Genomic DNA, 1,053,946 nt, shown 5'->3' with positions numbered 1-1,053,946 from the left:
TTTTCCGGGTTTTAGGAGTGGCCAACAGGTAAAAGAAGGTTGCAGGAAAAACAATTCTGGAGAGGTTCAATGAAAGAATAGCACCTGCACACAGTAAGTGGAAGAACGTGGGAAAATTGCCCAACACACAAACTCAGCAATGCTTCAACATGAATTTTAATTTATTGGATTAAGGAATTCAGGCCGACCAACAGATATACCAGGGAACCAGCAGATGGCATGCCTGAATAAGGATCACTCCAAATTTGGGAAATTTTACTATCTGGTCTAATTTAATTAATTAAATTTATGGAGCATCTACCTGTAATGAGAGGCAGAGTGAGAATGCAAGAATAAAAAAAGAAACCTAATGAGGAGGATTTGAAAATGCAAGGTAGAAATAACTACTGTGATAGAACTATAAACTAATGCTGGAGAAAAACAACATTTCAGAAGGGACCTCTGGGAAGTGTAAAACAGTTCTTATGGGCAGCAGCTAACCAAATTAAAAAAAAAAAGAAGAATTTTCTCTTTATCTCATGTTTCCTAAAATAAATAAAAATGTACTCCCTTCCAAGGTAAATAAATGTAAACCCTATGTTTATATTGTTTCATTGTTTTGAAATAGCAGCATTTGTATATCTCCCATTTAAAAAGAAAATGAAAAGTAAAGCTCATAGAGGTTGCTGCTTTCTTTAGAGTTGACAAAGGATCAGTAAGTGGCCAAATTGAAATTAGAACTTATGTTGTCTGAATTCTAGCCTAGTGGATTTATGTATGGTTGTATGATCAGGTTGTATATAAAATGGATAAACAAATACTTTTGCAGGGGTGGAGGCCTGGGGGAGGTAACTAGATGCAATACTAAATTACTATGTATTACCAGTTAACATTGATGGTTTCAAAACGGGTTCATCCAGAAAGAGACCAGTTTTAACAACTCGCTAGGAGAGTGTTGGGTCTCGGTGAAGTTCCTGCTCATTAAAGACTTTCTATTGGTGGTTATAACATTGAATGAAAGAAAGATGGGATTAAAGAGAGCCTGACACTTTATCCCTGTTAGATCTGAGTATTTTTATCCCATTGATCCTCTCAACTAGCATCCTCTGGACCTCTCCTTGTTCAACCCTTCATCAATCTGACTGCTGATCCCCCAAGTCTGAACAACACCATTCACATTGTGTTCATGGTGAGCACATTGGCTCAGTGTACTTGAAAATTTAACATTGCTTTTATTTAAAATTTTTAAAAATTCCTTTAAAAAATATTTACTTGTTTGGCTGCACTGGATCTTAGTTGCAGCACACAGGATCTTTGATCTTTAGCTGGGATCTTTATATGGGATCTAGTTCCGAGTCGTTCTTCAGTCGCTAAGTCGTGTTTGACTCTGCAACCCCATGAACTGCAGCACGCCAGGCTTCCCTGTCTTTCACTAGTTCCCAGACCAGGCATTAAACCTAGGTCCTCTGCATTGGGAGGGTGGAATCTTAGTTACTGGACCACCAGGGAAGTCCCTTAACATTCTTTTTAAAGGAAACATATCAACCATAAAGAAAAGTTTACAGACTTGCCTAAGAAACACCCTTTCCTCCCTGCAGAGATTTTTTAAAAAATGTTAATATTTTGCTTCGTGTGTGTGACTAACAGTTGAAGCCCCTTTTACACGCCACCCAGATCTCATTTTCCACCCTGCCTGCTTAGATGCAGCCACTGTCATGAAATTAGTGTGCCGCCCACTTGTCCACTTTTATGCTTATTATATATACATGTTTGGCCTCATAAACAGTGTGACTGTTTTAAAAAGCTATCATAATTTACATACTTTGTAGTTACCTTCTTTCAGTCAGTGGTCTATTTCTGAGATGTGATCATGTTGATACATTCAGTGATAATTTTCTGTATCATTCCCACCTCCCACTAGGAGCTAAGATATGTTCTTTGCCTGACAGTTTTCACAAGACCATGTGTAAATTGCATAGAAATGTGACAGCAGCACATCTCTAGAGGATCTGGTTACAAAGGATCTAGAAGTATCTGAAGCAGGTCCACACTGATTTTCATAAACGCTCTTAGCTGCTTCACTCACCCTCAGTAGAGGCAGTGTTGGCTCCACAGGACACAATGACTTGATAAGAATCAGCCTAAGGATCAACATTACTTTTTTTTTTTTTAAGTATTACTGCATTAGTATTTATTAATGAAATTGAAAATGTCATTTCAGATCTCTTTTATGATGCATTTCCCATAGCTCATCTTCTGATGTTAAACTATATTTATGACTGTCTAAGCTCAGTATTTATTATCATTTAGGGAGCACCTTTAAAAAAGATTGTTTCGCTGGTGGCTCAAACAGTAAAGAATCTGCCTGCAACGCAGGAGACCTAGGTTCCATCCCTGGGTCGGGAAGATCCCCTGGAGAAGGGAATGGCAAGCCACTCCAATATTCTTGCCTGGAGAAGTCCAAGGACAGAGGAGCCTGGTGGGCTACAGTCCACTGGATCGTAGAGTCGGACAGAACTGAGGGACTAACACTTCCACTTTTCTTTGTATAAAATAGTTGTCTATAATTAAAGATGCCACAGAGATGTGTCCCAAGGGTTTGGACAAACCACAGATTATATAGCTGTTTTTGGTCAGTCTCCTAACATGGGGTGGAGAAGATTCAGACAGAAGATTACGTTCAAATACACCATCTTAACCAAGCGTACAGTTGAATAATTAAGTATAGTCATACTATGCTACAAGATCAAAGTATTTCTTTAAGTTCTTTGTGCTACCACAGAACAAAATGATGCCTGTGAAGTCTAGGTTGAAAAGGGAGGAAAAGGAAGAGAAAGGAAGGTAGGTCAAACGATGGAGGCAAAGGTGACAGCTTTGGCTTGGAATGAATGAATCCAGACTCAGCCCTTAAAACGCTGCCTGGCTTTGGTTAAGTCTTTTTAACCTTTCTGGGACGTTCTTTTCCGCGTCTGAATAATGAGAGGTTAGGTTTAGATGATTTCTAAGGAATCTTTAAGTTCTGAAATGGCTTATGTAGAAAAAAATAAAATAAAATCACTTATGAAGAAAAAGAGAGAAGAAACATTTCCAAAGAATAGAAGATGGGGAATGCCACCAATAACCTCAAGCCCCACCTGCTCACTAAAGTGGGTGTTGGTAAAGAGGGTATCTGCTGCTTCAGCCTGGAGCTCTGCAATATTTAAGTTGACTACCTCCATCTGCACCCAGTACCACCCTCAGCATCCGCCTCTTAACCATCTCCAATCCCCAGGTCCCCAGGGGGCACGCTGGTTCTCGAAACAGGTTCGGTGGTCTTGCAATAACAGCGTTCCAGGCTTGAGTGATGAGAGTCGCTGCACTGTCTCAGCAGGGAAGGGAGGGAGAGCTTTGCAAAGGGGACTGAAGTCATGTAAGAAAAGCTTCCAGAGCTTGGAACGACTCCGCGGGGGCAGGACAAGGCCAGGCAGCAGCCTCGGCGCCAGGTAAACAACAAGGAAACCTGCGGACGGGTATCCAGAAGCTGGGCTCAAAATGGGAGCGCTCGGCGGAGCGTGCGCAGCGCGCCTGCGCCGTACGTGCCCGCGCTTGCTCCCCCCCAGCCCCCGCCGGGCCGCGCGCCCCGGCGATCGCGAAAGCTCGCGGTCGCTCCGAGGCGCGCGCCGGCCGTCCTCCCTGGCTCCGTTTACCTGAGGAACCCGCGGCCGCCCCCGGCCGGCGCCGCAGCCCCCTGGGAGCCCGGCCCCGAGGTGTGAGGTGAGCCCTGGGTCGTGCAGGCCCCCTCCCGTCCGGCTCAGCGGGAAAAGGACTCGGGAGTGGGGACCGAGGAGGTGCCGCCGCGGCTGCCCGCTCCTCGGTCTCACCCGTTGCCGAAGAGCCACCAGCAGCCGCGGCACCTCCTCCTCAGGGATCGTTATTCTCGTCGCCGCCAAAACAAAAGCCTTGGGCGCCGCGCTGTGGAGGGGTGTCTCGGGGCTTTCTCGGGGTGGGCGGCGGGGCGCCGGGGCCCCGGGGAGCCCGAGTTTGGGGCTGGGGGCTGAGGCGGACCGATGCCCGCGGACTGGATTAACCCTCTCGGTGCTGAGCCCGCGCCGAGCAACCTGTTCGAGTGTGGCCCGCGCTCCCTCCGCGCCGCCCCCGGCCCAGCCTTGGGGCTCGGTCGGCGCCGCGGGGGCGTGTGGCGCTCCCTGGTAGCTGGGGGCTGTGGGTGGAGGACGCGGCCGCTGGCTGGGAGGACAATGCACCGAGGGCTGGGTGCGGGGGCGCCGGGGGCCGCTGGGACCCGCGTCGGGGCTTCCCGGGGCCCGGGCGGCGTCGCAGCATCTGGACTGCCTCCTGTTTCTAGTCCTAAAAGTTGTACCCTCTCCTCCCTCGCATCAGTTTTGCAAAGTCTACCTATTCCTCCTCGAGACATCCCCCTCTGCCCCCGTGGACGCTCCGTGTGTTTGCCCTGGGGTACCGCGGGGAGGTTCATTCATAGCCTCTGAAATAAGGTGCTGTTAAACATTTCAAGACATTTTAACATCTTCCTAGAGGCCTTTTTCAGAGTTAGCTGCCTTCCTCAGTAAGAGAATAAAGGGTGCTTTTTCTTTTTTTTTCTTAAAGAACAAAAGCATATGCCACTAATTTAGCAGAGGAGTCAACTTGAAGTTGCAAAACATCTAGGAAGGAGGACAAAAGGTCTGGTTTTTGGCCCAGAATAAATGAAATTTTGAATTTTGGTTCCCTTCTGAATGTAGGCAGACAGAGCAGCAGAGCAGACCAGCAGCTATAGAAATAAATGACTGCTCTATAAGGTTGGTCAAACAAGATCTTATTTTATAGAAGTAGTTTGAAGAGACCTGTAATGTTTATTTACGGGAATTGGGTTACTTGGCAAAGCCAATACCGCAGGAGCAAGGAAACAAAGACTTGACACTGGGGGATGTTACCTCCCTCTTGAGCCGCCTTTTAGCCTTTAATGGTGTGCTGACAGTCAAAGGAATAGATAAATACGTAGTTCTGTTATTAAGAACCATTTACTCCTCAAGATAATGCTTTCCATCCGTACTTTTTTTTTCTTTCCCATCCGTACTTTTAAGCAAATCAATACCATCTTTTTCCTCCAGAAGAAGAAGAAAAAAAGTGTTTGTTTGAAGTACCAAACCACAACATAGAGGTAATAAGATAGGAAAGTGATGTAAAAGCTTAAGTGATCAGGCTTGCAAGGATAGAGCTGAAAATAAAAGATAATTGAGATGCAGTTCTTCTTACAGTGTTGCCTTTTATTTAGTGAAATAACAGGTTCCTCCTCTACCCCCCTCCCCCCCAAGTGCTTTGAAACTGTCAGGAAAATAAGGTAATTAGTAAAGCCTACCGTCATACCTCTCTTTCCTCCTCCGTTTTTTTTCCCCCCCCTCATCCACTAATATTCCCTGCCTCTACATCTCTCCTAAATCTACCAGTGCCCTATTAATAGAAGAAGAAAGGACTATAGGTTTTTTCATTCCTTTTGTCATCTTAGGTACTGTATTCCTCTGAGCTTTATTTTGTGCTTTGAACATTTAAGTGGATTTTTCTAGAGAGATCCCAGCCATGATTGAGATATTTGAAGTAGGGAGGCTTGAGGGGAAAATAATAGTAAAGTGCACATTCTTTCTTTGTATAGCACAGTGTTGTGAGAGCGTCATCATTGGGCAAAGAGAGGGGGTTTTAAACTCACGGTACATCTTCTGTTGCCCACTTGACAGGAAAAAACATCTCTCTCCCCAACTTAAATTTTGTATGTGTTAGTAAAACTGTGAGATTTCATACTGAAAACTTATTCTGAGTGTGTTAGTTTGTTGATGTTAGACTGCTGTTGACTTTATTTTCTTCAGGAGACATGTGATAGGAAACAGTTCTTACTGCATCTTTACCTTCTTTCACAGGGAAGAGCAGTGTTGGCCTCAACTATTTTTTAACTCCTAAATCTCTAGTATTAGAGATGTTTAAAGCTGCAGCTGCCCACAAAAAGAACAGTAGTGCAAATGAAAAGCAAGACTTTGAAATATGTATGAGAGGAATTGTTCAGTATAGATTTGGGAGAAGAAGGGTCACAGCCTCTTGAGAAAAGAAGTGAAGGTTTTTAATAGTGGCATTTCCAGTAAGTTAGGAATGAATGTTTGAAGAGGAACAACTCCTCCTTGACTAGAAAGCAGTTTTAACTGACTGTTGCATCAGAAATGATGAATCTGTCTTTGAGTTACAATTTGTTGTGCTGAGAACTAGCAACAGTTTTGCTGGATCCAAGGAATGCACTGCGAATGAAGTTTAAGAAAAAACAGCTAGGCTAGTAGGCCTAAAAAAAAAAATCCTGGTCCCCAAAGTTTATCTCATTAAACTAATTTTATAGTCAAAACATGCAACCATGCTAAAGGGAAAAAAAAAATCAGGAGCTTGATATTAGAGCATTTTATGAACAGATTTTAACGGAAAAGGGAAACCAGGCTGGAATTTCAACCTGATTTTTTTTTTAAAGTCCAGACTCTGGCCATCTTTTAACTTTCCAGTTTTGTTTTTAGTTTTGAAAGATCTTCTGCTTCTGCTTTCTTTAGTCTTTAAAGTAATGTATAATTTGTAAGATGGACTGGATTTTGATGCCTACTATTCATTTTAATTTTGAACTTTAACGTATTTGTTTTTCCTATATTTGTTTAAAGCCCCATCACTCAGCACACTGGAAGATTAGATTATCATTTATAATCAGTGGATGACTAGATGGACTTTAAAAATTAGATAAAGTAGCGAAGTGACACCTTGAGATTAGTAAGAATCTAGGCTCTATGCATTAAATATGGAGCTATATAAACTTCAGCAACCAGAAAACAGTATCCTGAGAATGTATTTATTTTTTAAATAAGATATGGAAAACAAAAGGCCAAAACCCATGTGAGTTATAGGAAAAGGAATCGAGCACTTTGAGCAGCGATGAGCTCTCAGTGTGTACTTTGCTCTCTAACAAGACGGTAATTTCCTTGAGAGAAGAAACTTCAGAGGTGGTGATTGCTAATCCTTATAAAGCAGTCTTGGAAAACTCTGAAAGAAGACAAAAGAATATCCTCCTGTTCCCACTGTAGCCAGTGTGTGTGAGGCAACCTTTAATTTCTGAACTGGAAACGCAAAATGTTATGTACATTTATAGTGTGTCAAGAAAAGTAAATCTAAGCTGAGAAAGATGAAAGGAATCACTTTCTGTACAGAAAGTGTGAATTGGAATAGACTTGCTAACATCTTTTGTTGCAGAGCCCTGCTGACAAGCCCCCAGGGCCCACTTTTGTCATTGTCTCTTCTGGGATTCAGCCTGCTTTCTTTCCTCTTCACAGTTGCCATCTCCTGCTTTTCCCACCTGAGTTCTTTGGGTCTGGCTTTGTAGCCAGCCTCTGAAGACAGTCTTCCAAGATTGCATCCCCTTTATTGCTGTTCTTCAGGACAAAATACTCAACTTATTTTAGGGGCTTTTACTTTTTATCATCAAAAGAAAACTGGTAAATTGAGGAATATCAGATTCCTAATGTTACACATTGACAAAAATTAAAGTGTAGGGTTGAATGTATCTAGTCCTTTTCGTTTTCTGATGAAATAATCATCAGGTCACTTAATCTGAAATTTTCCACATTATCTTATGTTGCTCTGTAAAGAAGTGAATGTCTCTTTTCTCAGGGTTAGGGCATGAAAAACTGTGGCCAGACCCCTCATTTTTTACTGGTCCTTGGCGCCTGAAACTGTTCCCTCTAGTTAATCCAGCAATTCCCTTTATTCAGCTGAGATTCTGCAGATTCCTATAGTAAAAAATATAATATCAAAAAGAATGCAAAGATACTTTTATGTAATCAGTTGCTGTATTTCGTCAGTATTTCTTGGTTTCCTGAATCTTCTCTGTGTCCTGCTGTCTGAAACTTACAGCTTCTTCAAGGATGGTTCTCTTAGGAAAAATGACTGTTGTTATCCATACTCACGTGATCCTGATTAGAAGCAGGTATTTCATTATGTTATTGAATTTAGAATATATATCAAAAGTTTTTTTTTAACTGTGTATAATATTTGATTCAGCTGAGAGGTGATCTGATTTTTTTTTCAGTATTGAAAATCAATTTTTGACCCATTCTAAGTTTATCATCATTTTTTTGCTTTTCTTGCTACCTGTAGTAGGGCATTTTTGTGTCCCTTGGCTTGTTACTTAATCAACAGCCAGTAAATCACTGATTCAACTAGTATTATTGTCAGCACATATTTATAGATTTAGCAGACTTAATTTTCCCATACACAAGTAACATATGACAGATTTTAAAATAATATTTCAGCATTTATAATACTTTGCTATTTTTTTGTTTTGTTTTTGTTTTTTGACCACGCTGTGCAGCTTGTGGGACCTTAATTCCCTGACCAGGGATCAAACTTGAGCTCCCTGAAGTAGAAGTGTGGAGTCCTAATCACTGGATTCCAGGAAAGTCCCTATAATATTGTATTTCTAAAATATTCAGATAGTTTTATTCTGTTCTATGTGTGTATATTTTTGACAAAAGTGGGAGACTATATGCTGTTTTGTAAACCATTTGAAATTTTATTTTTCACTTATTGTATTGTTACTGTCTTTTCAAGTCAGTATATACAGATCCTGCTCACCATTTTTAGTGAGTGTGTTATGTGTTGGTTGTACCCTAGTTTAACCAATTCCTTACTGGTAGACTTTCAGATTGTCTCTGGGTTTTTATTTTATAAACAATGTTGTACTGACATTTCAGTTATACATCATGTGTACTTGTGTTTACTTTCTTAGAATAAATTGTAGTATAGGTTTGCTGAATCAAATTATATACATTTTAAGGGCTTTTGATGTCCATAGCTATTTTTTTGAAATACCAACTAGTTTGCTTTTCCTCCAGTAGTATTTGAAAATGGAGAATTTCTTGGCGGTCTAGTGGTTAGACACTTCACTGCCCTGGCCTGGCTTCAGTCCCTGGTTGGGGAACTAAGATTCTGCAAGCTGTGTGGGACAGCCAAAAAAAAGTATTTCCAAGTGTTGGAATGTTGAATATCTTCTTTTTTCTGCACCCTCTCCTATTCTGTGTTCTGTTACTCTTACTTTGCTCATCTGATTGGCAAAAATGTTATATATCATGTTTGTATGTTTTTATTAGTAAAGTTGAATATCTTTTCATACGTTTGTTGGCCATTTGTATTTCTTTTGTAAATTTATGTCCTTTTTCCATTTTTCTATTAAAGTAGTATTCTTTATCTGCTTTTAAAAAAATTCATTTTATATGTTACTTTTCCTAAGCACATAATTATGTGCAAATATCCTGAACTGTTTTAAATTATTCTATTTTAGGATAGCATTTCTCAAAATATGACTTAACAGATCACTTGTAACAGTACTGAGATAATCCTTAGAATGCATGTATATCATTCATTTTCCAGAGGTTCGGATTTCTTAGACCTTTGGGGTTTCTATGAATCTGCTGCATATTAAAATTAAGGAACCTCTGATTTGGAAGAAATATAAATTCCTTAATATTTTTACTGTTCCTATTTTTGGCATTCTACTGTTTTTTCTTATTTATCTTAATAATCATAAACTACAGTCTTAATGTTTTATTCTACCCCAGTCTAACATAATAGTTTTACAAAAATGTTTTGATACATGGAAATTTGAATGTCAAAGTACATAAAGGAAAGCACTTTTGTAAGTCTGTGAGAAGCGTTGTTTGTAAATGAGGCAAAAGGAATAATTGAGAGAAAAACAAGTAAAATAGAGTAGACAGAAGTATAAGGGGATTTCTCATCTAGTTTAAAAAACTCAATATTACTTTGTTTCTTCCTCAAGTTGTAAATGGTAATCTTCTTTGAACCATAAATTTGGAACCCATACTGCTTGAAAAATAGTCTAAATGAAATTTTTGAAATTCTCATTGTTACATACATATTCAGTAGGCAGCAATGTTCCCTTTAATTTTTTTTTTAAGTTGCAAGCAGATGAACATGCTGCATAAGCAGCAAACTACAAAAATGGAACTTATATGGATGTTTTGATACTGTAGCCAAATAAAGCTTTCAGGGCTTATTTGACACATTTAATGATATGCATAATTGTTATCGTGCTGCATGGTAATTAAGCTTAAATATACATGACTGTGTTTAATATCACTTTTCCATAGCCAGACATCACATTTCTGGGCCCAGCTTGAAGGAGGAAAAAATATGGCAGGCCAAGAAGCTTTAACAAATATTTCTGATTTAGAGATTTCAGTATTAGAGAGATTAGACGATTGGGGCAGAGGTTGCTTGTAACTTTGGTGTTCCTAATTCCTAAGGTTGTAGACTTTCCTTTTCCCTTCTTCTACTCAAGACCGTATGCTTGGGGGAGAAATTGGGAAGATTCAGCCATGGCTTTACTTTCTCCAAATAGTTTTTTCTGCCCAGTAATTAAAGCTTGGGATGCAGAGGTCCCTGTCATTGGTAGTGCACAAAGGACGGTTTCTTTCTCTGCTTTAGCTAAGCCGGTTCAAGTTCTCAAGGTCTAAGCCGTCATGGGCCCTAATATCTGTTTGAGTTGTCCTGTTAACCTGGGTCTCTCGGAATTTCTGAACCTGACTTTCTCATGTTTTCCCAACTGAGATTGTGTACTTCAAACAGAAATATTTGACATTTGTGAAATGAAAAGAAAGGAAAAGCAGACTTAACATCATTACAAAACCAAATGGAAGTATGATAGTTTTAGAATATGTTTTTTTTCTACCAAACCTGCCTTCCACTCTACCTACCCTTCCAGCCCCAAAAGAGATGCATATTTTTGTCCCTAGAAAAAAAGTGAAAGTGAAAGTTGCATCCAACTCCTGCGACCCCATGGACTGTAGCCCGACAGGCTCCTCTGTCCATGGAATTCTCCAGGCAAGAATACTGGAGTGGGTTGCCATTTCCTCCTCCAGGGAATCTTCCCAACCCAGGGATTGAACCCATGTGGCCAGCATTGCAGGTGGATTCTTTACTGTCTGAGCCACCAGGGAAGCCCCTAGGAAAGGCAGTGTCAAATCAGACTCTGAAACTTGCTAGAAACTCTAACTGGAAATCATTCATATCCCATGCTGTAACTTTCTAGGGTTGACTCTTCTCTGTAGTCTTGACTGTGTGTAATGAAGCATTTGTTGGTCAAATGTTTTCTCTATCTATGTACTAAATTTTTGTACTATCTAAAAGGATAAAGCATTGTTGGGAAAATGTCCTGATACTACTTTTAGAATCTTCTGTTTGCCAGTTCAGTATTGGTTGATAGAAGTAAGTCGTTGTATCTGCTGTAATTCAGCGATAAAACTAACTAAAGTTTGATGTTGCTTTACCTTTTATAGAGTACATTATTTTATAATTCACTCATACACCGTCTTTGATAGGGAAGTGCAATTTTTAGAAAGGAAAATTCTGAGTTCAGAGAAGTTAAGTGATTCACATAGTTGGAAGAGGCTTGAATCCATATCTTTTGATTTCTTTATATTTTACACCTTTCACAGATACCATCTGCTGAATCATTTAATGATTAAAACATATATAATAAAATTTAAATAAGTTATTAAGGGTGGCAGATAGTTAAATAAAATTTAGGACAACAGCATGCAAGTTTTTCAAAATGGATCAATTATGTCTTGTAACAAATGAAAAACTACCATTATAGATGGGAAATTAAACTATATGTTATATAAACAACTGAGGGAGGAAATAGTGCCTTTAAATGCTGTTTACGGATCCTCTGGTATATCTATAGCAAGAATTATAAGGTAGAAAAGCTATAGTATTTTTTAATGAAATACCCATGTATTTTATCTATAGGGCAGTATTGTATCTCTCGTCAAAGTTTGTGATTGTTGTTGTTGTTAGCCACATGCCCGGCATTTGGAATTTTAGTTCTCCACCAGGGAGTGCACTGGAGCCCCAGCAGTGGCTGTGTGCAGTTTTAATCACTGGACCACCAGAAAGTCCTAAAGGCAGTATTTTAAAATTTCTCCTTCTAGTAGATGATTGTTAGTGTGTAGAAACGTGACTGGTTTTTGTATACTGATTTTGTATCCTGCAGTTTTACTGAGCTAATCAAAGTTTTAATATCAAGCCTATAATATTTTGAGAGGAAATTGCTAATTTCTCCCATTTTTTAAACAAATTGTTTTTCAGATATTTCAATCAAAGGAAGAAATAGCTCTTCTCCTAAGATGGAATCTGTTGTTTGGGAATGTGGTTGATCAGCTTGACACGTTGGCCAAATGGTGCCCGATGTAATAAAATGAAAAAAAGAGGCAAGATGATGTCATTTTCCCATATTGTGAAACCAAAAACAAATGCCTTTTGTGAGACCAAGCTAACAAACCTCTGACGGTGCAAAGAGTATTTCTGTTTGAAGAACTTAACAGTAAGATAGAAGAAGTACTTTCAAGCTGAGACCTGCAGGTGTACAAAGATCTAAAATACATATTGAATAGGCCTGATCATCTGAATCTCATTCAGTCGAGGAAGCATGGCTATGAGTTGGATCGTCTTCTCTCTGTGGCCCTTGACTATGTTTGTGGGCCATATAGGTGGGCACAGTTTGTTTTCTTGTGAGCCTATTACCTTGAGGATGTGCCAAGATTTGCCTTACAACACGACCTTCATGCCCAATCTTCTGAATCATTATGACCAACAGACGGCAGCTTTAGCAATGGAGGTAAGACTTCATCTATTATTTGGCACGTTGTAGAAAATTATTCTTGTATTGCCCTTTTAATCAGTCTAATGAATGTGTCTGATAAACAACAGGAAAAACTAATATGTTATTTTTAACTGCATCTTGTACATTAAAAAGTTATGTATTTAGGTTCAGACTCTGATAGATTGAAGATTTCATGTTTGGGGAATGTTACTCATCTTAGTTTTCAGATATTATTCTTTGATGAAGAAATTTGAAACATTGGAACTAGGGAAGTAATAGCCTTTCAGAAATTTAAATTGTCCAAGTTATGGTTACATCTTTCCTGTTATTTGATAATAAGACTTTAAGGAACAGACTATAATAATAATATTCACAATTCACTTAGTAAATATTGAAGGTAACATAATTTTGAAAATGGGTTCTTTGGTTCACCCTTTAGGCTGGTGGGTTTACAATATTTACATTGTCTTAAATACTTAAGATGATATCCTGGTCTTACTATCTTCACATCAATTTAAGATCAGTAACTCCCAAGCAGTGATAAAGGTTTTGTTGTATGAATTACCTGTTCTTGACCTCTCAGGACTTCATGAAAATCTGTTGCCTTACTTGAATTTTTCTAATGATAATTCTGTAGGCACTTTTTAATTATTTTACTTTAGAAGCTATGACAAATTAATGGATGTAGTTGATAATAGATTTAAATAAGTTTGTATGTGTTTCAATAATGGTTTTAGAATTGTGGACAAAAATATGTTTACCAGATAGGAATTAGGAGGCAGTAAACTGTGGCAATAAGAGGTAAAAGCTTTAGAGTTGTACAAACTGCAGCAGCAGCTACCACTTTCTATCTGTATTACTTTGGGCAAGTTATTTGAACTTTCTTACCATTGTCACTTTGCTTGTAAAATAGAGTTAACACTTTGGAAGGTACAAAATGAAGCGTTTATAAAGTACTTGGCATAGTACTTTTGGAGTAAGTTCTCTTAAAGTGATATCTTTTACCATTTTCCCATATTCTAATATTAATGTAGCTACACAGTACATAGAATTTACAGAGTTGTTTTTTTTTTTTCAATTTTAGTCTTTAATCCTTTGTTACAGTGCTTTCAGCAAATTGAGTACTATGTGTTTTGGAATCTTCATTTTATAGTAAAATTCAAAGGTTTATTACTTCCAAGTAAACTAACATAAATCTGTCTGGGAAATTTTGTAGAAAGATGATTATATTCATAGATTTTGAAATGTAAAGGGCAACTTATATAGTCCAAATACTTGAAAATATTGTAGAAGTTGAATAAAACATTTCTGCTCTTCCACTGACTACACAAAGTCTAACTGGTAAGGGGAGATTTGGTATAGTCTATTAGATTGGGTATATGAAAATGGGTATTGGTTTAATATAGGAATTTGGTTCCAGGCATGGTAGTCCCTGTTGGGTATTAAAGCTACCCAGTTCTCTCACCAAAAAAATGAAGTAGGAATATCTTTGGTTCTGGTATCATTGTAAGTCAGTATAACTCCTTTGGAAAGCAAATAAGAGTTGTAAGAAATAAGTCATAAAGATTTATGTACTGATTTGGGTTTAACTTTTGCCTCTTTCATGTAGCAGCTTTCAGACTTTGAAATTAAGTCACCTTTCTGGTCCCATCACTTCATGGGAAATAGATGGGGAAACAATGGAAACAGTGTCAGACTTTATTATTTTGGGCTCCAAAATCACTGCTGATGGTGATTGTAGCCATGAAATTAAAAGACGCTTACTCCTTGAAAGGAAGGTTATGGCCAACCTAGATAGCATATTTAAAAGCAAAGACATTACTTTGCCAACAAAAGTGCGTCTAGTCAAGGCTATGGTTTTTCCAGTGGTCATGTATGGATGTGAGAGTTGGACAGTGAAGAAAGCTGAGCGCCGCAGAATTGATGCTTTTGAACTGTGGTGTTGGAGAAGACTCTTGAGAGTCCCTTGGACTGCAAGGAGATCCAGTCAATCCATCCTAAAGGAGATCAGTCCTGGGTGTTCATTGGAAGGACTGATGTTGAAGCTGAAACTCCAATACTTTGGCCACCTCATGCGAAGAGTTGACTCATTGGAAAAGACCCTAATTCTGGGAAGGATTGGGGGCAGGAGGAGAAGGGGACAACAGAGGATGAGATCATTGGATGGCATCACTGACTCGATGGGCATGGGTTTGGGTAGACTCCGGGAGTTGGTGATGGACAGGGAGGCCTGGCGTGCTGCAATTCATGGGGTCGCAAAGAGTCTGACATGACTGAGCGACTGAACTGAACTGAACTGAACATCTCTATGAAAATCATTTGTGAAAAGGCACTAATAACAAACACTTTGAATGGCTATTAGGATTAAATGAGAGATTTAAGTAGCTAGCACAATGCATGATGCAGAATAGATGATCCACAAGTGTTAATTCTATTCCAAATTTCATTTCTAAGCGACCCTAGAAAGAAAGTACTAGAAAGACGATGTATTTGTTTCACATGAAACAAATCTCATTGTGGGCTCCTGAGGCTTTCTTGATGGTGGCATGGTGAGCTGTCGCTGTCTCTCTTCAAACATGCCCATATAGGCTAGACATTTTGTTGGCAGTGAGACTGCATCTTTTTGAATTTCACTCATTCTAGGGAGAGCACCTGGATGAGTAAGAGAAAGCTCTGGTGATATGAAGTGATGTTGGGGATAGTTGGCTTGGTTGTCATATCAGGACAGTGATGCCACTGGCGGAGTCACCTGACAGTCGGAGAGTATAAAGTTTCTGTAATAGCAAAGGATATGGAAATTCAGCAATCAGCACAGCACACTTGCAAATAGAAGTAAGGATTCTTAGATCCTTACAAGGACTTGTCTGCTGATGACACCCTCCTATCTCTGATCCAGGAACTTTGGATCAGCTTGCCAGCTTTTAGTGAGAGCAAATAATCGGAACAGGTAACCCCAGCACATTCTTGAGTGTTCTTTGGGGGACTGGATGAGTTGAAAGACATTTCCTAGGTATAGCATCTTTCAGCAGACCCAGGCTTCAAGCCTGCCTTGGGTTCATTCCTGTACTGATGTTTTGGTGAATCAAAACGAGTGCTTTGAATGAAATAATATATAGTATTGAGCTAAGGATGCCAGGAGAGAAATTGCAAAATTTGGGTTATTTCAAATTTGCTTATTATTGTTCACAATCAACAAGTTGGGTGTTCTTTCATTGTGTATAGAGAATTCCTCCTCGATACTTCCATTGAAATTGGAACATGTTCAAATAAATGGGGTGAATGTTCATTTATTAAATTGGAAAAAAGATCCTTGTTAGTATGTTTATTTCTCTTACTTTACAAAACGTGCGTTTATACACAAACACACACATTAAATTTTTCTTAAGTTCTTAATGTGATGTCTCTCTTTTCCCCGAGTATTGTGGCTTTTGATAGAAAAAAGATTGCTCATTCCTGAGTTTCCCACACCATTTTGAACTGTCTAAATTGCCAAGTAAATTTTTAGGAGCTGTCCAACATGGACAACAAATTGTCAGTAACTATTTTTATGAACCTACATGTTACCAGGTATTTATGACTTTATTGGTAATGAAAGAGATCTGAGCAAGTTTTTTTCTATATTGAATAATTAAGCCCAGTTGAATAGGACAGGTACAGTTTATTGGAAGAAGCACTAACACAGGCTTGTATCTGCCACTGACTAATCTTGTGACTCCCTTGTGTTGGTTTCTTCTAGGAAGCATTTTCCTGTCCCTTTTACAAAGTTTTTGTTGAGATCAAATGGTACAATTTAGGTGTATTTTAAGAACTTTAAAAAGTTAAAATGCTGTTCAAATACAGAGCATCATTCTTTGTTTCCTGTCAGTCTGTTTAATTTTAGTTAGATTGTGGAACAAGCAGTCTTTAATTTCTTTGGGAGGTTGATTGCTTTTTTTTTGAAACTAAACCTGTTTAGGATAATCAGAGGAAAAAACTCCCGGGATGGTTCCTACTTGCCTCCATTTCCTGTTTTCTTTTGTAATTCTCATTGCTGCTTTTACTACTAAGTCGCTTCAGTCGTGTCTGACTCTGCACGACCCCACAGACGGCAGCCCACCAGGCTCCTCTGTCCCTGGGATTCTCCAGGCAAGAACACTGGAGTGGGTTGCCATTTCCTTCTCCAATGCTTGAAAGTGAAAAGTGAAAGTGAAGTCGCTCAGTCATGTCTGACTCTTCATGACCCCATGGACTGCAGTCTGCCAGGCTCCACCGTCCATGGGATTTTCCAGGCAAAGATTTTCTTACAGCATGAGAAACTGGCATGTGCCTAGATCCTACTGGAAACAGAGATCCTCAAAGCCTGAACATTCTTGGTATCCTTTATGGCTCATTAAGAACAAAGCATGTTTGAACTAGTTTCCCAGTTATCCAAACTCAAATTTTAGCCTTTTCTCCCCCCAACTTTTTATTATGGACGATTTCAGTTATGTGGACATATATGGAACACCATATACCCATCACCCAGCTGCAAAAATTATCAACTCATACTAGTCTTGTTTCATTTATGACTGCACACCCAGCTGGGTTACTTTGAAGCAAACACCACACACCATAATTTCATCCATAAATATTTCCATATATATGTCTATAAAGTAAGGAGTCTTTCAAAATATGTAAACATATCACTTCCTCAGTATTTTCAAATATACAATTAATGTTCAAATTACCCTTGTGCTGTGCTTAGTCTCTCCATCATGTCCGACTCTTTGCAACCCCCTGGACTGTGACCCACCAGGCTCTTCTATCCATGGGATTCTCCAGGCAGGAATACTGGAGTGGATTGCTATGCCCTCCTCCAAGGGATCTTCCCGACCCAGGAATCAAACCCAGGTCTCCTGAATTGCAGGCAGATTCTTTACCATCTGAGCCACCAGGAAAGCCCAAATTACACTTAGCATTTCACAATTTTTTAGTAGTTGGCTTTTCAAATCAGGGTTCATGCATTACATTCAATTGCTATGTCTCTTAATTTATAGTTTCTCCTTTCGTTTTCCCTCTTCCTTTTTTCTTGTAATACACTTGCCCGACAAATTTTCTCAGACTTTATTTTGCTGTTTGCATCCCTGTGGTGTTATTGACAATGTTCCTCTGTCTCTGTTTTTGTTTTGAAAGAATACTTCCAAGGCACTGTAATATCTGCTTGTTACTCTGTGTAATTTTAGCAGCCATCGATCATTCCCTAGGTCAAGAATTTTATTAGAGGTTTGTAAAGTGGTGATATTCTGTCACTCTTCATTTCTCAGCTAGAATACTTTATAAACAGAGACTTCCTCATTTTGATTATTGGACTGTTGAGTTACTCTTATATTCAGTTTATATAAAAAAGACAGTAACTATGCAACTGTTCTCCTTTATTAGTTTTCAGGATAATAAATTGATTCACAAGAATCTTTCAAAAGTGACTAATGAGATTTTTCTCCTTTTAAGTATCATTCTCCTTTCAATCCATGAACTCGTGGATTTTTGCCATATTTTATTTGTTTCAGTCCATTGCAATTATTATTTTGTTGGGGATCAGTCTGTTCTGTCTTTGGTAGTAAGCACCTCTTCAAGATCGCTCCTAAGTGTTTTTTACACTACCCTAGTGGTTTCTGATAGCTTCCTTGCTTTCTGGTATGATCCAACCTCATTTCATAAAATTCTACCTCAAAACTTGAAGTATCACTTTCTTTACGGAGCACTGGTTCCTTTTAGCTGGAAAGAATTTTTATGGATTTTCACAGACTGCTATCTGGGTGCTATGCTTATTGATGCTAGGTTAGTAATTTTTAGGTCTCTTCAAAGATGGAGCTAGGAAATACTTTTTTTGAAAAAGTTCAGCATGTTTATACTGATAACTTGTAATTAAATAATATTGGAGAGTTTTTAGTATTTTAGAATTTTTGTTTCTTCTCATACTGAAACCTTATGATATTCAGACATTATGTAATTTCAGAATAATATCAGTATTACTACTGATCATTACTGAAACAGTAAGATTTCTTTGTATTTCTTAAGTCCTTAGGATGTATTTCACCAAGGATGTACAGTCAGATTACTGTGTTTTAGAGTTAAGTACTCCTCTGTTTGGTTTAATTCAACATACAGTTTAGGTTCGTTTTTCATTTTGATTTTGAGGAATGACTTAAAATTCTTTTTGTTTAAATTTATTTTATAATCATGTTTAAAAACTTGATATATACGATAAGGTACATTCAGAGGAGTCTAGTTTCTGGCCTGTGTTTGTGCTTAGTTGCTCATTTTTGTCTGACTGTTTGAGACCCAATGGACTGTAGCCTGTTAGGCTCCTCTGTCCATGGGGATTCTCCAGGCAAGAGTACTGGAGTGGGTAGTCATGCCCTCCTTCAGGGGATCTTCCCAACCCAGGGATCGAACTCAGGTCTCCCAAATTTCAGGCAGATTATTTACCATCTGAGCCACCAGAGAAGCCCATGAATACTGGAGTGGGTAGCCTGTCCCTTCTCCAGGGGATCTTCCTGACCCCAGAATTGAACCGGAGTCTTCTGCATTGCAGATGAATTCTTTACCAGCTGAACCGTAACCTTATTCTTTCCTTCCCTTGGGGGTAGTTGTTTTTTTAAAGCTTTTTGTTTATCTTTCCATTAAAAATTATAGTAATTATAGAAAGTGTCTATATAATACCTGTCTATATCTATCTATTCTTTCACCTTCTTTTGATATAGTGTTATACTGTTTATTTTCTCTACTTTTTTTTTTTTTTGCTGAACAATATATCCTGGCTATTTCATAGTAACACTTATAGATAATCTTCCTCAGAATTTTTTTTTTAATTGTGGCAAAATATACATGTTGCACTAGTGGTAAAGAAACAGCCTGCCAATGCAGGAGATGTGGGTTTGATCCTAGGGTTGGGGAGATCACCTGGAGGAGGGCATGGCTTCCCAATCCAGTATTCCTGCCTGGAGAATCCCATGGACAGAGGAGTGTGACAGACTAATCCATAGTGTTGCAAAGAGTTGGACACGAATGAAGTGACTTAGCATGCATGTACACAAAATATAACATAAAATGTACCATTTGAACCTTTTCTTGTTTGTTTTTTGGCATACTATGCAGCTTGTGGGATCTTAATTCCTCAACCAGGGATTGAACCCAGTCCCTGGCAGTGAAAGTTCAGAGTCCTAACCACAAGACCACCAAGGAATTCCCCCATTCCAATCAATTTTAAGTGTGCAGTTCAGTGGCATTAAGTACAGTCACCTTGGTATGTCATTACCGCTGTCCTTCTTCAGCACTTTTTCAGCTTCTGAAACACTATACCTATGAAACAATAATTCCCTGTTCTACTCTCCCCTCAATTCCTGGCAAACCACCATTTTACTTTTTTTCTTTCTCTCTGAATTTAACTACTCCAGTACCTCATTTAAGTGAAACGATAAAATATTTGTCCTTTTGTGATTGACTTATTTCACTTAGCACAATGTCTTCAAGATTCATCCATGTTGTAACAAGTGTCAGAATTTCCTTCCTTTTTAAGACTGAATAATATTTCATTGTATGTTTATGCCCAACATTTAGTTTAATCATTCATTCATCAGACAGTTGAGTTCCTTCCACTTTTTGGCTATTATGAATATAGCTGCTATGAATACACATGTATAAATATCTGTTCCAGTCTTTGCTTTAATTTTTTTTTTGGGTATTCCCAGAAGTGAAATTTTAGGATAGCATGATAATTCTATGTTTAATTTTTTGAAGAACTGCCTAACTGTTTTGTATAGCAGCTGCTCCATTTCACATTTCTGCTAGCGGTGCACAAGGGTTCCAGCATCTCTAGATCCTCACCAGCACTAGTTATTTTCTGGGGTTTTGTTTTGGAATAATAGCCATTGTAACAGGTACGAACTTGTCCTCATTTTTTAGTTCACGTCCTGCTGAAGGACATTTGCTTTTGAAAGTAGAACTTGCTATTGAGGTCCTGATTCATCTTTGTAGGGCCAGCAGCTAACATAGTACCTAACATATAATAACTGCTAAATAGATGTTTGAGTTAATGAATTTTATAAACTGTGAATTCCATAAGAGATGGTAGTAGTCATGGTTGTGGTTATAGAGCTGTACCTAAACACATGATCTCCTGGAATTGTAAATAGTTGTGGGTTTGTTGGGGTTAGTAATGGTAGTCCTGACAGGAGTACCAAAGATACCACTTTCCTGTGAACACCAGTGTTTTACTTTGCCCTTTATTTTGGGAGAGGGGAAAGGTCAAAGTGACTTGAAGCTTTCACCATTATGTGTTTACACTTGTAAGTGGTATACTAAAGTAAAGGAATAAAACAAACCAGCTTTCTTATCTCTAGACCTCTCATTCTCTTTCTGCCTAAATAATCTCATCTCCATCTTTGCCTGTCAGATTCTAATGGTTGTACTTGATGTAGCCCTCGAGGCTCCGCTGTCCATGGGATTTCCCAGGCAAGAATACTGGAGTGGGTTTGCCATTCCCAGGGATTGAACCAGCGTCTCCTGCTTGGCAGGTGGATTCTTTACTACTGAGCCACCAGGGAAGCCAAACTTGATACATTAATTAATAGGAAAAAAACAAGAATAGATAATAAAATAATATATGTGGTATCATCCTGTTTTTTGGTGAAGAAAAGAAGTGTGTTCATGTTCATGTAGAGTAAGTGATCTGGAAAGATTTTTGTCAAGACCAACAGTGATTGTTCTTGAATTAGTACAATTTATTTGTGTTTTCTATGTTTTTCATTTAATGTCTGTGTTTTCTGATTTTTCTGTAAGAAACACATTGTGTTTTTAAAATAGTAAAATCAGTACAGAAACTTTATTTTTTAAAATCCCAGCTGTCCTTTTTTGTCTAGCTCCCAGTTGCAGTGTCTAAGATGTAGTATTTATTAAATATGTTTTTATTTGAATGACTGAAACTTAAGGAAGAACTTGGTAAATGCCATAAATAGGCATATAGTGCTGAGAGGACTCAAAAGAGAAAAGGATCATGTGTGGAAAGGATTAGTTGCAGATGATGTTTGAATTGACCTTGAAAGGCAGGGTTTTGTTTTGTTTTTTTAAGAGGATACTAGAATTTAATACCCCTTTGTACCAGTGATTAACATTTTGTGGATAGGCATTTGAGGAAATGAAATTTCTTTGATTGTATTTATTCTTTAAATTCATGGCTTATATATTTAGGATACAGGTATTATCCAGCAGACTGACTTATTATCTTCTATTTAGGTTAGTATTAATCAGGTGGTTTTCCCTAAGCAAACAACAGTTCAGTGAAGTGGATTGAGGAGCCTATCATGTGATAGGGAAACCAGCCAGGAATTAAGAAACTTTTAAATTGAAAAATGTAAAAATACACAAGTAGTGGAGAATTAATTGCATTTAGTTATTTCTGACTTTAGGAAAAAATAAACTTTTAAAATTATAATTGATTTTCTTGCATGATAGATCACTTTAAAAGAATGCCTTAAAATGCTTATTTTAAATTAAAGTATTAAGTGTTATGAATTTGGTTTGTAAAGTTTTATCTTTTGAGACAGACCATAATTCACAACCATTCATGATACTTGAAATGGTACAAGTTTACTTTCTGAAGAAAAGTCAAATTTTATGGGCTGCTCCAGGAGCTCCCCTTTGACTTAAGATAAATATACTCCTGTGATAAAGTCATATTTCTGCAAGCTAGCTCACTGAACTAGTATTGGAAAGTATTTAATATGCTGTTATAAGACATTAACAAAATAAATTTGTAGTAGAAAAGCAGATCTATGGGACTAAAGGTATTTTACAAACCTAGAATTTTGTGTATATATATATAAAGTAATTCTTAAAGTTTTAGACTTTTTAGAATTTTATTCTTACAAAAAAGTTTTTAAAGGTTGTATTTTACATCACTCAACTCAAAATTATTCTAGGTTCAATGCTTGAGACAAATGCTCAGGGCTGGGGCAATGGGATGACCCGGAGGGATGGGATGGGGAGGGAGGTGGGAGACGGGTTCAGGATGGGGAACACATGTAAACCCATGGCTGATTCATATCAATGTATGGCAAAAACCACTACAATATTGTAAAGTAATTAGCCCCCAACTAAAATAAATAAATAAATTTATTTAAAAAAAAATTATTCTAAAAAGTTTTTTAAAAATAATTTCTTACTCTAATCTGGATCTAAAATAGAATGAATACCATTTTTGAAATTTGAAGGCCATTCTACATTTGGTTTCACATTTAGTGAATTTAGTCATAACATTCCCAAACCCCGTAGGATACAGTTTCTATGGTTATCAGACCCTTTGTAGAGTGACAAAGATTGGAATTCTGATTCTCATGAGTCAAATTTTGGCCTTTGACTCTGTCCCCCTTTCACACTCCTTGCTAAGCTTGGGCTGCTGCTATGCTTGAAGGCTTGTCAGCTAGCAGGTTCCTATGGTAACAGGAATGGAAATTTCAAAGAAGAAAGAGAATAGGAGCACAAAGGCTTGGTTGATTTGAATTTGAACAAAGAATAGAAGGTTCCCGTCTTGCACCTTTGTTGAAGAAACCAGAAATTTAATTTTAAAAAGTTATTTTTCAGTTTGTAAACTTCATATACCTTGGTCTTAATTTAGTGAATAAAAGTACTACTGCTTAGGGAAATACTCAGTAAGAATCTTTTAAAAATTTAATCAGCTGAAGATTCTTTTTTTCTCCTTTGTAGAGCTTTGATAGTCTGTCTTCCTTATATATATTCTCAGCTTGGCAGTATGCTGGCTAATTCATTTAAATTTACTTTACTGAAGTTAAAAATTGTTAGAGTTATAATCAGGGCAGTTTGCTTATTTGAAAAATATTAATGTTTTTTGTTTTTACATAACTTTATTGAGGTATGATTTGTATACAATTAACTGTACCCATTTAAAAGTGTTCAGCTTGAGTTTTGAGAGAAGTATATATCTGTGAAACCATCATCACTATCAAGATGTCATACATTTCCATCACCTCAGAAGCTTCCTAGGGATCTTCCCTGTGGCTCAGACGGTAAAGAATCTGCCTGCAATGCAGGAGACCTGGTTTTGATCCCTGGGTCGGGAAGATCCTCTGGAGAAGGGAATGGCAATCCACTCCAGTATTCTTGCCTGGAGAATCCCATGGACAGAGGAGCCTGGTGGGCCACAGTCCATGGGATCTCAAATAGTCAGACACGACTGACCGACTAACCCTACTACACTACAAAAGCTTCCTTGTGCCCTTTGTAGTCCACCCCCCTGAGTTGACTCCCTGCTCTAAGCAACCACTGATCTGCTTTCTGTCACTGTGGATTGCTGTTCATTTTCTACAGTTTTATATGAATGTAATCATATAGTATCTACTTTTTTATGTCTGGTTTCTTTCACCCAGAATCATGATTTAGAGATTGATGCATGGTTTAGAAATTAATTTTATTTTGCTTTTTAAAAATACCATTCCAGTTGACAATTGACTTTTTCACTTGGCAGTTGAGCACAGGGAATTGAGCAGGGTTCCTTGTGCCCATCAAATAGGGCTTCTGCAGCTTTATTAATTTGTAACTCTTTCCTAATCTCTTTTTAAGCTATCATTTACTAGGTGCTGTATCCTATTTTATATATTTTTATTTGTATATATTGTTGTTGTTCGTTGACTAAGTTGTGTCTGACTCATTGCAACCCCATGGACTGTAGCATGCCAGGCTTCCCTGTCCTTCACCATCTCCCGGAATTTGCTCAAACTCACCCCCATTGAGTCGGTGATACCATCCAACCATGTCATCCTTTGTTACCTCCTTCTTGTCCTACCCTCAGTCTTTCCGAGCATCAGGGTCTTTTCCAGTGAGTCAGTTCTTCACATCAGGTGGCCAAAGTATTGGAGCTTTAGCTTCAGCATCAGTCCTTCCAGTGAGTGTTCAGGGTTGATTCCCTTTAGGACTGACTGCACTGGTTTGATCTCCTTAATACATCTATATGTATTAAGACCATACATATGGAGAAAAAGCTGATATTTAGAGAAGTTACATAGAACAAACTGGTTAATAAGCTCAAGGGCTCTGTATAAGAATGCCGAGGTTTAACTCTTGGGACTGTCCTTGTAGCTATGTGATCTTCGGCGAGCTACTTAACTTTCTATGTCTTATTTTCTTCACATTTATTATAAAATGATATGGGAAGATTAAATTAGCTATGTGAGGCACTTACAACACTGCCCAGCTTGTAGTAAGTGGCCATAAATGCTAGCTGAGATACAGCACAAGATACTTATAGCTATTAAGTGACAGAAGCATAAACTTAAAGGTTTATACTCAGTGCAAGCAGCACAAAATAGTGATTTAAGTCAATTTTATAATTCATGATGGGGCTCACAAATGGAGGTTTTACTAACATGGTAACATATCGGATTAGTTGGTATTGTATAGTTGAGGACTAAGCGAGTTTGAGACTTACTTAAGGCATACATATCAACATTCAGAAAACTAAGATCATGGCATCCGGTCCCATCACTTCATGGCAAATAGATGGGGAAATAGTGAAAACAGTGGCTGACTTTATTTTCCTGGGCTCCAAAATCACTGCAGATGGTGATTGCAGCCATGAATTTAAAAGACGCTTACTCCTTGGAAGGAAAGTTATGACCAACCTAGACAGCATATTAAAAAGCAGAGACATTACTTTACCAACAAAAGTCCATCTAGTCAAGGCTATGGTTTTTCCAGTGGTCATGTATGGATGTGAGAGTTGGACTATAAAGAAAGCTGAGCACCGAAGGGTTGATGCTTTTGACCTGTGGTGTTCCTTGGACTGCAAGAGATCCAACCAGTCCATCCTAAAGGAGATCAGCCCTGGGTGTTCATTGGAAGGACTGATGTTGAAGCTGAAACTCCAATACTTTGGCCACCTGATGTGAAGAGCTGACTCATTTGAAAAGACCCTGATGCTGGCAAAGATTGAAGGCAGGAGAAGGGGATGACAGAGGATGAGCTGGTTGGATGGCATCACCGACTCCATGGACATAAGTTTGAGTAAGCTCCGGGAGTTAGTGATGGACAGGGAGGCCTGGCGTGCTGTGGTTCATGGGGTGGCAAAGAGTCGGACACAACTGAGCGATTGAACTGATGCTTGTGTGTATGATGTCTATACATACATCAGCATGTGAATATAATGCATTTTTAATCTTTGAATTATTTTTTTGGGGTTGCATTGGGTCTTTGTTGCTGTGCACAGGCTTTCTATAGTTGCGGTTTAAGAGCTTGTCCGTTGCAGTGGCTTCTCTTGTTTCAGGGCACAGGCTATAAAGTGTGTGGGCTTCAGTAGTCATGGAGCTTAGTAGTTGCAACTTGCAGGCTCCAGAGCTCGGGCTCATTAGTTGTGGCGCACTGGCTCAGTTGCCCGGTGGCATGTGGGATCTTCCCAGACCAGGGATTGAACCAGTGTCCCTTGCATTGCAAGGTGGATTCTTAACCACTGGACCACCAGGCAAGCCCTAAACTTTCAAATAATCATAGACTCACAGGAAGTTAAAGTAGTATAGAGATTCTGTATACTGTAGCTAGTTTTACCCCGGTCTTGTTATCTTATGTAGCTGCTGCAATCGTGTCCGACTCTGTGCGACCCCATAGACGGCAGCCCACCAGGCTCCCCTGTCCCTGGGATTCTCCAGGCAAGAACACTGGAGTGGGTTGCCATTTCCTTCTCCAGTACGTGAAAGTGAAGACGCTCCGTTGTGTCTGACTCTTAGCGACCCCATGGACCGCAGCCTACCAGGCTCCTCCGTCCATGGGATTGTCCAGGCAAGAGTACTGGAGTGGGTTGCCGTTGCCTTCTCCGTCTTATGTAGCTATTAGTATCAAAATTGGGATGTTGGACTTCACTAGTGGTCAAGTGGTTAAGAATCCTTCTGCCAATGCAGGGGACACTAGTTTGATCCCTGGTCCAGGAAGATCCCACATGCCTTGGGACAGCTAAGTCCATGTACCACAACTACTGAAGCCTCTCTGCTCTAGAGCCTGTGTTCTGCAACAAGAGAAGCCACTGCAATGAGAAGCCTGCACACCGCAACTAGAGAGTAGCCCCCATTCACTGCAGCTAGAGAAAGCCTGCACTCAGCAATGAAGACCCAGCACAGCCAAATAAAGAAATAAAATTTTTTAGAAGTCACAGGTGAACTAAAAAAAAAAAAAAAGGAAAGTTAACATTGGTATAATCTATAGCCCTTTATCATATTTCACCAGTAAAAACTGTACATGGACTCATTTTTGTGTCTATATATGCACATGTACATGTGTGTTTATTGTCTTTGCATTTTTATCACATGTATAAGTTCATGTAGCCATCACTTTGGTTAAGATACTGTGGAAATTCCCTGGCAGTCCAGTGGTTAGGACCCTGCAGAGGGCACGAGTTCAGATCCCTGGTTGGGGAACTGAGATCCCACAAGACCCACAGCTTGGCAAAAATAAAAAAACCACCAAAACAATACAGAACTGTTTTTATCACCACATCTTCCTTGTGCTTCCTTTCTCCCTACCCCCCTTTCCTATTTCCAGGCAACCACTAATTTGTTCTCTGTCCCTATAATTTTGTCATTTCAAGAATGTTATGTAAATAGAATCATACAGCATATAATCTTTTGAGATTGACTTTTTTCATTTAGCATAATACCCTTGAGATCCATCCAAGTTGCTGCATGTACCAGTAGTGACTGTTTTTTAATTGCTGAGTAGCAACCCACTCCAGTGTTCTTGCCTGGAGAATCCCAGGGACGGGGGAGCCTGATGGGCTGCCGTCTGTGGGGTCGCACAAAGTCGGACACGACTGACGCGACTTAGCAGCAGCAGCAGCAGCAGCAGCAGTATTCCATTACAGAAATGTTCTGCAATTTGTTTAATCATCCACTGAAGGATACTGAGTTGTTTCCAGTTTTTTGCTATTACAAATAAAGCTGCTATGAACATTCATGTACAGGTTTTTGTGCAGACATAAGTTTTCCTTTTGGGGGAATAAATGCCCAGGCGTGTGATTGCTGGGTTATATGATATGCATATATTTGAATTTTTAAGAAACTGCTCAATTATTTTCCATAGAAGTTGTACCATTTTACATTCTACCAGCAGTGTATGAGAGATGTACTTTCTCAGCATTCTTATCACCTTTTGCTATTTTCACTATTTTTATTCAGCTTTTCTCATATGATGTGATATCTTACATGATTTTAACTTGCATTTCCCTCATGGCTGATGATAACTGAACATCTTTTCATGTGCTGTCTTGTATATTCTCTGATAAAATGTCTGTTCATGTCTATTGTTCATTTTCAATTGAATTGTTTTTTACTTTTGAGTTTTGAGAGTTCTTTGTATATTCTAGATACAGATCCTTTGTTGGAAATGTGGTTTGTAAATAGTTTATTCTAATCTATAACTTGCTTTTTCATCCTTTTAACAAAGTCTGGGAGAACAGAAGTCTTAAATTTTAACAAAGTCCAGTTTACCAAGTTTTTTTCCTTTTAGGGACTGTGCTTTTGGTGTCATTTATAAGAACTCTTCAGTGGGTCTACAAATTCTCTCAAGTTTTATAGCTTTATGTCTCACATTTAAATCTATGATCAATTTTGAGTTAATTTGTATAAAGTAAGTTTCATTTTTTTTGCCTGTGAATATCCACTAGCTTTAGCACTATTTGCTGAAAAGGCTATCTGTCCTTCCACCATTGACCTGCTTTTGCTTCTTCCTCAAAAATCAGCTATATGTCCTTGTATAGATTTATATTTGGGTTCTCTATTCTGTCCTGTTGATCTTTGTGTCTATTTCACTACCAATACTACAGTGTCTTGATTATTGTTAGCTATACAGTAAATCTTAAAATTGGATAGCATGAATTTTCCCTTTTTTTTTTCAAAATTGTTTCATTTATTCTACTTTTTTTTCATACAAAATCTAGAATAAGCTTGTCTTTAGCTACTAAAAGTGTTACTGGATTTTGACAGAAATGTTATTAAATCTAGAGATCAGAGTTAAATCTCCAATCCATAAACAGTGTTGTTATGGATTGACTTGAGTCCCCCTGAGAAGTAAAAGTGTTAGCCGCTCAGTCATTTCTGACTCTCTGTGACCTCATGGACTGCCCGTCAGGCTCTCTGTCCATGGAATTCTCTCCAGGGAAAAATACTGGAATGGGTAACCATTCCCTTGTCCAGGAGATCTTCCCAATCCGGGGATTACATACAGGTCTCCCGCACTGCAGGCAGATTCTTTACTGTCTGAGCCATCAGGGGAGTCCCTTGAGTCCCCCTAATAAGCCCTAATCTCCAGTACTTCAGAATGTGACCTTATTTGAAAATAGGGTCATTCTAAATGTTGTTAGTTAAGACAGATTTATACTGAAGTAGTGAGGGACTCCTATTCCAAAATGACAAGTGTCCTTATAAAAGGTAATTTTGGACACAGGTACACATAGAGGGAAGATACATGTAGAAGAATGGAGAGAATGCTATGTGAAGCTTAGATTTGTGCTGCCACAAGCCAAGGAGCTACTAGAAGCTGAGAAAGATACCTGGAACATATCTGTCCCTGTCACCTTTAGAGGGAGTATGGCTCTGCTAGCACCTTGATCGCAGACTTTTAGCTTCCAGAAGTGTGACACAATCAATTTCTGTTGTTTAAGCCACTCAGTTTGAGGGACTTTGTTACAACAGCCCTAGCAAACTAGTAAAATGTGTATCTGTCCATTTATTTCTGTCTTCCTTGATTACATCAGCATTTTATAGTTTTCAGCACACAAGCCATATATGTTTTGTTGAATATATGCCCAGGTGTTTCTTTTTTTAAAAATGAATGTGATTATAAATGTATTGTTTTTTCTACATGTTCATTATATATAAAAATACAATTGTATACAGAAATACAATTTTTAGGTATGTTTTTATTGTATTCTGCAACCTTGTTGAATTTATTCATCCTAGGACTAATAAATGTTTTTATTAGTTTTCTGTTGTTGGTACTAATTTAAAAGTGTTTTTTTGAGATTCCTTGGGATGTTCTATGTAGACAGTAATGTCACATGCAAATAGGAACAGTTTTCTTTTTCCAGTCTTTACACTTTTGATTTCCTTTCCTTGTTTTGTGCTGATGGGGCTTCTAGTACTCTGCTGAATATAAGTGGTGGGACCAGGCATTCTTCCCTTGTTTCCAACATTAAAGATAGAAATCCAGTGTTTCACCACAAAATATGATGTTTACTATAGGGTTTTGTATATATACTTTTATCAAGTTGAGGAAGTTATTTTCTATATCTAGTTTGCTGAAAAGTTTTAAAATCATGACTGGTTTTTCTGCATCGTTTGGTATGATCGTGTGATTTTTCTCTTTGTTGATTTGGTGGATTACATTGATGTCGGAATATTGAACCAGCTTTGGATTTCTGGAACAAATCCTACTAAGTTGTGGTGTATAATACTTTTAATATATTTTTGGACTTGATTTCCTACTATTTTATGAAGGATTTTTGCATTTTGTTAATGGGGGTGGTGTTAGTCAATAGTTTTCATCTTTTGTATTATCTTTGTTGGGCTTCCTTGGTGCCTCAGACAGTAAAGAATCTGCCTGCAATGCAGGAGACACAGGTTCAATCTCTGGGTCAGGAAGATCCCCTGGAGAAGGGAATGGCACCCCACTCCAGTATTCTTTCCTGAAGCTTTCCATGGATGGAGGAGACTGTTGGGCTACAGTCCATGAGATCACAAAGAGTCAGATATGACTGAGCAACTAACACGCTTTTGTTTTGCTTTAATATTAAGTAGTTCTTCTGTGTATTCTTGCCACCTTTTCTTAATATCTTCTGCTTCTGTTAGGTCCATACCATTTCTGTCCTTTATTGAGCCCATCTTTGCATGAAATATTCCCTGTTATCTCTAACTTTCTTGAAGAAATCGCTAGTCTTTCCCATTCTATTCTTTTCCTCTGTTTCTTTGCACTGATCACTGAGGAAGGCTTTCTTATCTCTCCTTGCTATTTGGTATAGCAAGGTTGTTTGGCTTCATAAGAATTGGAGTGTCAATCAAGTCAGTGATGCCATCCAACCGTCTCACCCTCTGTCGTGTCCCCTTCTCCTCTTGCCTTCAGTCTTGCCCAGCATCAGGGTCTTTTCCAATGAGTTAGCTCTTCACATCAGGTGGCCAAAGAGTTGGAGCTTCAGCTTCAGCACCAGTCCTTCCAATGAATATTCAGGACTGGTTTCCTTTAGGACAGACTGGTTGGATCTCCTTGCAGTCAAAGGGACTCTCAAGAGTCTTCTCCAGCACCACAGTGCAAAAGCATCAATTCTTTGGTGCTCAGCTTTCTTTATAGTCTAACTGTCACATCCATACACGACTACTGGAAAAACTATAGCTTTAAAAAAAAAAAAACAACTATAGCTTTGACTAGACGGACCTTTGTTGGCAAAGTAATGTCTCTGCTTTATAATATGCTGTCTAGGTTGGTCATAGCTTTTCTACCAAGGAGCAAGCGTCTTTTAATTTCATGGCTGCAGTCACCATCTGCAGTGATTTTGGAGCCCCCCAAAATAAATCTGTCACTGTTTTCGTTGTTTCCCCATCTATTTGCCATGAAGTGATGGGACTGGATGCTGTGATCTTAGTTTTCTGAATGTTGAGCTTTAAGCCAACTTTTTCACTCTCCTCTTTCACTTTCTTTTTTTTTTTTTTTTTTAATAAATTTATTTATTTTAGTTGGGGGCTAATTACTTTACAGTATTGTAGTGGTTTTTGCCATACATTGACATGAATCAGCCATGGGTTTACATGTGTTCCCCATCCTGAACCCCCCTCCCACCTCCCTCCCCATCCCATCCCTCTGGGTCATCCCATTGCCCCAGCCCTGAGCATTTGTCTCATGCATCGAACCTGGAAAGGTGTTCTCTTTCATATATGATAATATACATGTTTCAATGCTATTCTCCCAGAACGTCCCACCCTCACCTTCTCCCTCAGAGTCCATAAGGCTATTCTACGCATCTGTGTCTCTTATTCTGTCTCGCATATAGGGTTATCGTTACCACCTTTCAAATTCCATATATATGCATTAGTATACTGTATTGGTGTTTTTCTTTCTGGCTTACTTCACTCTGTATAAGAGGCTCTTTGGTTCTTCCTCGCTTTCTGCCATAAGTGTGGTGTTATCTGCATATCTGAGGTTATTGATATTTCTCCCAGCAATCTTGATTCCAGCTTGTGCTTTGTCCAGCCTGGCATTTCGCATGATGTACTCTGCATATAAGTTAAATAAGCAGGATTATTTTTGCTTAAACACAATTTAAAATTATTTGGGGTATATTTCTAGGAGTGGAATTGCTGGATCATGTGGCAGTTTTATGTTTAACTGCTTGAGTAGTCGCCAAACTGTTTTCCATAGTTGTTGCCTCATTTTACATTCCTATCAGCAAATTTTTTTTGTACCTAGTCCAGCAATCTTACTCTCCTATGTAGTTGGTGTGTGAGTATATTAGTTGCTTAGTTGTGTCCGACTCTTTGCAACCCCACAGATTGCAGCCCACCAGTCCCCTCTGTCCATGGGATTCTCCAGGCAAGAACACTGGAGTGGATTGCCATTTCTTTCTCCAAAAACTATAGAAAGAAAGAAAGTGAAGTCTCTCAGTTGTGTCCGACTCTTTGTGACCCCATGGACTGTAGCCTACCAGGCTCCTCCATCATGGAATTTTCCAGGCAAAAGTACTGGAGTGGGGTGCCGTTTCCTTCTCCCTATGTAGTTGGTAGTTCATTTATATATAATGCAATTGGTGATGTACTTGGGTTAATATCTTCATCTTATTATTTGATTTCAGTTTTTCTAAACTGTTTGCCTTTTTCTCTCTCCTATCTTGACTTCTTTTGTATTATTCTATTTCTCTATTACCTAGTTAGTTGTGCATTCTTTTATTGCCTACCCCAGAAATTATGATATGTACTCTTGACTTACAGTATTCTAATAAAAATAATAACTTTGATCACTCTCCCATTAGTGTTCCTCTGACCCCTATCTTTATCATTTTATTATTACAGATAATTATTTTGTATTTTATATGTCTTTTAAGGCATTATTTTTTGTTTTTACAGAGAATATTCATTTCTGTTTTCCCACATATTCACCTCTTCTGTGGCTCTTAATGCCTTTTGAATTTTCATCTTAGATTACTTTTATCTTTTAGTATAGGTTTTAGCCAGTAATTTTTCTCAGTTTTTATCTATCTGAAAATGTCTTTACTTTGCCTTCACTTATTAAAGGGTGTTTCTGCTGACCATAGGACAATGGTGAGCAGTTGTTTCCTCTTGGCTCTTTAAATAAGTCATTCTGTTGTTTTCTAGTATTCCCAAGTCCAGCAATAGTTGTTCTGTTGAAGGTAAGGTGTCTTTATTTCCCCCACTGGTTGCTTTTATGATATTTTTCTTTAGTTTTCCACAATTTAAATGCGATATGCTTAGGTGTATTTTTTGTATGTATTCTTCTGAGGATTTGCATAACTTTTTGAACCTATGGGTTGTCTTTAATCAGTTTTGGCAAATTCTTGACCATCATCTTGTTATATATTGCCTCTGCTCATTCTCTCTTCCCTCTTTTGAGGTTCCAGTTATGTATATCCTAAACATTTTCATGTGTTTTACACATCTATTATGCTTTTTTCTATATTTTTCAGTAGTTTTTGGTCTGTGTGCTTCTGGTTTGGATATTTTCTATTGCCTTGTTTTCCATTTTGCCAGTTCTTTCTTCTGATATATCTAGTGAGCTCTTAATTTCATCATTTATGTATTTCATTTAAAAAATTTCCATTTGGTCTCTCTGATGATAGATTCCAATTTTCTGGAATCCTTCATCTTTTATTATCTCAAACATATTTCTCATGTACAGTCTTGGGACTGAGCTGAGTTGAGGCTGGGTTTCAGTTTTTTTTTTTTTTTTTGGGTTTCAGTTTTGATAGGTCTCTGCCTCCCTGTCATTTGCCCCCACTGCTGAAGTGTGGTCGCTGAGGGGAGGGGCTTCCAGCTGAGAGTGAGTTATGCTCGTTTCCCCTAGCTGGACTTGAGCTTCTAATTTATGTTTCCTCATGCTGATAACACTGCCAAAATCTCCACTCTGCTTTTCAGAGGCTTTGTGCTTAGCTTTTTAACCTCCTGCCCTGTGCATCTCTAGAATTTTCAGATATCTTGAAGGGATAATTAGCTCTGTGTCAGGCCCAAACCTAGGTACTTCCCTGTTCACCCATCTGTCACTTTTGTTTTGAATTTTGTTTGTAGTCTTTTTTTTTTCTTATTTTTATTTTATACAGGAGCATCATCGATTAACGGTGTTGTATTAGTTTCAGGGGGTACAGCAAGGTGATTCAGTTATATATACACATGTACTGTCTATGGTCTTGCACGACTACCAGAGCTCTGCTGGTTTCTTGGTTCTCTAGCATCAACTTGGGCAAAACTTGCTTCTCAGTCTCTTGCCTTACACCCAGGTTCAGCAGATACCTCCTTGGAGAAGTGGCTGCACTTATCAGGCCACCTCTGCATGCTTCCCTGCTCTCTGGATTCCTGGTCTGTCTAGCTCTTTTCCCTCAGTAGTTCTGGAGTAGCCTTCAATAGATACTTTAAAACGTTTTTACGTTTTTTCCCCTATATTTTAAAGTTGTTCTTGATGGAAACATTGATTTAATTTAAAGTTATTAATTTAAAATTATTTCTTCATGCTTGGACGTGATAGTTGCGTATAGTTTGTTGTATGTTATTATATATAAATATATGTTATATTTGTTATATATAGTGTATATATAGTTATATTTATTATATATACTAATATATATATTATATATAGTGATAGTGATAATAAGTGGTAAAGTGATCGTCACATATAGTTATGTATCAGTTATCACATCCCTTATACAGTTAACTTCTTTCAACACCAGTTTCTCTAAGTGACTCTTGATTTTGTGACTGTGTTGTGTCACAGAAGGCTTCTGGAAAATGTTTTATATCATTGTAGAAATAAATTGAGTCTTAGTGGAAAGGCCTTGTGGTGAGAATATGTTATTAGTTAAAAATCAGCAGTGACTCTGAAACTGTTATATAAACATGTGAAAAAAATATTTGGTAGTCAAAAGCCCAGATGTACATTTCTTGGGATAATTGATCTGTTTCTGTGGTTATGATAATTTTAGTATGGTTTTATGTTTGGGGCCACTATTTTTTCTTTTTGTTTCCTTAGTATCAGCTTACAGTGTTAGCTTTGTTTACATCATGTGATTTCAGAGTTCAAAGAACTCCACTGTATGTTTTTAAAATTTTCTTTTAATGTAAAAAGAACAGGAAAATATGAGACCAAAGTGATATCTCTTCCTTTACCTCCCACCTCAAAATATGTACTACTGTGTATAACTACTACTTTTCCTCTCCATTTCATTTTTTGTCCTCCTCTCCGATTGATATATGTTAGTTGACAAAAATACAGAAATTGAAGTACATTAAAAAAAAGAAAATTGAAATTTCTTATAATCCCATTACCAAGCAGTAATCAGGTTTCTGAGCATTTGACACATATCCTTTGTGGATTTTTCTATGTAAAATGAACTGTATTGTTATTTGTCATTCTCAGCCAGGCCTTTTCATTAATATCACCTGTAGTAATTTAAATATCCGTATAGATTCTGGAATACACCTGATACTTAACCAAATCAGAATCTTTAGGGGTAGGGTGAAGAGGGTTTGTTGAAAAAAACAAAAACTTCCATTCAGAAAATTTTAATTGCCTTCAGAAATCTTCTAAAACAGAAAAAACAAGAATATGGCCATATTATATATGAAGAAAATTAACTTGTATACAACTCTTCATCTAATGATTTGATTTTTAACTTTTTCCTAGCCATTCCACCCTATGGTGAACTTGGATTGCTCTCGAGATTTCCGGCCATTTCTCTGTGCACTGTATGCTCCTATTTGTATGGAATACGGACGTGTCACACTTCCCTGCCGTAGGCTCTGTCAGCGGGCTTACAGTGAGTGTTCGAAGCTTATGGAGATGTTTGGTGTTCCTTGGCCTGAAGATATGGAATGCAGTAGGTGCGAAAATCATAGATTTTTCATGGACCATTGCTTCTGTTGCAGTATATTTGAAATTATTTGTCTTCTAGTTCATCAGTTTTTAAGAACTTTTCTAAGTGTGTATGTTACTTATAATTTTGAACAGAAGTTTCATGCCTCAGAGCTGTTCATTTTCTTAGGAATTTGGAATGAAATGAAAAAGGTGGAAAAAGAAAAACATTTCTATGAAGAAGTTTTTAAAATAATAAAGAAAAACATAAGATATAGATTGTTGATATCTTTCCCTTACAGGTTTTTTTTTTTTCTGGTTATAAAAGTAATGCCATTTATAAAAGATTAGAAGATATAGAGAACACAATCATTTGTTGCTTCATTATTAAATATCTTTAATGATGATTTAATGGGACTTTAATAACTGTGGTGTTGGAGAAGACTCTTGAGAGTTTCTTGGACTGCAAGGAGATCCAATCAATCCATCCTAAAAGAGATCAATCCTGGGTGTTCATTGGAAGGTCTGATGTTGAAGCTGAAGCTCGAATACTTTGGCCACCTCATACGAAGGGTTGACTCATTGGAAAAGACCCTAATGCTGGGTAGGATTGGGGGCAGGAGGAGAAGGGGACGACAGGATGAGATGGTTGGATGGCATCACCGACTCGATGAACATGGGTTTGGGTAGACTCCGGGAGTTGGTGATGGACAGAGAGTCCTGGCGTGCTGCAATTCATGGGGTCGCAGAGAGTCGGACACGACTGAGCGACTGAACTGAACTGAACTGAATATCTTTATGGTTTCAGTGTTAATGACAATAGTAGTTCTGTCATTTCTGTTTTTCTTTCTCTTTTTTTCAATTTTGTTTTTTTGACCATGCGACATGTGGGATCTTAGTTCCCTGATCAGAATAGAACCCATGCCCTCTGCACTGGAAGCACGGAGTCTTAGCCACTGGACTGCCAGGAAAGTCCCTCCGTTCTGTTTTACTGTCATGTATTAACATACCCAGACCTAGAAAATGTCAGATACTTTTCACATCACTTCCAGTATATAGATTGTAAGCATTGCCTAAAGGTTTGAGGATATTTACCTGACAGTCTTATAGATTTGTATAAGATAACATAATTGTTAATAATAACGTGTGTGGTAGTAATACTGCATTTTTTATACTATAATGTTGTACCTTTTTGTGTTCTTGCATGTTTCAAGGATAAAGCATAGATGAATACCTATAAAACTCATACTATCTAGCTTTGTCCAATAATATTTTGCAGTGTTTGCTTCAGGTGTTTTTTGGCCACACCCAAGATCCCACATGGCTTGCAGGATCTTAGTTACCCCAACTAAAGATGGAACCTGGGGCCCCAACAGTGAGAATACCGAGTCCTAACCATTGGACCACCAGGGAATGCCCCAGATGTATTTTTTAAAGAAATAAAACAGTACAGGTAGAGTTGAAGATTCCTTCGTTAGTATCCATCTTGATTTCATTTCCTTCTTTTCTCCCCAGAGATGAGATAATCATTATGTTGAATTTGTTGTTAATCCTTCTTAGGTTTGTTTTTATACTCTTACTATACACTACATACATTTCCACAAGCAACATTGTATACTTTTTTACATTTCATGTGTATATATAATGTTTATGTATCAGTGTTTATATCTGTATCTGTGTTTATATTTGTTAATGTGGTTCATTCCTCTTAATTGCTGTGTAATGGCCAATTGTGTTAATATTATTATCTATAGTTATCTAACTATCTTCTACTGATGGTCATTTAAATTATTTCCAAGGGTTTGCTATTATGGGCAGTGCTGCATGGAACACTTTTTTTCTCCTTCATGTTTAAAATTAATTTTATTCATCTATCAGTAGCCCTTGGAGATAGGTAAAAAGCCCATGTTGTTACTGTCATTTGATAGATGGAAAAACTTAAAACATGTATTAGTTCCTTGTAGTTTGCTTTCTCTTATTTGTCTACGCTATTTTCTACCTATTTGACATACTGTCTTATCTAGCCCCATCAAACCATTCATCCACTGTCTCCCCAAAACCTTATAATATTTACAGTTTCTCTTTTAGAAATCTAAATTTCTTGGTATTTATAACAACAGTTATGAATTACCTCAGCAGGAATCCTATTTTATGTTTTGTGTCTAGCTCCCATTGTTTAGTGGTCTTTTTATTTCAATAGATTATGTACAGTTATAGAAATGTCATTGTGATCTCTGTTTTGATAGTATTAAATCTATTTTATGTCCTCACTATTTTGCCTGGAGTTGCCTAACTCTGAATTCTTACTTAAATTCTGACAAACTGATCTTTCATAATAACCTTTCATTCTTCCACATCTCTCATATCCTTCTTCATACTGTACCTGTTCTTCAGTTTCATGGATACTCCAAAGTTTTGGGGGTTTCCCCTCGCCTTTCCTAATAGGTTCCTTCCTGATCTCATTTCTTTTCTTACTTAGGTTAAGCTTTGTTGTCCATCACATAAAATAGTACTTTTGCTAACAATTTCAACTTATTCCTTCTATTGTACTTGTTCACATCTCTAGCTGGACCAATTCAACTAATTTCTTCCAAATTAATTATGCTGCATATTTAATTATTTAAACCATAGCAACTCCTTTTTTTTTTTCCACTACAGTCCAGATTCTATCATTGTTTTATTATATTTGCTTTATCACATCTGTCCATCCCTCTACTGATCCACTAATCTACATTATTCTTTGAGTGTATTTCAAAATAAATTAGAGACAGCAGTTATTGTCTTCAGAAATATTTTATCAGGTCCTTCACCAAACATTTGTGTATAGTTTTTTTTTTTTCTATTTAAAACTTTACAAGGAAATGCACAAATCTAAAGATAACACCTGAGTTTTAACAAAAACCTGCAGCTTAGAAAGCCAAATCCTTAGAAAGATATAGAATAGGATCATTACCATTACCTCATGCTCTCATGCTCCTTGCTAGTCAGTCCATGTCTATACCATCCTCTGGAAGCAACTACTGTTTAGCATCCTTCCTAGATAATTACTGTGTATATTCTAGAACATCATACAAATAAAGTCATATGTGGTGTAACTCTTATTTTGCTTGAGTTAAGATTGCTCTTTCTTGCTCTGTGTTCAAGACTCATTAATGTTTTTGTGTTCATTAATAGTTCTTTTCTTTTTCTTGTCTTCTGTTATATAGATTACTATATTTTGCTTATCCATTCTCCTGTTGATAGACATTTTAAACCATAGCCACTCTGTTTGCTCTTTGTCTTTAGTCAATTTCCAATTTGGTCAACGAAAAGTTTCTGTTCATTCTTCTCAGCACTTATGCCAAATCTATGTCACTCACTTCAAACCTATATTTCATTTCACCTTTATTCCATATTTAACTCTTACTCCCCTCAACCTCAGTCTGTCATCCTTTCCTGAAAATCACTTTAGCATTTTGTGCAAACTGTTGTGGTCTGCTACATCTCAGACCAGTCCTTCTCAGTTTCCTTTCTTGCATCTTATTCTTCCTGGTGCTTCTTAGCAATCTGTTTCTGTTCTTTTTGATTCTACATGCTTCCCCTGGATAATTTCATCTCACTGATTTTAATTGTTACTCACATGCTGGTGACTCCTAAATCCAAATCTATAGCCTTGGCATCTTTCTGGTAAGTTCCAAATCTGCATAACAAGCAGCCATTGGATATCCTAACCTGAATTTGTCTCAAGTACCTCAACTTCAACATGTCTAAAATTGATTTTACTCCTTGCTCATTTTTTTTTTTAACTCCTGGAAAGCATATTCCTCCTTCATTGACCTAAGCTGCCACATCCAGTCAGCTGTAGATTCTGTTGCTTTTATTTAACTAATTTCATAGCTGTCTCATTCTCACTGCCTTATCTGGTTTTAGTTATGGGTCATCAGATATCTCTGCTCTCAATTTTGTACAGCTCAAATGTCTTCCATACTCCTAGTCATCTTTCTAATTAACTTGTGTGTGTGGTGAGCACTCAGTCATGTACAACTCTTTGAGACCCCATGGACTGTATATATAGCCCACCAGGCTCCACTATCCGTGGAATTTTCCAGGCAAGAATATTGGAATGGATTGCCATTTCCTTCTCCAGGAGATCTTTCTGACCCCAGGATCGAACTCACGTCTCTTGCATCTCCTGCATTAGCAGGCAGGTTCTTTACCAGTTGAGCCACCAGGGAAGCTGTTAACTTGGGTAAGGGCTATATGAATATATTTAGTCAACAGTCATCAATTCAGCAAATATTTAGTCAACAGTCATCCATTCAGCAAATATTAATTGGATGTCTTGCACGTGCTAGACACTATTCCAGATAGTGAAGATGAGTAGTGAACAAAACGTGGTCTGTTCTTATGGAGCTACAGTTCTAGTGATGGTTGTAATGGTAGGATATAAATGAATAGATAACGTCAGATAGCAATGAATGCCAATAAGAAAGGCTAAAGTTAGGTGGTAGGAGATAAATAAATAGATAATGTCATATGGCAGTGAATGCCAACAAGAAAGAATAGAGTTAGGTGATAGTGATACAGTATGGAGGCATTAGGGAAGTCCTTTTTGATAAGGAGACAGTGGAACAGGGACGTGAATGAAATGAGAGAACAAATGATACAGATATCTAGGGAAGATCAGTCCAGGCAGAAGAAGCAGAACAACAAGTGCAGAGGCTCTGAAGTGGAAGCATGCTGATATATTCACAGAACAAGAGGGACACCACAGAGGCTAGAGCCATGTGAATAAGGGGGAAGTGAAGGAAATATGATCAGAAAGCACTGGGGTTGGGGGGTGTCTTTAGAGCTTTTTTATGGAATTTGGATTTGATTCTGAGTGAGTTAGAAGATTTTGAGCAGAAGAGACATGATCATGAGCACAGGGGTGGCATGACTTTAAAGGATCACTCTGGTTCTTATGTATAAATGGAGATGAACTGCAAGCCACTCCAGAAATCCAAGGATGAGGTAGTAACAGCTCAAACTGGGTGGACGCTGTGGAGGACATGGAAAATGGTCAGATTCTAGAACGTTGCGAAGTTGAATGACAAGGAGTGCTGGTAGGTTGTGAGGTGGATATGACAGAAGCAGTTTCAAGTAGAACCCCAAGGGTTTTGGCCTGAGCAACTAGAAGAATGGGATTACCATTTGTGAAAGTGGAGAAACTAAGGAGTGGAAATCAAGAGTTTGTTTTTGGAAGGATTAAAAAGTAAGGAGTGTGTGTATGGTGAACTGGCAGTTGGATGTACAGATATATCCATCGATATGTTTATATCAGTGTTTATACACACGCATACACATATTTCTGAAAGTGCTTACCTCTCTATGCCTTATCTCTTGTCACAGTTCATGCACACTTTGTGCCCCAGCAATACTAAACACATCCTGTTCAAACCTCTGTGCCTTGGCTTGCGTTTTTTGCTAGAATACTGATTGCCATACTGCCAGTACTGGCAAATACTGATTCAAAAATCCTGTGTTGAGGGACTGACATGAAGTCTTCCATAACTTTGATTGCTTCATATGTCATGCTGCTGTATCTTGTATTGTGTTTACAAGTTTGTGCCTTCTTTGGACTCAAGGATAGAGATCCTGGTTTTTAGGTATTTTTCTCTTAAAGCCCTGGCTTACCGCAGAGTTCTAATAAATGCCTCTGTGCAATAAGTTTCTGTCATTTGGCTTTATAATCCAAGCCTTGTGAAGAAAATGGTTTGTATTAGATTAATCAGCTTCAGTATAAGGTTATACATGTATTTGGCAAACTTAATATCAGTGATAGTTTCTTGTGAACTATTTGATGCATGTAACTACTGAATATCTAGTTGATGGGAGTCTGAAGGCTTAGAAACTGATGCTGCCAAGAAAACTGAAAATGCAGGAAGTTCATGAGAACAGTACTTCCAATCATGTGAGTATGTCTGCAGCATATCCCTGTTTTTCCTGTACAGAAAAATATTCTGTACAGAGAATAATGTCTCATTCTCTCCTACCCTCTCTCCATGTCCACAAGTTTATTCTCTATGTCTGTTTCTCCATTGTTGCCCTGTAAATAAATTCTTCAGTACTATTTTTCTAGATTCCATATATATGCGTTAGAATACAATATTTATTTTTCTCTTTCTGACTCACTTCACTCTGTATAATAGGTTCTAGGTTCATCCACCTCATCAGAACTGACTCAAATGCCTTCCTTTTGGTGGCTGAGTAATATTCCGTTGTGTATATGTACCACAACTTCTTTATCCATTCATCTGTCAATGGACATCTAGGTTGCTTCCATATTCTAGCTATTGTAAATAGTGCTGCAATGAACATGGGATACATGGGTCTTTTTCAGCTTTGGTTTCCTCAGGGTATATGCCTAGGAGTGGGATTGCTGGGTCATATGGTGGTTTTATTCCTAGTTTTTTAAGGACTCTCCATACCATCTTCCATAGTGGCTGTATCAATTTACATTCCCACCAACAGTGCGAGAGCATTCATTCCCTTTCCTCCACACCCTCTCCAGCATTTATTGTTTGTAGATTTTTTGATGGTGGCCGTTCTGACTGGCGTGAGGTGATATCTCATTATAGTTTTGATTTGTATTTCTCTAATAATGACTGATGTTGAGCTTCTTTTCATGTGTTTGTTAGCCATTTGTATGTCTTCTTTGGAGAAATGTCTGTTTAGGTCTTTTTCCCACTTTTTGGTTGGGATGTTTGTTTTTCTGGCATTGAATTGTATGAGCTGCTTGTATATTTGGAAATTAATCCTTTGTCAGTTGTTTCATTTGCTATTATTTTCCCCCACTCTGAGGGCTGTCTATTCACCTTGTTTATCATTTCCTTTGCTGTGCAAAAGCTTTCACGTTTAATCAGGTCCCACTTGTTTACTTTTGCTTTTAATTCCATTACTTCAGGAGGTGAGTCATAGAGGATCTTGCTTTGATTTATGTCATCGAGTGTTCTGGCTATGTTTTCCTCTAAGAGTTTTATAGTTTCTGGTCTTACATTTAGGTCTTTAATCCATTTTGAGTTTATCTTTGTCTAGGTGTTAGGAAGTGTTCTAATTTCATTCTTTTATATGTAGCTGTCCAGCTTTCCCAGCACCATTTATTGAAGAGGCTGTCTTTGCCCCATTGTAAATTCTTGCCTCCTTTGTCAAAAATAAGGTACCCATAGGTGCACGGGTTTATTTCTGGGCTTTCTATCTTGTTCCATCGGTCTATATTTCTGTTTTTGTGCCGGTAATATACTATCTTGATGACTGTAGCTTTGTAGTATAATCTGAAGTCAGGAAGGTTGATTCCTTCAACTCCATTTTTTCTCAAGACTGCTTTGGCTGTTCGGAGTCTTGTTTCCATATGAATTGTGAAATTTTTTGTTCTAGTTCTGTGAAAAATGCCATTGGTAATTTGATAGTGATCGCATTGAATCTGTAGATTGCGTTGGTAGTATAGTCATTTTCACAATATTGATTCTTCCTACCCAGAAACATGGAATATCTCTCCATCTGTTTATGTCATCTTTGATTTCTTTCATCAGTGTCTTATAATTTTCTGTGTACAGTTCTTCTGTCTCCTTAGGTAAGTTTATTCCTAGATATTTAATTTTTTTGTTGCAATTGTGAATGGGATTGATTCCTTAATTTTTCTTTATGATTTTTCATTATTAGTGTATAGAAATGCAAGTGAGTTCTGTGTATTGATTTTGTATCCTGCAACTTTGCTAAATTCACTGATTAGCTCTAGTAATTTTCTGACACTACCTTTAGGGTTTTCTATGCATAGTATCATGTCATCTGCAAACACTGAGAGCTTTACTTCTTCTTTTCTGATCTGAATTCATTTTACTGCTTTTTCTTCTCTGATTGCTATAGCTAGGACTTCCAGAACTAGGTTGAATAATAGTGGTAAAAGGGGACACCCTTATCTTGTTCCTGATCTTAGGGGGAATGCTTTCAGTTTTTCACCTTTGAGAATAATGTTTGCTGTAGGCTTATCATATATGTCCTTTACTATGTTGAGGAAGGTTCCTTCTGCACCCATTTTTTGAAGAGTTTTAATCATAAATGAGTGCTGAATTTTGTCAAAAGCTTTTTCTGCATCCATTGAGATTATGATATGATTTTTTTCAATTTGTTAATATAGTGTATCACATTGGTTGATTTGCATATATTGAAGAATCCTTGCACAATCACAGACAACTAGTCAATCATATCATACAGACCATAGCCTTGTCTAACTCAATGAAACTAAGCCATGCCATGTGGGGCCACCCAAGACGGATGGGTCATGGTGGAAAGGACTGACAGAATGTGGTCCACTGGAGAAGGGAATGGCAAACCACTTGAGTATTTTTGCCTTGAGAACCCCATGAACATTTTGAAAGGCAAAAAGATAGGACACTGAAAGATGAACTCCCCAGGTCGGTAGGTGCCCGATAGGCTAATGGAGATCAGTGGAGAAATATCTCCAGAAAGAATTAAGGGATGGAGCCAGAGGAAAAACAACACCCAGTTGTGGATGGGACTGGTGATAGAAGCAAGGTTCGATGCTATAAAGAGCAATACTGCATAGGAACCTGGAATGTTAGGTCCATGAATCAAGGCAAATTGGAAGTTGTCAAACAGGAGATGGCAAGAGTGAGCATTGACATTCTAGGAATCAGTGAACTAAAATGGACTGGAATGGGTGAATTTAACTCAGATGACCATTATATCTACTACTGTGGGCAGGAATCCCTTAGAAGAAATGGAGTAGCCATCACAGTCAACAAAAGAGTCTGAAACGCAGTACTTGGATGCAATCTCAAAAAGGAAGGATGATCTCTGTTCGTTTCCAAGGCAAACCATTCAATATCACGGTAATCCAAGTCTATGCCCCGACCAGTAATGCTGAAGAAGCGGAAGTTGAATGGTTCTATGAAGACTTCAAGACCTTTTAGAACTAACACCCCAAAAAGATGTCCTTTTCATTATAGGGGACTGGAATGCAAACGTAGGAAGTCAAGAAACACGTGGAGTAACAGGCAAATTTGGCTTCGGAGTACAGAATGAAGCAGGGCAAAGGCTAATAGAGTTCTGCCAAGAGAATGTACTGGTCATAGCAAACTCCCTCTTCCAACAACACAAGAGAAGACTCTACACATGGACATCACCCTAGGCCAACATTGAAATCAGATTGATTATATTCTTTGCAGCCAAAGATGGAGAAGCTCTATACAGTCAGCAAAAACAAGATCGGGAGCAGACTGTGGCTCAGATCATGAACTCCTTATTGCCAAATTCAGATTTAAATTGAAGAAAGTGGGGAAAAACCACTAGACCATTCAGGTATGACCTAAATCAAATTCCTTATGACTATACAGTGGAAGTGAGAAATAGATTTAAGGGAGTAGATCTGATAGACAGAGTGCCTGATGAACTATGGACGGAGGTTCGTGATATTGTACAGGAGACGGGAATCAAGACCATTCCCAAGAAAAAGAAATGCAAAAAAGCAAAATGGCTGTCTGAGGAGGCCTTACAAATAGCTGTGAAAAGAAGAGAAGTGAAAAGCAAAGGAGAAAAGGAAAGATATACCCATTTGAATGCAGAGTTCCAAAGAATAACAAGGAGAGATAAGAAAGCCTTCCTCAGCAATCAATGCAAAGAAATAGAGGAAAACAATAGAATGGGAAAGACTAGAGATCTCTTCAAGAAAATCAGAGATACCAAGGGAACATTTCATGCAAAAATGGGCTCAATAAAGGACAGAAATGGTGTGGACCTAACAGAAGCAGAAGATATTAAGAAGAGGTGGCAAGAATACACAGAAGAACTGTACAAAAAAGATCTTCACGACCCAGATAATCACGATGGTGTGATCACTCACACTCACCTAGAGCCAGACATCCTGGAATGTGAAGTCAAGTGGGCCTTAGGAAGCATCACTACGAACAAAGCTAGTGGGGGTGATGAAATTCCAGTTGAGCTATTTCAAATCCTAAAAGATGATGCTGTGAAAGTGCTGCACTCAATATGTCAGCAAATTTGGAAAACTCAGCAGTGGCCACAGGACTGGAAAAGGTCAGTTTCATTCCAATCCCAAAGAAAGGCAATGCCAAAGAATGCTCAAACTACCACACAATTGCACTCATCTCACATGCTAGTAAAGTAATGCTCAAAATTCTCCAAGCCAGGCTTCAACAATATGTGAACCGTGAACTTCCAGATGTTCAAGCTGGTTTTAGAAAAGGCAGAGGAACCAGAGATCAAATTGCCAACACCCGCTGGATCGTCGAAAAAGCAGCAGAGTTCCAGAAAACATCTATTTCTGCTTTATTGACTGTGCCAAAGCCTTTGACTGTGTGGATCACAATAAACTGTGGAAAATTCTTCAAGAGATTGGAATACTGGACCACCTGATCTGCCTCTTGAGAAATCTGTATGCAGGTCAGGAAGCAACAGTTAGAACTGGACATGGAACAACAGACTGGTTCCAAATAGGAAAGTAGTACGTCAAGGCTGTATATTGTCACCCTGCTTATTTAACTTATATGCAGAGTACATCATGAGAAACGCTGGGCTGGATGAAGCACAAACTGGAATCAAGATTTCCGGGAGAAATATCAATAATCTCAGATATGCAGATGACACCACCCTTATGGCAGAAAGTGAAGAACTAAGAGCCTCTTGATGAAAGTGAAAGAGGAGAGTGAAAAAGTTGGCTTAAAAGCACAACGTTCAGAAAACTGGATGTGAGAGTTGGACTATAAAGAAAATAGCGCAGAAGATTTGATGCTTTTGAAGTGTGGTGTTGGAGAAGACTCTTGAGAGTCCCTTGGACTGCAAGGAGATCCAACCAGTCCATCCTAAAGGAAATCAATCCTGGGTGTTCATTGGAAGGACTGATGTTGAAGCTGAAACGCCAATACTTTGGCCACCTGATGTGAAGAGCTGACTCATTTGATAAGACCCTGATGCTGGGAAAGATTGAGGACAGGAGGAGAAGGGGATGACAGAGGATGAGATGGTTGTATGGCATCACTGACTCAATGGACATGGGTTTGGGTGGACTCTGGGAGTTGGTGATGGACAGGGAGGCCTGGTGTGCCCTTGTTCATGGGGTCGCAAAGAGCTGGACATGACTAAGAGACTGAACTGCATTCCTGGTTTAAACCCAGTTTGATCATGGTGTATGAGCTTTTTGATGTGTTGCTGAATTCTGTTAGCTAAAATTTTGTTGAGGATTTTTGCATCTATGTTCATCAGTGATATTGGCTTGTAGTTTTCTTTTTTTGTGTTTTCTTTGTCTGGTTTTGGTATCGGGTTGATGGTGGCCTTGTAGAATGAGTTTGAAAGTGTTCATTCCTCTGCAATTTTCTGGAAGAGTTTTAGAATGAAAGGCATTAGCTGTTCTCTGAATGTTTGATAGAATTCTCCTGTGAAGCCATCTGGTCCTGGGCTTTTGTTTTTTGGGAGATTTCTGATCACAGCTTCAATTTCAGTGCTTGCAATTGGGTTGTTCATAATTTCTATTTCTTCCTGATTGAGTCTTAGAAGATTGAACTTTTCTAAGACTCTGTCAGTTTCTTCCAGATTATCCATTTTATTACCATATATTTGTTCATAATAGTCTGTTGTAATCCTTTGTCTTTCTGCACTGTCTGTTGTGACCTCTCCTTTTTCATTTCTAATTTTGTTGATTTTATTCTTTTCTCTTTTTTTCTTGATGAGTCTGGCTAAAGGTTTGTTAAATTGTTTATCTTCTCAAAGAACCAGCTTTTAGTTTTATTAATCTTTACTAGTGTTTGTTTCATTTCTTTTTCACTTATTTCTGCTCGGATCTTTATGATTTCTTTCCTTCTACTAATTTTGGGGGTTTTTGTTCTTCTTTTTTTAGTTGTTTTAGGTGTAAAGTTAGGTTGTCTGTTCGATGTTTTTCTTGTTTCTTGAGGTAGGATTGTATTGTTATAAACTTCCCTCTTAGAGCTGCTTTTGCTGCATCCCATAGGTTTTGAGTTGTCATGTTTTCATTGTCATTTGTTTCTAGGAATTTTTTAATTTCCCTTTTAACTTCTTCAGTAACCTGTTAGTTATTTAGAAACGTGTTGTTTAATCTCCATGTATTTGTTTTTCTTATAATTTTTTTCTTGTAATTGATATCTAGTCTCATAGCGTTGTGGTCGGAGGAAATGCTCGATACGATTTCAATTTTCTTACATTTACTGAGGTTTGATTTGTGACCCAGGATGTCCTCTATGCTGGAAAATGTTCCGTGTGCCCTTGAGAAGAAGGTGTATTCTTCTGCATTTGGATGGAATGTCCTGAAGATATCAGTGAGAGCCATCTCATCTAATGTATCATTTAAGACTTGTGTTTCATTATTAATTTTCTGTTTTGATGATCTGTCCATTGGTGTGAGTGGGTTATTAAAGTATCTTGCTATTATTGTGTTACTGTCAATTTCTCCTTTTATGTCTGGTAGTGTTTGTCTTATGTATTGAGGTGCTCCTATGTTGGGTGCATAGATATTTACAATTGTTATGTCTTCCTCTTGGACTGATCCCTTGATCATTATGTAGTGTCCTTCCTTATCTCTTGTAATCTTCTTTATTTTAAGGTCTATTTTGTCTGATATGAGGATTGCTACTCCAGCTTTCTTTTACTTCCCATTTGCATGCAATATATTTTTTCCATCCTCTCACTTTCAGTCTATATGTGTCTTTAGGTCTGAAGTGAGTTTCTTGTAGACAGCATATATATGGGTCTTGCTTTTGTATCCATTCAACCAGTCTGTGTCTTTTGATTGGAGCATTTAATCCATTTACATTTAAAGTAATTATTGATATATATGTTCCTATTGCCATTTTCTTAATTGTTTGAGGTTGATTTTTTAGATCTTTTTTCTTCTGTTGTATTTCTTGACTGTATAAGTCCCTTTAACATTTCTTGTAAAGCTGGTTTGGTGGTACTGAATTCTCTTAACTTTTGCTTGTCCGAAAAGCTTTTTATTTCTCCATCAATTTTGAATGAGATCCTTGCCAGGTACAGTAATCTTGGTTGTAGATTTTTCCCTTTTAGTACTTTAAATATATCCTGCCATTCCCTTCTGGCCTGCAGAGTTTCTGCTGAAAGATCAGCTGTTAAGTGTATGGGGTTTCCCTTGTATGTTACTTGTTGCTTCTCCCTTGCTGCTTTTAATATTCTTTCTTTGTGTATAGTCTTTGTTACTTTGATTAGTGTGTGTCTTGGCATGTTGGGTTTATCTTGTATGGGACTCTTTGCACCTCTTGGACTTGATTGACTATTTCTGTTTCCACATTGGAGAAGTTTTCAACTATAATCTCTTCAAAAATTTTCTCATACCCTTCATTTTTCTCTTATTCTTCCGGGACCCCTATAATTTGAATGTTGGTGCGTTTGCTGTTGTCCCAGAGGTCTCTGAGACTATCCTCAGTTCTTTTCATTCTTTTAATTCTTTAAGGTCTTTGTTAATTGATTCTTGCATTTTCTCCATTTTGTTTTCAATGTTTTTGGTCATCTTTACTATCATTATTCTGAATTGTTTTTCAGGTAGTTTGTCTATTTCCTCTTCATTTATTTGGAATTCTGTGTTTCTAGTTTGCTCCTTCGTTTGTGTAGTATTTCTCTGCCTTTTCATAATTTTTGTTTAACTTGTGTTTGAAGTCTCCTTTTCCCAGGCTTTGAGCAAAGTTGAAATGTATCCTTGAAGAAGGTTGAATTCTTTCTTTTGGTTTCTGTCCTCCTAAGGCTGGTCCAGTGGTTTGTGTAAGCTTCCTGTAGGGTGAGATTTGTGCTGAGTTTTTGTTTGTTTGTTTGTTTTTCCTCTGATGGGTAAGGCTGAGTCAGGTGGTAATCCTGTCTGCTGATGATTGGGTTTGTGTTTTTCTTTTGTTTGTTGTTTAGATGAGGCGTCCTGCACAGGGTGCTACTGGTGGTAGCATCACCAGCATTGGGTGATGCTGGGTCTTGTGTTCAAGTGGTTTCATTTGTGTGAGTTCTCACTGTTTGATACTCCCTAGGGTTAGTTCGGAGAAGGCAATGGCACCCCACTCCAGTACTCTTGCCTGGACAATCCTATGGACGGAGGACCCTGGTGGGCTGCCATCTGTGGGGTCGCACAGAGTCGGACACAACTGAAGCGACTTAGCAGCAGCAGCCGCAGCAGCAGGGTTAGTTCTCTGGTAGTTTAGGGTCATGGAGTCAGTGCTCCCACTCCAAAGGTTCAGGGCTTGATCTCTGGTCAGAAACAAAGATTCCACAAGTCGTTTGTTATGGCATTAAGTGAGATTAAAACAAATATCCAAAAATGAGAAACCAAAGATGAACCCCAGATAAATGGCAGTTACAAAATCAGGCAAATAATAATTAATATAATGGAATATACCCATATACATATACACCCATGAGCAAAGTCAAAACAGTCCAACAAAAATAAAGTACAGTAGATTGATCTGGCAAACAAAGGAAATCAAAAATTATATTTATCAGTTAAGAACAAAACTAACTAAAGCACAAACTGGAAAACAAAACTAAAGCAAGGTACCAATTGGGGAATAAAGCATTGAAAACTAACAAATATGTTGAGAGGAAAGGAAGGAAAGAAAAGAAAGAATAGATATACAAATTTAGAGATAGATGAAGAAGATTTATATACATTAAAGATTAACTGCAAGGGGGGAAAACAGTAGGAAAGACAAAGAAAGGGATAAATGTACAAAAAATACAATGGATTAAAAAAAATTAAAATTATACAAGGGAGAAAAGGAAAAAAAAAACAGAAGAAGAAAGAAAAAAGGAAAACTCCACAGAACTGCAAAAGCCCAACATAGCGGCAGAGGTTTATAACAACAGTAAAAAGTGTGACTGAATATACACATATACGTATATACCCATAGGCAAAATCAGAAAAGTCTGACAAAAATAAAGTACAATAGATTGACCCAGTGAACAAAAGAAACCAAAAATTATATCAACCAGAACAAAACTAGCTAAACCACAAACTGGAAAACAAAACTAAAGCAAGGTGCCAACTGGAGAATAAAGCATTGAAAATAAAATCAACAAATATGTTGAGAGGAAAGAAGAGAAAGAAATGAAAGAATAGATATGCAAAGTTAAATAGAGGTAGATAAAGAAGATTTATATATGTTAAAGATTAACTGCAAGGGGAAAAGAACCGTAGGAAAAGCAAACAAAGGAATGAATATGGAAAAAATAAAAATAGGTTTAAAACATTAAAAATTAAAATTGAAGAGAAAAGAAAAAAAAAAGGAAAACTCCACAGAACTGCAAAAGCCCAATGTAGAGGCAGAGGTTTATAACAACAATAAAAAATGTGACTAAGGAAAAAAAAAAAAAGCTCAAAAGCTTAATTGGATTTCATAGTGCCAGTAAAATTGACAGCTACAACAGAGGTGGGGGAAAAGGGGGAAAAAAGAAAAAAAAATTTCGAAAGAATCTACAGAATAAGTCAAAAAATAAGAATAATAGATGTTTTTCTTGAGTCACTGCTGTCAGTGTCCTTTCTGTTGCTGGGAGTCACAGTCCACCTCACCTCCCTAGGGTGCCCTCCAATACTGTGCTGATCTCTGGACCTGCTGTGTGGGCAGCTCAGATTCTAATCTGGTCCTACTCCTGTGTGTTCTTGCCTGCAACGTCCACAGCTATCAGAACTAGTGCGTTTTCTTTTGTGGGAGCTCTCAGTGACCTTTTATATATTCCTTAGACACAGAGTCTGCCTAGTTGATTGTGTGGATGTAATCTGCAGCTTGTACAGCTGGTGGTAAGGTTTTAGGTCTTCTTCCTTAGCCACACTGCCCCTGGGTTTCAATTGTGGTTTTATTTCCACCTCTACATGTGGGTCATCCACTGGACTTTGCCCCTGTGACTGCCTTGGAGGACTTGGGTTTGCCCCTGTGAGGACCAGATGTGGAGGTGGTTCAGCTGCTTGGGTCGCAGGGGTTCTGGCAGCACCGGGTACTCAGGGGAGTTGGTCTAGGGCAGCAGGAAATCCAGTGCTCTAGAAGGGTATGGCAACCAGTATTGGCCAATATGCTCCAGTGTTCTTGCCTGGAGAATTCCCCTCCTCGGACAGAGAAGCCTGGCAGGTCACAGTCTGCAGGGCTGCAAAGAGTTGGACATGACCAAAGCAACCCTGTGGGCATAGACGCAAGACTTTTTTTGCCTGTGGCAGCTCTGCCCCAGTGGGAATTGAGCATGAAGGTGGCGCAGCTGCTTGGCTTGCAGGGACCCTGGTGGCGCCAAGTGTGCAAGGACATGGACTGCCTCCGCTGCAGGAGTTATGTCTCTATCAGAGTCTTTTTTCGAGCCTCTTGTAGCTGGCAATCAAAAGGCCTCTTTGGCCAGTCTATCTCTGTAGCTCTGCCTGTTCAGGCACTTAGAGGGCTACCTTGCCTGGGGTACTTCTCTGTTGTTCGGTGTGTCAGGCACATAGGGGCCCCTCTGGCTGAGATCCTAGACTGTAGGTTGGCGCCTCTGGCACCTAAAGTGGCACCCTGGGTGGGGTCCTTTTCTGTAGTTCAGCGCATCAGTCACTTAAAGAAGCACCCTGGGTGGGGTCCTACTGTATAGTTTAGTGCGTCAGGCATTTGATGGCCAGCCTCTTTATTGTTCGGCTGCCGATGCTGGCATGTGGGAAGAGAGAGGCTATGGTGATGGCTCCATCCCCTACCCGTGACTCAGCAGTATTGCCTTGCTTCCATGGCTGCCTGGCTTTCCTCCACTGGCATTTCCCACCACGATCTCCTCCCTCATATCCCCTCAATCCGTCTCTCCACAGTCAACAGCAGCCCTCGCCCTGGGATTGCTCCACAATCCCTAGACTCCATCTCCCAGCTCCTGAGCTTTCCACGGGACCAGCATTCCTGTCCAGGGTATGTATGGCTGCTGCAAGGACTGTCTGATTCTCATTCCATTTAGGCTGCCACAGATCAGCTGTTTCACTCTCAGCCTTAAATGTTTCTCCTCTGACTCAGACAGTTGCCCTGCTGTGGGGATTGGATCCCTGCTTCAGTTCCCTCACCAGCCAAGGGCAGGTCCAGTCCTACTAACACTCCTGTTTTTCCCTGTAGTTCCTTCGTCCTACCAAGTTTTGCGTGGTTCTATATATTCTTTTCCACTGGTCAGGTACTCTTGTCCGCTTTCAGCTGGTGTTCTGCATGCACTTCTGTGTCTGAAGGTGTATTCCTGATGTTTCCATGGAGAGAGATGTACTCCACGTCCACCTACTCCCCCACCATCTGGTTCTCCTAGGGAAGATTTTTACCTCTTATTTTTAAGAAAGTTCTATTTGAGTCTAGGGTAAATTGAGGACTATCTTGTAATTGAACATTAAAAAAAAAACCTTTTAGCTACTATTCTACTGGAGCTTTTTATTTATATATGTTTATTTTATATATATACTTATTTATGGTTTGAAATCTTACTGTAAACTGTGTGTCCTAAATAAATAGTATTAATTACACTATTTATTAATGGCTATGCATGTTTTAGTAAGAGTAATATTTTTGAAGCCAAAACAAAATTAAGTATACATTTTTTGTTTTTTTTGCCGACTGTGGAATATCTCGTTGTGTGACCCACAAGCAAGATATTTGCATTATTTCTTCAACATACCGTAATGTTCTCCAAGGACATAAGCATAAATAAGCCACAACTGTTAAATGTGGAAATCCAAATCATTGGGTTCCCGATAAGTAAATGATTCTTGTCTTGTGTTTTTAGGTTCCCAGATTGTGATGAGCCATATCCTCGGCTGGTGGACCTGAATTTAGCTGGCGATCCTACTGAAGGAGCCTCAGTGGCAGTGCAGAGGGACTATGGCTTTTGGTGTCCCCGAGAGTTGAAAATTGATCCTGATCTTGGCTATTCCTTTTTGCACGTGCGTGATTGTTCACCTCCTTGTCCAAATATGTACTTTAGGAGAGAAGAGCTTTCATTTGCTCGGTATTTCATAGGATTGATTTCAATCATTTGCCTCTCTGCCACGTTGTTTACTTTTTTAACTTTTTTGATTGATGTGACAAGATTCCGTTATCCTGAAAGGCCTATTATATTTTATGCCGTCTGCTACATGATGGTGTCATTAATTTTCTTTATTGGGTTTTTGCTTGAAGACCGAGTCGCCTGCAATGCATCCAGCCCTGCACAGTATAAGGCTTCCACAGTGACCCAAGGATCTCATAACAAAGCCTGTACCATGCTTTTTATGGTACTCTATTTTTTTACTATGGCTGGCAGCGTTTGGTGGGTGATTCTTACCATCACGTGGTTCTTGGCAGCTGTGCCAAAGTGGGGTAGTGAAGCTATTGAGAAGAAAGCCTTGCTGTTTCACGCCAGTGCTTGGGGCATCCCTGGAACTCTGACCATCATCCTTTTAGCGATGAATAAAATTGAAGGTGACAATATCAGTGGCGTGTGTTTTGTTGGCCTCTACGATGTTGATGCCTTGAGGTATTTTGTTCTTGCACCCCTCTGCCTATATGTGGTAGTTGGGGTTTCACTCCTCTTAGCCGGCATTATATCCCTAAACAGAGTGCGAATTGAGATTCCATTAGAAAAGGAGAACCAAGATAAACTGGTGAAGTTTATGATCCGGATTGGTGTTTTCAGCATTCTGTATCTCGTACCGCTCTTGGTTGTAATTGGATGCTACTTTTATGAGCAAGCTTACCGCGGCATCTGGGAAACAACGTGGATACAAGAACGCTGCAGAGAATATCACATTCCATGTCCATATCAGGTAAGGGAAACCTTGTTCTAAATTTCAAAATATTTAACAGTGAAAAGAGCAAATCTTAGCTGTTTTTTTTTATAACTCTTCATGAAAAACCTGAACATTAAAATTTTAAAGTGAAGTTAATGAACAAATTTATTGTAGTAAGAATGTCATTCACACGTTTCTGTTAACATCTTTCTTTTAAAAGATCACTTTTGTGAGTCCAGGCTGTGGACTTTTAAATACTTTACTTCTGTAATCACAAAAGAGTTGCTTGTTGATTATTTAGAAGTCTGCAGGTTTGAAGGGAAGATGTTGATTAAAAGACAGTGTCTGTGGAAATTTTACTGATACTCAGAACAGGAGTTTTAACAGTTTTGAAAAAAAATTAGAATGCATTTGTACAAACAGTCATCTTTTAGTTGGTCTTAGTTTTTCTTTTTTTGCATACTGAATATTTTGTGATTTACCTTTTAATTTAAAGAGATCAGATAATCATAGAATTTTAGATCTAGAGACGACTTTAGAGATGATTTATTCAAGTTCCCCCTATAGAGTTCTTAAACATCTATCTCACTTGAGGCTTAGAAATGTTAAGTGACTTGCTCACTTTATTAAAGTACTTATGCATTATAGATAACTTCCATTTACTTGTCCCTTTCCCCTAATAGACAGTGAACTCTTTAAACACAAGAACATCTTTTTCATATTTTTTCAAAGCATGTTCTATAGGTTAGTAGATGATGGCATTGAGAATGGGAATGTGTAGATTGGGAAGAAAAGACATTTTTAAGAAATGTTCCAATTTTACTGGAAACAAGGAATGTGTGATTAGCACATAGTCAATTCTTGTAAATACTTGATGACTGAAAATGCCATTTCCTTTTTTATTTTGTGGTATAGATAATTCTATACAAAATTACATTTTTATTGTATAAATATTAGCTACTGGCTTTTAAAAAACCAACCTATAATTGAGAGACCAGAAAAAATGAATAATTGAAATTTTATTACATTTCTTGATAGAATTGCTTATTAAAAACTCTTTATATGAGTTTTCAGGCCTGAAGCTAAGTAATCAAATTTTGCCTGTAATGAGAGAGAGATGATTGAATTACATCATATGCTTCTCCATGTAAGGTTTCTAGGATTCCAGATATATATTATCTTAGGACTATTAAAGAAATAATGTTTGGCTCTGAAATAATGATCTGAAAAATACCAGACCTCAAACATGTAAATTAGTAAATTAGAGTAGTTGGGACGCCACTGTTTTCAAGACATTCCTGAGAATCTTTTAGCCTCTTTAGAACCAGTTTGAGCTATACAAAAATTTGTGTGTGTATTCATTTCTTTATAGTCATGGGTTCTATAAGTGTTTTTTTATTTCCAATTTACAGAAATAATGTTGGATTTCCAACATCCTAAAAAGAATACAAAATGGTATAATAACTAACATAGTTATTAAGCTGTAAAGTCTGGGTCAGGAATCCTGGCTTCATATCTAATTCTTATTATTTACTAGTTTTATAGCTTTAGATCAACTTCACTTCTCTCCACTTCAATTCCTCATCTGTAGAATGAGTAATGGAATCTCATAGTAATAAAAGAGTAATCGTGTTAGATAGAAATAGTAGTACCATCTGTCTCCTAGGACTGTTTTTAGGCGTCTACATGCAGTTACAAGTGTGTCTTCTGTATAGTAAGTGCTCGAATGTTAGTTCTGTTACTCATTTTTTCATTTATTGTTGCTGCTGTTACTGTTATTTACACACACACATACATACATAAACTTTTTTTTTAAAGCATTCAGTACCAAACTTTAGCAGATGCCATGTTTAAGTTATTGAGAATATACATGACAGTATGTGTACCACTAACTTGTTCATTTTAATTGCAGTAGAGAGATTAATGTATAAATGTACTTTAACTCATTTACTCATTATTTTGCTGATGGACATAGAGTTTCCAAGTGTTTTATTATTATAATACCTATCTTCCTTGTACATGACCAAGAATGTCCATGGGGTGTGTACCCAAAAGTGTAGTCGTGGCATTTTAACATATAGGCATCTTCAACTCAAGTGGTTATTTTAATTTACACTTGCAGTATAGAGTTGAAATTCCCCATTTCGCCCCATCTTGGTGTTCTCAGGCTTTTAGGTTTTTGTCAACCTTTGAAACAATATCTCAAGCCTGTCTTGATTTTTATTTTTATTTCCCCTATGCCTCAGTGTTTTCATATGTTTATTGGCTGTTTGGGGTTTCTCTTCTGTGATTTGCCTGTTTGTTGCCTTTGTCCACTGCTCTGTCAGGTTATTTGTCTTTTGTTGTTATTCTTTTTTAATTCTTTGTCAGTTACTTGCATTGCAGATATATTATCCTGCTCTGTAGCTTGTCTTTTCACTTTGTGTTTTCTTTGCCTCTTGTTTTAAGAAATCCCTCCCTACCTCTAAAAATCATAAAAATGGTCTGCCGTTTTTTTCCAGTTTTTTAAATTTGATTTTTTAATTCACAGCCCTAATCTCTTGAAATTCATTTTTATCTATGTTATGAGAAACAATTTTAGTTTTTCATATGCTTTTTGCACCATTTATCAAATAGCCCGTTTGAATAGTAATGCATTGCTGTAATATACAAGTTCCATTTTCAGGCTCTCTTATTTACTGCTCTGTTTGAATAACCTTGTTTCAATCCCACATTTCCTCTACCTTATGTTTCTTCAAAATTATTTTAACTGTTCCTGACACTCTTCTGTTTGAATTTTAGAATAATTTCTTCATGAGAAACAGTTTGTATTTTGTTCAAATTGTTTTAGGTTTTAAATGAATCCAGGGAAAATTGCTATCTTTGTGATACTGAGTTTTAGTATATTTTTGTTTCTTTATGTGTGTATTCATTAATTTGTTCCTAGGTACGTTACAGTTTTTGTTTCAATTGTGAATGAGATCTTTTCTCCGTTACATTTTTCAGTTGGTTATTGCTGGTCTACAAGAATGCCACTGATTTTTATATATTGACCTTATATTGAGCATCCCTGCTGAACTCTTTGTTAGCTCTAATTGTGTGTAAATTCTCTTATGTATTCTTTGTAGAAATCCTGTTGCTGCAAGTAAGGCCAAATTCATATCTCACATTCCAGTTCTTATGTTTTATTTAAGATTTTTGTGTCTGTACTCATGAGAGATATAGATTATGATATTAATAGTTTTTCTTTTCTTGCCATGTATTTTTCCTTTTTAGTGTCAAGGATGTAATAGCTTCATAAAGTGAGGTCTTTTCCTCCTGTTCTTTGGAACAGTTTTTACAATGAATAGGGACTGTCTTCTCTTTGAAAGAGTCAGTATATCATCCTGTAACAATGCTCTGTCATGGTATCTTTGAAGTAAAGAAAGAGAAATTTCATTTTTCCAAACTGAAATTCTGCAATTCTCCATTCTTCCCTGTCTCCTGGCCTTTGGCAACCATTGTTCTACTTTATTTCTCTATAAATTTGACTACTCTGGGTACCACGTATTAATGAAACTCAAACACTGGAATTTTAATATTAGTTTTCATTCAGGATTTTACTTTAGAGGACTTTTATACAGACTTGTAAATTGAGCACTAGAGCTATTGAGTCCCTGTTTGAAGTAATAACCATACATAATTGAATAAGATTTACTATTACTGAGCATGCCTGAAAGAATGCTTGTCAAGTTCTGATGATAATTCCTAATCAGAGGTTTTTTAAATGTATTAAGCAATGATGTTACCCTTGAGGTAGCCTCCTCAGGTGTCTTCGAGAACGTAATATTTGAATATATGTTCACATGAATATCAGTGTGGTTGCTATATAGTCATTTCTCATATTAATGAAGATTTCAAACATTTGAAAAATCAGAATGTAAGGTAGTTGATCCCATTGTTTCAAAATACCCAGTTGGGTTTAAAGTAAATTTCATGTATTTAAGTCCATGATTTGAAGAAAAGTGGGCTTGTGTAAAGTATTTTAAAATATTTAAAATGAATGTCCTTGCTAAAAACAGGAATTCACTACTTGGATTTTAAAATACTTTACACCAACTGTTTTTTGCAAGAACACTCTTTTTAAAAAATGTGTATTAAATAATTCTTGAGAAAGTAATATTTAATGCCTGAAAAGAGTTGGTTGTGAAATATAGCTTGAGTTTTTAGAATAATGTATATTTTACAGTTTAAAATCCGTAAAGTTTATTCCTAGAATACGTTTCATCTTATGTATTATTTAAATAACACAATAATTTTCCAGGTACTTTGTTTTGTTTTTTTTTCCCTTTTAAAGTATTTCCTTCTATTTATTTAGGGGTTTCTAAGAGGCGCAGAGCATTTTATGAAAGAGTTAGAAGTTTCAAAGTTTGTTGATATTTTAGAAAGCCATTCACATGTAACATATATATTAAAAACATGGGGTTTAAAGTCCTGTCTGTAACACTTTGAGCCTCAGTTTCCTCATGTAAAATATAGGGAATAATATGTTAAATACAGTAACATCTACCTCATAGGTGGCTGTGAAGATTAAATGAAAAAATAAAGTTAAGCCTCTTACTAGAATGCCTTGCACAAAGAAAAATTTCAGTATTCTGTTATTGCAAGTACATAATTCCTGAGGTTTAAAAAAGAATTGTTCTTTTATTCTGTATTAGAATCATTTTGTCTTTTAAACATTGATTTTTAAAAGAATATATTTCCTTTCCTAAAGTGCCCCCTTCATTTTTTTCTCTTTCATCCATCTAATCCAATGATGTATGTCCCAAGGAATTTTGATACTAGAACCTGTGTTTCAATAATAGAAATGTGTTACTGTAATAGAAGCAACTTAGCTAAGACTGTCAAGTTCACATTAGAGCCATTTGTAGAATTTTTAAAAAATTGTTTGTGTAGAAAACAAACAAAAAACTCATTGTTTCTATTTTCAGCCACAGAAGGCAGTCCATCTGTTGTTTATCTAATCTTGATTCAGGAACATACAAAAATAGAAGAATAACATCATATCTAACTTATGATTTTAGCTTCATTTTCTGATAAGAGTATTTTCCCTTTACCAGACAATGTGAAAAGGAATCAGCATTGTTTATGAAAGGACCATAAGGAAATGGATATGTTTGCCCTCCCAACATTAATGACAGCAAATAATTCTCTATAAATATATAGTATGTACTACTAATCTTTTTTTTTTCCTGCTACTAATCTTTAAAGTGTTAAGTACTGCCTGTGACTTCCTAGCACCAAACTGATTTTTCTTCCAAACTGTTCAGTGCCTGTAATAGAGGGAAAGAGGGAGAGTTACTGAAAAAATATTCTAAATCTCTTGTAGAAAATATTTTAAAATATTATATTTTAGAAGTATAGAGTATTAAATTTATTTTAAAACTATTCATACTATTATGTACAGGCTGTCAAGGGGCACTTTTGGATAAATACGTTAAAATATACAAGTTATTTTGGCCTCTGCTAAACAGACTAAATAGCCTAAGCCATGAGTTCCATTTTAGTATTAATTGCAGATATATCTGGTGGTGGTAGTGGTGTTCATTCATTAAGTCGTGTCCGACTCTTTGTGAACTGCAGACCCCCATGAACTGCAGCACGCCAGGCTTCCCTATCCTCCACTGTCTTCCGATATATACTATCTAGTGTACAAATGGTTTATACACATTTAGGAAAAAATTCAATGTTCGTGCCACAGTCTACAACAGGGCATAGCAAACTTTCTCTGTAAGGTCATATAGGAGATATTTTAGGCTTTGCCAGCCATTTGGTTTTTGTTGCAACAACTTAGCTCTGCTGGTGTAGTGCAAAAGCAGCTTATCAGTCAGTTCAGTCACTCAGTCATGTCCAACTCTTGGCAACCCAAAGGACTGCAGCTCGCCAGGCTTCCTTGTCCTTCACCAACTCCCAGAGCTTGCTCAAATTCATGTTCATCAAGTCGGTGATGCCGTCCAACCATCTCATCCTCTGTCGTCCCCTCCTCTTCCTGCCTTCAGTCTTTTCCAGCATCATAGTCTTTTCCAGTGAGTCAGTTCTTCGCATCAGGTAGCCGAAGTATTGGAACTTCAACTTCAGCATCAGTCCTTCCAATGAATATTCAGGACTGATCTCCTTTAGGATGTACTGGTTGGATCTCCTTGAAGTCCAAGGGACTCTCAAGAGTCTTCTCCAACACCACAGTTCAAAAGCAACAATTCTTCGGCGCTCAGCTTTCTTTTATGGCCCAACTCTCACATCCATACATGACTACAGGAAAAACCATAGCTTTGAACAGTGATCCCACAAGAGAGTTGACCCAGACTTGCCTGTGAGTGTCCAGGAGTCTCTGGCGGAGGTGTGGGTGGGCTGTGGCCTGCTACAGGATAGGGAGCACTGAGTGCGCCAGTGCATGTACAAGACCTTTTGAAGGAGGTCACCATTATCTTTATTACCTCCACCATGGTTTGGTCTCAGGTGAAACAACAAGGAGGGAACACAGCCCCACCCATCAACAGAAAATTGGATTAAAGATTTACTGAGCGTGGCCCCACCCATCGGAACAAGACCCAGTTTCCCCCACAGTCAGTCTCTCCCATCAGGAAGCTTCCATAAGCCTTTTATCCTTATCTGTCAGAGGCTGGACATAATGGAAACCACAGTCACAGAAAAGCTGCCGTAGACAATACATAAACAACTGGAAGTGTTTCATTAAGACTTTGTTTGTAGTGACATAATTGGGGCAGATTTGCTCTATAGGTTGTAGTTTGCCAGCTTCTGAACTACATTATTCTCTATCACCTTTGATAATTCTTTCATTACAGTTGTTGGTGACCTATGGCACTTTTCTGTCCCATGGAAATTGTCACTGTTTCACTGTCGTTACTGCTTTTGAGGATCATCATTTTACTCTATCACATAATGGTATTAAAAATATTCAATAAAATAAATTCTGGTACATCACTACAATAAAGATATGCCAATAAATCTTATTTCCAGTTGTTTTTGAAGTCATACCACACCAGTTCAAGGAAAAATTTGAGTAGTTTATAGGAATAGTAAAATAGAAACAATATAATGTAGTAGTCATAGAAGCTTCTAGTTACTAAGTATGTACTGTGCATCAGGTTCTGTACTCAGTGAATTTATACACATTATTTCCTTTAATCTTCACAAGAGCACAATAAGTTAGATTGTATTTTGCTTTACAAATGAGGCTTATAATTAAATACAGTTTACCTAGATTCTTACAGTAAGTGATAAAGCTAGGGTGTGTAAATTGTATTTCTGATTCCAAAGACTACTAACCACCTACTTGATCATGTTGAATATGAAGTCTTCCATTTTATTTCCTCTGCCTGCCTGCCTGTTCAGTCACTTCAGCTGTGTCTGACTCTTTGCGACCCCATGGACTGCAGCCCGCCAGGCTCCTCTGTCCATGGGATTCTTCAGGCAAGAATGCTGGAGTGGGTTGGGGATCTTCCCAGACCAGGGAAAACCAGGGATTGAACCTGGGTCTCCTCCATCTTCTGCATTACAGGCAGATTCTTTACTGCTGAGCCACTGGGGAAGCCCCTCTAGTGAATCACAAATATTTTATCAGTTATTTTATAAAATGTGTTAAGGTAATTTGGCTTCCCAGGTGGCACTAGTGGTAAAGAATCCACCTACGGTGCAGGAGACGCAAGAGATATGGGTTCAATCCCTAGGTCGGGAAGATACCCTGGAGGAGGAAATGGCAACTCACTCTGGTATTCTTTCATGAAAAATTCCGTTGACAGAGGAGCCTGATAGGCTCCTGTCCATGGGGTGGCGAAGAGTTGCACATGACTAAGCGCACTGTAACTGGTCAAGGTCATTGAGTTAATTAATATTGTTAAGTTTGTTAAAGAAAGAGCTAAGAAGTCTAAACCAGTTAAACCTGGAAAGAACTCACTATTTGAGATGTCATAGATCTTTCATGATTGAGGGGAGATCTCCAAAGAGTCCCCCACTTCAAAAATTATTAAGAATTGTTGCTGCTGCTGCTAGGTCGCTTCAGTCGTGTCCGACTCTGTGCGACCCCATAGACGGTAGCCCACCAGGCTCCCCCATCCCTGGGATTCTCCAGGCAAGAACACTGGAGTGGGTTGCCATTTCCTTCTCCAATGCATGAAAGTGAAAAGTGAAAGTGAAGTTGCTCAGTCGTGTCTGACTCTTAGCGACCCCATGGACTGTAGCCTACCAGGCTCCTTCGTCCATGGGATTTTCCAGGCAAGAGTACTGGAGTGGGATGCCATTGCCTTCTGGGACCAGCCCAATAAGGAGCTAGGGCTCGTCAAGCAGGGGCTATTAGGTGGATGAAATGGGAAAAGTCACCCAAGTGTAGTTGCTATTTATTGGTGAAAGGTGAGCCTAGGCCAGTTGATAAGTTGAGAAAGGGAGCCAGGAACTCGCTTGTAGCCTAAATCATCAGGGCCAGAGGCTGAAGTGTTTGCAGGTTAGTTGTGCTTCCTGTCAATCAGCTAGAACAAATAACTTTCTCCAGGATTCCCACTGATTGATTCACCAAATAGCTCAAAACATAAAGCCACCAAACACGTGAGAAAACAAGCCACTATGACTATGAGTCACAGCATCAAACTTAGAACTGCAGATACTGAAATTGTCAAATACTGAATAATAGAATAGGTCAGTATGTAATGTTTATAGAAGTTGGAAATATAGTCACAGGTTACCAATGTACAAGAAATTACTTGAAATAGTAGATTTTTTTAAAAAAAATTAAACATCTAGAAACACAATTTTTGAAATGGAAACTCATTTGATGGAATTCCTGAAATATTTAATATGAAACAGCATTTTAGGCTGCCGTTTGATGAGAAATTTAATGAACTGGTAGTAGGTGAAAATAAAACTATCCAGAATGCCATAAGAGAGACAAGGAAAATGTGAAAATGATGTTAAGAGAAATGGAGGGCAGACTGAGAAGGTCGAATAGAAGTATATTGGGTTGGCCAAAAGATGGTATGGGTTTTCTGTATCTGAACGAACTTTTTGGCCAACCCAATAATTAGAGTCCCAGGAGGAAGGGAATTGAGAAAATCTAGGAGAGACAATATTTAAAAAGATAATGACTACAAATTTTCCACAACTGCTAAACACATGAATTTACAGACAAAGGAGGTACTGTTTACCACTAGCTGGATACATAAAAAGAAATCCACACTTCAGTGAAACTGCAGAACTCCAAAGACAGGAGTCATAAAAAACAGTCTCAGAAAAGGGGACAGATCTAAAAAAGACCAACAGTCAGAATGACAGCAGAGTCCTTAACAATAACAAAATCCAGAAAACGATATATTTTAAATGTTGAGAGGAAAAAAACTTTTCAACCAGAATTTTGTACCATGTAAAACTCTTGTGGGGATGCACGGCCAGATCCCCTTCACAGAAGGATGAGGCTCTCAGCTGCAGGGAGTGGGGTAAGTAGACACACTTCAGGTGGAGAGCTGCCTTATCTGAGGTGGGCCTGCAACCAGCGATTCTTAGGTGGGCTAAGAAGGCTTGGCCATTGGCCCAGCATAGGACCCTCTGATGGTCCTTATTTGTCTGGAACTCCCTACCAGTTTGGCTGAGGCTTTTCTGAGAATGCATGGCAGGTCACTTTCTTCTGTCCAATAGTAGATACTGTTGCTGAATAAATATTTCACACCCCAAACTTCATTGCTGCATGTTCTGGAAAACGCCAATTTGTTCTCAAGAATAAAGATGAAATAAAGCCATTTATATATAAACAAAAAATGTGAGTATACCACCAAAAGATTTGTACGAACTTTTAAAGGTTATATTTCAAGAAGAATGAAAATAATCTCATAGGAGATGCAAGAAGAAATGATGAAGTAAAGTTGTAAACATATATGTAAAGCTAAATAAATGTTTCTATAAAATACCAACAACAGTGTGTACTTTAGGGGTTTAAAAAAACATCTAAAGACCTATAGAGAAAAAAATACACCAAAAAAAATTACAGACCAGAATTGGGTTAATGCTGTAATCAGCTATACAGTTAAATATATCAGATGTATTGATCTAGGACCCCTGACAAATGCCTGCTCCCCCAACCCTCTTTTTTTTTTTCTCTTCTCATAGGCCTCTTGTTCTTAAGGGTTTTAAATTTTTTTGATGGTTTTTTAATTTAATTTTTTGAATAGGTGATTTGTAATGTTTATAATGTTAAAAATAGTAAACATATATATTGGGAAGCATTATTCCTACTCTTATTTATCATGTTCACAGTTTTTGCCCCCTCTCCATCTCTACCAGTAACCACCATATATATCAATAATTTCTTGTATGTATTTCCAGAGTTTCTTTTTCCACATGGTTGTTTTGAAAAGTAAGTCATAATTAAAAGAGCCTGTCACACACTAAGAGGTCACTAAATTTAGTTCCCTTCTCTCCATAACCTTCTTATGACCTTAAGACCCAGAAAGAATAATTTTCCATAATTTTGCTACTGAATATCACATTTTTTGCTTTATATTTATAAACATAAATTGGAACCATAAAACCATGTCCCATGCATGTCATATTCTTAATAAAAACTTTATGGAGCTTTCCTAGCCTTGGCCTAGAACTAATTGAAAAGGCAAAATATTTTTTAGAGATGTGAATATGATTAATAGAACCTTGTGTGTTTTCTGGAAAGTGATTCTGGTGTTTCAGAATACGATACCATAAAACTAGAAAGTTTGGTGGTGCCTATTTTTTCCAAGATGGAAATTGTTTTATTATTTCAAGTATTCTAAAATGTGAGATTATATTTTTTTCTTTTTATGGAGGAGAAGGAAAGGGTGGCTTTATTACTTTGCCAGGCAAAGAGGGAATGCAATAGGCTAATGCCCCAAGAACTATGCCCCACGCTCTGGAGATTAGTTTTGTTTTTTGTTTTTTTGATTGAGGTGTAATTTACATATAACTTACTAGTTTCAGATATGCAGCATAACGGTTTGATATATATATATATATTTGCAAGTGATCACTGTAATAAATCTTAACATCCATCACCATACATAGTTAAAAAGTTTTTTTCTTGTGGTGAGAACTTTTAAAATCTACTCTTAGCAACTTTCAAAACTATAGTACAGTATTATTAACTACAGACACCAAGCTGTACATTACATTCCTATACCTTATTTCTTTTATGACTTGAAATATGCACCTTTTGACCACCTTCACCCATTTCATCCATTGCCCACCCTTTGCCTCTGACAACCACATTCTGTTCTCTTCATAAGTTTGGTGGGTTTTTTGAGGTGGGTGGGGGTTGTGTTTTTTTAAGATTCTATATATAAATGAGATCATAAGATATTTGCTTTTCTCTGACTTAATTGCCCTTAGCACAAACCTTCAGAGTCAATCCATATTGTCACAAAATGGCAAAATGACATCTTTTATGGCTGAATAGTATTCCATTGTACATGTATACCACATTTTCTTTATCTCTTCAGCCATCAGTGGACACTTAGGTTGTTTCCATGTCTTGCCTGTTGTGACTGATGGTGCAGTTAACATCAGGTGCGAATATCTTTCCAAGTTTGTGTTTTTGTTTTCTTAAATACCCCAGAGTGGAATTGTTGGGTCATATGGTGGTTCTATTTTTTATTATTTGCAGAATCTCCATACTCTTTTTCCATAGTGGCTATACCACTCTTCATTCCCACCATCGGTGCACAGTGGTTCACTTTTTTCCACATCCTCACCAGTGCTTGTTATTGCTTATCTTTTTGGTAATAGCCATTCTGTCAGTTGTGAGGTGATATTGTGGTTTTGATTTGTGTTTCCCTGAAAATTTGAGATACTGAGCACCTTTTCATGTATGTGTTGACCATCTGTGTGTCTTCTTTGGAAAAATGTCTATTCAAAACTTTTGCTCATTTTTTAATTGGATTGTTTGGGTTTTTTTAATTGAAATTGTACAAGTTCTTTATATCTTTTAAAAATAACTCCTTAACATATATATGATTTGCAAATATTTTCTCCTATTCAGCCAGTTGCCTTTTCATTGGGTTGATGATTTCCTTTGCTGTGCAGAAGCTTTTTAGTTTGATGTAGTCCCACTTGTTTATTTTTACTTTTGTTACCTTTACTTTTTGTATCCAAAAATATTTTAAAAAATCATTATTAAGACTGATGTCAAGGAGCTTGCTGTTTATTTTCTTCTGGGTGTTCAAGTCTTTAATCCATTTTGAATTAATTTTTGTATATGGTGATCCTGTTTCATTCTTTGACATGTGATTGTCCAATTTTTCCAACATTATTTCTTGAAAAGACTGCCCTTTCCCTATTGTGTATTCTTGGCTCTTTTATCAGAAATTAATTGACCATATATGCATGGGTTTATTTTTGGACTCTGTTCTGTTCCTTTGACCTATGTGTCTGTTTGTGTGCTAGTGCCGTGTTGTTTGAGGACTATAGCTTTGTAATATAGTTTGAAATCAAGGAGCATGAATGATACCTCCAGCTTTGTTCTTTTTTCTCAAGATTGCTTTGGCTATTTGGATCTTTTGTGGTTTCATGTAAATTTTAGGATTTGTCCTATTTCTGTGAAAAATGCTGTTGGAATTTTGATAGCAGTGTGAAGAATCTGTAGATTGCTTTGGATACTACAGACATTTAAACAATATTGATTTTTCCAGTCTTTAAGAATGAAATATCTTTCCATTTGTTTGTCTTCAGTTTTTTCCCACTAATGCCTTATTTTCTTATTGTGAATCATGAGATTATAGGAGAGTTTTGTGGAGTTTCAAAGAACTCATTTCTGAACATAGTCTTCCCTCTAACATAGTCTTTCCATAGTTTTTTCAGGACTGAAGAAGTTGATCTATTATTGTAATGCTTAGCAAAGTCTAAGCTATGTTTTCTGTTTCATTATTCTATACTTAATAACAAGCTAATTTAAATTTTTTCCTGGTTAATTTTCAGTTCATATTTAGAAGAGAGAATGGAAATTTTCAAAATTATTTACCTTCAATTTGATTTGTTTTGAGAAAATAGCAGTTTATTACTTTAATCCAAAACATAAAAGTTATGCTTTTCACGTGATGAATGAGCATTATTATACTGTGAATTTCAATTAATAGTTCTTTATGTACATCAAGATTAAGTGTAAATTCTGCAGTTTTTAATTATTTGTTTCCCAGTTATTGCATCCATTATTGTAAAGTATATATGTATAGAATACTGTTCTATTTTCTAGCTATTTCTAGTTCATAAGATTAAAGTGACATAAGAGTGATGATCATTTTCCCTTCACTATAATTAGTATGAAAGTTCAAGATGTTGTCCTTTGCTTAATCAAATGTAACTTCTGAAGAAGTAATATTTTCTATTTTGTAATGTCATCAAAACAAAGGAATAGAATTGAGGTAATTATTATTTTTGTTTTCATTTTAACTTCTTGAGTGAACTTTGGCTTTAAGCCTTTTCTTATCTAATTTGTGAGTTTTCCATGAGGTTCATTAAATAATAGGCACAATATATCCAGATGTCATAATAAATCTTTGTCATGTTAATAGTCTGTGGTGAATATTAACACTCTGAGAATGTATGCTTTGTACCATTCAGTTCCTTCCTAATCAGGCACACTCTCCTTTAGTTCCTCTCAGTTTACTGAAACCATTTTTCTCATCTTTTTCCCTGGCTACTCTTTCACTTCGAAAGTTGTCTATTTTTTAGATAATGGGATAAAAATGTATTCTTTAATCATTAAATTGTATCTTTTATTTATCTAAAAGTTGACATCACCCACAGTTTACAGCAGTCACTGGTAAAGTCAATTAGGATCTAAATTAACTTTCCTCATTGACATTAGCCATTCTTGAATTTAGAAGACAACATTCTTTTAAGGTAGTCTCAGTGCTTGGAAAAGAAAATGAGATTATTTGCAAAATATCTTTAGTGTGGAGTTTGTATATTGTCATTTCCTCTATTGATTGAAGGAAAGCTTGGGAATTGAAATCCCAGCTTACTATACCTATTTTTCACTGGGTTACAAACAAATTTGTGGTCCAACAATGGGAGAAGCTAAACTTAGAAGTAAAAGAAAGATAGATTGATAGATACAGATCTGGTTAAAGAAGTGAATTACTAATTAGTTTTCTATTTACCCTACCTAGTGCTGCTTTAATTTCAAAACTGCTGCCTCTCTGAAAGTAACAAGGTATATTGAAATTGTAGGAGCCTTTACCGCCTTTTTGTCCTTTTTTTTTTTTTTAGTTATAACTGTTTCTGACATACAGGTATTTATACACAAACACATACATATACATATATGTGCATGTATATATTGGATTGATCATAAAGTTCATTTGAGTTTTCCATGAAAAGTGACTGAAAAATCTGACCCAGATAATCACGATGGTGTGATCACCAACCTAGAGCCAAACATCCTGGAATGTGAAGTCAAGTGAGCCTTAGGAAGCATAACTGTGAACAAAGCTAGCGGAGGTGATGGAATTCCAGTTGAGCTATTTCAAATCCTAAAAGATGATGCTGTGAAAGTGCTGCACTCAATATGCCAGCAAATTTGGAAAACTCAGCAGTGGCCATAGGACTGGAAAAGGTCAGTTTTCATTCCAATCCCAAAGAAAGGCAACGCCAGAGAATGCTCAAACTACCGCACAGTTGAACTCATCTCACATGCTAGTCAAGTAATGCTCAAAATTCTCCAAGCCAGGCTTCAGCAATACGTGAACCGTGAACTTCCAGATGTTCAAGCTGGTTTTAGAAAAGGTAGAGGAACCAGAGATCAAATTACCAACATCCGGTGGATCACTGAAAAAGCAAGAGAGTTCCAGAAAAACATCTATTTCTGATTTATTGACTGTGCCAAAGCCTTTGACTGTGTGGATCACAACAAACTCTGGAAAATTCTTAAAGAGATGGGAATACCAGACCACCTGACCTGCCTCTTGAGAAACCTGTATGCAGGTCAGGAAGCAACAGTTAGAACTGGACATGGAACAACAGACTGGTTCCAAATAGGAAAAGGAGTACATCAAGGCTGTATATTGTCACCCTGCTTATTTAATTTATATGCAGAGTACATCATGAGGAATGCTGGGCTGGATGAAGCACAAACTGGAATCAAGATTTCCGGGAGAAATATCAATAACCTCAGATATGCAGATGACACCACTCTTATGGCAGAAAGCGAACAAGAACTGAAGAGCCTCTTGATTTAAGTGAAACAGGAGAGTGAAAAAGTTGGCTTGAGGCTCAACATTCAGAAAACTAAGATCATGGCATCTTGTCCCATCACCTCATTGCAAATGGATGGAGAAACAATGAAAACAGTGAGAGACTTTATTTTTGGGGGCTCCAAAATCACAGCCATTGGTGACTGCAGCCATGAAATTAAAAGACACTTGCTCCTTGGAAGAAAAGTTATGACCAACCTTGACAGCATATTAAAAAGCAGAGACATTACTTTGCCAATAAAGTTCCATCTAGACAAAGCTATGGTTTTTCCAGTAGTCATGTATGGATGTGAGAGTTGGACTATAAAGAAAGCTAAGCACTGAAGAATTGATGCTTTTGAACTGTGGTACTGAAGAATACTCTTGAGAGTCCCTTGGACAGCAAGGAGATCCAACCAATCCATCCTAAAGGAGGTCAGTCCTGGGTGTTCACTGGAAGCACTGATGCTGAAACTGAAACTCCAATACTTTAACCACCTGATGCAAAGAACTGACTCATTGGAAAAGACCCTGATGCTGGGAAATATTGAAGGCTGGAGGAGAAGGGGACGCCAAAGGATGAGATGGTTGGATGGCATCACCGACTCAATGGACATGAGTTTGAGTAAACTCCGGGAGTTGGTGATGGACAGGGAGGCCTGGCATGCTGCAGTCCATGGGGTCACCAAGAGTTGGACCTGACTGAGCGACTGAACTGAACTGAAAAAGCTGAATGAATTTTTTGGCCAACCCAATATGTCCTATACATATGTATTATAAAGAATAATACATTGAACAACAATAGATTTATCACTCATTTAATAAATGAAACACAAAACACCAGATCCCCCTCCCTGATTGAATCTCCCTTGTAAACTGTCATTATCCAGAACTTGGTGTTACTGTGTATTTACACTCATATGTATTTACCTAAACAATATATTGTATTAGTTGAAGTATTTTAAAATTTTGCAGTGTCAAAACTGCATGTATTTTTGCAGCTTGCTTTTGTCATTCATTATTTTTGTGAGAATTATCTATGGTAATATGTACAGTGTGTGTTTATTTGCTGTCTTTGCTGTTCAACATTCTGTTGTATGAATATATCAAATTTGTCTATGTGTTTTACTGTTAATGGATATGTAGGTTACACACTGTTTTTACTCTGTTATAAATAATGCTGCTATGACTATTATGCATCTATGTGAGTTTCTCTAGAATATATAACTAAAAATGGAACTGTTAGAGCTTGTGAATCTTCAGCATTACCAGATGTTGCCAAATTGTTTTCCAAAGTTGCTGTACAATTTAGAACCTCATATGAAAGTACAGAGAGTTCTCATTGTTTTACATGTTCATCATCATATGTAAAATTTTGCCCATCTTATTGACAGTCCTCATTGCTATTTTAATTTGTATTTCCCTGATTACTAGTGAAATTGAACTTCCTTTTTCTTACATATATAACTTATAATAGCTAAATAGCTTATTATTTAGATTTCCTCTTCTGTGAATTGCTTGTGTATATACATAGTATATACTGGTAAATATATTCTGGTATAATTTCTTAATCAGTTTTATGCATTACAGATAAAGTCTACCTTTGGTTTTTCATTGTTTTAATGGTGTCCTTTGACGAGCAGAAGTTTAAAATTTTAATATATATTATTCTTTTTTTTTAATTGTTTAAGAAATCTCTACTCAAAGATTGCCAATAATATTCTCCTTTGTTTTCTTTAAACAGTTTTTAAGTTTTGTTTCTCAGATTTGGATTTTTTTGTCTATAGAGTTTATTTTTAGATCTGGAGTGAGGAGGTGATACCATTTTAAAACTACGTAGGTGTCCAGCTAGCACCATTTATGACTAGTCCATCCTTTCTCCACTGATTCATGATGCTACCTCTGTCATACAGTACCTAGTTTTCACTTGTGAAACTTATTTTGCTATTCTATTCTGCGGTCCATTTTCTATCCTTGTCTTGGTCTTCTGCCATTGTCCTAATTCTGATAGGTCTTTATATCTGATAGGGCGAGTAAGTGAGTTGTAAAGGCAGATAAAGCTATGCAGTGTAGTAGGGCACAAAATTTGAAATCAGAAGACCTACATTCCAAAACTAGTCGCTTATCAACATGGATGAGCCTGATCAAAAGTTTATTTTTATGTGGGCTTTCGATGACCATAAGCCAACATTTTGTAATGAATTTTTTTTAACGAAAGCAAATCTAATACAATGTAGGTCTCATTAGTAAAGAATAGATTCCACTTGATCAGGAAAGAAGCCAAAGACTCTGCCTACCTGATTCAAAGCCAAAGTCTCAGAAACAATAATTGAACTTAGGCCACCACAATAACCATACATATGTCCTTGGAGTTTTTCTTTTTCTGTGAGTCTTTTTTCCCACTTTAGCATGAATAATTTTTTCTATTTAATTAAAAAGAATTTAAGCCCCAGGGTCTTTGGTAGATGATGGATCTAAATTGGGAAAATATTTTCCATATTGTGATCAAATAAAGTCACGTTGCAAAATTCTGTTGATTGAAATTAGAGTGGTGTTAGTGGAGATTGGTTGTTGAAAAGATAGTGAAAGTAGGCTATTCATAGCTAGGCAGGCAGTTGTAGAAAAAGAACAATGACCAAGATATAGGGATAGTAGTGGAGGCTGATTGTCTGCCTTTTCTGTTGGGGATTCTCCTTCAGTTCCCAGTAAAGAGACCAAAGAAATATATCAGATGAGCCTTTTCAACTGTTAAGGTGATATTTTTTTAAATTTAACTTTATTTTATATTGGAGTAATGTTGATTTATAATATTGTGTTAGTTTCAGGTGTACAGCAAGGCGATTCAGTTATGCATATACACATATCCATTCTTTTTTGTATTCTTTTCCCATATAGGTTATTACAGAATATTGAGGACAGTTACCTATACAGTAGGTCCTTGTTGATTATCGTTTTTATATATAGTAATATGTATATGTTAATCCCAAACCCAACTTATCCCTCCTTTCCACCTTTCCCCTTTTGTAACTGTAAGTTTATTTTCAAAGTCTATGAGTCTGTTTCTGTTTAGCTTGAGTTGCTTTCTCACTGTATCATTATCATGGCAGGTACTGACTTGTCTTCCTTGGGGATTTGGCTTTAACCAGAACCTTGTAATACAAAATGTCCCATGTTACAACCCTCTGTTCTCCAATTCTCCTCTTTACTGTCTTGCCTAGTTGAAGGTTTTGGTTGTTGCTGTTATTACTGATTTTGTTTTTAGCCCTCTTTTAATTCAAGCATTTGTGATATATGGACAGTATTTCCAATTTATGAAAGATAATACGATGCAGTTTAAAAGTACTGTAGGAGTCATCAGATGCAGTTTATCTCCCAGGTTCCCGTTTTCTTCTCTCCTCCTTTTCTGGGTAAACTTATTCAGTCCCATATTTTGGATTATATAGATCAACTTTTCTTCTGAACTTCAGACATGTATCTGTTTATATTTCCAACTTAACATGTCTAAAATACAATTCTTAATTTTTCTTCTTAAACCCTGTTCCTGCATTCCATCCCCAGTTCTTTCCATTCAGTAAATGGTATTGTCATCTGTGAGCAGTTGTTGTTCATTTGCTAAGTCATGTCTGACTCTTTGCAACCCCGTGGACTGCAGCACACCAGGCTCCCTGTCCTCCACTATCTCATAGAGCTTGCTCAACTTCATGTCCATTAAGTCAGTGATGCTATCTAACCATCTCATCCTCTGCCACCCGCTTCTCCTTTTCTTTTCAGTCTTTCTCAGCATAGGGGTCTTTTCCAGTGAGTTGGTTCTTCACATGAAGTGTCCAAAGTATTGGAGCTTCAGCTTCAGCATCAGTCCTTCCAGTGAATACTCAGGATTGATTTCCTTTAGGATTGACTGGTTTGATGTCCTTGCAGTCCAGGGGACTCTCAAGAGTCTTCTTCAACACCACAATGAGCTAAAGCATCAATTCTTCGGCACTCAAACTTCTGTATGGTCCAATTCTCACAGCTGTACATGAGTATTGGAAAGACTATATCTTTGACTGTATGGACCAGTCCAGCTATAATCATGTGCTGGTTAGAGCTAAAGTGTAATAAGGGAATTTTTAAACAGAGTCAGCCTGAAAGACAAAATAAGCTAATTTGTAGAATAGAAATGCAAAATGATGACTGGAGATAAAAACGTGGGCTACTAGAATCCAGGTCTGAAGTGGCTGGGGTGGCTAGGGCATTCAGTTTCTGTGGGTATACAGAAGTCAAAGTGTTACATGGGAGTCAGAGGACTAGAACTAGGCTTACCAGTTGAAAGTAGGAGTTGGAAATGGGACTCTCCTGCTCCTAAAAGAAAGTTTATATAAAAGGTGCAACCAGCTCTTTCCTAAAGCTGCATTTAGCATAAAAATACTTAAAATATTTATCTAGAGATGTGAGAGGGCCAAACTGTAATGACTCAGTAGCTGAGTCTGTGGTAGCTGATAATGTCTGGAGTGTGCAGTCATCAATATTAGACCTGGTTTTTAACTAGGGCCCCATAAAGTGAAGTCGCTCAGTCATGTCCGACTCTGCGACCCTGTGGACTGGAGCCTAACAGACTCCTCTGTCCATGGGATTTTCCAGGCAAGAGTACTGGATTGGATTGCCATTTCCTTCTCCAGAGGATCTTCCCGACCCAGGGATCAAACCCCGGTCTCCCATATTGTAGGCAGACGCTTTACCGTATGAGCCACCAGGGAAGTCCAGGGCCCCATGGGTACTAGAAAAGACAAAAAGGAATGAAACATGGTGGATAAATAGAGGGAGTGAGGGAGAGAGAACAAGAGAGAGAGAAAACTCTCTTACTCAAGATCTGTAAACAGAAATCCCAAAGCACAATTAAAAAAGCTAAACCTAAAAAGTCATTCAATAAAATCAACAGTCAGGAGATGGATTCACTCCCAAATGTAATAAAAGTAATAAATAGAAAATAATAACTTTCTAAAGACTTATTTTAAAAATATGTATGTTTAGGATTCTTCAATAGGTAAATAATAATAAGCACTTTAAAAGAATAAGAACTTAATGATAAATTAGCAGAATTGAAATAAGAATAGACAAACATAAAAGCCAATTTGCCTAGAAATGTAGTTATGGGAGTTAAGTCAATAGATGGAATGAATTCTAAAGTAGACATGATTAAAGAGAGAAATAGTGAAGTGGAAAATTGTTCTAACTCTTTAAATCACCCAGAATGCATAATAGAGACATAAAATACTCAAAATTGTCTAATTATGCCATTAAGAGATATTAAAAATAAGTTGAGAAACTTCAGTATACATCTAATGGGAGTTCTAGAATAAGGGGCTGTAAGAATGACTAAGAAGTGATAACTAAAGAACTACATCCTGAATTCTTTAGAACTGAAAACTTGAAACTTCACATTAGAAGTATGCTCTGCATACTAAGCAGGACAAGTAAAAACCAATCACAATGAGAAACATTCTTTGCAACTGTAAGACTGAAGGCTAGAGACATTTAAAAGCTACCAGAGAGAAGAAATCTCCAAAAGATTATCAACTTTGCAGGCTTCTCAACAGCAACAATAGCAGCTAGAAGATAATGAACTAATATCTTTAAAATGCTAAGTGATGATAACTTTATCCATCTAAAGCACCGCTGAAGATTGAGGACAAGAGAAAGACATTTTGGGGCAAAGGCTAAAATAATTTATCTCTAACATACCCTATTGGAGAAGGAAATGGCAACCTACTCCAGTACTCTTGCCTGGAAAATCCCATGGACAGAGGAGCCTGGTAGGCTGCAATCCATGGGGTCGCGAAGAGTCAGACACTACCGAGTGACTTCGCTTTCACTTTTCACTTTCATGCATTGGAGAAAGAAATGGCAACCCACTCCAGTATTCTTGCCTGGAGAATCTCAGGGACAGAGGAGCCTGATGGGCTGCTGTCTACGGGGTTGCACAGAATTGGACATGATTGAAGTGATGCAGCAGCAGCAGCAGCATACCCTATCTATAAGAATTTCTAAAGATCATCCTTTAGCAGAAAGAAAAGAGAACCCCAAGAAAGGATGAGGGTGTACTTTTTGACAAAGTCACTTAACAATGATAATAACAAGACCAATTATTTTTGTAAAGGTTATTCTGAGTCTCTGGAAAATAATAACAAGGAGTATTAGGTAGCTAAAGTGTGCTAGGAGCATACTCTTGCTCAAGAAGATGGAAGTGCTGAAAACTTAACTATAACTTTTTCTCATAAAGCCAAGTGTAAGTATATATTGTAAATTTGTGTATGTATTTATTGAGCACTTGCTATGTGCCAGACACTGATCTAGGCTCTGGGAGTAACACCACTGGGGGAAAAATCTCCTCATTGAGTTTATACTTTAGTAGGAGGAAACTATATATTGTTTAAAAACAGTAGTATAGCACAGACAGGCTTGAAAGAAATACATTGGTAAATAGGAAAAGATACACTTGAAAAATGTGATGGTATGATGAAAACTGGTGTGGCAATATTAAAGTCAGATAAAACACTGTTTAAAGTGAGCACTAAAGTATATTGGGCAGCTAGAGATAACATAGACTTAACAGTGAAAAATGACAGGATTAGAAGGAAAATTGATGAGCCCACAGTTTAGCATATCTCTATTACAACAGATAGGTAGGGACTTACCTGGTGGTCCAGTGGTTAGGAATTGCCTTGCAATACAGGGGACATGGGTTTGATCCTTGATCAGGGAACTAAGATTCCACGTGCCGCAGGGAAACCAAGCCCACACACCACAGCTAAGACTCGATGGAGCCAAATAAATACATATCCTTAAAAAAAAATGAATAGGCAAACAGAAAATTAGTCAAGAAAACACATATACCTTGTTTTATTGCACTTTCCTTTATTGTGCTTTGCAGACACTACAGTTCAGTCACTTCAGTCGCTCAGCTCATCCTCTGTCGTCCCCTTCTCCTCCTGCCTTCAGTCTTTCCCAGCATCAGAGTCTTTTCCAATGAGTCAGTTCTTTGCATCAGGTAGCCAAAGTATTAGAGTTTCAGCTTCAGCATCAATCCTTCCAGTGAATATTTGGGACTGGTTTCCTTTAGGATGGATTGGTTGGATCTCCTTACTGTCCAAGGGACTCTCAAGAGTCTTCTCCAACACCACAGTTTAAAAGCATCAATTCTTCAACGTTTAGCTTTCTTTATAGTCCAACTCTCACATCCATACATGACTACTGGAAAAACCATAGCCTTGACTAGGAGGACCTTTGTTGGCAAAGTAATGTCTCTGCTTTTTAATATGCTATCTAGGTTGGTCATAACTTTTCTTCCAAGGCGTAAATGTTTTTAATTTCATGGCTGCAGTCACCATCCACAGTGATTTTGGAGCCCCAAAAGATAAAGTCTGTCACTGTTTCCACTGTTTCTCCATCTATTTGCAATGAAGTGATAGGACCAAATGCCGTGATCTTAATTTTCTGGATGTCGAGTTTTGAGCCAACTTTTTCACTCTCCTGTTTCACTTAAATCAAGAGGCTCTTTAGTTCTTCACTTTCTGCCATAAAGTTGGTGTCGTCTGCATATCTGAGGTTATTGATATTTCTCTTGGCAATCTTGATTCCAGCTTCTGCTTCATCCAGCCCAGCATTTCTCATGATGTACTCTGCATAGAAGTTAAATAAGCAGGGTGACAATATACAGCCTTGATGTATTCCTTTTCCTATTTGGAACCAGTCTGTTCCATGTCCAGTTCTAACTGTTGCTTCCTGACCTGCATACAGGTTTCTCAAGAGGCAGGTCAGGTGGTCTGGTATTCCCATCTCTTTAAGAATTTTCCAGAGTTTGTTGTGATCCACACAAAGGCTTTGGCGTAGTCAGTAAAGCAGAAATAGATGTTTTTCTGGAACTCTCTTGCTTTTTCTATGATCCAGCGGATGTCGGCAATTTGATCTCTGGTTCCTCTACCTTTTCTAAATCCAGCTTGAGGAACTGGGAGTTCTCAGTTCAAGTACTGTTGAAGCCTGGCTTGGAGAATTTTGAGCATTACTTTACTAGCGTGTGAGATGAGTGCAATTGTGCGGTAGTTTGAGCATTCTTTGGCGTTGCCTTTCTTTGGGATTGGAATGAAAACTGACCTTTTCCAGTCCTATGGCCACTGCTGAGTTTTCCAAATTTGCTGACATATTGAGTGCAGCACTTTCACAGCATCATCTTTTAGGATTTGAAATAGCTCACCTGGAATTCCATCACCTCCACTAGCTCTGTTAGTAGTGATACTTCCTAAGGCCCACTTGACTTTGCATTTCAGGATGTCTGGCTCTAGGTGAGTGATCATACCATCATGATTATCTGGGTCGTGAAAATCTTTTTTGTATAGTTCTTCTGTGTATTCTTGCCACCTCTTCTTAATATCTTCTGCTTCTGTTAGGTCCATACCATTTCTGTCCTTTATTGAGCCCATCTTTGCATGAAGTATTCCCTTGGTATCTCTAATTTTCTTGAAGAGATCTCTAGTCTTTCCCATTCTTTTGTTTTCCTCTATTTCTTTGCAATGATCACTAAGGAAGGCTTTCTTATCTCTCCTTGCTATTCTTTGGAACTCTGCATTCAAATGGGCATATCTTTCCTTTTCTCCTTGCTTTTCACTTCTCTTCTTTTCCCAGCTATTTGTCAGGCCTCCTCAGACAGCCATTTTGCTTTTTTGCATTTCTTTTTCTTGGGGGTGGTCTCAATCCCTGTCTCCTGTACAGTGTCTCGAACCTCCATCAGGCACTCTGTCTATCAGATCTAATCCCTTGAATCTGTTTGTCACTTCTACTGTATAATCATAAGCGATTTGATTTAGGTCATACCTGAATGGTTTACTGGTTTTCCCTACTTTCTTCAATGTAAGTCTGAATTTGGCAATAAGGAGTTCATGGTATGAGCCACAGTCAGCTCCCGGTCTTGTTTTTGCTGACTGTATAGAGCTTCTCCATCTTTGGCTGCAAAGAATATAATCAATCTGATTTCAGTATTGATCATCTGGTGATGTCCATGTGTAGAGTCTTCTGTTGTGTCGTTGGATGAGGGTGTTTGCTGTGACTAGTGCATTCTCTTGCAAAACTCTATTAGCTTTTGCCCTGCTTCATTCTGTACTCCAAGGCCTAATTTGCCTGTTATTCCAGATTTTTCTTGACTTCTGCTTTTGCATTCCAGTCCCCTATAATGAAAAGGACATCTTTTTTGGGTGTTAGTTCTAGAAGGTCTTGTAGGTCTTCCTAGAACTGTTCAACTTCCGCTTCTTCAGCATTACTGGTAAGGGCATAGACTTGGATTACCGTGATATTGATTGGTTTGCCTTAGAAACGAATAGATCATTCTGTCATTTTTGAGATTGAATCCAAGTACTGCATTTCGGACTCTTTTGCAGACACCACAGTTTTTACAGATTGAAGGTTCGTGGCAACCCTGTGTTGAGCAAATCTGTTGGTGCCTTTTTTTCCAACAGCATTTGCTCACTTCATATCCCTGTGTCACATTTCGGTAACACTTGCATAAGAGGCATATCTCTGAGATATTACAGGTTTGATTCCAGACCACTATAATAAAGCAAATATCACGTAAAGCAAGTCACACAATTTTGGGGGGTGAGTTTACATATAAAAGGCTCTCCGTGGGCCTCCCTACTCACTTAGACACAACGATATTGAAATCAGGCCAACTAACCTTACAGTGGTTGCAAGGTTCAAGTGAAAGGAGCTGCATATCTCTCACTTTAAATTAAAAGCTAGAAATGATTAAGCTTAGTGAGAAAGGCGTGTTGAAAGTTGAAACAGGCCAAAAGTTAGGCCTTTTGAGCCCAACAGCCAAGTTGTGAATCCAAAGGGAAGGTTTTAAATGTAAATTGAAAATGATACTCCAGTGAATTCATGAATGATAAGAAAACAAAACAGCCTTATTGCTGATATGGAGAAGGTTTTGGGATCTGCATCGATCAGCCAGCCATGGCATTCCGTTAAGCCCAAGCCTAATCTAAGACAAGGCCCTAACTCTAATTCTGTGAGGGCTGAGAGAGATGAGGAAGCTGCAGAAGAAAGGTTTGAAGCTAGCAGTGGTCGATTTTGTGAAGTTTAAGGAAAGAAGTCATCTCTGTATCGTCAGAGTTCATGGCAGAGCAGGAAGTACTGATGTAGAGCTGCAGCAAGTTATCCAGAAGATCTAGCTAAGATCATTCATGAAGGTGGCTGTTCTAAACAACAGATTTTCAGTGTAGACAGAACAGTCTTCTGTTGGAAGAAGATGTCACCAGGACTTTCATAGCTGGAGAGGAGAGGTCAGTGCTTGGCTTGAGAGCTTCACAGGGCAGGATGACTGTCTTGTTAGGGGCTAATGCAGCTGGTCTGGTGGTTCAGTGGTAAAGAATCTACCTGCCAATGCAGGAGACGTGGGTTTGATCCCTGAGTCGGGAAAATCCCCTGGAGAAGGAAATGGCAACCCACTCCAGTATTCTTGCCTGGGAAATTCCATAGACAGACGAGCCTGGTGGGCTATAGTCCATGGGGTTTCAAAAGAGTAGGATACGACTTGGCGACTGAACAGCAGCAAAATGCTCAGTTGCCATTCTGAATTATGCTAAGTCTTCTCTTCCTGTGCTCTGTGAATGTAACAACAAAGTATGGGTGACAGCACATCTGTTTACAACATGGTTTACTAAATATTTGAAGCCCACTGTTGAGATCTACTGCTCATAAAAAAGAGATTCCTTTGAAAATATTACTGCTTATTGACAATGCATTTGGTCACCCAAGCACTCTGATGGAGATGTACAAGATTAATGTTTAGTGCCTACCTTCTCAACATCCATTCTGCAGCCCACAAATCAGGGAGTAATTTCAACCTTCAAGGCTTTATTATTTAAGAAATATATTTTGTGAGTGGCACACCTCACAGCTTGCAGGATCTTAGTTTCCTGACCAGGGATTGAACCTAGGCCACCCCAGTGAAAGTGCCAAATTCTCTCCACTGGACTGCCAGAGCAGTCACATAAGAAATACATTTTTAGGCTATAACTACCATAGTGATTCCTCTGATGGATTTGGGTGGTTAAATGAAAACCTGCAAAAGATTCACCATTCTAGATGTCATTGAGAACATTCATGATTCAAAGGAAGAGGTCAAAATATAAATATTAGCAGGAGTTTGAAAGAAGTTAATTCCAACCCTCATGGTGCCTTGCGGGGCTTTAAGACTTTGGTGGAGGAAATAACACCCAGTGTGGTAGAAAAATAGCAAGAGAACTAGAATTAGAAGTGGAACCTACAGATGTGACTAAATTGCTTCAATCCCATGATAAAACTTTAATGGATGAGGAGTTGCTTCTCATGGGTGAGCATTAAGAAAATGATTTCTTGACATGGAGTCTACTCCTGGTGAGGATGCTGTGAGGACTGATGAAATGACAACAGAGGATTTAGAATATTACATAAACTTAGTTGATAAAGCAGAAGCATTTGAGAGGATTGACTTCAGTTTTGAAAGACGTTCTACTTTGGGTAAAATGTTACCAAACCAGTAATTCATGCTACAGAGACATTTTTCATGAAAGGAAGAGTCAATGGATGTGGCAAACTTCATTATTATCTTATTTTAAGAAATTGCCACAGTCATCCTATCCTACAGAAACCACCCCGATCAGTATCCTACAGAAACCACCCCGATCAGTCAGCAGCCTTCAACATCGAGGCAAGACCCTCCACAACAAAAAGAGTATGACCCACTTGAAGGCTCAGGTGATGGTTAGCATTTTTTAGCAATAAAATATTTTTAAATTTAGATATGAGCAGTGTTATTTCGACTCTTATGAGTAGATACTACATTCTACATTATAATATAAACATAAGTTTTATATGTACTGGGAAACAAAATAATCCCCATGACTCACATTATTATGGTATTTGTTGTGGTGGTATGGAACCAGACTTACAATATCTTTGAGAATGCCTATATAGAAGATTTGAACAACACAACTAATAAAGTTGGTGTAATACATATAGAAAATTTTGTACCTAACAAATAGAGAGTGAGCGTTATTTCTGAGCACACAAGGAGTACTTTAAAAAATAGACTATGTCCTAAATCACAAAAGAAGTTTCCAAAATAAAAGGTAACCAGAATCAAATAGACTATATTCTGTGACTATAATAATTTAACTTGAAATCAACAATAAAAAGAAATCTTTAAAAAAACTCACCTGAATAGAAACTAAAAAATGTACTTATAAATAACTTATAGGTTAAAGAGGAAGCTTGAAAACAGCCAGCAAAGCAGACATGAAAGGAGGAGCATATTAAATAAAAGAACAGAAACTAATAAAATGGGGGAAATGATGAACACTTTCCTAATTATATATTGTGATAACCAATGATAGGATGAGCAAAATTGGCCAAGAAGAATATAGGTATTATTAGAGCCTCTATTCCTATTCATAGTTTATTTTTTATATTAGTAATCTTTTTCTTTAGACAATATCTAATATGGGCTAGTAAGAAAATTATAGAACTCAGGCTATAGAATATATGCTGCTGCTGCTGCTAAGTCGCTTCAGTCGTGTCCGACTCTGTGACCCCATAGACGACAGCCCACCAGGCTCGGCCGTCCCTGGGATTCTCCAGGCAAGAACACTGGAGTGGGTTGCCATTTCCTTCTCCAGTGCATGAAAGTGAAAAGTGAAAGTGAAGTCGCTCAGTCGTGTCCAACTCTTCGTGACCCCATGGACTGCAGCCTACCAGGCTCCTCCGTTCATGGGATTTTCCAGGCAAGAGTACTGGAGTGGGTTGCCGTTGCCTTCTCCAATAGAATATGTATAGTCATTGTCAAATTTTCAGCAGTATATCTTTTCCATATAACGAGAAAATTATAGGACTGTGTAAGTGCAAACATCAGACTTATATAATTATTTTACTATTTCTTTAAAAGATTTTACAGTGGTCTTTAGTAGAAATTTCTATTTATGTATTTAAGATATTCTTCTTTCCCTTCTTGTAGGTTACTCAAATGAGTCGTCCAGATCTGATTCTCTTTCTGATGAAATACCTGATGGCTCTCATAGTTGGTATTCCTTCCATTTTTTGGGTTGGAAGCAAAAAGACTTGCTTTGAATGGGCCAGTTTTTTCCACGGTCGTAGGAAAAAAGAGTAAGTTGAAGTAAATTATCATGGTGTTCACAGGCTTCACATTTACATAATTTTGTGTGTGTGTGTTTCCTGTGTTGAAACAATTTGGATTTGGAGGAAATATTCCAACAAGATTGTAACCTCAGCTGCCACCAGGTATGATTAAATCTTAAACCTAAAAACTTAACTCAGAAAAGACAGCCAAGTAGAACCAGGCTTAAGGCCTGTTCCTTACTAATTCAGAATATTTGAGGGAAAGCCAATCTTTTTTTTTAAAAAAACTCCAAATTATAATCTTCTTAAAATTAAAAACAAATGAATGCTTATATACATATATTCTTATTTGATCTTTTTGACATTTCTGTGACGACTAGTATTATCATCTCTGTGATAAAGATACGAAAACTGATGCACAGCGAGGTTCAGTGCCTTGGCTAAAGTCACACAGTATTAGGCTTCCACTTCCAATTGTCCGCTGTTCTTCCAAGTTACACCATAAATTATTTAAAGGGATAGCATGGTATTTTATTCTAAGTCATACACATTAAAGCCAAAACAGTAAAATGATATTAGCAGATAAAATGAAATATATTAAAGATGTTATTTTAATTCATAGTTGGCCAAATTGCATATTAGAGAGTCATGGTAAAATATAAGATTTGGGCATATTTGAGAAATCTTTCATTTTTTGACCTCTTAATTAATAGAACAAAATAAGACCCTGCAGTATTCACAAAGGAACAGATGACTTCAAACTTTTTACCAAGTATAAAGCTAATATTTATTCTGTATTTGAATTGTCACAAATTCTAAGTTAGTGGAATCCATATTCTTATGATTTTATTTAACCTAAGTTACGTGGAAAATAAATTTTGGGAAAATGAATTTCTATAAAAGTCTTAAGATTATATGTAAAATGTTATTATGTTTTGTATGGGTTAATGTACTTTTAAAATACATTTTAAATTACCACATTATCAGAATCTTGTGTTTTTTCAGTTATCAGTAATTAGCAGCTTCTGTTACACAGATTAGATTGAAATCTATAAAAATCACAATTTTAAAATGTACATTCCTTATTACCATATCTGAGACTACTGCTAGTGATATCAGACAGTGCATTTCTCTTTTAAATGCAGTTTCATTGGGTAGAGAAGGAAAGAAGGGGAAAGGTTAATTCAACAATGACAAAAATGTATTTTCTGGGAATTCATCCTTTGAGAAAGATGTTAATGAGTGGTTACTATGTGCCATCAACTATTTGGTGATGCCACAGGTTAAATAGCACACAAACCAGACCAAGTCCTTGATTTTCTGTGGAACAGCCTTGGGAGATCTATCTGTGTATTCTTTGAAATTTTTAAGTGTATTTTAATCACAGTAAAACACAATTCTAAGGAGAGGGTTTGAATTAGCATTCCTGGTCACCTCTGGGCCACACACAAGCCATTCTGTCACACGGCAATTCTGTTGTGTTAGAAACTCCAGATGGGGCTAAACGAAACCAACGCTGCCCTTTTGGGAACTCATCCCAGTTATTTGGGGGATCCTGACTGGGCCAGAATCCTTTTGAAACTGGTTAGACCTACCCAAAACCCTTCCATTTGGTTTTCTGGAACCATGGACCACCCACTTCCCTGACTCAACAAAGTCATTGTGACCCTCCCAGCTGGGACTGTGCTCTGGGCTAGAGTGTCACTCCTCCAGAGTGTGAGCAGCCTACAGTCATTTCTTAGCATTTGTCTGGTTGAGCCTTTGAGATATGACTAGAGAGTAACCATAATAATGGTGTCTAATCAATTGAGCCCGCTTAATACTCCAAGCACTGTTCTAAGCATTAAATCATTTAATCCTCTAGATAACCTTGTGAGGAAGATTGTCATTTTACAGATCAGAACACAGAACCAAGGTTCAATAGCTAGTGAGTGGTAGAACTGAGATTCAAACCCAAGCAGTCTGATTCTAGCCTCTAGTCTTTGCTGTTAACCCCTCTGTTATACTGTGCTGTCGAAAGACTGGCTTCTAAAATTATGCCAGTCAAATTAGTGCTCTTTCTCTCAGTGAAGCCACATTTAAGATGGCTTATGCTAATAATTCTGACACTGGTTGAAATATTTTTAGAAATCTTGTTTTGGAGTTTTCTGGGTCACATCACTTCATTTTTCTGGACCCCTGTTTTCTTAGTTGTAAAATGAGGAGACAGACCTTCACCATTTGAAGGTGGATTAAATTTTTGGAATGACCAGAAGTCAGTTTGAACCAATTTTTAAAGATAAGTTTAGAAAATAAATTCAGAGCAAGTTTGGATATATGTACATGTGCACAGGACCACTGATGACAGAAGAATAAATGTTGTAATAATCATGTTTGAGTTGTTCTTTCTTATATCTAGTTTTTGATACTTTCAGAATATATGTAAACATTATGTTTTATCATTACTGTATGATTCACTTTGAAACATTTAAACTTAAGTTGATCCCCAACTGTTGTTTTGCTGTATGACTTTTGAAAAGTTCTTTAATCCCTTGTGACCTCAGTTTCTTCATCTATAAAATGGGGATCACAATATTTACTCTTGATGGATATCTACCCCATAGAAGTGTCTGTTTAGGAGTTAATCTCCGTAATAAAAACATCATTAAGAAAGATTAACAGAGAAAATATGTAAAACACCTGGCATTATGCAGGTACTCAACAAATACTAGTCTTCTTTGAGTCCTTCTACCCAACACTAAAAATAACAATGGCAATAAGGGCAGTAATTTTTTTCTAATTTGAAAACTTAGAATATATGCACTTTGTGAATTTATGATCTAATCTTCATATGTCGGAACTTTTTTAAAGAATAATATTGTCTAATTTTAACTTTATGATTCTTATAGTCACTTATTTACCCAAACTGATACACTGACCTTTGCACCTATTTAATTGGCTCTTTAATTACCATTTTGTTCATCAACATAAACACCTATCTGCTTTTAGCCTTTTCATAGCAGTTAAAAACTTTAGCTCTGGACATAATTCATCCCCTTAATTCTTTTTTTCCTAAGCCTTTATTATGTCTGGGACTTCATTGTATGTTTGCTTAAATTAATTTTTCATGCATTTTGTTCTAGTTACAGTCATTCATGTTTATTCAAGCACTAGACAGCAGCTTCTGTCGTAAAATCAACTTGTAACCTAAAAACAACTGCTCTTACAAATTAAAAAAATGAGTCTATGCCATGATGAGGCCTCCACTACTTCTATAAACCATGCAAGAAAATAATATTTTTACTTTATAGTAGTACCTTTGCAATATTTCAGTGTCCTCGAGAATGATAAATTTCTTTAGCCGAAAGGGACTTTTAAAAAATGATGAAGTTGTATGCCTTCATTTTATAGATGAGGAAAATTGAGAAAAGGGGATAGTGACTTGCCTATAAGATCACATATTTATTGGTAAAGTTGGAACTAAAATCCTGATTTCCTTATTCTAATATGAACCTCTTTCCATCATACCAGTTTAGGGGACAGATTGACACAGATTTTTGTTTTAGTCTCTCTTCTGTCAACAGTGTTACCTTACATCTGTCCTAAAGACATTGTTTGGAGAGCTTTTTTTTTGAAGAATAACATCAGTCTGTCAAAGTATTGTTTTTGATCTGTAGGGTTGTTATCTTACACTTAGTATTTTGTTATCTAGGATAGTGAACGAGAGCCGACAAGTACTCCAGGAACCTGATTTTGCTCAGTCCCTCCTGAGGGATCCAAATACTCCTATCATAAGGAAATCAAGAGGAACTTCCACTCAAGGGACATCCACACATGCTTCTTCAACTCAGCTGGCCATGGTGGATGACCAGAGAAGCAAAGCAGGGAGTGTCCACAGCAAAGTGAGCAGCTACCACGGCAGCCTCCACAGGTCCCGTGATGGCAGGTGAGTTTTATCAGCAGCTTAGTTTATATCATGTGCTGAGTTAGAGTCACATGGCATCTGAAGGAACAGCAGCCAATTCTGAAACAGAAGTTGATCATTATTAACCTTTCTGAACTTTGCTAGGTTCAGTTGTCCCAGATTATGGTCAGACTTAATGACAGTCAGAGGAGTTTAGATGCGATGCAGCAAGCAATGTGGAGTCATCGCACGTCAGAGAGAAGGCAGAGTAAAAGTGGTTATTTTAGTAATATTAACTTAGCAAACAGTTATGGAATACCTACTATGTCAGATATTGTGTGAGTCTCTGGGAATACAGAACTAATTTAGGCATGATATTTGTTCTTAATAAACTCAAGAAAAATAAGATAGTCATTATTTGTGTTGTAGTTGAAAGTATGGGGTCTAGAATAATAAGCCTCAGTTTCCTCATCTGTAAAATGGAAATAGTAATAATATCTGTCCCTTTCAGTTCAGTTCAGTTCAGTCCCTCAGTCATGTCCGACTCTTTGTGACCCCATGAATCGCAGCACGCCAGGCCTCCCTGTCCATCACCAACTCCTGGAGTTTACCCAAACCCATGTGCATCGTGTCGGTGATGTCATCCAACCATCTCATCCTCTGTCGTCCCTTTCTCCTCCTGCCCCAAATCCTTCCCAGCATCAGGGTCTTTTCCAATGAGTCAACTCTTTGCATGAGGTGACCAAAGTTTTGGAGTTTCAGCTTCAACATCAGTCCTTCCAATGAACAACCAGGACTGATCTCCTTTAGGATCTGTCCCTTTAGCAATGTTGTAAAAAATAAATGAGATAATACACCTAATTGCTCAGAACCGTACCCATCTCAGTAAGTGCCTATTATCACCTTTGATTATCAATATGATAAGGTAGTAATTAAAGTAAAATGCAAATATAACGGTATAGTCCAGAGGTTGTCAAATTTTTCTATAAAGAGAAAAATAACTAATATAATAAATATTGTATTATAAATGAAATAACATAATAAATAACTTTAGGCTTTGTGGGTCACATGGTGTTTGTTGGCACCATTCATTTCTGCTGTTAATACCATGAAAGCAGCCATAGACAGTATGCAGTCAAAATAGGAGTGGCTGTGTTCCAGTAAAACTGTTTACAAAAATAGGAAGGGGCCCGATTTGACTAGCAGGCCACAGTTGGCCAACCCCTGTTTGGTAGCATGGACAAGGGGATGATTCAATCTGGTGGGGAGGAGGTAGAAGAAAGCTTCACAGAGAATGTCTGAGAGTGGGCAGGATGTGCTTTCTTGTTATATTTGATGGTAGAGACACTAGAATTAGAAACCTCTCAGGAGCTCTGCAGTAATTCAGTTAAGAGATGATGGAGGTTTATGAAAGAACAGTGACAGTGCCAAGAGAGTAAGAGCTGATCTGAAAGATATTTAAAAAGAAGAGATGAAATGATAGGAGTTGGTGATGGATTAAAAGCAGTTGGAAAGACAGAATGTGCCCAAAGAAATTTTTTTTAAGATTTCTAAGCTTGGGAAACTGAAAGAATGAAAATTATGATGCCTGAAATTCCCTGTTCTGTGTCTCCAAGGCTGTCCTGTATCCTTCCAGGCTCATTCCAGCCTTTCTTTCAGTCTTCCCTGTCCTTGTCATTCCTAGACATACTCTCTTTTTAGACTTCCCTGTTTGTCCTCTCAACTTGCTTTCTTTTGCCTTCTAACTTGGTCAGCTACTCTAGGTTTTGAAAAGGAGAAGCCTTTCCTTAACTTTGACATGTTTTCTATCTTGTATCCATTTCTTTTTTATTTTCCTTGCCAGATTTTTGAAATATTTTGAATATCTCCTTTCTACCAATTACATCCTTCATTCCTTGTATTTCTGGTCTTTTTCACCTTCTTACCCAACTTCTAACATAACCAATGACCTGTTTTTAAACCACCATCTAAGATCCTTTCTCTTTCCTGCCTTTTCCTTTCACTCAGCACTCCTAAGTGAAAAGCATTCTTCTAGGTGCTAGGAACGCAGGGATGGAAGATAAAAGAATAGTAGGTATGGTAAAATCATACACAATGTGCTTTGGGATTCCAGAGAAGAAAGCCTTGTAAGTCACTGTGGAAAGTCTCGTTCACAAACAAGGTAGTACTATAATTTGACTAGGGTACAGAGGAAGCAGTTGGAAATCTCAGACAAGGATCAGCATATGTAGAGGCAAGGAGGACGAAAAGGCGTTTAGGTATCAGGGCCACCGTAGGAGGTGAAACATGCTGAGGAGTTTGGGTTTTTTTTCCCCTAGAGCAATGAGAAACTATTAAAAGACTTTGAGCATTGGAGTGATAAAATCAGATTTGTGTTTTAGGAAGATGACTTTGACAACAGCATAGGAGAGGAGGTTGTAAGTAAGCCCAGTTGGGAAGTTTCTAGAGTAAAATAGAGGTCTTAACTTAAAACACTCAGAGAGAGAAAGGAAACCAGAGAATCTTTCAGAATACTGCTTCCATGAACTGCTAGCTCCAGTTGGCGCTAGTGGTAAAGAACCCACCTGCCAATTCAGGAGACGTAAGAGACATGAGTTCGATCCGTGGGTTGAGAAGATTCCCTGGAGGAGGAAATGGCAACTCATTCTTGCCTGGAGAATCCCATGGACAGAGAGGAGCCTGCCATGGGGTCACAAAGAATTGGACATGACTGAAGTGATTGCATAGCATGGCTCCATGAACTGACTTTCACCAGTATTTGATATTTGACATTATTAGCCTCATCCTTTTCAACAAGGAATGAACAGTTACACTACAGCTCTTATGCATGTGGCATTCTGTGTATTAAGAGATCTATAAAAGAAAGCTAAAGTATAATCTCTGCTTTCCAGGAGAATAGAACCTTACAGGAAAGGTAGGACATATACATAATAACCAATTAAAAATAGTTCAAGCTAGCATATAATTAAAACAGTAAGTGTTAGAGATGATCAGTGTTACAGAACTTCAGATGATCAAATTGGCTCCTCTGAAAATATCTCAGAGGAGATAAATAGGATGAGCAAATGGTAATACAAGTAATGAGTTCATATTGAGCAGAGAATTTCTGAAGGGAGTTAAATATAGGAGAATTTTAGCTTCTGTAATCTAAAAGAAATTAAAGTTTAGGTAAGAAAGCTTATAATCTTTAATATAAGGTTTGGTTCAGTCGCTCAGTAGTGTCTGACTCTGCGACCCCATGAACCGCAGCACACCAGGCCTCCCTGTCCATCACCAACTCCTGGAGTTTACCCAAATTCATGTCCATCGAGTCAGTGATGCCATCCAGCCATCTCATCCTCTGTTGTCCCCTTCTTCTCCTGGCCCCAATCCTTCCCAGCATCAGGGTCTTTTCCAATGAGTCAACTCTTTGCATGAGGTGGCCAAAGTATTGGAGTTTCAGCTTCAACATCAGTCCTTTCAGTGAACACCCAGGGCTGATCTCCTTAAGGATGGACTGGTTGGATCTCCTTGCAGTCCGAGGAACTCTCAAGAGTCTTCTCCAACACCACAGGTCAAAAGCATCAATTCTTTGGTGCTCAGCTTTCTTCACAGTCCAACTCTCACATCCATACATGACCACTGGAAAAACCATAGCCTTGAGTAGACAGACCTTTGTTGGCAAAGTAATGTCTTTGCTTTTTAATATGCTGTCTAGGTTGGTCATAACTTTCCTTCCAAGGAATAAGCGTCTTTTAATTTCATGGCTGCAGTCACCATCTGCAGGGATTTTGGAGCCCAAAAAAATAAAGTCTGACACTGTTTCCCCTGTTTCCCCATCTATTTCCCATGAAGTGATGGGACTGGATGCCATGATCTTAGTTTTCTGAACATTGAGCTTTAAGCCAACTTTTTCACTCTCCTCTTTCACTTTCATCAAGAGGCTCTTTAGTTCTTCTTCAGTTTCTGCCATAAGGGTGGTGTCATCTGCCTATCTGAGGTTATTGATATTTCTCCCGGCAATCTTGATTGCAGCTTGTGCTTCCTCCAGCCCAGCGTTTCTCATGATGTACTCTGCATAGAAGTTAAATAAGCAGGGTGACAATATACAGCCTTGATGTACTCCTTTTCCTATTTGGAACCAGTCTGTTGTTCCATGTCCAGTTCTAACTGTTGCTTCCTGACCTGCATACAGGTTTCTCAAGAGGCAGGTCAGGTGGTCTGGTATTCCCATCTCTTTAAGAATTTTCTACAGTTTATTGTGATCCACACAGTCAAAGGCTTTGGCACAGTCAATAAAGCAGAAATAGATGTTTTTCTGGAACTCTCTTGCTTTTTCAGTGATCCACCGGATGTTGGCAATTTGATCTCTGGTTCCTCTACCTTTTCTAAAACCAGCTTGAACATCTGGAAGTTCACGGTTCACGTATTGCTGAAGCCTGGCTTGGAGAATTTTGAGCATTACTTTACTAGCATGTGAGATGAGTGCAATTGTGTGGTAGTTTGAGCATTCTTTGGCATTGGCTTTCTTTGGGATTGGAATGAAAACTCACCTTTTCCAGTCCTGTGGCCACTGCTGAGTTTTCCAAATTTGCTGGCATATTGAGTGCAGCACTTTCACAGCATCGTCTTTTAGGATTTGAAATAGCTCACCTGGAATTCCATCACCTCCACTAGCTTTGTTTGTAGTGATGCTTTCTAAGGCCCACTTGACTTCACATTCCAGGATTTCTGGCTCTAGGTGAGTGATTAATATAAGGTAGTGGTAATTAAAAAACTGTGAGATGGAATTCCTTGAAGCTTAATAAAAAAGGACATACCAAGAACAAGATCATCAGTCATCATCAGTTCAGTCGCTCAGTCGTGTCCGACTCTTTGCGACCCCATGGACTGCAGCACGCCAGGCTTCCCTGTCCATCAGCAACTCCTGGAGCTTGCTCAAACTCATGTCCGTCAAGTTGGTAATGCCATCCAACCATCTCATCCTCTGTCGTCCCCTTCTAGAAGAACATGATACAGTAATGAAAACAATACAGTAAGAATAGCCTAGCATGTTATTCAGAGAAAATGCTTATAAACACATGAAGGTCTCCATGAAAGTTTAGTGTCATGGAAACTAGGGGATAGCATATGACCTCCTGTGATGGCCTTTCTTATCTCTCTATTTAATTAAAACCACACTTATCGTTTAAGTCCAACTTAATTCCCATACCATGACAGCTAATTAATTGCTTTTTAAACATTCTTTGAGTGTGACCTATTTTCAGTACAGTTTTTTTTCCTCAGCTAAGTTTGTAGTTTCTGGAGAATGTGAACTTGCTGACAGATATCTGTATATCCCTTGACAGTATCTAGCCCTTTGTTGTTCTTTAGTTGCTAAGTCTTGTCCGACTCTTTGTGACCCCATGAACTGTAGCCTGCCAGGCTCCTCTGTCTATGGGATTTCCCAGGCAAGAATACTGGAGTGGGTTGCCATTTCCTTCTCCAGAGAATCTTCCCAACCTGGGGATCGAACCCATGTCTCCTGCATTGGCAGGCAGATTTTTTATCACTGAGCTACGAGGGAGGAAACAATCTGTCAAACAACTTTAGAAATAATTTGGGCATGCCATCTCATGGATATTTCTTTCTGCATCAGTCAGTTTTTAAGTTTACACATTAGCACTATGTTTTGGCCATGGTTTTCCCATCATCTCATATTATCTTGGCCGTGAGATTACACATATACACACATATCTGCTTCTTAGTACTCACGCTAGTCCAGATTCCTTGATGGATAATTACTGATCTCAGAGCTATGTAAAATAAAATAGACTTAAGTAAATATACCTACACATATATATCGACTTCAAAGAATAAGTAATTGGTAGTTAGATGAGAGGATATAGAAAAGGAAATGGATGAGTAACTGGGTGGAATTTGAGAAAGAGTGGTTAGTTTGGTAAGTGTGTGACATTTTACTGTGTAGTTGAGTCCTGATTATCCATGGGCAGGTGGTTCATATACTAGAATTTTGTGAATAACCATATATTTCACTTAAATAGACATAACTCAGTTTTTTCTATGAAAAAGGTATTCTTTGAGTCTTATTCAGTAAATTAAACTCAAAGATTTAGGTTTCAGTTTTAGAAAATGTAATTCATATTTTTAATTACTTTGATATCATCATATTTTGCTTTTTCATTTGCCATATTTACTTGAATTAGATACTTATGAAGTCATTGAGAGGTGAAAGTTCTCCAAATTAGCTAGCAAGTCATAGTTAGAAAAATTTTCAGTTTAGGGCAATAATTATTATGTAAAATAATTATTAACTAGAATAACATGCTTATTCTATTTTCATTATTTTAATTTGCAACATTGTAATTAGTCAAAACTTACAAATCAAATTTAAAACATTTATGTTCTGAATGTGAAGTCTTTTAATAAATAAAAATTAAATGCTCTTTTATCCATTAACTTGAGGAATTTAAAACATATTCTAAAGGTAGCTTTTCATTCTTAAGTTTTCTTTTTTGCTTTACTCAAACAGGAGAAGAAAGACATGCTTTCTTTTATCACTTTAAAAGGACTTAATTTTTAAACTTTGTGATCTGATGAAAACATTGTTTGATAAGCTCTGCTATATAAGACTAGATCACCTCAGTAGTATATGAATCAGTCTTTAAAATCTTTAAATTTTACAAATGATTCATAATGAATCATGAAGTTTGTTATAATCTTTAACTGAGGGAAATGATAAATTGGTATTTTCTGACAGCCAGTAGGTCTTCAGCTGTTCATGACTAGTTCTTTTTATGACTTTAAAACAGGAAGAACCTGCTACCTCCTTTTTATTTTTAGAAATACTGCTAAAAATTTAATGTATTAATTATATTTGGTTGTTTTCTTTGATCATTGTTATTCTAAATTAAATACTTTTTACAAAACTGTGTATAGTTATACGGGGGCTTTCCTGGTGGCTCAATGGTTAATAATCCACCTGCAGTGCAGGAGCCACAGGAAACACAGGTTCAGTCCCTGGGTCAAGAAGATCCACTGGAGGAGGGCATGGCAACACACTCCAGTACTCTTGCTTAGAGAATCCCCTGGACAGAGCAGCCTGGAGGGCTGTAGTCCATAGGGTCACACAAAGAGCTGGACATGACTGACCGACTTAGCAGGCACGCACATATAGTATATATGACTGTGAGTTTTCTTAGCTCTAATGGGAACTCAGTGAATCAGAATCGCAACAAAAGAAAATTTTAACAGGTCCCACTGCTGCCTTTCAAGATAAATAGAATGATGGAGAGGACGGCCTGCGATGAGCAATGGAGCCCACTTGACACACTCAAAAGCTGCATCTTGGGGAAGGGATAAGGAGAGAATTTGCTTCTGAGGGAACATGGGTTACAAAGTGTTAGGAGGTTGTTAGTTGTATATTTAAGTTGATGTGGCTTTTATGAACTAGCATCCTGACAACCTCAAGCCCTAATGAAAAGTAAGACCATTTACAGGTAGTTAATTGAGCTATTAACTGGGCTTTCTGGAAGGAAGCTGTCCACACTTAGCATCATCATTGCTTGCCAACTCCCTCACTTTTTTAAGGTTCCGCTAATTTCTCCTCTAATTTCATATGCTCCCTTTTCCACTCTGAGGGTTATAGTGAAATTGGAGTTTGCTGTACCGTGACTATCACCATTCTTCTAGATTGCCTGAGACGATGCCATATTTCTTCTGTTCTTGTTCTTCCTCTCCTGGGGCCCACCTCACAACCCAAAACTTACTTGAATGAGAAAAGTATCCTTACTTAGCGTAGTTCTAGATCAGTCGGCTCTGCTTAACTTCAGCTTCTGTCTTTTTGCAAGGCAGCTCTTAATGCTGAGCCTAATTAGTAGATTTTTCCTCCTTTTTGTTTGGCCATTTGAATAATTCAACAGTGTAAATCATGAAATTATTTTGTAAATCAGTGTTATTTTCATGAAAAATTTTAGTGTTATTTTCTAGTGTGTTCTGTTACCTCCCACATTAGGTACACTCCCTGCAGTTACAGAGGAATGGAGGAGAGACTACCTCATGGCAGCATGTCACGACTTACAGATCACTCCAGGCACAGTAGTTCCCATCGACTCAATGAACAGTCACGACATAGCAGCATCAGAGATCTCAGTAATAATCCTATGACTCACATCACACATGGTACCAGCATGAATCGGGTTATTGAAGAAGATGGAACCAGTGCTTAAATTGTCCTGTCTAAGGTGGAAAATTTGTGCTGTTTAAAAAGCAGATTTTATTCTTTGCCTTTGCATGACTGATTGCTATAACTCACTGTTATGATGCTTTCAGTCAGGTGCAGATTGTGTCCATTGAAAAGTAAATTTTTGCTTTTTATATTGCATCAAACTTGGAACCTCAAGGCATCCAAAATGCTAAGAATGATATCATCACATAAATAATTCGTATTTCTAGGTTATGAAGAAATAATTATTTGTCTGGTAAGCATTTTTATAAACCCACTTGTTTTATATTTGGAAAAATCCTAAATGTATGGTGACTGCTTTATAGTGAACTTTCATATAATATCAACTAGTTGTGAGGTAACATTCTGGTAGTTCTGTTACTAAAACAAAATTTCAGAATTAAAGAAATTTTCTATGCAAGGTTTATTTCTCAGATGAATAGTAGGACTTTGTAGTTTTCTTTCCACTAAGTGAAAAAGAACTGTGTTTTTAAACTGTAGGAGAATTTGATAAATCAGCAAGGGTATTTTAGCTAATAGAATATAAAATCAACTGAAGAATCTGATTAGTCTACTGAAGACTCTTTTGAAATTCTGTCCAAATAGTCTTTATCTGGAGAAATACAGGAGTAGAATTAGCAACAGAATAAAAGCGGAGATGGGCATTTTTTTCTCAGTAATTGTGCTGTTTTTATTACTTTTGTAAATATTACTTTTACTGGCTGTGTTTTTATATTGATAACATCCATATGCATGATGGAAAATTTTTACTTTTAGCCATTTTTTCCCGTATAGTAGTATTGATTTGTAGAGAACTTCATGTTCAGATATGTTCTATGGAAGCATGTAATAAGATAAGCATCACACACTGTAAGCCTTTTTGTAGTAACCATAGTTACAAAACAGCAAAGTGTTTCCTCTGTATCTGTTATTGTGTTTTTTGCAGTGAGATGTAATCTTGCCAAAGCCCCCAGATGTTGGTATCCAGGCCCCTCCTATCAGTGGACTTATTGTTCGTACTCGCATTGCCCAGTAGCCAACAAGCTACAGCTTTTGCCCCACACCTTTATCTTCAGATTCTGGGTCATTCTTGTTTACAGCTGAAATATATATATGTAACCTGAGTCCACAGTGGTGATTAATTTGGGATATTTGAAATTCATTGTAGCTTAATGAAGCATGATTAGTCCTGCTGTGAAGTATCTTTTAACTTTAAAAATATCAACTCAAAAATCTTTGACATTTTGTCTTGTAATATTTAAATAACTTATAATAAAAATTGTAAACTTTATTAGGCATGATAATGATCGGAAGAGAAAGAAAAATTCTGGAAAATGCTGGATGTGTTATGTAGACAAGCATATTTAAACAAGCCATCCTCAACCCTGACTACAGATAAGAATCACTCGGGCAGTGCCCGACACCTTCCTCTCATTGAGATGAGAACTGGTAGTTTTATAAAAAGCTTCCCCAGTGATTCTAATCTGCTGCAGGCCTGACTGCAGGCTATTTGAAACTAACTTGCCCCTGCTGACAATGTGATGGCATCATATTATATCATATGAAAACCTAGCTGGACTCAATGTTAGGCTTTTATATCCATTACCTGATTGATCTACAACTAGAATTCTGGACCCCACGCCTAAAAATTTGTACTCAGTAAGTCAACGGTGATGGTAGGACTTTAAAAATCTGTCGTCGTAAAAATATTAATATCAGAGCTAATTCTTATGCAGATATCCAAGAATCAGACTTTTAAAAATATTCTAGACTCCAGAGAGGTATGGCTTTGCCATGTGCTAGTTTTTGACCTTTTACAAGTTAATTTCTCTGAGCCTCAGTTCCCTTGTTTTTGAATGAAGATAGAAAATAAATACCTACCTCACAAAGTTGTCAATAGGTATCAGACGAAAAATCATATGAAAGCTGAAAGCTCTTTGAAAACTTTAGTGTTATGAACTAGAAGGGATTAAGATTATTGAGGACTTAAAAGATATTTGTTTGAGGGCTACCATAGTACAGTCTTTGACATGTGTTTGAATTCATCTGGACTTTTTCCTCTCCTTTAAAACAAAATGTACCAAGAAATTTGGTGTTGGAAAAGCTCTCATCAGGCACAGAAGTCAGTTTTCTGATAATAATAATTTGTTTGCCTGTCATGTTTTTTTCTTTCAAAGTACTTATTTCTTAATATTTATTATTAATTCTTCGTAAGATATTTGAACATTTGGCTCAAATGCTTTACTTTTTCCTCCATCCTCATTGGCTTTCTCCTTGAAACTGGAGTTAATGCTCAAGACAAGTAGAGTCTGAATTCCCTCACATCTGACAGTAGACCTTTACTCTGAAGATCAAATTGGTAACAACTCATTTATAAATAAATCAGTAATTCATGAGGCTTTTGTCTGAGAATTTCTCCTGAGAACAGCATGAAAGACCAAAACAAACATTCAGACACAAAAAGACACAAAAATAAGTTAACATAGAAGGTACCAGTTTGAGCTCAAAGATGCTGTCATTCGTTGCCATCTGCATTATATCATCAATTGCCAAAATGTTAATTGGTTTCTTTGTGGGCCAAATATAGACAGTTAAGTGAACATCAATATGAAAATCTTAACCCTGTGCTTCCTGATTTTTAAATATTCATTTGTATCTTCTCTATTAAACTGTTGATATATTTGTTAATGCTCTATTCGCCTTTCAGTTACTTTCACTATCTTAGTTTTGCTTCACAGAATTTACTTAATATTGTTAATCCATCGTTTTAAATAACAGTAGTTAGTTTGGGTTGTGTTATTTATCAAACTAGTGCTCCAAATTAAGACTTTTTTCTTTAAAGAGACAATTGAAGAACTATAGCAAAACAACAATTTCAAGTCTCAACTAGCTTAAACCAACTTGAACAAGTCCGGACAGCTTTCTTACCATATGTTTAATTTGTGTTGTGATTGGCAGATGCTAATGTTTAGTATTTTATTTGTTCAGTTGACAACTGAGAAAATAATAGTTCTCTCTAAAATGTTAACATATAACCAAAAAGTTTTCGAAAAGTACTCTGATTTCAGCAATATTGTATTGAATTTTTTCAGTGACTAAAGCAAACAATTCAAAACAATATTAAGCTCGAAACAGTAATTAGTTACAAAGAACAGTTAATAACTCAGCAACTAGAAGAGGGCATTGTAAGTTTTCGATTAAAATATTTAAATAAATGAATGTTATGCAACTCACTTTAGTCGTGATAGTCTCAGTTCAAAGAAATTTGATGAGTCTAAATTTAAGCTAAGTGAAATGAGTCTCTGCTTTACCAGAATAATATGTGGCAAGTAATAATCGATGAATTGCACCAAATAAAGTTTATTTCTCCTAGAGTCACAATGCATATTACTATTTTAATTAAATATATATGCAAACTTATACTAACACTTTATATTAATTTTAAAAGGTGAAGAGCAGTTTTTAGAAGTAAGTAGGTTGTTGTTGGTTTTATGTGAAATTAGATCTTTGTATACTAGTTGGGTGAATGAATATTCAAGTAAACCTTTATTAATGATGATTTTCTTTTTCTAAAACTGTTTCTTGGAGAAGATTTAAGAAAATTCTAAGAATCTCGTCAAATGAGGCAAATTAACTACATTTTAACCTACCTCATTAGTCTCTTTGTGATAATAGCTGGAAATAACTGAAGTTGTAACTTTATTGGTGTAGACTATATCCCCATGAAATAAAAGGAACTACTTAAAATTTCTTGATAAAATAGTGGATCATTGGCTGGAGCTTAGAAAATGTTAACATACCAGATTTTCACTATGATGATATTTATATTGCTTTTGACATGCCAAAGGTATATTTATATATTATCATACTTGGATGACTAACATAGTCTAGTGTAATGAAAATTGCCCTGGGCTTGGAATTCAAAAGACCCATAATAATGATGTAATCTGAACAGGTCATTTAATTTCTCTTTGTCTCAATTTCTTTGATGTAAAATGAGGATAAGGTAATTTGGGGCTCTGAGACCTGCTTTACAGGACATTGTGAGGATCAAATGAGCTAACAAGAATTATAGTGCTCTTTAAAAAAACACTGATAGTATTTGTTTTTGTTAGAATTTGGGGGTTACAGAAAGCAAGCATAGTGGTATTGAGCAGTAAAAACAGAATAGGCGGTTAGGCCAGTATTCATTTGACACAGTCTTTAAATCAGCAATCCAATTGACCCTTTAAAAATGAGATTCTTTTTCGAGAATGACTATGCCCTTAGATTGTATTGGCCCTTTATTAAATGTTATACCAGAATAGGCTCTGGAAATTTATATGGTTGAATTTATAGGTCACTTTCAACAGAAATTTGGGGATATCCATTATATGTCTCCTTTGATATGGAATGATGTAACTACATTAGTTTGGCAAGAAAAATATAAAGAGAAGTGTAGGCCCTGTTACTTTTTTTCCTTTGAGGTCTTTCGTATGCCTAATTACTTCCAATTAGGAACAATTCTTTTTTATTAGTGATTACTGTAACTTATTGGTTTTCATCATGGAAAACTTTAAATTTTAAGTGATAACTATTATATTTGTATATCTAATTTTTTAACCTACATAAAGTAAGGATTTCTCCATTCTTTTCCACACATAAACACAAAAAAGGGCGTTTTTATAGAACCTAGATGTACAAAGGAACTCACAATTCTTTTAAACTTCTTTTATGCCTTTTTACAACTGAGTGAGGAAAAGTATTTGTGTTTAATTCAGCTATGTTTCTTAGTAGCTGTATGATTTTATACATCATTCTTGTGTCATTTTTATGTTTTTTATGAAAAAATTATGTTGACATCTCTTCATATTTTAGTTCACTTCAATTCTGTTTTGCTCCAATTATATGATTTTTGAGAAAGGAATGGGAAAACTAAGCAACCTTTACCTGCCATCTTATTGTAATTACTATTCTGGATTTTTTCCTAATTTAAATTCTATACTTCCTTAATAGCCAAATTGATAGGATTGTAATAATTTCTCTCAAGATCTGAAGTCTTCTGGGAAAGAGAATATTAAGGTTTATCCAGAACCAGCCATCTTTGTAGCCATTCCTATTTGGTTGATTTATAAAGATTTAATACAGTAAGTTAATAAGCATATTTCTTATTCTGTGATCTCTTAATTAGAAAGTAACATTTTTGTTGCCATAAAGATGAAAAAGAAAGTAAATTTTCACTTACATTTTAGTCAAATCTAATGCCAGTACAACATTACCTCCTATAAAAAAGAGTAGTTCAATCTACTTAAATGTATTGAAGAATGGTTTCCTTCAGATTTTTTTTTTTATAATCACTTTTCTCAGGAAATCTGTTATGTCCTTTCTTGGACATTTTCACTGGTGTGATAGCATTGTTTATAATTTTTTTTATCATTTCATTGGTCACTGTCAGCAGTTTTCCGTGATCAAGAGAAGCAAGTATTTACCTTAGAGTAATTCAGATCTTGAAAATTCAGTGTTTTGTTATTTTCATAATTACTCTTCATTAATAACATTAATTTTTATAAGACAGTGAAATTTTTCAAGCTTTTTATCATATTTCCTGCATTAGGATGAGCTATATTTTTATTATAGCCCTGGGATTTTTGTTATATAAGTCAACTTGTTTGTATTGCTAACTTGCAAGTATTACTTTAATTGTGTTGACATGCTATTGACATAAAAGAAAGAACTTTGTAGCTTAATAGTTTCTTTTTTCTAAATTGGCAGATTTTTTGAATGCTTAGTAAAAATACATTATGTTAATTTTTAAATCTGACAGAACTTTGTGTCAGAGGGCTGATTTGTAGTGTTGCCTCTGTTTTCAATGAGCTGTGGAACTTTGCAATTTTATCTCTTGGGACCTCAGTTTAACCATCTGTAAATGAAAGAAAAAAGGGGATTAGACCAGGTTGTGTCTCAGATTCCACCTGTCTCTGGTTTGGTTATCCCTTGACCATTATATAATCATTATCTTATTCTTGTTATTCCTTCCATGAACTCTATTTACTAGATCAGCCTGCAATGTTAATGCAAGTTGCACTTAAATTGATAGGATTCAGATATATTGCTGATTTTGTTTTTCATTCTTGATTTTAGGTAATTTTAAAGGAGGAAAATTATATTACAGATTGTAAAAGTAGAAAGTTACAAATAATCGACATGACCATTTTTTCCTCCCAAGGGAAAAATCACCTAAGGAACCAATATAAGCACCTTAAAACTGATGTACAGAAAAAAATAACATCTAAAATTTTGTGGTCTTTGTTCTCTTAAATATGAACATAGCTACTTGGGCTAAACTTTTAAACAAAATGTATTAAGGTAAAATTAGTAAACAAAGCATGTAACAGTTATATGGCCCATATAACTAATTAAAGAGCTATTAGGTTTTGCTTACATTAAAATAATTATAAAATACAAAAAGAATTGAGGACTGGATTGAAATTTGTTCAGTAATTACCCATAAGCTGAATTCTTAGATTCTTTGCATAACTACAGTTGCCAGATAGCCACGAGCAAGTGAATGTCCTGCTTTAAAATATCCTTAGAGATAAATGTGATTTGTTTGTTTTATTTTTTCAGCTCTGCAGAAGATGTTTCTGTAAAGCCTCCTTCTGTAATAAAATGTAGAGATTCTATTACTTCCATCTCTCAACAGAGTTCTCTTGTAGATTTATTGATAATTACGTTCTCTGAGAACCAGGCCATAGAGGTTCTTGTTACACTTAAAGATCATTGTCTTTGTTCTAATTGTCTTCATTAACTCCTACCAATCTCTTGAACCCTTGGTCTGTAGATGTACAATCTAGGTACTGGGTTTGGTGTCTAGTAGGTAGAGAAGAATAATGGAAATTAATTTGTTTGGCTATACTTGATTCCTTGTCTTTGGTCAGTTCACTGGATCAGGCAGCTCTCCTGGCATCCAAAAGTTCAATTAGATTCCCAGTGTCTCTCATTCACACATTGCTATATTACAGTGTTATGTTAACCACCTGTTAAGAACAACCACCACAACTTTCTTTTCAGTTTTCTGACTCTGTGTGTCTTGCTATTATATTTGTTAAACCTTGAGTCTGAAGTCTAAACATTTCATTGAGTATTTTCTAGGTTTTTATAATGGAATATTCTATAAGGTAAAACAGATAATCCTAGGGTAATTTAATTTATATTTATCCATCCACCATTTTTCTGTTTTTCTAACTGACCCCTCCTCAGTTTTGAAAATTAAGTTTATAAATATCTTCAGTCTCTCCCTTAGCCCTGACTCAGATAATTTTTCTTTGAACTATTCTTGTTGGCAGAAAGGTTTAATATGAAATAATTCTGTGTTTCTGAGACAAGATCAACACAGTAGTTCTTTACATTGAGCTGGGGTGAACGTGTACTTGAAAATGTTGCAGTTTCTTTATATGTGAACTTAAAAAATTTTTTTTTAATCATGAAAAGGACTCTCTGATTTGAAAACATTAGTTTGGAAGTTCTCTTGTCATCAGGTGCTATTTCTACCTTAGCTGTGAATTATCATAATAAATCTGAATTCTTTATCATTCATCTTTTTAAAAAAGCTAATGCCTCTAGAATGATCCCATTTCACAAATCTTTTTTTTCCACAAATCTTTAATACCAACTTCAAACAACTTTTCTGCTTTTATTTTCAAATGCCAGACTCTATTTTTAAGTTTTCTTTTTTCATTGAAGTTTAAACATATTACATATGTGAAAGAGTGACTGCAGTTTAAACATTTACTTTGGCCTGATAAAGAGAGCTACACCATCCATGATCGCTTTCTCCCATTCCCAGAAAGAAAAGTTCGTTTGACACTTGAAAGCTGTTAAATTGTCTTATTTTTATTTGAAAGAGCTATGGAAGCTGTTTCTTCTCATTTAAACTTTTTAAGAAAATGCCAACTTTGCTGTATTTTAATCTGATAGTGAATTGGGATTATTTATGCAAGTATTTATGTCTACAGTTTATCATAGTTAATAGTTATTTCACTTTCTGTAATATCTGATACCTGAAGCTCACATTTATTTAATGTGAGTGGGGTTTGTTTGTTTGTTTTTTGTTTTGTCTTTCATTATTTGTCTTTTATTTCTTAGTGTTGTACATTATTGTATATGTTAGGTTATCATGGTCATCTCAGTAGAAAGCTCTTGAGTAGATGGTTTTTTGTTTTTGAGAATCAGCCCAAGAAGATTCATATTATGTGGCCATAGCTGGGTAATATTATTCTGAGCTATGTGAAGTTGCTAGTTTTGTTGATTAAATGTTAGCAGTTTCATAACACATATTCAAGAAACAACCAAACAAAAGATCTTTTAGAAGAGATAGTTCAACTTCCCAATTCAACTCTTTTAACCGACCTACCAGAGGCTTTATGAAGATTCAAACTACAGATAACCAGAGGCCTATCAAGAAAATTCTGCTTTGTTTTCCTGTTAAATTGCCCAGTTTGCAAAGGTATTTAATCAAAATGACTTCAGTAATTGAAGCAAACATCTTTTGGGAATGCTTAAGTGACATAAGTTTTTCATTAAATCTGTGTATAGTTTTCATCTTTCATTCACTGAGATATTGTCATATAACAAAGGATTAGTCTGTAAATATCATTTGAAGGCAAAATAACTACCCCCCGCCAGTATCTAATATGGACTCAATTTTGCCAGCTATAGAATTTTGTCTTCTTAGTATGCATTCTAAAATAATAATATTATGTTATGTAGCCAACAGATTTGCCTGAACATGCTGTTTTAAAGATTTTCTTTATACCTGTGTTTCAAGTTACAAGAATTAAAATGTATGAGTATAAAAAAGGATATAAAAATGAGAAGCTCCTACATAGGAAATCCCCTATTTTAAATAGGTGTTTTGAAAGGTTGCGGATTAGGTTGTTCCAAAGTCAGACTACATCTCCTCATATATATATTATGAATAATAAGGGTAGCAGGTAGCCAACAAGAGCTGACCAAAATTAACTCTCCAAAATTAACCTAGGGGTCTTGGTTTGGAATAAAGTATTTGTGACTATAGCCCTTTCACCTGTTTTAAAAAAACAAATACATTGTTGTTAGCACAGATGACTATCAATTAGTAGAATAAATATTTAGCTTTAAAACAAAAGTGGAAATAGTTCAATCAGTGTTGGTGAAACTATTTTGAGACAAGAGATTTCATTTAGGTGACTTTAGTTTGGCATCTGCTTCTCTTTCGAAGAGCCCATGTGATGACTGAAAGTGCTGTGTGTTTTCAGTGACCTTGAGGGAGGGAGCCAGTCATTTCTTCTTAAGGGTCGTACGAAGCAGGGGCCTTGCTGATCTCATGCTTTTCAGTTCAAAAACTGTGTCTGGAACATCTTAGATATCCTTCATCCACATTGTTCAAAGGCTGTCTGTATTTCAAGCTCAGTCTACCCTACCTTCAGCTGAGCCTGTCTTCCAGCTCTGCTCCCTCATACTAAATTTACAGGTGGGCATTCTCCATTCTTGTTTTTTTTAAAAAAGTCTTTACTCATTTTAGTGTTATGAGAAATGACCACCACCTTCTCCTTTTCTCAAGAAATATAAAGGTAGAAGAGATATTCCTTTTCCATTAATTTTAAAAGCTATTGTTTTTGAACTGCTGGCACTTAGCAGTTTAGTTTTTAGACCCTAATCTGAATTAAGTTGCTGGAGGTGATCCTAAAATTGATCTAAAGGTTTAATCTTGTTTTATCATATAAGCATCTGGTTGGAAACTGTGCTGATGAAGATTTGTATTTTGTGGCATTAGTTCTTCATGTTTCTTTTTTATGTATTTAAAATTGATCATTAATTTCCAAACAAGTGGAGAATTTACCGTTGTTGAGCTATATAGAGGGCAAGTGTGCCTGATTAGAGCATGAACTGTACTTTCACATTAGCTGATGTGCTTTGCACTCTGCTCTTGTAGATTTATTTTGTTTACAGTAGACTGATGTCAAGTTTTTGTAAATGTTTTTACTTAGCACTTTAACTGTGAGTGTACAAACTGATTTTAAATGTAGTGGTTGTATATTTTGGTTATAAATTGGAAATTTGTAATAAAAATTAAATGATTTGTTCTCTATTTTGTCATTAGTACCTGATTGAGTGTAATTTTCTACATCATCTACACTGCTATTTTTAAATTAGGTTTCATATTTTATGTTTTTCCAATTACTAATTTCTTCATTCACAATAGCATAGACTCCACAGTAATCTGGAATATAGATACATCATTCTGTGTCATATCTCTGGAATATAGATACATCGTTCTGAATGCTATCCCATCTCTATTCATTATTATATCCCCATGCATACTACTGCCAGGTACATAACAGGAGAAAAAGATGAATGCATTAAAGTACCTATATCAATTTCCCCAATAGGAAGTCCTACCTATATAAGCACATCAGTTGTTGTTTTTTTTTTCCATACACAGGACAGCCGATTAAAACTTAAACTGGTGCTAGAATGTTTTTTGCCTAGATCATGCATTCTTTAGTTGGAAGGGACCTTAGAAATCATAAGGTTCAACTTCCAACCCAGTACCAACATCCTCCAAAACCATCTTTTATAAGCCTCTGCTTGAATGATTTCAGTAATGGGAAGCTTACTACTCTTAAGGCCTTCCATTCCATTTTGAAGTCAGCCGACAACCAAAATGAGCAAAAGGAGCAAGGAAATTAACACTCCCCTAAAGTCTTCATAAAGGAGCTGCTGACATCTTCATTTCAGCCCTGTGAGACCTATGTCAGACTTCTAACTTACAGAAGATGATATGTTGCTTAAGTGTTGCTTAAGCCCATAAATTTAGGGTAATTTATTAGAGCAGCGGTAGAAAACTAAAATATTCATCCTCACACTTGCACAGCTGCAAAGCGTGGGCAATGGACAAGCGAGGAATGGAAAATGGCCCAAGGAATCCATTCAAGACCAGAAACATTGCATAGAACTGGCCTGTTGCCATGAAACAGACTGTTGAGGTGGCTTGGAGAAGTTGGAGGTACTGAGATTAATAAGAACAATCAGTCTCTGGTGCCCTTCTTCCAACATTATCCTCCAGTTTTTTTCACCATTATTGTCCAATTTTCTTTTTATTCCCACTTCTTTATCTTCTCCTCCATCGTACTTTCCTCCTTTTTTAAACAATGCTCTTTATTTTTCTCTGCTAATCAAGTGTATGTTTTTGTCAACCTCTCACTCCCACTAGCATACCCACCCAATTTGTTGAAAGGAGATAAGGAGCAGAATATGAGAGGAGCCTTGGGAGAAGGTTGAGATTTTCCAGCATGCCAAGAATTAAAAAGGTAAGGAACGTAGCTTTACCACCTGGTCTCTGCATACTCCAGTGCAGCACACGAATTCACAAATGAGGGTTATATACAAATCCATTTATTAGGAAAAAAATCAAAACTAAGCAGGCACTCAAAAGTATTTTGAAAATAATAAAAGGTTTTTGCTAAGGTACTGATTAGTGACTGTCTTCTATTTTTTTTGCTGAAAAATTATGTTGAGCCCTTTTCACTATCTCTTAGCTCAAAACTAAGGCCTTAAGGAGCTAAGGGAAGGTTTTCATCAGCTTCAAGTAACATTAGATGAGCTACTGAACAATAGTAAATACAATAGAAGCATCTAAACACTTAAGTGAATCAAAGAAGCATGTACATTTTTATTTTAAGAATTGTTTGGCAACAGATTTTTTAGGAAAGTGTTTGCTGAGTATGATGACTAAGATCCATGCACTAATATCTATACACTTATACAAAGCTTCTGATTTCCCACATGTCCTGTTGGCTACAAGGGCAGAAGGGACATTATTCTCTGGCGACAGATTGGGCTTTGGTGGAGCCAGTTTAAGGGTACTATTGGTAATAATCCCAAGGGCACAGGTATTATCTCCATCATCAATTTAATAGATTCCAAATGAAACCTTAGCACAAAGACAAGGAGAGAAGTGTCTTTCATTTTCAATGTGATGATAAGCATTTCTGAAAATTCCAAAAATGATGTGGGCCACATGACTGTCAGAAATTGGCTTGTTTCTAGAGCCATTGCTGCAGCACTAAAATTGATGAGAAAATACAGAGGAGAACAAAGTCATTTAACCTGAAAGTCCTTTTCTTCCTCTCTTCTGTCCTAATCATTGTTAGGAGTTCTTTTGCAGAAGCATGACATATTTAATTAGAGGCTTGTTTTTGCTGTCACAGTTTTAGTTGTTTTTCCAGAACCAAAGGTTACATTCATATTGTTTTTCTTGTCTGTTGATGAAAGTAATTTTAGAAAATGACTTTTCAAGTCTCTGTGACTGTTCATTAGCATTCATTCATTTATTCAGTAAACATGCATTTGTTTACCTACTCCTTATCAGGTAGTGAATAAGACCCTAGAAATTCGAAGAAGAGAATGTCATGATTTATATTCCTGCAAAATTCACACTCTAATAAGGAGATAAGCTTGTAGACACTTGAGTACTATAATGGTGGTGTGTTCAAAGTGTTATTTGAGCACAAATGTGGAAGTAGTTACTTCTGCCATGAAGACTGGGTGTTCAGAGAACTATTAGAATATGAAAGATCCAATCGATAGGAATTTATTAATCACCTAATAATTGCTGAGGTTATGTTGGGGAACAAATAAGACAGTTGTCCTGTTGTAGTTCTGTAATTGAAATTTTGAGTCTAAAGAGAGGAAGCAGACAATAAGTAAAGACATTAAGAGATAGTAATAAGTGTTATGAGATTCAACTAAGCATCCTGTAGGGAAAGGCTTAAGGGTCTTGGTTAAACAACACGGATTTTATTCAAAGTGCAAAGGTGTGCCATTGAAGCATTTTAATTAAGGGATTAACATGACTAATTTTCCTTTTTAAAAAGTTATTCTTCTGGCTCTATGAAAATGGATTATGAAAATAAAAAATGCACACAAGGAAACCAATAAAAAAGCAATTGCATTAGTACAGGTTAGAAATAGTGACTAGGACTCAGGTGGCAGTTGTAGAGATGGACAGGAAAGGGAAAATTCAGGATGTCTTAAAAGTAGAGTCAGTACCACACACTTAGAAAATGAACTCATGGTTGCCCGAGGGAAGGGATAGTTAAGGACTTTGGGAATGCCATGCACACACTGCTATATTTAAAATGGATAACCAACAAGGACCTACTGTATAGAGCATGGAACTCTGCTCAATGTTATGTACCAGCCTGGATGGGAGGGGGGTTTGGAAAAGAATGGATACAAGTATACGTATGACTGAGTCCCTTCACTGTTCACTTGAAACTATCACAACATTGTTAATTGTCTATATCCCAATAAAAAATGCTTTTGGTGTTAATAATAAATAAAATTTTATAAATAAGTACTTCAAGATAAAAATAGAATCAGATTGACATACTGGATGTGATAGAGACAGGAAGGGGGTGAATGAAAGATGACTCCTAGTTCTTTGGTTAGAGCTGCAAGGTGGAGTCAGGGCCACTTGCTATGGTGGAGAAAACTGGAGGAAGAATAGATGCTGAAGGGGAAAACCAAGAGTCTTGTTTTGGACAGGTTTAAAGTGACCATTACCTAAGTGAAGATGCCAAGTAAGCAGCTGGATATAAGATTAGAGCTCAGTTCAAGATTTTGGCCTGAGACTGAAATGTGAGAATCATCGAGATGTAGGTAGGATATAAAGCCATCAGGTTATAGGAGATCACCTTGGGAAGACTGGATAGAGAGAAGTTGTGTAGAAGACAAAAGGTCAGGAAAGGAGACTAAGAAGGAGAGAACAGTGATACAGGAATATCCAGGGAATGTTTTGAAGAAGCCAGGAAAGAAATGCTGTATAAAGGAAGGAGTCCTTAAACCAGTCAAATGATGTTTCAAGGTCAAATAAGATAATGACTAAGAAAGACCATTTGATTGGACAACGTGGAAGATACTGAAAAGAACAACTTAAGGGGAATTCCCTGGCCATCCAGTGGTTGGGACTCCATGTTTTCACTGCCAGGGGCCCAATTTCAATTCCTGGTCAAGGGACTAGCATGGTGTGGCAAAAACAAAAAACCACCACCAACAACAACAACAAATGGAGTGGGAGGGGAAGCAGCCTGGAGTGGACTGGAGAGTGAATTGGGAACTTGCATTTTTAGCAGTTGGAAGATTAGATACTTTCAATGACCCTCCCAATGTAAACAGTCAAAAATCATCTTTGTGATTATATTGCTAAACTGGCATGATCTTAACAAAGGTCAAAAACAAAGTGAAAGCAAGAAACACTGGTGAGAAGGTAGCACCAACACCAGCTTCTCGAGTTTTTTGCTGAACCCTAGAGACAGTACCATATTTGAGGGGCAAGAAATTAAGCTTAAGGTCACAATATCAATTGGAGACTGATAAATCTCTGCAGAAAGCTGGGACTTCAGTGGGTTACACCTTCAATGTAAAGGAGATGGAAGAAAAGAAAGTCACACAGAATGAGGCATCAAAGAAATCTGAATCCAAGTTTAGCACTGGTTGGCAGGAGTATGGTGGAATTTCCCCCTGAGAATGTGTAATAGCCCTCACAATACATTTTTTGGTCTAAATATATGCTACATGTGACCTGAACCTTAAGCCAAGAATATAACTCAAAATGTCCTGGATTGCTTGTTACTCCAGGCAGTTGTCAGAAGCAAATGCACATCTTTGGAGGAAAGCAGTCTAATGTTGGGAAAGACTGGGGGCAGGAGGAGAAGGGAGCGACAGAGGATGAGATGGTTGGAGGGCATCACTGACTTGATGGACATGAATTTGAGCAAACTCCGAGAGATGGTGAAGGACAGGGAAGCCTGGCGTGCTGCAGTCTGTGGGGTTGCAAAGAGTCGGACATGACTTAGTGACTGAGCAACAACAACAACAACAATGTTAATTTAGGTGCCAAGGAATTTCCACAAAGAAATTTCCAAGGGAAAGGAGCAGTTCATAGTCAAAGCTAGCAACACACACACTAAAGAACAAGACATCAGGAGTGAGAGTCTATTTTCCAAAGACTGAAGATTTTTACAGTTAGCACACAATATAAAATAACAATTTAACATGTTTAAAGAAATCAAAGAAGGTATTAGATGTATAACACGATACAAAATCACTAGGCAGGTTTGAAGAAAGAGGCCTAGCTGAATGTCTAGATATGAATGTTTTAGTAACTGGAATTAGAAACAACAGATTAAACACAACCAATGAGAGACTACTGAACTGAAATATGCATGCTCAGTCGTGCAGTCAAGTCCGACTCTTTGCAACCCTATGGACTGTAGCCCACCAGGCTCTGTCCATGGAGAAATTTATGTGGTGATTTTTAAAAATTAATTTTTTGGCTATGCTGCACAGCATATGGGATCTTAGTTCCCCAACCAAGGGTGGAACCTCTGCCTCCTGCAGTGTAAGTCTGGATTCTTAACCACTGGACTGCCAGGGAAGCCCTGTGTGGTGATTTTTAAGTGTTTAGAATTCTTTGATATTCTCCTCTTCAGGAGGTGGAGCTTCATTCTCCTTCCTTAAGCATAGATCAGCCTTCTTGATTTGCTTCTAACAAACTGAATAAAGTGGAACTGAAGGTGTGTGATTTGAGGACTGGGTCATAAAGGATGCTGTGGCTTCCTGCTGCTGCTTTCCCTCACATACCTCAGCTTGGGGAAGCCAACTGGTCTGTCAAGAGACTACTCAGGCAGCCCTCGGAGAGGCCCCTGTGGGGAGGAATGGAAGTGAGCCAACCTGGAAGCACCTTTCTCTCCAGCCCTGGTCCCACCCTCTGTTGATGACAGCCCCAGGGTCACTTGACCTTCACTTTGTGAAAGACACTGAGCCAAAACCACCCAACTAAGTCATTCATTGATTCCTGTCCCCCAGAAACTGTGTGAAGTAATACATGTTTGTTGCTTTCAGCAGCTAGGTTTGTGGGTAATTTATTATACAGCAGTAAATAAGTAATACAAGATTAATTTGAAGAAATTACCCTAAAGGCAGCACAGGGATAGAAAGCGATAGAAAACATGAAATGAGATTAATCAACATTCTAGAAAAAATCATGGGAACGAAGAAATATTTGAAGTATTAATTGCTAGGAAATCTCTAGAATTGTTGAAAAACAATAATCATTAAGTTCATGGAGCCCAGTGAATCCTAAGATGAATACTTTTTTTTTTTTTTAACAGCACTTAGACATCTTATAGGAAAACTAATGAATACCAGACGGGGAAAAGATTCTTTAACAACACAGCCAGAGAGGAGAAAGCTCAGTCTCAAAGGGATGGCAATTACAGTGAAAGCTGATTTCTCTATAGCAATAATGGACTTCAGGAGCCAGGAATATATCTTGATTTACTGACTGCAAGACAACTGTAGTTTGAACATTGTTTGAACATTGCCTTTCTTTGGGATTGGAAGGAAAACTGACCTTTTCCAGTCCGGTGGCCAATGCTGAGTTAAGTTGCTGGCATATTGAGTGCAGCACTTTCACAGCATCATCTTTTAGGATTTGAAATAGCTCAACTGGAATTCCATCACCTCCACTAGCTTTGTTCGTAGTGATGCTTCCTAAGGCCCACTTGACTTTGGACTCCAGGATGTCTGGCTCTAGGCGAGTGATCACACCATCGTGGTTATCTGGGTCATTAAGATCTTTTTTTGCATAGTTCTGTGTATTCTTGCCACCTTAATATCTTCTGCTTCTGTTAGATCCATACCATTTCTGTCCTTTATTGTCCTTTATGCCCATCTTTGCATGAAATGTTCCCTTGGTATCTCTAATTTTCTTGAAGAGATCTCTAGTCTTTCCCATTCCATTATTTTCCTCTATTTCTTTGCATTGTTCACTTAGGAAGGCTTTCTTATCTCTCCCTGCTATTCTTTGAAACTCGGCATTCAGATGGGTATATCTTTCCTTTTCTCCTTTCCCTTTAGCTTCTCTTCTTTTCTTAGCTATTTGCAAGGCCTTGTCAGACAACTATTTTGCCTTATTGCATTTCTTTTTCTTGGGGATGGTCTTGATCACTGCCTGTATAATGTTATGAACCTCTGTCCATAGTTCTTCAGGCACTCTTATCAGATCTAATCCCTTGAATCTATTTGTCACTTCAACTGTATAATCATAAGGGATTTAATTTAGGTCATACCTGAATGGCCTAGTGGTTTTCCCTACTTTCTTCAATTTAAGCCTGAATTTTGCAATAAAGAGTTCATGATCTGAGCCACAGCTCCTGGTCTTATTTTTGCTGACTGTATAGAGCTTCTCCATCTTTGGCTGCAAAGAATATTATCAATCTTATTTCAATATTAACCATCTGGTAATGTCCACTTATTGAGTCATTTCTTGTGTTGTTGGAAGAGGGTGTTTGCTACGACCAATGCGTTCTCTTGGCAAAACTCTACTAGCCTTTGCCCTGCTTCATTCTGTATTCCAAGACCAAACTTGCCTGTTACTCCAGGTATCTCTTGGCTTCCTACTTTTGCATGTCAGTCACTTATGATGAAAAGGACATCTTTTTTTGGTGTTAATTCTAGAAGGTCTTGTAGGTCTTCATAGAACCGTTCAGCTTCTTTGGCATTAGTGGTTGGGACATAGACTTGGATTACGGTGATATTGAATGGTTTGCCTTGGAAACGAACAGAGATCATTCTATCAATATGCCAGCAAATTTGGAAAACTCAGCAGTGGCCGCAGGACTGGAAAAGGTCAGTTTTCATTCCAATCCCAAAGAAAGACAGTGCCAAAGAATGCTCAAACAGTATACCACACAATTGCACTCATTTCACATACTAGCAAAGTAATGGTCAAAATTCTTCTAGCTAGGCTTCAACAATACATGAACTGAGAACTTCTAGATGTTCAAGCTGGATTTTAAAAAGGCAGGGGAACCAGAGATCAAATTGCCAACCTCTGTTGGATCTTAGAAAAAGCAAGAGAATTCCATAAAAACATCTACTTCTGCTTCATTGACTACACTGTAGCCTTTGACTATGTGAATCACAACAAAGTATGGAAAATTCTTAAAGAGATGGGAATACCAGAGCACTTTACCTGCCTTCTGAGAAACCTGTGTGCAGGTCAAGAAGCAACAGTTAGAACTGGACATAGAACAACAGACTGGATCCAAATTGGGAAAGGAGTATGTCAAGGCTGTATATTGTCACCCTGCTTATTTAACTTATGTGCAGAGTACATCATGTGAAATGCCAGGCTGGATGAAGCACAGCTGAAATCAACATTGCAGGGAGAAATATCAATAACCTCAGATATGCAGATGATACTACCCTTAGGACAGAAAGTAAAGAGGAATTAAAGAACCTCTTGATGAAAGTGAAAGAGGAGAGTGGAAAAGCTGGCTTGAAACTCAGCATTCAAAAAACTAAGATCATGACATCTGGTCCCATCACTTCTTGGCAAATAGATGGGGAAACAATGGCAACAGTGACAGACTTTATTTTCTTGGTCTCCAAAATCACAGCCATTGGTGACTGCAGCCATGAAATTAAAAGATGCTTGCTGCTTGGAAGAAAAGCTATGATAAACCTAGACAGCATATTAAAAAGCAGAGACATTACTTTGCCAACAAAGTTCCATCTAGTCAAAGCTATGGTTTTTCCAGTCATGTATGGATGTGAGAGTTGGAGTATAAAGAAAGCTGAGCGCCGAAGAATTGATGCTTTTGAACTGTGGTGTTGGAGAAGACCCTTGCGAGTCTCTTGGACTGCAAGGAGATCAAGATGGATTCTAGCAAAGAGGCTTCTGAGTAGGTTGACGTCACCTGCTAAGGGGTGGCACCCCCTCCCTTTTTGACCCTGGAGGAGCCTTTCTGTACATGTGCAGTTGGGAAGGTTGCCTTGACTTCCAGAATGAGAACTATGTGGTTTCTTCACCTCTTATCTGGGCAGACTCAGCTCCTTCTCACTCCTGCTATTACCTTCATCTTAGAGTATCTGTCCATGGGGGGACAGACTCCAGCTCTCAGCCTGGGGCCCACTGCCTCAGAGTGGCATGCGTGGAGGCATGTGGAAGCTCCGTGCTGTCTCCCCACACCTCGCTCTGGGCATCTCACCCATCTGGCTCCTCCTGCGTTACCTCGTTTTATACTAAACCAGTGATCTGGAGGCTCCGTATGAAGACAGTGACATCAGATAATGGAAGGGGACCCTTGATGTGCACTTCCCTGACAATTAGTGATGTTGAGCATCTGTTCAGGTACCTGTTGGCCATCTGAATATCTTCTTTGGAAATATGTCAGTTCGGGTCCCAGACCACCCAGCACCACAGGATGCTCTCTGCTGGCTGCCCAGGGTTCTCCAGTCAGATTCCCTAGATGGGAAGGAATTGAGGCCAAGTATTTGCTTTCCTGCTGAAGCGAGGCAGAAGAATGAGCTGGTGGGGCCCTTTGACTGGAGACTCAGGTCAAGCGGAACTACAAAACAACTGTATTCCCTGGCCAGACGGGACCCCCAGCAAAGCCACTGGCTGGGATGTCTGCTCCTGCACATGCTAAGTGGGAACATGGTTCACAGAGAGCCGCAAGCAGGTCCCTGCAAGCCTGGCACTCTGTGTCTATTTGATCCCTGATGGTGGAGCCCTGCCACTGCCCCAAGTAATTTCTTTGAGGCAAGACCCAAACGGGCCTCCCTGGAAGCATGTTCCACAATGCTGGGAAAGCTGGGTGTCCATTTGGGGTTCTCTTTTTGCCCACTGGAGAAACTAGGTGGGGGGCGGGGATGGGGGGCTCTTCAGGCAGTGCTATGTCAGCCTGGGGGAGGGACAATGTGGTCAGACTGTAATTGCTCCTTCTACCTTCGAATGTGGTCCTCCTCAGTCTCTGTGGTCCAGATGGGTGCTTCAGCCTCACCCCCTACATCCTATGATTTTCTCTGTAGAAAGATGCTAGTTGATCCTCTTGCGAGGGGGGCTGAAGTGGCTCCATCCTTATGAACTTACCTTGGGGAAGATGCTGTTGCAGGCCCAGCTGGGGCACTGTGGCAAGCTCTTAATGGCCCAGAAAGTTCGGCTGGTGATGGCAGGATCTGCTAGTATTGGAGGGTCTCCTCTCAGGTGGTGGGGCGGGGCCTGTGGTTCACTAGGGGGAAAAGGCCACTGGCGGCAGTAGCTGAGGAGTACTCACTGGTGTGAGCCGTCCTGGAGGCCACCATTCTCTCACCAAGACCTGGCCCCACCCAGCAGCCTTGTTTGTTGTTGTTTAGTCACTAAGTTGTGTCTGACTGTTTACAACCTCATGGACGCAGCACACCAGGCTGCCCTGTCCTTCACTCTCCCTGAGTTGGCTCAAATTCATGTCCACTGAATTGGTGATGCCATCCAACCATCTCATCCTCTGCTGCCCCCTTCTCCTCCTGCCTTCAATCTTTCCCAGCATCAGGGTCTTTTATAATGAGTCAGTTCTTTGCATCAGGTGGCCAAAGTATTGGAGCTCCAGTTCAGCATCAGTCCTTCCAATGAATATTCAGGGTTGATTTCCTTTAGGATTGACTGGTTTGATCTCTTTGCAGCCCAAGGGACTCTCAAGGAGTCTTCTCCGGCACCACAAATGGAAAGCATCGATTTTGTAGCCCCTCAGAGATGTAAACTCAGTAGGTCTGAGGCGGGGCCCAAGAATCTGAATCTGGAAGCACACATGATTCCGATGCCTGTGGCCTGAGGACCACACTTAGAAACACATTCCTACACATTATAGATTCTTGAACCCACTAGTCAGCCAGCACATCCTCTGTATCACAGAAGGACAAACAAGCAGGTGATGATAAGTTGTTTTGAATACTTCTTGAGATTTTTTTTCCTTTCCCCTTTGTCCCCGAATCCTTGGCTCTGCAGCAGCTTGCCTGTGCTGTGGGGTGGGCACGTGGGAAGTGTGGATGCCTGCCAGCCAGTGTGGGTGGGTGCAGCACAGCTCCAGGGAGGGACAGGGCGGTTCTGAGTCACCTTTCCTAATGAGCATCGCTTGTTGACTGACTGGAGGGGAGGAGCTCATTATTCATGTTTGGCCCAGGGCCGCCTCTCTTGATTGCAAACGGACAGAGGCCCCGGGGCTTCCACCATGTTCACCTCTGTGGGAAAAAAAGTGGAAAGATCATCAAAGCAACACTTTAGTTCACCCTTCTCATTGAAAAGAGTTAGATTAGCTGGAAGGAAGCTTATGAGGCTGTTTGGCAGAGAATTTTCACACTTGATCTATTCCTTTCTTCCTCTATCCATTACCCCTTGCCCAGCCCACCTTGATCCCTTGAATAGGGACATTGTCTGCTCCAAGTCATCCAAAACAAAGCCTCTATTCTTTTGAGCAATTCCTGTCCGTGCTGCCCCCCCCACTCCAGCCCCCAGATGCTTCAGAAACATAACCCCTAAGAAAACAACATGAGGTTAAAGAATATCATGTCAGTATCCCTATTCCTGTAAAAGAGCTGGCCTAATGCAAAAAATTCATTTCTCATATTGTCCTTGTTTCAAAATCCTACAGTGCCTTTTTCTTGGTCTCTTGGTAGAACTCTCAAATAAAGCCCCTAGAGCCAAACATATTTGGAGTTAAAAATTAAGTTGGAAAACAGGGTGGAATTTGTGGAGTTCAACTGCAAAGTGCCTTCCTGGACCAGCCACAGCCAACATTTCAGGTTAACGGTTTCAACATAAACAACCTTCTTTAATCATGAGACGGCTCTGTACAGAGGCGTAAGGGGAGGTTCCTCCCTCCCCGGAGGAGGAAGGTTCACTTCATCCTGGCCCCTGGTTCTGTAGCCCACAGGGACTGGAAAGGAGAGAAGCCTTAGCTCCTCTTCCTGCAGCCTTGGCTCCCATTCTCCATCCATGGCACCCAGGACTCCTATTGGTGCCTGGACAGCTTCTGGGCTAACCTTGTATCAATTCAAAAACGTCCGTTTTCATCTGTGGGAGTCCCTTCACTAGGTCTTGCGAGGCGAGTGATTTGCTAAGATAACACTGCTCAGGGGTGTGGCTCCCATCTGATGTCATTCTAGAATGGCTCCTATTATCAAGTTTCAAGACCACGGTGCTCCCTTTGAACATGGGGCATAAGTTTAGATGAGAGAGAAGCTGGAGTGGCAAGAGGAATGCCCATTTCCTTTCTTTCTTTGCAGCTCTTTTTTTGCCCATTTCTCCATGTTTCTGCCTCATGGCATCTTTCTCTTTGCTTTTGCTCCTCTGTAGCTCTGTTTAAGGCTTCCCTGGTGGCTCAGTGTTAAAGAATCCACCTGTCAAGCAGGAGACTCAGGTTTGATCCCTGGGTTGGGAAGATCCCCAGAAGGAAATGGCAACCCACAACAGTATTTTTGCCTGGAAAATCCCATGGATAGAGAAACCTAGTGGACTACAGCCCATGGGGTCACAAAAGAGTTGGACACGACTGAGTGACTAAGCAACAACGGTCTTGTTTAAACCAGGAGCTCTTTTTTTGGCTGCACCACTCAGCTTGTGGGATCTTAATTCCCTAAGCAGGGATCGAACCCAGGATATGGCAGTGAAAACCAAGAATCCTTACCACTAGGCCACCAGGGAACTCCCATTAAACCAGGAGTTCTGAACCTATGGTTCATGGATCCCTTGAATATACAAGAATATGTCTATTTTATGGGAAAAGGCCCACAGTTTTCACATTGTCAAAGTGGACTGAGAAAAAAGAACAATCATTCTAAACTTTTCCTCCCTTTTCCTTTGACACTCTCGCTGCCCCCTTAGGATTCTGATTGTACTGTTATGACTCTCCCTCCCTGATCCATGTCTCCTTTTCTTCTCTCATGTGCTCATGTGCTAAGTTGCTCAGTCATGTCTGACTCTTTGTGGCCCCATGGACTGTAGCCCATCAGGCTCCTCTGTCCATGGGATTCTCCAGGCAAGAATACTGAAGTGGGTTGCCATGCCCTTCTCCAGGGGATCTTCCTGACCCAGGGATCAAATCCCTGTCTCTTATGTCCCCTGCTTTGGCAGGCAGGTTCTTTACCACTAGCACCGTCTGGAAAGCCCTTCTTCTCTCCTACCTTCTCTCTTTCTCCTTCTGTCTTTGACTTATTGCCCCATGCCATCTTTTTTTTTTTCCCTGAAAATAGGGTATAATACAAAAGTGAATACTAATAATTGTCACATATTGAACAATGTTCAGTAAATGAAGGTTTAATTCCTTAGTTATGTTCTTAATTTTAAAAGTCACTGAACTGGATATTTTTCTCTAAAAAAAAAATTCACGAGGGGTAATTGTTGGCTACTTTTTTTTAACTCATCTGTGAGGGTTCATTCTACCCACCCTGAGCCCTCAGCTGTGAATGAGAGCATAGCTTCCTGCCCGCGGTCTAATCAGACATCGGGCGGGCAATCGCGCCCCCTCGTGTCACGGTTTTAGACTGCATGTTGCGTTAGTTGAGGAAGGTACCTCCAAAGGCAAGTAATCTAATTATTTAATAGAATTTGAATCCATGAACAGGATTGCTTTCAGCAGCTTGCCAGTCTATCCGAACGGGGGGCTTCAGAGAGAAAGAGGCAGAGGGAACAGGGAAAGGTCTGACTCCTTGTCGTCGAAGCAATACAAGACTCCTCAACCATTAGATAGAGTGGATCTTTGTCCTTAAAGAGTACAGAGTGCAATCCCACCTTCTGGTGTTTCTTTGTTCTGATATATTAATATTCCAGTATTTGCTGGCATAATGCTACCATTATGGTAATTTAAAAAATCTGAAACGCATCTTGAGATACATTTTAGAGAGTTAGACACTGCATTAATTTTCAAATGGTTACGTTTACTCATCTGAAAAGTGTTCTTTTTTATGCCTATATAACATTCAAGAAGGGAAAGAAAATCAACTGACAGAGAATCTCTTGCAAGAATGAGTCTCCATTTTCAGACTTTAGAAACTTCATTTCTCATATTATCCCAGGAGAAGGAAATGGCAATCTACTGCAGTATTCTTGCCTGGGAAACCCCATGGACAGAGAAGCCTGGCGGGCTACAGTCCATGGGGTGACAAAGAGTCGGATACGACTTAATGACTCTCCCTGCTTCAAACCCCCTAAAGTACCTTTTTCTTGGAACTCTTTATCTCTTGGTAGAACTCGAGAATAAAAATCCAAGAGCCATGCTTATCTGTTTGGAGTTAAAAATTAAGTTGGAAGATAAGGTGGAATTTGTGGAGCTTAATTCCAAAATATCTTCCTTGGACCAGCCCCAGATGACACCCCAAGGAAAGGGAAGAACCCTGGGGCAAAGGTCAGCATTAGACACTTCAGGTGGAAGGTTTCAACACAGATATCCACCTTCTTTCACCATGAGACCGCTCTACACAGAAGTGCAAAGGGAGGTTCCTCCCTCCCCAGAATTCTACAGTGTCCATATGTAAAATTGTTGTTCCCTGGGCATTCATCTTGTTCCTGTGTAATGTGCAAAACTGACATCCATCCCGGGATGGGAGAAGGACAGCATCCATGGGAGCCTCAGGGACCGAGGGAAGGCGAAAAACAACGATGATGTTAGAGGCTGTTATCAAAATGCTCCTAAGTCAAAGCAGCTGCACCGAACTCTCAGAAACCTAGTAAAATATGCAGTTACCAAGGTGCCGGGAGGGAACCATGTAGGGGCAGTTTATATCGATTGCAGGCCAAGCAGTGGGAAGAAATGAACTTATCATCTCATCTTTTTTAAGGGACGTGGGATAAGGTGGTGTGAGATGGGAGTGGGAACCAACAATTACTGAGCACCTACTGTATGCCACTCGCTGCCTCTCATTTAACCTTCAAAACAGCTCTGGGTGGTAGGTAGTATTAGCCCTAGTTTTCAAGAATCGAGAACTGAGAATCAGGTTAAACGGCATGATTTTTTCATGTTCCTAGGATGAATTTTCTGAAGTATCCCACAGTAACTCCCTGAAAAGCTGAATCAAAGGTAGAGTCAGCTGTAGTTGCCCAGACATCACTCTCTGAGGACTCTCCATCCTTGCTGGAATGTAGTAACGGAGAACGTTAATTCCACCCCCACCCCTGCCCCCGCCCCCGCCCAGCACTTTCTCTGAGGGAGAATAGAATAAAAAGCTGTAAGAAATAGTCAATGGGCGTCTGGGGGTGAAGTGGAGTTATAACCCCTGGCTCCTAGCCATCCTTCTGGAATGTGGAGAAGGCAGTGATTAATTCACGACTCTGGTTTGCTGAGGTGGTATGCAAGGTTAGAGCCGAAGGTTTGGGACCGCGCAGGAAAGGCGGAGCGGGTGCCACCAGAGGGCGCCCTTCGCTCCTGCCTGCACCCCCGACCTGTCTACACCCATCGCGCAGCTCTAGCTCCAGCCTGGTCTCCACCCGCATCTCTCATTTCTCCAGTCATTTTCTTTCTCCCTGCCCTCCTCCCTCCACGCTCACCGGTCCCGCTCTTCTCTCTGCGGATCACAAGGTAGCAATGAAGGAAACCTCCTATAACTGCTTTTCCATCGCCAGGCACTTTGTTGTTGTGTCTATCTATGGAGGTCGTTTGATAATTTTGTGTGATCTTCACTTTGGGTAAATCTTTTCAGTCCTCAATAACAACGTTGCTGGAAATAGTTTTACCAGGGGGAAAATAGCAAGCCCACCATACTAGAATTACAACAGACCTTGCTTTTTAACTTTTAGAGTGACAGCTGGTTAAAAAGCCAATTTCCGGGTGATCACATAAATGTGCGTCTAAATTAATGGGAAAGGTGTTTCATAAAACAAAATCTAGCCTTTTTCCAAATTCCTTTTAAAAATGAAATAATCCAGAATGTTGTAGAAAATCGTTGGATTGTTTCCCCACATAAGAGGAAAGACACAAGTGGGAAGATTGGGAAGAGAGAGGGGATCACACAGAGGGATGGGGTGGAAAAAGAAGTAGGAAGATAAGAAGATATAGTGAGAGGATGGCACAGAGTTTGACCTGAGGAAAAGAGGATGAAAAAGTGATGAAGAGAAAAGGGAAAGAAAAGAGGCATAATGGTTCCTGTATCACGTGCCCAGAATGACTTAAGTGGGTAGAAATTAAAGCCTGGGTGTTAGCACCTTAAGTTTTCCTTGCCTATGAGGTGGAAGGTGAGGGGGAAATCCAGGGAAAAGAATCCTAGAGAAACTGCTAACTCCACCATCCTTCTCAGAGCATGTGCTCATCTTCTATACCCACAGCAGAGGAAACTGCAGAAGGAAGGTCCAAATCTGTTCCCCTAGCAAGGTGAGTGTGCTTCCATCTGCCAGGCTGTCTGCTTGCTTTGCACGTCTCCCCAAATCATATGCTAACAGCACCCATCGTCTGCCATCCTGGCACGAGCCCAAGAAGACGCAGCTAAATTAAAACGTGGGGGAGAGGAGGAGAGCACAGCTTGTTTTCTGCTGTGGAATTGGTGGTATTTCATGAGTCACTGCTGCTGTTTAGTGACTCAGTTGTGTCCGACTCTTTGAGACCCCGTGGACTGTAGCCCACCAGGCTCCTCTGTTCCTGGGATTCTTCAGGCAAGAATACTGGAGTGGGTTGCCCTTTCCTTCTCCAGGGGATCTTGAGGCCTTTGGAGGTCCAGATGATTGGGATCCTTTAGAAAAAGATTCAGCGTTTTGTGCCGGGCTTGGCCAGTCTCGCCTCATTCCCTTTGACCTGGTTGGTGCGCTTCTGAACATCAGCAGATTTTTGTGGGACAGTCTTGGGATTCAGTTGAAATGAACGCTCCTCCAAGATAAAGCTTTTTAGTTCACTTTTGGTGGTCTGAAGTTCATTCCTTGTTCGATTCAAACAAGTATCTGTTGCATGACTTCCACATGCCAGAACAGGAAACAGGGTGGATTGAAAGATCCCTGCTGTCTCACAGAGATTCTCTTCTCACAGAGCAGGACAGGCAGTAAGCAAAGAAATAAACAAGAAATCTATCAACAGGTAACATGAGCTACACAGAGAATTCCAGTAAGTCACCATAATAGCGAGTGCATGGGTGGGCTTCTGGCACGAGTTGTCTGAGCTGGTGACATCACTTGGAATACCAGAGGCCCCCGCCCTGCCAAGATATGAGGGGACACATTGCAGGCAGAGGCACGGCTGGTGCAAAGGCCCCAGCCCAGGACTAACCTTGGAACATTTGAGGAACAGAGACAAGGCTAACTTGTCCTGAGCCTAGTGAATGAACAGAGAGGTGTGGGATGAGTTGGAAAGACAGTGGAGGGTAGGGGGGATCATTGCGGCTTTTCTAACTCAAAAGAAGAAATTTAGAATTTTTTTCCAAGTGCAGTGGGAAATCATCGGAAAGCTTTAAGCTTAGGGATAATTTGATCTGGTCTATATTGGCTCAGATGGTAAAGAATTTGCCTGCAATGCAAAATCGATCCCTGGGTCGGGAAGATCCCCTGGAGGAGGGGAAGCAACCCACTCCAGAATTCTTGCATGCGAAATCCCATGGACAGAGGAGCCTGACGGGCTACAGTCCATAGGGTTGCAAAAGAGTTGGATGTGACTGAATGACTAACACATGCACACACATATTTTTAAAAGGTCACTGGTGGGTTTGTGAAAAGGGAACAAATCTGGGATCAGGGTGGATACCACAATGGTAAAACAGAAATTCATCGTGGCCCAGACTTGATGTTGGTGGAGTTGTAGAAGTAGAGATATGGAGAAGAGAATGGATTAGGGTGCATTGTGAATGTAGCATTGAAGGCCCTGAGGAAGATGAAAGATACCCAGGAATATCCCTAGATTTTTGGCTTAAGTAACCAAGTAGATTGTGTTGCCCTTTCCTGAGACGGGGAGCTTGAAAGAGCAGCTGGTCTGTACGTGGGAAGGTAGAGTCAAGAGCTCTCTTCTTAGCAAGTTCATTTATGCCTGTGAAACCATTCAAGTCTTCATCTAGAGTTCTGGGCAAAGGTCAGGGCTGAAAATACCCATTTGGGGAGCCACTGGGCTGTAAGAAGAATCCCCTAGTGCTGTTTTTAAATTGCTATTGCATTTGTCTTCCTCTGCTTCCCTGTTGGCTCAGATGGTAAAGAATCTGCCTGCAGTGCAGGAGACCTGGGTTCGATCCCTGGGTCTGGAAGATCCCCTGGAGGAGAAAATGGCAACCCACTCCAGTATTCTTGCCTGGAGAATTCCATGGACAGAGGAGCCTGGCAGGCTACCGTCCATAGGGTCACAAAGAGCTGGATACGACTTAGCAACTAATTCTTTCCTTCCTTTTTGTCTTCCTCTGCCCACATTCTCTTCTCCTAAGACCATGCAGCCTTCTTTTCTTGATTTACTAGCTCTTTTTCTTTGTATGTATGACGACCTAGGCTGACCAAAGTCCCTATTGACCCTGATCATTTTTCCATGTTGGAAATATGGGAATAGGACCACGTTCCCATCTATTCCCATCACCCTCCACTACCCCTAGTTATACAAACACACACACACACACACACACACACACACACACACACACACACTTCTGGATCTTACAGCATATATATGTAAATACAGGTTAAGGAAAGCTCATTGAATTGAGCAGTTGGGGAGGCTTCCAAAATATCAACATCAAAAGATAATATCAATTTTTAATGACCTTTACTGGTGGCTCAGATGGTAAAGAATCTGCCTGCAATGTGGGAGACTCAGGTTCGATCCCTAGGTAGGGAAGATCACCTGGAGAAGGGAATGGCAACCCATTCTAGTATTCTTGCCTGAAGAACTCTATGGACAGAGAAGCCTGATGGGCTACAGTCCATAAGGTCACGAAGAGTCAGACATGACTGAGCAGCTAATGGACCCATACCCTATTTCTCTGATGGAAAAACTGAACTGCAGGTGGATCTAGGTTTTCATGTACAGCTTATCAGAGTAGAGGCAGAAACTAAGCCCCATTCTGTATCTCATTTGCTGGAGAGCAGAGCTAGAGAAACATGGTAACACATCTAGGGGTCCCTTCATCCCCAGCCTGAATCTGATACCTGCAAATTCTCTGCTTGTTGCTGTCACTGGGACCAGAGGAAACAGGAATGAACTGCGATTCCAGAGCCCAGCACAGAGCTCTAGCTCTGACCCTGAGATCCAAAAGAAAGAAGGAAAATGATTATTGAGGATTCTTATGTGGCAAAACTGTGCCAGTGCTCTTCAGGTTTCAATCTTAATTTTAACAGCAATCCTGTGAAGTGGTTCCTATTATGCCTATTTTACAGATGAAGAAACAAGGGCTCAGACATGGGTGCAATGACTTCTTGGTGTTTGGGAATCAAGCCCTAATCTACTGGAAGCTATTGTCCTGTATTGCTCCACCTTGTCATGTATCCAAGGCCAGATTTTTAACCTCTCTGGCCCAGAGTATCTTCATTTATTAAATGGAACGTGATATTTTTATTTTTATGGGTTCATCTAACTCTGATATTCTAGATTGTAAATGCATTTGAATGCTTGATTTTCCACTTTTCTAAGCAAGAGTTTTGAATCATACTGTGAGTGACATGCTTTAGCCAGAGCGTGACTTTCACCCTTCCACTGCAAGAGAGGATAATTGACCTCGCTTGTGGAGTGGATTTGTTACCCTGACACCCAGGAGTGAAAGGCCACTTAGACACAGAAAGGATACTGACATAGCTTCTTTGTTCCCCTTGTTTATAGCTCTTGGTTTCTTCTTCACTTTCTTTGTCTCTGGAAAATGCTTCTCATTTTCTAAATCCTTGTGCTTTGAAGACCAATTTTGCCAGAGAAATGTCAAAGGAGACACGGGGTTAAATACGGAATTGATTCTGTTCATTTTGAGCTGCAGTAGCCTGACTGTCACCCCAGACCTCGTCATCCTGGTGAGAGCAGAGGCTTGGCATTCTGGGATCACCACTTCCTTTGCCAACAGCAAAGGGCAAAGAGTTCTTTCTTAATTGATGTTTGCCTGTCTGGATCCTGAAGAGCATTCTGATGGTAGAAAGGAAAGGCAGCACCCGGCTGGCACCATGATGTTTTGGTCCAAATCTGTCTTCACTGCAGAAATTCTCATGATGTTTTAATCTCATCCCTTTGGGTGGTTGTCGACTAACCAACTAACATGTTTTAAAACTTTAGCAAGACGAATCTTCTTAGTGTTCTTGAGAGTTATCTATTCATGAAGAATTGTGATTATTAATTTTGTATAAAAGATATCATGAATGGGGGTTGGATTTTGTAAAATACCTTTGTTGTATCTATTAGTATGTTCATATGATTTTTCTTCTCTAGCTTGATATACTGGGTTCCTTCCATTCATTGATTTTAGAGGGTATCCAAGGCTAGAGTTTTGAACTAGCCTTGTATACCCAGGATAAACTCCACTTGGTATTATTTATACCATTATAAAAGAATGGTATAAAATTCTTTTCATATAGTGTTGGCTTCAACTTACTAACAATTCTTTAAAGATTTTTGCTTCTGTGTTCATGGGAGATACCAGTTTTGTTTTCTTTTCTTTTGAAGTCTTTGTCTGGTTTTGGTATTGAGATAGTGCTGTCCTCATGGAATGAGTTAGGAAGTGTTCCCTGTGCCTCTCCTTTCTGGGAAAGATGCTAAGGGAATCGATACAATTTCTTCCTTAAATGTTTGTTAAAAGTCATCAGTGAAACCGTCTGGGCCTAATGCTTTCAGTTTTAGAAGGTTATTAATTATTGATCCACTTACTTTCTTTAATAGAGAAAAGCCTGTACAGATTATATACTCTCTTTGTCTGAGTCTTGGTAGAAAAGAGTTTCAGAAAAAAAAAACCTGCATCTTCAAGGAATTGACCCATTTCATCTTAAGTTATCAAATTTGTAGGCATAGGTTTGTTCATTATATTCCTTTATTACTCACAACATCCATGGGAGGTGTAGTGATAGCCCCGCTTTCATTTCTGATATTAGTAATTTCTATTTTCTCTCTTTTTCTCTTTATTAGCTTGGCCAGAGGTGTATCCATTTTATTGATCTTTTCAAAGAATCGGCTTTTGGTTTTGCTGATTTTGTCTGTTGCCTTCCTGCTTTCAATTTCATTTATTTCTATTCTAATTGCAATCTGCCTCCCAATGCAGGAAACTTAAGAGAGATGGGTTTGATCCCTGGGTTGGGAAGATCCTTTGGAGGAGGGCATGGCAACACACTCCAGTATTCTTGCCTGGAGAATCCCATGGACAGAGAAGCCTGGTGGGCCACAGTCCATAGGGCCATAAAGAGTTGGACATGACTGAAGTTACTGAGCGCACATGCATGCACAGTATAAGCTTAGATTACTGGTTTTAGATCTTTCTTCTTTTGCAATGTATTAAATGCTATAAATTTCCCTTTTTGCACTGCTTTCTCTGTATATGATAAATTTTGATAAGTTATGTATTCAATTAGTTTAAATTTTTAAAATCTTCTCTTGAGACTTCTTTGACCTATGTGGTATTTAGAAGTGCATTGTTTAGTCTCCAAATATTTTAGAATTTTTCAGCAATCTTTTTGTTATTGATTTCTAGTTTATTTCCACTGTGGTTTGAGAGCATACTTTGGTTTCTCTTTTTTTTTTAATTTGTTAAGGTATGACATGGAAGCAACCTGTGTCCATCAACAGATGAATGGGTAAAGAACATGTGCTATATATATACACAATGGAAATACTACTCAGTCATAAAAAGAATGAAATAATGCCATTTGCAGCAACGTGAATGGACCTAGAGATTATCATACTAAGTGAAGTAAGTCAGACAAAGACAAATAGTGTATGATAATGCTTATATGTGGAATCTAAAAAAAATGATACAAGAGAACTTATTTACAAAACAGAAATAAACTGATGGACATAGAAAACAAATTTATGATACCAAAGGGGAAAGGGAGACAGAGATAAATTAGGAGTTTGAGATTAACATTAACTACTGTATATAAAATAGGTAACGAGGATCTTCTGTATAGCACAGGGAATTATACTCGATATCTTGTAATAACATATAATGGAAAAAGAATCTTAAAAAGAATGTATAGTTTTCTCTTGATTAGTATTAATGTGGTGTATCTTTCTCCTTTCTTGGATTTAAAAAACTATTGTATCAAATCTATCAGTAGTGAAATTATTACTTTGAAGAATGTAACCACTCTTACAAAAGGCAGGATAGTAAGCCATTTTCAGTCATTCACACCTTAGTATAAATCAGTGTATAAGCTCCTTTCAGTAAACAGATAAGGACAGTTTTATGTGGAAGGAAATGGAGAAACTGTAAGAGATGATGAGTCAGTAGCTGAGAAAGGGAGATAGAAGCCCTACAGAGAGAAAGGAGAGGTAGTCAGATGTAAAAGGCAAACCTTGTGCTCCTTAAGATTTTTGCTCAAGGCTGATAGTGCCTGAATGTGTAGGAGCTTTCCTCTCTAGGTGAATTCATCAGTACCTGTGTACTGAGTGTGGACCTGGATATGCAGCAGGAGCTAGGAACACACGTGGGCTCCCAGGAACAACCTAGTGACCACCTAGTGGCTCCATACAGTCTGTTTGAACTTGCTGTGGTTTTGCTCTCTAGGTAGATGAAATTGAAGGGAAAACAAAATTAATTTACAGGCTTATTCCCCAATGTTCCTTTTTTGCTTCCTTCCTTAAGCCACATCATCTCAAACCCTTTTTACTTGGACTGCATCAAGGTAGCCTAGTGTTCCCAGTTATGCTTAACTCCAGGAAGTGGGATGTTCTTTCAAAGCCTACTTCCTGTCAGAGTGTCTCAGTCTTGAGAGGATCTGTCCAGGCAGGACTAGCCGTTCAGCCAAGCTGAGTATGTGGTGCATCTTGATGGTGTGACTTGAGGAGCGCCCACAGAGTTCCCACATTCAAAAAATTTCTTCCCTATTCATGCCTAAAATCGTATCCTTGATGATTCATACCTGTTATTAACACCTGGTGCCTGGAAGGGAAAGACACCTGGCTGTTTACTTCCTAATTTTGCCTGGCGGTGGCCCGGGATTAGGGTCATAAAGGGACTTCTGAGTGTGCAAATTGGAGTGTCTTGCAACTTCTCATAAATGCTGACAAAAATCAGTATGAGGCCTCAAGGCTTTGGGGCAGAGGGAGAAAATCAAAGAGGCTTTCAGTGATTAGTTCTTAGGAAGCAGGTTAATAGCAATGGGCTGGGTTTGACCAAACTTAGGCTAGATCGTGGCATTCAATACGTGACCCATTTTATATCCTTGTTTGTATTCAGGTCATGTAAAAGCATGTGAAATAAGATTGCATGTTGGCATCTATTCCACTCTGTCTTTATTGGACCAAATTTATTATATGGTAGTGATTTGGTAGCTTGACCAAAGCTCTGCTGAGTATTCAAATGACCACTTACTCTAATCTCCCTTCTTTTCATTTATATCCTATTCTTAGTTTTTATTTATTTATTTATTTTTTATCTTTTGGCTGTACCAAGTGGCATGCAGAATCTTAGTTCCCCGACCAGGGATCGAACTCATGCCCACTGCATTGGCACAAACTCTTAATTACCGGATTGTCAGGGAGATCCCTTTAAAAAGAATTTTTAGAAAAAATCTTATCTTCCATTCTTCTCCACTCTTCCCTCAACCAGTTAATATCCACATACCCGCAGAGGTCTCCACACCATTTTACTTTCTGAGAATGACTGCATGTGCACATTTATGGGCATCAAATGTGGACCCATTTTTATCTCCCTTGGATAAAGCCCTACCTCTAACTGCAGGGTTACTGCAGCTTCCTAAGTAACCTCTTTCGGCTCTGCTACCTTCAGTCCTCCCACTTCCACGTGATAGTCCATCTGAGAAAGTCTGCAATTCAGTGGGGCAAAGTGGACTTTGACACAGGCCAGAGGTTTGAGCTTGAACTCCTGTTCCATCATTTACTACTTGTAGACGATTCTGTAAGATAAATGGCGTTTAGCCAATTCTACCTTAATAATAAGATCTGACTATGTGGAGGCAAAAACACGTGACGTGTTAACCAATGTTCAGAACAGAATTATTCACAATAACCCAAAGGTGGAAATAACTCAGATGTGTATTAACATATGAATGGATAAACAAAATGTAGTATATTCATACAGTGGAATATTATTCAGCCATGAAAAGGAACAGAATTCTGACACACGCCACAACATGGATGAACCTTGAAAATAAGCTAAGTAGAAGATGCCAGATACAAAAGGACAATTATTGTATGATTGCGTTTATAGAAAATACCTAGAATAGGCAAACTCCTGGAGACAGAGTAAATTAGACATTATATGTTAGTGGAGAGTGGGTGAAGTAGACAGTGGGGAGTTATTGCTTAATAGGCTCAGAGTTTCTGTTTAGGGTGATGAAAAATTATGGAAGTAGTGGTGATGGTTGTGTAATTTGTGACTGTCACTAATGCCACCAAATTCTACACTTAAAAATGGTTCAAATGGCACATTTTATATTACATGTATTTTACCACAATAAAAGATAGTAAAAAGAACAAACCTAAAACCTGGGGGCTTAATAATAAAACTATCAATGTGACTCAAGATTCCTGGCATGGGAAGAGACCCATAGAGCTAGGAAAAGAGTAAAAACTCAGGAAAAACAACTATTAAGACCTAAAATCAAGCAAACATGGCTTGTTTGGGAATGGCAACTTAGATAAAGTGAAGTGACCAGGAGTGAGGAGGCAGATACAGCTGATGAGTAGATGCCAGATCAGGAAAAGCCTGTGTCTTGTGCAAAAGAGAGTCAACCCAACCCAGGGAAGGGTTTTTAAGCAGAAAGGAACATACATGCATCAGCTTTGTTTGTGGGAAAAATCACCCCAGCAAGGGTGGGGGATTATTGTACAAGAACACCATTGAGGGGACTTCCCTGGTGGTCCAGTGGCTAAGAATCCACCTTGCAATGCAGGAGGCATGGGAGCGATCCCTGGTTGGGGAACTAAGATCCCACCTGCCGAGAAACGGCTAAGCCTGTGCACCACAACTAATGCAGCCCAAGTGCTTTGGAGCTTGCGTGACACAGCTGGGGAGTCCATGTGCCCCAACAAAAGACCCCGCATGATGCAGTAAAGAGCCTGTGTGCTGCCACTGAGCCCTGACGCGGCCAAACGAATGACTGAATTAACAAAAGGACAGCACTGAAAGCAGAGTCAACTTCTGGGTCAGGCTGTAGGGCAGGTGCACCCCTAGTCTGCACTGTAAACGGGTACAGAGCCCCTGAGAGCCAGCTGGAGTGACAGGAGACCCAGCAGTTTCTCTTGGTTGTCTTACTCACCTTCAGTTCAGTTCAGTTGCTCAGTCGTGTCCAACTCTTTGCGACCTCATGGACTGCAGCACGCCAGGCCTCCCTGTCCATCACCAACTCCCGGAGCTTACTCAAACTCATGTCCATTGAGTCGGTGATGCCATCCAACCATCTCATCCTCTGTCATCCCCTTCTCCTCCCGCCTTCAATCTTTCCCAGCATCAGGGTCTTTTCAAATGAATCAGCTCTTCCCATCAGGTGGCCAAAGTATTGGAGTTTCAGCTTCAACATCAGTCCTTCCAATGAACACTCAGGACTGATTTCCTTTAGGATGGACTAGTTGGCTCTCCTTGCAGTCCAAGGGACTCTCAAGAGTCTTCTCCAACACCACAGTTCAAAAGCATCAATTCTTCGGTGCTCAGCTTTCTTTATAGTCCAACTCTCATATCCATACATGACTGCTGGAAAAACCATAGCCTTGACTAGGTGGACCTTTGTTGGCAAAGTAATGTCTCTGCTTTTTAATATGCTATCTAGGTTGGTCATAACTTTCCTTCCAAGGAGTGGAAGTGATTTTGGAGCCCAGAAAAATAAAGTCAGCCTCTGTTTCCACTGTTTCCCCATCTATTTGCCATGAAGTGATGGGACCAGATGCCATGATCTTTGTTTTCTGAATGTTGAGCTTTAAGCCAACTTTTTCACTCTCCTCTTTCACTTTCATCAAGAGGCTCTTTAGTTCTTCTTCACTTTCTGCCATAAGGGTGGTGTCATCTGCATATCTGAGGTTATTGATATTTCTCCCGGCAATCTTGATTCCAGCTTGTGCTTCCTCCAGCCCAGCATTTCTCATGATGTACTCTGCCTGCCTTCACGCAAGCTTTATCGGCTATAACAGGAGCCCACGTGTGTCTTGCACTGGGCTCAGCCTCAGACTAAGTCCCTCAAGTGGGAGAACGACCTTGTGGAATGTAAGCCCAGTGACAGGACAGCTGGGTGAGCCCTGGAAACACTCACCTAAATGTTCCTCTTCCTGCTAAAGTCATCTTGGGGCAAACATCCTAAGAAGGGAAATGAAAGAGAGGTGTTTTCCTTCAAGCTGAGAACATTCTGATTGCTTCACTTGTGCCTGTCCTATTTCTCTTACCCAGACTGAGTGAGCCTCTCTCAACTCGGAAAGAATGCACTTTCTCCTGAAGGGTTTGGTCTCCTTGCCCATTCCCCACCCACCACTGCCCTGGAGGCTGTGTGGGGCCCCAGATTCTCATGGGGCTGCCCCACTGCCCATGGCTCCCCACTAGCATTGCCGCCCAGTTGGAGGCTCTGCTCTAAACCCACAAGGGCTGCCCTTCTGTCTGCTCCCAGAAACCTGGCAGCCTCCCTGCTTTGAGACCCTGAAACCAATTACCTGGGCTTGGTGTTGGGCATGCTGGTGCTCCAACTCTGCATTCAATGACCTCCTGTTGGTAGCTTGAAATCAGCCATGTGGAAGTATTTATGATGCTAAACTCAGCCATTTTGCACTGGTGCCGAATAGAATTTCAGAGACAGAGTTTTGGGTGAAGTAGAAAATTATAGCTTTATTGCTTCACCTGGAAAAGGGGGACCCAGCAGGCTCATGACCTGAAAATCTGTGTGTCCCTACTCGGGAGAATTTGGTGAGGAGTTTTATAGCAATGGTACAAGGGCGGGGTTGATGATAAGGATCAGGGTTTGTACAGGGTCCAAGTTCCCTTGGTCTGGCCTCAGAGGATCCTCTGATGAGCTTTTTGATTCCCAGGCTTATCAAACTGTGACCTTCTCTCTGGCATGAAGAATGCTTCAAGTAGTTAACATCTCCTGTTTGTTCGGGGCTCTAGATCTGCAGAAGAGCTCAAAGATATTGCTAAGTGTATCCCTTGAGGTGGAACTGGGATTCTATACCAAGGCTGCACTATTGTTTCTTAGCTGCTCCTCCCTTGTCTCTGCAGCCTCTCCCTTCCCTGATTAGCAGCTATTTGAACCTGCCCTTTGGGATTCAGGGAAGGTCTTGGAGGCTAGGGCTTCCCTGATAGCTCAGTTGGTAAAGAATCCACCTGGAATGCAGGAGACCCCGGTTCGATTCCTGAGTCAGGAAGATCTGGTGGAAAAGGGATAGGCTACCCACTCCACTCCGGTAAAGAATCCGCCTGCAATGCGGGAGATCTGGGTTCAGTCCCTGGGTTGGGAAGATCCCCTGGTGAAGGGAAAGGCTACCCACTCCAGTATTCTGGCCTGGAGAATTCCATGGACTGTATTCCATGGGGTCGCAAAGAGTCGGATACGACTGAGCGACTTTCACTTTCATGGAGGCTGAAGCCTATTTCCTACAAACAAGAAAGAAGGAGACAGAAAGGTTTCTATGCCCAGGAGCCCCACAGGGTTCTGCTCAGTTTTATTTACACCGCAGAAATCTTCAAATATCATGAATTAGAGCTTTTCTTTCTGGAGAATCAGTTGTTTTTATCAGTATACCTCTAATTGGGTTTCTGGTTCTTTTAGAAGAATTAACAAACAGATAGATGGAACTGGAGGCATTAGGGCTTTGTTCTCTCAGAGATCTTCTGGGTCCCCATCATCTCCAAAAGCAGGAGGCAGGACTCAGTAATGATTTTAAGCTTCTTGTTGAAACCATGTAATGAGGTGAATTGGGAGAGGCTGGCTCAGCTCAGGAAGACTGGATCAGTATTTCCAGTGAATATTCAGGACTGATTTCCTTTAGGATTAATTGGTTTGATCTCCATGAAGTCCAAGGGACTCTCCAAGAGTCTCCTCCAATACCACAGTTCAAAAGCATCAATTCTTCGGCACTCAGCTTTCTTTATGGTTCAACTCTTGAATCTGTACATGACTACTGAACAACTGTAGCTTTGACTAGATGGACCTTGTTGGCAAAGTAATGTCTCTGCTTTTTAATATTCTGTCTAGGTTAGTCATAGCTTTTCTTCCAAGGAGCAAGTGTCTTTTAATTTCACGGCTGCACTCACCATCTGCAGTGATTTTGAATCCCAGGAAAGTAAAGTCCGTTACTGTTTCCATTCTTGCCCCATCTATTTGTCATGAAGTGATGGATGATTTTAGGAACAGATTTTATGATCTCAATCCTTGCATCTCCTCATATCTAGAGAAGCACTAAATCCCTTCATGGTGACATCAGATCCTCATGACTAGCAAAAATCCTTTTGTAAAATGAGTGCTTAATGGTATTGAACTTCCCCTTCACCAAAACCTTATATATTGATCTCCCCCCACTACTTCTTTGGAGCAGTCTTTCAGAGCTATCTGAGATGCTGCCTCTTGGGTTGCAGTCCTCATTTTGCCCCCAGTAAAACTTAACAGCTCTCAAGTTGTGCATCTTTTTTAGTCGACCTCCCCAAGCTGAGGCTCTTATCAGCCTCCTGAACGAAAGTTGAGGTCTTCACAGGAGGGTGTTTGTGTGTGTTTTCCATTGATGAGATCCTGCTTGCAGTTCTCCACCCACAGCCTCTCTGACCTTGTTCTTGAGGCAGAAATGCAAGAGATGGCGCCTTCCTCCCTGGGCACATGGACACACTTTCTCCAAGCCCTTCCTGCAGGAGGTCAGACACATCTGATCTACTATCTGTGACGCTAAAGGCTGTCTTCTTCCATTAATATCTCTGGTTCCACTGGGAAAGCCTGAAAGGTGTTAGAGGACAGAAAGAAGAATGCTGTAATCAGTTTAGTTTTATTGTGTTGAAGTTGACAGCGTTTTGATATGTTTGAGACTGTATACAGGATTACTAAATAAAAAAGACTGAGTGCAGAAGAATTGATGCTTTTGAATTGTGGTGCTGGAGAAGTTCTTGAGAGTCCCTTGGACAGCAAGGAGATCAAACTGGTCAATTCTAAAGGACATCAGCTCTGAATATTCATTGGAAGGACTGATGCTGAAGGTCCAATACTTTGGCCACCTTATGCGAAGGGCCAATTCATTGGAAAAGATCCTGATGCTGGGAGATTGAAGGCAAAAGGAGAAGAGGGTGGCAGAGAATGAGATGGTTAGATAGCATCACTGACTCAATAGACATGAGTTTGAGCAAACTCCAGGACATAGTGGAGGATAGGGAAGCCTGGCGTCCAGGGTCGCAAAGGGTTGGACGTGACTTGGTGACTGAACGACAAACCCCTCACCGCTCCCAGAAGGAATCAATCCTGCCAATACCTTGATCTCAGACTTTCAGCCTTTAGAACTGTGAGACAATAAATTCAGTTGCTTAAGTTGCCCAGTCAGTGGTAGTTTTAGCTCTAGTAAACTAATACACTCCCCTAATAAATTTGCTTTTGTTTTGTGCCACATCAGGGTTTGCAGATAAGCAAAACTGTGTTGGTTCACTAAAACCTCAGAATTTTTTCTTTATCATGTAAAGTGAAGGGAAGCTAAAATACTGCAATTCCATCCAAAATTAGAACTAGTCCCCCACAAGTTAGAAATGTTTAAAAATTATTTAGTAAAGATAAAACAACCTTCCTCAGTCTTTCAACTTGTTGGGACCCTATGGACTATAGCCTGCCAGGCTCCCCTGTCTATGGGAATTTTCAGGCAAGAATACTAGAGTGGGTTACTGTTTCCTCCTCCAAGGGATCTTCCCCACCCAGGGATCGAACCTGGATCTTCTGCATTGGCAGGTAGGTTCCTTACCACTGAGCCACCAGGGAAGCCTTAAGACATATTAAACTCCCTATACATTGTTCCCAAGGTTCTTTTCACATTTGTTAACGCATATATTTTCACATAGACTCACAGGCCTTGTGCTGTCTTGGGTTCTGTGTTTTTAACATTACTTGATAGAAACATTTGTAGTTAGGGATGATATCCATATTTTTATTTAAGTAGCTCCATATTATTTTTTTAAAAAGATGGTAATATCTCAGATGGCAAAGAATCTGCCTGCAATGCAGGAGACCTCGGTTCGATCCCTGGGCCGAGGTTGTTTTATTAAATAAGTGAGCAACTAACACACACACGTATTATTTTTATACCTTTCACGTATTTTTAGCTGTTTGTTACTTTCTAATTTGTCACTGTGAATATTTTTGTATGATTTATTTTTACCCCACTTGAACTGTTTCCTTGAGGTGTATACCAAGATTACACACTTTTGTAGTCTATGTTCCGTATCACCGTTATTCTCTAGACAGATTGAGCTGATCTGTGGTTTCACCAGAAATAAAGACTAACTGTTCAGGTTTTTCCATAATCTTCATGTCGTTTAGTTTTATGATTTTAAAATTACTTTTCCTAACTTAAAAAGCTTTTCCGGGAGGGGGTCCTAGGCACTTTGAAAGCATCATTTATTTTCATCTTTGAGATGTGGAGCAATAGGCAACCAGTACTAGCTCCCCGTGGTCGCCCTGAGCGCCCCGCGCCTCCCCTCCCTCGGCCGGTTACCGCACACGGTCCCCGCCAACCCTGGGTTAGTTCTCGGACGCGCCGCCAGGGGTCAGCGCAGGCTCGGCGGCGGGCTCTGGCTTCCCACAATGCACCGGACGCTGGGGTCCCGAGGTGACCGAGCTGCGGCTGCGGCGGCCGAGCCCCGAGGGTTTGCGGGCGGCCGAGGGGCGGGGCGTCCAGGGGGCGGGGCGCTATAGGGGCGGGGCGCTATAGGGGCGGGGCCAGAGCCTCAGCTCTGGCCTCGGTCGCCCGCCGCTGCGCCTCTTCTGCGGGCAGCGCCCGGTCTCCGGTCGCGTGCTTCCCGGCCTCGGAGACCTGTCCACCTGGCGCTGTAGCAAGGTAGTGGGGGGGCTCTTCCGGGCCATCCTGTTTTTTCTTGGTGGTGGGGTGGGCTGTGAAATCTTAGTTGTTGCCAACCGGAGAAGCGCTAACGTTGCTAAAATTTAGGGATGGAGCAACCAGTTTCGCTCGGAAGAATTTATTTAAAACTCTTGTTTCATGTCCCATTGTCCCGGTGCCCTCCAGTCTCCGCTGGGCTTTGGGAAGCCTGATTTGGGGTGCCCGTGCCAGGGTAATTTCAAGCTCTAGGTTCATCTTTCCTGCCTTATGTTGGGATGCTAACTAGCGGGTGGGGTTAGAACGCGTGAGAACTTTTATGGGTGTAGGCTGGTTTCTTCAGATGTGTGCCTATGTAAAGACTCCTGAAAAACTAGGTGTACTTGGTGTGGGTAGGGATCCTGAGTCCTCGCTGTTTCAGGGAGTTAGAGGCGTCTGTCTCGTGCCCGCCTCCACCACCATGTAGCCACCAGGAGGTAGCAATCCTGGTATCTAAGCCAGTGGGTGCCCTCAAATTCTACACCCCAGGACACTGCTTCCTAACGGTCCGTGCCGCCACACCCCGGAGCTCCTCAGCACAGCTGACCCTCGTTTGGAGATCCCAGCTTTTCAAAAAAGTAAAGTTTGGTAGAAAGCGCTGGAATATGCGGGCAACTGGGGCAGCTTAAGCTTGTTGGAAGTCTGTCGTCCTCAGCCTGTTTCTTGGTCACACTGCATGGCTCAACCCATTTGGTCTGCTTCCTGTTACCCAGTGCTCCCCTTGGTAAAAATGCCAATCTGAAGTAATCCCAATGTGAAACCTGCAAGTCTAAAGTGACTCCACCTTTCCCCTCTTCTAAAGGCTTAGAAAAGCACCTAAGTGCCCTGATCCCTATCTTCAGTGCAAAATAAATCATAGTTTTAAAGGTTTATTTTTCTTTAAAACCCTCACCCAGTAAATATCAACTGGTTGATTTTACTTGTGAAATCCAAGCAGTTTCATTTATTGGTTAGTGATAAAGATCGTGACTAGGAAAACCATCTAAATGATATATTCTTCAGATGCCCGTAATTAACCAAGTAGCCGATAATAAAAGGCAGATGGGAAATCAAGTAAGCTTGGGTCTAAAACATTTCTGCCTCTAAGAAGTTTGGAAAAATAAACTTTCCTTCTTAAAGTAGAAGGAACACAGATCCCCCCACCTTTTTTTTAGACTAGCCAGACCTCTTAATTTGAGATAATTAAAAATAAGAAAGCTCTTTCAAACTGCTAGCACCTCACCTGTGTCCACCCAAAGAAAGAAGGTAAGTCTAGGAGTTGTTAGGATTCTAAATCTTTAAGTAGAAATTCTTAATGATCCTTAACACCATGTCTGGGTACGTTCCTCCAGAAGTGTCAGTTCTCCATCAAATATAAAATTATGAATTTCTCACTATATATAATGTTTTCTACTTGGAAAATATTTTCCATATCTAGCATTAACATTTACTTAAAAGCATTGTGTATTTGTGAGTAAAATGATACAAATCTTCAAAAGGTTAAAAGCAAGGGAAAAAAAAGTTCTTAGCTAGTCTACATTAGTGATTCTCACCCTGAGGTCCTCAGTTAGTGGCAATAAACCCTAGAGATAAAAATCAAAATCTGGGGAAACTTCCTTGGTGGTTCAGTGGTTAAGAATCTACCTTGCAGTGTAGGGGAGGCAAGTTTGATCCTTGGGAGAGCTAAGATCCTACATGCTCTAGAGCAACTAAGACTGAGCACCACAGCTACTGAACTTACTTGATGCAGCCAAATAAATAAATTTTAAAAATTCAATAATAAAATCAAAAGTCATTAATAATTAATTAATTAATAATTGCCAACACCTGTAAGAGCTAGAGTGCACCATTTGAAGCTTAAAAGAAGCTGATTAATGGTGGCTCAGGTGGTAAAGTATCCCCCTACAGTGCAGGAGAGATAGGTTCAATCCCTGGGTTGGAAAGATCCCCTGGAGAAGGAAATGGCAACCCATTCCAGTATTCTTGCCTGGGAAATCCCATGGACAGAAGGAGCCTGGAGGGCTATAGTCCATGGGGTTGCAGAGTCAATAACCTCAGATATGCAGATGACACCCTGCTTATGGCAGAAAGCGAAGAACTAAAGAGCCTCTTGATGAAATTCACTTTCACAGAGGAGAGTGAAAAAATTGCCTTAAAGCTCAACATTCAGAAAACTGAGATCGTGGCATCCGTTCCCACCACTTCGTGGCAAATAGATGGGGAAACAGTGGGAGACTTTATTTTTGGGGGCTCCAAAATCACTGCAGATGGTGATTGCAGCCATGAAATTAAAAGACGCTTACTCCTTGGAAGGAAAGTTATGACCAAGAATATTAGACAGCATATTAAAAAGCAGAGACGTTACTTTGCCAACAAAGGTCCACCTAGTCAAGGCTATGGTTTTTCCAGTGCTCATGAATGGATGTGAGAGTTGGACTATATAGAAAGCTGAGCACCGAAGAATCGATGCTTTTGAACTGTGGTATTGGAGAAGACTCTTGAGAGTCCCTTGGACTGCAAGGAGATCCAACCAGTCCATCCTAAAGGAAATCAGTCCTGAATATTCATTGGAAGGACTGATGTTGAAGCTGAAACTCCAATACTTTGGCCACCTGATGGGAAGAGCTGACTCATTTGAAAAGACCCTGATGCTGGGAAAGATTGAAGGCAGGAGGAGAAGGGGACGACAGAGGATGAGATGGTTGGATGGCATCACCGACTCAATAGACATAAGTTTGAGTAAGCTCTGGGAGTTGGTGATGGACAGGGAGGCCTGGCGTGCTGCAGTCCGTGGGGTTGCAAAGAGTCGGACATGACTGAGCGACTAAACTAAATGCCAGAGTGTTCTTATTGTTTTCATGCACTGATGAGAAATAGCGTTGGGATGACTTCTTATCAGGGGTCATGTCATCATGACTATGAATGTAGAGATCAGAATATTTCTCAGATGCTGAGAAAAGGAAAGCATCTCTCAGAACTGTGCAGACTTGAGGAACTCAAAAGTACCTTGAAAGTACCCTTTGGTTTCCATCCATGATTAACATACTCAAGAGTTAATTATGTGTGAACTATTTCAACTTTCGTACAATAAAAACACCACCCTGTTTTTATAGTCATCTATTTGTTCAGTAAACATCCTGGCACTGTGCTAAGACCGGAAATGCAGAGATGAGTCATCTAAACCCCTGACTTTGAGTAGCTGATCTAGTTGGAGAAATCAACCCACAGATGGTTATAATGAGGCCTGTGCTTGGAATGGTGATAGATCTCTGTTCCTGGTGCCGTGGGCCTCGAATCTAGTCTGGTGGAGCCAGAAAAGGTCTGGAAATGTCAGAAATTAGTAATTAAAGGATGACTGGCTTTAGCTAGGATTGGAGGAAGGGTGCTCTAGGTGAGGGGGACAAGCATTAAGAAGACTATGGGGGTGGGACTTCCCTGGTATTCCAGCAGCTAAGACTTAGTGCTCCCAATGCAGGGAACTAGGGTTTGATCCCTAGTCTCATGCCACAACTAAGAGTTTGCATGTCCCAACTAAAGATACCACATGCCACAACTAAGACCAGGTGCAGCCAAAGAAATTCTGGGTAAGGGGCAAGATGAGAGAAATAGACTGAAGAAAGAAAGGCCTGGCGAGGATAAAGGGTCAAAACCTAAGTGGGAGGGGCAGGAACCTGTCAGCTTTAGAGAGTTCACTCTGAATCTGTAGTGGAGGAGGGACTCAAGAGGCCAGGGGGCAGGAAGCTGTAGCAAAAGAAAGAAATGAGGAGAGCTTAGCATCTGTAGAATGCATGACTCTTTGTGGCTCTGTCATCTGTTACTTTGGTTTTCACAACTACCCTTTGCAGTCAGTAAGGTGAGATTCACATCTTCATTTTTCTTTTCTTTCTTTTTATCTTTAAAAATATTTATTTGGCCATGCGAATTCTTAGTTGCAGCATGCGAATTCTTAGTTGAGGCATGTGGGATCTAGTTCCCAGAGCAGGGATTGAACCCAGGCCGTCTGCATTGCGAGCACAGAGTCTTAGCCACTGAAACCACCTGGGAAGTCCCTACATCTTCATTTTCTAAATTCTTACCTCACTGCTTTGTGCCTCATCCCTGACCCTTATAAAAAAACCCTGTAAATTAAGTATTATTGACCCACTTTACAGAAGTGGATATGGAGACAGGGTCAGGCTCAGACCCAGGCCCAGTGTGGAAAGCAGGGCTTATTCCAAACAGCAGGTGGGTCCTTCTCCTCTAGAGAATGAGGAAGACAGCCTTCTGGGCAGATCTGCATCTGGGCAGCATCTCTCAGGAATCAGCTTGGCAAAAGGACTGCCGTGCCCAGCTCCTTAAGTGCTTCCATCTCTGCATTTAAAAGTCTCGTTGGACAAAACAGTGTGGTGGCTCCTCAAAACAATAAATGTAGAGTTACCATGTGATTCAGCAATTCCGCTTCTGGGCGTACACCCAAAAGAAGTGAATGCAGGGACTCGGATACTTGTACACTTGTGTTCATAGCAGCGTTATTCACAATAGTCAAAAAGTGGAAACAACTCAGGTGTCCATTGATAGAAGAATGGGTAAACAAAATGTGGTCTGTACCTACAGTGAAGCATTATTCAGTCTTACAAGGAAGGAAATTCTGACACAGGCTACAACATGGATTAACTTCGAGGACATCATGTTCAGTGCATTAAGCCAATCACAAAAGGGAGAATACTGTGTGATGCTACTTAGACAGTCAGGCTCATAGAGACAGAAAGTGGAATGGTGGTTGCCACGACAGGCAAAGTGGGGATAGGAAGTTGCTATTTAATGGGTAGAGAGTTTCAGTTTGGGAAGATGTAAACAGTTCTGGCAATGGATGGTGGCGATGGCTGCACAGCAATGTGAATGTACTTAATGACTCTGAACCGTCCACTTACAAAAGGATGCAATGGTCAATTGTACGTGTATTTTGCAAAAAAAAATTTAAAAAGTCTCATTGATCAAGTGACTTGTCCGGAGTCACTGAGCAAAGCAAAAACATGGCCACTGCCAGACAGCCATGCCTGGTCATTATAAGGAAGCTCTTTGGGCAGACGGAGGTGTGATCTGGCTTTCTTTTTAAGCAGAAAGAGAAATCAAGTTTTGCACTGTTATCTCACTTACTGCAGCAAGTTTGTAGGACTCCAATCCTTGAAGAAATCTGGGTGCTTAGAACTTGGGATTTGCTTGCTGGCTTTGTCTAGGTATCAAGATGGGAAGCCGGTGATAAATGTGAGTTTGTTGATTGCTTCATTCATTCAATATTGAATATGTGAGGGCCTTCATTGTGTCAAAATCCCTCTCCAGTTTCCAACGTTTCTGTCTAGCAGTCAGCATCTGCCAGCTGTGTTCTCAGTGCTCTGCCAGTTTCCCTTGGACATAAAGTCCTAAGTTACATAAACCTTTGTTGATTCTTGGAAAGATCAATAGGGGAACAGGTAGAGCTGGAGGGGAGGTGATTTGAGGTGAAGTGGGAGGTGCCAGATGCCTAAGAGAGTTGAGATTCTAATGAAGAAGCTGCTGAGCCCTAGATGAGTCTCCTGAGGTGTATCCAGGGGCTGCAGATGCAGAAGCGGTGAGTCCAGCTAATGGACCTCGCCCCTGGTATAGGCCAAGCGTGGGCATTGCCTATGTATTGTTGGTTTACAGCATTGTGCTAATTTCTGCTGTACAGCAGGATGACTCAGTTACACACACTCAGTCGTGTCCAACTCTTTGTGACACCATGGACTGTAGCCCACCAGGCTCCTCTGTCCTTAGAATTCTCCAGGCAAGAATACTGGAGTGGCTCCGACATAAATCACAGCAGGATCCTCCATGACCCACCTCCCAGAATATTGGAAATAAAAGCAAAAATAAACAAATGGGACCTAATTAAAATTAAAAGCTTTTGCACAACAAAGGAAACTATAAACAAGGTGAAAAGACAGCCTTCAGAATGGGAGAAAATAATAGCAAATGAAGCAACAGACAAACAATTAATCTCAAAAATATACAAGCAACTTCTGCAGCTGTATTCCCGAAAAATAAACGACCCGATCAAAAAATGGGCCAAAGAACTAAACAGACATTTCTCCAAAGAAGACATACAGATGGCTAACAAACACATGAAAAGATGCTCAACATCACTCATTATTAGAGAAATGCAAATCAAAACCTCAATGAGGTATCATTTCACACCAGTCAGAATGGCTGCTATCCAAAAGTCTACAAGCAATAAATGCTGGAGAGGGTGTGGAGAAAAGGGAACCCTCTTACACTGTTGGTGGGAATGCAAACTAGTACAGCCACTATGGAGAACAGTGTGGAGATTCCTTAAAAAACTGGGAATAGAACTGCCATATGACCCAGCAATCCCACTGCTGGGCATATACACCGAGGAAACCAGAATTGAAAGAGACGCGTGTACCCCAATGTTCATCGCAGCACTGTTTACAATAGCCAGGACATGGAAGCAACCTAGATGTCCATCAGCAGACGAATGGATAAGGAAGCTGTGGTACATATACACAATGGAATATTACTCAGCCATTAAAAAAAATACATTTGAATCGGTTCTACTGAGATGGATGAAACTGGAGCCCATTATACAGAGTGAAGTAAGCCAGAAAGAAAAACAACAATACAGTATACTAATGCATATATATGGAATTTGAAAGATGGTAACGATAACCCTATATGCGAGACAGAATAAGAGACACAGATGCATGGAACAATTTTATGGACTCTGAGGGAGAAGGTGAGGGTGGGACGTTCTGGGAGAATGGCATTGAGACATGTGTATTGTCATATGTGAAACAGAGCACCACTCCATGTTCGATGCATGTGACAAGGGCTCAGGGCCGGGGCAATGGGATGATCCAGAAGGATGGGATGGGGAGGGAGGTGGGTGGGGGGTCCGGGAAGGGGAACACATGTAAACCCATGGCTGATTCATGTCAATGTATGGCAAAAACTATTACAATATTGTAAAGTAATTAGCCCCCAACTAAAATAAATAAATTTATTAAAAAAAAAAAAAAAAAAGAATACTGGAGTGGGTTGCCATTTCCTTCTCCAGGGGATCTTCCCAACCCAAGGATCAAGCCCAGGTCTCCTGGCATTGGCAGGTCAGGCGGATTCTTTACCATCTGACCCGCCAGGGAAGCCCAGTTACACACATATATACATTCTTTTTTAATACTCTTTTCCATTATGGTTTACCCCAGGAGATTAGATATAGTTTCCTGTGCTGTATAGTAGGAGCTTTTTGTCTATCCATTCTAAATGTAATAGTTTGCATCTACTAACCCCAAACTCCTAGCTCCTCCTTCTCCCTCCCCCGACCCTTGGCAACCACAAGTCTGTTCTCTATGTACGTGAGTCTATTTCTGCTTTGTAGCTAGGTTTGTTTGTGCCATATTTTAGATTTCACATATAAGTGATATCATATGGTATTTATCTTTTACTTTCTGCCTTACTTCACTTAATATGATAATCTCTAGGTCTATCCATGTTGTTGCAAATGGCATTATTTTGTTCTTTTCTATGGCTGAGTAGTATTCCATTGTATCTGTGTACCACATTTTCTTCATCCATTCATCTGTTGATGGACATTTAGGTTGTTTCCGTGTCTTGGCTATTATGAATAGTCCTGCTATGAACACTGGGGTACATGTCTCTTTGAATTATAATTTTATCTGGGTATATGCCCAGGAGTGCGGTTGCTGGATCCATATGGTAATTACATTTTTAGTTTTCTGAGGAACCTCCATCCTGTTTTCCATAGTGATTGCACCAACTTGCATTCCCACCAACAGTGTAAGAGGATTTCCTTTTCTCCACACCCTCTCCTGCATTTGTTATTTGTAGGCTTTTTAATGATGGCCATTCTGACCAGTGTGAGGTAGTATCTCATTGTAGTTCTGATTTTCATTTCTTTGTTAGTGATGTTGAGCATCTTTTCATGTGCCTATTGTGTGCTAAGTCACTTCAGTAGTGTCTGACTCTTTGCAACCCTGTGGACTATAAAACCTACCAGGCTCTTCTGTCCGTGGGATTCTCCAGGCAAGAATACTGGAGTGGATCGTCATGCCCTCCTCCAGGAGATTGTCCCAACCCAGGATCAAACCTGCCTCTCTTACATTTCCTGCACTGGGAGGTGGGTTAGCACCACCTGGGAAGCCCATTGGTCATCTATATTTCTTCTTTGGAGAAATGTGTGTTAAGGTCTTCATCTCATTTTTGGTGGATGGTTTGTTTTTTTGGTTGAGTTCTGTAAACTCTTTGTATACTTTGGAAATTAAGCCCTTGTCATTCATGTTATTTACAAATATTTTCTCTTATTCTGTAGGTTCTCTTTTCTTTTTCTTTTATGGTTTTCTTTGCTGTGCAGAAGGTTGTAAGTTTGTTTAGGTCCCATTTGTTTATTTTTGCTTTTATTACTATTGCCTTGGCCTTGGGAGACTGACCTAAGAAAACAATGGTACAATTTATGTTAGAGAATGTTTTGCCTGTGCTCTCTTTTAGAAATTTTATAGTATCATGTCTTATGTTGAAGTCTTTAAGCCATTTTGAGTTTGTTTTTTGTATGGTTTGAGGGTATGTTCTAACTTCATTGACTTCTATACAGATGTCCAATTTTCCAACACACTTGCTGAAGAGACTGTCTTTTTCCCATTTTATATTCTTGCCTCCTTTGTGGAAGTTTATTTGACTGTATTTGAGCTTATTTCTGGGTTCTCTATTCTGTTCCATTGATCTGTATGTCTGTTTTTTTTAACGAGTTCCATACAGTTTTGATTACTATAGCTTTGTAGTATTGTCTGAAGCCTGGGAGAGTTATGCCTCTTGCTTTGTTTTTTGTCAGGATTTGCTTTGGCAATTCTGGGTCTTTTATAGTACCATGTAAAATTTTAGATTTAATTTGCATTAGTTCTGTGAAAAATATCATGGGTAATTTGATAGAAATCACATTGAATCTGTAAATTACTTTGAGTAGTATTGCCATTTTAACAATATTAATTCTTCCAGCCCAAGAACATCATATATCTTTCCATTTCTTTGAATCCTCTTTAATTTCTTTTATTAATGTTTTCAAGTTCTCAGTGCATATGTCTTTCACCTCCTTGGTCAGGTTTATTCCTGGGTATTTTATTTTGGTGAGAGTTGAAAAGGTCTTGCTTTTTTTACATTCCCTTTCTGATATTTCATTGTTAGTATAAAGAAATGTAACTGATTTCTTGTGTCCTGCTACTTTGCCTAATTCATTTATTAGCTCTAGTAGTTTTGTGTGGAGTCTTTAGGGATTTCTGTATATAGTATGGTGCTGTCTGGAGTTTTAATGCCTGCATGGAGGATTAGAGTGATGCCCACAGCAGAAATCCCAAAAGGTAGATCAAAAGAGCAATACATGGAGACAGGTGGTGGTACAAAAAGAGAGAGTGATGTGGAAGACAGTGCAATCTCGAAAAAAGCCCAACCTTTATAGACTGACATTCTCATCTTGTGCCCCAAAGGATAAAGCCTGGTTGGCTATTCATAACTATGTGCATAAATGTAACTAGAGCCTATTAAAAAATCCAGAGTATTTGGTTCTGTCTGCTTCCAGGAGATTTGAGATTAGAATACAAGATAAAGCATAACTTTATTTATTTATTAGAGGTATTTTTCTTTTATTTTGTCTATTTATTTTTTTTCTGTTTGAGGGCTCTCTCTGGTTTCGGAGAGCGGGGCTGCTCTCTAGTTACCATGCTTGGGTTTCTCGCTGCAATGGCTTCTCATGCTGCTCAGCGCAGGCTCTAGGGCACGTGGGCTTCAGTTGCTGTGGCTTGCAGGCTTTAGAGCTCAGGCTCAGTAGCTGTGGTGCACTGGCTTAATGGTCCTGAGGCATGTGGGATCTTCCCAGATCAGGGATCAAACTGGTGTCCCCTGCATTGCAAAGCACATTCTTAACCACTGACCCTCCAGGTTAGCCCAGAGCATAACTTTAAAAATAAGGCTCTGGGGTAGTTTAGTAAAACAAGCACTAGATTTGTAATAATGTGGGGAGGCTGGGCACATCAGGAGAGGTAGGGTTCCTGGCCTGTAGGAGACACACTGTCTGTCTAAGCCTTTTTTCAAAATATAAAACGAAAATGGTCCTAGCAGCAAGGCAGAAGTAGGTCCTACTGGGCATCTGAGATGAAATACTTTGGCACAGTGTTTGGTTTTACATTTCTTGGAAGTCATGATATAAAGGAAACAGGTACAGTTACATCATTTTATTATTCTGCAGGATAAAGTATACAGATTCCACTCTAGAGAAGACCATTTTTTCCCTGGAACTAAACTCAAGGAAGGACTTACCTCACAGGTTCCCTGGAATACAGTCTCGAAGCTGTGAACAATATCTTCAATAACGTTTTGTGGTTAGCTCTGAAGATGTCATGCAAATGAATGGATTCTACCTTTGGTAGAAACCATCTGGAGTCAGAGCTGAGCATGGAAAGTATTTTTCTGTTATAATGCTGTAGCAGGGGGATTCCTGGACAGTCACTTTCAGGAAGTTCCCTAAGGATGAGTCATCAGAGGGACCTGGAGAAGAGGGGGCTGAATTGGACAACTGAGCAGGAAAAGATCTAATTGTCCTTTGATCTTGGTCATTTGCACTGTTCTCACAAGGTAGAGGATCTCTTGGCAGGAAACCAGAGCTAAGTGGTCCAACAGGCATTTAAGCTTTGAGGGAAGAATAGAATGAGTCCTGTGCCAATCTTGACACAAGGTGGCAGGCTCTGGGGATCATCATTCCTGCTGCTGGTCAACTACCAAGCCAGTGGTTTTACTTCTCATAAGCTAAACAGGAGGTTGTGCTGTGGTGGAAAGGGCATGGTCCTTGAAGTCAGATAAAGCTGCTTCAAATCCTAGTTCTGCTGCTTGCTGGCTATGTGATTTCACAAACTCCTTAATTTTTCTGCTCTTCAATGGGATATTGATATCTGCCTTGTATGAGTCATTTTACTGATCAGAGATAAGATGTATAAACAGTCATAAGCAATGATAATAGTAGTTAGCAATTTTGTCAGTTATTATTATGTTTATTATCAAGATACCCGATGTCATGTTTATTCTAACTTAAAAAAAATATCCGTAGTATCATTCAGGTTTTTCCAATTCATTCAAATAATGCCTGCCACTCCCCTCCCCCCTTTTTAAAGAACAACTTATTTCTTCAGGCCCCTTGAGCACGTCTCTAGTCGTACCGTGTGGGTTCAGTAGTTGTGGTGTGTGGGATCTCAGTTCCCCAAGCAGGGATCTAACCCACGTCCCCTGCATTATGGGGCAGATTTCTAACCCCTAGATCACCAGGAAGGTACATCCCAAACTTTCAACAGAGGTGCCTCTTGTCTGTCAGTACCAGTTCAGTCGCTCAGTTATGTCTGACCCTTTTAGACCCCATGGACTGCAGCACACCAGGCTCCCCTGTCCATCACCAATTCCCAGAGCTTGCTCAAATTCACGTCCATCAAATCGGTGATGCCATCCAACCATCTCATTGTCTGTCGAACCCTTCTCCTCCTGCCTTCAATCTTCCCCAGCATCAGGGTCTTTTCTGGTGAGTCAGTTCTTCGCATCAGCTGGCCAAAGTAGTGGAGTTTCAGTTTCAGCATCAGTCCTTCCAATGAATATTCAGGACTGATTTCCTTTAGGATAGACTGGTTTGATCTCCTTGCCATCCAAGGGAGTCTCAACAGTCTTCTCCAACACCACAGTTCAAAAGCATCAATTCTTTGGTGTTTAGCTTTCTTTATGGTCCAACTCTCATATCCATACATGACTACTGGAAAAACCATAGTTTTGACTAGACGGACCTTTGTTGGCAAAGTAATGTCTCTGCTATTTAATATGCTGTATAGGTTTATCATAGCTTTTCTTCCAAGGAGCAAGCGTCTTTTAATTTCATGGCTTCAGTCACCATCTGCAGTGATTTTGGAGCCCAAGAAAATTAAGTTTGTCACTATTTTCATTGTTTCCCCATCTGTTTACCATGAAATGATGGGACCGGATGCCATGATCTTCATTTTTTAAATGTTGAGTTTTAAGCCAGCTTTTTCATTCTCCTCATTAAGAGGCTCTTCAGTTCCTCTTCACTTTCGGCCATAAGGATGGTGTCATATGCATGTCTGAGGTTATTGATATTTCTCCTAACAATCTTGATTCTAGCTTGTGCTTCGTCCAGCCTGGCATTTCGAATGATGTACTCTGCATATAAGTTAAATAAGCAGGGTGACAATATACAGCCTTGACGTACTCCTTTCCTGATTTGGAACCAGTCTGTTGTTCCATGTTCAGTTCTAACTGTTGCTTCTTGACCTGCACACAGGTTTCTCAGGAGGCAGGTCAGGTGTTCTGGTATTCCCATGTCTTTAAGAATTTTCCATAGTTTGTTGTGATCCACCCAGTCAAAGGCTTTGGTGTAATCAATAAAGCAGAAATAGATGTTTAGAATAGAATTCTCTTGCTTTTTCTATGATCCAACGAATGTTGGCAATTTGATCTCTGGTTCCTCTGCCTTTTCTAAATCCAGCTTGAACATCTGGAAGTTCTCAGTTCATGTGCTGTTGAAGCCTGGCTTGGAGAATTTTGAGCATTACTTTGCTAGCATGTGAGATGAGTGCAATTGTGTGGTAGTTTGAACATTCTTTGACATTGGCTTTCTTTGGGATTAGAATGAAAGCTGACCTTTTCCAGTCCTGTGGCCACTGCTGAGTTTTCCACATTTGCTGGCATATTGAGTGCAGCACTTTCACAGCACCATCTTTTAGGATTTGAAATAACTCAGCTGGAATTCCATCACCTCCACTAGCTTTGTTCGTAGTGACACTTCCTAAAGCCCACTTGACTTCACACTCCACGATGTCTGGCTCTAGGTGAGGGATCACACCATCATGATTATCTGAGTCATTAAGATCTTTTTTGTACAGTTCTTCTGTGTATTCTTGCTACCTCGTCTTAATATCTTCTGCTTCTGTTACGTCCATACCATTTCTGTTCTTTATTGTGCCCATCTTTGCATGAAATGTTCCCTTGGTATCTAATTTTCTTGAAGAGATCTCTAGTCTTTCCCATTCTATTGTTTTCCTCTATTTCTTTGCACTGATCACTGAGGAAGGCTTTCTTATCTCTCCTTGTTATTCTTTGGAACTCTGCCTTCAAATGAGTATATCTTTCCTTTTCTCCTTTGCCTTTGAGATTAGACTTGATTTGATTAACTCTTGTCTGTAGTAACTGACAATAATGATGTTTACCTCTTTTTATTTTTTTAAGTTTTCTCTTTTTTTTTATAAATTATTTTTGGCCGTGCAGGGTCTTCATTGTTGTGCAGGCTTTTTCTAGTTTCAGAGAGTGGGGGCTACTTTCTAGTTGAAATGGCTTCTTATTGGGGGAGCTTCTCTTTTTGCAGGAGTAACAGCTCTAGAGCGCAGGCTCGGTAGTTGTGGTGCATGGGCTTAGTTTCTTTGCAGCGTGTGGAATCTTACTGGATTCCCTGAGCCATCAGGGAAGCACTCATGTTTACCTACCTCTGAGCAAGCATTATGCTGAGTGCTCTACAGACATTATTTTATTTATTCTTCAAAGCAACTCTCTGCAGTACATACCACCTGTCACCCGTAGGTGCTCAACGAATGTTATCCACTAGTATTACTAGTATCAGTTTTAATAATAAATTGATGACGTAAAAGAGGACATCTTTGCCATGGAAATCAGTGCCTTTAATGCACAGGGCAAATCTGGCCCATTGCCTGCATTTGTACAGTTGGTGGGCTAAGCATGGATTTTACATACTTAAATGGTTGAAGAAAAATTAAAATAAGAATACTGTTTCATGATAGGGACTCCCTCGGGGTCCAGTGGTTACGACTTTGCCTTCCAGCGTCCGGGGTGCAGGTTCCATCCCTGGGCGGGTGGCTAAGATCCCACTTCCCTTGTGGCCAAAAACCCAAAACAATGTAAAACAGAAGCAATATTGTAGCAAATTACAATTAAGACTTTAAAAATGGTCCACATCTAAAAATCTACATCTAAAGTCCACATCTTTAAAAATAAATAAATAAATGAGAGCTTCCCTGGTGGCTGGTAAAGAATCCGCCTGCCAGTGCAGGAGACAGATTTGGTCCCTGGTCCAGAAAGATCCCGCATGCCTCGGAGCAACTAAGCCTGTGCACCCCAACTGCAGAGCCTGGACACTGGAGCCAGTGCTCTGCAACAAGAGAAGCCTGCGCACCGCAATGAAGAGTAGCCCCTGCTCACCGCAACTAGAGAAAAGCCCATGCAGCAACAAAGACCCAGCACAGCCAAAAATAACTGCATATGAAATAAATAAATAAATGATTTTTTTTTAAAGAATAATATCTCATGAGAAAATTACATGAAAGTCAAATTTCAGTGTCCATAAATAAAGTTTTATTGGAACACAGCCAGGCCCTTTGGTTTACACATTGTCTACATCCGCTTTCCTGCTGGAGCATCAGAATTGAGTACCCATGACTGAGCCAAAGCTGAAACTATTTACCTTGTGGCCCTTTATGGGAAGGGCCCTTTTCTGACCCCTGATTTAGAGCAAGACCTCCAGAGGCAGTTTCAGTGGAGAAGCTCAGTCAACCTCAGTATAAGCCAGACTACCCGGGTGAACATTAAAAAGGGGGATCTAGGAGCAAAACTCCCATTGGCCTCATGTTTGCACAGGGGACAAAGAGACTACTGTTCTGTTCTGGTGCCAGCATGGACTGGTGGAGGAGGGAAAAGAGGGCTTGGGTCGAGCCCTCTGTGTACAATTTCTAATCAGGAGCTGGCACTTTGTGAAAGAGCTAAGAAATCTGGGATCTGTGAGCTATTCATTTTTATGCTTTTTGCTGTTTGCTTTTCCCTTTGTGCTTAGGGAAAATTCTTTTTCAACAATTCTAATCTAATCTAAGCCAAGGGAAAAAATGATTGATTCACACCTGGGCTGGGATAAAGTTCAAACTTCTTAACTCTTAAAACCAGCCCAGACGCTGGTCCCTTCTCACTTGCGCAGGCTCATCTTCTGACCTCTCCCCACACCCTGTGTTCCGTGATGCAACCTACAGCCCCCGGAAGTAAGCCTGTTCCATGTCTCTCTTTTTTATTTTTAAATGTTCTGCTATTTCCTCTACTTCCCACTCTTCTACACCTTCCCTGACTCGAGAAATCCTCATCCTTCGAGATGCTGCTGAAATGTCACCTCCTCCAGGAAGCCTTCCTGACTCTGCCCATCCTGGAAGAGATGGTAACATCCACCTTTTGGCCTCTTTTGCCTCCTATCACAGCACCTGTCACTCTGTATTGGCATTGTTCCTGAGTCTGTGCCTCCTTCAAGGTTAGGAATGATGTAATCTTATTTTGTCACCTTGCTTCTAGCACGTGGTAACCTAAACGTGTAAAAGCTGAGGAGAGTCAGAGTACTCTGAAGGGCCAGGAGGTAAGAACTTTCCAGCTTAAGAACCTGGAAGTGTTAGGTCAGAAATGAGGTAGATAGGGACTTCCCTGGTGGTCCAGTGGTTAAGAATCTCTCTTGCATTGCAGTGGGTACAGGTTCAATCCCTGGTCAGGGAACTAAGATCCTACTACCCACAGGGCAACTAAGCCCGCATGCCATAACTAAGAAATCTGTGTCCTGCAACGAGAGACCCCACATGCCACAACTAAGACCCAATGAAGCCAAATAAATAAACAAAGAAATATTAAAAAAAAAAATAAGAAAAAGAAATGTGGCAGAAATGAAAACCAGGCAAGGAAGACCTTGGAAAGCAAAGTGCTGCCTGTTTTTTGGTTTTTTTTGGTTTTGTTTTTTTCTTTATAAAGAATATTGAATAATTTAGTAGGAAATCACCTCAACTCTGAAAGACAAAAAAAAAAAAAAACAAAACCACTATTCAGAGTGTTTACATCATACCTCTCTGAAGACAGAGGTAATTGTGATACAGAAAAGACATTTCAGGAGGGGCTGAGGCAAATATGGTCCAAAAACTTTGTTGAGATGAAACTAAATATAAGAATAAAAGTCGAAACTATAAATGACTAATGTGATCCATAGAGAAGACCTTAAAATACAGTTATCTCACATGAGCTCTTATCATTCTCAACTGAAACTTTTGTCTTGATACTGGAAAGGACCTTATCTAGTGGCCTCTTGGTATTTGTTCAACCCAGTGGTTGTATCTGGTCTTAACAGCATTGTTCCGGTCACTTCTATCTCTTAACTAGATGGTCACTGAGATCTCAAGACCTTTATTTTGCGAGCACAGTTTGAGTTCTGTGTTTTAGACCCAGATTCATTATCATATTCTAGCCTGCTGAATCTTATCAGCCACTCCGGACTCTGTCATGTCATTTTGTGAGAATTGCCTGTGGTTTCTCTCCACCAGATTGGCAGTTTACCCTGCAGAAAAGCTGCAGATCCTATCAGCAAACTGAAAAGTTCCTCTTTTAGGTCAGTGATGAAAATTACCCTAGTACACCCTAACATTTTTTAATGTATGAAAGAGGCCATTTATAAATCAGTTGCCTCAGTATAAGCCAATACTCACTTTCAGATTCCATCCTTTCCTTGATGTACCTGATTTGGGGGAAACCACTCCATTGTTTGGTATTTGTTTGATCACCAAGTCATGTCTGACTTTTTGCAACCCCATGGACTGCAGCTCACCAGGCTCACCTGGCCTCCACTGTCCCCTGGAGTTTGCTCAAACCACTGTCCATTGAGTCGATGATGCCATCCAACCATCTCATCCTCTGTCGTCCCCTTCTCCTGCTTTTAACCTTTCCCAGCATCAGGGTCTTTTCCAGTGAGTCAGCTCTTTGCATCAGGTGGCCATAGTATTGGAGCTTTAGCATCAGTCCTTCCAATGAATACTCAGGGTTGATTACCTTTAGGATTGATTGGTTTTATTTCTTTAGAGTCCAAGGGACTCTCAAGAGTCTTCTTTAGCACCACAATTTGAAACCATCAATTCTCCGGCACTCAGCCTTCTTTATGGTCTAAATCTTTATGCGGCTAAACCCAACTCTCACATCCATATATGACAACTGGAAAAACCATAGCTTTGACTATGTGGACTATTGTTGGCAAAGTGATGTCTCTGCTTTTTAATACACTGCCTAGGTTTGTGATAGCTTTCCTTCTGAAGAGCAATGATAACTGGTTTTTGTCATCCAGTGGGTCCTCATAGCTTCCAGTCAGTTCTGTGTTTTCCTAGTCTCCCTCTTTCACTAGGGCTTTCCAGGCGGCACTAGTGGTAAAGAACCCGCCTGCTAATGCAAGAGACATAAGAGACGCCGGTTTGATCCCTGGCTTGGGAAGATTCCCTAGAGAAGGAAATGGCAACCCCTTCCAGTAATCTTGCCTGGGAAATCCCATTGATAGAGGAGCCTGGTGGGCTACAGTCCATGGGGTTGCAAAGAGTCGGACACGACTGAAGTGGCTTAGCACGCAAGCATAATCTCTCTCCTCCACGGCAAAGTTTCAGACGGCTTGCATTCTCCTTAAGCTTCCACCCCTACCCGTCTTCCCATCCCACCCCCATTTTCCTCCATCTCAGCAAAGGATCCTGCTGGCTACTCCGTGGAGAAGATGGAGGCTGTCAGACTGTCATGCCATCTAGTTCCTGCTGCCACGCCAGGACATCTGGTTAATTCCTCCCACATCCTTCTGTCTGTTTCCTATGAAGAGATGCTCTTCCCTTGAATTGGGGCCAACCTCTAAGTCTGTGCCTTGGCCTGAGCTCTGGACCTTCTCTCTCCTCCCTCCTCAGGGTCTCCCCCAGCTGACTGTCCCCCTTCCTGCATCCTCCTTGTTAGCCTTTACACATTCTCCCACCTCATCCATCTGAAAGCATCTCCCTCCCCAACCCTCCCCTTGGCAACTCAACACCTCGACTTAGAATTGTTTCTCTTCTGCTTCCTCACCTCAGCCCCTCACCCCTTCAGTCTGGATTGTACCCTTATCCCTCCACTGATACTGTCCTCACTGAGGTCACCAACTCTTGCCTTGTGGCTAAACCCAACGTGGATGTCTAGGTCCTTGTCTGCCTTATCTCTCTAGAGCATTTAGCTTTACCAACCACATGCTTCTCTGAGAACTTCTCTTCTGCCTGATTTCCCAGGCTCCTCCTTTCCTCTCTCTTTCTCCCTGGACTCATCTTCCTGTGTTGCTTCTTCAGTGGTGGTTCTACGCTGGTCTCTCTACTCCTACTGTCCCCTCTCTTCCCTGAATTCTTTTGGTTTACAAGCCACAGATCCCAACTCGGACTAAACTAAGCAACCAACCAAAACATTACCATCACCAAAATATCACAAGGGAAATTCATTGATTAGTGTGTCCAAAACATCCAGTCATAGACCTGGAGAAGACTCTTGAGAGTCCCTTAGACAGCAAGGAGATCAAACCAGTCAATCCTCAAGGAAATCAACCTGAATATTCACTGGAAGAACTGACGCTGAAGCTCCAATACTTTGGCCACCTGATGCAAAGAAATGACTCACTTGAAAAGACCCTGATGCTGGGAAAGATTGAGGGCAGGAAGAGAAGGGGACGACAGGGGATGAGATGGTTGGATGGTATCACCAACTTGATGGACAAGCGTTTGAGCAAACTCAGCGAGTTAGTGATGGACAGAGAAGCCTGGCATGCTGCAGTCCAAGGGGTTGCAAAGAGTTGGACAAGACTTAATGAACAACAACAGTGAGATCTGGGATAGCTGGTCCAGAGGCATAAAATAAGGACGTCACAACAGCTCCACCATTTTTGCCTTAGTTTCATTTTCCTTTGTGTTGGCTCCATTCTTAAGCAGCTTCTTTCTAAATGATGGCATGACGCCTACCAGCAACTCCTGGCTTATACCCAATCCTCTTAGGAAACACAATGGAAAATTTTCTACCCAGGTTCTTAAGGTGGGAGTCTAGGAATCATTTCTGACTCCTGTTCCCCCACATCTTAGTCACCAAGTCCTGTTCCACCTTCGGAATCTCTCTTCATCCTCGTTGTTGTTTAGTCACTCAGTTGAGTCCGAATCTTTGGCTCCCCATAGACTGTAGCCTGCCAGGCTTCTCTGTCCATGGGATTTCCCAGGCAAGAGTACTGGAATGGGTTGCCAATTCCTTTTCCATGGGTTCTTCCTGACCCAGGGATCAAACCTGCATCTCCTGCATTGGCAGGGGGATTCTTTATCACTGAGCCACCTGGGAAGCCCCATCCTTGTTGCCGGTGTTCTAGTTCTGGGTACCATTTTTCATGCAGATTCCTGCTGCAGCCTCCCTGTGATTTTCTGCCTTGGGTCTTGTTGTCCTCCAGCCTGTTCTTCACATCACAGCCAGGATAATCTTTTGAAAGTGTTATGTGATGCTCAGCCACAATGGATAGGAAGCTAGAGACAAAAGTCCTTGTTATGTTCTGGAAGGCCTTGCATGAAATAGCTCCTGCCTGCTTCTCTTTGCACATTATACCTGATCCCAGGCAGTTCAGCTGCAGATGCCAGACTAGCCAACTCCCTCCCAGCTCTGCCTTTTCATACAGTGCTCCTCCACCTCGACCATTTCCCCTCCTGAGATCGCCACCTAATGAGCCTCTTATTCATTTAGGCCTTGCATTCGATATAACTGTATTGAGAAAATCCTTCCATTCTGCGTTATGGACAATCCTTTCTTCCTGCTAGAATATCCTCATTTTTCCGTCTTAGCAATTATCACACTTTATCCTCATTGCTTGTTAAATCATCATGTACCCCTCAGTAGACAGTAGACTGTAAGGTCCATGAAGGCAGATGTTTCTCTTGTTTTGTGAAATATCACCGGCATTGCAGAGTAGAGACTTGATAAATATTTATGAAATTGTAAAATAAAATAGGATGTGATTTACTAGGTGATTTTAGACTATACGTTGGTTTGTGAAGCTACTAGAAAGTCTACTGCTTTTCTTTCTTATATGCTTATTGCATGCTACTTATATGCTTATTGCATGCATTGCTACTAGAAAGTCTACTGCTTTTCTTTCTTATATGCTTATTGCATGCTAAGTTGCTTCCATTGTGTCCGACTCTTTGCTACCCCATAGACTGTAGCCGCCAGGTTCCTCTGTCCATGGGATTTTTCAGGCAAGAATACTGGAGTGGGTTGCCATTTCCCTCTCCAGGATATGCTTATTGGTCCTCTTTTAAAAACAGTAGAGTTGGGCAATTTCCTGGCAGTCCAGTGGTTAGGACTCTGTGCTTCTAGGGTGGGGGTGGCACAGGTTCGATTCCTGGTTGGGGAACTAATATCTCACAATCTGCGCGGTGCAGCAAAAATTTTTTTAAAAAGAATTAAAAAAATAGTAGCGCTTTAGAATTAAAGAGGATCTTAACAACCATCCTGCACTAATTCACTTCAATTGACAGATTAGGAAGCAGGAGCTCAGAGCACCTCTGTAACTTGTGCAGACCACGGGGATATTCATGGTGGCCTCACTGGACTTGAACTCAGCTCCTGACTTTTAGTGCAGAGCAGCCTTCTCTTCATCATTTTATTAGCACTTTTAACAGACTAATGTAGTGCAGTTTTTGTATTAACTCAAAGGAATCTTAGCGTCTATAGCCTCCCGTGTTTTCCTTGTTAAGATGTACTTAGTTTGCCTGGTGGCTCAGATGTAAAGAATCTGCCTGCGGTGCCGGTTTGATCCCTGAGTCAGGAAGATCCCCGGGAGAAGGGAATAGCAACCCACTCCAGTATTCTTGCCTGAAGAATCCCATAGACAGAGGAGACTGGTGGGCTACAGTCCATGGAGTAACAAAGAGTCGGACATGACTGAGTGACTAACACTTGCTGATTCTGTACATCTTGGTAGATTCTGACACTTTATCAGGATACAAATCTCCCTCGTCTGTAGATGCCCAGGAATCCTTTAGAGTTTGTTCTCTATGTCAGTGGTCCTCAACCCTTTTGGCATCAGGGACCAGTTTTGTGGAAGAAAATTTTTCCATGGACCAGAGGCAGGGAGATGGTTTCAGGATCATTCAAACGCATTACATTTATTGTGCACTTTATTTTTACTATTATTCAATCAGCTCCAGCTCAGATCATCAGATATTTGATCCCAGAGTTTGGGGACCCCTGCTGGACACCATTGGCCCACAGAAAACCAGAAGTTATACGTTTGGCTCCCTTGTTCCTCCATTTCTCCTCGTAAGGGTGGGTACTGAGTGGCTGTCATCTGGATTTGATCTGAGGAACACTCGTGTTATGTAAAAGAAGTAACAGACTTCTGGTTAAACTGTTTGTGAGAAACACTCTTCTCTCTGTGAGGCTTGCTGACAGATGTCCATATGAGATAGGAGCTTAAAAAGAGAATTGCTTCTATAAAAACAAGTTGAAGTTTGGCAAAGACTAGGTAGGAGTAACTTTCTAAAAAGAATTGTAGGAACTTCCATGGCAGTCCAGTGGTTAAGATTTTGCCTTCCAATGTAGAGTGGTGCTGGTTCAATCCTGGCTGGAGAGTTAAGACCCACATATCCCACATACCCCACAATACATAAAAAACAGAAGCAAAATTGTAACAAGTTTAATAAAAACTTCAAAAATGATCCACTTCAAAAAAATCTTATAAATAAATGAAAAGAATTGTAATAGAATTGGATATAGGTGAGAAGACAAATATTGGGGAAAATTTTTATTTAATAGAAAATAATTTTATATTAAAATGTTTAATTTATTTAAAAATTTAAAAATCAAAGAAACTGAAAATGGAATCTGTTGACCAAAGCATGATGAAACTTAAATTAATTGACCTATTCTCTACATAAATGTCTTCAAGTACTCTTTTTAAAAAAAATAAAATGTTCAGCCTGTCTTCCACATTACGGTTCTTGCTTTAACTGATTATTTCAGTTAACCAAATTACCTACCCTTCTGTCTTTTGGACTTGTTATATGTAGTTATAATTTTGCTTTTGAACCAAATTTTAAGCTTCTCAAGGGCTAGAACTGGACCTACATATTTCATTTCCTGTAAATCTTAGAAGCCTAATGCAATACTCTGCATATGTCTCTGATGATGGGATTTTATTTCCCTAACTAACTAGTCTTTCTTTAGTGGGCCAACTTGTCTTTCTCATCTGGGTTAACATTATTATTTTGTTTTCATCTTTACTCCTTCCTGCTTCCTAATTTGAGGACATAGTTTCTTCTGAAAAGGAGAGCGAGAAAGAGAATAAATAAGGAGAGCATCGGCCTTCCTCCCTAGGGGGCTTGCCATGCATTTGCCATAGGTCTTGATACTAAAAAAGAGACTAAAAACGAAGCGAAGGACAAGTTAAAAATATATTTAAAACAGATGTTTGTGCTTAAATTAAAACATTCCAAATGCCACCCTTTGACCCAGCAAGTCTACTTCTGGAAAGCTATCCTGTGGAAGTATTTAAACACATGCAGAGAAGACTTAGTTCTGCCATGTTCATCTCAGCCTTGTTTACAATGGAAAAGGTTTAGGAACAACTTGAATTTTCTGCCTTCAGTTTTCAAGGACATAACCTATAAATACAGAGGAATTCCATTATTATTAAAAAGAATGTATGTACTGACATACTAAAGAGAGTCACAAGGGCTTCCCTGGTGGCTCAGTAAAGAATCTGCCTGCAATGCAGGAGACATTGGTTCAGTCCCTGGTCCAGGAAGGTCCCCTGGAGAAAGAAATAGCAACCCAGTCCAGTATTTTTGTCTGGAGAATCCCATGGACAGAGGAGCCTGGTGGGCTACAGTCCATGGGGTCACAAAGAGTTAGACATGATTTAGGGACTGAATAACAACAACTACAGCAACGTGCCAAATACTGAGATTCACATTTCTTCACTCAACAAACATTTATTGAGTATCTAGTATGGACCAGACAGTGCTCTCAGTGTTTGGATTATATCAGTGAACAAAACGGATTGGCCTGTTATCATGAACTTACATTCGAGCAGGTGCAAAGAGTAAATTCAATATAGTTGAATCCATGATTATTGATAATATGAATCACTATTATTACTACTAGTGTATTATATGCCAGCCACTGTGCAATTGATTTTCATATATAATCTTATTTTCTTATTAACCCCATGAGGTAGGAGTTTTTGTTGTTGCTTGAGAGTGTGGAAACTGAGCCTCCAAGACGTTATGTAAATGAAGTTGGCAAGTGAGCGGAGGGGCTGGTATTTCGACCAGGTTGTCTGGCTTCGTTCACTGCCCCACCTTCCTACCTTCACTTGGTGAGTCATTGGTGGTTGTCATTTTTGCCTACAGTTCTTTCTTGACATCCTTGCCAACATGTTTTCCTCTGCAGTAGAAGTTGGGAGAGAAAGAAATTTGCGTTTTCCTCATTTTGTATTAAAATACTTAATTATCCCTGCAGGAGATGATAAGAGAGGGAATAAATGACAGCTCTGCTTAGTGTTTCTCTGAATCAGAAGTCACAGCTGACTCCCCTCCGTGTTCAGAAAAGATGTCACGGTTAGAGGGAGGAGTCGAGGTGGAGCCTGGAGAGAGGCGTGTAGCTGGGGATGGGGAGACTCCCAGTGGAATGGTGTTGACTCTGGTCATCCTACCAGTTAAGATGAAAGCAGTGGAGTTGGTGCCTCCCGTGTCTGTCTTCTGGTGTTGCATCATCTTCGTTTCCTGGCTTGCAGTCTTTAGGAAAGATTTAGCTCCTCAGCTCTAAAGATTCCGCTTCCTCTGCTCTTCTGCAGTTGCCCAACAACCAGGCATGTTCATGTCCCCCAGAGTCAGGCTGAATAAATCTTGCTAGAATTTAAGAGAGTATGATGATGAAATATTTCAAGTATTCAGAAACGTGCAATGAGTATCATCTACTCACAATTTAGATGGTTTTGTTTTTTTTTTAATTTTTCTTTATTTGACTTCTCTGGGTCTTAGTTGCAGCATATGGGATCTAGTTCCCTGACTAGGGATCAAACTTGGGTCCCCTACATTGGGAGCACTAGATCTTAGCCACTGGACCACCAGGGAAGTCCCTCACAATTTAGTTTTGTCAGACCTTAACATTTTGCCTCTGTGCTCCAGTTTTTAAATTTTTTAAAATTTATTTTTATTTATTTATCTATTTTTGCTTTTTGGCCACATCAAGAGGCATGTGGGATCTTAGTTCCCTGACTAAGGATGGAACTCGAACCTCCTGCAGTGGAAGCAAAGAGTCTTAACCACTGGGCTGTCAGGGAAGTCCCTCCAGTTCCTTTTTTTAAGTAAAAAAATATAGATGTAGCTGAAATGCTCTGTGTACCTGTTCCCAAGTCCACTCCTCTTCCTCCCTCCCTCCTGTCCGGAGGCCACCACTGTGCTGACTTACCATTACAGCGCATATATTCATCCCATCATTGCTCCATGTAAATGCATAGATAAGCACCCTTACACTCGATGCCTAGAGGCACATTCTTATACCTGTGTCTTTGTATGCAAGGATGGGAGTGTCTCTAGGATGTTGCTGGGGCATCATGAATCTGCAGTGACATGGCCACATTTCTCTCCAGGATGGTTATGCCAGTTGATGGTGTATATGACAATTACTGCCTCTCCCCGCCCTCAATCATGCTTACTGCTAATTTTTAAAATGCACTGCCGATCTGATGCATGTAAAATGGTGTCTCACAGTCATATTTGTATTTTTATTATTAATGAGATTAAGCATCTTTTCCTGTGTTTATTGGCCCTTGTGTCTCCTCTTTGTTGAATTATCTGTTCACATTCTTTGCTTTTGCATCTATTATGTTGTCATTTTTCTTATTGGTTGTAGTAGTTCATTGTGTATTCTGGTTACTAATCCTTTACCAGTCACTGTGCAGAGATCATCTCCAAGTCTCTTGCTGGTCTTTTACTTTGTTCATGGTATATATTGATGTACAGACAAGTTTAATTTTGATGTAGACAACTGTTTTGCAGTCTTTTATTATTCATGCTTTGAGTCTTTTAAAAAATATTTATTTATTTTTGGCTGTGCTGGATCTTCGTTGTTTCCTGTTGGCATTCTCTGGTTGTGGAGTGCAGCGGCTGCTCTCTAGTCACGGGCTATTTCTCATCGCAATGGCTTCTCTTGCTGCGGAGCACAGGCTCTAGGTCACGGGCTTTAGTAGTTGTGGTGCATGGGCTTAGTTGCCCTACAGCATGTGGGATCTTCCCTGGACCAATCAAACTCACATCCCCTGCATTGCAAGGTGGATTCTTAACCACTGGACCACCAGGGAAGCCCCTGAGTCTTGGTTAAAAGAATTTTCCACCCACTCTAAAATCACATGTATATTTTCCTCTGTTTTTTTTCTGAACTTTTCAAAAATTTTGATTTTCGCATTAAGCATGGGATCCGTCTAGAATTTATTCTGTGATTACTATAAGGTAGGGATCCATTTTTCTTTTTCTACCATATAGATACTCAGCTGGTCTAGCCCTTTATTATATAGTCTCTTCTTTCTCCACTGATTGGTTATGTCTGTCTGGTACCAGGTTTCCATACATTCAGGGGTGTGCTTGGGGCTTCTTTTGTCGACTAATCTTTTACCTGTTTCTGGGCTGGTATCATACTGTCTAAATATTACAGCTTTTCATGTATCTCTTGATGTCTCACAGGGAGAGGTGGCCTCCCTTGTTTTTCTTTTTCCAAAATTATTTTTTGTTATTCTTAGTTCTTCCATACGGATTTTAGAGTCAGCTTGTCTAGTACCTTAAAAACAGTCATCAGTACTTGATCTTGAACTATCCTGGGCTTCATCTAGACCATCATGCTTTAGACTCTGTCTGCTTTAAACTCTGTAACAGTATCCTTCCTGGTAAACTTTCACCACAGCTTCTAATTCCTATGTTCACAGATCAGTTAGCACGGATTACTTTTTTCTCTTTAAATGTAATTGTAAAAAAAAAAAATATGTATGACAAAATTTGCCATCTTAACCATTTGAAGTGTGACTCAGCATTAAATACATTCATTGTATTACGCAGGCATCACCATTATGGCAAAACTCCATAATCATTAGGCAGTGATTTCCTATTCTCCCCTCTGTAATCAATAGGCAATAATTTCCTATTCCTACCAGCCTCTGGCAACTACCATTTACTTTCTGTCTCTATGAATTTGCCTTAAACATCTCATGTACGTATAATCTTATAATCTCCTCCTTTTGTGTCTGGCTTCTTTTACTTAGTATGATGTCTTGAAGCTTCATTCATGTTGTAGCATGTATCAGAACTTCCTTCATGTTTAAGGATGAATAGCATTGCATTATATGGATGTATCACATTTTGTTTATCTGTATATCCCATGTTGGACATTTGGGCCATTTGCTCTTTTTGACTCTTGTGGATGATGCTACAATAAGCATAGGTGTACATATATTTGTTTCATTCTTTTTTTCATTTGTCTTGGATATTTGTATAGGAGTAGAATTGCTGTGTTATATGATGATTCTATGTTTAACTTCTTGAGGTATTTTTTTTCACAGCAGGTGAACCACTTTACATTCCTTCCATCAGTGTCTGAGGGTGGGATTTGTCCAATTTCTCTACATCCTCTCCAACACTTATTTTCCGCATATTTTTTCATCATAGTCATCCTTGTGGGTGTGAAGTGGCAGCTCACTGAGGTTTTGATTTGCATTTCCCTAATGATTAATGATGTTGAGCATCTCCTCATGTGCTTATTGGGTACTTGTTTATCTTCTTTAGAGAAATGTCTAATCAGGTCCTTTGCTCCTTCGCTCAATGCCCCTGCGTTTAGAGAATTTTTAAGTTTACAGCAAAATTGAGTGAAAAGTATAGAGAATTCCCATATACCACCCCACTCCATGCACAACCTCCCCCACAATCAACATCCCACACCAGAGAGGAGGTATATGTATTAAAATCGATAAACCTATATTGACACACCATAGTTTACATTAGGGTTCACTCTCGGTGTATATGCTATTGGTTTTGACATGTATAATGACATGTATCCACCATTATAGTAGTAGGTAGAAGAGTTTCACTGCCCTGCACATCCTCTGTGCTCCACCTAATTATCCCTCCCTTCCCTCTAATTCCTCCCTTTGCGCATTTTAAAATCATGTTATTTGACTTTGTGTTGTTGAGCTTTAGGAGTTCTTTGTGTATCCTGTGTTGTTGTTGTTGTCTAGTCACTCAGTCATGTCCGACTCTTTGCGACCCCACGGACTGCAGCCTGCCAGGCTCCTCTGTCCATGGAATTTCCCAGGCAAGAATACTGGAGTGGGTTGCCATTTCCTTCTCTAGTGTATTTGGCATATCAAATCCTTGTCAGATATACGGTTTGCAAATATTTTCCCCCATTCCTCTCTTCCCCCATTACTTTCTTAAAAGTGCACAGACATTTTTGGTGCAAAGAAATTTTTAGTTTTCATGAAGTCCTATTTATCTGCTTTTTCTTGTGTTGCCTGTGCTTTTGTTGTTATATTTAAGAAACCATTGCCAAATCCAAGGCCATAAAAATTTTCCCTTACATTTTCTTCTAAGAATCTGATAATATTAGCTCTTAAATTTAGGTCTTTGATTAATTTTGAATTAATTTTTATATATGGTATAAGGCAAGGACCAACTTCACTCTTTTGCATGTGGTATTTAGTTTTCCCAGTATCATTTATTGAAGAGACTGTTCCTTCCTTATTTATTGGTCTTGGCCCCCTTATCAAAATCAATTGACTATAAATGTGAAGATTTATTTATGAACTTGAAATTTTATTCCATTGCTCTATATGTCTCTTGTTATTACCAGTACCTTAGTTTTGATTACTCTAGCTTTGAAATAAGTTTTAAAATCAGGCAATGTGAATCCTCCACTTTGTTCTTCTTTTTCAAGATTATTTTGGTTATTCTGGGTCCCTTGAAATTCCATATGAATTTCAGTATGGATTTTTCATTTTTGCAAAAAAAAAGAAAAAACAAACACATCCTTGGGATTTTGCTAGTGATTTCATTGAATCTATATGTTGACTTGGGTAGTAGTGTCATCTCAACAACATTAAATCTTCCAGTATGTGGACACAGGATTCTTTCCATTTATTTAGACGTTCTTTAATTTCCTTCAGCAATGTTTTATATTTTTCTCACTTATCACATTTTATGTTGGTTGTTTGCTGATAGTAGGAAGATAGTAGCACATTTCTAGAATACAAATAAGAGGTTTCAGATGTAGAGTCTTATAAATTTTACCTGTAAATGGAGAAAGCAACATAGTATTTACTTTTAGTACCAGAATTGGTTTCCCTAGTCATGATCTTTTAGGATCCTTGAATTAGGAAAAAAATAAGAAGCGTGTCTGGGTTACAGAGTCTCAGATTTTGTTGACCTCATTATGCTCAATAGGTCACAATGAGATTTACTCTATGTTGAATTTGACTTAAAAAAATTCACAAAGAGTTTATTTTTGAGTCTGTTAGGTAGTTAGAATAGGAAACAGGAGTCCAGAATGGCGGTGGCTAAAAGATAAGGAAAGGAAAAGCCTGCGAAAATAGAACAAAGGGAGATCCGAGGACAAGGACTGGAGTGAGGACCTCAGGTAAAACAAACAACACTCCTGGCTAACCCAATTTACATAGGGCAGGCTCAGGGGGAGGGAAAAAAAAAAACATATAAAAAGAGGAGCCAAAGCACTCTCTCTCTCTCCCCGCTCGCTGAGGTGTTCTTCTCTTTGTGTCTTTGGGTCGACATGCCCTCACGCCTCAAGGATGGATTTTCCTGCTATTATCTAAATAAAATAGAGCTGTAACATGGAGCTGTAACACTGATTTGTCTAAGAGCTATAATATGGTCCATTCGAGACCTGAGAGCTATAGCGCAGTCTGTCCAAGACCCAAGAGCTGTGACCTGCCGAGGGCTCTAATGTCCGTCATTCCAAACCTTTGTTATGAGGAGACAGAACCCAGGAGCATACACTCGCCTGACAAATCCATGTTTAATGTTGCAGTAACTTTTCTAATTCCATCTTCTATCAGCATATTCATATTACAGTCTGTGTCATAAAATCATTCAGGGAAAATAGGTATTTGACTTTCTGAATTCCTGTCTTTCTTTCTCATAATCCTTCAAACATTCAAATTTACTGGCACATACCACTTACCCCTCCCCTGCCATCATTAAGTTAAACAATGTTCTGGAAAGATGACTTAAGTTACTCAAATTTTACTAAAAAATTCAGGGAATTAACATTCTCAGATTTTTCTGTCTCCTTAAATACAGTGTCTGGCTGTACTCCATCCCAAGAAAGAATGACTCCAAACCTTTTTCTTTAGATGATGGTTCTGCATCAAAACAGTCCTTAATAAAGAAAGTGAAGAACTATTATTTAAACAGTCTTTTGAGGCTTAGAGGGAAAAACGGCAGATATTTGGGAACCAAAGCAAGACGGTAAGAGGGGTGCAGATTTAACCTCCTAGCCATCTGCAGTCCACTTGCGTTTGTATGCTGACCTTTGTAAGGTTAGCAAGAGTCTTCTAATATTATCTCATATATTGAAGTCCCTTACCATCTTGCCACCTAAAAATCTGTCACCTGATTTAATCTTCATAATAAGTCTGTAAGACAATATTATGTCTATTTGATACAAAAATCAGCCCCAGAGGTACTGGATAACATGGATAATTCCCATGGTCATGCAGAGAGTAATTAACAGGGCTAGATTCAAACTAGAGCTATCTGGTTCCAAAACCCTAGCTCTTGTCTTGTCATTTTCATAATCTTGGCTTCATTAATCCTACATTTTGGGACTAAAAATCTTTCATTCCTTGATAGGTATTTGGCAAACAAGATCCTTGGCATCGTATTTCTCTTTCTACTATGTACCAGTGATTCAGCCTGGTCAATGGGATTCTGAACCACCAGGACAGCCCTAGATGGAGGGAAAGAAACTAAATGGAGGGTTGCTATTGACAGAAACAATAGGAGTTGGTTGGCCATTGAGTGGTGGGCAGGAGCAGGAGGTGTCAAGAGTCAGCCTGCAGGCTCATTGATAACCATTTTGCCTTTTACATAATGGCCTCCAGGGTCCTCTGTCCATGGGATTCTCTGGACAAGAATACTGGAGTGGGTAGTCATTCCCTTTGGCGATCTTCCCCACCCAGGGATTGAACTGGGGTCTCCTGCTTTGCAGGCAGATTCTTTACCATCTAAGCCACCAAAGAAGCCCCCTTCACATAGTAAATCTTTTCATTTCAGAGAAGCACCTGCCATCAAAAATGCTCTTTTCTGAGGCATTCTGACCCTCAGTTGTTTATAATTTGCCATCTGGGAGTAATTGGAGGGCGGTGACACATAACACTTTGGATTTTGCTAAAGCGGAACAATCTTGAATTGCTTGTGCCCTGAAGCTGGTGAATAGTAGGAGGGAAGTCTTGGCTCTGAGAGCACTCAGCCTCTTCAACTCACTGCACTGTTGCTTCATAAAAACTTAAATAAATTACTCCCATAAAGGTCTGAAATGCCATTTACATTTTCCAGTTTTACATTGTTCCTTTTTACTGGAGTGTAGTAGCCTTTTCTTTGTTTTCTTATTTATTTTGATCTGTCCAGCACCCAATGCGTTCTGAGAACCAGGCGCCTCCACGTCAACCACGTGATTCGTGATTCAGCAGGAGCTTCTACATTCTTACAGCTGATTGGCTCAGGGTGAACGCCTAACTGTCAGTGGCCAATCAGAGACTTGTCTCAGGATATTTGAATTTACAACTGGAAACAAACAGAAGTTTACTGTCAGTGGTGATCCTTAACCTCTTAGTGGCCGTATCTCCTGCCATGTGGGGTAGGCGATAAAAATGGCTTGTAGTGAGATGCATGAATGAGAGACAGGCAGAGTCCTGATAGTGTATATATCCTGGGTCTTGTTTTCAGGGAAGCTTATTGTACCTCTTCCTGAATTTGTTTATGCAACCATCCCTTGAATTCTGTCCTCCAGCACACTCCCCTTTCTGTCATTTGGGTTTCTATTAATATAATTTACAGTCAAAAGAGTCCTGCCTAAAAGTTTTGCGCAGTAGTGCTGTTCCCAAGTTTGGGACTCAGGAAGGCTTTAGGATAGATTCCTTGCAAATATCAATGTCTGCTATACTGTTTTCAAGTATTAAAGGTTTGCATCTAACTTTACTGATGATCTTAAATAAAACCGTTTGTGAAATGGTAAGAAACTTAGCCTCAGCTATGCGCAAGCCTATTCGAGTAATTTGAATGTTAGCTTACTTTTCTCAGGATTAACTAAGAACCTGAGAAAAAAAATTGGTTGAGTTTCAAAATGTATTTTTAAGTTTCTGAGATAAATAGGACTATCATCAGAATTTGGGTTTAGAGAGTGGAGGCAGGAAAGTGGTTTGACTTGCTAGATGTCAGGTTTCAAACCCAGGGAGAGGAAGACATTAGGAAGGCATATGACTCTCAGCTGGAGAGAGAGAGTGAGTGTGTGTGTGTGTGTGTGTGTGTATGCTCAGTCTTGTCCAGTTCTTTTGCAACACCATGAACTGAAGCTCGCCAGGCTCCTCTGTCCATGGGATTTCATGGACAAGAGTACTGGAGTGGGTTGCCATTTCCTTGTCCAGGGGATCTTCCTGAGCCAGGGATCAAACCTGAGTCTCCTGCATTGGCAGGCGGGTTCTTTGCCACTGAGCCACCAGGGAAGCCTAGTTGGCTGGAGAGCATAGGACCAATGCAGGCATCTCTTTAATGACTGCACTTTCCTGCCTGGGAACTGTGGACAGTTCCACTGGGCCCATCCTGACTAGGTAAATCAAAGTGACCTACAGTCATGTAGCATCTTCAGCATTAGAGAAGAATTTTTTAAAAATTATAGTATTCTTATATTTCTTGTTTACAGCTGTAAAATTCTTATGCTGCCCATCTCAATTTCCGTTAACTTTTTTTTTTAACGTGAACCATTTTAAAAGTTTTTATTGAATTTGTTACAGTACTTCTGTTGTTTATGTTCTGGTTCTTTGGCCGTGAGGCATGTTGGATCCTAGCTCCCCGACCAGGAATTAAACCTGCACTCGCTACCTAGGAAGGCGAAGTCTTAACCATTGGGCCACCAGGGAAGTCCCTCCTTTCTTCATCTTTCAAAGTTTCTGGATTACCTAAGAATAGTGGTTTGACTTGGTTTTTATATTCAAGGTGTATATAATATATACATCTTTCATATTGTATGCAGTGGTTTTTGGTTTTCAAAAGTAATCTATACTCATTAAAAAAAATTGGAATGCACATCAAAACGTAAAGAGCAGGAAAAAAAAAACAAAACACCCATGATTATACAACTTGAAGCTGGCCACATTCACAATTGGGCAGATTTCTCAGTGGTGTCTTGGGGGAGTAGTTTCCAAGCTTAACTTGGCAACCAGCCAGGTATCTGTTCCAGACTTTGACTTCCTGGGCTTCACTCCTCCTTTAATAGAAGTTTACTTAATCAACTCTGTCCTCCCCTTTCTGCCCTCCCATAGTGAAAATTAAAGCCAGCTGCTGGAAGATTCTGGTAACTGATGAGGATGGGGGGTCTTGAGCATCCTGGCCCCTGGGGGGAGGCAGAGCAGTGGGCTCTGGCCGTGGTGAAGGCGGGGCACCTGGTGAGGACGTGGTTCATCTGGCAGCGGCTCAGAAGCCCTGGGTGCTGTGGGGTCTCCACTCGCCCAGTGTCTCTGTGTTTACTGAGCTACCCAAAGCTTAAGTCCAAGCCCCACCCAGGGCAGGGAGGCCTCCTGCAGAAGCCAGCTTCCTCCTCATCCTGCTCTACCTTGTTGGGGGATGTTTTTTCATCATTTCCTTCATTGTTTTGAATAGGAAGACATTCATGTGGTTCAGAATATATCTGTGCATTTTAGACGGCAATCCTCCCACCTGCCCTGAGGGCTTCAGCCTCTTTTTACCTTCCCCTACTCACTGCAGGTAATCAGCTTGTTTTTAATTTTTTTTTTTATTGGTGTATAGTTGCTTTACAGTGTTGTGTTGATTTCTGCTGTACAGCAAAGTGAATCAGCCATATGTATACACATATCCCTTCTTTGGATTTTTGTTCCATTTAGGTCACCAGAGAGCACTGAGTAGAGTACCCTGTGCTATACAGTTGAGTTCAGTCGCTCTGTCGTGTCTGACTCTTTGAGACCCCATGGACTGCAGTACACCAGGCCTCCTTGTCCTTCACCAACTCCCAGAGCTTGCTCAAACGCATGTCCATCGAGTTGGTGATGCCATCCAACCATCTCATCCTCTGTTGTCCCCTTCTCCTCCCGCCTTCAGTCTTTCCCAGCATCAGGGTCTTTTCCAGTGAGTCAGTTCTTCGCATCAGGTGGCCAAAGTGTTGCAGTTTCAGCTTCAGCATCAGTCCTTCCGATGAATATTCAGGACTGATTTCCTTTAGGATTGACTGGCTTGATCTTGCAGTCCAAGGGACTCTCAAGAGTCTCCTCCAACGCCACAGTTCAAAAGTACTGTGCTATATGGTAGGTTCTCATTATCTGATTTATACATAGTAGTGCATATATGTCAATCCTGGTCTCCCAGTTCTTCCCACACTCTTTTCCCCCTTGGTGTCCAGACATTTGTTCTCTGTCTGTATCTCTGTTTCTGCTTTGCTGATAGGTTCATCTGTACCATTTTTCTATGTGATATTTTTCACTTTCTGACTTCACTTTGTGTGACAGCTTTTAGTTTTTGTGTGTATTCATTCAGAGTTAACGAATATTAAAGCAAATACAGACATATTCTTTAAAAATTTTTTTAAATTGGAGGATAGTTGCTTTACAATACTGTGCTGTTTCAGCTGTACAACAACAGTGAATCAGCTATAAGTATACACACATCCCCTCCAATATATTCTGTATTTTCTTTTTCCCCTTCTCTCAAACAAAAGGATTGTATACACATTTTCTATACTTTGCTGGGGTGTTTTTTTCCCCACCACCTAATATATCTTGGAGACTTTCAAAAATATCGGTGCATTGAAAGCTTCCTCATGCATTTTTATACCTTCAAAATCTTCCACTGTATAAAAGGAGCATAATTTATTTAGCCAGTCCTCTGTTCAAGGATACTTGAGTTCTTTCCAGTCTTTTGTTATTTTGAATAATGCTGTAATGAATAACTGTATATATGTGTTATTTCTTAAGTATGGCTAAAGGATAAATTCCCAGAAGTTACATAACTGGGGCAAAGGAGATAATTCAGTTGTCATTTTGATCTCTGTGCCCACATTCCTTCCATAGGGGCTTGTACCAATTTATCTTTCCACTGGGAAAGTCTGAGAGTACTTGTTTCTCTTGGGGGATTATTACATACTGCTTACATGTTACTTTGGAGTGTTCTTCAGTTGTTTTAATTTGGATGTTGTCCTCCCAATTAGATGGCAAGTTTATTGAGAGCAAGGGCCAAGCATTTTATTGCTTTTGAATTGTCTGCATTTATAAATAATACAATATGGTACCCTAGGAGTACAATAAATTTGTTTCTAGTGTAATTTGGGAGAAGAAGCCAATTAAACCTCAATGATAAAAAGATTTCTATACTTGGTTAGAATTCAGCTGAACTGATTTCTCTCCCTAAAGTAATTATGAGGTCTTGTTTCAATAATTCTGGAATAAATCTTGAGATGAGGTGTTACAGCAGATTCACTTGCTGACACGTGGGCTTCTCTCCTGGATCTGTGTCAGTTTTTGTTTGTTGTTTTTTTTTTTTTTAATATTTATTTGGCTGTGTTGGGTCTTAGTTGTAGCATGCAAACTGTTAGTTGCAGCCTGTGGGATCTAGTTCCCTGAGCAGGGATCAGATCCAGGCCCCCTGTACTGGGAGCATGGAGTCTTAACCGCTGGACCACCAGGGAAGTCCCTGGAGTGTCATATTACCAGACTCAACCCAGTGGTGTCTTGGCATCAGCCAGTGTAATTGAGAGCGTGTCCTGTCACTTCTTTTCCTCTCTGTGTGCCGATGCCTGCCCCATGATAAGCAGGAAAACAAAGAGCTGCTTTTTCACTTTGTATATCTATTAAATTATAATGACACAATGTAAACACTGGCTTCCCAGTGGTAAAGAATCTGACTGCCAATGCAGGAGACGTGGGTTCAATCCCTGGGTAGGGAAGATCCCCTGGAGAAGGAAATGACAACCCACTCCAGTATTCTTGCCTGGGGAATCCCATGGAGAGAGGAGCCTGGTGGTCTACAGTCCATGGGGTGACAAAGAGTAAGACAACTGAGCGACTGAACAACAAACAGTGTAAACATTGCGCCGCTGTAATTTCATTTCCCTACATCCTAGCAGCAAAAATGTACTAGTGGCTTTTCTGTCCTCTCAGTTTTTACCATGTTGGATTCCCCCACATGTATGATCCTGTAGTGGTATCCAGTGGTCTTCCACTTTTTTGCTTGCATAGCATCCAGAGGAATTTTGTGAGATTACATGCCCCCTCACACATTTACAGCCTATATCTAAAAATTTATTACAGGTTTAAATAGCTTGTAAAGGATATATTTTAAAGTATATTGTCAGTATTGACTTTAAAAAATAATTGTTCAATATACTTGTATACATGTGTATATCTACATGTGTTAAGCTTGTTTACACACAAATGATATTCATCCATCATACTAAGGAAATATCCCTCTATTCCTCTTTTTTTGCTTTTTTTTCCAATTTTTATTTTAATGGGGCAAGTTTTCCTCTCTTTATTTGCTTGGGCTTTTTCTTTTACATGCAATAAAATCTGTCAATTTAAAGTGTAGGATTTGATAAATTTTGGCTATTGTATGTAATTGCATAATCTCACACAAAGTATATTCATGTTGATGCTTTATTATTGTGTATATATCACATATGATATATATTGTTTAAATTGATCCCAGAACCCCCTGGCAGATACCAAAATCCAAAGATGCTCAAATCTCTTATATAAAATGGTGTCATATTTGCATATAACCTATACACAGTCTCTCTTTAAATCATCTCTCGATACTTATAATACCTAGTACAATGTAAATACTATGCAAATAGTTTTAAATTCAATGATACAATAAAAATGATAATATAAATGATATTATATAAATGATAATATAAAAAATATTTGCCAGTGTGCAGCAAATTTAAGTTTTGCTTTTTGGAACTTTCTGGAAAATTGTTTTTTCATATATTGTTTTTTCAATTTGCTGTCGGTTGAATCCAGAGATTCAAACCTGAGCATGTGGAAAGCTGACTTTGTCTGTATATATCCGGATTTGTGCATATACATACATGTGTGACGTGCATACTCAGAACTGTTACATGATTCTTCTAAATGTATTCAGAGTCTTATAGTGTTTGATACCCAGCATCATCCACTAGAACAATATAGGAACAAGCACTCCTTAACATCAGACCTTTTTATCATTCCTTTTTCCCCCTGAACTTGAATTTCCATTCCACTTCTCACAGAGACTCTTCTTGCATACATTTTTATGCTTGAAATCCTTTACTGGTAGTCTTATTTATTAATAAGCAAAAATGTTAGTATTAACCCATTGATATTAATATATTTTTGTTTCCTGTAGCCTTACCTCCTATGACCATTGAATAATTTCTTCTGATGGAGCTCTCATTATAGTTTTAGTAATACATTTGGTAAAAATAACAATCTATTTCAAATTAGCAAATAGTAAATATAAAGTTATATTTTAGTGGAAATACATCCCTTGAATGACTGTGATGGGCTTTTTATCACAGTTGTTCAGTTGCTAAGTCGTATTCAACTCTTTGTGTCCCATGGACTGCAGCATGCCAGGCTTCCCTGTCCTTCACTATCTCCTGGAGTTTCCTCAAACTAGTGTCCATTGAGTTGGTGATGCCATCCAACCATCTCATCCTCTACTGCCCCCTTCTCCTCCTGCCTTCAATCTTTCCCAGCATCAGGGTCTTTTCCAATGAATTGGGTCTTCTCATCAGGTGGCCAAAGTATTGGAGCTTCAGCATCTGTCCTTCCACTAGTATTCAGGGTTAATTTCCTTTAGGATTGACTGGTTTGATCTCTTTACAGTCCAAGGGACTCTCAAGAGTCTTCTCCAGCACCACAATTTGAAAGCATCAGTTCTTTGGCACTCAGCCTTCTTTATGGTCCAACTCTTACCGTTCATGACTACTGGAAAAAACCATAGCTTTGACTATATGGACGTTTGTTGGTGAAATGACGTCTCTGTTAAACACTGCCTAGGTTTGTCATAGCTTTTCTTCCAAGGAGCAAGCATCTTTTAATTTCATGACTGCAGTCACCATCTGCAGTGATTTTGGAGACTAAGAAAATAAAGTCTGCCAGTATTTGGGGTTGGTAATTACTCTTTGCTGGAGTGAGTCAGGGGTCACCATCAATTTTATGTTTCAATGAAATTACAGAAGAATTTTGTTCATATAAAAAATAGCTTGGGATGGAAAGCATTTTGTTACAGCACTCTCAGTTAATTCTTTTAACTCATTCTGAGTCCCAAATTCTATATGGATCTATCATCAAGAATTATTTTTTGGAAACCTCCCTGGCAGTCCAGTGGTTAAGGCTCCAGACTTCGATGCACGGGGCATAGGTTCGATTTCTGGTCAGGGAACTAAGATCCCACATGCTACACAGAATGACCCTGATGCTGAGAAAGATTGAGGGCAGGAGAGGGGGCAACTGAGGATGAGATGGTTGGATGGCATCACTGACTCAATGAACATGAGTTTGAGCAAACTCTAGGAGATAGTGAAGGACAGGAAAGCCTGGCGTGCTGCAGTTCAAGTGGTTGCAAAGAGTTGGACATGACTTAGCAACTGAACAACAAATGCTGCACATGGTAAATAAATAAATGAATATTTTTCATGTTCTGTCTGTTTGTAACTCTACTGAGCCTCCTTTGGTTCTGTTGAAACCTCCTGACTCGCACAACCATATTTAATCTATCCTTATAGTTGTTCATTGCTTCTGCACTGGCACTGGTTATTCCTATCTTTCTTTCTATTTGATGCCCAGGAAAACATGCCCTTGTAAGATTAGGATGAGTGAGATGGGTCCTGGGGAACGGAAGAATTTGTTCATCACAGTCAGGATCTCGGACAAATACATTGTTGAATTTATCTCGAATATCTGGAAATCGATTCTCTAAAACCACCAGTGCCTCCTGCCATGGAGAGAGAGTTTGCTTGCTCCCACTTGCAGCCCACTATTCCTTGAAATCCTGATGGTGACTGTAGCCCACCAGGCTCCTCTGTCCATGGGACTTTCCAGGCAAGAATACTGGAGTGGGTTGCCATGCCCTCCTCCAGGGAATCTTCCCAACTCAGGGAATGAACCTGAGTCTCTTACATCTCTTGCATTGGCAGGCGGATTTTTTGCTATTAGTGCCACCTGGGAAGCCCATTCTTTCTAGAGTTGTTAACTATTGCTGTAATGATAATTAACTATTACTGTAATGGTAATATAGTGAAGGACAGGGAAGCCTGGCGTGCTACAGTCTGTGGGGTCAGAGAAAGTCCGACACAACTGAGTGACTGAACAACAACTGTAATGATCATTGCTCATTAAATGGAAACTAGGTCATTAATATCATTAAATATTATTAAAAACCAGATACATTACTTTGCCAACAAAGGTTCATCTAGTCAAAGCTATGGTTTTTCCAGTAGTCATGTATGGATATGAGAATTGGACTATATAGAAAGCTGAGCGCTGAAGAATTAATGCTTTTCAACTGTGGTGTTGGAGAAGACTCTTGAGAGTCTCTTGGACTGCAAGGAGATCCAACCAGTCCATCCTAAAGGAAATCAGTCCTGAACATTCATTGGAGGGACTGATGTTGAAGCTGAAACTCCAATACTTTGGCTGCCTGATGCGAAGAACTGACTCATTGGAAAAGACCCTGATCCTGGGAAAGATTGAAGGTGGGAGGAGAAAGGGATGACAGAGGATGAGATGGTTGGATGGCATCACCAACTCGATGGACATGAGTTTGGGTAAGCTCCAGGAGATGGTGATGGACAGGGAGACCTGGCGAGCTGCAGTCCATAGGGTCACAAGGAGTCGGACAGGATTGAGTGACTGAACTGAATTGAACATTACTCTTAGTATTATTTTGACCCAGATTCAAATCATCTGAATCTTCTCAAGTCAACTCCAACATTATTCCCAATATCATGACTAATATCCATATCTCCCTGGGTCTGGCAGATTGGCAAATATCTCCTAAGTACCAGTAATGTATAGAGTAGCCTTGCCTGCTCTCAGAGAAGCCGAGTCTCTGGGCCCTCTATGGTTAGCTCTCTTGTTCGGAATGGCAATTCAACCTTCACTACAGTAACTATAAGGCAAGCTAACTTAATTGCGATTATATGGTGCATCAGGGCATTGGGATGTGTTTTTTTATGACATAATTGTTAAAGTAGTTACCTGCATCAGTCCTTAAAGTGGAGTTGGGTGTTAATATCGTTGAGCTTGTCAACTCTTGCCTTTTTTTAAAAAAAGATAATTTGATGTGGACCAATTTTGAAGTCTTTACTGAATTCGTTACAAGATTGCTTCTGTGTTTTGGTTGTTTGGCCGGGAGACATATGGGATCTTAGCTCCCCAACCAGGGAGGGAACCGGCAACCCCCTCTGTTGGAAGACGAAGTGTTAACCACTGATCCACCAGGGAAGTCCCTGTTCTTCCCATCTTAGCAAATGCTTCTGTCTGTGTTACTTTTATTAATTGATATGTCCTCCATTACCTCTTGACTTTAAAAAGTACATCTACAAGCTTTCAAGAGTTTGAGAAGAGGTGTGTGTGTTGCACAAAGTCAGGGGACAGTGGAGAGGAGAAAAGAGGAAACCTTGTCATTTTTGTAGAGAACATGGAGAAGATTCAAGACAATGGACAGACGGAACAGGATCCTTGCAAATGATAGAGTGCGTGTGCTGTTTCTGCTTCTGATACCACCTCTAACATTTTTTGCTCTTGGATAACAGAGCAGATCCAACATTACAATAGGTTTTAAGTTTCCCTTCCGGCGAATCTCCACTCTGACATCTCTTCCCGGGCTGACAGTGAAACAGGGCTTAAATTACTGGTGAATCATTGGATCTGAATCACCTCTACCAAAATGTCAAGGTACAGACATCCTGTAAAGGGGGGTTGGCAGAGGTTTCTAGGAGTAGTGCTGATTTTTAATTAAGTATTGAATTAAAGAAGAAAAGAAGTGAGTCAGAAATTTTTGTCCAGTGCTGTATGAGCCCAGAGTCTCCAGAGAAACAGAACCAATATGTGGTGTCTGTGTGTGTGTGTTTGTATATGAAGATATTTAGTATAAGAAATTGGCTCACATGATTACAGAGGCTGAGAAGCCCTAAGATCTGCAATCAGCAAGCCGGAGACCCTGGAGAGCTCATGGTTTTATCTGAGCCCAAAGACCCAGGAAAACTGATAGTATAAGTTCTAGCCCATAACCTGGCAGGTTTGAGACTCGGAAAGAGCCAGTGTTTTGGTTTTGAGTCTGAAGGTTGGAAAAAGCCCGATGTCCCAGCTAAATAGTCAGGCAGAAAGAGTTCCCTCTGACTCAGCTGGTTTGTTCAATTCAGGCCTTTGCCTGATTGGACACAGTCCACCAACATTAGAGAGGGCAGTTTGCTTTACTTAGTCTACCAATTCAAGGGTGACTGATTCAAAAAGACTGTCCCAGACACACCTAGAACCATGTGTGACCAAATGTCTGGGCCCTGTGCACCCCCACCCCCCACCCCTTAGCCCGGTCAAGCTGACACAAAATTAACCATCACAAATACTTCTTCCTCCACATTATTTGGTCTCTGGATAATCACTTCAACTTTTATGAAAAGAAAGGAGAAAATAGGATGAGAGCAAATTCTTTTCCTGACAACCCCACAGCTCCTGCTTTAAATGTTAGTTGGATCCTTTACTCAGATTCACCTGATGTGAACACATCAGTCACTGAATTTCGATAAAAGTACTAGCTACTTAGATTTTTCTTTCCGCTGGCACCACTCTGAAGAGGAGGGAGCCCCAGGAAAGGAGAGGTACAGAAGTGATTTCTTAATTTTGAAAAAATCTTTTGACTACACCATATGGCATGTAGGACTTTAAAGTTCCCTGGCCAGGGTTTGAACCCATACCTCCTGCACTGGCAGCATGGAGTCTCAACCACTGGACTTCTAGGGAAGTCCTGGGAGTGATTTCTTTATTGTAGGTGTGCTCTGCCTTTGTTGCAGTTATTTTTTGGATAATAGATTGTGTATTAGAACCTTAGTTTTACATACCCAGTTTGTCTTTTCCCTGAAGTAGTGTGGAGGCACTGGAGGCTTTGAAGTGGGTCATTGTAATGAGTATTTGCTTTCCTTCTGATACTTCTTGTTGTTCAGTCATGTCTGACTCTTTGTGACCCCATGGACTGCAGCATGCCAGGCTTCCTTGTCCTTCACTATCTTCCAAAGTTTGCTCAGACTCATGTCCATTGAGTCAGTGATGCCATCCAAACATCTCATCCTCTGTCATGCCTTCTTCTCTTCCCGCCTTCAATCTTTCCTAACATCAGGATCTTTTCCAATGAGTAGGCTCTTTGCATCAGGTGGCCAATGTCTTGGAGCTTCAGCATCAGTCCTTCCACTGAATATTCAGGGTTGATTTCCTTTAGGATTGACTGGTTTGATCTCCTTGCTGTCCAAGGGACTCTCAAGAGTCTTCTCCAGCACCATAGTTCAAAAGCATCAATTCTTCCTTATGATATGTTTTTCTTATTTATTTGTTTGTTTATTTTTGGCTGTGCTGGGTCTTCGTTGCTGCTCATGGGCTCTCTCTAGTTACAGCGAATAGGGGCTGCTCTTCGTTGTGGTGTGTGGGCTTCTCATGCAGTGGCTTATCTTGTTGCAGAGCATGGACTCTAGAGTCTGCAGGCTTCGGTAGTTGTGGCGTATGGGCTTAGTTGCCCTGAGACATGTGGAATCTTCCTGGACCAGGAATTGAACCCATGTCCCCTGGACTGACAGGTAGATTCTTAACCACTGGACCACCAGGGAAGTCCACAATATGGTTTTCTTAAGGCAGGTCAAATTAGCCTCTCTTGGTGGTAATGATCATTGGATATAGAAGTTATATCAACCTGACTTTACCAGTTCTCAAAGTATGTTTCCCAGGTCAGCAGCAGCAGCATCTGGGAATTTGTCAGAACTAGACAATCTCAGTCTCACCCCAGACCTACTGAATCAGAAACTCTAGAGATGGGACCTAGAGATCTGCATTATAACAAGCCTTCTTGGTAAATCTGATGTTTACTCAAGTTTGAGAACACCTGACCTAGTATATTTGCAGTTAAGTTGCTTGCTAATGATGTATGTAATCTTAAAATTGAGCAAAAAGCTAGAGAAACAGCCAATTATAACTCCAGAGAACTGCAAAACTATCCAGATCACATTCTTCCTTTGAGCGGATGTTTTCATCACAGTACGGTAAATGTAAGGCTTGCTCAGTTTGATCAGATGTCCTTTGATATGTTTTCGTTCGTTGGAAGAAGGCAGGCTCACCCACTAATGACATGTGTCATACTTCAGTATCCTTTCATAGTGCATTAAAGAGGATCCAGGGTTCCTCTCTGAAAAGTCTAGGACAGGCAGACCTAGTTTGCTCAATGGTTGAAACACAGGTTGTGCTTCCTGTGGCCCAAATGGGGAGAAATGGATGAGGGAGAAGAGACCTCTGCAGGTAAATTTCATGCTGAAGTTCTGCCTCTTAGCGTTTTCTTCCTCTGTAGGCTTACAGAGCTTCTGAAGATTAAAGAAGCTCATTTAAAGTGGACAGTGATTAAGCACCCTTATTGTTACTGTCAGCAACTGCGGGACTTACTGCTTCCCCAGCTCTGTTTCAAAGAAAAGTCTTTTAGGGCCTGCTGCTTACCTGGGTAGCAGCTACTGTGGAGAGAGTTATTTTCACATTTTTTCTTCTCAGAATTAAGTAGAGGGGGGAGAATTACTCAGGAGGGACAAATACGCCTGTTACTGGTAGTAATAACAATTTGATATTGATGTTCTTTAAAAACACGTGTAACATGTATAGCACAGGGAACTCTGCTCAATGTTATGTGGCAGCCTGGAAGGGAGAGGAGTCTGGGGGAGAAGGGATGCTTTTATATGTATGGCTGAGTCCCTTTGCTATGCCCCTGAAACTATCACAACATTGCTAATCAGCTGTATTCTACTATAAATAAAAAGTTAAAATACGCATAACAATTTTTCCTTGCAGATTCCAAAGACTGGATATGTTGCTAAAGATACAAGAAATTACTTCCAAACTGAATTAGGTGTTCCTACATGTAACTCCCTAAGCTTCTCCCTTTCACAGAATTGAGTACAGTGTTCAGATTATCTGCCTACTTGCTAGTTTCCTTATTAGAGGAAAAATTCTAAGAGGGCAGAGGTGGTGTTTTGTTTTGTTTTTACCTTGCTCATTGTATCTGTGATGCTTCTCACATAATATGTGTTCAGTGAATTTTTGTTTAGTGAATGAATTTTGTGATTCCCCCTAGGTGTCACAGCCTATGCGTGGTGCTGGCTATAGAGAGGCACATAAGGCAGGCTCCTGGCCATCAAGATATTACAGTCTTGGGGCTTCCCTGGTGGCCCAGTGGTTAAGAATCCACCTTGCAATGCAGGGGCCACAGGTTTGATGCCTGATAGTGGTGCTAAGGGGCTTCCCAGATGGCACTAGTGGTAAAGAACCTGCCCACCAATGCAGGAGACATAAGAGATGCAGGTTCAAGCCCTGGTTTGGGAAGATCCCTTAGAGGAGGGCACTCCACTCCAGTATTCTTGCCTGGAGAATCCCCATGGACAGAGGAGCCTGGGGGGCTACAGTCCATGGGGTCACAAAGAGTCAGACACGACTGAAGCAACTTAGCATGCATGTGGGGGCGCTAAGATCCCACATGCCACAGGACAGCTAAGTCTGTGTGCTGCAACTACTGAAACCTCGCGCCACAACTGGAGAGCCTGTGGGCTGCAAATAAATAATAAATAATTTTTTAAGATACTATAGTCTTGTAGAAAAGACAGACAAGAGTGGTTACTCCATAGGATAAGGAAGACTTCACAGAGGAACTGAAATCTAGTGGGCTTTTGCAGGTTGAAGAGAAGTTTGCCAGGAAGACAGCTGAGGTGGGAAAGCATGAGGAAGGGCGTCAGATTCAGGCACCAGGATGGGTCAGGATACACAGTTGTGAAGGTGCACGGGCCACTCCCAGGAGGTGACTCAGCGCTAGTGAAATACCAGCTGTGAATTTACAGAGGGGAGAATGGATGGGAAATACACTCGAACGGGAGGCCAGTTAAGGGGCTTAGTAATTAGAACCATGGGGATTCATTAAAGGGATTTAACCATGGAGGTCATGAGGTAGCTGCTGAAGGATGAACTGCTTAGGAAAGATGAGAGTTGACAGGGTCTGCCCCAGGGTGGTGGTGAACACAGAACTATCTGTAGACTGAAACTGACCAGAAGGAGGGGAGAGGAGAGTTGACATGACCACACTGGGGACCGAGCTACTCTACTGTCCAGATTAAAAAAAATTGTTTTTAATTTATTCATTTATTTATTTGGCTGCACTGGGTCTTAGTTGTGGCACTCAGGTGGCATGTGAACTCATAGTTGTGGCATGTGGGACCTAGTTCCCTGACCAGGGATCAAACCCAGGCCCCTGCATTGGGATGGTGGCGTCTCAGCCACTGGACCACCAGGGAAGTCCCTGTCCAGATTGTTCAAATCGATGCAGAGTGGGTATACGAGGAGACATCTGGCTCATTTTAAACATACTGAGTCAAGAAAACTGTGCACCATTTTGACAGAAAACTCCAGAAAGCTGCTGAACATTCTGGAGGCTTAGAGAAGAGGCCAGGGATGGGGTGATCCTCAAATTTACTCACGCCTGTGTTTGAACAGATACATAACCAAACCAGTCTGTGAGTGGCTGAGATCACTTAGAGAGAGGATGATGCTCAAGAGAAAAAAAGAGGCTAAGACAGAGTCTTGGGGAGTCAGACATGAAAGAGACAGAGGAAGGCAACCCAAGATGGTGAGGAAGCAGAGGTGTGGAGCACAGGCAATGTGCCGGGCTTGTGTGCTTAGCCATGCCCGACTCTGTGACCCCATGGACTGTAGCCCGCCAATCTCCTCTGTCCATGGAATTCCCTAGACAAGACTACTGGAGAGGGTTGCCGTTTCCTCCTCCAGCGATTTTTCCCAGCCCAGGGATCAAACCTGTGTCTCCTGTATCGCCTGCATTGCAGGCAGATTGTTTACCCGCTGAGCCGTCAGGGAAGCAGTGCTTCTCAAAAGTGCTTCAGAATCACCCGTGGTGCATGTTACAGCACAGATCTTGGGACCCCTCCACCCCCCACCCCACCCCCGCCACACACACACAGGGATTCTGATTCGGTAGGTCTGGGGTGGGTGTGAGGACTGCATGTCAGATATGCTCCCATGCAGTGCTCATGTTGCCGGTCCACATACCACCCCTTGGGCAGCTTTGGAACAGGTTGTGAGGAGAAGGCAAAGGGCTGGTGGTTGCAGGGTGGCTTGAGTTTTCTGGGGTTGTGAGGACTGTGGGCATGATTGTAGATGGAGGTGAAGGACGTAGCTGAGACAGGGAGAGGTGGAGAGTTTCGACACCCCAGAGAGAAAGGAGATGGTCAAGAAAAGAAATTCAAGGACAAGAGAAGAGGAACTGCCCTAAGAAGATGGAAGTGCCAGTGATAATGGTCCCAGTAAACATATGAGTGGGCCGTCATGTCCTTTGTGAAAACCAAAGCCCCCTTAAGTAAGGGGATTTGCTGGTAGCTTCCCACCCCCAACCCCCACCCCCGCTTTTTTTTTTTATCTCCCACCTTCTCCAGCTGCTGTTTACTTTCACCTCTCTGACTCTCCCACTGTGCCTAGGGCCCTTTGTCTCTCTGCCAACATCCTCCCAGCCCTGTCACTTCCGCATACAGATCCATAAAGAGATGCCTTGCTACAGATGAATGCTCAGTAATGAATAGACTTTCTGCAACACAAGGCATTTCAAGGATAAAGGAAAATTTCAAAAAATGTTTGATCATTATTGCTAAAATTGTGTCTCTGCCACCTTCTTGCTAGACAGCCGTCAAGCTGTTTGAGAGCACCCCTGGGATGTCAGTCCTTGGCATCGCAAACATAACAAAGCACAAAAACCCTGCTCTCTCCCCTCTGCTAACCAAAGCTCGCTTCCTTGTAGCCTCAGAGCCTGTAGCCAAACTAGAAAGGCTTCAAAAGTCACTTTGTATGATTTAAAAAAAAGCAACCATCACCCCAGTGATAGCTGTGAGCAGCTACATGCCGGTGTGTGTCACATTGTCTGAATTCAAGACAACAAAAATTTATTGAAGGCTGGTCCTAGAACAAGCACCAGGAGAGGCACTGAGACTCAAAGATTAGAAAAATACTGTTTGGGTTCTGAGAGGCCCTTCATGTCCCTCTTTTTTCCAAGCCCTATACCAGGTGACAGAGGAAGCCGACTGAGATGAAAATATCACCTTCCTTGCTGCTAATGCTGGTCTAGAGGATATAGCTTGGACCCGGGGGCAAAACGGGCATCTCATTTCTTCCTCCATGAACTGAACTCCCTCTACACAAATAGGCTAAGCTACGGGAAAGCAAAGGAAACTTCTCTGTCATTACTGCATGAGCAGAGATGAAGGTATATGGCCTGTGGGACAGACATCTCCAAGAGAGAAACTCAGAAGAAGCATGGGCAGTGTGTGTGTGTAGTGACCCTGTGTGTGTGTGCGCGCACTCAGTTGTGAGCGACCCCATGGACTGTAGCCTACCAGGCTCCTCTGTCTATGGGATCTCCCAGGCAAGAATCCTGGAGTGGGTTGCTATTTCCTCCTCCAGAGGATCTTCCCAACCCAGAGATCAAACACAAGTCTCCTGCATTGCAGGCAGATTCTTTACTGTCTGAGCCACCAGGGGAGCCCTGTACCTAGTCTTGTTAATCATAGCAGTACTTTTTTCTTCCTGGAGGAGGAGGAAATAAGGGAAGTGGGCAGAGAGAAGAGTAGAAGTTGTCTTCTCGGTACTGTGGACAGAGAATATTTCCTATGTTTTTAAACAATGCTCAGTTTCTTTTTTTAAAAAAAAAAATTTATTTATTTTGGCTGTGCTGGGTCTTAGTTGCAACTCACAGTGTCTTCACTGTGGCATGTGGGATCTAGTTTCCCAAATAGGGATCAAAACTGGGCACCCCCTGTATTGGAAACGCAGACTCTTAGCTACTGGACCACCAGGGAAGTCCCTATTCTAAGTTCTTGGTCAAAGAAGACTAGAGAGATGGGAAGAGCATGGTTTCTCCATCACTCTCCAACTATATAATCTCTCTCTCTTTTATTTTTTAAATAACTTTATTTATTTTTGGCTGTACTGGGACTTCATTGCTGCACAGGCTTTTCTCTAGTTGTGGTGAGCAGGGGCCACTCTCTAGTTACAGTGTGGCTTCTCATTGCAGTGGCGTCTCTTGTTGTGGGACATGGGCTCTAGGGCTCGTGGGCTTCAGTAGCTGTTGCAGCTCCCGGGCTCTAGAGTGTAGGCTCTATAGTTGTGGCACATGGGCTTAGTTGCTTTTGTGCTGTACTAGCAGGCAGATTCTTTACTACTGAGCCACCAGGGAAACCAACCATAAGGTCTGTTAACCCATGGGTTTTATAATCAGACTTCTGGCCAACTGAGGATGGGGCTGCCCTCCTGAGATACGTATCTTGGAAGTGATAAGACAGAAGTTCCAGGGGTTATATTCCAAGCATCAAGGGCAATTGGTTCAACTTTTAGAATATCTTTCCCTCATGTAGTGCTTCTGTGTACCTGCCTGGAAGCCAGTGGTGGGCTTTCCAGCTATGCCTGCAGAGGGGTCTGTAAAGGGACAGAATGGAGTCATTGATCAGATTAACTCCAGCACTGTGCTTTGCTCCGAACCAAAGGCTTATTTTTCTGTTCTAGTTCTCAGCTCAAGAATGTCCGGCCATGTTTTGCTGTGAGCCCAAAATTTAGCATCAGAATACTACAGTAAAACCATGTGAGCAACATAAAATTGCCTTAAATTAGAATACACCTTCCATGATTAAATTCCAAAAGGAATTTAAGTTCCTACCTCAAGAAGCTTCAACAAATAATTACAACCCAGTCTGAGCATTTGCTTCCCCGGTTGCTCAGTGGTAAAGAATCCACCTGCAATACAGGAGATACAAGAGATGCATGTTCAATCCTTGGGTCAGGAAGATCTCCTGGAGGAGGGCATGGCAACCCACTCCAGTATTCTTACCTGGATAATCCCCTGGACAGAGGAGCCTGGTGGGCTACAGTCCATAGGGTTGCAAAGAGTCGGACACGGCTAAAGCAACTGAGCACACACACTGAGCATTTTAGGTTAAAAATAAAAACACAACAACTTAGAGGAGGCAGGGTTAATTCTATCTGAGAGAGTGGGGAAAGTATTTCACATAAGTAATAGCTTTTAAAAATACATTATTTTGAAAAAATTTCAAACATACAGAGATGCTACAAGAATAGTAAGCATTAACTCAGATTCACCAATATTAATATTTTGCTGTATTTGTTCTTTCTCTCTCTAGGTAGACACATACACACCTTTTTATTCCCCCAGTGGTGCTGGGAGGCATATGATGATCTTCATTCCTGGACCAGGGATGGAACACTTGTCCCCTGCAGTGAAAGCATGGAGTTTTAACCACTGGACCACCAGGGAAGTTCCCCTTAACATAAATACACAGACACACAGACACACACACACACTATTATTTTTATTAATTTTGCTGAAACATCTTAAAGTTGCAGACATCATCATACTTTGCCCCTAGATACCTCAGGATGTCTCTCATAAGAACAAAGACCTTTTGGGATTTCCTTGGTGATCCATTGCTTAAGATTCTGAGCTTTCAATGCAGAGAGTGTGAGTTTGATGTCTGCTTGGGGAACACTAAGATCCCACATACCTCATGGCATGGATTCACAACATACAATATTGTTTTAATGCTATTATTATATGGTAAAGGGTCTTTTTTCTAATCTTATTGCTTGTTCAAAAAATGTATTTTATAGCACATTTTTTCCAATCTATAAACCCAAGGTTTCACATTGCATTTACGTGTTATGTTTCTTTAGTCTCCTTTAATCTAGAACACTTCCTCAGCCCGCCCCTCCCTCCTTCCTTTCTTTTTCCCCCCATGATATTGACATTTTTAGAATATAGGTCAGTGTTCTGGTAAAATGTACCTCAGCATGGGTTTATTTGATTGTTACCTTGTGGTTAGATTGCCTCATACTTTCTTTTTCCTTTGAAATAATTTCAACCTTACATAAAAGTCAGAATTATACACAGTTTTGCAACTTCTTTTTTGTAAGTTCCAAATGATTCTTCAGATTCACCAATTTTTAACATTTTATCACATCTACACTTGTCTTAACATTTTCTCTTTCTCTTCCTCTCCCTGTATGTGTGTTTTTATGTGTGTGTATAGAGAGTAGTTAAAGAGTCCAAACCAGTTAACATAGTATCACCCTGTAAGTAACAGCTTTTACATTTTTAATTTTTAAAAAAATACTTACTTATTTGGCTGTGTTGAGTCTTAGTTGCAGAACTTGGGATCCTCCCTGTGTCGTCCCCGAGCTTGCTTCCGTTGTACTACACAGACTTGCTAGTTGTGGCTTGTGGATTCCAGAGCATGGGGGCTCAGTAGTTGTGGTGCGGTGCGCTGGCTTAGTTGCTCCATGGTACGTGGGATTCTAGTTCCCTGACCAGGGATTGAACCTGAGTCCCCTGCATTACAAGGCAGATTCTTAACCACTGGACCACCAGGGAAGTCCCATTTTTAAATTTTAAATTGAAATTGTGTATATTTAAGGTGTACAACATGATCTGGTATGCACCTACATAGTAAAATGGTTATAATAGTCAAGCTAATCAACATATTCATTTAATCACCCTGGAATTGTTAACCTTTTATTGTGGTGAAATCTGACCTCTTAGCAAATTTCCAGTATTCAGTCCAGTGTTATTAACTGCAGCCATCATGCTGTACACTAGATCCCCACACTTAGTCATCTTACAACTTTGTACCCTCTGACTGCCATCTCCTTGTTTCTCCCACCTCCACACCTCCGGAAACCACCATTTTACTCTCTGTTTCTCCATATTTGATATCATTAGATTTCACATATAAGTGAGATCATGTTTTTTTTTTTTTCTCCTGCATCTGGCTTATTTCACTTAGTATAATGTCCTCTGGGTTCATCCATGTCATAGAAGTCAGGGATTTTTTCTTCTTTTTTTTAAAAAAAACATTTATTTGGCTGTGCAAGGTCTTAGTTGAGACACTCGGGATCTTTAGTTGTGGTATGTGGGATCCAGTTCCCTGACCAGGGATCAAACCCAGGCCCCCTGCATTGGGAGTGCAGAGTCTTAGCCACTGGACCACTAGGGAAGTCCTTCTTTAGAAGGCTGAATATAGTTCCATTGTGTGTATCCCTCAGTGGATAATTAAGTTGTTTCCATATCTTGGCTATTGTGAGTAATACTGTAGCAAAGATGGGAGTACAGATTTCTCTTCAGGGTACTAATTTCATTTCCTTGGGGTATATACCCAGAATATGGTAGTTCTGTTTTTAATTTTTTAAAGAATCTCCATACTGTTTTCCATATGGCTGTATGACTTCACAGTCTCTACAATGGTATACATAGTTTCCCTTTGTTCCACATCTTTGGCAACACTTTGTCTTTTTGATGGTAGCCATCCTAACATGTGTGAAGTGACTTCTCATTGTGGTTTTGATATGCATTTCCCTGTTGATTAACGATGTTTGGTGCCTTTCTTGTACTTGCTGATGATTTGTCTTTGGAAAAATGTTCAGATTTTTTCCCCATTTTTTATATGGGTGGGTTTTTTGGTCACTGAATTGTAGGAGTTTTTTATATATTTTCTATTTTAACCTTTATCAGATATATGGTTTGAAAATATTTTCTCCTAATCTGTAGGTAGCTTTTTCAATTTATTGTTTCCTTTGCAATGCAGAAGATTTATAGCTTGTTTATTTTTGCTTTTGTTACCTGAGTTTTTGTTGTCATATGAGTGATTGCTTTTGAAAAAATTCTTGAGGAGTGAAGAAGCTTTCCAGTTGGACAACACAACTTGGGCGTGGGAAGGGAATTAAAACCAGAGGGATCAGCATGTTGGAAACATAAGCCAGTGTGTGTATGATGTAGCTGGTGAAGAGTCAATATTTTAGAGTAACCAGGATGGGGGAGAAGGGACCAGGAAGGCAGTTGGACCTTGTTCCATATGAAAAAAAGAAATGTTGATGGTATTAAAGCAAAGACATGATAGCATTATATTTAATTTCTAGAGAATTTAACTGCAGGGAAATTTGGAGGAGAAAGGATAAAGCAGTGTAACAAAGTGGACATTGCATTAGACCAGATGGTGATGAAGGCCTGAAGGAAGGGGATGTAGGGGAATGTTTGTTGAAATCCAATTATGTGCTGACCATTTTTGCATATGGTAGTTCATTTAACTATCACAAAACCCAGAGGTCAGAGAGGTTAAGTAACTTGGCCAAGAACAGTCATTGTAAGCTTATGGTATGTTTAATATTTGAACCCAGGCCCATGTGACTCTAAAGCCCATTCTGAGCTACCGCAGCATCATGAAGGATGGAGCAGGACTGATAGGATTCTGAAAATTAAACTCTGACAGCCAGATGGACACAGTGGGCAAGCAAGGGAGACAGGAAAGATAACAGTTGATGTTAATAATGGAAATGGTTATAGGGAAGAGAAAGAATTGGAGTAGATAGAGAAAATGATGACTTTGTTAACAGGCTCTATGAATTTGATTTTGAAGCCTTGGTTTTTTAAACCCCTGGGACAAGGTATCTAGAGAGTAGTTTGGCTCAAGAGCTCAGAAGAAACATCTAGGTTAGAAGCAGAGATGTGGCTTACTGGAGTTTTAACTGTGTTCACTCAGTGAGTACTGAATGAGAGCAGAAGATGGCTGAGGGCAGGATCCCGGGCACATGAACACTTATAGGGTGGTGGAGAAAGAAGAGCTAGTGAAAGAAAAGAGTGGTGGGAGAGCAAAAATTGGACCATTTCAAGAAAGTAGGTGTCTAGGACTACCATGTATTCTGCAAAAGGATTCCAAAAGGAATTCATCGGGATTAATGACTAAGGAACTCACTAGTTACCTTTGTGAGAACAGTTTTGGTAGATTGGAGCCTTCTTGACTGTGTGGATCACAATAAACGGGAAAATTCTGAAAGAGATAAGAGTACCAGACCACCTGACCTGCCTCTTGAGAAACCTGTACGCAGGTCAGGAAGCAACAGTTAGAACTGGGCATGGAACAACAGACTGGTTCCAAATAGGAAAAAGAGTACATCAAGGCTGTATATTGTCACCCTGCTTATTTAACTTATATGCAGAGTACATCAGGAGAAACGCTGGGCTGGAAGAAGCACGAGCTGGAATCAAGATTGCTGTGAGAAATATCAATAACCTCAGATATGCAGATGACACCACCCTTATGGCAGAAAGTGAAGAGGAACTAAAAAGCCTCTTGATGAAAGTGAAAGAGGAGAGTGAAAAAGTTGGCTTAAAGCTCAACATTCAGAAAACTAAGATCATGGCATCTGGTCCTACCACTTCATGGGAAATGGATGGGGAAACCGTGTCAGATTTTATTTTTTTGGGCTCCAAAATCACTGCAGATGGTGATTGCAGCCATGAAATTAAAAGACGCTTACTCCTTGGAAGGAAAGTTATGACCAACCTAGACAGCATATTAAAAAGCAGAGACATTACTTTGCCAACAAAGGTCTGTCTAGTCAAGGCTATGGTTTTTCCAGTAGTCATGTACGGATGTGAGAGTTGGACTGTGAAGAAAGCTGAGCACCGAAGAACTGATGCTTTTGAACTGTGGTGTTGGAGAAGACTCTTGAGACTCCCTTGGACTGCAAGGAGATCCAACCAGTCCATCCTAAAGGAGATCAGTCCTGGGTGTTCATTGGAAGGACTGATGTTGAAGCTGAAACTCAAATACTTTGGCCGCCTCGCGCGAAGAGTTGACTCATTGGAAAAGACCCTAATGCTGGGAAGGATTAAGGGCAGGAGGAGAAGGGGACGACAGAGAATGAGATGGCTGGATGGCATCACCAACTCGATGGACATGAGTTTGGGTAAACTCTGGGAGTTGGTGATGGACAGGGAGGCCTGGCGTGCTGCGATTCATGGGGTCGCAAAGAGTCGGGCACTACTGAGTGATTGAACTGAACTGGGTTCAAAGAGTGGATGGTGGTAGAGGAAGTGGACATGGAGCAGCGATTATTCTTCTAAGGATTTTAGTTGGACTTACCTGGTGGTCCAGTGGTTAAGAATCCGCCTGCCAGTGCAGGGAACATGGGTTGGATCCCTAGTCTGGGAAGATTCCACATGCGACGGGGCAACCTGCAAGCTGCAACTACTGAGCCTCCGGCCTAGAGCCCAGGAGTCATAACTACTGACCCTGCGTGCTGCAACTACTGAAGCCCGTGCTCCCAAAAAGAGAAGCAGCCATTGAGAAGACCTCACCCTGCCACTAGAGAGAGCACATGCGTAGCAACAAAGACCCAGTGCAGCCAAAACTAAAAGAATTTTGGTGGATGATGCTCGCAGTTAACATTATGAGGGTTTACTATTTGCCAGGCGCTGGGCTAACAATTTATATTCATTATCCAGGATAATCCTTACCATAGTCCTAAGAGGTAGGGTCTATCTTATTCCATTTTTTCTGATGAGGAAATTATAGCTGAGAGAATGCAGAGAGGTTAAGTAATATGCCCAAAGTTATACCACCAATGGGCTTCCCAGGTGGCACTAGTGGTAAAGAACCTGCCTGCCAATGCAGGAGACATAAGAGATGCAGATTTGATTCCTGGGTTGGGAAGATCCCCTGGAGGAGCACGTGGCAATTCACTCCAGTAGTCTTTTTTTTTTAATTTCAAATTAGTTTTTTTATCTATTTTTTAACTTTACAATATTGTATTTGTTTTGCCATACATTGACATGGACAATCCCACAGACAGATGAATTTGGTGGGCTACAGTCCACAGGATCGCAAAGAGTCGGACAAGACTGAAGCGATTTAGCATGGATGCATACCACCAATAATAGAATAAGGATCCAAAATTTCAACCTTTCTGAATTCAAAGCCTGTGTTACAAGATAATGGTGCTTTTGGCCTGAGTCTGTGTATTAGCAGTAGAGGAAAATCCCTGTGGTGAGGACGATATTGACTTTATGTAGCAAAGAGAGAATAGTTGATGGAACCAGGTCTAAAGAAAAGATATTAGATCTCATTAAAAAGCAGAGTGCCTACTTTGGGACTTCTCTTTGTCAAAAGCCAGATATGTACCCAGATGTCAGCTGAAGTAGCATTCTCTTTTGAGATTTAAGTAAAATTGGCTTGTCTCCATTCCGTATCCACTGGGGAGTTCAGTGCCTGCTCCAAGATCTCTGTTAATTCCTGGGAGGTGATCTTATGGTTTGTTTGGCTTTTGCATTTCTGCTTCCACTAAATTTTATTTATTTATTTCTCTTTGATCTTCATTGTGGCATGTGGAATCTGGTTCCCTGACCAGGGATGGAACCTGGAGCCCCCTGCTTTGGGAGCAGGGAGTCTTAACCACAGGATAGGACCACCAGCAAAGTCCCAAATTCTTCATCTCACTTGTACCTCAGTTCCCATATTCTTATGCCTTGGTTCCATGCTGACCCAGCTGTAGAACTCAGACCTACCCTGGATCTTTTTTTCTTGGATTTTCCCCAAAATCACTCACACAGGCATTTGTGCATGTGTCAGATATTACTGAGGGCTTAGGGGATTTTATATCCTTAGCAACACAACAATGTAAAGTCCAATAATAGATATTTCTATTTTAAACATACTTTCAGTTTCCGGATCCCTGGAGCTCTCTCCCTAAGCTTGAACCTCCCACATTGTTGTTTCAGTCTCATATCTCCTTACCGCCCCACCCACCCCATTTCATCTTCTCTTTGCTCTTTCAGTCCTCATTTTATTGGTCTCTCTCTTTTTCAAATGTAAATCTGTTTAGCTATCTCTTTGTTTCAGTTTTATTGTAAGGCTAGCTTTCTTCCGTTCGTATTTCAGGTGTTCATATCAAGTATTTTCCTCAATAAGGCATTTTCTGTCCCTAAGAGGAGCCCTGGCATCAACTGGTAAAATAATAATTTTGCACCCCAATGTTTATGTTGTTGTTGTTCAGTCTCCAAGTCATGTCTGACTCTTCTTGACACCATGGACTGCAGCATGCCAGGCTTCCCTGTCCCTCACTATCTCCTGGAGTTTGCCCAAGTTCACGTCCATTGAATTGGTGATGCCATCCACCAATATTTATAGATAAGTTTAAAAGTTGGAAGAGGGAATTTAGAAGAGATCCTGTCTGACCTGCCTTCTTAGTGCAGTGGGCAGCCCATCAGTCTCATAAAAGAGATTCTGTCTGTTGCTTCTGTTTTCTCTGTGAATATAAGACATGCTCCTCTGTTGAGGTAAGTATGGGCTTAGTTAGGATCTGACAGCCACGTTGAGGGATTCTGTCAATAGAAATTAACCAGATTTCTAAAATATTATAAAATAGTATATTTACATAGGACGATTCCTTTAACTAAAGCCTGCAGACTTGTAAAACTGATTCCTTTGCTAGAGCTGGATTTTTCAGTTTACTGAGTACTCTGATCAACATGAGAGAAGTAGAAAAAGCAACAAAGAAGGAAGAAGTCAATGTACACAAACTGAAGCCAGGATAATAGACATCATAGACCTCGCTAATCCTTTCTCGCTCCCAACATCCGTATGAATACACGTTAAGCCGTTGTGGCATTGCGCTGGGGCCAGAGACCTGTTCATCTTGCAGCCAAAAAGGGAGTTGCACGAGTTATTTATTGTTCCATAACACATTACCTCACACTTCGTCATTTAATACACAGCTCTTTATTATATCTCAGTGTCTGTAGGTCAGCAATTCAGCAGCTGCCTAGCTGGGCAGTTCTGGCTCAGGATCTTCCATGAGGCTGCACTTCCATAACACATTACCTCACACTTCGTCTTTTAATACACAGCTCTTTATTATATCTCAGTGTCTGTAGGTCAGCAATTCAGCAGCTGCCTAGCTGGGCAGTTCTGGCTCAGGATCTTCCATGAGGCTGCACTCATCCAAAGGCTTGACTGGGGCTGGGAGGTCTGCTCCCAGTGTCACTAACCTGGCTGTGGGCAGGAAGCCTGAGTTCCCATCACAAGGACCTCTCTGTCGTGTTACTTGTGACATGGCAGCTGGCTTCTTCCAGACGGAGGGATGGAAGAATGAGAAAGCAACCACGTGACAGCTGAAAAGCCTTGTATGACTTAATCTCAGTAGTGACGCGCTGTCACTTTTCCTGTGTTCTCTTGGTCATACAGACCATCCCTGGTACAGTGTGGGAGGGGACCACAAGGGTGTGAATACCAGCAGGCAGGGATCACTGGGGACATATTGGAGGCCTGCTACCGCAGGAGTCTTTCCACAAATGTTTTTTAAGTGTGTCTGTGTGGGCGCTTAGTTAATTCATTTTTTAAATTGAGGTATAATTGCTTTACACTGTTTTGTTTCTGCTGTACAACAAAGTGGATCAGCCATATGTGTACATATATATCCCCTCCCTCTTGAACCTTCTTCCTGCAACCCTTCATTCCACCCCTCTAGGTCATCACAGAGCATGGAGCTGAGCTTCCTGTGCTATACAACAGCTTCCCACCAGTTGTCTGTTTTACACATGGTTACATATGTCAATCCCAATCTCCTAGTTCATTCCATCCCCTCCTCTTTCCCACTCCATGTCCACACATCCGTTCTCTACATCTGCGTCTCTATTCCTGCCCTGCAAATAGGTTCATCTCATGAAGGATTATATTTAGTTAACTGACTTTTGCATTTACTGGACTAGTAACTGGTAATGGTGGGGGGCAAAATAGTTATGTTTCAGTATTTTGTCACATGAGGAAGATAAAAAACTGCCATTTACCATTACTATAATTCCATAAAAATACCTTTTAACACAAGAAAAGGGAAAGGACATAATCTCAAAGTAAAGGACAAGTAAAGTATAAGAATGATAATAATTATTATTAGGTAATAAATTCAATAAAGTAAATTGAATAAATTTAGCTTTACTAAAAACTCAGTAACTTGCCTTTGCTTATCTCATTTAACTGTGGACTGATGAAAACTCCATTCAATCTACAAACTGTTATTCAGAAACCACTGAGACAGACATAGAATGTCTTTAGAGATGACTATGAGAATCATGTAGAAATATATAGTCCATTCAAAGTAAGTGAAAAAAGAAGAAATAGAAATAGTTAATACATAGAGATAACAGTTTTATAAAATTGTGCTTATGAGCTGGAAGGAAGCCACAGAATTGGCAATTATTTAATTTATCAGTTTTTGTGAGTTTTTTTGCTAATTTGTGTTCCTACTGATATTTACTTGTTTATTATGTAAGTTAATTAAATATGAAATATAAGGAAATGTTGAGCATCTTTGCAACATAGTTAAATGTACATAAAAATAATACAAATGAATGTAGTATTTGAACTTTTAAAGGATTTTCATACTTAGCATATTTCACATGTGGTTAAAGTATTTTTGGATTATTTACATCACTTATGTCAGCCATTACCTCTTCACTTTATAAATAGGTTTTTCTTTATAACCTACATAATGTAATGATGGATGTCCCTTTGTAACAAGAGGATGAAATATCTGACACACTCTGTTAGAGTTGAGTTTGGGTTGTTAGTTTTAGCCTCCAGAATTGATATATTTGTTGACATGTGGTCACACTTCCATTTGGTTCCATTTTTGACCTGTGGCATAGCAGTTGCAAGGCTTCTGAAGGCTTGAGTTGGGGAAGGGGTCAATGATTATTTTGTTCTGGGACTGACTGGGTCCACTAGCATCATGTTCTTACCATTTAGTGTGAGAATTCATATTTAAGAATATTTGGGAAAATAGTATTTCTTTTTAATAAAATCTTTTTGCAAACTTTCATGAATTGGTTTAAAATCTCCACATTTTTCTTTTGAAAATCTGATTGGCAGAAACTGCTGTTTTTTTTTTTAATACCTAGATTCATATGTTATTTAAAAGTTATATGTTTTTAAAGTTTTGAGCAAGATTACATTCAGAAATTGCACTTTCAATTTTGATTTCCCAGCCAGATTGGTAAAGTAAGAAGCTGCTGCTAAGTCGCTTCAGTCGTGTCCGACTCTGTGCGACCCCATAGATGACAGCCCACCAGGCTCCCCCGTCCCTGGGATTCTCCAGGCAAGAATACTGGAGTGGGTTGCCATTTCCTTCTCCAATGCATGAAAGTGAAAAGTGAAAGGGAAATTGTTCAGTCGTGTCCGACTCCCAGCGACCCCATGGACTGCAGACTACCAGGCTCCTCCATCCATGGGATTCTCCAGGCAAGAGTACTGGAGTGGGTTGCCATTGCCTCCTCCGAAGTAAGAAGCTAATTGATATTATTTAAGTACTTCTAAGACACTTGGCTAATTTTCAGTTGGAATGCCTTGTTTACAGGAAGGATTTATAAGTGGAAGTAGTGAGCAGTTGATTTTTTGAATCTTTGTGTAATGATAACTTTTGGTATTAGGACCATCTTGGAGTCATGGAGCTGCCTACAAATGTGACATTGGAACTCAACCATCAGTGTTCAGCCTGACTTGTCTTTTTTTCTGCTTATAATCTCATTACCTTAAGTTCTTCAACTAGGCATTCATACTGTGCTGTGGCGTGTTATGCTTAACTGGGCTCGTTTTCACTACTCACTGTTCTAATAGGGCATATGTTAGGGGCCTGTATATATTAGCCTTTGGGAACATCTGTAGCATTATTTGGAACTTTCAGGGGCAAGCTTAGGAAATTCTGATTGAATTTTGAGATGTACTGAATGTTCAACGTGATTACCTTGGCAAAGCTGTGCTGACAACGTGAGCAGAGAGTAAAAATTCACAGGAGAGGGGGCTTCCCAGGTGGTCCAGTGGTTAAGACTCTGTGCTTCCAATGCAAGGGGTGTGGGTTTGATCCGTGGTTGGGGAACTAAGACCCAGTGTGGCCTCATGGCATGGCCAAAAAAAAAAGAAGAAAAAAAAAAAAGAAAAAAAAGGAAGAAGGGAACTTAAAGACAGATCTATTATATTTGAGGGACATGTGTGTGTGCTCAGTTGCTCAGTCGTGTCTGACTCTTTGTGACCCCACTGACTGCAGCCTGCCAGGCTCCTCTCTCCGTGGAATTTTCCAGGCAAGAATACTGGAGTGCGTTCCCAGTTCCTACTCCAATTTGAAGCACAGTAGCTATTGTTTTTTTTTTCCTCTTTGGCCGTAAAGCTTGTGGGATGTTCATTCCTGGACCAGAGATCGAACCCATGCCCCTTGCATTGGAAGTATGGAATCTTAACCATTGGACTGCTAGGAAAGTCTGGACAATAGCTAATTTTTAGAATGTTAATTGGTCATTACTGATTACATGTCTTATGTTGATAACTAGTTTCATATCCGGCTAAGTTTCCTGATGTGAAACTAGTACAAAACTTTATTATATATTTTTAAAATTTTCATTGGAGTATAATTGATTTACAGTGTTATGTTAGTTTCAGGTGTACAGCAAAATGAATCAGTTATTTTTATCAATAGATTCTTTGCCCATATAGACTATTACAGAGTACTGAGTAGGGTTCCTTGTGCTATCCAGTAGGTTCTTATTAGCAAAACATTTTTCACAGCCACATGCAAGGTAGTGAGGAAATGAATTAAATCCTCATTTTGATAATAATATGTGCTTTGTTTTGGAGCTCAATTTAACTCAGTGTTCTTACTACAAATTAGCCACAAACTGCTCAAACCATCCCTCCTTTTGCCAGATTATAAAAAACCAAAAAAACAGCGTCCTTTAAAAGGTAACATCAAAGCAAGGACTTTTGGGTTGAGCCATTTAGCAGGCTAAAGAATGCCATCCATGGAGCCTCAGAAGATGACCTTTTGTCTTTCTGGCATTGATGGACCAAAAGGAAGAGTAACCTTGGGGCTCTAATCTAGAAATTGTCATGCATTGTTCTAAATATAAGCCACAAAACTGCTCAATCATTTATATATAGAAAAGATCTTGAGTGGTGGTTGTCAGCACTTTCTTCTAAAGTCAAAGCATTACAGAGAGAACAATTTCTTATCTGACTTAAACTCACTGATAATTCCTGAATCATGCCATTTGAAGGTTGCTGGGGGTCACCAATGGCTTGGTTGTGATTGATCTAGAAGTCTTGCTGAGTGGATTGTGAGACTGGCCATCATCGTGGGAAGTGACCACTGGCGTCTGCCTCCCTCTTAGGGAGTAACTTTAATCATTAATTTCCATAGGACTAAAATCCCCTTCTCCTGGGTATTAACATTTTGGGAAAACTAGGTAATCAGTGGGGATCCGCTAACAGAGCATTTCGCTGAAATGTTTAAACAATTTCCTGGTATAAGAACACAGTCTTGCTTAGTATAATTTGTCATATTATATGCATTTTATATTTGTCTGACATCTATAACTCAAACTGTAATTCCCTTGTGAAAAAAAAATAAGTGCTTACCAACTTCTTTGGACAGCTAGTTTTTAAATCTTCTTTATCATTTATCCCTTTAAAATCAGATGCCTTAGTTAAATCGCAACATGCAATTCATGTTGACATTTTCAGCCTTTCTCTCTCACTGCAATGCAGTTGATTTGTTAAGATTTCAGACTCCAGGGTCAGACTGCTGCTGCTGCTGCTGCTAAGTTGGTTCAGTTGTGTCCAACTCTGTGCGACCCCATAGACGGCAGCCCACCAGGCTCCCCCGTCCCTGGGATTCTCCAGGCAAGAACACTGGAGTGGGGTGCCATTTCCTTCTCCAATGCATGAAAGTGAAAAGTGAAAGGGAAGTTGCTCAGTCATGTCCGACTTCTAGTGACCCCATGGACTGCAGCCTACCAGGCTCCTCTGTCCATGGGATTTTCCAGGCCTGCTTGGATCCAAATCCTGCCAACACTACCTACCAGCTGTGTGATTTGGACAAGTTGCTTAACCTCTCTGGGCTTCAGTTAGTGCATCTGAGAATGAGAATCATAATGGCACTTACTGTGTAGGGTTGTTACAGGAACTAAATGAGATAATACATGCCACAAACAGAAACCTATTCAAACTAGTTTAAATAAGTAAGATTTTCTTTTTTGAAATCATAGGGCTATATGGGACTTCGCAGGTGGATCAGTGGTAAAGAATCCAAAGCAGGAGATGTGGGTTCGATCCCTGGGTCGGGAAGATCCCCTGGAGAAGGAAATGGCAACCCACTCCAGTTTTCTTGCCAGGGAAATCTCATGGACAGAGAAGCCTGGGGGGCTACAGTCCATGGGGTCTGAAAGAGTTGGACACGACTGAGCGACTAAGCAGCAAGGCTACATGAGCAATCTGAGGGATACCTAGTGACTGGTGGGGCGCATGCATACCAGAGCTGGCGTGTAAGCAGCCTCTGGGGCATCTCGCTCCTTCTCCCACAGGTTTGTTTTGCTTCCTTGTGTTGTGTTGGCTCTTTTTTCTGCAGACCAGTTTTCTTGGTTTATCACTGTGCATATGTCCAGAAATTCTTTGCCCCAAATCTGTGCAATTTATTGAATGAAGACACAGATTCAGCTTCACAGTGTCAAGTTTCCAGGTCCAGTCAGCTTGGGCTGGAGGGGAGGTGGCTCTTCTGAAGATTGACGGATGGGCGGGGTTTAGTGTCTCTGAGAAGGTGGTGGGGGTGGGCCCAGCAATGATTGCAATCTCTAGCATAATCATAGTGACAATGTTCAAGGGTGATTAAAGGCTTCTTGCCTTGACCATTAATTACTTTTTTTTTTTTAAACTTTCAAAAGTGAAGGATAATATCCACATAGAAAAGGACACATATGATAATTGTACAACTTGATCGATTTGGATAAACTGAACAGACCTGTGGAAACACACCCAGCTCAAGAGATAGAACAAGCACCCACAGAGCCCCTTTTGCTACCCTCCAGTCACTACTCCTTAAGAGTAGATTAGTTTTGCCTGTTTTTTATACTTTCTGTAAGTGGGATCATAGCTTGTATATTTTCGTGTCCAGTTTCTCTTGCTTAACATTGAGAAATTCATCAATATTGTTGTGTGTTTGCAAAGCATTCATTCTCATTGTATTCCATCGTGTGAATATGCTGCTTAGTCTGTCATTGCATATTTGCGTAGTTTATTTCTAGTGGGGCAGCCCTGGTTTTGTTGAACATGTACATGTTAGCACTGATTATTTTTACCACCAGAGGCTTATACAGGGTGTGGTAAATTATCGTCCATTATATGTAACTGGATTGATGATCTCTTACGGATGAATATTGTTATGCTTTCTCTCTGGTGATTACTCATCTTTTTAAGTTGTGACTTTCATGGTATGAGGGCAGGATCATGTTTTAGACATTTTGCATATACGAAAGAACTTTGCATACACTTTGATAAGTGCTCAGCTGTTTATTTTCTCTTCTAACTTTTTAAAAAAACTATTTTGTTTTATACTGGAGTATAGCTGATTAACAATGTTGTGATAGTTTCGGGTGCACAGAAGAGTGACTCAGCCATATATATACATATATCCATTCTCCCCAAACTCTTCTCCCATCCAGCTACCACATAACATAGCTATTTATTGATAGAATGAAAGAATGAACAAATGAATGAATGGTATATGCCTCCTTCTTTTCTGGGAACAAGCCCTATTTATAGGAGAGGCTCCATGTACTATATTTAGACAAGGCTGACCTGCTGCTTAGCCAAGGTTGATTGATCGAGAGGTGGACATGGGACCCAAGTGAGGTCAGTCGTGTCTCTTCTGAAATTTAAAAGCTGGAACCAAAGAGAGTGGGCACTGCTAAGTCCCTATGACCACGCTCTAGAAAGAAGACTCATAGGCTCCTGCTAGTTGGTACACTGACTTCTGTTCTCTGATTCCTTGAAATAGATAAAAAGATCTACATATATGACTGCTAAATAGCAGTGCAAAACTATTTTGATCAAGTTCCAAAGTGCAAACTATATTGTAAAAGGTACAATATGGAGAGATCGGTGAAGAGGAGCTTCATTGTGTGTTCTGTTGCCTTGGCTTTCTTGCTTGAGGGAGCTCCTGTGAATGTAATTGTATTTCTTAAGTCAGAAATTGCAATGGTTAAGGCAACAGTCCAGGAGAAGAGTCGTGAGGACTTGAACCTGGGAATTAGGTGTGAGACTGTAGAGCAGAGATGGTAGACATCTTGCAGGCCAAGGCTTTAAGCCTTGAAAATGGATTTCACATGCAGGTAAAGGGAGACGTTCAAGATGATGCCAGGGGAGTTCCCTGCTGGTCCGGTGGTTAGGACTTGGTGCTTTTACTGCTGTGAGCCAGGTTCAATCCCTGGTCAGGAAACTAGGATCCTGCAAGCCCCGAGGTGTAGCCAAAGAAAAAAAAAAGATGATGGCAGGTTTTGAATTTCTATGTTAGGTAAGAATGAGTGCATGTGGGCACGCTAAGTTGCTTTAGTCATGTCCGAGTCTTTGGGAACCAATAAATAAGGGGATTTGAGGGGAGTATAGCGGGAAGGGATAAAGATGAATTCAGTGTGGCAGGCATAAAGTTTAAGGGCCTGGTGAGACAGCCAGATTGTTCTGGTCCAGAATGTTGACTCTGGAGCTGGGGAGACTTTGGAGTCGCGTCTGTGATCGCTTGGTGCCTCACTCTGCGATCTTGGGCACCTTCTTTATTTAGCCTCTTTGCTTTTTAAAGATTTTTTTGTTGTAGACTATTTTTAAAGTCTTGAATTTGTTACTTCTGTTTTATGTTTTGTTTTTTTGGCTGCGAGGCATGTGGGATCTTAGCTCTCTGACCAAAGATCGAACCCACACCCCCTGCATTGGAAGGCAAAATCCTAACCACTGGGCCACCAGGGAAGGCATGACTTAGCCTCTTTACATGTCAGTTCCCTATCAGTAAGCTGATTTCACCCTGCAAGGGCTGAAATGAGACAGTGCTTACAAAGGGTTGAGCATAAGGAAAGGAAAGGGAAGTCGCTCAGTCGTGTCCGATTCTTTGCGACCCCGTGGACTGTAGCCTACCAGGCTCCTCCGTCCATGGGATTCTCCAGGCAAGAATACTGGAGTGGTTTGCCATTTCCTTCTCCAGGGGATCTTCCCGACCTAGGGATCGGACCCAGGTCTCCCGCATTGGAGGCAGACGCTTTAACCTCTGAGCCACCAGGGTTGAGCATATTGCCTGGCAATTGAGTATTCATAAAATAGGTATTCACAGGATGGTGATGGTATGGTGATGTCTTGAGTGCAGTTGGAAAACAGACTGGGGTGATGCAGTGAGGGATCTGCTTCAAGGTGGAGATGATGCTCAGAAGAGACAGTGAGGAGGAAAAGAAAGGAGCCTAGGGACTTCCTTGGTGATCCTGTGGTTAAGATTCTGAGCTTCCTTTGCAGGAGGCGTGGGTTCAATCCCTTATTAGGGAATTTCCATATGCCCTGTACTGCCTCCCCGCCCTAAAAAAAGCCCAAGTCATAACTAGTTAGTGAGATGAATGTGTGAGAGGAAGAAATAGTGGGAGAAGAGAGACTCATAAGATCCACAGGAGGCGGGTGCTCGGGAGCACCTGGGGCTCCGGGGATGTCAAGGTTTCACCACATTTTGGTTGGGTATCCTTTTTCTGCCTTAATCTTGAACTGTTGTTGGAATCAAGTAAGTCGGCATTTGGGGCAGCAATGTGTTAAGTCACTCAGGTGGAGAAGTTGTTTGGGCTGAGTCCTCCGGGAAGAAGCTACCTGCAGGTCCTCTCTTGTCTGCAGGCACACGAACCAGGACGTGGTGATGAACCAACACCTGATGAACCAGCCCTGGCTTCCTACCACACTGCCAGTCTTCTGCCAGCTGCCACAGACCTCTGGAGGAGAGTCAAGATGAACTGTTAAAAAAAAAAAAAGGACAACTTTAGGCTACTCATAATATTTGGGCAACAGTTTCCCTATTTTTATTTCTTGCAATACTTTTGACTTTTAAAGCATTTTGATTTTTGCTTCCTTGCTTCCAGCCTTCTTGAACAAAACTGGCAAAAGCTAGAAAGGGGTTGTTTTTGCACATATATGATGGTGGTGAGACTTTGAAGGTTTGAGTTTGTTCTTTGTAATAAAGGGAAAAGGAGAGAGAAGTGTGTGGTGAGGGATGAGGAAGGGGATGTCAGGAAAGACAAGAAAAGGGGGATCAGAAAAAGGAGGGGCTGATGGGTATGGAGAGAGGAAGTGTGCTCCCTGGAAAACAGGTTGCTAGGTTTTTAAAAGTTTTGTTTTTCATATGGAATCCTCGGCCCAAACTGTCCCCTATGGGAAACATCAATCTTCAGGGTTTTGTCCGGCCTCTGGGCTCCCCCAAGAAGGGTGTGTGTATGAAACAGGGCTGCCGTGAGTGGTCTCAGGGGGTTAAGCTCCTCTAAGATATAGACCACCGGAGCACCGGGATCCCAGCCAGCAACTTCCTCGGGTCCAGTGTTTCCGGTTCCCTGGCCGAGAAGCCCCGCCCTTTGGAAATTAGAAAACTGTTTTTAAAAAGTTGAAGCAAATTTGATCTTAGCTCATATTGCGGTTATAGATTTTAAATAATGACTTAAACTTATTCTTGAGTGACCAGTAATGATCAGGTCTATCTTTCAGGATTGGTGGAGTTCCTTCTTTTTCTTGGGGATAGTTTTGGTCACCGCCTCCTGTACAACGTTGCGAACCTCAAGCCATAGTTCTTCAGGCACTCTATCTTCCACATCCAGCGTCCTTCGCCCACTCCCACCATTTCAGTTCTCCGAAAAGTCTTGTCCTGACTTTGCAAGTGTGAAGGTTGACAAGTCTCTTAGAGTTGTAGATGTGTGCACTTTTCCGTTCCGAGAGGTTGGCTCTTAAGTATTTCAAACGGCTTCGCCTTTTCCTCCCGGTTGTGGCTGATCATGCCAACACAACTGGACTAAGCCATTGTTTCTGCAAAGCCCCGGGATTTTTCCCCTAGGCATTCTTGCCGTCCGGCCTTTTCTTTGTTGTGAAATAGTCAGTGTTTCCCAACTCTAGACCTTTTCGGAGACCGTCAGCTCATTGAAGAAGGCCTTTTCTGTGGGGACGGCTTTAGTTTTAGACCTGAAGTTCAATGGCTGAGGCTCTGGAGTCTGAACGCGTTCCAGGACCGGCGGAGAGCTTTCGCTCTGCAGCCCCCGGACAGGTTTTTCAGAAAGAGTTGGGGCACTGGTAGGAGGCGGGTCTGAGGGCTGAGAGAGGCGGGCACGCGCTTCTTCCCCGCGGGCGGCTCCCACAATCCCCGGCGCCGCCGCTCGCCGGACCCTGGCGAGCCCGGCTGCGGGGTCCGAGGCTTCCGAGGCTCTTCGGGCGCGGTCGGCGGAGCCCTCGCCCCGCCCCTTCTGCCCTCGCCGCCGTTCCCCCGCCCCGACCCCAGGCTCGCTAGCGCCGGGGTTCGGCCATTTCCGGCGCTGCGCACTTCGGCAAGTTCCGCCGGCACAGGTCGGAAATGGCTGCTCGCCAGCAGGGGGAGCGGAGGATCCGGCGCGGCCTGGAAGGCGGGCTGCAGGCGGCGAGAGCGGCTTTTGGGAACCCGAGTCTCACGCAGGCGGCGGCGGCTTGTCCCTGAACTGGAAGCCGGTAGGACTCCTGGCGGCGGCGGGAGCCCCGAGCAGCCGGGGCGGCGGCCCGGCAGAGGCTCGTGGTAGGGACCCTGGGGCCGGCCGCGAGAGCCGGGCACCGGGCTGGACCGGGTCTGGCTACTCTGGGGTCGCGGGAGCCTGGCGGGGAGGCTGCTGCCCTGCGTGGCGGGGGCGTGCAGCCTCGGAGTAGGCCTTCCCAGACGTCTCGGGGGCTCGGGAGAGGACCTCCAGGGCCTTAGCCACCAGCGAGGAGGGTAACCGGTAACGGGCCCCACCCTGGGGGTATAGGGAGCTCTAAACGCGACCTCCCCACCCCCACACGCCCCCTAGAGCTCCGGTTACCTCGCACCCACCTCCACCCCTTTTTCTAAAGGCTCAGCCTCAGCCATGCAGCCACTTCTGCACCCTAAAGCCCTCCCCCATCCTTTGCCCCCCTGTGTTTGTCCAGCTGCTTATGTAGAGCATCTTCGGTCCACGAAGGGGCATCCGGACCGCCCCCCCTCCCCTTCTGAGCGCGCACACACTTCCACATCTGCTTTCCGCTGCATTCAGACACAGCCGCCTGCAGCTGCTCTTCCTTGGCCTCTTTTCACCCGGCTCACCTCCTTTCACGAGGAGCCCACAATCAGAATAGCCACTTCCTGCCCAAGGAAGGGTCCAGGTGCTGCTCTTCTGTGCATCTGGGGCTCTGGTACCCAGGCTCTATAGTGATGGGCCTAGCGCTGCTCAGGCGGGAGAGGGGCTGCGGAGAGCGCGTCTACCCGACTGAAATCTTAGCCGAGTTATCCGAGCGCGCGGCAGGGTGCAGTGTGAATCCGAAGCCCTTTGGAGAACGGGCAGGGCTGCCAGACTGCAGAGAGGCTGTTTCTCTTCTCTACCGCTTGAGCCATTGCTTCAGAACTGCTTAAGGTATTCGTGGCTCTCAAAAGACTTGACTTCGGTGGATTCTTCCCCCCTCTTTTCTTTTCAAAAATTCGAAGGGGCTTCATCAAGCCCCAAGTTCCACTCCTTCGGAGGAGGAGCAGACACTTGTCCTTTTTTCCCATATGTGATTTACGTAAGAAGTCTCAAGTAGTTCACCCTCCAGTTTAGGTAGCTTTATTTTTGAAGGCTGGGCTTCCCTTTTTTTTTTTTTTTTTTTTTTAAATCTGTGCGTTGTGGTCAGGCCGACTGCATTTTCCCCCCGGTTTCGCTCAGCCAATGTCTTGCGCTCTGGTTCAGTTATTCTAACTGTACTGAGCGGGTGGGATGGTAACCTGGGAGATCCTGATAGTCTTTTGAGTGGAACTCAGCGTTCTCAGCAACTTTTAGCAGGGGGACTTTTTAAAAGAAAGAAGACCCATCTTCTTAACTCTTCCTTGGTTCATTAAAAATACCGTCTCCTGTGGGAATTTCCTGGTCCGCTGCCTATGGGGAGCCTGAGGAGTCAGAAGTAATCATAAGTATGAGGAAACCTAGTCTGAGTGCTTTCTGGAAGAGGGTTAGAATTGTAGATCTTCAGAACACTGAAAACATGGTTTATTTAATATTTGAAGATGTAGCAGCTCCTCTGGGGGACAGATCTACTGGATAAATGATTGACCAGTTTGATTCTTCAGGTTCCCACCCCTCGCTTTATCAAAGGGGAAAAAACTCTGGCATTTAATGTTCTGCGTGTAGCTGAAATCTTTTTGTCATTAGGCTTCAGAGCTTTAACCTGTGAAGAGAAAAGGCTTCCTGCAAACAGGATAGAGAGAAATGAGTCAGGGGTAGAGTTAAGCCTGAGAAGGAGGAGGTTGAATGGATGGCTTGAAGCCATGGGAAGAATGTTGTGCGGATTAGATAAGGAGCTGCCCTTTTCCTCAGGGCTTTAGGCTAGCTGTTGAGTGAAATCACTCAAGGGTGGTGCAGGAGTGGGGCCTGGTAAGCTGTGCCGAGTAGGGGGGTCCCTAACTGAGGCACTAACTGGAGAGACTATCAGGATCTCCCAGGTTACCATCCCAGCCGCTCAGTACTGTTAGAATAACTGAACCCCAGAGCGCCAGACATTGGCTGAGCAAACCCTGGGGGGAACATGCCGTCTGCATGACCACAAGGCCTTGATTTAAAAAAAAACAAAAACAACATGGGAAGCCCAGCCTTCAAAAATGAAGCTACCTAAACTGGAGGGAGAAATAACTTGAAAGTGTTCTTACATAAATCACATCTGGGACCACATAGTGGTCCCCTGGAGGGAGGGTTGTTAATACTGCCTAAAGCAGAAGGAGATTCAGGTATTAGGAGAAAAATGAAGGTTCCTCTGGATCAGCTGTTGGTAGAGATTTGAATGTCTTTGCATATAATTACTTCAGAGTGAGGCAAGGAATATAAACCTTTCATAAAGCTGTAAACCTGTGCATTAATTTCTGCTGGACATTAAGTTTAGCTCAGAAAACTTCTGTTAACATATTTATCTCCACCCTATTTTTCTTTCCTCTTAATTTTTGCAGCTGTTTCTTTTGAAAACCTGTAATGATAGGGTAACTAAGTAAGAAGAAAGGATTTTTCGTGTGTTTTTAGGTTCCTTGAAAATAGGGGAGCTCAGGCAGATGGAGTTCGAGAACTCAAGGGGCACGGGTAGACTCTCCAGTAAGTGTGATCTTTTCGTGCCTGAACTGGTCCCACACTCCTTGTATACTTGAAGTTCTTCAGATTTCTTTGGTGATATTAGTAGATGGAAGAGAAGAGGTATTAAACTTTTTATAATCCTAGGTGTATCAGAGGAATATGAAGACCTCACTTGGTGACATATTTACCTCCTCTGCACTTAGGCTGTAATTTTCAGTATAGGATTTTGCTCCCATGCCCCCCAGATGACCCATAAAATACGGGATGGAGCCGTGGGAAGATGAACTGTGTCTCAGCATCCAGCCACCTTTGTGGTTTGTAACCCCAGAGTACTTTTACAGAAAAGGAGGCAAACTTTTTCTGTAAACGGCCAAATAGACAGTATTTTAGGCTTTACAAGTGTTCAGCTTTGCTGTTGTAGAGTGAAACAGACATATAGGACATATATGCAGTGTGTGCATGCAGCAGTACACACGTGCAGTCCATAAGTGAATGATCAAGACTCTATTCCAGTGTACCTCTATTTACAGAACAGACACCTGGCTGTGGTTTGCCAGTGCCTGCCTGCAAGTATAACCCCTTCACACACGTTATTGCTTTTGTATATTCCTCTGTTTGACAGGGCCCAGTACCTTTTAGACTGACCAGTGAGTGATATCAATGATTAACCTCCTGGATGTTTGCTTTGTTGACTGTTTGTTTTCTTATTCTCTTACATTTGTCATCGTTTTAACCATCTTCCTCCAACCTCTTTTTAAAATGTTTTTTCAACAAAGATTTGATACTGAGTGAGGAATAAAAAAATAATGAATTAGATTTGGAATGTGCCCTTCGTCTGTATAGTGGTTAGACATACATAAATACATGATGATGGTAGATTACAATAATGTCTTAAATTACTATAGTCCTTGTCGATCATATCGTACTTTCATATGTTGTTTCTCACATAGATTTTGATCTTTATAGTAACTCTGACAGATAGAAGGCTAAGTGTTAGAATATTCTTTAAAAAAAAAAAATTATTTTTTTGCCTGTGCTGGGTCTTCATTGCTGCACAGGCTTTTCTCTAGTTACCGTGAGTGGGGGTTACTCTGTGTTGCATTGTGCGGGCTTCTCACTGAGGAGGCTTCTCTTGTTGCAGAGCATGGGCTCTAGAGCATGGGCTTAGTTGCTCTGTGACGTGTGGGATTTGCCTGGACCAGGGATTAAACCTGTGACTCTGCATTGGCAGGTGGATTCTCTGAGCCACTAGGGAAGACCCAATATTCCTTTTTGTGAAGGGGAAGAAAGGTAGGAAAGAAAACTGAGGCTTTGGGGGGTGGGATGTGGGGGTGGGCTTTTAGTTATTTGACCAGAAGATGTACTAGAAGGCAAAATTACTGACCTGTTCCTTTTTGAGTACTTACAGTGATGCGAACCCCCCTGGGCTGCTCATTCTAATTTGCAGACTAGTTTTTAGGACGCTTGTTCTTACTGAGCTGCAGTTGGCCTCTCTGGGAGTGTCACCTTTCAGGGCTGTGTAGAACAAGTCTATTCCTTTTCCCTCTGACAGGTCTTCAGATGCTGGAAGACAGCCATCATGTTTCCCAGACATGAGTTGCAGATTGGTGTGCATGGAGCAGAAAAGGCCTGTGCACGTACAGTTGGGCTGCCCAGCTCACACCAAGTCTTACATTGGGTGCCAGCTCTTAGAAATGGGGAGATTTCACATGAAAATCTCTCTCTCTGGTTTTCTTGAGAAAAAGAAGCTTCAGTGTTGTAGAGTTCACATTTCTGATGATAGTAATCTCCTTTAGGGCCTACTTAGGTGGTGCTAGTGGTAAAGAACCCACGTGCCAATGCAGGAGATGTAAGAGATGCAGGTTCAATACCTGGGTTGGAAAGATCCACTGGAGGGAGGGTATGGCAACCCACTCCAGTATTGTTGCCTGGAGAATCCCATGGACAGAGGAGCCAGGTGGGCTACGGTCCATAGGGTCCCAAAGGGTTGGACGTGACTGAAGCGAGTTAGCATGCAGTCTCCTGTAGATGCCAAATATCCTGTCCATCTTGCTGAAGTCTCTGCCTGCCAGCTTCACTCTTGTATTAACTTCACTCTCAAGGCTTCTGTGGTCGTTGAGATTACTGTCCTGTTTCCTGGGTCTTCTAGCCCACAGACTATCAATCCTCATTCCCTTCACATGTTTCTTATTTGACAGTTTCAAATCCCCTGACCTATTTCTTAGTCCTCTGCCCTGTATTCCTTTTGTTAATGTCCCTCTGAAAGTGTGGTACTCAGCACAGCATACAGTATTCAGTATACAGTGTCATCTAACAGAGTACAGAGTAGGGGGCAACGCTAACTCTTTTGTTTTTGACACCATACTTTGCTAAAAAAAAAAAAAAAGACCAAAAAAAATAGGTGATAATTTTTTTCCCTAATCAGTCTTATATATTATTAAGACTGATATATATATAATTTATATACTTATATATATATTTAATTTATATACTTATATATATAATTTTTTTATTGGAGTATAGTTGCTTTACACTGTTGAGTTAGTTTCTGTTATACAACAGAGTGGATCAGCTATATGTATGCATACACTCCTCTTTTCTGGATTTCCTTCCCATTTAGGTCACGACAGAGCACTGAGTAGACTCACTGAAATGATACTAATCCTGAAATCACAGCTGTGTGTGTGTGTGAGCTGTTGTTAAACTAAATTATTTCCCTGTAGTTTTGAGATCCAAGTGCTTAACTCTGCTTTAATTGCCTTTAAATGTACTTAGATATTCCAGACTGATAAAATCTTTTTTTGTATCCTGGGTTTTTTCAACCTTGACTTACTTTTCCCAGTGTGACTTCCTTTGTTTCTGAAGTGGAGCAATAAAATATAAAAAAAACATTGTGGCATATAATGGAGAAAATAGTTGATGAGGACCCTAAATTATTAACACAGTGGAAAATTAAGGGGGATCTTAAAAGAAAGCATTATGCTTGACATTTTGGAGGTGGTGAAACAAAAGGAGGTCTTGGGGATGGCCTGCTCCCTTGAGTTTATATGGTGGTATTATTTCTCCCCCAGTGAAACCAGTATGTGTGTGCTTTCTGTGTGCAAGGCAGTTGTAAGTCACTGGGGTCTCAGAATCTAAAGGGATCTTTGAAGTCACATAGTTGACCCTTTTTTTGGTGCTAGTGGTAAAGGACCTGCCTGTCAATGCAGGAGATGTCAGAGAGTTTGATCCCTGGGTGGTGAAGATCCCTTGGAGAGAAGGGAATGGCAACCCACTCCAGTATTCCCGCCTGGGAAATGCCATGGACAGAGGAGCCTGATGGGCTACAGTCCATGGGGTCGCAGAGAGTTGGAGACAACTGAAGCGACTGAGCATGCACACGCATGCAGTCTACGCCTTTACTTTATGGGTTAAAAAAGGATAAGAAGCGTATGAATCAAGAAGGACTGGAATTGTGAAGTTAGGGGTCCTGATGACTCTTAAAGATAGTTAGTTACAAAGGGATGACAAAATTGGAGTCTCAAGTTGAATTCACCCATGAAGGTTGAAATTGGATGCCCAAGTCATAAAGCTGATTTAGGTCATGCTTAGCAAACTGCTGCATGAGTTTTCTGTCTTACTTAGGGAGGCCTGGAGTTCTAATGATATGAATTGTATGCCTCCATAGCATAAGGTCAGAGAAGGCAATGGCACCCCACTCCAGTACTCTTGCCTGGAAATTCCCATGGACGGAGGAGCCTGGTAGGCTATAGTCCATGGGGTCGCTAAGAGTCGGACACGACTGAGCGACTTCACTTTCACTTTTCCCTTTCATGCACTGGAGAAGGAAATGGCAATCCACTCCAGTATTCTTGCCTGGAGAATCCCAGGGACGGCGGAGCCTGATGGGCTGCCGTCTATGGGGTCGCACAGAGTCGGATACGACTGAAGCGACTTAGCAGCAGCAGCAGCATAGCATAAGGTGAAAATCCTATTTTCTTGAGAAATGGAAACTCTTAGAGAAATTAGTTTATGCTGTAGGCACTTGCACATCAAATTAACTGTTCTGGAAAGATTCTTCAGCAAAATCCGTCTGAAGATCTTATTAAACAAACAAACAAACCTGTTTTTATACCTCCTCTTCCCATACTGTGGAATCTGTATTTTTCACAGTTATATTGTGAACATTTTCCTGTTTGAGTGAAACTGATTGAAAAGCTTATTAATAATCATATTAATGACATGGATTTATCATACTTAATATTTAACCTTCCTCCTAATCTTGGACGTTTAATTTATAGTTTTTTCTGTTGAATGCTTGGTGATTGCGTCTTTACAATACAAATCTTTGCTCACATAGAATGCATTCCTAGAAAGTGAAATTGCTGAGTCAAAGATGTGAATATTTTATGGACTTGTTACAGATGGAAAATTTCAGTTTACATTCCTACTAATACAACATCAGTGTACCTGTCACTGTAGCTGCCAGCAGAGTGCAGAGATGTCCTGTACTTTATTAGAGGAAGTGGTGTACTTTGTGGACACTCTCGAAATTAAATCTTGGTCCGCATTCACGACTCTTTCTTACAAATAACTTGTGGAAGTGGAATTGAAGAGTCAGTGAAGGCAGGTTTCAGGGCTTCTATTGCTTCAGGCCCAACTGGGTTCCAGAAAGGAGGGTCGGTACCTGCTCCTAGCACTGGGGGTGTGGGGATGTTTGCCTTGATCCTGGTTGGTACCACATACTATAATCTTACTGTCCTTTGCTGATTTATAGGTGGAAAATGTCACTGTGTCCTGTTTTAAATATGCATTTCCTTGATTTCTGGGATGATTAAATATTGAAAAATGTTAAGCCTTTGGGCCCCTTCTTTTTGTGTAGCTTCCTGTTTATTTCCTTTGGCTATTACGGTATTGCCTTTGCTTCTATTAAAGTAATGCCGTGTTGTAAATGCCTCCCCAGTCTCTTCACTGAATCGCAACTTAAAAAAATAAACAAATATTAGAAGCCTTTGATTCCTTTGTCATCAAGTTTGTTGAACTTTTCTTTCATGGATTCCATTTTTGCTTGGATTCCAGTACAAGTGGCTGAACTTATCTTGAGGTGAAATTTCATTTATGTTTTCCTGTTGTTCTTTTTGTGGTTTCATTTATTACAGTTACCTCTCAGATTCATCTGGGACTTATTTGGGGTTTTGGTTTGTCATGCAGGAATTCAGCTTAATTTTTTTGTAAAAAGCTGTTTGTCATATTCTGGGAAAGTCTAATGTAGTGCACTTTAAAGTGACTGCAGCAAAATAACGTTCTCCTTAATTATGAAAGTAGTACATGCTCATTATAAATGAGTGAAGGCAGAGTGAGTATTTTAGTAAACAAATCATGAACCCGTGGGTAGCGGGGTGGGTCTGGCACCTGGGTTTGTATCTGGGCTCCTTACCTTCTTGTTGTATGGCCTTAAACAGGGTACCTGACTTTGGGATTCACACTTTTCTTCAAAGTAAAGTAGAAAAAACAGGCCTACCCCCTAGATGGTTGACGTGAGGATGAGATGAGATAGTATGTGTAAAGTATGTATGCTGGAGGGTGTTGTAAATATAAATACAGTTATAACAAGTGGTAGGTCTATAGTGACAACAAATGAAGACACCCCCCCCCCCCATGTCTTCCAGAAGTCTGTGCTGTAGTCTGTAGACTTCCTGCGTGAATAAGACATATTGCTCTTTGGCCTCCTTAATTGTTTGTAATTACGTTGATTCGGATGTCGTCAGTCTGAATGAGGACTGTCATCAATTCTTTGTTAGACCAGTACTTTTGAGTTTGTGTGTGTGCTCTGCAATAAAGTCACCTGGAGCTTTGTCAGATGGCAGGAACTTGAGCCCCATACTTGGGAATTCTGATTCAGTTACTGTTGGGCGGGCCTGGGTTTATCCTGTGAAAACATTCTGAGGTGATTTGTGCATCTTGATTTTGTATTACCCTAGTTAAAAAGTGACTTGTCAGACATGATTTTGATTTGTGGGTTGTTATCAAACTGGTGGGAGGGGAAACAGTTAAAGGAATTGGCATAATTTTCCAATCAAGGACTTATCCTGGAGTTGAGACTTCTGGGTTGAGATTTATTACTGACTAAATGCAGCAATATTTGACCTAGGTTAATGAAGAATGTTAGTTTGTTAATACACTATATACAGTTGAGTAATGGAAGGAATGCTTATAGGGGCCTTTGTGGAACATCTTTGGACTTAGAAGTCTGCTCTTGAGCCCAGGGTTTGCTTGTTTTTCCTTTTTTCAAAGTCCTGTAATAAAGGCGGCTCATCTCCGTGCTTCTCTGTGATTGTGTCATAATCTTGACTCGTAACTTAGTAAGTGTGTCAGTGGACAACCAGTTTTTCTCACCTGATTTTGGTTTTTAATTGCCAGCAACTTTCTGTTTCCCTTGTTTTACACCCAGGTTACATTTATCCAGTAAATAAACTCTGGTGGTTGTCTTATGAAAAGCACACATTGGTCTCCTGTAACTCGTGAATTGCCTACATTCAGTTTTCACAAGTCATTCTTTATCAAGTGAGCTTCCCTGAAAAGTGCATTTTGTTATTTTGAATGATAGAAGAGAGAAGTCAGAATCTTAACAGTAGTGCTAGTATCAGGAAATTTGTTTTAGTTTAATTCGTTTAGCTTATTAACGTCCTGAATTTTAAACTAGGTAGTCTTCCCGGAACAGACTGTTTGTCATGCCTGTGCATTGCAGGAAATCAGGAAATGATGTTGTTTGGTGTTGCTACAGAATTAAAAAAATCTTTGAAATACTGCTTTCAACAACCTTATTGAAATGATTTTTGTGCAGAACTATCTTTGTCTAGTTTGAAGGGCTTGTGGCCATGGCAGTAATAGCAGCAGTGTGCACCTGGGTTGTAATAGGATTCTGCCTGCTTGATGGGCCTGTGTACTAAGTACTACATGCACAGACAGACACACAGGTAGGTCATTCACTCTGAGTACATTGTTCTCTTGTTTTGTTTAGCAGATAAATCAGTGTGAATACAGAGTTGACTTTAGGTTTGGAGTAGTATTACCGTGTGTGTTAATGACAGCTATCATCATCCGGGCACAGTAGAGCTGTAGTAATGTGGGTAATTTAAAAATAATTTACGCACGCTGTGCCTGTGCTTTGTGTTCCCTGAATTAACGTCACAGGCAGTTTATCTTAAATGGTTAAGACATTAGTGAGTGTGGGCCTTAGAGTAACTACGCTTTGAATCCAAGTTTTACTCAGTATGGATGCCCTTGGGCCAATTTCCTAACCTCTGTGCTTTGGTTTCCTCATGTACACAGTGGGAATGCTAGTAGTACGTACTTCATAAGATTGTCATGAAGATTACGTGTGTGAAGGAATACAGTGCGTCTAACCTAGCACACAGTAGACATTCAATAGATGTTCACTGTTACTACAGTTATTTAATAAATTAAAGTCACTTGAAGGTTTCATTTGGGAACATCTGGAAAAGCGTCTAGCTTCTTGCCCCAGTCTCCCTCCATACGTTTCAGATATAATGCGTAACTGCAGCCCAAGTGGAACCAGCTGTTTATTCCCTTCTTCTCTCCCTTCTGTTTTTTTTTTTTTCTTTTTTTCTCTCCATTGAGTGTTTTACTTGAGCTCAGTTTAGTGTTTTTTTTTTTTTTTAATGAAGAAAATTATACAACTTTGTTGAAAGACATTAAAGAAGACCTAAATGAACAGAGATATGCCAGGTCCATGATAGGAAGTTTCAATATCAGAATATTTTAGTTGTAAAAGAAGAGAAGTCAAGTCAGTAGGATGTTTATTCTATCAACAGATTCTTGAAAGCAGGGTCCTCATTGCTGGTAGTGTTCCCACTGAGACGGAAGGAATGTTAGAGGAGAAAGCACTCAGAGAGGAGGTGATAGTAGAGGGCACCCGTGTGTTAAGGTTGTAGGAGGGAGGAGGTGAAAAGACAAGCACATGTGGAATTCTGACTGAGAACTCTCAGCCGCAACTAACTCCTCAGCATATGTCCTGGACCTTTGGCTTGAGTTACTTACCATTTCAGAAATGTAACTGGTTTCAAGCCTTCCAGTGAATGGCTAACAGATGAAAAATTTTCATATATCAGCAAAAAAAATTTTGGTTAAGGAAAGAGTAAAAAGTTACGGCATCGGCAGTGATCTGAATGGTAAATGTTTGTACACGATATTTTGAACTTTTCCCTCTTCACTGGGAGAAGACACTAACGTAACCTCCTTATACTCAGAGATGTACCCTTGCTGCCATTGGAACATTGAGGGGTAGGTGTCTGTGTTGCTGACCATTGGAGAAGGGAGATCAAGATTAGGTAAATTTCATAGTCATCCAACCAGGGGGTGCTAATTGAAGCTGTTGGCAAACTCCAGTAAATAAAGATAGGGAAAGAGAGAAGAGGACCAACTGTACTTAAGGAGAGGTGAAAGGTACCAGAGGATGAGCTGTTGAGGTGGAGAACCAGGAGAATGTGTGAGTAAATTATATAAAATACAAATTAACTTAATATGAGACATTGGGGCAGGGATGAGGATGACAGAACTATTTGATAGGAGAAATAAAGGTGTGACTAAATGGAGAAAATGAATGTTCATGCTTCTAGATAAGGTCAACAATGTTAAAATAACACTTCCCTACCTAAGAGCGATGAATTAATAATTTAATTCTTTTTATATATTACTGAATTCCGTGCACTATTATTTGTTCAGTATTTTTGTCTTATATTCATGAGAGAGATGTACCTGTCGTTTTCTTTTTTGGTGCTTTCTTTGGTTTGGGTATCAGGGTTGGTAAGATGGACTGGGAGGTGTCCCCCCATTCCAGAAGAGATTGTATTTAATAGATCATTATGTTAGGTTGGCCAATAAAATGCTGGGGAAAAACCTGAAGGAACTTTTTGGCCAACCCAGTACTTTAAACACTTTGTAGAAATTCTCCAATGGAAGCCTTTGGGGCTGGACATTTCTTTTGGGGGACATCTCTTTTGTAATTTTAAGATTACAAAGTCAGTTTGTTTAATAGTTGTAGGACTAATTATTTCCTATTAGGTAAGTTGTGGCAGTTTGTGTTTTTTGAGGCATTGGTCCGTTTTATCTGAGTTGTCAAACTTATGTATGTTGAGTTGTTCCTAGTCTTCCTTTTGTTATCGTTTTGATGCCTGCAGGACTTGTGTGATATCTTGTTTCGTTCCCATTGTTGGTGATTTGTATCTCTTTTCCTTCTGTGTCAGTCTTGAGCAGGTTTGTCAAAATTGTTGACGAACCTCTTCGTTTTATTGAGTTTTGTCTTTGTTTTTCATTTCATTGATTTGTCCTCTTTATTATTCCTTTCCTTCTGCTTACTTTGAGTTTGTTTTGTTTTTGTAGGTTCTTAAAGTAGGAGCTTAGGTTATTGATCTGAAATGTTCCCTCTTTTCTAATGTAAGTATCCATCTATAATATCTTATTTCATCCCCACAATAACCCTGGAGGTAAGTAGGGATTTTTAGTATCACTTTAAGGAGGAAATTATGTAACATTCGTAAAATCTCAAAGCTGAGTTCTGAACCAGAGATTCTGGCTGCAAGTCCAGATGGCCTGCAAGCCTCCTCCTAGCTGTGAAAGTCTCTCTTTTTATTTTTCAGTGTTTCATTTCCTTTGAACCAAGCTCCATAGACTCTAAATCTCAAACTTGTTTGAAAATGAAAATGTAAACTAAGACTTTCAAATAGTATAATTATTTATTGAGCAGTGACCTGGTACCCAGAACTATGTGGTATTTTGTAGAGGGGTTTCAAAAGTGGTGAGAAAAATAGTTTCTACATCCAGCTGGAGAGAAACAAATTACTTAGATGAAACTAAGGAACAGTTGAAGTTCGGCAGGAGAGTGATATGAACAACTGACTGTTGTGGTTAGAAAAACACTTTCAGAGGTAGAAAATTTGGCAAAACAGGTGAACTGATAGTGTATGAAATGAGAACCACAGATACTTAATGAGCACAACTTGTTTGACCTCCAGTAATAAAGGGTAAATCAAAACAGTAGAATGACATTTTATCAAACTGTCTTTTTTTTTTTAAAATAGCATTCAGTTGGATTTGTTCGGTTAATTAATGCTTAACTGCAGCAACAGACTCAGAAATCTTAGTGGCCTGAGATAACCAAAGTTTCTCACTCTTCCCCATTCAAGTGACTCCCTCCAGTGGGGACCCAGAGGTCTGGGTTGCTTTTAATCTTGCCACTCCATAGTTTTAGAATTTTTTCCTTTCAGTCTCTCAAGTAGTTGGGGGAAGAAGAATCCATCCCTGTTCTTAAGAGCCTTGTACGGGAAATGATACCTTGCTTTTTCTCATGTTCCCTTTGGCAAGAACTAGTCTTCCGATCCCAGCCAAACTGTAAGGCAGAGAGGGAAATGGAGGAGAGCAGATCCATACTCGTGGAGTAAGAACCGTCTCTGTCACACTGTGACTGGTCAACTCTTGGGAAACAGATGCCCTCTGTGTTGTTGGTGGGAGGATAAATGGCCATCTTTCTAGTAGAGAGTAATTTTTAAAATAAGATATTCTTGCACTGACCCATGTTAAATTTTTTTTTTCTGAGGAGATACTCGTGGATGTGTGCAAAGATAGCTACAAGAATAGTTGTTATAGCTTTGATTATATTGAAAAATTGAAAACAAATGTCTAACAAGAGGATTGGTTAAACAAATTATGGTGTTTCTGTCTTCAGTTATTGACCGTCATATGGTATAGCATCTAATGATGTGGGTCAGTAGACTGTTCTTGTTATAAGTGGGAAAAATCAGATTATAGAAAAGAACATATGTCCCATTTTTGTAAGCATGTTTATTCATGCATAGACTAAAGATTGGAGGAGGTCTCTGGTTTTGGCAAAATAGCAGACTAGATTAATATAAACCCCTTGCTACGCAATGCATATTTCGCTTTCAGGAAAGAAATTCTCATTAAAATTAAAAAGTGGAGTGGGGGCAGGAGAGGTTGGGGATTAAAAAAGCATCTGATGAACAGTCTGATGCTATAGTCTGTGAGGGTGTTTGCCAGTTTTGGTAACTTGCAGTTTAGTTCCCACAGAAATAAGAGAAAGAGCCTTGTGCCTGTGAGTGTCAGACTGAGACACCAGATGAGAGTATGGATCTTTGAAAGGTTGAACATTCACTAAAGGAATGGGTGGACTAGAAAAAAATAAAGTCTCTGGTAGCAAGATCCAGAACTGGTTGGGGAAGGGAATATTCACTGAGAACTCAGAACCATTTTCTCTTCATATGAATTTTGTGTTCAAATTTACATTTACTTGTGGCTTCTGGGAGACTCTCCAGACTGAGAGATTGACATAAAAAGCAGTCCAAAGCTGATGATAATAGAATCAGCAGACAGAAGAAACTCAGCACATGAAGGGCAGGAACAGAAAACGTGAGAAGGAGTAGGTGCTATCATAAAAATAAGGCAGATTTTTAAAAAGGAGCCAACAGAATTTCTGGAAATATAAAATAGTCATTGAAATCAAAACCCAGTGGTTTGGATAAACAACCCCTTAGGCACAAAAGATAGAATTAATAAGTTAGATCAAGAGTTGGCCAACTGAGGCTTGTGGGCTAAATCTTGGTTGTGGTTTGTTTTTGTACAGCCTGCATGGTAAGAATGGTTTTTTTATTTTTAAAGGATATAAAAAAGAGACAAATGAAAATATTGTACTTAGACTGGATGTGGCTCCCAAAGCCTAGTATGTTTACTCTCTGGCTCTTTACTGAAAACATTTCCTGACCCCTCAACTGGGTAGATAACGAGGACATTTCCAGATGGTGGCACAAAGGATAAAAGAATACAGAGGAAAGGTTTAAAGACATGGAGAATGGAATAAGGAGGTCTGACATATGTCATACGTTCAAAAAGAGAATGAATGACAGGCTCTGTACAAAAAGTTAATGACTAAACAAACAAACAGATAATGATTGAACATTTTCTAGAATAAGGAAAGACACGCATCTTAAGAACCAGTAAGTTTGAGTGCTGAGCATCCCACTCACCCCTTGCTCCTGCCCCCTGCTCCAGATTCCGCATGTAGACATAGCAGAACTCCAAAGCTGAAGAGATCTTAAATACAGCCAGCATGAAGAGTCAGGTTATCCACAAGGTACAATAGTTAGACCGACATCTCACTTCTCAGCAACAACAATAGAATCCAGAGAATTATTCAGTTGGTGGAAAAGAATTATTACTCTAGAATGATGCATGCAGTTGGATCATTATTTAGGATTTAGGGTGAAATAAAGTGTTTCACATAAAATTTACCACCAACAGACTCTGACTAGAGGAACTACTTTAGGAAAAAGGAAACAACCAGAGGGAAGGAATGAAATGCAGAAAGGAGTGGAGCTCTGAATAAGGAGCTTGGTAAATGTAAATATGTGGGTGAATCTAAACAAGCATGAATTGCATTAATGATAGTAAGGGCTAATGTTGATCGGGTAAAAACATGGTTGAGCTAAAATATCAGTCAATATTGATGTAAAAGTCAAGAGAGGTCATGATAGGTAAAGTTGTTGAGTCGCTAAGTTGTGTCCGACTCTTTGCGACCCCATGGACTATAGTCCGTCAGGCTCCCCCATCCATGGGATTTCCCAGGCAAGAATACTGGAGTGGGTTGCCATTTCCTTCTCCAGGGAAACTTCCCGACCTAGGGATCAAACTCAGTGTCTCCTGCCTGGCAGATGGATTCTTTACCACTGAGCCACCAGGGAAGCTCCAGCCTTCGGTGGAGATCTTTTATTAATTGAGAAGAGGAACAAAATACTAGAGATAATGTTAAACTTTCAACTAAAGTCATAAATTGAATATATAACTTCCAGACTGGTAGAGGGTTTAAAAAACATAACAAACTTATCAACTAAAAGTCAAGAAAGAGATGGGGAATAGAAAAAAGTGATAAATAACTCCCCTTCAAAAAAGATTGTTAGTAAATCTTCATGTATCACAAAAGTGTAAGTAGATCAAACACTGTAGTTTAAAGTCAAAGGTTGTTAAATTGGAATTCTATTAAAAGAATGAAATCTTGTTCTCAAGTGTTTCTAAGAGGCACCTAAAATACAAGGAAAGACATGGAAAGTTTGCTGGGAAAAGAATGGAAAAAGTTAAGCTAGGCAAATATTAGCTGAGAGCTGAGTGTCTGACCAAGTGGCAGGCAGTGCCCAACTATCCATCGAGAGTTCAATGGATAAACAAAGTGGTGGCATAGACCTACCATGGAATATTATTCAGCCAAAAAGAAGGATGGAGTTCTGTGCTGCAACACAGATGAATGTTGAAACATGCTAGGTGAAACAAGTGAGTTCCATAAGGACAGATATTGTATGGTACTCCTTATATGAATATTTAGAAAAGGCAAGTTCGTAGAGACAGTAAAGTAGAGATTACCAGGGACTGGGATTGATTATAGTCTTTGCAGCCAAAGATGGAGAAGCTCTATACAGTCAGCAAAAACAAGATTGGGAGCTGACTGTGGCTCAGATCATGAACTCCTTATTGCCAAATTCAGACTTAAATTGAAGAAAGGAGGGAAACCCACTAGACCATGCAGGTATGACCTAAATCAAATTTCCTTACGATTATACAGTGGAAGTGACAAGTAGATTCAAGGGATTAGATGACATTGTACAGGAGGCAGTGATCAAGACCATCCCCAAGAAAAAGAAATGCAAAAAGGCAAAATGGTTGTCTCAGGAGGCCTTACAAATAGCTGTGAAAAGAAGAAAGCAAAAGGCAAAGGAGAGAAGGAAAGATATACCCATTTGAATGCAGAGTTCCAGAGAATAGCAAGGAGAGATAAGAAAGCCTTCCTCAGCAATCAATGCAAAGAAATAGAAGAAAACAATAGAATGGTAAGGACTAGAGATCTCTTCAAGACAATTAGAGATACCAAGGGATAATCTTGGTGGTGTAATCAGTTACCTAGAGCCAGACAGCCTGAAATGCAAAGTCAAGTGGGCCTTAGGAAGCATCACTACGAACAAAGCTAGTGGAGGTGATGAAATTCCAGTTGAGCTATTTCAAATCCTAAAAGATGACGCGGTGAAAGTGCTGCACTCAATATGCCAGCAAATATGGAAAACTCAGCAGTGGCCACAGGACTGAAAAAGGTTAGTTTTCCTTCCGACCCCGAAGAAAGGCAATGCCAAAGAATGCTCGAACTACCACACAATTGCACTCATATCACACGCTAGCAAAGTAATGCTCAAATTCTCCAAGCCAGGCTTCAACAGTACATAAACTGAGAACTTCCAGATGTTCAAGCTGGATTTAGAAAAGGCAGAGGAACCAGAGATCAAATTGCCAACATCCGTTGGATCATAGGCAAAGCAAGAGAGTTTCAGAAAAACATCTGCTTTATTGACTGTGCCAAAGCCTTTGACTGTGTGGATCACAACAAACTGGAAAATTCTTAAAGACATGGGAATACCAGAGCACCTGACCTTCCTCCTGAGAAACCTGTATGCAGGTTAAGAAGCAACAGTTAAAACTGGACATGGAACAACAGACTGGTTCCAAATCGGGAAAGGAACACCTCAAGCCTGTATATTGTCACCCTGCTTATTTGACTTGTATGCAGAGTACATTGTGAGAAATGCTGGACTGTATGAAGCACAAGCTGGAATCAAGATTGCTGGGAGAAATATCAATAACCTCAGATATGCAGATGACACCGTTGGAGCAGCCGTGAAGAGAGACCCCGCGTCCAAGGTAAGAGAAACCCAGATAAGACGGTGGGCGCTGAGAGAGGGGATCGGGGGCAGACAGGCTGAAACTACAGTCACAGACAACTAGCCAATCTGATCACATGGACCACAGCCTTGTGTAACTCAGTGAAAGTAAGCCATGCCGTGTGGGGCCACCCAAGACGGACGGGTCATGATGGAGAGGTCTGACAGAATGTGGTCCACTGGAGAAGAGAATGGCAAGCCACTTCAGTATTCTTGCCTTGAGAACCCGATGAACAGTATGAAAAGGCAAAAAGATAGGACACTGAAAGATGAACTCCCCAGGTCAGTAGGTGCCAACTATGCTACTGGAGATCAGTGGAGAAATAACTACATAAAGAATGAAGGAATGGAGCCAAAGCAAAAATAACACCCAGTTGTGAATGGGACTGGTGATAGAAGCAAGATTCGATGTTGTAAAGAGCAATATTGCATAGGAACCTGGAATGTTAGGTCCATGAATCAGGGCAAATTGGAAGTGGTCAAACAGGAGATGACAAGAGTGAACATGGACATTCTAGGAATCAGTGAACTAAGATGGACTGGAATGGGTGAATTTAACTCAGATGACCATTCTCTCTACTACTGTGGGCAGGAATCCCTCAGAAGAAATGGAGTAGCCATCACAGTCAACAAAAGAGTCCGAAATGCAGTACTTGGATGCAATCTCACAAAGGAAGGATGATCTCTGTTCGTTTTCAAGGCAAACCATTCAATATCATGGTAATCCAAGTCTATGCGCCAACCAGTAACGCTGAAGAAGCTGAAGTTGAACAGTTCTATGAAGACCTACAAGACCTTCTAGAACTAACACCCCAAAAAGATGTCCTTTTCATTATAGGGGACTGGAATGCAAAAGTAGGAAGTCAAGAAACACCTGGAGTAACAGGCAAATTTGGCCTCGGAGTACAGAATGAAGCAGGGCAAAGGCTAGTAGAGTTCTGCCAAGAGGACACACTGGTCATAGCAAACACCCTCTTCCAACAGCACAAGAGAAGACCCTACACATGAACATCACCAGATGGTCAACATCGAAATCAGATTGATTATCTTCTTTGCAGCCAAAGATGGAGAAGCTCTATACAGTCAGCAAAAACAAGACTGGGAGCTGACTGTGGATCAGATCATGGACTCCTTATTGCCAAATTCAGACTGAAATTGAAGAAAGTGGAGAAAACCACTAGACCATTCAGGTATAACCTAAATCAAATCCCTTATGACTATACAGTAGAAGTGAGAAATAGATTTAAAGGACTAGATCTGATAGACAGAATACCTGATGAACTATGAATGGAGGTTTGTGACATTGTACAGGAGACAGGAATCAAGACCATCCCCAAGAAAAAGAAATGCAGAAAAGCAAAATGGCTGTCTGAGGAGGCCTTACAAATAGCTGTGAAAAGAAGGGAAGCAAAAAGCAAAGGAGAAAAGGAAAGATACACCCATTTGAATGCAAAGTTCCAAAGAATAGCAAGGAGAGATAAGAAAGCCTTCCTCAGCGATCACTGCAAAGAAATAGAGGAAAACAATAGAATGGGAAAGACTAGAGATCTTTTCAAGAAAGTTAGAGATACCAAGGGAACATTTCATGCAAAGATGGGCTCAATAAAGAATAGAAATGGTAGGGACCTAACAGAAGCAGAAGATATTAAGAAGAGGTGGCAAGAATACACAGAAGAACTGTACAAAAAAGTTCTTCATGACCCAGACAATCACGGTGGTGTGATCACTCACCTAGAGCCAGACATCCTGGAATGTGAAGTCAAGTGGGCCTTAGAAAGCATCACTACGAACAAAGCTAGTGGAGCTGATGGAATTCCAGTTGAGCTATTTCAAATCTTGAAAGATGATGCTGTGAAAGTGCTGCACTCAATATGTCAGCAAACATGGACAACTCAGCAGTGGCCACAGGACTGGAAAAGGTCAGTTTTCGTTCCAATCCCAAAGAAAGGTAATGCCAAAGAATGCTCAAACTACTGTACAGTTGCACTCATGTCACACGCTAGTAAAGTAATGCTCAAAATTCTCCAAGCCAGGCTTCAACAATACGTGAACTGTGAACTTCCAGGTGTTCAAGCCGGTTTTAGAAAAGGCAGAGGAACCAGAGATCAAATTGCCAACATTCGATGGATCATCGAGAAAGCAAGAGAGTACCAGAAAAACATCTATTTCTGCTTCATTGACTATGCCAAAGCCTTTGACTGTGTGGATCACAATAAACTGTGGAAAACTCTTCAAGAGATGGGAATACCAGACCACCTGACCTGCCTCCTGAGAAGCCTGTATGCAGGTCAGGAAGCAATGGTTAGAACTGGACATGGAACAACAGACTGGTTCCAAATAGGAAAAGGAGTACATCAAGACTGTATATTGTCACCCTGCTTATTTAACTTATATGCAGAGTACATCATGAGAAATGCTGAGCTGGATGAAGCACAAGCTGGAATCAAGATTGCTGGGAGAAATATCAATAACGTCAGATAGGCAGATCACACCACCCTGATGGCAGAAAGTGAAGAAGAACTAAAGAGCCTCTTGATGAAAGTGAAAGAGGAGAGTGAAAAAGTTGGCTTGAGGCTCAACATTCAGAAAACTAAGATCATGGCATCAGGTCCCATCACTTCATGGCAGATAGATGGGGAAACAGTGGAAACAGTGGCTGACTTTATTTTTCTGGGCTCCAAAATCCCTGCAGATGATGACTGCAGCCATGAAATTAAAAGATGCTTGCTCCTTGGAAGGAAAGTTAAGACCAACCTAGACAGCATATTAAAAAGGAGAGACATTACTTTGCCAACAAAGGTTCATCTAGTCAAAACTATGATTTTTCCAGTAGTCATGTATGGATATGAGAGTTGGACTGTGAAGAAAGCTGAGCGCTGAAGAATTGATGCTTTTAAACTGTGGTGTTGGAGAAGACTCTTGAGAGTCCCTTGGACAGCAAGGAGATCCAACCACTCCATCCTAAAGGAAATCAGTCCTGAATATTCATTGGAAGGACTGATGCTAAAGCTGAAACACCAATACTTTTTCCACCTGTTGCAAAGAACTGACTCATTGGAAAAGACCCTGATGCTGAGAAAGACTGAAGGTGGGAGGAGAAGGGGACAACAGAGGATGAGATGGTTGGATGGCATCACTGACTCAATGGAAATGAGTTTGAGTAAACTCTAAGAGTTGGTGAAGGGTAGGGAGACCTGGTGTGCTGCAATCTGTACGGTTGCAAAGATTCGAACATGACTGAGCGACTGAATTGAACTGACCTGGGAGACAGGGAGATGAATTACTGCCTACTGGTTACAGAGTTTCTGCTTGAGGTGATGGAAAACTTTTGGAAATGGTAACGATGGTTGTACAACATTTTGACTGTAATTAATGCTGCAAGCTATACTCTTTAAAAATAATTAAGATGGTCATCTTATGTTGTATATGTTTTATCACAACAAAATTTTTTTAAAAGCTGATTGACTGATACTAAGATCAGCCAGAGTAAACTTTCAGGCAATAAGTATTTCTAGGGATAATGAGAATCTCTACATAATTATATTCCTTCTAACTGTCTGACAGAAAATATGCCATCTCTTGGGAAAATTTTACTATGGTGTTTATAGTACTTGTAAACAATGTCCAGCACACAATAAAAAAAAATCGTAAGATTGCAAAGAAACAGGTAAACAGGATGTACAATCAAGACAGAAATAGTAGAATAAAGTCTACAAGTGTCCCAGACAGTAAAATTAGATAAGGAATTTTATTCTTATATATATGCTAAAGAAAATAGAAGAAGAGATGGAAAAAATAAATAGATGAAGAATTTCAATAGAGAAATGGAATCTCTAACAAAGGGCTTAATGGACATTCCAGAACTGAAATGTATAATACCTGAAATTAAGAATTTATTGGGTGGAACTAACCTTTAACCAGATGTAGCAGAAGAATGGTTTGGTGAACTCAGAATCAGATCATTTGAAATTATTCAAGCTGAAGCATTATTAGATGAAAAAAATACTGAGTAATGCAGAGTTACTGAATCATTATTCTGATTCAGAGTAATGCACAGGATAAGTTGATGGGAAAATTGAGATTAGGCATAATGGTTTTTTATGGTCCAGTATTAGGGTGAAGACAGTAGAATAAAAGGAAGGGATAAATGCACACATTGTAAATTATTCTTATAAATATATTATTACCATAATAATTATCATAAAAAAGAATGGATACAGTTTGGCAGATATAAAAATAACTCCAGGACTTGTAGCCAATAAGTAGACTACAAAATTGAGATTCTTTGCAGGGTGATTTTTACTATCTAATTTTTATAACAATCCTGAACATGAGTGTTTTACTTATTAAAAAACTGCAGCTCAGCATGGTTAAGTGACCATCTAAGAGCTTGCTAAGCTGTGATGTGATCAGGTCTGGCCAGGAGGTCTGTATTCTTTCCTGTATATCACATTGTTTCTAGTTTGTAATAGGGGAAGAATGTAGTATCATGGGCAGATTTGAAAGTTTTTGGAAAGAGGGAATATTTGGAATCATTAAGTGGCCATGGTGTGTCCTAGAGGAAGTAGCTTTTTTGATCAGCCGCTAAATCGTGTCCGACTCTTTGTGACCCCATGGACTGAAGCACGCCAGGCTTCCCTGTCCTTCACTATCTCCCAGAGTTTGCTCAGATTCATGTCCATTGAGTCAGTGATGTCATCCAACCATCTCATTCTCTGTCGCCTCCTTCGGGAGCTGGAAATGCTGGTCTGCTAGTGCAGAGCAGAAAGGCTAGGGTGGGAGTAGTAGCTTTGGGGGTTGAAGCCATCTGAATGGATGGATTCATTACCAGATTATGTCAAAAGCCTTGGGGAGCACTTTTTGTGCTCCTCATGGGTAGGACCACCAATGGGTGCCAGCAAAGCAGAAAGGGATGAGTCAGGGAGATAGGCGGAATACCAGAGAGTACAGTATCATGGGCAACCAAGGAAAAGTTGAGAATTTGTAGAATGGTAAAGTGATCAGTGATATAATCCATTTATTTAACAGATGTTTACAGAGAAGCTAACCATGTGCCTGACACTGTGCTGAGACCTGGTGATATGGCAGTGGTCCAGGCAGACAAGGTTCCTACCCCCAAGAATGAGGTTTTGTTGGGAAAGATAGGTAATAAAAAGTCATTGAAGAGATATTATGAAGGAGATCAGTAGGTCAGTGCCAGAAAGTGTCAGGGGCTAAGAAAGGCTGCTTTAAACAGTAATATCAAGAAGTGAAAATCTGAAGGATGAGGAGGAGTCAGCTAGAGAGGAGCCTGGGGAAGAGCATTTGAGACGGAAAGATCAGCAGGTATAAAGCTTCTGAAGCAGTTGAGAGCTTGGGCAGTTGAGGAATTGAAAGGAGGCCAGTGCAGCTCAAGTTGAGCAAGCATGTGTGGCAGGGATGTCATGTGAGAGAGAGAGAGTAGCTTGGTGGTCAGGAGCTAGGGTTTCCCTTGTGGCTCAGCTGGTAAAGAATCCGCCTGCAATGTGGGAGACCTGGGTTCAATCCCTGGGTTGGGAATATCCCTGGAGAAGGGAAAGGCTACCCATTCCAGTATTCTGGCCTGGAGAATTCCATGGACTGTATAGTCCATGGGGTCACAAAGAGTCGGACACGACTGAGTGACTTTCACTTTCAGGAGCTAGTTATGAAGGACCTGGCAGTGCAGTGGGAGAGCACTGAAAATTTTTAAGGAACGGAGAGCCATGGTCTAACTCAAATTTTAAGATGATGATTCTGGTTGCTGCGTGTAGAGTGCATGGTAGGGTGCAGGCTGACAAGTTGGGCGTTCAGTGCTATAGCAGATGACAGAATCAGTGAGGTGTGTGTATTGCATGCGGAGTTACATTGACAAGGAGACTGCTCCTTATCAGTGTTTCATGTGACATTTATTTCTAGATCCTACTACCTTCATTGTCATGTTCCAGAGAATGGCAGAAGAGATTCTAATTGTTTTTGTTTTTCTTTTGTGCTGAAAGGATGGATTTAGCTATTTGGGAAAGAAAGTTCATGCTTCAGAGCACTGATGACACTTTTGCCTAATTCCAGTAAAAGAGATGGAGCTTGATGGGGATAGAAATTTTAGAGTCAATGTTGATGGTTTCCATCAGGACATTTGTTTCCTTTTCCAGTTCTGTTCACTGTAAGTTGGTGGTACTAGCAATATGAGATTGTGTAGTCAGTCTCCAGATGACTTTTTAAAGACATTTTGTTTAGATTCTATATAGTTTATTTTTGAGTTTTTAATATGAAAAATGTTAAATACATATAAAAGCAGACCCACGTGTCTTCCCATCATTCAATGTCAAGAGCAGTCTGGTCATGACTAATCTTGTTTCAGTGATACCCCAGAGTTCTCACCACCACCCTTGTCCTATTTATTTTTAAGTAAATTCCAGATAAATCATCTGTAAATATCTCAGTATATACTTCTAAATGGTAAGGACTTTTCTACATTTTAGTGTTTTGGTTTTATTCCCTCTTGGAGCACATAAACAGGTAACCATATAGCTGGGTCGTTTGCCTTTGAGAGTACCAATTTATGCTTATTGTCCGAGTGTATTTATTGATAGGACCCCTTTTCACTTAAAATATTGTCTCCATTTGAACAATAAATTCTATGATTGCCTTGTATACATGAGAAGCCTTTTCATAGTAGACAGTAAATAAATTCTTCAGTATTGAGTATTTTCCTAATAGCTTGTCACCTCTCTATCTTCTGTCAGGAGAGCAAGCCCCGGAGTTCACCGTCTCAGGAGATGATACACCAAAGTGCAGCGCTGCATGAGTCAGAGAGAGGAGGGACCTGAACCACATGGTAAAAAGGGAATGGATTTTGCCGCTTTTTTCCCTCCACCCCATTCTTTCTTTGTTAGGATTTGCTCATAAACACAGAGCACATTTTTTAATTTTGAAAACAGAAAAGGAGATTTTTAACATTTGAATTAAAAGGATAATGCTTTAGAAATATTGACCTACATGGATATTTGGTAAGCTGCTAAACTAAATCACCAAGTTTAGGTTTTTTCCATGATTGATTATTATTTGGGTTTTGTTGTCCTTATCTCATGGTCTGCTTACTCAAACTTCTTAGTAACATTGTCATCACTTTCTATTTTTATCTAAAAGGAGAGATGACTCTATCAAACATGTAATAGTTATACATGGTTAGCAAAGGTGAAAACTAGAGAGAGTGACTGAGCATCCATAAAATACCCTCATTTACACTGTCTTGTGGTAGTATCCTTGCTGTTTGTCTGTGTCTTTTTAGGCTAAAAGTAGTTCCCTGAGGTCAAAGATTATTTTACATCCTAGCTTCTCCCACGGTTATACTTAGCGTGTCGTAGACATGAAAAGAGTATGATGAATACTCTTTGGAGGAAATGAATGAAGGAAATGGGGGGTATTTTTGGCACAGAACATTATAAATTTACTTCTAGATGTACTGAAACTGAGGAGAAAGCAAGTGTAAAACTTTTATAACTTGTGATAGTGAAGTTTGGTAAGAGAAAAAACTGGGAATGCTGGTTCAAGATTTATTAACCTAAAGTATTGTCCTTTATTTTCATAGCAACACAATGTATTGTTGTTATCTCCATACATTTATCTCTGTTTTGGGAGATTAGAAACCTGAGGCCTAAAGTCTCACAGCAAATCTCTGTAAAAGATAAGAAATAATACCCCCATTTCTAAGTACTGCATTCTTTCTGAAAGGCCAAGTTACTATTTATATAGAAGATAAATGAGAAGCAAACTAGGAAATACATTTTGTCTCTGGATTACTGCACCCACTGCTGGGTGAAGATTCAGCGAGTTCTCTTCAGCTCTTTTCCACCACTCTGAAAATGACAAATGGAGCTCCTCACAGAAGTGGTTTTTTTTTTTTTTTTTTTGCTTTTCCCCAATATTTAAAAGGGCAATTTTCCTGTCAGGAATGAACATAGATAGGAGGGTGTTTCTCTGTCTCATGACGATACCTAAGTCTCAAATAACAAATTGTTATGAACATTTTTGCCCTCTGTTGAATGTAGCTGCTAATCATTTTATAGGGCTCTAATAGGAAGAAAGTGGGTGTGTCTGAACACTGAAACTGCTTTGGGACACTTACCTAATCCATCTCTTACTATTAATAACTCCAAGTACAATATCCACGCCAAAAAATAAAACCTGTATTGGACTTAAAATGTTCTGCGAGGCACACACCAGTGATCCAACCATTGTTCCGTCTTACAAGATTTAGGCATTTTCTAGAAAGTTTCTGAAGTGGGGGAGCAAGGTTGTTGAGCATAAGGTCTTCAAGACTGACACACTTCTCTTTCTTTTGCAGCCCTGAATGTTGGCAGTGACACCTTTAAGAGGCTGGCATTTATTTCTGTTCTGACCAGCTACCTTATAACTGTGGACAGTAACTATGCATGTGTGTTGGTCAGCAAAACCAAGGAACAAGAGCTATGGCAGTTGAGGAGGTCTGTCTGATTCCAGGGTATTTGTCCCTGGCTCCACCATCAGGGACCTTCTCCCTCCCACCTCAACAACAATGTGGTACCATCTACCGTTTGATAGAGATTAAGGACATGTTCTTTGGCCTACAGCTAGAACTCAGAATCTGCTGGAGTAGGGTCAGAGACCATTTCAATCACAGCTGAGGAAGATGAAATTTCCATTCTACTTGGTGCCTTGTCCAGGGAGCACACTAACTCTCGGGGGAACGTGTTGAGTCAGAAGAAGCTGAGCCTGGCCCACTAGAAACCTGTGGTTATGGCGAGTGAGCCAACGTGACCAGCGCGGGCAGGAGCCGCAGAGGGACTCATGACGGGCTATACCATGTTGCGGAATGGGGGCGCGGGGAACGGAGGTCAGACCTGCATGCTGCGCTGGTCCAACCGCATCCGGCTCACGTGGCTCAGCTTCACGCTGTTCATCATCCTGGTGTTCTTCCCCCTCATCGCTCACTATTATCTCACCACCCTGGATGAGGCAGACGAGGCGGGCAAGCGCATCTTCGGCCCGCGGGCCGGCAGCGAACTCTGCGAGGTGAAGCACGTCCTGGACCTCTGCCGCATCCGCGAGTCGGTGAGTGAGGAGCTCCTGCAGCTGGAAGCCAAGCGGCAGGAGCTGAACAGTGAAATCGCCAAGCTGAACCTGAAGATTGAGGCCTGCAAGAAGAGCATCGAGAATGCCAAGCAGGACCTGCTTCAGCTCAAGAACGTCATCAGCCAGACAGAGCATTCCTACAAGGAGCTGATGGCCCAGAACCAGCCCAAGCTCTCCCTGCCCATCCGTCTGCTCCCGGAGAAGGACGATGCCGGCCTCCCGCCCCCCAAGGCCCAGCGGGGCTGCCGGCAGCACAACTGCTTCGATTATTCCCGGTGCCCTCTCACCTCTGGTTTCCCCGTCTATGTTTATGACAGTGACCAGTTCGCCTTTGGCAGCTACCTGGATCCCTTGGTCAAGCAGGCTTTCCAGGCCACGGCCCGAGCCAACGTTTATGTCACGGACAACGCGGACATCGCCTGCCTTTATGTGATCCTAGTTGGGGAGATGCAGGAGCCCGCGGTGCTGCGGCCCGCTGACCTGGAGAAGCAGCTGTCGTCCCTCCCGCACTGGCGGACGGACGGCCACAACCACCTCATCATCAGCCTGTCTCGGAAGTCGGACACCCAGAACTTACTGTACAACGTCAGCACCGGCCGGGCCATGGTGGCCCAGTCCACCTTCTATGCAGCCCAGTACCGGCCTGGCTTTGACTTGGTGGTATCGCCCCTAGTCCATGCCATGTCTGAGCCCAACTTCATGGAAATCCCACCACAGGTGCCGGTGAAGCGGAAATACCTCTTCACCTTCCAGGGCGAGAAGATCGAGTCGCTGAGATCCAGCCTCCAGGAGGCCCGCTCCTTTGAGGAGGAGATGGAGGGGGACCCTCCGGCCGACTACGATGATCGGATCATCGCCACCCTCAAGGCCGTCCAGGACAGCAAGCTCGATCAGGTCCTGGTGGAATTTACCTGCAAAAACCAGCCGAGACCCAGTCTGCCGACTGAGTGGGCGCTGTGTGGGGAGCGGGAGGACCGCCTGGAGCTACTGAAGCTCTCCACCTTCGCCCTCATCATCACACCCGGGGACCCGCGCTTGCTTGTCTCCTCGGGGTGCGCCACCCGGCTCTTCGAGGCCCTGGAGGTAGGGGCTGTCCCGGTGGTGCTGGGGGAGCACGTGCAGCTCCCCTACCAGGACGTGCTGCAGTGGAGCGAGGCGGCGCTGGTGGTGCCCAAGCCGCGGGTCACTGAGGTCCACTTCCTGCTGCGGAGCCTCTCGGACAGCGACCTGCTGGCCATGAGGCGCCAGGGCCGCTTCCTCTGGGAGACCTACTTCTCCACCACGGACAGTATCTTCAGCACCGTGCTGGCCGTGATCCGGACCCGCATCCAGATCCCAGCCGCTCCTATCCGGGAGGAGGCGGCGGCCGAGATCCCGCATCGCTCGGGCAAGGCGGCCGGCACCGACCCCAACATGGCGGACACCGGCGACCTGGACCTGGGCCCGGTGGAGACCGAGCCGCCCTACGCCTCGCCCAAGTACCTCCGCAACTTCACCCTCACCGTCACTGACCTCTACCGCAGCTGGAACTCCGCCCCGGGGCCTTTCCATCTGTTCCCCCACACGCCCTTTGACCCCGTGCTGCCCTCGGAGGCCAAGTTCCTGGGCTCGGGGACTGGATTCCGGCCCATTGGCGGCGGGGCCGGGGGCTCCGGGAAGGAGTTTCAGGCGGCTCTGGGAGGCAACGTCCCACGAGAGCAGTTCACGGTGGTAATGTTGACTTACGAGCGGGAGGAGGTGCTCATGAACTCCTTAGAGAGGCTGAACGGCCTCCCTTACCTGAACAAGGTCGTGGTGGTGTGGAATTCTCCCAAGCTGCCGTCAGAGGACCTGGTGTGGCCTGACATTGGGGTCCCCATCATGGTAATAATAGAGACGTGAGCGGTTTGTTTACCGCACCAGAGGGTAGTTCATTCTTGATGATCTCTTTCCCATAAAGATGCTGTGGTTTTTGTTGTTTTTTTTTTAACCTATTCAGATTTTTTCCCCATGAAAATTTTCTCTTGCTTCTATTTCAGTTCTTTCAGGCCTTGCCAGTTCTCTGCTTCTCACTTCCAAAGGCCCCTAAGACGTTCCCATAGGGAGACTGGTACTGGCCCTGGGAAGGTTTACAAAACCCTGTTATTGACCTCGTAGACATCTTCTCTGTCCTTACGAAGGGGCTGATGATGAGAATGATGTTGAAAAGCTGACATTTAAGAAGCACTCATAATTTTAGAGTTTATAGAACTTACAACAGTAATGAGCTAGTATGATTTCTTCTGTGGAAACTGAGGCTTAGACATGTTAATTATTTTGCCTAAGGTCACGATTAACATTTGTGGAGGATCTGAGCTTCAGTGTGCCTGATTCCAGGAGCTGTGGTTTTAATCACCCCCCAAAGGGTTTAGGAAGGAGACCTGTTCCATTTCACAGGATTGTCTGCAAGTCCTTTGGGAGACTGGCGTCAGGGTTTGGTATTTTGGGAGTTGGAGACCTTGGACCTTTTCTGTAGTTTCATTCTCATAAAATTCTTCTCTGTTATGGTTAGGATGACGTATTCTACAGGAAAAGTAATAGCCAAATATGCAGGATAGAGCTTTAGTTCTGAGTACTTTGTTTATCCACCTTCTGTTGTAAGTTTGTCCGTCTAGAGGGAGATTACCCATTTCTCTTAAATGTGAGGCCTTAGAACAAGTCTCAAGCCACATGGCAACAATTTACCATGCGGCACAGGTACTTTCCAGAAAAAGTAGCAAAGAAGGGCCAAAGTCTGAGGAGCCATCACTGCTAGACCCTTAAGGAAATTAGTCGTTTTTAGGAAGAATTTGCCTTGAAGGGAATGTTTAGGCTAGACCATTTTTTAAAATATTTATTTCATTGAGGAGGTAATTCACATGAAATATTTTCTAAGCAGCATCATGGTAAATGGAAAAGTATGAGTTTTGGCATGATAGAGACCTAGGAATAAATAGTCATTTTGTGATATTTGGTTAAGTTAATTAACTCCTTTGACTTCAGGATTAAAGAGGGATCTAAGATAATACAGGGCTTCCTTGATAGCTTAGTTGGTAAAGAATCTGCCTGGAATGCAGGAGACCCCAGTTTGATTCCTGGGTCGGGAAGATCCGCTGGAGAAGGGATAGGCTACCCACTCCCGTATTCTTGGGCTTCCCTGGTGGCTCAGCTGGTAAAGAATCCTCCCGCAATGTTGGAGACCTGGGTTCAATCCCTGGGTTGGGAAGATCTCCTGGAGAAGGGAAAGGCTACCCATGCCAGTATTCTGGCCTGGAGAATTCCGTGGGCTGTATAGTCCATGGGGTCACAAAGAGTCTGACATGACTGAGCAACTTTCACTTTCTTTCACTAAGATAATACAAGTAGTCAGTTCAGTCGCTCAGTCTGACTCTTTGTGACCCCACGGACTGCAGCACACCAGGCCTCCCTGTCCATCACCAACTCCTGGAGTTTCCTCAAACTCATATCCATTGAATCGGTGATGCCATCCAACCATCTCATCCTCTGTCGTCCCCTTCTCCTCCCACCTTCAATCTTTCCCAGCATCAGGGTCTTTTCCAGTGAGGCAGTTCTTCGCATCAGGTGGCCAAAGTATTGGAGTTTCAGCTTTAGCATCAGTCCTTCCAATGAATATTCAGGACTGATTTCCTTTAAGATGGACTGGTTGGATCTCCTTGCAGTCCAAGGGACTTTCAAGAGTCTTCTCCAACACTGCAGTTCAAGAGCATCAATTCTTTGGCGTTCCACTTTCTTTATAGTTCAGCTTGCACATCCACACATGACTACTGGAAAAACTAGAGCTTTGACTTGATAGACCTTTGTTGGCAAAGTAATGTCTCTGCTTTTAAATATACTGGAAAAGTGTCCAATAATTATTTGATTCCTATTTATTCCTTCATGTCAAAGGAGATGGAAGTCAGCATGGATGTTCTGCTTATGTTAAGGACTCACTTCACTGATAAACCTCCTTATACCCACGACTTAATTTTCCTTGTGTCGTAACTGTTACTACCTTTCTTCTCTTGTACAAATCTTTGTTTTCTTTTTTTACAAATGCTGCTACTTTCTTCCTACTGCTGCTAATCTTTTCTTGTATTTTATTTAATTGAATTTATAATCAGAGACACTTCAAAGACTGTAGGGTTCTGCAAACTTTTGGTCCCAGAATTTATCTTGTATATTAAAGAAAGCTTTGTAAATGGAGAGATTTCTTTATAGACTTCTTCCCAAATACATTTCACGTTTTTTCTTTCCTAGTCACAACTTTTTGACTGTCATTGAAATTAAAAAAAAAAATTGTTCTGTGAAAGGTAGACGCTGCTCATTAGCAAAGCAGCCTGTGTTTTCCATTTTCCTGAGTTTTCTCTAAATTTGTTAGGGACGTGGAGAAGCTGATGCCGCCACAGTTAACAGTGACTGAAGTGCATCAGAGTACTTGCCAGAACTAATCCTTCCTTTTAACTCTGGTGGGAAATAAGTCGTTCTCTTTGATTACCGAGCCACTCATTGCAGCAATACCATGCTTAGTCAGAAAGTGCCAGAAACTTCCCAGACCGGGGGCACTTCTGAATAGCTTGTCCGTATTAGTGGTACACATTTTTTTTTTTTTTTCCTAGTTCCTGTGAAAAAAGAAGAAACTCTTTCAAGCTGGAAAATTTCAGCCCATTCTCTAAATATTTGGACTGCTTTCTATTCAGTATGTAAGAGAGACAGGGGTTTTGGACAGCAGTTGAGCTGCCACCCTCTGGGGCACAGAGCTATCAGGGCTGGCAGGGAGGGTGGCCCTCCACGGTGGGAAATGACAGTGTTAGGAGCCATCTCAGAGTGGGTTTTCCACCGAGGATGCAGACGTGACCTCTTTGTTCATTTTGTTATAGTTAACAGTAGATCTCTATAAAATGACCAGGCAGTCTTTCAGGTTCCATTCCTTCAGGGAAGATGATTTGAGCTAAAAGAATCAACTCAGGAGCCTACCTGCCACTTCAGAAAACGTTGGGCAGTCTGTGGGTCTCTTCTGCTCAGGGTGCCATCATAACAGCAGGCACAAATGCTGTCTGTCTGTGGGCTGTGAAGTCTGTTGAGCCCTAGGTGTTCCAAGTAGAGAGCAGGGTTGTCTCAGGGGTACCTACTGGGGTCTGTGATGAAATCCCTCTTTCTTTTCCATTACTTACATAGCAAGGGGGAAACTACTCTGGGTCTGGCTGAGAGTAAGTGTGATTTTCACTGCCACCCTCCTGCCTGGAATGCTTTGTGTAAAGAGAATTTCAGTTGAGATGGGGTGGGGCCTGGGCGAATTGATGGCACTGCCCACAGGGAGGTGGGGCGCGTGCCACCAGCTGCAGTGGGTCTCTCACCTGGATGGTAGGGATGGCTGCACCAGAGGCATCTTTCTGTCTCTTGCTTGTTTTATGAGTGGTCAAATTGGGTTACTTAGCTCCTTGAGTGGAATGACATGAATGTTTAATGGAAGTCAAATGGAGGGTGGCATTGGGCCAGGGGATTCGAAGGCCTATCTTTTGAAAAGCTCCCTTCTAGGTGGGGGGTCAGCACTTTGATGCATCTTAAAGATTTTCCACTGTTTCCTGGCTGCTGTTGTTTGTAATGATGCTGAGTGATTTCTCAAATATTTATTTCCCCATAGGTAATGTGTTATTTTTCTCTGGCCATTTTCAAGACTTTTTCTATACATTTGGTTTTCAGCAGTTTGACTGTGATATGCCTCTGCATGGTTTTCTTTGATCTGTGTTCTGATTGGGGTTCACTTAGTCTCTTAAGGGCTTCCCAGGTGGCTCAGTGATAAAGAATCCGCCTGCCAGTGCAGGAGATGTGGGTTCGATCCCTGGGTCAGGAGGATCCCCTGGAGAAGGAAATGGCAACTCACTCCAGCATTCTTGCGTGGGAAATCTCATGAACAGACGAGCCTGGTGGGCTACAGTCCATGGGGTCACAAAGAGTCGGATAACACTTAGCAACTAAACAACAAGGCTCTTAAATCTAGTAATTTGTGTATTTCAAAATTATATTTGGGGAATTTTTTATTCAATATTTGTTCAGGTATTTTCTTCCTCTTTGGGGACTTCATTCTGTGTATACTAGGCATTTAAAAAAAAATTTTACAATTTTATTTGTCCATTATACTATACTAGGCATTTTGATACTGTCTTGCAGTTTTCAGCAGCTCTGTTCATTGTTTAAAAATCATTTTTTATCTTTGATAATTTCTGTTGATATGTTGTCATGTTTACTGACTTTGGTGTCTACACTGCTCTTTATTGAGTCAGTTTTAAATTTCAGATACTGTGTTTTCCAGTTTAAGAATTTCTATGTTTTTAAAAATAATAATTTCTGTTTCTCTCCTGAGATTTCCTGTTTTGTTTTTTCCCATTCTGAATACACTTCATTAAAAAAATTTTTTTTAATTTATTTTATTTATTTGGCTGCATCGAATCTTAGTTGCAGCACGTGGAGTCTTCACTGGTTCACGTGGGCTCTTTCATCGCTGTGCATGGACTCACTGGTTGTGGCACAGGGGCTCAGGAGCGTGAGGGCTCAGTAGTTATGGCACATGGGCTTTCTTGCTCCTTGCCGTGTGGGCTCTTAGTTCCCTGATCAGGGATTGAACCCACATCGCTTGCATTGCAAGGTGGATTCTTAACCACTGGACCACCCAGGAAGTCCCTACTTCACTTCAGTGAGCACGGTTAAGTTAGCTGCTTTAACATCTTGGTCTGCTAATTCCAGCATATGGGTTGAGTATTCACTGTAATTGGGGGTCATGTTTTTCTGGTTCTTTGTACAGCAAACAGTTTTGTATTAAATTGTGAATGTTGCGAAGACTGCGGATTTTGTTTTATTTCTCTGGAAAGTGTTGAGCTTTTAGTTTTAGCGGGAAGTTAATTTGGTTGGACTCAGACTGCAAGTTCTCTTGGGTGTCAACACAAATGTTAGTTCAGCCATTTTGTCTGTAGCTGGTCTGCTTGTGAACAGCAGAAAGAATACATGGTTTTGGGGTGACCTAGAGACTGGGGGTTTTATACACAGAACTTGGAGCTCTCCCATCTGGTTCTCTCTGTCCTGCAACCCCTTTCTTCCAGGGGTTGTGGTTGCCCCAGGCTCTTTGCTCTTATTCCTCAGGCCAGAACAGCTTGGGTGCTATATGCAAGTTTAAGCTATCCTTCTTGGTACCAGCTCTGGTCTACGCTCAAGGTGAAAGCAGCAGTGATTCTCCCCGTGTCAGTAATTCCTTCCTAAATTTTGGCTCCCCTTTGTAATGTGTCGCCTTCTGCTTACTCTGGTGTCTTCAGGTAATGCTCTTTTGGTATTTTTGTCCAGAGTTAATGTCGCCATCAGCAGGAGGCTGCGTCTGGCCGGGCAGGAGCCTCCAGCTGGTCTCTGATACACAGCCCCACCCAAAATATTGGTTCAAGTTACTACTTTATTCTGACCAATTAACACTTCTTTTTCACTCTGCTTTACGTTCTGGAAAATAGCATACAGGGTGGCCTTGTTGGAGCATCCTGTGGAAATGAGAACGTCAAAATCGGTCCTTTTGGGGTTTTACAAAGGGGACTTAGTTATTCACCGTGTAGTCTTGCCCACTCAAAACACTGTCCATCTCTATGCTGTGTACTCGCTTGTTTTTTAGGTCCCTGACAGCCGAGGCCCTCAATTCTTAATTTTTAGTTCTATTCTCTATAAAGGGTACAGCTCCTTTAAATAGGGTGCCTAGGAGGACTTTTTTGAAGAGGTGACATTTGAGCAGAAGCCTGAGGGAAGTGGGAGAATGGACCATGTAAATTCTGGGGAGATGTACAGAGAACAGTAAGTGCAGGAAGCTTGTCGTGTTCAGGCCATGGCAGGGGGACCCTGTGTACCCTGGGTAGAATGATCCAGAGTAGAGCTTGAGAGGAGGTCTGAGGAGACAGAGGCAGCACATGTAGATCATGGTGAGGACTGAAGGTTTTATTCTCAGTGTGTGAGGGTGCCAGGGGAGGGTTTTTTTTGAGCAGAGAGAAATATGATACATGTGGGCTGGTGGGGGAAAGAGCAGACACAGTTGAAAGGCTATTGCAGGAACCCTGGTGAGGGGTGCTGGCGGCCTGGATGGGGCAGTCATGGTGGAGATGGTGATTCAGAGAGAAGGGTATTCACACCGACCTGGGAGTCTCCAGGGTCTCTGGAGGTAAGGCCAGAACGCATTTTATTGCCCAAGTGAAGACTCTGGAGATTTGAGGTGGTTTTTCAGTCCTTTTCCCCTCTCTCCCAGTCCTTGATACTAGAATTGAACAAGGCAGGTTCTCTCTGGGGAACTTAAGGTCATGCCAGGGTGGTTATTTTAGTCCTGTTGCCCCACTAGTCTACTGAGGAAGGTTGGAGGAGAAACTGGCTGTGTTTTAACTCAAGAGTCATTACAGTTCAGGCTTGGGCCTCTGACAGCTGGGCAGTTAAAAGCTTCATTTCTGGCTGGCTAGCCTGCCCGCCAGGCTCCTCTGTCCATGGGATTTTTCCCAGCAAGAATACTGGAGTGGGTTGCCGTTTCCTCCTCTTGGGAATCTTCCCGACCTGGGGTTGATTCTGTGTCTCCTGCATTGCCGGCAGATTCTTTACCACTGAGCCATTGGGGAAGCCCCCAGATACTGAGTTATTTGCTACTAATTGGGAAAAGACTTATCATGATAGCTAATTAAATACTTACTAGGTGAATTGATACTTGGCTAATTAATGTGGATTTGCTGATTCTACCTGGATTTAGAAACCAAATAGTTAACATATTGGCAGAAAGGATTCTATTTAAGTAGTAGTTCTTTTATCATTCATAAACTCCAGAATTCCTCAAAACCCGGGTTGAATGTTAACTGAAGATACTGATTGGTTTTTGTACACCTCATGCATTTGCGTATAGTAGAGGTCTAGGCTGTGTTTGTTGCCCTATTCTGTTGTGATGCGAAGGGCGCCTTCATGAATGAAGGTGAATGGAGAACTAGGGAGCCATCATCAGGGAGTATTGTATGTGAAACAGGAAAAACGAGCGTTAGTGAGCCCTGCTCCTGACCGTGACTGTTGTGGGTTGATGGATTTTTTCTTTGCTCTAGAAAACTAGATTAGATACTAAGAGGTTTCAGTATAATCAGTGTCTATAACTGACATATAAACTTCTCAAGTCTTTATTCCATATTCTGAAAATATGGATGGGACAGGGCTAAGTTAGGTCCTGTTTCCTGTTTGTTTATTCATTTGTAAAACACTTGTTGAACATCTTCTCTATGCCAGGCACTGTGCTCTGTACATTCTGGTCAGTGTCATACTAGTAGTTAAATCAATAGCTTGAAGGTCAGTCTTCTTGTTACAAGTCACTAAGTGGTAGTCCTAAGGCATGAAAAAAAAATAGCCAATGTTGAGGGAGCGGGCAGGAGCATTGTTTTAATTTGAAAGAAAACAAAACATCAACAACAGAAGTGAGAATATTTCCTAAACATGATATCTTCCTTCTGGTTGACTCATTTCTTTCACGTTTGATCTGCCTTTTGTCAGATCCTTCGAGGCCGATGCTGTTCTGCGTGTTTATGTTACAGATATTTGAATGTCTTTGTCCTTCTGATTTTGGTGCCAGACCGGATAATGGTTGATTTGCTGAGCTTTTGTCTAGCCACTAAGCACTACAGCTCTGAAGCAAAACTGGTAGAAGAAAGCTTTTTATAAAAGAAGATTTGAATTTATTTATTTGGCTGTGCTGAGTCTTAGGTGTGCCATGTGGGATCGTAAGTTGCGGTATATGGGATCTGGGATTGAACCCAGGCCCCCTGCATTGGGAGCTTGAAGTCTTGGCCACTGGACCACCAGGGAAGTCCCAAAGAAAGCTTTTACTCCTCCCACCCTCCCCTCACCCTTTACTTTTAGTTTGTATTTGCAAACCTTGTAAAGACAGAAATCTCTTTTTGGTTATGAGAAAGAGGTGACTGTGCTTACATTACGAGTTACACGTATTCAGAGTTTGCTTTGCTCTCTCCTGGCGGTTGATTCTGAAAATGGCACAGTGAGATTTGGGCTGGATAATTCTCTGTTGTGGGGAGCAGCCCTGCGCAGTGTGGGATTTAGCAGCATCCCTGGCCTCTGCCCACTAAGTGCCAGTAACCCGCCGGCCACCCAGTGGTGACGACCAAAAACGTGCCCAGATATTGTCAAGTGTCCCGTGGGGGTCAAAATCACTCCTAGCTGAGAATCCTTAAAGCAGACCTGCTGACCGAGTTTTTTGTGGGTTAACCACGAGTAGGCTGCTGCTGTACTTGACACTGTGTTTCTCTGAATCCTGGAAAGCTTTTCTTTTGTTCCGATGGCTGTTGCTTCAGTTTCCTTATCCTGAAGATCTTGCTGTCGTCCAGCCCCTAGGAGTAATGCCAGGATGAGCCGAGACAGAACATGTGCTGTATTCCTGAATCCAGAGGACTTGTTCTTAATGGACCTGCCTCTTAATGAACTTTGATAAACTTGCTAAAAAACTGAACGTGAAATCTAGGCCAGCACACACTTGGTATGAGACCTTCCGCTCCGTCTTGGTTTTCCACAAGACAGGCAGGTCCTCTTAATTGGATTCACTTTGTAATGAGACAAAAAGTTTGGCTGTGTTCTAGGTATCAAAGCATGATCGTTTTAGTTTTTATTGTTGTTTCTTAATTTTAGATGAAGGAGTTGACTGTAGCATTGTCAAGTGTGGCTGGTAAATAGCTTCCATTTTTGCGTACAACATGGTGCTGTGTTGATTCAGCACAGAGGTTGCTTACTTAGGTTCATGCATGTAGTAAGTGATACAATTGAAATCTGAACTAAAGTTTTTCTGGTGGACTTCAAGCCATGCTTTTCCCTCTGTACCAGCGCCTCTCAAAGTGCAGTGTGCCTAGGACTGGACTCACTCTGGAGATCTTGTTAAAACGCAGATCCTGGCTTGGTAGGTTTAGGAAGGCTGGCAGTTCTGCCTTTCTAACGGAGTCCCAGGTGACGCCCATGTTGTTGACCTTGGGATCATACTTTGAGTACTAGAGCACCTGTGCTGTGTTCCTGAATTTTTTTTTTTTTTCCTTTTCTTTTTGGTTCTGCTGGGTCTTCGTTGCTGCTGTGGGCTTTCTGTAGTTACAGTGAGTGGGGGCTACTCTTCCTTGCGGTGTGAGAGCTTCTCATTGTGGGGGCTTCTCTTGTTGAGCACAGACTCCAGGGGCACGGGCTTCACTAGTTGTTGCTTGCAGGCTCTAGAACACAGGCTCAGCAGTTGTGGCACATGGGCTCAGCTGCTCTGTGGCACGTGGGGTCTTCCCAGACCAGGGATCAAACCCATGATCCCTGTGTTGGCAGGCGGATTCTTATCCACTACGCCACCAGGGAAGCCCCTGAAATGTTAATTGTGGTATAGACAATCCTCCTGGTGATTAACCCACAAAACTGGTAACCTACAATTGAACATTCAGTAATTGGATGTTTTACTGATTGTTTTCTTCATTTTAAGCGATGTGTATTCCCTGTAGAGTGGAGGGAAACCTCTGTTCCCCTGAACTGGCAGCATTGACGTCCTGTGTTGAGTGAATGCTGGGTGCGCTTGGAAAGTAACGTGAAAGATCCCAGGGTCGTTTGTGGGGGCAAGTGTTACAGTGCACAGCTGCTGAGGTCCACTGACCTAGGGTGGACATTATTTTACAGTTGCACATCTCTGAAATTGGGTGTGTCTTAAGCTACAGATGGCATTTTACCGTCACTGGATGTTGGCAGTTGACTTCTGCTACTGCTGGCCGCCCTCCCCCTCCCTGGGGGCTGAGCTGGGCAGCCGCCACAGTGAGCACCTGGCCGCCTCCCCCTGCTCGTTCCGCTCTTTCTCCTGACCGGGGCTTCAGTGCCTTTGTTCTGTCACTGCTGAACCCAAGCTTGGGAGGTCCAGGCTACAAGCTTGGACATTTTTGTCTTGTTCAGAAGTGCTGCAGGGCAAGATGGATTTCTGTGTCTTTTGCTTTGCCCCTGACATCTGCTCTTGGTAGCAGCAAATCTGTTACCGATTTCTCCTTGTTCTGACTTGGTAGGAACTCGTCCGGGACTGAGGTGAAATTTTAAAAAGCTCTTTACTAGAGTAAGCATTCTAAATGATGAACTATTTTTTCATATCTTTCTTATTTGGCAGCATTTTTATTTCTTGATGGTACACAAATTAATAATGCATTTTTCATGGGGCCCTAGCTAGATGAGACTTGTAAGTTTAACCTAAGTTTACCAGAAAAGGACTGATTTGGAGTTAGGAGGCATGAGTTAGGAGTCTAGCTCTGTGAGGGGCCCATTGTCCACATGTAACGTAAAAGTTGACTGAATGATCTCCAAGGCCCTTCTGGCTCTGAACTAATTGGATTTTAAGTGTGCTGGAATGAATTAATTGAAATGTGAGGTCTCTGCTTTAAGAACATAGAAGAAGTGATTATTAGTACTTTTGACAAGATTGGTGAGCAAGGAGACATCTGAGCCGGGTGTCCAGGGAGAGAATAGTTGTGGTGGAGGAATAGGAGAGAGAGGATCGTAAGCTGAAGAGACGGTACTCACAAGGTCATGGGAGAACCTTTAAAACCGTTCACAGGGAATTCCCTGGTGGTCCAGTGGATAAGATTCTGCGCTCCCAGTGCAGGGGCCATGGGTTCAGTTGCTGGTCGGGGAACTGAGATCCCACATGCTGCACGATGTGACCAGCCAACAAACAAAAACACTCAGCTTTTAGACCCTGGATAAAATTATATTCATCACGTTATGTAGAAGTGAGCCTCAGTACAGGTGTTCCATTGCAAGAAGGATGTCCTTTCCCAGCTGTCTAAAAAGATGATTACTCAAGAAGTTCTCTTTGTTTCTGGCTTTTGAGAATAAAATGATGATTCCTCACTAGTTAGTCAATGAATTAATGGGTATAGAAACCATAAAATTAAAGGAGCTATCAGAGTACTTGAGGCTGTTCCTCCTTGTTTGAGTTTCAGAGTCAAAATGAATAATAAAGCTACTGCCTAGTAGTAGCTACTATCTGAGGCACAGCTGAAAGAAAAAAAGTGGAAGTGAAGTCGCTCAGTTGTGTGACTCTTTGTGACCCCATGGACTGTAGCCTACCAGGCTCCTCTGTCCATGGGATTTTCCAGGCAAGAATACTGGAGTGGGTTGCCATTTCCTTCTCCAGGAGATATTCCCTACCCAGGGATTAAACCTGGGTCTCCTGCATTGTAGGCAGACGCTTTACTGTCTGAGCCACTAGGGAAGCTTCCCAGGGAGGCACATTTAAATAATTTTAAAAATTATAATGTAGTTCTTCCGATTGAGCACTGATCTTTGTTTCGGGAAGAAATAACAGCTTTGCATATGTCAGTCACTTGGGATAGAGATTCTTTGAATTGGGAATTTCTTTGGACACAGAAGCTGTTAGTTTCACTGAACCAAGTACACTTTGAAAGAAAAAGCTCTTATAAGTGTAGTCAGTGTTGCAGGTAGCAGTTGCAAAAGCAAAGTAATTAACGTCAACTGGATGGGCTCGCCTCTGCTGTTCTGGACCAAAAAGAAAGGCCTTTAAATCGGAACTCAGAAATGACCCAGACTCTAGGGAGTTCTTTTTCAGGGAGTTCTGAGTTGGGTTTCCAGGGGATTCCTGAGCTGAGGATCACAACCTCAGTTCTGCTCTGCCACCTTGTGTTCTCTTGGGAAAGTTATTTTTAATCTCCCTAAACCGTGTTTGTTGCATACTTAAAATGGTCCTCAGCTTTAGCTTGTTTCCCAGGAAAATTAGTTAGCAAATGAATAAAGCTTACAGTGTGAAGTCTTTATAAATTTGCTGAATTATAAGGTAGTTTTTATTCCTGTAAGACGTATGCTAGATTTTACAGTTTGTTTTTGTTGTTATTCAGTCTTTAAATTGTGTGCAACTCTTTGGGACCCCATGAACCACAGCATGCCAGGCTCCACTCTCTTCAGTATCTCTCAGAGTTTGCTCAGATTCACGTTAATTGAGTCAGTGATGCTGTATCTAACCATCTCATCCTCTGTCACCCCCTTCTCCTGCCTTCAATCTTCCCAGCATCAGGGTCTTTTCCAATGAGTCGGCTCTTCACATCAGGTGGCCAAAGTGTTGGACCTTCAGCATCAATCCGTCCAATAAATATTCAGGGTTGATCTCCTTTAGGATTGACTGGTTTGATTTCCTTGCAGGCCAAGGGACTCTCAAGAGTCTTCTTGAGCACCACCGTTCGAAAGCATCAGTTCTTTGACGCTCAGCCTTCTTTATGGTCCAACTCTCACATCTGTACATGACTACTGGAAAAACCATAGTTTTGACTATCTGGACCTTTGTTGGCAAGGTGATGTCTCTGTTTTTTAATATGCTGTCTAGGTTTGTTGTAACTTTCCTTCCAAGGAGCAAGCGTCTTTTAATTTCATGGTTTCAGTCACCATCTACAGTGATTTTGAAGCCCAAGAATATAAAATCTATTACTGCTTCCACTTTTCCCTGTTGTATTTGCCATGAAGTGATGGGACCAGATGCCATGATCTTAGTTTTTTGAATGTTGAGTTTCAAGCCAGCTTTTTCACTTTCCTTTTTCACCCTCAACAAGAGGCTCTTTAGTTCTTCTTCACTTCAGTATATTTAGCCACCATCTCCTTTGAGCTAAAGATGGCCTTGCTTTTGCGTTCTGCAGTACACCATTGATCATCAGTGTTTTTCCTTTCTCTCCAGGTGGTTCGTACTGAGAAAAACAGTCTGAACAACCGATTCCTGCCATGGAATGAAATCGAGACAGAGGCCATCCTGTCTATTGATGATGACGCTCACCTCCGCCATGATGAAATCATGTTTGGGTTTCGGTAAGGAGCTGATTTTTAGTCAAGAAACACTTTTGTTTGCAAGTGACAGGAAACTAACTCAAAACCTGGATGAGGCAGCCAAATGAATTTCATAGCTGGTAGTAACTGAGACAGCTTGTGTGCTAAGTCGCTTCAGCTGTGTCTGACTCTGTGCCACCCCAGGGACCGTAGCCCGCCAGGCTCCTCTGTCCATGGGGTTGTCCAGGCAAGAATAGTGGAATGGGTTGCCGTTCCCTTCTCCAGGGGATCTTCTCGACCCAGGGATTAAACCCACATCTCTTACGTCTCCTGCATTGGCAGGAGAGTTCTTTACCACTAGTGCCACCTGGGAAGCCCCAGGTCTTAAATATCTCACTTGGAAGGAACAGTTCAGATAAGAGAACAGAGTAGATCAGGGCCACTCAGAGTGTGTCTGGTCCTGACGCTGACTCATGGACAGTTTATTTCCTGTACAAAGTGAGGTAAGTACAGAAATTGAGGGTAGATATTTAGAAGCCTTTAAATAACTTGACATTAACCATGACATCCAAGTGTGAACATTTTCTTGTAATTCATTTTTGAATAACATTTATTGAATATAATTCATACGTCATACAGTTCACTCATTTAAGTGTCCCATTCAGTGGCTTTTAGTGTATTTATAGGGTTGTGCAACCGTCACCATAATCTGTTTTAGAAATCTTCATTACCATCAGAAGAAATCTTGTACCCATTAGCAGTCATTCTCCATTTTTCTCCAACTCCTCTAAACCACTGGCAACCATTAATGTACTTAGTTTCTCTGTAAATTTATCAGACATCCCATATAAATGGTACCATATAATATGTACTCTTTGGTAACTGGTTTCTTTTACTTAACATAATGTTTTCAGAGTTCATCTGTCTTGTAGCATCTGTCAGTACTTCATTCTGTATGGATGTACACATTTTGTTGATTCCCAGGTCGCTCAGTCAGAGAAGGCACTGGCACCCCACTCCAGTACTCTTGCCTGGAAAATCCCATGGACGGAGGAGCCTGGTAGGCTGCAGTGCATGGGGTTGCTAAGAGTCAGACATGACTGAGTGACTTCACTTTCACTTTTCACTTTCATGCGTTGGAGAAGGAAATGGCAACCCACTCCAGTGTTCTTGCCTGGAGAATCCCAGGGACGGCAGAGCCTGGTGGGCTGCCGTCTATGGGGTCTCACAGAGTCGGACACGACTGAAGCGACTTAGCAGCAGAAGCAGGTGGCTCAGTGGTAGAGAATGTGCTTGCCAAAGCAGGAGATGTGGATTCTACCCCTGGATTAAGATTCCCTGGAGAAAGAAATAGCAACCAACTCCAGTATTCTTGTCTGGGAAATCCCATGTAGAGAGGAGCTGGCAGACTACAGTCTGTGGGGTCGCAGAGAGTTGGACCTGACTGAGCATACACGCACATGTTTTATTTGTCCATTTTTTGACATTTGAGTCATTTCTACTTCTTTGCTATTGTGAATACTGCTATGAACATTAATGTACATGCTTTTTTATATGACTATTTATAGATACATACCTTGGATATATATCTTGGAGTGGAATTACTGGATCATATGGTAACTCTTGGTTTAACATTTTGAAGAACTACCAGCCTGTTTTCCAAAGTGGCTGCACCATTTTGTACTGCACCAGCAGTGAATGAGGGTTCCAATCTCTCTGTGTCCTTGTCAACACTTGATATTGTCTGTATTTTATTTATAGCCCTCCTATTGGGTGCAAAGTGGTATTTCAGTGTAGTTTTGATTTGCATTTCCCTAATGACTTAGGAGATTGCTCATCTTTTCATGTGTTTAGGAATAACTTAGATATCTTCTTTGAAGAAATGTCTATTTAGATACTTTGCTGTTTGTTATTTGGGTTGTCTGTTTTTTTTAAAAACTTTAAACTTTTTATTTTGTAGTGGGATATAGCCAGTTAACAACGTTGTGGTAGTTTCAGGTGAACAGCAAAGGGACTCAGCCATATATATATGTGAATCCATTCTTCCCCAGACCCCCCTCCCATCCCGGCTAGCACATAACATTGAGCAGAGTTTCCTGCTATATAGTAGGTCTTTGTTGGTTTTCTGTTTTAAATATAACAGTGTGTACATGACTGGTTTGTCTTTTTATTATCGAGTTGTCAGAGTTCTTTATATATTCTAGGTACAATTATCAGGGACATTTGATTTGCAATCATTGTCCCTTATCAGGGACAATGATTTTCAATTTTTTTCTCTTATTCTGTGGGTTGTCTTTTCACATTCTTGATGGTGTCCTTCAAAGCACAAAACTTTTCATTTTAATGAAGTGCAATTTGTCTAGGTTTTCTTTGGTTGCTTGTCCTTTTGGTGTTATATTTAAGAAACCATGCAATTCATTTTTATTGTATTTTTACAAAAGCACGAACAAGCCCAGGGAAAATTACTTCTTCACCATCTAGTTTGAGAAGCACTGGAGTAGATATCCTTGGGGATCTTGTTCAAACGAAGTGTAGCTCCAGGTTGGAGAACTCTTTTTCTCTGAGTTTTTGTTTCGGGCCCCGAGAGCCTGGCCGGCCCCTAGCTTTCAGGCTGCCTTTGGTTTAGGTGGATAAGTGCAGATGCTTAGATGAAATGAGCAGCAGCTTTACTGCTGTATTTGTCTTAGGTCCACGTATAGTTAGTTGGCACATTCTGACAAATTGGAACATCTGTTCTTCCTCTCCCTCACCCAGCGTCTCATTTTCTCTGACCTCCTCCTACCACTATGTTATTGAGGCAAGAATCTGTTGTTAGCAGTTGTGAAAATCCCACTGGAGTGTGTTCCTTTTTACCATAACAATAAGTAACCAGCTCTCTTTCCTTGATTTTATGAAAGGAAAAAAAGCCATGTTATGATAGCAGAAATGGGCCTTTGCCATCACAGTTGTTGTTATTGATGGTGACAGGGGAGGGACGGGAAGGTGGGGTATTTCTGATATACTTGATATACTTGTGAGCCTGCTGAGGGACTGGAGGCTGTGGACAGAGTCATGGGATGTTAACAGGAGAATTGCCAATCAGTGCTAGATCCCAAGAATGATTAGATAAGTAGTCCTGGTTTGATGAATTTGAAGCTTATTAAGATAACTGGTGTTTGCTATCTTCTGTGGTTCTTGATTTAGAAAGATATTTGATCTTTTCCATTTGTCACCAGATTTCCAAGTGGTGAGAGAATAATGGGAAGCCTTATGACTGAGGGTATTGAGCATCTTTTCATGTGCTCAGTGACCATCTGTTTATCTTCTTGGGAGAAATGTCTGCTCAGATCCTTTGCCTTTTTATTGTCAAGTGGTTAAGAGTCTCTTACCATCATTTGAAATTTGAGGTTTAGTCTCTGGTTATAAGACAAGTGAATTATCTCTGACTCTACTTCCAAATCTTTTATTACCCTGAGTATTTTCTCATTTGTTTGGGCATCCTTTAATCTAAAAACTTTGCTTTCGAATTAGAGTTTTCATCTTTTCCATATGTATACCTAGGAATGGGATTGCTAGATCATATGGTAACTCTGTTTTTAGTTTTTTAAGGAACTTCCATACTATTCTCCATAGTGGCTGTACCAATTTACATTTCCACCAAGAGTGTAGGAGGGTTCCCTTTTTGAAAGGATACATGCATTCTGACATTTATTGCAGCACTATTTACAGTAGTTGAGACATGGAAGCAACCTAAATGTTGATATTAGCAGATGAATGGATAAAGAAGATGTGGTGTATAGATACCATGGAATATCTTTCAACCATAAAAAGAATGAAATAATGCCATTTGCAGCAAAATGGATGGACCTAGAGGTTATCACACTAAGTGAAGTAAGTTAGAGAAAGTCAAATATCATATGATATCACTTATATGTGGAATCTAAAAAAAAATGATGCAAGTGAACTTATTTACAAAACAGAAATAGACTCAGACATAGGAAACAAACTTAATGGTTCCAAAGGGGAAAATGGGGGGAGGGCTAAATTTAGGAATTTGGAATTAAAAGATATACACTACTATATATGTGTCATTTTGCAGAGTTGTACACGGCTGAGTGACTAACACACACACATATATAAAATAGATAACAAGGACCTGCTGTGTAGCACAGGGAGCTATATTCAATATCTTATAATAACCTTTAATGGAAAAGAATCTGAAAAATAATATATATAACTTAGTGAATTTGCTGTATACCTAAAAATTGTAAATCAGCTGTACTTTGATTTAGAATAAATAAATAAATACATCCATAGAAACTCTCCCTCTGGCGAAAGATAATGTGGATCTTGGCTGATTTCAGCTTAGGTAGCAAAGAAGGAAATAGTATATTTTTAAGGGATGGATAAAGAGACCCAAGAGAATGGAAAACATGTATCTGTACAAAAACAGTCCATGACTGTTCATAGCAGCATTATTTATAAGAGTCAGTAAGTATAAACATTATTCAGCTTATGTGAGGCACTCACAGTAGTCAAGTTCATAGAGACAAAATAGAATGACAGGTGCCTGGGACTAAAGGAAGGCAAGGATGCCAAATTAATGTTTAATGGGTCAGCTTTTAGGTTGGAAAGATGGAAACATTCTGGAGATAAATGATTGTGGTGATCATTTAACAGTGGGAATATACTTAAGCCATTGAACTGTATACTTGAAAATAATTCAAATGGTAAATTTTATGTTATGTGTATTTTGCCACACACCAAAAAAAAATCAGTTGTCAAAAAAAAAGCTAAAACAAGAGAAGTATAAACAATCAGAATGTCCGTCAGCTGATGAATGTGTAAACAAATGGTGGTATATCCATATAGTGGAATATTACTTGGCAACAAAAAGGAATGAAGTACTGACGTGTTGCAACATGAAAACAGGCTAAGTAAAACAGGCTAAGTAAAACAAGCCAGTCACTAAAGGTCATGTACTGTGTGAGTCCATTTGTATGAAATGTCTGCAACAAGTAGAGTTATGGAGACAGAAGGTAGATTAGTGGTTGCCGTGGGAGACTGGGGGTTGGGGGTGAATGGGGAATGACTGCTAAACTGCTAGTGGTTATGGAGTTTCTTCTTATTAATAGTTTATGAAAATATTCTGAAGTGGTGATGGTTGCATAGCTTTGTGAATATATCAAATACTAAACCCCAGCGAGTCATACCCTTTTAAACAAGTGAGTCTTCTATGTGATTTATATCTCAATAAACTTTATTTTTAAAAAGGGCAAAAGTGTAAGCTTTACAGTGAAGGATCATGGACTGGAAGGTAGGTTTCTCTTCCTGGAGGCATTTGAAGGGATCAGTATTTTTAGGAGTATTGATACAGCCTTCAGATATGCTATTGGTATTTATTAACAATCCTTATATTCTGTAACTGTCAAAATATATTATTAAAACATAGCTTTTTAGGTGAGTGTTTGGAAGTCTGTGTTAGGAGATAAACGAGGATGGAGGTAGGGATTTGGGTGGGATGTGGCAGAAAGCCCATCTAGATGGCTGCTGTGTTGTGATATAAGTTGTGATTTCTCATCTTCTGTGCTAGACTGGGTGTATGTGTGTGTCTGTGTATGCATGGCCAGTTGTGTTCAACTCTTTTTGTGACCCCATGGATTTTAGCCTGCCAGGCTCCTCTGCCCTGGGATTTCTCAGGCAAGAATACTGGAGTGGGTAGCCATTTCCTTCTCCAGGCATCTTCCCAACCCAGGTATTGAACCCTCATCTCCCACGTCTCCTGCATTGACAGGTGGATTCTTTACCGCTGAGCCACCTGGAAAGCCCATTGGACTAGGTTAGTTGCTTTCAAACTTAACAGGAGAGGGACTCTTGAAATGAAATCTTGTGTGCTTTAGGAGCTGAGCTTTCATGGGTGATGAGCGATTTTGTCAGGCAGTTTAAATCTCTGTGGGAGTGAGGTGGAGGGAAGAGGTGATGGATCCTTGTTTATGGTACACCTGAAGCACTTGTGTAGGACTGTGGATTTCAGCCTGTGAAACTGATTTTATTTGTTGTACCTTACCTAGAGGTAAGGTAAATTTTGAGATGTTAGAAAAGTTTATCCTGGAAACATTCACAACTTATTTCTTACATTTATGAAGTCTTTCATTTGTACGGTTCTGTAGACCACTGCTTTTCATGGTCCAGGTTTCCACCTCAGCTCTGCTCCAATCAGAATTTTAGACTGTGGTTAGATCGGGGTCACTCAGTAAAAGAGGAGTTAAGTATACAATGTACATAAATTATGTACAAGTCCTAGCATACTAGTATGTTATTATCTTTAAAAGTAAAGCTTAAGAAATTAAATAATATTAAAAAGAAATAGATATAAAAGTTATCTTCTTCCTGCTTCATAGGAGTTTGTTGTACTTACCCCATCCTGGAGACCTTTAAATGCCTTAGACTCCTTAGAGCCTTTCCGTGTTTTTCCAGCTTGTTCTTTGTGCAAGGGCTGGAGAGATGCTGGCCACCAGCATCAATAAGTTAGAGGATCGATAAGCAGGTGCTTATTAAGGAAACTATGGGTGATACTTTGTTTTTATTCTGTTTGGTTTGTGATTGATTTGGTATATAAAATTAAAAAGAAAAAAGAAGTAACAGCTCAAAAAGAGAGATCCTGCAAAATAGAGGCAATAATTTTACACATTTCTGATAACCTTAGAGCTTTGTACTCAGGTGTGTGCATATGCTTGTGTTTTATGAGGGTGTGGAGAGAAGCACGGGACCGCATTGTGGGTTTCCCTGGCCGTTACCATGCGTGGGACATCCCTCATCAGTCCTGGCTCTACAACTCCAACTACTCCTGTGAGCTGTCCATGGTGCTGACAGGTGCTGCCTTCTTCCACAAGGTAAGAAAGGGCTGGTAGGATTGGCGTGACTTGGTAGGAGTTGAGCCTTTGTGTGGCAGTGAAATGCTGCTTTAAATAAAGATAGCTGTCCTAATGCTTCTTACATATCCCTTGCTTGCTAGAATTACACTACTTCTATCTTTAAAGACAGTGATCAAGATGATTATAGCAACTCTAGAATGAAGTCAGGATGGGAAGGCCGCCAGTATAATTGCACAATGGCCATTAGAAAATCAGTTTATCTTCCTGAGCATTGGCTCTCCCTCTGTAAAACTGAGAGCACTGGGGCAAAACATTTTCCAGTTTCCCCACAGCCATTCCAGGCATGACCTGGCCAACAAAAGGCTGAATCTAGCCCTCTCCTGATTTAGCCACCTCTGTCCCAGGCCCCACCACAAGCTTCTGTCCATTCAGTCTCTGCAAGTTCTGTTTGATTCCTTAGAGCTTTTAATTTTCATGTTGCTTCACGTCCCGATTTTCATTGAATATTTAGGATGCAGATCCTTCCAGTCAGTACTCCTCTTGTACTGTTGTCGCTAAACTGTTCTGTTTTCTTGCTCCTGAATCCTCTTCTCTCTCCATTTCATCTGTTCTGTAAAATAGCCCCTGGGCACATGTGGCTGCTGAGCACTCGAAATGTGATTGGTCAGTGCTGAGGTGTGCTCTCAGTGTAAAGTATTGTATGTACCAGACTTTGAAAACATGAAGGAAAGAGTGTAGACTGTCTCATTACTAGTTTTTTATATTGATTGTATGTCGGGTGAGAGAGTGTTAGTTGCTCAGTTGTGTCCGACTCTTTGCCATCCCATGGACTGTAGACTGCCAGGCTCCTCTGTCCATGGAATTCTCCAGGCAAGAATACTGGAGTGGGTATCCTTCTCCAGGGGATCTTTCTGACCCAGGGATCAAACCCATTTCTCCTGCATTGCAGGCAGATTCTTTACCATCTGAGCCAATACGGAATGATGGTATGTTAAAGTGTATATTACTAATTAATTTTACTGTTTCTTTTTATTTCTTGAAACTGTGGCTACTAGAAAATTAAAAATGACAGATGTGACTGCTCCATACCTTCCCTCCCAGATCCTCTTTCTAGGCTATGAAGAGTCCCTGTTCTGGGATGGCCAAACTGCCTGTACCCCTACTTCACAGAACACCTCCTCTGTCTCCTTGATCTGGTTGAAACCTGACTTTTCTCTGAGGACAGTGCTTCTTCTTCAGCCTGTTCCTGTATTCCTTCTAGGGACCGTGATTGAGGCCATTCATTTCACCAGACTTGTACCCTGGAGCCAGGTAGAGAGAACCATTCCCACTGCTCACTGGTGACTCTTCTTGACAGTTGCTTCTCACTTGTCATGTGAAATCATGTTTGAGGCTCGTCATATCTGCCTTGTTGCTCCATCTACTGACCTCCTAAGTCATCCCTTCATGGTCAGCAAAGATGTTACCACCTGGCCCGTCATCTTGATCTTCACTCTGTGCTCTCCTGAACAACCCAGCCAGGACCCTGTCTCCCTGTAATTATTGAAGTATTACAGGGTTCTACTTCTGTCTAGTGCTTTTTTTTCTTTTTTTTTTTTAATTTGATTCTTATTTTATATTGGAGTATGGTTGATTTCCAATGTTGTGTCAGTTTCAGGTGTACAGCGGAGTGATTCAGTTATACATGTTATACATGTAGCTATTCTTTTTCAGATCCTTTTCCCATAAAGGTTATTATGGAATATTGAGGAGAGTCCCCTGTGCTCTGCAGTAGGTGCTTGTTGTTTGTCTGGTTTATGTATAATCGCCTAGTGCTCTTATTTTGTGTTGTCCTTACGTCCTCTCAAGGTCTTGTGTCTTTTCTTAGCATCCCTAAGCTGGTGATTTCCAGCCTTGCCTTGCCTTTCCTTGAGAGCTTTACTTATAAATTTATTTTCAGGACATTCCTGTATTTCTCTCTAGTACTTCAAACTGAACTTTTCCCCAGAAAGCTTCCTTGTTTGGCCTTTGAAAGAAATAAGTTGGTCTTCCCTAGTCTGGAGCTATCAAGTTATTTTTTCTTTTTATTATAAGTGCCTATCAGTAAAAACTTTTGGTACCTCACAAATGTATGTATGTATAAATTACAGTATGTGTATTATACTACCATATTTATAGAAGTTTTTATACGGTTGAGATAAAGATTAAACAGTTTCAAAATAATAGTCTCACCAAATTCTTAAATTTTAGTGAAAGCAATATGACTGAACATGTGTTATTATTTTTGAAAATCTTGATTTGACACTTTGTATACTGGCAGGTCAGTGTTCTGTTTCTAAATTGGTCTGTTTCTAAATTAAGGACATTTCTGATACTTTGTTTTAATCACTCTCCCTGGAAGAAATACCTTATTGCCCTATTTCTGAAGTCCGGATGCTTGTCTGCCAATTTGGTAGCATTTTGTTGAAATTGTTGAATTTTCATCTTCTGTGGTGCCATTTAATTTTTTTAAGCAAACGAATGAGCAGATATTGCATTTTATATTTTAGAGTAGGTTCTACATTCACTGAAACTTTTAGAAGATTTTTAAACAGGTTACAAAAGTTTTTCTGTATTTTAAAAATTGTTTTTGGCATAAAAATCATATAATAGTGGAAATACTTCTAAATATTTGTTTTCATAATGCTTTCTCCATATACTTTTAAGTCAGTTCTTTTTCCTTATTATAATGTCATGTTTCCCTTGATAAAGATATGGATTGTTTTTAATTAATAAATATTCTCATTAGCATACTAATGATAGCCAGTGGCCAGTTAAAGGGTCAACCTGTCTTTTCATAAAAGAAAGATGTATAATTCATCTTTTAAGTCCACCATCTCTTAAGTGTTTTGCCACAAGATAACCAGCAAACCACTGCTTGGTACAAAAATTGTATGGTTGTTTTGCTATACAGATTTTACCATTTAAGGTAAAAAGATACATAAGTCAGTTTTATTGGGCATCTCACCTGTTCATTCATCATCAGCAAATTGCAACAGATCTTGATTACCATTTGGTTTGTTTTATGGCATTTGTTCACTTCTGTGGTGTAAATATTCTTGCCATGACTGAGTTCAGGTTAACAACATGAGTCACTGAACATGGCTTTTGGAAGAGATGAACAATTACCTGCCAGTCACATAGTATTTTCACCAGACAGTTATAAAAGGCATGAACAACTTCAAGATGACAGTAAATGTGGGACTTCCCTGGGGGTCCAGTGGTTAGGACTCTGCACTCCCACTGCAGGGGACGTGAGGGTTCGATCCTTTGTCAGGGAGCTAGGATCCTGCATGCCTTGCAGCGCAACTAAAAAGTTAAAAAAAAAAAAAGATGATGGTAAATGTAATAAATAATTATAAATGTGTTAACTAGTTAAGTAAGTGCTGAGCTTTAGGTATTTATTGGCTTTTAATATTAGTTTTCAGTTTTTGTCATTTAGTCGCTAAGTCGTATCTTACTGTACGACCTCATGGACTGTAGCCCGCCAGGCTCCTGTGTCCATGGGATTCTCCAGGCAAGAATACTGGAGTGGGTTGCTATTTCCTTCTCCAGGGGATCTTCCTGACCCAGGGGTAGAATCTGTGTCTTCTGCATTGGCAGGCAGATTCTTTACCTGCTGAGCCACCAGGGAAGCCCCTTAATTTTAAGTATGTGTAATTCTATTTTTAATAATGGCTGTTTTTCATAACAAGGTCACAAAATTCCTAAACAATCTCACAAAATCCCTGAAAGTTCAGTAGTCGACATTCACTGGTAGGTGTGAGCCAGTGCACATCTGTGGATCTTGGGACATTTTAAGAATGTAGGCTTAATCTGAGTGAGTTGAGAAGCCCTTGAGGGGTTTGGAGTAAAGGAGGCACATGTTTTAACATGATTGCTCTGCTGTGCTGAGGATGAACTGGAGGGAGGAAGGAAGGCAGTGGGGAGGCTGATCAGGAGACTGTGAATGGTGTGGGCCAGAGGTGAAGGCGGCTTCGGGCAGGGGTGGCCTGTGCCCAGACTGAGAAGTGAGACGCTGAGGGATCTGACGTCTCATTACTCAGTGACTTACTGAGGTCTGAGAAGATAACCGGACTTTCCCCCTCACTTACCCCTTGCTTTGTCAGAGAGAACGTTGTTCAGCTGAACTAGTGTCCAACGGAATTTGATAGATCTTTATGTTGCTGCAGAATCACTGTAATACCAAGGAGATTACATGAAGATTTGATTCTCAAAGAGGGTGATAATGGCAGGTTGGATGGGCTAATCCTTCAGTGCGGAAGATCTGCCTTGCAGGTGTTCAGCATCCCTGGACCCAACTCCCTAAATACCAGTGGTGCTTCCTGGATATTGCCACACCCAACTTCCCTCACAACATGCTTCCTAACAGCCCTGTGTGTATTTTTGCTGAAAGCCAAAGAACTGTGGCCTCTAACACAGTATGTACTTCTGTTTCTACCCCGACAGTATTATGCCTACCTGTATTCTTATGTGATGCCCCAGGCCATCCGAGATATGGTGGATGAATACATCAACTGTGAGGACATCGCCATGAACTTCCTTGTCTCCCACATCACTCGGAAACCCCCCATCAAGGTAAGGCCCCACCGTTTATGGGACTTGGGGTGCCTGTGTCCTCAGTTCACTTACTTTGTAGTCGTGCAGTGCGTAACTCACCGTACTTTAGAGCCCTCATCTGTAAAATGGGATGATGAGGCCACCGGCCAAATAGGATCACTTTAGGGTTTAATGAGGGTCTTCACTTCCTAAGGTGTAAATGGACAGAAATCAGTGATTGGAATTTGAATGGGGAAATGTCACATCTTTATTTTCACTGATCTTGAATTGAAATTTATCCTTTTTATCAGGTATAAAACAGGCTGTAATTCATAAGAGGATTGGTGGTAACTGATTTTTCACCAGAACTCATAGATATTTTCATATCACGTTACATTTATTGTGAAGCATTGTTAACTTTCATCACTTCTTTGAAATTTTGGCAGTTACTAACTTTTCCCTAGATTGTGTTACTTTTCAAAGAGTCCCATCTATCTCTGTGTTTCAGTATTACCTGTTTTCCTTGTTGTTGTTCAGTCCTTAAGTCATGTCTGACTCTTTGTGACCCCATGGACTGCAGCACACCAGGCTCCTCTGTTCTCCACCATCTCCCAGAGTTTGCTCAGATTCATGTCCATTGAGTCAGTGATGCTATCTAATCATCTCATCCTCTGCCATTTCCTTTGTAATTTCATATATTTTACATGTGTAAAAGCATTCTAAGGCAGGTCCACAGGCTTCCCCAGATTGCCAAACCAGAATGGGAGGCAGTGTGTCCTTGGCACCGAAAATGTAAGAATTTCTGAGTTAAGTTGTATAAAACTCTAATAGTGCCTGTCATATAAGTTCTTCATAAGGTATTTATACAAAACAAAAGTACCCTCAAAATTGTAGAAATTTGAGTTCTTTCTCTGTCTTTGAATTGGTGAATAGATTTGACCAGACTGTTAACAATTTCATACTCAGTGCACATAAAGACCAGTCCCATCACCGTCTCTGTCATTATTGTAGATTCAGACAAGTGGAAGCTCTCCTGGTGAGGGCTATGGTAAAGGCCTTGTAATAATTAATACTAGAGAATCTGTCAGTTCCAATTAATAGTATTTATGACTATGCTCTGTCAGTGTTTTATGTTATGGATTCACACCTGATGTCCTTATATTATTATCATCAAAAAGTCATATTATTTAATTTTATAAAATAATTTTACCTTCATAGATATCATTAGGGCCATGAGTAAATAATAATTTGGTGTATATTTCATTCTTCTTATTGTACATTTTGAATGTAAGTTCTAGACCAAGTAGCCACTAGGCTGTACTAATAATGCTGGTCAAACTGTGTCTTTAGTTTTAAGCAAGAGTGGTAACTAGAAAACATTGATTCCAGCAACAAAGCATAACAGACAAATAGAGAAGCACTTGGGGCTTTATGCATTCATTCATACCTATTCCAGCCTTTTGCCAAGTGTGGCTCAGGGTTATAACGTAACTCCTGATTACCTTGTAGTTTCTTAGATTCTTTAGCCTTCTGCTAAAGCCTCATAAGAGAAGAATAATCCACCAAACTGTGTTTTTTTTTAAAAAAAACTCTGAATGATGATAGTATTTTTATATAAAATGACATGTTTTCCAGGTACAGTGGTAGATCTGGTAGTAAATGATGAAAAAGCACACTTTGTAAATTCTAAGGAAGGGAGGCAAAGGTCTTATAAAGAAATTAATGATTGGTACACTTTTATGTTCCTTATTGATCCTTTTTTGTGTAACCAGGGACTGGACACCAGCCAGATATTTGCTTTCTAATTATACCTCCCTAGTATATCAGAAGACATTATTCATGAAAATTTTAAGTATCTGAGTGATTAGGTACCTAATAATACTGTCAGTCATGTTAAGCACTCACAGACATGGTGCATTTTTCATCCTCATGGAAGCATGTTTGTTCTGTTGTTAGGCCAGTGTTTCATTGGCTAAACATCTCTCCAGTGTAGAGAGTGAGGTGGAAATAATTTGCTCATGGTATACTTGATTCTTTGGCTACCTGATGTGAAGATCCGATTCAGTGGAAAGACCCTGATGCTGACAAAGATTGAAGGCAGAAAGAGAAGGGGGCTGCAGAGGGTGAGATGGTTAGATAGCATTACTGACTCAGTGGACATAAATCTGAGCACACTAGGGGAGATAGTGAAGGACGGGAGCGTGGGATCGCAGAAAGTCAGACATGACTTAGCGACTGAACAACAAAAGTGAAAACTTGAAAAATTAGAATGACTTTTTAAAGTCAGAGGCTCAGTACGTTGAGCCTGTCTTCAAATTCTGAGTCCAGTTGTTTACTTCATATTATAGAACCAGTTTGAACTCAATATTTTCATTAATTTACCTAATTTTATCAGGTATATATACTATTTTATATTATAAAGTAGTAATTTTTTTTTTTTTTTGCTTTAAGTACTTCAAATTTTCATTGTCCCCTCCTTTGTTATAATTAGGAAGGGATGATTGTTTTAGGCGATAGCTGTGTTCTTTCAATAATGTTAATAATCTTGACAATATTGACAAAATAAACCACACAGAGTTAATTTCATATTGTTGCTTTGAATAATGTACTGTTATTTTTCTGAAGAGGAAAGATCTAGAATGTAAATAAGCTTCATTCAGAATAAAGGATAAAAAACTCATAAAGCATTGAGAAGACAGGTGGAGATGGCTTATGGGATAAGGAAGTAGAGAGAGGATACATAAGTAAACATCTTAATATTAATGCTGAGTAAGTTCTCAACATCTATTAAGGATTTTCCTTACTATTACTAAGCAGAACTTTCCTTAGACTAAATTACTTGAAATATTCCTGTGTAAAATATAATTCATGATGTTTCTTTACTAAGTGTTCAAACTTCACTTTATGCAGTTTACTTTATTCTTCTTAATTTTTTATATGTTTTATTATGTTATATATATACACACATATATATATACACACATATATATATTGTTGTTGCTCAGTCATGTCCAACTCTTTGTGACCCCATGAACTCCAGCACACTAGGCTTCTCTGTCCACTACTGTCTTTCTGAGTTTCCTCAAACTCATGTCCATTGAGTCAGTGAGGCATCCAACCGTCTCATCCTCTGTTGCCCCCTTCTCCTCTTGCCCTCAGTTTTTCCCAGCTCTCTCTCTATGTATATTATATAGCCACTGGACCACCAGGGAAGTTCCCGTATATAGATTTTTTTTTTTTTTAATAAATATACTGGGGTTGCAATCACAACATGTTTTTAGTAGTGGGTTACATGATTGAAGACATTTATTTGGAAACCACTGCTTCAGTGAAAATACCTTTATAAAAGGAGCATATATAAAGAGAAAATGCCTTATAAAAGCAGTATAAATACCTTTTTTTGTGCCAGAGCAGAGTCATTTGCAGGTTAAGAGACTTTTGCCCTTGAGGTTGAGTGCTGGCATCTGAGATGAGGTACAGGGAGAACAAAGTAGAATACTGGACATAGATGTGGTTTGATTACAACCCTTGACATCCGTCTCCTGCTTCAGTCAAAGCTGATGGGGAGAGTAGTAGGTGACTCACTGTTGTCTGTAAACTGGAAGATGTCTAGAGAACTGCCGGGGGGTGGGAGGGTGGGGGAAGGGGATGGTGGAGTCCTGTGAAGAGACCTCTGCGAGTCATGACTCCTTCAGAGTTTTATCTCTGGTGTGAGTGTCCCCTGGAGCCCTGGCCTGTGGTCGTGATCACTCCTCAGTTTCAGCTCTAGAAACTGGACTTCTGATGGCTGATACTGGCTGTGGGTGGTGATTATTCTTCAGCTGTAATTAACAGGATGGGCCATCCATTTTAATTGTTTTCTCAGTTTATAATAGTAATAATAATTTAAAAATTAGTTAGGAAAAAACATATATTCAGAAAGAAAATAGAACATGCAGATTTAAAAAATCTCAATAGAACTACTGCTGCTAAGTCACTTCAGTCGTGTCCGACTCTGTGCGACCCCAGAGATGGCAGCCCACCAGGCTCCCCCGTCTCTGGGATTCTCCAGGCAAGGACACTGGAGTGGGTTGCCATTTCCTTCTCCAATGCATGAAAGTAGAAAGTGAAAGTGAAGTTGCTCAGTCCTGTCCAACTCTTCGCGACCCCATGGACTGCAGCCTACCAGGCTCCTCCATCCATGGGATTTACCAGGCAAGAATACTGGAGTGGGTTGCCATTTCCTTCTCCAAATAGAACTACTAGAAATGAAAATTATAGTTATTAAAATGACAGTCTCTGTGAATGGGATAAAATGATAAGACAACTGAAGAGAAAGTTGATGACCTAGTAGATTATTTGTGAATGATGTGAATACATTTCTGAGAAGGTATTATGGAGATGTAAAGAGATGGAAAATAAGAAAGATGAAGAGACATGAAGGCTGTAAAATCTAACACAGTGCCAGAAAGGGAAGAGTAGAGAGATGGGAGGGGCAGTCTTGAAAATACAATATGAGAATTTCCAGAATTTATTGATTGCATGGGGCCTTTCCTGGTGGCTCCTGCAGTGCGTTAGACTGGGGTTCGATACCTGGGCTGGGGAGATCCCCTGGAGAAGGGAATGGCAACCCACTCCAGTATTCTTGCCTAGAGAATTCCATGGACAGAGGAGCCTGATGGGCTACAGCCCACGGGGTCTCAAAGAGTCGGACACAACTAAGCAAAATGTGTAACATTGACTGCATGAATACTATAGCAAATATTACACTTAATTGTGAAAGTTTAGAAGGTCCTTGTTGAAGTCAGTAGTAAGATAAGGTTACCCACTAAATAAATGGAAGTAGAGACCGCATCCACATTCATATGGTCAGGATAGCAGTTCTCCCCAAGTCTAAAACGTTGGTGTAACTCTAATCAAAATCCTATTAGGTGGCATTAAAAAAAAAAGTCCTAGTAGGATACTTTACTTGGTTTAATTTGGCTTGGAGTGAAACTTGACAAACAGATCCTCAGATTTGTATTGAAAGGCAAAGAACCAGGATAACTAAGGCACTAGTGAAGAAGAGGGGAACTTGCCCTGTCAGAAAGCGTGACTCGGTGTTAAAGTACATAATTAGGACAGGTCCCTGCGATCTTGGTGCAGGGACTGACAAGGTCAGTGGTACAAGGCAGAATGCAGGCACAGGCCCATGCCTACACAGAAACTTGACATATGATAAAGGTGGCATCTGTAAATGAGTGTGGGAATAACTGGTTTTCTGTATGGAACAGAACTACTTGTCATACCATACACAAAGTAAATTCCAGATGGGTTAATAAACCAAATGTTAATAGCAAGCTTTAAAACTTCTAACAAAAAATACAGAAGTATTTTTGTGATATAGACAAAGAGAAACAAAAAGTACAAAATCTAGAGGAGAAGATTGATTGGTTTGAATATATTAAAGTTCAAAACTTGGTTCAAAAAACTCTATATCCAGACTGTGACATTTACAGTGCTGGTACCTGACAAAGAACTGATACCCAGATAAAGGATTTCCAAAGGAGAAGACTACTCAGTTGATTCATTAAGTATGTAAGAAAGTAAGTAGTTCAGTGTAGTAGAAACCTAGATGATTAATGAACGTGTGGAAGGATGCTAATCTTCTGTAATAATCAGGGAAATGGAAGTTGAAACAATGTGATATAGTTTATACCCATCAAGTGGGCAGAAATGAAAGTGTGGTGGTACCAGATGGTAGTAAGGATGTGTAGAAGTTGCAGATGTTGATCAGGGCTGGTGGGTGTATACATTGGGACATTTATTTTGAAGAATGGTTTTGTCAAGTATAATTGAAGGTCATGTTCCTCATGACATCGCAGGAGAGGAAAGGAGGGAGGGAGGGTGGCATACGGATTAACTCTTTGTAATATTCTGTTTCTTTTGCAAAAAAAAGAAAAATATATATGTAGCCTAAAACAAACAGGACAAAGTGTCAATATTTGACAAACCTGGTGGGTTTGCTTGTTTGTTATGTTCTTCCCCCCTTTAAGCATAACATTTCATTCATATGTTTTAAACCAAAGCAGTGTATGTTTCATACATATATAGCCATATTTGATTCTTTTTGGAAATATTTATTTATTTGGCTGTGTCAGATCTTAGTTGTGGCATGTGGGATCTAGTTCCCTGACCAGGAATGGAACCTGAGAGTGCATTGGGAGAGTGGAGTCTTAGCCACTGGACCCCCAGGGATGTCCCTTGATTCTTTAAACAATACCCGTGCAGTAAAAATGATAAAATAAGAAAGTTTAACATTCTCAGTACAAACTCCTTGTATATGTACCTTGGTAATCCTGGCCTGCTGCTTCCCTCCATTGATAACTGCTACCCTGAGTTTGGTTTTAAAAATCCCCCCCGCCCCCCGCCTTAAAAAGAAAAGCGTTTTTACCGATGTGTATTCATCTCTAGGGCTTTCCTTGTGGTTCAGCTGGTAAAGAATCCGCCTGCAATGTGGGAGACCTGGGTTTGATCCCTGAGTTGGGAAGATCCCCTCGAGAAGGGACAGGCTGCCCATTCTAGTATTCTCGGGCTTCCCTTGTGGCTCAGCTGGTCAAGAATCTGCCCGCAATGCTGGAGATCTGGGTTCAGTTCCTGGGTTGGGAAGATCCCCTGGAGAAGGGAAAGGCTACTCACTCCAGGATTCTGGCCTGGAGAATTCCATAGACTGTATAGTCCCTGGGGTCACAAAGAGCCAGACACTACTGAGCGACTTGCACTCACTCATTCATCTCTAAGTGATTGGTGTCTTTAAACTTTACGTAAATGAAATCAGACTATAAATGTTCCTCTGCATTTAGGTTTTTAAAAAGTCAAGTCTGTGAGCTCAGTCAGTGTTGATGCTTGTGACTGTAGTTTATTTTCATTGCCCCAGAGTCTTAAAGAGGCTCTCCCCCATACCCTTCTAAAAGTTTTGGGTTTTGCCTTGTTGTATTTAAATCACTAATCCTTGTGGAAGTGATTTTTGTGTGTAATGTGCGATAGGGCCCCGATTTCAATTTTGTCTCCTAAGCAGTGTTCATTGCACACTTAGTTCATCCATACCCAGTGATGTGCAGTGCTGGCATGTCATTCAGCAGATGTCTGTGTGCACATGGAGCTATTCAAGGGTCTATATTCTGGTCTGTTGATCCAGGGATCCATCTGGAAGGGCAGAGTGTGCGCTGGGCCCCAGGAGGCAGGTGGCTCAGCTCAGAGCAGGAAGGAGAGCTCAGCTGCGAGAACGATAGCTTTTTTCTGTTCCAGGATCAGTTTTCAGCTTTAAGTAAATGGGATCATACAGTTATCTCTTTTCATGTCTCTCAGTCTTTTTTTTTTTTTTTTTTAATAACATTATTTATTTATTTACTTATGGCTGTGCTGGGTCTTCATTGTTGCTCAGGCTTTTCTCTAGTTGTGGTGAGCGGGGGCTACTCTCCTAGTTGCGGTGCCAGGGCTTCTCATTTTGATGGCTTCTCTTGTTGGGGAACATGGGCTGTAGGGCATGTGGGCTTCAGCAGATGTGGCTCCCCGACTCTAGAGCACAGGTCCAATAGTTGCAGCACGTGGGCTTAGTTGCTCTCAGGCCTGTGGGATCTGCCTGGATCAGGGATCGAACCCGTGTCTCCTGAATTGGCAGGCAGATTCTTTACCACTGAGCCACCAGGGAAGCCCTCTATGTCTCTCAATCTTGTTTTCATATTTCTTTAAAGCTTTTTTCCAGTATTTTCCACTCTGGGAATAATTTTAGTATACTTTTTATCACTAATTTTCTCTTCACCCATCCGTTGAGTATCTGATTTAATTCAATATACTTTTTTCTTCCCAGTTTTATTGAGATGTAATTGACATGCAACTTAATGATTTTCCTTACAAACCATCATGAGATGATGATCACAATAAGTTTATATACTTTCCATTTCTATTGTTCTGTTTGGTTCTTTTTCCTTTTCTTTTTTTGGTTGTGCCGTGCAGCATGTGGGGTGTTAGTTCCCTCACCAGGGATTGAACCTGTGCTGCTTGCATTGGAAGCGTGGTGTTAACCACTGCATCACCAGGGGAGTCCTTATTCGGTTCTTTCTCATATCCACATGGACTTTTTTGATAGTCCCTGTTTCTTCCGTCAAACTTTGAGTAATCTTTCAAAATTTTATTGTACATATGAGACACATTTACTGTTACTGTCTCTGTCTGAGAATCCTGCTGTTTTGCAGTGTTAGGTTCTGTTGTTTCTTTCTGCATATTCTCATTCATGTGACTCATCCCTGTTGTGTGATTTTTGACTGTGAGGTCGTATTCTTTGGGGTGCTACTTACAGCACTTCTTTGAGGCCCGGATCTGAGAGGGCTTGTACTTGTTTTTCTCGTGTGCCTGGGCTTACCACCTGCTTAAGACCTGTTCATGCTAAATTAGCATGTTGGTACACAGGGGTGACATAAATTCTAGCCTCAGCTGTGTGAGGCCGGCTTGAGGTTATAGTTTCTCAGAGGGGATGTTTCCTCCTTCTCTTGGAGCTCAGACTAAGAAGGAAGTGAGGCTTCACCACCTTGGCTCTGTGGGGCTGCCTCCCACCCATGTGGCCTTCTGCTGGGTCCCAGGGCTTGAGAAAGTCTCTGATCTGATTTGATGACAGTGGTCGTGCCAGCCTCAGGAAGACTGGAGCTCCTGGCTGTCTCTCTGGATTCAAGCCTTCTCACTCCTTTGACTTCTGAGGATTTCATTTCTTTCATTACAAGCTCAGCCAGTATATTTGAAGAGATGGTTTCTATATTTCATCCTGCCTTTTCAGGCCTCTGCCAAGCAGGCTTATATTATCTGGTCTGCTGTGTTGTTGACAATGAAGCTGTTGTATTACTCTTCATACTTTTCTAATTGCTTGAAATTTCATCATAATAATAACCAGTAAACTATAATATCACTTTCCCATGTCTTTAATATAGCTTTCTTAAACTTCTTTTTAATGGATGTGTAGCATTTTATAATTATTTAACTAGTCCCCTTTTGATGGGTAGTTTTCCAGTATTTTGCTGTTAAAAACATGAATGAAATGAACAACTTTATGCCTACAACATCTGGCTGTGCAACCAGGAGAAATACTAGAAGTAGAGTCACAGAGATAAGTAACACTGAAGACTTCAAGGCTTTCGATATCTGTTAAGTATGGACCATTTGGAAAGCACGTCCTTACTAACAGTGTAGATATTGAATATGTCCCTGGCAGGAAGAGGACTCTGTGAGTGAGCATTGGGCATCGGGCTCTGCATCGTCGCTATGGAAACGGAGGCCTCATAGACTGAGCTGCGGGGCCTCTGTCGATATCAGCACCGTGGTTCTCACCCTCTTCTCTTCCCGGCTCCCAGGTGACCTCACGGTGGACTTTCCGATGTCCGGGATGCCCTCAGGCTCTGTCACACGACGATTCCCACTTCCATGAGCGGCACAAGTGTATCAACTTCTTTGTCAAGGTGTACGGATACATGCCCCTGCTGTACACGCAGTTCCGCGTGGACTCTGTGCTCTTCAAGACCCGCCTGCCCCACGACAAGACCAAGTGCTTCAAGTTCATCTAGGGGCATTGCACGGTGGGGAGAGGATGAGCAGAGGGAGGGAGGCGGCTCCGGGGGTCCCTGGACACTGAAGGACCTCAGGGACGCCCACCGGGTGGCCGGGCCAGGCCCTCCGCTGGGAGAGGCGGGCTGCCTTGCTCTTGAAGTCGGCGGCACCGGGCCCGGAAGCCCGTCCCCAGGCCACCAGGGTTCCCTGAACAGGGCACTGACGACAGCTGACACTGAGGACCACGGGGACTCTGGGGAGTCACTCGCAGCTCACGAGCCCGGCACAGCCGGCTTGTGGTGTTTGAATTCACTAACAACTATTATTATTATTTAAAAAGTTCCAGATTTGCCATTCAAGGTTTATTTATATATATGTGTGTATATATGCACATATGTGTGTGTGTGTATATGTGGGTGTATACGGATATATGCACACACACTCACAGACATATACATATGTATGTATTTGAGGGGGAGCTTGGCGTTTCTGCCCGCCTCACAAAGTGAGGTCCCGCTGTGGTGGTCTGTATTTCGGTGGAGAAGGATCCTGGCCTTCCTGTATCTGGCTTATCCTTAAAGATCATCTCCGGCCTCCCCAGGGGCCTCTGTGTGCAGAGACAAGAAAGGGCTGGCGTGGCCCTGGGGGTCTTGCCTGAGTTAAGACCTGTGGGTTGGCTCCTCCCCGCTTCCTGGTGCCAGCAGCGCTCTGTGGCTCGAGTTGTCCTGTCACTTGCGTTCTCGGTGGGATGGGGGGCTGCATATCTGGGGCAGCTGAGCTTCCCTGCGTGGGACAGGTGGGTCGAGGACTCCCTGCTGGCTGTGCTGTCTGTGTGCTTGACCTGACTCCCTCTCTCCCCACCGTCTTGAGAGTGAAGACAGGAAGGACCGAGGCCTGCAGACGGACCCCCAGGTGGTTCACTTTGTTCGACCCTCCTTTTGAAGACCTGTTGTGCTTTGGCTGCAGACTTTCCTGAAGGTTCTCTCACGTAGAGAGCAGATGCCTGGCGGCTACACTTCAGGGGGGTCCGAGTGGTTGGTTGCAGGTCTGCCGACTCTCTCCGGCTCAGAGCAAGTGAGCACCCTTTGATCCCCACCCGGCTGGCCGGGAGCCACAGCAAGGCACTTGCCTTGGGACGATACCTGGGTGAAATTCACCTTCCCCACCCTCTCTGGACCCGCATCCTGTAGTTCCTAGATCCCTCAGGCTGGGTGGGTGCCAGGCCCCCCCTGGGGTTGGATTGGTGTATGTCAGAATGCTGGGAAGATAGGATTTGTGGGGTTAAGCTCAAATCCAGCCTGAAATTGAACAGGTGTTCACATCCCATGTTACCACTTCTCCCTGTGGGTTTCAATCTCTATTTTTCTGGGCTGAAATAGAAGGAAGCTAATTCTTTTTTTTTTTTCCTGGTGGTGGCAGCAGTAGGGGAACTGAAGAGAGTGGTATCACTGGCATTTGGCTGGGATGTAGCACGTGACCTCTGCCGTTATTTCTGGACCCCCCTTTCCTCCAGTGAGGCTGAGTCTAGGAGGTTCCCCTCAGTGACTGAACACAAGCTCGGGCCTGTCCTGGGCACGCACATGCCTTAAGCCAGCTCCATCTTCCCCGGACCTCGACCTCCCGTGCACCTGTTTCCAGGGGGCGCATCCCTCTCTGACCTGCCTGCCCCCCAGGGGGTCCTCTTCAGGTGTCATTTGAAGCCAGCTCTGTCCTGGAGGGAGCACCCATCTGGAGGGCTGCTTCACCTGAGGGACTCGCCCCGTCAGCAGACAGGACCGGGCTGTGTCTTCCTGACGTCCCTGCTGGCATCTCCCTGTGTTTCCCCTGCTGAGGCCGCTTCCTAGGAAATGAGCCCTGCTGCTTGGCAGCCCAGTGAAGGGGTCCAGACCCCCACCTCCTGACTTTCTAATTACTCCTTCTTTGACCCTGGACTTGATTATTTTTAGCAGTAGCCTTCTTCCCTTTGGGAAGCCAAAGAGTGTGGTGTTTTGAGCTATAAATGTGGCTGCTATTTTTATCTTGTCTCTTTTAATGTGAGGAACTCCTGGACTGCCTCTGAGCATGGGGTCCCTGGTGAGAAAGTAGCTGTGTCAGGACCCCCTGAGGTGGAGCTAGGGCACGGGGTCCCTGAGTGTCAGGGACAGATCCAGAGCAGCTGGTGCTCTGAGCTTGTGGATGACATCACAGGGCACTGAAGGGTGGTGGTGGGGAGGTGATGTCAGAGCAGACGAGGGTGGCGCTGTTGGACCTGAACGTGACACTGACTTGAAGGACACGGGACTGCAGGCTCTGGTGGACATGGGCCACGTCTGTAAAGGACACTCCTCACGGCGAGAAGCGGGGGAGCAGGGCTCTCGGGGGCCTGGTCAGGTCTCCCAGAGAACAGCCGTTACATTTTTCGAGGTGGGTTAGGGGAACACCCAGATCCAGGCTTACAGTGCCTTTGATGCCTATTGTTCACCTTGGGGAGTCCAGAGTTGTCTGCGCCACCTGGCTGATACCTGGAGCCTGGCACAGCCCTGCAGACGCATGAGACTTCATCAGCTGTCCCATGAACACCCACTGCCGTCTGTGCTCCCAGAGCCCAGCGCATCCTTGCTCCCTAGTGGGCCAGTCTGCTCTCTACCGGGAGACACCCGCCTGAGGGGAGCCCCCCCGGCGCTCACCAGACCTTTCTGAGCTCACCAGACCTGCGCCGTGGGCCTCCGCCTGTGTGGACCGCCCCTTAAGCCAGGGCCCCGGCGCCGCGCACCTGGGAGGAGTCCCTCCGGAGCGGCCTGCCTGTGCGAATGCGGGGCGCTCCTGTCTGCAGTGCTCACGTTTTGAAGGGGCAAGCTCTAATAATACTCATGCCATGTCCATCCACCCCACCCCTTTTCTGGTCATGAGCACAATGGTCTTATGTTGGGTTTTTGTAAAAAAAAATAAAAAATGGAGACTACAAGCAGCTTGGCGGTATTTTGTAATTTTTCTCTGCAGGACAGAAGAGTGACCTGAGGAAAGGTGCCTACTGGTTCCAGGAGCCCCCCCGCCACCCCCCACCCACTGTGCACGGCCTTGGCCCCTTCCTGCATGGCTGTGCCTGCCTTGGGCCCGGGTGATGCTGTCAGTGGGCATGGGCAGCCTTGACCACTTATAGTGTCCGTTTCTAGGATTGGTCACTAGATTATATCAAGAGGAACTTAGGTGTCCCTGAACTGGTTTGAGTAAGGACATGGGATGGCATGGGGCACATGTTTGCCACCTTTCTCATGGTGACTTTTAAATGCATGTGGTGTGGTGTGGTGCTAGGGAGCTCCCCTGTGCGTGTTCCCCTGCCCAGAGCAGGGGGCCGGTTTATAATGGCCCCATCAGACTTAGGGGTCATGAAAAGCACCTGCATCTAGCTGGTGCTTAACTCTTGCTGTCTGTGGTCCCAGGCTTCTGCTCAGCCATGAGATCGGGGCCATCCTCAGGGAGTGAATGCTGAGTCACAGACTTGGAGACGGATGGAGACAGGAAGGAGGACGGGAAGCCAGGGAGAAGCTGAGTTGGGGTGCTCCTCTCCTGGGTTGGCAGTTGTGAGTTTGGACATGAACTTGGGCAAACTTTGGGAGATGGTAAGGGGCAGAGAAGCCTGGTGCGCTGCAGTCCATGGGGTCGCGAAGAGTCGGACACAACTGGAAAACTGAACAGCAACAACAATCCTAAGACTGCCTGGGACCAGAAGTCCAGCATTACTCTGAAAGTAAGGTTGACAACTGATGAGGTAGGTTTGTGGCAGGTGAGGGGGGAGGATGATGTCATATCGGGTGGGGATGCCTGCTTAGGTCTGGAGTTGTGGCTGCCAGGGTTCTGTTCTTCCAACCATCCATCTCCTTGTTATAACTTGTCCCAGGACCAGGGAAACTTGAAGTTGCACAAGGCTGTGGAAATGGAGGTCTTACTAGGTGCAGAGGTGACACGTCTAACTTGGGTTCTGTTCCCAAGTTAGTTCTGGCTTGGACCTGACAAGGTAAACCAAAGTGGTCAGTGTTAGTGGTTGATATTATTGGCATTGAAATAGAAGATTCCACAATATTTGCAAAACTGTGGTTAACAAAATGTGTTTAAGGATACTGGGTTCAAATCCTGGGTCACCCATTAAACTGTGGTGGGAAACACGTTATATTTTAAACTTCTCATCTATAAAATGGTAAAACTTGTGCCCACATCTTGAAGACATGTTGAAAATAAACATTAATGTGAAGAGTCCACTGTTTGGCACACAACAGACATGAACTACTGGGGTAACATACTGGAAGGTTCCTAGTGGCTCTTTCTGCACTCCACTTGTTTTTTTAAAAATTTATTTAAATTGGAGGATAATTACAGTATTGTGATGGATTTTGCCATACATGAATATGAATTGGCAACAGGCATATGTGTGTCCCCTCCATTCTGAACCTCCCACCCCCACCCTCCCCAGTCCACCCTCCAGGTTGTCACAGAGCACCGGCTTCAGGTGCCGTGTCATATGTCAGACTCTCCTTGGTTATCTGTTTTACACGTGGCGATGTGTCTGTTTCAGTGCTATTCTCAAATCATCCCACCCACTCCTCCCACCGAGTCCAAAAGTCTGTTCTTTATATCTCCTTTGCTGCCCTGCACATAGCATCATCAGCACCATCCTTCAAGATTCCATATATATGCGTTAATGTATGATATTTATCTTTGTCTTTCTGACTTCCCTGTGTATAATAGGCTCTAGGTTTATCTACCTCATTAGAACTGACTCACATGCGTTCCTTTTTATATGAGTAATATTTCAGTGTGTATGTGTACCCCAACATCCTTATCCATTCATTGCTGGTGGACATCTAGATTGCTTCCCTGTCCTAGCTATTGTAAATAGTGCTGCAGGAAACATTAGGGTCCGTGTGTCTTTTTCAGTTCTGGTTTCCTCAGGGTAACCATTGGAGAAGGCAATGGCACCCCACTCCAGTACTCTTGCCTGGAAAATCCCATGGACGGAGGAGCCTGGTAGGCTACAGTCCATGGGGTCGCTAGGAGTCAGACACGACTGAGCGACTTCACTTTCACTTTTCCCTTTCATGCACTGGAGAAGGAAATGGCAACCCACTCCAGTATTCTTGCCTGGAGAATCCCAGGGACGGCAGAGCCTGGTGGGCTGCCGTCTGTGGGGTCGCACAGAGTCGGACACAACTGAAGTGACTTAGCTTAGCTTAGCTTCCTCAGGGTATATGCCCAGCAGTGGGATTGCTGGGTCGTGTGGTAGTTTTATTCCTAGTTTTTAAAGGAATCTCCATACTGTTCTCCATAGTGGTTGTATCAGTGGTCGCATTCCCACCAACAGTGCAAGAGGGTTCCCTTTTCTACACACCCTCTCCAGCATTTATTGTTTGCAGGCTTTTTGATGATGGCCATTCTGACCAGTGTGTGATGATACCTTGTTGCAGTTTTGATCTGCATTTCCACTTGTTTTAATGCCAGCTCATTTAGGTCTCAGCTGAAGCACTGTCTTCAAGAAACCCACCCTGCTCAGAAGCTGCTTATCTGCTTTCCACACTGGATTGTAAGCCTCTGGATAATAGAGCACTTCGGTCCACTGTCACATGTGTGTTTTGTAAATATTTCCCCCAGTTTGGAGGTTGCCTATCCATTTTCTTTATGGTATCTTCTGATGAGCAGAAGCTTTTAATTTTGCTGAGATCTAATTTAGACCTTTTTTTTTCTTTTTTGTTGCTTTCTATGACTTGTGAGCCCTGTGCCTAATCCAAGTCATGAAGGTATTCTTTTAATTTTTCCACTAAAAGCTGTACAGTCCAGGCTCCATCTCAAGTTAATACTTGTGTATGGTGTGTGGTAGTGGTCAAGGTTCTGGTTTTTTTTTTTTTTTTGGTATATGACTAGCTGTTCCAACACCATTTGTTAAAAAACAATTTCCTTTCTCCATTGAATTGATTGGGACCTTTCTTGACAACATAATGACTGTCTGAGCTCTCTCTTCTGTTACTGATTTGTTGCTAATACCAGACTGTCTGGATAAATGTAGGTTTTTTGTTTGTCTTGAAACAAAGGTTGAGTAAATTCTCCAACTTGCTTATCTTTCTTAGAATTGCTTTGAGTGTTTATAGTTACATTGTATTTAGATATATAAATTTTAGAATTAGTTTGTCAATTTTTTTCTAACCTGCTGGAATTAAAATTTTTAAAAAATTCTTATACATAGAACTTAAAATGATCATTTTAGCCACTTTTATTTTTTTAATTGAAGTATAGTTGATTCACCATGTTAATTTCTGCTGTACAGCAAAGGGACTCAATTATACATACATATATATTTTTTAAAATACTCTTTTTGATTATGGTTTATCATAGGATACTAAATGTAGTTCCTGTGCTGTACAGTAGGATCTTGTTTATCTATTCCATATATAATAGCTTACATCTGCTAACCTCCCACGCTATCCCTCCCCTAAACCTCTCCCCCTTGACAACCGTATCTACTTTCTGTTTCTATTTCGTAGATAGGTTCATTTGTGTCATATTTTAGATTCCACATATAAGTGATATATGGTATTTATCTCTCTGACTTCATGTAATATGATAATCTCTAGTTGCATCTGTGTTGCTGCAAATGGCATTATTTTTCTGACTCTTGCCTGGGAAACCCCATGGACGGAGGAGCCTGGTGGGCTGCAGCCCATGGGGTCGCGAAGAGTCGGACACGACTGAGCGACTTCACTTTCAGTTTTCACTTTCATGCATTGGAGAAGGAAATGGCAACCCACTCCAGTGTTCTTGCCTGGAGAATCCCTGAGACGAAGGAGGCTGGTGGGCTGCCGTCTATGGGGTCTCACAGAGTTGGACACGACTGAAGCGACTTAGCAGCAGCAGCAGCAGTGTTACACTGCATATATGTACCAATTGTCTTTATCCGTCTATCAGTCAGTGGACATTTAGGTTGCTTCCATGTCTTGGCTGTTGTGAACAGTGCTGCTGTGAACATACAGGTGTGTGTATCTTTCTGGATTAGTTTTGTCTGGGTATTTGCCCAGGTGTGGGATTGACGGTGATGCGAATTCTTTGCCTATCATCTCTTCTAGGAGTTTTATGGTGTCATATCTTATGTGTAAGTCTTCAGACCATCATCTTGAATTTGTTTTTGTGTATGGTAAGAGGATGTGTTGTAACTTCAATTCACATGTGACATTTTAGCCACTTTTAACTATACAATATAATGGCGGTAAGAACATTCACGATGTATAACCATCACCACCAGCTATTTCTAGCACTTTGTCTTCCCAGAAAGAAAGTCCGTGCCCATTAAGAACTCTCCATTTACCCTTCCTTTCAGCCCCTGACAAAACCTCTGTTACGTTTCTATAAATTTGTCTATTCTGTACAAACATATAAATGGAATCATAGAGTATTACATCCTTTTTTGTCTGGCTTTTTTTAATACACATGTTTTCAAGGTTCATCCATGTTATACCATGTATCAGAATTTCACTCTTTTTTATGGTTGGACAATAGTTCCTTGTTTGTGTACAAATAATTACAGCATGAAATATTGTTTATCCATTCACCTGTTGATGGATACTTGGGTTACTTCCACATTTTGGCCATTGTAAATACTGTTATGAACATGGATGTACAAATTTCTTTTGTGTAGATACCAATGAGTGGAATTGTTGGATCATATGGTAACTCAATATTTAACTTTCTGCTGCTGCTGCTGCTAAGTCACTTCAGTCGTGTCCAACTCTGTGCGACCCCATAGACGGCAGCCCACCAGGCTCCGCCGTCCCTGGGATTATCCAGGCAAGAACACTGGAGTGGGTTGCCATTTCCTTCTCCAATTTAACTTTCTGAGGAACGGCCAAACTGTTTTCCCACAGCTGCTGTACAATTTAATACTTCCACCAGCAAGACACCAGGGTTCAGTATCTTCACATCCTTGCCATTACTTGTTTTATAATTAATAATTTTAAAATCATAGCCATCCTAGTAGATGTGGAGTGGTACCTCACCTAGGGTCTGATTTACATTTGCCCAATGACTAACCACGTTCAGTACCTTTTCATGTGCTTACTGGCCATTTGTATATATTATTCAGAGAAATATCTATTCAAGTCCTTTGCCTGTTGAAAAAATATCAGCTGGGGACTTCCCTGGTTAAGACTTTGCCTTCCAAGGCAGGGGATTCGGTCCCTAGTTGGGGAGCTAAGATCTGACATGCCATGGCCAAAACAACCAAAACATAAAAAAAACAAGATGCAGTGCTGTAGCAGACTTAATGAAGATTTAACAGATGGTCCACATAAAAATTTTTTTAAAAGCTTTTTAAAACTGGGTTATTGTTGCTGTTATATACTGGGATTTTGATGAGATTTTACTGAATCTGTAGATCGGTGGGTAGAATTGAAATATAATAACAGTGAGTCTAATCCATAAACATGCTGTTCTCTCATGTATTCAGATCTTCCCTAATTTCTATCATCAAAATTTTTGAGGCTTTTTATGTAGAGATCTTACACATCTTTTCAAAAGTTTATTCCTAAGTATCTCTTTTCACACTATTATGAGTGGAATTGCTGATTTTTAAAAAGTTCTTTTTCTAATTACTATTATATTATTAATTCTAGTAGTTGTTAGGATTTTCTTTTTTAAAATTATTTGGAGGATAGTTACAATATTGCGATGGTTTTTGTGATACATCAACATGAATTGGCCACAGGTATAGATGTGTTTCCCCCATCCTGAACGCCCCTCCCACCTCATCCTATCCCTCTGGGTTGTCCCAGAGCACTGGCTTTGGTGCCCTGCTTCATGCACTGACGATTTTCTATGTATAATTTTCTATGTAAATAGTCTGCTGCTCATAGTCCTGGAAATCTGCCCCTGTATCCTTGAGAGAAGTTTGGGAGGAACCTGTACTTGGTCTGTTCTGGTGAGCTAAGTCCTCAGAGACAAGGCAATGCACAGGATGTAACAGGTGTTGTTAAATGCTCACTGATGCGTAGAAGGGCCCACAGATGACTGGAAAAGGCTTCATAACATTAAAGTTCTTTATTTTGAAAGTATTGTGAACACTGTAATCTAGTTAAAAATTTATATAATCTTAGGAAACTTTTAGTTGATAATGTGTTTGGTAATCCCAAATTACCGTACAGTATGTGAATTAGTTACTTTTCAATTGTGACTGATTTCATAGTTGTATGCCATTAAGACATAAACTGCCTTAGAAAATATTGCCATGGTTTATTGTAAAGAAGTGTAAAGGTAAATTCTGCTAGCATAAAGAGTGATCATGCAGAGGACACATCTCTTTTTTTTCCCCCCTCAGTGGCCTCAAATAACAATATAAGAGAAAGAAGAAATATTCTTTATGCTTAATGATAAGATGTGGGCAAAACACCTCTCAAAGATCTGTGGTTCTATGACTCAAAAAATGCTTAAGTTTAATACATGTAAGTCCCCCCCTGTTTTATTGAGATGTTATTGACATATAGCATATGTAAGCTGAAGGTGTACAACATGATGATTTGATACACATATTACACTGAGAAATGATTACTACAATAAGGTTAACTCTGTCCTGTCACATAATTGCCACTTCTGTGGTAATAACTTTTAAGACCTACTCTCAACAGCTTTCAAGTATATCACACGGCATCGTTAATTATAGTCACAATGCTGCACCTTAGATCCCTTAACTTTACTCATCTAGCTGGACATTGTATCTGGCCCTTGACAACCACCTCTCTTCTCATCTTTGAGGTTGTACATGAGTGAGAACATATAGTACTTATCTTTCTCTGACTTATTTCATTTAGACCTTAAGGTCCATCCGTGTTGTCATAAAAGGCAGGAATTCCTTCTTTTTAATGGCTGAATAATAGTCCATTGTATATGTGTACATATCCCACATTTTTAAAAATCCTTTCATTTATCAAGGGAAACTTCAGTTTCCATGTCTTGGCTATTTTGAATAATGCTACAGTGAACATGGGGATGCAGCAATCTCTTCAAGGTAATTTTTTCATTCCCTTGGGATATATACCCAGAATTGGGGCTGCTGTGTCATATGGTAGTTCTGTTTTTAACTTTTTGAGGAACATCAATGCTCTTTTCCATCTAAGTGGCTGCACCAACTTACATCCCCACCAGTAGCGCACAAGGGTTCCCTTTTCTCCACATCCTTGACAAGATTTGGTATTTATCTTTCAGTAATAGTCATTCTGACACGTGTAAAATGATACCTCATTGTGGTTTTGATTTCCATTTCCCTAGCGATTCATCACGTTGAGCACCTTTTTGTGTACCTGCTGGCCATCCCTATGTCTTTGGAAAAACGTATATTCAAGTCTTGTGCCCATTTTTAAGTCAGGTTGTTTTCTGCAACTGATTTCTATGAGTTCCTTATATATTTTAGCTATAACCTCTGTCAGATAGTTTGCAAATATTTTCTCCCATTTGATCACCTTTTCATTTTGTGGGGTTCCTTTGCTATGTATGCAAAAGGTTTCTTCTAGTTTGCTAGTAGTCTCAGTTGCTTATTTTTCCCTTGTTGCTTGTTTTTGGCGTCATTGCCAAAAATTGTTGCCAAGACCAGTGTTGAGCTTTCCCCCTATGTTTTCTTCTAACACTTTGACAGTTTTGGGTCTTACATCTAAGTCTTTAATTTCCTTCAAGTTAATTTTTAGGAGTGGTATAAGCAGGGGAGAGGGGACCAATTTCATTCTTTTGTGCATGGTTATCTAATTTGCCCAATACCATTTACTGAAAAGACTGTTCTCACTGAGTCTTGTGGACTCGCTTGTCAGGTATTAGTTGACTGTGTGTATATGTGTGCGTTTATTTCTGGGCTCTGTTTTGTTTCATTGGCCCATGTGTCTGCTTTTATGCTAGTACCATACTGTTTTAGTTACTATAAGCTTTTATTAAGCTTAAAATGAGGAACTGTGCCTCCAGCTTTATTTTTCCTTCTCATTGTTTTTTTGGTTATTCCAGATCTTTTGTGCTTCCATACAAATTTTTAGAGTTTTTTCTTCTCTGAAAGTTGCAATTGGAATTTTAAGAGGAATTGCATTGAATCTGTAGATGGTAAAATGCTTTTATGATGTGATTTAAATGTCTAAAATGTGATCCAGGAACAGTGTTGGCTGCAGTCTTCAGCAAGACTAGATGAGTTTGGCTCAGTTCTATACTACCTATCTCCATAATTCAGTGGGAACTTCCTTCATAATTGTAATTGGTTCTTTTTACTGCATTCTAGGGCTTCCCTGGTGGCTCAGTGGTAAAGAATCTGCCTGTAGTGCAGGAGACCCAGGTTTGATCCCTGGGTCGGGAAGATCCCCCCTGGAGAAGGAAATGGCAGCCCACTCCAGTATTCCGGCCTGTAAAATCCCATGGACAGAGGAGCCTGGTGGGCTACAGTCCATAGGGTTGCAAAGAGTTGGACACGACTGCATGACTAAACTACCAGGTTTGAAAGAGTAATGTTATTTACCCACAGTTCCACAGTGGTGAATCTGCGAGCACTGGAGGTCTTCTGCCTTCACAGTATGGCATGAAACAGTGAGACAGCACTCAACTTTCCTCCTGGTTGTTGGGGAAACACTGGACTTGGGCTCCCTTTCCTCACCAGGTTGCTGGGCTCACATGAATACGTGATCATACAGCTTTGGAGGTTTCTTCACTATCATTTCTGTTGATACTTCATTGTACAGATAAACCTCATTTCATTGTTCTCTGCAGGTACTGTTTTTTGTTTTTTTACAAATTGAAGGTCTGTGGCAACCCTGCGTCGAGCAAGCCTACCAGTGGCATGTTCCTAACAGCATTACTTTTAAATTAAGGTCTGTACACTTAAAAAATTAATGCTCTTGCACATTTAATAGAATGCAATATAAGTGTAACTTTACATGCACTAGCAAGTGAAAAAAATTCATGTGATTTGCTTTATTGAGATATTTATTGCCGTGGCCTGGAACCAAACTAACAATATCTACAAGGTAAGCCTGTAGTTTGGAAAAGCCAGTTTCTGCCCTAATAGGACAACTGTGAGGCCCCAAAGCTTCAAGCCGTCCAGGGGTCAAGAAGAGTAGTTGTTACCTTTACTTACAAAGGAATGAACAGACCTGTCTCCTCTTCCCCAGCTCGTGATCCCTGGTGGTCACACATGACAGTACAGTAAGGCAGAAACCACTTGGTATGGTTTCTATGGGTTTTGGGGAAAGTTACCCTCTGTACCTCAGTTTCCTTGTCCAGCACCTTGACTGTAGGTAGCCCTGTGGAAAGATGCCCCTGAATCAGGAGCACCCAGCTAAGCCATACCGGTTTCTGTCCCACAGAAATGGTGAGATAATAAATGTTCACTGTTTTCAGCTACTAAATTATGGGATAATTTGCTACACAGCAATAGAGGCTATTTTGCAGAAAGATCAAAAGAAATGAGAAAACCAGGTTCCTCCCTACTGTTTTTAATGGCTTTTCAATTACTATTTAATCACTAGGTTAATCATTAGGATTTTATTGGCATTTTTCTAAACATCACCCTTTTCCCCAGGCTGGTATCAATGGGCTGCATTTCCAACAGCAGGTCCCACCATTTTTTCCTGGGTCATCTTCTCACCAGTCTGGTTTGGTATCCAGATACCCAAACTCTAAGGAGTTAGTTATTGATACTTGCTGTCTCCTAACTCTCTGCAGGCAGGATCTTGATTTTCTCTGCTCTAACAAATGATTCTTCATGTCTTCCTGACTGGCTTCTGCCATGAAGTAGGTGGTGATGATAGTTAAAACCTTCATAATTTCTTAATTATTTATTTCCTGCCCATCAGTCTATCAACTAATTTACATTCACCTACTGTTTGTCTCTTTAGTGACTGTCTCTCGAGATCCCTTGGGACTACTTAAGCCCTTAACAGAAATCCAAGCCATTCCTGGACATGTCACTCACTGTTAGAGGACATTTAAGTAAAACCACCATTTGATTTCTTTTTATACTGCTTTTCATTTTTCAAGATGTTAAGAAAACTTAAAAAAAAAAAAACTTTTACCTTGATTTCTCTCAAGTTTTATTAGGAAGCACGCCTACACGTGCTGCATATTTACAACTCTCCTAAGAACAAGCTAAATTTTCATAGCCCTGGCATGTCCATCTGTTGTAATGTTCATCTTCCCCCACTGTTTATTGTGGACACATCTGAGGCCCCTCGACTGGAGTGACCTGTACCTTGGGAAGCACAGACCTGTGGAAACACGGCTGTATCCAACCAAGGCTGGCCCAGCTAGAGATGGCAAATATGAAGTTGTGTTTTCCCTTCTCTAAGGAAGAACTGCTTCCCAGGGACGGGGCCATCTCAGAGAGAACTGACAGTCAACTCTCTGTAAAACCTGAGCACGTAGAGGTTTAGTGTTACAGTTCTTGGGTCACTCAAGCCCGCTGTGATGCTCTGCTGCTGGCCAGGCTGGAGGACTGACTTCTAACTGAATTCCAACCAGTCTGAAAAGACGCTAAGACTTTGCTTCTGCTGTGGGCCAGTTCCAAGCCTTGTGTGCTACTCCCCACCCCCCGCATTGTAACACTTACAGAACTGGCATGAGTGCGAGAACTGATGCTATCTTAGACTAGATGGAATCTGGTACATACCTGTTTCGAACAATTTCGTTATTTCAGATGCAGGCGTCTGAGTTTAATGCATAGTGGAATGCGGAGAATCTGTGGGAAAGGCAGTGAAGACAGGCAAGTGGAGCCTAGTTCAGGCCCTCCCCCAGAAGGCCAAGGTCAGTGTTAGCGGCCTGTGCTGTTGTTTTCCATACAGATACAGCTCAGATCAAGTTAAGCACCATTTTGTACAACTGAAGAAATATATTAATGCACACACCAAACTAAAATTTGCCAAGTTCAGTTCTGTATATTTTCATATCTTTTCATAGATGCTAAATAAATGCATAAATTTTAGGTTCAACAGAACACAGCTACTTCTATAAAAAATAAATTTTATTAACAAAATGAGCTCACATTATAAAAGCAAAATGAACCTTGGCTAATTTCTTGGCATCATCTTTCTTACTAGGTACAGCACTGTAGACAATAAAACAAAATCAAAGACTAGTCGCTCTGCTTGAGGCCTGTGAAACTGTGACAAATGGGCCACAAGTCATCATCTTTCATGTTCCTCCCACCACTGACCTGGTGCAAAGCTGCTGTTACTCTCATTCCTCCTCAGCCTGCTGCCTTACCTGCCTGGCTACCCAGGCCTGGGAAGAACACATGCCTAAAGTTTAAAGGGAGAGCTCTCTCCTGAAACAGTGCTGAGAAGCCAGACTGGGAGGTTCTGGCTGTAACTCCTGAGAAGGTATCTCAAAAGCTGTTTCTTTATTCTTCGAGCCAGAGACCACCACCACCGAGACCCACCAGGCTTCAAGTCTTCCCTTCCTCTGCTGGGGGCTGGCAGCTGCAGTGAAGGACGCAGGGGTCCAGGGCCGTGGAGGTGGCGTGGGCCTTCCCCTCAGAACTTCTGAAGGAACTTGAGGACCAGGTCCCGCAGTCGGACCCGGAGCACCTCGTCGTCATCACAGATGATATGGGTCGAGTCTTCCTCAATCTGGATGAGGGTCTCAGCTTCCTGCAGCAGGACGATATGGCCCTTGGCTGTGTCTTCCACCTTAATGTCGCTGAAGCCATGCTGCACCAAGAGAAAAGGGGCAGGAGGGCATTTCAGCGTCTGAGATGCTGCCTTCCCTGGTGGCTCACATGGTAAGTAAGGAATTGGCCTGCAGTAAGGAGACCTGGGTTTGATCCCTGGGTTGGGAAGATCCCCTGGAGAAGGGAGAATCCCACGGACAGAGGAGCCTGGCAGACTCCAGTTCATGGGATTGCAAAGAGTCAAAGACTACTGAGCAACTAACACTTTCACTTTCCTTTCCAGGCTTGGCTACACTGAACATTCTAGAAACTGGCATTTTGGACTCTCCTCAATACAGTTCTTCAGAGCAGTCGCAGGACCTACTATAGCAATAGAATTCCAGGTGAAGCCCCCAACCATGCAAAATCTCATACAAAACACAACAGAATTCCTACCACCTGCTTAAGCTTTTGTGCATCATCTGAGGAGCACATCCAGGCACCTGGGTTCAGGAGGCTAGATGTTCCATCCCAGCCTTCAGGCCACACTGGGGTCCCTGTAAAAATGCTCCACCCTGTCCCAGGAAGATGCCTTCCTCATCACAGGTACCAGTGACCTTGTGATCTGGCAAGTCCCTCCCAAAGGAGAAGATGAAGCAGTGTATCAAATACTTCTCCAGGGCCCCCTCCTATGCTAGCTAACTCAGAATTTCCTTACACATTAGATGTAAAGTTGAGAAAGAAGAGAAGAAGTAGAAAGAAGAATGAAGAATGATTTGTCTGAGAAGGACACAAGATAGGTAATAATCATGACCTAGGGAGGTTCTCCATCTTTGGCGCAGAAAGGGATATTCCTCCTGCAGGAGTAGATGGGGGCAGAAACTGGAGTGGGAGAGTAGTCAGGTCAGGTCCTAGAGATCAACTCCTGGGAGAGCCAGACAGAAGTAGTAAATAAGATCTTTCTGGGAAAGCAAGGCGTTTCAAGTTTTCAAGAAACAAGTGAAGCGTGAGTCCCATCAGTACAGCTGGGGGCGCTGAATGGTCAGGAGGAACATTGGTGTGTGCATAGCACACGGGGTCCCCAGGGGGTGTCCCCACATCACTAGCAGTCAGGGAGCCCAACAACTCGGGGAAAGCCCTCCATTTGAGGAAACTTAAATGACGAGTGGAGAAAATTCCCAACAAAGAGAAAGCCTTTAAGATTGGAAAGCACTCAGCTACTGAGTTAGTTTAAACAAAAAGCAGTAACTAACTTAGAAGAAAATCTCTTTTCCTGGAATGGTTTCTAGTGTTAACTGTGGTTCTTCCTGCAAGAAGCAGCATGAAAAATACGATCTTTAGCCAATTGCTCCTCTTTTCTGTCAAGGACTCTCTAATTCTGATGCTAAAACAATGGTCTCTGAAGCCCTTTGACTGAAGCCAGAATTACAAAACACTTTCAGGTTAATAAATTCTTTTTCCTCTTACTTGTAGTCACGAAATATATTCCAACAGCCACCAGGAACGAAGAGTGGGAATGGTGCTGAGCTGAGGGGAGGGACCACCATCCTCCACCATGACCACCTGCTTCTCTCTCCCACTACCCCATCTGGGATCACTGGCCCTGCTTCCCGAGCTTCAGGGGATCAGGCCACACTGACCCCTCTGCCCACACCACACACACCCCAAGGGCCCCAAGACTGGCATCTCCTCGGAGCTGGCCATGCAAAGGGTCTTCTCATACAAAAGTGGGCCCTATCGGGGGCAGACCCTTCTTTCCTGGCCGGCCCCCTGCCCCATATGTCACAGCTATGTTTCTGAAGAAAAGCCCCTCCTCGGTCTGGTTCCCACAAGAAGTGGGTGTGGGGGGCAGTCTTGTGGCAGCCTGGCGGTGGGGAAGGGACGCCAGTGCGGTCAGACGGCGCACGCACAGCACGCGCAAGCCCACAGCGCTCACCTTCTCCAGCGTCTGCACGAACTGGTCCACAGGGATGGAGCCACTCAGCAGAGGCTTCAGAACCTTGCAATCTGGAATGTCATCACTCGCCCGCTTTCGCTTCTTGCCGCCTGTGGGCTGGGTGGGCCTGGGCGGAGGCTGGGCAGGAGGAAAACGGGGGTCTCGTCAAGAAATCACCCGGGGGCCCCAGGTCAGTGCAAGCCACCCGGGGGACCCTCTTCCTGGGAGGGCCCAGGGCCTGGCCCGGCGCTGCTGTCTGTGCTCTGTGTTCAGGGTCTCTGTCTCCAGCTGGATCTCCACACAGTACACACAAGCTAAAGCCCACTATCCACAGAATCATTATCTTAGCTGGCCAAGATACCTTCCTTTTAGCAAGATCCATTTTTAATTTTCAGTCGACTCAATTCAGTTGTGTCCCACTCTTTGTGACCCCATGGGCTGTAGCCCCCCAGCCTCCTCTCTGAGTAAATTCTTAGTAACCCACGTTGGCAGCTGGACCTGGAGCAGCAGTACCAGGGCTGAGGACACAGGCTGTGGGGCCAGACTGACGGGTTACAGTCCTTCCCTCAAGAAAATGAAGGGCTGAGGAACTGCCTCTACAATGGTGATAGAGAAGAGAACTTTGTGAGGCCTAAATAAGACAATGGCTGGTAAGGTCCAGCAATTTAAGTGGCTGCTACGGGCACAAAAACCTGGGGAACGAGAGTAACAGAGCCCAGCTCTGATGGGGGTCCTCAGGAGGGTGAAGACAGGGGCTGAAACAGCTGCCCTCCAAGGTGGCAAATGTGCCCTGAAGTGAGGCGTGAGGCTGGGAGGAGATGCCTGCCACCTACAGGGGCTCCCCGGGTTCCCAGCCCTTGGCCTGACTGCTTCGGGGCCCCCGGCTGCGTCTGCTGTTGGGTCTACCTCCTCTCCCACCTCATGCCTGCAGGCTCAGGGCGGGCACCGGATGCGAGTTTGTCTACTGAGCACCCGCTAGGGGAGCTGATGCTCCTGGAGCTGTGATGGTACTAGAATGGTGGGTGGCCCCGTCCCTATGAATAATCGTTTGTCCTCCCTTTTCTCTCTCCGAGGCACGCGGCCAGAGAAATAAGTAGCGCCCTTTCCTTCAGATCTGACCCCTCAGGAAGTCTGACCGCTACTGTCTGCTGGTATGGGAAGCACTGTCCTGGGGGCTGGCTGGAGTGCCGGCACCTTCTCAGGAGGAAGGGTTCCAGTCCCCACAGGCCCTGGAGGTTCCTCTTGGAGCCCAGCCCAGCCTCTCCACGATACCTGAAGAACATGCTTGTTATCTTTAGTGTGCAGCACAGCCGAGACGGTTGCCAAGGAAATGCCAGGCTTAATCTCCATGGGCACCAGCGAGTCTGCAAGCTGGGAGCAAAGAGGGGGGTTTCAGTCAGGTTCCCTAATAAACTGGGGGCAAGAGGGTACCACAGCCGTGCTGCCCAGGGTTACGGGTTTAGGAGGCCACACTGGGCCACCGTGCACAGCTCAGGGATAGATGGTGAGAAACCGAAAGTCGTACAATGATGGCAGGAGCCTTTAACACCCCACTTGCATCAGTGAATAGATCACCTAAACAGAAAGTCAATAAGGAAACACTGGCCTCAAATGATACATTAGCCCAAATGGACTTACTAGACATAGAGAACATTCTATCCAAAAATAGCAGAATATACACCACCCTTATGGCAGAAAGTGAAGAAGAACTAAAGAGCCTCTTGATGAAAGTGAAAGAGGAGAGTGAAAAAGTTGGCTTAAAGCTCAACGTTCAGAAAACTAAGATCATGGCATCTGGTCCCATCACTTCATGGGAAATAGATGGGGAAACAGTGGAAACAGTGTCAGACTTTATTTTTTTGGGCTCCAAAATCACTGCTGATGGTGATTGCAGCCATGAAATTAAAAGACGCTTATTCCTTGGAAGGAAGGTTATGGCCAACCTAGATAGCATATTTAAAAGCAGAGACATTACTTTGCCAACAAAAGTCCGTCTAGTCAAGGCTATGGTTTTTCCAGTGGTCATGTATGGATGTGAGAGTTGGACGGTGAAGAAAGCTGAGCGCTGAAGAATTGATGCTTTTGAACTGTGCTGTTGGAGAAGACTCTTGAGAGTCCCTTGGACTGCAAGGAGATCCAATCAATCCATCCTAAAGGAGATCAATCCTGGGTATTCATTGGAAGGACTGATGTTGAAGCTGAAACTCCAATACTTTGGCCACCTCATGTGAAGGGTTGACTCATTGGAAAAGACCCTGATGCTGGGTAGGATTGGGGGCAGGAGGAGAAGGGGACGACAGAGGATGAGATGGTTGGATGGCATCACCGACTCGATGGGCATGGGTTTGGGTAGACTCCAGGAGTTGGTGATGGACAGGGAGGCCTGGCGTGCTATGATTCATGGGGTCGCAAAGAGTCGGACACGACTGAGCGACTGAACTGAACTGAACTGAATACCTTCTACTCAAGTGTACATGGAACATTCTCCAGGAGAGATCATATGTGAGGCCACAATACAAGTCTCAGTAGATTTTTAAGACTGAAATCATATCAAGCATCTTTTCCAACCATAATGCTATGAAACTAGAAATCAGCTACATGAAAAAAACTTACACAAGTACATGGAGGCTAAGCAATGTGCTACTCAACAATCAGTGAGTCACTGGGAGATCAAAGAAGAAATGAAAAAATACCTGGAGACAAATGAAAATGTAAATACAATGATTCAGAATCTATTAACACATGCTTATATGGTCATTTATGACAAAGAAATCCAGAATATACAATGGGGAAGGCAGCCTCTTCAATAAATGTTACTGGGAAGACTGGACAGCTACAAGCAAAGTCTTGTATCATGTAAAACAAACTCAAAATGGATTAAAGACTTAAATATAAGACCCGAAACCATAAAACTCCTGGAACCAAACATAGGCATCTTTGACACTGGTCTTTTATCAATTTTATTTCTGGATATATCTCCTCAAGTATGGGATTCAAGAGCAAAGATAAATGAGACTGCATCAAACAAAAAAGCTTTTGCACAGTGAAGGATACTGTCAATAAAACAAGAAGGCTGCCTAGGGAAAAGGAGAAGGTATTTACAAATGATGCACCAGATAATCTGGAATTCACAGAGAACTCATACAACTCAATATACCCCCTCTGAAAATGGGCAGAAGACCTGAATAGGCATTTTTCCAAATAAGACATACAGATGGCCAATGTTACTAATCATCAGGCAAGTGGATATCAACACCACAATGAGGTATCACCTCATACCTGTCAGAATGGTGGTTGTCAAAAAGACAACAAATAACTGGTGGTGGGACTGTAAGAAAGGGGAACCCTTGTGCACTGCGGGTGGGATGGTAAACTAGTGGAGGTGCTATGGAAAACAGTATGGAGGCTCCTCCAAAAGTTAAAAATGGAACTACCATATGACCCAGCAATTCCACTCCTGGGCATTTACTCAAAGAAAACCAAACACTAATTTGAAAGGATATATGCACCCCTATGTTCAGGGTAGCCTTATGTACAATAGCTAAGATAGGGAAGCCACCTCAATGTCTTCTGATAGATGAATGAAGATGACATGATACACACACACACAAACACAGGATATTAGTCATAAAGAAACAATGAAATTTTGCTGTGACAACATGGATAGACCTAGAGGGTATTATGATAAGTGAAATCTAAAAAGCAAAACAAATGAACAAACATAAAAAAACAAACTCAGTTATGGAGAGCAAACAGGTCGTTGCCAGAAGGGAGGCAATGACCAATTTCTCAAATAGGTGACAGAGACTGATTCGAGGGGATGAAATGTACATTATAGGAAATGCAGTCAATAATATTATAATATTATGGTAAAGACTTAGTGTGGTGATCATTTTGTAATGTAGAGATATACTGAATCACTATGTTATTATGTACCAGAAACTAACACAGAGGAAGGCAGGTCAACTATACTTCAACTTAAAAAAAAATGGAGGAGGGGGGCTTCCCTGGCGGCTCAGTGGTAAAGATTCCACCTGCCAATGCAGGACACACGGGTTCAATCCCTGATCTGGGAAGATCCCATATGCCACAGAGCAGTTAAGCCTGAGCCCCACAACTATGGAACCTATGCCCAAGAGCCCATAGGCCCATGTGCCCTAGAGGCCATGCTCCCCAACAAGAGAAGCCACTGCAATGAGAAACCGGCACGCTGCAACTAGAGAGTAGCCCCCACTCACCACAACCAGAGAAAAGCCCCTGTGGCAAGACCCAGCACAGCCAAAAATAAACAAAATTAAAAAAAAAGAGAAAAATATAGAACAGTGTGAAATGTTCCCACTGAGAGATACGTGTGCTCTAGGCTCCCGGCCATCCCCATCCACAAATACTGTTTTCCTTCTGACGCGGCACTGACAAAGGTCAGGCTGCCGGGCAGAAAGCCAAAGACCTGGCTGGGGAGGTTCACAGATGGTGGTGTGGGAACCGAGCAGGCGGCAGACTCTCCCTGGGCGGCCCCAGGAATAAATTCATCTCCAAGGAGACTCTGAAGTGGCAGCTCAGCCACAGGGAAATCTATCTGGAGCCCACAGACGACTCAGTGAGGACACTTCTGGGAAGGAGGATGCGTTCACAGGCCACCCCAGAAACAGAGGTTTTCTCTTAACGGAGGCCCCTGAGGGCTGACAACAGTGCTTTGCACATACAGGGAGAGAGAAGGAGGGTCTACAAGGGAGCTGATCTGGAGAAGAAATGAGCATCCACTAGTTGTAGCAAAACCGAAAGAACCGTGACAGATTTTAACTCCTTCCTCTCACGTGCATTTCCCAGGCAAAACCAAATGATACTTCTAGTTCTCTCTCTACATCCCACACACAAAGATTTATGTGAAAGCATGTTTCTAAAAGTATTATTTGCAATTTGAAAATGCAGAAATAATAAATGTTCACCAATAAAGGAACAGCGAAATGATGACACATTCATGATAGACCATTATATAGCCTAAGATGCTTTTGAAGTATCTTGAATGACACAATATACTTACCTTTACATGACAAAGGTATTATATGATACATGATTCAAACACATCCACACCACAGTGAACAGACAAGGCAAATACACAAAAATTGGAATAGTAATTATGTTTGGTATTCAAACTAGGATTGGCTTTTTTTTTGGTCTGTATCCTTTTCCTCCTTATTTCCCAAGTTTTCTAGAACGAACAAGCACAGGGTCGTATATACAAATCAAAGCTGGAGAAGGCTGAGGGGCCTTAAAAACAAAAGGAGACCGTCCAGAGTGCTGGTTCTCAGGCAAGGAGCAGGGATCCCACCTGGGCTCCTGAGACTTAACGTTCTACCTTCCTTTTGCCTTTCATATTGAAAACTGACACTCGGTCTCTGACACCAGTGCTTCTCCAATTTTAGTGGGCATCAGACCCACGTGAAGGGCTGGCAGAAACCCAGATGCTGGGCCTCACCTGGAGTCTCTGCCTCAGCAGGACTAGGTGGGGCTGGAGAAACCTGCATTTTCAACAAGTTCTCAAGGCTGCCACTGCTGGTGACAGTCACACCGAGCACCCCACTGCGATCCCCACGGGAAGGCCTGGGCTACGCGCCCCAGCACCACCACAGCCCACATCAGTCGGGGGCTCTACACTCACTGGGGTTAAAGGACAAATTCTTCAATAGAATAAAATCTTTAAGTTCTACTAAAATGTGTGCAAAATAATGATCATGCAAGGAATGTAAACTTTCCTTACTTTTTGGTTACTTTCAGGTCCTCCATCTATTGTTGAATTCAGTGAGACTTGACCCTCACTAGTAAATGAAGTCCAGAAAGGACAAGAAAGCCCACAACCCTAAGGTGGTTAACGACAGAGCTGACAACAGCATATTTGTTCTCCAGGCTCTGACCTCCCGGGTTGACACATGAAGTTTAATATAAGCAGCACTCCAGCAGGCCTGGTGTTGACAGCTGTTACTTCATTACTGGAAACAGGAGGAGGGGGACTTCCCTGGTGGCCTGGCAGCTAAAACTTCACACTCCCAGTGCAGAGAGCCCAGGTTGGATCCCTGATCAGGGAACTAGATCCCACAGGCTGCAACCCAGAGTTCACAGGCCACAACTAAGACCCTAGTACAGCCAAAGAGGCAGCTCTGAAAAGCTCAGCTCTCTTCCCGGTTATTTGCTAAGGGTCTATGTACCTTGGTTCATTCGTGTGTGACACAAACCCCAAAGAAAGCCACCCCAGGACGGTGTTCCAGAGGCTTAAGTGGAAACCCAGGATAACCCCAGGAAGCCCAACGCTCACCTCCGGCATGATTTCGATCTTCTCATACCGACGCTTGAAGGGCAGGGCGAGGACCTCGGCGCGCCGATACGACATGGCGGGCGGCTGGCAGTCCACCATGAGGTCCATGCGGTGGGACTGCGCCGGGGGTGGCTGGGTGTACTGCTCAGGACAGACCACGTGGAGGGGCTGAGGAACGAGAGGGCGGGGTTGGGGGGAGAAGGGAGAAACGGGAGGAGGCCATGAGGCGGCAGCAGGCCCAGTCCTGACCTCACCCTCCCTACGCGCCACCCAGGCTCACCACAGGGCCGTCCCGAACTCTCATCCTCTCAAACCCAAGTCACCAGGGACCGAAGTGTGGGGGGAGAAGAATAAAAACTTCAAGGAAAGCCATGGTGATGAGCAAGGGATTTACTGTCTCATCTCGCATTTATTTTCTCACTCTATTTAAGTCACTTTGAAAGTGACATCCATGGGTCTACTCTCAAAGGGTCTCCAAGATTGAGGGCAGTCTTTCTGTCCCTTACCAGCACTGACTGGCGCCCTGATTAGCTGGGGAGGAAGAACCGTAACTTTCTGTGCGTGTTTGGGTTTCCGGTCTGGACCTGTAGGTCCACAGGCAATGGGCGATGGTCAGGCCATGTCCTCAGTTGTGTAGGACACACCAAGTCAGAATTTTTTGGTTTTTGTTTTTATAAATGTTTTCTTTTATTATCTTGGGAGAAAAATAATTAGGAAGCCAGTATTTGGCCAAATACCACCCAACTGCCAACTGGACACAAGCGGTCCTCATCAAAAATAATACACTGCTTATGCTTACTTTTCCTTCCACTTTTGATTTTTTTTTTTAGAGGAGAAACCTCTTTCAGGGTGTAAAGCCCACTAGTTTGGAATTTGGGGGGTACTGGGGCAAGCACCCTGGAGGCCCTGGGTGAGGACATCGAGCCCTCGTACCGCAGAACAAAGTGCACAGAGGCACCAGGACCACAGGAGCAACTGGCACAGTGGCCCCCGCCCCCCTGTACCTGCACTTCTTTGAGCAGCTTTGACACCTGGATGAAATTCAGTCGCGTATCAATGGGGCAGTAGATGCATTTCATGGCCAAGGGCTGGTAGGGAGCCAGTGCTTCCAGGTATGAGAAGTCGGGTTCTAAGGGGAACACAAGAAAGGAAATTTAAAATGAAGGTGCCAGGGACTTCCTTGGCAGTTCGATGGCTACGATTCCGTGCTCCCAATGCAGGGTGTCTGGGTTCGACCCCCGGTCAGGGAACTAGATCCCACAGGTCGCAACTAAGACCTGGTGCAGCCAAGAAAATAACATTAAAAATGAAAGCAACAGAGGGGCGGCCACATGAGGAAGTGGCTGGCATGGTCAAGGCCCAGCGGATGGACAGCAAGACAGGAAAGGCACTGCAGGTTACAGGAGGCAGAGTCCTCACGGTGGGAGAGAGGAGTGATTTGTGGGTAGAGAGAGGGAGAGGACGGACTGAGCGCTGCAGGACGGACATGGAACTGCAGGCAGGAGTGTGAGCTCAAGGTTTTCAACACTGATGGAGAGAGATGAGACAATGAAGGGATACATAAGTAAATGAGGGAGAAAGGAAAGCTCTTCTTTGCAACAAGATGCCAACACACACCATGAAATTGAAAAAAATAAAAAAAAGTCATGCATTGGCAGCCATCACAGGAATAATTTATTCAGACCAGAATCATCAATAGATGCTGGAAAAATTAGATAAATCTCTGGGGAAGACCAGATGAATAGACAGCCTCAAAGTGTCCCCCAAGAGATACCGATTAATATAAAAGCGGCGACTTCACAGTAGAGAAGTCCAGCCCAGGCCACTCAAAGCAAGAACTCAAAGATCACCCCCAGGCAAGAGACAAATCCCATGCCTCCTACTCGACAGGATGCAAAGAAGAAGAAACAGAAGGATCGTGACCCCACGTCAACAAGACGCCTGTGCTGAGGCCGCGGGGCCCATTCATAGTGCCAGTCCAGCGCCCAGGAACCGCCCTTGCCTCACTGGCCGGTCTGTTCTCTGTGGAGCCCCCACTGGAGCCGGCCTGCCAAGGACTGCTGACTCTAATCGAGAAAGCTGCCCACCTTGGGCCAAAAGCACCGGCTTAGTCCTGGCATGAAAAATGACATGTAGGTTCCTGACACAGCCCCGTGAGGATGCCACTTCCCATATGTGGCTCCCGGCTTCCACGCACTGCTCCTTACCCTGGGAAACTCTGGAGAATGCACAGAGCTTCCAGGTTTTTAAATGCTCACTCCTCCAGTGGATCCTGTCTACCCAGGAAGAACCCAGAAACCCCTAAAGGAACCTGACCTGCCTGGGGGATGATCGCCTCTCTCTGATGGATACTGTGTGAGTATCCATACTCTGTATGGATACAATTCCCAGCAGTCACACAACCACAAAAAGTGGCCCAGAACCTAGTGGACGCTGTAAATGACACAGCTTGTGCTCTGGAAGTGCAGCACACCAGTTTAAATATAAATTCCTGACCCAGACAAATGTTGGGTGACGCACGTCATGGACAGTCACGTAGCCCTTGCTTTCTTTTCAGCTGGCTGAAGGAAGTTTCTGGTCTTGCGACACTTCTGTGCCTTGTCGTACTGTGCCCACTGTCACGTCAGAGCCAACATCCCTCAGAAAGAACAGGAGCCCCCCCCCAGTCCTACTGCAGAAAGCGTTCTCCGGATGACTTCCTGTTTAGCTGAACCTGGCAGTCAATGGTGAGGCTCTGGGTGGTGTGAATCTTACAGCCTGACTTCCTCTGCCTGTGGCTAAAAGGGGGCCTGGAGGAAGAACAGCTGCCCCCCACCAGCTGCTCCTCTGAGTGCTTCCATCACTTGAGGCCAGGCCACGTCCTCCAGCTGCACATAAACCATCCCACACGATACCGATGTCACAAAAGGCTGCTTGGTGACCACAATGGATCAAGACCGAAACAAGGCCCTCTGTAATCATGCCTCAACACAAGACCACAACTCTGTCCAAACCTCAAAACAAGCAAACGCCACCCTGTCCTGCCTCTGTTCTTCTAATCCTTCAGACAAGAATCAAGATGTCCAACCAGAGAACTACTTCTGGTCCTGGTTACACCCAAGCCAGAGCAACACGCCCACCTCCAAGATCACCCAACCCAAGGCCCAACCTGTAAGTTCTTTTGACCATGTCCTGCGATGCCTCCTGCGGCCCCCGGCAGTCTCCCCGACTCACTGCAATGAGTCAGCACCCAGGTTTGTTTGATTACTGGGATGTTCCTGGTGGTCTCTGGCTGGGCCTCACTGCAGGCTAAGCCTGGGGAAGGGGCCAGGCGCCCCTGGCCCCGAAGCTTTGGGTGTAACCAGACTCCTCCACCGCTCATGACTTAAAAGTCATTAGAAAACTCCCAGAAGGCAACTGGTCCTTTCTCCACAGGCATTTGGGGCAGGCCTTGTGAGAAGGCCTTTCTTATAACATTTTAGTAAAAGCACAGAGCTGCCCGAGGAGGAGCTACCCACAGTCCCACTTTACAAAGAGGTGAGTAACCTGGCTGAGGTTACAGGAACTCTGACTAGACTGCATATCAAGGCTTTTTACTTCAATGCCCGTGAGAGTTTCAAATCCCAAGACTATCTGAAGACCCTGATTGATACGATAATGATTTAGTAAAACCCCTAAGGTGCCTTCATTAAAGGATTAGCTTTATTCTGAGGGGTTCATCTCCACGAGAAAAACTGCAAGCCAGAGCAAACTATAACCTAAGGAGAAAGATCCATCTCAGTCAGTAATTCCTAAAGGGTGAAGCAAGTCTGATCACTGGAATTCCTGCAGTGTTTGAAGAGCTTACAAAATCCTGTTAACAGTAGTTCTAGACCAGAAATCTGTCTCGGGGACAAAATCTACAAAAACAGCTATGAAAGCCCTGTCCAGTGCACAGTTATCTAATGGGACATTTTGTTTTGTTCTTCTCCTCTGCCTGCTGGGTGACTTATCCTTTGGTATTTACAACAGAGTAATGATCTAAAGGATTGTTGCTTTTAAACTGTGGTGTTGGAGAAGACTCTTGAGAGTCCCTTGGACAGCAAGGAGATCAAACCAGTCGATCCCAAAGGCAATCAACCCTGAATATTCACTGGAAGGACTGATGCTGAAGCTGAAGCTCCAATACTTTGGCTTCCTGATGCAAAGAGCTGACTCATTGGAAAAGACCCTGATGCTGGGAAAGACTGAAGGCAGGAGGAGAAGTGGGTGACAAAGGATGAGATAGTTGGATGGCATCACTGACTCAACAGACAAGAGTTTGAGCAAGATCTGGGAGAAGGTGAAGGACAGGGAAGCCTGGTGTGCTGTAGGCCACGAGGTCACAAAGAGTTGGACACAACAACAACAGTATCATATTTACACCTTACTGTCAAATTCTTCCCGGGGTCTCTATGTGGTAGGTAACATCCTACAGGTATTCAGGGATGGTCCCAGTGGGAAGCATAGGGTTTTGTTTGCTGGTTGATTTACCTGTGAAGATGACCGTGTTAAGACTTGACTTTCCCCAGAGCTCCATGAAATGGACCACATCCCCAAACCGGAGGGAAGGGTGTCCAGTGAAGACCACGCACGGCTGCCTGAAGTCGTTGCTGAAGTCTCCATGGATGCTGGGATAGTGCTTCAGCTTGTTGGTCTGAATGAGCTAGAACACGTATGTCAAAAGCACAGGAAGAGATGTTAGCCTGCCCATGAAGGAAGGACTGCAGCACGGGAGAGTGAGTGGAGCACATTAAAAATACAAGATAAGGATACAGGTTTTTAACCTACAACGTGACTTTCTCCAACAATGGGTCTTTTGGGTAACATTGGTCTATGTGTGCGTGTTAGTCATTCAGTCGTGTCCGACTCTCTGCATCCTTGTGGACTGTGGCCCGCAAGGTTCCTCTGTCCATGGAATTCTCCAGGCAAGAATGCTGGAATGAGTAGCCATTCCCTTCTCCAAGGGGCCTTCCTGACCTAGGGATCCAACCTGGGTCTCCTGCATTGCAGGCAGATTCTCTACCATCTGAGCCACCAGGGAAGCTCTACAACTGTCATACTTATTGGAAACTTTCATTCAGGCTGTTCTGGCTGGATTCTGTCTAACCCTTCCTTTATAGCTTTCTGACACTCTGAGCCCCAGGCCCAGAAGTCCCCCAGAAGTCTTTGAAGTACAAGTAACTTTCCCAAACTCTGTGCATCACTGAATTCTGTCAACAATTAATGCCTCACACAAGTAACCTTGTTTACCAGCACAGGACCACCGCTTGAGAAGGTAGAACTGTGTTATGTTACCGTGGGGACTGAAACACAAGAACCAAGGCTTTCAGAAATGTGCGTGGGAGGTGTGATGTCCTCCTGACAGAGAGCTGTGGTAAGGAGCAGGCCATGCATGGCTTCAAACCTGTCTCAAAAAGTGAATGTTCTGAACCATAAAGGTCCTCTTTTCAGTACAACACCTGGAAATACTCTCCTGCCAATCAGGCCTGACCCACGACAACACCATCTACAGTGACCACCACAGATGGCATCTTGTGACACTGCTCAGAAGTTCTTCGTGCTACCCCAGCCCCACTGCTTCACTCTAGCACCAACAAGTCAGATGATAAACACCCACGGTTCAGAGACCCTAAATATCAACTAGTATTGCCTTGAGAGGCTTAGTGGTCAAGAATCCGCCTGCAATACAGGAGACCTGGGTTTGATCCTTGGGTCAGGAAGATCCCCTGGAGAAAGGAATGGCAACCCACTCCAGTATTCTTGCCTGAAAAATCTCATGGACAGAGGAGCCTGGTGGGCTACAGTCCATGAAGTCGCGAAGACTCAGACATGATTTAGTGACTAAATGACAACAACAACACTGTCCTGAGATGCTGTCTGATGGATAAAGAATTGGCGTGAGACATTGCTTGATCCTGTAGTTACTCCTAATGCATAAGAGGGGAGCCCAGGCAACAAGCCCACCTGTCGCCACCCCAACAGTGAGGATGAGGCGAGAATGGGGCCATTCCCAAATGGAAACCCAACTTTCTTCCCTCTGAAAGATTTAACCTTTAATTCTGAGAGACTGCTTTCATTAGCAAGACCACCCTGGAGGTCTTAATCAGGGATCACATGCTTGGCTGGGATAGGAATAATAAAGATGGAACACTCACTGCATTCTTACTTCCCTTCCTAGTTACATACAAATAAAACTGACATTTTTTATAACCTATGTGGCCCAAATCATTACATGCCCCAGTTAAATAGATAAATGGCTGACTAAAGGACCAGTTCTCTTGTACCCACACATGTCAAGGAGATGAATGGGCATCTAAGAAGACCAGTAGGTCTTCGCACATAAGTCACTTTTTAGGCACTCTAATTCCCCCCCCCCCCCATTATATCTACTTTTCCAGCTGACTTACTACCTTTTTGACCATCCAGAATTACCTCTGTGCTGATTTAAGGTCTAAACTACACAGGCAGTGAGGCTGTAGGCAGGAATTTTGTAAAGCAGTTTTTTTAAATCAGTACTAAAGGTAGAAGTGTATTTTCTCATGGGCATTGGTCACATGATACTGACTGTCAATTCCATCACATCCTAATATCAATAAGCACGTATTAGGAACCCTGATTATGCAACTTTGGTCTTTTCCCATCCCTAACTGTGAGTGGGACCAAAGGTCATTTGTGACAAACTTGTGGGTAAGAACATGGTAATACCCTTAGAGATCAAGTTCTAAGGAAAGGCTAACTGTTACTAGGGGAGAGGCAAGTACACTTTCAGTGGTAAAGCCCACTATGGAGCACATTTTGCTACACTTACTTTTCTGACTTAATGATTAGATTTCTACCCTCAATTCACTATAGTAATAACAGAGTTTGCAAAAACCTTGGCTGCTGTTAAGACAGTATGAGGGGGGCCTTCCTGGTGGCTCAGTGGTAAAGAATCTGCCTGTCAGTGCAGGAGGCATGGGTTCTATCCCTGATCCGGGAAGATCCCACGTGCCATGGAACAACTGAGCTGTGCACCACAGCTACTGAGCCTGCACTCTAGAGCGGAGAAGCCGCAATTACTGGAGCTCCTGAACCACAGAGCCTGTGCTCTGCAATAAGAGAAGCCACCACAAGAAGCCGGAGCACTGCAATGCCTGCTCTCCACAGCTAGCCCGTGCAGCAGCAAAGACCTAGCACTGCCAGTATGAGGGCTGCATGGGATGTCCCTGGAGGCCCAGTTAAGACTCTGTCTTCCAAGGAAGGGGTGCAGGTTCAATCCCTGGTTGGGGAACCAAGATCCCACGTGCCACGTGGTGCAGCCAAGAAAATTAAAAAACAAAAACAAGACAGTATGAGGACTGCAAATAACTTGCTCAAAACCTTCCACTTGACGTCCTAGTTAATGAAAGACCCATCCTTGGGAGTAGGAAAACAGTAGTAAGATTTAAAGTAATTAGTAGGACATTTGTTGCAATTTACTCGAGTCAAATAGTTAATTGCATAATAAGTCAGTCAGCGAAATCCCTATACATAAGTACCTGCACTGCTGCTGCTGCTGCTGCTGCTAAGTTGCTTCAGTCGTGTCCGACTCTGTGCGAGCCCACAGATGGCAGCCCACCAGCCCCCTGGTCCCTGGGATTCTCCAGGCAAGAACACTGGAGTGGGTTGCCATTTCCTTCTCCAATGCATGAAAGTGAAAAGTGAAAGTGAAGTCGCTTGGTCATGTCTGACTCTTTGAGACCCCATGGACTGTAGCCTACCAGGTTCCTCTGTTCACGGGATTTTCCAGGCAAGAGTACCTGCACAGACGTACCTAACTGGATGGCATTTTTACAAACCGAAAACATCCATGTTCCCATTCGCATATCAAGAAAACAGCATCACCAGCTACTCAGAAATGCCCCTTGTCCGCTTCCAGGTCCTGCCTGTCCCCACTGATGTCTCTGTGATGACCACTCTCCTGACTTCTAATATCAAAGGTTAGCTTTCTGTATGTGTGCAAGTGTTAGCTGCTCAGTCATGTCTGACCCTTTTGCGACCCCATGGACTGTAGCCTGCCAGGCTCCTCTGTCATGGGATTTCCTAGGCAAGAATACTGGAGTGGGTTGCCATTCCCTTCTCCAGGGGATCTTCCCAACCCAGGGATTGAACTCGGGCCTCCTGCACTGCAGGCAGATTCTTTACCACCTGAGCCACCAGGGAAGCCAAGAACACTACAGGACGTTCATATAATATGCTATGAAATATGAGGCAATAACAACAGTGAGGCACACAGAGAAATGTTCATCATTTACTGTTTGGTGAAAAACAAAAGTAGACACAAAACTGGGCACACACAGCCATATAAAAACACTACTGGTTCTGTGAAGAAGGGGTAATTTTTCTGTTTTTTAAACTGAAATGTTGTCATTTTCATCATTAAAAATTTATACCAAGGACATAAGCTATGTTTAGTATCTTATACTAAAAAACATAACTTAGTTGCTCAGTCGTATCTGTCTATTTGCAACTCCAAGGACTGTTGTCCACCAGGCTCCTCTGTCCATGGGATTCTTCAGGGAAGAATACTGGAGTGGGCTGCCATTTCCTTCTCCAGGTGATCTTCCTGACTCAGGGACTGAACCCATGTCTCTTGTGTCTTCTGCATTTACAGGTGGGTTCTTTACCACTAGCGCCACCTGGGAAGCCCTTATACTAAAGATAGACATAACCAACTAGTAGGAAGACTTTGACAATAAGTAAATCTATTATGCAAAAAAGGCAGTAGTAGATACTAGAATAAAATTCCTCACCCAGTCAATGAATCTGAAGTAGACTGAACTGAGCAACATACTGGAAATGTAAGGTGTTAATAAGAAGAGAAAGTAACACATCTTGAGTTAGCATATTCACAGCCACCTTACAAGGCAAACGGAAGGTTGTATCAGTTTATCTCCACATTTCTTAATTCTAATGACCTGCTATTTCCACCCACATAACCTTTACCTACATTTCTTACTCACTCTGACCCAGTGATTCCATTTTCTTACCTCAGCATGAGGGAAAGGCGGTTCTGGGAGATACACTTTAGTCTGTTTGTTGTGACAAAGCCTTTTAAAAAAGAAAACAGATCAGCACATTAGGCAGAGTGCAGAGGCATTTGCTGCCCCCTAGTGGTTAAACAGTGAAAATACATGCTGAAGTTAAAAATTTTTCTGCCAGCGAATCTCACTGTAAATAAAAAGCTGGCATTTATAAAGTAATCAGGACATAAGTCTCTTGTGAGCAATATTTTTAACCTTTGAAATTCCTCAATACATTTTTTCCCTTAAAACAGAAGTTTCTTATTTTGGAGTAATTTTACATTTACAGAAAATTTGCAAAGATAGTACAGAGTTCCCATATACCTTTCACCATCTCACTATGTTTTGTTAAACTAAGACATTGACATCAGTACATTACAGTTAGCTAAGCTCTAGATTTTACTCAGCTGTTACCAGTTTTTCCACTGATTTTTTTTTTTTCTGTTCCAGGATCCAATCCAAGATACTGTTATTTCCTTTAGTTGTTATCAGTTTTTTGGCTGTACCGCAAGGCTTATAGGATCTTAATTCCCAGACCAGGGATTGAACCCATGCCTCCTGCAATGGATGCACAAAGTCCTAACCAATGGACCACCAGGAAATTCCAAAGTGATCAATTTTGAGTAGAAAGTAATTTTTTGTTGAGACAGATTTCTATTTTGTAAATACACCATTTCATAAATAGCAGAATTTGGTAACTCAAACTGGAGAGTGATAAATCTCTCTAGGAACTATCTTAATCCAGAGACACTGACTGTTTTAGGTAGTCTGTTTTTCCCTAGTCAGATATGACATTTAAGACATGGAGATTTCTGGAAAACCAAATGTGATAAAAAGTTAATCAAGGTATATGGTGTTCTATAGGTCTGATATTTTTAAAAGTTGGGAAAAAAAATACATGCAGTGATTGATTGTTAGAACCTGCTTCTAAGAATCCTACTAAAGCAGAATTAAAGCATTTCAACAATTCTAACAGATATTACTTTTGATGGAATAATTCAGGACTCTGGGGGTCTAGGTTTCATCTGAACTTCATTATACAATCTATTACCTAATTTTTCCTACCTTTAGTTGAACTCTACCTTAAAAACATCACTTTATATCCTTTGTGGAAGAAGATGTAAAATATGAAAACAAGATACTTTTTGAAGGGTTACTTATTAATACTGTCTAGACAATAGTAGTGTCTTTATTTCAAACTCAGTAAGGGGGATAGATATAAGAGTTTGGTTTAAAACTTTAATGTAGAGTGCTGCAAAGGATAATATATCAATTAGCATCAATACATAAAAGTATAAAACTAAAATACTTCTGTCAAAAAAATAAAAGAGATAAATGCATTTCATGCAGAGATGGGCGCAATAAAGGACAAAAATGGTATGGACCTAACAGAAGCAGAAGATATAAAGCAGAGGTGGCAAGAATACACAGAAGAACTATACAAAAATGATCTTCATGACCCAGACAACATGATGGTGTGATCACTCACCTAGAGCCAGACATCCTGAAATGTGAAGTCAAGTGGGCCTTAGAAAGCATCACTATTAACAAAGCTGGAATTCCGACTGAGCTATTTCAAGTCCTAAAAGATGATGCTTTGAAGTGCTGCACTCAATATGCCAGCAAATTTGGAAAACTCAGCAGTGGCCACAGGATTGGAAAAGGTCAGTTTTCATTCCAATTCCAAAGAAATGCAATGTCAAAGAATGTTCAAACTACCGCATAATTGCACTCATCTCACACGCTAGCAAAATAATGCTCAAAATTCTCCAAGTCAGAATTCAACAGTACATGAAATTGAGAACTTCCAGATGTTCAAACTGGATTTAAAAAAGGCAGAGGAACCAGAGATCAAATTGCCAACATCCGTTGGATCATCGAAAAAGAAAGAGAATTCCAGAAAAACATCTACGTCTGTTTCACTGACTACGCTAAAGCTTTTGACTGTGTGGATCACAACAAACTGGAAAATTCTTAAAGAGATGGGAATACCAAACCACCTTACTTGCCTCTTGAGAAATGTGTATGCAGATCAAGAAGCAACAGTTAGCACTGGACATGGAACAACAGACTGGTTCCAAATCGGGAAAGGAATATGTCAAGGCTGTATACTGTCACCCTGCTTATTTAACTTCTATGCAGAGTACATCATGAGAAACGTTGGGCTGGATGAAGCACAAGCTGGGATCAAGACTGCCAGGAGAAATATCAATAACCTCAGATATGCAGATGACACCACCCTTATGGCAGAAAGGGAACAAAAACTAAAGAGCCTCTTGATAAAACTGGAAGAGGAGTGTGAAAAAGTTGGCTTAAAACTCAACATTCAGAAAACTAAGATCATGGCATCTGGTCCCATCACTTCATGGCAAACAGACGGGAAACAATGGAAACAGTGACAGACTTGATTTTCTTGGGCTCCAAAATCACTGCAGATAGTGACTGCAGCCAGGAAACTAAAAGAAGCTTGCTCCTTGAAAGGAAAGTTATGACCAACCTAGACAGAATATTAAAAAGCAGAGACATTACTTGGCCGACAAAGGTCCATCTAGTCAAGGCTGTGATTTTTCCAGTAGTCATGTATGGATGTGCGAGTTGGACCATAAAGAAAGCTGAGCACCAAAGAATTGATTCTTTTGAACTGTGGTGCTGGAGAAGAATCTTGAGAGTCCTTGGGACTGCAAGGAGATCAAACTGGTCCATCCTAAAGGAAATCAGTCCTGAATATTCATTGGAAGTACTGATGCTGAAGCTGAAACTCTAATACTTTGGTCACCAGATGTGAAAAACTGACTCATTGGAAAAGATCCCGATGCTGGGAAAGACTGAAAGCAGGAGAAGAAGGGGACAACAGAGGATGAGATGGTTGGATGGCATCACCGACTCGATGGGCATGAGTTTGAGCAAGCTCTGGGAGTTGGCGATGGACAGGGAGGCCTGGCGTGTTGCAGTCCATGGGGTCGGAAAGAGTTGGACTTGAATGAGTGGCTGAACTGAAATGCAACGTGGCGGACTCCTCCGGTGGTCCAGTGGTCCAGTGGCTAAGACTCAGCGCTCTCAATGCAGGAGGCCCAGGTTCAATCCCTGGTCAGCAAACTAGACCCCACATGCTTTAACTAAGTGTTCATATGCTGTAACAAAGACCCGGTGCAGCCAAACACATAAACATTAAAGATGAATGAACCAATGAATCCATGTGGTACCCTGGACTGGTTCCCGGAAGAGGAAACAAGCATTAGTGGAATAACTGGCGTAATATGAATAAAGACTGGAGTTCAGTTAATAATACTGTGCTTATGTTAATTTCTTAGCTTTGATACAGAATGCATAACCATGTAAGATATGAACACTGGGGGGAACCTGAGTAGAAGTTTCTGTACTATCTCTGCAACCTTTCTATATTTAAAATTATTTACTAAAAGGAACAAGTTATTATTGAAAAAAACAAAATCAAAAGACAAAACTGAAAAAAGTACCAAAATGGGAAACAATGTCTGTAATACAACAAAGCATTAGGATCTTTAATACATACATAGGGTTCAAATAAATAAAGGCACAACACCTCTGATATGTAAATAGGCAAATAAGGAATAATTTACAGAAGACATAAAAATTTTTCTGGAAAGCAATTTAGATTTGTATAATGAACATTAAAAAATATGTAAATCTTTTGTTCCAGTAATACTATTTTTAGTAACTTACCCAAAGCAGATGTAGTCATAAATATACAGAATGATATTAATTGAAAATTTATCACTAAAAGGAAAAAAACTGGGAAAAGCCTGCCCACTCCATAAGACAATAGTCATGTAAATTATACTATGTATAAATGATGAGTGATGATGTCATAATGCAGTCAAGGAAAAATGATGGTATCAAAGATTTTCTAATGCTCTAATCTAGTGTTGGGCATCCTTGGTAGCTCAGCTGGTAAAGAATCTGCCTGCAATGCAGGAGACCCTGGTTCGATCCCTGGGTCAGCAGGATCCACTAGGGAAGGGATAGGCCACCCACTCCAGTATTCTTGGGCTTCCCTGGTGGCTCAGCTGGGAAAAAATCTGCCTGCGATGCGGATTAAAAAATTTAAAAGCAGGATTCACAATTAAATATTCAGCATGATCCCTATATAGAAAGATGAAATACATCAGAATCTAATAGTGCCATTATTTCTGGTAGTGGGATCATGGGTTCAGATTATTTTTACTGTTCTCTGTAACTTTCTTTTTCTCTAGTAAACATATATTACACTCATATTAAAAACAAATAATAAAAAAACAGGAAGTCATAAACAACCTACTCTTACTAGTTCCAAGTCCTACCCCATCAGATATTCTAACAACAAGAGTGGATTGGAAGGGCAGACACCCAGTTAGGACACCATCCACAGGAGCCCACAGGGCTGGCCCAGGAGCTTGCATTGTTCAGTATTTTCAGCTGAGGGTCTGGATGAAGACGTTCAGAACACGCTGATAAGCAGTGATCCTTGTGTGGACTACCACTTCTTCAAGATTACCTTCCCATAATGGGGGAGAAGAGACTTCTAATCAAAGAAATCCAATGGCCACCAATAAAAGTGACTTTTTATTGTTAGTCACTAAGTCAAATATAATATAAATAACAACAAAAAGTCCTATGACCGAACATGAATAATACACACGTGGGATGGAGAAGCCTGTCTGAATTTAAAAACAGAAAAAAAGGGCCTTGAGCACAACTAAAATGGGAAGAAAAAAATGATACTTAAAAGTGGGGATAGGAAGCATAACACTGGGATAAGTTGTACAAATGATGTATGCTGCACAGTCGCTGTTCAGTTGCTTTCAGCATGTCAGACTTCCCTGTGCGTCACTATCTCCCAGAGTTAGTGAACGTTGCACAGAATAATGTACAAATTCTTCTTAAATCAGAGGCTTTGTAGACTATTGTGTCCATCAGGTCATCACACCAGGAGACAGGATTAAGCACACCCTGTGTGTCACAACCCCATCCTCAGGTACCGTTAAGTCCGGTGTGTAATTTACAGTATTTCCTCCTACCCCTGCCTTTTTGTGGCCAGGTGAGTTAGATTCAAACACCCGTCTAAACAATCCTAAAAAGGTTCACCCACTTCATACTGTTCAATAATTTACCCATCCTAGGATTTGATCAAATAATTTCCTGTTGTAACAAAACAGTGTCACCAAATATACTATTGAAATGGAAAAATAAGCTAGTTTTCCCCATCAGATTTGGTATTAAAAATTTCAGAGAACATGAGCTTGGGTTTAAAACTTTTTTTTAGCTTTTAGAATGTAACTTCACTTTGTAACAGACAGAGGGAAGCATGTGAGAAGGTAAGTGTATAATAGTTTTGTTGTTCATTTGGAAACTGCTGGCTAAGTTACATCTTTGCATATCCTCCTTCCCTTCTTAATAACAATCCCCCTAAATCCTAGCAAAGTAACTGCTCTGGGTTTCATTAATACAATCTTCATATCACAGAGGGGGTAAAAAGAAAAAAAAGAAGGCTTCACAGTAAGGTGAGAAAAAATAGGATTATTTCTATTTCTTTTTAAATTAAAACTAAAAAGGTTTTACTTTTCTTACTGCTTGAGTGTAGGGATCACAGGAAAAACAGAGACCTACCACTCGGCAAAAATCTGTGAAAACTCCAGTGAACTGTTAGCCACTGGGGAAATGAAGTAGAAAGGGATGCTGGAGAGGCCAGCCGAGTCAATGTACTGATATAGGCACTCCAGGAGGTCGTAGATCACTCCAGAAGGGTAGCAGGGGACCAACACGTTTCCTCCATTCCGTACTGTCAGTGCTAGAAGGGTGTAAGCCACATGACACTGTAAATCAAACAGACTTCAGTAATATTAAAAACAAAAGAGAAAAAAGAAAAGCTGAAGCCAGAGGGGGGAAAAGTAGCATCAAAAGAAGAGTTTTATACAGGAAGGACAGAACTTTACAAATTATGTTTGCATTTCTTTCATTTTTCCACTTCCGTTCCTATAATACACTTCATTTGGGTAACAATCAACTTTGTTTTTTTTGGGAAAATGTACAAAAAAATTAATATTCTATCAACTGAGATATTTGGTGCAAAAAAGATTTTCATACCCATACATGAAACAAAAAACATGTAATCTTGCCTCCACTTTAAATGAACAACAAATACACTATTTTCTTAAGCAAAAGTCATCAAAACAAAAATTTCCATCAAAATATAAAGAGCAAAAAAAGATTTGAGTTCTAATTTTCAGTTGCTTTCTTTGTAGTTCAAATACCAATAAAATCAGCAGTATTATAGTGTGTAGGTGGAGAGGACCCTGAGTTATTTTTTTAAAGGAACAATTTTAGTAAGAATTCTCAGTCACTGGTCCATTCAACAAACAATCGACTTAAAAAAAAATGAATTATTTATTTTTGGCTATGCTGGGTCTTCGTTGCTGGGAGGGCTTTTCTCTAGTTGAGGTGAGCTGGGGCTTCTCTCTGCGGCAGCTTTTCTTGTTGGGGAGCACAGGCTCAGGCTCTTGGGCTTCAGTAGTTGTGACTCCTGGGCTCTAGAGCACAAGCACAGTAGTTGAAGTGCACGGGCTTGGTTGCCCCGAGGCATGCAGGAGTTTCTTGGATCAGGGATAGAACCCGTCTCCTGCAATGGCAGGAGGATTCTTAACCAACTAGACACCAGGGAAGCTCCAACAACTGACTTCTTTTGAAGACTAGCACCAGAGTGGGAGGGTCCAGAGGCTTACTGATGATCACCTGAGGGATTAATGAATATCCCAGGCCCTGGGACCAGGGTGTGCAGTGATGGGTATGGATTTTCAAGTTTCCAGTGGCAGATGAGCTTCAGGACAGACCATCCTAGCTCGTTCTCTTTTCAGCTCCTGCTCAGAACTTTGTTTCATTTGTCTCTGTTTGGTCTCTGTTCATTGCTGAGTGACCCACAGGAAATAGGCCAAGTTTTTCCGTTTGACTCATTCTAGTGGCATTTTCTTCCATGAGTGTTTTGTCTGTAAGAAAATCCTCTATACTTTAAAGGCTTAAAACAAGTTATCAAATGAGGAATTGCAACTTATAACCAAAATCATATTAGAAACTGTAACTGGCTAAAACAAGTCAAAGCTCTCAATTACTTTTTTTGTCTAGTTTCCAACATAGATGAAAACAAGCAAAGTCAGGGCACAGAACCTGAACTCTCTGATGCCTTCTATCCTCCTGTATGTTCCCAACTCTCACATCCATGTTCTCCAAGATGCTGTGCATGGAGGACTGGCTGACCAGCTATTACTAGAGCAGGAACCAGGGAAAAGATGAGATAGCTGCAGGGCTCTAGTCTGCCACCCATCACAAGCTGTGGGACCTTAGGAAAGCCACTGCAACCTCCTGGGCCTCAGTTTCCTCAATGCTTACGAGAGGAGTGAACTAACTCAGTGGTTTTCAAGCTTTCTTTTGTAGGAAAATTGCCAGAACATGTTAAAAATACAATTTCTCTACTAGGTCTCTTCTCTCCTCAGACAGTCTGACTGGGGCACAGCCTCAAAATTTGAGGCAGGTGGTTAGTGGACCCCTCTGAGAAACAGTGGATTACATGGAAGATTCTTTTGAGATCTGAAGCTCTTGGATTCCATGATTCTAGCGTTATAAACAAACATAAAAAGAGTCTCTTTGAGACCAGTCCAATTATTTTTCCAAGGTAAGAGTAAACTGTTGTTGTTTAGTTGTTCAGTCATGTCCTACTCTTCGTGATCCCATGGACTGTGGCCTGCCAGGCTCCTCTGTTCGTGGGATTTCCCAGGAAAGAATACTGGAGTGGGTTGCCATTTCCTTCAACAGGGATCTTCCCAACCCAGGGATCAAACCTGCGTCTCCTGCACTGGTAGGTGGATTCTTTACCACTGAGCCACCTAGGAAGCCCAAAAGTAAATTACTGGTGGCTTAAAATCAGCAAAGAATAAAACAGTCTACAACTATTGGCAAGGCAAAGTGAAATTTCATAGGCTAGTGCCTTCCATGTAAATATTAGAAGACAACCACTTCCCTCCCCCAGAGCTGAGGTAACAGGGTTGAGGGGCCTGAGCTCATGAACTCCTCTTTGGTAACAGTTATGGAATGAATGTGTCCCCTGAAGCTCATATATTGAAGCCCTAACCCTCAATGTGACATTGTTAGCAAGGGGATCCTTTGGGAGGTGACCATGTCTATATGAGGTCATGAGGATGGAGCCCCCACGATGGGATTAGTGCCCTTTTAAAAAGAGGAGGAGGCCCCAGGGCAGCCTTTCTCTGCCATTTGGGAACAGAGCCAGAAGGCTGCTGTCTGTAAGCCAGAGAGAGGGTCCTTGACCAGAACCCAGCTGTGCTGGCCACCACATCCCTGACATCCTAGCCTCCAGAACTGTGAGAAATAAGTGTTGTTTAAAGCCACCAGTCTTTGGTATTTGTTACAGTAGCCTGAGCTAAGATAGGGAGTGACCTACACATTTCTAGAAGAAATTTCTAGTTTCTAGACTTTATTGACAATTATTCCAAAGAAGCATACATTTATCCCAGGTAGCAAATACTCAACAAGTCTCTCAATTTTAGTACCCTCCCCCACCAAATAAGAAAAAATAATACCAAGCAAATATTTTGGGGGAAAAAATATACCTGTTCAATGTATCCCTGCTGTGAATTCAAAATATTAACAGTCTTTTCTGTGTTATTATTTGAAAAGCAAAGACAGGATTATTCCCTTCTTTAACTCTGCTTACCCTATAAGCACCCCGACCCACCTGTAAAACCCACCAAAAAGCAAGAAGAGTAAGAGTTTCTATGTAAGTGGGTGAATGTTGAGCACTGGTTGTATAATTGCTAAAAATTCAAACTTACCATTATAACCACCATTCTTATCGTGCCTTCAGATTTAAGTTGCTTAAGAATTGCTTTTGTTGACAACAGTAGGTTTTGAAGGATAAGCAGAAAGCATGCAAATAAATGAGGGAAAAGGTCGTAATAGGGGGCATCAGAGGGTGTGAATGTGAAGCAAAGGGACAAAAAAGTACCATAGGAGCAGTTATCAAAACATAAATGTAAACCATTTCCTCCCACGTAAGACTTTCCCTGGACACATACCTAGGTTGCTGCAGAACTCACCCACCATGCCATCAGGGTTTGCGGTGGGAATCTGGGTGAGGCCTGTCAGGATGAGAACATCGCTGTTTTTGAGAGATGCTTGGTCCATGGGCTGAAAAACCACAGAGAACTAGGCTTAGTAATTAAACAAAGAAAGGTTAGGTATCAGAAGTAAAGGAAAAAGAGAACACAATCAATGGTCTTTCCATGTCCAACTTGTCAATAGGTCATCTCACTTCCTTTTACAACATGTCTATCATTGAACAGTGGTTGCCCAAGGGAGATGGGTACCAATGGGAGGGAACTTTATGGGGCGATGAAAAAGTTCTGACATGCTATGAAAACTCACAGAAATCTGGGGAAGGATGGATTCATGTATAGAGATGACTGAGTCCCTTTGCTGTCCACCTGAAACTACCACATTATTAATTAGCTGTGTGTATGTTTAGTTGCTCAGCTGTGTCAGTTTCTTTGCGACTCCATGGACTGTAGCTCACCAGGCTCCGCTGTCCATGGAATTTTCCAGGCAAGAATACAAGAGTGGGTTGCCATTTCCTCCTCCAGGGGATCTTCCTGACCCAGGGATCAAACTTGTGTCTCCTGCACTGGCAGGTGGATTTTTTACCACTGTGCCACCTGGGACTCCATTATAAAGGAAAAAGTTAAAAAAAAAAAAAAAAAAAAAGGATAACCCCCAAAAATATGGAAAAAAAAAAAAGAAAATAAGCTCTTTTTGTAAAGCTATCTTACACGTATCATCACAAATTTGAGGTGGTCCTCAAATCTGAGCCTGTACCAGGATCACCAGGAGGTGGAGTGCTGCCCCCCACCCCAGGGTTTCTGATTCAGGTTTGAGGTGGGGCCTGAGAAGATGTAATTCTAACAAGTTCCCAGGAGATGCTCCTGGTGGGGATGTGGATGGTGGTCTGGAGATCATGCCCTGAGATTCAATGCACTGTACAATCTGGTTCTCAAAACAGCTCTGCCACGTACAGGAAACTGGGAATGTTGTGGAAATAAGAGGTTGGGACTCAAAAAGCTGGGGTGCTTTTCCCCAAGAGTCAGTGGCAGAGGAGAGAGGACAGACAGTGGATCAGGAACCAGAAATGTAAAGCTCCCCTTCAATTCCACTACCAGTATGGGACCGCAGCCAAGGCTCTGGGCTGGGTTTCTTATAAAATGACCCATCTCCCTTCAGGGATTTCTGAGTCTCATGTGCTAATTTACATGATCTTCCTGTAGCCTATGGAGTCCTATAGCACAGTGTTATGCAATCCTTAGGTTGTTCTATTTTTGAATTTCATTTTGACTGCTTTCAGAGCATTTAAAAAAATACGAAGTACCTCTTCCAAATAAATCAGGATTAAAACTGGAAACAAAAATGAAGGCCCATGCAAGGATGTATTGTAACATGAGGAATATAGCCAATATTTTGTAATAACTGTAAACAGTGACCTTTTAAAATTGTATAAAAATAGGGACTTCCCTGGTGGTCCAGTGGCTAAGACTCCGTGCTCCCAATGCAGGGGGCCCGGGTTTGACCACTGGTCAGGGAACTAGATCCCACATGCTGCAACTAAAGATCCTTCATGTTTCACTGAAGATTGACGATTCCACGTTCTGCAACTAAGACCTGGTATAGCCAAATATATACATTTTTAAAACTGCATAAAAATAAAAATTTTAAAGTATTTAATAAGAGGAATAGAAAGGGGAAAAATAGAAGGTCCAAAGACCGAGATGCTAGAGAGCTCATCAATGTTTTCATTTTCTAATGTATCTTTTGCTCAATTTCATTTAACCTACTCACTAGAACATCAGAAGGAAAAAAGCCATGAACATTATCCCTCCTCTTTCCTATCCAAATTCTCAGTAAAATTTCAAATAGCAGTGCAGCCAAGACCCACCACCTGCATTGCTATCTCTGAGTCCACGTGCCTTTTGATGTATCATCCTTCAGCATCTTGTATCTGCATGGACATATGGGCTTCATTAATTCTTTTAAATAACATGACTGTGGTTAGATAAGTTGCTTAATAATCTGAAGAGCATTTTTTAAAAACATGAATACAGGAGATGTACAGTTGTGACAATTACGTTGAGCAGCTTCGAATTGCTATTTGCACAGATACACAACAATGCATGTAAGAGCTTTTCTTCTGCTCAGGCAGAACTGACCTGCGTATTTGCCTTCTCAACAAACACACGTACGTTCATTGTTTCCAGAGAAGGAGGGAAGGGGAAGTAAAGCACAGAGGATTATAGTAACTGATGTGTGAGGAGCCTGGGAATGCTTACTGTGTGCATATGTCAAGCAGAAGGAAACTGGAATGGTGATCAAAAGGACCAAGCTTTGTTGGGTAGTATATTTAACTTATGGATGAGAAGGGCTTTCCGGGGGTCGCACAGAGTCGGACACGACTGAAGCGACTTAGCAGCAGCAGCAGATGGTAAAGAATCTGCCTGCAATGCAGGAGAGTCCAGTTTGACCCTGAGGTCATGAAGATCCCTGGAGAAGGGAATAGCAACCCACTCCAGTATTCTTGCCTGGAGAATCCCAAGGACAGGGTAACCTGGCGGGCTACAGTCCGTGGGGTCACAAAAGAGTTGGGTATGACTGAGCAACTAAAACAAAACAAACAATATTCTTGCCTGGAGAATTCCACGGACAGAGGAGCCTGGCGGGCTCCAGTTCATGGAGTCACAAAAAGTTGGACATGACTGAGCAACTAACACACACACACACACACTTAGCTTAAAAGGACAGCAATTTTTTAAGGACATTATTAGAACAAGCCACTAATGATTCACAGGGCTGATGAGGGATTCAGAGGCGCTCGGAACTTCCTAAAATGGTACATACAATTCTGTCTCCCTATATACATTCTCCCATAGATTTAATCGGGTTGTCATTTGGGGCCATGATCCCCAAAAGGTTAATTAAAGACAACTAATCTAAACAATGACTCAGTAGCAATTCTGGCCTTGAAAACACCATCATCTCTGAACCATAGCCATTATCACCATGTTCCTTTAAAAATTAAATGCCCATAATAAAAAACAAAGGCAGTGTTACAACAAGACTAGCACCAATTTGGATGTTATAAAATACTTCATGATTGAGTCACACTGGATGTTCACAGATTTAGCCCTGTAACTCTGACATTTCTTGTGGATTCCTCAGTTCAGCTCAGTCGCTCAGTCATGTCCTCCTCTTCGTGACCCCACGGACCACAGCACACCAGGCCTCCCTGTCCATCACCAACTCCTGGAGTCAGCTCAAACTCATCTCCATTGAGTCGGTGATGCCATCCAACCATCTCATCCTCTGTCATCCCCTTCTCCTCCTGCCTTCAATCTTTCCCAGCATCAGGGTCTTTTCCAGTGAGTCAGTTCTTCGCATCAGGTGGTCAAAGTGTTGGAGTTTCAGCTTCAACATTAGTCCTTCCAATGAATATTCAAGATTGATTTCCTTTAGGATTGACTGGTTGGATCTTCTTGCAGTCCAAGGGACTCTCAAGAGTCTTCTCCAACACCACAGTTCAAAAGCATCAATTCTTCGGCACTCAGCTTTCTTTATAGTCCAAGTCTCACATTCATACATGACTACTGGAAAAACCACAGCCTTGACTAGATGGACCTTTGTTGGCAAAGTAACGTCCCTGCTTTTTAATATGCTATCTAGGTTGGTCATAACTTTTGTTCCAAGGAGCAAGCATCTTTTAATTTCATGGCTGCAGTCACCATCTGCAGTGATTTTGGACCCCCCAAAAATAAAGTCTGCCACTGTTTCTCCATCTATTTGCCATGAAGTCATGGGACCGGATGCCATGATCTTAGTTTTCTGAATGTTGAGTTTTAAGCCAACGTTTTCACTTTCCTCTTTCATTTTCATCAAGAAGCTCTTTAGTTCTTCTTCACTTTCTGCCCTAAGGGTGGTGGCATCTGCGTATCTGAGGTTATTGATAGTCCCACACATCATATCCAGCATTCTGATGCCAATTAGAGTCCACTCTTCTCAGGGGTGATCCCCAATGCGAAGGGATGTGCCCCGCTTCTGAATCCCCACAATCCTTGACTGGATTTCTAACCTGACAGGACCCATCACTGGTACCCTGGAGAAAGTCTTGTGGGCACCCATCTTCTTCCTCTAGGGTAACCTGTGTAAATCTAGCACTTCCCCATTTATGTTTCCCTTACAGTCGAGCACAGCCCACTGTCCAAAGCAGGAGGTTAAGAAATACCACAGACTAGATGAGGGAAGGAAGGAACGAACAAAGAGATGAAGGCATGTAAGCAGTGCACATAAACTCTGAGAGAAGGAAACACTCTGCCAGGTTAGAAACCAAACAGCATGTGTAGAAAGAAAAAGACAGGAGTCCATTAGTGGTCCAGTCTCTCCCTCCTCGCTTCATGGGATCTGTTTCCTGAGTCCAATCCTTCAAGCCATCACGAACTCTTTGTAGCTCAGCTTCCTCACTGCTACTGCCCTTAAATATATTAGGTTTAACTCCCACTGGTTGGCACCGCCTCCCAAGTGAGGACAGAGCTTTGTTTCCTTAGGACTAACCTGAGGAGGCTGAGGCTTTGGGACAACTTGGGGCTACGTCCATGGAGGGGAGAAAGCTTCTTGTGGCCCTGGCAGCTAAGGTGGGGAGCAGTATGTGGTGGTGTGTCCCAGATGTCTTTCTTAAATAACATTTTGGGGACATGGCTTTGTCCTTTCCCAGGAGGAGTGGGCCCTTCGTGGACATATCCGAGGGACAGCTGCAGAGAGATCTGTTAATAGAGACTCAGTCATCTGGTCTCCGTAGAGGAAGTGAGGCCAAAGGAGGGAAGAGCAAAGGCAGCCTCAATGGGCTATACTGAAGTCTGGGTTCTGTGGATGTAGGAAAATGTCTTTGTGTTGACCCTTATCTCCAGCTCTACCCTGGGCACCAGGTAAGCAAGTGGTTTTAATCCCCTGTGTTCTGTATCAGGGAAAGTCAGACACTTCCAGAAAATTCCCAAGGACTGAATCTGCCTGGTTGTAAGATCTCCACAAGGCCAGGCACAGAGGGAGAAGCAGCAGCCTACAGATATTTCTTGAGAATATCTTGAAGGAAATGAATTCCTTCAAGAATTAATTCCTTAGAAGACTAAGGAGTGGCTGGAAAAAGCTAACATGCTAAAAAAAGCTAAAAAATCAAACAAACAAAAAAACCCAGAAAACTTTTATTCTAGAGCATCCAGATCAGAGAACTGCATAAACAACAAGAAAACACTTGGGGAATTCACAGGGAAGAAGAAAAATGTAAAAAACAAAACAGAGCAAAACAAACCTACCCAAGAAACTGTCTTAATTCTAAAAACCTGATTCAAAGACTCCAAATTTGAGATATTTTCTTCAGAATTAAGAGAAGAATCTACGTTTACATTTATTACTGCCAAAGACTTTAAGACCTCAGGAAAACTAACCAGGGGGAGCATCTCCCTGCACTCCAGAGGGAGAAGGGACAGGAAGAGGAGGCAGAGAAAATACAGGCAGTGTGTGCTGGAAGAAAACATTCTCTCAGGCTGGCTACCAGCCTCCTCCACCCCTAAGGGCAAGAAGGAATTCCCACTGTGGACACCAGAGGCTTCAGGGTACTAATTGGGTAGAAATTCTCAATTGATTTAAAAAAACTATTTCTTAAAAAGAAAAAAAAATTTCTTCCCAATGTTCTACGTCAGGGGTTCTTAACCTGATGAATAACAACGGGCTTCTAAAGACTCTATAAACTCAGTCTTCAGAAAATAAATGTAATATGTTATATAGATGTGCAATAGATTTTTTTTTTTAAATAGTTCTTATCAGATTCTTACTACCAGGATTTTGGGGCCATGACCTACAAAATGTTAAGAACCACTACTCTATGAACTTCCCTGGTGGTCCCGTGGCTAAGACTCTGTGTTCTTAATGCAGGGGGCCCAGGTTCGATCCCTGGTCAGGGAACTAGATGCCACATGATGTGACTAAGATCCAGCACAGTCAAATAAATGAATAAATATTACAAAAAAAAAAAAGAAAGAAAGAAAAGAACCACTGCCCTAAGGCAGAAGTTTCCACAGGGAGCCTCTGCTGTCAAAACATCTCTTCTCTCATTCTTCCAGATACTCACTACCCGTATGGCAACCGGAGAACCACATGTTTGAACCTCAAGGCCCAGTGTTCACTGGTTAGGAAACAGCCTGGTGATTGACTGAGCATGGACTCCCTATTTTGTTCCAGGCAAGGAGGTAAGGCAGAGTCCTCAGGGCAGGAGGGCTGAAGGGGTGAGATGGACACGTTTCCAGGTCCCTTTCATGGTCAGGAGAAGGATGGGAAAAGATCAAAATCATAAACGAACCAAACGCAAACCCTAAAGCACTGCTAATAACGAACACCACCAACAAATATCTACCACTAACTTTAAAGGTCCACACTTCAAATTTTAGCCTTGGGACTTTCTTGGTAGTCCAGTAGCTAAGACTTTGTGTTCCCCATGCCCTAGGTTCTATTGCTGGTCGGGGAACTAGATCTAGATCCCAGATGTGGCAACTGAGACCTGGCACAGCCAAATAAATAAATATTAAAACAAAATTTTTTTTTTTTCTTTTAGCCTTTCCTGGGTATCAGTGTCCTGTCCTAGGCCAACCTCTAAAACTACCCCCAAATTCTGTGGCTCCCCATGTGTGGGTATATGCAGGTTTTGCCCTTTTATACTAGTGATTTTCACATCTAAAACTCAAGCCCCACCCCTGAAGTCAGGCAGAATAGCCAGGAAACCACTGAAATAATGAGTATCAAGTTGCCTTTTCAAACCATCATAATAGAAAAATTAGTGTTCAAACGCTGGTTCACAATGCACAAGCAAATCCATTAATTTCATTTCCAAAGTCAAAAAGGCTGTGGCTCTAATAATCAAAAGTGCTCTCTAGTTATTGCTAATGCGTTCAGGGGACTCATCCAATGGTTACTGTTTATTCTGTGCTAATAGTATTATAGTTTTTAAACTGTGTCCAACGCCCTCTTTCTGGGCACATCTGTTTGAAGAAGATGTTGTTTGGAAAAAAAAAAGCCTTAAATAATTTAAATGCCTGACAGTGATACAACAGTTAAATATTTTACTGTATATCCATATGATGGAATTAGGTAGCTATTAAATATCAGGTGGTAGACCTAATCATCAAAGAAAAGTTCATTAAATCAGAAAGAGCAGAAAAGCAGGCTGTAAATTCTCTCTTAATCTTAAGATAATTAGATTTTTTTTTGCTCTGAGAATTTTATATTTGCCAAAACTACTAAAATAAGTGGCTCAGATGGTAAAGAATCTGTCTACAATGCAGGAGACCTGGGTTTGATGCCTGGATCAGGAAGAGAAGGGAATGGCAACCCACTCCAGTATTCTTGCCTGGAGAATCCCATGGACAGAGTAGCCTGGTGGGCTATGGGGTCCGTGGGTCTGAAAAGACTGGGCTAGGACTGAGCAACTAACACAGTAACACACAAAATTACTATAACAAACATAAATTACTGTTTTAACAGATACATCTGGAGAAGAAAATGGCAACCCATGCCAGTATTCTTGCCTGGAGAATCCCATGGACAGAGGAGCCTGGAAGGCTATGGTTCATGGGGTCACAAATAGTTGGACACGACTAAACGACTTAGAAAATATTAATTTAAAACAAAACGAAAAATCCTGACAAGACAGAGCATAAACACAAGCTGCTAGCTGTCTTGTAGAATTTCAGGGACAGCATAGACAGAAAGGCAAACGACAAATTTTGAGAAACTGAAAAACTAGAATAAATTCCCAGAGAGACCATGGGTCCTGGAATGGGGACAAAATGATGTCGTTGTTGTTCAGGCGATAACTCACGTCTGACTCTACGATCCCATGGACTGCAGCACGCCAGCAGGAGCCAGAGCCAAAAAGGGTTGGGCACTGAGGGAAGAACAGGGGCCGGGAAGAGAACTCTTTGACCCTTGTCCTCTCCTCTGCAGTACCCCTGGCAGACAGTAGCCTGCTCCAACATACTGCAAGGGAGAAAATACCAGAACAGTGACATGAATGTTCACAGAAGGTGCAGACACAGCCACAAGCCCTTGCTTACTCCCTTCAGCCCACAAGGCTAAGTGGTAACAAGTCAGAGAGACAAATTCTGGGAAAAAAGCAGTGTCTGAGGTACAAGAAAAAAAAAGCTGAGGTACAAGAGGGTTTCCTGAGAGGCAGGTAAGCGGTAAGAGCTGAGAGGGAAATAAAACCAGACGACTGACAAATGCAATGTCTACTAAAAACAATAAGCTAAAAACCTACCCTACACAGAGAATTAACAAACCAGATGGAACAGCAGCATTTGCATTAAAAAAAAGTCGATGCACAAATAAAGTAAAAATGAGTAAGTAAAATAAAAATAAGTATAGGGCTTCCCTGGTGGTCCAGCAACTAAGACTCCAGGCTCTCAACGCAACGGGCCTGGGTTCGATCCCTGGTGAGGGAACTAAATATCCCACGTGTTACAACAACATCTAGTGCAGCGAAATAAATAAAAATAAGTATTAAAAACAGTATAGTATAAAAACCAACATTTGGAGATACTGTATATGGAAATATAATTGTTGAAATAAAGAATTCAATACACAGGTTGAAGAGCAGTCTGGATATAGCTAAAGAATGAACACATGAGTTGAAGCAGGAGGCTGTAAAGAGATAAGAAATACAAAAGAGATATGGAAAACACAGATGTATCAATATCTATATACTAGAAGTTCTACAAGAAGAAAAAAAATCAACCAGAAGGAATAAATAATTTAAAAAATGATTAAAAAAATTTTCTATGTTAAAGGAAATTGGAAGATCTTACAGGAAAAACAGGAACACAAACAGGAGAAAATACATATTTAAAATACATCACAGTAAAACTTAAGAGCATTGAAGATAAAGGGAAAATTCTACAAGCAGATTCCACAGATGAACACAAATCTGAAGGGCTTTGCAATTCTTCAATGCAATAAGGGTACAAGTGGAAAACGAAGAAATAGTTTCATAGGGTTATAGGTTCAAAGTTTTTTTCCCTTTAATTTTATATCTATCTAAGCTTTCATTTATTAGGGCTTCCTTACTCCTTGGAAGGAAAGTTATGACCAACCTAGATAGCATATTAAAAAGCAGAGACATTACTTTGCCAACAAAGGTCCATCTAGTCAAGGCTATGGTTTTTCCAATAGTCATGTATGGATGTGAGAGTTGGACTGTGAAGAAAGCTGAGAGCCGAAGAATTGATGCTTTTGAACTGTGGTGTTGGAGAAGACTCTTGAGAGTCCCTTGGACTGCAAGGAGATCCAACCAGTCCATCCTAAAGGAGATCAGTCTTGGGTGTTCACTGGAAGGACTGATGTTGAAGCTGAAACTCCAATACTTTGGCCACCTCATGCGAAGAGTTGACTCACTGGAAAAGACCCTGATGCTGGGAAGGGTTGGGGGCAGGAGGAGAAGGGGATGACAGAGGATGAGATGGTTGGATGGCATCACCGACTCGATGGACATGAGTTTGGGTAAACTCCTGGTGATGGACAGGGAGGCCTGGCATGTTGCAATTCATGGGGTTGCAAAGAGTCAGATACAACTGAGTGACTGAACTGAACTGAACTGATAGCTCAGTTGGTGAAGAACCTGCCTGAAATGCAGGAGACCCTGGTTTGATTCCTGGGTAGGGAAGATCTGCTGCAGAAGGGATAGGCTACCCACTCCAGTATTCTTGGGCTTCCCTTGTGGCTCAGCTAGTAAAGAATCCGCCTGCAATGCGGGAGACCTGGGTTTGATCCCAAGAACCCCTGGAGAAGGGAAAGGATAACCACTCCAGTATTCTGGCCTGGAGAATTCCATGGACTGTATAGCCTATGGGGTCGCAAAAAGTCGGACACGACTGAGTGACTTTCACTTTCACTTAAGCTATTATGTGAAAGTGAAGTCACTCAGTCGTGTCCGACTCTTTGCGACCCCATGGACTGTATAGCCTACCAGTCTCCTCTGTCCATGGGATTTTCCAGGCAACAGTACTGGAGTGAGTTGCCATTTCCTTCTCGAAATGATAAAAGCTATCATTTAAATGTGAGGAGCACTTAAACATATTCTCAGTAGCTCAAAATCTCATAAGGATTACCATTTTAAGACCCACATGGTGAACATTCCTCAATTATTCCTGGAAAAAGAAAAGTAAATCTAGCAGGATTGTGAGCTTTATGAGAAATTAGGTTGAAAATAAAAAAAGAACAAAGTTCACTGTTGTCTAAATATGTTCACCACCCTATTGATGTTCAGTCACCAAGCCATGCCCAACTCTGTGACCCCACGGACTGCAGCACACCAGGCTTCCCTGTCCTTCACTATCTTCTGGAGTTTTAAATAACCTGAGACTAAATTTCTAGACACTACTGACAATGGTGGGTAGGGGAGAGGTGGGAGGAAAGAAGAGAAAAAAGATGAAAGGGACAAGAGGAAACTAGCTCTAGAGGGAGAGACAGTGATAAAGATACTCACAGGAAGAACAAAAGAAGGAATAAACTGGAAGAGTAAGATATACATAGATAACAAACAGGGACCTACTGTATAACACAGATAACTCTGCTCAATATTATGTAACAACCTAGGAGGGAAAAGAATTTGAAAAGGAACAGATACATGTATGTGTATAACTGAATCACTTTGCTATACACCTGAAACAAACACAACACTGAATCAACTGTTGTTGCTCAATAGCTCAGTCGTGTCTGATTCTTTGCAAACCCGTGGACTGCAGCACATCAGGCTTCCCTGTCCTTTACTATCTCCTGAAGTTTGCTCAAACTCATGTCCATCCAACCATCTCATCCTCTGTTGTCCCCTTCTTCTCTTGCTCTCCATCATGGTCTTTTCCAACGAGTTGGCTCTTCCCATTAGGTGGCCAAAGTATTAGAGCTTCAGTGTAAGTCCTTCCAATGAATATTCAGGACTGATTGCCTTTAGGATTGACTGGTTTGATCTCCTTGCAGTCCAAGGGATTCTCAAGAGTCTTCTCCAGCACCACAATTCGAAAGCATCAATTTTTCAGTGCTCAGCCTTCTTTATGGTCCAACCCTCACAACCGTACATAACTACTGGAAAAACCGAGCTTTGACAATATGGACTTTCATCAGCAAAGTGATGTCTCTGCTTTTTAATACACTGTCAAGGTCTGTCCTAGTTTTTCTTCCAAGGAGCAAGTGTCTTTTGATTTTGTGGCTGCCGTCACTGTCTGCAATGATTTTGGAGTCCAGGAAAATAAAATTTGCCACTGTTTCCATTGTTTCCCCACCTATTTGCCATGAAGTGATGGGACCAGATGCCATGATCTTAGCTTTTTGAATGCTGGGTGTGAGTCAGCTTTTTCTATGACTCCTATGAGTCAACTACGCTTCAGTATAAAATTAAAAATGAAAAAATAGACATATATGTTCAAACTTGCAAAAAGAAATTTAGTCTTCTAAAAAAAGGCAAGAACACACAGGGGAAAGAATGAAGTAAACTAAAAAAATGTGAAGATGGCAAAAACAAGACCCAAGTAGTGATTTAAGAAACATAAATAGGTTTCACTAATCAAAGAGACTCTGCAGATTAAAAAAGAAAAAAAAAATTCTTTACTATGTTGTCTGCAAGGGATTCACTAGAAAAGGACATAGAAAGAGTGGGGAAAAAAAAAGGATGAAAAACACTAGCAGCAAGTGTAGAAAGGAAAAAGACTCCTGGCTTTTAATGTAGTCTTGATAGAGAAAAAAAAGGAAACATTCTGACAGAATGAGTAATTGATCAACAAGACATAATGATAACATCAACACATACCCCTGAGTATATGGCTTAAAATATAAACAGATAAATCAACAAATAACGCATCTTTTTCAGATACTGGTAGCTAAGCAAAGATATGAGAATTAAAAACACAACAGACTCAAAGGGATAAATATATATGGAAAAAATTTTCATTCAGCAGTGAATGCAGTCTTTTCCAATAAATGTAGAATATTTACAAAAAAAGGATTGTGTTTCAAAGTAAGCCTGAACAAATTTCAATGAATCTGTAAATTCTTATTGTAACACACAAAAAAATTAGAATAGACTCCTGAAACCTAACCATGATATGACAAAAGTTTTGTTTAACCCTAAGTCTAACCATACTGGATAGGCTTGACACAAACAAAAGTATACTATAAAATAACCTCTGGTTATTTAAATCAGGAACATTAAGAAGGAAATTATGATATACTTAGATATAAATGACAAAGTACTTCTTATCAAAATTAAACAGTTTCCCACAGCTCAGTCTTCAGTCCTCAGCACTTATCTTTTAAAAAATCTGATGGCTCTCCAATTGGTCTCCAGGCTTGCCTTCACGTCTAAGTCCCAGCTCTGCATTTCCATTTGTCTCATGTTCTCTCTCATTCCTCTTCATCATACCCAGCACCCTCTTCTACAACTAATGACCACCCTCGCCCCGGCCAACTCCTCCTTGCCAACTGGATTCATGTCATTATCACCAGTCTCTGAGTCATCCAGGTATGAAATCTCTGCCTTGTATTTTTCCTTCCTCGAAGATAGTAGGCATTCAAGAAATGATTGTTGAATTTAAGATCTGCCAATGTTTTAACTTACTTTTCCATCCTTACTATTACAGGCTTAATCCAAAGTCTAATTTCCAAACGCTTATTAGATCAGTACAACAGTCTGCCACATTCTTCCTAGCTCATGGGCTTCCATTACTAAAGCTGAATTGGCCCTTGTCTATTAATATAAAGTCTACCTGTATAACTGCTGTGACAGGGTGTAAGCAGCTACAAACAACCCATAAAACAATGGGTGTGGCTATATTTCAACAAAACATTATTAACAAAAACAGGTGGGAGATCAAACTTGGTTCAAGGACCATAGTTTGCTGACATCTGAAGTAGACTACTGAGCTTTTTCAAATCAAGTCTTTTCTTATCCCTGCTAATTCAATACAGAATCCAATCATCTGGGCAAAAGAAAATCTAATTTACTTTCTTCTTTACATACAATAGTGGTTGCCAGCTAGAAATTAAAATTAATTACTTAGGTATGTTACTCATTACTTTCAAAACCTTATTTTTCCCTTTAAATTTATGGATCTTGTAAGAATAATTTACTGGAAATTACATCGATAGTACTGTAAAGGCTTTGATCTAAGCAGGACAAATCGGAAGAGTTGGCAGCCAAGTAATCTTTCTGTCTTTTATGAGAGAATACATCAGGAATGATAGAAGCTGCCAATACAAAATTTTGATTCAGTGAAGCAAATTAAGACGACAGTGATGGGCTTTTGATTTCAGCAAGCGGGAAAGGCCCAGAATTCTGCTAGCTATAGGAAAAAATAGCAACTTGTCCCCTCTAGACCTTGAAAGTTGCTTATAAAAAAGGTATGAAAACAAAGCAGAGTGGCAGCTCAGAGCATTCTATTGTTCTAGACTTATAATATTCTTTTACTCATATTAAAATGGGATATGGTTTCACCAAGTTATCTATCCATCCATCATCCATTGACTATCTAATCTCCATTGCCCTCCTGTATAAACATGGAAAGATATATGTGTGTTGTGCTAAGTTGCTTCAGTCGTATCCTACTCTTTGCAACCCCATGGACTGTAGCCTGCCAGGCTCTCCGTCAATGGCCATTTTCCAGGCAAGAATACTGGAGTGGATTGCCATGCCCTCTTCCAGGGGATCTTCTGGAGCCAGGGATCAAACCCATGTCTCTTATGTCTCCTGCACTGGCAGATGGGTTCTTCACACTAGTACCACCTTTTATACGTAGATAATCACGATAGTGTGATCACTCACCTAGGGCTAGACATCCTGGAATGTGAAGTCAAGTGGGCCTTAGGAAGCATCACTACGAACAAAGCTAGTGGAGGTGATGGAATTCCAGTTGAGCTATTTCAAATCCTAAAAGATGATGCTGTGAAAGTGCTACACTCAACATGCCAGCAAATTTGGAAAATTCAGCAGTAGCCATAGGACTGGAAAAGGTCAGTCTTCATTCTAATCCCAAAGAAAGACAATGCCAAAGAATGCTGAAACTACTGCACAATTGCACTCATTTCACATGCTAGCAAACTAATGCTCAAAATGGTCCAAGCCAGGCTTCAACAGTACGTGAACCATGAACTTCCAGATGTTCAAGCTGGATTTAGAAAAAGCAGCAGAACCAGAGATTAAATTGCCAACATCCTTTGGATCACTGAAAAAGCTAGAGAGTTCCAAAAAAACATTTACTTCTGCTTTATTGACTATGTCAAAGCCTTTGACTGTGTGGATCACAATAAACTGTGGAAAATTCTGAAAGAGATGGGAATACCTGACCACCTGACCTGCCTCCTGAGAAATCTGTATGCAGGTTTGGAAGCAACAGTTAGAACTGGACATGGAACAACAGACTGGTTCCAAATCGGGAAAGGAGTACGTCAAGGCTGTATATTGTCACCCTGGTTATTTAACTTATATGCAGAGTACATAATGAGAAATGCTGGGCTGGAAGAAACACAAGCTGGAATCAAGACTGCCGGAAGAAATACCAATAACCTCAGATATGCATATGACACCACCCTTATGGCAGAAAGTGAAGAGGAACTAAAAAGCCTCTTGATGAAAGTGAAAGAGAAGAGTGAAAACGCTGGCTTAAAACTCAACATTCAGAAAACTAAGATCATGGCATCTGGTCCCATCACTTCATAGAAAATAGATGGGGAAACAATGAAAACAGTGACAGACTTTATTTTTTTGGGCTCCAAAATCACTGCAGATGGTGACTGCAGCCATGAAATTAAAAGACACTTGCTCCTTAGAACAAAAGTTATGACCAACCTAGACAGCATATTAAAAAGGAGAGACATTACTTTGCCAACAAAGGTCTGTCAAGTCAAAGCTATGGTTTTCCCAGTAGTCATGTATGGATGTAAGAGTTGGACCATAAAGATTTGATGCTTTTGAACTGTGGTACTGGAGAAGACTTTTGAGAGTCCCTTGCACTGCAAGGAGATCCAATCAGTCCATTCTAATGGAAAGCAGGCCTGAATATTCATTGGAAGGGCTGATGTTGAAGCTGAACTCCAGTACTGTGGCCATCTGATGCGAAGAACTGACTCATTAGAAAAGACCCTGATGCTGGGAAAGACTGAAGGCAGGAGGAGAAGGGGATGACAGAGGATGAGATGGCTGGATGGCATCACCGACTCAATGGACATGAGTTTGAGTAAACTACAGGAGTTGGTGATGGACAGGGAGGCCTGGTGTGCTGCAGTCCATGGGGTCGCAAAGAGTCGGACATGACTGAGCTGAAATGACCTTTTATAACCATGAAAACATTTATAAAATGAACAATAAATTCTTTACAAATATCTAAAAAATGGAGTAACACTTAAAACAATACTTATATACTGAGCTTCTTGCCAATATGACTGTTAATGAATGAATAACTTAAAACTTAACAAAAGCTTCAGTCTATATGTTCAAATAAAATTCAAATTTCTCATGATGTTCAACATGGCTTGGCATCTTGGACATGTCATGATCACACTTCATACACTGCAATCACAAGGGTGTTCTCTGCTCTGCAGACATGCCCAGCTTGTTCCCGTGTTAGGAGCTCTTCATCTGGCATGTCTCTGTCATACTTCATCACACTGCTTTACATACCTCATTTCTCCAGGTCTCAGGTTCAATGAGCTGTTTCCCTAGAAGCTTTCTCTGACCATCCAAGTTAAACTAGTCACCATCACTCTATACAGAACTCTGTTTTCAGTACTTGTGTCACCACGTGGAAGCATTTTGCTCATTTATTTTCATCATGCCATTCTCTCTCATCAAATGAATGCTGATCCATGAGAGAAGACTTTGTCTGTGGGTCACCACTGAATCTCTAAAACCTAGATGAGTGCCTGACGTGGCAGGCCCTTAGTAAATATTGAAAAATTAGTATTTGTTGGGTAAATGAGTGACCATCTCTGTTACACACATCAAGCTCTGTTATTGGAAGTGTTGGGAAATCTCTAAATCCCAGAGGTAACCTAAAGGCAGCATGATCTTATAGAGGAACTATGATCCTAAATGTTCAGACACAAATAATCTAACTTTGATAAAGAGTAGGACATAAAGTTTCAGGTAAGCAAGATGAAAAAGCTCTAGAGATCAGCTATACAACACTGCACTTACAGTCAACAACCATGTATTGTCCAGTTACACATTTATTATAAGGGTATAGCTTATGTTCTAGAGTAGGAAATGGCAACCCGCTCCAGTACTCTTGCCTGAAAAATCCCATGGACAGAGGAGCCTGGTGGGCCACAGTCCATGGGGCTGCGAAGAGTTGGACACAACTGAGTGACTGAACCCATATCTCATGTTAAATGTTCTTACACAACAAAAAAGAATGTTTGTAGAAACTAAAATCAGAAAGATTTAAAAGGCTGATGCTTTGGTAAAGTTGCAGTATACAAAGTTAATATACAGAAATCTGTTGCATTTCTACACACTAACAATGAAAGATCAGAAAGAGAAATTAAAGAAACAATCCCATTTACCATTGCATTGAAAAAGAGTAAAATACCTAGGAATAAACCTACCTAACAAGACAAAAGACCTTTATTTCGAAAAGTAAGATGCTGATGAAAGAAATTGAAGATGACACCAACACATGGACACATATACCATGTTCTTGGATTGGAAGAATCAATATTGTTGAAATGACTATACTACTCAAGGCAATATACAGATTCAATAAATCTTTACCAAATTACGAATGCCATTTTTCATAGAACTAGATAAAAAAATCTTAAAATTTGTATGGAAACACAAAAGACCCCGAATAGCCAAAGCAATCCTGACAAATAAAAGCAAAAAGAATCAGGCTTCCAGAACTTCAGACTGTATCACACAGCTATAGTCATCAAGACAGCACGGTATTGGCACAAAAACAGAATTATAGGTCGATGGAGCAGGAGAACAGAAAGCCCAGAAATAAATTCACGCACCTGTGGTCAATTAATCTACAACAAAGGAGGCAAGACTACACAATGGAGAAAAGAGTCTCTTCAATAAATGGTGCTGGGAAAACTGGACAGCTACATGTTTAAAAAAAATGAAGACAGAACAATCTTTAATACCACACTCAAAACTAAACTCAAAATGGATTAAACATATGAATGTAAGACTGGATACTATAAAACTCAGAAAACGTAGGCAGAACACTCTTTGACATAAACTTCAGCAATATCTTTTTTTGATCCGTCTCCCAGAATAATGGAAATAAAAACAAAAACAAACAAATGGGAGCTAATTAAACTCAAAAGCTTTTGCACACCAAAGGAAATCACAAGGAAAAAAAAAAAAAGACAACCCACAGAATGAGAAAAAAGTTCATGCAGTTTTATACTGCTGAAACAAACAACCCAATCAAAAAATGAACAGAAGACCTAAACAGATATTCCTCCAAAGATATACAGATGGCCAATAGGCACATGAAAAGATGTGCAACATTACTAATTATTAGAGAAACGCAAATCAAAACTATAGCAAGATATTACCTCAAATTTGTCAGAATGGCTATTATCAAAAAAATCTACAAACAATACATGCTAGAGAAGAAGTAGAGAAAAGGGAATCCTCCTACACTGTTGGTGGAAATGTAAATTGGTACAGCCACTATGGAGAACAGTATGGAGGTTTCTTAAAAAAAATAGTTACCATATGATCCAACAATCCCATTCCCGGGGCTTTTACCCAGGGAAAAACATGGCTCGAAAGGATACATGGACCACAGTGTTAACTGCACCACTATTCACAATAGCCAAGACATGAAAACAACCTAGATGTCCACCGACAGATGAATGGACAAAGAAGATGTGGTAAATACATATAATGGAATATTATTCAGCCATTAAAAAGAATGAAATAATGCCATTTGCAGCAACATGGATGGACTTAGAGATTATCATACTAAGTGAAGTCACTGTGACAGAGAAAGACAAAGACCGTATGACATTGCTTTATATGTAGAATCTAAAAAGATACAAGTGAACTTATTACAAAATGGAAGCAGACTCAGAGACTTACAGAATGAATTTATGGTTATGGCGGGAAGGGCTGGGCGAAGTGATAGATTGGGAGTTTGGGATTGACATGTACACACTGTTCTACTTAAAATAGATAACCAAGAAGGACCTACTGTAGAAACGAATAAATAAATAAAAAATGACAAAGAGCTGACACCACTCTGGATACATTCTGAATTTAGGGTGAGTTACCGAAAATTCAGGATTCCCTTGTGGCTCAGACAGTAACACAGTCTACCTGCAACGTGGGAGACCCAAGTTTGATCTCTGGGTTGGGAAGAGCCCCTAGAGAAGGAAATGGCAACCCACTCCAGTATTCTTGCCTGGAAATCCCGTGGATGGAGGAGCCTGGTGGGCTACAGTTCATAGGGTCGCAAAAAGTCAGACATGACTAAGTGACTTTACTTTCAACTGAAAATCTGAGTTGTTACAAGAGAATTTAGAATTACCTGTGGGTGCGTGGTAAGCAAGGAGGATCCAGAGACGTAAGACACTTTCTCATAATGGGACTGGATAATCCAGTTGGAGCTTCCAAGGGCATAGCCAGAGCTTAGAGGAGTCACCTGGACCGCACCGAAAAGCTCCTAGAAAAGAACCATTGTAAGAACGTGTGCTGAGCTTTCAGTAGTGCAGTCATGCCAGTTAAGTTTGCAGAGAAAAAAAAAAACCCAGAAAATCCTTCTCTACTTAGAAACTACTTTCAAGTGAATCAGAAAGTTTAAGAACAGAAAGATGGTGGAGACCATGGGAGAGACACATCTTATAGTCTTTTACTTGTCACATTTCTGAGAATTTCAGTCCATCCACATGTAACCAGGCACCCAGGTCCCACCCATTAAAAGGCAGCGATGACATATTATGATATAGGCCAAAGAGACAAATTTAGGTTTTCTTCTTCTTTTTTTAAACCCTTTCCAGGTTAGGAATTAATATCTTGGTTGTTCTGTACAGAGTGGCTCTGGGCCACAGTTAACAGGAATGGGAACCCTCATCATGATCAGAGCTCAGAAGTCATATGTGCCAAATTATTTCTTGATCCCTTTGATGCTGTTTCCTACTTCATAAGTCCAAAACCTGTAAAGTGGTGTCACTGTTATAAAGTAAACAGGATGAGATGCCTTTTTTTTTCTGACCTATTATATGCTAATGAATGACAGGGAATATAAGGTTTGGGGCAGAGCACCAGTAAGAACCTGGGAAAGATGGAGAAAAATAACAGATGTTCTATCTTTCCACCATGTACTAGTACAAGATTTATAGTGACTGAATGGCTTAAAAATGGGAACTATAGAACCCTTCCAGAGAATCAAAAGCGTTCATCAATCAGTTAAAATTGTATTAACACTCACAATTTTCTGAGAATATCCCACCAGCTGGATCTTACTAAGGGCAGAGTTCACCTCCTGCATCGTGTAGCATGTTCTCCAGGTCGAGACTTCTACTGCATCCTTGAGAGGAGAAGGCAGGAGCCTGGAAATAGATCATCACGTCAGTTCTTACGTACAGAGAATACTGTTCAAATAACTTGCCCATTTTGTCTAAGTTGTCCAACCTATTGGCATATCTGGATGTTCACAGAATAAACATTCCTTTATAATTATTTTCATTTCTGTAAGGTTGGTAGTGCTCTCCTCTCTTTCATTTCTGATTCTAGTAATTGCAGTATTCTCTCCATGGGGTTGCAAACAGTTGGACACGACTGAGTGACTGAAATGAACTGAACTCCTTTCTTCTTGATCAATCTAGCTAAAGGTCTGGTAGTTTTATTGATCCTTTCAAAGAACTAACTTTTGGATTCATTGATTTTTCTCCATTGTTTTTCTACTCTTGATTTTGCTTATCCAGCATATAGCTGGATCTTCTCTTTTGTCTTTTTAAACCCATGTGATAATCTTGGTCATCTGAATTATTTAAACCATTCACACTTAATGTTACTACTGATATATTAATATAATAGTTGGCTTACGTTTACCAATTTAATTTTTGTTTTCTATATATCACATCTTTTTTTGTTCTTCTATTCCTCCTTCCCTGATTTTTAAAAATAGTAAGTGAATATTTTCTGATGTAGCCTCTTAAATCCCTTCATGATTTTTCACTTTTTTAAAAGTTATTTCCTTACTGGATATCCTAAGGGCTTATTTTATATCTCTTAATATAGAGCATTTCTGTATGACCTCTCACATTCTCTTCCCTGTTCAAAAAAGATAAATGAAATAAACGTTTCATTTGGGCCTGCAAAGTTATAGAAAAGAACTAGGTTAAACACATCTGAGGCTTGGAAGAAAGAAGAAAATGAAACACATTTTGCAACTTTTCAGACCAGCATCAGGAGCAATCATTAAAACAAACAAAAATGTGTCATTAGAAAGACATTTTATTCAATATTATTTGCTCAAACACAAATAAAAATAGACCTAAAGAGTGACTTCTCTGAGATTCTCTGTACAATACAGGTGAAGGGACTTTCAGAGAATGGAACCTGTGCATTAGCTCTGTTCTGTCTCCTAAACTGACACCGAATAATAGTGAAGAATCACACATACACAAACACAACCGCCCCTTAAGACAAAGAGATGAGAGGAGAGATAATAGCAACAGCATTTTAGAAAGTAGAAAGACAAATAATGACTGACTTCCCAGACCCAGGAAAGTTCAAGTCACTTAATTTATACTGCAGAACTCACAAAAAGCTCAGCAACTGGAAACAACAGATATGTCTTGAAGTGAGGTTAAAGGTGAGCCTAAAAACAAGAAAATTCCTAGAAAAAACTGATTAAGAAATAGAACCTACTAATTCTCCTCACCTAATCCATATAGCTCAGCAATTGCCCCTTCCCCTCCCAGGCATGTCACCAGAGACTCTTCTCTAGGGAGAATAAAGATGAGGGTCTGGACCAGGGGAAACCAGCAACACCTGGAAGCAACCTCCTTAAGCAAACGTTTACATACTGGGAGTGACAATTTTCTTATCCTCAGAGCAGAACACTATCAGTTAATCTCATACTCTGCAGAGTAGGAGACTAGAAGAACCTTCTCTGAAAAACAAGATCAGCACCAAAAACAAACAAACAAACAAAAAACCTCAATGAAAAGATAACTGACTGACATTGGGGTTTTTACAGTGAAATTACCCAACCAGACTATGTTATGGTAAAGTCTAGAATTCAACAAGACCTGGCACACAGACTTTCCAAGTAGTTTTTTTTTTTTTTTTTTTTAACTAATTCTTAAATATGAACCAATAACCAAGGATCACCATGTATTTGAATAAAGCCTCTAAAATGATAAAGGCCAAAACAAATGGAGGAAGGAGAGGAAATAAATTAGGTAGGTAGAAAGTAACAATCAATATTCTCAGATAAATAAAAGAGTGTACCTAAGAAATGAGAAGAGACTTCTACTAAAAGGGGGAAGAGTCATTAAGAGAATGAAAAGAACACTTATAAATGAAAATATGACATTATACAATGAAAGCATGCCAACAAAACAACAAGATTTCAAAATAAGCTAAAAACATTAAAAAGTTATTTAAGACACAAAAGACCCATATAAATGAAGAAATCAGAAAAGCTTAAAAATGAAGGAACAGAACTACATGAAGAATTAGAAATTTAGTAAGAATTCAGGAATGAAGACTAAACTGAAAGACACACAAGAGTGGATAAACACAACAGATATGCCAATCGAGGAAAGATAGATACAACATACAGCTAACAGGAGTCCCTCACAGAAATCCAAGCAAGGGAACAGAACACTAAAAACCGTAATTAGTAATAAAAAGAAACTATACACTGAAAGAACACAACGCATACTCGAGAATACTGACCCAGAATAACTAACACCAGATATATTTTGGGAAAATAGATTACAGAGAAAAATCTTTGGGCATGGAGGCAAAAGGGGCAAGTTATTTACAAGGAAAACAAGAAAAGATTATGTCGGTTTTCAAGTTTTCAATGTTTTTTTCTAAAATAAAATAGAGAAACATATTTAAGACACTCAAAGAAAGAAAATGCAACCCAAGGATTACAATTTAGCAAAACTGACTTTCAAGGTCACAGAGCACAGAAAAACAATGATTAACCAGCAAGAACTCAGGGAATACAGTTCTCATGATTCCATCCTGAGATATCATCTGAAGAATGAGTTTCACACAACCCAAACTGACTGCAGTAGAAACATCAATATAGGGGTTGATAGCATTAAATGTATAGTTCCTTGAGGAGAAAGGCCAAATGAAGTTGGAAGGGAGAGAGGACAGTATGTAATGGCTATATGTTCTGACAAGATAGACACAGTAAAAGTATAAAAGCAATGCAAGAAAAATATATATTCTCTGTCCTCCAAAAAGGCCTAAAAACAACTGACCAATTCAGTAACAGTGAGCATTGTTAGCAACCAGAATGGGAGCTCAAAACCCCATTTCCCACTAAAAGAATCCAGAGTTTCTTGGAGAAATGGGTGATTCCAGATTTAAGAATGTAAAAGAGGAGTCTTAGACATCCTGCTACATTAGATAACAAGCAAACTATCAAAAACTACAAAGGATGTAACAAAAGGACATAGTGGATAAACTGAATATGGTTTCACTGTCTGAAGATGGGACAATCTGAGCTGCAGGAAGGGTGATGTGGTGACGGGCTGAAATCCACACTCTATGTATGTTTCAGCGTGTGCTGTGATTAGACTGGCACACAGGGACACAGCTTTTGAGTTACCAGACATTTTCTATCTCTTAACCTAGGTGGTGTTTATAGGGGTAGCTGCTTTATAATAATTCATTAACAATATATCAAGCTTTGTGGGTTTTTTTGGTATCTGTGTTTTATATTACAATATAAAAAGGTTAATTTAAAAATATAGAAAAATTTATGTCAAAACAAGAAATAAGTAGCAGAAACAATAAAATTCATAGGAAGGTTGGGAGATAAAAGAAATTCCCAGACAGAATAACAAAACAGTGATGGCAAAGAGGAGAGAGAAATATTTGAGTTTCAGTTCAGAAAGTTCAACATCCAAATAACACAAGTTCCAAAAAACACACAAAAATTGAAAGAAGGAATTTTAAAAGGGGGGAAAATTTGTTGTTTAAACCAGAATTGAAATTCTCCATTTTCTAGATTGAAGGTCAGCAAACATTTTAGATATAGGGCCACAGATGCTTTAAACTCTGGAGGCCACATACAGTCTCTGTCAAGTTATTCAACTTAGCCATATACCACCACAATGATATGAGTGTGTCTGTGTGCCAATAAAACTTTATTTATAAAAACAGTAGCAGGCCAGATTCAGACACAAAACAGATACTTCACCATAGCTGACGACACTTTTCTAGACTGAAAGGACACACTAAGCTCAGTCCATGAATGTAAACTATCTTTAGGTAAGACACATCATCATAAACTTTAAGGACAAGGAGAAGACTCTAAAAGTCTCCACAGAGGCATAAATAGTATATATACGGGAGATCAAGCCTTAATAACATTGGACTTTTCAACAGCATTTCTGAGAGACAGAAGAAAATAGCACAATACTTAAAAAATTCTATGAGCAAACTACATCTAGTTTGCATTTCTATTGGAGTGTGAGGGTAGAATGTAGACATGGCAAAATGAAGGTGTAAACCAGAAAAAGAAAGGCCCAGAAAATAGAGCTTCTACCAGAAGAAAAGGGTGAAGAAATCTATAGGATCAAGGTGGAGAAAGTCCCAGACTGAATGCTGTGTAGCAGTCCCAAGAGCATCTGACACCAGACAGGGTAAGAATGAAGACTCAGGGAGGGAACTTCTAGAACAGGAAGATAAAACTGTCAGACTATTCATCAAGTCTGAACATACTGAGGAGAGACTCAGGCAAATGGGGGAAAGGTTACAGATCAATTAGTAATATAATATGTAAGGGTTTTCCAGGTGGCCCAGTGGTTAAGAATCCACCTGCCAATGCAAGAGATGCGGGTTTGAACCCTGGGTCGGGAAGATCCTCTGGAAAAGGATATGACAACCTACTCTGGAATTCTTGCCTGGGAAATCCCATGGACAGAGGAGCCTGGTAGGCTATAGACAAGGGGTCATAAATAGTTGGACATGACTGAGTGATTGAGCATATACGCACACAGAAAACTAAGCAAATAAACAAGATAATTACTAACTCAAGGGAAAACAGAAAGTTGTGCAAGAAAAAAAATCCTAACAATGTTATACGGCCAGTGAATTGCATTTCTATGGTCATAATAATGTAAACATGGAACAGAGATTCAGTAAAAAACAGCACACAGATCACGTAGGTCCAACTCTCTTCACCTTTGTTTCTGCAGCAACAAAATAACAATCCTTCTTGTTACCTTCTGCATAAACAGGTGAAGATTTTCTTATTTCATGTACCTGTCCTCTATAGAGTGAATTGATTTAGGTTTGACAATATTGAGTCAATAAATATTTACTTAGCCCTGATTATGGTCCTGGTACTCAAGTCCTGTAAGGAATTGAATAGGTATAACATAAAGGCCTCGGCTCACAGGAACTTAGCCTGAAAAAATTTTTACAACAGTACAAGGCAAAAAAGGAGACATGGAAAACTATCATAAGTCATCCTTGCCTACATACTTGTCTTCCCTCCAAGAAGGGGCTAAATGATACACTGAAAATGCAAATCTCTATACACACACAAACACACACACACACACTCTCTCTCTCTCTCTCTTTCCTCCTCCAATTTAATGGTTCACCATTACATTCAGGATAAAATTCAAGGCTCTCAGCATGACTTATAAGGCTTTTCTTTATCATGGTCCTGCCTCAGCCGACATTCTACACACTGAACTATATAAGGAGCTCTCTAAGTGCCAGGCTCCCTCCAAGCCATAACATTCCACTGTCCACCTCTTCATATTTTGTGTGGACAATGTGCGTGCATGCTCAGTTGTGTCTGACTCTCTGTGACCCCATGGACTGTAGCCCACCAGGCTCCTCTGCTCATGGGATTTCCCAGGCAAGAATACTAGAGCAGATTGCCATGCCCTCCTCCAGAGGGTCTTCCCGATCCAGGGATTGAACTCGCGTCTCTTGCATTTCCTGCACTACAGGTGGATTCTTTACCACTGAGCCATTGGGTATGCCTTACTCCTGCTTTAAAATCTAGGCGACCTGTCACCTTTTCTCAGGTCTTGTGACACCTGTCTCGGCCAGGTGCATATCCCGAAGATGGCTGATGGAGTCCCAGAGCCCAGGAAGTGGCACAGAAGCCCTCTTTGGAGTAGGTGCATGGCAAGGGGCCGCCACGGACACTTCTGTCTCCTTCTGCAACCCTGCTACTATCTTCCACCCACTGAGGAAGGAGAGGCTTCTCTCAGAGGCACACCAGGGGAAGAGCAGACAATTTAGACTTGTCTGGATGTAAATCTCAGCACTGCCTCTTCACCTGTGAGCCTCAGTCTCCTCATTTGTGAAAAAGAGAGTATCACCTCCCTTTTAGAGTTGTCCTGTGAGGAGTGAAGAACAGAATGCACAGAAGTGTCTGCCATAGAACAGAGGCTGGGTGAGGACTCTCTCCAACCTTCCCCAACATACACAGCCATCGTTGCCCCAGAACAAGCATTTTCTAACAATACTGTAGTGGACTTTAACCCAGGGTAACTTCTTTAGATGAACTGCCATGACGCTGAACTTAAGTGGCCCAGGCACTGCTCTAGAGAGTCTCAAGGAAGAACCCAAGTTATTCCCCTGCTTTGAGTGTGTACGTGTACTCAGTCGTGTCCAACTCTTTGCGACCCCGTGGACTACAGCTCGCCAGACTCCTCTGTCCACAGAATATTCTGGGGAAGAATACTGGAGTGGGTTGCCATTTTTTCCTTTAGGGGATCTTCCCTGATCCAGGGATCGAACCTATGTCTCCTGCATTGGCAGGTGAGTTTTTTTTTCTCTTTTTCTCCCCACTGAGCCACCTGAGAAGCCCTGGTTTAGTTCCTCCTTTAAACTCCTGGAGATCAGGAGGCCCTATGGCTTGGGCTTCCCAGAACTGCCCTTAAGAATAAAGACTTCTTCTTTTGGGCTGGGTATGAGCAGGAGTTTCTTAACTTGCCACCAGAGCTGGAAGGTTATTATGTGAGTGGCTAGAGTGATAAATAATGATGCCCAACCACATCTTTCATCTCAGTCGGATCTGTTTTAATTGCTCTCAGCTCTGCCAAGGCCCTACCACAGAGACACCTCTGCTCGAGACTGTGCTAACAAGTCACACACCAGCTAGATCAGATGCACATTCTTTAACTGACTTTAGGTACACTGGTTTATTTCTGGGCTGTCTATTTGGTTCCATTGATCCATGTGTCTGTATTATCTGAAGCTCACTGGTAAGTCTGGGGAGAGGTGAGCCCTAAGAAAGCATGCGAGGTGGTGAAAGCATCTGGGAGAAACTGATCAGTGAGCCAGAAGAGGAAGGTCAGGCAGGTCCCCACGACTCTGGTCTCTAGTCTGACTTGCTCAGCTTAGGATGGGTGACAGGCAGCTTCTGACACGGCTTCCTAGGCTCCCCACCTCCCATACTTGCCCCCTTGTGTGAGCTCCTCCCACCAGATGTAGGCTGGACCTACCAGCCAGCTTCTAGTGAAGAGAATATGACAAAGGTGACAAGTGGTCACTTGCAAGATTAGGTCACAAAGGACTGTGACTTCCTTCTTGTCCACAATCTCTCCTTTGGCCTCCTGTTCGCTCTGATGTAGCCAGCTGCCACGTTGTGAGATGCTCTGAGGAGAGGCCCATGTAGCAAGGACCTGAGGGAGGCTTCAGTCCAACATCCCTGAGGAACTGAATCCTTCCAACCTCAACGTGAGTGAGCCAAGAGGGGGATCCTCCTGGTGAAGCCTGAGAAAAGTGTGGCCTGGTGGGAGACCCAGTTACTAATAAATTAGGAAGTGTCTTGGGCCGTGCTCTGGTACAGAGGCACTGTTTTCAATTAAGTTTGGGCTTTTCTCAGGTCTGGTCAATGACATTTTTACAAACTCTAACTGTACAGAACATCTGCAGCATGGTCATCATATCCAATTTAAATTTGATTTCTGCTTTAGTTACAACACTGAATAATTCACCTAACTTCTTTTCTTCCCTTCATAAATCTACATGGAAGGTAAAATGCTTCCTTCAAAAACTGTTGAAGACCACAGCAAATGAGTAATCACACACACATGTGTATATGTATACTGTATTATGAACATTATATATCTATGATTATTCAGTGCCTATGAATTCCTCCCCCTTACTCTTATGCTTAAATTCTTTGGTTATCTTATTCTGGTACCTTATATATAGACTACACTACTTTCAGATCTAAAACTAATTATTTGTCATTTCTTTATTGGAAACATCTAGAGGTTTCCTTTATCACATAGGTTTGGTGACTATGTTTTCACAAACAATTTTGATAAATTTTCTATCCGCTAGACAAAAGAGTTCAACCAGGAAATCAGTCAAATGTATTGTTGGCTTTTCCAAAAGAACAGTCTTTGAATGCTCTTTTGTACATGGTTAGCTTGCAATGCTTCTCTCCCCTTCTTGGTGTGCACTGGCTAATTGTAACCAAACCAGTACCCTCTCCATCATGCCATGTTGCCATGTTTTTGCCCAAAATATTCTCTTATCTTAGAATGACCTCTTCCCTCATTCAAACCCTGCTTAATCTGCTAAGCCCGGCCTGAGTCTCGCCACTTAGTACGTAATCTTTGCTCAACAAGCTCCTTGGGTACAGGTACGATGCCTTAAACTTCTAGGGGCATTTCCCTACAAACTTATCATAATGCCAGGCACTTGAGAGTTAATCAACAAGCAAGACTGAAGTCCTCTGAGCTTCCTATTTCTACCCTCAAATTCCCTTCGCTAACACCATTTTTACTCTTTCAAGATACATGGTCCCTTTCTCCTTCTATCTCCTAACATCTCGCCTAATTCAGCTTTCCCTAAAACTTATGCTTGATGCCATAATTACAGAGAGGCCTTTACAGAACCATTTAAAGCCATTAGGATTATTGGCTGATTAAGGATAAGTCGGATAAGGAAACCCAGTGGGAACTAGTTCTGTTTTTGCTGGCTTTCTAATTTATCAAAGTCAAGTTCTCAGAGTCTAAATGTTTAATAAGTACTTTCTAAAAGATTTCATTGTTTTGTTTTGTTCTTATCACACTTGAGTGCTTAATAAACATTTTTTCCCAGGGCTTGACATCACGCCAGAGCTCTGCTGTCTGTTCTTCCATCCTACCAGCACAAGATCATGTGTTTTCGTAAAAGAGCAAGACTTTTAGGTCCACAGGGACCACTTAAAAGCTTATAAATAAAACACTGGTTGGGCTTTTTCTAAGTGTTTGATGAATGAATGGCTGAATGAATATAATTAATGAAAATAAATATAAGAGCAGAATACAAAGAAGAAAAGAAGCAGAAAAAAATTTCTTTCCTCTCATTATAGTGAAGTGTGCTTAATACACACGAGGTGGCGGGAGGATGGAGATGTGTTAGCGGACTGATGATCTTTATTATTTTTGTTGTTTAGTTGCTCAGTCGTGTCCAACTCTTTGTGATCCCATGCACTGTAGCCCGCCAGGTTTCTCAGTTCATGGGATTTCCCAGGCAAGAATACTGGAGATTAGCCATTTCCTTCTCCTGGGGATCTTCCTGATCCAGGGATCAAACCTGAGTCTCCTGCACTGGCAGGCGGATTCTTTATTACTGAGTCTCCACGGAAGCCTGATGATCTTTATGGAATTTACCAAAACTAAAACCTGAAAATCAAGCATTTCTTAATACTAAACTGAAATCAGATTATAAACCTTGATTTTTGTTTTAGATCAATTTCTCTCTTAAAAGCACAAAGGCAATGGTTTAGGCTACCAAAGCATGACATAAATAATTCTTGAGAGGGCCTAAACCATCTCTGCTTTCATTTTCTGCTTATCAAACCCCTCTTATCTATAATTTGATCTCTTTAACTGGACTTGCTGCCCAAAACAGAGCCCAAGGCAGATGAACACTCCTGGTTCTCAGGATAAAGTAATTTAAATAGAGTTTTTGTCTGTCAGTCAGTATCCTGGGAGTTTAGTTAGGCCAAACCTACGCCTCAGAGGCTAACTGACTCTAAGTGCAACGAAATGACTAAGTTTCTGGAACTGCAAAGTTGTGATGACGCCATCAAAGTACCACCACTCTCTGAGAACCTGCTTAAGGACATCTTTAAAAGCTCTAACATAAGTGAACTGTGTTCAATTCAATTCTCCTATATTACAGAAAAGAAGACTGAGTCCCGGAATCTTAATGATACTGCTAATGATCATCAACAGGGGGATTAGAAAAATAACTTCCCTTCTGCTACACTAAATACTTTGCTCTCACTAGGAAAGGTAGTGCTGAAAGGTAAGTAAGGCTGAGGAAGGCAGATGTGTGACGGTTATTGAAACGGGGGTGATGTGAGCTTCGTATATCATTAAAGGGACAAAGGATGCTGGTGTTCGCTGAGCACCTACTACGTGCCTGGCACTGTTTTAAGGACTTTATTTGTATTACTCATTTAGTCCTCATAACAACCTTGTCAAGTTGCTAATACTATTCCTGTTACATAAACAAGGAAACCGAGCCTAGAGGAGATAAACTTCTGGAGCTAAAAAGCAGATCTGAAATTCAAACATCAGTCTATTTGACCTCTAAGCCCACAGCTTTAATTTTCTTCCTACTACATAGTGAGACCTGATAAATTCATCTATAAATACCCAAGGAGTGTCAGAACAGAGGAACTTCAAATACAGTATGCTTTTTTAAAAAAAAAAACAACAACTATGTCTTCTATAAGGTATAAACCCACAATTTAAGCTCTGAGTGCTGAAAATCACCATAACATTTCAGCCAGGGATATATTGATGCATAATTCCTTAACACTTGTCAGAGGATTGTTGACAATATCTTGTAATGATTTAGTCTCTTAACTATAATTTTAGATTTCGAGTTTTATACAAAAAATGTTACACTTACATAAAAAATATTAGAGGATGGGTTAGTTTCTTCAGTGCAATATTGTGCTTTTAAATTTTTCCATTAAAAAACCTAAATTTTGAAGTGTATATGGGAATGTCAGAGGCTCAAAAATTTTATGGTAGGGGATTCTACTTTCCCTACCCTTCAAAAATCTCTGTCAAGAAGTGTAAGCTGCAATGTCAAAATGAAGAAGAAGGATAGCTAACTTCTAAACAAATCTCAGGGAGCAGTGTCAACTGAGTTGGGGAGTCTGACAGCTGCCAAAAAGCAAGTGTAATGGTTTTTTGGGGGGGATGAGGGATTGGTAAACACACTAATACTAAATCAAATGCCAATTCAAACTAACTTCTTGTGATTTAAGGGAATTTGTCAGAAACCAGTAAGTCTGAAAGATTTTCATGTATTGTTTTTTTGGCTGATGGTCTTATGAGTAACTTAAGCTACTAAGATGCATTAATTTTAGACACTTAACCATGAGACTGCTTGTATAACGTTTAGGTCAAAAATTAGGGGCTTGAATCCAACTCACGGAGGTGTTCTGCTTGAGGTGTTCATCCAGAATTTTATTTTAATGTGAGAGTCAACTTTTTAAAAGGTAGGGAAAAAAAACGTCACATGTGAAACATCCAGATCCTGAGCTTCTCATAAAAAAAAAAAAAAGAACAGGTTTTGGCAGTGATGGGCTCGCTTTCCCATATGGCCAAAAATGTGCTGAAGTTGTGTGCCATCTGCCCCTTTAGAGAGGTGTAGTCACCGGGCCATGGTTCCTGGCAGCCAACCCCACTCCCGTACTTACCTACCCCTTCCTCATCCCTAGAGGTATCTGAGTTTGTGACCCCTATTTTATAGGAATGGAACAAGGGGAATGCAGGAATTAAAAAATAAATGAGATATAAAGAAAAGATACAGCTGTATCTTAGTACATTTGGTCACTGTACTAAGTGACAGCAAGCAAACAGTGCTTCGCAATAGAGTCTGTCACAGTGTCTTGGGACATATGATATCATCTGGCTTATGACACGGGGAACTTTTCAAGGGGTGTAAATTCTTCAGCATAAATGTTCACATGAAACACTTTTAGTATTCTGGCCCAAGATGAAATTCTGGGTGACTATTTTGTCTGATGTCAATTACAAAATAGCTCCTCACATTTTTCTACCAGTTCTAATATTTATGCTGAATTTCTTCAAGAGAAAAAAACGAGGACATGGCTTGCTTAATTTGTCTGTCACCTCGGTGTAATCTTTCCAATAATCAGACTCTTCTCTTTCCCTATCAGTAACTATGGCTCATATCACGCTCAAAAACCAAAACAAAATGCTTGACAGGGATCAGAAATATGCTCAGGATACATAAAGTAATGAAATACAGTCTCCAATTGGTCCAAGTTATTCTTTCTTCTCTACCAAGCTACCTCTCAACAGTTTCTGGTTTTTGCCCACCAGGTGGCGAGATAACAGATTCAAGGTTTTATTTCACTAGCACCTTTTTAAAAAGACAGAGATATCCTAAAGCACCTCAGGAAATTACTTTCAGGCCCCCTCCCTAGCCCTCTGCTCCTTCAAGTTCAATTTACCTTTTCCCCTAAAATACGATGGCACTTTTTTTGGTGAGCCAGTTATTTTGTATTTTACAAAGCGTGGGAAGCAAAGACCACTGCCAAGTATTCTGTCCAAGGTCACGGACAAAAAGGCAAAATAAGGACTTGGACGTCTCAAGGCTTGGCCCAGGGTTTGGGAATCAGGAAACAGTGACCTTTGAACATCATCACTGGTGTGCCAAAATTCTTCGTGGCAGAATATTTAAGGGTATAAATTTAAAAGGAGGAAGTGAGGGGAGCCAAGGGGTATATCTTCCACAGCAAGTGAAAACAAACTCCTCAGGTTTCTAAGGAGAGGGGTGAAGAGAGGAACTGGGACAAGTGTGGGCCAGTGGGCAGACAGGAGAGGGAAAAAAAGGGGAGGAGGTATGTGATGGGCAGGAGGAAGGAAGCTGAGAATAAGAACGCACTCAGGACGGGAGGGGACCTGTACTAAGCTGGCAGATCAAGGAAAGCAGCCATGTGCACTGAGAAGACTCAGAAACGCATGCGTCTATCAAGCGTTTCCTAATGACAAGTCAGACATACCATGTCCCCAGTCAAGGAAACAGAGACACAAAGAAGACCCGTAAAACACATTAGATGTGCACTGTTGGGTCCTCCTTGCATCACATGAGGGGCTCACTCACTCTGCAGGAGAGGCCTGTAACGGCTGAGGGGCTGCCCAGCACAGTGGTTAGTGGCTCAGTGTTGGGATCCTGACAAGCCCAGCTGCCTGGGTTTGAATCCAAATCCTACCATCCACTAGTTGATTGACCCGAACAAGTTATTTAACCTCGCTGTGCCTGTTTTCTCTTCTGCAAAAAGATCATGTTAAGAACTAAATGAATTGAAGAAAACACTGAGAAGAGGGTCAGGCACATAACAAGTGCTACGTGAGTTAAACAAGATAAGTAACATATATGACAAAGAAAGCATAGAGGAGATTCATATTCTCAAACTCTGAGACAGTCACAGTATAAAAACAAAGCAGGGACTTCCCTGGTGGTCCAGTGGCTAAGACCCTCCTTCCTATGCAGGGGGTGCGAGTTTGATCCCTAGTTGGGAAGCTAAGATCCCACGTGCTGCATGGGGCAAAAACCAAAATGTAAAACAGAAGCAACATTCTAACAAATTCAATAAAGACTTTAAATATGGTCCACATTTAAAAAAAAATAAAATATAAGCAAAAAACCAAACAAAGCATATTCTCCTATTTACATGTTCATAGTGTGTATTAGTTGACCACTTGTGTCTGACTCTTGCGACCCCCATGGACTGTAGCCTGCCAGGCTCCTCTGTCCATGGGATTTCCCAGGCAAGAATACTAGAGTGGGTTGTCATTTCCTCCTCCAGGGGATCTTCCTGACCCAGGGATCGAACCTAGGTCTTCTGCGTGGCAGGCAGACTGTTTATGGTCTGAGCTACCAGGGAAGCCTATTCATATTCATGTATCCTTGTAGAAAGAATGTCACAAAACCCAAGACATTCTAGAGTTTAGGTAATCGATGGCTCACAAATCATGGACCTAGAGGGAAAGAACTCAGGGACGAGGTAGCTGGAAGAGTGGAATGGGTAGGAGTATAAGGAACACACCTAAGAAATTACAGACGAGTTCTGACATTGGACGCCAGGCCTGGAGGGCTGGGGCTGGGGTGCTGGGGGCTAAGGGCAGCAACTGGCAGGGGTGACCAGCTGCAATGTGTTAAGACTGACTGGTGTCCTCTACTGTCCATCAAACACGGCATGGGAGAAGAACCAAGCTGCCTCTCTGCCTTCTCGACTGCATTTCCACTCCCTTCACCTCTTCATTCTCCTGCTACAGCCTTCTTAGTTCAGGCTTCTGTTCTCTTGCCTGGGTTTCTGCCACTGGGCTTCCTGCTCCTGTCTCTGTATTCCATCCACCCTCCATGCTGCTTCTGGGGCTGCTTCCTCTCAGTAGATATGTGATCATGTCTCTGTCTCATCAACCTCCCCCGATGACTTCCCACACCCGATTACAGAAAAATCAGTCTTCACACGGTAGACTCTTCATTATCTTGCTTCAGTGTCCCTGTCTAGGGACATTTCACCTTTCCCCTCTGTACTCAACCAATTCTAATCCACCCTGGACTTCTCATTGTTCCCTGAATATACTATATCAGGACCCCAACCTCTAGGAGCTAATGCCTAATGATGTGAGGTGGAGTTGATGTAATAATAACGGAAGTAAAGTGGACAATAAATGTAATGCACTTGGACCATCCCCAAACGATCCCCCGCCACAGTCCATGGAAAACCTCTCTTCTACAAAATGGGCCCCTGGCGCCAAAAAGGTTGGGGACTGCTGTATCCTACGATGCTTTGCCTGGACCGCACTTTATGACCTTTTCTATCAGGAGAAGTCCTTTTCTTTCTCTGAGACGTACCTTAATTGTCATCTCCTAAGGAATGTCCTCCTCAGTTCCCTAAGCAAAGAAACATCTTCATTTTCTGAGTGCCTATAGCCTTGTGACCAAGCATCTGTTACAATACATGCCACCCAAGACTGTAATGTATACATGTTTCATTGTCTGACTTCCCATTACCCCTAAGCACCTCAAAGAGACAGCCAATTGTTTACTAAGTTTAAAAAACACCCAAACCTAGCATACTACCTTGCATATGGCGTGGTTGCCTCTCAAAATATGTTGGTTGAATCAAACATAATTCTTCCATGAAATAGGGAAAAAGAGAATCTTAGTTCTAACAGTATAAACTAAGCAGAAAACAAGAAAACACTTGAGACTGCTTTGCTAAGTCCTTCCCCTGCCCCCCACAACTGTCAAGGGGAGTAGACCACCCACTGCTCACCGCTGAATATCCTTGTTCTTCCACAAGGAGGCAGACTGAGCCTTGGGCACTCGTTCAATGAAGTTCACCAACTCTTCCATGAGAAGCCTGAGTTGAAACAAAGAAAGAGATAAACACTCAAAAAGAGAGTCAGAAAAACATGGCACCTAACACAGTCAAGAGAAATGGGCTTGTTTGCCTGCCCCTCCCCAATCATCGGAGAAGGCAATGGCACCCCACTCCAGTATTCTTGCCTGGGAAATCCCATGGACAGAGGAGCCTGGTAGGCTACAGTCTATGGGGTTGCTAAGAGTCGGACACGAATGAGCGACTTCACTTTCACTTTTCACTTTCACGCAGTGGAGAAGGAAATGGCAACCCACTCCAGTATTCTTGCCTGGAGAATCCCAGGGACGGGAGCCTGGTGGGCTGCCATCTATGGCGTCGCACAGAGTCGGACACGACTGATGTGACTTAGCAGCAGCAGCCCCAATTATCTTTCTTCCTGTTTCATATAAATGTGGGCACTATTTTATATAAAGCTGAACAAAAACTTAGACTCTGTCTTGAATTTCCATGTTAAAAATTTAGAATGTAAATGATTTAATTCACCTTTAAAATAAGCCTGGAGTGTTGCTTATCTCAAAAGGCTGAAATATTTAAACTTATGGTTTTACTCTCACTCTTAAGATCTCTGCCTTTATTTAAGTAATCAAAAATACAGCAGGAGAAAAAGCTAAATGAGCATGAAGTATCTGATTTTGGTAGTAGCAGAGGTGAGGGCAGGATTGTTTCTTAATGACAACATTAAATGGACATTTTTAAACTGATGAAACAAATTTTCTTCATATATGTTTTAGGAAGTAACAAAATTCCACATGCAAGAACATTCTAAGAACTAATCCTAAAGCTCTAACTCAAGGACCTGCCAAAGGACAGGCTCTGCGACTGCAAGCTGGATTTCCACAGACTCCCACCTGAGGGAACCTGAGAGATGCCTCACTCAACTGGATCAAAGATCTCATGCTCTGAGGAAGCCATGGAACAGAGCACTGAGAGGACCCTGGATAGCTTCAGGATGACCAGAAAGCTAGAAACAGACTTTTAACATCTTGACTCCCCCACATAATCCAGTACAGATGTTCCATATCGACTTAAATCCTCTCCCAATAAACATACAGGCATGGAAAGCCACAAATTTATTAGCATTTGAATGCTGGAAACTTCATTTTGTCTCATTTACTTATTCCTAATACCATCACTGTCTTTCATCTCAAGGGAGCAGCACCTGTTCTGGCATTTGAAGATCCGGGATTCAGGCTCATGACTGTTGTGGCTGTAGCTTTCAGGAGAACATTCTGGTATGTCCATCCTCAGGATTTAGCTTTCTCAGACAATCTAATGCTTTCAGTTTCTCCTCTCCCTGAAACTGATCCATCACCTTTACTTTTCTGTTATGTCTTTCCCTCATATCTTTTATGGTTTTTCTGTACACACTGAGGGTAATAAATTTGACACAAAAACCATGGACAGATTTTGCTTCACTTCTGGTAATTCCATCTTGCTGGACTTCAGCCAGACTCTAGAACCTAGAATTAAGAGTCTATATTGCACTTAGATCCTGTATTTTGGGTCTTGATAGCTTTACCTCATATCATACCGGTTTGTTTGCTTCAACACAATTCTTTCTGTTCTGGGGTAATTTTCTTCACATAATTTTTTTTTCTCACTAAATGATGCTATGTTACTTGAAACAACCTTCTGTCCCACCGAGACTTGGGAGGGGCTGAACTCTGGCTCACAGCATTCTCAGAGTCAAAGAAAGACTGTGAGGTTTTCATTTCATTGGGTCTTGAGTTTCACTCCGTCAACAGTACAGACAACTTCATCTAAATATTCATCCTGTTTTCTAACAGCCATCTCTCTCTCTTTTCTCCTTTTATTGGCATGTGGGATCTTAGTTACCTGATCAGGGATTGAACTTGTACCCTCTGCAGTGTAAGTGTGGAGTCTTAGCCACGGGACCAACCAGGGAAATCCTGCAAGACGTCTCTGTTTATAATCTGCACTAAAAGGGGGGAAAATTTTGATGGCAAAGTAGTAAATATTCTTTTTTTCTTAAATATGCTGTGTTCCCTTCTCCCCCAAAGCCCTCTGTGTTGCATCTCGGTGGCACCTACTGAATGATACCTCTCTTAGTGTTGTCTGCACAGAAGAGCTATCCCTCTCTTTCCGTTTTTCTAAGATTAAATGACCACTATTCGCAGCATCCATCTCTAGGCAACTCCAACGAACATTTGTTTTATCTGCAGAGTTGTCTATTCATTCTGTTTCTCTGGGTCAAAGCTGCTCAGGAGGAAACAACAGTGCCTCTGGGTGCAACACGCTATTAAACAGTTGCTGCTGAAGGGAGGAGTTCTCCAGCCACTCACTCCCAGCTCAAGAAGAAATGCCCTCACCTGCCGATCTGAACGGTGGGCTCCGTGGCGTAGACCGTGCCTGTGAACCCGGTGTGCTCGGTGATGTAGGGCAGGGCCATCATGCAGTGATAGTTAGAGATGAGGATCACATCCACTGTAGACAGATCTATTAGCTCGGTCTGAAAAAAAAGGGGGAAGGAATGATACGTATCTGTGCACGGCACACAGATCAGCATGATGGGGCTGAAAAATGACACTGTCAGAAGGCAGAGGAGTGGCTGTGGTGCTACAGAATAATGATGCCGCTCCTGTAACGTCTCTGGTCTCTCATATGGGGATATTCCCTAGTGCTGACATGGAGCAGCAGGACAGGATGGCTGCTGATTTTACTAAAACAGAGTTCTGAGAGGCAGACGTATGAGGATAAATGACAGCGCGACACTTTAGCAGCTGCTGTCTGCCAGGTGGAGCCAGGTAACAGGAAGCAGCTGTGAGGGAGTACCAGACCGGAAGTAGCTCTTCGAAAGTCCCAAGTGGGGGACAACTTTATTTTTTTTCGAGGTAACTTTTGACCACTAGTGCTGGATAGAGAACCACCCTCTTCCACAAATGCAGTGGCAGAGTCATAAAAGGAAGTTATACTCTTGTATTCTACCTTAATCATAACCCTCAGTCTACCCTTTACTCCACCATTAATGTCATGTGAAAAGGGAAAAAGACAGGTTGGCAGGTGAGGAATAACGCTACTCATGTTGAGTAAATTTTATGAAAACTTTTAGTAGAAGGGAATGATTTTTACATAAATTTAAGCCCTACCTGCCTTTTAAAAAAATTATGAAGTATTTTTTTTGGGGGGCAATTGCTTCTGTTTTTTTTTTTTAATATTTACTTATTCATTTGGTTGTGCTGGGTCTTAGTTGCAGCACACAGGATCTAGTCCCTTGACCAGGGATTGAACCAGGGACCCAGGCATTAGGAATGCAGATTCTTAGCCACTGGACCTTAAGGCTCAATTCTCTTCTTCCGCTAAGTCTTCCTGATTTGCCCAGATGAAAGAAAGCACTTCTTCCTAAGAATTGCCAAGGCACTTGGTGAATATCCCTCTTAAAGCAGTAACTATTTTTACTATGGTGGGCACCTCAAAGTATCCCCTTGTCTCCCCAAACTGGAAGGTCTCTGAGATCAAAAATCTCGTGGGACTCATCTCTGTCCCCTTCAAGTTGTGGCAGCCAGGACAGAACAGGCCTCGGTGCATTGTCGTTGGAGGAATATATCACGAGAAGCGGCGCCCTCTGTGGAGGCACCATTGTGAGAAGCTAGCTGCTCTAGTTCAGACGTCTCCTCAGTCTGAGCTCTCCCTCACGGAACTTCCCCCACAGAAACTGCACGGGGCAGTACAGACAGCATGGGGTAACTCAAGAAAGAGTTTTAGTTAGGAGGCTGGGGCACAGAGCTACTGTGTCCCCCCCCCCCAGCGTAGAAGTAACAAAGATGTCTGCGCCATCTTTGCAAACAACAGAGACAGCGCACCATTTCGGCTGTGGGTATTTTCTGGTTGAATGACTTTATGTGTAAAGTAAATTGATTTAATAAAGCCACCAAGGCATAATCAGCTTGAGATCCTTAGGACAGAAAGGAGATTAGAGTCAAAAGCTACTCACTGCCAAGGCGATGGCAATCTGTGTGAATAAAATGTCTAAGGACCACAACTTAACTCCATGTTGTGTACTGCACTTCCAAGACTATATCCTGACATAACGAAGGAAGGTCTACTGGTCCTATTTCTCACCTCCTCTCCAGGACCATTTTTAAACAAATGAGAAGGTTAAGACAGAGTAGCACAGTGACAGGTACAGAACAAAACAAGGGAAGGAGAGTTGAAGCAACAGTAAAGGACAAAAACTTCCCTCCCTTCCTTCTACCTCTACAGAAACTGGGTAGGTATACTTGAAATTTCTCTTTAAGGATGTGACAATCAGCCCACAGAGTCTAGAATGATAAGAAATCTCGTGAGGACAGCTGGGGGATAAATATATATATATATATATATTTGTATCGCCTGTATATATATCAAAGACTGCCTACATAAACAATTTTCTGAGAAATAAATTTAACATCCAAACTGTGTGTGTGTATATATGTGTATCTATCCACACATACACACATATTTACTTTCACTCAATGATATCCCATAAAGATTATTTTTAAACTTCTTGCATGTAGACACTTTGGTTCTCTGTGTGTGTGTGTGCACCTGTGTGCTCAGATGTGTCTGACTTTTTGGGACCCCATGGACTATTGCCGGCTAGACTCCTCTGTCCATGGATTTCCCAGGCAAGAATACTGGAGTGGGTTGCCATTTCCTCATCCAGGTATCCTCCTGACCCAGGAATTGAACCCGTGTCTCTTGCGTCTCTTGCACTGGCAGGCAGATTCTTTACCACTGCGCCACCTGGGAAGCCCAATACAGACACTTGGGTTCTACAGACCATGAATTGGATCAAACAATCATAATTTATTGGTTGCTTACTATACTGTCCTAGACTTTATGCACAGTCTGTGGTGCAGATTTTGGGGTAATACAAAGATGTTTCAAGTAGTGGCACTAGAGTGTAAATTCCATGAAGACTAGAATTTTAGTTCTGTATGGCTCAGCCACAAGTCAGCCAAGGCTGGACTGTGTAGTAAGTCTCTCTCCTGATTCAAAGACTCTTATTTTCTCCTGATTGTACAATGCCCTGGTTTCCCTTAAAACAGTAAGTACTACTAATTTGTCATGGGCTACCCTGGTAGCTTAGATGGTAAAGAATCTGCCTGCAATGCAGGAGACCCCAGTTAGATTCGTGGGTTGGGAAGATTCACTAGAGAAGGGATAGGCTACCTACTCCAGTATTCCTGGGCTTCCCTAGTGGCTCAGCTGGTAAAGAATCTGCCCGCAGTGCAGAAGACTTGGGTTCAATCCCTGGGTTGGGAAGATCTCCTGGAGAAGGGAAAGGCTACCCACTTCAGTATTTTGGCCCGGAGAATTCCAATGACTGTATAGTCCATAGGGTTGCAAAGAGTCAGACACAACTAAGCAACTTTCACTAACATGTCATAAACTACAAATTCTGATGCAAGTTGTTAAAAAAACCCCTATGGCTCTACATATAATACTGCTGCTTTTAGCTTGGCAAAAGTGAACTGTGGAATGGTGACTGTCTAACTTCAAAGTTTAGTAGGAGTCTATAGAGCAAGTCAGAAAGACCCCAGAACCCCAAGCCAGGGATCTTCTGCTGTTAGTCTCAAGCTGAAGGTTGCAGTGGTCAATGCCACAGGCAATAAACCGAAAAATAAAAGCACCTGGGACTAGGAATCTTTGAACAGATGGGAGACTGGCCCACCAGCTCCTAAATGACAAATGAAGACAACAAAATTTTATCAGCAGTTAGGAAGAGCTCAGGATTTTGTCGTCTCCTTCACCCTTGCTCCTATTACTTCACCACAAACTCCCTTATCTGCCAACTTCAATCACCACGTCCCTTTCTGTTTTTCTTCGCTCTCTTTTGCTCTGGTGTCCTAAAAGGTCACCTCATATATTTTAAAGAGAGAGAGCGAGAAAGTTTATCTAAAGGGTATCAACAGAAGTTGTAGAAATGGAAAGAGAGATAGGAAGAGAGGACAAAACTAAGAGACAGAGCACACCCAATTTCTTTTCTCTCTGGCGCTGAACTGTGAAAGTCTGTTTGACAGGCACTGACACCCCCAGGGCACATGGAAAGAGCAGAATGGTGGCTTCTCAGTGATTTCCCCAGGAACCTGGACAGGCTACTGGCCTCCCCACAGTTCTCCTGTGTGCTGAGAACTCCACCCAGCCCACTCCGGGGATTAGGCCTGTCAGTTGAGATGTTTCCTTTAAGACTAATGCAAACTGATCTTCGTTTCCTTTAAAACAATGGAACTGGACTCAGACACTTATAACAAGTCTCATTGTGATGATAATATGTAAGCAACAGATATTCGTGACTCAGTTCAGAATCTGTGAATTTCAAGCAACATTTCATGTGTTATTAAGTCAGCAAGAAGTTTTCCAGTTTACTGTACCAGCGGAATAACAGCAATTCCCAATTACCCAAGACTAGAAAAAGTCTGGCTAACCTAAGACAGAGGCATTATCCAATGGGCCCTCTGCAACCCTGGATGTGAAACCTGTAGACACGGAGGGTGGACTCTATTCATTGTACTCCATCATATCGGGTGCTTGAGCACCTGTGGATTTTGGTACTCATGGGGGCTCCTAGAACCCATCCCCTCAGAGACTAAGGGATGACTGTAATTACAAAACTGAAAGACTTCAGTTATTCCTTACCTTGCTCCACACTATGCCCCAGTGTGAATGTCAATGGGGATTATAGAAAGAGCTAGGAAGAGAATGACTTCAGTGATTTATGGACAATATAAAAAGCTCCTAAATGACTGAATTTTAGTTGTATAACAAAGTGCCTAGGATAAGATTCATTTTGATTCGAAAATAAGAAGTTCAGCCCCTTAAAATTATTTCTTGTCTTCACTTTGAGAGATGATCAGAAATGCTTTGTTCCTACAATAAGATTCACTTTCATCTTACCTCTGGTAGGCAGAATTCCGGTACAGAATCCACAAATACATGACCTGAGCACTCCTTAAGCTCCTAAAAGACATGAAAGAAAAAAATTCTAGGAAGAGATGGTCAATAAACACAATGCCAAAGAAATTCCATCCCCAAACCAAACTTTCTATGAAGTGTTGCAGAAGGCTGGAGTTGGAGGAAAGCGGGAAGGTTATTTAGGTCAACTGGTTCTTGTTTAAGCTCAGGGAAGTTGAACATTTTATTCAGTATTAAAGAAATCAGGGCGTGCATGCACATTTCTTAATGCTTCTTCAAGGAAGCCATGTTTGGACACATGCTGTTTCCACAACTCTGACCCAGAGCTTTCCAAATAATAGTTATATGGACTACACCAGCAATATCAGAATGATCTGGAACAGTGATGGAAGTAGACTCCTGGGTCTTACCTAAGATCTAAGGGATCAGACATGGAACCTGTATCCATGACAAGCATGTCCAGTGATTCTGTTATGCAATTAGATTGGGAGTCCAGAGTGCAGATAAATGAACTGGAACCCCCTTCTCCTCCTACCAAGGTTTGAGGGACAAATAAGGAAGGAGATGAAGAATACAGGATAGGGGTTAAATCACCACCCGCACCCACCCCTGCCACCATTCAAAAGAAAACAGTATATTTATATACTGCAACTCCTCACAATGCCCATGACCTACAGTATTTAATAGGCCTGTCTTACTTCAAATTCTTTCACAAACAGACCTTGAGAAAAGGTTGTGTGAAAGCTTATAAGAGAGGTGCTAAAAAAAAAAAAAATAGCAGAAGGAAGGGCAAGTGATAAAGGGCAAAGAAGCTGGCTGATAATAGATGTGTCACATAGCCACAGACCACCGCGGGCAACAGGGAGACTCTGAGAAATGGTATCAAACGTACACCCAGGAGTGATTCTACCCAGAGGCAAGGGACCTGGGATATTTATACAGCAACTGCTGCATCTAGGGTAGCTTCAGGAAAAAACTCTCAAGTACCAGCAGCTGGAATTATGACAAAGGACACTGAAGAGACTGGAGTGTGCCCCAGGAGGCCACCAGAGGTGCTGTCTTCTCGTGATGACACTGTACTGAGATCTACACAGGAGTTTTTGCTCCAAAGTTAAAGCTGTCTATGACTCTATAATGAAACCAGTACAAGACAGAAATCTGGCTGTTTTTCTCAGAAAGGGAAAAATACAGTTGGAATTGTGTTCCACTGTGTTTTCATTAGTCACTGAACATAAATTTCTGTATATTCATATATCTCTACTTATACATTGGAGTTGGAATGATTTTACTCTCAATCTTTACCTGAAAATGTCTTATTAAACTGTCTGCTCTCTTCCTTTTGAATTTTACAAGTCTCCTATCAGAAGCTTGAGAGAACATTTCCTACTCTTGCCTTCCACTGTAAACTCTGGTTCCTCTCCTTATATGACTACCATTTAACCAGTGAAATGCCGAGCCAAAAAGAGACTGAAACCATTTGCAATTACAATATACCTGCCAGTGAAAAACAAATGAGCAATTATGGTTAATGGAAGAAGACCCCCAACTCCCTTGGGATGAGATTAAAAACGATTAAAGACAAATCATGGGAAATTTCAAAGCACTGCCCGGCCTTTCATTGGTTGTGTAATCTTCCCCACATTCCCTATGCCCTGCCATGTAACAGAGAGCAGGGTCTGTCCACCTCGCCTGACAGATCCTCCTCTGAGGTGCTCATCTTGCCTGGACTGGAGCAGCGTATTTGCTATTCTGAGCACTTACAATGTCACCGTGTTTTATTCGCCACGCCCTCCTAATGAAATGCTCCCACAGACACATGCGAGTCATCTTGCTCATACTGCATGGGTAATGGGATGCTTCTGAGCCTTTCTCTGGGAACAATGATTTACAGCCAGCAGGAGACACAGGCTGAAATTTCATCAGGTGCAGAGGTTCTTGAATGTCACCTAATTTTATAGTTAGGCTATGAGGGAAATCTGATTTCAAGTCATGCATCTGGCTTGCACTTGAAGCTGGGGTGAGGGGGCAGGTATAGGAATTAATTCTGAAAAAAGAGCTCCTCTTTATTTAACAATATTTATTAGGAGAAGGAAATGCCTTATTCAGATGAATCATTTTAAGGATCCTCACATTCAGTCTTTAAATTATGAAACGGGAGAGGAGGAATGACATGGAGGTCTAAGAATGGCATGGATAAGCTTTACAGTGTCTAATCTTCCTTTATCTCTGATTTTTTTCAGAAGAAAATTTGGCTAGATAAGTTTTAACTTTTGTTTTGTATCTCTGGTCTCTCATATGGAACTTAAATGCCAAAAAATTGATCTGAGCAATGACACACCACGAAGACAATCTAATGGCAACAATTTAACAGCCTTGAAAAAAATAAAAAGTAATTTGAGTCATTCAGTTTAGGCCTAGCTAGTGATTAAAGTCATTAATAGAACTCCAAATTCCTAGATTCCTGTTAATAGAACCATGTTCTTTTTTCACAAATTGTAAGAGTGTCCATGCCAGGCTACCATGATCATAGATCATAGTCTGGAAGGCCCTTTGTTCACGTTTACCTGAACAAGTGTTTCCCTCTCATGCCCCCACAGCACACGGCCTAGAAGTGAAACACTTGGCTCCTCAGTCTATTCTCCATACTGCAGCCCAAGTGGTCTGCACAGAGGATGACACTGCCTGCAGCAACCCTCTGTGGCCCTTCATTACCCAAAGAAGACCCAAACTTTTGACAATGCCCTATATGATCTGACCCCTAGAAGAGCGGTTTAAAACTCAACAGTGTTTGGTGGGCTTTAAAGTTATTAAAAAAAAAAAAGTTCACTCCTTATAGGAAGAGTCAGTACAGCCTCAAAACGAAATGAGCTGGATGGAATTCTCTAACAAGCAATGCCACTGAAACACTCATCACAATTCTAGAAATAATAGTTTTCTTTTTGGGGTGATAAAGTATATTTGCAGCTGAAGTCCCTAGATTTTACACATGTGAAAACTGGATCTGTGTCTGAACACTGAGACTCCTTAAAAAGCTCTTAAAAACAGTAATTACCAAGTACTGAAGACTCTACATGGGTCACAGGAGTTTTTAGGGAGAAGACAAAGGGGAAGAAATGAGCCCATTAGTCACATTACTGTCAGGTGGCTCCAGAATGACAAGATGGCTTTCCAGTGGGTGTAGATACACTTCAGCTTATCATTACCTTGTCCAAGAAAGCATTTCCATCCTTTAGGGACCAGCCAGGAAGATTGGACAGTCTGGGACTGCAAAACAAAAGATTAAATTATCCTAAATAGATTATAATCCTCAGTGATTTCATGGTGACTGTACCGGCTCCACAAAATGAAAAACAGTTTGAAAGGACTGGCAGCAAGGCTCACCCGAAATAATAATCAGAAAGATGAAAAGTAACCAAGTGGTATCAAGTTTAAGAATTACATGGCAATGGAACATTAAAAAGTCAAAGAGTTCTGCCCTCAATTGGGAAAATTCAAAGAATGCTATGAAGAATAATAAAGAGAAAAAATAAGGATGAGACACGACAGCGTTGTATAGTTTTCCAATCACTGGCCCTGACTTCACCTTGCTTGCGTTTGACAACAGGCCTGAGGGGAAGGCTGAATGGGACCCTCATATTGCACAAGACAAAATAAGCTCAAAGAGGTCAGGTGTCTGTCAAAAACACTTAGCTGCCTACCAACTAGAATTTACCACAAATAAAAACTGGAATTTGGCTCAAGTTCACCTCTGTATCCATTGCTTAAATGAATTAGTCACTTGTTACCTGTGCCTTGAGTTTCCAATTTTGGCAAATGAAGCTAGCTTTTCTCAGTGTTATAAAATGACACCATATCTCAGTGAGTAATTTCTAGAAGGTGAGGTTAATTTCACATATACGTTATATCAAAAAAAATCTGAACCAGAAATCATTCACTTTAGCAAGCTCAGAATTTAACTGAGTGCTATGAGCTGACCAGAAGAATTAGACTGGAGGCTGAAAATCCAAACACCTCGGGAGAAAAAAAAATGTTGGTAAAAAGAAAAACTTAATGACCAAGGTGATATGTGAAGAAAACACGTGAGAAGTACAAGGTAGATTGCAAAAGGATTTTAGCACTTCAACACAAAATTAAATTTAAAAATAAAGGGCAAAGTATGGGTGTGGGACTAAAAGACTCTATAACCTGAAACCAAATTAATGTATAGTACTTTATCCTCTCGCTAAACTGATTTTTATCAAATTCTGACTTTGTAATTAGGTGCTAGGTACGAAAGTCAAATTGAAACAAACAATGTGAAATATTTGTCAATCTTCCAGGAAAGATTAAAAACCTGAATAATATATATATACATCTGATTTTAGCAAAAAAGGTGAGAATTTGACATAATTCCTAGTTTACAGAAAAGCTGTTAAGAATATAAGTACAATGAAGTCCCACATACCCTTTGCCTAGATTCTCTGTTTACATTTTGCCTTTATTAGTCAAAAAGTGAGAATTCTGAATTTCATTCTTGAGAATGAAAATTACTACTAGAAGAATCAAATTTGGCTGGCATAAATTGTATCTGAAAAACTTTTTTTTAAAATGCTTGGCGTTTTCTCAGAAAAACACTCTATTACCATTAGATGTTGAATTCCCATCTCATTTCATAGTCACATGTGTATCTTCACTTAGAGACTTCTTTAAAATATTTACTATCAGATCAGATTAAAAAAACCAAGCATTCCAATAAAAGTGTAATGATAGGCCAGTCTCAATACTGTTCTCATTTCATGCACGTGGACTCTTTACAAGAAGGTTATAAATGTCCACTTCCCTTTACAAAGAGAACTGGATCAAAGGACTTGTATCCTGTTTGTTCCCTACTGGACACACACAACTCAGCCTTCAAATTACAGATGATTGATTTAATTAGTTTTGTCCTCAACAAGTGATTAGAAATGGTATGCTGTACTGTGCTCAGTCGCATCTGACTCTTTGAGATCCCATGGACCGTAGCCTGTCAGGCTCCTCTGCCCATGGGATTTCCCAGGCAAGACTATTGGAGTGGGTTGCCATTTCCTTCTCCAGGGGATCTTCCTCGCCCAGGGATCAAACCTGTGTCTCCTGAACTGCAGGCAGATTTTTTACCATGTGAGCCACCAGGAAAACCGATTTACAGCTTATTAAAAAATAATTTTTTAAAAAGTAAAAATTTCAGGTATTACTGTTGCTAAACATTGTTTATAACATCAAAGACTTCTATGAAATATCTGGAGTTATTTTGGATTTGAGAAATTGCCAGTAGATGGGACTGAATGCTCAAAGAAGAGCCTGACCATATTGTAACAATACTGCCAAAGATAAAGGGCCACAGAAATGTAGTCCCAGGTGGCAAATGGATACCGACTATAGAGATGCAAATATTTTGTTTTTAGGTCCAATTGAGTTAATGACTAAACCAAGAAGAGCTAGTAAATGTTAAGCTACCTAAGAGGAAGAAATGTACTACTCTGTTCTTAATGATTACAAAATTTGACCGTGTACATTTTTTGAACAAGGAAACAAGTCTCTTCACAGAAATCTACATTAAAGAAATATGGGAGGTAATTATATTAGAAAAAGTCTGATTACAGATGAACACATCTTTGTACCCACTATTTAACAATAATTTCTACGGAAAAAAAGGGTGCCATGAAAAAATGTTATAGTCAAAAAAATATGTATACAAAATTTTTTTTAGTAGTTTTAAAAATAGGTAAAGTATTCCCATAAGTAACAAAATAAACAACCTAAGGTCTTTAAAAATAACCTATTGTCTAGAAAAATAGTGAAAGGTAGAATGAACATGATACACAATTCATTTCCTTTTTATATGTTTCATTTTCCCATTTTCCTACTTTAAAATGAATTACTTTTATAATCAGGAAATAGTGAGAGGCATGACTACATCCATTCATTCAAAATATATTTATAAAAGCTTACTCTTGATTAAAACAGGCAAAGTAGAGGGATATGACAATAAATATTCCTTGAGTTTGAGGAGCTTGCACTGCAGTACAGGGAGACAGTAAACAGCAATTACAATAGAATAAAATAAAAGCCCTGACAGGGAGAGCAGAGGTATTATGGTTCATACAGGAAGGGCGCTTGTGACAGTGTGCAGAGGTGTGAGAGAGTGGAACACAGAACAGGAACATGAGGTGAAGACAGAGGGTGAGTTTCCAGAAAGAGGGATAGGGAACAGCCCCTACATTTAGTGAAGTGTTGAAGGGAGAATGAGGTATTCATCTTCACTTGTTCATTCTTGAGTCTTGATTAATGGGTCAAGCACTCAGAGGCTGGTGATACTGACCACGAGCAAAACGTGCCTGTCATCCTGACAGGGTAGGGAAAACTGATCAAGTAGTCACAGACACAGAAAACAAGCTGTTACTAATGATGAGGCAGCACCTCACAAAGTGCCACAAAGTTTTCTAACACGAGAGTGGTCTAGGCAGCATCAGGACCCCTTGAGTCTCTGCTGATCGAAATGAGATCTGGATGTTGGGAAGTCAAGGGGAAACTGGGTCAAGGGGCAAGTGTGTGTCTGTGTGTGTGTATGTGTCTGTGTGTGTGTGTATGTGTCTGTGTGTGTGTGTGTGTGCACACGCGCGTGCGGTGATTTGTCCCTCATTGTGTCTGATTCTTTTGTGACCCCATGGACTGTAGCCCACAGGCTCCTCTGTCCATAGGATTTCCCAGGCAAGAATACTGGAGTGGGTTGCCATTTCCTCCTCCAGCGGATCCTCCCAACCCAGGGATTGAACCCGCATATCTGTGCTGGCAGGCGGGTTCTTCATCACTGAGCCATCCGCAGTGGGGTCAAGGGGCAGGGTTTGGAGGGAATAGAGCAAGAAGATAGCTACAAAGCCCAATCACCCTCACGAGCCTTCAGTATGGACGTCTTAAAAAAGGTTATTAAAATGAAATTTCATGGAGAATCCCATATACACTACCCTCCCCCTCAACCAACAAAAACACCATCTCTCCGTCCTTCCCATGTACAAAGGGGTATCAGAAATGATTTGAGAGAGGAGCTCCTGCTTAGTATGTAGGCTAAGGCAAAGGTGGGATGGGGGAAGGTTGGAGAGCCTTCTTGGCTGAAGGAACAATCTGTGTAGACTGCTCCCAGGCAGGAGAAAAGTCTTTGAAACTGAAAGAATACAAAGAGCAGGAGGCAAGAAGGGTTTCAAATGTACCAAGAGGAACTTGGTACTTAACCTAAAAGCAATGAAAAATCCACTGAAAGATCTTAAACAGATGAGAGATGAGATTAGATCAGTCTTTCTATTAATAAAAGGTGATTCTGGACAAAACTGACATCAAGTGCCCTCTGATAACATGTACCACCATTGCGTGGTAATCCTACCAAAAACAGCAACCCCAACCTCATCGTGAAGAATCATGAGACAAACCCAAATTGAAAGATGTTACCTAAAACAATTGGCTTGTACTCCTAAAAATGGCAAGGTCATCAAAGACATAGAGCTGTGAAACTCTTCCAGATTGAAGGAGATTAAAGACATGACTGAATGCAATGTGTCATCTGGATTGAACCCTGGACCAGTAAGTTACTTTTCTTTTTTGCTATAAAAGGCATTACAGAGAAATATGAGCTGGTATAGCTTGGGAAATATAAATAAGGTGCTAAGTTGCTTCTGCCATGTCCGACTGTTTGCGACCCCATGGACGGTAGACCACCAGGCTCTTCTGTCCACTGGATTTCCCAGGCAAGAAAACTGGAGTGGGTTGCCATGCCCTCCTCCAGGGGATCTTCCTGACCCAGAGATTGAACCGCGTTTCTTTTTTTTTTCTCCTATTTTTTAAATTTTCTTTAAATTTATTTTGATTGTAATTACTTTACAATACTGTGGTGGTTTTTGCCATACATTCACATGAATTGGCCATGGGTGTACATGTGTTCCCCATCCTGACCCTCCCTCCCACCTCCCTCCCCATCCCATCCCTCAAGGTCATCCCAGTGCACCAGCCCTGAGCACCCTGTCTCATGCATCGAACCTGAACTGGTGGTCTGTTTCACATATGATAATACATGTTTCAATGCTATTCTCTCAAATCATCCCACCCTCGCCTTCTCCCACAGAGTCCAAAAGTCTGTTCGTATTTACATCTATGTCTCTTTTGCTGTCTTGCATATAGGGTCCTCGTTACCATCTTTCTAAATTCCATATATATGTGTTAATATACTGTATTGATGTTTTTCTTTCTGACTTACTTCGCTCTGTATAACAGGCTCCAGTTTCATCCACCTTATTAGAACTTATTCAAATGCATTCTTTTTAATAGCTGAGTAATATTCCATTGTGTATATGGACCACAGCTTTCTTATCCATTCTTCTGATGGACATCTAGGTTGCTTTCATGTCCTAGCTATTGTAAACAGTGCTGCGATGAACATTGGGGTACATGTGTCTCTTTCAATTCTGGTTTCCTCAGTATGTATGCCCAGCAGTGGCATTGCTGGGTCATATGGCAGTTTTATTTCCAGTTTTTTTTAAGGAATCTCCACACTGTTCTCCATAGTGGCTGTACTAGTTTACATTCCCACCAACAGTGTAAGAGGTGAACCGCATTTCTTATGTCTGCTGCATTAGCAGGCGGGTTTTTTACACGTCGTGCCACGTGGGAAGCCCAATATAGCTCAGATACTAGGATGGTATCAATGTAAGTTTCTGGATTTTGATTATTGTGCTGCGGTTATATAAGAGAACGTCCTCTTATAAAACAGGAACTTGAGTATTTAAGGGGCAAAGGAGCATCATGTCTGTATCTTTCATATGGGTCAGAAAAAACTATATGTGTATGTAGTAAGAGGAAGTGATAAAGTGAATGTGATAAAATATCAATAATTGGTAATAATAATTGGGAATTGTTTGTACTATTCTTACAACTTTTCCATAAATCTGAAATAACTCCAAAATAAGACATTACACAAAAAGAAGACTCTGGTTTCAGACAGGGGCAAGAACAGAATTGAAGAAACTGGTTAGAAGGCTTCAGCGGTAATGCCTGTAAAAGACAATGATGATCATCACAGTAGCACTTATAAGAAGTGATGGGATTTTGGCACTATCTAGAAGGTAAAAAATGATAAGGCTCAATGAAAGATTTGGCTTCTCTGGTGGCTCAGTGGTAAAGAACCCACCTGCCAATGCAGGAGACTTGTGTTCAATCCCCAGCTCAGGAAGATCCCCTGGAGGAGGAAATGGCAACCTACTCCAGTATCCTTGCCTGGGAAACCCCATGGTCAGAGGAGCCTGTCCAAAAGAGTTCATGGGGTCGCAAAAGAGTCAGACATGACTTAGTGACTAAACAACAACAGCAACAACAAATGAAAGACTGGATGCAGGAATGGAGAAAGGGGGCATCTAGGTGAACTCCCAGTTCTCTGGCCTTTCTACCAAGATGCCCTTCCCTAAGACAGGGCAGCAATGGGCAGGACCAGGTCTGGGAGGGTCGGTTCTCCTCTTCTGGACCAAGTCTAATCACGATCTCAGTTTGGGGCATGTTGAGTTCTGAAGTGCTTTCAAAGGTACATCCAAAGACAAACCGAGTGGGCATTCTGGATTTATGAATGTGGAACTCAGAAGAGCATTATTAACTGAAAAATACACATTTATAAGTGACTGTCCAGATGGTTATCGAGGCCCTGAGCATTTATTAAATTCCCTTGGTGGAGGCTCTGTGGCTAAGCACTGAATACTTTAGAATTATGATGTGTGATGGATGGCTAGATGGAGGAAACTGAATCTCCAAAGGAGACAGGAGAGGAAGAGTCAGAAAAGTAAAGAAAACAAGGATGGCATGATCATGGAGGAGAGGGATGCTAAATGGCCGAGGAGAATGAGGGTGACAACTGAGTATCACAGCTAATGACATGGAAGTCATCTGTGATTTTACTGAGAGATGTCCTGGTGGGTTGTGTGGACAAAGCAGATGGGAGAGGAGCAGGAATGCTGAAGGGGACAGTGGAGTTGAGAGAAGGTTAGAAAGACATTTTTAAAACATTTTAAGTTAGAAGTGATTGAGCACAATTAAATGGGAAGGAATGAGTCAAGATGGAAAGATTCAAAATAAAGGACAGATTATAAAAGTGAAATGACTCAGAGATGAGAAGGGTTGGAAACCAGAGAAGATAAAGTGATTCATTCATTATCACAAATATTTACTGAGCAGCTACTGCATACCAGGAACTATTTTAGGCAGTGGGGATACAACGGAGAGCAAACAAAATCTCTGCCCTTATAAAACTTATCTTTCAGTAGAGAAGAAAGACAATACGTAAACCAAACATGTCTGTATGATATAACGAGAAGTGCTCCGAAGACAAACAAAGCAGGACGAAGAGGTAGGGAGGGACTGGGGATACTATTAATATTTCAGCCAAGTAGAGCACCAAGATTTTGAGCAAATGAAGACACTTTTTGTGAGGAACTGCCGTAGGATAATGTCCCTCTGAGAGAAAAACAATGACAAGGAGAAGAGAGGGTAGAAGTCGATTTTGTATCGACTTGAGAATACAGAACTGGTTAAAGACGGGAATGAACAGGACAGGGACATGTAACGAGGACTGTCTGCACGACGCAGGTTTGAATACCTAGATGATTTGTGACCCTACAGAGCATGTGGGTCCCCTTTTGGGAACCCTCAGCATACCCCGCATTTTGTTTTCTTTAGTATTTATCACAAATATATAGACAGTTGTTTTTGTAACACAAGTATAACTAAATCTTCAGCAGTGTAATTCTTTTTCTCCTGAAGGACTACAAATTCCGGGAGGAAAGAAGAGCTGTCCCATTCTTGTCTGTGTCCTGTGGTCCAGGACACTGCAGATTTTTAACATCAAGGGAATGAACATTTTAATCATTGGAAGGAAACAGACAATGATATTAGGCTATTTTAATAAGGAAAAACTTGTTCATCATTTTTGTCAAGAAATATATGTGACACCTACAGTTCCTGAATCAACTCTGAATACATTTCTTTTCTCTTCTGGATAATATCAGTGGATGGTAAATGTATTTCTAAGTGCTGGGTGTGGTTATAACTGAATTTTATCAGTTATGCATAAAATGTAACCTGGAATTATCTTTGACCTTGTCCCCATCACCTTACCTTATGCCTTTGTTGTTGTTTAGTCTCTCAGTCATGTCTGACTCTTTGTGACCTCATGGATTGTGGTCTGCCAGGCTCCTCTGTCCATGGGATTTCCCAGGCAAGAATACTAGAGTGGGTCGCTATTTCCTACTCCAGGGGATTTTCCCGACCCAGGGATCGAACCTGCATCTCCTGCATTGGCAGGTGGATTCTTTACCACTGAGTCACCACTGTATGCCTTATCTCAGAAAATCAATCCTTCATTTTTAATTATACTTTTTCTAGAAGGTTCATGGGGTTATCATTATGAATAATCACTGCACACAGTGAAGTCTTCAGCAGTGAATGAGAACACATGAGATGGTTTACCTAGCTTGTTATGCTTTTAAGTTCTTAAAGCTGCTTGAGATAGCTTTTCTGTTTCCCTTCCTTCATGCGGTATCACTTTTTGCTACTGGGAGTACATCTGCTTCTAAAAGGATCTGCTTCTTTTATAAATTGCTGCTTCTAAATAGCAGCAAGTTGGGAACTGATCTCTTAGATAAGGTCTTAGTAAGAGTGAATAGTGCTGCCTGTAGGCTTGGGGTAATCTGTCTACTTTAAGACAAGGACTTTGGCTTCATATATGATTCTGTGATATCTACAGATGATCAGTATCAGATACTAGTTGATATCTAATACATAGATACCTACCAAAAACAAATGTTAGGCTTTATGATGTCAACTCCTTGCAAATGATTCTAAAATTCAATTCTTGGGGCTCATCAGTTTACCATTTATCAGCTCCTACATGAATTAGCAAGAAAGATGAAATATACATGACCTCACTTGCACTGAGCAGTTGCAGGAACATTTTACAGAAGCTCAGAAGAAGTTAGAATAAAGAAGTCAATCAATAAATCAATACAACACTTTCCATCGACCCAGCCAAAGAATATTATTTTAAGAACATTTTTAAGGGAACAAAGTAAACTCTGGACAACACACAAGGCACTGCCATCTTGATGCTATTGGGGACCATTTTTCAGCCAACTAAAGCTCATTCTATTTCAGATGCATCAGTACATACCTTTGAACAAGTGGCAAAGGAAGGAAGTTGAGGGTGGAAGTCATGTCCAGTCCACAGTCCAACATAATGGTGGTTGATTTGAATTTGAGAACATTGCATGGTAAGGTTGGGTGCCCTGACAGGCAATACTGAAAAGAAAAGAAAAAAAAAAAACTTTTGTCAATAATCAGTTACAGAAGAAGTCTCAAAAATACAGTGAATTAAATAAAGCTGATCATCTTCTCTCATTACAACAAGGTGTAAATTCAGCTAACTTTCTATATGGTTTCCTCCCTATCACAGTGCTGGATACCACTTCCCCTCACACTCAGCATTCTCAACCTCGGATCATAGCCAGTTCTTTGTAGGGTACCAATTTACATCTCAGACAAGCAGAGTTTTGGAGGGGCCGAGGTTATTCCAAATAGCTGGTCTCCAGGCTGTAGTTTTCTGCTCCATTCTCACATGACACATTCAAATTCCCACCATCCCGTCATACCTAAGTACTGTGTGAAAGTGAAAGAAAGTCAAAGTCGCTCAGTCATGTCCACTGTGTAAAGTCAAATTCTAAGCTAGAATCTCAAACTGTGCTACAGGTTAAGTTTTCTCCTCTGTAAATAAGTCAGGTGACTTTCCTTTAGGAGGAAATGCTTGGGAAAGGTAAGCAAGCATTAGGGTAATGGCTCCTAATGGCTCAGCCTTGTCAGGACAAATGACCTCCCTGATGTGCAGATACCAGACGGAGTGATAAACACCAATTCCCAACCAATCAGGAGCCTCCTGCTTGTGGCAGTAGACCTCAGAAGTCAAAGGGACATGAGCCACCAAGGTGTACTCAAAAGAGAGTGACAAGACAAACTAACACGCCGACTTCAAACACTCTTCACGTCTTCCTCAATGGAGTAGAGATGACAGATACACCACACTGAGAATTATTTGTATGGGATGGACTCTGTGTCACCTTTTATAATTTGACTGCTGCTCTGAAGAAAAAAATGAAAGAAGAGGAAAAAGACCTTTTCTCTCACTTTTTAAGTCATCCTATAGAAGCCTTTCTTGAACAGCAAAGTCCAGAAAATGAAAGGATCAATGTTCTTCACCCCTGGACAGACACATTCTTTCTTTCTGATTTAAGTAAAAGTCAGGGTAAAGCGGGACTTCCCAGGTGTCACAGTGGTAAAGAATCTACCTGCCAATGCAGGGGAGAAGGCAATGGCACCCCACTCCAATACTCTTGCCTGGAAAATCCCATGGACGGAGGAGCCTGGTGGGCTGCAGTCCATGGGGTCGCTAAGAGTCGGACACGACTAAGCAACTTCACTTTCACTTTTCACTTTCATACATTGGAGAAGGAAATGGCAACCCACTTCAGTGTTCTTGCCTGGAGAATCCCAGGGACGGAGCCTGGTGGGCTGCCGTCTATGGGGTCGCACAGAGTCGGACACGACTGAAGCGACTTAGCAGCAGCAGCAGCAGCCAATGCAGGAGACAATGTGGTTTCAATCCCTGGGTTCAGGAAGATGCCCTGGAGAAGGAAACTGCAACCTGCTCCTGTATTTTTGCCTGGAGAATCCCATGGACAGAGGAGCTTGGAAAGCTACAGTCCATGGGGCTGCAAAGAGTCAGACATGACTGTGTACTGATACACACACAGGGTAATGCAACATCAGTGCTGGCTCCCACATGGTCACCACAGCTCAGGCTAAGTCTTTACAGGTACCAGTTGCTCTGTTGGTTCTATCACTGGATGCATTTCCTACTTTTCTCCAGAAGACAGTACAGGAACTGATGAGTTTTTAAAACTGCAGGTTCTAAAACGGATAAGGCCAAGAGCCAAGAAATTTTGGGTATTTTGCAAGCTTCTTTTCTGGCCATGCTGTGTGGCTTCTAGATTTTAGTTCCCCAGCCAGGGATCGAGCCCAGGCCCCTTGTAGTGGAAGTGCCGAGTCCCATCCACTGGACTGCCAGGGAAGTCCCTCGCAAGCTTCTTTATTCCAAGTTTATATAAGATAATTGTATTTTTCATTGTATAATTCACAACTCATGGCCTAAAATAGTACAGGGTTACTTACAATAAAAACAGTAGCAAGAAAGTACTAAAAAACTCCAAGAAGCATGATTTCGGTAATTATACTTTACCCGTAAGTTCATTCTTTAAGAGCTATCAGAACTACAGAATATATTTTCCAAGTAGTCAAGGCAGAGCTATCCACCCCTGCCCTTTCTCCATCGTTTCCTATTGCCATCTTGGTCTTCATACTTACCTAGGAATCATGTATTTGTTAAAGATAAACTACCTCAAAATGAACACAGAGCAACCTGTTAAACCTGCCCCAGACATAACAGAGGTTCTAATAAGAATTCTCCTATTAAAAAAAACAAACCAGGTATTCAGAAAAACCTAAAAAGAATTGGAATGTGTCTAATGGTTATTTCTGGGCAGAAAGATTAGTGTAATTTTTTTCTTTCAGCTTTTTGCATCTTCTCAACTTTTGACTATCAGCATTTACCATACTTTTATAATCAGAAAAAAATATATAACTAAAACAAAGCTGAAAATTTAGCCAGCCACATCAAATGACAAAACCTTTTTGATCTTCATCTTTAAATCACGGATAACAAGCTGCAGCAGAAGACAGAAAATGGACATGGCAAAGCTGCTGCTCAGAAGATTTCAGGCAAAGGAAGTTAGCCATCTAACTACTCCTGTCATCCAAGGATAAAGGCGAGGATCACTTTATGAGGGCCATAACCAATTGCAAGACATTTCCAGAGCATCTACTAAGAGTGCCAGACTTTGATGTCAGTAGCTCCAATTTTATGAGTCAGGAAATAGAGCTTTTTACACTGTTGAAGGGGCTGAGAAGAGAGCCAAAGACATACAGCAAGTTCTCCCGACTCCAGAGATCTTACTCCTGCTTCCCAAGCTGTACTGCTCACTTTGTGAGGGTCAGCTCAGTCTGCTGAGACAAGAGTAATTGTCACCAGTCAATGAGCCACCTGGCAAGGTTCCCGAAGGTTCTCTGCTCCACTGATGCTCTCTGCCTGTTTCCAACATGCAGTTGTGAACAATCACCAAGTAGATTATAATCTAGTGAGGCTTATGAGAGTAATGCACAAAAACAGTAAGTAATCATGTGATTTTAATTTTATAATTAGAAAAAAGATGACAAAAAGTTTGAAAAATACTCCTCACCAGCATTTTTACAAGCCCTGACTTTTTTCATATTTGTAAAAGCTATAATTTGAGTGTACTAATGCTCTGTGTGCTGCTCTTAAGACTTACAGCTGTGTTTCCTTTGTTGCTGCATCGCACTTCATCTTTACTGGCTGCCTAAAAAAAATACACCATCACTTGTTTAATCATTCGCTTGCGTTGAACATTTAGGGTCGCTTAGGTTGCTCTATCACAAACATGGCTATAGTGTTAACTTTAGAGCACAAGGCTTTTTCCATACTGGACTGTTTGTTCAGAGGATTCCCAGAAGTGGCATTAACTAGGTCAAAAAGATACGAGTATTTTATGGCTCTTGAAATATGCTGCCAAAATGTTTTCCAAAAAAGGCTGTGCCTATTTACAATGTCACCAGTCATACAGCAGAAGATCTGTTACACTGCTTAGTCCCATTAGCATTACGGTCAAAACCCTCTGAAATCTACCAAAACAGAAGTTAGTAAATGTCAGCAGTGGCTATCTAGGAGCAATTAAATGACCCTAAACAGGAAATCAACTACTTGATAAATGCTTTAATTTTGAGAGGCAGTTTGAAGAAATGACTTAAAGCAGGGAGTTTGAAGCAAGATGCCTAGGCTCAAAAACTGGTCATGCTCATTATTAACATGTGATTTGGGGAAAGTTACTTAACTTTGCAAAGACACAGTTTCCTTATCTGCAAGATGCAGTAATAGAAGCTACCCTCCTAAAGTTGTGAGGACGAAATGAACAGATCCAGAACCTGACATATAGTATGTATTCATTGTTACTGTAGTTACAGAAGGGGCTGAAGAAGCTGCCTGAATTTTTTTTTGGAGGGAACACCTAAATTTACAGCATTTTAAAGAAGAAATTCTATTTCATTGTGGCATTCACTAATGTTTTAGACATCTGTGTATCCCATAATTCTAGGCAGGGACATCCCTAGTGGTCCAACTAATTAAGAATTCACCTGCCAATTCAGGAGACATGTGTTCAATCCCTGGTCTGGGAACTAGGATCCTACATGAGCAACTAAGTCCACAAGCCACACCTTCTGTAGCCCCTGCCTTGTGCAACTAGAGAAAGCCTGCATGCAGCAACAACGACCCAGCCCAGCCAATAAATAAATACCCAGCGCAGCCAATCAATTAAAAAAAAAAAGACTAGGTAAAGTGAACGAACAATTTTACAAATGTTTTTCTATTGCTAGTTTTCCCTCCAGGAAGATAACAGTTACTACTGCAAAAGTGAATATTCTAGCAAACATAAGGTTTTTTAATTTTTATTTTTTTTTTTAGCATTATTGACATTTTGAGGGTAACTTTTTTTTTAAATCCATTATACTTAGTAAACAGATCTCCCATTCTCTTACTTTCCTTTAAAACCATTTTATTATGGAAAATTTCAAACACACAAGTAAGTAAAATTAGTACAATAAACACCCATCACTCAGATTTAACATCTGTCCATTTTCTGCTCTTCCCTTCATTGCCTTCCTTTTGATGTTGACACACTTCTGCAGAATAGCTACTGTGCTGACAAACCAATCTGATCTCTGAAAATACTGTTCTCATAGAGAGTCTTAAATCTCTCTTATCCACAACTGAGACAAAAAACATGATTCCATTTTTCAAATGTCATAGCAAAATTCATTAAAAGTAACTTCTTCCACCTTTAATTCATCTTTAGTTTTTAACACCTCTGAGTCTTGTAATAATTTAAATCTATTTCTGAAATCTCTATTTTGTCCACTGTGCTTTTTTGCTTTTGTTTTCCATTTTTGCCCTCAATGCTGTAGTTTTTACTATATTGAAATATTTGAAAACAAGTTAGAATGAAGACTTCAGTACTAAAATAGTCTTCCCAAGGATCTTAATGGAGGCTACACTTACTCTATTTAGGGAATGCTGCCATTTCTACCATATAATAACATTTTTCTGAGCCAGAAGCAATGCACTGATTTCTCTTTAATGTTTTTGCTCTTCCTTTACAGTTTAAGATGTTTTATTCCTTTAGTTCAAAACCAGCTAGTCAATTATCATTAACATAAATATATCTTGCTTTTCAATTTCTACTCTTGGTTTTATTGTTCAAGTTTTATCTGTAAAAATTCCTGCAGTTGGATGTGTAATGTAGCCCATTAAATTACGCATTCAGGCTACAGATAGCCCTTTAAGTGATGCTCTGGAGGCATTTTTCAAATTCACATTAAGTTTTCAATTTATCCATTTCTAAATACTATGTGACTTCTGTTGTGATTTCTGCTTTGAGCCACAAAGAACTGTGTGTTGTATGTGTGCATGTGCTTGGTTTCACTTTCAAATATAAAAGTGGTAATGGTTATCTTTTGGTAATTGATTTCTAATTTTCTCATGGGCAGGGAATAGATTTTATACATACTTTGATATTTATTGAAACTTGCTTTTAACAGTATAGTGTGAATAGTTGAGTTTTTATAAATGAACCAGTGAGCATGAAAACTGGAAATATATAATCTAATTGTTGTACACAGAGCAGATCAAGCTTATTATCTTACTTAAATCTCCTACATCCTTACCTACTTTTGAGTCTTAGGAGAAAAGAACTTGTCGATTTCTTTTTTATAATTCTGTCCTATTTTGCTTTTTACATCTTGAGGCTACATTGCTACATAATCGGAGTTATTACTATTGAATGTTTTATCATTATGTAATGCTCTTTGTTTCAAAATCTATTTTTAGATTTATTTCTAAATAATATTATAGCTATATCAATTTTTCCTTCAGTGGATCAGTCTTGTTTTTTTAAATGAAATTTACATATATATAGTTAAAAGTGAATCACCAAATTCAAGAAACAACTACTTTTGAGCTATTTCTTCCAGTCATTTCTCAGTAATATCATTATACTATTATTTCTTGAGTTTTAGTTATTATTGACTTTTTTCTACTATGAAAACTATTTCAAAACTGATGAAACTTTGCTATAGTCCATAACCAACACATGTACAAAAGGATTCTCTATCACATTTGAAGCAAAGCTTATGAAGACAACTGCCACTTTACTTGAAGTGGGTAACAAAAATTTTAAAGGAATGAGAAGTTTGTGTAACAGATTAATGTATTGATTAACACAATCATTAAAGCAACTTGTCATGATTTAACTGTTTTCTTCCTCAGTGCTATGCAAATTAAAGAAAGATACATTCTAAAATAGTATTGTAGAGTCAGTGAATTATTCTACACTTTTTTCAACAGTTAATGATTATTTACCATCATTTTAACTAACTTCTTTGTTCACCAATCCTTTTTGTATCTCATTTCTCTCTTTTAGGGCCAATTCCCTTCTTCCTGAAGTACATCCTTTAGTCTACTTCCTTCAAATGGTGAACTCTTAGTCATTTATTAGTCTGGAAATTTCTTAATTTTGACTTTACTCCTCAATCGTGATGGTGGTGGAATTATAAGGTAGCAAACTACCTTAAACAGTAAATATATTACTCCAACTGTCTTCTGGCAACTCTTAGGGCTAGTGAGAAATCTGCTGTTAGTCTACCTGGTAATCCATTATAGGTAGCTATTAAAATTTCTTTGCCAATAGTGTTTTGATATATTATTAAGATGTACATTGGTATTTTTTGGGGGGGAGGGGAGAATTATGCTTCTAACATATAAGGACTTATCTTTCACAGCTGTGAAAAACACTGTCAGCCATTATCATTTTTAATACTACCTCTACCCCATTCTTCCTAGTTTCTACTAGTGAAATGCCTATTAAATGTATGTTGTAATGTTTTATTTTACTCTCTGTCTCTGTAACTAAATTATCCTTTCATATTTTGCTCTTTGAGCTCTGTATATTCCAGTCTGGATACTTTTCTCAGCTCTATCTTAATTTGCTAATTCCTTCCTATTGGTGTCATATCTGCTATTTAAACTCCTCTACTGAAATTTTCTTTTCACTGACTACTTTTCATTTCTAGAAGTTCTCTTTTTTAAAAAATAACATCTTGGTCTCTTCACAGGTTTGATATCTTCATTTATGTCTTTGGTCATTTTAATGTTTTAATTTTAGACTCTCCATCAGCTTGTACAATTGTCTGAAGTTCTTAGGAGTCTTGTTAGGTTTGATGATTCAATTGATAATGGATTTCATTACTGTTGTTTTAAATTTTTGGATGGTGAGCCCATCTTTGGTGGGGCTACGTCTGTGGGAATTCTATGTATCACCATCTTGAGATCAATCTTTAAGTTGATTTCTCGGCTTGACTATTTGTACTCATAGAGGAGCAGACAAATCAGATTCAAGACTTGCAAAGCGCTGGCCCCAGCTCCTTGCAGAGACAATCTTCCTTACTGACCTCTTGAACAAACAAATGGTATTTTTCTAGTACTCCTTTCATTAAGGTACACAGCCCTTGGCAGGGGGGCAGTTTCTGGTTTTGAAATATATTTTCTGAATATTACAACTGTTACTAAGAAGACTCATATTATGACTTCAGGTTTTAGCAAATCTAAAAGACTTCAATTTTGAAAAGCTGCTATGAACACAAAATGACAACCGGCCAATCTGGCCTCACAGAAATGTTTAAAAGCCGTATGAGTTATTGCAAACTGCATTAACAACAACAACAACATAATTTGGCAAATCAACTATATCTCAATTAAACAAATAAAAAATAATTAATTTGTCAGATTAGTATGTATGATAAACTTGGCAATTTCATCACATGGCAAATTCAAGTTTAGTGAACTGGCTTTGAGAAGTAAGTCTGTCTTTTGCAGAGAGAACCATGGACTGAAACATCACATATGTACTCACTCTTCTTTCATAGTCTTCTTTAACATAATGATAATACATAGAGTTCTCTGCAAGAACTTTACATTTAACTCCTTTAATCCTCCCAGGAACACTATGAGGTAGACACTATATTCCCATTTCAGTGTTTTACAGATGAAGAAAATGCAGCATAGAAATTGTGAGGTCCCAAAGTTGTAGAGGCTGTGCCAGCACGTGAACCCAGGAGAATGAGATCCAGGCACAGAGTATTTCACCACCACAGCATGCCACACTACACAAAGAGAAAGGGACGTCACCAACCAAAAAACATCGGCAGAGATGACGTGCTCTGAAAGGCCATAGTTTGAGTTGATAAGAATGTAGACTGAATTTATAATCTAGTAAACAAAGAAAATTAGTTAGCTGGCTAAGGCAAGGCAAAGCAAAAATTAAATTATTAAATATGTCTGCAATCTATCATAAGCAGTCATTTTTTTCTGTTGGCTTTCCCCTTCCATTCAAAAAAAAGGTAAAATAAGTAAATAAACAAAAGACGATAGAATTCTTTTGCTGTAAAGTAGTTTTACTGATGAAACTGTTTTTAAAGCTCTATAATGTAACCTTTAGTGCCTAATGTAACCTTTGAGCTAGTGCCAAAAGCTCTTTAATTTTGTTTGGGAGAATTTTACACACCATAAAGGAACTTTTTTTTTTAATAGGTAACAGTGTTAATGAAGTAAGCTGTAAATGACATCATCATCATCATCATCGTTTCCCTCTTTTTCTCAATTTTCTATCTAACTAACTCATATATTCACTGTGGATACCTGCGAGCAGAGAGAAGAGGTTCAGTTTTCTCTCTCTGGCAGTGAAATGAACTTTAGTTCTTTCTGATTCAATTATGACATTAAAAAAATACTTCCAGCAAATTGATTTTAATGAAATGCTTTTCCTTCTTGGTACAACATTACAAAACCAATTAGTATAATTAACATACAAATGAATATAGGGAAAAACAAAACTCAAAAGATTGAGAAAATGTATTTAAAAAACTCAGTATTAATCTAAAGGCAAAATGTCTTACCAAACTATAAACAGAAGAATATTTCTCTAATCTGATAATGAGTCGCTAACCAAATTCTACATCATGGTTGATGATGAAGCATAAGAAACAGTTTCCTGAATGTCAAGAACAAAAGGATACCCACTGTGACTGCTTAAATTCAACACTATGCTGGAAATGATATACAATGCAATAAAACAAGAAAAATAAAAGATAAAATGATTAGAAGTGGAGAAATAAAAATGTCACTGTCCACAGATGATATCGGAGAAGGAAATGGCACCCCACTCCAGTACTCTTGCCTGGAAAATCCCATGGACGGAGGAGCCCGGTAGGCTGCAGTCCATGGAGCCGCTAAGGGTCAGACACAACTGAGCGACTTCACTTTCACTTTTCACTTTCATGCACTGGAGAAGGAAATGGCAACCCACTCCAGTGTTCTTGCCGGGAGAATCCCAGGGACAGGGGAGCCTGGTGGGCTGCCGTCTATGGGGTCGCACAGAGTCAGACATGACTGAAGTGACTTAGCAGCAGCACAGATGATATGCTTATAAGACATTCTGAAGAAAATCTACTACAACTAATAGAGTTCATCAAGATTGCTGGATACAAAAAAAATCAGCCTACTAAAATTAACTGAGTTCTTACATACCAGCAATGAACATTCAGTAAAAGTAAAAAGAATTAAAATGAGAATACCATGTTGTATATGGTAAAATTTTAAATGTATCATAAAAGTAAAAAAAAAAAAAAGTGTAAAACCCTCTAAAAACTTAAAAAAACAAACCAACCTATAAAACTCTCCTTAAAAATAATGTTAATTGGAAAGATAATAAGCTGTTGTAAAAAACAGAAATAATAGGTGAGGGAGATTAACAGGTTCAAACTTCCAGATGCAAAATGAATGAGTCATGGGTCTGAAATGTACAGTGTGGGGAATATAACCAATAATTATGTAATATATTTGCATGGCAACAGATGGTACTCAACTTATTCTGGTGATCATTTTGAAATATATTTGAAATACACAGAAATATTTGAGTCACTATGACAGGTAATGGGAGCTAATAGTTATGGGTCAATTATACTTCAGAAAGAAACAAACTCACAGAAAAAGAGGTCAAATCTGTTGTTAACAACAGGCAAAGCAATGGGAGGAAGGACTGGATGAAGGTGGTCAGAAATTACAAGCTTCCAGTTATAAGATAAGTAAGTCCTAGGAATATAATATAAAACATGATAAATAAAATTAACACTGCTGTATGTTATATATAAAAGCTGATAAGAGTAAATTCTAAGAGTTCTCATCACAAGGAAAAGTTCTTCTTTTCTATTTCTTTAATTTTATATCTGTATGAGATAATGAATGTTCACTAAATTTATTGTGGTCATCATCTTGTGATATATATAAGTTAAATCATGCTGTACACCTTAACTTACAGAGTAATGTATGTCAATTATATTTCAATAAAGCTGGAAGAAAAAAAGTATAAAAATGGAACTTAGTTGGAAAAAAAAAAGACTCTATGAGACGAATAAAAGGAGAGAGAATTCACTGTCAGCAGACTGTGTTATAAAAATGTTAAGGAAGTTCTTTAGGAAGAAATAATCTATACCAAAAAAGTGAAGAACTCTGGAAGTGGTGAAAATAAATGCAAATTTTAAAAGCTACTTTTAAAATTGTTTAAAAATATAATTAACTGTCTAAAGGAAAAAATGGTAACAATAAGGTGTGGAGTTAATAGTGTATAAAAATAAAATGTGTGACCACCACAGCACAAAGAATGGGAGGGAAAACTTGAAAGTAAACTACTGTAAGGTTCTTATATTCAACACGAAATAAGCCAATTCCTCAAAACAAATCTACTTGAAAAAAAATCAGTTCTCACTAATCTACTTTTTATGGAAATTAAGAATCATATGAAAGAGTCAATTAAGAGCAAATGTTAGCTAAAAATACATTGAAGAATATTAGAGAAAATTTAAATTTTCTGCTATTACAACTTACTACAGAGTAATTAACAGTAAGATGTTGCACTAAAATAGCTAATGGACCAACGGTAAAGGAATCAACAGTCCAGAAAAGAGGTACATACGTGTCTTGGAGTCTGACATAAAAGCAGCATTACCAATATATGGAGTGCCGGGAACAGTTGTAACCCATTTGGAACAATTACTTCATACCACACAAAAAAATTAATTCCAGATGACTTAAAAAGACAGAAACTTCACAATTTGTAATGAAAAATAAAACAGGAAGAGGTTAACACCTTATCACTCTGGGATAGTGGGTACTTTCTTAAAGAGACAAGAAGCACAAAGTGTAAGACAAAGATTCATATATTTGACTATGGTGCTTTAAAATGGAAGCCTTCAAAAGACACCATTAACAGAGAGAAAACACAAGCCAGAGATAGAGAGAAGGTATTTCCAATATATGTTATTTTTAAAAAGCACTGGTAACCTATCCAGTACAAAAAGCTCATTCAAATTAACAACAATAAAGAGATTTAAAAATCCAACAGAAATGGGGAAACAAAAGTGGTCAATAAATATAGATATAAAGAAGCCCAGTACCACCAGCATCAAGGACATACAAAATAGGATTTGATAGACTAAATAAGACAATTTCGATAGACTAAAATTAGACGGATGATACCATATTTTGGAAAGAAGGTAGTCAAGCTGGAGTATAAATTGGTACAATCTGGAGAATAATCTGGCAACACCTAAAAATACTGAGGGCTGCCCTGGTGGCTGAGTTGGTAAAGAATCCACCTGTAAAGTAGGAGACCCAGGTTCCATCCCTGGGTGGGGAAGATCCCTTGAAGAAGGAAATGGCAACTCACTTCAGTATTCTTGCTTGGGAAATCCCACGGACAGAGGAGTCTGGTGGGCTACAGTCCATGGGGTCGCAAAGAGTTGGACAGGACTTAGCAGCTAAGCCACCAATAATACTGAATATATATACACACACTGTAACATACACTAAACTAATAAAGCCAAGCGTGGGTATGACACACGTCAACTTGAGGAAACAAGTAACTTCTGGAGAGGGAGGAAAAGTGAAGATTGGGAATCTTGCCTTTAGATATGACTTATGTCAAAAGTGGGGAGGAGAGGAAGATCTGATCCAAAAAGGAAAAGAGGCAAACTGTTAACATCTATTTAATGTTAGTAACGAGGGCAAGAGTGTTTTTCTGTATTGTTATCGACACTTCTGCAGACATTAGAATTCTGTAACCATACCTTTCCTACTATTGTCAAAATTTGTAGTGCCCTTTTCTTTATAACAAAAGTCGCACGGTACAAAAGCAAAATCTAACAGAGTTTAATGGATAAATATTTGAATATTAGTATAGCATTTGCCAGGTATGTTTGTTAATTTTCAAGGAACTACTAGTGATAATGGTCCATGATTTTCATTTTTATTGATATACTGGTCCAGATGCAAAGGGAACATAACTTACAACTATGGACATGGCAATAGAAATGGAATAAAGTGAGAATGCTACCTCACAAAATTCAGTAAGATATTATATTGCCTTGGAGGAAGGAAAGAAACAAAGATACCACCCAGATTTTTGTCTCAAGTTTTGAGATTACATTAGTAACTTTAATAAACTCCTTGATGCTCTCTGAAGTTCGGCAAAACATTTCTATAGCAAGATTCAGCAAGGCTTTTTAATTTTATGAGAAAATTTCCAAATGCTATTGATAATTATCTAATTACCAGAAATGTTACATTAATCTGATAGCTATATTTATAAAGAATACATATTCATAAAAATAAACATCAATGCTGACACCTGAAAATGAATTCTAAAAATAAAAGTAGACCCTTGCTTATTAGAAAGGAACAGGAGTTGAAAATATCATTGTATGAATTACCTCCAGTAACAGTAAGAATTACTGACAAACATTTTCTATCCAGTATTAAATTAGCTTTTCCCCCCAGACGGAATGAAGTAAATACTATCAATATCAACTGGACTGTCAGTGCCCAGGGTCACACAGTCAATAACAGACTGATTTTGCACTCTTATCAGTACAAATTCCAAATACTTTCTCTTAAATCATTCCACAAATATATTAGAAGTTACACATATATATATAATAGTGCATTATACTAAGAGCAATAGAGTTAATATGGATAGGATAGTTGGATAGAAAAAAATTCAAGAATCTTAGCAATAAAAATATCCCTATGTTTCTCTAGCAATCTCTTCTAATTTCTCCTTCAATATTGCTTCCCTGTTGTACCACTACCTAACTCCTGCTAGGTTACTTCTAAGATAGTTTGGAATAGACCAAGAAAAAGTGAAGTGAAAGTGAAAGTAGCTCAGTCATGTCTGACTCTGCGACCTCATAGACTATACAGTCCATGGAAGTCTCCAGGCCAGAATTCTGGAGTGGGTAGCCTTTCCCGTCTCTAGGGAATCTTCCCAACCCATGGATCGAACCCAGGTCTCCTGCATTGCAGGTGGATTCTTTAACAGCTGAGCCACAAAGGAAGCCCAAGAGTGGCCTATCCCTTCTCTAGCAGGTCTTCCCGACCCAGGAATCAAACCGGGGTCTCCTGCATTGAAAGGGAGAGCATTCAATTAGTTAACTAAGATGGCCAACAGTTATTTCCATACGTCTGAGAAGTTGTACATTCGTATACTTTAGCCTTTAAAAAATATGGTATTTCCTAATGGTAAAGTCATTTTTAAGTCTAATTTTGAAATTTAGTTTCAGTTAGGTCTTCTGAATGTACTTAAAATTTCCTCAATAACAGAATCGAGTATCAGCTTTTAATTTAAAGTTTAATTAATTAAAATAAAATACAATTTTAAACTGTTTAATAGCCACATGCAACTGGAGGATACTCTAATGCATAGGGCAATTTTAGAAAAAGAGAGGGAACGTTAGGCAAAGATTTCTGAGATTAGACAAAGGAGAAGAACAATAAAAGAAAATCTATAAATTGGACTTAATCAAAATTTAAAACTTCTTCAAAAGATACCCTTAAGAAAACGAAAGATAACTCAGAGACTCAGAGAAAATATTTGCAAAACACATATCTGATAAAGGACTTGAAAAGAGAAAATTAAAAAGAACTTTTATAATTCCAGCCAAAATAAAAAACTGAATGTTAATATAAGAATGTAGTTCCTTGACCTTTAGGATTTTTGTGTTCATCAGAAGAGCTTCATTTTCACTCAGACTAATTTTATGATTCATAAAAGTAGTGATTTTTAACTTAGAAAATAAATTTGTATTAACAAAATACCATTTTTATTGCTCTTATTAAAAAAAATTCTTACAACTCAATAACCACACAAATAATGCAATAAAAATGGGTAAAGTATGTGAAGATGCATTCACTGAAGAAGACATATGGATGGCAAACGACGAAATGCTAAAGATGAGTCCTTAAAGACATACAAATTAAAACCACAGTAAGGTACCATGACACTCTTACTAGAGGGGTCAAAATTAAAGACTGGCAAGTGCTGGCATGGATGCAGAGCAACTGGAAATCTCAAACACGACCAGTATAATTTGGGGCTTCCCTGGTGGCTCACCGGTAAAGAATCTGCCTATGATGCAGGAGACAGCCTGCCCATGCAGGAGACATGGGTTTGATCCCTGGGTGGGGAAGATCCCCTGCAGAAGGAAATGGCACCCCACTCCAGTATTCTTGCCTGGGAAATCCCCTGGACAAAGGAGCTTGATGGACTACAGTCCATGGGGTCGCACAGAGTTGGACAGGACTTAGCGACTGACCACCACTACCACCAGTATAACGCCTCTGAGAGTCATCCCTGTTGTTGCAAATATCAATAGCCCAGTCTTTTTTATTGCTAAGAAGTATCTCATTGTATGGATAAACCGTGGGTACTTATCAATAACATCCACAAGCTGATGGATATTTGTGTTGTTGTTTTCAGTTTTTGACAATTATGAATCAAGCCACTATAAATATTTACATACAGGTTTTTGTAGGGGGATACAATTTCTCATTTCCCTTGGGTAAATCTTTAAGATTTAACCTTTTAAGAAATAACTGAACTGTTTTCCCAACTGAAAATTTGTTTTTAAGCTCAAATAAACCAGGGTCAGATTTTATTTCTGGGCTGTACACCATAGTATCCAACATCTCATTTAACTAGGCATAAAGCATTAGTTATAACTTTGACTCTAAATTAGTATTAATCCAGATGACATCCCTGAATTCTCTGGATCCCAAATTTCTTCATCTGAAGAGACCTGACTAGATACTTTCTGTTCTGGCTGCACTGTGCAGAACATGGGGGTCTTATTTCCCCAGTGAGGGATGGAATCTGTGCCCCTGCAGCAGAAGTAGAGATTCTTAACCACTGGACCACTCGGGAAGTCCTGAGGAGATTATTTCAAAGCTCTCTTCTAAGATATAAATGATGTCTCTCACCAAAACTCCTTGGTCTTTTATATAACCCACTGAGACCTGTCCATGCCACTTGGTTCTTTTACAATTAACTCTATGAAATTCTGGGCTCCAAAATCACTGCAGAAGGTGAGTGCAGCCACGAAATTAAAAGACACTTGCTCCTTGGAAGAAAAGGTATGCAAACCTAGACAGCATATTAAAAAGTAGAGACATCACTTTGCCAACAAAGGTCCGCATAGTCAAAGCTATGGTTTTTCCAGTAGTCATGTACGGATGTGAGTTCAGTTCAGTCGCTCAGTCGCATCCCACTCTTTGTGACCCCACAGACCGCAGCATGCCAGGCTTCCCTGTCCATCACCAACTCCTGGAGCTTGCCCAAACTCATGTCCATTGAGTCAGTGATGCCATTCAACCATCTCATCCTCTGTCATCCCCTTCTCCTCCTGCTTTCAATCTTTCCCAGCATCAGTTTCTTTCCCAATGAGTCAGTTCTTTGCATCAGGTGGCCAAAGTACTGGAGTTTCAGCATCAGTTCTTCCAATGAATATTCAGAACTCATTTCCTTTAGGATGGACTGCTTAGATCTCCTTGCAGTCCAAGGGACTCTCAAGAGTCTTCCTCAACACCACAGTTCAAAAGCATCAATTCTTCAGCGCTCAGCTTTCTTTATAGTCCAACTCTCATATCCATACATGACTACTGGAAAAACCATAGCCTTGACTAGATGAACCTTCATCAGCCAAGTAATGTCTCTGCTTTTTAATATGCTATCTAGGTTGGTCATAGCTTTTCTTCCAAGGAGCAAGTGTCTTTTAATTTCATGCCTGCAGTCACCATCTGCAGTGACTTTGGAGCCCAGGAAAAAAAAGTCTGTCACTGTTTCCATTGTTTCCCCATCCATTTGCCCTGGAGTGAAGGGACTGGATGCCATGATCTTAGTTTTCTGAATGTTGAGTTTTGAGCCAGCTTTTTCACTCTCCTTTTTCACTTTCATCAAGAGGCTCTTTAGTTCTTCTTCGCTTTCTGCCATAAGGGTGGTGGCATCTGCATATCTTAGGTTATTGATATTTCTCCCAGCAATCTTGATTCCAGCTTGTGCTTCATCCAGCCCAGCGTTTCTCATGATGTACTCTGCTGTTGCTGCTGCTAAGTCGCTTCAGTTGTGTCCGACTCTGTGCGACCCCACAGACAGCAGTCCACCAGGCTCCTCTGTCCCTGGGATTCTCCAGGCAAGAATACTGGAGTGGGTTGCCATTTCCTTCTCCATGAGGTACTCTGTATATAAGTTAAATAAGCAGGGTGACAATATACAGTCTTGAAGTACTCCTTTCCCAATCTAGAACCAATTTGTTGTTCCATGTCTGGTTCTAACTGTTGCTTCTTGACCTGCATATAGATTTCTCAGGAGGTACGTAAGGTGGTCTGGTATTCCCATCCTTGGGATGTGAGACTTGGACCACCGATGTGAGACTTGGACCATAAAGAAGGCTGAATGCTAAAGAATTGATGCTTTTGAACAGTGGTGCTGAAGAAGACTCTTGAGAGTCCCTTGGACAGCAAGGAGGTCAAACCAGTCAATCCTAAAAAAAAATCAGCCTGAATATTTGTTGGAAGGACTGATGCTCAAACTGAAGCTCCAATACTTTGGCCACCTGATGCAAACAGCCGACTCATTGGAAGAGACTCTGATGCTGGAGAAGACTGAGGGCAGGAGGAGAAGGGGGCAACAGAGGATGAGATGGTTGGATGGCATCACCAACTCAATGGCCATGTATTTGAGCAAGCTCTGGGAGATGGTGAATGACAGGGAAGCCCGGTATGCTGCAGTTCATGGGCTTGCAAAGAGTCAGACATGACTTAGCGACTGAACAATGAACAACTGTGAAAATGTAAGAAATTACTTGATTTATAAGATGGAAGATATTCTAAGATCACCCGGTCCAAATATTAATACTTGTTTTAAAAATGAGGAACCAACCTCTTTCAAGGCTTGTGCACTTCTCTCTGCACCAACACACCTAAGTGTACACATTCACTATTATCAATAACTATAGTTCACTAGGAGACCCACCATGTCCTAACAGGGTGTGAAAGATTATTAGTGTGGCAGAGAAAGAGAAAGTGCTCTTTGTGGAGAATCCCTGCCTGATACCACAGCATCCTGAGCTAAACTGGCTTCCACTGAGCCAAATCTGCCTAATTTAGAACTATTATCCCTGCTGAGAACTGTGAGCCAGGCCCTCCAACACTCAGATTCCTATAAATACATTTCCATTTTATTTGGTAATCTTTCATTTTCTTCCACTTTGTGTCTTGATGCTATCTTGCAGGAGAGCTGTTAAAGGTGCCAATCACACTCACTGTCAAACTGACTACACAGCTGGATAAAACAGAGGGTTCATTTTCCACTTGAGCAGCAAGTCTGTAGCATGCAGGGTGAACAGAGAAGCCACTTGCTGGCTAGGGCATGGCTAAATATCACTCACAGCTGGGTAACTGACACAAGGCTCTTCCCTCTTGCTTATCCAGTCTTCTGACTTGGCTCTCCGTGAAAAAGAATAAAAAAGCAGAGAGTGGTCATAAAAATCAACTCCCCACAGTCCCTAAGAGAAGTTCAGGAAGATTGGGAGTGTTGACAGTAAATATTAAGGGTGAGGGAGGAAAAACAGGGCTTGGCTTGGGAAGGAACATTGTTGGCTGTCTAGCAAGAGAACTTTAAATCTGTTAAAAAATAATCATAGGTGGAAAAAGGTTCAGAGAGTTATGTATATGACCTTATTTATGATGGCTCAGCAGTAAAGAATCCACCTGCGATGCAGTAGACCTGGGTTTGATCCCTGGAAGAGGAAATGACAACCCACTCCAGTATTCTTGCCTGGAGAGTCCACAGACAGAGGAGCCTGTGGGCTACAGTCCATGGGGTCGCAAAGAGTCAGACGCGACTGAGTACCTGCACATGCACACACACACACATCAATTACATAAATATACTTTTTAGTTTAAAGAAAAAAAAAAGACCTGAAGTGCATAAACCAAACTGGTAAAAGTGGAGTGAGGGTGGTTGACCAGATGTAACTTTCACTTTCTGCTTTAGATATTTCTGTACTCTTGACTTTTCCTTTTTACAAACATTAACTAATTTTTTTTTTTTTAAATCAGAAAAAAATCATTTTTGGAATAATGAGCAACCACAGAGGTTTCTGTTGGCAACAAAGTTGTAAAAGTGGTTGAGAAGAAAGAGGCAACAGGATTTAGAGTAAAGGACGTAAGGAACATGAGAGATATAGACAAGAATAGAAATAGCTTAATGATAATAATAGAATGGTAAGTACTCCTATAAACTTTCATAGAAACGATGAATACATCTACTCCCCACAACAGAAGCTTTGTCCCACCACCACCAAAACAAATTGTGTTAAAGGTCTCATATGATTGACCTCCGCGGTCTTTTGTTCTAAAGTGTTTAGCTTCTTTGTGATTGGTTTTCAGGTGTTTAATGAACATTAGTAACTCAACATGTCCTATAAGAACAAGAGCGGTAAGGGTGATAAAAGTGCTTGTAAAAAGTAACATGACTATAATCAATAAAGATAATTTTAACAAGGGAAAAGAGGTATAGAATTGGTAAATATCATTTACGTGATGAATTATTTAGCAGTAGAGGCAATTTAAGGACAATGTAATTTATACAAATAGCTGCAAATCTGCAGCAATGGCAATGAGCAAGAAGGAAGAAAAGGGATTAACAAAATGGTAAAACTTGTGAGCTGCTAACAGGATCTGCATCAACAAGGACACCAATTAGTCTACTATTAACTCAAGAGGAAGCCAGGAATTTTTTCTAGGCATGTTAAAAACTTTGTACATTACCCGCCGCCCTCCCAGCCCCAAGTCACAGAGAAATGCATTGGTTCAAGGTTCAATTCAGTCGCTCAGTCATGTCTGCCTCTTTGCAACCCACCCCATGGACTGCAGCACGCCAGGCTTCCCTGTCCCTCACCAACTCTTGGAGCCTACTCAAACTCATGTCCATTGAGTCGGTGATGCCATCCAACCATCTCATCCTCTGTTGCTCCCTTCTCGTCCCGCCTTCAATCTTTCCCAGCATCAAGGTCTTTTCCAATGAGTCAGTTTTTCACATCTGGTGGCCAAAGTATCGGAGTTTCAGCTTCAGCATCAGTCTTTCTAATGAATATTCAGGACTGATTTCCTTTAGGATGGACTGGTTTGATCTCCTTGCAGTCCAAGGGACTCTCAAGGTTCAAGGTCCAGACAAATCTGGACATCAGTCAAACATGAGGGAGACATCACAGTTAGGGAGTTCCCTGTGGCATTTGTGTAGATAATCGGGAAGGAGTGTTACCTAACATACCTTTCAGTGATGATAAGACTGTTCTAATGTTTAGGGTGGTGATGGTGGTTTAGTCGCTAAGTCCTGTCCAACTCTTGAGATTCCATGGACTGTAGCCTGCCAGGCTCCTCTGACCATGGGATTCTCCAGGCAAGAATACTGGAGTGGCAAGAATACCATTTCCTTCTCCAGGGGATCTTCCTGACCCAGGAATTGAACCTGGGTCTCCTGCATTGCAAGCGGATTCTTTACCGAGCTCCTAGGTCTTATCAGCACAGAGAAGAGTATGGCTAACTCAGCTTTTGAATGAATGTGCTTCTGCACGAATCAGGGGAACAGCTCACATCTCTTTTAATCACTTAACGATTTTCAAAGACACAAACTGACCAATAGTTTTTGATTAAGTGTATACAGTTCTAAAAACAGCTACCATTTATCGTGTACGTCATGATGGGTTCTTTACATGCATTTATTTCTGTTGGAGACAAAAACCAAGCTAGCAAACAATGTTTTGGGGGTATAGCAAAGCCTTCTGAACCAAACAATTTCTCACTAGTCACACCAGTATCAAGTCAGGGGTCAATAAAGGAGAGAGCTTTCATTTGACTCCCCCATCCAGGTCCTTGGAGACAACAAAAAAGCAGAGTTTTGCTTTTTTTTTTTTTTTTAAAGAACACTGACCCTATAGAAATGGCAGCAAGGAGACATACTCTTACTGGAGGAGCTAACTTGATTTTGATTTTCAGATTGTTGTGGTTTATGATAAAATACTTCTTGGAAAATCTTTATATGGAGTATGAGCAAAGAAATTCTAAAACTTAAGGGAAATACTTGATATAATCATGGGGTAGGAAAAGCACCATCCTAAAACTATGATCCTACAAGAAAATGACACATTTGATTATTTATAGTAAAACTTTTGATATGGCAGAAACCACTATAAACAAGGCAAAAGATATAATGTAAACACTTTATAAAATCAAAACAAAATTTCATCCTTAAAATATAAAGAACTCTAACAAATGAGTAACAAAAAGATTCCAATGGAAAAATGGGCAAAATACACAAACAGGTCATTCACAAATGCCTATAAAGGGCCAAAAAAAAAAAAAAAACCCACAAAGTAAAGATGTTCAACCTTTATAAAAGTAATACAAGTACAAAGTAAAACTACACTGAGGGAAATTCCCTGGTGGTACAATGGCTAAGACTTCGTGCTCCCAATGCAGGGGACCTGAGTTCAATCCCTGGGCAGGAAAGTAGATTCCATGTGCTGCAACTAAGATTTGGCACAGCCAAAAAAAAAAAAAAGGCAAACTCAAAAATCTAACACTGAGAGAAAATACTCTGTCCACACACTAGCATAGGATAAGGAAACTGACTGTGAGGATGTGGGGAAATGGCAACTCTCATTGACACTGGGTGGGTAAAAATGAAAGATGAAAAGCAACACTGAATCAAAGTTTTAAATGTGCATATATAGCAATTTTACCTAAGAAACTGACACTAAGCAAACACCGAGATGGGTGCAAAAAAAATGTAAATAAAAATGTTCTCTTCAGCATTGTATGGGACAGTAGGGAACGGAAACCAAAACGTCCAACAGAGGAATAAATCCATACAATGTAATCCTATAAAAAGATCCAAAATGAGTTTACAAATACTCAAAATGGAAACGCTTGTGATAGACACAGTCATCTCATTATCTGTATTTCCCTTTGCCCTTTCATAGGAGAACCCCAAATCTCAGGTGGAATTCTAGCCACTTGGAATAAAGATGCCCCAGTCTTGGGACTTCTCTTTTGGTCCAGTGGCTAAGACTCTGTTCCTAATGCAGGAGGCCTGGTTTTGATCCCTGGTCAGGGAACTAGATTCCACATGCCACAACTAAAACCCAGCACAGCCAAATAAACAAACAAATAAGATTTACCAGTCTCTCTTGCAACTACATGTAGTCATGTAACTAAATTCTAGCCAAGAGGAATATATCAAGGTGTGTATGCAACTTCTTGCTCCTTCCTCCCTCCCGTGTGTGTTGTGTGCTCAGTTGTGTCCGATGCTCTGCGGCCCCATGGACTTCAGCTTGCCAGGCTCCTCTGTCCATGGAAATTTCCAGGCAAGAACACTGGAGTGGGTTGCCATTTCCTACTCCAGGGGACCTTTCCGACTCAGGAATCGAACCCATGTCTCCTGCATTGGCAGATGGGTTCTTTACCACTAGCACCACCTGGAAGCCTTGTTCCTGCTGACTAGAAAAAGGATGTGATGGCCCAAGCTGGTAAAGTCACACTGGATCACAAACAGTAAGCCACACTTTGAAGATGGTGGGGACCTGGACTCTTTACCCTTGGACTTCCTTCGTAAGAAACAAACAACTAAACTGTTTCAGCCATGTTACTTCAGGCTTCTTATCACTCAAGAGCTGAATCGAACCTTAACAGACTCACAGCATGAGACAGTCTGAAGCATATCAGCACATACATCCATCATAGGAGATTAGAGACCAAAATGTGACACAGTGATTACTCTAGGTGGTGAGATTCGGGTGAGTTTTTTCTTTTTATATCTTTCAATCATATTCAGAAAAAAATGTATGAGTATGTATTGGTTCTATGATAGAGCTATCTTTATTTTGAGAAAAGTATTCTAAAAATTCAAGTGAATTAAACAAGTTTTCTTTTATTTAGACCCTGTGAAGAACTGGTAGTTTAGCTGGATGGATTGCTTTTTAAAAGAAACCACGTTGTCTCAGTCGACAGTCTCCCACTGAACAGAAGCAGCTTGCCTAGCCCAGAAATAGGTTGTGCCAGGCTGAATTTCTCAGGGTTCCCTCAAGAAAACTACAAGGAGATGGTAATCCCGCAGGCACTTTGCCAGTCCTCTCCCAAGTTGCTATTTACAGCTGGGTGACACAGTTTAACCAACAAGCCATCAATTTCATCCTTCCAAACTTTCAGGTCAACAAAATGTTGAGTTACAAAAGCCAGGCACAAAAGAGAACACACTCAGATATATAACTAGATAAAAATTTACCACATGTATGTACACATGACATGTATGCTCGTTTTATTGTCTGAAAATTTTATTTAAAAAATATCCCGAGGACAGCATCACACTTTTTTTTTGGAGACTTCTCTCTATTCAACCTATTGATGTGACCAAGACTATTCTAGGCATTCATCAGTTCTGCGGGAATTGGGCCTTCCCCACCTCTTTCTCAATAAAGAAGAACGTCAAGGAGTCAGTGAGGGTCTCTGTTCTCTCCTTTTTCCTCTCTGGACACTCTTCTTACATGTTTCCCAGTGACTGATCCCACTGATTCTCGGGATCCCTCTCATTTTCTGATGTATTCACAAGTTCTGTTACTGTTCATAAGGTCCCTGTAAAGGTGCTTAGACAAACCTTGTCCTAAGTAGGTAATTCTGACTCTGATTTACTTTGATGTATTTGTTAAGCTCCTTAATGCCCCTTGTTTTGATTTCACTTTTAAAAATATTTTCTGTAACTGCAATGAATCTTTTTTGATTTCACATTTCAAAGTTTTTAACTGTGTAAAATACAGTTCTTCTAACTCCTCTGTCCTAGGTTTCCGAAGGGATGAATTTAAAGCTTTGGGTGTGTAAACATTCTTAAACATCCCTGAAACTTCTTTAAAAAAAAAAAGTCCTTACTCTATTACTTCCCAAACCACTAAGTCTTATACTGATACTCCACCACTATGGCTTCAATCTACCTTTCCAACTTTCATTCCAGCAAGTTTGTCCCTGGCCCTAATTGCAGTGAGCTAGAACTCCAATCACATGTATAAACATGGATAAATCCTTCAGATGTTAATAACACACATATGATAACAACGTTGATATTCTAAAGTCATGAATTAGAAGAATATGAGAGGACAGAAATGTGTTCATTTTTGTACACACTGCTACAGAGCAAAAAATGTATTAAATTGCATATGCACAGTATTTGGAAAATGGAACACATTATTTGGAAAACGGAACACTCACTTCCAAATCTTTTTTTAAACCACTCTACTGAGGTATGATTGGTATGTGAAAAGGTGTATGTATTTAAGGTAAATAGCCTGCTGAGCTTGGTGATAAGCATACACTTATGAAACCATCACCACTATCAAGTTTATAAACATATCCATCACCTCCCAAAGTTTCCTCTCACTTATGACTGTTATTATTATTTTGTGTGCGCTGGGCGGGGGCGGGGGGGTGATGGTGAGGAAGAAGATAGGAACTATGAACAAAACCCAAATTCCTTAACGGTTCCATCTACCTGGAATAAGACCTTAATGTTCCTCCTTCAACTTATTTGTAAGCCAAGATATTTCCAAGGCCAGCTCAAATTTTACTTCTCTAGGAAATTTTGATTCTCGGGATAGAATTCACCTTTCATAATCCTCTTCCCAGGTGGTGCTAGTGGTAAAGAACCCGCTTGCCAATGCAGGAGACATATGAGACAAGGGTTCGATCCTTGGGTCGGGAAGATCCCCTGGAGGAGGGCATGGCAACCCACTCCAGCATTCTTGCCTAGAGAATCCCACAGACAGAGGAGCCTGGTGGGCTACAGTCCACAGGGTTGCAAAGAGTCAGACACAACTGAAGCGACTCAGCATACATGCACAGTCACTAAAACCACACACACTCAGTCACACACATAAACAGTATACACAGTACATTTATCTATGGTTTATTGGATGATGAGTTACTGAGAGGGAAGGTCTATGTCTTACTCATCTTTTGTTTGCCCTACAGCACCGAAGAGGTTTTGATTTAATAAAAGATAGTCATTTAATACCATTTATTGGATTGTATAGCCAAATAATGGAATTTTGATATGGTTTCTCTTAACTGTTAAGTTTTAACTACCACATAGTTAGTTGCTCATCAACAGTTTCCCTATTGGATCTATGTAGCTTGAATCAAATGCAGCTTAACATAAATAAGCCACTGCCTAGGGCTCTGAACTCCTGTTTCTTCAGGTTTTTTATTTTTTGTTGTGGTAATTATGTTTATTTTAACAGACAACTTGTTTACATTTCTTGCCTTTATCAGGCCTGTCTCTTAAGTACAGAGAAACTATTTCTGGCTGTTGTGCTTTCCAAGGAAACCATGCAATTTTCTTTTAAGGTCATGGAATTCTTTTACTTCCATAAGTCTGCTCTGCACCACCTAAGACTTGCAGTTATAAAAACCATTGTTTTCTCAAAAGTCTGGAAATGGCCTGCAAGATATAATTAACTACCTAGAACAAACAATACGACACAAATAGATCTTCCCCTCAGAAAATAACTGTTGGCTTATGTTGAACAATCTCACTTTTTTTTAGTGACTAGAAAATTTTGGAGCAAGAAAGCAGTATGTAAATTAAAATATACAAAAGTTTCAAGCCAGAAATCAATATAACAGTTTACATGTTCAGTTCAAGCAGCATGTCCACATATCAGAAATAGAATAGAAATGCCTATTCCAATAGAAATCCCTACCACCCCCACTACTATTTCAAACTATAAGCCAATGTAGTTACACTATTGGAGTGAGGGGTGAGGAATGAGATTTAAAAAATTATCTGCCAAGTTATACACCTGAAAACCTAAGAGAATTAAATGGAAAAAGTATTAAATTTCAATATAAGAAAATTCAACAAAGGGCTGCGCAGAGAATGCAAAAAAGAAATACCCTTCTTGTAAGTGAACAATGCAGGGAAAGATTCCAATTACAGCAATAACCAAAAAGACATGTTTAAAACTGGGTTTAGATAAAGGAAAAAGACATTTCTTGTTCTTAGATAGATTCAATGATATGATGGAAGAAATAAGTCAATTCTCTCTTTAAATTTTGTAAATTTAACCTGATTCCAAGGAAAATATGAAAAGAATTTTATTGGAAACTCATCATTCTGAATTGTATATGAAAAAAAATACGAGTAGTCTGGAAAATTCTGAACTGAAGAAAAATGGGTGGGCACAAGTACTACCACATATTAAAATACATTCTAAAGCTACAGAAGGTAGAACAGCTGAAAAGTGAAATATGAATTGATCGAGCTGGGGAGAAGAGAGATGAGAAGGAAAGGGAAATAAAGATGCTTTTCTAAACATATGAAAAGATGTTCCATGTCTTATACATAATGAGAGGAAAATAAGTATAATGACATATCATTTTTTTTTTCCACTTCCCAGGGAAGAAAAAAAATTAGACAGCTTGATGATAATACTATAGTGGTGAGCTGGGATATAGTTGCTGGAAAGAGTGTAATCTGCTAGGTCACTATGGGGGCATTTTGACAACAAAATGAAATAAAAAATGCATATGCCTTTTGAAATGTATCCTACAGGTACACTTCAAAAGATGGTCACAAAAGGGATTATCTATGCAACATGATTTCTAATTGCAAAAGGACTGGAAACAACCTAATGCTCATAGAGGAAGGTTTGGTTAGATAAATTACGGTATGTATACCTAAACAACAAAACACCATGCAACTGATTTTTTTCTAGCAATAGTTTGAAAATATTTTTGAGATGTGTTGATACTAATTTCACATGCTATGTATTATATTTTATATTAGCAACAAAAACCATGCCCTAAACTTTAACAGTGAATGACTTTCAAATAGTTGGGAGGGATGTATGTGGGGGAAATTGAACTCTACCTTCTAGCCTAACATCCTGATTCTGAACTCCTCCTTTAGACAATGAAAAGATAAAGTTTCTGGTAGAAATATTTTTAAAAAAATTTGAAAGGAATATTGAAACTCTTTCATTGTTTAGAATGAAAGTATCATGAAAACAAATGATCCAGGATCTTGTTAAACTCACTAAGTATGCATATGGAGTGTTCATTTTAAAATGAAGCTGCTCTAGATACTGATACGAAATGATCTCTAAAATGTATTTCTAACTTAAAGAAAGAGAAACATGCAAAACTAGAGAGGGCAGTATCTTAACTTTCATGTAAAAAACAAAGGGATGCAAATTACGCAAATGTGTATATTTCCACAGAATCTCTCTGATGTATACACAAGAAACTGACAACTGAGATTGCTCTTGGGGAGGAAGATGAAAGTGGTAAGGGATCTTTTTTCTTTTAAAACTTGTGTACAGGCTTTTTTTTTAAATTAAACAATATGCATGTATTAACCTATCTGAAAAAAAAACCAAAAAGACGCTCAAAATCACTCAACAGTAGGGAAATGTAAATCAAAACCATAGTGAGATAGTACTTCACATCCATTTTTATTGTTTAGTTGCTAAGTCATGTCTGACTGACTCTTTGAGACCCTAAGAACTGTAGCCCACCAGGCTCCTCTGTCCGTGGGATTCTCGAGGCAAGAATACTGGAGTGGGTTGCCATTCCCTTCTCCAGGGGGTCTTCCTGACCCAGGGATTGAACCCATGTCCCCTGCATTGCAGGCAGATTCTTTACCTCTGAGCCAAGGGGGAAGCCCTGATGGCATACACCCTTTAGGATGGCTATTATCTAAACAAAGAGAAAATGACAAGTGTTGGCCTGTTGTGAAGATGTGGAGAAATCAGAATCTCTGTGCAATGTTGGTGGGAATGCATTCAATAAAATGTGCAGGTACAGACACTATGGGATACAGTATGCTGGTTCCTCAGAAAGTTAAACTTAGAATTACTGTATGATCCAGCAATTCAACTTTTGGACATATACCCAAAAGATGTGAAAGGACAGACTTGAATAGATACTTGTATACCTATGTTCATAGCAGCTTTATTCACAACAACCAAAAGGTGGAAACAAGCCAAGCGGCTATCGACAGATGAATGGATAAACAGTATGTGGTATACAACAGAGTATTATTCAACCCTAAAAAAGAAAGAAATTGACACATGCCACAACATGGATGAACCCAGAAGATATGATGCCAAGTAGTGTCTGGAAATGCATGGTGGGGTTGCACAACAATGTGAATGTGCTTAAAAGTCACTGAGTTCAATTCAGTTCAGTTGCTCAGTCGTGTCCAACTCTTTGTGACCCCATGGACTGCAGCACGCCAGGCCTCCCTGTCCATCACCAACTCCTGGAGTTTACTCAAACTCATATCCATTGAGTCGGTGATGCCATCCAACCATCTCATCCTCTGTCGTCCCCTTCTCCCCCCGCCTTCAATCTTTCCAGCATCAGGGTCTTTTCAAATGAGTCAGTTCTTCACATCAGGTGGCCAAAGTATTGGAGTTTCCAGCTGAACGGTACACTTAAAAATGGTTAAAATAGTAAATCCTATGTTGTGTAATTATATCACAATTTAAAAAAAAATGTAATGCACAAATAGAAAATCTGAAGGGAATTACAGCAGGTAAAGAAATGGACCCAGTTGATAAAAAATCTTCCCAGAAAAGCCCAGGCCCAGATGACTTCACTGATGAAGTCTACCAAGCATTAAAAGAGAAAACAATACCAATTCTTCACACACACTCTTTTGGAATACAGGGGAGGAGAGAGTATTTCTCAACTCATTCGAAGAGAACAATACTACTGATATGAAAGCCAGACAAAGACATCAGAAAAATACTACAGACCCATTTCTCTCATGAATATATATGCAAAAATCATCAACAAAATATCCGCAAACGAAATTCACCAACATCAGCAAAGGATTTTTCCTCATGATCAAGTGGTAATTATGCCTGAAATGCAACTCTGATTTAACATTCAAAATTCAACAAAGGTAATATACTATATTAATATAAAAAAGGACAAAAACCACATGATCCTCTTGATACACAAAGGAAAAATATTTGATAAAATCCAAGACCTATTCATGATAAAAATGATCAACCAACTAGGGCTAGAAGGGAATATCCTGAACTTGATAAAGGGTATCTATAAAAAAAAAACCCTCCAGCTCAGGACCTCCCTGATGGTCCAGTGGTTAAGAATCTTCCTGCCAAATGCAGGGGACACAGGTTCGATCCCTGGTCCAGGAAGATCCCACATGTCTTGGGGAAACTGAGTCCATGTGCCACAGTTACTGAGCCAAAGCATCCCACAGCCCGTGATCCACAACGAGAAGCCACCACACTGAGAAGCCCGCATACCACAACTAGAGAAAAGCCTGAGCATCCACGAAGACCCAGCACCACCATAAATAAATAAGCAAAAACCCTACAGCTTATATCATATTCAGAGGTGAAAGGCTGAATGCTTTCTGCCTAAGACTGGGAAGGGGGAAAAGACTGGCACCATTGCTTGCTCCACTTCCATTCAGTATTGTATTGGAGGTTTCAGCCAGTGCAAACGTGCCAGAAAAAGAAATGAAAACATGGAGAAATCAGAAGTAAACACTTCTGTCCACACAGTATTAACAGTCCCAAAGTGGAAACAATCCAAATATCTATCAACGAGGTACACGGATACACAAAATGTGACATGTTCACGTAGAGCATGACTGAGCAATACATGCTAGAAGTCAGACACTTAAGACTGTGTATTACATGAGTCAATTCATATGAAATGACCAGAAAGGGCAAATCTACAAGACAGAGGGCAGGTTAGTGGCTGCCTGTGCCTGGAGGTAGTTATGAGGATTGCTAATGGGCTCAAGAGATCTTTCTGGAATGATGAAAATATTCGAAAACTGGATTGTTGTGGCTGTTGCTCTACTTTGTAAATTTACTAAAAGTCACTGCATCCTACCTTTTAAATGTATGAGTTTTGTTGTATGTTAACTAGACCTCAATAAAGCTATTTTAAAAATGTAAAAGGACTTCCCTGGTGGCAGAGTGGATAAAAATCTGCCTGCCAATGCAGGGGACACGGGTTTGATCCTTGGTCCACATGCCTCGGGGCAACTAAGCTCGTGTGCCACAACTACTGAGCCTGCATGTTGCAACTACTGAAGCCTGAGCACCTAGAGCCTGTACACTGCAGCAAGAGAAGCTACTGCAATGAGAAGCCTGCACACCGCAACTAGGGAGTAGCCTCACTCACCACAACTAGAGAAAGCCCATGTGCACTAACAAATAATAATAATTATTAAAAAATTTAAAATGCAAAAAAGTAACAATTATAATATCTTTTACATTATTACTACTACTGCTTGTTTACCTGTATTTTCACAGGCTGAAAAAAAAATGAGAAGACTTACTAAATTAGAACATCTAATTATGCATTTCTCTATTTTACTGGAAGAGAAAAATGCAGAATAATGTATTCAGGAAAGGCCAATCTTTGCTTAGGCCATAAATTTGATGAATAGATTATATAAGACCTTTTATTATTCACCTTCCCTATCTCCTTCATAAGTGATGAAAAATTAACTGTACCTTAAGGGCAAAAGAGTGTTAGTTTCAAAATTTCTATTAAAGAATGGCTTTCTTTAACACCATCTATCTGATTATCTATCCATGAGAGAGCCAAAGTTCATTCTGTTTGTGTTTTCTATAAATTTAACTGTTTTAGACCCTTAAGGCCTTTCCTTCAGCTATGTGGTCAATTAGGACACTTGAAACTTCCTCATTATTCTCACAGTCAAGTTCCCATCACAGTTCAGTCTTAATCGCTGAGACCCCTTGGGGCTCTCAAGCCAACTCCTTTCTCTTACAGTCTTTCCAGTTCTTAACAGTTATCCTCTGTTAGCATTCTTGCCTTCTGCTCAGGATCTCTGACAATTCTGACACCTACCCTCCTGATTTAGCCCTTCCTGAAGCCCCGACTCCTAGCTTCATGTCACTGGTCATCCTCTTCTTTTTTTGGGGGTGTGGGGTCTCCTCTGCCATTTAGGCACACCTGACCCAGCTGCTTCTCCAATCTGCCGGACCCATAATACTGTCATAATAATTACTGCTCCCATGCATCAGTGTTTTGAAAGCAACACCACAGGTTCTTTGAAAAGTTCCTTTTGAGGATTTTTATGGCCAACAAGCACACACTGCTATATTTAAAACGGATAACCAACAAGGACCTACTGTATAGCACAGGGAACTCTGCTCAATATTATGTGGCAGCCTGGATGGGAGGGGAGTGAGGAGAGAATGCATACATGTACATGTGTGGCTGAGTCCCTTCACTGTTCACCTAAATTAATCGGCTGTTTTGCTGTTTAGTTACCAACTTGTGTCTGACTCTTGGTGACCCCATGGAATTAGCTCGCCAGGCTCCTCTGTCCATGGGATTCTCCAGGCAAGAATACTGGAGTGGGTTGCCATTTCCTTCTCCAGGGGATTTTTCTGGACCCAGGGATTGAACACGGGTCTCCTGCTATACTCCGGTATAAAATAAAAAGTTAAAAAAAAAAAAGGATTCTTACGGCACCACTTTTTTTTATCTGAAGAGATTTGATACACTTTCCCACACCCACACATCACTACCGTAAGGACGTTTCACCATATGTGGTTCAATCTCAGAGACAAGAGGATGTGAGAACCCATAAAGGAGACAGTTACATTAGTAAGACATATAGGTAAAGGAACAGATGACATCCTTGGCAAGGGTGGGGAAATACATTCTCATACACTACTGGCACAATGGTTAAGCCAGTGGGCAAGCTGCCCATGTCTGTTATAATATTAAGGAGGCATCTTCTAGGATACCATTAAATACATTTTTGGGGGGCAAGAGAGAATGAGATGGTTGGACTGCATCACTGAATCAATGCGCATGAGTTCAAGCAAACTCTGGGAGCTGGTGAAGGACAGGGAAGCCTGGCATGCTGCAGTCCATGGAGTCATAAAGAGTCAGACACGACCTAGTGACTGAACAACATTTAAAAAGTACTCGAGGGACCTCCCTGGTGGTCCAGTGGTTAAAAATCTGCCTTGCAATGCAGAGGACACAGGTGTGAACCCTGGTCAGGGAAACAAGACCCCATTTGCCCAGGAGCAACTAAGCCTAGTGCTGCAACTTCACTCTGGAGCCCAAACACTGCAACTATGGAGTCCGTGTACTGCAATGAAAGATCCAGCATGATGCAAGAAGATCCTGTGTGCCACAACTAAGACCCAACACATCCAATTAAATACATAAGTATTAAAAAAAAAAAATCTACTGAAGCCAGTGCCCAGTGATATCTCTCCATCAGAAAGTTCACTGTAATACTGTCGAACTGCACAGTGAGACTGCTAGACTTTATTTCCCGTAAAGGCAGGGAGTAAATCTGTTTTCTCCACTGGAATATATCCATTACCTTAAGCAATGCCTAGCACAGAGAAGGCAGGTGTTCAGGAAGATCTGGTGAATGAATAAATGAGTGATGATGACTGAAGGGCAGTTTCTGTCTGGACCTCTGTTGGTATTTAGTAAGCCAGGAGCGAACTTTCCATTTGGAATGCTAGTTCCATGGCCATGCTGCACTCTTGGCCCTAGACCTTCAAGTACACTTTGCCGATAGAGCAAATGGCAGAGGAATCTGAGTACTCAGAGCAAACCAGTTACAAAACAAATGTGTTACTACAGTTAAAAGCAGCAGCAATGCTGTCATGCTTGTATTGTATGGTAGATTGTGTGTGTGTGCGCTCAGTTGTGTCAAACTCTTTGCAACTCCATGGACTGTAGCCCGCCAGGCTCCTCTGTCCATGGGATTCTCCAGGCAAGAATACTGGAGTGGGTTGCCATTTCTTTCTCCAGGGGATCTTCCTGATCCAGGGATTGAACCAGGTCTCCTGGATTGTCAGGTGGATTCTTTACTGTCTGAGCCACCAGGGAAGCCCTATTACATATACACAAATATAAAATTTTCCTTTCGTTACTCACCTTGGTGTATATATACATATCTTTGACTTAAGTATAAAAGGTTTAATCTTCAGAGTCACCACCAGGACTTAGAAATGCCCAAGAGTAAAATATCCAGTTTAATCCCAGAGCACAACTGAACAGTGATCGGCCCTTATGTCAGTGTTCACAGCTTAAGGAAAACATCCTAAAGGGAAAAAAACCCTATCATACTGCGGTGGTGATACAAAGGGCCTTTCTAAAGCTTGAAATGACATTACACCATAGAGACACACGAGGGCGCTCTAATCAACCAGCAAAGAGAAACAGAGCTAGTGAAACCAGGTTGACATTTTAATAACTGTACTGAAGGAGGTGAATTAAGTCCTGGTAAAATTATGTTTGTTATTTACAGCAAGCTATTTTCTGTTCCTGATCCAAAGTCTGAGAAGCCAAAAGGATTCTGCAAGTCTTAAAACTTCAGGAAGAATCCACTGCTCTCAGATCCAAGGTAAGGATTAAGCACATCCCTTTCTAATGTTTGTTAAATTGACCTTGAAGCAGGATTTGCCCCTTTAAAGCCAGTATTTTCTTTCAAATCTACAATTTCACTTGGTGCTTTACCTGTCCTCAGCTGGAAGTGGCCCATGAATCCATTTCTTTGCTCCATCTGCTTTCCTAAGAAAAATGGTGGGTTACAAGTTTGCGCCTCCCCGTCCCCGCCTCAAGCCAGTAGTAATGAAACAGCATTTTGTACAAAGGAGCCCAGACCACTGAAGAAAATAATTCATGGCGTTCTTAAGGCTTTAAATTCATAAATACAACTACAGCATATAATTTTCTCCATCAAATTCAGAGTATAGCCTAGAACGAGCGTTTAAGTGACCTTTCTTTCAGATCTTTAACAACAGAGCAACAGAAATGCAGAAAGTCCTGGATTCTGAGGCAACCAGGCTCATTTCACTAAGGATTATGATTCATCTTAAAATCACATTCAAACTTTCGTCTCAGCAAAATTACAAATAATTCCATGTCATCAATCCTTGGGGTCAAATTCAATAGTTAAAATGGAAAGTACTAAAACTTTGAATGCCACGGGTATCCTGTGGTTGCCTAATACATCCTTGTTGACTGAATAAACTAGAAGATTCTCTCCAGCTCTGGAACTATCTATAGGAAATATGACAAATGATGCATTTTTGAACCGCTAGTTATTTTATTCACTTCAACGTTCATCTATTTGAATGACTAAATTCCTGGCCATGATGTTTCAAATTTGATTTCTGTCAATGAAATTTGTTTTTTTTTGGGGGGGGCACTCCCAAAGTCTTTTGTTAAAGACCCTGGTGCATTTTCTATGCTTTGCTGAATTTTGCTTTGCAAAATCTATAATTTGCTATACCCAATTAGGCTCAATCGATACTAAAAGGAGAATAGGCTCTAAAATGTGCTAATTTAGAGGATATGTTTCTAATTTTCTTGTTCTTTTCAAAATTGTCCTGATTAATTGAAGATGAATTTTCCTCAAATAAAGTTGCCTGATATTATAAAGAAAAAATGAAAGTATTAGTCACTTTCAGGTGTGTCCAAATCTTTGCAATCTCATGGACTGTAGCCCACCAGGCTCCTCTGCCCATGGAATTTTCCAGGCAAGAATACTGGAGTGGGTTGCCATTTCCTACTCCAGGGGATCTTCCTGACCCAGGCATCGAACCTGTATCTCTTGAGTTGCCTGCACTGGCAGGCGGATTCTTCACTACTGGCACCACCTGGAAAGCCCAACTCTATGGGAGGCATGACAAAAAAGAAGTCTAACTTACTGTCAGTGTTTCTGGAACCACTTTGCTGTGGTGAAAGACACTCCTGCATTATAAATCATCAAGTACCAAATGAGTTTTAGTTATTAGGTGGATGAACAATGAAGAGCGAGGGAGTATAGATAGAACAATTCCTCTTCCTCTGAGGCATTTTATGGTTCTTAAAGGAAAAAAATGTTTCTACTTTTTCCACATTTTCACATCTCTAAATAAAGTAAGCAAGAGAATTTTACAAGGAAACCAAAGTATATGTAAATTAAACCCTAACTCTGATACCCTCAGCAAGTGAGTTGTTATAGGAGAAGAAACCTGCTTCCTACTTGCCTGCCTTTGCACCACACACATCAACCATGATTTATCTTTTATTGACGAAACATGGTCTGTGTTTCAACCATTTAGGTGCCAAGCTCTTTGGCTTCTATCAGCTGAACCCTCTTCAAGGAAGGCCTGAGCCCACTTGACCTTCTTATCAGTTCAAGAACTACCTTTCCAAAGGAGCTGTATCTGACTCCCCACACACCCCCAGTATCCTCTCAATCCCCAAACCCTGAACATGATGACTCTGTTCACCCGGATGGAGGTGAATTATAACTTTTTCATTACTTTGTATCTTCTTCATTAGATTGCATGCTTCTTTAGGACAAAGGTGGTGACTTCCAATTCTGCATTTTGAAATGTTTGGAAAACTGACCCAAAAGCAAATTGATACTCTCAAGGTTTACTGATCTGTGTGCCCTTCTCCTAACAGAAACAGCTTTAGATAGAGACAGTTTTGGAACTGAATCCACTTTTCATATGTTCTCTGACCTCTCAAAGAACAGCTGACACTGTGCAGAGTATATATGCCTGTACCGTGTGTGGGTACAAACACATGTACTTTGCAAAAGCATACTCAAATAATTAAGAGAAACCTTTTGTTTTTCCTCAAAAACTTCAGAAAGTAAAGCCTGACAATACCTGGCTGCAGGAACATGACTTTTAAAGCCTAAGAAACAGCATCTCACACCTTCTCTACTCAAATTATGCTATTACTAATTCCAATTAATTAGTTGGAGTAAATTAGTTAAATCTGTGCACACTGAGAATAAAATGGCTCAAAACAAAAGCCTGAGCAGCTTTCCTATAAGCCAAGCGTCTGAGTTTTGTAATGCACAACTTTTCCAGGTGTCCTGGCATGCTCCATATAACGTTAGCTCACGCAGTCCCTACAGCTCTAGACTAGAACGCCATGTAACAGTTCCTCTCAGCCCATCTTATACAGAATTTAAGACTCAAACCATCCAAGATCACACTCTGACTTCGACCTCCTTTGAATGATCAAGGGCAGTTAGGAGTCTATAACAGAGAATTGAATGTGAGATTAAGATCCCCCTAGAATTTTCTAAACTCTGTTCATGTTACCAAACCTTCTCAACAACTGTAAAATGGAACGCTTAACCAAGTGTCAATCCCGTGGAAAGAAGTGTACCAATTATAACACTCACGTGGCAGCCGAAAAACAAATCAAATCTGGTTCATAGAGCCCAACCTTGGTTCGTATATGAATAAAAGTGACAAGATTCAATCTCTTATCTAACCAAAGGGACGCGCCAAGGGATGAATTACATCTAGCAGTTGTGAAGGGTCTGAGTTGGAATTCAAACTCCTCAACAACAAACATCAGCTTTCCTTGGTTCACCCCACCTTCTAGTTCCCTTCCCAAGGTAGAAACGACGAATTCCAAAAGGATATGCCCTCCAATCTAAGAGCGCAGACTCACCAGTTTCATGCTGGACTTCTGGCTGGTCAGTAGCAGTTCCTCGACTTCTCAAACCCAGAAAGCGTCTTCCGGTTCAATCTCCGCCAGGGGCCCGCCGAGAGCATGGCGGGACTTGCAGTCTTTCTTCCACACGCCCCTTTCCCGGCGCATCATGGGAAATGTAGTCATCTCTCCGTGCATCATGGGAACCGTGGTCATCTTTCCTTTTCCTCTCTTTCCTCTTAGAACGCCTCCTTCCGTTAGCTCAAATTCATCCGCGCCGCCAATTCATCCTTCTTCTTCACCCCAGCATGATATCACGTTCCTCATCTGGGCCCAGAATCCATGGTATTCTGGGATGTGTAGTCCCTACGGCTCTGGCACCCCTTTCCCCTCCTCCCTGTGGGAAGGCTCACGGGCGCGGCACTTGCCGGGAGCTGTAGTTCTCTGGGGCCTCCTGACGCAGAGTCCCGCACCTTTACTCAAGGGAGGCAAAAACTACAACTCCCAGGGCCGCCCGGTGGCAGCAGGTGGGAGCGGGGCTGTTGATATCAATATGGCGGTTGTCAGCCAGACAAAGACAGTCAGTCTGATGTGATTGAGACAAGGGAGGTTTTTCAGGGGGAGACTGGGAGATAGGGGCCTCCCCTCCCCCTTCTCCTCTTCCTGCGCCGGCCTCAACCCCTCCCCAGACCCCTCCCGACGGGCGCCCCACGCGGAAGATACCCCTCCCCCTCCCGCTTTCCCCTCCTCCCTACCTCAGACCTCAGCCCTTCGTACCGGGACGTTGGGGAGGGGGCTGCGCCAGGCGGAGAGAACTCAGCAAGCATTCTGAGGTGAGTCGAGTGGTTTGGAAGCTTCAAGTCTCTCAAGTCCCTCTTCTCACTTCTTTCTCTTCACTTTTTTTTGGGGGGGGTGGGTGGGGGGAGTAAGTGAGTGGGCTGAGGATGGGTCTCTTAAGCGGCCCAACTGAGAGGAGGGAGGAAGCGGGGGGTTTCGAGGGGGTGACCCGAACGCAGGGTCTGGGGTGGGGCAGTTTGTGGGGGCGGTAATTGAAAGGCGTCGGGTGCTCCCAACTCTTTTCTCCTGGTTGCCTCCCCAATGGGCGGAAGGTTTGAATCCTGGAGGTGGGGTCTCCAGTTTGGAGTTTGGGAAACTGAGGGGAATTTGAGGTGAGTGGGTTTGTTTGGGGTGCAGAGCTGTGTTTGAAACTGGGTGACGTGCACTCGGGCGATGGGTTAGCCGTGAATAAACGTCTCTGGAGAGGAAGTTAGAGAGCCGGAGTCGGAGCTTTTAGCTGGGCCTGGGCGGAGAGGCGTGCGCGAGGTGCGGCTCCGGGACCTCTGGGCTAGCGGAGCCGCGCGGGGTGGCTGCGGGGAGCAACTCGTTTGTGTCTCATCGGCTGCTCACACTCCTCCTCCCGGTCTGCCGGGACCCACCTCCACCCCAAACTCAGGGCAGGCGCCTCGGAGAGATGAGGTGCGGTGGAGATGGCTTTTTGCATCCTCAAGTCGGTAGCTAGGTGGGAAAGGAAAAAGGAAAAGTGTTAGTATTTTATTCCGGAACCGTGTTTTGGTTACACTATTGGGGCTACTTGGAAAGGAGTCCTCCACCCATCCTCACCCCGAAACAGTAGGTCTCGTTGGTCGTCTTCGCCTTCCATAGATGAAACATTACTTAAGATTCGGGGGCGGAAGGGTGGGGGTCGGGAGTGCCCACTTGTGTACGCGACCCTGTGTGTCTGCTGAAGACACGGAATGACTGTTGTGTATCCTGTGGTTGGGTGACTTATTTTCGTAGTAGGAAAAACTGTTGGAAATTGTTGGGGGGGTGCGTGGGGAGTCGCTAAAAGGCGCAGCTTGTATTTTTCTTCTACCCCACCCTGTTCTGTCTCGCATTTGGCTGAAAGCTGGTATGGAAGCGAGAGGAAACATTGGGTGAGTGAAGGGGAGAATGCAGTTGGCATTACAAATGCTGTGTAAAGTTGAATGATGGTATAGAGTGATTCCCGTTTTTATTTACCCCGAAGCTTTAAAAATCTTACGTATCATGTAGGGTAGAGTGATGTGACTGGTTAATTTCCGTGGGATCCTGCAGGTGTAGAAACCTCTGCCGTCTCTCTCTGCCTGCCTGCCTGCCTGCCTTCCCTCCCGCCCTCCCTTCAGTGCTTCGTTTCTGTTTTGGCGTGGTACATTTCTCTTCTTTGATGGACATGCTGCCTCCCGTGCCTGTTCCTTAGGTGCTTCTATGTGGTTGTGCTTTTAGTGGTTTTGCTGTAAGATGCATCTTTCGATGAAGAGGACCTGCATTTGTTTTTAATTTGCATTTATTCCGCAGGTAATTATCACATCAAGATTGTAGTGCTTTGCGTTAAACTTATTTTAAAATTGCACAGCTGAGTTAGATCTAGTTGAACTAAGTGTGTAAGTCAAGGTTGGGCAATTTGAATTCTGATTTTTTTTCCCCCCGAGTTTCAATTGGAGTTACAAAGGGAAGAGGGTTGCCACATGTCTTGTTTCTCACAGTCTTTAATATTTAAAAACATTAACCAGAAGAATTAATATAATTTGTACTTCTTTCACCCGGAAATGTAAGTTTTTCAATAATCATTCTTTTGTCACGTATTTTTAGTACAATGGACTTTTAAATAAAGAAATTGGCATAATTTGTCTTTTCGACTGCTGAAAATTTAATGTATTTACATATTTGGCTTATCAATTCTTGAACCTATCAGTAAAGGACCTTAGATACTATAAAAAGGGGAAATTACATCGTATGTAATTGTATGGTATGTTTTATAACCTGTGATTTGAAATTTCTGTGGTTGGTCATTTACACAGATAAGCTGACTTATAAGTATGAGGAAGCATATTTATTTAGATTGACCTGCATAGAAAAAAAAAGAATGTGTTTTTTCTAAATCTCAAACTTAGGATATACTATATGTTGATACAAAGCTGAGTTTTTAGTTTGTTATTGACTAGAATTTCCAGAATTATTTGTTTTAATCTTCTATTTTAGCCTGAAATATTACCTTTGCAAAAACTGGAGAAATATCCTATGTAACTCCATATAACAGTGCTTTTCTGCTGAAAGATATTCTACTAGACAGTGTCTTTAAATGTTCAATGATTATTTTATAAATAAAAAAATGAAAATGTTTGTTTAGAGTTGGAAAACTTTTAAAATATAAGAATATATTCTCTTCCCCCTACCCTCACCTCAGATTTTGTTTTATTCTATGGAAATGCAAAGTTACTTACTGAGAAAAGCATTCATTAAACTTTTTCTGACTAGTGGTTTGGTTGAAGCCAAATCTATTCCTTGCATTCGATGGGATGATTCTGTTGCATTTTAGGCACTGAGCATTAAAATGATGTAAAGCCTTTACTGCAGGTTAAAGCATAAAACATTCTCAGCATGTGGAAGTCATATGGTTTATGAAAAAAGTAGAAAATCAGGGCATTGGTGCCTGTCCAGCTTAAAATTTCATCCGGTAACTGTGAAAGACACATTTATTTAATATGATTGCTTCTAAAAATGTTGCCTGTATAATGAGAAGTTGAAAATTCAAACTGTTTTTAACCAATCTGTTGCTAGTTTAGTGTACTGCGTGCTGTGAATACTGTGGTTGCAAATGTGCACCAAGGAGCCTTTAGGGGTCAGCTTTATCTTGAATGTCTTTAGTGAGGCTTCATTTTTCACTGCTGTCTGAATAAATTTCAGTCTTCTTAGCACAGATCCTTAGTTGAAGCATCTGATAGAAACTTAGTAGCTCAGTATTGGTAAGTTACAAATATATTGCAACAACCCTTTCCTTGTTTCATGGTTTGAAAAAAAAAAAAGTAACCAATTTATGGCAGTTTTTGTAGCAAGTATTGATTGGATGGCATTGCTTGTTCCTGAGGATGTTAAACACACTGGGAGTATTTATGCTTAATTTGTTCATTTTGGATCTTTTGTTCATTATAGTCCATCCCACTTTTAATGTTTCAGGTGGGTTCCTTGTTTCCTGTAAAACCATGTTTGCTTTTTCTATTCATTTCTTTGCAGTTTTTTTGGTACTTGTGTATGCAGATCTTTAAACTTGACTTATTTTTCTTGGGAATTAGAAATTTATCCTAGGATGTCACTTTTCATAAGTGAAAATTGGTATACTCCTCAACGTTTAAAAAAGGTTAACATTTATAGATAAACTTTAACAAGCTCAGTGAAAGTGTGCTGGATTTTGTCATTTTGTGTATCTGCTTTATTTAGGGTTTTGTTTTTTTTTTGACTTCCAGGTTTAATTTTATAGCTCCCTTTGCTGTCTGGCTAGATTATTTTTTTAACTGTTGGCTTTTACTTCTCAATTTACTAGAACTTTATAAAAAAGCTCTTAGAGTGGAAATCACAGCTTGTCTGAAGTGTCATATATGTACATTCACATATATAAAGCACCTTTATGTTTGTTTTTGTATGAAATTGGTATATACCTATCAGACATACAACCCATAAAAAGGAAATCTGAACCACAAGTAACAAGAAGCTTTAAAAAACTCAGGCTCGAAATCAGAGTTTGCACCACCACGTGTTTGTCCACATTATGGGAGTTATGGAGATTTTCAGTATTACTGCAAATCATGATTTTTGCAGATTCTGCCAAAGTCTGCTTCTCTCCAAAAGAAAGCTAGTGGAATTGAAAATTTTCTCAAAATAATATTAAGTAATACGTGATTAAATTCCTAGATGCAGCACCCCTCCCCCCCATCCCGTTACTTACTGGTCTTAGGTACCATCCTCAGTAAAAAGTACAAAGATTTTTTTCTGAGTGATTCGGTCATGTAAAACTTTTAGTTAGAGCCTATTTAAATATAACCCAGTGTTTTAGATAACTTGTTTTTGTTGATCTTAGATGAAATGAATTGGAAATTTACTAACATTGTTTTGGACACTTTCCAAGAGCATTTAGTTACTGGAAGGGCCTGGCTATAGTGTTGTTTTTACCTTACAGTGGTAATAAGGTTGAAGTTATAGTAAGTTTTTTCAGTACATTTTTTTGTTGTACATTATAGTACATTTGTACATTATAGTACATTTGTACATTATAGTACATTTTTTCAAAATGTAATATTTTACAGATCTTTGACTTAGACTATAAAGATAGTGGGTTTTTTTGTTTATTTACATTTACAGACATAAGAGAAAAAACATAATTGATTTAACTTTGAAGTTATGAGTTTTACTTTTTTTGAATTTCAAAAGAGTTGTCTGCAGGCCCCTTCTAAGTGATAAAATGATTGTAATCCATTTAAAGGGCGTTTAGATTTTCCTTAAATTTAGAGTGCTAAATATAAGAATGTTTGCTAAATTTCATGTACTCTGTAGCTTCTCTATGTTCAGTGATGGTATGTGTGTGGTTTTATAGCTCTCTTTACTGTCTGCATATTAAACAATTAGTGTGGAGTTGCCAGGTGACAGTAATTTTAAGTTATATAGTTACATTTTTAAAAAAGAAGAAAGTCAGATGCTGTGCTGTTGAGAAGAGGACGATTTAATACTAAACCTTTCTGCTTTAAGATTTTGATAAACTAACAGGATCATTAAAATGTGCAGCTGTTGGTTTGGGCCTGGTCAGTGAAGGTTTAGACTCATCCTCACTCTCCCTTTTCTAATCACGAAGTCAGGCTGAATTTTTCTCCTTTGTATCTATCTATTCACTTGTTTTCATTCTGTTGCTATTCCCTTAATTCAGGCCTTAGTCCTTTCTGTCTTTCCACATCCCTCTCTTAACTCATCTTCAGGTTTCAGGTTGTTTTTTTTCTTCTTTCGTCCTTATGCACTCCCATCTGAGAGATCTCGCTAAAATAAAATGAATTTGCTTGTTAGGCATACTTGGCTTATGATCCTTAATTGGCTCCTTAGCCCTCCAGGTACAGGCATATTACCATTCCACCTGTGCCAGATCTTGGCCCTGCCCCATCCTGGCTGTGTGACCTTAGGGAGATCATTTAATCTGTGCTTCAGTTTTCTCACCTGTTGAATGGGAAGAAATAGTCCTTACTTCATAGGATTATTGTGAGCTCCTAGAATGATGTCGGCATATGGTAAATGTTAACTCTATCATATTATGCCAGATATTTTATACTCCGGTTCCTGCCTTATATTTTATCATTACCAATCCCAGACCCTATAGGCCTACGTGATCGATGCACCTCTTTAGCATAGACAGGAGGGTTGGGTGTTCAGTTGTGAGAGCTTCAGTTGTTAGTAATGTCTTCGGAAGTAAAGAATTGTGACCTTTAAAGTGTTATTGCTGTGTTTATGCTTCCATAGTCTGTTGCTGTGGCTTCTATTTTTTTTCCCAAAATAAAAAGTAGTATTAGTTAAATTATTGCCTAATTCAGGATACAATTTTAAGATTCACTTTCCTAGCCCCATTAATACATGCTTAAGTTTCTAACCTAAATTTCCCACTGTTAATCTGACTTGTTGTCTCATAACTTCAGTAAAGACCTATTAACTTTGTGTAGTTTTCTTTCACTTTCCCCCTCCATTCCACCCCCCGAAATCTAAATTCTTGTTCCATTTCAGGTAATGTATTTTCTTTACATTGCAATTGGGACAGTTGAATACTTGGCTTTATATGATCTGGAAGCCACGTTTTAGACAGACATCTGTTTTATTTACCTACTGATGTTTATACTTGAGGTTGAGTGGCTCCACTGCTTCAAGCTGATTTTCCAAAGTGGTAGATGATACATATATGGTGATTTATATCTGTATCCCATTTCTCTCAAGGAGGAGAAAGAATGACTTATATTTACTGAACTGAGTCTCATAAGGATAAATGTTATCCAAAATCATTGTGTAGAGGAAGCAGGGTGACAGCTAAGGTATCAGTTCAGACTTTAGAATGTAATTTTTGTAGGAGGCTATATTATGACTGTAGTTTGCAACCACCAATTTAGCCAGCATTTGCCTTCGTGGAACATAATTGTTAACTATGGGGAACTTCAAAGTAGCTATTCTAAGTATTAACTTTATCTGGTTGAAAATCCATTTTCTGGAATCAAAGGTAGCCAGCCTATGTTTAGTTTTATATTATAGCTGTTTAGAACCATTCAGGACAGGAATAGTTGTACACTTTGTTGTTTGAGGATGACCTCTCTGTAAAGATGGCATGATCTTATTTGGAATACTGTGTCCTGCTTTTCAGTAAACTCAGTTTGCTTCAGATGTGTGAGTTCTAAGGTTAAATATAAATTTGTTTTTGAGGTTTTTTTCCCTCTCAGAAAAAGTTTCTTCTTTCAATAAAAGGTGATAATTAAAAAAATATTGGTTGCATTGTAATGCAACACAGGCATCAGCCGACCTGATCATCTTTGGTTAAACAAGATAATGTTAATGACTGCAAGTGATTGGTTACGTCTCATTTTATGTTTCTTAGTTGACAGCATTTCAATTAAGTGCTTTTACTCTTATTACTGACAATGAAAGTTTGTATTACCTGGTTAGGTCTCAGTTTTACAGTCTGTTGAATAGGAGATTTAGGTTAATTTTTGGATATATATAGTATTTTTGTTGTCATTGGTTAAAAGCTGTTTGTTTACTTGTTTATTTTTAATCTTTAAATAATTACAAGTTTATAGGCAGTTGAAAAATAGAGAGGGCCCAATACCTTTCACCCAGTTTCCCCTACTGGTTACATTTTATGTAACTTTTGTGCAGTATTAAAACCAGGAAATTGACCTTGGTGTGGTGTGGTGTGGTGTGGTGTGTGTGTGTGTGTGTGTGTAGATCTTTGCCATTTTATCACACATGTGGATTCTGTAACCACCACCAGAGTGTGTGTGTGTGTGTGTGTGTGTAGATCTTTGCCATTTTATCACACGTGGATTCTGTAACCACCACCAGAGTCAAGATGCAGAACTCTTCTGTCACCCCAGAGATTGAATGATTCCTCTTCATTCATAAATTTTGTTTTGTCAGTATAACTAAGAAGAAAGATACCAATTATTGGATCAGTAATTTCACTCTTGCCTTTTTTAGTTTGGAAATTCTTTTTGCATATCTTGAAAGTTTTTATGGAAAATTCCAATTAAACTTTCTTATAAGAATTTAAAAATTGGCAACTTTTTCTTAATTGAAGATTTTTAATATTAGCACCTGTTAAACTTTTTTTAGTAAAAGGTAAACAATAATATTAAAAATTTCTGTAAGTTAAAAATTTCTGTAAATCAAATGTGTGTGATTTAAATGAATTCAAGGCTTAAGTGATATTTCTTGCCACAGAGGATGTATGCTAGAATCAGTATTGGGTAAACAAAATTAGTTATTCTAATGTTAGTCTAGTCTTTGACAGTGTTGAAGCAAACTTGTTGGGTTAATTGATTGTGAGCTCATGTTTTAGTGTTATTTGGATTTGTTATAAGGGAACTCTCTTCAAAGAAGGTTCAAAGATTGTTTTCAGAGAAAATACCTTTAGAAGGAAAAAAGTGGTAAAGATACTTTTGTTAGTCTAGGTACAAGAAAGAACCATCAGGTTAAAGACTAGTTAAGGAGCTGGCCTTTGCCTCCCCTTTATCAGCTGTCTGAGTTATAAAGCCTGTCTTCAGAAATGAGGCTATTAATCTAACATGTCACTGATTATTACAGACCTCAAACAACAAAGGTCTGCTTTAAACAGGCTTACAAAATATTTGCAAATATGTTAACAGAAAAGATATATCATGTGGTTTTTGTCTCCTGTGGATTTGAGACAGTTTTTTGGTCCACGCTGATATTTGCTTTGAAAACATCAATTAGATTTTAATTTGTTTCATTGGTAAGAATATGGTAAATGTTGGTGGTTCTTCCTGATAAGTCAGATTCATATTTAGAAAACTTACTGGCTGTCTGAGATTTCACTTTCTTCCTGATTCAATTTTTTTTTCCTCTTTGGATTTATCTGTTGCCAGCTTTTTATATTATCTTCATGTGCATTCTAAAAAATAGTGCTTTAATCAGGAATTGTTTGGCTTGAAGGAGAGGTTGTGGTAGGGATCCGGTTCTTTTTGGTTGATAAAGAACAACTAGACCTTGTGCAGATGGGGGAACTGTCAGGATCTGAGAAGCTAGTGTCTCTGCCTCATTCTGGGGATTTATGGTTTCTTGTCTTGCCCTCTCTTTCCGTGTCTGCTTCATCTGCCTCTCCCATTTCTCCCTTCCACTTTTGTTTGCCTTGCTATAGTTTTTCAGTTTCTGCTTCTTCATAACTTTGACTTGCAGGTGCATTTGGTTTGCCATGTTACTGATTTGAGCTGCTCTTTTCCTTTCAGCTAAAGCTTACCTCCTAATATTTCTTTAAATTCTCTTGCCGAGAGAGAAATCTGAATGCATTGCGTGACCATGAGTTAGATGTGCATCCCTGTTGTGTGGCGTTGGTGAGTAGGACGCAGGAGGACTCTGTTGTAGGGATTGAAGCGGGTGTTCAATTAGACATGTCAAGTCTAGCAGTACATAGATAGATTGAGTTACAGACATGAGTTTAATCCTCCTCATGTAGAGCACCCAGTGATATTAGTCTTAATAAAAGGTGACTTCCAATGTTCATAGCAGTATTATTTATAATAGCCAAGACATGAAAACAACCTAAATATCTACTGACAGATAAATGGATTAAGAAGATGTGGCATATATACATGGTGATGTGGGATGTGTTCTGGTTAAGCAAGGTGTTTTTCTAGGTGTTACGCTTAATGATTAGTATTATGCCCAAACATCGAGCCTTTAGTGGTTATATCATCAGTTCATTTTTTAAACTTTTATATTTTCACATTCCAACTCTTAAGGCAGTCTTCCCCCCACCTTTTTTGTTTCTTCAATAAATCTCTCCTAGTTTTCTATATCCATTAAACAAGATTTTTTCATAGTATACCTTTTTGTATAGCAACCATCTCTTGAAATTTTGCTCTCACAGCTTTAATTCCTCACTTTTGGGGGGATCTGTCATCATTCTCAGAGTCTTAAATAATCCTAGAATATTGAGCTGGTTGAGAACTTGGACTTAGGAGCCAGACTGTTTAGGTGTAAATCTGGCCTCCATGACTTACTCTGTAACTTTAATAAATCCTTGCTGTGTCTCAGTTTCTCCATCTGTAAACTGGAAGTAAATGATAGTACTTACATTATAGGATTGTTGTGAGTGCTTCAAGAAGTATTATAAAGTGCTTAGGATAGTGGTGGGCGCAGATTAAGACATCTCTTTTATTAGTTGGCTCTACTTCTTTGTCTACGGTATTTACTTCTCTCCTGTAAATAGAATTCTCAAATGTTGAAAGTAGTCCCTTCCTAACTTATTTTTTGGTGATTTGTTTCCTCAATTATACTTTTGTAGGCCTTAGTTGCATTTGATACAAATGCCTTTTTCCTTCTAGTTAAGATTCCTTCTGTCCAGGTCTTCTTCCTTCCATTGGCTTTTTCCTTCCTTGTTAAAAGTTACCTCTGGTCTTAAGAGTTCCTACATTTGACATCTTTAAATCACCCCCTTAGTACTTCTCCTTTTCGAACTGCTCTCCCTCCTCCCCCGTCTAATTTATCCGCAGTGTTCTGCTGATTTTCTCCTCATCATGTCTCTTAGATCATTCTCGTCCTTTTTACATCCATAGTTGCCATCCTCACCCCTGCTCGCTGAGATGATTGCAGCAATAAAACTGGCCTTCTTGCCTACCTTCCTCTTCCCTACCCTATTCCATGGTGCACAGTCCTATTAGAATAATTGTCATCAAGCTCTTTTCATCCAGTCGTTCAAGAAGTACCTTAGTTCAAATTGTGTTACATTCCTGTTTTTAATCCTTGTATTTTCTTTTTTTTTTTTTTTAAGGTTTTCTAACATTTTCTTCCCTCCCATACTAGCATTCTGTTTTCTTATTTCTAAAGATGTTTTCTCTGTTAGAGTCAAGTAAATTACCTTTCTTTTTGCTGTATGTTTTCAGCCTTTATTTCTTGATACATACTACTTTTTCTGTTTAATGTGTTTGTATATGCTTATCTTGCCAGTTTAAGTATTCTTAATAAGACCTATTTAAAGCCTTCTCTTTCTGAGGAGACATTTTCCAATGAACCTTGTCATGCTCAGACCAGTTCATTTTCTCCATATATAAGCTGCACTTGTATACTCAGTTACTAGTGTATATAATTTTTTGTATTTACTTGTAAATATATCACATTAAATATATTGGTTTTCATTTCATGTGTATGGATTGGATTCTTAGTTGGAGTGTAAAGTCCTTGTGTCTCCTATTGGCTCATCTATCTCTGCCATTCTTTTCTCTTCTCCTTTAATTTCCATAGTTCATTTATTATGGCTCATTCGTACAACCAATATTGACTACATATTATCCACGTAGACTCTAGGAAGCTCATGGTTTGGTTTTGATAAGATCAGAAGGAGGACTCAACCCTGAGTTAAAGATCTCAGTACTATACCTGAGTTATTCTTGGCTCAGTAATTTCTCAGATCCACTCTTAAAAATAGTAATTAGCACTTGATAGATTGCCAAGTCTTAAGTTCCTCACAAATATTTGTGCTATAGAATGCTGGTGGTAATGACAGTAGTTAAGAATGGTCAGAGTAGATGATGGGTAGGAAGTTTAGGTTCACTGTCTTCTAAGGATAGAAGATCCCCCCCTGCTTTTTTTTAAAACCTGAACAGTGGGAGATCTAAGGACTTTAAAAAAAAATTTGCTTATAAAGTTATTGTATAGAAAAGAATTCAAGCAATAGAAAAGTATATGTAAAATAACAAGCGTAGCTTCCCCCTCTTCTTCCCAACACATTCTACTCTGGTTTCTGTCCATTGCTCATAAGAGACCTTCTTGAAACGTAGTAGTTTAAAACAACAGTGATCATTTTATTATCCTCTAGGGGTTCTGGGAATTGGCTCAGTTAAATGGTTCTCACTTTGGGTCTTTCATCTGGAGTCATCTGAAGGCGTTCTCACCCCTGTGTCTGACGCCCAGGTGAGGAGAGCTCAAACAACTAAAGGCTGGGATAGCCGGGCCTTGTTTGGCACCTCTTTTGTCTCTGTGATCTCTCCAGTTTGGTGTGTTCATGATAGCTGGACTGCTTACAAGGTACCCCGGGGCGCCAACGGCAGGGGTCCCAACAGAGGGAGAAAGCCAGATATATATCGCTTTTTATGACCTAGCCTTGGAAACCACACCATGTTATTATTCAAGCAGTCATGCCAGCCTCTCCAGGTTCAAGAGCAGGGACCACAGACAGATTCTCCCTCTTGATAGTGTGTGTGTGTTTGTCTGTGTGTGTGTTAGTCGTTCAGTCGTGTCCGACTCTGTGACTCCGTGGACTGTAACCCACCAGGATCCTCTGTCCATGGAATTCTCCAAGCAAGAATACTGGAGTGGGTTGCCATTCTCTTCTCCAGGGGCTCTTCTGAACAAGGATAGAACCCAAGTCTCCTGCACTGCAGGCGGATTCTTTACCACTGAGCAGGAGTGATGAGTTCTAGAAGAGCATATAGGAAGGAATATTGTCAGTTATGAAAGATACAGAACGTCAGGGATAAATGCCGTTAATAATTTGGTTTACTCTTAAATCATTGTCTTTGTATGTACACATCATACTTCCAACTATCTACTTATATGATTTTGTTGTACTCCAACATTTTTTATGTTATTAGGTAACTTTGCTCTATTTGGCATGGATATATGTTATCCCATTACATGACAAATATATAATGTTGTAAGAGGTAAAACAACTTATTTGATAGATGTTAGAGTTACTATTTTTTTTTAATTTTACTTAATATTGGAGTATAGTTGAGAAGGGCTTCCCTGGTTTCTCAGACAGTAAAGAATCCACCTGCAATGCGGGAGACCTGGGTTCAGTCCCTGGGTTGGGAAGATCCCCTGGAGGAGGGCATGGCTGCCCACTCCAGTATTCTTGCCTGGAGAATCCCCATGGACAGAGGAGCCTGGCGGGGCTCCATGGGGTCGCAAAGAGTCGGAAATGACTGAGCAACTAAGCACAGCGCATAGTTGAGTAACCAGCTTATTTTTCATTTAACAACGTAATGGTGTAAGTACTCGTCTTGTTTGTGTTGAACATCATAAATTAGTGAATTATAATTTGCTGTAACCACTCACTTAAAATAGACATTTAAGCTCTCTGGGAAAGATTGAAGGCAAAAGGAGAAGAGGGTGGCAGAGGATGAGATGGTAGGATAGCATCACAGAGTCAGTGAACATGAACTTGGGCAAACTCCAGGAGATAGTGAGGAACAGGGACGCCTGGTGTGCTTCAGTCCATGGGGTCACAAGGAGTCAGATATGACGTGGCGACTGAACAGCAACAGGCTTTCTGGAGTTTATGCCTAGGAACCTTTCTTGACTGGTAGTAAATGTTGCAATAATAAGGCTACTGGTAATAATAGTCAAGAGACAATAAGCTTTTTCCTCATGCTGCTCTTCCAACCATTTGGAAATTATTTCTCAAAATTTTTTTTTCCTTTGCTGCTGCCTCCTTTTCTTCTCTCTGCTCTAATTCAATAATTCTGTGCTTCTTTCTTGCTCTCAGAGAAGATATGGAAGAAGTGGGAATATCATCATATATATAGTAAAGCTATCTTATTCGGCACTTTCTCATTTCAAGGATTGTTTTTTTGTTTCTTCCTGTTAAGTAATGAGAAGCCATTAATTTGAATTAGTAGTTAATTAATCAAAAAAATTGGCTATAGTAAAAATCATTAAAAGCTGATTACCTAAAAATTTCACTTTAATGAAAAAAATATATGTGTGTTTAACAATCACTTGATACAGCCCATGGTTCTCAACTGGGATGATTTTACCCCCTTGGGATATTTAGCAACATTTGGAGACATTTTTGTTGGTCAAAACTGGACTGGGGTGCTGTTGTTGCCATCCTGTAGTGGTAGAGAAGCCAGGGATGCTGCCAAGCATCTTTTAATTCACAAGACAATATTGCTTTCCATCCCCATCCCCGCCTCCAAAGAAGGAATTCTCTAGTCCAAAGGGTCCATAGTGCTGGGGTCAAGAAACCTTTATCCAGGGCCAGGGTCTTTTCTTGATGTATGAATTCACAGACTGGCAGTCTGCATCAGATTTTCATGCATAAACTATACCCATAATGTATTATTTATGATTTTGAGTTTTGATTTCTTTTAAATGGGAGGTAGACCTTAAAGACATAATCTGTGAGTCGTCTTAATATTTTATTATTTTCCCCACATCCCCAGTAGTCCCACCCACACTCAATTCAATAGTGTTTTTAAAAGTAAATCATTTGTTTTATCAAAATAGTCCACCCTTTTTTCAACCTAGTTTTTATAGAAACAATTCTTTATACTCATATTTTGTTAGTTCAGATAAGGTATAATTAAATTCCACTTTTGCAGGAGCAGCTGATAAAGGGACTTTGGTTTAGACTTTAGTCTTGGTTCCCAAGGCTAGATTAAGTGGTTAAGACTTTGCCTTCCAATGCAGCTGGTGTGAGTTTGATCACTGCTTGGGAAACTGAGATCCTCCAAGCCTTGTGGCCAAAAAGCCAAAACATAACACAGAAGCAGTGTTGCAACAGATTCAATAAAAGACTTTTAAAAAAGAGGACCACATCAAAAAAGTCTTTTTAAAAAGAGGACAACTGACTTAAATAGTGAGGGAACAAATGATATAAACAATTAGCAAACAAATCAACGTGCTTTTCTCTGGCGCAGAGTGGAGTATTTGCAATATTAGTATTGAGTATCTCATGTCAGTTTGTTTTAGAAGGGCAGTCTAGAAGGCGTTGGTTGATTGTGATGGCTGGTTGAGGGTAGGTTGGCTTAGAGCTTTTATATGAGCAATGAGAAATGGAAGAATTGTTTTGTTCATCAAAAAGAATTGTTTTCAAAGTAAATTCAGTGGAAACTAATTCTTAAGCAAAAAAAAAAAAAAATACCCAAAACAAAATCTGCACACATAGAGCAAGAATAGACAAACAGATAAACCTACAAGCATAATATAATGTTAACATATAATTGTTATATATATATATATAATATAACAATACATAATGTTATACATTATACTGTTATGTTATTATATATAATGCAATATAATGTTGCAACTGTACATGCAACATTACAATTGCATTTTGTCTTGCCCCAAATTGGTTGGATTTATGAAGACATGATAGAGGAGAGTGGGAAGAGGAGATGCCAGTGGTAGTCATTTGAAAGAGAATAATGATCTTCACTCTTGATTAACATGCTTTAGTGGTAGGAGTCTAGTGATCTTTGGGTGTTCGGGATAATCAAGAAGCCTATTCTGTTTGGAAGTTATTAAATTATTTTGCTGGGTTCTAGCCCCTCTCATATAATATATTTAATCATATTTTTGTGTGTATGCTTCAGAGACCAGCGGTGTTATCCTATTTAACAGATCTCTATTTTAAATGGACTTTCATGATTATCTTCTTTCTAGATCACCTTCATCTGAATCTTTGCATGTTAAACCCCATCAGCCAGTCTCTTGCCTTGTACCAAAACATTTCGTATACTTTAAAATACTTGAACTCAGTATCTCTCAGTTTCTCTAGGTAATTAAAGACTTGATTCTAATAGACATTTCTGATCTTTGCCTTATACTGGCTCTTTTTTCAGCTTTGATTATATGAATTTTCAACGTATATGCATAATTTTGGCTACATGAACTTGTGCAGCCTGACTTACTGCCTAGTAAAAATTATGTTATTTTGAATTTAATCAGATTCATCAGAGAAATCCAGAAATTGGCATTTTAGATACCCTAGTGAATTATCTAGTCACCACTGCTGCTGCTGCTGCTGCTGCTAAGTCGCTTCAGTCGTGTCCGACTCTGTGCGACCCCATAGACGGCAGCCCACCAGGCTCCGCCGTCCTTGGGATTCTCCAGGCAAGAATACTGGAGTGGGTTGCCATTTCCTTCTCCAGTGCATGAAAGGGAAAAGTCAAAGTGAAGTCGCTCAGTCGTGTCCGACTCTTAGCGACCCCATGGACTGTAGCCTACCAGGCTTCTCCGTCCATGGGATTTTCCAGGCAAGAGTACTGGAGTGGGGTGCCATTGCCTTCTCCACTAGTCACCACTAGCCAGTGGGAAATACAGCTTGAGTAGATGGTTAATCTTCTCAGAGCTAGAGAATTAAACTGAATTAGCATAGGATTGCTAAAGTTGTTGATTACTATTTCTGTAGTTGTTGGAAATGTTAGCTTTTCTTTCCTGCACTTTCTGCTAATGGTAGTAATTTCTTTATGGAGAAAAACTTGTAAGAGAAGCCTAAGAGATTACTTAAGTAATCTTTTTTCCCCTTGAGTTGATTCTTAGTTAATGAGATTTTTAAAAATTATCATTTCTTCCCCTCAAACTTACATAAAAAGAAAATTCAATGTATAAAATGTTTTGTATATGTATGTAATTGTCTTACAAGACAGTTCTAAAATACTCAATATCTAAACACTTTTAAACTCTGTATATCCATTTCTTCTCCTTTTTCGAGCATAATGAGATTCTTAGGAAAAACTTTTCGAAAATGATAATTATGAATGGATTACCAAACTGAACTGATCAAGTTATCAGAGTTATTTGAAAAATAATTAAATGGAATCTGGGGGGAAAATTCATTTTTTTAAATGAAAGATTATTTTCCAAATGAACTGGATACATACAGGGTCAGTTTAGAAGAGGCATAGTACACATTCTAGGGCAGTTTGTTCCATGTGTGGTGATGATGTTTTGCATTGTTGGTAGTTGTATCAACAAGGTGTAATGTACAATTCTTGAAAGAAAAGGACTGGAAATGATCTGGTTAATCGTTTGCATCCAATAAGGAATTGAAGGAAGAAAGATGTTCTTGTTTAAAATCTTACTGTCAAGGTAGAACTCAGGTCATTTATCTCCTTGTTTCACACACTCTCCATTGTTCTGCCTATTACCAAAGACAGTAAACTCTCTAATTCACTTTGCTCAAATTCTGCAAATTAGTGAAGGGCAGTTAGGGGATTTGAATAACTTCCTTTTTATAGATGGGTCTATATTTTTAACAGTAATTCAGTTTATCTCTCTTGTGTTCATTATCACCTCAGTGTATAGTATCCATTATCTAAACAGTCTCATCCAGGTAGTATAAAAATGATTCAGTCAGTCATTGACTTCTCATGTGCCTCTGCATTTGACCATGTTGTCTTAGGAAGCCTTCAGGCTGCTCAGCTTCTCTCTGCGATCTTAGATATGTATAGCTACTGTTGTATTTTTGTCTTGAGTTTCCCAACCATTTGCTGACCCTCGCATTATGAATCTCTTCTGCTAGAGATCTGTCAAATAACCATTATTATTGTATATCTATATATGTAGTCATTTCATTGCCTGATTTAATTCATTGATAGACATTTGAGGCATCATGTTGTATAATGTGTAGATACTGGTTTATATTGATTTAAATATCATTTTTTGCATCAATTTACAAATGAGCATAGAAAGATGTTTTTGGTTTAGTTTGTATTTTTATTTTAAAATGAAAACATAATCAGCTAGTCTTGTTTTGATTTACAGAACCTTTCCTAGGACCATAATTTGTCCATGTTCAAGGACTCGGTTTGTTATTTTTTTAAATTCAAGCTTTTTTTCGTTGAGGAAAAAGGGAAAAAATGGACATTTATTAAGTATAGTTTGAAAATTTTTGTCTTTATAAACTTGAAAATCTATTGATAAAAACAAAAAAAATTATATGAATATCTGTTAAAATCTGGGTTATACAGAAGGCCTTAAAATTAGTCATTGATAAATATACCACTAGAGTTGCTGGAGCATTTGAAGCAGGTTTAAAAAATTTTTTGAAGTCATGTTGAGTTTAACCTACACCGATAGGTATGATGGCCAGTTAGTTGTAAGACAGTGGAAAAGCAGTATAGATTGAAAAAGTTTAAACATTATGTTTCCAATCATTGACTGACTGAATATTATGTGAAAGTGAAGTCGCTCAGTCATGTTCTACTCTTTGTGACCCCATGGACTGGAGCCTACCAGGTTCCACTGTCCATGGGATTTTCCAGACAAGAATACTGGAGTGGGTTGCCATTTCCTTCTCCAGGAGATCTTCCCGATCCAGGGATTGAACCCAGGTCTCCTGCATTATAGGCAGACGCTTTACCGTCTGAGCCACCAGGGAAGTCTATGTAAAATACAGTAAAAGTGAATGACTGGAAATAGAAAAAAAAATAACCTAAGAAATACAGAATTCAGGTCCAAATATTATCAGATTCAGCAGACATATTATTTTGTGAAATTGCTGTTGAAATTTCTAAACACATATTCTTCTGTAATTACCTAGTCATGGATCAGTCTCAGACAGTAATGGTGCACATAGATTGGCATTGGTCTGCAGACCACATTTTGAGAAGGACTGTTCTAGAATATACAAGTGTTACAAATACCGTGTTTTAGAAGTCATTCCTAGACTAGAAAGCTCTCTTTTGCAGGAAATACTGCTCCTGCTAACAATACACTGGAGCCTAACCCTAAAGTGCTGAGTGGTCTCCTATGAGGACCAAAAAAGGCAACGTGGGAATTAAAAAAATGTTTTATTGAGGTATGATTTATGTAGCATAAAATTCACTTCTACTAAGTGTGTACCGTGACTTTTAGTTAATTTGCCAACTTATGTAAAACATCACCTGAAAACAGGTGATCAGACAAAACTTTGTAAACAGGTTTTTATAGCAGCATTATTCATAATAGAAGTAGAAACAGTCCAAATGTCTATTAATTGATGAATGGATAAACACAATTTTAGAACATTTTAATCAGATCTTTCATGCTATTTTGTACTTGTTACCCATTCCTATCTCCATCTCTAGTCAAGCACTAATCTATTTTTTGTGACTATAGATTTGCCTTTTTTGGGCATTTCACCTAGATGAAATCATACAGTATATAGTCTTTTGTGTCTGGTCTCTTTGATTTAGCATTTTTTTTTAACTTTAATCCATGTTGTAGCATGTATCAGTATTTTGTTCCTTTTTATTATTGAATAAAATTTCATTTTATAGAAATAACACAATTTACTCACCAACTGATAAATATTTGTCCCCCCCCCCAAGATTTTAGGATATTATGAATAATGCTTACATAAATATTTGCATGCAGCTTTTTGTGTGAACATGTTTTCATCTCTTGTTTAACTTTTAAAGAAATCCCCAAGCTGTTTTATAGTGACATGGACTGTGTACTAAGGCTTCAGTTTCTTCACATCCTTTTCAACACTTGTTTTCTTTTTTGATTATAGCTGTTCTTATACAAGTGATATACAATCTCATTGTGGTGCTAATTTGCTAATGACATGAACATCTTTTCATGTGTTTTTTGCTCATTCATATACCTTTTGTGAAATACTTATTCAGATATTTTGCCCATTTTATAATTGAGATGTTTGTCGTCTTATTGTAAGATTTCTTTTTGTGTTGCGGGTACACATCTCCTATCAGATACATGATTTCTCCTAATCTTTGACTTTTCTCCTAATCTTTGACTTTTTTCTTTCCTTTCTCTTATTGATGTGTTTTGAAGTGAGAATCTTTCAGTGTTTGGTTAAATTGTTCCTATTTTAAAGAATCACAAGGACTAATATATGAAATGGGAGATCAGTGGCAGGGTCTGTTCTTTAGCCCTGTTTCAGAAAGTACTTATATATTGCTTGGATTTTCTTCTGAATAATGCTGAAAAACTGAGTGACTGTTTCAAACCAGATCTCCTAGTATGTGTGTTGATGGAGCTGTTTTGCCAACATTTCATTGACATAAACATCACCTTTCATTGTAATTCCTCAAATAGGTTTCTTGGTTGGAGAAACAAAGACTGACTCTGGCTATTTAAACTAGAAGTAAACTTACCAAATGAATGTTAGGAAGCTCTCAGCATTTCTGGGAAGACTAGAGACCCACAGTTGTACAATGGGAAGAGCTGTTGTGGGCTGTCGCCTGGCAGCAACCACAGATCCGGTCTGCTTAGGACAGCGTTCTGCTGCTCTAGACCCATGGTGCTGCTGCCGGACTTCTGTTTCTGTCCTGAAACTTAAATCAGGCTGCAGCGGTCCTCTCTACTTAAGAATGTTCTTTCTGCTTGTTTGTGACACAATTCCTGATTCAAAGTGTGAGGCAGGTACCTCTGCCTATGGTCTATTTCTAAAGGAAGCTGGGAAATGAATATTTGGCATTTTCAAGCTTCTTTATAAGAGATAAATCCTACCTCTCATTAATGTTTAAAGACACAAGTATTTCTCATCTAAAAAGAAAAGGAGAAAAGCAGTCTTTATCTCACTTTCTCATCTAGATTCTGCTGTATATCTCTTCTCTCCTCTATAGGCCATACGGATAGGCAGTTTTCACCTCCATTTCCTGACCTTTTGTGGACTCCTCAATCCACTAAAATCTGGTGTACACTCTTCTTCTATAATGTGCCTAAAATTCACAGACAGATTTCAGTCTTCCAGTTTGATACAGCAACAGTTTTTGTTAAGGATCATGCCTCTTTTCTGAAACACTTCCTTCCTCGACTTCTTTGAAACCTCCATATTTTGGCCTTCTTCTTAGTCTCTTGGAGGCTTCTTCTTGCCCTCTAATAAAGTTTTTCAAGTTCCCTGAAGGTGTGCTCCAGACCCTGTTTTCTTCTCATTACACACTCCACGGGCAAGCTCATCTATTCCCATAGCCTCAGTTACCACTTACAGACTAGCCCACACAACTCTGTTGTGCTGCACAGAGAACTGTATATACAGTTAGCTGTTTCCTCTTGAGTATGTCAAAAATATCTCAAAATCAACACTTTTAAAGCCACATTCAGGTTTCTCTTCTAGTATTGTTTGTTTTGACACCAGCAATCAAACATTTAGTCAAGCTAGAAACTTGGAGACTGTCCTTAAACTCTTCTGTTGACTTCATACCACTTCTAGAATTCTATTTATTAAATGTCTCCTGAAATTCACCAGTTCTCTCTCTCCTTCCTGCAGTCACCCTGGTCCAGTGGTGGCCTAGAATGGTTCACCATAAAACTTTCTAGTAACACTCCCTCATGCTAGTCTTGCCCTGTTTCCCACAGGATAGCCAGATGGATAATTAAGATAAAGTCCAGACTGTTGGATGTGCCTTTTAAGGCTCTCCAAGATATTTATACTCACTTATCTGTAGATCTCTTGATAACTGCTTTTCTTCTTCCACTTGCTACTTCAGTTATACTGGACTTCCTTCAGTTTCTCAATTGGGCAAACTTCTTCTTGCCTCACTTATCCCACATGCTATTTAAGTAGGACATTTTCCTCTCCCACTTCTATTTTAGTGTCCCATTTCTCCACTCTTCAACTCAGCAGGGCCCACTGAGTCTTCCTGTTTTAGTTTCAATACAGTTCCCTAGACTACTGATTTCCTTCTTTTGCATGCTTCTGGAACACTCTGTATCTTCCCTAAAATAATACTCATTACAATTTATTGTAATTATTTGTCTTTTCTCCCAAGACTTCAAACTACATAAGGACCAGAATCGTGCTTAAAGGTGTATATACACACCTACCTCTATAGCACCCAGCAAAGAGCTTCACACATGGTAAATGTTCAGTAATTGTATATTGAATGAATAAGAGTCTCTAATCTGTTCAGAGAGAGAAGGCCTTCTTGTATTACCAGTAGGACCACCTGAGATGGATGAGTTCAATGTACTGGGCTTAGGTTAATCTATTTTAAAATGCCTAGAATTTCATAACTCTATATTATCAAAGTGAATATTAGCAAATTATTGGCACTTACATAGTAAAATTTATCTTTAGAAACTTAAGAATAAAATTATAGTTGTGGAGTCGAATATGTATCAGTGGTGGTGGTTTAGTCGCTAAGTCGTGTCCGACTTTGATCCCATGGACTGTAGCCAGCCAGGCTCCTCTGTCTATGGGATTCTCCAGGCAAGAATACTGGAGTGGGTTGCCATTTCCTTCTCCAGGGGATCTTCCCAACCCAGGAATTGAACCCGTGTCTCCTGCATTGCAGGCAGATTCTTTACTGACTGAGCTATGAGGGAAGATTTATAATCTATTAATGGTCAGTGGGAAATTCAACTTACAAAAGTTTAAATAATGCCCACCAAAATTATCTTTACTCACTTTTAACTGTGGGGTGGCATTTTACAGAGGGCACAAATATCTGAACATACACTTCCCCTCTTCTCCTTCATCATGACAAGCATCTGTATCAGGTTCAGCCTAGCATCCTTTGAACCACAGCCCTGAAGGCAGCCATGACAGTGATGTGGCATTGAAACTTTTTTGGCTTCCCTAGCTAGCTTAAGTTAGGGCTCAGTAGGGTTTGAATTAATAAGTGAATATGTGGTTAACATTTTGGTGAGAATTTCTTTTTTCTCTATGCCTGTTTCAGTGAGAACCTACCTATTTGCTTAGAAGTTATTCTAAAAATTAATATTATGGCTTTAATACCTTCATTTCCTGTAATGGAAATGAAGTGCTTTCTAAAAGGCAGTGAGGGCATTATAAACATACACGAATAGAATGAAAGAACTGCAAAGAAAATCTCTGCAGAACATATTTTTACTTATTCAAAAGTGGCAATAGAAGAAACACTGCTGGATCAGAGTATAAGTTGGGATGTTTCAGGTTGCAAAATTACAAAATTTATGAAAATAATTTAAACTAAATTTAAACTATAATTTAAATCTGAGGTGATTTATTCATTTATGTATCAGAAAAATCCAAAATTAGGGCAGCTTCAGGCAAAAGTTGATCCAGAGACTTTGATACCTTCAGTAATCTTTCTTCATGTTGTGTTGTTGGACTTTGCAGTCTCAGTTTCCTAGAGCAGCCCTGTCCAACAGAAATATAATGTGAGTGACCTTTGTAGTAATAAATATTCTAGTCACTGTGCTTAAGAAGAAACATAATTATAATATCATCGTTCATGTAGCTCTGTATGTCCAAAATATTGCCATTTTAATATGTGATCAGTGTAAAGTTATTAATGAGATATTTGTATTTTTTTTCATGCCATGTCCTCAAAGTCTTATGTATTTTATCCTTAAAACACATCTCATTCGGGACTAACCACGTTTTATGGACTCAGTTAGGTACACATGACTGGTGGCTGCTGTAGCAGACAACACAATTTTAACATTTTTGCTTTACGTTAATGCTGCTCTTCCCGTTTCTTCAGGTTGGCCACATGCAGTGATGGAAACTACTCAGGCCTGGAGTTTTCTTTGTTGGGATGTTTTTAAACTATGAGCCCAGATGCTTTCATAGCTGTTGGACTGTTCAGTTGTTTCTTTTGATAGTTTGTATATTTCAAGGAGTTGGTCGGTTTCATCTAAGTTGCTGAGTTATGCAAGAGTTTTTTAAAAAACTTTATTCTGTCCTTGCTTTCACTATCAAAAAACCGTAACTGTGAAATATTTGTGCTTCATTTGAGTGTATACACATCATTTTACACCAGCATACCATGCTTAAATGCTTCCAACTTTCCGTTTAGCAAAAGTGTCTGATAGTAGTAAAATCAAGATCATTCAAAAATAGTCATTTACTGGGACATGAGTGTACAGATAACTAAAAAAAGGTCCACCAATGGTGTTTATGCTGCTGCTGCTGCTTCTAAGTCGCTTCAGTTGTGTCCGACTCTGTGCGACCCCATAGACGGCAGCCCACCAGGCTCCGCCATCCCTGGGATTCTCCAGGCAAGAGTACTGGAGTGGGGTGCCATTGCCTTCTCCAGATGGTGTTTATGATACGTTATCAAAATCATTTAAGCACCTGAATTCAATGAAGACTACTAAATTTAGAGATACCAAGGGAATATTTCGTGCAAAGATTGGCCCAATAAAGGACAGAAATGGTATGGACCTAACAGAAGCAGAAGATATTAAGAAGAGGTGGCAAGAATACACAGAAGAACTGTACAAAAAAGATCTTCACGACCCAGATAATCATGATGGTGTGATCACTCACCTAGAGCCAGACATCCTGGAGTGTGAAGTCAAGTGGGCCTTAGAAATCATCACTGCGAATGAAGCTAGTGGAGATGATGGAATTCCAGTTGAGCTATTTCAAATCCGGAAAGATGATGCTGTGAAAGTGCTGCACTCAATATGCCAGCAAATCTGGAAAACTCAGCAGTGGCCACTCAGCAGTCACAGGACTGGAAAAGGTTAGTTTTCATTCCAATCCCAAAGAAAGGTAATGCCAAAGAATGCTCAAACTACTGCACAATTGCACTCATGTCACACGCTAGTAAAGTAATGCTCAAAATTCTCCAAGCTAGGCTTCAGCAAAACGTGAACCGTGAAATTCCAGATGTTCAAGCTGGTTTTAGAAAAGGCAGACGAACCAGAGATCAAATTGCCAACATCCGTTGGATCATCAAAAAAGCAAGAGAGTTCCAGAAAAACGTCTATTTCTGCTTTATTGACTATGCCAAAGCCTTTGACTGTGTGGATCACAATAAACTGTGGAAAATTCTGAAAGAGATGGGAATACCAGACCATCTGACCTGTCTCTTGAGAAACCTGTATGCAGGCCAGGAAGCAACAGTTAGAACTGGACATGGAACAACAGACTGGTTCCAAATAGGAAAAGGAGTACGTCAAGGCTGTGTATTGTCACCCTGCTTATTTAACTTATACGCAGAATACATCATGAGAAACGCTGGGCTGGAAGAAACACAAGCTGGAATCAAGATTGCCGGGAGAAATATCAATAACCTCAGATATGCAGATGACACCACCCTTATGGCAGAAAGTGAAAAAGAACTAAAGAGCCTCTTGATGAAAGTGAAAGAGGAGAGTAAAAAAGTTGGCTTAAAGCTCAACATTCAGAAAACTAAGATCATGGCATCTGGTCCCATCACTTCATGGGAAATAGATGGGGAAACAGTGTCAGACTTTATTTTTTGGGGCTCCAAAATCACTGCTGATGGTGCTTGCAGCCATGAAATTAAAAGACACTTACTCCTTGGAAGGAAGGTTATGACCAAACTAGATAGCATATTTAAAAGCAGAGACATTACTTTGCCAACAAAGGTCCGTCTAGTCAAGGCTATGGTTTTTCCAGTGGTCATGTATGGATGTGCGAGTTGGATGGTGAAGAAAGCTGAGCGCTGAAGAATTGATGCTTTTGAACTGTGGTGTTGGAGAAGACTCTTGAGAGTCCCCTGGACTGCAAGGAGATCCAACAAGTCCATCCTAAAGGAGATCAGTCCTGGGTGTTCATGGAAGGTCTGATGTTGAAGCTGAAACTCCAATACTTTGGCCACCTCATGCGAAGGGTTGACTCACTGGAAAAGACCCTAATGCTGGGAAGGATTGGGGGCAGGAGGAGAAGGGGACGACAGAGGATAAGATGGTTGGATGGCATCACTGACTCGATGGACTTGGGTTTGGGTAAACTGCGGGAATTGGTGATGGACAGGGAGGCCTGGCATGCTGCGATTCATGGGGTCGCAAGGAGTCGGACATGACTGAACAACTGAACTGAACTAAAAGTCATAATCCAGTTTGAAAGAGCAGGAGCTTCTTAAGGACACTTAAAACATTATCCGATAGCATTGAGACATGTATATTATCATATGTGAAACAGAACACCATTCCAGGTTCAATGCATGAGACAAATGCTCAGGGCTTGGGCAATGGGATGACGCAGAGGGATGGGATGGGGAGGGAGGTGGGAGGGGGGTTCAGGATGGGGAATACATGTAAACCCATGGCTGATTCATGTCAGTGTATGGCAAAAACCACTACAATATTGTAAAGTAATTAGCCCCCAACTAAAATAAATAAATTTATTTTAAAAAAAAAAGAAAAAAAAAACATTATCTGAACAGTGTAGCAACTTTTAAAGCATTGCTATATTCTGCCAATTCTAAATTGAATAAGTTAGGGAGTTAAAAAAACAAGGATGTTATTTTTCTTGACCAAAGTACCAGCAAAGAGGAAAGTGGCAGATAGAATATTAGTTGTTCAATGTCCCTGTCGTAGCCAACTTTCCTTTTACGATGAAAGATTAATCCTGTAGCAAATGTAAAAGGTGTGGGATCCCCATAGCCTGAATGACCTGTTTATAATTCTGAATGTCAAAGTAACATGTATTTACCTCTCTTTCAACAAAAACCGTATCCTTGAAAGGTAATAAATAACATGAATTTTTATGTACCAAAATTTACCAAATTTTGTTGTAGATGTAAAACATTAAAAAAAGCCTTTAAATACTTTCATAAAATGAATACCGAAAGATCACTGTTAGATAAATTTAGTATTCCCTAGTACTTTTTCAAGTTCAAAGGTAACTGTAAATGCAAATTTTGTTTAGGTGAAAGTAAGCATTACCTTAATTTAAAAATGAAGGCCTTAGTCAGAAAGATCTTTCAAATGTTGAATATTATAAAGAACAAGCAAAGTGTTTTTTTCAAAAGCTTGGCTTAGAGATGTATTGCATACAAAATTGGCTTATGAATAAACAATTATGTTTATTGTGACAAATATAGCATTTTAAAAATATTTCTTCCCAGATTTAACGTTAGCTGGGTAAACTTCACAGCAGCTGTAGTTTCAAATATGTATGTTAACCTTTTAATTACATTGTTTTTTCAGTCATTCTTCAAGTCTTTTATTATTAAGTTCCTACTCTGTGGTGGGGCTTACAGTTGTGAGTAAGACAGACTTGGTCACATAAGTCCTTCACATTTACCTGTAGGTTAAAATCCTGTGCAATATCTTCTTAAAGTCTGAGTATATTATCAGTTTATTAAGATTTATAGTTCAAATTCAACATGAGATGGTGTGATAAACCCATATGTTTGTTTTTACATATTTATTCACTTATGCATGTATTGGCATGTTGGGACTTAATTAACAGAGCATAACTCTGGAGTTAAGTGACCTGAATTTGAATTCTCCATCTGCTGCTTACATGCTGTGTGATCTTTAACGAGTTAATACTGTCAGCCTGCCCGATAGGGTTGGATTAAAGGAGTTGCTGCTACTGCTACTGCTAAGTCGCGTCAGTTGTGTCCGACTCTGTGCGACCTCATAGACGGCAGCCCACCAGGCTCCCCTGTCCCTGGGATTCTCCAGGCAAGAATACTGGAGTGGGTTGCCATTTCCTCCTCCAGTGCATGAAAGTGAAAAGTGAAAGTGAAGTTGCTCAGTCGTGTCCAACTCTTCGCGACCACATGGGCTGCAGCCTACCAGGCTCCTCCGTCCATGGGGTTTCCCAGGCAAGAGTACTGGAGTGGGGTGCCATTGCCTTATCCGATGAAAGGAGTTATTGGTGTAAAGCGCATAGGTTTAGTGCCTGTTAAATATTACGGCTTTTCCCAGGTGGCGCTAGTGGTAAAGAACCCGCCTGTTGAGGATGCAGTAGACCCAGGTTCCGTTCCCTGGAGGAGGAAAAGGAAACCCACTCCAGTATTCTTGTCCATGGGAGAATCTCATGGACAGAGGAGCCTGGTGGGCTCAGTCCGTGGGGTTGCAAAAGAGTCAGACACAACTGAGCGACTGAACACGCACAAATATCAATACTTAGGATTCTGTTAGTGTTATCATTGACTGTGTTGCCTAATAACCTGTATTTTGTCAGAAAATAAATGATTTTATTAATTTGAAAAAATTAGGATAAAGCCTGTGAAATCTCTATTAGCTGCAAATGAGCTGTCTATGTTAATTGTCGTTGTTATGTTGGTTTGGACTTTCTTCTCCAATTTGACTTGACAAGCTCTGTCTATCTCCATCATATAGCCCAAAACTGTATTACATATAGGGCCACCTCTGTTTTTCAAGGGTGCTTGGTGACTCCCATTGCCAATATGAACAAAACCAGAGTTTTGTTAGTAAGGAATAAAGGAAAAAAATATTTTCAGCAAGCCACTAACAATGTCTGCCATAATTCTTTTCTGTAGAATCATTTTTCTTCCTCTTGTTTTTATAGTTCATATCAGGGATTTCCTTTCTAAGCAAAACAATAAAGGAATTATAAAAAATAAGAGTGTTGAAAATAATTCATTTTGTAATGTATTCTATACCATATACCATCTTTATATACCTTTCAAATGCCATGGTGATGTTGTAAAGATTGACAGCTACTTTATTTTAGATATTAGGTAACCTTGACTCCAGTGAAATTTTAAGTTAGGTTCTCTTTTCTGAAGAAGGAAGATAGTTTAAGTACATCCTATCCTTGTGAGGGACTAAGTTATTTTGGCTCTTGAAATTTATCGCATCACTGTTTTGTGCTTACTTAAGAGAAACAACATAATAACTATTAAGATATTGTATGATTGCATTATGTTAAGAGCTTTATTTTCTTTAATGATTCTATATAAACTATTAATTTATCAATACTGACCTCATACCCAAATATTTCCCCAAACAAATTAATGAGCAAACATTAATTGAGCATCTAGAATGCTTGAGATTGTGCTTAGGTTTTAAGGGAAAGAAAAATGAAGCAGAGTCCCCTACCTAACCTTTTTAAGATTGACTGTCTGATAAAGGAAATAGGGATATAAATGAATTGAGCATTATTTTATTATTATTGCCATAATAGAAATACGCCCAAGGTAGTATAGAAGCAAAGAGAAGGAAAATGCTCAACTCGGATTTGATTTTTGAGAGTAGAGTCTCAGAAAATGTTTCATCATTCTTTTGGAAGACTAGAAGTTCTATGAAATAATGAGTGGATGAAATAGTAGTGAAGAATGTAGGCTAAATGAAATTGCTAACTTGAGTGGAGATATGATTTCACTTCCTATCTCAAGTTCAAGGATAACTTACTCTTAGATAAATTAGAGTAAACATGGGAGAAAACTCTTTTTGGAGCTAGTATGTGTGTGTGTGTCAGTTCAGTCGCTCAGTCATTGTCCGACTCTTTGCCACGCCATGGAGTGTTGGACAGCAGGCTTCCCTGTCCATCACCAACTCCCGGAGCCTGCTCAAACTCATGTCCATTGTGTCGGTGATGCCATCCAACCATCGCATCCTCTGTTGTCCCCTTCTCCCGCCTTCAATCTTTCCCAGCATCAGGGTCTTTTCCAATGAGTCAGTTCTTCACATCAGGTGGCCATAGTATTGGAGCTTCAGCTTCAGCATCAGTCCTTCCAGTGAATATTCAGGACTGATCTCCTTTAGGATGGACTGGTTGGATCTCCTTGCAGTCCCAGTGACTCTCAAGAGTCTTCTCCAACACCACAGTTCAAAAGCATCAATTCTTCGGCGCTCAGCTTTCTTCACCATCCAACTCGCACATCCATACATGATTACTGGAAAACCCATAGCCTTGACTAGACAGACCTTTGTTGGCAAAGTAATGTCTCTGCTTTTTAATATGCTGTCTAGGTTGGTCATAACCTTCCTTCTGAGGAGTAAGCATCTTTTAATTCCATGGCTGCAGTCACCATCTGCAGTGATTTTGGAGCCCCAAAAAATAAAGTCTGCCGCTGTTTCCCCATCTATTTCCCATGAAGTGATGGGGCCAGATGCCATGATCTTAGTTTTCTGAATGTTGAGCTTTAAGCCAACTTTTTCACTCTCCTCTTTCACTTTCATCAAGAGGCTAGGTAGTTGTTCTTCGCTTTCTGCCATAAGGATGGTGTCATCTGCATATCTGAAGTTATTGATATTTCTCCTGACAATGTGTGTGTGTGTGTGCAGTCACTAAGTTGTGTCCAACTCTTGTGACCCGCATAGACTGGCTCGCCAGACTCCTTTCTCTGTCTATGGAATTTTTTAAGCAAGAATATTGGAGTGGGTTGCCATTTCCTACGCAAGAGGATCTCCATGACCCAGGGATTGAATCCACGTCTCTGTTTCTCCTGCCCTGGCAGGTGGATTCTTTACCACTGTGCCACTTGGGAAGATCGGAACTAGTATAATTTATAACAATTAAATGGTTTGGGATGTCTCTAAGTTTGTGACGACCAAAAAAAAAAAAAAAGAATCTTTAAAATGAACATTTTGTAAACATTCAGATCATATTCAAAAGATTTCCACAGTTCCTTTGTCGTTATTTGATGTCAGAATGGTGAATTATGACCTTTTAGTCTAAAGTCACACAGTGAATAGTGTTATATAAAGGAAATTTGTAAAGCGTCTGGAAAGACTTTAACATTTTTCAATCTGTAGGTAAAATAGGCATTAATAGATAATACTGATGTACTAGTGAAGTGAAGCATTAGAAAATATGGTTGACAAAATGAAACAACATGGTTAGGAATTTAATAATGAGTTTGATAACTGAATATGTTTCATTCATTATTCAGTGTTTTAACTGCAAAATTACTCATAAGATATGTGCCTCATTTGAAATATAGAACATGTACTATAATAAAACATCCTTACAGTTAATTTTAAAAGACATATATGGAGCTTATAGAAATAAAATTCTGATGTTATCTTTTATATTCCAGGACTACTAAATAAGTAAAAACAAACAATCCTCTGTCCTGTGGTAGCTTGTCATTCATGGAGGTGGAGGCCTCCACACAGCTGTTAGTGATCCAGGCAATAAATGCCAAAGTGTTAAATTATACTAAATCAACAAATGAGAGGTACACATGAGCTAATTATCGCAAAAGTAATATTTAGAACAGGAATAATAGACAAGAAAAGTAATTATGAAATAAAATCTTCCAGGAAAGCTCAGGGAGGACGCTTACCTAAGCTTGGTTTTGAAATAATAGAGCATCACCTTGGTGGGTTTTTATCTTTGAATTCTTCTGTTTTTCAGGAACTTTATCTTTGCAAAGACAAATTAATGCTTTGAGAAATCAATCAAATCATCCTTTCATATAATGGAATCTTTGTGGCTTACCAGTAGTTGTTAACCTGGATACCACTGAAATCTGAAAATTATGATATAAAATAGTGTTAGACACAAGTGTACACATAAAAAATTTTCATGTAATTTGAAGGAATTCTCAACCTTCTGCTTGGGAGTTCTCCAGGCATTAACCCTCTTGTTGTTTTCTTCAGTGGTTCTTAATTTATAATAGAGACTTGGAGTCGATAAAGTTGTGAAGAGAAATGACAACATATTACTCTAATATTCTATCAACCACTATTATGAAATGTCTTTTATCCAGAGTGTGTTTTGATAGCAGCTGCATTTTTCTGAAATAATAGTAACTTATGTCAATAGTTCATAAAGTGAGGCCATGAACCAAATCTCATTTTACACATGGAGTAATAATGTATAAAGGCTTGTAGGTAGGCAAGAATTAGCCCCTTTTTGTTTTTGTCCTTTTTAAAATTATTCTTCGTTTGAAAATGAATTTTATATAGCAAATACATATGACATAAATGTAAGATTTAACCATTCTAGTGCATATAATTCAGTGACTTACAGCATATTAACTATCATGCAACCATGAGCACAGTCTGCATCCAGAACTTTGTCATCACTTCAGAAGGAAACCCTGTAGCCATTAAATAATACTCCCGATTCCTCCCTCCCCTAGCCCCTGCCAAGGACTCATCTACTTTAAGTCTCTGTGTTGTGTGTTCAGGTGTTCAGTGGTGTCCGACTCTTTGTGACTCTGTGAACTATATAGCTCGCCAGGCTCCTCTGTCCACGTGATTCGCCAGGCCAGAATACTGGAGTGGGTTGCCATTTCCTCCTCCAGGGGATCCTCCCCATTCAGGAATTGAACCTGCATCTCTGCCTCTCCTGCATCGTTAGGCAGGGTTCTTTACCACTAGTGCCACCTGGGAAGGTTAAGTCTGTGGATTTGCCTATTCTGGACATTCCATATAAGTGAAATCATATAATGTATGGCTTATTTCACTTCGCAAAATGTTTTTAAGGTTCATCCTTGTAGCAGGAATCAGTACTTCATTCCTTTTTATAAATAAACACTATTTCATTATATGAATATGCCATGTTTTGTTTATCCATTCATCTTTTAGTAGACAGTTGGGTTTTTACTTTTGTCTATGATGATACTGGTACTATGAACCTTTGTATACAAATTTTTATGTGAATATGTTTTCAGTTGAATTGTTGGATCATATGGTAATTCTGTGTTTAACTCCTTGCAGAACTACCAAGCTGTTTTTGCAGTGACTGTACCATTTTACATTATCATCAGTGTAGGAGGGTTCCAACTTATCTACAACTTCATTAACTCTGGTGATTTCCCTGCCTTTTTTTTTTTTCTTTTAATTCTAACTAAAGTGAAAGTGTTAATGGCTCAGTCGACTCTTTGCGACCCCAGGGACTGTAGCCCGCCAGGCTCCTCTGTCCATGGAATTCCCCAGGCAAGAGTACTGGAGTGGGTTGCCATTCCCTTCTACTGGGTATCTTTCAACCCAGGGTTTGAACCCAGGTAACCTGCATTGCAGGCAGATGATTTACCACTGAGCCACCAGAGAATATCAGTGGGTGTAAAGTGGTATATCATAGTTTTGATTGGCATTTCCCTAATGACTGATGTCACTGAGCATCTTTTGATGTGCTTGTTGGTTGTTTGTATATCTTCTTTGAAGAAATGTCTTTTTAAGTCCTTTATCCATTTCTGTATTTATTTGCTTTTCTGTCACTGAACTTGGGGAGTTTGTTACATTTCTGAATATTCCTTATCCTATATATAATTTGCAAAAGTATATTTTCTCGTTTTGTGAGTTTTTTCACTCTTGTGGTAATGTCCTTTGCACAGAAGTTTTTAATTCTGATGAAGTGCAGTGTACCTAATTTTTCTTTTGTCACCTGTGCTTCTGGTGTCATACCCAAGAAATCCTTGCCAAATCTAATGTCACAAAAATTTTCCCCTATGTTTCCCTCTAAGAGTTTTGCAATTTCAGTACTTTTATGTTTAGGTATTTGATCCATTTTGAGATATTTGTTTATTATGTTTCTTTTTAGTGGAAGAAAGTTTAGTGTGAAGTCAAGGATCACATATAAATCATCTATCAGTGATTTTTCTTCTAGACTGTGCATTGATAAACTATGGCTCACAGGTCAAATCTGGTTCACCATCTGTTTTAGTACAGTACAGAAGTTAAGAATGATATAATTTAAAATTTTTTAAGTTAAATTTTGATAGTTGAAATCAGGAAAACAATAATGTAACATGTTAAAATTTCATTGTCTGCAAAAGTTTTAGTGGAACACAGCCACATTCATTTGTTTACGTATCATTGATGGCTACAGAGTATATTACATGTTTTGCATCAGTGACTAAGAACTGAGCCTTTCAGTCAAGATACATATCAGATCAAACTGGTTTGCAGAGAAGTCTCTGTGCTCCCCTCCCCCTTGGGTGTTCTTCTTAATCCTAGTTTTGTTCTTTTTAAACTAGAAATGTATAGTAACTATTTAATCCTTTCTTCCTATGTTTCATTATTGGCAAGCTATTATTATCTGCTTTCAGCTATGTGGTGGTGATAGGGAAATGTTTTGAAAGTACATGGAGTTCTATAGGTGAAAATTAAATGCGTTTCTGAATAAAGTTCTATAGGTTAAGTACCTTGCTGCTGCTAAGTCGCTTCAGTCGTGTCCAACTCTGTGCGACCCCATGTACTGCAGCCCACCAGGCTCCCCCGTCCTTGGGATTCTCCAGGCAAGAACACTGGAGTGGGTTGCCATTTCCTTCTCCAATGCATGAAAGTTAAAGTGAAGTCGCTCAGTTGTGTCTGACACTAAGCACCTTGACTTGGTCAGAAATACTGACTCAGCCTTGAGAGTTTGACTCAAAGCACTTAGAACCCTAACAATCTTTTGTGAGAAATCTCTTACTTTACAGACATTCTACCTATAGGGTTTCTTCCTTATTGTGTTGCTTTTTTTTCTTGCTTTTTAAATAAGAGGCATCCTTTATTTCACAGAAATGTTTTTATTTGATCCTTATGAAGTCAGTTTTTCTATATTTTTAAAATAAATGTAATTTAAAAATAAACTATATATAGCTAAAAATTTTCTCTCAACTGTTGCTTTTGGTGACCTTGAATCTACTACTTTTAGATACTTAGGGAAAGTGAAAGATTGGAAGCAGTTAAAATTTATTGTGCAGATGGTAAAAATGTAAATAAACCATAATTATTTCATTAGTTTTAGTTTTTGATGCTGGTTTATTTGATTGTAATAAAATGTATCTCTCTTCTTTTTGCATTCTAAAAAATTTGGGAAAACATTTAAATATAAGCACATAAACAGGAGAGGGTTCAACATGGTTACATAGGAAGATACCAAACTAACCTCCTCCCACTGACATAGCAAATCTACAACTACATACGGAATAATCCCCTTGGAAAGAGACCTGAAAACTAGATGCACAGAGTCTCCAAAACAAAGGATCAAGTGACAGCATCAAGATGGGTAGGAGTAACAGACATACTGTTATGCCAAGGGAAAAAAACACCACATCCCAGATGGCAATTCTGGAAGAATTGCAAAGGTACAGTTATATTCCCTAGGAGTGAGGGATTTGAGATCCACTTCAGGCTCCTCAACTCTTTAGATACTAAACAGGAGACACAAGCCCTCAAAACACCTGGCTTTGAACAATAGGGAATACATCCAGAAAAACTGTAGAATTACAGGGAACAGAAAACCCATTCTTAAAGGGCTCACATGTGGACTCACTTGATCCCAACTCCAGCACAGAAGCACCAGGTTGAAATGTGCATTGACCATAGGGGAAGGGAACACATTTAGTAATCTTGAAGCATGTGACAGAGGCAGGAAAGATCTGGGACACTCCCCAAGGACTGAGACACTGATGGAAACCATTTTTTGTGTTCTCAGGCTATTTTGCTAATACTAGAACTGGCAGGTGCCATTTTGGAAATCTTCATCTAACTTGTTAGCACCAGTGGGCATATGTCTTTGAGAGCTCCACCCATCCTACACTTCAGTTGGGCCTCAAAGTCTGCTGGACAAGAACCCCAGCCACCAGCACCGGCAGGCACTGCTGCCAGATCCCACAGCCATTCCAGAGGCTAGCTTCACCCACAGTGTGCTGCAGCAGCCACTGTGGGCCTGTGACAAGAGGGTGCATACAGTCCACGTAGGAGACAGCCTACAACAAGAGGGTGCGTATCTCCACGTAAGAGATAGCCGCTGAACACTTGGCTCTGTGGCAGGCAGGAGTGCCCTTCTGATCCTCATGGGACATCTATATAAAGCCAGTCCTTCGATGCTAGCTGATGGAGCGGATTTACCAAATATGTGAAAGCAAACACAAAGAATTAGTTATAGTGAAGAGACAGAAGAATATATTCTAATGGAAAGAACAAGACAAAACCTCAGAAAATGAACTAAATGAAACAGAGACAGCCAATCTACTTGATTACAAAGTTAAAAGTAATGGTCATAAAAATGCTCACTGAACTTCAGAAAAGAATGGATCAACAGAGTGAGAACTTTAACAAAGAGATAGAAAATGTAAGAAAATACCAAGCAGAAATTACAAATGAACCGGAAAATACACTAAAGGGGTTTAATAAAAGGTTGGATAAGGTAGAAAAGCAGATCATGAGCTGGAAGACAGAAGCAAAGGAAATCAGAGTAGCAAAATGAAAAAAGAATTTTAAAAAGTGAAGATACTTTAAGGCACTTTTGGGACAACATCAAGTAAAATAACATTTGCAATGTAGCGGTCCCAGCAGGAGAAAAGAGAGAGAAAAAAACATTATTTAATACAGGAAATATTTCCTGACATATTTGTGGAAATAATGGATGAAAACTTCTTTAGTCTGAGGAAGGAAACAGTCATCCAGGTCCAGGAAGAACAGAACAATTTTGAATAATATGAACCCAAAGAGGCACCAAGCACATTATATAACTAAAATGGTACATGTTAAGGATATGTGAAAATCATAAAAACAGCAAGAGAAAAACAACTTATGTACAAGGTTAACATAAGGATATAAGCTGCTTTTTCAGTAAAAACCTTGTGGGCCAGAGGAAGTGGATGACATATTCAAAGTGCCAAAAGGAAAAAAACTTTCATACAAGAATTCTCTACCCAGCAAGATAATCATTCAGAATTGTAGGAGAGATTGAGTTTCCTGGATAAGCAAAAACTGAAGGAGTTCATCACCCCTAAACCAGCCTTATAAGATATTTTAAAGGGACATCTTTAAGCTGAAAAGAAATTGTGCTAATTAATAATAAGAAAATATGTGAGAGTAAGAGTCTCCCTGTAAAAGCAAGCATATAACAAATGTTGTGGATCAATCCTATATAAAGTAAGCATGAATGTTAACAGAAAGTAAAATTAACTAAAACTGCAATAATTAGTTAAGGGAGACATTTGCCATTTACTAAAATAGGACTGTTGTTTTTATTTGGCTTATTTAGGGAAATTGGGGAGGGGAAAACTATTTATGTATTCCCTTTGGACCTGTTTGAAATTCCATGAACTGTTGGATATTTAGGTCTTGACCTCAAAGGAGAAATCTGAGATGGGGAAATAAATGTGTGAGGTTTACTCTACCTATTTTACAGTGAAACAGTCCCGTCCTCTGCCCACCATACTCTTGATTCTTTCTGTGCTCCCTCCCCCACCCACAGCTCTTATTTCTAACATGCTGTCGTTTGTCATGTTATGTGACATATACCTGTGTTACATATTTTCTGTGTTTGTTGTATATTGTGTATATCCTCCTCCAAATCCCAACTTATAAGCTTCAGAAAGGCAAGAATTTTTGTCCATTGTATCTCCCATGTGAAAATCAGTGCCTGGCAGTTAGTAGGCCTTCAGTAAATATTTGTTGAATGTTCATGAATGAATGAAGAAAAATATCGCACTGTTTTTAAGAGAGAAGATGAAAGAGGATGGATGCAACTGTAGCATGTTTTTGCTTTACATTTTGGAAAGATGTCAGAGTTCTTGCATGATGATTATTTTCTCTAAAGTTTTATAAAAGGTTATCTCACAGCGAGAGAAAGGAATGTCTGTCCGAAGATCAAGGAGAAGGGAGATTTGCAGTAGCCATGGTGGAGTGTGGGAGAATGGATTAACCAGAGAATGTGGGATTGTTCCCTTGTGTGGAGGGCTCCTTTGAGATCAACAATGGTGAGTTTATCATGGAATCAACTTGCCCTTTGAAGATCTTTCTTTAGTAGTTGCTGGGCTGCTCAGGTGTAGTCATGCATGGATAAGATGGATAAAATAGGGTATCTGAGTTACGAATTTTGGTGGCAGAGTATTTTAAATGATCAAAGTCCAGGATTTCACATTGACAGTAGATGGATAAAAGTTTGAAGATGAACTTTCCTGTTTATTGTTGAAGACAATGTCAGAGGCACATTGGAATGATTTGGAAGGTGGAGTGAACTTGCAGGAAAGTACAGGGCATCCTGAGGATGGACCTTTGACAACATGGTGAAAGGCATTGTGGAGTTTGTTTCAGCTTCTTTTTTTTAAATTGAAGTGAAATTCACATATATGAATGATTTAAAGTGTAAACTTAGTGTCATTTAGTGTGTTCGTGGTGTTGTACATCCCATTATCCCCGAAAGATATCCCTTAGTTGTTGTGTGTGTGTGAACATGTTGAGTCATGTCCAACTCTTTCTGACCCCATGGACCGTAGCCCACCAGGCTTCTCTGTCCATGGGATTTTCCATGGATCACTTGGCTAGTTGATGGGTGACGTGGAGCACCCTCGTTGGAATGTGTAATAGAGGCTCTAGGGACTGGATGTGCTGCTGTTGCTTCATATTATACCTCAGAAACCATGTATTAATGTAAACCAGACTCTCTATTACTAAAAATAGCTCCTCTCCATCTGAACTTAGGTGTTTCTCTCAATTTATACCATCATTCTCCCAGCAACTGAGGACTAAGCCCTGGTAGCCTTTTTACCTTTTTCAGCAGTCATCACCATACTCATAAATTGCTTCCATCCTTTCCATTCCCACTGCTGTCACTTTAAGCTGGATCCTTATATGCCTGAACTTTCATAACAAGTCTGCCTCCAGTTTCTTTATCCTCTAATAGATGGAATAGTCCATCTTAGATACTGCTGCTAGATATTTATAACCTGGTACTCAGGGCCTTCTACAGTCTTACCCTTTCTTGTATGGTTGTTTTGGTGATCAAATGAGATAAGTGAAATATTGCCCAGATTCCCTGGTGGCTCAGATGGTAAAGAATCTGCCTGTAATGCGGAAGACCTGGATTCAGTCCCTGGGTGGGGAAGATCCCCCCAGGGAAGGGAATGGCAACCCACTCCAGTATTCTTGCCTGGAGAATCCCGTGGACAGAGGAGCCTGGCAGCTTACAGTCCATGTGGTTGCAAAGAATTGGACACAACTAAGCAACTAACCCTTATGGCAGAAAGTGAAGAAGAACTAAAGAGCCTCTTGAAGAAAGTGAAAGAGGAGAGTGAAAAAGTTGGCTTAAAACTCAACATTCAGAAAACTAAGATCATGGCATCTGGTCCCATCACTTCATGGCAAATAAATGGAGAAACAGTGGCAGACTTTATTTTTTGGGGCTCCAAAATCACTGCAGATGGTGACTGCAGCCAGGAAATTAAAAGACGCTTACTCCTTGGAAGGAAGGTTACGACCAACCTAGACATCATATTAAAAAGCAGAGACATTACTTTGTCAACAAAGGTCCGTCTAGTCAAGGCTGTGGTTTTTCCAGTAGTCATGTATCGATGTGAGAGTTGGACTATAAAGAAAGCAGAGCGCCAAAGAATTGATGCTTTTGAACTGTGGTGTTGGAGAAGACTCTTGAGAGTCCCTTAGACTGCAAGGAGATCCAACCAGTCCATCCTAAAGGAGATCAGTCCTGGGTGTTCATTGGAGGGACTGATGTTAAAGCTGAAACTCCAATACTTTGACCACCTGATGCAAAGAGCTGACTGAATTGAGAAGACCCTGATGCTGGGAAAGATTGAGGGCAGGAGGAGAAGGGGACGACAGAGGATGAGATGGTTGGATAGCATCGCCGACTCAATGGACATGAGTTTGGGTAGATGTCAGGAGTTGATGATGGACAGGGAGGCCTGGCGTGCTGAGGTTCATGGGGTCGCAAAGAGTCGGACACGACTGAGCGACTGAACTGAAGTGACTAACACTTTCAAGTATTACTGTAGTTATTGGACTTCATCTTTGCCCTCACCATTACCTTTATCACCCTCCTGTTGGAGTCAAACTGGTCTAGTCAATATCTGTGAGCATACTTAGTGGTTTTTTTCCTCCCTTGGCATCTTTGTTACAGCAATTCCACTTCCCTAGAATGCTCTTCTCCCTTTCTTTCCACTTTTGTATGTAATTCCCACATCCTTTATGAAGTCTTTATTTGTGTTTCAGTAATCAGTCATTTGAAATTAGTTGGAACATAGATTGTTGTACCACTCATTTGGCATTAGGCTATTTTGCCTTAAATTATTGTTTTTAACTGTACTTTAACTATTAATATCTGGAAAAAGATAGTTGTAAAGGTTTTGAGGGTAGAAAACATGTTACCTAGCACCTAGTTGAGTATTCTGAATATAAATTACTGACAAATAATATTACACAGTGTTGAGAGAGTCGCCAGAAATCCTTTTAGGAAATACTTGACTGCTCTTTCTCCCAACCCCCTTTTTTATTTTTGTTAACACATTGCTTTTCAGAATGATACGTTCACTAAAAGTGATTTTTTTTCCCATTAAACTTGATGTTAGTCTAATCTTAATTCAGACAGGGAGATTTAAAGCTAGTTAGATCATTTTTCCATATTTAGTAATTCCAGATGATTAAAAATTAGCAACTGTAGAAAGTTTTATAGTGATTATTGAAAAATCTCTGTCCCTCACCAAGTTCCTTTGCAGATTCCTCCTCATGTAACACTGTTTTTAGATAGTTGTATATTCTTACAATTTTTCTGTGCAAATACATAATTTTATTTTCAATTCCTTTTTCTACAAATGTAGCATCTATGCTTTTCTTCATCTTATTTGGCAATCATATAATGGAAATTCTTTCATATCAATACATAGAGAACTTCCTCATGCTTTCTTAACATTTGTGAAGTATTGCTTGCATGGATTATTACACTTTATATTGCTCATTACGTTCAAGTTTGGTTAGGATGAAGATAGCACCACATTCTTCTATTGTTCTACTTTTAATTATTAAAGGTGGGGCAGTGGTAAAAAATTTGCCTGTCAGTGTAGGAAGTGCAAGAGACACGGGTTTGATCCTGGATTGGGGAGATCCCTTGGCATAGGAAATGGCTACCTTCTCCAATATTCTTGACAGATGAGCCTGGTGGGCTACAGTCCATGGGGTTGCAAAAACACACACACAATGAAGATAGCACCACATTCTTCTGTTGTTATGCTTTTAATTGCTGCTTTAAAAAACATTACCAAGAGGATACCAGTAAAGGAAATAATAATGACTATCAAATTTGTGTGTGTTTTTAAGCACTTGACATAGCAGATTTAAATGAAATTCAAGAAAAATCATGTGTGTTGAATGTCTGCCAAATACTATAGAAATGTTTTTATTCTCAGAAGTTATAACAACTTTTTAGAAATAAAAAACTTTGAATCTGGCATTTGTGCCTAAAATACGGATTTCTCTTTTCCCTAGTGAAAAATAACATACGAGTTTTGCCAGTCATATTAAATGGAGACTGTTTCATGAATTGCTTCAGGAAATTGGTTTGAGTTCAGTCATGAGAAACTGCAATACAAAAAGTGTAGTGAATCCCCAACTGGATCCCAAGAAATTAAAAGCTCCCTAGAAGCAGGATTGTTCTGAATGTCAGGGTCATTCACAGAAAGGAAGATGTGGAAAAGCCAAAAGTTTTTAGTTGTGTGTTAACGGGGAAGGCAATGGCAACCCACTCCAGTACTCTTGCCTGGAAAATCCTATGGACAGAGGAGCCTGGTAGGCTGCAGTCCATGGGGTCGTGAAGAGTTGGACACGACTGAGCGACTTCACTTCACTTAACTCGAGTTTAAGGTAGCTTTCTGTGACTGGTGTGCAAACCAAGGCTCTTCAGACTTCCAGAAAGAGGGAAAAATCAGAGGCAGAAATGGAAGTACGTAACCAGGAGGGAGAACTAAAATGGTATGCACTGAGGTGACAAAAAAGATGTTTTGTAGATAAGCATAAAGCAGCAAACTGAGGAAAAATTCAGATAAACCAGGAATCTTTGGGAAAGGAAACTGAGACAGAGAACTCCCAAGGGGTGTCCAGGAGTTATTAGGGATTCTGCCTATTTTTGGAGATATGCTGAATAGCACGTACCTAAAAATTCAAGTATTACACCTGAATGAAAGCAGATTGATGTAATTTAGAAAGATCTTTAGTAATCAGTACTGCTACTATGAAATATTTTTGCTCTAAAGTTAATTCTCAAGTAAACAGTATTTTACTTGACCTTGTAGACCTGGCATTTTAGGAGAACTGTTTGCCAGAGAATGAGATGATTTTGGCTTCCCAGGTGGCATTAGTGGTAAAGAACCTGCCTGCCAGTGCAGGAGACATAAGAGATGCAGGTTCGATCTTTAATACTGTGTTTTCTTACTGACAGTTGAATCCTGGGTAATTATGTTTGGCTTAGTACTCATAGTGTCTCTTTTTCCTTTTTCCACTCAAGTAATTTCACATATTTGCATATAAGTATCACATTTTTATGTCCAAAGAAGTATGTTCCATCTACTGAATGCCTGTGAATGTGGATTTCATTCTGTGTCCATCTGTTAACCTGTTTACCAAAAACTGTATAATTATGTGAAGTTCTATGCATGTATTTATTTTGTCATTAAATAACATTTATTTCTACTTTGTGATTAGTACTGTAATTAAGATAGAGCAAAACGAGAAAAGGTTGCTGTGCCGCCCTGTGATCTTAAATAAAGAGCTCCCAGGTCCAGGCAGTCACATTTGAGACAACCTTAAATATTTTAAAAAGTTACTTCAGGTTGTAGCCTAAATTTTCCCCACACCTAGAAATATTATCATATGCAATATACCTTTACAAACTCACACAGTAAAACTCTTCAGATGTGCCATCTTTAAAGCAGTGCTGTTCATTGATTGTCTGCCTCTACATGGTTGCATCATTGAGTATATCCTCGTGAAGACAGAACATCTCTCATTAGAGTCGCTCTGCCCTCCTCTTCCCGTAATGCCGTAAAGATGTTCCTGGTGTTCATGTGGAAATCCTTACTGAGGGACCAAAATGACTTAGGCTCCTTGACCCAGTAGCATTGTGAAGTGCCCTCTGATTATGCCAGACTCACCTACTATCTTAATAAACAAAAGTATGCTCTGCTTTGAGATCCAATGACTGGTTATTTAGACTGGTTATTAAATGAGGAATGTACCAGGAAATTTTTTGTTTCATAAAGAAATAGCTAAGGTGACTGATGTTATCTAATGAAGGTATGTCCTTCTTACAAAAAAATATGTTCCTCTATAGTTATCATCTCTCTGATTGTTGTGATCTGTGTCTTTTCACTATTTTCAATTGAAAGATGGGATATTGTAAGAGACAGTCAGAATTCAGTGATTTTTTAAAAAATGAGCTTATTGTCAGTGTTATTTTTATGTGAAATAAGTGCATACATCATTGGAAAGATCATTCAGAATTACAAAATAAATGTCCGTGCATAGACGAATTTAAGAATAGTGTATAGTATTATAGCAGTGGTCTGTAAGTGTAAACAAATAGCTCTTTTACTCTGAAAGTTTAACTCTTTGACCTATAGTTAATCTTGTTTTTATCTTTTATTACTCATTTTAACTTGTTCAACAGTCCGAAGCACTTGGGATTCACATTGCCAATCAGAGTTGAAAGAGAACTCTGAAATGTAGCAGCTGTCAGTCAAGAACCAAACCAGAAAGCCACAGGAGCTCTCTGACTCTTCTACATCGTGATGTTTATTAATCACCCAGCAGTAATTAGCGCACCCACTTTTATTTGACCTCCATTTGCAAATGCCTCCTTTATGTCAAGACAGGTTAGTACTTTAAAATGCTAAAATGCTTCAGTGACTGTTTTACCTAACGTGGGAAAATTGTTGTTTCATTCAAATGCTCTAGAAAAAAAGACACTACATGCAATTTTGTAGTCTTCTTTTCTTTTATTATTATATCCTGGATATTTTCCATGGTATTAGATGTTGATTTCTAAATTTTTCCTTAGGTATATATATTAATGAACTCTGTGTGTCATAATATCTTTAATAATAATTGCACTCATCTCACACACTAGTAATGCTTAAAATTCTCCAAGCCAGGCTTCAGGAATATGTGAACTATGAACTTCCAGATGTTTAAGCCGGTTTTAGAAAAGGCAGAGGAACCAGAGATCAAATTGCCAACATCCGATGGATCATTGGAAAAGCAAGAGAATACCAGAAAAACATCTATTTCTGCTTTATTGACTATACCAAAGCCTTTGACTGTGTGGATCACAATAAACTGTGGAAAATTCTGAAAGAGATGGGAATACCAGACCACCTGACCTGCCTCTTGAGAAACCTGTATGCAGGTCAGGAAGCAACAGTTAGAACTGGACATGGAACAACAGACTGGTTCCAAATAGGAAAAGGAGTACGTCAAGGCTGTGTATTGTCACCCTGCTTATTTAACTTATATGCAGAGTACATCATGAGAAACGCTGGGGTGGAGGAAGTACAAGCTGGAATCAAGATTGCTGGGAGAAATATCAATAACCTCAGATATGCAGATGACACCACCCTTATGGCAGAAAGTGAAGAAGAACTAAAGAGCCTCTTGATGAAAGTGAAAGAGGAGAGTGAAAAAGTTGGCTTAAAACTCAACATTCAGAAAACTAAGATCATGGCATCTGGTCCCATCACTTCATGGCAGATAGATGGGGAAACAGTGGCTGACTGTATTTTTCTGGGCTCCAAAATCACTGCAGATGGTGACTGCAGCCATGAAATTAAAAGACGCTTACTCCTTGGAAGGAAAGTTATGACCAACCTAGATAGCATATTAAAAAACAGAGACATTACTTTGCCAACAAAGGTCTGTCTAGTCAAGGCTGTGGTTTTTCCAGTAGTCATGTATGGATGTGAGAGTTGAACTATAAAGAAAGCTGAGCGCCGAAGAATTGATGCTTTTGAACGGTGATGTTGGAGAAGACTCTTGAGAGTCCCTTGGACTGCAAGGAGATCCAACCAGTCCATCCTAAAGGAGATCAGTCCTGGGTGTTCATTGGAAGGACTGATGTTGAAGCTGAAACTCCAATACTTTGGCCACCTGATGCGAAGAGCTGACTCATTTGAGAAGACCCTGATGCTGGGAAAGATTGAGGGCAGGACAAGGGGACGACAGAGAATGAGATGGCTGGATGGCATCACCGACTCAATGGACATGGGTTTGGGTGGACTCAGGGAGTTGGTGATGGACAGGAAAGCCTGGCATGCTGAGGTTCATGGGGTCAAAAAGAGACACGATTGAGTGACTGAACTGAACTGATTGCTGACATGTGGGTTTCCAGTATTTCATTATTTTAAGCATTCTTGTGACTTCATATTTGCACATATCTGAGTGATATATTCCAAATTTGAAGTCTTTATATAAATATATAATCTCATTTTATTATTTTCTCTACTGGTACCTTCACAGATACGTAAGTAAATCTGCTTTGGTAGATTCCTCTAGATTTCAGTAAAAATGACTTATCTTATTTCAGAAGGATAATTTAAATTTCCAGACAATTATATAAGCCATACATGTGATGTCATCAAGGACCTGAATACTAAGGAAAAGCTTTTAGAAATACTAGTATTTGCAGTTGGACCTTTGTGTAAGTACTCTTGGTTGCCTAGTCTGTGGGTCTCTTTTTCCTTCCTTGCACTACACTGATTTTGTTCTTGTATAGGTCAGTGTACCTACACATGACATTATCTATAGCTTAAAAACAATAAGGCATTGTTTCTCATTGGGGATGGCAGAGTGGGGAAAAGGAAGAGGGCTCTTTGCCAAAGATTATTGGTCTTCTCAGTTAACTTATTCCAAAGCTGTCTTGACTTCCAGCCTCCTTGTTATATGAAATAGTAAATGTTCTTGTAGTTTAAGGCGCTTTGAGTGGTGCTATTATTGCTCTAGAAAGTATGTTAGTGAAACTTTGAGAAGTAGAAGTGATTTGGAAAAGATGAAAAATCCTGCATGTAACATTTTCAGCAGGGGAAATCCCATAAGCCAAAGTGTTCAAGGAACCATCAGATTGATGGCCATATGCAAGTTTCTTGTGCCTTACACCAAAAAAGGGAGAGTTACCACATCAAACTCTGTTTTCCATAAGTGATATATGAGTCCTAAGGATTCCTCTAGGACTTGCAGGAACATCTGCAGACTTTCTTACCTCATTTTCTCCAGCAAGCTTGAAACTTGTCTTTTAGGTCTAAGTTGTATTTACAGTTCTCCTTTGAAGAAAGTTATAGTCAAAGCTCTCTAGGAGCTAATTGGAAAACACTAGTTTAGTATCATGTGTTCACAGACAGCCCTGGTCTGTCGCAGAAAATGTGGGAGTTATGCTAGCATGGAACCCATGTACTTAATGGTGACAATTTATTAAATAATACTTTTCTTGTGTCTTTCAAAAATACTTAATTCTTCACTAATGGAGAGCTTTGTCTTCTCATCCTTTCCCAAATTAATAACTTATCTTTACATAATTCGTTAAGAAAAATACTTAAGCACCTCCTTTGTGCCAGACTCTGTTTAAGGTCCTGGGAATATAATGGTGAACTAGCCTGAAACTATCTTTATTTAGATAGGGCTGGGAGTTCAGATATATAGACAAGTAAATTATTTTAGATGGTGGTAAGTTCTAGAAGAGTATACATCAAGGTTATGATACAGTATTTTTAATTATGTGGTCATGAAAGGTCACTCTGAGGTGACATTTGGATTAGCACCTCAGTAGGAAACCAGGCATGAAAAGAATATTTTAGATGAATGCAGTTAAACTCTTAAAACAGGAGTGAGCTTGGGGTTTGTTTGTTCATTTAGTCGCTAAAACGTCTGACTCTTTGTGATCCCATGGACTGTAGCCTGCCAGACTGCTCTATCCATGGTATTTCCCAGGCAGGAATACTGGAGTGGATTGTCATTTCCTCCTCCAGGGGATCTTCCCAACCCAGGGATCAGACCCAGGGATTGAACCCATGTCTCCTGCATTGGCAGGCAGATTCTTTACCACTGAGCCATCAGGGAAGTCAAGCTTGGGGGATTCAAGAATAGAAAGAAAGCAATGGTGCCTAGGGTTTAGGGAGTGAGGGCAGAGGCTGAATCTTTTATGGCAGTGTATGTAGATCATGATAAGGAATGTAAATTTTACTCCATACACACTGAGAAGCTACTGTAGCATTTTAAGTAGGGGCATGGCATGATTTGAATTGTAGTTTTAAAAGATCATTTTGGCTGTCATTGAGAACGGTTTGTAAGTTCTGCTTTATAAAGAGAACAGATACTAGCAGACACTAAGAGCCAATGTAAAGCCAATGTATAAATTATGGGAAGCCCTTATTTAAGTTCTTCTACCTCATGCCCCTCCTTTTTAAAATTTTTATTTTATAGTTTTTGTGGTTTTTAAGAGAGTAGGTTTAGCAGTCTTTTAATTGACTTTAATGTTCCTTGTGTTTTTTCCCTTATCAACTTCTTAGAGGAAAATCTTTTAATCTATTTTTCTGTCAGTACTCAGTAGTTTCAGTTAATTACATGCTAACTGGCCAGTTCAAAACTTGGTGAATTGAAACAATGGGGATTTATTTCTCATGATTCTGAAGGTTGGCTGGGCTGCTTCTCTGTTGGTTTTGCCTAGGTTTACTCATGTGGCTTCATTTAGGTGGTTTGACTAGACGGAAGGTCCAAGATAGCCTTACCTATGTGTCTGGCTGTTGGTTGGTGTGCCTTGGTTCTCCTCTGTGTGTCCTCTCAACTTCCAGTAAACTAGACCATCTTCTTTACATGATAATTTCATGGTATATCTGCAAGAAGGAGAAAAGCAGAAGTTCTCAGAGGCTTAAGGTTTAGGTTGGGAGGTTGTATGACCTCCCTTCCATCACTTTCTGTTGGTGGAAGAAGTGCAGTCAGATTTCAGTCCTCTCTCTCTTGATGGGAAGAGAGGCAAAGCCACATTGCAAAGGAGCAATTATTATGACCATCTACGAAAGTAGTCTGCCACAGTTCACTCTCTAACCACTAAAATTTGTATTCCTGCCAAATGCAGATATACTCATCCTCTCCCCTAATTCCCAAAATCTAATTGCAGCCTTACTCTCCAAGTCTGAGATCTCTTGATCTACATTGGGTCCAGATACAAATATGGCCCCTCAAGTTCATTTCCTCTGAACTTTTGCTTCAGTGACCTGTGAACTAAAACAAAGACCAAATCAGTGATCTTAGGTTTCTAGCGTAAGAAATTGGACAAACGTGAACAAATTAAACCCCAAGTAAGCAAAAGGTAAGACATAATCAAGAATGATAATCAATAAAATAGAAAATAAGCAGGGAAGTCAGTGAAACCAATAACCGGTTCTTTGAAAAGCTTCTTAAAATTGACAGACCACTACCTGCATTAGTCAAGAAAAAAGGAAAAGACACAAACTACCAATATGTGAAATAAAAAAGAGGATATCACTACAGATCGTCCAAACATTAAAAGAATAGTAAGAAAATATTGTGAACAAATTTGATTATTATTTATTTTTTAATTTATTTTTAATTGGATGATTGCTTTACAATAGTATGTTAGTTTCTGCAATATAGTGTCATGAATCAGCCATAGGTATACATTTGTCCCCTCCCTCTTGAACCTCCCTTAGGCCAATAAATATAACAACTTTGATAAATGATCAGATTCCTTGATGGATGCAAACTATCAAGGCTCATTCAAAAAGAAAATAGATAACGTGAAAATCCCTATGTATGTTAAAGAAATTAGATTTGTAGATAAAAACCTAACCACCAAAAAAAAAAACCGAAAAGCAACTCCCAAGTCAGATGTCTTCTCAGTGAATTCTCCCAAACATTTAAGAAAAAAATGATGCCAATTCCACACAAGCTCTTTCCAAAAATAGAAGAGAAGAGGAACACTTCTGAACTCATGCAGCCAATATTACTCTGATACCAAGACAAAGATATGACAGGAAAAGAAATCTGTAAACCACTATCCCTTGGGAACATACGCAGAAATTCTTATTAAAATATTGGGAAATGATAAACAAAATGGAAACAAATTGAATCCAGCAATATAATAAAAAGTTAATATATCATGACTAATGTAATGTCAAAAAATGTAAGGTTGGTTTAACATTCTAAAATCAGTCAGTGTGATTCACCATATTAATAGGCTAAACTGAAAGAACAGTGTCGTGTGGTTTAGTTGTAAGTCATGTCTGACTCTTGCGACCCCATGGACTGTAGCCTACTAGGCTCCTCTGTCATGGGATTCTCCAGGCAAGAATACTGGAGTGGATTGCCATTTCCTTCTCCAGGGGATCTTCCTGACATAGGAATCAAATCTGAGTCTCCTGCGTTGCAGGCATATCATTTCAGTAGATGGAGATAAACACCATTCATGTAACAAAAAGCCAAACTCGGCAAACAAATAACAAAACAAACTCCCTTAAACTGATAAAAACCTAAAACTAGCATTATACTCACTTGTGAGGACTGCGTGCTTTCCTCCTATGACTGGGAACAAAGCAAGAGTTTCTGCCCTTATTGCTTTGTTCAACAATGTACTCGAGTTTCTAGGCCATACGGTAAGATAGGAAACTGAAAGGCTTATAAAAAAAAACAAAAAACTGTCATTATTCACAGGCAACCTGATTGTAGAAAATGCTGTGGAATTTTTTTTTTTTAAGCCCCTGGAACTATTAAATCAGTTTAGTGAAATCACAGGGCATGTGGTCAATATACAGAAATCATTTTTAGTTCTGTATACCCTTATCTGATATTATCAGTGAACATTGGAAAGTCAAAGTTCAATAGCAATACCATTTATAATATCAAAAAATGAAATACTTTAGAATAAATAATAAATGTGTATAAGACCACATTTATTATTATGATGCTGAAAACCACAGAACATTGCTCATATAAGTTAAAGAAGACCTAAATAAATGGAGATGTATAATATGTTCATGGATCAGAAGACTCAGTTTTAAAATTTCATTTCTCCCCAGATTGATCCATAGATTCAACACAATCTTAAAACCCTAGGAGGCTTTTTTGTAGAACTTGACAAATTGGGTCTGTAATTTATATGGAAATGTAGAAGACCTCTCTGACTCATTAGAAAAAAGAACAGCAAAACTGGAGGAATTGCACTATTTGATTTTAAGACTTACCGTAAAGTTATGGTAATCAAAACAGTGTGGTATTAGCATAAGAATATATCAGTTGAACAGAGTCTAAAAATACCCAGACATTTATGGTCAGTGGATTTTTGACAAAGATGCTAAGGCAATTCATTGGGTAAATAGTACTGGAGAACTGTTTATAATAGCCAAAACATGGAAACAGCCTTCATGTCCATCGATAGACGAATGGATAAAGAAGACGTGGTACATATATAGAGTGGAATATTGTTGTTGTTTAGTCAACTAACTCATGTCCTACTCTTTTATGACCCCACGGTTTGTAGCCCACCAGGCTCCTCCATCCATGGGATTCCTCAGGCAAAAATACTGGAGTGGGTTGCTATTTCCTTCTGAGGGGGACCTTCTTAATCCAGGGGTTGAACCCATGTCTACTGCATTGGCAGCTAGATTGTTTACCACTGAGCCACCAGGAAAGCCCACAATGGACTATTACTGAACCATCAAAAAGAATGAAATAATGCCATTTGCAGCAAATGGACCTCAAGATTGTCATACTGAGTGGGGTAGGTCAGAGAAAGACAAATACGGTATGATATCGCTTATATGCAGAATCTAAAAATAAAGATACAAATAAACTTATCTACAAAACAAACAGATTCACAGATTTAGGAAACGAATTTATGGTTACAGAGGTGTGGAGGGTAAGGGAAAGGATAGTTAGAGAGTTTGTGATGGACATGTACACATTGCTATACTTAAAATGGATAACCATCAAGGACTTACTGTATAGCATAGGGAACTCTAACTCTGTTCAGTATTATGTAACAACCTAAATGGGAAGAGATTGAAAAAGCATAGATGCGTGTCTATGTATAACTGAATTACTTTGCCATATACTTGAAGTTTAACGAGGGACAGGGAGGCCTGACATGCTGCATTCCATGGGGTTGCAAAGAGTTGGACATGACTTAGCAACTGAGCAACAACAACACTTGAAACTACCACAACATTGTTAATCACCTGTCCTCCAATATAAAATAAAAAGTTTATAAAAATGGTGCTGGAGAAATTGTATATACTGATGGAGTAGGACTGAGGGGAGGAGAGCAGGGGAGAGACCTTGACCCTTGTCTCATATCATATCCAGAAATAACTTAAATGGGTTATAGTCCTTAACCTAAGTGCTGAGACTTAAAAACGTCTGGAAGAAACATAAGAGAAAATACGAATTTGCAGAGGCAGTATTTCTTTGAGAAGACCCAACAAGCGTAAATGATAATAGAATGAATATCGATAAGTTTCACTACATAAAATTTCAAACTTTCTTTGAAAGAGGTGATTAAAGAGCAGCAGTATCATATTACAAACAAATGTGCATCCTGAGATGGGTGTGATTTGTATTTTTATTTTGCAGTCTCTTACTACAGTGTAGTGTAGAACAGAGTGCTGAGTTTAAAGTCAGAAATTTTCTCATTTGTAATCCTAACTCTGACACTTATCAAAGATATATTTTACTAAATTACTTAGTGTTGTTAACATCTTCAGAGCCTTGGCTTTCCTTTCTTTTCTCTTTTGTGAAATAGTCATATGAATGCTTACCTAATGGGATTACAGTGATGGTCAAAAAAATAGGAATAAAAAATGAGTGCTATTGCTGTTCTTATTTAGTGTGTCATTATTGTTATACATATTGTTGATCCTGAACTTCTCCGCTTATAAAATGGTACATGTGAAAAAACCTCCCTTCTGCACATAACCAACTATAGTTAGCTTTTAGGGAGCATCTGAAATTTTTTAATGTTTCAGTAGATGTTTAAATAGATCTACAGTTTATCCTTCTGATCCCTGTTGATGATGGATTTCAAAGTAGGTATAGTGACATTATTTTCATTTTCTTTTAAGAGAACGGCTCACACTACTTTTGTGGACACACTGTAGTTTTATACCAAACCAGTCCTTTTTACTAGTAATATTTTAATGAATAATTGAAAAACATTTCCTAAATGTGTAGAGATATTAAGTAATAACTATGTCACTTATTATATGAATAGCTATTGTAACATTTAAATATATATCGTGTATTATATACTTAAACTGTAAAACAATAGAATCAATTAGTCATTAGTATACTTTCTGCTTGGAAGCGTTTTCCATGTACTTTTTTAGCATAGTAGGTTCAGCTATCCTTTAAAACATGCAATTATACTTGCAGTTATACACTGTGAGGAATGAAGGATAGTTAAGGGGTTCCCAAGAACATATCAGTTACTTTGAGCTAAAAAGAGAGTGATTTCATGTCAAACAAGAAAAAACTCCATTGCTTCACAAATCCATTTGGCTTTGGCACAGAGAAAATGAGTTTTCTAATATCTGAAAGTTAGATTGTAGTGCCTCATCCATGAGTCACTCATCCATTATAAATTTAAACTTTCTGTGTTACAGATGTGAAGGCCCTCTTTCTGGAAAGGACCACTGAATCCAAGGGTTAAAAAATAACAGCAACCACAGCTGCTTTCAAAAAGGTCAAATTAAGGGATTTGAGGGCAAGAGAAATAGAAAACGTTACTATCATTATGCTTTTAAAAAGTACAGGATTGTTTTTCATTTTATGTCAGGGTAGATAAGATAGGATATGAGACAGTGGTATGGAAGAGATCAAAGAAAAAAAAAACACTGTCTTTTTTTTCTGTGTTTTGTATTTCTGTTTTCCTGTTCAGTTGTTGGTCAACTATGTTCGCCATCACCCAAGCTATCCCACTGGGACAAGATGAGAAAAATGGATATAAGATGGGTGGTAAAGATGGTATAGCAGAGGTGGAAAAACGTTTATAAACTGGTTCTGGGGGGTTCAAAGGAGGTGTCAGTACTTCTATACAGATTTCCAAAGTTCTTTGGATTGTGCTAATAAGTTATTGCTGTTTTTTATCCATACTCATTGAAATTCTGTTTTTCTCCTTAGCATTTTTCTCCTTAATCATTATTCCTAACCTCTCTTCTTTCTGACTTTATACTACTTTTAACTTTAACGAAGATTATTTTTATATATACAACATTATCACTTACTAGAGTACTTACTTACCATAGGCCAGATGGCTTCATAAACCACAGGCACCCAAGTCATTGGGTTACTCTATGAGATATGAAATCTTATTCATGGCTCCCACTCAGGTTCTTGGATCAATCTCTTTGTGGTATGGAATCTTACTATTAATGGCTTTGAACTTTTCTGTTCTTCTTTAGAGAAAGTCCTTTCTATTTATGAAAATAGAGTAAAGCCCAACAGATTTTCTTGAATACAATCTAGTGATGATATCTTCTGGTATCGCTAAAACATAAATCTTGAGACTGAAGACCTGTCTTCCATAATACTTTGCACAAGAGTAGAGGCTTAATATATGTTAATAAAAGTAAGAGTATTATTTGCATCATTTAGAGTCCTCCGTGTATTGGGAAAGGAAAAGAGGAATAAATATGTTTGATGACTAAGAACAGCATAGATTTTCAAAGTGAGATCATCAGAAATTTTCTTGAAGACACTTTGTGGGAGAAAATGGAAAAACGATGTTAAAACATTAGAAAGTGCTATTTGAAAGTAAAGCATGTCTCCTCGTATTCATTTTTGTTCCTTAATATATTGTGCTGCTTTATTTGGCTGTGTTTTTTTTTTTTTTTCTCCCTCTTTCCCCCAGCCCCTTATCCACAGCTGCTTTTTTTGAATACTTGAGTTATTAGGTCTCATCAGGGGTGCCTCATTTGAATCTCTGTCTCTGTGTATCATATTCTCTTCCTCTGAGAAGATTACCGGCCTATTACATTACTTTCATTTATTTAAAGCCAGGATAACTGGCTTTTGCCTCAAGGTATCATAGAGTTCTTATGTGTCTAACATTCCAAGCCTAGTTAGTTCCCCATATTTCATGAAACAGACTTTGATAGCTATTCCACATCCTACTGATCAAGTATCTCTAATGTTATAAAGAAAGAGCACTGTTGAAATGTGACCTTGCACAAATCAACCTCGTTCAAACTGGCTTTCTTTATCTGCAAAATGGAGAGAATTAATGTGTATCCTTGAACCTAATATGGTTTGTTGTGAGTAAAGATTAAACCAAGCTTTGTAAAAAGCTACAAGACCTCTACAACTTTTAAGATGTTCTGGGGATGATATTTCTAAAGTACTACGTAGGAAAGATTGCATTAAAATAAAATATTCACACCCTGTGAAGCAGCAAGGGGCGTCTTTTCAGTCTCATTTCTTTATCTGTAGTAGTCTCTTTATCCTCTGTCTGTAGAAATTCAGTCCACTTCTAAAAGCCTAGGGCAAATGTCACCACCTTCATAAATTTTTTCTTTATGTTCTAAATTAAAAGTGATGTCACCCTCCTGAAATTCAATAACTTGGCAGTTTTTTTTTTTCACCATTGTTTAAAGTCTTTATTGAATTTGTTAGTGTTGCCTTTGTTTCACCTTTTGGTTTCTTGGCTTCCAGGCATATGGGATTTTAGCTCCCTGACCAGGGATCGAACCCATACCCTCTGTATTCGAAGGCAGAGTCTTAACCACTGGACCAGCAGGGAAGTCCCATTTTGGCAGCCTTTTAATGGATGTAGAAGTTCCGAAATTTTTGCGTTCTTGGCCACCCACCGCCTATACCTGAGAGAACCATCTAGATATTATAAAACAATGATTAGACTAGGGCTGTGGTCACTCCAGCCTTCATGTGTCTGAGATCACATGGGGTATCCTGATGTCACTCACTCTTGGAAGTTGGGGGTCAGAACTTCTGCTTCAACCACACTTTTCTTCCTTTAGTCTCTTACATTTTACATGCCCCCTCCCACAGTGGGTCTTTTGCTCATGATGTTGCCTTCGCCAAGAATTAGTGTTTCTTTCTTTGTCTTTATGATGCTTATCCTTCAGATGTGAGCTTTATCATTAATTCGTAGTAAATCCTTTCCTTGGTCAACTTTCCCACATTGTATGTTCTCATAGCACTGGATACCCCATCACAGCACTTGTCACAAGTGAAGCTTTGCCATTTATCTGTATAATCATTTAAATAATGACTCACTGAATTGGCAACTCCACGAGGGTAGACACTATGTATGTTCCTGTCCTTTCTTATATTCCTATTGCCTATATAAATGCCTGCAGCTTCTGGAACATAGTTGTCACCTAAAAATATATGAATATATAGATGCATAATAGTCTACAAACACGCTCTGACACAGACGTTCTAGACCCTTGCATTCGATCCTTGATTTATAATTGACTTGTAAATTACTCTCGTAACCTTTCTTTGTTTTGGTGTCTAAAACTGAATGAAACCTGTGTTGCCTTCCTCACAGGGTATGGTGGACATCAAATGAGAAATGTGAAGATACTTTGAAAAGTATAAAATGCTATTTGAATATAAAGTTACATTAAATAGCTAGTAATGTGAGAGACACTGTCATGGATATAGAATATACTACATGGACCTTGTTAATGTTATTTGTTCTGTAACAATAGTAGTTATGTTTTGAGATGGAGTTTAATCTTACATATTGGGCTTCTTATCTTACAAATTCTCTCTTTACTATCCATTGTTTAGGGTAGTGAGTATCATTTATTTCCTCTTGTGAAAAGCATATGACCCAAAATTGCCTAACATTAGCCTTCAAATTCACTTTTTTTTTTAATGGTCCAGCAAGCCCTATTATGTTAGTACAAACCGCATCTTTCACAAATGGCTTATCTCTGTTTTTATAACTACTTAATGCTGTGTGCTATGAGGCATAACAGGATTGTATATGTTACTTTAATTCTGGACGAAATGGAATAGGAAAACATCAGTTAAATAAATTGAATTGATACTCTGTTGTATTTTTGGAACAGGACAAGATAGCCTCTTTTTTTTTAAACTCTGTTTGGTTATTCCATAATTTTCTTAAAATATATTTATGTTGCTTCATCTCTGTTTTCTGTTCCCAATTCTCCCCCCTTCACCCTTTTAAATTTCTCAAATTTTTCTTCTTTTTTACTTCAACAGTCTGGGTTGCAGGGGGAAAAAAAACCTGGCTGTTAATCAAGAACATGATCTCATTGCTTTCAATGGCTTAGAAAAGAAACATTTTAAAGCAGTTGAAAGATTTCACTTTGGAAAGTAGGTACTGCATAACTAAGTGTGTTGGTTCCCAGCAGAGCCTTGAGTAATCTCTTTCCAGCCATCCTCATATTTTTTTTTTCTTCTACTTCCTGTTCAGTGAGCAAGTGCCTAAGTTAATAAAAACAAAAAAAAAAGAATCCGTAAGACTTCTCTTTAGGAGTTCTTGCCAGAGTATTGTTTTCTGTTCCTTCATTGATCCACATATATTTTTATCCTTTTGTGTCGTGATTGTTACCCAGCTTCATCACTTACATAGAGATGGAGTTAATTTTTAGTTCCTCTCCTTACTCACACAAGCCCCCAGCCCTGTTCAGAGTTCCCTTAAGTATATCTGGGAGCCCTTGAGTGGAACATAATAAATTTTCAAGAAGTGAATATTATTGTCCTACAGCCTCCTTGGGAAGTCCATCCCCTTCAACCCACCCTACTGTGGTGCCTCATCACTGCCCTGCCGTTGGGTCCTTGTGAGGGACAGCAGCCGTGCCAGGAATGCTGTCCTTGGCGCTGTGAGAGCAGCAGTCTTCAGGTACTCAGAGGAGTGGGGCTGAACTGGAGCCACCTTCCCCCACCCCCAGCTCTGTACCACACTTTGTCTCCAAGTCCCAGTGTAGCAGAGCTTGTGCTCACAGCTTCACAGTCTCTGTTGAAAAGGTGTCTTATCTTTTGAATCTACCCTTTTACTCTTTCTGGGCTCAAAACCAGTCAGAGAGCCAGATTAAAAAAAAAGACACCATGCCATTTCTTCCATGGTTCTTGTTTCATCTCACTTTCCTTCTGTCTTTCTTCTCCCCCCTCAGCCTCCTCTAGGTTCCCAGTGACATTTCCATTCCTGAATTAAAAGGCAAAATACCATCTATAGAGAGAGGTCCCTGGCTCACTAGTTCTGATAGTTACTGAGTTCATAATCATACTTGGAATCAGCTCAGCCAACCTGTTACATTCTTAAAAACTGGTTGTTTGAGTAGATATCCGTGTACCTGCTACAAATTTCATAAGATAGAAAAATATAATGAAAACTCTTCCTAGCACCTCCATCTTTCAGTTACCAAGTTCCTATCCTGTAGGGAATCAGTATTTCCAGTTTCCTCTGTATCCTTCCAGAAACCCTTCATGCATGTATAAACAAATCTGTAGATAGTTCCTTATATATACTTTCCTACTTTGCTCTTCCTTTTCTCTCTCCTCCTCCTCCTTCACAAATGACATATATGCTGTGCTCTTCCTTGTTCTTTTCACTCAGAGGCTGTTTCATGTTTGCATGTAAGGAATTTCTTATGGCTGCGTTGTGTGATTATACCATAATTTATCTGTTCCCCTAATGGTGTACATTTAGGTTGTTTCTAATCTTTTCTGCAAAAATAGCACTGAACATAATTTAGTTTGCTTGCTCATGTATGAGTATATCTATAGGGTGGATTCCCAGGAACTGAAATCGCAAGGTTAATGGTTATACAATTTGGAACCTGCGACACTTTCAGTTATTGAATTCTGAGGAGGTCGTTTGTTCTGTTTCCGATTTCTGACTTATATTCTAGAATCCACCTTCTAGCTTTATCACCTATTTGTTGATTGCTCACGCAGTGTGCAGGCAACATAATTAAGTGGTCCAGGTGTAAGGAAAAAAAAGATTTAGTTTTTGTTTTCAGACTTTTCATAGAGATATAAGAATAAATAATTATTTTTTCTATCATGAAACAAACTGCAGTATGAGCTGGGTCATAAGCAGCAGCTGATATTTAGTGTCTAGAAGTGACCAGGCCAGTGGTGACTCGGAGGGTACTTGTCTGATATAAGAAAGGGAGATCAGTTCCAGCCAATTGTTGGCACAGGAGAGATTACGAACTCAAGGGTGACTCAGGAGGGGTAATAGATGCAGCAATTTTTTTTTTCTATAAAAGTAAAAACTTGCATATTTATATTCAATCTCCTGACTTTTAAATACCACATAGACCAAATAAACATGCATCCATGGGATTGACCCATCAGCCTAAGCCTCCAGTTTATGCCCCCAGCTGTTGTGCATATAGAGGCAGCTTCTTGGTCTGTTTCTCTAACTCTGACCTCCATGTATTCTAGTTCCTCATCTGCTGTCAGCCAGGTTCTGTCTCTAGCATTCATTGATTGCTAGTGTTCAGTTCTGCATATCATCATTGTCCATTTCTTAAATCTAATTATTTAGAATTTCCTTCACTCTTGATGTTTTCCAGTCATAACATACAGAATCAAGAGATTTAAATATCACATTTCTATTCATTTAGTCACAATATCTTATGACTCACAACAAGTTTTTTCTATTTTCGAGGTGTAGACTTTCAGAATTTTAGCTGCCAGAAGCAGAACATAATGATATTTATTATGTTCTCTTTATGATTTCTACCAGGATTCTTTTTAGATTTTGGTAATTATTTGAAGGGGCAGGGGAAACACGATCATAGATATAAGTATTAAAGCTTATTGGCAAGAAAGCTTTTTCTCTCTGAAGTCAGTCATGACTTTTCTTTGGATGTGGTTTATCTATGAGATACTGAAAGACCCGAAAAAGTCTCCAGACTTTGCATCATGATTCCCATCGGATCCAAAACTTAGTTGGTAGATAATTACTGTTTTTTTATTCCATTTTTTCAGAATTCCCACTAGCAAGAGGTATACAGTTGTCAGCATCACATCTTCCTTTCCTCCTGTCAGGCTTTCTCCCACCCAGCCCCCAACACACATTCACCATTCCTTTAAGATGTTGAGAAACTACTGTCTTGGATGCCTTTTCTCAAATAGTCATTTATTAGAAAATTGAAAGGTTCGGGGTGTGTGTACACACGCGTGTGTACGTGATCAGTCGTGTCTGACTCTTTGCGACCCCATGGACTGTAGTCCGCCAGGCTCCTTTGTCCATGGGATTCTCCAGGCAAGAATACTGGAGTGGGTTGCCATTTCCTCTTCCAGCGATCTTCCCAGCCCAGGGATCAAACTCACATCTGCATTGGCAGGCAGATTCTTTACCACTAGCACCACCTTAGAGGCACTGTTAAAAAAAACTGAATTGTGGGGTAAAACTTGGAATAGAGAGTTCTTGCGGTTACTTGGGGGAAACAAGCCTTGTCCAAGCAGTTCTTGGCAGAGAGCTGTCTGCCAAATCGGGATTTCTGTGTACTCATGAAACCACTTTCTCCTTATAGTTTAGTTTTCCAAGTAAATTCCCATATTAGAAAGCAAGTACTCTCAATACCAGCCTTTGCATTGCTTTTCTGCTACTCTCCTTAAATCATTTTTCCCCTCAGATGCAGTAACCTTTTTGAAAGATTGCTGCTTCAGACTTTACAAAGGAACACGGAGGCTAACATTTCTGGGTGCCTCCATAAGGAACCTTTGTTACTGTATCCTGTTGAGTCCTCATAGTGACTCTTTGAAGTAAATAACATGGTCAGCAGTTTGCCAAGGAGGAAACCAGGGTTTAACAGGATAAGACATTTGTACAAGGTCAAACTGCTAACAAGGGGTAGAACCTGGGATTTCAAACACAAAGCAGTCATGGTCCAAATCTCTTACTCTGTACTCTTCTGTCCTACTCCCAGTTGGTTTTGTGGGTTGTTTTTTTTTTTTTTTTTGCACCTTAGCAAGATTAACTCATCTATGTGTAACAAGAATAAGGATGGAGGCAGAGAAGGCAGTTGGAAACCATGGCATTGATACAGCAGAAAGAGGAAGTCTCAAGGAAGATACAGAAGGTCACAGATAAAAGAACCTACTAAGGAGGTTAATTAACATTAATTTGGTTTAGCCTGTACTTGTATTTTATTTTAGTTCTCCTTGTAAAGAGTGGATTTTTCTAGCTATAAACTTCAGTTTAAAATGACAGCCTATCAATTTTATTAATATCTTGAGGTTATCTAACACGTTATTTGGGAATATGGCAAAAAGTATAACCATAGAATTTTAAGACTGAATCATTTTCTGCCTTTCATAGAGATTATCTTTAATATGAATGAGCTTGGTAAGTATTTTAAGATCTTTTATTTATATATTAACTCATATGAAAAGAAGTAATAAGGAGCATGGGATACAGAGTCAGCACATTTTTGATGCTGGTTAAACATAAAAGAATTTAAAACAGATCTGAGTCTGGAAATTATTCTAAAGATTGAAGAAGTCTTACCACCTATAATTAGATATAGATCTGTAGTATAGAGGGTGCTTTTTGAAAGCTGATTGTATTTGGAAGGATACAGTAAGTAATTTACAATATTAATACTGTCTATTTCCATGGTACATTATACATTATGCTTCTCCATATAGTTGGAGAACTCATGAACTTTTCATTAGGTATCTGAGGAAAATAATTCAGAATAAAGGATTTGAAATATATGAAGACTTTAGCAGATAAAACTGAGATAAGCCATTATGAATCTGGAGTGGAATACATGATCATGCTGGGATGACCAGATCACAGGGAACATGGAGGAAAAAAGAAATAGAGAAAATAGGATGGTTATGTGCAGCCTGAGGTTTCTGGTTTTTGTTTTTTGCTTTATTTTAATTTTTATTTTATGTAGGAACATAGTTGATTCACAGTGTTGTGTTTCAGGTATACAGCAAAGTGACTCAGTTATATATACACATGTATCTGTTCTTTTTCAAATTCTTTTCCCATGTAGGTTATTATGGAATACTGAGCAGTGTTCCCTGTGTTATACAGTAGGTCATTGTTGATTCTCTGTTATAAATATAGCAGAGTATACTTGTCAATCCCGAACTCCCTAACTAGCCTACCTCCCTTCCCTTCCTCCCTGGTAACCATAAGTTCATTCTCTCTGTGAATTTGTTTCTAATTTGTAAATAAGTTCATTTGTATCATTTTTTTAGATTCTGCGTATAAATATCATATGATACTTGTCTTTGACTTACTTCACTTGGTGTGATGATGTCTAAGACCATTTGCTGCAAATGGCAGTATTATATTCTTTTTAATGGCTGAGTAATGTTCCATTGAATATGTATATCACACCTTCTTTATCCTTTCATCTGTTGATGAATGGTTTAGGTTGTTTTCCATGGTTTTGGTTATTGTAAATAATGCTGCAGCGAACACTGGGCTACATGTATCTTTTCGAATCATGTTTTTCCTCCAGATGTATGCCCAGGAATGGGATTGCTAGATCATTTGGGTGATGATTTGGTTGCTCTATGTTTAGTTTCTTATGGAACCTCCTTACTGTTCTTCATAGTAGCTGTACCAGTTTACATTCCCACCAACAGTATAGGAGGGTTCCCCTTCACACCCTCTCGAGCATTTATTGTTTATTGATTTTTTTGATGATGGCCGTTCTTACTGGTGTGAGGTGATACCTCATTGTAGTTTTGATTTGTGTTTCTTTAATAATTAATGATGTTAAGCATTTTTTCATGTGCTTGTTGGCTGTCTGTATGTCTTTCAAGAATTATCTCTTTAGGTCTTTGGCCCTCTTTTTGATTGGACTGTTTAGGGTTTTGTTTTTTTGTTTTTTTTTGAATATTGAGCCACATTAGCTGTTTGTAAATTTTGAAGGCTAATCCCTCATCAGTCACATTGTTAGCAAATATTTTCTTCCATCCTGTGGGTTGTCTTCATTTTTTTAAAAATGATTTCCTTTGCTTTCCAAGCCCCAGGTTTTCAAAGGCAGAAGTATGAGAAAGTTGCGTGCTCCCCAGCTCAGGTGCAGAGCCTGTCCTCATGACTTGAGGTATGTTTTTGTCTGTTCAGTCAGACGATACAGAATGTGAGGGCCTAACAATGGTAGACTGTGGAAAAATGTAAAAAATAAACTTGTCCTTGGGATGCTTAAGTATTATAAGTAGTGAAGTAAAGTATAGATAGGCTCCCTGAAATTTGTTTGACCACAGCTTTTACTAGGAAACAATCTGATTGACCATCTTCCTATTTTGAATTATATATTAGCATACCTCCTGAGATATGGGAGATAAAGCATGTCTCCACTTCTCTGCAGTGGGAAACATGAATTCCCTTATCCTCAGCCTTCTTCATCCCCTTTTCAGCACTCACCTCCTAGTAAATTGACAAGGGTATGCTTCAAAGCTAGTCATTTATAAAAGTAGTTGATAATGCTCTCAGAAGTACAATTTAATGGATGCTGGGAATGTCCAAAAATAACATCTTCTCTGGCAACCTGTTGATGTTAGAAATTCTACTGTTAGCAATTCATGATAAGTTTCCTATTAAGTTGAGTCATCCCTAGGCTATTGATTTAACTCCAATTGAGCTAAAGTAATATTTCATATTTTTAACAGAAATTTTCAGTTACAGGTTCCTCTTTGATCTTGTCCTCCCAGTAACCCCCAGTTTTCATGTTCTACTGTGTTACCCTTTGCCCATGCAACTCTGGGCACACTGTCCTTGGTGCTATTTTTTGAACATGGTAGACAATTTCTATGTCAAGGTCTTGACCTTAAATGTCCTTTCTCCTATATCTACATGGCTTTCTTCCTATTTAAAATTATAATCCTGAATTCGTTCCCAGCTTTATTTTTCTCTATTGTATTTATCATGATCTGAATACTATATGATTGACTCTTTTTTTAAATTTGTCTTTCACCACAAAAATGTAAGGTTTTATGTGAACACAGTTTTATTTTGTTCACTGCTGTACTTTTCAGTGCCTTCCATATACTAGATGCTCAGTAAGTATTTGTTAAAAGCATAAATGAATGAATGCAAAACCCTTCAGGATTGAGGCATAAAAGAAGTTCCTCTGGGGAAAGTGTATAACAAACACTTCTTAAGATAGTATTTCCCAAAATATGTTAAATTTGATTTCTCCCTCCATAAGAAGTACCTGCCTAAGTCCAACTATGAGACAACTTCTGTTTGCACACTTGTCATAATTCTTAATTCTTAACAAAGCTTTTAAATGACATGCATTTAAATAGACCCTGAGTTTCTGAATGACTGATGGGAATATTTGCTTTTATTTGTTGGTAAATTAGTGTAAGCAGTAATCTGGGGATCAGGGTTTCTGGTTCCAATTATCAGAATTTTTTCTTTTTTTCCTCTGTAAGCTGAAGTATTTAGGAAACATTGTTAACATCAATCCCAGTTTAATATAAGATTTTATGAGTCACTTTATTCTAGCTTAATGAAGTACCTTACTCCAATTCTATTGTTATTTCATTTATTAAACCTTGGAAAATTGCTGAGATAGGGGAAATGCAAAATGGTAAGGAAGATATTGGATCATCCAGAAATGCAGAATCACTAGTTACTGTTCTGGAAATTACCAGTGTGTTAATATAATCTTCCTGCAAAAGAGAATAGAGGCTTCAAAGGCACATGAATGTTTGAGCAATAGATGGGAGCATCTGGATTGGTTCTGTGAGGAAATTGTTATTATTTAACATCAAGATATTCTAGATCGCTCAGTCGTGTCCGATTCCCTGCGACCCCATGAATCACAGCACACCATACCTCCCTGTCCATCACCAACTCCGGGAGTCCACCCAAATCCATGACCATTGAGTCGGTGATGCCATCCAGCCATCTCATCCTCTGTCATCCCCTTCTCCTCCTACCCCCAATCCTTCCCAGCATCAGGGTCTTTTCCAATGAGTCAACTCTTCGCATCAGGTGGCCAAAGTATTGGAGTTTCAGCTTCAACATCAGTCCTTCCAATGAACACCCAGGACTGATCTCCTTTAGGATGGACTGGTTGCATCTTCTGACAGTGCAAGGGACTCTCAAGAGTCTTCTCCAACACCATAGTTCAAAAGCATCAATTCTTCGGCACTCAGCTTTCTTCACCGTCCAACTCTCACATCCATAGTAGATGCAGAAAATAGACAATAATGACACAGATAATAGACAAATAAAATATATGCTGCTGCTGCTGCTGCTAAGTCACTTCAGTCGTGTCCGACTCTGTGTGACCCCATAGACGGCAGCTCACCAGGCTCCGCCGTCCCTAGGATTCTCCAGGCAAGAATACTGGAGTGGGTTGCCATTTCCTTCTCCAGTGCATGAAAGGGAAAAGTGAAAGTGAAATTGCTCAGTCGTGTCCGACTCTTAGCAACCCCATGGACTGTAGCCTACCAGGCTCCTCTGTCCATGGGATTTTCCAGGCAAGAGTACTGGAGTGGGGTGCCATTGCCTTCTCCGAATAAAATATATAATATATATCAAATAGTGATATTTACTTACAAGAAAAAAAAGCAAAAGTGAAACTATTTTGCTTTAAAAAAAAAGCCTCAAGTTTAGGAAAGGGAAGCCTGGATAAAAGCCTGAATCAGTTCAGTTCTCTCTGTGATGTTTGACCACTGCTTCTTGAATGAATGTGCAAAAGTTTTGTCTCCAAACTTAATACACTCAAAAAAAATGACTTGTTGGTGGGAGAAAGTAACATAATTTTGGGTTCAGAACAAGAAAACTAATAGTTCCCTATATCCTGCTCTGGTTAGGTTCTCTGTAGGAGTCTGTGCTGAATGTGGGGAGACCCACTTTTTAAGAGAAGATTAGATAATGACAAACAAGGAAATCATGTCAAACTGGAATCATGACTGGGACTGTTTAGCATGGAGACTCTTTGTGAAGATTTTACAGACATTTAAAACACTGCCTTGTGGAAAAGAAAAGAAATGTAGTCCTTATCGATTCAGTCGGATGAGTGGCTTGAAGTTATTAAAAAAGTTTGAGTCTGTTAAAGGAGTGTCTTTATCAGCCAAACTCTACATTAAACTTCCCTGTCACTGGAAATGTCAGAGGAGCTACATGAGTATCTCTGTCTTTAAAAGTTTGACAAGTAGTATATGTAATAATTCTTTGGGAATAAAGCTCTCCATGGTATACAACCTTAAGTAGTGAATCATAATGAGTAAAACCTAAGAGGAACATCATTAGTATCTTGGTGGTATATCTGTTGACCAGCTTGTTGCACAGTACTTAACACAATTAAACATTTGCTCCAGAGAAATGATAAAATTATATCTCTAGTCTTATATTTTGAAGAAAGATGAAGACTAACATAAGTACTTCAGTTACAGTTCTAATAAGAAAAGGGAAGTCCATTAGCTGATCGACCTTGGGCAAGTGGTGTGTGCGTGCTAAGTCACTTCAGTCGTGTCTGACACTTTGCCACCTCAAGGATTGTAGTCTGCCAGGCTCCTCTGTCCATGGAGTTCTCCAGGCAAAAATACTGGAGTGAATTGTCATGCCCTCTTCCAGGAGATCTTCCTGATCCGGGGATCAAACCCACGTCTCTTATGTCTCCTGCATTGGCAGACGGAGTTTTTTTTTGTTGTTGTTGTTGTTGTTTTTTTACCACTAGGGTCACCTGGGAAGCCCTGGGCAAGTGGTCTTAGTTATCTACCTCAGAGGATGGTGAGATTAAATGAGTTTGTATGTGTAAAGCACTTAACCAGTGAGTGTTGGCCAAGGGTGATGGTTGTTGTTTAGTTGCTAAATTGTGTCCAACTCTTTTGCAACCCCATGGACGGTAACCTGCTAGACTCCTCTGTCCATGAGATTTCCCAGGCAAGATTACTGGGGTGGATTGCCATTTCCTTCTCCAAGGGATTTTCCTGACCCAGGGATCAAACCCGAGTCTCCTGCATTACAGGCAGATTCTTACTGAGCCACCAGGGAGACCTGGCCCAGGGTAGTATTCATTAAATAGTAGTAGTAGCTGTTGGGTTTTCCTGGTGGCTCAAATGGTAAAGAATCCACCTGCAATTCAGGAGACCTGGGTTCAGTCCCTGGGTTGGGAAGATCCGTTGGAGGAGAGCATGGCAACCCACTGAAGTATTCTTGACTGGAGAATCCCCATGGACAGAGGAGCCTGGCGGGCTACAGTCCGTGGGGTCGCATAGATTCAGACCCGAGTGAGCAACTAAGCACAGTAGTTGTTGTTTACAGTTAGTAGTTGTTTACAGTTTTAACCTGGCTACCTAGAAGCATCATTTGAAAGATTATTAATAATATTCAAATTTAGATGAGTCTTTAATTCTCACTAGTTGGCATTAGCAGTGTCCTGTTACCTCTTTCTATGACTTACTTGCTGCCTGTGCTGTTAGAGCTAACACTTCCCTATCTCTTGTGCTTTGCTTTCTTAAAATATTCTGCCCTTTCTGTGTTTACCATTATTGAATAAAACAAGATACATACCAAACTGCACAGTGTAAATTCAATATTAAATCACCGGTGACATACTGGATTCACAGTTAAGCATTTCCTGAAGGTAGGAGTATAAATCGATCTTCTCTATGGAGGCCATTTGACGAAATCTCTCTATCATAGTTTACAATGTATATGCTTTTTATCATAATGATTCCTCTACTGGGAATTTACCCTAAAATTACACTTCCATGTTCAAAGATGTATGAAGGAACTGTATAATGTCTCAGTGGAAGAGAAAAAGCAGTTTGGGATAGAAGACAGACTTAACTTTTATATCTTTTGAAATTCTCCTTTACCTTATATGGTTTAATACTTTTTATATTAAAGAGAAAAGCTAGAATAAAAAGAATCTTTTCCCACCATCTACAGGTTCTTATTCCTAATGTATTTTCCAGGTTACATTTTTCCTTCAAGGATCATCAGTGCTGACAATAGGCTTTTTCCTTATGGAAAAACCTGACACTGTGTTGAATTTTTACAATCCTAAAATCATTATTTGATAATTGAGTCCATTGCTGATAGTAGGAATGTTTACAATTTGTTTGCATTAATGTATCTTTAACATTTATCCTTGCATTTATCCTCCCTTACCCATATTCCCTATGCATACCCTCATCCTTAACCCCAACTCCAATACCTGTTGACCACCTATTTTTGCTCCGTGTTTGTGTATGTATGTATGTCAATAAACATACTGACAGGAGACACACCTATAAAAGGACTGTTTTTGTTGGTAAAGAATCTGCCTGCAATGCGGGAGACCCCAATTGGATTCCTGGCTTGGGAAGATCTGTTGGAGAAGGGATAGGCTACCCGCTCTAGTATTCTGGCCTGGAGAATTCCATTCACTGTATAGTCCATGGGGTGGCAAAGAGTTGGACACAACTGAGCAACTTTCACTTTCCCTTTTGTTCTTGTAGGTTTTCTTTTTAAATCTCATCATACTCATTTGATTGCATTTTGCTGTTTATTTTTTAACTCAATGTGGCAATGTGCACATCCCACCAAGTCACCTGATAAAACTCTACTTGACTGCATTGTGTTCTTTGATCAAAGTATATTGTCATTTATTCAGCCATTCCTGTATGGATTGAAACAGTTCTGTTTATAGAGACAAGAAATAGGAAAATAAATGACAATAAACATCCTTGTACATATTGTGTATGATTATTTTTGTTTCTATATGATAGATTCCCAGGAATAGGACTACTTGTTAAAAGTGTTCAGTTCAGTTGCTCAGTCATGTCCAATTCTTTGTGACCCCATGGACTGCAGCACGCCAGGCCTCCCTGTCCATCACCAGCTCCCAGTGTTTACTCAAACTCATGTCCATTGAGTCGGTGATGCCATCCAACCATCTCATCCTCTGTTGTCCTTCAAATCTTTCCCAGCATCAGGGTCTTTTCCAGTGAGTCTGCTCTTCACATCAGGTGGCCAAAGTATTGGAGTTTGAGCTTCACCATCAGTCCTTCCAATGAATATTCAGGACTGATTTCCTTTAGGATGGGCTGGTTGGATATCCTTGCAGTCCAAGGGACTCAAAAGTGTAAATACTTTAAATTTCAATTTATGTTGCCAGATTTCGTTCCAAAAGAATTTTGTCCTTAGACCAGTGAAATGACTGTACCCTTTGAGGACATATTATCAATCTTTTAAATTTTTGCTGAAGTTATATCTCATTGTTAAACTAATTGTTATTTCTCTGACTTCTAGTAAATTTGAGTGGTTTGTTTTTTTTTTAATAAACATGACAGCTTGGATCTATTCTTTCTCTACATGTCAAATATTTTTTTCTGATTTGCTTGGTTTTTTTTTTGTTCAGTTGCTCAGTCATGTCTGACTCTGCGACCCCATGGACTGCAGCATGCCATGCTTCCCTGTCCTTCACCATCTCCCTAAGCTTGCTCAAACTCATGTGCATCGAGTTGGTGATGCCATTCAACCATCTCATTCTCTATGTCCCCTTTTACTCCTGCCTTGTATTTTTCCCAGCATCAGTCTTTTCCAGAGAGTTGGCTCTTCATATCAGGTGGCCAAAGTTTTGGAGCTGCAGCTTCAGCGTCAGTCCTTCCAATGAATATTCAGGATTGATTTCCTTTAGAATGGACTGGTTGGATCTCCTTGCAGTCCAAGGGATTCTTAAGAGTCTTCTCCAACACCACAGTTCAAAAGCATCAGTTTTTCAGTGCTGAGCTTTCTTTCTGGTCCAACTCTCACATCCATACATGACTACTGGAAAAACCATAGCTTTGACTATACAGACCTTTGTCAGCAAGATGATGTCTCTGCTTTTTAACACCCTGTCTAGGTTTGTCATAACTTTTCTTCCAAGGACCAAGTGTCTTTTAATTTCATAGCTGCAGTCACCATCTGCAGTGATTTTGGAGTCCAAGAAAATAAAGTCTGTCACTGTTTTCATTGTTTCCCTATCTATTTGCCATGAAGTGATGGGACCTGATGCCATGATCTTAGTTTTTTCAATGTTGAGTTTTAAGCCAGCCATTTCTCTTCTCCTCTTTCACTTTCATCAAGAGGCTCTTTAGTTCTTCTTCGCTTTCTGCCATAAGGGTGGTGTCATCTGCATATGTGAGATGAGTGATATTTCTCCTGGCAATCGTGATTCCAGCTTGAGCTTCATCCAGCCCAACATTTCGCACGATGTACTGTACATTTAAATTAAGTAAACAAGGTGACAATGTACAGCCTTGACATTCTTGTTTCCTAATCTGGAACTAGTTCATTATTCCATGTCCAGTTCTAACTGTTTCTTCTTGACCTGCATACAGGTTTCACAGGAGGTAGGTAAGGTGGTCTGGTATTCCCATCTCTTGAAGAGTTTTCTACAGTTTGTTGTGCTCCCCACAGTCAAAGGCTTTAGCATAGTTAATGAAGCAGATGTTTTTCTGGAACTCTCTTGCTTTTTTGATAATCCAACAAATGTTGGCAATGTGATCTCTGGTTCCTCTGCCTTTTCTAAATCCAGCTTGAACATCTGGAAGTTCTCAGTTCATGTACAGTGCTTCCTAAGACCCAGTTGACTTCACCCTCCAGGATGTCTGACTCAAGGTAAGTGATCATACCATCGTCATTATCTGAGTCATTAAGACATTGTTGGTATAGTTCTTCTGTGTATTCTTGCCACTTCTTAATATCTTCTGTTTCTGTTAGGTCCATACTATTTCTGTCCTTTATTGTGCTCATCTTTGCATGAAATGTTCCCTTGGTATCTCTGATTTTCTTGAAGAGATCTCTAGTCTTTCCCATTCTATTGTTTCCATTATTTCTTTGGATTGTTCATTTAGAAAGGCTTTCTTATCTCTCCTTGCTATTCTTTGGATCTCTGCATTCAAATGGATGTATCTTTCCTTTTCTCCTTTGCCTTTTGCTTCTCGTATTTTCTCAGCTATTTGTAAGGCCTCCTCAGACAACCATTTTGCATTTTTGTATTTCTTTTTCTTGGGGATAGTTTTAATTATTGCCTCCTGTACAGTGTTTCAAACCTTCGTCCATAGTTCTTCAGGCACTCTGTCTACCAGATCTATTCCCTTGAATTTATTCATCACTTCCCCTGTATAACCATAAGGGATTTGATTTAGGTCATACCTGAATGGTCTAGTAGTTTTCCATACTTCCTTCAATTTAAGTCTGAATTTGGCAATAAGGAGTTCATGATCTGAGCCACAGTCAGTTCCCAGTCTTGTTTTTGCTGACTGTATAGAGCTTCTCCATCTTTGGCTGCAAAGAACATAATAAAGCTGATTTCAGTATTGACTCTCTGGTGATGTCCATGTGTAGAGTTTTGTCTTGTGTTGTTGGAAGAGGGTGTTTGCTATGACCAGTGTGTTCTCTTGGCAAAACTCGGTTAGCCTTTGCCCTGCTTCATTTTGTACTCCAGGGCCAAACCTGCCTGTTACTCCAGTTATCTCTTTAGTTCTTAGTTTTGCATTCCAGTCCCTTGTGATGACAAGGACATCTTTTTAAAAATTCTTTACTTTATGATTTTTTTGTAGTAAGAAATACCTTTTAAAGTTTCTTCTCTTTGTTAAGAATACTTAAAAGACATATCATCTTCTAAATTTTGTTGTGGAATGTGTCTCTTGAGTTTTTTAGATTTGTGTCTATTGCACCTAGAATTTAAATTTTTATATATAATGTAAGATAAAGATCTAAATTTTTGCTAGATAATAAGTTATCCTAGCTTGTTGAAATAAAGCCTTTGGCTTGTGTATTTTCTTATATATTCTGGGATCCTTAAGTTCTTTATTTTCTTCCACTAATCTGTCTTCCTGTTCCCATGCCAGTGTCCTATTGATTTGTTTAGTGTCTTTTGTGTTTATTCTGTTGTCTGGCCAGTGACGTCCACTTCTGGTTTTCTCCTTTTGTTTGATTTTCTTGGAGGTTCTTGGACTTCTTTTTTTTCTAATTTTAAGTTCCTATTTTTAAACTTCAATTGTGGGGGGTGCCTTTTTCTCAATACAGCTGTTTGTAAGTATTGGGAAAATGTTACTAGTATGATTGGTGTATTTTTTTTCCTATTTTTCTAGGTGACTCCTGCTAAACTAGGGAAAATTTTTTTAATTAAAGTGTTGTGTTATACTTCTTAACAGAAAACTTCAGCTTTTATTTACTAGAATAGCTTACATTTTTTAGGTATTCCTTTAGATCATTAGCAAAAACATATATATTTCTCTTTCATTCCAATATTTATTCCAGTTAATTCATTCTTATGTCTTATTAGTTTGCTATAATCTTCAAGTTAGTGTTGAATTACAAAGGGTTCAGTGGGCTCCTGCTCTTAATTCCTATTTTTATTAATTTGATTTATTGACTGAGCAATAATATTCATATGGTTAAAATGATACAGTTCTCTGAGAACAGTCCCCTTCCTACCCTTTCGTGAATCTGTCCAGTCTCATCCTGTACTTACAGTAACCACCATTACTGGATCTCTTCCACAGATCAGATTTCTCTATATGGAAAAACACACACATATATGTAATATATATTTATTGCATGTCATATGTAGCAGAACACTAAAACCATTTCAGATAAAATAAAGATTTTGATTTCTTTGATCCAAAGATTATCTAGTTCAACTTGTAGTTTATAAGTAAAAATATTTTTGCACATTTTTCTTCATTTTTTTATATTATGTGTCTCAGTTGAGGTAACTGAGAAAATACTCTCTGAACTCTTGCATATTTGCAGTGTTTTTCTTATATCAAAATGTAAGCTTTGTTGGTACAGAATTCTCTTCTCTCAGTCATCTGTGAATGTTATTCAGCTCTTTCTCTTTTAAGTATAATAGATGAGAAGTCCAATAAGTAGGTGATTTTTTTATCTTTTATAAATTACTTGCTTTTTATAGCTAGGTGCTTAAATATGATCCATCATCCATAAACTTTTATCCCTGATACCTTTTAATATGTGTTTTCTTTTATTATAACACTCTCCTTTTTGCAGTAATAAAGCATACATAGTATAAAATTTACCATTTTAACAATTTTAAAGCTAACAGTTCATGTCACTAAGTACAATAAACATTGTTGTACAACCATCGCTGTCATCCATCTCCAGAACTTTTTCTCATCTTCCCAAACTAAAACTTGCACCATTAAACAGTAACTCCTCCTTCCCCAGCCCCTTTTAAGAACCATTCTACTTTCTGCCTCTGAGTTTGAAGACTGTAAATATCTTGTAAAAGTGAAATTATACAGTATTTGACCTTTTGTGACTGGCTTCTTTCACTTAGTGTAATGCCTTTGAGGTTGATCGATGTTAGCATGTCAGAATTTCCTTCTTTTTTAAGGCAGAATAATATTCCCTTATATGCATGTATCACATTTTGCTTAGCCATTCATCCGTTGATAGATATTTGTTTCCACCTTTTGGCTTTTGTGACTTATGCTGCTATGAACTTGGGTGTACGAATATATTTTCAAGTCCCCGCTTTCATTTCTGTGTATATACTTGGAATTGAAGTTACAGATCTTCTGATAATTCTGTTTAAATTTTTTAAGAAACCACCATACTATTTTACATAGCAGTACCCCCATTTTACATTTTTCATCAGAGCACACAAGGTTTTATTTTATCCACATCTGTGCCAATACTTATTATTTTCTGTTTTTTTTTAATTATCGCCATTCTAATGGTGTGATTTTAATACACAGTTTTAATCTGTCAATTTTAAAAATCTGTCTCTTATGCTAGGAATGCTCTATGATATTGAACCTGAGAGCAGAGAACTCACAGCAACTTGCTTGGTCTTCTGTCCTTTGAATGTTTTATTTTTATGTATTATTATTTTTTTTTTTTATAAATTTATTTATTTTAGTTGGGAGCTAATTACTTTACAATATTGTAATAGTTTTTGCCATACACTGACATGAATCAGCCATGGGTTTACATGTGTTCCCCTTCCTGGACCCCCCACCCACCTCCCTCCCCATCCCATCCCTCTGGGTCTTCCCATTGCCCTGGCCCTGAGCCCTTGTCTCATGCATCGAACATGGAATGATGTTCTGTTTCACATATGATAATATACATGTTTCAATGCTATTCTCCCAGAACGTCCCACCCTCACCTTTTCCCTCAGAGTCCATAAAATTGTTCTATGCATTTGTGTCTCTTATTCTGTCTCGCATATAGGGTTATCGTTGCCATCTTTCAAATTCCATATATATGCATTAGTATACTATATTGTTGTTTTTCTTTCTGGCTTACTTCACTCTGTATAATGGGCTCCAGTTTCATCCATCTCAGTAGAACCGATTCAAATGTATTTTTTTTAATGGCTGAGTAATATTCCATTGTGTATATGTACCACAGCTATTTTTATGTATTATTTTTATGTATTATTTTAAGTCCATTTATGTCTGGAATATAAATGACATAAATTCAGTGATTTGCACTTACACAGGTCTGTATCAGTGTCTTAATCTCAGTTTCCTCATCTGTGAAATGAAAGTCTTTGGTGATTTACCCCTTAGATTGTCTGATTCAGTTGTGGTGGTATTCTCATATTTATAGAGTTAAGATCAGAAATACTGCAAGGCATTTATGAGCCTTCCATAGACTGTGGAATTTCTCCCTTTCTACCTGTCTGTTCCTCATACATACATGTTAAAAGCCAACAAGACAGGTCTACTTAGTCCCTAAACATCCTTCATAATCTTTTATAAATTGTTTCCTCTTCCTGATTCTTTCTTCCACTGATTCTAACCTCCCTTCACACTTTGATTTGGTGGAAGTCTTATTCTAAACTTCAAATAACAGCTGAGATCTCACTTAAAGAAGTCTTCCCAGTTCTCTGTAACCAATTAATTTCTAAATTGCTATGCTCATAAATTTTTTATTTTTAGTCTTATCACTTAATGCCTTTTATTGGAGATGTGTGTGTGTGTAATTTTTATTTTACTACCCACCCCCCCATAGTTTAATAAGCTCCTACACTCTTGGGACCATATCTTACTCATGTTATGACCTTGTTTCTATTTCAGGGCTAGTATTTAGTATATTTTAACTAAATTTGAGCAGGAGTGAAAAAAAATATATATATTGACCAATAATCAGTGTTGTGGCTTGTTGTTGGTGTTTTGTCTAGGAAATGCAGTCAACAGTATTTTTAGGAGGCTTTCTTTGTGTCCTATATCTGCCATTTAGGACCAGTATTTCTCACGTCAGCAAGAAAAGTAACTACGGCAGGAACTTCATTAAAGCTACAGTTTAGAATATGCAAATGTGAAAGGTTTCTAACTTTACCGTGTACATTTCACATATATCATTAGTCACTGTTAGACACTTTGGTCTTGCTTAATATAATTCAGTGCTGAATGTGTATTTTAATGTGAGAGTTTTTGACATCAACATTTTTGGCTTTCATCTAATTTATAATATTAACTTGGAGTTAATGGAAATAGTTCCCTGTATATATTGTGGTTTGAATCTGCTAATAAGTACAGTCAGTAATACATGATCTTTAGCTCCTAAACTGTGAATAGTAGATTTCATTTTTTGTTAAGATCTATGTCTGAATTGAACGGGGTCACAGCGTCTGAACGCTGAATAAAGCAGTAGAATTCTAATCAGAAGATAGAAGTACTAAACTCACTCCATTATGAACATAAGCCTGTTCAGGAATGGACACCATTATTGGTGTCTTTTTAAAGTTAGTAGTAAAAGCCCCTGCTACTTGATTGTGAAGTACTTCATCACCACCATTATAAAAATATTTTAAATTCTTGTAGCTTTTTGAAGTAGTTACCTATTACCTCTGTTTTATGCATGTGGAATTGAGACTCAGGGAAAGTAAGTCACTGTAAGATTTGGCTAGCAGTAAAATAAATAATGGGCTTCCCTGGTGGCTCAGTGGTAAAGACGCAGTGCCAGTGCAGGAGATGTCAGTTTGATCCCTGGGTCAGGAAGATAGCCTAGAGAAGGAAATGACAACCCACTCCAATATTCTTGCCTGGGAAATCCCATGGGTAGAGGATCCTGGTAGGCTACAGTCTGTGGGGTCACAAATAGTCGGATGTGACTTAGCAACTAAACAACAACAAAATAAATAGACTTGGAACTACACCCCAGGTTTTACCCCCCAGTTAAGACTGTTAGCTTCGGTGATGCTTTGGTATGTTTTTTGTGTATAGGATTCTACATAAGTGCACTGGAGTTATTATCAACAAGTTATCCTGAATGTCACGATATTGTGTGTGTATATATATTCCATTTCATGTTTAAATCTGTTTCTTTGGGTGGTATCTGGTAGCAGATAAACTTTAGGGATGATTTTCATTTTTCCAAGTGAGTAATTTGAAAGCTTTAAAAAGTATTTTTCTATGTTTAAAATGTTCCTTCAAACAAATGTGTCATTTGAAAAATAGAAAGTAATTTTTAAAAACCTGATTATCTGATGTTAACTGTTAATCCTTAAATTATACAATTAAAATTTTTGTTCAGTATTTGATTTAAAAGTATTTCTGAATTTTCTGTCTTTTTTTTGTACAGAATGATAAATAACGCTGATCATCTCTAGCAAGGATATTGATTCACCTCATGTAAAGTATGCTCAGTTCCTTTCCAGTGGTGTGAGTATCTAGTTCTTGTCTTAATTTTTATCTTCTCTATTGTTTTAATAAAGTTAAGAAATCATTACATTATAGTACAGAAGTGATACAGGCGTTTGTAGAGTTGAAATAATTTTTTCATAGTTATGTGGTAAGAAATGAATTTTCAGATCTTTATCACCTTTGTCTTTTACCATTTCTGTTTTCAACTTTGAAGTCTAGCATAGATTTTAATAGCTTAGAAATTTGTGAAATAGATGGCAAGTATTAAATTCCTTGTGACAAGCAGAATATTGGTAGAATGTTACTTTAGTGCTGCCTTTTGTATGCAAACTCCTAAGCACCATAGCCATTTTCTTTACCTGCTGGGGATAATAAGCCTAGTTAAGCCTATTAGCTAATGCAGTTGGTAGCCTTTCTTTGGAGTCTGGCAAAAAATACAAATTGGATGGTGGTATTATGTTGACTGCAGCCATGAAATTAAAAGACACTTACTCCTTGGAAGGAAGGTTATGGCCAACCTAGATAGCATATTTAAAAGCAGAGACATTACTTTGTCAACAAAAGTCCGTCTAGTCAAGGCTATGGTTTTTCCAGTGGTCATGTATGGATGTGAGAGTTGGACGGTGAAGAAAGCTGAGCGCCGCAGAATTGATGCTTTTGAACTATGGTGTTGGAGAAGACTCTTGAGAGTCCATTGGACTACAAGGAGATCCAATCAATCCATCCTAAAAGAGATCAGTCCTGGGTGTTCATTGGAAGGTCTGATGTTGAAGCTGAAACTCCAATACTTTGGCCACCTCATGCGAAGGGTTGACTCATTGGAAAAGACCCTAATGCTGGGTAGGATTGGGGGCGGGAGGAGAAGGGGATGACAGAGAATGAGATGGTTGGATGGCATCACTGACTCGATGGACATGGGTTTGGGTAGACTCCGGGAGTTGGTGATGGACAGAGAGGCCTGGCGTGCTGCAAGTCATGGGGTCGCAAAGAGTCGGACACGACTGAATGACTGAACTGAACTGATTATGTTGACAGTTTTTTTGTGCTAGGATATCAGCTGTAACATATTAAATACAAAAGTATTCTGGGAATTTCAGATATTAGAGACGATAAAGTACCTATTAGCTCATTAAGTGCATCTTTAACATAAGCATTTTTTAAAAATTCAGTTCAGTCTACATTTCAATTAAATTCCTTCTGTTTTGGTTGTCAGTTCTGTAATCCAGTAAGCAGAATAATGATAGATTTTCCTTGTTACTTAGGTGTTTTTGTTAAACATTTTTCTTCTCTTGTTGACTTTATAGTATATCAGAAAGTTTCTGGAATAGACTAGGTGGCGTGAACTGTGGCCTGAGATGCTGCTAAGTAGCTGTGTATACTTGGGAAAGGGATGATACTCTGTTGCTTTGGGCCTAATTTTCCCTGTTTTAAAAAGTACAGTTTATTCATTAATGGCTGTTCTCCATAGCCATTAGAATGTAAGCATTGTGAGGCTTTTTTTTTTTTTAACCTTATTTTGCCCTTTTTTTTTTTTTTGCCTTATTTGTGCCTTATTGCATCCTTTTTATGTTGTACGTAGTCTGACACATAGAGGTTACTCAGTAAATGTTGTTGTTTAGTCCCTAAATCATGTCTGACTCTTTGCAACCCCATGGACTGTAGTCCGCCAGGCCCCTCTGTCCATGGGATTATCCTGGCAAGAATACTGGAGTGGCTTGCCATTTCCTTCTCCAGGGAACCTTCCTGACCCAGGGATCGAACCTGCGTCTCCTACATAGGCAGGCAAATTCTTTACCATTGAGGCACCGGGGAAATCTCAGTAAATGTTAGTTGAATTATTTTTGTCTAAATTGTCTCCTATTCTCTAATTCCACACCTAATTTATATCTCCCTCTACAGACTTTCATGTTTTTACTTGGATTTTATTTTCCCCATTGCATATAGATGGCTATTATTTAAAAATCTCAACCTTAATTAGTGGTAATTTAAGAAATACTAAAGTGTGATTATAAATTGAATATAATCTTATTTTTCTCAAAATCTATATATTTTGAAAAGAACATTTGTATGCTCTTACCTATAGTTTTAGCCTCTGTTCTTTTGAGTTAGTCAGTTCTCCCATTGGTTTGAATTACAGAATCACTTTTCCATATTATAAGCTTAGTCCCCAGCAAATCTTCATTTCATACTTACTCTTGTCATTTTCTTACTTTAAAACAGCCATTCCTTTGATGGTAATAAATGTGAGAGTAATGTGCCATAAATAGTACGAAGAGCCTTTAGTATGTCTTTAGTTGGTTAATATTATGATTGACTCTATAATGTGTTAAATCATCATGGAATAAATACCATGAATGACAAACAAAACTAATATATGACTGTACCATATTTTGCCTAGTCATTCTAGATAAAAAGATGAAGACAGCAGAGTCCAGCTCAAAAAAATACTGTTATCCAATAAAATATTATTAGCTGTTGATGCTTTATAAGTAAGGTGATCGTGTCATTTTTGCACATAGGATTTCAAGATTAGGCATTTGTGAATGCTTTAACCTTCTTTCCTCTACATGTTTCTAGGATTTAGTTAAAGTTTGTTCTGAACCTCAAGACTTATTCAAGAAGGGTTTACATATACAGGTAGAGATAAAATTAATTGTAAAAAGGGTTTACTATTATGGTCTTAATAGTATGGCATTTTGGAATGTCACTTTGTGAACTGAGCCATAATTCCTGAATTTAATTGTTCTTTTATGCTTTGAACATTGTCTGTGTTATTACAGTGTCGAAATTCTTCTCACATCATTTTCAATTATTGTTGGCCTGAGTCTGCATTCAGATGAGTAATTTAAAGTGAAAGATGTTCCTTATCCTGTGAACAGTTCTTGTGTTCTGTAGGAAAATTAATTCAGTTTTTACATGTTATCTTTTTCTGTTGTGAAAGAATTGCTGATATCATGGACTTAGATGACCTTTCTAGGTCATTATTGCCATAATCTCATGATGATGTACTTAAACTAGGTGAATTGTAAGAAATAAAATTTGAAAATGACAGGATGTGTGCCTTTGTTTATGTTAATGCACATTGGAATATTGTTCTCAGTATCTAAGCGAGCTTCTCATCTTGGCGTTTTCTCAATAAAATATTGTGCCTTCAGTGTCACATATATGATTTGATCCTGCTCATTATCCCAGTCTGCTCTAGAGCAGTCATACATTTTGCTGTAGCAATTGTAGATCTTTTTACTTTAGGTATGTCTTTGTATTAGGGACCTCTCTTGGTGCAGGGCACATACATCTAATTTAAACAAAGTGAAGCATAAAGGGAAGTCTGTGTGAAGTTAAACTGCTTCCCTGTTGGCTCAGATGGTAGAGTCTACCTTCAATGCAGAAGACCTGGGTTCAATCCCTGGGTCAGGAAGGTCCCCTGGAGAAGGGGATGGCAACCCATTCCAGTATTCTTGTTTGGAGAATCCCATGGACAGAGGAGCCTGGTGGGCTACAGTCCGTAGGGTCACAGAAAGTCGGACATGGCTGAGTGACTAACACTTTCACTTTCATGCTGTTACAGAACAATATAAGAAGAAGAGCAGGGATGTAGTAGGGGCTTAGGAATGACTACAGCAAGGGATGTGAATACTGTAGAGTTTTCTGCTTTGCCCTGCATTTCTTATTATGCCTGCCTTATTTTCCTACAAACTAACTCCTTCTACATGGTGAGGAATATACCAAACTAACATCTTGCACCTGACCACAGTTACAGTGACTGTCCATTTTCCTGCTACTCTTAACCTGAATATTTTGAGAAGAGCAAGGCTGTTTCCTTGTGTGCCCACACTATTGGCCAGAAGGTAGGGCATTTTGAGTGGCAGGGCTTCCCTGGTGGCTTGGATGGTAAAGATTTGCCTGCAGTGCAGCAAACCCAAGTTCAATCCCTGGGTCGGTAAGATTCCTTTGAGAAGGGAATGGGAACCACTCCATTATTCTTACCTGGAGAATTCCATGGAAGAGGAGCCTGGCAGAGTGTAATTCATGGAGTCGCAAAGAGTTGGACACGACTTAGCGACTAACACTTCCACTTTTCACTTTCATCCTTTCCAAGAACATGTGGTTGGAAACAGACATTCTGGGCAGACAAAATAATAGGTGCCTTCTTTTATCTTCTTTTACGACTTTTGAATTAACCACTTTTAAAATGGGTTTCCGTAGGGAATTCCCTGGTGGTTCAGCCTTTAGGACTCCACACTTTCACTGCAGAGGGCGTGGGTTTGATCCCTGATCAGGGAACCAAGGTCCCACAAACTATGCAGCATGGCAAAAAATGGTTTCCATAGTCAGTGACTCTGAAATGACATAAATACATTGTTTTAGATACTGTGAAATCTTTAGTTCTGGTCGGTCTGATATAAGCTTTATGGTGGATACTTTTCAGTTAACAGGTTAAATTCACGTAATTCATTTTAGTTTTATACTAATATACAGAGTGCTGCCCCATACAGAGAGAGGTTTGAAGAGTTACATATAGAATACTATTAGCTCTGATATAAATGGGATAGGAAAATATCATGGTTGATTTTTTTCTTTTGTCTGCAAAATAAAACAGTCCTTGAAATCTCATATATAAAATAAGGTCATTTTATGACATATTTTGAAAGCTTGAAGACTAAAGTTAGCAGTGAACAATTCCATTTTCAAGAGAAAAGAATATATAGAAACCTGAATTTACCAAATCAGTAAGTTAAAGGGTAAATTATTTGGATTACTAAGGGGATTTGGCAGCTACTTTTAAAAAGAACTTCGTGGCATTAAGAACCATTATGTTACTAAACACTAAGAAGCACAAAGGGCTGAGGGTTAAGATAAAAACTATAGTGTCAAGTCTCTTATAAGCCATTCAGAAAATGTTTATACAACTTTTTCAACAAATTTTGAATATAATATACCTACTGAAAAATGTACGAATCAGTAATGTATAACTTGGTGAATGTTCACATAGTATGCACCTGTGTAACGTAACTAGCATGAAACAAAACATTGCCAATACTGCATATTATTTTAATAGTAGAGCATTTCTGTTAAGCAAGATATACTCTTCTGTTGACATCAGTCAGGAGAAAAAATAAATGAATTACTCTGGTTGAAAGTTTTATTTTTTTCTCTCTCACCCAACTAGTCAATGATATATTATGGATTGGGGACAAGGGAGTGGGGCAGATATATGAAGCAGACAAGGAAGTTAGTAGAGTACAATTGTAATAGCCAGAGCTTTAGAATAGCTAGTAATTGGCATTCCAAGCATCTGAAATAGAATAGCTAAACAAACCTGTGGTATATTCCTACAATAAAGTACTCTTCAGCAATAAAAAGACATAAACTGCTGATGCATACAACATCATAGATGAATCTCAAAAACTTTATACTGAAAGACGCCTTACACAAGAGAGTACATAGAAATTCCATTTGTGTGAGGTTCTGGAACAGAAAAAATTAACCTCTATTGTGAGAAAAAATCGGAGCAGTGGTCGCCTCTGAGGAGAGAGGATGGGGACTGACCGGGAACGAGCACTAGGGAACTTCCTGGGGTAATGCTAATATTCTGTATCTTCCGAGGGATTTAATTTCACAGGTGGATGTACTTCTCAGTACTCAAAGAATGGTAAATGTAAGATTTGCATATTTTATTTTATGTAAATTTTACTTCAATAGAAAATACCTGAACAGATACTGAACTCTAGTTAATGATCTACGTGTGGAAGGATTTAAGAAGAGGTGTACAGATGTCTGTAACTGATTTTGAAATGCATCAAAAAATGAGATGAATAGAGGGATGGATGCATAGAGCATGGATAGATTATGTGGTAAAGCAAGTAAAATATTAATGGTAAAAATCTCGATGATTAGTGTATAGGCATTCACTGTCAGCTTTTTTTCACCTTTTCTGTGAGTTTAAAATTTTTCATTATAAAATCTTGGAGGAAGAAAACAGGAAAGAATGTAATAATCATGAAAACAGGATTTTTATGATGAATAGCTTGTCATAAATGAATATTGGAAGAGAGCAAAAGAAAATGTGAATAGGTAGAAGGCAGACAGTGTGGCCCATGGGCACAAACAACCTGCAGCACATCATTTGAGGCCCACAGAATGTCTGTTTTTATTTTTAATTTGCTGATCTCTAAAACTAGAACGACTTCACGTAAAAGTTATAGATTTCTACCTGCTTATTTTTTTAAAAGGACTTGGAAGACAAAACAGTCACTCCAAAGGTAGATAGAGATTTGTGTGGAGTGTTCGTATACGATAAAGTTGGTGTTTCAGACCAGAGAGGAAAAGATGTACTACTCGATAAAGCATATTGGACAAGTGAACTATCCTTTTGGGAAAAAATAAAGCTCAAATCCTTTCACACTCATTAAGTAAATATAAATTCTATATGGACTAAAGATTTTAAATATTAAAAAAAGCTGTTAGTAAAACCCCTAGTCCCTCAGTGGAGTGGTTTTGTCTAAGTGGTTTAAACTGGAAACTTAAAAAAGGACAAAAGCCTGTGTCCCATATCATTTAATTCCAGTAATTTCTGCCATATATGCATGCTTTTGGAGTCAGTAAGATCTAGGTTTAAATCTTTTTTCCTACGTCTTAATGAGACTTTTTCCAAGATACAAAAACATTGTGAGCCTTAGTTTCCTCAACAGTCAGTGTAGTACTAAAAAAAAAAAAATTTACCATAGAGTGTTGTTGTGAGGAACTGAGATTGTATGACATGAAATTCTTGCCCAGTGCTGGCCTAGAGTGAATATTCAATAAATTTTTATAGAGGGATATGTGTGTGTGTGTGTCAGTCAGTCAATCATGTCCGACTCTATGTGACCCCATGGACTGTAGCCCACCAAACTCCTCTGTCCATGGAATTCTCCAGGCAAGAATACTGGAGTAAGTTGCCATTCCCTTCTCCAAGCGATCTTCCTCACCCAGGGATTGAACCCAGGTCCCCTGCATTGCAGACAGACTCTTTGCCCTCTGAGCCACCAGGGAAGCCTCTTATGGAGGGATAGAAAAACTGATCTCCAAGAGCTTAGGAGAACTGACTCAGAGTAGAAGTTCACCTGGAAGGGATGAGAAAGTTCTTTGACATTTATTTTCATCAGCAAACACTTACTGAGGGCCTGCTGCATGCCATGCAGCACTGGAACGATAAAAATAGAAGAAATTCCCACTTAAAAGAATCTCCAGTATGAAAGTCAAGTTTTATAAGAAAGGAATTCGAATGGTGAGAATTTTCATGATATTTGACAATTCCCTTAAACTTAATATTGTCATCGACTCTGAGGTATTTTCTGGTGCACTGCAGTACCTTGTGTTAGTTAAAGGAAGCATAATATGGAAGCAATTTCCTACGAAAAATGAATAGTTCAGTGTGGACACAACCACTCGAGATCTATTTCTTGAGATAACTATATATAGAGAGTACATTACAGAGATGAAATAACTCATGAAATTGCAAAGTGGTGGGTGAAATGGTGCTTATTAAGTTTTTTTATGTGCCACTCTCACGTTTCCATTTAAATATTTTTGCTAGTTGTTAGTTATTTGCTTGGGCTAAGCTTACCAAATTGTTTTTGTCTATGCCAAATAAAAGTTACAGAATTCCTAGGTCAGTTTTGCCTATAAAACAAAATATTACCCTTAATCATGTCTTAGTCATTTTCAGTAAAGACGTTGATAGAGAAATATTTTGTCTGTGTTCATTCTCAATACATAACGATACCTTCTTTGGTAGATATTATAAATAAAGGGACTATTTTATTTTATTTTTTTTAGTTTGCTGGAAACCATGTCTCACTATACAGATGAACCCAGATTTACCATAGAGCAGATAGATCTGCTCCAGCGCCTCCGGCGTACTGGAATGACTAAACATGAAATTCTCCATGCCTTGGAAACTCTGGACCGCCTTGATCAAGAGCATAGCGACAAGTTTGGAAGAAGGTCCAGCTATGGAGGAAGTTCATATGGGAATAGTACCAACAATGTTCCAGCATCTTCCTCTACAGCTACAGCTTCCACGCAGACCCAGCATTCGGGCATGTCCCCGTCACCTAGCAATAGTTACGACACCTCCCCACAGCCTTGTACTACCAATCAGAACGGGAGGGAGAATAACGAGCGATTATCCACGTCCAATGGGAAGATGTCACCAACTCGCTACCATGCCAACAGCATGGGTCAGAGGTCATACAGTTTTGAAGCCTCAGAAGAGGACCTAGATGTAGATGATAAAGTGGAGGAATTAATGAGGTTAGTTTCTTTCTTATTTAGAGTCCTCCAAATATCTGTGTGCTTAGACTGATTTTGAATAATAAAGCTGTATTTCAGCTCTTTACATATAAGAACTGTGACTTCCCTCTTCCCCTTTGGTGATAAAGAAAAAAATTAAAATTTTTATGTTTTTAATTCAAAAATTTTTTTCTCTACCTAAGTCCTTTCTCTTTGCTGCTTTATAAGTCTTTTCCATTCTGTTATCTAAGCAAAGGTTAGCCTTCTCTTTATGGCTCTAATTTCTAACATCTGAATTTTATGAATTGCTAACAAATACATTGTAAGCCTGAAACGCATTGTAAGTACTTTCTCTGAGAGGTAGGATGTTTTGTAATAATATGTATACTCTTAATTTTTCCCTCCAACACGCTAATTGACAAACTAATTTTGAGCATCTATTATTTAAAAAGCAGTGTTCTTAAGAAAAATAGACATGGTTTCTATTCATAAGAAACTGAAGTCTGATTTTTGCAGTAGATGCTGTGCACGCACACACACACACACACACACACCACACACACACATTTAATGTCATCTATTACAAGATAAGTGTAAGCACCTTGAGTTTGAAACCCTGAAGAAGTCCAGTTTCAACAGAGGTGATTAAAGGGCTTCACCCTGAAGCTGAGACACTTTGAGGGCAGCACTGCTATGTTTTCCATTCTTGTGTCTCCAGGATCTAGAACTGTCCTTGGCACATGTTAAGGGCTTATTGTGTCAAGTGAATTAATGAATTTGAGCTAAACTTTAAAGGATAGCTTCTGTTTTAAAATATAGGAAGTTTATTTAAAGTTAAGGGAATAGTAACAGGTAGAAAAGGCAAGACATGTTTAGTCTTCTAAGAACTGCAGATTGGCTATATATAGTGATAAAAATAGTATATTGGGAGGCCAGTACAGGTTTGGGGGAGATGTGAATTCCATGTACATGATTTTATGTTTAACATGGTGGAAATTAAAGGATTTTTTTTTAGAGGTCTGTAGGAAAGAGATAAAAGCATTATTTTCGGTAGATTAGCACTGCTATAGTAGGGAGAAGAGCCTGCAGATAGATTCGTTGTGGTTTATATGAAAGAAACTGTAGCAGGAATATGTCAGAAATAAAATTTTAACCTATAATTATGAGTTGTAGTTCTTCTATAAGACTGTAGGAGTTTAAGATAGTATAATGGTGACTTAATATTGCCATCTGAAAGGTCTGTAGTACCACAGAGGTAAAATAATCTTTTGAACAAACTGTCCTGAATTTACATTTAGGGTGGAACTGCCATATAGGGAATTCTGGGCTAAATGGACTGTTGTATCTAGATTCCAATGTAATTGTTGTAATGAATGGTTTCATAGAGCACCTACAGGACCTGTTATTTAAGCTTTGTAAAACTTAAAAGTATAAAACATCAGTGTGTGGCTTTTCATTCCTTTTCCTTGCTTAAACAGCTGGCCGAAGTTTATGTTCATTTTGAATTTAACATCTACATCACTGTCAAGATTGAGAGAGAGGATCATTTGGGCAAACGGAAGTTACTTTAATAGTTAACATGTAACAAGGTTAGTTTTTAATTATCCTAAGCAGAGTGGGTATCAACAATAAAATTTGTTAGGATGCTAGCCTTTTTGTTGTTGTTGTTGCTATAATTAATCAGTTTTAGTGAACTTTAAAAGCATTAGTTAATTCCCAGATGTGTTTTAGAATAATGGGAAGTTTGGGAAAAGTTTGTTTTTAACAAAAGTCTCTAGAGGATTGTCCAGAGTCTAAAACTTGAGTATAATGGTCTAAAAGCTTGACAACAGGGTTTGTGGTTAAATCCAGCAAGTACACACATTCAAGTTTCATCATTAGATATATGTGTGTGTGTGTGTGTTTGTAATTGCTACCAGTACTTAACTTACATACTGCTCCTTGTTGCCTAGGTAGGATATTTTATGACTTCTTTCTTAAACTGCTCCTGTGCTGCCCTCTACTCCTCCAGCGGTCTCACTGGTCCTCTGGCGCTCCGCGGTCCTCTGCCGTTGCACCCTCACCCACACCTTCACTCGTCCTTTGTGCCCATCTCTCAATTTTCTCAAGTTTACAAATAACCTCAGTCCTCAGGTTTGAGGGAGAAGTGTACTGCATGACTGTTTCACTTTTAATTACCACAACCATGCTATATGTGCGGTAGAGCAGAGATACTGAGATACACAAAAATTAAAGAACGACCCAAGAAAACTTAAGTGGCAGAACTCAATTCTAACCCGTGTCTTTGTTACCAGTGTGTCTGTCACTGGTATCTGTTGCCTCTGTAAATACATTTTTCATGTGTGTAGATTCCAGTAAAATTTTAGGAATGATCATTAATATAACTCAAGACAAAGTGTCAAAGCCTTAATATACTTATCCTCCACTCTCCCCCCAAGTGATATTTGTCGCTTCAAGTAAGTCCCTTGGGTAGTCTAATGAATTTTTATTTGGTCGAATGTTAGAGAATGAGTTTTGAGCAGTGAATCTTTCTGAGTACCCTGCACCCACATAGGGCTCCACTCCCCTTTGCCCACTCCACACTCTGATGATACAGAGGGTTGTACTCTAGGTAGGGAGAATGGATACTTAAATGCCTTCCTGCTTCCTTTCCTACATAGGTCACATGTAGTTCACCTCTCTCATGCTAACATTACCCAGCCTCCAGAGCACTCAACTGTAAGATTTAGCTTGCATGTCTCATAATCCATTGGGTCCACAAACCAAACTCCTAAAAATTTCAAGGTATACAAAGGAGAATTTTTTTTGTAAAATTTGATTAATTTGAAAGAAAGTAACTGCTACTTTTTCCATTTTTGGATAGATCAGGGTTTTGAAAAAATCAAAGGGAAACTAGAATGTGGATTGTCAGCAAATTGTTGAATATAACATTTTAGGAAGGACTTTAAAACCAAGAGCTAGGATAAAGACCGATTTTACATGTTAATATTTTTAAAATGCATCTATTAGTATATATGTTTATATATAGGTGTATATGTATATCCGCTAATAGTGTATATCTATTAAAGTGTATTGTCCTCCTGTGTATGTATAAAATAACAATTGAAATGAGGCTTATCAGAATTAATTTGTCATATAAAAGGTGTTATTCCTGACTACCCACATACTAAATTTCATGAGTGTTTAGTATTTTATCTAGGATTCTGAGACATTATTCCGAGTTGGTTATCTGTATGCTTCATAGATTATTTACTTGTGTAGGTAGGGATTTATGTTCTATAGGACGTAGTATTCAGTTACCATGTTGTTTACACATACAGAGTAGATTTTGTTTTAACGTTATCTTGTAAGCTTCTAAATTATGCCTTATCTCCATGAGTAGAAATTAAAGGGAGCAGCTTCCTATTTGTATGTGAAAGAATTTGTGTGTAGTTAGGTTTTTCCACCAGTGAAATACTCTGTACTGGTAGATATTGCTCCACCTCTGAAAGTCTTGAGATAGATGACTACTTTTAAGAGGTCTTAAAGAATGTGTAGTGTATATCAACTAAGAAAATGTGAAAGATTTTAAAGCGTGCAACTTTTAAACATTCAGTCTTTAATAGCCTTTGTTCCAGAAAAGAAAGCATTACCATTTTGAGCTAGTATACATAACTCTCCTCCATTCTGTTTTGGGAAGCTTAAACATATTTAACATTGGGAATTTAGACCTGTTTTTAATACATTATTTACATCAGGTTTTCCATTTTACAACCTTTTATCTTTACCTACAGATTTGTTCATTTATGGAGCAAATTAAGCTCTAATATATGCAAACTCCATAATGAATAAGACACAATCTTTGTGCTCAAGGACTTTGCTAGTAGAGATAAGACCAGATCAGGAACTACTGTAATACAGATTCACATGTAATATATTGGTATATATATTTGAAATGGTTTAAGTTAGCTATAAGAGGAAACGATCTCTTTTAGCTCTGAGGATCAGAAAGAACTTCTCTGATTAGATGGTGATTATTATTTTAAGATGTCTTTTAAAAAGGGTGACTTCATGAAGAGGCCTTACTGAGTGTATCTAAGTGATTAGATACAAGTAGAGTGGTAGCTTATCTTGGAAGTAAACTGTGGAATCAAAGAAAGATCAGCCTACACTTCACTTTAATTCCATAAGACTGGAGGAGTAGAAATCATGAGGAGAGTGAGAGCTTATAAGGGTGGAAAAGTGGATACATTCTTTTCAAAGATGTCGAATTTTAGACAGAGGAAGTAAGGTGTAAGAGATGAGACAAATTTGGAGTAAATGAAGGAATTTTCACACCAAGAAATTGGTGATTTCACAGGATATGATGTGGACATTAGGAGTGGCAGGTCGTTTGTTAAAGAAGGTGGAATGAATGAGGGGGAATATGTGAAAGTTTAGAGAACAAATTTAACCCAGTAGGGTGGAAGTTTTTGAAATACATAAGAGAACTGAACACAGTGAAAGTTAAATGCTGTTACTATTTTGGAAATACGTAGTGAAACCAACTAAATGACAAAACAATTGCATATAAAATGACTTTATAGAAATCTTTTCATGGTGCCTTAAAATATCCAATACAGATGTTAACTTCAATCTTACGTACTTATAGCAGATCATTTGTTTCTTTTTTTCCTGGAGTGCTCTCTGGAGTATTATAAAATGATAGTCATTGTTCATATAATGCTTTTGCAGTTTTCAAAAAGTCTTACACTGAAGAATTTTTAAATTTTATATATTATATACACATGTTTGATAATAATTTTCATTTAATTTTAATTTCAGTGCTTGGAGAAAAATCTTTAAAGCCTTGTGATGGGGTAGGGGGCATATTAATGTTCTTATTTTACCAGATGATGAAACCAGCTTCATTAAATGACTTGCCCAAGCACACCCATTATCTTTTTTTAAGTTTTGTTTTTCTTCAGTTTGAAAAAGCTTCTTTCTGGTAAAGCAGTTGAGTAAAGAGGTTTTTGTTAGTTTTTTAAACTCATTATGGATATTTATAAACTTCCCACATATCTAAAAATAGAATCTCTGAGAGGGTTAAGTGAACTTCTGCTCCTTTGCAGACTTTTGGGGGTTCCTTCTGTCTTGCTGCAGTGCTTGGTAATATCATACCGCAGGGCTGTGAATAATTCACAAACTGGATGTGCCCTATTGGAATAATTGAGTGTTATCTCCTCCTTATGACTTAGTCTCTGCTCGAGGAGAAACTGATTTTAAATAAATTGATTTGAATTCCAATTTAAATCAGTAGTCAAGAAAATACCATTTCATCATTTTCCCCACAAAAGCACATTTTTATTTAACCTTACTAGATACCCTCTTAAATTCAGTTTTCATTTTCCTAGGACATTCTATAGATTGGAATGCAATGCTTAAATTTTTTCAGCTTAATTTTGTATCTGTATCAGAAACCAAATAATTTGGTTGTTTTATTTACATAAACCAATTGAAATAAATACTGCTAAAGTTTATCTCTTGCTCTGCTGACTGTTGTTGGATATTTAAGAGCCAGATGGTAATGTAGATGGGTATTTTGACCTTTAAATGTATTGTGCCCTTTTCTTTCAGATAAATAATTTCAAAATACGAATGCATATTTTTCAAAGAAATGTTTCCAGTATAGATAAGCATTTTGGAAGGAATTTGGCCAGTATGTAGATCAGTATGAGAAGCTTTAAGTACTGGATTAGGCTGCTGATTCTTTATTTTCTTCCTCTGGGAATCTTTTTGATTAGGATTTCCAACCAGTGGATGAAGAGTAGACTGTGGAGTTCCAGATTGGAAGCTGTCCCTACCATCACTTCTCTGCTCTTTTCCAGAATTCCTGAAAGGGAGCATGAAATTCACCAACAGAGCACTTAGCTCCTCCTCAGCAAAGGACTGCCAATCTGCTCTGAGTAAATCACTGCTGATTCTTTGGGGATAGGATACTTTACTTTTCTCATTCCAGATAATCTGTAGAGAGACTTGAGCTCCAGTCAGGAGTTTGCGATTGACAAAGCAATTTATAAAGATTTCACGGTCCCTTTGTCTGAGCTCAGGAGTCGGCAGAGTTTTTCTGTAAAGGGTTAGATGGAAAACATTTTAGACTTTGTGGTCAAGAGGTAAAATTGAGGACATGATATAGATACTTACATACAAGAGAGAAACCAAATGATGACATTTTTATTTGCAAAATTCAATATAGAATAATAATTGATCATCAAATACCATCTTTAAGATATAGGCCTATAGAGAAGAATAGAATTTTTTGATGAGGAGGGGATAATATTTTGCTCAATTCATGTTCAAAGTTAGTATTCCCTGTCATCAAATTGATAGCAAATGTTCATCTGTGAAAACTACTCTTAGCTCATAGGTTGTATAAAAACAGATGGGAGGCCAGATTTAGTCTATGGGCCATAGTTTGCTGATCACCTACATTAGACCATAAGTTACCACTATTCAGTTACTTTTGAGTGTGAACAAAAAATCCATTTGTGTGATTCTTTTGAACATTCAAAGAGAAATTGATTAGTTTTAAGGCTTTAGGTATAATTTTCACTGAAATATTATGTTTGTCCTGGTAGAGAAACAGTCTTCCCATTCATTGTCATTCTAGTGAATGTCTAGTCTTTTTGAGAATTTCTTGAACTTTTAAATAAGTAAAAATTTATAAGAGTCTTAGTGGAGGAAGAATTAGGTCTATGATATGTAATGTCAAGGACATAGAATAAAGTATAGTTTTAAGTATTAAGTATCCTGTGTATTACATGTATTAGGACATTAATGTGTCTTTTATACTAAAATTCAGCCCACCCTGCTTAAAATTTTTTTGGTTTATTAAGGACAAAGAAGGCAAATTAAAAGGCAAAAAAGCACCTTAAAATGGGCAGCATTTTAGCAGTTGTGAGAATGATGATTTCTGTTCCTTTGACAGAGGTTTTCAAGTGAACTGAACATGATTTATGCAGTTGCATAGTTAACATGCAAAACCACAGTCTACTCACAACTGATTTTTGTTGTTGTTGTTGCTGCTTTTTATTTTTCTAGGATTTCTGTCTGTATAAGATACATTCATTCCCCAGTAATGAAAATTTGCATATACCATATGGCAGCTTGTTCTTAATGTGAATTATACACAGCATGCGATTAACCATCTCTGGTATGAGACTTACATCTACTGTGGCATTCACTAAAGCGTCTGTCTGATGGTGTGCTGTTTTAGGACTTGAATATTTGGTGTTTCTTGGTTTGTTTTAATTTCATATTTTCCCACAAGCTCGGTCTGTTTTGCCTTTATTTTTGTGTCCTTTCTTTCTGTGTTCTCCCCACCTCTCTGCTTCACCTTTCTTAGCAAAGATGAGGATTTCTACCTTCAACATACATTGTTGGTCTTGTCTTCTGTTTTTGTTAGGAGGGACAGCAGTGTGATAAAAGAGGAAATCAAAGCCTTTCTTGCCAATCGGAGGATTTCCCAAGCAGTTGTTGCACAGGTAACAGGTAAGAGCTGAAGAGCCCTTTATTCTGGAATCTTGTCTAGTCTCTGCCTTCTAGTGCAGATGTTGGAATATTGCTTGCATTTCTGCATTGCAGTGCAGATCTGTCAACTTAGGCATAATAATGTATGCCTGTGATTTAAAACCCATTGTCTCCGATATCTTGGAACTTCTCCAGTGATTTTTTTTTTTTAATCTTGTGCTAGTAAATTTTATAGCATTTGTAATAAGCACAAAATTCCCTATTTTATGACTAAAAAGGATTCTCTGGTTTTCTTGTAATTGTGACAGAGCTTATGACACATGCACATCCAACTGCTTTCTACATTTCATATTTTTAAAAGCTTTACAGTCCTCCAAATCTACTCCTTGATTTTACCAATTAAAAAAAAAAGATTCATGGGAGTGAAGGAAGTTGTGTTTTTTAACCACTTTTCCATATGTGAAAGAAAATGTATATTCTCATACCATTACTGAGAAAGTAAGAATTACCAATGTCTTCTCTTTATTTTTTTATATCCCATCCCATTACCCAACCAATGGCAGCCCCATCCTGAGTATGTGGTGTATATGTGTCATTCTCTATTCAGATTGCATTTTTTATGAAGTTCTTAAATTTGGGGGTAGCATGTCTTTTCTTTGTTGGTCTGTAGTCTTCTTTTCTCAGATATCAGTAATTTCTAAGAGCTTAGTAAAATCAACTATGTCTTAGTCATGGGAGGAACCAGAAACTCTTTCAACTACATATATGTTGTAGTTGATATATTGTTGTGTGTTGTATATTAACAGATACAAAAATTAATTTGTTCCTCCCCTTCTTTTTTTTTAACATTCCAGTAGCAACTCTGTGACTTTGGCCTTTTTTAGCTTTTGCAGCTCAGTTTCCTCTATTAATACATTGAAATAGTTGAATCTGGTTTTCAACAGCACCTTCCAGTTTTAAGATGCTATTTCTGTTCTCTAGACATTGATACATATTGAAGCTCATTTTCCTCAATCATTGTTACTGACCATTTGGTTAAAAATGAAACTTGAGATTTTGGAAGTCTTAAATTTCACCCCAAGAATCTAAGGTCACCCAGTCTTAATATGTGTGTAACATATTGCACTAGTAAAGTATTTTTATAAATGATACTTCTGTTCATAGTTTTAAAAAAAAGTTAAAGGCATGTCCCTTCCTCTAGAACTATTTATGAATCTAATTTTTGATCTTTATGGATTAAGGTGTGGTGCTAAGGGCATTGTAAGGGCAGGTTAAGTGGGTTTTACCAAAACCCACGATTGTGCACTGTGGAAAGATCAGTTGTCTCTCAGGACTTTTAATTCAGCCCCCAAGATTAGAAGCAATAGTATCTTCTAGTTTGCCAGCCTAAAAAAGAAAAACAAAAACAAAACTATAGTGTTATAAACAGCATGATAAAGTTGATTTTGCCCAAGTGGAAATAGTTCTGAATATCTTGAATACTCTGAATCTTGAATTATCTTGGACTTTTAAAATAGTCTCTTTTGAAACCCATCAGACGTTGATGCAAACCATAATATAGTACCTCTAAAAGGAATTTCTTAGACATATCTGAGGCATTAGCTATACCATACATCAAATACTGCCTTTTTCGAAAGGGAAATTAAAGATGTTTTGCTGCTGCTGCTGCTAAGTCTCTTCAGTCATGTCCGACTCTGTGTGACCCCATAGACGGTAGCCCACCAGGCTCCCCCGTTCCTGGGATTCTCCAGGCAAGAACACTGGAGTGGGTTGCCATTTCCTTCTCCAATGCATGAAAGTGAAAAATGAAAATTAAGTCACTCAGTTGTGTCGGACCCTTAGTGACCCCATGGACTGCAGCCTACCAGGCTTCTCCATCCATGGGATTTTCCAGGCACGAGTACTGGAGTGGGTTGCCATTTCCTTCTCCAGTAAAGATGTTTTAGCATCTTGCTATTCAAAATGTAGTCCATGGGATAGCATTATTGGAAGATTCTTAGAAATGTACCACCCTAAACCTACTGAATCAGGATTTACATTTTAACCAGATCGCCAGGTGATTTGTGATGAGAAGTAGTATTCTAGGAAACTGTTGAACTTTCCTTATATTAACTGCCATGGATCGGCATTGTCTAGCATTGTCTCAGTCAGTGACAGTTGTATGATGCCATCTCTTGTTTTTGAAAGCAAGAGTTGAAATTTTTCCATGTGTTATCTGTTAGAACACGTGGACTTTTGCCACTGTAATCATAGGATTTGGTACCATTAAAAACTTCTTCCCCTCATTTCTGCCTCACCCCAAGTTGTTCATCCTCTTCATTCCTAGTCCACACTTGGGTTCATTCATATATATCTGGTTCTCCATTGTATGGAAAATGAAGTTCTTTATAATCTACTCCAGCCTTCTGTTAATAGCCATCTCATTTTCAGTATCCTTGCTAGCTGGATTCAGCTACTTGCCATTTCTGTATCTATTCACCTGGATGCTCACTGGTCGTTGACTGTGCCTAGCTTGCCTTCATCTGCTCACCCTGGTCTTACCAATTCCTGTTAATCAGTGTTGTTGTTGAGTTGCTGAGTGATGTCTGACTCTTTTGACCCCGTGGGCTATCTCCCGCCAGGCTCCTCTGTCCCTGGGATTTCCCAGGCAAGAATATTGAAGTGGATTGCCATTTCCTTCTCCAGAGGATGTTTGCAACCCAGGGATCGAACCTGAGTCTCTTGCATTGGCAGGCGGATTCTTTACCACTGAACCATGAGGGAACCCTTTATCAACATTACTTCTGTTATTATCCTCATTCTGAATTCTTTGATCACTGTAGCCCATGTAGACCTCTCTTTTTTTGCCTGAAATTAATACACTTAGTTTACCACCCTGAGAGATTAAACTTCACTTCAGTTCTGCATTTTAGAGTAGTAGTCTTTCAAAGTAGAGATCTTCTTATACATTCTCAGAGTCTAGCATTGCACTTACTCTCTGAAGATCTCACGTTTCCTTAGAAAAGGAGTACTAGTGAAGCTAACACAAGGTATACATGCAAAAATTTATCCAGTGTGACTTTCTCTAGTGATGTCTCCCCTCTGGAAATACTTATTTGCTCAACAAACGCAGCATGAGTTTCTGCCCTTAAGGGATTTACATTTTTCTTTTATTTACTTTAATTCAATTATTTATGTTAGGCAGGGGGATTGAGGATGATTTATAACCAGACTGGTTTGTTGTCCCTTTGGTCTATTTACTGAATTCATGTATTTCTCATGTATTACCATGTCACATTTCCACCCAGCCTGTCTTAACCATCCAGCTAAACTCAGGAGCAGTGCTTTTCATTTCAGAAAAGAGATCCAGCTAGAGAATAGTGAGTTAGTGAGAACTAGTATAAAGCTTAGCCCTCATAACTGACCCAGCTGAGATAAAGAAGCCAAAGTTAGAAAGGCTTCTAGGCACTTGGGGCTCACTCACTGGGGCACCTGATTAGTATATTGGCACATTTTTCTGCCTGTAAAACGTATTAGTCAAGTGTATCTTAGAAAAATAGCTACCTGATGAAATCTCCCCCAACATAAAAGATGTGGTGCTCTGGAATCTGTCCTAGATTGGAGTCTCTTAAAGTCAGTTAAGTTTAACTCCAGTATGTGACATAATGAAATAAATCAACCTTGGGTAAAAATGAGAACGAGTGGTACATAACAAAAGGAAATGCTAAATAAAAATGTGTAGTGAGGTGCAAAATTACCACACGTGTGCTTGTTCCAGAAACAAAATGCAGAGGCTTCTTTTTATAGATTTGGAGGATTTCTATAATAAGATAAACAAGAAGTTCATGGGTGGGGTCTGTATAAATAATATCCTACTGATAGGAAAAATGACAGTATAAACAGGATATAATAACAGTGCCTGCTGAATTTCCCAGCATGTTATTTGTAGCTTCTTTCACAGAGTCACAGCTGCTCCCACCAAGAGTGGATTTTTACCTCTGTAAGAGGTCGGGCAAGTTCAGAATTCTCACTAACAATGGTAAGGTGGGGAGCATACATAGCCTTTGCTTTAGTAATAAACATGTAGGTTTTATATTCACTTTCAGGGTGAAACATTTTCTTGGGCTGTGAGAATTCTTAAAACATGATTTTCAAAAAAAAAAAAACACATGATTTTCCTCTTAGGTGACCTCTGGGGAAAATGAGGCTGGCAAAGTAAGTGAGTAAATGGGCAGTCCTTGAGTGTGTGCTTATCAGCTAAATAAATATCCTAATTAGATTCATGTCCTCTTAAAAAGTAAATAAATAAAAGAAGAAGAAAATGGTCATCTCTGAGTTTTAAGAAATTTGTCCCAATTCTGTTTGCTTGAATGATAGTGGTATAATGGAAAAATAACCATTAAACTTTTGAAAGCCAAAATTCTAGTCCTTCTGTCAAATAGCTTTGTGATCCAGGGCAAATCACATAACTTCTCTGAGCCTCAGTTTCTTTATTTATAAGATGTGGGGTTTGACCAAATGTTTTCCAAATATCTTTTCTAGTTGTCAAACTCCATTCTGTTTTTAAACTGCTAAGTATATTTAACAAGTATGCATTTTACCCCTCCCTAGTGACTCTTATTCCCCAAATGTAAGAATTTGTATAAAGAGAAGCTCTGAACCAGTTTTAGAAATGTTTCAGCTGAATTCAGGTTACTTTCCCTTTCTTCCTTACCTTTAAAATGAAGAATAGGGACCTCCCTGGTGGTCCAGTGGTTAAGACTCCATGCTTCCATGCAGAGAGCATGCGTTCCATCTCTGATTGGGGAATTAGGATCTCACATGCCATGTAGCATGGCCAAAAATCAACAACCATAAAATAAAAGTGAATAAACGAAGGATAAAAGCACTACATATTTAGTTTAACTATAAAAATTTCTTTACAAAGTTGTGTACATATTGATCCTCTCCCTAATTAGAGAACTTCAGACTTGACACTAAAAACCAACTGAAATGTCAATATACCTTTTTTAAAAAAAAGGACTTTATGTTTCAGAGTAGTTTCAGATTCACAACAAAAGTGAGTATAAGTATAGAGTTCCCATATACCTCCTGCCCCTCCACACACACATACACACACACACAGCCTCCCATATTCTTAGCATCTAGCACTAGAGTGGTACTTTATGAACCGACATTATCACCTAGAGTCCCAATTTACTTTAGGTATAAATGGTTTTGTACATTCAAATAGGTCTTGAAAAAAATGTAATTACTATTATCTACTGTTATAGTGTCAGAAGATGACACTCTAGTTTCACTGCCTGAAAATTCCCTATACTCTACCTATTCATCCTTCCCTCTTTCTCCCCTAACCCTTGACAACTGCTGATCTTTTTGCTGCTTCCGTAGTTGTGCCTTTTCCAGAATGTTATCATATAGTATGTACCCTTTTCAGGTTGGCTGCTTTCACTTAATAATTCAGGTTCTTTAATGTTTTTTCATGGTTTGATAGTTGATTTCTTTTTAGCACTTAACTAATGTTTCATTGTCTGGATGTACCACAGTTTATCCATTCATCTACTGAAGGACATCTTGGTTGCTTCCAAGTTTGGGCAATTATGAATAAAGCTGCTCTAAGCAAGTAGAATTTACATTTATATTAGAAAAGTAGTATTGGTTGGGTATAAGTCACAGACTATGGTATTATCCTATTATAATATAACCAAATATAATTCCATGCTTATCTAACAAGATCTTATCAATTCCTACCTGATGAATTTTACTAGCTTCATGTAGAGCACCACTATGAAGGCTATTATCTGTCTATAAATTGGGCAGATTTCTGCATATAAGTTGGAACTTGTGTTTCCAAATTGAAAAGGTTTAGAGCTTTAGTTTCTGTTAGGAGAAAACTTCTGTTCAAATATAAATGTTTTTGTAAAGTAAATTTTAGGATTTTCCCTCGTCTCTGAAGAATAAGAACAGATGCTATCCTCTGGTTCAAAAAAATTCTTTTTTTCTCATTTTCTTCAACATTCAGCAATTTGTTGCCAAACTGTTTTTTTTTTTTTTATAAACAATGCATACGGTTACCTTTCTTTTCCTCAGGAAAAAAAAATCCAGGCTGTATATCTGAACACCCATTTTTCTCACTTTGGTGAGAGCTGTGAAAAATTGGAGTGAAAATAATTTCAGAGGATACTTTTTGTTGTTAGAAAAATCAGTTTTCTACAGTTTCTGATATTTAATGTCCTACCAGGGCTATTAGCATCTCACATGCAGTGTATGGGATTATACATTTTTGCTGTTAAACGTAGGAAGGTTGATTTTCAATATAAAATAAGATTTCTCTTCCACCTGTGTTTAAAGTAGAAACTATATTTTAAAAAACTTTATTCTACCAAAAGCTTTGACAAAAGTGATTTTAAAAAGTTACACACAAGTGTGGTTTTTCGCCCCTCAGTAATTTTCATTTTTGTTTCTCTCCCATTCTTGCTTCCTAAGATCATGGAGAAAAGTCTGTACTTAAGGTGTAATATTCCTTCAAGAGTTTTATGAAATACTTCTTGCCTAACATAAGTAAATTTTCTTCATATTAAAAAAACCTACAGGGAAAAATGACAGAAAGAAGAAATAACTCTAGTTAAGAGTCAGACGGTGTCTGTGTCTGATAAAATAGCATAACCTAAAGTTCAGTAGTAGGCAGTATTATAAATAGCAACCTGCAGAAAACTCAGAGGGAATGGAATAAATACCATTTTTACTAAACTACAAATACAGTCTTTTATGCCTTAAGGAGTATTCCTGCCAACTCTTGAAGTTTTAACATCAGTTGCTGCATTTATCTATTATTTTTTGGTTGCACTGGCTCTTCATTGTTGCACATGGGCTCTCTCTAGTTGCAGCGAGCAGGGTCTACTCTTCGTTGTGGTGCACGGGTTTCTTTCTGTGATGGCTTCTCTTGTTGCAGTGCACAGGCTCTCTAGGCACGTGGGCTCAGTAGTTGCAGCTTGCAGACCCTAGAGTGCAGGCTCACAAGTCGTCGCACATGTGTTTCATTGCTCTGATGTTGGAGTCCAGCTCCAGCAGCCGGGGAATCGGCCTGAAGGGATGAGCAGTGTTGGCGGAGAATGATGCAGCCTCTGACTCAAAGTGCGGGACTGCATACCACATTCCTCAGTTTATTTCTTAAAAAGGCTTCTAGCTATTAGTATCTCTAAAATTCCTAATCTCTATAAACTATAGTAAAATATGCCAACACTACAACATTCCTTAAACTTTTAGCTTCTAACTATTCTTAATTATTCCTAAACCCTAAACTCAGCAAACTTCTTTTGCCATAAACATTTCCCTCATAAGCAGGTCTCAGATAACAATCTTTCCCATGGCCTCAAGCTGCGGCCTATGTGCTCATCCTGGAACATTCTTTGTAAAGATCCTTGAACAAATGTAACTTTGTGGGTTATTTCCTGGACATAACTGCAGAAGGCTTTGTGCTTTCTCATGTTCCTCACAAGAACAATAAACACCTTAACATTCTTTCCAGCCAACTCAACCGAAGGAAGGAATGGAAAAGTCAGAATCACAAGACCTAACTCCTTCATCCCGGGACTGTGCCTGTGGGATGAGGAGAGGGGGTTGGGGCCGTGCCTCCATTTTGTCAGTAATGCCTAACGCGGCTTCCAACATCTCCCCCTGTCTTATTTTTTAGAGCATAAGTGTGAAACTCAGTAGATAAAGCAGAAACACTTTGGTTGAGTATTTGGAAAAGGCACGGGGCTAATAGACAAATCAGAACCAACAGACATAAGCACATGGCCGCATTAATCATTATTGTAAAAAAGGATCCATGGGAAAGCTATCCCTCCAGATTTTTAAAAAGGGAATTAGAAAGCCATTGAGAGGAAAAGTCAGACTCTGCCTGCTTCATATTTTGAATATCCTGATGTAACTTAGAAATATCAATACTAAAATCTGAGTGATTCCAAACACCTAAAATATGATTCCTAATGTGTTCCCAAGAATGCACGGAATCATTTACTTGTAGAGGGGTAACGCACATCCATTTAAATTCAGCATGGCACCTTAAAGACAACTTGATTTTTAAATTTGTAATTTCTTGTCCTATAAGCAGGACTGCTTTTTCTAAAGCATTGACCTTATTTTTTATCTTCCTATCTATAATTTTCTGTGTAGTAAGAGCTACGGAGACATTTTTGGACAGGTGATCAACAAACGAGGCAGTATGCACTTCTTTTGACAGGGCAACAGCAGAAACCATAACTGAAGCAGTTATGGCAATCAAGGCAGTTATTCCCACAATCAGAGCTGCAATGGATCTCTTAGGTCTAGAAATTAAGCCATTAAATTCATACAAAACTTTCAATGAATAATCATCAAACCACTTTCCCTCTAATTTTACAGGAACTGTCAAATATGGTGGTTGCTTTACAATCATCACAGCCTTATAATTACTATAATCATTCCCATCACACAATTTGATATAAAACAGTTTACACATTCAACATTATAAACAGTTTTTCCTTCAAAAACTCCCAAATCATTCCGATTTTTGGCCAACAGAAAGGCATAGGGAGAATGTACGCAGGCCCGTACAATATATCTTTGTTCATTTAAAGGTCTGTGTAAAATCACAGGTGCCATAGCAGCCATTGCTCTCCATAATTCAGGTTGCATGGGACCTGTTCCATCGACACTCACTAAAGGAGGAACCCATCCATTAACATGCCACCTAGTAATTGCTAAAGGTTAAGGGATAAATGAATCATTCCATATGGATCTATAAGATTCTTCAAAAATTAAATTCAATCATTGATCCAAAAGATAGGGGCACCCCCATTCAATCAGAAAATGTCTGGTGGCAACAGTGGGAATAAATAACTTTAGGGCATACATGCATTCTTTACAACAAGGAAAGCCAGAAATTTTGCTTATGGTTTCCCAGGCCTGTAGTCTTTGTTCATCAGAATCCGGGGTGGGGGCAGGGGGGGTGGTGTACAGCTCAGAAAGTCCTTTAAATGAGGGGCTGCCTGTTTTATGGCATCATATTGTTTTTCTTGTGTCCCCGGCATCAGCAGCTGTAAGGAGCAAAAGTCTCTCTTGCCATTGCTCCTCGGAGAATCAGTAAGCATGCCTTTCAAGGAAGTGCTAGCACATCTATTCAAAACCAGAGCTGATCCTTGTAAGGAGGAAGGTATGACAAAGCAAATAGGTGGATAAACGGACACGCCTGAAAAATTGAAGGGAGCGCTGACCACTTTTTAACATAATTAGGATAGATGGAAGCCCCGCCCAAAAGATGAGTATCATTAACAAAAACACGAAGGGGCTCATTCATCCAATCTACAGGCTGGAAAGAAGGTAGATTAGGCAGATAGGCCCAATGAACTGTTCCTGCGCTGGAGGGCCTTGGCTGACAAGCCAACACAGCAAGCATAGCCACAAACGTTACCATAGGAGTGGCCTCATCACTCTGAGGCATGTGGAATCTTCCCGGTCCAGAGATTGAACCCATGTCCCCTGTATTGGCAGGCGGTTTCCCATCCACTGTACACTGGAAAGTCCCTGTATCTATTTAGGTGAGGAACTGAAGCTAGAACTAACAAAGCTTGAGGGCCTTTATATCTGAGAGACCTATGAAATTTTGAAACAATCACACAAATTCTTATGGCCCTTTAAGAAAGCTTTTAACATCAGTGTGTATCAACTTCAGCTAAATTTAACTAAGTTGATTCTTCGACAACTGGGGTTTGAACTGTGTGGGTACACTTTATGTGCAGTTTTTTTTCCCCAATAAATGTAATAAAAGTATTACATAGTCCGTGGTTGTTTGAATTCACAGATTTAGAACCGCAGATTTGGAAGGCCAGCTCTAAAGTTATACTTAAATTTTGGACTGGGCAGAGAGGTCAACGCCTTGAGCCATGAAGTTGTTCAAGGGTCAGCTAACTGTGTATCATTTGATCCTCACATAATAAATTTGAGGTATATAGGAGAAGTGTGTTTTCTTTTTTTTAATAGGCTTTATTGAGGTAAAAACTTTCTTAAAAGTGGAGTTCTCTTTGAGTTGTACCAAGTTTACAGAGTGGTATAATCATTACCAAAATCAAGATATAAGACATTTTTGGTGTTTCAGCAAGTTTTCTCATGCTTCTTTGCAGTTAAATATCTCTCCCCACTGCCGAGTCCCTTTCAACCACGAGTATGTATTCTGTTAGTAACATTATATAACTAAAATGATGCAATATATACTTTTTTAAAAAGTTTATTTTTATTCAGGGGATAATTGCTTTGCAATATCGTGTTGGCTTCTGCCATAAAAAGTGAATCAGCCATAAGTATACTTATGTCCCCTCCCTCTTGAACTTCCCCCTTACCCCCTACCCCACCCCACCCCTCTTGGTTGTCACAGAGTACCATGTTGAGCTCCCTGTGTCATACAGCAACTTCCTGGTAGCTGTCTGTTTTACATATGGTAATGTGTATGTTTCAACGCTACTCTCTCAGTTTGTCCCACCCTCTCCTTCCCCCACTGTGTTCAAACTCTGTTTTCTATGTCTGCATCTCTATTCCTGCCCTGAGTGTAGGTTCATCAAAATCATTTTTCTAGATTTCATGAATATGCATTAATACATGATATTTGATTTTCTCTTTCTGACTTATGTCACTCTGTATAATAGCTCTAGGTACACCCACCTCAATAGAACTGACTCAGATGTGTTCCTTTTTATGGCTGAGTAATATTCCATCGTATACATGTGCCACAGCTTCTCTATCCGTTCATCTGTTGACCTATGTCTAGGCTGCTTCCGTGGTCCAAGAGCTGCTGTAAACAGTGCTGCAGTGAACATTGGGGTGCGTATATCTTTCTCAGTTATGGTTTTTTTCAGGGTACATGCCCAGTGTATACGTTGGGTCATATGGTAGTTTTACTCCTGGTTGCCTAAGGAGCTTTCATACTGTTTTCCATAGTGGCTGCACCAATTTACATTCCCATCGACAGTACAAGAGGTTTTCTTTTTCTCCATACCGTTTCCAGCATTTATTGTTAGCAGATTTTTTGATGATGGCCATTCTGACCAGTGTGAGTTTCTGACTTCTGTCACTTAGCATGAAATTTTTGAGATTCATTAGTGTTATTACATGTATCAGTAGTTTGCAACTTTTAAATCCTAAAAACTAGTCCAGTGAATGGATATAACAAAGTTGGTTTATCTGTTAATCAGTCAGTGGACATTTTCCTGGTTTGGGCTATTCAGGTAATGAATATTTGTCTACAAGTTTCAGTGTGGATATATGTTTTCATTTCTCAAAGCTAAAAGTAGTTATAGGGTTACTAGTAAGTAAGAAACTGCCAAACTTTTCCAAAGTGGCTATACCATTTTGCATCCCCATCAGGAGTATGTGAGATTTCCAGTTGCTTTGCATTCTCTTCGGCACTTGGTATTGGTGGTACTCTTTAAGTTTAGCCATTCTAGCGTGTATGTAATAGCATCTCACTCTAGTTTTATTTTGCATTTTCAATGCTCATTTGCTATTCATGTATCTTATTAGATGACATGTCTGTCATATCTTTTGCCCATTGTTTTTTAATCAGGTTGTTTGCCTTATTGATTGTAAGAGTTCTGTAGATATTCTGAGTACAGGTCCTTAAATATGAGGATGTACAGATACCCTAGTCTGAGGCTTGCATTTTTATTTTCTTATTGTTGCCTTTCAAAGAGCAAATGTTAAACATAATTAAGTTATGTTTATCTTTTCTTTTTCCTTTGTGGTTCATGCATTTTATTTTGTGTCCTAAGAAAATCTGCTTAAATGAAGCCTCAAAGATTTTCTTCAATTTTCATCTACAAGTTTTCTGCAAGTTCATGCATTTGAGTGTGTGAAACATTTCAAGTTAGTTTTTTATGTATGTGTGAGGTAAGGGTCTAGATGTATTTTTTTTCCCCACATGATTGTCTGATTGTGAGAGTACCATTTTTGGAAATAGCAGTTGTCAAGACACTAGTCTTTCCCTATTAAATTACATTGGCACCTTTATCAAAAATCAATTGAATGTGTATGTGTGAGACTCTTTGTGGGTTCTCTACTATGGTCCATTGGACTTTATATTTAGTCCTATACCAATACAAAGCTCAGCCTCTCAATTTCTATAAAAAAGCATATTTGTAGTGAGATTATGATTGGGATTGTGTTGAAAATATGGATAAAGCTACCATCAAGAATCTTTCAATCATACTGAGCATTCCCATCTACAAACACAGTATATCTCTCCATTTGTTTAGATCTTCCTTATTTTGCCTCAGCGATGTTAGTAGGTCTTGCGCATACTTTCTTAAATTCATCTAAATATTTTATACTTTTGGTGTTACTATTTTGATACTATTTTTAATTTCAATTTCCAGTTTGTTTCTTGCATCATAGAATAGTTGATTTTGGTATTTTGACCTTTTGTTTTGTAACCTTGCCAAAAATTCATTTACTTGGTACATTTTTTGATAACTTTTTTAGTAAATTCTTAGAATTTTCTACATGAACAGTCGTATTACCTGTGAGTAGAAATAATTTTGCTTCTTCCCTTTACTGTGTTTGTCTTCTATTTCTTTTTTTTTGCCTTATTGCATGGACTAGAACTACTAGTCAAATATAGTAATGTGTATAGACATCTTTGCCTTTTATCTAATCCTAGAGAGCAAGAATTCAGTATTTCATGAGTAAGTGCCATCTTAGTTGTAGATTTTTCATAGATGTCCCACATCAAGACGACCTTTAAGGGAAGTTCTCATCTATTTCTAATTTCTGAGAATTTTTATTGTGAATGGATATTGTAGTATGTCAAACACTTTTTCTGTATCTGTTGAGATGGCGATGTGGTTTTCTCTCTCTGTCTTATTATGGTAATTACATTGATTTTCAAATGTTAAACCTTTCATTCTAGGGAAAACTCCACTGAATTATGATGTATTAGTTTTTTTATCTGGAAAATCCCATGGACGGAGGAGCCTGGTAGGCTTCAGTCCATAGGGTCGCTAAGAGTCGGACACGACTGGGCGACTTCACTTTCACTTTTCACTTTCATGCATTGGAGAAGGAAATGGCAACCCACTCCAGTGTTCTTGCCTGGAGAATCCCAGGGACGGCGGAGCCTGGTGGGCTGCCGTCTATGGGGTCACACAAGAGTCGGACACGACTGAAGCGACTTAGCAGCAGTTTTTTTATGGAGTTTGACTCAGTTTGCTGATACTTTGTTAGAATTCTTGCATCTGTGTTGATAAAGGGTTATTGTTATGGGTTTTATTTTTTTTATTCTTGTAATGCCCTTGTCTAGTTTTTGTTACTATGATAATGTGACATCATAAGATGAATTGGAAAATGGTCACTTATATTTCTAGAAGAATTGGTGTAGAATTTATATTAGTTCTTCCCCAAATATCTTTGAGACTCTGGTTGTTGTTGTTGTTTTTTATAGTGACTATCTTATTAAACTTGGTCATGACTTACTGTTAAATCTAATCCTGCAGGTCTTGTGCCCTGTACTGAAATCAGCAAAATGGAATGTACAATAGTAGAGATGTAGGGGTCATTAATACTTCACATATTGCCAGTACTTTTCTACGTGATGTTACCATTGGCAGAAATATTTTTCTCTTGCCAGTGGCCTAGGATATCAGGATTACAAACCACAAACCAAACTGAATTTGGTTTGGATACAGCAGTAGCCCTTCTCTTGTGCTCTAGTATGTCTGAGTAAAGAACATAGTTTTCACTCACTTCAGCTATGGGATTTTGCTTTTTGTAGAGTTTTACAAATGTTGACTGACCTATCTCTAAATCTGTCCCCAAGCAGATCCATGGACAACATCTTGGTTTTTGGACACACTGATTTTAATGTATATGTCCAGTATAACATTGCCAGAGGATTGCTGTCATTGTTGATGATGGGAATCATAGTAAAGAGTTTTTAGAAACATACTTAATGTATGTTTTGACCCCTACTGAATATTTCTAGACATTTTAAGAACTAGAATATACTATTTTCATAAAATTGCTTCTTTTTTCTCCTTGGACTATTTCAAACATACAGATTTTTCATGTGCCAAGCCCTTCCATTACTAATTACTGTTAGAAGGGCATTCATTACCAGTTTGTCTTGATTTTTCTAAAATATAAAGAGTGACTTTGAAATGTTTGAGTGCTACGTGTTAAAATAATTATCCCACATAAAAATATTTAGTAAGAACTCTCTCTCTTAAACCATTGTTGTCCGTACGATTTTCAGTCTTTAGCTCTGCTTTATCATTGTGTTGAGATCTATCAGGACAGCATATAGTCCTCTGAGTTGTAGATGACCAGTTGGTCTGCTTTTTACTACTGTACACCTTGTGAGCTATGCCTCTCTTTTTGGAGAGTTATTTTTTATTTTTAGCTGTAACTTATTTTAACACTTGCCAAGTGCTAGATGCTGTGCTAACTGTTTTATATATTTGAGAGGCAAGTGTTAACTTCTTCAGTTATAGACGAGAAAGCTGAGGCTAAAGGAGTTTGAACCATTTGCCCATAGTCACACAGCTAATTACTGTATGTCTTGCTGCCAAGGCAATGTTCTAGTGGTCAAGTGCATGACTTTGAGGATTTAAAATATTATTTCTATCACTTACTAGTTATGTAACTTTGGGAAAGTTCCTGTCTTAAACCTCAGTTACTCCTTTTGGAAAATGCAAATAATAATAATAACCTACCTAAGCGTATTCTTGAGATTTGCCTGGTGGCTCAGACAGTAAAGAACCTGCCTGCAAGACAAGATGCCAGGGTTTGATCCCTGGGTCAGGAAGATCCCCTGGAGAAGGGAATGGCTACCCACTCCAGTGTTCTTGCCTGGAGAATTCCATGGAGAGAGAAGTCTGGCAGTCTACAGTCAGTCCGTAGGGCCACAAAGAGTCAGACACGACTGAGCAACTAACACTTTCTTTCATAGGATGTTCTTCAGTAGATTAAATGAGTTACTTGATATAAAGTTTCTAGCACACAGTAAATGCCATAGAAATTCTTTATTTTTATGATTATTAATGATTATACTGCTTAATGTTCAGCCAGCAATCATTTCCCCTTCATCTCTCTCCAGACTGACTTTTCTGAATCTAAGCTTCCTGACCCTAAATATGTTAACCAAAATGTTTCCAGCCTTGGACCAACATATTATAAACTTTAAAAAATATGTAGTGCCCTCATGTTCATTGCAGCATATTTACAGTAGCCCAAGACATGGAAACAGCTGAAGTGTAAATCAGTGTATGAATGAATAAAGAAAAATAAGTCCTGGCAATACAATGTATAGCATGGTAACTAAACTATATAGTATATTTGAAAGATGACAAAAGAATAGATCTTAAAAGTTCTCACCATATGTACACACAAAGTTTGTAATTATGAATGGTGATGATTTTAACCAAACTTACTGTGGTAATCATTTCATAATAAATGAATTTATTAATCATTATGTTGTACTCCCAAAACTAATACAATAGAAAAAATTTCAAGAAAAATGGATTTTAATGTAACGAAGTTTATATTAATGAAAAAGTTTGGTAGTTGATTTCACATTCCACATTGCAACTGACCTTTAAGAATAGATCCACTTGTCAAATTTCAGTTTTGTATCAGAGAATACCACAGTTTTGGAAAAAGTTATTAAAATAATCCTTCCTTTTCTATCTTAAAAAATTATATTGTCTCAATTTCATCTTGACAATAGCATAGGGAACTTTCTTTACCATAACTAGCCTTCCGCAGTTTGACATGCACAAAATTGCCTTAAAAATCTGATTTATATAATTTCCTCTAATATCCTGAGCAAAATTAGGATGTGATGAGGACAGACTGCAGCTCCTTTTGTGGCAAGATCTTCCTTCTCTCTGTCCCATAATCTTTCAGTGTGCTGACCTTACTGGCATTCTGACTAGTATTCTCATTGTATTATTCCAAAGAAAGGGAAATCAGTTGTGGTAATGCTTGCACAAATCTCTGAGAATACTAAAAACTACTGAATTGTACACTTTCAATGGGTGAATTGTATAGTATGTGAATTATATCTCAATTAAGCTACTATAAAAAGTTAGGGAAGGAGTAAAAATAAAAATCATCTAAACTATTTTCTGAACAGAATTATTTTCCTAAAGTGGGATTTTAAAATTTTCTGTGTATTATTACCAAAATAAAAAGCTAATAATAAAACTAAAATTAAAAATAAAAATATACATTGACATTCTGTGTTAGAAATATATGTTCGTGTGGTCAGACTTCAGAGGGTATGTACAATACTTAACCTCTCCTGTTTCTATCAGTCATAGTTCCCTTCCTAGAATAGACTAATGTTGCACTTTGTGCAGAGATATTTTATGTATATGCAAACAAGTATATCTACAGTCCTTTTCTCCTTTTTTTTTTTTTTTGCCAAATAGGTGGTATGCTATATACACTGTTCTGCACCAAGCTTTTCTAACTTGCAAGTATCCCATGTCAAGTACATAAAGGTTATTATCACTGTTTTGTTTTGCTTTTCTTTTCCCCAGCAGATTTTTTTTTTTTTTTGGTACGTAAAACAGTAACACATCTTACAGTCAGTGCTGTTGGAGATTTGATGAAATGTAGTATAAACATTGATGAACATCCAGCTTGGATCATTCTCCAAACCAGTTGTAAGCATCTTCGTTCTTAACATTGCTCTCCATCTTTGTCAATAATTGATATATTGTTAGACTTTTTCATGTTTTTCCAACTGGATGGAAGTGAAATGGTATGTCATTGCAGTTTTATTTTATTTTTAATTTTTTAAAAAGGATTTGTTTATGCATTTATTTTATTTATTTTTGACTGTGCTGGGTCTTCATTGTTGCACGCAGGCTGTTTGTTGCTGCACGTGGGCTTTCTCTAGTTGAGGCGAGCGGGAGCTACTCTCTAGTTGTGGTGTGTGGGCTCTAGGCATGCAGGCTTCAGTAGTTGCAGCAAGTAGACTCAGTAGTTGCAGCTCATGGGCTCAGCTGCTCAGCAGCATGTGTGATCTTCTGGATCAAGGATCAAACCCATGTCCCCAGCACTGCAAGGTGGATTCTTGACCACTGAACCACCAAGGAAGCCCTATTTTTAATTTTTTATTGAGGTATAATTGACATGTAACACATAAATTTCACGTGTACTACATAATGATTTGAATTTTGTATACATTACAAAATGATCACCATAACACATCTAGCTAACATCTGTCACTATACCTAGTTACAAAAATTGTTTTTCTTGTAATGAAGACTTTTAAGATCTACTCAGAAATTTTCATCATTGCAGTTTTAAATACATTTCCCTGATTACTGTGCAGGTTAAACATCAGTTCCTGTTTATTAGCTATTTACATGTCCTTTTTGTGAATTGCCTGTTTAAATCTGTTGCCCATGTTTTGTAGCATTGTCTTCATTCTTTTTTTAATTTTTGACAAAAATTGTATATATTTAAGGTTGTACTATGCAGTGTTTTGATATATGCCTACATTATCCCTTTTTAATTATCACTGTTTTTTAAAAATGCTTTCCAGCTTCTGAAGACTAATTTTCAACCAACTGTTAAAATTTAGCAATTCAGCAACTGTCTTAAACCATTTTTTTGCATTAATCTCACACAGACACATTAACTAAATACTTGTTTAATAATTAAATAAATTTTGTTTAGCCAAATACTTAGACAATAGTTCAACTTGATGATAATATATTACTTTTAAATGCACTTAGTCTTTTGTATGTATAACATTTCTATTTTTAAAAAATGTGTATGTACATCCCCTTTGATCATGTAATTTATTTCTTAGGATTTTATCCTATAGAAATATTTGCTTATGTCTAGAATAATGAATGTGTAGGAATATTTATTGCAGCATACGGTATGATAGCAAAAGTCCATTAATAACCAAAGTGCCCATCAGTAGGGGACTAGCTAGATAAATTATAGTGCATTCATGTTATGGAGCACTGTTTGTCCTTAAAAGTATAATGAGCTTAATATGTGTTAAGTGGAATGAGGAAGGAATGGGTTTTAAGGTGTGGGAGGGAGGTGACTGATTTTATTTTTAGGCACCAGTTTTAAAACACAACCATGTCATAGGCTCAGCAGCAACATGTTCTGGCCAGATTCAGCTCAAGTATCAACAGTTTGCTCTGTGTGCTTTTTGATACGAATCAGAACCACAACAGGATTATGTTCTCTTTTTACATAATTCTAAAGTTCATCTGTAGGAAAAAATTCATAAGAATAACCAAGACATTCTTTAAAAAGAACAGAGAGAAGAGTTTGAACAAATTTGTCCTGCCACATGTTAAAATATACTGTATAAAAATATATATATATACTGTATGTTTAGAGTGATTAAGTAACATCGTATTGGCAGATTGATAAATGTATTGTTTGTACAAAACAGATTTCAACAATAGATCCTTGGATCTATTAGGAAATTCAGCCTAAGTAAAGGAATTCTTTTAAATCTGTAAGGAAATGATGTTTTCCCATTGGTTGTCCATTTGAAAATGAGAAAATAAAAATAGGTCTCAACATCTCACCAGAAACAGACATCAGTTTTCATATGGAATAAAGATATCTATATATCTGTGTGTGTGTGTGTATATATATATATATATATATACACACACATACACACACACACACACACACCTGGAGAAGGGACTGGCAACCCACTCCCAATATTCTTTCTTGAAGAATTCCATGAACAAAGGATCCTGGCAGGCTAGTTCATGGCAGTCACAAAGAGTTGGACACAACTGAGTGACTAACACTTTCATATATAAGTATTCAAGCTGGATAAAAAGCCTTACGTTACTGTTTTGAATATTTTTATTATTTTGTAGTAGGAAAGCTTTTCCTAAGTAACACATAAATCCCCAAAGATAAATTTAGATAAATTTAACTGTATAAAAACTTAAAGCATATATCCAATAAAAGACACTATAAACAAGATTTACACTGAAAGATAATTTGAAATATCAAGAGCAAAGAATTGGTATCTATAAATGTCAAAAGAGCAATTACAAGTTATTATGAAAACAACCCAATAGAAAAATTTGCAGAGCTATCAGTACATAATTTATAGAAGATGAAGTATAAATGGCCAACAGACATAACTAAAAGATTTGCAGCCTCTTGGAAAATTAAATAGGAACAATCAGCTACAAGTTAACAGGCTTGCTTTTTTTCCCATTAGATCACCAGATTTTAAAAAATGAGAGCTACTTCTAGTTAAAAATAATAGAATATTTTTTTTCCATTTCTGTCTCATCATAACCCAGCATAAACAATAAAAATTAAAAAATTGAAAAAACTGTCTTCACTAAAGTGGTGAAAAACCTTAAAATACAGACTAAATAAAATAAGAATTCTGAGTCTAAGGAAAATGTTAGGCATTAACACATGCCTCCTCCATCCTGGGTAAGGTAACAAGTTGCCCTGAAAGTATTTTAGTTATGAATGGTTGATCCCTGATCTTTGTTTAAAGGTAACAGTTCTAGAAGGGTGAGGCAACAGGAGTCATGGGAATATTCCTACATAGACCTGTTCAACATAGAAACCCGTATCTGTAAGCAAACATTCCTTAGTCCCTCATTCCCCCAGCTCCCAGCAATCACTAAGTTATTTTCTGTCTCTGTAGATTTACCTATAGACAGAATTCTGGGTATTTCATAAAATAGACTCATACATTATGTAAGCCTTTGTGTCTGCCTTCACTGTTTTCAAGGTTGATCCATGTTGTAGTATGTATCAGCACTTCATTCCTTTTAATAGCTGAATGATTTTCCTTTATATGGATTTACCATCTTTTATTTATTTGTCAGACAATTGGATTATTTCCACTTTTTGGCTATTGTGCATAATGCTGCCATGAACATTTATGTACTAGTTTTTGTGTAGGCACATTCTCTTAGGATATACCACAGAATGGATTTGTGGGTCATATGGTAATTCTATGTTTGATGTTTTGGAAAGCTGCCAAACTTTCCCATTTTACAGACCCACCACAAATGTATGAGCGATCCAGTTGTTTTACATCTTTATGACACTTGTCTTTTTAATTATAGCCATTCTAGTGGTTATGAAGTGGTATCTGGTAGTCTTGATTTGTATTTTCTTAGCAACTACTGATGTCGAGCATTTCTTTCATGTGCCTTTTGGCCATTTATACATATTCTTTGAGAAGTATCTAGTCAAATCCTTTGCCTGTGTTTTGAGTTTTGTCTTTTCATATTGAATTGTAAGAGTTCTTTATGTATTCTAGATACAAGTCCTTTGTCCTATAGAGGGTTTGTAAATATTTTTACATTCTTGATAGTGACTTTTGAAGTACATAAGACTTTAATTTTGATGAAGTCCAGTTTTTTGTTGTTGTTGCTTTTCTTGTTGTTTTGTCATAGCTAAGAAACCATTACCTAATTCAGAGTCACATAGATTTATGTCTGTTTTCTAAGAGTCTTATAATTTTAGCTCTTATATTTAGGTCTGATCCGTTTTTAGCTTTCATACACAATGTGAAATAAGAGTCCAGCATAATATGTTTTTGTATGTAGGTATCTAGTTCAGCACAGTTTGTTGAAAAGACTGTTCTTTTCCCATTCAATTTTCTTGTCACCCTCATCAAAAATCAACTGATGATAAATGTTTGGGTTTATTACCTGACTTTCAATTCCGTTCCATTGACCTATATGTCTCTCCTAATGCCGGTCTTCTGTGGTGGCTCGCTGGTAAAGAATCTGCCTACAATGCAGGAAATGCCAGTACCACACAGACTTGATTACTGTAGTTTGACAATATGTTTGAAATTGGGAAGTGTGAGTTCTTCAACTTTGTTCTTCTTTTTAAAGATTATTTTGGCTATTCCAGGTCCCTTATATTTCCATAGGAATTTTAGAATTTCTGTAGAAAAGCCAGCTGGAATTTTACTAGGAATTAGACTGAAGCTGTAAATCAATTTAGAAAGTATTGTCATTTTAGCAGTATTTAGTCTTCCAAGCTATGAAAATGAGATGTTCCTCCATTTAGGTATTTTTCAATTTCTTTCAACAATTTTTTGTACTTTTCATTTTACAAGTCTTGCATTACTTTTGTTAAGATTTCTTCCTAAATATTTTATTGTTTTTGAGGCTGTTGTTAGTGGAATTGCTTTCTGAATTTCATTTTTGGGTTGTTCATTGCTAGTGGCTAGAAATAGCGTTTAATTTTTGTATATTGATCTTGTATCCTGCAGCCTTGGTATATATGTTCTTTGGTTCTAATAGTTTTTGTTTGCATGTACTCATGTGTATTTCTTCAGAGTTTCACAAGATCATGTCATCTGCAAACAGAGGTAGCTTTACTTTTCCTTTTTCCATCTGGATGCCTTTAATTTCTTTATCTTGCCTTATTGCCCTGGCTAGCACCTCCTCTATTATGCTGAATAGAAGTAGTAAGAGTGAACATCCTCATGTTGTTCCTGATCTTAGTGGTGAAGCTCTCTGTCTTTAGCCACTAAATATGATATCAACTGTGGGTGTTTCATGGATGTACTCTATTAAGGTAAGAAGTTTACTCCTAAACATAGCTTATTGAGTGTTCTGTATCATGAAAAGAATTTGGATTTTTTGAAATGCTTTTTTTGTGTCTATTAAAATAATTTCATAGGTTTTATCATTTGTTAATATGGTATGCTGCATTGATTGATTTTCATATGTTGAATGAACTTTGCTTTCCTGAGGTAAATCCTACTTGGTCATGGTGCATAATCCTTTTTATATGTTGTTGGATTCAGCTTACTGGTCTTTTCTTGAGGGTTTGTATATCCATATTCATTGGGGACATTGATCTGTAGTCTTCATTTGGTTTTGGTGTCAGGGTAATACTGACCTCATGAAATGAGTTGGGAAGTGTTTCCTCCTTTTCTGTTTTTTGAAATTTTGTAATGCGTTGGTGCTAGTTTGTGTGTGAATTATTTTTCAAACACTTGGTAGAATTTACAAGTGAAACCATTTGATCATCCTTTGTGGGAAGATTTTTGGCTACTGATTTGTTTACTTGCCATACATCTTATTCAGATTTTCTGTTTCATGAATCAGGTTCTAGCAATTTATCTAGGTATATAATTTGTTGGCATACAGTTGTTCTCAGAATTCCTTTATTGTTCTTTTTATTTCTATAATGTCAATAATAATGTCCTTTCATTGCTGATTTTAGTCATTTGAGTCTTCTCTCATTTTGCTTTGTAAGTCCACCTAAAAGTTTCTCAATTTTGTTGACCTGTTGAAAGAATCAATTTTTTATTGCATTTATCTTCTCTACTACCTGTTTCTATTTTTTATTTCATTTGTTTCTCCTCTGCATTATTGTCTTCTGCTTGTCTGGGATTTAGTTTGCTTTTCTTTTTTCTAATTTTTTTAAGGTAAAAGCTTAGATTATTCAGATCTTTTTTCATCTTTAACACAGGCATTTATAGCAATACATTTCTCTCTAAGCACTTCCTTAGCTTCATCTCATACATTTTGGTATGGTATGTATGTGTGTTTAAGCATCTCAAAGTGTTTTCTAATTCTCTTGTGATTTCTTATTCTTTGACTCATTGGTTAGGATTGTTTGTTTAATTTACACATATTTATGAATTTCCCAAATTTTTTTCTATTATTGATTTCTAATTTCATTCTTTTGTGTTTGGAGAACATACTTTGTTTGATTTAAAAATAGTTGAGACTTGTCTTGTGTCCAGAAATGTTCTATTCTGGAAAATATGTCACATACACTTAACTTGAGAAGAATGTGTATTCTGCTGTTATTCAGTGAAATGTTCTATAGATGTGTGTTCAGTCTAAAAGGTTTATATTGTTGTTCAAGTGTTCTGTTTCTTGTCGATCTTCTGTATAGTTGTTCTATTATTGAAAGTGGTATATTGAAATATCCAATTATTGTTGAGCTGTCTATTTCTCCCTTCAGTTGTGTCAGTTTTTACCTCACACATTTTATATTTTTTCATTATGTCTTCCTCATGTTATATCATTATAAAGTGTTCTTCTTTTATCTCTTGTTACAAATTGTGTCTTTAAGTCTGTTTTGTGTAACATTAGTATAGCTACTCCAGTTTTTATTTGGTTACTCTTTATGTGGTGCATCTCTTTGCATTCTTTGACTTTCCATCTATTTGTATCTTGGAATCAAAAATGTATCTCTTCCATATTTTCTGGCATCTGGTATTACTGCTAATAAGTCTATAAAGCTTATTATCTTAGTGATTAAAAAAAAATTGAATGAGACTTGAACTTCTAACCCAATTCTGAGAATATAAAGAAATAATATGTTGAAAATAAAAAAAAAGATTAGCACATGGAAGAAAATGTATCTCTTATAAACCACATACAGTGTGATCAATTTTTAACCCATTCATTCCATCTCTGTCTTGTGTAAGAGTGTATAATCCATTTAAATTTAATGTAGATATGATCAAGTAGGATTTATATCTGCCATTTTGTCATTTGTTCTGTATGTCTTGTATCTGTTTTATTCCCCTGTTGCTCAATTTCCTCCCTCTTTTGTGTTTCATACATATTTCTAGTGTACAGTTTAAATCTCTTGTCCTTTCTTCTGCTGTTTTTTAAAAAATTTGTTGTCATTGATTGCCCTGGAGATTACCAGAAACATCTTAGTTTATAATAATCTAGTTCAGATTAATACCAACTTAATTTCAATAGTATATGAAAATTTTACTCCTTTAGAGCTTCATTCCCCCCTCCACTTTGTGCCAGTATTGGCATTCAGTTTACATGCTTATACATTTTGTGCCTCTCAACTTAGATTTATAATTATTGCATTATCCAGTTTTCTTTTCATTCAAATTGGGAAAAAATAAGTTATAGACAAAAATACATTTATACTGTCTTTTATATTTACCTATTTAGTTACTTTTACTGGCACTCTTTATTTCTTCAAGTTTATCTGACGTCAGTGATTCCTAAGATTTTGATGTTTACTCTTGCCATCGCTTGACCATGTCCAGTTTACCTTGATTCATGAACCTTACATTCCAAGTTCCTGTGCAATACTGTATTTGAATTACTGTTTAGTGTCCTTTCATTTCTGTTCAAAGAGCATTCTTTAGTATTTCTTGTATGACAGGTCTTCTGACCATACAGGATTCTCTCTGGTTTTGTTCATTGGGCAATGTCTTAATGTTTCCTTTGCTTTGGAAGGATAGTTTTGCTTGATATAGAGTACTTATTAATTGATCTTTTTTTTTCCTTCAGCACTTTGAATATATCCTTCTTCATGGTTTCTGATGAGAAATCAGCCGTTGATCTTTTTATTTTTATTTTTTTTGAAATATAGTTAACATCTCTACCTCTTTCATGTGTGCTTAATCATGTCCAACTTCTTATGACCCCTTGGCCAGGTTTCTCTGACCATGGAATTTTCCAGACAAGAATACTGGAGTGGGTTGCCATTTCCTACTCCAAGGGATCCTCCCTATCCAGGGATCAAACCCACATCTCTGTGTCTCCTGCATTGGCAGGTGGGTTCTTTACCCACCTGGGAAGCCCAATATATTAAGTTCTGGTTTGCAGCATAATAGATCAGCATTTATATGCATTGCAAATTAGTTATTACAAGAACTATAGTTACCATCTGCAGTGAGTAACTTACTGAGCATTCCTTGTACATAATAAGTCCCTTCTTTCTTGCTGCTTTCAATTTTTTTTGACTGTGGTTTTCAGCAATTTATGATGTACCTAGATTGGATCTGATAGAGGTGGACCAAAGGGTCAAAGTAGATGATTAAATAGTTAACCCCACTCAGTTCAGTTCAGTCGCTCAGTCGTGTCCGACTCTTTGCGACCCCATGAACCGCAGCACGCCAGGCCTCCCTGTCCATCACCAACTCCTGAAGTCTACCCAAACCCATGTCCATCAAGTCGGTGATGCCATCTAGCCATCTCATCCTCTGTCGTCCCCTTCTCCTCCTGCCCCCAATACTTCCCAGCATCAGGGTCTTTTCCAGTGAGTCAACTCTTCACATCAGGTGGCCAAAGTATTGGAGTTTCAGCTTCAACATCAGTCCTTCCAAAGAATACCCAGGACTGATCTCCTTTAGGATGGACTGGTTGGATCTCCTTGCAGTCCAAGGGACTCTCAAGAGTCTTCTCCAACACCACAGTTCAAAAGCATCAATTCTTCGGCGCTCAGCTTTCTTCACCATCCAACTCTCACATCCATACATGACCACTGGAAAAACCATAGCCTTGACTAGACAGACCTTTGTTGGCAAAGTAATGTCTCTGCTTTTAAATATGCTATCTAGGTTGGTCATAACGTTCCATCTAAGAAATAAGCATCTTTTAATTTCCTGGCTGCAATCACCATCTGCAGTGATTTTGGAGCCCCAAAAAATAAAGTCTGACACTGTTTCCACTGTTTCCCCATCTACTTCCCATGAAGTGATGGGACCAGGTGCCATGATAGTTTTCTGAATGTTGAGCTTTAAGCCAACTTTTCCCACTAGGAGATTGTAAATAGAAAAAAATATAGGAGACCCCAGTAAGTTAATGATCACTCAAGAAAGCAGGTTTGCTTAACCACAAAACCAGACAGGCTTGCTGAGCAATAAAACCACGCAACAGAAGCATGGGATGTGCCCCTAAACAATAAAACAATGGTGGCATGAGATCTACATCCTGCCCAGTGAGCTCAGTAAGTTAATGATCCCTAGGACATGCTCTCTGCACTCGTGAAAACAATAACTGATGAAAAGGTGACCTTTCAAAGTGAAAGACTTTCATTGTACTGACACCTGAAATAATTGTTCTATAGTGCCATGACAGTCCTAGCTTGACCATGTAGGGAGAAAAAACGCCCCTCCCCAATTTGGAGAAGGAATTGATGATGTAAGCATGACATCTACTTAAGAATGAGAAAGAAAGTTGTCTTTTCCCCCTCCCCACTTTTCCTTTGATTATAAAACTGTAGCCCACTAAGTTCCCAGAGTGCAGCACCCTCTCGCCCACCTGATTGTAAGCCTCACAAACATCCTACTCCAGTAAGTCACTTATTTATCACTTTGCCTCTTGCTGAATTCTTTCTGCACTAAACAAAACTCCAGAGCTGTTTGAAGCCCCCCTGAAATGCTACTTGCTTGCAGATTGTTGAGCTTCTTGAATGTGTAGGTTTTCATTAAGTTTTTGAATGTTAATGACCATTGCAAGTATTCCTTGTTTCTTTTTTTCTTTAATTTTTCTCTCTCTTCATCCTGGGAATCCCATTATGTATATGTTGGTATACATGGTGATATCCCACAGGTTTTTGATAAACTCTACTGTATTTTCCTCATTATTTTTTATTTCTCTTTCTCATAAAAGATCATCTCAATCAACCTATCTTCATGTTTACTGAATATGTCTTTTGTCAGTTAACATCTGATGTTGAGTTTCTTTAGTAATTTTTTCATTTTACTTATTGTACTTTTCAACTCCAGAAGTTGTTTTGGTTCTTTCTTGTAATCCCCGCTTCTTTATTGATATTCTATTCAATGATGCATTTTTCTCATACTTTCACTTAGTTCTGCAGTTTTTCTTTAGTTTTTAAAATTACCTGATTGAAATCTTTATCTAGTAAGTCTAACATCTGGGTTTCTTCAAAGACATTTCTTAGTGACTCCTTCTTTTACTATATATGTCATACTTTATTGTTTCCTTGCGTGATTCATAAGCTTTTTTTTTGTTTTTCAAACTGGCAGTTTAATGTGGAAACTCTTGAAATGAGATTCCTCCCTACCCCTTGATTTATAGTTGTTGTTTGGTTTTTTTGCTCTTTGTTTAGGGACTTTCCTGAACTAATGCTGTAAATTCAGTATTCTTCGTGATACATGGTTTCTGAAGTCTCTTCCTTGTTAGCTTAGCAATCAGCTAATTATTGGATAGAAATTTCTTTAAATGCTTACAAGCAATAAATTTCTCAACTTTGCTGTGGGACTCTGTATATATATTGAAGCATTCCTTTAATGCTCAGGCAGGCAGTTTATAATTCTACCTTACCTTTCACTTTCTGTTTGTACGATGTCTCAAAGTCAGCCAGAGGTGAGAGCGTCATAATTCTTTCCTGTGATACATATTGCCCTGGTCATGCACATAGACCTAGACATGTGTGCAGCCCTGTACATGGACCTAGCCTTGTAGATTCCTAGAAATATGTCAGAGTTTTTCAAAGACCCTCATAGACATCTTAAGAATTCCTCAGCTTTTTAAATATTTTGTTCAGTTCTTTGTTTGCCCCAACTGTTAGCATCACTTCAGGTACCTGCAGTGTTAAATGATTACCACTGATTGTTTTCTGCAAACCACTTCCCTTTCTTCTCCCCTCCCAGGGAAAAGGCTATTCACACTGAGTGAGGTCTGCTACTGCTAAGTCGCTTCAGTCGTGTCCGACTCTGTGCGACCCCATAGACGGCAGCCCACCAGGCTCCGCCGTACCTGAGATTCTCCAGGCAAGAACACTTGAGTGGGTTGCCATTTCCTTCTCCAATGCATGAAAGTGAAAAGTGAAAGCGAAGTTGCTCAGTCGTGTCCAACCCCTAGCGTCCCCATGGACTGCAGCCCACCAGGCTCCTCTGTCCATTGGGATTTTCCAGGCAAGAGTACTGGAGTGAGGTCTGGATAAGGTCAAATAAGAATAAGCTTTGCAAATGGGAGTTTCCAGGAAGTTGCCAAACAGGTGAAATAATGACAGTTCTCTTAGAGTGGTGTTTTGGGGAACTCCAAACATGTTTTTCCCTCTCCAGTGGCTAGTAGAGCACTCTTGGTAGTCACTGTGATTGTGATGCTGGTATGATAGGAATGAGTGTAGGGCAAATTAAAATCTTGTACAGCTGGCCTTGCTAAAATTTAGCTTTTCTTTTGAATACTTGTACCCCTTTGGTTAATTTCTAGATTTCTGAAAAAGTTGATTTTGACAACTTCAGCCAGTACTTTTATGGTAGAGCAGCTTTTGCTGTCATTGCATTTTTGGGGGACTAACTATTCAGAAGGCCTTACTCTGCTACCCACTGACATTATTAACATTTTAAAGGAAAGTGTAACACTCCCTCCACTAAAATTCCCTTGTAGTGTTTTCCTTAAAGTATCAACATGAAAGGCAAATAAATATACAAGCATACAAGGACTGGGGAATGCAGCAACAACAAACCTATACTGGTAAAAACTGGTGAAGAAATCTTACTAACCAAAAATTAAGTTTAAAATATAAAATTTAAGCATTAAATGGAAAGAGGACAAGGGGAGTCTTTTAGAGAGCATGAAAATAATCTATACCTTGATTTGAGTGATGGTCACTTGTGTGTATACATATGTCAGAACTCATTGAACTCTTCACTGTATGTAAAATATACCTCAGTTAAAAAGGGGACAACAGAGGATGAGATGGTTGAATAACATCACTGACTCAATGGACATGAGTTTGAGCAAACTCTGGGAGATAGTGGAGGACAAGGAAGCCTGGGGTGCTATAGTCCATGAGGTCACAAAGAGTCAGGCATGACTTAGCAACTGAACAACAAAAGCAAAAATACAGAGCTTAGGAATGGAAACACTGGGAAACTGTATGATAAACCCTGAATTCATTTAAATATACAACTGTGAGTAAACAGCTATGGCAGTTATAAGTCCAGGACAGAATGTTGACTCTACAGAAATAGAGTCAAGTATCTCCCAAATATAGGAGATGGATGTACAGTCTGGAGAAGGAAATGAGGAAAGTATATTATAATGTATGTTTATCAGTTATCTATTGCTACTGAAAAGATTACATTGACCTTAGCAACTTGAAAGAACCTAAATTTTTATTCTCTCAGGCTTTATAGATCAAGATTCCAGAAGCAGCTTGGGTCACTCTGGTTCAGGGTGTCTCAGGAGGCTACAGTAATCAGCAGCTTAGGTAATGCTAGGGGAATGACTTCTAAGAGGGCTCACTTGCATAGCTGTTAGTGAAACACTTCAGTTCTTTGCGACATGGATTTCTTTGTAGGGCTGAAAGCGTGACAGCCAGCTTTTCTCAGAACCAACTATTAAGAGAGAGCAAAACAGTAACTTTTCATGACTTAGCCTTACAAGTCACCATATTCTGTTGGTTGAACAGACCAACCCTGAAGCAATGTTGGAGGGGATTACATAAAGGTAGGAACACTGAGAGAATCATTAGGAGTCATCTTGTAGCCTAGCTATCACAGTCAGCTAATTTCCTTAGCTTTTTTAGCCAGGAGCCATTAGATACTGCCCACGAGTTAGAAACCAGTGCTTCCAGCCTCCTAATGTTTTTATATGATCCTTTTTTGTTTGTTTGTTTGTTTTATTGCACTCTTAAGAACCCCATTTCCCTTAGAGAAGCATTTGCTAAATTTGAGTAGATCTTTCTCTCGGGCTTCCCTCATGGCTCAGACAGTAAAGAATCTGCCTGTAATGGAGGAGACCTAGGTTCGATCCCTGGGTCAGGAAGTTCCCCTGGAGAAGGAAATGGCAACCCACTCCAGTATTCTTGCCTGGAGAATTCCCATGGACAGAGGAGCCTGGCAAACTACAGTCCATGGGGTTGCAAAGAGTCCGACATGACTGAGCAACTAACACTTCTCTCTAGTGTATTTAAGTTTTTTTTCTTGTGTTAAAATCAAATCAAACTAATTTGATGTTTTAACATTTTAAAATTCAGTATATAGTAGTATCTCATTTTAGTAATTATTTCTGCCTATTTGGTGTCCACGTATGCTTGGAGTGATCTTGTAATGAGTGTAGTTATTTCTAAGTGGTAAAAATTTGGATAAATTTATTTTATTAGCTATCCTCCTAAGTTCTTGACTCTCCTCTGAATTGCTTAGAATTCTTTTTATACAGAGCATGTGTTGATATTTACAAGTCAGACTTCAAAAATAAATTTTATAATATTCAGTAATGGTGAGGATGTAGGGAAAAATGCTCATCCATGTTGGTTAGAATATAAAATTGGGTACAGTCTTCTTCAGGGGACAATTTGGTAGTATCTGTCACAAAGTTAAATGCCACTCATATGCTACAAATCAAATTCCATTCCTGTAAATTGGCCCTAAAATATTTATTTACATACACAAAGACAGGCATAGAGTGTTCATTGCATCATTTATAATCATAAAATGTTAGCAACAGTTGAAATGTCTAATAATAGGTAAATGTTAAGTGGATTATGGTGTATTTCTGCTGTGAAATACCATGTAGCTTAGAATGATGAAGATTTCATAGTGTGCTACATGAGAAAATTCTAAGATGTGAGAAACATTGTTACTTACTACGTATGGAATAGCTCCAAATGTGTGTTTAAAAAAAATATAAACCTAGATGTATATATGTAAAAGTGATAGTCACTCAGTCATGTATGAGTCTTTGCAACCCATGGACTGTCCCCCAGGCTCCTCTGTCCTTGAGATTCTCTAGGTAAGAATACTGGAGTGGGTCGCCATTCCCTTCTCCAGAGGATCTTCCCAACCTAGGGATCAAACCCATGACTCCTGCATTACAGGCAGATTCTCTCCTGTCTGAGCCACCAGGGGAGCCCATATATGTACATGTTTGTGTATTAAATGGATAGGAAGGAGATTGGAAAGATTCACACCAAATAAACCAGGATACCTTTAAGGAATGAGAGAAGGGTTAAAGATAGAGGAAGGACTTTTTTTCTGAGTTTGTGAATTATTTTTATGGGGAATGTATGCATGTGTTCTAACTTAAAAATTTTGAGACATATCTCTCAGTGTGGAAGGTGAATTGCAGAAATTATTGTAGCTCTCAAGTAGAAAATTTCATGGTCTTAATTAAAAAGGATCTGATCCGGAGGATTTTTCATTTTATGCATCTTAGATGACTTGTTCTTTTCATCAAAGTTATTTCCATTATCTAGGCAAAGGAGCTGAGATTCCAAACTGCAGGAATGAGGACTGGAAAAAACAGTTTTTGGAAGAGAAAGGATTGGATTTAGTAAGCATGTGAAAGTTTGGAGAATGAGTGAAATGGAAGATAAAATTGAGATGAAGGACACAGGAAGAAGAGCAGATTTAGAGGAGGAGGCTAATGAATCAAGTTTACTGTGTTGAAGGCCTGTGGGAAATTCACATGATGCTATCTAGCAGATGGTTTGAAAGGAACAGTCTGGTGCTCCAATGATGACTGAAGTGACTTAGCAGCAGCAGCAGCTAGAAGTCACTGGTATTTAGATACTTTAAACCATGATTGTTGGTCGTTGAGATGACCAAAGGAGGAGAGAGTGTAGAGTGAGAAAAGATGCTTAAACATGGAATCTTGGGGCACAAACATGAAAGGAGATAACACAGCAATCCCTGAAGTTGGCTAAAAAATTGTGTTGGGGTTTGTATCCAGCATTCCAAGCATGAAGATGATGTGAGTGTCACATGCCACAGGAAGTTGGAGGAAGAAGAAACATTGAAATTTGTAGTACTGGGGACTTGGACAAGAATGGTTGTGGTGGAGAGCCCTCTAGTGGAAGGGAGCATGGTATTTGAGGAACTGGAAGGAGCCTGATAGAGCTGAAGCTCAGAAAGGAATATGAATGAGATGGGCAGGGAGACTTTTTCATCCTTTGAACACAATGTGATCACTTCCTTATTGGAAAGAAATTAATCAGGGGTTAGTTTTAGTCTCTCAGTTTCTCAAGGTTATATGTAAATTTCTCTTTTTGTCTGCCCTGTGAAAGGTAGAAAAGAGCTTTTGAGGAGGTAAAACTTTCAGAGAATGACATTGTTTTCAGCAGGGGAAACAGTGGTAAAGGGAATTAGGAGAATTTTCTCCCAGTAAAGAGAAGCTGCAGGGCCTTTTGACACCTAGCTCAGTTGAAGTTCCAAAGACATGGAACAGCCCCAGAAGAAGTTTCTAACTAAGAAATATCATTGTAAAATGTATTATTGTAGATGCTCTAGTTTTATAGTGCCTTTTCTGGAAAAAGCTACCTGATTTATTACCTTGTTTTCTTATAAAAACTGAGATTAAGTTTACAAGAAGAAGTTCCTTGTTTATTTCTTCCTCTCACAAAAGACTGGACAGGAGGCTATTCTTTATTAACTTCTCTCTCTGTTTTATTAAATTAATTATTACACATAGAGAAAATTGCAAAACAACATATATTACAGTTAACATTGCTTACCCTAGAGTGGAATTGGCCAGGGAAGGGTGAAATTAACTTCTTTTTGCACTTATGTTTTGTTTAACTTAATTACAGTGTTTATAAAGCAACCAATAAAGTATGTTATGTTTAAAGGGAAAGGATAAAAATAAAATTAATAAATATTTGTAGACAGAATAAGAAAACAGTATAGAGATGCACAATGGAGGGAGAGTCCGCCACTCTATATTCATATAGTGTATCTTCGGCTATATGTGAGCTTTTGTTACTGTACAAAACAACATAGATTATATAAAAGTATATGTATTCATTAAACTATGTACTTTTCCATATATCATGGACCTCTTTCCATATTGATACATACTTCATTTTTTTTAGCACTACATAGAATTTCAAAAACTTTTTGGGAAAAAAAATTTTTTTTATTGAAATACAATGTAAAGAGAAAAGTGCCCTGTTTAATGACTTTTACAAAGTGAAGACACACATGCAGCCACCATCCAGATTAAGTTCAAGAACAGTACTGGTGAATACATAGGCCTTTCTCATCCTGCCTTCAGTCATTAAACCTCCCTCCTAATCACAGTTAAGCACTATTCTGATCATCATAAATATAGATAAAATGGATCTGTTTTTAAACTTTATGTGAATTGAATCATACAGTATTGTGCATGACTCTGTATGTATATGTCTGACTGTTTTTGGCCAACATTATTTTTGTGAGATTTATCCATTTGATTGCATATAGCAGTAGCTTACCCTTTTTCTACTTGGTATAGTAGTCTATGGTGGCTCAGTGGTAAAGAATCCACCTGCCAGTGCAGGAGATGTCGGTTCAATTCCTGGGTCAGGAAAATCCCCTGGAGAAATGACAACCCACTCCAGTGCTCTTGCCTGGGAAATCCCATGGACAGAGAAGCCTAGCAGGCTACAGTCCCTGGGGTCACAAAGAGGTGGAGATGACTGAGTGACTAAACAACAGCAACAGATAACAGTCTATAGTAGTGTATAGTAGAATACATAAAAACCACAGTTTGTACATTTTCCTGTTATTGGGTATTTGAGTGTTTTTGAACTAGGGACTATGATAGAAAATGCTCATAAAAGCCTTCCTGTATGTGTTTTTGCTGCTGCTGCTAAGTCGCTTCAGTCGTGTCCGACTCTGTGCAACCCCATAGACGGCAACGCACCAGGTTCCGCCGTCCCTGGGATTCTCCAGGCAAGAATACTGGAGTGGGTTGCCATTTCCTTCTCCAGTGCATGAAAGGGAAAAGTGAAAGTGAAGTCGCTTAGTCGTCTCCGACTCTTAGCGACCCCATGGACTACAGCCTACCAGGCTCCTCTGGCCATGGGATTTTCCAGGCAAGAGTACTAGAGTGGGGTGCCAGTGCCTTCTCCATATGTGTTTTTAAACACATTCTTTTGGGTATGTACCCATTTCTGTGGAAATGAATTGCTGGATCATATATGTTCAGCTTTAGTAGATTCTAGTAAATCTAATAGATCTTTTTAGTAGATCTAGTAAATCTAGTGATTTAGTAGATAAACTCAGTTCTTTCCCAAAGGGGCCCTGATATGTTACCCTTCCATCAGCTATATGAAAGTGGCCTATACTCCATTCCCTGTCAATGCTTGGAGTTGATGGCTTTTTGTTTGGCTGGTTTTGGTTTTCTGTTGTTTGTCTCTGGCTGTTTTAGAGCATTAGTTTACAATTCTGCCCGGGATTTTATTATATTAATCTACCGTAATTCACTGTCCATTTGCTGGGCTCTTGCCCTGTTCCCTTGCTACAGCACAGCCAGAGCTTGAACAGCTCTAACGTCTAGTTGACGCTGTGGTTTGTTCTGTGTGTGATCTGACTCTTTGAGGAAGATGTAATACTGTAGGTACCAGAACCAATATATTCTTTGTTTTTTTCTTAACAGATTTTCCTCAGATTCCCTCTGTTTTTGAGTAGTATGATGCCAGTGTAAGAATCCATGTAAAATAGTTTCATTTTGTTGACATGAAAATCAGTTTTGATTTCATGGTTGTAAATGGTTGTTTTCTTCACTGTTGTTAAAAAGTCACATAAAAAAAAAATAGTGTAATACCTGAAACCAGACTTTCAGTGAAAGCACTGGTAAACACAGCCAATTTAATTATACTGAATAATTTGCATTCTCGTAGAACAAGCATACAGTAATAGCAACCAGCACCTGCATGACATAGATCTTCAGCCCATTGGAAGACTGCTGTGAGAATGATCTGAGAGCATAATCCCTTTGTTTTTGGATAACTCTGAATTTCATCCTTTGAAAATGAAAGGTGTTACCAATCAGGGAACCATGCTTCAGCCCAACCTTAACAAAACTCCCCTCCCCCATTGACTCAAATTTTCTTTTAATGTGGAGTTTTAAACAAGTACAGAACTCTACTCCAGGGACTTCCTTCTGATGAGTTCAATGTGATCACTAGACTTCCTGCTGCTTCTCATGTTGGGCATGTGATTACTTCATGATAACCACTCTTCCTATTGTGCAGTACAGCTTTAAACAGGTGTTTTCACAGGTGGTATTCGGTACTATCCAGTTACCATAAGTAATTCCTTGTGAGAGTTTAGATACTGTTAACCCTCTATGGTCACTGAATGGTCTTTTGGAAAATGCCTTATGAGCATGTAAGACAGTTTTATATTTCCTATTATTCTTTGCTTTTGTCGGTTGTATGTTGAATTATTCATTTTTGGAATAGCTATGATGACCAGAAGGAGCATGTTACTCTCATCCTAGTGAATTTTAGACATGCTTTTTTACTTTCACCTGGAGGTGTTTCACATTTATTATTAATTGCTGTCAAGAACTTCTTAGTGATAGCTGAAAACTCCTGCTTTACATTCTGTTCAGTGTTTGGATAAGCCTGTTAAAGGAACATCTTTACCTCTTGGGATTTTTTAAGAAGTGCTGTTGTACATAGCTGTAAGTCTTCCAGTTGTTAGTTGTCTGTACTAACAAGTCTGAAAATAAATCAACAAGCGAGCTAGCCTAAATGAGTTAACATAATCCAGAAACTTTATTGAAGAGAGTATTTTCAATGACCTCTCCTTTCTCAGCCCCTGAATCTTTTTATCAGTATCAATATTGTGTTGTCTTGGTTTTTTTTCTTCTAAATATCTGGTAAAAGTTCTAATGTCATAAATCAAGATTGGGGTGGAGGTGGTGACGGTGGTTGAAGGAGCACAAATTGAATCAACTTCTGACTATATCTCATATTTGGGACCTGGTTTAGAGATGAATTTGGAAAGCATTTTGAAGTCTTGGTAAATAAAATGCTTTGACCTCTAATAGATCATCTCTGAATCTATCCTTGCAGTCAGCTTTTACAAAGAAGCCCAATATTAAAAGCCTTGCTCAAGTTGCAGTTTCTGTGTAGAGTAAGAGAGTAAAGTACCCAGTAACCTAGTGCCAAGAGACCCCCTCATTAACTTCCCTGTCATTGCAGCACCCACAGCAGCTGTTTCTCTTTCTTCATAGGTATCAGCCAGAGCCGGATCTCTCACTGGTTATTGCAGCAGGGGTCAGACCTGAGTGAACAGAAGAAAAGAGCATTTTACCGATGGTATCAGCTTGAAAAGACAAACCCTGGTAAAAAGTGTTTTCCTTTTTTTAATTGCCTTTGAAACAGGACAAGTATAATTAATTACCTTATTGAATCCGTGTGCTGATTTGTCTTCTCCAAGGTAGTTCCATACGCTGCTGTTGCTCCTTTATGCCAGAGAACTCTCTTTAAAACCTAAGCCCTGATTATTGTACCAGTTTTTAGTTTAGTGTTCAGCATTATCTAGTCATCTTCACTGCTTCCTCCAAGGTCCCTCTCTGTTTCCAGGTTGTATGACATTTCTAACCGTAATTGGAAAGAATGGTCATGATTGTCAGTGGTCAGTTTTTTTTTCCCCCCTCAACTAAAGGTGCATACAATATTTCATACCTAGTTTTATGTGTGTTTGTAAATCTTGTTTTAGTTAGTAATACAAATTTAATATTTTTATTTTGTTCACAGTATACCATTTCCAGTGGTTCCTGCTAATAATTTTCTGTTTCTAATTCTAATTGTGGGTAATGAATGTGTCTTTGGACTTTAGAGTGAGCTGCCCGATTGACTTTGGGGCTTCGAATAGAATGAAATCTTAAGGGAAAAGATCACAAAAACTTTTGTGTCAGAAGTTACCAGGATCTACAAGATCTGTTGCAGGATACTTTTAACAGGTGGTATATAAAGTAAAATCTGAAGTTTTTGACAGACTGTTTCAGTCTACACATTACAAAGACTGGTCGCAGTGAGGTCAGTCTCAAGTTTAACCTTGTGACTGAGCTTCTTCTGTAACACTATAGCATTAAAGCCTTTGCTTACAGACTAAATTATCAATCCAAATATTGTGTATTGAAAACTCTTAGCTAATAGTAGCATTGGCTCTGAGGTGGAAATAGTGTTATGGAGACATGTTTGTGTGTGTGTGTCTGTGGTAAGACTTGTTTTTCAGAGATCACTTTTTATTTGAAAGGTTTGGGCAGACGAAAGAGAACAGAGCATGCTCTCCCCAGTGAATTTTTTGAACTAACCAGCCCCCCATTTTCTATACTGAAATGTTACAGATATACAAAAAAGTTGAAAAACTAGCACACTTAACACCTGCTTACCCTCCTCTTAGATACAGTGATTGCTCACAATTTGCTGTGTTTGTGTTATACCTATAAAATAAATAAAAGAATTTTTAAATGTATGGGTATATACAAACACACTCTTTCTCTCTCTTTAGCATTTGTCTCCTTACAAAAAGGATAATAATAACCACAGCCCCTACTATCACTCTAGGAAAATTAATTATAATTTAATATCAGCTAATATCCAGTCCATATTCACATTTCTTTAGTTGTTGAAAGAATGTTTCTTGTAGCTTTTTTTGAACCAATTTTTAATTGGTGTGTAGTTGATTTACAATATTGTGTTAAGTTTCAAGTGTACAGCAAAGTGATTCAATTATATATATGTTTCAGATTATTTTCCATTACAGGTTATTATAAGATACTGACTGTAGTTCCCTGTGCTGTACAGTAAATCCTTATTGCTTATATATTTTATGTATAGTAGCTTGTATCTGTTAATCCCATACCCTTGATTTATTAGCTTTTTTAAAAATTAAATGTTATTTAGGTTGACAAATTGGAATTTGTTATGTCTCTTTAGACTCTTCAATCTAGTCACTTAAAATTTTTCTTTCGTGGCATAAGTTTTTTAAACCATCTAATCTTACAAAGCGTCCCACATTCCGGGCTTTCCTTTTTCCTCTTAGTGTGAGCTAACTTGTTTTTCTGTAGCCTGTGTATTTCACCTAAACTGAAAATTAAGATTGGAAGCTTGGTTAGATTCAGCTTAAATTTGTTTGGCAGGAGTAATTCATAGATTGTTTAAGGAGGACATTTACTCATGTCCTTAATTAACTGTGAAACACATGAAATAAAATGAATATGTGATAAACTAGGTATAGTAAAATATTATGGGTTATAGGTACAGACATTCATTATAAAATTCTTTCATCATTGCTGTATGTTTGAAAATTTTCACAATAAAACATTAGAGCAAATGCTTTGTAGGTAATTTTGCCTCATGTTACCACATGTCAAGAGGCGTGTAAAAGTCAGTTTGTAGCACTACTCATTTGCTAAGTTTGATTATTTGTTAAAGTGGTGGCCACTGGATCCTGTTTTGGCAGGTTGTAAATAATCGCTTGGGCATTATTTTGACGCTAGATAAATAGCCTTTTTTGCCAGTGGTCTTAGCATCCATTGATGATGCTCACCTGAATCAGTTATTCTGATGGAGGATTGTAAAATGGTGATGATGTAATCTAGCACTCCTCCACTATTTATTAGCTGGCAGTTTTTCTACAAAGAGGAACTTTCATCTTTAGATATTTTTCTAATGACATCTAGATATGCAGGCAAACCTCTCAAAATAATGACTTTTTTGTTGCTGCCATTAGTTACACGTTCTAAAACAGCACAGTTTAGAAAAAAATATAATGCAAATGATGTATGTAATTTTAAATTGTCTAATAGCCACATTTTAGAAAGAAGAAATTGTTAGAATTAACTTTGATAATATATTTATGTTTGTGTTATCACTTCAACATTTAATCAACACTTTAAAAAGTTACTGAGATCTCTCTCCCCACTTCTGTGCTTCCTTTTTCTTTCTTTTTCCCTCTCTTTCTTTATTTTCCTTTGAAATCCAGTGTGTATTTTACACTTGAAGCACCTGCCATACTTCACATGCTCAGTAATCAGGTGTGGCTAGTGGCTACCATATAGGACAGTGCAATCTAAAGATTCATGTGGATGCCACACTTCAATCTGAGCTCTAAATAGTCTTTCCAAAGAGCTGACTTCTTCCATGATCCACAGCACAGCAAATCAGATGGAGAGGAACAAAAACATGGCAATTGATCTGTTGAATACAGCAGCTTACACTGTGATAGCAAGGGTTCGGCAAGGTAAATAAGGAACTGTGTCCAGGGGTTTCATAAACCTGGTCATATGCCAGCAATTGGCTACCAGGGGGAATATCAGAGGGATTGTTCATGTTCCAGAGTATATATAGCAGAGCAGTGAAGAATTTGGAGGACAAAACACTAGTCAACTCTGTCAGGCAATCAGCCTCCATAAGAGAAGGGATTTTTGTCTCTTAGGTTTGGCACTTAGATCAGTGTTTGACATATAATCTAATCATGGCTGATAAAGGTAAATTCCCACACTGGATTTCAGGGCTGGACTTTAGTCTTAGACAGGGACTTGGATACCAGGAAAAGGAATTCCCTAGAAACAGGAAAGCTGACTATCATGTCAGCATTGTTGTAGCTCATCAAGATAGCACTGTCAATTGTAGAATTCTACTACTGGAATTCAGTTTCAACGGGAAAAATGGGAAAGGACTAACAGCACTCATCTAACTGTTGATTAGCAGGTATTTTTTTAAGGATATAGAGTCTCCCTTTAAGAATAAGTTCCTCTAATTATATGCATTTGCTGTTCAGTGAAGTTACATTACCCACTGTCCCCTTTTTAAAGGCTTCCTATTTTTAATTTGAAAATCAGATCCATTCTGGTGGCTTCCCCGGTGGCTCACAGAGTAAAGAATCTGCCTGCAATGCAGGAGACCTCAGTTTGATTCCTTGGTTGGAAAGATCCCCTGGAGAAGGAAATGGCAACCCACTCCAGTATTCTTGCCTGGAAAATCCCATGGACAGAGGAGCCTGGCGAGCTACAGTCCATGGGGTTGCAAAGAGTCAGACAAGACTGAGCGACTAACACACACACAGATCCATTCTAGTTCTGAGTTCTTTCTAACTTTCTAGTCTTTTCTGTAGGATGTAATTTAAAGTTAGCTGAAGAGAAGAGGGTAAGTTAGTGATTATCAGTTGGTCATTTTCATTGTATCAACAGTAATTGGATATTACCAGTTGAAATTTAATTTTTTAAAAGGTTTTCTTTGTACTTTCACCTTGATTAAAAGAAGTAATATGGTACAGAATTTTTTCTAGATAAATTCACTTTTATTGACCTTAAAATAACCTTTGGTTTTAGCTAAAGAATTGTATTCTTGTTTCATGGACACTTTGGAACTATTAGCCAAAATTACATTAGCATCTAAGAATAGCTTATCCACTGTTTAGTCAGTAGTTGCCTATAATACATCAGAATCTTCTTTGCAAGTCTTTGCAGAGGTGATTAGAATCCAACTAAATGTATCTCAGTCGAGAAATGGTTAAATAAATGATGATATATTTGTATAATGGAATACTGTGGAGGCTATGTAGCTATTTTTTAAAGGTGACTTTACAGGAATTGAATTTATATGTGGTAATATCAAATTTGTAAGTGAGTAAAGTAGGCTACTATGATACAGTATATTTCTATTTATATAGGGGGATACACACACATAAGTATGTAGTTATATAAACATGGAACATCTCTGGGAAGATACATAAGGAATTGATAAGAAAGGCTCTGCGGGGGGAAAATGAAAGAAGAGGAGGCCAGGAGTGGCACGGACGTTAGTTATGTAACTTTTTCTGTGTCTTTCTAAATTTTGTACCATGTACTTGTGTTATATATTCCAAAAACACATTGAGAAGAAGAGAGGGAGGGAGAGAGGCCAAAAAAGAAAATTATCTACCTGTTTATAGCTTTCAAGATATAAAAAACTGAAGAACTTAGGTTCACATAATTCAGACCTGTTTTGAGAGGCAGTTAGTTAGAAAATACAATGTCAGTGATTTTTATTGATCTTTTATTTCATATTTTTTCTCTGTCCAGGACAGATAGCTTAATCAGAAGAAATGTAAATGGTATTATCCCTTTGCATATATTCTGAGAAAAAATGAAAAATGAAGGAAAATCACACAGTGAAAAGGTGCCCTTTTTTCCCCTCTAAATTTAAGCATTCAGAAAAACGACCAAAAAAAGAAAAAAAATTTTGTACATTCTGTGCCTTTATTCCTGGGCTCAGAGCATTTCTCTCTGTATAACTTATTGAAGTTCTCTCTTTTCAACCCCTTCACTCTAGATCCATTTGAATAGTTCTTTTTTTTTTTTTTAAGTCTCTCTTTTAGTGGACTCAGCAAGAAAAATAATAGAGTGGATATTTATTTTTTACTGATAATCCTACAGATACAGTGTAGTTCTCTGATAAACAGACCAATCATCAGAATTTCCTAGCACAGCGCAACACCTGCCAAGACATATGAATAAAATAGGCTGGTGGAAGCTGATCAAATACATTTTATCTTGTTTCTTACGAAAACATTTACAAGAATATGCTTATTTTTAAAGCAGTGAGTATGAAATTTAGCATGGTTGACATCAAAAGCCCCTTTATTTAATTAAATTAAGCTCTGCAGTCCTTTTGCTTGTCTAATTTAAACATTAGTACAGCAGACAGGGCTTGATGAGTTCTTCTTGGCTCATGGCTGTGATTCTGCATATTTCTAAATTAAACAGTTAAATAAAGTTTGCCAAGAGGTTTATGCAACAAGCACATGAAGTAAATTTGGAGATCAGAGGTAATGCCTCCTCCCTTCACTGTTGCAGAGTGTCAGAGCCTCAGGGAGATCATGTGTGTGACAGTGGGGAAGATGAAAAATTACTTATAGAGAAGCTAATATCTGTGAATGGAGTAGTAATGTGCTTGTAGTCATTGTTTTATTAGCTGATTGGCAAAGACTCACCCAGAAGTAATCCTGAGAAGCAAGAAAATAATTATATATGCAAAGACAACAGTTACCAAAATGTTAAAAATCTATCAGCAATTTAGGAATAGTTTTTTTTTTCTCTCTCTCTCTGTTGGATTTAGATTTGCTAGATAAATCTACAGAATGCTGTCTTGCAAATTTTGCATATGTTTTGAGGGAAAATGCAAAATTAAGGAAAATCACACAATGAAAAAGTCCCTTTCTTCCCCTCTAAGTGTAAAGCATTTAAAAAAACAAACAAAAAGTGTCAGAGTCTTTGTGTCAGGGATGGCATATGCATTTTCTTAACAAAATCTTGTCTTAATGGGGGCCCAGATATAATGTGGAGAAAGTTTCCGAAGAGAGCACAGGTAACACACTTCCTATGGGGAAAAAATAGTGGGTTCCTTAGCCAACACAGAATGCCTGTGTTTTACTTCTTACATACATTGTTCCTGCATCCTACTATCTTTGTATTTTTCTCTCAAAGTCAATAATTTTGAACCCTTTCTTGGGTTATTCATTGCTCTCCATCTGTTTCAACCAAAGCAAGAGGAACAGGTTTCTAGATCATATTTGTGTTTATTGTAATATTTCCAGCATGCATCTTGTGCTGTTTTAAAATACTACTACATTGACAAAGGAAAAGGAGCAAGAAGAAACCCTCAAGGGTAATGGAATAATATTATATTTCAAATTAAGGATGTTTATAAGTTTGAAATCATTCAGTTTCTACCGTCTGTGCATAAATATCCTTGAATTCTTTTAACGTAACCAGGCCACTGCTTACTTGACTCTCTTCCTCCTTCCCTCTCTCCCCCTGCCTCTTCCTTCCTGACCAATTTCATTGAAGTTTCCTTTTTCTAGAAAACCTGGACAATACAGAATATTATGAAGAAGCATAGTTACATTACCAATCAACCTTAATATCAGGAAAGAACCATTATTGTCACTTGGCTTATTCCTTCCATCTCATGATTTGGTTAAGATTCTTTGTTTTCTTTGTGCCCATTTATCACTCTAAGAAAGCATGCCGTAGTTACAGATACGGCCTACTAGTTGCAACTCACTGACCTATTTCTTGTCCTCCACCCACTGAAGCCCTGAAGTTCTATATCCTTTTACCAGAGCAGACCTTGGATGGGGCCCTGCTGCCCCACCCAGATCATTTCTACTTCTGTCTTAATCAGCCATGGTAACAAGTTTGGCTCTGTTTTGGTCTGTAGAATCGTGGCTGTAGAATAAAGTTTGTATATTCTAACTTAGACTCCAGAGCCCTCATTATACTGTAAATCCTGCTTGCATTCAGAAGAATACCAAAACAAGGATTCTGAAACTCTCTAGCCCCATAATTCCCTTTTTACACCTAAACTTTGTTAATTTTGAGTTGGGCCCAGACCTAATTGCCAAGTTATTTTGGCAGAACAGAGCTCTCTTTCTTGAGCTATCTAAAGAAAGGTTTCAATTTAGAGTTTCATAGTGTGTGGGCCAGGAATTTTTTAAATCAGGGATCAGCAAACTCTTCCTGTAAAGGGCAGATAGTAAATATTTTAGGCTTTGCAGGCTGTGTGGTCTCTGTCACAGCTACTCAGCTCTGCCATTAGAGTACCAAAAAAACAGGCAATATGTAAATGAAGAAGTGTGGATATGTGCCAGTAAAACTTTTTTTAAACTGTGGCAAAAGGCCAGACTGTGCCACACCTTTTAAGCTATCAGTCTATAATATCTTCTATAGGTGACATATTTGCCCATTTGAGGAAGAAGTCAAATATTTACATCACACATAACAGGAAATCATGTATATATTAAGAGTGCAAACAAAAGTGAAAACTAAAAAAATACTCTGAATAATACAAGATACATTGACCGTAAAGGAACAGATGAACAGATTTGACTATACAAAAATTAAGATCACAAAGCACACCATAAACAAAAAGTCAAAAGACAAACTGGAAAAAAACAGTTGCAGTCTATATGACTGGCAATCGGTGTGGTATCTATACGCCAGTGAGAGGAATAACTTGAAAGAAGGACAAAAGTTCACAAGAGAAGATACATTAAATAATTGTCAGAAAATAAGAATATATGTTCATTCTTCCTAATAGTGAAATATTTTTATTAGAATTTTTTTTGCCTGCCAAATTTATAAATGTGAATGATTAGTAACACAGTAGTCAATATGTTGGAGAAAATTGGGGAAATAACTGGAAATGGTTGTGATGTCTTCTATTAGTTCTATCTTATTGTGTAACAAATTACCCCACAGCTTAGCAGCTGAAAACATCAAGCATCGATTATCTCACAATTTCTGTGGATTGGGAATTCAGGAGTTGCTTATGAGGTTGTAGTCAAGCTTTTAGCACGGACAATCCCCACGGACAGTCTACATCTAAGGTCACTCCTGTGAGTCCCTGCAGGCTCCAGTTCCTTACAGCCTATTGGCTAGAGATGCCAGGTCCTCCACATGGACCTCACCATTGGCTTCCTGAGTATTCTTACTACATGGCCACTAGTTTCCTGCTGAGCAAGTGATCTAAGAACCAGAACAACAACACAGACACCACAGTGTATTCTGTAGTCTAATCCCCAAAAGGTGGCATGCCATCATTTCATGACATGTTGTTGGTCACATAAACTAATCCTGATACAACAAGGTCAATACAAGGAGGTAAGATTCCTCAGGAGCCACCTTGGAAGCTGGTTACCACACAACTGTATTGGGATTGTATGTCTGGAGCCTACTGTCTGTCAGCTGTCCTCTCTGCATAGCTTCTGCTGCAGCTAGAGTGTCCAAATTGGCTTTTTTCCTCAAATGTCTGGTGCCTGGGTGGATTTCACAGGAGCAGCTGGGAGCAGACTGGGCCTCTTTCACTCCATGTGGCTGGCTTTGGCTTCCTTAAAACAGCGTGGTCTCAGGTTAGTCATAGTTCTTATATGGCAGCCAACTTCCCCCAGAACCAGCATTCCAGGAAATCTAGTCAGAAATTGCAAAGCTTCTTATGACCTGTGCTGTGTGCTTAGTTGTTCAGTCATGGCCGACTCTCTGCAGCCTCATGGACTGTAGCCACTAGGCTCCTCTGTCCATAGAATTTCCCAGGCAAGATACTGGAGTAGATTGCCATTTCCTACTCCAGGGGGTCTTCCCTACCTAGGGTTCAAACCCACTGTCTCTTGCATCTTCTGTATTTGTAGGAGGATTCTTTACCACTAGCACCACCTGGGAAGCCCTTATGACCTAGCCTCAAACTATCTCCATTTTCTGTTGTCACAGCGTGTCGCAGGACGTACCCAGATTCAAGGGCATGATTACCAGGAGGTGTGACTTACTGTGAAGGGCCGTCCTTGGAACCTATCCGAGGAATTTATGTTTAGGATAGATGATGCTGCCTTACTCTAAAATGGGAGCAATGAAGGTCATATAAATTGGTCTGATTCTGGATATATTTTGAAAATAAAACTGATAGGATTTGCCTGTGGATTAGATATATATTATAGTATGTAAGGTATAAACAGCAGAGTCAAAGGTGAATCTGAGATTTTTGAGCTGAGCAGTTTGAAGACTAGGGACACCATTTTCTTGGATGGAAAGATGGCAGGGCAGCAGGTTTGGAGAGTAAATGAGGATTGGTTAAAATATTGGACATTTGTATAAGACAGTGCATGTAACGATGTAGCCATTAAGGGGATGTCAACAAATCTGTATGTAGTACAGTAGAAACACTATCCGTGATATTAATTGCAGGGTATAATAAGTATAATTCCAGTTATGGAAAAAGAAATACATTCATGCATGCATTATTCAACCGTTGAGGTTGAGAAAAGACTAATCTGAATTAGTAAAGTATCTCAGTTGTACATTTTTTCCATTGGTTTTAGTAGATTCAAGAGGTGAGAAATAGTATAGCATTAATAGGTAGAATTATGGAGATCTGATTTAGTTAATAGACTAAAAACATCAAATATCTCTTTCTGATGCTATATTTCGGAGAAGGCAATGGCACCCCACTCCAGAACTCTTGCCTGGGAAACCCCGTGGATGGAGGAGCCTGGTAGGCTGCAGCCCATGGGGTCGCGGAGAGTCGGACATGACTGAGCGACTTCACTTTCACTTTTCACTTACATGCACTGGAGGAGGAAATGGCAACCCATTCCAGTATTCTTGCCTGGAGAATCCCAGGTATGGAGGAGCCTGGTGGGCTGCCGTCTATGGGGTCGCACAGAGTCGAACACAACTGACGCGACTTAGCAGCAGCAGCAGCAGATGCTATATTTGGCTTTTTAAAAAAACGTTTACAACAATTGTGTGTGTTAGTCACTCAGTTGTGTCTGACTCTTTGTGACCCCTTGGACTGTAGCCCACCAGGCTCCTCTGTCCGTGGAATTCTCCAGGCAAGAATACTGAAGTGGGTTGCCATTTCTTTCTCCAGGGGAATCTTCCCGACCCAGGGATTGAACACAGGTCTCCCGCATTGCAGGCAGACTCTTTACTGACTGAGCCGCCAGGGAGCAACAATTGGGGTTATCTTAAATTCATCTCCTACCTGCATACTTTGTTTAAAGGCCTCCATTTTCTCAGCAACCTGAAGCCTTTTAAATGGTAATAAAAGGATCTGAACATGTAGGGTATATTGTTCAGAAAGATTAAAACTGTCAAGTAGGAATCTCAAGAAAATTTTTTCAGAAGAAGATTCTCTGACTAAGTTGTCACTGGACCAAAAACCATATATCCTTATTCCCCTGAAGAGATAGATTTTGAGCTTTGTTGACATAAACAAAAATAAAAGACAAATGACTAGCTGAAAAAAAAATGACACTTAAAATAATTAATGATGGGATTTTTTTTTTTTCCTAAGGAAGAGTTTTTGTCTCCTGAAATTTTTATTTTGGTCAAATAATTTTTTAAATGTAAGTATCAAGTGTATAGGGCCTGCAAGTTCCAGTGAAGGAGCAAAATCAGTTGTTGATTTCACAATATATTTGTCATGCTGGTTTTAGTAAATTACAAGATATTTACAAAAAAGTATCTTGTTTATTTTCAGGGGCTACGCTAAGTATGAGACCAGCACCCATTCCATTAGAGGACCCGGAGTGGAGACAAACACCTCCCCCAGTCTCAGCCACATCTGGCACCTTCCGACTACGGCGAGGCAGTCGATTTACCTGGAGAAAGGAGTGTCTGGCTGTCATGGAAAGGTACCTGTCTCCTTTTCCTAGGAGCAATCTCCCAAAGTGAGGAAAGAGAAACTTGGGATAGATGTGGACCCTTCATTTCAAACAAGTAATTTGAGATCTAGATTCTCTTAAATTATTTTGAGGTAGAATAAGTGCTGTATTATTGAAATACTATTCATCTTACCATTGAGAATTCATAAAACTGGAGTTAGCATCTCTCAATGTAATTTGTGTCCTCAGTGATTTAAGAAACTTTAAAATAATTTTTTTGAGTTTAGATCTTTGTATTATACTGTAGAAAAACTCATTGAAGTCTTATTTTCATAAAAAATATTGAATAACTGTGTAGGAGGCCACTGAGACCTAACTTGTTTTGATAAAGGAGTACAGCCTAAATGAGCTTCGTCCCAAAGGCTTGAAGTACATGTTTTTGACTTTGATTTCATGTCCTCTGACTCTAGCACCAGTTCCTGATCCATAGTAGGTACTCAGTACTTTGTAAACTTTAATTTGACCTTAGCTTTAGTCTTCTCATTTGAAATTATGTAAGTTAATTAAATGTGTTTATGAAATGTTCTTTGGCGCTAAGCCAAAGAATTGATGCTTTTGAACCGTGGTGTTGGAGAAGACTCTTGAGAGTCCCTTGGACTGCAAGGAGATCCAACCAGTCCATCCTAAAGGAAATTAGTCCTGAGTGTTCATTGGGAGGACTGATGCTGAAGCTGAAACTCCAATACTTTGGCCACCTAATACGAAGAACTGACTCATTTGAAAAGACCCTGATGTTGGGAAAGATTGAAGGCAGGAGAAGAAGGGGATGACAGAGGATGAGGTGATTGGATGACATCACCGACTCAATAGACATGAGTTTGAGAGTAGACTCTAGGAGTTGGTGATGGACAGGGAGGCCTAACGTGCTGTAGTCCATGGGGTCACAAAGAGTCGGACATGACTGAGCGACTGAACTGAACTGATGAAATGTTCAGTATATTTAAGGTGGATCCTATAGTATAATTATCCTTTTTGTCTCCTACCTGTAAGTAACGTTTATAGAATCTTGGTTTGATGGAGAGTTTTTTATATGCAGTAAGGTAATAATTGTCTACTAGAAAAGTATTTATCTCCCAAGATTAAGATGTAGAGAAAAAGAATATATTAGGCAGAGATGAAAAGCATTGAACTTTTTCATATTGTGATTTCTCAATAATTTAAATAATAGAATGGAATTGAATGTTTAAAACTAAATTTAACTTCTAAGTATATATATACTTACATTGAGCCCGCTTCACATTTTTTTCCTGCTTTCTACTCTGGCCAATTGAATGGTATACTGAAAAGAACATTTGACTGAGTCAGAAGACCTGGAGCTTGATCTTGGCTTTGCCATTAACCAGCTGTGAAACTTTGTTCAGGTCACAGATTCTGAGCTTTAACTTCCTTATCACTAAAAGGTGGCTTTTCCACAGCCAGAGGTGAATTATATGCAGTCTAGGACTTTTGCCATCTCTCTTCCTGCCTTTGTCGTTTGGTCACTAAGTCATGTCCAACTCTTTGTGACCTCATGGACTGCAGCACACCAGTCTTGCCTGTCATACACTGTCTTCCGAGTTTGCTCAGGGTCATGTCCAGTGTAGCGGTAATGCCATCCAACCATATTATCCTCTGTCGCCCCCTTCTCCTCCTGCCTTCAGTCTTTCCCAGCATATTTCCAAATGAGTACGCTCTTCACATAAGGTGGCCAAAGTATTGGGGCTTCAGCATCAGTCCTTCCAATGAATATTCAGGGCTGATATCCTTTAGGATTGACTGGTTTGATCTCCTTGCTGTCCAAGGGACTCTCAAGAGTCTTCTCCAACACTACAGTTCGAAAGCACCAATTCTGCAGTGCTCAGCCTTCTTTATGGTCCAGCTCTCACATCCATACCTGATTACTGGAAAAACCACAGCTTTGAAAGTAATGTCTCTGCCTTTTAATACGCTGTGTAGGTTTGCCATAGTTTTTCTTCCAAGAAGCAAGCGCCTTTCAATTTCATGGCTATAGTCACCATCCACAGTGATTTTGGAGCCCAAGAAAATAAAGTCTCACTTTTTCTCCATCTATTTGCCATGAAGTGATGGGACCAGATGCTGTGATCTTAGTTTTTTGAATGTTGAGTTTTAAGCTAGCTTTTTCACTTTCCGCTTTCACGTTCATCAAGAGGCTCTTTAGTTCCTCTTTGCTTTCTGTCATTAGAGTGATGTCACCTACATAACTGAGGTTGTTGATATTTCTCCTGGCAATCTTGATTCCAGCTTGTGAGTCATCCAGTCTGGCATGTCACATGATGTACTCTACATATAAGTTAAATAAGCAGGGTGACAATATACAGCCTTGATGTACTCCTTTCCCAGTTTTGAACCAGTCTGTTTTATGTCCGGTTCTAACTGTTGCTTCTCTTCCTGCATATTTCCCAGCTCATTAACATCGCTGCCTGAAAGAGAGGGAGATTTTCAGTGCTGAAGTTCAGACCATCTTTTTATTTTTGTGATCATGTTGAAATGAAAAGCCTTTCTTAATGAGAAGGTTGGACCCAGTAGGCAAAATCAAACTATAGAGATCTATTGATGTTATCATCTGTTCCTTTCCTGACTCTGTTATAGATCAGAAAGAAGCCATTTATTGAATAACAATCTTTATAGGCTTGAGTGGTTAAAGTGAAAGAGAGAGACTTTATTGTACTAAAGACATGACATTTACAATCTCCTCTGTTTTTCTCATTTAGAAATTTTGATCCTTTTAAAAAATTCCTTCAGAATTTATCACAGAACAGACATGCATTTAAATAATATCTAACTTGAATTATTTCCAATATTTTACATTTTCCTCTTGATAGCAAAATAGCTGTGGTATTAGTTTCTATTTGGTATAAGTACTGATTGTTTTATTGATTGAGAGTTAAATTTTTTCATGAAGATGTTGCCGGAAGGGAGACTCCTTCCAGAGCCCGTAAGTGAACTCTTGTCTAATATTTGGAAACGAATTGTCTAAGGAAATACACGTGCTGACAAAGCAGGAGACTTTATTGGGAAGGGGCACCCAGGTGGAGAGCAGGAGGATAAGGGAACCCAGGAGAACTGCTCTGCCACGTGGCTCTACCACATGGTCTCAGGTTTTATGGTGATGAGGTTAATGTCTGGACTGTCACTGGCCAGTCACTCTGACTCAGGGTCCTTCCTGGTGGTACATGAATTGCTCAGTCAAGATGGATTCCAGGGGGTAGGATTCTGGGAGGTTGGTAGGACATATGGACTGGCGTTTTCTCTCTCCTTTTGACCTTTCCTGAACTCTTCCGGTTCATGGTAGCTTGTTAGTTCCACGTTCCTTACCAGGACCTCCTGTTGGTAAGATAGTTCATGCAAGTGGCTGCTGTCTTGCCTGGCCAGAGTGGGCAGTTTCAGTCAGTTGTCCCCTTAACAAAGATACCAGTATCCATTTATCACATAATGTCAGTTTGAGGAAAGATTAATTTAAAAATTGCTAACATTAATAATAATGGGTGATATTGCTAATACATTTTCAGAATTGAACCTTGAAAGCTTTGCAATTCGTGTTTTCCTAAGGCAACAAGAACTGGCCACAAAATCACTGATTAAATTTCACCTAAAAAGACATTGAGCAATTATCCCATGTGAGGCTCCTGTTTAATCTTAGTTTTCACTTTTTAACCTTAATTTTAATTAGTGTGTCTTTAATCTAGGAATTGGTTATCTTTGGTTTAATTTTATCTTACCTGACAGAATCAGTAAGAAAGTATGATGTAGTTTATTCCAGTAGTTTCAAAAATGCAGGAAGCCTTTGAAAGTTTTTAATAGCAGTAGTACAGAAGGTCATAGTATGATTTTCTTTCTGTGAAAATGGAGCTTTTTATTTTCTAACACAGAATATAAAATTCCCTAACCTTAGAGCAATTCCTGACTTTTTTCCCTAGACCAAATGGGTGAATAAATACATATGCACTGACTATAAAGCCAGCAAAGTACCAGCCGTACTCAAATATATTAGTACAAGTCAAAAAATATTTCATTCTTCACCTCATACACTAAGATAAATTTCAAATGAATCAAAAAAGTGAATCTATATATATAGAAGAAAAACATGAATGATTTATCCATATCCTAGAAATGGTGAACTTTTTCTTAAAATTCAAAATCCAAAAGCAATATGATTACATAACTTACAAGAAAAATTGGGGGCAGAAAAAAACCATGAACAAAGTAAAATAAAAGAAAAATTGGATAAAATACTTGCTGCTTATTATTGTCCCTAAAGTATAAAGAACTTTTAAAAGAGAGAGATACCAACAACTCTATAGAAAAATGAACTAAAGATATCAGCAGAAAAACAAATACAACTGGCTCTTACACTTTATGAAAAGATGTTAACTCATTAAGAGAAATTAAAATTACACTGATATTAATAACTACCATTATTCTCCTATCACATTGGCAAAAATCCAACAGTTCCACAGTGTTTTCTGTTCTTTGAGCTGCAGAGAAATGGGCACTCTAATGCATTTCCTGTGGGAATGCAAAATGGAACAGCTTCCATGGAGAGGAATTTGGCAGTATTAGGGAAAATTACCCATGGGTTTGCTCTTTTAACTCAGCACTCCCACTTTTAAAAAATTATCCCAAAGGTAAACTTCTAGAAAATTATCCCAAAGATATATGTTGGAATAATATCAAAATACTGAATTCAACCAATATGTCTGTTGGTGCACTGGGTGAATAAATTATATGGTATATCCATATGTTGGCTATCCGGGCTTACATAATGAAGTGCTATCCAGCTGAAAAAAGGAGGGAATTTTTCTTTTCATAGAATGAAAACCATAGTGTGTCCATCTGTACTATTGCTATTAAGTATTTGAAAGGTGTTTTTTTTTTTTTTTGCATTTTTGCAGTTATTGGAATGGATACTTCTCTCTATGATAGTGATATCCAGGATATAATTTTTTTTGAAAAGGCAGTATCAAATGTATATACTATGCTATCACTTATGTATTTGCTTACAATTTGTTTATGTATTTGCTTATAATATGTTTTTAAATGAAAGAATAAACCATGAAATAGATAAAATGATTTCCAATAGGAGAAGAGAAAACAGATTGGAAGGAATAAGGATAAAAGGTAGACTTTTCTGAATATACCTTGTTTTGACATTGTAACCATTTAAATATTTTATATAATTATAAAACAAGATTAAATTGAAATGACGGGGAAAAGGTGATCCCTAAAAAAAAATAACTGATGAAACAAACAGACCTACTGTGTGTATAAATTGATGACTTAGACACTCAGAATATTTATCAAATAACTTTATACTGCCCAATTTTGACTATGCTTCCTAGGTGGGATACAGCTTAGAAATAAAAAGAACTGCAAAAATTTCACTGTTTTTACTAATTTTGGTAATATTAATATTGTTACTCAGATAATATTTCTACTTAGATACAGGTGTTGATATAGAAAAAAACAAGTAATCATTAATGTTATCAGGAACCAAAATTTTCAGTGTAAAAGAGATACAAACATTAAATCAAAAGAATTAGGTATAAGACTAATCTATGTATGTATGTGGATAAAAATAGCCATTTATCTAAAATTCTTTATTAAAAAAATAACAGCCTTGTTGAAATATGATTCACCTATTTAAAGTGCACAATTCAGTGCTTTTTAGTACATTTACAGTTAGGTAACCATCAATCACCATAATCAATTTTAGAACCTTCTCTTTATCCCCCAAAAAACCCTGCACCAAACAGGTATCACTCCTTCTCTCCCTCCCAGTCCCTTCCAAAATATGTAACCATTAGTCTTCTTTCTCTGTATATAGATTTGCCTGTTCTGGACATTTGCTATGAATGGAATCATATAATGTGTGGCCTGTGTGACTCACTTCTTTCACTTAATGTAGTGTCTTCAATGTCAGTATTTCATTCATTTTTATTGCCAACTCATATCCCGAAGTATATGTGTTGTTGTTGTTCAGTCACCAAGTTGTGTCCAACTCTTTGCAACCCCATGGACTGCAGCACGCCAGGCTTCCCTGTCCCTCACCATGTCCCAGAGTTTGTCCAAGTTCATGTCCATTGAATCAGTGATGCCATCCAACCATCTCATCCTCTGTCTATACCATATTTTATTTCTTCATTCATCAGTTAATGGACATTTGGGGCTGTTTCCACTTTTTAACTATTTTGAATAATGCTGCCTTGAACATAACTTGTATACTAGCAGAATTGCTGGTTAAATGGTAACTCTGTTTTCACCATTTTGGGGAACTGCCATATTGTTTTCCTATTTTATGGTGAAAATGATTCACCATTTTACGTTTCACCCAGCACCATATGATGGTGCCAGTTTATTGTCAATACTTATTATCTGTCTATTTGGTTATAGTTCTCCTAGTGTGTGTGAGGTAGAATCTCATTGTGGTTTTGATTTGTGTTTCCTTAGCTAATGATGTTGAGCATATTTTCATATGCTTATTGGCTATTTGTGTATTTTTGGAGAAATGTCTGTTTAGATCCTTTGCACATTTTTGAAAAATTTTATTTGTTTTGGCTGTGCCTGGTCGTAGTTGAGGCATGCAGAACCTTTAGTTGTGGCCTGAGGGATCTTAGTTCCCTGACCAGGAATCAAACCTGTACCTCCTGCAGTGGAAGTGCAAGTCTTAACCACTGAACTGCCAGGGAAGTCCTTGTGTCATCTTTTCATATTGAATTGTAAGATTTCTCTTATCTAAGAAGACTGTACTAAATCAAAGTCTCCAAGATTTATTCCTGTGTTTTTTCCAAGAGTTTTATACCTTTAAGACCTATATTTGCCTTTGATCCATTTTGAGTTACTTTTTGTGTATGATGTGAAGTAGGGACTCAGCATCATTCCTCCACATGTGAGCCATCTAGCACTGTTGAAAAAACTTTTCTTTTTCCATTGATAGTCTTGGCATGCTCTCAGTTCAGTTCAGTCACTCAGTCATGTCCGACTCTTTGCGACCCCATGAATCATAGCACACCAGGCCTCCCTGTCCATCACCAACTCCCGGAGTCCACCCAAACCCATGTCCATCGAGTCAGTAATGCCATCCAACCATCTCATCCTCTGTCATCCCCTTCTCCTCCTGCCCCCAGTCCTTCCCAGCATCAGGGTCTTTTCCAATGAGTCAACTCGTCACATGAGGTGGCCAAAGTATTGGAGTTTCAGCTTCAACATCAGTCCTTCCAATGAGCACCCAGGACTGATCTCCTTTAGGATGGACTGGTTGGATCTCCTTGCAGTCCAGGGGACTCTCAAGAGTCTTCTCCAACACCACAGTTCAAAAGCATCAATTCTTCAGCGCTCAGCTTTCTTCACCATCCAACTCTCACATCCATACATGACCACTGGAAAAACCATAGCCTTGACTAGACGGACCTTTGTTGGCAAAGTAATGTCTCTGCTTTTAAATATGCTATCTAGTTTGGTCATAACCTTCCTTCCAAGGAGTAAGTGTCTTTTAATTTCATGGCTGCAAGCACCATCAGCAGTGATTTTGGAGCCCAAAAAAATAAAGTCTGACACTGTTTCCCCATCTATTTCCCATGAAGTGATGGGACCAGATGCCATGATCTTAGTTTTCTGAACGTTGAGCTTTAAGCCAACTTTTTCACTCTCCTCTTTCACTTTCATCAAGAGGCTCTTTAGTTCTTTTTCACTTTCTGCCATAAGGGTGGTGTCATCTGCATATCTGAGGTTATCGATATTTCTCCCAGCAATCTTGATTCCAGCTTGTGCTTCTTCCAGCCCAGCGTTTCTCATGATGTACCCTGCATATAAGTTAAATAAGCAGGGTGACAATATACAGCCTTGATGTACTCCTTTTCCTACTTGGAACCAGTCTGTTGTTCCATGTCCAGTTCTAACTGTTGCTTCATGTCAAATCAATTGACTGTATATGTGATAGTGTGTTTCTGGACTCTCAGTTCTATTCCATTGATCTATATCTGTCTAGTCTTATAACCTCATTGTAACTCTTGCGCTATAGTATTGATAACTTTTGCTTTCTTCAAAATTATTTTAGCTATTCTGGGTCCCTTGCATTTCCATATGAATTTTAGGATCACCTTGTCAGTTTTTAATAAGCCAGCTGTAATTTTGACGAGAAAATCCTGTAATCTTAAGTTTGAATTATAAATAATAGTAAGAATTAGTTACATTTTCTCTTGAAAAGAAAAGTGGGAAAGGGTATGTTACTTCTCATCTGTACCTACTCAAAAGACCTGTAGACAGTGATCAACCTAGTAGAAATTAAGCATGCCTGGGGCCCAGGTTGTGGTCTTAAGTACCATTAGCACTCCTTGGAGAAATGTCTGATTCCAAGCCTGGGGCAGGAACTATGCTGATGAGACTGGACATTGTGTTAAAGCAAGAAGGCTATTGCAGATAAGTGAGTGATATCAAAAGAACTTAGGGGCTATCTTGAAGAGACTCCCATTGTTCAAAGAAGGGAACAGTTTGAACACTAGTAATAATAACAATTGTAATATTGAAGCTCATCAAACTGATTAAAAATCTGTTTGTAATAATGATAGTAAAAAAAATTACCGATCACACCTAGAGAATTAGCGACCCAACTAAATATTTGAAAGCATGGAGAATATAACCTGCTCTCACATATGAACTTTGATTTAAAAGTTTTTCCCTGAGGAAGAATTCCATCTAATAAATGAAAAAGGAATGATTAGAGTTTCATTATTTTGCAAACTCCGAAGGAAATAATCTGACAATGATCATTGATAGCTGCTAACATCCCACAGAAATAGATAACCAGGCATTATATACCTCTTAGAGGATGTTAACACCACCACCTATGGAATATTATTCTAACAAAATTGAAACTGAATCAAATCACATCTCTAGATCCAATCAGTACCATGGTGATTCAAGTCAACCAGATTCATGACGTGAGAGACCCTAAGCATAATAACTCAGTTTCTTCAAGTGTTTAAAAGAAAAAACTTCAGCCAGGTGAGGAAATTTGAACCCTGACTGGATAAATGGTGATTCTTGCTTCATTTATGGTAATGGTTGCTTATATGTAAATGGTGCTGCATTTATAAAAATTAGAGTTCTTGTCTTTTAGAAACATGTACTGAAATGTATTATAATAATAATATGATAAAATGATATCTGGGATTTACCTCAGAATAACGCAAAGCATAAAGGTAGGGGCAAGGTTGTGTGCAAAACAGGAATGGTGTCAGTAAGTTACTGATTCTTACAGTTGAGTGATGTTTACCTGGGGGTTCATGATTCTCTATACTTTTGTATATATATTACATGCATGTTAAAGGACGATGTAAATTTTGGATCAAATCACATGGAACTCTGAGAAATGTAAAGCCTTCATATATCACAAAAACTCAACTACACAATGTTATCTAATAGTAACACTTACTTGATAAATATTTGCATGTCAATGCAGTGACAGCAGTGCAGTGGTGAACATTGTAAACTTGTTCCTAGAGAGGTTGGAGAGACAGAAGTTAATGAAATAATCATACATATCAGTGTAAAATTGCAATTGTAATACATGTATGAAAGGAAAGGTACATTGTGCTTCAAGATCTTATAATGGGGGATGTGGTAATTTAGGACTTCCCTGCTGACTCAGATGGTAAAGAATCTGCCTGCAATTCAGGAAACCTAGGTTTGATCCCTGGGCCAGGAAGATACCCTGGAGAAGGGAATGGCAATCTACTCCAGTATTACCTGGAGAATTCCGTGAACAGAGGAGCATGGCCTGGTGGCCTATGGTCCATGGGTTGGCAAAGAGTTGGACATAATTTAATTAGATTGAAAGGAAGGAGGGGCTTCCCTGATAGCTCAGTTGGTAAAGAATCTGTCTGCAATGCAGGAGACCCTGGTTCGAATCCTGGGTTGGGAAGATCCAGTGGAGAAGGGATAGGCTATCCACTCCAGTATTTTTACACTTCCCTTGTGGCTCAGCTGGTAAAGAATTTGCCTGCACTGCGGGAGACCTGGGTTCGACCCCTGGGCTGGGAAGAACCCCTGGAGAAGGAAAAGGCTACACACTCCAGTATTCTGGCCTGGAGAATTCCATGGACTGTATAGTCCATGGGGGTCTCAAAGAGTCGGACACGACTGAGCGACTTTTACTTTCACTTTCAAAGGAAGGGGGAAAATATTGCAGATAGAAAGGAGAACTAGATTCATGTAGAACTATGCTCTCTGATGGTGGCCAGCTGTGACTATTTAGATTTAAATCATATAAACTTTTAAAAGTTAAAGTTTGGTTTCTTAGTCACACTAGCCACATTTCAAGCACCCCATAGTCACATATGGTTACTGACTATAGTTTTAGACAGCACAGATATGTAACATTTCTATCATCACAGAAAAGTTTGATGGGCAGCTTTAATACAGACCAACTGTATCTCATCTCCAATAGAAAAATAATGATTTGGTTTTGTTTTTCTCTTTACTCAAAATCTTAAGAAATATCCAAATATAAATTAAAACCCAAACATTAAGTCCATTAAAATGTTTCAAAAAATTTTCTGTGTGACCATGATAGAAACATAAATATTTCACTAATTCACATATAAAATTATTATGCTTTTGCATCCTTTTCCACATCTGGCCCTGCTTTTCAAAGTGCAAAATTGAATAATTCATCACTTACAATGATGGGTCTTTTCTCTCTAATTAGCATTCATTCATTCATTCACCTTTTCATTAAACATGTATTTTTTACACACTCCATTTGGTCTCCTGAGTTGCTTAATTGTAACAGTTGCTTTATACACACAAACACACATACATACACACACAAATTCCATGCTGTTTATTTGTTAAAGAGACCAAGGTATTTTATCCTGTTGATTTTCCCACATTTTAGATTTGGACAATTACATCCTCCCATTAGTGTCTCATTACATGACCCTATATTTTCTGTAGACCGGTAGTTAAGAGTCCTGCTTAGATTCTGGTTCAATTCTTTGGCATATAACTGGTGCTTTGTTCTTCCTATTACATCATGTAAGGAGACACACAATATCTAGTTGTCCCCCATAATAAGTAGTTGTTGCTCAGTCATGTCCAACTGTTGGCAACCCCCTAAACTGCAGACACCAGGCTCCCCTGTCCTTCACCATCTCCCAGAGCTTTGCCCAAACTCACGTCCATTGAGTTGGTGATACCATCCAACCATCTCATCCTCTGTTGTCCCCTTCTCTTCTTGCCTTCAGTCTTTCCCAGCATCAGGGTCTTCTCTAATGAGTCAGCCCTTCGCATCAGGTGGTCAAAGTATTGGAGCTTCAGCTTCAGCATCAGTCCTTCCAATGAATATTCAGGGTTGATTTCCTTTAGGATTAACTGGTTTGATGTTTCCTCTCATTAACTCTCTTTTTTAACATCTATTTTTATTTATTTATTTATTTGACTGTACCAGGTCTTAATTGCATCACAAGGGATCTAGCTCCCTGAGCAGGGATCACCAAGCCCCCTTCATTGGGAGTATAGAGTCTTAGTCACTGGACCACCAGGGAAGCCCCTTCTCATTAAATCTTTAGTTGCCTAGAAATATATTTTCTCACAAACTTGGGGTGGAGAGGTACTATCATCTAAATAACTATAGAACCGAGGAATGAATGCTATCATGAAAATGGGTGATTAAATTTGTGGAGTCTTGAGACTCAGGCAAGCAGAGGAGAGAGTCAGGAAGACTTTACCAAAGTGGTGACATTTTGGTTGCATTTTGGTGGGTGATGAATAGAAACTTACCAGTCCAAGAATCATAGAAAGGATAGTATGACATTGGAGACTTTCTGTGGCCGAACATAGGGTCTTTCATCAGGAGCATCTCTACTTAGGACTTCATCACACTATGTACTCTATAATTAAATAAGACCATGCTTAATTAAACCATAGCTTTGGTGTTCAGGCTTTATTGTAAAGGAGATGTACCTGTTCAGATTGGTCTGTTAGATAATGTTAGTAGGAATATGGAAGATGGGCAAGAAATCAGCCAGCTAAGTATGTATTTGAACTTATACCATATACCTAGAGCCAAGGTAAAATAAATCTAAGTTGTAGTATCTGCCCTCAAAAATCTTGATAATAATAGCTTTACATTTTACTGTAGGATTCTACAGTGTATAATTATTGATCTTATTGATAATTATTTTGCATGATAAGTGAATTTATTTAATCTTCACAGTTCTGTACTATGGAATTTTATTATTTATAGTTTATATATATAAGTGCTTCAGAGGAAAAAAGTGACTAGCTTATATGTAAATGGGTTGAGGAGGGCTATTTGGAGGCTGTTAGGGTAATCTATGCATCAGTGATGAGGGCCCAAATTAATAATATTAAAGCAAAAGGAAAGAAAGTAGATAGAAGACAATAGATACCAGAAAAAATTGCAGGAAAAAAATCAACCTAACTAGTTACAGATTGAACATAGAGATAACAGAGCAGGAAGTGTAAAAGAATTTAGCAGTGGTGATGCTCAAAGAGCATTTATCTGGGAGATACCCTCTGTACCATTAGAAAATAGTTTGACTTTGATCAAATCATTTAATGTCTCTTAACCCCCATCACCATATTTATAAAAAGAAGAGTTAAGTGTTATGATAGATAGTCATACAAACTTATGGTTTAGTCCCGTTTTATTAATCTTTGGAAATTTCAATTTTCTGTAAAATGAAGTTCATTATTAGACTGAAGTGAGATAATATATGTAAAACACATAGTAGAATGCCTTTCTCATAAGCAGTACTGAACACATGTTCTCATTCTACCTAAATTCCTTCCACTAAGAGCTCTGACTGTGAGATCACCTTGAGATCTCTGTATGAGCAGATTTCAGTGGCACTAGAAATGGAGATTCAGAGGTCATCAGTGGAGTAGGTACAGATAGAGCCATAAGTCAGAATATACCATTTATATATTCATCTCTTCTGTTTCTGTGTCTTCGTTTATACTGTGTCTGCATTTTGAAAAGAGTGATGAAGAGCTAAATATGGCTGCAGAAAAACTTAAAACCCTTCTGACTGATCTCATTTGAAATCCATGACCATGAACCTCCAGTGGATCTCTAATTCTGCCAGACAGTCATACTTTACCTTCCTGGTTCATTCTTTCCCACTCTGCTAAACCGTTATTTCACACTTTGTTCTCTCTGCAATCTCCCCATCCTGTCACACAATGATCTTTCTTCCCATTTAAATGAAGAAAGTGAAGGACTTAAAGGAGAATTTCACTAACTACCCTCCTGTTCATATGGAACAGACACAGACTGTTTTCCTACTCCTTACCATCCCTGCAGCACTTCACTAATAGTCCTCAGCACATATCTTAGTGGGCCTGCCTTACAGTAGATTTATATAGATTTAAATAAAGATACTGATATAATTAATAGACAGGCTTCCCTGATAGAGACATAGATATATAGATAGATCACCCTTTTTTGGCCTTTTTCCATTTCTCTGACCTCATTGCATTGTCTGTACCACATATTTGACTTTTAAAATATCTAGTTCCAGAAATATTTGTCACAAAAGACAGTGTTGTATGATTCCGTTTATATGAAATACCCAGAATAAGTAAATATATACGGAAAGTAAATATGTGGTTTCCCAGGGCAGGGGAGGTTAGGGACATTGTGGGGGAGGATGAAGACTAAGGAAGGAGTGTTGGGTTTCCTTTTGGGGTGATGGAAATTTCTAAAACTGATTGTGATAATGCTTGCACAACTCTGGATATACTAAAAGCTACTGAACTGTACAATTAAAGTGGGTGAATTTTGGAGTATATAGCTTTAAAAAAAAAGTTATTTAGCACAGTATTGAGAGTTTCACATATATTTATCCTCCACATTAAAGTCTCATAACAGTCCTGGTTTCTTTTTTTTCTGCTGAGGCAACCAGGGCTCTAAGAGGTTGAATACCTTCCCAGGGCCACAAAGCTAATAAGTGGCCTGGCCACATGTAGAACTTAGAGAGTGCTTCCCATAGATTTGAGTTTTCCTTATTAACTAAGAGGAGTATATTTTCATTTGGGTGTACACTGATTGTTTTTAATGTATGGACTTGACCTTTGTTAATTCTGAAGTCTGATGCTACTAGATTAACGTGTGATGCAACCTTCCTTGATTAGGAGCTTTATGGAGATTGTAAATGGGAAGAGATAAAACAAAAATAAAAAAATGATTGATAATTGTTGAAGCTGGGTAATAGGTACATGGGTGTTCATGGGAATATTATAATTGTGTAGTTTTGAAATTTCTGTAATCATAAAGATTTTTGTTATTAAAAAATAACAAAAAAATAACGGGGACTTGACTAAGGTTTTGATGGACAAAATAGAATTAGATAATTGACTAATACTCTTTCAATCATTTATACACCATCTGTTGTGTGCTAGCACTGAGCCAGGCTTACCTCAAGTGGTTTACATATTCACAAAGGGAAAGAGTATCATATGTCTGAAATTCCTACAGATACAAATAACATAATTTAAGACTCAAATGTGATTTTTGTTCAGCAAACCTAACTGTCCCTTTGTTCGTCCATTCAACAGAGGTATGAGGTAGAGTGCTAGGGATGTAGCAGATGGATATGTTTGAGGGTGAAGAAGTAGAAGATGATGGATGGAGTAGACCTAAAGTGTCTTTAGAGTTTATGGTCAGAAGCTGTGGAGGCCTTGCGGCCCAAAAGCAGAGCATGTGATGACTCTTTCCCTTTTAACCTTTCTGCCTTTGGGACTGGGGATTCTTTCAGCTTTAGAAGCAGGTGTGTCTTCAGAGTGTTTGGATATTTGACTGAGGCACAGAAGAGTGAGACCTGACTACTGTGCCTGTTCTGGTTCAAGGGAGAAAGGTGAAAGAAATCTTGAGTCTCTTTGTATAGGTTTTTCAGCCCAGTTAACCAAGATAGAGCAGCAACAACTTAAAGAAAGCTTTGACTAGACACAGGAATAAATAAGAGCACCCTGGGACATGTAGAAGCAATACTACCCACTTTGGAGCCAGATACGTGTTTATAGATTACTTCTTGCTGTTATTTTTCATCAAGAGCAGCTGAATGATGCGTCTGTACCTGGGTGTGTCCAAGAAAATGAAGGCAAAATGAATCTCTGTGTGTGTGTTTGTAATTAAGACTATTTCATGTGTGTTTTTTTACAGAAACAGTACACCTATGATTTGTTTTCTGTTCCTTTCAGATTTTTTTCATGGGTCATCTTCAGTGAGCTATTATAAAACAAGATTGTTACTTAAGCCCAGAACCCTCTGAAATTATAAGGAAAACATTTTTTGTTATTGTAACCTTTATCAATCTCCAAAACAACTTCAGAAAATTAATCCAAATTATTCTCCCCAACAGGCAAAGAATCAGTATTAAAAATTTCAGCTTAAGAGTGTCTCTTCCCCTCAAATTTAAGAATCTGAAAATAGTTTCTTCAGATAAAAGTTCTTCTTTATGAACAAAAATAATTTCATGCCACAATACTATAACATACCAAAATTAAGTCATAGCTCTAAATTTGCTGTCACTGCTATTAAGCTGACATGTTATACAGTCTTTATGTGAAATCTGAAGCAGAGACCTGAGTCTAGTACACAAGTGCATTTGATACAAGTCTTTTGTACATCCTGGGAGAATTAGCATAGAAGAGACAAATATGTTTGTAAAGTGTGTTTCTAGAATGTTGCTTGAGGTTTCTGTAATTTAATTCTCTTGGTATTTACAGCATTTTGGAATTCTTCCCAGGACAGTTTATTAGTACTTGGATTTTGGTTTCAGTCTCTTTCCTTTCTCCTTTTTACTTTTAATTTTTTCAATGAGTACTTGGACTGTGAAGGTTAGGAAGACCAATAGTTCCAGAAACTAAGCTCTATATTTAACTGCAGACTGGGTGTGGCTCAAAAATTGCAATGCAAGCTTGCTAGTATTTTGCCAGTCATCAAAATCCTGACCTGCAGGGAACATTCCTTTTCCTAGTCTTCTGACTCTGAAATATGCTGAATTTTGATGATATATGGTGTGCACTTTTGTATGTGTAAATAAAATAAAGAGAGGGTCACATAGGTTCAAACTTGAAGTGGTTCTGGAAGACTTGTTTCGTCTGTGTTTTTTTTATAGTAATCTCAAATGATATTAACCTGCCCTATCTTCATGCTGCCACTTCCTATTATCCTTTTATTACTTTTAATTACCACTGTGCAATTTAAAAATTTGTTACACAGGAAGTCTTCTCCACTACATCCTTCATTTCATGAAGCCACATTTTCTTTTAATGTTTTTATTTTGCTTGGCTTTATATAGTTTGAGACAGTTTCCTACTTACCATAAAAAACAGAGAAATAACTGCTTGTTCTCCTAGTAAAAATTTCCATCATTTAAAAAAAACACTCTATCTCTTGAGGAGAATCCTATTACTTTGTAAAAGGGAAAAATAATCAACTTTTCCTCCTTGGCAGTATCCTTTTGTAATCTTGTGTAGGGTAGCTTCCAGTATCATTTGGTGTCCTTCATATTATACAGATACCCGTGAAATAAGAGACTCTGTTCATTTCAGTAAGATTATACCTAGCCAGAAAAAAAATTGGAGCAGAAATACTTATAAGTGCTTTCCTAATATTGCTTTTCCAAGAGATTCAGACCCATCCAGATGTTTCTTTAAATGACAACTTGTATCATGTGAACAATAAGGTGACTGTTTTGGCGTTGTTGTACAAAAATAGATAAATTGCATCTGCTGACCACTGATTTGGTTTAAGCAACATTTAAGAAACTTCCCATGATTTCATTTGCTTGTATTTAGTCACCATTTGTACAGAGAATAAGGAAAAGACCTTAAAGATCATCTATTCAGTTTGTTTTTTAAAACAAGAAGTTAATTAAATTAGCTGAACTCCAGAAGAAATGAGTTTAAGTTGTTTATTCTGAACCCATAACCATGTGAACCATAGAATCTTTTTGTTAAACTTTCCGTTCTTTCACTTTTTTATTTTTGTTAGATAAACATTTATTGTCTGCTATGTGCTAAGTCATATGCTAAGAACTGAGATGCAGAGGTGAATAAAAGAAAAATCCTTATTGCATTTAACTTTCTTCCAGTCTGTGTTTCTTTATTCATCTCTCATTTATCTCAGGCCCTCTTAATCTTCCTTTTCCCCTCCTAAACTCCTTTCTATATCTTTCTCAAGGTACCTCACTTTCTGTTCTTTATCTTGCCAGAATATTTTCTTTTTTTTTCATTTTTCCTCCAATACTTTAAGTATGCTTCTTGCCTGCTCACCTTTAATTCTCAAAATTACATTGCTGTATGATTCTGAATAATTTCTTGTTATGTGTGGAGCCTTTGTTCTTACTAAGGCTCAGTGACTTTTGATAGGAGAATACTTCTCACCCTAGAAGTAAATCTTTGAAAACTAATTGCTTTGTATAACTACATGAATGAATAGACTAGCTTCAAAGAACAAAGTCACCTTCATGATAACCAAGTTCTATGAGAATACCAGTTATCTAGGATTTCATTTATATATTTACACACACACACACATATAAAATCACCACATAAATTATCTCAGTACCTTGTTTGGTGGTCAGCTTGTATTTCGGTCCCTCAGTATCTCCATTTCTAGTAATGAAATAACTTAAGGGTATTACAACCTGAAAATGCAAAGAAATCATTGTTCACCTACCTTTTATCAGTCAAGATAATGAGAGAATTACTTCCTTCTTCCTTATAAAATGAGAAAACTAAAAACATTTCTCACTGCTTAGAAAAAGTTTGCTTCTCCTATTTTTCATTTTGTCTCCAAGAGTAAAACTTCCTTCAGTATTTTACAATAGCAAAGAAATTTGCACCTCAATTTCATCTTGTTGCTGCTGAATTGAGTGCACTAGGTAAAGAGAATATCTTTTTCATATCTAGTATCAGAGGCCATGTGTCTGACTAAGATAGCAACTTTGGTTAGGAAATTCAGAGAATTTGTTTTCAACTTCTTTACATTTAACTATGATAACTTTTTGGCAAGTCACTAAGTTATTACATGGAACATAGTGGTAAAGTAACAGATATGACCTATGTAATTTCAAAGAAAAATGTGAATGAAATAATGTTAAGCAATAGAATAAAAATTGCATTACTACAGTAATGAAAAAGGAAAGATTGGGAGCAAAACAAAATAAAAATAAATAAAATAAAAATTTTAAGTACATGGTTTGCCCTAAATGTCGAATAGTTTGTACATTTGAGGTTACTTTTTGTCTTTCTGTTTGTTTCTGATACTATAGTGGTTAAGAACACAGACTTTTTTTAAAGTTATTTAGTATAATTAATCTACAGCATTTTGTTAATAGCTACTGTACAGCACAGTGATTCAGTTATACCTTTACATATATTCTTTTTTCATATTCTTTTTCCATTATGACCTACCACAGGATACTGAATATAGTTCCCTGGGTTGGGAAGATCCCCTGGAGAAGGGCATGGCAACCCACTTCAGTATTTTTGCCTGGAGAATTCCATGGACAGAGGAGTCGATAGGGTCACAAAGAGGCAGACATGACTGAAGCAATTTAGCATGCATGCACGTGCTATACAGCGGGACCCCATTGTGTATCCATTCCATATATATTAGTTTGCATCTGCTAGTCCTAAACTCCTAATCCATCCCTTCTCTACCCCAACTCCCTCTTTGGTTACTGTAAGTTTGTTTTCTGTCTGTGAGTCTGTTTCTGTTACATAGATAAGTTCACTTGTCATATTTAGATTCTATATATAAGTGATATCATATGGCATTTTTCTTTTTCTGACTTAGCTCACTTAGTATGTGAAGTACTTATTTCACTTACTAATCTCTATGTCCATCCATCTGCTAATGGCATTATTTCATTCTTTTCTTGGCCGAGTAGTATTGTGTACCACATCTTCTCTATCCATTTATCTGTTGATGGACGTTTAAGTTGTTTCCATGCTTGGCTGTTGGAAATAGTGCTTCAGTGAACACTGGGGTACTTGTTTCTTTTTGAATTATACTTGTCTCTGGATGTATGCTCAGAAGTAGGATTGCAGGATCAAAACTTCTATACTGCTTTCTGTAGTGGCTGCACCATTTGACATTCCCACCAACAGTGTAGGAGGGTTCCCTTTTCTCCACACCCCCTCTAGCATTTATTATTTGTGGACTTCTTAAGATGACCATTTTCACTAGTGTGAGGTGTTACCTTATTGTAGTTTTCATTTGTATTTCTCTAATAATTAGTAATGTCAAACATCTTTTTATGTGCTTATTAGCCATCTCTCTTCTTTGGAGGAATGTCTGTTTAGGTCTTCTGCCCATTTTTTGATTGGGTTGTTTGTTTTATATTTGTTAGTGAGTTGTTGTATATTTTGGAAATTAAGCCTTTGTTAGTCATGTCATTTGCAAATATTTTCTACAGTCTGTAGGTTGTCTTTTTGTTTTGTTTATGGTTTCCTTTGCTGTGCAAAAAGCCTTTAAGTTTGAATAGGTCTTGTTTATTTTTGCTTTTATTTCTATTCCCTTGGGAGACTAATCTAAGAAAACATTGGTACAATTTATGTCAGAAACTGTTTTGCCTATGTTCTCTTGTTAAGAATTTTATGGTGCCATGTCCTATATTTTAAGTCCTTAATCAATTTTGAGTTTATTTTTGTATATTGTGTGAGAGTGTATTGTAACTTCATTGATTTACATACCATTATCCAACTTTCCCAGCACCACTTGCAGAAGAGACTGTCTTTTCTGCATTGTATATTCATGCCTCTTTTGTGGAAGATTAATTGACAGTAGGTGTGTAGGTTTATTTCTAGGCTCTCTATTCTGTTCTATTTTTTAATCCATATGTCTGTTTCTGTACAGATACCATGCTGTTTTGATTACTGTAGCTTGGTAGTATTGTTTGAAGTCTGAGAGGGTTATGCCTCCTGTTTGTCCTTTTTCCTCAAGATTGCTTTGGGAATTCTGGGCCATTTATGGAAGAACATGGAATTTTTAGTTAGAAGGACTGGGGTTCTGGTCTCAAGTGTCTTACTCACTAGGTATGTATCCTTAGACAAATTCCTAGCTATAAAATGATAATGACAGTCATACCTATCACATAGGAATGCTGTGATTTAATACTGAACAGTAGTGCATGTAAAGTACTACCCATGGTACATGACACACATAATAGATATTTAATAAATACATTCCTACTAGAAAAATGAGAACTTTCAAACAGAATCCTGGGTTTCTTCAAGTGGAATTTCTGAAGAGTTACCATTTTCCTAAGCCTCAGCCAGTAAAAGTCTATTTAGCATTTCTTCACTCAAAATAAACTCATTAATCACCTATGTGCCAATCACTGCACAAGTGCTGAAGCATATTTAAAGATAACATTTTACTCTAGTAAGTGTCAGTCTAGTGGAGCAGTCTGGTTTTAAAATATTCACAGAAGAGACAGGCACCAAGCACAGCAGGACACAGAGGAGAATGGGGTGGGGAAGGGCTACACTGAGGTGACGCTGAAGCGAGGTCCTGCAGGGCGGAAGGCTGGGAACAGGCTGGGAAAAGGAAGAACGGCATTCTTGGCAGTGGAAGCAGTATATGCAAAGGCACAGAAGCGTGAAAAATCAGGTAACTGGAGTATATTGTTAGCCAGGCGGGAAATGAGGCTGGGGTTGCAGCCAGACTGTGGAATACCCTTGTATCGCCACAGTTGCAACATCTGTCTTTCTCAAGCATTCATATTTGCATCCATTCCGAAATATGGTTGTTCTAAAAACCTCTTAAGCCATTGTTTAGGCTGTCTGTGCCACTTTCCTTTCACATATAAAGCGTTGACAGTAGTCCTTTTATGACAAGGACTCAGATTATTTGTGGGGATGGGAGTGGGTCTTTATGTCTAATATTTGTAAAACATCCTAGCAATCAAAAAGTTGAAACTGTTTCAGGAATTTTTCCCTTTCACTGCTGAGGGCCTGGATTTGGTCCCTGGTTGGGGAACTAAGATCCTGCAAGCTGCATGGTGCATCCGAAGGAAGAAAAAAACCATGAAACTGTTCTGAACATCTTCTCAGCCTTCCTTTTTAAAGACAGGAGCCAAAGTGATACTCCCTTTTCTATGTGGCTAGGAAATATGTTGAAATTCCAGCCATTTTCACTTCAACTTTTTGACCCATTGTTTTTCCTTGCTAAAATTTGTATTATAAAGGTGGATTATTATAAAATTATAAAATCCAATTTTCCTACTGACTTCTGTTATAGCAGTACATTGTTAGGGAAAAAAATTGAGCCCTAAATTTACCAGAGTGAATTATTTCATCATCTGTTAAGTAAATTTTACTTGGTGCTTCAGTGATGTAGTTCATGTGCCCCTGCAGCCTAGGGTCTGGTTACAACCAGCTGGCTCATAGGCAAGCAGAGTGCTCTGCATAAAGTCTGACATTGGTAAGTGTTGCCTGAACTTGATGGAACTGACTACTTAAGAAGACTCTACAACTGTAGCAATATTAGAAAATGGTGGTTTCCATCTCCCCCACCAGACATACTAGACTTGGGGAGTGTATAGAGTACTACAGTATTTTCTGATTTTGTTAAATTGTAAGGCATTGAATTCAACAATAAACAGTAATTTGATCATTTAAAGTGATCCACTAAAAATGACTCAGAAACAGCAGAAAATTTACTTCTAAATGCCTCAATGTCATTTTTCCTTAGCCTGATCACTGTATTATTTTCTCCCCACAGAAACAGCTCTGTGGGGCTTGAATTGGGTCCTGTAAAATCTAAAGGTTGTTTTGCCTTCACTGTAGCCCCTGGCAAGCTGGTCTTCCTTTTCCTCTCTTCTGATGTCATTGCTGTTCTAGGATAGAAAATGCTGCAAGAATATATTATAAATTTTGGAATTAATGGATGCTGGAAGATGAATTTCAAAAAGAGTTTAACCTCTTTAATACTCCTTATGGAATGACTCGGGTAGAACATAATGAACTACACCTCCCCTATCTCTGCAAATAGAAGGAAGTTCTTAACATTTATATAAGACAGCAAGAGCCTGAACATGACCTCATTTCAATCCATTAGACTATTTGAGGAAAAAAACAACAAAACTTTCCCACTTATTGACAAGTAAAGTTATCCCAATCCATTTCTCATAGCCAGTAAGAAGATGAACTGTCCTTAAATGCATTTTAAAATTGGCAAATTACACTTCCTGGTTCCTCTTTGGTCAACCAGAAATAGCCAGAAGAGAAATTGTGATGATTTTTTTTTTTGAGGCAGATTAAAAATTCTCCCCATCCTTATTTGGAAGATGTGCCAACAGTTTTATTTTGTGCAAACAACAGATCCCTCATTTCTCTAGTCCCTGAGCCAATTCAACCGGACAAAAGACTCCACATTCCTCATGTTGTCCTATGGCCACAGTTTACAAAGAAATGAAGTATAGTTGGGTAAGTATTGGTGTTGTATGTAATGAACCACCAGTGAAGATATAATTCATCCCAGAAGCAGAATTATATGCATCATATTATAAATATTAATCCTGATGGAGATCAGTTTATAGACTAACTAGAAAATACTCACAGAATATGAGTGAGCTTTTTCTTTTATGAACTCAACCAACATTTATTGAGGTTCAGCTTCATCAGTTCAGTTTAGTCGCTCAGTCATGTTCGACTCTTTGCAACCCCAGGACTGCAGCATGCCAGGCTTCCCTGTCCATCACCAACTCCTGGAGCCTACTTAAACTCACGTCCATCGCATTGGTGATGCCATCCAACCATCTCATCCTCTGTCGTGCCCTTCTCCTCCTGCCTTCAATCTTTCCCAGCATCAGTGTCTTTTCCAATGAGTCGGTTCTTCACATCAGGTGGCCAAAGTGTTGGAGTTTCAGCTTCCACATCAGTCCTTCCAATGAATATTCAGGACTGATTTCCTTTAGGATTGACTGGTTGGATCTCCTTGCAGTCCCAGGGACTCTCAAGAGTCTTCTCCAACACCACAGTTCAAAAGCATCAATTCTTCGGTGCTCAGCTTTCTTTTTATAGTCCAACTCTCACATCCATACATGACTACTTTAGAAACCATAGCTTTGACTAGATGGACCTTTGTTGGCAAAGTAATGTCTCTGATTTTTAATATGCTGTCTAGGTTTGTCATAGCTTTTCTTCCAAGGAGCAAGCATCTTTAAATTTCATGGCTGCAGTCACCATCTGCAGTGATTTTGGAGCCCCCCCAAATAAAGTCTCTCACTCTTTCCATTGTTTCCCCATTTATTTGCCATGAAGTGATGGGACTGGATGCCATGATCTTAGTTTTCTGAATGTTGAGTTTTAAGCCAACGTTTTCACTCTTTCACTTTCATCAAGAGGCTCTTTAGTTCTTCTTCGCTTTCTGCCATAAGGGTGGTGTCATCTGCGTATCTGGGGTTATTGATATTTCTCCCGGCAATCTTGATTCCAGCTTTTGTTTCTTCCAGCCCTGCATTTCGCATGATGCACTCTGAATAGAAGTTAAATAAGCAGGGTGATAATATACAGCCTTGATGTACTCCTTTCCCAATTTGGAACCAGTCTATTGTTCCAGTTCCAGTTATAACTTGCTTCCTGACCTGCATACGGATTTCTCAGTAGGCAGGAAAGGTGGTCTGGTATTCCCATCTCTTGAAGAATGTTCCACAGTTGTTGTGATCCACACAAAGGCGTTGGTGTAGTCAATAAAGCAGAAATAGATGTTTTTCTGGAACTGTCTTGCTTTTTCGATGATCCAACGGATGTTGGCAATTTGATCTCTGGTTCCTCTGACTTTTCTAAATCCAGCTTGAACTTCTGGAAGTTCACGGTTCTCGTACTGTTGAAGCCTGGCTTGGAGAATTTTCAGCATTACTTTGCTAGCGTGTGAGATGAGTGCAATAGTGCATTAGTTTGAACATTCTTTGGCATTGCCTTTCTTTGGGATTAGAATGAAAACGGGCCTTTTCCAGTCCTGTGGCCACTGCTGAGTTTTCCAAATTTGCTGGCATATTGAGTGTAGCACTTTCACAGCATCATCTTTTAGGATTTGAAATAACTCATCTGAAATCCCATCACTTCCACTAGCTTTGTTCATAGTGAAGCTTCCTAAGGCCCACTTGACTTCCCTCTCCAGGATTCTGGCTCTAGGTGAGTGAACACACCATCGTGGTTATCTGAGTCATGAAGATCTTTTTTGTACAGTTCTTCTGTGTATTCTTGCCACCTTTTCTTAATCTCTTCTGCTTCTGTTAGGTCCATACCATTTCTGTCCTTTATTGTGCTCATCTTTGCATGAGATGTTCCTTTGGTATCTCTAATTTTGTTGAAGTGATCACTAGTCTTTCCCATTGTATTGTTTTCCTCTATTTCTTTGCATTGATCACTGAGGAAGGCTTATCTCTCCTTGCTATTCTTTGGAACTCTGCATTCAAATGGGTATATCTTTCCTTTTCTCCCTTGCCTTTAGCTTCTCTTCTTTTCTCAGCTATTTGTAAGGCCTCCTCAGACAACCATTTTGCATTTTTTCATTTCTTTTTCCTGGAGATGGTCTTGATCACTGCCTCCTATACAGTGTCACGAACCTCCGTCCATAGTTCTTCAGGCACTCTATCAGATCTAATCCCTTGAATCTATTTGTCACTTCCACTGTATAATCTTAAGGGATTTGAATTAGGTCATACCTGAATGGTCTAGTGGTTTTCCCTACTTTCTTCAATTTAAGTCTGAATTTGGCAATAAGGAGTTCATGATCTGAGTCACAGTCAGCCTCTAGTCTTGTTTTTGCTGACTGTATAGAGCGTCTCCATCTTTGGCTGCAAAGAATATAATCAGTCTGATTTCAGTATTGACCATCTGGTGATGGTCCATGTGTAGAGTCTTCTCTTGTGTTGTTGGAAGAGGGTGTTTGCTATGACCAATGCGTTCTTTTGGCAAAACTCTGTTGGCCTTTGACCTGCTTCATTTTCATACCACTCCTTATGATAGACACTGGTTGGGATACAGTGATTAGCAATACAGATGTGGAAATCATTGTTGATAGAATAGACATTCACAGCACATACCAAGTTTGTCGTGTGTGTTTGGTGTTTGAAGATCTCAAAGTAGTTTAATGTGAACCTGTGGGTAAATATTCTACTTCTGTTTTAGTTGCCTTTTGGTTGAAGAACCATGTGTGGACTTTGTAATTTCAATGATAGCATATAAAAGTGGTCTTTTTGAATAGCTGTGTATCATAGAAATCTCAATCATAATGGTGCCTCATCCACATTTCTATTTTATTGGTTCCTTCTTTGTCACATCATCCACTTAAAGCCAGAGACAAACCTATAGTTCTAACCATTTTGAGACTGTCCTATAGTTACCATCCTTCTGGCGATAGAAACCTTAATTTGTCATCAAAATACCTTCCCTGGAACATGACTGTATGCCAGATTTGCTCTAATATCACTGTGAAGAAATTTTCAGTTCCAACAGTAATGCTGTAAATAGCATGTTTTTTTTTGGTCAAGTGTTATCAGAATTAATTTGACATTTTAAAAGGCAATTAAGCAGTCATTTATGTATATCCTGGGTAGTTTGATTGACTAAACTAAAAACAGCAGCAAACCCATAACACAGGAAATAAAAAAGTAGGTTTAAGAGAAAGTAGCAAGTACCTTTAAATACAAGGTATTGTTTCTCCCTCTTCAGAGAAGTATCAGAATAATCCCAACTAGTGAACCTCTGATTCTCTAAAGAATCTAGGCTGTTGTCCATGTTTGGTTTGCTATTTGTTCAGACCTCCCCCGAGAGGACAGATTCTCATTTTAGATACAGACCATATCCTTTTAGCAAGAGGGTGGTCATTTTGTAGAAGCGTAGTATTGATCATAAGAAAAAACATGCAGGAATCAGTGGATTGATTTTATCAATCTTGTTCTATTGATCTTCATATTATAGTAAATTGTTGGTCAATAGTGTCAGATTGGTAAAGGGCCAGTTTATAATTCAGTGCTTTATATTTAAAAATAGGCTCTCTGCCTCAGGATGACTTATACACCTAGTGTAAGAAACTTGACAATTCCAGATCACCTTGTGTGTATGTTGGTTGCTCAGTCATGTCTGACTCTGCAAACTCATGCACTGTAGCCCTCCAGGCTCCTCTGTGCATGGGATTTTCCAAATAAGAATACTGGAGTGGGTAGCCATTCCCTTCTCCAGGGGATCTTCCCAACCCAGGGATCAGACTTGGGTCTCCTGCATTCCAGGTGGATTCTTTACCATCTGGGCCACCAGGGAAGCCACAGATCACCTTGCAAATCTTTGCTAATTTCTACTAACAAAGGCTGACAAAACAGAGAGGAAGATACAGCTGCTCTCAGCCAGAGGGGAAGCAGAGGCATCAAGGGGCCTTGACCACGCCTTGACTGAGATGTGGTAGATGCGGTTCACTCTCCCAGGTAACATGGGTTCCGCTGGTATGAAGTTCACCTAATTATCACTGGCATTTGATAGTTTATTAGGAAATCCATAGACCAGCAAAACCAAACACTGCCCTCTTATGCATGTTCTTTTTCTTATTAAAATAAAATGTAGAGTTGAGCAAACATTTAATGAATTCAGTGGTATGCAATCAAGAGACATGTCTTAAGAGAAATACCATTTCTCAGTTGTTTTTCTTTAAGGTGGTTAAAATTTGTCAGTTTTACTGTTTTTGCCTGACAGCTCCAGAAAATTGCCTACATTCTTCTTTTTCAGTCTTCATAGGACTGATGACTAAAAGGTAATACATACTAGAAGGCAGACTTGTTCTACATTGTCACATAGTACTAAAACTCACACCAAATCTCTGCTGTGATAGGACTTCATTTAGGGCTGCATGTTGCTCCACAAATGATAAACCTGTGTTGTTTTTAAGTCTTAGTGATAGGATAAAATGTATTAAACACTCAGTTCCTGAATTCACTGTTACTCTTGAAATCTCTTTATCAAATAGCAAGTAAGTTCTAGTGGCAGCTAGCATGCTGCAAATAAATATAACACTTAAACATAGAACCTTTGCAATGAAGGATCTTGGGAGATGAAAATTTTATCTCAGGGCACGTTTCATACATGGTATCTATAATTTTATCATATGTGGAATTTTCTTTTTTATATTAGTGAAGAAAAGCCATTGTGAGGACTTGGAAGCTTTTTTTTGGTGCTAGTGTCTGAAGAGGTACTACTTACACTTCTACAGTAGGGTAAAGTGAAGTGAAAGTTGCTCACTCCTATCCGACTCTTTGTGACCCCATGGACTATACAGTCCATGGAATTCTGCAGGCCAGAATACTGGAGTTGGTAGCCTTTCCCTTCTCAAGGGGAATCTTCCCAACCCAGGGATCGAACCCAGGTCTCCTGCATTGCAGGCAAATTCTTTACCAGCTGAGTCACAACTGTGAGAGATACAGCCTTTAAATGTGTATGGATGTTGTGTTTCAAAGGAGAAGTCCCCGAGTTTATTAAATTCTCCTGCCCCGGTTAAAAAAGATAGCTCAGTGTTATTATGGTTATTATGGTCTCCAGAGCAATTATATTTCCTTTCCTGGGAGGAAAAAGCCCTTAGGTGTAGCTGCAGTCCTGGGGCTGTCAAGGGGTTCTCACTTATGCTGTCACATCTTTGCTTCTGGGAGCTCTTGTGAAATTTATAGGAGTTTGGTTTAGGTGATTCATTGCTATGGAGATTTGCATCTTGAAGTCTGAAACAATACTGCTGCTGTTGCTTAGTCGCGTCAGTCGTGTCCGACTCTGTGCGACCCCATAGACGGCAGCCCTCCAGGCTCCCCCGTCCCTGGGATTCTCCAGGCAAGAATACTGGAGTGGGTTGCCATTTCCTCCTCCAGTGCATGACAGTGAAAAGTGAAAGTGAAGTCGCTCAGTCGTGTCCGACTCTCCGCGACCCCATGGGCTGCAGCCCACCAGTCTCCTCCGTCCATGGGGTTTCCCAGGCAAGAGTACTGGAGTGGGGTGCCATTGCCTTCTCCAAAACAATACTATGTCATAGCTAAATAGTGACCACCATTCCTGTGGGCCCTTTGAGCCAAAGAAATGAGTCAGGAAACTTGAGTTCTGGGTTGTGTGTCCTTGAACAAGTCAAGTCTCCTTTCTGGCTCTTCATTTGTCAAGTCCATGTCTTCATCTGCAAAATGAAGAGGCTGACTTGGTAATATCTCCTTCCAGCTTAAAGTTCTTTGATTCTTTGTAAGGATATACTCTGTGGTATATCTAAATCCATGTGTAATGAACTGTGTTATGGGATTTCATTGCATTTATGAATTAAGATTCCAAAAGTCAGCCTTTCATATCTGAATCCTTTATAGATCAGTACTAATTTTTCCATTTAAAGTCTTCCCTTTTCACAGGCTTTTCTATTCTAAAACTTTAAGATGCTGCAAAGTCTCAAAAACTTAGCTTCTTCTGTAATAGGACTCATTTATATTTTAGCGTTTACTTGGAAGGTCATGTGAACCTCCCCAAACTCTGATTTAGAGGGAGCCGTTATTTAAGTCTGTAGAACTAAAAGTGAACCTTTTTTCTTAAAACATACATTAGTGTAGAACATCTTTTGTCATACTTTAGTGTCTTTAGATAACAAATGTTTAAAGTGTGAATGTTTGTTGCCAAAATACATTAAGATAAACTAAGACATTTATTTAAAAATAATTTTGTGCAGTTCTATTTTGTTCACGCTTTGGGAGAGCAAACTTTATTTTCAAATAATGCTTTTTTGATTACAAAATTAGTACATACTTACTACATAAAAAATGGGGAAATGCAGGAAAATATAAAGAAGAAAATTGAAATGCCCTAAACACCACAAATAATCATTAATATTTTGGTGTGTTTCTTTTCAGCTCCTATTTTTCTGTTATGTATGTATCTGCATATCTTCTAAACAGAAGAAGGTTGTATAAGAATGTACCATAATTTGTTACCCAGTCTCCTGCAATTGGACACGTGTGTGGACAGCTGTGTCTAGCTCAGATCCTTACTTCAAAACTGCTTATGTTGTCAGTGTGTAAATAAATACAGGGATGGTAAAAGAAAGAAAAGTATTTTGAAAAGCAGTTTTAAAATTAATCAGAGTTAGGTTTTTGTAATACTACATAACCCAGTTTATTTTAGGTACTTTTTTACTAGAAAATTAATAATAACACATTGTAAACTATTTGGAAAACAATGTATAAAGAAGAAAATAATATTTGCATTCATAAATAACCATGAAAAATATTTTGGTACATTTAGTATTTCTATCTATCGGTACTTTAAAAATGATTAGAATACGTCATATCTGGTTTTGTAACCTGCTTTTTTTCACTGACACTTTGCAGTGTCATTTAATGCTCTTCGAAAACATGATTTTTTAAAATGGCTCCTTCCTTTTTCTTCAAATGCCTATACCATAATCATATTTAACAATTATTACTGCAGGAGATACTTAAAGTCTTCCCAGCTTTGCCCTGTTAAACAGTACTGACACAGACACCCTTGTTCTTAACTTTGTCTTAAGAATAATGATATATATGGCCATATTACCAACTCCCTCCAGAAAGCTGGATTTACCCACATCTCTGACACTGGCCTTGAGCACACACTGCCACTGTCACTACAGCCTGCCTTCTGTGTGTACCATATCTTTTTAGTCAGTGAAAAATCTCCATTTTGCTTATCTGAAGGGTAAAAAGCACTGCTTTAGTTTTGTCTACGTTTAAACTTCTCTGATTACTAATGAGACTAAATAGTTTTACATGTTTATTAATCATTCATACTTCATCTTTTGGTGTTTGTTCTTTTCCTTTACCCATTTTTCTGTTGTGTATTTATGTTTTCCTCTTGACTTGTATATTAATTCTTTATGGAATTAGCTCATTAACCCTTTCTGCTATATATTTGCAATTTATTTCACTTTTATTTAAATGTAGATAAGTGCACCACTTTATTCTTGTGTGACTGCCTCTATCCCTTATGCTTCTTCATTCAAATGTTTTCTTTTACATTTAGCCATAAAACATTGGGTTTGTAAGGTGAAGATCTAATTTGGTCTTATTTTCCAAATAGCAAGTTTTCCCTTTCTTCTTAAGATTTAAAATTGTTTCTCACATATGAAGTTGTTATGTTTTTTGGTTCTATTTACCATCAATTCTTGAACCACAATTATGATTATCATATAATTTCACAATATTTGATGAGAGGGCCCATTCACTAATATTTATTTTTAAAATGTTCTTAACCATTCTTATCTGTTTTTTCAGGTGAGCATTAAAATAGTGTTGTTGACATACCACTCCCACTGAGAAAAAAGAGGGGAAAAAAATATGATTGAAGTTAAACCTAAACATTAATTTGTGAAGAAGCGTCCTTGTCATATTATTTATTCTTATCTAAGAATGTGTTGTATGCCTCTCCATTTCTTGTATCTTTTTTATACCTGTCAGTGAAATGAGTAACATTTTTAGTTTTTTGTATATTTTATATGTTTTTCTTGTTAGATATTTTTATTTTAATTCTCATTTTTCTTACTCTCATGAATAGAGGCCTTTTTTCTATTAAGTTGTCCAACTGCTTATTGATACACGGGAAAGTTTTAGTATCTTTGTTGGTCTGTTTAGTCCCCAGCAATCTGATTGATTGCTTCTGAGACAATTTGAATTTACCCCTTGGTTTTGTTGGTATAGTATAATATGCAAATGATGTGTGGCCCTCCTTCCCAGTTTGTTTCTTAATTCTCTTTCATGTCCTATTGTAATGACTAGGACTTTCAGAAAAACATTAAATTGTAACAAGAGAAAAGGTTGTATTGGGGATGGTGAGCTCTGTTGCCTTGTTTCTGATTTAATTTAGATGCTGCTAGCATTTCCTCATAGTTGAGTAGGTAAAGAATCTGCCTGCAATGCAGGACACCCAGGTTCGATTCCTGGGTCAGGAAGATCCCCTGGAGAAGGAAATGGCAGCCTACCCCAATATTCTTGCCTGGGAAATCCCATGAACAGAAGAACCTGGCAGGCTACGCAGTCGCATGGGGTCTCAAGAGTTGGATACGACTTCGTGACTAAACCACCACAACTGCTAGCATTTATCATCTTATTAATGTTACCAGTTACTATTTTTCCAACATACTATTGTGAAAAATTTTAAACATACAGCAGAGCTGAAAGAATTTTACAGTTATCATCTAGGTTTTACCATTGTTTTACTATACTTGTTTTCTTATACATCTCTTAGCAGATTTTTTTTCAACATTGATGGTAGTCTTTGTTTGAAATATTTATCTGTTCTTAGTGTTCCAAGATTTTAAAAAATAAGCACTGCTAAATCAGTTGCTGAAGATAGAGATGAATATAGCAATCCCTTAGCTCCATTTGTTATCATGAAGTAGCCAATCTAAAAAGTCAGTAAAGCTTTGAAATGGGGATTTAATATGAAAACTGTTCAAATGGAGGACAGTGTTAAGCATCAAAAGAAGGGTTGCAGCCAATTTGGATTACAGAAGGAAAAAGAATTGAAGTTAGAATTTTTCTGTATTTGACCAGACTTTGAAGAGAATGCCTCATACGGGTGTTTACTTACAGAAATCAGAAATAGCTGCTTATTTCAGTCTGCCTGCCAGGTGTAGTTCTGTATTGAAATGGTGTCCATTAAGCTATGATAGTTGAATCACAGTATCTCTTAAGACCATCCCATTCTTTTTGTACTGATTTTATTTACCCAGAGTATTTGTTTTGTAGGGCTGACATAACAGATTTCCACAAACTTGGTGGCTTAGAACAGCAGAATTGTATTTCTCTCAGTTCTGGAAGCCACAATCTGACACCAAGATGTCAGTAGAGTGGGTTCCTTTGGGAGATTCTAGCTTTGGTCAGCTGTCAGAGGTCCTTAGCATTCCTGGACTTTCAGACCCATCACTCTGCTTTCATTTCTGCATTGTCTTCTCTGTGTTCTTTTCTTTCTCTTATGAGGACACTCATTGGATTTAGGGCATAATGTGACCTCATCACAGTCCTTCCCATAATTACATCCGCAGAGACCCAATTTTATATACAATCACTTCCTGAGGTTCCAGGTGGACGTAAATTTTCAGGTGATGCTCTTCACCCCACTGTACCCAGCAACTTCCTTAGCAAGCAGGAATGGAAAGAGCCTGGGCCTGGAGATCAGGAAGCTTGGTTGTAATCCTAGCCAGCTCTGTAACTTTGGGGAGCTTATTATCTGTAAGCTTATCATTGTCCCCATTTTCCCCATCTTTCCAAGTCCCTGATTGTCCTAAAGTTCACAGTAAATGACAAACAGTTGTATGCATGGCTGACTTCCAGCTCTGCTTCTCCTGTTTCTCTGTGACCCCTGGTTGTTTCTCAGGGATATTTTAAGGTATGATTAGTATCAGAGCAGCTTTGAGATCTTTGGATAAAATACAGGGTGTCACTTTCCTGGTTTGTAACTGAACTGAGGATGTCATTAGGCTTTTATGAATTAACCAAAGAGAGGTGCTATACTTGGAGAAAGTTTTCCCATTTCTGTCATCTCTTGCTTCCCTGTTATTTAAAACAACCAGTACCATTCCCCCCTGCCAAAAAAGAAATATTTTAAGTATTTTGTTGTTGCTGAAGATTGTTTAACACATAGATGCTCTCAAAGTGGATATGGGACAACTAGGTTCCAAACTATTTCAGTTTAATGTTATTCTTTCCTGCCCTCCACCCAGTAATGATACTTAGTGATAAAGAAATGCACACTGGATTGTAGATAGTGAGCAGTGTCTGACAATCCTGAAACATTATTTTTTAAATTACTAAAGTGATGAGGTTTAAATCTCTCTTCAGGGGAGATAGTTCATTTAAAAACGCAGGGTAGGGGGTGGTGTGGGAATAAGTTCATTTACATGGCATTATCCTGGCAGGTCAGACAGTAAGGAATCTGCCTGCAATGCAGGAGACTTGGGTTCAATCCATGGGTCAGGAAGATAACCTGGAGAAGGAGCAACTCACTCCAGTATTCTTGCCTGGTAATTCCATGGACAGAGAAGCCTGGCCGGGTACACTCCATGGGGTCTCAAAGGGTGTGACACAACTGAGCAACACACACACACACACCCCTTGCATGGGGTCGCAAAGAGAGGGACATGACTGAGGGACACACACACCTTGCTTAGAGAGCAGGTTGCTATCTTTTCTGTGTGCTCCCTGAGACACAATAGGAGGAATTTTCTGGTTGTCGTTTTTATAGACTTAGGTGCTACTGAAATGAAGGTGCTTCAAGGACATTTCCATTTGTTACCAGCTTATAGTATCTCATCTCAAGTAAATGATTTTGCCACTTTTCATTTTAATTCTTTGCTGTCATTGTCTTGCAAAGTGATCATTTGGTTTCTCTCTGTGAAGATATTCACTGATCATTCAGCTGACAATGTCCTTTGTCTATAGAAGTGTAGTGCCCTTAGGATTTATTTTATTGCTTTTATATTACTACCTGTAGATTTCTGTTTACATGTCTTTCCCTTTTTAGTCTTATAAAATGTCTAGGGCTATAAACATTCTTATATGGGACAGAAGTGTATTTCAGAAACAGGTCCCTTTCAGAGTCTTAAAGCCAAGTTCTCCCACAATTTATCCACCTGGTAACAGTAGAAATATCTAATCCTTTGACATAATTTAAGGATGAAATGCTAGAAGGTGAATAATGGATAGTATGTCCTATTCCTAAGGCTGTCTTCTTTTGGTGGAAGGGAGGAAGTGGTGCCTAAACCCAGGAAGTGAGGGTGTCTTGAATTTTTATTACCATCCCAAAATGTCTCTTGAATTTTATCTTTCCTTGTACTCCCATGCCTTAGCCTACTTCAGATCCTCTCCTCAGCTTTTACCACAGCTGCCTAACTGACTTTTACCTCTAGTATCACCAGAGATACTGCCATACAAAATGTGTTTGATCATATAATACCCTTGCTTAAAAACCTTTGTCCAGTTGCCTGAAGTTAAGTGCAAACTCTATTATACTCTTTAAAATATGGACCCAATATTTTTCTTCAGTTTGATCCCCAGTCACCCATCTCATGTATATGTTTCATCCACACTGAACTCCTCACTCTCAGAACATTTTAAGCTCTTTTATAACTCCCTTTCTGTGTTGCTTCCTTTGCCTCATGCTATTTTACTTTATCCACCCTCCGTGCTCTGTCTTCAAGAAACCTGCACAAATGTTGATTCCTCTCTGTTCCCATATACTAACTACATTCATTCCACTAATACAGTCCATCTGACAGTGAACTTTATATATCCCCAGTGATTACATTAGGAGGCTCTGCATGGTTTATCTTTGCCACCATTTTGCCAATTGCTTGGTATAAACTAGGACTCAGTCAACATTTTGAGTTGACTAAATGATTAATTACATCTAAAATCAGTCATTAGACTTACTTCTCAACTTTATTGATAGTCTGTTGGTTATGTATAGTTCAAAAATAAACACTACTAACATAATTGTATTCAGCTATATCTTAGTATAAAACCTCTGAATGATCCAAGGGAAAACAGTGCAGTGTACAATACAGTAAGATCCTAACTGCCTTTCTCCTGAAAGAAGTATTGTTGGTTTCACTAAAGGCCTTAACTGAAACCAGTGTTTTCTGTTCTCCCCTTTGTTTCTTTCTTACATTAATTTATTCCTTCACATATACATTTATTCAGCCATCTTTTGATCAGACAGTTAGTTGCTTACTGAGTGTCTGTTATAGGCCAAGCAGGTTCTCTGGACTTACATAGCTCCTCTTACAGGTAACTAGATAGAAACTATAGTTACTAATTTCTTCGATGCTTCCTTTTTTCTGACAGTTGCCATGTCCCCTTCACAAAACACCTGTGAAAAAGACATAGGGATTTTAGTTAACATTAAACTCAGATGAGCCAATAATGTGATATGGTCCTGGACTGACTATATAATTTACTGTCTAAATGGGATAATTTAGGAGAATGAGAGTGCATGCTAAGTCACTTCAGTCATGTCCAGCTCTTTGCGACCCCATGGACCATAGCCCACCAGGCTCCTCTGTCCATGGGATTCTCCAAGCAAGAATACTGGAGTGGGTTTCCATGCCCTCCTCCAGGGGATCTTCCCAACCCAGGGATCAAACCTGTGTCTCTTAGGTCTCCTGCATTGGCAGGTGGGTTCTCTACTGCTAGCACCACCTGGGAATGAGGGGCAGGGGTTGTTAATGATCCAGGATAACAGCACTATTTCAGGCAAACCCTGAATATAATCCTTATAGTCTAATCAGATTGCATTACTAGCTGCTTTTTGTTGTCTGAGCACATCTTGGGTTTTTATATGTTTGTCTTTATTGATAACCTTGCCCGTTCCTCTCCAATGCCTGAAGCCTGTGCATCCCTCAGAAAAGATCCAAAGCAGTAAGCTTTCCCAGAGCAGCATAGTCCATAGAGATATCCCTCTAACCTGGATTTATTTAACATATTGTTTATATATTTAATTAGCAGCTAGATATATTCTGACTTGTCACTGTTCTACTGTTTTGACTGTTCTTTTGACTCTTGTTTTAACTTCATATCTGATGTCCTCAACTGAACTGTGTACTATTAAGATCAGGGTCATTTTTGAACTTACATCTACTCCTCAAATACATACTTATGCTCATGTAATACATATTGGTTGAACATTTTATTTCCTGACCTGCCTTTGTCTTTCCTGAAAATTCTTTCACTTTACATCAATATTGTTGTAATCTGCCCCCTACCACCACCAAAAAGAAAGCTTTAAGAGCTTTGTAATTTTTTGCAAAAAAATTTTAACTATTATATTTTAAACATAAATATTTACTATGAGGTATTTTAAAATGTTATTTTATCAGTTTACCTTATACTATATATATTTAATTAATATTTTTTAAACATTGAAACATTACAGAAAGATGAAAGTACTAGTCACAGTTCAGTGTACACACCTGTAGCTGTATTAGCACATTTTAAAGAAAATTGATATTTCTGATAGGTCTACATTTCTTACTTATAATAAGTCTTTAGCAGAAAAGAAAGGATTAGTTGCCAAGTTTAGAGATTTAGAACCATAGTTAGTACATTATATATCTTGAACCTTTGATTTGGAAGGTTACCAGTTTGTTTTTATTCTGGCTTTATTTTATATAAATACTAAGTACAAATAAAATAAGATTTTTACAAAACTTTTTAACACATTAATCATATATGCCCAGGTAGCTCAAACAGTAAAGAATCTGCCTGCAATGCAGGAGACCTGGGTTCAATCCTTGGGTCGGGAAGATCCCCTGGAAAAGGGCATGGCAACCCACTCCAGTATTCTTGCCTGGAGAATTCCATGCACAGAGGAGCCTGGTGGGCTCCAGTCCATGGGGTTGCAGAGTCAGACATGACTCAGTGACTAACACAACAACAATCATATATGCCACAACTGCAACTTCTTATTTGTTGTTTTGTTCAGTTGCCAAGTGGTGTCCAACTCTCTGCGACCCCATGGACTGTGGCACGCCAGGCTTCCCTGTCCTTCATTATCTCCCTGAGTTTGCTCAGACTCATGTCCATTGAGTCAGTGATGCCATCCAACCACCACATCTTCTGTTGTCCTCTTCTCTTCTTGCCCTCAAACTTTCCCAGCATTAGGATCTTTTCCAATGAGTCGGCTCTTTGCATCAGGTGACCAAAGTACTGGAGCTTCACTTCAGCATCAGTCCTTCCAACGAATATTCATGGTTAATTTCCTTTAGAAAGTGACTGGTTTGATCTCCTTGCTGTCCAAGGGACTCTCAAGAGTCTTCTCCAACACCACAATTTGAAAACATCAGTTCTTTGGCACTCAGCCTACTTTACAGTCCAACTCTTATATCCATACATGACTACTGGAAAAACCATAGCTTTGACTAGATGGAAATTTGACAGCAAAATGATGTCTCTGGTTTTTAATATGCTGTCTACATTTGTCATAGCTCTTCTTCCAAGGAGCAAGCGACTTTCAATTTCCTGGTCTGCAGTGATTTTGGAGCCCGGGAAAATATAATCTCACTGTTTCCACTTTTTCCCATCTGTTTGCCACAAAGTGATGGGACTGGATGCCATGATCTTAGTTTTTTGAACGTTGAGCTTTAAGCCAGCTTTTTCACTCTACTCTTTCACCTTCATCAAGAGGCTTTTTAGTTCCTGTTCGCTTTCTGCCATTAGGGTAGTCATCTGCATATCTGAAGTTATTGATATGTCTCCCCGCAATCTTGATTCTGGCTTGTGAGTCATCCAGCCTGGCATTTCACATGATGTACTCTGCATATAAGTTAAATAAGCAGGGTGGGGGAAAAAAATACAGCTTTGACAATATATAGTCTTGATGTACTCCTTTCCCAATTTTGAACCAGTCTTTCATTCCATGTCTAGTTCTAACTGCTGCTTATTGTCTTGCATAGAGATTTCTCTGGAGGCAGGTAAGGTGATCTGGTGTTCCCATCTCTTTAAGATTTTTCCACAGTTTGTTGTGATCCACACAGTCAAAGGCTTTAGTGTAGTCAATGAAACAGATGTTTTTCTGAAATTCTCTTGTTTTTTAATGATCCAGCGGATGTTGGCAATTTTGATCTCTGGTTCCTCTGCCTTTTCTAAATCCACCTTGAACATCTGGAAGTTCTCAGTTCACATACTGCTGAAGCCTAGCTTGAAGGATTTTGAGCGTTACCTTGCTAGCATGTGAAATGAGTGCAGTTGTGTGGTAGTTTGAACATTCTTTGGCATTGCCCTTCTTTGAGATTGGAATGAAAACTGACCTTTTCCAGTCCTGTGGCCACTGCTGAGTTTTCCAAATTTGCTAGCTTATTGAGTGCAGCACTTTCACAGCATTATCTTTTAGGATTTGAAATAACTCAGCTGAAATTCCATCACCTCCAACTAGCTTTGTTCCTAATAAGGCCCACTTGACTTCCCACTCCAGGATTCTGGCTCTAGGTGAATGACCACACCATCTGGTTATCTGGGTCATTAAGGCCTTTTTTGTACACTCCTCTATATTCTTGCCACCTCTTCTTAATACCTTCTGCTTCTGTTAGGTCCTTGCCATTTCTCTCCTTTATTGTGCACATCTTTGCACAAAATGTTCCCTTAGTATCTCCAGTTTTCTTGAAGAGATCTTTAGTCTTTCCCATTCTGTTGTTTCCCTCTATTTTTCTGCATTGTTCACTTAAGAGGCTTTCTTATCTCTCCTTGATATTCTTTGGAACTCTGCTTCTTTTTTCAGTTATTTGTAAGTCCTCCTCAGACAACCACTGTGCGTTCTTGCATTTCTTTTTCTTGGGGATGATTTTGAACACTGCCTCCTGTGCAGTGATATGAACCTCCATCCATAGTTCTTCAGGCACTTTGTCTACCAGATCTAATCCCTTGAATCTATTCGTCACCTCCACTGTATAATCATGAGAGATTTGATTTAGGTCATACCTGAATAGCCTAGTGGTTTCCCCTACTTTCTTTAATTTGAGCCTGAATTTTGCAATAAGGAGCTGATGATCAGAGCCACAGTAAGCTCTGGGTCTTGTTTTGGCTGACTGCATAGAGCTTCTTCATCTTTGACTGCAAAGAAGATAATCAGTCTGATTTTTATATTGACCATCTGGTGATGTCCATGTGAAGAGTTGTCTCTTGTGTTGTTAGATTAGAAGAGGGTGTTTTCTGTGACCAAATGGGAAAACTGTTAGCCTTGGCCCTGCTTCGTGTTGTACTCCAAGGCCAAACTTGTCTGTCACTCCAGGTATCTTGACTTCCTACTTTTGCATTCCAGTCCCCTATGATGAAAAGGACTTTCTTTGGTGTTAGTTCTAGAAGGTCTTGTACGTCTTCATAGAACTGTTCAACTTCAGCTTTTTCAGCATTAGTAGTTGGGGCCTAGACTTGGATTACTGTGATGTTGAATAGTTTGCCTTGGAAACGAACAGAGATCATTCTTTCATTTTTGAGATGGCACAAGTACTGCATTTCTGACTCTTTTGTTGACTGTGAGGGCTACTCCATTTCTTCTAAGGGATTCGTGCCCACAGTAGTAGATATAATGGTCATCTGAATTAAATTACCCCATTCCTGTCCACTTTAGTTCACTGATTCCTAAGATGTCAATATTCACTCTTAGCATCTCCTGTTTGACCACATCCAATTTACCTTGATTCATGGACCTAACATTCCAGGTTCCTATGCAATAGTGTTGTTTATAGCATTGGCCTTTGCTTTCACCACCATACAAATCCACAAAAGGGCATCATTTCCACTTTGGCTCATCTCATCATTCTTTCTATAGCTGTTTCTCCGCTCTTCCCCAGCAGTATGTTGGACACCACCTGGGGGGTCTCAGCTTTCAGTGTCCTATCTTTCTGTCTTTTCACGCTGTTTGTGGGGTTATCAAGGCAAGAATATTGAAGTGGTTTGCCATTCCTTTCTCCAGGGGACTACATTTTATCAGGCCCTGACTACCAGGGCCCTTCAGCCGCTCCACATAGCAGGACAACATGCCTGGTGCCCTGGTTGTCCCACTGCTGGTCCTCATTAAGCATGTAAACCTTCACTGGCTGCTAGGTGTTAGTCAGCCTGCTTCCCCCAGGGCTGTGGCAAAGGCCCTGTGGAAGTCACTGGGAAGGGGATCCGGAGAAGGCTGAAGCTGATGTTGGAGGATGCCTAGCCTCACCACTGCCGCTGGGTGCCCTAGCTGAGCTCTGGTCCCCACCTGTCCTCTCCTCCTGCTCTTTGCCATTATTTTCCAGGCCGGGTGAGCCTGGCTCCCTGAGGAGGGTGCTTAGTGCTTCATGGCCTCTTACCCCACCATGCTAGGAACCAGTCAGTACACTGCTCCTGTCTCCTCCATGATCTCCACAAAGCCCATTTCTGAATTATCACCTCCTCAGGCCCCGTCGTGCTAGGAAAAATTCTAAATTCTTATTTAGCTTCTAGAAATACTGTGGTTTTATTCTGTTAGTCACTAGAATGGTAGTCACAATCCTAGTATTTTCTCGATGATTCAAATGCACTTTCCAAACATAAATTATTTAGGGAATTAGATTAATAAGCTACTTCTTAATTGTTTCAATGTTTTCCTAATGTTCTTTTATTTTAAAATAGCATATTTTCATTTTAGAAATTCAATAGAGAAGTAAATATATAGAGCAGAAAGTGAAAATCCATCTTAATTACTACCAATGTTTCCCTGTCTTCTACCCCAACCCCCACTTACCCAACCCCAGGATTCTTGCTCCCAAGACATAATCATCATTTGTAACAGTTTAATATGTACCCTTCAAAACTCTGTTGTGATAACTCAACATACACCCTTGATGGTCACAGTTCATTTACAGTGATAGCCATTTCTTTTGGAGGCCCCTGCCCTGGGCTGGTGGTGACTCTGTCCATCATTGAGGAGGACAGCTCATCATTGAGGAGTGCAGATGAGGGTGAGTCAGACTTGGCACCTGGTCTCAGGTGGCTCTTGGTGTAGTAGGAGAGAGAGGTGTACAGTGATAACTATAGTACAGGGTGAAAAAGGTGTGAGAGAGGAACAGATGAAGTGCTGGATTCATGGGATGAGGAAATTACCTTTGACTGGCCAAGAGGTGACAGTTGAGCTGTATCGTGAAAGACAAGATGGTTTGGAGGCAGGGAGGCAAAGAGCACATAAACGGACAATAGAAAGGCACAGAGATGCAGGGGGTTGACAAGGCTGTTCTATTTCCCCAGACTAGCAGGCATATATGAGAGTAGCAGTAGATAAAGCTGCAGGGGCAGTTTAGGGGAGAGGGGGACTCTGAACACCTCTATAATAAATCTTTAAAATTTTTTGAATACAATAGCAGCATGACTGGAGATATACATTAGGTATATTAATCAGACATTAGAGGGAGTAGAGTGTCAGTCACAGGCTTTGCAATAATTTGGAAGAGTTAGCACAATAAGGTATAGTAGCCATTGAGCCGTTGCTGAAATGGGACCTCTAGGTCTTAGCAGCTACCGCATTCCATCAAATCTAGGAAGGCTGTGATTGTATGACACACTTTTATTTTATATACTGGCATGGAGGGGAGATGCTGCCACTTAACTTTCAGACACCATGAATTACAAGATGTATCCTAATTTTAGAATCATAGTAATGAAGAAATATGCATCATAAAATGAGTGAAATAGAGTAAATTATGAGGGCACAGGGAAAAGATATGCAGGTGAGACAGGGTGCTCAGGGCTGGTGCACTGGGATGACCCTGAGGGACGGGATGAGGAGGGGGGTGGGAGGGGGGTTCAGGATGGGGGACACATGTACACCCATGGCTGATTCACATCAATGTATGGCAAAAACCACTACAATATTGTAAAGTAACTAGCCTCCAATTAAAATAAATAACTTTTTAAAAAAAGAAAAGCTATGCAGGAAAGAAAGGAGACATGAGAAAATGAAACAGGGCAGGATGATGAGATCAAAGACACAAGTGGAGAAGTAGACCTCGAAGAGAAGACTGCATCTTCCTCTTCCATGAGATGCAGAGGTGAACGAGCAGTGACTCAGAGACATATGGAAGTTGAGAAGCTAAAAACATTAAACAAATCCTAATAATCTCCATCTTGGTAAAAGAGGAGGCAAGGGCATCTGCAAAAAGAATGACAGTGGTAGGTTTGAGGGCTTGGGACTTAAAGAGTGGAAAGGTTTCAGGAAGAGGGGCATGAAAGATGGAGTATTATAGACAGTTGGCTAGAAGGACAAAAAGCATTCCCATCAGAAACAAGGGGCCTAGTTAAGGTTGAGAAACACAGGGTTATAAAGAAATCACTTGGCCCTATTTTATAACTTTGTCCAGGAACTCTTGGTACCCTGATTGAAGGATGGAAGAAAACAAGTGGAAGGTGCTTTCTGCAGGGTGGGAGAGTGGCAGGACAGGTATGGTGGAAGGACAGAAAAGCTGTGTAATCAGAATTTCTCCTAAGAGATACTGGTTTTTCTGTTGTAGTTGAATTACAATGTTAACTACTGCTGTACAACAAAGTGACTCAGTTATACACACACATACATATATATATATATACACACATATACACACATTCTCTTTCATATTCTTTCTCATTATGGTTTATTATACGATATTGAATATAGTGTCCTGTGCTGTACAGTAGGACCTTGTTTCTCCATTCTATATATACCAGTTTGCATCTGCTAAACCCCAACTCCCACTCCTACCCTCTTTCACCCCCTAACCCTTTGGCAACCACTAGTCTATTCTCTATGTCTCTTGATTCTGTTTCTGTTTGGTAGACAGGTTTATTTGTGTCATATTTTAGATTCCACATTTAAGTGACATTGTATGGTATTTGTCTCCTTTTGACGTAATTCAGTTTGGCTTCCCTTGTGGGTCAGACGGTAAAGAGTCTGCCTGCAATGCAGGAGACCCAGGTTCGATCCCTGGGTCGGGAAGATCCCCTGGAGAAGGAAATGGCAACCCACTCCAGTACTCTTGCCTAGAAAATCCCGTGGATGGAGGAGCCTGGCAGGCTACAGTCCATGGGGTCACAAACAGACACGACTGAGCGACTTCACTTTCACTCAGTATGATAATCTCTAGTTGCACGCATGTTGCTGCAAATGCCATTATTTTCGTTTTTTCTTATGACTGATTGTGAAATGTATATATGTATCATATCTTCTTTATCCAGTTGTCTGTCGATGAACATTTAAGTTGCTTCTTTGTCTTCGCTATTGTGGATAGTGCTACTATGAACATAGAGCTGCATGTGTCTTTTGAATTATCGTCTGGATGTATGCCCAGGAGTGGGATTCCTGAATCATATGGTATCTCCTAAGAGATACTATTGATTCAGCTTGCCATGGAGTTCAGAGAAGCGAGATGAGGTCAGAAGAAGAGAGATACATGAACAGGTTTTTTAAGTTGGAGGAGGGTTTTAAAGGATTCGAGATTAGTATAAAGAGGAAGAAATTTGAAGAGGTGGAGTAGGTGAATAGAAAGTTGACTAAGGAATTTCAGAATTTCATATTTAGACTTGGAGTTCTAAGTCTAAGTCATCTTGAATCTTGAAGATGTGCTATCTTTCTAAAATGCAGCTGGGAGTATATCTCTGTGTGGCTTGTAAAACCTCTATTTCAAGATGAAATCTTTTATTACGTATGGAACATCATTATGTATGGCCCCATCCTACTCCTCCAGACTAGCATCTCTCATTTTTTTCTTGTGAACCTCATATTCTAACCACACCAAACTCTTCTCCATGCCCAGAATCATCAAGACTTTAATCTACCTTTTTGCTTTTTCTCATGCTTCTTCCCTTTCATGAAAAGTTCTTTCTCTTCTCTGCTTTGCAAACTCCTATCTTGTCTTCAAGACGTAACTCAGATGGCACTTCCTCTGCCAAGCCTTACAGCAACACTGAGCACACTTTCCTCTGTGCTTCCACTCTCCTCTGTTCAGACAGCCTATGGAATCTTATCACAAGAGTAGTGATTTGTGTGTCTCTTCAGTAGATTATGGGCTTCCCTGGTGGCTCAGATGGTAAAAAATCTGCCTGTAGTGCAGGAGACCCAGGTTCAATCTCTGGGTCAGGAAGATAACCTGGAGGTAGAAATGGCTACCACTCCTGTCTTCCTGCCTGGAGAATTTCATGGACAGAGGGGCCTGGTGGGTCGCTAAGAGTTGGACACGACTGAGCAACTAACACTTTCACTTCACTTTCAGTAGATTATAAACTCCTTGTGGTCAGAACCTATCTTATTCTCTTCTTGACCCACAGTGGATGCACATAATATTAGATACTTAGTATCTGCTTTTGTTGTCTTCGTTGCTGAATTTTAAATGAATGCGGGGATCCTATGCTTTTCAAACATTAATGTGCAGTCAAATTACCTGGAGATCTTGTTAAAATTCAGATTCTCATTTAGTCTAAAGGCAGGGTCTGGGATTCTGCTTTTCTAATAAGCCACTGGGTAATACCTGTGCTTCTGGTTAATGGAAACGAATGCAGAGTCTTTGCCCAAATAGCAGAGGTGGAGTTAAGATGAAGTCAGTAGGAATGTGGAAGTGGAGCAGTGACTTGGAAGAATCCTCAGTACGAACATGGAAGCTGTAAAAATGATAGCAGAAAATCATGTGGAAAGAGATGTGTAAATCCTGGACTAAAGCAGGAGACCACTGTGTGGGGTGGTATCTGCATGACTGGATTGATAAGAGTTCTGTCGCTTATACTGTAGAAAAGGAAAGGCTGTTCAGTGATGGCAGCTGCTGTGTTGGGACTCCAGCGAAGGATGCTCTCCACATGGAGAGGGTGCGGAGGAGAGGAGCTGCACTGCAGAAAGCAGGGTTCAAGGGAGGTTAGGGGCCTCCCAATAGAATGGCATTGTCACCAGTGCAGACAGAGGATGAGGGAAGGGGAGAGCTGTGTTCTGGGGGAAGGGAAGCCCCCAAGGAAGTGAGAGGAACTAGGATGTGACAAGGAGTCATTTCCTGATCTTAAGTTTCCAGGTTCAAAGCACAGAAATTCTATTTTCCTTTTTGAAAACTCATAGGTGACAGAACAAGTAGTACTAATAAGCATTCTGTTTCCACATATAGTCTCACAGGTCTGATAATGCCAAGGATGGGTTCAATAAACCCAATTTCTTTAAGTACTAGTGTACAGAAGTAATATATGCATTTTAGCATGTGGAAAAAGACAAAAATAAATCTTAAAGTGTTTAAATTTCCTCCTCCTTATCCCTTTCCCCACGATAAGGTAATCAACCTTTATGTGTACCCTTCCAGCTTTTATCCATGCAGATTTTTTATAGGGACATTTTATTAGAGGATAAATATATCAATATTCTGATACTTAGTCACTTAGGTTTTTTCTTAATTGGAGGATAATTGCTTTACAATGTTGTGTTGATTTCTGCCTTACAGCAACTCAAATCAGCCATAAGTATGCATATGTCCCCTTCCCCCACCCTTTATCCATGCAGATTTAAGTACACATATGCAGGAATTTTTTTTCTCTTTTAAATTTTTATTTTATATTGGAGTATAGCAGATTAACAATGTTGTGATAGTTACAGGTGCACAGCAAAGGAACTCAGCCATATATATATATATATATATATATATATATATATATACATACACACACACACTGTTCTCCCCTCACTCCCCTCCCATCCAGGCTGCCACATAACGTTGAACAGAGTCCCCTGTGCTATACAGTAGGTCCTTGTTGATTATCCATTTTAAAAACAGCAGTGTGTACATGTCCATCCCAAATTCCCTAACTATCCCTTCCCCCTATTCTTTGCTCCTCGCAACCATAAGTTCATTCTCTAAGTTAGACAGGAATTTTAAAAATTTCTTAACAGTACTTTTACATGCACATTATTCTACAGGTTGGTTTTTTTTCACTTAGGACCACGTCAAGAACATCTCCCCAGGCCAATGAATAGTTTTTCTAGTCCTTTTTAAAGAGCTGTGTATAAATATAGATGTCTCATAATTTGTTCTATCATTCTCCTATTGATGGACAATTGGGTAATTTCCAAGTTTTGCTACTACAAACAACAAGACATACAAAAAGAGTCCTGTTATTACCAGGGCCTCAATAACGGAACGGAGAAGGCAATGGCACGCCACTCCAGTACTCTTGCCTGGAAAATCCCATGGACAGAGGAGCCTGGTAGGCTACAGTCCATGGGGTCGCTAAGAGTCCGACACGACTGAGCGACTTCGCTTTCACTTTTCCCTTTCATGCGCTGGAGAAGGAAATGGCAACCCACTCCAGTATTCTTGCCTGGAGAATCCCAGGGACGGCAGAGCCTGGGGCTGCCGTCAATGGGGTCGCACAGAGTCGGACACGACTGATGCAACTTAGCAGCTGCAATAACGGAAGTCTGTGATTTCAATCAGCCACCCATATCACAAGTTACTTTTATATCCAGTACATCTTTTATCGAAGCCTAGCAGTGGCTAAACCTGTCCTATCCAATATAGTAGCCACCAGTCACATGTAACTGTTTAAATTTACTAAAATCAAAAATTCACGTCCTCCATCACATCAGCGTCATTTCAGGTGCCCTCAGTAGCCACATGTGAGTAGTGGCTGCCCCGTGGAACAGAAAGACTGTTTCTATCCTCATAGAAAATTCCATCAGACAGCCTGGACTAGACATTAACATTAGATCCTAGAAAAGGACATCTTTTTCAGTGAGCTCGTGTGTTAAGGAGAGCACATTTCTAAAAGTACAAACTTTGTGTCTTAATTGATTGCCTCTACAGTTACTTCAATGAGAATCAATACCCAGATGAAGCAAAGAGAGAAGAAATTGCGAATGCTTGCAACGCAGTGATACAGAAGCCAGGTAAGGCAGCAAGTGTGCCTGGCTCTGTGCTGCGCTCGGACCAGCATTTGGGACGTCGGTCTCTTCCTCATCCCGGCGGGTGCTCTTGGCTCCATTCCCACCATCCTCCTGTGGATGGTCATTGCCTTGCCCTATCTGTTCACACTGTACTTCTGAGGGGGTGATTACACGACTCCAAGTTAGGCTTCATGTGGGAAAGTTCCAGTGAGTGTCCTTGCTTGAGATATGCAACCTTGAAATGACTAGTTTTAAACACTGTATAGATTTCTTTTTCCAAAAATACAGCATAAACATACCAGTTTCAAAATAGTTTTAAAGTTGGCATACTTAAACAAGGTTTGTTAATGTAAACATTAAGATAATTTTGTTTTGTAATTGTTGAAAATTGTATAATTCTGTATTCCTGTTTAAAGAAAGAATTCTTTTTGGAGCCGACTTCTTTCCCATTTCTACAGTGGGATGACTTCTTAGCTCAGAGTATTTCCATTCTGAAGTCCAGTTGTTCCTGTGCAAGTCAGCAGAGCCCCTGAAACACTTCATACATCGTGTGCTAAAATGCTCTTCCACAGATTATTGGTGGTGGTGGTTTTTTTTTTTTTTTTAACCCAGAAACCATTCTCAGTGAAGAGTATCCAATTGATCTCCATTTGGCCAGTTAATTGGATTGGCTTTAAGGGTACATACAAAAGTATCACTTTTTTATGTTTTAAGTTTTACCACTGTTTTGTGATAATTAAATACTAATTTATTCTCTCTTAGTTAGAAGCCAGACTTCTAACCATCCAGAACATACACACTCAGCTACAACGACATCGGCACCCTTACTTCTCACAGGCCAAAGCCCCAGCCCTAACGCTGTGCTGGATGCAACTCAGACTCTTCCTGGAAAATACTTAACCCCCGTGCATCAAGTGCCTGACCTGTTTTCTGGTTCCTCTACCCACTGAGGGTTAAAAACTAGAATAGAAAACGATGAAGGAGAAGGGTGGTTGCCATGTTGGTAAACATGGTGCTATCCATAAACCGTCATATTTAACAGCAGTTTGCACCTTGAATTGTGCTGTGTGTTCCAGTGTAGTTACAATAACAGATGGGCAAAGTGACCTTAGTCTTTAAGAAGACATAGATAGTGGTCTCTGTCTTAAGACAGCAGGAAACTAGTTAATACAAGGCCTTAAAGATGTAAGGAAACTTTAGCTATATGGGAATGTGATAAATAATAATATATTCATCTAAGTTCAGTTCAGTTCAGTCGCTCAATTGTGTCCGACTCTTTGCGACCCCATGAATCGCAGCACACCAGGCCTCCCTGTCCATCACCAACTCCCAGTAAATGATGCTAATTAAATGAAGCTTTCATATTACTGTCATGTGAACTTTGAACCCTAGCAGACTGAATCCCTTAATATTTTATATTGGAATTCCTTAATATTGTGTGGCTTTCTGAATTGAAGCATTTTGTGTTATTAGGGCTGTTGGTATGTTTATTTATCCATCCTATCCTAAGTCGCTTCAGTCATGTCTGACTCTCTGTGACCCTATGGACTATAGCCCACCAGGCTCCTCTGTCCATGGGATTTTCCAGGCAAGAATACTAGAGTGGGTTGCCATGCCCTCCTCGAGGGGATCTTCCCAACCCAGGAACTGAACCCATATCTCTTGTCTCCTGCATTGGCAGGCGGGTTCTTTACCACTATTTATATGTTTATTCTGGAGAAGGAAATGGCAACCCACTCCAGTGTTCTTGCCTGGAGAATCCCATGGACAGAGGAGCCTGGCAGGCTACAGTCCATGGGGTCGTGAGGGTCGGACACAACTTAGTAACTAAACCACCACCACCATATGTTTATTCATCCAATAATGAAGTCTATATATAGTACTAGATCATGATAAAAAGGCAATGGCACCCCACTCCAGTACCCTTGCCTGGAAAATCACATGGACGGAGAAGCCTGGTAGGCTGCAGTCCATGGGGTCGCGAAGAGTCGGACACGACTGAGCGACTTCACTTTCACTCTTCACTTTCATGCACTGGGGAAGGAAATGGCAAGCCACTCCAGTGTTCTTGCCTGGAGTATCCCAGGGACGGGGGAGCCTGGTGGGCTGCCGTCTATGGGGTCGCGCAGAGTCGGACATGACTGAAGTGACTTAGCAGCAGCAGCAGCATGATAAAAAAAAATTCTATATCTGTTATTCTGGCAATAAATGCAGTGAAAAGAACATTTGAAAAAAAATGTATTGTCCCTTAAAACTAGCCTCAGATACAGATTTTCTGAATTTACTGCATGTCTTCACAGGCAAAAAACTGTCAGATCTGGAACGAGTTACCTCCCTGAAAGTATATAATTGGTTTGCTAACAGGCGGAAGGAGATCAAGAGAAGAGCCAATATCGGTAATGTATCCAAGAGGCTGCTGTCTCTTTGGAGGCAGTCCTGGGCTGTGTGTTTAAGAGTGACTTCAGTTTAGAACTGCAGGTCTAAATGAGCCTACCCTTTAAGCCTAACAAGAATTGCCCTTATGTTTTTCTTCACTGTATTTTTAATAATGTAACGTTAATATTAATCATACTATTTGTATAGTACTAAGAAAGACATTATTATTTCTAAACCTCATCGTTCTTAGTGCAAGAATCTGGAATTAGACATGATCTCTGATCAGTTACTCCTGTGGTGCAGATGAAAGCTACCTGTAAGGCCTTGAGAGGGGGAATGTGACACCCTAAGCCTTTTCATTGTTACCAGGCTATGACCCAGAGGCTAATAAACATCTGATTAATAGAATTGGAATAAAAGCGTCATAATATACAGGGAACCTAGTAAAAAGGGAGATTGAACAAAAAAGCATTTAAGAAACATGAATTGATGAGATCAGGAATGGTGGGCTGGTTTTGAGCTTCTAAAATTGTATTTCACTTATAAACTTACTTCTTCATCATGACAATCCTCAAATGCTTTATAGAACCCCGAGACAGGAGAGCCGTTTAATTAGTTGGTAAGTATGAAGCACCTACCAGTCAGCCACTCAGATGTACACACGAAGCAACAGGGGCTCCAGAATGGCAAACGTGTTGTTCCTCCCCTGACCTCTGTGCCACTGAATTCCATCTGTCTGCAATTGAGAAGAAACAAGACTTAGTCTAGGGTTTTGTTTAATTGCATTCTCATTTCCTCAATACAAATTCAATGTTTAGACCTTTATGGTATGGTAACAGATAATTTAGGGATCTGTTTGCTTTTTTCGAAGAAGCAGCAATCCTGGAGAGCCATGGGATAGATGTACAGAGTCCAGGAGGCCACTCCAACAGTGATGATGTGGACGGAAATGACTACTCGGAGCAGGTGAGCCATGGAGCAGGCGCTGCTGGGTGCAGAGTGGGTGGGGTCGTGTGACAACTCAATTCTGTGGGTGCGCTTTGTCCGGGGTGGGGGGGGGGCGAGCTAATGTCCCTCCAGCTCTGCTCATGTCTAGTTAGATTTTCATATAACTTGAATGTGGTTAAGATTCAGTTGTCCTGTTGAATTTGTGAGAAATCCTTATTCACCCACACGGATTTATTGTCATACAACAGGATACTTGGCAAGTACGCAATGGGGAGGAGGAGGAGGGAAGAAGTTCAGAGGGAGGCAGAGAAGCAGAGAAGGTAGAAGAAGAGAGGAGGATCTGATCCAAACAAGCAAGTTCCACCATCCACCACACACACACGCAATGTCGGAGAGGTGCTAGGGGCTTCGGGCAGCCGCGGCCCTGCCTGGACACGAACCCACCCGCACGCAGTGGAGGGGCCTGCCCGCCCCGGCCCCATGCCATGGGAGCCCTCGTGCCGAGACCGTGGTCCCTCCAGAGTCTTTGGCACATGGATACACACACACCCTCTCATAAATGCATGACTGCTCACCTCACCCTGACTTCCTCTTCATTGCTTAAGGGGGAAAATATATTTAATTGTAGACACTGGATGGAATAATTCATTAAGTAAGAATGTGGGAGTTTTTCCCCACATTTAAACTTAAAGATTTAAATTTTTTTTAAAGGATTTTAAACGCACTCCATTTGGAATATGAAGAGAATGTGTGGTCTCTCTAGATGCCAGCAGAAACACGTTTGCTCTTTCCTAGTCACTGTACCCTGCTCAGCCAGCTCGTAAACAAGAGTCCACCATGCTCTCCTTCTGCTCACCATCCTGCAGCTTGAGCGTAGACACTGCCCGAGTCCCTACAGTTCCATGCTGATCCCTGTTTAAGCCAAAGACCAGCCTGTGAGAATGAACAGTATAGCCTATACTTCCCAAGGCTTCTCATTCCCCGCCTCGGAGGACCCCACATCAGAGCTAGACGTTTCACTCTAGAGAACGTTCTGGGAGTCTAAGCAGTAACATCCTTATTAGTTTACCAGTGTAGATGGATCATTTCCATCGTTTTTCCAGAGGCCCTAAGGGCAGCACATACCATGCTTTTTTCCCAGGAAGGGACTTACCCTCCCCAAAGCTTTCTGCGGTAGAGTCCCCTGAAGATGACAGGTGAGAAACTATACCCTATTTGTAACTCCACCTTCAGTGCCTGACGAACACCCTGCAGTGCAGCTTCCTTTACAGCTGTACTGTTTATCACACAGCGACGTGGAAGGCAAGCTTCACACCTTCCAAGTACAACACCTGCACTTCCCTCCCCCGGCTCTCCTTACAGCCAGAGAGTGTGTAGCCACTTCCGACAGTTACACTTCTCTCCTGTTGTAACTGAGAGTTTGGAGTTTTAGGAGGGTTTCGGTTTATTTTCTACTAAAATGCATTTTTATCCGTAAGGTGTTGGTATCTGTAGTTTTGTCTGGTTTTCTCAACTGAGTAGAGAGATACTGTGAACTGTAATAGTCTGTAAGAGCACCCATCCAGAATGTAAGCTCACTAGTGTGGCCCTCAATCACTAGTGCTGTAGTGGTTGCAAACCTGTAATGGTCCAGGCTTGATCACCATCCCCAGCAGTCTTTCTGACAGAAGGAAAAATTCTCAGCAAAAAAAAAAAAAACACACTGTAGTGCTTTTTATCTGTTGAACCATCAAAATGCCAACCAGCAGTCTCTGAACCTGTATCCATTCAGTGTCTACTTAAATACATTTCACCTCTACCCTGTTATGACCCCTCCCACAAATGTTCTGCTTCCCCTTGCCCCAGCATGCTTTTCTGTGAGCTGGAGGATCTCACCAGTCCCCCAATAACATCTGCTTCTTATTTCTGCACGTCTAGGATGACAGCACTAGCCATAGTGACCACCAAGACCCCATCTCGTTAGCTGTGGAAATGGCAGCAGTCAACCACACTATCTTGGCACTGGCCCGACAAGGAGCCAACGAAATCAAGACAGAGGCCCTGGATGACGACTGATGAGGGAGGGCTGAACGCGAGAAGTTAACTTAGTTTAGACGTAGCACCTTAGCAGACTTTCCTCGGTCCTTAACATGTGTTCTTACAGTATAACTTGCAGTTTCTTGTATGTCAGTTAGCCCTTAGGGTCTTGTTCTGTGAAGATGGCATGGTGCCCTCAGCCTTTGCATATACTCTCTCAGTATTAATTCCCAGTAACTAATAACCAACCAACCAACCAAACTTCCCTCTCCCAGCCCCCGAGGCTAGAAAATCTTGCTGCTCTGTCTTAGCATTCCAAGAAAGTGCTTCCAGGTATTTAGCTAGCCCTCAGTTCTCAAATAGTAGGCTCCATGTAAAACCTTGGGTACCTTTAGATTCCTGTAACACTAGTCTCTACCCCTCTTCCTTCCCCAAGACTGGTAGGATGCAAGCTGAGGTAGTGTGGCCAGGATTGACAGACACCATTTGGGGAGTGTCCGCAGAGTGAAAGGAACACTAGAACCCCACCTCCACGTGGGAATAATTGATTTCCAGCTGCAATAAGCCGTGCCTCATAATAGTCACACCGTGGCTAGATTATACTTCTTTGGGTGCTGTGCTAAGAATGTCAGTGGAAAAACTCGATCTCAGATTTCGGTTGATGTTAACATGCCTGACACAGACATCCTTTCCTCTCACGAGCTGTGTGACTGAGTAGAAAAATACTGCCTTCTGCCTTTGGGACCATGAGTAAACAGAAAAATGACAAAAAAAAAAAGTTTAAAAAAACCCCACAAAACCCAGCTTGAGAGCATTGGGAAAAACCATGAGCCGAATGTGTAATAATGGTGGATGTTATTAGCACCACTATGCAGCACGTGGCACAGGTACGAGCCCCCCTGGAAAGGCGCCGGAAGTCATCGCGGAAGTGGCTCTGCCTCCTGTCTGTGTCCCCTTCCCTTGCTACCAAAAAAGCAGAAAGGTGATTCGAGGATGGAGCTAAGGCCAGAAGTGAGTGAACGAACCTCCAGTCCCTGTAGCCATTAAACTGAAGCCCCCTCGACATGAGAGGTTGGTGGAGGACTCTGTAGTGGGATTATGCCTACTGACCGTCACAAGCGCAAATGCTTTCCTAAATAGCAGAAAAAAGCAGGGGACGTTTGCCACTTCCGTGGCAGGTCTGCAAGATGTGACTTGCTTTGGTGTTCTCTTTACTCTGTCCTTGTAGAGGTGTGAAAAGCTATATTGCTACAGGCAATTTATTTAATAATTGGAAGCCATATTGATAATGGATGTGGTAATATTTGTAAAGTTTAATCTACTTTAAGCGGCAGTAACTAATGGAATTTTTTTCCTTGATCACATATGTAGCACTTTTGTTACTTTTTAAAGATATTTATATTTGATAAATCTTTTTTTCATTTTGAGAACTCAAAATACCAAACAGTGAACTTGCGTTACAAAAGTCACCCTGTGATCACCTTGTCATCCAGTAGCGAAATGATGAACTACTCATGCATCCAAGATATTACATCTGCCAGCCTCGTATGAAAATGATCTCTTGGCATCTCGATTAAAGGACACAGTGTCACAGTGCATAAGAGGAACAGCCTCCAGTGTAGGGTGCGTCTGAAAGAGGCACGACTGCTCTGTATTTCCTGCCTCACTCCACCTCTCTGCGTACGACAAAACCTTGTTTAAAGGGGAATGTGGAGAGGGCTGGCTCTTAAGCAAGGTTTCGTCTGTTTCTCCATTACCTGAAAATGATTTCTAAGATTGAAGGAGGGGGCTATTTCCTGACCTCTTCACCCTTCCTCACCCACCAAATGTTTTCAACTTAAAACCATTGAAAGAGAGAGAATGACTGGCCTTCCTGTTTTCCCTTCCTCATCAGTGAGATTCTGAATATCCGCCAGCTTCTAGCTGGTCTCACTCCACCTAAGGCACCTGCTGATGCGCTCACCTCCGCGTCTGTCCATCCTGCTTACGTCAGTGTGAGGAGGCCTTTGGGAGGCATGGAGGTGCTGCCTCTGTGGGTCCGTGACTTTACAGAGCTACAGGCAGGACCTGCTCTTGTCCTAGGATTTCAGGGGGAAAATGTATATATATTTTTTTCAGCTTCCCAGAATTGAAGTAAAATGGAGTAGTCTTTTTCTGTTTCACTGTATTACTTGAACCAACAAATTCAAGAGTAGCATTTGTTGTTCTCAGGAATGACCCGCCCTCCCCCCACCCCCATTCATCTTCTTTCTTGGTGTGGTTGACTTTTTATTGCAATTAGACTGTGTTTGCTTTCTTTCCTTTGATATTATTTAGAAAAAAATATAAAATATCTTTCCATCTCGGTGGAATTTTTGTCTACTTTCAGTTAAATCCGAAAGGAAAGAAGAGAGAAAAATACACTGTCTGACAAGCTGCATCCATGATTTATTGTAAGGAGATTATTATAATTGATAGCTTCTTTATGATGGGATTGCTAGTATCATCTGTTCTTGCTGGTTCCTTTTAAAGAAACAGACTCAAACTGTAAAGGCAGCTGCAGTTTCTAAAGAAACAGAGTGATTGCAGAGAAGAGCCAAAAGGTTTCAATGTTTTAAGACCTTTCAGGAAGGAAAGTTTCAGAGAATAAAGGTGAGTATATGTGAAGGCAGTACCAGGTGCTACCCAGAAATCTGAAAAAAGTGAAAGAATGTGTTTGCCAGGCAGGGTAGCAGCGCCTTGGGTTCAGTAGGAGCCAGAGGAAGGAGCCTTCACTCCTTTCATTAAAGACAACTGCTGGTCTGCTCGAACTGCCACTGCCTTATGTTTAACTTCGGATTTCTCACCAAGAGTGAAAATTTAGTTCTTTGGGTCTTCAGTTTAAATCTACTACAGGTTTTTTGTCATCAGGTTTAACTCTGCTGTCTTCTCCCTTAGTTCTTACCATGGCATGTGGAGTTGCCACTAATTAGTAATATCTTTGGGGAGTAATTTTTTTTCTTCAGCTTTTTCAGGTTTAAGGGGTGGTATTAAAATAGAAACCGTAAGTTTCTCTCTGAAGGGAAAATAGACTCTTTAAAAAAAATCCCACTGTATGCTTTTTGGTTTTTCTGTCCTCTTTTCTCACTTCCTGCTGTACATTTTTCAGGCCCCAGAGGACTGTTTCAGGGGCTGCTGCTTCCCAGGTGAGGAACCCTTGCAAGCAGTTCCAGGTAACTTATTTTTTTTAAGACACTTTCATTGAATTATTGCAGTCACATGGGTAAACTTCCTCCCCTTCTTAAAACAGAGCCTTACAGAGGGACCTTTTAAAGATGGACCATCCTAATGCCATTTTTGCATTAAATGAGAACCTTACCACCAGATGAAGGCCAGTCAGTACTAAGTAAACAGTGTGGTTTATTTCAGAAGAGTTTGTAAGGTTGGAGTAAAGCTTAAAGCAGTTTTCTTCATAATCTTGGTCCTTTGAGTGTTAGAGGAGTGTGGTTAGCTTCTCTCACCTTTGGGGTCTGTACAGTTCCCACACTCCGGCGTTTGGCGGGGTTGGGTCTTCCCCACATCCCCATTGTCCTTCACAGGAAGACAGAGCCTCAAACGGGAAGACCACTCTAAGTCCACTCGAGGAGATTGGAGGGTCCACACCCAGGCCTATAGGGTTGCAGCAGTTTGTGATCAGCAGCTCCTCTATCCAGATGTCCAGGTATATCTTTACCTCCAAAGGGACAACTCATGAAGAGCTAGTGACAGAGTTGTTTCATTTCTTCCTGTTTGGCCTTTGTACAGTTTCAACTAGCAGGTATAAGAAAATCGTCTTTGATTTCATCAGAAATCTACAGGCACATCCTCTCTGTCTGTGGTTAACTCCTCTTCTCTTTGGGCTCCAAACCAAGGCCTCCTCGTGAGCTGACTTCCTGCTGGAATTTTCTCATCTTCTGCAGCAGGCAGAGTAGGGGGTGTGGTCCATCTTGTCACACAAACACTCCTTCCTGTCTTCCAGCCCTGCTTTTTGACTAGCTACTTATTCCAGTGACCAGCCATTCTCTCTGCCCACCCAGTGGGAATAATCCCTTTTTTCATAAATGAGCCCCTACTCCCGTCCTAAAAATGTGAATATCAAGTCCTTCTCTCTCTTTGGTCTTAAGAACAGTTTGGGTAGAAGCAGTCTTCCCATGCAACTATGGCTTTGCCTTTTAAAATTGCTTTTTCTCTTTTTGTTGTCAGAGAACCACCAGAGGATTTTTTTTTTTCCCCAGTGAGTCTCAAAAAATTCTTAGGCAATAATTTCTCTTATTGATGACTTTGTGCACAGTCTCGTGTGCTCTGCATTGAATAGCCTGACCCTCTACTTGTGCGTTGGTTTTCTGTGCTAACCTGTCTGTGATTTAAACCTTACGTCAGAGTGGTGATAGAGTTTGTCATTTTGTTGTTGTGATTACATTAGTGTTTTACTACTGTATTCATTGGGGCTGCGTTGAGACCAGCCAAATCCATTTATAGCTTTACTGAGCCGCATTTGTTTGTCAGGATTTCCCAAGTGAAAGTTGGGCGCACTGACCAGCTCCTGCTGGTGGTATCTGTTTAGGGGTGGGATGGGGGGGAGGAGTTACAGAAAACATTCCTTTTTGTGTGTTCTCTAAATAACTAGAGTGTTTACTCAGGATTTGGGGATCAGTTGTTAGCCATATTAAATTTGGCAAACTGAGCTGTGTGCTCTGGAAACCCTCTTCTGTTTCCTGATCTCCATACTGTCTAGTTGACCATTACCTGCTAATACCTAAGTTACCCGGTTGAGAGGTATTACACCACACTGAAAGCAGAAGGGTTTACCTGCGAGGCAGCCATGGGTGCCCAGGCTCTCCTGAGGGAAAGTTTCCCCAGAGGGGAGGGGGCTGTGAGGGCCCTTCCTTTTCCAGTCCTGCGGTCTCCTTCACTATATGCTCCTCTTTCCAGAAGATGCTAATCACTTTAGAGAAAAGGTTTCCTTATCCCTCTTAAGAGAAACCGCGAACCCACCACGTTCAGGTGGTGGGAAAGGCTTTTTAAACACATCAAGCCCACAAGCCCATCTTCCCCCACAGAAACCCCCTCACAAACTGGTCATACAAGAGGCCGTTCTTCATGCTCACTGGCTGTATGTGCCAGCTACTCATCTTGCCGTCTCAGAGGCTGACTCGCTACATGCTTATAAATTGAGGACTTTGCATATCAGCCACATTCTTCCTCCTTAACGGGGAGGAAAAACAGCAGCAGAAGGAAAGGTAACAACCTGAGAAATCTAGTTTTCTATAACAGTGCTTTTCTTTTCTAATCAAGAGGGGAATAAATATAGGAGAAAAGAGAGGAAAAATCTGGCTGCACCTGAGGATCTTACATCCTGTGCTCACCCAGAGACCTCGAGGCCGTGGTAGGCGCCCTGGGAGTACAGGTATGTCCATCCTGGACTTAGTTTTTTCCTTCTTCCCACGACACCTGGGGCCAAGCAGAACTAAATCTAGTTCATTCCATTGGATTGAACTCTAACTAGCATTTTTATACCCCCAACAGTTTACCACACACATTTCACACCCATTAGCTCATTAGCCAGCTCCCAAACACCAAGCAGAAGGACACTGGCGGGGGCCTCTGCCTTTCTCTCCTGACATCCCGTTTACTTGGAAAGTTCTGGGAGCCCTTTGCACCCGACTGGACAGCAGTGTTGTGCCCGCCAGTGGGTGTGGGGGCAGCAGTGGGATGGGGACCATTGCCGCACACCAGCCCACGTGCACACAGCTTGCCTGGCACTTCAGACACCTCGGGACGCCGGCTCCCTTGACTCCGTTCTCATTTTCTCTCTCTTAAATAAAAATGGCTCTCTACAGCCATAATTAACTCTCAAATTCACACTGGTGTGCTGTGATCAAATGAAGGTTTGCCTGAATCCTTTCAAAGTGTAACCATGGTAATTGAGGGGGGTGGAACAGAATGAGTATATAAAAATATAATGACAATTGTTCTGAATGACTGAGTGTCCTCCTGACATGTAATTAGCTGTTTTAGCAAGATGTAGATTGGCATGGTCATAATTAAAAGGATTTCTGTCCTTTATGTGACTGGAGATGGCAGATCTCCCGTTCCCTGTTCCCTTTGAGCACTAATGCTCCCTAGAACGTTTGGAACAGCAACTCAGTAAACTGAAATAATGACAAAGTGTTTGTGTCCGCGCCGAAGTGAAAGGGAAGGATTTGGAGTGATCTCAGCTCCCAGATGGAAGCCTTGATTAGTGCTCCATGTTTGGGATTCTGAGTCCACCATTGCGGAGCCTCCAGGTCACTCTGTCCCATGTGCTGACCAGCTCAGGTACTGCGTTGGCCTTACCTGAGGCCGCCTGCTTAACAGACTCCGTAGAATTCTCCATTTCTCTTTGGTCGCTTGATGTCTCCACTGCTGTCACCATCAGAAAGTGTTTTTCAGACAAGAGCTTGCACTGGAGCTAAATGAGATTTTCATAACCTAGGGCAGAAGACATGAACACACTTGAATGAACCAAAACATAAAGAACGATGCGGCCTAAGTGGAGTCCTGCTATCTGCAGTGTCCCACCATTACTGGCAGGGTAGGACACGTCTGAGTTTCACCCACGTGTGCGCACGTCACTGCCTCTGGTTCTCGAAGTTCTCCCCCTTGTCCTGCCGTGTCAGTGGGACTGTCCCCCGGCCCTTCCCCATCCATGTTCCCTCCCTCCCACCTTGTCTCATTGAACACCATGGGGTCTTGACACCATACATGGCCTCCTGCCCACAGAGCCCGCATTCTCACCCTGAGGCCTCAGGCTGGACGGGAGCCGCTGCCTCGCTCTCTAGAACAGGCCTCGTTTGGTTTCCCCATCACTTCGGTTGTACGATGCAGAGTGCATCTCCATGAATACCAGCACCAGCATAGTGCCCAGTGGCCCCTCACAAGCCGCTTCACCTGAGGCTCCTGACTTTGCTGGTGAGCCTGGCCCCTGAGCCCTTTCTTCTTCAGGCCTGGACACTCCAGGGTGGGGCAGCAGCCACCCTAGAGAAAATACAGCTCTTGTTTTGTTCACACTTTGCTGCTGACCCTTGTGCAGCAGCCTTGCCCCCTCCGCACAGCAGAGGGAATCCTGCTCCAAACGCTAAATGTCAGTTCCATGAAAGTGCTGAGGTAGGCTGCTGCTTCACAACCATCCTCCCCCTTCACGCCCAAACACAGACACACACAATCAGGATAGTTGCTGCCTTGGGGTTCTTTTTTCCCTCCTCAAAATACTTACAGCCCAGTGTACAGCAGTCAGGGAAGATAACTGCTATAAGAGGCTCTTCCTCAGTGCCGCTTCTCCTACAAGATCAGAAGCAACTTACCCCTGCTTCCGCCACCCTGTGCAGTCACGGTGACTCTGGGGATTCCCTCCATATTCTGACGCTTGGAATGGCTGCAGGTTTATGAAGACCAAAGTATCGCATCTTAGTTTCCCGAATGCTGAAAGACAAGTGTCTCCATTAGAACAGAGAATCTGTCTTTAAGATTAGCGATTCAGAAAACTGACCAGCTGAGTCTATGATTTGTGGGCCATGCATTCAGCCAGCGAGCAGAACATTCTTTGATTATCTGCTTACATTCAAAGAAAATAGAACTATCACTGCAGTTAAAACCTTCCAACACAATCTTACTATTTTAGGGATCAAAGTCTTAGATGTGCTGCTTAAAGGATGGTGCTACTTAAAAAGAACTGGAGCTGGTGAGACATTTCCCTCCCCAGATGCTTCCAGAAGCCACTCTGGTGATTCAGGAAACCCTTCACCACCACAGCCCCCACTAAAAAGAAAGTAAAGCCAACTTACCAAATCGGTGAAAACATAGATAGTGCTTATCCCTGACTATGTATTTTTTGGGGAATAAAACACCAGAAGTAACCAGAATACAATGCTGCCATCCTAAACTGTCATCAACGCTCAGACTGCCCACACATCTGAAGTGCATAGTAGCTGCTGACATGCGCTAGCCTGTCCTGTCCCGTGTGCCTGGCGCTGTGCTGAGTGTGTCCACTGTCTCGTTTATTCTTGAAGCAGTATCCCCTGCCTGCAGTCAAGTAAAATCTCCAGGTGCTGCTTTCACCTTAGTAGGAAGGTAGCAGGATGTCCACCTGGCCTTGTTGAGTGAATTCTCTGCACTCCATCTGCTCCTCTCTTGCGGGCAGTGCTGGCTCGTCCCCGCTGTTGCCATCATTTCTTTGCCGACATGGGGCCAGTGTCACTGTGATGATCTAGACACCAGGTCATCCCTTCTGCTTGGTTCTCCTTGGCACCTCTCCTCTGCTACTTGTGGTGACGGGCACACAGTGACACTTGGCACCTGTGACGTGACCCCTCATTTCAAGTCCGCTGTCCCATCTCCACCTCTAGGAGACGAATGTGAAGGTCTTGACTTTTCCTGGGAAGGAAGGTCTTGGCTCTGTCTCTGAGTTCTGGTGGGGGGGAACCTGAATGTCCCAGCACTCGGGTATAGCTGCACTTCGTGGAGGCAGAGAGTATCAAAGGTCACTCTTCCTGTTCTCTATTCTGAGCATCTTTTCAGTGCCTGTGTTTGGAAGTTTCGCTAAGCCATTCCAACTCACTCCGCCGCGCCCTCCATCATAGTCACAAGAGGTAGTGGGGCTGGGCCAGTGCTAGGTCAGTGTCTGCTCCGCTGTGGGCTCTTTGGCGACCAGAGCTTTCTGACAACCATGGTTCAGCCCAGGGGCCAGTGCCTGCATGTTCGCGTGTCACTTCGGTGACCGTTGTCAGGACATGTGCTCCAAAGTGACCTGCGGACTTCCACTTGACTCAAATTCATGTTCCTCCTTCCCCTCTGCTCCAGCTCTTTACCTCCCAAAGTGGATGTTTCTCCAGGGGCCAGCTCTGTCACCTCTCTCTTCCAACCGGTTAGTCATATCCTCAGGAGACGTGAGAGACGCAGGTTTGATCCCTGGGTTGGGAAGATCCCCTGGAGAAGGAAATGGCAACCCACTTCAATATTCTTGCTTGGAGAATCCCATGGACAGAGGAGCCTGGTGGGCACAGTCCATGGGGTTGCACAGAGTTGGACATGACTGAGTAACTAGCACTTTCATGCATTATTGAAGCCCCCAAGAGTAGAAACCACTCCAGGAGCAACGCCCCACTGGGAGTGGCCCTGGGAGAGCGTCTCCAGGTTGACAACGGCTCGGTGGCCCCTGTGATTGGCACCTTGTTTCACTAGCTGGCTCATGACTCCCCACCAAATAAACCCACCCTTAGAGTGAAGGGAAGAAGGTACCGGTCCTGACTTGACCTCTCTGGGGGTGGTTGGGGGCAGTGAAATGTGAAAAGGGAGACGTGGACTCTCCCTGAGGAAGGCGAGTGTGACTCACCAGTCGGTGTGCACGCTGATCTGGTCACAGCACACGGGTTCCTTTCTAACGTCCCAGCGCTCCCGGGTCGGGTCTGATGTTAGTCTGGCTTCCGTGAAGCACGGACACCTCCTGCTTTACTGGAACCATGAGCCCTGCAAAAAGTGGTGAGGGTGATTTTTCCAATTCATCATTCATTGAAGCAATTAAACTGGAAATAGAACATTAGTGCTGTGTTAATGCAAACAGCAGCCCATCTAGTGGTATTACCCTGAAGTCTCTAGTTTTTAATGCCAGATCCGTGGGAGGCAGGCAGTACATGTTAGCGATGGGCTGAATGGAGGTGAGAGAGCTCAGGCATGGGCTGCTGTCAGGAGCAGGAGTGTTGATCATTATTTGCCTTGAGAAACACATCTCAGTATTGTTAGTCAGTGAATCCCTTAATCATGCGTCTCTGAAAACAGGCACCACAAAACCAAAGTTACTGGGGGCAGGGCGGGGCGGGGGGGGCGGCACTCTGGCAAGGCTGCTCTCGATGGCGTGCCAGTTCTCCTGGGACGCTCCTCTCAGAAGGGTCTCTCCTCTTCCTAATGGTTTTTCTCACACTGATCATAGAAGGCAAGTCCGTGCAGCCCACGCCTCTCCCTAGCCCTCTGGCCCTCTGCCTGCCCCTGCGTGTGTTCTGTCCCCACCAGAAGTTGCCAAGAGCATCCCAGCCGCCTCCCCGGAAGAGCCCACAGCCTTCTCTGACCCCCCTGGGCTCCCCTCCCTCCCACGGCCATGGTCACTCTGCGTACTCAGTACCTTCCGAGGATCAATTTCTCTTTGTTTTTTAAGTGCCTGCACAAGGTACAGACCTCTGGGACCTGCCAGAGAGTCGGCCTGTGCCCTGCTCCTCCCTCCCCGACCCTGCACTTGGCCCCAGGGGGTCTGTGGCAGCTGCCCCCTGCCAGGGTCCCCGGGTTCCACAGGCAGGACAGCTACAAAGGTGAGCATGCGGGGTGAGGTGTTCAAGGCTGGCTGTGTCCCTCTTTCCTGCGCTGCCGCCGCCAGGCTGTGTGTACTGATGGGTTCACGATCATAGAGACTGTTAAGGCGCCTGTTTAGCTAGTGAGTGAGAAAAATGGAAGTGGGGCAGTCGCCGAAGGTGCATCCAGACCCAAGAGGGCAAAGAATCAAATAGAGTTAAGACCAGGATGACTCACTTGCCAGTCACTGGAACCCTGGCTGCCTGGCTCATCCCGTTCTTCCGTTTGTGGGATCGAGGTGTCCGCCCACAAGGGTGGAGAAAAGCCATCATTAGTGGGGGAAACGATCAGAAGTGCGCCTTTGAAGATGAGTGTGAGAGTATTCGTTTGCTTCTCTCTTAAAGTACTTGGAGTCTGACCTGAATTCGGGGCCTTGACCATGTGGCAGGTGGACAAGGGTTCTCCTGTGACCGCACTGTTGACATCAAGGTGCTGAGCAGTGCTCAGATGGGGGCTGGTGTGTTCCAAGGTTTTGCAGAATGGAACAATCCATACCCAGGCACTTTATTTTCATGAGTAATCCAGCCTTTTTGTTCAGACAGTGGAATAACCCACATGGTGGGCCTTCCCATTTAACACGTATGGCTTTTGCCAGAGGAACTGTGAGCAGGTGGCACGGGGGCGTTTGACGGAGGCCATGGGTGGGCGAGTCTGCCATGGGGTGGCCACACACAGACCCCTGGTTCTCCAGGTGCTGGGGCCAGGTTCCACCAGCGCCGGTCAGTTCCCTGGGTTGTAGTTGTGGCGAGGCTGAACTGGGGGGAGAGGCTGGTTTCTCTCAGCTCACCTGGATGTGGGCTCCGGGTTGCCGGGCACTGGGTGATGGTTTGCTCCGTCTTCCTGGGCATTTGTCGCAGGGATGGGAGCTAACTGGTGCAGTGAATTCTAAAGTGGAAAGTGAGTTGACGATGGTCATTTGATCAGATGCCTCGGGACTGCCCGAAAGTATTTAGCATCCACCAAATAGTCGAGTACCTGTGACAGGCCGTGGGGGGCCCTGCAGGGCGGGGGGCGGGTGTTGCGGGGCACATCACCCCTGTGCCCCCACTGTCATGTCTTAGTCTTTGTGTTTCCCTCTGACGTCTCTGGGTCTCTGTCCCCACCTTGTGCACCATGAGTCCCTGAGGGGAGTCGCACCTATGTCTTGAGTCTGCTGTAAGGTGTTCAGTCTACCTCAAGGGGTCATCATGGTCAGCTCTGTCCCACAGCAGTCCTTCCAACGTCGCCACACACACTGGAATGTATATCTGCCCCGGCCCCGGCCCCGTCCCGCCTTCATCAGTTACCCTCCTGACCCCATCTCTTCCTCTGTCACCACAAACTCCTAGTGCAAATTGGATGCTGCTTTAAATGTGAAAACAATTGTTCAAAAGCTATAAAACCTGAATGAAAGCTAAAGCTGAATTTATAAGCCTTGTTGCATATGAGCCAAAAGTGCAAAAAGCTCTATATAATGAACTAACCTGCCACTCGTATAAATATAAATATATATAAATATATTAAAATCAGACTGTTCTACAAAATCGTGTATTTGTATTTTTGTGTACGTACAATTTTCTGCTAAGCAGAAGGAGGATGTAGTATAGGATGCTGTGAGAAGAGATTCGGTTTAATCCTGTTTCTTTGTTACTTATTTTTGTTAACATCAGATGCCTGTCTTTGTCTCACGTGTATGACACTGTTTGGAAATCTGCAGTATCTCTCTTCCCTAGGGCCAGCGTCCTCTAGAGAATGAAACCTGGGGTGGAGAGAGCCGTCCTGGGCACCAGACATGGGGCAGTGGCCCAGGTTGCCCGGGTGCCACTCGAGGCCCTGAGGTGGGACTAAGGGAACCAGAACTCCCCTTTCTAGAAATCAGCTTCCAAAAGAAGACTGTCAGCTCCAAGGCAGACTCTCCACCGGGAGGGGGCGCTCATGAGGGCCAGAAGGTCACCCAGAAAGCCAGCCTGGCTCCCTGGGTTCTGGCCCTTCTTCCACCTAGTTGCTGCCTTTTTCAGATCAGGTTACAAAATGCCTCCCCTCTGCTGAGTTGCTGGCGCTTCATCCCCCAGGCCTCCAGCCCCAGCTCCCTGGAGGGCCTCAGAACCCACCTTCCCGGTGCTAACACACAAGAGGCAGTAGTGCGGCTGCCAGCAGTGGCCAGAAATGACCACCAGACTGGCTCTGCGGGCCCCGGGCAGCCGGCCTTCCTCCGACAGAAGCCCCAGGCCTGGGCCTGCCTCCTGCTCCCGCCCACCTCTCAGCGTGCTCCCACCAGCCAGCGCCCCCCCACAACCCCGACGTGAACCTTCTCTAGGGAGAGCGATACTGCACCTTTGCCTGTGGGACTCCTATTTATAACAGTGTGTGATGACTGTAGCAAACAGCCCTTGTTTCTGGATGTACATGGTCCGAGAAACAAGCGCTCTCTTGTATTGATTAAAATAGTTCCAACGAGTCCTGTATCCTTGTATCTCCTATTCTGGATTAGTGCCTTTTGGACAGTAGACTGTTCTGTAATTAAAATGTAGTATACTGCTTTTTTGTACAGTTTTGTTTTAATAAAACTTTTTTTTAATTTGTGTTTATTTTAGTATTGTACCTATTAGAGAATAAAATGTATAACTGAACAAAGGCTGGCCGGGATTTCTTTGAGTAAGAAAAATCATTCGCGAAGTGCCCAACCCTTCTGACTTGAACATCCATCCCTTCGTGCTTTAAGAACAGTCTAGCGTCCCAGAGACGCTGGGAAGGGGTTCAGGGTATGATCAAGCATCTCCTGGTTGAGGGAATGTCAGCCAGGAATCTGGCCCCTGCTGCTGCCTCTATCCTGCGCTCCCTTCGTGTCTGCCTGAATTCCCCAGGAGAAGCCATGCCTTCCCGTAGCTTCCCCTCCGTGGTCCCCTCCACAGGCACCACGCTGCACGTCCTGAAATGACTAGGATGCTGGCAGCTGCTCTACCATGAGGACCACAGCCCTTGCTTTGCCGAGCCGCACCCACAGCACTTCCCTTTCCTACGGAAGCCCTCTTTCTTGGGGCTTCACCTTTAGCAGTCAACAACAACTTGAGAGAAAGCGGAAGCTTTGTTATCTGTGTTTCTTTAAGGCATCTGATGGTTGGGAGCAAATTCTTAAGCAGGACTGAAGCACCAGGTGCCCAAGCTCCCGTCCCACCTGACAGGTTTACCAACCCTTTCTCAGAGAAAAGGGAGACGTAGTTTGTTTCCTCACACGTGGTGAGAAAAGACTGTGCAAAGCTTTAAGCTGTCTTCAAGCTTTTGGTTGCCACCGAGACGAGCAGGTTTTCGGAGGAGGGGGATGCCCAGGGCCATCGCCACCCCATGCTCCTATTTGGGCCAGAACTGCTCCTTCCCGTTGTGCCCACGGCATCCCCTTCCTGCGCCTCATCTTGAGTCCTCCAAACACACTTGCCTGGAGGGAACCTCCTCCACCCCCCCAGAGCTCCAGGGCCCCCAGCTGGTGGGCACCGCACTCTAGTTCCACAACCACAGGGCTCATCCGGCAACACAAGGCCTAGTGCAGGACGGCGCGCAGGTGTCCGGGTGACCGAGCGAGTGAGCGAACGGACAGTGTGACATCCCCACTGGCACCCATCTTAGGGTCTGACTCAAAACCCCACAGCCTCATGCAAAGGAGATCTCATTGAGTTCCAAGAGAGTAAGTAGCCGCTCAAAAAACAAGATTTATCCTAGGAGCCAGATCCATCTGAGATGCTTGCCTCGGAGCAGGACAGCTCCTGGCTGCCAAATTTCTGTCATTATTTGGCAGCACTTAATCTCTGAGAACAAGTCCTGGGCACTTATGAATATAAACAAGTCCCGCCAGGACGTGCTCTGACTGCCGGCCACCTCCCCATCAGCCCTCCCGGCGGCTGCGGTCCTTACATTTGCAAGTACATTTTATCTCAGGCGAGGCGCTGGCCGAGTGACTCACCGATGTGGGGCCACCAGCGTGCTGGGCTGACCACGTCCTCACGGGGAGGGTGGGACCCTGGGGCCACCTTAGAAGGCCTGCTCCTCTCCCCGGTGCTGTTCGGGTCCTCGCTGGGTGCCACGTCCTGAGGATGCTGGCCCGAGGCAAGCAGGACCCAGAAGTTTGCCATCAGTCTCCACGACCTGTGGAGATGGGATCTGCTGGCGCCCACAGCCTTAATCCTCCTGCCCCAACCCCTTGCTGTGAAGGCTTTGAAGGTCGGCTCACCTGTGCGGCAGTGCAAGGAAGCCCTGCTCCCTGACTGCGGTGTCTGACGTGGGGCGCAGCACGCAGATCCAGGGGGACACGGAAGCCGAGGCCCAGAGCCAGGACATGCCTGCTCCAGAAAAGTGGCCTTCCACTGAGTTAGCCCAGAAGCTCCAAGTCTAAGGTCATCAGGAAGTTTCTGTTGGTCCTTGGCTCCTGAAAGACAACTGACTGGCCACAAAACCACATATGTGACACAGACCACCAGGCTAGGGGTTGTGTGCTCAGGGGCCTGCTACTGCCCTGAGCCTCCCCTCTTCCAGTCTCCATGCTGAAAAGCCCCGCCCCATCACTCAGAACCACGCCACCCCGACCCCTGGGGGACAGTCTGGAATGAGCCCCAACACTCCTGCCTTGGTGGGGAGGGGAAAGTAACAGGAAGACCACAGACAGAGGCAAGAGATCATCTGGTTTTATTTAGAGGCTGTTGGTCATATGGTGGGAAGGCATATAAGGTACAAAATTACAGACATTTAGTTCATTATACAATACAAATCATTAAGTCTTTACAGGTCATTACAGAGTCTTTGGGTTTTTAACTCCCATTTCATGTGTAGGAAATCAACAATCCCCCAATCAAAATCACTTCCTTGTGTGAACCCATCATATTTACAGAACTCCACACACACGCTCCAAGACTCCCCCAACACGACTAATGAGCAGCACACAGAAGGCACGAAGGGTTCCTCCGAGAAGGGTGCACGCAGGGACAATGGAGTTGGGGTCTCAGGCTGCACAGCCTGTCCTGGAGGTGAGGAGTGACAGACAGACAGACGGGGTGGCGACCCTGGGAGCTAGAGAGGTGTGAGAGCAGGCAGGCCTCGGTCAAGGGCGGCTCATCTTAGCCCAGAAAACCTCCCAATGGGTTTCACAGACAAAGGAGCTTAATCCAAGAGGAGGGAGAGTAAGGGGAGGGGGGGGCGGTGCTGAACATCTAAGCCTTTCAGACTCCCCAGGCCATTCACAGCTAAGCACACAGGGCCCTTCATGCCAGCCTGGCCAACCCGACTCAGCCCCACAGCTGGGTTTTCTCACCCTCCTGCTTCCTCTGAGCATCTCGGTCAGCCACCCCCACTGCCTCTCCCCACAGTCCCCTGGGGTCTGGGCTGGGTGACCATCTCTGAGCAAAGCAGGAGGGCTCCCGCCTGGCCTTGACCTGTCCTCAGGCAGCCTGGAGCCCCAGTGCCACACAGCCTCCCACCACTCCTGCTGTCTTACTAAATCCCAGAGCTTGACTGGCTGACATTTATTTAAAATGAGGTCTGTCAGCAAGTGGAGGACAGAAGACAGCGGGAAGGAGGAGCCCCTCCCTCCCGCCCATTCTCCAGCCACACGCTACCCCCAAAAACCTCAGGGCAAAGGGCGAGCTGCCTGCCCCACCTAGAAGAGGACAGCCCCCAAGCCCCCAGGAAGCTAGCGACAGCAAGAGAGAGGCCAGGGCGTCCCAGGAGTCTGCTCCATCCATCCACACACTGACCCAAAGCGATGTGAGGTCGTGAAGCAAAGTGGGGAGTGGTGCAGGGGCGGGGGAGGGACGATGGCTGGCCCCACACCCTGTGAGGACACAGCATGGCCTCCACAGCCTGCTGTGTTCTCCCAGAGCTCCCTCACTGCCCTCAAGGGTCCCAGGCCACCCAGGGGCCAGAGCGGGCTCAGGAGAGCCAGGCCAGCCACTGCCCTGCCAGCAGCGCTGACAGATGAGGGTGCCTGGGGCAGCCTGCGTGCTGACCTCCTGGCCATGGGGACAGCTCACCAGGAACACCAGTGACGTGGCCTTCCTAACACCACAAGCATGGGCCCAAACTCGCTTCATTCTAAGAAAACCCCAGGCGAGCTAAGGGCTACAGACTCGAGAGCAGCAACAGTGTTTTCCTCCTGGGAGGAAGGACCACCTCTGCACACAGGGGCCCTGGCCGCTCCCCCCTAGTCCCAACAGCACGAGGCCAAGGGCTCTAAGGAGATGCTGCCTCACTGGGTAGGCACACCAGGCCCCGGTGAGTGCAGGGCAGGGCCGGTGGGAGACGCTCAGGCAGAGGGAACTGGGGATGTTTGAAAGGCAGGCCCCAGGAGAAAGGGAGGTCAGGCTGGGAGGAGAAGGGTGTCCTGAGGCCTCCTGGGACAACAGCGTTGGAAGGAGCTGACCCACATCACCTAAGGCTCCCCCTGGCCTCCCTCAAGGTTGGAAGGAGCCAACCTCTATCACCCAAGGCTCCTCTCAGCCCCTGCAAGCTCCAGCCAAAAACCTGCTCAGGGCAGCGACCCTACTGTCATCTCATCCACTTTAGCTCAACCAGCAACAAAATGAGCGCAGCCCCTCGTCCCCCAGCTGACCAGCCAAGGCCGGTTCTGCGAGGTTGTGACGCCTGTCACGGGGCAGATGGGCCCCAGCAAGTACTGGGCTCCATCCATGAGGATCACAAACACGCCAACCATCTTCTAGTTCCCCACATTGTCTCTCCAAGTGTGGGGTGCATGACTTTCTGCCCCTAGGCAGATCATGGGGGCTCTGGGAGCAAGGGCCACCCTCCCACGGAGGAGGATCGCACACTGGACATGGGTCTGAAGGAGAATGTCTATGCTGGGAAGGAGGTTGTGTAGAAAAGCTGACAGAGTTAAGAGCACTTAGTTCAGGCACATGCCTTGCCTGGCAGGTGTTCCCCTGAAGACCAGTGGAGGACAGGAAGGGAGTAAGGGGGTGGCCCCACAGACAGGAGCCCCAGCCCCCTGCAGACCTGCGGCTCCGACAGCCCTGGCCCCAAAGGAAGGAGACAGGCTTCTTGTGGCGGAGGGCAAACCACCAGCCTGGGAGCTGCACCCGGGGAATGAGAAAGATGCCTTCTGCCTGGGTCAGGGCAGCTGTCATGGGGGAGCCCCCCACCCCTCCCCGGAATCCCAGGCCAGCTGTCCGCTGGGGCAGCAGATGGGAGCAAGGGCACACCGGGCCAGGTCACTAAAACCTGCAGACTCCGTGCCAGGCTGCTGTGCCCTGGGTGGGCGGAGGTCCAGGTGGGCTGGAAGCCACTTCTCAGGGACACAGAAAGAGCCCGAGTGGGGAATCAGAGGCTGGGGCTTCCACACACTGGAAAAACCAGTAACTCTCCTTGGTTTCAGCCTGTTCACTGTGAAAACCCTTCCAGCTCCCAAGCTAGGAGTATTTGTTGAGACGAAGGGATGCGATCTTAGGCTCCCGGGCCCGTCCCCCATTCTAAATCGGGCCAGGGCAGCTTGGGGTGATGAGATATTGTTCTGGGCAGGCGAGCCCATGGCCGGCAGAGCCTGCACACGGCTCCATCCTGTCCCGCAGTCCCGGAGGCGACAGGAGGGTGCCTTGGTGTCAGCACGCCGGGTCATGGAGGCCACTTCACCTGAGCTCCTTCCTGTGGCCCCCGCACAGCCCCTCCCAGGAGCAGGAAACCAGGGCCGCCTTCAAGTGAGGGGCTTCAAGTTGCTAGAGAACCGAGTTTTGTTGTTTTTTTCAAGCTTTCTGGCTATCATTTTTAAGAGTCTAAACATGAGAACTGAAGAGGCAGCCTAGAATGCTGTGTGCAAACTCCAGCTCCGAGCTTCCACCCCCGACTGCAGGGTGTCCCCAAATCTTGCTCACAGCACAGGCCCAGTGGCTCCGGCGATGACAGGCAGGGAAGGCAGCCGAATGTTCGTCAGCAGGTCACTGGACCACCACCTTGGTAATTCGAGAAGCACTGATGGAAAAAGGGCTCAGGGCCAGGGCTGTCTGGCCCATGGCTCCGAGAGGCCCTCAGGGGTGAACCCTGCCAGGCTGCAGCCCTGGGCTGAGCAGGCCTCAGGGCACAGAACTGCCATGAAGCTCAACTGGTCTAAGGACCCTCCCAGATCCCAAATTGCACCAAGGAAGGCCGTGACGCCTCTGAATGCAGAAGCACAACAACTACCTCCTCCCTTTTTTGATGTCAGCTGAGAGTAAGGCCACTTGTGCATCTGTGTTTAAGACACAGGGAGGAGCTGAGTGTCCTCTGGCCCCTCCAGGAACCCACGTCTGAGGCAGCAGGCTGGCCGTTCCGCAGCGGTCACGGAGGCTGGTGATGTGCAAGGTGGGCCCTGGGCACTGGTGCTGGGCGGACGATTGTGGCTCGCTAACAATTTTAGATTTTGAAAAAATAAATATAAATAAATATATTCCAGGAACTCTGTTAAGGAAATAAATGGCAAAGAGAGAAAACTTTCCAGGTATAAAGATGCTGAAACACCCACAAAGAAACCTCTAAGAAACCCTGTGGAAAGAAAGAGGGAAAGAGGGGGCAGGCCTGGGGCCCAGGCACTTAGAGGAGCCGGCACTTGGGAGGTGTTGGGGGTAACTGGGGTGCAAGCCAGGACTTGAGGCGCTGGGGGCTGCCTCCATGGAAGTGAAAAGGCACTAGTTTACAATTATGTTTTAAGAGGTTAACGGGGTCACCAGACAAGAACAAAGAGCAACAGCAGCTGTGAGTGGGCAGCCCCAGGCCCAGGGAGACAGCGGGGACCTCACTCTGGGCTCCTGGAATCTTCCACCTGAGGTCCAGCTGAGACGTGCCCTCACCCCCTGGGGAGAGGGAGAAATGGGGGGTGGGAGGGGTGGGAGGTCACCAGCCCCACGTCACCGTGCAAAAAGCATTCCTGGCCTATCTCCAGGGAGAGGGGCTGGAGGGCCCCCCAGGACTGACCCCGCAAGGGCTCGGAGGGGCCTGGCGCCCTCTGTCCATCACCCCGGAAGGACGGGAGGCAACTGCCCTGCCGCTCAGCTGGCCCAGGACTTGCGGTTCTCGGGGTTCCCGTGGCTGCGCTCGGCTCGCAGCGCCGTGCCCTCGGTCTTGGCCAGCGCTGCTGTCAGTGAGGCCAGATTGGTGGCGGAGCCGGAGAGCATGCCACTCCTGCGGGGCTCGGGGGCGCCCTGCAGACGGAGCCCCGTGCTGCGCCTCCGCCCAGTGCCTGCTGCCCTGCGCACACGGCCCGGCCTCACCAGCAACCCGTAGCCAGGGTTGCACTTGAAGTACTGCTTCCCGCCGATGGAGCCATCATTCTTACCTGGGGAAAGAGAGGAAGGTGTGGAGGTGGCTCCCAGCCCCATGGGAGCCCTGTGCGCCCAAGCAGCCGTGCCCCGTGGAAGGCGTGGGGCCCGGGAAATGCCTCCCAGGCAGCACCAGTGGTCACTGCAGACAGATCCCTGTGGCCTCAGACACGGTCAAGGCCTGGTCACTTCTGATGCCCACGTGCCAAAGCCGAGCCCCCTGTTCCCCCTCGGCACTGACCATTTTCATTCTGGACAAGTCAAAATGCAAACCAAGCAAGGAGGTCATAAGGTAGAATGATTATATTTTCTAAATCTATTGGATGGGAACTGGCAAATTACCAAACTGAGGCTAGAGAGATGGGCTTCCCTGGTGGCTCAGTGGTAAAGAATCCACCTGCCAAGCAGGAGACTCAGGTTTGATCCTTTGGGTCAGGAAGATCCCTTGGAGGAGGAAATGGCAACCCACTCCAGTATTCTTGCCTGGAGAATCCCATGGACAGAGGAGCCTGGAGGGCTATGGTCCATGGGGTCGCAAACAGTAGGACACAACTGAGAAACTAAACAGCAGCAGCTAGTGAGTTGGCACCCTGGTGCGTCAAGGTGGGGAGATGTTTCCTTCACAAAAGCAAATAGACAATGCTTTAAGGTGAAGGACAGCATGCGGCAGGGGGATGAGGAGTGGGTCCCTGACCCCTACGTGCCCACCAAGCTTCCGCTCAGAGAACGGCTGCCCCACCCTGGGACACACTGGCAGGAGGGAGAAAGGCAATCAGGCCGGCAGAGCTCAGTGTGTTGGACACAGAGAACCCCCTATATCTCCTCAAGAGAAAGTATGGCCACACGAAACTTCAAAGAGTATTCCCTGCTGCCTCACTCGCAATGGCCAAAAAGTGGGAGCAACCCAAATGTCCATCACCTGACAAGTGGATGAACAGCACAGGGCATCCTTACAACGGGATAGCATGGGCCATAGAAAGGAATGAAGCGCTGACAGACCGCGACTGGCTGAGCCTGGGGAACGGAGAAGTGAGATAAGCCAGCCACAGCGCTCAGGCCTTTATGACTCCATGTATATGAAAGTCCAGATTAGGACCTTTCATATCAATTTTGACAAACAGTATAGATTAACGGTTTACCTGGGGCTTGGGGAGGGGAGTGTCTTGCTAACTGACATACGGCTTCTTTTGGGGGTGATAAACCCATTGAAAAATCAGGTTGCATAACTCTGGAAATATAGTAAGAACTGCTGAACTGTACCCTTTAAACTTCTGGATTTTTTGTTATGTGAACTGCATCACAATAAAACTATTTCCAAAAAACAAAAAACCTGCATTCCATCTGCTATATACAATGTAGCTAGACTTAGAGGGCATTATGCTAAGTGAAATAAGTCAGACAGAGAAAGACAAATACTGTATGTTATCTCTTACATGTGGAACTGAAAAAATAAAACAAAGGACTATAACAAAACAGAAGCAGACTCACAGACACAGAGAACAAACTGATGGTTTCCAGTTGGAGAAAGGGAAGCAAGAGGGGCAAGACAGAGGGAGGGGATTTAAGAGGCACAAACTACTGTGTATACAATAGGCTACAAGCATACATTATATGGCACCTGGAATACAGCCAGTGTTTTATAATAACTTTAAATGGAGTATAATCCATAAAAATTTTGTATCACTAGTTTGTACACTGGAAACTAATATTGTAAATCAACTGCATCTCAATTTTAAAAAAACAACAGGAAAACAATTCCTTAAGCCCTGCCCTCAGTTTTTCTGCAAATGATGATGTCTTGGCTTGGAGGTGAGCCATTCTATAAAGGAGACTCACCTCTCCTTTCAGCCTGCTGGGGGTCCAGGAGCCTGGGGGTGCCTTGGGAACATCTGAGGCATCTGAACCTCCACACGGGCCTCAGAGTTTGTAACCTGAGCTAGCACAGCAGACAGAGCTGCTGTGACAGTTCAAATGCAGCTGTTTCTGTGACTAAAAACTAAAATCCAGGATTTAAATTCATTATCGAATTAATATTTAGTAGCTTTCAAAAAATGTCTTAAGTTTCTGACAAATCTCTGCAGGTTAAAAAAAGAGAATCTGATGCTTAAAACACTTAGGAGAGTCTTATCTAGAGAAAATCCCTGATTTTGAAAAGTGTTAACTCCAGGGCTCAGAGAGGTCAATGATGTGCCCAAGGGCACACAGCAGGTGCTTGGCAGCGCCCACACTTTTCGGCCAGACTGCAGTGGGCATGGGGGCAGGAGCCTGTCCCAAACTAGCATCACTCACCTGAAGGTAAGTCCAGCTCCACTCCAACCCAGGTGCCCTCCTGAAAGTCGGTGGGTCCCACGTATCTCACGATGCCCGTCTTGTTGGTGCCCACCGTCACATATTCTCCCTCCTTGAGCCACTCTGGGACCTCACTGGCTTCTTCAGAATCCGAGGAGACTTCCAGCTTTCCCAGGGCCTGAGCCCCAGCGCCGCCGTCCCCCAGGTCTCCTGAGGTCAGTGGGTCCTCCGCGGTCCCCGAGGGGCCGCCGGGATCCCCGCCAAGCATGCGCGTGAACGACTTCAGCTCCGAGGTCCTCACCTTCTGGATCCTGAATGGAGAGGCGGGAGCGGGCGGCTGGAACCGGGGGTCTGAAGGCGGCGGTGGCCTGGAGACATTGGGCTCTGGGCCGGTGACTGGTTTCACCTGGGGCTGGGTGTTCTCTGGCTTCTTGGGGGCGGCAGGGTAGCTCCTGCTTGCCTGGTTGGGTGGTGGGGGGCCTGCTGCCTGGTTCTGCTTCTCTGCAGGCGTCCCAGCTGGGCCCAGGGCTGCACCGTTGCCCAGCGCCTTTCCCTCCACCAAGGTGGCCGGAGGCTCGAGGGTGACCAGGCCAGGGCCCGGAGGGGTCGAGGCCCCGGCATCCAGACCAGATCCACAGGCATCCGACAGGGTGGCAGTGGAGACGCTGTGCGAGAAGTAGCCGCTGGATGCTTCGCTCAGGGGGCTGGGGGGCCCATCCCCACCCTCGGGGGCGGGGGAGGTAGGTGTCACTCTCGGGGGCCCATCACAGGTCTTGGGTACAGGGGTGGCCGGCAGGGCCACATGCATGTTGGGGGCCACACGCAGCCCTCCGTTCTCCCGCTGAGCCTGGAAAGGGGAGAGTTCAGAGTTAGGCATTCCTCCCCAAAGCCTCGAGGCCAATCCTGTTGTTGGTGGAGACAGACAGCTCTGATAGTGGGACTAGAGGGGCCTTGCAGCCGGGCAGAAGGTTCCCACATCAGTTCTCCGTGCGACCTCTGAGCACAGATAAGAGAGGCCAATAGGCTCCAAGCCACTGCTACCCCTCCCTGCCCTGACCCGGGCTGAGCAAGGCAGCCCTGAGTACCCCTCATTGCCTCCCCTTCCATAAAGCACAGCTCCTATAGCTGCCTATGATTTCCAGTTAAGAATTACACATTTGGTCTTAAATGTCTTGTGTTTTTGGTACAGACCCCCTAAAACCCGTGGGGTTTCCCAAATGCTAGAAACAATAAAGGTTTCCTGATACTCATAACAAGCCCCTTATGACCACATCTGAGTTTATGTTAAGGGGGGTGACTTTTGGAAAACCCCCCAAGGGAGGGGCTGGTTGCCAAGGGGACCAATCACATGACTAGAAGACTAACTTTCCATCCCATCCCCAACCTCTGAGAAGGGGCTGGAGGCTGACTCACTCACCATCCCATCCCTGACCTCTGGGGAGGGGCTGGAGGCTGAATCACTCACCAGTGGCCAACGATTTAATCGACCATGCCTATGTAATGACCTCCACAAAACCCCTAAAAGGACCGGGTTTGGAGAGCTTTTGGGTAGGAGAACACGTGGCAATCTGGGCAAACACTGTGCCCAGAGAGCATGGCAGCGCCCTGCCCCTCCCGGCAGGTCTCTCTCATCTGGCTGCTCCTATATTACACCCCTTGCTAATAAACTGATAGTCTAGTAAGTAAAATATTTCTTTTGGGTTCTGTGAGTCGCTCCAGCAAATTCACTGAACCTGAGGGAGGGGTCAGGGGATCCTCTGGTCTGGAGCCTGTGGGACTCAGTGTCTGAAGTGGGGGCAGTCTTGTGGGGCGGAGCCCTCAAGCTGCGGGGATTGGATGCTGTCACCAGGTAGACAGGGTCAGGGCGGAGTTAACTGTGGGACACTCCCCTGGTGTCAGAACTGCCTGCTGTTCTGAACGACGATGTGGGGCGGCAGCTGGGCAGTGTGGTACAAGACGGGCAGGCGAGCCTTCACATAAAGCATGGCGCATGTGAACACCCGACTCCCTCTTACACCTCCTGCACTCAGGCCCGGAGCTCTGCTCTTTCAGGAACGGACCCACCCCTGCCCAGGACCAACTCTGGGGAGGCTGAGAGGATTGCTGGAGGCCAGGAGAGCACTCTGCTCCTGCAAAACTGAAACGGTGGCCTCGGCGAGGGATCCGGACATGCCAGAGCACAGCTCGGGCAGGAAGCGACGACCCTGGGGTCTGCGGGCCGGGAGGCAGGGGAAGAGGAGGGACAGAGGCTGCCTGCAGGCTGTACCCTTCCCTTGAGAGGCTGTCTTTCGAGACGCTGCTCAAGGCTGGCCCCACGGCCCGGGTCAGGGTCTCCGATCCTGGAGACTGGTGGGCCGAGGAGCAGCCAGCCCAGCGAGGAGGGCTGAGTGAAGCCGGAGCTGCGCTGGGCTCACCGCCTCTCATCCCTGGGTCTGAGTCCCTCCAGCAGAGCCGCTCGGAGCCCCATGTCCTGGGGATGCCAACAGCTGACTCTCGGCCGAGCTCCACGGGCCCCGACATGCTCTCAGGTGTTCCTGCCATGATAACTTAAGCCACTGGGAGAAGGTGGCAGATTATCTTTCTATTGCCGGTACACGATGACAGGGAATGGGAGACGGAGTGGGAAGTGGGTTGTGGGGCGAGAAGGGTGCTGCTCAGAAAAAGAAATATGTTCTCAATATTTACGGAAAGATTATTTATCTTACAGGAATGGCCATTTTCCATTTGAAATACAGGATTTATTTGAACTGGGAAACAGCTGAGATCTATAAGTCTCTTACAGTTATTTGGCTTAACTCAGCAGTTTGATAAATCATGCATTTTCACGTGAATTGTCATTTATATTCCTGTCTCCAGAGGCCCTCCTTCCCCCACAAGGCACACTCTCAGGGTACGAAATTAACGGCACCTCTTGAGATTAACAACCCATTTTTGTGATGGATCTCTGGGCTGCAAAATTTACTAAATCCAGTAGATCAATAACTGTCACCAGCATAAATACTCTAAAAGATAAGGCAATCCTTCAATCATTTTTCTTTTGCAACTTGTACATGTTTTATTTATCCTTTTCTATTCTATTTTTAATCTCACTGACCAGGCAGGAAAGAATACACAAGCAAAATTAAGGAGATTCTGAAATCTGAACAGTAACCATGATTCTGAAATAGTCTGCAGTTCCCCACTCCCTGGGGATAAGACCGCCCCCCAGTTGCAGAATCTGCTGAAGCAAAGACTTAGTCCTGAGGAGTGGACGGCCCAGGGACAGTGCCTCAGAGCCCCATCAGCTTCTACCCCATCAGTTTCCACTGTGTCCTCTGATGCGGGCCAGAAAGGACTTACTTTACAACGCGGCCCAGAGAGGCTATTCACCCAAAGCCCCCGGTAAGGGAAAAGCCAGGGATCAGAGGTCAGATCCACAGCGAACGGGAGCCGGGGTGGGGGGTGGGCGGAAGGTGAGCTCTGATTACCCCGTTCTCAGTTCTTTCCCGCTGAGCCAAGCGCAGCTCTGATCCTTCAGCTTTGGCACTGCGGGTTCCCACTCAATTGGAGTTGCTATGTGAGTGGGAATCTCCCTGCTGTCTCTGGGTCACAGTTTAGCACAGACATTCCTAATGCTGCCGGAAAGCCTGGATCTAAGCAAGCCGGCAGGGCAGCGCCCTTGTGTAAGGGTCTCCCTCTGCCCACCGGCCTGGGAGCCCTGGTCCTGCCTCGAGAAATCATTAACCCGACTCACAGGGGCTGGGGCGGGGGCACCTCTACCTTTGGTTAAATTTGTGAACACCTAGGATTGAAATGGGCTGTGCAGAAAGGAGGGAACTCTTGGACATCTGAATTATCTTTCAAATTATTTGGCCTCTTTTGCTCCTGTTTTAATAAATAAAAATCTTCCTATGGAAGACACAGCATCTCCTTAGAGGATGAACAGCACAGTGGGAGAAAATAGATTTGCTATTCATAAGATGAGAAGTGCTGTTCATCTGTGGGAGATCATAAGAGATGATTTTCTCCCCCAGCCTAGCATCAGTCTTTTCACGCTGATATCATGAATCAGAATAAAATGTAAAACTGAGAATTAAGCCAACACTTGGGATAAGGAGATGGTTCTGTTTATAGAAATCGCCTCTGCCTAGCAGTGGGCTATTAAAACAGCAGACTACATTAGCAGTCAAGCACCTAAGAGTTTAGCAATCATATGATTAACAAGTTGAAAATAGAAAAGTGTAACAAGCAAAACAGAGAGGGAGAAGACAGTGACCTATATTATAGTTCATTATCGAGACGGGAATGCTAAAATTAAAAGCCACGGGTGTAGACTCCACGGTTAGAGCATTGGGGCCACCCACCGTATGTGGGACAGCCACAGAGAAGGCACCACCCGGCCCAGCCAACTCACCTCGGCCATCCTGGGTGGCCCGATGTCCGGAAGGGCTGACTGCACCATGATTCGGGGCACGGGCTGAGGAAACAAGGGAGCAGGTGGACTCGGGGGTCGGTGGGGGGGGCAGAGCAGACATAACCAGAGAAGCCTTCAACTGAACAGACGGGAAAGCCGTCAGGAGGACCCACCCAGAGCGAACGTCTACAGCTTGTAGGGATTCTGACAAGTCAATGGCTGGCAGGGCTGTCGGGGCTGGGGGGGATGTTGGGCCAGGAGCAGAGTCAGTGGCCCAGCCCCAGCGACACCAGACCTGGGCTAAAGACAGTAAGGAGTGGAGGTGCTCTCTTTGCTTGCGCACGGCACATGTTAGCCAAGGGCTGTATCTGTACACGGAGCTTTCTGGATGGCTCAGTGGTAAAGAACCCGCCTACCAATGCAAGAGATGTGGGTTCGCGCCCTGGGTCGGGAAGATCCCCTGGAGAAGGAAATGGGCATCTGCTCCCATATTCTTGCCTGAGAAATCCCAGGGACAGAGGAGCCTGGCGGGCTAACAGTCCCTGGGGTTGCAGAGTCGGACACGACTGAGCACGCATGAGTATCCCTTATTACCTGTACAGAGGAGCGTTACAGGACCTGACAGAGATGTGTGACAGGACAGGAAGATCGGGAAAGGCTTCAGGGGAGGTGGAGTACAAACCAAGCCTTGCCTAGCCAGGGAGATTCCTGGTCCAGAGGAGCGTGGGTGGAGCCGTCACAGGCAGCAAGGGGGCTGAGGATGGACGCCAGTGTGGCTGGGGCACAGAGGGACAGGAATGTGAACAGAGGCTCTGGGGTCTGAGCTAAGCTCCTGGGCAATGGCGAGGACCCCCACAGCTCCTGGGCAGAGGGGACAGGACATGAAGACGACCAACCTGCCGGTGGAAGGCAGACTGGCTGCAGAAACAGTGCAAGAGTGAGGCGGGCAAATGACAGGTGCCAACAACAAAGCCGGGTTGACGGGATAACAGCCTGAACTGAAGGGCACAAGTGACATCACATGAGGGGAGTCGGTTCCTTACGGATGTGTGGTTCAAGGAAGAGCTTTTTAAAACAGAGAGCTAAAAAGCACACAGAAACTAGCCCCAGAAGAAAGAAAAGTCGGGAGGAGGATCTGGTAACCCTGCAAGAGTCAGCAGCTGCTGCATTCACAACGGCAGGTGGGCACAGAGCAGACGCGACCATCTTGAAGAAACCTGCATTTATATCCCCAACCAAGGTCTGGCCCCTTCCTGGGCCTGCCTGCTCCGGAGCACAGGTCTGGAGGTCACCTCAGAGAGCTCGGCTCTGAGAGGGCTCCATCCAGGCCAAACACCTACCCTCAATCCCGTTTCACAGGAGGAGTCAAAGCTGGGTGTCGGGGCTTGTTGCCACGCAGTACCTTGATCTATCTAGTCTACTTGGTCTGGAAACCTTTTCAAGTCCCTCCCTCCAGCCCTGAGCATCCGGTTCCTCCCAGGTCCCCGGTGTGTCTGGGTGCCAGGGCTCCCCTGCTGTCATGACTCCCCAAGGGTCTGCAGGCATGAAGGCTGATGGCCGAAGTCGTGCTTCCTTTCTAGCAGCCCAGACTCTTAACTGAAGGGAGAAAAGTCCATCTGGAACAAAACAGCCCACGGAGAAGGCTGTTGACCTACATTCACACACCAAACAGCTGTGTTTTAGCAAAGGTACTGCTACAGCCAATTCTGCCCTAGGACAGCCTTTGGGAGAAAGGTACTAGAAGAGATTAATTCTGCTAGAGTTAAGTGAACAGCACCAGCATCTGAGAAAAAACCCCAGAGACAATGAAGTAGGACATGGTAGGAGATATAGCCAAATAGATCGGCGGACCTGAGGATAAACTAAGGGAAGATGCACTCTACCCGGCAGACACTGGGGAGCTCCTCGGGGTGAAGGCCTGGGAGAGCCAGGATCAGAGGTGTGTTTAAGAAAGACAATGGGGCAGAACGAGGGAGGGCATCCTGCCAGCAGCAAGGCCGTGAATCCCCCAGCCTCTCCCTCGATTCCCTGACCAGGAAAGACCCCCATGCTTCCCACCAACTCCCGTCACACATCTTGCCTGGCCCAGGCTTCCTTTCAGGGATTCTCCGTTTCAAGCATGTACCCCCCACTCTGTCTTACGGTCCCTTCAGTGCAGGGGCCAGTACCTTCATTTTTATTTTCCCCATTGTGTCCAAAGCCCCCCACGAATGGAAAGGTGTTCAGACCATATCTCTCAGTAAGGGCAGAAAAAAAAAGTTCGTTAAGCTGGAACGCCAGCATACTTACATTCTTCAGTTATATCTTACTTAAAACAGACAAGAGTGAGATGAAACATTCTCCTTTAAAGCACAAAAACGTAAAAACCCCACCAAGAAGGAACTATAGCCACCAAGGATGAAACCTTTTCTATGTCCTCCTAAATGAGGTAGAGAAAAATATACTTTTCTTTATGATTCAGAATAATTTTTTAAAAACCCAGTAAATGCTTGGGAAAGTATCTGCTTGACTGGGATGCAATACTGGAATCCAGCAGAGCCACAGGGCTTCCTGAGGGACAGGGCCCCAACTTCGTGGCTCCAGGCTTCTATGCTGAAGACCTCACGGCTTCCCCTCACTGTCCCTCACTCTCCACAACCACTTCTTCCCAGTAGCTCAAACAGTAAAGAATCTGCCCGTAATGCAGGAGACCTGGGTTCGATCCCTGGGTCAGGAAGATTCCCCTGGAGAAGGGCATGGCAACCTACTCCAGTATTCTTGCCTGGAGAAGTCCATGGACAGAGGAGCCTGGCGGGCTACAGTCCATGGGGTCACAGAGAGTCGGACATTCCTGAGCAACTAACACTTATACTTCTTGATCAGGCAATAGATCTGCTCTGTAGAGACACCCACCCAACCCCTAGATACACCTGAAATGGCTGGTGCCTATGTCAACAATAAGTTCACATCAGGTCTGAGTGGGTCCTGAGTGTAAACTCAGGTACTCCAGCCACACCTACTTCTCTGCTTCACACACTAGGCACTTTATGGTGCCCCCTCCTAGGGATGGCTGCCAGACAGCAGCTCTGGATGAAAAAGCATCACGAGGAACTGTTCTCCAGCAGAGGACATGCTCAAGAGGGTGGGGGTATTGGAATGAAAGTTTCCAAGCAGAGAAGATGCAGAGGAGGAAGGGGTTATCCAGGGACCAGACCGAGAAGACCTCCATGGGAGTAACTTCACCTGGAGACAGACCTTGAAGACACAATGACTCCTTGGGGAGGCCAAGCAACCCATGAAGAGTGGCATGACAAAGGCAGCCTGCCCTTTCTGTCTGGAGGCTCCCTCCCCTCACTTCCCTGCCTGGGAAAAGCTTCTCAACCTTCCAGGACCTCTTCAAAAGAGGGAAGGATCTGGAGTGACCAGAGTTGGGCAGAGGGAAGGGAGGTCAGGGCACGTGGAGGAGGCCTTGTGAGCTTATGGTGGATTTTCGCAGGCAATGAAGAGCTAGCAAAGGAACTGAATGAAGCGGTGGTAAGAACTAGGCTTACAGAAGATCATCCCTAAATGAGGAGACAGAAAATTTGGAGAAATCAATTAAGCAGTTGCGTCAGTGATTCAGCAGAGCACCAGTAATGTAAGAACCTGAACTTGGATGATAAGAGGAACAGGAAACAGAAAGAAGAATTCAGAGATATGAAGGAGGCCACCAAACACCTGGAGACAACTAGGGGCGAGAGTGAGAGACGGCGCCCGGGAAGAGCAGGAGACAGGGCAAGGGGGACGCTGGCTCCAGAGGGGGCAGCCTGTCGGTGCACAGGCTCCCACGCTCACGAGAGGGAGCAGCAGCTTCCTATATCCAGCGATGGCCTTCGGTGAATTCAGCAACCTTACTACGGGCACTAAAGTACCTCCAGAGTGTACTGAACTCTTCAGTGTGTCATTTGTCCTTCGCACAGAAGGGCTCACATTTCCAAATGGTATTGTTTGCATTTTAATCCTCCTCTGCATATCCCCCATGCAGGCGGCTGCCTCCTATTTCGAGAGCTCAAAACATTTCAGATCATAAGTTCATTAATCCTTACGACACATCTGGTAACTATTAATAAAAATGACTGCAAAGTATCTTGCAGCTATAAATATTAAGAAGTCCCATGAGGCGCGTGAATATAAGTATAATTATCTACATTTCACACTTCAGAAAGCGAGGCTCAGAGGCATTCACCTAAAGGTTAAAGGCTGGACGGCTACACCAGGGGTCAGAGACAGGATGAGAAGGGACTGTGGCCTCAAGGCCAGCTGAACCCAGCAGGGTGCTGTCCTGAGTGCGGCTCAGGTCTAGCAGACCAGCACATGAGAGGCACAGGCTGGCGTGGAAGTGTTGTGGGGAAAAGGTGACAGTCACTTCTCAGACCCTATCTCGTCATTTTTAAACTCTGGGTTTCATATGCCACCTGAATGAAACCAGAGCTCAGGATGTCCTAACTAGGCATAATAGCTGATTTGCCTGGAATGAAGTCTTAACTCCTTGACATGATGTGAAAGCTCCTCACCTCTCGTGAGGCTGAGCATGCTTCTTATCCACAGACTTCCTTGCGCTGTCCCTTCCCTGAGGCAATCACGGCCCACCTGGTGAAGACCTAGCCATCGTTAAGTCTTAGCTGGAGCATGATCTACTCTTCCTGAAACTGCAGGTAAAATGCCCGTCCCACCTTCACTGTGTCACCTCAACACACCACCTATAACCTATTTATCTGTCAATCTGTCTTGACGGGGGTCACTCTCAACTGCAAGCTCTCTGCAGGGTAGGGGTTATGTCTCCTTCATCTCATCCATAAAACAAGAACTTAATGTTTGTTGACTGAACAAGTAAATAAGTGAATGAATGACAAGTGATATAAAGGCTGAACTGTACACTTAGGATTTGGAAAAATCCTATCAAATTTGAAATTTTGGGCGCAGGGGAAGGTAGAGGGGAGAAGAGATATCTGTTGAAGCAACTTTATTAACACTTTGTTCAAAAATACTGAATTTCCTGATACCTTTTTTTTTCTTGTCTGAAAATGAACCTTTCCTAATAATCACCCTTTACCATGAATTTGATAAATTCTTTACAAGTCATGTTCTAATGGTTCCTAAGTAAATATGATCCTCTAAGTCATTTTTTTTTTAACTCTAACCAATCACTTTAATCCAAGCCTAGGAAAATACAACAAGAGATTTAAGATTTATTCTTGCCATAAATACTCAATAGCCAACCTTTGATTTTCATGCTGATAAAGTGAGAAAAATATAAAGAACACTACCAAGCAGAATATTTCCTCATCTTTGAATATGTTCTGGTAAAGGTAACAAACATTAGATAAAATCAGACATGTACAATTACCTAAAGATCAAGAATCAGCAATAGCTTAATCAATATAAACAGATTTTGAAAGGTTATGTTAATCAGAGAGGCAGGGTGCTGAGAAGGCAGTGACAGGGAGAGCTGGCAGTGCCCCCCAGCAACCGTGCAGGGACTGGCAGCTCCAGCCACTGTGGGAGGCTGGGGGGCACCCCTCAGGACCACCCAGGCTCACACAGCCAGCACCCCCACCCCCTCTGCCAGGGGTCCACGATCCACCTCATGATCTGCACTCTGGCTTTCCAGGAGGATCTGGCTAAGACTGTGCTGGTCCTTGTGTCCACCTGGCAGTCAGAGTTCTCAGTTTAAATGAGTGACTCTCATTCTAATCACTTCCTCAGTTCTTTGGGTAAAACTGATCACCTCTGGGTTGCACATCTGGAAGTGGCAATCCAGTCCACAGGAATTCTCTGTGCAATGTCAACCAGGGAGGACGGTGGGTGGCCACCAGCTGGTCCTCGCCAGAGACACTGTTACCCTACTTGCCTCAAGCTCTTTCTGACCAGCAACAAGTGTCCATGTGTCAGCATGCGATGGTGGCTTCCCTTCTCTGACCAATATTATAATCCCTCATAAGGTTTGTGGAGAAGGCAATGGCAACCCACTCCAGTACTCTTGCCTGGAAAATCCCAAGGACGGAGGAGCCTGGTAGGCTGCAGTCCATGGGGTAGCTGAGAGTCAGACACGACTGAGTGACTTCACTTTCACTTTCATGCATTAGGGAAGGAAATGGCAACCCACTCCAGTATTCTTGCCTGGAGAATCCCAGGGACGGGGGAGCCTGGTGGGCTGCCGTCTATGGGGTCTCACAGAGTCGGCCATGACTGAAGTGACTTAGCAGCATAAGGTTTGTACATTCACTTGGGTAGATTCCTCCAGTTCTATCCTTTTCCAAATCCACCTTCCAAACTGCAGTGAGAGGAGCCTCCTGAGACACAAATTTGACCACGTCACTTTCCTGCTTTAAGTTGTCAATGCCCAGAAATAATTGTTTTTAGAAAGAAATGGGCCAAAAAACCCAAAAATAGATACTACCTAGTGTTTTTCCACAGCATGACTAGCTCTTCCTTCAAATACTCTATAGATTCATTCTATAAAGATTATCACTTGCTGTTTTTTATCAAATCCAGTGAAATCTCTTTAGATCACAATTGTGCATTAAATTCTGTTTCTTGACTATGTCTCAGTTCTGCTCCTCACTATGCACTGTAACCTTAGACAAGATGTTACCTACCTGAGACTCATCTTCACATCTCTAAGTCAGCGCCTAACCTTACCCTTTAACTTGTGTGTCCAGCATGGCAGCCACCAGCCAGGTGGCTTCTGAGCACTTGAAATGCTGAGGAAGTGGATTTTTTATTTTACTTAATTTTAATTAATAACATCTAAATTTAAAAATTAAAGTGCCTTTTAGTATGTTTTTGTAACGTCTTGGGCATGTGGATTTATTTTTTCAATTCTATGAACCCGGAATGCAGATCAAGTATTTCGAAGGAAAATTTAGTATCTGAATCGAGATGTGCTAGAAATGTAAACTACACACCTGATTTTGAGGACTCTACAGAAAAAAAAGAGAGAGAGAAGGAGATCTCAGATAGTTTTTTATACTGATGACAGGTTGAAATGACGATATTATGAATATACTGGGTTACGTAAATTATTTAATTCAACCTGTTTCTTTTTACTTTTTCAAGTGTGACTACTAGAAATTTTTAATGACACACATGGCTCATATTTTATTTTCATCAGACAGCACTGTTGTTGAGCTGATGTATATAAAATCCCTGGTAAGCAGCCAGTACATGTCTAAAGCACCATGGTAATCCTAATTACTGGAATTTCATTCACTGTCTTCCAAGGTATTTCTCCAGATCTAAGTAAAACATGTACCAGGTGTCTGTCACTCAGTCACGTTGGACTCTGTGACCCCCATGGACTGTAGGCTGCCAGGCTCCAGGTAGCCTTCTATATTCTAAAGGTTGTGTCAGGAGTTGAGGATACAATATGTGCAAAATCAAACATAAACACAGTCCTCCTCTTCAGAAACAGGCACTCAGGGTCTAATACCTGATATTCCTATTTAATTGTAATTACATAAAACACCTAAAAGGGCTTCCCTGATGGTCCAGTGGTTAAGAATCCACCTGACAAAGTAGGGGACATGGGTTTGATCCCTGGTCCAGGAAAACCCACATGCTGCAGGGCAACTAAGCCCATGGGCCACAACTACTGAGCCCACGTGCTGCAACTTTTGAAGTCCACATGCCCTCGAGCCTGTGCTCCCCAACAAGAGAAGCCACCATAATGAGAAGCCTTCACACCACAGCTAGAGAGTAGTCCCGGCTCGCCACAACTAGGGAAAGCCCCCAGCAACAAAGACCCAGCACAGTCAAAAATAAATGAATCTTAAAAAAAAAAAAAAAAAGAACTAAAAGGCACACTTCTGTCAACAAGTAAATTATTTACCAGTTGATAAAAGTGAATGAGCCTGTCCTAACAGACTTCATGGTTGGATGGTATCACTGACCCAATGGACATGAATTTGAGCAAACTCCGGGAGATACTAAACAACAGGGAAGCCTGGCGTGCTGCAGTCCATGGGGCCACAAAGAGTTGGACAGGACTTAGCGACTGAACAACAATATATGTGTTAGCTCAACATACTTGAGATCCTACATATGGAAAATTTTAAACACTAATATTTCTGAAGTTGTCAGGAAAGAGACAGTTTCTTATATATTTAGGATTTAGCTAGTTTACTTTTTAAACTGCTACATGATAATTGGTAAAACTTAAGTATTTACGTGGAAAAAGATTTCTATTTTTTAAAAATAGGATGTAATAAGTCACTCTATCCACTCAGTTTTTCAAGTATCCACGAAGAATGAAGGATAATTTATGAAACACAGTGAAGTGAAAGTCGCTCAGTCATGTCCAACTCTTTGCAACCTTATGGACTATACAGTCCATGGAATTCTCTAAGCCAGAATACTGGAGTGGGTAGCCTTTCCCTTCTCCAGGGGATCTTCCCAATCCAGGGACTGAACCCAGGTCTCCCGCACTGCAGGCAGATTCTTTACCAGCTGAATCAACAGAATGGCTATTAATCTAAAACCTTAAAAACGGAGTCTAAATCTAGACTGTCCCCAGCTTAGTGTGTCCTACAAGCTAAGAATGGTTTTTACACTTTGAAATTGTTAAAATATCAATAAAAGAATACTTTGTGACATGTAAAAATTATATGAAATTCAAATTTCAGGGTTATAAATAAAGTTTTATTGGAACAAAACCAGACCCATTGTTCAGCATTGTCTGCAGCCAGTTCTGCCAGTTCTGCCAGGAAAGCCTAAAATAAAACTATCTGGCTCTTGACCAAAAAACCCTGCCAACCCTGGGTCTACAGACTCATACAAAAGTATACAAGGCCCATTTCTGAAAAATAAGTGGAAGATGAGGCCTCTTCAAATCAACTACTATCCTGCCTCAGAAACTATCTTCTTTTCATTATTCTTCAGATTAGCTACTAACCCTGATTCTGAAAGACAAGTTGGCAACTTAGTGTCTAAGTATGTCAATATCCATGCATTTCTGGGGCAAAGACAGATGGTAAGATGTTATGATTTTGGAAAACAAAACAGATAAGAGTCTCATTTCATAAAGAAGAACTGCCTAAGAATTCATCCACAAAGCAACTGAACAGAAATCATTTTCCTTGAATTTTTGTTAAAAGTCTATATTCCAAAAGGTCTGTACAAACTTCCCTTTATTAACACAAGAACAAGCAATATAGTATAACATATCCAAATATAAATTACAGGGGAAAAGAACCTTTAAAAACAACCTGAATACTTAAGGAAAACTCAAGGCTAGAAAAACAACGTCTAGATCCTTTTTCTTATTTTTAGTTAGTTACGATGATGAACCTTTGGTACTTCCCTGGTTGCCAGTGGTTAAGACTCTAGGCTCCCAATGCAGGGTGCCTGCGTTCAATACCTGGTCAGGGAACTAGATCCCACATGCCACAACTTAAGCCTGGAGCAGTCAAATAAATAATTTTTTTTTTTTTTTTTAAATAAGCAGCTTCCTTCGAGACAAATTCTTACACCTCAACCAACTGAAATAGAACTTAAGGGAAAAAAAAGATGATAAACCCCTAAGACAACACAGCAAGCATTTATACAGCCTATTTCATCAGAGGAGCCTGAGTAATGAAGAGTCTAAAACAGCATCTTAGTGCACAAGGGAAGAACCACTAGCTGTGTTTGTTTCTCCCCATTTTACATATGGAGCACTCACTCACATGAGAGCTGAAAGAACTACCTAAGCATCTCTCCAGCTGGGTCAGAGATGTGTAGGGCACTGCTTTCTCTACTCAAGGCTCTGTCCACCTACCACACTGGAAGCTGTGTTGAAAATGGAGACAGAAACCCTTGTGGTCAGCAGGGCAGGCCTAAGCAAAGCCCAGGACACTGAAGAGGAGCTAACAGTAGAGCAAGGATAGGCCAGAAATGTGCCTGTGTCTTTGATGGTGGAAATTATATGTGAGCATTAACTCAGATGGTAAAGAATCTGCCTGCAATGTGGGAGACCTGGGTTCAATCCCTGGGTCAGGAAGATCCCCTGAAAAAGGGAATGGCAGCCCACTCCAGTATTCTTGCCTGGAGAATTCCATGGTTAGACAGTCCATGAAGAAGAAAGAGTCGACACGACTGAGCGACTAATACTTTCACTTTTTTCTTTCATTAACTCCTTAATTTCCCAAATGAACCCAAGATGCCATTTGGAATTCAGAAGTTGGAAGTACATAAATAGCTTCATCTGAACACCAACTTCTAGACATATGAAAAAAGCTATTATGCCAATTAATTCAATCTAACTAATTAGAGAGCAGGAAGTTCTTTCAATTATTTTATGTGCTGTCTGAGAAACACACTTGAATATGAGTACAGATTTCATTAATTGCAGTTCATTATTTTCCAGATTCGTTACTAAACTTGCATCAGAAGGTCAAAGACAGCAATTTTGTCAGCTGCCACCTCTTTCGGTGCTTGTATCTTTTGCATTTCTGGAACTCAGACAGAAATTGATTACAAACAAAAAACAAATCTCCATAAAAATGAGAAACATAAGTTTTATAAATATGTTCAAGCCAGATGATTTTGTAAAATATGAGAAACTTTGTCTTTAAAGACTTCCTTAAAATAGTTATTTTCTTTCTTTATAAATTTATTTATTCCTCAGGATGAACTGTTAACTTTCTATCTGACAAGAAAATATCCATGAATCTTCTCAAATACTGAAATATGCCCCCAAAATAATAGAATCTTGATCTGAGAACCTGCTGATTCCAAAGAACAAGTTAATAAACACTAATCTTTTCATTAGCGATTATGTGTTTGTATCATTGCATGAGGGACGGAACTGAACATTCTTGTTTGAAAATGTCAAGGACACTCTGATTAAAGGTACTTTTTTGTTAATAATCATTCCTTCATCACTTCTGCTTCTCTTCCACCTAATCTAACAAAGAAAAGAGGAAATATGACTGGTAGAAACAGGACCTATTTCATTCCTCGGTTCTTACTGGGAATATTTTTACATTTTCAAAATCTTATTTCTTAAAAAATAGAAGTGACTGAAGTCCATGGCGGTGTTGAGAGAGGACCCGGATATCTATAAATCACTGTACTGGTTCACGGTTGTTACCTTTTTCTCGCTATATAACTTTGTCATTCTGTGCCGTTCATTCTGCTGTTTTCCTGGAACCATCCTTATACAACTCTTCCCCGCCTTCTGTGCTGCGATCCCTTGAATGCTTATCCAGCCAGCTCTCTTAGTCATTGTTCAGTCAAGCTATAAATAACTCCTTTAATCCTTCCTCATAAATCATTTCTGATATTATTCTCTGAAATAATTCCAGTTGGTCAACGGACATCCAGTAGTAAGGTGCCCAGAACTACATGCAATGATCTAACTGTCCTCGAACGAGGCCAGAGAGAATCCAGGTGTGTGTTTAGGTGGGTTGCTGTGTCTCTGCTACTGTGACTCTTCCAGAGAAGGAGTTTAAGTCTCCAAACTTGGGACAGAAACAGAAAAAGCAAGAAGCTTTAAGATTTTTCATCACAGTTAGGTGGGAAACAGAGAGAGAAGTGGCTTTGAAAACAATGAAAAGAGAAATGAGAGTGTGCTTACCTTACTCTATGACCACTGAAGAATGATGAGGCATTTATTATAAGAGACAGAGTTGACATCTTTAGCTGTTAGGACTGGAGAAAGCCTAGGAAAGTAAAGAATCTTTAACTTCTGGGCAACAGCAGAAAAAAGCGGAGGCAAAGACTGGGTGGCAATAAGCCAACTTTTTTCCTGAAAGACTTGGAGGGTCCACAGGGAGAGAAAAAAGTAAGAACTTCAACTTTTGGGTATCAAGTCTGATTTCCAAGTGAATAGGATGCCATTATAGGGACGACAGAGGATGAGATGGCTGGACGGCATCACCGACTCGATGGACATGGGTTTGGGTGGACTTAGGGGGTTAGTGATGGACAGGGAGGCCTGGTGTCCTGCGGTTCATGGGGTCGCAAAGAGTCGGACACGACTGAGCGACTGAACTGAACTGAACTGATAGCGACGATTACTGTGAAAAACTAGGAAACACTAAAGAAACAGTCTAGTTGGTACAGCAATGTACTTGGTGTTATTTTGAGATTCCATTGTTGCAAAAGTGCCCCATTTCCAAGGATGAAACATCATTTAGGTGGTAATGACTTAAAGCATATTTAAAGTGGCCCTAGTAAGGGAAACCTCTATATAGATATTGTCTCTGTATTTCTCTAGAGTGACACTGTCTCCATACTGATAGTGAAAATTATAATTTACTTCTCTAAAAGCTTTAGCAAAGATAGCAAAAATGAGAAGAACAGAAGCAGCATCTCTGATCAGCTAAGAATAGTTAAACAACTTTAAGAACAGTTCTTCAGTGGAACTTGCATCAGTCTAAGAAAGAAACTTCCTGAATATGCCTTGATATCTCAAATCCCCACTCGGGTGTGATTCTCTCACCTCTCAGTGTTAACCACAGTCCTTTACACTGGGTATATTCCAACTATCTAATACTAACATCTGTACATACATCAGTGGCCAATCAACATACACTTTCCATCAGATCTGCCCCTGCCTTCAAGGATTACATTGTAGAGGCGATAACCAATAAACATATAAATGTAACGCCTAAAAAAAAAATTAAATAAGAGAATACACTGTATTATGTATGGTAGAGGCTGCTGTTTTAGTTTGGTTGGTCCAGCGCACTCTAAATTCAAGCATATTTGTTTACAGTGGCCTTTCTTGATCCTTACAGTAACAGACTAGTCTACTAGAGACTTACTAACCACACAAAGACTTTGGGGAAGAGCATTCCAAGTAGAAGGAAATGCAAGTAAGAAAACTCTTGAGACCAAAAGGAGCTTCATGTGTTCACGAGATCAACAACAACAAAAAGGCCAATCAATACGGCTTAGCATGGTGCAAAAAGAAGAAAATAAAGGGAATAAAGATGAAAGGTCAGGGGCTAGATCACATAGGACACTGTAAACCACAGTAAGGAATTCAGATTTTATTCAGTTTCAGTGAGAAGCAATGGAAGGTTTCAAGCCATGAACTAATACAAGGCCTTGGGAGCTCACTCTGGCTTCTCTGTGAGTAACAGACTTAGTGAGGCAAAAAGCATCAGTTGATCAGCTGGTAGCCTGCTGCACAATCAGGGCCAGAGATGATGGCTTGGATGAGTGATGAGAAATGGAGTCATCACACTGAAAGTGGTACCTATAAAACTTTACTTATGGTCTATTTGTGAGGTGAAGCAACGAGGTGGACATCTGTGCTATACGCTGAGATGGGCATATATTAATATTTCAGAAGTATTCTGTATGTTGGAAGTAAACAGACTTGTGAGCTGAAACCGACAGCAATGATATGAACTTGTAAAATGTGAATGTCTAATTGATTTGTAAGTCAAAAAGCTGAATGGGCAGTTAGCTCCACGAGGCCAGAGCTCAGGGGCGAAGCCTGGGCTGGAGACAGAAATGTGAGCATCAGTGGATAAACAGTAAAAGCCATAGAGTTGGATGAGGTCACCCAGGAGGGTGCTCTGGAACCCCTGAATGTTAGCAGCTTGATGGAACAAAGGGTCCCATAACAGGCAACTGAGAAAGATGGAGCAGTCAACAAGGGAAGCCAAGCGAACGGCTCATTGCTGAAGTCCAGAGAGGAAAATGTGTCCTGCACGACTGTCAAGTCAGAGGAGGACTGAGAAGTGCGGGCGAGAGAGATGTGGCTCTGGTGACCTTGAGAAATGGTCCTTCAAGGGACTGTGGTTTCATAAACCAACTGGGAACAGTTCAGCTCCACCACTGGGCACCTTCATTAAGGCTACTTTTCTATTTACGTTTTCATTTATTTATGAAATATGAAGCACTGGGGGCCACTTTCTCCAACACCTTTGCGTGTGCATGCTAAGTTGCTTCGGTTGTGTCTGACTCTCTGCGACCCCGTGGACTGTAGCCTGCCAGGCTCCTCTATCCATGGGATTCTCCAGGCAAAAATAATGGACTGGGTTGCCAAGCCCTCCTCTAGGGGATCTTCCTGACCCAGGGCTCGAACCCGGGTCTCCTACATCTCCTGCACTGGCAGCGGGGTTCTTTACCACTAACACCACCTGGGAAGTCCTTTGCAAATACATGCTCAAATAAGTAAACTGACTGAATATTACTTAAGGTATCTTCAAAGTATTTCAAGGTTACCCCTCTTAACCTGGACACTGCACACTGCAGTTTCCACCAACCACTAGACTGCTTTCTAAACCACTGCTATTCCTCTCATATCCAGAAGAACCAATCACTCACTGGCAAGAGACGAAAGGTTACTCTTATGGTAGCAGGTGCTCTGACTTATATCAAAACCTTGAAGCAGCTTGAAAAGAATAATTGTAACTCTGGTCATCTGAGTCACTGACTTCTAATGCGACTCCAATTTCCTTTAGCTTATGTAACTTTTGTCTTCACCAAACAGCAATTGCAAAATAGTGGATATCAAGCTTTAATGTGAATGAAAATCACCTTACTGCGTGTGTGTGTGCTCAGTCGTGTCTGACTCTCTGCAACCCTATGGACTGGACTGTAGCCCGCCAGGCTCCTCTGTGCATGGGATTTTCCAGGCAAGAATACTGGAGAGGGTTGCCATTTCCCACACCAGGGTATCTTCCCAACCCAGGGATCGAACCCACGTCTCCTGCATTGGCAGATGGATTCTTTACCACTAATGCCACCTGGGAAGCCCTGAAAATCACCTTGTGTACTTATGTTGTTGTTTAGTTGCTAAGTTGTCTTTGTCTCTCTGTTACCCCATGGACTGTAGCCCGCCAGGCTCCTCTGTCCATGGGGATTCTCCAGGCAGGAATACTGGAGTGAGTTGCCATTTCCTTCTCCATTGTGTACTTATAAATGCAGATTATCAGGTGCCCCAAGGTGAGGAATGGGTTCTAAGATCAGACCATATTTTTAAGTTACCTTTTTAAAAAGCTACCATGGAAATTCTGGCACAAATAGTCCATGAATCATACTTTGTGAAACAACACAGCAGTTTAGAACAGAATAAGGTACACAGTAACAAACCCCGGAAAAATCCTTTTTGCCTACCCTAACCCCACCAAGTATCAGGTTGGCTATTTCTGTTAGTTCTCACTATCTCAGATTCATCCTGATAAGGGTCAAGCACCCTTTTGTGCCCAGTTAAATTTAAACATTTCCAAAATCTCAAAGTTTAATTTTTTTCATCCAATAAGAATCTACACTGATGTAATATGCTCATATACTGCTAGCTTGAAAAAAAATACCTGTACAGCAGCCTTACAAAACTATTACCTTAAATATACACTCATGAACTTAGAAAATTCTTTTAAAGAGTTAAGGTCTCAGGAAAGGACTCGCCTGCACTTCTGCAACTTGAATGTTTCAGTGAATGTGGAGAAGCTAATGTCAAAAGACCTATTTCAACAACTGAACCTGCACTGTATGTGTTTTTGAATGAGTATAAATAAGTCCTCATTTATCATTTTCTGCTGAATTCACACTTAGAGGAGGCTAGAAACTGCATTTCCAACAGGATTCCCATGCACCATCACATACAAGCAGTTTCCTGATGATCTGGGAAACCCTTTCACATCTTCTCTGAAACTTCTTCTAAGGCTGGGTAGAGAGTTTCAAGAAAAGGGGGGCCTAAGACAAGTGATCCCTTTTGATATTTAAGTAAAAGAACAGGTAAACCACAGTAGAGGAAAAAGAGGTTGAGCGGCAAGGACGGGGATGATGTAAAATAGTTTGAAATAAGAAATGAAATCAAGAATTAAAAATAGAATTACATTTTCTGTTTGGCAATACACAAACAACACTAAGTGCACTTCATAAATTTCACTATTGTTGCTCTAAGTGATATTACCATAAATCACATTAGGAGCGTTACTTGGCATTTTTTAAAAGCAAAAAGGATTGAGAGTGTCGATATGTTTAAACAGCTCTGTTCTCTTCGACGAGAGTGGAAGAGAAATTATCAGAGCTTTCACCAGGTCTGAAAGCCCAGCTCTGACACCCCCATGGCTGCTCCCCACTCCCTCCAGCTCAGTGCAGCATGGAGCAAGGCTGGGCCAGCGACCTGTAGGGAGCACGTGCAGGGTGCTCTCCCGAGGCTTTTACCTGGTGCGCGAGGGGAGACAGCTGCTTGCCCCTTTTCTCGTCACGGACAGGGAAAAGAGACTTCAGCAGCTTCGGCATCTGTGGCACCAAAGATTTCACGGGGTTCAAGTAGGAGGCTGCGAGGCTACTGAGTCCTGCCGAAAATATTGAAAGGAAAAGAGATAAGGCAAAAATGATTACAGAGATGCTCTCCTTATTGTAAACTGGCCAAGCATTGTTTGTAAGCAAAACAAACAATAAAAATTTTTAAAGGTATACTGGAAAAATTAATACAGAAAATACATAATAGTACTACGCGTATTGTGTGCTCACTCGGTCTTGTCTGACTCTACAACTCCATGGACTGTAGCCCACCAAGCTCCTCTGTCCATGGGATTTCCCAGGCAAAATACTGGAGTCGGTAGCCATTCCCTTCTCCAGGGGATCTTCCTGACCCAGGGATCGAACCTGTACCTCTTGTGCCTCTGGCACTGGCGGGTGGATTCTTTACCACTAGTGCAAACACTTTGTAAGAAAGCAAACACAGGGATGAAAGAAACAAAACAAAGGAGTGAGGAAATTCCCTGGCAGGCCAGTGGTTCGGCTCCACACTTCCACTGCTGAGTGCCCCAGGTTGGGGAACTAAGGTCCTGCAAGCTGCATGGAATAGCCAAAGAAAAAAAAAAGAGAGAGAGAGAGACCAACATCCAAAAAAAACTTAAGATGAATAAAGAGCCAGATGACAGAATCATCTAAATGCCGAGGGAAAAAAATTAGGGACAATCCAAAGTTTTACACTGAGTTAGAGTTAGACAAGCCATGCCATGTGGGGCAGGCCAAGACAGAAGGATCATGCTGGAGAGTTCTGACAGAATGTGGTCCACTGGAGAAGGGAATGGCAAACCACTTCAGTATTCTTGCCTTGAGAACCCCATGAACAGTTCAGTTCAGTTCAGATGCTCAGCCGTGTCTGACTCTTTGCGACTCCATGAACCACAGCATGCCAGGCCTCCCTGTCCATGACCAGCTCCCTGAGTCCACCCAAACCCATGTCCATCAAGTCGATGATGCCATCCAGCCATCTCAGTCTCTGTCGTCCCCTTCTCCTCCTGCCCTCAATCTTTCCCAGCATCAGGGTCTTTTCCAATGAGTCAGCTCTTCGCATCAGGTGGCCAAAGTATTGGAGCTTCAGCTTCAACATCAGTCCTTGCAATGAACCCCAGGATTGATCTCCTTTAGGATGGACTGGTTGGATCTCCCTGCAGTCCAAGGGACTGTCAAGAGTCTTCTCCAACACCACAGTTCAAAAGCATCAATTCTTCTGTGTTCATCTTTCTTTATAGTCCAACTCTCACATCCATACATGACCACTGGAAAAACCATAGCCTTGACTAAACAGACCCTTGTTGGCAAAGTAATGTCTCTGCTTTTAAATATGCTATCTAGGTTGGTCATAACTTTCCTTCCAAGGAGTCAGCGTCTTTTAATTTCATGTCTGCAGTCACCACCTGCAGTGATTTTGGAGCCCAGAAAAATAAAGTCAGCCACTGTTTCCACTGTTTCCCCATCTATTTGCCATGAAGTGATGGGACCAGATGCCATGATCTTAGTTTTCTGAATGTTGAGCTTTAAGCCAACTTTTTCACTCTCCTCTGTCCCTTTCATCAAGAGGCTCTTTAGATCTTCTTCACTTTCTGTCATAAGGGTGGTGTCATCTGCATATCTGAGGTTATTGATATTTCTCCCGACAATCCTGATTCCAGCTTGTGCTTCATCCAGCCCAGCGTTTCTCCATGAACAGTATGAAAAGGCAAAAAGATAGGACACTGAAAGATGAACTCCCCAGGTCAGTAGGTGCCCAATATGCTACTGGAGATCAGTGGAGAAATAACTCCAGAAAGAATGAAGGGATGGAGCCAAAACAAAAACAACCCCCAGTTGTGGATGGGACAGATGATAGAAGCAAGGCTTGATGCTGTAAAGAGCAATATTGCATAGGAACCTAGAATGTTAGGTCCATGAATCAAGGTAAATTGGAAGTGGTCAAACAGGAGATGACAAGAGTGAACATCGACATTCTAGGAATCAGCAAACTAAGATGGACTGGAATGGGTGAATTTAACTCAGATGACCATTATACCTACTACTGTGGGCAGGAATCCCTTAGAAGAAATGGAGTAGCCATCATAGTCAACAAAAGAATCCAAAATGAAGTACTTGGATGCAATCTCAAAAACGACAGAATGATCTTTGTTCACGTCCAAGGCAAACCATTCAATATCACGGTAATCCAAGTCTATGCCCCGACCAGTAACACTGAAGAAGCTGAAGTTGAACAGTTCTATGAAGACTTAAAAGACCTTCTAGAACTCACACCCAAAAAAGATGTCCTTTTCATCACAGGGGACTGGAATGCAAAAGTAGGAAGTCAAGAAACACCTGGAATAACAGGCAAATTTGGCTTTGGAGTACAGAATGAAGAAGGGCAAAGGATAATAGAGTTCTGCCATGAGAACACACTGGTCATAGCAAACATACTCTTCCAACAACACAAGGGAAGGACTCTATACAGGGACGTCACCAGATGGTCGACATCAAATCAGATTGATTATATTCTTTGCAGCCAAAGATGGAGAAACTCTACACAGTCAGCAAAAACTAGACGAGGAGCTGACTGTGGCTCAGATCATGAACTCCTTATTGCCAAACTCAGGCTGAAATTGAAGAAAGTGGAGAAAACCACTAGACTATTCAGGTATCACCTAAATCAAATCCCTTATGATTATACAGTGGAAGTGAGAAATAGATTTAAGGGACTAGATCTGATAGACAGAGTGCCTGATGAACTATGGACAGAGGTTCATGACATTGTACAAGACACAGGAATCAAGACCATCCCCAAGGAAAAGAAATGCAAAAAAGCAAAATGGCTGTCTGAGGAGGTCTTACAAATAGCTGTGAAAAGAAGGGAAGCGAAAAGCAAAGGAGAAAAGGAAAGATATACCCATTTGAATGCAGAGTTCCAAAGAGAGAATAGCAAGGAGAGATAAGAAAGCCTTCCTCAATGATCAATGCAAACAAACAGAGGAAAACAATAGAATGGGAAAGACTAGAGATCTCTTCAAGAAAATTAGAGATACCAAGGCAACATTTTATGCAAAGATGGGCTCAATAAAGGACAGAATTGGTAGGGACCTAACAGAAGCAGAAGATATTAACAAGAAGGTGGCAAGAATACACAGAAGAACTGTACAAAAAAGATCTTCACAACCCATGATGGTGTGATTACTCACCTAGAGCCAGACATCCTGGAATGTGAAGTCAAGTGGGCCTTAGGAAGCATCACTACAAACAAAGCTAGTGGAGGTGATGGAATTCCAGTTGAGCTATTTCAAATTCTGAAAGATGATGCTGTGAAAGTGCTGCACTCAATATGCCAGCAAATTTGGAAAACTCAGCAGTTGCCACAGGACTGGAAAAGGTCAGTTTTCATTCCAATCCCAAAGAAATGCAATGCCAAAGAATGCTCAAACTACCACACAATTGCATCATCTCACACACTAGTAAAGTAATGCTTAAAATTCTCCAAGCCAGGCTTCAGCAATACGTGAAATGTGTACTTCCAGATGTTCAAGCTGGTTTTAGAAAAGGCAGAGGAACCAGAGATCAAATTGCCAACACCCGATGGATCATCGAAAAAGCAAGAGAGTTCCAGAAAAACATCTATTTCTGTTTTACTGACTATGCCAAAGCCTTTGACTGTGTGGCTCGCAATAAACTGTGGAAAATCCTGAAAGAGATGGGAATACCAGACCACCTGACCTGCCTCTTGAGAAACCTGTATGGAGGTCAGGAAGCAACAGTTAGAACTGGACATGGAACAACAGACTGGTTCCAAATAGGAAAAGGAGTACATCAAGGCTGTATATTGTCACCCTACTTATTTAACTTAAATGCAGAGTACATCAGGAGAAACGCTGGGCTGGAAAAAGCACAAGCTGGAATCAAGATTGCCAAGAGAAGTATCAATAACCTCAGATATGCAGATGACATCACCCTTATGGCAGAAAATGAAGAACTAAAGAGCCTCTTGATGAAATTGAAAGAGGAGAGTGAAAAAGTTGGCTTAAAGCTCAACATTCAGAAAACTAAGATCATAGCATCCGGTCCCATCACTTCATGGCAAACAGATGGGGAAACAGTGGAAACAGTAGCTGACTTTTTCTGGGCTCCAAAATCACTGCAGATGGTGACTGCAGACATGAAATTAAAAGACACTTACTCCTTGGAAGAAAAGTTATGACCATCCAAGACAGCATATTAAAAAGCAGAGACACTACTTTGCCAACAAAGGTCCATCTAGTCAAGGCTATGGTTTTTCCAGTGGTCATGTATGGATGTGAGAGTTGGACTATAAAGAAGCTGAACGCCGAAGAATTGATGCTTTTGAACTGTGGTGTTGGAGAAGACTCTTGACAGTCCCTTGGACTGCAAGGAGATCCAACCAGTCCATCCTAAAGGAGATCAGTCCTGGGTGTTCAATGGAAGGACTGATGTTGAAGCTGAAACACCAATACTTTGGCCACCTGATGCGAAGAGCTGACTCATTGGAAAAGACCCTGATGCTGGGAAAGATTGAGGGCAGGAGGAGAAGGGGATGACAGAGGATTAGATGGTTGGATGGCATCATCGACTCGATGGACATGGGTTTGGGTGGACTCAGGGAGTTGGTGATGGACAGGGAGGCCTGGTGTGCTGCGGTTCATGGGCTCGCAAAGAGTCGGACACGGCTGAGCAACTGAACTGAGCTGAACTGAAAGTTTTACATGTAGTTAAACTAACTTCCCAGAGTGAGATGTTGTTATCATTGTTTGGTCGCTCAGTCATGTCTGACTCTTCACAACCCCATGGATTGCAGCCCACCAGGTTCCTTTGTCCATGGGATTCTCCAGGTAAGAATACTGCAGTGGGTTGCCATGTCCTGCTCCAGGGGATCTCCCCAGCCCAGGGATTGAACCCACATCTCCTGTACTGGCAGGTGGATTCTTTACCACTGAGCCACCAGAGAAGCCCAGAGTGAGGATGATCCCTAATCAAATACATATCTAGTCAACAATTAACCAAAGGCTGATCATAAAAGGAGAGACAATCAGACATGATATGTCTCTTAAGGGAAAGTACATAAAACTACTCATTCATTTATCCTACCTTCTGCCCCTGCCTCAAACTAGCCTCAATCTGACCACAGCTGCAGATCTAACCACCAATTTACAGGAAATACACTGGGCAGACAATCATGCTTAAATAACTTGGTGAGGATGGCAAAAATCAAAGTGTACAGAGTCTACAACACAAAACCTGGTCTCTTCACCAAATACAAACGCAACAGGGAAAAAAGATGAAGAGGCACATACTGACTAAACAGATGTGTGTGTGTATGTTAGTTGCTCAGTCATGTCCAACTCTTTGCAACATCATGCACTGTAGCCCATCAGGCTTCTCTATTCATGGAATTTTCCAGGCAAGAATACTGGAGCCGGTAGCTATTCCCTTCTCCAGGGGATCTTCTTAACCTAGGGATCGAACCTAGGTCTCCTGCACTGCAGGCAGATTCTTTACCATCGAGCCACCAGGGAAGCCCCAAGACATATCAACTAACCACCATGTGTGAACTTCACTTGAATTTTCATTCAAAATAACTAAAAGATACTATTGATCCACCTGGGGAACTCTAAACACCAGCTAGATGTTTAATAATATTTTGTGATTATTTTTAATTTTTCTTAAAATGTTGTTGTGGGTATTCCTTTAGAGATGTATGTACAAACATTTATAGATGAGACAGTGTCTGAGATTTGCTTCAAAGTCATCCTGAGCATCTGCGGAGATGTAGTGGGAGCACAGATAAGTAAGCCTGGTGTTGCTCTGATCATCCTGAAATCAGCACTGGGCACTTGAGGGCACCACATTTCACTCTTTCTACTTTATATACCTGATATTTTCCACAGTAGAAGGATTCTTCAAAGTGAGAGCAAAATAAAAACTTTAAACATACAAAAGAAAGAGTTTGTCCCTAAAAAAATAGATCACTGCTAAAGCCACTAATGATGGATATATAATGACTAAAAAAGAAACTAAACTCAGAAGCATGCAGTGGAGTAAGAAGCAGTGATGAGCAGAACAAAGCAGTAAATATATAAACCAAATAAACATTCATTAGAATTTTTTTTAATTTATGGAATTTTAAAACAAAGTAGTAGTCTATGACCAAGTAATTTCACCCTGGGTATTTACTAGACAGAAATGTTACTAAAACACTGATACACAAACAAGCTTTAGTCACAGTAACCAAAAACTGGGAGCAAACCAAATGTGGATAAACAGGAGAGCTGGTTAAAACTGTGATAAATTTCACTGTAATAGTGAAGTCTCTCTCAACAGTAAAAAAAGAATAAATTGCTGATACGTGTAAAGGTATGGATGACTTCAACAGATATGCTGGGCAAAACAAGCCCAACACAAAAGAGTACATACAATATGACTCCATTTAATGAAACTGAAGAACAGGCAAAACAGCGAGATCCGAACACTGGCCGATTGTGGCAAGTAACTGGAGTCATATAATCTTCTATAGCTTGACTGTGGTATAAGTTACATGAGTAAATAAATTTGTCAAAACTCATTAGGTATGACTCATAGTCAAGAAAAACACAGCCAGAGACAGACTATGAGATTGGTCCTGATGCTTGATTGAGCAGATAAGGATTTTAAAAGCGCTTTTTATACATAGGTACAAGGATTGAAAGAGTAATATGGCCTTAATTTTTACAAAGGAAAGAAATATCAGCAGAGAAGTTAAAACTATTTAAAAAAAGAAGCAAATGGAAATTCTAAAACTAAAAAGAATAATAACTAAAATTTTAAAATTGTTGCTTGTGTTTAATAGAAGACTATACATGGCAGTAGAAATTATCCAATCAGAAGAAACAAGAATAAGATAAAAAGAAGAAAAACAGAATAGAGTTTCTGCAACCCATAGGGCAATATTAAGCAACATAATGTGTGCAATTAGATCCTCAGATGGAGTGGAAAGAGAGAAAAGGACAGAGGAAAAAATGTAATAAACTAACAGTTGAATAATTCCCCAAACTGTTGGGGAAATCTCAACGTAGAGACCCAAGGACATTGGTGAAATCCAAGCAAGATAAACACTAAAAATACTACACCTAAGAACATAATTCCCAAACTGCTGAAAAGAAAAATAAAGAGAAAAATTGGAAAGCAAACTATGTAAACAAAGACATATTTCATGTAGGGGGCAAGTGACATGAATGACGGCTGAGTTCTCATCAGAACAGAGGTCTAAAAGATGATGCAGGGTCTTTGAAGTGCTAAAAGAAGATGAGCTATCAACTAAGAATTCTTTATCCAGTGAAAATATCTGTCAAAAAAAAAAAAGAATCAAAAAAAAAAAGAAATAGAGACATTCTCAAAAGGAGAGATCTTCCTTCTCAAGGAAAACTGTACGATAAGAAATAATACAAGATATTCATCAGGCTAGAGAGAAACAGTATCAGATGAATATACAATCTTCAGGAAGGAGTAGATAGTGACAGAAATAATAAATAGGAAGGAAAATATAAAAGATTATCTATAGTCTCTTAATTTCCTTAAAAGACAAGTAGCTGTTTTAAACCAAAAAATAAAATTAATAACATTTTAAGGTGAGTTCATAACATCTGTAAAAGCAAAAGATACAACAATAATATAAAATAAGAGGGGTGGAGGAACAGGAAAATGGAACTATACTGTTGCAAGATTCTTACAATTAAGCAGTGTGAAATGATAGATTATTAACTCTAAGAAGACTGTGGTAAAGTTAAGGATACCTACTGGAATTCTTTAACAAAGTCATTAATAAAAAAATGTTGTTTGTTGTTTTCAGTCACTTAAGTCTCTTTGCATGTCTGACTCTTTGTGAACCCATGGACTGTAGCCTGCCAGGCTCCTCTGTCCATGGGATTTCCCAGGCAAAAATACTGGAGTGGGTTGCCCTTTTCTCCTCCAGGGGATCTTCCTGACCCAGGGACTGAACCCATGTGTCCTGCATTGGCAGGCAGATCTTTTACCACTAAGCCACCAGAGAAGCCCTAATAAATAAATACAGGTATTAAAAAAGCCAAAGATAAAATAAAACACTACAAAATATTTTTCAATTAACACAAAACAAAAAAGATTATACTGGAAATAAAAACGCCAAATAGAAACCAGTAGCAACATGGCAGACATAATATTATATGTAAAAGAACTAAACATTGCAATTAAAAAGCAGAAATTGTCAGACAAGATTAAAAAAGAAACTCTATACCCAAATATGCTGTCTATAAGATAATCACTCTTACAGATACACACAGGCTAAAATTTTAAAGACTGAGGAAAAGATACACCATGCAAGCAATCTGCAAAAGAAAACTGGTGTGGCGATACTAACATCAAGCAAGACAGATTTCAAAGTCAGAGTATTACCAGAAAGGTAAAGGGACATTTCATAATGAGAAACATGACTTTATCAGCAAAAAAAAATAACAATCCCAGTGTGTGTATACCCAGTAACAGAGATTCTAAATTAATCAGGCAGAAAATGATATAATTGTAGGGAAAAAACAGACAATTTCACAATCATATATAGATATTCAATGCCTTTTCTCAATGATTGATAGAACAAATATGGGGGGAAAAGTCAGTAAAGTTACAGCAGATTTGAATAAGGACATCAACCACCTTGACCTAACTGCCATACACAGGACACTGTGCCCCAAAATAGAAGAGAGCTTTCCAAGTATACATAGAATGATCACCAAGATAGAATATCGTCTAAAAAATTTTTAAAGCCTGAAAGTTTGAAGAGTCTGTTCTCTGCACATTATGGAATTAAAAAGGAAATCAATAATAATAATACACCCTCGAGATATATAAAAATTGAATTAACATGCTACCCAGTAACTAATGGGTGAAAGAATAAATCACAGAGAAATTACAATATCTGGAATATAATGATAATAAAAGCACATCATGCCCAAATTTGTGAAATGAAGAAATAACAGACATCAACAAAACAGAAAATAGAATCAAATTTGGTTCTGTGGGAAGATTGAGAAAACTGATAAACCAGTCTTAAGTGTATTCAAGAAAAACAGAAAATAAAAATTATCTATTCAGAATAAAAAGAAGGAACCTAACAGATTCTATAAACATTAAAAGATCAATAAAGGAAACTGTAACATTTATGAAAATTAAGTAATCTGATGAAACAGAAACTTCTCTAAAAAACATAATCTTTGAAAACTTACTTACAAAGGAATAGAAAAAGTTAAACTTTGAAGAAATTGAAGTCATGATCTCAAATCTTCCCACAGTGAAAATTCCAGACCCAGAGAGTGTCACTGGTGAATCTTATCAAATGTTTAAAGAAGTTGACGGTGAAGAAAGCTGAGCGCCAAAGAATTGATGCTTTTGAACTGTGGTATTGGAGAAGACTCTTGAGAGTCCCTTGGACTGCAAGGAGATCCAACCAGTCCATCCTAAAGGAGATCAGTCCTGGGTGTTCTTTGGAAGGACTGATGTTGAAGCTGAAACTCCAATACTTTGGCCACCTCATGCGCAGAGTTGACTCACTGGAAAAGATCCTAATGCTGGGAAGGATTGGGGGCAGGAGAAGAAGGGGACGGCAGAGGATGAGATGGCTGGATGGCATCATTGACTCGATGGACATGGGTCTGGGTGGATTCCAGGAGTTGGTGATGGACAGGGAGGCCTGGCATGCTGCGATTCATGGGGTCACAAAGAGTGGACACGACTGAGCGACTGAACTGACTGAAGACCAAGTTCACATAAGCTCAGGAACTTCGTCATAAAAGATGATGAAATTTTTCTCATCATTTTGTTGTTCAGTTGCTAAGTCGTGTCCACATCCTTGTGACCCCACAGACTTCAGCATGACATCCCTGTCCTTCACTATCTCCTGGAATTTGCTCAAACTCATGTCCGTCGAGTCGGTGATGCCATCCAACCATCTCATCCTCCATCGCCTCTTTCTCCTCCTGCCCTCAATCTTTCTCATCACTTTATGAAATCAATATAATCATGATACCAAAACCTATAACAAAGACATTGTTATGAGAAAGGTATATATATTCACCGTAGGACACATACACGAAACTCTCAACAAAATATCAGTAAACAGAATCAAACAAATATGAAGGACAACACATCATGATCAACACATCATTTCTCACAGGAATGCAAGATAAAGTCAACATTCAAAACAATGTGCTCAACATATTATGATAAGAAAGGGAGGGGCTTTCCTGCTGGCTCAGTGTAAAGAACCCATCTGTCAATGCAGGAGAGACGCGGGTTTGAGCCCTGAGCCAGGAAGATCCCACATGCCTCGGTGTAACAAAGCCCATGCGCCACACTACTAAGCCTGTGCCCTAGAGCCCAGGAACCACAACTACTGAAGCTGGTGTGGTCTAGAGACCGTGCTCCACAGCAAGAGAAACCACTGCAATGAGAAGCCCGAGCACAGCAACTAGAGAAAAGCCCGCACAGCAATGAAGACCCAGCACAGTCAAAAATAAGTAAGTCAATAAAAGTACAGGGAAAAAAGGGGAAGATTCAAATAGGCATTAACCAGTAGGACTTGGTAGAAAATCCTGATTTATGGACTCTGAGGGAGAAGGTGAGGGTGGGACGTTCTGGGAGAATAGCATTGAAACATGTATATTATCATATGTGAAACAGAACACCATTCCATGTTCGATGGATGAGACAAGGGCTCAGGGCCGGGGCAATGGGATGACCCAGAGGGATGGGATGGGGAGGGAGGTGGGTGGGGAGTCCAGGAAGGGGAACATATGTAAACCCATGGCTGATTCATGTCAATGTATGGCAAAAACTATTACAATATTGTAAAGTAATTAGCCCCCAACTAAAATAAATAAATTTATAAAAAAAAAAAAAAAGAAAATCCTGATTTAAATGATTTTTTTAAAAATTTAAACTATTTCTGAAAGATACTCATATTTCCCGAGAGTGATTGAAAAACAAAAACATAACTGACCTGGCTCAGGAGATTGGTTACTTTGGGGAGAACCACGGAGGGCTGGGGCAGCTGGAGTGGTTCCTTTGGAAACGGCGGTTTGCGATACGTCCTGTTGACTTTCCCACCGGCCCTATTAAGGACAAAATCGGTCATTCTATCAGTCAATTTTTTAAAAATTTAAAGATGCTGAAGAGAAAACTGTTACACATTGCTAAAGCTTTATTCTTGTTGAAGACATGAAAAATCTGATTAGCTGAGCATAATACTGTTAACAGCATAACACTATTCCTCCTCTTTACAGAATTGATCTTCCTAATAATAATACTTCCCACTGGGATATCCCCTTCACTTACAATTTATAGTCTCCTAATACTCTTTCTCCTGTATCATACTGCGTCTCACAAAACATGGATATAATAAGATATTTTATGAAATGCTCCTTCTGCTCTGCTCCTTAGGCCCTTTCTGCTCTTGTGCCTCAAGATACACTTTTTCCCCCCTAAAGGAATGTTTTTATTTCAATTAAAAAAAATTTAACCTTAAATTAAAATTATTTTTAAACTTTTAAAAATGTATTGGCCACATCACATGGCATGTGGGATTTTAGTTCCCCCACCAGGGATCGAACCCACGCCCCCTGAAGTGGAAGTGCAGAGCCTTAACTACTGGACCACTGCGGAGTCTCAAGATACCTTCTCTCACTTCAGATTCTCGACTGAAACCCAGGAACCACTGTAATACTGTTCAGGTTTCTTTTCCTCCACTAACATACCACTCATGAAAGAAACACTCCAGAATAGCATATTACCAAGCCTCTCATTTCTAACAGATACTAAAAATGAGTTCTCAGTTCAGTTTAGTTCATGTCCATCGAGTCAGTGATGCCATCCAGCCTTCTCATCCTCTGTCATCCCCTTCTTCTCCTGCCCTCAACCTTTCCCAGCATCAGGGTCTTTTCAAGTGAGTCAGTTCTTCGCATCAGGTGGCCAAAGTATTGGAGTTGCAGCTTCAACATCAGTCCTTCCAATGAGCACCCAGGACTGATCTCCCCTAGGATGGACTGGTTGGATCTCCTTGCAGTCCAAGGGACTCTCAAGAGTCTTCTCCAACACCACAGTTCAAAAGCATCAATTCTGCGGCGCTCAGCTTTCTTCACCGCCCAACTCTCACATCCATACATGACCACTGAAAAACCATAGCCTTGACTAAATGAGTTCTAGTTAAGCCCAAACCAACAAGTCACAAGTTCCCAATAACACAGGTATCTGAATTAACAAACCTGATTGTTCTTTCAACTTGTCTTGTTGTCACTCAGTTGCTCAGTCCTGTCTGACTCTTGACTGAGTCACTCAGTCATGTCAGACCCCATGGACCTCAGGAGGCCAAGCTTCCCTGTCTTTCACCAACTCTCAGAGCTTGCTCAAACCCATGTCCATTGAGTCAGTGATGTCATCCAGCCATCTCATCCTCTGTCGTCCCCTTCTCCTCCAGCCCTCAATCTTTCCCAGCATCAGGGTCTTTTCTAATGAGTCAGCTCTTTGCATCAGGTGGCCAGAGTATTGGAGCTTCAGCATCAGTCCTTCCAATGAATATTCAGGACTGATTTCCTTTAGGATTGACTTTAACTTGTCTTGTAAACTCCCATGAAAGAGATTTTGTTGCATAACACAAGAACAATGCCTGTCAGGTGATGGAGTAATTTACTTTTCTAGAACTTGTGGTGAGCCATAAAAATGGTCATCGCCCCAAAGCACTTTGAACATCAGTCCCACCCAGTAAAGAAATAAACCTCCGCCCATGCTACCAGCACAGAAACCAGTAATGGACAGGAGATGCAAATCTTTTCAAAGCTGTATATCCTCTGTAGATCCTTTGATAGTCACTCTTCTTTTCCACCCCAGTTTAAAAAATGGTATTTTCTGTTAGATTAAGCTACTACTCCCCAGATGAGTGACCCTGACGATCAACTTGCGTCTTTATTAGTAATCGCCTGCAAAGTAAGCTCTTTGCTGCTCCTGAAGATGGATGGAGGTAGAAAGCCCTCTTAGGTTGCCAACATGTATTGGAAACCTATTTGCTTTCAGCGGCAACCTAAGTACCAATCATAAAATCAATAAGCCCTAAGTGCTTCGGATCCTGTTTGCTTAGAGAAAGCCCCTTTCTGGGGGAACTCTCTCAGTACCTGATTTTTTTTTTCTGTTTGTTTATTTTGGACTATGCTGGGTCTCCGCTGTGGAACGGGCTTTTCTCTGGTTGCTGTGCCCAGGCTTCTCGTTGCGGTGGCTGCTCTGGATCTACAGAGGATGTACAGCTTTGAAAAGATTTGCATCTCCTCTCCATTACTGGTTTCTGTGCTGGTAGCATGCGCGGAGGTTTATTTCTTTACTGGGTGGGACTGATGTTCAAAGTGCTTTACAGGGCGCACAGGCCTCAGTAGTTGAGGCATGCGGCTCAGTTCCCGGGCTCTAGAGCACAGGCTCAGTTGTCACGGGGCATGTGGGATCTTCCCAGACCGGCCATCGAACTCGTGGCTCCTGTACTGGCAGGTGAAGTCTTTACCACTGAGCCACCAGGGAAGCCCAGCACTTTATGTTTTAAAATGGTAGGATGCTCAGCTTTAGGAAGTAAGGAAGCAAAAGACACATGAAGAGCTGACGAGGACTATGAACTCTGAGTGCGTCACTGTAGGAGAGTCTGTGTTACTATGAAGCACACGCTGATTTACATACTTTGTTTCATTAACATTTTCTGCCTTTGAATTCAATTATCTGTCTGGAAAGCTGCAGTTCTGTGTGCCCTGGGACGTCATAATCAGGTGTCGCAACAGTGAGGTCAACACTTTGGAACTTCTCAGGGGATGTAAAGCTTCATGCTGTGTTCACGGGGTTAAGTTCATGCCTGGCTGTTCTGAAGACAACTTACTCAATTTGAGGATAAATTTGTTTCCATACTTTAGATTTGTCTTCCTTGTTTGGCAGCTGACACAGTAGCACTCTGGCCCTTAGGAAAACCAAGCAGCTGATTTGAAGTCAGCCCCTCAGCTGTGTGGTGTGGGTCCAGTGACAAATAACAGAGGTGTCACCTCTTCCCCAAGGTACACCCGGGGCTCTGCTAGCTTCCCGGGTAATTTTTCCCAGCTGGCACTCCCACACACAGTGTTACTCCCAAATCTGAACAGAGGCAATAACTCTTACTGTCTCATATATTCAAATATCTCAAGTGAGAACCTTTGAAAGGATGCTCACCGTACTTACACAGCGCCTCAGCCATATTGCTAACTCTATTGGAGAATGAAAAACGGAGACATTTCATTCATCCATCTCCCTTAACCGTCATCTTAACCTTGAGAAATCTCACCGTCTTGCCAACCAGAGACAGGGACACATAGTATCTCAAATCGCTCTGGGACGGAACAGGCTCTGCTTCCGAGGGAACAACAAATTTGGATGATAAACTGGGTACAGCACTGCCCCCTCCTCTTTCTGACCCCCGTAGATCTCTAGGGAAACACTCCACTGACATCACTCACTAGATTCTTCTTCTCCAGCAGCACATATCCATTCTCTTGCCAGAAGCAGAATCTGTGGTTCAGGGTCTAGCAACACACACTGTTCCCCAGGGTCAAGGCAGTTAGTGTCTTTCCAATAAATTTTACAGGGCTTCCCAGGTGGCTCAGTGGTAAAGAATCCACCGGCCAATGCAGGAGACCCAAGTTCGATCCCTGGGTTGGGAAGATCCCCTGGAGACGGAAATGGCAACCCATTCCAATGTTCTTCCCTGGGAAATCCCATGGACAGAGGAGCCTGGCGGGCTATAGTCCACTGGGTCACAAACAGTTGGACACAACTGAGCAGCTAAACAACAAGAACAACAATAAATTTTATATCCTTGGCCACTCCAGAGTGATTCTCCCACTACTGAAATGTTGGGGGAGAAAAAAGGAAGCACCCCAGTTAAAGGTACTTCAGAGGGAGATAAACTCAAGACAATGAATAAAAAGGACTTGGCCAGACACTAGACCTTTCTGCCATCATATGGGCTCAGTTCTCAAAGTCAAACAATATGGCTTTTTTTTTTTTTTCACTTCTACCACCGTAACCTATGCTCCATTACAGAACTCTTGGACAGATAATTCTGAGATGTTTCTGACATTTTTTACCTCTATCAGCCTTCAGGATCAGCCACGAAGGGAGCATGTGAGAGTAGAAATTCTGGCTTCGTTTTGGGTCCCTAAACTAGTAGGAATTATTTGTGCTAACAGGCTGAATTCAAAGATATAAAACCCTATTCAAGATAAGAATTATGCTTAAAGGCAAAACCCAACAGGGAAAAATACAGAAGGCTTTCAGCTGACTTGAGGATGTGGCTGGTGCCTGCAGGTACCTCCAGTTCTGCTACTGTTCTCCAGAAAGACACAAATGCTTTGGGTATTTTCTACAGAGGTCTGGTTTGGATCAGGAAAGTGACAAAGAGGTAAATGAAGTGCCAGTGACACTCCAGGTCCAAAGGTGGCTACTAACGCAACTCAGGAAGAGGTGACTCACCTTTGGCACCAGCCATAACCAGTGTTGAGCTAAATAATTGCAGTTTTCAGGAAACTGATGGAACCAGAACATACAACTCAGTTTTATTAACTGAATAGTCATTCAGATTTTTGGCTAAATTTTTTTTTATAATATTTATTTGGCTGCATTGGGTCTTAATTGTGGCATGCAGTGTCTAGTTCCCTGACCAGGGGTCAAACCCAGGACCTCTGCACTGGGAGTATGGACTCCTAACCACTGGACCACCAGGGACGTCCCTGGATACTTTTAGTTGCATTGAAAACTCCATTCGGAAGACGACAAACATCTCACTAACTTATTTAAAAATACATGATTCCATTTAAAGTGGCTTTAGTTAGGAATATCAGTTATTTTTTCTTGACCGAGTTTCTTAAATCACAAACAGTCTCAACACATAGCCATTGTTTAAATGGCAAATCGATCTGTTGGAATTAATTCTGCAACTAAACTATGAGTCTATTCTGGTAGACTGGTCATAACAAGTTTGCCAAGTTTTCAATATATCTATTAAAAAAAAAAAACCTGCCTAACAATAATGATGAAAGAGCCAGTAACAGTAAATAAAAGCATCACTGCAATTAGGAATATTTTATATTTTTAATTGAAAAGTTTATCAAGAGTGATTTCTTTTAGGCCGTAAGGTGAAATTAAAAGTTAAGGGTAGCTAATAAAAATTCAACGTATCTTTGTTAAAATTAATTAGCTCATCCATTCCATCTTGGTGGAGCTCAGTAAACAATTTCAATTTTCATAGGTATGGAGCATCAGTAAATGAGGGAAGGCAAAATGTGGCTGGCCGAACTCCAAGTGTTACGAGGCCAAAGTGTGAGAAGGTTTTAGTACCTTACCACTTGCTCTCACCTCCCCAGAAGCCCTAATCCTAGGCGAGCTCTGCTCTTGCCTCCCAGCCACAGCTTTTAGTGTTACTTTGCTCCCAACTAATCTCTGCCATGATGTTAATGAAAATTAGGAGGGAAAGGCAGACTTGAACCTCCTCTGTAGCCTTTCCCTGCTTTTTTACGTAATTTGAACTAATTTTGCTGTTGTGTTAGTTACATGGCAGGCAACAGAGCACACCAGGTTCTCTGGTCCATAGCTTCGATTCCATAATCAAGGAAAGAGGGACAGACATATAGACAAGGGAACAGAGAATCCAGAAACAAGTCCCCATGAGAGTGCAAGGTAGATGCAACTAACGGGAATATAATTTTCAATTATTTTAAAAAACAGTTTCTAGTGTTTTAAGCAGTGATTCCAGATTAAAATTGTATTTCCAACTCAATTTCATCGTGTATTAAGTACTTCCATGCAAAGAAGCCAAGATGGAACCACTGAGCTACGTTCTGTGATGTTGAAGGAAGCCCCAAGGCACTTCCACTCTTTCTTTGCTCCTCTCCCCCTACATCCCATGCTTGAGAAAAGGATGCCTTACAAATTCTCAAACGTTTACTGTACCATCAGCTTCATTAATGAATTAACTCTACCCCCTCATATCCCAGAGCCTCCTACATTCCATCAGATGCCTTCATTCCTGGCATCTTCTGACAGATAGATATTTTCATAGTCCCAGGGAACGAGGAATTGTATATTCTGACTTCCAAAGTTATTTTTACAAAAAGGTAAGAGCCAAAAAAAACTAGTACAGTGTCAAATATAGTTGTCTTATAAAAACTACATTTAAAAATGCATTCGCATTCTCAAGGTAAAAGCAAGCATGTTTTCAATAGTAGGATAATACGTGTATCCCACTCATTAAGAAAAACCTAATGGATTAATTACCTCTCCCTGGATCTCTGAAAACTGAAGAATGCAGGAAGTCCCCAAAAGAAAAGAAAAATACATGAGTCTCTGAGGTTTTCCAAAACAATTTCTTCAGTAATCTCTCCTTGGGGATTTTTACGTGAAAATTATTATAGATAAAGCAACTGGAGAGTTTCTCAAATCACTACTTATAGGAGAATAAAATCTTCTACCTACCATAAAGGGTAGAGAACATTTTTTCATTTTAATTTTTTCAATAGGTAATTTGTTCCCATGACCCAAAAACCAAGTAATATAAAAAGGCACACCGTGAGAAGCCTCCTGCTTTGGGTCCCCACATACTCCCACCCTCTCCCTAGACAGTAAGTAGTGGTATCTGTTTATAATACATCCTTACAGGGTTTCCTGCATGTATGTATACATCTATAAACAGCCACACACACTCTTCTCTTGTGCAACATACTGTGCTGCACTGCATTTTTAATCACTAAGTGCATCCTGGTGATCTTTCCATATTAGTACCTGGAGGGGTTCCTAATAATTTTTATAGCTGCATAGTATCCCAGCATATTAAAAAGCAGAGACATTACTTTGTCAACAAAGGTCCATCTAGTCAAGGCTATGGTTTTTCCAGTTGTCACATATGGATGTGAGAGTTGGACTATAAAGAAACCTGAGCGCCAAAGAAGTGATGCTTTTGAACTGTGGTGCTGGAGAAGACTCTTGAGAGTCCCTTGGATGGCAAGGAGATCCAACCAGTCCATCCTAAAGGAGATCAGTCCTGGATGTGCATTGGAAGGACTGATGTTGAAGATGAAACTCCAATACTTTGGCCACCTGATGCGAAGAACTGACTCACTTGAAAAGACCCTGATGCTGGGAAAGACTGAGGGCAGGAGGAGAAGGGGACGACAGAGAATGAGATGGTTGGATGGCATCACCGACTCAATGGACATGGGTTTGGGTGGATTCCAGGAGTTGGTGATGGACAGGGAGGCCTGGCATGCTGTAGTTCATGGGGTCGCAAAGAGTCAGACACAACTGAGTGACTGAACTGAACTGATCCCATTTATTTGTGTATTTGTGTGTATGCACACATGGACACAGATAAAACATATTTAACCAGGTCACACCAACAGACATTTAACTTGTTTCCAATCTTCTGCCTTTATAAACATGGCAATGGCCCTCATAAACATGTCATTTCTTACCTCTACAAGCACTACTGCTGTATAAAGGGGTTTTAATAGGATCTAAATGATTCTTACATCAACTAGTTTAAACACTACCCCATCCTGAGGAATTCTATTACGGGCAGCATTGTAACAATTCTGAATTCAAGCCAATGCCATACTGGATGCAGTTTACCACTGTTTCATTTAAAAGGCCAAAGGAAGGACTCTTCTGTTCCTTGCTGCTACTGGTGGAGGGAAATATTTCTTTACTCTCTAGGAAGAAAACACAATTGTCAGCATATTTATTCTCTCTAAAAATCTTTTCAGATGCTCTGCTTCAAATGATAAAACTAGTGAGAGCCTCTCATCCACAAATGGGGAAGCCACTCTCTGCTCCCTGCTGAAGTGAGCCTGGAATCAAATCCTCTCTGCCGAGTGTTTTATGGCTTTGTCTCCTAACATCAGCTGTGGTCCTCTGTCACCTGAACTTCCTTGCTCGCTCACCAGGTCCATCCATTAAACCTGTCTTAGAGCAGTCTTCCTCCACCTCTCCCCTAGTGACAAGCAAAGGGTCTCTGATTTAGATACATGGACATTCATATAACCTATTGATATGGACACAGGCAGGAAGTCAGATTATCCAGGGTGACAGTGATGAGGTGGATGGAAGCCTGGCTGTACCTGGTAACTGTTCAGGATCTGAGGGGGCCAACAGTCTACAGGAAGATGAAGAGATGGCTCCACGGCTGACCTGGGAGCATAGTTAGGAATGGGAAGCTGGCCCTTCTGCTTTCCCTGACAAGACTGCCACTGTCTATCAGAGGCCAGGGACACTGTCCATGCAGAGGGGTGAGATAGAAGACTCCAAACTGCTGCAGTGGGAGAAAAGTGTCCTTCACTGTTGGAGGTGTCTGATGACAACAGAAAACACGCTGACACAGAGCAGGCAGAGCCAGCCTTTTGCTGCTGGGACGGCACCAGGACACCAGTACAACCTTAGAGGGTGGAAATCAGACTTCCCTCATCTTCACTAAGTTTCCTATCCCTAACCCAGGGGCTCCAGGACATCAAGATGACTGAAAAGGGGAAGGTCTTGGTAGAGTAACAAAAAATGTACAACATTATTTACTCATTTAATACATCCTGCTAGAAATTCCCTGGCGGTCCAGTGGTTAGAGCTTCATGCTTTCATTGCAGGGGTGCATGTGTGCTTGGCTGTCTCAGTCACGTCCAACTCTTTGCAACCCCATGGACTGTAGCCCGTCAGGCTCCTCTGTCCATGGGATTCTCCAGGCAAGAATACTGGAGTGGGTTGCCATGACCTGCCCTCCAGGGGTTCTTCCTGACCCAGGGATCGAACTAGTGTCTCCTGCAGAGGTTCTAACATTGGTTGAGGCACTAAGATTCTGTATACTGCGGCCACAAAAACCAAAAAACAAAACAACAACCAAACACCCATGTCCTAACTTCTCCCCAACCCTCCTCAGAGACTGCCCTGGGAAAAGGCCTCCAATAAACTTCACTCTCACACCCAAAATAGTCTCTTCAGTCAGAACAGTCTCTGAAGCATCCAGAAGGAGTTCCTCCAGGTTCCCAGCTGCTCTCCCCAATACCTCTCAGTCTCTGAGGACTCCTGTCTGTCACCCCGGCCGGCTGCTCCCCCTGCACAAGCCCTTAAGCATCACCGTCACCCCACACAACCTCACCTCTCTGTTTGAACCTCTTACGGCCAATTCAGGAGATTCAGGTTGAATCCCTGGCTGTTCCAACCAGGCTCTGAGCTCCCCAATCTGTGTTCAGCTCAGGCTTCCAGACCCCTGAACTGGCTGACACACCTTCTGTCCGAAGTTGAACTAAATCATTTTCTTCCTCAAACCTGCCGCCTCACATTCTTCTCTCTACAATGTCCCCAGAACCCATGTCACCCAGTCTCCCCCAGCTCCACCTCATTCCTCATGTCCCCAGAGTTCTAGAGGCTCCATTCTCCTGAGCAGGTCCTGACTCTCTTTCCCTCCCCTCCCACTGCCAAGACCTCTCCCTTCACCTGCTCTGTCCACCCTCACTTGTGTGTTGATAACAGTACACATTTTTACTATATACATTATTCTAATGTAATTTTATGGACCACAGCCAGGAACATGAGTGGGATCAAGGTGGACTGCCTAAAAGTGGCCCAGCTCCCCCACAACTCCCCAGTACATCACACAGGAACTTTTGAAACAAGGGCCCTTTCTCTGGGTTCTGCCCTACACTGCACCCTCTGCTTGACTTGGGCTTCCTTCTCTCTCCACGCTTCTGTTCACACTCTTGCTTCAATCCCTTCCGCTTGGGTGGATCTTATCATCCTTCAGCATTTAGCTTATGGCGGGGGGGTTCCCCTCTTTGCAGCCTTTCTTGGTCCTTGAATGATACCTATAAAAGTGTCCACTTCCTCTTCTGGGTTCCTACACTACCTAGGCATACTTCTATTATAGCATCTATATTCCTTTATTCTATTTGAATGTAGATGAGACAATAATTTTCTTTCAAGTAGATATTACTGTTTTGTATTTTTTTTCCCATTTAAACATAAAGAAACTAGAAGAGAGAAAAGCTGAAAATCTTTGGGCCACTTTTTTCAATGAAATTATGATAGAGGATTTGGGTTAGATGGACTTCAAAAAAAAGTCATGGTTTTTCTTATATTTTCCTTAAAATTATTTATTATATCAATAATGTTACTTATAATCAATAATGACAGTTTTCCAAATACTCTGCTTTGTTTAGATGATTACAACTATGCTATGCCAATCACACCTATCAGTGGACCTGTATCAAGGAGTGTTAAACCCTAGCACACTTTCAGACTCACGGTAGGCGGTCAATGAATTGATGAACTACTGCATTCTCAGTTGTATCCAACCATCCACCTATGACTGTTTTGAGTGTGATCCTTTTAAGTAAATGATATCCCAGCTAATAAAATTTCTGTTCCTTTATTTTTCTTTCTTCTAACATATAATATTAACTTTTATACACAATCTTCACAAATTTTCAATTACTTCATCAATATTTTAACTATTAAAAATCTGAAATGAAGTTCCTTTTCTGACACAAACAGGAAGAATATATTTTCAACAGGAATAGGAACTTAAGCAACTAAATTGTCTAATACTTAAAAAGCAGAGTAACAATAAGGTTTCAGTAACATTATTTTAACTGGCAGATAAAAAGAAATGAACTCTAAACACTTTCCAATAAATTTCACACAGTACTGAAAAATGGAAGAAATTTTGGCATGCACGACTAGCGTGTGATATTTGAGAGAAGGAAAAGCTGGATGGGAAACAGGTCTAAGCCTGACAGAAAATAGTTACAAGCACTTACCTTGTTGCTGCCCAGACTGGAGGATGGAATAAGATCCTGGCGGCTGCCAGACAACTGAAGAGGAAATGAAGAGGAGAATTAGCCCTTTATGTGCAAAAGCACATACATCTATGATCCTGGAAATACAACACTTTGAAAACCAAATCAACAGAATGTTAAAGTTGGATGGTATGAGAGAGGCTGCCAAGACCAAGTTGCAAACCAGACTCATGGCCTTTGATACCCTGTTAGGCACAGTTTTTGTTTTTAATTGAATTAACATTTTTAACATGGCAGGTTTGTATAAGATCAGATGCCCAGCTTACCTAGAGGTAATAGCCAACTGGGCCCAACTAAGGGACACTTGATTTGTTTATCCACTTCTATGTAAAGGATATCAGGCTACTAGTTACCTTGTTATTGCTGTTGTTTAGTTGCAAAGTCATGTCTGACTCTTGCAACCCCATGGACTGTAGCCCGCCAGGCTCCTCTGTCTGTGGGATTTCCCAGGCAAGATTACTGGAGTGGGTTGCTATTTCCTTCTCCAGGGCATCTTCCTGACCCAGGGATTGAACCCAGATCTCCTGATTGGCAGGCAGGTCCTTTACCACTGAGCCACCAGGGGAGCCCACTGGTTACCTTATCATTTCCTGACCTGACGACTCCTTTCTCTGGGTGCTACAGTAAATGTATACATAGAAGCTATTTATTTTAAATCATAGGATTCTAAGTACAAAATCTCTGCACATACAGACATTTTAGTACATCATTCACTGCATTTTAGTACATCATTTTCTGAAGGAGTGAGAAGATATTTATGTTAAGTTAAAGGGAGGTTTTTTTTACTATCTGAGAATGTTCCCAATCTTTCCATCTGAGATCATCAGTGACATCACTCAGTCTCAGGGAGCCACTTGTACCCTCCAGCCTGACAGCCACCCTGTCCTATTTCTCACTGGGATCTCTCCAACACCAAGGCTAAGGGTCAGCTGCTCTTTATTTCAACATTTATACCGTGGTTTCTCTTGGTGTGAAGTTCAGACAACAGTGTACTATTTCTCACATCCACCTCTTTATCAAAAGTAAGGAAAGTAGAGATAAATCACAGGGCTCCAAGCATTATTTCTTTGCGAAGAATTGTTTATAAGCTTCATATTCATGCAAAGAATTATTTGTAAGCTTCATATTCATGTAAATTTTATCTATGTTTTAAAACACAACAACAAACTTACAACACTGTGACAAAACAAACCTAACTGATTTGACTCAATTATGCTCCCTGGATGACCTTTGAGCAACTGAGTTTAAACATGGTCTAGACTTCTCCTCAACCTGAAAGTAATTAAGTTCAGCCTAGAAAATTCAAACGGCTTTCCCCAGGCACTACGCTAGATTTGCTTTAGTTCAACACATGCTCACCTAACACAGTCACTGTGCCAGGCGCTGGAGGTATGAAGATAAATGAGAAACGTTCCAGAGGGACTTACACGGATTCTCCGCGTAACATTAGGAAGCTCAGAGATGGAGGGCTGCATCGATGCTATGGGGTAGACAAGTGGGAACTTCAGTCAGTGCAGAGGAGGAAATGATACCCGAGACGAGACTTAAAGGATGGAAAGAAGTCATCCAAGGAAAGAGGAGGAGCAAAAGCAGATCCTGGGCCGAGCACAGGCTGGGGTCCCACGTACTCACTCTGTTCACATTAGGAGAGCTGATACTCCTCCTGTTCAGCTTCCCTTTTCCCGTCAACTGTTCCTTCACGGCAACTTCCTGTGGGTCAGAGAAAACACAGAGGAAAAGCACGCATGAGACACACGCTTCCAGAGTAACAGTGTCTAAAGCAGGCTTTCAGCTATGGACATATTCCAAGTTCTTTATTTGTTGGAGTGGCGTGGTCATGCCACACAGCTTGTGAGATCTTAGTTCCCCGTCCAGGGATCAAACCCGTGCCCCCTGTAGCTGAAGCGCATAGTCCTAACCACTGGACTACCAGGGAAGTCCCCTAGTTCTTTAAATGACAGCTGTTACTTCATACAACAGAATGACCCAGTTACAGTCACTGTGGAATATGCAAAGTTAATTAAACAGCTGACAGGTTATGTGGTTCATTCCTTTCCTTATCTACTGATGGCTCCCTTGAAGCTGCCCACAAGTGAGTCCCAGGAGAAAGATTATGAAAAGCAGACCATTCACTTTTATGTTTCTTTAGTATTTTTGTTTATTAAAAAAACAAACAAACAAACTTTGGGGACTTCCCTGGTAGTCCACAGTGTCTAAGACTCTGTGCTCCCAGAGCAGGGGGTCCAGGTTTGATCCCTGGTCAGGGAACTAGATCCCACAGGCCGCAACTAAGACCTGGCACAGCCTAAATCAATAACTTTTAAATTTTTTTAAAAGTTTCAACATAGCTACATAAACTGACGTTTAGAACTTCTCTGAGCCTTGGGTTTATGGCTGGTACCTCTGTTTTCCCTCTTAGAGATCCACTCTGAGGCTGTGGAGGCCAAGAAAGGACACAACATTCTGCCTCGGGGCTACATTTTTCTTTGGCGACTGTCTAGTGTCAAGAAATTTGTAAAATACTTCTTAATCAGCAAGAGTGACATATTTCCTTCCACTGCTGGCTCAGTCAGTAAAGAATCCACCTGTACTGCGGCAGACCTGGGTTCGATCCCTGGGTTTGGACGATCCCCTGGAGGAGGGCATGGCAACCCACACCAGTATTCCTGCCTGGAGAATCCCCATGGGCAGAAGAACCTGGTGGGCTACAGTCCACGGGATCGCAGAGAGTCAGACGCAACCGAGCACACAGCACAGCAGCATCCAGGCAATCAGATACCATTTAGGGTCTTGGAAAAAGTAACTTCCAAATGTCATTTTTGTATCTTCAAAGACTCACCCGACAAGTTTAATGTAAATTAATATGCTCCACTTAAGAGGTTTCAAAAGTTTAGCCCTAACAACACTGTGAACTGCGGAAAGTCAAACCCTGGGTTGAGCTGGGCTGGCACCCCGCCCCGCCCCCATCGGCTGACCTGGCGAAGGCGGTCTAACGTGAGGAGATTCTCCACTGCCAGCACGCTCCTGAGGTATTTCTCGATGTACGCTTCCGAGTCGGCAGATGCCGTGTTTTCCACATTAGCTGCCATCCTTGCTAACGTTTCTCGTTCCTCTACTCCCTGAGCATCCTGGAGAATGGAAAGTTATACGTTAAAATTAAGTACCTTGCAGCAGAAAATGCTACACAGGCATTGATCTATACGAATCCACAAAGAGTACCGAACCAACAAATGGGATGTACTCCAAGTTCCATTTTAGAGTCACCTCTTGGAACTCAAAATGCATGTTCCCACAGAAATCATGGTATACACGGTGGCTTGGGTCACTCGAAAGGCCAAGTTAAACACAGAGCAGTTGAAACACGGCACGTTTTCAACAAAACTGTCCTCTCCTGCATTTCCATTGTGAACCAAGACATTCCTGGTTAGAAAGGATCTGGGGAACAAGCTGGAAACTTGACCACAACAGTACTTTAGGAACACATCTTGAGGGGCCAGAGGGAGGACTAAGGAGCTGAGGTGACAGCTGGACCCATGTGGGACCCAAACCACCCTCGCAGGAGGCAGACATAGGTATGAAGGGTAAGAGTGGGAAGAAGGGCTGGATTCCAACCCTTTCAATAAGCAGCCTCCCATGGACTACATACTCTCCACATAGTCCAATCCCCAACTCTGCAGAAGAGGCCCAAGACTGGAAGCTGACTGAGGAGAGAAGCCCCCAGGCATATTCTCCCTTGCCCAGCTCCATGGACACAGCTGGTCCAGGCATATAAATGGAATGTTTGCATATCACAGGAGGGATTTTGTTAATGTAACTAATTAGATCTCTCAAGTTCATGAGGCTCAAAACGAAGCACCCACCTTGGAAAAAATCAGATCCTTTCTTGTAAATTTTGTTATAACAACATCAAAAACTGCAAAACAGACAGGGCTGGCCAAAAAGTTTGCTCGGGGTTTTACATACCATCATATGATAGAACTGAACATTTTGTCCAGTCCACTGGTCATAGCAAACACCCTCTTTCACCAACACAAGAGAAGACTCTACACATGGACATCACCAGATGGTCAATACAGAAATCAGATTGATTTCTTTGCATCCAAAGATGGAGAAGTTCTATACAGTCAGCAAAAACAAGACCGGGAGCTGACTGTGGCTCAGATCATGAACTCCTTATTCCAAAATTAAGACTTAAATTGAAGAAAGTAGGGAAAACCACTAGACCATTCAGGTATGACCTAAATCATAATTTACAATTATACAGTGGAAGTGACAAATAGATCCAAGGGATTAGATCTGATAGACAGAGTGCCTAAAGAACTGTGGACGGAGGTTAGTGACATTGTACAGGAGACAGGGATCAGGACCATGCCCAAGAAAAAGAAATGCAAAAAGGCAAAATGGTTGTCTGAGGAGACCTTACAAATAGCTGTGAAAAGAAGAAAAGCAAAAGGCAAAGAAGAAAAGGAAAAATATACCCATTTGAATGCCGAGTTCCAAAGAATAGCAAGGAGAGAAAAGAAAGCCTTCCTCAGCTATCAGTGCAAAGAAATAGAGGAAAATAGAATGGGAAAGACTAGAGATTTCTTGAAGACAATTAGAGATACCAAGGGAACATTTTATGCAAAGATGGGCACAATAAAGGACAGAAATGGTATGGACCTAACAGAAGCAGAAGATATTAAGAAGGTGGTGGCAAGAATACACAGAAGAACTATACAAAAAAGATCTTCATGACCCAGATAACCACGATGGTGTGATCACTCACCTAGAGCCAGACATCCTGGAATGGGAAGTCAAGTGGGCCTTAGGAAGCATCACTACAAACAAAGCTAGTGGGGGTGATGGAGTTCCAGTTGAGCTCTTTCAAGTCCTAAAAGATGATGCTGTGAAAGTGCTACACTCAACAGGCCAGCAAATTTGGAAAATTCAGCAGTGGCCACAGGACTGGAAAAGGTCAGTTTTCATTCCAATCCCAAAGAAAGGCAATGCCAAAAAATGTTCAAAATACCACACAACTGCACTCATCTCACACACTAGCAAAGTAATGCTCAAAATTCTCCAAGCTAGGCTTCAACAGTATGTGAACCAAGAACTCCCACATGTTCAAGCTGGATTTAGAAAAGGCAGAGGAACCAGAGATCAAATTGCCAACATCTGTTGGATCATCAAAAAAGCAAGAGAATTCCAGAAAAACATCTATTTCTGCTTTATTGATTATACCAAAGCCTTTGACTGTGTGGATCACAACAAACTGGAAAATTCATAAAGGGATGGGAATACCAGACCACCTGACCTGCCTCTTGAGAAATCTGCATGCAGGTCAGGAAGCAACCGTTAGAACTGGACATGGAACAACAGACTGGTTCCAAATAGGAAAAGGAGTACGTCAAGGCTGTATACTGTCACCCTGCTTATTTAACTTATATGCAGAGTACATCATGAGAAATACTGGACTAGATGGAGCACCAGCTGGAATCAAGATTGCTAGGAGAAATATCAATAACTTCAGATATGCAGATGACACCACCCTTATGGCAGAAAGCAAAGAAGAACTGAAGAGCCTCTTGATGAAAGTGAAAGAGGAAAGTAAAAAAGTTGGCTTAAAGCTCAACATTCAGAAAACTAAGATCATGGCATCTGGTCTCATCACTTCATGGCAAATAGATGGGCAAACAACGGAAACAGTGATAGACTTTATTTTGGGGGGCTCCAAAATCACTGCAGATGGTGACTGCAGCCATGAAATTGAAAGCGCGTGCTCCTTGGAAGAAAAGCTCTGACCAACCTAGCAGCATATTAAAAATCAGAGACATTACTTTGCCAACAAGGGTCTGTCTAGTCAAAGCTATGGTTTTTCCAGTAATCATGTATGGATGTGAGAGTTGGACTATAAAGAAAGCTGAGCACCGAAGAATTGATGCTTTTGAACTGTGGTGTTGGAGAAGACTCATTTGAGAATCCTTTGGACTGCAAGGAGATCAAACCAGTCAATTCTAAAGGAAATCAATCCTGAATATTCATTGCAAGGACTGATGCTGAAGCTGAAACTCCAATACTTTGGCCACCTGATGCAAAGAACTGACTCACTGGAAAAGACCCTGACGCTGGGAAAGATTGAAGGCAGGAGGAGGAGGGGACAACAGAAGATCAGATGGTTGGATGGCATCACTGACTCAATGGTAATGAGTTTGAGGAAGCTCTGGGAGTTGGTGATGGACAGGAAAGCCTGGCATGCTATAGTCCATGGGGTCGCCGAGTCAAACACAACTGAGCAACTGAACTGAACTGAATGTATCCAAATGCCATTGCATCTTAAGATGCCATTAACTTTAAGAGAAAATCATTTTATATATTACTAAAGAGAAAAAAAAGGAAAAATTCAGCCAATTAACTTTAAGACAGCATCAATTTTAAGACACAGTCTAACTTCGAGAGTATTTTTTTTAATTAACCTAAGCCTTAGAACAGATAAAATATGGAGAAATTCAGAAGCCAGCTTAAGTTCACAAAACTTTTGTCTCCTACAGTAATTCATTTGGGCCTAGGCATCATCCTTGTTTTACAGACAAGGAACAAGGAAGGCTGCATAATTAGCAGGAGAGGCAAGACTAGAACTTAGGTCTCCTGATTCCTGATGGGAGTATTCTTTTCACCACTGGACATGGAATACTTTATGGTATCTGATGGGAACAGACATATCTTGGTTTTCTGAGAGAGAAGATACCCAAGTTTTAAGAAAACATACTTATCCATGTTATCCACATCCCTCTCAAGATATAAAACATTTCCATTACTTCACAAAGTTCAACTCCTTCCCTCTCCTAAGGAAAGATCAGTTCTTTCACCACAGGTTAGTTTTGCCTGTTTTAGAAGTTCACAAAATTGGAATGATATCCTTCTGCATCTGGTCGTTCACTTAACATAGTGACTCAGAGATCTGGTCATCACGTAGTTCATTACTTTGTATGGTTGAGTAATATTCCACAGTATGGACATGCCATAATTTATCCATTCCTCTGTTGATGGATGTTTGCGTTCTTTCCAGCTTTAGGTTGTTTTGAATTAAGCAGCTTTGAATATTCTTATGTAAATCTTTATGGATATATGTTTTCATTTCTCTTGGGTAAGGGCCTATAAGTAGAATTACTGGGTGATGGGGTAGATGTCTATTTAACTTGATAATAAACTGCCAGTGAATGTATCATTTTATACCCCATTAGCAATGAAAGCATTCTAGCTGCTTTTAACAAAAAAAAAAAAAAAAGGAAGAAGAAAAAGAAAGGCAAAACCATCTCTTGTTGCTCTCTGGTTTATAACCACTTCTTTTTGCAACTGAGTCCTCATGGCCTCTGTAACATTAAACACAAAGAACTTTTCCAGGCTTCTTCATGAAACACAGCTTTTAAGAAGCTTATTTTGAAATAAAAAACAAATCCTTACACTGTAGGCTTTAAGTCTCATTTTTCCTTTTTATCATCAGGAATTGATAATGTGACCCTAACACTTGCCAACTTAGTCGTTTAGCAAATTATTAACAGGTAGCCCCATCACGTGAGGCTGTCTATCTTTCCACTGATTACTGCACAATTCTGCCCTTTGAAAAGCGTGTCACCTGAAGAATAAAAGCCCTGTTAAAGAGAAAAAGAAAACTGCAAATGAGAAGGAAGGAGGGGAAGAAAGATGAAGGGAGAAAAGGATCGTTCATCGCAGTTGTGTTTCTCAACTGCATTCAAATCATTTATAGAGTTAAGATCTGAAACAACTGGAAAAAGAGAGAAAGCATTCAGATACAGAGAATAAACAGTAAATCTCTGGCTACAAGTATACAAAGAGCAGCCTATTACAGACCCAAGATTTGGCAGCTAGTCTAACTCGAAAAGGGGTTCAATTTTTAAAGTTCCAGCAGGTTCAAAATTAAATAGTCAAACAGTTAATATTTGCCTTGTAAGCCTAATACTTTGAAGAGCCAGGGAAGTATTTAGTCACTCAGTTCAGTTCAGTTGCTCAGTCTTGTCTGACTCTTTGCAACCCCATAAATCGCAGCACGCCAGGCCTCCCTGTCCATCACCAACTCCCAGAGTTTACCCAAACCCATGTCCATCGAGTCGGTGATGCCATCCAGCCATTTCATCCTCTGTCGTTCCCTTCTCCTCCTGCCCCCAATCCTTCCCAGCATTAGGGTCTTTTCCAATGAGTCAACTCTTCGCATGAGGTGGCCAAAGTATTGGAGTTTCAGTTTCAACATCAGTCCTTCCAATGAACACCCAGGACTGACCGCCTTTAGGATGGACTGGTTGGATTAGTCACTATTTGACATTATTTGAGAGCAAAAGTGTTCTGCAATAAAAGAGCTCTAAAACGAAGCCCAAGTACTGTATAATCTTCTCAGTCTTCCAAAACCTGATCTGTCTTCAAATATATACTGCCCATCTATTGTTCAAATATTCAACAGAATCGATCAACAGACACTGAGCCCCTGAATGAAGAGTATGAAGGCATGGTGGATGATGTGCTTAGGTGGGAGTCCTCACCCCAGGGTCCCATTCCCATTTTCCACCCCAAGGGCAGCACAGCCTGGACCTCCTCACTCACTCCCCAGTTCTCTGTAGTCAACACGGCGGAAGGAACCACCCTTCTTCACTTTGTCACAGAGTCCTTTACTTAGGCTCCTCACTTCTCCTGTCCTGGTAAGGAAGGCCTGGTTACTAGCTGTGCCAATAACCGGGTGAACAAATCTGTCTAAATCAGGGAATAAGTACTAGGAAACATATAAACTACATTCTCTAGCAAGCGCCTGTCATGAGTATTTTCAGCTCCATTTGTTTGATTTCTATGCACATCTCAATTAGCTCAAAAAAAGAACAGTAATAAATACTATTTATTAGTATTTAATGCTGCTGCTGCTGCTAAGTCGCTTCAGTCGTGTCCGACTCTGTGCGACCCCATGGACGGCAGCTCACCAGGCTCCGCCGTCCCTAGGATTCTCCAGGCAAGAATACTGGAGTGGGTTGCCATTTCCTTCTCCAATTAGTATTTAATAGTAATTAATAATTAATTTAAAAAATTAAAAAATACTACCCCATTAGTATTTAATAGTAATACTATTGCTAACTATAATAGGAATTACAATTTACTCTTTAGCATGTGTACAATTTGTGTACATTGTCTCATTTAATCCTTAAAAAACAACTCTGTACAGGAGGTATTACTAATCCAGTTCGATAAATGAAAAAACTTAGGCTCAAAGTAACTTACCCAAGTTCACTTCACTAAGAGGTGACAGAAACAAGATTTCTGTCTGATTCCACTATGATTCTCTGGAACTCTGTATTATGCTGTGTGGTCTCCCTTTAAGGCTTATATCCTCTTCTACGGGTAAAACGGTGCTGATTTGCTTTTCAAAAGACTCTTCTTTAACAAAAGACTAAAACCAGAACCTTTAAGCCCACAGAAGTATTACATATGCCCACACATTTTACTACGAATCAAGTTACGATTACAAAACTCCTCTACAAGCCTACGGCATTTTTGTATATACACATTTTCATTTGATACGTATTTCTTAGGTAGGTGACTTTTCAGGGAGTTAGCTCTTTTTACATGCTTATTCTTAGTAAATTCAAATTTCATACGATCCTTCACCTCTGGAATATTGGAGACAATTTCAAAAGTCACTCCACAGCCTGGAATAGAACTTCGATGTGACATCTTTTTGAGGAGACTCTGAGCAAAACCCTAGAGAAAAACAAAACAGAAGACATGGCTTCCCATCTCCAAAACTGAGGTTTCATCAACCAAGAGGCAACATAAAAGACACCATATTCACTCCAGCCGAAAAGGAAAAGAACGTTATTTGCAATGTAAGTCAGAACCCAAATCACTGCACACAGGTTCCTCAACCTGTTCTTAGTGCCCCAAACAAACCCATTTACTCGATGCTTGCCGTGCGCCAGGCCCGATACGTGAAAAGTGCAGATCCGAAACTCCAGAACCACATTAGGCATCTGGGTCAACTCTGCTTTAAAAAGGCTACAGAGGTAAGACTCTTGACTTCTACACGAGAAAATGACCTTCTAACTAAAATGTAAAGGAAGGCTGGTGACTTTTAATCTTTTTTTTTTTTCCCAGCACGATGGACATTTTGCACTATGAATATTGACAAGTTCAGGCATAAATTCTTGACCAAAGCAGGGTCGTTACGGAGAATGATTTAAGAGTGCATGGTCACTGTTTATGCTGACTGCGCTCTCTGCACGCTTTGAATTGAACTGTTGAATTAATGCATAGATGACTCATTTGAAGATGCTGCTAAGACTGAACATCCTGTAGAGGTTGAAGAGAGCAGGGATGAGGGCAGAATACAATTGGTGAATAAAGATAAGAAGGAGAGAGAATATTAAACCAACACTGAACCTTTTCCCCCATGCAAAAGCAAAGTAGGATATAGGTTTTTAAAAAAACACAAAAAAACCAAACAGAACAGGCAAAAAGCTGTTTGGTCTCAGAGGTATGTATTTTCACAAACTTATTTAATAATAATTTAGTGATCTTTAGTTAATTTTTAAAAACATTTTAGCATCTAAGAATGCAAGAGCCTCTTAGAATGCATATATTTCATCCCTTCACTCTTGACTCCAGCCTTGCAAGGCTGAACCATTACCACTTACACCGGTCAAAGTACAGCTACAGTTTGTTTCCTTTTAATGGGTGGTGGGAGGAGGTGAGGGGGCCGCCATTATCTTACTTTTCTGTTTTCTATCTGTATGAAATTATTATTTTTTTAAATGCTTTTTAATTGTGGTAAAAGTTACATAAAACTTGCTATTTTAACCATATTTAACTGCACAGTTCAGTGGTACTATGCAACATTCACATTGTTGCACAACTCTTACCATCATCCATCTCCCGAATTTTTCATCTTCCTAAGCTGAGACTCTGTCCCCATTAAACATTAAGTCCCCATCCCCACTCTCCACCCCATTCCCGCAGCATCTACCAATTGTACAGAATTACTGAAGCTAATTTGCATGTATTAGGGTCAAGAGGAAGTCTCTGCTCTCGCTACAGAAAAGCAAATGTTAGTTAATGAACCATCTGAATTTCAGTTTGATATCAAATCATTTTAACCAGGGGGGAGTGCAGCAACTTCTCATGTGTACAAATTTTTAAAATTAATTTAAAAAAAGAAAAAAAAAAAAACCAGAAGAAACTTGGTGACTTCACAACACACCTTTCTATTAAAATTTCTGTGGGAGCTGGTGGTTGAACCAGGTCAGTCTCAGCACCTGGCAGCCAGAACCCCTAGTTCTGAAATGGCAAATAACTCTTCAAGATGCTCCCCAAGAGCAACGTGTCTTTTTCCAATTCCTCCAAGACTTCTCAGAAAAGAGTGAATGGGAGACATAGCACGTACATCGGCAGCTACCCCATGACCTATATGTACTGATGTTGGAGCGCCAAGCCGAAGAGCTGAATTTTAACAGCATTACGGCCCGTCTTCATTCAAAGATTGATATCAGTGTGACATTTAGAACTAAAGATTCATTTTTAGGGGTAGAGATTACATCTAGGACTCTGTCAACCATGACTGTACTCTTCTAAATGAGAAGATTTACTTTCATCTGGCTGGTTTTAGCCAGTATATTGAGAAGAATCCCTAGACTCAACCTCTCAAATCCTATCTTTGCAAAACCAATAAGAGAAGTGGCTTCTATTCTTACCTAGAAGTTTTCTACTAAACCGGTTCATACGGCACCAGGTCCTTCATAATCTTGCCGCAACTCTGTGGACAGGCACGGTCATGGCCTCTGCAGAACACTCTGACCATCAGACTATGCTTCTCATGGTCCCCAAGCCTGCCACGCCCTTTCCTCCCTCTTCATCTCTGCACGTGTATTTCCTCCTCTCTGGGGAGCAGCCAACGAGTCCTTCTCTGGCTGCCAACCGCCCCTGTCTGCAGCGGAGCAGCTCCACGTCCCCTCCTCTCTGAAGCCCTCCCTGGCTGCTCTCACACCTCTGCCCTGGCGAGCACCTGCATGGCGGTGCCACCACCACAGAAGACAGGCCCGTTTATATACACTCACGGGCCAATGGACATGGGCTCTTTAAGGATGCAGGCCATTTCTCATTCATCTTTTTACGCCAAAGCTCGGCAGAGGACTCTCTCCAAATACATGAATCAGTGAACCAGCAGAAAAGGAAAGCATGGAAAACCAAGGGTGAGGAGCACAAACAACAGTTCATCGGCAGTGAACTTCTCCTCTTATCTTATCAGACCCACATGGAAAGGCAAAGACGAAACAGTGAACTTCGCCTTGACAGGACTCTACGGCACCCATAAGAAGGGCTGAGGGCTGTGACTGTGGAGTCATAAAGATTCAGAGTAACAATGCAGTGCCATCTAGGAGGCAGGCAGGCTGACAGGCTCCGGGACTGAAGCCAGCACGGGCACGGGACAGCCACAGTCACCTGCAGGAGAAAAGCTCAGAGTGCCACAGAGCCTGTGGAGTTAGAGGCCAGAGCGATCCTTCCACTGCCCCGCCCTTACGTCAGACCCAAAGTCACTTCTTCAGTGAGTATCAGTGACCCACCTGCCGGCCATGGACATTAACACAAATGCGCTTGCGCAATACCAACTGCATGTCAGCTGGATGGCTGAGCTGGACTGTCACCCGCACGATGAGAAACACCCGCTCATCCATGGGGGTGCCTTTACTTAGCTGAGGGCAGCCGTGCACAGCTGAGTCCCAGGAGGCTTCCGCTTTCACCTGCGGAGAAGACAGAAAGGACAGAGTCACCTCCTCCTTCTAAAACACAGAACCTCACAAAGAAACATCTTGGCTTGGCCGAAGGCGAACAGACCAGTCACGAGGGCAGTGCTGCCTGGAGCATGACCTGGGAGACCGTGGAACCCGGGGATGTGGCCTCATCTGGGCCGGTACAGAGCAGGATGTTCCTGGTTGGCAGCGAAAATGTATTTACTTTGAAAAATACTCAAATGAAAAGCTGTAAATTCAGTACAATGAACTCTTGTGTTTCTCCCATACAGATTTATCAACTGTGAACATCTTCCCTTTTTTCCTCGTTCTCACACATACACACTCAGTACTGCTGTTGTCATGGGGGTTTTTTTGCTGAATTACTTTAGAGTAAGTTACAGACGTGTAACTCTTTATCCCTGAACACTTCAGCAAGTATCATTTTTCTTTAAGATTTTTTGATGTGGGCCAATTTTAAAGTCTTTATTGAATTTGTTACAATATTACATCTGTTTGATGTTTTGGATTTTTGGCCCGGAGGCATGTGGGATCTTAGTTCCACAACCAGGGATCAAACCTCCACCCTTTGCACTGGAAGGCAAGATCTGAACCACTGGACCATCAGGGAAGTCCCAGCAAGTATCTTTTAAGAGCAAGGACCTCCTCTGATTTAACCATAGAACAATGATCATATTCAGTAAATGTAACACCGTTACAATACTATTATATAATACAGAGTCCATACTCAGATGTTTCATCAGTTCTCATCTGGGATCTCAAACTACATTTAGCTGTCCTGTCCTTTTAGTCCACTTTCATCTAGGCTGGTTCCTAGCCTTTCTTTGCCATTCATGACACTGGCTTATTAAAGAAGGGTGCAAGCCCACTGTTTTACAGAACATTTTACTGTTTTTACAGAATACACCTCAGTTCAAGCTTTGCATCTCTGAATAACGCTAAATGTTGGTATGTCCTTCTAAGTATTGCACTGGCTTTCCTTCCTTAAAATCTTTCATCATTTTTCTAATATGCTCAAAATTAGAAATTAAGCCCCCAGTGTATATCCATCACTCAGACTGAAACATTTTCATCTGGCTTCATCTATTCCTTTTCCCCCTTGTTCAGACGTCTTTACTAAAGCATTTCAAAGTCAGTGCCACACATCATGCTGTTTTACCTCCATGTACATCAGGAGCATTTCCCCAGAGAATGGACCACTGCTGATCTGAACTGCTAATACTAACAGAGATCCTTTAGCAGGAAGAGCAGTCCAACACTGAATGGGCATAATCTGACTGGCCCTTTCCTTCTGGAAGTGGTTCCGTTCTTTGCGGAAATCACAATTAAGATTTTCATTTATATTTCTTGAGAAATGGAGGCACTAAAATGATACTTTGCTGATTGTTCCCAAAGGCCTGTGGAAAGGTTAAAGGAACTACTTTTCACCCAATCTTCCCGAGTTACACTTTATTTACCTCTCCGTCATGCTGTTTGACAATCTGTAGCTCAAAGAACTCGTCCTCCTCTTCCCCAGCGAGGGTAGCATCCCATCCACCGGCTTCAGGGTCATCGAGATTATCCTGAGAGCTGAAATCATCAGCTAAAAGCAGAGGAGTTCCATTAAATACAGAGATCACTTTAAAGGATAACTCCTACCAGATACATTTCAATGTGCTTAGTAGCAGAATTCTCCTGCCTCAAATTTCATTGCTTTTGGCTCTGAAATCTTACATGACACAGAGGATGACCATTAAACAGTTCACACATGTCAGAGATGGGAGATGCCGCAAGAAATTATCTCAATCCAATTGCCTGCCTCCATGCCTTATTTTGCACGGAAGGTGATGGAAGCCAAGAAACCCAAGAGGTTACTCAAGATCAACCCATAAATGTTAAGGATAGGATTATAACCCTAATTCCCTGTCTTTTAGCGCACTGAAGACATGACAATGAGAGTGATTCCAATTATCTGACAGGTAAATTTAACAAAACAAATCTATTGACTACATGAGCTGGAAACAGAATGGTTGCCCTGTGGTCCTCTGATTATTCATGTCCAAGCCTGGCCCTCCCAGTTCCCCATCCATCTAAGCTTGGGGGTGAGCATCAAGTCTCTTCTCTAGGACGTGGGCTTCATGGACCAAGAACAGACATAAGGCTGAACAGGGTGCTGCTCCTGTCTTGGAATATCCATACTACTAGGTCTTCTTTAAGCTTATTCTTTTCCACTTTCTAGCCCTCCTGTACACACATACACACCCCTCACCCATCTAGGAACCTAATGTAAGGACAGGACAGAGTTGCCTTCAGTCTCCAAGGCTCGAGAGAACAAGGCAGGATAGAGTACTGTGGCAAGACCTTAAAACCCCAATGGGTGGACAGACAGTGGAAGTGGCTAAGTGTTCTTCTCTGACTCCCTGTGTATATAAAAATTGCCCACACATCCAAGTAAGCTAAATGGTGCATGCGTGCTCAGTTGCTAAGCCATCAGACTCTTTGTTACCCCATGGACTGCAGCCTGTCAAGTTCATCTGTCCATGGGATTTTCAAGGGAAGAATACTGGAGTGGGTTGTCATTTCCTCCTCTAGGAGATTGTCCCGACCCAGGGATCGAACCTGGGTTTCCATACTGGCAGGTGGGTTCTTTACTGCTGAGTCACCAGGTAAGTCCAAGCCAAATGGTACAGACGCTAAGTACCTGAGATGCCGAAATGTACTCTCAGGGTAAAAGAAAACTACTGAGGGCATCCACGCTTGTCTGTTTAGGATAGTTCATTTTAATACATGGTTCTTCTGCAGATGTCTTTGGCATTTAAATGCTGACTTTTAAATCATTTTTAGCTCTTTAGTCTACCTTTTCATTTTCAGTTTCTCTCCTCAGACAGAATATATGTAAAATGTAGCCATATCCAAAATATTTCATGAGAGTGAAAAAAATGATGGTAATTTAAAAAATGTGGGGGGGGGGCGCAGAGAGATGCATGGATGGATGGCACAAGAACTCACAGAAAAAGTGACAAATCCATTAGGTAATGCTAAGAAGACACCAGACAAAAGAAAACATGCTACACGAGCATCACTAGTTATTAGTCATTTCCGGAGAGAAGTCTCTTCCTGAGAATTAAGTGCAGGAAAACATTACTACCATCCTAAATTGAAGGCAGAATAGAGCACACAGGGCAATATGGGCTGGAGAATGAAATGTGAGAACACATCACGATGAAACATACCTATCACTGTTATAAAAACATTATGCTTACAGGAAATTCATTCTCTGTTGAGGTATTAGAGTCTTTTTGCACACATAAAATGGACCAGTTCCCAGGCCTGCAGAACTGCCTATCAGCATACCTGGCTAGAATCTAAATGTCACTTGGGCTTCCCAAGAGGCTCAGTGGTAACGAATCTGCCTGCCAATGCAGGAGACACGGATTTGATCCCCCGATTGGCAAGATTCCCTGGAGAACGAAATGGCAAACCACTCCAGTATTCTGGCCTGGGAAATCCCACGGACAGAGGAGCCTGCAGTCCATGGGGTCACTAAAGAGTTGGACACAACTTAGTGACTGAACAACAACAGGTGTTACTCAGACAGTAAGTTTTCAGAGGAAAGCTTTCAGAAGGGACTTCCTCACTTACCATTTAAGTCAAGGAATATGACAGGAATGTGTGTTTCCATCCCAGGAACTGGGGTCCTAAAACATAATGAACAACAGCATCTCAAATAAAGCAGCCTTTCTCAGTGGCATGTATTGGCTTGGCCAAAAAGTTTATTTGGGTTTTTGTGAGATGTTATAACAAACCCAAAGTAACTTTTTGGCCAACCCAATGCTTTGTATCTCAGCTTTCATATATTAACAGCTATTAGAGGTCAACCAATAATAATGCTGGGTACTGCGATTGCTATAATTTCACATCAGAGATGTCACCAAGACTCGACTATCACCACTGCTTCTTTTCTTTGGTCCTCTCATGTAAATTATCATACACTCTGATACCAGAACTCCGGAGACACATGAATCTGTTTAAAACTGAAGTTGAAGCTCCCTTGTTTAAATGTACCTTCTTACAAAGTTATATATCTAAGGGCCCCATGTGGCTTAATCCAATATTTTTAATTTCTATAAAGTGGCACAGAACATTTGCTGACAGTTAAGTTTAGGCCAGCACCAAAATCAAAAACTCCTGGAGATGCAATTTTATTAGAAGTGAATAGTCTTTTAAGGGAATGACCCAAGTAATTAACATATTAACTATTTTTTTTTAAATGCTAAGTGCGATGGTACTAAATATTGATTTAGATTCTCAGAAATCTTAATTACTTGGGCCAATAACAATATTACTTAATAAAACACAGTTTTAGGGCACAGTTATTCCAACTCATGAAAATAATTTAACACTTCCTCTAATTCAGACAATTTTTTTTCCATATGCTATGACTCATCCATTAATCAAAGCAGAGGCAACATTCACAGCGGAAGTGGGCAGCCCTGGGAGCACAGAGAACTTTGGAAGACAGATGGCTGCACCCATACCATTCTGCCGGGGCCCCTGGAATCCCGCTGCCGGCCGAGGGGACCATGACTGCGTTCCTCTCCTCCGTCAGAGTCAGCCTCATCTCTAGGAGCTGAGCTTCACGGTCGGCATCATCCTCTGTCTTATCTAGAACATTAGGAATCAAGATCAAACACAGGTAGCCCACTTCCTCCTTCTGTGTACGCTCTGTATATGCCAGGTACTGGCTGATGAGGGTTCACTTATGACTTTCCCAATTCACAATGAAAAGTTCACAATAAAATACTGACTATTGGCTAGTGGGGCTGGTGTGCTCTCGCCGAGAGGCAACCTTCAATTCATCAAAGGCCACAGGGGAACAGAACAGAAATGATCTTGAGAGTCAGAAGGTGCAAGGGCTTCTAGACCAGAAACCAAGAAATGCTGGCCTCTTCCTTGTGTTATGTTTGCGGGACAGCATTTACTGCACATACACTGTTTCCTCTTCATTGAGGGGGAAGGGAGACCTATGCAAAAACATTAGAACTGGGTAACTGTCCTTCTGAAAGGATATGACACAGATCAGCACTGCTCCTGTGCTCTCCCGGTTCCCATGATGGATGAGTTCATCTACTTTTCATTTCTGTGATGGCCAATGGGGATTAACCACACCCTGATGTGAGGGAAGGGAAACGTTCCAGTTGCTTTTCGTACCATGTTTACTGACAAGCTTTTGCAGTTGTTGATCTAAATACTCCTGACGTTTTGTTAATGCATTTAGCCATTTTCTACGGAGTCGCTCTAAATCCCGATCCTGGAAGTAAACAGAAGAACTTGGAGTAAATATGTCATCAAGACAGTACATCTGAACTCTATCTTACCTTACTCTAATAGGCTTCAAAAACGTAAAGTATTATACCCTAACATTTTTGTTATCACTGTCAGTTGACTTCAGCCATTATTAAGAACAGAAAGTTTCAGAAATTAGAGCATTAGTGTCCTATAGTAAGACCATTCCTGAAAGGGCATTCTCTGATATTCAGAACCAGTTTCATTTCTGTTGGCTCAAAGGATAGAACAGAACTTCAAGCATTTGTACAGCAGAGCTCGTCTACAAGGTCTCTCTGCTGATAAAAGTCACACACACTGGGACTTCCGAGTGGTCTGGTGGTTAAGATTCCACCTTCCAATGGAGGGAGTGCACGTTTGATCCCTGGTTGGGGAACTAAGATCCCACAAAAATCACAAATACTATTTGACAATCCTCACATTTATTTCCTTTAGAACCATCATAAGAACTTTTCAAATTTCTTAACTGCAGTCTTCAACATGTTCCACCAGTCTCTGTACATCATGTAAATGCTTCTCTCCTTGTTTCTGTGGGGTTCTGGAGGAGAGTGTGTTATCAACAGACTAAAAACTACCAGTCAACACCTGACTACGTGCCCATCCTACCTCATTTCCTTCTGTAATAAAGTTACAAGACGGGTAGATCAGGAGAATGCTGAGCAGACTGGGTGTATCTGGGTTTCACTAAGGCACTTAACCAAATAACTCCTGACATTCTTGTGGACAAGATGGAGAAATGTGCAATGGATCTACTTGGGCGAAATTATGGACGAATGAAATATCACATCCAAAGGACAGTGATTCATGGAATAACATCAGCTTAAAAGAAGTCTGTACGGTCGTGCCACAGGACTCCGTATTTAACCCTCTCCGATGCAAGGCTTTTATCAGTGACTTATAGGAAGGCAGACATTTTTATCCGATTAGAATGAGGCCAAACCAGGAGGGTGACGACACTGGATGACATATTTAGGATCCAAAGAGCTCTGACAGTCCTAGATGATGACTAACCAGACCGGCAAAACAAAACTTATCAGACATGAACAAAATCTGGCAGGAGAGTAGGGAATGAAGCGGGGGAGAAAACGAAAGAAAAGCTGTATGACTCCAAGAAATGGGAAAAGGGGACGTGGCTTAAAGTATGGAAGACACCTAAGGGCGTGGCTTGACTGGAGCCCAGTTGGAGACCACTGTTTCGGGGAAACAGGAAAAGGATCTGAAGAAATGGGTCTGTAAGGGCCTGGATGGGGAGCCCCAGGTTTGGAAAAGGAGAAAGAGTCACAAAGGGTGGTTCTCGACTCTGTTTTAAAACTTGAGAAAAAGCAATACTTGAATCAAAACTAATTGTGTAATTATTAAGCAACAGGATGGCAAGACTTGAGAACCTGTAATTGAGTACTTGAATCAAGCTAATTTCATGAGGCTAACCCGTGCTTCATTACCTGGTAGCTGTCCATGTCCTCCTCTTCCTCCTAAAAGGAAAAATATATTATGTAGAGCCGAAACCAGCATTTATCCAAGAATCCGGCTACACTAAACAATCCAAATATAGCCCCATAGTTTATATTTTCTAATTTTATGAATTCCACCCTCACTCTCGATTTTACAGTTTTCAGGGAGTTGGAGTGAAACCTCGAGCTTCTCAAAGGAAAGTGAAGAACACTCATTTGACCTTTTCAGGAGCCAGTACAATACTTTTCCTGCTGGGTTTATAGTCCTACTCCCCAGGGGAAATCAAACACCTGCTGGCAAAGAGTCTTCATAAGCCAGTAGGGGGTTTCCGGGGAGATGTGGGTGATGGGGGGGAGGGGGTTAATGACTAGCAGGCACTGAGGAGCTCCTGGAGGCGGAGATGTGTTAACCCTCAGCTTGCCATGGATGAGGGACAACCAACAGTCTGGGGCAGTGATTCTACGCAAATGCAATACAGTTTGAAAAAAAAAAAAAAGACGAAAAGAAAAAAAAAAGGTATCAAAGGAAACAAAATACTGCAAAGAATTGTGGATGGAAGGCAGTTTTCTGACAGGTTCCCGAAGACTCGGGCCTGGCTGGCTCTGTCCCCAGGGACTCACATGGACGGTCTCGGGGATCTTCGGTGACCGTGGCGCCCTGACTCTCACACATCCGACGCCAACCGATAGGATACGCTCCTCCATCAGTGGCAGGGTCCCAGATTCCTGCACGGACCTCACTTCCACCTGGACTCGCCGGGACTGCCCCTGCACCACACACAAATTTAAGAGTTTCTTAAAATCGGTCTGAGTTCCAAAATTTGGGTTTAGAGAGACCCCTACAGGCGAATGTTGAGAAAAGCATTTAGCTTTCAAGGTACTGTATCTTATCCATTTAGTAGTAAATTACAAATTTAAAAACTAATCAAGAACAAATCTATAGTTTACATATTTTTTGAACAAAAAAAAACCATTAAAAGAAAACATTCTAACCAAGGAAATGCAAATACAAGATAATACAAAATGTTCAATTTACTAATAAGCAAAATAATATAGAATGTTAAAACTAATAATTAAAATAAGCATGAAATACTTTTACTTTCACTAAGCTAGTAATTATTGCTTAGAAAGGCAATTTATAATGTTGCCGAAAGTTTATGAAAAAGGCAATTACATACACTGTGGGTGGGAATATAAATCGGTAAAGCTTTCTGCAGGGCAATTTGGCTTAAGAAATAAGTTTCACTTGACTCAGCTGTTCAACTTTCTAGGAATCTGTTTTAATAATCATACATGTACATAAAGAATCTTACAGCACTATGAAGAATAACAAAAAATTAGGTGTAAATTAAATGTACAATATTCATAACACAAGCTCTAGTATATTAATGAAATATAAACTATCTATAGTATATTAGTGAAATATATACTGTAAACATTAAAATATTGCTATAGAAAAACATACATGATATATAAGTTAAAGAGTATGGTGGCAGATGTTAACTAGACTTCTTTTTAAAAAAAGACGATTACCAAACTCAGTATATAAAGATCCACTTTATAAAGTAAGTAATCAGACTAATAAGAACAATTATATTATCCTGAATTCACTGTTCTAATGCCCAAGTAAAATAATTTCAAACCAAGTTGCAAAATAAACTGATCAGAAAGACACTGTTCCTTCTTTAAGCACATTTTCACAATAAATACTACATGATTTTGAACATTTACAATGAAGTAGCATTTTAAAAGAAAGTTTCCAGTACCCCCAATCACTGACTTCAAAGCTGGCTTATAAATTTTAGGAATGTCAAATAGAATTTGAAAAACAGAATCAGAATATGTAATTTTGAGTCACTCTTCCCCTCTTCCATTGGATTTTAGTTCCCAAGAGTTTTGCATCATCAGGAAAATCAACTTAGGCAATGATTGATCCTATCAAGTTAGATTTAAAGAGATGGGTTGCAGATGTCTTTGATTTAATATTTTCCAAGGACTATGTATCAGATATTTTGTGAAGAAAGTAACTCAAAAAGCATTTTAATTGTCTAAAATAGTTTAGTCATTTCGATTGGCTACCTTTTGTTTTTACTTTGCTGAGACAGAAAGTGACCTGTTCTGAATATGTGCCCCAATGTGAAGGGTATCTGCACTTTGCGGAAGGATACAGGAAAAGGTGAGGGGACAATGGGGGAAAAGATCCAGGAATGGCTTAATTCCATAAAAACACTTTGAACAGAATATGTAACCTATTGAATTTCTTGTAACTGCTGCTATTTCACCATTTTTTAACTACAAAACTAGCAAATGCATATGGTTAATCTCATAAGCTCTCCTCTGGAACTTTCCTATTCAAGAACAGCAGGTTCCAACTTTGAAATATTGGGTTGGCCAAAATGTTCGAGTTTTTCCATATGATGTTATAGAAAAACCTGAACGAACCTTTTGGCCAACCCAAAATATTAAATTCTAATATGCCTACCATCCAAGGCCCTCCATGAATTAACCAGCTGCCACAAGCCTCTATTGTTGTTGTTTAATCACCAACACCTGTCTGACTCTTTTGTGACTCCAGGGACTATAGCCTGCCAGGCTTCTCTGTCCATCAGATTTCCCAGGCAAAGAGAATGGGTTGCCATTTCCTCCTCCAGGGGATCTTCCCAACCCAGGGATCGAACCCATGTCTCCTGCATTGGCAGGTGGAATCTTTACCACTGAGCCACCAGGGAAGCCCACAGGCGTATATAACCCCTTCTGTTACTACTTTCCAGGTCTTTCGATATATTACTTTCTACACAAATGTGTCTCATCCACCCTCTATCTCTATTTCTGCCATTTATATATGAAGAACCTTTCCAGCTTGGTATGATTCTTTCACCGGCCAAGTCAAGACACACATCCTTCAAAAAAGCCTTTTCTGATAAATTCAAAATACCTTTGATCATTTTCAATAAAGGCTCCCAGAAGTGTGACAAACACTTAAATATTCAATTTATACCAAACCACAGAAAATTATCTGGTCTTGCCTTCCAGGAGATGAATCTCTATCGCATCCAGAGAAGATATATATAGTGTCAACAGATGTTCAGGAAAAGATGTTCTTCATGCCTTTCTGAATCCTATTTTATGTATATATCTCACACCATAATTTAAACTACTTTCCTTTTGCTTTTAGTATCTTGTCCATACATGAATGAATTTGCTACAAGTCATTTACTAGGGTCAGAAAATAAGTGCTTATCATTTTCCTCCTCCCAAGACATTCAGAAACTGAAACATTTAAGCAAACTTTCTTTTGCCTTTAACCTTATATTTTGCTTTGAATGATTTCAATGTTTATTTTCTTGAACCATTCTAACATTTTACTATTGTTTAAAAGTATGGAAACTATCATAGGATATAATAATCGACTTAACGTTGACTTCATGTAAAGAATAGCAAAAAAAAAAAGTGTTTGTAAGTCTTACATGTAAATTCTATTAAGATGTTCTCTCTCATCTTTAATTTGCAGCACAGATACTATAGATTGCATCTGTCTGGAGTTGAGTGACAATTCTCACACACGTCTTTGCTATACTGGTTTCTTGCTGGCAGGTACTCACATCTACCTAGCTGCCCTGATTTAACATGTCCATTGTTAGGGCTTTCCTGGTGGCTCGGCAAAGAATCTGCCTGCAATGCAAGAGACACGAGTTCGACCCCTGGGTCAGGAAGATCCCCTGGAGAAGTAAATGGCAATGCACTCCAGTATTCTTGATTGGAGAATCCCACGGACAGAGGAGCCTGGCGGGCTACAGTCTACAGGATTACCAAGAGCCAGACACGACTGAGCACACACACACACACACCAGCAAATTACGCCACCTGAGAGTCGCAGGAACCCTTGATTATAGCCAAGTCGGACAGAAAGGTGGGTGACCTGGGGCCCCAGCTGGCATCGGAAGTGAAGGCGGTCATGTGCTTAAGTCTGAGCCCTTAAATCTGTGGTGTGATGCTCGCTCTGGGTGGGTCAGGGTCCAAATGGAATTGAATTATATGACACCCTGTTGATGTCTACGGAGAAGCACAGAACTGGTGGGCTTTAGGCCTCCCTACTTCTCGCCTCCCCCGTCTCTAGCAATGGGCTCCGCATACCCATTAGAAATTAGAGTTTCTAATCCTCAAACTAACCCTACAAGGCTAGTGTTATCATCCCCTCCACATCACACCTGAGGCAAGATTCCAGAAGGTGAGGAACTTGCTCCCAGATATAGAGCAAGGCCATGGGACAGCTGGAACCAAACCCTGGCACATCAGACTCCACAGTGCTTATTCTTTCTGCCATATCACACGGCCTCTCTGTGTCTTTATAAATGCTCTAATGCTGCTTGATATGTTTGTTTTACTTCCAACAATTCAATTCTAAGTCACTTTAAAGCTTATCTTTTTCTTACTTCAACTTAACAGAAGCTGGTTTTAACTACTAAAGATAGCATTTTTTTAAATGAAAGAAAATACACATGAAGTGAGAGATGACTTTAATAGAAGAAATGATCTTTCCACTAAAAGGAATCCAATATTAACCTTTATGGCACCAACGAATTCAATGCTAGCATTCGCAATTTCATTACCTGCCGGAGTTGGAAGATCCCACCTGTTGGCACGTCCTTTGCAGGAATTACCTCTACAGGGCAGTATTCACCATTTTCATTCTGTTCCAAGATTTGAACCCAAAACTCCACTTTCCTGGTGACTTCGCTCCACCTAGGAAACAGTTGAAGTTCTTGGAAAATCATACATTTCTATTTCAGTACAAGCAGCTTAGGACCCTACACATGAGAATTAACAATGAAAATGACCTCCAAACAGAATAACTCTGTTATTATTAATCTGTAGTTCAATGAGGAATACACAAGTACATCCTAGCAAATGTGATTGAAAATGAAGTTCAACAAACAGTATCAGAACTAAAAGATGATGCTTTTATTTCATTCAAAAAGGTGTGATAATTACGAACTATATCAGAGCGGTTATTCAAAAGTTTAAGCATTGTTATCGGAAGTACAGAAGCAATTCACAGTGATGATCTTTTCATAGACAGGGGTAGCGCTGTATGCTTTGGTGGCTCGACAAGTACCTCTGCTGAGGTCAGAAAGAGAATCAAGGAAAAAAAAAATCTCTGTGTCTAATTTAGTATTTGCTAAAACTTTTTAAATGGAAAAAAAAAAAGGAAGAAAATCTGGCTCTCATCTATAATAGATGCAGTACAAATATATGCTCTTTCAGTCTTTTCCTTTTAATTCTTCTGTTTCAAATATTGGTCAACAAGTAAGCCTTCCTCCTTCCATGATTGACACAACTTGAAAAGAATTCTGAGCTAAAGATAAAAATAAGAAATTCTGAATTCCAGGGAATATCCTGATTCATCTTCTCTACAGTTGATTAATTAGAAGTTAATAATAAGCAAAATATTCTCCAAAAATTCATTTTACTCTTTATTCTTAACTACCTATTTCTTAACTTTTTCCCATCACTCTTCAAAGTTCACTCCTCTAAGGAAGTTTAACTGTGCTATTAATACCTTGAACATAACATCATCTATCCTTGGAATACTGGTAAATGTTCAGGAAGTGGTAACCTTTATAAATGGAAATATTAATCTCTAGCAATTTTTAAAAAATTATAAATGGTATCAGATAGATGGATATCTCAAATTCACCTGTCCCGAAGACTGCGTGTTTTTGCTTGGATAATCCCCAAATCCCACAGGGCTGGGTTTTTCCGAGGATCATTCATCTTATGGCCGTAGACTTCGATTGCCAATGCCCCTTCTGAAAGATGCTCAATAAAGTCTTCAGTGATGCTAACAGAAAACTCCTGGAAGGAAATAAGTACAGAAGAAGAAACACCTTCCAGTGACCTGATTACTCACACCTCACATCATATCCTCACTTCATCACGGAGAAGAGAAATAGAAGAGAATGTTTTAGTTATAACACAAAACTGTCATCCAATCCCCATAATGAATGCTTGGATGGCCCAAGGTCCTTATCTTTCACTCCAACTTTTTTTAAAACTCTACACCTTGAAAAATCTATTGTGAAAGACCTGCACTGTATTCTATTTTGAGAGCAATATTCTGCGAGCATAAACAATTATATGAAGAATGACAACACTGATCTACAATGTCTTGATATAAAAGTTATTACATCTAGTAAGGCAGCAGTGTGTTGGACAATTTTTCCTAGTTTTCAGGAAATTAATGATCTCTGAGAGTAAGAAAGAATGACTATCATCATGCAAAAAAATTGCCTAAATTTTAAAAATCTGTCCATCTTTGTAAGATAGATATAAAACAGTCTCTAGGAATAATTAGGATTAAGTTCTAAAATAATTTATTTTAAAAAGTCATAGAATCTCCTCTTTCTCGATCTTTAAAACAGAAAGACTTTTGATGTGCTAAACAGATTAGAAAGAGACCTCTCTCACTTGAAAAAATAAGATAGCTCAAGTGAGATAAAGTAGAAAAAAAGAATCTAGTATCTGACAGTCTCAGCTCTGCTAGTTACTAGCCATGGGCAAAATGACCTCTGAACTGGCTTCCTCCACTTTAAAAAAAAAAAAAAAAAAAACTGTCATCAAATACAGCTATGGGAAAGATCAACAAACTGCTGAACAGAGTGTTAGCACTCTGTTCTTGTCTCTCTTCTATCTTCACTTTCTCTAAAACAATAGTTTCGTTAACCTTCCCAGATGACATTTTCTCCAGGAACTCATAAAAAACATGGACTTTTTTTGGAGAAGGGTACCATATATACATATACAGTCACACACAAGTTAACTTTTGATGGTGGAGGAGTTACGTGGTTACGTGCACTGACACTATTAGTTTGGGTTTTTCCCCAGCTGTTGTTATTGTGTTCAGTCGCTAAGCCATGTCCGACTCTTTTGCGACCCTATGGACTGTATTACTGATATATAACTGACACACAGCATTGTGTGAGTTTAAGGTGTACATATTGTGCATTGATGACACTTTAGTTTTTGACTCCAAGGGCTTCTCTCGTGGCTCAGAAAGTAAAAAATTTGCCTTCAATGCAGGAGACCTGGGTTCAATCCTCAGGTCGGGAAGATCCTCTGGAGAAGGATATGGCAACCCACTCCAGTATTCTTGCCTGGAGAATCCCATGGACAGAGGAGCCTGATGGACTATAGTCCATGGGGTCACAAAGAGTCAGACACGACTGAGCAACTAACACGTTCTCTTTCTCACGACGCTAAGAAACTGATCCAAGACATACATAAGTACCAAATTACTCAACAAAATATAGGTTATTTTTATTTTGCTTTGACCTGAGTAATTAAACGCTGACCAGGTCTAGAAAACACACTCACATTGCAGTGATCAAAGACAACCATGCACTGAGGCTCCTTGCTGATGGGAGAAGACGAGGTGTCCACCTCAGGAGCAACGATGACTGGCTCCTGTTGATCCCAGAAGTCGTATTTGCAGAACACGAAGTGGGACAGATGCTGTGGCAACCCAGTGGCTTGAAGTATTTTCACCTGAAGAAAAAGGAAGGCTCGGTTTTTAACCCAGAACATTCCAAGAAGTACTCTGAGTCTGAGACACAGGTTCCAGTCCTGACTGTGCCCCTAATAGGTGGCTTTTGTTGCTCACATCCCAATCCCTTTCAATCTGGGCTGTATTTCTGCATTTGTGAAATGCCATCTTTAGCAAGAGGTAGACCTAAGACAGCAATGATCTAGACTGTATACAAATGGACATTTTAAAGCATCTACAGGCTGAAGAATAACATTTAAAATTCTAGTTTCTTATATCATCATCTTAAGAAGAAAGTTCTCAAACATCAACACCACTTAACCATACAAGCCTGGCCAACTATGAATATAGCACAAGGACACAAGATTGTTAAGAATGATGAATGAAGAATGAAAACAGTGGGCACACCAGTAAGCATTAAATATTCAGAAAGGGCAAAAATATTTATCTGATATTTTAGTGTATAAAAAGGAACAAGGTTCTCAACTGGAATGTTATTTGCTACTAGAGCATTTTTGGAAAATCTGAGAGCATCAGGAACATCTGCTTTGAAGATCTGTAGAATGAATGGAGGAGAAGAAAGATGGCGCCTGCTAACCACTCTCTTGCACCAACAACTGCTGATGCGTTTTCCGTGCAGATTCAGAGAGGAGAGCTGGGTCAAAGGAAACATGCCCTGGGCTGCAGGGGTGTAGGGTTTTGTGATAACTACGTAAAACTAGAATATGTGTTTAATTGCCCCAAACAAAATCAGACCCAGGAGAAATACCTAGAATAGGTTTTAAAGCAGCCAACAGTCTAAATATTTCTTTCAGCAGGCAGCATCAGGTTGATTTTTAAGTGGGAGTTTTTGTGATAAGCTGTGACAGTATACAACTCCTCCAACTACAAAGGAAACTAAATCCTAAAATTAACTAAGCTAAACTGAATTCTGACTTTGTAATCAATGAGGCCAACCTCCATGAGACTGTGCACTGAGCATTTATTCACACCCTTCACTTGGTCACTTCCTGCACACTGTATGATACAATCTAAACCTCCAGTGAGTAAATTTAACAAAAACAGGTTTGAATATGTGGCAGAAGTTTACACAGTTTCATAGCCACAAATATAAGTCTTACTGTTTCAGGAAGTATTAATAATGACACAGAAAACCATGCAAAGCAAACGACTATTTTCTTCTCTACCAGGCACGTGATGGGTAAGCAATGGATGGGGATTCTTGTTATTTTTCAGTTTTTCCTATGATGGCAACAAGACTGTGAAATATCTAGAGGGCAACTCCCAGACTCTGGAAGATGATCAACTAACACATTCTATTTGTCCAAACCAAATAGAGCGATTGGTATTAATTTTTCGTTAAAATTTTCATCTAAAAACCGTCCCCTTCTCATTAAATGTTTAAAATACTTATTACATTCTTTAAGTTGAGGCAATGTGGTATTTGGGAAGACTGCAAGATTCTGGAGGACACAGATCTAAATATAAATCTCTGCCACGTCTTAACTTGTTTTTAAACAAATTACTTAAATCTTTAGTTTTCTTAGGCTCAGTTTTTCTTCTATACAAAACAGGATAGCTGCCTAATGATAGATGTGTGAGAACTAACCATACCAATGAAACACAATGACTGAAAACACTACCAGGCATTGACTGGATAGATGTTCAGTACATACTTCTTTGTGATTGAATTCCATCTGAAAGCTAATTTTATTTCTTAGAAATCAGTCTCAAGATGGAAATGACTAACAAAGCAAGATTTCATATGCTGAACTCTCCTCCACAGGCAACTTCTCAGAATGAGACTGCCAGATATAAAGAGTATGGGGAATAAACAAGACCAGGAATGATTATCTAGAACACAGGTTCAAGGTCATGCATGCAGAAACCTAAATCACCACCAGGTGGCAGAATACCACAGACTTGGACTTGCTGCTGCTCAAGATGTACAGCCCAGAAATGTCGGGAGATAACGAAGTTGTCTGAAGTTTCAAATATACTGATTTTATTTAATACAATTAAAAAGATCAATATGTTAATATGTACATGCTTTTTATCACAGAAAAATAAATCCAGTCTTCTTTTAAGAGCCAATAATACTCACACCTGTGATCTTTTAAGATTTTTTGATGTGGACCATTATTAAGTCTTCGCTGAATCTGTTACAATATTGCTTCTGTTTCACCTTTTGGGTTTTGGCCCCAAAACATGTTCTCTGGCCAAGGATCAAGCCCACACATCCTGCACTGGGGGTGAAGTCTTTACCACTGACCACCAGGGAATGCCTTATCTGTGATACCTTAAGTGTCCCCAAACAGGTTTCTTTTGTTTCTGTCCACAAATATTTTACCATCATATAGTTTATTTGTCTTCCTTTTATGCAAAAAGCTATTACATGTCAGACTATGGTCTCTAAAAACCACCTCCTACTGGAAGGAATCCAGTTCCTTGGAGAAACGGCTGATTCCAAGTCTGGGATGAGAAATGTAAGGGCTGCACGAGACCAGGGCAGGAAGGCTGCCACAGCCTCTGGGGTTAGGGTTATGTCAAAGGACCCAGGAGCCAACTGAAGAGGCTCCCCCAGGCCAAAGATGGGGTTATTTGAGCCTCAACGTAGGTAATAAATACAAAAGATCATAGCATATCAAGTATATTTAAATCCAAGAGTTTATATAATGATAAGAAGACCCAAACCAAAAAAACCCTCACTTGTCAGTTTTGGATGTTAGAAGGAAAACCATTTATTTTTTAAAGCAGTCAATAAAGGGAGAGAATGGTGTATTCATCCTGCCTCTCTGATAAAAACTGTATCTGTGAATAGCAAGACACTTGACAGAAAGATTCACTCTATAGCACAATTCCAGCTAATAAATGAAGGGATGATAGAAACACAGTGTTGTTCTTTTCTAACTCCTAATGAAATATCTAGGTGATAACCATCAATGATAGCAAACACTCCCCAAAGAAAACCAGACATGACGTGCCTTCTGATGGAAGCAGACAACTCATTCTCCCTGTAGTGTCATCCTGATGCCTCTTCTTTGTGTCACCTTTATATCCAGCTCCCAATTTACAGCAAGCATACCCTAACCCAGTAAAGAATTAGCAAAACCCAGACTATGAAACGGAGAAGGCAGTGGCACCCCACTCCACTACTCTTGCCTGGAAAATCCCATGGACGGAAGAGCCTGGTGGGCTGCAGTCCATGGGGTCGCTAGGGGTCGGACACGACTGAGCGACTTCCCTTTCACTTTTCACTTTCATGCATTGGAGAGGGAAATGGCAACCCACTCCAGTGTTCTTGCCTGGAGAATCCCAGGGATGGGGGAGCCTGGTGGGCTGCTATCTATGGGGTCGCACAGAGTCGGACACGACTGAAGCGACTTAGCAGCAGCAGCAGCAGCAGCAGACTATGAGACCACGCAAGATGACAACCCAGTTTGTACAATAAGCAAAGCGTAAGATGAGAGAGAAGGTGCAAGCACACACAGGAGGCAGCAAGCACAAGGGCCAGAGACTGAAGAGTAAAACATAAAACAGACCAGAGACACATCAACCGAGACAACCTAGGAAAATGATTATTTCACAATGTTAAAAAAGTATTAATTTTGGATTATGGTATATCCTGGCTAGGCTGGGTTTTTTTAAAGTTTTCTTTTTCTGGAGACACATATTAAACTATTGATGAAATACGATGCCTGGGATGCTTCAAAATAATCCAGGGGCAGGGGACAGTGGAGAAGCAGCGTGTATACACGAACAAAACAAGATTGACCAGGAGCTGATGGCTGCCGAGGGAGGATGAATGGGGGTCACTAACACTCTCCTCACTACTTTTCTGTATGTTTGATCTCTTTCATAAACAAATCATACTACATTTTAACTGTTATTTTTCTTTTTAAGTTATCCAGTGACAGAAATCCACTTTCCGAGGAAGACAGGATTCTCGTATGCTGCTTCACTGACGGTACCTTTCACACACTCCTCTTTCACAGTGTGGCATGTCTGGCCCATCTCTTTGCAGTGCGCTATTACAGATGGAGTCAGCAAGGCTATGTTTCCATCTTTGATAACTGTATCACCTCACAGGGAACATTCTGAAACCATGTACTACTGCTGAATGAGACGAGGACTCACCATGCACACGAGCCTGTTCTCCTGGGTCTCCTTATCTAAGGAGGCATCCACAGACTCGTCCCCTCCGGCAATCCTCTCCCCGACGTCACCACTGAGGCGCATCACCTCCACGTGCAGCCGGCCGGCCACCTACAGCGGTGAAAGCAAAAGAAGATCCTTTCTCTGCATTTCATCCCTTCATCTGTTTTAGAGTCAAGTGGAGGGCAGCTCAACAATGTAACAGGCTGTAATGGTGACCCTTCCTCCAAGTATTTGGAATAACCACTGTCAAGCGGTATGCGAACACAGGCATTGAAAATACATACAGATAGCGCTTGTTCTTATTGATGGGAAATTGTTAATGACAGTTTACTGTCACCACCCTGTTTTCCTGAACTGCTCTCTGCAGGACATAGGCACGAGGAGAAAACTAACCTCTCCTTTCTGGTTGATGATCGGCACGGCATACTGTAACTTCACATCATAGAAGAGGGACTCCAGGAAGACGTTGGCCACCCCGATGAGACTGTGATTTTCCTGCTCGTCATAGAATGGATCTGCACGCCTGAAGTAAGACCGTATCACCTTTGAGGAGATTTGAAACATACAACTTCAGAAAATCACTTAAAAAAGAATTCAACCCATTACTTTTTGACACAGTCTAATAACTTAGATGAAGTATAGCCCTGTGTTACACACACAGGCATACACGCACACAAACACACACACACACTTTCTCGTTCCCACTTAGAATGATGGTCAGCACCCTTCATCCATGAGACAGCAATACCAATAACACCTCATTACTTCATCATTTCTTTTCCCGTATGAGGAAGCCTTGCCGTGAAAATAAGAGAAAACATACACTGACTGAAAAACACAGCAGAATGAATGAAACCAGTCTTCATGTCTCATTCACATCTATTCTGCTTGTTCCCACCAAGACATTAGACATGATGCTGTTAATGAGAGGTGACCTCTTTACAGGAGTGTGGTTTGTGTTTTGTTATTTGTTGGTAATACGGTTTCACTTCTAAGCTGAAACAGGAGAGGAGTACAAAAGAAAGTAAGAAAAAAATGCCACCTAACTATAAGAAGTCATCTTTATTGATGAACACTTTTACAAAACAAGAGGCTAAGGAAATGAACAGCTCTATGGGGCACCAGGACCAGAAGCACTGAAAATATATGAATAATTCATATTTCTATTTTAAACAGGTATACGCTCATGGCTGACCTGAATGAGCAAGCCTACAGTTTGAGGGGAGAGTTCTAGAATTCAGATCTATAGCACCTACTTTAGGATCAAATCGTGTTCAAAAAATGTTCCTAATTGTATGAATATTAAGGCACCACGGATTTCACTTAAAAATACAGATGTTGTAGGTTTATTATTTGCAAGGTTAAATGTGCTGAGAAATGGGAAAAGAGATAAGACAGTCTGTCCTGAATAAATCATGGGACTCAAAAATGCATAATATGAACAGAAGCCAGAAAGAACACAGAGGATTCTACTAGAAATCCAGACAGCACCAATGAGGAGAAAACAGAAGAGGATGCCAAAAAAATAGGTTATTAAACTTCTCGACTGGCTAAATAATTTACAGGATTAAAATAAATATTTTATTTATAAAACTGTATTTTGGAAAACTGAACAGTTCTTCCTTCAAATGGATAAGACTCATTGCTGCATGGTTCCTTCTGTGATGATCAGCTCAGTAATTTTTGTCAAATCACCTACCGGGGTGTCTTCTTCACATTCCTTCCACTCCTGATAAAGGTCTCTCATATCCAGTAACCTGTTGTCCAGTTTTTCCAAAGACCAGATCTGCTTCCCTTTTCCTTTTCTTCTCACCTGGATGGCAGGTTCACTAAGGAGAGAGCCTCGCTGTGAAGACAGTGAGAATGACTTTGTGAAACACAGAGACAGTGGCACAACGTGGGCATCACCCCTGACATTCTACTAATACACCCACCAGTCAAACGTCACCAGCTGAAACGGAAACCGTGTCGTTCTTTAATCTGTTCAGTGCGAAACTTTCTAGAAATCTTACAAGCTGAGTATAATCCTTTCTATCTAACTGCAGTCAAAATTTAAGAATAAATATAAACTTAAACCCCAGAAAAGTAGACCACGTTTAATGGAAAGTCAAAAATGTCTTAACTGGGGGACTTCCCTGGTGGTCCGGTGGTTAGGACTCTGTGCTTCCACTGAGGGGACATGAGTTCGATCCCTGGTGGAGGAACCAAGACCCCTCACTCCATGAGGTGTGGCCAAAAACACAAGTGTCTTAATTGGACCATCATATGACCAAAGAGAACCAGTGGGGAGGAAGAGGGTCCTAAGCAGTGAATGAGAAGGGGAAGCTTCCTGGAAGGGGATGGTTAAGAATCTTTTTCTTTCAAAGGTTTGAATGACAATTGTTTTGAATGGCTAGTATCTTAATGCAGTAGCAAACACAAGTGATTAAAAGAGTAAATTGTGAAAAGTATCCTGTTTACTCATCTGGAGGCAACAGATGATACCAACTTCCAAATACACATAGTTTGGATTTATTATTAAGAAGTTAAAGGGCTTCCCTGGCAGCTCAGTGGTAAAGAATCCACCTCAAGTGCAGGAGAGACGGGTTTGATCTCTGATTTGGGAAGACCCCACGTGTCATGGAGCAGCTAAGCCCGTGCCCCACAACTAAAGAAGCCACTGCAGTGAGAAGCCCTCATGTTGCAACCAGAGAGCAGTCTCAGCTCACTGCAACCCAAGAAAAGCTGTGCAGCAATGAAGACCCAGCACAGCCAAAAATAAATGAACAAACAAAAAATACTTTAAAAACACAATGAAAAAGTACAGAACCAGCTAGAGATGCTGGTTGTATACAATATTGTGAATATACTACATGACACTGAATTGTTCCCTTTAAAATATTAACTTTATGCTATGTGAATGTCATCTCAGAAAAAAAGAAATAGTACTCCCTGAATTTTCCCAGCTTAGAAAAGCAACATGCTTTTTAAAAAATATAATATGGTTTTACTACTTTTTAAAATATTAATTAATTTCTTTGGCTGTACTGGGTCTTTGTTGTGGTATGACAGACCTTTAGTTGTTGCATGTGGGATCTAGTTCCCTGACCAAGATTTGAACCCTGGGCCTTCTGCATTGGGAGCATGGAATCTTAGCCACCAGACCACCAGGGTAGTTCCAACAATTTGCTTTTATGTAGGAAAAAAATTTAAACTTTTGGAAATCACAGAGCAGAAAGTAAAAATGCCTCTGTATATCTCCCCCAGAGAGATGGACCTAACAGATCTCTAAATCAATCAAGATTTATTAGAATTTTTAAAAAACTGTCCTGTCTGCTTAGAACTTTAGAGAATTTTGAAAGGCACCCAATGTTGCCTTAACATCTGGCCTATTATTAGTGAAAATACTAAAGAAACAGAATTTACATAATGAAGAAAGGATTTTAGAACTGTGAAGTTCAAGAGTTACCAAACTCTCACATACGGTAAAGGCCCTTCTACCTTATATTCAGCCAGCTAGGGAATGAATATCTGAATACAAAATCCCACCTAATCCACAAAAAATTATGTACTAACATGATCGAGAACTATAAAAGAAACCCATTAAGAAAGAAAACAACTGAATGGCACGGAGAGGCGGTTTTGCTGGAAGGACTGATACTGAAGCTGAAACTCCAATACTCTGGCCACCTGATGCGAAGAATCAACTCATTAGAAAAGACCCTGATGCTGGGAAAGATTGAAGGTGGAAGGACAAGGGGACGACAGAAGATGAGATGGTTGGATGGCATCACCAACGCGATGGACATGAGTGTGAGTAGGCTCCGGGAGTTGGTGACAGACAGGGAAGCCTGGCATGCTGCAGTCCACAGGGTCGCAAAGAGTCAGACATGACTGAGCGACTGAACTGAACTTCCCCCACACTTTTATTAGACTTCTTACATTATACAAAAAAAAACCTTTGTGACCTTGAATATTTACATGAAACAACTAGTGAACAGTTTTGCCATGCCATCTATTGACAAGTAGAAGATAACATTCTATAGGTAAAATGAACACTTAACTTGAGCAGGGTAGGAAAGGATGGCAGAGGAGCAGAAGGAAGGGAAGAACAACAGAATCTGCCTGCTAAGGCAGCAGACCTGAGTTCAACCTCTGGGCTGAGAAGATCCTCTGGAGAAGGAAATGGCAACCCATGCCAGTATTCTGGCCTGAGAAATCCCATGGACAGAGGAGCCTGGTGGGCTACAGTTCATGGGGTCGGAAAGAGTCAGACATGACTTGGTGACTCCACAACACTATAAAAAAAAACAAAATCCGTGACCTTGGATACTCACATGGAACAACTAGTGAACATTTTTTCCATGTCATCTATTGACAAGTAGAAGATAACATTCTATTGGTAAAGTGTGAAGGTCAAAGTGTTAGTCGCTCAGTCGCATCCAACTCTTTGTGACCCCATGGATTGGGCTGGAGCCCACCAGGCTCCTCTGTCCTTGGAATTCTCCAGGCAAGAATACTGAAGTGGGTTGCCATTTCCTTCTCTGGGGGATCTTCCCGACTCAGGGATCAAACCAGTATCTCTTGTGTCTCTTGCATTGGCAGGCGGGTTCTTTTACCACTGAGCCATGTGGGAAGCCCCTCTTATATAGGTAAAATGAACTCTTAACTTAGGTGGGGTAGGAAAGGATAGCAGAGGAGCAGAATGAAGGGAAGAACCACTTGGGGAATATTTACCAGGAAAGACTTCTCGGAAATAATTTAAACAAACTTGAAAACAGGAGTTAAGTAAAAGAAATTGCTACTGGGAATTCCCTGGTGGTCCAGTGGTTGAGAATTTTCCTTCCAAGTCAGGGAGCATAGATTCAATCCCTGGTCAGGGAACTAAGATCCTACATGTCCCAGGACAACTAAGTCCCCATGTCACAACTAGAAAGACCCGCCCACCACAACAAAGACCCAGCGCAGCCAAAATTTAAAAGAAAAAAAAAAGAAGTTGGTAGAGCTGGGGATGGGGGTGGAAGAGGATGTTTCTAGTGGATAAAACCATTTATGCACAAAGAGAATTATATGGAAGTAATTCTGTTCAAGAGAGGCAGACAGGTCCCAATGACCCCGACTGTGGAGGACATGGGCGGGGATGAGGGCAAACTCCCCGCTCCCAGTGTTTAAATAACACTGGTAAAACAGGAAGCTGTTTTATACAATGGTATCTTTGGTCGTTTCATTAACAGCAACCTCACCTTCCTGTTGGCATCGAGGCTGGAGGCTGGAATCTGGAGGGTTACTTTATATTCTGTTCGTTTATCCAGTTCTTCCGCGATGTAACTAGCTTCTCTCACCAGCAGGTTGGCTTTCACAATTTGTTCCCTCAGCCTCATCAGGCTGTTATTCAGTGTTGCTTCTCTTTAAAATAAAAAGGGGAGGGGATAACCATTAGAGCAGCACATGGAAATATTATATGGCACATAAAACATGAATGCCAAACTGCAAATCAAGCTTTATGACTGTCTTTTGCACACAGGGACTATATCAGCGGCACTGCCCTGTGCATGCACCTGAATGTGGGCTACGTTACAAGTGCTGGCACACCCTCCTGTGGGAGGCTGGCCAGAGGCTAGGGCTTGGCAAACCTGACTGTGTATACAAATCACCTGGGAATCTTGAGAAACTGAAGATTTTGACTCAGTATATCTGGGGTCCCTGCTGTGCATACTCAGTCCCTGAGTCGAGTCCAACTCTTTGCAACCTCATGGACTGCAGCCCATCATGCTCCTCTGTCCATGTGATTTCCCAGGCAAGAATACTAGAGTGGGTTGCTATTTTCTTCTCCAGGGGATCTTCCCGACCCACAGATCAAACCCATGTTTCCTACATTGGTAGGTGGGTTGTTTATTGCTGACCCACCTGGAAAGCCTATATCTGGGGTGGGAGACCTGAAATGCTACATTTCTGTCAATCTCCAGGTGACAGAGACGCTGCCTGTCTGTGGACCAAACCCTGAAGAGCAGGAGGTTAGTTAAGTCCACTCTGTAACCATGGCGAAGACATTTAGCGCAATGCTCATCAGCCCATATAAAGATCAAACTTGCAATCGGAATCTTACTGGCACCATGCTTTACCTACCTGATATACCACCTCTCTTTTTTTCCTTTTTTAAAATACCATCTACCCACGCCTCAGAACCTAAAGTATAATACAACAATAAAGTATAACTTCTGAGTACACACACTGGTTTATTCAAATCCAAAAGCTATTTATACCCACTGAAAATGGGGCGGCACCTAAGAGGGGTGGCTTTAAATACATCAATATAAATGGATAATTCCCCCTTTTTATCCCCCCAAAATGGGGGCAAAAAAGACAAGGCCAAGTGGTTCTTAGCTGTAACACTTACAGTATAATTCATGTTTAAATTAAGGTCTAGATTTTTCCCCTTTGTACATTACACAGGTGGGTTAAAGGTGACGGGTAGCAAGGGCCCTACCATCCACCTACCTCTCTTCCGTCCACTGCCGCAGTCGCTGCTGAGCGCTGGGGGAGTGGAAAGAGAACCTGTCTGAACTACGACAGTTCTGTTTCTCAGGGGACAGCCGTCTCCGGAGCTGCTCCAGCTCATGTTCATACATGAGCCTCTGGCGCTCCAACGCAGACCGTTTCTCCTCCTCATGCTGTTGTTCCAGGCTGTTCAGTATTGACTGCATGGGATCTAAACAAGGCAGTTTTTTTAAAGCAAATAAAAGGGTAACTGCACAACACAATAGACATCAAATGCTGCTCTATATTGTTGTCACCCTAATTAATACTGAGTTTTTTTTAATTATTTTTTTAAATTGGAGTATAATTGTTTTACAATGTTGTGTTAGTTTCTGCTGTACAACAATGTGAATCAGCCATAAGCATACATATATCCCCTCCCTCTTGAGCCTCGCTCGAAACTGGGTCATTTGTAGAGATGTGGATGAACCCAGAGTCTGTCATAAAGAGTGAGGTCAGTCAGAAAGAGAAAAACAAATAACGTAAGATTCTTAAAGACAGTTTAGCTTTCCTTACTCCAGGTATTAACCGTATTATCTATTCCGTCAGATACTTGCTAAACTATCTTCTGTATAGAAAAAGCAGGTCTACTGTATGGTCTACACATAACCAAAGACAGAGTCAATGCTCCAGAAATCCACTACAATAATAAGCCAGGGACACTCAAGTCTCAAACGTGAGAAATTCTACCAATGAGAACAGTTTGAAGTGACTTATATATCAAGGCAGAAAGAATAAGTTTTTATAAGTATAATACACTTAGGCCAAAGCCACAAAAGAATTGAGTACAGAGGAACAACATGAAGATGTCATTTTGCTAATGTTTAAAAAGTGTCCAATGTAAATATCTCTAACCAGTCCAGCAACTTTGAAAAAATTCTAAAAAGCAAAACAGGTCTGCTCACCATTACTGCCCAGTGCCTTCATGGTCACCTCCATCTGGGCGTACTCATAATTGAAGTTGATCTCACTGGACACCTCACTGGACGAATCTCCGTCAACATCCAGCTGCTCAGAACTGGTGTCATTCTTCATGGATATGTCTTGTTCCTCATCGTCTCGATCTGCTTTCTTTTTCTTTTTAGGCAAATTAAGTCTTAAGAGGAAAAAAGAATATTATCTTTTAAAGAAAGATATGCATTTATTCATTCCAGTCATTAAATAGTGGCATTTGCTAGATGCCAAGGGGATACTATAAATAGAATGCAATTGCTCAGTTGGTAATGAATCCGCTTGCAATGTGGGAGACCTGGGTTCAATCCCTGGGTTGGGAAGATCCCCTGGAGAAGTAAACCACTACCCACTCCAATATTCTGATCTGGAGAATTCCATTGCCTGTATAGTCCATAGGGTCACAGAGTCAGACCCGACTGACTGACTTTCACTTTTCACTGCACTCAGAAGTTTATATTCCAGTAGTAGAAATAAAACACACAGACACATGTGCCAATAAAAAAAGTAAAAAAGCTAGCTTAAACTGCCACATTCAAAAAACGAAGATCACAGCATCCATTCCCATCACTTCACGGCAAATAGAAGGGGAAAAAGTGGAAACAGTGACAGATCTTATGTTCTTGGGCTCCAAAATCACTATGGATGGTGACTGCAGCCATGAAAATAAAAGATGCTTGCTCCCTGGAAGAAAAGCTATGACAGACCGAGACAGCATATTAAAAAGCAGAGATATCACTTTGCCGACAACAGTCCATATAGTCAAAGCTATGGTTTTCCCAGAAGTCGTGTACGGATGCAAAAGTTGGACCGTAAAGAAGGCTGAACGATGAAGAACTGATGCTTTTGTACTTTGGTGCTGGAGAAGACTCTTGAGAATCCCTTGGACTGCAAGGAGATCAAACCAGTCTATCCTAAAGGAAATCAGTCCTGAATATTCATTGGAAGGACTGATGCTGAAGCTCCAATACTTTGGTAACCTGATGTGAAGAGCCAACTCACTGGAAAAAGACCCTGATGCTGGAAAAGATTGAAGGCAAATGGAGAAGGGGGCGACAGAGGATGAGATGGTTAGACAGCATCACCAACTCAATGGACATGAATCTGAGCAAACTCCAGGAGACAGTGGAGGACAGAGGAGCCTGGTGTGCTGTAGCCTATGGGGTCACAGAATCAGAAACAACTTAGCGACTGAACAACAGCCTCACACTGGAATAGGAGAGGAAGGGATGAAAGAATAGGAACTCATCTGAGCTGAGCCTTAAGGGGTGAAGAGAAAGCAGGGCATTAGCACAGAGGCAAAATGGAAACCCTCATAACCTCTGGAGAAATGATAAATAAAACACAAAATCTGGACAGCAAAAGCTGTGAGAGATAATGGTAGAAAAAAATCAACCGAATCCAAACTGTGAAGGCTCTGTACACTAAGCCAAGCAATCTATGCTTGATTTAATTTGAGAAGAAAAACATGAACATTTTCCACACACTTTGTAGCCCTCTACTCTCTCAGAAATAATCACAACAGCAGCTGGCCCACAGCAAAGGATCGAGTCAGCTTGATATGTGAAACACAAGTGCAGTGACAGGAAGGGGAACAGACCAAGACTTAAATTTTATACTCTATCCAGCCCGCTGGTCCTCACCAACACAACAGCAGTTTTGTATGGGAAAAGATGTCCAGTCCCAGCTCAGACACTTTCTCAGCCTCCCTTGCAGCTGAGAGGCAAATTCTAGTACGTGAGGGGTCAGAGGAAGGTCACTGGGGACTTCAGGGAGACTCTTGCTTCTTCTGCTCAGGATAGTCAGGGCTAGTCCCGCCACCCCTCAACCTTGCCTTCTTCGGGGTGTCTGAGTGCTGCTTTGCTGTTCGGAGGGGCATGGTCATCTTTAGACCACAGGGAAGAGGCAAGACAATGACAAGACTTCTGCCATGACTCTTTCGAGAGCCTGAGCCCACACCAATAACCATCCTCCTTGGGAGTTTCTGTTTTGTCAGAGAAAGGAACTGTTTAACCCAGAGTCAAATCCACCATTAAATGCAGCTGAGAGCATTCCTAAATAAAACACGAGCCTCCTTTCATAGACAAGGAAACTAAAACCACTACTTTTCAAAAAAGTATATATATGCATGTCAGAAAAATAATAATGAATTCTTATGCCAGATGGCAAAACAATCATCTTCCATTGGGAAACAAAATAAAAAAATATGTAATTCAATCAGCATTTCTCCTGCATGCACTGTTCATGTGTCCCTCAGGCTCAAGGCCGTACAGGGAACAAGCATGTGTATACTCAATAAATATCAACACATATGTGTGCACAAAACAATACATAATATTTATGGCATTAAGTGTACTTTTTAATGTACACTCCTCCATTACAGAGCACCTCCCCCTTTAAGAGCGTGACCGTCGTACCTGAAGAAGTGGTTGTTTCCCCACAATATCCTGTCCCCGTGGTGCAGCTGAATAGGACTGGACACAGAGGAGCCATTTACAAATGTTCTGTGGAGAGAAGAGGCCAAACGCGTGAACAATGATTATCATACCCTCTCCTTCAATTTCTCCAATACAGAAAAAGCAAAATAACCAATTCCCCCCCAAAAAAACGCCCTTGGCGAATTATTTTTTTTATTTCCTTCTTTACCTAAAATGCCTATGGTACCAAGTGTTTTAGATTATTAACCTCTATTTTTCAAAGTTCTAAATTTGTTATATAGCATATTAAGGAGTAAATATGGAACCATTGCAGCTAATGGTACAAAGACAGTGGCAGGGTACACGACAACTAGAACAAGCGTGTCCAATCTACACTGAAAAAGCCAATCAACCAACTAAACTCAGAACTATCTACAGTAGCAGTAATAAGAAATGAAATTTGTTCAATTCTTAACTTCCTATAGCACAGAAAAATGTCCAACCTATCAATATCGAAGAGTTATAAGGTCCACTTGACTGCTCACCCTGACAATGGAGTTCCAACACAAGAAATGGTGGGTAGAAGATAATTAAGGAAAAACTTCAGAGGGGTGGGAACTGAATAGAAAATCACGCATACCATTATCAGGCTGATATTACTGGAATATCTCTGTCATCACGTCTCTCCCACTGAATGACTCATCTGCTTAGAAGATAAAGGTCTTTAACTTGACGTTAAAGGCCCTGCAAAAGGAAACCCTCTTAATCTCCTTCTTTCCCTGTTTCAGTGAATATTCAACTCCACAAAAATCAAAAAGTGGGGGAGAGTGTTGTGCTCTGTCCACTAAACAATGATTTTCCTTTCCTCCAAAGCGAGGATTGTCCCAGTTCTATAACCGGAAAGAGGGCTCCTGTTCCTCTTCATCCCCCTGAGTCTCAACTCAGTTTGATTCCTTGCAAGGCTCAGTTTGATTTCTCCAAAGCCCAGTTTGATTTCTACTTCCTCAGTCACTCCAGCCTATATTACCTTAACCTCTTTAAATTCCTAAAGCACCCACCTGGCTTTGTACAGACAGTTATTTTTAACATATATGCACAGACACAGAACCTTACTCTGCATCTAGACTCCACTTATCATGTGGGCTTTTAACAACTCTTGAAACATTTTTTGATTTTCTGCTGTGCTGGGTCTTCGTTGCTGTGAGGGCTTTCTCTAGTTGTGGTGAGCAAGGACTACTCTTTGTTGTGTGAGTGGGCTTCTCATTGGGGTGGTTTCTCTTGTTGTGGAGCGCAGGCTCCAGAGTGAGGGCTTCAGTAGTTGTGGCACAGGGGCTCAGTAGTTGCATCTCCCAGACTCTAGAGCACAGGCTCAGTAGTTGTGGCACACGGGCTCAGCTGCCACGTGGCATGTGGAATCTTCCCAGACCAGGGGTCGAACCTGTGTCTCCTGCATTGGCAGGTGGAGTCTTTACCACTGAGCTACCAGGAAAGCTCCATGTGGGCTTTAAACACTAAAAGTAATTGGTCTCTATGTTCCTATAGTCTGATTTATTCAAAGCATGAGCTCAAAAATTAGAGTCATGACAAGAGGGGACCTATTAAAATTAGCAGATTTGAGCCTGTATGACACAAATTCCTTAAATACAGTGAGGAGTTTCATTAACGGCAAACACATATACAGGCTTATTTTCTAAAGCTCCAGCAGTTAATAAATAAAAGCCTGACTATAATAACAGTTCTCAAAGTGTGGTCTGCAGGAGGTCCCAAAGATCACATTTATTTGTGTAACAACACTAACCTGCCATTTTTCACTGTGTTGACATTTGCGTTGGCAAAGAATAAAACTATTGGTGTTTTTGCACAAATCAAGGCAATGGCACCAAACACTTATTAGTAGTCACTGGATTATTCACTGCTGTGCACTTACAATTTTTAAAAACGTTTCACTTGAAAAGGTCCTTGATGAAGGAGTAAAAAGCAACTGTACTCCAATAAAATTTTTTTAAAAAGTAAAAATAAATTTATGAAAAGAAAATTTCAAAATTACTGCTTTTGGTAAATCTTGACCCTTGGGTAGTACACAACTTCTTCAAACATTCGAGGTGACAACATGAGAGGCGTACAAAGCGCTGTGCTGAAGCATAACCAAGTGTGACAACTGTCTTGAGCAAAGACACACACAAAGTGGTTTTCTGGCACATTTTCTTGCAAATGAACAAAGGCAGCCTGTCACTTTGACCAAAGTAATTGACAGTATTTGTTGTCGAGCTTTCAAGTGAAAATTAGAGTTTCAGGAAATTTATGTTGATGTCCTCCAACCAAAGACCACCAGGAACATTCCCGTAGCTGAGCCAGTTAGGTTTATCACTTATACCAAGGGAGAAGACACCACAGGAAGCCTGGGGGTGTCAGCAAGGGGAGTATGGGGACGGGGTGGGTGTGGATTGCTACAAGGAATGGGCTTCAGCTGGACAACCTAGGTGATGGCCTAAGGAGGTGAGAGTCCTGTATATATTGGATGCTGTCGGAGAGCAAGACTAATTCTATGATTGGGTTTGTCAAAAATCTTATTCATAGAGGGGAGACGAGGATGAAGTTGTAATTGGTAGAGAAACAGCCACTCACATCAGCTGAGAGAAGGTGTCTGGTATTTTGGGTGTGGCACAGTGACCATGGGCTTCCCAGGTAGCGCTAGTGATAAAGAATCTGCCTGCCGATGCAAGAAGATGCGAGTTCAATCCCTGGGTCAGAAAGATACCCTGGAGGAAGAAATGGCAACCTGCTCTAGTATTCTTGCCTGGAAAATTCTATGAACAGAGGAACCTGGAGAAATACAGTCCATGGGGTCGCAAAGAGAGACATGACTGAGTGAGCACATACAGTGACCTTGGTTTTTGTCTCTGCTGAGACAAAATTATTATATGACCTGTTTCATCTTATTTTGTCACAGCCTCAGAGTAACCTTCCCCGGGGTTGGTGTCTGTGAGATTATTTAACGGGAGAATAGCATGCCTGAGCCGAGCCAGGTTACGCTCTTTTTTTCTTCCTCATTTGCATCCTTCACCATGAGCTTGATAGCTTCCAAACATTTAAAGATTTTATGGTTGAAATCAGCGATTATATTATTTTTTTATATGATGATGAATCAGTATTCAGAAGATTACTATATCAATTAACCATCACTTGTAACAGTTATATAGGCAGTTACACAACAGGACAATAAGTCTTAAAGCTGAAGGAGACAAACTGATAAATACTTAGTATAATGCTATGCCTTTTCATTACTTATTGAGCTCTTGTATTATTAGTCTGGTGCGTGTGTGTATGTGTGTGCTCAATAGTGTTTGACTCTTTGCAACCCCATGGACTATAGCCCACCAGGCTCCTCTGTCCATGGAATTTTTCAGGCAAGAATACTGGAGTAGGTTGCCATTTCCTCCTCTAATATCAGTCTGACGTTACGTGCCAAGGATAGAAAACCAAAACAGAAAGGTCCTCATCCTCAAAGGACCCCAGGCCCATGCGGTAACAGAGGCTAGCAGCCCACAAGAACACAGCATGAAGTGCTAACATAACAGGAAGCACAGAATGCACTAGGAATATGCACTGGGGGGCCCTTGTTTTAGACTCAAGTAGATACTGTCAGAGCTTAACCTTAAAGGTCAAACAGGAGTTAGCTGGCAGGAGGAACGGCAGATGCAGAGGAAGAGGAGATGAACAGGAGGGGCGTAAAGGACTTTGTATCAGGAAGAGCCAAAAGCCATCTGGCTGTACGCAGCATGGACCAGCAAGAAGATCAGGCTGCTGGCAGGGATTCCAATCAGGATTTGATTGGGGGGCAGGGAGGAATTCCCTGATGGTCTAACGGTTAGGACTCTGCACTTCCACTTCCTGGGGCCTCGGTTTGACCCCTAGTCGGGAAATCAGGATACCACAAGTCATGCACAGCATGGTAAAAAATAAAAAAAAAAAAAAAGATCTGATGGAGGCCTTATTTAAATAAGGTGACGTTAGTACGTACAGAGAGGAAGGACGGGTTTAAGCGATATTAAAAAGTTAACCTAGAGTCTGTTACACAGAGTGAAGTATGTCAGAAAAACAAATACTGCACATTAACACACATTTATGGAATCTAGAAAAATGGTTCTGATGAACCTATTTGCAGGGCAGCAATGGAGACACAGACAGAGAACAGACTTGTGGACACAGCGTGGGAAGAAGGTGGGACAAACTGAGAGAGTAGCATTGAAACATATACATTATCATGTGTAAAATATATAGCCAGTGGGAAGCTGCTGTATAACACAGGGAGCTCAGCTCCATGGTCTGTGACAACCAAGAGGGGTGGTTGGGGTAGGGAGGGTGCGGGCAGAAAGCTCAAGAAGGAGTGTATATATGTATACTTATGGCTGATTCACATTGTTGTATGGCAGAAACCAACATAACATTGTAAAGCAATTTTTCTCCAATTATAAATAAATGTGAAAAAAGAAAAAAAAGTTAACTATTAAGGACTTGGTAACTAAGTTATCTTCATTAAGTGAACGTAAAAGCCAAAAACAAGGTCAAATGACCTTATACCACCCTCAGTTAGTGTACTTTCTTCCTCTTAAAAACTACTGAGACATTAACACTAATTAAAGTAGATTACCTGGTGTTCTTTTGAGGAGTCAGCATAACCTGGCCTTCTTGTGTGATGTCTATGATACAATGTTCAGGAAGAATTCCCATGCCACACAGTTGGATATCTTGGGAATTTGCTGAACCTATCAGTGTATGTTCCTATAAAAGAATCAAATTCACTGATTAACACTGCGTTCTTGCACGTACACAAACTGAAATTGTCTACTCTCAGCTCTAGTATATTACCTTATACTCTCAGCTTTCTACCCATGACCTTAGCTAAAAGATCTTTAAAGCAAATGAAATAGTAGGGGGAATTCCTGGCTTTCTCTTAAATTCATTATACAAGTTGTATTTCCTTATAAGGAATAAGGCATTGAATTGAGCTATATAATTTTTAAACCTAAAAACTACAAGTTTATATTAATGGCTATACTATATTCTTTATTTTCCATTGCAATCTTGATTCAAAATATTCTATCCTACTTCAAAGCCTGAACCATGTGTCAATTCAGTTCAGTTCAGTTGCTCAGTTGTGTCTGACTCTTTGCAACCCCTTGGACTACAGCACGCCAGGCTTCCTTGTCCATCACCAACTTCTGGAGCTTGCTCAGATTCATGTCCATTGAGTCAGTGATGCTGAAGCTGAAGCTCCATTACTTTGACCACCTCACGTGAAGAACTGATTCACTGGAAAAGACCCTGATGCTGGGAAAGATTGAAGGCAGAAGGGGATGACAGAGGATGTGTCAATGACGTACCAAAAATATGGATCTGAAAACTACAGTTACCCAAGTTGAACATCACCTACCTGGTCTCAATCAAGAAGAATCAACAAAGATAAAGAGCTATTCAAATACAAGGAGTTTTGAATTATTTTGTAAATCGCGTGGTTTCCCAAAACCTCATAAAAGATACGGCAGATGGCAGATGCATTCTTCTTACCATATACCCTCAACTTCTCAATTCTCTAAGCACCAATCACCAGGGTCACTTTTTAGCAAGTAACTGAAAAAAAAACAGACATAAAAATCGAGCCCCCTCTTCTGTGCTTCAACTTTTGACTGCACTTAAATGTTGATATGACTGGGATCTGTCCCTAAGCCCACTCCTCCTATACACCTAGATCAAGGGTCAGACATGAAATATTTTAGGCTCTGTGAGTCAAACACAGTTACTCAATTCTGCACCACAGTGTGAAAGCAGCCAGATAATACACAAAAGCACATGTATGGCTACTTCCCAGCAAAACTTGACTTATGAACACTGAAATCTGAACTTCATACAATTTTCACATGTCCAAAATATTATGACTCTATTGATTTTTTTCCCCAACCATTTAAAAAATGCAAACACTACTCTTGGCTCCTGAGCCATATGAAAACAAGCAGGGAGCAAGATTTAACCCATGGAAGTTAAGTTGCTAACCATTGGCCACAATGATATCATCCAGTCCAACAGGCTTTAAATATATATCAATGTTTCTACCTATCTATCTAAAATCACCAACCAGGAACTACAGACTTTAGTTCCACCATTTTCCCCCCTCCACCACCTCTGTCCTAGTCGCAGTCACCATTATTTCTTGCCCACTTGGTACAATCAGGATGTCTAACGAAATTTCAAAGTTAAAGGGCCAAAGCAGAACTTTTGCTTCCACCCCTCCCCACCCCATTGAGTCTATTCCCTTCCCCAATACCAATGGCACCACCACCACCCAGCTGCTCAAGTGAAAAAGCTCAGATGCTACCCTGCAGTCTTCTGTCTTACCAGCCTACTTCCAGCCCCAAGTCAATCACAAAATCGTCTCAGACTCTCCCTCTGACATGTATCAAGACTCAGCTCACTTCCCACCTCCATTATCACATCCTAGTCTCTTGGGTGAATATTGTGTTGTTGTTGTTGAGTCACTAAGTTGTATCTAACTCTTGGCCACATGGATGGTAGCCTGCCAGGCTTCTCTATCCATGGGACTTCCCAGGCAAGAATACTGGAGTTGGTTGACATTTCCTTCTCCAGGGGATCTTCTGGACTCAGGGATGAAACCTGGGTCTCCTGCACTGGCAGGCAGATTCTTTGCTGCTGAGCCACCAGGGAAGCCCAAGTGAATATAAGAGCCTTCTATTGTTTCTCCACTGCTTTCCCACCCCACCCCACCTACTTCCACCGTCAAGAGCTGATCACATGATCCCCCTACTGAGAAACATCTAGTGGCTTCCCTTTGAACTTCTAGGAAGTTCAAATTCTTACCCAGGCTTACAAACCTTCTGTGATCTGGCCCCTGGCTACTACTTCTACCCCAGCTCCCAGCACTCTGCCTCTCCTGGAGCATGATCCACGCACACAGGCCTTTCATCCATTCTTTGAGTACATTGACCGCTTCCTCTGCCTGAAGAGTTCCTCCCCTGATCGTGATATTGGTCGTTTCTGATCACTTCTACCTCAGCTTTTAAGGGCACATCCTCAGAGAGGTGTATACTGAACTGACAATGAGAAAGAACCACCGTCTTACTCTCATGCCTGAATTCCTTACAGAGCACTGACTGTAGGTTTACTGTCCATGTCCATAGCTAGCATGGAAACTCAGAGAGCAAAGGGCAGCCTGTCCTGCAACCTACCGCCTCACCACTGCATTCCAAGCATGTAACACAAGCCTGCTACACTGAGCCATTAAGTACAAACAAAAGAAAGATAAATGAACAACCATTTCCCTTAGCATTCCCCTCGGATTCAGAGGAAGGTGATTCTCTCCTCTCCTTTGTCCACAAGCCCTCTAATTACATTCTTGGTTCCAATTCTTCGCATCTCTTCTGGGATCTCAGTCTAATAAGAAGGCCTCTTCCCTTCATTATTTTCACTTTCCCTCTTCTGGGGGTTTCTTCTCTCAAGTGCGCTGCATTGCGGTTTCCAAGAGCTGGGATCAGAGTTGCGCTCTGGTATCCGGTTCAGTCCTCAGGGAATATATACGAGAAACACAGGGACACTCCAGGCCAATGTCTACTCCTTGATTTTGGCTGAGGCTTCCTGGTCAATCCCTGGATTGACCGACCTTCCTAACCCAGAGAAGGGGGCTTGACCAGGTGTCAACTACAAGGAATGCTTTAGTGACATTCAGTAGCAGGCCAAAGGAATCCATTCCACACCCATCTCCCATCTTTCCTCTCTGTCTTAACACAGCCACTACAAGGTGGAGAGAAGTTCCAAAGGGAGAAACAAAAAGAGTCCAAAGAGCAAAAGAGCCTGAGATCGCCTAAAAAAAAAAAAGACACCCCCCCCCAAAGCCCTTGGCTTAGGCTATTTCTACATACAATCCCTTTCCTCCTCCCATGAGAAATTCCAGCTGGAATCCTGTGACTGTGGAAGCCTTTTTGTCCTTGGGGGTTGAAATGCAGAAAAAGCTTTGAACTACCCCCTAGATTGGAGTGTGATGTAGAACCAGCTCCAACTGCCACACCCCAAGACTGCACACAGGTTCACTCGCATGTCTCTGCCCCTGCTTTTGTTCTCTTTGCCCAAAATGCTCTCTTCCCTTCATCCAAATACAAAAGATTAATATCTTCAACACTTACTTCTGACCTCTTCTTCTACTTGAAGGTTTCACTAGTAGCCTACATTGACCTCTCCCTTCTCTGAACCCCCAACTACATTTAGAGTCAGCACCTCAATTTACTACCTTGTAAGTGTTGTTTTCCCCCTATTTAGGCAGCAACCCATACAGGACTCCTGCATCTTCAACAAACACAGTCCATGACACACAGTGGATGTTGCTAAGTATCAGTCGATAAACTGAATTAAAAATAAAAACTATCAGAGGTAAAATACTAAATAGCAAAGTTGTTGTTGTGCTAGGTTGCTTCAGTCATGTCTGACTCTTTGCGACCCCATGGACTGTAGTCTGCCAGGCTCCCGTCCATGGGATTCTCTAGGCAAGAATACTGGAGTGGGTTGTCATTTCCTTCTCCAGGGGATCTTCCCAAGCCAGGGTTGGAACCCAGGTCTCCTGCACTGCAGGCAGAATCTTGACCACTGAGTCACCAAGGAAGCCCCCAAACAGTAGCAGTCTAATCTAAATTCTAGAAGGAAAACTATTTCTTTTTTCAACAAATATTACATTGAGCTAAGCACTGAGCCACTAGAGATAAAAGACAGACATGGTCCCAAATGTAGAGCTTACATTATAAAGGACGACTTAAGTGTCTCATATGAGGTTACAATCTCTTTGATCAACAAAGTCCGAAAAGAGAGAGGTAGAGAGTGACATACTTCACAGGAAGGCTTTTCCCACCCTACGAGCAGAAAGAAACAGCACATGCGCACAGTCTGTGCGGTCCCTCAGCCTTATCAGGCAGGCCTCGCTTTGCACAAAAAAGCAGGACTGTAAAAAATAAGTGAGCAAGGAGATAGTATCTGTCAATGAGGAAAATGGCAATAATTCTGTGACAATTAAAATTGTAAAAAAAACATGCAGAATTCTCTTATTGCTATAATGTAGAGGGAAATGAAAAAACAATGAAACTAATATTTATTTAGTACAGTGTCATTTAGAATATTAGAAACACTAAAATTGAAAGCATTTTATTTCTTTGTTAAAAGCTTATCGAGGGCCTCCCTGGTGGCTCAGTGGTAAAGAGTCCACCAATGGCACCCCACTCCAGTACTCTTGCCTGGAAAATCCCATGGACGGAGGAGCCTGGTAGGCTGTAGTCCATGGGGTCGCTAGAAGTCGGACACGACTGAGCGACTTCCCTTTCACTTTTCACTTTCATGCATTGGAGAAGGAAATGGCAACCCACTCCAGTATTCTTGCCTGGAGAATCCCAGGGACGGGGGAGCCTGGTGGGCTGTCGTCTATGGGGTCGCACAGAGTCGGACACGACTGAAGCGACTTAGCAGCAGCAGCCAACGCAGAAGACACAGGTTTGATCCTGGATCTAAGAAGATCCCACATGCCTGGGAGCAACTAAGCCCATGAGCCACAACTATTGAGCCTGTGCTCTAGAGTCCGTGCACTGCAACAAGAGAAGCTGCCACAATGAAAGCCAGTGTACTGAAGCTAGAGAGGAGCTCCTGCTCGCTGCAACTAGAGAAAAAAAGCACAGCAGCAACAAAGACCCAGCATAGCCAAAAATAAACAAACAAACAAAAATATATATAAAGCTTATTGAGTGTAGTTGGAACAGTGCTTGCCTTTTTCTTCTCAACATATAACTTACAACATGGAGTGAGGATATTTTCCACGCCTTGGTGAACTGCTATACTCCTTTATGCCTCTACCACTTTATCCTTTGAGCTTTCAATGTTTCAAAGTATCTCCAAGAGTTCCTCTCACGTGACGTGCTCTTTGGTTTAACCCTAATCCTTTGAGACATCTGTATTCTTCTCGTCACAACCACTTTCATCATTTACATCCGTAAGTTCACCTTCACTAACTTTGGCTGCGCATCTAGAATCGCATGAATGCCCGCAATGTCAACATCATTTCCTAAATTGTGTCAACTGGAATTTGTGAAGGCTGGAACCATGGCACAGAAGAGCTGCCTGTCTATACAAATAAGATGCAAAAAGACCCCATGAGTTACGTTCTGCTTAGAGTTTGGCCACCATACCCTGCTTCTGCCAGTTCTAGACAGAACAGATAAACAGGAGTCTATTCTGGAAGAGAACCATTCAACTTGGAAGTAGAAAGAATGTTAGAGGTAATTTAATCCAGTGGCCTCATTTTACAGATGGAGTGCTCAAAGTCACCCCGTAATGTGACGTCATCTGCCCAGCATTTACACTGACATGGGAATGTGAAAACAGAGAAAAAAAACCACTCGGTCTCTAAATTCCTCCATCCCACATCATGGTATCACTTTACTGAAGCAGAAACTGTTCTTGGACGGAGGTCATCCTTTTGAATGTGCTTTGTCATGAATATACTCTTGTCATGGGTTTAGCCTGGGCAGTAAGAAACCAACACTGCCTCAGACTTTGCCAAAGCAGGGTTGACCGCACAGTCTGAATCAGAATCCCAACACCTCCTCACAAGACGGCCAAAAATATTTTGACTGCCCTCCAACAGTCTTTAAATAGTTTCTTTGTGTAATTTTTTAGTGAAGGAACAGATAGGGGTTTTTTTTCATATTGGGTGTACATGTTTGTGTGTTCTAATTTGAACTTCATCACGTCAGAAGAGAAAGAGAACTCATAGTTCTGAAGACCTAAAGGGCAAAATACTTAAGTCCCATGTATATGTCAATAGGGCTTCCGTTTATAAAATGCTTCTATAGGTCAACTCCCATATTTAAGCCTCCAGGAAGCCTGTGAGGTAGCCAGACAGAGAAAATTTCCACTTATAGAGGAGGTATCTGTAGACTGCAGGGGTAAAGGCCTTGAGAGAAAAACGTCTGTTAAGCAAGTGGTGCTGGATCAGAACTCAGCGCGTCACCCTCCCACCCCTGCTCTGTCCCACTGCCCACAGCACCTGAGGATCCTCACGTGAGCCTATGCATTAGAGACACAATTTAATGCACAGAGTAATAAAACATGATACAAGATACTTAGGAATACCAGGGCCTTATCAAAACACTACAAAGCAATTACCCCAGATATGTCTGATAAAAACTGGGAAACCAGCCAACGTGTCATGAATTCTTCAGTCTCTTTAGAAATGAAAGGACACAAATCTCTAATTCTCATGGTGCTTCCAAATGTACCAGCTCACATCTTTGCTGTCCCAGTCACTAACTCAGTTAACCCTCAGAGATAGTTCCTGTATCACAAGAGGAAAATTCTCCACCTAGTATTTATTAACTGCATGTCAGAGTAACTCATCTATGTTCCAGTTCCAGTTCAGTCGCTCAATCGTGTCCAACTCTTTGCGACTCCATGAACCGCAGCACACCAGGCCTCCCTGTCCATCACCAACTCCCAGAGTCTACCCAAACCCATGTCCATTGACTCAGTGATGCCACCCCTTCTCCTCCTGCTCTCAATCTTTCCCAGCATCAGGGTCTTTTCCAGTGAGTCAGTTCTTCACATCAGGTGGCCAAAGTATTGGAGTTTCAGCTTCAACATCAGTCCCTCCAATGAACCCCAGGACTGATCTCCTTTAGGATGGACTGGTTGGATCTCCTTGCAGTCCAAGGGACTCTTAAGAGTCTTCTCCAACACCACAGTTCAAAAGCATCAATTCTTCGGTGCTCAGCTTTCTTTATAGTCCAACTCTCACGTCCATACACGACTACTGGAAAAACCATAGCCTTGACTAGATGGACCTTTGTTGGCAAAGTAATGTCTCTGCTTTTTAATAGGCTGTCTAGGTTGGTCATAATTTTCCTTCTAAGGAGTAAGCGTCTTTTAATTTCATGGCTGCAGTCACCATCTGCAGTGATTTTGGAACCCAGAAAAATAAAGTCAGCCACTGTTTCCACTGTTTCCCCATCTATTTGCCATGAAGTGATGGGACCAGATGCCATGATCTTAGTTTTCTGAATGTTGAGCTTTAAGCCAACTTTTTCACTCTCCTCTTTCACTTTCATCAAGAGGCTCTTTAGTTCTTCTTCACTTTTTGCCATAAGAGTGTGTCATCTGCATATCTGAGGTTATTGATATTTCTCCCAGCAATCTTGATTCCAGTGTGTGCTTCCTCCAGCCCAGCATTTCTCATGATGTACTCTGCATAGAAGTTAAACAAGCAGGGTGACAATATACAGCCTTGATGTACTCCTTTTCCTATTTGGAACCAGCCTGTTGTTCCATGTCCAGTTCTAACTGTTGCTTCCTGACCTGCATACAGGTTTCTCAAGAGGCAGGTCAGGTGGTCTGGTATTCCCATCTCTTTCAGAATTTTCCACAGTTTGTTCTGGGCTTGGCAATTTTGGTGAACACCTCATAATTTCTATAGTGTCTGATTCATGTTTATCCTAAAGCTGTCTCATCTTCCTGCTATGTCCAATAACCTATATAGCTTTCAATGTATATGACTATATACATATATAGAATGTATATAGATTTCAATGTACATTTGGTTTTTTCTGCTCCAGGCTCTGACCCTCTCAGCCTCTAAGTGACTTACTCTTTTTGTAAGTTGACAATCCAAAATGCTTAACTTTCCTAAGAGTTAATTTTTAACATTCCTAAGAGTTACTGGAAACACAACATTTCAAGTCAAGTGGTCCTAATGACTTTTTAAGAACATTTCCTCTTGCAAACTAGGACCACTCACCAAAAGGTGTGCTGCACAGAAACCACAAGAGCTTTAGTCTATCAATGAAACCACTTAGTTTACAAGTCATTCTTTAAGCTCTTATGCTATCTACTTAACTCCCTGCTTTAATCACACTAAAGGATAGAAGTCAAGCTACTTAATTTGTTGGAGATAATATCAGAATACCATTTTTTATATTTACTAGGTTGAAAAATGTATTTACATCACTCAAAGATGAAAAAGAGAGACTGGTCTCAGAAACCTAAGATTTTTCCACACTCCAGCTGAAGCAAACAAAAACAATTTGCTAACTCATTCTTTTTGAATATGCATGGTTCTCCAAGTTTAAAGAAAGGATACTGTGAAATACTGCTCTATTTCATGGCAGAAAAAGACAAGCCTACGACTTCACCTTTAAGTAATAAACCAGAAGTTCATTCAGAGCAGGATCAGCATTCAGATTAACGAGGAAACATTTATCGTCCCCAACTTTAATTCCAGACGATTGAAGAGATATTCCAAGACTCTCAAGCTGTTTCTGTCGCTCCTGTAAAGGCATTAGAGAAGTATTAATTCCACAGCTATTGAGGCAGTATGCTATAAAACGTCATATATGATGGTAATGATTAAATAACTTTATAACTCAAATATGTTATCTTAGGACATGGCATCATATAGATGACTGCATTTGTCCTCTCTCTAAACTATATAAACTCTATAGTTGAGAATGAGAACAAACTCTAATGTTGCTTTGTTAAGTAAAACTCTTACTAATTTCAAAAGTAAAGTCATTACAAATTGCCACCAAATATACTAAGCTCTCACTTTTCATTCTTGAAAATATCTAACATCCTGAATTCATCTTTCTCATTTAATTCTTTACATATGAGCAAATATAAGTGTTTTCTATTCAACTGTGATATTCCTAAAAAGCCAAGTATTTAATACAGCTGGCAGGTCCCCAGCAAGGATGAAGGCCGAACTCCCTCAACAAAGCCACAGGCCCTTCAGTCTGAGCCACTGACTCCACTGTCATGTCCTATCACCCCTCAACTATATGTGGTTAATGGGGCCTCTTCCAGGACCCTAAAGTCTCAACAACGCTCTCCCTAGCTTAAGGGATTTTACACCTAGTCCTCCTAGCTGAAGCACATCTGTTCTCAAATCTAGTAACTTCTTACTCCACCATTTCTCTGTGAGGGCAGGGACCCTCTCTCCCAACTGGGGATTCCTAGCACCTCACACAGTGTGTAACACACCAGAGCACTCAAATCGCCAGTGTTGTGAGTTTTTCAAAATAAAATCTGCACATTCAGGAAAAAGCCCTATTTGCAAAAGAACATGGACCTTTCCTTTCTGTGCCTACCTGTCTCTGAATTCATACAACATACATATGTGCACATAGGGAGACACATGTGAATCCTGCAACTGAGGCTCTGTTATTAACGTACACAGATCAGAGCAGAGCAGGGTGTCTGACTGTGTATACACAGCAAATAGGAACAAGTCATTAAGAACATCTGATTCTGACAAAAGGCAAGGCAAGCTGTGTTATTTAACTACGGCCACACAGTAAGGCTGCAGGATAATTAAATTGCAGGCTTAGAATTTTGCTATTCTAGGCACAACATCCTAATTTATACAGCCACTGCAACCCAAACAATCTCCCCTAGAATACTATTGCAAAGGTAGGGAAGGGGCTATTTCGGTTCTGGGTCTTTGAATTGAGTCTCTTTTCTAACAATAAAACATTATTGGGTTCTTTCAGAAGTTCTGAGTCATTTAACACTAGCCATTAGTTTTCAGCACTCAATCCAAAGAAATTATTATTCTTGATAAAAAACCATGTTCCTAAAATGAAGAAAGCAAATCTAATATAGCTTGTATAGTCCCTTCTGAGGGAAACTTCTTTTAAATACATGAGGATATTGGCGTGATTAAAAAATAATTCCAATAATGAGAAGAAACATTTCTTTGTAAAAATTTCTTTTTGTAAACTACAAATGAAGTGGGTAGACACTCATGAAGTAACATTAAATTTAAAATGCAGGGTATAACTAGTACATCGATCTGTGCACTGGAAAAACCTGGAAGAAACCACAAAGATATTAACAGTAGCTTTCTTTGGATGACTGGATCAGTTAAATTTTCTTCATAATAATCTTTCTGTATTTTCTATAAGTAAACAGTACTTTTGCAATACAACAGTTCCTTTTACTTACATTCTTCTTAGGACTCTAGTGATCTAATTTTAAATTTATTTATTTTTTAATTGAAGGATAATTGCTTTACACTATTGTGTTGGTTTCTGCCAAACATCAACATGAATGATCTAATTTTAAATTTATTTATTTTTTAATTGAAGGATAATTGCTTTACACTATTGTGTTGGTTTCTGCCAAACATCAACATGAATCAGCCATAGGTATACATATGTCCCCTCCTCCTTAAACCTCCCTCCCAACTCCCTCCCCATCCCACCCCTCTAGGTTGATAGAACCCTGGTTTGAGTTCCCTGAAAGTCACTCAGTCGTGTCTAGCTCTTTGTGACCCCATGGAATATAGAGTCCAAGGAATTCTCCAGGCCAGGATACTGGAGTGGGTAGCCTTTCCCTTCTCCTGGGTATCTTCCCAACCCAGGGATAGAAGCCAGGTCCCCCACATTGCAGGCAGATTCTTTACCAGCTGAGCCACAAGGGAAGCCCTGAGTTCCCTGTGGACTCTAGTAATTTTCACTATGGAAATAATTATAGATTTAGAAGAAATTTCATTACTGTCATCTAGTAGCAAAATTTTCATCCACAGAGAGGGAAAGGTAAGCCTGAAAGAGAACGTACAACTTAACAAAGGTAAAGTCACTCAAGAGTAAGGGGAAAGACAGGACTTAAATGAGATAATATAGTAAACTACTGCTTTACCCTACTTCCTTTAAGCATTTTCCTATCTTTTGAGACTTTATAACAGTAGAAATACCACAAAATTTTTGTTTACACTGAAGTGTACAACATTGAAAACCCATCAATTCACTGTTACATCTACCACCAAAAAACAGACTCTAAGTTTTTAATTATTAAAAAACTACAAAAGTTTGCAACATCTAAGAGTCAGTTCCAGGAATAAACAAGTATTATATGATCAAATATAGTGACATTTACTATGTATTGCTTCTGATATGAGAGACTAGTTAACTTTTTCTATAAAATGTCAAACAGTAAATCTTTTAGTCATCTGGGTCCAATGGTCTCTGTCACAAGCTATTCAATTCTGCTAATGCCATAAAAAGTACTAAAACAAATAAGCATGGCACATTCCAATAAAACCAGTTATGAAAAGAAGTGACAGTCCAGGTTTTGCCCAAGGGCTTAGTTTGCTAACCTCTGATCTATCTCACTTAAGTGTACACTTCTTTACTGAGAACATAAAAGATGGAAATTAAAAGAATTTGGTATCAAAGATACGGCATTGGGCTGAGCACTTAGTCAACTCTGATTTCAAATTATCTAATCAAAAATATTACTGAGCACATACTTTCAAAAACTAAAAGGAGGACTTCTTTGGTGGTCCAGTGGCTAGACTCCATGCTTCTAGTGCAGGGGACGCAGGTTCAATCCCTGGTTGGGGAACTAGACCCAACATCCACAACTAAAGATCCCATATGCAGCAACTAAGACCTGGCTGAGCCAAATAAATAAATAAAAGCAAATATTAAAAGAAAAAAACTAAAAGATTTGGCTTTTTTCCTTGAGAACTTTATAAACTCATTAAGTAATGAAAGTATACACACAAAACACTGAACAACAGTAAATAAAGTATCACATGACTTAAGAGTCAAGAGAGTACAGATCGGTTCCATAGGATTCAATGTTAGGAATAAGCTCTGGGGGCTGGCATACCAGACAAAGATGCCACAGAACACAGAGGACTGCTAGAGAGCCTGGCTGGCTTGGAACAGACTCCCAGGAAGTTCTTACCAAAGGAAGTCCATTTGACTCGGTTCACCCAGATTTCCCCAAAGTTACCTGACCACGTATCATTTCTTTTCTCCCCCCCAAATTTATTAACAGTTGGTGGATATACGGCCAGAAATACATTTTAGGGAAAGCTAGTCTGTACACCAAAGAAGTTGATGACCAATAAACCAGTGACAGAGGAGAAGATAGCTGGAAGCACTGAAGCCTGGGAAGATGAGGTGTTGAATGCGGTGTTCGATAAAAACCAGGCAGTCTGCAAAAGCAGCATGTGACAGTGGGAGAGGAGAGTCAGGGAAGGGAAGATGCTACAGGAAAGCTGCACCACACTGCACTGTCACTTAGACCTACCCTGCTGTGTATCAGGGCAGGCAACCCAAGTACAACAGCACTTCAGAGTCAAGGTCTTACTTTCAGAGTAGCTCAAAAAGGCTCGCATACATTAGTCCGAAATTGGACAATTATCAGAATGACCTTAACCTATGACAAACAACGTCAAATGTGTAATGAGAAATAAAGCTCATACACTGGTGTATTCTCTGTGTAACGTGAGGGATGCGCTTTCAAATAACCCCGTGTACGGATACAGATAAAACAAGACTGATCGTATGTTGACCTTGAATGAAATTGGGTAATGGGTATGTGTGGGTTTATTATACTCAGGTTTTCATCTGTTTTGAAAAGGACTGTAATAAAAATGTTTAAAAATCAACTTAAATCCTAGTGTGCACTAGTATAAATCTAACATCCACTTTATGCTACATAATAGTAGTACTTTCCTACAACATCTAATCTATCCATTGATTCTGGACAGCACACTGAGAGATGGAACTTACTGAGTAATGAAAGGAGTAACAGCTCTATACATTCACGAATACCAGGAACAGCGAACACTAGAGATTTTTTAACTTTAGAAAAGGAAGGGAGGAAGCAGAAGTGACTTTAAATATCTGGGAATAACAGGCCCTATCTTGCAGGGCTATTGGGAGGATTAAATAAAATACTGTATTTAAAAGTGCTTAGTGAACATTGTTAATCAACTACACCTCAATACAAAATAAAAAAATTTTTAAAAAGTGCTTAGCATCAGGTGTAACGTGTACGTGTACTCAATAAGTGCTGGTTATCATTGTTATTATTAGTTACTGTGCACAAGTGGGCTTATTCTCTCAGCTTTGGAAGAAGAAACTAAGCCCAGTGAGCAAAAATGGAAGAATAGAAGATTTCAGTTAAATAGCTACTACTATCAGAGTTGCCCAATCATGAAATGACTGTTCAATGTAGTACTGTGTTCCACATTATCATATATATTAATATTTCTAAAACGGGCTAAATAAGCCTCTAACAGGAAAGCCATAGAGTAAATCTTTACTAAGCAGAGACTTGCACATTTTAGGATTTTCTCTAAATGCTAATATTCCCACTGGAAGATTTCACAGCTCTACATTAAATGGTCTAAAAATGAGACACAGTCACTTGGGACTTAGGTACTTCATTGTTACTTTTTACTGCCTTGTCATATGGAAGGAAGCAAGAAGCTCACAGCCTAAATATCCACTACTAATAATTTTGTAGCTGGGTAAGTTTCTGAAGTTTGCAAAGCATTTAACAGAAATGGGTGTTCACAGCCAGTGACTAGTTACATCATTTAAAAAATTTTATGGCCCTACAAATGTATTTCTTACATAATGAATACTCAATTAACTGTAGTTATGTTTTCCTTAAACTTCAAATTAACTTTGTAAAGTACAGACTCCTGGATTTAGGTCTTATTTAAATCAATCTGGGACTTCCCTGGTGGTCCAGTGGCTAAGACTCTGCCCTTCCAATGCAGGGGACGTGTTTTCAACCCCTGGTCAGGGAACTAGATTCCACATGCCACAACTAAAGATCCTGCATTATGCAACAAAAACTCAGCGAAGCCAAACAGCTTTTTTTTAAATAAACAAATCTGAATTGCTAGATTTGCTACATTCAAAGCTAAAAGTCAAACATACACTACCATATATAAAATAGACAACCAATGGGAATTTGCTGTATGATTCAGGGAACTCAAGCCTGGTGCTCTGTGACAATCCAGAGGGGTGGGATGAGGAGGGAGATGGGAGGAAGGTTCAAGAGGAAGGGGACATATGTATACCTATGGCTGATTCGTGCTGCTGTTTGGCAGAAACCAACACGATACTGCAAAGCAATTATCCTTCAATTAAAAATAAATGAAATTTTTTTAAAAAGGGAACCAGAAACATGCTCAGAATTGCACTGCACAAGCTGCCACAAGGTTTCTCTCTCCTTAAGCAGGAATCACGAACCTGGGCAATCTCCTCGGTTTTCCTTAGTTTCTCCTCCCAGGTCACAGTCATTTCCTGGATTAGCTTCTCTGACTCTTCCAGTCGGTCTTTCAGCTCTGGAGATTTCATTGCCTACAAGCAAAATGTTTATTTCATGAAATGTCTGTACGATGTCCTGGGAAAAGGACATCTTCACTAAAACCCAAGAGGACGAGAGGAACAATGTGCCTCCTCAAAGCTCTACAGCTCGCTGAGGTTTCTGACTCACCTAAGACACAAGGACTGTCACTGACCCACAGCATCCAGACTATGAGGGTCCCACAGACTCATCCAGTTATCCACTGGGCTTGAAGGAAGACTTAACTTTTTCCTTTTCCTCTAACCTATTGCTACTTTGAGGTCTAACTACAATTAGGAAGATAAAGAGTTCAAACTATCAAGGACTTATTTTTTTAAATCCCAGTAGGTCTAGACTCAAGACACATGATTCATCCTAGTCTTCACTGATGACTTTAGGTATGTATTCAAGGACACACAGACTAAACATGTACATGCTACAAACTGGATGGCATTATTATACCAGGAAGACAGAAACAAAATTTCAAAGAATCTTGATGAACTGTAAAATAATTCCTGCAAAAACAGAGTACGATTCAACAGGCAAAAAATACAATCAAGATAATTATTTTGACCGTGTAATTTACTGATGGTCTTGAGAAAGAAGAGGCTATGGTCCCAGGTCCAGGAAAGAATTCCACAGTGCTTGGAAATCATAGGAAGAGAAATGCTAATTAAAGTAAGGATCCTGAATCTGACATTTTATCTCACTTTTGATGAAAAAGATAAGCATTTGAAACTATTATATATAGGATGGATAAATAAAAAGGTCCCACTGTAGAACACAGGGAACTATATCCTATGACAAACCATAATGGAAAAGAGTATGGAAAAGAACGTATATAACTAAATCACTATACTGGACAGCAGAAATTAACACAACACTGTAAATACACTACACTTCAATAGATTTTTAAAAACTAAAAAAGATCTGTGATTAGAATTGTGTAGGCTTCAAATTCAGTAACAGAACTATATACTATAGCATGTTTTAATACAAAGGATGGTGACATAGAGCATTATTAAAAAGATGGCTACTTCTCTGCTCTAGAATATTTTTTCTTATGAACATAATTAACCCATAACATGAAAAAACTAGATTATTATACTGTGCAAGACCACAGTATTTCTGTTTGGACTTCAACCTGTAAGCATATGATTCAACAAAAATCTGTTTGATTCCTCTTCTAATTAGCCCATGCCCACTGGCCACCATTTGCTGCACTAATCTTAAGTTGCATCTGTTTTTGTTTCAAGCACCTCTCTTTCTCTCCCCAATTCTACCTCTTCTCTCTTGTCTGTCACTTATTCAGTGCAAAGAAACGTTTTCTCAGTTACCTTTACTCTCTCCTTCTAGTCAATCCTTCAACACATGTAAAAACTATCTAAATTTCAACCATGATAATTTATCTGTCTTCCTTTATTACTCATCTCAAATTTCTCTTCCTATAGGAAATCCAAAAATTCTGAGTCAAATAGTCATCATTTAGGCCCCAGTTCAGTTCAGTCACTCAGTCATGTCCAACTCTTTGCGACCCCATGAACCGCAGCACACCAGGCCTCCCTGTCTATCACCAACTCCTGGAGTTTACCCAAACTTATGTCCATTGAGTTGGTGATGCCATCCAACCATCTCATCCTCTGTCATCCCCTTCTTCTCCTCCCCTCAGGCCCCAAGGGGAAGATAATTCGGGTTCTAGCTTTACTAGATTTTCCTAGACCCATAGGCGTGGCTCAGCCAGGCCTTATACCTCCGCTTTGGTTAGCTGCTCACGGAGTTTTTCTACTTCTTCCCGGAGATCCCGGATAATTCGTGCGTTGGGATCCTCGTTCACCACGGCGTGGTTCACGATGTGCTTGGCACGATCCGCATACCGTAAGGTTGAAAGGGTTTCATCATAGTTGTCAGCTGCGGGGCTCACGGTAGCTACCATGGCAGTCTTGCTGTTACCCCCAAGGCTGTCCTGGAGGAGAAGAGAAATTGAATAGCTTTTTCAAGTTGGAAGAAAGCATCATATGGGAACGCTGAAACCAGAAATGGTGAGATAATGTCCCCAGGTCAAACACAGATTTTAGGGCAAAGCCAGGACTTAAATATAGGTGAACTGACTCCCAGTCCCTTGCTTTTTCTTCTCTGGCAAGCTACTTTTCTGCAAAAAGGAGCTTTGGTTTTTGAGAAGGAACAAGGAAATATTAATACAAAGAAGCCCCCTTTTATTTCAGTTTAATAAAAATTCATTCTAAGTCAATTTGTCATCTTTTAACAGGCAACATGATACCACAGGTCAGCAGACTGCTCAGAATAAAAAAGGATGTTTCCTTAAATACCTGCAAAATCTCCCTGAGAAGAAATGAACAACCCTAATAGCATTTGATCAAAGAGTGATTACCTACAATCTATTCCATAATACCACATATCTGGAGTGTCTATGAAGCTTAAATGAAGGCTCAGAAAGTGGTGCTGTTACAAGCTATCAAGCTCCTTGTACATTTTTTTAAAGACATAAGGAACAATTACAGTCTTACTAAACAAAAGATATACTGAAGGTACTACATCTTATTCCCTCTGACAGCACTTCAAACACTACTAAAACAGGCTTCAAGTTCTGTACAACCGCTTCTAGAGTTCAGACAAGGTTGCTAAAAGAAAACAAAAAAACACATTCATCTCCATTATACAAAACTGCTAACTAAGTAAGTGAGCTTTAGAATGGGCTCCAACCAATTCAAAAACCGACTTTCCCTTGACAGCATTAAAAATAACTAGATATAACTTGGAATTACAAAATGAGACTTGGAAAGTCAGATCTACCCCATGCCACTTTACCACACAAAGGCTACATGAACTCCAACTGCAGGAGGCGGCCTCCAAGATGACCCCCAGAGATCTTGCCTCCAGAATTCACACTCCAGGGTCTCCCCTAACCCCCAAGTGTGGGCAGGACTTGCTGATCTGCCTCTGAGGAAGAGAACACAGAAGTGATGGCCTGCCACGTCTGAGACTAGGTTACAAAAGACTGGCTTCTCGGGACTTCCCTGATGGTCCGGTGATAAAGCATCTGCCTGCCAATGCAGGGGACATGGGTTCGATCCCTGGTCCGGGAAGATCCCACATGCCATGGGGCAATGAAGCCTGTGCACCACAACTACTGAGCCTGTGAGCCTGGAGCCCGTGCTCCACAACAAGAGAAGCCACCGCAATGAGAAGCCTGCGTACTGCAGGGTAGCCCTCGCTTGCCACAACTAGAGAAACCCTGCACACAGCAACGAAGATCCAGTGCAGTAAAATATAAATTAAACAAAAAAAATTAAAATAAAAAAAGGCTGGCTTCTTTTGTGCGTGTTCTCTTTCACTCTGCAAGAAACCACTCCCACGAGGTGAGACAGCCCCAGAAAGAGACCATGGAGGTGAATCTGGGAACACATCTTCTGAAGCCTGTCCACAAGCACTCAGGTGAGCAGATCCAACCCCAGCAAGGACTGCAGCCACGGGAGACACCCCCGCCAGAACACTTGAGCGGCACCCGGAATCCCGCGCAGAGGAACTGAGATAACGGATGATGGCTGTTCTTAGCTGCTAAGTCTTGGGGGTATTACACACCTATAGGTATACACCAGCCTTGGATGAGAGTTACCCGGAAGACTTGATTCAACACCCCCTTTCATCAGTGAAGTATCACTGAATTACAGACTCACAATATTACAGAGAACATTCAAAAAGCCCAGTTAAGAGGAATTCATTAGGTCATAAGAAAGCCAACCCTATCTTTGGGCAGCATCAACCAATATAAAATTCTTTTTTTTTTTCCCTGGCCAAGCCATGTGGCATGGAGAGTCTCAGTTTCCTGACCAGGGATCATATCTGTGCTCTGTGCATTGGGAGCATGGAGTCTTAACCACTGGACCACCAGGGAGGTCTCCCAAATTCTCACTTTTGAAGACAGAAATTTTTTCCAGTATCAACATATCTAAAATTTGTTTGAACAACCTGTGATTTACAAAACTCTGTGCGTAGATTATTTACTCCTCAGCCTTGTGTGAATTAATTATTATCCCCATTTTACTGATGAAAAACCAGAGGTTTGTTGTGACAAAGGAGGTTAAATAACCTGCCTATAGATCCAGAACTAGTAAACTGAAAATATTCCAGCCCAGTTGTATTCTACCTTCCAACCCATTATGATTTCCATCCCCCTATAGCTACCCACAATAGCACAGGAACAAAACAACACTTGGCAACACAGAGAGAGTTCAGACCTGAAACCTTTCCAAATTGTTCTGTCCTAGTGCCAGAAACAAAATAATTCCCTACATATTGCTAACAGTTCAATATAATCACTAACAATATGTCCACTTCTTCATCCATTACTAAGATTTTGGTTTTCCACAGGAAACATAGCTAAGATAATTATATCTTTGAAGAAAGTACTCTTCAATGCATGAAAAGGAAGGAAATAAAAGTAATCTGGGCTTTAGGAAGCAAAGGCAGTTTCTACAAACTCTGGATGGAACTGCTTGCTTCACTCCACTTCTAGACACTGACCACACATTGCCGGTGCCCAGCCTTGGCAATTTGCAGAAAAAATGTCAAGAAGAATCCCATGCATGGTAATGCAGTTCAAATTTTATATACCAAGATCACAGGAATTACATCTCTGGTTGGAATTCAGTCCATAAGCAGCACCATGTAAGACTGCCCTTCTGGAAGCACTGCATTCTCTCAGCCCACATCAACAGCAAATGCTACTGGGGAAAAGCAGATTCCTAACAATGACTACCACAGGAGAAAAGCATGTGTATTGTGCTTCAATTTGTGCTGAGGAAAGGAAACCTGGCAAACGACAAATATTTGATATTTTAAAAGCCCTTGTGCCTGAGGAACAATATGCTTATATTCAAAAATGGCCTCATGCCACCAGCAAAAAGGAAAGAGCAACAAAAGAACTGGCACTCGTTCCAGAAGAAAGTAGAATGCCTCTTGTTTACTCTTTAATTGTTTAATTAGGCAAATCAGATGAGCTTTGTTTCGGGCAACGGCAAATTAAATGGACATAAGAAAGAAATTTGATTTTGGAAGTCGGAATTTGGAAAGCTGAGAGAACTCTTTGAAGTCACCTAATCAAATTTTTTCATTTTACAGATGAGAAATTGAGACCCAGGAAGATTTACAGGCTTACCAAAGGTCAAAATGCTAGTGCAGAGAAGAGCTGAAATTATTCATTCATTCAGCTCTTCATGAAGTTTACCATCTAGAGGTTGATGCTGGTGAGCAAATACTATAGGCTATGAACTAAAGTAGGGATGAATACAATACCATCTGGGAAAACAGAGAAAGAGCAGAAAGCAGTCTTCAAATGTTAGGCAAGACTCCCAGAGAAAGTGACATTTGACACCTAAATATGAATAAGCATCACTGGGGTAAAGGGGATGGAGAGGGAAGTGTGAAGCGGGGTGGAAGAGAGGAGGACGGATGTGCCCAGTAGAGTAAGAGCAAAGTCTTTATCACTCGGCTAGACTTGATCACGTCAAGAAGCAAAAGCTGAACAATGAGAAGTCCAGAGGAGCCGAGTAAACCACAAGTCTTTAAAGAATTTGGACTAACATAAGGCCCTCTGGAGAGTTACTGAAGAGATTTAACTTTAAGAAGAGCGTTGATTTAGAAAGAGAGCAACCTCACTGAAGAACAGGATGGACTAGGAAAACTCAGGAAAGGAGTTTCAATCATCCAGGAGAGAGAAGAAACACTTCCTTATTCATTAGGGAAGTGGCAGTAAGGATGCAAAAACAGATGAATTTGAAGGACTTCCCCCTGGTGGTCCAGTGGTTAAGAATCTGCCTTGTGGGATCTAAGATCCCACATGTCTCTGAGCAACTAAGACCATGCACCACAACTACTGAGCCCATGTCCCACAGCTGGAGAGTTCGTGTGCCAGCAATGAGAGACGCTGCATGACACAACAAAGATCCCACAGGCTGCAACTGAGACCCAATGCAGCTGAGTAACTAAGTAAATAATTTTAAAAATAAATAATCTTTCAAAAGTAGATGAATTTGAAAGATATTCATTATTGGAGCATTCATTACCAGAAGTTATTTGATGTTAAAGAGACATATTTAGAAAGTTGCAGAGATAAGCAAAGATCATCTTAATACGAAATGGTTCTCTATTGACCACTGACCGAATGAGTAAGCATTCAAACACGCCTGTGAGAAAAGGCAATCACATCCATCAACCGCCCTCAAGTCACCAAGTGTGATCAGTTTCTCTCTAAGATGCTGTAACATGGAGAGCATGACATAATTACAATGCATATACAACGCAAAAAAAAAAAAAAAGAAGTTGCAAATCTTATAAAGGATGAGCAATTTTATGAGTTCCATGAAAGTTACGTTGGAGAATAGTAGAATTGTACCAAGTTAAACAAGGATGAAGGAGAGTTAGACTAATTAAGAATTAAAGAAGAAAAAATCAACAGGGACATAGGAGGCACTTCAAAGGAGAATGATATGTGTACCAGTGGATTCTAAGAGACTATGGGGAAAACCGTTTAAACCCTGGTATATTTTCACATAAATGCCCTGCTTATGCCCTTGTTGAAAACAAAAATCATGTAGTTTTTTAGAAAAGATATGCCAACAATCAAGGAAACTATGCATTTTTTTAGCCTAAGGATGAACATATAGAAGTACAATTACTGGGCTTCCCTGGTGGCTCAGTGGTAAAGAATCTGCCTGCCAATGCAAGACACACAGGTTTGATCCTTGATCTGGGAAGATCCCACATGCTGTGGAGCAACCAAGCCCATGCACCACAACTATTGAGCCTATGCTCTAGAGCCCAGGAGCTGCAACTATTGAGCCCCAGTGCCTCAACTACTGAAGCCTGTGCACCCTAGAGCCCGTGCTCTGCAATAAGAGAAGCCACTGCAATGAGAAACCCATGCACCGCAGCTAGAGAGTAGCCCTTGCTCACTACAACTTGAGAAAAGCCCATACAGCAACAAAGCCAAATATAAATAAATAAAATTATACAATAAAAGTTACAATTGTAGCCTAATTTTATCAAAGATAAAGTGAGCATTTTTTTTTAAAGAAATGTTTAGTTTTGTTCAACAGTTTTTATCACATTTGGTATAAAAAATAAGTGCTTCTCTTTCTAACGAAAAGAAACCTTTGGTAAGAAGAGCATAGCCTAGGCAACAGTAGATGGGCAGCAAGGTCAGCCCTGGATGCCAGTCTTGGTTCTCTCACTTGCTGGTTCTGTATATGTTGCCACATCTGTAAAATGGGAACACCATCATCTGCCTTCCAAGGAGGCATGGTACACGATTCTCCTGACTTCCAGCCTACCTATGGGATAGACACTCAATAATTAACCTAGGCCATGTTAACTATGTCCATTAACTTAACAGAAGATTTTTCTTATTGTGAGGTTAAATGAACTGAAGTAGCAACATCAGAACAATAGAACAGTGAATATTCTTTTAAATCAGGCACATCCAGAAATTATCATGAATGTTCAGGAGATGTTTCTATCGAAAGTGTGAGGAAGAAGTATCTCATTGAGAATTTCTTCTGGAAATGAAACAAATGAGATTTCAAGATAAATTACTAACACAAGAAGACCAGACAATTATTTCCTCAGTAATTAAGTGTTTTATATACCGTGTGCTTTTAATTCAAGAGTTATTTACAAGTGCTTTTTTTAAAATTTATTTATTTTTAATTGAAGGATAACTGCTTTACAATATTGTGTTGGTTTCTGCCATACGTCAATGTGAATCAGCCTACAAGTGGTTTCAAAATCAAATTTTGTTTATCCTTTTGTTTTTAATGTCTATTTCTATTGCATTTTGGCCAAAGGAAGCAATCTACCTGATTTTCTACTGTGGCAAATTTCACTTAATCAGGCATGCTCAAATGGTGTTAAGAGTTTTAGAAAGCAAAGTTGAACACTAAGCAAGCCTTTGAGAGAATGTAGAAACTAGGAGGAAATCCTTCTTCCTTCATAAGCACACTTCTCTAAACATGTCAAGAATAACTCAAAAGCTGTGTGCTTTACTATGCTGACTGCACTTAACTCATCTTTACATGCTCAACCGCTAGTACAGTAACAGATATTCAATAAATTCCTGACCAAGAAAATCAAGAGAACAAGCCAACATAAAACTAAACAGGGCTTATAAAATTATTTTTCAATTTTAAAAACATTTTTTTAAAGCGCATTAGGTACAGGACTTCCCAGGTGGTCCAGACTCCAAGCTTCCAGTGCAAGGGGCATGGGTTCGATCTCAAGTTGGGAAACTAAATTTCCACATGCCATGCGGCACAGCCAAGAAAATTAATGCTAAAAAGACTTCTTAGAAAACGGGGGAAAAAAAAAAGAGCATTAAGGAAAAATATCTTCTTCCGGGTTGGCAACTTTTTAAATAGTTAAACTGTCACTAGATTTTATATCCTCTAACTTCCAGTCCAATACCCAATCCATCATGGTGACTCTATCAAGACAAAAGGGAGCCTTTAAGACTAGAAGAAACCTGGAAACAGTCTCTCCCTTCAAACTCCTATTACATGTCATTTCCATCTCTCCCATGAAATCAGCAACTCGTGGTATAGTGTTCTGTGCACACATCTCTCCCTTACTGGATTCTGAGGGATTACAGGACAAGGAGTGTCCAGCATTTCCTTACATCCTCCTCATAGCAATTCTCACAGCTTTTTTTCTTCCTCATTTCCATTTCTCTCATTCACAGTGAATCAGTTAACCAGCGAATGACTGTGTGCTCTACTCTCGACCCTTCAACAACACCTTTAAGAAGCCAAAAGCAAACTAAGATGATCATGAGTAGTCTGGAAGTTAAACAGGAAAACAAGGTCCAAAAACTACATCAGACAAAAGGAGTCAGTAAGAAGGCTGGAGCAGTCCGGCTGAGCCTGGAAGGCAGGGAAACCCCTTTCTTAGGGCTCACTCAGCTGTGAGACTAGCACTAGCTCTTTGTTCTGGTCCCCAAGTCTTAGAGGTGACAGTGCAATTGATTCCATGTGCCCCAAACCCCCACTGCTCCCAGGTTCTGGTGAAATCAGGAAGAAACCTATGCTTAATCCATTACAATTATAACTACCCTGTAAGAGTCTAATGATTATAAATTTGAACGCTGATGTAGGAAATTATAATTGGGAGAAATCAAAAGTCTACTCTTTATTATTCCTTTTTTTATCAACCACCAAGAGAATCCCAGAAAGGGGGTTAAAGACAACTTACTTTGAGCAGCCAAGTGAGAACTGAATCACGGTATGGAACAAATTTATTCTTGCTTTTGCCAGCACCCTGATCTGCTAGGGCTGAGATAACCAGACCAAGGGTTGTGAGGGACCTGCATGGTGCAACAAACCGTAATAATCGTAAAAACCTGAGTATATCAAATGTCACATTTAAGCACAAAGATTGAACATCAAGATGCCTTTGTGCCACCCTGAGAACAGCACTTCTGTCAGCATTTTGCTGCTCAGGTTAAGAACACACAAACTCTAAAAGCTGATAGCCCTCTAATACTACTGTAAGCTATAAAATCACTTAGTTCAATTTTTTTTTTTCATTTTTGTATAAAGAAAATGTAAACTGTAAACCACTAGGGCAAAATAATGACACAAATACCATATATCTTTAAGAAAGGAAGCCATGAACACAATGCAATTAACTAAAACATAGTGCAAGGCAAAAACATTCCTACATATATAAATAATAACAGCATAGCATCTGGAAGATGGTGTTCTATGACCTCCAGTTGGTTACTGATGACTGTCTTGCTATGTGTCCTTCTGGGAGCCACAAAGATGGAAAAGATTCCTGCCCACTAACAGGGGCTAGCAATTTAGCTTAATTTAGCTTAAGGTAAGAAAATATGTAACCATATGTAGGACTTGATGCACCAAATATTATTTTGTAAAGTAAAATCTTGGTATAAATAAGGACCACAGTTGTCATAAAAGGAAAAGTCCAACGTGGTCAGTACACATGCTGTTGTTTGTTCAGGCACACCCATGCCAAGATTCTGATACTCGGATTATATTTGTTCTCTTCTATAGCTTAAACCAGTGGCTCACAACTTGAGGGTGACTGTCTTCTCCATAGGGAGCAACTGGCAATATCTGTAGATAACCTGGGTTGTCACAACTCGGGGTTAGGGACAGCAGGTACTGGTGCCACCTAGGGAACAGAGGTCAGGGGCATGCTACTAGGCACAGGACTGTTTCCTGGACAAAGAGTTCCTGGGCCCTGAACCTCAGTAGGGCTGCCCTTGGGAAACCTTTGACTTGACTGAGGCTGTGGTCCTGGGCCCCAGCAGACATCTCAACAAAACACAGAACAGGCTCAGTCCTTAAAAAATACTATGAAAAACGTTCTATTTATTCTTTATAGCCTCACTCATTCCAGAATCCTATTCTTTAAAACACTATACCAGTTCCCTTTTTGAGCTACTCAGTCACTGAAGCAATGGGGCGGGCTTCCGGCAACGTACTTGTTGATGTTGCTGCCCTCTTTCAGCCTGTCACCTGCTGCTCCTGTTTTCGTCGCTCGCTCGCTGCCAGCTAAATCAACCAAACTCAGCTTGCCCACTTTCTCTCCAGAAGTCTAGGGAACAAATCAACAAATACTAAAAGTTAAAGAACACAGAAAGTGGTACATTTCTCCCCATTGAGTTTATTGTCTGAATCCTTTATTAAAGTGTATTTGTCATTTTAAAATTAATTTGTGCTGCTATAAAACAGTGTAAGAAAACTATACAACCCAGTGATAGATACATATAAAATCATATACAACTACCAATCCAGAGAGAAAATTATCTCCAAAAAAAAAAAGCAGTGACTCCAAAATGGTACATATTTTGAAGGGAACCCAACCAAACTTTCACAGATAAGTATATAAAAGCATTACAAGTATAAATTTTAATATATGAAACTGTGCTTAAAATTTCATATATACTTACTAATAATCCTGAGGGAAAATATTTGCATTTCTTATGATATTAAAAAAAAAACTGACTTTATCCAACAGAAAGATCCCTCAAAAACCTAATGCATTCTAAAATGTTTTCATATTGTTCATACAATAATTCTCTTTTCCATAATTTCAGGTATTAAGTTTACATATTTTCCTAGTTAAGGTATTTATATATACTGACATTTTCCTTTATAAAAAATATTCTATTATCAAATCACAAACATAACCGATATTTTATACTTTAGCAGCAATATAAGAAATGTGAGAAACCACATTTCTGGATCATTTTTTACAACTTTCTTTCAAAATATACATTTATATTTATTTCCATAAATAAACATGTTACTAACAAAAAGGAATTCAGCTTCCCAAATCAAAAGTACTTTTGGTTTGAAAAAAAAAAATGTCAGAATGTTTTTTGTTTTATGCTGAAAAGGAAATAGAAAACAAAGAACTTTTTGTCATTACACTAATCTTGCTGTGATGGTAAAAGAAGAAAACTATGCTCTCAGCAAATGAAAATCTTGCCAAAATATAGCACTTTGCCAGAGTGATCATTTTAGCTTCTGTTACTTGAAATTGATTCACTGGAGGGTAATAATAAAATATGCAAAAATCCACATAAAAAGTAAGAAGGAAAACACAAATGTATGAGTCAACACAGAAGTTTTCAGTGTGGTAAAGCATATGTATCTCTGGTTCTGTTGATCTTCATAAGTTTCAAGACCAAATGCTCAAAAATAATTTTATGAATCTAGAATCTTAGGGTACAAGTTCTCCAGTACAACTTACTCCGAACACTCAACTTTTTAGCATAAGGTAACACTCACTAAAGGAAACCTCACTAAATCAGCTAGGGTGTTATTAGCTTATACAATTTGCCATCAGAGTTCAAAGTTCAAAAATGCTGTGGCAGAGACTGTAGGCCATCAGTTGGTATAACTTCTGTTCCAACTTCCTTCAGGTGAAGAGAGTAGAGAGCTAAAACCTACATTTAATCAGACTTCCTTGCAGCCAGTGTTCAGGATGTGATTTCAACTCTGTCAATCAGATATTCTTGCTTCAAATTTAAAGAGCAGAAACACAGCAGAGGTCATCCCCCCAGCCCATTCTGGCTTTTTCTGCTGGCAAGCAGGAGCATGGGTATATGAGTTTTCCAAAGAGTCTCCCAGCTCACATTCTCCAACTTCCAGGGCTCTAAGTGGGCAGCCTCACTGACTCCTGTATCTTGGGTCACAGCTCTGGGATGTGCCTGGAACTCACAGGTCCGGGGGTGGCCACAGAGATAGTACTATCCTCACTGGATGAGATCTGTGCTGTTCTGGAGATTATTTCTAGAGATTGAGTCCAGAAACCACTCCTCAGAAGGTATATCAACACCTGTGTAATCATCCAGTTCCCTCCATTCAATCCCTTTCTGTTTACCTAGAGCAGCTTCTATTTCTTGTCCTGAGTCCTAACTGATACACATGCCTGGTTACAACTTTAAGTCATCTAACATGAGAAGGGAATAAGATAAACTATGATCCACTTTAGTAATTGGAAACAAAAAGAAAAAAATAAAAAGAAGTCATGCATCCGAATACCTACCCCAGACTTTACATCGTATAAAGTGTGTGTGAGGGTGATTTTGAACACTGCATGTGATCGGCTGCTCTCCTCATTCATGTTGGTTGCAGCAACTGTACGGGATTTGTTACCCTCAGACATCAAAGACTCGATATCCTACATGGAAACAAGTCACAGACACACGTCTTATTATCTAATAAACATGAAAACTCTGCTATGCTACGAAATGCATTCCAAGTTTCACTGCTTAGTCAGCCACAGCTGGAGTTCATATTCTGTTTTTCAATGAACATGAAGCCCCATAGAGTACAAGAACCAATATTATCTCTGAAAACACAAAGAAAATACATTATTTACTGTAGGTGTAGAATAAACTGTCAGCTCTGACCAAGAATTAGGAAAGAGTAGAAGCTGCATGTCAAAGTCCCACAAGATGGACAAACATGCCTTGCCAGTCCTCATCTCACCTAGAAATCAGAAAATCTTTAGCTTATTTAGTTATAGCAATAGAAGTTGTTAAATCAAATTAGACTGTATGAATAAACAGCAAACAAAAATAATTTGTAACCCATCCCTGCAGGCATAGCATTGGATCACTAAATTAGTGTATATCTTACCAGACCTGTTTTTAAAAATGAGAACAAGATTAATTTTCTGCAAGGATTTACTAAACTTCTTTGCCATTATAGCTAAAACAGACAGCATAATACACTCAAAAGATCATGGGATCTTCATTTTTTTCTTTAATGTTAAAGGCTCTAAAAAAATTATTTAAGCAATCTGAAACTTAGTTTCATTACAATGGGGCTTCCCAGGTGGCACTAGTGGTAAATAACCTGCCTGCCAATGCAGGAGACTTAAGAGACATGGGTTTGACCCCCTCAGTCAAGGATATCCCTAGAGAAGGAAATGGCAACCCACTCCAGTATTCTTGCCTGGAGGATCCCATGGACAGAGGAGCCTGGCGGGCTCCAGTCCATAGGGTCACAAAGAGTCCAACACGACTGAGTGACTTAGCAAGCACACAAGTAACAATAGAGCTATAACATCATCTACCTTTCAGGGATTTAATGAGAAACAAGAAAGATACACTTGTGAGAGAGTCTACTAAGTGCTTCCTTTTATCCAGTCTCCTGCACTTTTCAGTAAAGGAACCCCATCTTTAGCTGAGCACATTGCAGTGGAACTAAGAGACTGCACTTCTCAGAAGCTGTTGCAACTCAGTCTGGCCATATATGTGAATGAGACAAAAAGTCATCTAGGAATTTATCTAATAATACCTAACATTTATATGATACCCTAGAGTTTTTGAAGACTTTTCACATGCATCAACTCATCTGATCTCTTCCAGGAAGCTTTCCTGGATACTACCGTCCCCAGATATCTACATATCCACTTAAGTTAGGAACACCTCGTTCAAACTACCATGAATCTGAAACATGCATCTCTCACTGCACTTAAAATCATGTTTTTTTATAATACCTTTAAAAACATCTGTAAGCATCTTGAGGAAACGGACCTCATTCATTTTTTATTTCTTCACCACTTAGCACAATGTCTGCCATAGGAGAGGTGTCCAATAAATGTTTACTAAATGAAGTATCATTGACCAAATGACAGAATTTGATTCATGAACAGAGGAACTACTGAATCTACTTCAAAAAATAGTCAAGACAATAAAACTAATTTCCATTCTAAAAATTAGGACAGAGAGGGTTGGTGAGATGGAGGAAATGTTTCAGAGTCATATAGGAGTCACATGAGAGGACTGTCATCAGATCAGAAGTCTCTGACTTTTAATTCAATGTATATTACATCACGGCTCACACCACCCCCATTTCCCCAAAGAGGGAAGCCTAACAGATTCACACAAAGCCTAACTGTGACGTCTGAAAATGAAGAGAACTAGTAACTAAAGGCCATTGAGAGATTCTCTCAAATTAGAAACAGGCTTTGAATTCCAACTACTCAACTCAAATTTAATTTCATGAAATCACCAAAATCATAAGCAACATCATTATTTTATGAACTACTATGGAAGAAAAAAGTTCTGCCATTTATCATTTTAAGATACAACTGTAAGGAATATCAGTTTCAGAGCTCATAAAATATGGAAAAAATGTCTCACAATAGATGAATAGGTATGCCTTGCAAAAATGTATACCTTCTCTCAAAATTAAACCAACTTAATAACCATATATAGCTTTTTAATAAAGAGCTTTGTAAAAAATTTGACTTATTAAAGTGATGCTATAACTTTTTTAATTGCAAAAAAATGATCACAAATTCAACAACAAAATTTGCTACCGTGAATCTTAGTAGTTGACATAAAGGATGCTGTTACCTTGTAGCTTGTGACAGCCAGTTTAGACAGTCCATCCACATAGGGTCCCAACACACTGTGCTCTCTGACTTTTAACGTCTGACGGCTTCTGCTCGTTAAAAACAAAAGAAACGATTTTCAAACAATAACCTGTTTAGAAAAGGACTCAACCATGGCTCCATAAAAATACAGACTGAATTCAATAAAGATCCCAAATAAACAGAACAAACAAACTTGATCCCAGAAGAATTTAAACCAAAACTTAAGATTCTTGACTGGTAAGAAAAACTTCATAATGGGGTAAAATATCACATAATTCAAAAGGGTACACTGTGGGATGTCCACTACCACAAAGAATGCAGAGCTGAATAAATACAAACAATCTGCTTGTCACATCACAGAATGCGGCACAGAGAGCAGAAAACTAGATAAATGTAAACCGCGCCAGAAAGAAAGCGACAGATCAGTCTCAATCGTGAATAAAGACGAACACAGACAGACAAAGAGAAAGACAGCAGGCTGACTCTAACAGCGATTTAAAAACATAAAACTGGACTGCCCGGGGCTGCGAGGTGGTCTTAATATTGAGAAAAGATTCATGTCTTTTATCACAATGATAAGACTAAAGAGGAGAAAAAATATCATTTCTGTAAATGATTTCAATAAACTGAAAACTGATTCCGTAAAATTAAATACTCATGAGTTAATAAATAAACCTCTTACAAAAAAGGAACTAATAAAACCAGTAAAGGGAACCCGCCAAAACCCTACAGCGTACTTAATGATATCAACCAAAAAATAATAAGGATATTTGTTACTAACTCTATGTGAAAAAAGCTCTTCACAAAGTATAAACATTACATTTTTTTTTTTTTTGGCTGTACCATGCATCTTTCGTGATCTTAGCTCCCCAACCGGGGACTGAACCCAGGCCCCAACACTGAAACTGCCAAGTTCTAACCACTTGACCACCAGGGAATTCCCTAAAAACTGCAGTTTTTAAAAAGAATATTGATGGTAAGATTAGAAATGAGTCTTGTTCTCTGTAACTCCTTATTTTCTAATGATTTAGAATCTACAGTATCCTAGGATCAATCACCAAAACTTACTACTATAAAACTGTATATAAAAGTGCATAAAGAGTATTCTCTGGTGATAGAAGCAAGATTCGATGCTGTAAAGAGCATTATTGCATAGGAATCTGGAATGTTAGTTCTATGAATCAGGGCAAATTGGAAGTGGTCAAACAGGAGATGACAAGAGTGAATATCGACATTCTAGGAATCAGCAAACTAAGATGGACTGCAATGGGTGAATTTAACTCAGATGACCATTATATCTACTACTGTGGGCAGGAATACCTTAGAATAAATGGAGTAGCCATCAAAGTCAACAAAAGAGTCCAAAATGCAGTACTTGGATGCAATCTCAAAAATGACAGAATGATCCCTGTTTATTTCCAAGGCAAACCATTCAATATCACGGTAATTCAAGTCTATGCCCCGACCAGTAACGCTGAAGAGGCTGAAGTTGAACAGTTCTCTGAAGACCTACAAGACCTTCTAGAACTAACACCCAAAAAAGGTGTCCTTTGCATTATAGGGGACTGGAATGCAAACGTAGGAAGTCAGAAACACCTGGAATAACAGGCAAATTTGACCTTGGAGTACAGAATGAAGCAGGGCAAAGGCTAACAGAGTTCTGCCAAGAGAACGCACTGGTCATAGCAAACACCCTCTTCCAACAATACAAGAGAAGACTCTACACATGGACATCACCAGATGGTCAACACCAAAATCAGACTGATTATATTCTTTGCAGCCAAAGATGGAGAAGCTCTATATAGTCAGCAAAAACAACACTGGGAGCTGACTGTGGCTCAGATCATGAACTCCTTATTGCCAAATTCAGACTGAAATTGAAGAAAGTGGAGAAAACCACTAGACCATTCAGGTATGACCTAAATCGAATCCCTTATGACTATACAGTAGAAGTGAGAAATAGATTTAAAGGATTAAATCTGAGAGACAGAATACCTGATGAACTATGGATGGAGGTTAGTGACATTGTACAGGAGACAGGAATCAAGACCATCCCCAAGAAAAAGAAATGCAAAAAAGCAAAATGGCTGTCTGAGGAGGCCTTACAAATAGCTGCAAATGGGAAGTGAAAAGCAAAGGAGAAAAGGAAACACAATACCCATTTGAATGCAGAGTTCCAAAGAATAGCAAGGAGAGATAAGAAAGCCTTCCTCAGTGATCAGTGCAAAGAAATAGAGGAAAACAATAGAATGGGAAAGACTAAAGATCTTTTCAAGCAAATTAGAAATACCAAGGGAACAGTTCATGGAAAGATGGGCTCAACAAAGGACAGAAATGGTAGGGACCTAACAGAAGCAGAAGATATTAAGAAGGGGTGGCAAGAATACATAGAAGAATTGTACAAAAAAGTTCTTCACAACCCAGATAATCGCGATGGTGTGATCACTCACTTAGAGCCAGGAATGAAGTCAAGTGGGTGTTAGGAAGTATCACTACAAATAAAGCTAGTGGAAGTGATGGAATTCCAGTTCAGCTATTTCAAATCCTAAAAGATGATGCTGTGAAAGTGCTACACTCAATATGCCAGCAAATATGGAAAACTCAGCAGTTGCCACAGAACTGGAAAAGGTCAGTTTTCATTCCAATCCCAAAGAAAGGCAATGCCAAAGAATGCTCAAACTACTGCACAATTGCACTCATCTCACACGCTAGTAAAGTAATGCTCAAAATTCTCCAAGCCAGGCTTCAGCAATACGTGAACCATGAACTTCCAGATGTTCAAGCTGGTTTTAGAAAAGGCAGAGGAACCAGAGATCAAATTGCCAACATCCAATGGATTATCGAAAAAGCAAGAGAGTACCAGAAAAACATCTATTTCTGCTTTATTGACTATGCCAAAGCCTTTGACTGTGTGGATCATAATAAACTGTGGAAAATCCTGAAAGAGATGGGAATACCAGACCACCTGACCTGCCTCTTGAGAAATCTGTATGGAGGTCAGGAAGCAACAGTTAGAACTGGACATGGAACAACAGACTGGTTCCAAATAGGAAAAGGAGTACATCAAGGCTGTATATTGTCACCCTGCTTATTTAACTTATATGCAGAGTACATCAGGAGAAACGCTGGGCTAGAAAAAGCACAAGCTGGAATCAAGATTGCCAGGAAAAATATAAATAACCTCAGATATGCAGATGACACCACCCTTATGGCAGAAAGTGAAGAAGAACTAAAGAGCCTCTTGATGAAAGGGACAGAGGAGAGTGAAAAAGTTGGCTTAAAGCTCAACATTCAGAAAACTAAGATCATGGCATCCGGTCCCATCATTTCATGGCAGATAGATGGGGAAACAGTGGAAACAGTGGCTGACTTTATTTTTCTGGGCTCCAAAATCACTGCAGATGGTGACTGCAGCCATGAAATTAAAAGACGCTTACTCCTTGGAAGGAAGTTATGACCAACCTAGACAGCATATTAAAAAGCAGAGACACTACTTTGCCAACAAAGGTCCATCTAGTCAAGGCTATGGTTTTTACAGTGGTCATGTATGGATGTGAGAGTTGGACTATAAAGAAAGCTGAGCGCCAAAGAATTGATGCTTTTGAACTGTGGTGTTGGAGAAGACTCTTGAGAGTCCCTTGGACTGCAAGGAGATCCAACCAGTCCATCCTAAAGGAGATCAGTCCTGGGTGTTCATTGGAAGGACTGATGTTGAAGCTGAAACTCTAGTACTTTGGCCATCTGATGCGAAGAACTGACTCATTTGAAAAGACCCTGATGCTGGGAAAGATTGAGGGCAGGAGGAGAAGGGGATGACAGAGGGTTAGATGGCTGGATGGCATCATCGACTCGATGGACATGGGTTTGGGTGGACTCAGGGAGTTGGTGATGGACAGGGAGGTCTGGCGTGCTGCGGTTCACAGGGTGGCAAAGAGTCGGACACGACTGAGCTACTGAACTGAACTGAAAGAGTATTCAACTTAGTTCTGATCTCTGGATACATATTCTATTACAACATTTTTCATTTTTCCCTATTTCTTAGGGAAATAGGGAAAGAGTATTCAACTCAGTTCTGATAGAGTATTCAACTTAGTTCTGATCTCTGGACACATGTTCTATTACAACTTTTTTCATTTTTCTCTATTTCTTAAAGATAGTTCATACTGCATTATCTCTTGAGTAAAATATAACTACATTACTACACATAGTACATGGTGAATTAATAAAATCAGCACTTGAATAAAGTAATGAGGTTCTCTCAAACAATCCTTCATTGAAAAGGAATCATGGAGCTTTTAATTCACTCACTTTGGCTCTTAAGAAACACTACAGAAATTCTCAAGAAACTTTCATGAAGGAAACAACCACAGCTAACACTTATTGAGCACTTACTATGTGCCAGTAAATATTCTAAGATCTCAGTCCATCTTTCCTGACAGCCCTCTGACATATTAGGTAATGTTATCACCCCTTCTGGACTAATGAGGTTGAGAAAGCATAAGGAACTTGCATAGGTAGCAAGCAGAATACTGGGATCCAGTGCCAGGTGATTCCAAAGCCCACGCAGTTAATTACTAAACTATACACAAGACAAACATATAAGATATTATTAAAGACTTAGCAAATCGTAGATAGTGAAGCTCAAGTTAGGGCTTCCCAGGTGGCTCAGAGGTAAAGAATTCACCTGCCAATGCAGGAGATGCAGGAGACTGGAGTTCGATCCCTGGGTTGGGAAGATTCCCTAGCATAGGAAAATGGCAACCCACTCCAGTATTCTTGCCTGGGAAACACCATGGAAGAGGGGCATGGTGGGCTACAATCCACGGGATTGCAAAAGAGTTAGACGCAGCTAAGCACACACACACACACAGTTCAAGCTATTCACACAAGCACTATGGAGTGTAAAACATGAGAATGAAGTCAGCTAAGAATTTCTTGAAAGAGTAGGTCTAGGATCTCAAGGAAAGTGATGCTCTTCAGAGATGAAGGTGCAAGAAAAAGTATTGAAGGCAGAACAGGAAAAGTATGGGGCACGATACTTGGCAAATGTGGGTACCCAGGCCATGGTCTTCCTCCCTCTGGATTCTGGTTTCCTGTTTTGACATCTGTACATCTGTCCTCCAGTCCACTGGACAGCTGGGTCCCTTTTCAAACCCCCTACTTCTCCACATCTCCACACTCGGGCACAACTGTCCTCTAGGCCTGAATTGTTCTCACCCAGCTTCTCAGTAACAAACTCCTACTCAGCACAAAATTCATCAAGCACTCTCAGTGAAATTGTCCCTTCTCTCCGGGGCAAAGACAGTCACTCCTCCCTTGCTCTCATCTATTTTGTGTAAGCCTCCTTTACAATGTAAAAGCATTACTGCATTGATTTCATAACTATTTGTTTCCAAAACTCCCAATTTGACTGGATAAAGAAGATGTGGTGCATATATACAATGGACTATTACTCAGCCATTAAAAATAATGAAATAATGCCATTTGCACAAACATGAATAGACCTCCAGAGTGCATACTGAATGAAATAAGTCAGACAGAGAAGGAGAAATATTATATGACATCCCTTACATGTGGAATCTAGAAAGAAATTTTACAAATGAACTTACAAAATAGAAAGAGACTCACAGACTTAGAAAACGAACTTACGGTTGCTGAGGGGGGGGAAGGTCATGTACACACTGCTATATTCAAAATGGATAACCAACACGGACCTACTGTGTAGAACATGGAACTCTGCTCAATGTTATGTGCCAGCCTGATGGGAGTGGGGTTTGGGGTAGAATGGATACATGTATATGTATGGCTGAGTCCCTTCACTGTTCGCCTGGAACTACCACAACGTTGTTAATCGGCTATACCCCAGTACAAAACAAAACGTTTAAAGTCTGAAAAAAAAAAGAAAAACTCCCATTCTGTCCACTGTGAGCTCTTCGTCTATGACTGCATGGTGCGTGGCATACAGGGGTTGCTCAATAAATGTTATGTAAGGTTTTGAATAGAAACACTAAGTGCCAAGGATTCCATGGCAGTGCAGGGGCCAAGGTTCTATTATATATCTGGCTGAGGAACTAAGATCCCACAAGCCACGTGGTGGAGCCAAAAAAAAAAAAGAAGAAACACTAAGTAGCAATTCAGTCTCATTCAGAAAGGCCTGCAGATGGTTATCTTTGTTAAAGAAATTAAGAGGCCAGTGAGGAGTTGATCAGTTTGGTTTTCTCCTGATGGAGGGCCACTGACTTCACTGCTTCTAAGACCAGCTTTCCTTGATCATCTTTTTCACCCAAACATAACTAGATATGCCCTAGGCATCCTCCACACTTTCTGTAAGCCTCAGCTCACGTGGCTCTCTGACCTCCCCAATACTGTTCTTACAGTAATAAGCCACAAGCTGCGGTTAGTATCTGTTTCTTTCCCTCCATTGTTGCACTTCCTGAAAATCTGAACTCTGAGAACTCTGTGCAATGAGCAAATTTCCTCAGATACCCCTTTATCTTCCTCATTAGCTTCAGTTATGACTGCAGAGTCAGGCCATCATTTCTGAAGGCTTTCTAACACTTTGAAGCCACTTCTTTCAAAGTCTATGCCACAAAAATGATGAGGGTCAAAAGTCCTTAGTACAAATCACAAGGTTAGGACTATGAGGTTAGCACTGTTGTATTAAATAAAAACAATTTAAATACACAAGGAAAAATACCAAAGTCTAGGCCATGAAATGGGACAGTCTTTTCTCCTTCTGAGAATCATTAAAATGAACCCTCTAAAAGTCCAGGTTTTACTATTTCTGATTATGCCTCTCCCTCACTTCACAGCCTGCAAACAAATGGATGAATTCCACCCAAAACTTCTTGTTTTACAACAAAGAAACACCCTACTTGATTAAGGATACCAGTTATCCTAATATGCAGTAAGTTAACTATCATTACGTATTTTTTCTTTGTGGCTTTGAATATATCTGAGAGAGGTGGTATATAGCCCACACACATGCCGCTCAACCATGCTTCCCAGCCCAACTCAGCCCAAGTTCAAAAGCCCAGAACTGGCTGCACGAAGCCACTTAATAAAATTAAAAACAAATCCCAAAGACAAGAACTAGATAAATAACTCTCTACTAAAGTTCAATATAAAACATTTCACTTAAGCCAACTCACGAAGTCTGTTTTAGTCTCTAATATCATAACATTCAAACCTCAAAGTCATTTACCCTTTGGGATCAAGAAGGTCTCTAACTTTTTCATTATAAATTTCCATGTAGGACACTTCTACTTTAAAACTCTGCTCTTCATTTTCCTCTTTCTGGGTTCGCTCAAAGAGCCCACTGCAGAGTCTTGGGATTAATCCAGGTTGGTCAGCCGTGCCCATCATGGTGTAAGATTTTCCAGATCCTATAAAAGTGGAAATCATAGTTATTACTGTCTCCTTGAGAAGTTTAAATACACAGCCCTCTTTCCATTGCTCATAATAAAACCCTAGCACTTAGCAAAATGCCCAAAATAAGGAATATACCCAAATACCATGATGACCCTCATAAGCAGACTGGCTTTCCTATTTCTACATGTAAAAGTCACTGGTACACATTCTTTAGGAAGAAAAACAAAAAACTTCTTTAACCACCCTTATACTTAAAAAAAAAAAAATTACCTAAAATGACTGAAAAATTGTGAGGTCTAAATAGTTCTCTAAAATTGAACTGGAAAGATCCATATGATGAATGCTATGTGTTTGCTCCCAACCACTAATCACAGCACAAAAAACATATATGCCGTCTCTGCAGGCCCCAGAGCAAATTAACTCTCTACCACTACCCTCTGGCAACGGCATAGAAATCAGAGTCATTTATTTTCTAGTACAAATTTATTTTCTCCATTGCACCAAAAATACATATTCATGAGAGAACATTTACAAAATATGAGAAAACAGAAAGGAAAAAATTAAATCACTCATGGTCCTAAAAATTTTAAGTCTTGAATATATCACAGGCATGTTTCTCTTGAAGAACAATTTTTAACTGGACAAGTTATATGGTAAATCCTGATAAAAATGTGTGTGTGTCAGCTGCTCAGTCATGTCCAACTCTGCGACACCACGAATTGCAGCCCACCAGGCTCCTCTGTCCAAGGTTCTCCAGGCAAGAATACTAGAGTGGGTTGCCATTTCCTTCTCCAGATAAAAATGACTCCTTCACTTTGTTATTTTAATTAAAAAAAATTTTTTTTTTGTATTGAGGTATATGGTCTGTTAACAATGCTGATGGTTTCAGGGGGACAGCAAAGAGACTCAGCCATACATACACATGTATCCCTTCTTTTCCAAACTCCTCTCCCATCCAGGCTGCCACACATCATTGAGCAGAGTTCCCTGTGCCATATAGTAGGTTCTTGTTTGTTATTCATTTTAAATGTAGCAGTGTGTATATGTCCATCCCAAACTCGCTAACTGTCCCCTTCCTTTCTCGTTGACCACAAAGGTACAGAAGTCAAAGCACTCCTTTATCAATCATAACTGCTAAGATGCTAGCGATATGTATTCTTTTTGGTATAAAAAAAAAAAAAAAACACAGATTATGTAACAATTACCAGTCTGTCCATAGGCAAATATACATGCATTGTAGCCATCAAAAGCATTCTGAAGGATATTCTCCCCAAGGCACTTGAAAACATCATCTTGACCTGAAAGAGAAAAACACAGAGAAAATGGATGTTTTAAGCCCAAACCACACATGAACAATTAAAAACAAACAAAACCCTCAAAAATGCACTTTTTTTCAGTTTGTTTACCTACCAAACAAGATTTTTAAGCTTGATGAATGCTTCTTTGGAAGCAGGTCATTTCTAGTTAGCATATGACAGAAAATGAGTGAAAAGTTCCTGATGATATAAACTTGAATAAACACTGGCCAAAAAAAATAGACCAATGAACTTCTAATTTTATAACGAATCTGAAATGTATGCTTGGGACCTGGGTGGACCTGAATTCAACTATGTACCACTCAGCCAATGCTTCTACTGAGTGTGCGCTAAAGTTTAAAACAATGGTATGTATCAATTCCCTCTCCTTTTCCCTCAATGATAATGTTTAATTACAGATCAGCTGGGAGAGGGAGGAAGGTCTCGGACATTTCTTCTAGCTTTCTATCATGAACATAAAGAGTAGGGTCGAGATCGCCTTCACAGGCTGAATTACGTATGTCAATAATCAAGTGACCTTGATAAATTATTCAACTTCTTTGAGTCTTGAAAATAATATGGAAGAACTGGATGCTGTTATGTTTGTTATATTTTGTACGCTATAAATAGCATTCCATTATGCCTCATTTCCTAATTAATTTACCAGGTTAGTGCATCACCACAATTCTGATACTGAAGCAATCCTTGTTTTTTTCCTGGGCCATGCCGCATGGCTTGTGGGATCATAGTGATCTGCAATCTAACCAGGACCTTCAACAGTGAAAGTATGGAATCCTAACCACTGGAGTACCAGGGAATTCCCTGAAGCAATCCTTAAAGTCATCATTGGGCCCAGTCAGCCCAAATTAACCTCAACTTTTTGAAACAGCTGTAGAATGAACTGTTTCTCATGATAAAGGCCAATAAGACACTCAATATTTAAAATATTTCTTAGAAAACAAGTGTCACAAGCAATTAGGAATAAAGAAAATATAAGGCTGCCACTTATTTTTTTTTATTAAATTTGGCAGTCACTATAGTCTTAAACTTGTAGTAAAAAGGGGCCTGAGACAGTCATCACTGAGGAGAATAAAAGAACAGAATCCCAGAACAAAGTTAGAGGGAATATGGCATATTCCTCTCCACTAAAGAGGAAACAGGAACACTGAAAGCCTAAGTGATTTATTCAAAGAGACAGCCAGGACTGAAGCTTGGATTAAACTCAGGGTTTCCTTTCCTTCTTGGCTAGAGTTCTTTCATTTCACCAAGGAGCCTCTCTTGACCACATCACCAATCGGGAAGCGACGTGGCTACTGCATGCGATGGTCCCACGTAAGGCCCAGCATGTGCTTAAGATAACCTCAACTGTGAGCCCTGTTCATCTTACTTTATCATCTTACACCACCAACAGTGCACTGTTAATCTCCCATTTCCCAATTAAGGTAAACACTCTAACAGCAAAGACTGGAGGAAGGTCTCTGTATAGTTTCTAGAATTATACTACTAGGAAATTTTATAGAAAACATATTAAAACACCTGTCTATATTATCAGGAGTTAATAGGATGCGGGACTCTTACCTGCATACTTTTCTCTGACAGATTCATCCATAGACCAGAAACAGTGATCATACGCAAATACCTGTTGAAAAGTAAAAATAATGAAGTATGTGTTAAAAACAAAATGTAGCCAATAGGAATTTGCTGCATGACTCAGGAAACTCGAACTGGGGCTCTGTAACAACCTAAAGGGGTGGGAATGGGCGGGAGGCTGGGGGGAGATTCAAGAGGGTGGGCACATAAGTGCACCCACGGTTAATTCATACTGACGTTAGGACAGAAAGTAAATCCACGTTGTAAACCAATCAATTAGAGGTATTTTTTAAGAAAACTGTAACATATTCATGATGTCATAACCATGGCATAAGTTTGATAACATGGTTGATAATACTGAAATAAAAACAACTCACTGTCTTACAATGGAGGTTAGTTATCTACAGGACAGTCTTACAAAGACAAAGCGCCCTGTACATAATACAGATCTTGAATTCACAGGGAAAACTCTTTACAATGTGATGTGAAAAGGGAGGAGGTTACAAAGCAATATGTATAATATGATGGCTATTAAACACACAGAGTTACATATATAAAGTTCATTACTGTGTGGTAAGATTACTGATATCTTTGTTTTCTTATGTTTTTATGTATTCTCAACAGTCTTACTATTCTTCAGAGAAAACAAATTAAAAAAAAAAGTAAAGATGATTACCACAGCATACTGAAAATGCAGATTCTTTAAATAAACTATAACACATCCATTGTCAATATACTATATAGCTTTAAGAATACAGAAGAGGGGCTTCCCTGGTGGCTCAGACGGTAAAGAATCCACCTGCAATGCAGGAGACCTGGGTTTGATCCCTGAATTGGGAAGTTCCCCTGGAGGAGGGCATGGTGACCCATGCCAGTATTCCTGCCTGGAGAATCCCATGGACAGAGGAGCCTGGCAGGTTACAGTCCATGGGGTCGCCAAGAGTTGGGCATAACTGAGCAACTAAGCACAGCACATTAAAAAGTCTGGACCATGATCCCATCTTTGTACAAAAATTGACACATATAAAAAGTAGGAAGACTATACAATGGAAATACTGGTAATACATAATGCTACTTTGTGAGATACCAAAAATGATTTGCCTTGACCTTTTATGCTTATTACTTTCTAAAATATGCTTTTTTTAAGTGATCTTTTAAGTCTTTTTCAGTGATTATAGTTTTAATTTTTTTGGATTTCATGTTCAATAATTTAGTCTTTTAAAAAGTTTTAAGGGTAATTGCTTTTCAATTCATTTCAGTTTGCCCTTCAAACCCTCCCACTTTGAGTGTGCTGCCTCACTTCCTGATGACAGTTTTCCTCTTGGCTTTATAGGTTAGTTTGCAAGCACATCTGAATTGGGAGCTTGTTTTATGGTTTACGTGATTGCCTGTTTCTTTCCTCTTCCTTTGGCCACCTTCACACTGCCACTCCTAGCTACTAAAGCCCAGGTCTGGGTCTTTTCAAAGCCCAGTGTCTCTACTCCCTCCTATTTATACAGAAATTAGCTCAGTATGCATATGTGTGCATGCTCAGTCATGTTCAACTCTATGACCCCATGGACTGTAGCCTGCCAGGCTCCTCTGGCCATGGAATTCTCCAGGGAGGAATACTGAAGTGGGTTGCCATTCCTTTCTCCAGGGGATCTTCCCAACTCAGAGATCGAACCGGGGTCTCTTGCATTGCAGACAGATTCTTTACCATCTGAACCACCAGGGAAGCCCAATTAGTTCAGTGTTGGTGGCCAAAAGCCTTTTTAAGCCTTTCATGATGGAGCCTCACCCAAATCAGTTTTCACATGGGTGAACTTCTCAGGTCCTCAACCACACATCAGGGTCCCCTCTAGTCTGTAAGGGCTGCACCTCTGAGGACCTGGGTCTGATCCCCAGGCCCAGTAAACACACTAATTCAGCCCCAGCCTTCTGCAAGCCCTCGATGTGACATATGTTGTTTTTGAATACAAGGACATTATTTTTAAGTATGTAATCTGTCCCTGCTCTGAGTTTAGAGTTGGCAGAATGTTTCTGGGTGAACTTATAAGGCTGTCTGGATCCTAAATCTGAGTTAAGTTTTTTAAATAAGGAAATTAGACTAGGTTGGTAAATGAAGTATGCATGCCTATATCCACCTCCACCTGAAATTAATTCAAAATGATGGAGGAAGTGAGGGAAAGAGCCAAAAAGGGAAAGAAAGGAGGCAAGGAGAAAAAGTTTTTGAAAGTCAGATTGCTCGCCGATTTGTGGACCAGAAATTGAGAAACCCTGAAAAACAGCTGCAATGAGACGGATGGCGGGTAGAGTGGGGTGGGGACCATGGGGAGAGCACAGGGCAAACTGCTGCAGGAGGAGATGGCTGCAAAGCTGAGAGCAGCTCCGGGAGAATGCCAGAGGAAAGTCAGATGAGTGGTCGGGGCCCTGGGGGCAACTAACTAGATGACTGGCTAGAAACACCTTTAGTGCAAGGAAGGATCAGGACACCTACATCTGTGCAAAACAGTGACACCAGGCATTTGTTCCCTGAGGTGGGACAGTGATGCCGAAGGAAGGATAAAAAGGGTTACAGAAGTTCAGTATCTGACAACTCCCGCAAAGAGGTGGGAGGCGCAGAGCCCAGCAACTAACACCCAGCCTCAGCACTATGTCGTACATTACTAATTCTCAACATTTCCCCAGAGCTAACCATGTGTCTGTCAGCAGTCGAGGCTCACTATGTTAGCAATTCCTCAACAGGGAGCGGAGTACATCAAGGCTATATATCGTTACCCTGCTTATTTAACTTACATGTAGAGTACATCATGCGAAATGCAGGGCTGGATGAAGCACAAGCGGGAATCAAGATTGCCAGGAGAAATGTCAACAAGCTCAGATATATAGATGATACCGCCCCACTGGCAGAAAACAAAGAGGAACTAAAGAGTTTCTTGATAAGGGTGAAAGAAGAGAGTGAAAAAGCTGGCTTAAAAACTCAACATTCAAAAAAACTAAGATCATGCCATCCGATCCCATGACCTCATGGCAAATAGATGGGGGAAAAGTGGAAACAGTGATAGTTTTTATTTTCTTGGGTTTCAAAATCACTGCAGATGGTGACTATAGCCATAAAATTAAAAGATACTTCCTCCTTGGAAGAAAAGCTATGACAAACCTAGCATATTAAAACAGAGACATCACTTTGCCAACAAAGGTCTGTATAGTCAAAGCTATGGCTTTTCCAGTAGTCATGTATGGATGTGAGAGATGGGCCATAAAGAAGGCAGAGCACCGAAGAACTGTTGCTTTCAAACTGTGGTGCTGGAGAAGATTCTTGAGAATCCCTTAGACTGCAAGGAGACAAACCTGTCAATCCTAAAGGAAATCAACGCTGACTATTCATTGGAAGGACTGATGCTGAAGCTGAAGCTGGCCACCTGAAGTGAAGAGCTGACTCACTGGAAAAGACCTTGATGCTCGGAAAGACTGAGGGCAGGAGGAGAAGTGGGTGAAAGAGGATGATATGGTTGGATGGCATCGCCGATTCAATTGACATGAGTCTGAGCAAACTCTGGGAGACAGTGGAGGACACAGAAGCCTGGCATGCTGCAGTCCATGGGGTCACAGAGTCAGAGACGATTTAGCGACTGAACAACAGCAACAATAGGGAGAGGAAGGAAAGAAAGAAGGAAGATGGTCCCAAAGGACTGTGGATCAAAACTTCTGGTGGGAGTTGCTTTTCAAAGTACATCTGTCAGCAGGGTGAGATTAAATACAATGTGCTCCAGCTTTCAGCTCTCATGTCTTATCACTTTTTTTGATTCTGCTCTTAGCAAGGTTAAGTAGAAACCATCCCAACCTTTGCTTGGCTTATAAGCTTAGCTCACACTTGAACCATACATCTGAGTGCACTTCTCAGAGATCAGGCTCTACGTTGCTCTCTTCTCCCTATTACTACAGGTTTTTCTTTTCTAAATTTAGGGATTTCTTTAACAATTCTTATTCTCAATTCCAGTAGAGAAGTAATGGCAACAGCTGATACTACCCGGGAGGCCCTAGGATACAAAGAAGTCAAGGACCTGATGGCTAACAAGTGTGGGGGAGCTGGCAGCTGAACTCAGCCTTGGAGCCCATGTCTGCTCCCCACCTGGGCTTCCCAGGTGGCGCTAGTGGTAAAGAACCCGCCTGCAGGAGACTTCAGAACCACGGGTTCGATCCCTGGGTTGGGAAGATCCCCGGAGGAGAGTATGGCAACCCACTCCAGCATTCTTGCCTGGAGAATTCCATGGACAGAGGAGCCTGGAGGGCTACAGTCCATAAGGTCACAAAGAATCGGACACGACTGAGCGGCTTAGGATGCACGCTGCTCCCCACCAGGCCCTTCATCACAGAGTGGCTGAGCTCTCCTCCTCAGTACAGGAAGGCGCCAGAGCCTGGTACAAAGGTGGGAACTAGGAATGCTAAGGTCTTGTTTACTAACAACACTGAATGGTCCTCTTTAAGTTTCAGCTTTTTGTAAATTATTACAGGCATCTTCCAGCCATGGATTCCTAAAGCAAACAAGCCCTTTTTTTCCCCTAAATACACATTTTTCCATATTTTTTTTAAAAAATTTCTTTTCAAATAACAGAGAAGAAACACACATTCATTATAGCAAGGCAAATAACAGAGAAGCATAAAGAATAAAGGACTCCCATTCACCAAGCATATTTCTCCTTAGAGGGAACCACTCTTAAGAATGTAGTATTGGCCCTTCCACATCTTTGACAACAACACGTTTTCTCTAAACAGTAAGATAGAGTTGAATTAAATAAAACATGAATATTTTTAAAACAGTCACGTAATGTTTCTTCACATCATTACTGCAATATCCAGCCTCTGCTCCATCAGAAAATAAGAAAACAAAGATAATCCAGCCATCTTTTCACACAAAAGATAAAACTGATAAAATTAGTTCTATTATGTATAAAGAAGTCAGTGCCATATTAAACTTTTTTTTTTTTTTTTACTCATTCAGAGTCCCAATAGCCAAGTCTATACATATTTCAGCAACAGTAATATTGAATGGAATTACTGTTCCACCACAGATTCTAAAACAAAACTCCAAGAAGGTAGATAAAAATATAAATTTCCTGGAAAGTTCCCAAGAATGATCAATACAAAAACACAGTCCTTGTCCCTACTCTGGCACAACTGCATTCCTAAGAGACACAGGAACCGAAGTTTCTTGAGAATCTGGGCTCAAAGCTAGGACGAAAGCACATTTCCCTGAGGAAGCTGTGGGCCAGGACAGGTTTCTGTTGGCCTAAGAATGTGTCCCCGGCTGTCCCAGGAGCACCATGGATGAGTCTGCCTTGTATTGGTTCTGACCGCAGTTTGGAACGAAAAGTTCCCAGCCAATCTGTGGTGACCAGCAGGGCACAAAAGGAATCTGTGTTGTAGTTGCCAGGAGACTGGCCAGAGTTGGTCAAAGTACAAAAACAGCTTTTCCATAAACCTCCAGTCCTTCTTACGCCAATAAATGGCTTTGGATTTATGAATAGGCTGTCGGCTTCCATTATTTTTTTTATTTTAAAAGTGACAGAGTATTTTTCAGAAGAAAATACCAGTACAAAAAAATACACACATACAACTCTAACAAGCATCCCGTAATAAACCAAATCTCTTACCTTTGGTTGGCTTCTGAGTTCCCAAAAGAGGTGTCATCATTGACATGAAAGAAAAGAGTTTAAAAATATTTTTTAGTTAGAAGATGCATTTTGATCATTTTAAAATGATAATAAATATTTACATGATATTTATTAAGAACACAAAATATTAACTTTGAAATCAAACAGCAACCTGAAATAAAGGATAATTAATGTCTACTAACTAGTAAGATAGAATGCTAATTATAGAGAACTAACTTGTATCTTTCAGGTAGAAGAAAGATTGTCTGAGCACTAGATAATTTTTAAAGTCCTAATATTTCTGCCTTCTACATTTTGCTCATCCTTGTCTATGACTTGTAAATATAAAAATATTCTTTACTTCTTAGCGCTGATTTCACTTCCAAGTAGTTTCCTTTGCTCTGATAAAGCAGCAGCTTACTCTCTCTCTATAGAGGACCTTCTACAAAAAAATTTCTGTTCTAAGCTAAAAAAGGTTAAAGGAACAACTAATTTTTTGCCAGTGAGTGACTACTAACTGAATTACTCACTTACTACTTATTCCTCTATGCTGATTCAGGTGCCTCCAACCTCCCTTCTTCTGAAAATGCCACTGGCTTACATCTCCTCAGAGTATAAGAATATAACTTAATCCAGTATAATTTTGAGATTGTTAAACTCAGAGAGGCTTCCCTGGTGGCTCAGATGGTAAAGCGTCTGCCTGCAATACGGAAGACCTAGGTTCAATCCCTGGGTCGGGAAGATCCCCTGGAGAAGGAAATGGCAACCCACTCCAGTACTCTTGCCTGGAAAATTCCATGGACGGAGGAGCGTGGTAGGCTACAGTCCATGGGGTTGCAAAGAGTCGGACACGACTGAGCAACTTCACTTTCATTAAACTCAGAGAAGGGCTTCCCTGGTGGCTCAGTGGTAAAAAAACCAGCTGCCAATGTGGAAGATGCAGGAGACTCAGGTTCCATCCCTGGGTAGGGAAGGTCCTCTGGAGAAGGAAATGGCAACCCACTCCAGTATTCTTGCCTGGGAAATCCCATGGACAGAGGAGCCTGGTGGGCTGTAGTTCATGGGATCACAAAAAAGTTGGACACAACTCAGAGACTAAACACAAACAACAAACTTAAAGAAAAGCTGTAAGAAAAGCACAAAGAGCTCCATTCACCTAAGCTCACCAACTGTTACCACAGTCACAGCTGCCATGTCATTCTCCCCCTCCTTCTCTCCCCTCTTGTTCAAAGATACACACACACACACCTGAGGGTAAGTTACAGACATGACCCTTCGGCCCTAAACACTTCCATGTTAACTCATAAAAACAATGACATTCACTCCACAACCACAGGACTAACTGGTCTTTCAGAGGATCAAAAAGCCAAGTCAGACCTGCAACTTGAAAGAAAATGGTGCATGGAAATGCTTCCTTTCAATTGTTTGGACATCTTGTGCCTTTGTCATATAAGATTTTCTTTTAAATTTAATATTCATTTGTATGGAAAGATTTCAGGTCTGAACACTAACACACCAAAGAAAGCAGCAAATGAGTGATCCTTGTCTAACAGATTTTGGAGTAACAGCCAATGTGACTAGCATATAATAGAAAATAATCTCTCTGGGATGAGAGATATGGGGAAACTTCCCAACAAAAAGACTTGGGAAACACCAGCAGAGGTGACTGACATACGCTACCACCTTTTTGTAGGTCTTTATAAGCAAAGCAGAATCTCATCAATTTCAGAAGGCCCAGTTATAAACCCAGTTGGAGGTAAGAACAGAACCAGCATATATCAGATGCCTATGTGAGGTCAGGTATTGGGTTGGCCCAAAAGTTCCTTTGGGAAAACCCAAACGAACTTTTGGGCCAACCCAATATGCTCCAAGCTACTTCACTGAATCTTCACAGTAACTTTGAAAGGTGCTATTATCATTCCAGCTTTACAGATGAGAAACTGAAGGCTCAGAAGAGTTAAATGACCTTCCCAAGTCACAATAATAATCAGTGATAGATCTGGGATTCGAAAGTAGGTCTTCCGATTCCCAAGCCCATGTTTTCTTCCTCCACCACACTGGTCAAAACAGCCTCATCAAGTTTCTCCTAGACTTAAGAATCTGTGAGTCATACATTAACAACTGCTCCCAGTAACAGAAACATTTCCCAATGTATTAATTTCCTCCATTCTAATTATTACCCAATAAAAGGCCACCATGCGGTGCTTATGCCAGTGTAAGTTTACTTATTCATTATATTTACAAAAACTCCAGACAATCTTTGATGGGAGGAAAAATAAGAGGTTCAGTGTGATATTTCCATTTTAGGTAAAATATTTTTATACAAAAACCAGCTCTTCCTAAAAGACAATTGACAAATACGAAATTCAACAATATATGACACACGGCAGAAGAATCTGTGGGACTAACCTGAATCCAAAACATGATAACAAAAACAGAAGCAAACCGGTAAATTAATTACAGAGCTAAGTTTCCAGCTATGGCTCCTGGTGGCTACAACAGCAATGCTCAAATAACCTGGAGTCACTGGAAACCCAAAGATGTAATTACAGCTCTGTACAAAAATAAATAAGTAAATTAATTAATTAAACAAAACCTTTCAACTTGTAGCTGATAAGGCAATGCCTCACTACTTCAAAATCCCTTATTTAGAAACCTCAGCTATCCAGATTACAGTGGAGATTTAGGAAGCAAAGAAAACCAGTCCCTTGACTAGAAAAGACAGCATAAAGTAGAAGGATGAGAGTCTGAATTTCTGAGTTTCTGTTGTTGTTACATTCATTCTGAAATTTCACGCTTACAAAAAGTTCCAAAAATAGTACAAAGAACTCCTGTGTACCCTTCACCCTATCACCTAAATGATAACATCTTATTAAAACTGCAGTTACAGTGATCAAAACCAAGTAATTAACCATCAACACAAGATTTATGAAATAATCTAGAGCAAACCTTATATAAATTTCTTCCCAACTGCCCTCATTGATGTCCTTTTTCTGGTTTGGGATCACACATTCATGGAGTTGCCATGCCTCCTCCAACTGGGGGCGGTGTGTCTCTCATAACCCTGACACCTGAAGGGTACTAGGCAGTTATTCTGTAGAATGTGCTCACTACAGGTCTGTCTAATGCTTCCTCCAGACTAAATTCAGGTTAGGCATTGTGGCAAGCACCACAGAAGCCCTTCTAAGTATATCAATAACAAAAGGCCACTACTATGGACTATGGAGGTTCCTTAAACAGCTAAAATGTGATCCAGCAGTCCCACTCCTGGGCATATAACCAGACAACACAAAAACGCCTAATTTGAAAAGATACACGCGCCCCAGTGTTCCCAGCAGCACTATTTCCAATAGCCAACACATGGAAGCAACCTAAATGTTCATCGACAGGTGAATGGGTAAAGAAGATGTGGTACATATACACAACAGGGTATTATTCAGCCATAAAAAAGAATGAAATAATGCCATGTGCAGCAACATGGATGGACCTGGAAACTCTCATACTAAGTGAACTAAGAAATAGAAAGACAAATATCATATGGTATCACTTATATGTGGAATCTTTAAAAATGACACAAATGCATGTATTTACAAAACAGAAATAGACTCACAGGCACAGATAACAAACTGTGGTTACCGAAAGGAAAGAGGGGGCGGGGTACAAATAGGAAATCTGGGATTAACAAATAAACACTGCTAAATTGCTCCAGTTGTGTCTGACTCTATGTGATCCTATGGATTATAGCCCGCCAGAGTATTCTGTCCATGGGATTCTCCAGGCAAGCATACTGGAGTGGGTTGCCACTCCCTTCTCCAACAAATATACACTACTATGTACAAAATAAACAAGGTCCAACTGCACAGTACAGGGAACTAAATTCAGTATCTTGTTAATAGCCTATAATGGAAAAGAATCACTTGGCTACTCACCTGAAATATTGTAAATCGACATTTCAATTTTTAAAAAAATACCAGAAGGCACATGATGATATCCAGATTTCACTACTGATGATGGTAACTCTGATCATGTTACAGTTGTATCCACCTTTCCACTGTAACATTACTAGTTTTCCCACTGTAGCTTTTTTCAGTGTCCATTGATGAATCTTGCACACAATTACTGTTCCCCAAATGTGGTCTAGTCACTAAGATGTTAACAGCCCAGGTGAAGCAACATACGCAGATATGTTTTTTAGAAAGAGGGTGGCTCGGGAAACAGCAAATGATTTGATTATATATTTTGGATAGAACTGTTTCTATGAATAAGCCACTCACCTCCTCCTTTTTACTGGCCTGGGTTAGGGGCTTATGCTCACTTTTCTTTTTAATAATAAAGTATACCATAAAATTAAACTGAATTATAGTCCTAATCTTACACTGCCACAATATGAGGAAGAAACTTAGTGATGATTTTACATAAATTTGGAAATTTTTATTAAAACTTCTGACCATGACAAAAATAAATTTTGGGTCCAAAAATAAGCCACACAGTACTGTGTTATGTGTAAAGCAAGCTATACCAGAACGATGAGTTATAAATCAATTACTGCTGTCAACTACCAAAATCAAACATGACATCCAGATCTCATCAACTCTATTAATTTTAAAGATTCAAGTTTCTGAAACTCACAATTTGCAACATCTGGAATCTGTTTTAATAAGATCCCTCTCCAATCCACTCTATAACGGCTGTGTTACATCACAAAGAGCTTATTCTAATACGGCCATACTACGTAATGATATTGTTTCCTTTCTGGACTTAAGCTGGCAGTACCAGCAACCAAACAACAATCTGTGTGACGATCATTAGTCTTTCTTTGTCGCCCCTTCCTCATTATCAGTCTTTTTCATGTCAGGAATAAAGTTGACCTGACTAAAAATTCAGACATTGACTAGATTCATAGAGGAAGTTTGTCAACCTCTGCTTATCTGGCTAACATTAAGATGCACAATTAAAAGCCCTAGTAATTGTTTCCTCAAAATCAGGAATACTACATTCAATTGTGAAGAATAAATTTTAAAAGCATCATTGATAAAGTTTTCTGGAGAATAGTATTTGGATGTAGAGGGATTTAAAAAATGATACCGGTGAAAGAATAAATCAAAGAATAGAAATATGAAGCCTGGACCAGAGAAGACTAAAAGATGACAGGAAGCCACCTCAGGTAGGATCTATGGAAGAAAGTTAAAAAGAAAAAAAGGGAGAGCTCTTTAATAGAAGAATAATTAGCACTGTGTTAAACAGCCAGCTCACCATTAGTGGAGTTATCTGAAGAGAGAACAGGAAAGCATCTGATGAGGATGTTGAAGGAGGAATGAGAAGTTACACTGGATTACTTGTACAATTCTGTGTTTACAATGAGAAAGCAAACATTAGGCATTCGACAAGTTATGTTTCAGTATTTCTCTCAGGGACACAGTGCAGGGCACCAGTACGTCAGAGCTATAGGTCGACCATCACCTCCCACGCAACTCCCTCAGAAGGTCCCTCCTCTCCAGCGAGCTAGTGTCTTCCTGCATCCCACATGCCTGCATTCAGGTAAAGCCACTCCCTCTGACAACCCTATCTGTTCAAGCCCTCCTCACACGGGAAAAGCTCAGATCAAATTCCATCTCCCTCGAGACCCCATCCACAAGAACCCCAAGCAAAAGTGAGTCTTCCTTCCCCCATTTGTATTAGCAAAAACTCCCTACACATCACGTATTACCTATCAATGTCACATGATATAAACTTTCTAATATTAATATAAATGGATTATCTCCCCAACTAGACTACAAGCTTCTGAGAGTGTGTCTTCCAGGGTTTATCAGTGCCCAACACAAGGCTTTCTGCTTATTTAGCATATGTTATTTACAATCCCTAGGTGACCTGGCCTCGCCTTCTATCTCAACCACATCTTCAGCCATTTTCCTTTCACCCTCACTGGCCTTTTTCTAATTGGCCCAATGTACACAACTTCCTAGTCTATGGGCTTTCACTCATGGTTTTTTTTCTACCTTGAAATCTTAAGGCTAAACTCATTTGTCATTTCTTAGCTTATTTATTTCTCTACATGTATCTTTCCTAAACACCCAATCTAAGTCAAGTCACTAATGTTACTCTCAATACTCCTGATAGAATAAAAACATTTCCACCACCATCCAGGCTCCCTAAAATCATCCCCCAAACAATAAAGGAAACAAGAAACAAATACAAATTCTATCTTCAATGAAACTAGGAGATAATTATACATGAAACATATTACACAAAGACACAAAACACATTCACTGGAGGCAAGGAAAGGTCAGAAATGAGTATCACCAGAAGGCGGGGGGAGGGGGCACCTCAAACAGGAAGCGCATTCAAGTCACAACCTCTTACATACGTCCTCAGAGAAACTTCTTTCAATCTAGAGAAAAGACAGTTTTGACAATTCTCTATTAAAATCTTCCACCCACACAAATGATACTTGGTTGAGAACAGAGGGACATTCCAAGAACACAGTCGCTGAACCACAACTGGCATATTTCCCAATCACAGAGCTTTAGAAAGATGAAAACTCCGGTTAATAAATTCCATAATTTCAAATTACCATATATTGAAATTGCACCAAAGAATACACTATTAATTAATCATTTGCAAATCACCTGCTTCTTCTCATCTGTTAAACACACAAGCAGAGTAAGTTTTAATTCACTGTCCACTTTTACTACAAGAAAGTTTAAAATCTAACCAAAGAATTATATTAATCTTGATTCATTTGTGGGTTTAATAAAATACATTTCACATGCTATGTTAACAGAGAAATACACACTCATTGGAAAAATTAGATGAGAAAATAACGTCAAGGTGTACACAGAGATTAGGATAGATTATTGAAGCACTCATTGCAAGAAAATGCTCATAAATTTTTATTTCTTTCAGTATTTTTGGTTATCACTGGTTTTCAATTTTATGGGTCTATATTTCTCTAGTTTCCCTGAATGGATTAATGTGATTAGATTTCTCTGGAAAAAATTTTTTTTTACTGAGTATGAAATTAACTCCCCAGTTCTCTTACCCTTGCAGACCCAGATCCATATGTCAGGCTCCAAACCAGAAGGCACATACTCAGTGTTCACAGGCAGTACAGCTTACAGCTGTATTTTGCTTAATCCTCACAATATTGACCAAAAACAGAAAATCACAAGATTTCACATTAGAATCCTCTTGAAAATTCAGAAGATCTGGAAACGCTAGGCCTAAATGTGCACATGCAGACCCTGGCTAGGCCTGCACTGCTGTGCCTTCCACATGGATCTGCTGGTAGGCAAGCGGCTGAGTTTCAAATTCCTGCTATGAAGAAAGCAGAAGAGGGTTTTCTTCACACTCAAAGAAAACAGAGACCTACAAATTCATACCAATAAAGACAATGTTTCCAAATCTAATCCCAAGAACCTAAAATCAAGGGCCACCACAATCTGATGAGGACTACCCTACAGATTCTCCCCACCCTAGTCAAGAATACAGTCCCCTGTAATATCCCAATAAAAAATCCTAAGTATCAAATCCCAAAAAGGAATCCTAAATGCAAATGTCACTTGGAACAGTAATGTCACTAGAATTGTTGCTGTTTAGTCACTAAGTCATGTCCAACTCATTGTGACCCATGGATTGTAGACAGCCAGGCCCCTCTGTCCATGGGATTTCCCAGGCAAGAATACTGGAGTGGGCTGCCATTCCCTCTCCAGGAGATCTTCTCAACCCAGGGATCAAACCCACATCTCCTGCATTGGCAGGTGGATTCTTTACCATTGAGCCATTAGTAGCTATGAAACAGAACTAAAGCTAAAGTTCTTGTCCTCACTGTAAGCAGTGGTAAGTCTACAATTCAGACTTAAGTTAGAAAGCCTGGGGGCTTCAAGGGGGGGAAAGCAAACATAAAATACCAGCGCACCTACATTCCTGCATGAAGAATGTTATGTCCTGTCAATACTGTGAGGTTGGTCCATGATTCAATGTTAATCTGAGGTTCAAGTCAGCCAGTGGGTTGAGAAAAACTAAAATTTCTAACCCATTATATAATTACTCCCCAAACTCACTGCTTAGCAAAGACTTCTTTAACTTCCTTATAGACTTCTTTAACTTCCTTATGTGGAAATTCAATTTCCAAGCATTCTCCAGCTAAATACTTCACTACTCACAAAAGGTCTAAACTGCTTGGTTAACTAACTGAAGACTGCAGCGTTTACCACTTTCCTGAGGATATGGTTTTCATCTGTGAAATGTCTCTCCAACCCATCCCCTTTCCTTCTCAACTTCACTCTTTCACTCAGCAATATTTACTGAGTACCTGCTAAAAGCCAGATGCTAATTGTGGTACCAGAGAAACTGCGCTGAGCAAAATCCTAAGAGCAGGACTTCCCTGGTAGCCCACTGGTTAAGACTGTGCACTGTCAAGGTAAGGGGTGCAGGTTCAATCTCTGATTGGAGAATTAAGATCCCACATACAGGAACCAAGAGGTTTTTTTAAAATCCTAAGAGCTTTTTCTTTACATCTGTGTTTCTTTTGCTGATGGTAACGACGACATAGGGTCGTCGTTACCATCTTTCTAAATTCCATACATTTGCGTTAATATACTGTATTGGTGTTTCTCTTTCTGACTTACTTCACTCTGTATAATAGGCTCTGGGACAACCCAGAGGGAAAGAATGGGGAGGGAAGTGGGAGGGGGGTTCAGGATGGGGGGGACATGCACCCGTGGCTGATTCATGTCAATGTATGGCAAAAAACACCACAATATTGTAAAGGAATTAGCCTCCAATTAAAATAAATTTTTTTTTAATGCTAAGAGCTTAAATTCTTTTATAACAGAACGAATGAATGAATGTGTAATAAGTGCTATGAAAAAAATTTAAAAGGGGGAGAAAGAGTGTATCTGGGGTTGGGTAGTCAGCGTCAGTATAAAGGCCTGTGGGAGGTAAGGAGGGGGCCCCGTGAACAAGCAGCAGACACGATGCCCCATCTCTTCAATCCCTCTTGGTCTACCCACTGCTGTAAGCAAGAAAAGCTCTTCACAATATCACGTTTTCCCACCTGTCCTCCTCCCCGAAGACCTCATGCTTCCCACACACTTGTACTTGTCGGTCCTGCAGGCGTGGTGACATTTGTACTTTTGGTTACCTGTGTACCTCTCCCACTTTTTGCCCTAGTGATAACCTTCTCATCCTTCAGAAAACAGTCACCTTCTCTGTCTTCTTTTAGGAACTACCACATCCCTTAGGCCTTCTTTTTCTCAGCAAGTACTGTAGCTGTGTTGCCTCCTCCTGGACTTTGAGCTCCAGAGAGCACAGAACAGTTTCATTCTCCTCCATTTCCCCAGCACCTGACATTAGGTAGGCACTCCACAGGGTTTGCTGGAATTTACCAAGACGTGATGAGCTTGTCTCAAATGCTCAGTAGCTAAGTAAGCTCCTGATTTACCCTGTCCCAGGCTCTCTGTAATTCCTGACACTCACCTAAAAAGTCTTAACTATTAGATATATACAGTAATATACCTTTTAGACCAGTAATTAGAATTCCATTTAGCACCAGATTCCCTGGTGGCTCAGACAGTAAAGAATCTGCGTCCAATGCAGGAGACCGGGGTTCAATCCCTGGGTTGGGAAGATCCCTGGAGAAGGGAATGGCAACCCACTCTAGTATTCTTGGCCGGAGAATCCCATGGACAGAGGAGCCTGGTAGGCTATACCCCATGGGGTCACAAACAGTCAGACACAACTGAGCGACTAACAAACACATACACAGCAACTGTTCAGAATATACTTGAAACAAAAGCAAAAATGCTTCTAGAAACAGAACAAAACAGAAGCCAAGCTTCTCTCCACAGATGAGACTAGAGCCTACAGACCTAATACTGTAACTGTAATGTAAAGTTATGAGGGCTGCCAGGTGGCTCAGTTTGTTGTGAACCACATAGTCAAAGGCTTTGGCATAGTCAATAAAGCAGAAACAGATGTTTTTCTGGAACTCTCTCGCTTTTTCTATGATCCAACAGATGTTGGCAATGAGATCTCTGGTTCCTCTGCTTTTTCTAAATCCAGCTTGAACATCTGGAAGTTCACGGTTCACATACTGTTGAAGCCTAACTTGGGGAATTTTGAGCATCACTTTACTAGCGTGTGAGATGAGTGCTATTGTGCAGTAGTATGAGCATTCTTTGGCATTGCCTTTCTTTGGGATTGGAATGAAAACTGACCTTTTCCAGTCCTGTGGCCACTGCAGTGTTCCAAATTTGCTGGCATATTGAGTGCAGCACCTTCACAGCATCATCTTTTAGGATTTGAAATAGCTCAAAGGAATTCCATCACCTCCACTAGCTTTGTTTGTAGTGATGCTTCCCCTAAGGCCTACCTGACTTCACATTCCAGGATGTCTGGCTCTAGGTAAGTGATCACACCATCGTGGTTATCTGGGTCGTGAAGATCTTTTTTGTATAGTTCTTCTGTGTATTCTTGCCACCTCTTCTTAATATCTTCTGCTTCTGTTAGGTCCATACCATTTCTGTCCTTTATCGACCCCATCTTTGCATGAAATGTTCCCCTTGGTATCTCTAATTTTCTTGAAGAGATCTCTAGTTTTTCCCATTCTATTGTTTTCCTCTATTTCTTTGCACTGATTACTGAGGAAGGCTTTCTTATCTCTCCTTGCTATTCTTTGGAACTCTGCATTCAAATGGGTATATCTTTCCTTTTCTCCTTTGCCTTTAGCTTCTCTTCTCTTCTCAGCTATTTGTAAGGCCTCCTCAGACAGCCATTTTGCTTTTTTTGCATTTCTTTTTCTTGGCGATGGTCTTGATCCCCATCTCCTGCACAATGTCATGAACCTCCGTCCATAGTTCTTCAGGCACTCTATCAGATCTAATCCCTCGAATCTATTCCTCACTTACGCTGTATAATCTGGTCCCATCACTTCATGGCAAATAGCTGGGTAAACAGTAGAAACAGTGACAGACTTTATGGGGTGGGGGGCCTCCAAAATCACTGCAGTTGGGGACTGCAGCCATGAAATTAAAAGACGCTGGGGAGGGAGGTGGGAGGGGGGTTCAGGATGGGAACACATGTAGACCCACGGCTGATTCATGTCAATGTATGGCAAAAACCACTACAATATTGTAAAGTAATTAGCCTCCATCTAAAATGAATAAATTAATAATTAAAAAAAAGACACTGTCTCCTTGGAAGAAAAGTTATGACCAACCTAGATAGCATATTAAAAAGCACAGACATTACTTTGCCAACAAAGGTACGTCTAGTCAAAGCTATGGTTTTTCCAGTAGTCATGTATGGATGTGAGTGCTGGCCTATAAAGAAAGCTGAGCACTGAACAATCGATGCTTTTGAACTGTGGTGTTGGAGAAGACTCTTCAGAGTCCCTTGGATGCAAGGAGATCCAACCAGTCCATCCTAAAGAAAATCAGTCCTGAATATTCATTGGAAGGACTGATGTTGAAGCTGAAACGCCAATACTTTGGCCACCTGATGCGAATAATTGACTCATTGGAAAAGACCCTAATGCTGGGAAAGATTGAAGGCGGGAGGAGAAGGGGATGACAGAGGATGAGATGGTTGGATGGCATCACCGACTCAATGGACATGAGTTTGAGTCAACTCCTGGAGTTGGTGATGGACAGGGAGGCCTGGCGTGCTGCAGTCCATGGGGTCGCAAAGAGTTGGACACGACTGAGCAACTGAGGTGGCTTAGTAGTCAAGAATTCGCCTGCAATGCAGGAGACACAAGAGATGGGGGTTCAATCCCTGGGTTGCGAAGATCCCCTGGAGGAGGAAATGGTACCCTGCTCCAGTATTTTTGCCTAGGAAATCCCATGGATAGAGGAGCCTGGCAGGCTACAGTCCATGAGATCACAACAAGCCAGACAGGACTGAGTGATTGAGCATGCACGCATGCACTGGAAGGTTACAGACCAAGTGAGTTTGGCTCAAATGTTCCCCTCCAACGGTCTTACAGTGTGGAGAGAGTCTGAGGTGATGGCTTACTAAAAGGCATCAGTTGTTTGAAGAAATGAAGAGAAATGTCTGCTTAGAAAAACAAAATATCCTAGGGCCATTTACCACAGGAGCAAAGAGCCCTGAGCAAGTATTCATTTCAACTGTTTACTGAGAGATCACAGAATAAGAACAAGCACAAGTCCCTGCCCTCAAGGAGCTGACAACCTAGCAAAGTCAGATATTTAAACCCGTAGAAAACCTTGCATTTACAGTCCATCATGAAAGAGATTCTAAGCCATTATCTTCCACTGGCTAGAGGGGAGATGGAGGTCAGGGAAGTAAGGTATACTTTAAGAAAGCTCTCTAAAAATTCAGCTCAAATGATAAAAGTTCAACCTTTTTTGGTGGTTAATGAGTTCATTCCTCAGTACCAAGAATACTGACTCACCTAGCATGTCACCTCCCAGACACTGCATCAAAATGGTGCTATCTAAACATATTTGCATACCTACTTAATAACAATGATCCCTAAGGAACAGAGAAGAATGTAATAGTCAAAAAATCCACATAAACAAAATACTGTATTATAGTAACAAAATGATTAAGTTGTTAGATATGCATGAAAATAAATGAGGTCTTTGATCCATGGATGAGCCTCAGCGGGTCTGTGAATTCCTGATTTTTTTTTTCCTGGCAGAGGAGTTACAGCTTTCAGATTTGCAAAAGTGTCTACAGACCCAAGAAAGTTTAAGCAACAGTGCTGTAGAGCCATTTCCCTAAGGGTTATGGAGCTTCGGGTCCTAACCCATTGTTTGGCTAGGATCAACAAAGGAGACACCAAGTGGGATATCATATAACTCAACAGACACCTTATGTTGCTTCTGTTCCCTATGGCTCATCAACAAGATGTGGCACAAGCTTTGGACAGGTACCGAGGTGATGAGTCTCATGTCTGCTCTGTGTCCTGTGCTGTGCTTAGTCAATCAGTCATGTCTGACTCTGCAACCCCATGGACCACAGCCCACCAGGCTCCTCTGTCCATGGGATTCTCCAGGCAAGAATACTGGAGTGGGTTGCCATGCTCTCCTCCAGGGGATCTTCCCAACCCTGGGATCGAACCCAGGTCTCCTACATTACAGGAGGATTCTTTACCGACTGAGCGAGCCACGGGGGAAGAGCCCGCTCTATGTCCTAGCTGCCAATAAAGCTAGTGGAGGTGAAGGAATTCCAGCAGAACTGTTTAAAATCTTAAAAGATGATGCTATTAAATCACTGCACTGAATATGTCAGCAAATAAAACCCAATAGTGGCCACAGGACTGGAAAAGGTCAATCCTCATCCCGATTCCCAAGAAAGACAGTACTAAAGAATGTTCAAACCACCAGAGAGTTGCACTCATCTCCCATGCCAGTAAGATTATGCTCAAAATCCTTCAAGCTAGGTTTCAGCATTACATGAACCAAGAAATTCTAGGTGTTCAAGCTGGGTTTAGAAAAGGTAGAGGAACCAGAGATCAAATTGCCAACATTCGCTGGACCACAGAGAAAGCAAGGGAACTCCAGAAAAACATCTACCACTGTTTCATTGACTACACTAAAACTTGACTGTGTGGAGCATTACAAACTGTGGAAAACTCTTAAAGAGATGGGAATACCAGTCTATCTTACCTGACTCCTGAGAAACCTGTATGTGGGTTAAGAAGCAATAGTTAGAACCTTGTATGGAACAACTGACTGGTTCAGGATTGAGAAAGGAGTACAAGGCTGTTTATTATCACCCTGTTTATTCCACTTAAATGCAGAGCACATCATGTGAAATGCTGGGCTAGATGAGTTATAAGCTGGAATCAAGATTGCCAGGAGAAATATCAACAAGCTCAGATATGCAGATGACCACTCTAATGGTAGCCTCTTAATGAGGGTGAAGGAGCAGAGGGAAAATGTCGGCTTAAAACACAACATTCAAAAAACTAAGATCATGGCATCCAGTCCCATCACTTCATGGCAAAGAGAAGGGAAAAAGGTAGAAGCAGTGACAGATTTCCTCTTCTTGGGCTCTAAAATCACTGCAGATGGTGAATGCAGCCATGAAATTAAGACAATGACTGCTTCTTGGCAGGAAAGCTATGACAAACCTAGACAGTGTATTAAAAAGCAGAGACGTCATTTTGCCAACAAAGGTCTGTATAGTCATGTTCTTTCCAATAGTCATGTACAGATGTGAGAGCTGGACCATAAAGAAAGTAGAACGCCAAAGAATTGATGCTTTCAAACTATGGTGCTAGAGAAGAATCTTGAGAGTCCCTCAGAGAGCAAGGGGATCAAACCAGTCAATCCTAAAGGAAATCAACCCTAAATATTCACTGAAAGGACTGATGCTAAAGCTTCAGTACTTTGGCCACCTGATATGAACAGCCAACCCATTGGAAAATATCCTGATGCTGGGAAAGACTGAAGGTAGGAGGAGAAGGGGATGACAGATGATGAGATGATTGGATGGCATTGCAGACTCCATGGACATGAACTTGGGCAAAGTCTGGGAGGTGGTGAGGGACAGGGAAGCTTGGTGTGCTGCAGTTCATGGGGTCAAGAAGAGTCAGACATGACTTGGCAACTGAACAACAACAACAGAGGAGACTCCAAGTGGGATATAATATAACTCACAAGACACCCTATGTCGTTTCTGTTCCCTTACGGCTCATCAACAAGATGCAGCACAAGCTTTGGGCAGGTGATGAACCTCATATCTGCTCTGTGTCTTAGCTGGTGGAGCCGAAAAGGATCCAGGGTCAGCACTTAAAGGATCACTGACCTGCCCTGTGAGAGCCAGGAGGCAGTGGGATCAGTATTTCAGACTACAGTGGACCAAGGAATGAATAAGAAGTGTAATTAAGACACAGAGTATTATATATTTGAAATTTGCTAAAAGAATAGATCCTAAAAGTTCTCATCTCACACACACACATGCAAAATTGTAACTATGTGTGGTGATGGATGTAGTTTTAACAACTTACTGTGGTGATCAATTTGCAATATATACAAACATTAAATCATGATGAAACTTAATATCATGTTCTGAAACTTAATATAATGGTAAAAATCAATTACATCTCAATTTTTAAAAAGAGGAGTAATGTGCTTCCCAGTAGGCACAGTAGTAAAGAATCCACCTGCCAATGCAGGAGACACAAGAGATTCGAGTTTGAAATTTGCTAAAAGAATAGATCTTAAAAGTTCTCATCTCACACACACACATGCAAAATTGTAACTATGTGTGGTGATGGATGTAGTTTTAACTACATTGATTAAATCAATGATTAAAATGGATCCCTGAGACTTTTTCTTACAATGGTGATTCAAAATAAAATAATGCGAGTGACCTTTTTCCTCGTCCTCAGTCGTGTCTTTGCGATGCCATGGACTGTAGCCCACCAGGCTCCTCTGTCCATGGGATTCTCCAGGCAAGAATACTGGAGTGGGTGACCATTCCCTTCTCCAGGGGATCTTCCTGACCCAGGAATTGAACCCAGGTCTCCTGCACTGCAGGCGGACTCCTTCCTATCTGAGCCACCAAGCTGTTTGCTACAGGGTCAGTGCTCAATGTAAGTCCAAAACTCCAGCCATGACAGAATAACTGGCTCTAGTTTTCATGTCATAAATAAGAAAACTGCACAAAAGACATGGAGCAAATGTTTTCAGACAATGGATAAGAGGCAGTGTGGGGGAATAACTCAGAGAGAAGGAAAGCAAGTGAGCTGGGCCCTACAGCTGCCCAGGCTTCCTACCTACAGACGCTTGGGACACCAAGAGGAAACCCAAGGCAGGACATGGTGGCCTGAGCAGAGATGGTGGAGACTGAAGAGCTGAGGCAGGGGGAATCTGCTGGCCAGAAAGAAGGAAGCAACCCAGAGGAAGAATTCTAGGAATCTGCAACGAGTTTCCTTCCGTGTTTGACTCAGTGCTAAATGGCACGTGCAGAAGATAAGGCCCCAAAAGGTCACAAAAACCATCCAGGAAGGAACTACTGCGGGAGAATCAGCTGTACACTGAACTGTCTTCAGGGCTCAGACAAGAGGTACAACCAGCCACAATGGAAAGATCTTCTTGAACACCAGGAGGCATTGGGTTTAGAGCCCAGAAAGGTCATGGTTGAGGAGCAGTGCTACACTTGCCCTACAATAAAGGCTCTTCTCGCCCCAATCTAACAAAGCTCAACAACAAGCCAAGATCCAACGGATCCAGGGATAAGCAACTCACAAGGAGCTTCCCAGGTCTCGCTCATACCAACGAGAAGTGGGGCAATACCCTCATTCAATTTGGACTATTCGGACATGGAATCATGTAGACACAAGCTTATCACAGCGTTTTTTCTCATGGAATGATAACTGAGCACCAAGCCTTACATTACGTACTTCATTTTCATCATAGCAATCCTATGAGACATCCTCATGTTACATCTGAGTTACTTAGCATTCAGAAATTAACACAGCTGGTGGAAGTGGAATTAAGATTCAAACTGGTGTCTGCCTGCTTCAAAGCCCACATTCAAGCTGCTGGTGGAAAATTCAAGGCACTCAGCCAGCCACTTTCCCAGGTCAAGCACATGGCGAACATCACTAACGAACCACAACACTCCTGTTCTTCATTAAAAGAAACTTCATCCGGGGCACCCTCGAAGGGAAGTGCTAAGAACATCATTAAATATTAAAATAATGCTAAATGTCAGAGAATAAAGCAATAAGAAATAAGATATTTGGCTATAACTTAGAAAATTACAAAAATAAACGTCACAGGATGAATACAGTACTTTCACTGTAAGCTTTCAAGTCAAATTTGAAAGTGTATTTTCAATCAAGTTTAATTACAGTATTAATATTCATCTCTTCTTCCAAAAACTAACTTGACTTTAACTGCTATGTGTCACAGATACAAATAGTCTACCTTTTTTTTTTTTTTACTCAAAGTAAAACCTGAAATTCAAAGGGAAAAAAGACACCTATTCTTCAGTATACAATTATGTAGCCTTTTGCTTTTTTTGGAAGCAGGAATTGTGTTTGTTTACCTCATAACATTTCCCAAAAGAAATGCTTTATGTCACCCGAAATAAACCATGCTTCCATCATTTCCCTGTTTGTCACTGTTGATTTTAATAGGCAAAGGAATAATAGGGAAGGTAAAATGAATTAACAAAAGCCTTGATCTTGAAGAAAAGGGTGAGGATGTGGAAAGAGGAAAAGGATTAAGAATTAAAGAATACGTTGAGGCCACTAGCATACAGTGCTAACATTTTACAGCCTAAGAAGGAAGCTGTATGGGCCTTCCCTGGTGGTCCAGCGGTTAAGACTTTGTGCTTCCAATGCAGGGGGTGTGGGGCTCAATCCCTGGTTGGGAAACTATGATCCCACAGGTCGCACAGCACAGCTCAAGAAAAGAAGCTGTAGACATAGATATTTTGAGGAACCAAATATGCCTGGACCAGCAAAAGCCAGAAATCCCTACATTAGACAGCAAGAACTCCTTAAACCGCATGCACCAGCACTATAACCCGGGTTTCTTGAACTGGCCGACTGGTTAACAGCAGGGAAAACTGGCTATCAACTGGCGGCTAAAGGAAGATTGGATGAGGAGTTCAGTACTAATAAATCACAGAGAAGAAAGAGTTCAGTTAAACCTTGGCATTTTCTTAAGAGTTACCAATTCTGATGTCTTTTAAAAATGCAACAGTTTTTAAGATATAAATTAACTAATATATTCTACATATCTAAGTAGTTTTAACAGTTTTATTGACATCATAATTTATATACCATAAAGTCATCCATTCTACGAGAACAGTTCACTGACTTTTAGGAAATGTACAGGGTTATGCGCCCCCCACCCCAATCTGGTTTAAGAACAATTCTGTCACTCCAGGAAGTTTCCTCAAGCCTGACTGTACTCAATCCCAGGTCCTTCTCCCAGCCCTAAGCAACCACTTAACAATTTTATCTGCTTTCAGTCCTTCTTTTGTGAACATTTCATATAAATGAAATTATACAATATGTGGTCTTTTGCATCTGGTGTCTATCAGTCAGGCGTGACTTTGCTCGTTTGTTGGTGGTGCTGTGCAGCATGCAGCATTTTAGTTCCCCAACCAAGGATTGAACCCGTGCCCTTACAGTGGAAGCAGAGTCCTAACCACTGGACCACCAGGGAATTCCCAAACTCGGGCATGTTGCGAGGTTCATCATCTTGTTATCAGTTCCCTGTTCCTTTTTATTCCTGGTAGTTGACAGGCATTTTAGATTGTTTCCAGTTTGGGGCTACGGTGAACAGAGCTGCTATGAACATTCAAGAACAAGTCTCTGTATAGACGTTTTATTTCTACAAATCTATGCAAGTATAGATACCTAACCAAAGAACCGTTGCATCGTAGGGTAAGTATGTTTCTATCTTTACAGGAAACAATCAAACCATTTTCCTAAACGTGTGTACCAGGTTACATGCCCACCAGCAACAAGTCAGAGTCACAGGTGCCCCACACCTTCACTATCTCCTAGCAGTGTCTGCTTTACATTTACAGCCATTCAAGTGGCTGTGATGTGGCATCTTGCTGATATTAATTTGTATGTCCATAATGACCAAAGAGGTTGAGAGTCTTAACATGTTTTTATATTTCACTCAAAAGAACAGAAAATTCTCACAATCTAGTCTCTAACCCTATTTTTAGTCTAAGAACTGACAAACTCCTGGTCAAATACACACTGTTTCCTTTTCATTCATGCTTATTCCTCTGGACCATTTCTAACTACTACTTCATTCACTGCTTTTACCTCTTTAACCACTTTTGATTTTCTTCATAGTTTTTGTGGAGACATTAATTTTTCTCTCTCTTGGACACCTAAAACTGCTGGGTCATATGGTCAGCATCAATTTAACTTCATATTTACTATTTGTTTTATGATCCATACATGCAAAACTGCCCATCTGAAATTTAGGTCAATCTTTTTTGGATCAAGCTCAGTATGTAAAAATTCTAGTAAATTTTATGTAATTTCTAATGCCCACACTGAATGATTCAAAACATACACTGGAGTCATTATGCCAAAGTCATCCTTACTGCATTAAGCCTTGAGCGTCTAACTATTCCAGACCTATAATCGGATGGCACCAAGGACTTCAGAGCTGAAATCCCTAAGAAGCTTGCAATATAGTTGATAAGATAAAAGATCATTAGATATCGAAGGCACTGTCTCCATGGCATGACGCTGTAGGGAAAAGTACTTTACACCAGCAATTAGAAACCCTTCATTCGGTTTCCATTCTGCCCTGCTTTAGCTCTGTGATCCCAGTGGTCACTCAACCTCATCAAACCTCTCTGCTACTTCAGGAACCAGGCAGTCACCTACATAATCTGCTTCAGGCCACTGTGCTATACTCCATGCAGTGTGGAAAGGACATGGCTTGGGAACTAGACAGATGTGGATTCAGATCTAGATTCAATACAGATTTGTGCTCTTACCAGGTCCACACTGCATTCTATGTATTATTTTCTTTAATCCCCACAACAAACCTACAGAATAGATTCTATTATCCTCATTTTACAAGTGAGGAAACTTGAGGCTCAGCAAGATTAAGCTGCTTGCTCAAGTCAACAATATTAAAGATTCAATATACACAACGGAATATTACTCAGCCATTAAAAAGAATACATTTGAATCAGTTCAATGAGGTGGATGAAACTGGAGCCTATTATACAGAGTGAAGTAAGCCAGAAAGAAAAACACCAATACAGTATACTAACGTATATATACGGAATTTAGAAAGATGGTAACGATAACCCTGTATGCGAGACAGCAAAAGAGACTTAAAGATGTATAGAACAGTCTTTTGGACTCTGTGGGAGAGGGTGAGGGTGGGATGATTTGGGAGAATGACATTGAAACATGTATATTATCATATGTGAAACTAATCGCCAGTCCAGGTTCGATGCATGATACAGGGTGCTCGGGGCTGGTGCACTGAGATGACCCAGAGGGATGGGATGGGGAGGGAGGTGGGAGGGGGGGTTCAGGATGGGGAACACATGTACACCCATGGCGGATTCATGTCAATGTATGGCAAAACTACTACAATACTGTAAAGTAATTAGCCTCCAATTAAAATAAACAAATTTAGGGTATTCTTAATTGAACTAAACTGTCTTAAAGAAAGCAGCGGCAATCTTAGAATGCATTAGTTTGAAGGACAGAAAAAAAAAGCACTGGAAGCTTTTGAATGCAAATTTAGACTCTTGGAAATAAAATAGTAAATGAGGATATGAACTCAAGCTTAAAATTCCATCTGCACACAACATAGGTAACAGGTACTGTGTACAGGAGGGATACCTGCACGTTAGTTTTGTACACTCACCTACAAACACAAGTGTGTGAGCAATACCAGACAGTACATCCAAATATTAATTGGTATTTCCATTTCCCAGAGAGGTGAGAAAGAGACTCGCCTAGGAAATTTGCTTGTGTAAAACTGCTGAAACTGCCAAAAAATTTTTAAGCATTCTACAAGTTTAAGTCAGTATTTCTTCATAACTTTCATAGTTTACAGTGGTAAAGAGACTGGGCTTGGGAATCAAATTGCTTGATTTTGAATCCCGACTGCACCATTTACTATGTGACTCGAGAAACTTAGCTAACCTGTCTGTGCTCCATTTTCCCTTATCTGTAAAATGCAGACAGTAAGAGAACCGATGTCAGGCATCGCTATGGGGATTAGAACAGGACCTGGTACAGAATAAGTACCAAGTGAAGAGGGGATATTGTGTATGCATTTCCTAAAATCTCAACAGAGAGATTTCAAAAGTAGGAGATAATGAATGCCTTTTGGCTACAGAGGCAAGATGGTGCAAAGGTCTTATTCTTCTCCTCGGTGAACTAGTTTGGAAAAAACTCCAGAGTAAGAGCTGGTCCAGAGGCGATAAGGCACTAAGGGTGCCTAGTTTTAAGATCTTCCATCAATCAAAAATTCACTTGCAATAGTATGATTCTTTTTTCCAGGGCGGAGGGCTGTCAAGACACATCCCCCCAAGACGGTTCATTGTACTTTGCTATATTGTTTGAATCTATCGTTCCTTAAAAATAAACGGTAAAGTTTGGTGGCATTTTTTTACTATCATCTCTTCCTGCTCCCTCTCTCTTATGGGTAACAACTGAATCCCCATTGATGTTGATAAACCTGTTTCCTATCTAAAACACTCTTGTATCTTGGGACATTATCAGCACAGTTTTATCATGCTTACCGGAAGGCATAAGAGAATTACAGCAATTAAAGATGAAAACGCAGGCTCTCAGAATTCCTTGAATATGCTTCCTTCTAACAGGCACTACATTGTATCAACTGTTTACAGGTACACCAGTAGCCGAAGGCCTCCACCCCGGCCTCCTCCCCAGCTCCTTCATCTTTGCATCTCAGCGATTAAATTTAGCCCTTCCAGATTGTAGGCATCCAATGAATGTCTACTGAAATGACAGACTAGGAGTTAGGTTAACCATCACTGTATCCTATCTAAAATAAAATCTCTCCTGATAAATAATCCCTCAACAGGGATTCCCTGGTGGCTCAGATGGTAAAGAGTCTGTCTGCAATGCAGAAGATCTGAGTTCAATCCCTGGGTCAGGAAGATACCCTGGAGAAGGAAATGGCAACCCACTCCAGTGTTCTTGCCTGGAAAATCCCATGGACGGAGGAGCCTGGCGGGCTACAGTTCACAGTGTCACAAGGAGTCGGACATCACTGAGCGACTTCACTTTCACTTTTCAAAGCCTCTCCTCACATCTCCAGATACTACTTTTCCTACGCATATTCTCTGTCAACGTTTTGTCCTTCCTTTATTGTTACACATTAGACTCTATACTACCAGTTTCCTTAAGAAACCATGATCTAAAAATGTAAAAGAGCCAGAAAATGTTAATTCTTCCCCACTGAATTTCAGGTAACAGTTATCTAGAGAGTAACCATAAGACAGAAGGCTCAGAGACAAAGATCTTTGAAGGAAATTAATAGAATCATATAGCTAAGGATCAGAAAGAGAACAATTTAAGAATATGCTGAAGACAGACCTGTGGCTTCCCCGGTGGCTCAGGGGTAAAGGAATCCACCTGCAATGCAGGAGACTTGGGTTTGATCCCTAGGTCAGAAGACCCCCTGGAGAAGGAAATGGCAACTCACTCCATGGACAGAGGAGCCTGGCAGGCTACAGTCCATGGGATCGCAAGAATTGGACACAACTTAGTGACTAAATCACCAAAAACAGAGTTAAAAAGTAAACAAAACCGCAGGAAAAATAAAAAGCTTCCTCAAGTGAATCATGGTTTAAAATGTGGTACAATCTGATGCAATTGACTGAATTTAAGAAAAAGAGAAATTTAACTCAACTCTATGCTAAAACAACCCCATCAAATAGCCTATGAACCAGTTGTGATAACAATCCCAGAGAAGGACAAGCAATCTAACACACCATTTGGTCTAGCACTGAGACAGAGGGATAGACGGACAGATGGATGGGCAGAGATGCCAGTGAAAGAGTAGATGGATGGAAGGATGGATGGATACACACACACACACACACATATATATATAATAATGTCAACTTATGAATAAAGCAAGTGGGCTATAAGAGGACATAGAAAGGGGAAAGGGCAGGGTCTCATCTTGGTAAAGAAGGAATGAAGAGACAATGTTCAAAGTACAAATTAATATATTCTGTAAAAACACCACAGAAATGACTATGAAAGGGTGAAACTGTTAGTCATTCAGTTGTGTCCAACTCTTTGCAACCCCATGGACTGTAGCCCACCAGGCTCCTCTGTCCATGCAATTTGCCAGGCAAGAATACTGGAGTGAAGGAAATACTTCACTCCTGAAGTATTTCCTGAAATACTGAAGGAAATAGCCATTTCCTTCTCCAGGGGATCCTCCCGACCCAAGGACTGAACCCAGGTCTCCTGCATTGCAGGCAGATTCTTTGGGCAACCGCCCAAGGTGGGGCTCAAACCCATGACCCTGGCATTAAGAGTCCCATGCTCTACCTATTGAGCTAGCCAGGCAGCCTGAAATGACCCCAGAAGAAATTAAATATAAAAATCAAACAGTAGAAGAAGAGGTAAAAGGCTTGTACATCTTAAGCTAAAATCTTCTTTAGGGAGTCAGTGAATATATGCCTAAGATTAATAAATCTAGGTATGTACATACCTGGAATAGTCTTCAAAATTTTTTTTGATCATGTACCCCCCCCAAAAAAACCTCCTCATACATTTAAGCTGTCATATAAAGTTATTCAAAAATGGGTTTAAATAGTTGCGAAGAATTCCTCAATTTTTATATTTTTAAATAGAATTTCTTAAATTTATCCACTGGTACCATAAATTTATATAAATTTAAATGATATTTTATTGTTGATACAATCCACTGTTTTTTAAATGAAAAAACTCTCTTCTTTAATAGCCAATAATTTCATACCTTTACTTCTTTCTCATCAAGTCATCCAGTGATGTGAAGTCATCTACCCAACATCTGAACTGACTTGAAAATTTGAAGGCAATGAAAAAGAAACACTAGGTCTCTAAATTCCATTCTATTGATAGTTTCACAAAACATTTTATCCTAATGTAACATCTTTTGTTAACCCTCTATCATTCTTTTCTCCAAAAATATCTATATAAATTAAAACTTTAAATTTCTCTGGTTACTCTTCTTCTGCATTGAGCTATCAATACAATTATTAGTAGCACATAATCGACTAGAAAAAAATAAATGTATTAAAATTTTGATAAACACAGTAAAGTAAAAACTGTAATGGAAAAGCATCTTATAATGAAACGAGTCCATGGGATTACTATAACTTTTACTACTGAAATGAGTTGGCATTGAGCATTAATGGTACTCCTATTTTCTTTTGTACAGAAGTAAAGCACTGAAAGGGCTTCCCAGATGGCGCCAGTGGTAAAGAAGCTGCCTGCCAATGCAGGAGAAAACAAGAGACGCGGGTTTGCTTGCTGGCCCGGAAGATCCCCGGAGTAGGAAATGGCAACCCACTCCTGTATTTTTGCCTGGGAAATCCCATAGACAGAGGAGCCTGGGGGGCTACAGTCCATGGGGTCACAGAGTTGGAAGAGACTGAGCACACAAGCAAAGCACTGAAAATCTTGCTAAAATATGTACGAGGACTGACTTGGAAGGAGGTTTGTTACAATAACATCACTCCAATCTTCACACTCCTGCCATGGTACACAGCAAAAAAAAAAAAAAAAACCAGAATGGTCTAATATCAAATATTATTTTTAAGGATCTATAAGCTAATGAATCAGTTAGGTCTCCTGAAAGCAAAAACTGGAAACTACCTGACTGGCAAAAGGAATTGCAACCCAGGTCATAACAGAGCATTCATTTTCTCAGTTTCTTGGATAGAGGCCAAAGACTTTACCATAACTTCTCAAGTTAATCACACCTGCTATTGTTTCTCTTATAGGAACTTTGCTTAACCTCTTAAACTCAGAAAGGATTGAAAAAAATCAAATCTCGTTAATTTCATTATATCTCTGACAAAACAATACTATTTGGCAAAATTATTTCATCTTACTATGTGCTTTCAATATATTTTCATCAAAACACTGAAGCTACACATTTAGCTGATTCAATTTATGGAAAATTTTGCACTATAACTAGAATGTGACTTAATTATTAAATCAGTATCTTACATATCTTATCAAATCTTGATTATCTTATTGTCAAATTAATCAGGTAAGTCAAACACATTTTCCATACAAAACAACTCGACTTCATTTTTAAATTATAATAAAAGTGTTAACATTCATTTTAAGGAGGTCTATATTACAGAATACATTTTGTAAGATAGATTACTGAAAGTAATTAAACAAGTATGTAAATTATATACATCTAGTAATTTAAAACAGATAAAAGATGGATCAATATGTTGCTTCTCATTAACTGATCTGTAATAATAAAATGTAATATATAACTAAAACTAGAAATTATTTACAAAATAAGGAGTATGATGAAGAAATGGTATTCCTTGGGTTAACATGTATATTAAATTGGTATATTGAGCTTTCTTTTAATAATTACATACGAGTGAGAAAAAAGTCCATTAACCTTTTAAAATCAAGATCTGACTTTTCCCAAGTATTTAATGAAACAGAAGAGTGCAGTTAACCCTTGGTACATGTGGGGTTAGAGAAACCCCCCATACCAAAATCTGAGGATGCTCAATTTGCTAATTATTAGAGAAATGCAGGAAAAGCTATGACAAACCTAGACAGTGTGTTAAAAAGCAAAGACATCACTTTGCCAACAAAGGTCTATATTGTCAAGGATACGATCTTTCCAGTACTCATGGATGGCTGTGAGAGCTGGACTATAAAGAAGGCTGAGCACCAAAAAATCGATGCTTTTGAACTGTGGTGTTGGAGAAGACTCCTTGGACTGCAAGAAGATCAAACCAGTCAAGACTAAAGGAAATCAACCCTGAATATTCATTGGAAGGACTGAAGCTGAAGCTCCAATACTTTGGCCACCTGACGTGAAGAGCTGACTGTTGGAAAAGACTCTGATGCTGGGAAAGACTAAAGGTAGAAGGAGAAGAGGGCGACAGAGGACGGGATAGTTGACATGAAACTTGAGCAAACTCTAGGAGATGGTGATAGAGAAGCCTGGTGTGCCGCAGTCCATGCGGTCGTCAAGAGTTGGACACGACTTGATGACTGAACAACGACCACCATCTCACACTGGTCAGAATGGACACCATCAAAAAGTCTACAAATAACAAATGCTCGAGAGTATGTGGAGAAAAGAGAACCTTCCTAACACTGGTGGGAATGTAAGTTGGTGCAGCCACAATGGAAAACAGTATGGAGGTTCCTCAGAAAACTAAAAATAGCTACCCTATAGATCCAGAAATTCCATAAATCCAGACAAAACTATAATTCAAAGATACATGGACTCCTATGTTCACAGCATGAGGCTATGATTTGATCCACAGATTTCTGATCATAGCACTATTCAAAACAACCGAGACACGGAAACAACCTAAATGTCCATCCACAGTTGAATGGACATGCAAATACAACAGAATACTACTGACTCATGAAAAAGAACGAAATAATGCCATTTGCAGAAACATGGATGGACAGAGACATTGTCATACTAAGTGAACTAAGTCAGAAAGAGAAAGACATATCATATGATACCACTTGTATGTGGAATCTAAAATGACACAGATGAATCTATCTATGAAGCAGGAACAGATTCACCGACACAGAACACAGACTTGTGATTGCCAGGGGGAGGAGAGGAGGGGAGGTACGGACCAGGAATTCGGGGGTTAGTAAATGCAAACTATCATGTACAGAATGGATAAACCACAAGATCCTCCTGTACAGCACGGGAAACTATAAGTCAATGTACAGGGATAAACCATAATGGAACAAATATAAAAAAGAATGTATACACATGTATAACTGAGTCACTCTGCTGTAGAGCAGAAATTAACACTACACTGGACATCAACTATACTTCAATTTTAAAAAGTAGATTTCAGCTACCTTATTCAATAAAGATTCAATAAGGAGAGAAAATGGCATAAAAATTTTATCTGTGCATTTAACCACTGCATCCTAAAAAAATAAAAATTCCCATTTTCCTGCTTGGCTGTTTGAAAGTACTTTGCCTTCCAATGAATGCCTTGTCCTAGGGATGAGTATTAAGAATCAAAAAGAACTGTTTCTATTTTCCAGCCTGGAAACCTACAATTTGATAACAATTAACAATTAAACAGAAGTTCTATATTAAGAAACCTTGGCTTAAATCACACCATTAGTCTGTCAACAAGAAAGTGAAAAATAAAAATAAGACAACGAAAAATGGGAATGTAGAAGAAAGCATATTTGAGTGACTATGAGGCTGAAAATGTTAACACTTCATATTGAATGACCCGAAAATTCTCATTGCTTTATGGCAGAATAAAAACAACCATACTTCTGACCAGAAATATCAGGGAGTTGAAGTTTAAGATATCTCCAGGGCCTGCAGAAGTGAAGAAGGGCTAGAAGGAGTGTGTGGTGAAGGAAGCCCTCCCATAGGCTCCTAGGGAACGTCTGTCCAATCAGTGAGGAGCTGAATATGGACTCGGCCAATGGAAAGCTTTGAGTCCGGGAACCAATGGACTCCGCCTCTCTGTAAATGCTCGAACGTGGATTAGTCATGTTTTATAAACTCTCATATAGCTCTGATGATCTATTACATGGAGATCTATGGACCCTGGTTATTTATCCATGGAAGTTCACATTTTGGGAGCCCTCTTGAATCTGCTTAATGGAGAACTCACTAAGCTGCGAGAAACCTCTTTTGCAGGGCTTAGCAAAGTCAGGACTGAGGGGGTGTTTGATGTATTTCACCTCAAAGATGAAACAACCCTACTCCAGACCCTGAATGAATGGTTAGTCAGGCCTTGACCTAAAGCTTTTCTTCCCACTTCTCCGAGTTTTCTCAAACTGTTAGCAAATAAGCCAGATTCTAAATGTTTCCTCTGCTCTGACGAGGCGTCGCTAAATGTTTCCTCTGCTCTGACGAGGCGTCGGTACCTTTTACACCTGTAAGCTTAGTCACCACACAACCTAACATTGGCAAACTGTTCCCCTGGTGATCCTAGGTAGGTAAGTGGCTACGGGGGTGCTCCCTGTAAACGCTAACCGGTGATTATAGTAAAATCCTGCCAGTAATGAATATACTGCACTCAGGAGAGAACTGGTAACACAAGCATTCATTCAGCCAAGTACATATTTAAACTGGCTGGGGAAAATCTCCACTCAGAAACACTAGACTTTCATTTCCTATTTTGTGGGTGTTGTCTCACTTGAAAATATCAATGTGCATATTTCCAAGACGAAAACTCTTTTCATCTGTTCTCAACACTCAGTGTTCAGGACACTTTTAGCATCTCTTGCCAGCATCATTTTAATAATCTCTGACCTGATTTTCCAATCTCCCCTTGCATTCCCGCCTAATCTACCCTCCACAGTCATCAGTGTAATCTCATACTGAGTCATTTTGAATCCAGTGGAGCCAGACAAGGCCTAGTTTTGACTCTGAGCAAGATTCTCAATCTCTCCATGCCTGTTTCTCCATCCGGAAAAAATGCAAATAATAATAAGACTGCTGTGAGGATTAAATAACATGTATAAAGTGCTTAAAACCGTGACTGGACAATTATGTCCCTCATGTGTGGAAGAACCTTCCAGGCTCTCCCACCCTCCATGCCAACCGTCATGCTATTCTCTGTATCTGAAATATCTTTATTTCTGAGCCAGACAGAAGAAAGTCCTAATCATGTTTTTCTGCGATGTCTTTTTCAACCTTCATAAATTATAGTACTTGCAACTTTCACTCCTCCTCCCCCCAACTTCTTCCTAACACTCCATTCATGTCTGTCTAGATCATCTTATCATATTGTCTTTATTAAGATTCTCTTGTCTTTATTTGAAAATACTTCTGCATAGTCCCATAGCACTTCATAGCTCTCGCCTAGGGAACTTTCATACACTGCATCTGTTATTTGTACAGTCTCATTAGCCCTACTAATTATTTTTAAAAAGAAAAAATAGCAACAAAGGCCAGTGTTAAGTTTTAACCCACATGTAGAGGCAATTTCTTGACATTCGGTATCCTAATCACAAATATACACTCCAGGCTTCATCAGGTGACAGAAGATTCTAATCAAAAATGCACACTCTAAAGGAAGGGGACATATGTACACCTATCGTTAATTCATGCTGATGTATGACAGAAATCAAACCAATACTGTAACCATCAATTAAAAATAAATAATTATTTTAAAAATGAACACTCTAGAGTAGGGATTCTTAACCCTGATAGAATGAATGGGCATCTGCAAAAATGGTTGGAGGAAAAAGTTACACTTTCATGTTTTACTGTCTAACAGAAATTTAGCCATTACCCTCAATTATTAATATAGGCAATAAATTACAGAATTAGCAGTGATTTTGTCACCAACAAACATTACAGCTGTTTTCTTATCATTACAATTGTTGTATTTATATTCATCACAACTTTGAAATGAATTATTCCCAACACTAGATCTTCATAGTCAATACAGTAATAAAGAAGCACATATCACTGTACTACACGTCTTTAAAAATATTCTGGTAACTGTATTTCATTGTATTTGGCTTCTTTTGTAATTCTTTGCATTTTATGCTTTTGAAAGATTATGCTGAGAAAGGTCTACAGACTTTATCAGCTAGCCAAATGGGTTCATGCAAAAACAGGTCCGGCTATCTTTTCTTCTGAACAACACTCCAGGGTTCATTAATCAGCACACGGAACATCAGAAATAATTTTTAACTGGTAAAATGCGCCATGTTAAAACTGCACACTGACTAGAAATCTCACACAGGTACCTCCATTCTTGAGAGACAAAATTTAAGACCCTAGCAACCCCGGCATCTTGTGCTATTGGTCTGGGGTTATCTGCTTAGGACTCTAAGCAGACCTGAATTCAGACTCTGCCACGTAATTCTAAGCAGAGGGTCCTGAATCCTGCTCTGCTGGTCTCATGGGAAGCTTTCAGGCAAGGAACCTGTCTGAGAGCTGTGACTTCATAGAGCTCACAGGAACAGGCTGTATGACTAACGCTGCGCCTGTTAACACTTTTGAGAGGGAATCCATCAGATCATCATGGCTGACATACTGTGAGTGTGTGTGTGTGTTCATCAGAACTTCAAGGCTGAAATACAGTGTGTGTGTCTGTGCACACACATTCAGTCACTTAGTTGTGCTCACCTCTGTGTGACCCCATAGACTAGCCCGTCAGGCTTCTCTGTCCATGGGATTTCCCAGGCAAGAATACTCGAGTTGGTTGCCTTGCCTTCCTCCAGGGGATCTTCCTGATCCACAAATCGAACTCATGTCTCCTGCATTGGAAGGTGGATTCTTTACCACTGTGCCACCTGGGAAAGCCCCAGCTCTCATGGTTGGAGGTTACTAATGTCTAATTATAAATGACCCAAATGTCTTACACCAGTTTGTAATACCCATGATAGACTAAGATGCTCCATGAAGCCTAGGACCAAATTTCCTTTTATGCATCATCGTTTTCTAAGGGTCAATACTATACTGACACACTTACAGGGCATTCAGCAAATAGTTGTTGAATGCATTAACAAATGTAATATCCTTAGCTGTGTATGTGTTTCCTGAACTCCAGAATGTAATTCCTTTAAAAGAGAGGAAAAAAAAAAGCAAGTCTGGACTTCCCTGGTGGTCCAGTGGCAAAGACTCCAAGCTCCCTGCAGGGGGCCTGGGATCAATCCCTGGTCAGGTAACTAGATCCCACATGACACACACTAAGAGTCAGCTTAGCCAAGTATGTATACTTATAAAAAAGTTATGACAAACCCAGACAGCATATTAAAAAGCAGAGACATCACTTGGCCAACAAAGGTCCGTCTAGTCAAAGCTATGGTTTTTCCAGTAGTCACGTATGGATGTGAGAGACAGACCATAAAGAAGGCTGAGCATCAAAGAATTGATGCTTTCGAACTGTGGTGCTGGAGAACTGGAAAGTCCCTTGGACTGCTAGGAGATCAAACCAGTCAATCCTAAAGGAAATCAACCCTGAATATTCACTGGAAGGAGTGATGCTGAAGTTGCAATACTTTGGCCACCTGATGCAAAGAGCTGACTCATTTGAAAAGACCCTGATGCTGGGAAAGATTGAAGGCAGGAGGAGAAGCGGGCAGTAGAAGATGAGATGATGGAATGGCATCACCGACCCAATGGACAATGAGTTTGAGCAAACTCGGGAAGATAGTGAAGGATAGGGAAGCCTGGCGTGCTGCAGTCCAAGGGGTCACAATGAGTCAGACAGAACCTGGTGACTGAACAACATAACAAAATATTGAAAAAAAAAAAAAAAGAGCAGGTCATACTTACTTTCCATTCTCAGGCACCTTGTCAGGGTGCCATATATTAGATGCCAATCAATAATTGCTGAATGCCCACAGTTTTACTCTAATCTGAATTTACCAACTATATTTTTCTTTTTTTTACTTTTTTAAAAGCAATTACATTTTTCAAATGTCTAAAGATCAAGAAGAGACTCTTCTGTGAAATCCTACAAAGCAGTAAGAAGCAGTGAGTATAGGTGGCTTTGGAGAGATGAGCTCATGAAGACCTGAGTTCAAGTCCTAGTTTTGCCACTTACTATGCAATATAACACTTTCCTGACTCATTCCTCTTCTGAAAAATCTGAGATAATCATGGTGCCTATATTTTGTCTTAAGTGCTTTTACTGATAAGAAGAGGTGGCAAGAATACACAGAAGAACTGTACAAAAAAGATCTTCACGACCCAGATCATCACGATGGTGTCATCACTCACCTAGAGCCAGACATCCTGGAATGTGAAGTCAAGTGGGCCTTAGAAACCATCACTACGAACAAAGCTAGTGGAGGTGATGGAATTCCAGTTGAGCTATTTCAAATCCTCAAAGGTGATGCTGCGAAAGTGCTGCACTCAATATGCCAGCAAATTTGGAAAACTCAGCAGTGGCCACAGGACTGGAAAAGGTCAGTTTTCATTCCAATCCCAAAGAAAGGCAATGCCAAAGAATGCTCAAACTACCGCACAATTGCACTCATCTCACATGCTAGTAAAGTAATGCTCAAAATTCTCCAAGCCAGGCTTCAGCAATACGTGAACCGTGAACTTCAGATGTTCAAGCTGGTTTTAGAAAAGGCAGAGGAACCAGAGATCAAATTGCCAACATCCGCTGGATCATCGAAAAAGCAAGAGAGTGCCAGAAAAACATCTATTTCCGCTTTATTGACTATGCCAAAGCCTTTGACTGTGTGGATCACAATAAACTGTGGAAAATTCTGAAAGAGATGGGAATACCAGACCATCTGACCTGTCTCTTGAGAAACCTGTATGCAGGTCAGGAAGCAACAGTTAGAACTGGACATGGAACAACACACTGGTTCCAAATAGGAAAAGGAGTACGTCAAGGCTGTATATTGTCACCCTGCTTATTTAACTTATATGCAGAGTACATCATGAGAAACGCTGGGCTGGAAGAAACACAAGCTGGAATCAAGATTGCCGGGAAAAATATCAATAACCTCAGATATGCGGATGACACTTATGGCAGAAAGTGAAGAAGAACTAAAGAGCCTCTTGATGAAGGTGAAAGAGGAGAGTGAGAAAGTTGGCTTAAAGCTCAACGTTCAGAAAACTAAGATCATGGCATCTGGCCCCATCACTTCATGGGAAATAGATGGGGAAACAGTGGAAACAGTGTCAGACTTTATTTTTTGGGGCTCCAGAATCACTGCTGATGGTGACTGCAGCCATGAAATTAAAAGACGCTTACTCCTTGGAAGGAAGGTTATGACCAACCTAGATAGCATATTCAAAAGCAGAGACATTACTTTGCCAACAAAAGTCCGTCTAGTCAAGGCTATGGTTTTTCCAGTGGTCATGTATGGATGTGAGAGTTGGACGGTGAAGAAAGCTGAGTGCCGAAGAATTGATGCTTTTGAACTGTGGTGTTGGAGGAGACTCTTGAGAGTCCCTTGGACTGCAAGGAGATCCAATCAATCCATCCTAAAAGAGATCAATCCTGGGTGTTCATTGGAAGGACTGATGTTGAAGCTGAAACTCCAATACTTTGGCCACCTCATGCGAAGGGTTGACTCATTGGAAAAGACCCTAATGCTGGGTAGGAATGGGGATGGGAGGAGAAGGGGACGACAGAGGATGAGATGGTTGGATGGCATCACCGACTCGATGGACATGGGTTTGGGTAGACTCCGGGAGTTGGTGATGGACAGAGAGGCCTGGCATGCTGCAGTTCATGGGGTCGCAAAGAGTCGGGCACAACTGAGCAACTGAACTGAACTGAACTTGTAGGTAAACCCCCTGACAAAGGATCCAACACACTATAAGAAATAATAATGCCTACAAATGCTATTTATCATCAATGAGAAGATCCCAAAACTAAATTCTCTGTTCACTTCTTATATTTCCAAGAACACTATCCTAGCTGTCTCTGCATTATTTACACCTTCTAAGTGTTCAAAGACCTTGAGCACAAAGTTGCTTTGATTATGATGATAACAGCTCTTTGCTCAGAACAAGGAAACAAACTCTGAGCAATATTATGCAAATTGATGTTCTTTATTTCAGGCTTTGTGGGTTTCCTCTAAACATCTTGTACTTGCTATCTGGAGGGTTAATAAACCACACTTAGAACTATAGCTTAAGTCACCTAAGATAACTGCCAATTATCACTGTCAATTAAGAAGCAAAAGGGCATGATTTGTTATTGCTGTTGTTAGCCTGGGCTTCCCTGGTGGCTCAGATGGTAAAGAATCTGCCTGCAATGCGGGAGAGCTCGGTTCAACCCCTGGGTTGGGAAGATCCCCTGGAGGAGGGCATGGTTATTAGTGCAACCTAGCCAATAAGTATGCAACAAATGTTGCCTGGAAAAAAATTACTTAAAATATGATGTATTTCAATGAGTAAAATTTTTATAATGAAAAATGATCAGAACAAACAAATCAAGGAATAATAGCACTTACCATCTACTAAGTACCTAACCATGTAGCAGGTATTCAACATAAATAACTCATTTATGCCAATAGTGATCTGACAAGATCTGTATAATGGTGTCCTCACCTTGATTTTACAGAAAAGGAGACTGAAGTTCAGGGAAGTCATGAAAACTTCCAAAGGCACACCACTGGTAATGGGAAATCCAGAATGCAAACCTCAGTCTGAGTCGTTCTCCTCTGATGCCCTTCAACCAACTCTCGCCTTCTCCTACCCTTACAAGCAGTGATGACGGCTAATTCCACTGATAGAACCTCAGTCCTAGATCCTATCTAATGCTTCTGAGGTGGACAGAATTAAAAATTAATCCACACTGTGAAGAACAGACCTAACCTGTTCCTAATTTTTAAATTCAGAGTCAGGTTAAAATACAACAGACGAACTGTAATGTAATACAGAGAACTCGTTTAGTATACAGACCAAGGGCACACAAAAAGGATGTTCTTAGCATGGATTCCTCAGAGACCAAAGCCTCAGGCTTGTCATGGATTGAGGCCCCAGGGAAGAAGGGGCAGGGGAGTGAGGCTTGAGGTGTCAGGTTGTGTCCACGTCAAGCTGGTCTGGGTCCAGTTTGAGTTGGCAGCAGCCAGAGGTGAAGAGTGATTAAAGGCTCTGGGGAGAGTGAGGCCAAGAGGTTCTGAAGCAGCATACAAGAGGTGTCTGATACAGAGGATAACGATGAAATCAATGTCAGAAAACTTGAGGAAAGCCTATGGAAATGGCAAGGCACAAATTCCAAGTTCAGTGCCAAGGTCTGACTCAACCTGTCTCTGTCCCAATACCCTACTTTTAAGCATCCTTCCTGATATGAGCAGATAAAAAGATGAGCGTATGTGCTCAGTCCTATTAAATCTAACTTTCAGAGAAAGGACATTCATACAGTAGGGTTTTCCTGTACTACTTACATGACTTAATTAGAATGACTCATGCGAAATTGTACCAAATGTATATTCAATGTCTGGTTCCTCCCATTACACGGCAGTTTCCAAGCCCCTGAAGAACACAGCAGATTGCAAGGGCGGCTGACTAGACTAGTGACTAAGTGGAACTAAAAACTGAACAAAGATCTTGCTTACATATGGGGTTTCTGTTGTGGTAACATCTGATGAGAATAAAGTTGAGCAAGGAAGTCTGTGACACGTGACCAAAACACCAAGTCACCCAGTTTTCTACATAGAGGAATATGTTAAGTCTGACAAAACAATAAAGTGCAATTATAAGCTACTATGTATCAATTCTCATGGCGGTTTTCATTTCATAGGGTAAAATTTATTTTTTAAAACATTTAAATGGATAAACAAGGTTCTACTGTATAGCACAGGGAACTATATTCAATATCCTGTCATAAACCATAATGGAAAAGAATATGAAAAAGAATGTGTGTGTGTGTATATATATATACACACACACATATATAACTGAGTCATTCTGCTGTATGGCAGTAATTAACATATTGTAATTCAACTACACTCAATAAAAAATTTTTACAAAACAATAATTATTTAAGTGTTCATTTCATCTAAAAAATAAAGAGAAAAACATCTGCTTTAATGCAGACTTAGATATACATGAATTATTGCATAAAACTGCTATGAAAATCACAGTTTGCAAACAAGGAACTCCAGTAAAAACTGCTTATGCATTACAAAGTCAACTTCCAAAGACCTGCCAGCTACACAAAAACTGACAAGTATCCTGAAATTTGAATTACTGTACTTATGAGTAAAAATAAAAGTAAAATTAGTCTTGCATTCCTTTTTTCCCTCACAGTGACTACTTTCTGACATCTGAAATCTTGACAGTTATCTATCTGTTTACTTAGGAATATTTTTAAACTTTATTAAAGTTTTTGACATATAAATTTATAATCAAGCAAGCCCACCTTGTTGAAAGTAACCAGATATTTGCTTTGTCGAAGATTTCTTGCTTTTTTTCAGATCAATTTTTAAAATATTTTGAAATACAGTTGATTTACAATGTTATGTTAGTTTCAGATGTACAGCAAAAGTTATTCGGTTATACATACACAATAAATACATATATTCTTTTTAATACATACTCTTTTCCTGCCTTTTCTGTCTCCTTTAAATATCCTGGTAGACACAGGAATGTCACATAACCCACCCTATGGAGAACAGACCTACCCTGGGAGTCTAACATCCAGAGGAGTTCCTTTTTTTTTTTTTTAAGATGTTGTTGATGTAAACCATTTTTAAAGTCTTTTTTTCAGCCGAGAGCCATGTGGGATCTTAGCTCCCCAACCAGGAATCAAACCCACAACCCCTGCGTTGGCAGACAAAGTCCTAACCACTCGACCACCAGGGAAGTCCTAGGAGCTCCTTCTTGAAAGGCAGAGCAGAAACCAAGACAATCATCAGAACCAGCTCCCCTCAGGTAGTGAAAACTAAGGCCAAAGCCCCTCCAATAGTAAGTTAAACTGGTTTAACTACAGTCAAAATCACATCTAATCTTATCTTCTTTGCATATACTCTAGCAGGACTTTCAGAGCCTGTTTTGGTTCTACAGCATTTTATGAGATGTATGATAAGGACTTTCCTCTCTCCTCTTAGGGCAACAGGACAATATACATGGTGATATATATTGTGTTTTTCTATCTAAAAATATTGTTAGAGCACCTTGGAGCCTAATCCTCTGCTAGATCCTAACACATACAGACGCTCTATCCTACAAATCCTTTAAATCAGAAGGGTAATTAGATAGGATTCAATTTCTAAACCAAAGTGATTTAAAAAATAGTTGGAGAGACAAGATAGGTATTTGCAAGTAGAGAACAAGAGAGACCCATGTGCCCTAGCTACACATACTGTTCTACTTGAACAGCTGCCCAACTGAACTGGTCCAGGAGTCCCCTGCCCTCGCTATGGCTGCTGGGAATTTCTCTCCATCCTGCCTACCCGCCTCTTTCTATGTCACCACAGCAAAACAGTTCCTCTTCTCTACCCATATCTTGTTTTAACTGTTCAATTACTCCAGTGATGTAAGGTGAGGACTCTACGACAAGACAGAGCAAGCCAAAGTGGAGAGAGAAAGGAAAAAGATCCCCTCCTTGCTTCAGGGGACCAGTAAAAGGTGGATGGATGAAAAGAGCCACTGGGAGAGGGGGAGCCTGCAGGAACCTGCTTTTCCAGGTTGTTCACCCACAAAGGGAAGCAGGTGAGATTACTTCATGCCCCTCTAATCTCCAAGTAACCCCAGGTTTCTTCTCAATGACTGCTCATGCTTTTAGCCCTCTAGCATCTGAATCTTGTTTGAAAGTCTCCCCACTAAAATCTCCAGTCACAACAAAATTCCATCTGAGATCTTCAAATCCTCTTCCCACTGTTTATACAACAAACTCTCTCTACCATGAGTAAGAGAACAATCAGAAAGGCTTAATTAATAGAACCAGGGAATCCCTGGCCTCCTACCTCAAAAGATACAGGGTTAAATTTCTTGGCATTCTAAGTTAGAAGTTGAAATTCACAGAATCATTTGCCTAAATGTCTTAGTTAAACAGCATTACACACTGCAGAAATACCATGGGTTCAATAGACTTTTGCAGGGACCTAGTGTTGATTCATATGATATTGCTTATGATGGAAAAAATAATTATGTTCTAAAATTTTGGTGAGTGCCTTAGACAATTCTGATTGACCTGGACTGACACATGGTCCTTTAGGATCAGAGATTCTCAAACTTTTTGGTATCAGGACTCTTTTACACTCTTCAACAACTGAGGACCCTAAAATGCTTCTTTTTACATGGGTTATAGCCTAGAGAAAAAAAATTTAATTAGAAATTAAAGCTGAGAAACTCTTAAATGTTATCAATTCATTTAAAATAGCAAGATTTATTACATAAATAACATATTTAATAAAAAGTACTATTCTTAAAAGCAAAAATATGTAAAGATATATTTACTGAAGAGGGGCATCATTTTACATTTTGCAAATCAATGTGTTATGTTATGATAATTTATAAAGTCATATCAACAATTACTGAGTTCACATGGCTAAACAATAAACCAACCATGTGAATTCTTTAACTGTTGATATGACTTTATAAATTATCAAGTGTTCAATGTAACTCACTGATTTGCAAAAATATAAAATGATGCTCTTCAGTAAATATATGTTTATATTTACATATTTTTGTTTTTGAAAATAGCATTATTTTATTTTAAATTGAGCCTAGTGGGCTACAGTCCCTGTGGTCACAAAGAGTCAGACATGACTGAGCACGCACATAAACAATAAACTAAAGAAAAATTTAGAACATAACATATTCAGTACCAGTACAGAGGTTAAGAGTTTCAAAAGGACCCTAGCCTGGGGCCAAGGTCAGGAAAGGACATGTTTGGTGACAAAAGCTAGTAAGGATCTATACCAAGGATTACATGGAAAGGTCTATAGGGACCAGGCAAATAACATAAGTGTTATTTATCTGCACCCACCAGCTGGGGACCTAAACAGCTCATGACCTTATCAGGGAGACAGAGCTCAGTGATGCCAGATTTTCAAGTTGTTTAGGAAAAACTACAAATTTGAATTTTTATGTGAAACTCTTTTATTTTTAGGTATTGAAACTGCAGGCCAAATAAACATCTATATGTAAATGGAGCCTACAACACCCCCAGTCTGCAACATCTGTATGTCACAAATAGAACTGTTTAATCTTTGAAAAATTCTTCCCAAGGAAATTTATCCCACAGTATGGTCCTGAGATCCCCAGGAAACAGCATACTTAAGATACAATCAATGAAACAGCATTGGAACAGAAGGTTGTTATCAAAACATGTAAAGCAAAACAAAGCTATATCAGTGCCATGAGAGTCAACAGAAGATCGGACCTACTGGACAAGAATCTCTTTCTAGAAAGTCACACCCTGCATGGTGGGGTGGGTTTGAGATGGCTCATCCAGTCCTACTATTGTCCTGAGAAATACTCTCCATAACATCTAACTCCCAGGCTGGCAAATCACCTTTCCAACTACTAATTGGGGCTAACATAAGGATAGGGAGCTTTAGAGAACAAGCACCACAGGACTATAATCAGTCAAGAGACGTTTACAGAGCATTTCTGCCTGCAGAGCACCATACAAGGCACAAAGTTTAAATGATCCCAGTTTTAACTGTGATCCCAGTTCACAGCCTCAAAGAGGAGGGGGACTCAAAATACAAGCGAAAAAGTGAAATAGTACAAGAGTTAGAAAACAAGGAGGGGGACTTGCCTGGTGGACCAGTGGGTAAGACTCCACGCTCCCAATGCAGGGGGCCTGGGTTCAATCCCTGGTCCGGGAACTAGATCCCACATACTGTAACTAAGATCCAGCACAGCCAAGTAAAAAATAAATATTAAAAAAAAAAGAGAGATGAACATATAAAAGATGTCTCCCAGACACTGACATTTCTTAATTAGTAGAATAATAAAGGCTCCAAATTCAAAAGACAGATTATAAGATGTATGAGCAACCTTGAAGGAAGGTTCCAGAAATCAGCTAGAAGGCAATTATGATCCCAACTAGGGTAACCTCAGAGAGAACAGAAAGGCATGTCAGGGTAAAAATATCTGTAAGAACAGTTGGTGGGAATGTAAACTGATACAGCCACTATGGAAGACGGTATGGAGAATCCTTTAAAAAACTAGGAATGAAACAGGCATATTACCCAGCAATCACACTCCTAGGCATATACCCTGAGGAAACCAAAAATGAGAAAGACATATGTATCCCATTGTTCATTGCAGCACTATTTACAAAAGCTAGAACATGGAAACAACCTAGATGTCCACCGACAGATGAATGAATAAAGAAGTTGTGGTACATATACACAATGGAATATTACTCAGCCATAAAAAGGAACACCTTTTGTCGGGAGCCGCGATAGGCATTACTGACAAAATGGAGGCACAGCCCCAACCCCCTCTCCTCATCCCGCAGGCACGGTCCCAGGATGAAGGAGTTAGGTCTTTTGATTCTGACTTGTCCTTTCCTTCCTCCCGTTGAGTTGGCTGGAAAGAATGTTATAATCCATAACGTTAACTATTGACATTTGTTCAAGGATCTTTACAAAGAATGCTCCAGGATGAGCACGTAGGCTGTAGCCTGAGATCATGGGAAACATTGTTATCTGAAACCTGCCTGTAAGGGGAATGTTTATGGCAAAAGAAGTTTGCTGAGTTTAGGGGTTAGGAATAATTAAGAATGCTGCTGCTGCCGCTGCTGAGTTGCTTCAGTCGTGTCCAACTCTGGGCAGCCCCATAGACGGCAGCCCACCAGGCTCCGCCGTCCCTGGGATTCTCCAGGCAAGAATACTGGAGTGGGTTGCCATTTCCTTCTCCAGTGCATGAAAGGGAAAAGTGAAAGTGAAGTCACTCAGTCGTGTCCAACTCTTAGCGACCCCATGGACTGTAGCCTACCAGGCTCCTCCATCCATGGGATTTTCCAGGCAAGAGTACTGGAGTGGGGTGCCATTGCCTTCTCCGATAATTAAGAATAGTTAGAAGCTAAAAGTTTAAGGTATGTCATAGTGTTGGCATATTTTACTATAGCTTATGGAAACTAGGTATTTTAGAGATACTAATAGCTAAAAGCCTTTTTAGGAGATGATGAGCTTAAGTTACTAGGGGATAGCAGGATTTAAAGAGATAAGAAATAAACTGAGGGATGTAACATACAGCCCAGAGACAAACTTGAGTTACAATGTTATCACAGGATACTTAAAAGGGAACTCTGAAGGACAACAATGATTTATGGAGACAGTAAATATGGGTGAGGGGAAACTGAAGATGTCATACCTCTGACCTAATGCTTTTGTAAAAGTATAAAAGAAAACCTGATGCTTAAAATAAACATGCAGCCCAGTGCTTTCAGCGAGAGACTGCATCATTTTCTCCGCCGAGATGCAGTCCAAATGAGTGAGAGGCTGCATCATTCACCAACCCCATTCATCCCTTCAGGGCGATTCCCTGGCTGCCGGAGCTGGACTCTGGCAACCTCTGAGTCAGTTCTAATGAGGTGGATGAACCTAGAACTTATAATACAGTGAAGTGAAGTCACTCAGTCGTGTCCGACTCTTTGCGACCCCATGGACTATAACCAGGTTCCTCCATCCATGGGATTTTCCAGGCAAGAATACTAGAGTGGGTTGCCATTTCCTTCTCCAGACTTAGAAAGAGAACCCTAAAAAAAAAAAATATTGCCAAATAAATACAAATTTTAAAAACATCAATAGTGGGACTTGGTAGTTTTACCTAAGACTTATTTGTAATTAGATATCTTATCTATTATATCATATGGGATCAGATAATTTTATGCTGAATCCAGAATTCTGGGGAAATTCAAAACATTTAATTCCTATTAGCTATAACTTAATCTAATTAGTAGCCACACACACAAAACTCTGCATCATTATATCCAATGTTAGTAGCTAAGCAGTATTTCAACCACAGGTATAATGACTCTTTTCTTGAATTAACAAAAACAACTTATTCCTTCTTATTTTTGGACCAATAAAAGCATAAACAAGATACTTATATAACCAATGACAAGACTAAGATTTCATAAATTTTACCAGAACAGTCTAATTCTTGTTAAGTTTACTAATCAGCTATCAAATAGTTCATTTTAGCAACCTAAGCTTTTGCTGGTAAAATTGTGAAAAATCTGGGTTTATTGCTATTTGATTACCTGCTTCTATTAACTATGCAGCGATATGAATTGAACCATACATACTTTATTACCTTTTTAGCTTTTAAGAGTGTTCCTTATTCATTTTCACAACTATATTCCAAAGTAATAAACAGTTTGTACACTCAATATCCGCAGTATTTTTTTAAAAAAGAGGGGGAAGAATCCTCTGAAATTTCTAAGTATGTAGAACACTGTTCTCCCCACTTTACTGACATAATCAGGGTGGACAGATTCCCCCAGGAAGAGCCTCTTTATGAAATTAAAACACACCACATACTATTCTCCAGAGGAATAAATTCTATTTGGGCAGGATTATTAGCCTCACTCAAGTCATTTCACAGCAGAGAGAACAAGCAGGTCTATTGTATATACTATAATTACATTTTGCATGACTTTCTTCAATTAAAATCTTTACTTAAATTAGCATCCATACAGCGGCAGAGAAATTTTAAAAGTCATTATCTAATATGACCTAACAATGACTTCTACTAACAAGAAATTAGTCTGAAAATGACTGAAAAGTCATATATTTCAGAGTAATTATTGGCATTAGGCCCTCCCTTCAGTAGTATTACACAATACATTTGTCAGAGAAATGTACAGATCAACTCCACTTAATTCTGCATCTATCTGATATATATTTTTTTCTGCATATGTTCTTTTATCTACCAGGAACAGAGTACTTTGAACTTCCAAAGAAGGACTGGATATATTTTGCTCATATTAGGTACTCCTTAGTTATCTAATAATCGTAACTAAGATCTGTTGTCTGGTAAACAATCAGAAGGAATAAAAATGTTTTAATGACCTTTCTGACAAGAACTGGTTAAGAGCAACATCTCAGACATTCTTTTCACTGGACTGGCCATTATAACCTTCACACTATCAATTTATTATTAGGTTAAACATAACCAAACAGGAAGGAGTGGAAAGCCCCATAGTTATACAAGAACACAAAAAATCTTCATATCTATATGTCATCTACAGCTAACTCCATCCATGTTGGAACGTCTCTCCAACATGTACTAAAGAACAGGTCATTTCACAAACCACCACAGGAATCAGTGTTCAGGTTCATTACAATCTTGACGTCTCACTCTCCAAATGTTTCCTATTTCAGAAAATTCTGGTCTTAAAAATCTTACACTTTGGGGAATTCTCTGGCTGCCTAGTGGTTGGGGCTCTGTGCTTTCATTGCAGTGGGCGCGAGTTCCAGCCATGGTCAGGGAACTGGGATCCCACAGGCTACCCGACCGATAATAATAATAATAATAAAATCTTACACTTGGTGGGGTAGGATAATAAAGAATTATAAAAGAAAGTCTATATACAAATACACATACACAGGATAAAGAAAACAGAGGGCTAAAGGAGAAAACGGATTAACTGACCAAGGGATTCTCAGTACAGTTTAAACTGATTACTCCCTTTAAAGCAGCACCTCTGAACAGGCATAGCTCACTGATTCAGTCTCTCAGAGTTGGAAGTCCACTAAAACAATTTTCCTGCCACATTTATTTGGAATTCACTGCAAACAATAGATAGAGGGGGAGCCTTTTTTTTATTTTGGTTTTTTTAAGAGGAAAAAAGGAGGAACAGGGTATTTGATAAAATAGGAACAATTAGCTTTCCTCCCCATGCTAAACCTGTGATATTATTTTTGGCTCCTCTTAATACAATTTTTTTTGCCTTTAAAACTCAGGCATTATGCTTTATGAGTAGTCAATCTTTTTTGAGTCACATATCTCTCTGACTTTTGACTAGAAAAAGGCATTTGTGGACACACAGTATTGTGCAAACAACTTCCAAACACATATAGTGAAAATGTAAAGAAATACAAGGGAAAGAGAAAAAAACAAATTCAGGAAAAGTTGTTAACTGTGGTGGAGAAGAAAGGCATTCAAACTGGAGGCTGTTCACAAAAGGCTTAAATTGTACTAGTAATGATGATTTGTTAAGCTGAATGACAGGTTCATAAAAGTGTTTTAATCTTTAAATTTTTTACACATTATATTTTTTAAAACTTTGCTCAATTTCTCTAAAACCTTACGAAGAAGTACCACTCAACAGAAAAGTATGCTAGAGCCTGAGTTTCCCAATCGGTAGCCAAGAGCTGAATCCAGCCAAGACTGTCAGTTTGGACAGCATGATGTTTTTGTTTTGCTTTTTAATTGTAATCCGAATGCCTTTGGGCAAGGCATGCACTCTCCAAGTAGCCAGAGTCACCACCATTTTCCTTACAGTGAAGGAGAGTTCTTTGAAAGCCAAAGAAATGAATCCTCATAATGTAAAAGACTGCAGCTGCTTTAGAGAAGTCTGACAATTCCTCAAAATGATAAGCACAGAGGTACCATATATGACCCAGCAACTCCACTCCTAGACACCTACCTAAGAGAAATGGAAACACGGTTCACTGAAAGACCTAAACAACTGCTATTCATAGCAGCATGATTCATAATAGCCCAAAAGTGGAAAAAACCCAAATATCCATCAACTGATGAATGGATAAACAAAACAGAATACAATGAAAAATTATTCCCCCGTAAAAAGGAATAGTACTGATAGACACTATAACACGGACAAACCTAAGTAAAAAGAAGCCAATTACAGAGGACTGCAAGGAGATCCAACCAGCCCATCCTGAAGGAAATCAGTCCTGAATATTCATCGGAAGGACTGCTGGTGAAGCTGAAACTGCAATATTTGGCCACCTGATGCGAAGAGTTGACTCATTTGAAAAGACCTTGATGCTGGGAAAGACTGAAGGCAGGAGAAGGGGACGACAGAGGATGAGATGGTTGGATGGCATCACCAACTCAATGGGCATGAGTTTGAGTTGGTGATGGACAGGGAGGCCTGGCGTACTGCAGTCCATGGGGTCACAAAGAGTCGAGTAGTTTAAAAATAAACCAAAGACATCCGTTCAGTCTAACTTTAGTTCTCAAACTGTGGTCTGAGTTCTCTCCCCAGTGTTTCCTAGAGCTTATCAGGGGGTCTGAGGTCAAGACTATTTTCATAAAATCCTAAGACATGTGCCCTTTTCACTGTGTTGATATTTGTACTGATGGTGAAAAATGACAGCAGATAGTTAGGGAGTTTGGGATGGTCATGTACACTCTGCTATATTTAAAACGGGTAGCCAACAAGGACTTATTGTATAGCACACAGAACTCTGCTCAGTGTTATGTGGCAGCCTGGATGAGAGGGGAGTTTGGGGGAGAATGGATACATATATATATATATATATATATATATATATATATATATATATATATATGGCTGAGTCCCTCTGCTGTTAATTGGCTATTCTCCAAAACAAAATAAAAAGTTTAAAAAAAAAAAAATTGCTGGCACCTTTGGCTCAGTGACACCAAATTATACAGGTTACTTACAGTCAATGTATCCTTTATCTCACCTACTCACAGCAAAAACAAACTTTACTGTATGAACTGTGGGCCAAACTGGCCATTTTGTTTTAACAGGCTAGCATTTCTACTAGGAACAACTGTCAGCTCCTCTAGGAAAATGCATTCCCATTTCCAAAGTCAAAGAAACATACCTCTCATAACACAACTGTTTCGTAAAGTGAAAGCGGCCACTCTCCGTGGGAAATCACACCTCACTCCCTTTGAAAACATTTTTTAACCAGAGTGATCAGTAAAGTCCAGTCTGGTGGGTAAAGGAGGGAAGGAGGCAAAAGACAGGATATAAAACAGCCTAAGAAACTATTTTGCCTTATCATGGTGACAAGTACTATCATTAGCATTTTATTATAAGATAAAAGTCTATTAAGTTTTAAGACAATTCAAACAAAATAAGGCTTAAAGATTTTATTATTTAAAGGAGGACTGTTCTACATAACATTGTTATTGTAACTCATGATAAAAGGGACTTAAAGTGCTCCTAAACACTAAAGATCACACACTGAGAACTACACTTGCAGAAATCTACTAAGAATAGATAATGAATTAGTCACTTATTAGCCCTAAAACATGATTTGCAAATATGTTGCTGAAGATTTTGGAAACCCCAAGGACCAATCCAGAAAACTAAACTGACTTAGGGCAAAAGGGTAATTCCGAAAACACACTTACTGCGCTAGTAATGTAGGCAGTATGGATCTGCCGGAGAAAATAAAAAGATCAAATCCATCAGTGTGTATTCAGTACTATACAGAGAAAAAGAAGATCATGCTGGAGGACACAAGATTTCAGTCACTAGGGTGTTTGAGTGCGGTGGAATAGAAAATCTTCTCTGTATTTAGTAAAACGTCCCTTTGTTCTTACTCTATGTTCATAAGCAATGTTTTGACCTGGCTTCGCAAGTTAGTTGATACTAAGGAGAAGCCCAGATGACAGGGATTAATATTTTGTTCACTGTAAACATAAAATCAAAGGACAGATCTCTCTGATGGCATATGAGTCCCTACGAGCCCCATGAACTCTGGGCAAACTAGATAAAGTTTCTTCCTTTGCAAAGTTGAAATTTTTCTAGAACTAGGTGATTTCTTGACAGGCATGTAGACTCAAGTACTGAATATATTTTGGTTTCAAAAATTTATACCTCCTTTATGAAGTTACAATACAGTTCATAACATACCATGGACACACCTTAAAATACAGGCCATAATAACACCAATAACCTCAGATATGCAGATGACACCACCCTTATGGCAGAAAGTGAAGAAGAACTAAAGAGCCTCTTGATGAAAGTGAAAGAGGAGAATGAAAAAGTTGGCTTAAAGCTCAACATTCAGAAAACTAAGATCATGGCATCCGGTCCCATCACTTCATGGCAAATAGATGGGGAAACAGTGGCTGACTTTATTTTTTTGGGGATCCAAAATCACTGCAGATGGTGACTGCAGCCATAAAATTTAAAGACGCTTACTCCTTGGAAGGAAAGTTATGATCAACCTAGACAGCATACCGAAAAGCAGAGACATTACTTTATCAACAAAGGTCCATCTAGTCAAGGCTATGGTTTTTCCAGTAGTCATGTACGGATGTGAGAGTTGGACTATAAAGAAAGCTGAGCGCCGAAGAATTGATGCTTTTGAACTGGGGTGTTGGAAAAGACTCTTGAGAGTCCCTTGGACTGCAAGGAGATCCAACCAATCCATCCTAAAGGAAATCAGCCCTGAATATTCATTGGAAGGACTGATGAAGCTGAAATTCCAGTACTTGGGCCACCTGATGCGAAGAACTGACTCATTTGAAAAGACCCTGATGTTGGGAAAGATTGAGGGAGGGAGAAGAAGGGGACAACAGAGGATGAGACGCAGTCCATGGGGTTGCAAAGAGTCGGACACGACTGAGCGACTGAACTAAACTGAGTAACAGAATCAGTAAGAATCAAATAGCTAACTTTTATATAAGATTTACTGCACATCAGGCACTGATACTTTGCATATTTTAACTCACTTATTCCTCATAACAACCGATAGGCAGGTACTACTATAATCTCCACTTCACTGAGACAGAGGACAATTAAGCAACTTGCTCCACACCACACATGTTAAGTATTGGGTTGGCAAAAAGTTTTGTTTGGGTTTTTCTGTTACACCATATGGGAAAATCTAAACGAACCTTTTGGCCAACCTTCCCAGGTGGCTCAGCAGTAAAGAATCCACCTGTCAATGCAGGAGACATGGGTTCTATCCCTGGGTCAGGAAGATCCCCTGGGGAAGGAAATGGCAACCCACTCCAGCATTCTTGCTGGGAAATCCTACGAACAGAGGAGCCTATCGGGCTGTGTATGGTCCATGGGGTCACAAAGAGTAAAACATTACTAAGCAATTCAACGATAACAACAGTAGAGCTGAAACTCAGTCTGACTCCAAAGTCAGCGTTTCTTAATCTCTGGTGAGCTGTGTACTATCAATTTTCTAAATATTAAGCATCTTATTTTTCAAAACAGTTTTGAAATTCCACATACAAATGTTTCCCAAATTCCCATGATTAAGCTGTTAACGCTGAAAATTGTCTACCTATTCATTTTTAAATGGCTTCTATCGCCTTTAATAAGCATAAATATCAGACCACGAAATTTTCAGTAGTGCAAAATTAATCAGAAAAATACACAACTATTGTTTTAAAATGTATACATATTCACTTTCAAAGTATACTAACATAGGTTATCAAGTACACGTGTAAAATTAGTCACAGTTTTAGATTAATAAGATTGGTGGACACTATTCTAAAAAGAAGGATATTGTAGCTTTTAAAGGAAAAATATTAGTTTGAGTCTTTCTGACTATTGATTGAAACTGACTCCAACCACTTTTTTTAATGTTAGTTTCAAATCCCTGGTGCTTCAGCTACTAGTATAGCTCCTATAAAACCATAACTTGTTTTATGGGTTAGTCATTCTCCAAACTAGACTGTAATTAATCTTAACTTTGTAATTTGTGCTTTCCTTACTATTTCTTTCTTTTAATGAAATCAACATATACCACCGAACTGCTACATTTCCAAATTTTCATTTTCTCTTTTCACTTTGACATTAAAAGATAAAGTACTTCTCATGAGGTGGTCTTTTGTCATCTAGTAATGTTCTTGTTTTTAATCTAGGCACCAGTTACAGGACTGTGCTCAACTTATGAAAATTCATCAAGCTATATATACTTTTCTGTACATATAGTATATACTTCAATAAACAGTTGTTTTTTAAGAAGCTGTGCTTCCTAACTTTATCTCACCAAAAGCCATGACAAACCAACCCTGACAGATGTCACTTCTGTTTGTTTTTGACAGCTGTCACTTCTAAGTCTTTTTTAACTCAGACAGCACTCTATAGTAGTGAGTTAACATTCAATCTGTATTTTCAGCACATGTAAAAAGAGTCATCTAAGATACTCTGTGGAACCAAAAAAATGCTATTTAATTCTTTCACAAACCCCTGAGATTTAAAGAGCTCTAAAGGAAAGAAAACATTTATTTTATGTTCTATGTGCTCATTTTATTCTCACAATTACCTCATCAGTTAGACATTAAACACTTGTGGATGGAGCCACAACAATATATTTCCCACCAAAAATGCTTCCACATTTGTATGTGGAATTTCAAAACTGTTTGAAAAATAAGATGCTTAAAATTTAGAAAATTGATAGTACGCAGCTCACCAGAGATTAAGAAATGCTGACTTTGTGGAGTCAGACAGACTGAGTCTCAGCTATACTGTTTCTCCACTCCTAGATGGATGGGTCTCTGTTTCCTCTTGTTGAAACTGTGTATAGCTTTATATCAGCCTTCAGCATGAATACGTGACAGAACTGTCATTGTGTGACTGCCAAGGTTACAAAATCAAGGATGGGGAAGGAGGGAAGTTCAAGAGAGAGGGGATATATGTATACATATAGCTGAATCACTTTGTTGTAACGCAGAAACACAACATCGTAAAGCAATTACACTCCAATTTAAAAAAAAAAAAAAAACGAAATACTGCTCCCACCTGGCTTTCTCATGCTCTCAGGACACTTGCCTTTGGAACCTGCCACCAGACTGAGAGCAGGTGTTCTGCTTGCAGCTCCAGCGACATCTCCAGCTAACAGGTAGCATCAACCACCTGACCTATGTGACCTGGTGAGCCTTCTGATTGCAGCCCCTCACCTTCAAGTCTTCCCAGTGAACCCTCAACAGCATGGACTGGAGCAAGCCATCCCCCCTGAGCCCTAACTGAATTCCTGAGCCACACAAACCATGAGATAATAATGATTATTGGGCTACCATGGTGGTCCAGTGGTTGAGAATCCCCCTCCCAATGCAGGGGACATGGGCGTGATCCCTGATCCAGGAAGATTCCACATGCTGCAGAGCAACTAAGCCCAGGTGCCACAACCACTGAGCCCGTGCGCTACAGCTACTGAAGCCTGTGTACCCTACAGCCGGTGCTCTGCAACGAGAAGCCACCACAAGGAGAAGCCCACGCACGGCAACAAAGACCCAGCACAGCCAAAAATAAATTTTAAAAAAGTACATGATTATCGTCACTTTAAGTCATGAAGCTTTTGAGATCATCTATTTGTTACACAGCAATAGGAAATGGAAACACTTTACAAATAAAACACACAGGTAGATAACCATGCCAGCAAGTGGCAAAGGCAGAATTTGAATCGTCAGTCTGTATATAAAGCCCAAATTTTTTTCTACGGGAGGGTATTGCCTCCAAGTTTGCTCAGTTACCCACATTTTCAAAGAAAACAACAGTACTCAGACTGAAAGCTCTAAGAGCAATATATACTCCTCCAAATTAGTGTTTTCAGTTAACACTCAGGACAGTAGGTCATTCCATTAGCAGGCGCAAAATCCCTGCACCTCTGACTCATCAATATCTTTCCCACCCTAGTAACAGCATCTCCTAGAAATGCTTAAGAAACATCACTATGTCAATAATAGTAAACCTCAACATTTACAGAACACTTCACAAAGCTCTTTAACAATCACTAATTTGATCTTCAGGAAAACCCCTATGAAACAGATAAGGCAGGTATCATACAGACAAGGCTCAAAAAAGGTAAAACTAACTAACTACAGGGCTTCCCTGGTGGCTCAGCTCAGTTCAGTTGCTCAGTCGTGTTCAACTCTTTGAGATCCCATGGACTGCAGCACACCAGGCCTCCCTGTCCATCACCAACTCCCTGAGTTTACTCAAACTCATGCCCACTGAGTGGATGACATCTCATCCTCTGTCGTTCCCTTCTCCTCCTGCCCTCAATCTTTCCCAGCATCAGGGTCTTTTCCAATGAGTCAGCTCTTCACATCAGGTGGCCAAAGTACTGGATTTTCAGCTTCAGCATCAGTCCTTCCAATGAACACCCAGGATTGATCTCCTTTAGGATGGACTGGTTGGATCTCCTTGCAGATCAAGGGACTCTCAAGAGTCTTCTCCAACACCACAGTTCAAAAGCATCAATTCTTCGGTGCTCAGCTTTCTTTACAGTTCAACTCTCACATCCATACGTGACTACTGGAAAAACCATAGCCTTGACTAGATGGACTTTTGTTGGTAAAGTAATGTCTCTGCTTTTTAATATGCTATCTAGGTTGGTCATAACTTCCTTTCAAGGAGTAAGCATCTTTTAATTTCATGGCTACAGTCACCATCTGCAGTGATTTTGGAGCCCAAAAAAATAAAGTCTGACACTGTTTCCCTGTCTATTTGCCACGAAGCAATGGGACCGGATGCCATGATCTTAGTTTTCTGAATGTTGAGCTTTAAGCCAACTTTTTCACTCTCTTCTTTCACTTTCATCAAGAGGCTCTTTAGTTCTTCTTCACTTTCTGCCATAAGGGTGGTGTCATCTGCATATCTGAGGTTATTGCTATTTCTCCCAGCAGTCTTGATTCCAGCTTGTGCTTCATCCAGCCCAGCGTTTTTCATGATGTACTCTGTATAGAAGTTAAATAAGCAGGGTGACAATATACAGCCTTGACGTACTCCTTTTCCCACTTGGAACCAGTTTGTTGTTCCATGTCCAGTTCTAACTGTTGCTTCCTGACCTGCATACAGGTTTCTCAAGAGACAGGTCAGATGGTCTGGTATTCCCATCTCTTTCAGAATTTTCCACAGTTTATTGTGATCCACACAGTCAAAGGCTTTGGCATAGTCAATAAAGCAGAAATAGATGTTTTTCTGGAACTCTCTTGCTTTTTCGATTATCCAGCGGATGTTGGCAATTTGATCTCTGGTTCCTCTGCCTTTTTTAAAACCAGCTTGAACATCTGGAAGTTCATGGTTCATCTATTGTTGAAGCCTGGCTTGGAGAATTTTGAGCATTACTTTACTAGTGTGTGAGATGCGTGCAATTGTGCAGTAGTTTGAGCATTCTTTGGCACTGCCTTTCTTTGGGACTGGAATGAAAACTGACCATTTCCAGTCCTGTGGCCACTGCTGAGTTTTCCAAATTTGCTGGCATATTGAGTGCAGCACTTTCACAGCATCATCTTTTAGGATGGTGGCTCAGTGGTAAAGAAATCTGCCTGCTAATGCAGGAGATGTGGGTTCAATCCCTGGGCCGGGAAGATCCCCTGGAGTAGGAAATGGCAACCCATTCCAGTAATCTTGCCTGGGAAATCCCATGGACAGAGGAGTCTGGTGGGCTACAAATCATGGGGTCACAAAAGAGTGGGACACAACTTAGCAACTAAACAACAACAAACTACCTACAATAAGGTAAGTAGGGGTTCGATTTCATATTTTCTGACTCCACGTCAAGTGCTCTTTTCAACTCAATTCAACTCAACTTGAAAGAACTTTCATGGAGTGCCTTTGGGTGTACTTCCGTAAACAGCACTGTCTCTGCAAGTATTCTGAAGCATCTACTTGGCACAAAGCATCACGGTGGGCACTATGCATTCTCCACTTCCAGGATCAGCACAAAAACATCTCTGACAGCTGATCTCTACAAAAAGCCAGTCTTTCCCCACTCTGATCCACTCTCGACACCGCCATCCAACAATCATCCTAATCCACTTCCTTAATCACAATAATTCAAAAACTGTCAGAGATGACAACTTCCCATAAAAATAGAGGCCAAATCTCCTCATCTGCTTCCAAAGTCTTCTGTAAACTGACTCTAACTTACCTGATAATTTCCCTGCACTTGCTAAGAAAAACCGAATTAATCTCTTCCTTCCTGTCCACGTTCTCTTTCTTTACACCTTCCTGTTCTCCCTTTGGCTCATATGATCACTCAAATCCAAAAGTGAGACTCAAGTATTTCATCCCCCAATCCTGACAGCGCATCCCTTCCTTCCAAGACCTTAAAATTTACTGTTGAGCTATAATTAATAATCCAAAACAATACACCATGATTAAATTAGGTGGCACAGATTATAGCTCACAGGGACTTTAAGGAGAGGAATCCACTAAGGGCTGCAAGAAAGTCTTCAGGAAGAAAAGAACACTTGAAATGGGTTCTGACTGATAGGCTAGGATAGCAACTGGCAGAAGTAAAAACCACCCATGATGAGGAGCAACTCAAAAGCCTTCCCTTCTTCCCATTTACATCTCACCTAAGCCTCCAGCCAATACTGTCTCCTTCAGGAAGCCTTCCTCAGGTACTTCACAATCTAACCAACATTCTCTTCTCCGCACTTCTAATACCATCACTGTACCACCCACGACACTTGATCAGGAACTCTGTCCTTCCATATTACATTAACAAACCTCGTCTCACTGATCTGGCAGCAATATGTCTCCACATAGAAAGCACTCAATATTTGTTCAACTGAACTCAGTTCAGCAGCCACTATTGCCTTCTGTCTTTTAAAAACCCATCGATTATAACACTGGTTCTTAACTTACCGGGCATCACCTTTGGAAAGGTTGGTATTTACAGGATTGAGAATAACCTTGTTTGCATCTACATCCACCACACATTTGGTGTGCAAGTCAATTTCTGCAGATTGAAAAAAGAAAAACAAAAAATGAGTCATTTTTGAAGCAATGCATGTCAGAAAAAGCATTTGACAAAAAAAAAAAAAAAATCCAACACTCTTTCAGGATAGAAACACTCAACAAACTAGAAATAGACAGGAACTTCCTCAATTGACCTGATAAAGGACATCTAAAAAACTTGCAGCTAACTTCACACTTAATGGTACAAGACCGAACAGCCTACCTTCTAGCATCAGAAATAAGACAAGGATGTCTATACCTGAAACACAACATTTTAGATCAACTATACTCCAATTAAAAAAAAAAAAGAAGAAGACAAGGATGTCTCCTAGTGAGCCTGTTCAAGTTTGTACCAGAATTTCTGGTCAGGGCAGTTAAGCAAGGGAAACTAATATAAGGCATCCCAACTGAAAAGAATAAATAAAACTACCTTTATTTGCACAAGATAGGATTTTATATATAGAAAATCCAAAAGAATCCACTAAAAAGCTACTAGAATAAACAGGTTTTGCAAAGTTGTAGGATATGCGATCAGTACACAAAAATCAGTTGTTTCCATACACCAGCAATAAAAAATCCAGAAATGAAGTTAAGAAAATTTCATTTATAACATTTTTGATTCATTTATATCAAAAAGATTTAAATGCTTAGGTAAAACCTTAAAAGAAGTGCAGAACATACACACTGAAGATTCCAAAATATTGTTGAAATAAATTAAACTTAAATAGAAAGAAATTATATTCCTGAAGTGAAAGACTTAATACTGTTAGGGTAGCAATAACTCCCCAATACAAAAACTCAAAGCAATCCCTATTAAAATCCCAGCTTTTTTTTTTTCAGAAGTTAACAAGCTGATACTAATTCTATGTGGAAATGCACAAGACCTAGAATAGCCAAAAAACCTTGAAGAACAAGATACAAAGACAGCACTTGTCAATTCTAAATTTACTACACAACTACAGTAATCATGGTACTAATAAAAGAAGGACAGATATGTGAATCAATGGAACAGAGAGTCCAAAATTACAGTCAGATTTATGGCCAAATGACGACAGTGCCAAGAAAATCCAATGGGGTAAGTACAGTCATTTCAACAAATGGTGCTAGCAGGACCTCATCAAAATGTAAAACTTCTGTGCTTCAAATGACACCATCAAGGGAGTAAAAAGATAATCTACAGAATTGAGAAAATATTTGTGAATCATATATCTAATAAGGGGCTTGCATCAGAAAATATAAAGAACTCTTACAAGTCAATAATTTTAAAATGGGCAAAGACTGGGACTTCCCTCGTAGTCCAGTAATTAAAATTCCATGCTTCCAGGAGGCACGGGTTCAATACCAGGCTGGGGAACTAAGATCTCACATGCCACATGGAACAGTCAAAATAATAAAATAAAATGGGCAAAGATTTGAACTGACACCTCTCCAAAAAAAATACAAAAATGGCCAATGGCCACAAAAAAAGATGCTCAACATCATTAGACAATGGGGAAATGCAAACGAAAACCACGAGATACCACTTCACACCCACTAGCATAACTAACCAAAATGACATATACTAATATAAATACTGTCAGTGATACTTCAATTAAAAAAAGAAAAAAATAATAAAGTGTAAACTGGATCATGTCCAAAAAAAGCCAGGTAAGTATAGGTGAGGACACAGAAAAACTGGAACCTACATACAGTACTGGTGGGAATAGAAAATGGTACAGTCACTTTAGAAAACAGTCTGGCAGTTCCTAATGGTTACACACAGAATTAGCATATGACCCAACAATTTCCACTCACAGAGATACACCCAAGAGAAACCTATGTCCATACAAAAGTTTATACACAGAAGTTCATAGCAGTGTTATTTAGCTATTCGTAACAGCTAAAAAGTGGAAACAACCCAAGTGTCCTTCAACTAATAGATGGATAAATGTGGTATATCCATAGAACAGAACACTACTTAGCAATTAAGTAGGTACTGATACATACAGTGGCAGATTTTATTTTGGGGGGCTATAAAATCACTGCAGAGGGTGACTGCAGCCATGAAATTAAAAGACCCTTGCTCCTTGGAAGGAAGGTTATGACCAACTTAAGATAGCATATTAAAAAGCAGAGACATTACTTTGCCAACAAAGGTCCATCTACTCGAGGCTATGGTTTTTCCAGTAGTCATGTATGGCCGTGAGATGGACTATAAAGAAAGCTGAGCACCAAAGAACTCATGCTTTTGAACTACGGTGTTGGAGAAGACTCTTGAGAATCCTTTGGACTGCAAGGAGATCCAACCAGTCCATCCTAAAGGAAATCAGTCCTGACTATTCATTGGAAGGACTAATGCTGAAGCTGAAACTCCAGTACTTTGGCCGCCTGATGTGAAGAAATGACTCATTTGAAAAGACCCTGATGCTGGGAAAGATTGAAGGCAGGAGGAGAAGGGGACGACAGAGGATGAGATGGTTAGATGGCATCACCGACTCAATGGGCATGAGTTTGAATAAACTCCGGGAGTTGGTGATGGACAGGGAGGCCTAGCGTGCTGCAGTCCATGGGGTCGCAAAGAGTCGGACATGACTGAGTGACTGAACTGAACTGATACACACTAAAACACAGATGAAGTTTGTGCTAAGTGAAAGAAGCCAGTCACAAAAGACCATATATTGCATGATTTTACTTATTTCTAACATTCAGAACAGGCAAATGGAGACGGAAAATAGACTAGTTATTGCCTAGAGCCGAGGCGTGCCTGCCAGCGGGTACAGGTTTCTATCAGGGGTGATGACGATGTACTAAAACTGTGCTGATAGTTTTCACAACTGCATGAGCACAGTAAAAACGACTGATGTGGCTGAACTGTATGAAATGTGAACTGTATCTTAAGGTTTGGGGTTTTTTTTAATGTATATAGGCCACATCATGTTTATGTTCTCTTATTTTCATATTCCTCTACATTTCTGACCCAAAGTATGAAACAGTTTCTGTTTGCCTTATCTCTACTACGCAAAGATATGCTCTAACGAAAGAAACTGTGCTCCACTGGAGTCATTTTGTATTCTCCTAAGAACCTTGGCCAAATGTCAATGTCAAACTCATTACAACTTTAGAGTATTTCCACTGCCAGGAAAGAGGATTTATTTTTTATTTCATTGCTTTAATTTCTGCAACTGAGACAAAGGAAAAACAAACAAAACAAAAATTTCCTTTCCTGTCCTACCACAACTCAACTTTTCTCATATCAGTTATTTTATCAATACATTTGTTTGCAAAGACATAATCTATAAGTACGAAAAATTTAGTGGTCGGGCTTTTAGCCAATACATTTTTTAGGCAAAGAGAACTGAAAAGAAAACAGAGCTATGTTTTATCCAGGTGTGGAAGACTAACCCCTGAAGGCTTATATTTCACTGTAGTCAACTAGTATTAAAGTCTATTTCTAATACTTGTGTTTAAATCCACTCTATACTGTCACAGAAATGCTGCAAGAAAACCTTAGCCACAATGAAGAAACTTTTCAAGCCCTTATCTTTACTTCTTCCTTTCCTTAGGCCCAGGCTTCCCAGGAGGTTCCAAGGTAAAGAATCTGCCTGCCAATGCAGGAGACACAGGTTCAATCCCTGGGTTGGGAAGATCCCCTGGAGAATAAATTAGCAACCCACTGCAGGATTTTTGCCTGGGAAATCCCATGGCCAGAGGAGCCTGGCGGGCTACAGTCCACGGGGTCGCAAAAGAGTTGGACAGGACTAAGCCTGAATACAACATTCCTTAGGCCCAGAGCTCAAGACAGTTTGCACACATCATACTTTGTTAATACCACCCCTTAATGACCTCTGACCAAGCTGTATTGGCCAGCCCCATATGTGTATATTATGCACAAATGCATTATCAAGCCTCCGGAAATTGTACTGACTCAGAATCTGCTATTTCACCACCCACCACAAAGTTAGATATTAGTTTCTTGCAAGAATGTCTGGTCTGAGCAAAGGAGCCGCATATATAGTTGTGTATCAGAAGTGCACATCTAAAATGCATGCCTGCAAAGCTGTAAATCAAATACTTCCCCCACCCCCACCAGAGTTTTGTCTTCATTTCAGATGATCTGGAATTGAGAAAGGATTCAAACATTTTCCTTCAGTATTTGTAGGCTTTTCTCCTATACTCTTCACAGCTCCTCCATCTTACCCCTCATGACTTCACTAGATATATTAATAATTTGAAATCATTAAATGGCATGATTAAGGAACCAATTCCCAGAAAATCCTTTATAATTCAAAGAACTACCCAATAGCTAATATAGTCAACCTAAACTCATTTTGTCCTGAAGAGGGCAACCCTAACAAAAGTCCCTACATTTAACCCTATGGAGGTGGCCTTTAAAATTATAAACAACTATCTTCACTTCTTTATTGCTCAGTTTTTATTATCAAATAAAATTCCCACCCCAATGCTGTTACAAGGTTTTTCACAAGACTGTTTCGAATATGGGTGGAACATCCAGGACATACACCCAAGCAAATAAGAGCAGTGAAGAGAGTTTAAGGGTCAGATTCTCTGGTCGCTCAGACGATAAAGAATCTGCCTCCAATGCAGGAGACAGGGGTTCGATCCCTGGGTCGGGAAGATCCCCTAGAGAAGGGTATGGCAACCCACTCTAGTATTCTTGCCTGGAGAACTCATGGAAGAGGACCTTGGTGGGCTATAGTCCATGGGGTTGCAAACAGTCAGACATGACTGAGCGACTAACATACACAAAAAATTAAGGGTCAGATATATGAAAAGCATTTTACATCTAAATGTCATCAATGCGTGAATAAAATTATACTGCTTCAAAATCCTAAATATGACACCTTCTCCAGGGAAAACTTCTTGCTCTATACTTCTTAGAAAGCAAAGAAAGTGAAAGAAGTCGTGTCCGACTCTTACGCGACCACATGGACTGTAGCCTACCAGGCTCCTCCATCTATGGGATTTTCCAGGTAAGAGTACTGTAACGGATTCCCATTTCCTTCTCCAGGGGATCTTCCCAACCCAGGGATCAAACCCGGGTCTCATGCATTGCAGGCAGACGCTTTACCATCTGAGCCACCAGGGAAGCCCCTTAGAAAGCAAAGCCATGATTCAATCCCAATGCCAAATTTAGGCCTTAAATTTAAGCTGGATTTAAAAAAAGAAAAAAATTTAAACACCTACCAAAAATCCAAAAGATAAACCACCTTCCTCTTAGTCTGGAACAACACTTTGGTTAAAAAGATAAAGATCTAGCTGTTAGGCTCTACCTGTGTAAAAATAGCATGAAAGTGAACATGTACACACATGAACACCCATGTTCATAGCAGCATTATTCACAACAGCTAAAAGGTGGAAGCAGCCCAACTTTCCATCAATGGATGAATGGATAAACAGAATGCGGTGTGTGTGTATATATATATATGTATATTTTTTTTTTCAATGGAAAATGATTAAATATTTAAAAAGAATGAAATTCTGCTAAAACACGTACGCACCTTGAAGACTTTGTGCTAAGAAAAAAAACCAGTCACAAAGGATAAGTTTTGCAGGATTCCACTTGTATGAGACACTTAGAGTAGTCAAAGTCAGAAACAAAAAGTGTGACAGTAGCTGCCAAGGGTGGGGCTAAAGGGTCCACAGGGAGTTAGTATCTCACGGGCATGGAGTTTCAGTTCTGCAAGATAAAAAAGTTCTAGAGATGGATGGTGGTGATAGTTCTACAACAATGTTAATGTACTTAATGCCACTGAACTGTACACTTAAAAGTGGTTTAAGATGGTCAATTTTATATCTATCTTACCACAATAAAAAAATAGCACTAAATACTCATCATTAGTATAATAAGTAAGACGTGGACAACAGCTTACTTCCAGGGAAGCATAAAATAATAAGATTGGTATTTAATTAGCACTATGTCTGAAAACCAATAAAAAATGAGAGTGATCTTAGAGTTAAGTAATGCTGTAAGTTTATGTTATGACTAATCAAGTTTTACAGTACTCAGAACCATGAATGCTTTGATGCATCCACAGTCCTTAGAAAAAGACAGACAGAAATTTACTTCACTAACACTGAAGATCCCATTTTATTTTCCAAACAGGATCTTTTTCTAGGTCAAGTTCCACAGGATGAATAAAATATCAACAGCTGACAATCCAGTTTACTCAGCCAGCAAATTAGTCACCTTGTAAAAGTGAACAATAATTTGAAATGAGTCTTTCTTCATTGCATAAATCAGCGATGGCTCTGTCTCCAATGACATCATAGTCAAAGATGGGCAGGGCCTGGGAGACTCCCTTTACATAACTCATGTTCTGTCTGGGGAGATGCATCATTCTCAGAGTGGACAAAGTAATTCTGAGTTGTCCATTCAGTAATCTGCCTTTCTAATTCTCCAGAAAATTAATAATAATTTTCAGACCAAACCTACTACCCAGAAATACAAATAAACCTCCCTTTACCTATCTATATAACTTACTGTTAAATTCACAACAGTGTCTATTTTTAAAAGGAAGATAGTAAATTATTGATTTCTGTAAAAGTCACATCTTAGATTGCAAATTTTGCATGCTTTATATGGTTCTATTTTCAATAATGTGTGTCATAAACTTAGTATTTTTACATGTCTGTGTATGCTCATAATATTCATCACTAATATTTCATATATGAAGCACTTGTTTTCCCAAAGGGAATGTAGTAGTCTTATTAGAATAGGAAATAAGACTTACAGTTCTTTACTATAATTACAAGTGGCTTGGGACCCTTTTGAGGCCCACTGACCCAAGGAGAAAAAAAGGATGTGATGCCAGGGAGGCCTGGCGAGCTGCAGTCCATGGGGTTGCAAAGAGCTAGACACGACTGGACATGAACAACGACCCAAGGAGAAAAAAAAGGATGTGATGCCACACAGAAAAAAAAGCAAAGAAGTAGTTTGCTTTCTAGTAAGAGATACATAAAATATCCTAATCACCTACTTCTATGTTTTTACCACTGAACATAAGAATCTATTCAATAAACAAAAGATAAAATATAACTGAGGTCTAATACGGCTAAAGAAATGAGTGAGGAATGAAGGAAAATCCTAGACAAGACGCCTGGTAAGGGGAAGAGAGATGATAATACCAAAACAACTGAAATACTCTTGAGACTATTTTCAAGAAACTAATCAACTTCACAGGGTTAGGAAGTAGGTCTTTAAAAACTTGAGGGGCAAAACCAGAATAAACAAATTTATCTTGAAAAAAAGAAGAACAAAGCAGAAAGACCAGTGTCACCAATTTCAAACTTACTATAAAGCTATCCTAATCAGACAGCAGGGTACTAACCTAAGAACAGACATATAAATCAATGGAATAGAACTGAGAATCCAGAGACATGCTGTCACATTTATGGTCAACTAATTTTCAACAAAGGTGCCAAGACAATCTAATGGGGAAAATATAGTCATTTCAACAAACAGTGCTAGGACAATTGGGTATCTACATGCAGAAAGCTGAAATTGATTTCTACCTCACCCCTCATTCAAAAATTAATTCCAGGGGATTCCTGGTGTCCTAATGGCTAGGATTCCGGGCTTCTGCGGCCAAGGGTCCAGGTTCAATCCCTGGTCAGGGAACTGACATCCCATAAGCCACGCAGCCAACAAAAATAAATTTTAAAAACTAACTCCAAACAAATCAAATACCTAAATAAATGCATGAGCTAGAACTATAAAACTCTTAGAAAATATACACAGTAAATCCACATTACTGTGAGTTAGGCATTGGTTTCTCAGAGATCAAATCAAAAGCGCAAGCAACGAAAGAAAAAAACAGATAAATTGGACCACATCAAAATGAAAAACTTTTGTGCCTCAAAGGACACCACTGAAAGAATGAAAAGGCAACCCACATGCTCAAGAAAATATCTGCAAGTCAAATATCTGTTACAGGACTGGCATCCAGAATATATAAAGAACTCTAAGAATAATAAAAAAAAAAAGATAACCCAATTTTAAAAATGAGGATAGGGTTTGAATAGAGATCTCTGAAAATATATACAAATGGCCAACAGGCACATGAAAAGATGCTTAATTAACATTATTAGACACTGGGGACAAGCAAACCAAAAATCATAATGAGACTCCACTTCACACCCATTAGGATGGCAATCAAAAAGAAGGCCAATAAAACTGATGGGGAAGACATGTAGAAACTGAAACCCTCACATATTGTTGGAGGAAATGTAAAACGGTGCAGTAACTCTGGAAGACCATTGGGCAGTTCCGCAAAAGTCAGAGTTACTACATGACCCAGTAATTCCACTTCTATGTTTATACATACTCAAGAGAAATGAAAATACACAATAACTTATTATTATATTACACAAATGTTCATGATTCATTAAAAAATAGCCAAAAAATGGAAACAAGCCAAATGCCTATCAACTGAGAATAGGCATCAAAGTGCAGCATATCCACGTCACAGAATATTGCTGTGTTGTGCTTAGTCACTCAGTCGTGTCTGATTCTTTGTGACCCCGTGGACTGTAGTCTGCCAGGCTCCTCAGTCCATGGGGATTCTCCCAGGCAAGGATACTGGAGTGGGCTTCCATGCCCTCCTCCAGGGGATCTTCCCAACCCAGGGATTGAACTCAGGTCTCCCACATTCAGGTGGATTCTTTACCATCTGAGCCATCAGGTAAGCCCCACAGAATATTATTCGGCCTTAAAAAGGAATGAAGTATTGATTCATGCTACAACATAGGTAAGTCCTAAAGGACGTAGGTCAAGGGAAAGGAGTCAGATACAAAAGTCCATAAATCATATGATTTCATTTATATGAATGTCAAGAACAGGGAAATCCACAGAGACAAGAAGTAGACTAGGGGCTGTGGGGAGAGGAGAGGGGATGGGAGTGGGGGTGGATGGAGAGTAAACGCTAACCGGAGTGTATCTCTTGTAGGGATGATAAATGTTCTGGAATCCAGTAGTGGTGATCATTGCACAACTCTGCAGATACACTAAAAGCCACTGAACTAATACACTTTCGATAGGTGAATTACATCTCAAAAATAGCTCAGAAGGAATGGTCCCACTACCATCAATGGATGTAAACTATGGTTCAAGTCCCTCAACCACACTTCTAAATAATCACTACTTTGAAGAACCCAGCCAACCCAATTCTCACTCACAGTTAATAACCTCACATTCTACCTCATCAAGAAAATTGAACACTCTAGGGCTTTCCCATTGTACAATTATCCTCCTCCCTCTATATTTCAAAAATTCCCCACTCTATTGACTATTTCTCTCTATTGATAAAAAGGCTCAAACAACTCCCAGACTTGGGTTGGCAGGGAGCAGGGGAGGCCTGTTTCTCATCTCCAGAAGACCATTCTTCGCCATAGCTTTCTACATGGCATTTCTTGAAAGAAAACTCACGTATACTCACTGCCTCCATATGAGCACACACACCAACAGCAATTTCTCGGCCCACTACCAACACACCAACAGCAATTCATTAATTCAGTCAAAATTATTCTTCTGCCATTCTTCACCCTGGGCCACCACATTACTTTCACCTGCTTTTCCTTATGCCTGTCTTCTCAGCCTCTGTGACCTCTTCCTTCAGGAACATGCCTTAATTTGGTGTTCTATAAGATCTTCTAAATATAGTAACAACTTCCAAATTCACCCGAATCTCCAGTCCCTTATTGTCAGCCTCCTGTACAACAGCTTTCTCAATCCACCCCTTGGCTGCACTTCAGAACCTAAAACTCAACAAGTCTGTTGCATTTCTTCCAGGCATACACTACATCTTATCTGAAGTTGTAGGTGCAGTGGGTGGCATGTGATAAGCACTGACTAAATACTGTTGAATGTCTAACAATAGGGCTCATAACTTCCCATACCTCTACCTTAAAACCTGCTTCTCCCACATTTCTGATCTCAGTTGGTGACACCAGCACTCATTCACTTAGTCATCTAAACTGGAAGCTTTGCAGTCATCCTATATTTCCTAGGGCTTCCCCTGTGACTCAGTTGGTAAAGAATCGGCCTGCAATGTGGGAGACCTGGGTTTGATCCCTGGGTTGGGAGGATCCCCTGGAGAAGGGAAAGGCTACCCACTCCAGTATTCTGGCTTAGAGAATTCCATGGACTGTACAGTCCACGGGGTCGCAAAGAGCAGGACACGACTGAGCAATTTTCACTATATTTCCTAAATCTTGGCTACTTTCACACCACCTTGAAATGCAAGGCCACAAAGGCACTTTGCCCTGCCCACCTCTCAGGAATGCAGTCCCAGCCAGCAACCTTCAGGACGAACAGCAGGTTTGCTCACCGCTTAAGAGCAATGGGGTTCCCCAGCTCAGTGCTCCTCAGATGCAACCCAAACCCACTGCTTGCACAGCATCCGTCTGGACCCCTCCACATCACTCCTGTGGGATTTGCAGGTGAAATCAGACCCCAAAGTCCTGTGTCTTTCACCAGCATCCATCTAACAGTAACAAACTCATGTATCAGCTTGTGAGCAAGGTAAAGATGCAGACCTCAATTTCCCTTCCGAGAGCATCTCTGTAACAGTGCCACTGCCCCTTTCAAAAACTTAAGACATTTGCAACAACACAGATGGACCCCGAGGAATGTACTGTACCAAGCAAATCAAACACTGTATGATTTCATTTATATAAAAAAATATAAATATCAAGAATATAAAACAAAACAAAACTCACAGATACAGAGGACAGACCAGTGGTTATAGAGGGGAAGACAGGTGGAGGCTGGCAAAATGGGTGAAGGGGGCTAACTGTTTGGTGACACAGTTACCAGACTTATTGTAGTGATCACTTTTTAAGAGTTAAGTTGTACACCTGGAAGTAATACGTTACATAACAATTTTACCTAAAACAAACCTACAGTCACTGCACCCCTCATCCTGTCCGAGATCCCCCCTGAATCTGCCTGGACCTCACTTCAGGAACTTCATTCTGCTCTGCTCCCAGCAAACCTCTCCACTTCAGTGAAGCCACCTTCCATCACTCCTCTTGTCCCCCACTTGGCACATTCTTCAGCTTTTCCAAGAAAGCACAGAATGTAAGGGCTGTGGCTCCAGAGCTGAACTACCCAGGTTCCAATCCTCCGTTCCTCTACTTGACAATTATGTGATTTGGTGCAAGTAGTAACTCTGTCCAAGTTTCCATTTTCTTGTCTGTAAAATGAGTTATTGTATAAATTCTCCTAGCATTTTTGGAAAGATTGACCAAAATAATCTAGTTCAGTGCTTGGGACATGTCGGCGCGAGGTAACCTCTCTTTAACTGTTATTGACACAGATACTGTCTCCTTCCTGCTGTTTGAATTTTTACAGCTAACTTCACCACTGTTCTTGCAAATATCTGGCTAATTCCTGCATCCACCTTTTCCTAAGTTCAACAACTCATGCTACGCACCCCACTTGCCTTGTCTTCCTCCTTGTCAATTGTCTTCAACCCATTCCTCATCATTCTCAAGTCCCACCCCCATTTCTTTAATTCATAAGGCACTGTTGGGACTTCCCTGGTGCTCCAGGCTTCAAGTGCAGGGGGCACAGGTTCAAACCCTGGTCAGGGAACTAAGATTCCACACGCCATCCGGCATGGCCAAAAAAAAAGCACTCTTGCTGACTTGTGTACTGTATTCTTGTGCGTGTCTGTGTGAATCCACCTGCCAATGAGAGAGACGTAAGAGACTCAGGTTGAATCCCTGGGTTAGGAAGATCCTCTGGAGGAGGGCACAGCAACCCACTCTAGTATTCTTGTCTAGAGAATCCCATAGACAGGAGCCTGGTGGGCCACAGTTCATAGAGTCGAAAAGAGTTGGACATGACTGAAGCAACTTAGCATACAGCACGCATGTACTATATCCTTATAACTGACTCACCTTGTGTACCTCTTATTACCAACCAGACAGTAAGTTCTGTCGGTCAAAGATCATGACTTATGCTTCTCACGATATCGTGCACATCTTTGAAAATTACACAAACTCAGGAATGCAGCATCCCTCTAAAGATCATCATGTCTGATATAGTAGTAAAAGCACAAGCTTTAATGGCAAAACGGGAGAAATTCAGGCTCCAAAATCCTGGTTTTGTAATTCTGGGCAAGTTACCTAACTTCTGAGATTGTGTTCAATAGAAATTCTATAACCACCTTTCAAACTTGTTTCAAGAATAATGTATAAAAAGGAATGAACTCTGTAGCTCACAAATAGAAAACTCTCAAAAAGTAGCTATTATTTTTGCCTCCAATCAACACATGTTAAATTGAACAGGCTAATTCATTAATGCTTGTGTCTATCAGTCACTCAGTCGTGACCCCACGGACTGTAGCCTGCCAGGCTCCTCTGTCCATGGAATTCTCCATGCAAGAAGACTGGAGTGGGTAGCCATTCCCTCCTCCAGGGGATTTTCCTGACCCTAGGATTGAACCGGGTCTCCTACACTGCAGGCAGATTCTTACCTTCTGAGCCAATACCAGCTTTTAAAGAAACCACAGCTTCTGAGAGTTAAAGCCCAGTACCCGTTGAGTTATGGACTTCGTGTCCCTTATACCAGTCAGTTTCACACACTTTCCTAACGATTACACTGCTTCTGCCTGCCAAGCTTTAAGAACTTGCCTTTTCCAACACAAAGGGAAACTGATCAGCGAGCACAGAGATCAATAACAAATCCATTTCCACCCAGTAAGCAGCTCAATTCATCTGCTTAACCAATAGTTTTGCAGGTGATTTCTTCCATCTTCAGAACTTAAGAAATGGAAAAGTTGACATTGGTCACTGTTTTATGGAGGTGTGAGTCTAGGCGGGGGGTGGGGGAGTGGAGCAGTGGGGAGGGATGAACATAAATGCCAATTCAAACAAATTTTGATTTGATAAACTTGTACTTTCTTCTCCAAAAGCCTCTGGTCCAATGAGTATAAATCCCATTTTCAGTAGCTGAGTTGACAGTAGAAACAGCAGAATGTTGTGATAGATGTGTCTCATTCTCTATTAGCATATCGAGCAGATGCTAATAGAACAAGAATCTTCTGTTTCAGAAAATATATCAGAAATTTCCATCCACAGTCATCCCTAACTCCAACACCAGTTATTTCTGAGAAGGTTTAAGAACCACCAGTGGGTTCGGAGTCAAAAAATACCTTCCTGTTTCAAACAGATTCTCCCGCCCCACACTGCACCTTGACTTCCCCAGGATCACTGTTCTCCCTCACTGACCACCGGGGTCTTCCAACAGTGTCCTCCTACAGTCCCAGTTTCGCCTGTCATTTTTTATTTATTGAAGGATAATTCCTTTACAGAATTTTGTTGCTTTCTGTCAAACCTCAACATGAATCAGCCATAGGTATACATATATCCTCTCCCTTTTGAACCTCCCTCCCTCACCTGTCTTCAGATTCCTGCCTATGCACTTGGTTTTGACTGGTCTCCTTCCTCTTCAGGGGGCTTCATTTTTCACCACGTTGCCCACTGATGCCCTGAATCAGTTTATCTTACCCAGCCTTTGCAACCTGCCCTGAGATCTGGCTATCTTTCTCATCATGCTTGTGTCTTGAGACCCACATAAAGTTCTATTAATAAAAAGCTGAACGGGGCACATGGACCGGCCACCCTGAAGCTAGACTTCCGGGCCCCCTGCAACTTCGCCTGACCTTTCTAATCTCACCAGTCTCCTGTGCCCCTGACGGAACCCTCCTCCCTGGCAGGCTTATCTCAACTCTGTGCCTAAACTTGCCTGGCTCACTCCTACCCTTGTGCTTTTGCTCTCAGGCCGTACTTCCTTCTCAAAGAACCAATTTCCCCCTACTCCTCTTTTCTCCCACGGGAAACCCATTCCAACCATAAGCTCCCTCCCTCCATACAGAAGACTTCCCTAATCACCAGGCGTTGAGGGATCTTTCTAAATTCCTACATCTCCCTCTCACACACCTGGCATTTAGTCGCTAGCAATCTGCTACAGGTGTTTTTACCTTTTAATCCTATCTTTTCATATGACAGTCATTTCCTCGTGAGCATACAACATAAAGTGCACTTTATCTATTTCGTTTGTCTTGGCCATGCCACGCATCATGCAGGATCTTAGTTCCCTGACCAGGAATCAAACCTGTGCCCATTGCAGAGGAACCGCAGAGTCCTAACGACTGAACCACCCAGGAAGCCCCACTGTAAAGCACATTTTAAAAATATGAATGCTCTAATAGCAGCCAACACTAAGAGAAAGTGTTTAGGAAATAAAATTCCCCCAACAAGAACAGCCAATCTCATTTTTTCACATTTCTTTCTAGCCCTTGCCCATTCCTGTTGGTATTTTTACATAGTAGTATCACAAATAGTAGGTCCAACCATACAGTTACACATACTGTTTTACATTCCGCTTTTTCTAACGTAAGGATGTCTTCCTTGTTAAATGGTTTTGATTTTCATCATTTTTAATGTCTATAAATATCTTATCCACTGAGATATTAGACGGTAATTCACTTAAGCACTGACTTCTACTTGACATTACATTAGTCTTTGTATCTTTCACCATAATGATGATTCTTCTCTGTGACTTTCACTGCATCAAGTACTGAAATGCAAACCAAACTCTTGAGAAATCTACGCTAAAATAAATGTATTGACCATGCTTCCTAACACCCAAAATAACCCATTCCACCGTTTTTTCTTTTTTCTAGCTAAATTTCTAATGTAATTTCTGGTTTCACCACACCTCAGGTTAGGAAGACAGCAAATATATTTCCCAAACAGTTTTTTATCTAGACTTATTTTGATAGTTAATCTCACACATATTTAAGCCACAGAAGTCCCTTGAGGGAAGGCAATAAAATCCCACAGTATCTAATATAAGGTAGACACCTGGCAGGCATTCAATGAATATTAAACATTTTTTAAGCCATCTAAAGTTATAAAACATCAAATTACTGAACAGGAGATGTCACTGACCTAACTAGTGCCATCAGTTATTTGTATAAAACTTTGGCTCATTTAATAATTAGATTGGTTAATAATGTATGAACAGGTGTTCCTTACAGTACACAGAACACAACCAGGTTACTTGGTGAGCTGTACACGTCTCAGAGATGACATGAAAAGACAAACAAATAGAACTGCAAACAGAACTGCCAGATCTCATGACAAAACAAGCATAACCCCTTTGACTTCAGCTGTTCAAGTTCATACTTCAGAGGAAGAAAAGGAAAAAAAAAGTCATAGTATCAAAACTATGTAGAATTACCCAGGCATGTGAATACAAACTGGAATGAAAATAAGAAAATGAGTGTGAATTGTTATGGTGAAAGAATGTTGGGAGACTTTTTCCTTTTAATTTTTTGTTTTCTTAGTATAATGTTAAAACGTGTAACAAGAAAAATATTCCTGACAAAAGCATATTCATTAATCCTTACAATTCTTGCTATTACTGAAGTAGGCCTAAAGCTGAATGTTCAAATAACTAAGTTCCCCAAGCCCACATATAGTTTAGCAAATGGAAAAAAACCAACCATCCACCTTAATACCTAAGCCCAGTCAGATACTGAATCACATGAAGAATTTAATGGTACACTAGAAACTTCTTGCCAATTTAAGATTTTCCTCAACAGGTAGCTAATGGGATTCCAAGTAGCATTCAGAATGATACATGGCAGAAACCAACACAATATTGTAAAGCAATTATCCTCCAATTAAAAATATTTTTTAAAAAAATAGAATATAAAAGAGAAAAATATTATATAAAAATAAGTAAGTCTTTAGAGTAAAACTACATCATCCCAGGAACCCATTCTCATCTCATTCTCACTGGTGAAGAGTCCATTTCTGAGATTGCTTCCTGCACTAACCTGTCAAGGAGGAACCAATTGTGACTAAAAGTTAGCCATTCATCATAATTATATACTATTACTTAATACATTAGTTTTCCCAGAAGTAATAATTGGTCAAATAATTTTTTTCAAAATTACTGGAAAGGAACATGGCTTGGTTTTAGCCTTTTTAAGCAAACTCTACACAGCAGTTTAAAAATCACTGGCTTTAGAATTTCACTCCATTGTATTCCACTAGATCCTCGAGATGTATGTAAATAACTCCTTTAGGACAAAATAGAAATTGAACCACTTTTAATTATCTATAGCAATCACTGAAAACAAAAAAGTCCACATGCACTCAGGAAATATAAGAGATGGCACTAAATGAAAGAGGCAGTTTACCACAAATAATGCACTTCTATTTAAAGGGTAAAGGATCTATGCGTACACCTTAATTTTAAAATGAGTTCAAAAGAACAGCTAACATCTACTCCAAAACTGTAAGTATAATTCTATGCATCCCTTGAAACTCTAATACTGACACAACCTAATCAATGACAATGTATAAGTAAAAAGGATAGTACTTTCCCTGGAAAACTGAACTTCAAAGTAGGGGGAGGGTAAGAATGAAGAATTTTAATTATCTGAGTCTCTTTTTAGCACTGACATTTCCCAAGTTTTACGTGAACTGGAAATTTTTTAAATGTGCTGAAATCACCCTTTCAGAATCAAATCCCAGCTACTTTGCCTTTTCTGTGGCTTAGTGTTTTGTTTTGTTTCTAAATCACTGTGATGGTAATATACTTGAAATGAACTGAAATAAAGCTGCCTGAACTGCTTTAAGACCAGAAGCTTTCGGAAACTTTCATAGTTCATCTAAGTTCTTTCATTTTGTCAGAGTGTGGAGTTAGGGAGGCCAAGACTGAAGACCCAAAACGTGCACTCTTTGAGAAGGTAAAGTAATTAAGTTCTTAGGGAAAAATTCTTGTGTGTCATCTGACAGCCTTTAGCTGACCAAGCAGGGACAGGAGGAACAACCAACTCAAAAAAAAAAAAAAAAGCCAGTACGTCAACCTGTTGATCTGTGTGTCTCAACATACAGCAAAGACAACCAGAAAGCAAACCAATTTCTACACAGACCTAAACCACATTGAACTATGAACAAATAAGTTGTGAAAACGATTTAATGATTCTGTTACTTACACGAATGATTCGCATCGAGAGCCTTACCAATTGAAAAGTCATCTCCTGGGACTCTAATAATCTCCATTAGTATTACCTGGTATAGGAGGTGTTTTCAATATCTCATTTAAAGTAACTTGTCCCGTCACGAGCCTAGTTAAGCATTAAAGCCAAGACCCAGCCCACCTCTTCTTTTCTCTACTCCGTCTGTCTAAAGAGGATTTAAAATGTACTCGGTTTATCTGCTTTCTCTACCCTCCCTGCAGAATTGAGAGAATGCCTGAAAGATACAATTTCACAAGAATCTTGGCACCTAAGCTATTTATTGTTGAGAGATGACGAATATGACTTCAAGCAAAAGCAAAACTTTCTCAACAGTTAAAAAAAAAAAAAGCAGGGGGTGGGGGCAGGCAACTCCTCTCCCCAAGTTCAATCAAAGTATTTACAAGTCTTTCCGACCGTCCAGGTTAAAAGGGATATTCAAGTGAAACACCAAGAGAAAGGAGTTTTTCTCTAGAGTGCTTTCTCAGGAGTAAGCCCAACTCCCTGCTCTTCTTCCTGCCGCGAGGCAGGGGTGTGCGGGGTCTGGACGCCTGGGCCACCGACGTGAGACATAGGGGTCCCCGGCTGTCCCGGGCAGGCCGGAGGGTGAGGACCCCCGGGGCGGGGCCGCTCTGACAGCTGGAGGGCCGCGAGCAGGGGCGCGCGGGGCACGGGACCCGGGGCCGGGTGGGGAAGGAGGAAGCGAGCCCGGGGCGCTGGACGCGGGCGCCCTCCTCGAAGGGCAGGGAGACGGGAGGGCGAAAGGGCAGCGGGGCGGGAGCACCGGCGGAAGGGCAGCGGGATGGGACGTGGGGCCCGCGGCGCCCCGGGACGCGGTGCCGGAGAGGGGAGGGGCGTCCCGCGCAGGCGGAGCGGGCGCGGAGGACAAGGTTTCGGGGTGAGCTGGCCGCCCCCCTCGCCCGGACGCGGATTTCAGGGGCGGGGCCGGCCGGACCCCACAGGGCGGCCGCGGCCAAGGGAAGGGCGCGCCAGGCACCTGCCGCCTCCGCCGCGGCGGCCCCGGGCGATCTGGGCTCTCACCTCTTCTGTTCATGGGCCGGATCCGGACGGCCACTTTCACTTTGGAGTCTCCCATCCTGCCGCCGCCGAGGTTCTCGCTCGGCTTCCGTCTGCCGCGGCCACCGGGCAACTCTTTAGGGCTGACCGGGCGGGAGGGGGCTACGGGCGAGAGGGGCGGAGCCAGGGCGGGGCCTATGGGGGCGGAGCCGGCCCGGGGCTGCCGGCGCGCCCCCGCTGCATGACGGGACTTGTAGTCCCCGTCGGTGGTCTTGGGCAGGCCGGCAGAGCCTCAGGCGAGCTTCCCTTTCTGGAGCTTGTAAATGCCTTTCTGCAGCTTGTAAATGCCTTTCTGCTTCAACACCACCCTCTCCCTTGCGGTTAGAAGTGAGACATAAGCTGTCGATGAGCTGGTACCTCATCTAAAAACAAACAGTTGAAAAATGGCATTGGCGACTTTGCGACCTCTTTCAGACTCATTTCCTGCCAATCTTGTGTTTCATCCCAGGCTCAAATGATTTCCTCTGCCTGGATTGCCCTCCCCACCTTGTTTGCTGAAATCACCCTTGAAGGCAAATCAAAAGTTACCTCTTCCACAGATCTTGATAAATCCACAGGTTACCCTATACCAGCCACTCCCTGTCCCAGTCAAGACCTTGGGCTCAGGCATCAATCTGGGTTCAAATCCATCCTTAACAGTTTCCAGCTGTGTGACCAGACAAGCGATTCAACCACTCTGCTTGTCTTTTGCATATTTAAAACGAAGACGATGAGAGTGCCAAGTTTATAGGTTCCTAGTCAGGTTCAATGAGTTAATATAGATGAAGCTCTTAAAACTCCGTGGCACATATGTGCTTAATAAAAGTCATTATTTTGCTCAGTTATAACATTTATGCTGCAACATTGTCTCTCCTATCTTGTATTTTAAAAACTATATCTTATATGTGTAACCTAGCTTGTAGTAGAGACTGGGTAAACATTTATTACATCAATGAATCAATGAAGTCACACTAAAGTGTGGTTTTTGTTAAGCCCTAGCAGAGATGCTAGGGCAAGAGATGCGTGTGGGCAAGATGGGGCCTGCAAATATGTCACACCTGGCCCAATGGAATTGGCCAATGCATGAAAATTGGGAAGTTTTTACATGCAATGCTGGGGCTACATTACATATTAGGAATACTGATAGAAACTGAGTAGCAGTGGCCACCTTTACAAGAGGCAGATTTGCTTGGATGTGTTTAAATGAAAGAACAGAACTCAGAACCGTTTTACAGATGAGTAGATACAGAAAGCTGACAAGACTTGCCCTTGGGCCAACCATCCTGTTGTTGAAAGAACTTCAATACAAACAGAGTTGTCCAAAAGTTTAAAAACACCTCTAAGAGATGTTTAGTATAATAAGGAGATGTATAGTAAGAGGAACCATATTCAGTATCCTATGATAAACCATCACCGAAAAGAATAAATATATATGACTGGTTGACTCCGCTGTACAGCAGAAATTAACACAACATGAAATGAGCCTGATACAAAAAAGAAAGCAGTGTATGATTGCACTTATATGAGGTACCTAGAATCATGAAATTCAAAGACTGAAGGTAGAATGGGGGTTCCTAAGGGTTGAGAGGAAGGGGACTAGGGAGTTAGGGTTTCTGTTCTGGAAGCTTAGAAAGGTTCATCAATGACTCAATGGACGTGAGTTTGAGCAAACTCTGGGAGATGGTGAAGGACCGCGAAGGCTGGCATGCTGCTGTCCATGGGGGTCACAAAGAGTCGGACACAACTGAACGACTGAACAACAGCAACAGGGACTTCCCTGGAGATCCAGTGATTAAGATTCCATGTTTCCAAGGCAAGGGACACAGGTTTGATCCTTGGTTGGGGAGCTAGGATCCCACATTCCATGCAGCATGGCCAAAAAAAAAAAAAAGTTTCTAGAGATTGATGGTGGTGATAGTTGCATAAGAATGTGAATGTATTTTATGCCATTGAACTGAACAGCTGCAAATGGTTAAAATGGTACATTTGTTATGTATGTTTTACCACAACTAAAAAGTCAATCAGTATGTTCTACACCTGAAACTAATATGTTAATTATACCTCAATTTAAAAATAAGGACAAAAAAAGATTAAAAATAGAAAATGCAACCCCAAAGGCACTCTTTATAAGAAGGGAATTTCTTTCTTAGGGGCACTTCCTCTGAGATTTCAGAGGAACTTCTCAGCTGGAGAAGCAGTAGGTGTTGGACAAAATCTTTTGATTTTCACAGCCCAGTAAACAAAATAAGGAGAACCAATTTAGATTTTCCAGCTTCTTAATTTTACTAAGTAAATTCTTTAAAAAACTAATGGACCAACACGTTGCTATTTAATATCAGTATCATTCTTTTAAAAAAAAAACAAAAGACAGGTCACATAGAATGTATTTTTATATTGAAATCATTTCCTGGCTAAAAAAACCTCACTCCTACACTTTTGTTCTTATTTGGCATTGAAAAGAGCTTCCCAGGTGGCTCAGTGGTAAAGAAATCCACCTGCCAATGCAGGAGATGCAGGTTCAAACCTTGGGTCGGGAAGATCCCCTGGAGGAGGAAATGGCAACCCACTCCAGTATTCTTTCCTGAGAAACCCCATGGACAGAGGAACACTGAAAAAACATTGTTGTGGCCCTTGGACTGATTACCAGAGTTTATTCTGGACTTAAACATAATTCCTATTAACCATCCCACAATGTGCAAGTTATAACAAATAAAGGTTTGCAATGTACTGAGGTTCCTGGGCATCCACTGTTCACGTGATATCTCTTCTATCACCTCGTGGTCTGGTACTCCCATCTCTTTCAGAATTTTCCACAGTTTATTGTGATCCACACAGTCAAAGGCTTTGGCATAGTCAATAAAGCAGAAATAGTTGTTTTTCTGGAACTCTTTCGCTTTTTACATGGTCCAACGGATGTTGGCAATTTGTTCTCTGGTTCCTCTGCCTTTTCTAAACCAGCTTGAACATCTGGAAGTTCACGGTTCATGCACTGTTGAAGCCTAACTTGGAGAATTTTGAGCATCACTTTGCTAGCATGTGACATGAGTGCAATTGTGCAGTAGTTTGAACATTCTTTGGCATTGCCTTTCTTTGGGATTGGAATGAAAACTGACCTTTTCCAGTCCTGCGGACACTGATGAGTGTTCCAAATTTGCTGGCACATTGAGTGTAGCACTTTCACAGCATCATCTTTTAGGATTTGAAATAGCTCAACTGGAATTCCATCACCTTCACTAGGTTTGTTTGTAGTGATGCTTCCAAAGACCCACTTGACTTCCCATTCCAGGATGTCTGGCTCTAGGTGAGTGATCACACTATTGTGATTTTCTGGGTTGTGAAGATCTTTTCTATAAAGGTCTTCTGTGTATTCTTGCCACCTCTTCTTAATATCTTCTGCTTCTGTTAGGTCCATACCATTTCTGTCCTTTATTGTGCCCATCTTTGCATGAAATGTTCCCTTGGTATCTCTAATTTTCTTGAAGAGATCTTTAGTCTTTCCCATTCTATTGTTTTCCTCTATTTCTTTACACTGATCACTGAGGAAGGCTTTCTGATCTCTCCTTGCTATTATTTGAAACTCTGCATTCAAATGGGTCTATCTTTCCTTTTCTCCTTTGCCTTTCATTTCTCTTCTCCTCACAGCTATTTGTAAGGCCTCCTCAGAAAACCATTTTGCCTTTTTGCATTTCTTTTTCTTGGGGATGGTCATGATCACTGCCTCCTCTACAATGTCACAAACTTCTATCCATAGTTCTTCAGGTACTCTGTCTATCAGATCTAATCCCTTGAAGCTATTTGTCACTTCCACTGTATAATCGTAAGGGATTTGATTTAGGTCATAACTGAAATGTCTAGTGATTTTCCCTACTTTCTTCAATTTAAGTCTGAATTTTGCAATAAGGAGTTCATGATCTGAGTCACAGTCAGCTCCCGGTCTTGTTTTTGCTGACTGTATAGAGCTTCTCCATCTTTGGCTGCAAGGAATATAATCAATCTGATTTCGGTATTCACCATCTGGTGATCTCCATGTGTAGGGTCTTCTCTTGTGTTGTTGGAAGAGGGTGTTTGCTATGACCAGTGCGTTCCCTTGGCAAAACTCTGTTAGCCTTTACCCTGCTTCATTCTGTACTCCAGGGCCAAATTTGCCTGTTACTCCAGGTATTTCTTGACTTCCTTCTTTTGCATTCCAGTCCCCTATAATGAAAAGGACATCTTTTTTGGGTGTTAGTTTTCGAAGGTCTTGTAGGTCTTCATAGAACCATTCAACTTCAGCTTCTTCAGCATTACCAGTTGGGGTATAGACTTTGGTTACTGTGATATTGAATGGTTTGCCTTGGAAACAAACAGATCATTCTGTCATTTTCGAGATTGCATCCAAATACTGCATTTCAGACTCTTGTTGACAGTGAGGGCTACTCCATTTCTTCTAAGGGATTCTTGCCCACAGTAGTAGATAAAATGGTCATCTGAGTTAAATTCACCCATTGCAGTCCATTTTAGTTCGCTGATTCCTAAAATGTCGATGTTCACTCTTGCCATTTCCTGTGTGACCGCTGCTCCAGCGCCTACTGTCTTGCTGGACATGGAACAACAGACTGGTTCCAAATAGGGAAAGGAGTACATCGAGGCTTTATATTGTCACCTTGCTTACTTAACTTATATGCAGAGTACATCATGAGAAATGCTGGACTGGATGAAGCACAAACTGGAATCAAGATTGCCAGGAGAAATATCAATAACCTCAGATATGCAGATGACACCACCCTTATGGCAGAAAGTGAAGAACTAAAGAGCCTCTTAATGAAAGTGAAAGAGGAAAGTGAAAAAGTTGGCTTAAAACTCAACATTCAGTAAACTAAGATCATGGCATCTGCTCCCATCACTTCATGGCAAATAGATGGGGAAACAATAGAAACAGTGACAGACTTTATTTTCTTGAGCTCCAAAATCACTGCAGATGGTGACTGCAGCCATGAAATTAAAAGATGCTTGCTCCTTGGAAGAAAAGCTATGACCAACCTAGACAGCATATTAAAAAGCAAGAGACATTACTTTGCCAACAAAGGTCTATCTAGTCAAAGCTATGGTTTTTCCAGTAGTCATGTATGGATGTGAGAGTTGGACCATAAAGAAAACTGAGGGCCAAAGATGATGCTTTTGAACTGTGGTGTTGGAGAAGACTCTTAAGAGTCCCTTGGACTGCAAGGAGATCCAACCAGTCCATCCTAAAGGAAATCAGTCCTGAATATTCATTGGAAGGATTGATGCTGAAGCTGAAAATCCAATACTTTGGCCACCTGATGTGAAGAATAGACTCATTGGAAAAGACCCTGATGCTGGGAAAGATTGAAGGCAGGAGGAGAAGGGGACAACAGAGGATGAGATGGTTGGATGGCATCAGCGACTTGATGGACATGAGTTTGATTAAGCTCTGGGAGTTGGTGATGGACAGGGAAGCCTGGCATGCTGCAGTCCTTGGTGTTGTAAAGAGTCGGACCCCACTGAGCGACTGAACTGAGCTGAACTGATCACCTCATAAATTTTGTTTTTAAAAGGCCAGTTCTGATGACAACTTGAATCTAGCTTTTTGAACAGAAACAAGGAAGGCAGAAAAAGAGAAGGCTACCAGTTTCTACAGAAACACTGTATTTCAATTTAAGCTCAAATTTCCAAGAGGAGAAAGCCCCTGAGGAATTGAAGAGGTGGGGGAATATACCAGGGAAGAGGTGAGGACTCTCTCTAAAGTTCCAAAACCATTTGAATTGTCCTGGAAGCATTTGATTGGAAGAAATGATTGGAGCTTCCCAAGGGACTGTAGAGAAACACCATTATGAGCTACACTTCTTTGACCTCTATTTCACACTCATCTTCCTCTTTTGACTTTTGTAATAAAGGTGAGGCAAGTGCCAGAGACTAGGAATGCCTTTATCTTATCAGGGAAAATCTTCCTGAGATAGAAGGCCTGAGATGCAAGTTACAACCTGCTGCCCAGCCCAGGACCCTGGCGGCTTTCACACCAGGTAACCTGAGAGCTCCCCTCACCTGGCTGAGAGTGCTGTCTCAGACTCCTCTCCAGGAGAGAAGGAAAGTAGAGATTTCTCTCTTCTGAACTATGAGAAAACTCGTATATAAGGTACTCCTGTGGACATTGTCTTGCAAAGTAAGGACTTAAGAGCTCAACCAATATTTATGGGATAGATGCTGCAGTCAAGACAGTTGAATTTTGGCTGTGTTGAAAAGAAGGGTCCTTGGGTTTTTTGCCCTGGCCCTTTGCAGATCTACTTATTCTAAAACAAATTGTTAATTCTACCCACTGCTCTGTGGTGACCTAAATGGGAAGGAAAAAAAAAAACCGGGAATATATGTACATGTGTGTTTGTGTGTGTGTGTGTGTGTGCGCGCGCGCTCAGTCCCTTTAGTCATGTCTCTTTGTGACGCTATGAACTGTAGCCCGCCAGGCTTCCCTGTCCATGGGATTCTCCAGGCAAGAATACTGGAGTGGGTTGCCATGCCCTCCTCCAGGGAATCTTCCCGACCCAGGGATCAAACCCATGTCTCCTGCATCTCCTACCTTGCAGGCAGATTCTTTACCCTCTGAGCTACCTGGGAAGCCTGGATATATGTATACATATGACTGATTCACTTTGCTATACAGTAGAAGCTAACACAACACTGTAAAGCAACTATACTCCAATAAAATTTAAAAATAAAACCAACTTCCAGTTTACCATCTTGTTGCTTTGATCCACAGTTTCTGATGGTCCCTGTGCAGACTGAGGAAGACATTTTTTCCTGGAAGACTGTCACTTAATAGAATAAGGAGAACTCACAAACTGAATGATCACCACGTGCCAGGCACTGTCCTAAGTGTTTACATGTATTAACTCATTAATTCCCAAACTAACTCTATGAAGCAGTGACCACTCTCCTCATCTTACAGAAGGGAAAACTGGATCTGATAAACTTATTGAAGGAGTCACTCTGCTGCTATCATGCTCTGACCCCAACTCTACAATACTTTACAAATGAAGTGTCTCCATGCAGATTATTCAGCCCGTAGAAATTTGAAACATATTATGTTCCAAAATAGTATCTAAAACCCTATTATAGTTAAAAAAAAAAAATAAAGGGGGAACTAGAAGCTAATTTCTATATATATATTTTTTGTTTGTTTGTTTTGTTTTAAAGGAGGGAATGAGCTAATCTTTATCAGGGTGAGAAAAAAAAAATCTCTCCAGAATAATTAAGGATTTCTCTGCATGCCTCAAATTTGGCTTTGCCAAAGCTCTAAGTTTCTCCAATGATAACTGTCTCTTCCCATCCCTTCTGGTATACCTTGAGCATGGGAGAGTGTCTTTTTCAAGTCTCTTTATCTCCCACACCTAGTACAATCCCTGGCACTTAGTAAGCAGTCACCTGATACATTGGGGCAAAGATATTAACAACTCAGCATCATGATTAACCGCAGACAGGTGAAATGACTTGCCTCAAGTCATCACAGGGCTAGCAAGCTGCAGGGTTGGAATGCAAACACAAATTTGATTCTGAAGATCTGTGCTGCTTCCACAAAGTGCCCTCTTATGTATTTTTCATGTCAGTGTTCTCCTTCCTGCACACACACCATAGCATTTTTTAGATATTTATCAAGTGCTTATTACCAGGTATTGTGCTCAGCACCCCACATACATGATCTCATTTAATTTTCACAATGATCCCATGAGGCTTGGTGATAGTATTACAGCCTTTGACAGATGGGGAACTGAGACTACACAGGACAAGTTAACTTGAACACTGGCCTGAGTAAGAGGTTCCTAAATGCAAATTCTGGGTCCCCTGTGTGCCCTTGCATAGGCCTCGAGACAACTGCCACCACCTCATTCTGCTTCACATAGCATCTGGTGCTTCACTGGGTCCCTCGGCCTTTCCTGACACTTCATCAGCCACCCACTGGCAGGACCACACCTGAATCTTGCCATGATCTAGAGGGTTCCACCTATGAAACTCAATAACTCATCCACAGCCTCAACATCATTCAACATGACTCACTGTCCTACTGCCAAGCATGAACGCACTGTTTTTAAGCTCCAGTTCCTCAGCTTACCTGTTTCCTCATACTCGAGCTCCCTCAGGGGCTCGTTTTCTTACCTGCATGCATACTAAGTTGTTTCAGTCATGTCCAAGTCTTTGCGACCCTTTGGACTGTAGCCCACCAGGCTCCTCTGTCCATTGGATTTTCCAGGCAAGATTACAAATGCCATGCCCTCCTCCAGGGGATCTTCCTGACCCAGGAGTTGAACCCACATCTCTTAGGTCTCCTGCATTCTCAGTTGGGTTCTTCACCACTAGTGCCACCTGGGAAATCCCATTTTCTTACGTCTCTATTTTAAACCTCCTCAACTGAGCCATCACCACCACTCACGCCTTCCAAGTTCCCAAATTTAGGTCACTTCCCTTCCCTCGTGGTCCCATATGTGGTCAGTGTCATGTTGTGATTTACAAGAAATACATATTTGGTCACTCAGAGGACCAAAATCTTTGTCTCATATGTATTTGATCTTCATCAACAATTGCTTTGCTGGCTCATAGCTCCCCAAATCCTTGAAATTTTCTAAGGGTTGAGAATGATCCAGGTGCCTTTTGTTGTGTTAACGAAGCATCTTTTGGAAAATATCTAAGGGTGGGGGTTGATCACCAATGGGACCAACCTGTGATTAACCTCGAGGGAGGGGGCTTGAGGTGAAATCAATCACCATGATTGGCCGAGGATTTGTCAACCATGTGTTTGTAACAGAGCCTCCATCAACCCCCTAAAAGGACAGCTTTGGGGCCCATCTTTGGAGTTTCCATGTGGAAACTCTGGGCCCCAAGCTCTATGAGGATAGACACTCCTTTGTCTGGAAAAGTGAAAGAAAGTGTTAATTGTGCCCAACTCCTTCCGACCCCATGGACATAGTTTACCAGGCTCCTCTGTCCAGGGGATTCTCCAGGCAAGAATACTGGAGTGAGGTGCCATTCCCTTTTCCAGGGGATCTTCCTGACCTAGGAATCAAACCCTGGTCTCCTGCATTGCAGGCAGACTCTTTATCATCTGAGCCACCAGGGGACCTCATCCTCTATATCTCTTCATCTAGCTGCTGGTTCCTATTCTTTAATCTTTGTATAACAAATCTACTGAGTAAATGTGTTGTCCTGAGTTTTGTGAGTCGTTCTAGCAAATGAATTGAACCCAAGGAGGGAGCCATGGGAACTTCTTATCTACAGCCCATTGGTTGGAAGTACAGGTAACAACCTGGACTTGCAGTTAGCATCCTGAGTTAGACAGGGCCACTGGAAGCCCTAACTCAAAGTCAGAGAGTCAGGAGCACAGGTGACAACCTGGGTTTCACAAGTGGCATCTGAGGTGGCAGGAGGTCTTGTGAGACCAAGACTTTTACATGTGGAATCTGATTCTATGTCCAGGTAGATGGTGTCAGAATTGAGTTGAATTCCCAGTCACTGCTGGGGCCCAAGAATCGCTTGTTGGTATGGGGAAGCCTACACACACACACACATACACACACACACACACACACACACACGTGCTGGAATTGGGCCCAGGAACCCTGCTGGAGGAAGCATACACCCAAGCACCTTGGTGCCCACAGAAATCTGTGCTCTTTGGTCTCAGTGTGGCCCTCAGCTCCCTCTCTCATTCCTCCAGGGCCTTTACCATCTTCATCACTTTCCCTCAACCCTGAGTCCACTTCTAGTTACCAGCCTTTCTGCCTCCTCCATAGCCAAGCTCCCCCAGATGATCTACACTCACTGTCTTCCTTCCTCACCTCCCTTAGTCAACAAATTCAATCACGCTGCCAGCCCTTCAGCCTGCTTAGAACCATCCTGGCCAGATGAACCATCATACCTCAAATAGCAAAGCCAGCAGAGTGCCTTTCCGTTCTCATCTGATTTGATTTCTCTGTGATATTTAGTGTTATCAACCATCCCCTTCTTGATGGTCCTGGTTTCTATGACATCACTCTGTTCTCCTTGTTTTAATCTATTTATTATTTTAGTCAGCTGAGACTTCCCTGGCAGTTCAATGGTTAAGTTCAATGCATTGCTTCCAATGCAAGGGGTGCAGGATGGATCCTTGGTTGGGGAACTAAGATCCCACATGCTGGCTGATGCAGTCAAAAAAAATTTTTTTTTAATATTTTAAAGTATTTTAGTCAACAAATTTCCCTACCTTGTGCTTGGCATTACAGTGCTAGGTGCTTGGGATACAAAGATCAAAACGAGGTGGTGACCGTCCTTAAGGGCTAAGAAGTTTGGTTTAGTTCAGTCACTCAGTCGTGTCCAACTCTTTGCTACCCCATGGACTGCAGCACACCCGGCTTCCCTGTCCATTACCAACTCCCAAGCTTGCTCAAATTCATGTCCATTAAGTCAGTGATGCCATCCAACCATCTCATCCTTTGTCATCCCCTTCTCCCCTCGCCTTCAATCTTTCCCAGCTTCAGGGTCTTTTCCAATGAGTCAGTTCTTCACATCAGGTAGCCAAAGTATTGGAGTTTCAGCTTCAGCATTAGTCCTTCCAATGAATATTTAGGTCTGATTCCTTTAGGATAGACCGGTTTGATCTCCTTGCAGTCCAAGGGACTCTCAAGAGTCTTCTCCAACACCACAGTTCAAAAGCACCAGTTCTTTGGCTTGCACCTTTCTTATGGTCCAACTCTCACATCCATACATGACTACTGGAAAAACTATAGCTTTGACTAGATGGATCCTTGTCGGCAAAGTAATGTCTCTGCTTTTTAATATGCTGTCTAGGTTGGTCATGGCATTCCTTCCAAGAAGGAAGCATCTTTTAATTTCATGGCTGCAGTTACCATCTGCAGTGATTTTGGAGCCCAAGAAAATAAAGTCTGTCACTGTTTCCATTGTTTCCCCATCTATTTACCATGAAGTGATGGGAGCAGATGCCATGATCTTAGTTTTTCTGAATGTTGAGTTTTAAGCCAGCATTTTCACCCTCCTCTTTCACTTTCATCAAGAGGCTGTATAGTTCCTCTTCTCTTTCTGCCATAAGGGTGGTGTCATCTGCATATCTGAGGTTATTGATATTTCTCCCAGTAATCTTGACTCCAGTTTGCGCTTCATCCAGCCTAGCATTTCACATGATGTACTCTGCATATAAGTCAAATAAGCAGGATGACAATATACAATCTTGACGTACACCTTTCCCAATTTTGAACCAGTCCATTGTTCCATATCTGGTTTTAACTGTTGCTTCTTGACCTGCATACAGGTTTCTCAAGAGGCAGGTAAGGTGGTTTGGTATTCCCATCTCTTTCAGAATTTTCTACAGTTTGTTGTGATCTACACAGTCAAAGGCTTTGGCATAGTCAATAAAGCAGATGTTTTTCTGGAATTGTCTTGCTTTTTCTATGATCCAACGGATGTTGGCAATTTGATCTCTGGTTCCTCTGACTTTTCTAAATCCAGCTTGAACATCTGGAAGTTTTCGGTTCATATACTGTTGAAACCTAACTTGGAGAATTTTGAGCATAACTTTGCTAGCGTGTGAGATGAGTTTGGTTAGATTCCTGGAAATTTTGTAACTTCTTCATTTGTTTTGCTGCCTCTTTTGTTTCTCAGTGTGGGAACCCCCTTTAAGGGCGGTGCACTGGGAAAAGCAGAGGTTCAGTGGTGCGCTGGGAAAAGCAGAGGTTCAGTGGACTGGTTTGGGAGATCATGGGGAGGTCAAAGGTAAGGGTCCTCCACCATTTCCAGAGCTGTTGGGTCAGGGAAAGAGATGAGCCAATAGATGGAGTAGCAGCTGAGAGAGAGAGAAAGCAGGTATGAAAGAAAGGGGACAAAGGACAGAAACACCAGTCTGCATGAGAGTAGCTACAGGAGTATAAATTGCAGGGGACTTCTCTGGCGGTCCAGCAGTTTAGGGAGCCCGGGTTCCATCCCTGATTGGGGAAATAAGATCCCACATGCCACGGCTATGACCCAGCACAGCCAAAGAAATAAATAAATATTTTAAAAAGAAGCTCTGTCTTTAAAAAAAAAAAAATTAATAATTGTAAAAAGCTCATATGAGTTCCTTGCCATCAGAAGCCATGTCTCTCACACCTGTTTATTCCATCCCTGTTGCCACACTCCTATTCTAAGCCTTCTACAGTTCTGGCTTTCAAAGACTCTGCATGACCCCTCCCCCAAAGATACCTCTGGGCAGAAAGCTAGCCTTCATCCTGGGCAAGGAGTCATGACCTTTGGGGTCATAGAATTAGGTTTCTTCTGAAATCATAAAGCCACAACTCGGGCTCAGGAAGCTGAATGGAATTGCTTGGATTGTGAGAGATTTCGATCTTTGGGAGAGTTGTCTTGGGTGTTAAAGGCTGAAGGGGGCTCGGTAGGGTAGACCCCTCTTTCCCTGGGATTTCATTTGGAATGAGGTAGGGTTTATGAGCCCTAGAGAGCAAGGTATACCTCTGAAACTTGATTACTCAAAAATTAGTTTCCTTTTTAAAGAAGTATTTGTTTATCACTACTTTTTAAATTTATTTGGCTTCACCGGGTCTTAGTTGCAGCATGTGGGCTCTAGTTCCCTGACCAGGTATCGAACTCAGGCCCACTGTATTGGGAGCACAGAGTCTTAGCCACTGGACCATCAGAGAAGTTCCTAGTTTCCTTTTTCTTCCCCCTTCTCTTTGTGCTTAATAAACTTTTTTTAATTTAATTTTTATTTTTACTGGAATATAGTCTTTTTGTAATTTCTTTCTTTTAATATATTTATTTATCTAGTCTGTCCTGGGTTTTAGTTGCAGGATGAAGGATCTTTACTCGAGGCATGTGGGATCTAGTTCCCTGCCCAGTAATCGAACCCAGGCCCTCTGCACTGGGAGCATGGAGTCTGAGCCACTGGACCTACAGGGAAGTCCCCATATTGGAGTATAGTTGATTTATAATGTTGTGCTAGTTTGGGGTGTACAGCTAAGTGGTTCAGTTATATAGATACATGTATCCCATATATACGGAGAAGGCAATGGCAACCCACTCCAGTACTCTTGCCTGGAAAATTCCATGGACGGAGGATCCTGGTAGGCTTCAGTCCACGGGGTCTGAAAGAGTTGGACATGACTGAGCGACTTCACTTTCACTTTTCACTTTCATGCATTGGAGAAGGAAATGGCAACCCACTCCAGTGTTCTTGCCTGGAGAATCCCAGGGGCGGTGGAGCCTTGTGGACTGCTGTCTATGGGGTAGCACAGAGTTGGACACGACTGAAGTGACTTAGCAGGAGCAGCAGCAGCAGCAGCATCCCATATATATATACATCTCTTTTCCAGATTCTTTTCCCATAGAAGTTACTACAGAATATTGAGTAGAGTTCCTTGTGCTATACAGTAGGTGCTTGTTGATGATGTTATATACAGTAGCATGTCTATGTTAATCCCAAACTTCTGATTTATTCCTCCCCCATTAGTAAATTTTTCTTAAATGTATGTGTATTTGACCTATGCTAGGGGGAAGCAAAAGAAGGGATTTTTGACAGAGGTTTAAAAGGGAAGAAATCTACCTCTGAGGCCGATGTGGTGAAGGCGGTGGGGATAGGGGAAAGACCACAACACAAGTCAATGAGAAGTAAAGATCTGAGATCCCAGGGCTCTTCATACTAACCTTACACTCCTGGATTTTACTTCATTATAGAAGGTGGCATCCCCTTACTTATAGGAGAATGAAATGGCAAACTACTCCAGTATTCTTGCCTGAAAAACTCCATGGACAGAGGAGCCTGGCAGGCCATAGTCCATGGGGTCACTAAGAGTCGGACACAATGGAACAAACACAAAAACATCCCCTTACTTGACTTGGGAGGTCTCTCTTACCCTGCACTTTTACTCACGTTTCTATCTTTCCTAGGGTGTCCTCCCTTCCTCTACCAGTTAACTTCTAATCACTTGAACCCTGTTTTCTTCATATATTCATCCTCTGCTAGTCCTACACACGTTAATGTTCACTTCTGGCTCTGTACCATATAAGCATCCGTGACACGCTGATGTAAGTAGTATGTGTGCGTGCGAGCTAAGTTGCTTCATGTCTGACTCTTTGCGACCCTATGGTCTGTAGCCCGCCAGCCTCCTCGGTCCATGGGATTCCCCAGGCAAGAATATTGGAATGGGTTGCCATTTCCTCCTCCAGGGGATCTTCCTGACCTAGAGACTGAGCCCGCATCTGTGTAGGTCTGATCTCTAATAATGTGGAGAACCCAGTCATGATGATGTCTTGTCTTTGGTATTGCTCCAGGTGACAAGCACACAGCCAACTCCATCTATACCAGGAGACTGAACTATTTCAATTTAAAAGACACAGAATGGAAGAGCCAGGAGGCCAGAGGAGGGCTTTACATTCATTATTTTGACTGATATTCTACAGGGACAAGAAATTCCAGGTATAAAATAAGCACGGGTGATGGGCTGGAAGGTCTTTTCAAATGTCATGTTGCCCTCCTTATTGAGGAAATATAAACCTCTCCTTGGGCTTCCCTGGTGGCTCAGTGGTAAAGAACCCGCCTGCCAATGAGGAGACACCAGTTCGATCCCTGGTCCAGGAAGATCCCACATGCCATGGAGCAACTAAGCCCGGGTACCACTCCTGCAGAGCCTGTGCTCCGCAGCAAGAGAAGCCACTGAAATGAGAAGCCTGCACACCGCAACTAGAGAGTAGCCCCCACTCACCACAGCTAGAGAAAAACCTGAGCAATGAAGACCCAGCATAGCAAAAAATAAGTAAATAAAATTATTTTTTAAAAATCCTCCTCATCCCTGAAGATCCAGAAGTAAAAGCCTTCCCCAAACACAGATTTCACACTAAACTCTCCCAAAGAGCTCACTCTCTTTATGAGCATAAACTTCCTTTCCTCTTTGTTGAAAAGTGTCTGGAAATACCATCCATACGGAATCTTTTATAGGCCTAGTTCATCTCCATAAATCATTCAGGGGCCGAGGTCAGAAGAGGGTATTCTTTTGGTGTTATTCCAGGCAGACTGTACAGTTCAGGCCCCATTAATGAACACAAAAGGACATCCATAAAATATTCATAGGTTGTAGGACAAATACATCGTCTCTGAGGGGACCCACCGCCTAAGGGATGAGATTTGTCAAATCCATGGTTGCAGCCGTCTGCTCCCTTAAACTCAGAGGTTTCCACAGCTCAGCAACAAATCTGATTTAGAATTTAAAGACATTTTTTTTTTGAAGCCGCAAAAGAAAGTTAGCTGCAGAGGAACTATCTTGCCCCGGTCTCCCAGCCATAGCTCCAATAATTTGGCCACCTGATGCAAAGAGCAGACTCATTGGAAAAGACCATGATCCTGGGAAACGCTGAGGCCAGGAAGAGAAGAGTGTGACAGAGGATGAGATGATTGGATGGCATCATCAACTCACTGGACACGAGTTTGAGCAAACTCTCGGAGATGGTGAAGGACAGGGAAGCCTGATGTGCTGCAGTCCACGGAGTTGCAAAGAGTGGGACACGACTGAGCAACTAAACAAAACTCAGTCTGAGGGACTTCCCATGTGGCTCAGAGGTAAAGAATCCATCTGCCAATGCAGGATTCATGGGTTCGATTCCTGGGTCAGGAAGAGCCCCTGCAGGAGAGCATGGCAACCCACTCCAGTATTCTTGCCTGGAAAACTCCATGGACAGAGGAGCCTGGTGGGCTATAGTCCATAAGGGTCGCAAAAGAGTCAGACACGACTGAAGTGACTAAACAACAAGAACAACAACGACCCACCCTGAGGGGAAGCAGCCTGACTTCTCACAGGGAGGGCCGTCTGAAGAAGCAAAACCTCCCGGGAGAAATACTGGATGCAGTTAGAGTTGAACACACAAAAAAAGAAATGTCCCAGAAAAGTACCTGGGGAGGAACCCCTGTTGTGAAAGACACTCTCCCTGCTTATTAAAATAGATGGACAATGGGAATTTGTTGTATGTCTCAGGAAACTCAAACAGGAGCTCTGTATCAACTTTAGAGGGGTGGGATGGGGAGGGAGATGGGAGGGAGGTTCAAAAGGGAGGGGATATATGTATCCCTATGGCTGATTCATGTTGAGGTTTGACAGAAAACAACAAAATTCAAAATTTGATGGCATTTGTAATCAACGCAAGGTACTTGCCTGATAAGGAATCATACTCTGCGTTTCCAGGTTAGAATTTACTGGAAAATAATGATGCTGTTACAGTGGAAGGAAAAAACTGTCCATCAAATTCCTCCTTGGATACGGCAGGGAATTAAGATCCTGTTTTCCCAGGGAAGTTGTCACATGTGGCAGCTGCAGGTGGCTGGGGTGGAGGCCTGAGCCTCACTGAGGAGAGAGAAGGAGCATTCTGAGTCACCCCAGATTCTGATCTAGGAGGTGTCACCTCTGTAAGAAGCATGAAGGCGGGTGGGGGAGGGGAGTGCCAACAATGCTGGCAGGAAGAGAGAGCAGAGGAAATGGCCCCTGGCCAGGATTCATGCCTCTGTGGTATGAATCTTCTAGATACCGGGCACGAAGTGGTTAAAGTGAAACCCAGGGCAGCTGCAGCTGCCAGGGGGCTCGGTAACAGAAGTATCCTAGAGTTCATTTTTCTGTGCCACTGAGGAAGGCTTTTCTTTCAGCTGAGACTCAGTCTGGAAGCCGTTCTACCCACTAGAAAGCCAGAGGCTATAACTCCACCCCCCCACCCCTCCCCAAGGGCCACAGCGCAACTCAGGGGCAGCTGAACAAGGCCCAGGACAGAGCAGGGCAGCTGTGACCATCTTGCACTTTGGTACCACCTATGGAGGTGAGTAAAACTGCCTTAGAAATAGAGAACGAGGGGATACGTGTATACATATAGCTGATTCATTTTGCTGTACAGCAGAAACTAACACAACATTGTATTAATAAAGCAACTATACTCTAATAATGAAAACGTTTTAAAAATTTAAAAACAAAAAACTCACAAAAAAACAAAATTTTTTAAATGGTTTCAAAAGGAAAAAGGAATAGAGGACGATGTAGCCATCCTTCATCAGTATAACTTCCAGACTCCAGACACATTCAAGGGTGTAAAAACCTGAAAAACTAAGAGAAGAAAAAGAGTGAATATTTAGCTGAGCTCAAGCAAAAAAAGAAGTTGTCAATAATAGTAAAAGCACTGAGAAACTTGTTCCAGGTCTGTAGGCAAAACTGGGGTCTCTGCTACACCAGAGCCTTGCTCTCCTTTAAGAAGAAAATAAAAACAGGTAGTTCAGAAAACAAATATTTCTTAAGCATGCCAGAAGAGTTCACCGAAAATGGAAAGAAGCAGCAACAAACTGGAAAGTTTTGGCAGTATGCGATAGTAACATAGAACTATAGTCCTAAAGAACACTTATTAAAAAAAAAAAAAAAACACAAAGAAAGAGACCGATCCACGGTAACAGGCTATTTCCTAAGAAAGAAATGTGAACAATGCCTAAGGTACACAAATGTAATACTTTTTAAACGCAGAGTGAAAATACAATAGGACTAATTCAACAAATGTTAACCTGTATTTAAGAGAAAAGCTCAAAGACATGTGTCTTTTTCTCCCAAAGTACCATAGGATATTTTTCCTCTTCACACTTTAAACTGAATAGTCGCTCAGTCGTGTCTGACTCTTTATGAACCTATGGACTATAATCCCGCCAGTGTGCTCTGTCGATGGAATTTTCCAGACAAAAATGGAGTGGGAAGCCATTCGCTTCTCCAGAGGATCTTCCTGACCCAAGGATTGAACCTGGGTCTCCTGCATTGCAGGCAGATTCTTTACTGTCTGAGCCACCAGGGAAGCCCCACCTTTTTTTACTCTTAGTTTCTTTTTTCTAATAACCTAGAGCCTCCTTCTTTGCTTTTGTGTAGTGACAGACTGAATATACTCAAATGTAAAACTTGGTTGATTCCTACCATGGGCACCAATGTCTGCTGTCAGTCTGACGTGATGACAACAAGCTAAACATCCTCTCAACAAAAGCATTTGACGTAGAATATGCAGGATTTTACTTACTAGTAATAGCAGGGTTTTAAACTTGTGGGAATTTGTTTCTAGCTTTCTAAAGATGTTCATCAACTTTGTATTTACAAGCTTGTTTCAGTAGGTCAGCTGATTGTCAGTAATGTCCTTTACACCTATAAATTAATCTTTAAAATTTTATTTATTTTTTTGTCTATATCAGGTCTCACTTGTAGCATGGGGATATTTTAGTTCCGGCATATGAACTCTTAGTTTCAGCATGTGGGATCTACTTCCCCGACCAGGGATTGAACCCAGGCCCCCTGCATTAGGAGCATGGAGTCTTAGCCGCTGGGCAACCAAGGAAGTCCCTATAAATTCATCTTACAGACTGTCCGTATCAAAAATGTCCATCATTTGTGAATACTCTAAAACACCTTGGATGACATCATGAGCTAAATTTCTCTCAGGGAAAATAATCTTAAAGCATGGATGTAGTCTGAACTTGTGAAATTAAAATTTGATTCCAAATAAGTTACAGTTTTAGGAAAGAAATGGGAAAGTCCAGTTCAATTTGGTAGCCCTTTCTTGGTGACATACTTTCTTTTCTGAGTTCTGAAGCAGTCTTAATTCCACAAGATTCCTTACGAAACTTTTTGTCAACCTACACATCACCCCAAACAACACAAGTGGGCTCAGTCCCTCCTTGGCTGGGCTCCTTATGGCTTCTCCAAAGATCATCAAATCGATTCTCCTGGTGGCTCAGTGGTAAAGAGACTGCCTGCCAATGCAGGAAACATGGATTTGACCCCTGATCCAGGAAGGTCCCACATGCCTGAGAGCGTGCACCACAGCTGAGCTGGTGCTCTAGAGCCCAGCAACCGCAAGTACTGAGACCACACACCCTAGAGCTCCTGCTCTGAAACAAGAGAAGCCCCCACAATGAGAAGCCCGAGTACCACCAGCAGAGAGCAGCCCCTGCTCACCACAACTGGAGGAAAACCCTCACAGCAACAAAGATCCAGGCAGCCAGAAATAAATAAATAAATAAAATTATTTTTTTAAAAAACCCATCAAACACTTTTGGAAAAACAGCATAGAAATCTCTGCTTTACAGTCCTTTTCCCCTTTCACATCCTCATTGTGTTTTCAAATTAGAGGACAGCCTCTTGTCCCTCATTTTGAAAATATAACTTTACGGACAATATTCAAAATCTTTTCTATAGCTAGCAGCAAAGATAGCCTATGTCTAAGACACATGTCATATGTCTAAGAAAGCGATCTCTTTCCATTTCTAAAAGCCAACTATATCATTAAGTAATTCTGCAGTTTTCAGGAAACTGAAAAGTGACTACAACTTTCATAATGAAAACCTAAACTTCACAAGTGAGCAAATCATATTTCTCTTTAGCAGTGTGGTGTATCAGGTATGCAAAACATTCAGTAGGAAAAACCTTTTTTCACTGTCTGTGGTTTAAAACAACTGTACAGACTGAACCTGTCAAAATTTACATTTGGACTGCTCCCAGTAGGCAGATAGATAAGGAAGGTCTAGTTTGCAGTCGAATAATATATCAACAAGCTTTTGTTTTATATTTTCTGTAGTTTCATTTAAATCTTCATAAAAATCAAGAACATTTGAGATTCTGTTTTTCACATCAAAGTCCCTAAGAATATATTGTTAGACTCACAACCAGTTGTGGATATGACTGGCAATGGAAGTACAGTCCAATGCTGTACAGAGCAATATTGCATCGGAACCTGGAATATTAGATCCATGAATCAAGGTAAATTAGAAGTTGTCAAACAGGATATGGCAAGAGTGACATCGACATTTTAAGAATCAGTGAAATAAAATGGACTAGAATGAAAGTGAAAGTGAAGTCGCTCAGTCGTTCACGACTCTTTGCGACCCTGTGGACTGTAGCCCACCAGGCTCCTCCGTCCATGGGATTCTCCAGGCAAGAATACTGGAGTGGGTTGCCATTTCCTTCTCCAGGGGATCTTCCAGGGATTGAACCCAGGGATCGAAGCCAGGTCTCCCACATTGCAGGCAGACGCTTTAATCTCTGAGCCACCAGGGAAGCCCCCTGGTGAACTAAAATGGACTGAATCAGTGAATTAAAATGGACTAGACAGGCGAATTTAATTCAGATGATCATTTAATCTACTACTGTGGGCAAGAATCCCTTAGAAGAAATGGAGTAGCCCTCATAGTCAATAAAAGAGTCCGAAATGCAGTACTTGGGTGCAATCTCAAAAATGACAGAATGATCTCTGTTCGTTTCCAAGGCAAACCATTCAAAATCACAGTAATCCAAGTCTATGTCCCAACCAGTAATGCTGAAGAAGCTGAAGTTGAATGGTTCTATGAAGACTTACAAGACCTTCTAGAACTAACACCCCAAAAAGATGTCCTTTTCATCATGGGGGACTGGAATGCAAAAGCAGGAAATCAAGAGGTACCTGGAGTAACAGGCAAGTTTGGGCTTGGAGTACAAAACGAAGCAGGGCAGAGGCTAACAGAGTTTTGCCGACAGAATGCACTAGTCATAGCAAACACCCTCTTCCAACAACACAAGAGAAGACTCTACACATGGACATCACCAGAGGGTCAGTACTGAAGTCAGATTGATTATATTCTTTGGACCCAAAGAAGAAGAAGCTCTATACAGCCAGCAAAAATAGACCGGGAGCTGACTGTGGCTCAGATCATGAACTCCTTATTGCAAAATTCAGACTTATATTGAAGAAAGTAGAAAAAAACCACTAGACCATTCAGATATGACCTAAATCAAATCCCTTATGACTATACAGTGGAAGTGAGAAATAGATACAAGGGATTGGATCTGATAGACAGAGAGCCTGAAGAACTATGGACAGAAGTTCGTGACATTGTACAGGAAGTAGTGAGCGAAACCATCCCCAAGATAAAAAAAAGGAAAAAGGCAAAATGGTTTTCTGAGGAGGCCTTACAAATAGTTGAGAGAAAAAGAGAAGCTAAAGGCAAAGGAGAAACTGAAAGATATACTCATTTGAATGCAGAGTTCCAAAGAATAGCAAGAAGAGATAGGACAGCCTGTCTCAGTGATCAGTGCAAAGAAATAGAGGAAAACAACAGAATGGGAAAGACTAGAGATCTCTTCAAGAAAATTAGAGATACCAAGGGAACATTTCATGCAAAGATGGGCTCAATAAAGAACAGAAATGGAATGGACCTAACAGAAGCAGAAATATTAAGAAGAGGTGGCAAGAATAAACAAAAGAACTATACAAAAAAAAAAATCTTCATGACTCAGAAAATCACAATGGTGTGATCACTCACCTAGAGCCAGACATCCTGGAATGGAAAGTAAAGTGGGCCTTAGGAAGCATCACTACGAACAAAGCTAGTGGAGGTCATGGAATTCCAGTTGAGCTATTTCAAATCCTAAAAGATGACGCTGTGAAAGTGCTGCACTCAATATGCCAGCAAATCTGGAAACCTCAACAGTGTCCACAGGACTGGAAAAGGTCAGTTTTCATTCCAATCCCAAAGAAAGGCAATGCCAAAGAATGCTCAAACTACCACACAATCGCACTCATCTCACACGCTAATAAAGTAATGCTCAAAATTCTCCAAGTTAGGCTTCAATAGTATGTGAACTGTGAACATCCAGATGTTCAAGCTGGATTTAGAAAAGGCAGAGGAACCAAGGATTAAATTGCCAACATCTGTTGGATCATAGAAAAAGCAAGAGAGTTCCAGAAAAACATCTACTTCTGCTTTATTGATTACGCCAAAGCCTTTAACTAAGTAGATCACAACAACTGTGGAAAATTCTTCAAGAGATGGGAATACCTGGCCATCTGACCTGCCTCCTGAGAAATCAGTATGCAGGTCCAGAAGCAACAGATAGGACCGGACAGGGAACAACAGACTGGTTCGAAATTGGGAAAGGAGTACGTCAAGGTTGTATATTGTCACCCTGCTTATTTAACTTATATGTAGAGTACATCATGAGAAACGCTGGGCTGGATGAAGCGCAAGCTGGAATCAACATTGCCAGAAGAAACATCAATAATCTCAGATATGCAGATGACACAACCCTTATGGCAGAAAGTGAAGAAGAACTGATGAAAGTGAAAGAGGAGGGTGAAAAAGCTGGCTTAAAACTCAACATTCAGAAAAACGAAGATCATGGCATTTGGTCCCATCACTTCATGGTAAATAGATGGGGAAACAATGGAAACAGTGACAGACTTTATTTTCTTGGACTCCAAAATCACTGAAGATGGTGACTGCAGCCATGAAATTAAAAGATGCTTCCTCCTTGGAAGGAAAGCAATGACCAACCTAGACAGCATATTGAAAAGCAGAGATGTCACTTAGCCGACAAAGGTCCATCTAGTCAAAGCTATAATTTTTCCAGTAGTCATGTATGGATGTGAGAGTTGGACCATAAAGAAAGCTGAGCACCAGAGAACTGATGCTTTTGAACTGTGGTGTTGGAGAAGACTCTTGAGAGTCCCTTGGACTGCAAGAAGATCCAACCAGTCAATCCTAAAGAAAATCAGTCCTGAATATTCATTGGAAGGACCAATGTTGAAGCTGAAGCTCCAATACTTTGGCTACCTGATGTGAAGAACTGACTCATTGGAAAAGACTCTGATGATGGGAAAGATTGAAGGCAGGAGGAGAAGGGGACGACAGAGGATGAGATGGTTGGATGGCATCACTGACTCCATGGACATGAGTTTGATTAAGCTTCAGGAGTTGGTGATGGACAGGGAAGCCTGGCATGCTGTAGTATTCGGGGTTGCAAAGAGTGGGACACAACTGAGCAACTGAACTGACTGAAGAATATATTGCTTGTTATTGGGGAGGAAAAAAACTTTTCCTCTACCCTCTCAGATCCAGTACCTGAGGCCAAGGAATTAAACTGGCCCAAGACCCATTAACAGGAAAAATGACACAATTTTCTTTAATATTGGTAGTTTAAGGCGCAGGAGTTCACAGCAAAGACGTGAAACTTGAAGAAGCAGTTAGGTTCAGGAGCCTAACTAAAAATACCATTTTTAGAGAGGAAAGGACTTTGGACTTCAAAGGATACTAAATGGTAGAGAAGTGATTAGAAAAATATATGGATGAATAGTTACTTTAGTAAGGCCTGTTTATGCAAATTTATCTCAGTGTCAACTCCTTATCTGGTGATAAGAGTGCTCTTCCTGGTAGAAGGTGTTGGAAGTGGGACTCGGAGGAGGAAATTGATCAATTTCAAGGGGAAATTGATGCCTTGCTTTTAGGCATATGGAAGAGGGCAGACAGTCCTTCCTGCATCTGCTGTTACTCAAGTGCCTTTAGTGGAAAATAACATACCAAAGTAGCTGATTTTGAGGTGGCCTATCCCAACCCCCTTCATTATTACTAATGTTAACCCATCACTTGATACACTGTAGAAAGCATGCTGCTGCTAAGGTGCTTCAGTCTTGTCCGACTCTGTGCGACCCCATAGACGACAGCCCACCAGGCTCCACCGTCCCTGGGATTCTCCAGGCAAGAACACTGGAGTGGGTTGCCATTTCCTTCTCCAATGCGTGAAAGTGAAAAGTGAAAGGGAAGTCGCTCAGTCATGTCCGACTCCTAGCAACCCCATGGACTGCAGCCTACCAGGCTCCTCCATCCATGGGATTTTCCAGGCAAGAGTACTGGAGTAGGGTGCCATTGCCTTCATAGTGGTTGGTAAATTCTGCCAGAATTAGCCCTGCATTGTTAGAGGCCAACACATTTGTTATCACCATTTCTTCTTTTGTTTTCCCCAGAGGACACTTTAGCTTTAACCTTTGGATCAGGAGATGAAGCTTTATGGGTTTAGCAGAGCAATCAAGGAGCAATAGGAGAATGTGTGTTCCTCAGTGTGCTTTGCGCACATGAAGGCAGAGGCAACACGTGGGAAAAAAGACTGATTTAGAAGAGCTTGCCCATCTCATCCCAGACCTTTAAGATTCAGTCTCCATGAGTGCCTTTACCTCCCCTTCTGCATCATGCTCAACTCCACTGTATTTTGGTTTTTTGCTGTGCTAAATCTTCCTTGCTGCACATGAACTTTCTCTAGTTGCTACTAGTGGGGGCTACTCTCTAGATGTGGTGCTTGGGCTTCTCCGTGCAGTGACTTCTCTTGTAGCAGAGCACGGCCTTTAGAGCGTGGGCTTCAGTAGTAGTGGCCCATGGACTTAGCTGCCTCAAGACATATGGGATCTTAGTTCCTGGGCCAGGGATCGAACCCATGTTCCCTGCCTTGGCAGGTGGATTCTTAACCACTAAGCCACCTGAGAGGTCCCCCACTGCATTTTCTGCACCTGTTTAGCACACTCTGTTTTGGTCGTTTCACCTCCCTAATCACATACCCATGTCCTTCCATTAGTCATTAAAATGTCACAGTCTTTAGCTGTGACGTCTAAGTCATGTTGGTGCTGGTACTGTAATCTGAACTCTTAGAAAACACGAGCACAATATTCACAGTGTTAAAAATTAAACTAACATTTGGTACAAGCAAATTCTCAATAGAAACAAAGCACAAGAGGTGATCCACAGGCCGAGCTGAAGACAGACTGTTAAAGATTATAAGGCATTTGAGTTGCACATCTGAGTTATATCACACCCAGCGATGTAACAGTGGATGATCGGTTATGGGAACTGAAAATCATGGTAGCCAACCTCAGAAGTCAGTGACCACGGAAGGTGGGTAATCTATGCCACGTCCAATTGACACGAAAGGTGTTGTTTCAGCCCCTAGGTTTTGGTCTCCATAACCGGTTTTGTGTCTTGCTTCCATCTTTCACACTCAACGATGAAAACCATCCTTTCTCATGTATAATAGTGGGGTTTCCTGGAATGTGGACTTGAAGTGCTAAAACCACGGGAGGGCAGTCCCTGTGAAAATAGCACTTTCAGATATTTCTGGTCAGAAGTATATATTGGTGCACTTTTTCTAGAGAAGTAGCTTAGATGTGAATTTCAAGAACCTATTTTTTTTTTTTTTTATTAATTTATTTATTTTAGTTGGAGGCTAATTACTTTACAACATTGTAGTGGTTTTTGCCATACACTGACATGAATCAGCCATGGGTTTACATGTGTTCCCCATCCTGAACCCCCCTCCCACCTCCCTCCCCATCCCATCCGTCTGGGTCATCCCAGTGCACCAGCCCTGAGCACTTGTCTCATGCATCGAACCTGGACTGGCTTTCTGTTTCACATATGATAATATACATGTTTCAATGCTATTCTCCCATATTGTCCCACCCTCACCTTCTCCCACAGAGTCCAAAAGACTGTTCTATGCATCTGTGTCTCTTTTTCTGTCTCGTATATAGGGTTATCATTACCATCTTTGAAATTCCATATATATGCATTAGTATACTGTAATGGTGTTTTTCTTTCTGGCTTACTTCACTCTGTATAATGGGCTCCAGTTCCATCCACCTCATTAGAACTGATTCAAATGTATTCTTTTTAATGGCTGAGTAATATTCCATTGTGTATATGTACCACAGCTTCCTTAATTTCAAGAACCTTAAACAGACCTCTGAACCAGGCATTCCACTTCTAGGAAATTCATCTTAAGGAAATAAGGAGAGGAAGTCATAAACATTTGTGACTATAGAGAGCCAACTGGATTTTACTTATCATATTTAAAAATTGAAAATAATTTCAGCTTTCAACAATAGGGAAATAGACTGTGATACTGTTTACAGTGAGATGTAGTAATTAAATGCAATCATTAAAATTCATGTTTTGGGAGAATGTTTAATGGTGTGGAAAAGTACAGTCTAACAATAACTTTGAGGCATTTATAGTACAATTTCATTTTTACCTAAATATGCATTTAATATGTATATTTATTACTCACACATATAAAACTATATAGTAAAAAGAGAAAGAGAAACTAGAACTACCCCAGAATAGTACTTAAACAAATTTTTTTTTTGGTCTCACCTTGAGGCTTACAGGATCTTAGTTCCCTGACCAGGGATCGAACTCAGGCCCTAGGCCTTGAAAGCATAGAGTCCTGACCACTGAACCACCAGGGAATTCCCAGAATGGTACATTTGAGTGGGAGGGTTATGGCTAATTTTAATTATTATTATAATTTTCCCAGTTTTCTGTAGTCAAATTTTTTTCTGATGATTTTTTTCCTATTATAATATTTAATTAATTTTTTGAATCACATCTTTTATTGGCCAAAAGAATAGCCTTATAAAAATAAGATGGGAAAAAAAATAATTAATTAATTAAAAAAAAAAGATGGAGAAGGAAACAGCAACCAAGTATTCTTGCCTGGAAAAGTCCATCATCCAATGTATGCGTGCGTGCTCAGTCATGTCTGACTCTTTGCAACCCCATGGAACGTGGACAAATATTGTCAGATTCAATAAGATTTTTTAAATGGTCCACATCAAAATGAAAAAAAAAGGGAAGTATTGTGATTGTTGACAGTCTACTAGGATACCCTATGCATTACCCTCAGGTTCCTAAAACCCACAAAAAGGTAAATTGTGTTAAATAACCCCCCAAACCACCCCTTCTCCTTACACTGGATTAACCTGTTCCAGACATGGCTCTTCCTTGTTCAATGTTCATCTTATCACCCAGCTCTCTATCAGAAGGGTAAGGGGAAACTAGCCACCCAAAAGTCACAAAGATCCAGGACTGGGGGCTGAGAAGGGGTTAGAACTGTAGGAGGAAAGATGGAGTTTGTAGACGCTCACAGACAGGATCTATCAAGGTAGAAATCAGGAGGCAAAGCATCAAATGCCAAAGAAGTCATCAACTCCTACTAGTCTGGGACCAGGGAGGACCCCAGAGCACCTGAGATGAATAGGTGAATAGGTCACTCCAGGGCAGAAACTGGCTCTCCATCCCCGGATGTTATCAGTAAGCCCTAAACCGGATCCAGAGAATCCAGGAAGCCATGGGTGTGAGTCAAGGTGTGTTTGTGGCCTGATTTGAAGATAGGGCTTATTTGCATCAGAAGGTACCTCTTTACAAATCCTTCAGGGCAGGAGCCTGTGTGACTTGAGCTTATATCAGGCAAATTGGGAACAGGAAAAGCCAGCAAGTACCTGAAAACAATGTGGTTGCAGGTGAGTTGGCACAAAGGTTCTACCAGGTGTGACAAAGCAGAGGTGGCAAGGGTGCCACTCAACAGGCTTACCTGGGGAGTTTTTTTCAGTCTCAATATCTAGACACACCCCAAACAAATTAGATTGGAATATCTGGGGGTTGGGTGTTGGAATGCTTTAAAAATCTCCCAGGGGAGTTTGAATAGGCAGCCTGGGACTGGGAACCCCGGATTAAATGTAGGTTCACAGAATTGTTCCCTAGAAGGCTGATTCTGATTGAGTCATTTTCTTGTGACCAACTAACTAGTCATTACAAAACAAGCTTTACAAAAATAGTATTTAAAGAAACATTTACACAATAATAGATATGCTTTTAAAATCAAGATAAATCAATACCTACTAAAGCCAAGGGGTTTGCAGTTTCACCCAACAAGGAAGATTTTGATCTGAGAATGAATGACACAAATGCCAATGTAGGAAGAGTAATTGGACAGTGAAGTGTAGGGTAGGGCCAGTTTAGTACAGCAAACATTTATTAATGAATTTATGGTCACTAGTATTTATGGAGGCAAGCACTGCAACAGACTTGCTCAATCCTGCCTACAGTCCCATGATGAGGATAGTTTGGGTAACTTGCTGTATTTATTTTTATTTTATTTTATTATTTTCTTTTGGCAGTGCCATGCAGCATGGGGATCTTAGTTCCCCACCTAAGAACTGAACCCGTGCCCCTTGTATTGGGAATCTTAACCACTGAACCACAAGGGAGTCCCGGATACTCGTTTTACAGATGGGAATCCAAGGATAAGAAAGGTTAAGTGACTTGCCCAAAGTCACTGGTGAGTAAAAAGAGAAAAATCAGGGTTCGAATCCAGAGCTCACTTCAAAATCACCTATCTGTTACATCTCTCATGTCATGAATGACGGTGCCAGTGTGTTCCCTGTGGACACACAATGAACGTCACGGTCCCTGCCTTCAAGACAGGCCAGACAAGTCTAGAAACATCCACCATGATGAGTGGCAAGCACTTAATGGTGTTCTGAGAACACAAATGGTGCATAGCAAAGTCTGCCTCAATGCTAGTAGAAAACAACAGTAGACTTGTCTCGTTCTTAAAGGAGAGGGGAAGAGTGGAATGGGGAGGCCAGTTAGAAAGTCGTAGCAGGGACTTCCCTGGTGCTCCAATGGTTAAGAATCTGATTTGCAAGGCAGAGGACTCAGCATGGTTCGTGAACTAAGATTCTATATTCTTCTTGTTGTTGTTCAGTTGCTCAGTCATGTCCAACTCTTTGCGACCCCAAGGAATGCAGCACGCCAGGCTTCCCTGTCCTTCACCATCTCCGGGAGTTTGCTCAAACTCATGTCCATTGAGTTGGTGATGCCATCCAACCATCTCATCCTCTGTTGTCCCTTCTCCTTCTGCCCTCAATCTTTCCCAGCATTAGGGTCTTTTCTAATGAGTCAGCTCTTCATATCAGGTGGCCAGAGTATTAGAGCTTCAGCTTCAGCATCAGTCCTACCAATGAATAGTCAGGGTTGATTTCCTTTGGGATTGACTCTTTTGATCCCCTTGCTGTCCAAGGGACTCTCAAGAGTCTTCTCCAGCCGCACAGCTTGAAAGCATCAATTCTTCAGGGCTCAGCCTTCCTTATGGTCCAACTCTCACATCCATATATGACTACTGGAAAAACCACAGCTTTGAGTATATGGACTTTTATTGGCAAAGTGATGTCTCTGCTTTGTAATACGCTGTGTAGGTTTGTTTCCCCACTTCCTGGTTTATTAACAGTCTTCTGTCCTTTGGTGAGAGGGGCGAAGGAGCTCTCTGTGGTCTCTTTATAAGTGCACTAATCCCATTCATGAAAGTTCCACCCTCATGACCTTATCACCTCTCAGAGGTTCCACCTCCTAACAGCATTATGCTTGGGGTTAGGATTTCAACATATAGATTTTGGGGGGGGCAGGCGGGCACAAACATTCAGTCTGTACCAGAGAGGCAAGAGAGGTCCCTAGGATGCAAAGCTTAAGGAGGCACCCACTCTCAAGGCTGTCCCCACACTTGTGCTACCCTGAGAGTGGTGCCACCTTAAAGGCTGTCACCCCAGTTTGCCTCACCCTAGGCGCCTTGCTTCCTCACCTAGTTTTGGCCCTGAGGGTCTGCTTGGAGAGAGCCCTGATAAAACAAGACTCAGGGATTCAATCACCTTGAAATGAAGAAGTCATGATGAGGTGACTAAGGTGTCAAGCTTAGGTTATTGGGAGAATAACATAGCAGATAACATGAAATAATGATGGGATATGACAGGATATCAAAGTGGAAACATGAAGCCAGCACTCAGAATGCAAGTGGATCTTGTGACTGTACAAGACGGGGGATGCTGGTTTGGGAGTCACGGGAACAGATGCTTCACAAGCAATAGTTATTGGAGGTGAGAACAGAAGGCTGAGGACCTCCCACAGGTAGGCTAAGGCTTGCCCAAAGGAAAACAACTTTGCACATGGCTCTTCAAAAACAGACAGTAATGTTCCCAATAAAGTTACTCCCTAAGGCTTGACAGTGAGTGCCAACCATGGGAACACAAATTATTTAACACCTTTTATACTGTTATTGAGTGTTTCCCGTAATCAACAAACTACTCCTATATAAGCACTTCCCTGTAATTGCTACCAGAGTTTATAGTTACATTTTTTAAAAATTATTTATTTATGGCTGTGCTGTATCTTCACTGCTGCATAGGCTTTTCTCTAGTTGTGGCGAGCAGGAATCACTCTCTAGTGGAGGTACATGGGCTTTTCATTGCAGTGGCTTCTCTTGTTGCAGAGCTGGGGCTCTAGGGGTCACAGGCTTCAGTAGTTGTTGTAGCCTGTGGGCTCAGTAGTTGCAATTCCCCGGCTCTAGAGCTTGGACTCAGTAGTTGTGGCACATGGGCTTAGTTGCTCCTTGGCCTGTGGGGTCTTCCCAGATCAGGGATTGAACACACATCTCTTGCCTTGGCAAGAGGATTCTTTACCACTGAGTCACCAGTGAAGTCCTACAATTACAAATGAGCCCTGAACAACTGGGGCATTAGTGTCACCAATACTCTACAGTCAAAAATCCTCATATAAATTGTAGTTGGGCCTCCATATATGTGGTTCCTCTGTATCATGGGTTGCATATCTGTGCATTCAACCAATCCATATCGAGTGGTACTGGTGGTATCTATTACTGAAAAAAATCCAACAGTAAGTGAACCCAGGCAATTCAAACCCATGTTGTTTAAAGGTCAACTGTATAAACAATTTTGATAGTGGATCCCCTCTGATCAAACTGAGCCCAGAATACTGGAGTATCTTAGGGACTTCCCCCGTGGTCCAGTGGGAGAGACTTGGCGCTTCCACTGTAGAGTTCAATCCCTCGTTGGGGAACTAAGATCCCTCATGCCACCTGGTGTGGCAAAAAAAACACAAAAAACCTAGCTTAAAGACTGTGCAAGTCATCTGATATTCTAAGCTACATATTCAGTAAATGGAAGATGGAAAGCACACATTTACTGAACCCCAACTATAAAGTGGACATGACTTAGTTGCTCAGTCATGTCCAACTCTTCCCAGCCCCACGGACTGTAACCCACCAGGCTACTCTGTCCATGGAATTCTCCAGGCAAGAATACTGGAGTGAGTGGCCATTCCCTTCTCCAGGGAATCTTCCCAATGCAGGGGTTGAACCTGGGTCTCTTGCATTGCAGGCAGATTCTTTACGTCTGAATCACCAGGGAAGCCCAAGCACCAGCTATACACCAGGCACTATTCCCTGCCCTGACATATGCACCATCTCATTTAGATTAATAACAGCCATTAGTACTCTTTCACATCTTTGGTTCAGTTATACTAATAAATTAAAACGCACTGAATGGAATCCCCTGGTGGTCCAGTGGTTAGGACTGCTGCAGCCTGGGTTTGATCCCAGGTGGGGGAACCAAAATCCTGCAGCTGAGCTGCTCAGTCAATAAAGTCAAACAAAACAAAAAACCCCAAACAAGCAAACAAACAAAACACTCACTGAAGAAAAACCAGTCCCTGGGAAGGAAAGAGTTAATTTCAAGCCACCTGATCCTGAATGAGGAACTGAGGTTTCAACACCTTGATTTGGCCTTTTAGGGAATGCAGGTCTGCTCTGTGTTTGAGACGACTCATTAAACAACCATGAAGGATGGAATGTAGACGCACTCTCCACAGGAGCGTGTCTGGGGAGAGGCCAGACTCTTGGAGCCAGACGATGTCACCATCAACACCCTAGCAAGAGGAGCGCCCAGCCCCTTCCAGCTCAGCTGAACAACACTGGGGTGGCAGAACCTTGGACAGACCCCACCAACGGGGACCCCAGTATGAGACCAGGGTCACTCAGAAGACCTCCTGCCTTCCCACTGTCTCCCTGAATCCTGGGCAGGTGCCTATCTCGTGAGGCCCCTCTTGGCTGGTGGCTAGTCTCGGAGAAGACAGAAATCTGAGGACAGGAGACTTCAGCTCCCTGCGAGGAAGGTCTATGTCTGATCCGAAGTGGCACTGAACATAACACTTTTCCAAAAGCTGAAGTTGGTGGTGGCTCAGAAGCACCACTTGCTTACAGGCAACCTGGGTCCTCCATCTCATTTATCCTGGGATGGATTCTTGGTGGCGTTGGTCTCAAAAATTAGCTTCTCACTCACCTGGTTGAATTACATCTCCTGTGGCTGAGCTCTCCTGGCTGATTTTTCTTTAAAACAGTTTCTGATTGTGGCAAAACACATATAACTCAAATTGAACATATTGTTCTACATTATCAGGGTTTCCCTGGTAGCTCAGCTGGTAAAGAATTTACCATTTTAATACTTTTAAGAATACAGTTCAACAGCATTAAGTACCAAAAGAAATATTTGTAAGAGATTTTATATCCTGAGCTGTAAGAAGGTTTACTCACCTTTGTTCTGTCTAGTACCAAAAATGTGGCTGTTGAGAGCTCAAGGTCATTCTAGAATGGAAGAGTCCTACCATGGAAAGCAACTTTTTTGTTTGTTTTTTAACATCTATGCTGTCCTGAGAAAGAAATTCCATTTTTTTGGGGGGTGGGATTATATGAAGTATTTACATAGGAACCACTGATCTCTTAATAATCTCTTATCTATGAAGACAGATTTATTTTTATACACACACACACACACACACATATATATTTTAGCTTCTTTCTCCAGGCAAGAACACTAGAGGGGTTGCCATTTCCTTCTCCATTTCCAGAATCCCATGGACAGAGGAGCCTGGGAGGTTACAGTCCATGGGGTAGAAAGAGTCGGATACGACTTAGCAACTAAACCACATAAAATGTTCATCAGTTATAACACAAACAATGAGCCATAAAGTAAAATGTGGATTTGAGTTAATAATAATGTACTGATACTGGTTCATCAATTATAATAAATGTGCCACACCAATCCATAATAAACTGTGTGTGTGTGAGGAGTAACATGGGAACTCTTCATACTTTCTGCTCCATTTTTCTGTAAATCTGAAACTGCTCTAAAAAATAAGCTGATGGTTAAAGACATAACTGAATAAATAATAATTAAAATTAAGATAGTTAATATATTAGTAATAATAAACATAACAATTAATTCCTAAAATAAATCCTCTTTTTTCCTTCGGTCTTGCCCTGCAGCTTGTGGGATTGTAGTTCCCCAGCCAGGAGATTGAGCCTGGGCCCTCAGAGTCCTGACTACTGGACTGCCAGGGAATTCCTTCCAAATTCTCTTTGACACATTCTATCATCCTCAGAGTTTCCAGTTGTTCCCCACCAGGAATTGTTCACCTCTAGCTTTCCTATCTTACCTAAGAGGAAAAGAAAATGTTCATAAGTACTGCATTCCTTAAAAAACCTACTTCTGGGGTTAAACTTCCCCTTTCCACACTGGCATTCTCTCTCCCTCCCATTTAAATATTTCCACTTTAATCCAGCCCACATTTCACCCTCCTCTCCGAAGTCTCATTAACTCATGCTGTGTTACCATCGTTAACACCATCTTCTCTATGCCACAGGCTTCCCTGTGATGATATTTATGATCCCTTCCCTCTTTGAAGAAATGAGTAGTAGTTTCCTGTTTATAGAAGTTCTTAATCCCTTCCTCTCTACACTCTCAACTTGCTGATTCCCTGAATCCTTACAACTGGGTTAGAGACACTCCTGTATCAATTTCTCACTCTTTCTATTTTGAAAGCAAGCTATTTCCAGCAATCTTCTAAACTAGGTGGCAGGCCTGGATTCAAAATGAAATGAAGGTGCTTCCCCAGTGGTCCAGTGGTTAAGATCCTCGCTTCCAATGCAGGGTATACACGTTCGATCCCTGGTCGGGGAACTAAGAATCCACATGCCTCACACCGCACCCCCAAAATGAAACACACCTAGCTAAGGTTGGTGTAGTTATGGGTTTGAGACAGTGGACACAGGCAGGCCAGCCTGAAAAGGACTTAAGGAATCCTGGGTCAGCAGGGTGGTCACCATACCTGCAGGCAGATAGGTCAGCCTGGGCCAGCATAGAGCATGCATGCAGGTGAGGTCCAATGCCAGCTAAACCGGGGTCCAAGGTTTCAGACCAGAGGGGCCTCACAAGACCAAGAAGAAATCAAGGCAAATGTTCATAACCCTCCATCTAGCCCTGCCCTGTCTGAAAGAGCCGGTCTGGTTTCACTGAAAGGGCAGATCTTACTACAAAAGATCACAGACAAGCAAGTGGAATCTGGAAAACGGCTGAAACAGTTGGGTGTTTTTCCATCACATCACCTTTCAGGGGTATAAGGCAGCCATAGGCCGGTGTCAGAGGTTTTTCCTGGCTCTGGGCCTCCCCTCTTCAATCTCTGCCCCTCTTTCTACCCCAGTCCTCCCCCACGGTGTCGCCGCTCCCTCCTGGTACCCAGTGGAAACTTTCCTGAACTCCCTCCGTGGATCAAAGCAGAATGTCTACAAGAGACATCAACCATGTCCTCACCAGGTTAACCTCTCATGGCATCATTTGTCATGTCTTTCATGATGAAAGACCATATTCTCACCGGGAAGGGAGGAAACAGAGTGAGAAAAGGACAGAAAATTTTATCTTTGGTTTTGCGCACACTTCAGCTAGAACGTGGGCTTTCCTGGTGGCCCAGACAGTAAAGAATCTGCCTGTAGTGCAGGAGACCTGGGTTCGATCCCTGGGTTGGGAAGATCCCTTGGAGGAGGGCATGGCAACCCACTCCAGTATTCTTGCCTGGAGAATCCCCATGGACAGAGCAGCCTGGTGGGCTACAGTCTGTGGGGTTGCAAAGAGTCGGACACAACTCAGCGACCAAGCACTCACAGCTAGAACATACCTTTTGGTCCTGACTTGGGGAGGGCTAGGTGGTTCCCTTCCACCCCTCCCCACACCCCCACCAGGAGCAGGACCCTTTAGGTCCTAAAGAACCAGGATGAATAAGAGAAAGTATAGCTTTTCTAGGGCAGACCTGGCCTACATGCTCTAAATCTTTCCTTTGTTTGAGGGGAGAGCTACTGGTCTTCAGGTATCTTTGGGCGAAACTAGAGGTGAGGGAAAGGCCAGTCCAGGACATGCTGGGCTAGGTGAGTGGGGGAGGTTGGGAAGATGCCAACACATCATCACAGTGTGTGTGTTTGTAAGTCAGTCACCCTCAGGGCCAGTGAACAGGGCAACCTAGCCCACCACCTAGACATAACTAGGTCTGTATTGTGCCTGCGTAGCTATAGTATTTGATTCTCATATCTCGTGTGCATGTGTTTAGTCATTTGGTCATGTCTGACTCTTTGCAACCCCATGGACTGTAGCCCTCCAGGCTCCTCTGTCCATGGGGATTGTCCAGGCAAAAATACTGGAGTGGGTTGCCATTCCCTCCTCCAGGGGATCTTCCTGACCCAGGGAATGAACCCGAGTCTCCTGCACTGGCAGGTGGATTCTTTACCATCTGAGCCACCAGGGGAGACCCTCATATCTCATGAAGTGTGAAAGTCACTCAATCATGTTTGACTCTTTGCGACTCCATGGACTATGCAGTCCATGGAATTCTCTAGGCCAGAATACTGGAGTGGGTAGCCGTTCCCATCTCCAGGGGATCTTCCCAATCCAGGGATTGAACCCAGGTCTCCTACATTGCATGTGGATTCTTTACCAGTTGAGCCACAAGGGAAGCCTCATATCTTATAAAACCACTAAAATTATGCAGTTCTCATCTGATCCTTATTTTTCATTATTATTTAAAAAAATTTTTTGGCTTCACTATGACATTCAGGATCTTAGTTCCCCGAGCAGGTATTGATCCTGTGCCTCCCTGCAGTGGAGCCATGGCATCTTAACCACTGGACTGCCACAGGAGTGTCTCATCTGATCCTTAAATACTAGTCCATAATTATACCTCTTTTGATTCTTCAAGTATTTAACATATCTATCATTTACTTTCTTGTGAGGAAGTTATCTTTCTGATACTTCCCAAGCATTCTTCAGCAGACCCTGATTTCTCAAAAATTTATTTCCACCTAGGCAGGGATTTTATAACAATGCCCTATGTCTAGTTTTCTCTTGTTTTATTGTGAGTAAAATAGAACACTAAGTTATAAAGTAGTTCCTCTTCCGTTAATGGGATTTTCCAGGCAAGAGTACTGGAGTGGGGTGCCAGTGCCTTCTCTGTATGTCAACCTAGAGGCTGTTAAAATTAAATGGAGTGATATATATGAAAGTATTTTCAAAGCATGAAGACGCTACTCAAAAAGACTCTTGTTGGATGTTGTTATTTCAAGTGGCCTTTAAAAGTTGTGGCTTTTTGGCTTTTTATTTTTTCACGACCATACTCATTATTGCTTGGAATTATACAAAACCTAACAAAAATCAACTACCCCAAACAGCCATCAATTTTACTGTTTTTCTAATGATTATTTGTACATTTTTCATAGAAGGCCTTTTCCTTCTTTATTTCTTTTTTAATTTCTTTTTCTTTTTTTTTAAACTTTATTTTTTTAAAGAGCAGTTTTAGGTTTATAACACAATTGAGAGAAAGGTACAAAGATTTTTTATATACCCTCTGGCCCTACACATGCAAAGCCTCCCCCCTTATCAACACCACTCCCTAGAATGGTGCATTTTTACCAAAGATAAACTCACATTGCCGCTGCTGCTGCTGCTAAGTTGCTTCAGTCGTGTCCAACTCTGTGTGACCCCATAGACGGCAGCCCACCAGGCTCCGCCGACCCTGGGATTCTCCAGGCAAGAATACTGGAGTGGGTTGCCATTTCCTTCTCCAATGCATGAAAGTGAAAAGTGAAAGTGAAGTCGCTCAGTCGTGTCCGACTCTTCGCGACCCCATGGACTGCAGCCTACCAGGCTCCTCCGTCCATGGGATTTTCCAGGAAAGAGTACTGGAGTGGGTTGCCATTGCCTTCTCCAAAACTAGCACATCATAATCGCCTAAAGTCCATCGTTTACCTTAGGACTTACTTTTTTTTTTTAATTTTAGTATTTATTTTTCTGGCTGTGCTGGGTCTTAGTTTCAGCAGGCAGGATCTTTTAGATGTAGCATGAAGGATTTTTAGTTATGGAATGTGGGATCTAGTTCCCTGACCAGGGATCTAGTTCCCTCCCCTGCACTGGGAGCCAGCAGTCTTAATCTCTGGACCACCAGGGAAGTCCCAAAACTCATTTCTTTTTAGCTCTGAATAATATTCCCTTGTCTGGATGTACCAAAATTTATTGATTTATTTATTTACCTTGGTGTCCTTCAGTTTGGGCAATTATGAATGAAGCTGCTATAAAATATCAGTGTGCAGGTTTTTGGGTAGACATAAGTTTTCAGTTTCTTTGGGTAAATACCAAGGTGCAAGATTGCTGGATCTGATGGTAAAAGTATGTTTAGTTTTTCTAAGAAACCATCAAACTGTCAGCTGCACCACTTTGCACTTCCACCAGCAATGAATGAATGAGAGTTTCTCTAGCTCTACATACTCTCCAGAATTTAGTGTTGTCGGTGTCTGGATTTTGGCTATTTTAAGAGGTGTGCAGTGGTATCTCACTGTAGTTTTAATTTGCATTTCCCTGATGACATTATGCAGAGCATTTAAATTTTAAAAATATTCTATTTACTTCAAAACATTCATTAAAAATGAATTGCTGGACACTTAAGTTGCTTCCGTATCTTAGCAATTGTAAATAATGCTGCCGTGAATATTGGAGTGCATGTATCTTTTCAAATTACTGCTCTTTATATACCTCGGAGTGGAATTTCTGGACCATATGGTAACTTACAGTTTTCTGAGAAACCTCCATATTGTTTTCCATAGTGGCTGCCCCGATTTACAATTCCACTAACAGTGTGCAAGGGTATCTTTTTGTCCACATCCTTGCCAACATTTGTTATTTGTGTCCTTTTTGAAGATAACCATTCTGACAGGTGTGTGGTGAAAACTCATGATGACTAGCGATGTGGAGACTCTTTTCATGTGACTATCGGCCGTCTGCCTTTCCTCTTTGGAAAAATGTCTATTCAGTGCTTCTGTCCATTTTAAAACCGGGTTGTTTGTTTTACTGATGTTAACTTGTATGAGCTGTTTATATATGTTGGATATTAATTCTCTACTAGTCACATCATTTGCAAATTTTTTCTCCCGTTCAGTAGGCTGTCTTTTCATTTGTCAAGGGTTTCCTCTGCTGTGCAAAGAAAATGAATAGATAAAGAAGACATAATACACACAGACACACACACACAATGGAATATTATTCAGTCATAAAAAGCTCAAAAATTTGCCATCTGCAGCACCATGGATGAACTTGGAGGGCGTTATGCTAAAGTGAAATAAGTCATACAGAGAAAGACAGATACTGTATGATATCACTTATATGAGGAATTTTTAAAAAAAAAAAAAAACAGGGCTTCCCTTGTGGCTCAGCTGGTAAAGAATCCACCTGCAATGTGGGAGACCTAGGTTTGATCCCTGGGTTGGGAAGATCCCCTGGAGAAGAGAAAGGCTACCCACTCCAGTATTCTGGCCTGGATAATTCCACGGGGTCACAAAGAGTCAGACACTGTGAATTTCACTTATTAAAAAAAAAACAAAAAGCCAATGAACACAACAAAAAATTAACAGACTCACAGATATAGAGAACCAATTAGTGGTTACCAGTCGGGGGGGAGGGGTAGGGCAACATAGGAGTCGGGCAGAGGGAGGTACAAACTAGTGGAGTAAGATAAACTCAAGGATATATTGTACAACATGGGGGAATACAGCCAAGATTTTCTAGTAACTGTGAATGGAAAGTAACCTTTAAAGCTGTACTAAGAAAAGGGAAACATTTGAAATGGAAACAAGGGAAAAAAGTTTAAAACTCAACCTTGAGAAACATATTCCTACTGGAAGGTGTGAAAGTGAGAGTGTTAGTCGCTCAGTCGTGTCTGACTCTTTGCAACCCCATGGCCTGTAGCCCACCAGGCTTCTCCACCCATGGAATTCTCCAGGCAGTAATACTGGAGTGAGTAGCCATGTCTTTCTCCTGGGGATCTTCCTGACCCAGGGATCAAACCTGGGTCTCCTGCATTGCTGGCGGATTCTTTACCATCTGAGCCACCAGGGAAGCCCAGTGGGAGGTATAAGGATGAACAAATAGCACTTAATTCAGATTTATCGTTACATTATCATGTTTTTTGTAATAAAAATTTTGTAAGTGTTTAAAAAAATCTAATTTTTTCTAATTGCTGCACTGGCCTCTATTTTTCCTTTTTTCCTTCTGGTTTGTAATGTTACACTTTACATCATTTTCTCTTTCATCAACCCCTCATCAGTCACAGGGTGAGCCTGTGATCAACAAGCAGGCACCAATTGCACTTCTTTTCTTCTTGACACTATGTGTTTCTAAAGCGGGTGTCAATCTCTCATGACTGGGTGCTGAGTTGTTCCCATCTGTGTGCACACCCCATAAATGTAGGTGTGTCATCTAGGGGTCTTAATTACAAGCAATAGACACTGAGTAAGCTGATTAAGCAGAAAGAGAGTCTGTTACAAAGATACTGGGCAATTTTGTTGGAAGGTCTGAAAGATCCAGCCAGGCTCGGTCGGCTTCCAGAAGCAATGTCCAAACCACACTGCAAAACTGGTTTGATCAGGACCCCCTACAGGGACTGTTTTGCACTAGATTCTACAGTTGGTACCATGAGCCCCAGTCTGCTGGAGGGCTTCTGATTGGCAGAGTTGAATCATGTCTGTGCCCTAGTAGCAAAGGATGCTGGGAAAGGGAAGTGGATTATTCACAGCATGAGAAACTCCCAGGATACAGGAAGGGTGTTCAAAAGATGCTGGGTGGCCACAAGTGTGACAAACACTCAAGACAGTAGACATGATGATCCTATCTAGATATGACTTCCCGGAAGACCTTATCAGTTTATCTGGCACTCTAGCTCTCCTTTGTCATCTGCATAGTCTAAACCTCTTTCTTGAGAGAGTTTTTGCCTCCTGCCTCTCCTCTATCATGAGGGTTCATGGACTTCCTAGAACAATGTTAAAATCTACTGGAACTTCCCTGGTGGTCCAGTAGCTAAGACTTCGCACTCCCAATGCAGGGGGCCTGGGTTTGATCCCCGGTCAGGGAACTAGATCTCACATGCTGCAACTAAGACCCAGTGCAGACAAATAAATAAATAAATAAATATTTTAAAAAAATCTTTTGGGGGACCCTTAAAGAACTGAAAAGTCATGGATCTTCTCTCCAGAAAATACACATGCAAAGCAGATTTCATTGGTAGTTTCAGGAGATTCCTGGGTCCCCCAAAGCCCATGCATGGGACCCTTGTTTAGAAACTTCTTCCTTCAAAGAGGTCTGTGGCTCAAAAGAAGGCTAAAAATCATAACTGCAAGGTATTCCACAATTTCTCTCTCATTTACCAAAAGTTGGACTTTCTCTGGGGAATCAGACAGTCCTTGGTTTGAGCCCTGCTGGCTCCACCAGCTTAGCTGTGTGACACCGGGCAAGTTATGTGAACTGAACATCAGTTGCCTCATCTGCCAACTGGAAAAACTAATAATACCAACCCAATAGGTTAGCATGAAGGTTCAATAAGATCTATGTGCAGGGACTTCCCTCATGGTCCAGTGGTTAAGACCTCACCTTGCAATGCAGGGGATGTGGGTTTGATCCCTGGTTGAGAAGCTAAGATCCCACATGCCCCAGGGCCAAACAAACAAACAAACAAACCATAAAACAGAAGTAATAGTGTAATAAATTCAATAAAGACTTTAAAAATGGTGCCCATCAAAAAAATCTTACAAAGAAAAAAAGACGTATGTGCAAAACACCTGGCCCACAGAAAATGTTCCAAAACCAAGTATCTACTCCCTCTTCTCCTTCTTATTACTTTTCTGTACCTTTTATCCCACCTGGTTCTCAGAGATTCTTAGATGGAAAGGACCTCCAAGGTCATCTGCTGACAATTATCTACCTTCCTCAGTCTCTCTCCTCATCTCCTTTAAAATGACTGCATAAAGCCCCTCCTGCCCCGCCACTCCTTGCTAGGAGCACTGATGCCTCGGCCAGCAGTTCTCAGAGTCTTTCTAGAGTTCAGTGGCATGGGCTCAGGTATCGCCCCTCTTGGGTGTTGTTACCATGATCTTCTCTACTCCCCCAGCTGTGATGTTGACCTGCCACTCACCCTTCATTCCCTCTGATCAAAAGTTTAATGCTAGGACTTCCCTGGGGGTCCAGTGCTTAAGACTCCACGCTTCCATTGCGGGAGACGCAGGTTCGATCCCTGGTTGGGGAACTAAGATCCCATAAGCCTCGAGGCCAAAAAAGAGAGAACGAGAAAGCTTAGGTCTAGCATTTTCCTTGACCCTCAGTCTAGACCCGTCCCCCTGGCTCCAGAAACAGTTCAGTGGGTGTGGGACCCCTCTGTTAGCAGCCACTTGCCTGCCAGATCTAGATGAATCAGCTCATCTCTGCACTTTAAAAGCCACTCAACCACAACTCCCTTTCTATTCTGAAATGCTTGTTGGAAGTCTTCAACACTTCTCAAAGGATGCAGACTATTTTCTTTTCAGAACCTCTTATCTCTCATGGCTTTTTCAGGTTGGACAGGCAGGTAATCTGATTGTGTAGGAGGTAAGCATGTACGGTAAGTCACTTCAGTCGTGTCCTTTTGGACCGTAGCCTGCCAGGCTCCAGACTGTAGCCTGGGGATGCTCCAAGCAAGAATACTGGGGTGGGTTGCCATTTCCTTCTCCAGGGGATCTTCCCAACCCAAGGATCAAATGCACATCTCATTACATCTCCTGTGTTGGCAGGTGGGTTCTTTACCTCTAGCGCCATCTGGGAAGCCCAGATGAGGGAGTGTGAGGGAAGATTTTTTTTTTTTTTTTTGGCTGTGCCAGGTCTTAGTTGTGGCAAGCAGGACCTTTGTTTCGATATGTGGGTTCTTTTTTCAGTTGTGGCATGCAGGCTCCAATTCCCCGACCAGGGATTGAACTCACGTCCCTTGCAGAGGAAGCTCAGAATCTTAATCACTGGACCACACAATTCATCCATCTTGTAGCCTGTGTCAGAACTTCCTTTTTAAGATGAATGCTATTTCATTCTATGGATAGACCATATTACTATTTTGTTTATGCAATGATCAGTTGATGGACATTTGGGTTGTTTCCACCTTTTGGCTATTGTGAATAGTGGTAAAAGTTTATCTGGGTGTGTAAATATCTGTTTGATTTCCTGCTTTCACTTCTTTTCAGTATATACCCTGATAAGGAATTGCTGGATCATAAGATAACTTTTTTTTTTTTGCCACACTGCATGACTTTTGGGATTCCCCCACTAGGAACTGAACCTGAGCCCATGGCAGTGAAAGTCCAGAGTCCTATCTACTAGGCCACCAGGGAACTCCCTTGGTAACTAGATTTTCAATTTTTTTCTTTTTTTTTTTGAGGAACTGCTATTTATACTTCTTTTTGAGGAATTGTTTTCCATAGCTGCTGCACCATTTTGCAGTCCCACCAGCAATGCACAAGGGTTCCTCAGCACTTGTTATTTTCTGTTTGTTTTTTTTTTTCTTTAATATCACCCTCCAAATGGCTGTCAAGTGGTATTTCCTTGTAGTTTTGATTTGTATTTCCTTGAGGAATGATGTTGAACATCTTTCCATGTGCTTATCAGCAAATCTTTTGGGAGAAATATCTATTCAAGTCCTTTGCTTATTATTTTGAAAAGTTTATTTGTTTGTTTTTTTCCATGCTGGGTCTTCCTTGCTGCGTGGGCTTTTCCCTAGCTGTGGCGAGCAGGAGCTACTCTCTAGTTGCAGTGTGCAGGCTCCTCACTGCAGTGGCGTCTCTTATTGTGGAGCACAGGCTCTAGGCACATGGCTTCAGTAGTTGCAGCTCCTGGGCTCTAGTGCACAGAATTAATAGTTGTGGCACATGGGCATAGTTACTCCGAGGCATGTGGGATCTTCCTGGATCAAGGATCGGACCTGTGTCTCCTATATAGGGCAGGCAGATTCTTTACCATTGAGCCACCTGGGAAGCCCATTTGCCTATTTTTAAATCAGGTTGTTTGTTGTAGTTAAGTTTTAGGAGTTCTTTACACTTTCTGGATATTAACCCCTTATTGGATAACATGATTGGCATTCCATGAGTAACTTTTTGTTCCGTTGATAGTGTCTTTTTTAAAAAATTCCTTTTTAAAATTTACTTTAATTATTTTTGACCACAGCAGCACATGTGGGATCTTAGTTCCCCAACTAGGGATTGAACCAGTACCCTCTGCATTGGAATTGCAGAGTCTTAGCCACCGGACCACCAGGGGAAGTCCCTAATGGTGTCCTTCAATGCACAAAAGTTCTACATTTTGATGAAGTCCCATTTATCTATTTTTGTTGCTGTGGTCTCTGCCTTTGATGAAACTGCCAAGAGACCTTGCCAAATTCAACATCATGAGGCTTTCTTCCTAAGAAGTTTATAATTTTAGCTCTGACATTTAGGTCTTTGATCCATCTTGAGTTAATTTTTGTCTATGGTATGACGTCAGGGTCCAACCTCTTTCTTTGGCTTATGGAAAACCATTTTTTTCCAACACTGTTGAAAAACTCCTTTCCACATTGAATGATCTTGGCGCCCTGGTCAAAAATCATTTGACCATATATGGGAGGGTTTATTTTCGGGCCACTGAATGTTTTCGCAAATAAAACATTATTGAATATATGGCCATGCTATTTCATATGAGAGCCCAGCGTCGGAAGAGCCTAAAGTATTAACTACCTGGCCCTTGACAGAAAAAGTTTGTCAGCCCTTGCTCACCGGGAGCATAAAACCTGCAGAGGTAGAAACATGTGGGAGAGACTTCCGGGGGGGGTCAAGTGGGTTAAGACTTCCCACTTCCATCACAGCTGGTGTGGGTTCAATGTCTGGTTGCAGAACTAAGATCCCACATGCAGCATGGAGAGGCCAAACGTGAAGGGAAAAAAAAAAAAGAAGCTCTTGCACAGGTTACAATGCAGACCCTGAAGCTTGGGACACTGCTCCTTCGAGGCTCCTCTGGCTTCCAGTTCCGGGTCCATCCGGTTGCTCACTACTTTTCACCCTTTAGCCTCACCCACCTGCCCTTGAGTTCCCTCTGGTTTAAATTCTCTTCCCTTTCCTATCACTTGGGCACTTGGTTAAATGCCCCCTCCTCCAGGAAGCCTTCCCTGAATGCTTTGGGCTGAATGAAGTGTTTTCTCCTTTCTCACTCTCAAAGAGTCTTGATCTATAGTCTGTAACACAGAACACATTGTTCCCCTGGTTTGTAACTTACTATCTCTCCTACAGTCCTGGGGGAGCCAGCAAGGCAGCGTTCAGCAGCATCATTTGTCAATCCCTTTACAGCTAGCCAAAGCCTGGCATACAGTAGGCACTCAAGGTATACAGCGTCTCACTGATCAAACAATCTTTGTCAAAGCCTGGGCCCACTGGTTCACAGGCTGGAGCAGTCTTGATTTATTCAAAGAAAACAAGAGGTAACAACAACAAAAAATTTTTTTTAAGTTTGGCTGATTTAAAGCTTTCTCTCTTTAAAAAAATAATTTTTTTTTTTTTAATGGATCCCCTGGTGGCTCAGATGGTAAAGAGTCTGCCCTGATGCAGGAGACCCGGGTTTGACCTCTGGGTCAGGAAGATCCCCTGGAGAAGGAAATGGCAACCCACTCCAGTATTCTTGCCTGGAAAATCCCATGGATGGAGAAGCCTGGTAGCTACAGTCCATGGGGTCCGAAAGAGTTGGACACGACTGAGTGACTTCATTTTCTCTTGTTTTAAAATTCATTTTTGCCTAAAAATTTAATTGCTGTGACTCATCTAATCACTATAATAAATAATAGTTTCTTTTTCTTCAAATAATAGCAAAAATACAGGTTTTGCAATGTGCTAAGTAAAATCTAAGGTGCTTTGCATGTGTTCTCAGTCACTCAGTCATGTCCGACTCTGCAACCCCATGGACTGCAGCCCGCCAGGCTCCTCTGCCCATGGACATTCTCCAGGCAAGAATACTGGAGTGGGTTGCCATTTCCTCCTCTAGGGGATCTTCCCAACCCCAGGATCAAACCCCTGTCTCCCGCATTGCAGGCAGATTCTTTACCATCTGAGCCAGCAGGGAAGATGTGTCCAAACCCCAGGGCCACCAGTCCCGACAGTCAGCCTCAGCTTTCTTCATCCTGAAATGGGGCTGTCAGGACATCTGCATGGGGCTGCTGTGAGGGTTGAATACAGTGGGGCAGACGTGAAAGAACCAGAACCAGATGTGTTCTGAGGATACTGGCCTGGGACAGGGGTGGGGTGGGAGTGGGGGGGGGCATGCGTTTGGCTGAATCAGCACTGTTCATTTATTTGGATCTAGGTTTGAGACTTTATATTCACTGCAGGTTCAACTCTGTCTAATTGGGTCTAGGCAGTTGTTGCTGCCTATTTTTTGTTTGGCTGTGATGCATAGCATGTGGCATCTTAGTTCCAGGATCAGGGATCGAACCCATGCTCCCTGCCTTCCAAGTGTTGAGTATTAACCATGGGACCACCAGGGAAGTCCTTGTTGCTACCTGTTTTGTACCTGATAAAGTTCTCTGCTTTGTGGTATTGAAAACAGGGTCAGGGCTGGTTGAACGACAGACTTTTTTTTTTTCCCCCTGACATTTTGTTTGTTTAATATTCTTTTCCAGGATGGTTTATCACAGGATATTGAATATAGTTCCCTGTTAAAAGATAGACATTTAATTCACCTTCGGAAACCCCTTTCATCCCCTCTGTAACATACTCAAACCTCACTTCTCTCTTCCACAAGGAACAAACCCTCAGCCACGTCTTACTGATGGCCCCACAGAACAGGGAGACAGATAGAATCCAGCCAAGGCGGGAAACACTTCACCTTCTAGCTCATTGATTCTGTTAGAAATAGGAACTGACCTTCTGAAACTTTGTTTCCTTCTCTGTCTCCTCCAATAAAATCAAATTGAATCTCAGATGAACTCCAAGGTGAAGAGTCTGGCTCCAGACTTAACTCCAGAATAACTCCATCATTCTGTCCATTATGTTTTTCTCTTCCCAGTTTTAGTAATTAAAACGAATTTGATGGCCATTTAGGCTCATCAGCAGAGACCAGCACTCAGTGACCCACCTGAAGGGACACTGCAGCAGAGGAGAGAGAAACAGTAAGGCAATCAGGCTTCCCCGGTGGCTCAGATGGTAAAGAAACTGTCTGCAATTCGGAAGACCTGAGTTCAATCCCTGAGTTGGGAAGATCCCTTGGAGGAGGGCAGGGCAACTCACTCCAGTATTCTTCCTGGAGAATCCCCATGGACAGAGGAGCCTGGTGGGCCACAGTCCATTGGGTGCAAAGAGCAGGACACGACTGAGCGGCTAAACACACACAAGGCAATTACACTCTCTGGTGGCCAATATTTTTACTGCAGGCAATGGCGTGGCCAATATGTAGCCAATATTTTACCAGCCCCCCAGAGTGGACCTTTGTAACAAAATAGGAGAATACGCACAATATTCCTTTTCCAATCCTCTGAATTTTGTTGACTATTAAAATCTTAACTATTAAAATCTTAACTGTGGGAATTAAACACAGATCATATATCAAATGAATATATAGTACGTTGCCCGTTTCCACAATACCTTGGGTCACAGACACTGGAAAATTAATACTCTTTATTCATCAGGAGTTTCTTAGCACATCTCAGTTTTTAATGCATTATCACCATCTCATTTATACAGTGTGCCAAGCTCTACACTGGCATTGGAGGAAAAATGACATGTAGCCTCAAGTACCTGACTTCAAGCATATTACAGTCTGGTTAAGATAATTAGGTTCATCTTGCCTTGAATTGACCTGATGTCTCCTCCCTCTAAGGTTATGTCACCAAAATGTAGGTAGACACAAATTCAGTGGATGCCAAATAGCACCACTCCAACTCCAAAACAATTATCATTGGCTAAGAACATGGGATGAGAAAATTCTCTGAGCTAGATAATTTCCTTAATGCATAATTAGCACTTCCCAAACATAGGGTAGATTAGAAAGTTCCATCCAAGGAAGAATGCCTGTCCTACTTTGAAAAGGAAAACAGGATGACCCTACCATGGTGAGAAGGCTGGGCTCCTTTGGCTAAAATTAGGGTTTCTCTAAACCAGAGCGCTTGGATTCCCAGGCAACAGGAAAGCAGTAACGGTTCTCAGACTTCTCTTACTTTTCTTCTTTCTCTCTTTCCCTCCCTCTATTGCTTCCTTCTCTCCTTTTTAACTTTCCATATCTTAATAACTCTTCTTGCATTTCTCTGTGAGAAAGCAAAATACAAAATGTTTTGGAGGGTGCTGAAGTTTGATAACACCGGTTATCTCAGAGTGATCTGAAACATATGATGGCTATTATTTGTGCCTTTGAAAAGTAAAAGTTGGAAACCCCAGTTGATATTTCTTAATAAATTTCTTTTGGTGGATAAAGTATCTTAAGAGTTAGTGTTTAGAGGACGACCTGGAGATTCTGCTTTAATTCGTTGTAAATGCTTCCCCCCGGTGGACATATGTGGTTATTACAACCTATGAATGCAGCACCAGGAGAAAAGTTGCTGGATAATTTGTTATTAACTGTCTTCTGCAAAGAGGCCTCTGTTTTTTATTTCATTTTTTTGAGGATTCTTTGGGACCCTGAAAAATTCTCCTTATTCTTCTGAACCACTTTCCACATCCTAGGAGCTACAAAATGTCTGCAGTTCTCTGGTTATGTGTGTGTGCGTGCGTATTCAGTTCAGTTCAGTTGCTCAGTTGTGTCTGACTCTTTGTGACCCCATGGACTGCAGCCCGCCAGGCTTCTCTGGCCATCACCGACTCCTGGAGCTTGCTCAAACTCATGTCCATCGAGTCGGTGATGCCATCCAACCATCTCATCCTCTGTCATCCCCTTCTCCTCCTGCCTTCAATCTTTCCCAGCATCAGGGTCTTTTCCAATGAGTCAGCTCTTTGCATCAGGTGGCCAAAGTGCTGAACAGGTGGTGTTTTCAGTAGTATTCCACTATTTTGTGACCCCATGCACTATAGCTGGCCAGGTTCTTCTATCCATGGAATTATTCAGGGGAGGATGGTGGACTGGATAGCCATTTCCTCCTCCAGGGGATCTTCTAGACACAGGGACGGAATCCATGTCTCTTGTATCTCCTGCATTGGTAGGGGAATTCATTACCACCGTGCCACCTGGGAAGCCCAATTCTCTGGATGATAAGCTACCAATCTAGCTCTTATAACTAGCTCCTTCCCTCTTGCCTGTGTGTGGCCTAGTTACAATTTTCTGTTCAGAAAGCATCCGGGTATCCCATTATCCAGGGCTCCTAACAATTCCATTCATGTCCATCTATTGCTGCTGGGGCGGGAGGGGGAGAGTAAAGGTTATAAAGAGATATAGAGCAACTTCTCTTCATTGTGAACATCAAGGAGCAAGTATTGTTGGGCCTCCACTTCTGCAGCGAATATTCATCACTACATAACATGTGGGGGGCATTTATACAAAACCTGTTAGTGAGCAAAAGCCAAGAGAGCATCATTTCTGCTTTAAATAGCAAGGGAAGTGAGGATGAAGCTCTGTAGACACTTTACATGGAGAAACAAATTAGGCTGAGGTCCTGGCCCTTCCCTAATGTCATGGGTGCACTGAGAAAGGCTCAGTCCCTCATTTTCCCAGCTGCAAACTGAGAATGTTGGATAAAGTAGCTTTAGGAACAAGTTTACCTCTATGTTTATATGATTTGTCTGGACTCTCTTAAAATTTCTATCCAAAGGTACCTCTTCTGAGTATTCAGTTGCCCAGTATTCAAATGCCCAGGAAGAGGTCTCGGATGGGCCTTCAAATGTCTTATTGATTCGTATTAGTGGTGTGTATTCATTCTCTGTTGTGAAGTACATCACCCCAAAACAACGTGTCACCTCCCAGTCTCCACGGGTCAGGATCTGGCAGTGACTGAGCCGGATGTCAGGTGTCGGACGGGGCTGCCGTCTCACCTGCTGGCTCAGCTGAGGGGGTGGGGAGGGAGGATCTGCTTTCTGCTCAGCTGTGTGGACCTCAGCTCCTCATGGACCGCTGGGCTGGACGGAAGGCCTCAGCTTCTTCCTGTGCGTGTCTCCACAGGGAGCTCCCAACATGGTAGCTTCCTTCATCAGAATGGAACAGTGAGAAGAGCCAGAGGCAGGGGGAGAGGGAGGGAGAGAGAGAGAGAATGAGGAAGAGAGGGGTGGGTAGGGAGAAGGTTAATCTTTTGTAACCTAATATCAGAAGCGACATCACTACACTTTTGCTGTATTATTTTAAGTGAGTCCCTAGTTTTATCCCAGTCCCAAGGGGATGGGATAAAACTCAGTGTGGTGGGGAGCCCAGGAGACAGTGTTCTCTAGGAGTAATTTCAGAAGCTGCTGAGCACCCTGTCACTTTAGGGAAGAAAATGCTTTTGTACCCCAATACCTAAAATTGGGCTGCTCATGCCTGTCTCTTAGCATGCTTGGTTTTTAATGTGTGATCATAAACTCATCTATATGGTGTGCCAAGCTCTGCACTGGCACTGGAGGAAAAAATGACATATAGTATACAGTCTTGCATATTAGTACAGTACAGACCTCTTGCATATTACAGTCTGGTCAAGATGATTAAGTTCATCTTACCTTGAACTGACCTGATGTCTCCTCCCTCTAAGTTTACATCACCAAAATGTAGGTAGACACAAATTCAGCGGGTGCCAAATACCTCTACTCCAATTCCTCTACTCCAAACTACTGTCATTGGCCAAGAAATGTGATGAGAAGCTTGCCTGAGCTAGATTTTCTCAGTGCATATTTAGCACCTTCCCAACATAAGCTAGATTAGGCAGATCCATCCCAGGAAGAATGCCTGTCCTACTTTGAAAAGGAATACGAAATTACATTACCCAGTTTTCATTCCAATCCCAAAGAAAGGCAATGCCAAAGAATGCTCAAACTACCGCACAATTGCACTCATCTCACACACTAGCAAAGTAATGCTCAAAATTCTCCAAGCCAGGCTTCAACAGTACGCGTACTGTGAAATTCCAGATGTTCAAGCTGATTTTAGAAAAGGCAGAGGAACCAGAGATCAAATTACCAACATCCACTGGATCACCAAAAAAGCAAGAGAATTCCAGAAAAACATCTACTTCTGTAGTGTTATGCCTCCAAAATGTAGGTAGATACAAATTCAGTGGGTGCCAAACACCACCACCGCACCTCCCAAATGCTTGTCACTGCCCAAGAACATGTGATGAGAAGACGGCATGGGCTGGAATATTTCTTTAACAAATATTTAGCACTTCCCCAACATAGGCTAGATTAGAAGTTCTATCCAAGGAAGAATGCCTGTCCTACTTTGAAAAGGAAAATGGCAGTACACTACCCTGGGAAGATGGCTGAACCACTCTGGCTGAAATTAGGGTTTTTCAAAACCAGAGACAATGGATTTCCAGGGAACTGGGGAATCGTAATTGTTCTCGGACTTCTTGTCTTACTTTCCTCCTTTCTTCTTTCTTTCCTTCCCTCCCTCCATTCTTTCCTTCTCTCTTTCTTTTTAGTTATCAGCATTTTAATAACTGTTCTTACATTTCTCTGTAAGGCGACTAACTACAGAGTATTATTGAAGTTGCTGGAATTTGATAACACTGGTTATCTCCGAGTGATCTGAAACATATGATGGCTATTATCTGTGTCCATTAAAAGCAAGAATTGGAAAGCCAAGTTGATATTTCTTAATTCAGTTTGGTATAAAAATATCTCAAGTAGTCTTAGAGGACAGCTTTGAAAATTCTGCTTTAAGTCATGGTAAATGCTGCCCTCCTGTGGACACATGTGGACATTACAATGTATAAATGAGGCTCCAAGAGAAAAGTTGCTTGGTCACTTGTTATTGCATGTCTTCTGCAAAGAGGGCCCTGTTTGGTTTTTTTAATTTTATTTTCCTCTTGAGAATTCTTTGGACCCTGAAAAGTTCTCCATCTTCTGAGCCACCTTCATATCCCAGGAGCAATAGAATATCTGCAAGTCTCTGGCAGATAAACAACCACATCTAGCTCTTATAACTAGCTCCTTCCCTCTTGCCTCTGTCAGGTTGGTGACAGTTTCCTGTTTAGCAAGCATCCAAGTATCCCATTATCTCATTGTGAGGAGCCCCAGGGCTCCTAACAATTCCATTCATGTCTGTTTCTTGCTGCCGGGGCGGGAGGTGGAGAGAAAAGGGTGTACAGAGATACTGAGCAACTTCTCTTCATTGTGAACATCAAGGACCAAATATTGTTGGCCTCCATTCTTGCAGTAAATATTCACCACTACATAAAATGTACAAGACATTTATATAAAACATGTTAGTGCACAAAACCCAAGAACACCTCATAGCTGCCTTAAATAGCAAGGGAAGTGAGGATGAAACCTGTAGACACTTTGGATGGAGAAACAAACTAGGTTGAGGTCCTGGCCCTTCCCATGTGTCACGGAGGCTCTGAAAAAGTCTCAGTCTCTCAGTTTCCCAGCTGTAAATTGAGAGAGTTGGATAAAGTTTAGCTCTACTTCTGTATGGCTTTTATTTTTTGGACCTTTCTTGAAATTTCTATTCAAAGGTACCTCTTCTGATGATTTAGTTGTTAGTGTGAAAAGATGTCCAGGAATTGGTCTGAGATGGGCCTTCAAATATATGATTGCCTGGTACTAGTGGTGTGTATTCATTTTCTATTGTGAAACACATTACCCAAACTAAGTGGCTCAAAACAACACGTGTCAAATCCCAGTCTCCACGGGTCAGGAATCTAGCCATGGCTGAGCTGGATGTCAGGTGTCGGACAGGGCTGCGGTCTCACCTGCTGGCTCAGCTGGGGGAGGATCGATCTGCTTTCTGCTCAGCTGTGTGGTCGGGGGCAGACCTCAGTTCCTCATGGGCTGCAGGATGGAAGGCCTCAGCTTCTTTCTGTGGGTGTCTCCACAGGGAGCTCCCAACATGGCAGCTTCCCTCATCAGAATGAAACAGTGAGAAGAGGCAGAGGCAGGGAGATGGCGGGGGGTGGGGGGGTGAGGGGGGTGGGGGGGGAGGGAGGGCGATAGTGAAACACGGAGAGAAGGGTCGGGGTGGGGAGCAAACTTAGTCTATTATAACCTAATCAGAAGTGATATCCCATCACTTGGCCTGTAATATTTTGATTAAAGTCAGTCATCATTTTTAGCCCAGTCCCAAGTCGATGAGATAAAACACAGTGTGGTGGGAATACCAGAAGGTAGTGTTCTTTGGGAGTCAACACAGAAGCTGCCAATTATACTGTGTGATTTCATGAAAGAAAACGCCTTTGTATTTCATTTTCTTTCGATGTAAAATGGGGCTGCTCAAGCCTATCTCCTAGCACGTCTTGGTTTCTACTGTGTTATCATCAACTCATTTGTTCCGTGTGCCAAGCTCTGCATTGGCATTGGAGGAAAAAAATGACATATAGTCTAGAGTCCCTGATGTCAAGCATATTTCCGTGTGATCAAGATGATTAAGTTCCTCTGGCCTTCAAAATGATTGTCATTGGCCAGGAGCATGTGATGGGAAACTTCCATGAGCCAGAAGATTTTCTTAATACATATTTAGCACTTCCCCAACATAGACTAGATTAGGAAGCTCCATCCAAGAGAGAATTCCTGTCCTACTTTGAAAAGGAAAATGGGACTACCCTACCCTGGGGAGATGGTTGGACTCCTCTGGCTAAAATTAGGGTTTCTCAAATCCAGGTAGCCACTGGACACCCTAGGATCTGTCAAGTCATAAAGGTGCTTAGATTTCCTTTCCTACTGTTCTTCTTTTTCTATTCCTTTCCTTCCTTACCTCCATTCTTTCCTCTCTCTTTTTAAAAACATTTTTAGCATGTTAGTAACTCTTCTTACATTTCTCTGTGAGAAGACCAATTAAAAACTATTTTGGTGGGGGGCAGGTATATATTTTAACACTGGTCATCTCAGAGTGATCCTAAACATATGATGGCTCTTATTTGTGCCTTTTAAAAGCAAAAATTGGAAACCCAAGTTGATATTTCTAAATAAATTCAGTTTGGCAGACAAAATATCTCAAGTGGGTTAGTCTTCAGAGGTTGACGTAGGATATTTGTCTTTAAGTCGTGGTAAATGCTGCCCTCCTGTGGACACATTTAAACATTACAACCTGTGAATGCAGCTTCAAGAGAAAAGTTGCTAGCGAACATGTTATTGAATGTCTTCTGCAAAGAGGACCCTGTTACTTTTTTTTCTTTTTCTTTTGGAAATTCCCTGGGACCCTGAAAAATTCTCCTTCATCTTCTGAACCACTTTCCACATCCTAGGAGCTGCAGAATATCTGCAAGTCTCTGGCTGATAAGCTACCAAAGTCGTTCTTAAAACTAGCTCCTTCCCTCTTGCCTGTGTGTGTGGCCCTGTTACAATATCCTGGTCACAAAGCATCCAGGTATCTCATTATCCCAGGCTCCTGACGATTCCATTCATGTCCATCTATTGCTGCTGGGAAGTGAGGTGGAGAGCAAAGGGTACAAAGAGATATCGAGCAACTTCTCTTCTTTGTAAACAGGTAGGACCAAATATTGTTTGGCTTCTAATCTTGCCGGAATATTCATCACTTATAACATGCAAGGCCATTTATACAAATAATGTCAGTTAGCAAACCCCAGGAAGGCATCATTTTTGCCTTAAATAGCAAGAGAAGTGAGATGAAGCCATGTAGACAGACACTTAGATGGAGAAACAAAGCAGGCTGAGGTCCTGGCCCTTCCCATATGTCATGCGGGCTCTGAGAAAGTCTCAGTCCCTCAGTTTCCCAGCTGTAAACTGACAGAGTTGGATAAAGGAGCTTTAAGAACAAGTTTAGCTCGACTTTTGTATGATTTATATTGCCTGGACTTTTCTTGAAATTGCTATTCAGGGGCACCTCCTCTTAGGATTTAGTTGTTCATGTATAAAGATGCCCAGGAAGAGGTCTCAGATGGGCCTTCAAATATCTGATTGCCTGGTATTAGTGGTAAGTATTTGTTATCTATTTTGATGCACATTACCCAAGCTAAGAGTCGGACATGACTGAGCGACTTCACTTTCACTTTCATGCGTTGGAGAAGGAAATGGCAACCCACTCTAGTGTTCTTGCCTGGAGAATCCCAGGGACGGCGGAGCCTGGTGGTCTGCCGTCTATGGGGTCACACAGAGTCGGACACGACTGAAGCAACTTAGCAGCAGCAGCAGCAGCACCCAAACTTAGTGGCTCAAAACAACATGTGTCACCTCCCAGTCTCCACAGGTCAGGATCTGGCCGTGACTGAGCTGGATGTCAAGTGTCAGATGGGGCTGCCGTCTCACCTGCTGGCTCAGCTGGGGGAGGATCGATCTGCTTTCTGCTCAGCTGTGTGGTCACGGGCAGACCTCAGTTCCTCATGGACCGCTGGACGGAAGGCCTCAGCTTCTTCTTGTGGGCCTCACAGGGAGCTCCCAACATGGCAGCTTCCTTCATCAGAATGGAACAGTGAGAAGAGCCAGAGGCAGGGGGAGCAGGGGAGGGAGGGGAGAGAGAGAGAGACAGGAACAGGGAGAGGGGGGTGGGGTGGGGCAAGGAACGTTAGTCTTTTGTATCCTAATCTCAGAAGCGATATCCCATCACTTTTGCTGTCTTATTTTGATTAAATTGAGTCCCTAGTTTTAGCCCCGGAGAAGGCAATGGCACCCCACTCCAGTACTCTTGCCTGGAAAATCCCATGGACGGAGGAGCCTGGTAGGCTACAGTCCATAGGGTCGCACAGTCGGACATGACGGAAGCAACTTAGCAGCAGCAGCAGCAGCAGCAGCAGCAGCAGTTTTAGCCCAGTCCCAAGGGAAGGGGATAAAACACAGGGTGGTAGGGAAACCATGAGGTAAGTATCTTTTGTACTTCATTTTCTTTCGTTGTAAAATGGGCCTGCTAGATGTAAAGAACAGACTTTTGGACTATGTAGGAGAAGGTGAGGGTGGGATGCTTTAAGAGAATAGCACTGAGACATGTATATTGCCATATTTAAAATAGATGACCAGTGCAAGCTTGATGCATGAAGCAGGGCACTCAAAGCTGGTTCTCTGGGACAACCCAGAGGAATAGGGTGGGGAGGGAGGTGGGAGGGGGATCCAGGATGGGGGGACACATGTGCACCCGTGGCTGTTTCATGTTGATGTAGGGCAAAAACCATAACAATATTGTAAAGTAATTAGCCTCCAATAAAGTGGTGATGGACAGAGAGGCCTGGCGTGCTGCAATTCATGGGGTCGCAAAGAGTCGGACATGACTGAGCGACTGAACTGAACTGAAAAATAATTAATTTAAAAAAATGGGCCTGCTAATGCCTAGGATGGAATCTAGGCCTGATGCATTGGGAGTGAGAGTCTTAGCCACTGGACTACCGCAGAGGTGTCACGTCTTCATTTTTAATGTGTTATCATTGACTCATTTACATGGTGTGCCAAGCTCTGCACTGGCATTGGAGGAAAAATGACATATAGTACAGAGTCCCAGACTTCATGCAGATTACAGTCTGGTCAAGATGATTACGTTCTTCTTACTTAGAATTTACCTCATGTCTCCTCCCTCTAAGCTTATGTCACCAAAATATACGCAGACACAGATTCAGCTGAGGCCAAATACCATCCTCCAACTCCAAAACCACTGTCATTTGCCAAGAACATGTGATGAGAAGCTTTCATCAGCTGGAAGATTCCTTTAACATGTATTTAGCACTTCCCCAGCATAGGCTAGATTAAGAAGCTCCATCCAAAGAAGAATGCCTGTCCTACTTTGAAAACGAAAATGGGACTACCCCACCCTGGGGAGATGGCTGGACACTTTTGGCTTAAATCAGGGTTTTTCAAAACCAGAGCCTCTGGATTTGCAGACTTCTCTTTTTTTTTCCCCTTTCTCTTTTTCCTTCCTCCCTTCATTCCTTCCTTCTCACTTTTTAATTTTCAGCATTTTAATAACTCCTCTTGCATTTCTCTGTAAGAAACCTAAATAACAAATGTTTTGTGGGGTACTGGAATTTTATAACACTGGTTTTCTCAGAGTGATCTGAAATATATGATGCCTATTATTTGTGCCCTTTAAAAGCAAAAATTGGAAAGCCGAGTTGATATTTCTTAATAAATTCAGTGTGGCAGACAAAGTATCTCTTCAGTTCATTTCAGTTGTTCAGTCGTGTCCAACTCTTTGCGACCCCATGGAGTGCAGCACTCCAGGCTTCCCTCTCTGTCACCAACTCCCAGAGCTTACCCAAACTCATGTCCATTGAGTCGGTGATGCCATCCAACCATCTCATCCTCTGTCGTCCCCTTCTCCTCCTGACTTCATCTTTCTCAGCATCAGGGTCTTTTCTAATGAGTCAACTCTTCGCATCAGGTAGCCGAAGTATTGGAGTTTCAGCTTCAACATCAGTCCTACCAATGAACACTCAGGACTAATCTCCTTTAGGGTGGACTGGTTGGATCTCCTTGCAGTCCAAGGGACTCTCAAGAGTCTTCTCCAACACCACAGTTCAAAAGCATCAATTCTTCGGTGCTTAGCTTTCTTTATAGTCCAACTCTCACATCCATACATGACCACTGGAAAAACCATAGCCTTGACTAGATGGACCTTTGTTGGCAAAGTAATGTCTCTGCTTTTTAATATGCTGTCTAGGTTGGTCATAACTTTCCTGCCAAAGAGTAAGCATCTTTTAATTTCATGGATGCAGTCACCATCTGCAGTGAATTTGGAGCCTAAAAAAAATAAAGTCTGCCACCGTTTCCACTGTTTCCCCATCTATCTGCCATGAAGTGATGGGACCAGATGCCATGATCTTAGTTTTCTCAATGTTGAGCTTTAAGCCAACTTCTTCACTCTCCTCTGTCACTTTCATCAAGAGGCTCTTTAGTTCTTCTTCACTTTTTGCCATAAGGGTGGTGTCACCTGCATATCTGAGTTTATTGATATTTCTCCCGGCAATCTTGATTCCAGCTTGTCCTTCATCCAGCCCAGCGTTTCTCATGATGTACTCTGCATAGAAGTTAAATAAGCAGGGTGACAATACACAGCCTTGATGTACACCTTTTCCTATTTGGAACCAGTCTGTTGTTCCATGTCCAGTTCTAACTGTTGCTTCCTGACCTGCATACAGGTTTCTCAAGAGGCAGGTCATGTGGTCTGGTATTCCCATCCCTTTCCACAGTTTATCATGATCCACACAGTGAAAGGCTTTGGCATAGTCAATAAGGCAGAAATAGATGTTTTTCTGGAACTCTCTTGCTTTTTCGATGATCCAACAGATGTTGGCAATTTGGTCTCTGGTTTCTCTGCCTTTTCTAAAACCAGCTTGAACATCTGGAATTTCACGGTTCATGTATTGTTGAATCCTGGCTTGGAGAATTTTGAGCATTACTTCACTAGTGTGTTGAGATGAGTGCAATTGTGCAGTAGTTTGAGCATTCTTTGGCATTGCCTTTCTTTGGGATTGGAATGAAAACTGACCTTTTCCAGTCTTGTGGCCACTGCTGAGTTTTCCCAATTTGCTGGCATATTGAGTGCAGCACTTTCACAGCATCATCTTTCAGGATTTGAAATAGCTCAACTGGAATTCTATCACCTCCACTAGCTTTGTTCGTAGTGATGCTTTCTAAGGCCCACTTGACTTCCCATTCCAGGATGCCTGGCTCTAGGTGAGTGATCACACCATCGTGATTATCTGGGTTGTGAAGATCTTTTTTGTATAGTTCTTCTGTGTATTCTTGCCACCCCTTCTTAATATCTTCTGCTTCTGTTAGGTCCATACCATTTCTGTCCTTTATTGCGCCCATTTTTGCATGAAATGTTCCCTTGGTATCTCTAATTTTCTTGAAGAGATCTCTAGACTTTCCCATTCTATTGTTTTCCTCTATTTCTTTGCACTGATCACTGAGGAAGGCTTTCTTATCTCTCCTTGCTATTCTTTGGAACTGTGCATTCAAATAGGTATATCTCTCCTTTTCTCCTTTGCTTTTCACTTCTCTTCTTTTCACAGCTATTTGTAAGGCCTCATCAGGCAGCCATTTTGCTTTTTTGTATTTGTTTTTCTTGGGGATGGTCTTGATCCCTGTCTCCTTTACAATGTCATGAACCTCCGTCCATAGTTCATCAGGCACTCTATCAGATCTAGTCCCTTAAATCTATTTCTCACTTCCACTGTATAATCCTAAGGGATTTGATTTAGGTCATACCTGAATGGTCTAGTGGTTTTCCCTACTTTCTTTAGTTTAAGTCTGAATTTGGCAGTAAGTAGTTCGTGATCTGAGCCACAGTCAGCTCCTGGTCTTGTTTTTGCTGACTGTATAGAGCTTCCCCATCTTTGGCTGCAAATAATATAATCTGATTTCTGTGTTGACCATCTGGTGATGTCCATGTGTAGAGTCTTCTGTTGTGTTGTTGGAAGAGGGTATTTTCTATGACCAGTGCGTTCTCTTGGGAAAACTCTTAATTAGCCTTTGCTCTGCTTCATTCTTTACTCCAAGGCCAAATTTGCCTGTTACTCCAGGTGTTTCTGGAGAAGGCAATGGCACCCCACTCCAGTACTCTTGCCTGGAAAATCCCCTGAACGGAGGAGCCTGGTAGGCTGCAGTCCATGGGGTTGTCAAGAGTTGGACACAACTGAACGACTTCACTTTCACTTTTCACTTTCATGCATTGGAGAAGGAAATGGTAACCCACTCCAGTGTTCTTGCCTGGAGAATCCCAGGGATGGTGGAGCCTGGTGGGCTGCTGTCTATGGGGCCACACAGAGTCGGACACAATTGAAGTGACTTAGCAGCAGCAGCAGCAGCAGCCATGTGTTTCTTGACTTCCTACTTTTGCATTCCAGTCCCCTATAATGAAAAGGACATCTTTGTTGCTTGATAACTTGTTATTGAAAAAAGTTGCTTGATAATTTGTTATTGAATGTCTTCTGTAAAGAGGGTTCTTTTACTTTTTTCTTTTTCTTTTGAAGATCCCATGGGACCCTGAAAAATACTCCTTCATCTTCTGAACCACCATCCACATCCAAGGAGCTAAAAAATATCTGCAATTCTCTGGCATCTAAGCTACCAAATATAGTTTATAATGAGCTCCTTCCCTCTCACCTGTGTGTGGCCCGATTACAATTTCCTGTTTAGAAAGCATCCAGATATCCCATTATCCAGGGCTCTTGAATAGGGATCAATTCCACGTCCACTTCTTGCCACTGGGGTGGGAGGTGGAGTACAAAGCATATAAAGATATATTGAGCAACTTCTCTTTATATGAATATCAAGGACCAAGTATTGTTGGGCTTCCACTCTTACACCAAATATTCATCACTACAGAACATGTACGATCCATTTATACAAAACAGGTTAGTGAGCAAATCACAAGTAGCCCTCATTTCTGCCTTAAATAGCAAGGGAAGTGGGGATGAATCCATCTACACTTTGGGTGGGTAGACACACTAGGCTGAGGGCCTGGCCCTTCCCAGATGTCATGGGGGCTCTGAGAAAGTCTGCAACCCTCATTTTCCCAGCTGAAAATGGGAGAGTTGGATAAAGGAGCTTAAGAACAAAGTTTAACTTTACTTTTGTATGATATATATTGTCTGGACCTTTCTTGAAATTTCTCTGTAGAGGTAACTCCTCTGAGGATTTAGTTGTTAGTGTATAAAGATGCCCAGGAAGCGGTCTGGGATGGACCTGTCACACAGCTGATGGCCTCAGATTAATTGTGTGCATTCACTGTCTATTGTGAAACACACTGCTCCAAACTTAGTGGCTGAAAACAACATGTGTCACCTCCCAGTCTCCACGGGTCAGCAATCTGGCCATGGCTGAGCTGGATGTCAGGTGTCGGATGGGGCTGCCGTCTCACCTGCTGGCTCAGCTGGGGGAGGATCGATCTGCTTTCTGCTCAGGTGTGTGGCCGCAGGCAGACCTCAGTTCCTCTTGGGCTGCTGGACGGAAGGCCTCAGCCTCTTCTTGGGGGCCTCACAGGGAGCTCCCAACATGGCAGCTTCCTTCATCAGAATGGAACAGTGAGAAGAGTCAGGGAGAGAGAGAGGGAGGGAGGGAGGGAGGGGAGAAAGAGAGAGAGGAAGAGGGAGAGGGGTGGTAAGTTAACTTTTTTAACCTAATCTCAGTAGTGATATTGCAATACTTTTACTACATTATTTTCACTAAATTGAGTCACTAGTTTTAGCCCAGTCCCTAGTGGATGGGTTAAAACCCAGTGTGGTGGGGATATCAGGAGACAGAGTTTTTTGGGATTCATTTCAGAAACTGCCTACCATACTGTGTGACTTCAAGAAAGGAAATGCCTCTGTATCTCATTTTCTTTAGCTGTAAAATGGGATGCTCATGCTTATCTCTTAGCATACCTTGGTTTTTAATGCGTTATCATCGACTCATTTATTCTGTGTTGCAAGCTCTGTACTGACATTGGAGGAAAAAATGATATATAATATAGATTCCCAGACCTCAAGCATATTACGGTCTGGTCAAGTAGATTAAGTTCATTTTGCCTTCAACTGGCTTGATATTTCCTCCCTCTAAGCTTATGCCACCAAAATATTTGTAGACACATATTCAGCTGATGCCCAATACGACCACTCCAACCCCAAAACAACTGTCATTAGCCAAGAACACGTGATGAGAAACTTCCATGAGCCAGAAGATTTCCTTAACTTGTATTTAGCACTTCCCCAACACAGACTAGATTAGGAGGCTCTATCCAAGAAAGAATGCATGTCCTACTTTGAAAAGAAAAATGGCACTACACTACCATGGGGAGATGGTTTGACTCCTCTGGCTAAAATTAGGGTTTCTCAAACCAGAGCCTCTGGGTCCCCGAGTAACAGGAATAACACTGGTTCTCAGATTTCTTCTCTTACTGTTTTCTTTTCTCTCTTGATTTTCTTCCCTCCCTCCATTCCTGCCTTTCTTAATTTTCAGCATTTTAATAATACCTCTTTTTTCACTTTTAACAATGTTTATTATACAAAGCAGTATAATTTTCTCAATATTCTTCACTCATTTATCAACAAACTTTCCACTGTACTCATTTAGTAAATCAACAGTGTCAAACTACACTTCACTACTTTTCAACCTCCAAGCACTCAACTTAGAGACCAACAAAAAAGTGCTTGGAGCACCAAAAGGAAAGAGAAGAAAACCTGGAAAGGTCAACTGAGATACTTAGAAGCAGTTAAAGGGGATGGGTTAGGGGAGGAATTAGATTCCTGAGCACCATCAGATTTCCCTCATGGGTCAAAGAGGGTTACAAAGTCAGTTTTAAGACATGAGGTTAGAACTAGGGAATCAGAGGAACCCATACTCTGGGACATTGCAGGTCATCCAAGTTCCTGGATTGGCAGAAGTAAGAAAGAGAGGGACAGAGAAAGTGGAAATGGGGAGCAGAGGAGAGGCAGGACAGAACCAAGCGGTGAGAAGCACAGAGGGAGAAAGTTGTGCCTAGAAGAAGTAAAGTTTGGAACTTGTCATGAGTTGGAAAAATGAAAAGCCATAGTCACAAATCTGGAAGATGGACTACGGGACGAGAAAGCCTGGAATTTTATACCTTCCACGAGGTGATGACAAATCCTGAAGCTGTACAGCGGCAGGCAGTGAGGTGCATTTAAGACTAAATCATCTGTTTTATAAGAGTAAGACATTGGCAGTCTTGCTTAACTAATTCTTAGCTAATTCTACGCTGTGGATTTAAGCCTGGAATTTTATACTTTCCACGAGGTGATGACAAACCCTGAAGCTGTACAGTGGCAGGCAGTGAGGTGCATTTAAGACTAAATCGTCTGTTTTATAAGAGTAAGACATTGGCAATCTTGCGTAACTAATGCTTAAGTAATTCTACGCCGTGGATTTAAAAACATTATGTGCCTAGAAGGTAGCCACCCAGGCAGGTTACACGCCTTACAAGGCAATATAGAAGGGCTCCAAGCCAAGTGGGTCTGTAGAAAACAAAATTCAATTAACATTACTGTCAAGTGAAGAGACAGCGGACTTCATTGTTCTCTTCAACCCTTTTAATAATTCCTAAAGCTAAGCCACTCTGATCACTTGAAATAAGCTAGTATTGCCAAATACTGTATAATCAAATAGGTTGACTGTAATCAAACCCCAATTTTTCCTGAGCCTTAACTGCCTCTGTCATCTGGAACACTGTTGGCAGCATGAAAGTTATTATAACTTTTTTTGGGGGGGCAGCGAGGGAACTGGGGATCAACAATTGCCTAACTATATGTGTATGTAAACCAAAGAGATCAAACTGACCAATTAAATTAGCCATTCAGAATCCCTCTTGCCAAAACGTTATAACCTTGAGACTGATTAAGCAAAACAGGATTCTGCTACTCAGATGCTCTGAGTCTGGGAAGCACTGGCTTTGATGATAATCCTGATGATAATTCAGTTTTTATTTCGATCTTCTCAGGCTCTTCTAAGACTACTCTGCCCAGCAGGAAAAAGCTTCACACAAACGTGTACCAGGGTTCAGCGTGGTACCTTCCAAGGGGCGTCTCCCCATACTCTTCGGTTGTCCACTTTCTCCTCTTCATTCTGTTCTTCTTCCTTCAGCCTCTCCTCATCTTTATCGTTGTCCTCATCCCTACTCTCGTCCTGCTCTTCCGAATCTGTTTTTTTTTTGTCTTTGTCCTTCTTCTTTTGCTCTTTTGCTTTTCCTTCTTGCCTTTCTGCTCCCTCCTATAAGCTTCCAGAGCTTCTTTTAACGGGGTGACGAACCGCTGAAACTCCATCTCCTCCATGGCACACAGCACATCGCTGGCATTCACTGTCTTGAGTTTCCCTCTCATCGCGAAGCTGTTGGCACACAGGATGTGGCATACAGCACAAAGACGCTGGCGGCGCGGGAGGTGGCGCTCCGGGCCTCCTTGGAGAGGTTGACACCGTCTCGGAGCGCCTCCTTGATGATTCTGGTGATGACGGCATTGGGCAGCTTTAGGTCCTCGGGCCTCTCCGCCATGGCCGCGGCCGTGGACCGTGCCTGCGACCTCCTCTTCAGGTCGCTGCGCGTCTGCACTTCCGGCATCGCCATGGTCTGACCCAGCGAGGCTTCCGTCCTGCCCCGCGTTGCCCCAGTAATACCTCTTTTTACATTTCTCTCTGAGAAGGCTAACTACAAAAATCTGAGGTGTTGCTGGAATACCATAACCCTGGTTATCTCAGAGTGATCGGAAACATATGATGGTTCATATTTGTGCCTCTCAAAAGCAAAAGTTGGAAACCCAGGTTGATATTTCTTAATAAATTCATTTTGGCAGGCATACTATCTCAAGTGGTTCGTCTTTAAAAGAGGACAGCTTTGGACACGTTGCTTTAAGTCATGGTAAAAGCTGCCCTCCTGTGGACACATGTGGGCATTACAATCTATGAATGAGGCTCGAAGAGCAAAGGTGCTTGAAAACTTGTTATTGAATATCTTCGCCAAAGGGGGTCTGTTTGTTTTTTTTCTTTTCTCTTGAGGGATTTCTTGGGACCCTGAAAAACTCTGATTCGACTTCAGAGCCACTTTCCACATCCCATCAGCTACAAAATAATCTGCAATTCTCTGGCTTCAGTTCAGTTCAGTTCAGTCGCTCAGTTGTGTCCGACTCTTTGCGACCCCATGAATTGCAGCACTCCAGGCCTCTCTGTCCATCACCAACTCCCGGAGTCTACCCAAACCCATGTCCATCGAGTTGGTGATGCCATCCAACCATCTCATCCTCTGTCGTCCCCTTCTCCTCCGGCCCCCAATCCTAAATCTAGCTTTTATAACTACCTCCTTCCCTCTCGCCTACGTGTGGCTTGCTTACAGTTTCCTCTTCAGAAAGCAACCAGGTATCCCTATTTTTCAGGGCTCTTAACAATTCCATTCATGTCCGTTTCTTGCTGCTGGGGCAGGAGGTAGAGGACCAAGGTTATAAAGAGATAAAGAGATATTGAGGAACTTCTCTTCATTGTGAACATCAAGGAGCAAGTATAGTTGGGCTTCCACTCTTGCAGCAAATATTCAAAGCTATGACAAACCTAGACAGCATATTAAAAAGCAGAGGCATTACTTCACTGACAAAGGTCTGTACAGTCAAAGCTATGGTTTTTCTAGTAGTCGTATATAGATGTGAGAATTGGACCATAAAGAAGGCTGAGCACAGAAGAATTGATGCTTTTGAATTGTGGTGTTGGAGAAAACTCTTGAGAGTCCCTTGGACTTCAAGGAGATCAAACCAGTCAATCCTAAAGGAAATCAACCCTGGATGTTCATTGGAAGGATTGATGCTGAAGCTGAAGCTCCAATACTTTGGCCACATGATGCAAAGAGCTGACCTAATTGGAAAAGACCCTGATGCTGGGAAAGACTGAGGGCAGGAGGAGAAGGGGATGACAGAGGACAAGATGGTTGGAGGGCATCATTGACTCAGTGGACATGAGTTTGAGCAAGCTCCAGGAGATAGTGAAGGACCAGGAAGCCTAGTGTGCTGCAGTCCATGGGATCACAAAGAGTTGGACACAACTGAGCGACTGAACAGCAACAGCAACAACAAAACATGTACAAGCTACTTATATAAAACATGTAAGCGCACAAAACCCAAGAAGGCATCATTGTGGCCTTAAATAGCAAAAGTGAGGATGAAGTCGTGTAGATAGACACTTGGATGGAGAAGCAAACTGGACTGAGTTCCTGGCCCTTCCCAAATGTCATGGGGGCTCTGAGAAAGTCTCAGTCCCTCAGTTTCCCAGAGGTAAAATGAGGAAGTTGAATAGAGGAGCTTTAAGAACAAGTTTAGCTCTACTTTTGTATGATTTATATTGTCTAGACCTTCCTGAAATTGCTATTTAGGGGCACCTCCTCTGAGGATTTAGTTGTTCATGTATAAAGATGCTCAGGAATCGGTCTCAGTGGAAGTGAAGGTGAAAGTCCTTCAGTCCTGTCCGACTCTTTGTGACCCCATGGACTATAGTGGTCTCAGGTGGACCTGCAAATATCTGATTGCCTCGTTTTTAGTGGCAAGTATTTGTTCTCTATTTTGAAGCACATTACCCCAAACTTAGTGGCTCAAAACAACATGTGTCACCTCCCAGTCTCCACAGGTCAGGATCTGGCCGTGACTGAGCTGGATGTCAGGTGTCGGATCGGGCTGCTGGCTCAGCTGAGGGGGTGAGGAGGGAGGATCTGCTTTCTGCTCAGCTGTGTGGTCGCAGGCAGACCTCAGTTCCTCATGGGCTGCAGGACGGAAGGCCTCAGCTTCTTCCTATGGGTGTCTCCACAGGGAGCTCCCAACATGGCAGCTTCTTTCATCAGAATGGAACAGTGAGAAGAGCCAGAGGCAGGGGGAGAGGGAGGGAGAGAGAGAGAGAGAGAACGAGGAAAAGAGAGGTGGGTGGGGAGAAGGTTAATCTTTTGTAACCTAATCTCAGAAGTGACATGGCTACACTTTTGCTGTATTAGCTTCATTAAATTGAGTCACTAGTTTTAGCCCAGTCCCAAGGGAATGGGTTAAAACACAGTGTGGTGGGGAAACCAGGAGACTGTTCTTGGGAATTTATTTCAGAAGTTGCCTGTTATACTGTGTGCCTTCAGAAAAGAATAGGCCTTTGTACCTCATTTTCTTTAGGTAGAAATGGGATGCTAATGCCCATCTCATAGGTCTATGGTAAGAAAGAAATGCAGAGTACTGGCAACGTAGTAATTAAGAACTCAGTGACCATTACTTTGCATGTATTCCCTATTGGAGGCCTTCCATAAAAATAACTGCAGAATTGAATTACCCAGTCTGTCTCATGTTTTCTCCCTCAACAACCTTCTGCTCTCTAAGGAGTAGTAGCAATGGGAAATAATGAAAACACCGTGATTTATCTTATCCTTAAAGTTATAAGCCAAAATAATAAAATAATCTTTAAGCCACCAATTATATCCAGGAAAGGAATTAGTCATTGCAGCACTGGTTTCTGTATTTCTCACCATTATATTCCCAGCACCACAGCATCTGGTTCATGGCAGACACTTGCAAAATATCTCTTGAATTGTATGCTGTTTTGTTTTATAAATGGTATCCCAAGGAAACCGGTAAAACATGTTGCTTTGACTTAAAGAGACAACAAGTTTCTTGGTACCGCAGTGAAAATTATTAAAAACAAAAGAATGAAAATATCATTGTCTTATCCTTATTTAAAGTTAGGGATTTCTAGACGGAACACCAGAAATTTCTGGTCCTTTAATAAGGAAAGTTCCCAGGGAAGGCCATATCTTTAGGGTAAGGATGGACTGGCCCAACAACGGATCTGTTCTCCAGGCTTCTGCCATCTGGGTGGTATAGGAAATGTCAGACAGTGCCCGGACTGGTGGTTCATTCTCTGGACTCTGCAACAGGCAGGAGCAAATACAAATGCAAATCCTCTCTGGGGATAAGAAGCTTTATCTGAGGCTTCAAATACTTCCTATAAATATTTCCTCTAGGACAGTAAGAGCACACAGAGCTAATGCATGAAAAAAAGAAGATCAGAACTGTGATTGAGGAGCAGAGAAAACAACAGGCACAGGCTATTGGAAGTGTCAGGTACAAGAGAACAACTACACTGACTTATTATGTTTAAACCTACTGCCCTAGTTCAGTTCAGTTCAGTCACACAGTCATGTCCAACTCTTTGTGACCCCATGGACTGCAGCACGCCAGCTTCCCTGTCCTTCAGCATCTCCCGGAGCTTACTCAAAGTCATTTCCATTGAGTTGGTGATGTCACCCAACCATCTCATCCTCTGTCATCCCCTTCTCCTCTTGCCCTCAATCTTTCCCAGCATCAAGGTGTTTTCCAATGAGTCAGCTCTTCGTATCAGGTGGCCAAAGTATTGGAGCTTCAGCTTCAGCATCAGTCCTTCCAGTGAATATTCAGGACTGATTTACCTTCAGTTCAGTTCAGTTCAGTCGCTCAGTCATGTCCAACTCTTTGCGACCCCATGAATTGCAGCACGCCAGGCCTCCCTGTCCATCACCAACTCCAGGAGTTTACCCAAACCCATGTCCATCAAGTCAGTGATGCCATCCAACCATCTCATCCTCCGCCATCCCCTTCTCCTGACCCCAATCCTTCCCAGCATTAGGGTCTTTTCCAATGAGTCAACTCTTCCCATGAGGTGGCCAAAGTATTGGAGTTTCAGCTTCAACATCAGTCCTTCCAATGAACACACAGGACTGATCTCCTTTAGGATGGATTGGTTGGATCTCCTTGCAGTCCAAGGGACTCTCAAGAATCTTCTCCAAGACCACAGTTCAAAAGCATCAATTCTTCGGTGCTCAGCTTTCTTCACAGTCCAACTCTCACATCCATACATGACCACTGGAAAAACCATAGCCTTGACTAGACAGACCTTTGTTGGCAAAGTAATTTCTCTGCTTTTAAATATGCTATCTAGGTTGGTCATAACCTCCCTTCCAAGGAGTAAGCGTCTTTTAATTTCATGGCTGCGGTCACCATCAGCAGTGATTTTGGAGCCCAAAAAAATAAAGTCTGACACTGTTTCCACTATTTCCCCAACTACTTCCCGAGAAGTGATGGGACCAGATGCCATGATCTTAGTTTTCTGAACGTTGAGCTTTAAGCCAACTTTCTCACTCTCCTCTTTCACTTTCATCAAGAGGCTCTTTAGTTCTTCACTTTCTGCCATAAGGGATCTTCACGACCCAGATAATCACGATGGTGTGATCACTCACCTAGAGCCAGACATCCTGGAATGGGAAATCAAGTGGGCCTTAGAAAGCATCACTATGAACAAAGCTAGTGGAGGTGATGGAATTCCAGTTGAGCTATTTCAAATCCTCAAAGGTGATGCTGTGAAAGTGCTACACTTGATAAGCCAGCAAATCTGGAAAACTCAGCAGTGGCCACAGGACTGGAAAAGGTCCGTTTTCATTCCAATCCCTAGGTAAGGCAATGCCAAAGAATGCTCAAACTACCACACAATTGCACTCATCTCACATGCTAGTAAAGTAATGCTTAAAATTCTCCAAGCCAGGCTTCAGCAATACGTGAACCGTGAACTTCCAGATGTTCAAGCTGGTTTTAGAAAAGGCAGAGGAACCAGAGATCAAATTGCCAATGTCCACTGGATCATCGGAAAAGCAAAAGAGTTCCAGAAAAACATCTATTTCTGCTTTATTGACTATGCCAAAGCCTTTGACTGTGTGGATCACAATAAACTGTGGAAAATTCTGAAAGAGATGGGAATACCAGACCATCTGACCTGTCTCTTGAGAAACCTGTATGCAGGTCAGGAAGCAACAGTTAGAGCTGGATATGGAACAACAGACTGGTTCCAAATAGGAAAAGAAGCACGTCAAGGCTGTGTATTGTCACCTTGCTTATTTAACTTACATGCAGAGTACATCATGAGAAATGCTGGGCTGGAAGAAACACAAGCTGGAATCAAGATTGCTGGGAGAAATATCAATAACCTCAGATATGCAGATGACACCACCCTTATGGCAGAAAGTGAAGAAGAACTAAAGAGCCTCTTGATTTCCCTTAGGATTGATTGGTTTCATCTCCTTGCGGTTCAAGAGATTCTCAAGAGTCTTCTCCAACACCACAATTCAAAAGCATCAATTCTTTGGTGCTCAGCTTTCTTTATAGTCCAACACTCACATCCATACATGATTATTGGAAAAACCATAGCTTTGACTAGATGGACCTTTGTTGGCAAAGTAATGTCTCTGCTTTTTAATACGTTGTCTAAGTTGCTCATAGCTCTTCTTCCAAGGAGAAAGTGTCTTAATTTCATGGCTGCAGTCACCATCTGCAGTGATTTTGGAGTTCACTACTGCCCTCAGTAGTGAATGTATGGAGTCCTGACCACTAGTCCACATATTCATAGGTTATGAGGCTTAGAATGGAGTGAGCTATGAAGTACCACAGGTAGGAAGAGATACACCATGCAAATATTAACCAAAAAGAAGGTTGATATGGTTTTATTTCTATCAGACAAGATAAACTTTAAGGAAGAAATAAAACCTAAATAAGTGGTGATATATGCTCTGCTTGTCAATAGGAAGACTTAGTTTCATGAAGGTGCCCATTTTCCCTAGTTTGATCTATAGATTCAGTACAATTCCAAACAAAGCCTTAGCTGGAGATTTTGTAGACAGACAAGCTGAATCTAAAATTTACATAGGAAAAAACATAGGAAATAAAGTAGTCAAAACAATTTTGAAAAGAAAGAAACATGTTGGAAGATACACATTACCTGACTTTAAAATTACAGTGACTCTATAGTAATTAGGACAGTGAGGTACTGTTGAAGTAATAGACTGTATATCTATGTGTATGTGAATTAGACTGCCACAGATATGGTCAATTGATGTTTTTAACAAGATTGTGAAAGCAGTTCAAGGGAGAAAGAATAATCTTTTCAACAAGTAATACTGGAACAGTTGGACAGTCATATGCAACCCCTCTCCCAGACAAACAAATCACCAACTCCCCTCCCAAAACTCTTGACCGATACCTCAGACTTCATACAAAAGATTGACTTAAAATACATCATAGGCTTTAATATAAAGCCTTACCTATTAAACTTCTCAAAGGAAACACAGGAGACAACTTTTGTGACCTTGAGTTAAAGAAAATTTTTGGACATGGCACCAAAAGCATTATCCTTATAAAAATTATAAATGGGTTTAGATAAAATTAAAAACTGTTTCTCTGTGAAAGATGTTGTTAAGAGAATGAAAAGATAAGCCACATGCTGGGAGAAAATATTTGTAAATCACATTGGATGGCAAAGGGATTGTATATAGAACTCTCAAAATTCAACAACAATAAAAAATAATCACATTTTTTAAATAAGCAAAAGATTTGAACAGATATTGTCAACAAAGATATATAGATGCAAACAAGCTCATGCAAAGTTGTTCAACATTGATCACTGGGGAAAGGCATATTAAAAGTCCAATGAGATACTGCTATATACCTAATAGGATGGTTAAAACAAAATGCACATTGTTATATTTAAAGTGGATAACCAACAAGGACCTACTGTGTAGCACAGGGAACTCTGCTCAATATTATGTAACAACCTAAAAGAATTTGAAAAAGAAGAGATTCATGTATAACTAAATCACTCTGACGTACACCTGAAACTATCACAATATTATTATTCAATGGTAACATAAAATAAAATGTTGACAAAACAAAGCAAACAAAAACCCAGTAATACTAACAGCTGGTAACAATGCTGAGTGATGGGAAGGCTCACCCATTGCTGGTGGGAATGCAAAATAGTCCAGCCACGTTGGTAACAGTCTGCAAGTTTCTTATGGTTAAACATACATTTATCACATCACCCAGTAATTCCAAAGGAGGGAAATAAAATTTCTCTGGAAAACCTGTATGCAAATGTTTATAGCAGCTTTGTTCCGAACCACTAAAAACCTCGAGTGAACTTGAGTGTTCTTCAACTGGTGAATGGATGAGGAGATTTTGCTACCAGACAGTGGAATACCGCTTAGCAACACAAAGAACAAATTACTGATATGTGCTTGCCACAACATAGATGAATCTTGAACTAGAGCTGTCCGAAAGAAGCCAGAGTCAAAAGGCTGTATGCTTAATGGTTCTCTTTATATGCTATTCTGGAGAAGGGAGAACTGTAGGGATAGAAAACAAAGCAGTGATGGTCAGGGCTATCTACATAGGAACAGAACAAAAGAATTTGGGGGTGATGGGATTGTCCTGTATCTTGATCACAGTGATGGTCACAGAACTCTATGCATTTCCCAGTAACTCTTAGAACTGTACCCAAAAGAATAAAGTTCACTATTTGTAAAATAAAAACACTGAAGGACTTTAAGGCAAAAAGCAAAAGTCATGTCAGAATGACAAAAGATCAGTTCATCAGAAAGACTTTTTGATCTCCAAATCTGCATTTACCTAATAACCATTTGCCAAATATAATTTAAGATAATTTGACAGAATCATAGGAGAAATAACCAATCTACAACTATTCTGGAAGATTAAAGACCCTTAACTCTCAATAATTGATAGAAGAAGGAGAAAGAGTCACACTGAGCCCAGTAACTGCATAATAACATTTTTTCTCTTTTTTTAAATTAAAAAATATTTTTTATTTATTTTATTCTTGGCTGTTTTGGGTCTTTGTTGCTGTGCGTGGGCTTTCTCTAACTGTGGTGAGTGGGGGCTACTCTCTAGTTGCTAAACACAGACTTCTCACTGTGGTGGCTTCTCTGGTTGTGGAGCACAAGCCCTAGAACTTGGACTCAATAGTTGCGGTACATGGGCTTAGTTGCCACATGGCATATGGAATCTTCCCAGGCTAGGGATCGAACCTGTGTCCCCTGCACTGGCCAGCAGATTCCTATCCACTGGACCACCAGGGAAGCCCCAGAATAACATTTTCTGAGTGTACATCTTATATTTAAAATATTTGACTATGTTCTGGACTGCAAGTAAATAATTTTGAAGTATCAAAATCACACAATGTTTATTTTTTTTAACAAAATAGGATTATGCTAGAAATCAGTAATAAAAATGTAACAAAATGTCTCCATGAATTTGGAAATCAAGAAATGTACATCTAAATAATAATGAATGCAAAAGGAAATGATAATGGAAATTTTAAAATATTTCGAATTGAACAATAATAAAAACATTACATTTAAAAACTTGTAGCAAAAATAGTACTCAGTGGGAAATTTATAGCTCTTAAAAGGTATATTCTAAAAGAATAAAGACTGAAAAAAAATGAGCTAAGTATACTTCTTAATTAAAAATAAAATAAATTATCAAAAATAAAAAGAAGGAATAGTTATGATAAAAGCAGAAATCAGTGGACTAGAAAATAGAGAGTTTTGATACAGTCAGAAATAGTTCTTCCAAAAAGATTTATAAGTTTGACAGACCTTTGGTGAGACTGATTGAGGAAAAAAAGAAAAATGTTACAAACATGCATGAGTGAAAAGGGAACATAAAGTAGATATAGTTAAAATGAACAATATAAAGGAAATCAATCCTGAATATTCACTGGAAGGACTGATGCTGAAGCTGAAGCTCCAATACTTTGGCCACCTGATGCGAAGAGCTGACTCACTGGAAAAGACCTTGATGCTGGGAAAGATTGAAGGCAGGAGAAGGGGACAACAGAGGATGAGATGGTTGGATGGCATCACCAACTCAATGGACATGACTTTGAGTAAGCTCCGGGAGATGCTGATGGACAGGGAAGCTGGCGTGCTGCAGTCCATGGGGTCACAATGAGTCAGACATGACTGAGTGACTGAACAACAATAACAACAACAATTTCACATATATACAAAAATTCTAGGCAAAATATTAGCAAATAGGATCCAGCAATATATAAAAATGATGATATACTGTCACAAAGTTGATTTATTCTAGTGATGGAGAAATAATTTTTTTTCAGGAAATAGTGTTAGGATGAATAGGTGTCCATTTGGGAAAAAAATTAAGTTGGATTCCTATTTAATGTCATTTACAATAAAACATTTCTAGGTGGATAAAATGAAAGGAAAATTAGTTAGGAGATGTTACAGGAGGATATTTAATGATCTTGGAATATTTTAAATACTTTTACATAAGACACAAATTTCCTGACCTTATAGTCAGGAAAAGACCATGTTTTTGACTATATAAACATTAGGAGTTCCTATTTATCAAGACTTTATAAAAAATTTTACAAGCCACAGAAAAGAAAAATGATATTTGTTTCAGAACATGTAATTCATAAAGGACAGATATCTGGAACATAAAGAGAACCTCTGTAAATCAATAAAAAGTCAGCTTTCCCCAAGTGATGAAAACACTTGAATAAAGGAAATCCAGAAGTCCAACAAACAGATGAAAAATTGTTCAACTTTCTTAGTAATCAAGGAAATGCAAATTTAAACCACTGTAAAATACCAATATACCTTCATGTGTTGGGAGAAATAAAAATGTCCAACAACTATCAAACATTTAAAGAAAAATTAATACCAGTTCTTTCCAAACTCTTACAAAAAATTGCAAGAAACCAATAACCCAGAAAAGGAAGGAACACTTTATTTTATGGGGCTTCCCAGGTGGTGCAGTGGTAAACAATCGACCTGCCAATGCAGGAGATGTGGGTTCAATCCCTGGATTGGGAAGATCTGTGGGAGCAGGAAATGGCAACCCACTCCAGTCTTCTTGCCTGGAAAATTCCATGGACAGAGGAGCCTGGTGGGCTACAGTCTATGGGGTCACAAAGAGTCGGACACAACTGAGCCACTGAGCATGCATACACAATTATCTTGGTAGCAAAACCAGAAAAAGACATCACAAGAAAAGAAAACTACAGACCAATCAATGTCATGAACATAGACATAAAAATCCTCAACAAAAGACTAGGAGCTAGAACTTAATAATAAGTGAAAAGATTATACACTGGGATCAAATGGGATTTTTCCCAGAAGATGAAGTTTGGTTTAACATTCAAAAATTAATTAATATAATATGCTGCATCAGTAGAATAAAGGACAATAATATGGTCATCTGAATGCATGCAGAAAAACATTTCGCAAAACTCAGCCCCTCATCATAATAAAAGCACTCAACAAACCAGGAATACAAGGAAAATTCCTCAATCTGATAAGAGGCATCTATGAAAAACCTACAGCTAACATCATACTTAATGTGAAGGCTTTCCGCCTAAAATCAGGAACAAGGCAAGGACATTCACTTTCACTATTCTATACACCATTGTGGTAGAGTTTCTAGACAGGGCAATAATGGAAGAAAATGAAATAAAATGCATACATACTGGCAAGGAAGAAATAAAACTACTTGTATGTGATATGATCTTGCATATAGAAAATCCTAGGGAAACCACTAAAAATCTTTTAGAACTAATAAGTGAGTTGTACATGGTTGCAGGATACAAAGTCAATATACAATGATCATTTGTATTTCTATTAATGTATAGTAGCAATGAGCAAACCAAAATTGAAATTAGGAAAACTTTTCCATTTTCAATAGCACCAAAAAAATAGATATGTAAGAATAAATTAACAAAGGCAACGCAAGATATGTATACTGAAAATTACAAAACATTATTGAAAGAACTTAAAGAAGGCCTAAATAAATGGAGACATTCTATGCTCATGAATGAAAAGACTTGATATTGTTAAGATGGCAAGTCTCTGCAAATCAATATACACATTCAATATAATCACTATCAAAATCCCAGTTGAATTACAGAAAATAGCAAGCTGATCCTAAAATTCATATGGAAATGCAAGGACCCATGACAGCCAAAATGATCTAGATAAAGAAGGACTGAGTTGGACTCACACTTCCTGATTCAAAACTTGCAACAAAACAAAGCTTACCACAAAGTGACAGTAATCAAGACAGTGTGATACCAGTATAAAGACAGACGTATAGATCAATGGAATAGAATTGAGAGCCCAGAAGTAAGCGTTCATTACATACAGTTAATTGATTTGTGACAAGAGTGCCAAGATAATTCAATGTAAATAGACATGTAAATAACTACCTACATGGAATAAAACTGGACTCACATCACACACAATATACAAAAATTAAATCAAAATAGATAAAAGCTAATCATAAGAGCTAAACTATGAAATTCTTAAAAGAAAACATAGATATAAATCTGCGTGGCCTTGGATTTTTTAAATATGATACCAAAAACACAAGCAATAAAATAAAATATAGGTAAACTGAACATGAAAATGTTAAACTTTTGTGCTTGAGAAAACACCATGAAGAAAGTGAAAACCCATAGTATGGGAGAAGATTTTTGCAAGTCATATATCTGGAAGGGATATATATATATATTGGAGAAGGAAATGGCAACCTACTCCAGTATTCTTGCCTGGAGAATCCTCTGTCCATGGCGGGCTCCTGGCAGGCTCCTCTGTCCATGGGGTCGCAAGAGTTGGACACGACTTAGTGACTAAACTACTACTATATATATACAAAGTAATAAAAAGACAATCCAATTTTAAAACGGGCAATGGATCTGAATAGACATTACTTCAGAAAAGATAAACAAATGACCAATAAACACTTGAAAAGGTGTTCAACATCATCGGCTACGATGGAGAAGCAAATCAAAACAGAAGGAAATATCAAGTCACACCCACTGGAATGGCTATTATAAAAAAGAAAGATAGCAACAAGAAGAAGATGTGGAGAAACTGGAACCATCAGAGGCTGCTGGTGAGAATGTAAAATGGTGTAGCTGCTTTGGAAAACTGTCTGGCAGGTCCTTAATAGGTTAACCATAGAATTACCATATGATCAGGACCTCTACTCCTGGGTATGTATATACACAAGAGATCGGAACATGTCCACACAAAAACTTGTAAATGAATGTTCACAGTGGCATTTTCATAGTAGCCAAAAAGAGGAAAACCCTGATGTTCATCAACTAATAAATGGGTAAATAATAATAGTCATACAGTGGAATATTATTTGGTATAAGAAATGAAATACTAATTCATGCTACAGTGTGGATGAAGCTTGAGCAGTAATGCTTAGTGAAAGATGCCAGTCACAAAGGCCCATATGATTCTACTTACATGAAATTAAATAAACAGGAAAATCTATAGAGAAAGAAAGTAGGCAACCATATGGTCTAGGGAGTTGTGAGGATGAGCAGTGATGTCTAAGAGGTTTGGGGTTTTGTGGCAATTAAAATATTCTAAAATTTTAAAAATATCAATTCTTTTTTAAGCTTTATTGAGGTATTACTGACAAAATTATAAGGTATTTAAAGTGTATATAGTGATGACTTGATATATACATACAAAAATGTTCAAAAATTGTGATGATATAAGCACAGCTTTGTGAATATACTAAAAACCATCAAATTTTACAGTTTGAAAAGGTGAATTGTGTGGTATGTGAATTATACCCAGTAAAGCTGTTAAAAATTACAAAACAAACAAAAAACCCTCTGACAATACCAGGTGTTAAGGAAGCTATGGAGTAATGGACACTCTCAGGTGCTATTCATGGGAGATGCAAATTAGTATAACCATTTTTGTCTTTACTTTTATTTATCTTCTTTTTTGGCCGTGTCTCATGGCTTGCAAGGACCTTAGTTTTCTGACCAGGGATTGAACCCACACACTTGGAGTAAAAGCTGTCTTAGCCACTGGACCGCCAGAGAATTTCCAGTGTAACTACTTTGGGAAGATGCTTGGCAGTACTATCTAATAGTTGAAAATATGTATGCCTGTGACTCAGTAATTTCATTCCTGTCTATACTCTTAGGGAAAATTGTACACACATGGCCCAGGATACATTTATAAGAATAACAGCATTATTTGTAATAACTCCAACCTGGAAACAACCCAAATGTCCATCAGTAGAATTTGTAATTTAATTGTGGTGTAGTCCTATGATGGAAACAGATCAAGAAAGAGAATGAATGACTTAGAACTATTCTCAGCAAACAGGGATGAATCCTAAAAACTTAATGTTGAGGGGAAGAAAGAAGACACAAAAAATATAGACAGTTTATTTACATAAAATTCAAAGCCAGCTCAAACTACAGTTTAGCATTTAGGGATATATCTGTAGGTAATAGAACAATTTTAAAAGTACAAGAAAATGATTATTTCAAAAGTCAATATGGTGTTTACCTTCTCGTTGTGGGGAAGAGACACATGAGGGTTTGGGGATCCCCTTCCTTGACCTGGTGTGATTACATAGCTGTAGGGTTAACGTTGTTCATTAAACTGTACTTTTGTATGCTTTTGTCTTTTTTCTGTATGTAATAACATACAATAAAAAAAGATCAAATAAAAGCTTGACAGTATTGGAACTAACAAAAGGAATATTTTGTTACTATTTTAAACTTACTTAAAATTGATTATTTATAGGTATTTGGAGTGAAGTGGGGGGAATTTTATGTGCTTACATATTATGCTGCTCTCATGACCCAGAAGTTGATATATTGCATTATAAAGAAAAGAACTCATTACTAGTAGTGCTGTAGTGGGACTGTATGCTGAGGTTCAGGACCGGTTTAGATGAATGGATCAAGAGAGATGGCAAAGGGTGATACACAGTATAAATTCCTAACCTTTTGAAGCTAGTGTCAAAGAGGGTAATTGGATTCTCTTCAACATGCTTCTTGTTGCTGCTGTCAGATAGAAAGATACCCTGGATCGATGGAGGGGCTGACCCAGGAAGTCAAATCTCATCTCCTTCGGTAACAACAGAAGACACAAATTCTTCCCCAGAGGATCTCAGTCCATGTCCTGTGCCCAGAATGAAGGTCGCAGCTGATCAACCAGAGTTTGCCATGCAATTTAGGACTAGAGTGGAGTCTAGGTCCCAGTTTTTAAATAATTTACAGTTTGACTGGGGAGACCAAAGGGACATCCCTGAATAGGAATTTTAAATTTTGAATTATGTGGTTTTAATTATAGAGGTATTAGAAGGGAAAATATTTGTAGATTTCATGCCAAAAAAACTTACAGATCAATAAGAAGAGTATAACCACCTAATAGAAAAATGGGCAAAGGACTTGAATATGCAGTTCACAGAAGAAAAAAAATTCAAATAGAAATAAGCATATGAAAAGCTGCTCACTTTCACTCATAATTTAAGAACTGTAGTTCAAAGTGACAAGGGATTCCTAATCACCTATCAGATTGGCAAACATTTATAGGTTTGAAAATAGCCAGTGTTGGTGAGTATGTAGGAAATAAATATTATTTTTTGCTGGTAGGAATGTAAATGTATTTGCTGCTGCTAGTATTTACTAAGTCCTAATTAGTATTACTAACCACTGATTTAATATTTACTAATTTTATCAGTATAATCATTTGAAGAACAGTTGGCAGCATCAACTATTAAAAAACAAAACCACCTACACTTTGACTCAACAATATGAGTATTTGGAATTTAGCTCTTGGATATTCTCTTAAAAGTATGGCAATATAGACAGGTTAGAAAGTAGTGACATTAATAGCCTCCATGGAGAACTGGGTGGCTGGAGGCCATGCAGGAAGCATGGAACAGGGATTATAGGAAAGAAGGGGAGGTTTTTACTTTTTATGCTCTTATACATTAGGATTTTGAATCGTGTGGATGTGTTATTCTTGTTTTAAAAATAAGACTTTAAAAAGGGCCTTCAGTATAAGTTTACTGGGACATTGTAGCAAGAATATAAGTGGAGTCATGCAGTATTTGTCCTTTTGCAACTGACTTCACTCAGCATAATGTCCTCAAGGTTTATCCATGTTGTAGCTTGTGTCAGAATTGTCTTCCTTTTACAGGTTAAGTAATATTACAGGGAAGTAATATGTGCTTCCCTGGTGGCTCAGTGGTAAAGAACCAGCTTGCCAGTGCAGGAGACCTGGGTTTGATTCCTGGGTTGGGAAGATCCCCTAGAGAAGGAAACGGCCACCCACTCCAGTATTCCTGTCAGGGAAATCTCATGGACAGAGGAGCCTGGTGGGCTACAGTCCATGGGGTTACAGAAGAGTCGGATAAAACTTAGTAACTAACAATATTCATTTATATAACATTTTTATTGCTTCTCCCTCTTGGATATTGTGAACAGTGCTGCTATGAACATGGGTGAAAATATCCCTTTGAAACCCAGCTTTCAATTCTTTTGGATATGTACCAGGAAGTGAAATTCCTAGATCATATGATAATTCTATTTTTAACTTTTTGAGGACTCACCATACTGTTTTCCATCATAGTTGAACCATTTTATAATCCCACCAATTTCTCTACTTCCTTGCCAACACTTGTTATTATTATTTTTTATAGAAGTCTCATCCTAATGGGTATACGTTGGTATCTCATTATGGTTTTGATTTGCATTTATCAAAAGATCTTTGGTAACATCAAATAACATTTAGATGTGATAACATTGAGATCTGACACTAAACACCTTTTCATGTACCTGTAGGCCATTTGTGTAATCATTTTTGGAGAAATGTCTATTCAAGTCTTTGGTCTTACTTTTAATTGGGTTATTTGAATCTTTTGTTGTTGAATTGTAGAAGTTCTTTATATATTCTGGCTATTGGTCTAGGTACTTTCATCATAAACATCTTTGCCACAAGTATCTTTGCTGCACAACTGATTGACTTTCAGGCAATTTTGCCATACAAGATAAAATAATGAAAAATAAAAGAGGGACATTAAAAAGGACATAATGAAACATGAGAAATGAGTAACAAAATGAAGAAGTTTTTATTGCAAAATGCAAAATATTTGAACACTTTGAAAATGTGTGTAGATTCATGGCAATGTTACACAAAGCATGGATTTTATTTTGTGGGTTGTATTGAGCACTTTTCTTCCAAGTCTTTCATCCATTGTGTTTTATACCTTTTTTGCTTGTTGATCCATTTCCTTGTTCAGCATGGTACTTTTTCTTTTTTGCTAAAATTTCTTCCTTCATCAAGAGAGGTATCAGCTTCTAAGTACTGGGATAAATATTTGTAACTGAGCTCTGTGTTGCTTTGTGAAAGCCTCTACACTGTTTTATGCTCTTGGTGTGTTGTCACATGCACTGCTAATGCATTTGAATCATTTGAAACCAAAGTGTCAGACCAAAAATTGTCAAGCAGTTGTTCCATCTTTCACAGCAAAACTGCCTTACAGTCAATTAGTTCTGCAGTCAAAATTTTTGCAGCAAAAATGCTCATGGCATAGTGAAAATACTGAATAGTGTCTCGTGTTTTCAGATATATTATTTGTAAAAATTTCTCCCATTCCCTATCAGGCATATTATTTGCAAATATTTTCTCTCATTCTATGGGTTCCCTTTTCACTCTGTTATTACCCTTTGATTCACAAGAGTTTTGAAGTTTTGATGCAATCCCCTTTGTATGTTTTTGCTTTTGTTGCTTATGCTTTTGATGTCATATCTAAGATGTCAGTGCCAAATCCAGTGCCGCAAAGATTTTCCCCTATGTTTCTTCTAGGAGATTTGTAATTTTGGGTCTTATGTTGAAATAATACATTGATTTTTTAAAATTCCACAAGTCCACATGAATAAGTAGAATAAAGATAAAAATAAAATTAATTGTGGAAGGAATGTTAGAAAACCATCATTTCTAACCTCCAAAGCAATAGTTGATTCAGGTAAGGATCACTGATAGATAAGTACATTTGTTGAGGAATAAGATATTCTCATGGTCTCAAAGTTGTCACTCCCCAGAATTTTATTCATTACCAAGGGCAATTAATTAACAGTGTCTCTTTAGAGTGGAGACAGCTAGGAGTCATCATCTGGACTCAGGAATTAAATTTAGCAACACTAATGATGGGACACCTTGACATTCTGTGTCTCCTGAAGTGATGTAACAAGAGGAATTCAGTATCATTGAGGATGTGCTCTTGTCAAAAATGTTTAACTTGAAACTAGGCATGAGGGAATAATCAGACAAATCCCAAATATGAGCTATTCTGGACAAAATAGAAGACAACCAGATAACCAGCCCATGCTTGTCAAAAAATACCATAATATACAATAATATTAATATATAATAATATAATTCTTATTGTCATTATTCAGTCACTCAATTTTGTCCAACTCTTTGAGATCCCATGGACTGCAGCACGCCAGGCTTCCCTGTCCTTCACTATCTCCCAGAGTATGCTCAAACTCATGCCCATTGAGTCAATGATGCCATCCAACCATCTCATCCTCCGTCACCCCCTTCTCCTCCTGCCCTCAATCTTTCCCAACATCAGGGTCTTTAATTTTATAGTTATAATTATTTAATAATTATATTAAAAAAGCAAGGAAACTGTTCCAAATTAAAAGAGAGCAGAAAGACATAATAAATGCAATGCATGACATTTGATTTGATCTGGGATCAAAATCAAAACAACAGTAACAATAACTGTAAGAAACATTTTTGGACAACTGCAGCTCCTAGAGTGGTCCCAAGGACATAGTAGGAATCTGATAAATATTTGTTGAATGAATTCCTGATGGTAGTAGTTAGTGGTGGTGGTTTGGGTAGATGGGGCTTTGGTCATAGCTAAATACCGAGATATACTAGGTTTGTATTATTATTCTTATGTTCTGTGCTGTGCCTAGTTGCTGAGTCATGTCTGACTCTTTGCAACCCCATGGACTATAGCCCTCCAGGCTACTCTGCCCATGGGGATTCTCCAGGCAAGAACACTGGAGTGGGTCGCCATGCCTTCCTTCAGGGGATCTTCCAAACCCAGGTCTCCCACATTGCAGGCGGATTCTTTACCATCTGAGCCACCAGGAAGCCCTATTACTCTTATACTAATACATAAAATACAATGAGAAGAAAATGCATTGTTAATAAATGCAGATAATAACAAGGGAAATTTTGGATAGAGGAAAATGTAGCTAGGGGAAGGACCTACGGAAGAAGCCCTGAGATTCCATGCCAGTGATAAGGAGCTAAAGTCAAAAGAACTTTAAGTGTGAAATGAAAGGAGAGGCATTTCTGGAGGAGGAAGGAGTTTTGTAGCAAAAAGAAAGAAAATCCAAAAGAAGAAATGGAGGGCATTAAAAAAAAAATGCATGAGCCTCTGATGGGGAATGTTGATGATGGGGTGGTTGTGCATGTGTGTGGGGTCCATCAGAAATCTCTGTACCTTCTGCTCAATTTTTAAGATAATTTTATTTATTTATAGCTGGGCTGGGTCTTTGTAGCTGCATGGGCTTTCTCTTATTGTGGCAATCGGGAGCTACTCTTGGTTGCAGAGTGTGAGCTTCTCTTGTTGCAGATCATGGGCTCTGTGGCACGTGGGCTTCAGTACTTTCGCCACACAGGCTCAGTAGTCATGGAATCAGCATGTGGAATCTTCCCAGCCAGGGATTGAACCCTGCATTGGCAGGCAGATTCTTTACCACTGAGCTGCCAGAGAAGGCCTGTTCAATTTTTTTATATTAATTTTTATTGGAGTGTAGTTGCTTACCTTCTGCTCAATTTTATAGTGAACCTTAAAGTACTCTAAAAAAGTAAAGTCTATCAAATAAAAAGTGAGGAAGAAGCAAAGGATGGAAGCAGGCAGTGACCTTTTCTTCTCCCTAAAATGTCTCTTCAAAGAAAGAAGCATCTATTGATGAGCTGTAATTCATTCCTCCACTTGACATTTGGAGATGGAGAAATCCTGCCATGATCTATCTGGGGGTTGCATGCTTCAGCCTGCCTAATCCCAGGTGGCTGGAAGGGGTGGGTTTCTTTCCTCCTGACTTCCGTGCTGAAGAGGCCTTTCAGGGGAGGATCCCACGGCCTCGTAAGAACACAAACAGAAAATGAGTGAGCTTCCCCAGGAGAAGGAAGGCAATCTGGGTGGAGTGGGGGTGTGGGGCCCTGATGCAGGGTTTCTCTGGTGACCTGTGCCTCCACCATTGTCACATCTTCAAGGCTCTGTGGATACATGTCCATGCAAATACTGTTCCATCTCAGCAGACATCCATCCGGCAAGAGCGTGTCCATGTGCCCACGTGAGGGCTGATACACAAGATCTGTCCAGCAAAAAGAGCAAGCAGGCTCTTCTGAAACCAACCTCCAAAAGCAATACGCCTTTCTTGTTTCTCCTGGGAACACCCATTGACCTACAGGTAGTAAGTGTTTCATGCAGAGAGAAGGAATTGGAGGGTCCAAGTTTATCAAGAGGGTTTCTCAGGTGGCTCAGTGGTAAAGAATCTGCCTGGGGATGGAGGGGACATGGTTTGATCCCTGGTCTGGGAAGATCCCACAGGCAGCAAAGCAACTATTGAGCCTGTGCTCTAGAGCCTGCGAGCTGCAACTATTGAGCATACAGGCTGCAACTACTGAAGCCCATATGGCCTAGAGCCTGTGCTCCTGTGCCCTGAAACAAGAGAAATCATTGCACTGAGAAGCCCGTACACCGCAAGGAGAGAACAGCCTTGGTTCGCAGCAACAAAGACCCAGCACAGCCAAAAATAAATACATACAATTATTTTTTTTAAAAAAGATTCATTAAAGTTTTTCAAGAGTGAGAGTGATCAGGGACTTCCACGGTAGTCCTGGTTAAGACTCCATCCTTCCAACGCAAGGGGGTGTTGGTTCAATCCCTGGTCAGGGAACTAAGTAAGATCCCATACACTTCGGGTTGAGGCCAAAACAAAAAAAGGAGAGTGATCATGCTTTATTTTAAAATCTTTCTATAGTATTGGCCCTTTTTAGCAATGTTTGCAAAGTCACTTTATCTATTAGGATCTATAGTCACACTATAGATCCACATTATAGAATAGTATTTTGGTCATCTGATGGAAACAGACACTCATTGGAAAAGTCCCTGATGCTGGGAAAGATTGAGGACAGAAGGAGAAGAGGGTGTCAGAGGATGAGATGGCTGGATGGCATCACCGATGTAATAGACATGAACTTGGGCAAACTCCGGGAGATGGTGAGAGATAGGGAGGCATGGCATGCTGCAATCCATGGGGTCACAAGGAATCAGACATGAAGGGGTGACTGAAAAACAACAACATAGTCACACTGCCTGATGCCTATCAGCTTTTAAAGAGCTTAAAAAATGTCTGATACCTTGGGGAAAAAAAGGTCTATCTCTCCAAAATTAAGAGAAAAGAAAAAACAGATGTTGAAGTATTCACAAAATATAACTTTAGATCTATTGAATGAATTATTAAATTTATTATTTTTCAACTTTCATTACATTAAAAAACTATAACCAAGGGTGAGGAAAGGCAAAGAAGGGAAGGAACGGGTTTAGGAAGGAGTTTGGGTTTAGCAGACGCAAACTAGTATATACAGGATGGATGGGAAATAGATGGGGAAACAGTGGAAACAGTGTCAGACTTTACTTTTTTGGGCTCCAGAATCACTGCTGATGGTGACTGCAGCCATGAAATTAAAAGACACTTACTACTTGGAAGGAAGGTTATGGCCAACCTAGATAGCATGTTTAAAAGCAGAGACATTACTTTGCCAACAAAAGTCCGTCTAGTCAAGACTATGGTTTTTCCAGTGGTCATGTATGGATGTGAGAGTTGGACGGTGAAGAAAGCTGAGCGCCGCAGAATTGATGCTTTTGAACCGTGGTGTTGGAGAAGACTCTTGAGAGTTTCTTGGACTGCAAGGAGATCCAATCAATCCATCCTAAAAGAGATCAATCCTGGGTGTTCATTGGAAGGTCTGATGTTGAAGCTGAAACTCCAATACTTTGGCCACCTCATGCGAAGGGTTGACTCATTGGAAAAGACCCTAATGCTGGGTAGGATTGGGGGCGGGAGGAGAAGGGGACGACAGAGGATGAGATGGTTGGATGGCATCACCGACTCGATGAACATGGGTTTGGGTAGACTCCGGGAGTTGGTGATGGACAGAGAGGCCTGGCGTGCTGCAATTCATGGGGTCGCAGAGAGTCGGACACGACTGAGCGACTGAACTGAACTGAACTGAACTGAACTGAAACAACAAGGTCCTACTGGATAGCACAGGGAACTATATTCAATATCCTGTGACAAACTATAATGGAAAAGAATATGAAAAAGAAAATAAACATGTATAACTGAATCACTTTGCTCTACAGAAAACATTGACACAACATTGTAAATCAACTATATTTCAATAAAATTTTTAAAAATAAATTAAAAAGAAAGAAAGAAACAAACCTATTTGTGGATTTGATTTTTTCACTTCACAAGAATTCCGGTATAAGCCAAATGATTACTGAGAATTCATATGCAAATTAAATGATTTCCTTGGAGCTAAACAATTTCAAAAGCAACTTAGAAAAATCCATTTAATATTTTACAGCAAAACCATATTTAATGTGAGTTGGAGGTATATTTTACAATGTTTGGTGCACTTGGGGTGAGGCTGTAAGAATGGAAACAGCTATGAAATCTTTTAGAAATTTTATTTCTTTAGCCACACCACATGGCAGGAAAGATCTTAGTCCTTCAACCAGGAATCAAACCTGTGCTCCCTACAGTGGAAGCATGGAGTCTCAACCACTGGACCACCTGGGAAGTCCCGAGTCTACGTGCAAATACTTACCTATAAGGATATTCATCCCAGTGTGATTTACCAACAAGCCTGTTGATCACAGTGTGCTTTATGATAGTAAATATAAATAACTCAAAACAACCTAACTCCCCAGCAAGTGGAGACTAGTTTAACAAATGCTAGTACCACAAAATGGATACTGAGGGATCACTGAAAATGAAGTCGTAGGAGAATATTTAATGATCCAGAAATATATTTGTACTATATTAAAATATAAAACAATTTGTACAATATGGTTGATCTTGTTTGTAATAGAAAAAAAATAACCTTAGAAAAAAGACCGGCAGGAAACATTCCAACACGGTAATGTTAGTGGTTATTTTTGGATGGTAGAATTATGAGTTAAATTTATTTTCTTTTTAAAAATTCTCTATATTTTCTGCTATGCACATTTATTGGTTCTGGAAAGCAGGCAGGTAAGATTTATAAAGATGGGAAAACCGCGATAGATGACGGCTCTTTCTCTGGTAATCAGTAAATTCTAACCCAAGAAGCCTCTGTAGGGTCTTGAGTGGACAGACTGAGTGGAAATTGCTAACATTTGCCTCTCTTATATCTGAAGTTGAACATTATGGAGCCATCACTTAGAGATAGATTTTTGACTAAATAATGACAACACACACTCATATCACAACCAGTAGTTAGAATAAACCTTTTAAAAAATAAATTGAATTTTGCAGCACTTTTGTATCTTCTCCTTCTACCTAGGATAAGATTTCAAATCTTTATCACAGCCATGCCCATCTATCTCCCCAACTCTATCCCCATCTCCAGGGTCATTGTTAGCTCCTCACAGGCTCCAGAGTGAGAATCTGTAGCCATAGAAAGATGTTCCTACCACACTGGTGGGAAAAAACAAATTATGATTCATGTATGGTGTATTCCCATTTGTGAAGAATGCAGCCACAGTGTCCCCTTTTTTGGGGTTCCCAGATGGTGTCAGTGGTAAATAACCCTCCTGCTAGTGAACAAGACATAATAAATTTGGATTCAGTCCCTGGGTAGGAAAGATCCCCTGGAGAAGGGCATGGCAACCCACTCCAGTATTCTTGCCTGGAGAATCCCATGGATTCCTGGCAGGCTACAGTCCATAGGGTCGCAAAGGGTCGAACACAACTGAAGCGACTTAGCATGCTTGCACACATACATGTCCAGAACTTTCTAATAGGATGCACTCAAAATATTAACATTGGTTACCCCTGAATGATGTCATTTTGAGTAATTTTAAAAAATGCATGGGGTTTCCCTAGTGGTTTAGTGGTAAAGAATCTGCTTGCCAATGTAGGAGACACGCGTTCCATCCCTGATCCAGGAAGATCCCACATGCTGTGGAGCAACTAAGCCCCTCACCACAACTACTGAGCTAGGAGCCACGACTACTAAGCCCATGGGATGCAACTACTGAAGCCCTCATGCCCTAGAGCCCATTCTCTGCAACAAGAGAAGCTACTGCAATGAGAAGACTGAGCGCCGCACCTAGAGAGTAGCCTCTGCTCTCTGCAACTAGAGAAAGCCCGCACGCAGCAATGAAGAACCAGCACTGCCAAAAATATATAAATAAACAAAATTATTTTAAAAGGCTTGAAACTCTTGCAGAGATAAAGTGTCAGTCTTACAAAATGGATCTGTGACTCTTACATTGTTTTGCTCTCTCATTACTCTAACATCTCTGATGGGAAAGAGCAAATTAGGTAAGATTTCAAAGTTACTTTTTAAAGAAGAAAATGGATAGAGATGCTTCTAGGGTAGAAGGATGAAGTGGGACTGCTGAAATACTGGATTTCATTCTGCGGGCACTTGTGTTTGGTCTCAAGGCTGAAGTGACTACTGAGCATATATGAGGGGGACAGAGGTATCTGTTGATTTTCCCCAGGCTAAGCGCTCAGGATGTCAACACTGCTGAGGCTACCACTGTTGTTCCTTAGGTGGGCTCAGGGTCATCCTTCTTTAGGCAAGAATCATAAATGTACTCCAGGGCCCACCAGCTTGGAGGAGGGTACCGATTTTCAGACAAAGCACATGAAAAAAGAAAACTGCCTTTGAGAGCTGAACATTCAACATTCAGTCTAAAGCGTTGTGGGAAATGCTGTAGAAAGATGGCTGACTGGAAGGATCTAGAATCAGAGAAGCTCTGTCCCAAGCCTGCCCCTACCACTCATGAGTTGTGGGATCTTCTCAACATTCTGGACACAGTGATGTGCAACTCAGTTCCTGGGTCAGTGAAGGACTTGCTGGGCCAGCTACTGGAAGTGTGGTCAGCAAGCTGTCACCAGCCATCCGCCCCTTTGACCTCTGCCCCCACTGCAGAGCCATCTTGCCCAAAGTCCACCCTCCTGAGGGGTCCCATGTCCCATGACTGATTGAGAGGGAATATAAACATTTGTTCATCCCAGCTCAACCCGCGATAACTCTGAAGGGCTACTCTAGCTCCAGAGATTTCTGTAGTTTGGCTGAGGCCAGCAGTGGGCTGCATCTGAGCTCAACTTTTCCTTCTGTTCACTCTTGTTCCCATCCCTTCTACCTCCATGCATGTTGATCTCGAGGGCACTCTCAGCACCATGCTAAACTACCCCTACTCAAGGGCATGCCCTAAAAAGCATGCTGCCCAATAATCCAGTGTCTGCTTCCTGAGGAGCCCAACCTGGGACAAATGAGTTCTTGAATTAACCTGAGCCTCCATTTCTTCATCTACAAAACCCAGGATGACAATATCAGTGCCCACCACCTGAGGCTGAGAATGACAAGAGATCGTGTACGTAAAATGCTTGACACGTGACAGTTACTCAATAAATGGCAACTATTCCCCTGGAGAAGGTAAAGGCTACCCACTCCAGTTTTCTGGCCTGGAGAATTCCATGGGGTCACAAAGAGTCGGACACAACTGAGTGACTTTCACTATCACTACTATTATGACTGTAACTTAAAAAGAAGTAGCCTGTCCTTGACCACTCATCATCATCACATTTATCAGATAGTTTAGCCTCAGTGAGAGGGATCCTGAAGACATGGACATAAAATAAATCTACATTGGTGGAATACAAGGTTTGGGGCAAGAGATGTTACCAAAGAGGGCAGTGTAAAGGGGGTGACTCCTCCTAATAAAAGAGTCAGTCCATAGACATCTGGTTTACCAACAAGTCTCTTATAAGTTTGGTCAGTACAGGGCAACCTTGTAAGGTCTGACCACTTCTCAGCAAACTGACCAAACTGAGGTCCTGGCCTGCCATGCCACGATGGGGAGCTGCAGCTGTGTGTCTTCTACAAGATGGAAGCAGCCTAGACAGTGCATTCCCTCCATGCGTCATATTTGACACCAGGGATGGTGGCCCACACTTAAAGGCTGTGCACACAGTTGTGTTGTTTAGCTGCTCAGTCCTGTCTGACTCTTTGCAACCCCATGGATTGTAGCCCGCCAGCCTCCTCTGCCCACGGGATTTCCCAGGCAAGAATACTGGAATGGGTTGCCATTTCCTTCTCCAGGGGATCTTCCTGACCCAGGGATCCATCCCAAGTCTCCTGCATTGGCAGGCAGATTCTTTACCTCTGAGCCACCTGGGAAGCTCCCATGCACACAGTAGGGCCATGAATATGTGTGAGGCTGGGTCTTCACATCCTAACAAGGAAGGGAGAGAAAGTGGACTGTGCTGTTGGTAGAGCAGATGCTCTCCCTACTGTTGCCCCTGTCTTCTGCTGACCTCTGCTCACCCCACACATTTCCGGGGCTTTGGCATCTGGCTCTTGGTCCTCCCCACCCCCGCGCCTGCTGTCCCACTGCGCATGTGCAACTCAATGCTGAGCAGCAGAGTGATCGATGACATTATAGTGACTGGGACTTTTTGTTCCCTGAGTTGTTTTTGTATCTGCCTTGGCTGCATTTTCCCCTCAAAATCTGTGTCCTGGGTATCGATTTGGCTTTGGGAGAGCTGTCCATCTGGATCTATTTGGTTGTAAAATGCTGTCTTGTATTTAAAGCTACGGTTGTCCATGATGAAGTGCAGACACGTGGCTGTGGTTTTCTGGTCCAGGAATGGCACAAGGCTCCAGTCTTAGAAGAATACAGGAGGCATGGGGTCTGTAAAGTCATCTGGTGTTCTTTGACACTTGATTTGTCCCTGGGCTCTGGCAAGGGAATCTGGGAGCAGCCTCAGGCTGCCAATCTCTTTACACAACGCCTGGAAATTTTTAGAAATCTTACTTTGAAGATATCATTTAGCTAGCACATAATTTTTCTCATGGCTTATTGACACACAAAAATGATGTTTATAAGACTCCAAGTTTGGACTATGTGTATTGATGGTCTCCCATCTGGCATCATTGGGAAATAAGGTAATTCTCTCTCTAAAAAAATAAAAAAATAATAATTCCATAAATAAAAATTTATTTTCAAGGTAAATCTTCCTTCTATATAATACATACTTTTCCATCTTTTAAAAAAATTCCTTGCATTATTGAATACTATCTATTTACCAGCCCTTTATATACGTTATTGCATTCAGCTCTAACATCTCTGCAAAGTAGATATTATCATCATTTAGCCAGTAAGAAAACCCAAAGCTCAGAGAAATTATGTAACTTGGCTAAAATCACAGGTTGGGTGACTGCCAGAATGGAGCTTTGAATCCAATTTCATCCAACTCCAAAACCCACGTGATTGCTACCACACTGTGAAAACGCTCGTACTTTTCTCAAAGTCGGGATTATAAGCGTATTTTTAAACTTTACTGGCTGGATTAGAAACGAAATTATAAAAATCAGTGATAATAGAGGGCTGAAATACTGACTTAGGCAAGACCCTTGGTTGAGGTAACAAATTCAGAGGTGTTTGCTCAAGCTAAGAAAGAAGGATTTATTAGAAGATCAGGTGCATTACAAGATATGAGGAAAGCGTGCAACCAACTCTCAAGAAAGAGCTGAGACTTAAACTTATTAGATCTTCTCTGACTCTCATCTCTGCTTTACTCTGTGCCTCTGTTCTGTTTTCTCTTTTTGCAAACCAGTTTGAAGGTAGGCAGTCCAGGGTTGGTGCTGTGGCTCTTCAATATTATCAGAACTTAGATACCTCATACGGAGAAGGCAATGGCAACCCACTCCAGTACTCTTGCGTGGAAAATCCCATGGATGGAGGAGCCTGGTGGGCTGCAGTCTTTGGGGCTGCGCAGAGTTGGACACAACTGAAGCGACTTAGCAGCAGCAGATACCTCATAACTGCCTGCCTTGCTCCTCTTTTGCTATTGTTCTCATTATCAGAAGGTAGCTGCCATATTTCCAGACATCAGGCTCTTATTCCAGGCTAGAATACAGGAAAGGTTAGGGGCAATAGAGAATTTTCCTTTTTATTCAGGGGAAGCCCCAGTGGACAAGTCACAGATTTCTCCCTACCTTCAAAAAGCTTATAATCCTTCAGGGAAGATAAACATAAACCATTAAAGACTTCTGATAAGAAGATGCCAGAGTACTCAAGAGAAGGACTTCCCTGGTGGTCCAGAGGCTAAGATGCAATGCTTCCAATGCAGGGGCCCTGGGTTCAATCCCTGGTCAAGGAACTAGATCCCACATGCCACAACTAAAGGTTTGCATGCCATAACTAAAGATCCTGCATGCTGCAATGAAGATCGAAGAACTGGCACAGCCACATAAATAAACAAAATGAATATATAAAAAAAGAGTGGCCAAAAAAAATAAGTGCCTATGTCTGAAAGACAGCCATAAGAATATTCATATAGCTTTATAATAGCGCCAAACTGCAAATAACCAAAACATCTACCAACTGAAGAAAAGACAGGTAAATTGTAGTATATTACAATGGGAGATTCCTTAGCAAAATCCCTTCTGCAATCCCTCCCCAAAGCCCCCAAACCATTACCCCACGCAACAACATGGATCAGTCTCACAGATGTAAGTTTGGATGAAAGAAGCCGGATACATTCCATTTACATGAAGTTCAAGAAGAAACAATAGAGGGACTTTCCTGGTGATCCAGTGGCTAAGACTCTCTGCACTCTCAATGCAGGGGCCCGGTTTAAATCCCTGATCAGGGAACTAGGTCCCACATGTCAAAAGTAAGAGTTCACATGCTGCAACTAAGGATGTGGTATAGCCAAATATTTTAAGAAAGAAGAAACAATAGAAGTCAGAATACTGGTTGCCTGTGGAAGGGGGATTATTGATTGAGAGGAGTCATACAGGACCTTCTAGGGGACTGGGAATGGTCTGCCTCTTGTTCTGAAAGCAAGTGTAGACTTATGTAAATTCACCAAGATGTATTCTTATTGTGCTCTCTTTTCTGTTTGTATTAGATCTCAATTTTCAAAAAGGTAAGTATGTATGGCTTCTAAAAGAGAATGTTTAATCTTTTCCAAAACAAACAAACAAGTAGTAAATAGCTCAGGAAACTTGTCCTTGGACTTGTCGTTTTCGTGGTCAGCTCATTATTGTGTAGCACAGAGGTTCTCAATCCTGGCTGTACATGAGCATCACTTTCCTTCTGTTTTAATTTTGTGAACTTTAATTTGGTTTTTGACATAGACAATCTATTCACCTGGTTTCATATTTAACAGATTTGAAAAGATAGGCGGCGAAAAGTTGCCCTCTGACCCCAATCCTGCATCCACCAAAAACTTCTTCAGAGACAACCACTGTTGCTAGAGTCTTATAAATCCTTCCAGGATATTTTATGCCTAGATAAGTAAAGATGTGTGCACATTTTCATCTCCTGAACAAATGGTTCAGTTCAGCTCAGTCCCTCAGTCATGTCGGACTCTTTGCAACTCTATGGACTGCAGCACACCAGGCTTCCTTGTCCATTACCAACTCCTGGAGCTTGCTCAAACTCATGTCCATTGAGTTGGTGATGCCATTCAACCATCTCATCTTCTGTTGTCCCCTTCTGCTCCTGCCTTCAATCTTTCCCAGCATCAGGGTCTTTTCAATGAGTCAGTTCTTCACATCAGGTAGCGAAAGTATTGGAGTTTCAGCTTCAGCATCAGTCCTTCCAATGAATATTCAGGTCTGATTCTTTTAGGATGGACTGGTTTGATCTCCTTGCAGTCCAAGGGACTCTCAAGTTCAAAAGCATGAATTCTTCGGCTCTCAACCTTATAGTCCAACTCTCATACCCATACATGACTAGTGAAAAAACCATAGCTTTGATTAGATGGACCTTTGTTGGCAAAGTAATGTCTCTGCTTTTTAATATGCTGTCTAGGTTTGTCATAGCTTTCCTTCTAAGGAGCAAGTGTCTTTTAATTTCATGGCTGCAGTCACCATCTGCAGTGATTTTGGAGCCCAAGAAAATACAGTCTGTCACTATTTCCATTGTTACCCCATCTATTTGCTATCAAGTGATGGGACTCGATGCCATGATCTTTGTTTTCTGAATGTTGAGTTTTAAGCCACCTTTTTTACTCTCCTCTTTCACCTTCATCAAGAGGCTCTTTAGTTCTTCTTCACTTTCTTCCATAAGGGTGGTATCATGTGTGTATCTGAGGTTATTAATATTTCTCCCAGCAATCTTGATTCCAGCTTGTGCTTCATCCAGCTCAGCATTTCAGATGATGTACTCTGCATAGAAGTTAAATAAGCAGGGTGACAATATACAGTCTTGAAGTACTGCTTTCCCAATTTTTGAACCAGTCCATTGTTTCACGTTCGGTTCTTACTGTTGCTTCTCGACCTGTATACAGATTTCTCAGGAGGCAGGTCAGGTGGTGTGCTATTCCCATCTCTTTAAGAATTTTCCACAGTTTGTTGTGACTCACACAGCCAAAGACTTTGGTGTAGTCAATAAAGCAGAAGTAGATGTTTTTCTGGAACTCTCTTGCTTTTTCTATGATCCAATGGATATTGGCAATTTGATCTCTGGTTCCTCTGCCTTTTCTAAACCCAGCTTGAACATCTGGAATTTCATGGTTCACATACTGTTGAAGCCTGGTTTGGAGAATTTTGAGCATTACTTTGCTAGTGTGTGAGATGAGTGCAATTGTGTGGTAGTTTGAACATTCTTTGACATTGCCTTTCTTTGGGATTGGAATGAAAACTGACCTTTTCCAGTCCTGTGGCCACTGCTGAGTTTTCCAAATTTGCTAGCATATGGATTTAAACCAATTTTATTCAAATAGCACTCTACTTAGGAGATTTTTTCTTATCAGTATGTGGACAACTTCCTTAGTCTTAAGTTTGCATTGTATTCCAACATAAGGGCTTACTATAATTTGAGTTCTGAGGACTTTTTAAAAAAAATAAATTTATTTATTGCTGTACAGAATCTTTGTTGCCGTGTGGGTTTTTCTCTAGTTGCGGTGAGTAGGGGCTAGAGCTTGTCATTGTGGTGGCTTCTCTTGCTGTGGAACACAGCCTCTAGGGCACTTGGGCTCCAGTAATTGCAGCACAGTAGTTGTGGCTCCCAGACTCTAGAGCACAGGCTCAGTAGGTGTGGCTCATGAGCTTAGTTGCTCCATGGCTTACGGAATCTTCCCAGATCAGAGGTTGAACCTGTATCTCCTGCATTGGCAGGTGGATTCTTTACCACTGAGCTACCAGGGAAGCCCTTCCGGAGGACTTCTGAAAAATGCTCATGCCCTGGGTTTTCCTTGGGTTTAATGCGTTGGAAGTGAACCCTGAGTATGATGTGCAGACAGATGTGGGAAGCACTAGTGTGGCTTACATTTCTCCTTCAACTTATGACAGGAAGGATGCTGGTTTCCTAGAGCTCAGAAAGCTGACTCAGGGTTTTGGAAAGACAGATAAATTTCTTCCTTCTGATGAACAGAGAGTGTTCCTAGCTAAGACTCTCATTAGCAAGAGACACAGTGACAGGTAATTGAGAAAAGCTGGCCACAAGCCCTGGATCTGTATACAAAGTGAGCAGCATTCTCCACGTCTACAGACCTCATAAGACTTACCAGGCAGCGAGAACATAAAAGATGGAGGAAGATCTTTCCAGATTCTCTGAGCTGCAGAAAAGCAGCAGATGAGTTTCAAGATGGGTAAATGAAAGATGGAATATTGAGAAAAATAATAATCCAAATTATACTTATAGTTCCTTGGGCTAAAATATGTCTACACACTGTCTGAGACTGTCCTCTGAGCTTATCATTTTCCAGTAGCCAAAGAAGTTGACTACAGGTAGGGCCCAGCCAGGAAAGGTGTTAGAAATTTGAGGGGAAACACTGTCCCAGTATCATAAAAAGTATTGTGTTTTTCGGGCTGAATTCTATGTTGGAATTTTTGGTTGATAAATCTCAGAAAAATATTCTAGAGCTTTTCTCTAGTTGTGGCATGTGGGCTTCTCATTGTGGTGACTTCTCTGTTGCAGGGCACAGTCTCCACAGTTGTGGTGCATGGGCTTAGTTGCTCCGTGGCATGTAGAATCTTCCCGGATCAGGGATTGAACCCATGTCTCCTGCATTGGCAGGTGGATTCTTTACCACTGAGCCACCAGAGAAACCCTGATACACTTATTTAAAAGCTAAAATCAAATAGATTTCCAAGTTGGAAACAGCCCAAATGAATGGTTAAACTGTGCTACATTATGGATGTAGTTAACTACATTTTATTGCAGAATACTACTCAGCAATAAAAAGAAATAGGCTATTGATACGGATAGCCACTTGGGTGTATCTCAAATCTCAAAATGTTACATGCTGTATGGGTCCATTTATATAACATTCTATAAACAGAATTATAAAGATGGAGAACAGATTCGTGGTTTCCAGGAGTTGCAGGCAAGGCAGGAAGTATTATAGGTGGGTGTGTAGAAGGGTAGCATGAGGGATATTTGTGTCAGGGAAACTGTCCTGAGGCTTGACTGTGGGAGTGAATTTACAAATCTACACATGTGATAAAACTGCATAGAACTAAACACACACGTACATACACAAATGATATTCCCAGTTGTAATATTGTACTATGGTCATGTAAAATGTAAGGAAGTACATGCATTAGTAAGAGATTGGGTGACGAGTACATGGACTCACTCTGTACTATTTTTCACCACTGCATGTGAATCTGCAATTATCTCAAAATCTAATTAAAAAAATTAATAAGCCTAGAATGTTAGTGCTAGAGAAATGTAGAAATGGACAAAGCTACATTGACATTGATTTTTATCCAATTCAAAAGGGGCAGCTCTTGACCTTTAATATAAGTAGATTTAAAATCAATAGAACTATGTGCCTGTTCATTCATTGAGTAATAAACTTAAGGAATGTATTCACCTAAGAGATGTAAGGGCTTCCCTGATGGCTCAGCAGGAAAGAATCCATCTGCAATGCAGGAAATACAGGACACAATGGCTCAATTCCCGGCTCAGGAAGATCCCCTGGAGGAGGAAATGGCAACCCACTCCAGTATTTTTGCCTGGAGAATCTCATGAACAGAGGAGCCTGGTGGGCTACAGTCTACGGGGTCGCAAAAGAGTTGGACACAATTGAGCACACACACACACAAGAGATGTAGAAGAATATAGATATAAGTATAACGTTAAAACGCACAAATGGGTCTCTAGGACACATTAAGACATTTTGGAAGCTCACCTAACCTTGGAGCTTGACGTCACGTATTTTCACAACAGGATCACAATGTGACATGGAGGGACTTAAAAATTACTCCCACAAACATTTGCTGAGCTCTTCCTATGAGTCAGGCACTGTCCCAGGTGCTCTGTGTTGGAAAGGCAGAAGACATAGCCTCTTTTTCCGAAGCTCATTACCCAGAGTTCTTCTGTAACTTTGTACATGTCCCACTGTTCAGGAATTCAATACTGGTGACATTATTTATGGAACAGAAATGAATGTCATCCTGACAGATATTATTTTTAATGATATACTGATTAATAGTCACACTTGAGGCTATTTTAAAAATGGAAGCAGTCACCATGAAGTGTGATAGGAATTATCCCAAAATAGACCATTTTATCCTCTGTGAATAATTTAGACCCTGGCACTCGGAATGCAATGAAAAGTGTGAGGATGGTGAAAGAACTGATTGGGAGCTTTCAGAAAGCAGGGCCGGTATCTTATTATCCCTGTATCGCCAAACTTAACAGTGTGTGCTTGGTATGCACCAGGAGCTCAATAAATGCTGAGTTGGCAACCCAGGGGCTCTTTTTGTTTGTTTTATATGAGTTCAGGCCAGAAGGCCATCTGCCATTGATGACTGGAAATCGATTTTGACTGGTGTCAGGATCTGGGATGAGATGTAAAATAAAATAACTGAATGGAGATGCAAAAGGGCATTGGCCCAGGGCTGACTCGCAACTGTACCTAGGAAACGCCTTTGATAATCAAAGCTCTCAGGCCTGCATAGCTCTGCTACCACCGATTCCAGTTTTTTGCTTCTGGGTAAAGGAACAGAATCTTACCTGCTTGCTCCCTTCCTTTCAAAGGTCATGTGGGGATACAACTTGATTCACCATTAACTTTCACATGCAGAGATTAGCCGAGCATCATAAACATTATAAAAATGATACTTAGACTTCCCTAGTGGTCCAGTGCTTAAGAATCCACCTGCCAATGCAGGAGACACCCGTTTGATCCCTGGTCTGGGAAGACCCCACATGCCACAGAGCAACTAAGCCTGTAAGCCACAGCTACAAAGCCTGCATTTTAGAGCCTGCAAGCAGCAACTTCTGAAGACTGATCGTCCTACAGCGTGTGCTCCACAACTAGAGAAGACCCTGTAATAAGAAGCCCATGCACTGTAATGAAGTGTAGCCCCCACTCTCTGCAACTAGAGAAAGCCCTCATAGCCATTAAGACCCAGCACAATCAAAAAGCAAGATAAATTAATAAATAATTTATACCATGGCAATGGGAAAATATTCTGAATACTTCTTGGTGATGAGTTTCCCAGAAAGCCAATTATTGAAAAGATGTGGGAGAAAACGAACATGATCTTTAGCAAATCTGGGCTTCCCTCATAGCTCAGTTGGTAAAGATCCGCCTGCAATGCAGAAGACCCTGGTTTGATTCCTGGGTTGGGAAGATCCCCTGAAGAAGGAATAGGCTACCCACGTTAGTATTCTTGGGCTTCACTTTTGGCTCAGCTGGTAAAGAATCTGCCTGCCATGAGGGAGACCTCGGTTTGATCCCTGGGTTGGGAAGATCCCCTGGAGAAAGGAAAGGCTACCCACTCCAGTATTCTGGCCTGGAGAATTCCATGGACTGAATAGTCCATGGGATCGCAAAGAGTTGGATACGGCTGAGCAACTTTCACTTTCACTTTTCACTTTTGGCCACCAAGGACAGCATTTACTTTGACTTGTAGGGGAAAGATAAACAGCTACCAATGTGGTGGAGGCTATGCAACAATCAGGAAGTTTATCTCTGTGGCTTTTTGGCAGACGTGGGTATTTAGATCAATATTCAAGGACTAAGAAATACCATGTGCTTACTCTTTTGTTGACTGCAACTCTTTCTTCATTCTGCCCAACTGGAGTCAGGGAAAGTCTGGAACATGGTAGAGTGGCAATTGTACCTCTCAGACCTCGAAGTAGAGGGATCATAGTTGACCTGTGACCACTGGTACTTAACTCTGGAATCCAGAGCAATATATTTGTGCTGAGTCCATGCTTCCCACTGGGGGGCTGCCAGCCAGTGACTAAGTATGCAAGGATACCAGGGCTTCTCTGACAGGTGGCTTTGGCTTGAGCCTTATTGAAACTTCCTTAGACTTCATGGCACTCTGGGATGGTTCCATCCAGTTCTCTCCTTCACTCTCTCTTTCACATGTGGCAAGACTTGCTTAGAGGTCTGACATGGCTCGCCAGCATTTTGGGCTCCCTCCCCATTTGTTCTCTCCATGGGCATAAAAATCTTTGCATGCTTAACCCTTCCTTAATGTTTGCTTCTCAGAGGACCTGGACTAACATAAGAGGCGTTGAGAGTGGTCTGAGAGAACAAGGGGGAAGCTGGGGATGTGGGCCTGGGTTGCCCAACACCCAACACATGAAGAGGAAGATTAGGAGGTGCAGCTGGATAGTCTCTGGTATAGTGTGGTGGCTCAAATGCCAAAGATTTCACTGGTGGTGACCTGGGAAATGTCATGGTAGTGGGTGGGGGGGAATGCCGTGACAGGTGTGACGATGCAGGAATTTGACAAATATGGGGGGAACAATGCCTCCAAAGACAACGGAAGTCACCATTTACTGAAAAGTTGCACTGATGCTCTGCAAAAGGATAATGAGAGACCTGAGGCCATTAACAAGCAGATAAAGGCTAAGTGCAAGAGTCAGAATGCCTCCATGGTAGTTCACAAAGAGGCCTTGCTACCCAGAGTGGAAAGGCAGAGACACTTGAGCATCAAGCAGAAGATCTCATCGTGAGTCACAGCTCCAGAGATGTGAGAATGCTCAGCTAAGGTGAGTCTGTTATGCAGAGAACAGGGCCATGGGAAAATCTGTGCTATGGACTGAACTGTGTTCTACCCAAATTCATACGTTGAATCATTAATTCCCAATGTGATTCTATTTGGAGAAAAGGCTTTTAGGAGATAATTAAATTTAAATGTGATTATAGGGGTGGGGCCCTAGTCTGATAGGTCTGTGACCTCATAAGAAGAGAAAGATCTTTCTTTTTCTCTTTGCCACTTCCCTCCTCCATGCCATGTGAGGATACAGCAAGAAGGCAGCCATTTGCAAGCCAATAAGAGAGCTCTCACCAGAAACCAAACCACTTGATACCTTGATCTTGGAGCTTCCAGCTTCCAGAACCACGAGAAAACTGATGTCTATTGTTTAAGAAATGCAGTCTGTGGTCTTTTCTTATGGCAGGCCCAGCAGACTGAGAGGGTCTGGGACCCTGAAATGCGGGACTCACCTTATAGCTAAGGATGTTCAGAAGTGTATAATTACATCACATACCACACCACCTTCAGACAGTTGGCCTCATAGAATCCTGGCATGGCCTTCTAAGGGAGCAACTGGGGACTTCTCTGGTGGGCCAGTGGCTAAGACTCAGAGCTCCCAATGTAGGGGACCCAGGTTTGATCTTTGCTCAGGGAGCTAGATCCCACATGCTGCAACTAAGAGTTCATGTGCCACAACTAAAGATACCACATGCCACAACAAATATGGAAGACCCTGTGTGCTGCATCTAAGGCACAGATAATAAATAAATAAATATAAAAAAAAATAATTAGGCCTTCTAAAATAAATAAATAAAGGAGCAACTGAAATGCCAGCTTACAGGAAGTACCCTAAAGGATGAGGTACCATCCTCTAGTGCCCAAAGATCTATTTATGGCATTGGGTTCCTAAAAGGAAAAATACATAAGTCTGGAAACTGTGGAATTAAAGAAACTTCAGCTAAAACTGGAGTTGAGATAGGCTTGTTGGGGGGAGATCTTATGCCCTGCAGTGATTGCTTAGTTGCACAGTTGTATCTGACTCTTTGCAACTCTGTGGACTGTAGCCCACCAGGCTCTTCTGTCCGTGGGATTTCTCAGGTGAGAATACTGGAGTACCTTTCCATTTACTCCTTGAGGGGATCTTCCTGACCCAAGGACTAAACTTTCATCTCCTGTGTCTCCTGCATTGCAGATGGATTCTTTACCTACTGGCTGAGCCATCAGGGAAGCCTCCATGCCCTGTCTTATATCATTAATTACTCCACATAGGGAGTGGTGTAGGCCTACATTGCTGACAGGAAGATTTTGCCTACTTTACTCTTTATCAGGAAGAAGAAAACTCTCCACCCCATGACAGTCCGGCCAATCGGAGACGGTAGCAGTACAACCAATGAGAAGCCTCCACACTTTGGACTTCCAGAGTTCTTCCAGTGGATTCTGGTTATTACAGCCCCTCCCAACTCTTCTCTTTTCCTGTTGAAAGCAAGTTCCCCTGCCTTGTTCTCTGGATTCCCCTGTGAGTGAGTGAGTGAGTGAAAGTCGCTCAGTCATGTCCAACTCTTTGCGACTCCATGGTCTATACAGTCCATGGAATTCTCCAGGCCAGAGTACTGAAGTGGGTAGCCTTTCCCTTCTCCAGGGGATCTTCCCAACCCAGGGATCGACCCAGGTCTCCCTCATTGCAGGCGGATTCTTCACCAGCTGAGCCAGAAGGGAAGCCCGGATTCCCCTGTGGTATATCATAATCACATATCTCAAGTGACAATTCCTCTGGGCATTCCCAAATAAACTCGCTTTTGCTGGTAAAATAAATGGGTATTATATTATTAAAATTGACATTTTTGGTGTCAGAAGTGATGTTCAAAGAAGGCAAATCTCGAGAGGTGATGGACCCCCAGAACTGAATGAGGTACTCGCACCAAACCCCTGTGCTCATTGCTTCCATGAGTAGCCTCCTGTTTTCAGTTTGGTGGGTCTTCTCTGAGATTTCAAGCTTTGCTCTTTGTGCATTTTGAGTTCTCTGACTTTATTCTGGATCCATAAAGGCTTTGTCCCATCAGGGAAAAGATTTCATCTTTTCTAATTTAAGATTTTGTCCTTGGTGAGTACTCAGTTGTTTCCTGAAGTGCAAGGTAGTGAGGTTCTCTTTGGGAGATCAGATTAACTGAAATCTAAGAATTTTTGTTTTTAGATTCCTTTTGGGATTTGGACCAGGACTCTAGCAACTTATGTTTTCAGAAGAGTTTAGGAAAATGGGATGCCAGTCATCTAAATGCTCTAAAGCCAGCCCTCCTTTGGGGACTCAGGCTCACTTGACGTTTAAAAACTGTGACCTCCTACATGCACATCTTTAAACTAAGTGGTCTGAACAAACTAAGAGTGATTTCTCATTACAATGGTCATTATGGAGAACTTTTGATTTCTCCAAATTCATTTTTTCTTAAGATTAAATTGGAGTACTGCAGTTCTAAAATTAAGCTAAACGAATGGTATATTTATTTTCATTGGTATGCAGAAGCTTCCAATTGTGCACAAAAAATCTAAAATTGCCTCTTTGCAAGATACCATTTCTACGTTGTCTGGAACAACTAAAAAGCTAAGAAAAGAATAAAATGGCTTCTGAAGCTTCCTCCAAGGGTAGCACAATCAAATGAATTTTGGGAACAGTAAGTTAAACAGAGTCGAGTTTCTTTATGTTAGGACTTAGCATAAGGCATTGTCCCTAGGACTATGCATTATCTCCCAAACTTATTCAGCTATAACTCCCTTCCCCTGCTTTTTCCCCACAGCATCTCAGAGAACCAGCTTTCTGTGGAACATACTATGGAAATGCTGGCTATGATGGCTTAGAAGACAGAATCCAAACTCCTTGGTCTAGCCATTGAGGCTGTGTTGTCTTGGCTTCAACAGTTGTTGAATCTTATTTTTCTTTCTGATAGCTTTGTCCCAGGAAATTTAAACCTATTCATCGTGCCTGCCTATTGATGCTTCACTGCTTTTGGACATTTCATGTGCTTCCTTCTACCTCTGAAGCCCTTTTTCCTCTTCTTTTCTTTTCTAAAGATTTTTTTTTTTTTTAATGTGGACCGTTTTTAATGTCTTTATTGAATTTGTTACAATATTGCCTGTGTTTTATGCTTTGTTTTTTTTGGCCATGAGGCATGTGGGATCTTAATCCCCTGACCAGGGATCAAAACCATGTCCCCTGAACTGGAAGGCAAAGTTTTAACCACTGGGCTGCCAGGGAAGTTTTTCTCTTTCTTATCTATTGAAATGTATCTGCCCTTTCAAGCCCAACTCAGTGCCAACTCAGAGACTTCTGGGAAGTCTCATCTGAAACAACATGATGTTTTTAACAAATGTGGGGGGAATGCCAAATAGAGGTGGTGGAGTGGTATATATGGGCTTCCCAGGTGGCACAATGGTAAAAAATCTGCCTGCCAAAGCAGGAGGCACAAGAGGCGTGGGTTTAATCCCTGGGTCGGGCAGATGCTCTGGAGTAGGAAATGGCAACCTATTCTAGCATTCTTGCCTGGGGAATCCCATAAAGAGAGGAGCCTGGTGGACTACAGTCCCTGGGGTCACAAAGAGTCGAATTTGAGCATGCACACAGTGGGAGATACAAACTATTTGGTATAAGATAGGCTCAAGGATGTATTGTACAACACGGGGAATATAACCAATATTTGTAATAACTGTAAACAGAAACTAATCTTAAAAAATTGCATAAAATTTTTAAGAAATAAAAAGATCATGATAAAACTACATTATATGAAATTCACCATCATAGCCCTTTTTAAGTGCACAGTTCAGTGATATTGAGTACATACATATTATTGTATAACCATCACCACCATCCATCCATAGAACTCTACCTCTTATAAAACTGAAACTGTACCCATTAAACAATAACCCCATATTACTCCCCTCAACTCCACCCCCCAGGTAATCACCATTCTACTTTCAGTCTCTATGAATCTGACTACTGGAGGACCTCACATGAGTGGAATCATATAGTATTTGTCCTTTCGCGACTCTTTTATTTCACTTAGCATAATGTCTTCAAGTTTCATCCATGTGGCAACACGTGTCAGAATTTTGTTCCTTTTTAAGGCTAAGTAATATTCCATTGTATGTATACACTGAGTTTTCTTTATTGATCCATTTGTTGATAGACGCCTGGGTTGCCTTCACCTTTTGGCTGTTGTGAAGAATGCTATAAGGAACATGGGTGTACAAATATGTGTTTGAGTCCTTGCTTTCAATTTTTTGAATTTATACCCAGCAGTGGGATTGCTAGATCTCATGGTAACTCTATTTTTAATTTTTTGAGGATCTGCTATACTCTTTTTCACAGTGGCTGTGCCATTTTACATTCTTGAAAATACATGACCTTTTTTTACAGTACTCTATGTTAGGTATTACTTTCCACTATGCTTTTAGTCACTGATACAAGTCTTTTCTTTCCTGATTATAAGTTCCTAAAAGGCAACATCCATGTCCAATTTTTCTGTTTTCTCCCAGGTTTCGATATAAGTGTCTTAATATTGTGCTCATAGATATTCTGCCCCTTAATGCTGGTGCCTTACTGGTTATTGAAGGGCTGAATTTCTTTCTTTTTTTTTTTTAAGCTGTTTTGTTTAATTTTTAAGTATTTAGTTGGCTGCACTGAGTCTTAGTTGGGGCATGTGGGATATAGTTCCCCAACCAGGGATCGAACCCAGGCCACCTGCATTGGGAGCTCAGAGTCTCAACCACTGGACCACCAGGGCAGTCTCAAAGTGCTGAATTTCTATACATGCCAACATCCTATCAATGGTTCACAGGTAGTCACACAAAGCAGTCGTATCATAGTTTTTCTGCCCGTCATCATGGTAAATGAAGTGTCTACTAAAGGATCTCAAGGAATATCAAGATGTTGATTTGCACCAAGAATATTGTCCTGATACATCGAAGTGCCCCTAAACACTGAGCAGAGATGGTACTTTTCCAGTGTTAGCTACTTATTGCATCAGAACAAACTCACCCCACAGACAAATTCACAAAGATGCGCTATGAACTTCATCTCATACATATGTGCTATGTATTGTTCAGTCACTAAGTTGTATCTGACTCTTTGTGACCCCATGGACTTCAGCACACCAGGCTTCCCTGTCCTTCGCTATCTCCCAGAGTTTGCTCAAACTCGTATTCATTGAGTTGGTGATGCCACCCAACCATCTCATTCTCTGTCACCCTGTTCTCCTCCTGCCCTCAATCTTTCCCAGCATCAGGGTCTTTTCCAATGAGTAGGCTCTTCTCATCAAGTGGACAAAGTACTGGAGCTTCAGCTTCAGTGTCAGTCCTTCCAATGAATATTCAGAGTTGATTTCCTTTAGGACTGACTGATCGATCTCCTTGCTGTCCAGGGGACTCTCAAAAGTCTTCTTCAGCACCCCGCTCCAAAAATCCATATGTTGAACCTTAATCTCCAATGTGTTGGTGTTTGGAGGTGGGGCTTTTGTGAAGTAATTGGATTTGGATGAAGTCATGGGTGTGGGGCCCAAATGATGGGATTGATGCCCTTATAAGGGGATGGAGAGACCAGAGCCATGTGAAGACACAGGGAGAAGGCACTGTCTGCAAGCAAAGGAGAGGGTCCTCACCAGGAATCAAATTGACTGGCATCTTAACCTTGGACTTCAAGCCTCCAGAACTGTGAGAAATAAATGTCTGTTGTAAAAGCCGCTCAGTCTAGGGTATTTGTTGTGTCTGCATGTCTGTATACTCAGTCAGTCGTGTCCAACTCTTTGCCACCCCATGGACTGTAGCCCACCAGGCTCCTCTGTCCATGGGGTTTTCCAGGCAAGAATACTGAAGGGGGTTGCCATTTCCTCCTCCAGGGGATCTTCCTGGCCCAAGGATCAAATCCATGCCTCCTGCATTGGCAGGCAGATTCTTTACCACTGAGCCACCTGTGAAGCCCATGTTGTTATAGCAACCCAAATTGACTAAGACAGGATACAAAACTGGAAGGGTTCCAAGGTGGCTCCTGACCTGGTTCCTCCAAGGTCAGGGTTGGTAACCTTCCTGTTTCCATTCTCATCCTAGAATCTAGCTTCTCTGGGAAATGAAGATGTTGCAAATCTCCATCTCTCCTGCCTGATAAGGAAACAAGATTGAATGGGAAACAGTTCCTCAACTATTTTGGGAAGATGTTCACCCACCCAGAAGGCTGGTCTTTCTGTTTCTTTCTTCCTATTTCTCTCCCATGGTTACTATCCCTCTTTCCTCAGGTTAACATTTAACTTGAAAAAAAAAAGTCATCTACTTAGAATTTTGAGCAAATGTTAATCACCACCAGCAGTCTCAGTAATCTGCTTTTACCATTTCTCCTGAGGTGGGCAGGCTAATTTAGCTTGTCAGTGGAGGCTTTGTCTGATATTAACCTCTTCACCTCTTTGTTTTTCTCGAGTCTAGTTGCTTTTGCAGGGTTTAATTGGATTAGGGTTAGGGTCTCAGAGACTTTCAGATCTGGAGCTTTTATTAGATGAGACAGTGGAAAACAGGAGGCATGGGAGGAGGGCAGTAATTCAATGCCTGGCTCACAGGAGAGAATTAAATCCTGAATTAGTGAGACCTGGGGGCAGGGCACCTCCATGGGGGTTTCCTTTAGGTCCCAAATTACTCTACTCAAGGCATATGCATTGCTATACCTGGGAGAGGTGAGCATAGGCATTTCTGGCTCTTCTCTCCCTTTTTTTCTTGTGTAGGGAGGAGACAAGAAATATTGGTGGCTTGCTAGCGAGAGAGACAGCACAGTAAGTCATAAGCAGTGTGGTGTTGTGAAAAGCACCAAATGTTATACAGTTGGTGAAAAAAAAAAGGAACGATTTATGGTCTCCACAGAAGCTTCTGTCATAACACTAAACTTGGACTCTGAAGTGCGCTGGGAACTTGTTTGGAGGGTTAGGAGAAATGGCCAACATTTGAAACCATAGAACTCCAGAGGATGTGATGAACTTGGTGCTGAGGTCTTCCAAGGAAGGGAGATGCAGGAGGGAGATACCAATCTGGTGGGTTGGAATCCAGGAATAAGCTATTCTACTGGAACCTCCATCACACGGGGTGTGCACTGCACAACTTCAGATGCACTATTCACAGGATGTTGGTGGTAATACCAGTGATATTACTTGGTCAGGACTTATTCTAGGCAGCTGTGCCTCCCTCCCTTCCATGGTTACCATAGGAACTCCATGTACACACTTAACTCACATTTGACCAATCGGGGTTTCCTATGCTTTTGGTTAAGTTCCTTGGTCCAGGGGTAGGCACTTAACTTAATCTGAGCTATAAAATATAAAGTCTAGGAAATCCCAATGGCCATGTTTCTTGCTGTGTAGACCTGGGAAGCAGAGGCTAGTTTGAAGAGAGAGAGAAGAATTAAATACGTGCAGAGAGGAGCAGATGCTGGAGACATAGAGAAAGATGTCTGAGTCCATGTTTCTAGCTGTCCTTGAGTAACAGCTGGATTCCGTGGGATGATAAATCCCCCTTCATGTTTAAACTGGTTCAAATTGTGCTTCTGTTGCTTGCAATCAGAGTTCTGAATAATATGCTAGAAGTCAGGGTCAGGGTTGTGAGTCTTTTGTTCTTAAAACTTTGTTGAATTTATTACAGTATTGCCTCTGTTTTATGTTTTGGTTTTTTGGCCACAAGGCATGTGGGATCTTAGCTTCCCGACAAGGGATCGAATCCTCACCCCCTGCATAGGAAGTGTGGAGTCTTAACCATTGGACTGCCGGGAAAGTCTTTTTACTGTTGTCTTAAGTCCTTTATCAGATTTGCAGTAGGAGTTCCCCAGAGATCAAGGGTGCTGCTGCTGCTGCTGCTGCTGCGTCGCTTCAGTCGTGTCCGACTCTGTGCGACCCCATAGACAGAAGCCCACCAGGCTCCGCTGTCCCTGGGATTCTCCAGGCAAGAACACTGGAGTGGGTTGCCATTTCCTTCTCCAATGCATGAAAGTGAAAAGTGAAAGTGAAGTCGCTCAGTCGTGTCTGACTCTTCGTGACCCCATGGACTGCAGCCTACCAGGCTCTTCTGTCCATGGGATTTTCCAGGCAAGAGTACTGGAGTGGGGTGCCATTGCCTTCTCCCAGATCAAGGGTAGCTCTCAGAAATTAGAGGCAGGCGAGATGTAGGAAGGGTTTCAGAGACCCAACCAAGGAGGCTGGTTTGAGGATTTAAGCACAAACTGCCAGGAGATGGATGACAATCAGTGGGCATGCAGGTGACCAGAGCAATGACTTGATACCCATCTTAGGGCAGAAAGACTGTACTCAGTGGGTAAGGGACTGCTGCCTCCACTCCATTTGTCAGAACAGCCTCGGATTTGCCAACATAATTGTCACAGCGTTGGCAAAATAACAAACAACCTGATTTAAAAAATGAACTGAGGTCTTGAATAGACATTTTGCTAAAGAAGACATACAAATGGCTAATAAACACTTGAAAAGATTCTCAACATCGCTAATCTTTAGGGGAAATGCAAGTCAAAAATCACAATGAAGCATCATCATTAGGTTGGCTACTAAAAACAAAAAAAACAAAACAATCCCCCCTCCCCCACCCTGCCTCACCCCACAGAAAATAAGTGTTGGCAAGGATGTAGAGAAACTGAAACTCTTGTGTGTTGTTGCTAGAAATACAAATGGTGCAACCACTGTGGAAAACAGTATGGAGGGTCTTCAAAAAATTAAAAATAGAACTCCTATGTGCTGTGGACTGAATTGTGTCTTCCTCCAACCTCAGCTTTGTAGGCCGAAGCCCTAACTTCTAAGGTAATGGTATTTGGAGATGGCAAATGGTGCTTGGGAGGTGATTATGTTTAGATGAGTGGAGTCATCATGATGGCCCTTATAAGACCAAACCAGAGCCTCCTCTCTGTCTCTCTCTTTGCCACATGAGAACACAGCAAGAAGGCAGCCATCTGCAAGTCAGGAACAGAGTTTTCACTAGAACTCGACCATGCTGGCACCCTGATCTTGGACTTCCAGCCTTCAGAATGGAGAGAAAATAAACTTCTGTTGTTTAAGCCAGCCAGTCTGTGGTATTTTGTTATGGCAGCCTGGGCTGACTAAGACACTATATGATCCAGCAATTCCCACATGCAATCTGGCCCCACACTTTCTTTCTGCTATATTGTCATCATACCTGCACTTTGTTCTGCAAACCTTCCCCATCCCAGGATGATGCTCTTGTTCATCTTATCATTTAGGCTGCTCCCCCCACTCCCAAATTCTACCTGTTGAAATTTCCCTCATTGTCTTATTGAAAAAGGCATCTTTTTTATTTGAACTCCTCTAGCATTTTGATTTTTCTCTTGTATGATATCAACTACATTTGATTTCATCGTAATTATTTAAGTATTTCTTATTGTTTTCTACTGGACTGGAAGATTATGGAGGGCAGGGAAGGAGGGGACCTTTAAGTATCCACAAATTCCTCCTGGCTGATATCAGAGTTTGATGAACAGCAAGATTTCAATAAAATTGCTTGCAAATGAATCCAGGGAGCAGAGATTTATAATCAACAGCACAACAATTAGCACAGGGATAAATTTAGGGTGTTCCTCTCACATCAACCTTCTTCCATATCCAGTGGTCTCTAAATATGCACCCAAGTTAGTCATGGGTGTGGCCATGTTAGTTCTGTCTTTCCTGCTGCACAGATGTACCAAGTTAGTGTTTCCAAGAATAATCCTCCACAAAAGCCTTACTAATCTCACTCCTTACACACATCAGTTGAGTTCAGTTCAGTCGCTCAGTCATGTCCGACTCTTTGCAACCCCATGGACTGCAGCACACCAGGTTCCCTGTCCATCACCAACTCCTGGAGCTTGCGCAAGCTCATGTCCATTGAGTCGGTGATGCCATCCAACCATCTCATCCTCTGTCACCCCCTTTTCCTCCTGCTTTCAATCTTTCCCAGCATCAGGATCTTTTATGCACATAGACAAATAATCCGGAAGACTTCCTAAAGTTACAGTGGGGGAAATCAGGGAGCTGCTTCTGGGAAATGGCCCCATCAGTGACAGCGAAACTGCCCCTGAAGAGGCCCTGGAGTTGCTGGGCCTGGGCTCGTTTAACAGGCTGTGTGTGGAGCAACCGACAGCCTGGCAGTCAATCTGGAGTCTGAGGGAGGAGAAGGCACTGCTCCCTATTCCCATCTGGGGAGAGAAGGGGCCCTAAGAGCAATGGCTAGTGAGTGTTTATTGAGCACTGACCATATGCCAGGTACTATGCTGAAACCTGAATTGCCTGATGGGAGAGCCACTAACTACAGGTAGCTATGGAGCTCTTGACAGGTGGCTACTGCAATTGAAGAACAGATCTTTGATATAATTTAAGCTTAAAAACAAATACTCTAGGGACTTTCCTAGTGGTCCAGTGGTTAAGAATCTGCCTGCCAATGCAGCTGACGCAGGTTTGATCCCTGGTCCAGGAAGATGCCACATGGCAGGAGTTGGTGGTAAATAAACCCATGCACCACAACTACTGAGCCCACACTCTAGAACTCGTGCTCTGCCACAAACGAAGCCACCACAACGAGAAACCCACACACCCTAGTTAGAGGGTAGCCCCTGACCTCCACAGCTAGAGAAAGCCCATGCACAGTGGCCAAGACCAGCACAATCAAAATAAATAAATAAATACAAATCTAATGAAAGAAATCATTTGGAAAATAACAAGTACTCTCTTGGGTTATTAGAAAATACTTTTACATGGTTGGAACTACCTTGGGTGTGTGCATTAGCTCTTCAACTCTAGATTGTATGACGTCTAATAGGAAGCAAGTGTTTCCGTTGAAAATTCAGTAACTGAACTGGGTGGCGTGGTATATGTTAGTTACACATCAGATTTTGAAGCTGTAGCCTGAATAAAAGAATGTTAGATGTTGCATTAATAGTTTTTACACTGCTTAACATGTTGAAATTATAGTATTTAGGGTTCTATGTATTGGGTTAAATAAAATATATGATTAAAGTCAATGTTATATGTTTCTTTTCACTTTTTAAAAATGTGGCTACCAAAGAGATTTAAGTTTTGTATATATTTGCATTATATTTCTATTGAACAGTGCTAAATGTTTTAAGGGGGATGACAGAGGATGAGATGGTTGGATGGCATCACCTACTCAATGGATGTGAGTTTGAGCAAACTCCAGGAGATAGTGAAGGACAGGGAAGCCTGATGTGCTGCATTTCACAGGGTCACAAAGAGTTGGACACAAGTGAGCAACTGAACAATAACAAAATGTTTTTAACATGCATTATCTAATTTAATCCATAAAACAACTCTATGAAGTAGACACCATTATTATCACCATCTTTTTGCAGACGACACTCAGAGAGATTTAGCAACTTACCCAAAGTCATATACATTAGGCTGTGCTCTCTCTGGGGGCTGGGCCTGGGCCTAGAGGGCCTTCTGTGACTCTGGCCTCTGCTTGGGTGCCAGGATCACGAAGGGTCTCATACGTAGACTTTTTGGTAATACTTTTGGAAGATGCTCTACAGACAGCATAGGAACAGTAACAGAACTGAAAGCAGATATTAATCATTTCATTTCAAATTCTTAACTCCAAGCATGTAAAAGACATCACAATTTTGGTAACCCTTGCTTTGGCATTTCTTAATTTTGGAATAGCCTGGGAGCCTCAGGAAATGGAAAGGACCAAATCTCTCTAGACTCTTGAGAGATCCTGGTATCACATTAAATAATTTTCCTAGCCACCCCAAACGCTAGGGATAGCTTTTAGTCAGTCGTATGAAGAGGGATTCAGGAACTGGATAATACAGATTTATTGAAATAGGGGTGGGTGCAGGCTGGTGGCGGAATCACGCTCCTAACTTCTCGGGCTAGGCTGTTGCTCTCGATTAATCATCCCAGAAAAGCAGCAAGACGCTGAGGCAGAAGGAAAAGAGAGGAAACCCGCAAAAGACTTTCTCCAAGACCAAGTTTTCTAAGAGGCTAGTGGGAACCCAGGAAGGCTCTGGCATGATTCGAACTTACTGGCTTCAAGCTCACTAACAAAAGTCATAGCCCACTCGACTCCTTGCCCTGAAAGAATCTGCTCTGGATCCTGGCTTGGCATTGCAACATGGCTACTCCAAGAAAAATGGATGCTGTCAGGGTGTCAAGGAGATGATGGAACTCCACTTAGACCAGGGAAGGCTGGCTAGGGAGAGGAGAGTGAACAAAAACAATGCAGGGAGGTACCAAAGTCACGTGCTGCATCCTGACGGGCTATGAGTCTGTATTTAACCAGCTTTAAGACCGAAGAAAAAGCCCAGAATCAGCGACAGAGACATCAATAGTTAATGGATGGGGGACATCCCTGGTGGTCCAGTGATTGAGTATCCCCCTGCCAATGCTGGGGACATAGGTTCGATCACTGGTCTGGGAAGATTCCATATGCCACTGAGGCCATGCACTACCACCACTAAGCCCACGCTTTAGGGTCTGGGAGCTGCAACTACTGAATCCCACACCTAGAACTGGTGCTCCACAGCGAAGACTAGCCCCCGACTGTTGCAACTAGAAAAAGCCTGCACAAAAGTGATAAAGACCCAGAGCAGCCAAAAATAAAATAAAGTTTTAAAAATAGTTAATGGATGGGGAAACTTACATGTCTGGAGCAAGATCCTGGGGCAACACCCCATTGTGTGGGGCAGGCAGTGGGCAGGACATGGCAGCGATTTTCCCTGGGGGTTGGAGGGGGGAGAGGTTACTGGTGATAGTGGTAATTGATGTCAGGTGGGCTTGTTGGTTAGCAGGGAAACCAACCAGCAGAGGAGCAAAACCTTCCCCTCCCCTTTGAGGAGCCATCAAGGTGGGGCTGTTCTGATCCAAAGATTAGGACAATCACCAGCTGGGGCTAGGGCAAGTATGTAGGAAGGCCAGTCATTTGAATAGGGTTTAGGTGAAGCAGGAACCGGAGAAGGCAATGGCACCCCACTCCAGTACTCTTGCCTGGAAAATCCCATGGATGGAGGAGCCTGGTAGGCTGCAGTCCATGGGGTTGCTAAGAGTCGGACACGACTGAGCGACTTCACTTTCACTTTTCCCTTTCATGCACTGGAGAAGGAAATGGCAACCCACTCCAGTATTCTTGCCTGGAGAATCCCAGGGACGGCGGAGTCTGGTGGGCTGCCGTCTGTGGGGTCGCACAGAGTCGGACACGACTAAAGCGACTTAGCAGCAGCAGCAGCAGCAGCAGCAGAAGCAGGAACTAGTGGAGCAGAGGATGTTCCAAGAGGAAGGGAACAGCCGTCTTGGGTAGCCTGATCTTGTGCTACTTGATTCCCAGGTTCACCAGAAACGCCTTAGAGTCTATTTTGAGTCACTGAGGAAACTGGGCTCGCTGGGTCACAGCGCCCAATGTTTAATCAAATAATTAAGTGTGACTGACTATGGAACAGTAAAATCAGAATTCACAATTGTGCAAACTGACACGAGCAGACTGGCCTTAAAGGTAGTGGCCTTAACCTAGACTGATAGCATATAATATCCAGAAAACACAGGTGTCTCTGTTCAAGGCTCAGGGTGCTCCTACCAGTCTTCATTTGGGAGAGGAAACGAAAGAGGGTTCACCTGAGGTTCTTTTTTTTATTTGGCTGCACCAGGTCTTAGTTGCAGCACTCAGGATTTTTGTTTCAGTATGCAAAATCTTTTAGTTGAGGCACACAGGATCTAGTTCCCTGACCAGGGATTGAACCTTGGCCCTTTGCATTGGGAGCGCCAAGTCTTAGCCACTGGACCACCAAGGAAGTCCCCACCTGGGGTTCTTGAAATGTGTTTTCCTATTGACTGTGTCATATAATATGTTAGGGCTTCCCTGGTGGCTCAGTGGTAAAGAATCTGCCTACCAATGCACGAGACATGGGTTCGATCCCTGGGTTGGGAAGATCTTCTGGAGAAGGAAATAGCAGTATTCTTGCCTGGGAAATCCCAGGGACAGAGGAGCCTGGTGGGTTACAGTCCATGGGGTTGCAATGAGTTGGACACAGCTTAGCAACTAAACAACAATAATGAATGTTTGGAGCATCAATGTCTAGAAGGAAGGGGTGCTTTCCTCAAACAAATGGGGAAGCTGATGCTATTCTCGCCCCTTTTAGAAGAATTCACAAGAAACTCCAACCTAGATTCCACTTAGTGCCTTGTCTAAGATGTAGATATCTCTCGGAAATTTGAGACAAAACAATTCATGTATTTGTGTGATGTGGCTTAACTTCACTGCTCTTCTCCTAACACCTCTTGACCATTGAAAATATACATATTTTCATGGGGCTGGGGGGAGGAGAGTAGAAGGAGAGAAAATTTGATATTTATTTACTTATGGTATACCCCAGTCAGGAAGGGGCTTCCCAGGTAGTGTTAGTGGTAAAGAACCTGCCCGCCAATGCAGGAGATGTGATTTGGGTGTTTGATCCCTGGGTTGGGAAGATCCCCTGAAGAAGGGCATGGCAAGCCAAGTATGGCAAGAACCCAAGTATTCTTGCCAAGAGAATCCCCATGGACAGAGGAGCCTGGCGGGCTACAGTCCATGGGGTCACAGAGTAGGACACAATTGAAGCGACTTAGCTTGCACGCATCAGTTGGGAACACCTTGGTTGCAGTGTGAATTGGGGGTGGTGAAGGAAGAGATCTGAGTGTAGGGGTTGTTAGAAAGGAAAACAAGTACTCTACAAGGAAGGCAAAACGGCTCAAAGGAGATTTTTTTTACTCCTTTTTTTTTGGCTGTGCTGGGTCTTCATTGCTGCACGGGCTTTGCTCTAGCTGAGGAGAGGAGGCTACTCTGTAGTTGCTGTGCAGGAGATTCTCAATGCCGTGGCTTCTTTTACTGCAGAGCACGGGGCTCTAGGGCGCTCAGGCTTCAGTATTGTGGTTCCTGGGCTCTAAAGCACAGGCTCAACAGTCATGGTGGGATCGTCCCGGATCAGGGATCATACCTGTGTCTCCTGCGTTGGCAGGTGATGCTTTTACCACTGAGCCACAAGGGAAGCCAAGAATTTTTTTTTTTACTCTTTGATTTTATGTGTAGGAATGGGCACGTCTGTGGTCTCTCAACCATGCATGAAGTATCTGAAAATCAAGTCCACACATCTGGATGAGTTAAGCAGGGCTGGGGCCAGCGGATAAACCAGAAACAGTTTTCAGCCCCTTCTTTGCCAATGAGGCCACTCTATTTTCTGTCCAAGAGGTCTTCATGCATAATTGTAGTTTTTTTGCAGCCAAAGAAGGGCAGCTGCTGCTAATGTAATGACATCCAATTTAGGTGGTATTTATTGAGCCTTATGTGGAAGACACCTTCTTAACAAGGTCCCAGCCCTACACAACACTCGCCCTCATGTTGGCCCCACAAGAAACCTGACCACAGGATTCCCAGGCCAGAAGGAAGGCCTCCGACTCCTCAGCAGTGGGGCAATGCGAGGCCTCAGCCATCACCAGCTGCTCTGACATTTTGCTTTCTCTCAGTTCAGTTCTGATGCTGACACAATGTAGGTTGCTATAGAACTGTTAGAGGTAACTGAAAGAGCCCGCTAGAACATTTAAAGCATTATTTCAAAATGGGGAAGAAGGGAAAAAAACAGGCAAAGAAGGATCTTGATGGGAGGGTAGTTTGAGGCAGAATGGATACATGTATATGTATGGCTGAGTCCCTTTGCTGTTCACCTGAAACCATCACAGCATTGTTAATCAGCTATACCCCAATAGAAAATAAAAAGTTAAAAAATAAATAAGAAGGATCTCCCTGCTTGTCGTTCTGATTTTTTCCTTTTATTTTCCTGTTTCCAGAGCACCCATAAGTGGAAGTGCTCACTTCCAGATATCAATGAATTCTGGGCACACAAATAAAATAAGGCAAAAGACATATTTTTTTTCTTTAAGGCCATAGCCCCTAATTGTGACCGCTCCGCACGGTCAGGAAGTGAAGCAGGAGCGGTTTCCAGGGCATCCATGGGAGAGGAGACAAAAGCTTGCCTCTTCATCTCCCAAAAGGGTGCTTTTCCCAAATTGCTTTCTCAAGTTTCCCTCCTTGAAATGTGAAATGACAAGGTTCTAGCTCTCCGTGAATCAATGGTGTTACATCTGGGTGCTAAGCTCTCAGGCCGGCCCTGGTTGGGCTCCCGGGGAGGTGAGAGAGGGCTGAGGAGCTGGGAGCGGGAGGGCTGAGAAAGAAGTGGGGCAGAAAGGGAAGGGCTCCAGTGTCTTTTTTCTGATGGAAAAGTACCGCTCCAAATTCAACTCTATTCAATATCCTGTAAGGAACCATAATGGAAATTTTTTTTTTTTAAAATGGCTCCAGAGAAAGCAAGCCCAGAAGTGGTGAATAGAGGAAGGAAAAACTTAGATTCCCTTTTTTAAAAAGTGGGAATTACTGACTTCAAGGGCAAAGAAGAAATCTCTCTCAAAAGGAGAAAAAAAAAAAAAAAAGCCTGAGGGTACCTGCCCCCCTCCCTCCCCCACTGGGCTAAGTGCTGGGACAAACAAACAAGAAGACGGATGTGCCCAGTAAATCATCTTGGGGTGGGGGAGGGGTTTGAATAGAGGCAAGGAAGAAACGCAGAAGCCAGGCCTAGTGTTCGCTGATTCCAGCAGAGGCCGTAAGCAGCAAGGGGCCCCGGCTACGGGCTACATAATTGGCTAACGAATAATAAAGCCAAAATTGGATATTAACAGCAATTAGTTTCTGTAGAGGCACTGGGGAAAAGAACTGTAGAAAACCCCATTGGGCCTTAAACCGAGGCGATGTGAAATTAAACCAGTGTCTCAATTAAATGGGAATAAATATTGCCACATCAATCTGGGGGGACGTGTGACAGGCTGAAGGGAAGCCCCCGGGTGACGACGTCCAGGTGCACCTGCCTGTGTCACAAGCTATCCGTGGGGTGACCTTTGTCAGGCACCTTCTGCTCCTGACCTGTGTGTGGCCTCTGGTGGCCAACCGGCCCCTTTCCTTGGGCACATCACCTTGACTGCAGCACTCTGAAGATTATTTTAAGGGACCGATCTGTTAATCCTATGGAGACTTGCATCACTAAGGCTGCACTGGGGTGGGGGCAGCAGCTGGGAAAAAGGAAGAGCTGAGTTCTCTTAAAAACGGAGACCGGGTCCAGTGGATGGAAGGGTCCTATCTCTTTCTGTCTGGGTCGGAGGGCTGGGGTTTGGAGGTTCCCAGACTCAGCAAGAGGAAGTCAGACCCATTTCTCAGCTGCTGGGTCCCCTATGGCAAAGACCTGGAACCTGCACGGAGGCTGCAGGAGAAATGTGTCTTTTTCTTCAGCGTTGAGGGTTCTGCTGTTGTTTTGGCTCCTTTAGAGAGGGTTATGGGGTTGGGGGGAGGACGGTGTTTGGGGAGGGCCAGGGCCTGTCACTGGGGGTGGTGGATTGCTGGGTCCTGGGGGAAGAAGCCTGAGCCCTGGGGAGAGGATGGAGGGATTAATCCCTGGGTGGGATTAAAGCGGGGTAAGGAGGATTCCACCCCAAAACCGCCACTTGCCAAGGACTTTAACCCTTGCACTCCGCTGGTGGGAAGCCATGGGGATGGATAAGAAGGGCTTTCAGGTAGGGTCCTCTCCCAGCCTGTTCCCAGGTACGCCCTTTCTGGCTCAGTCCGAGGCATTCTAGAGTGAGGGATGAGCTGGTCGGCGCCACAGGGCCCGGGGTGGAGAGAAGGAGGCTCGGACAAGGATGAGGGGAGAGGGACGGAGGGGCCCGCACCCTGCTGCACCCTGCTGTCCCTGCGCAAAAGCCAGGCCGGGAAGTGCTGGGGAGCTGGGAGGACAGGCTGTCTGTCTGCCAAGGCCTTCTGTTTGTGCCGGTCTTCGAATCTGAAGGTGTATCCCCAGCCTCCCTTCCTATCCGGACTCTGTAATCATCTCTGTTGACCACTGTGTGTCCATCTGTGAAACTAGAGAGCAGAGGTGGGTGGAAAAGTAGCCTCTCCGGGGACTGTCCCACTGGGAGCCGTGGGGAGACGGTGCTCTGCCCTCTCCGTGTCTACCTGGATCGGTCCGGAAGCTTCAGGAAATGAGTGTGGACCTAGGTCTTTAGGTCCCCAAGTTACTTGATTTCAGCAAGGGGAAAAAAAAAAATCACAGCCAGGAAAACAGGAACAAAAAAGGAAAGCAACTCTTTCATCTTCGCCTGGCTCAATTTAGGGGTCTCAGGGGATGAGCAGAAAAAGCGAGACACGTTGTCACTGGGAGCCTAGCCCGGCGCCCCCTCTAGCCTGCAGCTTCTGGAGAGGGACTAACCCTAAATCATAAGAACGTGGCACGAAGCAGCAAATGGAACCGCCAGCTAGGATCCTAGGTCTCTTTATTTGTATGTGTTCAAGAAATAGATTGGATTTTGGTTTAAAATAAACCTCTCTTCCCCCTTTAATTTGGGGAAAGTCCCTAGTGATCCACAAGGTTGAATTTTTTGGGTTTATGCAGCTCTGACCCAGGTCCTCATTTTTGGGGTAACGTTTCCATTTAAGGCAAACGGAAGGATTAGAAAATGAAAAGGTGAATCTACTGAGAGTTGATGACACTTCATTTCTGACCCCTGGAACATTCCTTGCTCTCAATAAAGTCTGATTTTTTTTTTTTTTTTGAGGCCATCTAAATTTGGTGCAATTCTCTCCAGGCCTCTAGCAGACCCACATACAGTGGCTCATAGCAGCACACATGGACAGGAATGCATCCCGTTTGAAGTCTTTTTCTTGTTCTATGCCTAAATGGGAGATGCAATTATGTATTTTTTATATATATTTAAAATGAAGTCAAATTGAGTAAGACTTGGCAAAAACACCCAAATAAAAGAATTGTAGATGGGACTTGGAAGAAAACATCTTTATTAGGTATTAAAATTGTCATAATTGTTATCGACATACTCAGCCAGGCAAGCCACAAACAGAAGCCACCAGCGCATTCTTCAGCCCCTATTGACTCACTAAACCCACCCACAGAGTAGCTGAGGAAGGGTGGTTCCATCTGTCCTAGGAAGAAGGCTTTACAGCTGCCCCCGGAGGACTCTCTTAAGGTTGGAACAAGGGGTGGGGATATTATGTAAGCTCAGTAGAAGGAAACAGGAAATTATTTCTCTGCAGAGATAGGATAGGTGGATGGATTGTGTGTGTGTGTGATTCAATACTTTCCTATAAATACTAGCAATGGATATGACTGTGTGAGACAAGTCTCTATATATGAGCATATGCCTGCTGAGAAATTACCCCTACTCCCAAATATTTATTTCTCTGGCTAAGGCTCCTCATGAGCCCACAAAAACTCCCCTCTCCCCACACTGTGGGCAACAGGAATGTAGTGGTGATGGTTGGAATTTACCTTTGCCTTTGTTAAAAGTTCAGTTGCTTTTCTGCTTAGAGTTCTGGGCCTGAGCAGTCTCTGGCAGGGGAAAGAAGAATGTTACCAATTTTTCCTTTGATACATTTCTAAATCTATCTTAAAGTATCTGATGCTGACTCCTTGAGAAACCTATGAGTGGCCATCACGATGAGGACCATAATGATGGTGGTGTGTGTGAACCATGGTATGGGTCTTCAGAGCATATTCAGTCGGCAAACTGCCTCAGACATGTCCCACATTTTAAAAAAATAAGTTTTTCCTTCATTTAAGCCATAGGTTGTAATTAGAGGGGCTCAAATAAATAGAGGTGAAGATGTCAAGGACTTCACCTTCCAATACAGAGGGTGTAGGTTCCATCCCCAGTGGGGAGCTAAGATCCCATATGCCTCCCGGCCAAAAAACCAAACCAAAACAAAAGCAGTATTGTAACAAATTCAATAAAGACTTAAAAAAAAAGCCTTGAAAGAGCAGAAATCATTAGGTTTCTTACCTAGGTATCCCTAGGCATAAACAAGCCTCTAACTGAGCCAAAGGGAAGATGCCAGGAGGGACCTTCACCCCACACCTCTATTTGGTGCACACAAAAGGGGCCTTGAAATTACCCAGGGGGCAGAGTTGTGTATTCATCGCTGCCATTTCAGCCATTAAAGCCCCCTCCATACAAACATATTTCATAATGAGACCTGGTGAATACCGGAAAAGCCCCAACAAACCCAGAACACTCCCACATACATAAGAGCTTTCTGGAACAAGAGTTTACATAAGTAATAAAATAAAGCATGCCCCTCCCTCCTAACAATCGGCAGCAGGAAGCCGAAAGGCCTGGTCCATGGTGCCTGCGGTTTAAACTCTCAGGGAGAAGCGTGTTAGGTTTCCACCTTAGAGGGATATTACTTGGGAAAGGCGTCTGGAGATGCTGGCAGCAGGCACATCAGCAGAGGGCACGGCCACATCTGATGGAATTACAGGGAAGCAATTAGGGAGATAAAGCTCATTTATGTGAACAACTGTGGGGTCGAGGGTTGGTCATCAGAGGCTTAGATCAGCCTCAAAGAACTGTCAGAGCAAGCCCTCAGAGGAAGGAGAGGAGAACCAAAGAGGGACTGTTTAGAGGGAGGACTATTTTGAAGGCGGTGGCTGCGGGCACCTCTTAAGACAACACTGGCTAAAGCTCAGGGGCTGGAGAAGCTGCTTTCTCTTCTCTCCTCCAGCCAGGCTGGGCTTCTGGGATCTGAAGGACAGCACTGGACTTGCAGTCTGCATGATGTGGACTGCAGTCTTCTCTCTGCAGGGGTGAGCAGGTTCTGGTGCATTTCTGTCAGACCCAGAGAAGGTTCTGGAAGTGTCTAGATGGGGCGCAGTGAACTTAATTTCACCTGACTCCAGACACTCCCTTAGGAGGGCAAAGGAAGAATCTAAGATACAACAATTACACAATGATTGGCACATAATAGGTACTAAAAAAATATTCAGGAGGAAATGAGGCTAGGGGTCCATGAATACTGATTGAGTGGGCCAGGCTGAGGTTTTGGAGATGAAAGAGCTCCTCAGGAAGTTTCAGTGGAGACTCTTTTAGGTTTTGCTTACTGTATCAGGAATCAAATAAAATCCTCAACATCCCTTATGGCCTTGGCCTTGTAGAGACAGGCCTCTGCCAAGGGTGGGGGAAAGGAATGATCCTAGCAGCCTTCCTGGGTAGGAAGATCCAGTTCTTGGCCTCCTTTCTCTGCAGGGACCTACCCCGCCTCCATTTTCTCCACCTGGAAATTAACGAGTTTAGGTCTCCACTATCCACTGGAGCTCAAGGTAGGGGTGGAGGAGGTTAATACAGAGCTGGAGGTGGGGATGGGGCTGTGCCTGTGGAGAGCAGGGGGATCCATAAGACCAACTGCTGCTCTAGGTCTGGTGATGTAGAGGAAGGCTGATTTGGGTAGCAGGTTCTTGAGGAGGAGGGCAGGTTAACCCTTTGCATTCCCTGAATGGCCTCTTTCAAAAATATTCTTTCCTCAGACCCCCTCCTGTACACGTTCTGGTTTTCCTTCTGTTCAGATTTTTTAAAGGCATGAACCCTCCCCTCCTCAACCCTTGGGTCCAGGTAGGTTCCTGCGCCTCTCCCCCTCATCATCTCCCGGATCTCTGCCTACAACTGCAATCATAGACGCAAAGAGGAAGTGAGTGGCTCCCCAGAGTCCTGGCCAGACTTTCAGCTCTGACAGAGCTTGAGAATGGTCCAGGAGTTTGAGGCTTTCCCCCCCTGTATCTCAATGACTTCCTTAAGCCTGTAACTACAGCTCCACAGCAAAGGGGGACAAATCCCTTCCCTACTCCCTTCTAGCGGGCTCCCCTGCCCCCACCCCAAGCGCAAGCAGAACCCAATATATCTGCAGCCCCAGCCCTGGCACAATCTGCCAGTCTTCTGCATGCCCGGTTATTTGTTTAAAGGGTAAACCAAATGCTAAAACCAGAGCAAAAACGCAGCCGCAAAGGAAGGTGTCGACCCTCATACAATGCACCCGGAGCCCAGAGGAAAATCTGCAGACGGAAGCACTCCGCAATGCGCTCACAGCATCCTCCCACCCCCATCTGTGCTTGCACAGATCTGTGTTTCCATCACAGAATCAGCTTCAGTTTCTCTGAGTTTGTTTCCCTCTCTAAGCCCCTGTCTGTCACAATCTACACACCTCTCCACCCCAAAGGCTTCGGTTGGGGCAGCCCAGCCGGCGCGAGCCCGCGACCCCCGCCCCCCCATCCACCGCCACCCCCTCCCCCTCCCGAAGCCGCGGCGCTGAGCTCTGCGGAGGACGACTGGGCTCTGTGGCTCCTTCCTCGCAGGGCCCTCGCGGACCGACGGGTGCTCAGCCAGCCCCATTCTTGGCATTCACCGCGTGCCTTAATTGTATGGACATTTAAATCAAGGTCCGCTGTGAACACGGAGAGAGAGGCCTTTCTCCTGAGGAAGGAGAGGAGGAAGGAAGGAAAGGTGGAAGAAAGCAGGGGGGCGGGTGGGGAGAAGATGGAATGAGAAAACGGGAAAAACAAGTAAAAAGCGGCGCGTGTGCGTGCGCACTGACAGCGGGGAAAGGCGTGGGGGTGGGGGAGCGCCGGGAGGAAAGGACCACAGCATCCTCTCTACCGCAGCTCCCCCAGTCACACAGACAATGAGATAACAGCGACGTCTTGCAAAGGCTCTTTGTTCTCCCCCATCCTTTCGGATCCAGGCTTTTTCCTGCAAAGCGGAGGGAGTGGTGGGTTGAGGGGTGTGGGTGGAAGTGGGAGACGGAGGGGTGCCTCCCCCCCGCCTTAATTACCCGATTCCCCGCGCCCCTTCCCCGCTCCCTGTAGCCCCAGACAATGAAAAAAAAAACAACAACCCACCAACCCCACCTCGCCTTAACGCAGCAAATCCTACCCACCCACTTCGCCCTCAGCTTTGCCCAGGAAACTGAGGGGGGCCGGGAGGGGGAAGACGAGGGGAAGGAACCCGCAGGGCAGCAGGCGCTCCGCGGCCGCCTGTACCTAGCTTGCTGAGTCCGGGCGCAACCCGGCCGGGCGTGCCGCAGGGGCGAGCTGCCGGGGTCCGGGGCCAGAATCTGGGGAATCAGCCTTTCAGAACACGGTTGCTGCAGTCCTCTCGCTCAGGTCCCAAGTGGTGGAGGGGAAAAAGGAAAAGAAAAAAAAAAAGAGGGAAAAAAAAAAAAACCACCCATAAGACCGAGGCCCATCTGGCCTCTCAACAGCTTTGTCAAGTCTTGCATACGCTAAAATGCTAATGACCTAGATAGCTCATGCAAAATGCAGCAGGGAGGGAGGGAGCGAGGGAGGTGGGAGGGAGGAAGAGAAAGAGTGGGGGGGCACAGCGAGGGAGGAGGAGACGCAGGGTGGGGGGGAGGGAAGAAGGGAGGGAGGAGGCAGAGAGAGAGCGAAGGGGAGAGAGAATATATATCTTCGAAACACCCCTACCACTCTCCTCACCCCACCCCACCCCACCCCACCCCACCCCAAACTGTCAACGGGCTTTACCAGGTGAAGGCTGGGCACAGATTTAAAAAGGTCACTCTTGTCTAATGCGCTGGATCCCTGGGTCCAAAAAAAAAAAAGGAGAGGATCAGAGGATGAGAGTCCCCCAAACCAAAGGGATAATAAGGCATTATTTTCAGCTTTTCCCTCTGTACCCTCCTCTACCTCTCCACTCTGTTTACACACAAATCCAGACGTCTCCTTAAGTGTGTACATGGACATACCAATTTTCCATCAATTTCTCAGATCTCCTATCAACAGACACCAGTATTCTTATCCCCAGCAAAACTCATCCTGTGAACCCAGAGAGGGGTTCAAACAGACCCCTTCTTTTCGCAACCTTCCCCCACCTGGCCTATCCCCACTCACACTATCCCCTCAGCGCTTCAGCATCATCTCCGGCTTCGACTCTGTTAAGCCTCCTCTTCAGCGCCCAGATCTCGAGAAGGTGAGGCAGGGAGCAGGAAAGCCAAGTCTATCCGATCTCCCACAGTTCCGCTCCCATACCCAGACAAACCAGCAAATGGAACCCCTCCCCAACAGTGATACCGTTCAATCATACCAAGAGGCTAAATAAAATTCGAGTCCCCTCGGAGGTCCGCACGCCGGGCGGACCGGAGATCACTCGTATTCCCGAGCCAGCGCTCCGGCGCGTCCCTTCTTGCCGAGCCCAAAGTGCTTTGTCCCGGGCGGGGGAGGTGGTGGTGTCCACTCAGGTTTTCGTCTTTTTGTTCTTCTTCTGGAGGGACTGGTCTCAGTCCGCAGCGTTCCAACGAAAGGCAGCAGATCTACTGGAATAAAAAGGGATCAAGAAAATGTACATGCACATGAACGAAGGAGGGATGCGGAGAGGCGAAGGATGTCCGCATGTAGGGAGCGGCCGCCAGGGCCCGGCCCTAGTGCCTGCCTTCGCTGGGGAAGGGGCGGGCGGAGAGAAGGCGCTGGTGGTCGCTCTCCCTGGCAGGAGGAAATGATAACCATGATAAGAAGCATCATGGTGATGATCATGAGCACGATAAAAAAAAATTCAGAATCTCCCTTTGGTGAGCCAGAGCATGCGTGCAGGAAGGTCTGCACTGCTGGCGGAGGCGGCGGCCCGAGGGAAGGAGAGGCGAGCCGAGCAGGAGGCAAAGGTTGTGGCGGCAGCACCCTCAGATGAATAATAATAACGCGCAGCGCAAGTTGCGGTTCAGCCTGGAAATCCAGCCCTCCGCGTGAACTCGCGTCGAGCGCGGATTGCAGGGGATGGGGAAGAAGAAGGGGGGAGGGGAGGGAGGAGGACGGAGGGGGAGGAGGGGAGAGAGGAAGGCAGAGAGGGACAGAGAGAATTTGGAGCCTTTTCATTTATCCTTACCAAGCCCTAATCTCGCTCGCCGTCCTCTTTGGGTGAGGTCGATCCTCTTTTTAAAAATTTTTATTCCTTTAACGGATTATTCAGCTAAAAGAAGCCACATCTGCTGACTGTACCGAAAACAAGAGGATTAGGAGCCGGTCCACAGAGCCGGGCCCGCAGCCCCCCACCCCCTCTCTGCACCAGCACACGTCATTCTCACTGCCCCCGGGTACCTCCCTCTCCTTCTTGCTGGGGGAGAGCTGTGCCAAGGAAAATGCGGATTTGGGGAAAGTGAGAAGTGGGAGCTCTCGGAAGAGCGGGAAAGCCAAGTCGAGAGGTGGCGATTCGCACCCCCACATTCATACGCGCTTCCGTTTATCCGTTTCTATGCTGGGAGAAGGGGGCGCTTTCGCCGTGCCCACACGCGCGCCACCTGCAGTGGGCCGTGCCCTCCGCCTGCTTCACGTAACCCCGGCCGCACGGGTTCCGGGACCGGCAGCAATCCTACACCCGGTCCCCAGCTCGGCTCCCCGTTCTCCGCCCCGGTGGCCGCCGCCCAGCCGTTGGTCCACCCCCTGTCTCTCTAGCTTTGGTAAATGGAGTAGGGGGCTCAGGGCACCGCACGCCCTCTGCCTCTAACCCCAGGCAGGGGTCGCGGGACGAGGGTTTCCGCTGGCCGCGGCGCGGGCGAGGCCCGGGGCGGGGTGGTTGGGGGGGCCCTATGGAGGATGCGGTTGACATCACTGCGGAGACCGCGCGGCTGTCCCGCTGCTGCTGCGACCGCAGCGCCTTTGCGCCTCCCCCCTCCCCCCAGCCGGAGCCGGCGTCAGGGCAGGACAGCGGCGGGGGTGGGGAGAGGGGTTGTCATCCGGGGGGAGGGAGTCCCATCCCCGCCCCGCTGCAGTCAAGGTGAACGTGAAGGAGAGCGGGCGCGCGTGCCCGCGCTCCTGGGTACGTGCGCGCGCCCCTTCTGGCTCCCCACGCGTCGCGGCCCGCGGCGCCCTCCAGCCAGCCCGCCAGCCCGCGCCGCCGGGGCCAGATGGACGCCCGAGATTAGAGCGCACAGAAGTGCGTCCCCACGTCCGGCCGCCACCCGTCCCGCGAACGTTTAGACTCACTTCGGGAGGCGCCTTTTGTTGTGCTGCTGTGCCCGTGTGGAGTGTTTTTCGGGAGCACTGGGTTAGCTTGGCCTTAAGGAAGGGCTCAGAATGAATCTGCCCGTGAGAACAAAACCTAAAGACACCCCCACCCCGACCCCCAACAAGAAACCCAGCGCCAGCAAGGAGGAAACTTCGGTCTTTTCCCTGGAGCCGGTTCAGCAGCCGCGGGAGTCAACCCTCACCCCGGCGATGTCCGCACACGCAGGTCCCATCTGATGCCCCTACTCCGGCTTTTCTTCTTTGATGACTTTAAAAGAAAAGAAAAGAAAAATCTAAGTGTTCCTCGGGCAGCGCTGGATTCAGAGCAACGAGAGATGGGTAGCAAGAACAAGCCCCTGACAGCCAAAAACAGCTCCTTAAATCAGATGGCCCGCGCGCGGCGGCTGGGAGCGGTCCTGCGGGGTCGTGGCAGATGCGCGCCCACCGCGCGGGCACTGTCCCAATACGTGGTGACCCTAGGCTCTGCCCGGTTCGCTTCCAGGCCATTTCGGTTCTTGCCAACTATCGGGTATTTGCCCCATTAAAAGAAGAATAGCATAACCTCTTAGCACTGGCTTTTTGCCTCTAACATGTACCACGAGAAGCATAAAAATAAGCAGTTTTTGTAAATTCTAAAAAGCGGAAAGTTTGCTTAAAATCGAGAGAGAGAGACGCAGACAGAGAGAGAGAGGAACGGAAAAGAATATAAAACACTCCTGTAGTAGATTTCTAATTTCTGAAGACTGTAGTTTGTGGGAAAGAGCCGTCATCTGGGATGTCTCTCCGGGGAAACTTACCATTCTGATAACGATGCCCGCAAACTAAAATACTTTCGTGGTGGAAAAACTATATTGGCGGTCGCTTGGCTCAAGACTTCCACCATTTTGATGAGGGTTTTAGATTCAGGACTATGTGTTTCCTATTTACTAAGAATTCCTTTAAGCAAGCAGTTCCTGAAGCCCTGCAACGTGGAGGGATGGGGGCCGAGTTCCAGGTAACCCTGACTGAAGGGCAGCGGGACACACTGCTGTTGCCCTTCCCTTGGCTTTTCTTAAAGGCCTGGTTTTGTTTTACTTGAGAACGGTTTCAGTGCGGTCCTTCTGCGTCCGTTGCTGCAATGCAGGATATTTGCTCTCTCATCTTGCGGCATGGGGGGAGGGGAGCAGAGAGATGGTTTTGTAACAGGCTCTGCAGGCCTGAGTGGGAACGCCTTAAACGGTGAGCCCTGGTTTTAAAAAGAAAAGGAAAGAGAAGGAAAAAAAGAAAGAAAAAGCAGCTGATGCTGAAATAATAGTTAGAGCATATCCCTGGGGCTTTCTCCAACGAGGGGTCACGAATCCTTTCCCCTCCCCCAGTCACAGATTTCGTATCTGTTTTTAAACAGTCTCATCAGATGCTGGGACATTTGTGATGGCTTCTTAAAACCTAAACCCTTGGGCTTAAGAGCTGTCTGTTCTCCTGATCAAACTCACCCCAAATACTAACACGTTAAGAAATTACATTGTAAAACCTCCCCAAATCCGATTGACGGGGCTGTTTGGGGCCCATATGGCTGGACAGCTGTGCAACTCCACGTGAAAAGACACCATTGCCCCTCGGATGGTATAAAGCGGGGGTTCCCCAGAGAGCTCAGACATGACCTAAGTATTAGCTTAGCCTGGGGTGAAGACTGAGTTAAATCTCTCTCTTCTTGGAGGTTAAAATAAAGACAGCAACAAAAATCACAAGAGGTGTACTTTTGAATTCATTGTAAATTGCATGCCTCCCGCTGGTCCCACCAAAGGAAGGAAGAGGACCCTGAGAAATAAACTCTCTTTCCAGCTTACCACAAGCATGATCTTAGGCAAACTGAAGACACAGGAGGTTGGAAAGAAATATATTATTTGCCAAGCGTACCATGTGTTAGTGACATTTGTGGTTCCCTGTTCAGAGAAGTGGGGTTCTGACCTCAGCCAATGCCTCAGTGTTAACCATAAAGAACGGCCATCAGAGCGCAATTTCCATGGTGAGAAGCTGAAACCGTGCTTTAAAAAGGAAAGCCCATTATGAAATGCAGCCGGATTTAATTTTTAATATGATGGCGGATCCTCTAACGCATTCTTTGCTGGTGTTTGCATTCAGGACGAGTGATTCATCCTGTGGCAGAAATCAAAATAACTCTCTGCAGTACTTTGAAATGGGCGCCTCGTTTTTAAAAGTGTCCTGAAATAGAATATTCTATAACCTTCAAATTGTGGTGGCTGGAGAAATTGAGTATAAGACTCTGTCCCTACTGAAGTATGCAGGCTAGATAAGAAACAGGCCTGTTCTTACTTATCTATGTGTGCATTCGTGTGCTGCGTCCTCTTCAGGCCTTAAATATTTTAAAATAAGAGAAAGGAAAAAAAAAAAACGTTCACAAATCAAACTGGAGAGTGAAATGGGAGAAGAGATGCTGGTTAGAGGATTAGATTAATAAACTCTGAGTCCAAAGTCAGTCAACATTGTTTTGGAGAAATTATTTCAGTAGTGAAACTACAGCTTGTGGAAACTTTACATAGAGTTAACAGATACTGAAGTGTTCCTTTTGTGTCAGTTCACATCTTTGGAAATAGCTCCAGTTAGTTCTGCAGTGACTGTGGCTTTAAAAAAATTAAGCAGTTTTGGAGATATTATTTGAGTGGCATAACTAATGATGGAACCCTGGAGATCATTTGGTTTCTTTCTTACTCGAATAGAAGAGGAAAACATGGCCTAGAGAGAAGGAAAAATTGCTTCTAGATATCATATGGATAGTTTGTAGAAAATTCAGCGATAAAGTTAAGAACAAAACTGGTTCATTTTTTGCCTGTATGTTTTTCTCATATCATATATGAACTTTAGATTTTCTTAGGATTTTGTAAGTAACAGCCCACTGACCCTAGCAAGTACCTTTTGTGTGTAGGTGGGATTTAATTTTGAAATTCAAGTTTTTCTCTGTAGATTCTCTAGTTTGATGGATATTTCAGCACAAATTTAGGAACACACACACTGCCAACCTCTCGTGGCCCCGGAAGGAAAGGCCAGAGCCACACAAAAGTTTCCGAGCATGTGGTAGAGTAAATTAAGTGCCACAACAGGCCTAGAAGATAATGACATAAAGCCAGAGCTGGAGGTTTTGCAGAAGGACCCCGGGACAGAGATCTGGCAAACAGCATCCTTTCATAATTATTTTGGAGAAAGGATAAGGCATGTGACAAGTTCCTGATACAGACCTAGTGTATCAGGTGGCAGTTCTGAAGTCATTTTTTTTTGTTTCTGCATTATTTAATAAATTATTCATATTGTACAAAAAAAAGGATCTTTGGGGAAAAAAAACCCCGAAAGTGAAAGAAACTGGCATGGCGAAGATGACCTCTGTGACCTTGGGCGAGTGAGTCACTCTATCATAAAGGATATGAAACCTTCAACAGGAGATACTTGGAGTAGATGGTTTCTAAAGTCCCTTTCAACACAAATAACGTTTGATGCTGTTGTTTAAAAAACAGAAAATCCACATATTCCTGAGTCTGGAAAGTATTGTTTCCCTTTTAAGATCTACTCTTAGATATCGTTCTTAAGATATCTTAAGATACTGTTCAGGTCCTGAAAAGTTGAACCTAGAAAGCTTTAAGGAGGGTTGTGTGTTTCAATGACATTCATCTGAAATTACAACGCTCTTTATTCTTGATGACTCTCTGGGTCGGGAGAAGGTCCCTTTAGCAGGTGAAAGCATTTTTTTATTGCTCTTAGAATCCCTTGCCACAGTGGAACTGTCTGCCTGTTGTGCCTTCACATAAGCAGATCCAAGCTGAGCCCTGTAGCAGATTTAAAAGCCCTTCCCTTTAGCTCCATCCTGACCTAGATTGCCTGGTGAAGACTAATGATTCATTTGCAATGCTTATGATGGGCATCCAGGCAGGGTCTTCCCTCCCCCTTGTTCGGAAAGAAACCCTGTTATCCTTATCATCTGATATTACCACAAGTAAATATTTTTGTTCAAATTGCTGCGTAGGGCATGAGGCTATTTCCTAATGAATTATCTGCCCCAGGGAGATCTATAACTTGCCAGTGCTTCAGGCAATTTTTAGCATGTGTCAGATTGTGTTTGCATTAGAGAATTTGGACTGTTGTGGGGTTTTTTTTGGTGCAGGCAAACTATTTGGTTTTTTCTTTCCGTCTTTCTACAGAGATACACAATTCAACATACCTTTACAAAATGGAAAGCCTTGTTTGTGTTTAATAAGAGTCTGATGGGAGCACGCACGTAGACAGTGTTCTTATACATAAAGGATCTGGTCGTTGAGAGGAAAGAATGTTGGTATTCATATGCCGGATACTGTTTTAATGCAAACTGGACAAGGCTTTCTTTGAGTTTCATTTCAAGGCAGCTACCCAGTAAGTTATGAAACCAGTGCGTTACCCTTGGAAAAATGGTCCTGACTAATAATGAGATGCCAATTGGTGTGTTCATTACATATACAGATTTGAAGCAGAATTAGTAGAAATTACTGAAATGGAAATCGTGTCAATCACAACTGAGACAGCTGACAAGTCAGAAGGAAAAAAAAAGCCAAATGTGATTCATATCTTGTAGGATTCTGTCTGAGGATGATTTAAATAAATTTGGACATTAGGTGGTGACAAGATGAAAATGAAAAATAGCATCCAATTGGGCAAAAAGACTGTAGTAGGCCTGGGGGAATGTGAAAAAAAAAAAAGAAAAGAGGAAAGGAAAGATCAAGGGGGTCGTTTGGAAGATGGCTTGTTTGTAATGAATGAATGAATAGATGAAATTTAGAATATTTGTTTCCCAGTAGCTGATACTCAGTAGACATTCAACTGTTGTTCATAAAATAAAATCAGTGTCCCTTCTGTGTTGAGCAGCATCAAACAGATTATCTGCATATATAACTCTGCTGGGAGGCCAACGTATCCGCAGTAAGCAGTGCAGCACAGGCAAAGTTGGTTTACTACCCATCTTTAATTTCCAAATGCGGTAGACAGGCGTTTAAAAAACACTGTATGGAAAACAAAGGGCCGCTGCATGCCAGGAAGCTACCGGCCAGGCACAGTGCTGTTTAGGTGTTTTTCTTATGTGATCTAAATCTCACAGCCTTACTAACCCCATTTTAAAAGAAGAGGTAACTGCTTTCCCGAGCGGTTAAATGACTTTGTCAAGTGTGTAAACTGGAATTGGAATCCAGTTAAGACCGGCCTCTAAGACTCCATGCCGCAGGCTTCCCAGAAGAAACAAGAACGACATTATATAATGTAAAGCTGATACAAAAAAAAATGGTAAGCATTTGTCCTGCTTCCTGTACCAAGTTGAAGCCAGCAGCATGAGACTGACAGAGCAGATGAGAAACACCACTTAAGATAATTTCTCCTGCTAAACTCTGTTGTACACTATGCAAATATGATTGCAAAAGTGGAACATGATCAACACTTTCATGCTAGTTATCTTTCAAAGATGATACTTGGAGTAATCAACATAAACTTAGTATACTGTATCCTAAATAATAAAAATGTTGGCCTACATCACTCTGACATCTTAGTACAACCTACAAAAGCCTATCTGGATGATATGTAGTGATAATAACCTTCTCCATCCAGACAGCATCTTCACAGTCACAGCTTTTCATCACCTGGGGTAGGGTGGGGGAGGGGAGCTGGAAAATAGAAAAGGACTTAGGGGCTCCCAGAGTACCTGGGGGAATTCTTGTGGTGGAGGACTGTAAATCAAGATGAATGTACTTCCATTTGGTTCTGGGAGGTCTCCCGCTTCCTGTCTCCCTCAAGGCAGGACTGATAAGCAAGAGATGTTGCTCCGCAGAGATGTTTCCTCTGTTTTCGGTGCGTGACTAGATACCCTGAGCTGGTCCTAAACAACAACTACCACCCCCAAAAAAGAAAGCAAGAAAGAAAAAAGATAAGAAAAAGCCAAACAAGGATTGAAGCAAGTGATGGAAAAGGCAGAAGGTAAAAATAAATAAAAAAGAGTAAAGGTAGGAGGGAATAAAAAAAGGAATGATGGGAATTTAGTTTTTATGGAATTTGTTTCTCTGTTTAATATATATTTTAAAATTATCGAGCTGCTCTGGAACAGGCAACGATTGCATTGCATTTCAAATTCCTTAACTTGTCATATGTCAACGATATTACAGATCGTTGTTACGATATTACCAAGAGTTCCTTGTCCGGTAAAAGAGCCAGAGTGCCCACAGAATGCTGTCTGTGTGGGGTGGGCTACTGGTCTGGGAGCCAGGAGGCCCGGTTTCTAGTTCTTGGTTTGCTGCAGTGACCTTGGACAAGGCACTTTCCCCCGTGGGGGATGCAGGAGGTGGACCTAGGGCTCCAAACTGCATTTGTTCTGTTCCCCACTTCTCAGGGCTGTCTCCTGATGCTTGCAGGGCAACATTCTAACTCTGAAACCGGCACCTCACTACGTTTCCTCTCATGCGTGCATGCGTGCCTGCATGCGTGCGTGCATGCGTGTGTGCATGTGGGCATGCTAAATCACTGCAGTTGTGTCTGACTCTTTGCAACCCCATGGACTGTAGCCCGTCAGGCTCCTCTGTCCATGGGATTTTCCAGGCAAGAATACTGGAGTGGGTTGCCATTTCCTTCTCCAGGGGATCTTCCTGACCCAGGGATCCATGTCTCTTATGTCTCCTGCCTTGGCAGGTGGTTTCTTTACCACTAGTGCCACCTGGGAAGTCCTTTGTCTCCTCAGGAGATTTTAGGAACCCCTGAGCCAGTGAAGGATGGCTAAGGGAGACAAAGGAGGCTTTACTGGCATTTCTGAAATTGTACTGGGTTTGCGTGGGTCCTTGTCTTCTTCCACCATAGAGGGTGGACTCTCTCTCGGAGAACAAGCAGGAATCTGGGGGCCCAGACAGTTGCAAGACCACATACCAGCTCCACCACCTACTTGCTTGGTGACTTTGGCTAGTTTTTCATATGCTATATAGGAATGATGGTAAGGCAGACTTCACAGGGCTAGTGGTGTTTACTGAGAGAACATCCAGTAAATGCCAGTTTTGGACTTCACTTTCTGCGTTCTCTCTAAAAGGCAGGAGGGGGCCAGTGATGATCTCTGCTCCTGTCACCCCCTGTGCCTCCCCAGTAAAAGAGGATGCAGGGAAGTGGGCAGGGAAAAATGCCATGGCCCGTGCTGTGAGGTCTATGGCTGACCCCAGTCTGAGCAGAAGGGGAACCTGGGGAGGGTTGAGTTCATGACTCATATTCTGTAGTTGATCCACCATGCTCTCACTGAACAAGCAATTTGAAAACAGCATATTATGAAATAGGGAGAAATACAGCTGTGGACTCCTCCTGAATCCTGGTGGGAACACTTTGGAATCCTGAGGGTCTCAGAAGCTCCCATGTGAATGGAGCTGGAGCAGATGGGGGTCATTGCCTTCTTGAGATGACCAGCCATCTTGGCACCCCCATTGTGTGTGGAGTGGTCAGAGATGGAAGAGAAATTTGGAGCCAGAGGAGTAAAGCACCTCCCCATGGCTCCCTAGTTATCATTAGGTGACTGGAAGCAAAGAGGACAGGGCTGCACAAGTGTAGGGAGGGGCAGAGGAGGGTTCAGATGAGAAGAGGTAGAATTCTATGCAGGGAGCGGGGTGGGGGTGATGTGGAGAGCTGGGGAGTTGTTTCCTCACTGGGCCTAAGCACACCTCTGGCAGAAATGCAAGCTTCTGAGGGTCTCTTTCAGGTGGATAATAGTTATACCTACCTCAGAGAATAGTAATCAGGATAAAATGGCACAGTGTACAATAGACGCTTATCACAATGCCTTGTCATAGTACGTGCTCAATCACATTAGCTGAAGACATTTTTTTAACTAAAAAAAAAAAAAGGCAGCCATGTTGCTATTGGCCAAGGAAGACTGTTACTGTTATTGGCTTTCTTCTTAGTGAAAAAGCCAGGGAAGTTCCCCAACTGCCCGTGGTAATAACATCATCATTAATGGCAGAGAAGGCCAATTGTAACTCCGTTTTCCAAAGGTCTAAGTGACTTTCTTTTGGAGACCTGAGTCTGTTTTCAAGAAAGAGAGGGGCCTACAGTATCCACTTTGTCATCATTTCACTTGTAGTACTGTCTATTAGCAGGAACACAAGGAGACTTTGAAGACTTTAGCTGTGGATGTGAAGTTCTTTGGGGATATATGAGAGACACAAGATGAAATTTAGGACTTGTTTGATGTGATGGAAGAGCACAGACTGAGTGAGAGAAAGAGTCAATTTTTAACATCCTAAGGGAGGCATTGTAAAAAGACATCTTCTTACGTAGCAGGGTCCTAGACCCTTAATTTCTGGCAATAAGAAACCTGAAAACTTCATGGAAATTAGCACCTAAAAATCTTAGATAAGATATATGAAAATTCTTTTAGAGTTTAGAATATTCTAGTAGAGTTTGAAGGAAATAATTATAATTGGACCAGAGATAAAATCTAGCTATATGCTATTCATAAGAGTTGCATCCAAAACATGAAACAAAAAAGCTAAAAGGAGAAAGGTGAGAAAAGAAATAGCAGGTAACTAATAACCAAAAGAAAACAGACATAGTTTATTAATGTAATATAAAATAGACTTGAAGACAGACATTACTGGTGATAAAGATGGTCTTCACATGATGAACAATTTAAAAAGGACAATTAAGTAGAAGAATAGTTCTAACATTGTATGCCCCTAGAAACATGCTTCAAAATATAAAAATAAAATGTGAAGCAATTTCAGGGAGAAAATGATGAATTGGAAATGATATGAAAGCTTGCTCAGTCATGTCTGTCTCTGCGACCCCAAGGACTGCAGCCTGCCAGGCTCCACTGTCCATGGAATTTTCCAGGTAAAGAATACTGGAGTGGGTTGCCATTTCCTCCTCCAGTGGAAGTAATAGTTAAGATACTTTAATGCACCTTTCTCCGTAACTGATAAAAACAGAAAGGATCATCTAGAAGGTTTCAACAAAACATTCTCAAGCTTGCTTTAATGGATAGGGTTGGAAACCCCTTATTAATAATTAGAAAAATCACATTCTTTTTGTGCATATGTGGGACACTTAGAAAATCTGGTCATGTACTAGCTCAGAAATGAAGTCCTAACAAATGCTGTGATATAATGCCATAAAGACCACAGTATCATGTAGTGAGAAATCTTAGCGCAAAAAAAAAAAAAAATCCACCTGCTTCTCTCCATACATTTGGGGGCAGGGGGAAAGGCATTTCTAAATAACTCACTGGTTCAAGAAGAAATCATATGATAGTTAATTAATGAATTAAAATTCTACTTATCAAGATTTCGTGTCTTTCAATCACAGAAATAAGTAAAGGGTAACACATAGGCTGAAGATGCTTATATTAGTAAAGAAGAAAGACCGAAGATTAATGATCTATGTCAAATGGAGGAAGTGGAAAAAAAAAAAAGAAGAAAAACAGAGTAAGCCCAAAGAAAGGAGAAGAAAAAAAAAATAATGGAGGAAAAGGTGATGAGATTCAGACTCTAATGACATCTGGAATAGGTCCATGGCTACTTTATGGTCGAGAAACATCATTCCATTGAAAATACTTATCCCTTCTAGGATCACATAATCTCTCTCCCCCCAAAGACCCTTCCCACTGAACATGCACCATCTTTGCAGTGGAGGGACTAAAACCATGTTTTGTTCATCCCTGTAGGCTTTATGTCTAGCATAGGTGCTCAGCAATATACTGTTCGATGACTTTTCCTTGGGAGTTATTTATTTCCTCTCTTGGCTGGATTGTAAACTCTTTGAGGCTGAAACTAGATCTTTCTCAACTCTGCTCCTCCACAGCCTGTGAGTGAGGACTTGTGAAAAGGAGCCACCTGATATTTAAATGTGTTTGAAGTTGTATTGAATTTGTAGAGAGAGCATTAGCTTATAGGCTAGAAGAGAAATGGAAGGAGGAAGGTGGGGTGATTTCTGATTCGTTCAAACTTGGGAATCTGATCATATTCAGAATAGGCTACTGATGACCTTCAGCACAGAAAGAAATTTCCTGATGCCTGGGCATGATTTTAAGACTCCTTAAGAAACTTAGAAAAAAAATATTAAACTCCATTGGGGAAGGAATACATACCTTTCTGATTCCTGTCTGTGGTGGGGATGAATGAGTGATTAGGGGTAGAATGTTTTAGAGTTGGATGCTACTTAGCTTTAAGTTCTCCTCTATTTTTCTTTTATTATGATGGTTAGATATCCATATAAAACTTACCCCTTTGGCCATTTTAAACTGTACCATTCAGTGGCATTAAGTACATTCATAATGCTGTGCAACTGCCACCATTATGTATTTCCAGAACTTTTCCAATAATGATCTCAAACAGAAACTTCATCCCCATTCCTTTTTAACCGTGCAATTTTGCTAGTTTCTTCATCTGAGAATCAGGGCTAATCATATTATCTATTGAATAGGATTATTGTCTGGATTAAATGATGTAATGCATGAAAACTGCTTAGCACAGTGCCTGGCACTGTGTTTCATTGGGTAAGTAGTCAACAAATGTTATTACAGAAAAGAGCAAGGGGAGAGGAAATTCATGTCCTCTAGAGCTGGGAGGGCAGCTTGAGGTAAGCATAGTTCAGGAAAGCATGCTAGACAAGGTCTTGATGTGGCTGCTCTAGAATCACACCTGGTGACAAATACCCTCTCCAGTCTCAAAGCTGTGGGACTAGGGGAAGTTATCTCCAAAACTCCTTCCACCACCAGCGTCGCACCTGGAGTGTCGTGGGAACTCAAGAATGCGCAAACAAGTGAATGAATGAAACATACGCAAACAAGTGAAAGCTCCCTGGGAAGTAGAACTCGCTTAGTCTTAGTTGTCAGGTTATCAATCAGAAGACTGAGGCTCAGAAAAGTAAAGTGACTTGTTTCCAGATCACACAGTTTGAGGGAGAGCTGCATTTAAAAAAAAAAAAAGCCAAAGTTCCTAAGCATATGGTATAATCTTAACTTGAACCAGAACCCAGAAAAATAGGAGAAAAACCTGAGAAAACCCGAAAGGTCCAGGCAATGCCTAATTTTAGAGGCAAAGTCTCCAAATGTTCTGTGACATTTTCCTGCTCTGACTACATATCTGATCCAGAATGTTGCAAATAATTGCTTTTTGTTCAGGGGAGAACATTTCCTACCATTTCAGGGGCAATGGTCATTCTGGTAAGGAGGACCACAGAAAATAACTATTTTTAAAACCGTAATTCTTGGAAGAACTAGGAATTTTTAAAAGACCCAAAAATAGCCTGCACATTTTCATCTCATCCAGCCTCAGTTTTACTTGTCAGGTAAAAATAATAATACTCGAGAAGCAGCAGTGAGAATTAAATGAGATAAAGAATGTCACGGTCGCTTTTGCAGTGCCTGGCATGTGGATGCTGTTCAGCAAATATTTGTTCCAAGCAAAGGGAGGTATTATTGATGAAGCATACCCTCCATTCCTATCAGCAGCCCACTTGACCCTGCTGGGAAGATTTGCTGTCTGTAGACATTTTGTTTGCAGTGTGACCCAAAGAATAACCTAGAGGGCGGAGGTAGCCATTAGGACTGAAGCAATTTGTAGCAAACAAGTGCTGCTTTTTTGCTTTTCTGCCCCAGGCTGCAGTTAGTCGGAAATGGCTTCCTATGTTTCCTGGAAACATCCAGAAGGGTTTTGGGGATGTGAACGCTGTGCCTGTAGGTTTTCAGTCCATTCTCAGGGAGAGAGGTGACTTGGCATAGAGGGGAGACATCTTGTACCCAGACAGAGCAGTGGGAAGACTCCTGTCTTAGGAGCCAGGATGCTGGCTTCTAGACCTGGCCACTTACTAGCTCTGTGATCTCAGGCAAAGGGCTTCACCTCTCTGAACCTCAGGATCCTCTTCTGTGAACCAAGGGGCTTGGAGTACATGATTTCTGTGTCTCTCTCCATCTTGACCACACTACATTCTATTTCTTTATTTTACTCACAGCTTTCCAAGTATTGCTGCTCACTGAAAATATGAATGTCCATACATGTGTACAGTCTCACACACACACGCACACACATCCTCTTACATCCAGAATCGTCACCTAGGGAAATAGCGCAAAAACCTAACACCCCAGTGAATAGCCGTGTTACTCACCACCTTCAGAGTGACAAAACCCAGCAGCTTCTGGACTAGAACCTCATCTTCCTTGTGACCCGGTACTTCTGCTGCCAAATGAGGTAGAAATGCTGCGATCTGATTTCTAACCCCCAGAGCAACTGCTGCTGTGGCTGCTGCAGCCGCCCGCCTTTTCGACCATGGATGCAGCATCAGCACAGAAATGCTGAGCACAGCACATTTCTCAGCATTGGGAGGCGGACTGGGTTGCTGCAGAGGAAACTGGGTTGCCATTCCTCAAAGGGCTATTTCTACCCAGTGAGTTTTGGTAGTGGGAGGATATTTACTTTTAAACCTTGCACTCCTCAAAGGAATAACTGTGAAAAACCTTGGCTTTTGCCAAGATCAAGCCTCCCTTGTGGAGTCAGATTCAGTCATCAGGAGATTGTGATCTTACTTCCTGCCCCAGACTTACACTTAGGGATCTTGGTGTTTGTGGATGAGGGTGGTAACAGGGTCTTTAAGGATCCTTAAATGCTAGGGGAAAGGCCTGGCTTTTTTTCTAAAAGGGTAATGTTTCTGCGGGCTTCCAGGGTTCCAGGAGACCTCATTCAGTCTGGTAGGATGAGATACGCTTTGTGGTGCTGGCTTTCTTGGCATAATCTTTTGGGAACAGAACAGGGCAGAGCCTGGAACTCATTCGCTATGGGGGTGGAGTTTGCTTATTAATTTCCAGAGATGTCTCCCTGAATTCCTCACTCAGCTTTTAGGGTGCCAGTTTCACTGGTGGCTAGTCTTTTTAAAATTTTTTTTGTTTATTTTTTAACTGGAGGATAATTGCTTTACAATGCTGTGTTGGTTTCTGCCATACATCAACATGGATCAGCCATGGATATATATATGTCGCCTCTCTCTTGAGCCTCCTTCCCACCCCCACTCCATCCCACCCCTCCCGGTTGTCGCAGAGCACCGAATTGAGCTCCCTGCGTCACACAGAAAATTCCCACTGGCTATCTATTTTACATATGGTAATGTATACGTTTCCATGCTATTCTCTCTGTTTGTCCCACCCACTCCTTCCCCTGCTGTGTTCTCTATGTTTGTGTCTCTATGGCTGCCCTACAAATAGATTCATCAGTGTCAATGGTGACTGGTCTTTGCGTCCCCATAAATCCTGTAGCTGATGGGCTCTAGGAGTGTTTGTCATCCTTTCAGTTTTCTCATCTGCAAAATAACATCACCCACAGGGTGATCAGGAAGAATTTACATGATTTATGGCAATGGTCTCCAAATCTTGAGTGTGTTCTCCATCAGTAAAAATTTATTTGTGAGTGTACCCCCAGTGTAAGTACGTTTATGTATTTGTAACTTATATAACACACATGCCGTTAGCTAACACCTCAAGTCAAAATATACACTGAAGATGAGGTTCATTACTAATGGTAGTGGATGTTAAATGATATTTCAGATGCTAAATGATAATTTCAAAAAACCTTGGCCAACTTCTTTTTGGATCTGGATAAGTCATCATTTTGATCTTATATTCTGGTTATGAATATGGTTGTAGCATGGTTGATCTCTTACTAGGACTGAAAATGTCAGCTTTACTTTTCTCATTGCTTGTGTTGTTAGTATTCATCTCCATTTGGGATTTCTTCATGGGAATATTTCTAAACCAAGCATCCATTCTATATATGTGGGGTTAGTTTAAAACTAAGATGGTTTGGACAACCAACAAGTTCCTACTGTACAGCACAAGGAACTCTGTGTCCCGCCAGGCTCCCCCGTCCATGGGATTCTCCAGGCAAGGATACTGGAGTGGGTTGCCATTTCCTTCTCCAGGGGGATCTTCTCAACTCAGGGACTGAACCTAGGTTTCCTGCATTGCAGGAGGAGTCTTTACCATCTAAGCCACCAGGGAAGCTGCAAGGAACTCTGCTCAATGTTATTTGACAACATGGATGGGAAGGGAGTTTAGGGGGAGAATGGATACATGTATGTGTATGACGGAGTACTTTTGCTGTTCCCCTGAAACTATCATAACATTTTTAATTGGCTATCTACCAATATAAAATAAAAAGTTTTAAAACACAAAACAACTAAAATGGTTTGCTCTGCAACTCCACTTAACTCTTCCACATTTGGAACTCTCACTCTTTCCTCAGGATAACATGTTTCCTGTAAGTGACACTGAGGCTTCTAAAAGTCATCAAGATCTATCCATATATCAGATATTAGTAAAAATTAACTTCTTTCTGACATTTCCCTGTGGCTCAGCTGGTAAAGAATCATCTGTAATGTGGGAAACTTGGGTTCAATCACTGGGTTGGGAAGATCTCCTGGAGAAGGGAAAAGCTACCCACTCCAGTATTTTGGCCCGGAGAATCCCGTGGACGATACAGTCCATGGGGTCGCGAAGAGTCAGACACGACTGAGCAACTTTCACTCTACTTTTAACTTCTTTCTGACATTTAAGACAAAATAGACATTCTGATATTATCTCTCCTGCACTTCAGTGAATGGCTCTGCAGGTCTCCTGCATGCATGCTCAGTCACTTCAGTCGCATCTGTAGCCCCTGGTGTACCTATTTGTAGCCTTGTTTGGAAATTCCTGAGTTGATGGATGTAAATGTGCTTTGTAAGCTGCCAGGAACAGACTACATGAAAGCACAGTGAGGATGCATACTCAGGGAAGAATGTCTTTATAGTTAGAACTATTGTTACCTAAAGCTCTAAGGATTTCTGAACACTATTCCAAGAAGGATGAACCCATTGGTGCTCACCAATGAGAACAGGCACACCTGGATCTTCTTGACCCCAGCTATGCTTCCTGCACAGAAGTACCTGAGCATAGATCCCAATTCCTTATTCTTTGGACTAGAGACCTAAGAGAATGCTCTGGGAATTGACTTGTGGACACAACAGAGGAAGGAGAGGGTGGGAGTTGAGAGAATAGCATTGAAACATACACATTACCATATGTAAAATAGCCAGCGGGAAGTTGCTGTTATACTATGGGGAGCTCAGCTGGGTGCTCTGTGATGACCTAGAGGGGTGAGGTGGGGCATGGGATGGAGGTTCAAAGGGAGGGTGTGTGGCTGATTCATGTTGGTATATGGCAGAAACCAACACAACATTGTAAATTATTCTCCAATTAAAAATAAATTTTAAAAATGTTTTATAAATGAAAAAAAGAGAATGCTCTGGAAGATGGAAGTTTAGTATGGCTATAGGATTATATTCTTTAAGTCTCTGCAGTGTTAGCTTTATTTGTTGCAGCACCTCAGAGTTGACCTTCATTCAATTATTGCATGTGTGTATGTGTGCTCAGCTGTGTCTGACTCTTGGCAACCTCATTGGGATTTTCCAGGCAAGAATACTGGAGCAGGTTGATATTTCCTACCCAGGGATCGAACTTGCATCTCTTGTGTTGGCAGGTGGATTCTTTACCACCGTGCCACCTGGGAAGCCCAATCTCATTGGGTAGTGAGACACAAAAACTCATCTGAGAATTAGAAAGCCTGAATCTTATGTGCTGTTTTTTTTTTAGGAACTTTTTTTTTTTACTTTGAACTTCACCTTTCTTGACCCTAATCTTATCTGTAAAATGAAGGTGTTGGATTAGATCATTTTAAAGGTTTATTCCAACATTAATAATCTGTGTTACCTTCTTTCTTAAAAGTATCTCTTTATGAAGCTCTAGCCATATCCAGTGTTGGTTGTATTCAATGAAAATTTCCACCCAAGCAAAAGATTTGGAATGTGACCTCCATCATGACCTCTCTTTTGCTTCTCCTCCTTTCCCTTCTGCCCACACCACCTGTCCTCTATTCCTTCCTGATTTGTCTCATCCACCAGCCAGAGAGTAGGTCCAGAAAACCTCAGTCATTTCTTTGAGCTTAGCTGCCGCTGTATGCTTCCAGCTGAAATTCCATCTGGAGCTAATGTTTTAGGCCAACTCCCCCTGTGAGAGCTGTCTTTTTTTCTGTTGCGCCTCTCTGCCCTGCACCCCAGGGGTGATTTGGGCAGAACTGGCCACTGAGGACAAACACTGTATTTTTTCTTTCCCAAGTCAGAGCTCTTTCGGAATCAGGATGCTCTTGATAACTCCCTCTGGGAATGTGAATCTGTGCTAGGCACTGTATTCGGCGAGAAGGACCCAGCCTTGCCTTCATGGCACTTACATGCAAGCTTAGGTACTGTCACTCAGTCAGAAAATGGTTAAGCTTTTTATTTCATGGTGTTTTGAAGTCTAGAGAGTGTGTTTTTATAGTAACTCAATTCATCTCTAAAATAACTCAGTAAGAGACCCCCCGCCAGTCCAGTGGTTAAGACTCTGCACTTCAGACGTAGAGAACAGACTTGTAGACACAGTGAGAGAAAACAAAGATGGGATGAATAGAGAGAGTAGCCTTGACAGATATACACTACCATGTGTAAAATAGATGGCTAGTGGGAAGTTGCTGTATAACACAGGAAGTTCAGCCTGGTATTCTGTGACAACCTAGAGGGGTGGTATGGGGTATGGCAGGGTCGGAGGGAGGCTCAAGAGGGAGGGGATATATGTATATTTATGGCTGATTCACACTGTTGTAAGGCAGAAACCAACACAATATTGTAAAGCAATTATCCTCCAATTAAAATTTTTAAAAAAATTTAAAAAGGACTATTTCCAATGCAGGGGGCAAGGGTTTGATCCCTGGTCAGGGAACTAAGATCCCTCATGCCACATGGCCAGGCTAAAATAGAATAAAATAGCTCGGTAAGTCTGATATTTTTCTTCTCATGTGACAGGTGATTCTCCTAGGAACACATCATAATGGGCAGAATTAGGGCTGGAATCCACATCTTCTAGCCACAAAATCTGCACTTTTTTCCTTTTCCCTTTCACTAATCTAATAAATATCTTCTCTAGATCCATCCCTAGACCCTCTAGGCAGGACTCTGAGCACCCATGAAACTTGGCTCATGTTTTGGTGTATAAATGATTGGTTTTTAATATGCCACTCATCCTCCCAACTGGATTGGAAATGCATTGAGAATAGAGTCTGTTTCTCAGCCATCCTTATGACTAAATAAGTCTGGTTTATAAATTAAATGTGTTTTTTTCTATAGCACCAAAACCTTTCACACTGTGTAATGATAATAGAAACAAGGACCGGCTATCTGTCGAGACAATAAGAAGCTGTGAAAACCTGGGTGTGAAAACCTGGAGGACTCCCCTTTTCTTACTGCCTCCCAAATACCTTTCTTACATGATTAAAAGAAAAAAATTTGGCTGTTATGGGTCTTTGTTGCTGCATGTGGGCTCTCTTTAGTTGCAGCGAGCGGGAGCTATGCTTTGTGGCGGTGCGCCAGCTTCTCTTTGTGGTGGCTTCTCTTGTTGGGGAGCACGGGCTCCAGAGAGCAGTAGAGGCTTCAGTAGTTGCAGCATATGCAGCCGGCTTCAGGAGTGTGGTGCACAGGCTTAGTTGATCCACCGCATGTAAAATCTCCCCAGACTAGGGATCAAACCCATGTCCCCTGCCTGGCGGGTGGATTCTTAACCACTGGACCACCGGAGAAGTCCCCAAAATACCTTTCTTAAATGGTAGTGTAAACTTTCATTTCAAGGCATGTAAGATTTCAAGTTAAGTCCCACATCGATGCAAATTCACTAGTTTGTGAAAGATTTCCCCCAGACTCTCTTCCAAGATCGGGCTTGGGAAGCAGTTTGTGGAAGAGCTGCACTTGAGACAGGGTGAGGAAGAACCACAGAAAGAGAGAACGAGGACATGAAAAGTGGATTCTCAGGAGGTGCGTGATCTGACCTGGCTGTTTGCCTGGTACTAGTCTTAAAACTTCAAAAAGCCCTTTTCTGGGCTTGTAAGAAGCTGGCTTGAGTGGTGAGAGTAAAAGTAAAGGTGGGTATTTAAGGCACCCTGTCCCAGATCTGAAACAAGCAATTTGAGGGCCGCATGACTCCAGAGTGAAATCACACGCAGAGCCTGGGCATCACACTGCTGCCTCTGCGAGTTCCCTGAGCCAGGCTGTGCTACTTCAGCACCGAAGACAGCACCTCGGGAACCTCTTGACACTGAGCTGGGACTCTGTGGCTGTTTACATTGGGGACTTCTGCCTGTTTGATTCAGTGTTCTTGACAAGCTGTGCTGAAGATTGGGACCTGGGGAAGGCTCAGAATCCTAGGAACTAACCCAGATTCCCTTAAAGTGCATTCTTTGGGCTCTCTTTTCTTTTTCCAGCTGCTTGAGACATTTATCTAATGTTTTCTTCCCTATTCTAGCAGAAAGAAAGAAGATGGAATCCTACGGCATCTCTTTCCCCATCCCCAAAACTAATCTGGTTCCTTCTGGTCTAAGTATGCTCTTTTTTTCCTTGGACCCCTCGCTGTTTTCCAAGCAAGAATTGTCTAAACTACCCTGGATTTGGGGGAAAGCATGGATAGGCACTAAAGTATAACTGACAAGAAAGCAGAATGCCTATTCCTTTTCCACTTTCCCAGGTGGTACATGGGCATTTTGCAGTGCCTTAGATCAATGGGTATGTTCCCACTAGTAAGAATTTAAGGCTCAATTTCAGGCCAAGGTAGAAGATAGTCTCCAAAAATCTTCAGGGCCTCAGAGATGCCACAAAGCATGCAACAAAAGACACATTGATATTCTACCTCTACAAGAGGCTGCCCTGGTTATAGTTCTAATTCTTCACCAACTGTGAAGATTAGAACAGGTCACTTAACTTCCTGGAGCCTCAGTTTCCTCAACTATAAAAAGAGGGTAACAACAAAAACCCAACTTAAGTAAAAATTAATGGGATCGTTCATGAGAAGTCCTGTTGTTAACTGCAGAGTACTACCCAATAATTAATAATAACAGTGCCTGCAAAACCATTGATATGAAGATATCGGCATTTCTGGTTTCTAAACCCCAATGTGGGCTGTGAGAGTGTCAAACAATGCCTGTCAGAGAGGCACAGATAGTGATGCCAGGACAATTCAAAAGGACACTTGTCATCCTACCTTGAGTTGGCCATTGTCTGTAAACTTGGCTTTAGTTCCTTCTGTATCTGAATTTCTTTTTCTTTCATTAACTTAATAAGCCAGGGACATTCACACTGACACCCTTGATTTATCAGACAGTCACAGTGCTGCTGGAAACAGCTAGTGACACATCCCTGCCTCCACCTCACTTCCCACTGGCAGTTACACATCCCAGAATCTTGCAGAAACCTGTGGGTTTTTATTTGTCATTGCCCACATGCTCCCATCCACCTCTCAGCTACCTTCATGTCACTTCTACTCATTGCTGCCGCATCTTTTAGATAATTTGACCTTCTCATGGAGTTCCTAAGAAAGACTACTTTGTGTTTTCTCTAAGAGAGGGTAAGCCCTAAGGCTGAGGACAATGCAATTCCTGCCTCTATGCTTACAGAGGCGTTCAGGCTTTGCCAGTCCTAGGGTGGTTTGTACAATGATCATGCTTAGTTATCTACACAGACTCCACTTCCCCTTCTTTTCTAACAGCTGCAACTGGGTTCATGCATCCTCCATTCCCCATGTAGCCATGTACCTGCAGAAAGCTGACCTCGCCTCCCAGCTCCAGAGTAAGCCTGACTGTCCTCTCCCCTGTGCCAGCGGTTAGTGCTGTGAGGTCTCTGGAAAAGTCTTCCTTACCTCTAAGAGATGGTGACATGTCTGGATGAGATGCTGAGAACTGTTGCTGCCAAATTGCTACCAGCCTAATGTTAAAGCTAACACCATGGATGACAGAGAAGTGAAAAGAACCTAGGTTCTTGGTGACATTGCCATGCTACCGAATCAATCAATCAATTCTGAAGCCTGCATTTCTTCTGGCCTTCCAGTTTTGTGAGATAGTCAAGTTCTTTATTGATTGAGCAGAGGTTTCTGTTACTTGCAGCTAAAAGCATTCTTTTCTAATACACTCAGTTGCTGGTCAGGAGATGAGGCTAGGTCATTTGTAAAAGATACAGTACACAGTTGACCTGCTGTTGAGCTCCACAAACAGTACTCCAGATGAATTTACTGAGCTTCTTAAACCAACAGCATTTCACTTACTCCTGCCAGTCTCAGGCACGTGTTTCCAATGATGTAAGCTGGCAGATGTTAGGAGATATATTCTGCGAGTTTATGGATTCTGTTTTCTTAGATATTCAGATTTGTTCTTAATCATAGCTGATTCTATTTCTTCTGGATGCCAAGCCTCATCTTCTAACTCAGTTGCTTGATGTACACAGTTTTATTTGTTTGGATAGGAGAGATATCCTTTGGTTACACAGAACAAGGAGCCTACCAGGGAAGGAGATATTTGTCAAGTAGCAAGACTCTTTTCTCCTTAGAAGCCAGTTTGGGAGCCCAAGATTCTATATATAAAGGGTTTCTGGAGGCCATATTTGTTAATCTTTCTTGAAGGACCATATTAAGAGGGTATCATGCCCACCCTTCTAGGCAAGACTCTTCAGCTGGCAATCTGTCAGTTGCAACAGTGATTTCTTCCTCTCAACTCTGTGTATTGTCTGATTCACAGGGGTGGTAGAAAGTGGAGGAAGCCATTAAAAAAAATTTTTTTTTTGTGGCTATGCCATACAGCATGAGGGATCCTAGTTTCCTGACCAGAGATCGAACCCACACTCCCTGCATTGGAAGTGCAGAGTCTTAACCACTGGATCACCACAGAAGTCCTGGAGGAAGCCATTTTTAAAGACTGATGTTTTACACTCATAGATAGATGACTGATGAGCCACTACATGGAAATTAGGAAAGAAAGACAGATGGGGAAACAGGGGGACACAAGAAGCTGTAAGGAAATTAGTTTCATCCTCCCAACAGATGCAATAATATAACCTGGTCAAAAAATCATATTGAGGGCCTCCCAAGTACAAGAGTTATTGAGAGGGGGGCACTGAGATACTTTCTCTATCCTTGGGGTTTCATAGTCTAGCTGAAAGATGATATAAACAAGCAAAAAGTTACTTTTAGCTATAAAACTAGCTGAATAGAAAATAGGAATTAAAAAAAAAGAAAATAGGAATAATTGTTCTGGACAACAGAGCTATCACAAAAAGATCACTAATTTTTCAATTTTCCAAATGAAATATATAGATAACAATTGAGAAGAAAGAGAATTTTGGGCTACAATGGCTAAAACTATGAAGGATATGAGAATACTTTCAATATCATCCTTATCATAATTACTATGACTACTGATGCTCTGACAATAAGATATTCTGTAACTTGAGCATCTACTGTAAAGCGATACTTGGCACTTCACTATAATCACTTAGTGTCTACATTAGCATTTTAAGGTATTGTCCTCATTTTGTAATAATGAAACTGAGAATTAGATGCCTAGGAATTTTAAGAACAGTTTCATTGAGGTGTAGTTCACATACCATACAATTCACTCACTTAAAGTATACAGTTCAATGCTTTTTAGAATACTCACCATAATGCAACCATCACCACAATTTTTGAACATTTTCATTACCGCAAAAAGAAACCACAAATCCATTAGCCCCATTTCTCCCCAGATTCCTGAGACTTTTGCTTAAGGATTAAAAAAAAAAATCTTTTGGCCACACCCCATGGCATATGGGGTCTTAGATCCTTAATCAGGAATCAAGTGGTATCTTAGCTCCCCAACCAGGGATCGAACCCACAACCCCCTGCATTGGCAGCATGGAACCTTAGTCAGTGAACTACCATTGAAGTCTCTTGCTTAAGGATTTTGAACTCAGGCCTATTGGGCACTGAAGGATTTGTTAATGCTTGCAACTCTGGCATTAATGGAATATTACTTAGCCTCCCAAGTCCTACTAACTTTGAGACTAATTCTGACAAGACAAGGAAGTAGATAGTTCAGTTTAAATACGAGGATGAATTCCTGAATGAATGCTTTCTAAATAGCGCCTAGAGTGTTCAATTTTCCAATGTACTGAGATATTGGAAGTTCTAGAATTGCCTTTTTGTCCATTTCTCTCTTCTGTGTTTATATGCTGCCCAAGGCTGAGACTGTTGGAAATTTCAAATAAAATTTCCTTGGCAGTGTGGGCTGAGAGCTGAGACAGATGATTCATAGATGACTAAACAAACAGTGCTTAACACCCTTGGCCTTACCTTCAAACAAGGAAATTGGTTACTGAATAGCGTACTCTACAAAGGCAAGGGCTCTGTCTCTTCTCTCATCCCTGAGTGGTTTAACCAAGTTAGGAATGTCTAACCAAGTTAGAAATTGATCTGTCGGGAGTTCTGAACTCACAACAGATCCCTCTGTAGGAGAATGGGTCAACAAAACTTAAACCATAGTGTGTAAGTAAAAAATCCTGGAGGGTTGAGACATGGAATCCAGAACTGAATGCTAAAACATCTGAATTGCAGGCACTAGGACGTTGAAACATTAAGCAAGGACCTGGACTCTTTTTTATTTAGTTTAAGGGCTTTAAAATTTTATTTAGTTACATTGCACTTAAAAAAAAACCTCTGAGTATTCTGTCTTTTGCAGACTCTTTGCGACCCCATTGTAGCCCATCAGGCTCCTCTGTCTATAAAATTCTTCAGGCCAGAAAACTGGAGTGGGTAGCCTTTCCCTTCTCCAGGGGATCTTCCCAACCCAGGGATCAAACCTAGGTCTCCCACATTGCAGGCGGATTCTATACCAGCTGAGCCACCACGGAAGCCCAAGAATACTGGAGTGGGTAGCCTATCCCTTCTCCAGTGGATCTTCCCAAGCCAGGAATCAAACCAGGGTCTCCTGCATTGCAGGTGGATTCTTTACCAACAGCTATCAGGGAAGCCTCTATATTCTGTCAGGTGCAATATAAGATGAGTAAAGAAAATATATTCTTGTTTCTAGAAACAGTGACTCCTAGAAGTTCTCCTGTTCCTGCTCTTTTTTATCTTAGAATGAACTTTTATTTATTTTTAAAATTTATTTATTTTTCATTGGAGGATAATTGTTTTACAATATTGTATTGGTTGGGCTTCCCACATGGTGAAGTGGTAAAGAATCTGTCTGCTAATGCAGGAGATGCAAGAGATGTGGGTTTAATCCCTGGGTTGGGAAGATCCCCTGGATGAGGAAATGGTAACCCATTTCAGTCTTCTTGCCTGGAGAATTCCATGGACAGAGGAGTCTGATGGGTTATAGTCTATGGGATTGCAAAGAGTCAGACATGACTGAGCACACAACACAACAACAACAGCATTGTGTTGGTTTCTGCCACACATCAACATGAATCAGCTATAGGTATACATATGAGGATCTGGACTCTTCTGATACCTTATTTAAGTAACCTAGAACAGGAAAACCAAGTCTATGCCCCAACCAGTAATGCCGAAGAAGCTGAAGTTGAACGATTCTATGAAGACCTACAAGACCTTTTAGAACTAACACCCAAAAAGATGTGCTTTTCATTATAGGGGACTGGAATGCAAAAGTAGGAAGTCAAGAAACATCTGGCGTAACAGGCAAGTTTGGCCTTGGAGTACAGAATGAAGCAGGGCAAAGGCTAATAGAGTTCTGCCACGAGAACACACTGGTAATAGCAAACACCCTATTCCAACAACACAAGAGAAGACTCTACACGTGGACATCACCAGACGGTTAACACCGAAATCAGATTGATTATATTCTTTGCAGCCAAAGATGGAGAAGCTCTATACAGTCAGCAAAAACAAGACCGGGAGCAGACTGTGGCTCGGATCTTGAACTGCTTATTGCCAAATTCAGACTTTAATTGAAGAAAGTAGGGAAAACCACTAGACCATTCAGGTATGACCTAGATCAAATCCCTTATGAGTATACCGTGGAAGTGACAAATAGATTTAAGGGTCTAGACTTGATAGACAGAGTGCCTGATGAACTATGGACAGAGGTTCGTGACATACAGGAGACAGGGATCAAGAAAATCCCCATGGAAAAGAAATGCAAAAAAGCAAAATGGCTGTCTGAGGAAGCCTTACAGATAGCTTGGAAGAGAAGAGAAGCGAAAAGCAAAGGAGAAAAGGAAAGATATTCCCATCTGAATGCAGAGTTCCAAAGAATAGCAAGGAGAGATAAGAAAGCCTTCCTCAGCGATCAGTGCAAAGAAATAGAGGAAAACAACAGTTTGGGAAAGACTAGAGATCTCTTCAAGAAAATGAGAGATACCAAAGGAACATTTCATGCAAAGATGGGCTCGATAAAGGACAGAAATGGTATGGACCTAACAGAAGCAGAAGATATTAAGAAGAGGTGGCAAGAATACACAGAAGAACTGTACAAAAAAGATCTTCACGACCCAGATAATCACAATGGTGTGATCACTCACCTAGAGCCAGACATCCTGGAATGTGAAGTCAAGTGGGCCTTAGAAAGCATCACTACGAACAAAGCTAGTGGAGGTGATGGAATTCCAGTTGAGCTATTTCAAATCCTCAAAGGTGATGCTGTGAAAGTGCTGCACTCGATATGCCAGCAAATTTGGAAAACTCAGCAGTGGCCACAGGACTGGAAGAGGTCAGTCTTCGTTCCAATCCCAAAGAAAGGCAATGCCAAAGAATGCTCAAACTACCGCACAATTGCACTCATCTCACATGCTAGTAAAGTAATGCTTAAAATTCTCCAAGCCAGGCTTCAGCAATACGTGAACCGTGAACTTCCAGATGTTCAAGCTGGTTTTAGAAAAGGCAGAGGAACCAGAGATCAAATTGCCAATATCCGCTGGATCATCGAAAAAGCAAGAGAGTTCCAGAAAAACATCTATTTCTGCTTTATTGACTGTGAGGATCACAATAAACTGCGGAAAATTCTGAAAGAGATGGGAATACCAGACCATCTGACCTGTCTCTTGAGAAACCTGTATGCAGGTCAGGAAGCAACTGTTAGAACTGGACATGGAACAACAGACTGGTTCCAAATAGGAAAAGGAGTATGTCAAGGCTGTATATTGTCACCCTGCTTATTTAACTTATATGCAGAGTACATCATGAGAAACGCTGGGCCGGAAGAAACACAAACTGGAATCAAGATTGCCGGGAGAAATATCAATAACCTCAGATATGCGGATGACACCACCCTTATGGCAGAAAGTGAAGAAGAACTAAAGAGCCTCTTGATGAAGGTGAAAGAGGAGAGTGAAAAAGTTGGCTTAAAGCTCAACGTTCAGAAAACTAAGATCATGGCATCTGGTCCCATCACTTCATGGGAAATAGATAGGTAAACAGTGGAAACAGTGTCAGACTTTATTTTGGGGGGCTCCAAAATCACTGCTGATGGTGATTGCAGCCATGAAATTAAAAGATGCTTACTCCTTGGAAGGAAGGTTATGGCCAACCTAGATAGCATATTGAAAAGCAGAGACATTACTTTGCCAACAAAAGTCTGTCTAGTCAAGGCTATGGTTTTTCCAGTGGTCATGTACGGATGTGAGAGTTGGACGGTGAAGAAGGCTGAGCGCCGAAGCATTGATGCTTTTGAACTGTGGTGTTGGAGAAGACTCTTGAGAGTCCCTTAGACTTCAAGGAGATCCAATCAATCCATCCTAAAAGAGATCAATCCTGGGTGTTCATTGGAAGGTCTGATGTTGAAGCTGAAACTCCAATACTTTGGGCACCTCATGCGAGGGGTTGACTCATTGGAAAAGACCCTAATGCTGTGTAGGATTGGGGGGGGGGGAGAAGGGGACGACAGAGGATGAGATGGTTGGATGGCATCACCGACTCGATGGACATCGGTTTGGGTAGACTCCGGGAGTTGGTGATGGACAGAGAGGCCTGGTGTGCTGCAATTCATGGGGTCGCAAAGAGTCGGACACGACTGAGCGACTGAACTGACTGAACTGAGAACAGGAAAACAGAGTGTTGGACTTCAAATGGGCCCATCCAGACTGTTTTTGGCCCTGAGATGGAAAGAATATTAAGTAACTTGTCTAAAATCACACAGTTTTTCAGTGGAGGAAGAGCTGAGCTTCAAACCCAAGTCTGTCTGATTCCAAAATGCATGTTCTTTCCACTATGAAAGTGTTAGTCACTCAGTTGTGTCTGACTCTTTGAGACCCCATGGACTGTAGCCCACCAGGTTCCTCTGTCCATGGAATTCTCCTGGCAAGAATACTGGAGTGTGTTGCCATTCCCTTCTCCAGGGAATCTTCCAGACCTAGGGATCCAACCTGGGTCTCCTGCATTGCAGGCAGATTCTTTACCATCTAAGTCACCAGGGAAGCCCTCCTTCCACTATACGAATGTGCTAAGAGCAAGTAGTCAGGAAGGAAAACCAAAGACCCAGAAGAGTGAGTGATGAACAAAACATACTCTGAGCATCCTGGAAGGGGTAGAAACTGCTTCTCTCCTGGCCACAGGAAAGGTAGTCCCAATCTCCAGAGGCTATTTTGAAGGTGAGGAGGTGAAGCTTGCTCCTTTCAGTTTGCTTCATCTCTCTGGGCTTCTGTTTGCTCCTCTGGAAGATGCAAGGTAGGTGATGGAGAGGCGGAGAGGTCAGAATGGGGCTCAGAACAGTAAAGTCCCTCTCATCTCTAATAGTCTCCAAACCTCGCAGCATATTTATTTCTTCATCTTTTAAACTTGATGGGGCAAACCACGGGCCTCACATAAATTCCCACTTTAATGTAACATTGCCAATGGTGTGACATCTTTATCTTCCATGCTGGTAGGAAAAAAATGAAGAGGAACAAGTTCAGACACATGGCGGGGGCCGTGAGCCTTCCTCTAGTCTCACCCCGCAGAGAATTGCCCTGGTCAATTCTCTGGTTTCTTTTCTGAGGTCCTGCAGAGAAGAATGAGATCATGTCTGAAAAGGGAACTAAGCTTCTTGGAGCAAGAAGCTAAATAACTCCAGTGCCTACAAGTGCCATTATCTGGCTTCCATTTCGAATCCTGATTCAAGGACCTGATTGAGTTTATCTTTTAAAAGAACTGGTCAGCTCTTGAATCAAAGAGTTGAGTCCTCTTCTTTTCCTCTTCTGGGTTTTTGAATAGTGTTGAGAGCCCCTACTGCCATGGCAACAGGAGATGTGGAAAACCGAACCTGAAATCGTGGAATGGAAAGGACCCTGTGGAGAAGGCAGCCTCTGAGGGACAAGAGAGTCCTTATCCTGAAGGTGGATGGGAAGCTGGTCCTTTGCTTCATCCTGACATTGTCCTCTGTGGCTAAGATTTTAGGCACAAACATTGACTGGCTCTGGTGTCATGCAACCCTCAGAATGAATGCCAGCTCTGATATGCCAGCTCTGTCACACTGGCTGTGTGACACCTGGCAGGCTGATTAACCTCTCTGAGCCTGTGTTGTAGGGCTGTGGTGTGGATTATATCAGAGGCTAAATCATTGGGTGCTTGGCACTTATTAGATGCTCAATAAATAGGAGTCTTTGTGGCCTATTTAAAGTGTTAATTTCTTAGCTCTTGTTCCACGAGCTCTGCTGGCTGTCTCTAAAGATGTGGTTCCATCCGTTTGGAAGCATATGGGTAAAATCAAGCTCCTCTATGTCAGGCTTACTTAGATCTGGGAGGATCAGGAAAAACCTGCCTGACATTTTCCTTGTACACCCGGCTCTTCTCTGCTCAAGTAGTGATGATGATGGAGGGGAGAGAAATTTGCAGGGAGAGAACCAGGAACCAGAAAATCTGGATTCCTCCAGCCCCGGCACACACAGACACTCTGGGCCAGTCATTTCCTCTCACTGGCTTTGAACATCTGCTCTGTCACATGGGTTCCTGAGGCCTGTAACCCACTGCCGGAGCCTCCTCCCCTGGGCTAGTCCAAGTTGAGTGTTGTCTGCCAGGCCAAGTGCAATCTCTAGTTGAATCACCATCTCTCCACAGCTCTGGAAAAGTGAGGAAAGGACAGCCATGTGCAGGGGTGAGAAGGGACGAGTACATAGAAAACCAAAGCTGCTAGATGCTGTTGCATCCTCTGCCTCGGGCATTTTGTCAACAGCTGGGCCATTGGTCACCTACCAACAAATCCCCATGAATCAGGAGAGAGGCTAGAGGGACTCAGAAGCTCATTGCATGCATTTGGGCAGGTTGCTCCATCTCACTGGGTCCCAGAGTTCACATCTATAAAATGAGAGGGTTTGAGCCTTTCACCTCTGCTGCTCTGATTATGTGCTTACATGGGAGGATGCTGCCTGGGTTCCGAGGGCCAGGGGGCAGCAGCCAGGAACTCCAAGGTGGGGCTCTCAGCTCTAGCTTCTCCGCTGCTAGAAGCCTGCTCAAAGGGAATGGCTTGAACTGAGGTTTTCTTTGCCTCTCTTGCAAGCCATGGAAGACATGGCTGATGGGGAGAGGAATTCTTCAGGAGGTAGGCGTGGTCCATTGAAGGGGACCCCTCTCCCTTTCTTGTTTAATATTACTGTATTTTCTCAATAAATGCTTATTGAGCACCATGGTGAACTCAGTACTTGTTCACATCAGTGTACAAAACACACAAATTCATGTCTTTGTAAAGCATATGCTCTAGTGCAGGGAGACAGACAGTAAAAAATAAAGGTAGAACATCATATCTTAACAATGTCTTCCTGGCGATAAAGACTAGAAGAGATATGGAATCAAGGTTGTGACTGTGGGGTTTTGATAGAGAGCAGTGGTAATAATTAAAATAGTTGACTTCTGAAGGAAGATTGATACAGGCTGGCCAAAGGGAGGACAATATTTAGAATATAACTACATTTAATATTCACAAAATGTTTTTTAATAATGATATTCATTAGTGCTACTTATTTGTTAGTAATTAATAAATGAGCCATCCTCCTTTTTTTTTGAGTTCATCCTTTTTTTTTTCTTTCATAAAGGCTTCGGCAGCTTTGGGGTGTCCTCAGCTGTCCAACTTTTAGTCTCTTTGTTTCGCTCCTCTTACGGATGTTCTTATTTCTTGCCTGGTCACCTGGGATTTTTCCATCTCGAATCTTCCTCCGGCCTCGCCCCTCCTCCACACCCCTCCCCCCATCCCGCTCCGCTCTAGCTCCCTGGCCAGCCTGTCAGTTTCAGTCCGATGAGGGCAAACCGAGTGGAACAAGCGGGTGGATGGGGGAGAAGACGAAGGGCAAGCCTTTGAGCAGTCGGATCGCATAGCGAGTTCCCCCGCCGCGGCTTGGGCCGGAAGTTCCGTTTTCAAAGTGGTTGGGGCGCTGGAGACTGACAACTGCAGTTGAGCGGGGAGGGGGGGGGGTGGGGTGGGAAGGTGATGATCTCCTCCCCTTTCTGAGGAAGAGGGCCACCTGGAGCATAGGCGCTCCGCGGCGAACCCCTGCTTCTTCAGATTGAGAATAAGGGTAATGATGCTCGATTAACCATCATACTAGCTCAGGCTTCTTGTGAGAGATCAGTTTTAAAAGTAGAAGACAGGGCTTTGGCAGGTGCTGTGCTGAATCTCAAGATATTCTTCCCGATGCCGAGCCGGCGGCTCTGTGCTGGGTTCCTAGGGGAAGAGCGATGACGAGACCACCTTACGACTTCCAGAAGTTTGTGTTTCTCCATGAGGGAGGAGCGGGGAGGCGTGCCACTCCCTGTGGCAGAATGCAGGCTGTTTTAAAGCCAAGGGAAGGGTCTGTCCTGGCTGGAGGGCTAGTGACCACCCCTCTAGGTGGTGGAGTAAATGTAACTGTGACCAGTATATGTTCACATTCCACTGATGACTTGGATTGAAAAGGTACAACTGAAGGACACGTTTAAATATGGGATGGGCCTCAGTTTCACACAAGGAATTTGGTGATCTGACATGCTGGGTATCGCTCAGGATGCTGAGCCGGGTGGGATGAAGGCAAAAGGGCTGAGAATGTTGTTTAAGATGCTGGGAAGAAGTCCTCTCCCTACCAGAAGGTTCACGCCTCACTGATGATCTTTACAGATGCTGGTCCTTCAGACTCCTTGGTGAATAGCGTGTGTTTTTACATTCTGTTCCAGCAAAACACTTACAGGCAAGCATGTCTGTCATTTGTTTTTGTTTCTGAATCACCTACTTGTGCTCTGTACCCATTTTCCATTGTTTTATTTGTATATTTTTTCTTTGCTGGGGCATTTAATATATTATGACTAATACTCTTTTTCTGACTTGCTGCCGATAATTTTTCAAGTTTGTCATATTTTTTTCTTATACCTTTAGGGGGTATAGTTGTGTACCATAAACTGCACATAGTTAAAATGTTCAATTTTGTGAGTTTTGAAATAGGTATAAACCAGTGAAGCCATCATCATAATCAGAGTAACATGCATTTTTATCACCCTTCAAAGAGTTTTCAGACTTCCCTAGTGACTCAGACAGTGAAGAAAGTGAAAATGAAAGTGAAGATGATTCAGTCGTGTCTGACTCTTTGAGACCTCGTGGACTATACAGTCCATGGAATTCTCCAGGCCAGAATACTGGAGTGGGTAGCCGTTCCCTTCTCCAGGGGATCCTCCCAACCCGGAGATCGAACCCAGGTCTCCCTCATCGCAGGCGGATTCTTTACCAGCTGAGCCACAGTTGAAGCCACAAGGGAAGACAGTCAAGAATCTGCCCGCAATGTGGGAGACCTGGGTTTGATCCCTGGGTCAGGAAGATCCCCGGAGAAAGGAATGGCAACCCACTTCAGTATTCTTGCCTGGAGAATTCCATGGACAGAGGAGCCTGGTGGGCTACAGTCCTTGGGGTTAAAAAGAGTAGGACATGACTGAGTGACTACACTTTCAGTTTCAAAGAGTTCTCGAGGCCCTTGGTAACCCCTTATTTCTCTAGCTTCATCCACAGGCAGCCTTTTGATCCCCTTTCTGCTACTATAAATTAATTTACAATTGCTAGCATTTTATATAAATGAAATTATGCAGTATATGCTCTTTTTCATCTGGCTTCTTTCACTCAGTGTAATGATTTGAAGATTCATCCCATGTTGCTGCATGGGGCAAGAGTGTGTTCTTTGTTGCTGAGTAGAGTCCATTGTATGGATATACCACAATTTGCGTATCCATTCACCTGTTGATGGACATTTGGATTGTTTACAGTTTGTGGCTATTAAAAGTTGAGCTTCTGTGAAAATTTATTTGCAAGTCTTTGCATTTCAAATAGGTGTTGACAGCTGGAGATGAAAATATATTTCAGACAAAAGGTCACAGAGAAGCAAAGGCAAGAGGTGGACAGGGAACAGGGTTGTAGCAGTCTAGGGTGGACGGAATGAAGGATATTCACTTGGAGAGCAAGGAGAGAAGAGAACCGTTTGGGGGTGGATCTCAAAGGGCTTTGGAATGTATGTCTTGGGCTTTATTTCATTCTGTACACAGTGGAGAGCCATAGAATTTTTTTTAAATTGAAATATGGTTGTTTTACAGTATTGTGTTAAATTCTGCTGTACAAAAAGTGATTTAGTATACATATAGTATACTTTTATTTTTTTATCATTATGGTTTATTTTTTGTTAAGGCAGGAAAAACACAATTGGAATTCCAGCTCTTCAGATTAACAGCCCCTCAATCCATATTTTGCTGAATGTGTGTGTGTGTGCTAAGTTGCTTCAGTCATGTCCGACTTTGTGCAACCTTATGGACTGTAGCCCACCAAGGTCCTCTGTCCATGGGATTCTCTCTGCAAGAATTCTGGAATGGGTTGCCATTTCCTTCTTCAGAGGATCTTCCAGAACCAGGGATCAAACCTGTGTCTCTTAAGTCTCATGCATTGGCAGGTGGGTTCTTTACCACTAGCACCACCCAGGAAGCCCATATTTTGCTAAATAATTAAGCTAAATGATCAGTTTGCTTTTCATGTTAGCATGGGGAGACATTTTCTTATGCTGAAGTTCAGAACCAGCAGTTGCAGAGTCTCAAGGTCATGGAGGAAAGGAAGGTCCTCATCTCTTATGTTCCCCACTTGTATAAGAAAATAATTCTATTGAATTCTTCCTTGTCCAGGTATCCCATAAGTAGTGGGATGTATATACTCTGAAAGGGTTTGTAAAATGTGAAAATGGATTTCTGGTAAATAAATTCAAATTTCTCATTAATTACTATTAAAAAATTGGAGCTGTATGACTGTAGAAAAATGCCACCTTAGAAAAATCATCCTTATAAAGTGAATTCGTCAGGGTCCCAACAGGAAAAAGGCAATACACTAGAATTGGGTAAGTCAAAGGGGCGTTAAAAAAAAGAAAAAGCTCTTTAGAAAGGTGTGGGGCTGCAGGGTGGCCACAGGAGACAGTGACATAATCGGAAAGGACAAGTGGAGAGAGCGTTACTGGAGCCTGAAGGGAAAGCTGTGAACAGTCAGCCTCCCTTTGTGGAGGGACATGCTTAGCCCGAGATGACCAGAAAAATAAATACTGTGTTCACATCCTTGTCTTTGCCAATGGCTAACCCTAGCTAGAAGCCTGAGATCATGGGAAGCCTTCGATATGGTCCATGCAAGTAGAAAGTAGGATGGAGAAGGGTGAGAATACTTTTGGGAGGCGTGTGAAATTAACTTGTTACATTTGCCCCACCCCTTGTCCCCCATCCTGATCCACTCTTCATCCTTCATTCTGCTTTGTGCCTCAGGATCACCCTTGCCTTCTGTCTTCAGGAAGCACCACCTGAAAGAGTGGCAGGGTGTCTATTTCCCTCTCTTCTTCCTTGCTGCCTTGCTACGGATGGCTGTGTCCCTGTACCAAAGGCCACAGCTCCTGTTAGGGAGCAACTCTTTATATAGTTACTTTCCTGGAGGCAGCTAATACTTCTTCTTCTCCTTTTGGGTCCATGAATGGTAATGGGTTCCCAGCTAGCCCTGGAGCACCACGCCATCCCTGGTTAGTTTCTTCTTATCCTGACCACTCCTTTATAAATCATTTCAGTTCAGTTCAGTAGCTCAATTGTGTCCGACTCTTTGCCACCCCATGAATTGCAGCACTCCAGGCCTCCCTGTCCATCACCAACTCCCGGAGTTCACCCAAACCCATGTCCATCGAGTCAGTGATGCCATCCAACCATCTCATCCTCTGTTTTCCCCTTCTCCTCCTGTCCCCAGTCCTTCCCAGCATTAGGATCTTTTCCAATGAGTCAACTCTTCGCATGAGGTGGCCAAAGTATTGAAGTTTCAGCTTCAACATCAGTCCTTCCAATGAACACCCAGGACTGATCTCCTTTAGGATGGATTGATTGGATCTCCTTGCAGTCCAAGGGACTCTCAAGAGTCTTCGCCAACACCACAGTTCAAAAGCATCCTTTATAAATAGTCTCTTATTATTGTCTCTCCTCTTTTACTTGGCTTGAGTTGCCACCCATATCCTGCCAGGGCTCTGGTTGATACAGAAGTCAAATACATGTAAAATTCCACTTGGCTGACCTACTCTATCAGGTTCATTCTGTGAACCTGGATGAACTAACAGGTACCTAGAACAGCTGGCCCATTCCATCATCTCTCCTGGTCACTGGAGGCCTCAAATCTTCCTGCAGATTGTTCTAGAGCCCCAGGAACCCTTTGCCATTTCAGCCTCCTGCACCTGACTGCTCCATCTTACTTGATCACTGTTGGGAGCCCTTCACTTCTGGCTGACTTCTTCCACGCCCACACTGGTGCTTCCTTGAACAGAAATGGAGGTCCTCAATTACCCTTTGTTTCATGCCTGTTGCCTCCTCCAGCCCACTCCAGCTTGTGTTGAACAGAGCAGAGACCTTTCCTTGCAAGACTCGGGAAGGCAGCCATATTCTAAAATAAGACTTGTTATGACAGTTTCCCCAGTGAGCGTACCAGCTGATAGGAATGTAAGCTGCATTGGTCATGTAGACTAAAGACCATAGAGGAGGAATAGGTGGGGGGAACTCCCTGGTGGCCCAGTGGCTAGGACCTGATGGTCTTACTGCCAGTGCCCTGGGTTCAATCCCTGGTTGGGGAACTAAAATCCCATAAGCTGCAAGGCACAGTCCAAAAAAAAAAAAAAAGAGGAACGGTGGGTCAGTGTTTGCATACCTGTTCTAATTTATCTTTTGCCAGGTGGCTTCATCTCTAATTCCTATCCTACATTTCTTAATTGTGCTGAAACATTCTTTGCTGCAGAATTTTTGTTTTCTTCGGAATCTATCGGCTTCTCATCGATCCGTCTTTGTTCAAGGACCCCTGTCTGTGGAGCATTTATTTCCACCCTAATGATACAGAGGAGGCTGGGAGGCTCTTGTCCATGGGGTCACAAAGAGTTGGACACGACGGAGCAACAGAGCATGCACACACACAATGGTGCTAGTATTAGGCTGGTATCCACATGTATAATTAGATATTAATGGCTTATTAATGCATTGGTAAATCCACTAACCAAGTAAGTCATTAATTAAATTGGAGACCGTTTAGCACACGCAGTGGAGATTTATTAATTTTGGTAAGGTTAGCGCTGATGAATGTCAGTCTATTGCTGTGGTTTATTTAGAACCCTGGCCTTGTCGGATCTGCAATTTAGCATGTTATCAGGCAACCTGTATTGTTAGGAAGATAGGCTTTGTAGTAAGAGAAGGTGGTCCTCAAAGCTTAACTCTGCTATTTCTTTCTTGTGTGATTTTGGGCAAGTGAAGTAGTCATTCTCTGCCCTAGTCCCAATGCTGGTCAGAGGGGAATGATTGGAGTATGCACCTTCTAGGTAGATGCTTCCCACGTGGTATCTGATTATGTGCACAACCCTATGACTCTATGGTCTCTCCTTGAGTAACAGTACAGTTTGCATCTCCTCTATCAGATTGCATGTACCTTGTCTTAAACGCTTTGAGCTGCTACAACAGAATACCATCGACTGAGTGGCTTATAAAAAAAAGAAAATTATTTCTCACTGTTCTAGAGCCTGAGAAGTTCAAAACCAAGTTTTATTAGAAGACTCAGTGTCTGGTGAGAGCCCACTTTCTGGTCCTTATGAGGCAGAAAGGGAGAGGGAGTTCTTTGGAGTCTCTTATAAGGACACTAATCCCACTCATGAAGGCTCCACCTCATGACCTAATTACCTCTCCAAGACTCCACCCCCTGAGACCATGAGGCTGAGGAGTAGGTTTCAACATATGAATTTTGGAGGGACACAAACATTCAGTCCTGAACATACCTCTAGGGCAACTCTGTATTTTTCATGGTGCTTAACATAGGTACTTTCGATTGGTGATTATTGAAAAATGTAGAGTAGTTGCTATTGTTGTTTAGTACTAAGTCATGTCTGATTCTTTGCAACCCCATGTACTGTAGCCTGCCAGGCTCCTCTGTCCATGGGATTTCCCAGGCAAGAATACAGGATTGGGTTGCCATTCCCTTCTCCAGGGGTTCTTCCTGAACCAGGGATTGAACCCAAGTCTCCTGCATTGGCAGGCATATTCTTTACCATTGAGCCACCAGGGAAGCCAAAAATAGTTGCTAACACTTACCAAATGTTTGCTACCTGTTAGGCAGCACTGTCCTGACTCTTGATGCGGGCGAAAGCTCTGTGAAGGAAGAGGTACTAGTACTCTAGTTTTATAGTTGAGAGCCAAATGAATGAAATGCCTTAGTGACATCAGAAAGTTGAGCCCTCTCCCCATGTAGAGAATGTGAGATCTTGTGTGACCATGAGAGAATGGAGGTACAGAGAGCATTAAGTAAATTGACTAAGATTATAGAGATTAACCATATATATATAACAAAATATATATATTGACTATGCCAAAGCCTTTGACTATGTGGATCACAATAAACTGTGGAAAATTCTGAAAGAGAAGGGAATAACAGACCACCTCACCTGCCTCTTGAGAAACCTGTATGCAGGTCAGGAAGCAATAGTTAGAACTGGACATGGAACAACAGACTGGTTCCAAATAGGAAAAGGAGTATGTCAAGGCTGTATATTGTCCCCCTGCTTATTTAACTTCTATGCAGAGTACATCATGAGAAATGCTGGGCTGGAAGAAGCACCAGCTGGAATCAAGATAGCTGGGAGAAATATCAATAACCTCAGATATGCAGATGACACCACCCTTATGGTAGAAAGCAAAGAAGAACTAAAGAGCTTCTTGATGAAAGTGAAAGAGGAGAGTGAAAAAGTTGGCTTAAAGCTCAGCATTCAGAAAACTAAGATCATGGCATCCGGTCCCATCACTTCATGGGAAGTAGATGGGGAAACAATGTCAGACTTTATTTTTCTGGGCTCCAAAATCACTGCATATGGTGATTGCAGCCATGAACTTAAAAGATGCTTACTCCTTGAAAGGAAAGTTATGACCAACCTAGATAGCATATTAAAAAGCAGAGACATTACTTTACCAACAAAGGTCCGTCTAGTCAAGGCTATGGTTTTTCTAGTAGTCATGTATGGATGTGAGAGTTGGACTATAAAGAAAGCTGAGTGATGAAGAATTGATGCTTTTGAGCTGTGGTGTTGGAGAAGACTCTTGAGAGTCCCTTGGACTGCAAGGAGATCCAACCAATCCATCCTAAAGGAGATCAGTCCTGGATGTTCATTGCAAGGACTGATGCTGAAGCTGAAACTCCAATACTTTGGCTACCTGATGTGAAGAACTGACTCATTGGAAAAGACCCTGATGCTGGGAAAGATTGAACGCAGGAGGAGAAGGGGACAACAGAGGATGAGATAGTTAGATGGCATCACCGACTCAATGGACATGAGTTTGGATAAACTCCAGGATTTGGTGATGGACAGGGAGGCCTGATGTGCTGCGGTTCATGGGGTCACAAAGAGTTGGACATGACCGAGCAACTATCTGAACTGAATAGAGATTAAAAAAAAAAATCAGAGTCACGATTTGAACCCAGGAATCTGGTTCTAAAGCCCAGATGCTCTAAGGAAACTACTGCCCTGAACTGACTCCCAGAGAGGTCTTTAATGGAATTGTATATCCAGGCAACAGTCAGGACACAGGGATGGATAAAGATGGTCACACAAGATCTCACATTCCCTACATGGGGGAGGGCTCAACGTTTTGATGTCACTAAGGCATTTCATTCATTTGGCTCCAGGGCTGCTTTAATGGCTCACATCTGCATTTGAAGAAGTTGCTACAGATTCCTTAGAGTACATTTGCTTGTTCTTTTCCTTGCAGTCTGCAGATCTTTTCAGGCTCTTTTACATAGTATCCCTCATGCTTTTGCAAAACTTCAGAGCTTCAGTTACACAGTGGAACAGAGTGAGTCAAACTAACTGAATATGTACCTGTGATCTTCTAAGTTCTTGTCAACTTCTAGTCCAGTCCCAGAAGCTCACCAACTCAAGAGGCAGTGGTCCAAAACTATGAGCTGGAGCCTAGATATTGTATTTGGCCTTCTCTTGGCCAAGGCTGTGCACAAGGAATTCAACCTCTCTGAACTTCGTCACCTATTGGTATTGGGTTGGCCAAAAAGTCTGTGCATGGTTTTTCTGTACAATGTCGTCGAAAAATCCAAACGAACTTTTTGGCCAACCCAATATAATGGAAAGACCTTTCCCAGCTTGACACTTTCTGATTTCATGTCATTTCTGCCCTACCTGTCAGACTTTGTTCTCCAAGCATTTATTTGTGAACTATGTCTTAAACCCATCTAAGTGTAAGAGAGAGATGATTTTTATTTTTTTTTTACCTTGAAGAACTCCTGGTGTGGTTGACCTAGAGAATTAATATGCTGGAGAGGGGGTCATCAGGCACCAGAACAAGCTGTGTGCTGTGCTTAGTTGCTCAGTCGTATCCAACTCTTTGGGACCTCATGGACTGTAGCCCGCTCTTCTGTCCATGGGGCTCTTCTGTCCCCATGTAGAGGCTCTTCTGTCCATGGGGATTCTCCAGGAAAGAATACTGGAGTGGGTTGCCATGTCCTCCTCCAGAGAATCTTCCCAACCCACAGATCAAACCCAGGTCTCCCGCATTGGAGGCAGATTCTTTACCATCTGAGCCACCAGGGAAGCCCTGGTGAATAAGCTGAGAATAAGCTGAGGAGCCAGTTAAGAATTCTGATTCCTGGGCTCCACCTCAAAAGTACTGAATTAGAGTCTCTGGTTCTTATGCAGAATCAGGTGGAGAACTCTTGCTGGGCTGTATTTGGTCGATGGTGGTGATGGACCACAGATGGGATGCCCAGCAAGAGGTAACTGTTCCGTGGAGGATGGCATTCATCCCTGGACCACCTTCATGTTCTTGGCCATAACTGTGTGAGTCTGCTGTATTATTTACTTCATCACTTTCTTTAAATTTATTCACTTGGAGACCTGAAATGTATTTATTGAAAAATGAAAACCTTATGCCAGAAATGAAGTTGTAAGTAAATACTGCTTGCCACAATAGAAGGCAACTGTAGAGGGAACATGATGGAGGAAAGAAAAACGGTTATGCAATGCCAGCTAGATACAGCTAAGAGCTCTAGCCCACAATTTCTCAGCTAAAGTGGGAAATTTGCAACTGTCAGAGAGATGGGAGTCTGGGCTCAGAAAGAGGAAGCCTGGTCACTGAAACAGAGGTCAGCTTGATGTTCAGTTTGATGTCAATGATGCTAAACACTTCAAGGTTGAACAAGAAAAGAGACTTTCAAATTGATTTTCTTGACCTTTCTTCAGAAAACATCTTACATAAAGGTCAATGTGTAAGACAGATTAAAAGCAACAACAACAACAAAATAAAAAACAAAGCAGCTGCTCTGAAAAAAGTCAGGGTAGGGGTCCATTCCCTGCTGTGTCAGACCCCAAAGCATACAGTCTGCACTTTGAGAAGTAGTGGCCTTGGGGAACCACAGGGTTCTGGAGACTGGTGGAGTAAGGGAAGGTTGAGGACCTGGGCACAGTGACAGGATCCCGCAATCTTTGTGGCAGCAGGGACTGAAGGAGGAGCATGGGGGTAGGTAATGGAGAATCGAAAGGTTGGCCATACCTGTGGTGGGGGGAGGGTTATGAGATTTCTGAGCTAGGAGTGAGTTTATATTTTATTTTACTAGTTTCTTTGAGTCTAAGGAGGCAAAAGGACAGTGGTCTCTTCGTCTGGAGTGCGTAGCTGGGTTTATCCTTTGGTCAGGAGGGACAAGGAAATCTAGGCATGGTGATTAAGAAAGGTACATTTGTATTTCAGAGTATTTGCAAAGGCAAAGCTTCCTGGAATTTGGGGTTACCTGTGGCCTGGTTCCTGTCCCTGTCACTCTGATGAATCCAGGAATCATCTGAGGCTGGAAAGAAACATCACATGGTCATTCTCAACACTTCTTGAGAATATTTTATGACAACTAACGGGAAGCCTTTTTGACTCCGGAGAAAAGTCTATGGTGAATCAGTGTGCTCATTTTGGGAGGAAAACCAGAGATGACTAAGTTGTAATTCTTATCATGTGAAGGTTAGTCAAGACAGTAGCCAACTCTCATGGATATGCTGGCATCCCACCTAGATACCACCCCCCTTTTTTAGATTTTTTTTTTTGATGGGGGCCATTTTTAAAGCCTGTATTGAATTTGTTACAGTGTTGTTTCTGTTTTTTTGGTTTTTTGGCCTTGAGGCATGTGGGATCCACCTCGAGGCATTTGGGACCTGAGCTCCCCGACCAGAGGTTGAACCCATTGGAAGGTGAAGTCTTAACCACTGGACCTCTAGAGAAGTCCCTAGAGCCCCTTTTGGGGGCTGAAGTTCCCAACCCTGGTCACCAGCAACACTGGTTTTGAAGGGTTCAAGGTTGTGTCTCTTGTTGCGATTGGCTCTGGCAGCAGGTGTCCAAGGTTCCAGTCCCCTCAGGGAGCGACCTGCCCCATGCCTCGCTAATACAGGAACACAAAGGCTGGGCCCCTTGTCTTCACACTGGGACAACTCTGAAGGGCCGTCTTAGTTCCAGAGCTCTGTGTAGGATTGATTTGGGTTTTAGTTGCAATCTCATCCTGGGTCAGCTCCCATCTTCCTGTGTTCTTGGTGACATCATGATATGAAACCAGACAATGGAGTTAGATAATATTAAGTTTCCAAGAACGTGGAATTCTCCAGAGGAATACGGATGTCTCCATGAAATGAAACTGCTCAGAGCCACAGGAGCTTCTCCTAAGCATCCTATATGGGGTGGCTCTTTCTTGGGGACAAATAATAAAGTCTGAGTCAATAAGGTAATACCTGAATGTGTATGTCTACATATACATTAAATATATTTAATATGTATATATACATATATGTGTATTATGTGTTATATATATATACATATATATAATGTGTAACCTCTTTCTCCCAGGCGGTGCTAGTGGTAAAGAACCCACCTGCCAGTGCAGGAGATGCAAGAGATGCGAGTTTGATCCCTGGGTCAGGAAGATCCCCTGGAGGAGGAAATGGCAACCCACTCCAGTATTCTTGTGGAGCCTGGTGGGCCATGATCCATGGGGTTGGAAAGAGTCGGATGCTACTGAGCACACAGCACACAGTGTGCGTGCGCACGCGCACACACACACACACACACACACACACACACACGCACACACACATGCAACCTCTCTCCTAAACCTCCTGTATAGGATGGGCTCTTCCTCAGAGACAAATAATAAAGTCTGAGTCAATACAGGTAACACTTGAATGTGTGTGCATATATTATATATAAAATGTATATATTTTATATAGCATGTACACATTATGTAAAGTATATATACTATATATACTATATATTTTATATAGCATGTGTATATTATGTAATGTATATGCACATTCTATATAATGTATATATATATATACACAGTTCAGATATAAAAGTAGCATCCTCATGAGTAGGTGTTCATCTGTGTGTACATCTGTTCCAAACCCAGTTTATATTCTTCCCCCATTTGCTCAGCCTCACCTACCCTCCAGTTCTTGGCTGTCTGATCAACGAAGAACCCCAGCTGCTTCCTCTGTCACCTCGTCTCCTAACACTGCCATCTGTCCCAGCTCCCCAGAGTGAAGGCCAGACTTTGGCAAAGCCTCATTGCATCTGCCGTGGTGGTAGCCATCACAGCTCTGATGCCCAAGGGTGACCAGATGCACCTACAGAGGCTTTGGTTTCAGGGGAAGCCCCAGATCCCTGCAAGAGACTTGGTTTCTCCAGAGGAGCTGCCTAACCTAACTTGCAGGTTTAGGGAGGTTGTAATGTCCCATTGGATGAAGTTTGACCACAGGGAGAGACAGGAAAGAACCAACAAATAAACGACTCCCTTCTTAACTCCCCCTCCTAGACTATTCCAGGTGCCCTGACTCCATATGGTCTTTCTGGAGACTTCCGGTGTGAATGAGCAGTTGGCTGTGTTGTCTGATGAAGTTGAAGCCAGCTTGGTAATTACCACCTTGCATTTGTCTCCATCCTTCCCCTCATCTTTTCCCTCCCCTGCCTAACCCTGGTGGTCCTGGGATTGCATTGCTGGTAACATGTTGGCTCCTAAGATTTGCTTCAGATGGCTTTCTCTTGGGGACCCACCAAGGTAATACGGTATCTGAGAGCTTTCCTGTGCATTGAAATGAATATTTTGTATTTCAGTACTGTGTTTAGCATCCAAATATATGAAATGAAATGCCAACATGTACCTAACAACTGAGCTAAACATATGTGTCACAACTGAATGTGTGTGTTAACATTCAAACAACAGTGGGAAATGGCTAAATTGGTATCCATAGCTGTGGGGGCCATCCATGTTAAAGTTGGTATATTAGTTATCTATCACTGCGTTATAAGTCACCCCAAAATGTTGTTGTTGCTCAGTTGCTAAGCTGTGTCTGACACTTTGTGACCTCATGGACTGCAGCACACCAGGCTCGTCTGTCTTCAACTGTCTACAGGAGTTTGCTCAAATTCATGTCTATTGAGTCGGTGATTCTATCTGACCATCTCATCCTCTGCCACCCCTTCTCTTGCCCTCAACCTTTCCCAGCTTTAGGGTCTTTTCTAATGAGCCGGCTCTTTGTATCAAGTGGTCAAAGGATTGGAGCTTAAGTTTCAGCAACAGTCCTTCCAATGAATATTCAGGGTTGATTTCCTTTAGGATTGACTAGTTTGATCTCTTTGCAGTCTAAGGAACTCTCAAGAGTCTTCTACAGCACCACAGTTTGAAAGCATCAGTTCTTCAGTGCTCAGCCTTCTTTATGGTCCAACTCTCACATCCATACATGACTACAGGAAAAACCATAGCTTTGACTAGATGGACCTTTGTCAGCAAAGTGGTGTCTCTGCTTTCTAATACATGTACAGCAGCTGAAAACAGCGAATGTTTATTATCTGACATTTCTAAGTGGGTCAGGAATCTGGGAGCAGCTTAAACAGCAGTTCTGGCTTAAGCTCCCTGACAATGCAGTCAGGTTGTCAGTTGGGGCTCCAGGTTCAACTGGCGGAGACTCTGCCTTCACGCTCACTCACGCGGTTGTCAGCTGGCCTCAGGTCCTCTCCATGTGTGCCTTTTCATGGGGCTGCCTCAAGCGTGGCAGCTGCCTTCTTCTGAAGAGAGCACAGACAGCCTCCAAAGGAAGCCATAATCTTTTTATAGCTAAATCTTGGAAGTGGTGTACCATCATTTCTGCCATATTCTATTCATTTGAAGTGAGTCAATATATACAGCCCACATTCAAAGGGAGTGGATTACACAAACATGTGAATACCGAGGGTGGGGATGCTTGGGGGTTATTTTAGAGGCTACCTACCAACCACGTGGGTATACTGTTCCAATGGTAACTTACATCAACTGTCTCTGGTGAGTTTCAGAGAAATCCCCTTCTGTCTTATTCCAGGAGCCTCTTGGATTTATTCCGGAAATTTTTCTGATTGAGCTGTATAATTTCTGCTGTTTTTGTCTCCAGTTGTGTGGGAGCTGAAAAATCTGTGTTGGTGTTGGTATTTTGGTCAAGCCTGGGAGAAGTGTGATGCTCATGTAGGAGCAAAGATGGACAGACCCCTGGAATGCCACAGGGACAAGTCTCCTTCAAGCGTCCTGAGAGTGGAACCACGAGCCTCAGCCATGAGGACTGGACTCTCCAGGCTGCATGACCAATCTCACCTCTGTGTTTGGGAAGCAGAGAAGGTCGTGCAGCATCTCTCACCCACACCTGCTGCCTCAGTATTGCCGCAGGTACCATGAGGGATTATGGGCAGTTGAATGAAGACAGTCTCTGTCCTCACGGCATTTATTTATATGAACTTAGAGCTCAGAGTGGGAGTTCAAGGCTACACGCATAAATTTGGGAAGCATCAAGCAATGGAAACACTCTTCGGCAGTGGTCTTCAACCTTTTTGGCACCAGGGACCACTTTCATGGAAGACAATTTTTCCACAGACATGGCAGGGGGGTGGTTTGGAGATGATTTGAGTGCATTACATTTATAGTACACTTTATTTCTTTTATTGTTACATCAGGTCCACTTCAAATCATCAGGCATTAGATCCTGGAGGCTGGGGATCCCTGCTTTAGGGGAGTGAGTGTAGATAGAGTCCAAAGAGGCTGAAGAGAGTCTCCTGGGCACTCCAATATTTAGTGATTAGGAAGAGGTGGAGCTGCCAGCACAGAAGACAGGGAGGTCCCATCTTATTTGTCCCTAAGCAACATTTGACCCAGCCAGATCAGTGGTTGACCTGGTTAATCCCTGGTTATGAGACTGCCTCTGGGTCCTCACAGCCAGCTCCAGGCTCCCAGACCTCCCGATGAGAATAAGCACAGAATAAGGGAATTCTAGGGCTTCCCTGGTGGCTCAGATGGTAAAGAATCTGCCTGCAGTACGGGAGACCTGGTTGATCCCTGGGTTGGAAAGATCCTCTGGAGGAAGGCATGGCAACTCACTTCAGTATTCTTGCCTGGAGAATCCCCATGGACAGAGGAGCCTGGTGAGCTACAGTCCATGGGGTCCCAAAGAGTTGGACATGACTGAACGACTAACCACAGCACAAGGGAGTTCTCAGCCGCAGGGTTTTTTGTTGTTTTTTTTTAAATAGCCTTTTTTTTTTTTTTTTTTTTCAGAGCAGTCTTAGGTTCACAGCAAACTGAGCAGAAGTTACTGAGGTTTCCCACAGACTCCCTGCCTCCACCCCCAGGCATGCCTGCCCTATTATCAACACCCCACTCCAGAGTGGCCCACCTGTTATAACTGATGAAAGTACACGGACACATCATTATGCCTCAAAGTCCAGTGAGTTACATTAAGGTTCACTAGGGCTCTTTCTTGGTGTTGTACATTCTGTGGCTTTGGAAAAATGTCTAATGACAGGTAGCCACCATTATAGTATCGTTCAGAGTACTTTCAGTGCCCTAAAAATCTTTGTTCAGCAGTGTTTTTTAAAACCTCGTTTTAAGAGCAAAGTGGAAGGGGTTGGGGAAGTAAAGGAGCACCACGCTGCTTGTGGCTTCTAGAATAATCCCAAATGTGGTCCTCTGTCTCACTCACAATTGGACCAACGTCTACTGGAGCAGAGTTTCCCGACCCCACGGCTGCCCCTGGAACCAGCAGCTGCAGCTTCAATCCTGCTCACACTTGCCCTCGTTTTTCTGTTCCATCTATAATACATGGGAATATTTGTCGGCTTCCGAGTCAAGCTATCCATTTTAATTTTTTCCCTAAGATCATGTTATCTATTAACACTATATATAGATGGAGCAGAAAGGTCCACCAGATTTTGAACTTATTGCATCATCTTGACTCCAAGTCTTTTTTGGAGTCATATTTGCTTCCTTCTGGGTATGAATGATCCCCAAATCTCATATCCCAAGAGTTGAGCCTGATAACAGGCACAAGAAGACTAAATTTTATTTAGGTTATACCTGAGGCAGGTGATCCCTATGGGTGAGAGAATATTGATTCTTGATTGTGAAATAAGAAAAATAATATCTTATTTTGCATCGAGTGTCAATGAAATGATAATGTGGCAGTGTTTCATAAACTGTCAAATGCCCTGTGAATTATAACTGTTACTAAAGAAGGGTCATCAAACAGGGAGGGGGCCCTTTCCATAGATTTGGTTCATGGAAACCTAGTATACCCACTCTACTTTCTTCAAGCAAAGTGCAGTCAGCAGAACTGTGGGTTTAAAAAAAATGCACATTCGTTTCTCATTCATCCTTCCTCTAGCCTCTAGTGCTATAACCAGATACAGACCTGAGGCCATGCCAGAATGAAGGAAGAACATGTGGCCAATTTAATCAAGTCAATAAAAGCATCCTTTCAAGCTGGTCCAGAAATTTGGAGCCCAGGGCTCTAGGTAAATGACTGGCAAAATCTTCTGATTCAACAGATAAGATGTTTTGGGGTTGTGTAGATACTACTTAAGAGATCAAAGGTCAAGCAGTAAATGGAGAATCTAATTGGGAATAAAACTTGGGAGTCCTTAGGTGGTGCCACTGTAGGGTAGAAGCTGGGAAGAGAGATGAGTCCTGGAAGGGACACATCCAGTTCATTCTTCTGGGCATTAGTCAGGGAACTCCTTTCTGTGGGTCCCTGTCCATTGTCTCTTTCCAGATTCATTTTAAATGTCACGGGTGATGGATCACTTCCTGGGGATGCCCTTTCCTTAGTGCACCATCCTCCAGGAACTGTTCTTTCCTGCTTTTCTCCATGGAAGTCTCCATTTGGGTCAAGGTCACCCTGGGGATCTCAGACTATCCAGACCCATCTCTTCTCTTTCCCAGAATCATTTTATGACTAAGACCAAAGACAGGCTCAGAGGCCCTGCATAGCAGGAAGGAAGCTCAGGAAATAGAAGCCAGGACGGTTAGAGGAAAACTAAGAAAGGTGGAGAGGGGAATGAGGAGACTTTTCCATCGCATATTATGTCTGTAATGACTATTATTATCATCATGGTCATTTGCATCTCTCATGGCAATTTGTTTCTTGCCACTTTGTAATAGTGAGAGAATGGATGCAAACTTCCTAGCATTGAACTTGACACAAGTTGGTGCTCAAGGAAAGTTTTCTTCTCTGTATGTGTCTTCCTTCAGGCTTCTCTGCATCACTCACAGTGCCTTGAAGGAAGCTGATGCTGCATTCAATCTCTTGACTGAATAGAGATGCTTCATTCTATTTGACTTAACCAGCAAACAAGCTTTTCAAAAATGTTTCTCAGTTAAGAGCACTCTTTGTCGAGGAAGGGAAACCATGGCCACTCACATCACTGCATGGAAAGGTAGCAGGGACCTGGATGTCTGCAAAGACAAGGACAGCCCTTTTCCCCTCACCTGGAAAGCCACATGAATGTAGTCTTCCTGAATTTCTCAGTGAGTGTTGATAGTTGCTCCCTGCGTTACATATTCATCCACTTACGTCTACCCATAATTGGCTGCCCGAAAAAATTTCACTTAGGACTCAGGACTTTCACTTAGGACTTCCCTGGTGGCTCAGATGGTAAAGCGTCTGCCTACAATGCAGGAGACCCAGGTTCAATCCCTGGGTTGGGAAGATCTCCTGGAGAAGGAAATGGCAACCCACTCCAGTATTCTTGCCTGGAAAATCCCATGGACGGAGGAGCCTAGTAGGCTACAGTCCATGGGGTTACAAAGAATCGGACACGACTGAGCAACTTCACTTTCACTTTCAAAAAATTTCACTCAGAGACCTCATAATACCTAGTGGCTAAGCAAGATCCTGACCCCCCTTTTTTCAGAAAGCTGCCTTTCCAGACCTGCTTCCTGTTGTTACAGGAAACACTGAAACGACCCACTCTGGCCAGATACCGTAGTAATCATCTGCATTAGTTATTTTTCAACAGGAGGTCTTCATGAGGAACATGAAATTAACAAACTACCACCAACCAGAAGAATTCGGGAAAGGTCAAAAGAAGATACCACATGTCCTACCAACCTCCCAGAATCCTCCTCGCTGGAATCCATCTTGGTTGAGCAATGCCTGTGTCACCAGGAAGGACCCTGAGTCAGAATGATTGGTCAGAGACAACCCGGAAACTAATCCCATCACCATAAAAACCTGAAACTGCAAGCCACGTGGCAGAGCAGTCCTGCTGGATTCACTTATCCTCCTGCTCTCCGCTTGGGCAGTCCTTCCCAACAAAATCGCTTCCTTTGTCAGTACATGTGTCTCCTTGGACAATTCATTTCTGAGTGTTAGATAAGAGCCCACTCTTGGGCCCTGGAAGAGGTCCCCCTTCCTGCAACACTGCCACTCCAGGACTTGAGATGTAAAAAACCCTAAAGCTCATGCAGCTGAAAAGACTTACCCAGCTAACTAATCCACAGAGAAGCACAGCTGCAATCAGAATCCAGGGCTCTGGACTCTCCACCCAGTGCTCTTCCTGTTTTACTTAATCTAGTGCCCCTCTTCTTTTAAAAATATGCAACTCATGAAAAGTTCCATTTCTTTGTGTTCTTAGATGATCATTTCTTAAAAAGGGAATGAATCAAATTAATTTCTAATGAACTCAGCATAAATGACTTCCCCCAGAGATATGGCCACTTTTCAAGGTCCCCTCTATGGGTTATCTCAGGTGCTACACTAGGTTGGACTGTGGCAGGAGGGGGTGTCTTTTGAGTAGGAGGATTCTTCCTGAGGAGTGAGAAGAAGCTGCAGGACACCTGGGAAGTTGGCCAAGCATCGGTGGTGGGTGGATGGGCTCCAGATTTGAGAACCCGGCTCGTTTGTCAATGGGCTGCCAGACAAGTGAAAGTGAAAGTCGCTCAGTCATGTCCAACTCTTTGCAACCCCATGAACTATACAGTCCATGGAATTCTCCAGGCCAGAATACTGGGGTGGGTATCCTTTCCCTTCTCCAGGGGATCTTCCCAACTCAGGGATTGAACCCAGGTCTCCTGCATTGCAGGCGGATTCTTTACCAGCTAAGCCATAAGGAAGGCCCAAGAATACTGGAGTGGGTAGCCTATCCTTTCTCCAGCAGATCTTCCTGACCCAAGAATGGAACCAGGGTCTCCTGCATTGTGGGTGGATTCTTTACCAACTGCGCTAGGCAAGGGTGTATCAGAGTTTTTGCCTCATCATAATTTAGGCTGAATAGCCCTCTTGGCTCAGCTAATCTGCACGAATTTGATCTGTTTATTGAAAGTGCAAATCCCAGAACTGATCTGGTTGAACATTTTTTTTTGATCATTCCTCAGGTCCCATCTCTGGAAGTAGAAGTGCCCTGTACAGACCACATTAAGGTGGGACAGGAAGAGCTTGAAATCAGACAGTCCTTGGTTCCCACACTGGCTCTCCTGACCTACCAGCCAGATTAGCTTAGTAGGGATAATGACACCAGTCTTGAGGGGTCATTGTGGTGTGATTGCATGTAATGTATGTACATACCAGGTATTCCATTGGAGAAGGAAATGGCTTCTCACCCAATATTCTTGCCTGGGAAATCCCATGGACAGAGGAGACCAGTAGGCTACAGTCCATGGGGTCGCAAAGAGTCAGACACGACTGTGCGACTGAGCATGCGTGCACTAGGTATTCCATGCATGATAGCTACTATTGTCATGAATATTGTTAATTATGTAATCTTGGGCAAGTTACTTAACCTCTTTGAGATTCTCCTCTGCAAATTAGGGATAATTTTAATTTTATTGTAGTCAAATTTATCAACCTTTTGCAAAAGAAATTGCTTTGTACTCTGAGGCCATGAAGATTCAAACTTCCTATTACTTTTTTTAAAGGGGGGTTTTGTTTTTAAAGAATATCTGTTTTTTTTAAAAAAGGCTTATTTGTTTATATTTTTATTTTTGTCTGCATTGGTCTTCATTGCTACCTGAGGGCTTTCTCTAATTGCGGCAAGAGAGACCTACTTTTTTGGAGCGCAGGCTCTAGGTGTGTGGGCTCAGGAGTTGTGGTGCCTGGGCTTAGTTGTCCTGAAGCACATGGGACCTTCCCAGATCAGGGAGTGAACCCATGTCCCCTGGATTGGAAGGTGGATTCTTAATCACTAGACCACCAGTGTGTGCTTAGTCACTTAGCCATGTCCAACTCTTTACAACCCAAAGGACTGCAGTGTGCCAGGCTCCTCTGTCCATGGAGATTCTCCAGCAAGAATACTGGAATGAGTTGCCATGTCCTTCTCCAGGGGATCTTCCCAACCCAGGGGTCGAACCCAGGTCTCCCACATTGCAGGTGGATTCTTTACCATCTGAGCCACCAGGGAAGCCCAAGATTACTGGAGTGAGTAACTCAAGAATACTGGAGTGAGACCACCAGGGAAGCCCCTTTTTACTTTTATATTGATGTGTACCTTTCTTGTCTTAAAAGTTCTTTATAGACATCAGCATCACTTAGTAACCCAGAGTTTTGCTTGCATGCCTCCTATGATGACTGTGAAATATCTAGTGCCTGTCCTGGAATGGGCGGTCTGTTTGTCCTGTATTCTATGGGAACCATGCCATATAGCTTCATACTATCTCTATGAAATGTTAGAATTATTCCATTTTATAGGTGAGGAAGTCACCTTATATGATTATGTTTATTGCTTACAGCAGACATGTTAACTTCTGTCTTGCCTCCTTTGACTATAAAAGGGTGAGAAAGCTAAATACTCATTCTCCCAGACTCCTCTGCAGCTAGAAGTGTCATCTGACAGTACTGATCAACCTAAATGAGAATCTCTAAATGCTTCAAGGAAAACCCTTGTTTTCTTAATAAAGTGAACTGGAGTGACATCCCTTCTCCCTTCTGTCTTTCTGAAATGCAGATGTAATGCCTGGAGCAGGTGCAGTTATCCTGAGACCGTTAGATGACAAAAAGCCAACAAGCTCAGGATGGCAGAATGGAAAGATAGACTCAGAATCGCTGGTGGCATCACTGAAGTCTAAACCAGTACAAAAATAACCATCTACCTCCAGGTGTCTAACTCTAAAATGAAAAGCTTTATGGATATCTTTGAGGGAGTTGCAAGAGCCTTCCTTAAGCCAAGAGGGGATCACAGAACTCTTGGCTCTGTTTCAGGGCAGACAGGAAGGGGCAGCTGAGCATATGAGAACATTTGCTTTCTTTGCCTTATTGAGCATGTTGAATTCGTTACTAGAACAGGCTCCACAGAGGGACCTGCTTTGAGCTGTCCACCAGGGTGGTGCTGATACTTCATGTTATGCAGCCGAGCTAGTGAGAAACCTGGGTGCTGTGCCTGCAACTGCCACAGCATGGCAGCAGCAAAAAGAGAGGACAAGGTGTGTGTGTGTGTGTGTGTGTGTGTGTGTGTGTGTCTATCATTCCAGTAATTCATGCTTGACAGCTGGGAGAACTCATTGGCCATGACATTTCCAAATATTCTTTGCTAAGAAGAGAGAACTGGAATCTGGTGGGGATTGAGGGCTAAGAGTTCTTGTGGGACCCCAGGTCAACTGTGAGAGAGCTTAACTTACTTTCCAGTCCACTTGGCTTAATGTGGGACACCACGGGGGATCTAGGAAGACTGATCATGTGATTTTGTTCTGCTTTTTCAGGTAAGTGAGGAATAAAATTCCAAAGTATCCCAAGGAACTGTCCCACTGAGGGTCTCCTGGGGCAGTTCTCCTGAGAGCACATCTAGATGTCAGAGATGCCTTCAGGCTTTGATTTTTCTTTTCAGGACTCCAAGAATTAGACCTTTTGCTCAACTTTTTTGCTCTCCTGTCTTGTCACATGTTTTTTCCCCTTACCTCTCATCCCTCAGTAAATGGACAATCCTAAGCACTTTTTTTTTTTTTTTTTGCTGATATTAACTACAGAGAAACTGACTTGGATAAAAACAAAACAAAAAACAAACATAGGTCAGTTGCTAAGTTACATGAAGTCTTAAAAGCTTTTGAGAAATAGCTGGTACTGATCTTGGTTGAAATCTAAATGGAACTTCTTTTGACTCCACTTAACCCCTTTCTGACCCTTTCACTGGCCCATCTCTTGGATCTCTTTTTCATCCCATGAATTCTTTTTGATTCACTGGACTGGTGCTTCTGTATCTCCCAACCTCCTCCTTATTCACCCTTCGCCTGTAGGAAGGGGGGATTCTACTTTATAGAAAGTGTGAGGTTCTGAGGTTGATCCTAGATGACTTTTGGGAAGAGGAGTGTACTTGGTTCTTATCTGCTCATCCTGGGCTCTTTCTTTTAGTCCTATACCATGCTTATAAATGGATATATCTTTTTATTTGGAAGTTCATGACTTATGCTTGATAACTTAAAGAGACAGTTTTAAAGAACTATATATTTAATTCTGTTTCATTTTTCCTATTATCAAATTACCAAACTTTGCCTTCCTTTTATTTTTTGCCTATCTTTCCATTTGCCATTCAAGTTCCATCTTTTCTGTGAAGACATTCCAAGAAGTCTAATACAGAAGAACATCTCCTTTTGGCCCTCAGAGTCAGGATACACAAGATCACTTGATAAAATTGCTTCTCTATTACATTGTTCGCAACCAGAATGTTTCTCTAGCTAATTAGGAATTCACAGATACTCCTCAGGTAATTATGTTATGAGAATTTTGAAACGTTCTGGATACCAGCACTATAAATCTTGAGATGAGTAAAAGAAATATTTAATCATAACTTAGGTACAACCCCCAGACTTTTTGTGTTCACTCACCCTTTCTTCTGTTGCCTCTAATATACTGTCTACTAATCCATCTGCTCTTATCAGTCTTCCACCTACTTCACTTGACCCTTGAGTCTTAGATTCTCTTCTAGTCACCAAGTTACGTGTTATTATATCTATAGATCCACTTTCCTCAGGGACACGACTCTTCTTTCCTTTCAAGGGTGGATTCCCTAGGCTTTCTGTATAGAATTCATTTCTCTGGCACACAGACAAGCTGTCCTCCACCGACGTCTGTGGGGGTGATTTTCCAATCACAGTCTGTTTGGGAACTTCACCTTCATAGAACTCCAGATTGAACAAAAGCTTCATTAGTGGGTGATTATCTACTTTACAAAGGATTCCTTTAAATAGAAAATTCCCAGAATGGATTTGAAATAGGTTTAATTTAACCCCAGCCCAAATGTATACCCCATTCAATACCACACTGATTGTTAAGGGTGAGGTACACTTGTGCTTATTTATAGACTAATTGCTTGTTTGTCCTTCTAACCTCCCTACTTCTTACCTAGCAGATCACACTTCTTTCAAATTCTTCAAGATTCACTTCTGTGGAAAGTCTATTTTCTGATGAAAAGGAGTGCCTTGGGGAAGACCCAGCTTAGTCCCATTGTCACTATTTCCCATAACGAAAGAGAGGAAGTTATCTCTATCAAAGACCACCTCCTCAAGACCCACAGCCTCTCACATCTCTTTTCAGATTCCCTGTCTCTGTCTGTCTCTGTCTCTCTTTATACATCTCTCAGCATAGCCAATCAGCAATTTTAAAGTTCGCAATTGATTTTCATCTAGGTCTCCGATTCCCCACTACCAAGATAGTGTTCACCTTACACATGGTGTTTGAAATAAAGAGAGAAAGACTATGGTCTCATTGCCTACACCCATTACCAAAACTAGATTAAAGGAACTTTTCCTCCCTTCTGCTGAAACTTTACCTGAAATTCCACAATGAGCACCACTGCATATTCCAGTGTATCCAACCTGTGGTTCTCATGCTATGGCTGTGTCTTTAGGATTCTGGCTAATCTGGTGAGAAATGAAGGTAATTTGAAGAAAAAAATTAGATTGTCTATAAAAGTGTTGCCTGAGTGTTTCACTTACCGATTGGATGTTTCGGATGAGGGTCTATCCATAGGTGTTTGTTAAAGAACTGTTTCGAAGGGTGGTGTAACAAATCATTACCAAAGCCTCCTAACTGGTCTTTCTAAAGTTTTACCTCTCTTTTTCACAAAAATTTCTCCTTTTAGCTATGCATGTCCAACTTTAATTTGCTTATGAATCATCTGCGGAGCTTGTTAAAATGCAGATTCTGATTTAGTACATTTGGGATGGGAACGGATTTTTTTTTTTAAACTTCTAACAAGCTCCCATGTGATCTTGATGCCATCGACCTGTGGACCATGCTTTGAGGGGTAAGGCTCTATAAACTGCTGGATGAACATTCTAAATGTGAACCTGATCCTGTCACTTTCCTACTTGAAATCCATCCATAAACTCCATCACTTCCAAAGTTAAACCCCAAATCGTTAGATGACATACAGGTCTTTATCTTCAGCTCCTTGCCTATCTTTCCAGCTTTATCTATCACTCTTGTTGTTTCCAGAACTGGTCATGCTCCTCCTCACTTGGGCACAGGTTGTAGACCCCACTGATTTAGCAGAGTTCCACCCACCCTTTTAGATTCATCTCATACTTACCTGTTCTAGGAATCCTCATCTGTTATCTCAAGGCTTCTTTGTTCCTCAATGCTCCCCAAGCACTGACTGTGAACTTCAGTTACATATTGCATGCCAGGAAAGTTTTGTCTACAATTCTTCCTCCCTGTTAGACTGTCAGTTCTTATAGGGGCTTCATTTTCTATTCTCTTAATCTCAGACTCTCTATACCCTAGCACAGTGTTTGGTACATTTAATAGATACTCGAGTGAATGTAGACATGAGTTTGTAGTTTTGTCTTGTTCCTTTCATGGTACTTGCTCAGCCAAGGTCAACCTGTCTCTGGTTCTTGTCTGCCAAGCTCTAGGTCTCGGAAATCCGTGTTCAATCCTCTATCTGGGGAGATGAATCTGATGCCTACAAGTCATGTCTAATTCCATGGTCTGAACATTAGCAGCAGTTTAAGTCATTGCTGTTGCTTGGAAAATGCTAATTAATCAGCATGATTTGTCTGGTGCTCAAGGGAAAGTCAAACTGTTTTAAAAGCAGCATTTACCTCAGGTAACTGAATTCTGTTAACTAAGGCAGGAGGTCTCAACCCAGGCTGCCCACTGGAACCACTTGGGAATCTTTTAAAAAACACTGTTGCTTTGGCCCAACCCCTAGGAATTCTGATTTAATTGGCCTGGAGGTAAGGTGTGGAATCAATAGTTTAAAGAATTACCACTAAAAATCACTGTACCAAATTAGGTATCATAACTCTTCTCTTTAAAAAAAATTTTTTTTATTGGAGTATAGTTGCTTTACAAAATTGTGTTAGCTTTTGCTATACAACAAAGTGAATCAGTCGCACATACATATATCCCTCTTTTTTGGATTTCCTTTCCCATTTAGGTCACCACAGAGCACTGCTATAACTCTTCTCTAGATAAAGAGTTGCCACTTATCTGATGGATTATCCAACCATTGTTCTTCCTCCTTGTTGCTGTTATTCAGTCACTAAGTTGTTTCCAACTCTTTGTAACTCCATGGACTGTAGTTAGACTGCATGCTAGACTCCATGAGGTTCTCCAGGCAAGAATACTGGAGTGGGTTGCCATTTCCTTCTCCAGGGGATCTTCCTGGACCAGGGATCAAACCTATGTCTCCTGAATTGGCAGGCGGATTCTTTACTACTGAGCCACCAGGGAAGCCCATTGTTCCTCCTTAGAAACTCCTGTGTAAATTTCTTCTTGACATAGTTAGCCAAGGTGATAAAGTTCTTATTTCAGCTTATTCCGTAGCTCTCACTTATAGTTATGCTCTATGAAGTCTGTAATCTTACTAAGAGGACTTTTGAATTAAAACTCTTGCTCATCAACTCCAATTGACTTTCAATCAGAAAGAGGGGAAATCGGCTTTGGGGTGTTTTATATCAACTATGGAAGTGTTCTCTGCTTATCTCTAGAATGGACACAGGTAAAGGAGAAATTCAGTTGAGGGCAGAGGTAAAGCTTTTAAACTTTCCCTGGCTTAGTTTGGATGGAGTGATTTTTCTGAAGCATTGTGCAGTTTGAGCCCCAAGATAAGATTTTGGAATCAGCTATAATTTTGAAAACCAGCTGCTCATGATATTCCTCCCTTGGCACAGAGAATGAACAAAAAACCTTATAGAATCAGAGGTGCTTTTATAGTGGGTGGACTTCCCTGATGGCTCAGCTGATAAAGAACCCACCTGCAATGCAGGAGACCTGGATTCGATCCCTGGGTTGGGAAGGTCCTTTGGAGAATGGGAGAATGTTTTTCCTTCAGAGGGAATGGGGTTTTTGTTTCTGTTCTTTTTTTGTTTTGTTTTTTGGCCACACCACACAGCATGAGGGATCTTAGTTTCCTGACCAGGGATCAAACCCCATGCCCCCTGCATCCCTGCACTGGAAGCGGGGAATCTTAGCTATTGGATCACCAGGGAAGTCCCAAGGGGATGTGTTTTGATGCGGTCTGGTCTGGGAAGGTCCCCTTTACCCCTGCTCTCCTATAGTTGGCATATATACAGGGTCCTGGGAGCCACCATCCCATAAAGGGGAATTTGAAGGCCATCCATAAACAGTAGCCAAGAGCACCCTTGTATGTTTCCTAAGGCTGTAATGCTTTCTGATATCAAACACATTGGTGCAAAAGCTCAGTGTGAGGGATAGGACAAAGGCTGGTAAACTCTTGGTCAACAGTTGGTAGTTTAAAAAGAGTTAGCTTTTGGGCTCACATATATTACAAGAAGATTTCCCACCTCTGACTTATAAAGATGACTTCTGAATAAGATCAAGGGTTTTAATGTGGTTTTGACTCAGGCTGGTAGCACCTTCATGACTCCAGAAAGAAAGCTGAGATTTTTTTTCCTGAGCAGTTTATAGGAAAAATTTAAAAATAACCTCACTAGATATAACTTGCTTGAAAGTAGGGGGCTATTTTGTTCTTTTCCCTATTCTTTTTTTCACCCCTTCCCCACTTTGCTTTGTATATTATGGATTCTCATAAATGATAGTAAATAAATACAGCTAAAATTTCTGAGCACTTATTAGTTTTTGCCCTCACTGTGTGGCACATGGGATCTTAGTACCCCAACCTCATCAATCCTGTGCCCACCCCACCGCCCCTGCCAATGGGCATTGGAAGGGTGGTGTCTTAACCACTGAACCTCCAGGGAAGTCCCGCCTGGTATATCTTAAATGGTCCTAGGAGTATGTCAACTAGCATCATGGGGTAGGGAAAGTGATTTGATGGAGATGCAGATTTCTGGGCTTGATTCCCATGAGATTCAGATTCAGTTGATTTGGTGTGAGACCCAGTAGTCTTAGGCATCTCAGTCACAAGCTTGTTCAGTTGTTTGGCACAACAGCCCAGCTCTCTTGATGAGTAGGTATCCTCATCTTTGTCTCATGTGATGGTTGTCAGGACACCTCGAATTGTTCAAACCTCATGAGCCCAGGCTTTCCGTAGCAACATTAAGCCCCCTACACATCAAGAGGAGTTCTTGTATAACACAAATACATTTCACCTCAGTCTCCTATGAGCCAACTAGCTTCACCTGTTTACTGAAGTGGCCCACCCCCCCCATTCACATCGGTATTAATGTATAATTCACATACAATGAGTGAAAGCTCTTGGAATATATCAAGTTCCTCCATCACTGTAAACTGTGCTCTTATTCGTATGCTCAAGTGTGGCATTTCCATCAGCCTTAAATATTTGTCCTGCATCACTTCGTAAAGGTGTTGGTCCAGATTCTCAGGTAATGTGAGCTTCTTCCTTCATGCAAGTTCTAGAATATGACTTAAGGAAGAATCTGAGACTTGGAGCAATGGAAGGAAACTCTGGAATCCTTTTCTGATCTCCCATCTGCTCTGTGCCTAATGGGGGGAATGTCTGTAATTGTTTGCTCCGTTAGGGGGCGCTCATCCTCTCCAGAGACTGGATACAGCTGGTTGACAGCTGTAGTTATTCCTTAAAATATATATATTTATATAAATGTATAAAATATATAATATATATATATGCAGGAGATGTGGCTTTGATCCCTGGATTGGGAAGATCCTCTGGAGAAGAAAAATGCAACCCACTCAGTATTCTTGCCTGGGAAATCTAGCCTGGCGGGCTATGGTCCATGGGGTCTCAAAGAATCGGATACGACTTAGCAACTAAATAATAACAACAACATGCTCCTCCTCAGCATGTGTGATCCCTCAGTCAGCGATCAAACTCGCGTCTCCTGCATTGGCAGGTGGATTCTTTACCACTGAGCCACCTGGGAAGCCCAATTTCTTTCTTTCTTCCTTTTATTATTTTTCATTTGTATTTTTTAAATTGAAGTATAGTTGATTTATTATGTTTCAGGTGTGAGCAAAGTGATTCAGTTATACATATAAACATATCTATTCTTTTTCCGATTCTTTTTCATTGTAAGTTATTACATGACATTGAATATAGTTCCCTGTGCTACAACAGTAGGTCTTTGTTGTTTATTTTACATATAGTGTCATGATCTATTAATCTCCAATTCCTCATTTATCCCTTCCAACGTTGTTTTTCTTATAGATGGCTTTCACTTGCCAGAAATAGAAATGATTTAAAAATAAACAAACATTCTTAATAAGTGAAAATTATCACTAGAGACCACCATTTTCTTCTTTTCTTACATCAAGATATAACTTCTGGTATTAAGAAAACTTCCCTGTAAAATCAGCAGCTATAGGGGAAATATAGATCTGCATTCTGAGTTTTCTGACTGAGGAGTAAGGCAAGAGCAAACTCAGTTTTCTGAGCCCTGAATTTGATTTTAAGCCCTTTGACGCCATCTGTGTCCTCTTCCTTCCCTCTCCTAAGACACGCCTTGAATCCTTGAAAACCCAGTGGGTATTCACAAGTGAGCTATTAAGAGACTCGAGAAAGCTATGATGTTGAACCTGCCAACTTTCTACCATTTTTGATTTTAAGAAGGTCATTTCGTATGGTCCAATGTACTATTTAGTTTTCCAGATTTGACCTATTTCTTCTCGCGCCTCTCCCAGCAGATCTGTTGAGTAATCCTTTCCCAGAGGGGCTCAGAGAAGTCTCGCGCAGAAGGCAATGGCATCCCACTTCAATACTCTTGCCTGGAAAAATCCCATGGACAGAGGAGCCTGGTGGGCTGTGGTCCATAGGGTCGGTAAGAGTTGGACACAACTGAGCGATTTCACTTTCACTTTTCACTTTCATGCATTGGAGAAGGAAATGGCAACCCTCTCCGGTGTCCTTGCCTGGAGAATCCCAGGGATGGGGGAGCCTGCTGGGCTGCCGTCTATGGGGTCACATAGAGTCAGACACGACTGAAGCGACTTAGCAGCAGCAGCAGAGAAGTCTCGAGTCCTAGATAGGGAAGTGTGTATGTGTTTGTGTGCTCAGCCATGTCCAGCTCTTTACAGCCCCATGGACTGTAGCCCTCCAGGCTTCTCTGTCCATGGAATTTTCCAGGCAAGAATACTGGAGTGGGTTGCCATTTCTTACTTCAGGGGATCTTCCTGACCCAGGGATCGAACCCACATCCCTTGCATCTCCTGCATTGGCAGGCAGATGCTTTACCACTGAGCCTCCAGGGAAACCTGGGTATAGAAGTGTGGCCTCATCTTATCTCCGCAGCCAAGCTTTTCACAGTTGCAACCAGAACCTAAGTCCAAGGACCAGCCCTCCCCTCACCCCAGGTATCCATCAAGGAAGAGCCTGTTTCATCATCCACAATGGATAAATCATGACTGACATGTGAACTGTTAAAGAAAAATTATTCATGACACTTGTTGGTGACGATAAGGAAGGCTTTATTCAAAGGAGTTATTACAGTGGGTTTTTTTTTTAATTCCATTTATATATTTATTTTTAACACCAAAAACATTTTGTATTGTGGTACAGCTGATTAATATTGGGGTTTTGCAGGATGAGAGAGAGACTGAGTTCAGCTCTGAAAACAAGAAGGAGAAGTAGGGATTTCTAACCAGGGAGCAGGGTTGATGCGGGAGGTCAGTGGAAGGAAAATTACTGAAAGAAAACATCAGGAAGAGCTGGATTCTTGCTAAACTGACCTAACAGGGTCATTGCTGAAGGCAGGCAAGGGTGAGCTGATATCACTCAGGGGCTTGGTGGAGACAAGGAAATTTGATCAGATATTGAAGGTAGGGATTCACTCTAAACTGACTGAACAGGATTCCTGCTAAAACTGGACTCTATAAGGACAGAGACGGAAGCCCAAGTTTGGGCCTAACTGAGCAGAGGGCTCAGAGAAACCTGGTTAAATCTGGTCAAAGAGAGATTCTTTGAATGTAAGTGGCTAACCATGTTTATCGCAGTCAGAGGTCCAGGTTCTCTCCCAAGCACTGTTGTGAATTTGCAGCCTGAGCCATCCTGTCTCCTGAATACATTTCTACAGCCACCCCAATCTGTTATTGTTTATTCTCTAAGTCATGTCCTGCCCTTTGTGACCTCATGGACTGTAGTCTACCATGCCTCTCTATCCATAGGATTTCCCAGGCAACAATACTGGAGTGGGTTATCATTTCCTTTTCCAGGGGATCTTCCCAACCCAGGAACTGAATGCACATCTCCTTCATTGGCAGGCGGGTTCTTTACCGCTGAGCCACCAGGGAAGCCCCCCCGCCCCAATACATCTATGCTTGACTAAAATCAGGATTTAAATTGGACAATGGTTCAGCGCTTCTTCTGATCTAGAAAAACTGATACATACATATATTTTTTAGACTAGAGAAAGGTTTATTGCAGGGCCAAGCAAGGAGAACCGGTGGCCCATGCCCCAAATCTGATTTTTATTTTCAAATTGTTAATGTTCACACAAGACTAGGGGTCAGGGGCTCTGTCCATCTGATGTAAAAATAACTGCTTTTCATTCTAGCAATTGATCAGTTCTGTGAGGGATAAAAATCACAAAGGCTGTTTGAATTTCAGGCAAAAATAGTCAATCTATTGACCCTGGATTAACATATGTGTTTTCTGAAAGGCCAAGAGATGAATTTTCATTGTCATCCCATCTGAAAGAAGGGACATGTCAGTTTCTGCCTGCGGAAGTCTGCCTCAGAAAATTCACGCCTGCCACTGGCCCTCAAACTGCAGGACAAGCTGCCAGAGGCTGTCACAGGTTACTGATCCTGTGCTCAGAGATGGGGGCCTGAGAGCCTGAGCCAGGCCACTCGATGGGAACCTTACCCTCTCTCCTTTGTGGACTTCTGCACACACATAGGGCTGGCACACATGTAGACACAAATACAGAGATCACCCGCAAACCTACACAGACCCTCACTCACACCGTGGATGCTGCCACAGACCCCTACTGCTAGCAGGAGGGGAGTCTCAACAGAAAAACAGTTGAATCCAATCTCAGCTTAATCAATAGACACTCTCTCAAATGGAGTAAGTAAAGGTCTGGGCAGTAGATCTTAATCTGCAGTAGATCTGAGTCTACAATGTCTACAGTGTGTGGCTTTGGGGCAGTAACGTCACCTCTCTGTGTCTCAGTGTTTCTATCTGTACAAAGTGCGTGTTGAAATAGCACAGTAGTTCTCAAACTTTAATGTGGAGTCCTATCCCAAGGCTGGGGCTTTCCAGGGGGTGCTAGTGGTAAAGAACCCGCCTGCCAATGCAGGAGATGTAAGAGGTTCAGTCCCTGGGTGGAGAAGATCCCCTGGAGAAGAAAATGGCAGCCCACTTCACTATTGCTGCCTGGAGAATCCCATGAACAGAGGAGCCTGGTGGTCTACAATCCATGGAGTCGCAAAGAGTTGGATATGAGTGAAGCGACTGAGCTGAGGCCACAAGTGTGAGGCCTTGCACTAGGGCCACAGAAGCTGAGCTCAGAAAGAACGTCATCTCCAGAACTGACTGAACCCCTTTGTAAATGTTGCCAAAAGCCCCCCTGATTATCACCAGCAGGTTTCCTGACCCCATGTTAGTCAAAAATGCCCACCCTAGTACTCACCCTATAGCATCCTAACCAGTTACCTAACGCCATTCTTTCAGCAGGAATTTTCTCTGTCTTAAGGCTATAAAAACTGGCTACTAACCCATGAAAAGCATCGGCTCTTCCATGAGCCACCAGCTGTTCTAACAGTGTCCTGTTGACTCTCCCTGATCTGTCAGGAGTTTGACCCACGGGGCTCTGAGTGCCCATGTTATCTCTGCTCTCTGTTCTTAGTAAACTCACTCCTTTCTGCAATACTCCATGTCTGGGAATTCTTTTCCAGCTCATGTTCAGACTGCCAGGACATTTAACTCTTGTCAGAATCACCTGGAAGGCTTATTAAAACAGAGTGCGTGGGCCTCATCCCAGGGTTTTTGACTCAGTCTGGGTGGGGCTCCCTAATTTACATTTTTAACAAGTTTCTAGGTGATGCTGGTCAGGAGGATCATACTCTGAGAAGCAGAAGAGTAGAGGAACTCTCTTGTTTTTATTAGGTCTGAAAATTTTCAACTCCGGATAGATGTCAGGATTAAATGTAAGTTGCCTCAGTTCTCAACTGAAGCTGATTCTGCCTGCAGAGGCCATTCGGCAAGGTCTCAAGACATTTTTGATTGTCTTGGAATTAGGATGTGCTGCTCCCGGCATCTAGTAAGTAGATGCCTGAGATGCTGTTCAACATTTGAAAATGCCCAGGACAGTCCTCACTACAAAGAACTATCTCATTTAGAATATCACTAGAAAAAGCCGAGGCTCTTTCAAAGACTTTTTTGATGTGAACCATTTTTAAAGTCTTTATTGAACTTGTTACAATATTGCTTCTGTTTCTAGGTTTTGATTTTTTTGGCTGTGAGGCAGGTGGGATCTCAGCTCCCTGACCAGGGATTGAAGCCGCACCCACTGCCCTGGCAGGCAAAGTCCCAACCACTGGACTGCCAGGGAAGTACCAAGAAACCCTGCTCTAAGTGATCCAGTTGGGCAAGGTTTGGATTTGTTTAAAAGTGGTGGACGTTGGAATACACCCCAGGGGACGATTGATGTTGACTTTTCATTTCCGGGAAGGAAAAGATCCACAAAAACCACCTGACATTCTCTGGAGCTAGATTCTGCTCCTTGCTCCTGGACCTAACGCAAGGGTGAGCAAGACAGTTATGCCTCTCAGGAAGCTTGCAGATCTCAGATCCCAGTGCAGCCGCCCAACAAACACCAGGGCTGGCTCCCAGCGGGGCATAGTCCCAAAGCAATGTTAGGTAGTTAGAATAGTAAACAGGAGTCCAAAATGGCGGTGGCTAAAAGACAAGGAAGGGAAAAGCCTGCAAAAATAGAACAAAGGAAGGTCAAAGGAAGGTCCGAGGACCTGAATCAGAACTTCAGGTAGAACAGCACTCCTGGCTAAGCCCAATTTGCATAGGGGAGGCCCAGGGGGAGGAAAAAAACATAAAAAGAGGAGCCAAAAGTGCTCCCCCCCCCCCCCCCCCCGCATGCTGGGGCATTCTTCTCTTCATGTGTTTGGGTCGACAGTTGGCATGCCCTCATGCTTCGAGGATGGATTTTCCTGCTATCATCTAAATAAAAGAGCTGTAACACTGAGCTGTAACACTGGTTCATCTAAGAGCTATAACACGGTCTGTTCGAGACCTGAGAGCTATAGCACGGTCTGTCCAAGACCCAAGAGCTGTGACCCGCTGAGGGCTCTAATGTCCATCACTCCAAATCTTTGTTGTGACGAGACAGAACCGAGGAGCATACACTCGCCTGACAGCAACATCCATCCAGGATCCGGATCCGACAGGCCTTGCTCTAGCTTAGGATGGCCTAGGTGTTGATTACACCGTGTTCCCATTCTCTGCTTCCAACCCAGGGGCTAACGAACAAGGGCAGTCCTTGTGGGTTCTGATTAGAATCTTCACATATCCGTCCCTAAATTTGCAGAATATCATAAGCCAGAAAGACTGTGTGTGTGTGTGTGTGTGTGTGTGTGTGTGTGTGTGTGTGGTGAGAACCACATATTCGAACCATTCCCTATTTCTGCACCTCATCCTGCCAATTACAATCTGCTTGGTGGTGTGAAACTGACAGCCGGCAGCAGTGATGGAGACAGGAGAACGATGAACAAGGGCTTTGTGCATTCTCAGCTTTAGAGAGAATGTTCAGTGGGGCGGACAGGCATGTAACTGGCAGGTTTAGGAATCAGTAAAAACCAAGAACTGGAAGTCCTAATTTATCGTCTGTTTCAGTACAAGGCTAGACACAGGCTATTTAATATAATGCATTGTTTACAAGTGGAGGAGAGTGGAAGTTATTGATGCATTACAAATGCAGGCAAATGCATCTCATAAGCCAAGGGGTAGGTAATAACAATTGCAGGAGACTAAATTTGACTTTAATCCCCTGAAGAATGGCATGCATACAGTTTAAAATGATAAAAGCTGGAGGGGGTGTGGGGAGAATGAAAGAGGGAGGGAGGAGATCAAGGGAGACAGAAGGAGACAGAGTGGGTGGGTGGGGGGGAGAGAGACAGAAAAAGAGAAATGAGAGCTGGCTTTCTCCTGGGATTATGCATTTCTCGATTAGGAAATAGGGTGGAAATTGAAGGAAAGATTTTTTTTAAACCTTGTTTGGATAAACAAGCATCACGCTTGGCAGAGTGTTTTCCGTAGCAGGTCTGGCGTTATGGTCAAGCAGCTTGGAGTGATTTAAAGACCTGCCAATCCCTTAGATAACCCCCAAAGGCAGAAACAGAAAACAAGTCTTCGTTTGATCAGTGCATGTAGGCTGTTTTGTGTCCCCCATCCTGGGGTCATTAGCGCCACAGCCACACTGGCTGGGTGTAAACAAACTTGCCCAGGCTTTGTGGTTTAAATTCCCCACTGTTGACACTTAGTGCCCAATGCTTTGGACATGGTTGATGTCCTGTGAACGTTGGCTGAGTGGACATGGGGTGATGCAGACGCCCATAAAGAAATAACATAGCTAGACTCCATGTTTCAGAGTCCCTGCAGGGAATGTGGTTTTGGAGTCAGTAAAGTTGAGTCTACCCCCCACCCACACTGAAATCTCCTCTGCCATATTATTGACTGCAGCTGCTGCTGCTTAGTCGCTCGGTCGTGTCTAGCTCTTTGAGATCCCGTGGACTGTAGCCTGTCAGGCTCCTCTGTCCATGGGATTCTCCAGGCAAGAACACTGGAGTGGGTTGACATTTCCTTCTCCAGGGAATCTTTCTGACCTAGGGATCGAGCCCATGTCTCCTGCATTGGCAGGCAGATTCTTTACCACAGAGCCATCCAGGAAGCCCACTATGTGGCAAGCACTGTGCTAAAACATCCATGTAGCGTATCTCTCTTTATGCTCATCTCCAACTTAGGAGGTAGCAAGCATCATTTATTTTTAAAGATGTGGAGATTGAGGCATGGAGAGTTTTCACAGCTGGTGCTGGTGGGGGAGGCTGGCTCTGTGGGGCATCCTTGTCACTGTTGAGGATGTTCTTCATGTGGACCTGAAGCTGGCCTCCCACTCCCACCCAGAGGTCCCCATGGGCTAGTGTGCCCAATGCCGGATTTCCATTATCAACATGGTTCACATTTGCCTAGTTTATGGATGTGTTTGCAGTGCACCATCTGCGTTTTCTGGTGATCCAGTGGCAAATAGAGGGAGAAAGAAGACTGGCACTGAAGATCTTTCTATGAGAGCTTTCTGAGTGTGGAGCCAAGTGCATCCAGCCTGGGTCATGGAGCACAGAGGCCCTGGTCATCACTGTAAGAAGCCATTATTTGTGCATCAGTCCAGGAGAAACAAATACACTTACTCTGGAGAACAAACAGTGGTCTCAGTGACCCCATCTGTGTGCTTAAGCTGGTTGAATCCTGAAGGGAGCCAGTAATGTCACCTCTCTAGGCGAACCCCAATCTGGTAGGTCCTCAGTGAACATTTGTTGAGTATCTCATCAGACAGCATTCTGCCTGATGTTTGTGCTGCCAGCCCGCGTCCTTAGAAAGGCTAAGCCTGGAGAGAGAAAACATTTTTTATTTGGAAGAATGATCTCAACCACTTGCCTCAGACTTTGGGTAATTAGACCTCACCATCTGAAGTACTTTTTCCTTGCAGCTGGTTTGTATTTTGGGGCTTTGTGTCTTCTGGGTGTTTGTCCTTGAGGCACGATGGGGCTCATCCATGGTTTCCTGTGGGAACCTGTGGGCAAGTCAGCTCCTCTCTCTGGGATGTGTAATACTTCCCTGGATGTTTCAAAGAGAGAAGCTGAACTATTCTGTGATTGGCAAGCCCTGTCCATCTTGATAATTTCCTTTTCTTTCTGAGAGCCAGTTCTTTTTCTGTTTTTTTTTTTTTAATTTATTGGAGTACAGTTGATTTATAATGTTGTGTTAGTTTCTGCTGCACACCGAAGTGAATCATATATATGTATATACACACATATATCCACTCTTTTTTAGATTCTTTCCCCATGTAGGTCATTGCAGAGTATTGAGCAGAGTTCCCTGTGCTATTGACATGTGTGTGTGAGCAGTAAGCCAAGTTCGACTCTTTGCAACCCCGTGGACTATAGTCCGCCAGGCTCCTCTTCTCTCCATGAAATTTTCCAGGCAAGAATATTGGAGTGGTTTGCCATTTCCTTTTCCAAGGGATCTTCCTGACCCAGGGATTGAACTTGTGTCTCTTGCATCGCCTGCATTGGCAGGAGGGTTCTTTACCAGCTGAGCCAGTGGGGAAATGCTGTTGACATATGTGTGTGTGTTAGTCTCTTAGTCATGTACGACTCTTTGCGACTCCATGGGCTGGAGCCCACCAGGGTCCTCTGTTGGTGGAATTCTCCAGGCAAGAATACTGCAGTGGGTTGCAATTCCCTTCACCAGGGGATCTTCCCAACCCAGGAATGAACCTGGGTCTCCTGCATTGCAGGCAGATTCTTTACTGTCTGAGCCACCAGGGAAACACCTATTGACATATACATACTACTATATATATAGTATATATACATATATATATATATATATATATATATATGTTAAATAGATAACTAACAAGGACCTACTGTAGAGCCAGTTCTTCTAATTGCACCTTTTCACAGTCTAACAGGCTTGAAAAATTAGAGGAATCTTTGTCCTCGCTCCTGGCTCTTATATCCAACCAACTGTCCTTTCTAGTGACTTTATCTCAGAAGTGTCTCCTAGGCCAGTCTGGCCTTCATGATTGCTCACTCATGCAATGGCAGGAAACTCTGAACTGGTTTTTTTGCCCCCAGCTCTCAATCCAGTTTGCCCCTGCACAGGCAGAGAGCTTCCAAATGCAGTGTTTACTGGTGACAATGAGTAGAACACCTTTTACCAAGGAACGATGATGGAGGTGCGATGGAGCTTTGTGATGGTCTTGGTGCATGATAAGGGATGCAGACATCATGGTAGCTGGATCACTTAATGAGCACCTACTATGTGTCAGACTGCTTCAAATGCTAGTCATACATAATTTCTTTTTAAAAAATTTTTCTTGATATGGATCATTTTCAAAGTCTAGGTATTTGTTACAACATCATTTCTGTTTTATGCTTTGGTTTTCTCACCACAAGGCATGCAGGATACCTGACCAGGGAATGAACCCTCACCTCCAGCATTGGAAGACAAAGTCTTAACCACTGGACTGCCAGGGAAGTCCCCACAATTTCTAATCTTTGTTAACAGGCTTGCTGCCTCTATTATCATCTCAGTGGTAAAGAAGCCTCCTGCCAATGCAGGAGACATGGGTTTGATCCCTGGATGGGGAAGATCCCCTTGAGAAGGGAATGTCACCCACCCCAGTATTCTTGCCTGGAGAATTCTATGGACAGGGGAGCCTAGTGGCCTACAGTCCATGGGGTTGCAAAGAGCCGGACACAACTGAACGACCAACACTTTCACCTTTTTATGGAACCATCAGATGTATTTTGTTTCTCTCTTTTTTAAAAATATTTTTTGGCCACATCATACAGCATATGGGATCTTAGTTCCCTGATCAGGGATAGCTCCCCCCCTTGCCTTGGCAGCACAGAATCTTAACCACTGAACTTCCAGGGAAATGCCCATCATGTGTATTTTGATAAAAATACTGTTTTATAGACTCAGGGTCTAAACTTTCCTGTAGGATTGCAATAAGGTTGCTCAGATTAAGATCTAAACCAAATCAGGGGGGAAATATTCTGTTATTTACATACATTTGATCGTCAAATACATTTTCCACCTATGGTAACCCACCCTCAACCAATCCTTAGAAAGTGAAAGTCTATAAAGGCAAAACAATATGATTGGTTTTTTAAAGCTCATGTATCCTTGACATGTTTCAGTTCTTAATTGAGTTCTTGATACAATAGCGGTGTTTTACTTAGTCAGAATGCAAGAAGAATCCAGTTTGGTTGGGGGCAAATCTGGTAAATTTGTTCTCATACAACAGAGATTGTGAAATGGTCAAAGAATCAAATCTAGCAGACTTCCCTGGTGGTCCAGTGGTTAAGAATCCACCTGCTAATGCAGGGAACACAGGTTTGATCCCTGGTCTATGAAGATTCCACGTGCTCTGGGGCAACTAAGCCCATGCGCCAAAACTATTGAGCCCGAGCGCCCTAGAGCCTGCACTCTGCAACGAGAATCCACCACCATGAAAAGACCGTGTACCGCAACTAGAGAGTAACCCCACTCGGCACAACTAGAGGAAACCCACTCACAGCAATGAAGACCTAGCACAACCAAATATGAAATACGTAAATAAAATTTAAAAAATTTTTTAAAAAGAATCAAATCTAGGACTACTGCAGGCAGGGAGAGTGTGCCAGAAGTAGCAAGCCAGCAATAATTGTGCAGAGGTGGGGAAGAGAAACAATTCTATGTGGATTTGCAAAAATCATTATTCCTATCAAAAGGAGCAAGCTTCTAAATGTCCTATCTTTCTTGAGGATTTTTTCTGGGGGGCAACCCAGAGGTTTCAGACAGGAGTATTCAGGGAGAGACAGAAAGCCACAGTCAGTGGAGGAGAAAAAGCCAGTTCCGTGGTGATAAATGGCTGGCAAATAGGCATTCAACAGAGAGCCTGGGAGAAAAGCAAGCACTCTTCTGTAAGTACAATACATGAAGACTCTTTAGAAAACCTGAGGCTAAGAGACAGACATTTTCTGAAATTAGTGGTAATGATGCTGATATCAGAAAATAACCATTCCAGCACAGAATGGCCTGGAACAAGAACAGCCTGAGATGCAGAGGATTGGCGGAACCAGGATCACACAAGAAGAAAATCCCCACAGGACCAGACAAAGGCAGTTCCCGTCACCTTTGAAGAAGGCTTTTCACCTGTTCTCCAATGAGGGAAGATTGGAAGTGAGCATCAGAACCCTGCTGTACACTTCTTATTGTCGTATAAGTCTTCTGCAATGATTATATATATGTAGGCTTCCCTGATATCTCAGTTGGTAAAGAATCTGCTGCAATGCAGGAGACCCTGATTCAATTCCTGGGTCGGGAAGATCCACTGGAGAAGGGATATATGCTGTACTTAGTTGCTCAGTCATGTCCAACTCTTTGCGACCCCAGGAACTATAGCCCACCAGGTTCCTCTGTCCATGGGGATTCTCCAGGCAAGAATACTGGAGTTGGTTGCCATGCCCTCCTCCAACGGATCTTCCTGACCCAGGGATCAAACACAGGTCTCCCGCATTGCAGGCGGATTCTTTACCATCTGAGCCACCAGGTAAACCCAATGCAATGATAATGCAGCAGCCTAAACTTGAGCAGAGAATGTCTACATCTGGCTGCCTGTCAGCTGCTGGCTCTTGAGGTACAGCCCTTGAACTTATTAAAGCAATCAGTCTTTTGAGTTGTCTAAATCTTCCCTCCCAGTGCTTTTTTATACACTCTGGTACAGAGCAATTGCTTGGCTAAGGGCTGCCCTGTACCAGACCATGTTCCCTGTGTCACTGCCTCAGAAGCCAGCATCCTTGGTGGCTTCCCTATATGGAGGCACTTATGTTTCTCCCTCAATTTTTTCTGGGGAGGACGAAGGGTGGGAAACATAAAGATGGATGAGGGTAGGCTCATTTTCCCTGAAGTGAGAACAAGCTGCCTTTTATTTGTTAATTTTTAATACTTATTCATTTATTTGGCTGTACTGAGTCTTAGTGGCAGCATTCGGGAATTTTAGCTGTGGCATGTGGGATCTAGTTCCCTGACCAGGGATTGAACCCAGGCCCCCTGCATTGGGAGCCCAGAGTCTTATCCACTGGACCCCAGGCAAGTTCTGCTGCTTTTTATTTTTAGTTAATTGTTCTTTGGCCTGGCTTCTGGGGCAAAATATGGTATTCGTCCATCAAGTTCTGAATCACCATTGATTTTCTGGATCATCTCAGGTGGGACCCCTTCCTTAGTCTCTGTTCGGATATCTGTGAATTGGAAAATTCCAGGTCATTTTTCTGTATAGTTCCTGGGGATATAGAAAAACCAGTAAGGCTGTGTTCTACACGATAAAATAAGTATTGGGGTGGGGGAAGAGTCTAGACTCAGCTTCCTGTGATGTTTTCATAGATGCAAAAGGCAACTTGAGAACATTTACACCTTGGCACCTTCTATCACAGGGCTTCCCCGGTGGGTCAGCAGTAAAGAATCTGCCTCTAAAGCAGGAGACCCAGGTTTGATCCCTCGTTTGGGAAGATCCCCTGGAGAAGGAAATGGCAACCCATTCCAGTATTCTTGCCTGGGACATCCCATGGACAGAGGAGCCTGGCAAGCTGCAGTTCATGGGGTCGCAAAAGAGTCAGACACGACTTAGAGACTAAAACAACAAAAACCTTCTATCACACGTGACAGAACTACAGTACAGGACATGACAGAGGTCCTAAAGGCCTTCATGGCTGGCTGCCTCTAGGACTCAAAGCCTCCAATTCTGAAACCATGCCCCTCCCCCATTATACTTTGCTCTTTCCCCATTGCCTTTGTTTAAGGTACCTTGTCAATTCTCAAATCTTAGACCTTTAGGCTCCTGGGTGCACCACTCAAAAGAAATCATTCTATGTAGATGTGAATGTAATTAAAGTTGCTTTTCTTAACAATGCGGTAAGATTGACATTTTAGCAGCTTAAGTCCTTTTTTTCCCCCTGACAGATTATTTTCTTTATTCAGATAAAGCCTGTGTTCTATTTTGAATGCTGGGAGAAGGCAGATTTTTTTTTCTTTTAGAGTTTGAGGCAATTAGAGCTACAGATTAATTTCTCACATGAAGAGGAATGTTTTGTCTTCAGATCTGCACCTGCTCAACCCCCATTTCCAGAGAATCGTTGTAAGTTGTAGTGCTAAAGAGGAAGGGGAAATACTCAGCAGGGTCAGAGGGAATCACTAATGGCAAATCAATAATGGAGTATTTCAGAACTCTAAAGAGACATGGCATAGCGTTATGGAAAATGGTGGGATCATTTAGGTGTGGTTTCACTTGTGTGGGGTTACTGGAAAGAGCCAGAACTGACCATCAAGCATCAAAGAACTATATGTCTTTTGTTGTTGTTGTTTAGCTGCTAAGTTATACCTGACTTTTTCATGACTCCCATGGACTATAGTCTGCCAGATTCCTCTGTCCATGGGATATGTCTCTTAGTTCTTTCCAACAACAAATTCATGTGTGCCTCTTACCTCTCTGTGCCACCTTCAAAAGTGCTTCTCCTCTTATATTTCTGGTCTTTGTTAAGAGTGTCAATGTTCTCAGCTAGCCATGCCAGAAATCTTGAGGCCATCTTTGATGACTCCTTATTCCTTTTTCTCTATCATGGACCAGAGTTGACTTCTTTTTAAAATTATTTATTTACTATTTATTTATTTATGGCTGCACTGGGTCTTCATTGCTGTGCACGGGCTTTCTTTAGTTGCAGTGGGTGGTGGCTACTTTTCATTGTGGTGTGCAAGCTTCTCATTGCATTGCTTTCTCTTGTTGTGGAGCATGGCTCTAGGTGCTTGGGCTCAGTAGTTGCGGCATGTGGGTTCCCGGGTGTGCAGGCTTCGGAAGCTGCAGTGCGCAGGCTTGATAGCTGGGGCTCGAGGGCTCTAGAGCACAGGCTCAGTGGCTGTGGGGCATGTGCTTAGTTGCTCCGAGGCATTTGGGATCACCAGGGATTGAACCCATGTCCCCTGCATTGGCAGGCGGATTCTTACCACAGCACAACCAGGGAAATCCAAGAGTTGGCTTCTTACCGAGCACCCATTCCTTCCCTCTCCCATTGCTTACAGGCCACAGATTTCCTTTGAAGAATCACTTCCTTGCTTTGTATTTGCTATGCGGTTTGGGTAGAATTTACCCTGCCCCTCACCCAAGGGGTGGGCTCCTGATTAGACTCAGTCAACATAATTCTGTCTCATGTCACAGAGATCGGCTCAGAGGTCCAAGCTGTTGCATGTATGGGCACTTCTTTACCCCAGAGTTTGGTTCCGTTTGATCCAAGTGGAGTAAATGCAGGACTTCTGTATGAGAGCTGGAGGAAGGAAAACCCGTTTGTTTTTTTTTTCCTTTGAATGAGGTGGTATGCAAATATGAGGTCTGGAAGGAGCCGAGCCCATTTTTCTACCACGAAGGTCAGCAAGCTGATACTGTTGCAGAAACCAGTAATCGAGAAAGCAAGCACCATGCTTGGGGAGTTGGAGGACTGAGGTTTATTACGCTGGTAGGCCCAGAGCTCTGAGCCCGGAACAAAGAGTTACAGAGTTTTTACAAACCTACTATAGTGGGCAACACAACTGCTAATAGGCTGGTTTAAACCAAGTGGTTTCACGCGTGTGGAAACAGCAGTCAAGATGAGGAGGGGGGTGCCTGACCTTTACACGGACAGGCATGATTAAGCAGGTTTGCAGGGGCTGGGCAATTGCAAAGAGCAGGACAAGGGTAAGTGAGATAAGCTCCAGTTCCTAGTATTGTAAGTCCCCACTTTATGAGACTACGTGACCTATGTGATCCAGACTTTGCAAGGAGCAAGCTGAGTTACAGAGGCAGAAGGAGCAGGAGGTTATGTAAAACTTTTCCTTTTCAATACAGACCATTCCTCCAGAAGAACAGAGCCAATGGATGATAGGGATACAGAATCGGAGCCCAGGGTTTGTCTTTTTGTGACTAGTTTATTTCATTTAGTGTGATGTCTCAGGATTCATCCATGTTGTAGCACGTGATAGAGTTTCCCTCCTTGTTAAGGCTGAAGAGCATTGCACTGTGTGTATACATTACCACATTTAGATTATCCATTTATTTATCGATGGACATTTGGGTTGCTTCTACCATTTGGCTTTTGTGAATAATGCTGTTATTAACCTGAGTGTGCAAATATCTCTTCAAGATCTTGTTTTGAGTGTTTTGGATGAATCCCCCAAAGTGGAATTGCTGAATCTAAAAATAGTTCTATTTTTGATTTTTAAAGGAAACTCTAAGCTGTTTTCCATCTGACTGCATCATTTTACAATCCCACCAACAGTGTGCAAGGGTTTCATTTTCTCTACATCCTTGCCAACACTTGGTATTTTCTGGTTTTTTTGATGGTATCCATTCCAATGGATGGGTTTCCCAGCTGGCTCAGTGGTAAAGAATCTGCCTGCAGTGCAGGAGATGTGGGTTCAAGCCCTGAGTAGGGAAGATCCCCTGGAGGTGGAAATGGCAACCCACTCCAACATTATTGCCTGGGAAATCCCTCAGTCAGGGGAGCTTTGTGGGCTATAATCTGTGGAATCGCAAAGACTTGAACATGACTGAGCGACTAACACTTTCTTTTCTTTCCTTCTCCTCAGTAATACTGGAATGGGGGAGATGGTGATGTGTGTATTCTGAAGAAGTTTCTCAAGTAATTCTGATGCCCCCCTCCATCTGCATTTCTCACCCCAGGATCACCCCAAAAGAGATCCTGCATCTTCTTGTGTCTTTTGTACTTCTGCCCAAATTCTTCCCTATATTCTGACTATATTCAGTCTCTGCCTTTGCTGGTGTTGTTCCAGAATGTTCTTTTCCATATCAACCTTCTGTCACACCCCAGATCCTCCTGCTCACACCTAGCATCCCCGAATGTTCTCTTCTTTACTCTGTCCCCAAATCTTCTTTCCCCCTCAACCCATGGTTAAAATAAAATTCACACCCCTTTTGGCCACCACATTAACTTCCACTTTGGGACAGAAACTTTGCCTTGCTGTCACTTGTTTACTTGCCTTTTGGTCCTGCCAGAGGTGAACTCTTAGAGGATCAGGGCTGTGTGGTTTTCATCTTTAGAGCTTTGCCTGGCACACACGGAGCTCAGCCACTAAGTGAGGGAATATATGCCTGAACACATCGGAGAGAATAAAGTCCAGGAGACACTTTGTAAACCAGAAAGTGCAGCAAAGATAAAAAGTGTTATTGTTATTTGTTTATTTTATTTATTTATTTGGCTGTATGGGTTCTTTGATCTTCATTGTGGCATGTGGGATCTAGTTCCCTGACCAGGGATTGAACTTGGGCCCCCTCCATTGGAAGCATGGAGTCTTAGCCACTGGACCATCAGGGAAGTCCCAAGGTGGAAAGCACTGTTACCACTATTTAATAAAACTGAAAAATCTAGAAAGTCTTCAAATTTTACTTCCTTATGAATGTCTATCTTGATGTTCCCCAGGACAGAACCGATGACTCTTTTCTGGGGACTCTCTCAGTAGGCTGGATTTGATATTTTCTCCCAGGATTCTTTATGCAAATTACAATTCAGGCACCTGTCTCCCTTTAGGAGCCCTTTAGGAGAGGGGTGGGACACCTGCATCCTGTGGATCCTGACTTGAACTTGCCTAAGTGCTTGGACCATTAATATTAGTGGATTTTCTGCCCTACTTTTCCCTCACGGCAATACCTTCATCTGCACCCATCTTCTTTCCTTCTTCAGTTTCAGAGAAAGCAGTAAACCTATGCTATTCTCCTGTGCCCTTGGGAGTTGAAGATGTGGGTGGATCTAGAGCTTTCCTTAATAGCTGACAGCTAAGGTGTCCACGTGATGGATAAACACAAGAGGCCACTTTGCCTCCCTGGAGAGGACTTTATGCTGTGGCTTTCTTATCAAAAAAAGAAAAGGAGGAGAAACCAGGGACCAAGGATGAGAAGGAGCTGCACAGAAAATAGAAACTGGGCTGTGTTGAGGAGCAGACTTCCTGAGTAGATGCAGAAACCCCACGAGGATCTGCTGGTGCCTGTGCAGAGCCAGAAGCATCCTTGATGGAGAAAGGCACCTGGGATCGCCTGGACTTAACAGATTGGGCAAAACCTTGCGGGAGCAGCCTTCGAGCTGACCTCTGTGTCTAGCCTGAGATTAACATGTATAGTGTTAGGCCCTGTTTATAGATCTCGCCTGTCTGTGGTGGGGAGGCTGCTGTTTTCCTCAAGATGGAGACCTGTATGTGGACTGTGAATAGGTGACCAACCCAAGGAGGAAGCTGGGGGGAAGGTGAAGGGCTATGGCTGCAGCCACAAACAAAACTCAAAGCTGGCAGATGGAGCTGGCCAGCGTGACCCAGTATCACAGGATTCTGAGGCAGGAGGAAATCTTAGAGATCACGCGGTGTGTCCTTTACTGTATGAGCACCCTTAAGATGAGGCATCAGAGAGGTTAAGCGACTTGCCAAAGGTCATTCGGTCAAGCAGAGCTTCAACAGGATTGCAGGTCTCACAGCTGACAGGCTAGTGCTCTGTCCACAGTACCACAGATTGGGCATCTGGGTAGAAAAAAAGGGCTTTATGGAGGTCAAACCAAGGATAGTCCTTCATCCTCAAGGGCTGGGAGCCCATGGATGGGTCAGGAGAGAGGCTGGTTTGGACCAAGGAGATATTGAGATGGGGCAGAGAGTAGCTCTTCACTCCAGTCATAGATCGTGTTTGTTTTATCCAGCGGCTTATGGGATCAGTTCTGTTACTACTTGCTAATTGTCTACTTGTGATATATAAGGCTGACTTCCTCCTTTCCTCTGCCCTTCCCTTCTTTCCCTCTCTCTTTCCTTCCTTTCTCTCTTCTTGCCTCCTCTCCTCCCTCCCTCCCTCTCTTCCTTCCCTCTTGTATTTTCCCTTCCTCCCTGTCTCTCTCCTTCCCTCCCTCCTTCTTTTTCTCCTGAGCACCACCCTCAGGTCAGATGTCATGTACTGTTGATCAGAGATGGAAAAGATCCATTTCTGTCTTCCGTGAAAACCCACAACACAATGCAGAGGGGAAGAGAGGAGCAGGGATTAGGTGCTGATGGGGGATTCATCTTTGACCCGAGGGTTCCTCAGGGGTCTCATCACAAGGAAAAACACTGGTAACTGAGTGAGGTGCTGGATGTTAGCTAGACTGAACGTGGTGGTTATTTCACAGTATATACAAATATCCAATCACTATGCTCTGTGCCTTAAACTTGTAAAATGTTGTATGTCAATTATATCTCAATGAAACTGAAAACAATTTGCTGATTTAGAAAACTAATGACTCTGAAATGAGTTTGCAAAGGCAGCATGCAAAGACTGCCCCCTTGAATTTGGTGGGTTTCCCTTCCTCTCAGTGTAGAAGACAGTGTGGCTGGGATTCCTCAGCCTGTATTTCAACCTCCTTCTCTCTAAAAGGCTGATTATTATAGAGTCTGAAAAGCCCAGCACCCCCTCCCTAGACTCCCTTGCAGTTCCACTTCTGATGTGATTTATTTTATTTTTTAAAATGTTTATCTTATTTATTTATTATTTGTTTGGCTGTGCTGGGTCTTAGCTGTAGCTCGAGGGATTTTCCATCTAAGCTGCAGCATGTGGGATCCAGTTCCCTGACTAGGGATTGAACCCAGGCCCCCTGCATTGGGAGCATGGAGTCTCAGCCACTGGACCACCAGAGAAATCCCCTGGTGTGATTTAGAGCCTGCCAACCTGTTACACTGGCAGGAGAGGCACCTTTGGAGGTGGGAGGGGCAGGAGGCTGCATTGCAGCATATGTGTGGTTCTGGATTCGATGGTATGTTGACAGCTTTGGGATTTGACCAGGAAGTTCCTGACTGTGGCAGGAAACCTGGCAGTCTAGTTCTGTGGTGTGAGTTTGAAAGCTGTTTTAGAAGGTCAGGGTAGATCTCTCCCCAAAGCCCTCTGCCTCTTCTACTGTGAGCCATGAGTATAATTCCTTGCAAATCTCCTTCTGTTGAATCAGTGAGAGTGGATTGTGTTCTTGGCAACTTATCTTGATTAGTACACTTTTGCAGAGTGCATGCATGCATGTTTGGTGGCTCAGTCATGTCTTTGTGGCTCCATGGACTATATAGCCAGGCAGGCTCCTCTGTCCAGGTAATTTTCCAGGAGTGGGTTGCCATTTCCTCCTCCAGGGGATCTTCCTGACCCAGGGATCAAATCTGTGTCTCCTGGGTCTCCAGGGACAGATGCCTAAACTTTAGGGAATGTAGAGTTCATGTGAGTTGATTCGCTTTCTCACTATTGTATCCACATGGAGTAGTTATAAGAGAAACAGACTGCCCATCTTCTCAAATAATAAAATCTTACATGTTATTTGAGATAGAGTGGTTTTTTTTAAATCCAGTTACCTTGCATTCTGGAACTGGAGAGGAAGCAGGAAAGCTAGTAGGAGGCTATGGGGCTGTAAATCTAATAAGAAAGTAACAGAAAGTAGGAGTCAGTTGACCCATTGGGAGACACAATAGTCAGACACTGTAGAAGGGTACTATGTACTGAATGTGTGTGTACCCCCAGACTCAGATACTGAAGTCCTAATTCCAATAATGTGGATTTTGGAGACAGCCTTTGGGAGGTATTTTGGTTTGGAAGAGATCATCAATGGAGCCCTCAGACTAGGACTGGGGCTCTTATAAGGGTATGAAGAAACCAGAGCTTGTTCTATGCCACATGAATATGCAGTGAGAGGGCGGTCATCTACAAGACAGGAAGAAGGCTCTCACCAAACATCAGATCTGCTGGCACCTTGATCTTGGACTTCCCAGCCTCCAGGGCTGTGAGAAATAAAGGTTTGTTGTTTAAGGCACTCAATCAATATTATGTTTTGTTATAGTAACCCAAGCAGGCTAACACTGAGGGGTAGCTGATACAGCAGTGAGCCAAACAAAGTTCTTGCCTGGGGCTTACCTTCTAATAGCGGATTACAGACAGAAAACAAAGTGACGATGAAATATGTGATCGTGTGTGCTTAGTTGCTCAATCGTGTCTGACTTTTCGTGATCCCATGGATTGCAGCCAGCCAGGTTCCTCTGTCCAGGGGATTCTCCAGGCAAGAATACTGGAGTGGGTAGCCATTCCCTTCCCTAGAGGATCTTCCCTATCCTGGGATCAAACACAGGTCTCCTGCACTGGCAGGCAGGTTCTTTACTGGCTGAGCCACCAGGGAAGCCCTAAATATGTAATATGTCAGGTCAATTCACTAATGGTTTAGTAGATGCTTGCCTCAATTTTTAAAAGAAATTTGTAAGAACCTTGTGGGAGAAAGGTCTACCATTTTGTGACACCTAATAACCCTAGCACCAGACTCATAGTGAGTCGTAGAGAAATGCTTGTCAACTTATAATTTGAGGTGAGTTGGATTTGCATGGCAAGACTCAGCCTCGCTTATGTAACTCCAAATGCCATGAACAATTTGCCTCTTTCTAGGTTGGAAGTAATATTTCTAAGGTCCCTTCTAGCACTAAGAGCTATGGATTTTTTTTTCCTTCTTAACTACCCTGATTGTTTTAAAAATCAAATGGTACAAATATAGACTGAACATATATAATGTTTATTTCAAAATGACTTGGTTAAGGAACAGTATCAAAAGGAAAGAGAAGGAATTTTATTAAAATCTTTATAAACATGGTCCCAAGTGTACTGCTCTAATATGTGCAACTAGCCTATATTCTCCCCTTTAAAATGGATTTTTCCCTCTAAACCTACATAAATTTTGCTTTATAGCCTTTTGCCTTCTATATCCATATATCATTAAAACTTTATTGCTCTAATACAAAATTGTATGCTCCTTCTGATTACAACCAAGCAAAATTATGTGTTCACATGGACTAGAGCCAGGAGAGAATAAGCACTGGGTGAGAACAGTGAGATGCATGGTTGTTCTTTTTTCTCCTTTAGGTGATCCTTGAATGCTATTTTTTAACTTTTGTACAAGACTAAAATTTACTAGTGATTCAATTTGAAAAAAATGTTTCTCTAAAAAGAGTTTAAGACCCAGCAGAGCAACCCCTCCTGCTGGCCTCAGTGAAGGGGTGCCCTTGCCTGGGCTTAATACACCTACAGACTGCAGAAAAGATTTACTTGCCCCAGGTGCCCAGCCTCTCAGGTCCAGGATCTCAGATTCAGAAGGGTCTCAGAATTTTCTGGAATGTCCTAGTTTGGGAAAGAATTGGGCAGGGAGACCTGGGCAGGCTCAGTGATCAGTTACTGCCATTGAGGCTCCTTTGCACCCCTGTTTATGTTCTCTGGGCTTCCCTGGTGGCTCAGATGGTAAAGAATCTGCCTTCAGTACAAGAGAGCTGGGTTAAATCTCTGGGTCGGGAAGATCCCCTGGAGAAATGAATGGCTACCCACTCCAGTATTCTTGCCTAGAGAATTCCATGGACAGAGGAGCCTAGTGGGCTACAACCTATGGGATCACAAAGGTTCAGACAAAACTGAGTGACTGAACAACATAGAATACTCTGGTTGAGGTGACCAGAGAGGTCTCAAACCCAGCAACTCAATTTAATCACCCACCCTAATCAAATCAACAGGACCTCCTTAGATTTAAAGACAACATTGCTAGATAAACTTGCACTTACCGTTTAAAAAATAATTCTATTATTAATTCACAAAACAAGGAACTTCCAACTTGCTAGGCAAATACACAGTACTAGGCATCCAACACACACAGATTTGCAAAGACAGGAAGACAAGGTCCTCCACGGGAGGTGGGGAGGGAATAGAGGCTGTTGGTGTATATTGGGCATTTTTTAAAAATTCTTTTTATGTATTTAACAAATTTCTTTGACTGCGCTAGGTCTTAGTGGGGATCTTAGTTCCCAGACCATGGATTGAACCTAACTAGGAGCATGCATTGGGCCCCCTGCATTGGGAGCATGGGATCTTAGCCACTGGACCACCAGGGAAGTTCCTATATTGGTCATTTTTGAGACAGTTTCAGAGAGCCAATTCAAAAGCAGACTTACTGGCTTATGCTACGGTCTGAATGTGTGGCCCCTGCATTCATATGTTGCCATCCTAACCAACCCGGTGACAGTTTTTGGAGGTGGGACCTTTGGAAGTGATGAAGTAATGAGAGTAGAATGTTTGTGAATGGGATTAATGCCCTTATGTGAGAGCTCCCTTGTCCCCCTCACGAGGACACAGTGAGAAGACTCTGAGGAGGCTGGTTTTCAGGGGACATCAAATCTGCCAGCACCTTGATCTTGAACTTTCTAGTGTCTAGATCTGTGGGAAATAAATTTCTATTGTTTATAAGCCTCCCAGTTTGTGGTATTTTGTTAAAGCAGCCCAAAGGTACTAGGATAGCCTACATAATTAAAAGTCCAGTTCTGCACTCAGTTTGACTGAGGGAGTCTAACAAGTTATCAGACCTGAATTATTCTCTCTCTGTGTCTCCAGATCCTGGTCACCTATGCAGCCTTCATTCTGAGCCTGCACCCCTCTCAAGGAGCCTCAGGGCTCCAGGGATACATTGTTCTCACTTCCAGGCTCATTCCCTAGGACAACCATTTTTTTCAACCATTCCTGTTTTGGGTTCTTTTAGTTCAGTTCAGTCAGTTCAGTTCAGTCGCTCAGTTGTGTCCGATTCTTTGCAACCCCATGAATCGCAGCACGCCAGGCCTCCCTGTCCATCATCAACTCCCGGAGTTTACCCAAACTCATGTCAATCAAGTCGGTGATGCCATCCAAACATCTCATCCTCTGTCATCCCCTTCTCCTCCTGCCCCCAAACTTTCCCAGCATCAGGGTCTTTTCAAATGAGTCAGCTCTTCACATCAGGTGGCCAAAGTATTGGAGTTTCAGCTTCAACATCAGTCCTTCCAATGAACACTCAGGACCAATCTCCTTTAGGATGGACTTGCAGTCCAAGGGACTCTCAAGAGTTTTCTCCAACACCACAGTTCAAAAGTATCAATTCTTCGTCGCTCAGCTTTCTTCACAGTCCAACTCTCACATCCATACATGACCACTGGAAAAACCATAGCCTTAACTAGATGGACATTTGTTGGTTAAAGTAATGTCTCTGCTTTTTAATATGCTATCTAGGTTGGTCATAACTTTCTTTCCAAGGAGTAAGCGTCTTTTAATTTCATGGCTGCAATCACCATCTGCAGTGATTTTGGAGCCTCCCTAAATAAAGTCTGACACTGTTTCCCCATCTATCTGCCATGAAGTGATGGGACTGGATGCCATGATCTTAGTTTTCTGAATGCTGAGCTTTAAGCCAACTTTTTCACTCTCATCTCTCACTTTCATCAAGAGGCTTTTTAGTTCCTGTTCACTTTCTGCCATAAGGGCGATGTCATCTGCATATCTGAGGTTATTGATATTTTTCCCGGCAATCTTGATTCCAGCTTGTGTTTCTTCCAGCCCAGCGTTTCTCATGATGTACTCTGCATAGAAGTTAAATAAGCAGGGTGACAATAAACAGCCTTGATGTACTCCTTTTCCTATTTGGAACCAGTCTGTTGTTCCATGTCCAGTTCTAACTGTTGCTTCCTGACCTGCAGACAGGTTTCTCAAGAGGCAAGTCAGGTGGTCTGGTATTCCCATCTCTTTCAGAATTTTCCACAGTTTATTGTGATCCACACAGTCAAAGGCTTTGGCATAGTCAATAAAGCAGAAATAGATGTTTTTCTGGAACTCTCTTGCTTTTTTGATGATCCAGAGGATGTTGGCAATTTGATCTCTGGTTCCTCTGCCTTTTCTAAAACCAGCTTGAACATCTGGAAGTTCACAGTTCATGTATTGCTGAAGCCTGGCTTGGAGAATTTTAAGCATTACTTTACTAGCGTGTGAGAGGAGTGCAATTGTGCGGTAGTTTGAGCATTCTTTGGCATTGCCTTTCTTTGGGATTGGAATGAAAACTGACCTTTTCCAGTCCTGTGGCCACTGCTGAGTTTTCCAAATTTGTTGGCAAATTGAGTGCAGCACTTTCACAGCATCATCTTTCAAGATTTGAAATAGCTCAACTGGAATCCCCTCACCTCCACTAGCTTTTTTCTTAGTGATGATTTCTAAGGCCCACTTGACTCCACATTCCAACTGTCTGGCTCTATGTGAGTGATCACACCATCGTGATTATCTGGGTCTTGAAGATCTTTTTTGTAGAGTTCTTCTGTGTATTCTTGCCACCTCTTCTTAATATCTTCTGCTTCTGTTAGGTCCATACCATTTCTGTCCTTTATCGAGCCCATCTTTGCATGAAATGTTCCCTTGGTTAGTCACTTTTATAGTCTCTAAGACATATAGTGATATGATAACATTGTTGTTGTTTAGTAGGTTAGTAATGTGTGAGTCTTTTGCAACCCCGCTGGGAACTTATAGGGAAAGGAATTTTAAAAACCAGTTCTGTTTTGTCAAGTTGACACACTAAAAAGCCACCACACTCTCAGATCTAAAATTCTGCTCAGAAAGATGATGTGAATCATTCAAAGCACAATAATTTTTTAGTGGTAGAACTTAGACTAGAAAGAGGTCCCTTGATTATCAATTCAAGTGCCTTTTAAAAAGTTTTCCTCCTTATTATAGATATAATATATTATTATTTTTAAAAATTGAGTAACATAGAAAAGTTGGGTGAGATTAACGACTACTCGTAGTTCCATTATTTAAGTTCAATAGTCGCTAATTCCTTTTGTCTTTTTCTATGCATATCTGCTTGTATTTCCATAATTATACATACATACATATTTTCATATGCATTAAAGTCTTTATTAGCATCATAAAAATATTTGTCTAAAAATAGACATTAAGGATACTTCTTTTTTAAAGAAGAAGGGCTTTTAAATTTTTATTACTTATTTAATTTGGCCCTGCTGCATGGCATGTGGGATCTTAGTTCCACAATCAGGGATTGAACCTGTGTCCCCTGCAGTGGAAGCACAGTCTTAACCACTGGACCACCAGGGAAGCCCAAGGATACTTCTAATTTTGTTGCTATTGCAAATACTACTGAGTATACAAAAAGTGCTGAGTATCTTTGTGTATATATTTTATCCATTTTATCCTTATGAGAAAATCTTCAAGTTGAAAGTAAACACCCTGATATTGCTTTCATCAAAAATTTTACCCACTGACCAGAATATCTGTTTTCCTAAACCTTTGCAACATTGGATATCATCTTTTAAATATTTCTATTACCAAACTTTATTTTTTCATTGTTTCAATTTGTATTACTTTGATTACTTGAGAGGGTGAAAATTTCATCTGAGTTTGTTAATCAATTGTGTTTAATTTTGGTGAATTGTTTCTTTATCCACTTGTTAGTTGAAGATCTTAATTTTTTGTGTCATCTTTTACTATATTAAATATACTTACTTCTTGTTATTTTGTTTAAAACTTTTTCCTCTAATTTGGTACTCTTAACTATGTCATAGTTGTAACTATGACAAAACAGTGGGCCCCTGGAAGCAGAAGCACTGCCATGTAGAAGCTGGGGACAAACCGAAATTTGGAAATATTCTGGTCAAGAGTTCTGATTGGTGTTTGTTGAGGATGCTGTTGTGAAGCCCAGATGAGTCATTAGGGGTCAAAGGTAACCCGTGAGCAAATTAACAAGGTCAGGTGGGGGCTGGGCACAAGACAGAGGGTGGTGAAGGGCCCAGGCTCTGGGGCACCTTTAAAATTAGGAAAATGTATCTGGTGAGTGGATGTGATGGGAACAGTTGGAGAAAGTGACTCTGATATCTTTGACTTTATAGGCAAGGACTGTCCTCAGATTTTGGAGAAAGCTTCTTTGGAAAAGTTCAGATGACAGATGGGTGAAATTTCATTCCCTACGATGAAGGAAAGCTGCTCAAAAACAAAATTATGACAATTGCATATAAGAGGATCCTAAAAATTTAAACTTGGAGAAAAGAGCCAAAATATTTTTCTTTTCAATGTATGGAGAACAGTGGGAAATGTGTTTGAATAGGGATTTTATTCTGGAATGATGAGTGAATTCTCTACACATTGAATGGGAATTTGTATTTTCACCTACATAGCTTGTAACCATCACATAGCTCATATATATTGCAAATGTATATGTTAAGAACAGAAAAGATAAATGATTAAGGGGAGGGTATTCCCTTATCTGAAGAAGGCTTTATTTGTCTGAAGAGGGCTATTGAGGAGACAGTTTCTGACCAGGTTTGAAGTAGACAGGATAAGAAAGGAGATTTTACAGAAAGTTACTAGGCTGTGTTTACAGAGGTGAGATTATGTAAATTAATCAGTGATATTTATTTCAGAAACCACTAAGCACATGCAAGATGATGTAAACTTCAGACAGACCTGAATTCAGATGCCAGTCCCAGTGTTTGTGGCCATATGACACTAGTAAAGGGTAAACTCTCTGAGCTACATCTCTGAAAATAAGGCTAATAATTCACTTTTACACATTCTTGGGAAGAACGAATGAGCTACTAGGAAAGTGTCTACCATAGTGTTAAAAAAAGTTGTATTATCAAGAAACAGTATCATAATTCATTAATTATTTTTAAATACACTTTTTGAAGTGAACTTATTTTGAAGACCTCTGATATGCTGGCTATTCAGTGGTACCTGCTCTTTGATTTTTCCCCATTTATATCAATAACCTCAGATATGCAGATGACACCACCCTTATGGCAGAAAGTGAAGAACTAAAGAGCCTCTTGATGAAAGTGACAGAGGAGAGTGAAAAAGTTGGCTTAAAGCTCAGCATTCAGAAAACTAAGATCATGGCATCCGGTTCCTTCACTTCATGGGAAATAGATGGGGAAACAGTGGAAACAGTGGCAGACTTTATTTTTTGGGGCTCCAAAATCACTGCTGATGGTGACCGCAGCCATGAAATTAAAAGACGCTTACTCCTTGGAAGAAAAGTTATGACCAACCTAGATAGCATATTAAAAAGCAGAGACATTACTTTAACCAACAAAGGTCCGTCTAGTCAAGGCTATGGTTTTTCCAGTGGTCATGTATGGATGTGAGAGTTGGACTGTGAAGAAAGCTGAGCGACGAAGAATTGATGCTTTTGAACTGTGGTGTTGGAGAAGACTCTTGAGAGTCCCTTGGACTACAAGGAGATCCAACCAGTCCATCCTAAAGAAGATCAGTCCTGGGTGTTCATTAGAAGGACTGATGTTGAAGCTGAAACTCCAATACTTTGGCCACCTGATGCGAAGAGCTGACTCATTTGAAAAGACCCTGATGCTGGGAAAGATTGAGGGCAGGAGAAGAAGGGGATGACAGAGGATGAGATGGTTGGATGGCATCACCGACTCCATGGACATGGGTTTGGGTGGACTCCGGGAGTTGGTGATGGACAGGGAGGCCTGGCGTGCTGCAGTCCATGGGGTTGCAAAGAGTCGGACATGACTGAGAGACTGAACTGAACTGAACTGAATGTATAAATTTTAGTGTCAAGTTGATTTAAGGAAAAATATTTGTTCAAATGGGGTCTAACTAATTTGTGAGATACACAGACACATCTGATGTAACAAATAAAAGATCTTCTCAAAAAAAGGGGGGGGGAATTCACTAAATGTTGCTGTAGCCTATGTAAATTTCCTTTAATTTTTCAATAGAAGTGAGTTAATAGTGGTATCCCCTTTTGTTTTTTTATTGTCTATCAAACTGTACCTTTTGGTAAAGAACTCCAAAACTGAACTGCTTGTGGTACAGTTCATAAAGGTTGTCTTCTTTAAGATGCTTTTGGGACTTATTTTTAGAAAAAGAAACAAAAGCAAATTCCAAAACTTCTCATTATATATGTTAATAGGATTATAAAGAAAAATTACTGTTTTATCTTGAGATTAAAAGCATGGATTTTTGTTGTTGTTGTTGTTGTTTAGTGACCTCATGAACTGTAGCCCACCAGGCTCCTCTATCCATGGAACTTTCTAGGCAAGAGTACTGGAGTGGGTTGTCCATTCCTCCTTCAGGGTATCTTCCCCACCGGGGATTGAACCCTTGTCTCCCCCTTGGCAGGTGGATTCTTTACCACTGAGCCACTTGTGAGATTGAAGCTCTCACTGAGCTTCTAGTGAGATTAATTTTATATCAGAATGATTTTTTCTATGTTTACAATTATTTCTTCTTAAAAATTGTTAAAATTTATTTATCTACTAGGGTATTGTTGCTTTACAGTGTTGTACAACAAAGTGACTTAATTCATTTCAGTGGCTTAGTCATGTCCGACTCTCTGTGATCCCATGGACTGCAGCCAGCCAGGCTTCCCTGTCCATCATCAACTCCCAGAGCTTGCTCAAATTCATGTCCATTGAGTTGGTGATGCCATCCAACTGTCTCCCTTTCTCCTCCTGCCTTCAATCTTTCCCAGCATCAGGGTCTTTTTTAATGAGTCAGCTCTTCGCATCATATGGCTAATGTATTGGAGCTTCAGCTTCAGCATTGGTCCTTCCAATGAATATTCAGGACTGACTTCCTTTAGGATTGACTGGTTTGATTTCCTTGCAGTCCAAGGGACTCTTAAGAGTTTTCTCCAACACCACAGTTCAAAAGCATCAATACTTCAGTGCTCAGCTTTCTTTATGGTCCAACTCTGACATCCATAAATAACTATTGGAAAAACCATATCTTTGACTATATAGACCTTTGTCGGCAAAGTAATGTCTCTGCTTTTTAATATGCTGTCTAGGTTGGTCATAGCTTTTCTTCCAAGGAGCAAGTATCTTTTAATTTCATGGCTGCAGTCACCATCTGCAGTGATTTTGGAGTCCAAGAAAATTCTGTCACCGTTTCCATTGTTTCTCCATCTACTTGCCATGAAGTGATGGGACCAGATGCCATGATCTTCATTTTTTGAATGTTGAGTTTTAAGCCAGCTTTTTCACTCTCCTCTTTCACTTTCATCAAGAGGCTCTTTAGTTCCTCTTCGCTTTCTGCCATATGGGTGGTGTCATCTGCTGTGTAAGGTTATTGATATTTCTCCCGGCAATCTTGATTCTAGCTTGTGCTTCATCTAGCCCAGCATTTCTCATGATGTACTCTGCGTGGAAGTTAAATAAGCAGGGTGACCATATACAGCCTTGACATACTCCTTTCCCACTTTGGAACCAGTCCATTGTTCCATGTCTTGTTCTAACTGTTGCTTCCTGACCTGCATACAGATTTCTCAGGAGACAGGAAAGGTGGTCTGGTATTCCCATCTCTTGAAGAATTTTCCACAGTTTATTGTGATCCACACAGTCAAAGGCTTTGGCATAGTCAATAAAGCAGAAGTAGATGTTTTTCCGGAATTCTCTTGCTTTTTTGATGATCCAGCGGATGTTGGCAATTTGATCTCTGGTTCCTCTGCCTTTTCTAAATCCAGCTTGAACATCTGGAAGTTCTTGGTTCACATACTGTTGAGGCCTTGCTTGGAGAATTTTGAGCATTCCTTGCTAGCATGTGAGATGAGTGCAATTGTGCAGTAGTTTGAACATTATGTGACATTGTCTCTCTTTGGGATAGGAATGACCAGTGACTTTTTCCAGTCCTGTGGCCACTGCTGAGTTTTCCAAATTTGTTGGCGTATTGAGTGCAGCACTTTCACAGGATTGTCTTTTAGGATTTGAAGTAGCTCAGCTGGAATTCCATCACCTCCACTAGCTTTGTTTGTAGTGATGATTCCCAAGGTCCACTTGACTTCATATTCCAAGATGTCTGGCTCTAGGTGAGTGATCACACCATCATGGTTGTCTGGATTATTAAGATCTCCTTTGTATAGTTCTTCTGTGTATTCTTGCCACCTCTTCTTAATGTCAACTACTTCTATTAGGTCCATAAAATTTCTGTCATTTGTTGTGCCCATCTTTGCATGAAATGTTCCCTGGTATCTCTAATTTTCTTGAAGAGATCTTTAGTCTTTCCCATTATATTGTTTTCCTCTATTTCTTTGTATCGATCACTTAGGGAGGCTTTCTTATCTCTCAATGCTATTCTTTGGAACTCTGCATTTGGATGGGCATATCTTTCCTTTTCCTCTTTGCTATACGTATACATAGATGTCATCCCTCATGGCCCTTCCTCCCACCTGTCTCCCAAGAAAAGCACAGATTTTAATGTGAATCTTGCCTTCAACCTTGGTGTATATAAAAGTCAGATGTGATAGTATATAGCTGTGTACTCTTGAGGCCTCATTTCATTTCATAGCTTCACCTTTGCTGCCTTTGCTCTGCTGCTTCCCTTACTGGGAATAACTCCCTTCCTTCGCTTCTCTATCTGGTAAACTACACAAAATCCAAGAGCCAAATGACTTATCACCTGCTCTACGAAACCTTCCCAGTTCACCCAAGGAGAATGAACTCCACCCTTCTGAATGAACAGCTTCCTAATGTCTGGCTATCACATTGGATTGTTAATGAGTGTGTGCTTGCTCAGTCATGTCCTACTCTTTGCGACCCCCTGAACTATAAACTGCCAGGCTCCTCTGTCCATGGGATTTCCCAGGCAAGAATACTGGAGTGGGTTGCCATTTCCTCTTCCAGGGAATCTTCCCAGCCCGGATATCGAACGCACGTCTCCCAAGTCTCCTGCATTGGTAGGCAGATTCTTCACCATTGAGCCACCTGGAAAATCCTTGGATTGTTAATAGTTTATGCTAGATTATAAGTGCTCTGAGGTCTCATTGATTTCTACATTCCCAGCATCTAACATAGAGCCTGCAGGGTATATATGCATGAGGGACTGAAGCATGAAGCACAGAAAGTCCTTTATGATGAATGGATGGTTTCTACTTCTCTTTGTGTTTCAATGTGGAGGGACTTAGAACAGGAGTCCCCAACCTCTGGGATCTAATGCCTGATGATCTGAGGTGGAGCTGATGTAGTAATAATAATAACAGAAATAAGGATAAATGTAATACACTTCAATCATTCCAAAACCAACCTCCTAGTCCATGGAAAAATTGTCTTCCACGAAATTAGCCCCTGGTGCCAAAAAGGTTGGGGACCATTGACTTAGAATAACACTCTGGTTTCCCCTTGCCCTGCTCCCTACCTCACACCTCCTAAGGGAGGAGGTTGATGCCTCTGATCAGCCTATTTTGACTCATCTGATGTGCCAAGGAATTCTGATCAGTTCCTTGGTCAGCCTGTTTTGCAGGCAATCAGACCTGACTGAGTGGATAAGTTTAATTCTGGGGCGAAGTGTGAGGAAGTTCACTGCGACCCTGAATCTGTACCAGCTGTTATCTGTAATAAGTCTGACGAGTTGATCTGCAATCTGGCTGACTCCCCATGTGTCTCTGTCTCAGAAATGGAAGAAATGCATTATCTATTGCTCCCCTGCTAAGCCCCCAATGCCTGACATTTGTACAGTGCCTTTCAGTTTACAAAGCACTTCCATATCTATTATTTCAAGGGCTATAAATGAGGTAACAAAGGGCTGTGGGAGTCTGGGGAGCCAGTGATCAATTTCAGTTGGGGGAAACCACGTGGAGCTGCCTATTGGTGAGCCTCATTCATCACAGCTGTTGGGCCAGAAGTTTCCTGAACTCTGCCCCTTCCATGTGCTAAGTCACTTCCAGTCATGTTCAACTCTTTGCAACCCTATGGTCTGTAGCCTGCCAGGCTCCTCTGTGCATGGGATTCTCCAGGCAAGAATACTGGAATGGGTTGCTGTGCCCTCCTCCAGGGGATCTTTCCAACCGAGGAATCGAACCCATATCTCCAGCGTCTCCTGAATCTCAGGCAGGTTCTTTACCCACTGAGCCACCTGGGGAAGCCCCTGCCACTTTAGAGCCTTTACAAAAAGAAGGAAACTGGCAAAGGACACTAGCCCATTTCCAGAATTTGCCTCATCCAACATCTAGTTTTCTTTTCTGGTCCACTGCACACCTAGAGCATCTTTTCCTGATTTCTGACATCTATTGGTTATGCCTAAAAGATGATGCTGTGAAAGTGCTGCACTCAATATGCCAGCAAATTTGGAAAACTCAGCAGTGGCCACAGGACTGGAAAAGGTCAGTTTTCATTCCAATCTCACAGAAAGGCAATACCAAAGAAAGCTCAAACTACTGCACAATTGTACTCATCTCACATGCTAGTAAAGTAATGCTCAAAATTCTCCAAGCCAGGCTTCAGCAATACGTGAACCGTGAACTTCCAGATGTCCAAGCTGGTTTTAGAAAAGGCAGAGGAACCAGAGATCAAATTGCCAACATCCTCTGGATCATTGAAAAAGCAAGAGAGTTCCAGAAAAACATCTACTTCTGCTTTATTGACTATGCCAAAGCTTTTGACTGTGTGGATCACAACAAATTGTGGAAAATTCTTCAAGAGATGGGAATACCAGACCACCTGACATGCCTCTTGAGAAACCTGTCTGCAGGTCAGAAAGCAACAGTTAGAACTGGACATGGAACAACAGACTGGTTCCAAAAAGGAAAAGGAGTATGTCAAGGCTGTATATTGTCACCTTGCTTATTTAACTTCTATGCAGAGTACATCATGAGAAACACTGGGCTGGAGTCAAGATTGCTGGGAGAAATATCAATAATCTCAGATATGCAGATGACACCACCCCTATAGCAGAAAGTGAAGAGGAACTAAAGAGCCTCTTGATGAAAGTGACAGAGGAGAGTGAAAAAGTTGACTTAAAGCTCAACATTCAGAAAATGAAGATGATGGCATCCGGTCCCATCAGTTCACAGCAAATAGATGGGGGAAAAGTAAAAACAGTGGCTGACTTGATTTTTTTGGGCTCCAAAATTACTGCAGATGGTGACTGCAGCTATGAAATTAAAAGACGCTTACTCCTTGGAAGAAAAGTTATGACCAACCTAGACAGCATATTAAAAAGCAGAGACATTACTTTGCCAACAAACGTCTGTCTAGCCAAGGCTATGGTTTTTCCAGTGGTCATGTATGGATGTGAGAGTTGGACTATAAAGAAAGCTGAGAACTGAACAATTGATGCTTTTGAACTGTGGTGTTGGAGAAGACTCTTGAGAGTCCCTTGGACTGCAAGGAGATCCAACCAGTTCATCCTAAAGGAGATCACTCCTGGGTGTTCATTGGAAGGACTGATGTTGAAGCTGAAACTCCAATACTTTGGCCACCTGATGCGAAGAGCTGACTCATTTGAAAAGACCTTGATGCTGGGAAAGATTGAGGGCATGAGGAGAAGGGGACAACAGAGGATGAGATGTTTGGATGGCATCACCAAGTCAATGGACATGAGTTTGGATAAACTCCAGGAGTTGGTGAAGGACAGGGAGTCGTGGCATGCTGCAGTTCGTGGGGTCACAAAGAGTCGGACCCGACTGAGCGACTAAACTGAACTGAAGCGATTGGTTATGCATTTGTATTTCTGATTCTTACGTCAGGAATCTCTGGCTTTGTCAACCTCTTCAGACATGCTCTTGTGACATGACCTGGCAACCTCTGTGGGTCAGGACCTAAGGATAACTCTCAGATAATGCTCTGTGACTAATGCTCCTTTCCCTATCACACCACTATAAATCAGGGGGTGCGGGACAGCTCTGTGCTCTAACAGTCTATCATCATTGGACTTAATAACTTTGTTCTCAGAGTTATTTTTCCTAATTTTTATTTATTTTTTGGCTTCACAATAGCGCGTGGGAATCTTAGTTTCCCTACCAGGGATCAAACCCGTGCCCCCTGCAATGGTAGTTGGGAGTCTTAACCACACGGTGACCAGGGAAGCTCCTAGATGTAATAATTTTAAAGCAACTGGGTCTCTCTCCTCAGTTGCAGCAAAGGCTTCAGGACATCAGAGGCGTTGTCATTCCTAAGACACACACCAGGTGACTTTTTAGTCACCCTCAGTTTCCTTTGGATGTGGGTCCACCAAAACATCAATGTGAATGTGCTTAAAGGCATTTTGGGAATAAACAGCTTCCACAAAAGCGCCAAATTCTCTCTTTTTTGCATTAAAAAAAACCCTTTATTTTATATCGGATTATAGCCGATTATGATATGTTGTGATAGTTTCGGGTGGACAGCAAAGGGACTCAGCCATACATACACATGTATCCATTCTCCCTCCAAATCCCCTCCTATCCAGGCTGCCATATAACATTGAGCAGAGTTCCCTGTGCTCCACAGTAGGTCCTTGTTGGTTATCTATTTTAAATATAGTAGTGTGTACCTGTCTATCCCAAACTCCGTAACTATTCCTTCCCCCAATCCTTCCCCTACCTCCCTGAAAAGTGCCAAATTGTAGTTGACATTGTTTTTCAAAGTGTTGGAATATAATTTGAGTTTCAAGGCAAAGGGAAAAAATTAGAAGTGGAAGTCAAGAAAGGGAATTTGCAAGCAGAAATGAAATGAGTCAATCTAATTTCGAAGCCTGTCCTGAATCAAGGGTAAAATAACAAACAGGACTTGTAAAAAAAAGAGAATCTAATGTTTTTATAAGGAGTTCCACATCTAAAAGATGATAAATGGCACTTGAGAGGAAAAGCTGCATTAGAAAAATTGTCTTGACAATGAACCCTTTCACATGCCTGTAGAACTTGTCTCGTACATCTGCTGTAGCCCACATACCAGTCTGTCCCTGGTAGTAGCTGAAGGGTTATTTTTCTGAGAAAAAAATCTGTTTGACTTAGAAGCTAGGAGAAAGGAGAGGGAGTCTCAGAGATTGGAATCCAAATGAGTAATAGGAAAATTTCAAATGCCACCATGACAGGAAAAAGATGAACAAGTCTTCGATCATTGACACCTCTTCTTACATTGAATTCCATTCTATATGCTCTTCCCCCTAAAATTCTTGGCCTGGATTAACGTCATTGAGATCGATTTAGAATCATGATAGAGAATGTGACAAAGGAAATTAAATCAGGAAAATGCATTGTTGGGTGAAATTACCTCTGGTGATCAAACCCATGGAGATGGGACACTGGTGGTTCTGAGCATCTGTACCCCTTCCCTGATACCAATGGGGCAGAAAGAGTGAGAAGGGAAAGACTGAGTTCAAAGATGAGGGTGTACAGGTTTGTGTGCATAGGGAGCAAGGGGCACACACAGGTGGTGTTTGTGTGCACACACCCATGCAAGTGAGCAATGTAGAGTGAAAATCAAAACCTAAATGGTGGGTGAACAGGTGCGGTCCGGTGATATTCTGGCCAGTAGTTTTTGCTGCAGTATCTCCTTTCTTTGCTTCATGATTCAGCTGTCTTTGTTGGTGATATCCCTTATTCATTAAAGCTTCAGATGAGATGTATAAGACACTGAAGTCTTTATAAGTGCCACTTTCAGTTATCAGTAAATGATCAGTAGTGGCTGCTCACAAACAGGCATTTATGACGAGTACTTCAGTATGAGAAGTTGGAGAAAGTGATCTCTTGGGGTCTACCCCATGGATTTAATCGGTCTTAGCAAACCTTTAGGCTGAGCTGGAGCACAGAGTGGAGCACTTATCACCTGTCTTGAACTATTTTGGAGGAACACATCTTCTCTCCTGAACTGGTAAATTCTGGGAAGGCAGAGACGGTTACTTTTTATTCATCTCCATAGCACTGGGTGCAGGGTGGAGCACATAGTAGGGAGTCAGTAAACACTGACTGATTAAGATCTTCTAACTTCAGATGCTTATAACACCAGGACACTTGAAGTTCGGTCAGATCAAGGAAAGACTCTAAATAATGATCCTTAAGGGCCATTGTAAAATATAGTGAAAACAGAACAAAAATATTATAGTGCATTAGGTATTCTAAGCAATCCACAAATGAGGTAAAGTTTAGAAGAGGATGTTTATAGGTTATATGCAAATACTGTGCCATTTAACACAAGGAATTTCAGCTTCCTGGGATTGCGGTGTCTATGGGGGTTCTGGAATCCCCACAGATGGTAGCTCAGATTGTGAAGAATCCTCCTGCAGTGCAGGAGACCCAGGTTCAATCTCTAGGTTGGGAAGGTCCCCTGGAGAAGGGAATAGCTAACCAGTATTCTTGTCTGGAAATCCCTTGGATGGAGCTTGGTGGGGCTATAGTCCATGGGGTCTTAAAGAGTTGGGTATGACTGAGCTACTAACACTTTCACACAGATACCAAGGGGCAACTCTATACATCCTCCTGAAAGTGATGCTATAAATTGAAACATGCTCAAATCTGGATGGAGACTATCAAATTGAGGGGACATCTTTATACTATTACTGGGATCAGGGAAATGGAGAGAGAGAGGAAGTGAGCAAAAAAGGCTCACTCAGTCTAACTGTTAGGGATACATCTCAAAACAAAACAGGCAAAATGTTCTGTTCTCATGGAGCTTGCAGTGTGGAGGAGGAAAACACAGCAAGTAAATATTTTATGGTGTGCCAGAAGATGATAAATGCTAGGGAGGAAACCAAGGAAAGGAAAGGGATGGCAAAGAAGGGGATAACAGGATGAGGGATGCAATTTTCAATACAGTGATGAGGGGAGGCCTCAAGGACAAGGTGATGTTTGAGTGAATCCTGAAAGTAGAAAAGGAAGCGAGCTATGCAAATAATTACATGGAATGCTTTCCATGAAGAGGGAGTAGCAGGTGTGAAGACTGAGGTCAGAGGCTGGATGGCTTGTTTAAGAAACAGCAAACAGGGGACTTTCCTGGTGGTTCAGTGGTTAAGAATCCACCTTGCAATGCAGGGGACATGGGTTTGATCCCTGGTTGGGGAGCTAAGATTCCATATGTCATGGGATCTTGCACATTCTGGAGCCCACATGGAGCCAGAACGAATGATCCCGCATGCTGCAACAACGATGCTACGTGCTACAACTAAGACCTGATGCAGCCAAATAAATAAGTTAATAAAAGGAAGAGACCCAAGCCATAGAAACAGAAAAGAAAAGAAACAGCAAGGAGACCAACATACCTGAAACTGAATGAGGCCAGGGAAATCATAGCAGGAAATGAGGTTAGAGAGGTTATAAGCCAAGGGATAAAAGTGTTAAATTTTATCCAATTCTTTTTTGCACCTGTGAAATGATTATGTGATTTTTTTTCTCCTTTGATTTCTTAATGTAGAAAATTATGTTTTATATTTGTCTACGTTAAATGTCCTTACTTTCCTGAAAGTGAAAGTGATAGGGTTAGTCACTCATGTCCAACTCTGCAACCCCATGGACTGTAGCCCGCCAGGCTCCTCTGTCCATGGGATTCTCCAGGCAAGAATACTGGAGTGGGTAGCTATTCCCTTCTCCAGGGAATCTTCCTGACCCAGGGATGGAATACAGGTCTCCTGTGTGGAAGGCAGATTCTTTAGAGTATGAGCTACCAGGGAAGCGCTACCTGCCAGGGCTAAGCTAAATTTGATCATGATATGTGACTTTTTAATATAAACTAAATTTAGTTTGACAATTTTTTCCAGGATGTTTGAATCTATTTTCTTGAGTGAGTGGGGCCTGTCATTTTACTTTTAATACCTCCAAAGTCATACTAGCCCTCATGGAATAGTGGAAAATGTTCCCTCATGGAAAGTGTTCTTTCATTTTTCACAGAAATTGTTAGCTTGGATTTACCCTTGTGTTTGTCAGTTTTCTTGTTTTCATTTCCTTCTTGCATCACAGACCTCCCTTATAGGAGTATTTTCTTTCTTCCTAGAATACGTATTTTAGGAGTCCCTTTAGTAAAGCACTGCTGCTATAGAGTATCATACTTCTATTTATTTGAAAATGTCGTTATTTTGCTTTCATTTCCTTTTTCCGCTTTCATTTCTGAAAGATGGTTTTTCTGGGCTTATAGTCCTCAACTGACAGTTTCTTTTCTCTAGGAACTTTGAAAATAGTATCAAACTTTGACTATGATACGATTCATATCATATCAACTTTGTAAATGGACTAGGAGTTAACACAAAAATGATCATGAACATAGAACACACATGATTGAAGTTCTCTGTCTGTCACTCCTTGATTCAGAAGGCAACTCTCTTGAATCTTGTGTTTACCATCCCTTTACTTAAAAAAAACCAGAAGTTGTAGCACTAAGATCAAACAACTGTGAGAATATGGTGATAGAACAGAAAATAGGTATTATTATATACATTTTCACTGGAAGGAAGAGTAATATAGCTGAAAAAATAAGACTAGGAAAGGAAATATGAGAAATGCCATTTCCTTATCTTTCATTACAGACAGTATTGCTTTTGTCTAAAATTAAAACATATAAAGATCTTTTATTTTTAACTTTTAATTTTATATTGGAGCAAACCAATTAACAATGTTGTAATAGTTTCAGGTGCACAGCAGAGCAACTCAGTCATACATATACATGTATCCACTCTTCCCAAAACTCCCCCACCCCATCCAGGCTGCCAAATATCATTGAGGAGAGATCCATGTGCTGTGCAGTTGGTCCTTGATGGTTATCCTTTAAAAAATAGCAGCGTGTACAAAAACATGTACAGATCTTAAATGACTCCAATCTGTTTTTTCCTTAAAAATTTTTCTTATAATTTCATAAAACGATACCGAGGGAATATTTCATGCAAAGACAAGCACAATAAAGGACAGAAATGGTATGGACCTAACAGAAGCAGAAGATATTAAGAAGAGGTGGTAAGAATACACAGAAGAACTATACAAAAGAGATCTTGATGATGCAGATAACCACCGTGGTGTGATCACTTACCTAGAGCCAGACATGCTGGAGTGTGAAGTCAAGTGGGCCTTAGGAAGCATCACTATGAACAAAGCTAGTGGAGATGATGGAATTCCAGGTGAGCTACTTCAAATCCTAAAAGACGATGCTGTGAAAGTGCTGCACTCAAAATGCCAGCAATTTGGAAAACTCAGCAGTGGCCACAGGACTGGGAATAGTCACTGTTCGTTCCTATCCCAAAGAAAGGCAATGCCACACAATGTTCAAACTACTGCACAATTGCAGTCATCTCACATATTATCAAAGTAATGCTCAAAATTTTCCAAGAGAGACTTCAACAGTACGTGAACTGAGAATTTCCAGAGGTTCAAGCTGGATTTAGAAAAGGCAGAGAAACCAGAAATCAAATTGCCAACATCCGTTGGATCATAGAAAAAGCAAGAGAATTCCAGGAAAATATCTACTTCTGCCTTATTGACTATGCCAAAGCCTTTGACTTTGTCGATCACAACAAACTGTAGAAAATTCTTCAAGAGATGGGAATACCAAATCACCTTTTCTGCCTTTTGAGAAATCCATATGCAGGTCAGGAAGCAACAGTTAGAACCAGACATGGAACAATGGACTGGTTCCAAATTGGGAAAGGAGTATGTCAAAGCTATATATTGTCACCTTGCTTATTTAACTTCTATAGCAGAGTACATCATGTGAAATGTTGGGTTAGATGAAGCACACACTGGAATGAAGACTTCCGGGAGAAATATCAATAACCTCAGATATGCAGATGACACCACACTTATGGCAGAAAGTGAAGAAGAACGAAAGAGCCTCTTGATGAAAATGAAAGAGGAGAGTGAAAAAGTTGGCTTAAAACTCAACATTCAAAAAATGAAGATCATGGCATCTGGTCCTATCACTTCATGGCAAATAGATGGGAAAACAATGGAAACAGTGACAGACTTTATTTTGGGGGGCTCCAAAATCACTGCAGATGGTGACTGCAGCCATGAAATTAAAAGATACTTGCTCCTTGGAAGAAAAGCTATGATCAACCTAGCAGCATATTAAAAAGCAGAGACATTACTTTGCCAGCAAAGAACCATTTAGTCAAAGCTATGGTTTTCCAGTAGTCATGTATGGATGTGAGAGTTGGATCATGGGAAAGGTGAAAGCCAAAGAATTGATGCTTTTGAACTGTGGTGTTGGAGAAGACTCTTGAGAGTCCCTTGGACTGCAAGGAGATCAAACCAGTCAATCCTAAAGAAAATCAATCCTGAATATTCATTGGAAGGACTGATGCTGAAGCTGAAGCTCCAATACATTAGCCCTGTGATGCAAAGACCCAAATCATTAGAAAAGACCCTGATTGTGGGAAAGATTGAAGGCAGGAGGAGAAGGGGATGACAGAGGATGAGGTGGTTGGATGGTATCACCAACTAATGGACATGAGTTTGAGCAAGCTCCGGGAGTTGGTGAAGGACAAGGAAGCCTGGCGTGCTGCAGTCCATGGGGTTGCAGAGTCAGATATGACTGAGTGACTCAACTGAACTGAATTGAACCGAGTGGTCTAGAAAAATATTTATCTAGACTTCAGCAATTCCTTAAGTTTCACTTTATTTTCTCTTCCTTCTATAAAATTATAGCAAAATTAAATGTAATACTTTTTAATAAAAATAAAAGTTATATTATCCTATTTTTATGAAAGTATTTCTTCTATGTAGTTTATATATGATGGAGAGCTCCTGGAATGATATGCACTTTGATATTTATAATGATTTATTTCATTTCGTGGTGTTCAGGTTAAAATTTAGCTTTGTGTATTCTGTGTTATTTGAATTCCTTGTTACTTGTATGTATTATTAAAAAAAAAATCATTTAAAAATGCAGCATCAGCAACTTCGCAGGACATTCCATATTGAGACAACTTCCTCCTCTTCATCTACTCCTGTATTCATGGACTTAACCCTCAGCTTCACTTCTTTTCTTACTCTGGAAACTAGTCAATATATGCAAGCTAATTATAGCTGTAGAATTTCATATCCTCAGAGTTCTGACCTGCAGTGTGCTGTAGACAGAATGTGATCTGGAAATTCATACGTTAAAATCCTAACATTTGGTGTGATGGTATTATTAGCTGGGGATTTTGGGAGGTGATTAGGTCACTAGAGTGCAGCCCTCATAAATGGAATTAACATCCTTTGTAAAAGCTACCCCAGAGAAATCCCTAGCCCTTTCCATCATGTGAGGATACAGTGAGAAGATGGATGGCTATGAACCAGGAAGTGGGCTCTTACCAGACATTGAATCTGCCAGCACCTTGATCTTGGACTTCCCACCAGAACTGTGAGAAATAAACATCTGTTGTTTACAGGCCACCCAGTCTGTAGTGTTTTTGTTATAGCAGCCTGAATGGATGGAGGCAGGTGTCTGGTCTGGCCTGAGCTGGACTTCTAGATGTCATTTTCCTAATCTTGGAGTTTTACATTTTTTTGCTGAGGTTGGTGTTTTTTTTTGAATTAATTTTTATTGGAGTATAATTGTTTCATAACAGTGTGTTAGTTTCTTCTGCACAGCAAAGTGAATTAGCTATACATATACGTATGTCCCCTCTTTTTTGGATTTCCTTCCCATTTAGGTCACCACAGAGCATTGGGTAGAGTTCTCTATACTACATGGCAGGTTCTCATTAGTTATCTATTTTATACATAGTAGTGTACATATGTCAATCCAATCTCCCAAGTCATCCCACCAAGAGTAGTAATTTTAACCTGCCCCCATTGTTCTTCTACACAAATCTTTGTCCATAACCTTGTTTACTTCTTAGGATGAAACCTTAGAGGTAGGGTCAAAGCATGTGGCCTTTTTCTTAATGCTCATGATTTTATATAGCCAAATTGATTTTCAAAAGGGTTATACTAATTGATGCTTTCACTAGAAGCATTTGTAGAAATGCCTCTTCCTTGCCAATACCAATCATGTCTTTGTTTGACATCTGTCCCCATTTGACAATCAAAAGTATATTAAATGGCTGTTTTAATTAGCACTTTTACTATTAGTGAGGTTGAATGTTCTTCATATGAAGATTGAATTTTTAAAATTTCCATGGAATCCTGTAAGTGGACAGAAAACATGATCATATTTATTTTTTAGAACTGTAATTTGGGTGGGACTGTTGCAAATGGGTGGCTGGAGGAGCCTGAGGTCAGGAATGCCAAAGGAGAACTCAGTGATGGGTTGCTGATAGATGATGAAGGCCTAAACCAGGTGGAGAATCCAGAGATGTGACAGCATTCCATCCCCACTTCTGAATTTTCAGTATTCCTGATTCCCTGTTAATAATAAATTTTCCACTTTGAAAAACTAGGACAGTAGCAATGGTGTTGTTCAGTCACTCAGTCATGTCCGACTCATTGTAACCACATGGACTGCAGCACGCCAGGCTTCCCTGTCCTTCACCAACTCCTGGAGCTTACTCAGACTCATGTCCATTAAGTCGGTGATGCTATCCAACCATCTCGTCCCCTGTCATCCCCTTCTCCTCCTGCCTTCAATTTTTCCCAGCATCAGGGTCTTTTTAATGAGTCGGCTCTTCACATCAGGTGGACAAAGTATCGGAGCTTCAGCTTCAGCATCAGTCCTTTCAATGAATATTCAGGATTGATTTCCTTTAGGATTGACTGGTTTGATCTCCTTGCAGTTCAAGGGACTCTCAAGAGTCTTCTCCAACACCACAGTTCAAAAGCATCAATTCTTTGGCACTCAGCCTTCTTTATGATCCTACTCTCACATCCATACATGACTACTGGAAAAACCATGGCTCTGACTATACTGACCTTTGTTGGCAAAGTAATGTCTCTGCTTTTTAATATGCTGTCTAGGTTGGTCATAGCTTTTCTCCCAAGGAGCAAGCATCTTTTAATTTCATGGCTGCAATCACCATCTGCAGTGATTTTAGAGTCCAAGAAAATAAAGTCTGTCACTGTTTCCATTGTTTCCCCATCTATTTGCCATGAAGTGATGGAACCAGATGCCATGATCTTTGTTTTTTGAATGTTGAGTTTTAAGCCAACGTTTTCACTCTCCTCTTTCACTTTCATCAAGTGGCTCTTTAGTTCCTCTTTGCTTTCTGCCACAAGGGTGGTGTCATCTGCATATCTGAGGTTATTGATATTTCTCCCGGCAATCTTGATTCCAGCTCATGCTTCATCTAGCCCAGCATTTCGCATGATGTACTCTGCTATACAAGTTAAATAAGCAGGGTGACAATAAGCCTTGACATACTCCTTTCCCAATTTGAAACCATCTGTTGCTCCATGTCTGGTTCTAACTGTTGCTTCTTGTCCTGCATACAGGTTCTCAGGAGGCAGGTCAGGTGGTCTGGTATTCCCATCTCTTGAAGAATTTTTCAGTTTGTTGTGATCCACACAGTCAAAGACTTTGGCGTATCCATTGAAGCAGAAGTAGATGTTTTCCTGGAATTCTCTTGCTTTTTCTATGATCCAGCGGATGTTGGCAATTTGATCTCTGGTTGCTCTGCCTTTTCTAAATCCAGCTTGAACATCTGGAAGGTCTCGGTTCACATACTGTTGAAGCCAGGTTGGAGAATTTTGAGCATTACTTTGATAGCATATGAGATGAGTGCAATTATGCGGTTGTATGAACATTCTTTGGCATTGCCTTTCTTTGGAATTGGTATGAAAATTGACCTTTTCCAATCCTGTGGCTACTGCTGAGTTTTCCAAATTTGCTGGCTTCTTGAGTGCAATGTTTTCACAGCATCATCTTTTAGGATTTGAAATAGCTCAGCTGGAATTCCATCACCTCCACTAGCTTTGTTCATAGTGGTGCTTCCTAAGGCTCACTTGACTTCACACTCCAGGATGTCTAGCTCCAGGTAAATGATCACACTATCAACGTTATCAGGGTTATTAAGATCTCTTTTGTATAGTTCTTCTGTGTATTCTTGCCACCTCTTCCTAATATTATCTACTTCTGTTAGGTCCATACTATTTCCATCTTTGCATGAAATGTTCCCCTGGTATCTCTAATTTTCTTGAAGAGATCTATAGTCTTTCCCATTCTGTTGTTTTCCTCTATTTCTTTGCATTGACCACTTAGGAAGGCTTTCTTATCCCTCCTTGCTTTTTTTTGGAACTCTGCATTCAGATAGGTATATCTTTTCTCCTTTGCCTTTCTCTTCTCTTCTATTCTCAGTTATTATAAGGCCTCCTCAGACAACCATTTTGCTGTTTTGCATTTCTTTTTCTTGGGGATGGTTTTGATTACCACCTCCTGTACAATGTTACGAACCTCCATCCATAGTTCTTCAGGTATTCTGTCTATAAGATCTAATCCCTTGAATCTATTTGTCATTTCCACTGTATATCGTAAGGATTTGATTTAGGTCATACCTGAATAGTTTTCTCTACTTTCTTCAACTTAAGTCTGAATTTGGCAATAAGGTGTTCATGATCTGAGCCACAGTCAGCTCCTGGTCTTGTTTTTGCTGATTATATAGAGCTTCTCCATCTTTGGCTGCAAAGATGTAATTAATCTGATTTCTTCTTTTGGTGTTGACCATCTGGTGATGTCCATGTGTAGAGTCATCTCTTGTGTTGTTGGCAGAGGGTGTTTGCTATGACCAGTGCATTTTCTTGGCAAAACTCTGTGGGCCTTTGCCATGCTTCAGTTTGTACTCCAAGTCCAAACTTGCCTTTTACTCCAGGTGTCTCTTGAATTCCTAATTTTTCCTTCCAGTCCCCTATGATGAAAAGAACATCTTTTTTGGGTGTTAGTTCTAGAAGTTCTTGCAGGTCATCATAGAACCATTTGACTTCAGCTTCTTTGGCATTAGTGATTGGGGCATAGACTTGGATTACTGTGATACTGAATGGTTAGCCTTGGAAACAAACAGAGATCATTCTGTCGTTTTTGAGATTGCACCCAAGTACTGCATTTCAGACTCTTTTGTTGACAGTGAGGGCTACTTCATTTCTTCTAAGGGATTCCTGCCCACAGTAGTAGATATTATGGTCATCTGAATTAAGTTCACCCATTCCGGTCCATTTTAGTTCACTGATTAAAATGTCGATGTTCACTCTTGCCGTCTCCTTTTTGACCACTTCCAATTTACCTTGATTCATGAACCTAACATTCCAGGAGGTTCCTAAGCAATATTGTTCTTTCAGCATAGGACTTTACTTTCACCACCAGACACATCCACACCTGGGTGTTGTTTCCATTTTGGCTCAGCTGCTTCATTCCTTCTGGAGCTATTTCTTCACTCTTCTCCAGTAGCATATTGGGCACCTACCAACTGGGGAGTTCATCTTTCAGTATCATATCTTTTTGTCTTTTCATAATGTTCATGGGGTTCTCAAGGCAAGAGTGCTCAAGTGGCTTGCCATTCCCTTCTCCAGTGGACCATGTTTTGTCAGAACTCTCCACCATAACCCATCCAGTAGTAATGCTTTGATCCAACTAATCTCATGATGCTCTCAATCTATTTAAATTTGGGGGAGATTTTATAATTCTCCTGAGCGGTCCATTTCTTCACTTCCCATCTACAGAATCAATAACTCAGAAAGGAATTTGACTGCAAGATGATGAATTATGTCCCCCTATAACTTGGCACTAGTGGTAAAGAACCTGCCTGCCAATGCAAGAGACTGTAAGAGATGCAGGTTTGACCCCTGGGTCAGGAAGATCCCCTGGAGGAGTGAATGGCAACCCATTCCAGTATTCTTGCCTGGAAAATCCCATGGACAGAGGAGCCTGGCAGGCTACAGTTCATAGAGTTGCATGGAGTTGGACACGACTGAAGCATCTTAGCACAGCATAGCAGAACAGCACACATGACTCCCGCACTGGAAAAGTGGAAAAGGATTCTGTAGATCCAAACAAGCTGAAGAAATACATTGGTCTGCTACTAGCTTTTGCTAGTATTGGTTAGTCTCTTGGCTTTGAATTTAAAGCCCTTCCATGTTACATTTTAAAAACAGGTAAGTGAAACAGACATAGTCAGGTTTTAGCCAAAGCTAACCCTGATGAGAAAAACGACCAGCCCTCTGTAATTCTGAGCTGAATTGTAATTCTTTGTTCTCTGTAGACTTCAGATAAAAGGATTCATGTGGAATGGCAGATAGCGCAGTTTTAATTTGGATCATCTGGACTTACTGCTGGATTTTACACCAGCCATGCTGAGAGGCAGGGTCTTTGTTTTCAGCAATTATCAAACTAAGCCTAATTAAACTTGCTTGGCTTTGATGTGCTGTAATGTTTTCCATAATTTTATATTCTGAACCATTTTCCTATGTCCTTGTTTGAAATCAAGGATAGACTGGATTCATTTTCTATCTGTCGTGCCATGATTTCGTATGTATCTAATCAGGTTTTCAGATGCTTACTTTGGGTTGATAGAATTCAACATTCTTCTTGTGCTTTTGCAATTTGGATGCATGGAATTGTTTTTAGATAAAATATGCTAATATACTAAATACAGTAGATACATGTGAAAGGGAAGTGCAAAGATTTTCAATCCTACCAATTAAATATAGATCTTAAACCATAGAATACACTCTTCTATCTTGTAAAATGCAATTGATTTCCCTTTCCCTTGTGTTATTCCTTAAGGGGATGGTTGTTTTTTTAAAAAGCTCATTTGGTCCAGTTGACTCCATGTATATTTCATTTGTGTAGATGAGTTAACAAGGTACTCCATTGTCTGTTTTGCATTCACAAGTTGTTCATTACCCACTTAGTGGTGCTTCTATTAGATCTCTTTTGCTTTATGGGTGCTAGCATACAATATGTGAGTGTTCTTTAAAGAGGGTTTTTCTCCACCATCAAATAGAAATAATTTAAAGGCACATTTACTTTATTCAGCTAGTACCCTACTTGGGGTTCTTGTTAGTTTCTATGTTCTTCTCTGTCTTTAAAAAGGAGTTAATTGTTCTTATTATTTTACCCTAAATTCCTGTAACTTTTAGCCTATCAGTTGGAATGGGCAATGACTACAAAAACCTGATCAATTATGTGGCATGAATTCTTCCTTCAGCCTGTGTGTGAAGGGAACTTTGATATGAAGAGCCTTTTAAGCATCTTTGAACAAAGTAATGCTTCTCTCTGAGATTTGTCTTGAAGAAGTATTGCTCTTGTCCGTTTCTATAAAAAATGAGGAAAACATAGAGCTAAACTATTATCAATATTAAAAAACCACAGTTTGATAATATTTTTTTAAAACTTTGTGTTGAAATATAATACACATAGAGAAAAGGGCATGTATTGTGAGCACACAGGTCAGTGTATTTTTACAAATTGAACACACTTGTTTTAACCAGTACTCAGACTGAGAGAATATCACCAGCATTCCAGAATACTCACATGTTGCTAATCAGTCTTTGATCCCCACCAACTTATGCCCGGACACCCACTTTCCTGATGTCTGACAACATAGCTTGGTTCAGCCTGCTTTTTAGCATTATATATATGGATTGTATGGCATGCAACCTTCAATGTCTACCTTCTTTCATCCAACAGTTTATGTGTAGGATTCATCGGCATTGTTGAATGTTGGTGTAGATGTTCATTCTCATTATTTGTGGTTTTCCATTGTATGACTATACCACAATTTATTTATCCTTTTTACTGTTGAAGGGCAGCTTTATGTGGGGGTGGTGGTGATGAGAAGGCTTGGGAAGAAGGGTTACATGACTTCACCTTTAATACCCTGCACCAGTACCTGATTAGCAGAAATTGTAAGCAAGCTAAATAGATTTGGTAGTATTCTCGAAGTGCTTACTCATTCTAGATAGTGAATACTTTGAGAACAGGGACTAGCTTTGTTTACCTTCCTCCTCCCCACTAACTCAGTGCCTCCTACAAAGGTAATTCAGTGAAAGTTGATAGGTTTTAAAACAGCTTGCCCAAATAGAGAAATAATTAAATGCAATCAAAAGGATGTAATGGAAAAGGAAATGGCAACCCACTCCAGTATTCTTGCCTGGAGAATCCCATGGATGGAGGAGCCTGGTGGGCTATAGTCCGTGTGGTCAAAGAGTTGGACACAACTGAAGTGACTTAGCAGCAGCAGCAGAAGTGACTAGCACAAGAGGATGTAAAACATGAGACATGAAAAAGATAGTGCAGGACTTTCCAGAAAGAGAGCCCACCAAAAGATAGAGAAAGCAAAAGAAGATATAACATATAACAGCATAAAAAAATACTTATTTATCTTGCTATCACATAAGTGAGTTTAATTAAATAGACTTTGTGGGGCTCTAGTAAATCCTCTGATAAAACATAAATAAAACAATGGCTGGGTTTGCTGTTTTCTTGCTCACTGCTATACACTAACTTCCCCTGACCCCCCATCTTTGAATCTTTGATCATTTTAAATGTGTTTTTTTAATTCACATGATTTCTTTTAATCCTCAAAGCATCTGAACTGAAGAAAGCAATAATTGTATAAAGTTGATCTTCATCACAGCCATGCAAATGTTTGGTATTTCAACCAGTTTTGCTTTTCTAGTTTGTTTTTTGTATCAGGCTTTACTGTGGATTCTACCAAATCTAGTTTATTTATTTATTTATTTTAGTAAAACACATGATAACTTCTATTATTTTTTCATTTCTTATATTGACTTGATTGAAGCTGCTCCACAATCTCAATAATCAGTACACTAGTATGTGAATAATTGTTGCCATGTCCCAGCAAGTGGTAGTAAGATAATTGTAGAACTAATACCAGTGAAATACATAAATTATTCATTGAAGCATCTAGTGCCTATTTAATGAATTGCTGCTTTCTCCTAGCAAAAAACATGAAATGCTTTATTGGAGTCTCTCATTTTGATTTAAAAAATTAAGATGACCCATTCTTTCTGAAAATTTTTATATCCTATTCTCTTTGAATTGTTTTTCTGGTAACATTAAAAAAAAACTATAGCCCTTAGAGAATAATCAAACACTGGAAAACACCATTGAACATCATTGAGTAATATTCAAATAATGTAATATTTGGATATCCTAATAAGTACTTCACAGAATCACGTGATGGCATTGCCATTATTTTTTACCTACTGATGATCATATTTTCATTTATTTATTTTTTTATGGCTGCTCCACATGCCACGTGGGATCTTAGTTCCCTTCCAGGGATGGAACCCTTGCCCCCTGCAGTGGAAGAGAAGAGTCTTAACCAGTGGACCACCAGGGAAGTCCTAGCATTGCCAAGTGAAGGATTCATTTGTTTCCAAACTTATTTCTTAGAATATCACTCATAGAACTTACATAATGTATTCTATGCATTCAAACTTAATAATATTCACTTTGTTTGCAAGCATGGTTTACCGTTAATAGCAGACTAGCCCCAGGAGACACACTTACAACAGGGCAACCACAAGCAGACCCACTGATGACAAATGTGACCTCTTTCCTTCTGCATGCCCTATCCCGGTTCCCAGAAACATCAAAACTGATCGTGATCAAGCCTAGCTGCTCTTGCTTTTAACTTGGTGTCAATGGGTTGCTTCAAACTGGCACTGTCTGTCTGACGACTGTTAAGCATTAATTCTCACAGAAGAAATTCCATTTTCTTGATTTTTTTTTAAGAGTCTGCCTACAGTGCAGGAGACCCAGGTTTGATCACTGGGTTGGGAAGATCCCCTGGAGAAGGAAATGGCAACCCACTCCAATATTCTTGCCTGGAGAACCCCATGGACGGAGGAGCCTGGCAGGCTACAGTCAATGGGGTCACAAAGAGTTGGACACGACTGAGTGACTAACATTTTCACTTCTTAGGATTCAGAAAAAAGGGCCTAATATACTCTCCAGAAGAAACCCTTCCTAAAGGAAGTCAGGCACACTGGTTGGACCTTAAAACAATGCCTTAGTGTTCAGAGCACTGGGATGTTTCTGAGCACAGCTGGAATCTCCCTTGGGAGTGGTCCTCTAGGGCAGCTCCTTTGGACTCTGAGTTCCGTGCAAAGAAGGGGCCGAAGTCAGAACACAGGGGGATGTCTTCACTCTAGGCTCTGCAGCATAATATGTTCTAGAACACTGTAGGAACTGCAGTGGGAGGTGGGGCTGGTATTTTATGAACATAAGGAGATAGTACACGGAGTACTGACATTCAGACTCTCTTAGTGAGCCCCAGGGGTAGAGGCAGAAGGGAAAGCTTCACGTGGGCTTGTGAGTAGCTAGGTGTGAAAGGCAAGTGTCTCTATTGGACCAGAAAAGCATGAAAATGGTAGCTATCCTATTGATATTGGAAGAATTTGCTCATTAGCATTATCAAAAACACCTGGAAATTCCAAGAAATAACTAAGGAGGCTTTCTTTTTCTCCCAAGATTTTTTTTTTTTTTTTTGGATGTGGATCATTATTAAATTCTTTTTTGAATTTGTTACAATATTGCTTCTGGTTTTCTTTTCTTTTTTTTTTTTGTTTTTATGTTTTGGTTTTTTGGCCTAGAGGCATGTGGGATCTTAGTTCCCCAACCAGGGATCGAAACTGTATCCCCTGTATTGAATCACTGGACCACCAGAGAAGTCCCTCTAAGGAGGTTTTCCGAGGTATTGGAAGTTTTATAATAGAGGGTGAGAGAAATATAACTGTGAATATGATCACTGATCACTTCTGGTATCATCATAGCCATGTGTGACTTGGGACACTGAAAAGAACAAAATCCTGCATAATGAGTAAAACATAATGACCCTTGGCATACGAAGCTCTCCTATGAAAGTGAGTGAAGTCACTCAGTCATGTCCGACTCTTTACGACCCCACAGACTGTAGCTTACCAGGCTCTTCTGTCCATGGGATTTTCCAGGCAAGAGCACTAGAGTGGGTTGCCATTTCCTTCTCCAGAGTATCTTCCCGACCCAGGGATCAAATCCAGGTCTCCCGCATTGTAGGCAGATGCTTTACCATCTGAGCCACCAGGGAAGTCGCGAGCTCTCCTATACTTTCACTAACAAAAGACTGTAAGACTGTAATCAGCAACTGGCCGCCCATCTCTGTGCTATCATATGTTCTGGGTATAGAAATGCTGGAAAAGGCCATTCATGCTTCTTTGCACAGCCAGAAAAGGATCAACCACTGCTTTCTTCAAAGGTTTAAGATGAGACTAGCAGCACTTTGAGTCTTTACAAGAAGTATATGATAATCTTGAAAGACTTCTGGGAGGCACTGGAAAATGCCTGGGGATATTTGATCAAAGTTTGCTTTGTTTTTAATTTCTTTGGAGTATGGTTATTTTACAATGTTGTGTTAGTTTCTACTGTACAACAAAGTGAATCAGCTATACATATATAGCTGGATTTGGATTTCCTTCCCATTTAGTTGACTGAAATTTTGATTTAAGTTCTTTAAAAGAGTTGAGGCCCATCAAGGATTATGCCACACAGTCTACCATGTTTTACCTTTGAGTCTGTTTCAGAGCATAAGGCATAGTCTGTACCTTCTGACTTCATTAGAACTGCTACCAGAGATGCTGTACATAGTTTGAGCAAGATGATGAAGAACCATTTTCAGGAATGACAGCATGATCACCTCATACGAGGCAATGTATGAGTAGTCATGATGAAATCTTGTGTACAATTTAATTTCCCTAAGCAGTGTCTCATGGGCATTCTTCAGTATTTCCCCTCCCCATTAATCCTTCAGGCTGCATCAGCTTGAAGAGAAAATGACCCATGATGGTGACATATTATAAGCCAGAGTATTCAATAGTCAATGACCGAAGCCATTCATATTCATATTACTGCAGGCAAACACATAGATCTAAGTCTTAAGCAGACATTTCACCGCTGCATACATATATAAGCCACACACAGAAGAAGGCATGAGAGAGGAAAGCAGTTAAACTCCATGGGGCAGTGGGTGTCTGCTTTAGACACCAGTTGCAGTGAAGGAAGAGGGTGTGGTGAAGAGTATGGGGAGTTTCATGGTGGCGGCAGGGCATAATCTTAGGAAAAATGGCTGCTGTGTGGTGGGGAGTGTTTCAGGCTGTACTTGGAATTAAAGGCCATTTCATCATCTAGGGACACGCAGAGGCTGTGCAGAGTGAAGGCCAGGAGTAGAGTCATTCAGCGTTGTAGGGGAATTACCTCCACAGCATTTTCTACATTTCTTGGTTTTGTGAAAGGCAAACAAGGAAAAACATCACAAGAGCAGTAAAAATGCTCTTAATATTTTTGAGGCTCAAAGCTAGTAGAGTGAGTTTTGAGCAATTGTGGGTGGCACCTAGGAGAACTTTGAAACCAGAAAACAAATGGACTATTATGAGACCTGCGGGAAAAGCAGGCAGCAAGACACCTTTGTCCCCTACAAGCCCAAATCAGACCCCGACTCACTATTGCTTCCTTCAATTTCTTCCTCTTGCCTTCAAATGAGTTGTTTCTAGTTTTTTGTTTTTTTTTTTCCTCTTAAGAATTATATTGCTATGGACACTTTATATGTATTTCCTGGTACATTTGTGCAAGAATTTCTATAAAATGATACCAGATTGTTTTCAAAAGTGATTGAGCTGACATTAAAACCACACACAGTGCATGAATCTTGTGTTAGGTAAAAAGGTAAAAGACATGTCTGGGACAAGTAGGAAAATTTGACTATGGAATGAATATCGAGTGATACTGTGGAATTACTGTTAATTTAAAAAGTATGAATGGTATTGGAGTTACGTTTGAAAATGTCCTTTCTTTATTCTTTAAGAGCATTTAGGAGTGAAGTGACAAGATATCCATTGTTCATTTTCTTTCTTTTTTAAATTTATTTTTAAAAATTGACGTGAAGTAATTTTGGGGGGCTTCCCTGGTGGCTCAGATAGTAAAGAATCTTCCTGCAACGAGGGAGACCTGAGTTCAATCCGTGGGTTGGGAAGATCACCTGGAGAAGGGAATGGCAACCCACTCCAGTATTCTTGCCTGGAGAATCCCATGGACAGAGGAGCCATTAACATTGGGCAGAGTTTCCTGTGCTACACAGTAAGTCCTTGTTGGTTAGCCATTTTAAATCCAGCAGTGTGTAGCTGTCCGTCTCAAACTCCCTAACTACCCCTTCTCCCCACCCTTCCTTCCGGGAACCATAACACACAGCACCATTTCTAATAGCAAGAACATGATTCTAAAACAACTCAAGGGTTCAACAGTACAACATTAGATAAATATAGGTTATTCTTTAAGTGGAATACTCTGCACCATTTGGTAAAAGCTGCACTGTACTAGCATGTCTGTCGACAATGAGAGATGTTTATGGTATTGCTTAGTTAATAAACCATGTTGTAATAGTACATGTACAATGCAGTCTCATTTGTGTAAAAAATAAATATAAGTGACACTTGAATGAATGTTCACCAAAATATTAACAGTATTTATCTCTGGGTGGCAGAATTATATATGATTTAAGCATTATTTCTGCTTGTCAACAATTTCTAGTCTTTCTACAAGGAACATATATTTCTAGTGAAATGAAAAAGAAATATATGTTGTATGAAAAAAATTCTTTTAGGATATGAATTCCAGTCAGCCAGTTGACCTCATAAAACTCTGCAATAAATATTTAACCAATCAGTTCAGGTGCAGAGTCAGCTCCGTTCAGGCAAGGAGCCCAAGCTCAGTTATTAATACCTGTGTGTGCTTAGTCGCTCAGTTGTGTCTGACTCTTTGCAACTCCATAGACTGTAGCCACCAGGCCCCTCTGTCCATGGGATTTCCCAGGCAAGAATACTGGGGTGACTTGCTATTTCTTCCTCCAGGATGCTTGGTTACCTACCAGTTTTTAAAGACAGATTTTTCAAAATTTTGATACAAGTCCACTTCTTTTTTTCCCTGGAAACTTGTGCTATAGAACAGTAATAAGCAGATAAGGACTGATCAGACCATGAATATGGCATTATTTTATTGCTTCAATTATTGTAAGGGCCAACCTCACTGCAGAGTGTGGGATGCATTTAACCCATGGGAAGACATAAACCACCAGAGCTCTCACCTTGAATGGCTTGTCCTGCTCCTGGACATATGGAACAAGTACCAGAGCTTAAACACTTAGATGAATCTCTTGAAGATGTATGTTCGATGATGTTGTTATCAATGAAAGCCTTTTTGGAGAAGTCTTTTTTTGATCCATAATGGCAGTCATTTGGTGAGCACCATGTCTCCGCGACTGCTCTATCTGCATTATTTCTTTTTCACCGTCCTTTAAGGTTAGTGATGATCTGATTTTACCGAGGAGACAAGCTTGGAGAGGTTAAGCCACTTGCGTGCCTGTGTGCTAAGTTGTTTTAGTCACGTCCTACTCTTTGCAACCCTAGGGACCGTAGCCTGCCAGGCTCCTCTGTCCATGGGATTCTCCAGTCAAGAATACTGGAGTGGGTTGCCATGCCCTCCTCCAGGGGATCTTCCCAACCCAGGGATCGAACCCAAGTCTCTTGCGTCTCCTGCATTGGCAGCTGGGTTCTTTACCCCTAGAGCCACCTGGGAAGACCATTAAGCCACTTATTCAAGGTCAAATAGTAAGTGGCAAAACAGATTCCAGACCCTTTTTTTCTTCCTGGCTTCAAATCGGTGCAGAAACTTGGTCAAACTGTTTCTAGATCCACACTGAAAATCTATTCTATATCTTTATAGCCAACCATGTTTGATCTAAAATATGAGTGCTCAGTTTAAAAACCTGCTATGTTCTCCATGTTCTGCTCAGAAAGACTTCAGAGTTGAAGATTTGCCACTTTGGGGTAATAAATAATAGAATGTACATCAGGGGACTTCCCTGGTGGTTCAGAGGTTAGGACTCTGAGCTTCCACTGCAGGGAGCATGGGTTTCATTTCTGGTCAGGGAACTAAGATCTTGCAAGTCACACAGCGCAGCTCCGCCTCCCTCCCCCAAAATGTACATCAGGTTCTGAAGACCTGAATTCTTTGAAGTGTCCCCCAAATGAAACAAAGAACAGCTAATCATCAGAACTGCTGTTTAACCTGCTAAGAAACAGCTATGAAGGGCATTATGTATTTGAATAATTCCAAGTCTTCTTGTGAAAGACGATTCATTCTTTTTTTTAAAATTCTGTCACCTGAAACTAATATGACCTTGTAAAGTGACCACACTTCCATTTAAAAAAAATTTCCCCTCTCTGATTCTGTTACGTTGAGAGTCTGAATGGAGTTTTAAAAAAATCCACAGCTTTATATGTATGGGATCTAGAAAGATGGTACTGATGAACCAATTTGCAGGGCAGCAATGGAGATGCAGACATAGAGAACAGACTTGTGGACCCCAAGGTGGGGGAGAAGAAGGTGGGTTGAATGGAGTGAGTAGCATGGAAGCATATGAAGTGAAGTGAAACGAAAGTTGCTCAGTCATGTCCAACTCTGCAACCCCATGGACTGTACAGTCCATGGGATTCTCTAGGACAGAATACTGGAGTGGGTAGCCTTTCCCTTCTGCAGGGGATCTTCTCAACCTAGGGATCGAACCCAGGTTTCCTGCACTGCACACGGATTCTTTACCAACTGAGCCACAGGGAAGCCTGGAAACCCACTACCCCATATACGGTAGATAGCCTGTGGGAATTTGCTGTATGACTCTGGGAGCTCAAACCCGAGCTCTGTGACAACCTAGAGGGGGTGATTTAAGAGTAAATATATTTTTTAAAAAAAGAAAAATTAATCCAGAGACATTTTGAGTCAGAGACATTAGACCCTGTCCCTTAGCAGCTGTGTGATCTTGGGCTTGTCATTTACCTGTTCTGAGTCTCAATTCCACCACCTTTGATGCAGGTCTTACACCAACTTCATTACGTTGTTTTGAGGATTAATATTTGGGCACCCAGTCTCTTTCACCTGGCCTATGGAATCATTTTTCATGGAGCACAAGCACCGAGAGTTCCTATTCCCATAAAGTAGTTTTGATCCTCTATGGCTGATTAAATCACAGAGGTAGTATCTTTCAATGCAAGTTTTATATATATGAAATGAGGTGTCAAGTTAACAGCCCAAGAAAACAGAAGGCTTATGTTTTTCCACATAATAAACTGTGAGGAAATGAGTCGGGCCAGCTTTCCAGCCCCTCCAGGAGCATGATGTGCCTGTAAAACGCCACGGACACACAGGATCTTCTTTAAGACCCGGTGTCACTGTTAGTGAGGAGTCGAATGCTCCAGATCATCCAGAAATTTGCTTGAATCTGTAGCTAAACTCTAAAAGGCAGGTCTGTTCAGTTCAGCACTTGCACAGGAATTCTATTCTGCACCAGACACTGAGTATGAAAGGTTCGGAAATAAATAAGACCACCTCCGCCAACAGAATCCTCAGTCTGGGGGGTGATAGAGGCACACGCAGACCCTTTTAACTGTCTGTGGCAGAGCAAGGATAGAAGATTTACCAGGATGTGCTTGGAGTCCAGAGGAGAGATGTTTAACTGATTCACATACGAAGAGTGAGGCTGATCAATGTTATCAACAGCAATACAAACCTTGATGAAGCTCCCATGTGGGCTTCAAGAATATAACGCAGACGTCACATGGGGAGAAAAGGGTCCTAATTCCTCCAGAGGGTTAGCCCCATCCCCATTGCCACCTCCCACATGAGTGTCAAAGGAGCTGCTCAGGACTGCCCTGGTGGTCCAGTGGTTAAGAATCCGCCTGCCAACGCAGGGGACATGGGTTCGATCCCTGGTTCAGGAAGATCCCACATGCCACGGGACAACTAAGCCCGTGTGCCACAGCTACTGAAGCCTGAGCCCTAGAGGCGGTACTCTGCAACGAGAGAAGCCACCACTATGGGCAGTCCAAGCGCCACAACTAGAGTGTAGCCTCCGTTTGTCACCACTAAAGAAAGCCTATGCGCATCAACAAAGACCTAGCCCAGCCAAAAATAAAAATAAATAGATTAACAAACAAGGGAGAGCTGCTCAGCCAACACAGGGCAAGGCCTCAGCTTTGGGGATCTGAGAAGGAGGACGAGTGCTTTACTTTCTCTGTCACACCTGCTATGAGACATACCCTGAAGGGGAAAAGTGAACAAGGCATGACCTGCCTTTCAGAAGCTTGCAGTCTAGTAGGGTGGGCTAGTTCCATAGAGCTGCCATGACAAACTGTAAGCTGGATGACTTAAAAACATGGAAATGTATTCCCTCACAATTGTAAAGGCTCAAAGTCCCAAACAATGTGTCTGCAGGGCCATGATCACCCTGGGGTGATCTTTCTTGGCCCTTCTTAGCTTCCAGTGGGGGCAGCAATCCTTGGTGTTCCTTGGCTTGAGCTCCATCACTCCAGCCTGTCTCCATCATTCCATGGCTTTCTCCCCTGGGTCGTCACATCGTCTTCCTATTAGAACACTAGTCCTATTAGGTCAAGAGCCTACCTTACTCCAATATGACTTCATCTTAACTAATTACATCTGCAATAACCCTATTTCCAAAGACAGTCACATTCTGAGATTGTGGGGTTTAGGACCTCAAATAAACCCTTTGGGGCCCACAGTTCAACCTTTAACAGGGAGTGAAGGTGAACCCACAAGTGTGACGGTGTATCAGCACTCCTCCAGCACCCCACTTCTCCCTTCCTTCTTTGGGAGGGAGAAGATATACGTATACATGTGGTTGATTGACTTTGTTGTACAGCAGAAAGTAACACAACATTGTAAAGCAATTATACTCCAATGGAAAAAATAACACTGTTTACCTCTGGGGCCTGTGTCTCGCATCACTCTCTACTCCTATATGACCTCTCTCTCCTTCCCTCTCCTCACTGGTAGCCACTGGTTTGTTCTTTATATCTGTGAGTCTGCTTCTTTTTTGTTATAGTCACTAGTCTGTTGTGTTTGTTGTATTTTTTTAAGATTCCACATATAAGTGACAACATACAGTATTTTTCTTTCTCTGTCTGAGTTATTTCTCTGAGCATAATATCTCCAGGTCTATCCATGTTGCTGCAAATGGCAGAAGTTTGTTCTTTTTAACAACTGAGTAGTATTCCATTATACTATTTGTGTATATATTTATATATACCACATCGCTTTATCTATTCATCTGTTGATAGATCCTTCCATATTTTGACAACTGTAAATAATGCTGCTATCAACATCGAGGTGCATGTATTTTTTTGAAGTAGTGTTTTTGTTTTTTTACAAATATATACCAAGGAATGGAATCACTGGGTCATATGGTAGTGCTCTTTTTAGTTCTTTGAGAGACCACCATACTGTTTCCATAGTTGGTTGCACCATTTCACTAACAGTGTATAAGAGTTCCTTTTCTCCACATCCTCACCAACATCTGTTATTTGTGTCATTCTGATCGGTGTGAGATGATATCTCATTTCTCTGGTGATTAAAAATGTTAAGCACCTTTTTGTGTGCCTGTGGTCATTTGGATGTCTTCCTTGGAAAAAATGTCTACTCTTATCATCTCCTTATTTTTTAATCAGGTTGTTTGTTTTATGATGTTGAGTTGTATGAACTGTTTATATAGGTTAGATATTAACCCCTTACCAGTCATGTCATTTGCAAATTATTTTCTCCCGTTCATAAGGTTGTCTTTTTGTTTTGTCAATTTCTTTCACTATGCAAAAGCTTTTAAGTTTAATTAGGTCCCATGTGCTTATTTTTGCTTTTATTTCCTTTGGTTTAGGAGACAGATCCAGAAAAATATTGCTATGATTTACATCAAAGAGTGTTCCGATTATATTTTTCTCTAGGAGTTTTATGGTTTCTGTTCTTGCTTTTAGGTCTTTAATCCATTTTGAGTTTATTTTGTATATGGTCTTAGAGAATGTTTTAATTTCATCCTTTTATACAAAGCTGTCTAGTTTTCCAGCACCACTTATTGAAGAGACTGTTTTTTCTCTGTCTTATATTCTTGCCTCCTTTGTTATAGGTTACTTGACCACAAGTCCATGGGTTTATTTCTGGGCTCTCTAGTCTGTTCGATTGATCTATATTTCTGCTTTTGTGCCAGTACTATACTGTTTCGATTACTGTAGTTTTGTAGCATAGTCTGAAGTCAGGGAGCATGGTTTCCCTAGCTTTTTTTTTTTCAAGACTGTTTTGGCTATTCGGAGTCTATTGTGTTTCTAAATAATTTTAAAATTATTTTTTCCAGTTAGGTGAAAAATACCTTTGGTATTTTGGTAGGAGTTTCATTGAATCTGTAAATTGCCTTGGGTAGTATGGTCATTTTGACAATGCTAATTCTCCCAACCCAGGAATACTATGTATCTTTCCATCTGTTTGTGTCATTTTCAGCTTATTTCATCAGTGTCTTATAGTTTTCTGAGTACAGGTCTTTTACCTCTTTAGCTAGGTTTTTTCCTACTTATATATTTAAAAAAAATTTTGGATTAATGTGATGTATACTTAAGTCTCTCTCTCTATATATATAAACTCAGCTTTCTGTTGCTATTCAATTTTTTCTCCTAGGTTCTTTGAAGTATAATTTGCATATAACAATAGTTCCTCGAAATATAGAGCATTTTCATCACCCAAAAATAGCTCCTCCTGCTGCTACGTAGTCAAGCCCCTTCTCCAATCCCTGGCCCAAGGCAACTATGATCTGCTTTCTGTTACAATAATTTATCTCTCCTAGAATTTTGTATAGTTAGAATTATACAGTTTTTAGTTTTTGTGTCTCATATTTTTTATTTAATAGAAACTTTTTGAGACTCATTCATGTTTTATGATTTAATAATATTTCCTTTTTATTTCTAAGTAATAGTTCATTTTATAGCATACATAATTCATGTATCAATTGGTGGGTATTTGGGTTGCTTCCAATTTGGAGGCTACTATGAGTAATGAGATACGTATGTTCATGTATATGTCTTTGTGTGAGCTATACATTTTCATTTCTGTTGGGTAAATGCAGGGCAACTTCATGGGTGGGAACAATGGGCCTTGGCCCTCAGAAGGGCTCTGTGCTTGGTTTAATGTTCTGCCTTGCTGTCTTGAGCAGCTGTACCATTTTGCACCCCAGGGACAACATACGAGATTTCCAGTTGCTCTGTACCTTTATCAGTCCCTGCAGCTTTCTACCATAGTCATCTCTTCAAACCTGTAAATCCAGAGGAGGCATTAGTATGTTGTAAGGGTCTTAATGCTCATCCGTGATCAACCCCCACCCTCTCTGTCTCCTTTGGACTTGGGCTTCCATGCCTTAATAAAACACTAAATAAACTGGTGGGATAGGAATAGTAGAATTCACAGAATCATGCAGTTTTACATTTATGGTCCTCTCTTTGTTCTCAAGCTGACATTGTTATGTTGTCTAATATAAATAGCCACACACTGGGAATTTAGGTGCAGGAATGTTTTCTAAACAAATAGACCAAGAGAATTACATTGGTTTTTAAAAAAATTTTCATTTAATACAATTTTATTTTATTTTTAGCTTTTACTGAAGTAGAGTTGGTTTACAATGTTGTGTTAATTTCAGATGTGGAGTAAAGTGACTCAGTTATACATGGAAGTGTACCCACGCTTTTCTTTTCCCATATAAGCCACAGAGTATTGAGTAGCACTCCCTGTCCTACTGGTTATCTGTTTTATATAGTAGTGGGTATTTGTTGCTGTTGTTCAGTGACTAAGTTGTGTCCGACTCTTTTGCAACTCCACGGACTGTAGACAGCCAGGCTCCTCTGTCCATGAGATTTTCCAGGCAAGAATACTGGAGTGGGTTGCCATTTCCTTCATCAGGGGATTTTCCTGACCCAGGGATCGAACCTGTGTCTCCTGCATTGGCAGGTAGATTCTTTACCACTGAGCTCCCTGGGAAGCCCAGTAGTGGGTATATGTTAATCTCCATCTTCCAATTTATCCCCCACCCCCAACACTTCAGGTGACTGTGATCAACAGAAACTTTGGAAAAAGTTATTTTTGTTGTCCTATAAGAATAATATGTGTTTGTCATATGGCTATTGCCTTTTAATTTAAGAAATAAACATAGAGTTAAACAGATAGCCCCTTCTCACATAGAAACTCTCCAAAAAAGGAGTCAGCACCAGAGTATTCTTTTGTGACAAAACCGTATTCATTAAGAATAAACGCTTCCTGAAATACAGGTGCTTCACATGAAATTCTTCACTCTTATCTAAAAGTCAGCTATCCTGATCAAGAAGAAAATAGATTGATCTGACATTGTGTGCTCTTCAAAAACCGCATTTCCTGCAGTCACACTGTGATTTTGTAGGTATTTCCATAAAGCAACCAAAATATAATTTATGAAATGAGCCGTTTCTTCATAAAAAAAGAACTCCTACATTTTTCTCTCTTTTCTGTGGTTTCTTAAAATACCATACTAGAAATACTTCAGTTCTTTAAGTGTCACTCCAGCTTGCACTTTTGGACACATTTTAAGTGCAGCAAAACTGTTGCAAAATAACAATGAATAAACTTAATAGGTAGACCCACATAAAGAAAATGCTGTAATTCACTGAGGCAGAAAAAGAAGGAAGAAATGGAGAGATCTGTCACTTTCATGGATATGAAAACTGAAGATGTCTGTTTTCTCCAATTTATGACATAAAAATGAAAAGATTTCAATCAAAACCCCAAAGAATTTTGGGGAGCAACTGACAAACTTATTAAAAATCTATTGACAAAAATGAATAGGGAGAAGGACCAAAGTAGTTTGAAAAAGAATACTAACAGGGAATTGACCTCATTCAATGTCAAAATATTTTATAAAAAGTGCTTGATCTCATTGAGGAAACTCTATTCTCTGTTTATCTGACCATGTAGGGTTTAATAAAGACAATAATAAATATTAGAGCAGAAATGTGGTGAAGTATGCATATATTTTTTACTTTTGAGCATTTCAGTAAGGGAAATGAGGGTTCTTTCCACAAGGTTCAAATTCATTCCAATACTATCCTTGCGTGGACATCATCTCTTCCTTTAGAGTATCTTACTGATTGCCTAAAAGTGACATGGAGCTCTTAATATTAATAAAAGGACTTAGTATCTTTCCATTAGTGCATCCTTTATAAAATAATGCGAGGATGTTCTGACTGGTTTCAAGAGTAGATGGATACTGAGAGCATTTAAATGATTGAAAACTAAGTGTGTTGTTGATACCTAGATAAACAGACACACTTGGTGAATCACAAGAGCTGTGTCCACAAGCATCCTTCATAATTTCTGGCTACTCATTTTTGTATTAACTGGAATGAATCTCTTTTAAAATACAATAGGATGGAAGATGAGAGAGGAAAGTTGATTTATTGATAGAAGGAAAATAATTCCCCCCCCCAAAGGATTAGGTACTTTAAAATTTAAAGTTCCAGTAAATGAATAGTGTTGATATTTCTTCAGAGTGACCTTGATTGCTATTTGCCCCCAGCGTGAGATGGCCAGAAAAAGATAGAGGTGCATTTTTCATAGCTCCATACTAGCCACTCTCTCCTTACTTTCCATCTCATCATGCTGGTTGGGTCCAGGGTTTAATGCTCCAAACAAGGCTGAAGATAAGCAGTGACAGCCTCCTGTGGAAAAGTGTGACTGTGACTTAGCACTTTGACTTCCAGTATGGTAAAGAATCCGCCTGTCAATGCAGGAGACATAAGAGATGTGGGTTCGATCCCTGGGTCGGGAAGATCCCTTGCAGGAGGAATCGGCAACCCACTCCAGTTTTCTTGCCTGGAG

The 1,053,946-nt window shown here is 41.0% G+C and overlaps 7 protein-coding genes, 4 long non-coding RNA genes, 2 other non-coding genes and 1 pseudogene across 76 annotated transcripts; 7 read left to right on the top strand and 7 right to left on the bottom strand.

The window, feature by feature from the left end:
• The first annotated feature begins 3,591 nt into the window (after positions 1-3,591).
• Positions 3,592-112,160, top strand: FZD3 (frizzled class receptor 3). 5 transcript variants are annotated; one of them, XR_014055606.1, is made up of 8 exons: positions 3,592-3,732; positions 12,154-12,682; positions 35,576-35,772; positions 53,501-54,518; positions 82,722-82,870; positions 86,535-86,768; positions 106,163-106,259; positions 111,126-112,160. XR_014055606.1 is itself a non-coding variant. In XM_081496217.1 (7 exons), the coding sequence occupies exons 2-7, from the start codon at positions 12,494-12,496 to the stop codon at positions 106,191-106,193; spliced, it is 1,818 nt and encodes a 605-aa protein (XP_081352343.1). In that variant the 5' UTR covers positions 3,592-3,732; positions 12,154-12,493; the 3' UTR covers positions 106,194-108,295. The 5 variants fall into 5 exon arrangements, 4 of the variants coding, with proteins under 4 accessions (XP_081352343.1, XP_081352351.1, XP_081352329.1 ...); XM_081496217.1 differs by lacking the exon at positions 111,126-112,160 and having other exon boundaries at positions 106,163-108,295; XM_081496225.1 differs by lacking the exons at positions 106,163-106,259; positions 111,126-112,160 and adding an exon at positions 94,720-97,622 and having other exon boundaries at positions 35,576-35,708.
• A 23,472-nt stretch (positions 112,161-135,632) lies between these two features.
• Positions 135,633-278,028, top strand: EXTL3 (exostosin like glycosyltransferase 3). 4 transcript variants are annotated; one of them, XM_081496134.1, is made up of 7 exons: positions 135,633-135,863; positions 226,845-226,936; positions 228,446-231,075; positions 243,938-244,065; positions 250,751-250,895; positions 255,345-255,473; positions 264,794-267,930. In XM_081496134.1, the coding sequence occupies exons 3-7, from the start codon at positions 228,928-228,930 to the stop codon at positions 265,001-265,003; spliced, it is 2,760 nt and encodes a 919-aa protein (XP_081352260.1). In that variant the 5' UTR covers positions 135,633-135,863; positions 226,845-226,936; positions 228,446-228,927; the 3' UTR covers positions 265,004-267,930. The 4 variants fall into 4 exon arrangements, with proteins under 4 accessions (XP_081352260.1, XP_081352250.1, XP_081352269.1 ...); XM_081496124.1 differs by lacking the exon at positions 135,633-135,863 and adding an exon at positions 202,400-202,745; XM_081496143.1 differs by lacking the exon at positions 135,633-135,863 and adding an exon at positions 202,410-202,809.
• Positions 278,029-278,873: 845 nt separating this feature from the next.
• On the bottom strand, positions 278,874-395,865 carry INTS9 (integrator complex subunit 9). 3 transcript variants are annotated; one of them, XM_081496169.1, is made up of 17 exons: positions 395,810-395,865; positions 359,786-359,913; positions 350,778-350,838; positions 347,557-347,619; positions 342,990-343,129; positions 340,552-340,638; positions 325,480-325,600; positions 324,580-324,714; positions 305,992-306,103; positions 302,519-302,699; positions 296,861-296,921; positions 292,344-292,515; positions 288,857-288,981; positions 287,853-288,020; positions 282,815-282,913; positions 281,543-281,680; positions 278,874-279,667 (listed from the first exon to the last, which is right to left on the bottom strand). In XM_081496169.1, exons 1-17 carry the CDS (start codon positions 395,816-395,818, stop codon positions 279,491-279,493), a joined length of 1,977 nt encoding a protein of 658 aa, XP_081352295.1. In that variant the 5' UTR covers positions 395,819-395,865; the 3' UTR covers positions 278,874-279,490. The 3 variants fall into 3 exon arrangements, with proteins under 3 accessions (XP_081352295.1, XP_081352315.1, XP_081352304.1); XM_081496189.1 differs by lacking the exon at positions 282,815-282,913; XM_081496178.1 differs by lacking the exon at positions 347,557-347,619.
• TRNAK-CUU (transfer RNA lysine (anticodon CUU)) lies at positions 311,893-311,965 on the top strand. The gene has a single exon. It is a non-coding gene; the product is annotated as a tRNA-Lys (tRNA).
• On the top strand, positions 332,820-341,732 carry LOC145509011 (uncharacterized). The gene is made up of 3 exons (XR_014055783.1): positions 332,820-332,954; positions 335,400-335,525; positions 341,391-341,732. It is a non-coding gene; the product is annotated as an uncharacterized LOC145509011 (long non-coding RNA).
• LOC145509023 (uncharacterized) lies at positions 378,366-394,033 on the bottom strand. Its single transcript, XR_014055797.1, has 2 exons — positions 392,122-394,033; positions 378,366-379,706 (listed from the first exon to the last, which is right to left on the bottom strand). It is a non-coding gene; the product is annotated as an uncharacterized LOC145509023 (long non-coding RNA).
• A 451-nt stretch (positions 395,866-396,316) lies between the features above and the next one.
• HMBOX1 (homeobox containing 1) lies at positions 396,317-584,771 on the top strand. Of its 50 annotated transcripts, none has more exons than XM_081496722.1 (13): positions 396,317-396,624; positions 456,878-456,957; positions 464,380-464,462; positions 470,406-470,485; positions 478,286-478,762; positions 486,165-486,250; positions 521,926-522,036; positions 532,718-532,871; positions 579,223-579,305; positions 581,603-581,698; positions 582,556-582,644; positions 582,875-582,979; positions 584,544-584,771. In XM_081496722.1, the coding sequence occupies exons 4-12, from the start codon at positions 470,463-470,465 to the stop codon at positions 582,968-582,970; spliced, it is 1,215 nt and encodes a 404-aa protein (XP_081352848.1). In that variant the 5' UTR covers positions 396,317-396,624; positions 456,878-456,957; positions 464,380-464,462; positions 470,406-470,462; the 3' UTR covers positions 582,971-582,979; positions 584,544-584,771. The 50 variants fall into 50 exon arrangements, with proteins under 50 accessions (XP_081352848.1, XP_081352814.1, XP_081352486.1 ...); XM_081496688.1 differs by having other exon boundaries at positions 582,553-582,644; XM_081496360.1 differs by having other exon boundaries at positions 582,550-582,644; positions 582,875-582,946.
• On the bottom strand, positions 534,809-560,930 carry LOC145508994 (uncharacterized). Of its 2 annotated transcripts, XM_081496848.1 has the most exons (7): positions 555,499-558,823; positions 551,765-551,891; positions 550,498-550,576; positions 544,680-544,789; positions 544,077-544,231; positions 542,332-542,395; positions 534,809-535,321 (listed from the first exon to the last, which is right to left on the bottom strand). In XM_081496848.1, exons 4-7 carry the CDS (start codon positions 544,756-544,758, stop codon positions 535,182-535,184), a joined length of 438 nt encoding a protein of 145 aa, XP_081352974.1. In that variant the 5' UTR covers positions 544,759-544,789; positions 550,498-550,576; positions 551,765-551,891; positions 555,499-558,823; the 3' UTR covers positions 534,809-535,181. The 2 variants fall into 2 exon arrangements, with proteins under 2 accessions (XP_081352974.1, XP_081352980.1); XM_081496854.1 differs by lacking the exons at positions 551,765-551,891; positions 555,499-558,823 and adding an exon at positions 560,136-560,930.
• A 573-nt stretch (positions 584,772-585,344) lies between the features above and the next one.
• Positions 585,345-588,726, top strand: LOC145509015 (uncharacterized). The gene is made up of 4 exons (XR_014055784.1): positions 585,345-586,265; positions 587,011-587,273; positions 587,770-587,806; positions 588,200-588,726. It is a non-coding gene; the product is annotated as an uncharacterized LOC145509015 (long non-coding RNA).
• An 8,808-nt stretch (positions 588,727-597,534) lies between these two features.
• Positions 597,535-599,736, bottom strand: LOC145509004 (uncharacterized). Its single transcript, XM_081496864.1, has 2 exons — positions 599,218-599,736; positions 597,535-599,132 (listed from the first exon to the last, which is right to left on the bottom strand). Exons 1-2 carry the CDS (start codon positions 599,322-599,324, stop codon positions 598,922-598,924), a joined length of 318 nt encoding a protein of 105 aa, XP_081352990.1. The 5' UTR covers positions 599,325-599,736; the 3' UTR covers positions 597,535-598,921.
• KIF13B (kinesin family member 13B) lies at positions 599,653-811,140 on the bottom strand. 5 transcript variants are annotated; one of them, XM_081496072.1, is made up of 40 exons: positions 811,050-811,140; positions 792,877-792,970; positions 740,236-740,248; positions 734,588-734,648; positions 732,920-733,012; positions 731,548-731,728; positions 724,324-724,411; positions 722,001-722,135; positions 719,929-720,041; positions 718,671-718,782; positions 711,160-711,372; positions 709,313-709,423; positions 703,445-703,579; positions 694,870-695,000; positions 690,219-690,305; positions 687,756-687,946; positions 686,812-687,022; positions 685,557-685,719; positions 682,034-682,180; positions 680,728-680,877; positions 680,314-680,442; positions 676,008-676,178; positions 674,332-674,489; positions 673,244-673,376; positions 669,255-669,401; positions 668,625-668,654; positions 667,048-667,147; positions 666,375-666,501; positions 665,479-665,534; positions 663,315-663,439; positions 661,672-661,848; positions 658,724-658,816; positions 652,054-652,206; positions 650,711-650,788; positions 649,040-649,093; positions 638,191-638,302; positions 627,090-627,223; positions 610,962-611,024; positions 606,569-607,415; positions 599,653-604,296 (listed from the first exon to the last, which is right to left on the bottom strand). In XM_081496072.1, the coding sequence occupies exons 1-40, from the start codon at positions 811,102-811,104 to the stop codon at positions 604,010-604,012; spliced, it is 5,658 nt and encodes a 1,885-aa protein (XP_081352198.1). In that variant the 5' UTR covers positions 811,105-811,140; the 3' UTR covers positions 599,653-604,009. The 5 variants fall into 5 exon arrangements, with proteins under 5 accessions (XP_081352198.1, XP_081352218.1, XP_081352208.1 ...); XM_081496092.1 differs by having other exon boundaries at positions 606,569-607,409; XM_081496082.1 differs by having other exon boundaries at positions 724,324-724,408.
• LOC145509018 (uncharacterized) lies at positions 759,071-764,483 on the bottom strand. Its single transcript, XR_014055791.1, has 2 exons — positions 764,282-764,483; positions 759,071-761,897 (listed from the first exon to the last, which is right to left on the bottom strand). It is a non-coding gene; the product is annotated as an uncharacterized LOC145509018 (long non-coding RNA).
• A 62,086-nt stretch (positions 811,141-873,226) lies between the features above and the next one.
• LOC145516036 (DNA polymerase epsilon subunit 3 pseudogene) lies at positions 873,227-873,769 on the bottom strand (annotated as a pseudogene).
• Positions 873,770-981,297: 107,528 nt separating this feature from the next.
• On the top strand, positions 981,298-981,369 carry TRNAC-ACA (transfer RNA cysteine (anticodon ACA)). The gene has a single exon. It is a non-coding gene; the product is annotated as a tRNA-Cys (tRNA).
• Positions 981,370-1,053,946: the final 72,577 nt, after the last annotated feature.

Source organism: Giraffa tippelskirchi, chromosome 1, assembly GCF_054371585.1.
Source record: "Giraffa tippelskirchi isolate mGirTip1 chromosome 1, T2T-mGirTip1v1.2.pri, whole genome shotgun sequence".
NCBI lineage: Eukaryota > Metazoa > Chordata > Mammalia > Artiodactyla > Giraffidae > Giraffa > Giraffa tippelskirchi.
Note: the sequence above shows the minus strand (reverse complement) of the source record. Positions and strands in the feature narration are given on the sequence as shown.

What these genes read in the sequence shown, in the direction of transcription:
- FZD3 (XM_081496203.1), top strand. Translation starts at nt 12,494, where the DNA reads ATGGCTATGAGTTGGATCGTCTTCTCTCTGTGGCCCTTGACTATGTTT. An exon ending in ACATTCCATGTCCATATCAG is followed by an intron (nt 54,519 to 82,721) that starts GTAAGGGAAACC and finishes CCCTTCTTGTAG; the next exon opens with GTTACTCAAATGAGTCGTCC. An exon ending in CACAGGTCCCGTGATGGCAG is followed by an intron (nt 86,769 to 94,719) that starts GTGAGTTTTATC and finishes CTCCCACATTAG; the next exon opens with GTACACTCCCTGCAGTTACA.
- EXTL3 (XM_081496134.1), top strand. Translation starts at nt 228,928, where the DNA reads ATGACGGGCTATACCATGTTGCGGAATGGGGGCGCGGGGAACGGAGGT. An exon ending in GAAATCATGTTTGGGTTTCG is followed by an intron (nt 244,066 to 250,750) that starts GTAAGGAGCTGA and finishes GTGTTTTATGAG; the next exon opens with GGTGTGGAGAGAAGCACGGG. An exon ending in GTGCTGCCTTCTTCCACAAG is followed by an intron (nt 250,896 to 255,344) that starts GTAAGAAAGGGC and finishes CTACCCCGACAG; the next exon opens with TATTATGCCTACCTGTATTC.
- INTS9 (XM_081496169.1), bottom strand. An exon ending in CCCACCGTTCAGATCGGCAG is followed by an intron (nt 340,639 to 342,989) that starts GTGAGGGCATTT and finishes GTTTCAACTCAG; the next exon opens with GCTTCTCATGGAAGAGTTGG. An exon ending in TGAGTTCTGCAGCAACCTAG is followed by an intron (nt 302,700 to 305,991) that starts GTATGTGTCCAG and finishes ACACCCTTCTAG; the next exon opens with CACTGACAGTACGGAATGGA.
- HMBOX1 (XM_081496323.1), top strand. Translation starts at nt 470,463, where the DNA reads ATGCTCAGTTCCTTTCCAGTGGT. An exon ending in AAAGTGGAGGAATTAATGAG is followed by an intron (nt 478,763 to 486,164) that starts GTTAGTTTCTTT and finishes TGTTTTTGTTAG; the next exon opens with GAGGGACAGCAGTGTGATAA. An exon ending in AGTTGTTGCACAGGTAACAG is followed by an intron (nt 486,251 to 521,925) that starts GTAAGAGCTGAA and finishes CTTTCTTCATAG; the next exon opens with GTATCAGCCAGAGCCGGATC.
- LOC145508994 (XM_081496854.1), bottom strand. Translation starts at nt 544,758, where the DNA reads ATGCTCCTGATGAAAGACCCTATGTTCGGCCACAGAAAGTCTCCAATG. An exon ending in GTATCACCAACTCAATGGAC is followed by an intron (nt 542,396 to 544,076) that starts GTGAGTTTGGGC and finishes CAACCTCTCTAG; the next exon opens with GAACAAGTTTACAATGTTCA. An exon ending in GACATGCAAATATTTATCAA is followed by an intron (nt 535,322 to 542,331) that starts GTAAGTGTTACT and finishes CCTCTCTTTCAG; the next exon opens with GCAGCGATGTTAATGAGCTG.
- LOC145509004 (XM_081496864.1), bottom strand. Translation starts at nt 599,324, where the DNA reads ATGTCCTGGCTCTGGGCCTCGGCTTCCGTGTCCCCCTGGATCTGCGTG. An exon ending in TTCCTTGCACTGCCGCACAG is followed by an intron (nt 599,133 to 599,217) that starts GTGAGCCGACCT and finishes CCATCTCCACAG; the next exon opens with GTCGTGGAGACTGATGGCAA.
- KIF13B (XM_081496072.1), bottom strand. Translation starts at nt 811,104, where the DNA reads ATGGGAGACTCCAAAGTGAAAGTGGCCGTCCGGATCCGGCCCATGAAC. An exon ending in GGAAACAACCACTTCTTCAG is followed by an intron (nt 687,947 to 690,218) that starts GTACGACGGTCA and finishes TTTCCTCTTAAG; the next exon opens with ACTTAATTTGCCTAAAAAGA. An exon ending in TTGTCTTTGATCACTGCAAT is followed by an intron (nt 674,490 to 676,007) that starts GTGAGTGTGTTT and finishes ATTTCCTTCCAG; the next exon opens with GAGTTTTCTGTTAGCATCAC.